The sequence below is a fragment of the Anser anser genome (assembly GCF_964211835.1).
Source record: "Anser anser genome assembly, chromosome: 4".
Lineage (NCBI taxonomy): Eukaryota > Metazoa > Chordata > Aves > Anseriformes > Anatidae > Anser > Anser anser.
The window spans coordinates 15847210-16980140 of record NC_139724.1 but is presented as its reverse complement, the minus strand read 5'-3'; the positions used below and the strand labels follow the sequence as shown (position 1 = coordinate 16980140).

The following is a 1132931-nucleotide window of genomic DNA, read 5'->3' as shown; positions in this document are numbered from 1 at the left end:
AAGCACCGGGCACCAGTAAGTTCAACACATCACTGCCCTGGACACCTCATCGAGCCCCTGTCAAAGTTTTACATCTTATGTTTCTAAGAGGTCTGTTGTGATTTTCTTGCGTGTCCTTTCCCACAGAGATGCCAGGAGTTAGACTGTCTGAGTAGTTCCTGTCCTTTGGCTGCAGAACCCAGTTTGGCAGGAGGCGGGATTGAGTCAATGATGGTGAGAACCAGCCCCCAGTCATTGGCCACCCCGGTGAGAAGTGCAGGAGAATCTAATCCCAGCAGAAGGCTGGTAGGGCTTGCTTAAAGGTGGAGACTGCACTGACGTGGGAAGGTGAAAAAAAACAGGAGAAAGGGAGGAAGTTATTGTTATCTACACCTCTATGAGAAGTGTAGGAGCTGTGACGGATCTTTCAGGCCATTTAGATGAAATAGAGCATCCAACAGAACTGTTGTTTTTGCCAAGCAGCTCTCTACCTTCCTTGTCCTAGAAACAGACAGCTTGTGATCCTTCCCAGAATGGCAGCTTTGAGTGAATGTGAGCTGGGGAGGGAACACAGGTCACCCTGCATAGTCAGAGAGGCCATGCAGGGGGCTCTGTGCTCTACTTTTGAAGACTGTGCATGCTCTGGCTATAGGCGCGGAGGTGTTGGGCAAAACAAATTGCCACGTACTTCCAGGTGTCATGATTGTTCCTGCAAACAGCCTTCAAATGCAATGACTCTTGTAATCCTTTCACAGTATCCCTTGAAGAAAGAAAAAGTCTGTAGAGAAGCTCCCTAAGACGAGTAAAACCAGCATCCCTGATTCCTGACTGCTTCAAGTCATCCTGGCTTCACTCATTTTCAGGGTAACTAGCTTTCAGAACAGTGGAAGAGCCAGTCTTAGGGCGTGTATTCTAGCAGGGATTGCTGCCCTTGCTGTCAGTACAGTAATCTAAAGGCGTGGGTATAAAACTTCAGGTTTCTTCCCTCACAGCAGACAAGTGAAGCTGTGAGTCTTTAAAAGCTGAGGCATGATTTCGTCAAACATGTAGGACAGATGTGAACACTGATGGTGGCTTTTCCTGGGCCCTGCTGAGCCAACGCTTGCAAACAAGCAGTTAGAGTATAAAAGCATGTGAAGCTACCGGTCCAGTAATCAGCTGTCCAGACACTGAGCTGGCCCACTGTAGATCTTAGAGCTACAATTGGTCGTGTCTGTAAGGTCCTGCTGTGTCCGTGCCAGATCAGCCTGCGCCTGGTTTCTGCAGGTTAACACCATGCCTCTCAAACTGCCTTTTTAAAGGAGACTCCATCCCCTGTCTTTGCCAGCCCAGAGCTGTGCTTCATGATTTGTCTCTAGCAGGACAACAGCTCTGCCATGCTCTTCACCTGAGAACATGAGAGAGCAGATGCTGACTTTTCTCGAGTGTTGCAGATCTCTGAATGACCTTTCATTTTGGCCATGTTTTTCAGAAGAAACACTTCATTAATGAGGAAGGAGGGCTTTTTTCCCTTACAAATAATCTAGTGTTCCTTCCCATGATCGATGCTGGTTATGTTGAAAATACCCATTTGGTATATACGATACAGTGCTCAAGAAGCTCCATAAATCATTTGTCCTGCCTCTGCCGTTGCTTTCAAAATCTCACTTTAAATTAAGACTTCATCTCTAGTTAAACATGCTGCAACTGGAGTGCAGGTTTTGCCCTCCATCCTTGCATGGAAACCACTTATTAGCACAGCTGCAAATTTTAAGACCAGATGATTACAAGAATTTCTTTTAATCAATGTTCTGCAAAATACAAGTGGATGTAGGATGGAAGGTTTTGACTGCTTCTTTTTAGCAGAGTGGCCCCGATGCACCCGAAGGAAGGGAATGGGTAAACAACTGAGCGCTTGCTCACTTGAGGGTCACATCTCTAACAAATGATGACGTTAGGAGATTTGCACAACCCTCGGCTGTACAGTTTGTCACGTGCAGCAGCTCAAATGGAGACAGTCAGGGTAAGAATTAATTTGCTGTGTGATTCTGTCCAGTTTCTCCCCCAATATTCTGAGTTGTGTTTTTAAAGAGCAGTTTAACAGATACGAAGAGAGAACATTAAGTTGAAAGAAATAGTTCTATGTTAAAGTTCACAACAGATGCAGTAATATGGACACAACTTGTAATAAATAGCTCCATTCTGGAAAATAGCATTCTTTACTGGCAAACATTTCTGTAAACTTTACTAATACTGATATGCCCTGTTTCTTACATTGTTTAGGCTCTGTGCATGTTTCTTGCAAACAAATTCCTGTATCTCTTCTCCTCTCCCTTCCAAAAGATTAGTCCCCCTCTATGCAGAAAGGCCAGCGTGGGATATAGATACAGGTTAAAAGAGTGAGAATCTATATTCAGAAGCTAAAGGAACTTTTAAAATGCATTTTTCATGAAAATCCCTCTACAAAGAACACATGTCACTGAAAGGCACCAGGGGTTTGCTTGGATGTTTGGCTCGAACATCCTTGATTCCAAGGGCACAGCATTTTACAGGATTAAGCTTCACATTATACAAATTACTCTCAAGACCAATTCACTGCTCCGAGTTGTTTGGTGCCTTCAGGAAGCTATGATCTCATTCAATTGCAGATACCAATCTATTTCCCAGGCAGCACACAACCTTGCAGTCAAGAGCAAAAGGCAGCTTGAACATAGATGTCCCCGAGGAAATCTGCAGAAACCCAATGAAAATACGTGGCAGTATCTCCCCGTGCAGCTGATACTTCATCATCTAATTCACTCCAATGTGCGTGATATTTCTGGGTGCTTTGTAGCTTGCTGGGCTGATGCATCCTGTTGAAATGAGAAGCCCACAACAGCACTTATCCTCCTACTGCTTTGTTGTGAAGGATTTAAAATACAGGGACTTGAGGCAAGTTTCAGGTAAGCGTCAGCCAGCTCCAGTTCGAAGTGCGGTCTTTGTGAAAACAGGTTCGGGGCTACGGGATGAGACTGAGAAGTTCACTTAAAGAGAGAGATGTAATCTGGTTCGTGGTCCTCTTGACCACATGGGTAAAGCAACAGCTCCTTCCCCATGGAAGTGATGGCTTCTTCCTGTTGGCAGAGGATAAAGTTAAAACACTTTTCAAACAGACCAGGATACGCCCGACCTATCACAAAGTCATGGAGTGAACAGCAGTCTCCCCGCCTCCGTTACTGCGTGGACTTCTTCATTCTGCTGTGCAATACGACTCAGAGCCCTGGGAATTCAGGGGACAGATCCACAGGGCTGACCTCTGCCTTCAAAAAGCAATGTCAGTGCTTGGTGCGATAACCCAGTGGTGTGATTCTGGTAGTTCTTGGAAACAGCACTGCTCGTCTCATAGGTGACCACAGCTTCTACAGGGTGCAGTGCTGTCCTGCCTAGGAAGAGCCAGAGCGAGGACTGTGCAGCATGCAGGTAAGCAGGACCGCAAGATCGCTGCACTTGTGCTAGTTCAGGCAGGGGTGCGCACGAGTGGGATCTGAGCTTCTGGCTCTGTTTGTGAGAGGGACAAGGGTGGATCCCGCAGTGAGCACGTGCCATCTGCTTTGGCAAGCCCTTTTCTAACGAGAATTCCCTCAAAGCAGGGTTTCTGCTTCCAATCTTGTTCCCAACCTCAGCAACAGATGCATGGTGGGAACTTGCCTTCTTTCATGGTCCCCCAGTGGATGATAAGCAGAACCCACCAGAGCATTTCATCAGGGTAGATTCACCCTACTCCCACACACATCTGCTGTAGTGCAGTGGAGTCTGTAGGATTCTTTGCAGACTGTGGGTGTGACTCTATCTTTAATATAGACATGCACAGCCAGGCTTTAAATCCTCCAGCTTTGGTACCAGTAGCTGTCTAGCTCCTGCTTTCAACAGGTTCAGCCCGGACTGTGAAATCTGCACAAAAGAAGCAGGTTGAAGCAGTGCAGATAGAGCTCTAGCAAATAAGCATAGATATTTTCCCCATGTCCAATTTAGTTTAGCCATGTATGCATTATGCTAGGCACTTACTGAAAAGAAACACAAATATATGAACCTTTAGGTAAAAAGATTGTCCTGTCCCTGGACAGATCTTACAATAAACGAGTGCAGGATCTGGTTGGTTTTGGACCCTACGCAACTGCAGTCAATGCAAGCGAACACTTGGTGTTACTGTTGCAAGAGTGTACTGGCCTTCTTCCTTCCCTTCCTATATTTGCTACTTTTGCTCAGTACAGCGCTTTGTCTGCTTGGAGATTATAACAATACCTTGTTCTCTTTCTTTCCAGAGCTAGAGACGAGCATATTTTCTGCTTACCTGACCTGTTGGGACTCTACAACAACGGACAAAATCAAAAATTCCTGAGTAAGTATGCTGTCACCTATCACCTTATCAGTATTTCTACTAAATAATATGTAGGAACTTGAGCCCTGTGCAAGGTCTTCTGCCCACTTCAGGAGTAGCAATTCAGGTCTAAGACATTTGAGACGTATTAGGTTGTCTGAGACATCCCTATAGGGCTGGCATACCCTTCTGGAGCATCGCAAAGGATACTCAATGGTAGCAAAAATGGGCCTTCTTACCTACACTATAACAACTAAATCTGTTCCTTCTTATTTTGAAATGCCCTGAGGCAGCTACACAAACAAATAGCTAATGAGTGCCTTGCTAGAATTTCACCTTGTGGTAGTCGACAAGGTCAGCCAGCGTTGAATGTTGTAGCTGGTCCACTCCGAGGAAGCTGTAGGAATCACTAGAGGCGTCAATAAGGAAATGTTTACACCCCTCCACAGACCGATAGGAAAGCACGTAGCCTTTGATTTTCTCGCTGACCCGGACCAGAAAACTCCCCGGCACCATTTTGCTCAGAAGCTCCTCTGCTTTCTGAGAAGTCAGGATACCTGTTGAAAACCAAAATACAGAGCTGAAGAGAAAATAGCATTTGCAGAGGTGGGAATGGAACACTTTTCACAAGAAGTGTTCTTTACCATTCTAAAACTAATTCACAGTGCTTCCATACCTGCATGTTTTCTTGCTCACTAGTCCAAGAGCCATATTGCGATTGCTAGTAGCTGGCCATGGTCTCACGCTAACTGTACTTCATGCTACCTGGCATATTAGGCTTGTTATCAATGGGCTATGAGAATTTGAGATCTGGCCTCTGTTCTGAGACTTTAGCTTAGCCTTTGTTGTAATGCTAGAGGAATTTAAAGGAATTTAAACTATCATACACATGTAAAATTGATAGCTAGGCGCCTTTGAAAAGCTCCTGGGCCCAGCCTCTTGCAGCAGCCATGTTAGCAGTACCAACTTAAAAGTTTGGGTGGGGGCAGAAATGCTCAGAACTCACCATGGAACCACGGGGCTATCGTGTCTGTGGTTTTCTGATAGCCAGCTCGGAGCGGGAATTGCTCCTCTTTGAACCACTTAATGATGCTTTCTTCAGTGGAATTGGAGATTGTCCTCTGGATTCCCTCTTTCCTGTTACAAAAGAAAGCAAATTTGTGCAAGTTCAAACAGCTGTTGAGTCATTGTAAGGAATTACCTTTTGTTCATTGTATTAAGAACAGCCCTAAACAGAAGGCTTACGATAAGGAAGCTGTCAGCATTATTGTATGGTTTTCAGTGGACACCCAGCAAAGAGAATGTACATCTTCTAGGCTTTAGGATGTTCTGCTATATAAGCCTGTTACTGAGTGACTTCACGCATGGCAGGTAAGAGAACTTGACTCTGTCAGAAGAGGGTCTTTTTATCTCCAAAAGCTCCGTATAATCCGGAGGTTGGGCATTCTGGGAGGTGGCTAAGAAGGGCAGAGCCAAGAGCCAGGAACAGAAGGCTGAGGGTTTGAACCTGAGGACACGCTGGTTAGCAGCTCCGGTGGCATTTCCCTCAGCTGGGTGAAAACACACAGTGCAACTTTTACACCATGACATGGACGCTGATCCTCAGCTGCTAAGCCCTCATCTTTGTTTTTAATGGTCCAAACCTGGATTTCTAGTGTTTTCAGTGGAGGTGGGTCCCTTTGCAGTAAGCCACCATCTGTCCTTGTCTGTTACAACATGACAGAAGCAACTCCTGCCAAGGAGCCTTGGGTGAACTGGAGTCACTGAAAATCACTGGAAGACTGAACAGAACTGTATGAGTGTCACAGGAACAAGGCTTCTGTTGTGGGAGCTTATCTAGTGAACAGGAATGTCAATGAGAATCCCAGTCGGACAGTAAACCTCCAGGAGTGAACAAATACGCCTCATCACCGTAATCAACAGCTCTGCCCCAATCCTCACACCCTAGGCTGGAATATTTTATAGCCTGTTTTTCCCAGTGGAGTGTCTCTCCTCCACACAAGGAGGACAGGTAACATTTCTCATCTCAGCCAGCCCTTGCCAGAGCAGAAGCAGCTCATCCCTCAAGACTGCACAGGGATGTTTCTTACCTAACTCCTTTCCCGTTTGCCATCACAGAAGGTAGAAGTTTAGGCTTGGGTGGGAGAGGCGGGTATTGGAGCGGTCGCCGGTCTCCTGCTGTGGCATTCTTGGATATATCTGCCTGCTTCCCTCTGTGGACACCCTGCAGCGAAAGCCTCCTGTAGTCGTCCCTGGCCTGCCGTGCAAGGGAGCGTCTCTTCTCGTCTGCTGCCTTGGCTTTCCGCACTGGAACAAAAAATGAGTCCTACAGGAGTGAACAAGCGGGCAAGTTTTAAGCTTGCTGCCCTTTGGTCATCTCCCTGCTTGCTGAAATTGAGGAATAACTCATTTCAGAGCATTTGGGTTCTCTCTGTGCTCTAGCCCTGGGCACAGACAGTGTTACCGTGGAGGGAGGGGTCTGTGGGACTAAGGTTCTCCCCATCCTGTGTTCTCAAGGAGGCGTTTGAGGTTGACTAAGCTGGAAGTCATTTGTCTTCCACACAAGCTTGTAGTGGCTCAGCTACTCTGGCCACTGTCTGAAAGATGCACTCATTTCTGAGAACAAAAACAACTGCTGAAATGACCCCAAAATCAATCTTCTGAAGGATTTGAAAGTCCTGATGGGCTTTGAGGAGGGAAGGAAGTCTTGCTGAGACTGTTATGGGAAGTAGAGAACTTGGCTGGATATTTTTTTTTCTGAAATACTGCTTTGATTCTCCAGGTTATAAGCATTCAGTAGCACATCCTGGAGTCTGCAGGAGTAACGGGCTCTCCAGTCTGAGATAGGCCAGTTCTTTCCTTGCTTTTGTAATCAACTGCAGATTTATTTTATTAGTAAGAAAAATAAAACCCTTGGTCTGAAGTGAAAACAATTGGTAGTACTGCATTGCCATCTACTGAACAGCAGGGGAGGAACTGAGGAAAAAAACACATCAAGTTCTCCAATATTCCTTCTTCCCAGGAGAGGAAGTGTGAGGGGCAGAATTTGAAGCTGGGTGGAAACAAAGGCAAGCAGAGTGTGAGGGTATTTCTTACATACCAAGCTTGTAACCCTTTGTTTCAGTCTCTGAGGAAGCTGGACAGCAAGACTCCATGAAAAGGAATTGAGTCAAGATGTCTCTCTAACTCAGGCTATTTTTTAAAAATTGCCTTTGAAGTATGCAGCTACTCTGGGAGATCTCTGAAGGAAATGTAGCTATCATAGTGACTAAAGCAGGGAGTTCAGGAAGTACTTGGCAGCAGTGACAGATGTCACTAGAAGTCTCATACTGTTTTCTCATTTTCCTTTCTATTGTTTGGATTTGTTATGTTAGAAGGTACTCTGCTTAGGTGGGATTTTTTTTTTTTGTATGGCAAGAAAGCAGATGGGAGGACTATGCCTTGCAGAAATGGTAAAAAGCGAGGAGATTTGGAGTGGCCCCTTGTTCATGTTTTATGTGGCCTCTTTTTTCATGTTTTATATTATTTCTAAGGTCTTGGATTAGCCCATATCTCCACATTGTGGCTCAGTTGTGCACAAAGGAGTTTTGCTTTGGCCTTATGCTGACCTTCTGCACAGAAATGAATTTTATGGAGCAGCAAAAGCCCTCCTTGCTCCCTTCTGAAGTCCAAAAGGGGCTCCTTTCACTCAGTGAAAGCAGTTTGCCATGAATAAAGTGCTTATGAAATTGCCCTCTTTAGTTTGTCCTCGCCACCCATTATCCAAGTCCACATGAGCAATGGTTACTGCAAAGGTCTACCAAAGGCAATCTCTGGTTTAAAATCAATTATCTTGGCTACACCCACGTGGCTCCTATTTGTTGATTATTTTAATAGGGTTTCTGAGCACTACCACATGCCAGCAGGACCCATTCTGCTTGGCACTGTTAGTGTTCAAAGCTATCAGATTTCAACTAAAAAGAAAATCAGCTTAAAATACAGAGAAGACTGATATGGGGAAATGGTTCCAAATGGTGATTTTTCTGTAGGAAAAATTTTCCATTTCCCTGCCCAGCTCTAGTCTCAGTGCTGTGTGGACTCAGAAAAATTCTGATAATGCAGCAGTGTAGTTTTTGGCAGTACTCTCCAGCCACTGACTGAGAAATACTCAGTTCCAGTTTTGCAGGAGAATGACTGAGATGACCACACAGAGCCCCAAGATTTCTCAAGCCCCGTAGGAAAAGGTCATCCTAAGATCTTACAGGATTCCTGCCATTCAGGCTCATTCTCATCAGATTTCTGCAGCGTACTCTGAGTCTCTGAGCTTGTGTGGCTTTGCGGTATTGCCTTCAGTGGGGCTGTGGTTTCTTCTGAGTTTCTCTTCTGTGCTTCCTTCATCTGTGAAAGACATAGTACGCTTAGTGCTTTGTCCCAGGCTAGTTTTAGCCCTGCTTTTTAGCTAGCCTTGAAATACTGAGTACTGCATTCTTTTTTGTGAATCCGTTATTTCAACAACATGCAGACCATCTTCCTTTACTGCAGGTCACAACAGAGAAAATAGGGGAAAACAGTCTACCAGAAATAATCAGGAACATCGTCCTATGGTATTGCCCAGTCTGCCAGGCTGGCCTCCTTTTTGGCCAGTCCAAATTGTAACACCACACTCAAGGAATATGGCAATGTTGAGTAAAACTGATCCAAGAGGTGGACGTTTGTGGGTCAGGTGAGTCTCTGAGGCTGACTGGGCCTCTAGAATAAAGTCTGGGCCTGCCTCAAGATTGCAACTTACCTGTGGGAAGCCACCCTTCCTCACGTGGCAGTCTGCCAGCATCTGGTGAACATCTCTGGCTTCCCTCTGGGCAGAGGAAAAGAGCAGTGAGAAATGAATGCAGCATCAGGACCTTTACTCTTTTTTTAGAGCATGACCTTGCAAATTTGGAGAATTTGCAGGTGGAGAGTACAGGTGCCACGTAGCAGCGCTGGGCTGCCATAGCCTGGGAAGCTGTGCGTGGGGGAGTGCCACGCGTTGTGCTCTGCAGGCTGCCCTCCTCTCACAGCCCTCCCCAGAGACCCCAACAGGGCAGGCTGGAGCGTTCTGCATTTTTAGAGCTGATGCCAAGGAGAAGCTGCTCACTCCTTCTCACTTTTATGTGATACATGCACAGGAGAAAGAGTCAGGGGTGTCAGGATTGTCCCAGGCCTGCCTGGATTTGCTAAGTGATGATCCAAAGTGGTCCCAGGAAGTGGACAACTTCCTTTCCTTCCCTCCCCAAATCTGCTAGAGCTTTACCTGCCTGTGCTCAGCTGCTGCTATGTGCTGCAAACCGCTGCTTGTCAGACTGACCCAACAAGCTGCGTGTCTCTTCCCTAAAACCAGTCTAGCTACACTAGCAGAGGTTAGTATCCGAGACCTGTCTTTTAAGAAAAAGTTAGCCTTGTCTTTGAGCAAACACCCACCCACCTCCCTGTTTGACTCAGCCTGCCTTCCGCAGCACAATGAGTAACGAGTTACCTGCACTGCACGGCTTACCAAGGACACGCTTTATCTTTTACAATGCTTACTATGAACCCGTGTTTCCAACTTCCCTGTCCTAGGCAGAAAGCTAGGAAGTTCAAATGTGAGTGAAGCAGCTTGTTTTCTTAGATCAAACCCCTGCCCCCTGCGGCAGGCGGAGCACAATGCCCAGTTCCCTCAGGTACAGTTAAGTGGGAACTACATCTCAGGAAAAAAAACAGCACAATGAGCTTTCTCCCCTCCCTCTCTACACCTAGAAAATGCAACACTCTGCAGCCTGTATCCCTCCTACTAGCAAAAACATCAGAAACCTGGGAAAATTACCCATAGCATAATGACAGAAAACAAAAAGTAATATATATATATAAAAAGCCTCAGTTTCTTTTGAAACTTTGAAAGGGTTTTCCATTTTTTGGTGGTGGTGGGATTTTTGGTTGGCTGGGTTTTGTTTTATTTATTTAGATAGCTCTGACTAATAACTTCCTTTAAAAGGGGGAGGAAAAAAAAATCTCCCACATAGTTGCTCAGCTTCAGCAAACAGTGCTGAGAAAAACCCAGTGTGATTCAGAGCCTTTTGATAAAGGAGTCAGCCACTGGATTCCCTTCAGTATTTTGGCAGCAGTGGGAGAGGCACTCTACCAAAATCCAGCTTTCAGTTACCATGCTTTTATACTGAGATATGGCATGGCTGGGTAATAAAAGAATATACAGTCATACAAGTTAGCAGCAAAAGGCTGAGTGAGAACTCACTGAATGAGATTGGACTTTTCCCAGTGAGTCAACAGGACATTTCCGTTCAGCTTTGGCTGCATTGGTAGTTAATTGAATTTGTCCTTTTCTGTTCTCTGCAAATGGCATTTTTTGGTAGCCAATTAAAAAGTAGAAATGTATTTACGACTGGAGAAAAATATTACCTCAGTAAAGGTGTAGTTACTGACACTGCTTACTTGCATTTGGCGTTTTCCTATGCTGTAAAGGTCATAAGGTATTTTACCTGAAAATATACATGTTAGAGGATACTGGTAAAACTGTATACATCTGATCTCTTGTAAAAGTAGATGATTTGTCTGCACACACAAGTTTATAGCCCTCAAATCCTGGGATAGGCTCTCTGGTCTTGCCCAGAAAGCAGTCCAGACTAGCCACAAAGCAGGAGGGAGAGTACTCTGACCCTCATTTTATCCACAAAGAACAGAAGCAAAGGATTTGAGAGTACTTGTCCGGTGCTACAGAGCAGATCTATCCCAGCTGAGAATAGCACTTGGACCTCCCAAGGATGTAACAGCATGGCTTCTTCTAGGAGTACAGTAAAGCCCTTCACAGTCAGCTGGCGTTTCTCTCACTCAAATTTGTATCAATAGCAATCAGGATTTGCTGCACTTCCTAGACCTCAGGCAAATGATGCTGGTTAGTATGGAAAAAAGGGGGAAAGTACCTTTTTGAGCTCCTGGCTTTTCCCCATTGTAGCAGCAGCAGTTTTTCTATCATCTGCTTTCTGTTCCTCCAGAGTGCCTTTATTGTTCCCCTGAACATCTGTCTCACCAAGGACTCCCAGCTGGGGATGCAGAGACGGCATTACAGAACAGTTGGTCTCTCTGAAACGGGAGACAGGTCTTAGGAATCCCAGGGAGTCACTTTCTGCTCTCCAAGCATCCGAGAGGAAGTTACACATGAGCAGAACAGCACTGCAATGGAGCACGTGCATGCAGCTATCTTATCTCCAGATCAGGTAGATGGAATAATTAATTTAATTACTCATTGGGAGCACCTGCTGGTGAATCGGTGCAATCCAAATGCATCACCTGCTGCGGTGACAGAGCTACCATTTCCTCTGAACTGCTGCGGTGACCGCAGCAGGGACATCACGGGAGACTCCGTGAGCTGGGGAGGGCTTTGGGCTGGAGATGGTCTCTGCCAGCGCTGTGCGTACCCGCAGAAAGCCGACCTTCGCCTGAGCCTTTTGCCTGCAGGTAGAGTGTGACAGCCACACCCTGCCCAGCCCCGAGGTGGAAATCAAAGGAAAGAAAAAAGAGGTTTTATAAAGGGCTTGCGCTACTTCCTGGTGGCAATGCTGGACTTGCCCACCCGCTTCCTCGCAAGAAGGAAAATTCACAAAACAGAGGGGAGAGTCCCCAGAGAAGAGTCCAGCCTCCAATTTCTAGGAATGTCTTTTTCTCTGTGTCTGCCCACCAAGTCCTCCAGGTAAAGGGTGCTTACCTCGCTTCCTTGCCTTGCTCGCTTGCTAACTGCTTTGCCCTTTGTGCCTGGATCTCTTCACAGATGGCTGCATACGATTTATCTGAAGGATGCTCGCCCATCACCCAGACCCAGACATCGTTGTCGGCACCCAGCTTCCATTTCACTGACTTCCCGCTGGCTGGAAAAGAAGTAGCTCTTTCGCAAACACTGTTTGCTCAGCACTCTGTGCAGGGCCTGTGTCCCACATGCTGTGTCCCCGGCTGCTGCTGTTGGCAGAGCCTTTCCAAAAGTGGCTGGACATGGGGAAAGCTCGGCTGGGACACAGGACACACCTCCCATTTCATTTCACAATACTGCAGCCAAGTCAGTGAAGGGGACATTTCTGAATCTGGGGACAAGGGATGCCAGTATTTCCTTTCTTTCTCTAATTCCTTGCCACCACCCTCCCCAAGCATCTTGTCCAAGTGAGGGTTAACTATCTGCAAACAGAGCAGGTGGGAGAGCAGTGATACCATGCTAGCAGATAATATGCTGTGTAATCCAGTCAAAAAGACTTCACATCTAAAAGCACAAGGGAAACTCCTGCAGATCTGGTGCCTCAGACAAGGTAAAGGGACTTGCCGAGCTCCCCTATGTTCCTGGCACCCCAGGACAGGCATTTGAGTCGGTGGTTATTTTACAGACGGGTTCAGAGGCCTCCATTCAGTGGCATGCTTGATAAGCTGCATCTCCTGCTGCCGGGAGTAAGGAAGCCACAGCTTCCCAGGAAAGGGAGTTTAGGAACTTGGCAAAGTATCTGGGTGAGGGAGTATTGTATGCCATTGTATGCCAGCCCAAACTCAGCTTGGGAAGTGAGGTTAGTTATAGTTTGGAAATGCAGCTATGATGTGTCCCTGGGAGAAGAAATTGCCCTAGGGACACGCTACCTCCCTTTTCTGGGGAGCCGTTGAGTTAGTCAGGTCTGTGCCAGAGGGGGAAGCAGCTGGCAGGTCGAGACTTACCTTTTCTCGGCAGTGGCTTCTTTTGCTGCTTCTTTTCTTCCTTTTCTGCGTCAGCTTCTCTTTCTTTCCACCGTCTGATCTGCTCCTGCCTCATCTTGAAAAAGAGGATCTGTTTCTGCTCCTCGCTGAGTTCTGCCAGCAGGTCAGGATCGATGTACATGTCCGATAATATCTGTTTCAGCATGGCTGGAGGTTTCAGTTACGTGCGTTTGTGGCGATGATCTCCAGGGATCTGGTCCTCTTCCTGGCTCAAATGTGCCTGCACCGACAAGAAAGACGCCCTCCCCGCCTGAGCCCGGAGCAGGAATGCAGGCGTGCCAGGGTAATTATACTTCTATCTTTTTTTTTTTTTTCAGCTCAGACTTCCTGCACAGACCAAAAAAAGTAAATAAGTAGCTTAAAACCTGCTATTAAAATTCCTTGAAATAGCAGGTGAGCTCAGCTCAGTCGCAGCCCCCGCGCGCTCCACAGGGACAACTGGCCAGAAGAGGGAGAGTTCTGGAGTGGGGAGGTTTTGTTTATATACCTTGATAAACCCAGCTGATAGTATATCAAAACAGAGAGCGCTCTGCCTGTTACAGTCATCAGAGGTGTGGCTTGTCCGTGCCGAGCAAACATTCCTGCTGGGCAGGGAATCAATGAACCCGTGGGCTCCTCCTTTGAAAAGGAAAACTTTGAGATGGGGCGGCTCGATCTTAACAAGTCCGGCCAGCCTCATTTCACCAATGAAAGATTGGGAGGGCTTTAGGCTCTGCTTTTAAGGTAAGGGCGGGAGACGCCCGGTGAGAATTTTGGTGTGCTCCCATCCATCAAAGGCAGCACCGCAGCAAGTCAAGGAGTACAGGTAGCGCGGCTGGTTTCTACAAAGCCAGATCGGCAGCAGCTGACGAGCTGAGGCAGCTCCCGGTCTGACAGTTCTTGCTGAGGTGCCTTTCCCACGTGGCCAGCCTGACACCATGCATCCACTTTTATCTGGATGAAGCGGACAGGGAGAATCAGTGCCCCTCTTCCTGCCCTGGATCACGTCAAAATACTTAACGCCCACACAGCTGTGCTTTGTGCCCATATATTTACACTTAAAGCAAAGTGTTTCTTCTGGAAAAATCAGGAGCGCTCAGCTGGCAGGGGAGCGAGGAAATAGAAATGTGGACTAAAGACCTTGAAACCAGCTCTTTTCCCTATCTTATCTGGATAACCTCATGGATATCAGGAGGTTGGTTGATAACACCTGCGATGACACTTGTACAACCCAGGTGTTGCTGAGGAAGGAGGAAGAGGACAGAGGAAGGCTGACAGCTATAGATGAAGTACGATTCCCGAGCGGGCTGCACGGTGGCTGGCCAGGGGCAGCAAGGGGCTTCTGGGCAAGCTTTTGAGATCTGAAGCCAGCAGGCTACAGAGAAAAGGCCAGTGGGGTTACTCACGTCCTTCTACACAAATCCTGGGAGTCTGAGGAACGAGCACACTAGGGCACAGTGCAGTAGATGGGACGGAGGTGGTTGGTGGGGCACAAACTGACAGAATGACCTGCGCCAGGGTGAAGCAGCAGCAAGTATTAAATCCTGCTGTCAAATCAATAAAGTTTCTTACAGTACAGGGTGTAGATCCCTAGGGACCCAAATCTGGGGTTGAGACAGGAAAAAAAGGTGTTGGAAGCACCTTCAGATTCGAAGCATGACTGCTCAGATTCAGCCCAGAGTCTGCCTTTTTTTTTTTTTTAATTATTTTTATTTTCATTTTGGAAAGGAGTAAAAGAATAGAGAAGGGAGTGTCAGAGAAACATAATACTGAAGCTTTCCAAAGGAACATGAACACGGTGCATTTAATTAGAGGAAATGGGGCAGCAAAACAGCAGCCTTTGTAAAGTCCAACTGGCAGAACAGTATCTGCTGGGTTTGTTCTGCTGCACTGGTGTTCCACCTTCCTCCGTCTCACCCCCAGGCTGGCATCAGGCAGGCTTTTGGGGCAGGTCAGTGGGAGGTGTTCTTATCCAGGTAATGCTTTTTAGTATCCCCCCAATAACAGAATGGTTCCAGATCAGCAGCCAAAGGAAGGAGCTCGGGCTGTCCAAGAGCCACGGAGGACTGCAGCTGCAGAGAATGAGCAGCTTTTTGCGGGGGGAGGTTGGTGGGCAGTCCCCAGTCCCTGGGGAAACCTGAACTGTGTGGTTAGACTGCAAAACTGGGGCACGCTGCTGGGGGATTATTGTTTAAGCTTCATTGCCTCCTGCTCCGAAGCACTGTCTGAAAGAGAAGCTATTTGCAAACAGGTCAGTGTCAGAACAGCACGCTTTGCCAGGATGGGGACCCTTAAGCTTTCAGTTTTGGTTTGTTTGCTTGTTTTTAAAAGACCATTTCAACACAGTGCAAATTGGAGGATGCAAAGTTTATTTTAGTGGGGTTTATTTTAGCGAAATTCATGTCTTCAGAGGGTACTTGATGTTGCTCTGATTTTAGAGAACATGACAAAACTGTTGTTTAAGTCCAAGGTGTTTTTTCTTTGGAGAAACAGCAAGGGTTAAGACCTCTGTGGATCTGAAACAGTAGCTGAAGCAGATGATAGCTTTGAGCATGGTCTGAACTTGAGGGTTGGGCCAACAGAAATTAATCACAAGGTCTAAAATTTAAGAGGCTTTTAATGTAACAGTCTCATTGCATGAAGAGAGGTGAAATCCTTTTATTCCCTTCAGGTGAGAAGGTATCATTTGTGGTTTGTGTGGGCCAAATACTAAGTGGTTTGCTAACCAGAGGGCACTCAATATCTTGCCCCGGGGGGGACCGGGGGAAGGCATCCAGCTGGTCAGGTCTCCCAGCAGCTCTGCCTTCTGGCTCTGGGTCAGCAGAATTACTCTTCCCTGGAAACTCTTCAGTAAAGGCACAGCTCACTAGCCAGCAGGGTGCCTGGAAAAGAGGATGGCCAAAAATTTTCCTGGAAAGGACGTCCTTGCTACAACTGAGACGTGTGCGTCTGTGGCTGGAACTGACTGGACGCGCGGGCCCTGAGCTCGATTCCCCAGCTGGCTGCTGTCCTGCACCCTGCCTCTTCGTACAGCGCTCTGCGTCACCTCTGTGTGGGCCCTTCTCACCACCTGGCTGCACAGGAGCCATCTGACACGGGCCAGTGTGGTTTACGTTGCAGAACTAAAATGTGCAGTGAGCAGAGCTGCAGAGGCTGTGGTGCTGCTTTCCCCTTCCCTCCCAGTACTGCCCCCTGGTGCTGCAGGTGACCTTCCTCACTGGGATGTGCTTCTCTCTTAAGGTTCCTCGCGCTCTGTGTCTAGCCTGCCTCTTTCTGCCCGCCTGGGTTACCTCCCCACTTGGGAGACAGCCCCTCACACATCTGTGACAGTCCAGATACCAGGTTTTACCTGGGACGCTTGCACAGATGGGCGAAGAATTCGGATGTTTGGTGGCGCCCATGTGAAGGTAAGGTACTCTTCCCCTTCTGCTGCCACGAAGTCTGCCTGAAGACAACCTGGAAATTCTCTCCGGTGCATTTAAGCAGCAGCTTGCAACTGTGTCTCACCTTGACTCAGGCTGAACTGCCACTGAAAGTACTGGAAACTTCCGCTGCTTGAGGGAAACATACAACCCTTAAAAGAGCAAGGTCACGCAGCATTTAAGCTGCCTGCTGGAGAGCAGTCTCTTCCGTGCTCCTGTCAATCATCTACCATGAATGGGGGAAATCTAAGTACGTGAACACACGGATCACTCCATGTCACCCCTGGCAGGCTCATGGGACACCCCCTTCTGACATCCTGGTATTCCCTATTCTCACTGCCACAAAGGGAAAAGTTATCCAAGAAAGCAGTAGGCAAACGTACATAGATACACATTTGATATTCTCTATATCAATAAATTAAATAAGGGGGTATAAAATGAGATAGTGAACATATTGAATGGTGGCTGTTGTACTGATTTTCTGAGGCAGCTTCTTCCAGCTGCTGCATGCACCTCTACGGAAAATGTGACAGGAACGTTAAATTAAAAGTGACTCCAAGAGGCTCAAACATTGTGAGGAAAAAAAAAAAAGGCAAGAAAAGCTGTTACTGCTGATTTTTTATCAAGTGCCACTTATACTTCTCTTACCTCTTTCTTCAATCTTCTGCCCCTCCCCACACTCTTTAGGGATAATAAGGAGACGACGGTTTCAAGGATCATAATGTAGTTGAACCTTAACTTTCAATGCAAGACATGACAAGGTCATGTACTCTTCTGAATCACATCAGAAAACAATACTACTTTTCTTGATAAGACAAGTAGTTAAAATGGTTTATCTCTGAAAAGGGCTTGCTGTCTTTGCTTTTTTGTGTTGTTGCCTTAGCTTTCCCAAGAGGTAAATTAGTGTATCTAAGCCCTCACCAAGGATTTGAAGACCTTGAAAAGCTAGATGAAAAGCAGAGAAGAACAGACTATCACTTCCTATCTTTGCTTCATGACGCTGGAGGTCTATTCAGGACACCTTTCATCCAGGCACTGTAAACACACTGCGAGAGCAGTTTTGTGCTGAGGAGCCCATCACGTGCGTGGCTGCAACACAGAGTAAGGAGCGGGGCAAGAGCAATTCAGCAGGGATGAGATCAACGCCCCCCTCTTCCTCATCTCCCCAGCCCTTCTGTAACTGCAGGCCCAACACACAGGCTGACGCTTCCTCTCCTCTTTAAAGCAAGGGCATATTTTGCTCCCTCAGGAATGTTAGAATAGGGAGGGATGTTAGAAACAGGCAGCAATGTTAGAAATAGGAAGGAATGCTCAAATATAATGTTATAGGGCTTGGAAAATGGTCCTCTTCAAAGCCAGTCTAGTCTTTTCCCCAGCTGTCCTGCTGCAGGCATGTCCCACACAAGGGCCTCATCAGCCCAGGAACAGGGGGGCTGTAGGATGCTGTGTCCCCTAGCTTTTCCCTGACACAAGGGTCCCGATCTGTCAGCCCTGGAACGGGGGGGCTGTAGGATGCTGTGGGCTGTGTGTTTTCCTTCCAGCCCCTGTGCTCTGCGTGCAGTGCTGAGGCCCCAGGCAGCACTGCGCTAAGAAAGCAAAAAGGTTTCCTATACGAAAATAATCCCTTGCTCATACTGGACAAGCTGGGGAAGGAAAAAAAAAAAAAAAAAAAACACGTTATCACTTTTGACATCAACCCCACGCAGGGGGGAGCACCATGGCGGTGCCTCCGCCTCCACACGACGCCCACGCGGGGGGGAGGACGGTAACGGGGGGTTGGCCACAAGGGGGTGATGACGGTAACGGGGGGGGCAAAGGGGCAGGAGGACGGTAACGGGGGACGGGACGAGGCGTCGTTCCGGGAGGGGGACAAGGACCGGCGGAGCCCCTCGGCCGTCCCCTCAGAGCCGCGGCGACCGTTGCGGCGAAGGGCGGGAGGGGGCGCCCGCGGCGGCGGCCGTTGCGGCGGGTGGCGGCGGCCGTGGCGCGTTGCGGCAGGTGGCTGCCGTTGCCCCGGTGCCGGTGGGCCTTCGGGGTGCGCCCTCCGGGCAGCGCGAGGGTCCGGGCGAGGAGCCCCAGCTCTTGCCCGGGCTTCCCGGGGGTTGGGAAGGAGGGGGGAGATGGAGAAGTACCAGGTCCTCGGCTTCCTCGGGAAAGGCAGCTACGGGGTGGTGACCAGGTGCCGGAACAAAGAGAGCGGGCAGGTGGTCGCCGTCAAGAAGTTCCTGGAAAGCGAGGATGACACGGTGGTGAGGAAGATCGCCGTGAGGGAAATCAAGCTGCTGAAGGTGAGCGGGGGGAGCCCCGGGGGGCGAAGCTGCATTTTAAAGACCACGCAGGTGTGTTTTGGGTAGCTTTGGGGGCATATTCCTCACTACCGAATTCTGAGACGGGTGTTTAAACGTTGTCCTGAAGGCAAATGTCTCCTTCGTCTCCTTCGAGCTGAGTGTCTGCGATCAGGGCTTCCCTTGTGTTACAGGTGTTAGTGGTCCAGAGCTGATGGATGTGGGTAAGATCTTCCCATAGAGACTAGATGGGGAAAAACTGCCTCTTGAGATTCCCTAATTTAAGGAGTGGTGTTTACCCAGGGAAGCTGGAGGGTGGGTGTAAATTTAAGACACTCTGTCAGTTTTGACAGCTTTTTTAGAAGGGGTACACAGTACCACTGTACATCAGCTTATAAAGCACAAACGACAAAGTGAGGCTCGGTCGGGTCCTGTTTGTGCTCCCACAAGCAGCCAAGCCATGGTGGATTCATTTACCCCTTGAACTTTTCCCTCTGGCTAGCTGCTGTGCTGGGTTTCCCTGGCTAGCCCCGACTCAGTCAGAAGCTTGTTTATGTGCCCAGTATTCAGCAGGTAAAGGTAAAACGAAGTGACCCCAAGGTCTCCATATGCTTTCCTGGGAATAATTGTGTCCTCTCTGCCTTGTGTACCGAAAGACAGTACCTTCCTGATATTGATTTGCTGAAAACAAGGCAAATGTTGAGCTTATAAAATCTGCAGGTAAATGGTGACCTGGATGTGTGACATTGGGCCTGACCAGGCTGGGTGCTAATGTTATCTGATATGGAAATCTGCTCCTAGGAACACGGTGGGGTTTTTATGGCACTTTCCTGGCAGGCTTGAACTGCCTGCAAGAGGCTGGAGGAGGGCAAGCAGCAAACTCCTGAACCTTATCGGTCAACAGTTAGCCCCTAGGCTGAAGCCAGCTGGCATTGTGTCTCTTGCTGCCTGAGTGTGTGATTTGTCTGTTATCGATTGTGGACTCTTTATCCTCACATAAATGCCCATCTGCCTGTTGGCTTCTTATCAGCAGCATTACGTGCTGGCAAGCTCTGTAGTCTCATTGTGTGGATTAGTTCATTAAAGGTTCTCCATGGGCTGTAGATACTCTGGAAGAATACCCAGGAGCTTTAGATAAATAAGGGGGGTTTGTGTGCGTGCTCTTCAGTGTTCCATCATGTGGTCTTCCTGCTCCCTGTTCTGGCTTTGTTCTTTATATGAAAGCTTTTGCAAGTTCCTAAGCTGCTTCACTGCAAGGTTTTTCTGCTGCGGTTCTTCATGAATAGGATGATAAGGATGCAGGTGGGATTCAGTGCCAGGACACACAGTTGTTCTAGTTGTTTTTTTCACCACCTTCAGGCCCTGTATTCTCCACTGTAACCTCTAGCAGCAGTAGCAGCATTTTCCTTCTTCTCTGAGCTCCAGTGAAAGTGTGCGCTGTCCTGCCTTACTCCTCCCAGAGGTGTTAGGTACCTTGGTGATTTCTCAAAGCAGTGTGCACAGAAAAGTGTCTGTCCCTGTGCGAGGGCACACATGGAAGTGTTAAGTGTTAGGACATGGCTGAAGAAATTCTTTTGGTGAAGAAATGAAAGAGTCTGATTACAGTTGGGGTATATCTAGGCTTCTCCTCAGAATGTGGGGTGTGCTGGAGGTGGGGATGTGTGCCAGCCTGCTACCTCTCCACTTGGCTTCCACAGGAGTCTCTTCCCAAGTCCGCCAGACTCCAGTCCCTGTGCTGAGGAGGGGAGAAAGTCATCTCTGCCATTGCTGCAAGAGGTGCAGATGCTTAGAGTTAATAGCAGTGTAGTTGCTGGAGCTTGAGATGCAGCCAGCAGCTCAAAGCATAGTCCCTCAAACGCTTACAGCAAGTCTGCATGAGTCTGGATTGTACCTGGTCTGCTGGCACGCCTCGCTTAGTTACTGAGTCAAAGCACGTACCACCTCCCAGGTGTGTTGGAAATTAACTTGTTTTCCTGGGTAAATGGGAACTTAGCAAGGGGGACTTTTCCATATATAGCTCAGTAAATGGCCTCTCACAGTGAGAATAAATATCAAGAGATTTAATCTTGTAGTTTCTTCACTTGCTCATTCCCTGTGAACCTTTTATTTTATTTATTTATTTTTTCTGTTCTGGAGTTTGGGCAGAAATTTAATCTTTACTGAAAACAACAAAATCTCTTCAGATCCCCTGTGCAGGGAGTAAATTATTGTTGAGAAGAAAGCTTGAGGAAACAGCTGAGAGGATTGAATTGCTGCAGCTTCTTTGAACTTGATTCTGAAACGCAGTATTAAGAATATGACAGCATCTGTAAAAGCAGTTCACCTGCTGATGACCTGTGCAGCAGTCCTCCCTAGCGCAGCACCCCTCTGCGTGGACATGGATGTGACCACAAAGGGCATATAGGAACCGGTCGCTGCTGAGCCCCAGGATGGGAGCTACAGTCTCTCCCTCTTATTGTTAAGTTGCTCCACTGAGCCTACATTTTACTGGTCTTTTAAATCACAAGTGTTTGCCAGATCTTAGCACCTCAGCTGTTATTTGCCCCTGGCAAAGCTGGTAGCGTTTTGCCCTACCTCCAGTCATGTCGATGACACTGTGGAGAAGTGCCCATAGGACAGCACTCGATCTTGCAGCTGCCAGAGTCCGAGTCTTGGTGCTGGAAAAAACTGACCTGGGGATGCCAGCCAGGGAGGGCAGAGCCTGGCTAGATTTGGCTCAGCGGTCAGGACAGTGCTTGTGCAGAGCAGCTCAGCTCCTGCACCCAGAGATCCTCCTGCATCTTCACCCACGCAGACCTGCCCAGGCAGGGATGCTGGGTTGGGAGGTGTCAATACATAACGAGCAAACTCAGGTACTGCGTTCAGATCAAAAAGGTACAAAAACCAGCCCCCCACTCTCGATTTCTAACTGAGCATCATTTTACAAAATCTTCATCTTTCAGACCTCCTGAGAAATCGGTCTGCGGTCCTTTTGCATCTTCCTTGGTCGTGGTCCCTGAGATCTGCAGCTTTTCCCTCTGCATAATAATAAATAAATAAAATACAAAAATCTTCAAATCCTTGGCTTGTCACTTTTCACTCAGAATCCACTAGAGACAGTTTAATCAAAGCTGTTTAATTGTTAACTGGAGTGTTTTAGGTAAGAATGCTGAACTTTATCCATTCAGTGTACTTGTATTCTGCCACCTTGCTTATTGTAAATGTGCTGGCAGTGCCAACAGAAGTGCTTTGGGTATGGTAGGAGCGAAAAAGAAAAGTCTTTGAACGGTCTTATAAGAAAAATTAAGATACAGATATTAAGTAGTTGGTGATGAACTGGCAGCTAGGTAGAACAGAGGTATTGCAACTGGTTTGGGAACTATTTGAAATGGGGATTTAAGAGATTTTTGAAAGGAAGTCCTAGAGAAAGGAATGAAAGAGAAGAAAAGCAAAACTTATTGGAAATACGGGAGAAAAGAGATGAATCTGCTTTGGGTTATTGAGAGAGGCAAAAAGTTTTCTAAAACAAAACATTGACAACTGTCTTCATCAATTCTTTGGGTGCTTTGAATCCCATCTGGAAGGAGTAGCTGGCGTTGAACCTTGTACTTTGCTTTGAGGCAGCTGGCAGGGTAGCGTAGAGTTACTTGGCCACCTTTGTGAGAATGTCTCATAAATAAGTTTGAGTCTTAGACACAGCCCAACGTTACAGCAACAAGCTCTGTTTATTGCTCCTTGAGCTGTTTGCAGCAAAAAGCAATGCTCTTAGCCAGTATTTTATTTATTTCTGGGTTCCAAATACAGGTGTCTGCATATAGGAGGTGGTGGAAGTCCTCCAAGTTACCTTAAAAAGTGGCAAAATAAAGCCTGTCGGCGAGCTGATTTTAAGAACAAACGAATGTGGGTGCTAGGACAGGAAGAGCACTCTAGGGCAATGCATCTGCTGGGCTGTAGTTAAAAGTGTCTGGTCTTAGTTTACTCATTACATGTTTTTATGCTCTCACTAAATATTTCCTGTTTTATAACAGCAACTCAGGCATGAGAATCTCGTGAACCTGCTGGAAGTGTGTAAAAAGAAGAAACGGTGGTATCTGGTATTTGAATTCGTGGATCACACAGTGCTTGATGATCTTGAGGCATTTCCAAATGGACTAGACTACAGCAGGGTTCGGAAATACTTATTTCAGATTTTAAGAGGAGTAGCATTTTGTCACAGCCATAACGTAAGTATGCATGAGAAGTGTGTTCTGCACTTAGCTTCGAATGGAGAGATACAGAGATGTGTATTTGGTACTTATTAAAACTTAGAGAAATCGAGCTTGGGCTGAAAGATGCAAGTTGAGCAGAAGGGCCTGACTGAGTTTCACACTAGCTGTCAGAGCTTGACATCAGCTAATCCAGTAGTCTGTCAGTGACTGACCTGTGAGAGTCCTTCAAAGGAAGGGTCCAGAGGATTCAAATGCTGGTGTCACCTCACTGAAGGCTGACTTTCCTCTGGCAGAGGGATATGGTCTCTCTTTCAGAAGCTTTATTTTTTTTTCTTCAACATTTTTAGGTTTTTCTTTTTGACTGATTTGTAACATAGGTTTGCCAATTTAATCGTGTTCTTGTAACTATGATGTATGTATGTATATATTTCTTCTTATGTTTGGAGAAGCTGTCTCACATGTATTCCTAAAATACTCTTCACGTTCAACTGCAGGGTATGCAATACTTACAACTTTTAAACTTGTGATTTTAAAGTATAATAAAGTGTGACTGTAAAATATCTATGGTAAATACATGCAGAGAGGTGCATAAAATTAACAATTCTGTACAAAACCTGGAGGTTTTGTGTTCACCTGTGCACTTGAGTTGGCGCTTGATAAATAAACTCTGTGCATTTCCCATGCCTGAAGAAATGTAATTTTTTTACCTGGATGTGATAAAGCTACTGTTTCTGGTGGGCCAGTCATTTTAGCATGGGGAAATGATTTGTCTTGACTTGCTTTTCTCTGTGCAGATAATACATCGGGATATTAAGCCGGAGAACATACTAGTCTCCCAGTCGGGAGTTGTAAAACTGTGTGACTTCGGTTTTGCTCGCACATTGGCAGCTTCTGGGGAAGCTTACACGGACTACGTGGCAACCCGATGGTACCGAGCCCCAGAGCTGCTGGTGGGGGATACCAAGTACGGCAGGTAGGAGATGGGCAGGGAGGCCGCAGAAGGGCTGTGGGACTGGGGGGTGCTCTGCTCCGGGGGGAGGCAGAGGACTCTTGCTTGGCAAACAGGTTAAAGGAATGCTGGTTACTTGCTTGTAAATGCTGAAGCTTTTCTCTTTTCTCCTCCTCTCTGGAGCTAACTACTGCCAGTGCTAGGCTTTCCTTGCTCAGGAGGAGAGGAGCAACTGAGCCAGCCACGTTCCTAGTCTGTTGTCTGTAGGAACTTGTTGGTTGCCAGTGCTAGTAGCAGAGGAGGCTGCTTCCCCCCTGCACAGCTGGAGTGCTGGATGGGAGGCAGAGAAGTCCCTCTAGACGATATGAGACAGACATTTCAGGAGGGAGGAGGTGGAAGGAATGAGATTTTTCTTGCCTGGTTCTCCAGTGCTGCAAAAACATGTCAGAAATTAAACTACCTTTCACAGGCCTGTTTGTCCAGCTCTTTATGTCCCTAAAGTTCATTTCTGGTGAGTGCCCTGGCAGAAAGAAAATGGGCTTACCTTTGTGGTCTCCAAAGGGCAAAAATCTTATGTATTACATTGCACTGGAATGTTTAAAGCACTGGGGTTTGGAAATTGATTTCAGATTGGTCAGGCTTCTTCTAGTGTTTGCCTGCTTCAGGAGCTGAATCCTTGGCATTCGTCAGAGCACTTGTAAGCTTGGAAAACAGCCGTCTTGCTGTTTATGGGGCCAAAGCTGCCCTTGGGGCTCCTAACCTGCATAAGACTTGCTGGGTGCTGGCCCAGCTCGGCCTTTAGCTTCGAGAGAGGAATGAAGCCGTGCTGAGCTGGGATGTTTTTCTTCCAGGGCTGTGGATGTGTGGGCTATTGGCTGTCTGGTAACGGAAATGCTCACAGGAGAGCCCCTGTTCCCCGGAGATTCAGACATTGACCAGCTCTACCATATCACCAAGTGCCTGGGTGAGAACAGCCTGTCAGGCTGCTAGTGCCTGCTCACTAACGAAGGGGTTCAATAAGTCTTGATGGGAGAAGAGGGTGTGGGAAGAGACTTTGGTGTGTGCTGAACTGTTTCTGAGAGCATGATTTCATAGCGTCTTTTATGAAGGGGGGCTAGAAGCTTGTGAGTACAGATGGCATCAAGTCATGGTGCATGAGTGGAAAGAGAGTGACCTACATTGTAGCCCTTTCAGTAATGCTGATCCAGTATTTTGGCCTCTTGAACATTCTGTAGGACTGCATTTCTTCCATGTGGTTGCTTTGGTTGTTTGGTTCCAGGTAATTTAATTCTAAGACACCAAGAGTTATTCTATAAAAACCCCCACTTTGCTGGCATGAGGTTGCCTGAAGTGAAGGAGGCTGAATCTCTGGACAGACGATACCCCAAGCTCTCTGCTACAGTGCTGAATTTAGCCAAGGTACGTAACTGACCATTTTGGAAGTTCCTTGGAGAGGTTCTGTCTAGAATTTAATACAAACAGTTCTCTGTTTACTTGTCCCTTGCCTTGGGGAACTGAATGCAGCCTGCAGAAAGGGCTAGCTCTGTTAATCTGGCTTGCTTTCAACTACCCATGCAATGATGAACTGCTTGGGTTGGCAGGTCAGTGAGGACCATAAAGGTGCTTCAGTTGCTGTCCTGCATGATGGGTCAGTCATCCCAGAGCCAAAAGGATCACTGCACACCCTCTGAGGGAGGCTTGTAGCATGCTTTGCACCTCTTCTGTGGATCGTACACAGCTCCTTACATTTTCCTTGCTAGCAGAGCTGTGTGGATACAGCGTTTTCTGGCAACCCTCTCCACAGGCTGGTGGAGGCACTGCAAGCAAATAGGCCTGGGTGGAATGACATCCAAACACGCACCTTGCTTTTGAGCTGTGTGTCTACTGTGTGGGAACTAGGAAGCATACAACTTGTAATTGATCCTGAAGATTTTTTCTTCTTTCACACAATGAACTGGAGCATTGATATGCTGGGTCACTAAAATAACCTAAAAAACTCTTGGTTGTGTTTGAAATGCCTCATGAGCAAAACAGTTTCTAAAGCTTCACCCAAACAAATGTGGTTGAAAACAAGAGAGTTTTACTGGGATCTATTTGTGTGGCAGGTATTACCTGTGCAATCAGTCTTTGTGAACCCTAGTGATTAGAATGGATGTAGCCGGCAAATACTAAACTTTTCTTGGTGGAAAAAGTGTGTATGTCTCTTGGGCCTATCTCAGCATAAGAGACCCCAGAAGTGGGAGCTTCGCAGCTGTTTTTCTTGACTTCATTTGGAAATATTAAAGCTTTTGTTTCATTTCCGAAGTATCTTCCTTCTAATGTTTACGTTGGTTTGACAGAGGTGTTTGCAGATTGACCCAGACAAAAGACCGTCTTGTGCTGAACTCTTGCAGTGCGATTTCTTTAACGAGGATGGATTTGCTGAAAGGTAAACAGTTCATTTCTTGCTCAAAATAGGACAAGATTAAAAGGAAATTAAGCAGTTGTGCTTGAAGATCGCATGCTGATTTTGCGGAGCTGACAGTTGCCCAGTGTTTTGGTTTTGATTGGTTTTAGCCTTCCTGAAAAATGGGAGAAGAGTTGAATGGGAACACAGCGCAGTAGCATGTTTACCACATTACCTTGTCACACTTGTCACAACATTAATTCATCAGTGTGCGCCCAGTGTCACAGCATTTTGCGTAGTGGGTAGTATTGTCTGGCAGTGTATTTAGTGTATTTATAGTATCCGCATCTATACCAGACTGGGATACAACCTCCTTTATTACTGTGATGTGGAAAGTGTGCATGTGTAAGACTTTATTTATTTTAATGGATAAATTGTATTCAGTTGGCTTCTCGTTACTTAAAAAGACAAGGTTTGTTTGATTACTTGGATGGCTATAACAACAGCCTGGGCTGAGCACTAACTAATGATATTTAGATTAACAGAAGCCTTTTCTCTCCCCCTCCCTTCCCCTTTACATGATATGTAATATAGATTTGCTCAGGAGCTTAAATTAAAGATTCAGAAAGATGCCAGAGACCATCAATTACAAAAAAAATCAAAAATCAGCAGAAAGGATAAAGATGATGCTTTAGAAGAAAGAAAGATGCTTGGTGTCCAGGTTAGTCGATCTTTGTTTTCCAAACCTGTATTTTTTTTGTCTTTTAAAATCAGTATATAAGTATGTGCTGCAGTTTAATTGCATAGCAAAAATATAAGCGTAATTTTACATTTCATTAAAAAAAAAAGACTAAATAACCGATGTGCCAGAGAAGCTCACCTCTGTAAGTCACTGTAAGTCTAAACAGTGCTGAAGACTTAGTCGTTCAGTTAAAGACATCACAGCAGTCCTGTGCCCCTGTAGTTCTGATGCTCGGTGCAGTACAGCCTTCAGGCTGTTGCACAGAAATTCTGTGCCTTTGGTGCTGACTGGCTGCTACGAGTTGCTCTGGTGCTTGGCTGGACAGTGTCCAGGTGGCAATTTGGTCAGTCCCTTGTCAGTAAAATGCATCGCGATGCAGTTACTGGCAAATACAGAGCTGAAGGGAGAATCAGTTAGAAAGTGTAAGTCATGTTGGATGAGCAAAACATATTTGTATGCGTCTGTTTACCTGTGTTAAAGTCCCGTCTCCAAAACTGCGTATTTTGCTTTCAATCAGATACAAAGGACTAGAGGCTTCAGAGTGACATTGAGGTGACATTGGGCTTGGTTCTTATTTCTTTGGAAGTGACACATGATACAGCTGTTCTTCCTCCATCACTTCCGATTACATTCCAAGGTGACTTATTTACAGAGGGTGCTGGAACCCTGACAAGTTTCCTCCTTCCAAGTTTAATGGCAAACAGGTTTTCTATCTCACTACTAAAAACAATGCCATCTCCATCAGATCCTTGCAGAGTTGTGCAGGTTTAGGCTTTTGACTTTTTCCTGCATGCGCAGCTCTAAGTTACTTTTTAAACATAACTATAAAAGAAGTACGATGCTTATCTTCCCAAACAGGATTTCAACATTGACCCAAAGAGCAGTGATGCAAAGCTGTTCAAAGTGAAGTGCTCTAAAGCTGATGGAGAGAAAGCAGAGCGATCTTCCAACCACAGCTCCCTGTATGACAGTGCAATCAACCCATTTAAAATAGGCCCTCAAACCAGCCTAAAAGATTCCAGCAGCAGCTTGGACTATGCCAAGAACACAGGCATAGTTATTCCTCCCATCAACCAGAACATTTCTCCCACTATGGCTGGGATGGGGCCTGTGCCTGGAAACCATAACTACAGGTATGGGAGCAGAGCTGGAGAAGCTTGGGTCTATTGACCCTGCTGCTGAGAAGCTGCAGTGTGCTGAGGGAAGTGCAAGGGGATGATGTGGGAGTGCGAGAAGGGGGTTTGGGACAGGATGCAGCTAGGAGCAGCTCTTGGGAGGAGGGTTGTACATGGGTTAGAAAGCCTGGCTTCACCTCGAGCAGCTATGAGGGTCCACGCAGCCAGAGGGTCTCTGTGTTTCTGCATTTGGCAAAGCACTGCTGGACAGCAACAGCTTGCCAGCAGCTGTGATACTGGCCTTTCTCTGAGTCCTTTGGATGAAACGTTTTTGTTAGCTGGGCCCATGGAGAGTGTTATCCCGTCGGGCCTTTTCGCTTACTTTTTAATGTCAGTGGTTCTGGGTGTCTTGCATTTGTTTGTATTTATATTTACCATGTTACCCTGGTTAACACAAAGTTTGGGTCATTTTTCATTACAGAGTTGATGAAAAGAGTAAAAAATACTTGAACCCATTTATAAAGCAAAGGAAGCGTTCTCCAGCAGGCCATTATAGTGTAAGCTTGACATCGGTAAGTTGTGTCTTTCCCCCTTGACTAAGTAAAAAATAAAATTCTGAAGTATGTGCTGTATTGTCTAGAATTCCTTCTGTTGCAGCCTTCACCATAACTCTCAACTAGAAATACGGTGTTCTTCAGCCCTTTTTTCCAACAGTTGTGTCATCCACTATCCTTTGTTAATATTATCTTATCTGAAACACGTTTTATGTTAGAGGACTTTTTTTTTAAAGGAAGGGAGGGAGCAGTCCAACACAGGATACCTGGATTATATACCTGGAGCCGTGGAAGATATCTATGACATCTTTCCTGGACAGAAAGAGTGGACCCTGCGTGCTGCACTGCTGAAGCAGAGCTTAGGATTTTGATTTAACTTTTTCAGGGCTTCGTTTAATCAGGTCACAAATGCATGTGAAGTTGCTAATGAAATCAAGTGATATACAAAGGTCTCCATTGCACTCACTTCCTAGATAATATTTTTCCATATTAGCTGGAATATTTGACTGTTTCCAGAGAACTAATCTGAGCCATTCTCCATTGTATTTTGTCTCTTTGAAAGTGGTCTCATTTAGATGATCAACATTGTTTTTGTTGTTGTTGTTTATTTGTTTGTTCGTTCTGTTGTGGCCATTGTGTTGGTCTTTAATGTGTAAATTACATTTAATCAGAATGAATTCCTTTAAACACAGGGCATACTCTTTTATTTTACTACTGTGCAAGTTCCAACTACAGCAGGATAACGCTGTGTTGATAAATTTTAAGTTTGAAACTTGAAAATAGCTTTGTTTTTTATATTCTGCACAAGCTGGCACTTAGAATTCATTTCAGGTTTCTAATGACAAGAACATCCTTCAGGCAAATAAGAAAAAATGGGAATTCTCCAAGGCAGATGTGCGTTTGCCAGAACTAAATCATCTCCCTGAACTGAGAGGAGTGGAAGGTATGAGCTTTAATGTCCTCTGCATAAAACCTTGATCCTAAATCAGTGGCAGAAGGCAGTCTGCATTACAACAGTCAGCTCTGGCTTCTTTAACACTGTATGCATTGGTTGTATTTTGCAGCATGGCATCCCAGATATCCCAAAAAGGAAAATAAAACAGTTTCAGAGTCACGGGTCCCCTACCTTGCTGCTATTGATCTCCATAACCCAAGTCTGGCCTCACAGCAGGTAAAAAAGGAATAAAATAATTGTTGGTGCTGTGTTTTTCTTTGGTTCAGATTTTCTGAACAGTGTGACCCACAAGGTTTCTGCCTGGCTCTTAACAGAAGCAAAACTTGTCTTGGTTTCTCAAGTGTTTAAGTAGAAACATCGGAGGCCTTGAGCTGGGGGGGAAGGAGAAGGGTCACAGATGAAACATGGGGCTCTGCTTTTCTCTCTGAGGTTAACTAAATACTGTGGTTTTTACTGGCAATGTGAATTGTTGCAATTTCATCTGGCTGGGTCGAGGTGGAAGTAAACCCAATTTTCCAAAATTGAAGGAAAAACAGGAAGAACGTGTTTTGAGCAGAATTGTTCTGACTGTGCTATACATTGAGGGGATGAGTGCAGTAGGGAGGGAGAAAGTGTGGGAGTCAGGCATAGGGAGAGAAAGAAGGGAAGAGAAGGGAAGTATTTGCAACTCTTAGAGGTTACTTCCCCAGTAACGCTGAAATGCTGTGGGAGCTGTGTAATTCCCTAGTCTGCTGCCACTTTGGCAACCTTGCTTCCAGTTGAGGTTTGGCAGACTGTACTGGAGGGAAAAAAGGTGTATTCTTGGCATAATCTTTTGAAGTCTGATTTGATCGAAGAACAGTTGTGTGTTGGCATTGCATATGTACCTAGAAGGTGGTTTCTTGTTGTTCTCCCTATATGATACTACAATTGGAATTTGAAAAATTTCTTTCCCAATTGACAGATGTCAGGGAATTCGATGCCTGATGCATCAGAAGCCGGTTTCCCTAGAGTTGAGCACTAGCATTACAGAGAAGATCACACTTGCCTTTAAAAGGTAGGCTTTAATTTCTACAGGAGAGCCTCCTGGTGTCTTTCAAATGGGTTGTTTCAGAAACAGTTAACTAGCTGGGAGGTGTGATGGGAAAATTATTTTACATTTCACACTCTGGGTGTGAAGACTGCTTACTGAGGACCGCATGCAGCTTTCTTTACAGATACTGAAACGGGCTGGGGCAGGTAAATCATTTTTTGGGCTGAAGTGCAGGGCACGGGTGTTGGAAATTAATTCACTCGTTAATCTGGGAGTTGAAGCTGGTAGAGTAACAAAAAGGGAAATAGCTGCTTAATAATGATGTCATGCAATTTAACTTGATCTAAGTTTATTACTGTAGCTGTTGAGCAGTTCTCAAAGTGGTTTTGTCTGCAAAAAAAAATCAAAGAAAAGGTTGTGGGGTTGGTGTTTTTTGTTTTTGTTTCTGTTCTTTTCTGTTTGTTTGTTTGTTGAGATATTGTTACCTCTTGTTGCTCAGCTTCTTCCAGGGAATCTTGTATATAACAAAGTTTCTCTCATGTCTCTTGAAAGCAAGAACTCCAGCGGTTTGCTGAGGGTTTTTACTCTTGGTGATCTCCCTGAGGCTGGACGGAACAATTGCACCTTGCAAAGGGAGCAGAAGTTGGGGAGGAGAAGGGGGGGGAAGGAGGCAAGGTGCTCTGAAAGGCTCCTCAGAGGCTGTGCTCCAAAATCTTGCTGGCTTCACTGGAACCTTGTGTCCTGCATAGATGGGCTTGTCATGGCAAGACTGTTAATGTGAAGGTGCAATCCGTGCATCATAATTTTATAGTTTGGGCTTTGGTGTTTCCTCTTTGAGGCAGAGGAGCAACTGCTAACTCTGAAATGTGTTTTTAGTCTTGTGCACAAGTACTGCACGTGCTCTTAATCTAGGTGAGCGTATTTGGCACATACATGCATGTGATGTGCTGGCTTAATGCTACTAGGAAGAAAGAAGACGCAATCCTGATAATATAAGTGGGGAAAAAGGAACCTTACTAAAGCTGTTTCATCTGTGAAACACAAAGGTGTAAGTGCACAGCTTTAGGAAGTGCACAGCTTGTAATGAATAAAAGTAAAGGAAGCCTGTCACCAGGGAATACCTCCGTGTTTTTGTTTGCCTGCATCATCCTGCTTTTCTCCTCTTGATGCAGGTGGCTGACACAGTGGGAACAACCCACCCAAGTCTCCAGGTGCTAACACCACGCGGTCTCTGGAGAAGAGAGGAGGACCTCTTACTCTCATGTTAACCACTGGACTGTGGTGGGAAGTGGCTTGGGTCCAGTCCGAGGACAGAGCTCTCGCAGCCATTGCTGCTGGATTTCTTGCATGCGAAACAGCTCTCAAAATGCTGACTTCCTGGCTTAGGGCCAGGTCTTGGCAGGCTGCTCAGAAAGAAATAGTGGTTGTCAGTGTGTGTTGGGCAGAAGCTGCTCTGGAGTATTTCAGAGGAGGCTGGGCTTTCTTTTGTTTTAACTACTGCCCTCACAAGGGGGGGGTTCTTTTTAAATGAGTGGTGACAAAAGCAGATAGCTGCTGAATTTGGTATATTTTGGTGGGCTACCTGCTCTGTATTGGAAAGCACCTTTGCCTTGGCAAAAATATCCACGAAAAAAATGTGCAAGAAATTTAAATGTGTAAATGTTCCTAACTGTTCCTTTGAAACCCTCGCTCTGCTCAGCAGCATGTGTGAACTTGTGTTAGGTTCCTTTTCCCTCCATGCTCTCTTCCCCCAGACTTCTGGGTGTTAAACTGGGCCTGTTGTCTGGCTGCACTGGATGAGCGTGTGTCTCCTGTTAATGGTGAAGGAAGAATATCGGCAAAAAATACTGAACTGCAATGCAGGTGGCATGTGGAAAGGTTTTTGTGAGTGCTCAGCAAGTCACTTAGTCTTTTAGTAAGTCATAGCCCTTTAGGTCCCTTGAGGGAATGGGACTTGGAAGTATAAACCTCAACAGCGGCTTGTGGGGAGAAAAAGAACAGATCGCTTTTATCTTTGGACTGTTATGCGTCCACTTTTGCTTATCTGCTCTCAGCTGGCTTTGGGCAGTTCTTTGGTATCCCTGTGCTGCCCTCAGCCTTGTGTTCTGGCAGCCTGTCACAGCTCGCACCCCTGAGTGGTGTAGTTAACTTTCGAACTTGTTGCCTTTCCACAAAATAGGCTCATTGATGTATCATGGCAGAATACAGTATGAATGCCATCATATTTAGAGCTCTGTTGCTATGCTGTTTTGACAGATACGTTACAATTTTTAAATAAAAGGATATTAAAATTCCAAATTTCTTGGTATGAGTGTGTGACTGCATACGTAAAAGGTGCTCACCTAGTCTTCACCGGATGTAAACTTGGTGTTATATCTGCTCGTTTATATTGGTGGCATTGCCTGTGTTGAAAAACAGGACTTTTGGAGTTTTTATTAACAGCTGTGATCTAGTTTTCTCGCAACCATCTCTATAAGCACAGGTTCCTCATTGCCCTCAGCAGCATCCATCAGACAGGTCCTCTGCAGTTTGCCTTTTACCTCTCTAGCTCGGACTTGAATAGCCCTGCTGGTTGGGGTCCCGTGAGGTCCGTGGGCTGTATGGCCCCGGCACCCCCACCTCATTTTCCCTTCCCTTGCGGAGGAGAGCTGTTCCGGATAGTTCCTCGGTCAGCAGCCTTTCGGGGTGGCGTCAGACGGCCCTGGAAAGAAGGGAAATACAAGACGCCAGCTGGCTTCTGCGAGCTGAAACGCCCCCGGAACGCCTTCCCCGGGCCGAGCCGCCCGCCCAACGCTCCCGGAGGAGGCAGCCGGGCGGCCCGGCCTCCCTCAGCGGAAGGGGCGGCGCGGCGGCGGGGCGTTGTGCCGGGCCGGGCCGGGCCGAGCCGAGCTATGGCGGCGGGCGGGGAGCAGGAGGGCGGCTGCGAGCACTACCGGCGGGGCTGCCTGCTGCGGGTGAGGCGGCGGCGGGGCGGGCGGGGGGCTCGGGGCCGGGCCGGGCGCTGAGCCGAGCCGTGCTCGTTGCAGGCGCCGTGCTGCGGGAAGCTGTACCCCTGCCGCCTGTGCCACGACGGCGCCGAGGAGCACCGGCTCGACCGATTCCGCGTGGCCGAGGTGCAGTGCAGCCGCTGCCGCCTCCTCCAGAAGGTGGGCGCCGGGGCGGGGGGGCGGCAGGGCGCCGACATGGTGGGGGGCGGGGGGCGGCGGCGCCATGTTGGGCCGCGCGCCTCACCCCCGGGTCCCCCCGCGTCGCGTCCCCGGCAGGCCCAGCAGCGCTGCGAGGGCTGCCAGAGCCTCTTCGGCGAGTACTACTGCGGCGTGTGCCACCTCTTCGACCGCGACAAGAAGCAGTACCACTGCGACGAGTGCGGCATCTGCAGGTGCGCGACCCCCGGCCGAGCCGCGCCCCTTGGGGTGGTTGGGGTCGGGGTGGGAGGCGGCTGCTGACCTGGTGCGCGTCTCCTCAGGATTGGCCCGAAGGAGGATTTCTTCCACTGCTCAAAATGCAACTTATGTCTAAGCTTGAGCCTTCGAGGAAAGCACAAGGTAAGAACGCGACGGTTTATTCCTTCCTTTGAAAAACAATGAGATTTTGCTAACAAAAGCTGGCTGCCTTGGCTTGATCCCAGCACACAGGCAGTGGGCTCAAGTCTTTCTCTAAGTGCACCTATCCCAAACAAACCGCTTCTGGGCTGGCTTTGCCCACAGCTGAAGGAAAACAAACATAGGAAACATGCCTTGGTCTCCTTCCACCCTTCTTCTGGAAGTTGCTGCTGATTGCAGACCTTGACGGTGTTTAAATCTGAGCTCCTGTCCCTGCTGCAGCACGGGGAGAGCTAGGCAAGTTTTGGGAGCCACTTCCCTATGTACACTTCCAAGCTGTGTTTTTTTATTATTATTATGCTAAACCACCTGTTAATCTTCAGAACATCAAGCATAAATGAAAACAATGTTTCATACATTCTTTCTTATCTGTCTCTAGGAATTTTGGTGTTTAAAAAAATGTAAATAACCATATAGTAGATTAACCTTTTTCTTTGTCTTTGCAAAGTGCATCGAAAATGTCTCCAGACAGGATTGTCCAATATGTTTGGAGGTGAGCTACTTCTTTTTGACTCTTGCAATTGGATGTATTGTTGGCTGTCCTTGAATTTAATATTTTTTTTTTCTTTTGTCTAATACTTGTCTTGAAACAGGATATTCACACATCCCGTGTTGAAGCTCGTGTTCTGCCATGTGGTCATCTTCTGCACAAGTAAAGCATTGCAAATATTTGAGCACTGGAAATACCTGCTGCCTAGTGTGCACCGCTTATTGCAGCGTGCCCGGAGAAGGGCTATGAAGCTGGTGAAGGACCTGGAGCACAAGTCCTATGAGGAGCAGCTGAGGGAGCTGGGGTTGTTTAGTCTGGAGAAGTGGAGGCTCAGGGGAGACCTTTTTGCTCTCTACAAATGAAAGGAAGTTGTGGGGAGCTGGGGGTCAGCCTTTTATTGTAGATAACTAGTGATAGGACTAGGGAGAGTGGCCTCAAGTTGTGCCAGGGGAGGTTTAGGTTGGAAATGAGGAGACATTTCTTCTCAGAAAGAGCAGTCAGGCATTGGGACGGGTTGCCCAGGGAAGTGGTAGAGTCACCGTCCCTGGGGGTGTTCAAGGAAAGGTTGGACGTGGTGCCTGGGGACATGGTTTAGTGGGTGACAGTGGTGGTAGGGGGGTGGTTGGACCAGATAGTCATGGAGGGCTTTTCCAACCGTAATTATACTATGATTGTGTTCAGCAGCACTAGAGGCCTTGTTGATGTGCATGCTTGGTTTCGAAGGGAGTCATGTGGTAGAGTGGTATTTTATCAGGAAGTACTTTCTTCAGAAAAGATGTCTTCCTTCCACAATCCACTGAATCTTGGTGGTGGTAGAGGATTCATTCTGTTTTTTTTTTTTTTTCTTCTGCTGAGTTTCCTTAGGCACCTCCAAGGCAATGGAATACTTTGTTACACTACAAAGCCTGTCTACTCTATCGGGCTTTTACTGTGTAGTGTTGCGTGGCACTAGGTGTCTTTGGAAGGATGATTACAGCAGGGCCACCTGTTTCCCTTCCATCCTGCTCCCACTGTAACCTTGAGATAGAAGTCACTTTCCCTTCCACATTTTTCTGTGTGCAAAGTTAATGGCCTCCCTGTTTGACAGAGGCCTCTCCAGATTGAATCTTCCCTCAGCTCCCATCTACCTTAAATTTACCTTGTGATATGTCAAAGCCTGTTTTTTTAGCAAAACTGAATGACGCAACCCTTGACATATTTCTGAATCTGTTCGCTCACATTACTTTAGAAGACCTTAGAATGGAGTCACGTGTGCTTTATCTGTACTTGTTTGCCTAAGTACCAAATGGTTTTGTGGGGAAGCTTTCTTTTCACTTGGACTCTAGATGTTTTTTAACTTATGGTCTGGGGATAGCTATGTGCCTTTTCCCTTTGTTCAGTCCAAATGCGTTGGGTTAGTAGCACAGATGTGTTACTGGTCAGTAGCTGCATTCTTCTTACCAAACCTCTCATTCTCTTTTCTTTTCAGAACATGTTACGAGGAGATGTTAAAGGAGTAAGTATTTATAAACCTCTTTTGTCTGTGTATGGTTTAATCCAAGCAGATGTCTTGAAGGGGCCGAGATCATGGTGCCAGCACCCAGTAATTTCAGGGCAGCTCCTGAAGGGAAAGGGGGCTTTTAATTTCCAGCTCTGTTTGCAAGAACTTTCGGTTTGCGGTGTTTCTCTCTGACTTGTATGATGAGAAACTTGACCTTTGTTGTTCCATGGCCCTTCTCCATCAAGAATTAGACTTTTTTCCCTTCTTTGCCAGAGGTTACAGATGTCCTTTGTGCATGCACTCAGCTTTAGATATGAGAAGGTACTGGCGGCAGCTGGATGATGAAGTAGCACAGACTCCTATGCCCACAGAGTATCAGAACATAATGGTGGAGGTAAGAGATCGGTGCATGCCTCTGCTCTTGGCAGATTGCATCTCTCCCGTACTGGCGGTAGAGGGCAGTAGGAACTTGTCCTGGATCAGAAGCCAGCCTGACTCAGGGAATGATAAAGAGCTGTCATGTGTCAGCTTATGGTGTGATCTACTGGATTTATAAACAAAGGCACCCTTCGTGCCACTAGCAAAACAAACAAACAAACCAAAAAAACAACACCCAACAACAAAATAAAAACAGAAGATTCCATAATATCACACAGTGGAGAAATGGCTTGGTCTTTGGAAATATCTTGCTTTCTTCTGTAGCATTAGGTGCTGTTATAGCAAAAAGCAGAAATATTTCATTTTTTCATATTAGAGCTTCATGTTCCATGTTTGTTTTTTTTTTCTGCAAAAATACTCAGCTATCGATTTGTGCAAGGCTGGCAAATATCAACTTCTATTTCCTTTCTGTTACCTCAGAACTGTGAAACTGGGTGCTGCTTGCTAGTAAGACTGAATTAAACCACTCGGATCATTGATGGTCTGTTTGCGTCTGTTCTGGTTTAGGCAGCACATCTTACTGACTCTTTGAGTCAGAGCGTTATGGAAAACCTCTTCACTGCTTGTTTTGAGAAGAGCATTCACTTTGTCTTACATAGCAGACTAGCTGATGTTGGTAGCTGTTGTTAATCTGCTCTCGTTTTGACTTGAGGTTTTCTCTGGTGTTTTGCTACATAAAGAGAAGCTAAGGCATGTCTGTCCCTGTAGCTGCAAACTGAAAAGTTAAATCAGCCCTGTATATTCTTCTGCTGCCTTTAACAAGAAAATATTTTTGGCGTTGTGCCCTGATGGCGAGCCAGTTCTGTAGTTGCTAAAAGCATAGTTGTACTATGTTGTTGAGTGTCCTGTTGATGCTACAGCCTCTCTCTCTCTCCTTCTTTCCTACATACGTAGATCCTTTGTAATGATTGCAATGCCCGCTCTACAGTGCAGTTCCATCTCCTAGGCATGAAGTGTACAAACTGTGAATCGTATAATACTGCCCAAGATGGAAAATCCAAGCAGCCTGCGGAGTAGCAGTGACTAAGATACGTGCTGCATACGGCTGGACATGGAAGACCTTACCGTGGAAGAGGCTATCTATTAAAAAATAATAATAATAAATTTTCAGTAAAAGTTAACTCAGAGTTGTCACACCGACAGTGAAGATTTTGTGCTGGTGCAAAGGAGTTCTGCGAGCAGCGTCCCCCTCCCTAGTACCTGGGGCAGCACGCAGTTGGGAAGCTCCCCATCAGGCGGTGCGATACCAGCAAGGATCAGTCTCTGGAGAGAGTGGTTTACCCTGCCAGGGAGGAGACAGCTCGGCAGCATAACTAGTGAGGTGCAAAATGGGAAACTGCTGTAAGCTGCAGCTGTCAGAGCAGAGCATGTTCTGGGGCAGCCGAAGGTTGTGAGTGTAACGTGGGGTGGAGGTATAGCTGTTCTGGCTGCAGCTGGTGGGGAAAATTGGGAGCTTGAAGAGTGGCCTTTTACATAATGCTGACATCTGCAAAGTTTTGCATGAGAACATTTTGTTCTTTGAAATGACGTGTTTGTTCTAGGGCTTTGGAGCCGTCAGTGCGAGCGGATGGAAGCTTGCAGAAATTGCATCCCTTACTTTGACTTGTCGACGTGCACACATGCACAGTACAAACTTCCATTTTAAAAGCAACGCTGGTCTGTGTGGGTACATGTGATGAATGGCCTAAAAATCACGCAAGGCTGCCCCTCTCCCAAGGGTCCACCCCACCTGGTGTCTCTTCATGCAGATTCCTTTGCCAGCCGCAGTTGCATTCACACAGCTTTTGATCCTCAGTTGTTTTGTTCTCTTACGAAGGGCTTTAGGCAGGCAGGTAGCTTGATGTTTTGCTGGTTAGGTAACATTAAATGGAGCACATACCATTGTCTTGTCAGACTAATATTGGGCTGACTAATCCGTCTGAGCCTGGGGTGTTTGCTAAAGCAACAGCAGTTCAGAGAGGGACTCGAGTAGCACAGGCACCAGGTTTCTGTGATTTATTATTACTATTTTTTTTTATGTGGCATCTTCATTGTGGTCAGAGAAGGTACGACGGAGAAATGCTTTCTTCTGAAAAACAAAACCTCCCCCCCTTCTCTTCTGTGCGATATCCTGCCCAAAGTGTTTTGCGAACTAAGTATCACAGAAAGTTCCTCGTTTCTGAGAATTTCAGAATGTGCAGTGTCCCAGTTGCATGAAATGTCAGGGGAAAGTGACAACAGTTTCTCTTTACGGTACAACTACTCGTCTTTAACTTGCTCTATTGTAAAGCAGCAGACTTGATCTGGCAGTGCCCTTTTATGTCTGAAATATTAGGAATCGGATGATAGCATTTACTGTAGCTTGCTTAAGTATCTCTTTCTGAAGCACTTTTCTCAGTGCCATAAATGTAAAACAATGTCTATTAAAACAAATTATGCCATGTGCTGTGGTCTCCTTTTACATGCGTGCTTTCTAGAAATTCCCAGGTAAACCAAGATCCAGCACCCTTCACCTGAGGGTGGTCGGGCAGTGGAGCAGGGGCCCTTCTGCATCGACAAAGTTTTTCACAGGGAAAAACTGCCTCGCTCTTGCGGGACGGTGTTTGCAGAAAGCAGGCGTGTTTTGTATCTCCGGAGCGGCGCTGCCTGCAGCCTGCCGGGGGAAAATAAGTGAAGTCACCCACCGGCGTCGCGGGAGGCCGCAGCGGGCAGATGTGGAGGGAGCAAGTCACCTCCTGAGTCATGGTGACTCCATCAAAACAAGCAGCAGCTGCTGCCAGGCGAGCAGCAAATTAACTGTGCCCTGCTCGGGAGAGATCCAATTAAAATTGAAACGGGAGCGACTTGTGTCATCTGGCGAGCTGCACCGCCAGTGCAGCGCCTGCTGCAGCCGGGTTTGTTTGGGGCTGAGCCTGGTGCCTTTGCTCTCCTGCCCCAGTCCCGGCCATCCCCTCCCCTGTCCAAGCTCGGGTTCGAGTGATGCTGTTGGACAAAGGCTCCTGTGCAGCAGATGAGGTGCTTCGGGCTGGGGCCGCCTTTCCCAGCGGGCTCGTGGAGAGCCACTGGGAGCCAGGTGGGCTGCAGCAGCTCATCCTGAGCCCATCAACAGCCTCAGGGCCAGCCTGGGCTTTTGTGAAGGAGTCGGTAGTGCTGTAGGTGTTTGCTTGGTTCTCCTCGGTGTGCTGGAGCACCTTGGGGTGCGGGGGGGGGGCTGGAGGGGTGCTTGCAGAGGAAGGGGCTTTTTGGAGGTTGTTCTGGGCAGCAAGGACTGGCTCAGCCCTGGGAGGGCTGCTCTGAGAGCGGGGCTGGCAGCCTGAGCTGGCTTCAGAAGCAAAGGAGCATCTGTCTTAGGGCAGGGGCTGGTTTGGTCCTGAGGCTGTGAGTCCCTGCTGCCTCGGACCCATTGGGTGAGACGTTCCTACAGCGCTGACACCCCTGCTATAACCTCCAGCAGGCAGTAAGGACCGTCCTCTTTCCCAGAGACCATGGTTTTCGTTCCCCTCTGGCTCTGGCACGGTGGCTTCGGCTGCTGCGGAGCAGTGCGGGAAGGGCGAAAAAGTTCAGGGGATGGCTCTTAGATCTCTGCAAGGCGTTTTAGCTTGAGTTACCATTCTGAAAGTGCCCTGCCCTGGCTTGGAAAGGACAGATGAATGAGGTGAATCCGAGGAACGCTGTTTTTCCGTATTATTTCACCGGTTATCGTTTTTCTCCTCCGAAAGGGGAGGGAAAAAATCCCTTGACCACATTTGTGTTTGAGAAACCTACTGATGGCAAATGCTGGGACAGAAACCATTTCCGTCAGGAACCCTGGTAGCACGGGGTGGGATTTGGGTGGCAACTGAACAGAGGAGAGAGCGTGGAGAAGTGCTTGCGTGCTCAGGGGAGGCGTCATAGCCGGAAAAGGAATAAAGAATGAGTTCCTCATGCTAGCCAAAACCCAGTGACTGGAGCGAAGGGATATTTCAATGGGGAGCTACGTGCAGCCCTTGTGGGCTCCAACACCAAGGCAGGCTGCCACAGCAACTTGTCCCATACACGTCTTGAAGGGTTTGTGCTGGTGGGTGGGTGGGTGGGTGGGTGGCGAAAGGAGACCACAAGGGCTGGGCTTGCCCGAACAAACCAGAGGCTGCTGCCTCCACCCGTGTGCCCGCGAGCATGGGGGCAAGGATGCTTCCACCCCGCAGCTGCTGGAGGTGGCTAGAAGCATCAATCCAGCCTTAATTCAAAACAAAGCAACAACAGCAAAGAACAGAAAAAATTAACCCTGCGAGCAACTGCCAGGAAGAAACAGATGCAGCAGCTTCTTCATTAACTCAGTGAAATGTGTATTTAAAGAGCTGCAGCATGCCAGGGCTGCTGCTGGCTGGAGGAGGTGCAGAGGAAAGGGGGCACAAAAGGTGGAGGACTTGGTGGGCTGGGGCCAAAGACTGCACCGCGTGCACCGCTACCGGGGAGCGCCGCGTGGGGGAAACGCGGGCTTGTGGCTTGCAAAGGTCAAGGCTGAATTTCCGTGCGTCTTCCAGCTATCATTTCCATAGCGCTGTGCTCATTACCAGCAAATTGTTTCCTGTTTGTCTCTCTTTTTTTTTTTTTTTCCCCTGCAAAAATTACGAGGTAAATGAGCTGAGTATCATAGCGCGGATGCGAAGCAAGCATCAGGAAGCTCAGTAGCTACATAGCCTTTGACTGTGTTGCTAAATCTAAAACCATGCTGGTCAAGTCCACAACCAGGCAGATTTTATGCTAAATGCTATGCTAATTTTGTCGCAGCTGGAAATATTCCTATTCGGGTTTCAGTCACAAGACTGGGCTGAAAGAAAACCCTTAGTTCAGCTGAGCGCTGGAAGAGCAGCTCCCTCCCCAGCTGTACGTTTGCATGAGGCTGAGAACGAAAATGATACAGGGGGTGGGCTCCAGCCGACTTTGACCTTTTCCTCTCTTGCTCTTGGTATTTGCTGCTGCTCTAGCGAGGGGTTTCTCTCTTTTTTAAGTCGGGCTGAGCTGTAAATATGTTACATTGGCACTGCTTTTTCCAGCAGGCTTCTGCAACGCACCTGCAGCAGCTCAGCGCCAAGGTGGCGGCGGTGAGGTGGAAAGCTGAAAACTGGGGGAAAGCCCATCTTCTCACACGGCTGCTGCCGGATGGGGAGGCCCAGCTAAATCCCCCACCGGAGCTGGCCAGAGCAAGGGGCAGCAGCTGGGAAACCCGATAACAGGAGCTGGACTCCCACATTGTGCATCGAGCTTGGCACGGAGCCCTCGTTCCCTCCTGCAGGGACACGAAATGCACTGCACAGCAGAAAATGAATGGCTTGGAGATGAAGATAAATGCGGTGGATAAAGATGGGCAAGGAGCGCATATGGGAAGGCGGGTGCTGCAGAGAGAGCTGCCCTCTCCCATGGAGGTGCTGGATGCTGCCCTCTTTTGAGGGGCAAGGAGAGCTGAGGCCCTGTGCACACATGGTGGTGCAAAGCCCGATTTGTTCCCACAGCCTTGGGTCCATCCCTTCCTCCCGGGGAAACTGAGGAAAGCAGGGGCAGGGAGGTGGGCAAGGGCTTTGCGTTGAAGTCCCCCCAGCAGCAATGCCCAAACCCGCTGCCCACCACCCGAGCCCAAGTCCCCTCTCTGGTGCACAGCAAAATGAGGAGCGGATGGGATTGTTGCTGCCTGGTGGGAAAAGCTCTGCATTCCAGCAGGCTGTGGATGCAAACAAGGTCAGAGGAGCTATTAATAAAGCCAAGGCTTGCTGAGGAATGCAAAACCCGGGGGGGAGATGATCCACAAGCAGAGGAGCATGGGGCTGTGGGCTTCTCCCGGAGCTGGCTGCTGGCAGCGGCGCTGCCCTGCCTGCACGAAGCCCTCTGCCTTCCTCCCCAGCTGGAATGAACGCAATTAGTGCAGTGCTCCTGGTGTCTTCCTCGGCTGGGCTCTATTTATAACCGAGCCCTAGCAGAGCGTCTATCTGTCCAGCTTGCAGCAGGGCTGGTGCAGGACCTCTGCACCCTCCCCACGCCCTGCCCCGGTGGTGCTGAAAATGGGGTGATTTCCCTGCTTTTTCTCCCTGACCGTCACAGTCCTACTGTGCTGTTCAAGTGAGAGGAAAAAAAAAAAAAAGGCTAAAAATAACAATGCCCAAATATTTCTGTGACATCCAGGAGCACAAGTTGGTTGGGCTGGAGGCCAAGGGTTTTTGTTGGAGGTACTTGTGAGCGGTGAGAGGTGACGGAGAGGGCTTCCCTGGGCTTCCTCTCGCTCGTCAGCACCAGCTTGCTGCCACTGGCCGCGCTCACGTGGGGACAGCTTGAGAAATGAGTGGCATGACCTTTAAAAATGAGTGTCAGCTGGGGATGACAGCAATCCAGTGGCACGTGCCAGACGGGCTATGGGAAAAATTTGGTGAGGCATGGTCCTTGCGTTGTGAATTTTCTAGTGTTTTTTTGGGCGGGAGGGTTAAAGTAACAGATGCTGGAGCTGTAGATCATTTAGCTATGAGTTGTAGAGATCATTTTGATGACTGAACTTGATGGTCTTGACGGTCTTTTCCAACCTAGGTGATTCTATGATTCTACACGTGGCAAAGTCGAGCCCTTCTTCCCAGGGAAGGTGAGGCAGGAGACCTGGAGCAGGACCATGGCCTCGGCAGTGCTGCATCCACGCTGCGCCACCGGCCTGGGGAACGTGCTGTGCTGGGCGCAGCTATGCGAGCTATGTTTTCTAACAAATAAAGTATCCCAGAGATGGGGGAATCTGGCCAAAAAGGGGGAGGGGGGGAGCTTTCGGAACAATCAGGAGGGTATTGCTCTTTTCTGTAAATAAAGCAAGCTTGTGGCATAGATATCCTGCTTTATTTATTTATTTGGGGGAGGGGGGCGAGGGGGAGGCTTTTTAACATGCTTTGATTTTTTTTTTCTTTTTCCCCCTTTGCATTGCCATCGTGCTGTGGGAGGAGGGAGATCCTTGGGGAACGGGGAAGGAGGTGGCAGGACGGGGAGGGGTATGGGGCATCACGGCAGAGGCAGGCGGCGCTGGAGGCTCTGGCCTCTACAGCAGCCCCTTGCAGAGGCTGTTCCCTGTGATACACTCCCATCGTCGAGTGCTTCTGCTGTTTCAGCCTGGGCCCCGGTGGGCGTACAGCAGCCTGGACGTTGCAGGTCACAGTCCCTGCTGCCTCCTCCAGGGAACCTTGCAGGGTTTGGCCATGCGGAGCTGCTCTGGCGAAGCCAGAGGAAATGAAATAACGCGAAAACGGTAATTACCTTTCCTGTACATCATCGCAAAATCGAATCAAAGCGGTCACTGTTGAGTCATTTCTTTTATAGGGCCTTTATAACTGTGTGTAATATATATATATATATGAACATCTGAGTTAATGGGAGTCATTGGCGTGCCCGGTGGAAGCTCTGGGAGAGCTCTGGACTTTACCTATGGACAGATGCAATAACTTGCAGCTACCTTTTCTTTGAAAAGAGGTGAATTTGACATCCTTGCACAGGCTCTTCAAGCTGACTCATGCAGCCCTTGCTTTTGCAAAGGGTGGACAGAACAGGGACACCTCTGCACCAGAAGCCAGCAGGAAGGCTGAAGAACCACCAAAAGCTTTCATCCCAGAGCTGGGGGCAGACCACCACCGTCACCACATCCTCCTCTGATAAGGGAACCCATCAGATGACAAAGCTTACTGTTAGCCCACTGCTTGCACCATCCCTCTGCTTGCTTTCTGGTGGGTGTAGCGGGTTGAGGTTGAGCTAGCTTTCCCTCCAACTGCAGGAAGGCTGCAAAAGGAACACCTGCCCTTCAGGAGGTGGCCACCATCACCGCACTGTGGTCCTGCAGTGCAGGTGGGTCTCCAGACCCATGTCACCCAAGGGTTTTCACTAGCAGCCCTGTTCCAGTTTGCTGCACGTGCTACTGGTTTGGGTTTTTACCGATGCTACTGTTATTATTATTGCAAGGTGGTTTAGAGGCATGCAATATGCCTGGATGTATAGAGCCCAAGCCTGTGGCTAAAAGAAAGAACAATTTTAAGAAAATACAGGGCAGTAGTGATGAATGATATCCAAAGAGCAAGTCAGTGGTCCCTCTGTATCAGGGGTCAGAAATGTTCCATACTCACTATTATGGGAAAAAAAATATAACTTGACTAAATCTTACATTCCTCTCAAGAAAACAGCTGTAACTGCCACCTTATTCTTTAGCTGACCAAGTCCTAGATGTTCCCAGGTCATGCAATTTGGGATGAATGTGACATATTTGCTTATTATTTACTGCTTGGAGTCTTTAGTTGCAACCTGTGCAAAAATCCTCTTTTTTGGAAGCTAGCTATGGGCAATTTGCTTTTTCTGTTCTCTGATTCCCATCTATTCCAGTGGCTGGGAGACAAGTCTCCTGGGGACTGACGGGGCCCATCTGTCAGAGGAAAAGAAGTCCTCTGGCAGATGGACTGAGTCAGGGAAAGGCCAGTAAGGCTGATGTTACAATGGGAGTCTGCTACAGACCACCCAAACTGGGACAAAGAGGTAAACAAAACATCCCACAAGCGACTAGGAGAAGTCTCGCAACCACTAGCCCTTGTTCTCATGGGGGACTTCAACTTCCCGGATGGCTGCTGGAAATACAGCACAGCCTGAGGTACTTAAAGCCTTTTTTCATCAGTCTTTTTTAGTCAGACCAACTGTTCCCAGGGTACCCACCCCCTGAGTCGGAAGATGGTGACAGGGAGCGAGATGAAGCGCTTACAATCCAGTAGGAAACTGCAGGTGATCTTCTACAACATTTGAATGTACACAAGCCTATGGGGCCGGATGGGATTTATCCATGGGTGCTGGTGGAAGTGCTCACCAAGCCACTTTCAATAATTTACCAGCAGTCTGGGCTAACTGGGGAGGTCCCAGCTGACTGGAGGTTGGCAAAAGTGACACCAATCTACAAGAAGGGCAGGAAGGAGGACAGGGGAAACCTGTCAGTCTGACCTTGGTGCTGGGGAAGGTTGTGGAGCACATCATCTTGAGCACCATCACACCACATATATGGGACAGTCGAGTGATACACAGCCAGCATGGGTTTGTGAAGGGCAGGTCCTGCCTGACTAACCTGATCTCCTTCTGTGACAAGACGACCCGCTTAGTTGGTTAGGGAGAGTCTGTGGATGATGCCTACCTACATTTCAGTAAAGCATTTGAGGCCATTCCCCACAGCTTTGTCCTGGAGGAACTGGCTGCTCATGGCCTGGCTCACTGGGTGAAGAACTGGCTGGGTGGCCAGGCCCAAAGGGGCACTGTGAATGGCGTGAGGCCCAGCTGGTGGCCAGTCACCAGTGGTGTCCCCGAGGGCTCAGTACCGGGGCCGCTTTTGGTTAACATCTTATCAGCAACCCAGATGAGAGGATTGAGTTCACCCTCAGTAAAGCTGTGGATAATTGCAAGCTGGGTGGGAGTGCTGATCTTCCTGAGGGCAGGATCCCTCTGCGGAGAGATCTGAACAGACTAGATCGATGGGCCGTGTCTAATCGCACGGCACTCAACAAACGTAAGCACCGGGTCCTGTGCTTGGGTCACACAACCCCAGGCAGCAGTACAGGCTTGGGGAAGTGTGGCTGGAAAGCTGTCCAGCAGAGAAGGACCTGGGGTTGCTGGTCGACAGCCAGCTGAACATGAGCCAGGGTGTGCCCAGGTGGCCAAGAAGGCCAACGGCATCCTGGCTTGTATCAGCAGTAGTGTGGCCAGCAGGACCCGGGAGGTGTTCATCCCTGTGTACTCGGCTATGGTGAGACCCCACCTTGAGTGCTGTGTTCAGCTTTGGGACCCTCACCACAAGGACACCGAGCTGCTCAAATGTGTCCAGAGAAGAGAGGTGGAGCCGGTGCAGGGAGGAGAAAACAAGGCTTGTGAGGAGCAGCTGAGGGAACCTGGGCTGTTTAGTCCAGAGAAGAGGAGGCTGAGGGGACACCTCACCATGCTCCACAACCTGAAAGGAGGCTGCAGGGAGGAGGGTGACAGTGTTTTCTCAGGTGACAACTGGACACAAGGAGATGTCCTTGGCGTCCTCTCCCCTCCCTTCCCCAGCCTCCCCAGGCAGCTTGCTGGGGCCGATTGGGGATGCCGCAGGCTGCCCTCATGCTTTCGGTCATGACCTGAAGCAAAACCATAAAACTTCTGTTCCACAATATCGATGCAGGAAATGTTAACTCGGTGGCTGAGAAAGCTCCATCGAGACATCAGTTTTCATCTCTGCATTGGTTTTTCACATCCTGACATGATGTGAGCAGGTTTTATCACACACTGGCTGCTTTGCAAGCGTCCCCTCATCCTCAGGGCTGCTGGGGAAAAAGAAGGGGACCCTCATATTAAATACTGGGGAGCTTCAGCATCCCAGGAGGTATTTTGGTTTTCCACAGGTGGCCTCAGGTTCTGCCCCATATCACTCAGTATGGGAAAGGAGTGGTCACTCCTGGGGTACGCCTGCTAGGATGTATTTAAGCCCATAAACATAAACCCAGAAGGGAGGATGTCCTGGGACCCACTGACACGTCATCTCTTCTTGGCCAAAAGCAAATATAAGCAAATATATTATATAAGAATAATATAAGGAAATACAAGAAAAGAGACGCCCTATCATAAAACTTGCCCTGTATATGCTGAAAGCTTGTCTTTCCTCAGCTGGATAGGCTTGAAGTTGCTGTTATCAGTGCATTTTTCTCCCATTAACTCATCTGGTTTCTCCTAGAGCTGGCATGCTCCACCAAGGAGCCATGGGATTGTCACGGACCCATTTCCCACCAGCCACACCAATGCTGGAAAAAGCAATATATGAGCAGTGCCCTCCCTGCACAGGTTGTGGTTTTAATTGTCACAATTTCCTCTTCTCCCCTTGGCCATTCCCAGCACCTTGATTGCTTTTCTTGCCTGCTGTCACACCTGCTCCAAATCTGCAGTGCCCTTCAGCGCAGGGCAGAGGAGACCCAGGTGCACACGGTATTTCAGATAAGGGCAAACCTTAGGGCTGTGCAGTGCTTTAGCAGCATTCTTTGCTTTATTCACAGTTTCTACCTGGTTTGAACTAAAAGAGATTAAACAACCACTTGGTACCCGCAGCTCAGCCTTAGTGCCACCAAGCCCAGCAGTGGGATCTCCGCATTGAGGTGAACATCAGCCACCCAGTGACAGTTCCCAAAAAAACGATGAAGTTTTCTCCAGAGGCCCACTGGTTTGGGTGCTGGGGAGACCCTGCTGTGGTGGCAGTGACCGGCCCCTTCCCAAAATAACCCCCTGCTCCAGTGCTCACCCAGCGTCACCCAGATGCTCACGCATCATGGCTAGAGGAGGGCTGGAGCTCCTGGTTTCAGGAGACACATGGGGCTGGCTCCGCCACAGAGCCAGAGCAGAAATGCAGTCCTGCCCATCATAGCTGTCCCCTGAATGGGCAGCTTCAAGGTGCTGATCCCAAAAAAGTGACAAAAAGACCTTGCCAGCACACCTGCTCTGGTAGAAGCATGCATCTGCATTACAGCATGTAAAGATGAGACCAGCCATAAATCACCCCTTTTCTTTTTTTTTCTTTTTTTTCTCTTTTTTTTTTTTTTTTGTCCAAGCAGGTATATGCATAAACTGGGGATTAAAGCAGCTTCAGTGTATTTTAGAGGAGAGGTATTTCAAGGATTAAAAGTAATATTGTGAAGCAAACAGCTATGGGTGCAACAGTGAGTTGCTTCTCATCCCAGAAGTGCAGGTGGGAAGCACACCTTTCCTGGGGGTTCCAACATGGTATTTGGGAAAATAAACATAAAAATTAAAAAGTGGGATTAAAAAGGAAATAAGCTTCTGTGCACACACACACAAAAAGAAAAGGAAAGGAAAAAAAAAACAGAGGCAAAGGAGCAGTTGTAATTTCCTGCGACCCATGGCAAGCTACCACAGGTGAGGGAAGGCAGAGGATTTTGCAGTGGGGCAATGCAGAGAGGTGATTTTGGAGGGAGGGATGCACAAAGCAGTGGGACCCTCTTAGCTTCCCCCATGTTTCTTCCGAGGGCACCACGACGCAGTCTAAGCCTCCCCCCTCGCCTCCCCCAGGGAATTCGGGTTTATTGGGCTAAAAGCAAAGCTGCCAACCCCCCCCAGGACCCACTCCGCTGCTGAAGCTGAGGTGCAGCGGCATCCATTCCATATTATCAGAGAGCTTCCCACGCAAAGGGCCAACACTCAGGTTTATTGTGGGTGCCATGCACCCGCCCTCCGGCCGCCTGTCCTCTGCTGGACCTGCCGTGGTCCTGCTCACGGCGGTTGTGGCTCGGTGCCCAGGCGCCTGCTCTGGCCGCGACCCAGCACGCACGGTAGGGGGGAAGCAGTGGGTGCCGTGTTGCAGAAGCGCTGATAAATAAGGATCTTCTCCTGCTAGGAGTCGTCGTAGAGGGGGTTGTTGTAGTTCCCCCAGGAGCCGTAGTCGTGGTCATCCAGCAGCCGGCCGTAGGAGGAGTGCCTGTGGGGAAGCACGCACCAGGTCAGCCTGCAGAAGGCAAATGCAGCCAGGGATGCCTGCAGAGTAGCGGGCACACCGGCTGCCCTCCAGCACCTTGAAGCCCAAATTTATCCCTCATTCGGGTAGGAAAAATCCCCCATTCTTTGCCACAGCCTGTGCAGGGAGGAGAGTGCTGAGCTTGTGGCGCTTGCAGGATGGGCTTCGAGGAGCTGGCAGGAACACAGATACGGGAGCTGTATTTATAAGACACTGGCTGTTTCGGTGGTTTATTAGCTCTTTTACTGTGGGGTAAAATAAAACAAATGCGCTTGAGCCCTCACAGCTCAGCTTTTGGGGCATTTCAGCTAGGGGCACTTTGCCACCGGCACATCCCACCCCGATCACCTGCCTGTGGAAAGGTGCCTTTTGGTAGGGGCATGATATACAAGGCTGCGCTCGAGGCCTTGCCCCGAGGCATGGCCCTCATTCTTGCCCCTGCTGCGGGCTGCTGGCCTTACCTGATCTTGAGGTACGCCGCTGCCGCGAAGACCAGCACCACCACCACGATGACCACCACCGTTATGGCCACGATGCTCCCTGCGGGCAGCACCAGAGAGAGCAGCACTCAGCCCTCACCCCATCGTCCACAGCAGCTCTGGATGCAACCCCGCCAGCCATCGCCAGCACGGACACCCCCGCGGTGCTTCCCAGAGCCCCTTCTGGAGGCTGCTGGGCCATGCAGCAGCGTCAGGCACCCGTATACTTTTGGGATCTCCCCCTTCCCGTAACACAGTGCAGGTGGATTTGGACTAAAACACAACTGGGTTTCTCTCCAGGGCCCACAGGTCACAAAGCAATCATGGTGGGAGGCTACTGCAGCCAGGTGGTGGGTGGTTTCTCCATGGCTGCCAACAGAGAGGCCCCATTTCTTCCTTGACCAGGAGCTTTAAAACAGGTAGCACCAGCTTCATGGTCGCTCCAGAGGGAACATGTTTCTCCTCTCCCTTACTCCTAGCCCATTGTCAGGAAACTTCTTTCCTCCCCTCTGTGAGCTTTTAAGGACAACCATGAGGCTAAGGATTTTATTCACAACCGAGCACCTAAGTTTGGGTATCTACCACCCCTTCCCTCCACAGGTGGAGCAGATGACATGGGCTCCTCCAAGGAGTACAACAAGAAAACTCGGCCTTGCTCTCAGTGTTGGCAGCTGGGCTCTTGTGTCACTTCTGGGTGGAAAAACAACTAGAAAGGGAAGCCATAAATGACAAGGGCAGGAAAAAAAAAAAAGAGTGGTGTATGTGCCTGCATACGTGCACGGGGAGGGGAGCTGCTCACCTGCACTCAAGGCACGTGGGACCTCTTCCATGGTGACTCCGGTGGCGGGGGTGCTTTTGCCGTCGGCTGTGTCCTCGGTGGGGCTGGCCACAGTCACTGAGGGGGATGTTGGCTCCATGGCCAGGCTTGATGCCACAGCCATCGTCCCTGGGGAAGGGACATCCTTCATCGGCATCGGTGACTGGGTGGTGCTGCTGGGGACGGTTGGTGGGGACAACACCGTCCCAGGGGATGAGTATGGGGTGCTGCTGCGTGGGGAGGAAGAGGAGGGTGCAGGTGTGCCCGTGGGGCTGGGAGTTGTCCCCAAATCCATCGTCCCTCCCTCCACGCTGTCATTATGTGCTGTCCGAGGACCTGGGGTGGTCTCCAAGGCTGGTGGCACCGAGCTGAAGGCTACGGGGGGGTTGTCTGCTGCAGCGACGGTGCTCGTGGGGATGGAAGCAGGGGACAACATGGCCACAGTGCTCCCATTGGGGTCATCCACCTCAGCTGGCCCCGAGGACACCTCATCTCTGGTGGGTCCAGTGGCAGTCGGTGGTGCAGGCTGGTGGGGAGCTGCTGCAGGGACAGCTGTGCCCCCCGAGCCCGGCCCTGCTGCTGTCCCCACCACTTCTGGAGGGGCACTGGCGGGGACAAGGGGTGAAGCTGTGGGGTCATCACCAAGTCCTGGGAGGGAGAAAAATGAGGGTTAGTAAGGGAGACATCCTTGTGGCAGCTGGCATCTTGTGTGCTTGTCACAACTCCCAGGAACCCGAAGCCAGCTGAAATCCCCCTTTCAGAGAAGACAGGGAGGGAAAGGAGGATTTCTTCCTGCTCTCGTTCCTGGGCCATGGGGTAAAGGGTCCCAGCACCCTGGGACTCCCCATCCCATGCATCCCAACCCACCCCCCTGCAGGGCTCAGCACCCCTAGCCCAGACTGGCGGTCCCATCCCCACCGCCCCTCCAGCAGGCACCACGCAGCTGGGGACGATAACACTGGGCAGCTTTCTTCTCTCCCATTTCTTTGTGCATTCATTCATCTCCATTTCTTAGCATGAAGATGAGTCATTCTTTCCCCTGTCCCCACCAGTGACTGCTATTTTTTTCTCCCTCCTGCTCTCTCCAGAGAGAAGCTCAGGCCATCCCCAGCAGCTCCCCGGGCACAGCCAGGCTGTGGAAAGGGCATTCCAACAGCAAGTGACGTCGGGAGGAATTTCTATTTCCATGCACTCACTTATGTACACCCCTGAGCACCTTGTCATGGGGCTATGTGAGAAAGGAGGAAAACGATCTCAAGACAACACTGATTTTCGTTCCTGCCCTGAAAGCCAGCTCCCCCAAAACCCCTTGCTGGTGGCACCCAGGAGGGCTGGCTCCAAATCCCAGTGCTGAAGGGGAAGTGGGAGCACTTGGAGGCATGTTGAGGTTAGAGTAGTTGATTTTCCCTTTATAGCCTTTTTTTTATTTTTTAGTACAGGTACACTGCTATCCCCCATTTGTCCTCCCTTGACCAGGTTCAAGCACTCCCGCAGTCCTCCCAAGACTCTCTTGGCAGGGGGAACATGGAGGAGATCAAAGGCGAGGGAAAGGAGGTGTTCTGGGGTGGCCTTTTCTTTATTTAAAGGGAAGCGGGCACAGGTTCCTGGCAGGTGGCATCCGCAGTCCCCAGCTGCCTTCACGAGGAGCACTGAGCACCTCTCCCAGGCAGGCGGCAGGACTCGGCACCACGAGCTGTGCCACCACCAGGCCTCGCTCCCCCACCAGCAGGCAGCGTTAACTCCAAACACAAAATCACACCAGCAGGCACCTAAACCTCTGCAAAGGGAAGTGCCGAGCTCGCACCCAGCATTTTGGGAGCCCGGGACCTTGAGGTGGCCACGCCGGGGCAGAAAGCAGCTGCCAGGTGGACGTGCTGACGGCCTGCACCACGCGTCCTCCAGCCCTGGGGCTCTCGAGGTCAGGCTTGGCCCTGCACCTCGGTGGCTTTGAAGTAAGGCTGCCCACAGACATCCCGGGGCACGTCAGCCAGGTGTGACTGACCCAGCAGGTTACAGGCTGTCACCGCAGCCTTTAGCAGGAGGTGTTGCTGCTCTACCAGGTGTGGCAGGACCCCAGAGGGCTGCCAGGCCTCTGCGAGACCTCGCTGACCCTCTGAGAAAACTCCCTGGGATCCTGTGCTGCCTGCTTGAAGCCTCACCCAAACCCCAAACTGCAGATGCAGTTGGTCGTGCCGAGTAGTGTTAATAAAGTGGTGTTAGCCCAGCAGCAGTGGTTTACTCCGTGCATTTCAAGAAGGCCGTCCCACGTGAGGTGTCCCACGGAATCACCGGGGTCTGGAGGCGAGCTGATGGGGATCCTGCAGAGCTGGCAGGGCTGCTGGCCAGGATGAGTCAGAAAGTTTCCGATAATATCTACAGGGCTGAAAGGCAGCTGGCCTCACGGGCAGGGCTGGATGCAGTCCTCGGCCGGGCGCCTGTCCCAAGCGGGTCACAAGTCACAGGCATTGCCCAGGAGAGCGCAAGCAGCTGAAAGAAATCACCCTGCTGCCCCAGCCACCGCGCTCGGCCCTGGCCATCCACCTCCTGCCCAGGCAGGGCCGGTCCCAGCCGAGCTCATCTTCCCAGGTGGGTAACGCTGCATCTGGAAACCCTAAATGTCCCAGCCCTGCACCACCATCGCCATGGGACCCCGAGCTCCAGCCTGGCCACTGCCACCTCAGGTCACAACACGTCAGGCTGTCCTCTCCTCCAGCATAGAAAAGGGATCCCACCAGCAACACAGGCTGCTCCTGAGCCTTGGGTCCTGTGGGAACCCTGCAGAGCATCCCTGGCTGAGGGCCCCACATGCCTCCACATCCTGCTCAGGACAGCCTGTACCCACAGGGCTGGGAGGTCACCAGCAAGCCAGGTCCTCTACGAGCACATCTGAAAAGGTGAAGAACTGCTGAGGCAGTGGTTCCCTTGTCCTCCCAGCACCTGGGCTGCGGCTGGGAGCAGTAGCCAGAAGAGTGCACTGGAACAAAAGATAGAAAAACACCAGAAATCTTCCTTTAGGACCACATGACTTCAGGAGCTAGAAGGCAGGCAGGGTTGTCAAAGCAACTGAAGGACATCAGTTATCAAAGGATACCAAGCATACTTCAGCACTGAGGAATGTGCCCATCTGATTCCCTTAGGGCCGTACTGCCCTGCTGGACCCGGCTGGGAGCAGGGCTGGATGCGGAGCTGCCAGGACGAGGCACATCGCCTGGTGCCATCCCTTCTGCCCAGATTACAGCCCCGTGGGGGCTTTGCACGGGTTGAAGATGGAAACAGGAGAGAAAAAGCCAAATCCCTGTAATGCAGATATCCTCCCCTTCAAGAACATCAATCCCAGTCATCTGGGAAACCCCGGGTACACCACCTAGTGCACGGAGCATCTCCCTCTCCTGCGGGCATGCTGTTGTCCTGGTTCCTGCATGTCACATGAAGGTGATGTCTCACTTCCGTGCCCTGCTTTGGAAACACATACCTGACCTGGGCTGGGAGCTTCATTAGCAGCACATTGCTCGGAGCCACTCCAGAAACAAGCGTGGCAAGCTTTTCGGCTGTTACACCGGCTGAGAGGCAGCTCAAAAGACAGGAGCTCCAGCCCAAGAAAAGGAAGCTGGATGTGGCAGCTGTGCCATGGCAAGCAGGTAGTCCTCATTTACATGGAGGATGCAGCAGTGCTCTCACCCTGGGTTAACCCAGACCCACCTGGCAGCGGTCCCCAGCCATCGCGTTTGCTGTGCATCTCCTTCAGGAGACAAGTGAGAGCAGCGTAGGGAATGGTGCACCTTATCCTGGCTATGACACCCTCCACGTTTAACCTAGCCACCCTTTCAGAAGCCAGAAAATGCAGCAGTGAACAATGGCCAGGTCAGCCCAGAGGAGAACCCATGGCTGCTCAGCAAAGCTGGATGCTGCTTCCTACCCCAGCCCAGTAGCTGCCTCTAGAAGAAGCATAGAGGTAAGACCCATTTTTATGTCATGGGTCCGGGTTTGTGGAAGCAAAACCAAAGGGCCGCCTCATCTTCTGCCCGCAGGATCTACCCAGGGTGAACAATTGCAGACAGTGATCCAGCGCCATCCAGCATCCCACACAAAGGGATACAAGTGCAGGACACGTGGCCATAAACAAGTCTACAGGAGCAACCTATACAAAACCCCAAAACAAAACCCTGGAGACAAACGACTTACAGCACGATAGCACAGCCACGTGCCCCAAGCACACAGCTCGGGTGAGAAACGGGCCCCCCAGCCACACTGAAATAAGAGGTTATTTCTCCCTGGTGGGCAGAGAGAGAGTGGGCAGGGGTCCCAGGTGCAGATCCTGGGGATACCTGGGGACTTGCTCTCCTGAGCCCCGTCCCCTTGGGAGAGGCTGCCCCGAGCACCCCTACACCCAGGTGGGTGCTGACTGGGGACATCTCTGTCATTGCTGGGGTTATTTCCCAGCTCAACACAACAGGGCTGCCCTCTAAATCATGGCCACACTTGCCTGCGTGCTGCACAGTGTACAGCAGAGAAGCTCAGGAAAGGTTTTTGTCCCAAGAGACAGAGCAACCCGTGGCCAGCCTGGTGCCCAAGCTGCCCGAGGGGCCTGAGCACAGGGTGAAAGCCTCTGGGGCTGCTGCTGGACCCTGGTCTGCAGGTCCCCATCCCCTCGTGAGTCCCTTTGGGATGGGTGGCATCACCTGGGTGCTGAGGCTCGCCTCATTCGCAGACCTTGCCCTCTGCGTCAGCTGGGCCGGCAAGGCTGCAAGCACTCTAATTTGCCTCCTGAGCAAGAAGTCAGAGGTATGACAAACTTCCTCCTTCCTCTCAAACGCCGTGCAAGGGTTGCTATTATTTCATTACAGGGCCAAGAAAAGCACAGAGTTATTCCTGCCAAGCTGCATCCTCTCTGTCATGAAGCCCTGGAGAATGAACTTGAGGCACATTTAAATAATACATTGTTGCCAGAAGACTTTTTCTTGTAAATACTGCTCCAGTGGAGAAAAATTATAGAAAACACCCAAAAGATCCAGGCCCTTGATGGAAGCATCCCAAAAGCTGCGGGCCAAAATCCTAGGAAATATTCCTGGGTTCTTCCATGGGGGCCCTGCCGGTGCTGCAGAGCTGGGTGCTGGTGGGAATGGTGCCGGAACTATCCTGGGCACTGGGAAAAACAGCTCCCAGTGGGCACGGGAGGGACGCTTGGCTGGTGGGAGATGTCCCAGGAGCAGCCGATGTGCTCTGAGCCCTCTGGTCCCCTCGCAGGTTTCCCTTTGCCGGGGATGCACGGCATGCACGAATGGCTGAGAGTGCTCCCGTGCTTGTTTTTCCTCCCCCCTCACTTTCCAGCAGTAAAAATAAAGTAAAAGCCGGGCAGGCTGAACGTTTCTGAGGCTGAACCCGGGGCGATGTGCCCAAAACCTTGCACAGTGGGGTCCCCTCGTGCAGTGGGTGAATGCCCCCGGCTCCCACCGAGGGGGGCACAGCCTCTTGCTGCTGTGCCTGCCGCGTTTCTCCCTGCGTGGGGCTTGCCCAATGCCCCCCTCCCCCCCCCGGCTGCTTTTGGGCTGCCCCCAAATCCCCCCAGGAGGGGTTGGGGGCACACCTCCGTCCCCGTGCCATGCAAGTGACAGGAGCGGCCAAGCATCTCTGCCCACCCCACTAGTGGCCGCGGACACGCGTGGCTCCAGGCTGGGCGCATCCCCACCCCCCCACCCCCCACCCCATCCCGAGGACCCGCGGGTGGCGGTTTTATTTTTTTTTTGGGGGGGGGCGGGTTATTTCCCACGGGGCCCCTCACCCCTAGCATCCCCCCACCCCCACGGCAGGGGGGTGCCCCCCGCGTGCCCTTCCCACGCGTGTCCCCGGCCGCTCACCTGCCGGGAGGAGAAGGAGGAGGGCGAGGAGGAGGCGGCAGCAGCAGCCCATGGTCCCGGCGGCGCGGGCAGCCGCGGAGGGAGGGAAGGAGGAGGCGGGATGGGGAGGCATCGCCGGCCCCGCTCCCCGCCCCGCTCCCCGCCCGCGGCAGCCCCGGGAGCGCAGCGGCACCTGCTGGCACCGGGACGGGGCCGGGAACCGGGACGGGGCCGGGAACCGGGACGGGGCCAGGAAGCGGCTCCGTAGCCCCCCCCCCCTCCCAGGCGGGCTGCCCGCACGCCCCCCGGCCGGGCGCAGCTCGGGGTGCTCGGAGGCTGGGGACCCCAACTCGGGGAGACCCCCCCGGGATGTCCCTCGGTCCCCTTCCTCCCGCGGAGCCCCTGAACCTGTCGGCCCGGCCACAGCCACCAGGGCACGGCCACCTCTCCCCCGCCACCTCTGCCCGCGCTCCTCGGCGCGGGCGGGCGCCTTGGTGGGCCCGTTTGGTATCCCCCGTGCCCGAGGGGTTCTCTGGTTCTGCTCCCAGCCTCTCGCCTCCTCCTACGCTGTCCTGACGTTTCGGTGCCTGGGAAAGCTTCTCGGCGGAAAGCCCTTCCTCCTGCTGCGGGCAGCGACGCAGATTTTAGCCAGGCAGGTGGCGAGGAAAAGGGGCTGGTTTTCAGACTCGAAGAGGTGAAACCAAAAAAAAATAAAAAAAAGAAAAAGAAGAAGAAGGGAAAGAGGGCAGCAAGGGGGCAAAGGACAAAACAAGAGCGAGTGTGCTGAGCAGGAAGGGCAGCTGGGCTTGGGGAGAGCTGGAGGCAGCGGTGCACAAAAAGGGGACGGGTGAGCAGAGCCGGGAGTCGCCCCAAGAGCGGCGTGGGGTCCGGTCCGACAGCCGGCAGCGGGGCCAGGGACACCGCAAGGGTCACGACGTGGGGCAGACACGGGCTGGCCACGGCTCTCCAGACCTTTTCCCTGGAGGTGGATGGGGTTCTCCTGACGGAGGAGGGGCTGTGAGCTGCCACCGAAGGATCTGGGGCGAGCAGGACGCTGTGTGGGGGGCAGGTGGCGAGCTGCAGCACTGGGGGTGACTTCAGCCTGACACGTCCCCAGCGTGGCCGCGGGACAACCCACGGCCACCAGGGCCCCACGCGTGGGGTTTTGCTCTCCGGGGCTGCTGCAGGAGCTCGCTCAAGCCCCGGCCGGCGGCCAAATGGGGCGGCTGCCAGGGCTTGCATCCACCGCTGCCATCCTGCGGTTTGAGGTCACCGCTCCCTTTCCAGCCCCTCTTTCCTCCGCCCGAGCTCACGCCGCAGGGACAGCGGGCACGGGCCGAGCCCGGGGGGGGCCCACCCTGGGGTGCCACCCCCCCTCCCGGCACCCACCGTCCCCCCGCCGCGACACGGAGCTGCCGGGACCCCCGCGGCGGGGACACTCGGGAGGGTGCGAAGGGTCCCGTCCCCTCCCCGCTTCCCCGCAGCCCCCGATGAGGGGCCGCTGGGGAAACCCTCGCCATTGGGACCCCACCCGTGGGTTTCCACGCCGCGGGGGGGAAGAGGAGGAGAAGGAGGAGGAGGAGGAGGAGGGCAGAGGGAATGGGTGGCGGTGCTGGCAGCGGCCGCCCCCGTCCCGCCCCGTCCCGTCCCGCCCCGCCGCGGCCGCCGGGCACCGGGCACCGGGCAGGAGGAGGCTGCGGCGCCCATGGAAGCGGCGGCGGCCCCGGTGCCGGGCGGCGGCCCCGGTCCCCTGCTGCTCTGCCTGGCCCTCGCCTCCGGTAAGCGGCGGCAGCGGGGCGGCGAGGGGGGGGCCTGCCCCGTTACGGGGCTCGCATGGTCCTGGAGAGGGGTCCCCGCACCCTGAGCCCGCCCGGGGTGCTCCCGTCCCGTCCCGTCCCGTCCCGTCCCGTCCCGTCCCGCCCCGGTGCTCGCCGTGCCCAGCCCGGTGTCCCGCACGCCTGTCCCGATGCCATCTCCGGTCCCATCCCCCGTGCCCCGCGGTGTCCCCATGTCCTGTCCTGGTGGTCCCCGGTTGCGCCCGGCCGTGGGCGAGGGCTGCGCTCGGCTCTGAATCCCTCGGGACTGAGCGGGGCACTTCTGTCACCTGCGCTGGGACCCTGCCCGCGGGTAGCCTTGTTGCCAGTGGACGTGTGGACAGATGTGTGGACAGACGTGTGGACGTGTTGCGCTGTCCCAGGCAGCAGCAGGGATGGAGGATGCAGGCACAGCGAGCACCTCTCCAACAGGTGCACGCGTTGGCGCAGGAACGGGCGTCTTCCCGCTGCGGGGTCTGGCTCTTTGAGCACTAAAAGTGCACAAAATGGGAAGGTCCCACCTCGGAGCGCTCCTTCCCACCTCTGGATGGGAGCAGCCCGGGCTCAGCCCTTTGGTGGGGCTGGTGTCACGCTCTGCCCAACCCGCACCCGCCCGGGGAATGGTGCCCGACCTGTTTTGGGGCTGCGGTGCCCGGCACGGGGCGGATGGAGAGCATCAGATCCAGCGCCGGGAGCCACCGATGGGCAGGCTGAGACCCAGGTTTTGGGGACCCCGCAGTGCCACCAGCACCCGCAGCATCCCCGGTGCCACCACCCCGCTGAGGGGAGGCTGCCGGAGGGAGGCCACAGGGGCCTCGCGGAGGGCGGCTGCGGCAGCTGTTTGCAATAAGGCCAGGGGAACTGCCCTGCTGGGGAGCTTCCCGCGCTGAGCCGCACGCTCGGGGTGAAGTCAGCCCACAGCTGGTGCCGGGGGGCCCGCCCTGGCCTCGTCCCTTCTGCTGGAGGCAGCGCAGGCTGAGCCCCGCTCCCTTGGCGCCCGGTCGCTCGAAGCGTGCTGCTGCGCCAGCGGTGCCTATATATAGCCAGGAGGGACAAGGGTGCTGGAAAAGGCTCCAACACCAGCCAGGGGACACGGGAGGCTGCCCACGCTGCCACCCCGCTCGCTGGTGGCCCTCCCAGGCTTGCCCCTCGTGGGGAGGCTGTGCTGGCCTAGCAGGACGTCGCGCCCACGCCAGCTCTTCCCCACGGGACAGGGACGTGCCCGCTGTGCCGCGCAGCACCGTGCCGTGCCACCCCACGGGAGACACCCGGCCCCGCCGGCAGGACCCGTCCCCAGCTCGGCCCCACGCCGCGGAGCCGTGCTGAGTCAGTGCTGGTATGCCGGCGATCCGGTTACCGCGCCGCTGCCTGCGAACGTCCCAGGGCGCCCCTTTCCTGGCTGGAGCCCGCAAAGTGCCAGACCCAGGGCGCTTGCCTCGGCTGGGCTCCCTGACAGACGTCCCACGTCCTGCTGCGGCAGCAGTGTCACAGCGGGGGCTTGGCATGGTGGCACGCGAAGCCTCCAGGTGCTCGTTTGCAGCACGGCCACCTCCCCGCTCCTGCTGCCAGCATGTTTTTTAGACACCGAGGCTCTTCCAAAGGGGCCGCTTGGCTGCGGCGTCCATCCCTGCCTGGGTCTCCACCGGCTGCCCCTGTGTTCCCCAAGCCCGTGCCAACGGCACGAAGGGGATGGGGTGGTGGCAGGAGGGTGGCTGGTGGCATGTGGTACCACGATGCCACCTGGCCAGGCACCTGCGGACAGGGAGCAGCTTCCCTTCCCTTCCCTTCCCTTCCCTTCCCTTCCCTTCCCTTCCCTTCCCTTCCCTTCCCTTCCCTTCCCTTCCCTTCCCTTCCCTTCCCTTCCCTTCCCTTCCCTTCCCTTCCCTTCCCTTCCCTTCCCTTCCCTTCCCTTCCCTTCCCTTCCCTTCCCTCCCAGGGAAAAGCTGACGACGATGATGCTTTAGAGGGAAGGGGGTCCCCTCCCTGTGCCACTCCCCTGAGCCATGCCTCCTCCTCTCCAGGCCTGGCTCTTTTCAGCTGCGTGGGCGCCGACGCCAACGTGACCGAGGGGCTGCCCTGCGAGGGCTGTGCAGGTAACAGCTGCGCGGCGCGGATGCCAGCGGTGTTTTGTCTGGCGCACCGCTTATCAGCGCCGTGTCCCCGAGCCGGCAGCAGCCAAGGACACGTGCTGGCGGCCTGCCTGGCTCAGGCTTACCACGGTTTGGGGAGCATCTCGGGGCGCTGCCACCCCCGGGGCCACCCTGTGCTCGTTCCCGCAGGTAACGTGACGCAGCTGCGGCGGCGGGGCCACTTCTCCCGGTGCCCCGAGGAGTACCGGCACTACTGCGTCAAGGGCAGGTGCCGCTTCCTCGTGGCCGAGGCAGCGCCGGCTTGCGTGTAAGTCCTGGTGGAGAGGGCCCGGTGGCGCAGGGGGACAATGTGAGGTGGTGTTGGGACTCCTATCCTTGTCCCCTGTGCCGCGGGGCAGGTGCGAACGGGGCTACACGGGGGCGCGGTGCGAGCGGGTGGACATCTTCTACCTGCGGGGCGACCGGGGCCAGATCGTGGTTATCTCCCTCATCGCCGGCATTGTCATCCTCGTCGTCTTCATCGTCTGCACCTGCCTCTGCGCACAGTACGTGGGGACGGGGCGCGGGGATGGGAGGAGCGGGAGTGGTGTTTGAGGGCACTGGGGCATCGCCACGGGGCTGGGAGCCATCCACAGCCCCATCCACAGCTTCCATGGGGTGGGATGAGAGGAGTGGGGAGGGCAACAGTGTGGCAGGCCCCGTGGTGATGCCTCATCCTGATTATTTTTTTAATTATTACCACCCCCCCCCCAAAAAAAAAGCCACTGTCGGAAGCAGCGCAGGAAGAGGAAGGAAGAGGAGATGGAGACGCTGAGCAAGAACCTGCCCTCCAAAAGCGAGGACGTGCTGGAGACAGACGTCGCATGAAGGTGTGGGGGGCTGCGGGGGGTCGATGGGGACCTCCCCACCCCCTTTTTGGGGGGCTCTGACAGCTCCCCTGCTCTCCTCTCCCAGCAGCGGCTGCAGGAACCTGCAGGCGGGTCCCAGCGCCGGCCGGAGGGGCGAGGGGTCGCACTTGTCACGGTGCTAATAAAGGGTGACCGAACGCCTGCGCCTGTCTGCGTGTTGCAAAGGGGACGCGCTCCCTACCAGTGACCCCCACCCCACCCCAGCTACCTGTGACCCTGTTAATTACCAGTGACACCCCTTCTCAACCCCCCCCCCCCCCCCCCCCCCCCGCAACCCCATTTTCTGGGAGTTTCAGCTCAAACTTCTCCTTTTAAGTAAAAAACATGCTCCTGCAGGCACAGGGGCCCTGCACATGCAGCCACTTCAGGGTTTGCACCCCGGCTCCTGCCATCCTCCGAGTCCCATCGCTGGCACCAGCTGGACCCAGGCAGCTCCTGCAGCTTCTTTGCTTATGGTTCCTCACCAGGGATTTGCCAGTGCCAGCGGTGCCACAGGGCTGTGCTTGCTGGCACATGGAAGTGCTCGACCCCGGGGAGGAGCAGGGTCCTGGGGGAGGCTGGTGGGGAGGAGACAAGTGGTGGGTGCCAGGGGCAGCTGCGGGTGGCAGCAGGGCCCTTGGCTTCTGGTGGCTGTGCTGGGTCTGGTCTGGGTGCCACAGTCCCTGTGGGCACCACCTGCCCTGTGCCTCGTGGCTCCACTCGTGGCTGGGGACAGCCCGGCTCTGCACCTTGGGGAGCGCAGCTCCTGCCCCGACACCTCCAGCTCCAGGTAACTGCAGCCCATGGTTGTTGAAACAGCCCAGGCTTTAGGCAAGGTCATAAATCAATTGGTGTTGTAATATGAACATTGAAAGTCACCGTTGTACGCTGTATGGATACTGTCTAACTAGTTTGCAATTACTGATTAGTTAGCCCTGGACTTCTCCAGCTCATTTGCAGCTCCAGCTTGTGGATGTCTCCAGGCCTGGAAGTCTCCTGGACATCTCCAGCTCATTGCACCTCCAGTTCATTTGCACCTCTGGCTCTGTTTTGGCTCCAGCTCATGACAGTGTCCTTGTAAAAACAACCTGGGCTTTAGACAAGGTTGTAAAACAATCACCGACAGAACTTGAATGTTAATATTGAATGTCGTAGTTGTACACTGCATAGACACTAATTAGTTTGTATGTACTGATTAAATGGCCCTGGACATCTCATACCTCAGGGATATCCCCAGCCCTGGATGCCTCCAGAGACACCTCCTGCTCATTGTGGCGTCGACTCATACACACCTCCAGCTCGTGACAGCTCATGCTTGTTGCAACAGTCTGGGGTTTAGACAAGGTTGTACATCAATCACTGTCATAACTTTAATACTGCATGTTGTAGTCGTGCAGTGTGAATTGAAGTATGGAGTAGTCTGTGTTTCTGGATCCCCTGGCCCCTGTGTCTGCGATCCATGGATGCCTCCAGTCCCCAATGTCTCCTGGATGTTTCCAGCTCCCCATGGCTCCAGCTCACTTCTGACCCCAGGTAATTAAGGCTCATGCTTGTTAAGACAGCCTGGACTTTTCACAAGGTTGTAAATCAATTGGTATTGTAATTTGAATATTAATATTGAATGTCACTGTTGTGCATTTTATAGATACTGGCTAATTTAGTTTGTATTTATTGATTAATTAGCCCTGGACATCTCCAGCTTGCCACCTCTCCGGTTCATGCGCAGCTTATGGACATCTCCAGCACTTAAAGCTCTGGGTAATTATGGCTTGTGCCTGTTAAAACAATCTGAGCTTCAGACAAGGTCACCAATCAATCATTGTCATAGCTTGAGTATTATTATTGAATGTCGTAGTTGTTCATTGTAAAACTATTGACTAATTTAGTTTGTATTTATTTATTTATTAGTTCTGGATGTCTCAAACTCATTATAGTACATAATTGTTACTATGATCTGGGCTTTATACAAGGTCATAAATCAATCACTGTCATAATTTGAATATTGCATGCTGCAGTTGCGTGTTTTAATTTATAGACTATTCAGTTTGTATTTCATCATTCCTTAGCCCTGGGCATCTCCATCTCCCCGTCTGCAGCTCACGGCTCCCTCCAGCCCTCGAAGTCTCCCGGATGCCTCCAGCTCCAATTATCCAAATATCGTACAAATATCGCACAATCAAGCCGGTAACCATTCTGCACGCTGTACCAACACTGAATAAAGCTGAGTCTGACAAGTACCGTTTCGTCCACAACGGAGGCTGTCTGCTGCACGCCGGCACCCTGGGCTTCAGACAGCCGCCCCCAGCCCACCCCCTGCCTCCCGGCCCCACACAGCCGGCCTGGCCCCGGGCTTTAGCCCCCGGCCCCCCCCCCCCAGCTCCACCGGCAGCGCCCCGGCACCGGCGGCTCCAACCCCCCTCGGACCGCGACGGAGAAGGGAAGATGGCGGCCGCGGGGCCCCGCCCCGCGCAGGCGCCCAGGGCTGTGTATACGTGTAATGGCGGCGCCGTGCGGGGCCCGTTAGCCGAGGGGGAAGCTGAGCCCTGTGTGCTTGGCGTCGGTGGGCTTCACGGGGCTGTCCCGGTTCCTCTGGTGGCAGCCCTTCACTCTGCCGTGCCACCCGTGCTGCTCAGCCTGGCGTCGTCCGCCAGCTTGCAGAGGGTGTGCTCAGTCCCGCTGCCCGCGGGGTTAATAAAGATAATAAACAGCACTGGTCCCAGGGCAGACCCCGACGGACAGCACTCACCCTTGGTCTCCACCACGACACTGAGCCGTGGACCAAGACTCCTTGGATGCATCCATCCTGCCCATTTCTTGTCCATTTAATAGTCCATCCGTTAAATCTGTCTCTCTCTTAGCAGGGATGTTGGATGGGACCATGCCAAAGACCTCACAGAAGGCCAGGTAGGTGACACCAGTAGCTCTTCCCATGTCCACCAGCACAGTCACTCCGTGGTTGAAGGCTACCAGGTTGGTCAGGCACCAATGTCCGTGCTGAAGTCATGCTGGCTGGCTCAGGGCAGTGGTACAGTCCCCATCTCTGGAGGGATTTAAGAGATGTGGAGATGGGGCTAAGGGAGCTGGCTTAGTGATGGGAATCAGTAGGTCAGACTGGTGGTTGGACTTGATGATTTTGGAGGTCTTCTCCAACCTAGGTGATTCTATGATTCTAATCTCCACTCTGCCCTCCATACATCCTTCCAGGAGGATCTGTTCCATCGTGTCATTGGGCAGAGAGGTGAGGCTGACTGCTCAGTGGTTTCCAGGGTCCTCCTTTTCACACTTTTCAACAACACGTGTGATGTTCCCCTATTATGGGACTTAGGTCCTTCATCATCCCCTGTCTGTGCCCAGTGGACATGGTTCTGGCTCCCTGCCCTTGTCCCCTTGGGCTGGGACAATGCCCCAGAGCCTACTCCTGCCACACGCAGCTCAGCACAGCATGGGATCGTAACTATTAGGCGCAAGGCAGAGGCTTTCCAGCATCACTGCATTTATTTTCCACTTTAAATCATGCCACGCTGATTCTACTGATGCAGGGCTCTCTGAGCACCTGGCTGATATTTAGGCAATTTTTAAGACATGAAAAAAAATTTCCCTACTACCCAGGAAAATTTCTCTGAGAGAAGGAGATGACATTTGCTCATGTGATTGGTTTGCATAGAGGAGGTAGTGCCAAGAGGTGGCAGCTGGCTCCTTTGCCTCAGCTGCCACCAGTCCGTCCCATGTTTCAGCGCATCGTCACCAGCTCCTCTGCTGAAGTAGGGTGAATGGCAACTGTGTTGTCAAAGTCGGCCTTGGTGGCTCCCATTTTGATGGCCACAGCGAAGCCCTGCAGCATTTCATCGCAGCCCAGGCCTTGCATGTGCAGCCCCACCACCTTCCAGGAAGAAGCAAGAGGTCAGGCTCGGGGCAAGGCACACATGCCACCACCACTAGTGGCCCACCATGCGGACAGCCAGTGGTGTTCCCAGCAGTGAGGTCCTCACCAGGGGCCCTCACATCCCCCTGGGCAAGGACACCCCTGTCCCCCTCCACACACCTTCTCCTCCTTGCCGGCACACACCAGCTTCATCACGCACTTCACCTTCCTCTGGGTGACTGCGTGGTACAAGGGGGTGAAGGACGTGGTGTAGATCTTCACATTCTCCTTCCCATGTGCAAAGATGGCTTCATCTGCCAACAAAAGGCACCGTGCATCGGTTTCCCCAGCCTGTTTCTCCACACAAGCACTGGAAGTGACTTAACGCCTGCAGGCCTCCCAGCAGCTCATTCCACCCTTACCTTCGGTGAGGCCCACGGTCCCAATGGGTGGGTGGCTGAAGACGACAGTGGGGATGTTGCTGTAGTCCAGATGGGCATCCCGCTGGCCCCCAAAGAGCCGGATCGCCAGCTTCCTCCCAGCCGCAATGGCCACTGTGGAGACGCACAAGGAGCCTGAGACCCGGACTGGCTGGAGAACAAGGGGATGAGGGGCACCAGCACGCACCTGGGGTGAGGAGGGCTCTGCCGCAGACGTCTCCAACAGCATAGACTCCCTTCCTGGAGGTGTTCTGGAACTTGTCCACCACCACGTGGCCCCGAGCATCCACCTCCACGCCCTGCCAGGGGAACACCATCTGTGTTAGCACTTGGGACCCTGTGGTCCTCACAGTGACCTCAAGGTCTCTGGATGGAGGAACCGAGTCCAGCAGAGATGTGCCACGCTTTTCATGGTTCCACATGGCTCTGAGAAGCTCTGCCCATGCAGCCCAAAGATGGTGATGCCCAAGGGGAAGGACACATGTTCCCGTCTCACCACACGATCCAGGCACAGGTCCTTTGAGTTTGGCTCCCGCCCGACAGCCCACAGAAGGCAGTCCACATCCCGGATCACCTCCATCGTTGGCTTGTGGCCAGGTGCTGAGGACGTCACCGTCACCTCCAGCAAGCCACTGGGGGACTTGGTGACAGCCTGGACCTGTGGGAGCAACCAGAGGCCATGGTGAGAAGGTGCTGGCAGGTTTGGTGTGCAGACACCCTCACTTGGGGTGCTGCCCTGCTGACCCGCATGTCCCCAGCAAGGGCCCATACCCGTGAGTGCTTCCAGACTTCGACCCCGGTGTTCTCCAGCTCCTGAGTGCAGTTTGTGCTGATCAGCGAGTCAAACGTCCTTAGGACCTGGGCAGGGACCACGCACCCTCTGAGATGATGGACTGCATTCTGGGGCACTGCCCGACAGCCCCATCCGCCCACTTCCCCCTTCTGCCTGCACTCTTGCCCCACTCAGCCACAGGTAAGTGATGCTTCCACTTGATAACAAAGCTCTCCTTTGTTTACTGCTCTGTTTTTTTTTAATATAATAATTATCTTTCTTTCTTCAGGCCGTGACTCAACATGGGGCTCGGGGAAGCAGGTGCCCTGGCACGCTCTGCTGCAGAAATTCTCTGCACGCACTGTGGCTGCCGGGACGGGCTCGGCAGCACGCCTCTGCTCTGCCTCCTGCCCAGAGCCTCCCTGCCTGCCCCACCGCAGATCCGCAGCTGCCTGGGATGCAGCGATGACGGGAGGCACTGTGGGGCCAGCCAGCGGCGGTACCTTATCCCGACGGATCAGCAAGGAGGACTTGGATCCCAGCGTGGAAAGGATCCCCGCGATTTCCACCGCGATGTACCCTGCGCCAACGATCACGCTGCGCCTGCAGAGAAGCAACGATGCCATACGTGTGCATTTGGAGCCTGACAAGCATGTGCACCGAAAGCCTGGCAGCTTCTCCTGTGCCCAAGCTAAGGACAGAGGCCCTGAGCAGCTCATTTTGGGTGCCACAGCAGTGGAAGCCTTGCCAAACGGCAGCCTGCGCAACACCTCAGAGCACAGCCAAGAAGCCCTGGGTGACCACCGGCAGGAGCTCTGGAAAAGCCACTGATTAGCGGCTCCACCTCCTCGCTCCATCCCCGGGCAGGCAGGGGGACACCCCACCTTACCTGGGCAGCTCCTCCAGCTCGAAGAACCCATCGCTGGTTATGCCCAGGCTGGCTCCTGCAAAGCAGCGCAGTAGTTTTACCACAGATGGGCTCTCCACAACCCCGCAGCCACATCGCTTGCTTTCGCAGCACCACTCGTGCCGTGCGGGGACTCACCGGGAACCTCGCTGTCCGGGGGGACCGACGGGAACCCGCCCGTCGCGATGAGGATGTGAGGAGCTGTGTACTTTTTACCGTTGACTTCGATGGTGGGCTCCGGATCGGCGGTGAACTTGCCATAGCCGTGGATGATGTCAATGCGAGCCTGCGGGAGGAACAGCAGGGAGCCCAGTTGTTGCATTAGCAGCAGATATATACAGAAGGCACATAGAAGGGACTGCTTCCAGGCCAGCAGGGAATAAGAGTGCCCCCACCTTGTTTAAGTTATTTTCATAGATCTCGTTCAGGCGTCTCACGTAAGCATCACGCTTCTCTTTAATGGTTCTGGAACAAAGTGGAAGTTTATCACGGCTGCCAACTAACAAAGCCACTGAGCTCAGCTGAAATGCTCTATCCCCTCAGTACGTGGCAAACGAGCCACAAAATAAACCAGCCTCGAGTTACGCAGCAGGCAGGCGCCATCCCGCTGACGCTTGTGCTGTTGCCTGCCTTCCCTGCTGAGGCCGGCAGCCCGCTCCCGTCTTCTGGGGAGCCCTTCCCCAAGCTCCAGCCCCTTGTCCCCCTCCATGTAACCGCCGCCATGTGGGTGAAGCCACCACCACCTCACCTCCAGTTAAACCTGACGCCGGACGTCTCAAAGCCATAATCGGGGTGGTCGTGGATGAACTCGGCATGCACGGCGGCGTTCCACATCACCTGCTCGCACAGAGCCACGGCCTGCTCAGCGCCCCTGCGCCTCGGGACGTGCCCGTTGCGCCAGGCAGGCTGGCGAGGTTTCAGGAAAACCACAAACGCCGTGGGGCCCCCGAGGCCTGTCGCAGCAAGCACCCGGCCTCCGCGCGAAGGCGATGAGGCTCCCGCTGCCTCCCGAGCAGCCCTTTGCACGCAAGGTGATAAAGCCTGGCTGCGCTGGCTTTGTGCCACCAGGTTTTTAGCCCAGCTGCACATGTGCTGCGCTTCCTGATGCCTTGCCTCTGCCCAGGTCAGGCCGAAGGACACGGGTCCGGGCGCCCCGGTTGCTCAACACTTTCCAAGCACTGCTTCCTCCCCACACCCTCCTCCCTGCCGGCTGCGTCCCAGCAATTCCTGGCATTTCGCTCAGGAAGAAACCCCAGGCACCGGGGTCTGTGCCCAGACCCACAACAAACCCAGGGCAGGCAACACGTTACAAACAACCACAAAAGCACCCGCTCACCTTTTTTGGCACACATCCAACATTGACCTGCAAGGGAAGAAGAGCGAGTCTCAGTGCAGCACCTAATTTCTGTGAGGTGATGCTCCGGAGAGCATCTGCCCAGGGCCAGCAGCAAACGCAGCACCCCTCCGTGCCCTGCCAGGCAGAGGCAGCGCACTCCTGTCTGCAGCCAAGCGTGGAGCCTTGAGGCCTTGTGGTTTATTCGTAGCCCTTCACTTCCTTGAGGGAGAATACGGAAGGTGCGCGGTGCTCGCCTGTAAGGTAGCGGCTCTGACTGGATCCACCGAGAGCTCGCCGTTTGCTGCCGCTTTCCCACATTTGGGGAGGGGGAAGCGTGAGGCTGGCGTCTCCCCGGCTTGCTCTGACAGCGGCACCTCGTCCTCCTCCCCTCTACGGACACGTCCTCCCCGCCACCCAAGTTAGCCCAGGCGAGGGATGACTCGGGTGGGACAGCTCCCCCCGGCCCCGCGGGGGCCCCCCTGTCCCCGACTCACGCAGGTGCCCCCCAAGCGGTGTGGCTCCACCAGGGCGACGCGGGCACCCAGCTCTGCGGCTCGGCGAGCCCCGGCCAGCCCGCCCGAGCCACCTCCCAGCACCAGCAGCTCGTAGGCGGCCGCCGCCATGGCTCGGCTCAGCACAGCTCAGCACCGCCCCCGGCCCGCCCCCCCGAGCGCAGCACCGCGGATCAGGCTGAGAAGGGCGAGTTCATCACTCGGGTACAGCGAGCGGGTGGCAAAGGGCTTCCGTGACAAGCAACGCGGAGTGGGGGCAGAGAAACGGGAGCGACACAGAACGGGAATCGAGCTAAAAAGGGAACGCTTTATTCCGGGTTATGACAACGTACTCCCAAAAGCAGGAATTGCTTCCTTTCTCCAGTTCGGCCCATCGTCTTTCAATAAAATAAACAGTGGGGGGGCGGGGGGGAGGGGGTAAGAAGTTAGTGTGCATTTCCCTTAAAAATAAACTCCAAAACGCTAATTCATGCCAGTTAAACACTAGAACTAAAAATTTACAAATAAGCGTAAAAGGAGATGGAAGTGTTAGAGTTACCTTTTCTTCTCTGAACAGTCCAGGAAAAAAAAAAGACTACAAATACAGCAGGCAAACTGACTGTTGGACTGATTGGTACAGGATATATAGTGTTGTAAGGAATTCAGTCTCAAGTTGTGCTAAATGCTCTTCATCCTCAGTATGGCACATTTTGGTCCATGATAGGGATTGTAATTGAGACGAACCCTGATTTCGTACAGAAACACGTAAATATTGTTGCTTTTTAAAATGTCGGGTGTATTTCCTTCTACAAAGGTTAGGAGAGGTTTACAGGAAGTAGTCTGGGGTACGACGGGTAACATGAGGCTCTCCACGACGAGGTGCTGGGTCAAACTGAAGGCTGTGGAAAGAAAAAGGGGTCATTTCCCTGCCTCCACACAAGGCAGTTTTCAATACCACAAACACAAGACTCACCCTCCTGCTGCTATCATTTTATTTTCCCAGTGGCTTCTGCGTGAGGTGTCCCAGACCTCCCGCCACCCCAAATCTAAATATGGAGGACATATGAGGTCCTAAAACAAATGACCAGCAGAGGCAAGCTCAGCCACCAGTAGAAATGCTACTCGCAGAGGGAACATCGCCTGGCCGGCAGTGCTTCAGCAGCCCACTGCTGCTTTCACAGGAGGTCAGCCAAATGCAAAATTCAGAATCTCACCAACCTTTACAAAGGTTAGTGCTAACAAAAAAAAAAAAAAAAAGAAGAATGCAAAAGGTCCAAAGTTTCAGAGCCAGGAAAGAGAGAAAAAGAAGCACCTGAGAAAAGCTTTTAAGAACCCAACTTGCTACTTTTTTTTTTTCCCCCCTCAATACCTTCTTGCAGATAGACCATAGCCTGTTAAAACCAGAGTGGTTTAAGCTTGCTTTTCATGAAAGAACCCCCTTGGAAAGGATCAGACTTTCCTCACAGTCCACAATGGTTAGGCAGGAAGAGAGAACAGCTCAAAGCCAGGTTACTCACAAGGAATATTTTAAAGTGTCATCTAGTTCCATGATAGCAGCCTGGTTCCCACAACGGTAACAGTAATTGGGCGCACTGAAAATGGTAACCACATTTCGGTCGTGGCACCAGTTATAACCCTGCCAGAGAAAAAGAGAGGTCTCAGTTAAACCTCGACCCTCAGTCCATCTGAATTTCCTCTTACCACCTGAAACGTTTTGAGGCATTTGTGAAACACTTTCTTCTCTGTATTTTCAACTGACTTGACTTTCATCTTAACATTCCATTTCCAAAAAGCACTCCTCAGCATGAACAAGCTGTGTTTACCTGGATTTAACAGTTTCAGCCATTCACAGAGAGAAGATAGCTGTGTGCCACTTGTGGATTTATTCATTTTGCATGCAAGTTATGGATCATGCAAGAAGGAAAGCTAGAGATTTTAGATAAGCCCTCAGGCTTTGTTCACCACAAACGAGAATTTGCCAGTTCACCTGCGAGGGACACAGCTACCTCCAGGATCTACTTGAACTGGATTTAAAAATAAACCTGCTCCACTGACCCACCTGGCATTTTTCCACCGAGACATACAAGAATAGCCTATCAACAGCCCAAATTAGGGCTTAATCCATGCCGTATCTGAGCGCTGTGTGTTATAGGACAGTGTGTTTAACATACCAGCAGTCTAAGTAGAGCAGTCAGTGTAAGGAGATTATAGCTTCCACAAATGGGGTATGGCGGGGTCTCTTCGGCAATGTGTTCGAAGAAGGGGAGGTAGAACACCCCCCTATTTACACAGCAGGTCAAAGCTCATCAGTTTACACTGCTTGTTGCCTTCACATGATTAAAATCCCTCTTAGGTATTTACCTGCTTAGCCTTCAGATGCCAGCTTATGCAAACCCATCAGCAGATCTCACAACGTAGACAAGAATTTTCATCTACCTTCATTTTTTAGCTTCGTCTACCAGAAAGTGCTTGCCCTACCTCCATGACGAGTTGATGAGCACGGGAAACCAGTGTAAGACCATTGGCATGGTTAAATGTTTCGGAAATGTCTTGCCCAAATGTGTAGCCAGCACCACGTGGAGATATACCCCAGCCACCACGATCATCTGGATCCGACCATAACAGATCACACATTGGACCCTTGAAAAAGATAAGCTTCTTCGTTAGCTTTCCTTTTGCTAGCAAGATGGTTATAAAAAGGCACTTCTAAAACACAGTTAATTTACAGTAAAAAGACTGCCTGCATGTTCTTCTCTGCACAAGCCACACACGTTTATCTGACATACCTCACATCATCACGCTCACTGAATCAAACATCCTCTCACAAGACATGAATATGCACACAGCTGAGAAAGGAGCCCATGCCACCAGAAAACCGTTCCACCTCCTCCTCCATGCACACCATTTACCATCTCAGACCTGCAAAGGCATGGAGAGCAGATCCGATACTTGTTCCTGACTCTCGCGGTGTAATAAAGGCCATGTGAGAAAGTACGCGAGTCCAAGGATGCACAAAGGGTTCATTAGTGCGAGCCAATTTGCAATAGATTAAAGGAATGGAAATGACCCGCATGAGGTTGTGAACTGTTCAAGAGATTGATGGTAAATCTTCAGCAGCCTTTCTGGCAGGGTACTAAGCATTTCATTTCATTTCATCTCCTGAACTGTTGATTGTTGGACTTTACAAATTCAAAAATACCCCGGTATACATCTAACAGGCACAAATGAAGCTCAGTGGCTTTTCTTGCTGAGCTATTTAGAAGCTATGGGGCAGAAAGAACTCTCCAGTCCTTATCCAAGCCCGCTGCTGTCTCCCACCCACTGATCCCAGCTATGTGGCAGAGATCACACATGGAGGTCCTCAGGAAAGTCAGATTTCAGCAAACATATGCAGTGTAAGACTGTGGAAGCCCCGGAGCAAGAAAACAATCATTTTATCTCTCTACAGTCAGAAGCCCCACCAGGCAGCCTCCTAATTCTGGGAGCAATTCAGACAGCTTATTTCAGGTTTTTTGAAGGCTTAGGAAGACCTTGCTGCGTTGTTCTTGCTCCTGTACCCACATCATCTCAGGATGAGCAATTTGTTTTCATCAGAGGGTAAATAAGACTGTTTGCAAGCTCCAACCACCCAAACAAAGCAGAGTTATTTGCAAGCCTAGGAGCTCAGAAGGTGGTTTCTTTGGTCCAGCTGGCACCCCCTGGCTGCTCCACGCAGGACTCCTGTACATCAGCATATCCCACAGGCCCCTTCTGACTTTGTCAGGTCCCCAGAAAAACAGGGTAACAACAAACAAGGTGAAACAACACAGAAAGAGCTGGCTGGGTAGGAGGGGTGGTGACATGACACAGTTTCACATGGTGGCGGTTGGTTCACAAGGAAGTCTGCAATGAGGCTGAAGGCAGCAGGCACTTTCCCCTGCCAATACAACTCTGAGTCAGCACGACAGTTGAGAAAATCTGTGTTTCTGCAAAAAACAGCTGTGAAAACCCCACAGCTCTCCTTTTACAGACTGCTACAATCAAAGCACATTGACTTGGGTGTGTTTTGCCCAAATGAATGTTCATCTGCTCTAGCTCTTATGGAGGCAATAATCCGCTGTGTAACAGTGTCTCACTGTGCAAATGGATTTCCACATGACTACGTATTTGCATTTTCAGCAAACATATCTAAAATCACAATGGATCTCCTTTCCTATTACCTCATGTGGAACTTCCTGCAGGCGGTCCAGAGCCCTGATATGATCCAGTGTATCTATGGATGGAGAGAGGCCACCGTGGAGACAGAATATCTACGGCAGGAAAAAAGGAATAATCCGTTCAATGCATCTGTGCCGTGAAGACTCATCTCAGAAATAGCTGGTTTTAACTTTATCATTCTTTTACAATTACAGTGGCCTCACCCTTGCAGCAGAGAAACCAGATTTAATTCCCACAGATGGAAACAAAACCGAAAGGGTGCACATTGCATACCAATATCAGAGCTGCAAAGATAACATGCCTTCAGTTTCAAGACTAGCTTGACTCATAGCAATACCTCAACTCACACAACACATCACAAGATGAGTCCCAATTGTCAGGGAGTCCTTTCAAATAAACCCTACCTGCATTCCTTCAGCAGCAGGTGCCAAGGCGTTGCTGCTCCATCAACCTCTGTTACTACCCTACCAAATTCTTCCCAAAATCCACAGTAAATACACTGGCTTTAAAGTAATTCTGGACACATACTAAGAGAGCTTGTTTGAGACTGTTCGTGTACGGGTCAGACGACACAGCCTGTGCTGCACTAATGTGAGAAAAATCTCAAATAATTTTCTTCAGACAGGATCTTCTGTGAAGCTGTTTTATTCGCGATTGCAATGGCGGGCGTCCTGTCAATCGGGAGCGCATTTTAGTAAACAAATCATAACCTTTTATTCCCTATTACCCAACGCCTGATCACCTCCCCTGTTTCCTCACTGGCTGAGTACTACAGGTTCACAAGCTACTCGACGCTCCTCTATACCATATATGTACAATTTTTATTTTCTCCTTTAATTTCTCCTTTCTTATGTTTTGAGAACTTGTGATCTTTGTTTTACCGTTCTCACACTGCTCATCCTGTTTTTCTCAAGCTTCTACTTTATTTTGGAACAGTGAGGCCTTCTACTGTCCACTTACCTACTTAGCATTTCTCCTTGTTATGACTACACAACTACCTTGGAATACAGAAAATTAGTTCTTTACTGCAAAAACACAACTTTGTTTCTCATACTAAGAAACAGGCAGTTTTCCTTATTCAAGGCAAAAAAGCTTACCTGGCCATCTACTAGAGCTGTAAGCGGGAGATAATCAAACAGATCTGTGAAATACTTCCAGACATTGGCATTGCCATACTTCCGCAGACATTCATCGTAAAAGCCATACACCTGTGTAATTTGTCTGCTTTCGTGGTTTCCCCTCAGTATTGTAATGCGTTTTGGGTAACGCACCTATCGACAACAACAAAAAATAACACAACCAACTTTTAACGCAGGAATTGGACAATGAGTACAGAAAGAAATACTAAGAAGAGGTTTCAAGCAGCAGGTAAGCGCTGAGCTCTGTTACATAAAGCATGTTGCATTAACACATTCAACTTACATCCGTCGAGCTCAAGCCAACTGCAATGTCAATGAGGGGAGCAATTCTTTCACACCTCCCAAAACCACAAGTTTGTCCAAGGTTATCATAAAAAATGCTATCCAGCCATACCTTTAATGCTACTAATAGAGTCACTGTTTCCACCGAGTAATAGCCTCTGTCCACGTAGTCTCCCATGAACAGGTAATTTGTGTCTGGCGACTTCCCACCGATTCGAAAGAGTTCCATAAGGTCATGGAATTGGCCGTGGACATCCCCACAGACGGTGACCGGGCAACGTACCTCTTGCACATTTGATTCTTTCGTAAGAATTTCTTTAGCCTAGCAAGAAAAAATAAACACAGAGCAAAAACATAGGAAGCTCTTTCACAGGCAGGTGCAGAAGTTATTCCACTGCGTTTGCATGGGAAATTCAATTTCCCTCTGGTGGCTCCCTTCCAGATGACCACCGGAAAAACAGCTTGTTGAATAAGCAAAGACAAAGGGCACGTTACAAATCACTGCGCAAGATGAGTAATTTTGCTCCTTTGAGGCCAGGTCATGTAGATTTTATTGTTTATTGGCACACTGAGGTATAAAGTCAAAGAAATAAATTTTCTTCTTTCTCAGCCTGAAATTAAGGAGTGTGAACTTCAAGACACGTGCTGCATATGACTTCCATCACTGATGGGGTTCATCGACAAATCCTCTCCAATCATTTCTGAAGACTAATTGTCTTCTGAACACAGCAAGACGAAACATTATTCCAGTAACTTCCATCAGCACCACAGGCAGACATCACCCTAAACACAACTTTTTGTTTTTGAAACATACCGGTCCTTTGACAGATTTCTCCATCTACATGTTCAAGAGAGCTCATCTCAAGCACGTGAGCTACGGCAGCACTCGGCACTCTAGTCTGACTGCCAACGTCAAGTGCTACTCAGCCTCACAATGCCTAGAATTTTTTACCTCGAAAACCACAGCTGAATCACTGGCCAGCTCGCGTCCTGTCAGCACGGGTTCGGTGTGAGAGCTGCGTGAAGAGGGGTCAGTCAATAATCTTGCTGTCCGGGCAGAAATACCAGAGGAGACCGTGCAAATCACCACCCAAGCAGCTACTATGATTTTTTGAGCAACTTGATTTGCAAAAGCACACGTAAAGCTAGATGCTATTTCATCCCTGCACTTGTTGTAAAACCATGACCTCCTAGACTTCCTTGAGATGCCAGCTGACTTACAATGATGCACTTACGCTCGGGCTCCCTCCAGCCACCCCTCAGGCTGACTACCACCCCGGCTGCTCAGCTGATCGCTCTCCATCCCACGCAGCCGCCTGGAACCCCATGCGTCGCCACCTTCGCTGGCAGCAAGCTTCAGCAGCTCCTCTGCCAGCACTGACAGCTGCTCCTCACTGCCTTCCTCCTCTGGCATCCCTCACACTTCCCCCCGTTGCCGCACACCCAGAAAGCAAGCGTGCTGTCCCAAGGCCAGGATTTCGCAGAAGCAGGTCTGTGCCATGGAAACAGCACTGCGAGCAGCACGCCTGCTCCCTATCGACAGAGCCAGCCCGTCATGCGAGCAGAGCCAATGCGAAGAACGGCCGCACGTGACAAAGCAGCTCGCCTGGCACACGAGCTGGGCAGTGCTACGGCACCAGGCGAGCTGCGCGGCGAGCACCAGTGCCCCAGCCCTCCGAAAACTCCATCTCCTTTGAGAGGGGCTGACTTCTTCTCGCTGAAGCCATTGAGGGAAGCAAATGTTCCTAAAGTTACCTTCACTACCCTGGCACAGAAGCTCACTGCATAAGTGAGAGGCACTTCTCTAGCTCAGGGGGCTTTCTGCCTGCCAGACTTGCCATCCTCTTCCAAGCACAACAGTTTAAGAAATTTTTCTGACAGCAGGTCACATACAAGTGGAAGAGCAAACTCAGAAGCAATTTAAACCTACGGAGCTACCATCAGCTTCCCCAGTCATAACCAGCTGGCAACAAAAAGACCACAGATGGAGGGAAGGCATCCCTGGATTTAGTCATCTCTTTCCCTGCATCCAGCGGTTACTAGGCTAAATTACATGGCTGTAATTAGCAGATCTGCATTACCTTATTATGGTTATCAAATACACATTTGTTTTGCTGCCTCCAGCTCATCAGCTGATGTAGATCAGAGCTCCAGGCACAAGTGAGGCACAAGGAGCACCCGCAGGCCGGCTCCCTCAGATCTGGACCAGAGGGATGGATGAAGGATGACCGTGCAGAACAGCCACCCGCAGGTGATGATCGGACAATTCCCCCAGTCCCTGCACTTCGGATGATCTAGGTCCCACCTGCCGCTACCAGGAAGGAGCTGATTACTGAGGACATCCCCCACAAGCTCCCCAAGCACGCCCGTCTTCACACTGTTGCTCTTCACGGTCAGTTGCCCAGACTCTTCTAAGCAAAGCGTATATTCAGAAAGAGTAACTAAATCCCAGGCAGCCAAGGGCTCGAGCAGCACCCAGCGTGCCACTTGCACAGAACGTAACCCGAGGGATGTGACCCTGACCCTCACAGGCATCCTACACGCACAGCCAGTGATGTGGAGTTTACCTTGCAGCTCTACAGGGACTGGAAACTGCTTAACGTGTTGCATCTGAGTGCAGCAGCCCTACTGGAATTCTCCCTGTTCACATCTTTAAAAGCACCTTCAATGCCTCTCGAGAGCTTCTACCCTCTGTGAGAGAAGGATACAAAACACAGTCACAAAACATTTGCTCAGCGTGTTCCGACATATGTTGCATGAAGCAAGAGACAGGGTTTCACTGCAAACTGGAGTGAACTTAACCACAAAAGGTGTTAGGTGTTCTCTGCCTTTTCGTATCATGCATGCTGCTCCTTTCCCGGCTGCGTAAGAACAAGCAGACTTACTTGAAGCTTCTGGGAAAGAGATGTGGGTCACAACGCACACTCACCAGTGTCTCAACCACACACGTAGAGGAAAGGCAGCACGCAGGGAGCAAAGAAGAGCTCCTCTTGCACAGTACTGCATCAAACAGGCTCCTGTTAAATGCGTTTTAGGAAGGCGGGCTAGCACAACTCCTGAAATGTGGGTTACTAGGAGCATCTAGAAGTTTCCCTTCGGGGCAGAGGAGGAGCTGTTAGCTGAAGAGCAGCAGCTTCTTAAGCTGCCTACCAGCTGTTACTGGTTAGCCTGTTTTAGCTTACTATGTGGACGTACACACACATGAAAAATAAAGTTTGTCATTTTAACGCTGCAGAGATGGTTCAAATCAGGCTTGGGAGCCGAGCTGACCACATGAGATCGTCCTCACGTGATTGTCTAAGGCAGAACAAGACCTTTAAAATCTTAAGCATCATTAAAAACATCCCAGCAAAGCTGCAATTAATCAGCGCGCTCTGCTCGCACATTTCACTGTGCAGGGCTAAGACTACAGCAAAAAGGCTTAAAGTAATAAGAGCACGTTACAAAGCAAGGAAAGGAAGAAGCTGATGCAAGGAAAGCTGCCCTGCTCGACTGTCCTTTACTTACTTATGATGGCTGTTAAATAACTGTTAAAGTCATATTTTAGCTTCGTTTGTTTTAGACAATGGCGATTAACACATCAACTTCCTAAGCGCGTTCCCTTTGTTTTGAATGAAAAACACCCGCCTGGGTCACAATGAAAAGGAGGAGCTTTTAGCTATTTTTATCAAGTAAGCCTCCATTAAGCACAGTATTTACAACATCCATGCTCAGAATTACTCTGAAGAGTCCATGATTTTTGTTAGCTGTGAGCCTGTCAATCACCTTAGCTCCACTCCTGCCCAGTTTCAGACTCTGCAGACAGGGACGCGAGCCTGCACGCTGTCCCACCCTCAACCTGCACGGAGGGAGCCTGCAGGACGCACGCCCCCATATGTTACTGCATCATCCCCACAGGAGGAAACCGAGCTGTCTCGGGGCTTGAGCACAACCCCTTCATGCGCTGCTCCGAAAGCAGAGACGCTACGCGGGCTCTGAGACTACCATCAGGATCACCAGGAGACTAATCCCTCGGCGAGAGACTTAACGATAAATCCACATCAAGTACTTTGCTGTTCAGATTTGTCTACCAGGCTGTGTAGGCTGACTCCATCGGTGAGGGGATTAATGTCCGACCAGGAGGCAGATTTTCAGCTTCAGGCTTTCCCTAGAGAACAACAGAGACCCCAGGCACCCGATTAGCACGCGAGATCCTTCGAGAGCACAGAGACTCGGCTCCTTCTGGAAGATTCATCGACTGCATCACCATCTCAGTTTGATTTTTAAGAGGCCCTTACTTCAAGAAACAGAGAAACCAGCTATGGAGTTTCACATCGAAAATTCGTCAGCTGTGATCAATCAAACTACTGTGTCAACAGGCACGCTGAGGATGGAAAGTCTCGCAGGATTTGCCCCAGGAACAAGAACCAGTCGGATTCTCCCCAAACGAGAGGGGAGCTGGAGCGGGGGAGCTGCCCTCCAACAGCAAGGCAGCAGAGGACACCCCAAGAGTGACACCAAGCACCAACGGGAGGCACATTCCTGAAGCGATCCGGGCCAGCGTACCCTAGGATGAACTCCATTGCTGGAGAGATGAAATACTGCTGGCCACGACTCAATGCAACACTCAGATGGCTTGAACAGCATCCAGGATGCTACTTGGCTTCATCTCTCGCACTAATTCCACCAATTAGTGCAGAAGAGCCCACGAGCTCATTCTAGCGAGATTATTCTTGGGTGAAATGATCTCGGAGGGCAGAAGCATCACAGATACGTGCCAGTATCAGCAGTACTCCCCGGAGCACCAACTGGCTCCTGCTGCTTGGTTTGAAGAATCAGTGTACAGTCACCATTCAACAACCGGATGAGAAACGCAAGTCTTCATTAGCGATTAGAGTCCTTCTCCTCCCACCCCTTCACAACACAAAGCTCCCAATCTGCTCACTGCAACAAGTCCGCAGCCCCCTCTTAAACATACAAAGACCAAGGATGGAAGAAAAAGGAAGCTAAAGAGATGGTTGTTTGACTGTGTTTAATTTAAGAAACAGCCTTTTACTTGCTTTCCTTTATGCCCCATCTTATTACTTCAATGAAGAACTGTTTTCTTTCACTGTAAGTCAGACGGCTCTCAACTCTTCGCTGACTTGAACCCTAAATCGAAAGAATTTAAAGCTTACCGTGTCCGAACTTGGAAGTGCTTCCTACGGAGCAAATCCACCTCCCTGGCCCTTTAGCCTGGCTCTAGGGGTCCGAAGTGCAGGTTCCAAGGGGCAGCAGTACCCCTGCAAGTTCACAGGCAGCTCAGCAAGTGCTACCCTCCCACCAGGACCCAAGTGCAGAAGCTCAAAGCTAGCAGCACGGATACAAACCTGCCACTGCACCCGATGAAGCATCCAAGACAGAACTCAATAGACTTTTCACTGGCTATTTAATAGGAGCTGAAAAAGGTTTTAACAACCTTCTTCTGCAAAGAGAGTCTACCACGATGAAGCTAAGCAGCGTGAGACGCAAGATATCTGATGCCCATTCTCCTAACATGCTGGAACATTTCTCATGCCTACAAGCTCCAGTAGTGGTAATTGTTTGTCCTTCTATTATCATTTAAATGCCAGAATGATTTTAGTTAGCTTTCACTTTAAAGACCAGCAGAACAGGAAACAAGTGTTTTCATGTTGTCTTCAGATGACGTCTTGATTATCTGCATACGGAATATATGATGGATTAGCTGCCAAAACTATGTCGTAATCAGGCAGGTGAGTTTACAGTGATTTTGCAGGTGCAAATTTCAAGAACTTTCTAATTTTCATACCCTCCATGAGCCTAGCTGTCTCCAATCTTTTCCTCAATTGCTGTCCATTAGGCCAGCAATTAAACCAAGAACAACCCACACAAGTAAGTCTGGGACATTCCCAGCCCCCCCCCCCCCCCTTCACATAAACCTTTCAGTTTTGTTTTTAAATTACCAAAGTCTTTCACAGATTTAAACCCAAGGCAAGAGGTACTATTGTGTTTAACCTCTTCTAAATTAGTCATGTAAAAGGGAGTACTCAGAAACATGAAAGTTGGTAAAGGTTTCCTCGATGATTATCTCAGGGACACCAAATATGCTTTCAGGCAGCGCTGCTTCACACCAACAGCAAGACCACATAACACAGAGCTCCCCTCCCCTACCACCTAAACCATACAACCAGTCCTCAAAAGCCTAAGAATAAGCCAATTAAGACCACCACATTTACTTCACACCCAAGCCATTTTGAACAGCTATCAGCATCCTTCCTGAAAAGCCATGTGCTGTGATAGCTTGCATTTGTATCAAAGGAAACCCACTGTGCCCAAAGGCTCTGGCTCCTACCTGCTATTTGGATGGCTGACACCCCCCTCACCTGCACTCTCAACATGGCACGCCAAGCTCCCTACTTTTTGTGCGACCATTGACATGCAGCCACGGTCTGCTAGCAGTATCCTCCAGCTTTGGAAAATACAGCAGCCACAGCTCCTTAATCAACAAGGGTGCCAGAGAAGGGAAATGTGTTCTTTGTAACAGCATGCGTGTTAGAACAGCAGTTCCGAACCAGCAAAGCTGGGAGCGAGGCACAGAACGCACTAATAAATTCTTTCAGGCTTATTAGCTGGACTTGACACAAGAGACTGCACAGCCACAATGAGCTCTTGCTTGCTCTTCAAGACATCTACTCCTCAAGCGACTGCTGTTGCTTCCTGCTGCAGCACCAGCCCTCCTCACCACAAGTCCCTCAGAGCTGACACAGCTCTGCAAGCAGAGAAAAAGCCTTTAAAGCAAATGGACAGTCCCAGCATGGGTAAAAAAAAACAAAAAAGGGAACAGGATAAAGGAAACAGAGATTGGAAGGCCCAGCTAGGAAGTCAGGACTGCTGGCAAAAGCATTTGCCAGGAAGCCACAGCCTGGAGTCCTAGAGCATCTCCCTGCCTGTGACATCCAAACAGCTCCCACCTTTCCAAAGAGTACCCCTGGCACGTTACGGGGTGGCCGTGTGGACCCTTTCTGCTGTTCAAAGACCTGAGAAAAGGAAATACCTGCGTCTTCTGAAAGCTGGCATCAAGGTGTTCAGTCACTGGCCAAAACGCATTGCCAAGAAGGAGCATCAGAAAAGATGATTTGCTTCTGAGAAAACCGAGCAAGATGCACAAGTAACAGCATGACAACGCCAACCTCGCCATAAGCGACGTGATGCTAAAGGGAACGCTGAGCTAACTGCTCTACCTCCTGTGCCTGACAGCTATTAGCTGGTCTGGGAAAGGAAGCAAAGAGGTTCTCTGGACTGTCTGGTGCGTGGCAGTGGTCTCTGCTGGTTGCTGAGATAGGAAGCAAACAGAAAGGACAATCTTTGCTACCATATTGTGAAGAAGCCTACTTCAATTCTTCAGTCTTGTCACGTTATCTAAGTCCAAAGAAAACCCTAACTTTGTCATAGATTGCAGAGCTGAGGGAGCATTCACACACAAGCATTTAACTTCTGAAGCAAAATCCATCATGACTTGCCTCCTGACAGGCAAAAAAGGCTCTTTAACAGCGTGCACCGAACGCACCCAACCAGCGATCCGCCAAAGGCCTGTCCCAACCAGAACCACGTCCTTCTCCCAGCCGTTCCCTGCTCTTTACCCCTCCAGCAGCGTGCAAGCCCGGTCAGGTCAGCAGCACGACTTCCCCACCACCCCGGCCCTGCTCGGCCCCTCGTCAGGTGCCCGCAGCCCTCCTCCCGGCGTCGGGGGATTCAGGGCCGCCGTCTCAGCGCCCCTCGCTCCCCTTCCCCCCCCCCCACGCCCCCATTTTCGGCCCCTTTGGCCTCAGCTGCTCCCTCCCTCCCGCCCGCCCGCCCCAACCTCCAGCCGCCCCCGCCGCAGCCCTGCCCCGCTCACCTCCTCGCAGAGGCTGCGGACCTGGCTCTCGCTCAGCTGCCGGCACTCGTTGAGCTGCTCGATCCACTGGTCCAGCTCCTTGGTGAACCCCTTCTCCTCCATGGCGGCGGCGCTGCCCGCCGGGGGCCGGGGCCGCGGCCTGCTCGGCTCCCCGTAATGGCGGCCCCCCCGGCGCTGCGCACTTCCGGCCCGCCGCCCCCTAATGGCGCCGCCCCGGCATAGCACCGCCCTGTCATGGTGGCCGCCCCGTCATGGTGGCTGATCGCATGGCGAGAGGCCCCAGCGGGGAGCCCCCGGCCTGTCGCACGCTGGTCCGTGCTCCCCGAAGAACAGCGAGCATCGTCGTGAGGGCTTCGTCCCTATGCCGGGTGCCTGAGGAGCACGGCAGGCGCCGTCACGCTGTCACAAAACCTTGGTGGCATGTGGGGGTGTAATAAAAGCTTTCTGTAATCCTGTCACTGTGCACGCGTTATTAATCTGCCTCACCATGCTCCTCTGAAATGTTGTGGAGTAGCGCATTAAGCCTACCATCTGTAGGCTGGCCCCAGTAAGGATTTAACCACATCATGTATGCTACAGCATCCATATGTTGCATCATACTATACGAGGGCATTTAAAATTAGCATGCATGTGCAATGATGTACCTAAAAGTCTTCTCCCAACATCTGCCTGCAGGCTGGCGCTTTATCCATCTCACAGCCAGCTCTAAATCACTACCAAAGTGTGAATATTTCTATGTACTGCAGCATACCAAAATCCTTCCCGGATCTTCTGTGTCTTTTAGGCACGAGTTTCTGCGTTTTCGTCCTGCCTAACAATGCTGATACATAATTTCCTCCATTCCCACAGGGTAAAACGACCAAGCTTGCTAGACTTCTCTTTCGCTGAGGTGAATTTGGAAATCAAAGGGTTCAAAACATCTTATACCTTTAGTGAACTTTCCAACCTAAAACACATTTAGCAAAGTAAAAGGGAGCAATATATAAAAAATATTATTTTTTTAATTACTCTTAAAGATCCTTTGCCATTTCCGTATCCACAAAAGACACCTTCCGGGAGCTGTTCACATCACCCATTTAGAGCAAAGAGCTTTTAGCTTGGAAAACCCAGCCAAGAGACTGTTTGGGGACTTATTCTCCATCTCGACGGGTTCACTCTGCACAGAAATGGAAATCTCAGTGTGGTATGAAGGTACACACTGACACGCTGGTAGCTGGGTATCCTCTTTGCCCTGAGCCAATGCCAAGAAATGACAAAGAGAAAAACTCTGTAATTTTGTAAGTATTTGAGGCCTAACGTTAAGCTCTGTGCTCTTAATCCTGCAGTTATTTCAAAGCAACCTTACAGAACTCAGGTTCCCTGATTTTCCAATTTTCATACACTTGGGTGTTTTGCTTGGTCATGTCTTTTCAGAAGGTTATTTTTAACAGGATTGCCCGCATCTGTGGCACTGCAGAGAACTTGCCAGTCCTGTGATGAAGTTTCAAACCATCAGCCTGGAAGTGGGCTCCTGGGCTGCTGGACCACGACACTTTCCATCTGAGAGCTACGTAGGGATAGCACGCAGTGCATGCACTCCAGAACAAAAGTGATGCCCATGCTAAAAATGGTGAAAGGGGCTTCTCCAAAATGACAAAAAAAAAAAAAAAAAAAAGCACATTTCAGGTCTCAGGTGACACAGCACTAAAGCAAATGCTGAGTCATTTTTATTTATGTCTCCTTAGTTGGCCAAGTTTTCAAGGTTTCCTCATTTTTTAATAAAAGGAAACAAAATTAGAAGATATAAAGAGTGTGTCAAATAACTCCCTGTGAGAAACAGCAGGTGTTCTGGGGCTTGCAGTATGGTCAGATTACAAATTCACTGGTTGCTACCAAGGTGCGGTACGTAAACTACATCATTATCCTAAGTTTTGGAGTATAAACAACTATTTGTAACTGTTTGCCAGGGATAGAAGATCCCTGTAAATGGAGACATACATTTACATACCCATATGTATTTACACATACTCTTTGGAGATAAGTCTCTATTTACCGATTCATCAACACCAATAAAGTGTTTAATATGAAAAGCCTAAAGCTTGAATAGATACATCCTTCTTGGCTCCCTACAAGGAACCGAGAGGTTTTTCAGGTGTCCATCCCAGATGGCAGGTCCTCTCTCTCACCTCCATGAAGGACCAGCAAAATCCTGCCCCTACAGCTGCTGCATTGAACTGGCTTTGGAGTGCCCGGTCCTGTTGAGCTGCTGGATTCAGGATCATGACTACTTCAATGTAGGTCTCAACAGCTTCAGACTTCAAGGTGACGGCACTGAAACTGCCCTTCCTCACTGCGCCTACCACGTTTTCCTCAGTGATCAAAACAGTGCTGACATCTTCTTTCTGCAAAATCTGGCCTCTTGTGACAGCTCAGAACATCTGCCTCATGCAGCTCACACACCATGTTGTGCAGCGTGTCACTTTTCAGCCCTGTGGCCATGTGTCCCTCACTGAGCTCAGGCAGGGCCTCTTGGCTGGCTCTGCTCCTTCTCAGTGTCTTTTTTTCAAAAACACCCTCTTATCTTTCCACACAAGGCTCTTAGCTGCATCCAAAAACACATGCTCTAGGCCAAAGAATGATGTCCTCATGGCCACGGATGCACAGCTCTTCATGAAGACTACCTTGGCAGAGATGACCTCCATCAGGAACTGCAAGTGCTTCTCTATTTCTGCATGGGCACAAGGATCTGGAGGACTCCTGCTCACGTGCATCACTTCTGAGACATTTCTCTGCAACATTTCCAGCTCCTCGATGAACTGAGCACTTGCCATTGCCAGGAGGAGCTCCAACAGCAACCACATTCCCTTGAAACCTTGGGGAACCCAGCCAATGGTGGGCACGGGCAGCGGGCTGATGCCACCCACGTTTCTGCCCCTGGTGCTTTGCAGAGCACCTTGCCTCACCTTGGCCTTTTTTCTTACATTTTGCTTTCTGAGCAGGAGGGCAGATGGCTTGCACCCTCATTCCTGCTCACCTCCTGGGAGGCTTCTCAAAAGCTCAGGTTTTCTGGGCCAGGGGCTGCCCCCTTCTGCTGTTCCAGAGGCCAGCGTCTGCTTTTCCAGAGGCAGCTTCCTTGGAGCCAGCAGGGCTCTGCTGAGCATTTTTGAGGGACAAGCCAGGTGCTGACCCTACATCCCCTTCAGGACAGGCATGCAGATCAGGTGATGGGGTGAACCCAGACACTTGTGGCCCTTTGCACACAGAAGTGGACAGAGATCCCGTTTTCTCATTTTTTTTGGAGGTACCATGCTTAGCTCAGCCAGGAGCTGCAATTTTGAGGGGACCCCTCCCTTTTCTCTGTTTTGGAGCTCAGTTGCCCACAGTTCCCCCTTGAGTGATGTTTCCTGTCCCCTTCCACTTCCCAGCAGAGCACCCTAGGCTGCCCAAAGCCCCCAGGACCCCCTGTGCTCCCAGTCCCCTGCCCACCTCACCATCTGAGGGTCCCACAGGACCACCTGGGGGCCAACGGGGCTGCTTGCAACATGTGGTGGTTGAAATAGGTGGGCTTCTGGAAGGCCGCCTTCTGGTCTTCACCCTGCCAAGGAGCACCTGCAGAAAGGGGAGGGAAGAAGGGGCAGTGTGAGAAAACCTGGGGGCTGCTCAGCAAGAGCTCAACCTTGTGAGTGGCCATGGGGAATGTGAAAACCAAAGTACAAGGGGGCTATAGTCAGGGTGGCTAGGTGCTGAGCAGAACCCGAGGAGCTTGCTGGGCCCACGCGGTGCCGAGATTTGCTATCGTGGCTTTACAGCGTATGCTAGAGCACCTGCCTGGTTTTTATCGCTTGTGGAAAGCACAATTTTGATTCTTCCTATGATACGCTACCTCTCAGACTTATAAACTAAGATTTAAGCAATCATAATTGATACGTAAATCAGTTTCAGGGCTCTCACCTGGTCCTGGGAAATGACACTGGGGCAGTTTAACTTGGCACCACTCCTGCATGCGCAGTTCACCCCCAGCGTGATGCCCACCTCAAAGTCGAGGACGTTTTCAATCCAGGTGCACCAGCTCCATGCGGAATTGAGGGCAACGTCGATGTGCCAGAAGAGGTACACCCCCGTGAGGGGCTGCCCAGCTCCTCCATGGGGTCCTGCTGGTGCACGTCGCCCCTCAGCACACCCATATTCCCCCCGTACCCTCACGCCATGGCCCCACTGCATCACCCCCACACCCCGTGTTGCTCCAGTAGCCCACTAGCACCCCCAGCACCCTGCTGCAACCCCATGCACCTCTTCTGTGTTGGCTCCACCGAGTCCAGGCGCCCTCATTGCAACAGTGGGAGAGGTGGCAACAGGAGGCTGCCAAAATTCAGCTGAGGAAGCAAATGCACGTTATTTGGGGCAATGTGAGGAAGCTTGGCGCTCCTGTGGACAAAGCAGAGCCCACTTCCCCCCACCTGAGGCAAAAGGGAAGCAAAGGAGCATTTTGAGGTGCAGGATCAGTTCCCACACAAACATTTAAGGAAGAATTAAATACCTGTCAGCATCCTGTCAATGCAGGCACAGCCCATCTGCAGCCCCGCGGGGAGTGGGGTTTTCTGGCCGGCTCCCAAGGGCCTGCAGTGGCTTTGTGGGGGCACCCGGGCACTGGCAGCATCAGAGACCCGGCCCCAGGCTGCTCTGGGGGAGCCTGTGAGAAAGGGGGTGGCCAGAGCCGCTGGGGTCACTGGTGGAGGATGAGAGGCACATGTGCCTGGCCGCACCCTCCACAACACTGGCGTCGTCATTCACAGCTCCATTTTTAAGGGAATATAAGTGACCGATGCAAACGTCCTGTTAATGCCTGGCACTGAAAGACCGAGATGGTGTTGTGTCTGCCTCTCTGAGGAGAAAAGGTTTTGCTACCTCTCCCCTCACTAATGATGTCCACAGCTTTTGGTTGTTATTGCTTTCAGTGAGCTCCTTACAATAGATTGTCTCCTTCTCAAATGCAAAACACTGACATCAGAAATTATTTAACTTCAAGAAATGTGTTAATAATAATTTAATGTCTTAACTGGTAAGTGGACTGAAGCGCAGTAATTCCTCTGTCATGCACTTACCGTATAGAAGGGTCTAATGAGGAAAGACTGGCAAAAGAAGACGTAAAATTGAAAAGCCACAGGGAGATGAATGTGAGATAACCGAGAGAGGAACATTTATATTCTGAGACTTGGCTGAAGTTATTGCCCCTTCCAGGAAGATGCATTTCCCTCTTGCACTCATGGAAAGCACCCAAATGGGAGATGCTGTAAGGGCAGATCTGAGTGACCGGGCCCCGAAACAGCTGCACGGTGAATCAGGCGACAAGATTCAGACCAGACAGTTCAGACTACACAAGTAAGCAAATTTATTTTAAGACAGAACAAATATTGTGGCAAACAACAATATGCAAATTCGGTTGGTAACAGGGGTAAATATCAGACTTTGTTTTCAAATAGATATAAAATATATCCAGATTTTGTTTAGTCCAAAAAGCAGCTCATGTGGGGGGCTTAGGATGGGTCTGTCCACACCATCCGACAGCCCACGGAGCCTCAGGACTGAGGGCGACTCCTCTGCCAGCCGGGCTGTGTGTGCTGGCTCTGCAGAGGAGCTCCAGCTCCCCTTCACTAATTCCCTCCCTTGCTTCTGGCCCCCTACTGGTAAAAAGCCAATTCTTGCCACAAACCCCAGCTCTTGGTGGTGGAAGAGCTCGGGCAGCAGCTGTGGTGCTCACCTACCACCTACCTACAGATGGTGTGGTCCCCAAGGTGTCATTTTTAGGCCTGGACAAGGTCCTGGAGAGCCGGCAGGGAAGCAGCTCGCTGCAGAGGAGTCGCACCAAGTCCTGGCCCTGTGCTCGCCATGGAGAAAAGGGGACGGGATTGCACACCAGAGTATAGGGGTGCCCGCGAGCCAAGGGGGAGAGAGCTGCTTTCTGGAGAAGCCATCCCAAATAAAAGCACACATAGAAAACATTAGATTGTCAATGATGCTTTGAAACAAATTCAAGTTTATCATTTAGTGTGTGTGTGTTCACGTTGTACAAACAGAGGAGAAAGACTGTGAAACTTCAAGCTCTGGACAGCATGTCCTCAGTTAGTGTCCACAGAAGCACCATCAGGTATTGGGAGAGTTTAGCACCACAGAGTTGTAGGACCTAACTGATAACATGCGTCATTGGAAAACCTGGGGACATGGAGATCCGTGGGGGACATGGTACAGTCCATTAGAAACAATACAAGGCAATTTATGCGTCGTCATACAGTACAATACAGCCACTGACCCACCAACCCTTTCAGTACAGTACGGGACATGTAACACTTTGCACCCTGTTAACACTAGGGGACTAGAGGCGCTCACCTTTTCCTTTCCTTCTGGCCAATCCTGGTACCGAAACACGCAGGAAGGTTTAAGAGGTTTGACCCCTTCCTGACACCTGAAGCCCTGACGTGCTTCGCGGGGTCTGCACGTCAGGAGAGACGGGGTCATGAAGGCCCCCAAAGCACTCCTTACCTCTGGCATAGTGAGAACAGGGTCCATTGGAAAAGTGCTAAATTACAGTACATTTGCATTTTTATATGTCAACTATTGAACAGCAAAACAGATCGTTTGAAAACAGAATCAGTATCGTACAGTAAGTTCACACTTAATTCTTCACCGTTTCTACACTTGTAACACATGCATTTTATTTCCATTAGTTTGATGCCAGTAGGACCAACATCCTTCAGAACAATGATCTAACATTAAACAAAACTCCCTAAGAAAAATATTAAGCATCACAGAATTTCCAGAAAAACCTGTTAATCAGCATCACAATGTACTCAGATTTACATTTAGGGTTTCTCATGCCATGACTTTAAAACACCTTTTGGTTCATATCCTGAAAATAAAACAAAATAACCCCCCCCAAACAAAAATAAAAATAAAAATAAAAATAAAACATAAAGAACAGTCGGGGAAAATAAATTCTCTACCTGTATGTATATGCACACACACACACACACATGCACATACCCGTTGAGAGGTGCATGGGTGTGTGCGCATCTGGAGACTGCTTCCTGCAATGCACGGTTTGTTTGATAAACTTGACTCATTTCAAGGTCATTCGCATGGGTCGGGAAACACTTTTGGGAAAGAGCTCTAAACTATGGAAGGAAATTAAAAAGTCTCTGTTGGGGAGAAAGAAAAAGTCAGTAAAGCATCGTCCATGTGCCATTATGATGCACTTCCCTTGAGCTACTTCAAACCCAAACAACTAAAAACCCCTAAAAAGAACTGTCTTCTGCTTAAAAAGTCCTTCCCAAGAACGAGGTGCTGTGCTAGGGTTTACATTCGGGCCTCATGTGTGCTGTGCAGCAGAAAAAAGCTTAGCTTTACCTTCCCGAAGGATGAGGTGCCAACTCGGAGGGGCAAAAAACTACACCTGCAGGAAAAAGAACACAGAGACCTGTTCCATGTCCCCCTTCCTTGCCAGCTTCCTTTCCCAAAAAGGAAGGAGAGCGCTCAGCTCCCCGAGTTTTAAAGCTAGATTTGTGGGGTTCATTTGGCTGGGGGTGGAAAAGGTCTGGAATCTATGTACGCTTCCACTTCAAATCACATGATGGAGAATATAAGAGCATAACGCTTCAGGCTGCTCAGGGCTTGTTGCTTTTTAACCACCTTCAGTTCTGACTGAATACCCAAACCCATAAAGCTCTATCGGAGATGAAAGCTTGGATTGAACCCAGGCAAAGACAGCCACTGTCCTGACCAGAGCTGGTCAGGATAATACTTCATCTGCTGAAACAAGCAAAACCAATATGCCTTTTTTTCTTTTAGTTATTATCCTCTAGAGGTTATTTCCACCATGAGCCGCTTGCTGGCAGTGAAGGAGAAGACCTAACTCACTTCTCTCCATCCAAATCATGCAATTGACTGCTCTGGCAGTGGGGCTTATCCACCCCATATCCACGGGCAGAAAGTCCCATCAGGAAGCACTGCCAAGGAGGGACTTGGACGGACTACCAGCTAGTCATCGGGGATGACTGGGGCTCCAGGGGTGGATACCCTTGTGGGAGGGAACTGCAGCACCCTTGCCAGCACCGTGGTTTATTGGTGGCTGCCGAAAACCCGTGAGGGCTTTCTGAGAAGCAAAATACCATCACTGGGTTGAGAGGGTGTGGTTTGGGATTTCAAGGCCTGAGGATTATCAACCAGGTTGAGATCCTAGTGAATTATGACCATCTTTGCCATTTGGGACAAACTCTACCCCACTGATTTCTTGCTGGAGAGGGAGCTCAGGTCCCACACCAGCCATACCGAAATATTGCAGGAATTTTATGAGGATATGGAAGCATGTCTACATGGCTTCCTACCACGTGACCTGCTAAACTCCTAACAACGCTCTAGAAACCCAACAAAAAGCCCAATGGTTATTATGCTCCATCTTCTAAATCATCTGCAAGTCTTTTACTTAAAAATACCTTCTGTAGTTTCAGCCCACAATCAATCCCAACAGCACTTTCAGTACAGGCACAATGATGGCTTTTATTGCAATGGCTTGAGCGCAGTCGCTATTGATACCCGCACCTAAGGGCGGATTTAACTTCGCTTCCTCACAGACCCAACCTGCTAGTGCAAATCAGGTTCTCATACCAAACCCGAAATTATCTCCCATACACTCCTAACTCCAGTTCTGCTTCACGTCCTGCCGTCCACGCAAATCGAAGTGTAAATTACATCACGTTGCACTATCCCAATCCCTTTTGAGACTTCTCCTATATCTTTGGTGTTTTTAAAAGCCATGCACTTGGTTTTCCGGATGACCTCAAACTTTACAACAACCACGTCTGCCTGGATGTCATTTTAGATGTTTAGATTACATTTAGATGTTTAGATTTAGATGTTCGGTCTATTAGGTACAAAAAGCTTTGACAGTTTCATTTCCCTAACTTATAAAATCGCTAAGAGATATGCAGTGGAAATCAGGCACCAGACAGCGGTCACATACACCTCGAAATTATCTTCTGATGGCCCCTAAGTAATTAACACCGCGCGTGAGAGGCTAAATAGACTGGGGAAAATAAATGTTTCGAAACTCGGTGCTAATAGTACTCACAAAAGTGCAGTGCTCAGTATAGTCAGAAACAAAGTGACTACTAGTACTTAAAGTGCTAGTTTTAAAGTTGGTTTGGTTCGGTGTCCGAAACATGGGTAGCATGTGTGTGTGAAAGCTGGGGATGAAATCAAAACCAGACGGCACTGCGACTGTACATGCCACACCAAAAGTGCTTCAAATCACACCATCTCAGAGATGCATAATGCTACTGGTCAGCTTGTGAACACAGACAGGCAAACGACTGACACCTTTTAGGTTACGATAAAGAACAGCTCCATTAACTCCATCACTACGAACCGATTCAGAAAGCAAATGGCCACAGCTTACAAAAAAATAAAACCAAGAGTCTCTTAGAACATTTACAAGTCTTTGCAACTATGATACTCAAAGTCTAGCAAAAGCAACCCTGGGAAGCCTGCCGAGCGGCTGCAGCAGGCCTCGCCAACGCTATCATGCAGTTTACAGAGGAGTCACGCTGCAGACTGCCTCCTTTTACACGCTATCTTACAGTTAGCCTATTTACGTATTTATCGATGGGTTTGTTTTTGTTTTTTAGCTTTCTGACTGTGCATCAAGCTGTCTTTTTCTCCTAACCACCCTACCAGTGAAAGGACAAGTAGTGCAAGGACAAGACAATGAAAACCGCCTAGTGAACGCCGACGTTCCTAACGTCCTGTCTTCGCTTCTGTGAAGACCCCCCCGAGAAGGACTGTGGACAAGCAGGTATCGCCCTAACACGTCCAGCGCGTCCTACCACAGAGCTGTGAGGATACGAGACACGAGACACGCAAGAAGGAGCCTGGGCAAGCAGGGCTCTTCCTGACAGAGGTTGGGTGCTGCCCTTTCTTCTCTTGAGACACCCAAGACATGCTTCGTGCTGACTGCTGCTGCTTCCCTTCCAGCTGTTGGCTTTTTTGTTCCCTGCAAAGGACAGTGTGGAGCTGAAAGCCCAGACAACCTAGGGCAGACCTACAAGGACCCTCGGTAAACCGAGGGAGGTAAGGGAGGAGGAGTGGGGAGCTGGAGCAGCAGGACCTCGGGAACATAAAGGATCTGCCAGTTTGCAGAAGGATGCTGGAGGAGAAGGGAAGCTGTGGCGGCACCGTGTCTGGCTAGTCGGCTGAACGTCACCGTTGTCTGGCTCATCCTCGGGGTGGATAAGGAAGACTCGCAGGAGGACTCGGGCTAGGAGGGACACCTGGGGGTCTCCAGTCCAACCTCCTGCTCGCAGGACCCGAGCTGCTCACCTCAATATGGAGGAGTAGTCCTGATACACTTAATATCTTTGCAACAGGGAAAAAATCCTTACTCGTATACTGTTAATAAGAAAGTAACAGCCCTGCTCACTGGAGGCAAGCTCCCAGCTCAGCCCACAAGGGCACGAGATCTGCTTTGGTCCCAGTTTGTGCCACGGACTGGAGGCAGCTCCCAGCAAGCTGGGAAATGCTCACGCAGTGCCCTTCCTCCCACTGCCCGCAGAGCTCATCATGCGTGAAACGCGCCAGTTTGGCACAAAGGGAAGTGCCAAAAACGGGGGAGAGCAGACCTTCGGTTCTCAATAGGTTTCAGCAGGCACCCAGAAAGAAGGTCATTCATCAAATATCACAACTGGCTTCCCGGGCTCTGTTTGCATCGCTGGTGGCTCTTGCAAGTGCAGCAGAAAGCTCTTTTTGAAGCAGAAGTATCCACTTTGCAGCCAGAAGCTACTGCCTGTGTTTGGCAGTACTTTCTGTGTTTTGCAAAACACTCCTGGGTTGTGAAAACAGGGGGAAACACAGCTTGCATCCATGGTGAGAAGTTTCAGGTACAGCTGCAAACCTGTGTTACTGTTTTCTGTAGGTAGATGGATAATTTGCTTTCAGTAATGTTGATCTCAATGCTGGGACCAAAACTAAACATCATACGTACTGAAAATTTGCCCGCATGAAAAGTACAGTACTGAAATTGCTCCTTTGCCCCCTGAATTTTTTCTCTCTTCTGACTGTAAGGACTTTTGGCAGATGATGATCACTGGATAATAAATCTAAAGCAAGGAAACTGTGTCAAATTGGAGGGTAGTTTCCCACACTGCTCTCCCAAGGAAGTTTTCATACTGTGTTATATTTTTACTGCCTGGGAGAGAGATCCTTACCTATGACTGTGACTCCCGGCGATTTCACCTCCACCAGGATGGCAGCTGCATCTGATTTTTGACAAGCAAAGCTATTCCATGTTTTCCCCGAGAAAAGCAGCAGGCAGGCTGCCTGCTGCGCCACGCCGGGCCCGGCTCACTGCTAACCTGGCAGAGCAGCACCGCCGTCCTTCTGGGATCTCCGCAAGCAGGCAGGAAAGCAAACAGACTGCCGGGGCTTTCGGCACCGAGCTGGTGTGGCACCGAAATGCCACAGGAGATCATGGCAGCCCACGGCCTTACCTGAGCGCTGCCCAGACCTGGATGTTAAAGGCTTTAGCAGAATCACGCTTTAGCCGGTGCGCTAGATTTTCATGCAAATTTTCTTGGCAACTTTTCCAGCTTCCAAAAACAACTCATTTGAAAGTTTATGAGAGGCAACGTTTTATTTTTGGAGGCAGAGGCTTTCACTGCATCAAAGCCTGCAGATATCCGTATGCCACAATTAAATGCTGATTTTCAGCGGTGAATAAAGTGATTCCCAGACACAGCACACTGCAGAGTAAAATGCGATCCAAGATTGCTCAGTACCACAGGCATAATGCAGATCGAAGACATGGGGCCATTTTTAATTATATGCAAATTATCACAACAAAAAACAGATCCCGCAGCGGAAAACCAATTCCGGGAAGAAATAATCATCCATCTTTTGTAGTCCTAGCGGTGGTGCTCGCGAAGGAGCTTATTTACAAAATGGCAATCTCCATAAAAAGGCTGCGCTATCACCATCCAAAAAAAGACACAGATGCAGATATGTACTACTACAGCTCCGTGGATCCTGTGCCTGGAAAATTCCCGGAGGCTCTGGGATGGTGCCTGAGGAACGAGATGTGCTGAAATGTGCCCACACCAACCTGCATGGAAGTAGCCTGATTCCAGCCCAAACGCTCTCTGCCTCCACACCGGCGCTTGGAAACTAAATGTTACAAGCCTCAGCTACAGGAAGCTGTGTCCAGTTCAACTCGTACCAGCTGTGGGTCTAATGCAACCCACTGTGCCATAAAAGCACTTCCAAACTCGTGCTTTGAAATGCATGCTTTTCAGCAGGAAAATCATATGGCCTTTAAATTCTGCGGAAGTGAAAAAATGCTTTCAGTAAAAGCATCGGTGATGTGTAAAACGAAACGATATTCCCAAACTGCAGCTGGCTTTTACACTTTCTGCTTTTTGCAGAAATTTTACTTAAATGTGGACAAGTAGCATCTTTTTTTTCCCCACATGAAAATATCCGCCATGTGGGATGACAAAAACATGCCCTTTTTTTGTGTACAGTGAAAGAAAAAAAAAACAACGTACGTATGGAGCCACGAACTTCCAGTCGTTCAGAAAGGGGTGAAGAAAACCAAGCAGCAGGCATGCAGAGCAGTGGGAAACAAAGAACCTGTAGCCAAAATTTCATGGTGAGACGATTGCACAGGGACAGGGACAAATTCAGGTCACAGCCAAGAAAGCCAGTCCTCCCCTGGCAGCGGCTGCTCCTCGACCACCAGGATGCTATCCTGACCAAACAGCCAAGGCTGGACGTGCACCCAGGGGAACGATACGTACGGGATGAATTTATTCACGGGGACCTCGTGACCACAGCTGCTGTGGCTGGTACCTGGGTCCAGCACTACGAAACACGTTCCTGAGAAGCTGGGGGCAGCAGGAGACTGCTGGCACGCTGCGCTGGTGTAACCATGTGCCTGCCAGCAGGAACATTGCACCACTGGGACCGCACTATGAAAGCAAAGCATTTTATTACCACTAGTTCAGGTCTGTAATGCACGCTTACAAGTAAGGTAGAGGTTGGATGGAAATTGCTTCGCTTGTTGGGCAGTGCGTAACTGCCAGGGGAAAGAAAGGAGGATAAAGTACAGCTGAAACAGTGTGGGGTTAGTTGGCAGAAAATCCTTTTACTTGAAATTCAACCAGGAACCAATATACGTTTTTTTTTTTTTTTTTTTTTTTTTCTGTACAAAATGCCACAGCACCTCTGACAACAGCTGGTGACCAAGGACTGCATCAAGAGCCAAGGACCCTCAAAACTCAGGTTCTCACCTAGTACCGACATCGCAAGGCTGGCGGGATGCAGGAGAGTGCGAGGAGGTCCGGGGGTCTCTGCAGGTATGGACCGAGCCCCGGGGTAGCCAGGAAGGCAGCTTACAACTCACACCTAACTCCAACGCAGCGTGCCTGCCTGGCTCCGCGGTGCAGCTCTGCAAACGCTCGCCCGGTGTTGATTCAAATGTGTGTTTTGTTTTCCTTAGGTTTCCATGCAATATTTTTGGCATTAAATGTCATCCCGAGATGGTTTCTAAAGAACGTAAGTTTCTTCCAGCAAAAATCACACCTTCAATCTAAGACCAAAAATCTGTTTATCTTTCCTGGATGTCAGAGGTGACAAAAAAGCTATTTTGGACCATCTACTAAAGCATCCTTAATATAGTTTAATGGCACCAGCTTCTTCAGCCCAAATCAGTTTACCTTCCCAGCCAATCTTCTACAAGCAGCTTAAAATTGCATCAAACTCTATCCAGAGGAACGCTTTGTTCTGATCTCTCCTTTCCTGATATTACAACTCTTTTTTCACATTAGTATCTGCATTCATACAAAATTCAAGGGAGAGGGAGAAAACTCCTTCACTGCTAAAAGAGAACTCTAGGATTTGCTAGCACCCAACTACTGATTTTTCTTCTTAAAAAATAAAAATATCAGCTGTTTGGCTAGAAAGCTGGGATACCTTTGGTGGAAGGTCGAAGTACTGGCAAGCACGACAGCAGAACAGGTTCCCGGAAGACTAAAATCCAGGAGAACGCTGGTGCCTAGGCTGAAGCAAGTGAAAAATACCCGTGCTGTAGCCTCCTGCTTGTCCTCTTGTGCACAGCACCTTCAGCCTTGCTATTGTGGAGGGGAAGAGGTTGGCACAGGGGTTGAACAACTGCAGAGAGCAGCCCTGGGGCATATGGCAACAGCTCAAGTGCTGCTGCAGGGTCTCAGCCTGGACAAAGAGCCAAGCTGTCACTGCATCTGCTGTACTCACCTCAATGCCCAAATGCTGCAGTGGCAAACCCGCCTGCAGGTGTTAACCTGGTGTACCTCTCAGGCTCCGAAAGCAAGCGTGGGCATTTTTGCTAACTTTTTCTTCATTTTTCTCTCCATTTTAAGAGGGAAACGAACCACTAGTGAGCAGTTAAAAAAATAAGTCCATTGCGGTAAAAAAATAAAATTCATTAGTCTAAAAAAACCATGACACACAGACAAGTTTGTGCTTTCTGTGTCACAGAAACTTGTGGACGTGGACCGTAATGTAGCAGCACAGAGGAGGATGAACTTCACACTGTCGAGAGCCTGCGAGGGTGAGGAGGGTGAGAGGATGCCCCAGGTCATGGTTTCTCTTCCTCATCCTGCGGCACTGAAGGGCCAGAAGAGCTGTGTCTCACTTACCTCTTACCGATATTTCAAGAGCCTGCTCCTCTAGTTTTTCTGTTCCTCTTTGTGGGACTAACACTTTGGACGTGATGACATCTCCTTTATGGCTTAGCCTGCAAAAACGACTGTTTCTTTACCAGGTTTGGAGTTGCATTCCCTGCAGCACCTTCTCTTTTCTTTTTTTTTTTTTTCTTTTTTTAGTAAGACAGCCAGAAGAAACCTATCGCTTGTTAACTCAAAGGGTCACCCTCCACGGTGCCGAGGGATGCCTGTGCTAGTGTACGCAGAAAATGTTGTTACTGAGCACAGGGGACGCAGGAAGCCCACGCACTGGCTGCATGCTGACACACTCCGATCCCCAGGACAGAAATGTCCGTACGCTCTCCAGAGTGGCTGCCTTCCTGGGGTGCCAGGCAAGAGTAAGAGTCCCACGAGACAAAGAGGGAAGGCTAAAATAGTTGGGCTCCTGTGGTACCCAGAACAGAGCTGTTTTTGTCTTGCCTTTGCAGTTATATCATGATATTCAGTACAGGTGGGAGGTGGTCCCTTGCCTGGCTCAGGTGTCTGCAGCCAGCTGGCAGCGACTGAGGGCCTCCTGGGGCTTTGTGGCCGTTCTTTGCTCACCAGCTTGACACAATCTTGAGTTTCAGGAGCGCTTGCCTCCTGCCTTTTGTCCTGGTCACCAGGAGCAGGGGTGTTGGCAGAGGAGCTCACGAAATGCTGTGGTGAAGGGGCAGTCTCCTGTGAACGTACAGTGCAGCTCCTCCTTTGGCTCATTCTCACCTTTTATGCTCTTGAGCCCAGCCAGAACACCTTCCCCTTGCTGCCATCTTGCCCCAGGTCCCACATGCAGGCTCTGAAGGTCCCTCATCCTGGTGGCTCCCTTCCTTGCCACCCACTGCAGCAGCCAGAGCCAGCGCAGGACTAGGAGAGAGTGGACAGAAGGTTGGCAGATGCTCAGCTCTTATCTCAACGTCTTCACACACGCTTTTCTGTGTGCTCATCCCACCTACCTGAATTTATTAACCCACACCAAACCCTTGGTCTGATTCCCAAGCTGACGTGGAAGTGACTTGCTGTTAGGCACAGAGAAAGAAACAACTCCAATGATTCTGCAACCGATTTGAATGTCCAGGGGAGGACGAAATCCTGGCAACGTTTAGCTCAAAACATGTACTTCCAGACTGCAGCTACCTCTGCGTTCAGGGAAACAAAATTACAGTTACGTATAACAAAGGATCGAGGCACAACATCAAGTTGTGGCAAGAAGCAATAGTTGAAGCTCACAGAAATACTTGTAGTAGACGCAGAAAGGCACGTCCCTGGGGAAGCTGTTATATGCTGACTACAAGCAAGCTTCTGCAGGCTGGAAGTCAGGGGGAAACAGGTAGTCTACAGTGAATGCGTGATCAGATCTGCCATAGGTAACTGCTCCGTGCAACCCTCCTCGAGGTGGGAATGGTCACAGAGGGAATGTGCAAGGGTTGCTGTACGGCTGAGTAGCAATTGCTTTGCTGCAGCATGGCCAAAAAGAAAAGAAAATGTCAGTGTAAAGGTTATGCTCGAAGATGAGAGGAGTGAGGTTTGGTTCACCTTGTCACACGCAGTGCCTGTTCTCAGTGTCCTAAGCAAGGGGCTGAGCCAAAAAGCCATTTTCCTAATTCTGCCAGGTTGGGGGCATTATTAAAACCGCTCAAATTTTTAAAAGGTCCCTTTGGTATTTGGAGGTTAACATAAAAACCTGGCCTATAATCTCTGGGCTGGCAGGAAATGGGACTTCCCCCGGGTGCAGCAGGTCACTGCCACCTGCAGCGAGGGGCACGAAGCGCCCGCGAAGGGCCCAGCAAAAGGCTTTCTCTCGGCAGCCTTTCATGTCTCAGAGAGAAAGCAAAGCGATCACACAACAGGAGACACGCTGTGGCTTTAGAGGACTTGAAAATAAAATCACTTTTGATGATTACGGGGGGAATGGGAGATGGATGTGCTAAATTCATACCAACTGACAACATTCACTTGCCAGAGCGTAGAAAAGAAGCTAAAAACACCTAAGTGGTGCAGCTGAACACAGTTTTAGTGCTAGGCCTTGCGCTTAGCTCTTCCCCTGGCATTTAGCGCTGTAAGTTTGTCCTTTTGGAGCTCACAGGACCACGGCCGTCAGCCCCAAACCCCTGCTGAGGAGTGCTGTGATGTGCAGCCTCCAGCCGCACCGTACACACCCTGTATTTCCCACACACCTGTGTGGGAAGTCTAAGGGATAACCTACAAACGGGGCCACTCAGCACCTCGAGCTCAACCACGCCAGCGTGCTGGGAACTGCAGGGACTGCCGCGTTGGTGCCATCAGCACGGCGACCACAAGCGTTAGGTGACATCCCGAGGCATGCGGTTTGGTGGCAATTATGCGTAGCCATTAACGAATGCTGTTGGCTTTCAAGGCGCTCAGTAGTGGGAATTCACCAAAGACAGGATATTCCTACTCACCTCGAGCACTGTGTGCAGTTCTGGGCACCACAGTACAAAAAGGACGTGAAACTGTTGGAGAGTGTCCAGAGAAGGGCTACGAAGATGGTGAAGGGCCTAGAGGGGAAGACATACGAGGATGCTGAGGTCACTTGGCCTGTTGAGCCTGGAAAGGAGGAGGCTGAGGGGAGACCTCATGGCGGCCTACAGCTTCCTCACGATGGGGAGGGGAGGGGCAGGCGCCGATCTGTTCTCTTTAGTGACCAGTGACAGGACCCGAGGGAATGGTGTCAAGCTGTGACAGGGGAGGTTCAGGCTGGACATCAGGAAGAGGTTCTTCACCGAGAGGGCTGTCGCGCACTGGAACAGGCTCCCCAGGGATGTAGTCACGGCACCAAGCCTGTCGGAGTTCAAGAAGCGTTTGGACTGTGCTCTTAGTCACAGGTCTGAATTTTTGTGTAGACCTGTGTGGTGCAAGAAGTTGGACTTGATGATCCTTGTGGGTCCCTTCCAACTCGGGATATTTTATGATTCTACTACCTGCACTCAGGTAAAATCGTGGCAGAGGACACAGCATGGCTATGTGAGATCTGTCCCTTTAAAAAGCTCCTCAGAGAGCTTTCCGGATGGCTCTACCTGAAAACCCATAAATTCATGAGAACCCAAGCCAAATTGTTGTCTGGACCATGACAGCTCATCCCCGCCACAACCTCTAGCTGGGAAAAACCCTTTGAAAGATGGCAGCAGCGCAATGCTACAGCTTTCAAACTCTTCTGAGTTTATCAGCACCTCACCAAACAGACTGTCCGCAGAGGTAGCTCAGTTCTGCTGCAAATATCTGTTCTGATCAGTGCTACAAAAATCCTGGGAGTGTTCAAAAATCTGGAAGAAAAAAAAGTAACTATCGTGAATGCCCCTCAGCCAGAAATACATCTGTTGACTATGCAGTGAGTTTCATTTAAACCAGAGCAACTGTAAATGCTTGCTTCTGTCTATTTTTACCGCAACAGTCCATAATTTTACTACCAAGAATTTTACACAAGGCTTCTAAATCTATTCCCTATTCCCTCTGGCCCCCAGGCAGCTCTTCTGACTAACAACGCACGGGGCAGGGCCGAACCTTTAGATTTGCCCAAACAAAAAAAGGAAGATAGGAGTGGATGAGGCACTGCCTTTCTGGATCTGAAAGGCTTCTCCGTGCTCCTGCTGTTAAGTGGACAAACTGCATCCCGCAACGATGTGGGAAAGAGATCGCAAATCTTTACAGGAGCAATTCCAGTCTGACTTCACCTGACTGAATGAAACGTGCATTCTTTTCTTGTCCCACCGTAGGAATCAGTGACACAAGGACTGACTGTCAGTTACCTCCATGGCTGGAAGATGGAGCATGGCCCAAGAGATGGGCTAAGAAACCCATGCCCTTCACAGGGGAAAGCTCAGGGACTGGGATTCCCAGCAGCATGTTGCCCTCAGACACCAGGACGTCTTTCCAGACTGGCAGATGCCAGGCCAAGAGGAAGTCTAGGAATTATTTCAAGCCCTCATCACAGATTATTTCCACGTTACGCACTGCAGCACAACATCACAACAACATAACTACATAATTATTGTCTAACAGGGTTTGCTGTCTGCTCTCTTGACTTCTTATATATGCCTCACATATACAACCACGTACATACGATGTACTTACATGACAGTGGCAGGGCTGACTACAGATCACAACAGGCAATTTTAAAAACTTTCCCGCTTGTCACATTCATCAACACAAGCGCGGTACTTGAAAATTCCTTCAAACTTCATGAGATGTGTGGGACAAAATGATGTTGCTACTCCTGGCAGAGATCGAGAAGCCACCAGTAAAGTGGACTAAAGGGCCAGGAGACCAGAGGTGACTGGAAATGTATTTGGTGTGAGTGTAGAATGAAATGTCAAGAAAATGATAGGATGCCACCTGCCCCGCCTGCTAGAGCTGGTTTATGGTATTAAGGTCTTATAAAGGAAGGGCAGCAAAAGTTAGGAGCTACTCCAACTTTATGGGCAAACATACTGGAAACAGACTGTGAAATTTCAGGAAAGAATGAAGCCCGATTACATTTTAGACCACTTTGGAAACTTTCTCAAGGAGCACCAGGAGAAATGACCGTGACAACTTGAGCTGTGTATTCCAAACCCCAGGCTGGGGGCTCTGTGCCCAGCGGCTGGGAAAGGCTATTGCAGCACTAACTGCAACCAGGTTACAGTCCTAATAAATTTACCGGAGCTCTGGCCAGAAAGAGAAGGCTTCTTATGTGAAAACAGCATCATCCTCTTGGAAACTACTCAATGTTCATCTTCAAAGGGTTCCTATTATCATAACAACAGCAGAAAAAGAAAATCGCTATCTTCACTTTCAGTTCCTGCCGAATTCCCTCCCTGCAGTCTCTCATTTGACAGTCAGAGCTGATTCCCCACTGCTGGCCAAGCAGTTGCTTCTCATACTTGGGAGAAGTCCCCCAGAAGAGCCACGGGGCTTCTCTCCTTCAAGTCCCTCACCCACAAAACTGAAAACAAGCCCTGCGAAATGTTCAGCACTACCATCTGGCGTGGGCTGAGGCCACTGCTCAACCTGCCAGCCTCCATCACCCCTCCTCTGCCTGAACCCACGGGCTGCCTCGGGCTTTGCATTTGCACTCGAAGCTCTCGGGAGGTGAGATGACCTTTCTACATCAGACAGTTCCCAAACACAGAGCAACATAGCTAAATCCTCGACATTCCTTGACCTCCCCCAGCATTTAAAGCTGGCTGAATACTGGTGAGGAAAGCTCTCCTCTGGTGCAACGCAAGCCTTCGGTGCCAATGTCAAACTTGGCCACCCGGGAGCCCGAGAGTCCTCTGGCTTGCTCCTGGCTGCGAAGCCAGCAGGGGCTGCTGCTGCTGGTGTGAGACGTGCTTCGGCACGTGCTTTAGGACATCAACGCCAAACAGCATGGATAATTAATTTATGTTAAAAATACCAGGGCTGCATTGGCACATTCAGCCTTTCCCATAGGAAGAGGATGAAAGAAAGAACAACTGCGGTGTGACAGATGTTAGTCATATGCTTAAACGCGCTTCTGGAAGGCGCTCAGATACGTGTGTCAAGTGATTAGAGCAGTGCGAGAGCCTGCACGGAACGGGAGGCACTGCTTTATGGCTATACCTACACCAAACTGTCAGATCACCTTGCAATAAAAATGTTACTAAGGAAAATCCAATTAACTTTCAACACAGATGAAGCTTCTGGGAGTTGGGAGAAAAAATTAAAACCCAGCGCTTTTCAAGCAGTTATCTTGCATCGCCGGATGGGCACTGCTTGAAGCGCAGCTTGGAAAGAGGTGGCGACGCGACCACATTATGACAAGCTCGTCGAAAGGCTTTCTGAGCAGCCCGACACGTAGCCACTGCCCAAGAAATAAGAAGAGCTGCCTAAAACCGGTACGGAGAAAGCAGGAACAGCCCAGGTAGGAGACAGAACTGTCTGAGAGTGAACATCAACATTGAATATCTTGCTAAATTAAAAAAAAAAAAAAAGTATTTCACCCATGGAGTACAAGATATTTCCATTGCCTTCTCAGAGCAGTTGCAGTTGTTTGACACTCCTGACAATGCAAGGTGATTTGCAGCCAGATTTCCAAACACCTTGAAAGGCAAAAACCCCACGGTCACACCTTTTCCATTAGAAATACTGATCTAATGTTGGTTTCTTTTTCAGGTCCCGATGATGATGATGCCCCAAATCTGTTTAAAGCAGAACGAGTTCTTTGTGTGTTGAGTGTTTTACTGCTGAAAGGATCATGGAAAACAGAAACTTGTGTTGTCGGCCAGTTTTGCTTTGAGACCCCAATTTTTATCAAACAAATAGCAGCAATGCTAACATTACAGAAAACCAGAAATCCCATCGATGTAAGGTGAGGAGGGAATGACAGAACACAAGCGCAAACAAAAAATGGCAGGAGAAGCAGAAGGAACACAGATGAATGCCAATTTAAAACAAAATTTTCTTAAAATTGGCAAAATTCAAGTAAATATGTTGGTGACTATTTAAATTATTGCATGATGAAAATAATGTTTTACATTGTTATGCAACAATCCCTGGGAGGTTTGGGACGCAACGCAAAGCCTGTATTTCAAACTAAATTGGCACAGGCAGCCACTAGGTGCATTCTTTATGTTTGTGCCTAAACAGGTATCTTGTTAGTGCTGGAGGAGACTCTTACACCTTGAGTACCACGGTTTATTCAGTATCATTTCTCCCAACAGTTAGACCATGGGCAGCTTCTGAGGCTGATTTGCAGGAACACATTTTTTCCTCTCCCTCGTATACTCCTGGTTAACCCAAGCCTGTGTGTGCCTGCAAAGAAAGCCTACAGACAGGAACATATCTTGAGCTCGTGACCACTGAAGCAATCCAAATATAAATATTGTGAAGATGGGGAGGGTGTCAATGAAAATAACTTTTATATTTAGGAGAAGGCCTGTTGATGGGCTATTTTTTCTATGTCCTATTCAGAAATAAGCAAAGGCATGAATGTTAGCTGGTGTTCTGCCACCCTACCGTGCACAAAAAAAGATTGATATTGCAAGGCTTTGTGGAAAATGTGTACTGTAGTATCTTAACAGTCCGGATTTTCTAGAACTATTAAAGAAGGGCAAGAACTACTGTTTAGACTCTGTATAGCCTACTCAGACTCAGAAAAAGAAGGGAGAAACAAAAGTCAGCAGCTGGGAAAAATCACAGCCTCGAGGAGGAGCAGGTTATGATTTCTACAATTAGCCTGTTTAATTAGTAACACAGTCAATCTGGTGCGATGTATCAGGAGAGGTCCCGACGAGTTCTGCCTACCCTAGGTACTGCTCTCTTCCACATGTGGATGGATGATTTGATGATGGGTAAGAATAATTTAACCTGCAAATGGTGCATCCCTGGGAAGGACCGTGAGCTCTAGGAGGAATGGGATTAGAACTGAAACTGATCTTGACAAGGTCAAGAAATTATCTGAAAAGAAACGAGATGCAACTTGGTCAAGGTAAATGCAAGCTTCTGTGTTACTGCAGAAAAAAGCCTCTGTACAGACGAAGGGTGAGAAACGAGTGCCTTTGTCTTAGCTCTACAAAGAGGACCTGGGAGGATGCAGACTTACAAACAGGGCTCAAGTCAGCAAGTATGTTGTTGAAAAACCCAGCATGCTGGGTGTATAAAATCTTAAATTGTTTGTGCTCCTTCTGCTCAAGGCTGGTAAGATGGCAGCACATGTATTTCTCCTGATTTTGGATTCTCTAATTCCGGGTTCAGGACAGACAGACTGATCAGAAGGAGTTTAGAGAAAGCAGCAAAAACATGATGAGGGCTACAAACTACCCTTGGTGGAAGGCTCTGAATGTGCTTAGAAGAGGATGCAGAAGAGACCGGACACGTCTTTAACTATGTAAAAGAGCTGCAAGCAAGGAAGGGAACGAACTGCTTCCATAACTCTTCTTGAGAACGTGGCTTGTGAGACAAAAAGGGACAGAGGAAGATGGTAGCATGGGAAACACAGGCTGGACAGGAGGAAAAGGATCTAACAGCAAGCAGGATGAACCATGGAAACCATGTCTAGGGAGGATGGTGAATATCCAGCACTGGAGGTTTAAGAGAGCAAATTTTTCCACGTTGTTTAACTTGGAAGAAATACAGGTGTTTTTTGTTGTGTAGACCCTGAAACATACCATCAGAGGTGGCCCCACAACAGCAAAATTAAAGTTTAATGTCAGGTCAATCACTGCCTTTGTACCTTTCTGCAGCCTGAGTGCCAGCCAGGCTGAGAATCAGTGTGAGGAAGGGCTCTGGTTTAGCTAGTCCCACCCTTTGCCCGGGGGACCACCGCTGATGTTCTCTCGAGGTCCCTTATAGCCTTACGTAATGTAAAACTTCCCCTCGTCCCCCTCACCCTTAAACTTCTTCATAATTCTTCCTTCCTGGGAAGATGCTGTGAAGTGGAGTTCTCGTACGACTTGTGAGATGCCATTCAGGACCAAAAAAAACCCAAATCTATTTAACAACCAAGTGTCTTTTGCAAGAAGACAGTATACCAGTGTATACAGCAGAGAAAAAAAAAGTTGGAAAACTGAGCAAAAGTCAGAAAGTGCCAGAATTAAGGATTTTCTGAATAACCTTAATTCTGACCTTCGGACATGTGCATAGAGAGTTTAAATCTGCAATCTCTTACGACTGTCCCTTCTCCTCTAGATTATGGATTTCTTTTTGATTCACTGTTCTGCATGTAACCCAAGCCTTACCTATGTGTACCTTCCAAACACTGCAGACGTATCTACTCAGTGTGTTGCACCCAGAATTTCATCTTACTTTGCTTTTGGAGATCATCACTATTGACCACAAAAACTGCAATGCCAAATGAACTCAACTTTCTCATACCCTGATGAGGTAGGGAGGTATCGTTCACCCCATTTTATCAGTGGGGAACACAGGCACAGGCAGAATAAAGCCAAAGCTACCCAGTCTCACTACTGGGAGGCCCAGCTTGCAATGCTGACAGATTTTGTGGAGTACCTGCAGTTATTGCAGCACTTCACTTGCTCAAAGCACAGCTCTCAACAGCCACTAACACTGCCTGCTCCTGTGGAGCAGACCTCTGAGTACCTACAGCAGTGTCCGGGAACAGAAAGTCTACACCGGTGGCGATCACCTGCAAAGAGCCTTGCTAAAAATGACACAAACCCTTTCGCAAAGATGGCGCAGAACGCGTTTCTGGAAAGCTGCTTTCTCAGCAGGGCCGTCCTTTCTTTCCCTCTAGTTCCCTCCAACCTTCCCTGTACGCGAACGAGCAGCTGCCCTAAAGGCAACACCATGCTCCTTCACACAGCTCCCACTGGCTCCTGCAGCGAGAAAAGCACACGCGATGCTGCGAAAACTGAGATGGCATGAGCAACCTTTGCAGGCAACCAACACCTGTCTGTTCCCCTACGCTTCTGCACGTACTCCTGGCCAAGCCCAGGCCCTCTCCAGCATGGTAAAAATGAAGTTACCTGAGTCTTTGAAAGCAAACTGGAAAAGCAGCAATGTCCTCAGCTGGATCCACTTGGCCCTGATGGGGTCCGTCGGTGAGACTCAGCGCTTCAAGTCCACAGTGCTGCATAGTCTTGGGCTGGCAGGTGACCCAGCAGCAGGCTGTTACCGCCGGACAGACGTGCCCAAAGAGGAGCGAGACAGGGCCAAGGAGACCCAGCCTGGTCCCTGAGAGCAGAGATATGGGCTTGGGCTCCCTGCCTCTCCCCGAGTCGCTGCAGGAACACAGGCACCGGCGCTGGCAGTGCCACCTCTTCCCCTACCGCAGGCAGCACTCGCCGTGCACTGTGACTCCGTGGAGCACGAATCCTGTCCTTGCCTCCCTCCACCCCCTCCTGCCTATTCATTCCTCTACCTTGGTGGGAAGCGCTCGTCTCTGCTCTCACTCCCCCTCTCCTGCTGCTTCTTGCCAACAAAATGTGCTGAGAACAACGACCAGATGGGAATACTTGCAGGAGCCTGAGGTTAACCCGCGCCTTTTATCCCACATCGTCTCTGCTGTTCTGAAATGGAGATTCTATTGCACGCAATTTGTAGTGTAAAGATCTACCGTTAAGAGTATGTTATGCTGATATTGCTTGCGAAATCTATCTCCCTGCTTGTATTGCACATTGAACATATCTGATACGGATAACAGAACAGACGACAGCTAAAATTTTAACGTACCAAAAGTGAAAGACCTATTGGAAACGGGAAAATAATACTATTTTATATATTTATGCATATATATATATATATATCACACTCCTCTCTCCCTTGCCTCTATGTTAAACAGTGTGTCATGTATTTAAACTCACAGATGTTGTATCAGCACTGTGCTCGGTGGGGCTAGGCAGAGAGCCTTAGCTTTCGCTGTCTTCCAGCAGCTGACATGAAGGGTGATCGTTTCCTCAAATTAAATCTGTGCAGGGCAAATTATCAAGATTATAAAACAGCTAGACACAGAGTCCTTCTGCCTGCGGGAGGGACTTGCCCCACAGTGTCTGAGCAACCTATCTAACTAGCACATCTCTGCCCAAGAGCTCGGATGCAGGAGCTGTTGCTCCTTCCTGTTCGATACCAGTGTGTAGCACAGGGCTGAACGCCTAAAAGACAGTGTACGTCTCTGTAAAGAATTTACGGCAGCCACTTTCTAAAGAGCTAGCGATTTCCACGTGCCGGGTGAAGCATTTCAAGGTAGCCTGTCGAGTAGGGAGATGACCACAAAGTCATTAGTGAGAGCTTCGTTGGGGTGGCAGCCAGGCGCCTCGACATGGGGTCAGTACTGCTGGAGACGGTACAAACACAAAACACGCTCAGCACACGCAGAAATACCAGAATGTAACACCAGTGTATGGATTTCTAGAAGTTAAGGGAAAGAAAAGGCCCCCCGAGGCTGTGGGTTTACGTTTTGCAGGGCACCTCGACACGCGGCAGGAACAACCTAATCACATTAATCGCAGAAATGCCAACGCGCCGTCCAAGGCCTGAAACCTCGGCATATGCTTTGACATTTCTAGAAAACCAATTCTTAATCAATGTCTCCTATGACTTTCATTAATGTTATTAAAGAAAGAAAGAAAAAAGACATAAGATTTCTCTGCAGAAGAAGCCAGAGGCCTGGCTTCTCCCGAAGCGCCGGCAAGAAAAGCTACCTGATAATTCCTGCCATTTGTTCCCCTGCCACGTTTCATTAGGGGCACACCGGTGGAAATGCGCCGCTGTGCTCTGCACGCTGCCGCAGCCGAGCTCCAATCGTCGGGAACCCTCCGAGCTCTCCCTACCCACCGATGGCACCCTGGGGAGCTCCCGGTATCTTATTTTAACACAATGCTTTAAAATAGCATTGCCTTTGTGGAGATACAGGTGGGGAACCCAGCACGGGTGTGACCAAATATCAGGAAGAACAACTCCATTACAATGACAACCGGTAGCACCAGGATTATCGTGTAAAAATTGGCGTCAGCTGATTAAAGCTTCTGTGGATTTTGGAGAAACAGAGCAGCAGCAGATGTGGCTTCAGCTTTTTTCCCAAATGCCCGAGCCCAGGAGCACCTCGTACCCTGTCAGGGCTGTTTTCCTGTTATCCTACGGATTTCAGCCGTTTTTAGCCAAGGCCGAATTACCACGAATGCCCACTGCTGTGTGCGCACAGCCCCGGCAGGCTGAGAGATAAGAAGCTACAAGCGTCTCGGGCGTGGAGGGAAGCTGCAAAGCTTCATGAGAACCAGGCCCCGTGTGGGTCTCATGTCGGACTCCCACAAAGGAGAGCAAAGCATGTCGGGTGGGTCTTGCTTCTCCGGCTACTCCCACCTGCTTGGTTTTGCAGCCACGCAATGGAAATTTCATGGCTCCAGATGAAAACGACAGGACAGTGGGGTCAACAAAAGACATTGCTAGTAGTAGCGTGAATAACGTACAGGAGACAAAGCCACTGCTGAATGGAGACGATGCCCTACAGCCCTATCAGCAGAGAAACCATGAGGAAACACCACGTGCACAGGTGACAAGGAGCACAGCTTCAGCCTGGGGACACTTTAGGCCTCCGCCAGTGTCCTTGTCCAAGGGAACACAGCCCGAGGTCCCAGCCCACAGCTAGGAGAGCACACCAGGTCCGCAGTGGTCCGGGTGCTGGATGTACTCACTACCACGTGCATCTGTAGCTCTGCCACTGTGATATTCGCAAGATTTCTGCCGAAAGCATCCATACAGAGGACTAAAAAGCAAGGAGCTTGTGCTATGTTCAGCGTAGCCTTTACTTCCAGTCTTACTTGGGTAAAGTAGGCATCTCAGATACAAGCTTTGTTTAAAAGAAATGGACGGGCAAGAGGGGAAAGGCAGATTTTAGACAACACAACTTGTTAAATAATTAAAAATAAAGGACATTTTAATTTTGGAGGAAATAGCGTAGAAAATTAAATGGAAATTATACTTTTCTTTAAGAATTACTTTATAAATTGTATACATATACCATATGTACAGCAAAAAGTATGAATGCAATGAAACTAAAACCTGCTTATTAATTAATTGTTCACAGGGTGCAAAGTCTGCACAATAAAGATACATGCTAATAACCCCTTTTCTGCTAGAAAAATCACTACACTTGGCTAAAAGGGCTGCAAGTCTAGCCAGCAGCAGGCTTCCTAGCGACTACCAGACACCGTCCCCACGAGTTCAGGTCACGCCACCAGGCCATGGGAGACAAATGGTACCACCATTAGACTATAGCATCAGGAAAAAAACAGATGCCAAAGCCGATTTTGATAATTGCTTGATGTTTTTTGTTTTGTATAAGGGACAGTTTTTGAATACTTCCAACAGCACATTTTATGAACATTATAATAATAATGGTTTGCGGTGGATTTTAAAATGGCACGACGTGGCCCGCAGCGCAGCAGCTGGCTGTTACCTGCAGCTCTTGCTCTGCCTGCACAAGGCCTCGCAGGCAGAGTTTTGCCTCCTTTAGCCTACGTTTCCCCTTGCAGCCTTGCTGGAAACCTAAGAGATGAGATGAGTGCTTAAGAGCAGAAATCTTAAAAGGGCCGAGATAAGCAGCAAAGAGCTCTCAGTGAAATAACGCGTTTATCCAAACCGCTAGTAGGAGACACTGCCTCTTGAGCCCCATCTTTTTAGTCTGTGTACTTCAGATAAATAGATTATTTCGCTACGAGCTATTACAGGCTAGAATATACTCACATAAATATATTAATGCCTACACGTGAATATGAACTTTTATATATTGAATACATATAAGGAACACGACGAAGAGCAGATTGCCGCCACCGCTGCCTCTCTTTGGGTGAAGTTCACGAGAGGTGATGCAGGGAGGCTGGGCCGGCTGCCTGGATTTTTGTCACCTCCTCCGTAGTGCCACACAGGGAACCTGGCCACAGAAAGCCTTCCAACCTCCGGCCAGCACACTCGCCTGCTAGTCCTTCATCGAGAAAGGCCGCGGGCTGAGGCCAGTGCTGCGGGGAAGCCCCCGCAGCCCCTTCCACCAGAAACAAACCCGTGAGGGACAGCATGAGTGTCTGCTCTGATGGAGGGGAAAGCCGAGCACGACAACTCGGCTTTGTAAAACTATCTCCATGAAAAACTCCTTTTTAAGCCTTGGCATCAACGTTCAGGGCTGGGTTCGGAGCCGCCGGGGAGCCACAGCAAGCAGCGGAGCCGCCAACAGCTGAGGATGCTCTGGAGCTCTGCAAACTGCACCTCAACATCCCGCCTCGAAGGGGCCAGGAGGGTCCACACCACCGCGCCTGTCCCTCTTACACGGGAACGGAGCTGGGTCAAGCGAGCACAACAGGTCCGTACTAGACACAGGCATGTGGGATACGACCTCTTCCAGAATTAGACTATGCTGCTGAAGCACCCCTTGCCAGGCCAGTGGCAGAGACGTGCCCCTAGTATTTACACAATATAAAGTGCATTAGGATTTCATTATTGAACTGACAGACTTTCTGCCCAGACCACACAATTTTGAAACAGAGGTGAGGGCTTTCATAGGAAATTCTCTTGTGAGAAAAGAGGTTCAGACTGGTGCTCTTCACCCTGTCCTCCTAGAATTGTTTTTGGCCGTTCTTTCTAGTGCAAATAAGCTTGTGTTTTCTCAAGTTTAAGGGACATGGCAGTTTTAGGGCACAGAGCACGAACACTTCAAATGCATGAGGAATTCAGCATCCCCAGCACTGCAATGGGCCCGTCGGCGCACAAGCAGCCTACATTACTGCTGCTCTCGGAGGTCGAAAGCGCACTGCCAAAAATAATGAGGAACCCGTTTCCAAACCTAACCAGTACAATCTTGCATTGCTACATTTTGAGTTAGTCTGTATTATCCTCCAATGACAATATCTGCAAGCATCAGTGCTACACATTTCCGTGGAAACCCGTCGTTAGTGGTTTACCCATTGGTAGTCGGCTATGAACTTGGAGATCCCGATCCAGTTTCAGATACTAAGGTGCATCCCGCGCGGGGAGTACATGCATTAGTGAATCCCATGGGACCCAGCCCTGCCCCACAGCCAGCAGGCACCGAGTTCCTGGGTGCTATTCACAACACACTAATGCAATCAGAAGGCCAATTAATTAACACAGGAAAAAGACTTTAAAAAAGAATGGTTTAAACGCACGCTGATAACCAGCCTAACTAAGATACAGCCAGCTGCACTTAGTTACCCTTTCGTCAAAGTGCCAAGTGGGCAGCAATAAGGAAAGCCATTTTGCATCTTGCCTTTTTTGTTTGTTTGTTTTAACAGTGAAGAAAATAGGCCTTTTCAATCGCTTCGCCCGTTGTGACTCTTCTCCTCACTAACAGTAAAGGAACAGAAGGAATGCATGACCATCTACAACACACCTAACCGAGGAAGATTCCAACACAGGAGCTTTCACGATGCGTGGAGGCAAACGGGGGCGCGGACTGGAAGATGTCAAGCACGTAGGGGAGGAACGCCACAGGGGCACGGGAAGGCGAGCGTAAAAGGGTTGTACATTCATAGCTCCAGGTGGCTGCAATCTGCGGCAAGTTCCTCCTTACTCCAGGCACTGTGACGAGCAGCAGCAGCCAGAGGTGCTCTCGCATGCGCATCCGTGACTCTTTTGCTAAATTCTGGTTTCACACCAACACTAGGACATGAAGTTATTGTAATGTTTTGTTTTTTAATGGGCCTGTTAAAAACATTGTGAGCAAAACCCTAAAAGCAAAGATGAACCAGCACCCCACATCACCTCCAGCTGGTTCACAGTGGTCCACTAGCAGTTCCAGAGGTGGAATGAGAAAATCCCTTACAGACTTGAAAAAGTACCTGAAAGAGCAATCTGTGCAGAAACGGATGGTCACTGTGACACTAAGCCAAATGTTTGCTTGCTGTAACTGCAATATGTAGTTCACAAACAGGGGGAATCACCTAAAACAGTGAAATTAACTTTCTTACTTCCTGTCACAACTGTAACATTTCCTAAAGGTTCTTTGGTGACTTTGGTGCAAGCTTTTTTTTTTTTTCTTTTTTTTTTTCCTTTTTTTTTTTTAAAGTTAAAACAGATCGACTATCGTTAGTACCCAAACTAAAGTCCAGATTATCCTCTTAGTTCCCACCCCCGCCTCCCCAGCTTTTCTTGCTATGGTTAACGTCGTAACAGGCAATAGCTTTTGGATTTAGCGTGGCCGTGCAGTGTGCAGGTGGGTCCAGACTAAGAGTGAAAACGGTCTGGTTGCAGATAAATACCTTTCTGAACAGATTTAAAAAAAAAAGGAATGGTTGGGTCAGAAAACAGCTGGTCCACATGTACACTAGGCCACTCTGCAAAAAAAAAAAGCAATTCAAACGATTACAAATATCTGACTAGACAGAGCAACGCATTCTTCAAAAAAATCTTAAAGGTGGGCAACGCATTATTTAAAGGACCTGGAGCTCAACCAAATGCCCACTGCCTTCAGGAGGGAAGGAACCGGTCACCCAACAGCTGAAAAAGACCCCAAAGTTACACGCATTTTGAAGAAATGACCAAGAATTTTCAAAGTCTTTCTTCAAGACTGCTAAACCGGTAACTCTACGCACTCTCCCTCCAGGCAGACGAATACTCTTGCACGGACTGCAAGGTTCAGGCTGCAGGGCCACCAGTAGGACTTTGTGCTGCAAGGTGAGCAGCCAGACGCCGAATTGCTCCGTTACGGCCCCAGCTGTGACACGGGGTGGGAAGGGGGTGATGGCAGGGCACGGATATTATCTTACGGTAATAACATCTGCAAAACCGAACTGACAGAAAACCTGACACAGCCTTAACCACGGCTTTGAAAATGCGCTACAGATCAATATGACAGAGATGCATTTTTATAGGAATCAAGCGGTGCACCAAACCCCCCAAAGGCCTTTCTCTCAGCAGGAGGAGAGAAACGCCCAGCTGTTGTCCTCGTGCGTGTAACACTGACCACGTTAATCTCACTTTTGGGAGGGAACCCTGGAACCTCGATCACAGCAGCCATCCAGCCTCAGAAAACCCGCTCCGCAGCCGCCTGCTGGAACCCACAACACCCCGCATACAAAAATAGCTCTTGAAATTTTGAGAAACGCGTTAAAAAAAAAAATCATCAGCCTCGCGTGGGCAGAGCACGTAGATGAAGAGTGGGTTATTACTCATTGCCGTTAATTCGGAAGGCTTAGCACTCGAGCACAGCTTCGCTGTCCTGGGATACTCGGGTCATTCCGCTAGCATAGGACTATGAGGTTATTGACAAATCTTCTGCTCTCCACCAGCACATCATAAAGGTCTGACCGGTTATCGAGATTTCACCCACATCCTTTCAAACTCAGCAACCAGCAGGTTCCAATTTTCAAATGTCTACCTCTCCTCATACATGTATGAGCAATTAATACGGGCTTGGTTTTTGTACGAGGTGCCCTATAGCTAAGTTTCTCAGCCTTTTGACTGAGTACGGACAGAATTCAGTTCCAGAAAACCTGTCATAAGCAGAAACCGATACATTTCAGCATGAGGGTGTTTTTTTTTTTTTGTACCATGCTGAAGTGCAATACAAGCCTTATCTAGACTATTTAAAGGTCAGAATGCTGTTTTTTTTTTGTGCTGATACGCATACTTCCATAGTCTTCCACACTCGAAGAAGCTGACTCATACAGACTCGGGAGGTTGTTACTTTCATGAGAAATACAGAGATGTTTTGGGCGTAATTTAGCACGATAACCAGACTCCCGCAATATTATGTACTGGAGTTAGTACGAGCTACCGGAAAGGACTTTACAAAACAACGGGGCAACTTCAAATGACTACAAATCAGTCCCTCTCACCAATTTCTGCTTTTTGTTTTGTTTATTTTGCCAGACGGCCAGTCCAATGCACTCTATTCGAGACCCTCTTGCTCTTCACCACTGTCCCCTCTGACATCCATCCTTTTTTCTTTATGGTTGTTGTAAATTCTCCTCATCTCCTCTTCATACTTGATAAAATTTTCCCCAAACCTTGTCCATGCTTTGTATGGAACCGTGATGGTGTTACGGTAGGGTGGCCTCACCTCACTTACCTTCAGAAAGATGCCATACCTGTTGGATCCCACATCAAAGTAGAACCGTTTGTTGTCCACCCGGAACGAGGTGCCTTCAGGGAGCTCGGGGGGGTCGTCGCCCCCGCCCCTGCGATCATCGATGTCCCCCTCGCCGTACTCTTCAATCAGCTGGACCAAAGCATCCCTGAACTCAATCATCCCTTGCGCTGGAAGGACAATAGTCTGCTCCTGTCCCAGGCCGTGGCCGAAATAACCGATCATGCCCGGTCCCCTGCTCATGGTTTGCCTAATCCGCAAGAAGCGCCCCCGCTGGTTCTCCTTCAGGTCGAGGTAATACTTCCTGTTGTCCCTCTCTATGTACTCCGTTTTGAGGACGCTGTGAGGGTGCTCTTCAGAGCCCACAGACCCCGGGGGCGAGGGCGGCGGGTGCTGCTGGCGCCGCCTGGAGTGCTGCTCCTTGCCATTGCTATGCTCGTGCCTGTGGCTGCCCTTCAGGCCCAGGTGGGCGTAGTGCTCGATGAAGTCCCCCAGGCAGTCCTTCAGCTCGGCGGCAACCGACAGGGAGAGCGTCAGCTTGCTTTTCCTGATGTTGTCCTGCCTGCCTCGCCCTATCCACACCTCCGCGATCTTCAGGAAGCGGCCTCGGGAGCTCTGCTTCACGTCCAGGTAAAACCGCTTCTTCTGGATGTCCACCCTCTTGGAGGCCAGCTCCTGGATCTCCATGCAGCCCCCCTGCGAGGGGGCCGGGTAATGGTACTGCTGCTGGGACTGGGAATAAACGCTCCTGTGCAAGCCGGAGCCCCCCAGGTTCCTTCCTCCTGCGCCTCCTCCTCCTCTCCCTCTTTCCATCTTTACCAATCAGCTGGAAATAACACACAACAGACACACAGATGACAACAGCAGCACCAGGGGCCTGCTACGCTCCTCGCCGCGGCTCCGCTCGCTGCTGCTCCCCCTACCAAGCCTCCTGCCCGGCACCGCCATCCTGCTCGGCCCCATGCCTGGCGTCCCCCCGGAGCCCCGTCCCCACCACGCTGCGTGTCCCCCCCCAGCGGCACCGAGCGCCCCGGGTCGGCCTCCCAGCACCTCCCGTGACCTCCCCACCTTGGCGCTGACGGGCACCCACGGGGTGCCCCCACCCCGGTGCCCCCTCCATGCCCTGCAGACCTCCCCGTGCCCCCAGCCCACGCGCAGTCTCCCCCCACGGACCCCACGTCCCGCACCCAGCCCGTGCCCTCTGTGGGTGCCCCCGGGGGCCCCCCCAGCACACTGTGAACCCTCTCCCTACCCACCCGTGGGTGCCGCACCTCCTGCCTCCCCAGTGCTCCCCAGCATGGCCCCCCGCCCCCCAGCACCGCATCTCCCCCCCCCCCAGCGCCCCCACCACTGCCTCCCAGCGGAGCCTCTCCTGCCCCCAGTACCACATCTCCCCCCCCAGTAGAGCTTCCCCGGCCCCCCGGCACCACATCTTCCCCCCCAGTGCCCCCAGCAGAGCCTCCCACGACCCCCCAGTGCCCCCCAGCACTGCATTTTCCCCCCCCAGCATCCCCAGTAAAGCTTCCCCTGCCCCCCAGCACCACATTTCCCCCCCTCAGTGCCCACAGGGCTGCCCGCAGTTCTTCCAGTAGAGCCTCTCCTGACCCCCCAGTGCCCCAGAGCACCGCATCTACCCCCAGCGGAGCTTCCCGTGCCCCCCAGCACCACATTTCCCCCCTCCGTGCCCCCAGGGCTGCCCCCGGTACCCCCAGCAGAGCCTCTCCTGACCCCCCAGCACCACGTTTCCCCCCCAGTGCCTCCACTGCTGCCCCCCAGCTCTGCATTTCCCCCCAGCAAAGCCTCTCCTGCCCCCCCCAGTGCCCCCTAGCGCTGCTTTTACCCCACAGTGCTCCCAGCAGAGCCCCCTCCAGGCCCCCAGTTCCCCCCCCGGTACCCCCAATACAGCCCCCCCAGCGCCCCATTTCCCCCCCAATGCCCCCAGTTCGCCCCCCAGCCCCCCCCACGTCTCCCCCCCCACTCACCCCATAGCGCCCATCGCCGCCGCTGCCCTTCAACCGGCGGCCCCGCCGCCCCCCGCCGCGCAGAGCCCGGGGCTGCCGCACCCCCGCCGCCCCGCCCCGCCCCGCCACGGCCCCGCCCGGCGGAGAACGGCGGCGGCGGAGGAGACACAGCGGTGGGCGCCGCCGGCCCGCCCGGCCCCGGGACTACATTACCCACAACGCCCCGCGGCGGCCGCCGCGCCGCGCATGCGCGTCACCTCGGGTAACCTCCGAATGTTCTTGGGGGGGGGACGCGGGGAGGGGGACGCGGAGCGGGGAGCTTCTGTGACGTATGAGGCGCGCGCCGCGGCGTGACGTCAAGTGCGTGAGGCGGCAGTGGTGGGTGGTGGGGCCGGGGGGGGAGGAGCGTAGTCTGCGGGCTGGTTCTCGTCGTGGGGGGTTTTTGGCCTTTTTTGTCCTTTTTTTTTTTTTTAAGTGAAATGCGGGAGAAGTGAGCGCGATGGAGCCGCTGAGCGCCGCCGGGCGGGAGAAGTACCCGCAGTGGATGCGTGCGCCGAGCCAGGCGGGCGGCGCTGAGGTAGGCGGCGCTCGGCGGTGCTGAGCGGGCACCGGGGGTGCTGGGCGAGGCCTCCCTCGGGGTGAGCCTGCCCCGCGGCCCCGGAACTGCGCCGACAGCTGGGAAAGCAACCCGTGGGAGGAAGCAGCAGGCTCCCTTCTGCGGTGTTCCCTCCGTTAGGCCGTAAGAGACAGTTAGCAGCACGGATACCTAAAGAAAAATAGTAAAACTCAGCTTTTTCTGGTTAAACTTCTCCCTCCGTTAACGGGAAGAAGTGTTACCTCGCGTGAGCGTGAAGCCATCGGCGGTATCTCCGTCTGTACGCTCAGGATCTCTCCCTCCCAGGCAGTTTATCGCTTCCCAGCCTGTTTTACAAAGCTCTGTCGCGTAACGGGGCCTCTCAGGGCCAGCACGGCCTCGTTCTCCAGGTGTTGCCGTGTTACCTGCCTTGTCAGCACCGGCATCATTACTTGTATGTTTCTAACCAACCTCAAGGTTATGCAAGCGGGTAAATGTTAACAGATGTCTTACCGCTCCAGTGAGTTTCTTGGGCAGTGACTTTTCATTAACAGGTTTCTGGAAGGGGAAAAAAAGCTTATCTGGAGCCTTCAATGCCACCTTTACCTGTAGACTTAATGTTTTCGTCTGTAAGCCACTGTCCATGAAAGATCCCTCCTTTTAAATACCGCACGTGGTTTTAAATCCGTGGATTTTACTTTGCGCGTGAGGAGCTTCCCAAAGATCCATCAGTGTGAGGTGCACTGAGGTGTGGGACCGAGGCAGTGGGCAGCTGAGCCATGTGGGGTAACCCGCTGCTGCAGCGGCACGCAGCTGCACCGTGCCACAGCTCTCAGCCTGGGCCTTGTTCCTGCGGGCGTCACTGGGCTGCTCTCGGCTTTCCCCAGTTCAGAATTCCTCTGATGCACAGGTTTCTGCTTTAGGCTGACTGTGTGCTGAAATAGAGAAGCTTCCAAGGCATCCTGACCAAATCTGAGTGACTTGGACAAATTGTTGTCAATCGCTTCTTAGACTCTCCTCAAATTTCTGCGGCATGGAAGTGCTGCAGCATTTAAAATAGCATTGAGGGGCTTCTGACACTGTCAAAACCGTATGTTTTCCCTAACCTTGGTATTGAAAGCAGTTGAATCTCTTGGCCTGTGAGAATCCAAAGAAATTAAACTGAGGTGAACATTTAGCCTGCACGCTGTCAGCCTGAGTGCTTGGAGTTTGGCAAAGAGATGGGGGCATGAACCCAAGAACAAAGCAGGGGAACCCACAAAGGAGAGGTATTGCTCTGCTGTTAGCCGAGTGATTTGTGTTTTATGACATCCACTATAATAATAATAAAATAAATACCTAGCCCTGTGTGTGGCGCATGCAAGGCTCTGGTCCTGAGTCCGTTACAGGCTTGCTGGGTTTGGCGTTTGGTGGTGGCGGGGCTGCTGCATCTCTGTGCCAGGGTTACATGTGGCTGGCAACAGAGCCTCTTCCAACTGTTGTTCGGCAGAGGTGCGAGGTGCAGAGGAGCCTCCTGGAGGACGGGCTGCCCTTCCTCGAGTTCTGCGGCTCCATCGTTTACAGCCACGAGGCCAGCGACTGTTCCCTTCTCTCGGAAGATATCAGGTAAGAGCTCTTCCCTGTGTTTCTTTGGAGTGCCCTTTCCTTTCTGGGAAGGCAGCTGCTCTTTTCTGCCTGCTTCTCCTTGCTGGTTGCACGCTTCAGCCTGAAAAAACAACCGGCCTGTTGTACGTGTCCTGCTTATCGGCTGCGAGCACAAAGCTGTAATAAATCAAGTGAATTAAGTTAATTCATAATTGGGAGTGTAGGTTTGGGGAAGGGGGGGAGGTAGTATTTTACGATGCAAATAAATATATTTCCCCCCATTTTTACTTAGCATAGTTCATGTTACTGGGGGGAAGAATTCTGTACAGAACTTTCAGCGTAGCACAAGAAAGAAAGAGCAAGCTTTCAGGGGAATGCAAGCTGTTTTGTCTACTTCTATGTCTGTTTCCCAGGGCTCCCTAAGCTGCCATTTGCATGCAGTAAGATCTGCTAAAAATCTGACTGTTTTGGGGGTATAGCATAGCTTTCTGGAACAGCAGGAATTTCAACTCTTAATATTAAAATGTTTTTTTTTTTGCCTTATGGATGTGAAAGGAAAGATGTGGCTGTGATTCCCTTAGTTGTCCTTATGTGAGATGACTCAAGCCTGATGTTCCAAGTGCTGGTAGAAGAACAGTTAAATGTGAGGAATATTGATATATTTTCAGGCAAACTTTATCATGCGGGGCTGCTGTTGGATTTGATATTGAATGGCCACCGTCATACACTAAAGGAAAGATGGCAAAAATAGCTGTCATACAGCTGTGTGTAACGGAGGAAAAATGTTACTTGTTTCACGTCTCTTCAATGTCAGGTACTGTACTTCCTCTGCTCCTGCCAGGGTATGACCTGTCTTCTGTTTCTTGTGATTTGGTCTGAACTTTAGCCTTGAGCTGCAGCCTATTTCACTCTGATAGTTGGGAAAAAAAATCCATCCGTATTCTTCCCCGTGATGCTTAGGATACAGGTGTTTATTCACTGAGCACTCCCCAGGTATTTAGGGGACCTTAGCCCAAGGTTTGGGTGGTGTTCTAGCACACGGCCCTGTGGCTTCTAAACAGGGCAAGAGAATTTTACCTAAGGATTATTTTTTTGTTCAGGGAAAGAGTTTTAATTCTGTTCTGAAAACTGCTCAGATAATGAGCTTTCTTCTTTTTGGTGCCAAAATAAACACCAAACCTAAATTTAGCTGGCTGTGTCTCATATTGATTTGACTTGAGTAACAAAATCACTCAAAAACGATGGCCATCACGCTTTATTCCTAATTTTGTGCCATTAGTTTTCAGGAAGAATACTGAATACCTGTGTGATGCAGCTGTGTGGAGAGGGGGGACACGTGTTCAACAGCATCTGAATTCATTGTGGATGTGAATAAAAGCTTCCAAATAAGAAAAATAAGAATGGGGGGGAAGGAGGTTGCAATTTTATAACCTTCGGTTTGAATGCTAGATTGAAACTATGCCTGTGAGATGCCTCTGATTTCCCTGGGGTGTGCATGCTGAGGTGTAATAGGGATAATTTAAATGTTGGTGTTCAGTCCTTTGTCATTTATAGCAAATGAGGTGGAAAATTTAATTGCCAGAGGCTATTCAATCCAGGAGGCAGATATTTTCAAGTTCACAAAGGAAGGATTGGAGGAAAGGAAGCCAAGGAAAGAAGAGATGTGAGGAGGAGCTGAAACACTTTCGGTTTTAGGGTGAAGCTGTGTGTTTGCATGTCGATGCCAGACATGGTTGCGTATGTGCTACTGCTAACTACGAGCCTAACAGCAGAAGATGGTGTTTCTGCCTGAATCGTTTTCTAAAGCTTTTGTTTATGCCAAAGGGAGATGCACTTTGAACTGGGTAAGATGTCAGCGCTCTGCCAACAACCACAGCCAATTTTTGCTTATTCTGAATATTTGACTTAAAAAAAAAAAAAAAAAAAAGCCTTGTCCAACTCAACGATTCTGCTGTTTATTACTTCTTTAAAAAAAAAAAACAAAAACTTTTTCCTGCGGGAAAAAGAGAATGAAGAGTTGTTGGGCTGTGTCTAAACACATCCCATAAAGCACAAAGTTTATATATGTATTGATCATGAAGGTTCTTGATAAGTCTCCATTTCTTACCCTTTTTCCTTCCATGGAACGTGTCCTAATTCTCACGTTGTAGCCTCTGGGTAGTCTAGACCTAGACCTCTTTGGTTTATACAGTATTTTTTTCTAGAAATGAGGTGGAAGAAATGGAGCAGAAGTCATCTACTGGGAAGTTCCCACCTTTTCAAGGTTTTCCTTATATTTTTGGGTAGGGGAAATCCCTTGTTCAGTAAGTCAGCTGCATATGTGGTGTGCCTGTGTCCAGCTCAGCTGGATTTATCTCCTCTTCAGAGGAATCTCCCCACATTGTGTTATGTTTGAGGTGAAGTGTTTGTGTCTGTTTGCTCATGTAGCAAACCAGGTAGTAAAGCTGTGTGCCTTACTTGAGCCTGTGAACTTGAAAATACCCTTTTATCTAGCATTGCTGTGCAATCAGCTTGGGCTGAATCAAAATATAATAAGCAAGCATGCACACAGATGCTAAGTAACTTCTTTTACTTACAAGACTGACCTGTCTTGGCTTGGTGAAGGATATGGTTGGTTAATTCTATTTTCCAAGTGCTAGGAAATAAAATCCCGTGGAAAACAGCAAAATAGCACTGCATTTGGTGTGACAAGCATCCAATTCTGAGCATTAAAATATTTTTTTCCTCTGCTAAAGGAGTTGCCTTTTTGTTGTTTGTGGTTTTAGGATCAGTAAGACAAATGGAATAAGGTTGTCTCGTTTTTTTTGACTTAATTTGTTTTCAGATACAGAATGAATTTGCGTAGCAAGTTTTTGAGCTTTTCCGCCAAAAGCACAGGTTTCTGCAGGTGGCCTCTGTACTAGATTTTGTCGTTTCCATTAGACTATCTGGCATCTTTCCGTATCTAGTTTCTCATGTTTGGGCTTAATCTATTTTAGGTTTTCCCAAGGGACTCAAAAGACTGCTCGAAGATGAAACAATTAAAAAGGTTGGCGTAGGAATTGAGGGAGATCAATGGAAGCTGATGAGTGACTTTGAAATCAAGCTGAAGAGCTTTGTGGAGCTGGCTGACGTTGCTAATGAGAAAGTAAAGCTTAAAACCTTTTTGTTGTGGGAGGGAATCTTGTTAATGTGCTGTACAAGAGATTTCCTTGTCTTCACAGGAGTTAACTTCTGATACAAGCCTGTTCTGTAGAATAATGCAGAGAGGTGATGCAGCTTTAAAAAAATAAATAAATAAATCACGTTTCCAGAGAACTCAGTCTGCAGATTTAAGTATTGTATTTCAGTAAGCCAGTATGTTCTTGGTATTTTTCCTCTCTCAGGTCTGTTCACTGTTTGCATTTAAGAGGCACAGCTCTTTAAATCCAGCTGCTGGTGCATTTTTCTTACTTATTAGTGACAGAGATCAGCAGGCTGTGTCAAACTGGGGGTGTGTTGGCGATGGCATACGTGTTCCAGCAGAGGCTGAACCTCTGGAGTACCGCGGAGGTCTGATGCCTGTTCGCAAGGAGGCTTCTGGAAGGAAGCCAGGTCTTCCATGAAGTCCTCCGTCTGGAGGTGGAGCTCCAGAAGTATTTTCCTTTCTGTGCCTCAGAAGCTGGTGCTACCTCAGCTAACCTGGGGGCAGCTTCTGCTGTCTGACAACCCACTGCTCAGAAGCAGTGTTGTGTCTGGCATATCTCACGTTATGCCTTAGCTAGGTGCTGCTTAGGTACCACCTGATGCAGGTAAATCTGCACTCGTGTTGGGGAAGAGGGCGAAAAGTTCATTACCATCCAAATCATCCTGCCACTCTTCTTGCTTTCATAGGCCTCAAAGGTTTTTTTTGTTTCTTTTGTATATACAATGTTTTTCTTCACCTGTAGTCTGCCTCTCCATGACCTTCTATTTGCTTCTGTGCATTTTTTGCATAGTAGGATAACAGCCACAGTCACGGTTTCCTGGTGGAGCATAGATTTATGCCAAGGAATAGTACTTCCACTACCTTTTCTCTGATGCTGTGTATTCAAATCATGGTGGAAGAGAGGGACGTGATGTACCTTCAGCATTCAGGGCAGTGATGCCTTGAGCTTTAGCTCCTTGTGGGCTGGAAGCTATGCAGAGTTAATTGTTTTGCTCAAGCACTAAAAGGAGCTGTTCCTTTCTAGACTTGGAGTTTCCAGAATTCATCCCCACAATTTATTCTCCTCCACCCCCCCCTAGCATCCAGCTCTAGGATATTTTGTTATGAGGATAAGTAATGTGATCTTTGATAGCAGCTTTAAAGTCTTTTGCTGAAGAGAAAACAGTCCAAAAATAAATTTGAAAATGAAGCCTGAGAGAACAAAGAATAGCAGCTTATGTAATGGCACAGTGCAAGGGGGAGAGGAGGGGGAACCTAAAATCAGCACTGGGTAGGCTTTTGGTACCTGGTTGAAGGGGATGAACTGATAATGCCACGCTGCTGCTGGCACTGCTAGGCTCTGCAGGCCGTGTGTTTTGGCAGGGCTCTCAGTTAGCATAGCACAAGGCTGTGCCTGCAAGTCCTGGCTCCTTGGAGTCAGAAGGAAAGCTTCCCAAACTCTCAGAGCCCAGTGAGGCAATGGGATGTAGCAGCTGTGACTGACACCTAACATTATGAAAGCAATTGGAAACAGCAGCGTGGCTGGCTGGTTTCTGGAGCCTTCCGGGAACCGCTTCACAGTGCAGTGAATAATGGGTAGCATGGTATATAACTGCTCTTTGGCTTGCACTTGGTTTCTCAGGCTTGCAAAAGATGACAAAACAGTTACAGGCTGACCTTGATACTCCCATGTTTCCATTAAATACATCCTTGTCGCTATTATTTGCAGTATCAAAATATTGTTGCCAAAATCCTGGAGAAGAGCGGGGCTGACAACTAAGTCTCTGGCTCTTGTTTGCTCAGCCTGGTGACTGTGTTGTACAAGTTTCTCTTTTTTTTCCCGTAACGTGACAACACTGCCTCACAGTGCGTGGACTCACCTGGTCCTAATGTCTTCCCAGCTTGACAATGTAGGGATGTCCTACAACAGTACAGTTTTAGGGAAGGAGGAAAGTAGATGTTTCCGATGACCAAGTTATCTTTTAATATGGTGACAGCAGAATTAGGCCTGAGGAACAATCGCTGCTTTGAGGAAGATAGTTTATTCTACCTAATCCAGATCTCTGCTTCTAATGAAGTATTAAGTACACTTTGCTGTTTCTGCAAATGCATTTTGACAAGTGCAGTTGCTTTCTCCTTTAAACGAGTCTTTTATTTTTTTTCCAGCTGAAGTGTAAGGAAATATGGAGCCTAAATGGTCTGGTAAAACACCTTTTTGGGAAGCAGCTTCTGAAAGATAAGACTGTCCGCTGCAGCAACTGGGAAAAGTTTCCGCTCAATGAGGAGCAGAAATTGTATGCAGCCACAGATGCTTATGTATGTACAAGAAAAGATCTATAAATACCTCTTCTAACATGCTGTTTGTTTTTAGCACCCTTCTGCTACAGAACTTGGTCAGCATTGGAAGACTCCCTGGTCCAATGTGGATATGGGGTGTTTCAAGGTGGAAATACCGCCACGTTGTTTACTCTCCTATTCTTTGCCCGTTTTAAATTGCTTTTTAAACTGCAGTGTTCATCCAGCACTGTCATGCCATCTTCTCTGCTGAAAGTGGTGCTGCTTGTACCTGACTCAGCATCGAGACAGGCTACTGAGATCACTCAAAAAGCATGCTGCATTGGATGTTTCATGTAGAAAATTGAATGTAGACAGAGAAAAGAAACCCAATTCCACAGCATCCTTGAACCTCCTGTGAGGTCTTCACCTCTTACTGTTTTATGATGTTGCAAAATCTGCCTTTTCGTTGAAGCCTGTTGCTGAAGCAGTTCTGGAGGCTCTGCCGTGCTTTCAATATGCCAAGTACTATGGGCATCGAGAAGTATGCCAGAGGAATCTCTATCCGTTTGGACTGACTTCAAGCTGTCACCTCAGGAAAGTAAATTTTGATGGAGCAATCATGTGAATTTTATCTTCATCTGTGTGAAGTCTTTCAGAGTGACTGTCCCATGTGTGGCACAGTTGATATGTAGTTATTAAGCACAATAACTACTTATGGAAGTGAACCGTGGGTAATTTTTCCTGGGTTCCCTGGTCTGCAGGTATTTGCTGTAGCTTGTTAGTGTTTTCAATTGATTTTTTTCTTTTTTGTTGGGAGCTTTCTAGTCATCTTTGCTGAGCTGCTTATTGAGCAAAATCCAGGTTCCTCAGCTCCTGCAAAATACGATACGTGAGATAAAGTTAATAAGCAGCTTTGAAGAAGTATAACCTTCTCCAGTAGCTAATGCAACTTGGTTCTGCTGTATATCAATTATTGTAGCTCTGCAGAAGTCTGTTTTTTCACCATTTTGAAAGGAGAGAGCTTTTCCCTTGGTTGTGCATTCTGACTCAGCCATGTGCAACTGGGTGTTACCTGCTTCCTGGGAGAAGATTGTTCTTTGTGCTGGTGCTTGAACATTGCACTTCATCTCTTCACCCCTTAGGATTTTATTTCTGTGATTAGGTTGGATAGAGGAAGGGAAGCAGGACAGCGTTCACTGTTTTCTGACTTAGAAACATTGTGTATTTTCTAGTTAATTATTAAGTTTTCTAGTTAATTATTAGGCTGTGGAGGGTTTAGCTCCTGTGGAGATGTGGAACTCAAAACAATAAGGAAAGGGGTTCTATTTTTGGTCCTCAGAGCTGCCTGGTGCGGCAGCTGTAACCAGCATTTTCTAGGCAAAGCCTCTTCCTTGCTGTGCTGTCTTCACCTGGCCTGCCTTTTGGAGCATCACGGCGAAACACGAGGGAGTAACTTGTTTCTTTCTCTTTCTTCTTTAAGATGCCTTGATTAACATATGCAGCCTAATTAGCACATTGCTGGCTTTAGGCTGCATTCTCCTGTTAGAACTTCTTACTCACATCAAGGGAAATATAAAGCACGCAGGATCTTAGTAGATTCATAACCATTCTCTTGGAGCATTACATAAAATCTGAATGAGGTGGAGCAGATGGTGAGACTGGGAATGATGTACTTAGAGCTTTCTATCTGCAGCTAACTTTATAGGATAACTACACTGGGACCTAGTCACAAGTGTCCACTCTGATGTAGACCAAAGTCAGGACTCTGCCTTTTGTGAAACATCCTGTAAACTGTAACGTGGTTGTGATTAACAAGGCAGTAAGGCAGACCATTGACTGTTGTATGACATGGCCTGAGAACGCAGAATTTACGATGCTTGCAATGAATTAATGCCATGGCTTGCCAAACTAATTCTTGGCAATTTTGTTTAGATAAAATGTGGTTTAAAACGTGGTTTCTCTGTGGAGTACTAAGTATTAATCTTTTTCCCTTTCCTTTGCAGGCTGGCTTCATCATTTATCAAAAACTGAAAAATATGAATAGCAACGACAGGAAGTTATTTGGGGAAAGAAGAGGTAAATTACATGTTTGAGCATAAAGAATGTATTCAATTTCCCAATGGCTTTTTTTAATAGTATTTTAGTGTCACAATTTTCTGGCTTCTTGGAGGTTAGAGACAGCTTCCAGAGAGTGCAGACTGTAAAGGTTCTTAGGTGACCTGTGTTACCATACTCGTACTATTCCACGCTGACGTGGGAGTGCAGCCTGGGTATGTCATTTGTTTCTGCAGTACGAGGAGATGCTAAGAATTCCTGCTGTCATTCCAGTTTGGTTTTGGAAACACTTCAGTGAGTTACTGTCAATTCTGCTGACCCACGGAGGAAAATCTAATTTAAGAAGAAAAAAGACCACAAAATAAATACATGTTATTAAGTAGCGCTTTTCTTGATGCATATAAATAGGGCCCATTTTTTTTCAGAACAACTCAGCTCTATTTACTTGATCAGAAAAGTGATTCTAAAATCTTGGTTTTCCTTCAGTTATGTGATTCATAAGGAAGACTGAATATTGCATATAGTTTATGGCTTAAAAAAGGAAAAAATTGTTTCCGTATTGTACTGGCTGAGTTCTTGTCTCTCAAAGACAGCAGTACTACCCCTTTTATTATGAGGTGCAATTTTTGGCTTTGGTTTAGTCAGTACGTCGGTGTTAGCAGCTTTAGTGGGACTGATATCTGAAACTTATGGGAGAAACTTTTACATGAGAAAAGGGCCCAGGAGTGACGTTATACTAAACATCTGGATTCTTTTGTTACTGATATGGCTACAGTCCTAAAATGCGCACGACTCGCTCATGCGAAGGAAATAGCTATCTGTTTCACACAGCTGCATTGCTTTTGTGAAAGCAAAAGTGAACAAAAGCCCACAGGTGAACAACAACAACACCAAACAAATTTATTTGTGAGTCTCTGCTGATTTATGTGAGTAATGGTCTCTGACACGATGTGACTCAGCTGCTCCCAGCTGCCTGATATTGAAGGGCTGGTTGGGAGAGAAGGGGAGACTCGTGCACTCTGTGGTGTGAAGAGTAGTGGCCCAGGACTGTAGGGCTGGTACTGTGTTAACGTCTGTGCAAAACAAGTCGAGTTTCTTCATTTGAGAAGCTGTTAAAAGCTAGACTGTTACCTTATGTTAGCAGTCGTGAAGGTTGTTCACGCAGTCCAATCATTAAATTCCTGTCAGTAGGACAGTAGTTTCCAGCTGTGCCAAAGATGCATATTGAATAATTTGAACTCTGTCTTAAAAACACACCTAGTAGCCCTGTGCGTTTCTGTGTACGCTGGCAGTCAGTAAGCAGAGCGTGTCTGTGCATCCAGGGTTTGGCTGGGGATGGAGAGATGAGACTGAAGGTCTTCAACCAACCAACCAAAAAACCACCACAGTGAGTCACCTGCAGATGACGAATGTGGAACGCTGAGTTACAGTTCCTTACAACTCCAAAAGCCAGGAGGTTTCAGGTGAAAGTGCAGTTCAAGCGGGAGGAGTGTATCTCACAGGCATACACCGTGCTGTGTAAGCTGCGAAAGCGAAGGGTACAAGCAGATTCAGGAAGCAACTAGATAGGTCACGGAAGAAAGTTCAGACAGACTGCTTCTTCCCCAGCATACCCTCCGGCTTCCAGAAAGCAGCAGCTGAGTGGGATGGAGCCTGAACGGTGATCGATTTATACCAGTCCTGCTACGTGTCCTCTTCCCATCAGCATGTGTAGCAGGCTGTTGGAAGGGGTGTGCTGCTGAAGGACGTGGAAGCTTTGGCATGCCTCACTATACTACACTTTTAAGCACAGGAGAAGGCTGTCTTATCAGCTTCTGGAAGTACAAACGAGTTTGAGTACCTGTGTGTAGCTGTTAAACCTGAATGACTGTGGAGTAACTGTGGTGGCGCTTCCTGTAGGTAACGTGTCAGATGATGTGAAGGAGCACCTGGCCTCACTAGCTGAAGAGATGGTGTACCTGGCTTCTCGGATCCCTGACTCATCCGGACAACCTGGAAGCTTGCAGAGGTTAGGCTTCTGTCACCCTGACAGGTGTTTTGGTCTTGTATGCTGAGGTTCAGTACAACAAAATTTGTTGGCAGCTGTCGTTGTTACCTTTGCATCCTTTTTCAAGAAAACGCACAGCACAGTTCACTTGGTGGGAACCCTTACCTTTACATATAGATACAGCAGAACACAGATACTCGCTGATGTTTATTGCAATGGATTTGACATTGAACTTTGCTAATATGTTTGTTTTCTTGCTTTTAAATGCACAGCAAGACATTTTTAATAGAAACTACAGAAAAACAGAAACTGACTAATTATAAGTCTGGAGCCTTACTGCATGGCGATACTACAAGCACTGTGTGTAGAGAATCTTGTAGGCTTTCGTCTGTGTAAAGAAATTGAATCTTTCCTCTGAAAGTGGGATACCAGTTGCAGTTGTATGATGAGCTTTTGTAAGCGAAGTTTTGGACATAATTTACCTGGAGAAACAGAATACTTTAGAATCTTCAGTTTTATTTGGTGGCTAGCATGTATTTTACCATTTACCATTATCTTTACCATTTTGGCTTAACTTTCTTATTTTAACTTCCAGGGCTGCGGAAATACTAGCTGACATTTCAGAGAATGTAAAAGCCTTAAGAAGCACTCTGCTTGCTGCTTCATGTTTCCCTTCTGTACTGGAGAGGAGCTGTGGTGAAGCTCCAACAAAACTTGAAGTGGAAGCAACAAGCGTTGGAGCACAAAAAGTTGAAATGCCTGAACTTGCTAAAAAACTTGAAGGTGACATCAACATCTGCTCTGATGCTACGCTAGCTGGCCTCTGGGAGGGAGATGTTGATGAAGGAGAAGCAGAGAGAGGTAATGCTGCTGTGGGAGATGGGGAGGAAGCAGCTGGCTCTAAGGGCAGAGCAGACAGAAATGACTTCATGTCGCTAGACATTACTGAGCAAGAACTTCAGATGTTGGAACATCAGGCTGCAGAAGAATATCTCAACAAAGCCGTGCCTGAGGTAATGAGAGAGGACCTTGTTAATCATGGACACTCACCAGAGGAAATGATCTCACTCTTCCTTTCCCACAAGACTTTTAAAAGTTGTTGCTGAGAGAAGATTAAGGTGGGCTAGTGGAAGGAAAATGTTTGTGGAGGTAGTCAAGCATCGAGCTGCCCTTTAGGCATGCAGTTGGGAGGATTAGCGCTGAATACAGGAACTCTAGATGTTCTGATTAGCTTTCCTCTTGCTGGTGCTAGTAAATTATGATACGAAGTTCCTGCTGCACGGGGACAAGTTCTGCACTCCAACATCCCCACCTTGGTCATAAATAAAAAGCAGATCTTTAAGGGCTCTTTAAATGGCAGTCTTTCTAGTGACTGCTTAATGTGGATCGATGCCTCTTAATCTGATTATAATCTCTTTATGTTCCCAGTGTTTCCCACATCTGGTGATACTTCTGTTGTTTTTATCTCTTACTACAGGGCCTTGTTGTGTTCTAACACTTTTTGCAGACGTGCTTTATATAGACTGGGCTTCAGAGCTAAATATCGAGCTTATTTATTTTGTTAGTAAGAGGTAACAGCATACAGAGGAAGCTTGTAGTGTGTACAGAAGGTTGAGAAGATGTAGGTGAAAATAGCAATAACTTTGCTGATGGGGAAAAAAAAATACATGTGTTTTTTTCTTAGGAGGAATGTGCCACAGATAACAAACATAATATTTCCTGTGTCATTGAAAGCGATGAAGAACTGGAAATGGAGATGCTTAAGGTGAGTGCCTCAGTGTTTTGGGTTTTCCTCTTTCTTTTGTAATGATGATACTGTGTCAGTTCATGGTGGAACATGGCATCATTGAGGCGAGGGAACGAAGCAAATAGATACTGCTCAAAAAATGTGGACAGAAGAATGTGTGGATACCTGAAGAATTCAGTTTACCAGTGTAGGATCTCAGTATCCTATATATCCTGCCACAACTTTGCTGTACCAGCTTCAACTTGACCCAACTGTTTCCCACACCTTTGTAGATCATCATTCATCAGCTGATTTGCTGTCATGCATTCAAACCCTTGTCCAAGAGGCTGAGCTGAGAGAGCAGTTTGTGCTCTACAGATGCTGCTAATCTGGGCAGTAGGTCAAACAGGCTGCTTCATCTCTGTATGCTTTTCCGGCCTCTTAAGTGTTTTATTTGTGTAACATTTTTTTCCTAAGATGATGATTTAGGTATTTTGTCTCTTTCTTTACCTTGTTTCTTGTCCTGAGCCCACAGAGTTCATGTATTTCAAGTGAATTGATGGGTTTCATTAGAGCAGTCACGGGTGTTCATGTACTTACACACATGCGAAATAAAAAGCAAGATTCAAAGATCTGGGGACAAAAATTATGAATTTTCTTGTAGAGAAGGACTGAGTCTTTTAGGGAAGGACTGAGCCTCTTTTACATGGATCTGTGCTGCATGTCTATCTTCTGTGCTGTAATTAGATTACAGTTCATGTACCCCTATGTCGTATTACCTCAGGCATGCATTGTGTCTACCCTTTCGTGTACTGAATTAACTTTTTCTTCTGAATTCTCAGTCTTTAGAAGATGTAGACAGTTCTAAAGGGATTTTGACTGAAAGTGAGTCCAGTAAAGCAAGGAAAACTCCAGATGACACAGAATGGAACATTGCACCAGATGGAGATGGAGATGAAGATGAAGGCATTGAAGAAGAGGAGGAGGAATGTTGGGGTATGTTTTAAATCACAGTGCAGGATTGGGGGGGGGGGGGAAATCACTATAGAGTCAGGTGTGTAAGCACTGATATTTTGTGCTTGATTTCTTGAAACAGAAAGTAAAAGCTGATCTGGATTATTAAAGGAGTACTTAATGATGTTTCAAGATGAAAACTTAAAGGCATCCCTGTCGAAGCATAGATTTCTGCCATGATTGTAGGCTGTCTCTTCATCTCTCTAAACAATTGCCTGACATCCTGTTAGAGGGGATGCGTACCTGCCCAGCAACCAAAAACGAGGTGGAAGCGTAATGCCTTCTACTGCTGAATATTACCCATAAAGTTCGATGGACATTTTGAGCATGTTTCTTCTGAGTTTGCTGTAAGATCAGGTTCCTCCCCATCTGACATCTTCAGACTGTGACTCTGTTAGCAAATTGCAGCATTAGGGGTTAAATAACATGACTTCAGTGAGGTCTTAAAAGGGATGCCAAGTAAAACATCTCTATTACATCTTCTGAACAAGTTCTGAGTAATGTAGCTATGCCTTACAGTGTCTATTGTTTTATTATCTCATTAATAAAGCCATATGCTCTCCTTCATGCAGGGTCTCCAAGCAGTCTGTTTGTTTCTCTTTCAATCCTTAATTTTAGCCCAAAAATATCTTCAAACTTGCTATCTCTTTCTACTGGCATTTTCCAAATCTTAGGCCCTGGGCTCGCTAGCTGTCACTGTCTGTCAAGACAAAGCTTTGTCTCTTTAACAGATGATCACATACAAGTCTTTGTTTCTCTCACTAAAGATCCGTTGCTGCCAGTACCTAGTGAAATCCAGGTCACATGTCTGAAGACTTATTTTGGGCATTCTTCTTTTAAACCGTAAGTATGTTTTCAATTTGCTTTCTTTCCTCTCTTTCAATTCAGAATAGCTTTTATTACTACTTTAAGAACCACTAACAAACTTGGACCTGTGCAAAATTCCTAAGAAAAGCAGCATTTGCCACAGTGAAATACCAAAATAAGCTCATGGAGTGCTAACTGCAGTCCTGTACTTTCACAATAGGGGATGAGTTCCTTGACTATGCTGTTGGCAAACCTCTTGTGATCTAATGTTTTTGTACCAGGTCTAGCTCAGGTATTTCAAAGAACACTGTAAACTTGCACAGATGTTGTTCTCTGTATGATAAACACGCTAAGGAAGTTTATCTTTGGTGCATAGCTCTAGTTAAGGAGGGACGGGCTTCTGGCTGTCTCTGGACTATCTAGTGGAACATAATATTGTTGCAGCGTGTGCTTATTGACTCCAGCATTGCTGTTCTTGTTATGAAGGAGAACGGAATGAAACCCACCTGAATGACTTGCAGTGGAATGCTTTCTGTGCACGGCATAGTCTGAGAGCGATACTCGGGCTTTAAAAGGTGGAAAAAAAATACAACTCAAACTTTTACTCATAGTATTTAGTAAACTCTTCAAAATCATGAAGGAGGGGATTTTTTTTTTTATTTCACTGCGTTTTATGTATACCTGTGAGGCCATAAAAGGATCAAAACTGTTTGGCACCATTGAAGTCCTGTTCAGAATCCTTTTTATCAAAAATGACTAGTTTTCATAGTGTATGTGGATCAGTTACTAGCGTATGGGAGACATAGTTTGTTTTGTAATCTCTGAATTGAAGCACCAAATGCTGATTGCCCAAGTCTTATAAGAGATCCCTATTGTAACACTGGTGGAACCACCTGCGGTAAACACTGGTTGCAGCATGCAAAGAGAAAACTATCAGGCAGCTAAAAGGGTTTCTTCAACACAATTTACATGTAATGTGTGGTGGCAAAAATAAAATACTATTCTTCCATTAATTCAAAGGGTCCAGTGGAAAGTGATCAGTTCTGTTTTGGAAGACAAAAGAGATAATCTTGTTGTAATGGCAACTGGTAAGTTACTTTTACGTCCTAAAAAGCAGTGAGAAATCTTTCTCTTTTAGGGGAGAATAGGACCTTGGAACTTGGGGACTGTCCATGTGGCTCTTAGGAGCAGAATGCGTAGGACTCACCTTTTCTGTGTGAGACTGCAAACCTTGGCCAGCTGTGCTGGCTGCTTGTATTTTTCTAGGTTTTTTCCCCACTGACCTTGAAGTAGGGAGGGATGCTGAATGGATGCCAACAATATATGTCTTGCATCTTTGTTCATCTGCTAATGGGGCAAACATCAGCTTCCTTTTTAGGGCTCAGGAAGGTGTTAGAGTTGTCTTATACTTTCTATGCTGCTATACAATATAGCTATACATTGTTTCACTTCTGCCTGTGTTTTTCTTTTTTCTTCAAGGATATGGGAAAAGTTTGTGCTACCAGTTTCCTCCTGTTTACACTGGATGTACTGGAATAGTCATCTGTCCTCTTATTTCCTTGATGGAAGACCAGGTACTGCAGCTGACGTAAGTAACTCAGTAGTAACAGGCTGCTGCTGTATTTTCTGTGGAAACCAGTGGATTCTGCTCGTGGCATTTCTTAGTGTTTAATGCTGCAGCTTTGTACAGCGAGCTGTTTGTGTGTCAGCTGTGAAACGTACGTTTCTCCAGAAGTGCATGTAAACTAAATTGTTTGATTCAGTGATCTAAAGATCACTGGATTTGGTGACTACAGGAATTGTAGGCTGAATTTGCAAAGGACCTGTGCTGGTGGGTGGTTTCTGAAGGTAGATCCTTCTCAATTATTTCTGGATTCAGAGGTTCTGTTCATGCAGAACAAAATGGATGGAGGAACTTCACATGTTATCTGAGCCCGTGAGAGCTCTGTCAAAATTTCATAGGGCTGCCTTTGGGTCCAGACAGTAAGATCTGAACAATACAGAGCTGGAAGATGAAGGTTGTTCAGATCAAGGTTATAGCACAGATTTCTAAGATGGATGGTGAAATAGGTCTAACACCTGTTGTCTTCGCTTCTAAATCCTGCCGCAGACCTTTTAAGTAGGCGACACTGAGTCACTCTTACATGAGCAGTTATAGGTGTGGTCAAAATCTTTGATTTTAATACCTGCTTTTTGTACTTATTTTCTGTTATAACAGCTATTCACTGTTGATATCTTTAGTTTAGCTACTGCCTGGGAGAGTTTGTTGGAATCACGCTGAGTTATCTAGTTCATTCCTGCCTTGTCACCCTTAGAAAGGGCATGTCTTTTGTGACAGAGGGGATATGAAGATTTTGGAGAAAGGAACATCAATTACGTGTGGTATTTTCTGCTGCAAATTCTGGCTTTGTGCAAATGAATAGCTGGAGAGCCTCAGCTGGCTGTATAGCCAGCTCCTGGACTAAGTATTAATCAGCAGGGTGTCTATATGTATTCAGCCACTTCTTTGGCTTTTGTACTGTTTTCCTCAGTGTAAAGAGTTTATTCACTACCTTCTCAGTAGGTCATTGATTTTTTGAAGGCTGAAGAGACTGAATTTCTGCAGCCTAATGCAATTCAGTGATTTGGCTGTCAGTCTGGGCGCAGTTCTACCGGGGACTGAAGAATGAGTGGGGGTAAAAAAGCTATCAAAACATACTGCTGTATTAAAATGCAGCAAATCACCAAGTTAAGGAGACAGGGGTTGCATTGTCCTGGAAGAGGTCAAATATAAATTAGCTGAGTTGGTAAGCACCATTATTGAATCCACCACTAAAAAGCAGTCACCTGATTGAAAACTAGCAGATGTAGCACCAGTAGCCTAGGAGAGATCATGGGGTGGGGCAAAAAATTGGAAGCTAGTAAGCTTATATCTAAGTGTGGTCAACTGCATAAGGTAATAAGAAAATGTACCTGCTATATTTTGTTCTTTTGGATGCTTTATTAGGAAACTTATGTGAAAGCAAATGTTTTTAATATGATTGCACTAATGAAGTCTGTGTCTAGAGGGGACAACTGGACAGGGAGTGGACAAGGACGTGGGTTGCAGGAATAGTGACTGATCGCTACTGTTTTTTGGAAAGCTTTTCCCATAAAGGGCCTTGGAAGAAAGTAGTCTCTGACCCCACAGCCTGAGCTTCCTTTACCAAGTGCTGGCATAGGCTGAAAACTGAGGTGGAATGTATTCATGAGTAAATCGATACGTGACTGTGCTTTTTTACTGCAGAATGTCAGGGATTCCAGCTTGCTTGCTTGGTTCGGCTCAGTCGAAAAACATCAGAGACGGCATCAAAGCGTAAGTCCTGTTTATGCTGTTTGGGACTGCAGGCCCTAATGCAGCTGTATTTGAGAGAGGTGGATCTGTCATCTTAGAAACTCTTGGTCCTGGCTCAGGCCTTGAACCTGGCAGTCAGCAATAGTGCTTGCGTTCACCCACAATGAGTGTTTGGGAGGCATAGAGCCACCCTCCTGTGCCCTCTGCATGGGGAGGGCAGGTTATTGGTTCAGCTTTGTGCTATGGTTTGTACAGGAATCACAGGTCTTAAACCTGTATTTGTCACAGAGTCAACACAGCAGCCCTTTCCAGTCCTAAAGGCTGGTAAATCTCTCTCCTGGCATACTATTTTCTGCTTTGCTTTCCTACTGATCTGGAATGCTTTACACTATCTTCATTTCCTTCCTTCTGTTGCCCACGCAGAAGTCTGTCTGGGTTCTCATTTACATGTAGACAGTCATGATTTCATCTTGTTTGGTTGGGTTGTCTGGGGGCTCTCCTTCTGTAACAGTGTATTTTCTTGGTGTTGCAGGGGTCAATACAGAGTCATATACATGACACCTGAGTTCTGCTCAGGGAATTTAGAGCTACTTCAGGATCTTGACCAAGCTATTGGTAAGTTGGGGATGAGGTTGAGGATGAGGTGGCAGGCAGCTTCATTTCATGATTAACTTTTTTAATGGTGTGACAACTTTATGCCTGTTCCTCGCCACTAGTCAGCTTGGAGGCTAGTGTATTGGCTGCCAAAAGGCAATGTCAGAAGATCCTTTATAATATCTTAATTTATCAGATTTTCTCAAAATACGGCAATAAATTCTGTTTCGAAACACTATGTTGCATGAAACACTATATTGCATCTTGGTCAGTTTTCTCGAACAGAATGTTGCAGCTCATGCATATCATAACAGCAGGGTAAATCCTAGGTACATAACACAGAAAAAAAAAATCTTTGTTTAAGGAATTGAGTTTGTAGAGCTGCAGACAAGCAATACTGTTTAGGAAGATGGTGAACAATCTGAATGTCTGGAGTCCTGGGAAGCTGTATGCTTGGCCTTTCTGACACCAGGGCACTTTGAACATGTCGATTAGAATGCAGTATCTGGACTCAGGTAAAGGAGTTTTTTGATTTGGAAACGGCAAGGGTATTTTCCAGGCACATCTTTGACACTTCTCATCTTGTATTTTTCTGAACTTATATTTATTTCCTCAATACAGTCCTGAGATTCTCAGGCTTTGTTTTACAATCCAGGAAACTGGTGACATCTGTAAACAGCGTTTTTGACAAGTAGTAAGGCAGTTTGGAAAGGGGAGTAAAAAAGGGCATAACCATCAGTAATAGCTTAAGAATTTACCCCCTTGTAGGAGATGTGTTGGAGACTTGAAGCTTGGATAAGGAAGGAGAAGCGTGTGGGGGGGAATCTGTTAGAGCTGTTTCATCTACTTTGTACAAAAAGCAAGCCTATATAAAAATTGGTTTGGCGAGTCCTTACAGCAGAAGACATCCCAGAAACAAGAATGAAAGCACACCGGTGCTTTTTGAGGAAATTGAACAGAATATGGTGTTAGTATTTTGTAACTTCCCATGTTGGTTTATTTGCCATGTAAGTATTGCGTCCATGCTGTGGTTCTGTCCCCACCAGGTATTGCCCTTATAGCTGTTGACGAAGCTCACTGCATTTCTGAATGGGGCCACGACTTCAGAAATTCCTTCAGAACCTTAGGCTCACTAAAGAAGGCTCTGCCAACGGTAAGGTTTTCAGAGGTGCTTAATTACAACTTAATTTCACACAGTAGCTTGACATTTCATCGCTTGATGTTACTCTTTGGGAGTACTTACCGTGCTGTTTTTGGGAGCTTGTGCAAGTCCTTGCTAGTGAATGAACTTCATTGTGGTTTTGATCTTTTTTCCAAATCTTTAAAGAGAGGATATTCCGAACCTGGACTGCCAAAACTTCTGAAAAATAATTACTTTTGTTGGATCCCTGTGTGCTGAAAGGTGTCGATCCTAAGCTCCTGGTTTACTTGCAAGGTCAAACAGTTATAACTTCCAAATGCATTCCGGAAGCATTTATTGCATAAACTCCAAAACTTAGACCTGAACTTCAGATCCTATTCTTGAAAATTTTCCCTACGTGTTCCCTAACCTTAGCCAACCACATCAGAAAATAGCTGCAGACTCACAAAGATGCAACTAAAGACAGGAATTAAGAAGTCTCTGTACATTAAATGTTCTGTCGATGGTCTACACTGTTAAGGAGGGTAGACAGAGCTCCAGGAGGCTAAATATTAACTGCTTTCCAAATAGCTGAGCTGATCCAATGAACATAATCAGACTAAAGTGCCTGTTTACATGCTAATCAGTTTTGACTTGTGATCTTAAATCATTGAGAGGTATTGGACTTCTGTTGTCTTTTTATTTCAGGTTCCCATTGTTGCTTTAACTGCCACTGCAAGTCCCTCAATTAGAGAAGACATAGTGAATTGCCTGAACCTGAAGAATCCCCTGGTCACATGTACAAGCTTTGACAGACCGAACCTGTACTTAGAAGTTGGACGACAGAGTGGAAATATCCTTAGGGATTTGAAGCAGTTCCTTACTAGGAAAGGAAGGTAAGGATTTAAGCCTGTTTTGTGTTGTTCTGTCAGATATAAATCTATTAAGTACTAAGGTATCAGTAGGGTGTACAAAAAAACTGGTACCAGTCTTCAAATGATCTGGTGAGGAAGTGTCTGGGCTCTCTCCCTAGCTTGTCTGATATCACGCTAGTCATTCATCACGTTCTCCCCCTTGTCCCTCATCTTCCTTCCCTAGTTTAAAAAAGGTTTGAGGCAAAGAATGGTGGTGTCCCACTGTTTGCATGTTGCTGACTGTAGGATTTTTGACTGTAGGATTTTCAAGATCGTTTTATGCTCAGGAGACCTGCCAGCACACTAGCGCAGTTAGAATGAGAGTGGTATATTAGCTGGTGGTTTCCTACCTAAACAACAGTGTCCATAATACGTGAGTTGATAACTAATATAAAATAAGATTTTTGTGGTATTTTTTTCTGAGGAGGCTAATCTAGCAGAAGAAGAATTGCAGTCTTTCTCTGTTAGCAGACCCACCAGTATACCCACAAGAGTGGGTTTCCTGCCACTTCCGTCTCCTTGTCACAAGTTACAATGTCTGATTCTACAACAATATAAATAAATCTCATAGCTCATTTGTATGTTGTTATATAAATGTAGACCCTTTAAGTAGCATCTGTAGAAGTTCGTTTCCCGATGACTTTTGGGAACCTGGAAGGCCTTATGCTGCTACTTCTCCAGCACAGACCAAAATAATCTCTTTTGCAAAAGACACAAGACTTCCAAGTCTGCTTTTCCAAAGGACAGACAACTTGAAGTACTGCGTTTTTGTAAAAGGGGCGAAATGCCTCCTCTTTCTTGCTTTGCAAAGAGCTCATTGGCAAACTCTTCGCGTGCTGTGAAGTCTGGAGATCAGTCTCAAGCACAGAAAGCTGTGTGCAGCCTAGGAGCACAAATATGTTTGATACAATGGCTCTGTGGGAAGATGCTAAGCTGGCTTTAATCTGCGTTACTTCAGTATATAGTGATGACATTTCGTTCTAATTGTGATATTATCTCTGCATAACAACGTATAATCTGATCTGTTTAAATCTTCAGAATGATGAATTGCTGCAGAAAGCTACGTTGCTTTTTCAATTAGAGTGAAGCGGAGTTTTTGCCAAAGGGTCACTTCATCTGTTCTGCATTTTAACATGTTGCTATCACTTTTAGCAGTTCTGAGTATGAGTTTGAAGGCCCTACCATCATCTACTGCCCTTCAAAAAAGGCCACAGAAAAAGTTGTGTCTGAACTGACTAAACTCAATGTGCTTTGTGGTGCGTACCACGCTGGAATGGGAATTCAAAAAAGGAGAGAGACCCACCACCAGTTCATGCGGGATGAAATACAGGTACCTAGGAAACTAAGTTCATGTTTTCTTATTTATAATTGCAGGGTTTCTAGTAGGGGAAAGAATTTGGGAAGATAATTGTGTTTCCAATTTACTTTGTATATTCTCTGTTCTGGACACGAAATTGCTGGCCTGTGCTGATAGCAGTATGGTTCCTGGCTTAGTTTCAAATTCCTCTAGTAAATCTCTTAAAATGCATAGCATGTAAGGAAGCTGGTGGTGACTGGAACAATGTCCTCCAACATCCTGTGAATTGCTTTCTTCTTCCTGTAGCTGAGCAAGGAGAGAGCTATCCTGGGGCTTCTGTTGTTGTTAGGACAGATTTTGTCACTGGTTTGAGGATAACTGCCTGAAAACACTCGGGATTTTGCCATCACATAGCATCACTCATGGCTGTAATCCAGTGTTCATGCTGTGACCCAAATCAGGCTCCTTGTTACCAGCGAGGTAGAAGTCAAATGAGAATTTGAAGCCATTGTATTTTAGGCTGAATTTTGAGTCATGGCAAGAAGTTGTCACTGACAGTGTGAGCACTAATAGCAACCCAAACATATTTTTGATGCTCGTTTCAAAGCATATGCTGCGTGGCTCCTGTTTTGTAGTGTATTGTGGCTACAGTGGCATTCGGAATGGGCATCAATAAAGCAGATATCCGGATGGTTATTCATTACGGTGCCCCTAAGGAAATGGAATCCTATTATCAAGAAATTGGGAGAGCTGGTCGCGATGGGCTTCCTGCTTCTTGTCATGTCTTGTGGGCTCCAGCAGACTTGACTTTTAACAGGTAAGTGACTGAAGACAGCTGCTTTGGCACAGATAGCCGAAAGGTATCCAAAGAAAGGAGCAGGAAAGGTTTAGTTGAAATCATCATGAATTTGTCAGCATAGTTCCGAGTATTTTTCTGCATACACTCAGTACTGGATACTAAGTATGTTATATTTATTCTAGAAGATGTTAACATTACCATACTTGTCTGAGTGTCCTTGTTCCTGTTCTGCTTCCTGAAGATGTGTTGCAAGGCAGACAGTGATGAAACTTGGTCACTTGTTCTGTAAATCATCTGACCTGTTTATAGACCTCTCAGTGCCCTTTAGGAGTTCTGGTGCTGTAGAATTTTTTTCTCCTCTCTTCTGTTTCAGGAAACCCTGATAGTAGAGGTCTCTTCCTGACTTTGTTGATAGCCAGTGTAGGATCGCAGAAATGTCTTAGCTCACTCTTTGGAACTTGTGTGACCAGACTGCCAGTCTGTGAAACCATGTACTTCTCTGCTCTTTCTTTTCCAGGCAGGCAGAAGCTTGCCTCTTTCCACGTTGAGCTGGAAATGGTGTAGCTGCATTAATGTGAAACCCAACGCCTGCAGTACTGGCTTGTTTTCCATGCCTTGTGTGACAGAGAGCATGGTGCAGGTGGTAGCTCAAGTTTGGCTCGTGCAGCAGCTCAGAGCATGGGCAGAGTGAGTTCTCCATACACCTATAAAGTACTCCCATGCTATTTTTTTTCAGTTGGATGCTTCCAGTGACTATTGTAAAGGCTATTACATTAGGCATTAGGTAGATGTGCCCTAGCATACTGCCCCTGAATTTCTTAAAAGGAGGGTGGTTAATATACTAGCATGGCTTGTGATCTGGCAGTAGCATCAATAAGAACTTAACAGACCTTATCTGGAAAACTAGAGGCTGAGTGAAATTGCCCTCTGCCTCTTCTTCCCTGCTGTGTGGCTTTCAACATGGGTTTCTGAAGCTTAGTAGTTTGTGGTGCTAAAAGAAGCTCAGTCTCTCCTTCTGCCTAGTTTAGAATAATTGTCGTATGTAGAAAAGCATGAACGTGGTGTTCTGACTGTGCCCCATGCTGTAAGGATCCAGATTATAGAGAAACAGGCAGGTAGCTCGCGTCTGGCTTCAGGAGGATATTTTCTCCAGCTGTTTCCAGTGAACCTGGCTGAGACAGTCTGTGATACTTCATTGTTGGTATGGCGCAGGGGAGTAGTTGTCAATACCTAAGGTTCTTCACTTTTTATTTTGACTGACAGACATCTTCTAACTGACATACGCAGTGAAAAGTTCCGATTGTACAAACTGAAGATGTTGGAAAAAATGGAGAAGTACCTTACCTCAAATAGCTGCAGGAGGAAGTGAGTACTGTACTTTATTACATGTTTTGTATAACTTCAGTCGTTGTGACTCGGTCACAGGGGTAGACTGTGGCCATGAGGCCTCTTCAGTATCAAGAAATACAGCCTTTGGCGTATTTATACATATGTATCAAGTATTCCTTATTTACTTCTCAAGGAAAAAAAACACTTCCTTTTCTTTAGAGGAATCAGGGCCAAGTAATTGGCTCCCCAGTGAATTAATTAATGATGCTGATTTCAGCTCTGTTTTCTGCGATGAATTTAATGTAAATTCTTGTTCTTTTATTTAATTCCCTACTTTTCCCTTGGATAGAATCATTCTGTCTCATTTTGAAGACAAACAACTCCGAAAGGTCTCCTCTGGCATCATGGGCACAGACGAGTGCTGTGATAACTGCAGGTGCAGGTAAGCGTTCTTCCCTTAAGACTGATACAAGAGGTTACGTTCTCTCAGGCTGATTTACAAGGCAAATTACCTGAAAGAATTGACTTTTTATGCATTTGGTTTTGCAGATGTTCAGCCTGAAGCTTATCTTTGTTTGAACAGCTGTCCCTAACTTGCTACTCAATAATTGAAGAAGCTGTGAGGCAGGTTATAAGCAATAAGTTATGTTGTGGGAAAGCCTGTAAATAAACTGTGGCCACAGTTCCCTAAGTGGTTTAGAGCACCTTTCTCAGACTGTGAAATACACAGTGGTTCATCACTTTGTAAGTCCTGTTGGGTAATTAATCCCAAAAGAAACGCCTTGAAAGTGGCATGTGGTGCCGTGTGTCTAAGGTTAAATGGCCGGAGTGTTAAGGGAGCTGCTCTCCTGTTAACAGTGTGTGCAGACATGTTCTTTCTGGCGCTGGTAATAATCTCAGATGTGCTGAAGGGAAGCCAGGGGGTCAGGGGTCAGTAGTCACACAGAAATGAGCAGAAACACTTTCCTCCAGCTCTGACGTGCGTGCACATACTCACTTTCCCTGAAGCTGTAATAAGTGATCTCTTGTTCTTACTGATAGCATAGCCCTTTATGATCAGAGATGAGATGTTACAGCGTGTTGCACTTGGCAAAAAAAGTTACGAGCTCACTTACACTTCCTATATGTTCTAGGATTAAAGAAGCTTTGTCTCAGCCCTACCAAAACTAACCAAAGCCTCTTGTTTGAGAGGTCATACATACTTCCAGTCCATCTGCGGTTACGGTGTTGTGCCAGTGAAGGGCCACACAGTGAATTTGTTACATAACTGAAATTATTTGGAATATAGAACATTGTCCTTCTTTGTTTTTTTGCAGCGATTTGTGCCAATAATTTTTGGTGCTTTTTTCCAGTCAGTAACACATGTAGTAACAAGCCATAGAAAATAAGAGTTGCTGTCCCTTTCTGTTGTTTTCATTTTGTGTGTGTTTATTGGGGAGAGGAAAAAAAAACACTCTTGGCTATTAGATGCAATTAAACAAAGTCTGATGCCAAAGACAGTCCAAATATTCAGATACTGAATTCAGAAGATTGCTGAGATGACACTGTTCTGTCACAGTAAGTACCGTGAAGAACTGCTTAGTGTTTGGACATGCAGCTGGGTTAACTGTGTGTGATTTTGGTTTTGGCTTGGTCTCACACTTTTGATCTTAGTTCTTTATGCTTAAAGGAATCTTTAGTTGCTCACATAAATGTAAACTGAGGTGTGTATTTTATTTGGTTACCACTAGCTAAACAACCTTTGAAAGAAAGGAGGGAGGACTTGGTTTGTATATGCTCAAGCTTCATTCCCTTGTGCCTTTCAGAGCCTCCTGTCTTGCGACCTCCAGTGACTCAGAAGGAGGCTTACAGGACTTTGGAAAGCAGGCATATCAGCTGCTGTCTGCAGTGTGCGCCCTGGAAGAGAAGTTTGGAACTAGAGTTCCCATTTTGTTTCTACGAGGATCTGTAAGTGATATTAAAAATCATGGTGTGTGCTCTGAGAGCAGAGGGGCCGTTAAGGTGTCCAGACCATTTAATGATACACCAAACATCACATTGATACACATTTATGTGTTTAGTACCTTTTTCTCACAGTAAATAGATAACTCAAGAGAGGTAGGATAAATTTCCTGAAGCTGTTCAGCAACACTTCCCATGCAGCCTTTAAATGCAACAGCAATAAAAGCAGCAAACCTCCTAAGCATGTTGTACTTTCCTCTTGTGCAGCTACAGTGAAGGTACAGCTGCTGTCTCCAAGCTCTTGCTGTCTTGGCTCTTTTTCTAAAAGGTGTAATGTGCAGCCTCGTATGGCCCAAGAGCTTAGCTTAGAAACAGTGTGTTATTTGCACTGGACAGAGCTGTCCTGTATTTTGTGGGTTACTTGGAGTAGGTTATTGACAGTTGGCTATTAACCCAAAGAGTGGTGGGGATTGTGAAGCTCTACCTGTACGGCTTCAGCCCCTATGCTCTTTATGGTGAGTGTAATGTCTTTGCAGAGACGCTTAAGTGGCTTCTCTGTGAAGACTCATCCTTTCTGTTGTCCTGAAAGGAATAACCTCTTCAGAGTTAGACCAAACAGGTCTCTGTTTGGTAATCTGTTGGTTTGTGTTTAAATAAAGCACACGCTGGCTTGTTTTCTGGCTGTGTACTGCTGACTGATTCAGAGCAGTGAGACGGGAAGTAGCGTATTAGAGGAATATGAGTATAAATCATCTATGAATATCTTAACGTGCAATGCTTTTTGAAATACTGGGGAGGAATGCACCAGATATAAAACACAGGCATAAGAACAAAATCACTTCAAATGTTTACAGCCCAGAAAAAAATCACCTGCAGTACCTGATAACACTCAGTGAATGATGTCACACTTTCTTTTTATTAGAAAAACTGCTAATTGTCATAAAAGTGTGGCTAGGATGAAAATACATTGTTACAGATTTTAACAATCCAAGCTACTTGAAATTATTAGACGTTACTGGGAGAATTGACAATCATGCCAAATCGGCACTGCAAATATGGAATAACTTCTTATTGCTTACAAGAATACTCTTTTCTGGGCTAACATATTATTTTCAAAGTGTTTTTCTTTGCTCTATTGCTGCAGTTTGACCTCTAGAACAAATGTATGAAATATTTTCTGAATATCACCGTAAGTTAAACATATCTGTCTGAAGATGATGGTTGTATTATTTTAAGAGGTCACATAGCTTCTGGAGAATTGATGTGTTTTTTTGTTGTGTTTTTTTTAAGTTAGTGGTATCTTTTTCCACCAAATATGTCCAGGTGACCTCCAACAGACTTCAGGTGGACCACAGGGGAGGCCAAGTTTCACTTAATATTTGAAAGCTGAGTCAGACTGAACAAGGTCCTCAGGGAAACCTTGAACTAGAGCTGCATTAATAGAAATATTATACTACCGTTCTAAACCAAGAAGAATGTGATATTTAAAATGTGCATTGTTTATCAGCGACTGGGAATTTATAGTTATGTCAGCAATGATTTTGTTATTAATAGGCTTTGTGACTCATTGCAAGTGGCTTTTAGTAGTAACTCTAACATTTAGTCATTTCTAAGTAGTTAAAATTGCGAGTGTGGCATAGGACTGACTTGTCAGAAGCCAGAACAGTATGACATTTGTCCCAAATATGGACAAAAAGTTTTTTGTTCTGCATCTTATTCCTTTTATAGAAATTTCTATCGTTAACTTGCTCTTAAAGTCAAAACTGTGTTCTGAAAATGTGCAGCCATTGGAGTAATTAATGTAACTGGCATAACTGAAAGGAATATTTCCAGCTTTAACGTAATGCGTGTTAAGAGTTGAATGAGGGCTGTCTAGACACGAGGATGCAGGACTTGGCTTTTTCTGCCTGCTGAGGAGGTGACTCCCTTGAGTTCAGAGTCAGGGCTTAGTGCCCTGGTCCCATGCAGCAGTGAGGTGAGTCCCTCTTCCACGTGGCTCCTGTGCCCTGCTGCCAAAGGGGTGCAACAAGCCCCTCTTCCTGCTGCTCCACTCGCTGCATGTGCTAGACAGGAGCTCCCTGGCTGCCTGAAATTCTCTAGAGTGTTCTTCCCTGCGGTCCCTGGAGACGTTAGGAAGCTCAGCAGGCCTTCCTGTTCTAACCACTGCCTTTCCTGCATCTCGTATTTGTCCTTCTCTGCTCCTCTGCATCAGCCTGTTTTGTTCTCCTTTGTAAAGCAAAATGGGCTCTTGAGGGTAGGAGACCTATGTTTGTATGGCTCCTAACACACAGATGATTCCAGAAAACGTGCCAACAGGCATCTGAAAAGCCTACGTGAATGAGTCCTGTAAATGCAGAAGGCAAGCCTCCACACCTTTGTCCCCTGTTGTCTGAGATTATAATGTAGTCATCTTTCATATCACAATACACTTACTTATAGTATACATTTTAGAATCTTATTTATATTAGAAATAGCATGCTATATTATGTATGCAAATATTCAAGTCTTTGTATACACTAGAGCATATGTTTAGTGTAAATATATTTGTGTAATCCAAAAAATGTAGTTCTGTAGACCATGTAGTCCTCCCTAGGGGAGGAGACTTTCAGCAAAACAGCAAATACAGAGTCTGAAGCATGACCTTCTGTTTCTTATTCTAGCAAAAAAAAAACAAAACAAAAAAACTTCTTTGTCTGAGACTCGTTGACCTACTATCACTTGATCCGCTGTTACTTCCCTCTTTCAGAAATGTTCTCAGCTTTTCAGACTGTCAGTGTTTCCCTTCCTCTGAAAGGGGCTTTAAGCTCTCTGCACTCTGTTTGGGTCTTTTGAGTTCATGGGGTGAGAACCTGTCAAAGAGGACCTCATAGGCTTTTTTGTCCCCCAGTGTGGACCACTAGTAAGAGATGAGGAAATAGGCGACTTTTTCAAAACAAAAAGGTCCTTGAAGTGAAGGCCAAAACATTACAATGGGCAGCTGAAGTAGAGGAGGAGCCATAGAGCAGATATCTGTAGTCAGCTTGTTGCAGACTCTTCACCCTCGTCATGTCCTGGGATTTAAACAGGCTTTTGTTTTTTTTGTTGACCTATTCACTTTTTCTTTAAGTTTTTTAATTAAAAACACAGGTAACTGCTTCTACTCAAACTCAATTCTTAGATATTCGAACATAGTGATGTATTGAATGGATCTGAGATTGCCCTGAACAGGTTAAATACAAACTGCACTAATGTGGTTTTTTTCCTTTGATGCCTTGAGTGGCTGGGTTGTTCCTATAACTTCCTCCATGTGCAGAAATGGAGATATTTTAACAGTATTATAACCTCAATGTAGTTCTGTCTGGGGGCTTGCTTCAAAATGAAGTTACTGGTTGTGATCTTTTTCACAGCACAGAAATGGGTTAGGTTAGCAAAGACGAGAATGCTCTTCAAGCAACATGGACGAGGCAATAGGAGCTGTTGTAAATGTGGTTACTGTGGGGGGTGTTATATAAACTTGAATAAATGTTTTTGGCTTGTGACTTTACAGAAAAGTTCTTCTGTGAAGATATGTTCTTGGAGACACCGTCATATCAGGATATATCTCACTGGGTATGTTGGAAACTTTCTTTCACAAAGGCTGGAGAAGCCTGACCAGTTCTCTCAATTTCAGAATTCCCAGCGTCTGCCAGAGAGGTACCGAAAGCACGCTCTTTATGGTAGTGGGAAGGACTTGACAGAGAGCTGGTGGAAGTCACTCTGCCAACAGTTGATAATGGAAGGGTTCCTCAAAGAAGTCTCTGGGCGTAGCAAGTTTGCGACCACGTGTGGGCTTACCCAGAAGGTACTTCTTGGTGTGAGACTACCTATCGAAGACTTCTGAGTAATCTATAGCTAAGCCATACGTTGTTTTTTTTCTTACAGGGAAGAAATTGGCTTTTGAAAGCTGGATCTACCTCAAATCCAAGTCTTCTGTTACAGTCCAACGAAGACTTAAACCTACAGAGACCTCCTAGAAGGTAATTATAGTATGCATGTCCTCTTGAGCACCTTACATTATTTTAACGTCAGATTGGTGTCTGAAGCCTGCTTCTCGAGGTGGCAGGTTTGACAGGAAATAGCTGCGTTAGACTTTGCAGCCAAACTTTTTCCCTTATGCAGTAACATAATATTTTAAAGTCAGTAGATCAGGTGAAGATAAGAAACATTAAAGGAAAATCTGCCAAGGTTTACCTTCTTTTTAATGCTGATGAGTTATACCATGAGTCTTTAACTAGAGCAGCTAAGAGTTTTTTCTCTGTTTTGCACTTGACCTACATTTTCATAAAAGTTAGCTTTTCTGCTTCACATGCTCAGCCTAGGTACTACATGCCTGTGTTGTTACAAGAATTGCTTCAAAATAAATGTGTAACAGTTTGTCTGACTTTGTGTATTTTCTGAAATTTTAACTTTCAAAAATCTTGGTGAGTATATCTGCAAAAGTGGTGTGTGTTTTTAGTGGTGGTCAGTCGATTTGCCATCGGAATATATGGCTTCATGAAAATGGCACGTGAAGTTTTGCTTGTGATCTTCCACTTCACTGTTTGTGAAGTATAACTCATTTTGTTGGTCTTCTTAAATATGAACTTAGGCCAACTGTCTTTGAAGTGGAAGGTAAAGAACTGAAGGCAGCGGAGGCTTTGCTGTGACAACAAATACTGTTAGAATGAACCTCTTCAGTGTTGGCCTTTGGACATGTCTTCAGATGTCTAGATTGTAATTACCTGATTGATTTATTTTTTAGCGACACATTGTCAGAGTGCCAGTTTTCTTTTACCTTCTCTAATTTTCTATTGTGACTTTTTAGCTAGTCAACAGGTCTTTTAGAAGAATAAAAACACTTGTTTGTTCATAAACAGTAAGAAGTGGCTAAAAGCATATGCTTAGTGCAAACCAGAAAGTTGATACTTGCATGTTTTCTCCAGAAATGGGATTTTTAAAATTGAATCTTTCTATCAAGACAGCATTGTCACAGAACTTTGATTTCTGTCATCGGAAATCCTTGTCTCTTCTGTAAGACAAGATTCTTGTTCCTCATTAAAGCTTTAGTATTTTGCATGGGCTTTGAGGTCCTTGGTGTTTCCCTGGAAATTATGTTTCTAATAACTTTAATAATGATAAGGAAGTGTGATTTGTCAAAAATTTACCTGTACGAAGTTCCATTCAGTTTGCTTGGCAAAATAGTAACTTTTTTCAAATGGCAGCATACAAACAATTCAGTCTGATTTGAGTAAGATAGAATTATTTTTTTTTTATTACAACAGTAGATCTTCACCTGTGGTGTCAATGCAGGGCTCCCCGAGCATAAAAGGAACAAAGCAGTCACCAGTCAAGCAGGTCAGTATGAGTACAACTCCTCTTGTGTTTTTACCCATCCTTGTTCGTATTAAAAACCTTGCAAGTGTGTCATGGCATCACAAATGTACATTTTGCTGCTTACAGCAACTTCATTTGAAATACTGTTAAATTAGCATTTGTTTGTCTTGTTCTTCTGTGTTTTATAGATGTCTTTGTATGAAATGTTTTCATGTGAGAAAACAGCTGGAATGCCTTCAGGAAGGAATACCATGCTTAACAGGTACACTATTCTAGACTAAAACAGAATTACGAAGTTCCGACTACATAATAGAGGTGTTGTTGGTGATACAATCCTTAAAACCAGTGCTCTGCTTTGAAGTGACCGTCAAAATGTTTTGACTGCAAGTAACTAGTATTTAAAAAAAAAAAAAAGACTTTAAAAATGTCATTGTTTCAAAACATTGAGCTACAACATTTAACAAGCTTTGCAGAATTTGACAAGATACGTTAAGTTTAAATACTTCTAGCGTGTCATAGGCAAAGCAAGTTTTATTAACTGTGAAATGTAAACTTTAACTGATTTTACTTCAAATCCAGTAACAAGAAAAATAGGAAAATGTTAATTAAACTGGAGTGATTGCAGCTTTATATTTGATACTTTTACTGTGGCCATTTATTTTTCAGTCAGTATTTTCTATGTGATGGTTGAAACTGTAATTGATTTTAAATTGTGTTTTAGACAAGCAACTGAGAATAATTGTTTTCAGTTAAATGTAATTAAGCTAAAAAAGACAAGCTGTGACTGTATCTTAATACTGGCAGAACGGAACATGTTCCCTGTGTAGTCATTGTAAGTGAGCATATAGGTTTAGGTTTCTGCCCTTTTATTCTCTTCTGAGATCAAGTTGAGGCTTTGTGAGGTTAAAAAATAAAGCAAGCTTTTGCAAAGGGCAGACAAAGTAATTTGTTCTCGAGGATTGTGTAGTGCTTCAGATCACACTGACCTAGCATTTTTGAGCAGTTCCATTCTTTCAGACAAGCGGCCTGATGCTGGCAGAACATGGGAGCACCAGATGTCATTTAAGCTGAGAAACTGCCACTGTAGCCACATGGAGAAAATTTTTTCTAGGGACAGCTACAAACTAAAACAGGTTATTTTGCACTTTGCTTAGCAAAGCAAGGAAAAGACACTCTTGTTCTAGTTTGTCTACTTGCAGATACTGCGCTGCAATGATGGCAGTCTAATTGGAGATTCCCTGAACACATGAGTCTATGATAGCTGTGATGCTGCTCTCCACACAGACATACCTAGTGGTAACAGTAGCTTATTTGGCTTACAGTATGGCAGCTGTGAGCTGTGTGAGCTTTTAAAGTTATTAGCTCTTTCTGGCAAAGATGAATATTACTGGCCATGAGTAGAAATGCAAGGTATTTCGAAGGGATGCTGTCAAAATAATGTCATGAATGGACAAGTGCCTGTAAGAATATGCTTTTGCTAATAATACAGAAATCCAGGTGTGGGTAGGGATATAGGTGGCTTGCTCACTGTTTGAGTTTTGTACAGCAAAAGGTTATTTTTGAGTTATTGGACTAGCTGTGGAGGAATTCTGATAAATCTGGCCTTGGGATATTGCTAATTCTGCCCTAATTAGCTCAAGTCCATAATCAGTGCACCTGCTAGCTTGAGGTGCTGGGCCATGGTCTGACTGTGCTGTCAAAGGGCAGGCAAAAAAAAAAAAATGTCAGGCTGGTGCTCTCTTACAGCCTTGGGCAAAGTTAATGAATAAATTAATAGAATACAAGGGCTGACTTTTTACTTCATTATCTTTCTTTTAGTTTCCCAGAGCACTCGCCTGTGAGATCTCCTTTGAAGTCCCGAGAACCTGTTTCATCTCCGGAAAAAGAACTAGAGGTAAGTCTTTGGAAGAGAGGATATCTGTGAATTGCAATCAGCCTGTAGAGCACAGTCCTGCTGTACTGAAGAAACTGGCTTGGGCAGCTCGTGATATTACAAAGATGTCTTGAAAAGGAGCCCTGAAAGAGAATTTTCAGTATGAAGATTGTTAATGGATTGTAGGCTTTTTGTGTATTAGTGGAAAGATGAGGGAAGCTTTAATTTTACCTCTCATATTTGAACTATTCCTACATGCCTGATCACAAGCTTCTTTCTGGGAATTTGGCTCTCTTCTTCACAGACTGCTCTGTATGGCAAGCTGTTGACTGCTAGACAGAAGGTAGCTAATGAGAAGGCAATTCCTCCAGCTGTCTTGGCAACCAACAAGATCCTGGTGGAGATGGCCCGAATAAGGTAAAGCCAGCATGCATGCCTGTTAGATAAACTCAAAAACCAATTGCAAGCCAAGTCACAATTTCTCTTTCTGCTTTTGGGAGTTTGCCTCATTAGTAAAGGAGCAGCGTTTTTCCTGAGGACTCTGTCGTAATACCCTTGTAAAATGCTTACTGGTGTAAGTTAAATAGCCATTAATGTTAAACTTGTCTCTTCATGCTAGTTCTTATTTTAAAAAAAAAAAAAAAAAGCCGACTTTGCATATGTCTCTGTAACTAAGTCTTCTGTCAGCTTGACAGTCATGGAGGGAAAGGTGCGTGTTGTCTGATTCTTACTTGTCCAACTTCTCTCCAGTGTGTTTTAATCATTCTACTATGTTCATACCTGGTAAGGATTACAAGAGCATTCAGGTCAGGAGCTGTCCCTTACCTTGCACAGGTAGCTCTGTAGCACAAAAGAATAACCAAAATTTTGTGTTGCTCTTGACTACTGAAAGGAAAGGAAAGAAAAACACTTTCTTCATTGTAAGAGAGGGTGTTGTGGTGCAGCTTGGTGTTTAGTGCATCTAAAGAGCCATCCCCAGCTGCTAAACAGCATTAGGTAAACTATGTTTGGAATGCATATGTTCTTCCATACATCTCTAGGCTTATATATTTTTAGGAGGTAAAAGCAAATAAATAACGGATGTAGCTAACATCCTCTGAGGTATTAAGCAGCAAAACTAAAATTTTTGCTATGGTCAAGCTTCAAGATACCAAAGTGCAAACAGTGAACTGAACTAGTTCCAGAGATGATAGTGCAGTAAAAATATTTTCAGGTAGTGATTATTAGATCTGCAGCTCAAGCACATATCATTCAGACACTTGATGTTTCAAAGCATCAACATAGGATGGTTCCATGGCTTTTATTATTCATCCTGAACCAGGCCTACAACTGTTGAGAATGTGAAGAGGATTGAAGGTGTATCTGAAGCAAAATCAACCATGTTGGTCCCTCTCCTGGCTGAAATTAAGGACTTCTGCCAAGCAAATGGTTTGCAGGTATGATTTACTAAAGTGTCTCCTACCATGTAAGAGCACTAAAAGACATAATTTGGTTTGCAGCTCTTGGATTTCTCCTTCAGGGTTTGTCCTTGTCACAGCTTTCCTGTCCAAGCAGGGCAGCCAAACTGTTAGCCTTGCTTACAAATAGGCCTTCTACATCTGAATGTGCTATGTGGTGACAACATGAGGACCTGGATGATAAGTGTTGTCATCTTGAAAGTCCAGGACGTACTTGTAGAGAACACCCACCTAGCAGGGCCGAGTATCCAACCAGTGCCATATTACTGAGAGCTTGCAGCTAGTTTAGTGATTTTTTGGGATGGAGTCCAAGGTTTAGGAAATGTTCCCTCACCAGTTTATTGCTTCAGTGGACTCTGAGGGCAGGACTGAAGTTTGCTTCTGTAAGTTTCTCCTTAGGAGACTGACAGAGATAATAAGTCTTCTGGCTTTCATGAACACTCTGCTCTCTTTTCATAGTTGGTTTTACTTCTGTCTGAGATTTTCTGTAAAGTGGCTCTTCATCACTCTTACCCTTGCAATGGCAAGAGACTCCACTAGGGAGGGGCTGTGGAGCACAGGACTGGAGGAGCTGTGCAGCTGTTTAACTTTGGGGGGTTGAATTCTCCTGTAAATCCACAGGTATGGGGATTTAGATGTCTAGAAAGCAGGTAGAGCAGTAATACTGCTTCTCTGTGATGCTTGAGATAACTCCTTAGTACACTGAACACCAACTCATCTTTTTCCTCAACAGCAAACTATTAGGTATGGGGACTGCAAGCATTTCTGTTTTTCATTAAATCTGTGATAAGCAAAAGTTTAAAATAAATGGAGGAACTTCCCATACAAAACAGCAGACAGAATACCATAGTTTGTTCTGATGGAATAGTTCTACATATATCGTAAGCACTAACTAAGAAGTTTTGTGTTGATCTGGACACTTCTTGGGGCTTTTTTGCAAGTCCCTTGACCAATCCTATGCTTTTTGTTAAGATGGAGTATATGGGTGTCCATCCTGATTCCCTTTCTGCTTTCTTTATGTGGAATGTGGAATTGGGGTCAAAACCAACCTGCTCAGAGATGAGTAACTCTTTCTGTTATTTCCTCAGAATTTCTTCAGGTAATGGCAAGGTGATTCATTGGTTGTTACTGAGATATAATCCTTTTACTCCTCTTTATCTTACTCAGATGGATGCATTCCCTACATCTGGACCTACAGATCAGAAAGAGGCATCTCACCGGAAGCATGCTAGAGCCCTTTCTCCCTCAGAGCATGTCACATATGTCTTGTTCCAAGACAAAAATCTCTCCGTGGTAAGTTTCTCCTTGTGGAGGTCTCTTCCTTTTTGAGAACTAATGGTGGGGATATTTTGTCTAGAGGTAGGGGTTTTGCAAGTGTTTTCTCGTAAATCCTCTGCTAGGTTTTAGTTCCACTTAGTTCTGTATCTTTGCCCTTAATACTGTGAGAAGACAAAAACTTCCTGATCAGGTAGCCTGCTGGAAAAAGGATAGTCACCAGCTTAAAGTGTGCCTAAGGACTAATTAACAAGAAGCAGTTGTATAATTCTTAATGGATAACTTGATGCTCCTTATGATTGTATACATGGTTGTATGCGCAGTGTCTGTATTGTCTGGGGGAGAAATCAGTAGAAGCATGAAACCTATTTCAAGAGAGACAAGTAACCAGTTTCAAAACTCTCCTGAAAAATGCAAGTTTAAGTGGAGTAAACGTGAGATGTTTCTCTTCGATGCAAATCTCTTAAGAGAATTTATTTAACATATTTGAAAAACAAGAGGGAATTTGTTTTGGTGCTGTTAAACATGTTCTGCTCTGATATTGTAAATCATATGGACTACTGGAAGGTCAAGCGCGTCCTAGCTACTGAACAGGAGACATGTGAAGCTTTGTCAGAGTACCACCATCTGCTTAACTATGAGGCAAAAGCCTCCACTTCCTTTGTAGTAGAACTTTCTGGGATTCAGCTGCCAGAGGGTGGAAAGAGGGTGGTAGTAAGTTGTGACACAGAAATGTGAGCTATAGAGCAGGCTGCAGTGAGCCTTCAAGGTAGCCGCACAGCACCCTCGCTGACTAGAGCCTCTCCTCATCTGAAGTACGAGGTAAGACATTGCACTCAACCTAAGAAGTAGCAGCCTTGAGAGAAAAATGCTTTTCACAAGCTGGAAGAGAAATTAGGGAAGCAATAGAAGTGATAAAGTGCTTGTGGGGTGAGGGGTCGTTGCACAGCTATGTGACAGTATCCCCTGTTGCTTTTTGGACATGGGAGCTTGCCAGGCTTTGAGCTTTCAGTTGTATTTCAGAACACGTCTGCCACCTTAATTCCTTCTGCCTTTGTTTCCCTGTTTCCCTAGAGGACTATAAGTGAGACCAGATCTCTTCCTCTTTCTGAGATTGGCACTCACCTGCTCCAGGCGATGAAAGCTGGCTATCCTGTCAACCTGGAGCGAGCAGGTTTGACTCCTGAAGTTAAACAGATCATTTCTGATGTTATCCGTAATCCTCCTATTGACTCAGGTGAGCATTACAGCCCTCATCTGAAGCTTCTCATGGCAGTGGCGTACTAATAATGAAGGGAATGCAAAATATCACAACTCTGGTACTCCTTTAAGTAGCATCTATCACTTTTTTGGAAGACCCATGACAAAGCAGAGCATGGCAATGACAGTTATTTTCCTTCCAAGGTTGTGTTTCAAAATAGGGCAGTCAGGCCTCATTAAATATCAAAATTCTACTACTCCACAGCATAGTGGAAGGATTTGTATTGCTCTGGAAAAGACCCAGGCACCGCTCTTAAATGTGTACTTACTCAAGTGGAAGTCAGGCAAGCTGAAAGAAATCAGCCTGGTGGTGTCTTCCCATGAGCAATGGCATCTGTGAACAATATACTGAATAAGAGCAGTAGAATTTCCTTGGGGAAATGTCTCCAAGGTGATGCTTATTTATGAGGATAAGGCTGAATAGTGCAGGAAATCACAGCGCTGTGAGCTGGTGCTGTTGGCTAGTTCAGAGGCTCAAGACAGCCATGTACTTGTGGCTCTGCTCATGGGGGACTTAAAGTTCAGCCTTGCCCTCAGAGCTTAACTTCTTAAGTTAGCTGAATTTTCTGACTTTATAGCTTCGTGACTCCTGTCCTATTTTGGGTGATCGTATCCTTTCAGCAGCAGTTACAGGCCCAGCCAGACTCTCAGCTTACTTCGTTAAACCTACTGCTCTGCAAGTTGTCCATTCCAGCATAACAGAAGATGGGAGGCTATTCAGCCTGAGTTAAAACAGCCTTCCTCTCGAGAGAAAATGGTTGATAGGAGGTGCAGGTTAGAAGCAGGCTGATTATGACATTTTAGACTAAATTTGAGGGTGGTAAGTTTGTGCAAATGAGTGGGAGATTTATCCCATGATCTCACATTCTGGTTTCTTATGATACAAACCTATGGATTAAGTTTCACTTCTTCTAAGGCTTTCTATGCCTTAATCTGTTTGTGCTTTAATGAGGGAAAACTGATGCTTTACAACATAAAACTATGAGTGAGAGAAAGGACAATTCTTTTTTTTTTAAATAAATAAATTATATTTGTATTTTTTCCAAGACACCACCAAAATTCAAGCAATTAGAACACTTGTTCCTGCAAATATTGAACTGTATCTCATCCAGATGGCTATTGCATTATTGGAGAAAGAGAATGGAAATAAGGCTCAGCGTGGGTCAGCTGTCAAAAGGGTGTTGGTATGGTCGGATGGGCAGCAGGAAAAAAGAGGAGCATACCAAGCAAGCAAGGAAGATGCTTTGTGGAGTGAAAGAAAGGTTAGTAAAAGAAGCTACAAAACCAGGTTTGTTTAAAAAAAAAAAAAAAGTTTTCTTTTTCCTTTGTAGGAGCAGGCCAAAAGCTGTTGTTTGTTGCTGTTTTCAGTAGTGCTTGGCATTTCCATCTTCCCAATACACCTTTTCCTGAGCTCTGGATAAGTCTTGCTACCCTCTAAGACAGGACCAGAAAGTTCCTCCTGCAAAGTGTTGGCCTAGGAAGAGGGCTGTCCCTGTGCATCCCAGCTGTGGTCTGCTCAATGTCACTTCAGCTGATCTCTTCCAGTTGATCTCTTCCTATGTGGAACTCTTAGCTCACATCTGCTGTAGTAGGTACTGGATGTGCAGCCTGGGAAAGATTAGATACCCAGTGGTCCCGCTGCTGTAGACTGTCACAGCTGCAGCTTAATAATGGCGTCAGAATAAGGATGAACCCTTTCTGCTGTTGTTCAGCCCTTCAGAAAGTAGATACGAAAGGTTCCCTGTAGAAACAAAGGATTTCTCAGTAGCTGGGACAGCGGAAGAAAATTAAGTTCATATTTCTGCCTGGTATGAGAGGCTTTGGTAATCTTGACCTTTATAGACAGAGTCTACGTTCTGCTCTCACCTTACTTCTACGCATTGGTACCCGATGACCGATGTGATGTGGGAAAAGTGATCGTTTGTCTAGAAAGCTCAAAGATACCGGGGAGCTGAAAGGAAAAAGCCAGGGCCAACACCTGCCGGAGTTGTTTGACAGCCCTTCATGGGTGCCTCTGTGTAGCTGTGATAACATGAAAAGTGTCGTGCCCTAGGTCTGAGTCTTTGGGGGGAGTTTCCTTTAGGAGAAGGAAATACGGAGCTCTCTACTGCAGTTTGAGGAAGGCTAGACAAGCCTTCCCAGCCCTAGGGTGGCCTCTCAGCTTCCCCACAAGTCTCTGAAAGTCCAGCTCAGCACCTTGTACAAAAGGTTGCCCTCCACCGAGTGGCTCAAGGTGAGAACAGCAGAAATTCCTAACTGTAAATCGTCTTGCTGCCTATACTAGGATTTCATGTCTGTTCCTTACAGGGTTTTGGGATGCCGCCTTCAACTTGGGATCAAATAATTTTTGGAACCTTGCCATTTTGCTGAATTGATTGCTTCTTGCCTCCCTGAGCACTATTTTGTTCCTAAAATATTAGTGTCTGAGCCTTTTTTCCCCTGAAATTCATCTGACAGTCCAGTTTCATCAGCTGTAACTATACTTTTTTTTCTGTTGCTGTTGGAGCTAATAACAGGAATGACATGCTATTAGAGATCAAATTAATATTGTACAAATGAGTAGACTGCAAATCTAAACGCTAATCAAAATAGACTTCATTCCCTTCTCTTACAGAAGATATCCTTGTTCAGACAATATCCTTGTTCCAATAACTCTGTAGCAAACAGCTTTTAAAACTGCTATTAGGTGTTGTTTTTTAACATTACTGCTGTTTTTACAGGGTAATTTGATCAATCCTGTGCTGAAGGAAGGAGCTGAAAAAACAAATCCACAAGTGGTGCCCTCAGCTTCGGTAAATAGATGTCCTTACTATAATAAAGCATGCAATAGATTTGCCGTTAGTGATGCTCTAAGTGAGACTGAGATGTGCACCTGATGCAAAAATCTAAGCTTTAGTTCTTTCAACCAGTGACAAACAGGTATTATATACAAATTGGGAATTAATACCTCTGTGCCTTCCGCCCCATTGTCATCTAACACCTTTACTTGAAAAACATATCTGAAAATACAGTACTTGAAATGGAAGCAAGTATTTCAAGTTCTTGGAGCCACTGGGACAGAGGAAGTATTCTTTTCCACTACAGATGTCCTGGTCAAACCACAACAACAGGGGAAAAAAAAACAAAACTACAACAAAAAAGCAACCACCCAAGTAAAACTTCCAGTTCCTGTAATTGAAATTAGTGCATTTCACTTGTTCAAATTTTATTTTGGTGAAATGGATAAATGGATAAGAAATAGTTAGGGATCTCATTCAACAGAGGTGTTGAACTCCTGTTTATAATTACAGGCTAACTTATTTCCCCCTTTTAAAAAAAAAAAAAAGACCCAGCCTTTCTATTGAATGTAGTTATTGCTTTAATGCATGCATGTAACAGCCTGCTTCATTCCTGTCACATGCAAAGGCGCAGAGCACAGATGACACCCAGCCAGGAGACAGGGGTGCAGTGGGCCACACGAAGCCCATCGCATTAGCCTCCTGGAACCAGCCAGCCCTCAATCCTGAGGAGGAGGAACTGTTTGCTGACTCTCAGCCAAAGGTGAGGCTGCCTGTAGCTTTGTGCCAGGAACAAAGTCCAGATTTGATGATTTTGCTGATTATCTTAAACCAAAATCCTGGCTTCTGTTTGGGTGCTTTTCTGTGCCTAAAACTCTGCAAACCTTTTCTGTTAATATGCTTGATGCGGATGACCCCTGTGTTGCCCTCGATGTGCCTGAATCCGATGTGTCTATGCACTTCTACAGTAGCAGCCTGCTGTAGGAATTTTTTTCCCCTAGAAGATCTTGCCAGCCCTCTAGTGGCAGGTGCTCCCAATACCTCAGGAGGACATCTGGCTCCCTTCCCTCTATTAGGTTGCATGAGATGGGTTTCTGGTCACACTGAGGTTTTCTGTGCTGATGTTCATATGAACAAGCTGTATGAGCATACAGCTGGTGTTTCTCTAAAGGAAGGTCGCATGGCTCTGAGCAGCACCACTTGCTGTACAATTTGCCTCAATTTCTGGTTCGAGGCTGGGAAGTGGATGTGAACACACAACCTGAAGCAGACAAATCCACTGTTCATGGTCTGGTCAGTTTATCTCCATCCATAAACTAAGTTATTAGGTAGTTAAAATTTGTAACAGCACAGCAGCTATCTTATCTGAACCACTAAACATATTAGAACATTATCTTTGTTTCCTGATCATGGCTTCAGAGAGCTTCAAGAACATCAATTCTGAGTAAATTGCCTTTGTTCTCAACCAGGAACGGTGTAATGGTGTGTGTACCCTTCATTCTTCATCTGAGCGTGTGCTGAGAGCCCTGGTGTTGTGCATGCACCTCTTGTTCTAGGCCCTGCAGCAGCCTGTCTTCTGGCTGTAGATCAGTCCTCCTGGTGCATTTCCCAAGGGCAGCTCAGCAGCAGTCTTGAGACGAACATCTCAACAGAGTTTGGTCCTTCCATTATTTAAAAACAGGTGGCTGAATGGTGAGCAGAAACACATTTATCTCTTGGCTGAGAGCTATTACTGGAATTCATGGTTTATGTTGCTGTGGCATCTTTCCCATCACTGCAAGATGCCTGCTGCAGTCACAAAGTGCAGCATGTTCACACTGTCCTCCACCAGTTCTGCGGAGCTGATGACTTTCTTGTGGAGGGAGAGAAGGAACATTGCACGGCTGGTGGCAGGCGCCCACAGTGCCACTGATGGCTTTCAGCCCCTGTTTCTCAAGCAGTCATTAGGAGAGGTAGCTGATACTGCTGATCCATTACCAATTTGGGGTACCCAGGTTTGTCATCTTGGGTGTGTGCTCTTCCACAGAACACCTGCAGTTCCATTTGCCATTTTGACAGATTTTTGTTTAAAGGCAATTCCTGAGGATCAGGATAAAACTTGTAGAGCTGTGCCAGCATGCTTTGGTGCAGGCCCAGTGGTTTTCTTGGGCATGCCTAACGTTTCCCTGGTATCACTTGATTTATGACCAAGTTGATTATACGCTTGAAAAAGGTTCTGAACTTCAGGGATACAGACATAAGCCGTCCTGGGGCAGTGTTAGATGGTTGATTAGCATGGTTTGGCGTGCAGAACTGTAAGTTAGAATGAGATGTAAAAAATAAAAGCTTTTTTTCTATTTTTTAACACCTTTTCCTTCTTGCAGAGTTCACAACCCCCTTGTAAGAGGAAGGTGCCTGCATGGTTTGGAGCCTCAGAAGCCCCTCTTGTGCCTGTGCCCCAGATCAAGAAACCCAAAGCGGACACAAGAAAAGGAATCTTTAACTGAAGATTTATTTTTTGTAAGAAGTATACGTGTACAAATGTTAGGTGTACTATGACAGAAACTACTTTATATGGAGCGATATTTTATATGTAGCACTGATGCCTGATTTTGCTTGATCTATGCTTTTTTTTTTCACTGTGTGAAAGACTTTATTAAAAAAAAAAATCTTATTAAAAATAAAAGTGTGGGATACGTTGGGAGATGTAGTAAAAAAAAAAAAGGGGGGGGTGGAGGGGCCCGTTAATGGCCGCCAGCGCGCGCGCGTCACCCTAGCAACGGGTGGCCGCCCCGCTTCCGGGGCGGGGGCGGCGCGGGGGCCGCCGGGAGGGCGGCAATGCCCAATCGGCGGCGAGCGGCCTGCGCCTCGCGCCGCGGCGGGCGGGTGAGGGAGGGCGGGGGGCGGCGGCGGCGGTTGGGGGGGAGACAAAATGGCGGATACCCGCTGAGGGGGGCGTGAGGGGAGCGGGGGGGGCGTGAAGCTGCGGCATGGGGAGGGCAAACGGGTTCGTTATTAGCTGGCCGTGCCTTAAATACTGGGCCGAGCCTGATGCCTGCGCCCCTTCCTCTTCTCGCTGAGCAGAACTATGGATCCGAGCTTGCTGAGGGAGCGAGAGCTCTTCAAAAAGCGTGCCCTCTCCACGCCGGCGGTAGAGAAGCGCCCAGCGCCATCTTCTGACTCCTCGTCCTCAAAAAAGAAGAAAGCAAAGGTAGAGCAAGGTGGCTCATCGAGCTCGAAGCAGAACGCAGGTCGGTGAGAGTGGCCTGCGCCGTGCTGCTTTTGTGTTTCCTGCCTTTTTACTGGGTGTCTTACCGTGGATCAGCCTATCCGCGAGTTTTGCTTGTGGCTATAATCATTCTTTCTCTTAAATTGTCGCTTTTTACAAAGAAATCCAGTTGCACGATGTGAAAAAAAAAAACTTTGGCTGCTTGGGTCAGGCCTCCTCCTGTCCGTTGCTGTTACTCGGCTGGAGGAATTGCTGCTGCCAAAGCATCGCTTCGTGTCACGCTGGGGTTTGGTTTGTGGATGTCAGTGAATGCCAGGCCCCTAGGTCCTTCTGGTGAGAGAGTGCTGAAAACTGAATTCTGCCAGCCTCAAGTCAGGTAGCTGTGAGATGGATCTTGTAATTTATGCCGTGTCTGGCTGGCATACTGCGGCTAGCAGCCCTTCTCATTTTACTTGGGAACTATTCTCAGCTCACAAACACGGCTGTAGGTATCTGCCTGCCTTAGTCAGGAGTTGCCTCGTTCCCCTGGGGTGGTGGTGCTGACAAAGTGCCTCTTGAAACCAAACGAGTTCATAAAGCAGCACCCAAAGAGTGCGAACAAATGAAAGGCGCAGCAGGGAGAGGGCTTGTGTGTGCACAGCAGCCTGCTCTGTGTTTGCTTTTACTGTGTGAGAAGAGTAATTTGGGGGCCTTGCGAATAGTTCTCTGCAAGCCCTGGCACAGTTCTCTGATGCGCTCTGTTGGGCAAATTGGATGTCGGGAATTACTAAGATACAAAGTAATGCTGTTGTGCAAACCGCTTGCAGACTTGTGTTTTGGGTGCCATGTGTAGCTCACTTCTAAACTCTAAATGAAGCAATACGACTAAAAAGAGCAGTGAAGAATGTCAAGGACGATGGGAGGAGTGGAGCATCTTCTGTCCAAGGGGAAGAATAGCGAGTTTTTCTGACTTCCATTTTCAGAGCCCCTCAGGGCACCAAATAAAGTTATCAGCCAGACGTTTAAAATAAATCAGAGCAGGCCAGGTTTCCACTGTCCCTTTGCCATGCTGTCCTTTCCAAATAAAATCAAATTGTAGGTGGGATATCCTAAAGTGCACATCCAGAGGGAGGGGGGTTTACTGGGAAAGAGCGAGGGGCAGGCAGTCCAAGTGTGACTCTCGTCTGGAGGATTTGAGTAGCTATGTGACCAAGCAGCAGAATAAATAGAGAAAGTGTTGTTTCGTTTCTGCGGTTTTGTGGGGTGGGTATTTCTGCAAGTGCTTTTGCAGTTGTCAGATGATGAGCTTACACAGATAAAAGGTGTGGCTGTGAGGAAATGCACTTTATTTTTATGGTGCTGGCTTCGCTCCAAACAGTATCAGAAAGCTTTCAGGACTTTTCTAACATCTTTATGCACAATGAGTTCGGTCTCCTTTCAGTTTTCCCTGTAGAGTATTTACTAACTGCTGCAGAATCAGCAAGGGTGGAAGTAATGGAGAGTGAGCAAACCAGCTCTCTCCCTTGTATTCGTAGGGGCTGGTGCAGAACAAGTGTGCAGAGTGGCAAACGACAGAATGGGCCAAGCAGCCACAGGCAACACACGCGTTGCCCTGTGATGCTGCAGAGTCAAAGTCCTTTGCCTAAAACCCCATTTTTTTATTTGAATTGCCAGATCGCTAGGTACCTGTTGGGATATGCTCATGGCAGAGGGGGGCCTTGGGGAGGTGGAGTAAAAAGTGATGTTGGAGAATCCCCGAACCCCTGAAGAAGTGAAAACATAGAGGGTCCTTTCCAGTTTTGTTGTGTGGTGACCACAGAGATAATAAATAATGTTCCAGTGATTTTGTGTTAGCATCAATAGTCCCTGGGTGTGCAGAGCCTGCAAGTTCTCCGTCATTCTAGGACTCAGAGAACCTGCCCTTGACTCTTTTTTGGGATGGAGGGGCATTGTGACCATGCTAATCCTTGAGTGACCACATGGGTAAATCTAGCACGTGTCTGCAGATTTGTTGTGAGCTTTCCAGTGAGAATAGTTGTTACCAGAGCTGTCTAAAATTATTATGTGAACGAGTTACTTGACAAATTCAAAGCTGCCTTGTTTATTCAGTTCAGAATAGTAACAGGAAAATAAAGGAAATAGATCACATCTGTTTATTTCTTTTTATTGATCAACACTAAGTCTTTCTCTTGAGACCTTTGTGGCGGTGGTCCTGGCCATCAAGAGCTGAAATCTCCAGGAGCTGTGTCGCAGCCTTGCCTCTCTGGCTTAGTTCACGTGAGGGGAAGAATTCTCCTGAGGCTGTAGGGCTGCGCAAGGGGAGATCCTTGTCTTCTGCTCCTTGTGCAGACACCCAGCTTCCTGTGAAACCACTTAGCTGGAGAGGGTCCCGAGACTTCTCCATGTGTGTGCTTCCCGGGAAGGCACGAGGACACGAAGCCGGTGCAACGCGCTTGTGCTGCTCCTGCATGCTGCCTCCCCGCGTGCAGGGCAGCGGTCAGGGGAGCGCTGCCGGTGGAAAGCAGTCCTGTTGTGTTTGGAGTGGGTGCTTTCAGGGAAGAGGTGCGTTAGTGCAGCGTGTCCCAACGGCTTCCATTGCCTCTCGTGAGCAGGACAGCAGTCTGTCAAATGCACAGCGCCCCAGTCCAGAGGACATCACGAATGGGACCTTCGTCACGTGTCTTGGGGTGACTCCTCGATTGTCTTGTAGCTGGGACGTCAGCTTCTGGTAATTGTGCTTGTAGTTTGATCGTAGCTGAAAGCATTCTTTGCGTACGGGGCTGACACCATTTGGTCTTGGTTAGTGTGCGGGAGATGAATGTTTGCGGTGATAGTGGTGTCGTTTTGTGACTGAAGAAGGGAGATTGCTCTTCCAGATTAATCACTGGAGCTTCCTGGTTACTGGTGGCCTGGGTACTGTCTGACTGCTGCTCGCCAACCAGGAAGAACATGAGTCAAATTAGCAAGTCCTTCAGCGTCCATGTCCACATCTTCTGTTGCTTAGGCATACGAAACCTGAGAGAGGGAGTTTATCAAAAAAAACTTTTATCAGAAAAGTTTATCATTACAGGTACTGGCCATGGCACGGAGGTATTTCTAGCAGGGATAAAACTGCAGGATTGGTGTTGTAGCTTACTTGTTCATTTGGCCGTTAGGTGGGCTTTGTTTCCCTAATGTCAGGAGCATTATTTAGGTTTTATGTAGTTAAATATCTTGTCCCACGCCTACCTTTGGTCTGGTTGGGACATTTCTCACTGGCTTGCTTTTCTCTGCGTGTCCAGCAGTGAGGGACTTACTGGGTTGTACTGAGGGCTATGCATTTGGGCATCATCATTACAGCTGTAATTTGTAAAGGCAAAACTTTCGTCTTTTAAAAGCTATAGATGCCACGCAACACGGAAGGATGATGTGGTGAGCTAGAGGTAAAAGCCGATGGTCCAGGTTTTCTGTGGTCGGTTTGTGAGAAAGAGAGGTGTGAGGGGTCGAACTCTGGGATGCATCCGCAGGCTGCTGAACTTCTCTGAGGGTCTCTTGTGCAAAACAAAGCCACGTCTTGCTGCTCATCCATCCCACCATCTCTAGTGCAGGGATTATCGTGACGTGGCCTCCTCTGTGAAGCATGTGGACACCTGCAAACTGCGTGCTGGCTGGGAGGGAATGTTGTCGTTGGTGAGGGGAGATCTGCAGCCTGTCTGCTTGCGTTGTGGCAAGAACTTGGTCAGCTGCAGTTCAGCTTTGAAAAGTTGAGGTGGGGCTGACACGTCCAGCACGTCTGATTCCCTGTAGTGTCACAGGTGGCATAGAGGCAGCAGCCTTGGGACGGAAAGGTGACCCTGTTTCTTCCAGACCGTGGTCCTAAATTCAGTGTGCTTTTGTGGAAATAATAGGAGTTAAGATAGTGCAGTGTCATGACACCCAGAAGCTGGTAAACAGGTTGAATATGAAGGAAGGGGAGAGCAGTTCTCTGGAACTGGAGAAGGGAGGGAGAAGGGGTCAAATTGTACCACAGGAGGTTAGCAAAGACTATTTTAGGGATAAATTTCATGCTGGCTTGCTTTCCCCCCATCACCCTATTTTCTTAGAGCAAGGAACCTGCAGTAAGAGCTGCCAAAGGCAAGAACTCACACGAGCCCCCCTGTCTCATGGGATCTCCTGCCTTTAAACCCTGACGTTTCCTATCTTTCTTCCCCTCATCCCTTATATGTCTGTCTTGTGCCTGTATGGCTGACCTCAGTGGGAGGCCGGTGCTGTGCCATTGTGCTCTGTATGATCACATTGCTGAGCATTTCTATAAATGATTTTTTCCAGTTAAGCAACACCGTTTTATGCGTGTTAAGCAGCGTTTGTTCGTTCAGGTAGACAAGGATCTACTCTAGTAACTCAATATGAACAACAGAAATGCATTTAAAAACAAAGAATTTTTCTTCCACCATAACATTGCAACAGATCATCCTTTTGCTAAGCACTCAGAAAGCCTTTGCTAATTATTCAAGTTCACATCCAGAGATAAAATGGGAACTGCTGCTATTACATTTAAGTCCAAAAGAAACAAAAAAAACACATGGGACTTGCTCGTTGGTAAGGTACAAGAGGATTTGTTCAAGGTGTTAAACGTTGTTCAAGTGCTGATGATCAGTCCTTCCTACACCACCTCTGTTTCGCTCTTTCTGAAGCTGTTCATCATCGCCCTAACAGGGTTGGGTTCGTTCTCCAAGTCCTTCATAGTTTTGTTTTTCACACAGCAGCAACAGTCTAGCAGTTCGTAGAGGAATGCCAGCACCACCAGAGAGACGACAGTAAAGATGAATATGATCAGAATAACAAAGCAGGCAGTGTTCCAGTTATCGTGAAAGGGGTAAATTTTTTGCACTTGGAAGCCCAGGTACTGGTAAATGGATGTGGTCTCGTTCCAGTGAGTGGCGTTGAGGGTTGCCATTCTCGCAGAGTTGCCTTAACGTATTCCCTGTCACAGATTTGGGGGCTGAAACAGAAAACAAAGCTGTTGAGGGCTCTGTTGATCAAGAATATACTGTGATTTTTATCCCAAACTAGAAGAACTTTGTCTCAGACTGTCTGCTCACACCGCCTACAGTACATGGATTGTTGAATGGGTTTATTTGCTCACAAAAGTATCAGACCAAAATGTAAACTTTGTGACTTGTCTGCAACATTTGGTTCAGTGTGACTGTTCCATACATGCACAAAGTATGTAAGTTATTCTGAACTTAAACAGTTTTGTTTCTTTATTTCAAGTACCTGCAAAGACAAAGAGGTTACAAAGGTAATTTGAAGGTGTACAGTGGTTTCAACAACCGGTCTGCCCTTACTTCTGAAGCTTAGTATTTCTGTGCCGTGAAAGCTTGCTGCTATCTTTTGGCATTCCTGGAAAAACGGGAGATCATTTTGCCATCTCCCATAGCTGAGTGCTTAGGAGAACTTTCTGTATGTTAATATCGTTTGAATTTGTTTGCTTGTTTGGTTGTTTTTTGTTGGCTGGTTGGTTCCCTATTTGGCATAGAGAAAGAAAGCTTTTTAAAGAACGGATATATATAACTATCTTGGAGGATTTTTCCAAAGAATGGGGCTGAGCTTTCCCTTGTCCTTCTAGTTCACAAATACAATCTTGGTTTCTGAAAACTCATTTTGGATTTGCCTGTTAGTACAGACTCATTACCACTGCAAAACCTTTTTGACCTAAGAAGGCCGGACTTCCTGAGGTGTTCATTCCCCAGCTGTTCCTGCACATCTGGAAATCTCAGTCCATTTGTGGCCATTAGGAGAGGCAGAAGGAACACCCAACCCAACCCTTCCTGAGCTCTGCCTTCTTATTTTCATCTGCCGTCTCTGCTTAGCCACCAGGACAGTATCCTGTCTTTTGCCCAATGCCGTGTGCTCGGACCCAGGAGAAGACAATACTGCTTTATGGTGTGGGGGAGAGAAAGTGAGAAGCTGGTTTCGGCAAATACAGCTTTGGCATGAGTGATATTGCTGTCAAGGCACGCAGTTTTAGAAAGGCCATTGCGTGAAAGCGTGAAAGCAAGCTGTGTCTCAGTAATTGGTGTAGTATTTCTAGAACACAAAAAGCAGTTGTGTCTGTCTCTGGATTTCTCTGTGGGTTATGGCAGATGAGGTGTTTGGCAATAAGAGCTTTACAGTTGTGTGTCTCTTTTTTGGTTTCCTTCTTTCTCTGGCTTTGTCTCCCAAAACAGAAGGAACTTACACTACTTCTGGTATATAGTCTATGAAGTAATAAAAAATATATCTGAGGAGCTACAGTAACTCCTGGTTATCTGGCCTAGCATACTGGAGGATACTGTCATGGCCTTTGGGTCCCTCAGGCAATTATTTCTTTCTGGAGTCTTATTTCCATGCCTCAATGAAAGATTTTTGCTTTGAACAGAAAGCAAAAAGTAAAAATGTTTCTATATTTGTTACAAAATAGTCCTGGTTACCCACATGTAGTTTAATTTCATTCAATAATTAAAACTACAGAACCAAGGGGCAACGCCAGTGTTTTGTTCGTTAAGCTGTGCTCACAGATAATGCTTTAATGAACCTTGCATAGCCTAGAAATAATTCTGCAATCAGCCTGTTTAGCAAGTGACAACCAGAAAATGCCTAAATAAACAAGATGCGGCAAAGGAGGAGTGTGATGGGGTCTGCTGAAGCAGGTTGCTTAAAGCAGTTCAATCATCTGTCATTATTTAATAATAAAATAAATGGTGTTAATGAAAACCAGAATGATGCGGCCAAGCCAGCTTGCCATGCACATCTTATTTTAATCATTCAACTGCTATACATTTTGCTCTTCATCCTTCCATCTCTTTATCCTTCCATCTTTACTGGAGTTAATTGAAACGGACCAGCTTTGTTGGTGAGAAGAGGGCCTGGCGTTAGCCTTTGATATTTACTGGAGGAGTTGCAGCAACTTACCCTTTCTTCTGTTAAATTTGTAAATGAATGCACAAATTTGTAAATGAATGCACAAAGTAAGACTAAAATGGATAGGATTAATTAATCTTTATATATATATATATAGATAGATAGATATACACACACGGAAGTTTGTATAGCAAATCCAAGCTAAAAATGTCAGTGAGTTGAGTTGGGTCTGGCTTTGAGAGACAGGTTTGGTTTGGTCACAGTCTAGGCAGGACACTCAGCTGGCTTGTTTCACAGGGGATGGAGCTAAATTCAAGGGAGTTCTTGAAGGGGTGGTCTGAGGAAATGAAAATCAGTGAGAGAGGAGGCTGAATAAAAGGATTTGGAGTCGCTTTTGAGGGATAACTAACACAAGCAAGATTTAAATATATATTTTAAATGGCAAGAGGATATCCTCGGAAGAACATAGGGGATTTTTGTTTTGAACCTTTTGAACAGATCTCTGAGATGGGATTTTGTTGGCATCATTACTGATAAATTCACTCACTCTGTAAACACCAGGTACAACAATTATCTTATTCTATCAATAAGAAATACCGTATTTTCAGCAGTATCAATGGAAATCAAGCTCTGGGACCACCGGAGGGGCTGGGCACGCTTGTGTCGCATAGCGACGACCCGTTCCTAGCCCGGCACGCTGCCCAGCCACCAGCTCTGGAGGTGAGGTGAGAGGAGAGGAGCTGCTCCCGCAGGGCTGGCTGCTGCCACCATTAGGGCTCTGCCTGCGTACCTGGGGAGGCTGAACTGAACTGAACGGCTGAGCCGGTGCTCCCCCAGGGTGGTGGTCAGCTCAGGCTTGGCTGGGGCGAGGCAGGCAAGTAGCAGCTGCTCCTGGCTGTCGTCGCTACTGCACCAGACCAAAGTAGCGCAATTTAAATTCATATTGTAAGCCAGTCTGATCTGCATGCGGTTGGGCTACCCAGAATTGAGTGAGTTAAATGTTTAATGAACTGGGTTCTCTAATATCTATGTGGGGATTTAATTTAAAAGTATCCTCCTTCCCAGGTGCTGCAGGAAAGCAGCTTTATTTGAAATCATATGCATGGAGCAGAGGGAAATGACTGGCAAAAAATCATTTCAATGCAGTACGGAGGAAGTCCTGTTCGAGAAACCACCGAATAGACATCTTGGGGTGATGGCATTTACAAATCAGCTGGATTATAACCTCTTTGTGTTGGATTGATCAGTGCTCCGATCTGTACAATGATGATAATACGCAAAGGGGTTTTCTTCCTACCCTAACAGACCGGTTTCTGGAACACGTTTTTAGCACATCCATGAACACGCATCTGTTTTAGCCGGTGTAATTGATGAGGTTTACAGAATACCCTCCTGGGAGACACATTCTCAAATTTCAGCTTTAACAGTCTATTTTAATTTTTTAAGGAAAATCCTTTCACTGTCATTTCCGCAAAACCATACGGAATCAGTTATAAGGAAGTGAGGCTGCAGAAAACAAGCGGCCTCCCCAGTAAGCATCAAATCCATTTTGTTTACTGAATCTTGGCTCGTTGTGTTAGCTTTTCCGTAAGATGGAGCGGTCATCAATTTTCCATTAGCACACAGATGGTGAAAGTGCCTGCCTGATAGTGCAGGACGAGCTCCTCTGTGTTCAGCAGAATAAAATCCTGCTACATCTAGAGAAAAATCACCCTGATCCTAAGAAGCTTTTTACAGCCTTGCATGTTACAGGCATATTTTCCTGCAGTCATCAAGACAAACCGAAGACAACGTTAGAAAATGATGCACACCTACCTCTTGCCTGAAAGGATGCTGAAAGAGCGCCGTGCCGTTCCCTGTTTTAATGCAGCCTATGGCACAGCTAAGATGGAGCTTCCCTGCGATTGGCCAGCGCATGGTGCTGCTGACAACTTCCTTTGTGCTCATTTGCATCAAGCCCTCAACCCCGGGAGGAAATTATTCACAAACTGGACTTTTGCTGCGTAGATTAGGAAGCTGCCTCTCCCCGACTCGTTATTTTCAGGATGCTTTTGTGCGTGTTGGGCTCGGTAGCTGAGGAGCGCACGGGGGCGCGCTGGTGGCCGTGCCCCGCGCTGCTCTGCACTGGAAGGCAGCCGATCAGACCGTGACGTTGGAAGCGTTAACATCCGCAGGCTCCAGCCTCACAGCCTGCCCAGACTGACTTGTCAGGAGCTGTGGCGTGCCGTAGCCAGGCCGATTAAACAAGATAATCTTCTTGATGCAATTGACAGAACAAATACGTGATAAGTCGCCTTAGCTGTTTGTTCTAGCTCCTGATTTTTACTTCAATTGCTTCAGACTTGCCGTTACACGTTGCAAAATTTCCTTCAGATAAATTTTTAATGTTAAAAGGGGATCCTGTGGGGAAAAATCCCCAAAGGCTAGACTTCTAGGGGGAGCTGGCTTTTGTTCTTCTCACTTAATTTGGTAACCAGAATAAAATGTTCTTATGTAGCTGGAGTTACACTGATTGTCCTGCGTTAATTTTAGAATTGTTACATGGCAGTGTAATGCCTCTAATACAGCATCATGTAATCGCTTGGGAATTAGCAGTTGCCAAGTTTTAGATTTGACAAGCTTTGCTTCAGCATTAGCCTTTTACTACACTAGCACCAGTTTCCATCTGAGTTTTCACCAAAATTACCAGAAGTAGATTTGTTTGAAAGCTGACTACATCCAAAATTCCCACTTCATGTTGCCTTTTATTACCAACTTACAGATCAACTAAGAAGAAGGCCGAGGTGCTGTGGGAGAGACATTGACAAAATTCAGATGAATCATGGTGACTTTGGAAACTTAATTTGCAATTTCCTTGGAACTTAGCAAGGGCATCGACATTTAACCACAGTGAACAGCGTGGCAAAGACTTTGCTTAGCAGCTCTGCCTGGCACCCACTGCAGCCTCTGTCTCGGCTAAGGCACTTCCATTGTTCTTTCTGTCCCTCAACCTATTTTTCACAGAAGTAACAGGAACTCAGTATCTCTGAGATCTCAACTGTCTGGTCAAATTTAATTTAATCAACAATGGATTTTAAAAACTCCTGTGGTGACAAAGAGGGGACTTTCCTTTTTCTGGAATAGTTGAAATTCTGAAAAGCTGTTGCTCTTAAGTTTGAACAACGTTATGCTGGTAATGGACCTGTGGCTTTTGGTAGTGGTTTGTGGATATTCCTATTTAATGTACCATGTTACGCAGTTAATAAAACTCATTAACTCAGCCTTGCAAGAATTTTTGAAACTTTATGCAGTAACAGACCTCATGATACGTTCAGATAGAGCCAGACCTGGCAGCAGAAGGGATGCTTAATTGTTGTTTCAGTGATGCAGCACGCCAAGTGAAGCAATTTGAATTTATGATTTTTTGATAAGATTTCCCCTAGAGCTAGTTTCAAAACAAACAAACTGAAAACCAAGCCCATGACAACAAATACAACCTTACTTTACTTGGGGTGCGCTAACTGAAATAAGTGGTGCTTTCTGCTCCTACTCAGCGTTATGAAGCTATCAGCAGCGATAATCGTGGGGCACAGATGAAGTGTGTTATTTCAGCATGAATTAAGGTAGCATAAATGATTATGGTATGTTAAACCACAGAATTAAACGTGTGCTTTTAGGATATTAACGCTGCCGTTGCTTGCTGTTTTTTTAAAGCTCAAGTCCCAATACCTTCATGTTTATGGAGGTCTGCTCAGAAGTGTTCCACACCCAGCGTGCTTATAACACTGAGCCCTCCAAGGATGACTGTGCCTGGAACACGCGTTTCTGTTCATCACTGTGCTCCTGAGGGGCTGTGGAGCTAGAGTCTATCGAGGTGTTGTTGAAACCATTGTTTATTTGTGGTTTTGTTTTTTTTTTTTTTTCTCCTGTTGTAGATCACAGCAATGGATCATTTAACCTGAAAGCCCTTTCAGGAGGCTCTGGCTACAAGTTTGGAGTCCTTGCTAAGATAGTGAATTACATGAAGGTACAGTGGTTTGATGTAAAAGTATAATGGTTGGAAATGTTTTAGTTACGTATTCTCCTCTGGTAGCTAAACGATGCTGAGTGTTTCAGTCTAAAATTCTTTTACTGAATTTCAAGAAACTAGTTTGTTAAATTTAAAATGCTCTCTGTAAAACAAAGCGTCCAGTACATTGTTTTGTTACTGGAATCCCAATTATTCCAGGTCAACGTAAAACCAGGAGAATGGTTTTTATTTGCATTAGAAATAGGAATTGGAAGATGTTGCCAGCTTGTAGGATTCATGAGCTATTTATCAAAGTAACTTGTAATTTGGTGCTTGACAAATTATTTTGTTCCTGATCTCAGCTGGTACTAACAATTTTTTTGCTCGTTCTCAAAAACCCTACGTTATCCCACTTTTATAGAAGTTGTAAATTATGCTTTTTTATGCTTTTTTAATGCCTTTTTAATGCTTTTTATGCCAATTTTTGTTACTTTACGATAGTTGAATTGCTGAATAAAGAAGTACAAATCACTGATAGAGGCTGTTTACTTTTCCAGACTCGGCACCAGCGTGGTGATACGCATCCATTAACCCTAGAAGAGATTTTGGATGAAACACAGCATTTAGATATTGGACTCAAACAGAAGCAATGGTTAATGAGCGAGGTAAAGAAAAGTTTAGATTTTAATAGAGATCAAAGGATAATGATAAACCTGAACTATACAGATTTATTTAATTACAGACTCTATAAATATAAAAGTTCTTCTTTGAGAAACTGCATTGATTCACGTTTCTGTCTTGTGCCTCCTGCTATTGAAATAACTCTGAAATGAAAGCTCTTCTGACATTTTTAAGGAGCAGTTAGAATTACTGCACAAAGAGTAAGTTTTATGTCCAATGAATTTATTCGTTACTAATTTTGTATACTCAAATTGTTTTTCTCAAGGAATTTCTTCGTAAAAAAATCAAAGCAGAGAGTTCTTCCAGTGTCCAGGATGTTAAATTAACTGAACAAAAGGAGTTTGGCACAAAATTCATAGACTTACAGTTCTTTGTTATTTACTGAAATGAAGAATTCTGATGCGAAATCCATGTTTGGAATTGGGGGGTGATAGATCGCAAAGTTCATTAGTCTCACGCTGTATGCTAGGTGTCCTTCCTACAGAGTTGTTGTAACTTGCCACTATGTCCATCTTCATGCTTAATTGATCTGAATGTCTTAATGGGATTTCAAGACTAATAAACCAACAAAATAACCGTATTTGGTATTTATACTTTATCTGGGTTTGCTCATATCATATTTAAAACCCTTGCAACAAAGTAGTAAAGGCTGTTGATGCATGGGGAAAAAACCTCTGTGTAGTAAAACTAGGCTGGTTTTAACTAATACAGCCTGTAGCATTCCTTTGGTACCAGTGCTAATACTCTGGGGTACAGAAATCTCCAATCCAGCAATGCTGTTACCATGAAAAATTGGCTTCGTTGAAAACTTTGAAGGGTAGCTCCAGGTTGTTTCTGTAATTAATCAGAATATCAAGTCTGAACCAAAGAGCTCTTCCCAGGAAGTTTACATAAAGTTACCACTGAGTTGCTACTGGGTAAGAAAAGGTGAACGAACATCCCGCAGTGCCAAATTTAGTTACCTTTTCTGTTACAGGCGTTTTCTCCCTCCTTTCTTCTTTCTGTGTCTCTTCTCTTTCTCCTTTCAGGGTCAGGCTGGCATCTGCAGAAGAAACTAAGTAGAGTTGCCCTCTGTTACAGGTGAACTTCCATTATGGTACTGGCTGCACAGCAAAACTGATTCGGAGCATATCTTAAATCATTTCAATTGTCCATGAGCTTCTGGTCAGCTTCACTCAAGCTGGCATCATAAGTAAAATCCTGCTGTGCAGGAGGTCTGCTCTTCTCAATTTCTTCTACAGCTGCTGGTGCCAATTGACAGCAGTTGGGGAAGACTGACTCCTGTTTTGTTCATCCCAGGGTAATGCCTTTCACGTTCATAACATGCATATGACCCGATTTTGACATGCTGAGTTGTCTGTTTGCACTCTATATTCAGCCAAAGCACTTTTTTTTTTGCATTCCATCCTTTTTTTATTTTCATTACTTTCTCAAAAAGGAACATGTGCGGCTTTCTGCCATAAGAGGCTTCATGGACCTTCAATCCCAAGGGCATTAAGTGAATGATGCTAAGCCTCCTTTGGTGCTTTGTGCTTCATGTTGCGGTGAATTACACCTAGGCTGGATCTAAGATCCAGGGGTTTAAAATCCGTTTCAAACTCAAACCTCCAAACTGGCAGCTCTAACGTGGCTGATGTGTTTGTAGCTGTTGAAAATCATACTAGAAAAATGTACTAGTGTGCACTCTTTTTCAGGTTTTAAAGTTGATGTTCCTATTACAGGCTCTAGTCAACAATCCGAAAATAGAAGTTGTAGATGGGAAGTATGCTTTCAAACCTAAGTACAACTTGAAAGATAAAAAGGCTCTGCTCAGGCTCCTGGACAAGCATGACCAGCGAGGGCTGGGAGGAATCCTTTTAGAAGATATTGAGGAAGGGCTACCCAATGCACAGAAAGCCATAAAGGTGAGTGAACCTGCTCTAGTTAGGTTCTCAGAGGGGACACGGAGGCTAAGAGAGAATTTTGTCGTGAGTTATTTCTGTTCTTTAGATAACTCAAAACCTATTTCAGAAGGTCGAATAGCTTTTTCTGGACATCATTCTTTACTTTCAGATTTGGCCTGATGTCTCAGCACAGCTGTCAAAGTTCTTTCCCCCAAAAGGCGCTTGATCTCCCATGGTGCAACTGAAAGCATTTAGTGGTGCTTTTATCCCTTGATCTCAGCCCCCTGTATCTCGTCTTTGCTTTATTAGTGCACTTATTGACAATGTCACCTTTGGATGCTTTTTGTTGCAGGTTACTTTGCTGCTTCTCTGGTTGATCTTTTTGTAGCACAAATCTGGGTCTGTTGTTCAAGCTGGAATCCCTGTGCTTGGAAATGAAGTGATTTTGAGTTCTTCTTTTGTGTTTGTTTTCGAGGCTTTAGGGGACCAGATCATCTTTGTTAATCGCCCTGATAAGAAGAAAATTCTTTTCTACAATGACAAGAGTTGTCAGTTTACTGTGGATGAAGGTAGGTGTTTGTTTACATGTTTCCATGATAGTTGATTAGCATTCATCTTAGGCAGCTGTGTGTATGTATAAGCAGTCTTTTAATGTCATAATCAAATCTTAGGTATATCCAGATTCAGTCAGTAGAAGGGTTTATATTAACACAAGGCTAACAAAAGTAATGAGCAAGTGAGTTCAGAGGTAATAGCCTCTGATTTATATTGGATACATGGCAGCAGGAACCCAGCAATTCAAGTGTAAGTATGACAGAAAAGACCAAAAGTCACCTGCCTGTGACTTAAATGGCATCTAACATCTTGCTGCCTAAAGGGCAGCCAAAAAACAAAGGAATTCCTTCTGGGTTTAAGTTTGCTCTTTTTTTCCAGCTTATAAATCTTGTGTCTTTCGTTGGTGAATGCGATGAGGTACCAGGAATGGAACAGAAGGAAAAAGCAGACAGGGAGGGGATATGAGCAGAAGTACTGAGAAGGGGCAGTTGACAACTGGGAGGGCAGTGTAGGTGTGGGGTACTGCTGCTTCCTAGAGCTGGGAGTGGAAATCAATTACGCAAATTGGGATGTGTTGCAATAATGACATTTATGCCAACATCAGATACTTGTAAGTACAGAAGGGAGAAGGCAATCCCTGGTAAAAGACCAGGGATTTTAAATTTTAAACAACTCAAGGACACTGAACACTTACTGTTGTTCACTTGTTCACAAGCCATATAAAGCCATCTTATCGTAGAAGGAAAGAGTTGTAGAAACTTTGGCTGCTCTACTTGCAGGACCATAGGAATGGAACATATAGGAACATACAGGAACAAGATATAAAGCTCTTAGTCTTTGAATAGCTCAGAGAGACCCTCTTTTAACTAGGATTGAGCAACTTATTTGTTACATACCACATTTGTACACTCAGTAATAATAGCTTTCTTCCACAAAGATAATTTAGTAGATGTCACCTACAGCACCTAAAAGTATAAAAATAGTTTCAAAATATTTGAGTCTCTTTTAAACCATAATTTCTGGCATTTCTTCCTAGTGGGAGCCCAAACTATATGTGAAATGCAGAATCGTAAGCCTCAGTCTGCCTTTAGTGGGGAATTTGTAACCTCCCAAATGCCTGCAGTTTTACCATTAACACTGTCATCTTGTTCAGATTGGGTTTCTTCAGTCCAACAGCCCACGGCTTTTAGGGATCCTAGCTTTGCCAAAACCTTTAGAAATCAGCTCTATTGCAGTAGACAAAGCTTTTAAGTTTTTAGCAGCTACTGGTTGTGTTACAGTCACAATTGCTGATCATTTCTTCTTTTGTACCTTTTCCAGATAATTGGCACCCAGCCAGTCTAAAAGGGTTAGCAGAGCAGATCTCTATTCTAGTGCTCTTAGTTTGTAATAACTCCAAGATTAACTGTGAAATTTAATAAAAGAACCCGTTTTATTAAGAAGTAGCAAAGGAAATCTGCCAACTCTGTCAGGGAGCCAGTAAAAATCCAAGGCTGTTCGTATGCAATGTATTATATTTTAGCACGTCCAGCACTGATCCATCAGTGGTTAGGAACAAGTAGTGCAGCCCATTGCTGAGAAAGAGGCGGAAAGGTTAAAAAGTTTTTAAAAAAAAAAAAAAAAAACACAAAAAAAATGAAACTAAATGTTTAAGCTGGCTGGCTCAATCTCCCAGCGAGGAAGGCATTAAAGTCTCTAGTGTCTAATGAAGGGACCACTAGTGTGCAATGTGCTCGTAGTTCAAGGTGGCCTTGCTTTCTTTCATCCGCAGGTGGCAGCATGTTCCCATCTGATCAGAAAGTGATTTTTTTTGTTCTGTTCCTGCTGTTTTCTTGCTTTTCTTGTCACGCGGAAGATAATGCTTTGTTCTGAGAGAGGGGGGGCAGAATCCTTTCTCTTTTGTGAACGTTGTGATCTGCCTGCGTATGCCACAACTCTTGAAACATCCCTGAGAGGGTTCACTTACTTATTGCAGCTGGAATGGGTCCTTTTTTCAACCGTGTTATCCTGTGATGAGGAAAACCCATCCTTCCAGAGCAATTTCGCTCTGAGATTCTCTCCAGGGCACTACAAGCATGTCTGTTAGGGAGTCCGTGGCAGAATTGTCTGCGTACAGGATGAGTTATGACACGTTCCTGCATTAGCAGTGCTATTTCAGCTCATTATCTCCAGCAATGTTAAAACGAGATTTTAGAAGACTGCAATATAAGCCTTGAAGCGTTGTCAAGGCTCTTTGATCTAGCAACTGATGACAGTTCAAAATATGTTTCTAGTTTAATGTTTATCCTTAGAAATAAGGGCTCTGCACTGCTCAGTGCATGATTCTGCTGTGTGGCACACTCCAGTTTTGAACACATGCTGGCTGGGATTACTGTCCTCTAAAAGTTCCTCTCCCCTCGCTGTCTGAGCTCCACCAGCCATCAGCAGAGAAAGAGGAGCTGCTGGGGCAGTTTGGAGGTTGCTGTCTAAAGTAGTGGGAGGAACTGTTTCCTGGCAGTGCCTACCTCTGCCCTGACTGCAGTCGTTTTAATGGCTGGACGAGCTTTTCTTTCTCCCCTTTGGAAAATAAATCCCGGTGTATTTCAGCACTGGTGCAGCACCTATATCGTGATCTCCAGGGTACTGGAGAAGGTATGCGTAGTGAGGAACAGCTTTTGTTCTTCCTTTTCTGTGATTAGCCAAAGAAGGTTCAGATTGCATGTGTTCCTCCATCGTGACTTCCTGACTAATTAATCTTCTGTCAGTAATGTGTAGCTGAACGGGTTTATAAAAGCCAGGCTGGATTTCAGGTGCTTCAGCCAAGTAAAGCACTGCCTTTTTGTGCTGGGGCTAAGCAAGCACTTTGCATGTGAACCAAGCTTTTACCGTGGGGCTGAATACTGAAACGCCAGTCCGATTGCTTCACTACTAGAGATGATGTCTTTCACGTCTGAAGGCAATATAGGAAATACTGTAATGCCTAAAAAGGTGGATACTTAGTAATTACATGTGTTGTTCTTCCTAAGTGCCTTTGAAGAGATTTAAAGAATGGCTAAAGCCTCTTCAATTTAACAGTACAAAAATTGCTGAGGATCAGTGAGGACTTAGGGCTTTGAATTCCAAGACGGTCCAGGGGCACCTTTTCTGTCTGGTACAAATCTAGTACTGTACTCCCTGGGACTGCTGTGGAGCAGGACTCCATCTTCCCTGCTGCTCTTTGTTTCTTCCCTTCTGTCCTCTCCACAGAAATGTTGTTGTCTGTTCTTGTCCTGTGCTCAGGTTTTAGTTCAGCTCAGTGAAGACTTTTAAGCTGTTTCTGATCTCTGACAGATTTTATTACCGGTATGGTACAGAAGTTTATCTCCAGGAGCCATCTCAGCCTTTTTGCGAGAGCAGGTGAAGCAGTCAGAGCTGCAGGATAAACTACACTGAAGTCACTGTGCAGCCACTTACCCATGACACTGTTTCCCATATGTAAGCATTTATAGAAAGAGTGTGTTGGAGCAGAATTGCTCGGGGAATGTTGGTGCAAACTGCTTTCGTATATGAGGCCCCCCATGCAGTAAAGTTGCAGGAACATCCTTACCCCTCAGGTATTTCAGAGAGAGAAGCCATTTGTAAAACCTTTGTTATGCTGCCCTCTGCTTTGCTCTGTGCTTGTTACACTGGTCCAAGCTGTTTGTTTTAAGTCTGTGCGTGCAGACAGCTCGATGCTAGAGATGTTAGCAAGCATCTGAACTGGCCTTTCACTCAGCCTGCTGTGGCACTCCAGGTCTCGGTCCCTCTTCTCCTTACTCGAGAGACCAGGAGTTAGTGACCTGGAGGAGCAAGGGAGCAGCCTGTGAGTTGTGCTAGTTCTGTCTAGCTTCTGAATTGAAATATTTTAGTGGTCAAATTGCAAGATACTGCATACAGGATTTGTTTGTTCAGGGTGCGATGACCACAGCTTGCTGCCTGTGCTGGAAAAGACTGCATTTCCATTAGGACTTAAGAGCACTCTGCAGAAAACACATGTGTCCTTTAGGGATCACAGCACCTGCGTAGCTTTGGTCAGAAACTCTTTGGAAATTTCTCTGTAGGGGATTTTTTCTGGGCTCTGTCTTGTCATAACAGCCCAAGCGGCAGGAGGAATTGTCAGCCTGTCCGAATGCAGCCTGCTGTGGTCAGATGAAGCTTAGGACTTGACTGCTTGACAGCTTTGTCTTTCCATAGCTGTTACAGGCTTGTTCTGGCTCTAGCTGTAAAATAGTTTAGTGGATCCGAGTGAAGAGTCTCCCACTTTCATCATGCTCTGATGGTGTAAAGATCGCCTTGCAGTCGAGAGGACGTGGAGAAGGGAAATCGGATGTGCTCTGGGATTGGAATGGCTGCATGCTGCAGGAGTGCATGCAGCTGATCCTGTTCTCCGTGCCTGGCCGAAGCAGGCCAGCGTGTGGCGAGATTTCTGCTCCAACAGTCCCTCCCTGCTCTCACACCGGTACCAAGCTCTCTGCGCCTTGTCACAGACAAAAGAAAGACATCGTGAAAAATGGATCTGGTGTTTCGAGGTCACCCTTGTGTCACCGTTACGTTGTCTGCTCCTCAGACACATCAGCTGAGCACAGCGGTTCTCTTTCTGTCTTCTCTCCTCCTAGAGCCCGGCCAGCCCCCCACATCCTCCTGCCTGGCCAGCCATAAGCTCGGAGATGTGTTCCAAAGGCGGTGGAGGGCAGTAATCAGGTCGTTGGGTGCCATTTCCTTGTCACTGACCCCTCTCGTGAGCTGTTGATTTTACAAGCTAGGAGCCACAGGAAAGGCCGGGGGGATGGTTTTTCAGATTCTCCTCAAAGAAGTTGGAGAAATCTCATTCTGTCGTGGGTTAAGGGTATGAATGTTCGGCCTGGAGGTGCAGAAATACCACAGCCACAATCGTGGAGCGTTGTTTGTCGAGAGCTATAGTTACTGCCAGCTTTTCCCATAGGTTCTCGCATTTCAGAGAGGATGTCACAATAATTCAGATAGTGTATTCCCAAGGTCTAAACTTTCACTAGCTGATAGGGGCAGAGTCCTTGGAGACTTCTGAATAAATCTGACAGGTAATGTGGAAATGGTTCAGCGCCAGCCAGACAGCTGCTTGCTCTCTTCAGTTCCTGCATTTAGCTTGGTATCTGGTGTTACACCGAATCGTTTTTTTTGATGAGATGATGGGCGTATTTCCTTTTCTCTTCAGATGGCACCCTAAATACAAACTGCTAGTACGCGCAGCCATCTGAACGCTTCTCCACCTTTATCCTGCGCTTTTAGTTCCGAACCAACCCTCTAACACTGAGTGTTGCCAGGGGACAGTTTGTTTGTGATTTCCCACTTTTCCCCCCGCATTAAGGTACTTTAGTGCTGTACATGGAGCTTCTGCATTGAAATTATTTTGCAATTACCAGAGTCAGAGCCATAGCGTTGAAAGCAGCCTGATTTATGAAGGAGTTTTTAAGTGGCGTTGCTGAATACTTTGTAGTGATTCTGGTGGGGCCAATTAGTAAATTAAACTGTCTGTACTTAAAGTCCATTTTAGCTTTGTGGTCTGGGTTCTTGGTGACTGTTCCATTCATATTTCTTGGACAAGTTTAAAAGGCGAATGTGAAGCTGTAGTGATGGTATAACCGCTGCGTTACAAGAAATGCAAAATGCTGGGGTTAGGTATTAACTGTGATCTGCGCTTCTGTGCATTTTGATCCTTGAAGAGCTGGCCATTTATTTTCTAGTGTTTAATTTTTCACTTCTGTTCTCCAGAAGAATGCAGGCTAGTTACCCTTAAGGAGCTATCCTCAGCTTTTTTTTTTTTGCACCAAAGCATATTTGTCCGTGTATCGTGAGCTCTAATAAGACGGATCATTTGTGTTTGTAGCAGAACATCTTAACAAAAAGGCCACTGTCATGTAAAAGCCGTTACCAGTTCTCTCTTCTGCTCCATCTGCTGTACACGTGCCTGTCACATACGTCTTCGAAAACTGCTGTGCATCTCTTTGGGTCTCACAGGACTTGTCTGTGCAGAGCCAAAGGCAGTATAGGGCAGTGCAACCTCAGAGTATCTCTAACTGGGATCTCTTTAATATTCATCTGTTTATGGGCACCCTTCTCACTTAATGCATGAATCGCAGAAACGAAACACGTGGTTTGGAGCACGGTTTCTCGCAAAGTGCGATACAGCATTTGCACAGCCAGCGTGTGATCCCTCTTTCCAACCACCACCACGTCTCAGGGTCCTGCTCTGGCCTGTTTGGGTGCTCAAGACGGAGAGAGGGCACGAACAGAAAGGAAACAGCTTGAAAGAGCTCGTGCTGCTCAGTCCAGAGGACATGCTAGGACCCTTGCTCAAGCTGCTGCTGTTAAGACTTTCATCTGAGCGCACGTCTCTGAGAAATGTCTCTTGTGTGTTCAGCTTTGATCATAACACAACGTTTTCCACCTGCTGCAACAGGATTAGGTGAGAGATGATCTGTGATAGCAGGCACCACAAGATATGCCAAGAGCCTGGAATCACACCTAAAACGGATGAGGAGACAGAATGTCTTGACTACAGCGTCGTCACTCCCTGCATTAAGTTACCTGAAGATTGCTGTCTCAATGGTCCTGTTGTGCTGCATAGCCCGAACGGGAAAGCACTATCTCCATGTAACCAAAAGCGGCGTTTTGACAGGATTCAGCTCTCTTCGAAAGCACTGTGTTACCAAAAATGAATGTTGTTGTTCTCCACTGGCAAAATTCCTTTCTTTTGTTTCCTGGGAAGCTTGAACAGCCCCTTGCTGCTGGTATTGGGAAGGGAAAGAACAAGCTGAGACTAAAAGCATGTGCTTTCCTAGAAAAACAAGACGCGTTAGGAAGGGAATGGGTCCAAGTACAGGAAGGAATTCTGTCGCTTACGCCTTCTTTGCGGTGCTGTTCTGCTGCAGTGTGTCTAGAGCCAGTGTATCTGTGGCAGATCGTCGCTGGAGCGTTTCATTGCCTGCTGCACAGGACAACTTCTTACGCATGCAGAAGTTGTGGTTGTTTTGACAACTGTATACTAAATTTGTCTGGAAATAAAGGGAAAAATTTAGTCTTGTGTTGCTATGTGTGCCTCGTGTTTTATTTATAGTTTGTTAGCCAAACCTGCTGACAGGATATATCTAACTTACTGCCTGGGGAATGAGGGGAGGTAGGATTGTACCAGCCGCTGCCTGGAGAAGGCATTCCAGAGACTCTGTGAAACTTTACATGAGGCAGAGAGTGTTCAGGCAGATGGCAGCTGCTCTAATTAAGACTTACTGTCTCTGTCTTTTTTCCTGCTGCTGTGGTTTTTAAGGTATCTCTCTTCTTTTAACACCAGAGGAATTCTAGTAATTTATTATCTGTACAGCATGGTATGTATTAGATTACAGCGATAAAGGAGCTTAAAACCACTGAAGTAAATGTCTTGAATCTTCAGTAAATTGGACTATGAGATGTCGAGTCTCCCATGACAATGGCAGCAGAAGATGTGTAAATGAAGTTGCCGTTTATGGTTAGTTATTGCCCTTCACCAAGACCGTTTGAACCGAGGCTTATAAAACATGCTGACAGTCTGCACAGCTACAGAGGTGCTGGGCAAAAAGGTAGACGCTGCAGCAAATTACCATTAAAAGCACACACTGCCAATGGGTGCTCTTGATGCCGGCACGCTGGAGTGCAGTTAGCACGGATGAGAATCAGCTCATCTTCTTCCCTTAAGTGTTGGGGGCTTCTCTTTTTGTGCGTGTTGGCTTTTTTTGGAAGCGCATCCGGCGGTTGGAGAGGGTAAAGGCTGTGCTAATTGGGTGCCTGCTGGCAGCGATTGCTGCATCACAGGCTGATATATCAGAGTCCTTCAGCGTTTGAGCTCAAGTGTATTTCTCCCCCTTGGTGCAGGGCTTTGCCCAAGGTTTACTCACTGGGATATGAAATGAGGGTTTGTTTGGTCTTGCAGAATTTCAGAAGCTGTGGAGGAGCATTCCCGTGGATTCTATGGATGAGGAGAAAATCGAAGAGTACCTGAAACGACAGGGTATTTCTTCCATGCAAGAAGCTGGACCAAAGAAAATAGTAAGAGATGCGAATTACAGATTTCTGAGAGATTCCCCCTTCCTGACCCTGCAGTGTTAATTCCAAAACACATTGCTGAGCCTATGCACAGCTGCTTTGTGTAGCTCAGGGAATTGCGACCAGTTTTAAGAAGCCGCAAAACAACAATGCTGTAGCCAGCAGCCAGTGTTTTTATAACTTGTTTCAGCCAGCGTAATCCAAGCAGCATCAAGAAGAGGGCAAATGCCAAAAATCCCTCTGAGCTCCAAAGTGGAAGCTTCTGCTTAAAGCCATACGATGCATTAGGAGCGAAAGAATAGCTACTCTTTGGGGAGAAGATTTTCTCTTTCATTTTCTTTTTCTTTTCTGCTAAATAGCCTTGAAACCCCAATACAAATCCTTTAACCTGCCAACCACCTCACATAACACTGTTCCACAAAATGGGTGCGATATGCCCATGTTTTACTGGGAGGCCAAAATGGCAACAAGGTCTCCAGAGATGCTTTCTTCCTAGCTTCTAACAAGTTTATTTTACTTTTTTTTTTACATTTATTTGTATGTGACACACTGTATTTTTCCTCTTTTGCACTGGGCTTCAAACTGTCCTTTCACAGGAGCCCTTCCACACAGGATTTGTTCTTGGTTTCTGCCGTCACTGCACTAGATGTTTTAATGCCTGCTGTCACGTAGGCATTTCTCGTGGATCCCTTGTACGCTAAATGGGTCTTTGAGCACGTAATTGTGGATATGGGCTATGTACCTCCTTCTGTAGCTGCCTGAGAGTGTTTGGAAATCTCACTTAGAAACAAATGCCAGCTCTCCTACAGCGCATGAGATACTGGGAGGCTCTGCTTTGTACCCTTTGCCAATTCCCTGCCTGGATTTGGACTGATTGCTGTTGTTTCTTCCTGCATAAAAAACCACCTTCCCCTCCTGGCCACCCTTTCTTCATGCACAGCTCTCCTTCGCAGCAAGGCAGAGCCTGTGGACAGCACAGCGGGTCAGGTGTCGCAGCTGGAGGGCAGATCTCTTGACTACTGTTTATTTCTTCTTGCAGGCTCCTATTCAGAGGAGAAAGAAACCCGCTTCTCAGAAGAAACGCCGATTTAAGACTCACAATGACCATTTGGCTGGAGTATTGAAAGATTACTCTGATGTCGTTCCTGGCAAACAGTGACCAGCTGAGTTCTGGAGCAAACAAGCATTTTTATACAGGCTTTTTGCCACTCAGGCTCAGTGTCTGCTCGCAGAAAGACTGACTGTATATAGTAATGTGATGTGTTTCCCCATCCCAGCAACTGCCAAGATGGAACAGGTCAGTTTAAGAGCAAGTACGAACTACTAAATTTAGAGTTTAATTTAATTAGCTAATGGGAAATGTGTCTTTAAGTGAGAGGTTCTCACAAGTTGCCTGTTGGCATGGAGTGATAAATGGTGCTCAGCATGTAATGCAGGAGTTCCTGTTCAGTGCTTAACTCTGTTTTTACATTGCTTAATGGGTATTTACCTGGAATTACTTAAGAGGGGCTTTCTAGTAGAATTGAATACAGTATTTGTTGTACCTATTTCAGGGAAACCTCCTCCTAAAATCACTGCAAGCTAGTTTCTTTTACCGTCAAATACACCCACGGTTTTTATGTTCCTTCCTTGCTGTGGGATTGAGCTTTACTGAACTGATACCTGAGGCTCAGACTCAGGAAAAAACCCTCTCCCGAGCTCCGAGCAGGCTGCAGGGTGGCAACGCAGCGGCTGCTCCGTAATGCTAACCAGAAATTGCTCTCGGCGATTTCTCTTCGCTGTAATGGGTGCACCCGTGTTGCACAGTTCTATACTGCGGACAGGAGGGAAATAAAATGACAGTGTAATACTGAAACTTTTTTTTTTTTTTTTTTAAGTAATAAACTTACAATGCTGGTTTTCAGTGTTGCTTCCTTAAAGAACGAGAGAACTTTCCTCTTTCACTCCAGTTGTGTTTTCCTTTTCAAGGAGGTAAAGGACTCTTTGCTGTGTTTTAATCTTCTCAATGACTTATTGTTCTGGGCTAACACTGTCATCTTTTATCATTCTTGTTTGGGGGAGGGGGAAAACCACCTTAAATGAAAGCTCCCTGTGGCTGCCTGATGTTCGTTGCCATACAGACTGCCTAACGTGGAATGTGGCCAAATTACGTCCTCTTGATAACTTATTTTGATGTACTGAGCCGGAGTCAGTCAATGCTGATATTGTTTGCGCGGCACCGCAGCAGAGGGGCTGTTCCTCGGCCCTTCTGGGGTTAGGATCAAAGATAAACTAGGTGAGCCTGAGAGCCCGCCAGCAGCAGATTGCTGCCGTGCGCACATGAGCTCTTCTCTTGCCCGACCTATCAGGGATTGAAGCAGAGGCCGCCCGATCTGGACACAGGAGCAGGTGAAGAATAAGGCTTTGTTGCCGGAGCACCAAACAAGTGACGTCTGCTTGGGAAAGTGCAGGAGGAGAAATAAACTTCTGTAAGTGTAGCATCGATCCTTCTGTATAATACAGCTGGTTTTAGAGAGGGCTCTTTTGAGAAACAGACAGTGCTTCGAGCATTACACGTGTCAGTCCCGTGTAAAGAGCTGCTGAACACCAGTAGGAGGTTTCTCTTCTATTTTTATGTATATAAATACATACATAAAAGCGTCACGCTGGCTTTGAAACTGTTTTTCTTTCCTGTATCTTCCAGGTCGGCACAAGCGATTCCTCTTGGAGCTTTTTACTTTTCTGTTACAGCTCTGCTATAAAGCACCCGTGGCACACTTGCAAAACTGTTCTCTTCTGTCATTTCACTCAAAGACCGTTCCCTTCCGTCTGCTGCACTTTGAGCAGTCACTTTTCTGGTGGTGGTGCTTAGACAAAAGCAGAGCTCAGAGCTCTGCATCGCCTGTCATACCTTTTGGGGTTTTAATGGGGTACCTTCCCATCATCTCACATACCATGAACCCCTGAAGCTTGCAAGGCAGACTGTAGGGCAGGCTATCTGCTTAGTTTCTCTGCTGAAGCGATTAAGGTAGTAAGGAGACTAAAGAATATGTCTGGCTACTTTCAAAGATGAAAATTACATTAGGTCAAAAAATAAGAGAGCAGCAAAGGAAGATTAACTACCAGCTCTGTGCGCTGTGGTGGTGTTGTCAGGCTCCAGTGTTCAGAGGAACAAAATGGTCCAGCTGACGTCTGGTTGGAAGGACTGGGCTGGAAAGCTTTGTCTTACTGGTGGAAGTCATCTCCACTGCACTAGCAGAGAGGGAAAAACAAAACAGATTTTGTAGCTCATTAGGGTACAGTCACAGAGCTTGAAAGTAGCTGAAGGGGTGCCCACATTGGCCCCTTTGAGGCAACACAGTCGTGAAGAAAACAAGCCCAGAAGATAAGAGTGAGCTCCTCTCTTCTGCGTGGGTTTGAGGAGCCGGGTTTTGTTTCTCTGTCTGCTCCCAGTGGTCCTTATGGTTGTTCTTTTTCTTTTTTTTTTTTTTCCCCAAGACCTCTTGAAAATCAAACAACTTAAAAACATCTCAGATGGTATCAACGGGAGCCTGCTGAAAGCTTTTAGTAGCACTCCAGCCTGCTTCAGTCTCTTCATTGCACAATGTCCAAATTTTTTTTTATTTTGCTGAAGTTTAATGTAAGAGTTCACAGCTGCTAAAACCTTAAACTTCCTTTATCTTCCTCCAGGGTGTTCTCAGCTATCCTGTGCCTGGCGAGATGGTTCTCACGGTGGCCAAAACCATCATGCCCTCAGCTTGCTTGCTTTGGCAAAATCTTTACTCCCTCAGTCTGGCAGCACGAAGGGCTGCTGAGAGGCGTCACGCTCTCTCTCGAAGACCATGGGCCTCTTCCTCTGTTTTTCTTTGCCTTCCCTGGCCGCGTGTGCTGCTGCCCAGCGAGGTGAGGGGACCTGGGCTGCCCTCGGCGGCTGGGAGGGGCTCCGTTACCTCATGCATTGCAGGAAGGCTCCTTGGCAAGTCATTGAGATGAGTTTTTGCACAGTCTCTGCCTGTCCCTGCCGGGTGAGGACTTCCCTCTGCCGCTCTCCTGAGGCTCCTCGGGTGATGTCCAGTGAGAACATCGTTCCCACAGCGCCTGGACTTGGTGTGTCGGTCCTGCCACGCGAGCCTTTCTAACCCTCTGGAGAGACGGAGGCACTGATGAGCAGTTCTGGCACACAGCACCCTTCTTCCTCTTCCTCTGTCCCTCTCAAGGTTCATCTTAAATCCTGCCTAGCTTTAGCCCTAACGTGTGTCCGTGCTGCAGCTGAAGGACTTCTCCACGCAGGGTGCTGGCCGAGCTGCTGCCTAACCTTGTCCGGGTTGGCCAGGCGCAGAGAGGCGTTCAGCCTCCCCTCCGTGATGCTGATGGACATATGGACAGGGCCCCGGGGGAGGGAGAGCTGTCTCTCAGTGACAGGAGCTCTCTGAGGTATGTCGTTGCTGTCTGCCTTGTCCTTTTGCTCGCACCGTGGCATCCTGAGCCTGTGGCTGCGAGGGAGCCGAGGGGAAGGAGGTGTTTCACCCTCTGCGCAGACAGCCGAGAGCAGAAGTGGGTCAGAAGAGGCGTGAGCTGAACCCGTAGGTGCGCACGAGCGAGGCTTCAGGTTAGGTGCTTGCTGGATGCGTGCCTGCTCCTCGTCACCCCCAAAATAAAAGCACTATGGGTGTTTTTTTTTTCAAGTTACAAGGTAGATAGCCCAGGGGTGTCACAGCCCTGAACATGGATGTGTACTGGCTTCTGTCCTAAAAGTTGCTCTAGCTGAGGAGCTGTTCCTCCTCCTCCTCCATCACGGTGATCGTTCTGGAAGGGGCTGGAAAACAGCAGGGCTTTGCATGGTCAAATGAGAAAACTGACATAAGGCGGTTTGTACCAGAACTGATCTATAATTCATCGTGATCATTCAAGGCTTTTAGAGAGTGGGGCAGAGGGAGGCAGGGGAGCCCTGAGGAGCGCTGTAAAGCCTCGGCACGTGGCCGTAGCCAGCGAGCGCTGTCACTTCGATGAGCACGGGCAGGCGGTGCCGGGCCACCGGGGAGAGTCGGGCTCCCGCTACCTGCTGATGAGGGGGGATGGCGAGCTGCAGATGGCTAGAAGCAGCCCCGGCAATGACATCTCATTATTTCCAGCTTTCTTGCTCGCTTTCCGGTCGCTGCTAATGCACCAGGCCCGAATTCCTGCATGCGTTGCTGCCTCAGGGACCCCTGGGGGCTGCTTTGTCTGGGAAAGCGTGCCCGGGGGCTGAGCGCTTACCCTCGACTGGTTTAGGTGGGCAAGGTGAGCGGCTGATAGCTGTCACTGAGCGAGGGGTCAGCCCCAAAACAGCCTTCCTGGCCATGTCCCACCATGAGGGCAGCTTCCACCACGCGTAGCTGCACCTGCTCTTCCCCAGGGCCTCTCCTGGCTTCTCTCTGGCCCCAGCCCTGCCGCTGTGGCGTGCCAGCGTGTGCAGCGGGCCAGCATAAAACAGCCCTGACTGAAAACTGCGGTTGGGACCCACGTGTTGGGCCACGCCAGCCTCCTGGGTTGGCGTTGTGCAGAGCGGGGGAAAAGGCTGGTGAGGGCAGGAGGTTTTTCTTCCATTAAGTTAATTCTTTGACTCTACCTGCATTTCTGGGCTCACGTCCAAGGCCTGAAGTACTTGCGCGATTTCCTCCTGCCTCCATCGGTTACGTTGTCTTCTCTGTTCCCTCCCGAGCTAGTTATTAATTATGGAGACCGCAGAGATGAAGTCCAGGCTCTGCTAATGGTTGACTTACCCATGTTTCAGAGGCAGCATTTCAGGGCTCTGCTAATGGCATCTCTCAGCTTCGCTTTCTACCCTCCACCATCGCCTCGGTTCCTAACCCGTGCCTGGCAGCGAGGCAAACAGAGGCTTTGGGGTGGCACGGCGTGCCCCTGCCTGCATCCCTCCTGGGGGTGAGGCCTCTTTGTGGACGTCTGCCTGGCCAGACCCCGGTGCCGTCTCATCTTTCCTCTCCCAGCCCTGTTTTTTTTCCTTCCCCCCCCTCTCCCAACCAGCGCCGGCCCCGTCTGCCCTTTGCTCCCCATGCCCCTGCTGCTGGGTTGCGTCTCTCCGGTTCGGGATCCTCCTGGCCCCGTCCCCACCTCGGGAAGGAGCCGCTCGCATCCCCCCCGCCCCGGCTCAGCCTTGCCGTAGGGGCTGGGGAGGGGAGGACTTGGGAAAAGCGGAAACAACGAGAGCACCTCTGCTGCTTTTGGTGTTTCCAGCTCTGCCTGTTCGTGCCCCCAGGACTCGCCCTGGCACCAGGTGCCAGCGTTGGCCCGGGGCTCCCCGGCCCTGTTTTGCAACCGTCTGGTGTCAGCCAGCGGCGGGGCCTTCCCGACAGCCACGGGAGAGGAATGTGTCCCCGGCCCGCGTGGGGAAAGGTCAGTGCGGGCAAAGGGGACGCTCGCCGCTCCCGCCCCGCGTTGGTGAGGGTGACGCCGGTCAGCACAGCACCCAACGCGTCTTGGCGTGGAGGAAACAAGCGGGCTGAGAGGTGACGTGCTTCCAGCTTCCTCTCGCAGGGCAGACATCGCCCGGTCCAGCAGGAGGCGAGTGCCGGCGGCGGGTTTTGTCACTTCCTTCGCTGGAGGATGCTCGGTGTTGAACCCACTCCCGAAAGCGTCTGCGTTTCTGGCCAACGCGGTGCCGAGGACGGCGGTGTCAGCCAGTTACCGCGGCGCTGCATAGCGCTCTGGCTGAGCAGTGTGTTCGCGCCGCTCTCGCAGCCTGTCGCTGCCTTCCCCTCCTTCCCGGTCCTGCCAGCAAACCTCCGAAGGCGGCTGGGAAAGAAAGCTGTGACTCGCAGCGGCCGCGGGAGGATTAGCATCTGCCATTAGGGGCTTAACTCCTCCGCTCCGCCCTGCCAGCCGGGCGTTTCGAGTAACACCGTGCCTCTTCCTTCCTTCCACCCCGAGCAGTTTGCAGCGTGTGCTCGTGCCCTTTAACCGTGATTCTCATGCCTGGAGCGGCGTTGTAGGAGTGCGGCCTGCTGGCGGGGGCTCCTCGGGAAGCTGGTCACGTTTATTGGGGCAGGGGCAGAGCAGAGGAAGGAGGAGGAATTTATAGGTTGGGCCAACGGGCTGGTTTTAGAAAACTCCCAGCATGTTAAAAAATAATAATCTGGCCCGTCGTCTCTAGGTTACATTTGCCTCTTCTGTGGCTGAGCTCATGGAAAATCGCAGCTTAGCTTCTGCGCTCGGTGCCAAGACGAGGAGGTTTAAAAACTAACCGATAACATCTTTGTAAACTTGGAGTCATTTCTTAAAGCCTGCTGCTCCTTCCAGCCGGGGGTTTGGAGCTTTCCTAGAGGTCGAAGCGAGCCAGGCGGCCGGCATCTGCCCTGCAGAATCGCTGCGGCCGTCGGGAGCGTCGCTGTAAGCACCCCGAGGACGCCCGCGGGCTGCCGGTGCCTCGTGCCGGCGTCTTGTTGGGGTCCTTGACCCTGTTCCCCGCCAGGTACACAGCACGCCACGCTCTGCGCGTAACTTATAATAATCACTGGCTTTATTTTTTAAAAAATTACAATAGAAAAGTACCTTTAAACATATTTCCAAAAGCGGAGTAGACAACGTTGGAAGCTCCTTTGCTCTCTTCTCCCCAGAACAAAGTACAGGAAACGGTTTGGTACAAGAGTTACCAGTCCCTCGCCCGGGACCGCGGGCACCGTTCCTTGTGGAGCCGCCTGGGTCTCGAGTCCCTGCTGTCAGCCCCAGCGCTCACAGGCAGCCCCAGCAGCACAGTTTCCCATTTCCCCCCCATCTCGCCCCCACCCCGGATGGCTCCAGCAGCCGAATTCCCAGCCGTGGTGTTGCAGCCCACCCACGAAACCAGAGGAAGGAGGACGAGAGGCTGGGAATCCCGCTCGGGGAGCAGGCGGTCGGAGGAGACGGGGTTTGTGCCTCCTTTTGCAAGAAACCGGAATCTGGTGGAGTTCTTGTTTTGTTTTGCTTTGCTCTTTCTTATCCAAATTCCTGCTGGAGCAAGGAGGAGGAGAGACTAGCACGCCAAGCAGTCTCTTTGCTGGCTGGCTCGCCGTCCCGCGCGCTGCCTCCCTTCTTCTCTCTGCTCCTGCACGGACACACGGACGCTGAAGGCCCGGGGCAGCCCGGCGCCGTGGCACAATGGCAGGCACATGCAGTCAGCTGGGGGAACGGAGAGTTTGGTGTCTCATACAGCAGTTTACGTTGTCTGTAACAACTTCAAGCAGCCGTGGCAGGAGGAGGAGGCAAATTCTCACCTTGCTACACGTGTGGGCTCTCTCTGCCCGTCCCTGATGCGAGCATTGTACCGTGCCGGAGCTTTGCACAGCGAGCTAGTAACATAGCCCTCAGGTTAAAAAAAAAAAAAAAAAGCGCCGTAAGGAAGTTCCTGATTGTCCTGCCTGGTGGTGTTTGGTGCAACTGGGAAGAAAACCCTAATACTGTCAGTGCACACGGAGGCCGTGCCGACACAGCCGGAGCACACCGATCCCCGGCGGGCCGTGCCAGGGCAGCACGCGCTCCACCGCCTCGAGCCACGCGCCTCGGCGTCTGCACGGACCACAACGTCACGCCTTCGCCGTGCAGCTGGCGGCGGGGGGGCACACTCCTAAGGACGGCGAGTCGGAAGTCGAGCACAAAAGTCGGAAGTCGAGCACAAAAGACGTGGTCCAACCCAGTGTAAGATTGTCCTGTTCAGAAGGTTTGGTACAAAAATACTTGCGCTCTCGCTTTCCTTTTTTTTTTGTAGTCTGCTTTCCTATGGTTGTTTGAAAATACTTTTCAAACGCTACAGCACTGCCTGTCAAACCATGCTTTCAGAAATAACACACTCCTTCTTACAAATAAACAGTGTAAAAGAGGGAAATATTATTACTAGGTATGCTTTTCGCTTTCTTCTAGGAGAGCAGATGTGTGATAGAGGCTGTGGGAAAGTCTTGGAGGAATCCAAACTTGTGCAAGGATTGTTTTGTTTTTTCTTTTTCTTTTTTCAAGCCTGCAACAACAGAGAGGCAGAGAAGTTACAAAAGCAGCCGGGCTCAGGAGGCGAAGCTGCGAAGAGGCAGCAGCGACTCTCCCCCGGGCCGTGGGTGCTATCTAGGGGGCGCGAGGCGGCTGCTGGGGAGGGCAGAGTTAAGTTGAGTTTTTGCGCTTAGGAGGAATTCAGCCGGTGTTGATCCAAGGCAGGAAGCCGCAATGGCAGCGAGGGGAGATTACGGGGGTGATTTAAAGCCGAGGCATTCCTGGGCTGTCCAAACTCCTACCCCGGATGAAGACGATAAGCGCGGGAAGGGCCCCCCCCCCAAGCTGAGCGCCGTGTCCCTTACCAGCACACTGCGGTTTTGTGGAGAGCGCGCGCCCAGCAGCCGCGGCGGCAGGCTCCGTTCATACCCACAAGACTGACTGTCGGCCGCCATCACACACCTGAGACCTGCGGGAGGGCACGGCGGGGCTCAGCGGTGCCGCGGGGAGGGTTCCCGGGCACGTGCACGTTTGCACACCTTTCCTTTTCGGGCGAGCCGAGTGGATTTGGCTCCCTGGGTCTCGCCGGTGCGGGTTGGGGATGCCCCGAGAGGAGCGAGGTGGCACCGGGGGGCGCGGGGCGGTGGCACTCACATGGCATTCAGCAGAACTGACGGGACTTCCAGCCCTGAGAACCAGCCTCGGAGGGAGGGAGCCAGCGCATCTGCAAGGCACGTGGGGCGAGGGGTGAGTGGGTGGCGTGGCGCCGCGCTCCTGGGAGCGTCCCCGCACCCCCCCCGAGCCCGCGTGGGGAGGAAACACCGCGCCTAACGGGAGCGTGGCCGTGCCCGGGGGGCGGCCGGGAGCAACGCCGCGGCCGCTGGCTCCTCGCGAGGAGCGCAGGTGCTGCCTGTCAGCGCTGCCTTGACAAGGGAAGTATGTAGCTGCAATAATATTTACCGCCGCTCTTCCTCCCGGCAGCTGGCGCTTGGTCCCAGCCGCTCGGAGCCCCCAGCGCTGCTCCCCCGCGCCCTCCCGTGGGGCCCTGCCCGTGCCGAGGAGCTGCGGGGCGGCGGTGGGCGGGTTTGGGGTGCCGCCAGCCGGGCAGCGTGAGCGGTGCCGGGGTCACGCTGCGTTACCTGGGCGTGCAGCGAAGCGGGGTAGGTGAAAGCAGGAGGAGGTAGAGCGGGCGCTAACTCCGCCGGGTACAGGGGGTACGGCCCCCACACTTCAGGGCTACTGGGGTAAAGTGCAGGCACTGTGAGCTCGTCTGCAAGAGAAGAAGAAGGAGAGTTAATCCCTCGTTCTCCCCCAAAAGCAACAGGGAGGCGGGGAGCGGGCGCAAGCGGTGGGGCCGGCGCTGCCCCGAGCCGTCGCGCGCTTACAGGGCTCTCTGGCGATGAACTGAGGTACGGCGTTGGGGAGGGGTGTGCTGGGGTTGGGGGTGCCCACCAGCTTGCTCTTGGCCATCTTGGTGTTGGCCTTGGCGAACTCCAGCCGCAGCGTCTGGGGGATCTCGGGGTCAAATCGGATGCCCTGCGGGAGGGGAGAAGGCAGCAGGGGTCGGCGGGCACCGGGCGAGCGCCGTGGGACCCCAAACCCTAGTAGTGCCGCGTGGGGATGGGTGCCGGTGGCACCGGGACTAACTGCTCACTGCGGGGCCAGGCGTCCCACGCTCCCCCCTCTCCCCCTCGTCCCCACGGAAAGAGCCCTTTGGGGAAAAAAAAAAAAAAAAAAAACCATTCCCAGCATCCCCGCAGGCCGCCGGGGCTGCCGTGACCTCATCCGCTTGGCAGCGAGCGCCGCGCGGCCCCGCGGCTCGCATTCCTGCGGCGTCCTCGGGATCAGCACCATATTAGGCAGTCGGCGTCCCGCTCAGCCACGCTCCGCTCCGGGGGGACCCGCGCGGCCGGCGACGTGCCGCGTCCAGCGCGAGGACGGGGAGCAGCCGGCCTTACCCCGCCGCTCCGCCCCAGTGCCCGGAGCCCCCCAGCCTCACAGACGGCCCCCCGGGACGCGTCCCCCGGCACTCACGTTCAGCGCGTTCTTGGCAGCCTCGGCCTCCGAGCGGCTGTCGAAGCTGACGAACCCCACGGGCTGCGGGGGGGAGAGGAGGCGAGGGGGTGAGGGGTGCCCCAAAGCCCTCCTATTTTTTCACGGGGATCCTCCCCCACCCCACCCCGAGCTGTGGGGGCGCGCTCCGCAGCCTCCTACCTGCTTCGAGGTGAGCTTTATGAGCGAGCCCTCGTAGCCCTGCGAGAGAAGAGAAAAGCGCCCGTCACACCGGCCTCGCACCGGCCTCCCGTGCCCACCGGGCCGCGGCCGCCCCTCGCCGCCCTGTGTCCCGCGGTACCTTGAAGGGCCTGAAGAGCAGGTAGAGCTCCCGGGGCTTGATGTCCAGGGGCAGGCCGCTGACGAAGAGGGTCCTCACCTGCAAGAGCGGAGCCTCAGCCAACCCGGAGGCTGCAGAGGCCGCCTGAGAGGAGACCTCCGGAGGCCTCCAGCCCACGCTGAGCCCCAGGTGACCAGAGCCGTGTTTGCGGGGAAGGGGAAAAATCCTCGCCACAAGGGTCAAAGGCTTTAATCAAGTGTGACGTCCCCTTGTTCCAGGACATGCAGTGAGGGAGGGGTGTCCGTCTGTCCGTCCATCTCCTCCCGGCAGAGCGGTCCTGAGGCCTCGCCTGTATTTTGTGCGTGCGTGAAGTGCACAGCCTCGAGAGAAAGCACTTGCCGCCAATTCGCTGCCTTCCTGAAATCCAAACCCGCCCGAGCCTGACTTTCCGGATAATTTAGCCCCAAGACTGCACAGCAGATAGGAGAGATAAAGGCCCCGGAAAAAAAAAAAAAAAAAACCTCCGAAATTAGGCCTCACAAAGACGCGGCTTCTCCGCGGTAATGACTTGTTTTCTTTGAAAGTTCAAACGCGGGTCGGCCAAGTCTCGAGCCACGGAATTGCAGCGCGGCGCTTGCCGAGGACGGAGAAAAGCACGGATTATGGGGAGGAAAAAAAAATACACCAACGAAAAAAAAAAAACATGCCTTTTCGGCTTTCCAGCCCTGAAAGGAGGGCACGGTCGGAGGCCTGTGGGGGAGGCCAGGCTGGGAGGGAGGACGCGGCGTCCCCAGTGCCGTGGGGCAGAACGAGAGGCTGCGTGGGGAGCTGCTTCCCTGCCCTCACAGGGAGCCGGAGCTGCTCCTGCAGGAGGCTGCTGCAGGGCCTCGGGGCGGAGGCAGCCCGGAGGCCTCGGCCTCCATCCTCCGCTGGTGGCGCTCCCGGGGCCACACGGGTGCCTCGAGAGCAGCCGGGCCAGGAGGTGGCAAAATCCCTTCCCAAGGGGTCCGGGGCGACTCACGCAGGAAACCCATCGGTGGCCACGGGGACTTGGAGTCCCTGTTGAGCCTGTGGGGAGGCTCTTGCAGCCCAAGCACCTCCAGCGCAGGACAGACGAGGCATTTTTGCCCCGATCCCACTGCACCAACATCTTTTCAGCATCTCCATGGTGCAGCGTTTCTGCATCTCCACCAGCTGTAATACGGGTCGGGAACAGCGACGCCGGCACCCCACTGCGCGGGCACGTGGTGGCAGATGTCCCCCACCTCTCCCCACAGGGACAGGGGCTGCGGGACCACCTGAAGCCCCTTCTGCTCCTCCTGCTGCACCCCACGGCCCCTGGACGGACCGGGGCCACCACCATGCTCCTGCTTCGTCCCCTCCGGGCCGTTGGTGTCCCGCAGAAAGTTTTCTCCTGGTCGCTGCTCCTTGCCCTGGGAAGTCATGTCCAACCCCAGCTCCCGCACATCTCTCCCCGCCTCTGCGTCCCACCGTCACCCCCTGCTTCTCCCAACACCCCGGCCAAGCCTTTGAGGGGCACCAGGGGGGACCTGATGGGCACCGCGTGCACGCCTGGGGTGCCTGGGGTGGATTTCGTCAAGCAAGCAGCGACCTGGAGGCGGACGGGCAACGTGCACAGCCAGCGCTCACCTCCCAAAGGACGGCAACAGCGAGAGCAGCACTCGCCATCCTCGTCCGCCCCCGAGGGCACCAGGTGCCCTGCGCGATGTCCGGAGCGGTCACGGTCCCCTGCCCCTGCGCAAACCTCCTCCGGTAAACTTTAACAGGAAGGGGAACGGCGGGGAGAGGCAGGAGGAGCCGGGTGACTCATTCACCAGGCATTTAATCACCTACTTCAACCCCGGCCGCCTCGCAGCCCGGCTCGCTTTAATTTTCTACCAGCGGATTAGCTGCTTGGCTGCCCGCCGCCGCGGGGGGACCTCCGCCACGCCAGACCCTCGCCCGTGGGGCTGACCCACGGCTCGCCCACGTGCCTGGCTGCTGTCCCCACACTGGTTCGGTGCCCCGCGAGTGCCGGCGGTGGGGCAGCGATGGGCGAGGAGTTGGCGCTGGGAAGGGTCCCACCGTGGCCGCCCTCCGTGTCCCCACTTCCCACCCTGGCTGTCCCCAGCCGGGGTCGAGCTGGCGAGGGCCGGGGACGAGGGCCGCGAGCGGGGTGCGCGGAGGCGCCGTGCTACCAAATAAGGCCTCCGTCCGTGCCCGCGCGTGCCGCTCTGCCCCGAGGATGCTCGGGGCACCCCGTGGGGTGCTGCGTCCCAGCACCCCGGTGTCCCGATGTCCAAGCGTCCCAACGTCCCGGTGTCCCAGCATCCCACGTCACCCCTGCTCGTGGCTCGCCGGGCTGTGGGGTGCCCGCGCCCTGACCCGACACCCCGCAGCGGGTGACGGCTGGGATGTGCCGCCCGCTCCTTTTCCTTCTGCCCCCCTCTCCCCGCTCAAGGTCACGGCCCCCACGGGACCCCCCGCGGGACCCCCCCGCGGGACCCCCAGGGGACCCCCAGCGCCCTCCCCTCCCCTCCCAGCCCCCGACCCCACCTTGGGGCGCGGCCCCGGGCTGCCGGCCCCCAGCCCCCCCGGTGCCGCTACCTCCTCCTCGGGCAGGCCGGGCTCGCCGGGGCCGCCCTCCCGCTCGCCGGGGCCGCCGCTCATGGTGCTGCCGCCGCCGCTCCGGCACCCGCCCGCGGCACCTCCGCGCTGCGAGCGGCCGGCGGGCAGCGGGCGGCGGGGAGGGACCGGGGAGGGAGCGGGGTGGGAGGGGACGGGGAGGGAGCGGGGCGGGAGGGGACGGGGAGGGAGCGGGGCGGGAGGACGGGCGGCTGGGGATCGCGCGGAGGGGGTGGGGCACCAGGCTGGGGGAGCGGGGCTGGGGAGGTGGGGTTGGGAATGTGGGATGCGGAGCTGGGGACTTGGGACACAAGGTTGGGGACACGGGGCTGGGGACACGGGGCTGGGGGTGTAGGGCGTGAGTCTGGGGACATGGGTTGTGGGACACGGGGGCGGGGATGTGGTTGGGGATCTCCGGTGTTGGAGACGTAGGACACAGGGCGGAGAAGGTGGGATGAGGGAAGGGTGTCGCAGGGACACACGCGTGGGGATGTGGCACTGCCAGGGCTGCCCACGGCAGGCAGAAGGTGACATCCCCATGGGGACCCACCGCCAGGTTCTGTGGTCACCAGGCCCGGTCCCACCGGCAGCAGGGCCCCACGACGCTGATGGCCCCGTTCCTGTGCCCCCCGCCCTGCCTGCAGCCCCCCCGTTGGGCCCCGCTCACGGCACGGTGAGGCCCGGCCTCCCTCTGCCGGCTGCCTCAGTCCTCACCCAGCTGCGGGGCTCGGTTGTCTTCCTGGCATCTTTGACACAACCCCGCAGGACTTTTATTAGCAGCCCCCCGGCCAGGAAGGATCACAAACCACCCTGCGAGGTGAGCCGGTTCTAGTTTATTCCCCAAACAGCACGTGTGATACTCAAGTTAGCGCGCGGGACAGACAACAGATCCAGAGCGGGGCTGAGATGCTTAGCAGGCTATAAATAAAGGACACAAATAATTGACAAAAAACATTTCTGTTTTCCAGAAGGGAATAAAGGACGCAGAGACCAGCGGCTTCCTGCGGCTGCACAGTGCTCAAAAGGACAGGACGAAATCCCCGGTCAGCGACATACCACGGGAGGCTCTCAGCTCTTGACAGGCGTGGACGCAGTCTTCACGGTCTTCTTCAGATGATGGTAATTGGGCAAGATCTTCATCAGGAAATCCAGCTGCAGCGTTTGGGGCTGGAAAGAAGTGGGCTGCGAATTAAGGCTCAGCCTCGCTGCTGCCACGAGGGGAGCTGCGGGGGACGGGAGGTGGCACTTGGCCTGGCTCCCCACGCGGCACCCACCTGCGGCCGCTCGGTCTGCACGCGGCGAAGGCAGTCGGCCCCGTAGATGACGGTGTTCTCGGGGATCACCTCGTAGGTGTTGACGTTGCAGCAGGCCCCGATGATGCAGCCGCTCGTCAGAATCACGTTCCTGCCGACAAATGCTGCGAGAGAGAGAGAGAGAGAGAGAGAGAGAGAGAGGAGTCTCTGCAAGGGCCGAGCATGGGCAGCCCCACTCGGAGCCGCACAGCACTTCTCAACCCCATGTCTCTGCCCTGCTTCCATCAGCCTTTCTAACTCTGACTTGGGCTTCTGGGCACAGAGTGCAGCTGAGGTGGCTCTGGAGCATGTCCTCAAGCAGCAGCGCCACCGTGCCCACACACAAACCGCCCAGCGCCGCAAGCCAGACCCAGCTCCAGCCCAGGTGGCTTCTGCAGGCGCTCACCAGTGCGAAAATAACTTATGCAATGCAATCAGCTGCAGCTTGGGCACATCTACTGCCAGGTGATTGATCCCCTCCTGCTCCCAGCACCGACAGGAGCAAAAATCTGAGCAGGGCGAGGACGGTGAGCCTAAACTCACCTTGACTGGGGCGAGGACAGTGAGCCTAAACTCACCTTTTGACTCGATGACATTGTTATCTCCCACTTTCATTGCCTGCGAATCTACGGGTTAGCGTTAAAGGAAAATGTAAAACATTTTGCTTTGATTTCACTAGGCAAGCCTCAACACCACTTTCAGAGCACGTCCCTGCCCCTCGCACAGCGCTGGGCTGTTGAACCCTTGGGAGCATGGTGCGTCACAGGCCGCTCTGCTGTGGAGCAAGGATACAGCACCCGACTTCGAAAACGTTGTTGGTGCCGATGACCATGGGCTTGGGCTCCATCTGTTCGGTTTCTGGTGTAATATTTTCTGGGTACCTGCAAGGTAACGTGAACAGATTTTAACTATTAGGCAGCTCAGTTTAGCCAGAGGCTGAAGTCGGGCCTGTGCCACCCAACCCCAGATGGACTGGCGGGGCTCTCAGACACCGTGCTCTTGCCAAGGGCCTCGTGTTCCCACTGGGCTCAGAAGGACCTGGCACCAGGAGGTGACAAACGCCCTCCTCCTCTGGCCCGGTTCTGAAGCTCACAGCAAAGGCCAATGGCATTGGCTCCCCTGGACCAGACCAGGAGCGACCCACGGGGAGCCCCGCGCACGCTGGCCGGCTTGTCACTGACCCATTGATGATGAGCGCCTGCTCCTCTATCAGGTTGCCTTCCCCGATCACAATCGGTCCCGCTTCTGCGATGATCCTGGCCTTGGGGTGGATCACCGTCCTGGGCCCTGCAGGAACCACCCCGTGTCACCGGCGCCCTGCGGCGGGGAGGTGCTGGGGGCTGCCGGCCACGTCCTGTCCTTACCGATGGTGACGTCCCCGCGGATCTCGCTCTCCACGCACACCACGGCCCCCGGCGCGATCTTCACGCTGTGAGGGGGACGTGGGGCTCAGGGGGTGCCTGCGGCACGCGGGGGTGGCACCGTCGGGGACAGTGTGGGGTGGTGGTGGTGAGGGGAGCCCTTGGGGCGCAGGGGGGGGAATGGGGCATGCAGGGGAGACTGTTGGGGGACATGGGGGGGCTGTTGGGGGACATGGGGGGGCTGTTGGGGGACATGGGGAGACCATTGGGAGATGGGGGGACCGCTGGGGGTCATGGGGGAACTGTTGAGGGACATGGGGGAACCATTGGGAGATGGGGGGGTTCAGTGGGACATGGGGGGGCTGTTGGGAGATGGGGGGATCATCAGGAAATGTGGGGGGCCACTGGGGGACATGGGGGGGCCGTTGGGAGTTGGGGGGGGCTTTGGGACGCACGGGGGGGCCATTGGGGGACATGTGGTGATTGTTGGGAGATGGGGTCCGCTGGGGGACATGCGGTGACCGCTGGGAGCCGTGGGGGGGCCGCCGGGACACGCGGGGGCACCGAGGCGCGGGGGTGACGGCTGAGGCGCGCGGGGCGGGGCGGGGCCGTTGGGGCGCGCGGGCTCTCGCCCTGAGGGGAGGCGAGGGGACGCGCGGCGGCCCCGTCCCGTGCCGGGGCAGCCGCCGGCGGGCAGCGGGCGGCCCTCACCTCTTCTGCGCCTTCTCCGCCATGTCGGCACCGCCTGCGCAGGCGCTGGGCTGGGGCCGGGCTGGGGCTGGGGCTGGGGCCGGGGCTGGGCGGGCCCCGCTCGGCTCCTCCCGGCGGCCGGGGGCCGGGGGCCGGGGCCGGGGCCGTGGCGGGCGGCGGCAGGCGGCCCCTGGGGCCGTGCAGCAGGTGAGGGGCTCGCCTCATGGCGCCGGGTGGGGGCCGAGCCCTCACGCGGGGCAAGGTGTGCCTGCCGCCTCCAGCCGGGATGGGAGCCGCGGGGCTGTTACCGGGGGGCGGCCCTGCCCCGCCACGGCCCCTCCTCGAGGGGAAAGGGGAGAAAATGCGATGGGAAGGGCTCGGGGGCTGGGGTGCGGGCAGGGAGATCGCCCAGCAGCTATTGTCACGGACTCAGCACAGAGATTAACGCAATTTATTGCCCGCTAGGAACAAGCCAGGGCAGCACGAAGCAAGGAGAACAAACCCAACCTCCGCACAGAGGCACGCGGGAGCCTCGGCGCCTTCTGTCCGCTCGCGGCCGCCGTCGCCGCCTCGCTGCCGCTTCCGGCCCCAAGCGGTGGCGGCCGCGGGGAGCGGGGGCCCCGGGCTCCTTCGGCCGGGTTTGGGCCCGGGCCCTGGGCTGGGCGATCCCGAGCCTCGGGCACGGAGCCGGAGCCCCGCGTGTGGGGCTGGGACGGGGCCCATTGGGCTGGTCGGGGGCTCGGCAGCGCGGCGCTGGGTGTCTGTGCCAGCCGTTGTCACAGGCCCGCCGGGCTCCTCCGTGCTCCCCAACGCACCGACCCAGCGCCACGACTGGGGGGCTCAGAACGGCCTCTGTGGGCCGGTTTTGGGGCTCAGAGTCAGAGAGCGGGTCACTCGGTTTGGGGTGTGCAGCACGGACCAGTTTCTGTGTGGTTGGGCTCAGGAACGGAGACCGTGTCAGCTGTTTGTGGGGTAAACCTTGCACCCCAGGGGCTGGGGGGGTTGGAGGGGCGGTGGGAGCGGGGTCGGCTGGGTGTCTGGTCGTGGCGGTCCCCGAAGACTGGGACGCCGGCATGCACCAGGCCGAACAAAGTGTTCGAGATCGTCCCTGGGCGAAATGGTGCTTTTCCCCTTCCACTGCTCATTCATTGTACCCAGTGCAGAATGATTACCCCCTTACTTGTGCAATATTTGGACAATTGCGACAGTTCATATTAGTATTCAAATTATGACAGTGATTGATTTATAGCCTTGTCAAAAGAGCACTTTATTTTTTTTATACAAGCACAAGATCTAAAGAGCTTGAGCCAGAAACAAGCTGGAGATAGCCAGGAGACTTGAAGGGCTGGAAAGATCCAGGAGACATCAAGGGTTGGAAACTGGAACAAGCTGGAGACAGTCAGGAGTCATCAAGCTGGAAACTGGAATAAGCTGGAAACATCCAGGAGACAACCAGGGCTGGAGCCATCCATGAACTGTAGACACAAAGAGCTCATTAACGAAAAATTACAAACCAACCAGCCTATACTTTACACCATGCAAACACAACATGTGCAGTGTTAAAGCTGTGACAGCGATTGATTTACGACCTTGTCTAAAGCCCACATTGTAGCAACAAGCACAAGCTGAACACGTCAAGGGCTGGACATGTTCACCAACTATAGCCGTGTCCAGGACTAACAGATCAATACAAACTAGGTTGATCCATGTCTGCACAACGCACAACTGCGCCATTCAATATTAATATTCAAGTTACAAAAGTGATTGATATATGACCTCGTCTAAAGCCCAGATTGGGTTAACAAGCACAAGCTGTGTTTATTTACCTGGAGCAGAAATCCAGCTGGAGCCATCCACAAGGGGGAGACACAGGGAGACACAGATGTCCAGGGATAATTAACCAATAAATACAACGCAAACCAATTAGTCAATACCTAGGCAATGTACCCCCGTGACATTACATTCTCATATTCACATTACTGATTGATTAACAAACTGGCCTAAATCCCAGGCTGTTGTAACAAGCACCAGCTGTAATTACCTGGAGGCATCCAGGAGACTCCTGGGGTTGGAGACGTCCAGGGCTGGAGTTGTCCAGGAACCAGAGGCACAGCGAGCTGCAGCTGCACAGGGTGAGCTGATCGATAAACACAAACTTATTTGTCAGTATCCGTACGGTGCACAACTAAGACATTCAATATTAATACCCGGGTTATGACAGCAATAAATCACAGACATAAATGACAGACATAAATCAGGTCGCACATTAACTGCCACCACCTGAGGCTGCCAGGCAGTGATTGCTGAGCACTCACTGACAGAGCACAGGTGGAACCCACGGGGGTGTCCCCACCCCTCGGAGGGTGTCCAGGTGCTGCCCATTTCTGGCCTGGAACTTTTGTCAAGTTTTGTACTGACTAAGGGAGAACAAGACACAGCCCTCAGTGAAGGATGTGTCCATTCTGCAAACAAGACAAAGGTGGTACAACCTTCAGACTAGTGTTGGGCTGCCTGAAGTGGGGTTAAGTGTAGAAACTCAATGTGGTCGTTCCCCTCTAAGCCTTGGTGAGCAAACAAAGCATCTTTCGTTGCAAGACACGAAGGCGGGAACGAATGAACACCTAAGAGCCGCTCCAGCTGCACTTCCAGCAGCAGCAGTCCTTCGTTGTCTGTGCAGACCTGACAGCCTGACAGCCTGGCTGCTTTTTTCATATGCTCCATTTTGACACATGCTTAGAAGCATCCAGGACTTCCACGCCTCTGAGACAGTCTCCCTGTAGCTGAAATCCCTTTTTCAAGGCTGTCCAGCGTAATGTCACAACAGGGTAATGAAGTAAAAGGCTGAAGGTCTAAAGGCTCTCAGATCAAACTCAGCTGTTCTGAAATAGCCCCACATCTGGCATCCTAAACACGTGTACACGCACTGCTGAGCCTGCCTGAACTTCTGGACTCACTTTTCTACATGTAACACATCCCCCCCTTATAGTTTCCTTGCAAAGTCTCATCCAATAAAAGCTGGAGAGAAAGGGCAGTGAGGCCATACAGAGTTTGAGAGCTGGTCATTACAGGTTTTGAAATGTCACTCACGCAAACCTTTCCACTATGCACTCTTTTCTCACCTGCATGGGTCAGAGTCTGTTTGCTGACACCCACCGAATATCCCCGTGCCACGATGTCTTCCCAAGAGTCTCACTTTGGGACACTTTTGGCTTCTGTTGTTCCCATGGAAAAGACTTCTAACTTCCTACTAAATTTTCCCATCACCAGCTTATACCCAACATGTACTTTTTCAATATTGTCTTGTAGGTAAATAGCTTCACTGTGTTTCCCACTATTTCCTTCTGAGACTGAAGAACACAGAAAACTGGGATTGTGCCTTGGCACGTGCCGTACAGTCTGCACAACAGGGAGCTCTTTGCAGTTTCTCTCCTACAGAGTGTCCTCATTCAGTCCTTCAGCAGTACCTCTGTGAGTTTGTTTGATTTTAAATTCACCTTTCCTGGATGTGTGGGTTTTGAGTAATACACACTATCCCACCTCGAGTCTTTCTAATATCCTAGGGAACTCTCAAAGCCACAACCTCCATCAGAAATACTTCCTGTCGTGCTGGCCTAAGATCCTGCTGAGTTAATAATCACTCCTGCTTTCAGTGGGTTCGTAATCCCTGAGCTTCCTTACTCCCTGACATTTCTTCCTGATGCGCTCCCAGACTAAGCAGTCACAAATCGCTGCTACAACTTAAATCGTGGCCTCACGCTCAGTATGAAGTTGGAAACCATTTTTATGATTTCATCTGCCAGTGACATCCCGTCCTCTCAGCCATCCCTCACACAACACGCACTGATTGCACACGTGCCTGGGACACTGTGCTGGAGGGGACACGCAACCCCCTCTAACGGGTCTGGTGGCAGACAGAAAGCACTCCAGCTGAAGTGTGTGTGCACACACTGATATTGGGGGAAAAAAAAAAAAATAGTCTGAGCTGGATATATTTTGAGGGATGCTTCTATGTCTTCCGGGTGTAACCGTGGTGGAACAGGCTTCTTTTGAAAGAGGTCTTTCAAATTTCAGGGGAATTATTTTCTTCCTCAGGGCAGATGGGACTCCTCAACAGTCACAAACCTCACGATGTATCTATCCTGAGGCATATAATAAAACATAAACGCCTGAGTGTGAGACCGATGCTCCCATCGCCAGGCAAACTTCTTGGAGACCGCCTCACTTCTGCTGCAGCCAACTATGTCGCTGGCTGCAAATCGTGTCAGCCTGGAGCTTGGGGTGGGCCTGGGATCTGGAAAAGCTGAAAAGGGGTCTTCCTTGACCGGCTGTCCCCACTCTTACTGCTTGAAATGGTCCCTTCTCATTTCAATTCCTAGAGGGAATGCAGACAAGTTAGGTGGCGAACATTTGGTCCGTAGTCTGTGCCCAACAATTGCTTTCCTACCGCCAGGAAAGAAAAGAGGCCTGACCTCACCACAGAGATCTTACGGCATGTATCACAAAGACCACCGTGTGCAGGGTGTCAGCAGCACATTTACCACACGCGTTTCTCGCTGCTCGCCCTCACTGTGCCTCGCTGCACAGAGGATGCTTTGACCCACCCTAAACGGGGATGATGTTGCCACCTTATCCTTCGGTCCCAAGCATGCTGCCAGCTCGTGTCACCTGTGCTCTGCCAGGAAGCCACCAGGGAGATGTCAGAGCTGCTGGGTTGTGGCTGCTGATCCAGGCTTCGCCCTGACGGCCTCACCTGGGGCCCCCGCTGCCCACACACCTCCCCATTGGTCCCGGTGCTGTATTTGAGCCCTGGTTGGGGGGTCTGGCTTCTCACTGCGGTAGGGAGTGTGCTGTGGGTGCTCTTCTGCATTGTCAGCAGGGATGTTGTGGTGCTGCTCTTCTTTTCTGCCTTGGTTTGAGCAATGTTGTTGGGCTGACTTGAGTCCTTGCGTGGGTGCTCTGGGGCTACCCCTGGTGGTGGAAGCACTGCTTTTCTTTTGTCTTTAGATCTAACCTTGCTTTATTTTTGTCTTTTCGCAAACCAGTTTTGGTTGGTTCTGTCTGCATTAGCTAAGTTTGTATTAGTATGTCACTGAATACTCATTTCCTTTCTCTCTACTTACTTATCTCTTGGGGGGGTTGATCTAGATGCTGGAGCTCAGCACGTAGAACAGGGGCCTGTGTGGTGCTGTGCTGAGGAGTGCCCAGTGCATTGGGGATGGCTCTGGATTGCTGCTGCCCCCTCAGGTGTGATGGCTGGGGTGGTAGAGTTAGGTCTGGCACCTGGGGAGACAATTGTTAGCCCCAGCTCTGCTAAAGAGCTTTCCAAGGGGAAATGATGCCTAAAAAGAACAGGAGGAGGAGGCTCTGTAAAGAAGCACGTGCCAAGCAGGCACCCCCTCTGCCCCAGGGTAGCGATGGCTGCAGGTGACAGCCCCCTGGCCCCAGGGCTCAGCAGCCTGGCTTTGGGCTGTTCTCTCCAGTCCCTCCTTCTCTCCCTGCCTCCTCCCTGCATCTGCCAGGCACTGCCGGGTCTGTTCCCTCTCTGCTGCGCTGAGGCTGCAGCCGTTCTCCTCGCAGCGCTGCACTGGTGGCTGCTGCGGAGCTTTCCCTGCTGTAAGTGGGGGATCCTGGGTGAGGAGGGCGGGGGGCTGGCTGTGACCCGGGCTGGGCTGTTCCCCCCTGCTCAGCTGGGAGCTGAGGTGGAGCTGCCAGCGCTGTTAGCAACAGGTCTTGTGTGTGTGTGTGCAGAGGAACGCTGATCCTGCTGCCTGAGGTGGGGACAGGGCACGGGCTGCGTGGGGCTGCTGGTGGTGCCTGCCCCAGTTGGTCCCAGGGAGGGCGATGCAGCCATCCTGACCAGTTTGTACTGGTCAGCACTGGGACGCTGGGTTACAGAGCCTGACAGTGGATGTCTGACACCAACAGCTCTGTGGTTCAAAAGGGGGGTGGGGGACGCCCACACCACCCCCAGCAGGGATGGCTGGGCAGGGGGAGCATCTGTGTAGCTGCTGGTAGAGGTGTATGTCTACGTGTGGCAGCCACTTAACCCTTGTGCAGGGGTCTGGGGCTTTATGGAGAAAAGCCTGCTCCCAGTAAGAGCACCCCTGGGGAAGAAGGTCAGCAGCTAGAGCCATTTGTCTCACTGGACCTGTTATTTTCCCTGACTATGTATGACTGTCAGTTTTAAAGGGCTGAAAATATTTCACAGGGTACTTGTCAGTGCTGCTAGCTAACAACTGCTGTGCCGAGTCTAGTCCCTCTCGATGCCAGGAATCAGGGGTACACTTACTTTGCTGCAAACGAAGTTGCTGCATGCCTGCTATAGTATTTTGGAGCAAGTTTTCTGGTTGTTCTACCCACACTAGTCCATGTGGCACTGCTGTTAGTGCTGCCAGTGTAACTGCATTCAGAGTGAACATCAAGTGTGCGCAACAATATGGAAAACCCAATCTTTAGGGGGGGAAAAAAATCATTCTTTAACTCTGTCTTTTTACAGGTACAGTTACTTTACTGTTTGGTAAAGCAGGAGCAGTTGTTATCCTTCAGTTTCAGCTATCACTTCTTGAACAGAATTGTTTTAGGAGGTAGAGAGGACTCTTCCAGTATGGGAACCCCAGGTAATTCTGATGGGGCCCTCAGAGTACAGCTGCAAAATACAATCAACAATTTTAGAGCTTGAAAGGAGAACTCCAATCACCTGCATGATTAACTTGGGTTAGGTGTAAGTGGTGGTTTCCAGTATGGATTTTCACTGAGGTCTGTGATTTGTGGTAACGTTCCAAAACAATACTACACACCGATCAGAGACAAGAGAGCACTAGGAAAGCAGGACACCTTACCTTGCCACTGAAACTGCGGGGTGCATTCATGTCACTGGTGCTGCATGCCATTCTCCTCCAAGGTTGCAGCATAAGCAGCACAGGAAAAGAGGCATGGAGAAGTACGTGGGGAACAGTTTGTTAGGACAGAAAACCAACTCAAAATCCAGGGTTTGAACCCCACAGATTACTGGGGGGGAAGTTAGAGTGTGAGTGCGCAACCGCTCCCAGGACTGGAATGAATCGATGGTGTAAACAAGTCTCGCTTCAGAGACGATGCGCACCACTGAGCCAGCCAGGTGTCCCCGCCAGGGTCTGGTTGGTCTGGGAGAGCTCACACCAAGTTTTTGCAGGGAAGCTTTTGCAGAGAAATTCTTGCAGAGATGCTCCCTTCACGTCGATCGTGTTACTTAGTTGTACCTCTTTGGTGTAGCTAAGTAACCAGGTGCACAGCAGCAGTTCCTGGCTCTGTTCATCATCAGGGCTCCTGCTGAGCTCTTCTGGCACATCTTGGATGTCCACAGAGCTTGGAGGCGCCTGGCCAAGGAGACGGCTGCCTTTGCCAGGTTGTTTGCCTGAAGTCACCTTCACGGCTGCTCCCTGGGCAGGGACATGTGGTGGCCTTGTCACTGGAGCCCGGCGTGTCCCAGCTCTGGGCCACGGCCGCAGGATGGGATGGGGGCACCTGCACGGCTGGGGAGCAGCAGCAGGGCTTGGGGCAGGAAAGGGGCCAAGGACACCCCCAGGTACCGCTCGCAGCCCCACCACCCCCTGGGGAGCTCCCCACCGACCACTCTGCTGCCACGGCCCCGTTGGATGCTGTGGGCAGGGGGCCAGGGTCCTCCCCCGTGTGCTGCAGCGGGGAGAAATGGAGGCTGAAGGCAGGGAGGCGCAGGGAAAGGACACCCCCGTCACGCTCTGATAGGTTCATACTCAAACTTTACTCTGCAGTGCGGTGAGATGTGACAATTAGCGCCCCATGTGACAATTCATGTCCCTGCCACCCCCCACACCCCCCCGCCACGAGCACCACTGCAGCAAAACCCCCACAGGGCTGCAGCCGAGCTGCCAGTGCCTGAGGCTCAGGCAAAATGAAACCCAAAATCCCAAAATACTGAGCACCATGTTTGCAAGTGGGTTTTCTGTCTAGTTTTGCCCCATTTTAAGAAGCAAAGCGAGTCACCCTGCCTCTGCTATTACACAAGGATAAGTTGCTTTTCTTGTTTTTGCCCCGAGGAAGGTGGGAACTGCTCCCACGTGCTGCAGGCACACAATGGGGTGCTCAAGGCTCAGCAACACAGTGCCACAAATGCATCAAGTTTCCCAGTGATAGCTGAAAGCGCCGCCAGGTCCCGCGTGGAACCACGGTCTCTTCCTCGTGAGGGCTGAACGAGGCCCTGCTGCAGATACGGGCCTCCTTCCCTGGGGGACTTCTGCCCCGGCAGCATTTCCCCCTGCTCAGATATCAGCACAAACGAGCTGTGTGCGATGAGGGAGCTCAGTCGCAGGCAGAGGAGGGGGAGCCTGGACTGCTGCTCATCACACAAAGCCAGAGCCACTCCTTTTCTCACGAGAGTATAAAAATATCAGCATAGTTTTACTTACCTTTTGCTTTTCATTTTTGTGTTTTTCTTTTTTACAAGTTATAAAAAGCTTTTAGAAAACAAAAGTATGTGCTCCATTAAACTTCTGTTCCGTCGTGCAAGTTGTTGTGGACTTTGACTTCTAAGTTCACCTGCTTCACCTTCCTACCTTTCAGGCTGGAGACGCCCCCCGTTTCCCTCAATATGTTGATGTTCCTCACGGTGCAGTACTGGCTGTTCACCGCCTTCTCCGTGCCCTTGGGCAGCTCCACCTTGGTGTTCAGGGGATGCTCCTCCAGGGCAGCTCGGGCAGCCTCCCGCTTCCTCTGCAGCTTCCGACACCTCCTGGTGATGAGGCAGACTCCCAGAAGCACCAGCACCAGCAGCATGACGGCAGCGAACGCACTCCCGAGGGATGCGCCCGTCTGCGATAAGGAGGCTGCGACCACGGCCTCCTCCATCTCCAGGATCAGTGACTTCATGTTGGTGCCGTTCTTCACCTGGTCGCCCTCGTTGTCGTAGATCAAGGAGTCGTCCAGCACCAGCCTCCCATCGCCGTCCACCACGTCCCTGCGGCTGCGTTTCACGCGGTGAGCCAGGGAGCGCTGAACGCGAGGCCCTGCGATGCTCTCCGGGCCGATGATGTAGATGACCTGAAGGTACCACTGATGCCCAGCTTCCACCTGTGAGAAAGGGGAGACGCACACAGGAAGCCTTCACTACAGGCTTTAGATGAAGCAATCTTGTTTGGTAAACACAGAACTTGATGCATTTTTTCCCCATTTTTTTGATTCATGCAAATACCAGCAAAAAAGCTCAGTGTGCTTTTATAAGCACCAGCAATGATATTTATCGCCAGGTGAGGCGTTCAGTCTTCTTGCCTGCTTTTGGCAACTACAACAATTAATTCAGGAACATTTCTAACCTGCCTTTTATGAGCTTTTTTCCTGAGTCCTTTGAAAAAAGCCCTAACCACCAGAACAAACTCCTCGTCTCCATTTTCTGTGTGGGAGTTTGCTTCTGAACTGGCTCCACTGTTAACTTATGGTGTGATCCTAGGAATGCCACAAAGTCACTTAAGCCAACAGCGGTCACCAGGTTAAAAAGAGGGCCTCTCTGGGGAGGGACCAAAAAGCCTCAGAATCTAGAATTCTGCTCTCTGTGGAGAGCTTCCTTTGTGTCCCATAGGTTTCTGCCCTGATCAGCCTGGCTCCTCCGAGGCTCGTGCTAGAGCCAGCTTCCGCGCACAGACCGGAACCATGCCAGAGGTCACCTGCCCTTGCGAGTGGGAAGGGGAACTGCAAGCTCTGAGCTCTGCTTATCCCCAGAGCCACAGACAGCACAGCTTATGTGCCTCGCAGCTGGAAGGAACTCTGCTTTCTCACCTCACATTTTGACTGAGGCAAATCAAGGAAAGGCCTATTACAACATGATCTGCAAATGCAGATCACAGCAAGTACGTGAGTCTGCCTCGCTTCAGGGAGACCTTGTTGCGGGTGAGTGTGAGAGGAGAGCCAGTGCACTGTGTTGCAGAAGGCTGCCAGACCCACCCTAGCATGAATTTGGTTCTTCTAGGCAGTGTCAGGCCCTGGGCTTGTAATTCCCAAAGCATTTGGAAAGTCCTGGAGAGAGAAGTTAATTTTGGTGTACCACCACCACTCGGTACATACCTTGTAGAGAGCATCCACCTTCAGAGTAAATCCGTCGACTCCGGGCATGCTGCTCACTGACTGAAACTCGGGCAGCTCAGAAGCGAAGTGCGCGTCAAAAGGCACATCGTGGAAATACTTATCTGTCACTTCGGGCTGGTTTCGGTCCTGGGAATCAGAGCGGGAGCGCGTGCTGTCAGCATCACGCCCTGAACAGACAGCCTTCAAGGGCTGCTTCAGTGGCAGTGTGAAGAAAAGCAATGCTAATTTGCAAATGTTAATTTGAAAACATGCAATTAGAGCTGGATGCAGGCTGGGAGGTAGTCGTAGCTTTATACAGCGAAGGAGAATTTCTGTGTAGCTGGTAAATAGATCCTCCTTTATACGTTGCCAGTCCTGTCAATTCCAAGCCATGGTATAAACAGAGATCACGAGAATTCTTAAAAGCTTGGTACACCCATTTTTTTCTACCTCATTTGTTTTTTCTTTAGACTAAAAAATACTCGGGGATAAAGACTGAGGAGAAATTGGCCTTATCTTTACAGACTGGATATGTCTGCCCAGTGCTACAAAAAAGCCACTGCGTTTCACTTCTCATCCCTTTGTAGTCTGAATTTGTTTGCGCTGGGGGAAAAGCAAACACAAAGCAGAAGCAGAGGAGAGCTCTGCAAGCAAACTGTTTCAGTAAGGACCCCTCTAAGTGCTCCCTGATGTGCAGCCCCTCCCCAAAAGCAGGCATGTCATTTTGCTCACAGGTCCCTTAGGTTAGCAAGAAGCTAAGAGACAAGACTTATCCAGACACAATCGCACGTAACGCTCCACGTTGTGTTTTTTTCCAGGGCAGAAAACTTACCAAGAGGAGAAATCTGTGTTTCAGGTGCTTGTTGGGTTGAATGCAGCCATACTGGGGCCCCTCGTTATAGACAGTTCCCGTTGGGTCAAAGAATGGCACGTAGCCATCCTTGCCCGTGCACAGGTAGACCTTCTCCAGCTGCAGTTTGTAAGCGGCGTTCAGGTTTTGTTCGGGGTTCCAGAGCACGCGGCCATACAGGATTTGCCCTGGGGAGGTTGGGAGAACAAGTCAGGTTAAACTCTCCACGGGACATCAAGAAGGCGGTGACAAGAAGCCCCACGAGAGAAGCGCTGTGACAGCCACAGGCGTCAAGCTGCAGGTGGCTGTGGTTTTGCACATATGCATGTGCAGATGACAGAACACTCTGCCATGAGCACATTCTGGTCCCGGTATCACAGGGCTGTGGATGTGCTCCAAATACCATCTGGTGCTGTAAAAGAGGCAAAGCCAAATCTGAGCTTTACCCTCCTCTACCACAGGAATGGAAGTTCTGAAAACAGGACCATGCCAGGAACAGGAACGAAAAAAATCCTACCCTTTGAAAAAGCCCCTTTGTAATCCATTTCTGCCAGAGACATTTCGGATTTGGTGGGATCCATCAGAAACACCTTCTCATTGTTACAGAGCTGAAACTCCGTGTTTAGGGAGTAGACAACGGGAACTGGGCGGTTTGTCTGCTGGAAGGCAATCGGGATCAAAAATCTGAAATTGGGACGGGAAAGGAAAAAGGTGAGGTTTGGTTTGGACACATCTGAAGTTATGTGCTGGTGACCTGAAGTTACACCTGCTTTACCTTTCTTCCATCCCGCTTTTACTGTTTATAGCCCAGCAGTCCATACGACACTGGTTTTCAACACAAGCTTACATGTTTCCCCTCACCCTGCCCCATTTTCCAGTGCCAGGCCCTGCACAACCAGCTGAAGCCTTCTGAAAACAGGTTTTGGTTTTAATTACATCTAGGACAACCAAAGACTACGCAGGCTTCCACAGCCCCATGGCTGAAAACCGCGGGCTGAGACGTGTGACAGCCCAAAGGGGAGGTTCCTGCCCTCGCCATTCTGCTGTCACAGGCTGCCTGGGACCATGCAAACAGCCCAAACCAGCTGAGACTGGGTCGGGAGGTGGCGATGGTGCCTCCTTACCGCTCGGGAGCATGAGCCGTGCAGGGCAGGGGCTTATCTCCAGGCTCTATCCACGGCTGCGTGGGCTGCACAGTACAGGGGATCAAGAATATTGTGTACTCTCCAGAGTAGTCCTTCCTGAGAACAGAGAGGAGACACTGCGGTCACCAAACCAGGCTCCAAGCCATTCACCCAGCTGATGTGTTTGCCTAACATGCACGGGTTTTGAATTAGGGAAAGCAAGCAGGACAGTGTTCGTGGCAGGACCTAACCCAACCCCAGAAACATTCGTGTACTCCAGCAGGTGCAGGAAGGATGAAATTGACTGACAGTGTTTAATTTGACCCTCTGTGCAAGGAGCACAGAGGAAAGAAGAAACAGTCACAGACAGAAATAATAATAAAAAGGATTATTATTTATTTTTTTTTAAGTGAACCAAATATTTCTAGTTCTGGACATACCTCTCTTCTCCAAGGAGGTTAAGTTGGTTGGCACTAATGGTTAAGTGAGTTGTGAACGTGAAATCCTGCTTTCACTTGCAGACTGCAAGAACCACCTTGAATACGCTGTCACCCCGGTATTTACTTACACATACACACTAGCTAATTCCTAGAAAAATGCCTTTACAAGATGAACTGTTTTTTTCCCCCTACTCACACAACTGACAGAGCAGTGTTTCCAGCAGTGACAGCAGCACGCTGTGTGCTCTAGCTCTGAACCCCTAAATAAAGCTGGCTCCCGGCCACTCCATGCTTGCTGCATCTGTGGCTGCTGAAAGGGCAACAGGGATTGTGCTCTCTGGCCAGGATTTGAAACTGCTCTGCTGCTGCTAATTATGTGCACGCTGATTACTTAGGAAGACTGTTAGGATTTGGGAAGCTGAGCCTGCTGTCCTCACCTGTTATAGGAGCTGGTTGCTCTCCAGAGCTGGTAGGGAGAGTCGAAAGTCTGAGCGCTCCACAGCAGCTGCAGGTCAAATTCGATCCCTCCCAGGTGGTCTGGAGTCACTAAAGATGACTTCACATCGGGCAGGCTGTGGTGCTCCATCACAAAGAGCCCTGTGGCGAGGACAAGGAGGTGACAGCTCAGGCAGAGTACTGGGAGACCCCTGCTGCACACCTCAGCACAGGGGGACTCCAAGTCTCTCTTCAGGAGCGACTTCAGAGCCTGCTCAGAGCACCAGCTGCTGGTGCCTCCCTCCCATCCAGGTGCAGTTTTTAGCTTTCAGTAGTAGCAGACTGGCTAGAGGAAGTATTTCTAGGTCAGGAGGCTACTAAGAGGAACAGCAAACTGGCTCTCGGGCAGAAATATTCCCTTTGAACACGAACGCTGTCCTTGGTCATGGCTTGTTTTCCTGCCTGAGTCTTCAGAACCGATCTGTATTTTCACAGTGCTCTCACCTCTGAACTTGGCCTGGGTCTTGAACTCGATAACCAGCCGTCCGTCCTCACGGATGTAGATCCTGATTATCTGCAGTCGGGCTGAAAGGACGCTGTCCGTCTGAATCCCTGTGTGGTGCAGCAAGAACAGAGTCACTGGAGAAGCCGTGTGGCACAACAAGTCCTCAAGTGGGGTCTGTCAGCCCTAGGTAGCTCCAGAAGCAGCATTTGAGAGAGCTCCAGAAAGGCTCAGTTTGACTGGGAACACCCTGCAGTGTGTCAGTTATGATTTCCTCCATGGTCCACACGTGCTGCGTCAGTCTCACTCAAGCCTTAAGGAAGTAAATACATGAACTTCCCCTTATGTGCCTTGAATGTACCTTGTTTTACACCAGCTATACACCAAGGTGGCTGTTGTGGATGACTGCTTCTGGGTACTCCTGGCCATAGCCCCTGAGCATCCCGGGTCCCTCCTCTGGGATACTTGGCATCACCACCGCCAGGGTGAAACCCAAGGTGCCAACAGGAGCAGCAATACCCCTCAAGGCTGCAGGCACACAAGCTCCGGATATTGTGGGAAAGAAAGATAAACGAGCTGGAAATGGGAGACTCCCAGGTGCAGGATAAACCACACGGACACAGTGATGGCAGGTCTTGGATATCACCACCAGCAGAGGACGGGAACGATTCAGGGCTCGCTGCTGGCAGTGCTGGGGGTTTAACCACAAAGGGGTCACGATAGGAAAATCCCACCTGTGAGAGCCAGGAAGCTGAGGGACCCGACTGCAGTTCCCACAGCCGCTGGAAAGTGTTGGAGAAATCATGCCAAATGTCCCAGAGGGAGCAACCTCGGCCTGGCTGGGGAGACCCCTATGAAGATGTAGCTCTTTTCCTGCAGTGCCTTAGCGACGACGGTTTCCACTAACAGAGAGGCCGGGGGCAATGACAGCTCCCTTGCCAAGCTTTCACAAAAGCAGGCACTCCTGGACTCAGCCTGCATACCCTTTACTTCAGTGAGCACTACCCAAACTCAGGACTGCAGTGGCAGTGCAGAAACTAAGAAAATCGAAAAACAGAACAAAGAAATTCTCCTGTGCCCCTTCCAACGCCTGGGACCTACCTGTCCTCCAGAGAACAGTGTCGTAGAAAAAGGAGAACTCCATCTCTGTGTGATGCTCAAGAGAAGCCCAACCTCTCGGTGCTGTCACGTAAATGTAGGACACGTAGAGAGGGACGTGGACGGTTAAGAAGGACTGAGCAGAGTCCCGTACCTGTCAATAAAACCCAGTAAGTGGTCATGCACTTCGCAAAGGAGAGTCACTGGCCTGGACTCACAGCACCCACTTCATTCGTGTTCTGCTCTGCCAATAGGGAAAGCACGTAGATGCAAGTCATTTTGCCTTCCCCTTGGTGCCTAAACTATTCACTGCAGGAATACAGCATCTGCATCCGCATTGCAGACTGCAGTGTAGTGGGGCGAGACACACATGCATTGAGGAGAGCAGCACGGGTCACTGCACGCTGTTGCACCTCCGAGCATCCTCGGCACCCCTGCATCATATGGGCTCTGTGGCACAGACAGGAGCAGGCTGGGGAATGCTACTCTCCCATATCACACAACAGGAATAGATTTGTAAAAGGTTGTTTAGAAAAATGAGTGATTTTTGTTTGCATTAACTGGATGATAAACATGTAAGTTATGTCCCTGACCAACAGAGAGCAGAATTTTGGAAAGGGCTCAAAGCAGCCCTCTTCCCCCTGGAGTCTAGGAGGTTCTCTGCTCCCACTGTGAACCTGAAGTTCAGTAAGTGGTCGTGGAAACCCTCACCAGGCTTCTCCAGAGAGGCAAGAAAGCTCAAGTTCGAGTCCAGGATCAGGTAAGAGCATATGCATCACTCTAGACCCCATAGTGTGTGGAGTTGAGTACCTGCAATGGACATAAATGAAGATGCCTGCAGTCTTTTGGGGCATCCCAAACTCATTATAATGCAGGAATTTGCAATGAAAACAACTAGCTGATATGCAAAAATGTTAGCACTGGACTGTCATTAACGCACCTGACAAAAGGAGCTGTGGTCACAACTTCACCTCAAAATTTTTCCCATTTAAAAATAAGCGATTCTGCTTGCTCAGAACTGCCCCTAGGAGCACCTGGTACACCACAGCTCTCCAGCTGCGCATACAGCATTTATCTGTGGAGTGCAGCTGCACTCTGCAAGCCTCCGAGACAGCTCAAGAAGAGACATGCCAGAGGGGCTGGTGCCAGTCTCCATATACTAAATTATGCAGCTGCTTGATTCAAAGAGCTTCTCTGGATCTGTGCAAATAACTGGAGCTATAACGGGAAAGTTAGCAAACTACTTCAGACCAGCAGGAATTAAAATAGATTATGTTGGCCATAACATTCTGACTGGGAATTCAGTACAAGAATCTAACGCAGACGAGATGCTCACTTGAGAGAGATGTACACGTATAATCCATCCACGAGAGGGCAGTGAGACACATCTTAGTAGCAAAAGCTACTGTTTTTTACAGGAGAGCGTTTCTGGCTTTTGGTCTGTCAGGTAGTTAATTAAGACATTACCTAAAAACTCCTATGACCTGCCTCCACTGAACCCCATTGAGGAGTACAAACTGATGGGCCTCTGCTCTGCTCTTTGCTCATTCATATTGGCTATGAATACAGTCAAAGTTGTAAAAGAATAGAGCGCAGGTGTGAATGTTCTGTATTTCTAGTATACCCTTATGTTAACAAAAAATATTTTACAGGCACTCTAAGAGAATAAAGCCCACGTCACCCCGACCAAAACAAATTAATTAAGTGCATTTCACAAAGCACTATTCTCCTCTTGCTAAAAGGGGAAAAAATGTGCTTCAGTTGTACAGAGCAGAGCAGCAAAAATACCCAGTAAATGTTCATGAACATACAGTGGAGCTTTGCCTGAGAATGGACAAAGATCTGGACTACATGAAAGAGCTGTGGATATGCCATCTCACCTGGAAGTCCGCTGTTACGGAGCCTCCGCAGACATCAATTAATTCAGTCATGTCGTAATAAGCATCAAAGGTCCAAATGCAGCTCTTCAGGTTGAGGTGCTTGTAGAGCTGGATTGTCTTTGGCTCTCTCACTGTGGGGTCGAACTGGTAAGGGCGGTCATAGCCAGGGCCAAGAACGATGCTGTCATACGTTACTTCGTCCAGGAACCCTGCCTCTGGGATTAAGAGACATCAGGACACTGATCAGTCCAGATTTTGAAGAGTTTGAGGCCATGTACTGAAGTCCCATTTTCACTCTCAGGTCGTGTTGGTGACTTTTAACACACTGGGGACACTTCCTGGGTCCTCTCCGTGACCCCAGCGGTCAAACTGAACACACACAGATCTTCAAGAGTGAAAGCGTTACAGGAATGGGGCAACAATCCTGAAAAGCAAACTTATAAACCTACTAATTAAGGGTTGAAGTTAAACTTCAAGTTTTAATGTAGAAGAGCTTGAGTATGAAATGAAGAGAGTGAAGTACAACCACACCCTGCCCTCCATGGAGCAAGCATGGACCACATTACCCTGACTGTCAGAGACACAAACTGCCTTTTTTTTCTAGCTCTGGCACTTCCTCTAGCAATGAACTTGCTTTCACTGCTTCCCTTTGCCACACTGCAGACCTCAGTGACACAGACACAGTGATGTGCTTCCCATGGATCCCTCTCTATCTGCATGAATATCGCAAGGCAGGTTTGAAAAGCAGAACAGCCCCAGCACGGTGTGAACGTACAACCTCTTCAAACAGCAATGCTATTTAACCCCATTGTAATTTAACCATTCCTACGCACTGCATCTCATCTTCAACAGGGCAACTCTGCTCACTGCTGTTAGTACAGGAAGATTATTTGTTACAGGAAATACTATTTACATAATGTCAGGAGAGCTCAGAGGAAGACAGAGCCTACTCTGCATTTCTTCACTGGTTCCTCCCTCCTCCCTGGTTCAGAAAACAAAAGCTGGCTTTTAAGATTACCAGAGATGCCTTTAAGGTCTCTGATGGTGACCAGGTTCGAGCAGACGTGCTGGTGTCTGTAGATAGACTCGGAGAGCAGGAAGTGCAGATTGTGCAGCGGCAGGGTGGAGATGAGGGGCAGCATACCGTCCTGATGAGGGATCTGCACCGAGATGTGGATCCTGGAACAAACAGCGGATGAGACAGCAGAAGGGACAGCCTGGCAGGCACGGGAGCCTCGTGCACTACCCCACGCCATGCAGCAGCGCAGCACAGACAGGGCAAGCCTGGCACCGGCAATCTCATCCTTAGGTACAGCCAGATTCCCCCATCTACACACCCGCCCCTCACGTTGTCCCACCAACTCCCATTTCCTGAGAGGAAGGGCACCCCTGTGGCAGGGCAGGGTGTGAGGAAGAGAGTGGGAGCGCTTCCCTGAGCACCCTGCGCTGTTCGGGGGGCGCGTGAAGGGATGTGGGGTCTCCTGGCTCCCCTCCTCCAGGTTCACACCTGTTGGGATGCTCCTTGTGTTTGACATCCAAGTACTTCAGAGTGGCAATGAACGACTGCGCCTGGAAACCTCGGGCTGTCCCTGCGACTACGGGAGTGTGGCAAATGGCACTGTCTGTCCCTATAGTGACGACGTTGCTCCTCAGGGGGGTGCCCACATGGCCAGCTTTGTCCACAGCCTTGGCCACACAGCGCACGTGGAAGCGCCGGCTGAAATAAATGCTGTCCAGCACCTGCAGGGAGCAAGGGGAGAAAAATGTGCACGTGGGTCAAACGCACCAGCATTACATCTCAACGTAGCAAAATCACGTTGTCCCGATGTTTTGAGGCAGCACAGAGGCAAGGCAGACACCTGCACGTGCAAAATGGGAACATGTGAGTGCCAGTGTCTGCCTGGCCAGAGGTTGCAGGTGTGACCGTCACCCATGCTGAAAAAGATGCTTCAATCTGTTGGGTGTTTTACAGCTACTTAAGTCTGCCCACTTACTGATGGAAGGGGAAGAGGGAGCCTGAGCTCTTTACGACCTGCCAAGCTCCATCTGTCCCTTGCCACCAGGGATTTACTCAAGTGTCTGAGTGCTCACAGCTGCTTCCCACAGCAACAGAAGTAGTGCTTTCAGCAGGCTCAGTGAAACAGCACTAAGTTTTCTGAAGCCAAAAGAAAATAAATTTCCCCGAAGAGGCCCCCATGTCTCGTGCTAACTCCCAAATCTGAGGAGACTTTAGGTCTTAATCTCTGCGTAACCAAAGTGTGCACCACCCATTAGACATGGCTCAGACTCCTGCATGAATGTGCGTGGTCTAGAAACAGACCTGGATGCCTGAGAAGAGCTGAGACACCACAGCTGGGAGCACCTAGAGGAAAATAGCAATTCTGATTGTGGGGCAGGACGTGAACAGTCCAGGGACAGACAGGTCCCAGGCCACACATGGAGCAAAGCAGCAAAATGACTGTCTGAAGGAACAGTGGCTCCTAAGTTGAGCTCAGCCCTTCCTGCAACCTGAGCAGGATGGAAAGGAAGCAGCCAATGGCACCGCCGAAAGCTGGCACTACAGATCACGGCAGCGTGTTGGGCTCCCCTTCCGGCACAGCCACTTTTTTTCAGTGCCAAATTTCACATATGAGCGATCACACAACGCACAGACCGACAGAGCTGCCCCAAGCCCTCTGCTGACTTGCGCCATGTGCTTCTGCAGCCTTTTCATGCCAATACCTAGCCACGCACCTTATGGTTGACGCTGGTGAACGGCGTGTTGTCGGTGATCGTTTCAAAAGGCGACCTGGCCCCGTTCCCATCCGTGGGGGTTGCTACTTCCCAGCTGAACTGCATCGACGACTGGTTGATCCCAGCCTCGCCGCAGCGCTCCTTCATGACCGCGTACTTGGGGAAGTGAGGGTCACAGGGAGTGACACAGATGAGCGGGTAGCCCGGGGAAGGGGATTTCTTGGCACCATCCTTGGTTGCTTCTTCCACACGATCATAATCAGCCAGGGTGATGACCTGTATAGAGGCAAGACAGCAGCATTCACTCGGGGCTGAGGGGAGGAATAGGAAACACAATCTTTCCCACACACTCTAAGCCTGCCACATGATTGCAGCTCTTAATTTTACTTTAGAAACCCGCTGGAGTTTTAAGTCTGTCCTTGAAGGGTACTAAATCATATCCACTGCAACGGGCAGCTTACCACTGGAGGCGCTGGTAGGATCAGGCTCCCCGATGCCTCTTGATCCAAAATAGTCACTGTTGCAGTGCTGGTGTCTCCGAGAACAGCTTCTACTGGGTCGTCTGGACCCAGCACTAGAGAAAAGGACTCATGCCATTCCCGGTCTTCATTGGACATGATCTCCACCTTAAATATGATGTGGTCCACACCTGTGAGAGGAAATGCAAGAGAAACAGAGAGAACTTGAACTCGATTCATCATTGGAAAATGCTCTGAAGTTCTCATTAAAAAAATGCACAGCTGGTCTACGCCACGACCACTGAAACATTATGATAAAATACTCATTATAAATTTTATTTCCGCTCATTGCTACTAATAATTCAGCCATTTCCACACAGGAGTCTATACATAAAACTCCGACTATGACAACGGATCTGATTGATCAGGTGATAGATTTACTAGCAGATGCTATCTGAGGATTAATAATGCCTGTCTTATATTAGCTGTCTGTAGTAAAAATCTATGATCCAAATTATATCCCACCTCTGCTGCAAGCAACAGTGCTCTCTCTCTCTCTCACCAGCAGGCAGAACTGTTTTGTGACAGCTTCTTGGTCTCAGTAACATGGTCTACGCTCTTACAGGATCCTGAAAGATCTCTGCTGAATCTTTGAGGACCACTTTTCCCTCACCTGCCAAGTACCAGTGCTTCTTCCTCTGTTCTGGGCACCCTTCATCTAGCTGTTCAGCCTCTTTGCATCACAAAATTATAGCTGTAGCAGAGCGTACGGCTACAGCCCAAGGGAAAGTCACACTTCAAAAAATACCACATGGTAAGGCCTCATGTAGTATATTTGAAATACATTAATAAAACAAAACAAAACAAAACAAAACAACAACAAAAACCGAAGGAAATACCACAAACAAAATAACTCTCTCCCCTCCAGGGACCCTTTACCTGGGCTGAATTTGAGCACTCGGCTCTTGGGGTAGTAATCCACTCCGGCCTGAGCTGAGCCGTCCCGGGTGCTACAGCGGACTTTTGAGGTCCTGTTCTGATCCCCTCTGCGGACCACCTTGATATTTAAAACAGCAACGCCCTCTGGGCCAGGCGGCTCCCGCACTTGGTACGCAGCTTCTTCAAACTCAATGGTGGGTGCTAGAGAGACAGTGGTGAAGAAAAAGCCCCAGGTTTGCACACCAGCTGGCTGTTTGCAGATGAATAGCGTTCAGCAAGCGGGGTGAGCCAAGCCCAGCTCCTTTTAGACTGTATTTACATGTCTGCAGAGCAAGGGGCTTGCAAGCAGGGGACAAAAGTGCAGCTGTAAGGGCTGGATGTGAATGGGGCAAGAATCGAACATGTGCCTTGGGCTACGGGGATGGCACACGATTCCCACCCCCCTGCCTTCAGTGCTCTCAGCCTGTGCCACGCAATGGTGCTATGGCCCCATTCCCCGTCACACTCGGGGGACGCTGCATCTCCTTGCTTCCCCGGGAGTCACTCCAGGCTGTGGCACTGCAGAGGGAAGGCAACATCTCCCAGGGGAAGCACAGCAGCTCCCTGTACAACGGCAGGGGAACGGGACAAACGGTGGGTTCAGTTCGGTGTTACTTGATCCCTCCCATAAGACCAACTCACTGCACAAAGCCCCCTCAGCAGTGACCACGCTGGTCCTACACACAGGCCCGTGGTCCTCCAGCACACAGACCGGTACTTCCATGAGAGTGAACCCAGCAAAACAGAGCTGTGACCACGCGACTGAGGGCACGCGTGCACTACACTGAACGGCAAACTCTTGATGAGACCGTGCTGACCACCTTGGAACTGCCTCCTACACTGCAGCTCCTCCACCCTCGTTGAGCTTCCTCGCTTACCATCTTCGTCGTTGGTGACAGTTATGGTTGCCACGTCCATCTTCCCAATCCTAGCTCCACTCCAATGGTTTCCAAGCGGGCTACCAAGGTAGACCTGGAACTGTTCCTCTGGTTCAAAGGCAGAGTCATCACTGATGTAAACACTGCAGTTCTTCACCTAAAGCCAAGCAAACAGGAGAGAACAGCAGACACTGATAAATTCCCTGAAGCCACCGAAAGGCTACCTTGTTTCCTCACTATCTAGGGTTGTTCGTCTGAGTACTGCCTGCCCTGGAAGAAGAGCTCTTCTGTTGTTAAGGCTACTTCTTCAGTGTGGTCAAATCACACGGTTAAACAATGAAAGACAGCAGTGAAGACATCAGCTTCCAGAAGCCCATAGCTCTCCGCTACACCGATCTTGAGTCCTTCTGACACAGAGGATTGGCATTTTACATTTTAACCAGTTTTATCATGAAACAAAGACCTCCTCCACAGTCACGTCCTATTTCCAGGACCAGAAGGATTTGTGACCTTACACATCTACGAACCCATTTCTGACAGCCTCTGTCAGCTCCCTCTGACAATGCAGAGTCAGGCAGGAGATCTGAACCTCTCCCACCAGTACTTTCACTCTCCCTCTAAGGCAGGTTCAGCTCACCTTCTCCCCTTTCAAGAAAGTGATGCGGGACTCCTCTGCATTTCTCCTCTCTGCAAAGTCCTCCATGACCTCTGCGGTCTGGCTCTGGGTGTAGCACCTGACAGAGGACTCATAGCTCAGGTCGCCAGTGCGGAAGATGGGGATGTGCAGAGTACCCTCCTTCTCCTTCACTGTGAACGCATCCTTGGTGAACTGCATGCTTGGCACTGCAGAAGGCAATAAAGGGCGTCAGGCAGCACTGAATTTGCAGAGTGACAAGAGCTGATCAAAGCACATACACCCTTGGGGAACTGCTGCATGGAGCCTGACAGCCAGAGAATGAAATGGCAGTTTACTGTGCCTCAGAAGAGGATTTTGTTTCAAATAAACTAGTGATCGTGACTGCTATCAGCCCTCCAAAGAGCACAGGACTGGCAGACCCTGCAGCGCTTCAGAAGGAAGCTCTCTCTCTTCATCACCTCTTAGTCACCTACTTTCAGTGGCTGCTGAAACTTGTTCCTTCCCTAACATTTTGGTGCTGTTCCAATGTGCTGAAGAACAAGACAGGGCTGGTGGTGCAGGGATGGTGTGTTTGTGGGGCATGTCGAGTAGGGACTGTGTGAGGACTCAACCGAAGTATGGGCTAGGTCTCAAAGCATTATCCTACTGTTTGTGGACAGACATGGAAGAAATTACTAGCTGCGAAGAGGACTACTACAAAGTTAAGATTATACGGTGTGTGCTTTCCTTAAGCAAGCAAACATGAGAGAGGTTAAAACACAACAGAAAGGCAACATGAGGTGAAACATTCTCACATAGTAAGAGGACTTCAGCCCACGAAAATCATGAACAAGGACTGAGCTCTGAGCAGAGGAGGCCAATAATGGCTAGAAGGGAGTGAACACTACAGGAGAGTTCATTCTGCACTTCCAAAGACTCCAGGGTCTTGTGGACTGTGATGCATGGACAGAAACAGGGCAGCCACATGCAATGGGTGAAACACAGGAAAACAGACTAAATCCAGCCTAGGAATAACCTTACCTGGATGAGCCTCCTCCTGTGTGGAGGTGTTAAGGAAGAGACTAGCGCGGACTAGACAGAGCTGCCGTGGATAACTTACCATCTTGGAAGATGTCATTAATGGCTACGATCGCTTGGAAGGGTTTTGTTAGCTCTGCTCCGTGGGGTGAGCTGAGATAAACAACAAATGTCTCCAGCCCTTCTATCACTGGGTACTGAGCATCATCCAGGATTGTCAGAGTGCAGAACTAGAAGGAAAACAGAAGACCGTCTTTTAAAGATGTAAAGCTGTCATCGTTCCTGGCACTCACTTTTGGGTTTCTTATGTAAAGTCATTATGTCAGGTCTTTTCTAAGTTCACTGATCGATGGCAGCAATGTTGTAGGTAAGTCCAGCATATCATTTCACAGAAAAGGCAACGACCTTTATCTCAGGAGAGGTGGCCTGACTGAACCTTCTCTGGCTGGAGCACTGATCTGATGCAAATGTGTGCCTAGCAGATTCATTAACAATTCTCAAGTGGCCCTGAGAGGATTTTCAAAATACTCAAATGGCAAATACGGAGCATGCACGTATACGAGCAAGAAATGTCCTCAGATGGGCAGACTCATCAGGAGGCAAAGTGGGTCCTCACCTCTTCTGTCTTGCCTGGCCTGAATTCTATTTTTCTGGAGCTGGGGATATAATCGATTCCCGGGCTGGCAGACGGAGGGTCTGACGTCCGAGTGGCACACCACACTGAGACGGGGGTTGAGAGATCAGGTCCCTGCCGGAGGACTGGAATTTCAATGTTTCCTGCATCACCAGTTGCACACAAAAGAGAAACAAGATTAGAAAGCAGGCACATATCACAAAACCACTTCTCAACCTTCAGCGTGTGCTTCTCCCTTCATCGCTGCACCTCACTGAGCACAGGCTGTTGAGGAGAACAACCCCCAGCCTCCCCCTCAGGGACAGAGGAAAGATTATAAACTCTCTGCAGATCTCCTGTGTTTCTGCTGCTGTGCCCTAAATCAGCCTTTCTAATACTTCAACCTGTTAAAAGCATGCTTTCACAGCAAGCACCCCATGCGATGCAGAGTAGCCCCGGGGGAGCCCCTGCCACTCTTCACCTGCAGCCTCACTGACAGCAAACGTAGCGTTCCCCAGGAACACCGTAGAGGCATCGTTGGGACCCCCGATGAAGATGCTGGCTGAAGCGCGGCTGCCAATGCGTGCGTTATCCGAAGCATCGGCCAACACGATCTCGAACTCCTCCTCCTCTTCGTATTCACTGTCATCGATCAGTGTGACATCGCACGTCGACACGCTAACGCCCGGTCCAAAAACTATGCGGCTGTCATCCGTCATCCCCCTGGACTTGAAGTCGGAGCTGGATTCCAGCATGTAAGGGCTGCTTCCCTTGGCGGATTTGGGGACGGTGTAGCAGACAGCAGACACAGTGCTGCCCGTATCCCCTAAGATGCAACAGAAAAAAAACCACATGGCTTTATGGAAATACTTTTACTCCATTTGGTGAAGGACATTATACAGCATTCACTTAGACAACACAGCAGCATTCACTAGAGAAGCTGGGGAGAAACCATCCCTACTCCTAAACTTCCACCAAAGTTGGATTTGGTCTTACTTCTAACTTTGCCTATGAAAGAATATATGGCACAGTGATGGGGTCCATACAAAACACAGTATCTAGATCACAGAGAAGCAGGAAATAAATACAGGCTCATGCTGGGAAGAGAAATAGATCCAAAAACATGGAGCTTTGACATGTTTGGTGAATCTTAATGGCAGAGCTGGGGAAGAAAAAAAAATTAAGCCACTTGCCCCATATTGTTTCTTGTCATCTCAATTGTACCATGAAACTACTTTTGAAAAATCAAAGAAGCGTTCCCAAAATCATAAACAAACAACCCCCCAGGGAACACCACTTGTGTTTGTTGTTTTTTTTTTGGGGGGGGTGGGGGGTCGCTGTTTGCTGGCTGACAGGAAACTGTCACTTGCCTGAGCTTGGCAAGGGTATATGCTACTGTTGGCTGCCATCTCTGGGGCTCCTCATCCACCCCCATGGCAGAGCGGGATCGGACTCAACCCACCTTTTCTTTCAACAGGAGCGGAGAGAACACCGGCGCTCTCGCTGACGTGGTACGTCTTCCTGTCGAACTGCAGGGTGGGCTCATCCTCTGCGTCAGTGATGGTGACCGTGGCCCGGGTGACACTCCCCAGCAGCGCGTAGGCTGGCATGCTGAGCTCCACGGTGAAACTCTCTGTTCTCTCAAAGACCTCGTCATCGTTAACGACGATGGTGCAGGCCTTGGTGTCCTCCTGCTCCTCAAACTGCACCTGCAAGGTAGAAAGTGGGCTGCTCTCTCTGGACTGGGGTCTGAAACTTTCTGTCCTACCTGCACTACCCTGGCCTCAGTCACATACCCTGTGCGTAGGCAGCTCCGTACACCGATCTTAACCAAGGACAAATGGCTAGCAGAGGTCAAAGGCAGCAGCGAATGCAGCGTGCAGGCCCCCACCCTTCTGACCTCAGTCATGTTTTAGGCTTTTGCATGATCGTGAGTGACATTCCTATCCAGGCAAGCCTGCGAAGTTTGTAATCTGCCACAACACTGCTGCAAAACATATCTGCCAACATGAAATCCTGATGGAAAAAGGGACCCTCTTCTGAAGGCAAATAAAACACATTTTTTTAGAAAGGAAATAGTCTCCTCTGTGTTTTTGTCAGCTTTACTGGGACTCTAAAATCACAGGCACCATACACTTTACCAGGCAACAGCGTTGCTAGCTTTTGTGCATGAACGCTCTGAACTTTGCTCAAGGTCATAGGATCACAAAACCTACTTAAATTGAAAGAAATATTGCTCAAAGAAGAAGAAATATGCTCAAAGTCATGTCAATACTTCTATCGTATTAGCAACAGTTACAAAAATCAGGGGTTTACACAGTACAAGACAAGGCAGAAAAAGGGTTGATCACCATGGAAAGTGAGCTTCCTGGAAAAGTGTCAAGAGAGCCTTTGGGGAAAAAGATGTCACTATGAATTCCCAGTGCTTTGTTGAGGATGATTAACACAGTCCTTAACTGCACAGAGAAGGAAAGAAGTGGAAGGATGGAGGTAACTTGATCTCATGCACAACACTGAGGAGACAAAAATTCTTCAGGAAATGCTGCTGTCTCTATTCTAAGGACTCTAAAGGAAGAAATGGCCAGGGAGAGGGAAAAATCCTAACAATTATTTGTGCAAATACTGTGCAGTCAAATCTTCAAATAAAGGCAAAATGAGAGTAAGTTACTGCCTAAGAGTACCTTTCCTCTTGTGGACTTAAAAATTCCAACTCAGGTGCTTTTTATTTTAGATGTTACTATGTTTAAATGCAGCCTAGCAATTTAGTTTTCTTGGCTGCATCACTTCTCAGCCTTCTAAGAAGCACAGAGGCCGTTCAATCTGCATCATGCTCTGGCTCTGAGGTGCTGAGCCCTGCCTCTCCACCCTTCTCACCCTCAAGGTGCATCAATCACTCAACACAAGGGAGCTGCCAGGGTAGAAGAACACAACAGCAGTGCCCAGGCATCCCAGGCGAAAATGTAACCTGATTTTCAAGCGCAGCTATGATGCCTAAAAGCATGCTGTTGCTTTCCACCGGCTTCACAGTGCGCCCTGCCTTCCAGCCTTCACTCTCACTCCTGGCTTGATGGCATGTACGGTCAGTCCTTCCCTCTCCCGGTGCCCCCAGCCTACCTGCCCCGCATACTCCACGTAGTCCTGCTCCCCAGGCTGTGAACCGGAGCTGGAGGTGGCCGTTCCCTGCTCCGTGCGGCACAAGACGATGGCGTACTGGTTGAGGTTACCGATCCGCCGCACGGCGACGCTCACAGAGCCTGCACTCTCACTGACGTTGTAGCTGGAAACGCACCAAGCAGAGACAAGTAACTGGCACCACTTAGCCCACAAGCCAAAGGCGCTGGAATCCTACAGGGACCGTGGGGATTAGGACCTTCGGGCTGGGCAGCAAACCCTGTGTGTTTATATGGACACCAATAAACCCATGCTGGCTGCTGCCCCCATGGAAAATCCGAGGAATGCTAATAACCAGGGGCTCAGGCAGACGTCAGTTATTCACAACCCTGCTCCACAGTTTAACCCGGCAGGCAACCCTCCTCACTCACACACACAAGTTCCCGATTCCTGCTGCTGTTGGCTCCCTGGCACAGGCAGAAATCAGCAGTGTGACTGCTGTGTGTGGTGCTAAACTAAGACTTCAGTCCTGATGGGGTGCCACGGAAACACAGGCACAAACGATGGTAATTGCCCCAGAATTTCATTTCTAAGTTGTAGGTCCATCACATATGAGAGAGCTCAGCCTGCCTCACTCCAGACCAGACCCCATCTGTCAGAAGAGTGCTGTAAACCCCACGGCATTTACCTGGTGGAGGTAAAGCTGAGGAGAGACCACTGGATGTGGAAGACATTGCCACTGACCACGTTGGGTTTGCTGTCCTTCACTAGGAACTGAAAGCTGTCCATGGTCTCCTGAACCTTCTCCTCATGCATCACGTACCGAACGAGGCCCTGGTTCACATCCTCTGCCGGGAGGAGACACCCAATGAGCTAATGCAGAACGTCAGCAGTACTTTTACAGACAAGCAGTGCAGACACATACATCTGCACAGCCACAGGGATCAGGACCTCCTCCATGTGCCCTTCACACCGCTGCAGCTTTTCTAACTTCCATGGTCTTACCTGTGGCAGAAGCCAGCCTACAAGCTGAGACAAGTCATTCCCTTGCCTAGTCTTTATCTGTAATGGCTCGTTCAAAAATAAGGTGAATTTAAAGTAGGTTTGATCAAATGCAAGGAAGAGGAATTTGCCTGGCAGCACGTTTCAGCTCTGTTCTATAAGGGGGCACGTCCTAGCAGGGCTCCTTCTCGTTGCTGAGATTCAAATAACTTTGGTCTTTTCCACTTTTTTCTGAGCACATGGGATGCCAGGCTTGGCTGGCAAGGCCTGATGAGAAGGGACAGGCAGAACTGCTGACTGCATTTGTACAGGACCTAACGGTGTGGTGCGAGGCTCTGCACACTGCAGCAGCAGAAATGCTAAAGGCTGTGCTGCCACCTCACTCTCAGCCTGCCTGGGGGAGTCTGGAGGCAGCAGTCAGAAAGAACACAGGGGCGCAGGAAGCAGAGTTACTCCCTCACCTCGTGTTGCTGATAGAGGGCCCCATAGTCCTGGAAGAGTGAAGTTTCTACATGCTGATTACTCTGCGGTACTGGATAAACATCTCCCAGACCTTAGGATTATTAGATCCACATGCAAAATCTGCACTGCTCTATATTGTCCCAAGCCAAATCTCTAGCTCTAACAAGTCTGGAGAAACAGAGCATACAACAGGACACAGGTTGGCATCCAAAAAACCCTACAGGCTTTCTTCAATCGGCAGTAAAGTTCACTTCTTATTTTGGGACATACCTTTGAGATTCCAAAGGAGCAACACTCTCCTGACTTGGCAGTATAAGACTCCCCTGAGGTCAGGGAAGTTCTGGATATGATTTTGCCCCTTGTCTTCGCTCCTCCCACCATTTTTTCTCCCTCACACAGGCTATCTTGACAATCTGAAGCAGCTGAAGGAAAAAAGCAACAACATACAGCTCGTCTTCCATACCCTGAGTAAAGGTGGTCACCGTTGTTCCTGGCTTCAGCTTGTTCTCCACATAACCATTTCTGGGCCCGCTTGTTATCTCATAGATCAGCTGTTTGTCATCTGTGTTGGGATCTGTCGTTAATAATTCCTTCTTAGTGATTAGATTGGTTGCCTGGATTAAAGCCAAACCGACGGAGTTAAACTCTGGAGATCCAGCAGTGCAAGTCTGATTGATTATTCATCCCCAAACCCAACCACTCCTCTGTCACAGTGCTCCACGAGGGAGAAGCTGGGCTGTTGAAGAGCATGTGGCACAGAGTGGCCCTGAACACCCAGAGGCTGTGGAGCCCAAGTTATGCCCCACATCATGTTTGACAGCACAGGAAGGATTTAAATTCTGTCTCAGATATGGTTTAATTAAAAAAAAAAGGGGGGGGGGGCTAAAAGAAAAGCAAATTCAGAGCACACTGCTGAGCCCTACCTAGTTGGGGCTAGAAGATATGACAAACCCTTCAATTTCACCTGGAAACCACTCCGTGAACTGGGCTGATGCTCAGGTGAGCCCTGGCTTTGCCAAATTTTTTTGCAAACAGCCTGAAGTTGAAGGTTGCACTCACAACAGTTCATGCTGCTTTAGTGAGCTTGTACTAATCCTCTTTCAAATGACCTCACACAGATGTGCCTCATTTCCACCACATTTTTGCTTTCTCTCTAAAAAGAAAACATCTTTAAAAGTGGGAGAAACCGAGAGAAAGAATTAAACTGCCTGAGGCTGCAGGAGTGGTTTTTCCAAAGTCAGGAATTTGAGCTGAGGTAGCTACTTCTTAATACAATTTCTTAATACCATGGTTTCCAATCATTTTCTCGGGAAGAACCAAAGTACTTCTTTGCTGTTAATGCTGGGTCCTCAAAAATGAGCATGAGATATCACTCCCTGGGGTTTTGTTTAGACTTCAGCAAAACAAAGGCCTATCATGGCAAGAAATCCCCGTACCATGTTTCTCTGAGAGCCGTACATCTCTCCTGTGGCTGTTGCAGCACATAATCAAGGCTTCTCTGCCATCAACAAAACTGAAAATGCACTGCCTGGGGAAGGAGGGCAAGGGGCAGGACACCTCTGTCCCACGAGGTGGGCAGGAGCTGTACTGAGCTGGACAGCTTGCGCAAGAGCCAAGAAGAGCCAGAATGGCGGTCCTGCTGATGTAAGGGAAAGAAGCAATTTTGTGCCCTGGAGCCACACTGCCTGGATTAGCTGAGCTGCAGTGCAGGCATCCCTACACACCTCTGTCTTTTCCAAGATGCTCCATGAGCACAGAGGGGCACCTGCGGTCTATCACAAAACTAAAAATGCTGAAGGATCACAGTGCTCTCCTGTGAAGCCACTTCTTCTGGAACAGCCTGAGAAACAATCTAATCCAAACCCAGACAACCAGTTACCTTGCCATCCATGTACTCCAGCCACTGCAAACCCAGGTTGGTGACAACCCTGGGTGTCCCGTCATCCACAGGGAGAATGTCCACCTTGAAGCGCTGCGGTGCTGCTGTCACAACCTGAGAAAAGTTCAGAGAGATGGACGTTACTTTGGGAGTCAGAGCCTTGGCCACCATATTATCAGCCTTGCTCCCATCAGATCTGTTAGGATCAAGGTCCTGGGGCAAGTTTGCAGGCATGAAGTTTGCCATTACACCACTGAACAAGCATATGGCATCATGTAGCCAAGAATACTGAGCCCCTATCTTCAGTGGAGCGACAGCAGCCAAGTCTCCCTCCTCTGAGAGGAGGCAGCCTTCAACCACCTAGTTCTGCGGTCTCTCTCGCCTCCCTCTTTGTCCGCTTACCTTCTTCCCTCCATCCTCCACAACGAAGAAGGGATTGGTCCCATCAGACACAGTGAAAGCAAAGCGATCCTTCAGCGAGTTGCTGCCGTCGTGACTGTAGCTGATGCGGTTCTGGTAGACGTCATCCATCGTGAAGGTGGCGGTGGGGTGGTACCGCTGCCCATTGCTGCTGCGCTCGATCAGGCCATGGCGAGGGGGGTGCACGACCGTGAACGTAATTGACTCAGCCTGCACCAAGGAGGCAGGGTGGCACAAACAACTTAAGGACCAGGTCAGGAAGGTCCCTACAGCTTGAGAGCCCTGGGGAAGGACTCTCTGCATCCAGACAGTCTTCCTAGCACAACGTTTCCAATCAGGGGCTGACAGGCAGCACTGCACACTGAATTGATTCACCATCAGCCCTGCCTGTCCTCATCTCTCAAAAAAGCCAGACCCAGAAGGAGTAGGAGGAAATGCCATTTTCATCTGTGCCAAGCATAAACTCAGTATCAAGACCTCAGCTCAGGTCAAATCCACAGTGTTCAGAGGGAAGGTAGGACAGGGCAAAGGTTCGCTCTGATGACAACTTCTAAACATTTTTCATGCAGATTTGCTGTTTATGTGTCTCAGAGACATCCCAGATGAAGTACGTATTTCTCAAGCCTGGGCTTTGCTTTGCTTGAACGTTCGTTCATCTATTTATATACAAGCCAGGCCTCCCACAAGCGGTTTGTTTGAAGTTGTGATCAGACAGGGTATGTGCAGGAGGGGATGACACTCAGTATAATCTCTTTCTTTGAACACAAGCCCGTTTTTCTGATACGCCAGATGTGCAACAGAAAAAGGGAGAGCGGAGGCAAAGGGGAGTCCTGCCTTACCTCTGTGTCAGCATCTGTTGCTTTAAGCTCAAACTCTGTGATGGTTTTTCTCACACCTTCCTGAACTCTCATCCCCAGGCTTTGCACTACAGGTAAGGAGTCATCCACGGGGTTTATGGTGATGTCAAACGTTTGGCTCACCTGGAACAGGAGAAAAAGCCTCTCTCAGTGAATTCAGCCTACCAAAAGCACAACTCCATTGAAATGGTAACACTATAAGGAGACCACAGTGACCCACTAAGCTTAGATCACTTCATTTTGGACTTGTTTGGTGAATCAACAAGAGCTTCTAAGCTCAGATCCTGTAAATACGGCTCTTCTATCCTTCTGCACTAATTTCTTCTTCCTCTTTCTGTCACATTTATGGAAACGCACTTCTTCCTCCACTGCTCGCTCTACTTTGTCATTATCTCTCTATTTGTAGCCATGATTTCTCCCTTTCAGAAGGCAGGAAGGAGACATTTCTCAAGGGTCTAACTGTACTTCTGGGCACTGTATCAGTGCAGTGAATCAAAGCTGATCTCCAGGAGCAATTGGTAAACAGATGGAAAACAGACATTGCAATCTTGGTAAACCAGTCTCATGAGCCTACACCTCAGGTAGCTCCCCCTTCCCTTCACAGGACTCTCCTCTCCCTCTTCCCTGTGGTACATAACATCCCTTGCAGCAGGGGAAGTACAGGGTAACCACCTTCCAAATTACAAGCTGATGTACGGCTTTTCTTCATTCCCTTTGCTACATGTAGCTCTCCCTTGAAAGCACACGAGGAAAACTGATTCCAGCATATCCTATGGAATCAATAGCCTGCTCTGACTAAATGGAAAAAACATGCTGTGACCTACCTCGTTTGTCCCATCAGACACAGAAAAGGTGAAGGCATCTGTATGCTTTTCAACGTCACTTGTGTGGACATACTGGATGCTGCGAGAGGCCAAGTCTGCCTGGCTGAAAGAACTAATTCTTGTCCCTAGAAAAAAAGAACAATAGGGGAAAATGGGCTATAGAAAGAGGAAAAATACAGGGATCTGGACATCTGTAGCCATAAGCACTCAGTCTTGGCTTGTTGCACTTTAATTCAGGCTGTACCATGAATCTCCACTGAGCCACGGACTTAGCTAGCACGGAGCCTCCTACACACTCTGCACAACTGCTAAATGAACGTAGTGGCACCCCTTCTGCAAACTTCTTCACAGGCCTAAAATTATACCATGGCACCTCACACTGCCAGCACACCCCATTTGGGATGGGCTGCTTGGCTCACAGCAAGAGAAAAGCCATTACAAAAATAGTAGATGGTATCTTTTTTTTTTTTTTTTTTTTTTTACTTTTTCACTGCCACGCACGACTGATCTAACCACAGCGTCACTGACCATGGGCAAGATTCCCAACCTCACAGCAGCTTTCTAAAATACCTTCAAACTCTCTGCTCTTTTCCCCTTCTCATACCTCAGCATTTAGAACAGACTAAGCCCAAATTTCAGCACTGATTTATACGAAGATCTTTGCAGGTCCTTACGTGTGACACACAGTGTGGTGTAATTGCCTAATGTAACTAGGAAAATAAAAGTAACATTCACATTTTAAAGAAAATGTACAGCACTGAAGAGGCTTTCAGGGTAGGGCGTAGCTGCATTACCTGAGCGTTCCCTAGGCCTCCAACCTCAGATGCTGTCGCACTGGGGGAACCTGGTGTGCTGGCTCTAAGGAACAGTACGGAGCGTAGAGTGGAGTGGAGACACCACAGCTAGGCTCTGTGATGAGATGGGGACTCGACTGTTCTTGTACACACCGAGACCGATAAGCCGCACGTTTTGCTACCCTGAGCCAACGATCTGTCATGGTTTGACAAATGCTGTACTCTAGTAAACTTTTGCTCATTATAATGCCATTATAAAACCAAAACACACCTCCATCCCAAAAGCTACCCGCCTCCAAGGTGCAACCACCCTTCACTGAGCACGCGCTCTGAATTTCTCGGAGCCTATTCCTTTAAACGGAGACGGGAAAACTTTTCACCAATCAGAACTAAGATATGCTTGACTAGAGTCACTCAAGCTCCACCTAAAAGATAGAAAATAATATAAATTGGCCTAAGAGAGAGGGGAAGATACCGTCGTCGGGGAAGATACCATCATCAGGAAAGACACCATACCTCCTGACTCCTGGCATCAGTCGACGGGCTGAGCCTCTCTTTCCCCCCCCATTGGGACGTCTTTGGGTGAGATTTGAACACTTGGTTACACCGGGTGTCTCCGCGGAAACTTAGAAATCTCTATAGAGTCTTTGTGCCTTTTAACGTGTTAATTTCCAGGCTGTGCACCTGTGTATTTCATTCATGCTAGCTTGCTTTGGCAGACAGTAAATTATCGCTGGCAATCCGAAGAACCTGTGTACCTGTTGCTGTAATAAATTGCACCTAACTGCATTGCTCCGAGCCGTGATAGTTCTCACAGAACGTGACTAGAGTAAGGGCGTGATACGTTGTTGGTGAATCTGTGATCGTGATAGTTCAGTACCCTGAATCCGACCGGACCTGTAACAGCTAATCAGCTACACCCCTTAACCCCTTAACACAGCAAGGCACCCAATAAGCATTTTTAAAAAAGCAGCCAAGCCTTTAACTCTCATTGCTATATTTGTCAAGTTTCACTGTTCTTAACAACAACAAAAACCCTGAAAAAAGGTTTTCAACTAGTTTATCATTTATTAAATGGCTACTGACAACTATTGACCACAACACCAAAGACACTGTACCTGGTATAAATAAATGACCCAAGAATGAATGATTAACCAAGGTTTCCTCTGAACTCATTAGCTTTCAAGTTTTGTGTCCTCTTTTGAGGACTCCTGTCCTCCCTCCTTAGGTTTAGGCTATTTAAATCATGAAAGCAACTATTTCACCATGTGTGACCCTGCATGTTTCTTAGTCCACCACGGACCCCAAAAAGCACAGAAACCAGAACTGTCACATCTTAAGTAACAGAGGAATAAAATCCCTAATCCACCTCTTTCAGATTTCAGAAGTACAAGACACAGTGTTTAGTTTGCAGCTCAAACAAAAACATTGCAAGTTTTTAATTTTCTCACAGCAGGGGGTTTGCTTATTTATAACTTCATTCATTATTCCTGCCCTCTCAACTTGTTTGCCAGAGCACATCTTATGTTGTGAGATGATGAAGCAAACCATAGACTAAAACTTAGCTTTACAGGGACTGACTGCATCCTGAAAACACAGAAGATATTTGCACTTTAATGTCCCATCAAGGGGAAATCTAATTCTAAGAAGACTTGTATCTTAGGTGAGCATAATCTAAATAAGAGGAGCGTATTACATGACAGTATAGATTTAGACCAACTCAGAAGGGAGGAGTACGACACTCATACTGTTAGTGGATAATGGGGCATTCAAGGCAACTCTAAAATTCAGATCACGTTTGCATGGAATTCTTGTTCTGAGTTTCACAGGATTGACCAAAAACCTCCTGAACTGCCAGACTTCATTATCTAGCATATCCATCACACCACCACATATCTTCATTCTGTAATAACTCACTGGTTAGTCTCCTTCCTTTCTGCAAAGCCCAGCTGCGACATGAGGCTGGAATTTATGGATCAAGGGACATAGTGGCCAAGAGGGGGACTAAAAGTAACTGTTTACCAGGGAGGGTGGCTCAAAAGCCCTGCTGGAGCTTTGCTGTTAGGAGCACCCAGCCAAGCAAAATGCCCTCCTGCTAACCTGGGGAGGCCACGTGCTCCAGGTGCCCCAGCTGCGGCTGCTTGGTGAGCTTGTACTGGAGCTGGGCGGGTTCGCTGTCCTGGTCGGTGGCAGAGAGCTGCAGGGTTGTGATCTTCTTCGCTGAGTTCTCATCCAAAACCAGCCCTTTGTTAGCAGTGATGGAAGGGGGGAATCTGTCCTCTGAAAGGGTTAAATGCAAAACAGACTGAGTTAGGAGGTGGTCCCTGTCCTTCCCTTCGTGTTATTCCCACTGGGTATTTGTGCTCAAGCAAAAGACAACAGGCACACAAACGCCCTCCTCTGAAGGGAACCCTCCCAGACTGGGAATTCCAAAATGAGTATGCTGGGTCTTGTGATCAATGGAGGGGGCAAAAATGTCTTAAGACAATCTAGACAGTATGGGGTAATTTTTGTCTTTTTCAGCAAGTTTGTCAGAAGCTAGAGAGCTAATCTTTACATCCTCAAACTCTCCCCATACCCCAAGCTTCAAAGGCCTTTGAATTAACAGAGAATAAATACCGCATCTCAAGAATTACATCTTGACTTGCTGTACATGTAGGATGGAAATCTATGAAGGCCTGAGCTTTGCAGCAATGATAACATAACTTCAGCACTATAATTTACCTAAAATACGAATATAAAAAAACTGGTCCATCAATTTGTTGCCATCTGCATCGATCACATCAAAGGTGAAGGCAAAATTTCCACCAGGGTCTCCCTTCTTGTGACTGTACACCACTTGCCCTGGAGAGGGGGACAGGAGAAAAGAGGTGGTTTATTACAGGCAACTTCATTTAATTCCTAGTTTGGAACCAGGCTGGCACTATAAGTGAAGAGACTTGCAACTCCTGGACTTGGGTTTCATTACTTCTTCCCTTTTATTTTTTCTGTCCTGCTCAGAGAGCCTTTTTAACACTTGCTTAGTGATGTGTTTCTCCTCTATCATAACAACCTTATCTTCTTACTTCTTTCCCTCTCCCTTCCCTGCTTCAAATCATCCTTCCCCTCTCAAAAAGATATGGCCACATTTTACTTGCCATGATTATCTGAAGTCAGGCATTCTCACCTTTATTTATATCAGCCTGGGTGAAACTTCTGACAGGTCCTTTGACAGAGATCTGGACTGGATTATCAATATTAGTCAGCTGCAGACGGCCAACGCTGGGGTCCTTCTTCATGACAAATCTGATCATCGTGTCATCTGGATAAATAGCCGCTGCTTTCAAGTGCTGAGCTGTGAGGTGTGCTGCAGAGCCTGGGCCAGAGAAAGAGAAAGCTAACAAACAGCTTCAGCCAACCCAGCCAAGTGACTTGTCTAGACTGGACTAGATAGCCTATAAATAGTAGGTGAGGTCCTATTTTACAGAACCAAGGAAGCTGTACTTCTAGGGGGGGAAAGGAAAACTCCACCACAAGTAAAACAAGTGGAGGGCTCATCTAGGAGGACGTGGCTTGTCCAGAGCCTCCATCGGGATGCTCAGTGTGGCACAGCAGCATTCAAGGCATCTGCTTTGCTCGTGCCTCCACTGCCTGCACACTAGGCATGCAGGGCTAAAAACTGTGTGGGCATTTTACAGGCATGGAAGAGTCGTTTTCAACCTCGCATACTTCTTCTTAACAGCCCTGCACAGAGCCATTACAGCTTACCTAGAGCTGTCACATTTTCAGAAATGTGAAATAAAGTTGAGTGCAGGGCAAGTTTCTGAAAGGTGAGCAGGCTCAGACAGCAGCTGTCTGTCAGGACTGCGGTTAGGTGCTCTAACACATGTCCCTTCCCAACTAACAGACAGAAAGCCCTGGACTGTACATTTGTTTTGGGGAGGCAGTGCTTAACTACAGCATCCCCTCCTATAATAACATGAAAATATCTCTGCCTGTGATTATTTTTCCCCTGCCCCCTTCCCTTGTAACAGACCATTGATCCTACGAGGAGAAGATCATTTTAAAAAGACCTTCCCAGTCAAATCAGAGGTAAAAGCACACACCTACACCTTGTAATTACACTCAGTGGGAGATGACAAGTGTCTCCCAGGGGGCTGCCTAAACAAGCAATACCATTCTCCCCCCTCCCCATACCAGCAGGGAGCTGCAGGACCCTGTTGACAGCCAGTGTGGGCAGCGGCTGCTTTGGCAGCTCCATGGAGAACTGCAGCCTCCCCGTCTGCGTGTAGAGACCATCCGTGATGGAGAAGCCAAACTCGTCTGTCTGTGCTGCTGCACCGCTCTGAGTATAAACGATCAGCTCATCCAGAATGTCCTGGTAGGTGAAGGACGAGCCCAGAGACAGCACATGTCCATGCTCTGGGGGCTCTGCAGCAGTCTCCCTCCTGCGGAGATGACCTGACAAACGACAGATGCATGAAAATCATGGAAGTGGATGTGGCCTTGCAGGAAGAACTGAGGAAGTTTTCTGCTTGTTGCCAAAACTGCTAAGAATTTGGCTACATACGTGAGATCTGAAAAATGGCACACAGGCCCCACTAGTTTAGGAAACAAGGTAACACAAAAGGGAACTTCCCAAGGAAATGGGTGCAGTCCCCCTTTTCCCTCTCAAATAGGAAAAACCCTCAAAGAACAGGTCTGCCCTGAAGCACAATTGCTGCTCTGAACATGGACTAAACGTGCCTTATACAAACATGCCAGGCTTCTGTCTCACATCAGGGGTATTAGACACACACACAGACGCACAGACAGACGTTCCTGCTCCAACCCCACCTTGTCGGGACTTACCATGTTCAGGACTTTTGGTAACCACGATGACAAGCTCACTGCTCTGGGTGTCCAAGTCCTGCAGGTTGAGGGAGGCGTTGGTAACAACCACACTCGAGCTCTCGTGCACTCTGACAGGCTCCAGCACCATCTTCGGGGGCTCATCGTTCTGCCGCTGCACAGATCCCAAGGGGACACAGTCAGAAAAGGGAAATGGCCAAGGGGAAATGACTGCTGCCTACCTGAATGAAATACAAACTCCCAAATGACAGTACTGCTGCTGGTACCAATGCATGGACTACGTCAGTCTCTCCATATCTCTCCAGCACTGTGGAGGCTTCTAACAGAGAGGAGAAAACTGAGAAATAAGCCCTGGGGAAGAGGCTGCAATGCACAACTACTCTCTGGTGTGACAGGGAAATTATGGGCCTGTACTAGGGGAAGGAAACAGATAGGAGGAAGGAAACTCTCTTTAATCCACTTCCCATGCGTTACAAAGGTGTGAGGAAAGCTCGCAATTCGAGGGAGCTGCACTTTAAGAGCCAAGTGTCTGTGTCAAGAGAGGGTTCTGACGGCCAGAGAGCACAGGCGCACCTGGATGGTGATGTTAATGCTGTGCACTTCAGACTGGCTGAAGCCATCGCTCACGTAGAAGCTGAAAGCATCGCTTGTCGGCTCGATGCTTTCATGGACGCTCTGGAAGTAGTAAATGCTGCTCTCTAGAACGTCTTGAATGGAAAAGGACGCGTCTGTGGTCACAGCACCCTGCGGTCCAAAACTCTCACCTGCACAACAGAATGCCTCTGGTGAAAGAATGTTCAGCTCACTGATAAACTAAAAATAAAAGCAGCAGCATTAAGAGAGGAATGGCACACCGAAGTATGTAGAAGGATGTTCACTCCTATAACATGGTTTTCACTCAACTTATGACCTTTGTAGCAGCAGTAGGTCCATCTGCTGCATTAGAGCAGACATTAGGAAAGCTGCAGTTCTACACACAGTGCCAGCAAGCCCACGTCCCAGAATTGCTTATGACATTCTTCAGTGATGAGAAAATGGCTGGTGTGCCTACTGGCCTCAACACAATCACTACACCAAACTGCACCTTGCAAAACTAAAACTAAAACCCAAGAAAATCACCCAGCTGTGGCCTGTTCGAGGAGAGAGGCTCACCATTACCCAAATGGCACAAACCGGAGTGCACTCCTAGGGCACGATTAGGAGGGGTGATGTGTAATGGTTAGGAGCCCATGCACTCCAGAAGGAAGGCAGTAACAGTTGTAACAAGCTGCCCCACTGGCCAAGCCATGGTGATATTTTACAAAGGGAAGTTTGATTTAACTGAAATTATACATGTCATTGCTGTTAGCACCACTGATAGGATTAAGCAGACAAGCCTCCTGGATGAAAATCTCTGGACAGTCCAGCACAGATCCCATAGTAATACAAAGACAAAATTGAGTGTTACCAGCCATGCTGTGCCACAGCTCTCCCACCCTTAAATCTCACTGTGACATTTAGAGGAATTCAGCGAAGTTTGTTCTGTATAACAAACACAGCCAGAATAAAGGATGATGAAAATATAATGCACAGTCTTGAAAAGGCTCTCAATGCCCCCGTTTACCTGTCTTAGTGTTTTCAATGTAGCCATACATGGGCAGAGTGATAACCGTGACCCTCAGGTCTTCCTTGGCAGCAGTATCATAATCAGCAGCTAAGTGGTGATGAGCCAGCAGCGGGACCCTGCCTCCCTCATCCACCTGGAAAACAAAAAGATACAACAGAACTATAGCCAATGCACACAGCACCACAGGAATCATTACTGAACAAGCCTGCAGCATCACTCCATGGAGGAGGCTTCCCTGGTCCTCACAGTGCTCTCATTTCTCTGAAGTCTTGTCCCATCCTCCCCCAAATCTGTTAAGTATGAAATCTGCTGGGAGGCAAGGTGGGATGCGAAGAACAAAGCCTGCCTGGCCCTAAAGAGGAGCCTGTGAGTGCTTTATCAGGGGAAGAAGAGAACTAGCAGAGTCATGCTGACCTCTTGGAAGGCAAAATCTGCTTTTCTTGTTGAGGGGAACCTTTTGAAGGCAAGGGAGGTTGAATGCAAAGCTGAAAAAGAGGGAAATGACTTCAAAAGGCTTTGATAAGGAGTCTGAAATGTTTTGCATCAGTCCAAAGCACCAGATGCTTTCAGACTCATCTTCTGCTCATCTTTTAAATACAAGCTGGTGAAAGAAGGGGCCAAATATTAAACAGGAGTAAGTCAGACTTGTTCCACTGACATCAGTGGAACACCCTTGGGAGAAGCTAGCTCCTGACTAGAACGGATGTGAGCAGGTGAGGTTCAGGGATGCAGCAGTACTGTCAGTCCCCTCTGGCCTCCAAGTAATTTATTGACTCTTAGCACTCAAAAGACTGTGTATTAACACCATGTTCCTACAGTGATTTGCCTTCAGTCCAGGAGAACTGTTCAATTCCCCCCACAGAAGACATTCCTGTCACTGTTTCCAGTATCCTGGGTGGCCACTTACAGTGATATGGTCAGCAAAGGCAATGAGCGATGGCACCGTCTGGGCAGAGGTGATAGTGATGGTAAACATCTGCCTGTCAAGCCGGTTATTGTCAGCGTCAGAAACAGTGAAGTGGAAAGTGTCCGTAACTGGCTGATTGCTGGTCTCAAATACGGTGGAGTAACTGTAAGTCAAAGCACAATCTGTGTCAGGGAGTCTTGCTGACAGCCAGGTAAAAACGCCAAATCCCTGCCTTTAGAAATGAATTCAAAAAGAAGTGGTATTCCAGTTCCCAACTCCGTTCATTCCCTGAGCACTTTGAAACCACTGTTTTTCATGTTGCCTACCCTAATTATCACCATGACATTGCAGACAAAAAAAATTCCTAATTTGAAGGTACACCAACTACTGGCATTTCGGACATGCATAAATACCTAACTGTGCACTGGAAAAGCTCTCATTTGGAGTCTCACAGGACACAATAGCCAAGAAGAAAAATCTTTGACATATTTTACTAGCATAACATAGCCCTGAGTTCCCTGTGGAAAGCCCACTGAGCTTTTAACTGGCGTGGCTTGAAGGACAATAGCTATTTGATACCTGATCCTCTGGTTGTTGATGTCTTCCATGGTGAAATTATAAACCTTAGAAAGCTCTTCATCATGAGAGCCAGACGCCTGTAAGAGGGTGCCATATGTGGGCAGAGATATTAACTGGATTCTTATCGCTGAGTCAGGAGAATTGCTGTCCTGAAGATGAAGGAAAAATAACAAAACCAACACAGAACAGGATTAGCTTTTGTTTCCCTCCGCTAAAAACAGAAAGAAAATGGTTTTTAGGAAAATATATCAAGCAGTTTCCCAGAGATAAGCCCGGTATTTTTATTTTCAAATTACCCTCCTAGTGGACTGGACCCTTTATGTAATATGTTTTTCCTGACTCCAGAAAAAGTGAGCCAGAATTTATCTGATACGTGGCAGAGGGGGTAACTGTTGCCCATCAATGCTTCAGACAGAGACACAGCTAAATTCAGTTCTTAGTAAAACAAAGGTTAACGTGAAGCGATGCTGCAAAGGCCAATTTCGTATTAAACTAAAAGCTATTCTTGGCTCTTTTTAACTACACAGAGTATAACCATCTTTGTGATCTCATGGCTCAGATGTCATCTTTCTTATCAAAGTTTTTCGTGGTTGCCTGAAAGATAAGACCCAAGGCAGAAATCGTTTTCTCAGTATACAGATCAGGAATGAAATCCTCTTTCTTGTGACTGTTCTCTTCCGCAGATTAAACCTGAACAGCTCCCTTGTCAGCCTTCTGCCTACTAAGGAGAACAGGACAGACCCATGACTTATACCCAGACACATCCTTTGGAAGAAAAGCATTCATTTGCCTTCTTATCCTACCTGACTCCCTGCAGATCCCTAACCATCTCTCTGACAGCCACTACACGAGGTCTCTTCAGCTTCACACGTGCACTGTCATCTCTCCAGCCTCCTCCATAAGGAGAGCACATCTGCATACCCCAAATCCACTGCTGGTGTCTCTGCAGCTGTATCAGCCACAAGCAGAACACCTTTCCCTGAACTGTACCAGCAGGATGACTCTCATACAACACACAAACGCTGACTCAAACTCCAAGCTAACAAGGAGCACAGCATCTTGGGTTGCTCAAAAAAAAAAAAAAAACCAACCCTCAAGCGTGTGCAGAAAAAGAAGCAGGCAATTTCTGAAGGGGGTGAGCGGGCAGAAATTTTCAAGGGATTATCAACTAGCAAATCCATGTGTGTTGTTAGCAAGTCTGTTTGATACAAAAATCTGGGATTAACTCAGTTTTCATGTTAGCATGGCAGTTCACCTCTGTTCCAGTCAAACAGGGATAGCCTTAAAACCCTGATGGAAGAAAGAGTCTATTATCCCCGTTTTGGCAGCCATAGTCAGGAGACAGTCAAAAACTTGAGCTCTTTGCCAAGAATCCACACTAAGGGCAGGGAGGTGTGGGTGGCAAGGGGTCTGTGGGGGGATTAGGAATGGGATGCTGCCAGCATTCACTGGGTTTAGAAATAGATGACAGCTTACAACATAAGCAAGGTGCAATCGAGAGAGAGTCACAGAGCTTTTGCTAGCCACGGTGATTGCCAACAAGCAGCCCGGGGCCAGCTGTGGGCCGTTGTTATCCGGCAGGGACACTTCCACCCGCAGCACGGTGGTCACTGTGGTGACACCATCGGTGACAGAGATTTCCATGCTGTCCTCTGCTGCCGACGAACCATCGTGCACGTACTGCAGAGCATTTCGAGTGACGTCCTCGTAGGTGAAGGTGTCGCCTTCCCAAAAAGAAATGCACGAGTCAGAAAGACCGTTCAGAGCACCAATCCAATTCAAATGGCATAATGCCCCAGTTTTGCAAAAGACTTAATCACATGCTTACCTGGCATTTAATGCCAAACTTACTGAGCCGTGAGTTATGGAGACATTTATTAAGGACTTAGTATGTATGTAGGGCAGAGCAAAAGCTGTAACCTTAACTGTTTTCCAGACACTGTCACTCTTTGGGACTCTTCCAGTGACAGTTCTCTGGAAGTGCACAGATCCTCCTTTCTTCCCAGCTGCTTTGTAAGCTCATGCCTGTCATAACTAGATAAGGCTTCCCTCTCTACATCTCTGTTTGCACTCCTTTCTTAATGACAACATTTGTTCATCTGATCACACACTGGAAAACTGCTGCCACCAAAATCAACAGTAAAACTCCACAGAAGTATTTGACTGCTTGATCAGCACAGCTTTGCCTGGACTTCAGTAGAAAAGTTTACTGAGTACTATTTCAGATATAATTTGGCACCTAAACCAAAACATCCCTTTTGCTTAGCAGCTGGTTACTTTTACCACAACGCAGTAACTGCCCACCAGCCCGCACATACTTGGTACAAGAAATGCACCGACTCAGCCAGGAACTAAACAACAAACAGGAAAACATCCTTCACGCACTCTCTCCCGCAGTCCCACTCTTCCAGGCAAAGAACTGACATATTGAATTCTGTCAGAGGCATCCATCTCCTCCTGCCCAACTAAACCAGCCGCGTGGACAGGCCCATGCTCACCTCCTCCCCTGCACTGAGGAAGATTTCTGCTCAACTCACCTGCTCCCATGTGCTCCTGCACACCTGCGCCCTGCTTGAGCACAATGCCATGATGGGGAGGCTTCACAAGCTCAAAGAAGAGCCCCTCAGGAGCTGTATCTGTGTCGCTCACAGCCAACTGGATCCCTGTGCCAGGGAAAGAGAACACAGGCTTCGGCACCCTCAGATACTGCACTGGGAATATCCCTTAAGTTTGGTGATCAGTTTTTGTGAATGGAGCCAAAAAGCTTTAATTTAATCAGTACCTGGAAAGTCAAGTAATTCTGGAGCATCCGTAGCCCAAGGGCTTGCTGCCTTCATGGAAAAAACTAGTTCCCTGACAATGCTTAGATCTGATTTATCAAAGAACTTACTGCACACCTGAGTCACAGTATTGCCAGCATGACAGCTATACAAACCCTCAGTTTATGAGATGTGCATGTATTCATATAGAAGGGGGCTATCTGTAAAAGTCTCAGAAAACCCCCTGACACCACAAGAAAGTGGCTTATGCCAAACAAATCAGTGCAACAGCACTTAAGAGGGGAAAAGTAAAGAAGCAGTATATCCCTTATCATGCTCTCCAAGACTCAGCCACTGAACGGACACACCACATACCAAGGAGCACTGCCTCATGCTCAGACACTTGTCTGAGGCACCACTGCACAGTTTTCTCAGTGGCTCCTGTTACACCTGCACTAGCACAGCTCCTTGGCTGAATGGACAGAGCTGCATGAGACCAAAACTCTCCCTTGCTCCATCCATGTGGCCTCCTGGAAGTAAATACCGTGCCTCAGGCAGAGCTCTGCCACCTCACCCTTTCCACCCTACTCACCGATGGTGGCCTTGCCCCCCTGGCTGACCTCCAGGAACGGAGCTGTGATCTGGAAGACTGGAGGCTGCTGCTCCGCAGAGACCAAATGAATGACAAACACTATCTCCGGGGTCGTGTGTTCTCCATCAGACACTAGGCACAGACAGAAACCACGCCCGAGTGTAGGGATGTTCTTTCAGGGACTCACATTGGAAATTGACTGTTCTCTACAAATCACCACCCCGCATTACTGACTTTCTTCCCACCCTGTCAATTTACACCTTCATCTATGGACATAAAACATAATGCACACATACCCAGAAGTATGTATTTATCTTTGTCCCTAACTAATCTTAGTATGACAAACATAACTTGAATAAGTCTGTACGTGTGTGCCTATGTACATACTATGTTCCACATATCTATCGGGTGCACTCGTAAGTCAGAACATGCACTTCTCTTTGCTAGTGGATCACTTTGCATACCTGTGCTAAGTAGTACATGGAAAGGGGAATATGTATTAAGTAAGCAAGCAGCTTATTAGTAGCAATTTAATTGTGGAAAAGTTTCCATGGTATATTAAAAAAAAAAAAATCAGAGTAAACCACTGATGCCCTTGTTCACATTGGAGGAAAAGCAGGAATGAATGAGGCTTTTAGGACACATTTGAGGCAACTACTGAAAAAGATTTGTCTACTGAACTGCATCTTGGCTTCTATAAAACACTTTGGGACATAGATGAATGAGTATTCTCCAGGCACATGCACTTCCAGAAATTCCTACGGACTGCCCATAGATGTGCCTACAGAAGAGGAAAGGCCAAGGAGTAACAGGCAACGTGAAGGGCACAAGGAGGAAAACTGCTCTGGAAAGCAGGAAAGAGCCAAAGGTTTGCATACCTGTGAATCGGAAGTTCACTGACTCTGGAAGACCTGACGGGATAAATATAAGCACACAGTAATTATGGCTAGAACATACTGATGTGAATTTAGACAGCTTTTGGAGAAAGCAAGTGCTGTTGTTCAACCAGACATCTTTCCTTACCAAGGAAAGCACTCTTTTCCACTGCCTTCTCTCCAGGTAATGAGAGAACACGTGTTGCCCTCCTTCAGTCTGTGAAAAACCACCTTGGTGCCAGTGGAGGGCATGGTGATGCATCGAATTGCATCACACAATCCTAGGTATCAACTGGTCAAACATGCTTGAGGTTTGTCACATTGTTTGCCCCTCTGTCTCCTGCTCCAGGTTGTTATCCCTCTGATGGCAGAAATCTAATATCCTGGCTAAATTGATTCAGTTCACACTCATCATTTCTTGTCTCAGTCTCAAGGACTAAACACGCACTGCAGCACAGATCTCAAGCACAGGAGGAGCAGTAATTCCTAACCACAAAGCACTGGATAAGCAGTTTGACCAGTGCAGCATCGTGTTAGTGTCAACAGTGCTAAATGCTGTAGTGAACATGGCCATATTCCAATAATTCACTGCATGTTGCTATACTGAACAAGAAGGAAAATCATATTGAGGTCACAAGAATTGGGTGAACTTTTGGAATGTTCCCACAAAGCAGATTCCCATATACTTTATATCGTTCATACCACAAGCCCTAGTGAGTATGGAAATAACCACAAAGTCATTCCAGGACTGGAGGAGGACCAGCAGCCTGACTTGGTGCTGCAAAGAACGTTCAAATCCTTACCTGCAAATGAGAACGCAATGATCTCTCTCAAGTGCGGAGCTGCAGTCGGTGGACGATAAGCAATCTTGCCATGGTTTATATCTGCCTGAGTGAAATACCTGACTGGGGAGAGAGGCCTGTCTCTGTGCTCCACAATACCTAGAGAAACAGAGAGCTCAGTATTAATAGAAGGAATCAATTTTAATTTTAAAACCAGATACCAAAGGACGTGGCTAATTTTTTTCTCCCTGATACTTCTTTTTACATCTTCAGTTGTTGCTGAATGAGTCAGATGGCTGTGACTGCACCAAGTACGGGTTCTACCAATACAGGACATGAGAAATTAAAATAGATTCCTCACTTAGCCATTTCTTCAAATACCTCTCACTAGTGAGTCTAGAAGTAGAAAGCCATGGCGTGCAACATTCAGTATATTCCAGACAATAGTAAGAAAAATGTCTCTGTGCTGCAGCTTACTCCTAAACAAGCTGGAGAAACTGGGTTAAGAAACAAGGTGTTTGAAAGCTAATGAAGGAGGCCAAACAGCTTAGCAGATGCCTCCACAGAATGATACTCTAGGAAAAACAAACAAACAAACAAAAAAAAATTAGATGTGCTGAGAAAGTATAACAATTAATTCAGCAGCAAGCTGCCATGTTCTGAACAGCTACACTTGCCTTGTCCAGGAAGGAGAGGGACAGTCACGTTGAACAGGATTTTTTCACTGGGAATCTCTGGGTCTACGAAGGAGAGGTGATGGGGCTCAATCACTGTCACACGGTCCTCCAGCACCTCGATAAACACATTAGACCAAGAGCATCAATGCCAGAGACATGAGAAGACTCAGCAAGATAAGTCTCGCTGCATCAAGTGAGAATTTGCTTTGCTATACTTCAATGTAAGACAGTCTTTGAATGTAAAGGTGTGGTTCTTAGACCTAAAACTGACAAGGAACAGATGGGCTGAACCTTTAACAAGTTTTCCAAACTCCTGCAGAATAGGAACTAATTGGGATGAGATTACAGAGGACAATAAAGCTTAATAACGAGTAAAATTTGCTTTTAGGAACCATCTAAACTCACTTTCAGCTCATCTATAAGCCAAACTGAATGTGCAATGCAGAACCTGAGTAGAGTACCATCATGCTCAACAGAAGACAACACTATACAGGCTCACCTCTGTTAAGTTCTTTCTGGAGAATTAGAAAGGGTCTATAACCTTTTGAAAAAAAAGGAGACAAACACCTCCTTCTTCCTGTACCTCTAAGCTTACCCTCACACTTTCAGGCTGTCTGGCAAACTGGCAGTGTTATTAGTGCACTCCATACCCCGCAGATGCACAACCTCCACAGTTGAAGGAGTTTCATTATTCTGCCTACAGCAACTAAGAACAGACGAAGAAAAATCTGTTTTAATCAAAAACTCCCTGGCCAAGGATATAACTCATTTCCTAGCTAGTTTTCTGGTATAGTCTGAGGTAGCTGGACTGGATTCGCTTTTTTAAAAAGTCCTGAAAGCGTCTTGGCCTTCTCCACAGGAATACAGAGGAACCAAAGCTTTCCCTTTCTTTTTAAATCTGCCTAAAAATGTCCTGATCCTTCCATTATAAGGTTATCATTAGTCAATGGTGGGCAATTTGTTACAAGAATTACGTTGCTGCATGAACAGACTTAAGTGGACATTGGCAATTTACTTGCATGTATTCACGAACCTTCATCCTGCGGAATTAACAGCTACGAGAAGTCACGGAATTAAACAGTTCAGCTGAGTATGAAAAATATCCTAATCAATAACAAAATACGAGGAGTACAAGCTAAATTAGGGATAAGGGCAATTAATTCATCTGCGTCAGAGCACAAGACGATCAGGTTCAGGAGCAAATGACAGGTTTCCACCCACCACATCAGGCGCAGCCCACTGAATCCTGATGTCTTCATGCCTGTATGGCCACACTGTCAAACCTGCGTCCCATTCTGCTGCTCCTGAGGCCCGGTCTGGACACCAGAGGAAGGTAAGGTTCCCTGGCCACAGCTCAGTGCATCACAATTGGCACCAAACCCCCAGTTCATCTCTCTTCAGTATCATCATGCAAACGCATCAGAAAAGAAACTACGGCCTATGAATGACTGTCGTGAAGCAGCAAATAAAACCACGACAACCCTTCTTAGGTGTGCAAGAGTCACATATCTTACTGGAGTCAAAAGCCACCAAGTGTACTGGTGATACCAGCACCACTATATACAGCCTCTGTACAAAAAAGGCTTAAAATTAATGGTGGTGTCCCTTTCATGCAGCCGCCTTGGGAAGAGAAGGGAGGAGAACTTTTTCATATGCTTACAAAGTTGTCTCCTTCACAAAGCCAATCTCTTTGCATTCAGCAAGTGCAAAAGCTCAGGCTCCTGCCCTCAGTTGTATCAGTATGGGGAAACAGGTAACTTGAAGGCAGGAAAAACAGCACAGGTGTCTGCCCTGATTAACCACCAAAGCCTCACCAAACTTTCTCTGACCTTTCTTGGTAGGACACTCAAAGACAGCGTTTACAGGTGTGGAAAGACTGCACATTTTGTGCTTTCTCTTCAGCTGAGAGGACAGTCTCATTCTGAAGGAGTCTGAAGATGGATGAGCAGAACTCAATCACACTGACGCAAGGAAAAGATTTAACGTTATGGTTGCCTCACAGCTGCCTCCAAGGCCTATTTGTCTCTCCCAGAGGTAGGACCTGCAGGCTGTGAGGCGCCCCTCACTAAAACGTATTTTACGGCGCTATTGAATTTTGTGGTGTCTAATTAGCTATAAAATCCAGCACTACATGGCTTAGTCAGACACCTCTGCCATCAATTTTGTCAATAATGGCAACAACAAAAAGTCAAGAGAAGAAAGATACATTGCTGGCTATTGCTCCAAGTAGCAGCCTGAGCATGTTTTATTACTGCCTGTGAAAGGTCACCACTATTTTAAATCCCGACAAGGCCCTTGTGTCAGGACTTTTCACTAAACTTTCTCACACTGCTTCCTTCAGTCTTTTCTGGCCCCATGCCTGGCAGGCTGTCCTGGCTTTGAGGTCCTTTGCGTCCCCTTAGGAGGCTGCTCCTGGGGACCCGTTGTCCCTGGGACGCCTGCCACATCTGCCCTCCTGCATCTCACAGGCCTCGCAGCGTGCTTTTGTCTGCCAGGGAGCGCCAATGGGCACAGGCTTTCTACTTGACAGTGCTGAGCATACTGCTGGCACCTCGCATGCTCTAAATAAATCAACAGGAATGAGCAGTGCCAAAGATGACTGCACGCTACAGTCAAGCCTGTAGCCCCAGCTCTCTCAGCACGCAGCTCCTGCCTGAAGGGTTGGCCACAGCTCCACACACATTTCCTGCAAGTGCTTCTCTCTGCTTTCTCATCACAGCCTCCTCCGCCTCACTGCCATTGCCTCAGGATGGATTATGATCCTGGGCACCCACAGAGAGCCCCACAGACCACAGCAAGGCTAGGTGGCTGAGGTGATGTCTGAACCAAACTCCTTGCCTCAGATCCTGGCTCTCCGAGCTTCCCGATGACAAAGGTGCAGAGCCCTGTAGTTCTCCTCCAGCCCATGCACTCAGGATCCCTCCATATAGGATCCAAGAGGTGACAGAAGACAGCAGGAGAAAGAATGGGGAAAGCTGGATTTCACCCACATATGATGAGGACGCACGGACAAGGCACACACCAAAATTGGAGGGCTCACAAAACCAACTTTAAACTTTGAGGTCATCTTTTAAATTAACACAATCAGGGATGTAACTATGTTAGAGAGACCACTGTTATCAAAATGGCTGTTCCCAGAATCGATGCTGCAAGAAAAAATAGTTCAGTTTGTAACCTGTGTTCCTGGCGTTACAATGATTGATGAAAACCTTCTGATGTGAGTGGGCTACTGTTCCAATAAATAAAGTTTGCACTGGAATTACTGGCAAGATGTCTCCCTAATCCACAGTTTTTCTCTCTTGCCATTCCTAATGGCTTCTCAGAAATCCGTATTTTGAAATTGCTAGGAATTCCATAAAAAATGTTTAAAGATTTTATCTTTTCCCAATCCCTTCCACTCTGTATATTCAGCACTTCTGAGTTTTTTACCTTTTAATGTTTTTTATTTCTTGGTGTTTGTTTTTTTTTTCAACCACTTTCTCTTCCAGCCTATCTAGCTTTTTTAATTTATTTTTTTTATTATTATTTCTACTCTAGTTATCTATCTGGTGCATACACCCTGTTCCTTGGATTCAATCTTCAAACCAAGCACAATTGCACAGACTACTGCAAGCAGAGAAATCAACATTCGGTGGTTACTCCTCGATGTGAGGCTTTGGTCACTGAGCATTGCAGCAAGGAACACTGAAACCAGCAGTCAGTGATGTTTCACACTTACAGCCATGTGCAAAGAGGAGCCAAGGGAAAGCTGAGGAGCTCTGGGTGTCTGCGGGAGAACAGCAACATTGAAGACATGGCTTTCCAAGCTGGCTTGTGGACTGGCAGAGCTGGACACCTGAGAATAGAAGATCACATGAATAGAAACCTGGCAGAGGACATCACTGCATTTCAAGACCAGTTTCATACTTTTCCTCTTCTCCTAGCCTGTGAAGGCAAAGACACGCACCGTTCCAGCAGACACCAACCCAATGCACACGTGGATGCTAACTGCTGGGCACTGAGGCCTTCAAACAGTAACCAGTTCCTCCATAATTGCCTGTACAGTCCATAAGTGGTTCACTTCTTTATTAACAATATGAAGGATGTCTGTCTGACAGTTCTCTACCCTCATCTATTTGTTCCGACCTCTGCCAGTCGCTGCCTCAGTTTTACTTCAACTGTCTGTATACTTCAGTGGAACTCTTCATCACAAGAACAGAAAAGATTATCTGTTTTTAAACCTTCTTCTCACCCTTAAAATGACAGCCCATTATGCTGATGAGGTGAAAACAACTGGTTTTCTAACAATGGCAGCGACTCCCCATGATCCCAACATCTCCCAAGACAGGATGTGCTTCTGTTTCAGAGAAACCCCATAAAGGTTTCCCATATGGCACTCCAGCAGCAAAACTAAGTCAACTGTATCTAAATTATAGTAGCAAACTCATATTAATGATATATAAAGCAAGTACTATTCCACTGGCAAAAATTCAAAGGACCAAAACCATTCCATAGAGATATGCCTCCAAGTGTTCACAGCAATCCTGGGAGGCAAGCCCCCACAGAAATACAGCCTCCTTCTTCGTCAGACTTGGTTACAGCTTCATCTGTCAGCAGAGATGAAAGTCCACACCTGACTTCAACAGGGAGATCCCTCTGTCAGCCAGAACGGACTTCAGCACACAATTTCAAGAAAATGCATTAAAAACGCTCTGCTGAACAGAATGGAATTATTTTAGCCATTTGCTGGACCGCTTCAGAGTTCCTGTCATCTGAACAGTGATTGTCAAAGTACTGATGGAAAACAACTTGTCAGCTTTTTCTGACGCGCCCCAAGCCACAGTTCAAGGCTCAGACAGATGTGTTATGGTCTCCTGATGTCACCCGGCTAATCACAGCTTCCTTTCTCAGCAGGGCTCTCCGTACAATTATCGCTACCTACTAAAACCAAACATTTAACTCATGCAAAATGCATACTCTATAAGAGGAACATGGCAATTAAGCTAAAGATTAGCTTGTTCAACATCAACACTCACAACTTCCTCATTATCACTTATGTTAATTACTTTAGAAATTACCTTAATTGCCCCTCCGGTGCTACAGTAACAGCTTCTGAGTTTTAAACCAGATGTAGCAAACACTGCATGCAAGTGTTCGTGTTGCCTTAGCATTATGGGATGCTGTTAAACCTTCCACTCAAACAGCAAGGACCTGTCTGAGGGATTTTATGGCCATTAAACCTGTGGGGAGGTGGGATTTATTTTAGTGCTACATCTGCTGGAGAATACTTGTACCTTTTTGTCTGCCTGCAAGAAGAACTACTCTACACCAAAACTTTAATTATTAGCTGAGAGACTGCAGAAATCAACAGGGCTATTTGGTTTTGGAGCTTGCAAAACAAACAACTTAAAAAAAGGCACTTAGAATACTTTCCACTTGGAGTAAATGTTACAGGTTTTAGGAAAGGGAGATGTATTTGCTATGTAGTACCAAGGGGTGAAACCTACTGTCTGAAATGGGACATCAAAACTGCCAGGATATGAGCTGCAGTAACACACACTGCCTTTTCACTCAGGTCTGGATTTGCAGGGATGCCCTAGGAAAGCGTGAGCCAGAGGACTTCAAGGATCTCCTTGCGCAGATTTGCTACCCAGCTGGAGGATCCCTAGGACAGCCATACACATAGCCACCTGGACCCACATCCTGGCTTTTCCCTCGTCTCCTGGGATAAGCCTTATCTCAAAGAAAGCTGGGGGAAAGGGGACAGCAGATGACAAGTTATGGGAGTTATCTTGTTACCTGTTCTGTTACCTCTTCTAATGATTGGCAGGCAAAAAACATTTCCTGTTCCCATTTCTTCCCCAAAAGATGATTCCTCTCACACCAACCCCAAGCACATCAATAGAGCGTCCCCAAGGGTCAATCCTACCCTACAGGCATAGGGCCACTGGAGAAGTGATCAACGTCACAGAAACTATCAGTCTCTGGTTACACTGTCCCTCTGACAGGCTGCTACAAGCCTGCAGGTTTCCTCTCATGGTAATTAGAAGTGCACACCTGCTTGCCCATTCCCTCTGGGGACTCCTGCTCTGAGATCACCTTCCTGCCGACAAAAGCTAGTAGGTGCTAGGATAACAACACTCCTTTTCTACAAAACCCTTTTCTTCCTGAAATAGGACTATTCTATGGGAAGTCAGACCAGCTATTAGTTTAATACGTCAAATGTTAGACGCTATTTGAAAGACAGTTTTCTCCAGATTTGCAATATGGCCTGTGACTTGACATCTGGAAGGTTAACGCCAGCGCATGAGGCTCAACACTGTGGGTAGCTGGCTGGCTCCACTGCTACAGATCAAATGTGGTGATTCACACACAGTGAAAGCTTTCTTGGACACGAATGACAGTCTCCCAGGAATACAAAAAAGGAGTGCATCCACCCTGACAGATCAACACGTGGGCATTCATTTACAGACAAACAACGTGCAACTATATACACATAAGTCTGCGTGTAAATATGTATATATGTTATAATTATATATAACTGGTCTGTGTGTAAATATGTATATATATATATTTACATGCGTCTTTGCGTGTGTGTTTGTTTATACATGTACATGTATATATAAAAACCTTGTGTCAAAAGATAGAGGGAACGATAGACTAAATAATCTCACAGAAAAATGCCTGCAGAACCGCTCTGTGATCTCCTGGGAATATGAAGGGGAGGAGTACCTGGAACTGGAAGGAGTCACTCTCTACTTGGGTTCCAGAGTGCCTGTACCACACAATGCCTTCGTTGATGTCCTGCTGGGTAAAAGAAGTTGTAGGAGAAGCTGCTCTTCCATCAGGCAAAAGCTGCCAGGAGTCTGCTGGGCCATCTGCTGGCATTGGGACCAGAAGCACCACTTCACCTGGGGAAAGCAAGGATGAACAGCCAGGGCACAACTTGTGAGAAAACAAAGAAAAGATATTGCCTTTTCAACAACTAATGAGCATCCAAAGACAAATGTCCACCAACTCTACATCTTTTTCCACCTAGTGAGACAAGCAGATTCAGCAGTAGAGCTCCTATACACCACCAAAGAACCTCGCAACACCCCAGTGACACAGGGAAATTTTATTTCCTGTGTGCCAAGGCAAAGGGCAGATCAAACAGCTTGTACAAGGACACAGAAGAAATACTTGGCCAAGCAAAAAACAGGATCTTGACTTCAAACGCCCAAAATGTATTTCTGCCCACTGACCAGCACACTGAAATTGTGCTGAAACCTTGAAATTTGCCCGTCTGATAAACTGAGCAGAAAAGCAGGCACAAAGGACGTGCCTCACTTTCTGCAGCTCCTGTGAAAGGACAAGAGAGAAGTGAGACACAATCAGGCTTAAAAGCACTGCAGCAGACTATCCATCTTCCCCTCAAGGATACAACTTAACTATCAGAATACAGCACACTAATTTTTCAAGGTCAGCTATTTTCTAGCTCTTCTGGGCACTTATTACACCAAGAAGTATCCTCAACCGATTTCTCTGAACAGAAATCTTTAATTGAAGAAGAGCTCTTGAACAGACAGAGTAAAAAATCCTCTGTATCATAGGTTGTACAGAAAGTCTGTATGCCCTGGCTCGTAGCTCCTACTCCAAAGGGTATATAGCTTCTGTATCTGTAACATTCAGCTTATTTCTGGTTTTTGTACTGAGAAACAGGCTCTCAGCTGGACTGAAACGTCACTGGCTCCACTGCAGATGTGAGAGAGAAGAGCAGGATGGGAGCACGTCCCACTGTTTTTCAGCTTTCCTCATGTATGCCTGCAAGGTCTGAATTTAGATGTCACTAGTGATATTCAACAGACTTTGTTCTAAAACCATTATTTCGACACGATTAATCAAAGAGCCACGCGCTACCCACCAAGAGAAGGGTATCAAAACCTTGGTTATCGGTTTCCCTGAGACACACAAAATGTGAACATTCTTCCATCCACATACACAAAGGAAATAAAAACCTGACAAAGAACTATATTATCAAAATAAATGGCATATATTTTTTTACTATTTTACAATGTAATTTAATTGCTTGGGAGTTAACACAATCTGTGAAAAAAGTTATGTTTCCCCAGTCTTTCCTACTCTTGGCTATATATAATTTAGCTGCTCTCCACGTAACTCGTTAGTTGTATATTGTGCTTTTTTTACCCATCTTTGAACGTACCCCTCATGGCTACCAATTCAGAAGCCATATTTATTATAACTCACTCCAGCTCTCCCTACAGCATTAATCATTCTGTTATGCAAAATATCCATCAGAAGCTCTCGCAGTTCATTTCCCCAAACCACCCTCCAACAGTGTAGTAAAAAGATAATTCAAACTGAAATATCACATTTCCGTTTTATAACCCAACTCTCTGTTAATATTCCCTTATCAGTGAAATCCACTGCCCTAATTACATTCCCAGTCTGATGCTTTTGCTCACGGGAGTTTCCCACCTGAATCTTTTGTGTGATTTATAAAGATGCTGATCACATACCCAAAGGAGTTAGGACCTGCAAGTTGTTTGCCCCTCCCAAAGGAAGAGAAGACACAACGAGAACATACAGCAGCTTTAAGCAAGATGCACGCCTGCATGTCTTATAAATTAGCATTTCACTCACTCAGGAAGAACAACTCTGTGATGTTTACCTAGTTACATAGTCTGTGATCATCATTTCATTTCAAATTTATTTTAAACAGAAAAGCACCCGCTGATATGTTACACACATGAACGTACAGCTTGTGTACACTCAGGCAGTTTCTTGAAATCCACTGAGACAGCTGCATTCCCAGGGCTGCCTAGAGACTTCAGGTACTGAGATCTCTTTCTTTTAGAAGTGAGTGGACAAATACCATTTTTCACTGGCTTTAGAAATTTCATCCTCTACGAATGTATGCCACACGGAGCAGCTTAGGGTATTACAATGCCTACCCATAGAAATAAGTAGTTTTCAAGTCACAGAGCTATGCTGAGGCATCCTGCGGGCTGGGAGAAGAGCCAGGGAGGACACCGGTTCTATTTCTATGGACAAAATGATGTTCAGCATAAAGAGATCCTTAGAAAGATCAACTGTGCTCTGGCAACCAACTGAACAGTAACAAATCAACCCCTGCAGATGGAGGAGGTCTGGAGAGGGATCTTCCTTCCCTAATCACATCCCTTCTGTTGGGTTTCTGGGTCTTGAAATAAAGGGCAGGAAGCATTCTTTGTACATGCACTTGTGCTACAGAAATGTGGGAGCTAATTCCGAAGTGGTTTTATTTCCTACCTAAAAGCGCGTGATGCATTTCCTACAGGTATGAATACCTTTTCCATTAGTCAAATACTAAGATCAGCAGATAGGTCCTCCTTAATTAAGGACCCATTTTCAACATTTCTCTGTCTTATTTTTTTCCTCCCTTTCTGTGAAATAGCATTTTAGATAAAACTTTGAAGATCGTTGATTCCTACTGCATATTCCTCACTCGAAGCTACAAACCCATTTGTGTTATTGCAATTAATTACAGCAGAGATAATTATGGTGATACAAATACAGGGTTATAAATTTTGGTTAGGGTTAGGCAGCAGGAGACAAACTCCTCAGGGAAAAAATCTAGTTTTCATGTAAATGCTTATTAAAAATGAGAAGATAGCTCTCCATCTGCAGAAAATGAAAGAGGGAATACAAATTAATTACTTCTCTACTAAATTGCAAAAATAACATAATCTATGTCTCTGTCAGGTACCAGCAGCTGTTATGGAAACCAGTCTATCCTTACAGCAGAAGGCAAAACCACAGCACTTACGTTGCTGAAGTGACCCTTTCATTTTATCTGGCCCAGCAAATTAAAATTAACTGTACCATTTCATTGAAGTACAACATATGCTACTTATAGACATGGTCCTAATGAAGAAAATGGGGATGCTGATGGTGAAAATAGCATTTTTCTTGTCTGTTCTTATTTCCTTTTCCTCCATGTATGACATCTTCTCTTTTCTATCCAGCTTCTCTGCATTTCTATCTGTCACAAATCCCAGCACCTTCCACACTCCTCGGCCTGGGTCTGGAGGATGTTCTGAAACCTGCAGTCCTTCCTACGCAAGGGGTCACTTGAAAAGCCATTGCTCTGAGAGGTGAGATCAGAGCCTCTCAAAAGGAATTTGGAAACAAGAATTATAAACAGATGCAAATGTCACCAATTTCTGTTTGAGTCAACAATCTCTTCCATTAGTAGAAATTAAATGTCATGGAGTTTAGGGAGTTCTCCAGTTCTTCAAGGTAAACTTTTGCTCAGCAGTTTCTAGAGGCAGATATTGCTCCATGCTGCTCTGAAACCAGACATTAATTACGGGCTATTATCTTTTGGCAGTGAGTGAGATTCTGCTCTCACAAAGCTGTAAATCTACCAGGATTTCACTACCCTTAGAGAAAAACAGTGGCAGAAGTTCAGGTTACTAGGCAGAACAACAGTGCTTCATTACTTTGCACGCCCATCTGAACTAGAAAAAGATGAGGTTAGTGGCACTTCTTCAGTATAGTATTACAAAGAAATTATTCCCTCAAATGCTAGTTCTTGTGGGCAAAATACCATAGAAGAATCAGCCCAGGAAAGTCTAAGAACATACTTTTCCCTTGAAGCAACCAGAACCCTGCACATTTATTTAGTGGTTGAAGACTTTGAGACGTGCAGGGTGAAAAGCAAGACCCTATAGCTGGTTTTTGATAATAAAACTCCAAACAAATTTACCGTGTCTTGGCTGGTCCTTGATGATGTTGAAAGTTATCTCGGAGTCACGGGCACCGGGTACCTCAGCATGCAGAATCGTCTTGGAGATCTGCAGCATGCCTCCCTGGGGCACCCAGACCAGGGAATTTGTCACCAGCCGAGGGCTTCTGTCACTCTGTATGTGAGGGGGACAACAAGAAGAGGCTTTCCTGAACATCAGCAATGCCAGTGCAAACAGATTTTCAAGTGAAAAGGATGACACCGAGTATGTTGTAGTTTCCTAGACATTCAACCCTGGTCGTCTTCTTCAAGAAAAGGACATGCATCTTTCACCTGTAGCCCTCGGACACAATTCTCCCCCTGCAGAACCGACCTGGCCCTACAGTGTTTCTAATTGCTTGCCTCCAACTCTAAACCTTCCTGATGTCAGTCTCCCTCCATAATTTTGTCTTTCACCACCATCCTCACTTTCTCTCCACTTGACTTTTGACATGTCTCGACAGAATTTATCTCCTTGGCACAGTGGAAAATTCACTGCCATCGCCACTGGAAAAAAATGTATCCAGTCAACAACAGCTTTTGGATCCACCTTTGCTGTTACCTCTCCTCATTTTATTTCTAAAAATACACACCTGTCAAGGGTGCTTAGAGAACCACGGCTTCTTATCCGTTCAAAAGAATCTCTTGGTGGCACCTCCAGTATCTTTACTTACACCCTTAACTGTTACTAACTCTCCACGAGCAAACCCAGCTTTAAAACCAACCTCATGCTTTTCTAACAGAAGGTGGGGAAAAATTCTTTCAGTCAGCTTAAGAGTATTCATTCAAGCTTTTTGAAATCTGGATGTCGTGACTGGATGCAGTAATAGTTTCACTGCTGACATATACTTCAGTAACACTGCTCTGGCTTTCAAGGACTGTATTAGCCCTTACTGGCTCTACATTACTTCATTAGCTCATGCTTTGTTAGACAGGCCACCAAAATCCCTGTGACCTCTTCACTGTCACAACTCTTTCTTATAAGCCCACTTGCTGTAAATGTGATTTCTGTTCTTGATTTCTGAGGATTCATCTTGAAACTGGCTGTGCTGAATTGCATCATCAGTCAAAATGACAGCTCCATGTAAGCAATCATCTTCCTCCTCATTACTATTCCACATAATAATGGCTGACCCCAAGAACTGATAAAAAGCCTTTTTATTATTCTCTTCCAAATAAGCAATGGAGACACCAGAGAGGGCTAAAAGGATGCTTTAAAAAGAGAACCACATTACAGGGTCATTACCCATCTCCATTTTGACATCTGTCTGCTGAGCATTTTTCACCCATTTAATTTGTATTTATTTTGAGGAGCTAATTTTTAAATTCCACATGATCTGGGACCAACAGTTTCCCAGCATGATGGCTGCTTTATTTTTACATAAAGAAGTACGCCAGGCCCAGTGCCAGCCTAGAGAACCCTGCCAATATGTATGATAACTTTCCTCTGACCTTATTGATGTGACCACATCGTGACTCATACAGGCCTAGCAAAGCCTAACTCTGGAAACGGAAACAAACAACAAACAAGGCCAGAAAGGTCCCTGGATTTATTGTGTGAGGAGAGAAAAATGAAACTGGCCACACTTCAAAGCACGACATGCGAAATACACTCTTTGAAAATAAAATATTTTAAAGTAAATGCTAATTCAATATGAGGTGACACTTTTGCTATAAACTTGGAACCCTTCAGCTTTTGGGGAACTAAATGATTGAGTGCTTCTTCACTGGCCACATTAAACCAGTCAGGCATTTTGTAATACCTTTTCCAGCTGGCTTTGATGCTGTGATCTGCTGATTAATAGAAAGACAGTCGTGAGACAGCTCTTTTTGCTTGGTAAGCTTTAAAAAAACATATCCAGTGACAAACTACTGCCTGACCACAGTGCTCACCTCACTCTGTGTTCAGCAAAACAGCTGAAATCACATTAGATTTTTTTTTTTGCTGGTGCCTGTGTGGCAAAGTTTTATGAAGTGAACAGAGGCAGCACTTGCAACAAGACCTAACACACATGCCTGGAACAAGCATCTCCTGTCCTTTTCCTGCACCCAGAAAGGAAAGGCTTCCATATCCCACCAGCACCGGGCAGATGACATGAGCATTGGTCTGACCTCGTCTGACTTACAGGACACAGCCTGCGGTCGCGTAGTGTGGGGAACGGGCTCACTGTTCCCCACTGGAGCACCACTGGTGGTGCTCTGCCAGACATGGAGCACCAGCAGGTCTCAAATTAACTTCACAGAAGCTGTAACTGCTAAAGAACATCAACAGAAATACACAGCAGTGCAAATCATTATTAAGAGCTCTCAAAATTGAGGCCAGCTGTTCAGCCTGCAGTAGATGAAATGAAGTGTTGGGATAGGGGCAAATAAGGAAAAGCAGGCTGTTAGTAACCAAAGGGACTGAAAAAAGGACCTTGCAGCAAACAAGGCACACCCGTTGTGAAGAAACAAAAGCCTCCAATTCATAATACTTTGAAGGTTATGTTGTCCTTTTATGTTTTCACATTTTCATCGCAGTGCTTCTGTGGATTAATGTCTGAAAATTATACTGTCTGAGCCGATTGAATGGGAATCCTAGAAATGTCCTTTCACACCAGGACTTAACACATAAAACCATCCAGCAATATATTCTAATAAGCTCCATGTACTTAGATAAGCAGCATGGCTTAAAAACCACCCCTCAAACTCCCCACCCCTCCAGACAGGGCCCTACCAGGCTCTTCAGCAATCTTTGGGTATAAACCAAGGAAAGAGAGAAGTGTCTCTGCATGCCCGTCCTGACAGCACCTCAGCAAAAAACCCTGCATCCATTGCAGCTCCCAAGGCTACTCGACAAAGACAATAATTAGGATGAGGCAGGCACTGGGTGTCTGCCAGCTCTCCCCTCCTACTAAAAGCTGCTCCACTCTCACCTCTGTCACCACCTTCATTCTTCTCCGCAGCCAAGTGCTGCACGGAGACTTGGAAAGATAATGAGAGACAAGGGAGCACAAAATCGGCTAATGAAAGAAACTGTAACTCAGCGATTCACCCTCACTGGCATTTACAACAAGGACCTGCTTAATCAATAGCAAAACAAAAACAAAAACCAAAAAAAAAAGTTACAAAGAACAGAGTGGTATCCAAGCATTTCACAGTCCTCCTGATCTTCTGTGGGCTCTTCAGGGCCACGTAAGGGTAAAGAAAACACAGGCAGGGCTGCTCTTATGCTGTGAGTCTAGTAAGTCAGCACCAGCCTTGTAAGCAACCTTTTCTGATTTCCAGACTGATGTGTGAGTCGTGTCACTAATTACCATTAATTACTGCTTCAGACTTAGAAGCACCCGCAGGGTCCAAATGGGTTTGGTTCCTCCTTGTGCTAACCGCACACAGACACATGTAGTGCTTGTAAACCTTCCTTGAAATTTGCATGCCCAAGGTGCTACGAGAGACATCTAGTACAGCAGAGAGGAGGACAAAAGAAGGCTAACATCATCTCTTAGCTCCCTTTTATGGAGTGCAAGCACAGAAAGATTGTGCAATTCTCAGATCCATACATAAAAAGACTGCAAACAGTGGACTTTTTTTTATTACTTTTTCACATTAACTAAGGGATAAGGAAGTTCTCAGCTTTTTTTTTTTTTTTAACAGCACCACAATACCAGAACTGAAATGCTTGCAAGCACTTCAACTTTATTTTTAAAAGCCTTCACCACACAAACGGTATACATTTCATGCTTTGGCTGAGGTTAATTTCAAAACCAAACAGATTAAAGCATGACTGTTTCTAATTTTACTGCCATAATCCCTGTAAAATTTAATACCCAGTGCCACTTCATGTCCAAACATGGAAGAGACAAACAGCTGTTTTTTAATTATGAACTGCAATACAAGTAAGAAACAAAAATTAAAATACTTATGAATGTTTTCTGAATTTAGGTATCTATGTCCTGTCATTACAGAAGGATCAGGTGAAAGATTTCAATGGAGAGAACAGCAGAGATCCTGACACCACCACCACAGTACCAAAGACACACCCTATTAGCAAAGTCATTGAATTCACTCGTGTTTGTCACTCCCACCACGCTCCCATCAGCCCAGTGAGTGATTTCACTATCTCACCAGCCCTCTCTCCTGCCATCCACTCTAATTTATTGCCCTCACCAGGGCAAAACTCTCACCTGCGACTCCAGACCTATTTACTTTCTCCTGTCTCTGAGCACAGCCTGATGGTAATGCAGGATTAGTGACACCTCGGGGGACACAGTACTACTTCTTATTTGCCTGTGAGATTTTATGTCATGGCACATACCTTGGGAGCAATCTTAATGAGGAACAGGATGTTCTGGAAGTGGTACCCATCATTCACTTGGAAAAGAACTGCATCATCTTGGCTGTCAGAGCCATCGTGAGCATAGCGGAGCATTCCACCAGCAAGGTCATCAAGGTGAAATATGTGGATTGCAGAATCTGACTTCCCAGAAGGTTTGATCAGCTGCCCGTGACGTGGAGGCTCTAAAACCATCAGCACGACATCCTGAGGATTGTCACCATCTCTCACACCAAGCAACAGGTCTGTTATGGTTCCAATCTCCCCTCTGCGGACAAGGAGAGCCTCATTTCTCAGCACGTATGGGGTCTGAAACATAAAAGAAGCTCTTAGCTGTTTGCTTCATCTTAGTGACTTGAAGGAAAGGAAAAAAAGGAAAGGAAAAAAATGCAGGGTTAAGGAAATTAGCTTGCTTCACCTCTGGAAGCCTCCAGTATCTAAGCAGCAGAGGATCTCTCTCCACACTTTCCCCCCAGTGGGAAGATATAATAATATCTAGCAATTTAGACTGATTTAATTACATTAAAATAGGATTCTCATGCCACAGCAAGCTTTGCAAGGAAAAATACTTGGGACATTTATATAGAAAGCAATTTAGTTATCACCCAGAGTCTGTACTCCCTTGCTGCCTGCACAGATAAGAGACAAGGGACACAGCTTTGCTTTACTACTATCCACAGAAATTCAAATGGAAACACAGACCCCAACTATTTTGGAAGGGCTACACTTTATATGTACGTCAGCAGGCCCAACTGGAACACAAACACCTCAGATACTGAAGATTTACGTATGTGAATAAGAAGTTCAGGGTTGGAATGGAGATGTACCACATTTTCCCTGTGTATAACCTACAGCTTTGACAACTTCGATGTCTTTCAGAGCGCTAATGCTTGAAAATAAGACCCTCCACAATCTGTGTGCCCAGGTTAGCTGTTTAAAATGAGTAGCAGAGAGGGAAAAAAGAAAGAAAGAAGAATACCAACAGTGAGCCAAACTGACAGGCAGAGGCTTGAATTAACACTTCTAAGTAGAAATACATCCAGCAGCTAACACTTAAGGATGTGCTTTTGCTTGTCTTGGACTGACTAAGTCCATCTCAAAGACAGCAAATCTGGGTGTCATCAGCATCATTACTTATCTTTGAAGACTACACACAGCCTTATTCCTGCTAGAAAGGAGACCAGCTAGAGTTCACATTCCTGCTGATTCAAATTAGTTCCCTAGTTCTTCGCCATCAAGAAAGTTCAAATTTGCAGTCTCTACTGATCACAATAAACAACATTTGCCATCAGTAATACCCTGCCTCAGGATGTGGGTGATCCTGCAGAGACAAAGTCAAAGCCCAGGCAATGCTCATCAGAGAGCTAACTGCTGCCATCTCACCTGAATACAACTTATCAGGGTTATTAACGATTGACAGGCAAAATTCCCATTATTAAACTTCACTTATGCATTCTGGGGCAGTGACTGCAGCTCTTATTTAGCTGGATTTCCTACTGAGGCAAACAAGAGATTAGATTGAAAAAAGATTTCAGCGCCAGCCAGAATCAATATACATGCAACAGGATCAAAATCCGTAGTTTTTCTTACACTAAAAGTCAAACTAGAACATTTCAGAAGTTATGGAATGACTCATATGGAATGTGACGACTAAAAGCAATAAAATGCAATTTTTTTTATATAGATAAATTCCTAACCATGAAGCTACCTTACAGGAAACAACTCAAGACATTATGTATTGAAACCTGGCCCCCCCCTATAGCAAATGAGCCCACGGGGAACTTCTGGCTACCGTGACTAGCGGCCAGCAAGGAGCTAGGCTGGGCAGCTCCAGCACATCCACAGCCCCCACAGCCACGTCAGAGGAACACCCACAGCTTGAGTGGGAATCAAAGGCTACCAGAGGGGTGGGATGGGCACAGGTAGCTATGCTGGCCTTGAACAACTCCTTTCTGCAATGCTGTGCCCTCTCCCTCAATGTGCATCTTGCACACCTCTACATGCCCTGCCTTTTAGAGGGCCTACCTTTAGAAAACGAGTCATGCATGTACTGCCTGTTTAGCACCTCTTGGGTGATGCCCCTCCACAATATCATGCTACAGATTTTAAATAGCAGTAACGAGAGACCTAGACACTTGACAGTACCATCAGCTTGAGTAGAAATGGAGAGTAGTTTAAGAGACGCACTGTAAAAAGCTTATGCTCATTTAATTCCCAGCTGCCGTAGAACAGAGCTTTTAAGTAAATGCTCTTGACTGTCAAGACATCCCTACCATAGGGATCAATCATCATTCAATTGCCCTGCAGTAAGAGACTGAACTAGACCTTCCGCTGATCCAAAGAATAATTTAAACAGTAGGGACTCCTCAGCCCTCCCTGATAATTGCTCTGTGATTGCTCTGCTGCAATTTCCTGCACAAACAAAACTAGATAGGCCAGCTTCTTCGATCACTTACCCCAAAGTCCACTTCTTGTGTATGACTCTGTCTGCCTCTCAGCTGAGGGTTGTGTTTAATCTGCCTGACCTGAACACCAGCTTAAGTCCTGCCTAGCTGCTTCGTTATCACTGCAAGAAGCTAAGGCTCCAAATGGTACAAAAATTGAGGCTGTTTCCAAGCTTTGTTACATTACCTGTGTTGAAAATGCTTGAATGTTGACCACCAAGGGATGGGAGAAGAACTGTTGATTGCTGACCTTCAAGGAAAATTGTCCTTTCCTAAACAAGTCCCCAGAAAGCCAAAATACAGGATAATATAAATGAAGTGATCTTGCAAGCCTCAATAATGGTATAAATATTACATATTAAGTAAAAATGATTAACCTAGCAACAGATACTTTAGCTCAAGTTTTTGCAATTATGTTTTTATAGGACTTTTGCTGAAGAGTCACAATAGTCACAGCATGTAATAAATACCTTTAACTATGTAATAATATCCCCTCATTTCCCATTAACTAATGTTACCCACGTAGGATGGTGCTTCCAAGATTAAGTACTGATTCTAAATGTCAGCTATTCTCTGCTGAAGAAAAATGTCACTTATCTGGCTTTGAGACAGAAGTTCCCACTCTTCAGCATTTTTGCTTCCTATTTACTCTTCAATAGTGCAACCCCACAGCCTTGTACATCAAGTAGCTACATTTCTCATGACAAGAACTTGATGTTTCATCGTGACTACCAGGCAGAAAAACAAACCGTGATGCAGAAACTCATGCTGCTGCCTTAAAGCTGGTGAATATGAGCTAACCCTCGGCATCGGAAGGACACCCCAAGAATCTTATCATAAACAGTGGATCAAAGAACACCCTGATATATACAGGCAGAAATTTCAAGCAACTCCACTGGTATCAGTCTGGGCCAAGGCTTTATGGTGATGTAAATCAAGTGTGAAATTTGGCAGGATGACTGGCTCATTGCCTGGCAGCAGGAGAAATCTGCCTCCTTGCAACATGCTTGCACTGTGAGCATTGCCAGATGCTAATCACTGCTAATTGTCCCCGAACACTAACAGGGCTCATGTTGCAAGCAAAGTTTTAATGGATGAATGCAGTATATGCTGCAGAGCATGGTCAGTGGTGACATCATTTGAGCATCTTCCTGACAGAAATTGTTGTAAGAGCCAGCATAGTACATCGGTTTTAAATACACGTCAGAATATGCTAAAAATCAGACAAGACTCCTGCACCCCCAGAGCTCAGGAGGTTTGGCAGACGGATCACAGTGATCTCTTATACCATGAACAAAAGTTTTGCACCACCATTTACAGTATGGCACAATATCTCCAAAACACAATGATAATTTGTTTAGTAGCAGTGAGAATCGTGCTTCACTGTAAGAATGTTTCCAAGGGACAAAAGAATACCTGTTCTCAAGATATGTACATTTTCTTCAGGCAAGAGCTAAGAAAAAAGTATCAATGCAGTCACCTGGATTTCTCTTTGCTGTGCACAAAGCGGACTCTATTCTCCTTTACATCCTTGAAGCTGAAGTGGTCGCCTTTGCTCAGCTGCACTTCTTTCCCATTCACCACCATCACTAGCCTGCCGTTGGAGGGAGTGCTGTCGATATGGAACAAGAGCTCTCCTGCATCACCATCCAGATCATGCACGCCCAGTAAGGAGAGGTCTAGGGGTTTTACCCTGCCAATCCCTACTGTGAAGGTACTGTTCACATGAAAGCTTGAGGGATGCTTGCTGGCTAAAAAAACAACAAAAACAAACATGAAAAAACCTCACTTAGAAAACCATGTACATTCACATTTTATGAAAGAACATGTTGGAGAAAAACTAGCTGCCAACTTTCAACAGCCAACACAAAACTGCACAAAACTGAGTTCCAAACTTGCCACTGAATGAACACTACTTCTGGCCTTAAAATCTGCTGGAAGCCTGCCAGCTTAGTTGCTTTCTCAGGAGAGACACTCACCTTCACACTCTCTGGTCCACTTGTTGCCAAAGAATCCCTGACCACAGGCAGGAACGCAAATCTTGTTCTTCAGAAAGGTGGTGCTGTCACAGAGGTGGCACAGGCCATCACTTTCACAGTCCAAGCAACCAGGAGGACAAGCTGCATTGGAGGGAAAGCACAACTCCATTGAGCCACTGCAAAAACAAAGCAGCTACTGGTGTGCAGGGGTGTCCCTCAGGTCAGGATGGAAACACCAATGCTATTACCGTCTTACCGAATTGACAAAATCAAAGAGAGAAGGCAAACAGTTCAGATAAAATAGCTGTTAATAAATTCCTTTCTAATTTGACCAGTGTTTTTCATACAGAGAACCTGACACAATCTTCCAAGTGGAAGAAACATGCTTTTAAGTAACTGTTGTACCTCTTTGAAAAAAACACTTTCAAATACAAATTAAAGTCCTACACAGTTTTTTAACCCACAAATACAACTGAAACATTTCTAACAATGTGTTTTTAATACTGATTTTTTATGTACAGTGTGGTTACATTGAATCTCATTCCTCCTGAATTAGACGTGTAAATGCAGATGGAGCCTGTTATTTAATTCTCAAGTTGAGTGCACTACCTCAACAGTGAGTTTAACACGTCATCAAAGTGCCTTGCAGAGAAATATCAGTGTACAGAACACAGACTGCAACCCTGATCCCTCTCCACCACATCATGCTCACTTTGCTTACCTGTGCATTTTCGCTGTGCCTGGTCTGCATAGTATCCCTTCTCACAGCTGTGAACACACTGAGCATCCAAGAGGAAAAACGGGGCTTCACAAAGACTGCACTCGTTTGGTTGGCGACACTGAAGGCAGTGTTGATCACACCCTAAAAATCACACGTAAAGAGTTCAGCTCAACACCACTTCCTACGGCTTCCTGCACGGTGCTGTAACACCCCAAGAACCCCAAGCTCTTTTGTGTGTGTGCGTGCTGGAGGGCAGCGAGACCTGCCGCTGTAGCGTGTTTTCTGAACGCAAGATGTGCACAAACTGGAGACAGGCAGAGAATCACTGGTAGAAGTGATTAGAGGTAACACACAAGAAGAACTCACTCTGACATTCGTCTGATTCCTTGTAGAAAGCTGCAGGGCACTGTTCCACACAAGCTCCTTTGTGAAGAACGTAGCCCTCCATACACTGCAGGCAGTCGGTCCTCCGGGGGCCCTTACAAGCATTGCAGCTCCAGTCACACTCTGGAAGAAAAAAAGTCCAGGTAGGGCAGCCCTCTCCAGGGTGAACAGCTCACCCTGCACAAGAGCTTAGCACAGTGGGATCTGTGAGCTGTGGGAATGTAAGTCCTAGGAGCAGAGAGCAAAGTAAAAGCTGTTAGAGAGATACTTTAAAAAAACAACAACAACAAAAAAAACATGATTAGTACTGAGTGTCTTACTACAACACAAGATGTGTATTTTTTTTCCCTTCTTGGACCTGACATGTCCTAACTATGTCACATTTGAGCAGGCTTAGCCTCTTGCTCAGCATTCAGACCTGCTAACACTGGCACGGTTTTCTTGCCCATGAAGGATAAAGTCCAACATTATCCTTTAAGTATCCGTGCTCCTCCTCTGCCAACAAGTTTGTTGCTCATAATTATCCACCCTGCTTCATCAGTCTCATCCTTTCAAACGACTCTGACCAAAGGAAAATTAAATTGTTGTCCCTCACAGTCCAAATGCCCGACTGGAAAGCAGAACCACACCAGATCCAGCTGGGATTAGATCTGTCCTCAGATGCCCTTGCACTATCTCCCTTTGGTCTTAAGCAGAGTCCCAGCCATGCAACTGTGCTAAAGGACTGCTTGGGTTGCCAACACTGCTGTTTGTGCCCCAGTGGCACTCAGAGGGCTTGTACCAGTAATTAATGACAGACACATCTAGCCGACGAGACAGACAGACAGACAGGAAGAAGAGATGGGAACAAAGACTCACCAAGGTGAGCCAATGCAGCATGCCCAAGGCAAAGCCAGCACAAGCTTCCTGCCTCATTCCAACCCGCTCAACACTAGGCAATGTCACCCCTCTGAAGAACTGCAGTGCTAAAGGGAGTGGCGCCACTTAGTTAGGGCGCATTCAGGTATTGACAGAGCCAGATGGAAATGAACACTGAGCTGCCATTTGTGTTATATCTGCATGCGGTGGTGGTGGCACGCAATAAAGCCACGTTATCCTCACTTATTCCCATTATGGAACACTCTCCTTGGAAGTTTTGGAGCTCTGTCACGCTATGTGTCTTTTAAATCACTTGAAATTCTTGTTTCTGCAGTCAGCCAGTGATGCAGTATTTAATAAGACAGAGAGAAGCAGGTAAGTACACAAGGCCCTCTAAAAAAGATTTAGAGCGGCAAGCTCACTCGTTATTCAGCTGACCCATGACTAAATGAATTCCAGGACCTGACCTTTGAGAAGTTTGCTGGCTCACTTACTAAATCGTTTACAAGAGAAGGATTTGCAATAATCTTGTTTTTCACTGAAAGGCTGAAGTATGTGACAGATGACTGCTGAAAAAGAGGAAAACTGGAAAAACCTCACAAGTGCTCTGTCACTGAGCAACTCCCCCCATACACCAATTTTAAAGCAGACTACTTGTACAGACCGTGCTGTAATGTAATGGATTATTGGTCAAGTTACTTGTGATTTTTTTTTCTTTAAGCCAGCAATGTGTTTTTCACCTCTGCAAGTCTTGGTGGAAAAATCCAGATAATACTGCTGAGCACAGCTCTCATACTGGCATTCTCCAAATAACAGGACCTTAGCTGGATCTCTGCAAGACGTACAGCCTGCAGCTGACTCACAGTTCAGGCACTGGCTATTGCAAGCTGTGGAAAGACAAAGACAAAGAAAATAACTGTAATTACTGATGCACCAGCCAACTGTGCAAGTAAAAATGATATTATCATGTAGCCTCTCTACTCAAGGTCCTCTTTGAGAGACACCTGTGGAGACTGAAAAACCTGGAGTTTTTTCTTATGTTCCTTCCCACAGCCTTCAAAATGTAAAAAGCCCCCTCCTATTTGAAAAAGACTGGTATGTCCCCTCACAGAACCTCACACTGTTTCTTTCTCTCCTCTGGGAAGATCAGGGTAAAATGATGCCCTTGAATTCAAATCCCCAAATAAGAGCTTTCCCTGTCTCTGTTTTACTTAGTCTCTTTCAGTAACCTTGTGTTTCACATAATTTCAGACTTACCTCATAAATGTGCAAATTTAGGGACCATAATAGGCTCCTAGAATTAGTAAACCAGGGTGGGACCAAAGACCTATGTAATTTCACTTACTGCTTCCTACTATTTATTTAAACAGTTTAAAATTTGGGAGCTCTAGGGTGCAAATGAAGACAACAGGAAAAAATAATTCAGGGATTTACTGAATCTAGCATCAAAGGCCAGAGGTTCAGAGTACTTTAGCTCACCTCTTTGATGTCCAGGGTCTAAACTTCTCAGGAGGTTGTACTAACAGCCAAGTGCACTCAACGCTGATATCACAGCTTCTAGCTAATTTACAGCAGAAGGTTTAACAGCAATGGACTCATAAAGACTGAAAAATATTTCCTACCCCTGGGCCTATACACTGAAAGCCCTCTTGGATTCTGGTAAGACCAAACTTTGCAAAAATAAGATGCAGAAAACTCATGGAGTTTCACATGCCTGCTTTATACAAACAACCGTAACTCCCTCTTAGCAAGTACAACGACAGCTTATGCAAAAGGCACTATTAGATTCCCAACCAGCTACCCACGAGTGTCCCTAAACACATATGGAGTCAGGATCTTTGCCAAAGCTCAATTCTGCACTTAAGATAAATCTGAAAAAAGCTCTGAAAACACAGCCCCAAGTATCTGAACTAAAGAAAAAAGCTTAGGTGATTGTTTCTTAATGGCAAGAAGAAAAAAAACCTCTCCTAGGATTTAGTGCAATTACAGTTCAGGTGCCAAATACCAACATGCTACTTGTGAAAATCCATTTTCATTTGCTTTTCAATCAAGGTGGATTTTTGCAGCCACAAAAATTCAAGATACAGAAGCAAATGTGAAAATACCCATATTGCTCTCATTGAAATGAGATCCAACGTCCTTCAAAATAATTGCTTGTTCTATCTCATCTCAAAAATGTCACAAAAGGTCTCTATTTTGTCAAGGTGCAAATGAATTTCCAACAAAATGTTTATCTAAAGAATCTAGTAACTATTTTCAGGTGCTCTGGTGCCAGTGCCATTTCACCTAATTTACGAACAATATGTGGAATAATCATTATTTGTGAAGTGCTAAGAAAAGCCAACTATTAAAAGTACAGCAAAACATTCCACATGAGGTCAAAATCTATTAAAAATCAGGCTTTCCAAGGAAGCATGCCTTGTAAGCAAAAGTATATTTGAATGCAATTCTGCCTGTTGGTTGTATCAGCATTACTTTGTATCTGCATTTCTAAACCCATGAAGAACTTGTTAAGCTCTGCACTGTTCTTCGGACAGTATGTCGCTGGGCTTAAGAGCATGTCAGAGAGCACATGCATGCATTCAGCATTTCTCTGAACTTCATTCCAAACCTGAGTTCCTCAGAACTGCAATGTGACTAAAATAAACTTTGAAGAGAGACCAATTTTTCCCTGCCTAACTGCCAACCTCTGATTAAACAATTTTCTTCACCTCTAAGTGTTAGTTTTCCAGCAGCCTGGGATAGTTGGTGTCTACATGGCTTATCAGCAGCACTGCACTTGAAAAGGCACAAGTGACACTTGGAATGAAAAAAATCCAGTGCACCAACACACTTTGCCTTGAGTTTCCCGCCACAGGGATTACTTACACTTCTTAAAAAGCCATTTGTAAGTGAAGAGATTAGAAATGTCTCATTGTAGCTGACTTTGCTTGCAAAAATCTATTTGCATTTGAGCTACTGAACCAAATTCAGGAAAGGCGCAGGCCTCAGGAACATTCCACTTCTACCAAGATGTCCAAAGTGAGGGGACGCCAGCAGTAGGTAAGTTTTCATTAGGAAAGGACATTCCTCTTTTCATTCCTTTCCTTTTTAAAAAAAATCTTATGATTACTGAATAGCCTTTTTTCTGTCAACTGAAGAATGGTACAAACTCTTCCAGCTATTTCTTTGAACTTATGCAAGGCGTCTCTATTTCCGCTGATAAGATGGAAATCATAGATTCAGGAGGAGCAGATATTTCAATAAAAGGCAGGTAAAACTGACAACCTTATCAGCTTCCTCCTACATGGCCTCATCAGTAAAGAAATTGGGTCTAGATAGGATGATACTGATACCTACACTCATTGCAGTGCAACAGAGTTCTTCTATCATAAATCAGGATATTTTAAATCAAGGTAATAGAGGACTTAACAAATCTGAGTGTTCGGGTTCAGAGCAACCAAACCACTTAAGCACTCACTCATTTTTTGGTTTGTGTATTATAGTGGGTCAATTGAAGTGGGGGTTTTAAACTATTTTTTGTTATGTCTGTGGGCCATGTAATTTGGCATTTTGGAACATCAAGCCCAATAGTTATGTGAGGAATAACTCAACTGACGTCAAGGCCAGAGTAAGCACAGAATAATAAGAAGAGAGAGAGGCCCTGAGAGATTCACAAGGGACAGCATGAGTAGAATAGAATATTACTGGACTTAACATCAGATCAGTTGCATCAGATCATCAGGAGATACAAACGTCACAGCTCAACTAAGTCAGCTGGGTATTGCCTACAAAGCTGTACCTTGTTTCTACTAAGGCTTCACATGTGGGGAAATGGGGCATAAATGCTAAGGCTGTAACACAGCTCCCAAGGCAGGTACTGGCAGATAGTGCAGTGAGGAGGGGGTTGCCTTAGTAAGAATTGATTAGAACTGTTCTAACCTTGCCAAGTTTTCACAAAGCCCATAATCCACCAGCATGCCTGGCCACTTCTCTGTGTACCACCTAGAAAGCTTACCAAGGAAGCCTACATGAGCTCTCCTGGAGCTTTTTACTGTGGGACCCAAAAGCCTCCTGTCTTTGAAGTCAATAACAAAACTGCAACTGATGTTCAAATTTAAACCATGCTGTAGGCTCAGCTTCTAAGGCAGCAAATCACTTTTGTCAACGCACATCTCATTTTTAGGCACTTGAAATCTCTCTTTTCCTGGCAATAGGAACAGTAACCGAAGGAGCAAGAAAAGACATGTCAGTGAACACACTGTGGAAAGGAGAGAGGGCTTGGAGAGAAGCACTCACGTTTGCAGGTGTGGCTCTCATCCCTGTAGTATCCTGGGGAACAGGCAGGAACACACATGTTGGTGTGGGACAGAACCAGGCTGGCGTTGCAGGAAGAGCAGGAAAAAGGGCCCCCGCCCCTGCAGGTTTTACACGAGGGGTGACACCCTGCAGGGACAGCAAGAGCAAACATTTCTGTTCAATTAAAGGTAGATCTTTGAGCAAGTTTCAAAACACTGAGGGCCAAATGTTCCTTCTGAGGCCTAAGCCCCTGCTGGTGCTCAGTGCTCAGGAGCAGAACCACAAACATCCTAGCTTGTGAAAGATGGCTTAAATGGTTTTATTTTTGTTCTTAGCCATACACACTAGCTTTCTCCTCTCCTCTCAGTTCTTTCTCGTTTTACCCATTCCTCTTTTTTTCAGTCTTCCCTTCCCTTTAAGAACAACCCCACAATATCTGGCTAAGACGTGCCTATCAGAGAACAGCAGAAACAGGGCAAGCACGTGTCAGTACACCCTGCTCATACTTTTTCTCAACTATTTTCAGGTCAGACCCTCCTGAGCCTAATGTATTTTGTCTGTTTAGAATCCTCCCCCAGAAACCAAAAGTACTTTTCCGACAGCTCCCTGAAGATTTATATCCATCCTTCAGCAGGAGTTGCACAGCCACTACCAATTCCAAGCAGCGACACCGACAGAGCGAGATGATCAGCTTCTCATCCCTTCTTCTCCCACTTCTGCTTCTTAGTCTGACTGACGAGATTTAAAATACCATAGTGCAGGAAGCCAATGGATCGCACCAGTTTCTCAAAAGGGTTACACATGCACAAAATTGTTAGTCTGTTTCACTTCTTGATAGACCTTTACCTAAAGATTGATGCCATCATTACAACTATCAGGAAAAATTAATCACGAGTGAGAGCTGGCAAAGAAATCAGATTCACACCATAATGGAGATCTTAAATGCTAGCATGAACTGTAATATGAGCTTCGACACAGTTAGAATAATGCAAAACTGTTTTAAAATAAAAACCTTTATACGAAAGGGAAGAAATGTTACCCCTGGGCGTAAATTTCCCGGAAGGCAAAATATCTCTCTCAGGGGTTTTTTCCCCATTAAATGACACTGAGTATATTTCATAAGAATCTGAAACTTCATTTGTCAAAAACCAAATAAATAAACACACAGCTCCCAGTGCGCTTGAAAGGAGCATCAAAACATTAATCATCAATAGTTAGACCGGATTAGGAAATGCCAATTCCTGCAAGGGGAATAAGCTTGGCATCTACATCTTAATTCTAATGTGCAGAATTTCTTATTTGATTTTCTTCTCTTAAAATAAACTGCAATACTCTTCGCTCAGCGTGTGATGCTTTAACATGTCTCTGTTGGCCACGTAACAAGAAAAGCAGCCTAATTCCTTCTAAGAGTCCAAGAAATGTAAAGCAGCTCAAAGCTTGAAACACGAGAGCACAAACAACAACAAAATCTGGAGAAGATGGAGGGATAAGGTGAAGGCACAGGAAGCTGGAGAGCAAAATGTGCTATCAGTGCAGCTTCACCCACGCAGCTGAGATCTACCGCGCATCTACCATGCCATGCTATGAGGCTGAATGGGACTGGCTTTCTGTGTCAGAGGCTGCTAGGAATGTCCGCCTTTCAACCATAACTGGAATAAGACAAAACTGAATGTCTATCAGTGTGGAAGGGGACAAACTCCATTTCAAGTTGCAGACTTCCTGACAAGTTCCTACCAGCAGGAGTTCTATTTTTTTTGGCGTGGTCCTTTGCAGCACACATCCACAAAGTATTTTCAAGTGTCAGTATCCCTTAACAATGCTGGTACCAAGCAAACTGGAGACTTGGTGACAGGCACATGAAAAGTCTCTGAAGTTACCCCTGATTATGGTTAAGTAGCCCGTCTCTTCACAGAAGCTGCCCCAGGGGAGCAACCCAGGAACGACCTAGTGTACTGTCACCCTGTTTCTGTGCCACTGCCTTTGAGAGGTGGAATTTCCTGGAGAGGAAAACTCACCTTCAACTTCTCCTCGCAAACACACTGCTGCCTGGTACTCATTACGCTTATTAACTGTATAACAGTGGGCTAGGTCCCACTAGCCTCAGTGTGTGCTCAGGACAGCAGAGCACTGCCTGCCTCAGGTAACTCAGCCTGAAAACTTGAAGGTAACCCCCAGCTCCACGTGTGGTGTCCTGCCTACTGGCTGGACCAAGCTCCCCTACTGAAGAGGAGGCATCTCATGGTACATCTCGCGAGGATCCCTGCCACCTCACTGCTACTTGAGGTGTCTGGAGGGACTACTCACTTTTGCAGGCACCACTCTCCGCGTAGTATCCCCCCGGGCAGTCAGGAAGGCAGTGGTCCCGCAGGAGCAAGTGACGGGCGTTCTGGCACTTCACACAGATGCTGCCGGTGTCCCACAGGTTGGCCACGCAGTGACGGCACAAAGGATGGCAGTCTGAAGGAAGCAGGGAATAACGGAGACCGTCAGTACAGCTGGACAAAGCAGAGCTGCCACGGGGAAACACTGATGGGAAGGAAGATATTGGGGCCTTCATTTTCAGAGACCCTTACTGTTATCTGGTGCACAAGGGCAGGGCTCAGATGCTAAACACTGCACTCCCAGATATTTGCAAGAGGGGTGAGCAGAAATTACCACATTCAAGGAGCTCTCCTCTCCTCTCCTCCTGCCCTCATCCCCACCTTGTGCTCTTCCCGAGCACCACAACGTTTCCGCTTTTCCCCAGCAAACACATTCTCTGCATCTCTCCTGTCCCACCCAAGTACCCTCCACCCCATCTGTCCTTAGGTGAGCTTGAGAAAGCTTTGTACAAAGCCAGATTAAAGCCCTTTGCTTCTCCCAAAACTTTCTCTGATTTTAGGTGCTCCTACTGACAGATTTGTCTTCAACCAACTCCCCCTGCTCCCACCCTCCAAGAAGGAAAAGCACAACCTGCACAGCTGCATGGCCTTCTCCCACAGTTCATCCCGTTCAGACTTTCCCACACAAATGAGACAATTTCTCCCACACCCGGAGGAGACCACGGCAGACCTCAAAGCCAAGCCAAGAGCAGCATTTAGCAGCATGAGAACGCCTCAAAACCTTTCCCTTTTCTTCTTTTTCCCTCAGCAGCGCACAAACCTATGTCTCCTGACCTCTGCCTGAACTTGGGCGCTTCAAAAGGTTTTACAACAGGCCTTCTGTGTGCACAATGGGGCAGTGTAAGGTAACCTGGAAGCCAAATTAATCCTCATCATGGTAATTCAGAAAATTATAAAGGAAATGACAATTGTCTTGAAAGAAATGTAATAATGAGGCTTGAGTCGAGTACCTGGCCTCTTGTCAGCTCTCTGCTGAAGGTTCAGCTTTCTGCCTTTTGTCTCCCGCGACAGCACCACTAGATCGTCAGGCAATCTAATTTTACAAGCTGAAGACAGGCTCACATGGGAGTCTTGGAGATTGCTGCATCCATCCCTGCAACTGTGTAATTGCAACTGGAACCTAAACCTAGCCCAATTTCTTCCCATACGTTACACACACATGACTCTCACCGAGCACTGGTGGGAAAGCAGCGGTGCAGCACGGAACTGAATGCAATCCTGACTGCAGGCAGGATTCAAGACCCTTAAAGCAGCTGCCTCTTTCCTCCTGACCTTGCACAGGGTGTATAGCCCCTCTGTTCTCTGCCCCGCGCTCCCAATTTTGCAGATGGGAAGGGAGAGCCAGAGGGGAGGTCAAGGTGGCTGAGAAGAAAGAGTATGCTTAAGATAGTGATCCTTTAAGCTCTCAATCCACCCCAGTCAGGGCAGTGGTAAGAATCACACCCCTCTAGCTTAATCTCTTGCTGGAACCACTGCTCTCTGTTAGAGAGAGCTCTGGCTCCCAGTTTGGCTGGATGAAATACATAACTAAACTCTGCAGCAGTTTTTCAGTGATCGAGAACAAAAGAGACACCCAGGTACAGTCAAACAGGTTCCAGACACAGGGAATAAAAATGAGACAGGAAAATCTTAGGGCGCCCAAAGAACCTGCATCTACTGTAAATAACTAGACTCTCCCAAACTTACACTTACAAAGCTATGTGTCTACAAAACTAGGTGCTGCTGAAGCACAGTTTTCTCTTTATGGCCCTTGTTTGCTCCTGCATGTTGAAAGAGATCTTTTTCTCAGCTACTGTTTTATGAGAAACCATCCTCATTACTCTCCTGTTCCTCTGCAGAGCTGGAGATGAAAGAGCACAAAACACCTAACAAAAGAACACTGCCAACAAAAAAAACATGACGCTCGTGGTGAATCTGAGGGACGCTGGAGAACTAGTGACAGAGTAAAGGAAGGAGTGAAGTACTTTGCTTTGGAAAAGGTTATTTAAATTTTTCACAGCGGGCTCCCTTAGAAATGAAGATGAAAAGAAGCAGAGTATTTTCTTTATGCTTCTCAATAACACCTCACGAGACCGTACGTGTTTCCTGCTTCTGCCTTCTCCTTGCCCATCCTCAGTCCCGCGCAGTTAAAGGCAGGTTGTCTGCGTGCTTTGGGCTTCCAGAGGCTTCGCATGCCGTGGTGGTTGCACGTCAGTGAGGGGCGGTTACTCAATTCCATCAGACTTCTTCCAGTACCCAAACTGCATTCTTCAGGGCAGCGTTATCATCCTGCTCATAGTTCCAGTGCCTCCCTGCTCACCTTTCTGAGATTACTGACCTGTCTCCCACTCTCCAAACACAGCTTTTTCCTGCAACCCCTTCAGCTGGGTCTAATACCTCCTTGTCAGTTCAACCCCCTATGCAAAAAACTTCAGCTATCAGTGATCTTCCTATAAAGCAACTTTCAGTGTGAAGTATAATACAGTTACTTACACAGGTTTCGATTTCCAGAGATGCTCTATTTCCACATCCTCTTTAGCTTTCTCTCAGCATGCAAACAAACCAAACAAACTAAACACTGTGCTCCTCCTAGATGGGAAAGTATCTGTTATGTACTGTTCCCTTGCCTGTAAACACACAGCCAAAGCATCCGGGGAGAAAAAAAATGACCTCTGAAATGTTTCTGAACGCTCATAAAGGAAAGCAGAGACATTTCTACCTCTCAGTTCCCTAATTTGCTAAGCAATCAACCACTTGTATTGTCTAAATATGCCTCCCCTCTTAAGGGCTCTTCAGAAAAAGAAAAAAAAATTCCCTGATGCAAGTTTAGTATTATACTCTAAGGTAAGGTATAAGGTTTACAACGGAGCACTGCCTTAAACCAGTACCTCAAACACCAGGTCATTTACAGGACGGTCAGCATGCAAACGTTCTCTGGCACCTTAGAGTAAGTCCAGAAAGAAAATCAGTATGGTTGACCCAGGACACTCAGCAGTGACCAGGGGATTGGTTTGGTTTTTGGAAGGGTTTGCCTCTCCCATAAAAGACCTGAAGAGGGCTTTGTCACAGGGTGGTGGGAACTCCTTGCAACAAGCAAGAACTCCTGAAGTGCCACCATGTCTGCAGGGAGCAGCCTGCATCTTCTGAAAGAGGTGGGAGCTGCTTTAGGCAGCAACACGTGGGGAAATCCAACTGAAAGGTGCCTGGCACACATAGACCCAGACCCAAGCAGGGAAACGATCTTCCATTTACCTCAACTGCCAGCTCAGCTGCAAATTTCTACAGGAGGTTGCATGCCAGCGATTAAATGGAGCTAAGCTACTGATTTCCCTCTTGCTTTGCTCAGAGAACCTGCAGCTCTTTGTGATGACATCAATGTCTCTCTCAGTGTACAGCTCATTAATTTTACAAGTAGCTGAGAGTATTTCTTGTTGTCAGGGTGTCCTTTCTGGAATTCTATGAGCAAGGCAGAAAGGCTTGTTATAGGCAACCCCCTGAGCGAGCTCTTTGGCTGATCTTTGTACATTTTCACAACTGTGCCCAGCCTAAGAAAGTAAGGGCCTGAGGAGCTGATCAAAGGAATCGGGAGCTGCATGGCAAGGAAGATGCATTCAGAAGTTAATCCAGGAGCTTGGAGGATACTGTATCAGTGGGTGTTTTGACTTGCATTTCGCACCAGCTGCCCTCTGCACTAACTCCTGCAGAGAGCCCTTTCATCTGGTTCCATGTTAGCTGAGCAGGAGTCTGACAGCTCGCAGCCCTGGCTGTGAGCTCCTCGCTTTGGCCACGGCATGGTCCATCTGCCTTCTTCTAATTGCCCTTGCACCGAGTCACGAAAAGATCGATGAGGAAGCCTGAAGACTGATGAGGAAGCCCCAAGACAGGCACATGACTTATTCAAATCGGAAAAGTAACTGCAGGGTTTTGTGAGCGGGCCAACAGTTTTAGCAATGGTGTTATTTTTTAGATTGGTGACTGCAACAATCCCAGAAGCTAAATTTGTGTTGGATAAGCAGCTGAGAGAGGGAGAGAAATCAAAGAGCGTGTTCAAAGCAGGAAAACACAAAACACAAAAGCCTTGAGACTCAGTAGGGGAGCGCAAAAGACACAAACATATTTCTATACAACCACTTCAGCTATGAAATAAAATTTATGAATTGAGCATTCTTAAAGAAAATTAACACAAATTCAGTGTGCTCCAAGCAGAGCTTGGAAACTCACTGATCCTTTGAAACTTGAGGCCATTTTGTCTTTCCTCTGCTTACATTTGAAATGTTTATTTGGTAAACTGCTGAAAACAAGGTTCTTCTCCTATTAACGAGGCAAATATTCCAGTCCTCGCTTAGGTAACACGTACAATAATGACATTAATTCACAGCCAATGGTTTCAAGTGACAGTTTTCTTCGTCCTCTATGAATAAAGATTTTCCCCTGCACATCCATAAAGTATGACAAGTGGCTGTAATGCACAGCAGTCCCTGTACGTCGTACCACAGGTTCTGCCTGGAGGGTCAGGAATTAGAAAAAAATGGGAAGATAATAGTAAAAAAAAATACTGCTTTGGGAAGCAAAGAGAATAGCTTTGTTAGAGTCTGATGCAAATTATATATTATGCAAGTGTCATGGGTTTTAATGTTTTCTTTTATGGGACAGCTGCTCTTTAGCTGGTAATTAATAACTTGCAAGGGCAAATTTAGCATTTCATTCAGTGCTGAATGAGGAGAACAAGTGAAATTTAACAACCTGGATGTGGAGCTCTTTATTTGTAGCAGAACTGGCAACAAATATCCTTTGCTTAAACATCAGACATGAATTTGGCACAAAGAGCAACATACCTAGGACTGCAGATCCAAGACCAAAGCACAACTTTATTATTTTTTTTAAGGCAACAAATAACTATGCTCCTCTACAAGCATTTTTAAAACTTCAGTTAGATAAAGAAGCATCACTGCATCTACCTGCAAGACCGCACGGACATGAAGGGTCCACATGCTCCAAAGACCAAGTAACACTATGCAGTGGCCTCTTCAAGGCAGGAGTGACATGGGAGAGTCGCAGAGCAAGACTAAAATCAGAGCTGGGAGGAAGAATGATACCTCCTTACACTCTTACCATGTTGTACCTGCAAAGCCTTCAATCCTGTTTTAGGGGCACAGATCCAACCACTGCTGACACTCCATGATGCCAGGCACTATGAACCAAGTCTTGAAAACATATTCCTCCTTTGAGAAGACAGCTCTCGAAACAGTGGACCACGTTCAGGGCCTACAGAGCTCCAAAGCAAAGCTTGCTAGTTTGTAGGGAACACATGAATCACCAACTGCAATTGCTCTGGAGCCCAGGAAGCCAAGTGAGGTTCTTTGCAGATGATTCATCACTGTCAGCGTAATGAGTCTGGAGGTCAAACTATGCCCTGCGCATTGCCTGAGCGACCCCACTGTTTCCAATTTCTTCTCCTCATTATTGCCAGGCACCGTGATGTCTACCTAATCGTCTGGGAGCATGCTTATTGCTCCATGACACCAAACTTTCAGGAAACAGTTGTCTAAAAGGGATAATTAAAGCACACAGCATGCATCAAGCAGCAGAAACCCTCCTCAGAAAGAATCCTGGTGTATGATAAATGGTACTATTTTTTCAAATGAAACTGACATCTGGAAGATTACATTTCCAGTGGCTTTTTTCACAGGAAGTATAATGCAAATTAATGGGAAAACAAGGTGGAATATACACGATGCATACAGCTATGATGTTACATGACATCAATGAGTATCGTTACAGTCCCTGAGATTTTACAGGGCAGAAACAGCTTTTTATACTGAAATGCTGAATTATTTCAATACTGTAACTACTTGACTGTCTGAAACACCTCGACTCCCCAACCTAACTTCCTATATACCTAGAAGCATTTAGGATCTTTTCCTACTCCTCAGATACCTTGTTTCACCCTGCAGACTAAACAGTAACTTGTTTACAAGGAAGGTGAAGAAACGGTTCATAAAAGTAATCTGCTGAGAGGAAAGAAACAAGTCTTTCATTAAAAACAAAACAAAAACCAAACACATATATTGTAAGCAAAAAGAAGTCCCTGTGAAAGGGAGCCATCTAGATTAAATTGAGAATGATAGCCTCTCAGTGGATGTATTCATTACATTTATTGCATTTTTCCCTTTTCTTAGGATTCTTTATATCCTATGGAACCGTTCAACCTAGCTTAAGCCCCACATACCGTACCGTTTTTTGATAATCAAAAAAAAAAAAGGGTTGATAAAGTTTAGAAATTGTTGGAGCTCTTCCCAGGATATGTTTATACATGTCTGCGTGATGGATTAAAAATGATTTTTCTTTTTAAACAGGTAAATGCAATCAGTGGCTTCTGATGATAGGCTTAAGTGCAGGCACTTGAGCACCCAAGTATAACCCCTGTGTATAAATCCTAATATCTCTCAGAAATGCACACAGCAATCCTAGCTGTGCCAATTTTAATTTAGGGCCCCATAAATTGCTTCTCTGAATGACAAATGTTTCCTTATCTCACTTTGCTGAAGCTCTTTGCAGGACCAGAGCAGCTTTCCTGGCTGATCTCAAGTGATCTCAAGTCTTAGCACCAAACCAAGCAGCAACAAGCTTGGCCAAAGTGTGCCTTATCTCCCCCTCCCTTCTACCAACCTTACACAATTTGCAATTAACTTCACGCAGCTCTGTGGAAGGCATGTAGTGCAGGAGTGGCCAGTGGCTTTCCTATATCCTGTGTACACTAGAGAGTTCCCTAATGATATTTTCATCCGTCTGATGTTCTATCCATAACAGGCATTTTGATTTCTTCCTGGTGCGTGCTCAAGTAGCCGGTTAATGCTGCAGAAAGATCATCACCCTGTACGACCCCTTTCTGCCATTGCCTCTTACTTACCCACACAATATCCCACCATGTTGAGATACTGCTCTTCCTTGCAGCTAGTCCTGCACCTTCCACCAGCCAGAGCTGCATGGGGATGGCAGGTTAAGCACTCCGACTCAGAAGGGCCGCGGCATGTCTTGCATGATGGGTGACAGGCTGGATAAGAAAATCAACACTCGTTATGCTCTCGGTGCACTCCATCTTACACTCTTCCCTCCCCTGAAAAACAGCCCCTATAATCATCATTTACTCCTACAAAACGTGGGCATAAATTGATGCTAATAGCACCAGTAACTGGTGAGTTGTGGTTTGGAAGGCTCTTCCATCCTCACTTTGAATAAACAAGATGAAAAAAACAGTTGAAGATTAAAACAGCTGCATTTGTTCTCTGCATTCATCAAGGTAGAGATCTACACAAAATATAAACAGATTGAACCTTTTATTCCTCCCTCCAGCATATGCATGCGCATATAAGAAAGAGAGGGGGATTGTATAAAATTACAGTGGCATGAGTTTGATATTCATGAGTGAGGAATCAAGGAAATTATTTCTGCACAAACACCTCCCAAACTGAAACGAATAAAACCCGGATGCTGTGCCAGCGCATTAGCTATTCTGTCTCCCAAAAGCTCAACAAAAGGGTTGCAGAAGAAGCGATTAAGATTGCTCAAAACAATTTCACTCAGGCTGCTTTTGTTTCCTTCTACCTTTACAGCCAGATGCCATATTTCCATGATTTCCAGGCTAGAACTGAGGGAGACAGAAATACTACAGCTAATGATCTGTAAAAACCTCTTAAAAACTACTTTAAAAACTCTTCCATGAATAAAACCACACAACTTCAAAGTCTCCCACCTCAGGACTCCCCCAGGCAACATACAATTGCTCGCTCCCCACGTGGAAGCTGGGCTTTTCACAGCTGCCACAGCATAAGGCTCTAGTGTTTAAGATCCAATGCATCAAGTCCCACTTCCTTCCCAGCTTCTCAGAAATCATGCCCGTGAAATCAGTGTTCAAAAGGAAGAATCAATTTTCTAGACGCACCTCTATTAACTGAGCTTCGCCGTTCAAAAACTGCAGGAGATCTAAGCTGGCAGCATACAGAAAGATGCCACTTCCCTGACACTGAAATTCTGTTTTGTAAGACATTTACATAAGCCTGGGATATGGAACTGAGTAATGCAGCATTCAGCAGTTACCTCGGCTCTAAGGTGGCAGAGCACAACCTCAAAATTGATGAATCTTTACAATAACCTGCCAACTAAAAGTGTTTATAGAGTTGTTCCTTAGACGAATAAATTGCATAAACAGAGTGACAGACTGGGGAAGGGGTTCCTCTCTCTAAACCTGAGCCCTCGCAGGGAAGTGACTAATATAAATTCAGCAAATTTATCCTACTGCCAGAACAGATGCAGGGATGCCTGTCCCAATGAATCTATTATAAAACAACAGACACCTTTCAGATGACCTTGAAGGGACTAACCAGATTTCAAATGCCAGCATTTCCTCACCTATTGTACTTAGCCATTAATAATGAAAGACACACCCCAAAGGCTGTAATTTTCTGCAAGTGGCATACAGGAGTTAATTGATACAGTCACTTGGAAGGTCAGTAGTCACAGTCATCCGCTTAGATGGGATCAGACAACGTGACCAAGAAAGCCACTTGCTGACCAGTGGGCAAAGCTGAGACACAAACAATGCTGTCCCCTCTACCAGTGAGGCATTTCCTGTATCTGTGGAATTCCTTCTTTCAAAACCCAGCCCTATAGCCAGCAGTGGATTAAAAATAAAGCTAAAGCAAATTCAATATGCTTATCTAGTCTAACAAAAGCAGACCATGTTTCAGTGCTGTCCAATAAGACCTCTTCTGCTACAGTGCGCTGGCTAAGAACATCATCCAAGCCTAGTGAAATGAAAAGCAAAATATTTTCAGGGAAGCTGTCCAGGGAAGCAAAACTGATTATAATTTACGATTCAATGTGCATGCCTCTCTCCCATTAGGAGGAGATTCCATTTTCTGAAATTGGACTATACTATTCTCCCCTGAAAATACTTAAATAGCCTCATATAAATCTGACAGCATCTCTAATTACATTGAGAAATGCTTTAGAAAACTTGCATGCAATGAAATTCAACAGTATAAGCTGCAGGTGCCTGCACTGTGCACTCACGGGAGCAGTGATCTTCGTGGCTGAACAGCCCCTCTGGGCACTCAGAGAGGCACCTGCCTTCCAGCAGGACGTGGGAAGAAAGGCACGACGTACAGTCCTGGGAAGTGTTCCCCATGCAGCCTGCACAGGAGGAGTGGCACTCTGCAGGGAAGGGAAAAACAAGAAGATAGAGAGAATGAAATTGGTTTCTAGCTTATCTGTGTTGTTACCGTCCTAGAGCATAGCTAGATTGCTTTGTCCCCCAAGACAACAGGAAGGCATTTCATTTACAGAATTGTTTGCTTGTGAAAGGTAGAAAGGGCAGGCGTGCAAAAAGGCAGCACAGCGCACTTCTTGAAGATAAGGGGCAACCACAGATAGCTGCATATTGAATGTCATTGCACCCATGCACTTCATTTCTGAAATGGCAAGCCAAGATGCATGACAAAGTATAATACCCTTCTCCTCTGTAAGAGCCCTGAGTCTTGCAGACTTACAGAGTCTGAAATCATCCTTTGCTATCACCCTACAGTTATCCTAGGAAGGATTTTCTATCCAACACCAGTGCACGGTTTTCATCAGCTATTCTGGAGCAGTGAGAGCACGCGTACAGAGCTGGGCTGGCCACCGGACTTTATAGCTAGTGAAGTGCACACTCATTAAAAGGACAATTCAGCAAGAATAGAGAGTGCAGTTAAAATGTCAGACCTCTTCACCTTGGTCTTTACTGGTACTGCTTCTAAAACAAGCCAGCTTAAACTAAATAATCTGATCAAATAAATATACAAACTGATTATTTAAAAACCAACATTAGTCTTTATAGGAACAGTGACTTGAGGCCACAGATTCCACTGTGTTAGTCCCTGTTAAAATACACAGAGAGACTTCCTGCCCTCTAGGGAGACAAGACAGACACAGGGCTGGAGAGAAGAAATGAAATAGAATGATTTATGCAAGTACACTTAGCTGTCTGACTGTCAGAGAGCCAGAGAGAGAAATCAGGGATCCTCATCACAGATGTAATGTCTCCAGGACTATCTCCGGCTCAGCTGACTCAAATCAAATCAGAGAGAAATCCCTTACAGTTTCATCAGGGAGATCTCACAGCATTCAAAATCCGGGGACAGGAATATTTCTGTGCATTGATGAGAAATTCAGAACTACAGAGGTAAAACTTTCAAAATCAGCATTTTAACCTACATATGAATGTGTTTTTTCCGCACAGACAATGCAGGCATGCTCCATATCTTTTGGGGGGTTACATTCTCAGAAAGGTGTATCTATAAATTTTACATCAATATTTTAGACGTGTAGCTCAAAATCTCGAATCGTGAACATTCACACTCTTCTGCAATAAATCAAAGGACTGTTCTAATGCCACTACTAAAACTGCAGCATTACTAAAGCAGGGCCGTGCCGGCATTCTTGCCCAGTGACATAACTTAGCACTGTCACCGAACTTTGCTCAGGCCTGTTTGTGCAGGTCTGCTCACCCACTTCAGGCAACAGTATACAGATTTCTTCATTCGGTTTCTATCCCATAACCTGGACTCAGCCAAGAAAAGCCATTCCCTGCCAAGGGACAGACACTGCTTGGATTGGAGGCTCTGCACTAATGCCTTCAGGAGCCAGCCCAAAGCACCAGGCCCTTTACAGCCTGTATATGTCACTGCTAAAGACAGAACCATTCTGTAAAAAAAAAGACTTCTTCCTTTTTAAAGAGACCCTAAGGCAAAAAATGAGCCCACGGTCTCCTGTCAAGTTGCCGTGAAGAAGCACAAGCAACATAAATTTATTTTAAATTACGTCCACTTCCAGAAAATATTTTGACCAGGAAGAAACAGCCATCACTAGCGCTGTTGCTGCTGCTGGTTTTATTACTTTTACTTTACTCGAGTGCTGTAGAGGCACTGGCTCTGTGACTGTTCTTTCCACACAGGGAAAACATTTCCCCCTATGAAAGTATTGCTCCTTAGGTTTAGCGTGGTCTGTGCTGCCACGAGACGTTCCGACTCATTCAGCCTGTATTTCTATGCATTGTTTTCAAGACACTGCAAGATGTTTGTTATACAGACATCCAGACTGGCTGCCACATGCTCTGTACAACCCAACTGACTGACCTGCTGATCCACCCAGAAACCATTCTTAGCTGAAGTCCACAACAGCATTGTGTCAGAGCAGTGGGAAACCATATAAATCCCCCATGTACACTATCTTAGCCTCTCTTCCAAACCTTCATGGGAATGCTTCCTACTTGGTATTTCAGGAGCAGCGATAGCACTCGGGCTGCAGGGCATGTATCAGAAGAGCTTCCTCAAAAGAAAAGCCTGCTGTGGGATGTCTTGACCTGCTCCAGAGGCTAAATAAAGAAAAAGCTCAGTCTTTTCTGAAAATGATTTAAGGATTGATCCTGCTTCAAAATAAGTCAGTGCTAAAAACTGTATACTCAACTTCAGTGAAAAGAAAGCTAAGTTAAGATGGCCAGACTTGAACCCAGTCACTTAAAAAAAAAAAAAGTAACTAAGGCCTTTACTTACAAATTGTATATAGAGCATATTTTCTTCCAGAAGCATTACAGAGGAGCTCAAAGCATGTTACAAGCAAACACAGTACAAAGTCTGTACAAACACATCAAATCCAGTGCAGCCCTGTGCCTCAAACAACTGCTCCCCTTCTCTACTCACGTTTGCAGACTCCTGTGACATCCCGGTAGAACCGGGCTTGGCAGTGAGAGAGGCAAAGTCCATGCACGGCTCCTTCTGCAGGCTGGTGAGGCTGCAGCACCTCCTCTGGCGCCCAGCACCGCAGGCACTGCGAGGGCGCCAGGCCCAGGCAGGTGCGGCAGGACGGGTGGCAACCTGTGAGCAGGTGAGGAGAGCAGTCAGAGCCGCAGCCTGAGGACAGCTGTCTCACAGGGACAGGCAAGGCCCGATAACCACGCAAACGTGGGCATCTCGTGAACATGAAAGGGGAGAAAACACTGGTTTGAGCCTTCCTGTTCACCCCTCTTTGCGGTTTTGTATTGCTGTAGACGGTTTGAAACTCCAAGAGCAGACACCTTGCAGCAACTCGTGTGCTAAGGAATCTATTCCATGACGGGATGGAGTGCTGTATTTTCTATGATGGAACAGCCATTTTGGAAAAAAGTATTTTTCACTCCCCAAAATAACAGCTCTTTTCTCAAATAAAGTTGATAAAGTTGGAAGAAAACCGTGATACCGTGCTACAGGCAGTCAAATTTCATTTAATTTCTGGAACTGCAGAGATGACCATAACCTCACTAGGACAGACAGCAAGAAATGGCAATCTGGAGGGCTTGTAGGAAGCTTAAATTCATCTCCTGAGTTTTCAGGTTTTCCATCGTTGCAAAACTGACCATAAGTCTTTGCAAGTATACTAGGCGTGTGTACAATTCCATCCAGCTCTTAACCTGTCTCAAGAAAAATTTGGAAGTGCTAGCGATGGACATTTATTTCAATAGCACGGAGAAAATAAAAGTTCCCAATATCAGTAAATCCTGAGGGTGTGAAACCACAAAGTACTTGAGAAAATTTGATTTTTCTCAAAACGGGAAGCAATCAGTAAGCAAAAGTGGGAATTATTCATTCCTTGAATGGTTTCGCATAGAATAAAGATCAGTGTCGTAACTGGGTGCACTCTGAGCGCCTTCCAACAAAAGCCAACATAGATACAGTGACTTACAGCAGCTGAGGAACTTAAACAAAGTACATTGCTTACCCCTGCAAACGTCGTGATCCTGATAAAAACCCTCCCCACAGCCTCGCAGGCACTGGCCCTGGCGCAGTGCCAGAGGAAGGGAACAGGAGGTACAGTGCGTGGCCAGAGGTCCCTCACAGGTGGAGCACGAATCGTGACAAGCTGATAAAGAAAGAGAGCACACCGAACTGAAAAATCCTCATTTTCCTCCTTGCAAATTGTGTTGCTGACTACAGTATCCTCCAGGCAACAATGAAAACTCCCAGCTGGCACGATATTCAGCTATGTGAACTAATGAGAGCAGAAGTGCACAAGCATTAATAACCAGGAACACAATAATAATAACTCCCACTCACGCAGTGTTTCGAACACGTATCTCAGTATGTCTTAATATGCTTCACAAAGCAAAAAGGTTATTTCAAATAATCCATCAAAACTGAACCAAAGAAAATGAAAAAATCAAATTCCCTATCCCCACTCTCAATTCTGCGCTCTTAAAATTCCTTCCCCAAAGGTAAACATTTGAGGAAAAGAAGACAACATGTGGACGGTGCCTGGAAAGACTTAAGAAGGTCCATGCATATACGTCTCTTACCTCTGCATCTTCCATGGCTGCCTGGGAAATACCCATCTGGGCACTCTGAAATGCATTTCCCATTGTGTAACAGCTTATCTGAAGCACAGGTTAAACACTCGGGTTGGTCTGAATAGCATGTTTCACAGGCCTGGTCGCAAACTGCCAGAGAAGGATAGCTTGTTAATGAAACTCACTCAATAAGCAGATAAAATAAAGGAAAACAAACCATGCCTTGTCCTTTCTTTGTCAGAAAGGCATCTTTTAAACGTTCCTCTCCAGCACAAGCAACCTTTCACACTTCCCTGGAATAAGTAGTGACATTCACAGGGGTAGACGTGTGAGTGCAGACACGTACTCACTGACCCGTATCATGTCCAGGACTCCTAAGTACAAATAGCAGGAACAGGCCTACAGCCACGCTACCTCCTCACATTCGCAGCCCCCACGGGGCAAGGAAGACTCTTACAAATCCCACTGGTCTTCTGTTCTCCATAAGCAGCCATTTGGAGTGAAAGGTTTGCATCTCTATGCCTGACCCAACTGTTACCGCTGCTGGTGCTTTCTGGTGCTAATGCTCCAGCGAGGTGAAGTGGGGTGGAGGATCTCCCTGCTGCTTTCCAGCTTCTGTTTCCCTGCCTGCAGCAGGGTTGCCTCCCATTTGGTCAGCACACACCTCAGGTCTGAAAGGATTTTCTTCCCGGCAGCAACATTACCAACTTAAGTGGCTGAGCTAAAATTACATTAATGCTCTGAAACTCAGTGTAAAGGACTCTGCCTGCCTGCAACTTTGGTCTGCTGCCATACTGAGTGATACCTTAAGCTGAGAGTGGACATCAACTTTGCACATTGCATGCAGACCAGACACTCTTCCATCTATTTTTTTGTTTCCTAATGAAAAGCTCAAACACCTATCCAGTGAATCCAGAGACAGGTGTACATGTCCCAGGACATACAGAAAAAAACCTTCCAGCTAATGTTTTTTGTTTGTTTGTTTGGTTGGTTGGTTTTTTCCTGTTCAACAATGGTCTCACAAATAATCCATCTTATAAATCTACATAGCTTTGTACAACAAACATCAGTTCTCAGACTGTGCAGGAAGTAAAAGCTGGGAGAAAAGTTGAGCAGAAAAAATTATTATTTCTCCCCCCTCTTTCCCTTTTCTTCAAATTAAAGTTGTAAGTGTGAAAGTACATCTAAAGTCAAGCATGATAACGTTTCTAATCAATTCCTGTGGTCTGTATTCTCCCGGGCAATCAGTTCTGAAGTTAACTGACCTGTTGTTTAGGAGAAGTGGTATGAAACTCTGCCTTCCCTAAGTCAGCAGAACTGCTGCTGTGTATTCAGAGGGGCCAAGCATTTTACTTAACCAGTTTTAGTTTCTTTTCACCAGTCAGACAGCCTCTCTTAGAACAGCTTACAGGTCTCCAGCTGGGTATCAAAATCAATGCTTTTGGTGGAAGATGAAAGGCCTGAATCCTGGCGGGTGTGGAGAACAGCTATGCAGTTTTGAGAAATCACTGGCAATAAAATCACGAATATGGCCAAGCTGCACCGGAGTAAAATTTCACTTTAGGCTTACTTGATTTCTAGCTAGATGTAAGATTTCAATTCTGCACATTGCAAAACACAGGTGTGTCAAATTTACTGGTATAGACATCAACCAAACTGAAGGGGAACCTGGTCAAAATGTGACTCATCCAGAAGTGGTGAAAATAGCAACAATTTTGTCAACATGCTCCAGGTTTTAGGCTTTCTAGCTAGCTGTGTCTCAGACAGGGCTATATAAACACAACCAACCCCTGCATCAACACTACCGGCTATGCTGGAGAGTCCTTCAAAGCAGCTGGAGGTGGCTGCCACCAGAAACACAAGAAGGGCCTGAACGGTTGCAGGACATTTTAAAACCTTTGATTTTTTCCCCTTCACGATCTGTTTGACTTGGGTCTTTAATTCCCTCCAGCCTTCTCTTCCCCTTCTTCTGAGAAAACCTTTCCAGCTCTCAAGCCTCATCTGTTGTGCAGGTATTAGTTACTGTGATGCTGAATTATAATCAAATTTATAGAAACCTGCTGGCAAGGGCCATTTTTCTTTCCGCAGACAAATGGATTTGTCAAGCCCCCAGAAACAACTCAGTCAGGCTTTCAAGCTGTTCAATGAAGGAAAAAAAAAACTTAAACCTTTCAGCATCTGATTATATTAAATGAATTAATAATCTTACAAACAAACATCAGCTTTCCTCATCCGATATTTATGCACGAGGTGCATCTGGCTTCTTAGATGTGAATAAAATCACAGCTGCTGCATGGCTAAACGAAATATTGATTTCTGTTTTGCAGAGCATTTCTCAAGCTTCTTGCAATTAGAGGAAGAAAACAGGCATTTACCACTACAGATTCCATCCTTCAGATAAAATCCCTGTCCACAGCTGGCCACGCAGAGCCCTGCTTTTAGCACGTGTGACATGTCTTTGCAGGACAAACAATTGTTGTCAGCAGGTCCCCAGCACGAGGAACAGGACTCATGACAAGCTGCAAGAAAGAAAGGTGAAAGATTAATGAACGATCGACTTCCAATCATCGTTTTAAAATGAAGAATTTGCAGCAATTCATTTATTTGCAGTTTTGTACCTTAAATTCAGAGGCACTCACTACTTCAGAAAAGGAAAAGAAGACAAAGGATAACTGCTTTTGCTATGTTAGTATTTTCATCCAAGTCGACTCATCTCAGGGGTACGATTTACACCTTTGCTTTGTACACGCAGTGTGACATGTAACATACATCGCCGTTGTCTCTGGAGCTGTAGTCAGATTAGGAGAATGTTGGTAACCCTGCCAAGTCCTGCTCATCACGGTGCTGGGTGCTGCATGAGCCCAAACGGAAGGGAAGTGGGAAGAGTCCCTGTCACACACTATGAAAAAACATTCCTGCAATCAAATCCTTGCAGCAACTACTGACAGTAAGCCAACTTCATGAGCAAACACAGAATCAGACGGCAGGGCTGCAGTGAAGATCCCGCAAAATTAGAAACAAGATGGCCTACATCTAGAAACAACTCTTTCTGCCCTGCCAGGACTCTGCACCCGTGCAGGAATAACTCAGTTCTGCCTGTTGGCTGACCCTTGTTGGGCAGGGCAGAAATTCTTGCGTGATCAGACTCAGTAATTCCTGGGGACATGGGGGCAGTGGGTCCCTGGTCCAGGACAGCGTGCACTGCCTGTCTTTTCTCTGACACCATATACCTGAAGTACAGCACATGCCGGCAGTATAGGCAGTAAAAATGCCCTTTCAGGAACCTGGGCACAGGAACACGTAGGCAGAACAGTCATCCTCAACCCATGATGATGTCTTACAATTCAGCTAATAGCTGTAGGGAGATCAATTCTGCCTCCCAAAGCAGCTGTTGAATGAGCTTTATTGAAATTTTTATTTGAATGAGTTTTATTTAAAACTGTCCAAATTCAGCTGTGAGGAAAATGCAGCCCACTGTGCTCACCATTTATGGGATCCGTGCAGAAGACGCACATTAAATCCTGTCCTACCAATGCTTGCACTAACTGTAAAAATTACAGTTCCTTTAACCATTACATTTTTTTCTCGATTACGCCCAAATATGTACTAAAGATGTTCTTCGATTCAGTCTTTCACAATGAGGCAGGTACATGCTTGTACTCCCAGACCACAGAAGGTGGGATAAAACAGCACCTTATGACACTTGCCCCATATCCACGAACATGCCTGAAGTTGTAGCCACTCAAGAAAAACTCAGCTCTGAGTTAAGTGTAAGGCAGGGACCAGCAGATGCAGCAGCAGCTGGTCAGCAATAAATCTGGCACTCTCTGGGAAGCTTAATCCACACAACTAAGAGCATGCCTATGTACGGAACAGTGACAAAAGCAAACACCTTCCTGCCAAAATAAACCCCTAAATGAGAGGCAATTCTTCCTGTCCCCAGGAACAGGTGAGAGTGAAGTGTTTCCAATCCAGGACGACATCTAATATTTCAGGGCAAGTGCAGAACGGAGAAGGAATGACTATGCAGCAGAGCACGTAGCTGTAAATAAGTTTACAGCAAACAAGCAATCACCAACACTCCCCTCTCACTCCTGTTTTGCATGGTTTTTATGCTTCTTCTGTCTGCTTCAGGCCACAATTGCTCTTGTGGTTTGTTAATTAACGAGACAGAGCACCTATGTTTGTGCTTATATATGAGTCACACTGCGCAGAAGACAAACATCCCATCTGAGTGGATCTCATCCCTCCCCAAGGCAGGGAAGCATTATCCTCTCCATCTCATAGGCAGGCAACTGGAACACAGAGAGGTGTGATGTGACATGCGTGGGGTTAGAAAAGGGAGAACTTATGGGGCCAAGACACAGGACATTTGAGTACACGCCCAGCACTTGGTCCTTTGACCTTCTTGATTTTCTTTCTCCCTAATTCCACCTTTATTTATTTTACCTCTTCTGATCTTCCTCTTCTATTGCCTTGCAACTGGCTGTTCACTTTTCTCTCCTGCATTATTCCTCATGTCTCCAGAAAGCTGTGACTATTCTATCTCCTGAATACTTCCATGTGAGGAGTCCCTCACAAGGATGCTGATCATCCTGCACCCGAAAGGCTCTCCACCACTCACTCCTACGGCAAGGTAAACCAGCACATATGTCACAACTGTCACGTGCATCTAATCGTGGCTGAATCACAACACGATGAATACTGGGCATCCCATCTCAAGGTGAAGATTGTGCACACTTTTCTGCTCCAGTTGATAATTTCCCTTGCTGATAGAAAGCTGCATCTCATTCCAGCTTGGATGATTCTCAGGGCACGTCTACACTTGCAAGTTAACTGCAGAGTATGAGTTCATGCTGTAAATTCCTAAGGACTGAAATGTCCTCACTTCACCTTCCAGCCACAACTGTTTTGCTCCTCTCTGAGCTCTCTCTAACTTTCAACATCTTTTGGAAAGGTTGGACAGCAGGACTCGAGCTCCTAATAATACATTTCCCACTGCACAACTTGACCTCCTCACTGTTGACCTGCCTAAATACTTTGACACATCCGAAGTTACCCAGTTATTTCCAAAAATTCTCAAGTCCTCTCTGGAGATACTGTTCCTTTCCAGGAAAGGCTTCTCCCTCATGGTTGCCTGGCCTCCAGACTCCGTTCAAAAGCAGACAGCCTTGCATACAGCTGTATTCAAAATGCCCTTTCGATGAAAGCCAGGTCAGCTGGGCAACTGTGCTTGGGCTCTAAGCCTCTCCCTCCCACCAGGCACCGTTCGCTGCCTGCAGCAGACCAAATGTTCCTGAGTACCTCCTCACCTCAGCCTTGTTCTCTCATACAGCTGCCTTAAGCTGTCCCTCTGTGTAGGGCAAAAGAAAGACTTGGCCTCCTTCCACTAGTAGCCGTTTTGCTGGGTCTAAGCCATATAAGCAATACCCATGTTGGAAAGGTCCTCGCCGTGGCTGGACCAGGCTCCTCTCTGGAGACTCTGCCCAGCAGTACTGCCTCTCTGCCCCCGTCTGCATGCAGCCATTCTTCAGGGCTGTCCTCACCCACGCCTGATCGTGGTTCCAACAACCCTCTCTCCCAGCTCACCTTCACTTCTGGCTCTGGCCCTCTTAAGCCTTTTTGGCAGGGTATCACAGCAGCTTTCAAGTGAGGCAGCTATTGTGTTTAAATTGCAGGTCTTCCCAGGTGGGGGGATGACTTCTGTGGTACCTCAGCTACGGTGAGAGAAAGGAACTACGACCTGCCAGAGGTTGTCAGACCCTCGGAGAAGGTGCAGTGAATTTGGCAAAAAGATAAGAAACAGATCCTCTGCATCCAGACTACTTGACAGAGTATATCTCTCTGACATACATCTTCTTTCAGCCAGAAAGGAAGGGGATTTAAGCAGTGGATTTGGAAGAAGGGAGGAAAAGGAAAGGATGCAACCTGATTCTTAGCAAGACAGGCCCATTTAGCATTTGGAAGGAGAGCAAACGACTCAAAGTACAAGATCAGTGACAATCTCCGCAAGGTGGGACAACAGACAAGTCTTTGGAGCAAGAGACCAAGCTCTGACACAGTGCCCCAGTTACCAGCTCTGCTTTGCAAACTCTCCCTGAGTACAAAGCCCACAGACTCCTCCGACACACCCTGCCTGCAGAAGCTTTGGCTCTTTTTAGCACTGGATCACTTCCAGACTCAACAGCTGCTCCTTGCCCCAACAGCCAGTCACCAACTTCACTGAAAAAGCAGGGGAAAAATGGAAGCATTCAATGAGCCACTGTCAGCTAAGGCATCTTTGCCTGCAGCAAGCGGCTGTGTGAAAACATGTCAACAGAAGTGATGGCATTGCCAGGAAACTGTTTTCACCCTTCCTTGCTGTTTTCAGATCAGATTTGGTAGGAGCCACTTTGTGTTCCCTGTTCCCTTCAGCGTGGATACTGGACACACTTGCAAGATCTTGCACCTTAACCAGACACTGCTGCTGAAGGCAAGACATTCATAAGAATGTATTTGACCTTTCTCTTGCAACAGGATGCACAATTCTCTGCCTTAGCTGATGCAATGGCATTCATGAAGCTTCAGTTAGGTATCTTCGCAGAAAATCAACACTAACCAGACAAAACTTCAGAGGTCTTGCCTCTCGGTGAGAGCAAGAGCACTCCAGTGGCTCCTGAGCCAACGGGTCTCTTTCTGTGCTGTTCCTCAGGAGTCATGCAGAGATGACATGGGCCCAGGGCTTTTTAAAGATGAGAGATCCAGAGTAGTGATGTTTCTGTTCTTTTGTGATTGACCAGAAATCCAACAGTCAATTAAAGATCCACTTCTCAAACTGTCTCTCATCCATGTGTAATATTTCCTGGCTTAAAAACAGCGGGAGGGCTAGTGCAAAGGGCACCCCAGCAAGAACACAACGCAAAATTATTGCCTGGCTTTGGGAAAGCACAGAAGGGTCCAGGCTCTGTGCTGCGTGCTACCAATAAGCACCTCTAACCTGCCATCCTTACTGTGGGCTTGGCAAGGTCAGCTTAGACCCATTCAGTCATTTCCTCTCCAGGTGAGCCTCTGCAGGCAGGAAGCAGCAGAGAAAAACAACAGGTTGTGAACAAAAATCCGAGCGCTTTGCTGCAGAGCTAGCTGGGTCTGTTAGTGTCAAGTTACACGTTTCAACATCGGCGCTTTGGGAGATCAAAGCAGGAACACTTGCATTCTGCCTTGGCTTTTGAATAATCTTGAAAACATAAATAATTAAGTTAGAAAAATGCAATGAGAGCACTGAGCACTGCAAGTCCTTTGAGCCCTTCTGTTCTACCAGGCAGACATCTTTTCTTTTTGCTTCACTTTGCTTTGCCTTTGGTGGGGGGGTTCTTAACTGTTTCCACGGCCTGTTTCTGACAGGGAAGACTGCTTCTACTGCTCCGCCACAAGCCCAATTCAAAGCGACCCATGACCTTTAAATACACCACTGCATATCTGAATCTATCACTTCTTATTCTCAACTTTACTTTCTCTTACTGGTTTTAATACTTTAGAGAAGCAGGTGTAGGGAGGGAGGCAGGAAACAAGCCTGCCGTAAGACTAAAACTGGGAAGAGATCAAACAACTGCACTGCAAAATTTCAAATGGATTCAGTTAAACCAGATGTGATAAAACGTGAACAAAAGGAAAGACTAATTCCTTGTCTTTTGTTGCAACTCTGACAACAGTGTCTCAGCAGCAGGACGGAGTAAGAAACCTGTTTTTACAGGTGTTTTTCATCTCCAGAGTGAATTCCTCAAGAGAGAGTTTACTGGAACCATAACCATTAACAGAGCCCCGTTCATCCTTTTTACGCTTTTGGAACGTGCTTATCGCAGATGTTAGAACGATTACGAGAAAATTATTCCTCAACAGCCTAAGGCCTGTCTGGACAATCAGATTACAGATTTATAAAAATGAAGAGGTTACAAAGAAAGAGTGAATGGAAACAAGTTAGGGACCGTATCTGCAATTTAAGACTTTCTCCACTGGTTTTACTTTATGCAGAAAATGCAGCCAGGCAGAACTAAAGCAAATTGGTTTAATTCCTCTGAGGAAACAGGAACAAATTTTCCCAGCAACTTTCAGCTACAAGCATGCGTGACTGCAAATTTGGATGGAATGTACAATCAGTAATCTACAAACCAGTAATAAAATGAAACATTAGCCTTTCCCTACTGCTCCAGCAGTACATGGGCACTGCCAATTAAAACACTGGGAGCAGGTGGAAAGGAAATGGTAAAATAAAACCAAATGAAGTAGAAGATTATTTGGTACTTAAGACTGTAAATTCTTTTGGACTGGGTCTCTCTTTTCTATTTATACATGCACAATGGGGCCCTAGTCTTCCAGTCTCTGCTGAAAGACACAGGTTTCTCAAATTTTCAGAACCTGAAACAAATAATCAGCTCTTCAAGGCAAACCACTTTAGAAAAGGAAGTTGAACTTGGAATCAAAAGTGCTTTCCCTTGAAACCTGCCCTGAGTTCTAAGCCTGTATTTAATTTTATGCAGTTGGGCCAGTCCCAAAGAAATTAAAATGATGGCTCAAGAAGTTAAGCATGTGCTTCACACCTCTGCTGAATTAGAGCTGTAGAAATTAGAAGCTTTCTAAAAAGGCCAACACCAAGAGGAGAAAAGCGTTAACTTTAGAGAAAACAATTAAACTGTCACAATGAAAAAGCAACTGCTTTACAGTTTGGGAAAAAATACAAATATTTCAAAGGAGTGTAGGAAGCTCATAAAAACACTATCATGGTTCCATCAAAGAGAAAACTGTAACATGCCAATCTTAATCTCAGTCTTTCTAATAATTAAGATGTAGGATTTAGACACATCTCAGTGTCTTACGGAATTAATAATTTACTCTGTAAATATTCTTCCCGAGAACAGTTAGCCCAAGAAACTTTCAGGAAGAGAGAGCACCATATGAAAGGAATAATGGTAACACAGGATAAAACTTTTCCAAGAAGTGTTTTCTGTGCTTTTTTCTGGGTCCTATCGATCCCCCATTCCTCCAAATAATTTTCCACCTCAGAGTACTGCCTCCTGAGAGGTCTGCAATTAGCAGCTGCAGCTTAGTTCACACTGAACTCAAGAGAAAACCCTTACGGCGACCAGATTGTCAGGCACGGTTCAGGGTGTTATATCCTCTGTAAAATTAATGCATACACCCTGCTCTGAACCCTCGACACCACCAATAACATTTCCAAAAGAGAATTCTGAACTGGAAGAGGACAGAGCTGAAAATCAGAAACTGACCTGTACAAAAGCACAGAGTTTTAGACCAACCAAACCCATCAGCTGAGGAATTTTAATGAGTAAACCAACCAGTAATCAGTTTTACACTGTATGACTTTGGTTCCTGTGTTCACTCCCTGCTTAACTCTAGGGTGAATATTAACACCTATGTCAACAGCATGTCCCTCAACAGAGAGTCTATCTATCTGATAGTTTGGGTACAGCTTTTGTCTGCCATTTTGCTATCACAAAGCATTGCAGTCTTTTTAGCTTTGGGTTACCTGCACACAGAAACTGATCCTGGAAGTACCCCTTCCCACATGAGGTCACACACTGCCCATTCTTCATTAGCAGGGATGTCTGGCACGAGGAGCACTCAAATCCGTTGGTGCAGGCTGAGCATGTTTCATTGCAGGCTTCCAAGAGAAAGCAAAGGAAAAGAAAGATGTATTAATTCTAAACGTCTTGATGCAGCAAGACACCCCTGCTCTGATTAAGAGACGATTTTGTCTCACGTTTGCAAAAGAATTTGAGAACTCACATTTTTCAGGGGCTTCCACCTGAAACCTTTGAAAGCCTTAAGCTCATGGCTACTGTTCAGGATGTGCCTGACTGCTTTTCCAAGCACAGCCAGACAATCTGTTTATAGTAAGCCTGGGGGATCCTGCAGACAAAAGCACAGCAAGCCCCAGGAGAGTCATCTGACAGGGCATATAACTCTTGCAGAGGTTACCTAAGCAAGTGCCCCCATCCTGGTAGAAGCCCGGTGCACAGGTCTCCACACAGCGCCCATTCTGCAGCTGCTTCCTTGCATCACGGCAGGCGTTGCAGTGATCAAAGGAGTGAGAGCAGGTCAAACAGTCTGGGTGGCACTCAGCTAGCACAAAGAAAAGACGCAAAGGCAAAAACCAAGAGGAGTGTTTTCAGCCAGGAAGACATAAAGCAATGCATATTCCAAAATCCAAGTAAAATTCTTTATTAGTTTCTGTTGCTGGTTCAAGGTGCATTAGTTTTGGAGTGGCTTTCTTCCAAAATGGCATGCAAGGGGCTAAACACGATATTTATTTATTTATTCTGATATGTGGGAGGGTATTGTTGAGACTCTGGTTTCCTGACTTTTTTATTGATAAAAGCAATGTTCGTTGTCCACACTGTTGCTCAACAGTAAAAATCCTAGGTCATCAGGAATTAATGGCTCAAAACAACCTAAATTTGAATTTTCTTCAGCTAAACCCTGCAATAAGTCAAGACTGTGCCCACACCTGGTCAAAGTACAGGTGGCAGACCACATCCCCTCCAGTCAAAAGCTTTGTGTCCCAGCGCTGTAGCAAACACTGTTTGACCACAGGTTATTTTCTCAAAGGGCATGGCTGATCTCCCTGCAGAAGCCAGGAGGAGGACTATTTTTTTCTTTACTACTGAGCTTATTTTGCTCATTGGAAGAAAAGCTGCTCCTTTTTGCTGACGAGTCAGCGAAAACGGACTCAATGCTGAAAACTCTCCTTCATTTACACTAAATAAACTGCAAGTTTCCAGGCAGTTGTACCTAAGGAAAGAATCGGGACTCAGGAGCTACAGAAGGCAGACAGTTGTAAGGTGATGAGGAATCCAAAGTGGAAAAGCAGGAGAAATGAATAGGAAGTTCTGTCTCTATTTCTTACCAGTAACTTCCTGAAGGTACATGCTGCCCGATCCTTACAGGCTGACAATGAACTGACTTGCTCGGAGAGCCACAGAACAGGCAATTTTTCTCTAAGTACAAAAAAAATCCCTCTGCTCCAACACAAATGTTCTCAGTAAGCTGGCATATTTGCTGTTTTTCACCAAAATATCATTGTGCTTAGGGCTAGATGCTCTACAGTGGCTGAGAACAAATGGCTTCTGTCTGCCTGCTTCCCCCAGCACATCTGTGAGAAGCAGCCATGAATTTTTAGTGGCTTTAAAGATGCAGATGTGTTAGGAGCTGGTGCTCCTGGCTCACAGGTTGAACTGCTGCAGGCTGCGTTTTGCATTTGTTTCTCATCCACTCTGATGCAAAAACAGAAAAAAAAAAAAAAAAAAAAAGGAGAAAACTGTAGGCTTTGGTAAGGGAAATTTCCATTTGCCTATCAGGACACAAAAATGCAGGTTTGGCTCTGTTCGTCCACTGCCATGACTTCAAAGGATGCCTTTGGCAGAGCACTACCACTGCAGAAGCTGAAAGAAGAGGCCTGATTTTCAAGGGTAACCAGCACACAGTGGTACCCCTTGATAAGAAGAAGAACAGATGGGTGCTGAGAGCACTTTAGAATCTGTCCTCTCCTTAGGAGTCTATGCAGGCACTGTTCCCTTTTGAAAATCCAGGACAATTGTATCTGAACTGCCCAAAACCCATTTTCCTCACTTTTCAATTTGTAGTGCTTTGCATTTTTATTAGCATGCAGTAAATAATAAGCTTTAAAACATTAATATGGCAAATGTGCCAAGCCACTCCTGGAAATGACAGCATAATTAAACTGTGAAGCTATTTTCTTTTTACTCAGATAAACCATTAACTGGAGCACTCTGATAAAACCAAAGTTAGATGAATACAACAGGAACAGCTACCAATATGAAAAATTAGCAAACCACAGATAAAGCCTACCAACTAGGAAATGTAAAGCATACTAACTGTGAAGTGGAAATGAAGGAGAATGAAAACGTCCTGGAGAAAAATGAATTTATATGCAAAATTAACACATAGCTAAGGCTATTTTGATTTTTCCAAACAATTATTAACTGGCAGCCATCCAGCACCAGGTGAGCTTGTGGCTTGACAGTGCAGGCAGGTTCCTTCTCCTTCCCGCTCCTGAGAAATACTCACGAGCCCATAAACTCCAAAACACTTGTTAGGAGTTGCAAAGGTACAGACCTCTGCCTTATAAAACTTGCTGTCTTGAATATAAAGGAATAGACAAAACATTTTCAAAACACCATCCCATCTTTTGCCAGTGGAAAGCCATGATTTAAGGGAAGGGAAGTCAGCAGGATTGTCTTCCATCCTTTGGATAGAGCCCTAAGCCTCTCCAGAAACCTTAATTATGGAATCATAGAATGGCTGGGGTTGGAAGGGACCTTAAAGATCACCTAGTTCCAACCCCCCTGCCATGGGGAGGGATGCCACCCACTAGATCAGGTTGGTCATCCAGCCTGGCCTTGAACACCGCCAGGGATGGGGCACCCACAACTTCTCTGGGCAACCTGCTCCAGTGCCTCACCACCTTTACAGTGAAGAAATTTCTCCTAATGTCTAATCTAAATCTCTTCTCTTTCAGTTTAAGACCATTCCCTCTTGTCCTATCATTATTTACCCGAGTAGAGTCCTTCTCCATCCTTTTTATAAGAACCCTCTAAGTATTGGAAAGCCTCAATGAGGTCTCCCTGGAGCCTTCTCTTCTGCAAGCTGAACATCCCCAGCTCTCTCAGCCTTTCTTCCTAGGAGAGGTGCTCCAGCCCCCTGATCACCTTTTCGGCCCTCCTCTGGCCTCGCTCTAACAGGTCCAGAAACATGTGGAAAACGGTCAATTTACAACTGCAAACTGAAGACAAGTTAAAATTCACGAGCGGCGGTGAGAGCCGCCTGGCGCTGGGTCGGTACCTGGCTGGCAGCGCGGGCAGCAGTCGCCCTCCAGCCCAGCAGGCAGGCTGCCCGGCGGGCAGGGTGGGCAGGAGCGCTGCAAGCAGATCACCTCGGTGTCCCGGCACTCGCACTCGCTGCACGGCCCTTCCTTCCATTTCTCTCCGCTCTGCAAAAGGTGACACCAAACGGGCAGCATTAGCACCCCGCACCACGGGCACAGCTGCCGAGCTCTGCAGCCCGGCCAGGCTTGGATCGTGCTTCAGCAGTGACAGCCGGCCTGCCGCCCGGCGGGGATTCCCTGCTGCTTGTTGCCTCCACAGCAACAGGGAGCCTTTGAACAAATGAGGTGTTTTCCTCATGCATGGAAATCCCCAGATATATTTCCAGGCTACATCAGTGCTAGCAGTGAATTAAACATCTTGGGGGCTGCTTCAGGTGATGTGGGACCGTGCACCTCTGTAATGTTCGCCCTCCAGATCAAGGCAATCTGCAAAGTGCTCACGAATCCCTAATTGCACTTCCTCTCAGCACTCCCTCCCCAAACCGGGGTGTTTTTCAGTTAGCAGTCTTCTCTGCTTCTACACCTATCTTCAACTGCTCTAACTGAAGGCATTTTCTTGTGTTCCCACATCTTGCTGCCTCACTTGTCCCCTTCTTTTTCACAGTCCAGTAACAAGTCTTTGAATCTGCCCTTTCTCTGAACAGATACCTGTAGTCTGTTCTGGGTGTGAATCTATTCATTTGCATAATGACCTTTTCACCACAAGGTAAATTTCTAACCTCAGCAGCATTTGACTTCCTCTCCTCCTCTCTTCTGTTGCCTTGTTCTCCTTTGCCCGCCTGACGCTGCCTACTTTTACAAGTCAACGGAGGGGAGAGATCTCACACCCTCTGCGATCCCTGGGTCTGCTCAGAAGGTCACTGAAGCTGCCCTCGATGGCTGAGGCTCTGCTGGTACCAGGTGAGGAAGTCAAGAGGCAGAAAAGTGTCAGCAAGCCTTTTGCCCGTGAAGCTTTTGTGCCAGTTCCTCTCTTGAAAGGGATAAAGCACAAATTGGAATAAACCTGATATCTGAATATGCTTTACCTCACTTCGGTCAGAGAGAGAGATGTGAGGAAGGAAAGGGATGTGTTAACATTAAAAAAAACGAAAGAGCAGCATTAAACTTCTTATTTCTCACATCTGTTGGCAAACAGCAGCCGTTAGCTGCGGCCCTTATCTGCCAGAGCAATGAAAAGTCCATTACTGGTAAATTTCAACAAAGATACTTAACCTGCTCCTTCTATTCAACTCCAGAAAAAACATTCCTTGAAAATATTCATAAAACAATGGACTCTTGTTACAGAGAAAATCACAATTGATGGAATAGGCAGAATGCTATACGTTGCCTCTGCTATGCAGCCTCTTCTGTGTCGGATGAAAGTCAGTCATCTTTAACTCCACGAGATGTACAGGAAAGCAATGAGTATGTGTATTAAATATTAACGGAAAACGATTGATTATACCGCACAGAGGAAAGCAAGGCAAACTTAAACTCTGCAGCAGACGCACACATTATAAACAAGTGTTCTGTAAATTATAAAAGCAATCTGCAGATAACATTAATGGATTATTTTTCTGCTATACTTGCAAATAATATCCTTCTTGGAACTGGAGAGGGAGAGTCGGTTCTCCAAACCTCTAAAGCAGAATTCTCTATTATGTGCTCCAAAGTACCAGGATACTTACAGCTTTTCTATGTTCTTTGTAAACACAATAACTATTACTCGAAATACATTCAGGACAGCACTTCCCATCTAAGTGAATTAATTCTTCACCCTGTGAAGAGAAAGGTTGCAGCAATTCAAACAAAATCAGCAATACCAAAAATACTGTGGAATGCAGAGGCAGAACAGCTCTTGCCCTGGAATGCAATCTTCAGTATCTAATTTCACGTTATCTTCTCTCTATCCTACTTCATCTCTGTAGGTACAGTCTGAAAAATGTGCTTAATGAATATTGCAGTCACACAAGAAACCTCAGAGAAGGCCAGGGAACTCAGTGAAAAGGGTATTGCTTCATCCCTAAATCCTGCAAAGAACCCCCAGTAGAATCCACTGCAAATACAGAGAACAGGAATGCCATTAGTCACTGTCCATCTCCAGCATTTTACTGGACCACTGTCAAGATTCAAATGCACAGAAGCTTACCTTCATTTTCAATGTTTTTTTTTTTTCCCCAAGAGAATTTCAAAGCACATGCTCTATTTATCCCAGATGGAAAAAGCCTGTTCTTTGTTACAAATGTATAACTCCACAGGATTCACTTAAACAGCTCTGGTTTGAAGGTAAGAATTTAGCAGCAGGAGAAAGGAATGACGTGCCCTGATTGGTCACAAGCCCTCGTGGAAGCTGAATATTTAGGAAAGAGGGAGACTTCATCTTAAAGAACCAGGATACAGATCAAAAGAAACAGCTTCAATTTCCTCTTCAAGGACCACACACAGCCTGAATCTCCCCTGGTTCTATACATTTTTGCTGCTTAAATCATTATTTCAAATTGCTGTTGGCGATGGTTGGCTCTCATGTCACTGTTATGTGTTGTAAACTCTCCCACCCCCAGCCCTACCCACATCCCCACCCACACGCAAACACAAACTACAGGAAAACCAACAACAACCAGGCATGGAACATGGCTCCCCTACACCTCCAAAAATGCAACCACACTGCTCTGCCAGAAAAGGGAGAGGCTACGGAGATTTCTAGGCCACGTGTGGCTTTGCTGAAGAGAGATCACTCCGAATATTTCGGGTTGGGAATGTTGAAAGGCCGTGTTGGGCTGGGAGGCAAGGAAGGAAACCTCTACCTCTACCTTCTACCTCTGTTTCTTCTAAATACCAGAATGCTGCTGGCAGCTTGCTGGCTGGGTTAGGCACGCAGCACCCTGCGAGCTCTGCCTTCCTGATCCTGTAGTTCTGGGGCTGCTAGGGCCGTTGGAAGTAATACTGAAGGTGGGCAACCCAGGCACCATCACCGGCCCATTCAGGTGGGCTGCAGCATCCCCTCCGAGCACCTCAGGCACGTACCTGAACCTCGTCACCAAGTGTGCTTACTTAGCAGGGCGCTGGGACGTGCTTCAGCAGGATTTTGTGATGCTGACAGCCTGACTAGCTTTGGTTGAGCGCATCCACTTCAAGATCCAAAGCTATCCCAGCCTGCCACATAACTTGCACCCACAGCTCGTCAGTAACCTGCTGAAAACGGCTTTTTGAAGATTAGGTCAGAACCACCGCAGACATTTTCATTCGGCAGTTCTGCACAGGTTTATTTGAAAGGGTTTAAAAGCTAAGCCTCCACCCTACCTTCACATAATGCTGCTATACTGTGTTGAGCTGTCTAGGATTTGCAGTTCATATCTGTGGCCTCATTATGTTTTAAACAGGACGATGTGACCAGAAAATTAATAGTGCCTTAATGAAGAGATGAATCCAAATGCTCCTAGCTTCACATCAGCTCTGATTTACTGATGCAGGTGCCTAAAATCCAAACCTGCATCTCAAAAAAAAAAAAAAAGGAAAAAGGAAAGGAAAAAGAAAATATTTTATGTGCTTTTTGAGATAATATTTTATTGCAGTTAACTAATGGGCACCTTGCACTACTGAGATAAACTATGACCACACATAACTTGGGGAAGCCAGTTTGTCTTGAGGGAAGCTACGTTGGATAATAAATCCTTGGGCAAATATCTTTTATCAAATGGGAACACAACTCTTGTCTACAACAAAGGACATTGCCTTCCTCCTTGCCACTGTCCTCCTCACAATCACGCTTCATTCAATTCGAAAATGCAGCAGTTCATACTCTGATAAATTATATCATTTTTACTTGTGCCAGCTTTGAGCTCGGTGGTTACCTTTGAGAGCCTCCGTTTGAAAAAGAGCTGCATGAATGATAATGCTGCACACTTTTGAACCCTCCCTTTTGAACCTCATGTGTTAACATCTCCAGCTATCGTCCTGTAAAAGAGCCCTGGCTTTTCTGAATAATGGATTCTTTGTCAGAATCCAAGATATGAGAATGAATATTAAATCATTTTCCCTATTGAGCCATGACAGCATGCCATCATCATTAGTGTAAATGATCCAATTTACAGCCATAAGCATGCAGGAAGCTGACTGAAACAGATGCAAGTGCTCAAGATTTTATGACAATCACAGCTTTCCATCCAGAAAAATCTCTCCATGCAGTTTGAGGTCAGATGATAATCATCAGCACTGCACCAGCAACAAGAGTTTGGGTCCCACACTCAGTGCAATTTTGCTATTTAAAGGGCCCAATCTCAGATGAATACTTTTATTCCTAGATGCATTCTCTCTGTATGATGCATCGTTTGGGACCCTGTGTGTGGATTCTAACTTTTTTTTGAGCACACATTAAAATGATCTAATCTGGTGAACCCATTGTGTGCACTGTGTGGATTTTGGCTGGACTTCAGGCACAACACAAGGGTGCTACTAGTCAAAATTTATCATGCATGCGGAATCGTCAGAAAAGCTTTGCCACTGAAAAGAGACATCTCAGAAGGCCACAGTTCCTTTCCTTCTCTTCCCTGACTCTGTGGAGTAGTTGGTATGATCAGGTATTAACCCACCGATAAAAACAGATGCAGTGAGAACAAACACTGAAGTCTTACCGTAGTGCACGAAGGCAATCCAAAAGGTGTGTGCACGCGTGTGTTTAAAAGACATTCAACCCTATCTAATGCATTTTCCACATCCACTATAGAGCAACTATAACATAACCTGTCAAGTTATTTAGAGTAAACAGCATTTGGAATAAAACACCTTATCAGCTTCACTTCCATGCCCATAATGGCATGGAAAAAATGGAGAAAAGCAGAACACAGTCTCCCATGTCCAACCACCTTACCGAAATCCACAGTTGCATACCGAATGAAGACAAAAGGAACACTTCTTCAGCCGTTAACTATCTCTGACCTGTACATCTCTCCCCACATTCAGCTCCTGGTAAAGCAAGTTTTTTCTGAAACCAGATGTCTCTGACCCTCCATTAGCAGGCAGGCAGCAGTGGTGGAGAAAATCCAAGTTAAATGAGCCACTGACTCAGACTAGCTACCTTCACAGTGCAAGCCCCTCTGAGCAGTCAACCTTGCATGGAAAATCCTAGGTTTTTACTCGCCTTTTCTGTGAAGCGCTTTCAAGGTAATTGCACCAAACGAGCCCAAAAGAAGGGCAGCTTCTTTGTCTCAAAATGGCAGTTGAGAAAAAAGGAAGAAAAAAGGGGGCAAAAAAATTCACAGGACTTGATGGATACCTTTTGAAAGAAGAAAACCTCTCTTACCTTGGCACACTCCACTTTAGCGCACTCTGCTTCATGACAAGTGACTTGACCTTCATCACACAGGCAGAAGTCACAGCGAGTAATATTCCACATCTCCCTGTGGTACCTGATTGTGCCGTCATACAAACAGTTTCCCTTGGAAGACACACACTCCTCACAGCACTTTCCAGAACGCTGCACTTTGTTCTCCCCCTACAAAACATCAACAACCATTAAGCAGGACTTTCTGAACCCTTTCACGTGGGCAAAGTGACATCTGAAGCCTGGGCATCAGAGCTGAAGGATTTTCAACTACCTTCTGACACGTAATAGAGTCACAGGTCTCTCTCAGACATCTGACTTCTCCTCTGTGACAAGCACATGCAGTGCAGGCGTTTTTTTTCCACTGTTCACCATGCTGTTTGAAAAGAACACAAGAGATGTATACAGTTGTTAAAACACCATAAATAACTAAATTCTTTCCATAAATCTGTGTTGCCTATTAAATATGATGGCTCCTTCTGCATATCTGTATCCAATACCAATTTTTTTCTTAAGAGATGCTTATTTCCACACAATCAACAAACAGGAAGAAGAGGTATGAGGCTTAAATGATGCTGGTGTGCATTTCTTCTTAATTGCAAGCCAGTGACACTGGGAGGCCTTCACTATCATTATCAGCAAAAAAGTATTGTTAAAAGAAAACCCCACATATGTACATTCATTAAACAGTGCATTGAATTAATTCCAGATGACACAGTGAAAGCTATGAATACTTTTGACCTTCACCGGTGCTTTTTGCTTTCCTCCTTCAAAAAAGCTTTAAAAGAAAGTAACTAACCTGCTTCACCCTGCAAACTTTCTTCCTGCTTGCCAGCAAATTCTTATCTAGTCCTAATTTCTTTCAACTCTTCTGGCTTTCCAGGAAGAGAAAAAGCAACGGTTGTACTAAGCTATTAGTGCTGGCAGAAAGTCAGACGTGAGGGAGAAGGGAAAGAGGTATGTGCCAGAACTTGTGAACAGCTGGCTTTTGGTGTGGCTCATCAGAGCTTACCTGGTACACTCTTCCTGACACCGAGCAGGGCTTTGGAACACATTCTGGGCAACATTTTCCAGGAGACATAACCATAGCTTCATCCTAAATAGAAAGCAGGTGAGACAAGGAAAATAAGCGCATGAATAGTTAACATGCAACTTCGCATCACTGCCTGGAATTCCTGGTGTTTACTATCTGTGTGATAAACCACAGTCACTCAAGGCTTGGTTTTGGCTCTAAAATCTGGGGCCCATCTTTGCACTAGGAGATCAATGTAGAAGGCTAGAAATAAAAATATTTCCCCCTTCCCATTTTCTGGCTCTTCTTTGGATGGCAATCAAAACCCAGATATGTAGACAGGTATATAGGTACAGATAAAGACACACACGCAGTAGAAAAAAGTACTGACACATGCTCAGGTATACAGATAGACAGAGAAAAAAATGTGTATATAAAGCCGTATAGAGAAGCACACTGAAGTATGAGATGGAGGGATTTTTTTCTGGCACCGCTGTATTATTAGGCTCTGAGTGGGTGATTTACACTCACCATCTCAGGAGTGCTGTACAGAGGCATTTGCTATGCTTTAGTTAAATCCATGCAGCCCAACTGACTATGCAGGTATAAAATTATGCTTAAAACTTTGACTATTCCAATTTAAGCTTTGTCATGACTGATTTAAATCATGTTTGGATAAGGTGGCACTTCACTTCAATATAACTGTTCCTTCAGGCCTCCCATTCCACCTGTTCAAAACGTGAAATCCCCCAGCTACAACACCATGTACATGCAATGATTGGGAATGGGCACAGTACTGTTCACCAACACCTCCCTCCAGCCACATCAGGATGACTGCAGGACTGACTTGTGGACTGAAAGTAGTGCAGAAATGCTCAAGCATTATCATGTCATCTCCTTTGTAAATCAAATCACTAGGCCTTAAAGAAAAAGTGGATGACTTTGTATAAAACTTAGCAACCACAGGTTTGCCAGCAGAGTTAAAAGAACTCATTCACCGTGGGTTTTGTTGGGATAGCATAACGAAGACCTTCTGTTTGGTTCTTCTGGTGGCTTACTGGCCAGAGATAACTAGTGGCAAAGCTCCCTGCAGACAAGTACGCGCAGTGAGCTCAATCTGCCAGACATTCATTCTGCACTGGAAGCAAGAAGCGAGCTGGGTTGCACGTTCAGGGAGAACACATGCCCAGAAAGCATGTTCTTCACTCCTGACTTTTTTCATGTTGTCTTAACATTGAGCTAAAAAGTTAGGGCTTGCCCTGCCCCACAGATCCTCTTCTCCTATGGTGGGACATACTCAGGTGTCCTGCTGCATGCAGCAAGCATTTTTGAAGTTGCTCTCACTCAGCACTAAGGCACAACTTCTATCCGAACGATGGAAAATGAGTTTAATAATGGTGTCACCCTGTGGGGTGAAGTTATTTATTCACTTTTGACAAGGAGTTGAGAAGGAAGAAAGGGAGAGGGATAGAAGACACATGCAAGAAAATGTTAGGTGCGATCAAGACCAGAACAGAATCCCCACACATCCTGTCAACGCTCCTTCCACTAGGCATGTTTCCTTGGCTGGAAACAACTGGAGCCCCATCAGAATTGGCTTTCTGCTACATTAACTTGTGTGCTTTCAGCTGATTATTCTCAGATACATCACGGCAACAACACAGTAATTTCTGTTTCCACTAATTAAATCCTAATGATTAGCTGATTAAACATTAGTGCAATCAGTCAATCAGTCAGCAGGCAACATCAGTCCATTTGGGGTGGGAAAGGGAGGAATGTAAAGCAGGCATAAATCTGTTTTAATGCACAGTACTTAGTCAACTAATAGTAATTGAATATCTCCAGACAAAGCAAAACAATTAGCATGCAGAGAAACAGGTGGGTTTTCCTTCTATCAAAAAAAAAAAGCATTAACTGCACAAGCATCTGGTCCAGTAATAGTAATCTGGGTAAGCATCAATAGGAAAAAAGGTTTATGACTACTGCTTTTTTTTTTTTTCCTTGGTGTTACAAGGAAGTGCACTCAGCTGAAGCACACATTTTAAGGGAGCTTAACTTCTGGATTCAGCATTTGAGCGTGACAATAGATAAAAACATTCATGGGAAATGGCAGCCCCTATAAAACAAAGTGAAGGTCAGAAGGAGGGACTCCCAGGGAGCCAGCTCCTGCATTTCCAAGAGGTCCTTAGCATGGCATACTGTTGTAAGGGAGCACACTGAGATGCCCAGAAAACCTGCTACAATGGGCTCAATGAAAAGAAACCAAAGAGCGTAACACGCCCTCAAGCACTTCCACTACGTAATATAATAAACAGAATTTAGAAAAAATCAAATCAGTTTTATAGAGCGTATTGTGCATACTTTGCTGTCTTTACTGACCAGTGTGTTGGCACTGTATATAATCCTGTGGTGTTTTGGTTGGTTTTATCACTGCCTAAGTGCTAAGAACTCATCGTTTGTCCACAGCAAAGACCTCAGAGACAGAAATGTCCCAATTCTCTCATTTGATCTAAAACAGAGAGTCACTATTTGAGCTTGGGTAAGTCATCTTACCGTTTTTTTATTTTTTTTAAACACAAGCAGATGTAAGGAATAGTGCTCTGAGACTTCTGTTTTGGCTGAAATTGTCTTATTTCTAAGGGGAATTTTACCAGCATTTGACTGGTGAAATTTGACTGACTTTTTCAACGGTATTTCTACAGTTCTTGTAAAAAAAAAAAAAAGTCCAAAGCTGCAAGCCAAATACTAAAGTTTATGAAGATAAACTCCCGTTAAAATCTTGTGCTTTCGTTCCTTCCCCCAGAGAAATAAAAACATTTTCTGATCCTTCCTACATCATTTTTTTAATTATAAAACCAAAACCGCAGTTTCTTTAGAGAGTATTTGTGCTCATTCAGCCAGCAAATGCATGATAAGAGTAAATTGGTGGGGAAGGAACGTAGAGGGGAGGAGATGGACAGCACATTTATACCGACAGACTTATCCATCACTCCACACATCAAAACTCCCTTTTTCAAATCTCCCACTTGTCACGCAGAAGATGTGCCTGCTAACTTGTACATCAGTGTGAGAAATGGATCTTGCCAAGGGAAAGAAGGCAGTCAGGAGCAGCGTCCCTGGAAGGCTGACGAGTCCTGACCTGGTTGCACAGCACAGGCTGGCAGGAAGCTGTGAAGCACTGAGTCGCGCCATCCCTGCAGACACATTTGGAGCACTGACCGAGGCGCCAGTCCTCACCATCCCGGAACAAGCGGCCATCAAAGTAGCAGGGCTCTAAGAGATAATAAAACATCGGGTCATTTTCTTTTTCAGTGTCCCTTAATCCCTTTTCCATCACCCACAGTTAAAACACAGACTTTATGCATCTCAGAATTCAAAATTCTGTTCTGTCAAAGCAGAAAATAAGGGTAACAATTTCAACAGTTTCCAAGGGTTTTAGACTTGAGAATTAAGAGCTCTGGATGCACTTCGGCCACTAGATTTTAGCAAGAAGAGGTATCCAATACCTCAGACAGTTCTGGAACTTGCAGTCCAAGTCTGTAAGTGCCTAAAGTATCCTCCCTACATAGGAAATATCTGCATTCTTCTCCCTCAAATTGCAATAGCCATAATAAAGAGCTATTAGGCACATCTGCTCACTGCTGAAATCTTATCATTTGCTACTGGCCTGGGGATGAAGCTGTTAAAAATGTAAACACGGTAGAAGAACAGAAAGAGAATTGAGCGAAACACTTGACCCCGGTGTCTTCCCAACAGAACAGAATGCAAAAGGAAAAGCTCTCCGAATTTGCCAGCCAGGGAGATCACTGCAGCCAGAGAGTGTCCTGTTCAGATGCGATACTCACCGCCAAGGCCCACACAGGTGGGACAGCAGGCTCCCTGAGCAGTGTACTGCAGCTCCCCTCTTCCACAAGCCAGGGCTGGGCAGCCCGTGTGGGTGCAGTTCACCTTCCCGTGGGCACAGGAGCACAGGACACATCCAGAGCTGGCCCACTGTGTGCCGTGCTGCAGCGCAGAACACAACCAAAGGCAGAGAAAATACATCCATGAATCCAGCTGCCAACGAGACCTGTGAATACATCTCCTTTTTGAGCCTCCCCATAATAGTATTTAGCTTCACTCTTCTGCCAGCCCAATCAAGCTTTGTACATCGTAACCCTTACTTCTGGCAGCACTACTGGGGCAAAAAATAGGTTAAAATTGGTGACGTAGCAGCCCTGCAGACCAGCCGAATCCCCCCAAGCGCAGAAGCATCCAGCAATAACCCCCTGCCTGTACCTCCTCTCCACTACAGCTTCTACAGGGTGGACGTTCTCTTTAGGGAAACATTCAAGAGGTGCCCCAACACACACATGACAACACTGAACACCCCCTGCCCCATATACTTCAGCTCTTCACTACGAGTAAAATCTCATTAGCTTTGCTTATTCATTAATGCAGCAACAAATATCTCTGCCCTGAGGCAGGGTGAGGAAAAATTGGCCCTAAGAAGAAAGATGTCAGTGTATTGTAATGCTCTCCAACAGAGAACGTTAATTTTTACAAAACACACAGTATTAAATTAGGCAGGGAGAAAAAAAGCTCTTGTTAGATAAAGGATACAGCTTTCCTTCGATGCAGCTGCCATCAGGGCCAGTGCTGCTAGCTAGACACTTGCAGGATGAAGTCATAAAGCACTACGCTGGCCTAATGACAAAAGAGAAAACTTCTTCCTTCAGGCAATCTGTGCCAACCACCAGAACGAGACTTTGTACTGCCAAAAAACTTTGTTTGATGTTGCCCTCACACAGGAATTTGGGTGTGACATGTGGCACATATACAAATACGCTGGCTGTGGTCCCCACGGGCATGCCTACTTGTTCTCCTGACCTGAGTCCCAAAGGACAGACTTAAAAAGAGCCGAATGGCAAAAGCCATAGCTAGAGTACAACAGAACAAAATGCAGCAATAGCAACAAGAAATACAATGTAATATAACACACTATCACCCAAATCAGGGGTACAAAGAAATACGAGAAAAGGATGGATGAGCTAAGTATTCCAGTCTTTGACTGGATTGCAACAGGTTCGTGCTGGTTGTGCCAGATGCTGAAATACTATTACAACTTCCATCTGAAACACAGACTGTAAGGTCCAGATATTCAAATATATCTGGGCATTTCAGCATATTTCTTAAGATTTGGACCTGAACTGCCTCTCATCAAACAAAAAGGTCTGTAAGAGACCACACATAGGACTCAGGTTCACTGTTAAGCCATTTTTTCCCGTATGCCTATTGTTCAGCATGATTCATTAACTACTACCCACGAATCTTTATTTTTTTTCCTATCTATAGACACTTACTCTTATTGGTTTGGCCTTCCAGATCCCCTAGGTGAAACCACATGCTGAAAGCTGCTTCTTGAATAATTTGGGATTATGAAATACATAAACCCAATTTGCATGACAACAATCAATCTCTACCAGCATACATGGCTGCTGATAGAAAAGCCTTCTTTCAGGCTAGCTAATACACCAAGTTCAACGTGTTTTGCTTCTCCTAACGTTACTAATTTGTCTCAACAATCCACAGAAACAGCAAATGGGACATTTTCTCCTGTTAAGCCAAGCAGGACACAATATTGCTCAAAGACACATCCCCTTATTGCAAACCCTGCAGACCAAACTCCTGTTTTATTATCTGATAGTAACAGAATACAGCCCAATAACCCATCCTTCATGTCGGCTAAGCATCCTTCACTGACATGAAACAGTCCGAGAGCTGGAAACTGGAAAGGATTGTCCCTGCCGAGGAACGTGACAGAGCACTCACGCTGTGGATCTGTCCTTCATGCTGGCAAAATCCTTCAGCTCTTGAGGCACAATCAGGGCAGCACTTGTTGGGGGCTATTTGAAGCACTTCTCCCTGAAAAGACACAAGAATCCAATAAGCCATGCATGTAAAACAGAGAGTTTCAGATGAAGTGAAAGATATGGGGCCTGGCTGGACCCAATGCTCTCAGTTTAAAGAGAAAATACATTATTACAGAAGACCCCTTGCTGAGAGCCATCACATCATTTTGCTGTATTTGACATTCTGCCTTTAAAGCAACAGGAGCAGAACTTACACTCCTAACAGCGCAATCGGAAAATCCCCAGCAGGACTAGTTTTCAGATCAGAACAAAGAATAATAACTGGAAAGCACTTATCCAAGACAACAAATGAGATTATTCACCGACTGTTCTCTGAGGAACGTGGTATAACCATAATTTTTTCAATAGACAAAAGTTTTCTACATGTACAGGATGGATCTCAGTCTAACATTTTGCATCCTGTTCAGCTGCAGGGAAAGAGATGATGCTGATGGAAGCAACTCATTGAACAAAGGGAACAACACATCAGTGAAGGCATCAGCCAGCATGGGGAAAGATCTTGGCCTCCTGTCTTTGAAACGTTTCCACAAACTCTCCAAAGCAACGCTTTCATGTTCCTCCCAGCTGCATGTTAAACCTTACTGCGCAAGGGTGTCTGTCACTGATGGCAGCAGCATCTGAGGGCCCTGACACGGCCTTAGAGGTACCACAGATCACAGCATTTTTCTCCCACAGCTAATAAAAAAAAATCAAAGCACCAGACAATTCTACTGATGTGAGCACAGCAGCTGGAGAGGAAGAAAGCAGAAACAGAAACTAGAGAAGGTTCAGAAAGAGAACTGCAGAAATTTTTTTTACCAACAAGACTACCTTCTTCAAAATATTGCAAAAGTGTTTCCCAGGAGACAATCTCCATCCTTTCTTTCCCCAAGGTTAAGGCCAACCTTCAAGGGATTGTTCGTGCTCAGGAGGGATTCATTATCTGTTTTGTTTTAACAAAAAACGAAGGCTGTGCAATGCCGCAAATTGTCTTACTTGTTACCTCCTTAGTTGTTTAATAAACATGAGCAGAATGATTTGAAATGTCACAAGGTTTCACTGTTTTCTAAAAGAAACACTTGGATTTTTCAAACTGAAAAAAAAGTTTTTTTACTTCAAGATTTCCTTCAATGTCAGATTTTTAGGAGGTGGAACACAAAATTAAATATTTAATTTATCTTAAACCATTAAATTGTATTCAGCTGTGATCCTGGTGAAGGGAAACTGTTGTGGGTTGTTGGGGTGGTTTTTGGTTCACACAACGGAAACAGTTTTTGCTGCTTTTAGTCTGTTTGGAACATTCATTCTTTCAGCCTGCCCATGTGCAAAGAAGGTCTGTACACCCAGCAGAAGGCTGTACATACATGTGCAGAATTCCACTTGGGTGTGCTTTTTGTAGACTTCCTTTTTTTTCTTTTTTTTTTTTATGCCTCGTTGCAATATTAGCATAAATCTCATAATAAGCAGATAAGAAATAAACCATGGAGAGGGATGGCAATTTCTGACCTTGTTGATCAGCGGCCAGAATTTTCAAGGATGATCAAGATTTCTGAGGGTTGATCCAATTCTTCTCCCCATTTAAGTGGCCACACCTTTACATAAGACTTAAAATTCTTCGTCTTTAAGATTACCGATATTGAGGAGTCTCAGAGATTCATATCACACTGTAAATCTATTTTCCATTATCAGCATTACAGTTCCTACCTTTTCATTCATCTGTGTTGTTTTTTTTTTTTAAATGAACATCATCCTCTCTAGCCCACTCATTATTAGGTGCACCATGACAGCTTTCTTCTTTTTATTTCTCTCTTCTTTAGCAGAAAAATTCTTAAAATCTCAGTCTTGTCTTAATCAACCCACAGTGATAATGATGGGGGAAAACAGTAAGGATGAAAATTATTTCCCCGTTAATGCTGTCATACTGAAAAACATTTCAACTAGGTTCGTAAAGCAATATAATTATTATATTGGCAGTGCCTCTTTAAAACACTAATTTTTATTGTCATTCATGCGTACTACCCCAGTCACCCAGATGCTAACGCAACGCCAATTCCATGGCCAATTAGCTACAACCATTAATGAAGGCTCAGACAGAGGAAGATAAACAGGAGACAATGAAAGCTCAACAACCATCACAGGGCACAAGAAGAGGGAAGACAATCTCAGCTCTGTTGTTGCTCGTCAGAGCAGAAAGCGTCCGTCTGCCTGGGTGACAGCGACCCAGCTCGGCGTTCAAATGAAGGGTGAGTGGAAGCTGGGCTCCTGCCGGGAGGTCCGAGCCCACTTCAGGGGCTCCCTGCAGGGACCAGACAGCCCCTGGAGCACGGGCAGCCCGCACGGCGCTCCACCAGCAAGCCTCTGGCTGGAGCGTGGTGATGCAAACAAAAGCTTCTCACGCTGGGATATGCCTTTCATCGGGCTGTCCTTGAGGAGGAGCGAACGTGCACAAAGACTGTGCCTGACCCTGGGCAGTCACACACACCCTGGGAGGGAAAGCGTGATTTCACTGCTCCCTCTTGCTTCCCCTAAACCCTGCTGGGAATCAGACCCCCACGTTCAAAGGGAGCTGCATGGAGGCCGCTGAGCACACAAGCCTGATGCAGAAGTCCAATTGCCCCCGCCATACCTTTATGTGTAACACCCCGTGTGCATGCCCATGTGAACGTTTTAACATACAACTATTCCAGGAGCTGAAAGCAGAAGGCTGGGAGCTACAGGATGACCTGACATTGCTCCTACCAGCCAGAAGAGATCAGCTGGCGGCGGGATGGCTGCAGCCCCTTACCTTCTGGAAGTCACACTGGGGGTGTCTGCAGACTATAGGCTCACAGGTGATGACATTGCTACGGCAGCGGCACTCTTGGCATGAATCTGGCTTCCAAATTGTGTTATTCTGCAAACAAACATGACGTTTTAAGTTAGACCCACGCTGCAGAAGGTGTGCGTTACTTTAGGTGACCGTACATGGCTCACATAGCTCAAAACAGACAGGCTGGCAGAGTTAAGTCTCCCTCCCATACGCTTATCAATCACAACTTTGGTACCACAAATCCAAACGCACAGCTGAAAGACACGGGCACGCGTGGCAAATAACCAGCTCCAAAGGCAAGATAGCTGAGAGGACGTAATCTCTATACTCTCTTGTGAAACTTCTCTACCCACAGTTTGTGCAAGGGCACCTGAGCCACCTTTGAGGCTACCCCAGCCCTGGGCAGACATCTGTGGCAGCACACACCCCAGCATGTGCTGCTGGGGGGCAATGCACAGGAAAATACGGACAGCCTCGACTCCAAGGGAACTCCTGCTGAATGCAACATTCAACATTTTGAGCCTGCAAGGAAAGCAAAAGTTCAGGAGTCAAAACCATCTCCCGTTCGGTTCTTCAGTCAAAACCAAAACCGAGCTTCTTGCGTTGGGCTGTAAGATGGGAGGAAAGGCCTGAGGAGCGTTATTAATGCCTGGGCAGGCAGAGGAGGCTCCGCCTGGTCGCACCTGTTCCATGCCGACATGGAGGAGCCCTGACCACGCAGGTGGTCCGGCACGCTTAGAACCAGCGGTCACCGCCGCTCGGTCAGGGTGCCCGACCAGAAGGCCCGCAGCTAATTTGCAGAGGTTTTCGCCACCGCTGCCTGACCCCTCTCCGTTCCCCCCGCACCGAGGTCACGATCCCATGCCGCCGCCAGGCTGTCATAAGCCATCTCAGGCCCTCGCCCAGCTGCTTGGGCGCTTGCCAGACTTCCCCTCCCCTCCCGTCAGTTTCTCCAAGGTCTGAGCAGCCTCTCGGGACTCGTTACTTCTGGCGAGACGCGCGGAAAACAAAGCTCGCCTTCCCTGTTCCCCTGAACGCTGACTTCCAGCTCTCCTGACACCGCACCGCAACACCAGCACCCCAGAGAAGCAGCCAGGTCTGCCTGCTCCTGCTTTCCTAGGAAAATGAGCCTGATGAAGAAGAAAATCTGCCTCAAGAGCCAGAGAAGCTTCTAGCACGCCCCGCACCAGCTTTGGCAGAGAAAGGGGCTGCGGCTGGATTTGTGACACAGGGAAAACAGCAGCACGTCCTGGCACTGGGTCAGGGGGAGCAGGCTCCCTGCTGGCACGCGGGGCTCTCTGCTAGAGGAGGTGGCAGCTCCTGAGGCAGAAGGCTGGCACCCCGGGCATCCCCAGAGCTGGGTGCAGATAAGCAGAGCAGAATGAAGTGCAGACAGGGGCTCTGGTGGGCCTCCTCCCTCGCAGGCAGCATACGAGCAGTGGGTATCCCAGGGGAGGCACGCAGCTGGGTCGGATTTGTCTGGCAAGGTTCAGCCCAGCAGAACAGCGAAGGTTAGTCAGCGAGCACAACGAGAGCATCCCCCCGCGAGGAGTGCTGTGCCTTGCTACGGACAGCCAGCTGTTGGTGTTCCTGTCACTCGAAGGCTTTCTCAAAAGGTAATGCAAATGGAAAAGAGTCCCTCGATCTTGCAGTGAGAAGAAGGAGAGAAGTGAGGGAAGGAGCCTCTCTTCCACTTACCATCAGTAAGCCTTGAAGTTCCACGGCTAAATTTGCCTGTTCTTACTTACAGAGTCTCGGTGCCTCCGTAAGACATCTCACAAAAGCAAGGGTTTGCTGCTGGGATGCTTACTGGGTAACCCACAGGGTGAGCGCTTTGCTGCCTTGGTTTCAGGAAGCTCTCCTCTTGCCTGCGCTCAGCTCCTCTGCAGTCGCCAGCTCTCCCGTGCCAAACACCCTCTCTCCAGCAGTTTAAAAAAGCAGCTGGTAGCTACACGCAGAGGTATTACCAGTGATACAATTGCTCTATCCATATTTTATTATCTGCTTTATTATTGCTTTATTATTGCCTCCCTTGGGAAACAGAGCTCTTTATCCAAACAAAATTGCTTAATCTGTGACACTGAATCAACAGCGCAACAGCGCAGACCTGCAAGCGGGAGGATAACCAGAAATCCTAATGCCTCCTCACTGCTCTTCGTCGATATCAAACAATGCTCTTCACTCGTAGCAAAGCTCACAAAGGAACAAACGCTCGGGCAGGATCAGGAATTTCGGGAGATGCTCTGCTGAGGACGGTGGCAGCGCTCACCCCAAGCACAGCAAGGATGGCAGCAAGCCCCTCGGGGCAGGCTATCCACAGGCAGAGAGGAGGTCGGTTCTGCTCGGGTGATACAGCTGGGTCTCTCCTCTCCTACACGCAGCTGTGGCTGCAGGGCAGAAATCTAGAAAGCATCTCTGCCAGCAGACTTACTGCACAGCTACAGAATAAATTCAGGTTAAGTTATGTACATGCAAAGCTTGAGCTAGCACACGTGCTGTGGTTAACTCTTCCAGCTCTCTTTAGCAAACCCGTACCACACTCAGATCCCCTTTAACACCACGATCATACCCACGACTCCTAACATCTTCCCACTGGCAAAAAGCAGCGTTTAATCATCAAACCCGTGTGACAGACCTATTGATTTATTCGTGCTCGTTTGTTTCCAGCTGGAGGGGGAACCCGAGAACGGTGGGTGCCGAGGGAGAACATCTGTGCACAGACGATGCCAGCGTTGAGAAGCAGCAGTCCGCTTTTCAAAACCGGCAGCTCGCTGCAGGGTGAGGCTGCTGGCACACCACGGGGCTGCTGCTGGCCACGGGGAGAGGAAAGGGAGAGAGCAGGCGGAGCACCTCGTCACTTGGGGGTGCACATACCGCCGCTCACAAGGGGCAGCTGGGGCTCTAAGCCTTCACCCTGTAGCCTCTCGATTTTAATTTAAAAAAATAAGCGGTATTTCTACGGAGGAATGGTGGCCAAAGGACTCATACGGCAAGCGATCAGTGCTGAGCCAGCCTTACACACATTTGGAGATGCAAATGCTCAAGTTTCTGCTAAAAACAACTTCCTCCCCTGACTTCTCCCTCCCTCATTTTCTATTGTTTCTGTATTGCAATATATTTCCATATTTCTATATCTCTATTTCTACCCAGCAGAGTGGGTCTCCCTGGGGGCTCAAATCAGCTTTTTTCCAAATCCTCCAAAGGCGAGAACCTGAACTGGACCCCGGGGTACCCAGTACACGCCTGCAGCCACCCGCAGGTGTCAATGACTTTCATTTGCTGGTGGCAGACCAACACCTGCACATCACCGCAGGGTTTCAGGAATTCGGAGAACTACTGCCTGATTTTTCAGATGTGAGAGCTTTCCAAGCAGCTCACAGATCTCACCATTCAATGTTCAGCTCCGGACTGCTGGCTGTGGAGCACCAGACCTGAAATCAAATTTAAAAATCTGACTTCTGGCGACAATCAATTTTACTGACCTCTCTACGGGAAGGCAGGGGTTTTATCTGCTGTAATGCTACCAAATGTCTGAACGTTACAGCCACGGCAAATTGAGCAAAACGCCACGTCCCAGCTATGAGCCATGTGAGGTGCAAGCCATTTCATCCTTTGGGATGGTTCAGAAGAGCAGGACGCCTCCTCCGTACGCTTGGTGGAAATACAGAGAGGAACTGAGAGGTTACTGCAAAGGTTACTTTCGGGTGGTGTGGCTGGGTACTGACTATTTTAGGACCACGTTTAAAACTAATTTTAACGCGCTCCCTGCACACACACAAGTGTGTTGCTAACAGCTGCTAATGCAGAAAAGCACAACACGATTTATCAGTGCCTACGCGGCGCCTATCAGTGCCTCCTAACCTGGAAATGCAGACTGTAATCTTTCACTGCCAGTATTTTCATTATTCTTTATTTTTTCCCATTTCAAACATGCCTCGATGGTTAAGACAACCAAAGAGGGGCCAGCACCTTGTGTACGTTCTCCCCACTTTTGCCCCCAGCTAACCACGAGCACTCGGTGAGCCCAAGCCCCTGGATAACGTGCTCAAAGGCACACACAAAGAAACTGGAAAGTTCCTAGATATTACCACTTACAACAGACAGCAAAACTTTACTCTGCAGACACTTAAAGAAGAGCTGTAAATCCACGTTACATCTTTTCTAAGGCACTGAGCCTCGGTGGATAAGCAATGTGCTACAATTTAAGCACCACATTCCTATCCTGTTAGGAGTGTACTTTTATCAGCGACAATTTAAGGGGCTTTTTCCTTACAAGTGCTAATATAATTAACAGTATAAATAATGAAATACTGTGCACAGAACACTTTGAAGATAGAAAGCGTTCCTTAAGCACCGAGCAGTGCCATTAGGATTAATTAATTCTCTGGCTTTCCCTACATCAAAAGAAGAAGGGATCCCGACTCAGCCCAACTTTCAATGCTGAGCCACAAGGAGAGCGACGTGCGCTACCTGTGCGCTGCGCACAACAGGGACCACAGTGCAAGGTGTGCTCCCAAGCCTCCAGAGCTGCAGGCACCCGGACACAACACAAAACAAGCCCCAAGGCACTGGAGCACAGCACGAGCACTCGGTGGCTTCAGAGAATACTGATGAGGAGAAAAAGGTTGGAGAGAAAGCCTAATAGCTGCACTCGGAGGGAAGACTGAGAAGAGAGGGTGTGTGCTGTTATCACCGAAAACAGCCCGTGCTTTATTCTGGTGCAGTGGCTGGAAATGGGGAGAGTGCAACAGCGGGTTTGTGTCCCCCCCTCCCATCGCTTAGGGCTTTGTGAAAACGCTCAGGCAGTCCATAAAATGCCACTGGATGCTGCGTTTCCCCCGCAGCACAGCAGGCTCACAGACCTGGTCATCTGGCTGGGACACTGCTGCCATGAGTAAGCAGGGCAAAACCAGCAGTCTGCAGCTGAAGCCTGAATTTTAGCCAAGAACCAAGCTTGGAATTTCTACCACCACGCTGCAAACGGCATGGCTGGCATTGCTTACCGGGCGCCCTCCTAATTCCCTTTCCTGCTGGTAGGAGAAACCATCAAACTGGATGCAGAGAGGCCCGGGAGCGGCAGGTATCGGGTGTCTAGGAGGAGGAATCCTAGGCTGCTTTGTTGAAACCGCGGGCAGAGCCCGGAGCAATTACACTTTTGGTAACAATTACCAGCATCAGCCACCAGCTGCCAAGTGAGGAGACTTGGCAGCTCGATAGTACTGCTTTCATTTCTCATTTCCACTCCAATTAGCTGACAATACCGGGCAATTGGCAGAAGAAACCCAGACGTAAGGGAAGCTGAGAGCGCGCTCCGTGGGCTGCGGGGTGGATCCGTGAACGGAGCGATGAGGAGATGAAAGTAGCTCAGACACATAAAGGATTCCTGGTGCCCGGCGAGGCTTAGACTTTGTGTTTTATCCTGCGTAACAGGCAGCAGTTGCCAAAGCCGAGTGTGTTTGCAAATCTGGTGCGTTATCACGTATAACACCCCCTGACAATGGCCTTGCAGTGGGCTTATTACAGCATGCTCCTAGGGAGAAGGACGCGGACATGGCTCGGTCTCTGAAACCAAAAGGCAATTTGGCTGATCTCACTGGAAGATCTCACTGCGTCCCTAGGAGAGAACAGAGCAGTGAAGGCAGAGCCCACAGCTGGATTATCAACACGTCAGCAGGAGCACATTGCTTCAGGAACTGGCACCTCTTTTTCCCCTTCTTCCACCCAGGGAGTTAAAAAGCCATGCATTAAAGCAAGGCACTGTTTCCAAATACGGTCCATCAGTCTGATGCTTTTCTAGGTCTTGTGGTTGAGGGTTATGTCTTTTACCAGATGCACTGGCCTTTTAAAGATCAAGGGTCTACAAATACCACTTTCCAACAATCCTAAGTAGCTTCAGAGACAGGAGGAAGATGAAGCAGGTATTCTTCTATCACCCAGGTGCTGCTGCAAGCTTCATCCTCCCTTTCATACCGACACAAACCCCATCACTTAGCTCTCAAACCAACTGAATTCCCTGTGACCAAACAGCGTACATGAATTAAAACAAATTTTGGAAGTCGTCGGCTCTAATCATGATTTAAATCTTTGTTTAGACCAACAAGTCAATTGTTTTTCTGCAGCAATTTCTGCAAAGGTTAATACATTCTGATTGCTAACCATTAAAGTATATTCATCTGCAGTCAAATACATCCTTTATAATAAATACTGTGTATTTTTTCTCCTGGCTGGAAGAAACACTACCACCTTATTAATAATCCCTTACGTGACTGTAGTTTACCCCACTTTTATTCTGATTCTTACACATTCTTTCCCTGTTGCAATCAATTCATGGCCATACTTCTAAAATGACAAGTTAACAGCAATGCTATTTCTAAAACACTCTCTATGAGTTCAATGATTTCCTCTGCGTTGAGTACGTAAGAAAAATAATTTTAGGAGAACTTTTTGCTTTTAAAAGCATTTAATTAAAAGTAACAGATGCATCCCACTGAGTTTTTAAGAACTGGTGGATCTCGGCCCAGATTTTAATGCTGAAAGGTATTTTTCCCCTGTGCCTTTTAACAGCCCCAATCAGACAGGTGAGAACACAAAGACAGACACTTGTGTTTCTTCCAAAAACGCCCTCCATGCAGTTCACAGTTCAGAGACTTCCTAAGCCAGAAGTCGTGCTGCTGCATTTAATCACGCTTACGGCTTTCTCCCCTGTGCATTTGTCCACTCTCCCCTTGAATCCAGGTAAACTTTAAGCATCGACATTTCACAGCAAGGTTTTAGCGCTTAACCACACAGGGAGCGAAAACAGCATCTCCCTGGTGGAGAAGCACAGCCTGCACCGTGCTGTTGTGAAGCAGGGGCAAAAACGGGGGTCAGGCAAATAAATGGCAGGATAATGCACCGGATCCTTGCAGAGGGCGGACATTTTCCCAGGACGGCAGCTGAGAATAGCTATGGGCAGGCAGGGAGCAACAGAGGGAATAAAGAGGAAAGCCTGGAAGACTCACACTCCACTCCTACTTCTGCAGGCGACTCCTGAGCTCTCAGGCAAGATCTTTCTCTCCTCTGTGCTTGCACCACCCTTCCCATCCTGTGCCTATGCCTTATTTCCAGGCACTTAGAGCAGTCTTTCTTATTCCTTCTCCAGCATTTGGCACTGCGTGCCCTGATCTCAAGGCCTGAAAAGGAGCCGGTGCCAGGGTGTCTGAACCAAGCCAGCACAGAAATGGCAGTGCTGCCGATCCTTGCCTGCCCCCACGCATGCCATGGGGCCGTGAACAAAACCCTTGCACACACGCCTTCACCGCAGCGAGCTCGGAAAGGGCCCGTGGAGAGATGACCATTAAACAAGAAAGGAAAGAAATTTACTTTCCTCTTCTGCAAACTTTTTCCACGCCCAGTTGTGCGTTAGGTTTGATGAAGCACACGCCCCAGCAATTCTCCCCAGCATACAGAAAAACATTTGGGGTTCTCCTGTTCTGGTTCCTCCTCGTCCTCTACTTCACGTTTCTTAGCCTGCCACCTGACAAATTGCAGACATCCTCCCACAAATGACTTCTGAATGGATACCAAACCCAGAATATTTGATTGGGAAAAAAAGAGGTAAAGGACTGATTGAACCTAAGCTTGATCAGAGCTTTAATTATAGCATTTATTCGGGTATGATGGCTACCTCCGGAGCAGCAAAAGTCACATTCTCTGGCGTGTGATAGCCTGCGTGCACAGCACAGGTGCACCTAAAGGCAAAGTGCAGCTTTACCTGTCCATGAGCACCGAGGAGGTTTTATTCTACCCTCTAAAAACGATGCTGCTTGTTTGAGAGCTGAACACTGAAGGCCACAGAACCGCAGGCAACCGCGGTCAGCTACTGCGCACAGAACCGCAGCTCAAACAGAAAGGAAAAAAATCACACGTTTGAAAACAGCCATTAAACCTCCTTAATCCCGTGCATATATTACAAGAGATTCCCTGCAGAGCACAGCCTTACTATACTCTAGGAAACACTGCTGGCCTTTTGAGCACTTTTTGAAAAATGTTTTCAAAGGGAGGACTCTGTAGACCCAGCAAAGCTATGTCAAATGACGAAGTAATATTGCCGGCAGGATGCATAATTTCACATTCATCCTGTCGTGCTGCTGAAACGCAGGTAACGCTGGACCAAATGCTTCAGTGTTAGCTGTACCTAGGCACGGCAGAATGAACGAGATAGACAGATAAAAGACTAAGCCTTTTATCCCATTTCTGACAAAAAAACATCAGGGTATAAAAATCATTGCAGCTCAGCCAGCTGATTCAGTGGAGGAAGAAAATATCCTTCAGTAAAAGTCATCTGCAATCGGCCCTCGAAGTACCGTACTGGGTGAAACGTAGCTCTATTTCTACTTCTTGAAGGCAACAGTACACCCTAGGGCAATTCTGCAAGACACTTTAGCAAATACCTGCACATCTCCAAGTCCAAGCTGGATATTTAGGAAGTATCCTTTGAAAGTGCAAAGCAAGGCATAATGCCCTTCGGATCCTCCTGGTGTTACTGCGGATCCAAGCGCAGTAATCCCTCACGCAGCTCCCAGAAAATACAACCCTTCATGTCCTTATCTTTAATCTGTGATCCTCATGCAGATTAATAAACTGGTTCTCTCTTTCCTTCAAAGGGGGCAGGGGACGCCTGCAACAGTCCTACAGCGTCATGCATCTGTGAACAAAGGTTTTGTTACTGAACAAAAGTGATTGGGAAAGGCCTGTAGGAAAAAGAGATTTCTTAGGCAGCCTTCATGTCCTCTAGGATTGTTTCAAGAGCCCCTGGTTCACTGGGAGCTGTCAAGATTTAACAAGGTGGTAATTTTATGACTAAAGAAATTGAAAATAATGGCAGCAAAAGTTATGTAGCAGCGTAGTGCTTTACTCGAATACCTAGGCTCCATGGTGCCTACTGTTACAAATGTTTAAACTAACTGACTTTGGCATGCAGAAGCTATAGGCTCAAAAACAAAATGAGGCTTAAAATACCCTAAAAAAGGCAAAGATGATATAAGTATTTGTCTGCTTCTTATAATAAGGAAAGGGGTCTCTGTGATAAGAGACGCTGGTTTTGAAATGCTTCACACCACCCATCCTTTGCCTCATTTCCTCTCTGTTTATACCAAGCTTTCTACAGAGCAGTGTTTGGTGTTCCTCCACACCACTGCCCCATGTCTTCAACAGATCCCACAGGGAGGTTTTTCTTCCTGCCCCACAAGAGAGGGACCAACCCGAGGACCTCACCTGGGGGTAACCAAAAGACCGGGACAGGATTCACAAAGACAACGGAGAGTATGTGAGGAACAGACAAAGCAATCTGTTAAATACGGCTGCCCAGAGTCAAACCTCGGCTCCAAAAGGCCCTGAACTGCTAATTAACAGGAACAGGGAGAAGCATCACACTTACACTGTCCCCATTTTTTACCCCTTTCTCCTACAGACCTGGCACCAGGCCCCGGGGTGGGAAAAGCCCAGGTCTGTTGCCAGCTGTCTGGCAGGTCCAAGCAATGCACCAAAAGCAGTTGTGCGATGAGCTGCCCCCTGGCTCCCTCACACAGATATGTCCTGCACGAAAACCAGAACCAAAACTGACCGACTGGCACCTGCCTAAAGCTGAGTCTGAGGTGAAGGAAGGGCCTGAGATTTCTGGAAGGAAGTACCGGGGTGGATGTGGGTACTACCTTACTGTACGTTGCTATCAGCACTCTCCACACACACCTGAGAACCAGCAACTCCTCCAGCAGTACATTTTTTCCTTATTACTGTTTGATTTAGGGATTTTATCTGTCCAGTCTCTATCTGCATTATCAGCACATTCAACCGCCTGGAGAGCGTGCAGAAAAACATAACACACAACCACCTTTCACCTTGAGATATGCCAGAACTGGCTTTCTTCCCTGGCCGACTTATAAAAATACAAATCAGGTAGTGATGAATATATATATACATTAAAAATAAATAGAAAAAATTAAAAAGCCAACTCCCATTGTAATTTGACATTTTAACTCCCAGCACGATTATCACTGGAAAGGAAGGGAAGACACAAAGATTTTTCTGTGCTCGTCCTTCTGTCTCTGTACTACAAAAGCACACATACCACCTAAAGGAAAAATCACGTGCGCTTATAACTGCAGCTCAAACTATTACAAAGACACTCCTTTGGCACCAGGGTGGTGAATGGTTGCCAGGACAGATGAAGAGTGACAGGTCCTCTTACAGCACAGGAGGAAGGAAGGAAGAAGCTGTTGAGTTAAGCAACGTGGCCCCTACTGTTCACCGGGTCACACGTGCTTGAGAATCATAATTCCTTGCAGTGACAGCCCAGTGCACCCCACGTGAAACAAGCTGAGGAGAATTACAGTCAATTATCTCTGGTTCTACAAGAAGAAATTCCATGGGTATAAGGTTACCCTGTCGTTTGGTTGTCTTCATTTCTTCCACACACCCCTCTGCTAATAGGAGGTTTTCCTACCGAACCGTAAAGACACGCAACCAGGCCCTGCTTGGGGAATTAACAAGTTTTATTTCTCCACAGACTCTTTCCCTCTTTTTCACAAATTACTCACTTTTTATGAACTTTTCTTTCTCTATTGCACCATTAAACAACAGGAGCACAGCCTTGCACTCATGGCTAGTTGGAGGTAGAGAGAAAGGTGACCTCCGTGTGGCAAACTGCCGTCAGCAGTGGCAGCCTGAAAACGAACAAGATGCCACTTACCCTCCGGGACACCGCTGCCAAGCACAAAATCTTTCATTCAAGCTAATATTAACCAAAAGTGAAACAGCTGGTTTTCAAGGAGGGCACGTTCAGCAGCAGAGAAGACAACAGCTTCGCTACAGCCGTCACGGTACACGACAGGGTCAGAAGTCAGCAAGAAGCAGCTGAAGATGGGAGATGGTAAAGGCAAAATAAAAGAGGGGTGGGGAATGACAAAGATATCCTTAAAGAACTAAGAAACTGAATCGATACTACTGGTAATTTGTACATGGCTTTAAATCTATTGAGAAGAAAAGATTTGGCCTGAAATGGCCAAAAAGTCTAGCCGACCTCCAAGCTTTAGTGCTACCATTTCCAATCGTCTACCTCCACGGGCAATTGCTCCCCTGAGCATCACCGATACTTACAGGTATTCTTAAAAATAAAACATGCAAACTGTGTTGTGATGCAGGGAAACACGCCCACTTCCCTGCAGTTTCACCCTGAAATGATGATTTCCCCAGAGGGCAACAATCACCTGTGGACACCTCCGCTGAGCACTCAGCATTGCTGTACTCCAGTCCGCCAGGCTACTGACGGCGAGCCGAGTGTTGTTCTTTATTACGGTTATGAACCCACCCACTTCTGAAACCAAGTATCATTTTTTGGGGAACAAACCCACAAGTTTTACAATGCCAAAACTGCCATCGATCAGGATTTTCTCTAAAATACATAAAGGGAGCTTGACTCGTGATACCAAAAGCACTGACAAGACCCTGCCAGGTCTATGCCCTGAGCTTCGTGCTGGCTCAAGGTACTTGGCACCAGAAGAAGCAGTGAGGGTTCAAGAGGAGGAGCACAGGCAAAAAGTTGTTCAGGGTGCCTGCAAGGGATCAGTTTTGGCAGCAGAGAGAAGAAATAATGACAGAGAGATCAGTCAGCTGAATCACGAGCCACTGCTTTTCGGGGAGGCAGAGACAAGAAACAGTCCTGTAAGGCACTGAAACTCTGGCTCACGAGTCAGCTAAGGCAGAAGCAAAAATCAGGGCACAGTTGGTCTTTGCAGGAGAAGCATCGTTGTGGCAATAAGCATGATGGGCTATTAGCCAGAAATAAATTGCATTATGCATTGGTAAGTGGCAGCATTCAGCGAGAAGTAAATTGCAGATGTCTTTGGGCTCGTGCTGGAACGGTCATTTTGCTTTTGTTATTCAGAAGCACTGCACGAAGGGTCATGGCAAAAAAAATATTTCTTTAAAGTTAAAGCCCTATAATCCTACCTAAAGTACATTTATTTTTTCAATGCATAAGAATGCGTAATGCCATGATTCTGTGAATTGCTCTTCCAATAATGCCAGACATGTCAGGAGTTGCTGTGAAAATAAACAGTCTGTACTGTGCACGTCTCCCCAGTTTGCTCACTTTACTACAGGTTTTCTGCTACTGAGAAGCCAATTTTACAAAACTCGACTGTCCAGAATCGAAGCAAGCTAAGGGACAGAGATTACCATAACCTCTAAGGCTCATGCACATGAATTTTTCTCTCTTGCTCTCTTCTCAGTACTTAAGATCTTGCTCAGAATAAATCTGCAGTAAAAGCCGAGGAACAATTTATAGGGTGACCGGAGCAGTCAGGGTAAGAAAGAGCACAGGCATAAGCACTTATTTAGTCTCCTGAAAACAGATCAGGTGGTCCTTAAATCTCTTTGATGTTCACAGTTTTAAGAAGGGACGGTTTTAGATCGAATCATTTCATTCCTTCAGTGTAGTGCTGTCTTAATCTACAGGAGCTGCTCTGCGGAGTATTTAGCAGAGGCAAAACCTTTGCATCCCTCAAGTTCAGGTTGCAGAAAATGCATCTCCCCTCCATCCTCAGGCATGCAACACTGGGCTGAATATTGAAATATTGAAAATTTGGTTTCGTTAAACTTCTAGAACCATTTTAATTCTGTTTCTTTAATAAGCTTCAATGAATGCTCACTAATGTGCTTTTTCAAAGCGCATCTCTTGGGTACAGGAAGCCCCAGGCTTCAATGTCCACACGCATTCGGAGACGAGAGACTAAGAGAGAGCTTTCATCACATCGCTCTCAGCACTGCCGTGGATATTCGCCAGCCTGAAGACGGCTCACTGACATGGTGTGAGCTAATTCTTGTCGTGCTACTTCACGCTTGCCTAGGAGTAATTGCTGCCTCATTACAAATTTAATAATGACACTGTGATATGGGATCACTCTGCAATTTCCTTCTCTTCCATTTTTTCTTCTTTCTTCTTCTTCAACACCAACTGCTACAGATTCCAGCAATTTTAATTAATTTTTCTTTCCTTAAAAAAAAATAAATAAATCCCATTTGTCAAGGTTTTGCTCAGGTAGCGCTTACAGAGCTTTGGAAACATCTCCAAAGTGCTTTTAACTCCTGGTTCCTGCAAGACCCTGAAAAGTTTTCTAGTTTTCCTTCATCTGCATCTGCTCTGAGAAAGCGCGATGTCTGCCTACGCCCTTAAAGATGCACCGCTTCCCAGAAGAACAAAGAGATTTAGGAAAAGGTGCAAAAGAAAACCTCTTTAAGGCCCTTTCCACCCTATGGGTTAGGAACAACAAGCGCAGCATTTCCCATTTTGCTCTCACCTTCCCCACTGTCAGGAGAGCTGGATCTTAAATCTACCTCGTACCTCCACCCCAGCCCACCCCAGGCTGTAAAAGAGTCTCAAAGCAGAACAGCGATCACACTCACCCTCTTCTCGCTGCCAAAAATGACAGTCTGCTGAGCACAGGCTATGGGAGGGGGATGCTTCACTGCCGTCTTTTCCAAGCACATGCATGTGTAACACCATTTCAAGAGTCACAAGAAAAACTAAGCTTATTCCCAGTGCCCCAGCATTGCGTTCACCTTGCCATTACTCAGAATAAAAACTCTGGAAGCATCACCCCAACATGCATCAAAAAAAACTATCTGCATTTACTTTGTCTCTCTTTCCATCTTCCACCCAGCAGTGAGTGATACCCGGCGGGTGGATGTGGCATTGTTCCTTTGTAATCTGAGGGGACAATTATTTTCTGGAAGCTCTTAAATACTCTATGAACACAGTGCACCATGAAGACCACTCTGGGTTCAAGTGTTGCTCTAAACCAGTCTGAACTACAGTGAGAGGTTCCTCAGACACACAGCGATGTCTGAAGAGATTATTTCACACCCTCACCTCCCCGCCTTCCTCTCACCTGTTTTGCACTGTGCCATAAATGCAGCTGATGTAATCAGCAGCCTGGAGACTCCCCAGAGCTACGGGAATCCCACAAAAGGTATGAACGCGGCCCATCTGATTGCATGGGTGAAAGTGTAAGGAAGACCTCCAAAGAAAAAGGAGGTTAATCCTTTGCTGCACAAGACCTGATTCTGAGAACGCTGCAGCGAACACGAAGGAGCAGTCCTGGAGCTACAAGACCTGAGAAGCACTTTCAGCAGCTTGTTCCAGTGCAACCACCTCTCCCTGTGACCTCGGTGATGGCAGTTCCCACTGCTAAGGCCTTGGTGCTTCTCATGATTTCAAGTGTCTGTCCACACCTTACTTACCGTGATTTTCAAACAAGTAACACATAAATAAAAGCACAACCTGACAATAAAAAGATAGCAGTTTTACAAGAACATCTTTTATGCTTTTCCATCCTCTTCTTTTGCCTTTTTTTCCTCCCAGTAGAGAAATAACGCCAAACTGGGAGATGCAAGACTATTGAACCCACTGTCTTTTTTGTAGGCTATTTCCCCATGGCCACCAGATAATCTGGAAGGGGAGAAAAAGCCCTGCCACACCAGTAAGTGCTGATTTGAACTTGAAGACCCAAGCCTGCTGGACTGAACAGTGTCAAAACAAAAACTTATTCCAGGTTTCACTAAGGTGCACTGTAAAGACAAAATAACAAAACAGAGGCGAGAATGCACAGAATCCTAAAAGGAAAGAAACATATAATCAACGATCTCTACTATCACGAGACACCTGGAAGCACATGCTGAGGACTGTAATTAAGACAGGCGAAGTGCTGCAGAGACGGCGCAGGGCACGTGCAGATGCAGCGCTGCTCAAGTCCCTGGTACTGTGAACGGAATAGCTGATACGACTCCGGGGAGGAAGCCACACGATATTTATGATGATAGGGTTAGCTCAAGGGAAATAACTCTGTTTTACTGCAAATATCAGAGACAACGAAGAAGACAAACTATCCTCTCCAGCACTGCTCTTTCGCTCCTCTGCGCTGCAAGACTTTCAAGGAGGTCTGTGCAGAAGAGCACGATGGGTTTTCCAACCAGCTGCAAACACCGGCAGGCACCAGCTACCTTTTACAGGTATATGGACATGAGCTGTCCCTATGAACGGTCTCCTTTCTGAGTAGGACTCTTGGGGTTGCCATTTTTTGCCCAAGTCCAAGGATCTTTGCTTCTCCTGAGCTGCCCAGAGTAATTGGAGAGACTGTGGAAAGTGTATCCCAAGTCACAGCTTGTGCCTGATGTTTCCTCACTGGCATCACGAGAAAGGTTGTCTAAGGCTTTGGAGAGAAACTGCCGTAACACAGGCATGGCCAGACAGCCTGTTCTTCACTGGGCTGGGGTCATTAAGCATTTCAGTGCTCTGTTCTATGCTGCAGTAAATATTGTGCTTTAATCCACCTGATAGGTGTTTAAGTCCTGTTGTTAATCTTACTTTCAGGTTCTGGGACCCAAAATACAGGTTTATGGGTTTATTCCACAAGCTGAGAAAGCCTGAAAGAAGCTACCATAGCTGTAACCCTCACCAATTACTGAGCAGTGGCCTAAACAAGAACATTTCTGTGTAGGGCACCTATATGCAGTGTCCTTGCCATCATTTCCTTGCCAGAGTCCAAGCAAGCCGGAAAGCTGGAAAAAAACACAACTCCCCACGTCATACCCTAGAGTTGGATTTGTGTTCAGTTTCTGGGGCTGCATACAACCCAAGTCTGGAACCAGCTGGGAGCGCATAGCACGGTTTGGCATGAATGCTACGTGCACATCTGGCAGCGTGGACTCACCACCTTCACGTTAGGAGCGTCTCCTATCTGCAGGAATGCATGATTCTCCCTGCACAAGCTCTGAAGTATTGACCAGAGGTAGAGCAGTGAGACATGAGTGGAGAGCGGCTGCATTATCACCTTTCAGGACAAATGTGTTAAAATAGCAGCTACAGCAAGTGGGAATTGCACCTGTGAAGCCTGAAGGGAGCCATCTAGCATCTTCCCCCTGAAAAAACGCACCAGGCAGCTTCAAATTGGGAAAAGCTCCTCAAAATACAAAGGGTTACCAAAAGCAAACCTGCCCACTAAAAATTCTTCAGCTTCCCCTCACCTTCAAAGGGACATCAGTCTTTTTGAAGCCTGCAAAGCGCAGCGTGTGGCTGAGGGAGGACGTCTGCGTGCAACACCACTTCTTTCAGTCGATGAAAGATGCCTGATGAGGGCCTCGAGAAAGCCGGGGCTCTCCCTTCAAAAGCAGACTGCACAGGGGAAAAGCCAAGTGCTCCACGCTCCTCTTCCCATCCCTTGCCAACCCCCATCAGGCTGAGATAGTGAGGCAGCCAAGCCACCCTGTGCTTGAAAATGGAGATAAAAACCTGCTCCTTATCCCATTATTACTCTGAAGAGCTTTCCCATCCCCTCAAGACAAACAAAGAATATAGAATTTCAGAGTCTAGCTCAGTCTTGGCTCGAAAGCAAGCCAATACAAAGATTTTGTACAACTCTTACCTGAATGATTAATCTCATTAGCACTCCCATGTCTGCAGACATAGTGTACACCAAGAGCCAAGTGCCCACGAACTACGTGCACAAGTCAAATCGCATCCTCCCCCAAATCCCTTCCCACCCCCCAGGTTTGCACTGTGGTACGAGAGTTTTATAAAACAGAGGGGCTCCTCTCTGTGAAGAGGAGTAGCAGCTCCAGTATAACTTCCACAGCAGCCAGCAATATGTTATTACGGTTGTGTTCACACGCTGTATCTCCAAAATGAAAAATATGCCACCCAGGACGCCAGGAAAGTTTGGATTTTTGCTCTCATTGCCATGCTGAAGTGGGCACATCCAGATCCAAGAACATCTCCCCAGCCGAAGGGCAGAAGGATGGGGCAGAAGGAGAGCAGCCAGGCCCCCAGGCTCCCTGCTGGGCTGAAGAAAAGGGACTGCCACTTCTGATAATATCCTCCAGCTGCTTCACCTGCTAGGAATCATCAGCACATGGTCCCCACCACACGCTACGGCATAAGAAAGGTCACGGAGACTGTACAAAACTGAGAGCCTGCCAGCAAGCCCTGCTGTGCACACTCAGGGAAGCAAACCGTAATTCAGATGCCTGACGAGGTGCTGCTTTGGAAAAAGGGATAATGTCAAAAATTATTGCAAACGCTTTGAGTCAGAAGCAAGATTAAGCGCTTTCCACCGTTTCCTATAATGCATCTTTTGCATCATTTCTCCTTTCTTCTCTCTGCTACTTTTTTGTTTCTTCTTGTCATGAAGCATTCATTTCTCACTACTCACACCATTTTACTTCACCTGCTGTTTCCCACTTGCCCCTGCACCTGCTTTGTTTTGTTGGTCAGCTCTGCTCCTTTCTGGTCGCTTTTCAAAACTTCACTGGCTGTGGAAAGTTACAACGTGACATGAGAAAAATACAGATCTTGCCATCCATCCTGGTGCAATCTCGTTATCCAAATGTCTTGAAAATTTTCAGAGATGTCAGACGAAGTCTCTGAATCTCCTAATTTTTATGTTTTTAAACTTTCCCAGAACATAAGATCACTCTAAAAGAAGAAGACACTTCAGTGGTGATATGAAATACTTCTGAGGACAAGGACAGTGAAGTATTCCACCAAAACATCTAGTTTCTTGAAAGCGTTTGTTCCCAAAATCTAGTTGCTCAAAGGAAAATTATTTTGGATACTGCCACCACACGACCTAACACTACTGGCAGCCGGTGACACTTAAAGGACCCAAATGTAAGGCAGATCCAAGGCTGGCAGCTTTGCTGACCCTAAATCCAAGGACTGCAAGCAGTCATCTCTCTCAAGGAAGAGTCAGCAACCAGTGTAACACTAGAGGAAAAATTAAAGCTCAACTACTTAGGGCAAAAAAATATTACCTTTTCTCTCCAAAATGTCTCCCCTGGATGTTGAGCCCTAATTTTCAGCTGGACACGTGTCCCATCCCAAGAGCTGAGATTTTGATTTGAGCAATGCCAACGTAATGTAAAACAACTTCAATATTTCAGGTGGTTGGGTCTGGCAAGTCTTTCTCGATGTCATTTAAATCTTATCGAGAGGCATATGAAAGGGGATTTATGCCAGATGGAAGCCCTAGGAGTGGCCCATCACACACAATTCTCATACTATGTCCATTGTTCCAGCGTCACTGCAAATTGCACGAATTCAAAGGAAGGAGAGAGCAGGGAACCATCCTCTCAGGAGAGCAGGGAACCATCCTCGTAGGAGACTGGCAGAAAAGCAGAGCTTTCCACTTTGTGTCAGCAAGCTGTTAATGAATGACAGTCATTCCTCTTTGGTGGCCTTCATAAAATGAGCCAGCAGTGTCTGTTTTACTCCTGCGTGGTCACATGCCAAATCACACCTGGAAATAAGTGTCCCCTTACATGACAGTTTCAGCAAAATAGACAAAATCAGATAAAATCTTAGAACACGAACTGATCTTGGATCCCCACAAAGCACTTCCCTCAGAACTAAGCTATCCAAGGGTGTTTTGGCTGCCATGTGCCCCTTGAGAGCACCTTTCTAAAGCCCAAAATACTAGGCATCCATGACTTACTAGCATCCTGTTACACATCTTGCTTGCTCTCTCCAGAATCTCCAAACTCTGTCTCCAGGATCCAGGTATCTTTGCTGGCAGCTGAAGGGGAACACTGCCTGGTGAGCACACTGAAGCACAAACGGCGCTGCTCTGAAACACAACAGCACTAATACAGAGGAGGTGACAGTGAGCAAAGCCACCTTCCTCACAAGGGGATCTCCATTACCACACTCCAGAAAAAACAACCTTTCAGCAAGACTGTAAAGAGGAATAAGATAAAGTGCTCCACAAAAAATTCTTTAAAAGGGCCCAGGTAATGGCAGACAGCTGCCTTTTTGGAGACCATTTGTGCGTCTCTCTATGAGCAATCCAGAAATAAAGCCATCATTCCTCATTTTTTAAATAATGGAGTCCAACAAAGCCAGCAGAAAGGCATCCTTTTCTCCACTGGTTGATTTTTTCCTTCTCCCAGCCAAACAATTATTTCATGTTGGTGTTCATTCAGGCAAGCTCTCCACCCTCAACTTCCAGCTAATGAATCAAAAACAAAAGCTGCACTTAACCAAACCCACGTTTGACCCTGCATCAAAGCTGTACCTTGACCTGCTTTGATTCTCCCACAGATAAACAAAATTAAACAAGTCCCTGGCCTACAATTAGCTCATTTCATCCTATCCTCCAGGCAAACTGAACTTCAGTCCTGCTAAGGATGGGGGCACCAGAAATACCCTTGTGCAAACACTTGGCTTGTCTTAATTACTTGATCTTTGTGCATTCAGCATTCTGCAGACACATCAGCAAGTATAGCCTTCCCATCCTTTTTTTTTTTTTTCCTCCACTCTTTCTCTCTTTGTATCTTGTTAAATTCAGGAAAACTAATCCTTCAATTAGAAGCTAAGTTAAAGCACAATTGCAGGAAAAATGTGCAAAGTGTCTGCTTAGGTCTCCAGCAAATGAGGGAACCGTTATCATCCATCCAGTTGTCACCAGGATTTGTATCATATGGTTAGGCCGATTTAATTCTTTTATATGGTATCTCAAAGTCATTTACTTGCAAGAGCTTGCAATTAACTGGACCACATCAGCCACGGTTGCACAACATGCAACACCCTTTATCACAGTCACTCATCAGTACTGAAACAGGCACCCTTCATCATATTTGAGGAAGTGCTCAGCAGCTTAAGCTGGAGAAAGGCACAGATCAATTTGACCTGAAGTTGGTCAAACATCCAGCAGGCAGCTGTGATCAGTAAGACTCTTTGCAACACCATCTCCTGCTGATAGAAGACTACTGAATATTTACACCCAAATTCTCCCCAGAAGAGCTTCCTATGCTAACTGCAAAGTCCAGTTATATAATATAACCAGGCTCTCCTTCTCCTGACAAATCCCGTGGTTATGGGTGAGGAGCTATCTCATGTGAGACTGCAGTGGAGGGGCTTGCTCTGCAGCCACCACTTTATTTCAAGTGGAATGGCAATTCCCAGGACTCTGGGGCTGCTTTCCTCTCCGTTCATGTGCAGCAGATATGGCTTGTGACCTCCCACCGAGAGGAGCTGTAAAAAAGTAAGACACAGCCAACAACAATTTCGCTGTTGCCCAAAGCAGCAAAATGTGTTCCAGTGGCTAACCACATCCATCAACCCCTTCCAGTTATTCAGCCCTGTAGAGCATGCATGTAACAACCTCCACAAAAGTGCTAGTGTCAACACTGCATCACAAAAAAAAACTTTAACTGCTTCCATTTTTTTAAAACATTCCCCTAATTAGAGACATTTTGAAGCTTCCCATAAACAAAGCCTTGTAAGAGAAATGCAAATAAAGACAAGGTTTACCCAGAAGACCAGAAAACCTTGACTACTTTAGTCTTCTTAAAGCAAGAAAAAAGAACCTCCACAGTACCAAACCATCCTTTTAAGGCTTTTTAGAAACCCTCCTGAAGAATGCCATGTTTTACAGTTCTGTGGGGGCAGTGAGGCAGGGAGTATTTTGTCCAGTCCAGGATCTCATTTTCATGCAGGATTCTCCCCAGCACCTTCCCCACCACCAGCATGTAAAACTCTGCAAGTCGCCGTCTCCCCTCCTCTGTCTGTGAAACGACAATCAACATTTACCGCTGTCCTCTCGCCTTCCAAACTTCAGCAGGATTTCTCAGATCAAAACGAAGACAAATACTGGTGCTCGTGCTCAACACCACGTGTTCCCTGTATATTCTCTGCAGTCAAAATATAAGGCAAGACCTTAAGAGTAACAGCAGGCTTCCCTCTGGCGAGGAGTCATAAGATGTTTTTCATTGACAGAACCACTGAACATAGCTGACGTCAGAGGTAGGATCTTTACAGACCTGTTTCTGGTAGGATTATAGATTTGAAGGTTCTTTGGCACTCATCCATTCGAAAAGCATCGTGCAATAGCATTACCTGGTTCATCTAGGAGACCTCAGTACTATGCAGCACCTGCCTGTGCATGGTACCAACAGCTACTCTGTAGAAGGATCTGTCCCTAAAAAAGAGAATAGCTGGAGAAAAATACAAAGTGGAAACACGAGCTGCAGGTGCAGAGACATCCAAGTCACAGCTGTCACTGTCACTAAGTGTAACCTCTTCTACCATCTACTTCTTGCTACAGAATCATGCAAATTCCTTTTCCACACAAAGAGGAGTCAAAAATGAGGAAGGGGGCATCTCTTCTGCTGAAATCCACCCCCACACATTCCAGCTCCCATCTCACTTGCAATAGCTTTGTCTCATCTTGTACTGTCACTTCAGGAGGACGGCTTCCAAAATGGAAGCTGATTTGGGTATTTGGGTTTGGAGCCTGCATACGAGGAGACTCTCACTTCTCCACTGAGAATCCCTAGAAACTCCAGGGAGAAAAAAACAGTTCCCAGCAGCACACCACAACACAACTGGATGCAGCTCTACAAAGACTCAAGAAATGAAAAACAAAATAAGCTATTTAACAGACACTTCAGGAAGAAAGAAATTTAAAAATATAGATATTCTAACGTAAAAAGCGCCTCACAAGAAGCACGTATAAGGTCTGCTAACAAAACAACAAGCCAGGAAACAAAGACTAACGACAAGAAAAGCGGAGTTTATTATTACCAACTAAGATGATCTTTCAGTGATGGCTTTGCCAAAGAAAAAGGTCCACAGCAGCACCAACATACACAAAAAGGATGCCCAGTGAGCAGAATGAATCCAAGTCTCCTGGAGCTAATGCAGGTTACTCCTACAGATGGTGGCCATGAAATATAGAGGCTTTCTGAAAAAGCCTCGGAACAGATATATAGACGTAGATCGATAGACAGATATCAATATATCTGTATCTGAGATGCTCTCCTGCTTTCTGCCCAGTCAAAACTGCAAAGGAGGCAAAGGAACCTGAAAACAAACCTGACAAACACAAATTTTGGTGAGTCTGATCTGTTCTTCAGTCACACAAAATAAATGTTTCCTTGATGATAAGGAGAACTTTAGATATTGCGCTTCACAATCAGGAACACTCATTTTTTCAGCTAGGTTTCCTTTTAGTGCTCAGAGGGTTAGCTTTTGCAGGGAAATGCGTTAAGTCATGACTGAAAAAATAAGGCAAGCTATCCTAGATGCCTCAGTGAAAGCAGCTGTGCATGGCAGTCTGCCCTTTTTGGTACGTTTGCCCGGATGAGAGAGCTTTACCTGTGGTCCCATTCACATTCTTAATAAGAGCACGCTGCAGTCTTGACCCACAGCACATTTATGTCTCAGCTTGCCATTGAAGAGATGCCAATACTTGAAAGCTGACCCTGCACCCTTCATTTCATTCTGTCATCTGTTAATTGCACCAGACATTTTACATGTAAAGTACCTCCACAAAGAGCCATCAACGCGCTGAATTTATCAGACACAATGGCTCTGCACAAAGAGGAGTCTCCAAAAACATTCCTTGCTGTTCCTTTACCTAATCAAAGAACCAGATCTCCACACACAACAAACGGGCTGCTCATATCTCACAAGACGCAGCTATTTCCCACTTGGAGGAAAAAGGCCACATAGAGCAATTGGCAAAAAACTAAGCGAGGTCTCTGCAAGAATCTTCTTTTATCCCAAATTCTCCTGAGATGAAGCACTTGATATGAGAACAAAAAGTTCTGCATTTCTTGTGAATAATTAACTTCAGTACAAGAAAATGCTCTTCTTGGAAGACAGCTTTCCCGAGCAAGCACAATTCACAGCGATGGAGATGAAGTAACAGAAAGGAGAAGGTGTTAAACAGATGATGATAAACCAAAGATTTCTCCAGGAACATTCCTCTTCAGAGCATCTGCAAAAAAGTAAGTACTAGGACCTCGCACACAAAACAAATACCTTGGCAAATGGGAAGACACCAGCGCTACTGCAGGAGGCACCAGCTCTGAGACGTGCAGCCCGAGGCAGACCAGCCCTGGTCAGAACAAGCCCTTGATCTTGCAGCCTTACATGTGCCTTAACTTAATGAATGGGGCACAGCAATAGGAATAGCGAAACTAGCTTGATCTTTGCAGGATTTAGCACGAGTTAATGTAATGTAGTTCTGCAAAAGCATGCGGTAGGCATAATTATGCCTTTGCATACCATTAAAAAACTAGTTAATATAAAAATCTGCTTTTGGCCCATGTTCAAGATTCCTAATAGTATGTGTAACACTGCTCGGTTTTAGTTGATAATTGAGAGGAGCCTTACAAACACAGAAAAAAGGCTAAATGCAGAGTCACTTGCTGGCCCAGGTAGGAAACAAGGTGCTGCGAAGTCTTGAATATCAGGTAAGCCTGACACAGTTCAGCTCTCCCGATTTCAGTTTGACAGATGTGAAACAGGTTTGTGAATCCCCTCTGAGGACCTTGAGGTATTTAAAGAAATCTAACCAATATTTTTGCTCTGAAAATATTTTTACAACTCAAGGGACAGCTGGATTGACAAGCTTGTATTCTCTTCCATAGGCATGATGCAGAAGAAACACAGAAATTATGGCAGGTCTTGTACATGAGGACTAATTCTGAGCTAGAGCTGCTGCTGAAAACCCATGGCTCGCTTTTGCAATGGAGCATGGGGGGGGAGGCAAGGGAAGCAGTCTGTGGAAAACGTGACACCTTGGTCACACATTCAGGATTATTCCTCTCAAAGGAGTTTGGGCTTTTTGACCAGCTGTGGAATTTCACTCTTATTCCCCGGGTGCCATGTATTTTTGGCCGGTCCTTACAGTTGGCACACTCAAGCGTTTCCAGGCACCAAAGCGAATGGCTGTTTTCTCCAGCAGCCACAGACACCGACACAAGTTCCACAAATCCCACAATAAATCACGCCACAGGGCTGAGATACAGGCACACGTTCAGAAAACTGCCATAAAATGCACTTAGCTGACAGCAGGCGGGATGCAAGGAGAACATCTCCAGGCGGGCTGAACAACCACGGGCAGGGCTGGCACTCCTGGTGACGGTGTTTCTGAAGTCACAGCACCCCACGTACCCGTGTCACCACTCCCTGAAGCGAACTGACTCGGACAGCAAAAGGTCCACCCGACGGGGGCTGTCCGGCCACGCAGCAGGCCAGGTAAGGAGCGGGGTTACAAGCCAGGTCCCCGTGGCCCAGCCACTCACCTTTGCCAAGCAGATTCCAGTACTCACCACACGTTCCCACAAGACGTCGAATGTCTCAACCAGCTTCCAATTCTTCCCTATTTCCCCCTAATCCTTATGGGCTCTTTCTCTTTTTAAGTATAAAACACACAGCAAAGAAACGCAAAGGCAAAATGTGTGCCCACGCTGCCCTGTCGGTCTTTCGGTTCCACCCTCTTCGCCTTCTGAACTGTCAGAATGGTGTCCTTATTTCCTTCATCACTGCACCTTTTATAAGTTCAGTTTTCTATATCTGTTTCCTAAAGCTCCTAAGACAGAACCTGAAATTGCATGTAACTGGAAATCTGGAAAGCAATTTATTTGCCCACACGCATGTAAAATGCTATGCTTTTTCCCCACAATGGCTTTAAACATCTTTTAATTGCCTTCAGCTTTGCAATTCCATCTCTGGGATCTGCTGCAGGAAAGAGCACCAGAGAACAGCTGTGTTTCAAAATCTCCAAACTCGTAAATAACGTGTGCCTCCCCCTGTGGGAAGTCAAGCTTCTTTATCGTTCTCCTACCAACTCACGCCCATAGCTTGACCAAGAACATCTCCCTGTTCAGGAACTGTTCTGCATTTTCCAGACCTACCCTGCCTGCTTACATCAAGATGCAGCATGGACTGCAGACTGGAACAGAAAAGAATTAGCAAGGCCATTTTTAAATGGCAACAAAACAAAGCCCTGTTTGGGGACACTTCTTTCCTGGGCAATCATGTTTCATGCTACTCCAATACAAAGGGTGATTTATTTGCTGAGACTTCATCAAACACCACCACCGTCCCTGTAGGGAACAGAAAGACGTGTTCCTTTGAAAAAAAAAAAGAAATGGAATAAAGACCTTTCCATCACTGCAGCCTCTGCAGAAACAGTTCAGAATTTGAAGGCAGCACATTCAGAAAGCACAGCCAGAGTTTAAAAGTATTACTGTATTTACTGGAGCAGGAGTCTTGCTGTGAAAACATGCATCTTCCTGCAATTTGTGGTTTTAGGACCATTTAAAATTATTTTCCTCACATAAAACAGCTTCTGCCCTCGATGCTTATTGAAGTCAAGTGCTAGCTGGTGTTTATACGGAAGAGAAAATATTTCAAGGCACTATTATCTCCTGCACTTGCAAATGAGGATTTTATTGTTTCTTAACCTCAGAAATGTACCATTTTATTTCAGCTTCAGAAGTAGTAATGATTACAAAGGGACAATCTCCGCCAGGCAAGAGCCTTGTTTAAGAGCAATCTGTCCTCCAGTTGCGCCTGGAGACCGCACGCTAACACTGCAGAACGCCCCAGTGCCATGTGCCTTAAAAACAAACAGAAGGTTTTGTAACCCCACAGAACAGTGCACGAGACAGGAGGAAGGTAAAATCCCTCATCCCTTTGGGAAAAGAGCCCCCAGACTTTATCATTTCACGCGTGCATGCACAGAAATGACACAGCCATAAAAAGTCAGAGAGGAAAAGGCGAAGGAGATGTGTGTGAGGGCTGCAGAACAGAGCAGACGTTAGAGGAGACAGGTTTGCAGCTCTGTCCCAGACTACAGCGTGGCCTTGGGCAAACTGCTTAGCAGCTCAGCATGGCTAAAACAGGGTGAATGCCACCTTTGTGCCGTGGCGGCAAATTGAACGCAGACCACAGGGGTACCTGATTTTATAGGAAGGGCAAACACACCGTAACTTCCCATCTGCAAAAATGCTCTGCCTGTCCGCAACGGGAAATTCCTACCGTAACTTTGAACACACACCTGTCCCGGAGCAGGCTCTGCAGGCAGTGTGTCACAGCAGCGGCCACGGGATAAAAAAAGCTAAAATCCTGGAAAAAAAACAAACACCTTCACTTTGGCTAAAGCTCAAGACCAAAGTTGTTTGCAATTCGGCTGGGTTTGGACTTGCATTACTTTATTTTTTTTGGTACTCGACATGATTGGCAGCTTGCCTGCCTCACAGCCATGTCTCTGGCTGCCGAAAACCAGGCCAACAGAGATGCCATTGATACGCCACTCATCAGCTTTGTAGAACCATAGAGTTTAATCACACGCAGGGAACAAAATACACACGGGCTGCCTGGGCTGTACCTGAGCAGAAGAGAACAAGGGAGGGAAGGAACAGGTACCGTGCAGTTGCTCCAACACCCAGGACGCTGTACAAGCACAGTGCTGTTTCCTACTGAAAGGGTCAAGCGTAACGGAGCATTTTTAGCGCATGAGAGAGGATTTCCCCTCAGTGGAATAGTTTCCAGAGGAAAAAGGAATTTTGCAGCATTTAACAACAGATTATTAAAATGCCAACACTTCCCCTTAAAACATGTGCTTGAACTGCTGAGCACAGACACCATACCAGGCTCTCTGATGGGGCCCAAAGGCCAAAATCTCTCTTCAGCTGCATCTAACCCGTGGGGAACCAGAACTGATTCCCATCAGCACTTACACAGGCCAGTGCAGGGGCAGCCTTCTAGTCCTGGCTACATTAAAGGAAACTTTACTGTCAAAATTGCGTTAAAAAAAAAAAAACGGACTTAACACCAATATGAAGGAATTGCATTGCCTCAAATTTACCTTTATTAAATGGTGCATCCTTTTTACTTGCTTTGAAAGAAACATTATGTGAAAGCAGATTCTCTTTCAAGCCCTCCCAAATTACTGTTATGGTTTTAAAAGTCAATGTTTTCCAAAACAGGTGTTTAAAGCCTACATTCGTGCAGCAAAGTACTCAGTGTTATTCTCCAAAAATATTGTATTCAATTGGGCCTCCAGAAGCCAAGGGGAGCCAACACACAGTTAAAAAAGCAGCGAAAAGAATCAATACACAATCAGGGTCCCTAAATCTACAGCCTGACTTCAGCCTCCTGATTTTGAAAGAGCTACACAAGTCATGATTTAAAGGGATGTCCACAGGCAAGGATTTGGGAGAGGAGGGAGAGAAGGCAGGGCAATTTGTGGGGAACTTTTGGGGAAAAAAATACCCCCTTTGGGTATTAGATATACTACAGCTCCTTTAAGGACAAGCCATTATCAGCGCGTAATTCTTCAGAACAGGCGAAGGGGCACAGCTATGAGCATACATACACTCAGGAAAGTCCAATACAGTGTCACCTTCTGAATTCAAAATAGGCAAAACACACCGAGACATAGCAGACTACAAGGAGAAGAAGCACTCTGAAATAGAAGCTTGGCTTTTCCTCCACGGTTAATCCTCCCTGCCTGGGAAGTGAAAGCCCAGTTAATTTAATCGGCCTTTTAATCGGTTCCTTAACACTGCAATAGGCAGGTTTGCTCGGGGTGAGCTCAGGAGTTACAGATGAACTAACCCAACAGGGGCCTCCATCGGGAACTCTCTCCTTGACCCACTCTCCTTCGTGACCTGCTTCCCAGCGCTGGCACCCCTGTGACCCTCTGCTGAGCAGATTCAACTTGCTAAATCAGCAGAGAATTAATCACTTCTCCCTCATTCAGGAAATCCCCCTGAGGGAGTCAGGGGAAAACCTCCCTTTTTGCAACAGCACACTGTAGCCTACAATTTGGCACAACTTTAAATGACACCCTCACATTTCCAGCGACAGCTGGCATGTGCTGAACTTGAATTTGCTGGGCTTCTCTTTAAACTAGAAAATAACACTTAGCATATTGATGTACAGCAATGCTTAACTCGTACAGTAAAACATTAACTTGCAGCCAAAGTTACACTCCAAGCCTCCCAAAACCCCTGCATTGTAATCAAACAGCAGCCAAGTGAAGTTGGCCTCCTGTGCTTTTTCCTCTCAGACTCCAGCCAGCAAGAAAGAATTGACCAAATACATTTGGTTGCGGAATATAGGAAGGATTTAGCACATCAGATAACACAGGACTTGCTGACTAAGAGGAACTCAACAGACACTAGCAAAGTTTTTTTAACTCAGGCTATCAAGGCTTCCCCACGTAAGAAGTTTAAAAGCTTGTGGTTTGAAATTCCACCGCTGAAGGGTAAGAGGTAGAAGAAATTGCGTCAGTGGATTTAGACACTGGAGAGATTTTTAAACTTCCCACGGAGTATTTTTGTTTTCTTCCCTCATCGTCCTATCCCATTTCTCAGAGATTATAGCACCGCTACCGAGTTTGCTTAATGAGGTTTACACAACATTATAGGTACTTGATTTAGCTGTCACGACTACCATCTGTAATTAATCCTCCCAGGAGCTAGAACGCTGCACAGCTTGTTCCTGCAAGCTGCATTTCTGATGCAGTGCAAGCTTATAACCTCCATAACTCTGCTCTCGCACCAGTTTTCTGCCATCGTAACTTCTCTGCATTCATTTGGCCACTCGCACCAGCCAGCGGAGAGCGTGACCCCCAGGAACAGGCTGTAAAGGAGACGGATGTTAACAGTAACGGGACTAGGAGGGAGCCCTTTCCCTTTTTCCTTTCCCTTCCCTTTTCACAGAGCAAGAAATAAAGGAGCACACAAGTGATTTGACCATCCAACGCTTGGAGGCTATTTCTGTACATTTTGCACACAGCTTCTTCAGCAAGTGTGATCAAGACAGATCCTTTAAAGCAGAAACAGGTGCAGTTTTTACCTTGTACTAACTTATGCACAAGAATTACCATAGTAAAAAGGCAAAGAGGTTATGGCACTTCAGCCTCCCCCTCACTGCTACGTGAAAAAGCAGGTGAGACGAATACTACACCTTCTCCATGACGCCATCTATGCTCCCGTACTTCCACAGACCTGATACCAAGATGGAGCTTGCCTTGTTTTTAAAGCAAGGAGCCCTGTGCTCGTTGACTTCACAGAATAAATGAATTCCTGATTCTGGTCCAAAAGCTGCAATTTAAGCATAGCATATCTTTAAGGGAAAAAAGCCAACTATGATTTAAAGATTTCTAGCGATACAGAGTAATTCATAGCACACCTCAGGGAACTGTTCCAATCATTCCCTCCCTTCACAGTTAAAAGTCTACTTAATTTCTAAACCGAATTTACCTAGCTTTCAGCGTCTGGCTCCTCCAGTTCCTTATGGGCAGAAGAGTTTTATTTCTTAGAATTTCTGTTCCCTCTGTAGTCTTTTCCACCCAGTGCCCAAATTACTGCTCAGCCTCCCCTTTGAGAAAGCACACCTCTTTGTTTGAGTATAGTAATCCTGCCGTGCCTCCCCAAATCCCCATCAGGCAGACGTCGTCCAAGCTACCAGCAAAACATTCGCCTTAAATAAGAAAGCATGCAAAACCTGGAATTCTCCTATCTAATTTCTCCTATATCTTATGGCCAAATTTATCGAGGCCATGTTCACAGATACTTTTCAGTAGCAGCACACTTTAACTCTGTAAACAAGACCTGTAAATGAACACATCCCTGAAGTGTGTTATCTTCTCTCACTGGGGAAGAAATAAAGGAAAAAAGCTGGAGGAGTTTGTTCTTTGAGAAAAGTGAAGACTAACCAGATAGGAAACAGGCCAAACCCCGAATGCCTGAAGACCCCCTCAAGGTTTGTCCTCTCTATCCAAATTTATCTCTGCCTGAAGCCAATTCTTCGGCAACGGAAACAAAAACGTGCAACTGGTCCTGGCTGCTGGTGCCAGATAAGAAGAAATGAATACTTCTGTGGTAGATTCTGCAGATAACCTGCTATATGTGCCCGAAGGAGCCATGTGCAAACGCATCAATAAACACATGAGAAGTTACTGCTTTCCAAGGCAAACCCCGCTTTGCACTTCCAGTTTGCAAACTTGGTTGAGACAGACAGTGAGGAGCAACCCTTACGCTTTTAAAACTCTCCGTTGCTCGTTCGCTTTAATGAATTAGATTTCCTCTGCCTGGGGCTATCAAATGATCCCATCCTGGACATGTGCTTGTTGTGAATGGCACGCGAAGGCTCAGAGGCAAGCTGCTTTCAGTTACGTGGTCATTTCCAAACTGATAAGCAGGTCTCTACAGCCACCTCAAAGCGGCAGCTACTGCCCTCTGGAACCACTACAGGATGCCAAAGCAGCAACAAGCATGTGGATAAGGGGCTTTGCCAGATCACACGGGGACAGGTGCATAAAAAAGCTTAAAAGGGGAAAAAAAAACCACATTTCCCAGTCTGAAGGAACTAAGAAACGTCTACAAAGACTTCAGTTCTGATAAAACTATCAATGTGAGAAGGACAAAGATAAGCACCTCTGCTCACAACGAGGCCCTCAGCAACTTCCACGAATAATTCTTACGTGTTACAAACCAAGTTTGGGGGCCCAAACTGGCTCGGGGTTTCCAGCCTACGTGACCTGCACCAGCAGCAAGTGGCAGTTCACATTATCACTGCAGAAATAATCTAATGCTGAGAGAAAGAAAGCCAGTCCAGCTGGGAGAGGGGCAGGAACTTTTCCTGAGTTACTGGGGGGGGGTCATTGACAGAGCCACAGTGCTGGCAGAAGCAGTTGCTTCTCTCCACAGCACCTTCATGCACAGCCCCAGTAAAGGCTGGTGATGTATTTACCAGAGCTGGTCAAAATACTGAATCAAAAGCTTTCAAATTAAAACCATTCTGAAAACAAACAAAAAATCTTTACGCACAGCCTCTTTCGCTAAAAAAAAAATCCCACAGAATTTTTTAAATGTTATTCGATGGAACTACTCGAAGACTGCACTTAGCAACAAGCACATCTCAGACTTTGTATGCACAAACTAAGCTCAGCAAAACCTCCGGTCGACAACAAATCTCTAGTTAACCCAAAGGCACAGAAATCCAATCACCCACCTTTTTGATCAGCTTCCAAGATGCGTTTTTAAAGGGTACACACACCCCTCTCAGAAACCTGGCACAGGACGCACATACCTGCTTTTAACACATCAAAGGGTCGGGGTACTTGCCCCGACACAAGCCAGCTGCTCTGGATATCCCTGAGCGCTGGCTTTTGTCCACAGCAGAGCCGACCCACCAACGTGGGAGCACGGAGGACAAGAAACCTTTCAGCCCCTTGGTTATCGGCAGAATGGGACTGGGGACCCGAGTGACAGGCACACCTTCGGCACAGAGGGCAGCTGCATCAGCGAGGCGCAGCAGAACAGCTTTACCGCCAAAATACTCCCCAGAAGCACAAAATAAGAGCTGGATTAAAAATTAAGCAACAACAAAAAGAGCACGCAGCAAAATTTGGCTTGGGGCTGCAGTGAAGATCGAGAAGCGAAGCCAGAGGAGAGCAACCCACCCTTTGCTCCTCCGCAATACGGACGGGACGGACAGCGGGATGGCAGCACCATCCGGTAGCACCAGAGCTCTGCATATTCTTATAAAGTATTAGCTAATTTCCCCCCCTAAATACCATCTCCAACACAACAAGCAATTTACAAGGACACAGAAACAACCTGCCATTAGCTGCCACCAGCAGTGAAACTAAGCGTCCTCGCTGACTGTACAAAACGGGGTGCAGAGCCCAGCTGGGTGACAGCATCTGGATCAACGCAGAAAGCTACACGGGGGGACACCGTAAGCAATTCTCCCCCTTTTTCTGTCTCCCCACTAAAGGTTTCAACCTATCTTTATGAAAATATGCTCTGAATTGAGTGGAATCTAGCATGTAAATTACTTCAACTAATAGCCTTGGTTCGAAACAGCAAATTAGGTAAATGCTTAAAAGAAATCCCTGTCAGGAAAGACATCAAGTATTTGCTTAATTTAAAAAACAGGTGGACAAAAACCTGTTCTTGCAATCTCTGAACTTCCTAACAGTACCAAAACCACAGCAGAGCTTTCAGAAACTTTTCAAAAAACAATTAGCTCTGGGCCCACAAATCACTCAGCACCATGCGGCACACCATAAACCCTCGCTGGCTGTCCCCTGCTCGACAGCTCATCTCTGTCAGCACTTTTCCCTGCGAATTACTTCCTTTCACCCCTCTTCCTGACCCAAAATAAACCTAAACATCATAAACTTGAACATGGTGAAGTCCCTCAACCAATTTTTTTTTTTTTTTTTTTTTTTTTTTTTTAAGTTATCTGTCTTTCTGCCTACACACCAAAATCTCCCCCAGCAGCACATCCCACGAGGGAACTTGTGCTTTATCCTCCTGGTCCACTTTCACACGTTCGCACAATTCACACCCATGGCTTAAAAATATCGCTGCATTCTCTGCCGAACGAACCTCTGGGACATTTTTCTCAGAGTTTTCCCTGAGCTGGAAGGTCACAAGCAAGCAATTCGGTCATCCAAGTACTCGCCGCCCTGGCTGTTCGTTTCCATCCTACCTGCAGAAACAGAGCCAGGACTCTGCAGAGGAACTCCTCCCACCGCAGGTACCCTTCCTAGAGGAATTCAGAGCAAACACTGCTACAGTGCTCTCTTGTTGGCCCAGCTTCTCTCAAACTCTGGCCTCCACTGTCTAAGGTCCGCAGCTAACGGTGGAGAGGCTTTTTGCTTCCCTAAATCTGATAAAATTGGAAACAGGCTCCTGTAAGTGCAGTTATTTAAATGTATTGTGCAAAAACATAATGACGTCCACGGGAACTTTTATCTATTCATGTACACACTCATATTAAGAGTCTGGTGAGAAAAAGAGAGGGAAATGAAAAGGGTCCCAGGAACCTCCCTATAAACAAAACCTTGCCTGTGATCAATTTTTACGCTCTCCTGCGTGCTAAAGATAGCAAGAGATTCCAGCACAACAGTTGTGCTGCACTGCTTTCATTTCAAGGTCAGAATATGGACAATGTAGGCAATAAACTAGCAATTGGAACACAAGGAGGCCAAAAGCTGGTCAGAAAATCCTCTGGAAGTCTGCATAAAAGCACGATCAAAAGAAAGGGGTGGGGAGAGGGAAATGCAGTTTTCTTTGGATTCCTAAAGCAGCATCTCCCAATTCCTTCAGACACAAGGGGGTTGTCACCTTCCTAGTGACCAAGCTGCCTGTGCCAAGGAAAGAAACACACGGCAGAAGACCTCATTTGCCTTCTCAGCAGTCACAGAAGCTGCCTTGCCAGGAAACGGAGACAAGAACACAAAGCAGAGCCAGGAGCTGTTCCCACAGAAGCCGGAGGCAAAGCACGGATGGATTTCCAACACTCAAAGTGCCTGGAAAGGCAAAGATAATCATGTTTGATTAGAGTGGAACCTACTGCAGAAACGTGCACGGAGCACAGCAAATTCCCAGCCACAAGAACCCCAGCAGGACACGGACTGGTGAGTGCACCGGGGTATGTGAAGGGAGAGCTTCAAGAACCACCCAGCCGTGCTCCAAGGGCTCCCCTACTCCAGCGCTGAGCCGCCTCAGCAAGGATGTCTGGACGGCAGAGCACGCTGTGCAGCACACGCCGCCAGCTCCAGCGCTGATGCCGAGCACGGAGTAACTCGGATCTCAATGTGCACCAGTAACTCACAGAGCACACTACAAAAGGCAGTGGGGTAACACCCACAAGCACCTCTTGGGGGGTCCAGCCCTCAGCTCTTCATCCACACACAACCTCCAGCACCCCTTGTCTAATGCCAGTGTCTGTGTTGCTCCACCTGGCTTAACCTCGAGCTTTCAGACACCCTGAGTACCAAGGAATGCCCACAAAAGGATACGAGCTCTATGCTCTGCCCAGCAGTCTGTTAACACCCACGTAACAACCGCTTTTGTGGTCAGGAGGTGACAAAATGAAGGATTACCCCTAAAGAGGGTCTTTCCATGACACACAGAAGAAACACAGCGCTGAGTGGTTGAACAAAATAACGAGTCGTCCCACACCTACCAGCTAAGCTTCAGAGCTGGTACCTTCATATGCCCAGAGACAGCAAACAGCACCGAGAGGGAAGGGACAAGTCACTGAGTAACTTCTCTCCTCCCTCCCACCAGGGCAGATCTAAAAGACGGATGGATCTGGTAGCCTCTAAGATTGTTACTGTTATCTTGCAGGCACATCTGCAGTTGACCACTTACTCATATCCAGTGCTAAATCATTTCTTTGTCTGAAGGTGTGTGCGCTTGGCTCAAAGCAAGGAGCCAAAACCTCACGAATGGGGCCAAGATGAGGAAAGAACATGGGACAGAGAAGCCCAAATCTCTTACAAGTAAAGTTAAAAGGCAACCCCGTGCTTACTAAACACGAACTGATAAACTGGTTCCCATTTTGCAGCCTTATTTCAAGTGCTAAATAAGCTCAGTGGCTCGAAGGCTGACTGCCAGCGTTAGGGTCAAATGCTCAGCTGGTGAAATGCCCGGCCCCACGGACATCAAAGCAGCTGAAGCCATTTACAGTAGCAGAGGACCCAGGCCTGTAAAGCAGAACAGTATGGGAATTTGGGCTCCCCAAAATAGAAATACTGATCAGGTTTCCATAAGGCAACTCTGGCCACACCTCTGGATTCTCTGCAACACTGCAAAGTGTCAAGTCTACAGTCACCACCTCCATCACACTGGCACCGCTTTCCAGGGAGTGAAAGATTAAGAAAGAGATCAGCTCTCCATACCAGCCGGGCAGATACTTCTTGGCTTTCCGACCAGCGATCCTCACACAACCCCCCGCTCTATCTCGCCACTCAGACATTGCTGTCAACACGGTTGCAGAGAGCTCAGAGAGCTTTCCAAACATGAATGCCAACAAATCACAGCTGTGTCACTTCCACATCACTTTGCAGTCAAGGGTCAGGGTAAGCCCCTAACAAAAACAGCCCAATTTCACAGTGGAAGAGTGAGGATCAGAAAGCATCCCCTGCACACAATACTACAACGCCCTGAAGAGGAAAAAGGAGCCATGGCCCACAAAACTGAAGGGGAAAACCAAGCAAACAAACACCCAGCCGTGCTGAACTCAGCCCACTTGTGGATTTACTTGCACAGAACGCCCCAAAAAGTAGACAACTGCAAACAGAAAGAAAAAACCGTCTTCAGCAAAATCAAAGCTGCCAGATACACCCTCCTCTGCGGTACGGGAAAACAAGAGGTTATAAGCAGAGCTGCCTGGAACTACGTGTAAGCTGAAACGTGGCTCTGTTTTTACAGCTCTCATAGCTGACTGATGCTGTCTTCATCACAGAAAAGCACAGCGGTGACACTTATGGCACTCTAATTATATTAAATATCTAAAGCCTTTAAAATATTGGTGTATCATCTAAAGGGGGAAAGGCTCAATTACCAAGAGTATTTTTTCTATTTCATCTAACAGAGAATAACTGTTAAGAGGTTGTTGTACAAGATGTGATGGATTTAGCCAGATGCTCTCATCATTTTTACTGCAGTGCTTGAAAAAAACAGCTTCTATAAATACACTAAAAAGCCAATGAATTACAGAAGCATGAAATGACTTCAGTGAGGTTAAAAAATTGTTGGCATCATACAGAAAGCACTGAAAATATTATGTTTAGAGACCTCAGCGTAGCTCTTAGAGACAGCACTGCTGATTTTAACAAGGAGGTTACTTATCGAAGCTGCAATATGAGCAACGCTCATCTCCTCAGCGTGAACGTGGGGATTTCTCAGCTAGTTCTAGAGGCTAAAGAAGGCATCTGGGTAAACGGGTTGCTGAGTGAAGGAAATGACCTCGAAGATCAGATCAGCCCCTTGCTGGTACCTGCAGAACAAAATGCATATTCACACACAAGACTAAAAGGAGGGAAATGATCAGATATTAACAAATTGCTGTGGGCCACTGTGCTAGACTTTCTTATAAGCAAAGGCTCTAGCAATCCACACCTCACGTATCACAGTGTTACGGTTCTAAGACGAAACACCTTGTAGCAGGGAGGCTGAGTCCAGTTTCCAAATCACAGCTGCCTGCATCCTGCATATCCATAACAGAGCCACAAGCTCAAAAGCACCAACTGTTACCTGCAGATACCCAAGCAGTGGAAGTCCAGCAAAAATATTCTGTGTGGAAGGCACCATTCCTAGTTTGTTTCTGATGCAAACGCTTCCTATTTTTATCAGGGAAATCAACGTCAAAATAATAATTAAACAAAAAAAAAGGCTGAGGAGAAGGCTCCACACTACAAATCAATAAATAATGCTTCTGACAGCCCAGCCCCAGGAACGTTCACCACAACACATCGAGCACCCACAGCCACCTATTACTAAACAGAAATGCCATGCCAAGGGGGTAACTGGACAAGCCAGAGGATGCTAATCCCAGCAGAAAAAGCAGTTTAACTGCACAGCCCCCTCCTAGGATGCCAAATATCGCGGATAATACCTTTTCCTAGGGATTTCAAGAGGCTTGTCTCTGATCTCTGATATTTCCTGCCTGAAGCAAGGAGAAGTGATACTCTTAGATCTTGTCAGCTTAGATCTTGGCCTCAAAAAGAAAAGTATCTATGGTAAGTCCAGCACACTGCTCTCCAACGCCTGAGATCCTGAGGTCTCATGATTCTTCTACAGCCAGCAAATCCTTCTGAAACTCACAGGAAAGGATCCCACGGCCTTGTGGAGTCAGGCTGCTGCTGTAATGACAGAGCAGACTGGACAGCACAAATAGAAACCCTATGCTGCAATACCAAAGGACAGACACAGGGCTGTCAAGCTGTCTGTTAAGCCACGTCTTCAGAAAGAAAAGGTAGATCAGTGCTGTGTTAAGTCGTATCTGATAAATCAAAATATTAACGGACCGGACAGACAGGAAAAAAGGACCATTACAGAGGTAAATGCTGTTAAACTCAGTTCTACTTCTACCATGCCAATGTGTCGCAGCTATCTTGGGCCACCATGGGTACACCCTTAGTCTACCTGGTCAGTCACACATCATGCGCACGGGATCACTTACTGGATTACAGTCAAACATTGGAAAACCTGCTAGGAAGTAAAATTACGCTTTTTTTTTTTTAATATAGTAAAACAATACGTTGTAGTCATGCCCAAACCTCTGCAGTTGCAAGATCTACTACTGCCAGATAATGGGGCTGATAGCTGCATTCATTGTGGCTACAACCATGGGGTCTTCACAGGAAACCTCCATCCACGTCGCGTTACATATCGTGCTGCCACCTTCAACTTGCCCAGTGTAAGCAGGAGCACGATGAGAGCATTCTGCTTAGCCAGATAAGGTACAGACCGGCGCCAGGACACAGCATTCAAGTATGGAACATGCCTTTGATGAAACACTGCACTAACAGAGAAGAGACAAAGGTCTGCAGCTCTCCAGGACCACCCTTGCCTTTTCCCTCTCACAGGAAACGAGAATTGCCTTCCTATTTAAAATCCTGCTGAGCCAAAGCCCAGCTCCTTTTGCTAGAGCACTCTTTAACCATGCCATTTTGCTTCCAGAACACCTTACCTACTACTCCTTTTGACGCTCTGCCTGCAGTTTCCTAGCAGAAAAGCCAAGACGTCCCTGATAATGTTTACATTCTCAGAAGTCTGCAATGTAAGATTCCCCACTACTTCAGCCTGACAGCACCGAGTTTCCCCGATGCAAACACAGTCCACTTGTGATGACAGACAAGTCACCTGCACTAAAGACACGTGCAAAGTGCTCGTGGGCAGAGGGAGCACATCCCGAGCCTGAAGGTTTTAAGTCCCTCTTGCTCTGTAACACTGCATTTCAGTATTTCTCTGGACTGTAAGCAAGCTTTGCTGGTAATAAGCACATAAAGAAATTTCACTTCATCTACCTAGGCAATGTAAACTTAAAGTCTGGGACAAATTCTGCTCAATTTGTATTTGATTGTAAATCAGTTAGCTCCGTATTATCTCATAGGATGTCTCCAGATGTCTCTGAAAGTAACGTATTCGTCTTTGTTTTGTCCTAAGGATTTCATTACATTTTAAACAGATTTTCATTAGCTTTCTTGTTTCATTCTAGGGAATCTATGTAGTAAATAAACTATGGAAAAGAGACTTAAGAATTACTCCTTGGTCACTCAATGGAAGCACATAATTCACTTTTGTTTCAGAAAGTTTCCCACAGGAGGAGACTGGGGCACTGTCAGCTTCACTGAGGAGCTCAGGTAGAAAGGAGTGGGCACAGTTTTCAAGTGCATCTCAGTTAAGGTCCAACCCAGGTTTTCAAAATGGAACATTTCTCAAATTCTGGTTCTTTACATCACATTAAAACACCTGTGGAATAAAAATGTAGCAAGTGATGTTTATTCTGTAATATCGAGAATTTAACTGTAAATTAACTCCTTAAATGCTAAAGAAAATAAGGTCTTTACATATATAGAAGAGTCTATAAAACTGCTAGCAATGCGGAAAAGAAACTGCTAACAAGTTTGCTCATGTTTTCACCTGAAGCCGCTCTACCAGACTCAGTGCATGCCAGGATTTACTGCACCCACCAGCTCAGAACCGGCCATTAGTGTGTCAATGGTGACAGCTCTGTCTAAATCAGGGCAGGTATGAAGTTCCTAACGAAACAACTGACCCTGTACTTCCTCTGATATCCATGAACCACAAAAGACACAACCTACACCGTATCAGGTAAGTTGTAACTTTGGTCTGGTGCTGGCTAAGCACCCAAAAACAACCATTCCAACATGACTGTGACCACATCCATTAATGCAGAACAGCAGCTGAGTTCTCAGAAAACAAAAAGGTTTTATTTTTCAGGGACACCACATTCCCATTAGAAATCGTAAGATTTCAAGTTTGATAACTAAGATAAATGGGTATGCATATAGCTGCAAGGTCCAAAAATCCCTATCTTTGTCATCTCGCTACAATACCTTAACTTCAGCTCCCACTGATGTCACTGGAAATTTATGTTCAATATGAACTTATACGGATGAAACAAATTACAATTTTCTAATGTTGAGCTTGCACGTAGTTTAATATTCACCTCCGTAAAACACACACAAAGCACTTTATGAAACTTGGTTTCTCTTGAGCAAGGAAACATCTGGTTCAAAATTCTACAAATTAATACAGGAAGAAATAGGTCGTGTTTGTGATTTCTCATCTGGGAGAGGAGGGGGGGCTTTTTTTTTTTTCTTACAGATCCTCAGAAACAGTTAAGGATCTCTGAAAATGCCGAGGACTCTCCTTTAGGCACAGCATTCCAGCTGGTAATACCAAGATACTTCTGAGGCCAAGCTCACAGGGTGAGAGGATTAATTACCAAATGATTCTGAAGTAGCTATAATGATTACGGAATAGGGTAAGCACTGAGTATTTTATTCTAATGGGCCTCCCTAATCTATGGTTCAACAATAAATCACATCATTAGGAAAACTACAGTGGTCTTCCAATGGAAGTCGGCTGCATATATTTGCACGAAAAGCTATTTAATATGCATGGTAGAAATACAGACATCTCAGCACCATAAACTTCAGTGCATCATAGCATCACATGGCTCTCTAAAGGTATTTTCAAGGTGACAGATCTGAGATGTGGTATAAAAGCAATGCCCCCACCTCGAAGAGTTCTCCATCTAGTATATGGCCTCCTGAAAGCACCAAGGAGTATCTTAGACTCCTTGTGAAACTCATCAGTTACAACAGCAACAGCTGGAGCACAACTGAAACGTCTCAGAGAATGTTTTATCCTGGACAGCTTGGAATCGATTTATTTAATAAGCCTGCGTAACAACTATAATGACAAAGGGATCTCATACTGGCATTTCAGATGGAGACACGAGTTATTCACGGGAAAAAAGAGGAAGAGGAAATGGAGAAAACCAACGTGGAAGATAAAAAATTCAACATGGGACCACTGTCCAGACACAGCAGTCCTATTCTGCTTTATGACTGATTAAAACACTAACAATTTATTTCCAACCACGGAGCAGACTTCACCAGTTCCTCGGAATTTCTTTGCCAAAGATGTTTTGAGTTTGAAGAACAAGGTCTCGAACCCAGCCTCAGCTGGCAAATGTGCAAGCACAGCCTGGCACCGGCACAGTGCAAAGCTGCCTGTCACAGGAGCAATTTGACATGCAGCATGTAGGAGCAGACAGAACTCCCACAAATTGCCCTATCAGCAGCCTTCCTCCACAGCTGTTTCTCTCAGCTGTCTCCCCGAAAGGAGTAAGATATAGGATAAACATCTCTAGGCTCTGCCAGGTCAAGTAGCTCTGCTCTGGCCCCCAAACTACAGAGAGCCAAGTCCTATTTTTCAATACTGAACACAGATTTTTGCTACCTACATGACTCGAGCTACCCAGATGCAAACCTTGGCCTTAACTGATTTGCGCAGCATTTTGGGAGTCAGTCAAAAAGATCACATCCCAACTACCGTTTATGTATTTGCTGTTACTTGGTGATATACAGACACATCTAAACCGGGCTGTTCCATTTGTCTGACTTGCTCTTGTGCCAGCTGATAGATATCCTACTGCACAGACACAGAGAGCTGTTTATACAGGAGAAATTCACTCTATACTAACAGTTTCTTTTTCATTTATAAACAACACAGTTCGTTTTGAGTTTATTTTTCTGTATGTAAGGAGAAAATTTCTTGCTGATACATATTAGTGACTGCAACATTTTTAAATTCTAAAACTAAAACCAGGATTTTCCTATACCCTTGCAGGAGAAAGGTGCTCAACATCCGCTCACCTTTCATCAGTTGTCTCACAGATTTCATCCAGAAGTTCTTTGGGGGTCATCAAAAACATACAGCGCATTTCTATTAGTTGGTGGCACTCGTATCAAGTGCCAATTATTTTTCAAATTCCTAAAAAAAGATCCTAGCCCAAAAGACCTTGGTATGACGTTCAATGTCATTCAAAAGAAAACTTTGGCGGTTGAGATATAAACCTCTGATAACTAGTATTAAATAGAAATTAAAAGCACTACTGAATCCACGGCTTCTGGGGAAGAAGCACTCAGAACTTTGAAAAATTGTGTTGGTGTTTCCAGCACTTTTTCCAGATTCTGGATCTGACAAGTCCCTCCAGCAGAAAACCAACATTACAAGGAAACAGCCCAAGTTCCCAGATCATGACAGCCTTCAACGAGATTTGCCCGCATATATGGATACAGATATTTCTCTCCAATACAGGACCTTTGTGTTCCTAACACAAACTCATCCGATTTTTTTGCCCCAGCCTCACGCCTTCATTTGTTCTCTCCTAAAGCTGCTGATACACGCACACACTCATAGTGTCAACTCCGCCTCCATAAAATCTTCCCTGGGAATAATCAAAACTATATTGACTTTCTTGTTAAGTTCAAAGACCTTAACAAGTCATCTGATGAACATTAGCGTTACGTCCCAGGAGCACGATTACAGACTTACTAGTCCATAAAACCGACAAGACGACTGCCTCCAGCACTGCGCCCTGCTGGGCTGCTTTCTGCAGCTCAGTCACTGCGCCAAAGAGAGGGGAAATCAGTTTTTCAGTGAGTTGTCCTTTACCATTCAGGAGAGAAAGATGAATATCAAGTGCTCATTGTCTAAAGTCACATTGTGGCACACTTGCCCTCCAAATGATACAATGAGATCCCTTCTGGAGAAGCTGCAATGCCCGACCTGAGCATCTTCTGTCGTCTTCTGCCTGTGCCACACGGACCTGTCACGGCAGGGCACACCTACGCCTGCCCCTGCTAACCCAACCGAGCAGTACCGCCCTGCTCCCACACCTCAGCCACACGGAACACCAATGCCTTCATGTTTGCAAAGGCACTGCCACAGCGGAATAAGTGTACAGGTTTAATGACCACCGCTTGCCATTTCCATTTTTATCATACAGCCCTCTGCAAAACCAGCTTTTTTTCCCCTCCCAACATTTTCACCAGCTGTGGGACGCCGCTTCCAACCCCAAAGCTGGCACTTGCAGCCCAAAAGTTTTCAGCAGAGGGCCCAAGTTTGGCACACACCCCAACATGACAGGGTCCTCAGCCCCTCAGTTACACGCTGCCTTTGAGACAGGTCCCGAAGTGAAGCAAGCTGTCGCCTTTCTGTAGCTACACTGCTTTGCACTGCCCAGAGGCTTCCCCTTTTAATGCATTATAGCCTTGTTCCACCGGCAGAAACTGATCTCTACCATTTCTTTTACCAGTTAACTGGACATCACAACCCCCATCCTCTAAAGAAAAAAAGCACAGGAACCCTGATTGAGGTTTTGACAGGGTTGAGGAGAGGGAAGGAATGAGGAAATACAACCTGAATTAGTGACCTAGCAAAAAAAAAAAAAAAAAAACAGAAATTTTCATGCGGGGAACTTAGGAAGAAAAAGTAAATGACAAATCACAAGGAATTACGTCCTAACCAAGGCTCTTGCAGTGCATACAGAGAGCTGGAAGACGCAATGTTTTGTAAAATGTATAAATGCTGGGTAATTGTTGAATTGTTGTACTAGTGAATGAATCCACGAGCAACCCTGCCAAGGCTTCGGCCTATAGCTCCTGTAACTGTGACATTAAATGTTAATCATCTACTTAAGGCAGTGTTTGGGGACGAACAGCCGCCATGCAGGAAGGGCACTGAAGCGGAAAATATGGAAGAGGGCAGCTCTTGTAAGGACCCACTCTCCAAACCCAGCTGGTCTGAGATCTCCTCCCACGACGCAGCGCAGGGAGAGGAGCCCGGGTGGAGATGACAACAAGCAGCAGACCCTCAGAGCTTCAAGGAAAGAAAAACTACAAGCTGCAGAGAGTCACCAAGCCCTGGGTCCCCCCCTTCAGCTCTTCCTGCACCCAGTACAGGACAACATCCAGGCAGCTGTTAACAAGGCTCACAGCCTCCAGGTTGCCCTTTATTCGCGTTGTGAAAGGACCTTCAGGTGCAAGTGGGGGTAGTTGCTGGTTTCTCTGATGTTAGAAACCCAACGCCCAGCACCTCCCCACCACAGGGGTTTTTAATTGAAGGGATAACAGTGGGAGGGGGTTAAGGCTCCACCTGATTTCTTCACAGAGATAAAAAAAGAAAAAGCAACTGGAAAAGGAAGTGATGGGCCAGCTATGCTGCTTGTCTTTATGCATGATGTACAACCCAATATATTGCAAGACAAAAGTGAAGTACACCCATGCTGAGGCTTATACTATGTGGTGCTTAGTATTCAGAACGAGTTTAGTTTCAAGTGCCTACAAAAAAAAACACAAAACATGATAATGCTGGAAGATAGCAGGGCTCAGCTATGCTGCTCGTGTTCTTTCCTTGTAAAATTGGTGTTTGCATTCTTAGTCCCCAAAAAATGACTTTTACATGCCTTCTGAATGAGAACCACTACAATATAAAAGAGTTATTACATAATACTAAGATGTGAGCCTTGATCCACCAAGTAATAACTCTTTACTGATTAAAAGACAAGATTTCACTACATCCTCAGGAGAATAATCATCTTTCATAAAAGCTTCTTTTACCTCGTGCCGTAAAAAAGGAGCCTGCCCCCATCCCCCTGCCTTATGCTATTATTTTAAGGAACACAGAGAACACAGCCAGCATCTGTTTTATTCAAAAACAAATTTCATGCAAATATTTGCCTTTTATTTTTGATCTTCAGTTGATCTCAGCTTTCTGGAAGTCATTTCCTATGTGCAAAGTGTCTCATCAATAAGCCTTAACGACATACAAGTCATGTAAATCAAGAGGCTTATTTGCTATCACCTTGCACGCCCATTTACAGGCATACAATGGGAGAACAAATTGGATATTAAGCACTACACATAGGACATTGTGTTATGTATTTGCACTAAGATGTGAGGCTGCACAATGGCACTGCAGGATCAGGCCCCTGCTACACCAAATTCACCCCCGAATTCCCCTGGCCTTTCCTTTGTTACCTGGGAGAGTCGCAGTATCTCACTGTACCTGTTCAATAAATAAAATTCCTCCATATATAGGATATCAGTCAGCTCTCATAGCTACGTTTCCACCCTGCAATAGCAGGAAAAAGCTAGCTCAGTCTTGCAAGCCTCCAACACATAGCTCATTACCTCCTGAATACCTTCGTTCTCCTTTGCAGAAGAGCAAACCGAGCGCAGGCTGCTCAAAGAGGAACCCCCAGCAAAGCGGGCAGTAGCGTGTTCTGGGCAGCAGTTGCGGGAACATTACACAGAAGGGAGATTCACGCTGCGGTAAACTAGAGTTTATAGACACAAAATGTTATATGCGCATTATAAATAGGAGTTTATAGTTTGCTCCCTGGAGGAGCTGAGGATGTAAACCCCAGGCTAAGTGGTAGCAATTAAATCACATTATTTATAAAAGACATCTTCACTATCTTGAAAGTAAGCAAAACCTTCAACTGAAATCACTGATTCTGATCCCATTTTTTTTCAGTATTTTTTTTTAAGAAGGATAACAAGAGGTTGCTACTTCTTTACCTCGCTGTTACCCTACTGTGTTATGTTCCCTATCCAGAAGTGCTCTGCACCTGCCAAGAATTAATTTTAATAGTCACTTAATTCATTTAAAATAGAAGCTATCCAGAGTGGGAACATTTACTTCAAGTTTGAAGAAACATCACTTTTTATATTTTCCCATTCATTTTTGACTCAAAGCACAGATGGAAACAGAATTAAATTTAAAATGCATACAAAGAGGCTTTCTTTAGAGTTGAAACAATAGAGTTGAAACAATATACTCGTATAACCTTGAGATTTCTAAGTCTGTAATTTTTTTTTAAATGATAAAAGAATACTGTTTATTAAGAAAGGTGTTACATGCAATCACTCATGCCAAATTTCTTCAAATTGTTTTATTGCCACAAACTTCCAGACTTTTCACATTAACATCTTCATGAGCATTCCTTTCTTCAGCCACTAGCAGGTAAGAAAACACCCAGCAACAAGCCCCTTCCCTCCTCAGAACTTGAAAGTAGCACTTTGTTTCTCTACTCTGACTACCCTAGCCACTGAAATGAATTAAATAACTCAAACGTAATCCAGTTTCAAAAAAAAAAAAAACACCACACTGGAGCTGAGCAAGAAGTGACCTCTTACACAACACATCTCCATGCCTCCACTTTTGTTTTTGTTTTTGTTTTTTGGGTTTTTTTTTTGATTCCCTCAACTTTTGCTAGCGACCTTGCCTGTTGGTCCAGCTCCTTGCAAGTGTTTCCAGAAAGTTACAACTAAAGCATACACTGAGCTGATGGTCAGATTTGAAATGCAGCTGATGGAAGTCGGTATTTATACAACAGATGTTTGCCAACCTGTGATTTTTTTGTGACCTCTCCCATGACTGATTGCAGAGCAGAATTAGAGAGACGAAAAGCTGAATGATCAGAAGAGCTACGACATGGGTTTTTCCCTTTTCCAGAAAGGCGTGTTGTTCTTCTGACTGACTGCTAAACCTAGGTCTCTTCTCTCCAAACATTCAAGTCAATTAAGCCCTTGAATTACCTTGATTCCTTTTTCAGACAGTTCCAAAAGGAAAAAGGGAAGATAAATTTTTGGTAGAAGCACAAGTACAGTACGTGTGGGGGTAAGGTTAGGGCTTTGTATTCCATCTAGTTTTCATCCAAACTCCAAGATTAAAAACACATTCTATTTCAAGAAAAGTTGCTTAGCTTCATTGCTGCTTTGTAATGTTAGAAAACCATTGTATGCGTCTCCAGAAATTTCCAAATGAGTTTGTCACTCCCCAAATTCATTCCTGCATCCGTTACCACAAGTGTTGGAGCGGACCACACCTGTGTTTTAACACAACCAAAAGAAAGTTTAGTGGAGATCGCTCAGCTGGACTTGTCCTTCCCTATTGCAAAGTCTACGAGACAGAAAGTGTCATTTATCAAACCACACTTTCCATTTAATCCAACTCCCACCTTAATTCACAGCCCCATTCTTCTCTCATCCTCCCAGGGCTGAGAACTACTCTTGGTACAAGCCAGCTGGAAGAAAGATGCAAACACAGACTTTAACAATACCTTCCCCAAACATTTACCTTCACTGCGGCATGAAAGTCTCCTCAGCCCACCTACACTACCCTCCAGCGAAGAAAAGCAAGGAACGTGCATTTTCTTCTTTGCTAAATAAAAGCAGCAGCAGCGCCAGCTGTGTGGACCTGAAAACTCCTTCAAAGGTGAAGGAAGAGGGAATAACACAAGCCCCCTCAGCACAGCTGGAAACGAAACAGAGATGTTTTTCCTCAGAGGAAATGCACGAACAGAAGCTGACCCTTGATATACAGCCAGCTAAGTCAGCCAAGCAAGATGCAGAACGCTCTCCTCAGTGTTAACGATTCACGCAGCTCTGCAGCACTTCCATTCACTGTTCTTGAGTGTCTGATTTATGCCCAGAGGATTTTTCAAGTGACTTAAGAGTTCAGGTTTGCAGCAGAAGCAAGGCAGCCAAGTACCATAAAGCAAGACTTGCAGCAACTAGCGTTCCTACAATACCCTAGGAACAGCTCACATACAACTACTTGCACCCAACACACCAAGAAAAGCCCTAAATAACATGAGGCTGAAAGGAAAAACAGTGTTTCTAACCATAATTTTGGATGTAAGAAAATTTCTACAGACATATTTGCAGGGAGGGGGATGAACTGCTCTTTTAGAGCCATGGACACATTGCAAAGCTGCCACTGCAGGCGACAGCCACCAGGAGAGGTTGCAGAGTTTGGCCCGATGCCTTCTCGTCATTCAGAAAAGCTGTCTTCCCTGGAAGTAAATGGTTTGTAAGCAAAGGCACCCAGAAGGCACATTCTTCCTCTGCAACAGATTCTGTCGAGATAAGATCCCTCCTCTGCAGGTTTGCCCTGCCACTGGGATTTCTCCACTGAACATGTTTTTATATGCAGCTCCCCACAGTCGCACACAAACGCTAAAACCACAAAGTTATCCCCCAGCCTGCTCCTCTGCTCCCCTCGGGGCACGCAGCAGCATCACCAGCGAGGAACCCCACTGCCAAATTCTGCTGTCAGCCCCACCTGTGCTCTCACAAGTCGGCCCCCACTCGTGTAAGACTTGCTTTAACCCTGCTGCGGACAACAGCGGAGATGGCCAGCATGGGGAGCTCAAGCCAGCTCCAACGCCGCTGCCTACAGCAGTGCTGAGCGCAGCTCAGCTCCCCTCCAGCCGGGACGTGGCCTGCCCTTGCTTTCCTCTGGCTTTCCAGAGCACAGGCGAAGGCACAGGGAGCTCCTCGGGTACAGACAAAGTCACTCGGGTCTACTCCTGTCACCCACATGCAGCTTGGCCACATGAGGCAAATCCCTCGCATGCTGCTCTGGCAGTGCTGCTCCTTCTAGAGGATAGGAGCTTGTTCGAAGAATGATAAGCTTAAGTCATTCCAGTTTTACTCGATTATAAATGTCAGAGCAAAAATACTAATGCAGGTGCTGAGCTAAGTTTTACTGCAGAGCAATTCTCTTGTGCAGCTAATGAAAACTAGTACGATTACAGAAATGGTTTCCAAATAAAAAAAATACAAACTTATTAAACACAGATAAAGATGGAGTCAAGGATATGGGGAGCAAGTTCTTTAAATGGGGACATCTAATGTGAAATATCCCCACATGCAAAATTTGTATCACGATATCGCCAAGACCTGCACTAGCATTTCAGACACAGCTGCAGGGGAAGTGGAGAAACAACAGCAAGAAAACACAGAATGCAAAAAAAAAAATTGCAACTGACATCAGTGCGAAGTGGTAACAGATTAAAACCCCTCATTTACCAACCTTTCAGCTCACTGAGCTGCAATGCTCAGAAGAGCGCGATCTGCCATACAACTCACTAAAGTTGGAGCCTAGACAAACTTCCCAATTGCTTCTAACACACTGAAGCTCCACAGTGCATTATTGAGAGAAGCAAACCCGATTAGCCTGACACAGCTTCTCCCCAAGCCACCCACTGAAAACATTCAGATCCAGCAATTTGCACTACATTTCCCTCTCGGGGCAAAAAAAAAAAACTTCCAAGAGCGAGGGTCCAGGTCAGAAGGCCAAAAGCTACACACAGGGGCCATGCTTCTCTGACACGCCACATGTTTGGCTAACTTGCTGGAAGAGAAATGAACACCCAGGTTTTCCCTGGCTGCTGCATGTTGCTTGCCAGACCACAGCAACAGATCCCTGAGCAAGTTGGCTGTGGGGTCGGAGGCAGGTACAGGAGCACTCCAGGAAAGCAAGCTGCTCGGCCTTTCCCTCTCAGCCCAAAGCACCTAAGCAATGCTACCAAGTGTTACTGAACAAAGCAGTTTGTACAAGAATCACAGATTTTGACTATTCATGAAGTTATTTGTAGAATACGTACACGTAAAGAGGAAGACACTAAAACAAAATACTTGAAATCAAGAAAGAAGCATCAAGGTACCCAGTACTTACCATAATCAATTGAGAAAAAGTGTTAAATTGCTGCCACTAATAGCTTATATATTTAGGGGGAAAAAAAAAAAACACAGAACATACCTAGCATCACTGAGACATTTTACAAAAGATTATTTTGTCCTGTCCAGGACCACACACTTATGATTTCTATCTTCCAAGCTGTAAAATCGCACACATCCTTCACATGCTGGACAAATAAGGAGCCCCAGTTAGAAGCAGGCAGAGCTGTACTGACATGGAGAATGGTTGGGTTCACAAAGGCCCAGGGAGAATTGCTGACCTCCCTGAGGGCGATATTTATTTTGCTGTTGTTTTCCTGCAGGCTGAAGGCTGCTCTGCGACCTGCTGCAAGATCAGCCATCCCCAGCAGAGGTGACAAAATCAGCAGTCAGAGTAAAGTTCAACAGCACCTCCTCAAATATTTTCCCCGACATAATACACTGAAGCTTACCTACCTCAAAAACCAAGCCTTGGTAGACACAGGCACCTGTGGGACGACAACAACAACAAAAAAAAAGATGGATTAGAAGAAAAAAAATTACAATCACCAGTCACCTGCCTTATTTTGATCAGGCCAACCCATTCCCACAAGCACCATATACCCCCTCAGATGGGTGACAGATTCCTGTGTTTGGTGCTTCTCATGCAAGGGGTACATCTTCTCTCCCTCTGCTGCCACAGCTGCCTCCTCCAAGGAAAAAGGCCTCACAATATACACATAAGATGAAGCTTACAACTCTATTTCTACTTTGATTCATGGCCTGAGCTCTCGCTGAAATACAGGCAAGCCACTGCTATTCAATGGCAAAATACAACCCTTAAAAATGCAAGGTTACACAGCACTTAAATTGCATGCTAAAGAACAGGCTCTTCTCTGTGCTCCTATAAATCCTTTTACCATCTACAGGAGAAACAAATAAGCACGTGAGTATACACATAAAAACGCGATCACTGTGAGAAGAGCAGCCATGAATTCCTGCCCCTAACTCACTCCATGGGCAACACGTCGCATCTCCCCTGCTGACAGGCTCACGGGACTCCCGCCCTTCAGGCTTCCCACCTGATGCTACTGGGAAAGCTTCTCCAAGCAAGTGACAGAGAGATGCGTGCCCATTCGAGCACACTTTATATATTCTGCTTCAATAAGCCAAATAAGAGGTTAGAAAATAAAGCCATGAATGAGCTCAGTGACACTTCTTCCATTGATTTTCTGGGAAACAGCCCTTCTCAAACAACAGCACGTATCTGTCTACTGTGACAAGAATGTGAAATCAAAAGCAACCCAAGAAACCCAAAGATTAAAAGCAAAGAACAGGAGAAAAGCTGCCTCAAGGGACCACCCAGAGAACTACGAATTTCCTTGTCAAAGAGTGTTTTTTCCCATAAAAAGCAGATTAGACAAATTTGTACAGAAAACCTTGGAGCCGCACTGCTTGAGATTGAGAGCTCCTCCTTCGAGCTGGTCCTCAGCTCAGCTACAAGAGGCTGCAGAGGCACCATCAGGAATTATTTTCCCTTGCCAAAAAGATGAGCCCTAAGAGCCCAGTTGTGTTTCTTTCAAACTCTGCAGGTACCTTTCTACTCATACTGGCACTAGGAAGATCACACATGCAGACTGAGCACGGGAGAGGATGACATGCTGAAACGCCGGGTTTCAATCTCACATCCACTCTGCATTTTCATGGTGGTGCCAAGGTACTCGAGTGCCACTAAGACCCAGTCTCTCAGCAATTACCTGTTCATTAATTTACTTGACTTCCATAGCAACCCAGGTTAAGGGAAAAAAAAAGACATTACCGTATCTAGACTTCATGATACTGCATTTATTTTCATCAAATACCAGTTATTCTCCTGCCCCTCACATCCCTTTTCTCCCCCCCATACTCTTCTTTTGAGAGGAGAGAATAATTTCAAGGTTCATCATCCTCCTGCACCTCAAAATTCAGTGCAAAACACTACAAGGTCACATATGGTTGGAAGGCACATGAAAAAATAATACTTAACACCAATTATTTAAAGCTGATACAGCTTGACCATTTTAATCCTGAAAAGGGCTCACTGCCCTTCCTTCTTTACTTAATGACTATCGTTCCTTAAAAGTACGGAAAAACTGACTTAACATCATAAAAAATGAATTATTATGTCATAGCCTTCACTAAAGACTTGAAGCTCTTAAGAAAGGCGTGTGAGGGGGACACAAAAAAAAAATCACTACCATTTCCTATCTCTGCTTCAAAAGGCTGTAATTACATCTGGGGCCCTTTGCGCCAGGCACTGTAAATACCTCGCGAGAGAGCGGTCATGTGCCAAGGAACTCATCGCCAGGCAGGCATCAGCAGGGATGAGAGAGGCCTTCGAGTCTCTCTCTCTCGGCACTACAGCCTACTCCCTCCGCTGCACCCTCTGCACACAGGCTCACCCCATGTGCAGCTACAAAGCAAACAGAGCTTTGCAGCACCCTGGCTTTCCACACAGCTCCAGGTCACCGGAGTGACAGAGGACTGTTTGCAAAGCTCACCTGAAAGGGTTCCCTCAAAAGAGCATGGTGCCTTCCATACACTGAGCGAGCTATGGAAGAACCCCCCTGACTTTTTGTCTGGTTACTTGTGCTGGGCATACCAGATACAGGTGGTTGATAGGGTGGTTTTCTGATTTTTTTTTTCTTTTTGAAATGAATCTCTCTGCTCACCAAGTTAATACCCCACATTCACATCTGCCAGTTCCCCCATTCACACACAGACATGGCTACTCACTCCTGCTGTTCGTTAAGACAACTAAAGCAAACATGACACATTACACTGGGAGCTGTATGTGGGGAGTCTGTCACTTCGGGAACCAACAGCCCACAGCCACATGGTCAAAAAGAAAGCCAGAAAACAACCTAAGAGCACAAGTGCAGCCCTGGTACATTGCCAAAATCAAGCTATCGATGACCTTAACCCCTGCACTGACAGCTGTAGTAAGATTAAAAAAACCTTCACACTTTTATAAGTCTCTCCAGAACACTTTTTTTTTTTTTAATTCAAGTGACAGAAGCAGTCAGCGGTCAATGCCTTAGCTGCACTCAGAGCAACATCCACGCAACGTTAAGTTTACCTCAGAAATCTCTTAAATCAGCGCAAGGTGATGCTGCTGCCTCCTGTGCACTCCCCAAAGCCCCTATTATCACTGCCCTAGCACAGCGCAAGCAGATACCCTATGGGCAATGATCTCTACCCTCCCCACTGCCACCAACAGCGGTGACAAGCGGGATGGGACAGGGGCACGAGGGCTCTGCTCAGTCCCTTTCGCACCCAGCCACTGGAAACCCATCGTTTCTTAAAATAAAAAGGACCCTTAAAATAAAAAGGACCCTGGCTTTGGAACCCCCCAGCCTCTTAGTGGATTCTCAGCTGTCCCAAGCCCCCTCCTCACCCTCCATCACCTCAGGTGCCAAGCCTGAGGTGAAACCCACAACCAAGCCCCACGGTGCGCACCCACCGCCCCTCAGCCGCCTGCGGTCCCCCCCCGCGACCATTTTGGGAGCGGGCACAGCCGGCCCGAGCCGGGGGGCAGCCAAAATGGCGGGGGGCGGGAGACGGACCCCCGGCCGGGGAGGGAGGGAGGAAAGGCGCCCAAAACCCACGGGGCCCGCCTAGGGGGGGCTTCTCCTCAGGGCACCGACCCTCCTCCCCTCAGGGCACCTCCCGGAACGGGACTCACCTGAGGCGGCAGCAGCCAGCGCCGCGCTGAGGAGGCAGAGCGGCGCCCAGGCGCCCATGGCCCCGCCGCGGGCGGAGAGGAGCCCCCGGCAGGTGCCGGGGCAGCTCCTCGGCCCCCGGCCGACCGCCAAACTTTCCCCGCAGACAAAGCGGCCCCGCTCCGCGCCGCCAAAAATGCGCCGCAAGCCGCCCTGCCTCCGCCCGGCCCGGCCCCCGGCCGCGCCTCGCTACCCCCGCCCCCGGCAGCCGCGGCTGAGGAGGCTGGGGCTGCGCCTCTCCTCCTCCTCCTCCTCCTCCTCCTCCTCCTCCTCCTCTTCTTCCTCCCTGCCGGCAGCTGACCGAGGCAGGGGGAGCTTGGGGGGCTGCTTGGGCAGCGAGGGGCTGGCGCTCAGAAGTCGACCCCAGGAGCGGGAGGTTTCTCCTTCATTTTGTTCGCGGCTCGCTTTTGCAGGGTAAAAGTCGAAGGGGCACGGTGTTTGCTGGAAGGGACCGAGCCCTGACAGAGGTGCACGCTCAAACCATCTTCCCACCACCGAGTCCAGAGCTCAATACACTTTGCTCCTCACCCATTATATAATTTCCTCTAAAAAGGAAGAATTAACATTAGTGATTACAAACCAAGCACTCAGAACTTCACAGAACCTACCAAGTGCACCATACACCTGAAGTTCAGCTCTTCCCCGTAGAAGATTTTCTTCTTTTAGGCACTTTCCAACCTCCTGACCACTCATTACGAACTTACTACTTCACACCTCCAGTGCCAAACGCGATAGAAGAGACCGGTGCTAATTTCTCCACATGCTTTTGCAATATGAATCGCTTTCTGCAGTAAGTCATGGGATAAAACCTTGTGGCTGGTTTTCTTTAAACCATGGCCATTCAATAACTCTAAGCAAAAACCTAAAATAGGGATGAAATAGAAAATTGATCCTAGTTTTGTTAGGGTATGAATGTAGTCCTCTTCAGTTCGTGTCAACGGACGCGCTTCATGGCTGTATCCTAATCAGCAGGTAGCAGATCCGTCATTTGTACAATGCTGCACTGACGAAGTCTTTTCCTCTTGCTTGCTTTAAACAAAGCTTGTTTGATTAAATGCAAGTACGCCAGCAAATTTAATAGCAATTCCTCATAGTAATTCAATCTGTTCAATTTTGATCACTTTCTAATGAACACTAGTCTCTTGAACTCAGAGTTGGAGGTCATTTTTTTTCAGGACTGGATGCCATTAATTTCTGTAACAACTCTAGCAAGAAATGGGAGAAATAAGATGTACAGCATGGCACCGATCCAAGTTTCAAACTGTAATTTGCATGATGAGTTTGTCACTGCTTTACCAAGTTATTACTCATTAGCTATTAGCAGGAGCTATTTTTTTTTTTTTTTTTTTTTTTACAAAAACAGGAGCAGAGAGACTTCATAACCACTGGTACACACACAAAAACACTAATCAAATATTTCATGTTAATTTAGAATAGTGTACAAATTATTAAGGGAATAAACACATACGCCTTAATTCCCTCTTAGTTACTCAAATGAAAAATCAGGACAGCTCGACTGAACTCAAAGGAACACTAGCTAAGCAAAGCAGGTGGAAATAGTAAGAAGAGCCAGGCATTCAGCGTTCATTAACTTTATAGATGTGCAAAGCCCTAGAGATGCCTGCCATGTAGAGGCACTTTTATACCAGGTGCACGTTCAACAAAACGAACGAGTGGAACACTTCTGGTTGTCCTCGTTTTCTGTTAACCAGTGATATAAACTAGGCAACCAAAGACAACGCTGCCAATGTTTGCTCTCCCTATAACCATCTTCCCAAAATGCACAGCCTGTTTCAAATTACTGCTGCAGAGAAGTCTAGCTGTTAACTTTGGATCATCCAAAGCCATGCAGAAACACAGCCTCTGCCATACAAGCATTTCAGTCAGTGCAGGAGAAAAGCCCCAAGATGCAGTAGAATCTAGTAATAAGTTATTTTTGACTGGCACCACTCCACCTACCAGTTGAAAACAACACTTTATCACCTGCTCATGCCCTTGATGAGATTTTAATTCATACCAATCCATTAACGTGAGCAAAATGGGTCTGTCCTTACTACATAATATAGAAAGAAATTGACAGAAAATAAGTGATTACTGAGGAATGGCAAAAGTATTTGGGAGATCAGTCTTGCTAGTCTTTTGCTTTCACAACTATTTTTTCACTGCTGTGCTCAACTGCATACAAGACTTCTGTTCTGCTGTGTCCAGGGGGAGGATGGAGGGTATGCATACAGACGGAACAGAGAACAAGTTACTTACCTGCAGATTCTTCAATTATTTCATGTTGCTGTCTGTCTTTCCTCAATCATCCTGTCTTTTTACAGTTTGTTGCCCTTTTTCAGCTGCAGCCTCCCCTTCTCTACTTCTCCTACCTTCCTTTCTGCTGTTCTCAGTTTGATTTTCTTTCCCTCTTGCTTTTCTCCCCATCTCCAGTGCTGACCTGCTCATTGTTCCCATGCCACTATCTTGCTTTTGTCATTTCTCCAGCTTCCTTCCAACAGATCCTACAGGACAGCTCACAGTTGCTGACATCTGTGAAGTGACAAGTTTTTGCTCCTTTGGTAAAAAGGCTGTGGCTGTTCTCCATGCCCAAACTGTCACAGAAAAGAAATCAGGTTTAGGAAGGTCAGATCTGCCGTGCTTCCTTGCACTCCCTGTGTTAGTCATATCTGCCCATTCAGCAGGGTCTCTCTGCTATCAGTGTCATCCCCTCTCTAATACTCTCTATTCCAGCTCTAACATATTCCCACAATCTCCAGCCCTGCTGCTGTGAAGCATTTCGCTCCCTGCTACATCCTGGGTCCTACTACTATGCTATAAGCCTAAATCCTTTAAAAAAAATTAAGCAGGAAATTCAGAATTCAAAGTCAACCAAGGCAGCTCTTTAAGGTGTGTGAGACCAGTCAGCAGGCAAGAGAAGCCAAAGATGCAAGCTGAGCAACAGAAGAAACGTGGCCCTTCGGGGAGTCCATTTCTACACAACACTACGTCACGCCCTCCTACAAGCTCTGGTACAACACAGAGGAACAGCAAAGACTTAAGTCAATTCCTTCTCATCTCACAAATGTATTCAGAGTGAAGGAATACACTTTTCCGGCCAGTATCCATACCTTTTCAGTCACACCAGATCCAAATAAGTGGATTTTCTACCACATTATTTCCCAATTCAGCCGTCAAGGCAGATAAGAGTTACAAGTTTTAACTCACTCTCAAGATTACCATGAAAGTAACTTACTTTAATATTAACACCATTCCAAAGAAGCTGTTAAAGTCAGTCATAGAACTCAAGATGCATAATTGACATGATTTCAAAAATTTAACCATTCCAGAGGAGAATATTCTTCATTAATATCCTGGAAAAGACAACATATTTAAAAGAAAACATACCAAATTTTGCACCAAGGCCTCAAACTGAAAGTTTTGTAAAGCCTTGTCCTTGACATCTTGTTTTTCAAGCCATAATTCAATATAAAACCAGCATTTTTGAGTCTGTTTATGAGTTAACAGCAAACTAAATTACAGAATGAACTTCGGACTATCTAGAGAAATATGAGATTGCACTAAGACTGGAAGTATGCATCTTGCAAAGCAATAACTCAACTGTCAACCGCAGCCACATCTCAGAAATGGCAGGACAGAAAGTCACTGAGGTTGAAGGATTTTTTTTTTTTAAAGCATACTTTATCAAATCTCTAGGCTGAGGTCAATTCCCTGTGCATTTGTGTTTAGGCACTGTTTCTCAATTTGGCATGCAAGTCACTGGCTCAAGTAATTCGGATCAGCCATAACTTATGTCCATGGAAAGCTGGGCATGCACTGGCACATACACACAGAATAGCTTAAGAAACACGTTTCTGAAAAGGACCCATCTCAATCCAGCTCTGTTGGCTGAGGTCTCTTCTCAGGGTTTTTTAAATTGCTTGGAATTTAGCCCACATTGTCCAGACTAAGAAATCTATGGGTTAGGCCTTCCAAAGTTTGTGACCTCCATCTAGGAGCTCGTTAAATTTAAGCAGACTCAGGTGCAGTCTGAATCAAGTCTTCTAACAAGCCAGGTGCTTTCTGGAACAACTCAAGTAGACAATCATGAAGTGGATTTTTTTGTGAATTCCCCAACAACAGAAACCCTGGCACCAGTTCTTACAGTTAAAACTTCTCCCAAATGTTACCTGATATAACTATGCATTCCTTCCTGTAAGGGTGCTAAATCTTACTGTCTCAGTAACTGTCTCAGTCTCATAAAAAGTTCTACAGAAATAAACATGTTATACAAAAATATATGTATATTAATTACATTTAATCACATTGAATTTGTAACTTCCAGTCAAACTAGTCACTGCTCTTGTGTGGAAAAAAGTGAAGAGGCCAAAATCTACCCTTTGCACACCTCTTCCTTTCTCCTACTGCTAAGACTTCCAGCAGTAGACTTCCAGAGGGCAGCTCTGAGCAGAGTTTTGCCATACTTGATTTTATTTTATTTATTTTTTTGGCATCTTGGTCTATTTCTGCTCTGTCTTCTCTGAAGATAAGTTGACCTGATGAAGTCAGAGACTAGTGTAATGAATTGACCTTCTTCAATGAAGAACAGTCTCACTACTGTGCTTGCACAGATCAGAGCTTTTTAACATCTCCAGAAAAAAAGCAGCTGGCTTTCTCTATAGAGAAAATTGAGGAGAAAGGAACCAATAGCTACAGGTACGAACAATCCACAAACAAATTATCCCTGTACCTCCTTCCCTTCCCTGGAGTGAAAAAGTGCACATCAGATGCAACTCTCCTAACAAATATTAAATAGCAGACAATTCAGCTCTGATAACAGTGCTTTGCTGAATTCCAGGCAAACCCTGTCAAAATTGAATGAACATCTCAAAAAGTAGATATTTTTCTTGGCACAGAACAATAATGTGCCAGAGGCTGCAACTGTGCCCTAAGTAATTCACAGTTCTCATATGAAAAATAAACAAAAGTGCAATTATGTGGCATAAGCTTTTTGGGAGAGGACTTAAACTCATTCCCTAACATGTCAAGACACTGTCATTGACTAGAAGCTTTGCCCGACTTTAATGTGTTCAGGGTTGTTTACTGATGGTACTTTTTTACCCAGAAGGATGAAGGATTTACTACTTTAATTAAAAAAAAAAAAAATCTAACCTAAGCTTGAGATAAAGCACTGAAAGGGTTTTATCTGACCAAAGAGAAAACAACTTCCTTTCGTAATATTCTGATGCTGTGATAAAGCTAAGAGATGGAGCTTGCTCCCATGCAGCATGAAGCCTGATACACCCTAGCCACCTTTGACTCCTCTGTCTTGCATTTCAGTCACTCTCTTCTCAAAGGTCAGTAAAATTGTCTTGTTGTCATTTTGCTTTTAATAAATACATAGAGAGGACAGATGTAATTTTAACATGATGCCTTTAAGTCTGTAGCTCACTACACTAGGATACAATGCCTATCCTTGGTTTTAGTTCTAAGATTACCAACTTTTTTCTAGGTAGCACCTTTTCCTTTCAAAGACCTTTGGGAAATGATACCTTGAAGGCCACTGTGACATGCTTTAAGAAGAATCCGCGATCCTGACAGCTATATGTTTAGTGCACATTTCACCTCTTCACAGAATATGCGAGACCACAAATCATTACTGAAATAAAGAAAAATCCAATCTTTTCCCACTGTCTCTACATGGACAAGGAGTAAGAGACTACCTCTGTGCACTATGCATAACATAAAAGGTTTTGTTAATGAATATTTTAAAAATACACTGAGATTAGGTTATTAAAAGATAAAGTATGCATCTCAAACCGCTATTGATGCTGGATTCTTGAAGGGATTTAAAAATATATTTTTAAAATACGCCTTTAAATAATGACGAACTTGGGCTTTCATCGCCTCCTCATCTACACACAGCCCTGTTAGTGAAAGCAGAAAAAAACGTTTCCCAAACTGAGCGCCCAGCAGTTTCCTCCCTTCTCAGGGAGGAAGTTTCCTCCCTTCTCTTTATAGGGTGACTGCATTTCAGTTTTGGATAGCCAATGCAAACGTGCACATATACTGGCTACAAAAAGCATGTGCGCACCCGGTCTTTAGTTTTGGGGAAACATATGATTGACCATGCTCACGCAGTACAGCTTTCTAGCAGAACTGCAGTCAGTCCAGCAGCACCCAGATGACAAAGTACAGAAGTCACCAGGCAGCACCCTGGAAATCAATCCAGCATGCTCTTTCCACAAACCTCAGCATTAAACATTTTTCTACTGCCTAGCACATCTGCATGCGTACTGCCAACCAGGACTCTGTTTTTATCTCACTGTTCCAGTCCCCCAAATCCACTCCCATCCCCAACAAACCCTGAAAGATGGGAACAAGTATGCTTGGGAAAGCCCTGTGAAAGGAAATTTATTTGCAATTGTTCAGATCCCCTGAAATATTTTTCTTTTCTTCCCCACAGGGCACCTCTGGTGTAAAGTCACTACCCACCCTGTTAGCATGCCATCTTTTCTTAAGGCTTTGAGTAGTAGTTAGCCTGTATACAGGTCATTTACAATTTTGTTTTGTCATAACCAGATTTCACTAATGCTGGGAAATGAGGCTTAACTGCCTTCCTACAAGGAGCGTCTTAAAGAAAAAACACTGAAGTGCCATTTGCCTTGCTGCTCTCATTTCCACTCCAGTCAGTTTCCTCCTAATGACCAACTCAGAGGCCTTGCAGCTAGCACTGTAATCACAGGACTCCTCCTGCTGGACAGATGACGCTTTCAGGAGAGAAGAAAGCATTTGTTAATCACTATCCTTTTTTTTTTTTTTTTAGTAAAAAAAGTAAAATTAGGCTTCAGTGGGGTTTTGTTTGTTTCCAACTAAGTTTTCTTTAAGATGAGGGAAAAGTCACCCAAATGTTTCTCCACTTCAACAAAACCCACAAAGACCACTACAACTCCAGCTGCAAAGAAATACCATCAGCACGGGTTTGTGATATAAAGATATAAAGATAACCTAGCACAACATATTGGGCCCTGAAGAGTCCTGCTGCCCCACTGAGGATCACACCGAGCAGTTTCCCACGGTCACAGCCCTAACGTATACCTGTCTAGCTCCACCACTGACCAAAACAATACAGCATCATGAGGTTACCAAGGGCAGTAACTGCTTCCTCACTCGGCATTTCCAACTTCCTAGCAATTTTGGACGAACAACTTTCCCCCTTTCTTTCCCCAAATACTCTTGGAGCTAGAAAACTGTCTCACATTTAACTTAATGGAACTTTATGGTAGCAAATTCCGCTCTGTTTTGACTATTTTTACATTTTTCATAGGCTGTTTTAGCAGAAAGCCTCATCTTTGTTCTCAAAAGCCTCTCAAATGAGTGCCTGCCTTCACAAGGTGACGGAACGTTACCCACCACAAGTACAGGTAACCCTAAAAATAAGCATCTTATGTTGAAGGCCACTGATGAAAAACAGTACTAAGCCTTAGATGTCAACCCAAGTCCACTTTCTCACAAAGCCTCTTCCTCATAGCAGGGTGCCATATTGTATTTTTAGTCAGTCATGACAGCTTCATTTCCCCCTCTCCTAATTAAGTCAATGGAAGTTGACTATGGGCAGAACTAAGCTTAGCATTAGCTTCACCCAAAATTGGGAGACCACAATCCAGACTGACAATGCCAACGGTACTGCAGAACATGAACGTAGCCATGCTAGCCAGATTTCCGTTCCACTACTCCTTCCCTTCTTGCTTTTAAAGGTGTTTTTCTCACCTTTGTGCACGAAGGAGGAACTTCTGGAACAGAAAGTGCTTGGAACACCACTTTTACTGCCCCACACTGTCCCCTTTTGCACAGTAGTTAGGGATTTTGTTAATGACATTTCCTTCACCTTCTCATTTCCATGCATTGTATGTTACAGACAAAACCTGTCTCTGCATCTAGAATGACCTTATTCATTGTAGGCACCATGGGATGTTTAAACAAGACTTCATCAGTGACATCACCCAGACAAGCACCGTGCTGAGCCCAGATTTTCCAAGCAGTTTTGTTTGCTCCAAACGAAGCGCTCAGCCTGACACCTTAGGCCAGCCTAACTTTCAGAGCAGGGGCAGCACGCAGCAGGACTTGGCAGCTCTGGAAAAATTAACGAGGGAGCCCGGACCTGACAAGTTAAATCAGGATGTGTACAAGGCTGATGTTACTTGACATTTTGGAGGCAGTGCTCCGTTACAGTACGGCAAAATGGCAACTGTGGGACTAGTGCTAATCCCAACAGTGAGCAACCTGGGAAATCCCCAGCCAGTCCTTTCGTGCATCAGTTTTGAACGCTGCATTTGCAACATCCCTATCCTGCTCTAGCTTTACCTCTGTGCCATAGTTTACAGCAAAAGCTCTGTGAACTCAGTTTGACCTACCCAGATTGAAGTTTTTTGGAGTGCAACTAATTTCCATACAAGTCCAGGTTTAGGCTGACAGCCTAAACCCTTCATTTCCCACAACTGCACACATGCTTCCATTGTAATTTCTTCCTTGTTTGGGCACATTTTTCTCTAAGTATCAACTGGGAATTTAAGTTCATTGCCTGCTTCCCCTTAGTTATACAGCAGTTTCATATGGGATAATTTTAAAAGCAATCATACATCATCTGCATTACAAAGTACACTGCAGCACTCCCTCCTTTTCACAAGGAGACAGACCTGGGTTAATGGAGTTTTGCTTTTGATGGAAGATCTCTGCTCTATTTACCTACCAAAGGAGTATTAAGCATTCATTAACAGAAACGCTGGCAAAGGGCTGCCTCTTATCATACGTGACTTACAAGAACTTAATGTTCAGGACAGATAACCAATTTATATACTGCCATAACTAAATCAGAAACCACCAAAGCATTACAAAACCACACTTGGCAAATAGTACAGTAGTATTCATAGCTAGATGCAAGCGACACCATCTTAGTTATGCTTACATGACAATTAAACAGGTTTCCAAGGCACACTGGCACAAAAACCACACGTACAACAGTTCCTACTCTGCTTGTTTTGGGACTAAGCTTATTACAGGGGATCAATCACAGGTTGTCTTCCTCCTTTTCATCTCTCCTCTATCTCCATCAAACATTTCAGGATAAAATCATAATATAAACAACGTTTTGTATAATGCCTTTCGGTATTATGAAGGCCAGGAGCATTATTACTACATCAATTAGTAACATGGCGTACTCAAAACTGCAAGATTTTCAGCTGCATTTGTTCAGGTACAGTTTGCTGAGTTCATTAGCTATTTTTTTCCTCACCTGACCTCTAGAGATTCAGATTTACAGTATTGCCACAGCGTTCAAATTTTCAAAGTATGCATTTCTGAAGGAATATACAGTACTCCACATTTTTATTCTCTGAAAATACATTCGGCAGTCAGCCTGAGATACGTTCACCTGTGTATTTATGCTTAAGCATTGCTAAATAAAACAGAACACCCATCTTCTAAACAACAGGCCTGCAACAACGGATAGTAAAATCTGAAATAAGTCAAGAAAACTACATGAGACCAAGAAACCTAGGCAAATGATATCATAAGCCTAACTTGTCTATATCAGCAGGTATCTTACCTTCATCATGTTCCACTGCAGTCACAAACAGCACATAACATTACAATATCTCATAGCATTACTCGTATATACAATTTGTTAGTGCTAAAGATGCTGTTTGCTTACATGCACACATAAAACTTTCTCTGCAGAGTGGAACCCTGTAAAAAAATCCTACTTTTTGCTAAAAGTGTTAATCAATTGCTCGTGAACTATTTGAGTTGCGCAGAAGCTTAAGAGACATCCTCAAGCCAAGGCACACCTCCCATGGCTTGATCTTCCCTGTTCAGACCTGTGTACAAACTCCAAGTTAAAAAAAAAAAAGCTTACCGTATAAGTGATGTACCTTTAGAGGAAGCTGTACTTGAGCTAATGAAGCTAGACATCGTACAGGCAAGGAACTTGTAGAAAAAATTGATCATGTTCATTAGAAAAAGTCATCTCAGAAAAGACTGTCAAAAGCAATCAAGCCTTTTGTTGCAGAGTAAGTTGCTCCTCTGCTCTACGCTGGCATAAACTAGACTTGCTTGCACACAGCCAGCAATCAGCACAGCCAGCTATTTAAGACACAGGGTGTCTTAAATACATTTTAAAATTAAACCTAAACTTCAATGCTAATGCTTTGGAATCTAATGCTTCAGAAAAAAACATTTCTCTTTATTATATATCTTTCTATGTCTTCTGAAAGTTGCCAATTCTGTCTCAACTAATCATGGATACACACGTTTTTATAGGGAAACACCTCCCCTTGCAATACCTCTTTTCTTGATCTAGCTAGAATTGGACCAAATTTGATGTTTAGGTCAGTTAACTTCACTGAATATATTTGACACAGTATTTCTGCCAGTCGCACCAACTCACTTCCACAAACATCGGTTGATATTTCTTCTTTCCACAAGGCATGAGCACAGCCCATAGCCAAGGTTGTTTATACAGCTATTCAGAAGTACTGACATTGCCTTTTTGCAAATACTACATAGAAAGTCTACTGAAGTTAGCGCGAAGCCTTCCTTTACCCTTAAAACAATTTTCTGATGAAATAGCATAAAGCACTCCACATACTTAAAGAAACAGCAGTGTGGCCTAGCAGCAAGCTGTCAGGCACCCTGACTGACCACAGCCAAATGCTTCAGATAGAGGCGCAAGGATTTCTAAGCATATATGGGTAACCTCCTCAAAAACAAATCAACAACTCACGTCCAATAAAAGGAATGATTTAAAGCCCCAAACACAAGCTACCTCTCCAGATTTGGATAACCTCATCCCCTTTTATATGGCCTATCCTTTCTGGAATCATCTTAATTCTTTGGATTCCTTTCTACTAGCATATGTCTAGCAATGAAACACAAAAATATCAGCAAGAAACTTCCCCTAACAACCCTACATACGGGGAACAAGAATGCCACCTGCTGGAAACAACGTGCAGAAAGCTGAGAAAAATTCTGCAGCAAGGTGGAAAAACACCTGTTTTTTAACCAGCCAGTTAAAAGACGCATGGATATTTTTTCTGGTCTCCAGTTAATAATTAAGAACTATGCTGGAAAAAAAAAAAATACAAATAGGCAAACAGGTCACAGCAATTGCCACACAAACTGAATTAAATTGAGCAGAATGACAGGATCACACTACAAGCACACTCATTACTACCTGTTGCAAAAAAAGGGTTGGTGTTTTGTTTTTAATTGGTTTGACCCACACCAACTAGCCCTCAAGAACAAAAAGCTAACTGTGCAAAAAGTTGAAACATTGCCAAGTTGAGCCTTCTGGTGTAAGAGCTCAAACCCCAACAAGAGTTTAATTCATTTGTCAAACTGTGCTATTCCTAAAAGAGATCTCCATTCCAACTAAGAAGCCTTTACCTTCAAGATTTTCCACCAAAGCTAAGTGGTATTCATAGTTACCATGAGTCAAAGGAACAAGCTAAGCTAATACATAACCAAAAGGGACCCAACAGCCTTTTTTTTTTTCTCCCTGTACACTGGCAGAGGAGTTGGGGAGCCTCCACCCAATGAGCAAATCGGGATTTTCTAAGCCAAGTCTAGTGGTCCGTGCACTCTCAAGATAACTAACCCAGCACAGGACCACGGCCCTACATATCCTAGCTACTCACTGTTGCTCTTATGTACGTGCTCTTCATTCCCAGCTGGTAACACATGAAATACTCCTAAGGCATCAGTCAGCATTTTGAGGCAAAGTCTCAACACAAAGCATACCGCAGGAGCCTTCTTAGGATCCTTAGGCTTCTTCACCAGTATGGAACCAAGACCTCCTGCTTGTTGTGAAGCTGCCTCTTGCGCCCCTTCAAAACATATCCGCTTATCCCTTGTGGTTATTTGGAAGCCCATCAAAAGGAACCTCTTTGGCCGACCAGAAAGGGATACTTAAATTTTGTAGCTTCACTCAGGTCTCATCTCAAAATAGTTTAAGATCAACTCTTTCCAGGGTAGTACAAACAAGCCACTAATTGGGTTCGCTGAGGGGCATAATATCAATTATGCATTGATGAAGTGTTGTTAGAAAAAGAGGGTGCACAATCACTCCTCTCGAAGAAGATAATCCGTTTTTTTCTGTAGAAAAAAAATCAACTATTAAAGTTTGTCACAAAGACAATCCCACATTCAGAAGTAATTTCAGAGTGCCAAGTAGAACAGAAACCCATACATCACACCTCTATGTATGTAGATTAAATGAAAACAAAGTGGGATACCATAAGCATCATGCAAACGTGGCTCCCACCAACTCAAAAGCAAAACCACCTCTGATTTTGCAGAAAACAGGATGGTAAATTAAAATCTAGCTTTTCTCTTGGCAAGTTATACAGCAGCTTTCCAGAAGTAACTGCATTAGCTTCTCTGTGTGAGGTTGGGTCTAACAGACAAAAACACTGAACAATTTTGCAATTTCAACAGAGTAGAAAACCCAGCATTATGGATATAACATGTGCTGGCCTTTCAGCTGCAGCTGTGGAAATTGGATAGCAGTACCTCGAGCTTACAGCACTACATTTATTAGACTAAGAACTATTATGTGCAAAGAAAAAAAAAAAAAAAACACAAATTAGGGAACTGTCAGCTACCAAAAAGAAGAAACTTAGTGTCTTCAGTTTTGACAACATACTCCCGTTTGTGACATAGTTACTTGTTACACAGACTTTAAAAATGAAACTTGTGTATTTATTTTTCCTTTTCACAGAATATGATTTGAAATCCACCATTTGCTTTCCAAGCCTGATCATCAGATCTACAAGGAAAGGCATCAGGTACTAACAGATTCTTGAACAGGTTTTTCTTCATCATCTCCTTCCATTGTTTCTTCTTCTTCTTTTTCTTCTACTTTCTCTACCTCAGGAAGAAGTCCATCAAGGTTCAATAGCAAGCCTTCACTGGTTGAAGATCTAATAACCAACTTCTGCACAAAGGGACCTACAAAACAAAGGACGCCACCAATTTAGTTACTCCAACACTTTTTGTGTCTCCAGGCTGAGTTACCTTAGTACTAATCTAGATCATGTCAGGTGTATGACAGTCACAGAACGGTATGAGTAGACAAATCATTTCAGTACAGACAGTTTAACATGCACCCTGCCAGATAGGGCTCAAAATGCACTTCACACTCTGGTGCTACAAAAAGGTAGTAACACAATGGCTACCTTACTCCTTCAGTACCTCACCAGCAGTTGACATAATTGATATTCCTGGGCCTTGGAACATACAAATCAAGCTACACACACATACACAGTCTCCTCTAAAGTATAGAAAAAAATCAAGTCAATTTGGAATCTAGTCTGACTGGCAAATTACAGCTGGGAAGTTCCTGACAACCTAACAGCTTTTCTTCCAGCAGTCAAATACACCAGCCTAGGATCCAGTTTTCTGAAGAGTGCCTTGGGAAGCGCTTGACATATAAGCATAAGTGAAAAGCCTACTTTTTAAAGGCAGCAGGCATGCCATTCCACGAACAAAACCCTACATTTTTATCTACCACAACATGTAGCACCCATAGCTTCTGCATGGGTTAAGAATGGTGCTCTGCTATCCTGTGCTCTCCAAGAAATTATTTGGGTATTACAAAGCAGTGGAAATAATACCGAGCTCAAGGCAGAAAGTCCAACACATGCTTCCTCCCTATTCCTCCTCCAGAGCAGCAGAGGGAGCAATGCAGGAAAGTTCTGTGAAGTGCAGTCTGATTATCTGTCAATCACATCTGCATTTTGGATTGAAGCTGCACAGGAGGCAAAGGTAAGGACAACAGCATGCATTTGAGGAAGGGGCTGCTGAGGTAGGCAGCGGTTTTCAAGTTCCCTTTGGATTTGGAAAGGAACTGAATAAAACCCAGACTGTGGAGGAAAAGGCTAAGATGTTGTGGTTATTTGTAACACACACATATCCGATCAAGATGATTAGGAAGCAGTAGAGATGATACATGTCTGATAGCTAAAATAGAGCCCCTAGTACAAAGAAAAAAAAAAAGCAAACCAATCCCATAGAGCAGGAAGAATACATTTCAAGGTGAGAAACCTAACAAGTCAAAAGACTGAAATAAATGATGATAGATATATTAACACAACACACTCTTCCCACATACAGCAAACAACATTCTCTCAGGTCAACTCCAATCATCCTTTCATCTTCATGATGTCAATGCTATCCCTACATAGCTTGGCTTCTGAGTGTTCACAATTCCTTATATACAATAATTAAGCCCTCTTTCTAACATTTTAATCCTAGTAAAGATGACCACATGGGCACTGAGTTCATTTCCAACCCTCCCACTCCACCCCTCACTGAGTGGTCAGGTCAGAACAACCATGTCAAAAAAAAAAAAAAGCTGCTGTAGGCTCCAAAACACATTACAATTGGCTTTCCCCTATTTGCCACTTCACAAAAATTAACTAGCCACCTGTTGATCGCACAAATATTCAGGCGTGCGTGATAGAGAGCACCAAAATAGCCCAAACAATCCTATTTCAGGATCCTACCAACAAATGCTGAAGGAGTCTTTTGACAAGAGGCACTACAGAAATAACCCAATTTCTTTGTGGAGGATTAATTAGAACTACATTATACTCTGAGAACATATGGCTGGTGGTATTTTTAGCCTTGCATTAGATCAAGTGACTTGCAGAGGGATGCCTTTTTAGTGGTAACTGCATAGTTGCACGAAGACACACTACTACATATGGAAAATCTAAAACGAACAGAAATCTGTAAACGAAGCGACTGACAATTAGCAAGCCTACCTAGATTCCCTTCCTGTAAAGATATGTTGAGGACCACGCTTGCTTCCTACAAATGGCAAATATTTTTGACCAAGCAAGTAAGAACAAGACAAAAGAAACACACCACAGTCATCAAGCTTGATACCAGCAAACAAACAGAAACGTTATCAAGTCCAGAACGGCTTACCCTTACTTAACCAAGTTGGTGTAGTTGATATATGAATCTCATCAATAAAAAAAAAATCATGACTTTCTGCTTTTATTTAGTTTTATTTCTAGTCAACTAACCCCTTATACTTTTATTTGGGATTAAATGCTTCCAAAGGCTTGTTTAGTTTGCTTTTCACGGTCCATTCTGTTTGTACAGTCAGAGCATCAGTGGAAGAGACAAAATTTGACTCTTTTTTGCAGACATTAAACCAATATTAATATAAAAATTGGTTGGTTAGATTACAGAAGGCTATTCTTCCCTAGAATTATGTTTTTAAATCACTGTTTCCACTCCAGTAATGCAATTGACATCTGTTTTACATTTACTTCAATATGAAAAAGAACAGCTAGTATATTAGTTGGTCAAATTCTTTACAAAAGAACAGTGAGCAGAACCCACAGGAACAGCATGCCGAATTCATGCTTTTACTCCTTTGTAACATGATCATTCAGTTAGAGAAGGAAAAGAAAAGATTAACAGCTTTGCACCAGGAACAGCAGAAATTTAAAAAACATCTTGGCGACAGAAAAAAATGGTTGTATATATTCAAACGGGTAGTTAGCATCAGACTAGACGTTAGCTGAAGCACTGGCATTGTCTTAAGCAACTGCAGGTGGATTCTGGGTTCGGATTCTTTGTATTCAGCTTCAAGTGGTGTAAACCAATCCACCCATACCCTGAAGACCCCCATGTCTCACAAGGATTCCAATGTATTGTTATAATCCATTTAAGCATCAACCTGCCAACTCAGTTTTGTACATCATCTCACTTCTTTCCTCACACAGACACTTCTGCAGTGCAATGAGAGTTCACGTCAATAAGAGCAGACACTATTCATGTCCTTATGTGCTGTCAAGCTGTCAAGTGTTAATTCACTGAGTAGCCTAACAGCTCCCTCCTCCCGTCCCAAGTAGACAAAGCAATGAGGTCATTTAATGACACCCTGGTTAATAATCATTTCTTTATTTTGTTTCTAGAGCTTCAACTAATAGACTGGAAGAACAGCTACTTACCAGAACTTGATGGCTTGAATTTGCAGATATCCTCTAAAATTGTTTTTAGATTGGCAACTATCTGCTCAGTAGGCATATCCAGCTGAAAAAGAATAATGCAGAATTAGCCATGGTGATACTTAAACCCTTAGATTAATAAATCAGTATGTGCTGGGTATGAACATATTTCATTTGGATACATCTTGTTTCTCTGTATCCCTGTTAAAAGAGTTACAAATCCCATTAATGGCCTTATCAAAATGACTCTGAGAAGTATACAAGGCTGTATTTTTATCGTTATTTTCCTTCTCTCTACTCATGACATTCAATTATTCCATTCCCATGACTCTGTATACAACATGTAGCCTTAAAGATGTTTTTAAAAACAACCCACATAAAAGTGCTTTTGTGAAATAGTACTGAAATTAAGTATTAAATATGGGCCCCCAGCATAAGAAGGATGCAGGGATCTGTTAGAACAGGTCCACAGGAAGGCCACGAAGTTGATCAGAGGGCTGGAGCACCTCTCCTACGAAGAAAGACTGAGAGATCTGGGGATGTTCAGCCTGAAGAAGAGAAGGCTCTGGGGTGACCTCATTGCAGCTTTCCAATACTTAAAGGGGGCTTAAAAAAAGAGATGGAGAAGGACTTTTTGCTCAGGCAGATAATAACAGGACAAGGGGGAACGGTTTTAAATTGAATGAGGGAGATTTAGATTAGATGTTAGGAGGAAATTCTTCACTCAGAGGGTGGTGAGGCGCTGAACAGGTTGCCCAGAGAAGCTGTGGATGCCCCATCCCTGGAGGTTCAAGGCCAGGTTGGATGGGACATCCACCGTAGACTGGTGGCTCCTGGTTCTGCCCGACGTGCTCACGTAACGAAGTACTTACACACTACTTCAGGCACATAAGCAGTCCTCACTGAACAGATCACAAATACTTGGGAGTAAACCAACACCGCTGCTAAAAAATTAGTATCTCCATCTTCCCTCATCTATTAATCACCTTAAACCACAACTGCTATTCATCTCACCTGGAGTCTCTTCAACAATGAGCAACTCACGAGGAAGAGACGCACAAACCTGAACACCCTCGGGTCAAACCCAGGGCTGACTTCTCTCAGCTCCTGGAGAGCTTAACGCACGTTTCTCAGAGTTAATGTTCTGCTAGCGTTAACGCCCTGCTATGCCTTATTTAATCTCCCTGGTCTCACCCGTATCACCCAGACATCTTTATGAAGTCTTTTTCTAGAAGTTTCAGAAGTGGAATTAAGAAAAATGAGCTTGCCTTTTTTTTTTTTTTTAAACAGAATTAGCTTTGTTTCAGTGGAGTGTACAGACATCACTCGGTCCCGCCTTCTCCACTCCCTCTCAATGTAGCACAAGCAGGTTTTAACAATTCACTTGTCCATAAAGGCATGCATTACAATAGAAATCTTGTTATACTTCCCTAGTCTCCTCCCAGATTTGGTCCATTAATTTCTTTTCATGCTCCTCTGGCAGACTTTTGATCCAAATGCCATTCTTCTGTTACACAGGCCAGTAACCATTCATCTTTATTACTGTTAGGCTGACTGTGAAGTGCTTAATCTTTCATAAATTAACAGCTGTAAAAATTTGTTTGCTAATGCTGAGCATTTCACTTCACTGACAGACTCACCATGCTGTACAGAATTCAAAATAAAGGAACACTTGCAACAATTTCAACAATTATAGTAACTAATTAGAAGCTATATATAAAGGCTTGAACTGTGTTTGCTTCCTAATCTTGCACTAGGTTCAAGTCTCAAGCAAACCTCCAATTGTGCAACTTGAGTGAGCTACTTAATATTCATTATCTGTCACCAAGCCTGCAAGAACACAAAATATACAGAACTAGCAAGCTGCTCTAAACAGTAAGTTACAATTTCTTCTAAGAACTATAACACATTATGAGAGAAGACAAACATGTCAAAATATGAAGACATTAGTTAATATCCCCTGTTTGATACTACAGGAAAATAGGGCAAAGTGAGTTACATTCCATCATGCAACATGACACATCCCAAGAGATCGTGTACCGCAATTTTCTTGAGATGCAGATGGCTCCATAATGAAGACAGGTAATGCCCAAAGGGTTTTAAGTATTTCAAAATAGCTTCTACATCACCAAAGTATCCCACAGTAACTCTTGGTGTGCGCACAGTCACTGTGTATCAGCACTTAGATATTTAGGTTAATTCTAGCCTTCCCCAAACTGACAGAAGCACCCTGGACCAGATCTCCAAAGCTGCACGAGCTGCTCTGCTCAGATCGATTCCGGTGGGACCTCAACATCCAAGTCCTGAGCCACCCTGACAAATAACAATGCCTCCAGAGGGAACAACTATGAATTTATTTCTAGTCCACTTTGTATAAATACAACCTAACCACAATGGAGCTTGAAAAGATGGCAGTATGTGCTAAAACCAGAGCGCAGAACTGAAGCGTTACCTAACTATAGTTTAGGTCGCTTCTCTCTAGAGCAGCACAAGGTGCTGTAAGGAGGTACAGAGAAGTTATTTGTTCTTTCTGGGGGGAAGAAACAAGTTTCTTTAACAGGACCTCTCACTACCTCTGCTGCCTAGGCAGAAGTTACCTACGAATATCCAGCACTGTACAAGTTTAACCAAAAGAGATGATGTTTAAAGCTCCATTCACAAAGTCCCAAAGCTTCTAATCTACTAGAGGATCTTTAGAAGGCTGCAACTGAACACACAGAAGACCCACTCAGCCATTTGGTGGATACATCTGCAAATGAAGAACTAGAAGATGCCCCGCTATCAAAACACTAGCTTTAAGTGTTAAACTGCGCTTAGGGAATTGTATCAAGAGATCAGTCGTGGCACTACACCTGCTCTACTGATTTGACTACAAGGGCTGTATGTAGGGAATGCAGCCATGGCAGGGCAGAAAAACCTGACAATATAAAAAAAGTTATCAATACCAACAACTCAGAACACTGTGGTAAACAGGATTATCACCAGCTAGTTAACTAAACGCTCTGGGAATCTGGGGACCGGAGAATCAAGTCAAGCTAGCTACAGAAGTCATTTAGACACAGCAAAGGTGCTTTGCATGGCAGAATCTGTACAGAGAATGTGCACAGCATGGGAGGAAGTGGGATATGCCCAAAAAGGAACATGACGTTTGAGACATTCGAGCTCAAGAGCTGTAGGAACCTCCCTCCAAAAACAGTGAGACAGCCAAGTCTTCCAGATGCTAACCTTAAAGGCTGAAAGTAACTGTTGCCTTATACACCCCAGCTGACAAAAAACCCTTCCCACTCCTTGGTGCAGGGAAGAGGTGTGATTTGAGAGGTTCATGATCATGCTGTAAGATACTTAACGGTCTGGGAACCATCATGTGGAAAGACTTATTTGGTAAATATGAAATAAAGAAGCAGCATGTATGATTTATGCATCCAAAAGGCTATACATACACATAGGTTTGCTGTTGTTGTTGTTTTTAATTGAGCAACAAAAAATAAAGGTAATGCTAAAAGGCTTCCTGATGGGAATTTCTATCAATTTCTTCAGGTTGCGACTTGTTTTACAATGGTTTCACTGCCTGGGCTAAAAAGCAAAGCAGAACACCACCTACCTAACCACAAAGCTGACAGCTCTGAAGTTTAAGTCATGCACTAACATATGTACAAACCTACACATCCACTGCAATCTGCAACCAACTTACACAAATCCAGAAAATGGCTAGCCCTGCACATTAAACAAAACAAGAAGCATGCCAAGGCAAACCAAGGAAGAATGGCACATCTGTTTGCCATTACCTTCTCTGAACATCTCTGGTGCACCAAGATAAAAAAGCCCTAGTCCAGGCATACTGCTGTTGCATGTCAGAAAATGGACGTGCCATCTTTCCCAAAGTTAGACAAGGTCTAACAGTGTACAGCATTGTACAAAGTCTAGTTTTGGTTCATCTATAAAAGATAATGGTTTGAAACTCCATGATCCTTTCAGTTAAGTGACAAAGTCCAGTAGCCCTTCCTTTTATTTAGAAATAACCCTCTTCACATATTTTTGTTATTGAATGGAACTGTACTTGACCATCTCAGCTACTAACATTTTAGTCCCTCATATTTTAAACACTATTGAATCAATTAGAATAACTTCTAAACATAAATGAAAATACTAGCAGGTACGGCACCCCTGCATCAAAAGGAAAACCCCGTAGCTGACATGCTGAAGCTGCCTCATTTCCCTCATAAGCAAGGGTTATGTACAAGAAACGTGGTTAGGTATTAACTTCCAAGTGTACCAATCCAACTGTCCTCATTCCTGTGTCCAGTAAGAGTCCTGTAATACTACCTGCATTGCCATGTTTGTTTTGTTCTACTCATTTCTGCCCCAAGGAGGACAAAGAGAGCCTTTTTCCTCCTCTTTTGCATGCCATTCTAACAGAACAGTCACTTTCAGTTCAGAACAGAGTCATTTCACACCACATTCAAGAAATTTAAAGGAGCTATAAAGCTTGTGCCTTGATCTCAACGTTCACACATCCTCTTCTTCAGGCAACCAGGATGAAGGATAATGTAAGCTCTAACATATAGTCCTAAAATAATGCCCTCCAGAGAGCCTCATAGAGTGGGGCAGATCAGTCTGCCCTCTACTTCCAGCCACTTTACCTCCATGGTGGCATGGCCAGAACACCCATGTATCAGCACGGATCCACCTACGCATTTCCAGCTCGGTCTCCAGCTGAGGGTCTTCCCACCTGCAGTCATGAGGACTGGGGCTCCCACAGTGAAGGCTGCAATCAGCCAGAAATTAAGAGTTTTGGCACCTTCACTCAGAACTCAGGTTCCAGCTTTTCTGAAGACTTACAGGGCAATGCAGCCACTAAAAACTGGCCGTTTCAAAAGGGAACTGGAATTTTTATGGCTTTATCTCACGGCATGTCAGAGACCTGGGCTGCCTAGCAGCCATTCAGCCAGAAAGCTAAATCAGTTCTCAAGGCACTTAAACTGGGCTTACAGTTGTGGCATCTGACATGGGGGAAATCTACTCCAAGTCCCATACTACAGCTCTCATAAGACAATCTAACAAGAACAGAAAACCCACAGATCCCCAGCATTTCACGGTTTAGCTCCATCAACTCCAAAATCTAGAGTTCCAACTACCAACAATACTTTATTTTTTTTTTCAGTCAAATGTGAAACAAGTTCATGAAGAGAGACATGAGTTCACAGCTCTGTTTTCTGAGCAAGTACATTTTGTCTCCTGGTGCTACTAAGAGATGAACAGAGCCCTGTTTTACCTGTTAGCAATGGTGAGACATTTCTGGAGCACAGTAAGCCGCCAAACAATTAACAACGGTACTGTAACCAGCATCCCGTAACAATATGTAACCTCTGTATGTCTCTGCATTATTCAAGTAAAACCAGATTTCCTCTTAATTTCAAGAGAAGCACTTGACTCGGCTGAACTCCAAGAACTTGTCCTCAGATGTCTCTATATAAAATGTTAACTAAATCTCTTCAGAGCAGGTTTAGAGCAACTCCTAACAAATTTTACTTTGCACTGCACCAGCATAATAAAACGACTCCATTTTGCCATAATTCAGGGAAGTCAAATGCCTCTCATGACAGCGAAGGCGGGAACTGGAACATCTCTGCTTTCAGGAACAAAAAAAAAGCCCCCAAACCAAGAGCTAAGTGCTGACAAACGTGGCAGATGAACATTTCCACAGAATTGGAGAAAACATTTAGTGGACAGACAGTATCAGTTAAAGAGCACTGACCCATTTTGTGTTGCCTTGCTTTCACTGGCTTCAGCTCAGTTATGAACCTTCCCAAGAAGGTCAGAAGGGAAAGGAAAAAAAGCATTTCTCTGTAAGAGCCTGGTGACCCTGCAGATATCCTTTTCTCATCCTGGCACTCAAGCTGGTTGCGCTTCTGAGATACTAGCAATGTATAGGAAAGAAAAATGCAGGCACAGAATACCCCTTACTGAGGCTGTGCCCTTGGTCCTCGCTGTTGTAAAGTGCTGTTTCCTGTTCTATAGTTTACTTCGCTATGTTTTTCGCCATCCTCAGTCCTTGTTTTGTTCCAAATTCAAGCCTTTTGCCATATAGGATTACTAGGAAGACATTACTTTGGTATAGCACATACCATCAAGAGCTCCACAAGACCTTCAGCTCTCGCTGAGGTATGTATTGTAAGGCTCAATGTCCCTCACAGCCTGCAAGGACACTGACACTTCTGGCCTTCCCGACGCTGACAGACGAGGGAGGTAGGTGCTACTGCCAGTGCGAATTGCCATTTCCAGCCTCAACTCATGATTTCCACTCACCAAGTTTGAGAGGCCTCTGGTTCAGTACACCTCTCTCCACACTCCTAACCCTGTAAAGGAAATGGTGCTCCTGTGCACGTCCCTCCCCAAAATGTATATCCTTCCAAACAAACTTTTAAGTCTCACCTCAAAATAACCTTCCTGCATTTCACAAGAGAACTGCTTCCCAGGCAGCTCCCTGCACAGACACAGAAACAAACCAAAAACTCCTTCCTGGTGTCACCTTTACATTTTCTAAAGACAACACCTCCAACTTTGGAGAAAGAATACTTCATAGCAGTCAACAGCAGCCTATCCCAATTCAAAAGCTGTGTCAAAACCCTCAACAAAAATGACTTCAAGCTGCCCTCTTCAGATAGCATGATTCTGAAGGAGACATCCCAAGTGTCTCAGTTGTCTCTCTTCTGCTCTAAGCTCTGTGTCTTAAAAGAAGATTTTACATTCTTGGTTTCACAACTTCACATCTACTAATTAGACTTAACTACTGCCAACTCCCGGGCTTTTCAAAGACATCTCAATTACTCACTACATAAGAAAACACCACTGAGGCTGCTGACTTATGTGGGAGGGCGGCATTACTTCAAGCTATGGGCCATAACTGAACTAACAGGCAACATAAGACAGCAAGCAGCACTAAAGGGAAAAGCTCTCTTTGAGAAACACCAGCTTGGCAGAGTCCCAGAAACATCTATGCCACTGCTTGGAACACAGCAATAGATCTTTACACTTCTGTGTAATTCACAAATGATTATTTTCTCACTGACAAGGTTTAAATTTAAAGAGCTCTTGATTTAGTGGTGAGCAGACATGCATAACCACTCAAGGCTTCCACCACCTCCCAGAGCCTTGCCTGTGCCAGCTTTCCTCCCAGCGGCGCTGCACAAACAGCAGCACAACTAGGTCAGGCACAGGAGAGCAGCTACAGAGGGTGGAGACATTTTACACGAGCCGTAACCACAGTCATCCTCTGGCGTCCAACTCCCTGAACACGTCACTTCCACTGCGGTGGAGTCACCTCTGCCACGGAGCTGATGTTACCTTACCACAGCTCAACTGCACACAAGTAAACCCCCAGCACGCTATTTCCGATCCAAGATTAAGAGCTCATTCACAAGAACCTGCTATTTACTAATTATAATTTAAAAAATGACATCTCTGGCTGCACCGTAGCTTCAGAAGTGCTTACAGAAATGCAGGGCCTGGGCCGCCCAAAGAACCTAAGGTGCCCTGTAACGCCAGCAGCTCATGGCAGTAACAGGACGTGGTTTAAGTCTCAGAAACTCTAACCACAGCAGTAAGAAGCTATACCAAGTACAACCAACTGCAATTGCACGGAATGCTGTCAAGCTATCCGAGTTTTGATTGTTGTTATTAAAAAAAAATTATTAAAAAAAAAATGTTGTTGTTGTTTTTTTTAGATTAAGTGTGAAAAAAACTTTCAAAGATATTTAATTTGCAAGTATTTTAAAGGCTGATCAAGAGGATTACAATTAAAGTAGTCCAAAGCAAAAAATTAAAGATATAGAATACAGGCAAAATACTTGAAAAGTATTTTCTTTTTTTTTCTTTTTCCATTTTATCTATGGATTTGAAGTGTTTTATGTAGTCACATCAGACTTATAGACAACTAAAGATACCTCCTGCCTGTATGAGAATCTAATACATAACACATTTTGGGAGAATAGTCCTGAAAACCGCAGTTTTGAGGTATTGTACAGAAGAACAAGCCCTTTAAATTCATATGCACAACTCACAGGAGCTAGCCAAAATCAACAAACTTGCTTATCTAATATCACCAGCCAGAACTGCAGAGAACACAAGTCTTGTGAACTTCCTTTCTGTACCAGTATCAGTTAAAGTTACAAACGGGTAGGATTACAAATAGACAAAATAGAATGGAAGTAAAACAATTTGGAACAGGAAAAAAAATACGGAAAAAAGCTTAAGAGCCTATAACAAGAGAAAAGACACCCTTCAATAACCCGGTTTCTTATGACGGTAGTCAAAGCGCAGATTAATTTTACATTTCAGGTATGGTGCAAACAGTTGGTTTGTTTCCTCCCCTGAACCAGGACTAAAAGTTCTTAAAATTAAACCATGACTAAAAATTTCCTAAATTAAACCAGCCTTTAATTATTAGGTTCAAGTGAATACAGTTTGATCCAGAGATCCCACTCTTGGCATCCTTAACTTCTCAGCATTAGATATGTCTTGCTTCCAGTGGAACCAGCTTCCATCACCATACTTCAGTGACATACAAGGCTCACATCAGCTGAACACGTTGCACAAGAAACAGTAAAGTTCTTTTTAGTCAGTGAAATAACACTTAAAATCTTGAGAATGCACAGGTCAAAAACTTTTCTTCCCTGCTTTAATACTAACTTCAACTCTGCTCAGCAGAGAACACTTAAGAACTCTCCATACTTACTCTTGCTATTCTCGTCTTGATCACACGCTCGTCTTCCACCGTGTACTCTAGACCTTCTCTAAAGAGTTGTAGCATTTTGGGGATATCGTGGCCCAGAGAATCTAATTAAAGACACAAAATCTGGTTAATGTTTATGAGTAGGGCATAACATACTGCTAGAAAAGGGAGAACTCAATGTTTCAGCTAAAGCAGTTAAACTCCAAAGAAAAATGTAGTTTCATGAAGCACCCTCACACATCTTCTATGAAAATCTCTCTCCATATTCATTCCTTCCTCATCAATCAGCAGACATTAATAGATGATATAGTAAAAAAAAAAAAAAAAGTTAAGTAAGATTTCACTTCCAATAAAGAACCTGTGAAGAGCGTACATAAGCAGTCATTATTACCTAATTCCTAATATAATTAGTTTGGAAGATCAGAACCTACTGAGTTAAATTTAGAATAAGCCCCAAGCGTCTACCTTGAAAACAAACACTCCACAACTGTGCAATAGCAAGATTACACACTACGTGAAACATCCTGGCCCAGTCCAGCCATTGAACAAGTCAAGACAGCTGTTTTGTTATCTCAGCTGCAGCTCATCTGACAGATTTACAGCACCACTCGGTTGCTTCAACTACAAGTATTATTTCTCCCACATGCCTTTGAGTGTCTCCAAGAGAAAGCAGCCACCAATAACCTACAAACCAAGCAAATTTGTAATGGCGTAACATAACTTTTGTTTGTCCCCAGAACATCTGGAGTATTCTGTTGCAATGCTTTGGGCAGGTTCGTATGTTTGCCTCAAACATTTAGGAGGCTAAAAACACTGCCTGCAGCCTGTAAAAACATTGTTAGGGCAGCAGGGGAAAGGAATTTGGTTCAAGATTTAGCGTTTCATGCAACTGACACTGCTCACGTGAATAACTTTTTTCCTGTGTTTGAAAGACCCCCGAAGTACAGCAAAAATAAATCAAGTCAGCAAGGGAGACAAAATATTCAGAGACATTTGATGCTGTGAGAACCTGATCTGAATAGGAAGTTTCTTGAGCATAATGAAAAGGGAGCAACCACACAGAAAAGTTAACAGGTTATACTAACAAGAAGCATAAATACTGTTATTAAGAAGCACAGACAAGTACATAGAGCAGTCATGTAGCTGGGATCCAAACAACTGTACAACAGTCAGACAGCGCAACTATCTCAGTGAACATCTTTTTTTCCCCAAAGTTGTTTCTATTTTCCTACGTAACTTCACTCCATAAAGTTTGCAGTACTATTACAGTTGATCAGATATTAACTCACACGCACAACTAGTTGACAAAACTTACCTTGACCGTAATCCCAACGTTTTTGTTGCAGGGGAAAGGCACAGTACTAGGTTCCTAAAACAACTTTCACATATGACAAAAGGAGTGGCTCAGTCATATGCAGTCAAATACTCAGTGTAATTATATGTCCTCATGAAAAAAAAAAAATCACCTCAAGAGTTAATCTTGTCCCAGCACTTAGATTTATTAAAAAAATAAAAATGCTTCTTACTTCTTTTTGTGCTGGGGTATTTTCGTCTTAGCTTGCCTCTTAATGGTATTAGTTTAGGCATTATTGCAGGAACAGCTACATAGGAGTCCACTTGGATTTCATCTTCCAAAATCTGCAATAAAACAAGGTAAAATATATTTAGGAACACAATAAATTAACGAAGTACACAACTTCTATGCACAAAAATGTCAGAGCACAGAAACCAGTATCTTACTCTTTATATTGGCTGCTAACCTCAAGCTAGAGCTTGCTGGACATTAAGTTCTTTGCCCCCTCCCCGCTTGGTCACTGTTAAAAGCTACAATGTTTAATTTAGATAATTCTTAAAAAAAAAATAAATACCCATTTGATTAATTCAACTCCTCCTACAACAGCAGCTCCATTCTCTCGAGCTATTTCAGCTTCTTGCTCATTCTGTTGAGAGAAAAAGAATTTATTAGCATCTGTACTACCAATTAGTCTATATCAACAGCATTGGATAGGTTCTTTACCTTGACAACGGGATGTAAGAACGGACTATATACTAGTTAAGAAGGGAAGAAGAGTTTAAGACAAACCAGAGATGAAAAAAATATATCTAACACTGGCGATTTAGTATTGGAGCAGCAACCCCAGTTCACTTCCAGTCCTAATAGAAAGCAGTATTCAAGCTTTCAGTTTCTTTCTGGATAAAAAAAAAAAAAAATCATCCCTTTGGGGAACAGCTCTGTCCCATGCCCTTTCTCTCTGATCGTCATCCTCTGGAAGCTTCAACCAATCATCCACTAGGTGGAGTCAACATGTGCCATTAATCAAAGCTAAAAGAAAAGCATGAAGCAGGCTTCTTAAAACCACCATAAAATACGGCTATTTACTTCTGAAAGTGCTATTAAACTATTGCTTCAAATAGCATTTAGAAGTCAACTTTGGTTTTCCTGTTTTCAAAGAACCATCAACTAAATCCAGGGCACTTCTCTAGAATTATTTCATACAGGTTATTTTGTTAGAAAGATTAACAGGCGAAGAACAACAGCAAAGAGACTGAACTAGCCTCACACAGATGCTACAAAGGCTCTCCACACCATTTCACATCACTGATCTCCTAGCACGGCAGATGAAAGGTTTGGGGGTGAGGCGGGGCAGGGTATTATTTAGATTGGTTGTCTATATTTTTTATTTGAGAAGTTACTGAACACCACCGCCACTCAATGGCGAGCCGTTACAGCATAAGCCACTGCGAGTAACTTCTAATTTGCACTGCCTACTAAGGCTTCAGACAGCAAGGTTAGACATGACTGCTAAACCAAACTGTCCACCTTTATTACAGGATAATCAAAGTTTTTACTCTGCAAACAGACTTCAATAATTTCTCTCCCTCAGTCACACCTACGCAGATGTTCACTCCCTGAGTGTATTGCTAGAATAAATTACGCATACGTAGATATATCAAGATGAAGGAAATTCAAGGTGGTTGTTAACACATTAAGGCGCTGCTGAAGATGAATCCTCAACAGGCTTGAGAATCCTGCAAAGCATTTAGAAAGCCTTCCCAACACAAGGTACAGCGCATACAACACGACTAGATCCCATGCAAGAGCATGCTAGGTTCATAGCACATATAACTAAGTAACTCGTGCTTACCCACCTCTGTGAAAACCAGGACCTTATTCACTTCGTCTGTAAAGCGATATGGAAGAAGAACGGTGCTTGCAAACGGATCTACTTTTTTCTAAAAATAAAGGAAAATATTGAAACAAAAAAGAAATCATGACTTCAGAGCAAGTCATACTAAATAATTTTGCACCCACACAAATGCACAGATGCAAGCATCTTTGACTAAAACATTTTTAACCACAATATGCTTGCACGTAATAATCATAATAAACCAGCACAATGCACAGATTCTGACTGCCTTTGTAGGTCTGGTTTGGAGTAGCAGAATCTAGACTTCACCAACATAAAAATACATGATTTATGTATGCTGATGCTTGCCCAAGAGAAAGGGGCTGGGGTCAGTGACTCCTGCACGTGGAACTGCTGCCACGCTCAGGTGCCGACAGTAACACACAGGGGGGTTCTGCAGTCACAGCTCATTTACATTAAGTTTCTGAGTAGGTAATGGCCAATGCAAAGCATCAGCAAGAAACGTGTCTCTCACCAAGGCTTAAGAATGCCTCACTGCTACTGGAAGCAGAAACAAGAGGTCTGTGAAAGCATAAACTTATCTAGCTCTAAGTGACGCTGGTATACCAAAGGGATATTTAGTTACACGCACAAAGAAAGAAACTTTAAAGAGACCAAACTGTTTTCTAGCTCTGAGGGAAGGAGAAAGTTTCAGGGAAAATCTAAACTGGGCTAGGTGCCTTTGAACTGACAAAAGGGAAGAATTGCAATAAAAGCTAAAATACTCCACCAAGACAACACTCAGACCAGACTCCTAACAACCTCCTCTGAAGCTGAGAGCGCAAGAAATGTCACCTAGCAAAAATTTGTCCACACTTTTTCCTCATTTCTTAACCAGCGTCCTCTGAAGACTTGCAAGGACACCATTCACTTTTAGTGTCATGAAAAGTGCTCACATTGACATTTCCACTTAACATGAACATGTCATTAATCCAAGCCAGAAAAAACAAATAGCTGCAAGAAACTCCTCCAGAAATGATGGTCTTAGCAGCTTAACAGGAATCCTGGCTCTCTTGCACTTCACCAAGGTAACAGAGCAAGTCCCTCTGCTCTGGATTCAAGTACCAACTGTGGTCAAGGGAAGTGAAACTATCTCCCAGTAATTGCTGAAGATACCGGCAGCTCTCTGGCATGCAGCAATGTAAATAGGGGTCTTGCATGAACCCCAAAGATCCCAGGGAAATAAATGATGAAATAAGGTTCTTCAAAACAACAACAACAACAAAAAAGGCTTCCCTTTCACTGCCTCTTGGTATGGAAGAAGAGCTGTGTATGCGTAAGTGCCTTCACTCCAACAGTACCCACAAAAAACATCATAAGCAAACAATACCCTACTTTCAAGGCGCACGACTGAAAAACAAAAATAAAAATATGGCAGGGGACAGAGATGGCAAGAAGCTAATCTACACTTCTCCCTGTAACAAAGAATCCAGAACAAAATATAAGCATGATTTTGGTAACACACCTTCAATTGGAAAGCCCAAACAAATGTGAACTTCAGTTTGATCTGTTCTGCCTGGACCTGATTTTCAGTCACATAATAGCCCATCTTTGAAATTCTTGAAGGTGCTTACCTTGACCCCAAGAATTTGAGCCGTATTTAATAAGCATACACACAATAAAGGCATAAAGCCACCTGCAAAAGCAGACTGTACTCTGACAGCCAAACAGAGCAGTTGGAAGAAGCAGCTGAGAAGGCCAACAGAAACATCTACTCTACATTTAAAACTCAGCCTTCCCATGTTACAAAAAAAATCAGAACACCTCCTTATCCTCTTTGAACTTACCTTCTTCTGCAGTGCCGTATCTAGAAACACATTAATATACACATACTGTTTTGGGTATGTGAAGTCTAGTTCCTGAAATTTCTTTAGCATACCGACAGCCTCTTCTACATTATAGGATGGCCGCTTGTAAACCCATGTCAAGTACACATCATCCACTGGCTTGCTCATCAGAGGCCGCCTGATAATTCCTTTTTTCTTTTTTGTTTCTTCCTGCTTGGCCTTTTGTGAACCTCTTTTTGCATTTCTGAGACAAAAAGAAAACAAACACCATTGTTAGATCATCAGCAGAAGAGTTTGGCACTTGCTCCAAGAAAAAGAAGTAAACACTGTCATAGGTCAGTTAATTAATGAGTAGTTACCAAGGTAGGCTCTACACATAAGAGCAAGTAACATCCTTAAATTCACTCCAATCACTCGTCTCATATGGCCAAGACAAATCAAGCTTCCAGTGGAGTTAACAAACACAAGCTCCAGTCTTTAACTCCGCTATTTTGAAAGGCTCTCAAAATGAGGGGGAAAAATAGAGATAGAAAAGGATGCTCCATTCCTCTATTAAAATGAAGGTTAAAATTGAAAAAGTTAACTATATTCCAACGCTCTTGGTGTACAGCATGCTCCGCTGTTCCGCGCACAGAACGCATTTTTCTTCTCCCACTTATGCAGCAGTATCAGACTTTAAGAAACATCAAAGCAATCTAGGTGTCTAGCTGAGGTCACTTGGTTTGTTCAGCTTGGGTTCCACACGAGGGTCAGGCGCTGAGCTCTGCTCTCTGGGGAGAGCGACAGGACCCAAGGGAACGGCACGGAGCTGGGACAGGGGAGGGTCAGGCTGGGTGTTAGGGAAAGGTTCTGCACCCAGAGGGTGGTCGGGCACTGGGACAGGCTCCCCAAGGCGGTGCTCACAGCACTGAGCCTGCTGGAAATCGAGAAGTGTTTGGACAACGCTCTCAGACATCTGGTCTGATTTTTGGGTGGTCCTCTGTGGAGCCAGGATTTGGGCTCTATGATCACTCTGGATCCCTGCCAGCTCACGATATTCTGTGCTGTGATTTTATGATAACGTGAGGCAAGAAGAGGAACGGTCTGAAACCAGTTCCATAAGCTCAGCAGCTTCCAAGCTGACACGATTCCTTCAGCTGTAACCCAGCCATCCTTTTCAAAACCACATAACAAAACCCATCGCGTTTCCCGCCCCCCCCCCCAAAAGCCGTTGCACTCCTTACTTGAACCACTACCAAAAACCCTCCCTGCGGGCCCAGCCTTGATCTCCCCTCTCCACACTGCTTCCCTGGGACCCCACTGCCTGCGGGAAGCCCCCCGAGAGCAGCTCGGAGTGAGGGCAACACCTCACACACCACCACCACGGCCCCCTCAGGGGCAGCGGGACCCTCCTGGACTCAAAGCCCAGCCGAGGGGCAGAACTACGCACTCACTTGGCGGCCGCAGCGTAGCAGCAGACGGGCTGCGGGGGGCGAGGCGAGGCGGCGGCGAGCGGCTGGCGGAGCCCGGCCAAAGCCCATCGGCAGTGCGGGGCCAGAACTGCGGGAAAAAAATAAACGCAAACGGCGCCTTAGCCAGCCGCCCGGCCGCCTCCTCGGGCTCCCTTCACCCCCGGGCGGGTGAGGGCGAGGAGACAAGCGGCCGGCTGGACGCAGACGAGGCCCCGGGAGCCGCTCCCCCCCCCCCCCCCTTCACCTCTCCACACGCAGCGGCCGCTGCCGGCCGCCATCTTGCGCGCCCGCCGCGCCGCCCCGCCGAGCCTGCGGCGGCGCCACCGCCCCGCCGTCCCCCCGAGCGCCGCTGCCGGCGCCCAACGTTCCCCCCGCTCCAAGGTCCCCCCCACCCCCTTCGCTCTCTGCTTAAAGGCCGGGGAAAACGGCGCCGTCCCGGCATGGTCCGAAGGCCAAGCACCAAAAAAACGCCCCTCGGGGCTTTCAGGGGGCCGGGTGGCGTGATGTGTGTGAAGGGAGGGTTTGGGCGGACAGTATTAAGGGGATCGTGAGGCACCGTGCGCCCGCCGCCGTGCCCAGATCCCGACAGGCCCCGCATCGCTTTGCCATGGCCCTGAGCCGGTGGCTGCCAGGGGAAAGGGTTTAAACCATCACGGTTTAAGCTGACAGCAGCCAGAAACCTGAAATGTGCAGTACAGATCTTACCCATAAACATGCTAAAATAGAAACAAGGCAGAACGAGTCGCAGGAGAAATGCACCGCGTGAGTCACTGCCAGCCTGCTGCGGCTACTCCCCGATTTCCTCCTGCTTCCCTAGCCACAGTGCTCACAACCAGGGACATTTCCGTGTGGAATAAACTCCCCTGTGAGTTAACATCAGCTGCTCTGCTCCAAAATGATATGCTGAGAGTCCCTAACAAAACTCTGCCTGCCCCAGACTTCGGCTGCCAAGTCAGGGACTGATGTCCTCCAAAGCTGCGCGGTTTGTGTAGCCAGGGTGTCAGGCCCTGGTTTAAACCTGCTGCATCCTGCAGCCGCTCCCAAGTCTTACTGTGCTCATCTGGAGACACTCGATGCTTCTGGCTGGGAAATTCAGCCCTGCCAGAAACCCCAGTTCCAGGGTATGTGGTTTTAAAAGCCACGTTTGTGCTATTAATAACGGAAACAGTTGTCAATTAATTCCCAGTTGTTCCAAATAACTCAAGAAAGCTATTTTCTGGCCAAAGTCACCCTTGCCCCATTTCAAATGTGTTTGGAAAAGATCTATCTGGTCTACAAAACTACCTGTGGAGCACGTAAGGACTGTTTATGTGGATGCTGAGCTGCTCCAATATACACCATGCGCTATATTCCAGTCTCTTGCTCACTAAAGGGGGACCACTTATTTCACACTGACGTGCTTTTGGCTACAAACATGCTGACTTCTGCAGTTTCATTCCCTCCCTGATGAACCTGGGACCAAGAATATTCTCCACATTCTTTTTTTCTTAGAACTCCGAAGAGAGGTTTATCTATCTCTTCTATTGGTTTGCTCTGAAGTGTTTGTGAAACATCTGACTCACATTGACACTGTATGTTTCTCTTCTGAACAGTGTATTTTCCAGTAGCACAAGACGAGTCCGATTTTTCCCTGTAAGCTTCTTACTGACTTTAATAGACTCTGATGGGGGCCTAACCCAGTCTGCCGTATTCTCTTGCTGTTTCAGTGCCTTTGTGCTCTCCTACTTCTGAGTAAGAGGCTGCCACACTTGCTGGAAGTCTGACCTGGAAGGGGTCTCAGCCCAGATCACCGTGCCCCTTTGGTGAAGAAAGAAATGCAGCTTTTGTCTCTACAGGGACCACGGGTAATGGGTAATGACCCTGCTGAAGGCCTGGCAGTTGTTTTGCAGGCAGCTGTTTGATGTTTACATCTCCTCGTGCATTCCCAAATACGGCAGGGAGCCCCTCGAACTAGAATTGTTATTTTTAAATCAGAGTAGCTGATGTTATGTGCACATGCAAAACATGGCATAACAAACCCGATACAGGTTTCTCCAATGTAACTGTTCACTCTGTATCCCAGGAAAGGATCCAGGAAGATGGGAAGGTACAAGGATGACAGGAGGAAGAAAACCTCCTCAGTTAAAAAGTCTTAATGACAAGTGAAAAAGCACAAAATCCAAGCATGGAGGCAGATCAGGTTTGGGCAATGGGGTTTCTTTTTGGATGGGCAATAGGCACCTACGTATCCTATAGCAGTGGCAAACGTAATACAAGACTTACCATGCGGGTCTGCTTAATATGCACCTGTGATCGGGTATCAACCCGCATCCTTCACCCTGTTCCTCCATGACTTCTGAATCCCCTCATGAGCTTCCCATTTGTTCAACAAAAGGTCACTGCTGCAGATTGTGGGTTTTGGCTCTGTGGGGAAACACAGGCTCACGGTTAACTTGCTAATGATTCTTCCGTATCACCTGTACAGATACTCTGAATACCTCTTGTGCACAGCACGGTGAGGAACACAGACATAACAAATTTATTCTGCAAAGGAAGCAGGGCCTTGGGGAGGCTGCAGTTTGCTGTACAAGTGGTGGGGGAGCCCCCAGGAGATGCTGATCCTGCCAGCGGTGACCCCGGGCAGGCCACTCGCAGAACCTGGTTTCTCAGTTACGCTCCCTTTTCAGAAGGGAGGGAAACAATACCTGAAGTGAGGGTGGCGAGGCCCTGGCCTGTAATGGGAGCTGGGAAACCTACAGAATGATTAACCCAGGCAGGGGAAAAAGGGAGGGCACAGTCCTCCTTCACTGGTCCGTTTGTATTTTTCAGGGGAGAGGAGTAATGAGTGAAACAGTTAAAGGCACCAATATCAAAGAAGTCAGTACCAAAGCCTTTAAAAGGCTGTACATGATCTTTCTCCTAAGAAAGGCAGGCCACTAAACTTCTATTTGAAGAGTCTTTTTCTTTCTCCCTCCTTTCTCTCTGCCCTGCTCTGTATGTCCGTGCTTGCTCCTGATTACTCATTTCCTCCATTTGCTAACAGAACCCCTTGAAAAATCGTGGAGGCTCCTTCCACGCTTCTTGTTCTCTGAGCATAAACGAGTCCAGCATGAGTCTAGACAGCTGCAGAAGAACTGAGTTTCAGTAAGAACTGCTTGTCCTACCCTACACCTCCCCAGCTGCTTGCTACAAGGTACCTCACAGGTACTTCCCGGCACCTCTATGCTGCTTTTGTTGCCAGTTTTCCCTCCTGTGCTATCCCACAGAATGAGCGCACGAAGACCTACACTCCTCTCCACCCCTGGTTTCTTCTTTTTCATTTTTTCTGTTTTGAATCCATGCTCTGTCCTCATGCAACACCCCTATTTTTTCTCTTTGAACTTGGGAGCAGCCCTGAGAAGAAGGCAACCTCCAACTTTGGTGTGCCCAGCTGGAGAAAATGGGCTCTAACACTGGCACGCCGTTTACCTGCGTTCCCGTGCTTCGTCCGCCCTCAGACACGGGCCTGTACAGCCACAGCGTGGGCGCCCAAAAGGTTTTGCAGCAGACAGACGCTTCCTTTGGAGAAACAGAGGTGACGAATGTGAGCTAAGACACCACCTACACCCTCAACACTCGGCTTTTGCCTCACGCTCGGCGAGGGGCCCGCTCACCCCGACATCTGCCTCACTTCCTCAGCTCGGCAGGCCTTTGTGGGGTGCCCTCTTCACGCAGGCTCTGGAAAAGGCTCCTCACTGCAATTAACGGCAACAATTAGCTGCGGAGGGCTGCTTACCCTCACTGCACTGGGGGGGCACGGGGTGGCCCCGCTGGGGTCGTGGCACCATTTTGGGCTGGGGCACCGCTTCGGGGTCCCGTCACTATTTGAAGGTCCCGTCACCATTTCGGGATCCCGTCACTATTTGAGGGTCCCTTCACCATTTCGGGGTCCCGTCACTATTGGAGGGTCCCGTCACCATTTCGGGGTCCCGTCCCCACTCGGGGCTCCGAGCACCCCCTCCCGTCCCCAGCACCGCCCGCCCCGCTCCCTCCTCCTCCTCCCCCCGTCCCCACCTCCCTCTCCCCCGCCCTCCGCGCCGCCCGAGCCCCGGCCCGCTCCTCCCCGCCGCCGCCACCGCCGCCACCGTCTCCCCGTCCCCGTCCCCGTCCCCGTCCCCGGCGGGCCGCCGCCTGCATGTCGTTGCTGCCCGCCGCCCCGCCGCCGCCGCCGCCCCGCCGCCAGCCGCGCCGGATGCAGGTGAGCGCCGCCGGGGCCTGCCCGGGGAGCGGGGCCGCCATGTCGGGGCCTGCGCCGCCCCGCCGGCCGCGGGGAAAGGGGAGCCCGGCCCCGGGAAGGGGAGCCCGGGGTTGGGGGGGGGGGGAGCAGGCGAAGCCGGTTCCCCCTCCCCGTGCCCCACGGGCGTGGGGCGGGCTGCCCGCTGCGGGGGGCTCGGGGGGTTCGGCTGCCCGGCCCCGCGCCCTGGCGGAGTTTGCGGGGACAGGGAGCGGGGGCTCGCTGTGGAAACTTGCTGGGGAACGCGGCGGGGAACGTGGCCTTCCGAGAGCCCCCCCCAGCCGCCCGCCGTGGGATCTTGGAGCAGGCCAAGCGATCGCTTTGGGGAGCTGTGACTTGTCGCCGGGCGGCCTGGGGTAATGGGGTGCTGTCAGCGTCGCTGTCACCCCCACGCCACGCTGTGCCGCTTGGACAGGCGCGGGGACGTGTCCCCGCCACCTGCAGCCAACCTGAAGGGGAAAACACCTCGCCTCGAGGCTGCTTCTCGCCTGTGTGGACATGGCCGATAACGAAAGTGACGATAACGCAGCTATTTTTAGCCCCCGCCGTTCCTCCGAGATGTTTGTGCCCCGGTGCACGTTTTTTAACAAAAAAAAAAAACACAAAGTGTGTTCCTTCTCATAACGCCTTCTCTGCGACAAAACCCCAGGAATTCCTAAAAGCTGCATCCGAATTTGGAGGGCCAGAAGGCTTTGACAGAGGAGGAGCGTGGCCTTTACAAACACAGCACAGCCGGTGACTTTATTTCTGTGTTCTCCCCATAAATACACCGAGTTACGGTGAAATTCGTACGGACGAGCACCAAAACACAGCCCGCACGAGGTGCAGCCATGCGCTAGCAGTGCCTCATGGAAGGTGGAGGCTGGCTGTACGTGCGAGGCTCGCTTCGTGCCAGCACGGCAGCTTGACCTGGCTTCGTCTCCACTCCCACCCTGCTGCATCTCGGGCCGGCTTCTTGTTATTGAAGCAGGTTTGCAGCGACCTGCGGGACTGCAGACGCTCACCTGGAGCTCACTGTGCTCCCTCGGAGGGTAGCAAGGAGTTATTTACGACTTTATCCCGTAATGTTGCTCCAGAGTAGATCAGCGGTGCATGCTTGTGACATCTCGCTGCTCCATGCCCTGGGATAACTATGTGCATCACCATATGCATGACCCGCAGTGTCGTGTTGATTCATCCGAACAGAACTTATGTTCGAGCATCCGCTGGGGCATGAAATCTCCTTGCCCGCTGTCTTCAGAGATGATTACAGATGATAAAAGGCCTGTTGCAGTTTGCCTGTTCGGTTTAACTGAACAGTGGGAATTTTGCCGTGCTTTGCTGCCTGCCTCTCTCTGTCTGCTAAACGCATCCCATCAAACACTTTCGTTTTTGTTCTCTTCTTGCTGTTAAAAGCAAGAACTTTTTAGCACCATGAGTGCTAAGGTACAGCAGAACTTAATTTATTTGCTTTTGCCTTTTCTTCCTGCAGGGGCTCTTGCTTTCTAATTTAGTTTGTGAATGTAAAGTACGATGTAAGTGGATGATAGGTATTGCCGCATTCCTGGGCTAAGTTTAGGTTTCTTCTCCCCTCGGAAGCCAAGATGCTAACATGCCCACGACACAGGAGCAAGAATGCCGATCGTCAGACTGTTTGTTGGAAAAAGTTCTTTTGGCAGCGGCCTGAAAAACGCGAAACTTTGCAGATTCACTTTGATCGCTGTTGAGCTTCACACCAGGTCTATACGGCAAACTTCTGCTGGCACAGCTCTGTCTGCGAGCGTGGTGACGAAGTGTGACCCGTGACTGACATAGCTGTGCCAGCAGAAGCCCCAGCTGTAGATGCAGTTATCTGCACAAGTGGACTTTTACTGATAGAGCTTGTTTTCGTTTTTAAGGGTGTTTTTTTCCCTATGCTGGTAGCAGTGGCGTTGTCAGGAAAGCACAACTCTTGCAGGGCAGGAGGGGATCTGGTGTAATCAGCCGTTCGGCTGCCTGACTCGGAAGGCACGAGCGGTCAGTCTGTGTTTCGTGTGCGTGGCTCTCCTCTCCCCGCCCGTCGTCGCTAGGGGCTCGGTAACTTCTGCAGTAGGAACTCTCCGCAAGTAAGTGGTGTTATGACTGCTACTTGTTTTCTTGCCTTGCGAGGGTATTTATAAAACTTCGTTTCATGTGATAAGCTGGGATTTTTTTATCATTCAGACTCTGGTTGTTTTTCATTACCGGTCTTATTTTTATAAAAAGCAAGGCAGGCTTTTCTCTGAGTTCGCCAAGCACAGCAATATTTAGCTCTCACACCAGTCTGACCAGAAGTAAGCCAGAACGTGACCCCAAGGTGTGTGTGGACTCTGGAAGTGAAGTGAAGGAATCAGTGGAGAAAAAATAATTAATTTGCACACCCGGGTGAGTCTTTACTTAATTTAAATCTAAAACATCGCAAAGAAAAACTCACATTTAGGTAGCTCACAGCAGCTGCTGTCTTTTTTGTTCAGAGTCAATGTGCACAAACGGGGAGGTGTCTCTCTTTTCTTCCTTCTGCAAACATTCCGTTTTAAGTGGTAACATGCATAATTCTAGAGCAAATTTCCTTTAACCACACAAAACCACTGCTTAGATCAGCCTCAGTCTGCTGGAGGCTTTCAGGTCACATAAGTTTAAGAGGGGGGCTAAATGCAAATAAACGGTTTGCTTTTTATTTACCAGAAAGAGATTTCTGAGTTGCAGACGGGTGTGTGGGGCACTGGGTGTAATCTGATTTGCAGAGCGCTGAGAAAGCCAACGTCATGGTGGAGATCAGTTGTTTGGGAGCCTCAGATGGCGCTTCAGAAAACTTTAAAAAACGAGTTAAAATATGTTTTACTCATACCTCCTGGATCTAATTCAGGAGGATTTGCTGTGGATTTTCTACATAAAGCGTTAAATGCTAAGCTTCTGCTAATATATATATTTTTTAATTCAGTGCTTAATTTTGATAATGGCCTGTGACAAAGCTTGCATGCTAGTTACTTGCCTCCCTCCATCTAACAGAGCCTTTCTTCTGCCTCAAGCAGATGTGTTAGAGCTGTTGAAACATCGACAGCCCTTAAGCAGACACTCTCCTCTGCACTTGTCCGTGTGCGCTGTGTCCCACCGGTGGCTCAAGCTAGCAAGCTCCCCGTGCTGCTGCTTGCCCAACCCTTGCCCTGCTCGTTTGCATTGTCATCGGGTCTTCCGTCACCCTAGCCAGCTGTGTAGAAATTGCGAGCGGATCCAAGAGCTGCGCCTTCTCCCCCATTTACCGGGTTGTAAATTTGCGTGTCAAAACGTGCGGCAGGCTCCGTGGAGTTGTCACCGTCCCAGCGGAGCGCGCTGCGCTTTGCTGGAGCCAGAAGGGGAAGCCCTGCTCTCCTCCCAGCCCTGCCTGCCCCGGCTCTGGCACGTGTTGGGTCCTGTGCTGAACCGGTTTCGCTCCCTCACCTGGCGGTAAATAAACAAAGCAGGAGACAGAGGCTGCGGGGCGCTCGTGTTTTTGAGAAGCGGTGGTGGTTGGATCACCAGAAGGCACCGTGTAACTTCATCTTCTGAGCAGTCCTGTGGCTTTTAGCGATTCGTCTTCACGGCTCCTGCCTCTCATCTGTAATGGTAAAAGCAGAGAGGGTTTTAGGACGTTTCTTCATGGCTATCTTTATCTGATGACAGCATTTCTGAATCTTAAAAGGCTCACACTTCCCAGCTCTGTGTCAGTAAACTTCACACATGTACTTCCAGCCACAAGACACCCCTCCAAAAAATGAACGGACAGCTCAGAGGGGACAAAGCGAACTCTCAAGGAACCTGCAGGAGATGGCAAAAGGACTCTATGCAGAGGATTTACTGGGTCCCTTTGTGACTCTTTCAGGAGTAGACCTCAGAGAGCGAGGTGCAGAAGGGACTGTAGGCTTTTAGCAGAACACGCTGCCTCGTTTTGCTGTAAGCTTGATACACTCACAAAAGGGCAAAGTTACAGCTACCTGTGCTGGCATGGTACTGGACGTGACTCGGTTCCCATTATTTAGGAGAGGACTTATCTCGCTGGTCAGTGCTGAAAACCAAAAAACCTGACCTGGAATTGTTCTGAAGGAAAAAAGAAGTGCATTGGAGGAAGATCTCACCAGAAAAGTTGCTCCGGAGTCCTGTTCAGCAGAATAACTTTTGCAGCCACTTGCACGTCTCCGTACAGAGGATCAAGAAGTGATTTAACAGTGATTTAACAGTGTTCAGACACTACCAGAAAGCTTTCCCTCTAGGGCTGAAAAGGCAGTCATTTAAAATACGATTAAAGCTAGGCAGATATACCTTATGTGATGTTCTACAAGAAACAATTTTTACACCTTTCGAGGGAAGACATTAAATCAGCATTGAAAAAAATTCCACAAGATTAAGAAAAAGCAGCTGCAGACAATTTTAGACACTACTCGTGCAGGCAGCGAACACGGAGATTTTGGAGTGACACAAAGCCGGCACCCAGGGCTGGGGAGCAGAACCCCATTTAGCTGCTGCATGTCGGCAAACGACTGGTTTAACTAAAGCTTGCAACCTGCGTGTGTACACAAGGAGCAGATAAGGCTGTGTGTTCTCCCTTACTTTGGCATTTCCTGATGTAAATGATTAATGGCGTTTTATGGTTGCACGGCATTGTAGCTGGTTATGCTTAGCGTTTCGCTGAAGGGTTTTATTGTCTTTCTGCCTGCCGGTAAGGGGGCATTATACGTGATATTTGCCCCGAGAAAGGTGTATAAAATAGGATTAAAAGGGCTGTAGGACTGTCTGCAGATTTCCTAGGATGTGTAGATGTGTATTTCAAATAAAGTTAACACTGTGTGTGTTCTCTGCAGGCAGGTTTCACAGATCTACAGCACTTGTACGCAGTCATGTTAACAAAGGTGTTCAGACAGTCACACACCTGGAGAGAAATGAAATACTTTTCCCTTTTTTGTCAAAGTTAACATGTTGGGGAATGCGAAATGCTGCCACTTTGAGCACAACGCTGTGAGTAGGGCCAGGGGAGAGAGGAAGAGGAGGGCTTTTTTGCTCATCACCTTGCTGCTGAAAGCAAGGCAAGGCTTGCTTATGACATTGGTAGTTAAAGACGGCGGGGTCAAAACTGGTTACTTGAGGATCAAAGCAGCAGCAGGCTGGCTCCCATTCCAGTAGGTCCATGGGAGCTCTTGTACAGCTTTACTTTGTCCACCAGATTATCTGTCTTGCCTACAACCATCAGCAGTGCTTATTCCAGAGAGAAAAGTTGCTGGAGGTGGCGGGACTGATATGGGAATAAAGGTGCCAGCCCTCTGGAGGAGACATACGCTTTCTGAATCCACATGGTGATGGAACTTCAGATGGGACTTAATTTTTTTCTTTTTTTTAACCCGTTTGCAGCTTGAGGGTTGGTAAATCTTTGCTGGTGTACAGACCTGAACTGACCGATCCTTCATAGCACCCTGCAGCCATCCATCCCTGCTGATGAGTAGGGTCTCTGGGGGCCCGTGTGGGCAATGGGAACACAACCAAAAGCTCCTGCCTTTGCGTCCTTCGTCCTCAGCACCAGCTCTTCCACAGACACTACTGCAGGTTGGCACCTCTCCGGTCCCTTCTTGCAGCCAGCTGAAACTCAAAACCAATGTGAATATTTTAAACGCTTTTTAAAGGCAAAAGAATATTCACAGGTTGAGGCAGCTCTGCAGGTAGTGGAATAGAGATGAACGATTAGTACACTGCTGCTGCAGAGTGAGTTTTGTTGTGAGCTTTTGGGGGAGGCAGGGAGGGAAACGGTCTCCTCAGGAAGCAAGGAGAAAAGGGAATCGCCTTCTTTCAGCAATAAACCAGCTCGTTTACTTTTTTTTTTGTGGCAGGAGAACTGTGAAAGAGGGAAAGCAGAGAAGCTGCTCTGGGTGCTTGGCTCAGTATTGTGGTCCTGTCTTCTGTGAACAACGGGGTGGAGAGCTCTCGCAGGTTTTTAAGCTTTCAGTTATGTGGCCTGCAGCTGTTCCAGCTTCTGGTGCTCAGCACTAAGGTTTCACAGCCTAGAGAGGTGTTAGAGAGTTTCCGATGGAAAGGCCCCGTTCAAATGCCGCGGAAACATTTGTCTCTTCCACGGAAGCTGGGGAGTTTGCTCCTGGGAGATGGAGGTGAATGGCCACCCGAGACTTGCCTACCCCACGCACCTTGACTTACACTTGCATGAAGTAATTAAGCTTTCTGGTGGCTCTGGGGTGAGGGGGTCTTCCCAAACAAACGCCTTTGTTCTTCTGTAGTGCCCTCGACACATGGGGTATTTCCTTTGCCTTTCTCCTCGCTTTGGGCATAGAGAGCAGGAGCAGAGTTACAACGCTTGGGGAAAGAATAATGTTATCACCCGGCCATCTGCGGGCAGAACCACGGATAGGAACTGCTGCCAGCGCTGTGAGACTGCGAGCGTTGCCTGGTTTTTCGGAGAGGGCTTGCTCACTAGCTTCTTGTCGGAGCACGTATTGGTATGCACCGCTCAGCTTGTACACAAACGACACAGGCTGCTGCTAAACAGAGCTTCCTGCTGATAAAGAGAAATGTGAAACTTAAAACTGATTTTCACGGGACACAAAGGCAGAATATTTGTCCAAAAAGTTCTCTCCGGGCAAGGGAAAACACTCTCTTTGGCGTTTTCTTAGAGGAGAGGAACTGACCAGCCCAGAGCGGGAAAAGGCCAGCTGGGGCAGTGGTGGACGTAATTCCAGAGAACTGGGGACTTCTCTTTTACTCTATTCCTTAAAACTCAATATGTATTTACCCTGGTAGATGAATTTACAACTGGCCTTGGAAATGGGAGAGAGCTACCACAGGATGAATTATCCACCCAGCAGAAATTTCCACTTGTGAACGCCTTTCCTCTAATCCCTTTTTGTTGTGGAAAGTTAAGAAAGCAAAAGGAAAACAGGGCTAGGCAACTTCTCACATGACAGAATATAGTCTTAAGTGCCAGGAAGAGCTGGGTTCAGATCATCAGGTTGCCCTTAGCTTGCATTTTTTCCTCCAGACACATTAGGTCTTACCATTGGGAGCAGTTAAATCTTCAGTTTTGTTTTGTTTTTTTTTGCTTGTGCAATGACCCTCATCCTTCTCCCTCTTAGTCTGGAGGGGAAGATTGGGAAGGAGGGAAGCTTGTCAGATAAATGAGGAATATTTTGAGTGGATGAGAGAAGCATATATATCAAGTATTTGAGACCTGCTAACATATGGGCCTTAGGATATCCATTTCATTCTTTGATGCATTTTTTGATGTACGGTTTGACTTGAAGACAGTAAACAGTCCTGTGATGACTGCGAGATGTTTTTCTGCCTGTTGCAGTAACCCCAAAGTGCTGCTGAACTGAGCTCCCCTTGCATTTGAAGGTGCTGCTGTTCAGGTTTAAATTGATGCCATTCCTCTCGTGGTAGATGCAGGTACGGCCAAAGTAACCCTGGATGTGTATGCAGGGAGATGAGTACAACTTTACAGTATTTTCTACTTACAAAATTCGGTGTTCTAAAATGTAGACAGTGCTACAGTATTCCTAAATCCATACCTGTCTCCTCTGTGTACCCACTGTGTCTGTGCTCTTGCTTTAGATGCTGTCTCTGCGAAGCAGTGGCGTGTGTGCAGCCCGGAGGTGAGTGCCGCTTGGTAGGACCGCTGTCTGAGATTGGGCTCTTCTGTCGCTTCTTTCAGAGACCATCTTCTTCTTTGCAGGCTTACGTAGCACTTGGATGCCCCCACATCTCAGGGCATTGCCACCCTTGAAAGGCAGTGCGTGCTGCAGCTCTTCCAGCAGCAGCCGATGGCTTGCCTAGCTCCGAATCTGCAGCGAAGGACTGCAACCAAAACTCGGCGTGGTGGGGAGGGAAGGGGACTGCGGGGAGGCCTTTCCGAAAACAAACGTTAGGGAACTCTTTAATCATCTTGTGTGCCAGCCTGTGTGCTAACCGAGAACAGAAAACTGATCTGTTTGTGGAACGTCAGCAAAAATTGCCAAGGGTATTCCCTGGTGAGGTAATGAGCACGCATTAGATGAAATCCCTTCCAGTGGCGAGTGGGGGAACCACCCAAGTCTAACTTACCTTTTGGCAGAGGAACGAGCCGAGTTGGGTAGCTCCTGGCCGTGCCCCTTGCTAGCTAGCATACACGGCAGGGTTCCTTCACGTTTCACTCTAATAGACTAAGAGTGAGCATTAATCTTTGTTCAGGGCAGCAGAATTAGCCTTACACGAATTGAGATTTAGAGACGGGCATACCTCAGTGCTGGGCAGCACCTTCACCCACCGGGGGTCACAGCTCGTGTGCCTCGTCGTTGCGGGCAGGTTTTATGGGTGCTTGGAGCAAGTTAACCTTCAGATGTTCGGGGCTGGTTCTTCTGTTAGATAAGAATTCCTTGGTCCCCACGGAGACGGTCTTGGGCTGTTATTAGCGTAATTTCTCACTTGCCATCATTCTGGAATGCATCTAGAAGTACATGTTAATTGTTAACATTGATTTTAAAACTAAACCTAGCATTTAGAGCTTAGGTTTGGTATAAGTGCACACGGGAGGAGTTGGATTATCGAATACAGGAGAAGCTGAACTAATTTTTGATACCTAATAGCTTTTTTTCTGGCAATCAGGCAAATTTTCTTACTTCTTTGAGTAAAAAAGTAAAGTACATTTAAATATACCCTACCAAGAAAGGGATTTATGCCTAGAAAGTACTTCATTTTTTAAATAATCCCTTTTATTTCTCCTCCACTTTTGGGCACACAGGCCTAGTGCAGCATCCCACGGCCTGGTTAAACTGGACTCTAATATGAAAGGGCTAGTTTTTTGTGCCAGTGATTGCAAAACACTTTCCACTATTGGTGTGCTTTTTCTTTGACTTTTTTTTTTATTTTATTTTGACTAGTCCAAATCTCCCCATAGCTGAACAGGGCAGGCTTTGTAACTTTAAAGCTGTTTGAAGCAAGTTTTGTGGTGGCACACTTCCACGTTGTTAATTATTGCTGCAAAGACCAGATTGTGAGAGATAAGCTGGCTGTTATCTCCCTGTCACGGAGGGAGAGTAGCTGAAGTGCTGCTGGGCTCTGCTTATGTTGTTAGAGCGCTGGCAGCCTACCACGGAAAGGTTAAGATAGCATTGTAGCCACGGAAATAATCGCATTCGTTCTTTTCTCCGAACACAAACTTGCTTCGGATGATGAAAGATTTTTGATGATTGGCATTGTGTTTTAAAGAAAGGAAGCAGCATTTATTGAGCAGGCCCCTTCAGAGCTGCTGCAGTGGAGTGTGCAAATTAATAATTCTGGTGTGGTTCTGCTCAAAAGACGGATCGATAGCCAGCTTCTCTCCAGTTATTGAACACAAGGAGCTGAATGAGCCAAGGTGTTGGCTCAGGGCAACCTGAACAGGCTCTTTGTTTCTGAGCGAGTGGCTGAATGAAGTGAGGTGTAGGATTAGGTTTGTCAATACAACAGTCCCTTCCCTAGAGGCTGCGAGCGATGCTAGTAAGCTCCAACACTTTGAACCTACTCAGTTCTCAGCGTTGGAAGTTTTCCATCTCCTTGGTCCTATCAATGTCAGGCAGGTAGCAAGAAAACCTGCTCTCAGCTGCAGCCACACACCACTGTTTTTCTTCTGTGCTCACAGCCCAGGACAGTGTTTTGTCTCAATGTTTGCTATGGATCAGGCAGCCGCAGTGGCTGCTTCCTTCCCCAGACCCCCAGTGACTTTAGTTCTTAATCCTTTAAGCCACGCTGCCCCATCTCATTAACAGACCAGCGCTCTCCGGGGGCTGGGGAGGCACTGCAAGTGGGTCACTTCTTTGAACTGGTGTGGGACACTCATGTAAATAAACACGCTGCTTAAACCATCCCTCTGGGGGCTCCTGGTGAGATTTATTTACAGGCTGGCTGTTGAAACTGTCTTCTCTCCTTGTCCCATAACTGAGCCTGGTATGCATGTCTGGTAAATGGAGCTTTGCTGTTGAGCAGGTACCTACCACATATTTGCATGTAAACTAGTCCCTAAGAACCCTCCTTACGGTTACAGGTATAAAACACCTGCAAACAAAGGCAGGCATTACTTACTGGGACTGGATGCAGATGTTCAGGAGAGGTCATGTACACAACGAGAGGTAACAGACCGTTTCAAATAGAGCAGAAGCTGCTCTAAGTAAAACTGAAATGTTAACTCAATACAGAAATTCAAGTAACTACTTAATGCTGCATAGTATTTCCATGCAGTAAAAGGTTCAGCTGTTCTTGTAAACGGGGCTGTGACATAAAGGAAAAGGAAGGGCGGAAACCTGGATTTTCTTGCATTACCTGCAATTTAAGGAAAGCCTCACTACTTCATTTAAAGGAGATGAGGAAACGGGGGGAAATAACTCATGGGTGTATGTCAGTAGGGCAATTAGCATTTCAGTCAAGTGCCAGTTGGCTCTGAAATTAACAGAATACAGCTAGTTCCCTCCCTTCCCACTCCTCCCTTTGGCTTTTGCTCCTTTTTCTTTTTTTTTTTTGTGACTTTTCTGTGCTTCTCTTGGCTTTTATGATCGTCGCTGAAGTGATAATGTGAAGCCCTCTGGGACCCCGTCACCACTGAAGTTGCTATCAGCTGCTGCATCCTGGCTACCTCTTGAATTGCATGATTCCCCCTGCAAATGAATTTCACTGTGCTCAGGCTTGTACTCCGTGTCAAGGCAAGCGACGCCACAGATGAGCAGGAGGTGGGAAGCCTCGCAGGATGTGGTTGCTGAACGTCGCTGCACCCAGCTGAACATCTTGTTTTGCTTGCCTTGCAGGGGCTTGACAGCACGTGGGTGAGCAGAGACAGCGCTCTAATCAGCGTGCCAGGCACAGGCAATTTTGTACTGAAAACGAAGCAAGTTAGGGTGACAGTGAACGTGTCCTCAGTCCCTGAGCACAGTCACTTCACAGGGATTTGCCAGACACTGGTACAAACTGCTGCACCTCTTGCATGACGGGGAGCTCACTGATGAACAAAGAGAGGATTGCCTGTTAAACTGAGCATATGAAACTTAAATAGCCTCCTCTTGCTGAGCCTAATCTAAGTACTGCGTGGAAAAAAACTAGGGCAAGATTTGGACAAGTTCCATGTATTGTCGCTGTGCTTGTTGTTGACATGGCCTTGTCACCATGCTTCTGGGCTCACTAGCTGGAGCGGGTGGGTGCAAGGCCAAAATCCTGCAGTCAGTCTCTCACAGAGTTGCCACCAGTGATAAAGACTACAGCACTCCCTAAATCGTCAGCCCAAGACAACAGTTGCTCCATGAAGACTCCTTCTGCCCGTGTGAGCTTCTTTGAAGCCTGGTGGTTGTCTGAGTCTCTGCTGATGACCAAAGAGGTAACGCTGCCAGGCAGCACTGTAGTGAGAATCTGCTCCCTTCTGCTTTTCAGGGAAGAGATGCCTCTTGACTGATTACAGCTGGGAATAACAGCTTCTCATTCTCTTAGCGTTAGTATAGAGATCCCATGACTTAAGTCTTCGTAGTCTTCTACTTATTTTGCTTCCCTGACCCACCCCCCATTACGTGGGTGGGAGAAGATTGCATCAATTGTGATATAAAGCTACACTCTGGGCCTTGAAGGAGCTCTGCCAGATGAGGCTTTGATAGTTGCAAGTAAGGCCAAAGCAAGCTGCTTCTGAAGCTTTTGTTGAAATATTTCCTACATCTAATATTTACCTTGATGATGGAGCAGAGCAGGGTTTTAATGAAGCATTCAGCTTGCAATGTGTGTAGACTCTAAGAGCTTCAAGTTAAGGAAGTGAAATCCTGGAGCTAGACCTAACAAAATTATCTTAATTCTCAGTAAAGCACATTTGTTTTCAGATGCGTGACTGATGTGGTTCAAAACAACCTCCATATTACCTTGCTGTATTTTTAAATATGTTAGGAGTCGAGAAGAATACAAGCGGATGTAATTTGCTAACAGCATTCCACAAGCAAGGTCCTGTCTTTTCCACTTGGAGCACAGATTATGTTTTAAAAAAAGCAAACAGTGCTGAGGCTCTGTCTACAGGTTACAGTAGAGGCAAAGTTTCTGTTGCTACAGACTTGAAAGAAGTTAGAAGTAAATGATCTTAAATGCTGCAAATTTCCATAGTTCCCCTGGCTATGTGGTTTGGGGCTCTTTCTGAGAAAGAAAAGATTGCTAATGAGTGGAGATCACTCCTACAACAGTCCTACTGAGTTCATGTAGAGAAACCCTCTGTATTGCAGAGTCAGTGTGCCATCTCACGAGGAACAGTTTTCTTGAATGGATGATAGGAAAAGAAATACATCTTTTTATAGGTTTATAAAACAAAGGACTTTTTCAGTTGCATTTGTGGACTGCGTAGTTTGTTGCTAGCTCCATGGTACTAAGCTCAAAATTGTAGCTGTTATTTCTAAGACTTAACATTAACTTCAAATTTGGTCTTTTGCCTTGTGGTATTTTCCTCGTTATTTTCCTCTTTGTTATTTTTTATGCTGTTGGTAGGACACTTACTTGTGTTCAAGTAGCCTCTATTTATTTATTTTGTCTGTACTTTCAAATCTTGTTTGAAACCTCAGTTTTGGGAAATGACCATAACAGAAAGCCTATTTTCTCTTACTCATTAAAAAAAAAAAAAACTATGAAGAGGTATTTTAATTCATTTCACTGATAACCTCTATTTGCAATCACATTGCTTGGAATAGGAAATTGAAGAGAGACAGTACCTTTGTTGACAGACCCCCAGCGTTCACTGAGCTCCTGGTAGATGCAATGGCTAGAGAGGCGGTTGAACACGTTCCTGTAGGAATGCACGAGGAAAAAATTCAGATCCAAGCAAAGACTATCACAGTTCTCCATACATATTTTCTTGCTAGTATATACACTAGCTACTGTATATACACTAACGTACCCTAAGCTAATATATCTGTACATATATTATCAGTTATGTTTTAAACCCCCCATAACGTACCATTGAACAATCACATTGGTTTTTTTTGTTTGTTTTTTGTTTTAACTCTTCAGCTCAAAGTACTCCAAAAGCCAGTTTTTGTATTTGTGGGCATCGGCTGTACTTTCTCTTCTCCTTGGGGAGCCTGAGATGAGACTTGTCTGAAACTTGTATGAAAATGGAGCGTGCTTATTACAGAGCAGTAGTCTTCCTCTCCACCCTTTGCAACCATTTAGCCTTGTTTACGAGATACATAGATTAAAAATGGTTCTGTTTTCCAGCTTGGAGTCCAACTTTCCAATGTTAAATAACACATGCCTCTGTGTATATGTATGCATATATAATACATATATAAACAAACACATGCACATGCTCTGGCCTTGTCAGCCAGCAAGATTTTTAAACCCTGGTGAGGGATTACTGCATGGAAGTGGATGGACAGTAAGCTGTTACTGTGCAGAGGAAGGAGGAATGATTCAGGCCTGTCTGCTGGATAGTTTTCAAAATGCTTTGGCAGTTTGACTCATGTATACACAGAGGCTGAAATATCACAAAGAATGTCACTCTGCTGGAGGCCAGGATTTTGAGTTGTACCAACACATCCACAAATATAGGGCAGAAAGGAGATGAAGCTGTAGCTCTCTTCGATTTTTTCTCAATTTCTGCCCTCATTACAAATAGACAACTTATTTACGCATTGAGTTCTGAAAGAACTTGCACGGAACAACATTAGAGTAGCTGTTGTTTAAGAAATGCATCTTTTAAGCTCCCCAGGGAAGGGACTGGTCATTATTTTGGAACAGCACATAGCTCTAAGGGACTTTGACCTATCTGGCTTCAAAGTCCTCCTGCAACATAGATGCCAAATAATCAGGACAGCTTTGAGCAGTGTTTTTCTTTCCATGGAACATACATTAATCCTTTGGCTATATACGGTGTATTTGCCTTCAGAGTAAGAGACCCGACTATTAGAAATGGTAGAGCAGCTCATCTCTCATAGCAACCCCCAGGTACTTAATTTGGCTTGTCTTGATGTGCTGTGTAATGGAAGAGATTTTCCATATCCTCAACTGCCATTGATTTCCCCCTACCCATACAAACCACCCCCACAGCATAGTTTGGGAGATTTTTTGTCCCTAGCACAGTGTCCTCATTTCTCCTCTTGAGTTGATATGATTTGTAGGGCCGCCTTCAGCTTCTCACTGAGAGGAGTCATGGTTTATAATTCACACTGCTAACTATATCCTGCTTATCTCATGCTCTCCACACCTACACAGCTTGAGAAGATCTCAGATAGTTAGATACTGAAGAGCATTGCTCTTTTCTGTTGTTACCTGTTTGGGTTTCTTTGAAACTCCAAGCATGCAGAAGCTCCTGTTGTTCATTACCCAAAACATCTCTTCAGAGTAAGAGCCTGATAGCTTGATACTTCTTTCCTCAATAGACCACACTCTTCACATCTTCAGTGCTATTACATTATGCCTTTTTTTGTTCTAGTTGATAGTCAATAAGCCCTATAGAGAAGAAATAATAATAAAAAAATCCTACAATAGCATTTAAAAGCAACAAGAGAGAAGAAAAAAATGAGAAAACCCACACCAAAGGCAGCACTAAGAGGGATACAGACCTGCTGCTTATACACTCCAAAATCAAGCACCCTCCTTTTAGCCCCTTTTATAAACATTTGAGCTAGAGTTGCTCAAGTTCACCTGGGACCACACTTGGTTTCAGCTGGGTAACATTGCTCTGCCAGTCAGCTTCTGGCCTCTGAGGGCAGACTCAGAGGAAGGGTTAGCACATAAGCATGAAACTGTTCTTAGGAACCCACAGATTTCAAAGTTTGTTTGGAGCTTAAATATCATTTTTGTAATGCACTCATGTTCTCAGATGCAGATTTTCTTTGCTTTATACAATATCAGGGTCATACTGTTGAAGTTTACATATTTAGGTTTTTAGTGGAGAGCAAGTTTTAATAGCTTCATAAATTTCTCAAGGGAACTCTTTGGAAGAAAAGACGTCGGGAATTTTCTTTTTTGTCCCACTTCAAAAGAAAAGAATCAGCGCACACATTCTGCTCATGTCACACCACATTAGCTGAGCTTTAGCAGAGGCCCCACAAAACTCGCAAGGTGCGATCCCTGCCAGCTGAAGCTGCCCCAAACCTGTGCTGCTTCGGTCCCCGTGCCCCTGGCTGCTTTGCTCCTTGTGACGCCACTACTGCTCGAACAATTCGGGGGTTAACGGATTCAAGGGACTTGGTGTAGCTCCCTGAAGACTGAGCAAAAATAGGTTGGGATTTTTTGATATTGGCTTAGCGCCAGGACAAGCAGAGGGGGAGAGGGAACCGTAGGAGCTGGGAACTCAGTCAGAATTCGGTTTTGCTTCAAAAAAACACACGCAGTGGCTTTTGAGTCTTGCTTAACGTTGCTGTTATGCCGAAGAAACAAGTATATTTGATTTGGGTTTGTTTTCCCTTTTTCTGTAACTGTGGAAATCACACTGATCTTTGACTCACAACTATTTCAAAATAATCCTACAGTGACTAACATCTGAAAAATGTGTGTGTCGTTCGACTCGCCGTTCGGGGCTCGTTTCGTTGGAGGGCCCCTGATTGCCGCAAATTGCTTTAAATTGGCAGAGCCCTTCTCATAACAGGCGATATTTCAACATAAGTTAATTGGGTTCCCTCCCAAAGAGGAAACAGCCATCCTGAAGCTTTTTGAAGGTGTCACCCGGTCGGTGGTCACCCTGGGCCGGCGGGCAGGTATGGATGAGCGCGGGGTGACTCAGGCTCCAGCCACCTCGGCACGAAGGCCGTCATCACCGGGCCGTGGGATGTTTTTCTGACTTCTGCCGGGCGGAGAGGAGCAAGGCTGCGGGGATCTGGCGGCGTGAGCCCTGCTCTGGTTCACAGCAGGAGGAGGCCTGTGCCGCTCACAGGCCTTGACTCGCCGTGCATGTGACAGCAAGGACCCCTGGCTGGACCAGGCCTGCCTGAGCTGTTAGCCATCTGCGCCTGGCTTGCGATGAAACAGCAAGCAGGAATACAAATGATTTCCCACTTGCCTTTTTTAACTGGAAGTGCGCCTCGAGAACTCGTAGGAAGCGGCCACGGCCAAGCCTTTCGCCAGCAGTACGCAGCAGGAGGTGTGTGTGTGTGTGTTCAGTGTGCAGAAACTGACATTTAAGTCTGTCTGGGTCTGATATTACTGTAACGTTATGCTGACAAAAACTTCAGAAAAGCCATGTGAGCGTAGCCTGTCTCACCAAGAACTGACCCGAGTGCTAACACTGGCTATTGGGAAGCAAAGTTTGCGCTGCTGCAGCTGTCCTAGGCACAGATGTGGTGGAAGTACAGATTGGTTTCAGATATGACAGATTAAAAAGCAAAATTAAGACCCGTCCTGGTTTGGTTAAAATGCTTGATGATTAAGACTTAAAGATCCAAAAAGCTCTCTCCTACCATAAGCCCTTAATCCTTTGTGGGCATTCTGCTTGATTTTTAACACATAGCCTTTCAGTTCCCCCCATATAATCAGCATTATGCCTTACGGAGGAAATAAACACTGCCAGGTAATGAAACCTCATCTTCTATTAAGGGATCATTGCAGGCAATCCCATGGCAGTGATGCGACGGTGACATGACAGCTCTACTTGCTAGAAAGCTGGCTGCTTTTTGGCACGGACAAGCACTAGGACCTGATTTGGGTGCATCTCGTGTCAGGTTTGTACCGAGCAGTACCGAGATAGCACAGGCAGCGCTGCACAAGGCGGTTAGGCTGGGACAGGAGGTAGGGTGGCAGTGAGATGTGCATCCTCGCAGGTATTGGGACTGGAGCCGTGCCCGCCAGGCTGCCAGGGCCTGCAGCTGTTCACAGCCCAGCTCTGGTCGGCTCCAGGGGTCTACCAAAATCCAGGAAGAGCCGTGTCAAGACATGCTGGAATGTGGATTAGCTTTATACACGTCTAAGGGCAAGGATGCCCAGGAGGAGATGCGAAATAGGGCCGCTCTGGCTCTCTGCAGGGGCTGTGAGGGTCTCTTCATGAGGCCAGGGGCTGCTGCTCCCTGCCTCTGCACATGCACACGTTTAACAGTGAGAATAAGTGCAGCAAAACACCAGATCTGGAGACTTAGCAGCTCTGAAATGTATCCTGTACCTGGAGCTGTGTCGGGCAGTACCGTTCCTGGTGTTGGGACCTAAGCTTTTCGGGTCTAATCCCGTGTCTTTAACTAATCTGTCTCATTCATCTCCCAGAACTGGATCTGTGCGGCTGAGCAGCGTGAGCGCAGAATCCTCTTAGGCCGTAGCTTTCATTGCCGTATGACTTCACCTGCAAATAGCAGGGCGCTATAATTAGCACCACGGCTTGCCTCTGCCCCGTGCTTGAAGCAGGCGGTCGTAATTCAGCGTGAATGGGATTCCCGTGTGTGCTCATCGAGGGGTGAAGACGCAGACCAGTAACCGAGACCGATCACAAAGGACAGCCCTGGTACCTCATCTCGCTGCAAAGTGCCAGCAATCCCTACCGGCTGGAAAACCTGCAGCACTTTAAACAGGGCTCACAACGGGGACGCGTGAGCTTTGCGCAGCTGGGCTGGCTGAAAAAAGCTGAACGAGTTTCCTCAAATTCTTCATAGGTTTCTGTCTTGTCAGTTGAGCAAATGGCACCAATTAGAGTTATTTTAAGAGCTTCCCAGCTATTGGAGCCCATTGGAAAAGAGACATATGTATGAGGGAAAAAAATGCATCCTGGAGACCAGCTGCTGTGGATTTGTGTAAAATCAAGGTCTGTGTATTTTGTGTGTCTGGGGATGAAGAACAGGGCAGGGTTGACAGGACCAGTGACCAGAAAATTCAGCTGATCTTGTGTTCTTAAATCAAACAACTCCTCTCCCCCCAGGTGCTTCTTAGCCCAATGGCCTGGCAAGGAATGGAAGGAAACCTCCCTCCACATCGTCTGCAAAGCGCATGGTTTTTGAGTGGGATGCCCGAGCTCTCTTCTGACAAGAATCTGGAAAATGAGATCATTTGCATTTGTGTGAAGCCCCATGTGTGTTCGAACCGCAAAAGTGAATTTTACCTGAACTTCCTTTGTGGCTCCTGGGCCATTAGGAGTCAATATGTCTTGGCTGATACTGGGCTCGAAAAACCACAAAGCACAAAAGCTAGACTGCTAATGGAAAAAAAATGAGCCAATTCCCCTTTAAATTGCAATTTCCAGTTTTGTATAAGTGGAGTGCAAAAGGGGGACTTCGCCTGTTGAAAATAATTGCTGTAAAAACAAAGGGAAGAGTCTTCCCTTCAGTTGTTGTTTCCTGTGAAAACTACGGGAGGGAGCAATCCGCATGCTTTTTCTCAGTGAATGGGCGAAACGCTGTTGTCCTGTCTACTTGCACAGCAAGTAACCTGGTGGTGATGGATGTTATGCCTCGGTCTGGGCTATAAACGAGGAAATACAGAAATTCTGCATTGGAACGGTACAAGGGAACATTGTAGAAGACTGCAGAAAACCAAACTCTAGAGGGAAAAATGCCTTTACAAGGGAACATTGTAGAAGACTGCAGAAAACCAAACTCTAGAGGGAAAAATGCCTTTTTCTGTTACGGGCCTGTATTCTGCAAAGGTCTGAGCACCTGCTTAGCTCCATGGGCTGTGAGCAGCCGGGCTGATGTCAGCGTAATATTTCTTGTCCATAAACTCCAGGGTGTGTGGTTCTGCAGGCTGTCACTGGGGATGTGATCTCCCGGCGGGGTGGAAATGAAGAAATGTTGTTAAGCGGCAGACGGTAATGGCTGTGATGTTCTTTCAGACTAAGAGGGATGCCAAAGGAAAAATATGATCCTCCCGATCCTCGCAGGATTTACACCATCATGTCAGCAGAAGAGGTAGCCAATGGGAAGAAGTCTCACTGGGCCGAATTAGAGATCTCGGGTGAGTCGATTTGCCTTTGAATTTTGGTTCGGCAGAGTTGTCGGTGCCCCGGAATTGCACCGGCCGCTTTCAGGGAGGGGATCCTGCAGTGAAAACAGTTTTTGTGCGGTGGGGGGGAGCATTAATTAACTTACCAGATTGCTTTCCAGCTTTGCTGACTCACTTGCAGCCCCGTTGATGTAAAACACCGACTGAGAATGGACGTGAGTTGTTGGATAGTGCTTCTCCTTCCCTAGAACCATACCTCTGTCTCTGTCCTCTTAACTGGGAGGGTTAGGTAACTGTTCAAGAGATGCTCCTGGAAAAGATAACACACAATTATCTTCTGCAGGCCTCACTGGGGCTGGGTTTTCACCCTGGGACCCCCGCCCAGCTCTCCCAGGGGGTGTTCTGATGTTCCCCATGGTTTGTATCTAATGGTTTGAGAGTGTAAAGCTGGCTGAAGATGTGGTTTGTCACTATTCTTTTTTAGGTAGAGTGCGGAGCTTAAGTACGTCGCTTTGGTCGCTGACGCACTTGACTGCTCTACACCTCAATGACAACAATCTGACTCGCATTCCACCTGATATTGCCAAGCTTCATAATCTGGTTTACCTGGATCTGTCATCCAACAAACTCAGAAGTTTACCAGCAGAACTAGGAAACATGGTATCTCTCAGGTGAGAGGAAGTACGCTGGTTACATTTTCAGGAAAAGTCTATATTCTGGGATTGGAATTGAGTTTGTTTGTTTTTTTTTTTTAATTTCGATTCACTCTTCTTTGACTTAAAACCATTCTTAGATTTAAGGTAGTTCTGAAAAATTCAAGATTGATATAAAGGTTCAGTTCTAGCAATTACTTTTGGTTATATTATTTTTTTTTTTTTCTAATCTCTACAGATACATGTCCATAAGCTGTGTAGTCTTCTGCTTTAAAACATTCTCACTTTGAGACTGTGTGATTGCCTGCTGTTTATATTTCCCTGATATGATTTTGTTGGATGTTTTGTTGTTGTTGCTTTGGCTTTAGTTTGTTTTGGTTTGTTTTTTCCTAATGAGAATATTTCAGTTGTGCTTTGAAATGGGAAGATTGGCATATCTTTCCATAATACAAAAAATTCAGCGTGAAAAGTGCCATCTTTGAAGATGAGCAGCACAGAGAGCTTTAAGAGCTTTCTTCTGAAGTGATAACTCATCAAAAGTGTTTTTGCATTTGCTGCAGGGAATTGCTTTTAAATAACAATCTGTTACGGGTTTTGCCTTATGAACTTGGACGGCTCTTCCAGCTACAAACCCTAGGTTTGAAAGGTGAGTGAGTTCTTTACGGTTAAGTATTCCGCGGAGTACTCTTGGATTAACGAGGAAGTTGGGCTCAAAAGCTTTGTGTGTTACCTCTACGTTTTCTTACAGTTACAGATATTGAGGTTAGAGCACCAATGACTAGCTAGTTTGGAAAACAGTGCTTATTTTTAATGCTATTAAGCTTCATTATGAACCTATTTCAAATCTATAAATAGGTAAATAAACCCCGTAATTTACTCTATTTATTGATTGAGGTGAGCTGAAGGAACACAGTCTGCATGTGCTAGCTGTTTCTAAAGCATCTGTTACTGTGGTGTTCTAGAGTTACAAGTTAAGCAATCTAAATACCTTCTGGGTCAATTTGTCTGTTCTCATTATGGGAGATTTTCTTTTATTGGAAAGCCTCAGGAAAGTCAGGCAGCTAATCACCAGGTTGTTTTCTGTTGTTGGCAGGCAATCCTTTATCACAAGATATTCTCAGCCTCTACCAAGATCCAGACGGAACTCGAAAGCTACTGAACTACATGCTTGACAATCTAGCAGGTGACAGACCTACAAACCTTGATTGACAGAAGTGGTTTAAAAGCATGCATAGCTGACAGTATTTGCCACTAAAACAAGAAAGTGAACCACTGAGGGGGAACATTTTTCTAACTGCTTTTATGTTTCTGCCAAGTGGTTCCACTCATAGACACACTTGCACTCAGGGAAGGAAGTTAACATATTTCATCTAAGCTTTGCCCGTGTTACCCAGACGGTATCCCAAAATAACCCTTTAGTTTCCAACAAAGCCTAAAGCCTTCCTCGATAAAGCCATTTTGATACTTTCCAATAGAAATTATAATCCAAATGCAAGCAGGATGTCAGATTTAGATCTAGAAATACCACTGTGATTAATAATATCTAGGACCTGCCTCATGGTTCTGTAACTGAGCTTTCTGTTTTGCCATAGAAACTGTGGTAAAACAAAACAAACCTCCGCCTCTGCGCTAAATTTCCACAGATGGTCTCAGGGTCAGCTCGCAGCTGAACTTGACTGTGTTGTAAAGTGGCCAGGGTTTGACACGGCCCTTCTCTTGTGCCACCTCACAGCAATCCCTAGCTGCGTAAGTGGAGAGCACGCGTTGCAGGACTGACGGATGTGGGGCGAGGATAGGATGTCTGAACCACTGTCTCAACCGTTCTTCCTCAGCAATTTATTCAAGGTGCAGGACTCTTTCAGTGGTTCTAGATTTGCAAGAAAGAGACAAAAATAGTGAATCTTACAACTGACAGGCTTGTTCTTAACTGTAATTAACTGCTTCTGGCATGTAAATGCTTTTTGTGCATCCTTGTCTCCCGTGGAGCTTAAAAAGGCTTGGGGAGTTGGGGTTGCAAATACAGTATGGAACATTATTGTTCAGTCATCAGTTTGATTTAGAAACTGTAACTTACAATGATAAACCCCAAATTAATCACTGTTGTGTGTTTTTTTTTTCTTTTTTAGTTCATCCAGAGCAGCTGCCTCCAAGGCCATGGATTACTTTAAAAGAACGAGACCAAATTCTGCCCTCAGGTAAAACTGTGGTTCTTTTCCCTGCGATCAAACAATGATGTGCTGAAGGACTGTTTTTGGGCTTTATTTACAGAGAATTCTTCTGGCTTACATGGCTCAGATTGAAAACAGCAATTTGTGTTCATTTGTATTAAATAATTAGCACATGGTTGTGCCGTAAATACAATTTTTGTAACTCAGATGGAATGCTGGTCATTTCTTCTCTCTGTTAGACTTTTTCATAACTGTTCCAGCTACTGATGCCAAAGGAGAAGAGCTCCTTTTTTAAAGCCTTTTCACAGAAATAATAAGAACTGAAATAACTGCATACAATTCCGTATCGATACATAAACTGACTAGAGTGAGACTTCGCGAAGTTCTATCTGCAAGAGAACACACTGGTACTGAGTGGTACTGAAGTTAGTTTAATGCCCTCTATTGTTGATTTTGGTGAAGTGCAAGAGGCAGCATTTCTTCAGTATACAAATCCAGTGCCTCTTCTTCCCCTGCACATCCTCAATATAGCCCTCAAAAAAACACCCAAGAGCTTTTGTAAAGAACAAAAATGCTAATATTTTTATTGCAGAAGATCAGATTAGTAATCATCAAGGGCAATGTGGCAGTCCTCTACACTTTTGTTTTTAGAAGCTCGAAGATGGCAGGTCTTCAAAACTTAGCTGAATATTGTGTTAGGCAAGGTAGCATTGCAGTTAAGATCATCTGTCCTTTTATAATATTAAAGAACAACAAGTCCGAAAGAAAAAAAATAACAGTAGGAAAGGGGAAAATGCAAAAAGTCCTGTAAGCCACCACCACATTAGGTTCTGCATTTCTATTTTAATATCCTTTACAAATCAGTATCTCATTGCAGTTCTACAGAGTTTGGTTTTATTTTTTAATCCATCATCTTTAGCAGAAACAGAATTTAGAATTCATTAAATAGCATTGCATTAAGCAAATGAGCTGTGGGATATTTCGTGATAAAAACTGCAATAAGCCAATTGATTGTTATTATCAAATTGAAAGAACCAAACAGCAATCTTCTTTGACTGCAAGTAGGAAACATACAGCAGTAACCTCATACATTACATAACATACAGGTAACCTCACAGTAAAACCTCACTTCGTTCTCTGCAAATATGAGTAGTCTTTTCCAAGTGGCATGATGCTAGGGTGTTATATTTACTTATATTTTTTTGGGTGTAAAATTGAAGAGTTGAGAATTTTTTTATGTGAAAGCATGATTCAGTTTGAATAATCTCATGAGCTGCATGCTGACTTCTCTCTCTCTTTTTTTTTTTTTTAAACGTCACCAAATAATATATATATGCTTGCCAATTGGTGATTTCATTTTTCATTCTCTTCCCTGACCTCACCTGGGGCTCTCTCTTCCCCTTGTACTCAATATACTTTAACCAGACGTAAGAGGAACAGCATTCTTTTCTAGGCCACTAGAAATGTTGTACGGGTGCTATGAAAATTGTACAAATGTTTTGGAATCGAACTGCCTAAAATGATGCCTTCTAAAGCAGCGTTTCTTTCTGATGCTGTGGTATCATGACGTGGCGACAGCTTCTTTAGTAGATTGGTTTTGATATTGCTGTTGACCTGCACAGGTCATTTATGCCTGAAGTCGCTGTATCAAGGCACCTAATGCACTAATGACTGGGTTTTGACTCTATCACTGAAATGCGTGCTCCTCTCCTTCTGACTCCAGTTGCAGAGAGAGACACTGTTCCGAATTGTTGCCCACCAGTAGAGTTGTCCCATCCCCCATGCAAATCAAATTTAACTGCCAAATGGGATTGCATTGCTTTCTTACACATATGCCTTCTCATTTTGATAGTAAAGCTGATTTTTTTCAGGAAGAGGTTAGCCTTACATCGTAACTGCTGCCTCATGAGGGCCTTTTTACTCCCGTTCATGAAACTCTCAGTGGATTATCCCACTGACTTGTGTTCAGTAGGCCCTTCAGAACAGACCCTGTAAGAGCCGGTATTTTGACTTGAACACCTTCATCATTTGCTATCTTCAGAGCTTGGTAACATTTTTCTGTCTTTGTTTCCTTCTAGCTTCATTCACAGTTATGTGCTACAATGTGTTGTGTGATAAATACGCCACTCGGCAGCTCTATGGCTACTGCCCGTCTTGGGCGCTGAACTGGGAGTATAGAAAAAAGGGAATCATGGAAGAAATCGTCAACTGTGATGCAGATATCATTAGTCTTCAGGTAACTGGAACATTATTTTTCATCAGAAGCAGAAAATACTAACTTCCACCTTTAGAATGAAATGCTCCCTTGAAAACATCAAATTCTCCAGCTCACTAACAAATTCCAGGGCCTACCAATACAAGCTGTGCACACAGCTCCTTGTTCACATATTGTCTTGTGATTTATGAAACAAGATAAAGTGAGTGAGATAAACTTAGCAAAATTAGTATGTAATGTGCACTGCAAGATACAGGGTTTGCCTCTCAGCTACATGTCCTAAATACTCTCCCTCTGGGTGTATGAGATTTCCTACAAAAGGGGAGACTGCAGAATGCTATATCCCCAAATGCCACTGTTCCTGCGTGGTAAAGAAATTAAAGTCTCAAAAATAATCTCACTGGAAAACGAGGGCATTGACCCATCAAAGTTAAATATTGATTGTCATTGGTACACGTATACTGTTGTGCTATTAGAAATCTATCGCCAATGTTTAGAACAGCTGAGCACTTCTGCCTTTAGACTGGTATTCTGTTTTCTAAGCAAGCTCTGGTAAGTAAATATTCCACACAAGAAGAGAATAGCTGTCTTGGTCTGAAACCTCAAGAGAATCCGCCCAGAGATCAGATGCTATTACAAAGAAAATGGATTGTTAGACTACAGTGAGAGACCCTTCTGTGTCAGAGTTCTCGAGGTTAAATATTAACTGGCACTGGATATCTATCGACCTCTAACAAGTTTTAACCTAGGACAGTATCTGCATTCATATGTCAAAAGCAGCAGGTGTAATCTCTTGCTATTCAAAATCCACCCATCACTTTCCCTTTTGAGGGGATTCCAGGTTATCCAGGAATGCAAATCTGTTTCCATCAGGCCATTAATCTAGGAAGTGAGATGATTTGTGCAAACAGAAGCTTTTGACTTCGGTAAGAGCTTCTGATTGCAAGCCAAGACAAGCACTAGCTGTCACATAGGAAGGGTTTACTCGACTTTGTTAGCCTAAAGTATTTGTGTTCAATTCCAGGAAGTGGAAACAGAGCAATACTTCACCCTTTTTCTGCCAGCATTGAAAGAACGAGGATATGATGGATTCTTTTCTCCAAAGTCACGTGCCAAAATCATGTCTGAGCAGGAGAAAAAGCATGTGGATGGCTGTGCAATATTCTTCAAAACTGAGAAGTAAGGAGCAGAAGCAGCTTTTCGTACATACATCTTAAAAAGTTTGATTTAGATCTGAAAGTCTCCCTCTCTCAGGGTGCACAGTAACCAAACTACTGTGTTATAACACAAAAAAGTAAAGCTCACTACAAAGAATGATCCTCCCTCCCCTTGCTGCCCTGATTATTTGCAACAGAGTCTTTCCCTTTCTTTCAGACTAACGATATCTCTTAAGAATGTATCTTGAAGATATCTTAAGAAACATAAAAGTTGGAGGAGGGCTAGTATGAGTAAAAACACACATGCTTCACGTGTGCGTTTTTTGGCTGATCTAATAAATAGCTCACTTTCTTTACAAACCTTTGCCTTGCTTGACAAGTTTCACCCCCCTAAGATTAATCTTTAAAGGTCTTCAATCTTTAAAGCTGTGCTGGCTTAATCTTCAGGTATTAAAGGGTGTATTGCTGCCACAGGATCACAGAACACTCTTGGCTTTAATGTGGGTGTATTATTGAATATCTTTTCCAAAACGTTCTGCCACACTAAAAGCATCAAACCACTGGGAAGGCAGGAGAAGCTCTGGCATTCACGCTTCTCATTTGTGTGAACTGCTCAGGGGGCTGCACCCATGTTGTACCACACTGAGTATCCCTCTGAATATTCCCATAGAACAGTTTTCAGTAAAAACTCTACCTGCTTGCTAATAATAATCATACTTTTTATTGTTATTATTTTCTGAGAGGACAAAAACAAAAAATCACTTTCAAGAGGCAGCTTTCGGTTTGTCCTGAAGCGAGGCGTTTTGGGGCATCCTATGGCTGTAAAGGAAGGAAAAAACAATGTCACAAAGCTAATGGTGGTAGCTAGAGGTTAGAAGGAAGCTGTTTTTAATAATGCATTTGCCCAAAGTAAAAGACAAGCCTTTAATCACTATCTCATCCTGATTTTTTTGCCTAGAACAGTTGTGGGGAGGTGTAGTAACCTCTCAGCATTGCTCTGAGTAGTCCTTTCAGAGTGCTCTGCTGAAGCACATAAACGCTTCCTAAACCCCAGAGATCTCCTATTCCAGGACAGTCTCTGTCTTGTCAAGCAGAGACCTCTGCCCTGACTGGAAGACTGCTTCTTAGAACTGTTTTTGCTTTATGAAATGAGAGGCCAAAAGAAACGTGCCTCACCCTGTCCTTCAGACTCTGTCCCTGGATGTTGCAGACTGGAGGTCAGAGAGGAACCACGCCTTTCACGCAGCTGTATGTCACCCGTGTTCATGTGCGATTCTGCTTGTTTCACCAGGTTTACGCTGGTGCAGAAGCACACCGTGGAGTTCAACCAGGTGGCAATGGCCAACTCAGAAGGTTCAGAAGCGATGTTAAACAGAGTGATGACGAAGGACAACATCGGAGTTGCTGTGGTGTTAGAGGTGCACAAGGAATTATTTGGAGCAAGTGAGTATGACCGTGGCTATCTCACGGACTGACTGCTCAGTTCCCCTTGAAGGCACGACATTCCTTTGGCAATACATCTCCACGTGATATCACTGCCATTGGCGGTGGTAACCGAGTACTTGCAAATAAGCAAGCACTGCTCACTTTGCTAATTTGAGAAATGGAAGCCCATCGGTGGCTGAGGCAGGACACAGGTGACATGATTTCCAGTTCTGACTGCACTTTCATCCAGATGCCCAGCATTCAGCTTTCTCCTGTGAGGCTTTTGTCCTTGTTTAGTTAGACTGCTAAATTTTACTTGATGAATTAAGCTTTTCCAAGGTCACCGTGTCTGCATGCATATGCTCTTACCGGTAGTTGTTGGTAATATTCAACTTCTATTTTCAAGTCTCTTTTTTTTTCCCTTGATTGAATCCTTCTGTCCTCCCCCAGTGATTACATGACACTGCTGATGTATTGATGTGGAAGAATGAGATTATCAGGTGTCTTTTGATGCCACTTGATAGACTGACGCTCACTCTTTCATTATGTTTGATCAGACGCAGTAGACAATTTAAAGATACTTAAAATTGCCACCCTGCTCTGTCTGTGTGTCTGGATTTTTGATCACTGCTTTCTAATGTGTATTCTTCAAAGGAGCAGGGTGTCCAGATCGCAGGACAGGGAGAAATTGTGTGTAACTTCATGCCCCACCATTCAGAGTACTGCTTCTCAGGTATATAGTAAAAGCAGCTGTAGTGTTTTCCAGCAACTAGGTTCATACTGCATTTATTTAAGCAGATGCCTTCTTTTCCCAAGGGAGTAATTAATAAGCTAAGCTAATCTATTAATAATAATCTTAGCTGTGGCAACTAAGAGTCAAGAAATTCGCTTGTGCTTTAACCATTGAAGATTGGTGCATAGTTTATAAGTCAAGTGATGGCCACCTTCACCTTTAAGTTCATTATGTCCTTTAGTGACTGGGCATTGGAGAAGATTCTTGAGAAAATCTGTCCTTGAGATGTGGAAAGGAAGAGAAAGGGAGAGCATTCAGAAGATGTTAAGAAAAGCAGTTGACCAGTAGAGAAGGAATGCAACTGTAATTGTATCAGCTTATGCTGATTATTTCTTCCCTGTATTGGTGAGATTTAGTGAAGTGGTATTACGTACAAGCTGCTGATTTTGAAAGGAGACGTGGGTTAAGTAGTGCCTTTTTCTCAGCAATGAAAGGACATCTGTTTTCTGGTGTGCATCCCTTCAAGTCCTTAGTAGCTAGACCCTGATCATAATGAGGGATAAATCTGCTGTGTTCACACAATCAGCCTTTTCACTGAAAAAAAATGTATTTATCTATCTAGGTATAAAATCTCTTCATGTGGACAAACAGCTGCTTATTGTGGCCAATGCCCACATGCACTGGGACCCTGAATACTCGGATGTGAAACTCATTCAGACTATGATGTTTGTCTCAGAACTGAAAAATATCCTTGAGAAAGCCTCAAGCAGGCCTGGTAGCCCAACAGCAGATCCTAATTCTATCCCACTGGTGCTGTGTGCAGATCTTAACTCATTGCCTGATTCAGGTAAGACTGGTTGTGTCTTAATTTTTAACGTACCTTTTTAGAGTCCTTTTTTCCTCTGTGGGTGATTAAGTAGCTTGTACTTCCCTGGGTAGCTGTTGTGGAAAGATTTTTTAGAAGCAGCAGTCCTCTAAAATTTGAATGAAGAAAATGCAAGTCCTCCAGCTGAGCAGATTGCTTTTTATGATCAATCGTGCTCTCTAGAAAAGTTGGTCATGCCTCAAAAGATACATAGACAAGGACAAATAGATCTTAAATAAATGGTTAAAGAAATACCTGGATGGGAGGTTCATGACATAACATGAAAACTTCCTAAGGAGATGCACTTGCTTTAGTAATTGTGATTTTTGATACTGTTATATCAGGCACATGTAAAAAAGCTGCCTCTCTAGCACCCCTTGTGTCACATATATATAGCAGTATACACACTGTGGTTTTACTGTAATCCTCAAGAAATTGTGCCGGAACTGCTGGAGAGCTCCTGTTCCTTGGCTGCCTCTCAGAAAGGGGCAAACGTATCAGGAATGGACACGCTGGCTGTGCAGATTTCTGCTCTTTTTTTCCTGATTCCGTGGGGTCTCTTATCAATGGTCTGGTTTTTAACTCCGAGGGCAAAATTCCTCGGATCTTGTATTTTAAAGCAACTGCCTGAACCCTTTCCTTTGCAAACAGGTGTGGTGGAATACTTAAGCAATGGCATAGTAGCTGACAACCACAAGGACTTCAAGGAGTTGCGTTACAACGAGTGTCTCATGAACTTCAGCGGCAATGGGAAAAACGGGGCTTCTGAAGGAAGAATTACACATGGCTTCCAACTCAAGAGCGCCTATGAAAACAACTTGATGCCTTACACCAATTACACTTTTGATTTCAAAGTAAGCAGCGATTTTTCTGAAATGGCAGACATTGACCTGGTCTCCCCAGGATGCTGTCTTAACTTTCTGACCGTTTCTCTCTGTTCCTGTAAGTGCTTCTTCACTGGCTCCTACACTTGCTGGACGCTTTCCTACCACACAAAAGTCCTTGATTTGTTGGCGTTTTTAAGCTTCTGACCTGGCTCTGGCCAGTGACTTAACGAAAACGGATGCAGTGCTTTGAACGCGAAGTGGCGTGCGCATTGATTTCCCTAATTCCAGGGCCGTGTGTCTTCCCGTGACTCGCAGCGAGCAGCCAGTCGAGTTGAGGTTGCCAGAACCGAGGTCTGTTCTCACTGTCATGTTTCTCTTTCTCCCTAGGGTGTGATTGACTACATTTTCTATTCCAACACTCACATGAACGTGCTTGGTGTCCTGGGGCCTTTGGACCCTCAGTGGCTGGTTGAGAACAACATCACTGGGTGTCCACACCCTCACATCCCTTCAGACCACTTCTCACTGTTAACACAACTCGAACTCCATCCTCCGCTCCTGCCTCTTGTCAACGGTGTGCACTTGCCGAACAGGAGGTAGTGGAGCCCTGCCCCTTTGAGGGCAAGGACCTGTTGTTATGGACCTGTACAGTTGTAAATCAAAGTATATAGGAGTGAAGTATGGCCAACCTTAAGCTGCTTCTTCAAGCTCCTTTCCTTATGTGTTTGATATGAGATTTTGCACATTTTGGTGCATATTGGTATCATTTGGCACTAGGGCTGGAACCAAAGTATTATTCCCTTTCCAGGTTTTTAATTTAATTCTGTTTTTTAAACTGGCAAGCTTTTTCTTTTCAGTAGGAAGCTGCACTTATAAATGGACAAATGAGATTAAAAACTTGCATATTAACATATTTAAACATAAAGCTTTTTTTTCCAGAACGGGGCAAAACGCGCCAACCTTTTAGGAGAAAGAAAAACAAAAATAGAAGTGACTGGTTTGTAGGAAGAATATTAGAAAATCTGTTTGTTTGAACCCAAAATGGAGACTGAGCTCCGCATCCAAAATAAAATTTGCACATTAGCAAAGCACTTAATACCCGACTCTAAGTTATTAGCAGTGTGGCCCTGCCCATTATTTAACTAACAGTAGAAAACCAAAGATGGCTTAATACCCATGATAAAACTTGAGGTCTAAATTCTCGTGACATAAATTCGCTTACCACAAAAATTCCAATGAACATACATCTCACAAGGATTGAGTTTGAGCATTTGATGCCATGGTAGATCGCTTGCTTGGCAGACGTAATGGTAGCTTTTGTTTTTTTGGAGCTCTGAAGAACGTGGTCCGTTCTGGGCAAGATATTCAGGAATCCAAACGGCCTCTGTGAGACAGAGCTGCCTCTCTGCTTTGGCAGGCCAGGACGACCCGCTGCTCAGCGGCATGGCTTGGGAGCAGGGTTTTGGGGGTGGGAAAGAATTGCACTTAAAGCAAGCAGTTACAAGCAGCTGAGAACAAAGAAGTTCCAATTCCCTTCTAGGTTCCCTTTGCTGAAGTTCAGTTGCAAAGATGAGGAACTTTGGATGAGCTGGTTGAGCTTAGGGTACAGGAAAAAGCCACTGGAAATGATCTTAATTCTGTCTCCAAAGCGCATGTGAGGTAGCTGTGTGGATGCTTTTGTCACTGGGGGAGAGAGCAGTAGCCATAATCATTCCTTGGATTATTTTTCCTGACCCTAGTTGCCAAATAGCCATCATATGTTTTTAATAATCTTTATTTTCTGTTGTCGGTCAGGGTTGAATTCAAAAGCTGCTGGTTCATTCCCAACTGTTAATGCTCTTTAGATGTGTTGGAAATCCTTTTTTCTTTTTTTTCTTTTTTATGCTCTAGGTGGCCAGTTCAAAACCTTGTGCCTCGAGAGGCGTTAAACCTAATGCAATTTTCTGCAAGAATTGGTTGGCTGCTTAATGTTAAAAAAAAATGGCACAGTAATAGGAAAAGGTTGTGTCTGTGTTTTTAAGTTTTTCTTTATTCTGCTTTTTTGCTGCTATAAGATTTTCTTGAACTTATATTTTAAACTTTTCATGCACTTTACTGTTTCTAGTCTCAAAATGTGATATTTTTAATAAATGAAAAAATTTTCAATTACGTGAATGAAATTTTTAAACAGATTGATAGCCTATATTTATGTCTCATTCGTATACTTAAAGAAGTCAAATTTAAATTGTTAAATCAGTTTTAAATGCTAAGGAGCCATCTTCTGTCTTGCAAAACTGATAAGTCAGGCTGTTCCTCTACTCTTTAAATATGCATTTCCTTTGTCGTTTTATACATAGGAAATTATCCATAGGAAAAAACAATTGGACCTAGAGTAGAAAATATTCCCTGACTTTTGCTGGTGGGCCGGGGAGGGGATGGTGTGGGACAAATGCAAAAATCAGTTCAACGAAATGACAACTCCCTCTTAAAAAAAAAAAAAGTGCCTAAAAATGGAGGCGTCATCTATTGCCTAACATAAATTGGAAGCTATCATAGCTGGGTGAAATTAATGTACATAAATTGCTTTGTGCAGCACCAAAAAAAGCCCTTTTGAAAGACGGATTTTCCTCTAGGTGCAGGTATCTCTTTTTTAATATACCTCAGCGTTCGACACCTAGCCATGCAGATAAATCGAGAACATGACTGAGAGTATAGTACTGGAAAGTAGAATAGCATGAAAAACTTAATTTTGTGGACATTACCTTTCTGTAATCAGCTACTGTATCTTTTTTGGACGGGGGTTCTCTGCTCTGGAGGTATGCACTAACAAACCATTCTCCTCCTTTCGTACACGCATGTTAACGAGCAACGTGAGCAATATTTCCTACCATACTTCACTCCCAATATTTTTTGAGATGTTTGTATAAAATGGAATTTAAAGTTCACCTATGATTGTATATGAACTGCAGAGGAGCCCGTTTATTAATAAAAATAAAAACCAACAACAATCTTTTGTAATATCAGGGTGGGAGAGGGTGGGGATGAAAACACCAACAACCGGTAAGCATTGTAAACTGCGCAGGTACTGCTTTCCTTTGGTTTATAACTGACTGAAGTGTTCTGTTGCAGGAAGGTGTTTAATTGGATTTTCTCTGCTTCAAAATGCACCTCACAAAGCCCATTATGCTGTGCAATTTTTAAAAAGTTCTTTTCCCAGACATTGCACAAAACCTCTGGATTTAAAAAAAAAATCTGTTTAAAGCTCTGTTCATGTTTCACTTGTTGCACGTAACTGGGGGCATGTTTGCTTGCCATTCACACGTCTGGCTCCCTCCCTGTTTTCCTCCTGGTTTTTCCCCTTCCCTGCAGAAGGAGCAGTAAGGGGGTCGTGCTTTTTCCTCTAGCCGAGCAGATTTTCTGCTCCCAGACGAGAGGGAATGTGGAGCCCTCGGCACGCCTCGTGTTGGGATGTGAGCTGTTCCAGAAACACATCTCCCACGTGGCGATGCTCCTTTTCTTTTGACCCAGAAGGATGCTGACAGCATCCTGCAGGGTATTTTCTAAGGGAGAGGGAGGGAAGTAATACACGAACCCAAATATCACCAACTATAAACAGTTTTTCTTCGTGGCTGCCCCTGGTTTCTCTTCCTCGAACAGATTGCATTGCCCTCACAACCAAAAGCTTGGAAAAAAAAGCTTGAAGCCTTTTACTGCTCCTTGCTGTCTTGGTTTGGTTCCAAAAATACTGTGCCTGGTGTCAACTTCTAAGCAACAGCACTGCCTAAAGCAAGCAGAGAAAAAAAAATCCAACACCGTTCTACAGGCAACTTTTTAAAATTCAATATGGTAAATCTGTTAGCTATGGGGTTTTGTGTGTATATATATATATATATATATATAAAAAGAGAATTTTGTACAATGTAGCTGAATATTTTTGTTTCCTTATTTTGATGTAAGGAGTATGAACATTTGCGTACCACTCGCTGAAGTCAGGTATGGCACAATGGGTTCTGAGACCAGCTTTTCTTCCCATTTGCCTCGTTAAAAGCTTTTTTCCGTCATTTTCTGGCATTCATCGAGAAAATATGTCATTTTGTCAGCAAGCTGTCTCTGTGTGTCCGAAGCCACTCCTGTTTAGTCTGCAGAAGCCTTCGGAAAAGTTCTTGTTAGGCTCAGCTCCTCGCTATTCTCTGTTTTATAGACTATAAAGCCAAAATCTTTGAATCCCAACCTTTTCAGAAGCTCTTACCACTGACCTAACATAGCATCCAAAACCGTGCTGTGGTCTTCAGAGGTCAGGCACCGCTGCAGGCCACCGCAGGTCTCCCACCTTGCCAGCTTTGCTGCTGGGACTCCTAAATCCGTGCTTATGTGCTTGAACTCGAGGCCAGGCTTACAAAGGTGCTGAGCAGCTGCAGCTCCCAAACCCTGAGTGTCGGGCCAGGTTTCTCCCGGTGCATCAGCATGGCTTTAGGAGGCCGGCCAGGTTGGGAAAACACCATAAAGGTTCCCAGCTGGAGGGCAGTAGTGATGCCTTCCTAGTAGTGAGCAGCAGCCAGAGCGGGCTGACAGCCCTTAGCGTTGAAGACGAGATTTAATCCCAGCAACGCAGGAGTAGCTTTCATTTTTTACAAGGCGTTTTTAAGCTTCTAGCATCCAAACCTTCCTTTGGCGTGAAGCTTGGCATAGCGGGGTTGATGGAAAGGTTTTTTTTCATCCTATCCAAGCCAAATCAATAGCCTGCACTAGAAATAGCACAACAGTGCAATACCCACTTCTGTCTTGGTTTAAAAGGGAGTCCAACCTCAGACAGCAGTTGTCATCCCCCAAGTCCTCAGCTTTGTACGTAATTGTGATTTGTCTGTTCTCAGCTACCACACATTTCTTAATAGACTTTTTTTTTGGTAATAACGATTTAATGTCCAATGTAAACATAAGGATTGATGCTCTCCCTGCTGGGAGAGCCAAGGACTGAGCCAAGCACGACCTCATCTGGCACTCCCCCCAGCTTCCTGAGACGATACCAAGGTGTTAGAGTGAGAAATGCCATCCCTCCCTCGTCATTTTACACCAGTTTATTACACTTTTGCAATGGATCTGTGTTGTTTTTTCTTTTCCCCTAATAACTAAAGAGTCCCTTTCCTCACTGCCAGTGAAGCAGGTGGTGTAGCCCGTAGGTGGATTTGAGGGATTCCTGAGGCTGTGCAAACTCCGGAGCCTGCCGTGTGCCCTGGCATGCCCACCAGCAGGAGGTCACTCCACTGAAGCCAGGCTGTTGGAAGAGCAGTGGGTCGCTCTCCTACACAGCCTAGCAGACTCACAGTAAGGTCAAAAACAATTTATAGACGAGATGATAAAGCTGCAGACACAGCTGTGAGTGACGCGGGACCTTCTCCTGTGACCACTCTGTGCTGGTGCTGACCACGGGTTTGCTTTTCTTCTGGGAAATGAGTGCAGGGACTCTCAAACAGCGGGGCTGATGAGGTAGGCACGGGTACTGCACAAACAGCAAAGGGACAAAACCAACAGCCTCAAAGAGCTGTCAGCAGGAGAGAAGTCGTTTGACTCCCCAGTGGGTGTTCGGAGGTGGCAGTTCGCTGCTTCGGCTGTGTGTGAGGACAAAGGACTCCAGGAGCAGTTCCTGGGAGCACAGCTGAAAGTAACCAGGAAGGTGGAGAAATAAATGCTCGTGCGCTTTGGTGCGGGGTTTTTAACACAGCACTGATGGCAACGCACGCCAAGTGGTGTGGCTCTTTCTTTCTGCCCTCTCCTGCAATAGCACGATGTATTTAGCGCGCACAAGCTCTCACCGTTTAGCGGCGAGGTTCGGAGTGATTCTGGTCCATGGTCTCATCCTCTTTGTTCAACAGTTCCTAAAATTTAGGCATTTTTCCAAGTTTGCATTTGTCTGTATTTGTCTTTGTTCCAAAGCAAGAATTAAAAAAAAAAAAAAAAAAAAAAAAAAAAAAACATGGTGGCTGTCTTTACAAGTGACGTTACATGGCTTTGTTTCTAGTTTTTAATTACTGCATCATGTGTTTTCCTTCTGAGCAATTAAAGTGTTTGTGCGCACCGCGTGAGCTACATCTGCCCTCAGCCCCTAACCTCAGGGGCCTGAGCTGCCCCCCCGCCCCACCTGCAGCTCTTGGTTCGGGAGGGTGGTTTTGTTCAGCCTCCTTTCTTTCTTTCTTTCTCTTTTTTTTTTTTTTCCTTTTTTCTGTGACACAACATCCTCTCCCCCCGAACGTGGAACTGCCCGCAGATGGAGAACCAGGAAGCGGCAGTGCCACTCTCGGGCACGCTGAAGTTTTAAGGGGCTTTACGGGGCGTTTCGTGGAAATGGCAGCCCAGCCTGAAATTGGGAGCACGCCGGAGAGGGTTTCTCCCTCTCCCTCCCTCCCTCCCTCCCAGTAATTTGTGTTTTCCATCCTTGCGCGCTCTGTAAAGGGAAAGCCAGCTCCACTTGTACAAAAAGATCCTGTTTTGCACTCTGAAAAAACACATTCTGCACAACATGCTATGCCCCCCCGAACCCTGTACCCCCACTTCTCAAGGAGGAGCTCCCAGAGCAGGCAAAGAGACGAACGTCCCACGAGCTGGGGGGACAGCAGGGACACGGGCAGCGGCGGGGCCAGGGCTGAGCCTCTGAGGGACTCACTCTGCGCAGGGACCAGCCAGAGAAAAAGGAGGACACCTGAGCCAAGCAGTCCTGCATGCTTTAACCTTACAACAGCCTGGAGAAGGGAAATGCTCAAAACCCCAAACTGTCACTTTTTTTCTCCACCCCTCCTGTTTTATTTTTACCATTGGAAATTGGGTACTGCTCACACGCGATGCATAGGGCTAAATATCTGCTTGTTTCCTAGCACCTGTGTACTTTTGTTTCCTTCTGCAGGCAATAAATGGCCGTTTTGCGACCCCTCTGGTCTCCTGCTGTGGTTCCTGGGAAGCACGGGGTGGGAGGGAACCCGTCGGGACCGGCAGCGGGCTTTGCATCTCGGCCACCGCCCTGGGGTGCACTTGATGGCAATTGTGATTTTCGTGCAAACCCTCATGGAAAAAGCTGCCACAACGAGGGAGAGCACGTTCATGTTTTTATTGGGCGGCACCCAGGGCAGGCTGGCACCACGCACGGGAGCAGCAGGGTCACTGGAACAAGGGGCAGCAGTGGGAACCACCAGGAAAGCCTTTTTGGGGGAGGACGAGGGGACGGAGGAAGGCTCCTGCCCTCTGCCAAAACCGCGGGGCCAGGAGCGGAGCAAGCGCCTGTGCCGTGCTGCGACACCAGGCAGGTCTGAGCGTGGGGTGGTCACACCACTGCTGTCCCTGTGGGCGGATAAATAACCGCGTCTGGTTATTGCTCATCGTAGCTGGACAGGGGCAGAGGTGGGGGATGCTGGGGGGGGGGGGCACGGGCCCTGTCAGGGGGCCAGCGGCCGCCTCTCCGCATCCCTCCGCGACCGCGCCGCCGCCTCTTTCCTGGTGCCATTCCTCTGCGTCAGCTTGTGGATGAGCAGCTGGATCCAGGGCGCCTCGGGGGCCACGCACACCTTCCTGCTCCTCGTCAGGGAGAGGCTGCAAGGCGACCAGACCCGCTCAGTCCCCCGCGAGGAGCCTCTTTCCCCAGAGATTTCCCAACCGCGCTGCCATCTGCAGGGAAAACCCCTCCTGCACCCCCCCCTCCCCCCCCAGGCATGGTCACAGGGCAGCTGGGACGGAGTTTGTCCCGAGCACAGCCCTTGTACCGAGAGGGGCAGCTTTGGTGGGCTCTGACCCCAGCTCTGGGAGCCGTGCCGGAGGTAACCCCAGTTAAAACAGGCGGCAGCATCCCCTGCAAGAGGCTGGGCCTTGCGAGAGGCACCGCGGGGTTTTGGGGCTTTGGAGAGGGTGCAAGCACCCGGGTGTTTTCGCACCGATCGGGCCCTGGGCTCTGCACTTACATGATCTCCTTCCTCCTGCAGTGAATGCCTGGCGGCATAACGTCAATGGCGAGGATCAGCCCCAAGCTGATGACCTGGGCGGTCGATTTGACGCACTTGCACCTCTTGTTGGTCATCAGGCTCTCCAGCGACAGACCTGCGCCGCAGCAGCCCACGTCCCAGGCTCAGTCCCCAGCCGGTGGGGGACAAACGGGGTCACCCCCCACTGCTGTCCCCAGTCCCCGTCCCGACCCCCCTGTGGTGCCATTTAGTGGGGCTCGCAGCAGACAAGGGCAAAAGCAGCTGGCGTTGGAAGGCGCAAGGCTGAAGCAAGGCTCATCCCTCCCCAAAGAGCTTCAAATCTCTCTTCCCGTGCATATCGCAGGGTTTAGCTTCGGGGTTTTGAAAACTCAGCTGATGTTTCCAGAACCAAGACTGTTCCCTGCCCACCCGCCAAGCGCTCAGGCCTACAGGGCCTTGAAGAGAAGCAGCTTAACCCCACCGTGCGAATCCCACCCCACGCATCCCCCCTCGGCTCAGCCGGCGGGTTGAAAAGATGAAATATTGAGTTCAACGATTGCCGAAAGGTGAAGGAGAAATCTGAAAGCTTGGAGAAGCCCCACGCATCCAACAGCACTGCCCGAGCCCCAAAATCGCTCACCGTCCCCTGGCGCCAGGCTGCTCAGGAGCAGGGCCAGGGCCAGCGCCGCCGGCAGCAGCCGCATCCTCGCCGCCCGCCCCGAGCCACGGGCAGGACGCTTTATAGCCAGCCCCGGCGGGGATTTTGCGGGTAGGGAAACGCAGGGGGAAAAGGATCTGCCCCGCGCCCCCGGCTTCGACTTCCCTGCTGTCGCTTCCCCCTTTCGCACGTGGCCCAAAGCGCCTCCCGCCCTGCATCACCACCGAAAAATGCAGAAACCAGCACGGCCATGGCCCAAACCCGGGTTCACCTGCTAGCACGAAAACTGAGTGAAGCTGCCCCCTGCCCTGAGCCCCACGGCGCACTGCAGGGACACCAGGGACGGTAATTGAGGGTGGCCACCTTTATTCGATGCTTGTGCCCGAAGGGGACATTTCGCTTCTTGCTGGGGCCAAGGGGCTGCGGGGGGAACGTCACTGTGGGGTGGGGGCAAGGGAAGCGTGCACAGGCATTTGCAGGGGTTTAGGTGTATAAAATGGGGGAAAACTCAGGGGGGAAATGGCCGCGGGGCATCACACAGCAGCACGCTCCCCTCCAGGCTGGGGGCGAAGCGACGGCGGGGAGGGGGCTGCCCAGCTTTGGGCACGGCCCATCTGTGTGTCCCGGTGGCGGCAGCTTCCTCAGGGAGGAGCAGCTTTCTTCCTCCTGCCGACAGCAGAAGGGGAAAATGTGTGAAGAGCGGGTCCTGGGAGGGATCCCAGGCCTCCCAGGGACCCCCTTCAGTGCCGGGGCTGCTTACAGCTTCGGGAGGTCCTGCAGGAGTTTCTTCACCCAGAGGGCGTTGGGATCCACGCAGACCCTCTCAAGGGATTTTAGTTTAATCCTAGAAAACACACGGGGTTTCGGCACCACCACGTCCAGCCCCTCCAGGGGGAGGCTCAGGGAACCGAGCCCCCTCCTGGCCCCCACCCAGTGCTTCCTATAGTGAGGGGAGGTGTAGGAGTGCAGGATCTGACAGAGGGGAGAGGGGAGCAGTATCTCCACCCCCAGGAGCCACTTACACCACCTCGAGGCGCCGGCAGCTGCTCCCCACCGGCCGGACCTCGACGCTCCCGTACTTGGACGGGTGGATGAAGGTGGCCGTGGTCTTGGCGCAGCGGCAGCTCAGGTTGCCGTTGGCTTCCAGGAGGGCTGGAGGGGCACACAGCTCACACACCGCCCCAAAACCCACCCCCGACCGCTTCCCCCGTCCCGTCCCCCTGCAAAACCCTTTCTGGAAAACGCGTCTCCCCCCCTGCCCCAATCCTCCCAGGGCCGGCACCTCTTTGCCAAAGAGCCTCAGAAACATTTCAGCCCCCGGGAGAGCAGCACGATGCCACTCCAAAAACCTCCCCCCTCCTCCCGGCAGCCCCGCAGATGGAAGGGGGGCACGGGGAGCCCCCCCGGCCTCACCTGCGCCCCCGGGGCGGTGGGTCGCCAGCAGCACCCCCAGCAGCAGGGCCGCCCACCATGCCATGCCGGCCCCATCCCCGGCCCCGTCGGCATCCCCCTATTTGAGCCGGAAAATAGGAGAAGTGCGGCGGCGCAGGCGGGAGGCCCCGGGGTCCGGTGGTTTTCGCCCGCCGCCCTTCCCTGCTGACAGTGCTCACCGAGGTCGCAGCGCTGCTGATAAAGAGCGGGTTGGGGCTGTGTCGGGGTGCGGGCTTCCCGAAACTGGCGCTGTTTTCCCTTTCCTGAGAAGCTGGATCTTGTAAAAACATTCTTCGTTTCCCCCATCGCTTGTTCTTAGTTCACACAGCCACACAAAGCTGGGGTGTTTTAACCTTCTGCAGGGCCAGCCATTCCTTGTTTCTGCACGGTCACTGTTTGTGTGTCAGCTGTAACAGCCTGGCACACTTAAAAAATATTCCCCACTTACTTTGGGACATTCAGAATCGGCAGGAGGTGAGCTAACGAAGCACCTCAGAACATCAGCAGGTCCATGACATCCGTGCCCCACAAGCTGATTTCCCCCCCACCAGGCACATCCTGGCCTGAGCTTTGGGGATACTCGCTTTGGCTCTTTCCCCCCTGACCCTCCCTGGGGCCTCAGGGCTGGGACACCCATCCCAGCTAATGCTGCCGCCTTGCACAAACCTCTGTCTCCGTCCTAATGCCAAAGGGGTTTTCATCCCCTGATCTGTCATGAAAGTGCTCCATCTGATGTGCATTCAAAGCGCACCACAATGCCTGCGGCACGCCAGCCAAGGATCAGTCAGAGAGCACCCCAGGTGCAGAACAAAAGCAAGCTCAGGTCTAAGTTACGACAGCTGGGGTTTACCAAAGCCCCACAGAGCATCTTCAAAACTAGGCTCAAGGCAAGACCCAGGGAAAACACAACAGAAGAAAAACCCAGATTTTATTTGACTCGAGCTCTCAGGACACCGGGCACTGCGCCGTGTAAGGAGAGACAAGATGCACGCTCTGTTGGTGAGTGCTCTCAAAGTTACTCCGAGAGAGGTGGGAATAGCCCCTGAAAAACACAGACTTCAAAGTGCATGGGCAGGGGAACAAACAAAGGGTTCACTCTCAACACTCACACGTCTGTGAGTACAGGGAGCAGCTCAGCTGCCACAGGGCCAGACACGGGGCTCTGGCTTTCGGGAAAGGGGGAAGCAGGGGCAGAGCGAGGAGCTGCCAGGTTTCCACGCCTGTGCATCATCTGGCAGTCTGCCTCGGGGCTCTGAGCATCAACTTCCTCAGCAGGAAACTTATTTTTTCTTCCTGCAAAAAGCAGAAGGAGGAGAAACGTGTGAACGCAGAAGAAAACGGGTCCTAGGGGAGGAAGCTCCTGCCCGAGCTGGAGGAGGTCACCACCATTTCCCCTGGGGCTGGTGTCACCGGCAGGGACAGACGCCTCCTGCCACCCCTCCGCTCTGCCAGGGACCTGGCAACACTGCAGGAGGAAATTTTCCCAGCCTAGCACTGAAGCACCATTGCACTCTCATGACAGCTCCTGCCACAATTTTTTTCCCCAAAAAACCATTCTTTTCCCCCCCCGAGATGTTTTCAGAGGTGCGGCACCGCACACAAACCGAGACAAGCACAGCCTAGGGGTGGCGGTGTTGGTGCACAACCAAGCGCTACGAGGCTCACCCTGCTGGGTGACCCCATGGGACGGGGTCCCTCAGCCCCACAGAAAGCCCCAGCAGCCCCCCAGGAGCCCTTGTTCCTGGAAGCTCTTCCCAGGACTGCAGGCACGAGCCAAAGGGGCTTCAGCAAAGTAACTTACGTGGTCGCAATACGCTTCAGTAGTTTCTTTACCCAAGGGGCCTCGGGGTTCACGCACACTTTTGCCGAAGTTCTTAATTTAATTCTGAAACACAATGTTTATGAGCATTATACTCCCTCCAGAGGCAGGGATTTGAACAGCCGGAGCTGATCTGCAAGAAACAGCTTTCATTCACAGCGCTCGCCACGCGTGGGACCTGCAGAAAGCTGCGTGCAATAGAGGAAAGCCGAAGAGAAGAGGGAAAAGCGGGATGCAATGCGTTCCTGTGCTGAGCAGAGACCGCACCTGAAGCCCAGGGGCCACCACACGAAGGTGGTTTCTCTGCAGATGTACACAAGTGAAACCATTCGCATTTTGGAGCAAAGGCAATCTATCAGCCACTATTCAATCAATTAATATGTGCCAGAAGGCATAAATGTATCAGTGCTGAGCAGCTGAAGAAATCCTACGCTTGCACTTAACACCCTGCCTCACAGGACAGAGGCAAGAAGATAAGGGTTTGAGCTGAGATCTGCTTGCTCTCAGAAGTGTTGTAGGTCAGTGGAGGAAAAACCTGGTTGTGGCTCATCCTACAAACTACAAGCACACCCCACCCGTATGCTCGCCACTCAGCACCAGTGCTAGGAAATCACGCTTTCCCCTGCTTGGAAAGGCTCGTTTAAAACTTCAGCGCCTCATTTCTGGGAGGTAATTCTGCAGAAGCCGAAGCAGTGGGAAGATGAGCAGTGTTCCCTGCAGCTGCACAAGGGAGCACGGCTGCATGGGTCCCGGGGACCTCTGGCACACTGGCTCCGATACATTTCCTTCGCCAGAGGTGACCTGAAGTTTTCCAGCCCTGAAGCATGAGTGCTGCTGAGATTTTTGAAAGGATTTAGCTTTCAGAAAGGAAGCTGAGCAGCACAGTGGTTGCAGAAGACGACGCTCAGTGCTGGCCCTGCATCTCTGCGGGAGCAGAGGAGAAAGCAGCTTTCTGCCCCTACGGCTACGGCAAGCAGCTCGCGGCACTTACATGATCTCTGTACGTCTGCAGGTGCTTCCCACGGGTCTTATTTCAATGCTTTCGTATCTCTTTGGGCTGATGTAGTCTGAAGTTGTCTTTACACACCTACAGCTCAGGTTTCCGTTCACTTCCAGGATGGCTGAGAAAGAGAGAAGGGAGCAGCTTACAGAGACAAAGCGTTATTGAGAGATGCTGTAACTCTGGAGCTCCCAGAGAGCCAAAGCTGCCCCTGGCCATACTTCTACTGACAGTGCTTTGGGGACCAGTATAAGAAACAGCTATCTGTGCCTGTACTTCTGTTCCCTACAGCTCCTGCCAGCTGAACCAGCAAAGAGGAAGGCAGAACTCCTTCCTTGGCTACAGGAGAAGCCCTCGGTGAGGCACCCAGGGTAGTCCCTGGCTCCTCGGGTCTCCTGTGGTGCAGGATGAGGGTTTGACACCTTCCCCTGCTGAGGCAGCGGGGACCGAGGCTGGCTGACCGCTCCCAGCCGCGGGTATCTGCGAGGACGCCAGAAGCTCACCTGCATGGGCCGAGCGGGACATCATCATCATCAGCAGCAGCAGCAGCCCCAGGAGCATGGTGGCTCCCGTTCCCCCCCGGGCCAACGGGTGCATCGTGGCAGTGTAAGGAGCCGGCGGAACAAACTCCTCTATTTATCCGCGGGGGCCACGCTCCGATACGCAGCGGCCGGAGTCAGACCTGTCACACACGGCAGGCAGACCGTGAAGGAGAGATGAGATCATTTCTCGGAGGCTCACCGCAGGCAGGCCAGGAGCCAAATTTGCAATGTTATTGATAAAAGCCGGCTTTGGGGATGGAACGCGCGCTTGGTTTCCCCAAGTAATCTCCACCTCCCCACCCCGACCCTTTCACATTAGCTGGGTCTGTACAAACGACATCAGCGTTCGTTCCCTTTAGTATTTACTCAACCACAACAGGAGCCCAAAATAAAGTCAGAGCCCAAGCCCCATGTAAGCAGGATTTTTTGTTTTGTTTTGAGGCAGCCAGATATTTACATATTTCTTTCTGAGGGCCATAATCCCCCACGCTATTTTTTGCACACTCTTACATCAGCAAAAAAAAGCTCAGCGCCGTACAGTGGAAAAAGAACAAAGAACTTGGCAGCATGTTTCCACCCAGCCCCTTCAAATCTAGCACTTTGCTGTACTAGCAAAAGCACCCAGGAAATGCAAGAGATGACTGGCACAGCGGCACCAGCAGAAGGGAAACTATTCCTACACCTCTGCATGCTTCGATTAATGCTGAGGTGAGCATTTATCAGCGGCTTTTCTCATACCAGTGGCCCGGGAGCAAAGCACAAGAGGGTGTCAGGCAACAGCAGCAGGAACAGCAGTGGGGCACTTGAAACAGGGTTCCCTCAGAACCGAAGGGACAAAGCACCGCGTGTTGGCATGCGGGGGGTTGGTCCCATAAAGCCAGCATTGTTGGCACTGACACGGGATGTGCAAGGCCCGTTTTCAGCCCCTGTGGCCCCAAAAGCCATCTTCATGGCAGAACCAGAGCCGTGGGGCTGCGGTGGGACGGGGGCTGCCCTCAGGGCAAAGTCACCAGCCGGGAAGGAAAAGGGGAAGGGGACACACAGCCACGAGAGAGAAGTGAGGAGGAAGGAAGAGGGCAGCAGAAAGATGATGTGGTTGGGTGATAATGCTGTAATTTGGAGCTTTCAAATCACGTCTGTGTTTTATATAGTAATATGACAGTAAACTAAAAAAAAAAAAAAAAACCAAGCCACCTGAGTCTTCTACTTAGAGCATAAGCCACTCTTCTTTCTCTTAGAGGCTTGTTTTTCCCTGAGACAGGTGCAAAAATCTTGCAAAGATCTTGTTCAAAAGACCAAAGCCAAAAATGAGGAGTTGAACTCAGAGCCTAGGGACAATTTCCAGGATCTGTTCACAAAGTCCTGCAGAGGGAACGACATCACCCTGCTGCAATGCCAGTGGAAAAGGAGATGGCTTTAAAACTGTTTTTTATTCAATATTTCCAAAGCTTTCAAGTTCCTATGACAGCTTCAAGGCATTTTGCTGGATCGTGGCAGGAACCTCTTGAAAGAGAAGTCCACAAAATGGTGGGGAAGGCATCAAGTTAGCTGGGGGAGAATCATCCACCTACGCCAAGTACTACGGAGACTCCAAAGCTTCAAAACCTTTCTGAAGTTTATGACTTTGACACGGTCCTGCTGGGGAAGACTGAGAGAAGTGAAGGCAACCTTCCCTGAAGCAGCACGGCAGAGAGGAGGGGGAAAAATGAGGAGCTGGGACAAAACAAGGAGCTCACCCCCAGGCTGCGGGGAAGCCGCAGTTGTAGCCTTGTCCCTTGGCTGGGCAGTGCTGGCCAAGGGCATCCCTGGCCCTGCTCCTGGAAACTTTACTATGGGGAGAAAAACAGCCAGAGCCTGCATGGCACAACCTGTCCAGAATGGTTCAGTAGCAGGCAAAGGTGCACTGGGCATCCAGCTAGCACGGTGGACACACCATTTATTATGGTTTTCTCTCCGTGTCGTTGGCGCACCTTTTCCTGTAACAGCCTTCCCTGTTTTTCAGAAACTTCTCCCGGGGTGTCTTTTCCAGTTACAGGACCTGCAGACAAGACAGATTAACTGCTCGGCGTGCGATCACTTGTGCCAAGTAGCATCAAGGGCATCTCCTCTGCAGAGGCAGACTCAAGCGCCAGCTTGACCCTGCGTGCCAAAACCAAGCCCCACGGTGATTTCAGGCCCTGGAGTCGTGTGGCAGTCACTGCCCGTGTGGCTGTGAAGATAAACCGAGCACAGCCAGCACCTCCTGCTCAGACACGTCCTCTTGATTCATACCTAGATGCGGATTTTCATAGCAAAGCCCAGCTCTTGCTCAGTCGCCGCTGGGTTTCCCCCAGCAGGCCGGGCAGTTTGGTGAATCCCCGCACACATTTGCCTAGCTGCCGGTCCCCAAGCTGCTGGAAGTTTCTGCTTTGGGTAGGAAAAGTGAAATAGATGTGGACGTGGCAAGAAAGGAGAACTTGACAGAGATACTGTAATCCCAGGGTGTTTAAACTGCCTTGGTAGCAGTCATGGTGGTTTTAATGCGTGACTAACATGTACATTGACAAACATTGTGGAAGAAAAGCTTGCAGTCACTGCTGATCGCTAATATTTGTGCATGCTGAGTGGTAATTCTGAAAAGGCAGAAGGAGGGTGAGGATCTAGCCCACGACTGTACTTAAACCAACCACATCCCGGCTGCCAGTAATTCAGAAAAGCGGCCCTGGCACCTCAGGCAGCGCGTTTATCTGAGCCATCACCAACTGAAACACGTCAGAAATATCCTAGCAGCTTCTGCATTTTCTGCAGCAGCTGCACCTTTGACTCAAATCAAAGCCTCGCCTGCATTTTTGGGTTTTGTTATTACTTTTTTTTTTTTTTTTTTTAATCCACTGGATCCTCCAGAAATCCTTCCTATGGCACCTACACAGACGTGGTGCAAACACCTCGCTAAGGACATGAGTGTGGCAGAAGAGCAGCGCTCTGCTCGGTGGCTTTGCTGTGCTTCTGCAGCCATCAAACAGCTTAACACACACAATTTAGTGACAGAGACAGAGAAGGCCTCAGGCTGGTTCTCCAGGGTCAAAGATTTCCTTGAAGGCACTGAAAAATAGATGGTGTGAAATGAGAGGGGAGGCAGGTGAGGCATTTATGGCAAGGAGAAGAAAGCTCTCTTTTTGGCAGAGGGAGGCTGGAGACTTTACATGCTGTAAAAGACGAGGGAGGAGAACCTGTCGCAGCACTTCCACACGCATGAGCCAGGGGCAGAGCAAGGATTTGGTCTGTAGTAACGGGGTAACTTTGGAGATGACGAGAAAGCGACCTGAACTAAGAAAACCAGGAGGAAAAAAAAAAATTGCCATGTGCAACAGAAACCCAACCCTGATGTAAATGAAGTGGGGACACCGGCCACCCTGCCCCTCGGAGAGGATCCGTGCACTGCACTAGAGAGCAGGTAAGGGTCCCTAAGAGGCTGTGTTGAAGACGTCTGCGGTGAGCGAAGCAATGCCAGAGCTGGAGCCTCTCGGCCGCACTGAAACCCGCTGCACTCATGGGGAGTGAAAGTGCACTTCCAGCACACCCCTTCCATCCCAGCACCCCTCGCGTGAGACAGCAAAACTATTTCAAAGGAGAAAAAAAAAGTACCCCTGAGAAAACCCCAATGGCAGCGAATTGCCACCGCTGCGGTTTGTGGTCCGTCACCTGCTTCAGAGATAGATGTGAAAGATACGTGAGGGAGAGTCGCACAGGCACCTGTTTCGGTGCCACTCGTGCCTTTCAATTCCCATTTATCGTGTTTAGAAAACTCATGGGCATTTCCACCCTAACTGGGAGCAAAGCCTAAAGCAGAAAAATCAGGAGCTCAAACCTACCCAAAATAACACTGACCAAGCGGCACAGCCCAGGGGAAGGGAACAACTGACCTCCTCCAAAGAACTGGGTGAATCTGACCCTCTGCAAGCCGGCCCCAAAGGCTGGCAGAGCTTTATTTATACTCAGATGCAAAACAGTCGGCGCTTACCGAGGCAAGCTCCAGGTACAGAAATTAAATTTCAACATGAGAGCACCAGAATTAGAGAAATTCTAACAAAATCAGCCCAAAGCTAGGTCATTCAACCACATACCAAGCTGACGTTTGCTGTCCTAGAATGAAGGTACATGGATGTGCTCATGATGTGCCGTGGGAACAAGATCTCGTTTTCTCCTCTGATCTCCTGAAAGCCAGAGGTGTAATCACACCTGCCAGCAGGTGAAAAACATATTTAAAACTACAGGTATCTTTCAAAGTAGGGCTTAACTATTTGGTTTGCTTGAAGACTAAAGGAAAGGGGCGCAGAGAGAAGAGGGAGGTTTAAAAGGGAAAAGAGAAGGAGGAAAGTTCAGAACGAGAACAAAAACTCAACTGGGATGAGAGAAATTGAGGAAAACCTTTAAGGAATTGGGCACTCAGGGCAGACAAACACCATGAGTCACCTTCCAGCCTTTCTCCTTTATAATCAGAGTTGTGAGGCCCTCCTGCTCAGGAGAGCCAGCCACGGTGCCGACATTTGTGCATCCCACATCAGTCCCTGGCCAGAGGAGCAGTGTGGAGCAGTGACCTTGCTTTTTGGTCCTTTTTGCCGAAGGGAAAGCACAGGACGCGTTCAGCAGCGCACCAGAGCACGCCACCCAGCCAGAGTACAGGGGCAGTCTCTCTGGGACTGTCCGTCCACCCCGGGGATGCAAATAGCACCGGGCAAGTGCAGGAGAAAACCCCCAGACTGCGTGCTAATTTACACTTGTAGCCAGAAAAGGATGCAGGAGAAATACCCAGCACTCCCGCGCTTCAGTGCCCAAAGCCCTGTGCCGGTCTGTTTCAAACATGAATTAACCTGAAATTAACTCAACGTTGAGCAGAGGAGAAGTGCCATTCCCCAAAGGCACCCTGGGAAAGCACGGCAGGCGGCGTTGCACGAAGTGGGAGCAGACCCCGAGGGCTCTACCAGCGAGCCCCGGTGGCTGCAGCCATGCTGAGGGGCTGAGCACCCTCTGTGCGCATTTGCATGCAGCGGGCGCAGAGGAACCGGTCTAGACGCCGCAGGTGCAGGGCGCACCGTTAGTGGTTTGCACGGGGGCGCCGGGCTGACCCCGACACCGGAGCGAGTCAATGATGAGTTGAAACGAAGTCAGAGCGCGACAGGGAGGGAGCCAATGAAGCGCCAGCCCGTGCGTTATAAGCGAGGCTTGCCTGTTGGCACGCTGCTTGTGTCACGGAGCTGGTAGCTTCCCTGGAAGGGAAAAAGGTGCTGAAGGTGGGTGAGGATGGTCCAACACCTGAGGAGGCTGACACGGTGCACCAGGGAAGCAGCTGAAAACTCAGAGCGGCAGGGTTACGTTGCTCGCTTGTCCTGTTTCAGGGGGACCTGGGGGGACTGCTGAGTTGTGGAGGGAGAAAAGGAAGCCTGACAAATGCTGTGAAGGCCACAAATACAACAAAGTTGGTGGCATGCAGAGCCCTGAAGGACTGAGGACTCCGTACCTGAGCGAGCAGCCTCCTGAAGGCACATTTTAATTGTCCAAGGTGCATTGCACCTCATTTCTGTAACTTATTTAGGCAAGTGGTAAAAGTTTTACCACCATCCTCCCAAGGAAGGCTGCAGCACGGTCTCCTCCCCTCCTTCCTACAGCCTGACGTCTTGATTAACGCAGCTAGAGGCTGGCAGGTTTGGGTCAAGGGATTCCCCCCCAAATATTCATGGTTTCCATTTTAGTCGAGTCAGTAGTTAAGCCATCTCCATATCATTTGGCTTGCAGAATAACTCATGACTTATTTCTCGAATAGCTGACACATTTTCTAGTGGTTAGCTCCAAGACGTACGGAGGAGCACTAAGAGGCACCTCTCACAAAGAGGGGCACCACTTGCTTCCTAGCCTGATAAAAGCCTCTTCGGCGACAACAAAAGGCTTGCCCCCGGCATCTAGTGGCACATCTCCGCTTCACATTTATGTCTGTGACTCATTTCCCTACAAATGTCAGCCGTTTCTTTCCAGACTATCCGGGGCTGATTGCCACAGCACATATGACATTTGTTTCTTCTGTTTTCCACCTGTTCAAATCAGCATTTACACATCTTGTGCTTGCAGTAGCTTGACATTTCCAGTCTGACCAAGCAACGTTGCATTTATCCATCCTGCCTGTAAAGTTCACAAAGCACACAGCTGGTTTAGCCCACACCTCACATCAGGGCTCACCCGATGAGTTCCAGTCTGATCGAGTTACCCGAAGGTGACAAAAACTAACTGAAAGCTTTGCCAGTCACTTTTGCCCCAGGAACCACTTCTCCAAGAGGGATTTGCTTTGACAGCCCAGGATGAAAAACCTAAAGGACGGGAAACCAGCAAGTCGGGACAAAGGACAAAAGGACATGAGGGGCTGTGAGGGGTGGGAGGCTACCCAGTTTTGGGAAGGAGGAGGAAATGCTGTAGAGGTGGGGTTGTGCACGGCGAGCAGGGACAGCTCAGTTGCATCCAGGCACAGGGACAACCAAGTGCCCGCCCTGTCCTGGCAGCAGCATCCACCCTCCCCTCCTGGGGGCCAGGCAGGCTTCCCACATTGCACCATACCCAGCTACCCAGAGGGGATGTTTTTGACTGGGGTCTCATCCCCAGGGGAACTCAAACACACCTGAGCGTGCCACATTTCATACCGGGACCAGAAACAAATTGAACCACCAGGCTCGAGATTACACCCAGAGCCATTATTTTCACTAAGGTCCACTTAGTGTCTCAGGACCTTTCCTTACCTTCTCTTTGCCAAGTGTCTCCCTACCTCTTCTCTCAGGGAAGATCTTTCCCCACCTTCCACCTGCAAACCCCCATTGAAGTACTTTAAAAAAAACTAGCCAGCAAGAGCCACTGTTCTCTGGCAGCGAGTACAAATGGCAAGGAGGGGAAATCCAAGTCTCCACAGAGAAGGAACCACACTGCTGCTATACAAATGTCTTTTGGGGGGGACAAGCAGCCCCCCCAGCCCTGGAAAGCCCCTTCTCAACACTTTCTCGCTGGACCCAGCACCCCTGAATCAGCACTTCAGGCACCGTGAGCCGACACGGCCACCTCGAGCTGCTCTCAGCAGAGAAGGAGAAATTTGAGGCCAACTTCTGCAAGGGACTTAAAGCCTCTCCAGCTGAGAGAAACGATACCGAAAGGGTCATCTCAGAGCTAAAATAACCCAACGTCGCTTCGGGTTGGTGGGGTGAAGGCTGCCCGAGGTCCCAAGCAGTGCCTCCTGAGGCAGGAAGGTCAACGAGTCGTCGCCTGCTGCCCAGCTGGCTGCAGGGCAGGAATGGGGAGGCAGATGAGAGGGCAGCGCTCATGCAGAGAGGAAAGGCTTAGGGAGATACTGGAAAGTGAAAACAAGAAGCATGAAACCATGAAATCGGCTTTGATCTTTCCTCAGCTTTTATCTCAGTCGTTGCGTGCTAAACACACCCTGAAAACTGATGCGGCCTGAAAAGTCTCATCTGTGGCAGGGCACGGCCTTGGGCTGGATCCAGGACATCCCTGAAGCTATCTGCACGTCTCCTCTTCCTCTCATATCCCACCTGCTTGTGGCTCGGGTGGCTGCCTGTCACGGGCAAGGCACAGAGCATCTCCTGGCTCGAGGTTTTGCTGCACCAGAAAGGTTTTCCAGCCTAAGTCCACAGCTGTCTGGCGCCGTTAGCCAAGCAAGTGGAAAACAGATGAAAAGCAGTTTTTATCCAACCAGACTGCTTTTTTCATGCATGTGTAGCAAGGAGGCAAGCTCCCTGCTTGATCTCAGCCTTCAGAAGAGAGGGATTTCAGTTTTTCTCTTGCTATTTTTGGACACGCAAACTTAAATCACAGCCACAGTGAACTCCTTACTTTGTCTCCAGCATCACCCAAAAAGTCCAGCTCTGACAAGTGCTAAATTTAATGCTGCCAGGTTCTTGGCATAGCTTTTTATTCCTGACTTAGTCTGGTCTGGTCCTATGGACTGACCTGGCCCAGACTTGGTGAGCTTCATGGTTTATTTTCACTGGAAGGCAACTGAGTTCATGCTCTTGAGGGAAGCAGGAATGCTGAGGATATTTGGTCCAAAAAAACACATTTGGTGATCCAAACTGAAACACTAGTGTCCCTGGGGTGTGGTAGAAGGCACTGGGGTCATTACTAAGCTAAGCAATAGCTGTACTCATTGGTGTACCTATGCTATGCTGTTTGCCACCGGCTTGCCGTAGCACTCAGCTATCTCTCTGTACAAGTGCCACATTAATCCCACATTTGCATGCGGATGTATTTTTAGAACAGGAAGGAAGGTACGTTGCTATTAGAGAGCACAAGAAGCCCACAAAAGACAGGATTAGCTTCCCAGGAGAGGCACAAGGACCTATTGTGAAATGCCTGGTAGCAAAACCAAGCCCACTCTGGCTACTTGGAGGAAAATTACCCGGCCTGTGCTAAGGGACCCACACCACCAGCTGTGTCAGTGCAGATAGGCAGCTGCATGGGCTGCTTGAAGAGGAGCAGTACACGAGGCATGCTCTGGGCTTTTTGAGGTTCATTCCCACCTTTGAAACATTTGCAAGTAAAAAGGAACCCAGTATCTTGTCATGTGGTTTTGCCTTGAACCTCTGCAAGACATAATCCATGGTAGAAATGTTTGAGTCAGTACAGGCACCTGTGTGATAGATACTGTGCCTTGCTCAGTGCTGGGCAGCCTTAGGCCATGAAAGGCCAGGGACACTGGTAATGAGTGCTGTTATATCACAGAGTCACACATAAACGCAGATGGTATTCCAAAACCAAGATGCTGATGGAGCTGGTACAAAGTGAAAAGCTTATCTGGAGGCTGAGCAATAGAAAGGAGAAAGAAGTGCAGTGTCTGCTGAGTACTGGAGACGAGACTTGGAGTTCTTTACACCATTATAGACCTGCTGCCTGCTTGAAGATTTAACAGGGCACTGAGATGTGTTGTGTTCCTCCAACCTGATAAACTTAACCCTACAAAATGGTCACCAAAGGCGCGCTCATAAAGGTCTGGAGCCAAAGGCAAGTGCTGAAAGCGAAGTCATTTGGAAACTCTTCTGCCTACAGTGGTACTTGCCCGGGTGATTTCCCAGGGCCCCAAAGGGAGAAAGACATCTCCAAATACCTTCATTAAAGGTGTGACCCTGCTTAGTCACTTGAACCAATCCTTTTTTTGTCCAAAGCAAAAAAAGTCAAGCACTTCAGAGGCTGAGCTGGGTGCAGGGAGGGATCAGAGATGCGAGTAGGAAGCGAGCGTGCACACCCTGACACCTCCTGGTGCCTTCAGGCATAACGAGATACTCAGCGTGAGCATTGTAGAGAGCTTCCCAACTGGGAAATATCCTTTCTTGAAGCAGAAATACTAAATAACTATAATTACCATGATAAAATATTAATAACTAAACATTAAAACTCACTTGTTTCCTAATTGAGGCAACATCGGTGTTTCTGACAGTCTGACATAACTGATATCTGAGGGAAACTTACTTTCATCTGTCTCAATAAATATTTTGTCACCTTCTCCTGTTAAACACAATCTACAGGACATCCACAAGATAAACTCCTTCCCTTGCCTGCACCTGGATTTGTCAGAAAACAGCCTTTTCTTTCCTTTTATGTGCTAAAGAAAGATGGAGATGCACACATGGCTTGGAAGAAAAATAGAAACAATATCCTACAGAAAACCTGGATTCTTTGACAATTCAACTATTTTGATGTAGACCCTAAAAAAAAAAGTTATTTTCCTTGTTCAAACAACAATATAAAAAGAAAACTTCCGAGGGTCTGTAACATCTGTGTTTCAAATGAAGTAAGTTTCACAGATGGGGGGTACCGTGGCGTGACCCAAGCTGAGCTGAAAGAACAAATCTTTCTGATTATTTCTCTAACACAAGAGGACACAAGTCTGAAAACCTGCATATATTAAGGTATCACAGAGCATAGAAAATATGTGAAAATATCTACCAGCATTTGGCACAATGCAAATATTCTACCCCAAGAGAGAGAAACAGTGTAAACTTTTGAGCTACACAGATTGTTATTCACGCAAATTGTGATGTTACAACAGCAACTCTTGTTTTAGTTGGAAAAACCCAAAGGTGGTGAGCAGGGGACACGGTGGCTTGTGAGAAAGCATGTTTAGGTACTTAGCCATCTAATTTAGCTGGATAAGGAAAAATGTAATGTTTTCCTGTTGTTAAACATTGCCACCCGTATCGCTGGCACACAAACTATTCGTACTGGAGCAAACAATTTTTGAATAGCATATGCCAACACAAATGTGCCTGTACCAGCAGCCCTGTTAGATTGCAGCGATGATTCACTGACACCAAGTTTGAAGAGAACTGCAGTCATATCCACACCACTTGACACAGCCAGGTAGAAGACTCCTAGAGACACCAATGAAATTCCAACGTGGAATGAAACCCCTACAGCACCACATTCTTTGAAAACTTTTTTCAGCTGCGCGGCTCTGCCCGGCCTCGCAGGGCGGACAGAGCGGGGGCCCGCAGGGCGGTGGGCCTGGGCGCAGCAGCAGGCAGAACACGGCAGCACCCAGTGCGCGTGGGTGGGCACTCAAAACGGAGAAATGCAGCAGCTGGCAGCGGGGCGGGCAGGTACCCGGAGCTGATGGTGGGGTGGGCGGCGGCGCTGGGGGCAATCGTACGGCACCAACAATTGACCAGTCATAACATTTTCTAACAGTGACTGAGTAAATGGTGCGTGTAACCCATATGTAGTCAGTCTTTCTTAATTCTTTAATTAGGTCCCAGTGGAAGGCATTATATTTATTTGGACCGTTGGGTCGCACCTGCACCGCTAAAGCCATTCCTACTGGGTCCCCGTCCTTTAGCGCTTCCCGGCGCACCAGCTCCCATTGTTCCCGTGGGTCGAAAGCTTGGGCCCCCAGGGAAGCATTATCGGGGATAGGCAAGGCGGGAGCCGAGGGGGTCAGCGGGCAGGGGCTCTGCGACGGCGGTCTGCGGCCCTCTTCCTTGTTGTCCCTCAGGTCTATCAAATTACACTGCTCTGGTGACCTTGCAGGCTCTGATCTTGGTTTGGCTGCTGTTATTGCCTGGCCAGCGGCGTTCTGTACTTCCTTTTCTACCTGCCACGATCTTAAAGTCTCAGTCACCAGCTGCCACGTAGTCATCACCTCAGCAGCATTAGTATCCCCACTGGACGCTGCTTCCCATATTTTTTCCCCCACTTAATCCCAAGTTTTTACATCAAATACTGCGGAAGCCATTGAGGGAACCCTTGTTTTCACAAAAATTTCAATAATAGCTTTATCTTAAATGGATCATTTTTTACTCCCCTGTCTATTAGGAGTTGCGTTAGTAGTTTCACTATAGCCTCTTCCTCTGCCGAAAGGCTAGCTCCCATGATCACTGCTCAGCTGCTTACCTGTCCTTCAGGTGATGTCCTGGGGTTGAAGCTGCAGTCCAGCTGCGAGCTTGATTCATTTGGCTGGGTTCCCTTCGGACACTCGTGCAGCGCTGCTCCTCCCTGATCACGTCGGGGTCACCATTTGAAGGAATGCACCACACGGACTCCTGATGGCTCTTGAACAGGAGAACATTTATTGCCCTTTTTCACTACTACACATACTTTCCCCGTAGCCCCACGCGCTGGCCACGCGCCCAAATCTGTCTCACAATTGGTTAGAGACGCTCAGACACGCACCTTGAGCCAGCCAGCAACTGGCCACTGCCCAAAGCTCATCTTTAACAGTGTAGCCAATTTACTTTATCTCGACCTTGCTCAAGTTTTTGGTTCTACAGCTGTTTTCCTCATTATCTCTAACTCAGGGAAGTGTGAAACAGCACAAAGCTCCCTGCGAATTCCTTTCCCACAACAGAATCCATCATAGAATATATCATAGAACCACAGGGCCTAACACAGGGCCTAACACAGGGCCTAACACAGGGCCTAACACAGGGCCTAACACAGGGCCTAACACAGGGCCTAACACAGGGCCTAACACAGGGCCTAACACAGGGCCTAACACAGGGCCTAACACAGGGCCTAACACAGGGCCTAACACAGGGCCTAACACAGGGCCTAACACAGGGCCTAACACAGGGCCTAACACAGGGCCTAACACAGGGCCTAACACAGGGCCTAACACAGGGCCTAACACAGGGCCTAACACAGGGCCTAACACAGAACAATAGTATCTGTCATAGTATCTATCATAGAATCATAATATTTATCATAGAACCACAGAATTTATAATACATCACAGAATCATAGATGTATTCTATATGTTTTTGGTCTATATGTTAGGTCGCCACAGACCCCGCCACAGACCCTGCCACAGACCCCGCCACAGACCCATAGATACATCAGAGAATCCATCATAGGATCTATCACACAACCATAGAACTTATCACAGAATCTATCATAGAATCTATCAGAGATCCTATGATTCTATGATAGATTTCATGATAGATTCTGTGATTCTATGATAGAGTCTGACAGATTCTATGATAGAATCTATCATAGAATCATAGGATCTATACTAGAATGACAAAATCTATCATAGTATCTATCATAAAATCATATTATTTATCATAGAATCATAGAACTTATCATAATATCCATCACAGAATCATAGAATCCATCACAGAATCATAGAATCTGTCATAGAATCTATTATAGAATGATAGTATCTGTCAGAGAATCTATCATAGAATCATATTATTTATCACAGAATCATAGAATTTATAATAGAATCTATCACAGAATCCATCATAGAATCTCAGAGATTCTATCATAAAATCTAACATAGAATGTATCATAGAATCTATCGTTGAATCCATCATAAATCTATCATCACAGAATCCATCATAGAATCTATCATAGAACCAAAGAACATATCATAGAATCTATCATAGATTCTATCATAGAATGATAGTATCTGTCAGAGAATCTATCATAGAATCATAGTATTTAACATAGAATCATAGAATTTACAATAGAATCTATCACAGAATTCATCACAGAATAATAGAACCTATCATAGAATCTACCACAGAATCATAGAACACATCAGAGAATCTACCATAGAATCTACCATAGACTCATAGAATACATCAGAGAATCCATCACAGAATCTATCATAGAACCATAGAACTTATCATAGAATCTATCAGAGGTTCTATCAGAGATCCTATGATTCTATGATAGATTCTATTATATATTCTAGCATAGAATCTGTAATGGAATCTATCATAGAATCATAGAATCTAGCATAGAATCTATAATAGAATGATAGAATCTATCGTAGTACCTATCATAGAATCATATTATTTATCATAGAATTTATCATAGAATCTAACATAGAATCCATCACAGAATTTATCACAGAATCCATCACAGAATCAGAATCTATCATAGAATACGTCATAGAATGAATCATACAATCAATCTATCATTTAATCACAGAATCTATCATCGTATCTATCATAGAATCTATCACAGAATCTGCCAAAGAACCTATCACAGAATCATATTCCATCATAGAATCCATCATAGAATCTGTCATAAAATCTAACATAGAATCTATCGTAGAACCTATCACAGAATCCATCATAGAATCTATCATAGAATCATAGAATTTATAATAGATTCTATGATTCTATGACATTCTATCAGAGAATCTATCACAGAATCTATCATAGAACATATCATAGATCTTTCATACAATCCATCTTAGAATCTATCTGAGAAACTATGATTCTATGATAGATTCTACCACATATTCTATCATAGAATCTGTCATAGACTCTATCATAGAATCACAGAATCTATCACGGAATCTATCATCCAATCAAAGAATCTATAATAGAATGATAGAATCTATCATAGTATCTATCACAGAATCATATTATTTATGATAGAATCATAGAACTTATCACAGAATCATAGAATTTATCATATAATCTATCATAAAATCTAACATAGAATGTGTCGTAGAATCTGTCACAGAATCATAGAATTTATCATATAATCTATCATAAAATCTAACATAGAATGTGTCGTAGAATCTGTCACAGAGTCGTAGAATCTGTCACAGAGTCGTAGAATCTGTCACAGAGTCGTAGAATCTGTCACAGAGTCGTAGAATCTGTCACAGAATCGTAGAATCTGTCACAGAATCGTAGAATCTGTCACAGAATCGTAGAATCTGTCACAGAATCGTAGAATCTGTCACAGAATCGTAGAATCTGTCACAGAATCGTAGAATCTGTCACAGAATCGTAGAATCTGTCACAGAATCTATCACAGAATCATAGAATCTATCATAAAATCTAACAGAATGTATCATAGAATCTATTATAGAATTATATCTTATATAGAATCTATTATAGAATCGTATTATTGATCATAAAATCATAGTTTATAACAGTATCTATCAAAGAATCACAGAATCTCTCACAGAATCATAGAATCTATCATAGAACCATAGAACATATAACAGAACATATCAGAGATTCCATCAGAGATTCCATCATAGATCCTACCATAGAATGATAGTATCTGTCATAGAATCTATCATAGAATAATATTATTTAACATAGAATCATAGAATTTGTAATAGAATCTATCATAGAATCAAAGAATCCATCACAGACTAATAGAATCTATAACAGAATATATCATGGAATCATAGAATACATCAGAGAATCCATCATAGAATCTATCATAGAGCCATAGAACCTATCACAGAACCTATCATAGAATGATAGTATCTGTCATAGAATCATATTATTTAACATAGAATCACAGAATTTATAACAGAATCTATCACAGAATCATAGAATCCATCATAGAATAATGGAATCTATCATAGAATCTACCATAGATTCATAGAACACATCAAAGAATCCATCACAGAATCTATCATAGAACCTATCATACATTCTATTATAGAATGATAGTATCTGTCATAGAATCTATCATAGAATCATATTACTTAACGTATCATCATAGAATTTATAATAGAATCTCATAGAATCCATCACAGAATAATAGAATCTATCATAGAATCTACCATAGAATCATAGAACACATCAGAGAATCCATCATAGAATCTATCACAGAATCTACCATAGAATCCATCAGAGAATTCATCACAGAATCCATCACAGAATCATAGAATCTATCACAGAATACATCATAGAATGAATCATACAATCAATCTATCATTTAATCACAGAATCTATCATCGTATCTATCATAGAATCTATCACAGAATCTGCCAAAGAACCTATCATAGAATCATAGTCCATCATAGAATCCATCATAGAATCTAACATAGAATCTAACATAGAATCTATCATAGAATGATAGAATCTGTCATAGAAGCTATCATAGAATCAAAGTATTTATCATAGTATGATAGAATTTATAACAGACTCTATCATAGGATCTATCATAGAATCCATCATAGAATCATAGAATATATCATAGAGTCTATCGTAGAATCCATCATAGAATCCATCACAGAATCTGTCATAAAATCTAACATAGAATCTATCATAGAGTCTATCATATAATCTATTATAGAATGATATCTGTCATAGAACCTATCATAGAATCGTATTATTTATCATAGAATCATAGAATTTATCATAGAACCTAGCATAGAATCATAGAATTTAGCATAGAATAAACCATAGAATGAATCATACAACCAAAGAATCTATCATAGAATCAATGAATCTATCATAGTATCTATCATAGAAATTATCACAGAATCTGTCAAAGACTCTGTCAAAGAATCTATCATAGAATGATAATATCTGTCATAGAATCTATCATAGAATCATATTATTTAACATAGAACCATAGAATTTGTAATAGAATCTATCATAGAATCAATCACAGAATAATAGAATCTATAACAGAATATATCATGGAATCATAGAACACATCAGAGAATCCATCATAGAACCTATCATACATTCTATTATAGAATGATAGTATCTGTCATAGAATCTATCATAGAATCATATTATTTAACATATCATCGCAGATAGATAGAATCCATCGCAGATAGATAGAATCCATCATACAATCAGAATCTATCATAGAATATATTATAGAATGATAGTATCTGTCATAGAATCTATCACAGAATCATAATACTCGCCACAGACCCCGCCACAGACCCTGCCACAGACCCCGCCACAGACCCATAGAATCTATTATAGAATGATAGTATCTGTCATAGAATCTATCATGGAATCATAATACTTATCATAGAATCATAGAATTTATAATAGAATCTATCATAGAATCACAGGATCCATCACAGAATCATAGAATCCACCAGAGACCCCACCAGAGACCCCACCAGAGACCCCACCAGAGACCCCACCAGAGACCCCACCAGAGACCGAGAGTATCTGTCACAGAATCTATCATAGAATCATATTATTTAACATAGAATGATAGAATTTATAATAGAATCTATCATAGAATTGTAGAATCCATCATAGAATCTGCCATGGATTCATAGAACACATCAGAGAATCCATCATAGAATCTATCATAGAACCATAGAACATATCAGAGAACATATCAGAGAATGATAGTATCTGTCATAGAATCAAATTATTTAACCTAGAATCATAGAATTTGTAATAGAATCTATCATATAATCATAGATTCATCATAGAATCATAGAATCTATCATAGAATGATAATATCTTATGTAGAATCTATTATAGAATCATATCGTAGAGTTTATAACAATCTGTCACAGAATCATAGAACACATCATAGAACACAATCTATTACAGAATGACAGTATCTGTCATAGAATCTATCACAGAGTCATAATACTTAATCATAGAATCATAGAATTTGTAATAGAATCTATCACAGAATCATAGAATCCATCATAGAATAGTAGAATCTATAACAGAATATATCATAGAACCAGAGAACCTCCCAGAGAACCTCCCAGAGAACCTCCCAGAGAACCTCCCAGAGAACCTCCCAGAGAACCTCCCAGAGAACCTCCCAGAGAACCTCCCAGAGAACCTCCCAGAGAACCTCCCAGAGAACCTCCCAGAGAACCTCCCAGAGAACCTCCCAGAGAACCTCCCAGAGAACCTCCCAGAGAACCTCCCAGAGAACCTCAGTATCTGTCATAGAATCTATCACAGAATCATATTAACATAGCATCATAGAATTTATAATAGAATCTATCATAGAACCATAGAATCCGTCATAGAATCTACCCTAGAATCATAGAACACAGAGAATCCGTCACAGAATCTACCCTAGAACCATAGATCCTATCAGAGATCCTATGATTCTATGATAGATTCTACCATATATTCTAACACAGAACCCACCACACAGAACCCACCACACAGAACCCACCACACAGAACCCACCACACAGAACCCACCACACAGAACCCACCACACAGAACCCACCACACAGAACCCACCACACAGAACCCACCACACAGAACCCACCACACAGAACCCACCACACAGAACCCACCACACAGAACCCACCACACAGAACCCACCACACAGAACCCACCACACAGAACCCACCACACAGAACCCACCACACAGAACCCACCACACAGAACCCACCACACAGAACCCACCACACAGAACCCACCACACAGAACCCACCACACAGAACCCACCACACAGAACCCACCACACAGAACCCACCACACAGAACCCACCACACAGAACCCACCACACAGAACCCACCACACAGAACCCACCACACAGAACCCACCACACAGAACCCACCACACAGAACCCACCACACAGAACCCACCACACAGAACCCACCACACAGAACCCACCACACAGAACCCACCACACAGAACCCACCACACAGAACCCACCACACAGAACCCACCACACAGAACCCACCACACAGAACCCACCACACAGAACCCACCACACAGAACCCACCACACAGAACCCACCACACAGAACCCACCACACAGAACCCACCACACAGAACCCACCACACAGAACCCACCACACAGAACCCACCACACAGAACCCACCACACAGAACCCACCACACAGAACCCACCACACAGAACCCACCACACAGAACCCACCACACAGAACCCACCACACAGAACCCACCACACAGAACCCACCACACAGAACCCACCACACAGAACCCACCACACAGAACCCACCACACAGAACCCACCACACAGAACCCACCACACAGAACCCACCACACAGAACCCACCACACAGAACCCACCACACAGAACCCACCACACAGAACCCACCACACAGAACCCACCACACAGAACCCACCACACAGAACCCACCACACAGAACCCACCACACAGAACCCTCTTATGAATATATCATAGAATCTATCATCAAAGAATCCATCATAGAATCTATCATATAACCATAGAACATATCATAGAATCTATCACGGAATCTATCATAGATTCTATAGTAGAAATTATGATTCTATGATAGATTCTATCATATATTCTATCATAGAAACTGTCATAGACTCTATCATAGAATTGCAGAATCTAACATGGAATCTATCATAGAATCGTAGAATGTATCATAGGATCTATAACAGAATGATAGAATCTATCATAGTATCTATCATAAAATCATATTATTTAACATAGAATCATAGAACTTATCATAGTATCTATCATAGAATCATAGAATTTATCATATTATCTATCATAAAATGCATCATAGAATCATAGAATCCATCACAGAATCCATCATAGAATCATAGAATTTATCACAGAATACATCATAGAATGAATCATAGAATCTATCATGAAATCATAGAACCTGTCACAGAATCTATTATAGAATGATAGAATCTGTCATAGAAGCTATCACAGAATCATAGTATTTATCATAGTATCATAAAATCTATCACAGAATCTATCATTCTATCTATGGTTCTATCATATATTAGAAACTATGGTTCTATTATATATTCTATCATAGAATCTGTCATGGACTCTATCATAGAATTACAGAATCTACCATGGAATCTACCATGGAATCTATCATAGAATCTATCATAGAAAGATAGAATCTATCAGTATCTATCATAAAATCATATTATTTATCACAGAATCATAGAAGTTATCATAGAATCTATCAAAGAATCATAGAATATGTCATAGAATCTATCATAAAATACATCATAGAATCATAAAATCCAAGATAGAATCTATCATAGAATCTGTCACAGAATATCATACAATCATATTATATATCATAGACTCATAGAATTTATAATAGAATCTATCCTAGAATCGTAGAATCCATCATAGAACCCATCATAGAACCCATCATAGAATCATAGCATCTATCACAGAACCTATTATAGAATGATAGTATCTGTCATAGAATCTATTATAAAATCATATTATTTATCATAGAATCATACAATTTATAATAGAATCTATCAAAGAATCACAGAATCTGTCAAAGAATCTATCATAAAACCTAACATAGTATGTATCATAGAATCTATGATAGATTTTATTATTTTATGATAGATTCTGTTACAGAATCATAGTATCTGTCATAGAATCTGTCATAGAATCATATCACAGAATCTATCATAGCATCATAAAATCCATCATAGAATCATAGCTTCTATCCTAGAAGCTATCATAGAATCCATCATAGAACCATAGAATCTATCACAGAATCTATGACAGAATCTTTCACAGAATGATAGAATATATAATAGATTCTTTAATAGAATTATAGGATATACCATAGTATCTATGATAGAATCCTATTATTTATGATTGTATCACAGAATCCATCACAGAAAGATAAAACCTATCATAGCTTCTATCATAGAATCGTAGAACCTACCATATAACCTACCGTAGAATCATAGAATCCGTCTCAGAATCTGTCATAGAAACCATCATAGAATCACGGACTCCGTCAATCATAGAATCACGGACTCCGTCAATCATAGAATCACGGACTCCGTCAATCATAGAATCACGGACTCCGTCAATCATAGAATCACGGACTCCGTCAATCATAGAATCACAGAACCTATCAGAATCTATCATGGAATCACGGAATCTATCATAGGATCTCTCATAGGATCTGTCATGGAATCATAGAATCTGTCATAGGATCTCTCATAGGATCATAGGATCTGTCAAATGATCTCTCATAGGAACATAGGATCTGTCAAATGATCTCTCATAGGAACATAGGATCTGTCATAGATTCTTTCATAGAATCTCTCACAGAATCATAGAATCTCTCACAGAATCTACCATAGAATCGCAAATTCTATCAAAATCCATCAGAGGACCCATCACAGAATCATAGAACTTATCATACAATCTATGATAGAATTACAGAACCTAGCACAGAATCAGAACCCAGCACAGAACCCAGCACAGAATCATAGAATCCATCATAGAGTCCATCTCAGAATCTATCCTAGAATCATAAAATCTATCACAGAATCCATCGTAGAATCCATCAGAGAATCATAGAATCTATCATAGAACCATGGAATCCCTCATAAAATCCGTCATAGAATCACAGAATCCATCATAGAATCTATCATAGAATCACAGAACGCATCACAGAATGATAAAATCTATCATAGTATCTATCATAGAACCTACCATAGAACCTACTGTAGAACCACAGAATCTATTGTTAAAATGTAGAATCCATCATAGAATCATAGAATCCGTCATACAATCCATCACAGAATCCTAGAATCTATCAGAGAATTATAGAGTCTATCATAGAGTCTCTCATGGAATCTATCACGGAATCACAGAATCTATCATGGAATCCATCACCTAATCAGAATCTATCATAGTATCTATCATAGAATCATAGAATCTATCAAAGAATCTGTCACAGAATCATAGAATCTATCAAAGAATCATAGACTCTATCATCGAATCTATCACAGATTCATATTATCTATCACAGAATTTATCACAGAACCTATCATAGAATCTATCATAGGATCTCTCATAGGATCTGTCATGGAATCATAGGATCTGCCATAGGATCTCTCATAGGATCATAGGATCTGTCAAATGATCTACCATAGAATCTATCATAGAATCCTAGAATCTATCATAGATTCTATGATTCTATGATAAACACTATGATGATTCTAGGATTCTATGATAAACACTATCATAGAATCTATCATGGAATCACGGAATCTGTCATAGGATGTGTCATGGAATCTGTCATAGAACCATAGAATCTGTCATAGATTCTATGACAAATTCTATGATTCTATCATAGAATCATACAATCATAGAATCTATCACAGAATCTACCATAGAATCATGGAATCTATCAGGGAGTCTTATAATCTGTCACAGAATCATGGACTCTATCCCAGCATCATGGAATCTATCCCGGGATCTGTCAGGGATATCCCAGGATCTATCCCAGCATCATGGAATCTATCCCAGGATCCATCCCGGCATCTATCAGGGATATCTTGGCATACATCCCAGAATCTAGAGGATCAAAGAGGATCTGCTCTCTGATCTTGCCCAGTACAGAGATGAGACTGACTGACCTGTGGTTCTAGCTTTTTTTCCTTTTTTGAAAGGTGGGGTTATATTTCCCTGTTCCCAGTCACTGGGAACTTCACTGGAGCTCAGCATCTTCTCAGATACGATACATAGTGGCTTAACAGTTTTATCTGCCAGTTCCCTCAGTACTTTCAGATACATTTCATCAGGTCCCATGGACTTGTCCACCTTTAGGTTCCTTAGATGGTCTCACACCTGATCCTCTCCTACACTTGGCAGTTCTTAATTCTCCCAATCCCCCTTTGCCTTTGTGACTTGGTCAGTGAATCTTCTCTCACTTTTCCTTGTTCATCCTGAGTGATTTTCAATGTCTTTCTTCCCATGCTATGAAAGCCCATTGAGGGCCTACAGTGAAGAGCCAGACAGACATTTAGGGCCTCTTATCCATTATTTTGAAACAGAGAGACCAGAAATATTTCCTAAGATGGGCACGTTGACAGGAAGAGGAAACTGATTCAAGTTTTTTTTTAAACGACTTATTGTAGATCTTTCTGATCGCAATGATAGATACATCCAGAGATCAAGTTTCACCCAGAAGACTGCAAACAGCAGCAAGCACAGATCCAGCAAAACCCAGTACACTTGGTGCATGACCATCCCTAACTTTACCACTAGTGGGAGCTCTCCTTTGCCAGATGTGCAAACACCATCAGCAAAACTCATACCAGCACGCAGCAGAGCGCAGCTGCACCTGAGTGATAAGCCTCTCACCAGCTTCCAAAACCAAGAGCAGCAAAGCTGAGAAGAGATTCACATCCAGCACCAAGCCACGCACAAAAGGCTTTCTTTGCCAGCAGCTTACCAAAACTTCCAGAGGACCGAGGAAGCAGCTGGGATACCACACAAGCTAGATAACAGAAGAAGAAAGCAAGCCAAATGCTTCAAGTACAACCAACCGTGACTCACACCAGTTAGCAAATACAGCAATTGGTTTATTTTTGTTCTCAACTGAAACAGGATGCAGTAGGTTCATTACTTGCAACCAAGGTACTCTATTTCCAAAGTGAGCTTCCAGGTGCTGACTCGCAGTAAGAAGTCTTCTGGTGTACAGGGTTCGTATCATACAGAGTACACAATAAATTAATATCTACATGCAACATACCTACAAAAGTTACAAGGTAAAAAAATACAGTATTTTCTGTTCATTTTTTTGTTTTAAATTTTTTTCTGTACATTTTTAATTTACATTTTTATTTACATTTTTTGTAAACTTTTTGTATTTTTATAAAACTGCAATCATGTAACAGTTACGAACTTACAGCACTGCTCATATTCTAAAACAACTCTTCCACCTACAAAATGGCCTCTAGCTTCTTTGCTCCTTCATTTCTACTTTGGCACCACCACGCTTTACACCGTTATTCTGAGTTAATTCCGCTTGCTACCCGCCATAGTCTCAGTACAGAGGAGTGCAAGCATACTTCAGTTCATGTGCTTCGTTACAAAGTTCAGGAAAAACCATTACATTAACTACTTCATCAACATCACATTTACCTGATATTACTGCATAATATCGTTTCCTGCACTAACTGCTTTACATAAGCATGCAAACAAGTCTGATTATGACTCAATCAATAACATGAATATACTGAAATCAACTACAAGGGTTAAATATTCAAAGGAATGTAGACTTCAAGATTTACCATGTCAATAAGCCTAGGCTAACAATATGGACTTAACATGTTAACACTAAGATTTTAAACACACTGAAGCATACATCGTGAGTTTCAGTGTAAGTTCATCTGTATTAAAGAAAAATATGAAAGTAAGCCCTGTCACACTTTATGCTACCACTTTTAGTAAAAGCTCTTATTGACTAGAAATCTCTTACCATGCATACTCCTAATTTGAAACAGGGATTCCTCAAGTGTATGAAAAACTAAGCTTCAAATAAAAACTGCTTGAAAAAACTGCTGAAAAGGAGCCCAGCACATGAAGTGTTAAAGCAGTTACAGTATTAAGAAGGCCCATTTGACAGTAAGTCATCACTTCAGCATGGTACTGTGCACATCATGCCACTTAACCCACTCAGCCAATTTGATCTCATCACAAAACGCTGCAGAGCAGAGGGGCTCTCACAGGAGGACTCTGTGCCAAGCCCCTGCCCAGAGCAGCACCAACACTGAGTTCAGAGAAGCTGCTCAGGGTTTTGTCACACTGAAGCCTGAGAACCTCTTAGGACAAAGATCGTGCAGCCCCTCTTAGTCCATTCCCATGCTCGACTGTCCCCCATGGAGCCCAAGTCTTCCATTACTTTAACTGAAAAACCTCCTATTTCAACTTGTGACATAGCTCTTTCTTACTCCATGAATTTCAGTCAAGGCCATGAAATAATCATCTCAGCAACCTTCTCTCACATACTGAAAGGCTGCTGTTCGACCCTACTCCCCCTCAAAGCCCTCTGTGCCAAGGTGAGTAACCCCATTTCCCCCAGCCTTTCCTCACAGGCCCCGTACCCCAGACCCCCTGACCATCTTGGCAGCTACGTGTCAGACTTGAACAAGCTGGCCCAAAACTGCACACTGCTCCAGGCAAGAACAAATGTCAAGGGAAGAAAAACAAACCTATTTCCCTCAACCCTGAGCCTGTTCAGGCAGCCCAGTATGCTGTCAGCCTGCCGTGCTGCCAGGGAACACCGCTGCTTACGTTTAGCTGCTAAGCATCGGGGCCACCAGGCACAGGACTGCATTTATCCGCATCGACATCAAAACTATACATCAACTTTTGGCTGAACTGGGACCTGAATGGGAGCTGGTTTTTTCCCTTAAAAGTTAGAAAAGCAAAAACAAGGCAGGCATTCAAAGCATTGTTGTACCACAGCAACTCTTGCCTTAACACAGACGGTTTACAGAATACCACCTCCTCTTATTATTGCCGAGACTGTGGTGCATTAAAAAATCTTAACCTACTACAATCAAGACTTAATGCGAAGACTGAGAGTTAAGAGTTTGCCATTTTGTTTTAGTTTTGAGTTCAAAGAAGAAGGTGCCTTCCAGATCACTGGGAGGAGAACTGCTAAGGCTTTCTTCTCCGCTGCTCATATCTTCACAGGAGTCTTCACTGGAAGGAAGAGTAGGAAAGATTTTAAACATAGCACAACCCTGTGGAAGAGGTAAAGTATTCCTCAATCCTGTGTTTTCATGCAAACTGCTCTGCTCCTAGCTAACATTTCAGAACTGAACACTCCTCATCACTAGGGCTTAAGTCATAACAAGGTACGGCTTCCTTTTTCCTAATGCCAAAAAAATCCTACCAATCAAGACACCAGTGCTCCACATTTCTAGTGTAAACGATTTTTTAAGACTTTGTAAGCCTCCTTTACCATCTACAAAGAACACATCCCACCCCCCAAAGCACGCCTTGTGCTTCTTGAACATCGCAATGACGGTTCCACAGTTTTTCTTCTGCTAAGATGTATTTTTAAGTCCACTAATCTTTTCAAAGGTAACATTTTCTCAAAGGTTACTGAATAAGCCTCATTATTCGGTGTTACCATTAATATTTCCAGAAAATGAGGACCTCCCCCAAGGTAGCTGCCATTTTTACCAACCTTTCACTTTCATTGAAACAGCCACCCTCTGGTATTGTTGGCAACTCAGGAACACTGTAGTAACTGTTCTGTAGATTCTGAGCTGTCCGTCTTGAAACAATCCAAACTAGCTTTTTATGATCAGGCTTGCAACATTCAGGGGAAGAATAATCTGCCAGGCATTTCGAGACCAGTTCCCTCCAGTAAAGGAGGTCACTATCGCTTATCTGGAAAGTGAAAAAACAACTTTATTATATTAGCAGACAGAAAAGATAACTCCTCCCTCCATTTTACCTTAAAGGAAGTGACTTAATGAAACAGTCAAGAGAAATGATATTCCTAACTGTCACACCTTTGTCAAAGTTCTGCTGCTTTTGAAGGTGAACACCTATACACCCCCTAGAAACACCTGTCTGAGTTTGAGGAACAGCTGCCTGTCAGTGGCTGTTAACATTTTCATTGTTTCCACAGGAAAAATGAGAGAGCATTTTTGAGAGCTTTACTTGTGTGAACACAGCACAACAAGACTAACAGAAGACAGTGTACGAGGGTCCTACTTGGAGACGTCCTGCTGCCCTTGTGATAACACCATCTTTTAAAGGTAATGTCATACTTTAAGAACTACTTCCACTCCTCAAGAAACTGGATTAGTTCAGGTTGACTACAACAGTGATAAGTCTGTTTTAGACTATCGCTTGCTACAACACGCAGCTAGAAGCTATAAATTTTATGAGAGCTATTTAGACAAAAAGAATAACTTGCCCTGCAGACAGTTTAGTCATACTAGCAGACAGTAGAAGTCTCTAAAACATGCAGCTAGAACTGTAGAAGTTACATCAGCTGCTTGTTAAAACATGTATCTTGTAGGTATTAGATCAGCAATTCTTCTCATTTTATACATTTAACCCACTTTTTAAGCTATAATCCTTTTGTATGTCGGGTAGGTGCCAAGATGTGCCACTGAGGAGAGACTACTCAACCTCACTCTGTACTAAGGAGTGGTTATTTGCATTTGGCATTCTATCAATGGAGCAGCATAAGAATTTCAGACATGCTTAAAGGCCTGTTTCATGGCTTGTCTCAGCTGATGCCAAGCACTACCTGTGCAGACTGCCTGCTGACAGCAGGTGTCCCTTACATGTAACGCTGCACATCATTAGCTGCACCAGCCCCAGCAACTGCAAAAATAACCTACCAAAAATACTTACCTTTGAATGCTTTTGAACACGCAGAAGTATCTCAAACAGCTCAACAGATTTCAAAGTCTGAACTTCAAGAGTGAGAAGGCACAAGGCCAAGACAGATGGCTAGAAGGACAAAAAACACTGCTCAGCATACATGAATCAAAGCCTACTCAGAAGTCAGCGAAAAGCTACTTCGACTTACTTTTGCTTTAGAGAAGACTAGACGACAGTTGCAAGCTTTTAGTTGTGCTTCCAATTTGTCGAGATTCAATACTTCTTTCCTGTAAGACACCCAAGAGAAACAGCATTCATGTCAACAAGCATTGACATGTCAGGAAGTAAGACAAAAGGAGCAGCCTCCTCTCTAGCCAACCCCATAATCATTTTAAGGTGCAGCTGAAGAAAAAAGAGGCCTATGCAGACAGCATCAACATGCAACTCACCTTTCTGAGGTATGACAGAGTACAATAGTATGGTACAAGTGCAAGAAAGTTAAGGCAGTAGTAGCTTTAAATTCAAAGTGCAACTTTTCTGAAATTATCTTTTCCATCCGTTTCAGGTCGGACACAGTGCATTTACATTGGCTGATCCGGATAATCTCATGAGCAGATGGAATATTGCATTCTTCTTCAACTACTCGGGCAGCCAGTTGGAAACAACAAACTCCAATGCAGGATAAATGCTTGGGTTTCACCTAAAAGAGGAAACGCAATGAACACTTCCCGCCTGTACATGTGGTGCTTACCAAACAGGGAAAAACAGCTCACCCAGCCTGAGTGACCAGTTTTGAAATATTTACAGTTCAACAGAAAGACTGAACTTATCTCAATTAGACCTGACATCAGTCCACTCATACACCTGACATCAGTCCACTCATACACCTGATGCAATCATGACTAGTTTCATCACTTCAGTTTCACCAAAACGCAGAGCCAATACGGCAGTATCAACCTGTCACTGCCAAGTTGAAGGACACCGAAGTTCAACAGCCGAGCACCCTCTATTGAAGCTGTTCCACACCACTACGCTATGAAAACATGACAAAGCAAGAGCTGCACTACCTCCCTTCTCCAAGTGGCAGTGCTCACTTACTCTTTTAAAGCCCAACCAAATCCGGCCCGAGCTTGTTCTAGGCAGTCCTACCCCTCAACAAGTTGTCCCTATCTCTGCTGTTCTCTGCCATATACCAGAGAAAATGTTTTGTGCAACCCTGAGTCAGGCCGGAGAACTGATCCAACTCTAGACATTAATATTTCTGCCAGCTTGACAATGTGGAACTGATTTAGGTTGCAACTGTCTGCCACAAAGCAGCACAAACACAACACACCCAGAAAACGATCTTTTGGCATTAGTTCCAGCTCAAAACTAAGCTTCTACCACAGTACTTGTATTTAAGTACTGCCACAGTACCTAGAAGTAGTTTTCAAACTTCTTTTTTATTTAGTTCTTTATTAAATTATACTTGGTCTTTTGCATCTGCCTGGTAAAGGCTACAGACTTATCGTAAATAAAATAAACCATGCTGCTACTTGCCTTTAAAGGTAAGAAGAGGCCATAAAGTAGTAAATGTATCACCACAATATAAGCTAATGTTTCATGCAAGAACTGTACTCTACTTCCAAGCTTGCCTATGAGCACTTTAGCAACATCACTAACCTAAGAACAATAAATAGCCCATTATCTCCCAGATCAAAATCTTCCCCCCCCCCCCCCCCATTTGTCTGGAAAGAAAGTTCACAGGAAACCTGTATATTCCCAGCTGACACTACAGCAGGTCCCCTTTCCCCCCAAATATACCTTCATAAGAGCCAGGAATCTGTCCAAAATGTTAACAGCCAAAACAAACGTTTCAGTTGAAAAACCAAAAAAGTTGGTCAGACTCCAGAGATCTTCCACCTTGGCATTCCTTTGTCTCGGGCACAGAGTATTTTCATTCTGTCGCAAGAAAAGCAGAGTCAAAATTGATTAACAGTGGACTGTCAATACTCCCAAAGCAATCTTACTTAGACTAAAGGGAAACAATTCTTTGTTTTCCTCTCCTTAAATGCTTCCTATTGCTGTCTTTTAACCTAGGAAGTTTTCAGTCACATACTTGAGACTCAAAAGACACTCACCAGTGCAATATCCAAATTTTTAAGTGCACACTTACCATACGACAATTCTCACCAAGCGTACACACACAGACACTCCTAACCTTAGGGAAACAGGTGACCAAACCCAGCTTATCATCTGTTCTGCCTGACTGCAAATAACTACACAAGTACAAGTGCTGCTTTCAGAACAAGTGGACCAATTTCACAGAGATTATTCCCATCAAATACTAAGGCAACAACAACAAAACTCACAAGAATCTAACACAACATAAGCTTTCCACGAACTCTGTAAGAAACTCGGGTCATTAACATGGCAGTTTTTATGCTCAGTTTTTTTTTTTTTCTGATAAATACTCCGTGTCTTGTAGTTCATTTTTCCTAGGCTTCGCTAACGAGAAAGTACCCGCTAGCCCTTTGTTAAGTTGCCTACTTACATCCCAGCCTTCCCGAGGTGGGAAGGAGAGCCGGAGGCTCTCTAGGCGCTGCATGACCCAAGGTGCGAGCAGTAACTATCACACCCCCAGACACCGCGTTCGCCCTGCACGTCTCCCTTTGACAGCACAACGCCTTCAAACAGCAGCAGCTTGAGGACGGCGTCAGAACAAAAGCCCGGAGCCCCTCGGGGAGAAAAGACTCAACTCTCCCCAGCCGAATCCTCCCAGCTCCGAGGTTTCCCCCTGCCCTGCGGGGACAGCCTCCCTTGCCCCCCGGACGCCTCCCCCCGAGCCTCTCCTCACCTCGGCCGCGCTCTCGATGAGGCTGAGCCCCTTCTCGCGGGGCTGGAAGCGCCCCTCCTGCTCCAGCTGCAGGTTCAGCTGCTTGAACAGCCGCAGCGCCTCGCTGCTCATCTTCGCTCCCCCACCCCCGGAGCCGGGGGGCGCCTCAGGGAGGGAAGGAGGCAGGGGAGGAGCCGGCCGCTGCCAGCTCTCACCTCAGGCGCTGCCGAGGGGGCGCCGGGCCCGCCCCCCCCCGCTCGCTTCCCCCGGCGGCGGGCAGCCCGGTTCCCCTCAGCGCTCGGACGCGGGGCGCCTCCCCCCCGGGCCCCGCATCCAGGCAGGGCCGCCCGAGCCCCGCAGCGAGTCACTGCGATGCCCGCGGCACCGCCGCCATCCCGAACCGCCCCCCACGGGCTCCGCCGCCGCCCCACAGTAAAATGGAGGCGGTGCGGCCCCGCCCCCCCCCCGGTTTTGTTCCGAACGCGGAGTGATTCCTGCTAGGTCCGGCCGGCGGGCGTAAAGTAGTCCGCGCCCAGCCGCGCACCCTAGCGGAGCGCTGAAAGGCGTCGGCGCTCAGGACCCACCGCAGCCATCGGGATAAGCACCCGCCTAGCGGGCAGCGGGACAGAACCGCGCTCCTTCTAACGAGCGCTAAGCTCCGGCGGAGGGACACACTGAAGTCTCATCACTCCTTTAAAGGGCCCCGGGACCTTTGTGGCCCCTCGCTCGTTTCAAAAAGTCCGCCCAAAGCCTTCCGCGTCCTGATTGGCCCGCGCTTCCCGGCCGCTGATTGGCCGGCAGCTTTGCTCCCCCCTCCCCTCGCCCCGCCCCGCTCGTTGTGTTGTTTACCGGCCGCGATTGGCCGCCGGGCAAGGGCGGGTCTCTGCCGATTGGCCGGACGAGTTCTGCCTCTGCCCCGCCCTCACCCGCGGGCCTTAGCAACGGCCACAAGGGGGAGGGTGCGCGCGCGGGCGGCGGGGGCGCGCGGCGGCGGCCGCCAACGGACGTTCGCAGTCGGCGGCCCCACAGCGCACGCCGAGCCGCCGTAAATCCTGTACTCCGGTGCCATAAAGCATAGGGCTCGAGTACCTCAGCTCCCCCAAGACCCGCGTCCCCCTCACGCTGTGTCTCACAGGTTCCGGGCCCCTGTCAGGCTTCAAAACGCCCCTGCGGTGCTTTGTGTCAAGGGCCGGGTCTATTTACCAGGTTTATTTATCGTTGTGTGGCTCAGATTTAAGATGCACGCTTCCAAGCCTCTCATAATCGTGGTGCATTTACGTTTAGGGAGAGGACAGCCAATGCATCAACGGCTGGCAATGGCTGATGGCTACCTATCTACCCGCCAGTCACAGGGTGCATCAAAGGACATCCCTGCAGCTTACCAGGGTCGTAACAACAAAATAAAACAGGATTTCACAAAATAAATCATTGCCTGGGGGATTTGTGGAACAGTTTCAGCGCATTCCATGCTCTGACAGCCTATTTCTCTGTGGACAAACGCACAGGAACAAATGTCGTCGGACAAAACCAATGAAACCACGATGACTCGCGATGTGTACACACTGGAGACAGAAATCTGTGGTGGCAACTTGAGCAGATTAGCATTCAGTTTGATCCAGGGAGGCTCCACAGCTTCAACAAACAGAAAATGTTTATTAAATGTCGCTGTCTGGAAAAATAAGCCGCCTTCTCTACAAAACAGTCAGCAATGTTGCTATGCCAATCTCTATTTCTAGGCACAGTTACTGTCTGCTATGCCAGTGATGACGGCCAACAATTTCTTCAAGTATATTTTGATGATGAGCACTATTGGACTCCCACAAACATGCACAATGTCTCCTTGAGATATTCCTGATGGGACGGCGCTCCTGTGGTACCATTGAGAGAGGGAGTTAGGAGAATCTTATCAAGCAGAGATAGAGCGCTGACAGCATTAAACTAGGATGCTACTTAGTGTCTTTGCTAACTGTTGTGCATTGTGCAAATTAACTAAAGCAAGAAGCCTTGGGCCCCTTACCAAGGTCAGTCTCTTAATATGAGTGTGAGCCTATCTTAAGAAACTGGCAGAAACTGGTCCTGCGGATGGACAAGAGCCGAGGAGCAACTGAGTCTGTGCAAAGACAAGAGGTCAACTAGCGTTGACGAGGAAGAGTCATCAACCTTCATCCCCACGACCCCCGACGACCACCACCAGGAGACACTGTGCAAGCACAGATTGGAGGAGCTTATGGAAATGACTTCTTGAACTAATTTTAATGTGAAGCGGGGATAGGTCATGCATATGTATAGGCGCATTGTGAAACTTCATGCATGTGTAACTCTTTGCTGCATATAACCAAGGCAAGTTGCTGCATCAGGTGCGCACGACTTTGGTGGCACTACCCTCTGTGCTGCCCAGCGCTGAATAATCATACCTACTTTACAATCTTACTGATTGTGGAGTCTGTTTTCCGCAAGTCACCATCATACATCTCTGAGCAGCCCGAGATATAGCACCCCTCCGAGGGTGCTGTAGAATAAATTGGCACGGCAGCTGACAACTTCTGGCTGAAGCCAAGGGATAATAGTAGTTTTAGGATCTGCAATAGCTGCAGTTCTGCTCCCATTTGAACAACAATGCTTACTGTTAGCGGAGCTGGCTTCAAACTGCCTGCTTGCAGCGATGCCATGTATGTGGTGTGTGCAGGCTGAGGCTCTGAGCTGCAGCCTGACACCAAATCCCCTTGGCAGTTGTCTCTTCTTTCCCCCACATTCTGCAGTGTGTCTTGCCCCCACTGAGAAGCAGCATGGATGTTCTCTGTCTGACTGCTGAACTACACCGCACAGCAGAACATATGTTCCAGTTTACCTAAATGCCAAAAAAGGTTCGTTTGCTAAACACATGGCATGACAACTAAAAATACTAATTTGGCCATCTACTTGCATTCTCTTTACTAATTTAAACTTAACAGAGCACTCTGCAAAATGATCATTCGTATCTCCTGTAATTGGAGGGGGGGAAATCTGTTATATGCTCAACTGTGCTTTTGTGCAGCTTGGCATCAGATGGGTGCATTTTCTGTGCTAGGAGATGAGGATACCTGCACCTCTTTCCTTCTCCAAAATTAACTGAGCTGTTGCAAAGAACTAAGCTGGCCTGAAAAACAACAACAACAACAACAACAACAACAAAACACAAAGAAAACAGAAGGATCCTTAGTTTAAGCAATGTACTCATCAGCATCTTATTTGGGATTATTAATAGGGAAACTCAGTCTGCTCCCTGTGCTGTCTGGACCTGGCACTACAGTCAAGTGTTGCAGGCAAAGGAGGAGTCACGGTAAGGTCTAGAAATATAATCTGTATTTTTTTTTCCTGTGCAAGGAACAGCTAATTTTCTTTCAATGCGCCATTTAATTGTGATTAAGGGAAGGGGGGGCGGGTAGATAAATGTTTCCAGTATCATGAGAAAACACAATTTATCTATTCTGTGACATGCTGTGCTTTACAGAATAGCAGTTCCTTCCTGACATTCTTTGGGAACCTAAAGATACAGTAAATGAAAAGTTTCAAACTCCTCAGCTACAGATGCTATAGCACTCATTAGGTAGAAACGGTGATGCTAGCCTTGGATGGAGGACTCTTGATTTAGGCTGCACTGGAAGGCTGGTGTGAAATCAACAGAAGAAGGAATTAAACCTGGAGTAAAAACCATCTGAAATCTTTAGGGATCCTAATAAAAGTGAGGATTTATACCAAAGCCTTAACTTAAAAGCTTTGCATTCCGTAAGACAAATTTTAAACTGAACAAGGAAATATTTATTGTTTGTTTGTTGTGATGTGAGACTTTTCAATGCCATCAAATGGCATTAGTAATACCTTACAAAGGTAATATTTTATCTAGTCTTGCTAAACCATCTTCCAGTACAGCTTGGCAAAATGTGCCCTGGCAGGTCTGCACAGCAATTCATAGAATAGTTATGGATGGCTAACAGCTGTGTGAGGACTAGCAGATGATATCAGAGATGTTAATTGGGCCTTGTGGCATGAGCACTTCCAAACTGAAATAGGATTACAAACCTTCATGATTAAGGGACACGCGGTAATTAACACTCCAGACACATGGACTCACAGCTCAGCAATTGGTCACCCAGGTAAGAACAATAAGGGTCACTTGGAACAATAGTTTTATTTGAACCACTTAAACAAAGAGCTTCACATGCTTTACAGCCACTAATTAATCTAACTGCCCTATTGCAATCCCATTATACTGGTATGGAGGTTAGTGGCAACAGGAAAGCAGCAGAAGTGCTAAAAACTGGGAGGCAGAAGGCACTGGAGTCACGACTACTTCTCTCTCTAAGACCAAACTGCTGCTATATGATCATTAGGGACTTAGCCTAATTCAAGGGGAAAAAAACATGTGTCCGCTTTGGCCAACACCCATTTTTTCTGCAATGATGCAGGAGACAACAGCTCATGCTGAACTAGCATTTTATTCAAGGATGATTCAAGCTCTTTTAAGAATATGGGTAAAGTATCAAACATCAGGAGAGCCTGCATCAAATGAGATTAGCCCTAGAATCTTTCCCCCCCTTTAGAGGCATCATATATATATATATAAAAAAAAACAAACTCCATTTTAATTACATGGGGTGATTTGACATTTGTGTGACTTGTTTAACTGAGGGGAGGAAAAGCAGGTGGTGCTTTAAGCAAATAAAATACCCTCAGTGTGTACACTTTTATACATAAAGGCTTTGTGTGTGTGCGTGTGCCCAAAATATTTTTCCGACTCTTGTTTGTAGAAACACTGGGACCAGTCCCTGGTGATAAAAGCTTTCAAAACTGAACCCTTTTCATAGGCTTCTCCTCACTAGGCCCGTTGTAAAGGAACAAGTCTGGGAGATAAAATGATGCATAAGTCTCCTGGAATTTAAAATTTGCCCACCCGACAGCCCCTACAGGAGAGTGCCACTCGATCCTCTAGTAGCCATAGGAGTCAATGTCCCCACCGGTACAGCTCCTGCCTTCAGTACAGAGGTGTGTAATTTCACACATGTCACCTTGCGCTAATGGAAGTCGGTCAGGTTCAGAATTCACAAATAAATGAATTTATTCGGATTTATTATGTGCTTCCTAAATGAAGGAAGGGGAGCGAGGCTTGCCGACCGAGGATGAATGCAAATATGAGGTTGGTGCTGAGGAAAAGGTTCTCTGGCAACATGAACTCATCTGGAGACGAGCAATGACAGTGCATGTATGCCCGAGTGACCCCACCCTGAGTTCAAAATAGCTGTTGAAATTAGGAAGGGAGGGTGCAGAAAAAAGAAACCCAGCTTGTTTGCTCGCAAGAAGGGAGCTATACTTAGCAGAAAATATTTTGAGCAGACTAGAACCAAACACAAACCAATGGAGACATAATCAATTTAGGACAGACTGTTAAGTTTTTAGAGATTGGGATTTTGTTTTACTGCTACAACATATGGCAGGACAGTGCAGAAATAACATCTAACAGTATTAATGGCTGGATGAGAAGAATTTCCACAAGAGGAGGAAGCTTACCACCAAGGGAAACGCAAGTTAGTCTACACAAGAACATTTATAATAGCACAGCTATGTTGTTTAGGTGCAATCGCTTTGTTTTGCAAAGGTCAGGTTTACCTATTTTTTTGATGTGTGTCCTGAAACGCTTTTCCTGCACATCCGGAGAGTAAACCTGGAGGCGCCGCTTGTTTGTTTGGACCTTTCCTAAGCTGCAAGGCCTGCCACGCGTGGCTGACTGCAGGGCACCTTCAGCAAAGCAGCTTGCATTTCTGGGACAGGCCAAAGGCAAAGAACCCTGGTTGTACGCAGGGCTGGTTGTATGTACCCTAGGACTCCAACTTTCTGTATGTAGACAGAAAGCATTTATCATTTGTTTATATATTACAGACATTCACGCACACATAAAGTTATGGATGCATTTAAGCTGGTATACAGCTGCCATGTGCTGATACTGCATACTTTGTTTTCTGAAAAAAAGCTACTGTACTTACACTGTATATAAGTACTCCTATACCAGCACAGCTGCACTGAAGTTCTGGGACAAGAGGAAGTGCTCCACTGTAACTTAAATCACAAAACCTCCCAATACAAACAATGCCTGAGTAATATGCAGTGCTACAGCTCACAACCAAGGCACTACAGCTCACAAGCAAGGCGGCGGTGGCAGACCTTTAGAGATAATGAAATGTTAATGTGAAACACTGAAGATGACTACTTTGGACCTCCATTTTCACTCCATTTTTTCCCTGACTTCCAAGACAAGGTTACTGAAAGAGAGAGATTGAAAAGCCCATGAGAAAACAGGTCTTTGCTAGAAAATGTTTGTATTCCCTGTATGGTAGCTGGCATAACCCTTGCAAAACACAGCGAAAATCTGAATTGCTTGTAACTGGTGCCTAGTGCTAAAATCTTGATTCGTGAAGAAAACCCAAGCCCTCATTGATGACTTTCATTGATGCAAAAGGATTTTGTTTCAGCAACAACATCACGGATAGATAGGCCCTTAGGTATTCTTTCACGGCTCTGAGCATGGCAGTGTGTGGTATGCTGGTAACCACAGAAATCTATCATCCCTAATGCTGACAGAGCGCTAGGAAATGGCTGGAGAGACAGCGAAGCTAGTCATCGAGCCTGATTCTCTCTGCCTGTGCTTTCGTGAAGACATCTCTCTATGCAGGGTTGAAAAGCTCTATACTGGTGTTAAGGAGCTAACTGCCAACCTCACAAGCACAGTGTCCAACGCAACCTACTTCTGCAATGTTATCAAAACTCATTTCCTGGGCCTCGAAAACAGCTCTGACACAAGAAGAGGAAGGTGGAACTGCACCCACACACAAGTGCAAACCCTCACGTAAAGGTGCAAAGAGGAAGGCACTCGTCGATGACTTCACCCACTGTCACGAAGGCAGTATTTGCAGTTTTGCTGCTCCCAGGTTGTTGTTGCCCCACCTTGTTCAAATTCCACTCTCTGTGCAGCAACAGAAAGGAAGGAACCAGGAGAGACTCCAAAACTGTGACTTATTTCATTGCTTACCCAGTTAGTAAAATTATTATTCATGATTCCTGTGCTGGGGGGGGGTTAGGCGAGCTTTTCATTAGGCCCCTTGCAATTCCTTTGTGAGTCGGCTCAGTCTCACTGATTTCCATTACTGCCATTGTCAGAAATCTATATTGCATCTACAGGTCTATTAAAATATTGCTTCCTGTCTTTTTTAGATAATAATATCAAAAGCATACATCAATTTCCTGCAGGAAAACATTGCAGGGAGCATTTGTAACGGCAACTGAAGATGCAGACCTGAATCTGATCCCACTGACATTGCTGTGCAGCGAGGGTAATCTTTTAGGAGCAAACAATTACACCAAATGCCTGAGCAACGTGCTTCAGTGCTTTTATGGCAATAATTTGCCTTCAGTGCAAGTTAAATTGGCTGAAAGGAAGCTGTATGTTTCAATAACCTTGTGCTTGTCTAAGCATGACCAGGTAACTAGCAGTTTGCTTAAAGGTCTCTTTTAATAACGATTTGTAACTGGAAGGTGCGTTTCCTTCACTGTATATTTTTGTCACTTATTTCAAGTGGGTTCTTTTATTTAATCGGCAAGATAATTCTAGGCAATGTTGTACTTACGGCTTTTTAAAGTTTTTTGTTTTTTTTTAGAAAGGTAATTGTGCATAATTTCAGAAGGCATTTTCAAAATCACATGGATTCCGCTTAAAAGGAATTTAAATGATTCATTAAAAGTTAAGCCAAGAAAAAAAAAAAGAGCAGTCACCTTGCCGGCTGTACAACTGGGCAGCTGTTGAGTAAAATGACTTGCTAGGAGGCATTCAGTTTGAGGACTAGGAACGGATATTTTAAATTTATTTACAGATTTAGCATGGTGCAAATCCATTTTTTATAATTTGGATTAAAGATGAGATGAAAGACCCCTTGCACAAAGTGTCCACAAAGCACTAGGAAGATATTTCCATCTTGATTTCTATTTTTTAATGATGCAATGCAGGTATCATGAGAGAAAATAGGTAAAACAGCGAAGTGTACAGGTTCTGTAACATGGAGCTCACACAAGGCTACTGGGAGATGACACGGTGAGTCACGTATTGCAACTGACACCTCATCGTCTCTTTGCAGGAGCCCTGGCTCAGTAACAGTGACAAATTTCTGGCTACTGGATATCTCGTCTGGTTTCTCATCGTCCCACACTCTGCTGTGTTTCTGAAGGCATTCCCCATTTCTCACACACTTGCTTTTCAAAGATCATCCGGTCTGAGTTCTTGAATACAATAGGCCATTAGAATTCACTTAAGCACATCTTCTAATGACCCAGGCTTAATTTGAAGGCCTAAAGAGATGAAAAAATCCCTTAATTAACTAATGTGCTCTAAACAAAATACTTCTCATAGTCCTTCCAGAGGGTTTCTTAAATATACCTTATTGTATGTCTTTGGCTAGAACTGAGTTCTTCGGGGCGATGTCTTTTATGCTTTGCATAGGGACAAGCATTAACCGTAAACAACACATCATGTCAACCTGGATATTCTCCCCTTTATCAGACTATGCAAACACAGACTGTCAGAGATTATCAAAGTCAGAAGCTTTTTTCAAGGCTAAGCGTAAAAAATGTCACGCCTCAAGGCTAGTGGATTGGTTATTCTTACTCAGATAACTAGCACTTGGAGTTCTGGAGGTGTCACAGAGTCTGCTGATCTTGCTCTTTACTGCCTGTGCCAGCAATGAAACACTGGATTTTTTTGCCCCTCTGTTTCCAAACCACTACTGCCTTTATTCATTTCATGTTCATTGGTGCAGAATGTCCTTTTTGTATCTCCAAACAATAATTTATACTTTGTTCCACAAGATCAATTGCTCTGTGCCAGTGTGAACAGAGATGTACAAATGCACAGTACCACAGATGTTTTCCAAGTAACAGCTGCAGGAACATTTCCAGCATAGCTCCATCTTAAGCTACTATATCCAGGCACATTTCACTAACATACTCTTGATACTTGCCAGAAGAAATAAGTCAGATGTACAGTCAGGACATAACTCAGAAATACAGTCAGAAATAATTCAGAATGCACTTTCTCAGACGTACAGTCAGTAGGTAGCTTTGCCGGCCTGGAAATATCTGGGTTTAGCTCAAGAGTTCAAACTGCATAAGCTTGTATTTAGGATCACATACCACATGGTTCCCTAAATACCTACAGGGTGTGCAGAAAATCCTCCAACACCTTGCCTAATCTGTGTCTGCACTCCTGCTGTCACTGCCGTCTGTGGCAAAGCTCCCATCTCCTTCAATGGAAGCAAAGACAGGGCCCAGCAGCAAGGATTCGGGAGCTAGGACAGGAAATGCAGACTGCTGTTTCTAGCAGAGTCGCCAGGTGATTATGTCACTGTTGTAAAATCTGTAAAACCTTCTATCCAAACAAGCATCAGTGAATATACATGATCCTGACCCAATCAGAGGAGCGCAAGTCACCGTGTTACTGGGGAGCAAATTGTCCATTTAAAAAAGTATGTATGCAAGTGTCACAGAAATACTAAAGATCCTGCAGGATGGTTGACAATATAAACTCCTGCAACGCTGACGTGAACTCTCCAGGACATAAAATATCCAATTATAGATGATGTCTAAAGTGAAGTAAAACCCAGCCAGGGTAAATAACATGAACAGAGTTTAGGTAGTCACACGGAAAAGGAAGGAAAATTGTATGTTCTGGAAGGGAAAATGTAAGAAAACCTGTATTACATGAGCCAGAGAGAATGATTTGTTAAGGTGTTGTTACGTTTTCTCCATTTCCAAAGACCATGATGAAGTTGCTTTAACCAACGGTTTGTTTGGAATGAGTATGCTCAAGTGTACACAGCTGTTGTCGCAGCATCTGGAAGATTTAACAACGTCCTGAGACACGTAATGTTCTCTGCTTTATAAGAAAGTTTTGGTTTTCTTTGCCTTTGCATGAACCTGAGAATTTCTTTGAATGCAGCAGGGAGACAGCCCAAGACTTACAAGACACATGAAACCAGGTCCAGTTATGGAAAAATTAATAGATTCAGCTGTTGCTCTTAGGAATCTGTCAACTTTTAAAGTCAAAATCCTTTCTCCCTTTCTTTCTCCTTCTCTATTTTTAGGCAGTGTAGTATGAAAGCAGCATGCTTTCCTTATTGTGTGAAGTCCTAGGAGTCACAAATCAATGTTTAAAGATGGCTTAGTGAGGTTTTTTTTATAGGAATCAGGAAAATGGGGGGTAAAAAAAAAAATTAAGGAGAACCACAATGGTAAAGGTTTCTGCCACAGTCATCTTTCAGAATGAAAAATATCAGGGAAATATGACAGGACTGCTTTTTATGAGAGGATATTAGAAAACCGTTCTGTCTTCATTAATGGCAGTTATGTTATGAACTTCAGCAGCCATATTATGTATGAGAAAGCATTTTAGCCATTTTCAACTTCAGTCCAGCCTGACTCCAACAGTAGCTGGAGACTGAGTGCTTCTCTAACAGGTATGCTGTCAAATTTAAATTATGGCTAAGATTGCCCAGTGATGAGTTGATTTACACTGAGGTCTGTTCCCATGCATTTAAACATTATCTGCATTACACACAATTTGGAAAACTATTCAACCTGATTTAACTTTGAAATTAGTCCTGCTCTGAGCAGGAGTTTGGCCTAGAAAACCTCCAGAGATCCCTCCCACCCTCAGCTATTCTTTGATTTTATGACTATTTATTGCAGTTAACACCTTTGTGTTTATAATGCCCCTTTACTTATTGATCTTTGACTGTGAAAGTAGATTTTTTTCTGCTTCTCCTGTATTGCCTCCAGCACTGTTACAAAAGGCTGTAAGATGTTATACTGTAGTTTAGAAAGGAATTCAAGAAAATACATCTCTTCAAATCAAATGATGTAAGAATTAATCTTAACATCAGATGACATTTATTTGAAATGGCTTTTTCCAAAATTGGGCAATGTTTTATCAAGTAGAAGCGTAGGTCAAAAAGGTTTGGATGCAGACAGTTAAGCTGAGAATCGCTTTTTTCCATACAGTAATTTGGATTCAGGCATGTTGATCATATACACAAAACAAAATTAAGCAGAAATGTACATAAAATATTACTATCAGCTGGCTGTTCCACTACACCATTCATGCTACCAATACTAAAAGAGTAAAATTGGAAGTACTGTAAAGAACGACACATTCCTGTCTGCCATTGGCATTCTCACATGTTGCAACAAGCATTTCTGACTAGTCATCTATTTTCTAGGAAGAATGATTGATTTACAGGTGCAGTCCCTAGGGTGACAGACACAGTCTGAAGGCTGTACAATTGCAGACTGAGGTAAATGGAATAGTTGAGAACATTTTCCAAATAGCAAAACAAACAGCAGAAAATAATCTGTTCTGAGTGAGAAAATTGCCTAATATGGGGCTGTTTATTTAGTAAAACTAGCTCTGGTAAGAAGGTTAATTTAGTTCTTGCATTGCTCCCCTCGAAGTACATCACTGAATGAAAGACATACTTAATTTGCTAAACGTAAGCACTTATTTCACTGATCTGAATGAAAGCAGAAGTGTCCTTTGGTGTTCCAGAAGTTCTGTGGTGGAAACAGATAGCAAGAGACCCAATCCTTTTCAGCTCAAATTACAGGGTTTGTTTTTGTAGTAAAAAATGTATATTCCTGCTGTTAGGAAGAAGTTATGTGAGACTGCAGGAAAACAGTGTGGTAACAGCTATGCAGTCCTGAGAGGCCAAAGAGATGTTACACTTCAGTCATCACTCCTGTGATTCAGCTTATAATGATTTCTACTGTCAACAGACTTTTAAGCAAGCGAGCCTCGGTCCTCCAGACTTGCAATCAAAACCAAGTGGCTACATACCTGAGAGTCTGCCTCTCCCTGCATGATAAGGGTGATAGCTTCTGATAAGGGAAAGCACTAAAACTGACAATTGGTCTAAAAGAGGCAAAACAGATTGCACAATTGCAGTTTGTTGACTGCATGTGCTACACATAGCCATGGCTCTTCTTTCTGGAGTCTTTATTAAAAATGTCTTAGGTACCTGAGACACTTACTGCACAAGACATTTTTTCTTAAACTTTTTTTTTTTTTTCCTAAAGCTGAAAAGGCTTTGAACAAAACTCGTGGTGCTTTTTTTCTCGTCTCTTTTAGAAAAAGTAAGCAGACTGCATTAGAAAGGGGGCTTGCTTGCTGCTAGTGTCTCTTAGTGGCCAGATGCTTCTCCCTGTTCCATGCCAGGTCAACAATTTAGCTTCAGTTTCGTGTGTGGAACAGCTTAATTCTTCTTTTAAAACTGGAGCCAGGGTTTGTCCAGCTGCAGTGGAAATCTACATTTTAAGCTGAAAGAAATGGATGAGCCCACATCTAATTTCTTTTTTCCCTTGCCACATATTTCAGGAATATAACATTTTAATTTTTTTTTTCAAAGGGTAATTCATTATTGCCTGTAAGAACAAGCATAGCTGGGGTAGTAATAAGACAGAACATAAGAATTGTGCATGCCGCATATTAGAATTTGTATGTACTGACTTCCATCATACTTACTTGGAAAATTAGCATTCCATTGATTGACTTAATGCAGAGAAAGGATCACATTTACAAAAATAACTTTTGTTTTTTGGATAGTTCAGTTTTCACAGAGGTCAAAATCAGTTCAGTCAGTGTTTGAACCCATTTTATTCCTCTTTGAGAACTCCTATGTGCTCATTATTTTTGTTTGATGACCACTTACTCCCAGGGAGCTGGGCAAAGTCTATCAGCTAATTTCACCATAAATCTTTTTTTAGGTTTCCCCTCATTTCCTTGTATTGCTTTTCCCAATGTTCCACAATATGTTTTGAAAACTGGGCCTCCAGACAAAGAAAACAGTGTAACTGTCTTTGCAGCTTTTGAAAATCGCTTCCTGGGAGAATGTTCCGTTCCAGGCATTGAAAAGAGGAGTTTCCCCCAAGAAGAGAAGTCTTTCCGAGCCCCAAGTAAGCCTCGATGTGATATTTCTACAGCGCTATCAGCATACGTATCTCCTGATTGCTTTGATGAGCACTCAAATGCCTCTGCATGGGTTTCCTCCACCAAACAGCCCAAGCTCAGCCTGCCTGCTCCAGGCTCTTCCTCTTTCGTGAGGAACGTGACGTTAGACGACAGCTCTACCGCTCACCAAATTTTATGGCTGAGATCGGTTTGGAAAAGAACGATACGACTTTGTGCATTTTTTTTCAAGCGTCTGTGGGCTTTGTTCTTCAAAACAACATCAATACTGCCTTCTCTATGCTGATCAAAACTTTTCTTTTTCAAAGACCTCAGGTTTGTGATAAATACAGAAAAGCTGTAGTTATTTAACAGCTGGAGTAAAAGCACAAACAGAGGAATTACGAGACTCATTATGCCACGTTACACTGAGCTCATCCAGTTAAATCAAAAGAGTAATTATTGTTAAAAGTTTGCATTTCTCTAGCCCCTCGGGATATTCAAATGCTTCACAAATACTTTAATTTTGCCTTACAACCAACCCAGCATGAAGGTAAATTTTCTGAAATTGTTGTCTGCAAACATATTTGAGCTCATCAAACTTGCTTGCCCATGTTGGACTTTGTGTGCACATAGGTTGGGTGGATATGAAAATTAGTATTAACCTTTGCATCTGTAGATTTAACTGACTGGTCAAAAGTCATGCAGTAAATAGCACTTGGGTCTCCAAAGCAGTGCGCAGAGCCAAACCACAAGACCATCTGTTTTGCCTTCTGAGGGGTGTTTATAGAGCGCAGATAGAAGTGTCTGCTGCAAAGATGTATGGCCTTCCCCTTTCCACACAGTGGGATTTGCCTGTGAATCTAGCAGTGCCCTGCTCTTCCTCTCCATTCAGTGGTGGAAAAACAGGTATTTTGTACGCAAACAGGTGCTACAGGAGATGCCTTACGCGTGTGATATTCTTGTTCCGCTAGCGTGGATCTCCCACTGGTCTCGTATTTACTGGTTTGTCACCTCCCTAGAGTCCAGTCTGTGCTCCAGCAGCAGCCACCTGCGCAACAATTTATGCATGCGGCCACGCTGCCTCGGCGCCAGGCTGTGATCCAGAGTGCTGTGAGCCCCCTGCATACCCAGACAGCGAGTCCACGGTACATGCTGCCGGTGCCAATGCCGTAGTCCCGTCAATCTCCTTAAAACAGACACATCTCGTCTCCCCCAGAGGGATAAAAATGCCTTCTCCCCACCACCAAACTGCACTCCTTTGGCTGACATGGCGTTTGGGGTCTTTATGCTGTTCCAAGGCAATCAGATTTCTGCACTACGCATCAAGTCCCCGCATGCTGAACACCTGCTTGTAATGGCCTTCTTCCAGGTGTGCCTCGTTGCATTCACCAGGTTACTTTTTTTCTAAGCTTAATATTGCTTCTTTTACTTTCTTTCTGGGCCACAGGCCCAAACACATAAAGTTCTTGCTGGTCGTCTCCGTCTCTTTCTTGGCGCTCTCTCTCTAAATCCCTCGGCCTTGGCAGCCACTTTCTCATGGCAGCCTGCCCACCCTAGCCCTCAGCTGCTCTGGGCACATGCTGTGTCTTTCTTTTCGGAGGGCGTGCAGCAGTGCTGCTACTTTGACCCCGGGGTGGCTGTGTCCTGGCTTCGGGCACCTCGTAGAAAAGCTGAAAATGTTTTTGGGAGCCCTCGCCTGTGACTGGCCACCCCGCTAGGACAACCTGCTCTGAGGCCCGTCCAGTGCCAGGTGGCTCACTGCTCAGGCTCCGGGGTTTCCTCCACAAGCAGTCCCGATCTGGTAGCTGGCTGCTTTACTGCACTGCTTCCAGCTCGGCTGGGCGCTGCTTCAGCAGGCCCTTCCTACTGCGACTGAGGACAAAGGACTGTAATCACACGTATCCAGCTGAGGGCATATCCAGCGCGAGAGGAATAAAAGGCGCTCTGTTGCGCTATGCGAGCATGAGAGGTTTCTGCCAAAACATCGATCCCACAGTCTGCTGGGCTGGGGATGTGCCGCACCGCCTCGGGCTCTCTGTGCTGGCATGCGAAACGTTCTGGAAGGGGCCCTGGAAGAAGTCCCCTGAGCAAATATTCACAATGCGCACAAATTGCTGGAGCTGTGGGAGGGGAACAATCTTGGGACAGTGCCGGGCAGACCTCCGGCGAGAATCTCCCAGCTGGGAGCATCAGCTCAGCTATCTTCCCTCGGTCACGGCCAGAAGCTGCCCGCAGACCGGGAGATTTTGGAAAGCCCTAGCAGCTTTACAGGTTCCTGAAGTGCAGTCAGCGAGGCCCTGAAGAATCAGAGGAAAACTGGGACACAGCTAGGTAAAATTCCAGTGGCTCTTGCCATTTCTGCGCTTTCTTATCCCATTACAAAGAGGAAAAGGCAGAACAACGGAGGGGAGCAGCGCGCAGCAGGCTTGGATTCGGCAAGCGAACTGCCTTATGCAAAGGCAGGAAAATAGCTTTCATCAGTTACCAGGCTTAAAAAAAGCCTGACACACATTTTTACCAAACCGATTCAAGATTAAGTTGTCAGGAAATAAATAGGAAAGATGCTCAGTGGTCTCCCTCCACATGATTTATGTCACTATCTGCGGAGGAAAGCCTTTGTGTGCCATCTGACCGGCTCCTAGCTGCAGGCACTGGAGGAGCGTACAGAAAATGAGTTGCCTTTGCTCCAACTTCTCGCTGTTCTCTCTCAGTCTCAACCTCTAGCGGCACGGCCGGGTTTTACCGCTCACCTTCACACCGCCAGGGTTTTGTGCCAGGTACTTGCCGCGGCCACCGCTCCTCACGCCCCCCGGGGAGCGTTTTACCGGCGGCGGGACTCGAACCCGCGGCTCCCGACGCCGCCTCCAGTCAGCGCAGCGGCCCCGCCCGGGGGGCGGGCAGAGCCTGGGGGGAGCCGCCGCGCCGCCCCTTCCCCTGCTCCCCGCCTGGCTGCGGGCTGCCTCTCGCTCCCCTTCCCCTCCTTCCCTTCCCCCCCCCGTTTTATTTTATTTTATTTTTATTTTATTTTTTTTTTCGACCCCCGCGCGGCGGCGGCGGCGGCCCGCCTCTCCCTTCGCAGCCCGTCGCCGCCGCCCCGCCATGGCGACATGAACCCGCCGGCCGCCGCCGCCGCCTCCCTCCTCTTCCTCCCGGCCCCGGCCATGGGGCCCGCCCGGAGCTGAAGAAGCCGCGGAGGAGCCCCCGGCGCCGCCGCCGCCCCGCCATGGGCTGCTGATGGCCGGGCCCCGCCGGGCACCCCGCCGCCGCGCAGGGGAGGTGAGGCCGGGCGGGAGCGGGGGGCGGGGGGCGGGGGCTCCCCTCGCGTCCCCCTCAGGCCCCAGGGGTGCCCCTGAGGCAGCGCCCCCCGGCCCCAGCCTTTGTGCGAGTCGCGCCGGGCTGCGCCGGCCCGCTGCCGCCCCTGGGGGCAGGCGGGAGGCTCCATCTGAACGCGCAGCGCCGTGTTTACACGGGGCCGGGCGGCCGGAGCGGCGCGGGACTCGCTGCCAGCCCCCACCGCCTCGCAGGGGGCGGGAGGCCGTGCCCACCTCTCCCCCCGCACACGGGCTCTGCCGGCTGGGCAGCGGTTCGGCTCCAGCAGCGAGCCGCTCCGTCTCCTCCTCTCTTGGGCTCGCTGTCAGAGCCCTGCAGATGACCCAGGTTTGCTCTGACAGGAGCTTGGCCGCCTTGCGGGGCTGGGGGTGGCTCGCCCCCATCCCCAGGGCGTGGGGCTGCACGGCCCCTGGTGCGGGATGTGGGAAGCCGATCTTCTGGCCTCGCCCCAGCAGGAGCTGAACTTCCACATCTATCTATACTTCAGCTTACCCTGCATCCCTACTCAGAGCTTGCGTATAGTTTGGTATTCGGCAGAACCCATCTCAGACGCTCCTTTCACCACGGCCCTCCTGCCTTCTTCCTGCTCTGTATGTTCTGGTGCATTTAAAGTTTCTCCAAGGTGGCTTCTGTCCCAGCGTTGTTGCACTACTGACAGATGTTGCTCTGTCTTTGCACAAAAGGTGCTGTTGTGAGGATGCCTGCTGGGGCCGGGCTTTCCCGCTGTCCCACGGGGCTGCAGCCAGCCCCCTTGGATGCTCCGGAAGCTCTGCATTAGGGAAGCAGCTGTAGCTCACCCGTCCCTAATCCTGCAGCCCAGAGGCCGTGGCACGGCTTTGTATGAGGAAACAGGCAAGCCAGGGGTTGGGACCTAGGTTTTTTGGGGCAGTGTGGCACCCACAGCTATGTGGCTGCCATCTTACATTAACACTGCGGTGCAGTCAACGTTTTCCTTCCGAAATGTGTCATCTCCCTGCTCTCAGATTATTTATCACAACAATTCAGACAGACCTACTGGTTTAAATACACATTAGTCCAAATGTGAGGCCACTTGATGTCTTTGCATATCATTGCCCTGGGATAAACTTTTCAAGTCCATAGCTGGACCCAGGCATTTGCAGCTTGTAGCATCACCCCTGTAATTTCAGTCTCTCATGTTTTCCCCTCTCACCTGCTCCCCAGCTTACCTTGCACAGGCAAAGGAGCGAGAACACGCGCAGCATTGCTGTGGTGCTTCTTTCAGCACACGTCCCCCCCAGGGGCCACACAGAGGGTGCTTTCCTTTGCACATCCACAGCAGCACCCTGCTAAAAAGCAGCAGCTAAACATGACCTCACGCTGAACTGGATTTTCAGGAGCACCTGTATTTGCAGGTTTAATCTTCGTGTTTTTCATGTGGTGCTTTTTAGGAAGTGAGATTTGGTGCAGCTGTCACACAGGTATAAATTATATCTTTAACCTGGGTGACCGAGGAGGCGCACAGCCTGCCGTTTGTTTCGCACTGCTCTGTAGCCTTCTGGAGAGGAGTTCAGTACAGGCTGAGCAGGACTAGTGGCTTCACCAAAACTAGTCACAGCGTTCTCACTGCCGAATGACCACCCTTAGGACTTGGTTGCTTGAGCAAGGAGCAAGTTCTGGTTAGAAATCGTGCGTCTCCAGACGGAGTGAAACCCAACCATGGGACCCAAAGGTCCTCTTGTGACCAGGGACAAACTGCAGCACTCCCCTGAGCTCCCAGGGCTTCCGGTGGGGCCGAGGATGCCACACACCCAGCTGCTGTCACCTGCTCCTACAAAGCAGCAGGAAACACATCAAGGAGGTGGATTTCAAGGGGGTTCTGGTTCACTGACAATAGAGAATAGTTTCTTTCAGCATTCAGGACAATAATAGCTATTTTCAAAGGCCAAAAAAGCAAGATGAAGTCACTCAGATGTAAGGAAAATATCGGGTGTCTCCCTTTTGAGTACAAGGCAGATGCAGTCTCAAATTTTCCCTTCCCGTGTGTTTGCTAACTGCGAACATTACCAACACCGTTTTGGTAGCCATAAAGGGGATTTGCACTCGGTATGCAATAAGCTCCCCTACAAGCTCCCTGACGAATAACATGTTACTGCAGATACTCTGTTTTGCTCAGCAGCCCAGACATCAAACGCGCTCTGTGCCGGGATGATGGGAGGTGCCGCACGACCCGTTTGCCAGAGGCTGTGCCTTTTGGTGCCGTACACAGATCCTGGCCGTTTGCAGGGGTAGCTCTTGGCTTCACTGGTCTCTTGGCTTGATCCCCCAGATCTTCAACACTTACCTTCCCACTGTAATTTTGACTGTAAACCTTGGGGTTTAACTGCTCATGACGGCTGCCAAGCAGCTGAAAAGCCGGCTTCCTTTAAGGACACAACTGCCGTAACAGCATTGCCATCAAGCGCAGCGCAGCCTCCCTTCAGGGAAGAGCCACAAACGTGCCTGTACGTGTGATAGCAGCGAAGGGGGACTCTGCACAACGTGCTCTGCAGGGGCTGGACATGCTGTTTTCTTCATCAATACCCAGGGTTTCTTCTCTGAGCTTGTTTTGGGCTGAGGATTCTTGGTTTTAGGTCCAGAATCAGGGATACTGAGGCTATTAAATTCATGCTGGTTGGGCGGGAGAGATGAGCCTGTGCCATCCTATTTTGTGGACAACTGGAATTAGGTCCTTTTCTATATTGTCTCAACAAGAAGCTAATTAGACAGCAAGCTTATGCTCCTGGAGGATAATTAAGCTTTATAACTGTGGGTTCTCTTTGGTTAATGAGAAAGAGGAGACAGTACCCTCAGAGCTCAAGAATGCTGCTCCGCAGCTACTGTGCTGTACCTCATAATTGATCTATTGTTTCTACAGCAGATAATTTCTCATTTCCTCATAATTACCTCTTTTTAGTGCCTCGCACTGTATCCTGGTATTAGCTGTAATCACTGATAATTTACCCTGAAGCCAATCAGAGTCTGCAGAGCAAAATATTGGCCTTGGTGAGCACTTATGCTTTCAGATAACATTTTCTTTTGTTGTTGTCGAGGGGAATCGAGCCATTGTAGTTGCATGTTTTTTTGGATGTGGGTGTTGAACTGGGTAAGAACTTGTTTGGTTTTGTTGCTGTTCATTTGTGTTAATGACTGCTTCCAAAAGACAAAGCGCTATCACCGAGTCCTGTTCCAGCGTTTTTGCCCACGGAGGCATTGTATTTATTTGGTTTCGGGGGATTTTATTGTGCAAAAGGTGGTGCGTGATGCCTTGCATCCTGAAAGCCTGTCGGCCCTTGTCTGCAGAGAGTTAGCTTGTATAAGCAGGAAAGCCTCTGGCCCTGTTTTCTGAAGTTGCCGCTCGCTCTTAGACTTTGTGAGCTTGATTTTCCTCAGAGTGACTTCCTCCAGCTCCCTGTGATTTAGAAGAGGTTACACTGGCAGTGGGAGAAGCGGATCGTGCTCTGCATGTGTTGCCTTTCCTTTGAGGAGGCTAGCAGGGAGACATTACATAATGCCAGGTTTGGTTTGCCTTGCCCCCCCCCCCCCCCCCCCCCCCCCCCCTTTTTTAAAAGCTTCCTGCTCTGCTTTCAGCATTTGCAGAGGCTGTGTGTGCCTGCAGAACTGATGAGCCACTCCGGGCACACAGCTGCATCCTCACCACTGCTGAGCCTGAAGCCTACAAAACCCAGGCTGGCTGGGGTGGGCAGGGATCTCTGGAGGCCCAGCTCCCCCTTTTCTGAGAGGAAGGATGCTCCAGTCCCTTCATCACGGTGGTGGCCCTTGGCTGGAGACCCCCCCCAGTAGCTCTGGCCATGGGGGTCCCAAATCTGGGGCCTCACCTGGGGTACACCACTCATTACCACAGTGCCACAGATCACCTGCTGGGCCCAGCTGGTGGCTGGTTTTTAGGCCACCTCACTGCTCTTCCAGCTGCTCCCTCCAGGGTCTTATCCCTTGGGACTCCGCGGAGCAGATCTTTGAGAGGCCAAAGTCTGCTCTCCTGAAATCCCAGGTTGTGAGCTTGCTTCTTCCCCTTCTCCCTGCCCTTAGGATCCTGAGCTCCACCATCTCACGGTCACTGCAGCCAAGGCTGCCTGGGAACTTCATGTCCCCCGTGAGCCCCTCCTTGCTGGGGGACACGAGGTCCAGCAGAGCTCCTCTCCTTGCTGCTTCTCCTGTCACTTGGCCAGGAGGTTGTCAGTGCACTCCAGCAACCTCCTGGATTGCTTATTCCCTGCTGTGTCACCTCCCCAGCAGATGTTGGGGTGGTTGAAGTCCCCTCACCTTCCCATCCTGGCCTTCCTAAAGGAACCTGGGTCACTCCGCTGCAGCACTCCAGCCACCCCCACAGGATCACAGCCCCGCAGCAGGGCCCGCATCTCCAGCTCCTCACCTTTATCTCCCTTGCTCCATGCGTGGAGTACAGGCACCTCCAGGAGGCACCACAGCTTGTTGGTTTCCCAGAAAGGGTTTGGGGCATTTCTCCATAAGGGTACCTTGTAGGAACCTCCTCATTCACGTGCTAGTGCTGGAGGTGACTCCACTTCAGGCCCATTTTATTGAAATGCCATCAGAAAGTCACCCATTACGGTCACTCACCTTTTTTCCTGGTGGTCTTGTACAGCCCAGATCCTGCGCTTGACGGCACACCTGGTTCCCCCACAACCCTGAGGGTGGTGAGCCTGTTTTGTACTTGGGAACCCTTAGGTGGCTGCCAGCAGGAAATCCTGCATCTCCCTTCTGTCCGTGTGCCTGTCCCAAGCTCGGGCTGCTTCGGAGCCTTGGTCCTCACAGGGGCTGCTGCTCCCACACCTGCCAGGGAAGGGCCATACCTGAGCCCCTCCAGTGGTGCAGGGCTAGCAGCCCCCTTCTCCACACTCACCCTACAAAGCGGCTGTGCTCTACAAGCCGCCCTCTTATATAGGCTTCTCCCAAGCACTGGCTAAGGGGTGCTTGACCCTCCCTAATCAGGGGCAGCTCGTTACGCTCGTTAGAGCTTCCTCTGACCCGCAGCCTTGTGGCTTCTCTCACCTCCTTCCCCAGCAGCAGCAGCCACCTCTGCCTTTCTTACGGGGTCCCTGGGCATTCCCCGATGAGCGGGGGCCTTGTCCCCGCGAGGCCCCACAGTCGGGTGTCACTCGGTGTAGTCACGTCCCTGGCCTGGCAGCGCGTCTCTCCGAGGATGGAGATCTGCGTGCCAGGCAATAGCGGGGCCGATCCCTACCAAAACGTTCGCCTGAGCCCTGCGGCTGACTTTAATAAGCACTGTGAGGAGTTTATGTCTTCAAGAGGCATCTTGCATGCCTATCAGCGGCCAGATGATGAGCCCGCAGTGCTAAAGGAGTATAAAATGTAAGCATTTCTTTTGCAGGCATTCATAAAATGGCATAGAGGGGGTTTGGTTCGCTAGGGTTTTGTTTTTGCTTAATTTAATCCATGCAGGCAAAGAGCCTCCATCAGTTAATAACTTCTCCTTTGATTTTTAGGTTCAAATAAACCAAAATCTCAAAGCAGAACTCATTAAAGTATATTGAGTTTCATCTCCTCTTTGCATCAAACACATACGTTATGCAGCTGGAGCCTCTCTCCTAGGGCTGGATCCTGCATTCACCTTTCATCCGCAGTTGGCTTGGGATGTTGCCACGCGGTGCCTCAGAAGGGGACGGAGCTTGATTGAAGCAGCCTGTTTGCATCACCCGGCGCGCTGTGGCACAGCACAGTTTAAGCCATCGGCTACCAAAGGCCTTTCTGGGCACGTGCTGCTCGGACTCTTGGCCGAGACAAAACGGAGCTGCAAACCTCGTCCTGCGTTTTCAGCAGGCGTCATTGGAGAAGGGGTAGGGCAGGAGGGATCTGGAAGCATGCCTGCCTCCCAGGGGAAAGAATGGGGACATTGTCTGCGAGTTCAGGCAGGGGTTCATCTCCTGCCTTGCTTTTCAGAAGTCCCTACCATGGGAAATGTCATTTCAGCGTCCCTTAAATAGGGAAACGCTTGTATCAATCTCGAATCCTCGAGATGTTTGGAGAAGTTCTTAAATTTGGAAAGCCAGCACTAAAATGAGGTCACATTTGTTTACACTCCATGGAAAAATCTGGTTGGAGGAAAAGAAGTGGCGAGTGTGTGATGTACATGAGCTTGCCTGAAAGATGCTGCCAAAATATCTTACAGACTTCCCTTTGTAGCAGGTTGTGGGAGTTAGCTCTGGGTGAGTCATGCAGACAAATGGCAAGGGCCCTCTTCATTTCTAGCCCGAATAAAATCGCCTCTTTCAGAATTTAGGTCTGTTGGCTGCTTACACACAAGCCGACATGCCGCTTGGTAAAGGTGCGCTATCGTATACCTGTGGGATGCCTGCGTTTGAGATCCCTACATTTCTCTGGGGGAAATTAATTTTAATTTTAATTCATTCCATGGAGGTCAGCTCATCACTGCCTATCCACTTGCTTATTGAGATGGTGAAATTTGAAACTGCATCCCCAAACATTTTTCCCCCGGTCACTTAACTTGGAAACGCTCACATATATTGTCTCACATCTCCGTCCAGCTATTTCCACTAACCAGGCTACAGCACGCCTTACTTTCCACAAGTCAAACAGCCGAGTGTTGCTCTTAACCCCTGCCTGTCCTCCGCAGCTATCCCTTGTTGTGCTTTGGCAAGTTGAAAGGACAGAAAGCTGGGCATTGATTTCCAGCAGTGAGGCATTCACAGGAGCGTTGTCCTCTTAGGGTTGTCATCCATGATGAAAAAGATGTAAAGACTGTAAACGACGTGTATGCCTGCTGATTTTTCCCTCTCAGACCTAGGCATCGCTGTAGATATCTCCTCCTGGCTGGAGCAAATTGTGAGGAAGGAGTTAAGCCGAGAGAAAGCCCCAGATGCTAAAATTAACATCCATCCCACCCCCCGCCCACAGCTTTGAAATTTCTAATCACAACTCGCAGGGAGATGGTTCCTTCTAGCAGTGCACACTACGTTTCGATCGCTGGGAATCACAGATGGCCGGCTGGAGCTCGGAGGGGCTCAGTCTCCTTCCTCTCCTCCTTCTGCTTCGCCGTCCTCCCCCACCCCGAAAAGTCTTGTTTTCGGGTCATCTGTAAGATCGTGTTATTGCTCGCTGCAGCCGAAGCAGATTTGGCTGCTGGCTGCTGAAAATACTGACGAGGTCTGCAGAAATGCCCGTGGTGGTTGAGCTCTGTTGGAATAACCCCTCCTGCCCACAATGCCCACCTGGCTTTATATGCAAAATAAAGGCAATAGCTCTTAGGCTGTCTCACATCCTAAAATCTTGTCCTTTATTATTATTCTTTGTTTCTGAAATGATCTATGACAAAAAAACCACTGCAAAACAAAAGAGGTTTTCATAATTGCCCTGAACGATTTTGGTGATCCCATTCACAGTGCATGGCTGTTACATTGGCACAGCAGAGCTGCGGCGAGGCAGGGACGATGAGGAGCCGAACGCCGAGCTTGCTCTGCCAGGATAATTCAGGGTAATTCGTTCCTCCGCTGCACCTTTTGTCTGCAAGAGCCGCCTTCTGCTGGCAGTGCAAGCGATCACAAAGCCTGCAGATCAGCTGCGTTGCCTCCTGCACGAGCACCCCCCCACCCCGCCCCAGCCCAAAAAGCGGCTGGGTGGCTGGCTGCCCCAGTTCCAGCGAACACCAAACTGCTTCCGAAAACCGCAGCCTGCAGCGCTCGGCAGCGTGCAGCTCGGGGAGGCTGAAAGCACTCTTCAAGGAACGTCAGCTGGGAGCTTGGATCGAGCAGGGACATCTTCGCAAGATGGGTTACGTTCTATGGCCCCGGTCGGCGTGTGTTTAATGGACAAGCTGTTGACTTTGATGCCTCTCACAGTGAAAACCTCCTGCCAGAGATTTGACTCTCGAATTTCAGAGCAAGATGCAGCCTGCAGCATGCGGCTTTGCTCACAGGAGACATCAAACCGAAGCCGATGCATTCACTTGGCTCCCTTCCCTCTTCCTAACTTTCCAACTGTTCTTTAAGACATGTGAGTGGAGCCACTTGACCTTCCACTAAAGATTAAGAAACTGAGAGCTCTTTGAACAGTGGCTTCAAAACTCCCAAAGTGACCACAGAAACAAAACCACCCCGGAGCCTGAGTTTTATTTTAAATCAGGTAAACGGAGGCAGAAAGTGGGGGCGAGTTAGTCTGTGGCGGCCTCATCTGACTGTCACAGCTTCTCCTTCTCCTGCAGCTGTGGGGCTCTGGAGCAGGTAGTTGCAGAACTGCATACACGTAGGGCATGCTGTAATTTTTTTTTATTTTAATGGTGTGCATTTATCTGATTAAGAGCTATGTAAATTTAGATGCAAACAAGCTTCAGCCCTCGGGGTGCTTGGCGACTTGCCTGGTGTGCTCTCGGTGCTGGAAAAGTCTGCACACCACTCTTGCTCCAAGGAAAACTTTCAAGCGCGTCACTCTTCTTCTTTTTTTCCTTATAAAGGTTATTGTGCCTCAGCCCTCGCTGGTTTACCTCCCTGCTGCAGAAAGGAAAGGTTATTTTCTCCTCTTTTCCCATTGCCATCACTGCTTGTGACGCTGACCGGCCACTGCAGCCCAGGGAGAGCCTTGGGAGGGATCGGGGTAGCAAAGGACGTTTTCTGGAAAGGTCTCTGGAGCCAGCCCCATGGCCCAAACTGGGAAAAAAAACAGGAGCAAGACCAGGATGGGCCCAGAGGACTGGGAAACCCATTTCTGTTGTAATTACGGTGGGACCAACCGTCTGTCACAGCAGAAGAAAGCACCTGAGGACGCTGGCTTTGGCCTGCAATTTTTCTTGCGAACCTTGAGGAGGGGTTACTTAGTCCGCAGGGATAATTAACTCGCCATTTTGGGGCCGGTGGGGGCGGTTTTGAGACACTGCAGAGCATTTCCAACTGGTCAGGAGTCCTGATCCAAGGCGTTCCCTCCAGCCAAAAATTCGTGTATGGCCCCATTCACCTCGGGCCCTTACACTGAGGGGCTAGAAAGCTTCTCAGGGCTGGGCCGAGCTAGTGCTGCCTCGCCCATCCTCAAGGAGAAGCATTTTTTTTGTAAAAGCCAAGTAAAGAGGGGTTTCTGTTCAGGACCAAAGGCCTCAAAGTTTATTTTGCCACTTAAAATCTACATGGCTGTGAGTGGGACTCGAGTGCTGCTCTGCGCCTCGTGCAGGTTCCGTGTGAATGTTGACTTCACCTTTGTGAAGTGACAGAAGTGGTAGCTCTGCACGTCCCTTAAACCTGCAGTGACACCGGACCTTCTTTTGTTCAGAGCTGTTGTTGTCATCTACAGCAAGTCAAGTCTCTTTGTTTTCACGGCGAACTTTGCTTATTTTCTCTTTTTCAGCACATTGCCTTATTTCCTGTAAATGCGGCGTAAGCTGTTGCATTAGCAGGCTGCTCTTTATGAAATACCCTGGTTAGGATTTGGCCAATATTCACCTGTTTCAGATTTCATAAGAGCTCACAAAAGGAATTGAAAGTTTAAGTAACTTTCCCATGGATTTACCCTTCAGGGCAGAATTGTTTTGCCTAAGTGATTTAATACCGTCAAGAAATGTGCAGACAGAGTAATGGCAGGAAATATTAGCACAACTTGAATAACCTTTTCAATCGGATCATCTTCTCTCTCTTTAAAAGTACAAGGTGGAATCTTAGAAAAAAACTTCTCTGTGTTTTGTTTTTAATTTCCAAGTTAGAGGTTCGTGGTGCATTGTTAATGCTCAGGCAGGCTGATGGGGGGCCAGGAGAGCCCCTTTAGGGGCTCTTCTGTGAGAAACTACAAACCGTACTGCAGAGAGGGAAAACATTGCTCTTTTGGTTGCGCTTCGGCTCGTAAATCATTCAAATTCCCAAACAAACGTCGCTCTGTTTTGCACAGGACTTGCCATGGCTGAGGAAAGTAACGAGACTCCGGGGCCAGGATGTCGGACAAACGTGTGAACGTCAGTCACAGCTTCCTGGGCCAACTGGTTTTAACTTAAGGGGGCTGGGGCCAGGGCAGCCAACTCTCTGACATCCCCTTTGGGTTTCCTTGGGAGGGTTTGCCAAGTGCTGGGCTGGTCGCTGTCTGCGTTACAGACGAGCCTCTTCCAGTCCCTGCAGCTTCAGTCACCTTTGTGCTTTCTTTTGCTCTTTTTACCAGGTGGGCACGGCTCCGCATCTCACCAGGCTGTCTTTGGTTTTGCAGGTAGCTGTATCCAGCTGGGTGGCAGGTGGATCCAAGGGTTACCATGAAGTTTTCAGGACCCCTGGAGAGCCAGAGGTTGTCTCTCCTTCTGGAGACGGCAATCTCTAGGGAAGCTCAAATGTGGAAAGCACATGTGCCGAAAATTCAGCCCAATCAGGTAACGTCTCTTCTTCACACCCTTCATCTCGGTAAAGGCATGAATGAGCGTGTCCTCCGGTGTATTTTTGGGGAGCAACTCGGGCTGTTGCATGGGGGGTCACCTTCTGCCTGAGACTGGGAAATTCGCCTCTGAAACGAGCGGGTGCTTTTCCCTGTGAGGGACAGACCCGCAGTCGGGGTGCAGGACACGCGGCCTGTGAAAGCACGTACGTGTACTGGTGTAATTAAACTCATTTCACAAAGTGCCTGGATTAATTAACACACATTTCTAGTGGGCACCAGCTCTGCAACGGTTCTGAGAAGCGGCTTCATTCTCTTGGACTGAGTTCACTACTAACAGTGCTGAAGTGCTGGTCGCTTTCCACATGAAGCGACGTCTTGTCCCACGAACCATTGCTGCTTGCCTAGCTCGGGCATCCTCCTGCAGCAGCACATCCATGGGGAAGGCCTGGCTTTGCCACCTTGTCTTTCTCTGCTGCGAGTCAACCTAGGCGTGCGGGGCAGGCTGTAGCTGTACCGACTCGGGCCGGATGAGGGTCTGACTCGGCACGGCACTGCCTACTTCAGGAAGAGCCCTGGTCTGTGGTTCAACCTCCTGCCCAAATTTTGGGACAAGGCCAGCTAAGAGGTTGGGCCAGCATGCCCACTGCTTTATCCAGCCTGAATTGCGTTTGCGCTCCTTGCAGAGCCGGCATCTGTCTGGTGCGTGCACTCAAAAACGCCTGTGAGCTCCATGAGGTTTGTTTAAAACAGAGTGTGAAATGAGAGGACAGTTGATGAGAAATGAGAGTTAACCTCAGTGTTTCTGCAGCACTACTGCTGGTGTGGACAGAAATAACCCCGCTGATCCAGGGTTGCTCATATTGATTCGCACGAAATGTTCGCACGATCAAGTATGTCAGCCAGCGCTTGTCAAAGCTAATCAGTGCCGCGGTTGGTTTTCCTGCCTGGCAAACAAGACACTGCTGCAGTTCTCTAGGAACAAATACGTTTTTAAAGGCTCAGCGTTAGTTTTGTTAGTCCACGGTTAGGTTTCCAAACACGTGACCTGGTTGTCAGGGGTGTTGAGGACACTATTTGCGGCTGTCTTCAGGCCCCATACGATGTAGGACCCTGGTTTATGGTGAACCAGCGACTATCACGGAAGGAGATAAGATTATAGTACAACGAGACAGCTAGGGACGCACAGAGCGTAACCGAAGCAGATTCTTGGGCAAAGATCTCACAGGGACGAAACCATCCTGCCCTGGTAACGTTGGTGCTGGTGGCCCAGAAGGCACGGCCGGCATCAGGCAGCCATCGCGGGGCCATACTATCACCCCGAGATGAGGGCCCGGCCCACGGCATACTGAGGCCTTTGTGTCCCTGCAGCTGAGTTTCCCCTTGTGCAATTTCACACAATTCCCACCTCCAAAACTGTTGTCGTTGCACTGCCTACATGTCAGTTCAGGTGTCGAGGTAACAGCTAGAATGCCCCAGTATTAAGCGTCTTCTGGCAGTAAATCATTAAATTGCAATGAAATTTCTGGGTGCACGTGTATAAAATACACGGAGGTCAGCTTTAAGGGAGAACATAAACACAGCCGTCAGCTCTGGGGAAATCCTGGCTTGCTACGCCAGTCGTTGAGAACCCTGCCTCTGTAGTCACGTAAAATGCTTCTTTCTGTTCCTCCAGTTCCTGACACCCGGCTTTCCAAATTGTCACGTGTTCCTTCCCTGGTACAGTACACATTTTGGCAACGCTGCAATCACTGACGCTCAGTGTGAATTACCTGTTTTCTGTAGTAGCTGGAAGAAGGTCACAGTCCCTAACATCTATTTCTCTTCTGAGGACTTCTGCAGTAGCCTAAACCCTCACTTGTATGAAGCTGCTGTTTATCTCCCATGACAGTCAGGAGATCCGCGTCCCTGCGTGTATCAGATCTGGCAGCCTGAAGCATGTGTAACTTTCCATTCCTTGCTGCAAAGGTAGACTGACTACGGGCTGAGTTTTAACAGAGTCATCTGGTTTGCAAATGAGAAAACGTGAGTGCCTGTGCAAGTAAACCAGAGATCAGATTGGAGGTACGCCACAAGTAATTTTTCAGGAGGAAGCTTTCTGTTTTGACTCTTTGGGAGACATTTTTTGTTTCTAGTGTTTAAAAACAAAAATTTGGTTTCTAAATATGTGCTAGAGTTGAGATCTTTGAAAGGAAGAAAGAAACCCTTGGGTACAGGAACAGGAAGACACTTTACACTTTTAGTACAGGATGCAGAATCCGTTGCGGACTTCTGTCTTGATAGTGCACATGATTTCTTGTGTTTAGTTTTCAGTTTTTGTCTGAAAACTCCCATTCCCTAATGGTATGTGTATTTCTTTTAGCTTTCCTCTTTTAGATGTACACTGCTGGCTCCAACTATTTGCAGTATATCAAAGCCAGATGTCACAGGGGCTTTTCAGCCTCAAAAAGCAGGTGGGCTGAGTTTGGAACCCTCCCAGTGCTTCTCAATCTATTTGGTTGGTTTTTTTTTTTTTTTTCTTTTTCTTTTGGGTTATACAATATGCAGATGACATTCAGAAGTTTTCACGTGATTAAAGCTTGGGAAATCAAGCAGTAAAGACTGGTCAAAGGTTGATTTCTGCATGTTACCAAGTAACTTTGCAGCAGAGAGGTGTGTAAGCCAAGATCTTTATTTTTATTTAGAAGTACACTTTTATCGTTTCTCCTTTGCTGTTTGTTCCGTTTCTTTCTGTCCTTTTGTTTGTCCCCTGTACACCCTGAGGAACCAGGAGACCTCAGTTTACTCAGTTTTTCCACCGCCTCACCACGTGCCCTTGGGTAGGTCTTTTAACCTTCTTTCTGGTGCCCGTTTGTCCCGCGGGTGAATCGCAGACTGACTGACCCACCAGTCTGGGGAAACAAGGTGAGCTGACCGCGGTGAGCTCTCCTGGTGCCGCTGACCGCGGTCAGCTCTCCTGGTGCGCTGCGCAGTAACCGCTCCGCCCGGAGTTTGTGCGTTAGCGTGCAGATGAGGGAGGCTGCGCTGCCTGAGCTCCTTGCTGCCCCACTGGGCCTTACGCACACCCTGCAGGTCACCACTTCTGAAACTGGTCAGGAGGAGAGCACCTCGAATTCCCAGCTGGTACGAGCGGGAAGCAACCCAGTGGGCGTGGCTGGGGGTCACTGGTGTCAAACGGGCACTCCCGAGAGCCAAATAGGCACTGATTTGGCTGTGATGTTTGCTGCTGCCCTTTTCTGAAGCCTCCCAGTCCTGATAAAGGTCACCTACTTGCTCCCAGATGGGCCTGCAGCAGGAACAGGCAGAAACAAGTAGGGGAAAGAGCAAAACGTCTCTGTCTGGGACAGCAGACAGAAAAGAAAAAAAAATTATCAGGTAAGGTGTTTTTCTTAGATTAAGCAGCAATAAAATTGAGTCATGTTTGAGTTCAGAGAGAGTATTTTTTTTAGACTGCATTTTCCAGAAGTCCTGAAGTGTTCTTACAGCCGATTTGTGCTGTGCAAGCACCGTGGAGCCCGAGTCATGACCTCTGGCCCTCCTGTCTCGTACTGCAAGCGTGCAGCAGGCCCTGCCACAAGGAGGTTGGGGTGTCGGTCAGTGGGGAGCAGATCAGCTCTGGGTGCTTCTCGCCATCGCCAAGGCCTCACCAACATCTGATGGTCCTGTTGGGGTCCTCAGCTTTCACGTTTTGATGTGGTGCAGGCAGGGCTCGGTGCATGCAGCAGCCCATCCCTTGCTCCAGCCGATCTCCCGGGGGCCGGAGGTGTTTGCAGGTGGAGGAGCAGAAGGAGCTGCGGAAACCTCGTCATTATTTTATGGCGGTGCCAAGCCGGGGGAAGCTGGATGGAGCCAGAGGAAGGGAGCACAGTTAAAGAGCAGAGCTGAATCCTGCTGCAGGAGCATTCAGCCTGCCACGTTATACAGCACCGTCGGTCCCCAGCACAGGGCAGGTGAAGAGAGAGCCGTGAGCAAACGGCTGTAATCATGTGGGGCAGTTTGAAAGCATTATTTTAAGGCAATGCAGCAGCAACACTGTGCCTCTTCACTCTCAGCACAACCCCGTCGGGCACTTGGCACAAAAGAGTCCTGCCTGTGCGCCACAGGGTTGTCCCTGCAGAGCAAACCGGCGCTGAAATCCCCTGTGTGCCGTGCAGCTGCCTGCTGGCTTCCTGCTGGGGGCGAGCCAAGCGGCGCCTCTGCAAATAGCTGCACAGATATTTGGCCAGAGGAGAGCTCTTGGGCACCTGCATGGGCTTGGGCTGCTCTGGGAGAGGGGCTTGTCCTGAGGCCTGGGCCCCCGCCGTTTAATTTTCCCTAATTAAAACTTCTGCATTAGGTCGTCGTGCTCTTCCACCCTGGAGATATGATCTACAACACAGACTTGTGGTGGCCAGACAAAGAGATGACCAGAGGCAGAGAGTGGCAGAAGATGTCTGTCGGAAAGCACCTCAAAACAAAGAGGAACTTTTGCTTTCCAGCCCAGAGGGACTTTTTTTTACTTTCAACCACAGCCCTGTCTCATTTTTGCTTCTAATTTTGTATAACTCAAGGAACAGTGACCTCAGAGCTTAATTAATTTTACAGTGCTGTATTTCTTACTCGTGATGCTAGGATGACAGACGTACACCTTTGGGTTAATGACTGATCCATCTGTCTAGGAAACTCAGTGGGAACAGTTCTCATTCCCTTGCCTGTCTCTTAAATCAGGCCGTAATGAACCGGGGAATGGTGCTGATGGGAGGAGGCTGGGCTTCACCACAGCTTTCTGCGGGAAGGAATTCCACCCCCTCGCCTTTAGCACGTAGATACTGGAGCAGAGCAGGGTCCCGCTGGCTGGGCGTCACAGCACAACAGAGCTCAGGGCTCACCTCTTTTCCTTTGCTCCCCCTGACAGCTTTTAAGAAGCCATATTTGGCTTTGAAGCCTTCCCTCTGTCGCGTGCTCCTGGATGGGTTCACCCTGCAGTTGTTCCGTTCAAGGACCGTGGTGCTCCGAGTGGGGCTGTTTGCTGTTTGGTTGAACTTCGTGTCTTGCTTAGAGACGCTCTGTTATTCAGTGGTTTAGGCTAAACACCTTTTTTTTTTCCACAAGGAAAGGACAGCTGCTACCAGGGGCTGGGTGTACATTGCTGTTCTTTCTGTTGTGGCCTCACCACTTAAAGCTAACACCCGAGTCCAAAATTTTGCCTTTTGGCCTCTCAGTGCCCACGAAGAGCGAGGCGACAGAAGGATGGCTCCTGGGAGGACTGAAGACTGGGCAGCAGCACAGCAAGATGATCTGAGGCCTCCTGCCCCGCTTCACAGATGCTGTTTTTAGGAGAAGGCACAACCTTTCGCCTTGGCAGGCAGAAGGAAGGCAGGGCTGAGCCAGGACATACACGGGCTGGAGCTGCTGAAGCCGATGCCTGGTTCTGCCAGCGGGGAGGGGAAGTGGATGGACCCCCCCCCCCCAGGGTGCTAGGGAAAGGGGCACGGCTCTGCCGCCCCAGCCAGGAGCAGAAGAGATGCCATTTTCACCCCTGCTGCAGCAGATTCATAGCAAGAGGGGAGTAAGTTGTATAGTGTGTATGTAGTGCATAGGTGTGTATATATATAGTGTATAGTATAGGATATAGTTGTCTAGCAAGTAGGGGAGACAGGCCGGCGTCCTGTTGCTGCAGCAGTGGCGGTGCACCGCTCCCCTCGCTGACAAAGGGCCCAAGCCCGCCCTTGCTTCACCAGTGAAGCTGGTGGGCCAGGGCTGTGATTTAGGAGTCACAGGGAGGTTTTTAAATCATGTTTATTTTGTTCGATGGGATGGTTTCGGTTTGGCTTGTCACCGATAGACACACAGAGCTTACCTCCTGGATTCACCCAGCCACTGCATTTCCAAAATAATCCTTTAAGCTGCTAGAAACCTTTGAAGTCTGCAATACTGTCCAAACCTGGCTGGGGCTGTAAGCCCTATTGTATGGCTTTGTCGCCTTCCTTTTAAAAATAGGTGCAATGAATAGAGTGGTGGGGAAGTTTCTCATAGCCACCACTCCTCGCTTTCCTAACAGTGTCTCAGGTTCACCTGTACAGGCCTCGCTTTGTTACGTGCTAACTGTGTGCTACACGGCCAGCCAGTGTTTCACACACCGGTGTGCCTGTTTTCTCCCCAGAGACATTCTAGGTCCCAATCCCACTGCCCAAAAGATGTTATTAGCAGAGCATTTAATAAACTCCTTACTGCTGTGCAGCGCATTCATTATAGCCCCAGTGAGCTTCCAGCTAGCATTTCTGGACCGAGCACAAGGCCGCAGGAGTTCTGCCCCTGGCAGGGCTCGGATTCTGCCCGTGAGCTGCACTCACGCTTTTAGACTCGTTATTGCTTGGAGTCGAGGACGCCATTCTTCTCCCCTGACAAGTGCCGGGTGCTTTTTTAAAAAAGCCGCAGCAAGCCAGGTGGGTCCAGAGGTCCCAGCTGAGACCAGGGGGGCGTTTGGAGCTGGGCACAGTCCTGCTGACGCCGTCGCACAGTCGGGGCTTCGGAAGAGAAAACAAGGCAGGGCTTTGTTCTCCTCGGGAGCACCTGAGGGAGCACGGAAGGCGCGCTGTGCAGGCAGAGGTAGTATCTCTGAGTATGACCAGCCAGTACAGCTGGAAGAAACGGCTTTTGATTACACAACCCTGTGTCTTTAGCCCAGATCACTGCCACAGTAGCAGTGTTACCACTTCAGTTTTTCCAAGGGAACTGTTGTGACCGCCTGTTGGTGGGACCTGTGCCTGTGCCCAGCAGTAATGCGGCCAGAGCCCGGAATTCAGCTCCAGGGCTTGAGCCCGGCTGCCCTCACCCCTTCTGTCCCACGTGGTGGTGGAGGGGAGCTCGGCACCGGTGGGAAATAAAGCACAGCGTGAGGATGGCGTGCTGCAAGCAGTAAGGTGTTAGCAAGGTGTGAAGCTGGCGTCCTTTTGGAGCTCCAGCTCTGCCTCCAGCGCTCTGCTTTCACAGTTCTCTGGGCTCCGAGGGAGTAGCTTCGGCAGAGCTGTGCGAGGCATATGGTAGGGAGCTTGGTGATGGACGGGGCCTGAAGTACTTCCTCTGCGTCAGTGCTGGGTGTTTCAGCTTCTAAAACTGTGCTGCTTTCCAACCCCCCTGCTATTGCTGGGCGGACAGCGACAGCCTGGCCCAACAGCGATTTCTGTTTGCGCAAGCCCTTCACTTTCTTTTCCACAGTAACCTGGCAGCCAGCGTTTCACTCAGCTCCGTTCTTTTAAGCCATCTCGGCAGCAGCCAAACCGCTGCAGAGAGCATAAGGACCCTGTCGTAGCACTGGAAATTGGTTTGGCTTCGCTTCTTGCTTCTGGACACATCCTGGCTAATCACCCCCAATAATCCCAGCTGCAGCAAGACCAGGCGTGCGCTCGGCTGAACTGAAAGGCTCTGCAGAAGCTGTAGATATTTCAGAGCACAAGCTGGAGAGGTCTGATGTCAGTGACTAGTCTGTCTGTGGCTGGAATTCAGCTGTTGTCCAAAAAGATCAGTGATGGTGACTTAGGCCAAAAAGGAAAAAAAACACAAACCCAACCGTTTTTAGTTGGAATTGTACCTGCTTTGCCCCAGCCCTCAGTTACCTGGACTGCTAAAGGTCTTTTGTGAACTCTGTTTAGAATTTTCTATTTTTAACAGTTTCTGAGCTAAAAATATCCCCACGATATGAAGGAAAACAAACATTTCCTCTCGAAAACACCAACTCATTTCCCTCCCATCTTCTGTCTGTCAGGAGCTGGGCACCTGCCTGGCTGCCCTGGCATGTCTGCTTTTTTTTTTGAGCTGGGCTTTTCTGTGTATCTGAGTGGTTCTAAGGAGGTTTAAAAAAAGAAATGTCCTAGAGCTGAGCTGCACAATACCCTCAGTACTTGAGAACCTACAAGATGCCCTTCCTCTTTTCCCCAGAGTAACATTTCTGAGCTATGGCTGAGGTTGCTGTGAGAAAAGTTGTCAGGGCAGATTTCTCGGGGTGGGGGTAACAGTGAGAACAACGCAGCAATTCAGGCTGCTTCAGGGCACCACCTTTCCAAAAGGCACTTTTGTTTCTGTGCTGAATAATGCCTGCAGAAGTACAGTGTTTGGTCTTCTCTGCCTCGCTCAGCCTGTGTTTAAGAATAGTTTGTTTTTTTTCTCCAACAGGATGTAGCCATTTCTCCAAAGCAGAGGGATGAGGTCATTCAGTGGCTGGCCAAGCTCAAATACCAGTTCCACCTTTATCCAGAAACGCTCGCCCTGGCCATCAGCCTTTTGGACAGGTTTTTAGCTGTGGTAAAGGTAAATATTTGCAGAGACATAAACTGAAATAGATTCCTAATACCCACTCAGCTATTTCTGTGTGCAGTCCCAGTGGCATGGCTGTGTGGAAATGCTCGCTTCCCCGCTCTGCTCTCACAACCTTTTTTTCTCACACACGTACAGGATGCTGCCTGCACTACTCCGGGCACCAAATTTTGGGTTATGAAACTGACAGCACACACTGCCACACGGCACTTCTGGAGGCTGATTGACAAGCACACGCAGTTCTTGGGGAACTGACCCAGTGCTTTTACCTGCCAAGGCCCTCTTCCCTTTCTCCTCTGTTCTGCCCATTTCCTTCATGTAACGCACCTGATCATTTAAGCATATCTTAACCTAAGAGAAAAGACACGCCCTTCAACTACATGCTCACTTCTAACCTGGTTTGAAGGTTGAATTTGCCATCCCACAGTACCCATCTCCTAAATTACAGCTAGCGATGGCTTATTCAGAAAGTCTGAACAGATGTTATGCCTTAAACGACAAGAGAAGAGTCTCTGCCTTACACTAAACTGACTCATGCAGCTAAAGGAAATGCCCGTGAGGCCGCAGTCAGAAACGTAGGCCCAGTGCCCTCTCCTACAGATAAGTCAGGGAAAGTCCCTGCTCCCATCTCTCAGTTTCTCTGGCGTTTAAACTGTATTTAGTCTCATGTGGATCACCTCAACCTGCTGCGAGCACTGGCTAGCAGTGAACTAGCTGGAGGGCACGTAGAAATGAGGACAGGTTTGGGCCTGGCAAGCGTGCTAGTGCAGGAAACTGAAGAGGTGGGGGAAGATGCAGCCAGAGCTGAGTGCCTTTTGGGAGAGCTGATGTTCGACACTGAGGTGCTCTACAGCCAGCCTGACAGACTGAGAACTGAAGCTCACGCGGGCAGAGGTGAAGGAGACGGGGAGGAAACAAGCGTGGGTGCCAGCCGTGAGAGTGAGGCTGTCCGACCGCTGTACTGAGCAGAGAATGGGCATGGCTGCTTGGTTTAAGATTGGGATGTCACAGAAACTGTTAAAAAAAGGTTAAAAATTAGCATTTGGGATACCTGCAACTGGGGTCTGTTGCTCTTCTGCCTGCCAGCCAGTCATGCTCTAAGCCTGCCATGGTGACAAATAGGAATTGCTGAGCTTGGGGGTGTGTTTTGCACCCATGCAAACGACTGAACAAACTATGGGCCAACCCAAAACCCCTGGCCTTGAGCTGTGAAGTCAGGCTTTGGGTAGCCTTATCTCTTCCCATATTTGCTCAGTTACAGCCTGCGCTTGCAAATCTGCAGCCTCATCTGCACGTGTCTAATCTCATTACTAACACTACCAGGTAGGTAATGCAGCTTAGGAAATCTAAGCTGAAAAACACATTTGCAGCCTGTGTACTTAATTTCAACGTGACTTGTTTCAGTATAACGCAAATGACATCATCCCTTAACCTACTCTTTAACCTACTCTTTAAATACTATTAAATATTGATAATGTTTAAGTTACAAGTCATAGAAGTATTTATTTTCAAGATCTTAAATTGGCTGATGTACTGAAATACTGAGGTGGGAAAAAGATACTTTAAATCCCCCAACAGTTAATGCCCGTGAGTACAGTTTTTCTTTCAGTTATTTGCAGCAGCCAAAGAGTGTACAAAGAGTATGAGCAAATGAGTAAGAGTTCACTGCATGCTTCAGGCAGTGAGCAGGAATGTGGAAAGGTGTTCTGTCAGGGTTTTTTCAGCTAGTTCTGTGTTCCTTCTGGGTGAGCATTATTCAAACAGCTCAGGGCTTTACACTCCCTGCCCCTGTTTTCTTCTCCCATAAAGTCGTCATTCCACTGATGTAGCTCAACTCTTTTTTTCCTTTTTCTTTCTTTTTTTTTTTTTTAAATCCAGGCACTACCATGCAGGATTTTATTATTAAGACAACTTGTCCCTTCCCTTCACTGTGAACATGCTTTGAAATTGCTCAGGCTGGCTGCCCCATGGCTCTTACCATCCCGCTCTGGGGGCCCAGCGGCATTCACTGTAGATGACTGCACAGCACCAGTTAACCCTCAGCTGGCGGCGGTTGCAGCTGTGCGCAGCAGCACTCGCCCCTTGTTGAGGAGCAAAGGAGGCAGACAGAGGCTCCTGTAGGAGACCAGGATGGGAGACAGGAGCTTAATGTGCTTTGGGAAAAGACACGGTTATTCTAGAAGGGGCACACTTGGGAAAAAGAGGGTCCGTATTTACTGTTAATGGGAAGAATAAACTTGCCTGATGGTAGGAACCTGCTCTAGACATCTGCTTCTTTTTCCCCTGAACACTGACCTGGAGCCCTTTATTGCTGTAGATTTTTTATGCTCACTTGGTAATTTCCTTCTAACCTGTCTGCGTAGTGAGGAACAAGTTTCAGTCTTGCCCTGAGGGAATTTATTCTCTTTGCTTTCAGTGATTCCTGAACATACATGCAGACACGTGCACATGCACCACCCCCCAAAAGTGGATTCCCTGCAAATATTTAAGTTCAAGTTCAAATGGTGGTAGGAAGCCACAGCTCCAGGCACAGCAAGGTCCCTTTAAGTAGCTGTGGCTAAATATTATTAAACATCTTTAATTTGGAAACAAGCCTGTGTCTTTCCCTTGTGGCTTCCTTGAAACAACCTTCTGGATTTCATGACAGTGATGTGCAGGATCTCCTAAACTACCACGTATCTTTGTTCTGTCTACTACAATGTACCCAGCAAGAACTAATCGTGGCAACAGTTTCGGTTACATTTTTACATTCAGTGCAGGATTTTCACTTACCTTTGCTTTTGGAATCCCATAAGGTATACAGCAGAAGACCAGATGCCAGCAGGCTGTAGGAGGTGGGGGCATGGCTCTGCAGCTGTCTGCCCGCTCAGCTGTAACAGGGTGTAGAAGCAGCGCCTCTCCTTTCCTAGCCCCCAGCCACTAAGAACAGGGGTATTCTTATACTGATGTTGGAAGTGGAGCCCTTTGTCAGAGGAGCCCACGGACAGATTGCTGCTGAGCAAAACCTCCAGCGGTTACGCTGTATTCTGAGCACTTACTTACTCTGGTCCATCACAGGGACTACACAAATACCTACAAGCCCATGCACGCTGCTGGTTTTCTTTTTATTCTCCTACATCAAGGCCCATACTTTTTTTTTTTTTTTAATAAATGCATATTAAAAATCACTTTTTCCCCTTAAAATCCAGCTTACCTTGCCTAATGCAACTCACTGTAAAAGGGACCAGCTCTCCCTTAATAATTCCTGGGTCATGGTTTTGAGAACTGCAGTAAGAAATAGCATTAGTGGTATTTTATTTTTTTAAATGGGTGCTTTAACTTCTATAGACAAAGACAGCATTTTAAAATTCTTTTAATTTTTTTTTGTTTTGTGTCTGACCCCCAGCAGCACTAAATGCTCTGCTGATAGGTGGGATGGCCATGGTTTTATGCCAGATGATAATCTGGCCCTTCTGCTTTTCTCCTTCCCGTTTCTACTCCAACGCCTAAAAATGAGCTCTTTCCACTCCACTGCAGCACCTCAGTGGGTGCCAGTTCTGATCACGGGGCTGGCAGATCTCTGTCCTGCCTGACGTCATGGAGCGTGGCTGTGTGCTCGGCACGGCTTGCCACCGCCGTGGTGCAGCTGGAGGTCAGCCTGCTGATCTAAAACACGGTGCACAGGCAGCTGGGACCCTGCTTCTCAGGATGTCCATGCAGATAGGGCGTGCATCATTTCTGTGCCACACTCACAGGGTGACTTCTCTGCTCTTCTGTGTTGTAGGCCCGTCCAAAGTACTTGAACTGTATTGCAATCAGCTGCTTCTTCCTTGCTGCAAAGACCATTGAGGAAGATGAGGTAACTTTTTTTGGGTTGTTCTCAGTACCTTAACATTGTCTGAATATACGCTGTTCGAGTCCTGTCTTTGCTTGCGTGTGGCAGCTGACGCTTGCCAGGGCAGGAATGAAGCGTTTTCTGTGATTTTTATAATAATAATGGGTTCTCTCTTTTCTTCTTTGTGTTGGCTTTTGCAGAGGATTCCAGTACTGAAGGTGTTGGCTCGGGATAGCTTCTGTGGTTGTTCTCCAGCTGAAATTCGCAGAATGGAGAAGATTATCCTGGATAAACTGAACTGGGATCTTCACATGGCAACGCCACTGGATTTCCTTCACATTGTAAATAAGGGGCTATTTGCACTCTCTCTGGTGGCTGTGGGTGTAAATATTGTATCAAGAGTGTATAAATTGTATCAAGAACGTATAAAAAACCTTACCTGTAGGGTAGTGAGGACCTCAGGATGTGGTTGCAATTCCTCCATATAAGTAGTTTCTGAAGTAAAAATAAAAGCCTTGCCAGAAAATTCCAGAGGAGACTTGTGCCACTTCAGGGGCAGTTTTTGAAATGCAGGCCTGCCATCCAGAAATCTGGCCCTGCCTTGAGGCACGTCAAGCCGCACACTATGACTCACTGCTCCTGAAAACCTTGCCCCTAAATCTTTACTGACAGTGGTTTTGCTCAAAGCTAAGTGCCAGGTGGCAGGGAGAGAGAAAGGAACCAAGGAGAACGCACAGCTGCTGGGCAGTGGGTGTGCTCGGTGCTTGCTGCAGAGAGACATGGCCAGAGAATGAAATTCTTGGATGAAAGATAAAAGGAAGGAAAGTGTCCTGAGGTTCTCTGTTGATTTTCATCCTCTTGGCTTTCTTGAGGAGGATTTTTGTCTGGGACAGCTGAGCTGCCAAACCTGTGTTGTCGAGAAGGGTGGAGGGGGATGGCCTTTTGCAGAGACCCCAAACAGACGATGTGCAGGATGGCAGGCCCCGCCAGAAAGGCTACGCCAAGCTGTTGGTGGGTTCAGCACCTTGCTGCTTTTTCCATGATCTGGAAATTGCCTCGAGCGTTAATCTGCAGGATCCCCACGCATCAGAGATGCGTCAGTTGCCATTCTGGAGGTCTGACCTGACCTCGCGTGGGGGGCTGCCTGTCGGTGACCCCACTGGCCTCACGTGTTTGTTTTCCCTCTCAGTTCCATGCAGTTGCAGTGTCCAGCAGGCCTCAGCTTCTGACCATCCTCCGCAAGCTGAGCCCCTCTCAGCACGTGGCGGTGCTCACCAAGCAGCTGCTGCACTGCATGGCCTGCTACCAGCTGCTGCAGTTCAAGGGCTCCATGCTGGCGCTGGCCATTGTCAGCCTGGAGCTGGAGAAGCTGCTCCCTGACTGGCTGGCTCTCATCATCGAGCTGCTCCAGAAGGCACAGGTGAGGGGTGCTGGCACCCAGCGTCACAGCAGGGAGGGACTGGGTGCCCCAGAGGCTGCATCTCGCTCAGTGCTCCAGGGACACGGCCAGCCGGGGCTGGGATCCGTAGCTGCTGATCCCAGCCTGCAATAACGCGCCTGTGAGGACGGTTGTGCTCCTGGATGGGGGGGGGGGCTGGTGCTGGGGTTGTTCCGCAAAAAGTTTGTCTCGACTGTGGCCAGCAGGTGACAAAGGCAGGAGCCGCGTGTCCTAATGCACGTGGTCTCTCCCTGCACCGGGGAGAAAACATCCTGGGGAGAAAGTCCTAGGTCCTGACGCACCGCTGGTCCTCTCCACGGCAGCGGTCCTGCAATGCCAACGTTTTTGCTTGTCTCGTTCCAGATGGATAGCTCACAGCTGATCCACTGCCGGGAGCTCGTGGCACATCACCTTTCCACTCTGCAGTCTTCTCTGCTGCCCAATTCTGTATATGTCTACAGTCCCCTCCAGCACACCCTGGTGACCTGTAACAGAGGAGTGTTCAAATGCCAGCCCTCCTCTGTCCCAGGGCCAGGTTTCTCCAAGGACAACGGCAGGCCAGAAGTGCCAGTCACAGCTACAGCCGCGCTCTACCAGCGTCTGCCAGCTCCCAGCAGTTGCAAACAAGCCTCTGCCAAGCGCAAAGTGGAAGAGATGGAAGTGGACGACTTCTACGACGGTATCAAGCGTCTCTACAACGAAGACACTGCTCCAGAGGTAGTGGCTCTTGAAAACATGGGCTCTGTTTGTAGCGCTGATGTCTCGAGGCAGGAGGGCAACGTTTCCCCTTGTCCACCTTTACAGCCAGTGTCTGTTATGTAGCTGTGAGCGCACACCACCTGCTGCGCCATAGCTACTACTCTAGAAACCATGCAGAACCTGGCATAGTGTTCTCAGAGGGGGGAGAAGGGGCCATACCTTGTCAGGCTGAACTGAAGGGAGCCAAAAAACAGAAAAAATATCCCAACCCCTTTTTTGAATTTTTTTTCTTGTGCGGCTAATTATAGTTCCACTATTTAAGCACTTAAAAACACAAAAAAGTATAAAAAATTAAAAAAGACCCAAAAACTGAACAAAAAAAGTAGCAAAAAATTGTTTCCTCCTAGTGTTGTCAGCTCCACTGTTTTTCTGCTCCTGTGTATTGTAACCCATTCTCCATGTCCAAGAGCTCACATGAGTTGTGCAGAGTTGTCCCAGGTTTCCCAGCCAATTAACACCTCTCTGATCTGATTTCCATCCGCTCCTTGCTCTTCTTTCTGCTTGCTTCTCTTTTAATTCTTTGCAAGTCTCGTGCATGATGTTCTGTACTATCATGACAGGTTTCTTTTTTTCTTTCTAAAGAAAAAGGCCTTTTTTGTTTTGTTAGCACTTTGGTGTTTAAATGTGATAATATTTAAAAACTGGATTTGAATGAAAGGTTAGGAAAAACACAAAAACAATGCTTGCAAACTGTTCCACACTTAATAACCACAGGAGAGTGAACGTACTCTAGAAGAACACTAGGGCAGCCAGCCACCGAGCTCTGTACCTTGCAGTTAAGCAGTAACTGTTTCCAAACACAGAAAGCAGTTAACAGATTTTGTATCACTTCAACAGAAACGGTATTTTTTCTTGTTTGCACCAGGAAATGTTGCACTCAGTGTGGATATTCACCAACACTTGACTCTCTAAATCAAGTGTAAACCTTAAATTCTGCCGAAAAAATTCTGTTTGTTTTCCCATGTGTTTATAAGCTTAGCATGTGCCCAGCACTGTGTGGTGAAGTGCTGGGGCAACCTGAGGTTTGAAAGGTGTGTAATTATCAGTCACAAAAAAAAAAAAAAAAAAAAGAACAAAAAAAAAAAAACCAAGAGACCCTAACCCTGAGTTTTGTGTTCATGTAACTTCTAACCAAGAGTAAAACCTTTAAAAGCTTCTCTCTTTTACATGTTACACCTCTGTTTCTCAGAATGACCTATCCCAATTGTAAGCTCTCTCCACAGCCCTGAGGAAGGTATCGTATTGGAGCCATTGTACTGATGAAAGCCTTCTGGTAGCAATAAAGAAAGTTGTCCTGGATTCCGAGCCTCGTTTCATGCTTTCTACCCGGGTCCAGGATCAGTTTTACCTGGAGGCTGCAGGGGAGCAGCTCCGTGCCAGAGCCATCCTCTCTGTTGTGCTTGGGTCCGCTGCGAGAAGCATGCCTCGGGTTTCAGCTCTCCTCCTGGCCACGTTCTGGAAACCGCCTCCCGAGTCTGCGTTTCTGAACAGGGTGTGTGTCCCTGTTCTCCCTTCCAGGCCCTCCTATCATGCCCGTGGTGGTCTGGTCACTGACCTTTTCTCCTCCTCACAAGTTTTCTCCAGCTAGGCTGCTGGGCAGCCTGTGGGCGCCATCTGCACACCCCTAGCGAAATCCCCCACCGCTGCAGGATTTCAGCGATAACCGGGACTCGTTATGTCAAACTCACTTCAATGCACATCTTTTTCCTGTTAAATTACCCAGCCTAACAGCTCTAAATAAAACCAGCCCCAATTTCCAGCAGTAGGTAGAACATCAGCACAGGACAGATAGAGCAGGCAATTTACACGCTGTTTGACAGCCAAGCCCAGCACCTGCAGTTTCCACGCAGAAGGGTGTCCGCGTGCTGGTGCTTGCTGCCCGTGAGCAGCAGTTGTGATCCAGCGCATCCCGAAGGAGCAGTTGCTCGGAGCTCTGGGGTCTGCGTGGTACAAAACTGTGGAGAGTTTTGTAGGACTGCTGCTTGTTTTAGCTGGCTTCCAGCTGTACCACACATATCGGGGGGAAGAAGAGACGGGGACAGCACTGCCGCAGCATTGTCATCCAGCAATATGCCTCAGCTTACGTTGCCTTCCCCCTCTGCAGACACTCCTCCCCAAGAGCTCTTATGCTCCTGGCTCAGAAACACAGCACTCTCCCAACCCCAGTGTCTTAACAGACTGCAGAGGAGGACACCTTTTCTGTATTGGCACCATGCATGAATTCACGCTGTCTTCTGCTCGGAGCCATGCAACTCCACTAATACAGCACAAGGTCAGGGAGAGGAAACCTGCCCCGGTCGGGGAGACCTACCTGCACAGGGTCCTGCTGGCAGGAGCGTCCTGTCGCCTTTTGCTCTTCCAGATGCAAAAGAATCAAAGCAGCCTCTGCAACTGCACCCCTCAAACTCTTCTCTTCTTGGTACACACTGGTGTTCAACACACTTCAAACCAACAGCAGAGTGCAGACACTCAGGAAGTCAGTTGTGCCAGGGGTACCTCGACACATCCAGCTTTCTGACCGCACCATCAGGATGTACACCAGCGCAGCCACACCGAGGATTAACTTCCAAAACCACACATGATCCCTGTGCAGGTGCCTGGCTCCGCTGTGAGTGACAGCCACGCTTCAGGCACCAGCCTACCTCACGCCCGGGGAGTCGTGCTCTGGGGACTGGCCAGCCTGGCTTCCCTGCGGTGTTCAGCTTTGCAGGGCTCCTGCTGCTGCTCAGCCTCCCTCTGTGCCACAGCCACAGTGCTGCAGGCAGGCTGGGGCTGGTGAGGAGCCCGGGGCATGCAGGCCTGCACTGCTGGCTGCACTGGTGCAGAGATGCATGGCATTTTGTGGCTAAAAAGGTGATGCTCAATGACACAAGCTTGCTTTGAAAACGGGGCAAGTCCCAGCAAGATCAGCTTCTGCAAGCAGCAAGATCCAGCTGATCTGGAAATAACCTGGACTGCCAGACAAAGCCACTTCCCACATTTCCTCCCCACCAAAACCCCCAGGAGATGAAGTTCGATGTGGCCCGTGCCTGTGCCATCGTCTCGCTCCCACAGCAGCGGGCTGGCAGGCGTGCTGGCCCCACTGCCAGAGCACAGGACTGTCCTGGAGCCCTGCCCGGGCTCCCTGCTACCCACAGGAGAAAGCCACCTGATGCTGGTGAGTCCTGGTGTGGTTGCCTCGCAAGCTTCAGGCACCCCAGTCCATCACGCCGTGGATGCTGCCGAGGATGCCGAGCACAGTCTGCCTGCTCTGGCAGGGGCCTGCAGGAGCCCAGCAGAGTACGTGGCTCAGGTGAACAGGCAGCAGGAAGGGAAAGAGCAGTTTCAAACCACTGCCTGATCTCCCTCAAAACCCCTGGGATAAAGCCATTGCTCTCCCAAAACCGCACGTCAGCACCCAGCACAGTGCCCCCAGATCCCAGGTAGCGGCCCTGAGCACACAGCAGCCACATATCCATCCCCCTGTCCCAGCAGAGCTCTGCCACTTGTTTCTAATGCCACCTGTACAATAATCCCAGCTCGCCCTTACATGCTGTGCAACACCTCATCCCTCCTCTATGCCCAAGAGGTGCTTGCCTGGGAGACGTGCTAACAATAACCTCCTGGTAGTTTCCTCCACTATCTCAGTGCTGCCTTAGAGAAGCACTGATCCACCTCCTCCACCCTGCGCAGCCTGGGACCATTCATGAAGTGTTTTTGTCTCTTAAGTGAGACCTGCAGGTACCAAACATGGGGGAAATCCTCATTGCTCAGGTAGCTGGTGGGCTGACAACCCAGACCCCTCCTGCAGGCACGCCGTGACCCAGCCCATGGCAGCACGACACCACAAAACCCCCCTCTGTGCCATGAAGCATGTCTAACCTGGAAGCTGTTCACAGCTCTGGGTTTGGGGAGTTCCTTAAAACCCATTTTTATTCTCCAGCAGCGACAGAAGGGTTAAGCTCATAAGCATGATTTTAAAGTTGGGCACCCGCTTGCTCCTGTGGGTGAAGAGCTTTCCAGCTCTGTTGGGGACGTTTTGTGACACTGAGTGACAAATAACAGCTCTGGGCTGTCCAACAACACATTCCACACTGCCATCCCCTCCCCATGCTGACACCTCCTCCCCTAACAGCTGGGCATGCGGGAGGAAGCGAGCCAAGCAGCACGTTGTCACCCCCCCAGTGTCACCCCCCCAGCTCTGCTCCAGTCCCTCGTCCACACGCGTCTCAGTGCAAACTCTGCCTGCAGTGCCCCTGAACGTCTTCTGCTGTTCGCTCCCCTCCTTCTGCCCCAGTATCCACCACAACCAGACTGGGGATGTCAGAAATTTCATCCTGCTTCATTCCCCTAAAATTCCTTATAGAACTGTTCCTTATGCATTCACCTATTTATTTATTTATTTATTGTCTAAACTCCTGTTGATGCTATCTGCCTCCTTCACCCAAGGCAACAAATTCTGGAAATCTCCCTGCTCTGCAAGAAAATTACTCAATGTTTTGAGCAGATTCCCTCCTCCTTGACCGAGCATCCCCCCGGTTCTAGTCCCGCTGGTTTGGTTACCAGCAGGTAGGAACCGCTGCCAGCACAATCGTGTGGACTTCGTAATGCAAACTCGGAAAAATTTAGGCTGGAAGGGACCTCTAGAGGACATCTGCTGCAACCTCCAGCTCACAGCGGGGCCAATCCTCTCTCATCTCAGCTTTACCCTCTCCAAACTGAGGCCTCCTAGCCTTTGTGGTCTCACCTGGCCGGCTGCTGCTCCATCCCATTTATCATTACAGTGCCCTTCTCTACCTCCACTATGTCCTTCTGGAGACACGAAGGCCAGAGCTGCATGCAGGACTCAAGGCACCAGCACAGCAAGGCTCTAGGAGCTGTAAAATAAAGGCAGTTCATATAAGTGATAGTAATTTGCTTTGTGCCTGTTTCTCTAATCATATAAAGCTTTTGCATATTTTTATCTGGAGTTTAGAAGTCAACAAACAAAAGGGTTTTGTCCCTCTTCAAACCTTCCTGATGCTGCAGCACTAACCAGTGGGTCACTTTGCCCTGAGCAAGGACCTTCCTCCGGTCACACGCAGGCTTTCAGAAGGTCACAGGGCACAGATACATGGGTTAGCAACAGTGGATATCCTCTCCTTTGAGCAAAAAAACCAAAACCCGCCACCTTGTTTTTTCTTTTTACTCATTTGCAGTAAATGATGCCCAGCCACTCATGACCGAGCCCAGGTCCCAAGCTGCCGTCATCTGCACAACGCGGGTGAGCAGACACAGGGCAGGGCGCAAAAAACAGCTCCGTGCCCTGCTAAGAGCATGAGCTACATAGTAAGTGACTGACTACATTTCAGGAGAAAGGCTGTAACACAGCATTGTGGTTTCACGGGCTAGACTCCTACCACAAGATAAACCCAGACCACAAATCTTAAGTAAGAAAAAAGTCCAGGGACTGACAGAAAATTAAGGAGGGAATTCCTTCCTCGAAGCAGGGACACTGAGGAGGGCATCCCTTCAGATTAGGCAGCAGTCTACAATTCCATTTGTAGAACAAGTAAATTGTTACAGCATACACGCCAGGCCAATGTTTAATAATCTTTCCCATTGTATCTATAAAGTCACCTGATCGCAGATGTTTCCAGGACAAACAGTTTTTCTATCACATTAGAAAAATTGCCACCCACGTGGAGGGAGCCTCAGGAGATCTAACCCTTACCACTGAGCAGCGCTGAAAAACATTGTGCTTCTGGACAAAAAGTAGCTGAGTTCGGTGAACACCCCTGGCACCTTGCGCTTCACGCACAAACTGGAAGAGGCAAAACTTAGACAATTTAATAGTACGTTTTCCTTGGCAGGTTAAAGGAGGTTAACTCTTTGATTAAGGTTTGCAGATGAGGAAAATAAATCACCAGTATTTGGTCAGAAGAAAAGCGCACAACCCCATGTGAAGAACATCCAAAGGGGCAAGCTACCTCCTTCCGTCCATCTCCGACCAGCTAGAGCTCACCACACACCAAGCTTGTAAAGCTTTGCTTTTACATTTGAACAATGCTTTGGCACTCTTCAAGCCTTTTGAGTGCATTCACTTCCAAAGTAAACGAGTACCCCACATTCAGGGTAGGAAAAAAAAATAATCACTAATTAGACTTCGTAAAAATGTAAAGAAGTCAATCTAAGCACAAGTCAGTGCAGCTCAACTGCACAAGAAAAGTCACCTACTCTGCTCATACAGAGGCAGATCAACTAGAAAATAACAAAGCCTTGACCGTCCAGAACAGGTCCTTCAGTGCAGCAGGATGCAACAGCAGCCATCTCCGCTTCACGCAGCTTCATGCTAAAAACAAGCAGTCACCCAGGTCTAAGGACGCATTTTCATCACATGTCAGAGCAGCACGGGACGTACTTGTGATGAAGTTGTGGCGTCCAAAGCAGCCAGACTCAAGCTTCAGAGGCAGAAATGAAGCCCTCTGGCTATGCACACTCACCATCATCCAGTCTGTCAGTCTCTTCGTCATCAGTAGCATGTGCACGTTATGGCAAAAGGGAAGAAAACAGGGAAGGGAAAAAATCCCAGAGCAGTATCTCATGTTACAGCCAAGCTCCCTCCTCCAGCCGTTACCTCTGTCATTTTTGGTAGCCTCAATTCTGCTGGCAATGCGCCGGGAGCAGACCGAGCCCGCACAGAGACACACAGCAAAGCGCACCCTCAGACGCACAGGTGGAAAACAAAAAGGGAAGGAGAGGAGGGCGGACGTGATGGAAGAATGAGATGGCTCTCCTCCCGGCGGGGGCCCACGTAGCCACAGGCTCTTCCAGTGCCCTACTGTCCGCTGGGAGAGAGGGTGTGGGGGCTTTGGCAAGATGACGGTTACATAAAGAAGAAGCTACAGGAAGAGAAAAAAAAGAAAAGAAAAGAAACAGAGGTTCAGAATTGAACTGAAAAACAGAAAGTGAGAGACAGAGAGGAAAAAAAAAAGGAGGAACAACATTTTAGAGCAAGTAAGCCATGAATGAAAAGAGTGCACTGGGGATGTGTCGTACAAACCAGCTACACGGGAGCAGCAGGGGCCCACACCTCTTCAAGGCACCGCACCTGATTCAGGGAACACGCGAAGGCTCATGACAGCCACACAAAGCGACTGACAAAAAACACCAGCACAAGTCTACAGAGACAGCCTGATGGCACAAAACAATCTGTTGGGGAACCTCAAATTTCCTCATCCCTCCCATCACACTTAGGAAACGGCAGCAGCAAACCAAAGTCACAAAGGCAACTCAAAGACCAAAGCATTTGGGTAAAAAATATATTTCCTCTCCCCACTTCAAGTGTTGGCACTATTTGTGTACGTAGCCTAAAGAATATACAAGAAATAACTGAGCTTATGCTATGAGGTTATTATTCATTTTGTAATTCAAAAAAAAAAAAGAAATACTTTAACATCAAATAAAGTGACAATATCTAACAGATGCATACATATAATTTGCATTAACACTGTATGTAGGTTACACAATTATTTAGTTACAAACATGGGTTATTTTCAAATAGCAAGGTAATAAAGTTCTACATCTATAGTTTAAGGCAATCAGGATATTAAAAATGTATACAAATACAATATTTCTACCGCTGTTCACAGCTTTATTTTCTGTTAATTAAAAAACCCTTCATATTTGTATAGTCCCATGCTGATACACGCTGATGAGAGTGTCATGGATATCGTGTACTGCAAATGCAACCAGGGTCCTTGGAGAAGAGACAGAAACACACGCTTCTAACACCTTAGAAGGGCAAATGGTAACTGGAGTCAAATGGACACATCTGATATGATCACACACAAAAAGACATTTCCATTCTCACTCGGATGTTTTAGGAGAAGCAGAATTAGAACTACCTGGAGAAACACTGGTCATGTTAAATAAGGGCATGCTTAAAGAGACACAGAGATGTAAATCTCCTTGGCACGACTTCGAGCTGCCAGAAGCACATACAGCGAGGGTGCAACACGCATTGCAGGTTTCGAGCTGCAGAGGAGCTGGGGGCAGGCGCCATTTGCTGCTTTCCCCACTCCTCAGCGGCACCACAGGCTGCAGTGCAGCAAGGAGATGCAGTCAGTGACCCTGAGCTTGAAGGGCGCCTTCCTGCCTTCCCAGAGAGCTACTGGGTGATGTCCACCTTCTCAGTGGACTGCCAGACACGTGCACGCCCACCTCTACAGAGCAGTCGTGGCCCCTCTCAACAACCTGGATTTTGTTTCTTTTTCTCTTCTGGGGTTCGTCCCATGCCTAGGGAACATCATCGTCCCAGAAACACACATGCCTGTGTGCTTTCCTGCTGGTTTGTGTTACTCTCAGGTTTGAAATCCACCTTATTAGGGACATGCAGCATCATCAGCTAGTTATCATCGTTGTCTAATGGCACATCAAAGCTTGCAATGCTTCATGAGCAATGCAACCATGCAGCCGTCTAGCCCCAGTTTCACCAGCCGATTTGCAAGATTGAGGCATGCAGGGAAGCTATGCAGGGTAACTTTAGACATTCAACAGCAGATGGATATCATGTTCCTATGGCTTTTTTTTTTTCCAAAATCTCAGCAAAAGCAGGTTATTACAGGAAGTTTTAAAATAGTTTTAACAATGCCACTTGTACGTAAGTGGACTTAAAAGAAGTCCTCAGCAAAACACACCTGGTTTACTCACGTTAGTAGTGAGCAGAAAGGGTGAGTCTCTTACTACTGTACTTACGTGCAAAGGTGAAAGCACATCCAAATAGATTTGAGAGTATCATTTACTCCATGCAGAACCAGGGACTACTGTGAAAAAAGGCATAAGTAAAGGAAAGAAGTGCAGCAATAACCAGCTAAACATGGCCCGGGGTTTTGAGGAGAAAAAAGTCATTATTAACTCCTCCTTTGGAGAAGAAAACAAAACAATACCTTTCACTTTTGCAAGTTTATGGTTATTCCCAGTTTCTCCAAAACAGCTTGCTTTTTGCTGGAGGAAGAAACCCAATCAAAAATACATTAATGCACTTGGCCATGGCTTTCTGTCAGAAAAGAAAAATGGCTAGACTCAGCTGATCTCCCCTGCCAAACATCCCTTGGAAAGGCTGTTAAATGAAGCAGGACAAATACACGTTAAAATTAAGTTTTTACTTGGCACAGAATGCTGGTAATTAAAAAGAGGACATGCACAGACACAGCTGAAGCAAAACATATTGCCACAAGCATTCAGGCTTGAGACAGGAGCATATGATGGGATCGTAAAAAATCCATGCCAGCAAACAGATTTCTTCCTTGATAACTCAAGGTTTTAAAGTTAGGTTTGACAGAAGCCACGAGAACCAGTTTTATTTTGCTAAACGACCTTCTAGAAAACCTACTTAACCTGACGGAAGCACATCGTGGTTGATAAGACCAGGAGGTATGATTGGAAGAAAAAAAAAAAAAGACAACTACTTTATTTCCAGCTTGCTCATCTCTGATTTTTGCCATCTATCCAAGACACTGTATTTAGATATCCTCTTCCCAAAGCCATGTTTACGCAGTGAGGGTTAAAAAGCAGAAAGACCCAAAAGCCAACCCCAAATGCATTTCCCCACCCAAAACTCCAGAAAAGTGATAATTCTGACTTTTTTTTTTTTTTAAAGAACATTCAGAGAGGCAAGAAATTTCATCCCAGAAACAAGCAAAGAACTGCAGTGTGAGACTTAAGTGGAGAGAGCTATTTTTAGGAGTGCTTTAAAGAAAGAAACAGGAGACTACCTAGCTAGGAGCAGTGGAAATGCTGGCAGTACATCAGCAGAAGAGAAAGAAATCCAGCAGTCATAGGGTAAGCATGGCTCGCCACTTCTTGGGTAGGAAGGGAAAGACTCTGTCCGAAAAGCAATGGCATAGAAAATAAAACATTAAACAGACCGATTTCCACACCGTGCTGGCCAAAGAGCGAAGCCTGGCTTACGTTAGATATCTCATTTGCACTTTTCAAGGGATATGTGAAAGGGACACTGTCCCCACGGCAGGAAGGGTGCACAAGGAGTGTGTCCGGGCACCCTCTCTCCCTCCTTGGCTGCTTTGTCCACCCCTGTGAGAAGCCCAAGTCACTTTTAGGTTTAACAAACCTCTGGCCTCTCCTCAACATGAATCCGTGTCTGGAAAAAGCACTTCTCCCAGATTTTAACCTGTTGTGCAAAGCTCCCTGGGGTTCGAGGTGTTATCTTTCTGATGCTTTTCAGGCAATGGGGAAGTCATCCTAGGCATGCAGCACATTTTCTGCCCTGGTTGCTCCAGGGATGGAGATCCTAATTTGAAACTTTCATGTTAACCAGCGTTTGGCCAATAAAATGGGATTACCTTGACTTGAAAACCTGGATGTTGTAAATATGCAGGTCTGTATTTACATGTGTGCAGGAATGCTCCTGAAGGCAGCAAGAGGATGTTGAATAGTACACGCCTTCCTCTGCCTGGGCATTTGATTCCCTAAGCACTGCTAAGTCTTGCCAAGATCATGCACACTGGAAACTTGGCACTATTTTAAGTGAGGTTTCAGAGGTTATGGTCAGGGAAGTAATGCATGGAAAGCAGGAATGAGAAATGGTCCCTGTTCCAGGCACCTGCAGCGCTGTTCGGTTCCCACCGCAGCACTCAGCAAGCAGACACTACACTGACCTGGAAGGGTGGCCGTAAAAATATGCCAGGACGTGACAACAAACCCAGGCCAACAAATGTTATCTGGTCAGACAACAAAAACAGTAGCTAATAAAAAAAATAAATCATGCAAATGTAATGGCATGCAAGGTCAGTTAAACTTTTGTTATCTACACACACATACCCCCCTCCCTCCCCAACAGCGGGACAAGTTTTGCTCTAACACACTTGCTCCTGAAGGGATATGGGTCAGACTAAACTTCAGGGTTTAGCCACAGCAGGAACCCAGCTGTAACCCTCAGACAGCAATAAATCCCTGAGGCTGGTTTCTGTGGACCAGGGACCCCTTCAGCACAGGGCTACGGCAGCCGGCCCTCCGAGAGCTGGGTAGGCACAACGACACTCACCCGGAGCTGCTGACCTCCAGCCCTGACTCTCAGTTCAGATCTGGTGCCAAAAAAGATTTATCGCTGCTGGTTTTGCCCAGGAAAATACATGGTATCATTTTGCTTCCACCCCCACCCGCCTGGAATTTCCAGAGGCACACAGTCCTATACCCAACCTTTCTTCCTTCTTGTTCCCACTATGTTATTAGATGAGTTAATAGTTATTCATGTTAAAAAACAAAAACAAAAACAAAAAACAGATGGCAGAGACACATTACTGCAAAAGCAGGTGAATGCAGGAACATCCTTGGCTTGACAGGCTTTATGTGAAGCTTGCACTGCAAGTTAAAAAAAAAAAAAGAGGACAAAAAAAAAGTTAGCAATAATAGAACCCAAAATGGAAAAAAAAAAAGAATTAAGGAAAGCTGGGAGAGCCAACACCAGCAACCTGCTACGGTGGGTGGGCATGCAGATGAATTACAGAACTAAAAAGAAATTGAACCTCCCGACTAAGCTCTACTCTAGCCTATGTGACAAGCAAAAGCTCAAAAAAAATCTAAGGGGGAAGAAGTATGGAACAACCAACCATGCAAGCATGCAGTTGGAGCCTTAATGCTTTGTTTTTTTTCAGAAGTAGTATTGCAGGGGGACATGACTGCAGATGTCCAGTTCTCATCACGTGAACATGGTCTCTGTTGCAGAAAGCTGTGCCTGAACTTTTCTGAAATGCAGATAGCTCAAAGCTGAGCACCATGAGGTCTCCCTGCACTTCAGCAAACATGGGTTTTCAAGCCCAAGTCAGATCCTTCAGACATCATGAAAACCTTCTTTTAACAGGGTGTTGGGCCAGGCCCTGACATACATGTTACAGCTGTGTGATAGATCAGGGATCGCTCTGGGACTAAGCATGGCCCATGACAGCCAACATTGGACTGGAAATTATTATATTCAAATGAAGCCAGAAAATGGTTTTTCCATCTGGTTTCCAGAAGAAAGAAACAGAGCCCAAACAGATGGTCCTGGCTCCTAGGCGGGCCGAGGATGAGCGAGTAACCCAACGACACATGTTGAGGCATGCACGTGGTGATCTACCAAACAACAGGCAAGAAGCCATTTGCTGCTCCTATTTTCAGAAGGTTTTTTTGCCAGGAACCAACTCCAGATTGTTCGGGTTTGAAGCATGGTCCCATCCCGAAATCATGGCAGCATGCTCAGAGTTAGGAGAGGACTTGTGTACATGTCTGTACTACGGTCATGTGAGGGTCTGAGGTACACAGACGTGCTGCCCTGAAAACAGCACACTTCTCTGTCATCAGGCAATATCGCCAACAATTTAAGATGAAAAAAGCATAAAAGTACAGGAATCTGAGAAATGGAGTAGAAAAAAATAAGGTAGAAGACAGCTTGTTCCTGCAGAGATAGCCTGGAAGTCAACAGGGCCAAGTTCTCCCTCATGGGATCGGGCCAGCAGCAGATTTGGCCCTGAGCCTTCTCTCCAGCTTGTACAGCACGGTGGAAAGTCTCTGTTGTCCAAGCTGGAGAAATCAGATCCCACCTTGGGAAAGAAGCGTTCCCATGAAATACTTCCTAAGGGAGGTGACAAGCACTGTGCATTGCAAGGATTTCCCGCGGCAACTGCCCGAGCACCACCACAGTGCATGTCAGCACTAAGAAAGGCTGAAAGCCTTGCCTACCCAAACCCCAGCTCGGCACTGGAGCACAAGGAGAAATTTAAAGCTGTGGGGAGGAACGGGCTAAAAGCAGAAGATTGGCAAGGAGTCTGGGTTGAGGTTGGAAGATTGGCAAGGAAGTCCCTGAAAGACTTTAGGGAATTTTTAGAGATCTATCAGCAAAAGAGTGGCGGAAGGCATGCTGGCATGGGTTTTGTGAGCTTGGGATAGCAGTGCTGCATCTATCCTCTTATTTATGGGTGAAAAAGATCTGTTAAGCCCTATAGCCAGTGACGATCAGATACAATAAGGATATGGTCACTTACAAAATGCCAGGGATCCTGATGGGCAGGATATTACTGCACCTACATTCAGTGGTCATGTGCAGCAGTTTTAATACCATAAGCAGAACCTGCCAAATTCCTATCAGCCCTCAGAAATTGGTGTACAATGGTATTAGTTTAGTGCAGCAGATATGGATGGCTCGTGTGGCAATTATGGGATCCAACCCAGGCAGGGCAGCAGTAACAAAAAGTACCAAAAGGCAGCTTTTGAGAGGGGCAGGGGTGCCTGCTTCACTGAAACCTTAGAAACCTTACTGCTGGTATAATGTAGGCACCCTAGCAATTTCCTTGAGGGAAACTGGGGCTGTAACTTCAGGACCATCGGTGCAGGTGGTGAATAAAGGAAAGGAGGCAAAACTGAAAGGAGTTGCATCACAGGTGATGAGGAAACAAACGTGGGATGATCTTGTGCAAGCTGGTGTCCCACCATCAGAAATAATAAATAGGATCACAACATCAGAAATGCTTCACTGATGGCAAAAGTTAGTGGAAAAAAAAAAAAAGCCTCCCCTGCACTCTGGACTCCTCTGCCACCTCAGAGCAAAGCACTACCTGTCAAATGCCAAAATAGCAGAAATGAAGGTTTGGCAGGTCCCCCAGAACTGCTGCCATGGCAGCCTCTTGTGGTGAAGGGGACTGGCGTCCCTATGTTCCTTTAACTACAAAGTGTGGGTCTGGAGGGGTTTTACATGTGGTAGCTCTGGGGAATACTGGAGCTGTGAATTCACTTACTGTGAATAAGTTCCTGTATTACACAGTAATACTAACAATAAAGAAGCCACACCACAGATCTGCATACTGGGGTGAAATCCCATCCCGTCCCTCTGACCTACTGCTAATTTAACAACTGGATAATACCCATTGCAACAAGGCTGTCAATTGCCCCAGTTAAAGAATGTATTTTGGGTATTGATGGGGAGGGTGGGAGAGGGAACTACTCAAACCATTCAGGGGCACTTCAACAAGTGGAAATCATTAAAGAAACCATGCCTGATATTAATATTCCTACATGGCCTGTTTGAAAAATCAGATGGCACTTGGGGAGTGCCTGTAGGTTATAGACAACTGAATAAAGCCACCCCTCTACTTGCAGTTACAAATCCAGATGCGGTTACTATCATAGAAAAAAATAGCAAAAATTCACAACCCTGCAAGGTGGTGATCGATTCTGCTAATGCTTTCTTTTCAATAGCCATTGCTTCAAACAGCCAAGACCAGTTCGCCTTTATCTGGCAACAAAACCAATATACTTTCTAAATACTGCCTCGGGGATATAAACACAGACCCGCCATTTGCCACTAAAGGACAGTAGCTGATGTAGCACTATGGTTGGTACCAACACTGTTTACCATTATATTAATGATCTATTGATTGTGGCAGTCACAACGAGAAGTCAAAACAGCTGCTGAATCCCTGAAAGAGCACTTACAGGACCAAGGCTGTGCAATGAATCCAAAGAGAATAGAGGACCCTAAAACTACGGTGCAATTTTGGGGAACAGTTTGGCATGGACAGATTAGAGAACTACCAAACAAGGTACAGCAAACAGTTCGGCAATTTCCTGTACCAACCACAGTAAAACAACTGCAGACTTCTCTGGGACTTTTACGGCATCAGAGAATTTTTATTCTATGTCTTGCAGTATCAATGCGCCCTCTGCAGCAATTGACTAGGAAGAGAGTTGTTTGTCCTATGATCCTATTACAACACCTCAAGTACGAATTGTTTACACTGAAAGATTGTCCAAATCTTGTGTCCAAAGAAGGGCAACAAAGCTGGCAAAGGGTCTAGAGAACAAGTCTTATGAGGAGTGGCCAGGGGAGCTGGGACTGTTTAGCTTGGAGAAAAGGCAGCTCAGGGGAGACCTCACTGTTTTGTACAATTACCTTAAAGGAGGTTGTAACATGGTGGGGATTTGTCTCTTCTCCCAAGTGCCAAGTGATAAGGCAAGGGGAAATGGCCTCAAGTTGCACCAGGAGAGGTTTAGGTTGGATATTAGGAGAAATTTCTTTACTGAAAGGGTTGTGCGGCATTGGAACAGGCTGCACAGGGAAGTGGTTGAGTCACCATCCCTGGAGGTCTTCAAGAAATGTGTAGATGTGGTGTTTGGTAGCATGGTTTAGTGGTGGTCTTTAATACTAGATTAAATATTGAACTAGATGATCTTAGAGGTCTTTTTCAAGCTGAATGACTCTATGATTGTTCAGCAGGACTGCAACCTGTTAGTCTACACGTAAAGACTCATATAATAAACCCTGAGAATGCAGTACGGTTCAGTACTCCAACTTCTCCCCTTTTTCTACACCCTCTGTTTACATCAGATTCTTGAGTTCTTATATTTCAGGTACCTATGACAAATACCTGTGCCTTATCTAGGGTAGACAGCAATGAAACAATGTCACTGGTGTTGCAAAAAAAACATTGAACTGAAGTTCAATCTGAAAAAGTACAAGCCATAGCTCTTCAATCTGTGTGGGCGGTTACATCATCTAAAGCCACCAAGGCTAGAAGAATATTGGCTGAAGAATCTGGAGTAACTGTAAATGCATTACTGGAAGGAGATGACACCCCTGTTTTCCTTTCTTATCATGGTTTGGCTCAAGATGCTTTATCGACTTGTACTACAAGCACCTACCCTGGATATATTTCCCCAAGATCAATAGGTAAATATTTGGGTTTGGTTGGCCTTTACTGTAACCAATTCCTCATTGTTATTCTTACCAAGTAGAGAATATAGAGTGCCTGGCATCTGCCCCCACACAAGGTTTAAAATGGACAAGTCAATTGCCTTAAAATTGGAAGTACCTGCTGTATGCCAAGGAACCTCACAGCATCGATTGGTGATGTACTAGCTCCTTCTTCAACATCATTACAGCTGTCACAAGGCTGAAGGCATGTGCTGCTTCAACATAGCCAGCTAGTGTGCAGGATGACATTCAACAGCTCCAGCACTTAATGCACCCAGAGAAACCATCTATTGGCGATGCCTGGCTAGCTGAGTGGTTTAAGTCTCTGACAGGATGTGTGGTGCATCTCATTGAGAACGTTATATGTTTATATGTTAATTCATTTTCCTTTATGTTATTACATGCCTCTGTATGTTACCCTGCCCCACGCTGCCAGCCCCTTCTTGAGCAAAGGGGGTGGAATGCAGTAGGAAAAGCGTTAAAAGCAGAAGATTGTCAAGAAGGATTGTAAATAGATTCAAGTGACCTTGCAGCTGGGAGTACGTACAGCCTGGAGAGCAGTAGCATAGGAATACACCTATCACAACTGTTGCTGTTTATCCTCTACGTGTTTGACAAGTAGCACATGTGTGCGTAGCTAACATAGGTGTTTGGTAGACTTGGAGGTGCCCTACGGGACACCCTTGAGCTCCCTGCACTGGTATGGAGAAGATCAAAGCACACTGAAGATGACAGCAGAGTGGCAAACCCACACCTGTGTGGCCTCTCGATAAGCAGGTGTAAACAGCAGGTCAGCAGTCCTCTAGCATGGACCGAGCTCATCAGCGCCTGCATCCCCACCTGCGTGCCCCTGCCCGGCTGTTGCTCTGGGGATCCCCTGTCTGGCCAGGTAAAGAAAATAAATGCACTCCGAGCTTCTGCCCTGGGCCTGCAGTTGTTCCTGCTGCCTGAGCTGACGCGCACAAAAGCCTTAGAAAAACCAGGATGTGCTACAAGGCAGAAACATCAGCATTTCCCTTTAAAGCTTCCGTTAGTAATTCAGACACTACAGAACCATTGAAGCAGTTGCTGCACCTGGTGTGGAGCGACACTGAAAGGGCACACTGCTTACAGACGTGCATGTTCCTCATGACTGGACTTCCGTAAATGCATCAGCAAAGCAGAAACTGCGTTGTTTGTCACAGCTGCTAGAAACGTCAATGAATCACACCCACAACATTGTGCTTGTACCAACCAACTTCACAGAAGCAAACAGTAGCTAACCCTGGCTACAAGAAGTTACAAAACTTCCCCAACCATTTCATACTACTCTGGTATCTCAGAGGTGGAAATAATTGATTGCAGAGTTCTTAAAAGATATTTAACTACCGACTCTGTTTGAGATAAGAAAATGGGTCTTGAAATTTTTCTATTGTGTTTAGAAAATGGGCCATCACGTCTGAATTCTCAGGTGAGAGAAGACGGCGTTTCAACCTATCCGATTCACAGGCACCGTCGCAGAATGGTGTGTCAGCATGCTGGGACAACAGCTGCCAGACACTTATTTCCACAGTTTGGCATACCACTGGTCGGTCTGTAATGATTTTGTTAACCGAGCAGAGCATGCAGCACACAATCACTCTACATATCTCAGTGGGTGCCAAAGGCCAAGTTCTCAGTTCGCATAGAGCAGCACGGCTCCATAGGAGCTACTTCAATTTACATCAGCTGAGGAACTAGCCCCAGGCCCACCCCTCCCTCCGCAGAGGAAGGCAGGGGCAGAAGCAATGAATGATGGCCACCGACCCAGTAGTAGAGACAGGGGATGTACAGTAAGCATCTGCATAACTTCCCCAACTATAAAAATATATTGGTTTATATGCAATGCAGCAGAGCCTCACAGGCCCACCCCGGCCTGGCTGAAGTCCTCAGGTTAGCAAGGGAGACAGAAGTGTCTCTATCACATTCCTGCCAGCGTTTTGGTTCTTTCAATGGTTACAGCTTAGTGTTACTCGAGAAGGTTACTCTGCCAGAGTTGACTTAAACACACTTGGTATTGGCTCTTAAGAGAAGCGTGGAACTGTCATTTTTGTGTGTGGATTGAAGAAAGAAGCATTTCCCAATGAGACTGGCTGTATTAGCATCTTTACAGCTTTCCTGATTGCAGTTATCAACTAGCGCTGTTATCACAAATAACCCAGAAAAGACTTGCACAAGTATCCCCTTATTGGGTATGGAAAAAGTGGATGGAATTTACAACAGGAGGCTTCAAAACAGCCTCTGTACAGTAACCTGTTTTGCTTCGCTGTACAAACAAGCTGTGCAGTCTACTTCACCTCTGCAATGTTTATCTGGCTTCACTATACATACCACATCCAAGTAGATGTTGTATTCTGCTTTTTAAAGGATGGTGAAGTAGCCAGTATCATGTAATAAATATGAGACTTTTGCACTAATAAGCAAACTAAACATAACCATCTCCAAGTACAGGCTGCAAGAAAGAGATTACACCAATTTGGATCAATCGAGAGGTTTTCAGCAAAGCTCTGCGGGGACTTAACTCTGAGCCCAAATCAATGGCAATGTTCCTCCAGTTTCAACGGAAGCAGAGTTAGGTCCACGCTGAGCACATCTGAAAATCCTGCCTCCCAATGCTGACCACGGGAGGGACTGTCCACAGATAAGCTTGGTTTCTACTGAAGTTGCAGAAATCTCAAATAGTGGAGGGTAGAGGATTATACTCCTAGTATACAAATATAAAATAGTAGAAAACAGTGCTATTGTCTTTACTAAAAGGTATTGGGGGTTTCTTAGCTTATAACGTCAACTCGATACAAGTACAAATGCCATTTACCTGCAATTACGGTACCATAGTAGTTGCTTGTTTTTTTAAAAAACAAAGAAAACTTCTCATCTTTAAAGCAAGCTTCCAAGTATTCACTTTTGGCACTAAGATTTCCACGTTAAAATAACATGGCGGTTTTGGTTTCTGATCTACTTCTACTTACAACTATAACCTTACAGAATGGGAACTGGGGACTACTGTTGGGTGAGAGGAGGAATGGGTTAAGACCCCTTTTCAATTTTGGCTCAGGCAGATAAATCTGCATTCAGAACAACCCAGAGCTATTCCAGAAGATGCTGGACAGATCACGGGTCAAACCTCCACCATCTGATTGCTCTCCCATACCAGTCAGACTTCAGTCAGACTTCGACAAAATTTGAAGGTACTCTTCTGGAAAAAAATTAAGATCATGTCCCTGGCCCACCCTTTAGAAAAAAATATTTTATTTGATCAGGCTGATAAAAGCCCAGTTTCCAGTCTGGTAATGGGGAAAAGCAAATACAGACATGCAGCAAGAAAGAAAAAACAACCCCCCAAACTGTAATAAGCCCTACAAAGGATGTGGGTGACATCCGCTTACTTTTTCTTGTCCTTGTCTTTCTTGGTTTGTTGAGAACCTGCCTGCTGAGCCTGTGACTGTAATAGCTGAGCTGCTGCCTTCTTCTTCTGGAAGTTATTCAGCTCTTCCTCAAGCTCCTTCTTTTTGTCTTCCACCTTTTTCTTCTCTTCTTGGTGAGTCCTCTTTAGATGGTCAAACTTTTCATGGAGCTGGCAGGGCAGAGAAAATAAGAATTAGAGGGGAAGGGAAGAACATTTTACCCCAATAACAGGAAACAATGCCTGAAGTGGTCCCACTAGCACTGGGGCCTCACTGAGTTGATAAGTCACTGACCTGTCCCCCAAGAAAAATCTGCCCTCGTGAAAAAATGCAATGGACACACACACACAGTAAGGATTTAAGTTGCCATAGGAATACAACATCTCTCTCTCTGTGTCCAAGCCCCATGTTCCATCCCTCATTGCCTTGTTCCTAGTGGACTCTCTCATGCTCATACAATGCAAAAAAAACCACAGCCAGTCAAGCTGATGCTCTTTACTGGGGCACTTCTCTGTCCCTCCATGAGGCCCGAGAAACAGCTGCCTCCCCCGGCAAGATGTCTGTGTTTTCCCTGGCCCACAGCATCAGCTCATACACACTGAGCAAATCACAGCAGAGCAGCTCTCAGAGAGCTCTGTCACATCCCTCCAGGACTGTGCTGAGCTGGACTTACTGCCCTCTGGGGAGTCTTCACCTACGTGCTGAAAGTCTCTAGACAGGAGTGACTGCTAGTGGGCAGCACTGGTTGCAGCACAACTGGAGATCTGCAAATCAATGTTACTTCAAGAAGCAAACATTCTCTCCTGTGTGTGGGAATGAAGAGATGAGGGAGCAGTGAGAACTATGACGCAGCAAGACTGGCATTTCTGTGGAAGCACACAGCCACAGCAGTTGTTTCTATCACTGCAGCACCTCCCACAGACTTCAAGGTATATATCCTCCTTCAGATCTCAAAACCAGGGAACACTGCTGCCCCATTTTATGGGCACAGTGCTTGTGTGATGAGGTCACACCACAAGCCCATGGCAGGACTGGGAACCAAGTCCATATCTGCTCCCTCAAACTGTTTATGCCTGGCAAGCCCTTTTTCATTCAGGCTTGATGTTGGAATCTAGGTGCCCGCATCCTCAGGGCTCTCTTGGAAAAATCCCAGCTCAAACTCTCATACGCAACCCTCTGAGCTATGATATACTCACATCTTTCTCAGCTTCTTTCAATTCTGCTTCCTTTTCTTTCACTCTCATGACAAACATCTGCCTCATTTCATCCTCCTTCTTCTGGAGTTCACCCAGGAACTCGTTCCTCTTTGCTTCGTAAGTCTCTTGGAGACTGTCAAAACACAGAAAAAAAACAAAGAGTCAGAGCTATGTTTCAAGCAGAGTCATGAGTTTCCAGCCTTTGGTGATCTTACCGCATCGTCCTTTCACAAAACGTCACCAGAGGTCCCTGACTTGCAAGAAAGGCATGAACCCCTCCACAGAAACCTGTCCTATCTTGTTAGATGGCAGCAACAGGGGTGTCAGCGGGGGTACAAACCAGCAAGCAAAAATGAGCACACCGTTAAGGATCCTGTAAATCACTCAGCAGGCAGGATGCCTGTCCTCCAAAATATACAGCCACTGCATAAGCAACCCCTAATGCTAGCACAGCTTGTTACCTGCTTGATTCACACCTTCTTGCTTCTCACGCTGTTTGTCCTGAATCTCTTCATTTGAAGTGCAAGGCTTGTTGAGCAGAGACAGGCATATCAGAGAGCAAAATCTGGTTGTATGTAGTTCATTAAGCATGATGTTGACACAAAGCAAAATTAACTTTCACATTCACTGCTAATGGATTCAGACCAGGAGCTTTATTAAGATAAAGCCACCTTGGGAGACCTCTCCTTTCTCCTTTAGCTCTCAAGGGAGACAGTCTTTGCAAATGACTGGCAGCATTCCTGCTCCAAATAACCACACCACTGGATTCTTTCATTCCTTTATTCCCCCCTCTACTTCTTCACATTCCTTTATTTCCCCAGCACTGAGATATCACAGCAAATATTTGGGACACAAACACGTTGTCCATGCACCTCTGAGATTTTCAGGGCCTCGTAGGAACTCTGGATGCCAAATTCCTTTTTGTTTTATTCCTTACATGGATTTGGGTATTTCAGCCTTTACGATAGTGTGGGAATGATAACTACTTCCCCAAGAAGCTTTTCTGAAACTACATTTTTTAAATGAAAACTCCACTGCTATCAGAGAGATGCGCTGCACGCATGCACCTAAGGAACGCGTTAACCACTGGGCCAGTGGGACATTTTAATCCCATTAAAACCAAGGGTTTGTCTTTCCTAGTCTGTGGCTATATTTTTTTTCTTTGAACTGGGGAACAAAACTGGACACACAGACTCAAGTCTTGGGCTAACACTGCTAATTCATGGGCACTTGGATTTCCTCTTAAGATACTCCACCAAGGAGCCGCCTGAGCTGCTCTTACATTACACAGCACCCGTCAGTGTGAAGTAACTCCATGATTCCAGCTGACCACAGCAGCTTCCTAAACAACAAACCAAAAAGACTCACTGTACAAATCGCAGAAATCTTTTCATGTGAGAACAGAGCGAGAGGCATCTTTGCATTCTCAAATCAATTAAGAACCACTCCAGTCACAGCGGATAGAGATTGGGCCACTCGAATCAAAGCCTCCCTAAAATTCAGTCTTGGACTTAATCCTCTGACTGCGGACATTAAAACCCCCATTTATAAACCCTTCTGAAGGGACTGGCTGGAGCCTAGGAAAACTCTCAGTGCAGATTAGTCTTTGCTGCTCAGTGCCCAGAAATGCAATCTGCAGTTATTGACATCCTGTCCTAGGGAGCAGCAGAGCCTTGCGGACTGAAAGGGAAAGCTCCGCACGCTGTGAGTTGTATCCTGCACTGCAAACCTTTCCTTGCAAAGCTCACTTCCAACACTGCAATGCCAGGCAAGCAGAAAAAGGCTTGCAGGAGCCAGGGCAGAGGCTTGCTGTTAAATTTTCCCAGGTTCAATGCTAATCCCAGCTTCAATCAAACATTTGCCAGAACCCAAAGCCAGAAAGCCTAAATCTCTACCGAAGTGACTCTGACTTCCAGAGAAGCTAAGTTCACAGAGAAACTGGCCCGGCAACTCCAGGCTGCATATGAAAAAACACTTCCAGCCCCAGGGAATAACAGTCCAAACCAATTGGGATCCCTACAGCTTCTCACAGACACAGATGACAAGGGAATTTGCTTTTTAAGTACACAAACATATGAACCTGGGTTACAAGAGCATCTGCATTCCCCAACACACATAACCTCACACACACTGAAGGATGTTCTTCTAAATAATTGTCTTTAAAAAAATATTTTGAGAAAATTAACCAGAACAGAGAAACCAGCCCACAAGGGACGCGGGTCAGCAGAGGGGGCTCTGTACAGTGGAGGACCTCATTTCACACAGCAAAAACCTACGGTTCTGCTCCCCAGGGCTCCCTCTTCCCCTCCTGCAGCCAGGACAAGCTGTGCGGGGTCTCTGCCAGCAAGGTCGGTCTCGCTACCACCACCAGCTTCCTTTCTGCACACCTCATGCAAATGCCCACACAGCACCAACATTTGCTGGGGTCTTTTGCCCAGCTCGCCCCGAGATTTATGAAGGGCTCCCTGGTGCAAACTGGCTGAAGAGCAGTGGTCTCCCAGTACCAGCAGGAAAAGCATGGCTTTGGTTGCTGGTCTCAAGAAGAACAGAGAGAACCAAACCTCCTGTTCCCCTCATTTCAGACATACGTCGGCCTCAGTCAAACAGCTTGGGTTCATGGGTTCTGTTTGTTTACGGGAGAGAGGGAGGGAGGAGGCAGCCAGAGCGAACTGTTCTGAACTAGCACGTACCAGATGGAGAAATTCTGTACATTTTCATTTCCTTTCTACTTATAGCTTGGTCAAAAGAGGCCTCGTGCACAGGAAGCAATGGAAATTCCTCAGATTCCTGGAAGGGAAGGGCTGAGCCCATCTTAAGCCATTGCTCTCCAGAAAGGAAATCCAATAAAGCTTCACACTTGGGCTCAGTAACAGAACTCAGCACAGTTTCTCCACTGCAAAAGAAATGCAGCTGCATAGCCTCAGCAAGTCACAAATCAAATCCTGAACTGAAGCAAACTCTGTGTTGTGGCACAGGCCTCGCTCTGCTCTCTGTGGACTGCTGTTTTCCAGAAACAGGAGCACGAGGCCCCCTGCTCAGCCTTCTGCTCTGGAGCCCACCTGGTTTTTCCCCATTGAATATCCAAGATGAATCGCATCTGTGGTGATCTGCACAAGCCAGCTCCATGTCTACCATCTCAAGATTGGCACGTCAATTCCTGACATGCACGTGTGCTACAGAGATATACCACTGTCAATGCAAAGATACTTGAGTAATCCTGACTCCTTTCCCCTGGGGCAGAGAGGAGCGTGGGATGCTGCTAAGGCAGGGGGGGCAATTACTGGAGAAAAGGTGGGGAGGAACAGGAAACGGAGGAAGAAAACAAACATTCACTCCCAGATTCCCACACAGCTGATGTTCCTGGCTAATGACTTGGGCTTTGGACCAATAAAGCTGTCAGAGGCGGCATAAACTTTGTAGTTAGCAGTAAGCCAAACCTCAAGCATCAGACCATAGCACTGTCTTCACACGGCACCTTGCACCAGCTGTGGAAAACCCTAGGAGAGTCAACAAGAACATTTATCTCAGGATCTCCCCTTGGTGACCAACCCCCACCCATGAATCGGCTTCATCTCAGCACTGACACAGCTGCACTGGATGCACTTTTTAAAAACCCAGCTGTTGTACCTGGCAGAGTGAGCTGGCAGCAAAACAGCTGAGTCTACATTGGAGGAAAGGGGGCACTAACACATCACCTTATGATTGCAAAACCTGCCTCATTCCAGGGGCAGAAAGCATCAGAAGTTCCTGGGGAATTTGCTTTCCAAAAATCTGCTTTCCAGCTCCAACATGAGCTTTATTCCTGATGACTTGGCATTTTTAAGCTGGAGTGTTAACTGATGTTAACTGTTCCCCATCAGGCATGCCTACAAGACCTGATTGCAGACCAACACACCAGCTCTTACCATGTTTTACAAAAACATGCCCCCTTCCATGATGCTGAGAAAACAAAGAAACCTGGAGACAGTAGCAATCCTCCTGGCAGGCTCTGCATCACAGCAGCCTCTCTGCCCAGTGGAGCAGTGGACAGTAAATTCAGTTTGCAAAGACCAGTGAGAAACTGCTTTCCACTGAAGGACTGTTTAGAAATCACTCCTTTGGACACCTTTTAGTATCAGCTGATGGAGAACAGGTAGGAGATAGACTGACAGGCCTTGCAAGAGACAGCCAGCAGCTTACATTTGATGTGACTGAGTACTGGGAGCTCAAAGGGTGCAAAGAAAATTGATAAATATTAAGTAACAGGATGCAGGAAGGTCAGTGGACATGTATTTCTTCCTAAATTCCCAGGTTACAGGTTTTTCTGAAATGGGGCATATCCTGCTCTCAAAAAACATTGCCTTCAAGCACCCTGGTGATATCTTCCAGGCTTTAGAAAGCATGTATAGCCCTCCTACATGGTTGCAGACATTTTCAAAGCATTAAGGCAAGAATTGGCTTTGTCAACCAGCCAAACTTCTCCTGTGTTTTCCCTGTACAAAGCGTAAGTCCTGGGGGCAGGATTGCATTGCACAAAGTCTTACTCCCCAGCCACACTTCAGATCTCGGCTGCTTTAAGTGACCATGGCTATTCCCTCCATGGTCCATGCAAATGCTGGCATCCTGAAGACCTCACAGCTCTCTGGCTGTTCAAGGCCTAAGTTATCTTTTCCTACCTGAAAGGCTTGCTGTCTGGATCCGTGTCCTTGAATCCCATTTCTTCTAGCTTGCAGCGCCTGTACAGCTCGTAGTGTCGGGTGTGTGTCTGCTCTCTCAAGTCCTCCATATTCACTCGGATCAGCATTTCCCGCAGCTTCACAAAGTCACAGTGATTTTCATTTTCGACTGCAAACAAGACAAACCATCCACAAAGAGCACGAAGAAGGGTCCCCCATTTCCCTGGACCCAGGCCCCAATTTAGCAAGCCTGAGAGGTTTTCAAGCTCGCAAGTACAGCTCCAAGACAAGCTGCACCAAAACATCTTGCTGAACTGGGGGTGAAAGCACCCCATGCCAAACACAGGCATCAGTTCAAAGCCTTTCAGTGGAGTTGCACAATTCTCGTGCTTCCCATCTGTCACAGAGCTGCTGCCTCTGTACAGCCCTGCACCAGCAAGGTGATGACGACCCATTTGGACACGGGATTGCAATTCCCACTCCAATCCATTCTAAACGTAAGCCACCAACAGAGGTCCAGGCAGGCAGCAGAAACTCTGCTTGTGGCCATGGTGAAAACAAAGGATATGAGAAGACCCTGGCAGAGATGCTGTAATCATGCTTTCATAACCATTTCTATGCAGAACACAGCTCGGTGTGCCCTGGTCAGCTCCTGGGAGACCAAGCTGTTCAGCCTACAGGAGTCTGTGGCCAGAAGGCTGCACACAGTTTGGGTATGCTTAAAAATAAGGGGTGGAAATTCTCTTTTTAAGATACAACCGCAAGCAGCAGGCAGCTCTGCTGCTAGCAGATAGTTCTGCAGCACGCCCCTGGGGACCCAGCAGAGCACTCCAGCTGCTCCCCCTCAGATCAGAGCAGCTGTCTCAGAGGAAAGAGACAATTCAGGGCCAGATCTTCAAAGTCCCTCTAGTACCCAACTAAATCTCTTACACTATCTGGTCTTAGTTCCTGGGAACAGCAAGAACCCAGCAGGATACATGTCAAGTACAAGACTTAGCAAACATATTAACTTCTTTCCTAACTGCCAGTTATCCCGAGTATTACCCCATGGCGTACACAGCTAAAGACAGAAAGTCTGAAGCTGCTTCAGGGTCAGATTGTATTACTGAGATAAACTGGGTGAGTTTTGCAGAATTGTCCTGTGGACGCTCCCCTGCAGCTTGCTGGGATGTTCTCCAGTTGAATAGTGCAGCTGAAACCACAAACAGACCACCACGGTCTCAAAGTTTGGTTGGGAAGGCGAGGACCAGCCTGTTCTTTGGGAGCTTTGGTACAGCCTGGGCTGCAAACATAGCCCAAGCCAAACTTTGCTCTCCAAAGGTGCTTTTGGTTGACTTTATGAGGGGATTGCATACTCAAGCCATAGGTCCACGTTTTAGGACGCCAGGAAAAGACACACCAAGCAGTCAGTGTTGAATTAGTTCTGCTCCCGCTTCAAGCTGGCAGGGCAGAGCACCTGCTCCCCTCCCCGGAAAAGTCCCCCAGCTACATGTTTGTATGCTGGCTTGTGTGTCAAGTCCAAACCACTTGGCTGCCCCAGCCTTCCCCATTGTTCACACTTTACTGCTGGCAGAAAAGCACATGGAACAGAGAAAGGTTATTATTTTTTAATTAGAGATTCAACAGCTCCTAGTGAGGTTACCCTGGTCTTTCCCAAAGCAAGTGGCCACGCTGAACCCCACCCACCCCCTCCAAAACTAGCGTTAGGTTGCAAAGCCCTGTTTTCACAGAGAAGACAGAGTGGCAATCTTGCTTTCTCAAGACAGATTTTGATAAGGGGCGTTCAGAGATCACTGCACCTTTCATTAGAAAGAGAGAAGATGTCAAGGACTCATTCGTGATTTCAGTAACATACCCTGCACAACGCCCCAGGGGTACTGCCTGGCTTTGGCCATCTTATTGCCAATCTTCACTTCTTCAGTGCTGCCAACTACAGCGAATGGAAGGTGGACCTACAGAGGAAAGGGACAATGAGGTTAGGGATTTCCTTTCTTGCCTTGCCAGGGACTGTTTCTGAAGAGAGCTGTTTATGTGGCAGCTGTGCTGGGTTTAAGTTGCTTAAGTGCCTTTCCAATTCAGCTGGTGTTTTAGAAAGACCAGCAGGACAGCTTGGATTAAAAACCTTCGCAAAGACCAAAATTCTGCAGTCCTAAAAATAAAAGAGATGCACACATTTTACATGTAACTACAATGCACGACTATGTTCAGCACAGAAAAAGGCTTACAAACTTGAACTCCGAGGAAAAATAACTGTCAAACAGTAAAAAAAAGAAAATAAAATACATGCTCCCAAGCAAGGTAGGCTAAAAAATCAGGGAGTTTCTGCTGCTAGAAATAACTGCTAATGTTTCCTCTTAAAAAGGGCAAAACTGTGTGCAAGGGGAAGAGCCGAGTCAACCCAGCCCAGGGCAGACGTGTCTGAGTCACCGAGCTCTGCTATGTCCCGGTCTCCCCGTGGGTGTGGCAGCAACAGTTTGGGATCTGCTCCCAGAACCGCGGCTGCTGCCAGGAGGGAGCTCGCCTCTCCCGCCAGCTCACCTCCCCTGGGCTGTCCCCTGCTCAAACGGCACCCGAAAAGGCTGAGCTCAAGCTCTGGGAGCGCACGCCTTGGCCACCAGGTCGTGGTCGCAGGCTGGGCAGGAGGGAAGAAGCCAAGCTGCAGAGAGGACGTGATTAAAACTGGCAAAGTTCCCCAGCAGCCAGGCTGCACCAGAGGAGGGCAAGGCATGCACCGCACATGCAATGCCCTGGCAGGAACACATCCCTTCCCTGTGCCAGCTTCTCCCTGCTGAGAGCACAACACAGACAGAGAAAAGCAGGAGGCGATACAGAGGTTTGGAGAGGGTCTGATATCCAGCTGGGTATGAAAGTTTCCTGTCTACAAGCAGCTGTGCAGGGAAACTCCCACAAACCTTCAAGTTGCAAGGAAATGGGTTGCAATGCCTCTGCTCCCTGTAAAATGCAGATAACTCAATCTTCTGCTCATTTTACATGAACTTTCTTTGGGACCAGCACATCCTCTTGGGCTACATGACCCACTAAAGCCACCCAAGGGCCCTGAGGGCACCGCAGTGATGCGGGTCACTGCCAGAAACTGTGGGCTCACGCTCTTCCCCTTGCACTGCAAGTCAGGCCCATGGTGAATTGTTGTTACCCAGGGTAAACTCTTGCTCTACCACAGCCTTATTTGCCCCTCAATTCCTGTAGCTATTGCTGGAGGAAGGGGAAGGAGGTGAAAGCCAGAGCCCATGCTGCTGATGGCCGCTGGCCCTCCTGAGAGCTGGAACGCACCGACAGCACCCCTGCTCTCGCCGAAAAGCAAAACAAAGACAAAAGTGATTCACCCCCATGAAGCAACAAGTGGTCGTTTGGGACAGGAAACCCAAACCCCAGCCCCCTGCCTGACCTGCCTCCCGTCCTCTTCCTTTCCTGAGATGGGAATACTGCAAGAGGGGAAGGATATGAAAAATGCCCAGAGGAGAATTGTTTGTCAGACAATGAAGTGTATCAGGCCAGGCAGCCCACGTCTTACAGGTATCTCCAGCTCCAAAAGCCTTCTGGCCAGCCTGATCTCAGTGCTCAGACTGGAGTTTTAAAGCCAAGGGAAACATGGCACAATGTGCCCTGCCCTCAGGGAAAGGCCCACAGAAACCAAGGCAAACAAAACTCAAAGGAAAACATACGCTCATTGTGGCATTTATCTCGGCCACTGTCTCTTCATCCGTCGGGAACTGGTAGATCTGGACGCCGTTGCTGACCAGCTCGCTCATGATTTTACTCTTGAACTTGTGCAACTCGTTTTTTGCGATGGTGTCTGCCTTGGCAATGATGGGGATGATGTTCACCTGCAAGACAAGGACAGCACCCTGTGTATAGGGCCATGTTGTGTCACTGGGACAGCACATGGCACGTCCAAAAGCACCGCCAGCCACCACCCAGCCAGCGGAAGGCCTTCCCTGCGGCTGCTTGCTGGCAGCACCCCTGTCACAGCCAGGATATTCAGGCAGCAGCAATGATGGCCTTAAAAAGAAGTCGAATGCAATTTGGCACCACGCTATTTCCTGTCGTATTCCCCTCCTTGTCCAAATCGGCTGGACAGGAAATGCTGTCACAGACCATTACAAGCTGTTCCAAAAAAAGGAAACTACTATCTAGGCATTGCTCTGAGCTGCAGCGGGCTGGAGGGCTGCAGGCAACACGCTCAGACAATAGCCTCCTGCGGGCGTTTGCTCGGGTGCTGTTATCAGGGACATCCAGGTTTGTCCTGACACGGCTCGTAGATGACCAAAGAGAACAGTGTGATGTGGTTAACATAAAAATTAAAGATGGGTTTCTGGTACTCTTCTGTACACACACAGTTTGCAGTGCTGGTAGCAGGATGGCAAACAGCGGCAGCATCTAGAAGCCGGAGCGATATAGCATGGTACTCTCGGTGTAGCTGAACGGATCCATGCTCAGCGAATACCTGCTTTGCTGGGAGAAGGCGAGGACGTGTTAGGAGGAGGAAACCTTTCCTTTCTTTCTCACTCCAGACAGACAATTTCTTCCTTTTATCTTGCAGGATTTACTTTACCCTCACTCTCCTCCCTTGCAATGGTGGGCAATACTGCTAGTGTGGAAGACGTTAATATTGACCTATACGAAGGGATTTTATCTACAGTACTTGAAAATCCCCTTACACTACATCACTTAATTCTGTTTGGAGGATGTCCTGGAGTTATTAAATCCCCTTTTGCCAAAAGACAGAAGACAAATGCCAATTAGCTCATTTTGGGTTAATCTCCATAACCCTGTTTTAAGTTGACTAGAGCAGGGATCCTTCTCCATCACTGCATAAAGCCCAATCGATAGGCTGCTCTAGGAAGTACAGAACCATTGTCATTTATCTTCTGCATAATCAGGATCCAGTGAGCCACAGGTGCAAAGTGGACAGACTTAAATTGCTCAGTCATGGTGCAAAGAAGCACAGGCACCTCATTTGAAATACTTGTTCATTTTACATTTGTACATCGGTTATTTTTCCTGGAAGAAGAGAGGTCAAAACTTCTTAGGTTATCTAGTAAGATATCAGGCTTTAAACCGCAAGTTTGGTTCCTGGTTTTGCTAACAAGGAACAGGAGGGTAACACATTTATTCAGATCCTTGTCGTTTATCAGATCATGGTTACAGCAACACTACAAATGCCTAGAAGATCAAATCACTGTTTGTGTCTAGAGCATGCAGACACAGCATTCTGATCTGTTTTTCATTGATTGGTAATGTGTCCTTAAGTGCTTTAGATGTACTTCTCCCCATCTCACACACACTTATACAAGGTTTTGTACTGAAACCTAATTAATCATTGGACAAAGTGAAATAGAGATGGCAACCATATTTTATAAGTGCTAAACTAGCAGAGTTCAACTTAAACCTCTCATTTTTATTTACGGATTGAAAGAGGAAAACATCCTTTTTTTTCCTTCCAGCAGCCAACTGGTCTTTCAGTTGTGAACAAATTTGCCACTTGTGAACTTGGCCGAGTTAAACCACAGCAAAGCAGCAAGAACAGTGGGCTCCTACAGCATCTTAGCACATAGTTTCATGCTCTCAGACTTAGTTTTACAGTATAGCTGTGGAGCAAAGCAGCCCAGTTTCCTAACTTTTTTAACTTTTTAACATCTCCATTTCCCAGAGATGGGACTGGAAGAGGGTAAGAGCCCACACTCTTATTAAGTCTCTGCAATGTATGAACCAGTGAATTATGAGCTATCCCAGCAGCCAGCCCAAGGTAATAAAATTTTCACACCACATCTCTGCAATCCCCACTGCTAAAAACAGCTGGTGTTTCTCTGTGCAGGTTTAGCCAGGTCTGTGGCAAGGTCATAAACCCATAAAAACCAGCAGTGCCAAGCAACGGTCATAACAAGGGCAGCAAGTACCTTACTGTCAAGCTTCTTCATGGTGACCAAGTCCAGAGACTTCAGCGAGTGTCCAGTTGGTGCAATGAAATACAGGCAGGCGTGAATTCTGGTGTCGTGGTAATTGAACAGGGATCGCTTGATCTTCAGCTCTTCTTGCAAGTAGGCTTCAAACTGTGCATCGATGTATTCTACTATGGGCTTGTAGCTGATGAGAGAGAAGACACAGCACTGAGCAAACCAGGGCGTTCACTGCTGGGACCACACAGGTCACAGACCAGGAAGCTTCACAGGTGCTCTGCACGTTAAGGGGACAAGTGTTGCTCACAGGACCCTCCCTGCCCAAGTTACAGTCCCTTCTGACCAGGTTTGTGTTTCTGCTTGAGGCACAGAGAGGTTATTATGGATTTATTAGCAAGGAAGAGTGGCAGAAACCCTGGAATTTAGGTGCATGGAAACCACACAAGGCTGCTATCCAGAAGAGAAATGTATTATGCAGTCTCTCCCATTAAAGCCTGAACGGCTGCTCTGCCAATGTCATTGAGAATCATCAGAAACAAGAAAATTTAACTATGAAGTCAACACCTACCCTAGCTTGTCCGAAAGCTTATTTGTGATCTAAAAAGAGGAAACGGAGATTTGTATAAGGGAAAAAAGGGAACTTTTCAGGAATTGAAACTCGTGAGCAATGCTCAAGAATCACTGCATGTTTAAGACTGTTTGGGCAGGATCATCTTGATGGAGAAAATTCGGTCATAATTTAACATGCCCTGATTTAATTTATTGTCCTGCTGGAAAGGAAACTTTTCCATTTGCCCCTTCATACACCTCAGGACCTCCAACACATGGAAGCCCTCTAAGGAGGGCACTGAGACCAGGACAATATTCCCACTGCCTCAAGTACTGGACTCACAGCAGTGTTCATGCTTGCTGAAAAACAGCTGTGAGGAAGAAAGAGGCAACCAGGTGTTTTCAGGTTCTCCAGAAACAACTTTCTGACAGGCAGCCAACAAGGTTTTGGTCCCTTTGCTCCAGATGCCAGTGCAGCTGTTTGAGCAGTTGCTGAAAAGCCTGGATAAGGTAAAAGACCCTTGCTCAATTAACCAAGCAAGAGCTATGGCAGAAGACAGCCAGTACTGCACAATGACCACTGACACCAGAGACCCACGAGACACTGCTGAGCACTGTTTGTTAATTTGCGGGCACAGAATGTTCACAAAATCTCACTAGGCAGGTTTGCAACTTCACCTTACATGGGGCAGATCACATTGAGAAAGACCTGTAGCAAAACAGAGGGGAAAAGGACGGGTAGGACTTGAGCCAGGAGCACAGAGAAACCCCAACTGCTGTGGTGTTGTGTAGGGACACAGCAAAACGAAAGCTGTCCCTAAAAGCTGCCCTGCTGCCCTGTAACTACCCCTCTCCCCAGTGGCCTGAGAGGGAAGCTGTAGGGGCTTCACTACCAATACTGCTGGCTCCTGTCTGCCGAATGAAGCAAATGCAAAGTGACCCGGCAGTAACAAACTGCAGAGCATCCCCGCTCTGAGCACCTGCTCCTCTTCTGAGAAGCTTTTGTTCTCGCCTGAGAGCATATGGCAGTGTCAGATGCGCAGAGCTTCCTCCAGCACACACGCCTGTCTCTCTGCACTGGCTGGGAGCAGGAGCAGCAAAACAGAGGCAACGGTTGCACTTTATTGTCAGGTCAGGAACAGAGGAAGCATTCCAGAAACAAAGCATTGTAAAAATAATAGTAATTTCTAAAAACTGAAGAAGTTTTCATTGTGGAATGGGAAACAGTACTTGTTCCATCAAATACCTGTTCAATTCCTGTTCTGCTAACAGGAGTCTTGGTGGAGGCTTCCATTTTAAGCTTGCATTGCCAAAGAACTGATGTCACCTACCTACCAAGCACCCTAGCAGCTTTTGCTCAGTGCACATGGTGACGGACAGCATGCCCTCAATTTGTTAGGTGCAGGGAAGAGGGCTGTAAACAACTCTCCAGAGGGAGCTGGGATTACTGTAGTGAGGGAGTATATGGCTCTAAGATGTAGGAAATGCATTAATTAGCTTATTAGCCATGATCACAGAACGACTGGTTTTCACACAACAGAAAAGCCCATATGGATGCACACAAGGGACTGTGTAGGCTGCCCAGAATACAGGCTGTCCAGAGTATTTACTTCATGCGCACACCATGAAAATCAGCACCTAGGCACAAGGTTAAAGTAAAACCCACCCAGACTTTGAGCACTGTGGGATGGTGCGAGCAGGAGCTACGATCTGAGTCCCAGCCCCCTAAGAAACAGCAATGCAATTGCAATTTGAGCACACATTTTCAAATATTTATATGTTTCAATTCAAGCAGATACTTAAACTAAGCTGCACAGAGACAAGGAGAGCAGAAATGCAGTATCAGTTTTGGAGCCTACTAGGTGATTCGTTTGTTCTTCACTTCACTTTCTTGCCACTCCTACCTGTCTTGCAGGGCCAGCAATGCAGGATCAGGAAACATCCCCAGAACAGCAGGGGACCTACCCTGGTCCCCACAGAGGATCAAGCCCTTCTGACCTCAGAGCACCTCAGCACAAGGATACAAGAAATAAATTTACCTGTCATCTTTGTTAATTTGATCACCAAATCCAACCGTGTCAACAATAGTCAGCTTCAGACGGACATTACTCTCCTGGAGCTCATAACTCCTGGCTTTTAATCTCACGCCAGGCTCGTTGTGTGTCGCAGGCTCACTTTCAAACTTCGTGTTGAACAGAGTGTCCATCAACGTTGACTTGCCGATGCCAGTTTCACCTGGGCACACAAAGGCAGGGTCAGTACAATGCCACCCCTTGTCCCCAGCTCAGTCTCAGGCACATTCACCAGGTTAAGGAATTATTCCGCTTTGGTAGCGGTGGAATTAGGCTACACACACACAGTTAAGCAAAGTAATCCCTGCAGGAACACATCTTTTGAGAAGGTCCCCAATTTTAGCAATCCCCCAGGACCGAACCAGGGACTTGGCAGACATCAGGAGGTGACAGTAGCTCTGGCTTCTGCTGGGCTCTCACCCATTTCCTGTGCAGGTCACACACGTACCCTGCAGACATCCCCAGTCAAAGCACCACACACCGGGGCTGTGAATCCGGAATGAACCCCTGCCAGGCAAAAACTGCTGCTCCGACAGATAGAGAGATAAACCAAATGCCTTCAGAGCTAAAAGCCGTCACCTGCAGGTGAAGAGCCTGGCTGCTGTGCTGGGAACAGCAAGGGAATTAAATAAAAAGACTTAACAGTTTTAAGAACAGTTACTCAGACATTTACTGAGTGAGGCCCCCTGTGTGGAGAAGGGAAGGGACCCCGTCGGCGGTGCACCAGCAAGTGCCTGCTGCTGCCAGAAGCTGGTTACTCGACTTGCTACGCTGGCAGTGCAGGAAAGACAAACGATCATGCCTTTCCCAGGGAGCTATTTGCTTCCAGCAGTGTTCAGCTGTTACCCGTGGTTTTTACGTTGGTATGACCTAACCGGTGCTGCAGGCTCCTTCCTGCTTGGTGGCATGAAGAACCCCAACCCCCCCCGGCTTGCAAGGGACATCTGTATCGAGGACAGCATGAAGCACTTCTACTCAAGAAATACTTTATTCTATTTTAGCAGTGTTGGCCAAGTCCTAGCTCTGACACAACTTTCTTTACAGAATCAAACTGTAAATTCTCTTAACCCTAAGTTTGATTCCCAAGGGGAGATCTGGCTCTCCACGCTTTTACGTTTCTGTTGTTTTTTTTTTTTTTTAATCCCAAACTCAATTTTTCTTTTTTCAAGGGAATTACAGAAAAGCCCATAGGGAAACTCAGGCAATGAAAGCTTGAGACAAGTACATAAGAAGTCAAAAAAAAAAAAAAAGAAATAGCACACCACATAAATACAACTTTTTAAACTATAACAGGTCAGCTAATCCCCTGATGCAATTAGTAACACTGATGAAAGCATTAGCCTAAATCCCATTTTGAAGTCAGAAGTGTCTGCTGAGCATTACCCTCTCCAGCTGCTGTGAGCAGGAGGGGGCTGAGGGGACATCCTGAGGTCGCTCCAGCCCGAGAGAGGCCAGGATTTGGGACAGGGCTCTGCACTGCAGCACGCAGCTCTGGCATTTGCAGGTCAGGCTTGCGAGGGGATCCTACCCCAGCCTCTCTAGTGAGTTATGCTGCCATTCATCACCTCTGACACATGATGACTAGCCAAGATTTCAGAAGAATTTCCTCTCTGCATATTATTTCATGGCAGAAATGTCAAGCTGCATCTCTTCTGGTGAACTGCAAACCACATTCGCTGTGGCACTACAGTTAGCATTGAGGCAAACCACTCGCTTGTGAACAGGACCTCCCCTCCAGAAAATCTTAAATTCAACTGATTGATTAACCAGTGCAAAAACTAAGGTGGGAGAAGGGACCCTGCACCTGGGATGGTCTCCAAGCAGCTCTCTGGGTTGTATGCAGCTTTCCTAGGATGAAAATCTCTCTCTCAAAATGTGCAACCCCCCCAACTTAGAAGACCTCAGCAGTATTTGCATCCACAGAAATGAACTCTGCTATTCAGCAACTTTGCAATACTCGACAGTTCACTTTGCTGGCTTTGACTTTGACCACTTCTGTGCTAGGCTCAGGAAGGTAAGGGATTCTTTACAGACCAATAAAACAAAATCAGCTGCACACATGCCTGTCACAGCTTTCCTGACCTGGGAAGCCACAGGATATAAAGCAAACTTCAAAAGAACAAACAAATGAAAGAAGAGAGGGGGAAGACAGCACCTATGTGCAAGATGTTAGCTCCAAATCCAGGCCCACATAAAACGCAAGCCACTTGAAAAGATCAGCCCTAAGCTGATGGCACAGGCTGTTAAACTCGGCAGCCACAGATTTCAGTGAGCTCCTGATGCAAATGCAACACTGCTGCATGCTGTGCCAGATGGACTTCGCAGCATTTCAGCCATTCACCCTACAATTAAAAGCTTCGCATTACCATGGCAAAGTTAATTGTGTCCTTTCTCAAAACACAATTTCTAAAGTTTCTTTTTTAAGGGGGAGGTTTCTCCTCTTTGGAGAACTGCAGCAATTTGTATGAAAACTTAATTTGGGGCTAAAAATGGTTGATCAGCACATTTTATAAGAGAAAGGAGTCGGAGCAAATTGCTGTGTTAATGGAGACATATCAAGTCACACTAAGAGAGGAATATTTACTGCCAGAGAAAAAGGCAATTAATTTATGCCATTTTGATCAAAGGGCTGCCTGCTAATCGGGATGTTCCCTGCTGAATTTTAAATGGTTTCATGCTGCTAGAAGCATCACGTGGTGGCTGATAGCCTGAGCGTGCACAAGCATACTACTCTCTTATCTCGTTCTTCAACATGCAAGGCTACAGAGAAGAGTCAAGTTTGTTCACCAGATTTTTTCAGATGGCTTATCCAGCACTGCAGACAAAGTCTCAGCTTGCCACAGAAAAATCAGAGGGCTGGATTTTTTTCCTAGCTAATTAACGTAACTTGTTAGAGGGGACAATATTGCCTTCTTAAGGGCTTAAGTGAACAATGCACGAACAGATGTTGTTTGTGGACTGCTCTGTCAGATTAGTAGTAAAAGCCAGCTTTTTTGTCTATTTCGTCTCATCACAGGGGACACCTTGAAGGTGTCCACCACCAGGTCAATGCTGTTTTGGCACACAGCTCCCTAGGGCTGAGCGATGGACTTCTATCTGCACAGAGTGCAGTGACAGCCAGTACCTTTCTATATCCACAAGAATCAGGTACCTTCCCGTATTTCACCTCTGAAAAACTGAGGTAAAATACGACAATAGCTCAGGCTATAAAACCAACTTGTAGCACCCCGATTAAATGCAGCAGAGAACAGGTGACAGGCTTTGTTCTCAAGTACATCATTTGGAGACTAAAAATGGCATCGTTTCCAACTGGAAAAACTAAGACTATAACAAGACAGGCAGACAAAGCCTGGAAGGGAAGGAATGCAATTTATTGAGAAACAGCCTCTGCACCTAACCCCAGGAGAGACAGATTTAAGTTAACATTCTTTTAAAAATTCATTTAGTTCCCAGATCAACTTATTTTCCTTATGGCAGCCTTTGGGAAAAGCAAGATTGCAGAATCATCAAAAGGGCAGATTAATACCTAGAAACTCCGATATTTTAAGCCAAGGGACAGGAGGGGGAAAGGGAAAGAAGAGTAGATTTTACCCTGGAGTAGCTCTGCAAAGGAACAGTAACTTTCAGGCTGCTATGGTCACAAATTGCTGAGGTCTTACCCCTTGGACAAGGGAGAAGGGGCTAGTTTAGGGACGTGTGTGCACCCCGTGGTGTGAGACGGCTGCCCAGCAGTGCAGGACGACTTACCCACGCAGAGGATGTTGAAGCAGAAGCCCTGTGACGTTGACTTGTTGACCAGCTGATCAGGGAGGCTGTCGAAGCCCACATGGCCGGAGAGGGACAGGTTCCTAAGGTCATCGCTCTGTAAAGCCAAGAAGAAAGGCAAGTAATGGGGACCCTGAGCAGCACATTGCACCCAACACTTGTCAGGGTGACACAGGAGTTCGTCAACACACGTGTGCTGCAACGCTTCAGTATGGCCACAGCGGGACATAGCTGACACTGCAACAACACCTCTGAGGCCAGCTACATCTCTTCCCAGCTTTCACAGGCCTTGGCCAGACGGGGAAAAAAGCACACACGATGCTCTGCGGATGCCTCGGTTTACAAATAGCCTCGTCTGACACGAGGTGGGAAAGCAGGGCACCGTTCCCAGCGCTTCCCACGCAATTTATGAAGCCGTGCCGCTGCTCAGCGCCTCCAGCAGCACGACACCAGGCCAGGCACCCCAGGAACCCCAGCTGCAAGGTGCCCCCAGGACCCATGGGGACCTGACTGCTCATGCCAAAGAGACAGGGCTCTTTCATGGGCGGTAAGGTGGTGGCAGAGGAGGGAGATGTGGAGCGGCTCCAAGATTATATTTAGGACTTCTCCACAACAGTTGTACAGTAATTCACAGACGGGCTTGGAAAAAGCAGCCAGCTGGGTTATCTCTTTCCCCAGCAAATCGCAGTTATGCCAACATCCTCAGCACAAACCGACTCGGCAGCCCTGGAGCAGCTCTGGTGTTATTTCAGACCATCTTTCTCCACACGTTTGTCCCTAACTTAAGGCCTTAACTTAACTCCCTAACTTAAGACCTTTCTCCACTCCCAAACACTTCCAGCAGTCACTCCACCTAAGCTCTACTGCTCAGCTAAATTCCAGCCTCAGCCTGGCTTAAAGGCACTGGCAGCACCAGCTCCTTTTCCCCCAAATCAGCGTGCTTTAGAGCAGACAAAGACACCCTCTGGTTGCTAAAATAAGAATCAAAAGCAGAGGATGACTTGCCGCTTTCTGCATGATGGCTGAGCGTCCCCGCTTCCCTCCTCAAAACACGCAGACCGGCCACTGGCTGCAGTTACAACAGGGCTGGGTGCTGCTGAAAATAACACTCAGACTAAAAAAAGAGAAATTCTTTAAGAAAGACAATGCACAGAACAAAAAAAATCTTAGGTCTGTGCTGTTGCCATATTGAAGATGGATGGAGCAGGGGCACAGGGCTCCTGTTTGCCATGCGCCTGCACTGGACGCCTGAGCCCTCCCTTCTTGGGCACCTGGACCAGGCTCGTCTGAAGGTTTATGGCCAATGTCCTGAGTGTTCACCTCCATCCTTCCCTGCACTGGAGGCTATTCAGCAGCATGGAACCGCAGGAGCTTAAAACGATTAAGAGATGCCACCCCCTTGCTATGGCTGGAAAAAAACAGCACAAAACCACCCTCACCTCATTTACCCACAACAGTGATCTTCTGGGAAAAGCCCCAGACAATGAAAGGACACCCAGGGATTTAGCACGCTGTGAATGGGTTAAATTGAATATTTGTAACATGAGTATTTTTAAAACACCAGTGGGCTTGGGTTTATGGTTAAGTGAAGGGAGTCAGAGCAGATCCCAGAAAGCAATAGGTGCCCATGACTCACACGCTTCACAGAAAGCCGTGGGTGTTAAACACCCCTCAGCGCGGCACCAGTATCTCCTTCCCCGCTATATTTTGGGAAAGCAAATACTGAAGTACTGCCTCATCATCAGTTACTCAGCAGGAACAGGAGTTAGACTCATCTCCTGCATCTGTGTCAGTTATTTTTTGCTCCATGTTTTTATTATCGTTTGTTCCCCATCCCCCTTTCTTTTTCTGCAAGTGGCAAACATCAACAGTGGGAAAACCAAAAGCCAGTATCTGCACACTTTTCAAGGCCAGGTATTTTTCCCAAGCCGCGCCAGGTAACGCGAGGCAGAGGTGTAGTCTGATATCTACCTGGAACAGCAAAACCCCAGGAAAAGCTCAGGAGCCCAAGGCATGGGCAGAGATGAAACGCAAGCCCACATCACCATCTCCCCGCAGCGGTCTCCAGTCTGCAGCACATCTCACTCAGTAGCGAGGATATAGAAAATACCTCAATTTCTGCAGGAGCGTTGCAGATCTGCATTTTGAACAAGGCAGGAGGACCACAAGGCGCTGGCGTTTATAAATATCCTGCTCCAAACACAAACAGAAGCACGGCAGCCAGCTCCAGCACACGCACTTCCAGCACTTTCGGGGGAAGGCTGAGCAAAAGCCTGCCCCTTTCTTGCCGCCCTCCCCGCAGCAGGGCTTTGCCAGCAGGCTGGAAGCTGCAGGACAACCCCGTGGGGCTCCGGCAAAATCACAGCGGTCGAGTTCTGTCTTTCACCTTGACGCCACGATTAGCAGAGGGGGACCCGGAAACTTCCTTCGCAATGAACAGCGTGGAGCTGCCCGCGTGGCCAAAACCGCTCTGCAGCCACCGTTTTTCCCTTCGCCACTACCAGTGAGCCTGGAGGCACTGCGCTGTGCTAACGAAGCTGAACCGCCCGGCAGGCCCCAGCCCTGCAGCTGCCTGGGGCAGCTGGAAGTGAAAGCAGTGAAAGCCAGGGCGGCACACGAGCCCAGGCTGTAGCACCACGGAAAGGAAGCTGCTGGAGAGCCAGTGTGACTGCTCGGCGTATAGTTAGCCGGATGGGAGAGTGATTCACGCGGTCAGTCTGGCAAGGCAGAAGTGTTTTAAAACACCAGAGACAGTAAGTCAGATGCTCACGCTGCTCTGGCTGCGAGCTGCTGCAACAGGCTGCCAAGAGGAGGGTCGGCAGGCTGGGTTTTGGCCCCAAGCGAGGCATCCCGATGCGAACGGGGTGCCTCTCGTTGATGGGCAGTCCGAGGTCGCCCAAGGCAAAGGATCTTTCAGGATCTTTTCCCCACAGATGGGCCCAGAGCCCCCACGTGCACCCAGCAAGCCCAGGCACAGTGCTCAAAGCCCCAAGTTACTCCTCCTGCCGCAGGAAGGCGGCAGTGGCATCTCCCCAGGGGGAAGGCATGCCAGCACCCTGCCCGCCCACCTCTTCCCAAGGGACTTCCTCACTTCCCTTCAGAGATACGTGATCAGCATGCCTTTGAGTTCAGCCCAACACCTCTCTTTCCTCCACGCTGCACCTAAACACACTTGTGGGTTAAACCAACTCATCAGCTGCCCCTCTGCCAGTAACACTGCCCTAGGAGATGCCTCACAAACACCCAGACACGTTGCTGAATCCAGAAGCACTGGCCTCTCGCAAGCACACCAAGAGGATAGCTTCGATGGCTGGGCACCTCCCCCTGCTTGCAGCTTCAAGAGCCGTGGAGGAGATCAGCCTGGGGAAAACGGCAGCTCTCCAGGCCTCCGCAGAGGGCAGCCAGTCTGCACTAGAGACACTGCTGAGCTCAGGTATCTGGCTATTCTCAGAGGGTGGATATTCTCGGATGTCACAGACTTTAAGGCTTTCCAAGAGCAGGCTTTATTTTTAAACTCTTTCTTAGGAGATGGTCATGCCTCTTCTACTGAAGAGGTAAATATATATAGGGCAAACCTTCCCTCCTTCATGCACCATCGACAGGACCAGCAAGCAACTTTAAACCTCTGGAAGCAATTTTAAACCTGCAGAAGCCATCAAGTTATGTGAATAGACAAAGGCTGGTTTAGTGGGAAAGACGCGGAGCACTCAGCCCTGCACCTAACAAGCAGCACACCTAGCAGTTGGCGTTTCTTGGAGCAGCAATGGTCTTTAAGATGTTACAAAGAGACCAATTGTCAGGACCCCATCTCCCAACACTCTTAAAGGAAAAATAAGAGTTCCTTGCAAAAAGACATGAAAGAGTTTACAGTCTCAGAGCCCCGCTAGCTGTACTTCAGATCTGGTTTTCTTCACACGTGGCTGCTGGCGGTAACGTTTTTATAGGTCAGGCAGCACTATAAGGGATGCTCTACGGCAACCAGGGGGCCTGCCTGGATGTAATTCAGAGAAGCTTTATAAAACAATTTGGCTGACGAGGCACGTGCAAGGAGAGAATCAGCTCATTCCTTCTAAGCCACGGTGGCTTGGCAGAGCTAGCAGGAATAAAGGGAAACAAACTTATTTTTCCCCTCACTGGAGACAGCAGCAGCAGCACGTCTGTGTGAGGAGGGGAGGTGGGTACAGGGGTGGGCTGCACGGTTAGCGGTGTGCCACTTATGCAGACGCGGTACAAAGCGAAACCATGCCCTCATATTTCAGAAGGTGTCCAGTAAGCGATCTGAGAATCACCAAAACCCCTTCCCTTGTGTAGGAAGGAGCATCTCCCAAAGGCCGGCAGAGCAAGGGGCCAGGAAGATCGCTGCATTTATTGCCCCGCTCTCCTCACCCAGCAGCTGTCCCCTCACAGCCCAAGCAGCCTCCTGCCTGAGCCCCTTCTGCTTCAAGGCCGCCGGCAAAATGCTCCCCTTCAGCCCCTCCTGTCCCACCGCTCCTGGCAGCTGGGGGTCACTTTCACACGGCCTCTGAAGAGTTAAAGAAAACAAAAACGAGCCTCAAATTCAAGAGGGGAAAAATGCTGGTATGCAAAATATTGAGCTAGACCACAAATATGAAGCAAGTGTTTAGTTATTTGAGACCACACGACTTCGGGGGAACCTTTAAGAAATTCTGAAAGCTTTTATTGTTGTCAGCAGCTCAGGCCAGCTACATTTTTGCCTGATTACTAGGCGCACGTTCCCGTGTTTCTCAACTAGTCTCAGATGCTGCATCCAAAGCCAGGGACCTCAGAGATACTTTAATCTGCTCAGACAACAGGGTGGCTCAGGAGACGGCAGTGAGCACGGAAGCAAAGAGCAGTCAGGACGAGACAGATCTATCGTTCCCTCGCCCCGCGTTAACGTTGAGCGCCAGCGGGGCACTAGGTATTCCCAGTGATGGTTGAACCTCTAATTCTTGGGCGAGGGAACTCAAGTATAATAAAACAGGGGAAAACAAAAGGAAAGAACCACCCCCTCCCTGCCACAGCTAGTGCATCCGTGCCCCGAGCAAACAGCCCGTAGCAATCACTCAGTTAATCAGGAGAGGAAGGACTTGTGTTGTTTCAGGCTAGGATAACCATCAGTGTCACCAGCAGAGGAGGGGGAGTTCCTGTCTCCGTGCTTTGGCTGCTGGCTGGCTGCAGACTCGGGCAGACACATCTGCAAGCTACTGAAGCCTGGGAGGTCTTTTTTTTTTTTTTTGCACGCGGGAACGCAGACCCTTCGGAAGACAGAGCCTTGTTCTGCAGATTACTAGGTCGAGTAAGCCATGCAGATCCATGGGAGAGGTATGCAGGCTGGGCGGCTAACACCTCCCACCATCCTGCCGGGTGACTCACCGCTGCAGCTCCCTGCTGACTGCCCCGAGGGCCAGACCTCAGAAAAACCATCCTCTTCTTCCTAGATAAGAGCTGGCACAGGCTGTAGCTGCTTAGCAGCTTCTTAACACAGCGTGCTTAAGTCCCCTGCCCCAGCCCTCCAGCAATGTCCAAAATTACAGCAAGGATCCAGGTCTTCCGACTGCCAGTAAGAAGAAATACTGTCAACAAAATGTTGTGCCGCAGTTGGCTCCCTCTCTTGGTACCCATGGGGGTCACAGGGAACGCAGAAAGGCTCTCCCCGTGGGGGCTGGTTTTCCTTTTAGTCTTGGAGAATCAGGACAAGAGGTCACCCTGGGAGGGGGGAGGAAGGCAGGAAGCAGCACCCCGAGCAGGGCAGGGGAGGTGTGGGTCTCATGCTGACCCCTCACATGAGATTGCTGCCCATGGGACAAAGCTAGGGGCTCCTCAGAGGAGATGCCCTCAGGCTGGCTGATGCTGGACAAGCCTGCGTTAGCAGAGGCAAGAACTAGGGAGGGAAATGAAGCCCCCTCTCGCCAAGGCTGGCTTAAAATCCCCTTCTCAAGGAGACCCCAGTTTCCTTCTTAGCCCAAACTCCCTAAATACTCCCTGGCAAACTCCCTTGCTGCTGGAAGGAAATCCACATGGGCAAACCACCTGCTCCCAGCATGGACACAGCTCCCTGAGGCCCAGCACCAAACAACCCAGGGGCTGGGGCCTCGCAGCCCCCGCCACGCGGCAGGGAACTGCATCCCGTGGCCAGTGGCGCTGCCGCCGCTCCCGCGCCTCCAAGCGCGCCGGCGGGGAGCTGCTTACATTGGCAGGCTGCAGCAGCGCAGCAGGAGGATGGAGAAAAAGGATACAGCCGCATTCTTCTGGGAAGAGGGAAGTCAGCAAAATCTGACAATTCCGAAGTGGCTGCAGAGAGTGGGAACGAACATTTATCTTCCAGGCAAAACGCTTGGCTAAAGGTCAGCGCAAGCTCGCAGCAGTAACGGCTGCACTTCTGCCAAGAACTGACATAAAAGACATTTTCCTCCATAGGTTTCCAAAAGCCACGAACCTTTCTATTTGGAGTAAAAGTGACTAATGCCTCTAACGGCCCCTGATGTCACAAATTGCTAACCAGGAAAAAAAAGCTGGACTTTGGGGATGATAAGGACCATATGTGCATTCCAGCAAGACTTGTAAACTCACTGAGGGGAGAAAAAAGGGCTGAGGAAGGAAGGGAAGGAGGAAGGGAGGGGAAAGAAAGACAATGTGACAAACAAGAATGAAGACCATCCAAAGGCAGAGCCCAACGAGAACCAGATGCTCCTTGCTCCTCTGGCCAATCTCTCCCAACTGCAGGACAGCACACAACCGCCTTTTTGATCACTTACATGAAGTAAAATGCCAGCTGTTACCAGCACCAGGCTCTCCAGGCTGAAATGCCCCACGATTTATTGCAGTTTCCCTGCCTTTTGTCTTCCAAGATGCTGCGCGGAGAAAGGCGAGTAAACCCCTTTTGGCATCCCCTGCCACCCTCCCAGTGCCAGGCACAGATGAAGTCGCAGCATCCTTCTCAGCAGCTCCCAGCAAAGCGTTTCTGAGGGGGGCTGCAGCCCGACAGCCCACCAGCTGCTACGAGGTGTGTGAGCAGCACTAGGCTGCTCCATACTGGCACCAGAAAAGGCTGAGCTTTTGTTAGACCTGAGAACATTTAGGCTCAGGAATTAAAACCGACTTGGAGCAGCAGGGCAGAAGCTAAGCGCAGATGGCAAGAAGGCATGGCACTACATGGACATCAGAGGCTTTGTTTTTTTTAGTTCTTTTCACACCCCCTGGCTACAGAATCCTGCAGCATCACAGATGTAGCTCTGCAAGACAGCAGAGAGGGAAAAAAAAAACCCAGCCATTTCCTTCTGTGTTCCACTGTCACGCACTTAAAATAGCCCTGAAACAGCTGCTGTTAAATAAGTGGATTTAGACTTGACTAAAAGCCTTTAGCTGGAGGCACCACGCACTATGGGACTCAACACAGGAAAGCCTGATGCGTGAACCCAGCGAGACTTGCGCTAACGCGGGGCCTGCTCGCAGGGAGCTCTCTGGGACACTGACCTTGGGCACGGCAGGGCAGAGCTAACAAACCTGGGAGCACAGCACCCGATCCCATCGCCAGGTTTTCCTCAAGCCTTCCTGAGGCTTCCACCAGCTCCAGCCCAGCTCGTGGCGGGAACACAACCAGGGCGAAATACAGAGCTTTTTAGAAAGGGGAGCAGGCCGCAGGGCTTTCTTACAGAGCTGTAACAAGGCAGCACTGTTCCTATACCTGAATCAAATTAAGGTCCGCTCCAAACACAAAAAGCAGCAGTTCTCCTCACGAGGTGGTGCAGGCACAGGCGAGCGGGGCTGCTTTAGCCATTCCTTAACCTCATGTTTTCTTTCCTGAAAAAAACGCAGCCACACATCAAGGGCACATTTTGTCAGCTCCCATTCAGCATGCTCCAGAACTGAAAGGTGCCCCATACCGTGCTCGGGATAATTAATTAGCTCTGGGACCTATTAGCAGGATCGGCATTAATACCATGCCCTGCTGGCTCGCTTGGAGGTGGGGGGGGCATCACAGCACAGCGCTGCCCTGCAGACACCAAAAAGTTGTGCTACAGGTCTCTGCATAGACCCGATTTCCAAGTGAGCCCTGCAGAGCTGGGTATATAAAGGCGTACAGCTTCAGAATATTTATTTACTAGTGGTCTTGAGCCTAGGCTACAGAGTTCTAACTCAGCACTCTAATTCTCCTCAAGTGAGAGGAGAACAATATGACATACATACGTGCTGCATGCTTTGTTCATCGCGCAGGTACCACAGTGGTGAGCACCGATGGTCTTGGCTTCAAAGAAATAATTATTCAGCTGCATGAATTCACACAAGTGCGCTGACAACTTGTCTTGGGCTTGGACGTAAATGAAGCAGGCAAATGAACTCTTTACAAAATCCCTACCAGGACTTCTAGGGTCAGGGCAAATGCTAGATAGAGGTTGGGATTCCTCGGTGAAACTTCACTGGCCCAATGCTACCAAAATCCAGCATTGTCTGGATTGAAAGAGAAGAAATTAAACACTTCAGTTGTAGACAAGGCCAGCTTTTGACACTCACAGGTGATGGGTGTACTTGTACGTGGTTCTAACCAAGGAATGAAGATGACAATAACAAAGCAGCAAAACCAGATTTGAACCTGTTCATTCAAATCTACAGGAGGGTGATTTTGGGGTGTGAAGCCACAGCCCTTGCACCTGCTTTAGAAGAGGAAAACAAGAATGTGTAGCCCCTTAGGGCAAATCAAGCTATTTTAGGGCACTACTCAAGTCTTTCGCCATTAATAACAGGTTAGCAATCAAGGAATATGGGAGGCTACAAATGTTCACCTCAGCATGCACTTTTCTTTTTTCACCAGAAGCAAGAGTGAAATTAAGTTGAACCAAATCTGCGTGCAGAGAAAAAGGTCAAGGCTTACTGAATTATTTAGCTGACAGTCTTGAAACATTAGTCTTCAAGCTCTCAGCTGACTCAACAGCAATGTTCCCCACTTGCCTTCAGTGGGTCTTTGCTTTCCTGTCTTTAGCAGGGAAAGCCTACACAAAGCTTTTTATAAATAGGCCATAGCTTCAAGGAGCAGTTCCCCATTTTGGCTGAAGTACTTCCTTCCCTCCACTTCATTAACTCTGAATTTTTGTGGTTGCCTTGAAAGACTGTATTTTGTCTTTCCAAAAGCATTAATTGCACAGAGTTCTTCCCCAGGAAAAGCAGATCCCATCCAGGCCTGCAGCACAGCCATAACACTGGTATCGTTCGGAGGAGATAAGACGCGAGGACACATCACAGGCTCCTTATCCCCCTGGTGTCTGGCTGCGCTGACAGACTGCTGCAGAGACCTCACATTTCTGGGCTCGATGGGAAGCACAAGACAAAACATTTTTCTCGCATGCGGACTGCAGACAGGAATGTTCCCACAGCCGTCTCCACATTCATCACTCGCTAAGGGGCAGGATCACAAAGGCGCTGGATGACCACTGCAATCCTGGTGATACTCCAAGTCGTAAAGAATCCCCAGACAGGACACCGGCAGTTGCCCAACACACACTTGAACTGTTTGAGCCCCATAAATGCATTGTAAGAGAGAAGGCTAAACAAACATTCACAGCACCAGAAGAAAGGATTAACTCACTAGTCACAAGGAATCCAAACACGAGCTTTACAGCCCCAGTTTTGGGGCTGTGGCTGAGAAGGTTTTTGTTCCAGAGATCGACACCAACTCCCATCCACGTGGAGAGCCCTGCTCTGCCCCACCTCTATTTTCTGCAATGCATTTTACGCTGAACTCCCCTGCCAGATCCCAATAAATGGGGAAAAAAAAAATCTCTTTGCATTCTAGCTGATCACAGATGCTGAACACAGTGTGAAAGATGCTACAGAACTGCAAGTCCCCACCACAGCACAGGCCACCAAAGCCTCTTACCCAGCACAGCCAAACTCTCAAACGAAGCTGAATGTTTCTGCCCTCTGTAACGCATCCTCAGCCTTCACTGCAAACAGATCAGCAATGAAAGCTGGCTCCTGTGACAAAGTATGGCCCACACGCTTCTTTTTTGCCTGGGCCAGAGAAGCCAGCTACAAAACCACGGAGATGCTCCAGCAAATGAATGCCTCCAAGAGAGAAGAGACTTGAAATCACATCTCCCACGGGAACCCCTGCTAGCACTGAAACAGAGAAACATCACGTTTCTCTCCATCCCTCCCCAACCCTCGCATCAGCTCCCCAGGACTGCAGACAGCAAAACCTGGGCACCATCGATTTCATCCGCAAATTAGCTCAGGAGGAGCCCGTGTCAGCAAGCCTGTGAAGACAGCCCAAATTAAAGCAGCTACCTACCATCTGGAACAAGTCAGCCGCAATGAGGCTGTGCAGATGCTGCAGCCGAGGCAGAGAAATGTCGTGCTGCCACTGCACAGGAATTCGAGGGGATCCCCACAGTGCCACAGACCCACGTCAGTGAGAGGCTCCTGCAGCCCCGGCCAGTCCCACATTGCGGGTCGCAGGCTGCTGGTTGTCCACAGACAGGGGTAAAAAGGAGCAGGTTGCTGGCGAGGCTGATCCCCTCTACAGGAGCTAGAGAAGCAGAGGCTTGTTTTGTGTCCCCCCCCATAGAAACCTCTCACCCCTTTCACAGAATACTGACAGCAACCTCCTCCCTCCTCTACGCCCTCCGAGTGCCCTCACCTCACCTCCAAAGGAGGCTCAGGCAGATGCCATCATCCCAAAGGGAGACTGGGGTTTTCCCCACGGGAGACGAGCCTGGGAACGCAGCCCAGCAAGGAGGGATCCTCCCCCAGTTACAGCAACGTTAGGCTCGTCAGACAAGTTTCTTCTGCAGGGACCTATTTTCCAAACACCTCTACTACTGCCACTGGAATTCCTGGGGAATAAAATAAATAGTGTCAGCAGTGCAGGTGGGAATACATTGTAAAGGCAATGAGGCCACACCACAGCTCCCGAGCCGTTCGAGCACAGTTTCATCCCCAGCACTGGATGCAGGGGGTTTGTGGCACATTCCTGGCACAGCTCTGGTCCCTCACCTCCAGGACCCCTGGACACCCCCTTCACAAGGGCACGCAGCATTTGCACAGCTCCGACCTGTATGTGAGCTTGCCGTGCCAGCTGTCCCACCAGGCCAAGCTCGGGGTACATCAGCAGCTTCAGTTTCTGTAGCCACCTCACCTGTCTTTGCTCTTTTAAACAACCTGTGATGATTTCCTTAAATATTTAATAACTTAATGCAGCTTACTTAGCAGCAAGGTGCTCCTTAGCAGGAAAAGCCATGTTTTAGAGCAGCCGCAGAACTTCTGAAAGCTACAATTGCATAACCTCGAGTAAAAGCAACAACCTCGCCTTTTAAGACACGTCTAGGAGGTAAAAGCTGCAAAGGAGAAAGGACCTGGGAAAGCAGATAAGTCCAAGGTGCTCAGGATAAACACCCGCACAATTTGCCTTCATTTTCCTGTGCCTTTACCAGCAGTCAGACAGGAACAGCTATTGAGGCAACCAAAACAACGAAGCCTACCTGAGTTGGGAGGAAATTCAGGCCTTACCTTGTCAGCAAAATGCATGAGCACAGACAAACCTGTCATTTTAAACTGCTGTGGCCATGCACCCACCTGGCTTGAGTGCTAAAAACAGGCCTGGCAATAGTTATGAGATGGCTTGGTACCATGAACTGGTACCTTGGAACAAGTACCCTGGTTTGGTACCATGAACTGATAGCTATGTGACTTGTGGCCTTTGAGCTAAAACTCGTATAACTTTTATCCTTCTCCTTGCATCTACACCCTTTCCCCCTTCCTTGCCAGAGCCCAAAACTTGCTACCAGGCTTCCCCTCAAGACACTACATTTGTAAGCACAGGCTCAGAACAGAGCTCACCGCATATTCCCGCAGTCTCCAAGCAAGCACACACACGGCCTTGGACATCTGAAAACTGTCAGCAAGCTCCTGCTTAAAAAAAATCCATGTAACAGCACACCTCAGAAGCACAGATGAATGGCGTTCTGCAGTGGTGGTGCCAAACTACCAAACCATTACTCTCTTCCACAGTTGTGCTCACTCCCTCACCCACCAGCCGTTCAGTATTTGGAGAGAAGATGATCGGTCTCTGTGGGAGCAACAACTCGAAGCCTGTGCATAGAGGCGTATGCACCCATCCGGGCTCTCAAGCACTGGCTAGAGCAAGCAGTCCTGTAGCCTTGCACAGTTCAGGGGCAGCGCTGAGAATGGCATTTCCCTAGTCCCCTTGGAAGTGGAGAGAAAGCGACACTGCCTTTGCTGTGGGATTGTGCTCAAAACAAATAACAGTCTGTACAAAAACGCAAGCAAACAGCCTAAGTTTTCCACAGAAACCCGTGCAGGATCTCCAGCTACCACCCATTTTACACCACACACTGTACTGCAGAGATCCCTAAGGCCTGTAATGAAGGCAGATGTCAGCTAACATAAAAGGCCATCACGGATGATAATTCACTAAGAAAGAACAGCAGCACGCGAGCGTGCAGCACGAGCTTCGCAATCTGTCGTGTGGCCCAGGCACCCAGACTGGAGGAAGCCTTCGCTTGGCAATACAGCGCTGGCAAATATCAATTCCCCATTATCTAGAATTTCAAGCAGATTTATTAGTTTAATCTTAATAACACAAATAAAGCCACATGCAGAACTGGCAGAAGTCGCTACACGTGAAAAATCTGCCCGTGCCCCCCTGCTGGATGTCTCTCAAAGCACAAGCCTGCAGTCACCCTTTTCCTCCTTCCCCATCATCTCGCAATTGAGCACGCCCAGGCTGGGCATGCAAGGGGAACAAGGCTGGCAGAGGTGCCATTTCAGACACTGGTTTCTCTCCTTGAAAGGAGAGAACTTGCTCACAAAGCGGATGAAAGGACAACAACTAGTGTCAGCTAAAGGATTCGGGAGGGGGGTTGGCATATGAAAGGAGAGAGCTCGCACAAATCTCAAGCTCAGCAGCGCTGCTGAACATCTACAGCAAGTTTTTCAGAAGCGCATCTGGATTTCAGGGGCAGGAAGCTCATTCTTTCAGAGATGAGACTGATCCCACGTTGAACTTCCCACCAACGCCAGCCATGCTGCGGCAGTCCTTGAAAGGGAAAAAGCCACATGGAATTCCTGGGGGAGGGAAGGGGAAAGTCTCTTCAAGACTGTCCAATGTGAAATGAAAAATAAATAAGTAAAACCTCAAGGTCCCACACTTCCCCTCATGCAAGTTGTTTCAGATGCTACCAGCCCCTGAATCTTCAGCCAACTGTATGTTTTCTTAAGCTCATTTTTTTTCTTTTCCTCTTTTAGGCCAACAATTTTAATTTTTGCTGTAGAAAAAGCCACATATATCCCAAGACACCAAATCAGCACCCCAGAACAGGAGAGCCCAGTGGGAACAGCATATAAAGTACAAGGAAATAAGTGAGAGAACAGTATTTCTTTTAACTGTTAAGTTTTGTGAACACTAGGTATTATTTTGAGCTACCTGTAAAAAAAAAAAAGAAAAAGAAAAAGCTCCTAAACAAAAATATTAACAGTATTTCTATAAATAAACCCCCATTAGTGGCTAGATTGCAGACACTAATTAAATGTCCTGTAACCATTAAATCCTATTCTCATTTATAAACAATTCTGAGACCTTGATCTAACGCTAACTAGCAACTTGAAAGGGCCTGATGCTCCAACAGCAATGTTTATTACATCAGGAAAAAAGAACAAGAGGCAATCCCTTAAACCACAGAAAACATATTGGACGCTAAGCTGAAGGGGGGAAAAAAAAAGGAAAGGAAAACAAAAACCAACACAAAGGTCTTCCAGGACTAAGAGCCCACGGTCAGCGTGTCTGCTCTCAGAAGACAGCCGCAGCCTTCAAGTGCAGGAAAGGAAAAGGCAGTGTCTTGGGGACTTGCTCTCGAGTTCCCCCTCACCTTGGGGCAGGGAATCAGCCCCAGCACCCATCCAACATCACCCATGGAGCAAGGTGAGAGAAGACACCACAGTCACCTAACGGCACAGAAGGGCAAGCTGATTTATAAACCTCGGGGGGAGAACGGCAGCCCTGTGTCACCACCTCCATACAGACAAATTAATTCATGTGACAAATGAATTACCCCTCTGGTGCCTGTACCTAACTCGGCAACAGGATCATTATTATGGCCTATAACCCAATGGACTAGGTCAGAGATTTGGAGCCACTTTCCAGGTGCTAAGAGGAAGGGGTGGCGATAGCCTTGGGCAGCGTAAATCAGCAGGCACAGCTCTCGTTGGGCAGCTCTCCACACTCTGGAAGTCCGCTGGAAGTCCCCTTGAAGTCACTTACGTAATGCTGCATACAGTTCTAAGCCTTTGATCAAATTACGGGGACTTCCGTCTCTAAAGAAGAGGAAATGTACTTTCCAACTCATTGGATATTTTCCCATACCTCTTGCCATCAGTCAGGTGGGCTTTTTCCCCCTCCCACACAACAGCTCCAGAAAGAGCCTTGCTACAGGGATCTTTTCTAAAGCTCTGTCCCAGCATGTTCCCTAGCAGAGCTGTTCTCACAGCCTTGCTGATCAAGCGAGATCACAAATCAAAGCCCCAGAGCATCTGAGCATTACGGGCATTGCATCCTGCCCCCTAGGAAGCACCGACGCTCGCAGCAGGAGAGGCAGCGAGCAGCCACACACAGGAGCGACGCTCGGCCTGGAAGCCAGCAGGGGAGGAAGCTCCCGTGCCAGGTGGAGGCATAAGCTCCAGCGAGCACTCCAAGGCTGCTGAAAGCACCAGCCAGCCAGCTCTGTGCAGCCCCTGGGAGGAGCAGTGCTCTCCGTTGAGCATGCCAGCTACGGACCCGGCTTATTTTGCCAAAACTCTGGGGGTAGCTACAAAGACAGCTCTGCTCCGCACCCCCCAACCTCTGCTGGCCATTGGCACTTCATCGTGCTTCCCAGCAACACAGCTCTGCTGGGAAAAGGACCCCAGCAAACCTGTTTTGCCTATCAGTGCTGTTCAGAAGGACAAGATGACCCCGTGCATTAGGACCAACGCTTACTTAAAAGATGACTTTTTTGGGAACGCGGGGTCTTTAACCAGAGGACAGTGCCCTTGCACTGAGGCTGGTCACTGACCCTTGTGTGAGCACACAGACGTCCCCGCTGCTCCTGCAGCCAGCTCACGGCACTGCAGAGCTCCCGCAGCCCCCAGGGTTGGGCAGGGGCTGGCCTGGGCTGGGCATTTCCTCCAGGTGACAGCTCCAGACCGAGCTGCAGAACTGCTGAGTGCCCGCCCCCAGGGAATCTCCCAGAGGAGTTTCTGCTTGGTAGGTTCCCACAGCCAAGTGCTCCAACACCCAAGGACAAGACTGACACGGAGGAGTTTCACCCTCCCACTCGGAGGCCGCCACCCCTCCATCCAGCAGCTCTGGCAGCGCACCACAGAGCAGTCCCATGATCTGCCACCACAGAAAACGCCCCTGCAGGAGGCAGCCACTCCAGCTGCTTGGGTGCCTGTTGCGGGGCCGTGTCTGGATCAGGCAACACAGACTGCAGCAAGTCGCCTTGTAGCCTTCGCTAATTATTGCCTACGAGACGACGATTTTCAGAGCTGCACAAAAGCTGCGCAAAGAACCAGAGTGTCCAGCAAAGGGGCTCCTATCATCTCTGCTGCTCCCTGGGAGCGAGGATGCGCTTTGTTATTAAAAGCGATATGAGGGGAAACCACCAGACTTCAATGGTGCGTTCAGCCCTGCCACGGAGCAAACAACCCACAATTAGTGGGAGGCAGGTGCTGACCCTGCCCTACGCCTTGCCCAAGGCTTCCCAGCCACATACCAGGGCTCCCGAAGGCCTTTGTGAGCTGGACCTTTGGCCACCTGGCTCCGGCTCTGCCTGTGGTGTCGCGACAGTTTAATTAAAAGCAGGAGGCTCGAGACCTGGAAACACGCAGGCGAGCACTGCTGATTCACATCTGGCTCTCGAGCACGGTGCTGAGGCAAGGCTTCGGTTCCTTCAGCCGCAGGAAAGGCGCCCAGCACCTCGCTCCGAGCCAGAGAGCAGCTCTGAGGTGGTACCAGGACACCCCGGAGCTGTGCTGTGAAGGAACCTGGCACTCGCTCAGACAGCCTGAGTACTTGAAGTGAAGGGATTGCCTTCCCAAGCGGCAGAGGGATTGCAAGGGCTGCTTGGGAAAAGCCTGTAGCTCAAGATCTCTCCCTGTGCTGCTTCCCACATCTTGTTTGATGCATGAGGAACACTTCCAGTTAGTACGCTCCTGCTTACTGCTCTCCTGGCTGAGCACCCAGCCTACAGCCCAGCACTGCTGCACAGAAGGGACAGTCTTTAGGAGCTGAGTGCAATGCTTCCACGCGTTACCCCAAGCTAATCCAATGCTATTTCTCCTGCAGCACTCTCACTGCTCACACGACCACTGGCAGAGTGTTTCGAGGCCCTGGCATTCACCCATGTGCTCGCTGGAATCGTATTCTCCCAAATTCATAAATTATTCCACGCACAGGCTGCTGCAACTTCCATTAGCTGTCAGTGGAGCCTTGCTAAAAGGTTAAACTAGAGCCTGCGCCCACCTCTGCAGATGAATTAACATTGGCCACCGTGTTCTCCTTTGACTGTCCACCCCAGTCATATTGTGCTTCAAAAGAAGGCAGAAGTGGTCAGATCCACACTTGTAATCTCTGCCCTCCTGTCAGGACTTGTGCAGTAACAACCAAGGCCTGCTTGTAACAGACCAGTGTTAGAATGTGTACTTATAATGCTTTTTCCTTGATACACCCCGAAAGAGAAGAAGTTGTGTCCAGCTGCTCACTCTTTCCTCAGACAGTCAAGCTAAACACATACCTGCCAGAATTCAAAGTCTCACAACCTTACAGAAACAGGCAATACATATTCCACTGCGCATTCCAAATGCGTTGCTCAAGGACAGCTTTTCAAGGGAAGAACAGGATATTTTGTAAGGCTGTTGCTCAGAATGACAGTAATAATAAGCAAGAGGATTTGCCATTACCATGCATCTCCTGCAGTTACTTTATGCTGTAGCCTTGTATTCCCACATAACTCAAATATATCTCAAGACTTTATTTTCCTCTCGAAGGTGTGTGTGTGGGGGGGGGGGGAGCACAGGTCCCATGCAGGTCACAGGCTGCCCACTCTAGATCCCAATTTTCAGGATGGATCTCCATTCCCTTTTCTTCCCCTAAATGACGGGGACACACAGCAGGGCACGTCAGGTATCCCTGTTTGGCTGCGAACTGCTCAGCTCGGCCAGCTAACCCTGCCAGCACATACCATGTAACAGCTGAGCGCGAGCCGCGAGGAGCAGCGACAGACGAGCCGGGGTGCTGCAGAGCGAGCAGCCTCCACCACCCTGGGCTTCGTCTCGCTGCAGCAGCCAGGATTTAGAGAGCTGACAGAGCAGGTAAATCCAGTCACAACTCCACAGAGCCGAAGCTCAGGATTTGGGAAGACAAACATACCCAAAGGCAAATTGAGCCTACTCCCAGCAAGCGTTTCCTGCGGAAGACTCGGCAGGAGCAGTTCACACAAAGGAGCTCCCTGCTCTGACACGCTCGACAACTCCAAGTGCCCGAGAGCTGCCTGTCCCAAAACGGGGGCACAATTCCCATGTGCAGCCATGCCAAGCTTTGCATGGGTTGGTTGCTTATGCCCCAGCCCAGAGCAGCTGGGGTCTGACAAGTAAATAATAGCCCTGGGGGTTTGGCAGGACTTCAGAGAGGCAGACTAACACCCAGCTCTTTCTCCTGTCATCTCAGGACTGTCCAGGAGAAAGAGCTGGGTTTGTACTTGTAGCTCCTGGGCTCCCACCCTGTTTGGGCATGCCATGCATGCCTGACCCTGTGGCAGGCCCCAGGAGAGGCAGCGCAGGCAGAAGAGCACCCTTCCATGGGTGGGCATGCGATGCTCATGCCTCCTTGGGCCGCCCAGAGGTGCAAAATGGAGCAGAAGCCTTGAGAGCAGGCTTCCAGTCGTCCTACTCACACAAAAGCCAGAAGGACAGCAGCCATCCTCCCTCCTACCTGCCCAGCACCGCTGAACCCAGGACTCTGGGCTGCGGCCCTCCTGTACAATGCACAGAAACAAAAACACACCAGGTCCCCTGCCTTGATTCAGCGGCCATCTACTTTCAGCACCTAAGAAAAACATCATTTACCACAGGTAGCTTGGGATGGGACAGCACCTGCACTCTTCTCTGGGACTTGTTACCATGTATTTTACACAGGGACCAGCCACCTACTTCACTCCACAAACACCGGCCGTTTTTTAGCCAGCACGGACTTGGTGCTTCCCTTCATCGCACGTAAGCTGTACGACAGCTAGCATGCCTGGATTCATACTCCCAGCTTTCTGGCTTGTTTCACTGGAAGAAGTCATCAGGTTGCTTGGTTAGGCTATAAAAAAATACTGCTTTCCGTAGGTCACATCAAAACCAAGTAAGCACATCCCATGGAAAAACTGCTCTTCTGAGCTCCATTCCTGGCAAGGCCAAGACCCGGGGGGAAGTGTGGCTGCGTTAAATAACAGACAGTAGTCACGCACCAGGCTACAGTTTCAAATAATGTTTTTGTTCAAGCAACAAAACCAAAACACCTCCAGCTTTGATGCTTAAATGGTTCTAGCCTGCAACACAGAAACTCACCATGTCTTAGGAATGCTCTATGTGAAAACTGCCCTCTGCTGCATTTACATAAACTCATAAAAACAAGGTCAGTGGAGTTACTCATATTGCTCACTTCTAATCCCCTCTTCCTTATTGAAATTAGTTGTTAAATCTCCCCGAAAACATAACTTGCATATTACCTCATTTGAATAGTTGTTTTCTTGAAAGCGTTTTTAATTAAAAGCATTTAGTCTGGTAATGCCTCTGTGCCACAAGATCTCACTAGATTTGGTGCTAGGTTTATGAAGCAGCTGTGCTATTAATCCATTCATTATAGCTATGCACCTTAAAAAAAACAAGGAAGGGAATTATCATCTGCCTTACACATGGAGAAAACAAGGGCACAGCAAATTGAAGTCCTTTGCCCAAGACCGCCCAGCAAATCAGGGGCCAAAGCACTTGCAGCATGCCAGCCACACAAGCCCTAATCCCCAGTGCCTCTTGTAATTAAGGATCTAATGATGAATAGCTGCATAACTCCAAATGCAGAACAGCAAGGGTGATTTCCAGCAGGATGAATATTCAACTACCTGGAAACACAAAACCCAAGGCCCCCTTACACTACTACTTTCTGGCCATTACATATCAGAACCCAAGCTAAGTTATTCCTTCTTTGTCCCAGCAACCATCAGCCGGGCATCCCAGAAGGCAGCACACTTCAACAAGTTTGGTTTCAACTTCCAGTCCTGCTTCTTTGCGATTCAGAGCATCGGGAAGGGTTTACAGCTGCCCTGCTGAAGAGCTGAGACTTACAGGCAGGTTTTCCCCAAGTGTAATGCAGCTCCCAGATCCAGCACCAGTTGCCACCTCCACTGGACACCAGGGACTTGTGCTGCAGTCGCCAAACCTCCCTGTGCCACAAAACCGAGCCAGCCCTCAACATTTATACAAGAAAAACAGCAGCATTCAGCAAGAGCTCATGCAAAGCCGCAAAGGAGAGCTGCATCCAGACCTTGACTTGGGATTCATTTTGTTACTTCTGAAACGGGTCCAGCCCACTGGATACACATCTTCCATCTGCAGGAGCAGTACCCTGACCCTTCTCGTGCCTGGTCTCATCGGGGACCCCTTGCACAGAAGCATTGACACCCACCAGGGGAGCACCTTCTGAAAAGCAGGCTGACAACTCTGAAGTCCTGATGACTAACCAACCTCTGAGGGCAGATTTGAGGGGGCAGCAGGAGAAAGAACCACAAATTAGGTCAAATGCTCCTGGAAAATGCCAATTACTTTATATATAGCAGATTGCACTCGCATGTCATTTAATCTCAGCTTGCTGTTGTCAGATATTAGCTGAAATTCTGTGTTTTGCTTCAGCTGCCATATTAGAGCGCCACGTATTCAATATTAATGAGAGAGATGAAATAGAATGAGACTAGGTTGGCATTTTCCAAGATAAAAGAGACTTTGTGACAGGAAAGCATTCCTTTAAAAGCAATCAGGATTTTTCTTGGCTTGGATACTGCATAAAATATACAGGAAGTAAAAAACCATTTTCAAAAGCAATTAAAAATCTTAATCTCTGATTCTATAAACTAACACAAGAGTATTCATTGACTCATTGTTTCTTACGTTAAAAATAAGAAAATCAGCAAGTAGACTTACTTTGCCACAGCCAGGGATAAGTTTGCCACTTTAGAGATAAGTTGCTGACAGGGGATTTGAGAAGTGACTTGGTTTTTAAGAGTCTACATCCTTGTGCTTGCACAAAGGAAAAAATAAAAAAAGTTCAGAGCTCAAATCTCTGAGACCAACCAGGAAAGAAGAGACACGGTGAGACCTACCACTGCTTAACCTGGATGTGAAATAATTTTGAGGGAGAAGAAGGAAGAAACAAATGAATGTGGTGGGTAGGAGGTGTGATTTACTACCAGAACAAGCCACCAGAGGATCTGGCAAAATCCCTGCTCCTCTTGGGGGCTTGACACAGATTTGAAGACGGTGCACGCTCAGTCCCAGACAGCTGTGTTAAGCCTTGATCACTGCTGTTTTTTACAGCTAGCAACATACCTGCTCACAGCATGGCAACCTCATCTTTTAGCCATAGAGGCTGCAATAAACGAGAATTGTTTCCAGTGACTTAATTCAGCAATTTCTGAAAAAAAAAATCAGTCTTGACAACATCTCAAGTTATGAGCAAAACAAAACCAGAAGAGACCATTGAAATCTCATCAGTCATGCTGTTTCTAAGTACACTCATTGCACAGACATACGAGAGATTTACTTCTACTGATTAACACGAGACAACGATGAACAGAGAAACCTTCAGTCAAATGTAGAAGTACGAAAAGGATGAGTAGCTACATTGATACACAACCTCCTGATTTGTAATTCTGTATATTTGCTACACAGCTCGGGAGGATCCGGGGTGATGCACATCATTAAGGACACGTGCCAAGAACCAGCGTCAATGATAACCAGACACCTTCACCTTTCCAGGCTGCAGATTCCTTATTTCCAAGCCAGGCCGTTGCCTGCTGGATTTTGTCCTGGAAAAATCAAGCCAGGACTGTCACCCTGGCATTCTCCACTCATCTGAAAGCTGCCAGAAGCTCCCGGGCTGACTCAGATTGGAGGAGATGGGTTTTCACAGGGGTTAAAGGAGATGATTTGCATGCCTTGAAACGCAAAGATTTGGCTGCGGCTACAGACGGGACCCTCTAGCTGAAAGCACAGAAGCAGGCTTGCAGTTTGACCTCTGGGGCAGCCTGGGCTCTTGCACTTCACTAGAAATCACTTGCTGTGCTTCCTCGTGGGAGAGGGAAGTGCAGCTTGCACCGTCACTGGGCAAGCCAAGCGAGCCCTCCACCAAACCCAGCCCTCTCCCACCACCTCAATCTGCGCTTACAGACAGAAACAGAGGCTGGCACCAACTTCATTCAAGCCATGCTAACGTGCTCAGGTAAAGCATTTGGCACACCTGTTGCGGTTAACACACGGCTGGCAAACAGATTCTGTTGAGTCCCTTGCGTACAAAGGGCGACCCGATCAGTGCTGCACCCCGTTCACCCCGGCACAGCGCCCACAGACTGCAGGACGCCACCAGATCTGAGACAGCCCCAAACAGGCAAGTTCTGCAACTCATTTACAAAGATACCCCTCAGGATTACAAGCACAGTTTCTCCCCTTCCACTGCCATCACGCCAGAGAGGTTACTACAGTTTCTCGATGAAATCGATGAGATGCCTGCAGATCTCCAGAAACAATTCTCTTTACAGCTACCGCTGTTCATAGCTATCAGTCTGCAGGAGCCGCTGGCAAAACCAAAACCTTCCTAAAATGAGCCTTTTTCGGTTAGCTTGTGCCAAGTATTCATGACTAGATCTGCTAAGAAATAGCCTGCAATTAGGGCATTTCAATAAGCCATACCCCATTTGAAAATAAAACTCAAATGCAGAAAAAGTAGCAGAAGATTCACTTCTAAAATAAAAAGATCTAAAGCAGCTATAAGATAACATTAAAGTACAAAAAAAACAAACAGGTGACAGCTTCTGTTACGTGGGGCAATACTAAGGAGAACAAAAAGCCTAAGCCTGCGAGAAAAGATTCCCTCCTCCAGATTTTTAGCAACTTCAGAAGCACTCAGTGCAAGACCAGGTCCTAAGGCTATCTATCCAGCCACTTTTCAAGAGATGAGAACAGCGCTTTGTTCCATCAGTCCTGCGCTATCTCTGGGGCTCCTTATCAACTGCAGGACTCAAAAATAATTGTGCTACTCCGGAAGCGGCAGTGATAGCCTTTGGACTATGGGGTTCATGCCAGCAGTGAGTATAACTTCTTTCAGAGAAGCAGGTAGTGCAGACACAGGGAGGAGCTTGCAGAAGGGCTGGGCGCTGCTGATAGGAAACCACAGGGAGCTTCTCCTCGCCGTGGCTCTTCCTCCACTCACACGAGGCCAAGTGGGCCTTGCCTGCTCTTGTGCCAAGTCACACCAGCCTGACCTGTGGATGCAGATGGCAACTCCTGGCCCATCCACCTCTGCACCAGGCCCCAGAGCGCAGATGAAGGTGCCCAGACATAACCGAGCAGCCAAGGGACAGCCTCTCCTATGGCTTCCTGCGGAGCGCAACACATAGCAGTGCTCAAACCAGCACTTACTGGGAAAAAGGAGGAACATTTGGAGCAATAGTTGGTTACTGCTGTTCTTCACTAAGACAGCAAGACCCCAGCTTCATTTTCTTTTTTTTGCCTCTGATCTGGAGCACTCTCCAGCAGTATTAACGCTGACTGCTAACGGCACCGTGGCATTTGTCTGAACCATTATCACGCATCACTTATTACAGCAGGCTGGAGAGCTGCTCACAGAGCTGGAAATGAAGGGAGCTGGATAGTGTACCTAAAAAAAGCTCGAGGAACTGCTGCGTTTTTGGTTTGTTTGTTTTTAAATCACCTGGTTGGGCCAACCGTTCTGAGCTCAAACGCCTTCACTGCCTTTTCCTACAAGAGCTGCTGCAGCTTACAGGGCCTGAAGCCTAGAGCCAACAGCGAGGTCAGACAAGGCAGAAGCACTCACAAAGCCAGCAGAAGACCCCCTTGTCCTTTGCATCTCTCCTACAAGGCAAGCCACAAGCTGCTTAATCATTGTTTCAGCGCCTTACTCAAGCACTAAAATTGATTCCCTGTGATCCCATCTACCCAAGACAAGGATTTTCTGAGGATCTCCATCAGGCCCTGCCTCCAGGTCAGCTCAAGTCATGCTGGAAGAGCTGGAGGCCCCGAGCTCATGGTGGGCTGGACACAGCCTGCCCAAAATCTGAGGCTGTGTTAAAAACAAGGCAAGGAGGAGCCAGGTTCCCACCATTGTTAACATCAAGAGGAGCGACGCGAATTGTCTGAAAGCATTTCCTACTGCAGACAAGGCACTGAAGTGAATAAAGGAAACGAAGGGTTCACAAACTAAAATATCACCACGTGTGTGCCACACAGCCCTGCTTCCCTGGCACAGGCAACTGAGCCAGGCCAACCCCCAAAAAGCCATGCTTCACAGCGGGCAAGGAAGCCTTCTGTGCTTGTTAGCACAGAAACACCCTCAGAGACATATCCCCTTTCGAAGGGCTCATCTCAGCATCAAAAACAAGCGGTCCTGGTGGCTCTGCTCCACCCACCAACACACGCAGAAGTGGCTCTCCGAAGGTGCTGCCCCCAGCTCTTGCTGATTTCAGCGGGTGCTGCTAGATCCGTTGTTCAGAGGAAGCCAAAAAAACGCCGATTCCTCAGCTCCGCTAGCCCTGCTCTACCTTCTTTCTGCTCTTCCACTCCCTCCCCTCCATGGAAACTGGCAGTCTCTCGTTATGAAGTATTTTTAAAACGGATTGAAGAATACACTATGCTGGTCTTGTCTCTCAGATAACGTATTTCGAGGCCCCCATGTAAGAGTCAGCATTCCAGCTTCATTTTCCATCAATTTCTGTTTGACTGGCTGGGGGAGGAGGCACAGTATTTGTGTGTGTATGCTAGTGTTGCCTTTAACTAGGCCAAGCTGTGATCCTGTAGCCATTTAGGATAAACAAATAAAGAGAAGGGTAGGGAAGCCAGAGCCCCCTTCCACGCTCTGACCTCCTGAGGCACCGTCCAGCACCAGTCAAGATGCTGGGGATTAGCCCAGCGGGAGGTGGGATCCCCATCCAGGGCACTGCAAGCTTCCAGGCTGCAAGTGGCTTATCTCAGAGCGAGCGCAGATACCATCCGCACGCTTCCACCTAGACGCATGTTTAAGCATATGCATGGCTTTCATCAGCTGAGAGGTCCCATGGCAGCTCCCAGCACCAGTGCTGCAAAAGCTTTGCTTATGCATGCCTTTGCATTTACATGCTGAGATCAGCCTCCATTAAGTCAAATGAAATTACAGGCAGTGCATTACACATGTGCCTTCACATCTGTGGGATCGGGGCCTTAAAATGAAAGCCACCCATCCTACCAAAACACGCCCTGCTCAGCTACAATTAAACACAGACACTTCAGAGCAGCTTGCTGAAGTTCGTTTTTTTATGCATGCTTTTACAATTAGCATAATGTTGTATCCTGCCAGGACGTAAAAGGTTGTGACTCAGGAATGTTATCTTGGTTTTTAGAAATCAAACTCACTCATTTCTAGTTTCATTCCTTCCCTTAATTCTACCCCCCTCGCTCCTTCCAATGACACACACCACTCAGCACCCTTACAAAATCTGGTGATTAGGCTGAGAGAAGCACTCACCACTTCTGCCTCGCTCTCCCATGTAGTTAACTGTTTCTTCAGGTTCCCTGCCACCTCCCCAGCTCCGCAGCAGCAGCAAAGAGGCAGGGGAGAGGATGAGATAAGGTAAAGGAGATGATATGCTCAGCACCTACCGGATGCCAGCCCACTGTCCTTTACTTTGCCATCATCCCAGGGTAAAACAACTCTTTGAGAAGTACCCATCCGGTGCCTGGTCTGCCCACCGGCTGCTCACGAGGAAGCCGAGTCCCCTCGCCCTTCCCTCTCCCACACACATGCTTCCCACCCCAAGGGATGCTTTATTCCGCAGCCGGCCCCACCGGGCTGGACTCAACAGCACATGGTCTGCATTTAGCTGAACCACTACACAAGTCTCTGCAGATGCTGCTCTGGGATTGCGAGGGGACTGCCATTCACCAAAACCAGGAGAGGCTCAGTTTAACGTAACGAAGGAAGAAAAGCAGCGCACAGCGCACGCACGAAAAAACAGCAACCACATCTTGCAATAAACCACTCCCAAGCCCATTCACACGCTGAGGTCGCTACTCCACACAAAGCAAAACGGCTCCGCTTCACAGTACCCTTCAGCCTGCCCTGAACACCAGCCGAAGCAGTGATTTCAAGGCATCTTTTTCCACCGAAACAGAAACTGCAGCTTCCAAGCGCATTTTAGACCTCACAATCAAGCAATCATTTCAGAAGCAGCTTTATAAACAGCCGGGATAATTTATAGGTATTCTGCTCACAAACATCAGCTCTCGTTTTGCTTCGCAGCCTAACTTCCCCACCTACAGCCTCACCATTACCACCACCTTCACACATTCCCGTGCCGCATCAGAGGAGCCATACAGCCCGGCAGCACATCGTAAACCCTACGAGAAACCGTCTCGTCCCGGTCCCACCTTGAAGGCAGGCCATTTGCTCGCTGCCAGAAGGAGCCACATTCAAGTCCCCGGCTGGCGGGCAGCGTCTGCTTTGCTCCCAAGCACCGCAAAAGTTACAGGCAGGTCGGTCAAGTCTGTCTCCCTCCCCCGGCCGCCGGGGCACAGGAGCGCGCTCGCCCCGGAGCTCCATCCACGTTTCTGCACGCCCGCTTCAGGACACAGACTTTCCCCCACCCGCACCAGCATCTGTCGGTTTCTGCGTGTGTATGGGGGGGGGGTCTTCTATTTTTTTCCCCCTCTCTACACGGGGGAAACCCTTTGTCCCTCTCGGCAGAGACGTAAAATAGCGAGCCTCCCCTCCCCTCCCGGCCGCGCCGGAGGACGCGAGCCACGCGTGTCCCCGCAGGCTCCCACGCCGGGGGGGCGCCCCGAGCCCCCTCTCCCCCTTCCCGGGGAGCCCCCGAGCGCAGCCCCGGCGGGAGCAGCCCGGGACCCGCCGGGGAGGAGCCGCGGCCCCGAAAAGTTCCGCGCCGAGCGCGGGGCAGGGGCGCTAGCGGGGAGGGGGGACCCCGCGGCGAGCCCGCCCGGCCCCCGCCCGCCCCGCGACCCCATCCCGCACCCACCGCCGGTCTGCCCACGGCCACGGCCATCGCTGCGCTCCCCGGCCCTCCTCCCGGCTGCCTGCTAGGGCTGCAACATGGCCACCCGGCGGGCAGGGCCCATGCGCAATGCGAAGGGGCCGGGCGGCGAGGCGGGCCCCCCCCGGCCCTCCCCCGGGGCCGCCCCGGCCGGCCGCGGCCCCCGGCCGGGCGCTGCCACCCCCCCGAGGGGCTGCTGCCACCCCCGGGTGGGGGACCCCGGCCCCTTCGCCACGTTCCCCCCCCCCCAAGCGCGGCGGGGAGGTGCTGGAGGCAGAGCTCCCCCTGCTCCGGGGACCCCTGCGAGGAGGTGGCCGAGCCTGGGAGCGGCCAGGTCCCCCCGGTGCCCTTTGGGGCTAGAGGACGGGGACGTTTCTGGAGGTGAGGCTGTTTGCTAGCAGGAGCCCCCAACACCGTAAAGACCTCCGGAGGGTGAAGCCAGGCACCCCACGCCTCTTGTTTCTCCTTGATCTCACCACAGCACACCTCTACTGGGTTTTTCAACACCAGTAACGAGCTCTTGTTCTGCAGGAAGGGATTTCTGAGCACGAAGCGAAGCGCAGCCATCCCTCTGCTGCTCCTGTGGGCACAGCACGTAGTATCCTCAGCCCACGCCGCTGCATGGTGCCCTCCTGCCTGCACAAGCAGGGCTGAACGCAACACCTATGTCCGTAAGTCTTACACCAAACCAGCAGCAAACTGCGGGCCCTGGGTCAGGTCCTAGGGTGTTTTGCAAAGGCATAAAACCCCGAAAGGCAGAGGCCTGATTCTCTGCACGCGTAAAGGGCGTTACAGCTCTACCCGCTTAAGGGAGCATCCGAAGAGCAGAGGCAAAAAGACAAAAGGGTAAAAGCTAAAAGCAGCTCCTGCAAGTAAATCAGCAGTCAGTAAACAGGCCTTAATGGCATGCTTGGTATTCAAACACCCTCTAACCTAAAGGTTTTACCTTGTAACTCCAAAAGTCATCCTTGGACTGCTACAAAGAAGCACAAGGCTGTTTGCAGAGGCTATGAAGCCCAAGAGTTTCCATTCCTCAGCTCTTCTGACCATGTTTTGAAGTATGTGGGGAAGTGATTGTCCCCCTGTACTCGGCTTGGTGAGGCCGCACCTCGAGTACTGTGTTCAGTTTTGGGCCCCTCGCTACAAGAAGGACATGGAGGTGCTCGAGCGAGTCCAGAGAAGGGCGACATACTGGTGAGGGGTCTGAAGAACAAGGCTTACGAGGGGCGGCTGACGGGGCTGGGATTGTTCAGCCTGGAGAAGAGGAGGCTCAGGGGCGACCTCATCGCTCTCTACAGGTACCTTAAAGGAGGCTGTAGCGAGGTGGGGGTTGGTCTGTTCTCCCACGTGCCTGGTGACAGGACGAGGGGGAATGGGCTAAGGTTGTGCCAGGGGAGGTTTAGGTTGGATGTTAGGAAGTACTTCTTTACTGAAAAAGTTGTTAGGCATTGGAATGGGCTGCCCAGGGAGGTGGTTGAGTCACCATCCCTGGAGGTCTTTAAGAGATGTTTAGATGTAGAGCTTAGTGATATGGTTTAGTGGAGGACTGGTTAGTGTTAGAGGTTGGACTGGGTGATCTCGGAGGTCTCTTCCAACCTAGATGATTCTGTGGTACTTGAGCATGGCCCTGCTGCCTCAAACTGCCCAGCAAAGGAAGGGGATGCAGCACCACCACTCAGCTCCTCTCCCTCCCTCCTTCCCAGCAGGGGTTTGAGGATCTGCACCTGGGCACAGGTGTGCAGCCTTCGTTAGCAAACCAGCTGCACAAAAAGCTAGTGGGCTTTCTCCCAGTAACATGGGTTTGGGGAGCACAGCTGAACAACATTTACACAGCTCATATCCTAAGGAGGCTGCTCTGTTCATCTCATCGTCTCGCTCTTGTAGCAAGTTCCTCCTCCTGCATGCAAGGCTCCAGGAGAGGTGCTGAGCACACCTGTGCTGGGACCAGTGCAGCCTCTAGTGGAAACCTGGTGGTGATTTCCAAAGAGCTGCCCTTGTTGCACCTGTGAGTGAGGCGGACAGCTTCCCCTCCTGTGAGTCAGCGGCTTGCACGACACTCCTCCATCAGCACAACGCAACTAATGCAAAGATCTCCGCGTGTGCAGAACCCCGACGTGACTCACCACCGAGGCCAGGAGAGCTGTGGCCGTTTTCTCCCTGACACCCGTGTGTACAGACCTTCCTGAGCATGGCTGTTCCTGATGAAGGAGTAGGAACTAAACCCCATCAAGTCAAGGAAACGTGCTGCAATCTCTCTAGATCTCAGCTAGCGTAGTTCCTCACATTCCTAGTGTTCAGTGGGAAGAAGCAGACCCCTCGCTCCTACAAGTTTCATGGCTGCTGCTGACAAACGCGTCCCTGTGCAAAGGGAAACGCCAGCCTTTCATTCTAGAGACCCTGTGGGAACTGACTGAATTTTTCCAAAGCTCTTTTGCATCATTTTGCTGCAGCAGCATGTCATTGCTTTACCGACCTTTTATGTCAGCTGCGGGGCAATTTGTCAGATTACAGGGGATGAGAAAATACACAAGCAGACGCGGAACTCAGGTTAACTTTCCTCCTGTTTAAAATCAACCGCAGGTACATAGCTCCCTAACACCATCTTGTACAGCAGCAGGAGGCTACAAGACGGAGTGGTGAGCTTATAATTTTGAAATACTGCTTGAGCCTGCTCCCACTTTGTGATTAGCACTACTCGTAACTTACTCAAATGTCACCTGAAGAGACCTGTTGTGTCCAGAGCCCCCAAAGATGGCAAGAATGGGGTAAATTCAGTCTTTCTGAAGACTCTCACCCACAACCAAAAGTGACCAATTTACAGACAGCATAAACTGTCACAGGATAAGGGAGACAACAGTCTCTTTAAACCTCTCAGTGTGCAGCAGACAAAGAAGAGACTGCAGGTAGCAGAGCAGCACATCTTCTTGCCGGCATGCAGCATTACACCCCCTTAATCCCCAAATGGGATTTGCAGCCGAGGCTGTAAGGGGAGAGACCTGCACCAGCCTCTGAATCAACACAAGCTACTCATTCAACACTTTTTTGCGGGTGCCTCCCAAGGGTATCCAAGCTACCCAGGAAGCGCGGCGCTCCCAGCCAGTAGGACTGTCAGGCGAGATGCGTTAGCGTAACCCACGTCACTCAAACAAGCTCAGCGAGGTTTTTCCATCCATACAGCATTCAGCGTCAGCCTCAGTCCCGCAGATACTCCAGCAGTCGCTTTGTGCTGCCTGAGCGTGTTCCTCTGCCTTCAAGAACACAGCTTGCAGGGCGAGAGCTGGCGTTTCTCAGGAGAAAAGCCTTCCAGTTCACAGCCAGTGCCGGGCTTATGGTAAGTGAGGTAATACTTCCCAGTGGTGCTTAAGTGGAAATGCAATATCAGGGAAAGCTGTAAAATGCCTCCTGCTTACATCTGAGTTCATTAAACCCAAACAACATTTTCATAGTAATGCTGTCATTTGCCACTGTTATTTACTTGGATTTTTTATCTTCACAATCTCTCCTCCTCTCTTGTTTGTGATCACAATTATATCATTATGCTCCGCGCACCGCATCTCAACCACTTCTGCTGAGGGTGTGCTGCCATCAAACACAGAGTTGTGAATGCAATTTAGAGCTCAGGAGGAGGAGAAAGGTGTTTATGCCTTCAAAAGCTGTACCAAAGGCATGTGCAGGATGTTAAAATATTAACTTTTCAGATATCACACCCCCCTTCTCCCAGCACCTGCGCCCTCCTCAGATGAACGCTTCCGATAGGATGTAACCGCACTCTCCTGCTCCGCACCACAGTAAAAACCCCAATCAAGATGTGGTGTAGCACAAAAGTGCAGTTCCTCTTGCTGCTGCCACCTAAGCAACCCACAGCTTGGCACGCTGCAAAACTCTCCTGATACACTGCCGAAACTGTAACTTCTGCCCCAGAAACTTAGAAGTTTCTTTTGGGGCTGCCCCCACTATTCCAGAGGTTACATTTTAGCAGTCCTGCAGCTCCACAGTGCAATTTATCATGCAAACCAGCATGGTAATGTACTGTGGCAGAAACGAATCGTCCAGAATCAGCAATTCAGAAGCGCAGACCTGTGCAGCTTACTTTCTGGAGAGCAAAACCACCACACACATCCGCTCTCGCAACCTCAACTGTTATCCTAAGGTTTCGCGTTACCAAAGCACAACTTGCAAGCCCACGCACAACATCTACTGCAATCTCTGCCTCGGGTTTGCGAAGGTTGTGTGCGCGCTTCTGGGTTTGCAGTGGCTGTCCAGAGGACAGCCAGCTAAAAATATTTCTGGTCACCTGAGAGCCTGCCATAGAGATGACTTCTGGAGTGTGACTGAGGGCCTGATCCAGACTTCTTCAAAGCCAGAGAGTCTGTACGGAGCTCAGTCCCTCTGTGCCTCTACTCCCTGACTGCAAGACACAAAATAAATAAATAAATAAATAGATAGATAAAACAGAAAAAAAACTCTCTCACACACTTTCCTCCCAAACTCCTTGGGACAGGGCTGTCACTTGCCTGGTGCGTACGGGGCACGTTGCCCACCGGGCCACTGACCTTATCCGTGCTTCTCAGCTGTGATGTACACACGAGCGGTAATAGTATTAGAGACACATAACCAAAATCAGATCCCCAGGCTCTAGTGAAGCCCTGTCTGACCTCCCTCAGCCCCACAGTGAACACGGAGATGATATGAGACGAAACCTGACTCGAGGCACTCGTGGGGCTTGTGTGCAGCTGTCATATGGGGGCACAATGCCCGGCAGGTGTGACAACGGCCACCCTGACCATCGCTGCATCCCGTTCGTCCCCGTTCATTGCCAGCTCTCACGAGCCACAGAGTCCCCCAACAGATACAAGGTCCTCTGGCGGTGGCTGGGCCCAGCCCTGCTCAGGGGGGCTCACAGGGAGCTCTGAGGACAGCAGAGGATGGAGACCACCACCAGCTCACCATCGAGACGGATTTCCCCGTGCCTCGGTGGCACTGACAGCTCAGTGTCCAGCTAAAACGACCCGTCTCCCCGGCGCACGCCAGCAAATCGGGGTGGCGTGTCCTCGGCGCACCGCCGAGCCTGCTCCTGCCCCTCGCCTCCTCTTCCTCGCCACCCCGGGCGAGGGCGAGCGGGGGCGGAGAGGCACGGCGGGGCGGGAGGCGGGTTCCCCGGCCGGCCGCGGCTGCGGCTGCGGCAGCGCCCCGCCGTGCAGCGCCGAGCCCCGGGAGCTCGGAGGATGGCTCGGGAGCTGAGCCAGGAGGCCGTGCTGGACTTCTTGTGGGGGGCCGGCGGCCGAGCCCCCAACGCGGCGCTGCTCCGCCACTTCCAGGCTTTCCTCCGCGACCCGGCGCTGACGGACGAGCAGCGGGGGGAGCGCCGGGAGCGCTTCAAGCGCCTCGTCAACTCCGTGGCCACCGTGCACGCCGCCGCCCCCGGCGCCTCCAAGGACATCGTCCTCCGCCGCAGGTACCGCGACCTCCTCGACGAGGAGCTGCCGCCGCCGCAGGAGCACCGGCCGGAGGAAGAGGAGCAGGAGGAGAAGGAGGAGGACGAGGAGAAGCAACCCCCGCCGCCCCCATGCGAGCCCGGCCCGTCGGGGAAGGCGGTGGAGAAGGGGCTGCGGGACGGGGGGCAGCGCCCCCCTGCAGCCGTGGTGGGGGGCTGCGCCTCCCGGGGCCGCGGGGGGCTGTGCTGCGAGTGCCGCCGGGCGCTCCGCGATGCCGCCGCCCGGCCGCCCCCCTACCGGAGCCGGCCGCTGGCTTTGGGGCCGGGGGCGCCGCTCTTCGTGTCCCCGCCGCCCTACCGGCCCCCGCAGCCGGCCCCCGCAGCCGGCCCGGCCCGCTCCCCGGCCCTTCCCGGGGGGCTGCCGCCCTCTGGGGCAGCCCCCGCGGGGTCCCTGCCACCACCGGACCTCAGGGGGCCGCTCCCAGCTCGGTCCCAGCCACTGCCCCCGGGCCCCAGGCTGTCCCCATCCCAGTCCCCACCGCTGCCCGCCGCCCGCCTGCCCCTACCCAAGGCCCTGCCACCCTCAGCAGGCTCAGGGGTACAACCCCCCACCATGCCGTCCCAGCCCCTGCCGCTGCCCCCGGGCCCCAGGCTGCCCCCGTCCCAGTCCCCACCGCTGCCCACTGCCTGCCTGCCCCCTCCCAAGGCCCCGCCACCCTCAGCAGGCTCAGGGGTACAACCCCCCGCCGGGCCATCCCCGTCCCTGCTGCTCTCACCGAGACCCAGGATGCCACCCCCCGGCAGGCCACCCCAACCCTGGACCCCGCAGCCACCCCGCCGGGAGCCACCCCTGTCACAGGCCCCGCTGTGTCGGTCAGCTCCGGGGACGCTGTCCCTGTCCCAGTCCCAGTCCCTGCAGACACTCACTGCTGAGCGCTCCCCATCCCAGACCCCACTGCCTTCATCGTGCCCGGATGCGTTACCCTCCACCCGGCTGCCCCCGTCCCAGTCCAGGTCCCTGCAGCACCTCCCCACCAGCCCGTCCCCATCCCCACCGCGGCCAGAGGGGCCCAAGGCGCTGGCCCCCGATGGACCAGCACGGTCCCGAGCCCCGCTGCTGCACACCCCCGGACTGCCCTCACCCCTCACCCCGCCACCACCAGCCAGCCCCACGGTGCTGCCCCCCTGCTCCCAATCCCCCCCACTGACCCCCATGGGGCCACCTCCACCCCCGTCCCTGCAGCCACCCCCGTCCCAGGCCCTGCTGCCAGCCCCAGGACCACAAGCCCCGGAGAGCAGCCCCGCAGCCCCGCTGCCTGTCTTCAGGAGCATCAGGTGCCAGCTTGCATTGCTGGAGGTGCAGGGCGTCCCCGCGTCGCTGCTGGACGACAGAGGGGGGCTGCCCCGCACCCTGCCCTCCAAGAGCTCCCCCGTGCATGCCCCAAACCGGGGGCTGGCGGTGCCACTGGGGCGGCGGGAGCACGCCTGGCTCGTGGCGGTGTCGGCGGGGCGCTGGGCCCAGGTGCGGGGGCTTTTCCTGGAGGAGCCGGAGCTGGCCCTGCAGCGGGACTTCATGTCGGGCTTCACGGTGCTGCACTGGCTGGCCAAGCACGGTGACGGGCCGGGCCTGCAGGAGCTGGCAGAAGCGGCGCGCCGGGCCGGGCTGTCCCTGGACGTGGACGTGCGGTCGGGCTGTGGGTACACTCCGCTGCACCTGGCCGCCATACACGGCCACCAGCTCGTCATCAAGGTGCTGGTGCTGCAGCTGGGGTGCCAGGTGCAGGTGAGGGACGGCAGCGGGCGCCGGCCCTGGGAGTACCTGGGCAGCAACACCTCCGGCGAGATCTGGCAGCTCCTGCAGGCGCCCCGGGGCACGATTATGTTCCCCACGCAGCCCCTGGCCCGCAGCGTGTCCTCCGTCAGCAAGGCCTCGCTGCCCGCTGGCAGGGCGACGCTGACCGCCTGCCTCAAGCCGCAGCGCAGCCGCGGGGCAGCGTCCCACCGAACGGGCAGCGAGAGTGACTGAGAAACAGCCCCCCAGCACCCCTGCCACTGGAGACGCACCGAGGGGAAGCCAGGCGGGCACAAAGAGCTGCGAAGCAGGCTGGATCTCTTGAAGAATGTACTCTTAAATTATTGCAATGAAACGTTATCTGAGTCTCTCTGCTCTCCCTCCAATTTCTTGCTTTTCTACGAGTGAGAGGATGTGACTCCTCGCCTGAAAACACGTCTGAACCTGGGGAGGCAATCTACGGGGCAGGCACCAACTGCTGGGTCCACCAACAACTGCCAGCTTTTGTGGGACTGTGGGTTTGGGGTCTCAAGCTCCGCTGTGATGCTCACAGCCTCCCAACCAGGTCAGAGTGTTCCAGGGACAGCTCGCTGTTAGTCCTGGGGCTTGCAAAACGCTTGCTTACACCACCGAAATTCTGGGGAGTAGCTCTGGCTCCCTTTCTAATCCCGGCAGATTAAGGATGAGCCCCACCATTAAAAATGCGGTTGGTCTAGGTCCGGCCTTCCAGCAAGAGCCCTCGGAGAGCGACTGTGGCAGAGGGCGGCAGCCAGAGAGCCACGAGGGGAGGAGGGTGTTAACACACCCGCCCCGTTCCTCAGCCCTTCTCGCCCACCAGTCCCCGCAGAAAGGAATGCAGGGCAGCACCGCGGCCCCACTCCTCCCCACAACTGCCCCGGGCTGCCCGGCAGCGCCGATACTGCCCCTTCTTTCTGTGTGCTGTTCCTCACCCCGCAGGACAGGGAAGTGGCACCCATGTTGTGGCTCCAGAGGCCCATTCCCACACCTCAGGGACACAGGGAATCACCGCAGGGATCCGGGTTGGACGGACAAGGAGCTGTGCCTTGGCGCGGGCCCCAGGCTCGTGGGGGGAAGGCAGCGTTGCAGTCAGAGCTGTGTTTCCCCAGACACCCCAGTCCTAAATTGCCTCAGAGGTGTTTCGGGGATGAATGGGGGTCCAGGTGCAAGGAAATGACATCCAGCATGGTCATTCTTGAGGGCTTTCAAACCACAAATGGGCTTTAGGAATCCCACTGGATTAAGAGTATTACCTGCGGGAGGTGGGACTGCTGATGTATTTGAGGTTTGTGCCTAAATGTCTGCAGTTTCAGGGAGGAACAGGACCCAGGGCGGCAGAACCTGACCATTGCATAACATGCGTGCCGGGGAATGCCTCGAGTCCGCGTTCGAGCCATAATTGAGGTCTCCACTCTGCTTGGGGTTTATTTGAGGGAGGAACTCTTTCCTTGCAGAAGGGAAGTTCATCTGTCTGTCTCTGTGGCCACAAAAGGTAGTGGCCTTTTTCCAGCCCAGTTTTCTCCTTTTTGCAAGGGAAAGAGCGAACTCAGCAAACCAAGGCAGCATCCTGTGAACAATTACTCCTTGCTCTGAGAAGAGTTCAATGCTAACTTGAACTCGTAAGAAATTCAGCTCTGACATGACCGCTGAGCCATTGGCACGGGCACCCGGAGGGCTCCCCAGGACTCCAGCTGCAGCAGGAGTCCTCGGTGTCTCCCTTCCTCTTACTTCCAGCTGGGGGCTGGAGCCTGGATTAACGCAAATGTGCAAAGCAGCTGTTGCTTGTCAAAGTCTGTTCCACCACATTCAGAGCTGTTGCCACAATTCACATCACACACCAGGCTCCCTTTGGAAAGTGCTCTCTAAAGGCTTCCGTGAGCCTCAGCTATAAGCCCTAAAAAGCAACCTGCTGATGGGGGGATACCAGGAATGCCACCAGAGGCTTGGCATACAGAGAGCTTCAGGGAAGAAATACAAAAAGAAAGACATTTGTGAAGAGACTAGAACTAGCTGAGGGGACAGGACACACACATTGTGCAATCAGAAACAAGGCTCCTTCCCTGGAGTGGCCATTACCCCTCCTCTGTCTGGTGGAGAGCATCCTTCTGCTCACAGACACCCAAAGCTTCTGAAGCAGATGGTTTTGCCCCCTAATATCTCTGGCATTACTAAGGCAAAGACTGAGAAGGACAATGTTACCTTGGGATTCTCCTTTTACAGTCCTTCCATGACCTTTCTCCATGACGCAAATCTAAGTAACACTTTTTTTTTTTTTTCCTGCACGCTGTTGCAGACCTTGTCTGTCATCCTTTTAAGAGCAACTTTATCTCCCTAGCAGTATTTCAGTTCAGCAGCCCAACAAAAACCTGGGAAGGCATTTTGCAAACACTGTTCACTCACCTGTGGGGATGACACAGACAAGCTGCATTCCCCAGTTTTTACATTATAAGGCAACCCACAGGAAGCCTGGAACTGCAGAAACCTTTCCCGGTGCACATTCACTCTTTTTCATCCTAGAGTTACTAAGTTCTTAGACCGCTGACACTGGTAATATTGCACACTACACGGTTTTGTAAAGCAGTCAGTCGCTGCTTGTGGGAATTACCATTTGTTCACCCCTCAGAAAGCCTCACCCTCCAGGTTTGCTTTCACAGAAAGGGTGAAATTGATCTCCAGCCCGTTACGGTCAGCAGGCAGCATGATGCAGGCATCCTAGGCTCAGTCCCCCAGGAATAACCCACTCATGGACACACACACGTGCAGCCTGAGCATCTCTGCTTCAGAGTGCCCCTGACCTCCTTGCTACTTACTCGTCAGCCTGCCTGGCCCCTTCCACTTGTGTGCACGCGGCTGTTTCCTCATTACAGGTGGACGTGGCTCCTCTGCTCACGCCCAATCCAGGCATCTGATTTTGCACCACCCTGAAACACAGGACGGCGCGGATTAATGCGCAGCAGGACTCTGCCCTCTCCTCACATCCCTTTTGAAAACACACCTCCCACTTTACAGCCGATGATGATAAAGTCCACCCCGCTGCTCTCCAGTGCTTATCTCTACCCATCTGCTTTGAACTCTGAGAGCCTTGTCCTTTATGGGAAGGGGGGGGACATTCACTCAGTAGCCTTTGCCCACCCCATACCTGTAAAACTCTGGGTCTTACCAAGTTAGCATGAAGGTAACCCTGAAAGTGCAATACCCCCTCTTCTCGTCACCTCCCTGCTGCGGGGCTGCGTGCTGCCATACTCACTCCCGGGATTGCTAAAAGCAAACAGCACAGCAGAGCCGGACATTCACCTGATTCATGGAGCTTCTGGTAAGGTCCCAATTACGTTTCCAGATTGTGACTCTGATTAGACTCATGCTGCAGCCTTTACTAACACAAGTTGCACAGGTGAGCTGGCAGTCCGATGCGACTGCTCAGCTATCAAGCCTTTGTTAGTCACAAACTGTCCTTTGCTCACAGGGTCTTCATCATTTTAGCTTGGTGGAATGACTTCTCAAGCCCCAAGAGTGTGCAAGGCTAGCATTTAAACCAGTAATCATTTATGCTGAGTGGGGTAAACCTCAAGTTGAGTCACATTTTATGGCAGAGCCATTCCTTGAAGATATGAAGCTCCTCCCAGCCAGCAAATGAAAGCTCTCCAGCTCTGAGGGAGCTTCCCATCTACAAACACACCAAACGTATGCGAAGCTTTCCAATCAAAGAGCAGCAGGCTGGTAACAAGCTACCATGCTTCAGGGTGGTTGATTTTTTGCTTTTAAACAAGCCTCTGGACAAGGGCTGAATACAAGAGCAGCTGTCGTACCTCAGCTCATGCACCCCAGAAGACTTTTATGCAATTAAAAGGCATTCTTTGGCAAAGCAGATAAGCAGCACAGCAGAATGCCGGTAACATAAGCTAATGGCAGGACACGCTTTGTACCACAGCACCTTTCTGAAGCAGCGAGGAAGGGAATTTGCAGTCAAAAATGCACGCATCCAGGAATCCATCACACAAGATCTACTTTGTTCTACTGTGACAAACGCCAATGGGTTTAAATTATTTATATACAACTCCAGAGTGAGACGAACGTCTTGCAGATTTTAAACAAATAATGAAACAAGCCCGATTGCTATTAAATCTTGTTAAAGTTAGCATTTCTGATGACAACATGTCCTGCAAGTAGAACCAGGTGGCGGGTTAGCAGGGTGGGCTTTGCAAGAAGGAAAAACCAATTAACTGTGGAATTTTCTGCAGTAAATATCCCCATTAAAATCAGAGTTGTTAGCCCTTCAGAGGAAACGATATTGTCTCTGGAAGCTAAGTTGCATTGCAAAGCACTGGAAGTTGAATTCTCAGTTTAGCCAAAACAGTACCCTTTATCCCCAACGTAAGCTATATAAGCAGACAAGTAGATTTGTTTTACAGTCAGCAGGGAAATACTTAGAGATATCAGCTTAAACTGATTTAGCAGAAACATTTAATGATGCTATGTTCAGGAAAACTATCCAAAGAACTTATTTGAACTAAAAAATAAAAATAATTTAAAAAAACATTAGCTCAAAATAAACATCTTTAACAATAAAAAAAATACAGTAAACAACAACATTCCCACCTCAAAAATGTCTAAGACTATCTAAAGATATTCTTCCCTGATCTGCATGTCCCAAGTCACATGTATAAGCCCCAAACCTGAACAAAATAATAGTACCTATCCCCTTGTATAGCCTCAGTGGTGGGTATAGTCTGCTTAAAAGGAGGCTGGGGAAGGCTTCATTCCTACCCTTTGCAGGGTTTGCTTCCTGAGGTCTTGTAGTTTGCCTAGAGAGCAGCAGCAGGAAGGGGAATTAGCAAGAAAGAAAAAAAAAACAATTTCATTGGCATCGTTTTGCAGTTAGGGAAACATGGTTGTGTCTTAGTTATGCAGATTTTAAAATAAAAGGGACTTTATCTTTTTGTAGGGAGAGTATAAAATGGATATGGGGGAGAGGTAGGAAACCGTTGGAACAGAGCATGTTATTCCTGACTATAAGAAAAGGGTTGTAAAAAGGAGAGTATCTTAATCCTTAGAGGGAGGGAAAAGGAAAAGAAAACACAGGAAAAAGATACAAAAAAAGCAAGCTGTTTTAAGAGGTGTTGGATAGGAAAAATAATGCACTTCCTTGCATAACTGAAGTGCTAGTGTTAGCCAGATCTGGTAGAGAGGTCAGAGCCTTAGGTAGCTGAGTGTCTGGGTGCACCGGGTGCTACCAGGTGCTGAGGCACCAGTTACCTGCCTCACCCACCGCAGCAAGTGCCAGGGCAACAGCCTGCCTGCCTCTAAAGATGGAATATCTTGTGAAGGCTTCACTCCCTTCACCAGAGCAGGCAGCCTGACCTGGTGGGGCAAACCTGGTTCTGGAGAGCTTAAATAATTCAAAGGGCAGGGTACTTAAAAATATGTATTGGAGCTATGCAAAGCTAGGGTACCCGTGTTCCTAATGTGTGCCAGGGCTCAGGACTGTGCTCCTGTACAGCCTGCTCATAAAGAGCGAGCAAAGCAAGAAAAGCTGTGTTTATTTCTGTCATATATCTTTATTGGGCTTGTTAGCGTCTCTTCAGCCCTGATGGCATTGAAGGGGAACACAAAACAACACGTACCATACTGTTCTGATACAGACTCCCCGTGCTCTTGCCTTTGCGTGGTGGGGTTTGCTAGGCAGGTGCCCTGTGTTGGTTCACATGGGTGTAAGCTGGCTACTTAAAACCAAGGCTTTCTTAGTGTCACGGTTGCTGCTGTGGAGGAAACAACCATCAAACCCATCACAAGTTCCTCCACACAAACACGTCAGTCTGCGGTGGCTGGTCCTTAGTTCGTGTCTGTAATGCTGCTGTGGGAAGCAGTGACCAAGGCTGCTCAAGGTGTGGCACCACAGCTGCCGCTTGCTGCTGGGCCTCTGTCAAGTTGGTTATGGGTTTAAATCTTTTCTTTCAATTCTCCTGAGGCACAGCTATGGCCACGAGGAATAAACCCATGGATGTGATAACAGCAAAGGTGTTTTGTTGTACCTGAGGTAGCCCGGAGTATTTTATTAGAAGTGGGAGCCAGGAGAATTTGCAGCAGTGCCCCATGCCTGGGTTCCTGTAACTCAGCGGGTGACAAATAGCTTTGCACAGCCAAGCACGGGGTGGATGTTATCACAGGTTGTCCAAAGTCCACGTGGCAGTTGCATGCCAACGGGTAAACAGAAAGCACTGCTTAGGGGAAAGGGGAAGGTCTTGAGGCTTGCTTACTGCAAGCACAGAAAACACTTACTGGGGAGCGTGGTGTTGTCACAGGGACGCAGAGCTGGGCTCCCTCCACCAACAAGCACTTCGCCCTCCTTATCTCCCCTGTTTCTCACTGCGCTGGGACAGTATCTGCAGTGCGAGGATTTGGGCTATTCATTCATCAGAGGTAGATGTGTGCGTGGGGCTGCAGCCACTGTCTGGGGGGCCGACAGCACCCTTGCTGTTCTGGCATCCTGTCCTTGCCCGCCAGCAGCCAGCACGGGTCCTTCAGTTTGAGTCTTTTGCTGGCCCTCGAACAAAACAGGGAGCTGATAAGGATGAGGGCAGGGCTTGTCCTCGGAGCCAGGTGGGGCAGGGGAGGGGAGTGGGGCCTTCAGAGCACAACATGCCTCAGTGAACCCAAGGATGAGGGCTGCTGCTCCCCCCGAAGGGCTTTAGCAGGGGCTGTGCAGAGCTCGGGGGCAGCAGTGTTGCCCCCAATGTACTCCACCACTGGCTTCCCTCTTGTAGCTTTGGCCTCCATGAGGCTTTTCTCCAGGGGAAGCCTGTGTGTCACTGTGCGTTGCTCCATATCCCTGGCTATGCCAGTGCCTCCGGTTCAGCCCACACATGCATCTGTGTACGCAGGCTGGGCAACCAGGGTGGGACCCTGCGCTGTGGCCTCGACCTCGCCCTGAGCCCGCACTGTGCCCTGAGTGAGGCGCTGTCCCTTCCCCAGGGGCTGTGCTCCTGCCAACGGGCACCAAGTCACCCCCACGAACTCCCCATGGCACCTGCTGAATACTGTCGGAGAGAGTGAAATGCTAACCTCCCGCACTAGAAGGGGATAAATTCCCTTATAAGAAACGTGTATAAAAGAGTTCAACTGCATTAGAAATTAGTCTTGCTCTTCCCCTACCTGGATAGTCTCTTACCTTAAAATACTTCAGCTGGGTTTCAGCTCTGTGCATGAGTCGCAAAATTAGTGACAGTAAAGGTGAAGCTTAAATCTTGATTTAACTTTTTTTTTGCTGGAGGTTCATACGGCACAAGCATGTTATCTTGTATTTGCTCTCCCCATCTCAGTTCTGCTCACTGCAGTACAAAGGCAAAGACAAGACCTGTGCCAGGCAGGAGACACCAGTTTGCAGCAAGCACAAGAAGCTGACAAAACTCTCTGAGATCCCTATGTATAAAGCCTCTTCCAGGAAGGGGCGACTGAGCAAATTTGTTTCATAACACATAGTGTGTATATGTTAAAACACATCTGTTTCCAGAAAAAGACGAGCAACTGCATGGCACTGTACAAAGTTATATATCTCCATGAGTAGATGTGGCTTAAATGATTTAAAAAAAAAAAAAAAAGGCAGTGAAATGCTCTTCCCAAGGCAGGGCAGCTCCTAGGCAAGTGGCTTTAATAAAGACCGTCCAGAGGAGGTCAGCAAGCCTGGCAGCACTGCCTCCAGGTAGAGACACGGATGGGCACAGACAAGGGAACGTACCCATTTTGCTTTGCATAAACCACGGAGCTGGTTTAGTCATCAGCTGAATGGCATGCTGGAGGAAAACCTTCATCTTTCGGTTCAGGCGTTCATTGCATTGCATTTGGATTTTTTCTTTTGCTTTACAAACACCGGGTAGGTGAGCGAAGCAAACAGTTTGCAGGTTTTCGTTGGTTTCTCATGGCTTCTTCACGCCAAGCCCACTCTTCCTGACAGCGCTCACCTACTGATTTCAGGTTGGATGGCTTTGTAGCTGCTGGGGGCCCTTCCTGGCACGGGGGTGACAAAACACCCCCGCACACAGATGCAGCACCTAGACGAGTCCCCTTCCTCCTGCTGGTGGCCGAGGGGAAGGGTGGATGTCACGGTGCTTGCCCTGGATTCTGCTATCGCTAGGATTTTTACAGGTGTGATGCTTGTTTATCCTTGGGCTGACGCTTCTGGAGCTGCTGCGGGATTATGTGCTGGCAAACCTGTCAGAGAGCTGGCTGCTCCTCCAGTGGGGAGCACAGGGTGCTGCCAGCTCCCACATACCAGCGAGGGCAGAGTCTCAGAGCGTGCCTTGGTGGAGTCTGCCACCTCTTGCTGACTAATGTGGTGGCGGCTGCATTAAGTTGTTCTGCTCTCACACTCGGGGCCATGGTGCAACCTGTGCCATGAGTCACAGCTGAGGCTCTCGCACAACTCGCCCTCTCCCAATTTCCTATTTCCTGTTGGTGTGAGAAATCCTGTCTGCCCTCCTTTTTCCTTGCATCCTACAGAGCTCAGGGCTCTCCACTGCTTCATCTCATCACGCCGTGGCCAGTTTCTTTAGGGACCCACCCAAGAGCTCCAAGCAAGAGCACAGCAGCCTTCAAGGGATTTAGGAGCAGGGTTTCTGATCTGCTCACAATGCTCAGTAATGACATTCTTGCTACCAAACAGAGTTTGTTGAACCACCACTTGCAAGTACATTTCTCAAGGTCTTTTTGTGCATGTGTATTTCTAACTGCCTTTCTTCTTCAGCTGTCACCCGAGAAATGGCCTGTCATCAATAACGGAAGACAACCAAAGTGATCTGCCTGCCTTTGATACCGATTTACAGCCTGAGCCTTTCCATAAAAAAGGTCCAGCAGCTACCTGGGCGGCTGGCAGCTGTGGAATGGCTGAAGACGTGCGCTGCATGTTAGATTACCCAGCCTGGCATTCTCTAACCCTAACCCTAACACCATCCCCAGCCCAGCCCAGTGTCCCTTAAGCCTGTGCTGCTGCAGCCATCCAGCTCTGTGTTGGTGGTTCTGCCTCTCGCCAGGGTCCAAGCCTAGCTTTGCAATGAGATTCCTGGGCTCGGGCACCAAAGCAATAGCCCAAAGTATCTGCAAGCTCTGGTGCTCGTGTTCACTGCAAGGAATATCAGTAGCCCTTGCGCTTAGTCCTGTGCAGAGGAGGTTGATGTGCTGTCTTAATGTTTCTCTGTTCCTCTTCCCACACGATCCCTGGCACCCACTGCAACTCATCAAGTGCTGATGCGCTGGTGCTCGCTCTGCTGGGAGAAGCTGCCCGGAGAACAGCAACCCACAGACACCAGTGAGGGGGTGGCAGCCACCACAGACCTCGTACCCGCACGGCAGCTGAAACAGCCAGTCTTCCTGCTCTCGCTGCTGGGGAGATGCTTGCTGGCCACGAAGCACCCTGGCATGGACGCTTCATGTTTTGAGGGCACTTCCCAGGCATTTTATGTGGGTGTTACTGTGGGTGTCACTGCCCTTGGTCTTGTCTTCTGCCTACTGTCGCAGCACTGCTGCCTCTAGCCTCATACAAATGCCTGGAGCAGCCACCAGCTGAGGAAAGCTGTGAGGGGATGTTGGCCGAGGTGCCTGGGTGACGTGTGTCACTGCCAGACAGCCGTACGGGAGTCACTCTGGTATAGGTCCGCGGGGGTTGCTCTTCCATGAAGAAGTCTCCATGCTTCTGCCTTGGTGGTTTTAATCACTGCTTTCAGATGACCTCCAAATGAAACTTCTGGTCAGCTTTTTTTATGACCTTCTCAGTGTCATGGCTTCTTGCCAGAACCCCCAGATCATTCCTGTTTAAACATCTTGTTTCTTGGGGCAGTGCCCTGCGTGACAGCCACCCCCAGCAGCTCTCTGTTCTCAGGGAGCTGCAACGTGGCTGCGGAGGGTCCATGCTCCTATACTGTAAGGCATTATGTTGCAAAATATTGACAGTATTTTATAATGTCAATAGGAGGCTTTTATAGCTCTTCTTAGAATGCTTCCCTGCATTAATTTGATTTAGCAATCAGCTGATGAAACCATTGTACTAAAGGGATCCAATAATGTTGGTCTTATACCTGAGTATATCTTTGGTTGTTGCACTTCAATAAACAGAGAAGATCGAAGCTTGTTTTTGAAGCAAGGGAGCCCTCGTGACACAAGATTTATTTCAGGTAAACTCTAAATCTGCTTGGAAAACATGTAGCGATGGAGAAGAGGGCAGGAAAGGAAGAAGCTTCACCCCAGGGAGGATCATTTTGAAGGCATTTTAGTATCTTGGGGATAATGGAGAGGGCTAGTGTTTATTCAAAGTTTGTTGCTACATTTTGTAATCAGCTTGCTCTTTCCAAGGCATTTTTCAAATACTGATTGACATATTTTTTTCTGCCTAAAACTTGAATTTGAAAAATTTGAGCCAGCTTTAATACAATCCTTTCTCACTGTGTGGGTGGCTCAGAGGAGACCAGTTCTGGCACACAAATGCCTTTGTGGGGAAAGAACTCCAGATGGTTTCAGTTTCTAAACCATCCTGGCATGTTGTACGTGCTATGTGACAGGCTAGAGAGCTCTGCTTAAGATTCGAGTCCAGCTTAAGATTGCTGAGAAGCTTTAGTGGACAGAAGACCAATGCAGAAGATTAGGTCCCGCTCTATCCCAAGTCAGTGTGAGGTATTTTTATCCTCTGATTTGAGCAAAGTTCCAAACAAAACCATTTTAGGGTCCTTCAGTACTAGGGAGACCTCTGCCTTGCAGGTTTTGCGTAGATGGACACAAAGAAAACCAAGCTTTAGAAAACAGTAGAAAGGAGAAATAAAAGCACCAACAGACATCACTTTTCTCAGCTGCTGAGAGAAAGCAAAGACATAGTCTGTACTGCATGAATCTGATGTATGGGGAAGGTGGGGAGGTTGACTTTGCTACTGCTTTTTTACCAGCAATCCATGTTACACTTGCCCAGGTTCCCCTGCACCTCTCCAGACTACCTGAGGACAAGCAGGCCTGGCAGTGTCTGTACCACGGACCTGTCATCTGCCACATGAGGTGACACAGATAGTCCTTCAACTCTTAGCTGGTACAGATCCAGTCCTTTGCCCTGGAATCAAGCAGATCTACAATTAGCCTTAAGAAAAGCAGCCCAGGTTTATTGCTAAAGCCCGGGAACTTCAGCTTTATGGATGGCACTGGGCGGTGGATGTTCACTTGTGAATGGGGCTAGCCCCCAACCTGTGTGCAGCCACCAGATGAAAGCTGCCCAGAAGGCATGCTCCAGCGGTGATCCCTCTCCACCAAGACACCCTTCTTTCAGCTTTCACTGGGACGGGTTTTGTTGCTTGTAATCTTCCTCCACTCCTACAGGGTCCAGCCCCAGCTAACAAGCTGTGCTGCCCGAGTACCTCAGGGAGGGGAACGCAGGTGCACTCCTTCCAGCTGTCCTCACATCTCGCGTGTTTGTAAACAAGTTCAAGGCCTGTACACATTTCATTCAGCTGGCTAGGGATAGGGGAGGTGTAATGGCCTGTCTCCTCTCACCAAGCCACCTTGCAGGTGATCGTGAGTTACAAATTAAACCCATCTTGTCTGGAGCTAGACCACAGGAACATATCGTGCCTGGAAAGTGCTGCTGAGGTATCCCAGGGAAAAGTGTTTCAGGGTGCGCTCCCTGTTGCAGAAGCTTGCAATGTGATCGTAGCTGTCATAAATGTAAAGTTAATATTGTAAATAAATACCAGAAATTGCCAGAGTTGTCAGACCTCTAGAAAATACACAGTTGGAGAGGGGCTGGCAGGTCTGTCCCAGGTGGTGTGCACCTTAGACACTAATGTAGTAAGAAAGGGGGAGGAGGGGTGGTCTAACCGTGCTGCTTTCATAAGTAAGTTGAGAGTAGCGGGCACCTCAAACAGGCAAACGTAAACAGCTCCTTAGAGATGCAGAAATAGACTCTGAGGAGGTGTTTGCCACCTGCACATTTATGAAGTATGGGGATATGCAAAAGTGAGAGAAACTCAAAATAACGAAGCCCCAGTTCTCCTAGGAAGCTAGCAACTTGCTCCCATTGAACCTGCTCCCCTGAGGGAAGAAACACGGGTATTGTCGGCTTGGGTCAGTGTTAATGAGGGATATAAAAATGATGAGGCTTACTTTAAATCCCACTGAAGGGATCAGCAAACTGCTTTCATTGCTCAGTGAGATGGTGCAAGAAGTTCCTTATAATTGACTTTCTAATTAACTTAGAATAGAGGTGCTTCCTTTTTAATAGAGGGGAAGCTGAAATCAGGAAATGCTCTGGGATAAAAATGTAGTGGCATGTGGCCATGCAACCCCAGCTAGCATCCCGAGTGGCCTGGGCCTTCAGACCCTCTTCCTGGCACAAATCCCCCTCTGAAATGGTGCCTGGGGAGGCTCGGTACCCACAGGAGCTGGGAGGGTCTCCCAGCCTCCTGCCAGACTGGGCTGTGGCTCCCAAGTCATGCCTGGTCTTCTCCAGAGCAGCCTCAAGGATTTTCCTTGTGGGGTGTGGGGAGGGCTCCATTTCCTTTCTGGTCTCCAGGCCAGCCCCGAAGCTTTCCCTGTGGATAGCACAGAGCTGGGGACACCATGGTGGTTCCAGGGTTGTAGCCAGCCGTGTAAGGGGTCTTTGGTGCAAAGGGTCCAGAGAAACTGCATTAAAACTCTTCGGGGTTTAGGAGTACTTAACAGGCAAAAAGGTACAAACTTCTGAGAGGAGATCCAAACTAACTTGCCAAAGGAAAAACAGGAAGAATCAGACCAACAGCAGTAGCAGAGGATTAAGTGGAAGTGCCAAATAGCCTTAAATAGGTAACAGCCTTGTAGAAACATTTTCCATTCTAGCAAAATTATTTAGGTTGCAAGAGAAACCAGGGGTTGTTGCTGAGGCCAGGATCCCATCCAGACACTGACACAGATCTTCGCTAAGGAAAGCACAAGAGGAAGGAGCTGTCTGTACTCAGTGAACTGGGCCACGGAGCAACATAGGCTTTGGCTCACTAGAAAAGCGAGGAGTGCTTCTTGTTTCTCCGGTCTAATCCTTGCCCTAGTGAAAACGTACTGGGGAGGTTTCTTGTCCTTCCCTGGCCAGCAGAAGTGACCCTAGTGTGAGTGTTTCTGCTGCTCGGAGCAGCTTTCCCTGTGTTGGCTCTGCAGGCCCTGCCGGCGAGCAGAACTGCTCCTCCTGGTACATACTGAGCCCTGGGAAAAGTGGGGGTCCCTTCCCTGCTCTGGGCCAGGCACCCCTCTACGTGCTGCCTGGGCCATGAGGCAGCAGGTTCTGAATGACGAGAATGGCCACGGCATCCGTAAGAGAGCCAGCAGCAGAGGTGTGTGCTCAGCCCTCCCCAGATCAGAGCTCTCCTGTAGCATGTCATTTCTAGTGACAGGAGTCATTACCAGAGATAAGGCTTGCCAAGGGCTAGGGTGTACCTTCTCCTGCAGAAGATTAAAAAGAGCAATAATCAGCACATTACATCTGCTTGGCATTTATATTTTTAAAAGCAAATCTGCGGCATTTCTGGGGACTGTTAGGAGAAAATCAGACTGGCTGATTGCCTTCCTCCAGTCTGCGCAAATTGAGAGAAAAGCTATGGGTTTGGGCTGGGGACCTGGTGCTGGGCAGGGCCTCCTGCCCTCAAGAGTGAGCCCTCAGAGCCAGGTGCTGCGAGGGCACCCTTAACTAACCCCTGGGGAAAATTCCCCTTGGCATCACCCTCAGGAAGAGCAAGATAAGACTCTCCCTGCCTCTGCCAGAGCTGCCTGGCAGGTGCACCACCTCCTGGAAAGCACGCCAGGCTGCAGGCCCTGAGAGTTACTGCTTGTGCTGGGAGCCAGACAGAAGGAGCACCGGCCCTCCTCCGCACCCCCGCTCCTGTCCTTCATGGGATGAGGCTGGGCAGCGTGGCCTTGCTTTGTAGCCTCTCCCCCTCTACAAACTCCCTGGAAGGGAAGGAGACACACTGGGGAAGTTTCTCCCACTTTTTCCTGCTGGAGGCTGCAAAAGGGAAGACGTCCCTTCTTTTGCCTCCCCACTGTTGCCTTTTTGCTTGGAATAAAGGAGGGCGGTTTGGCATCTTGGCACTGCTGTCTGAGACTAAACACTGCTGATTTTACGGGACCTAAGACCAGGAACGCTGTAAATCAGGGGCAAGACCAGAGGGTTTGCTGCTAATGCAGCCTGGCTGCCAGTGCGGAGCACTCAAGGAAAACAAACAGTGTGGTCTCCTGTGTGTTACTAGACAGATAGCTCCCTGTCTGAACGAAAGGGTGGGAGGAGGAGATATCAGGCGAAAAAAGCAGCTCACGAGAAATGTGCATTGTGGAAGGGGAGTTGGGGTGCACAACACTATGGCACTGTGTGCCCCCAGCACTACAACCCAACTTGACAGCAGATCTGCCTCCAGAAAAAACACTGCAGCACTGAAAGGAGGAGAAATCTCCAGGGGTTTTGCAGAGCTGAATGGAAAACAAACACAAAAACCCAACCGACCAAACAGAATTTGCTCAACCCTTCACACGTGGCAGCAAACAGGGGAACAACTGCAACTAAAGCCTCCAACACGTGATCCCCATTAACATCGTGCCAGAGACTGGGGCAAACTTAAGGTGGAATTTCTTGGGGTTTCTCCACGCTGCCCATGCTGGGGGCTGCTCCTGGTGGCATTCACTATGGGCACAGGGTCTGCTCCTGCAGCTGACTCCTGGCTTCAGCGTGGCCCTCGTGTACACGTGTTATGGCCAGGGAGTGAGCTGGAGGCCAGAGGACGTGTGGGATTTTCCCACCAGTACTTTTAGTCAGCATTTTGCCTTCTTTCATATACCCCAGTCACAGGGCTCCAATTCAGACCTGTGACTTTCTAGTTCAAATGCAGCTCAGCTTTGATTCGCCCGGAAGCATATGGGATGCAGAAATGCCTCGGGAATGTTCAGAAACGGGTGTTGGGGGGAGCTGGGGTGAAGGATGGTGTCAGGAGTCAGGATGCTGTTCGTGTAACAGCGAGCACGGTCTGCTGAAGTGTCAGCAGCCTCCTGCATGGCAGCATGTCTCCTTCTGCTACCTAGCCATAAATTCCTGCACTCGGTGTCATAAACTGCCCCACACAGCCCACCCTAATGTTATCTGCAGATTTGTATCTCACAGGCCAGTCAAGGCTTAACCAACAAGTAACGCGCTGCATTTACACAGCAGCTCTGACCCAAGTTGTACAAGTGGAGCTGTGAAGCTGCAAGTCATTAGTGTCCCTTCATGCACGAGGGAAACTGAGGCACGGAGGCCTGAGGACCCTGCTAAGGCTAATCCAAAGCTACACGCGGCACCCAGCTGACCTGGCCACGCAGACACACATAGCACCACCGCTGCTCCCACCTTCCCCTCCCTGCTCTGCAAAGCCCCTCGGGGCAGGGACAGTGTGCTTGTAAGGGATGCAGCAAAGGTGAACAGCAGGAGTTAGGGACCAGCTGGGAAAACAGCCTCCTTCCTCGCTGCTTGCAGTCAACCCTGCCCAACTTCTCTGTCCGCCAAAAAAGCATTTCTCTTTTCCCTTTGGAGTCTGAGACTGGAATCAATCCAGCGAGATCACGCTACTTTTTAAAAGCTGCAGCCTGAATTCTCACATCTAGTAGTGCCTCACACCAACAGCCTTAACTTTCAGGCACTTTTTAAGCGCTGGCACTGAACTCCACAAACTATTGGGTTTTATTGTACTGTAAGCAGTAATGTTTCATACCCTGGGGCTCCCGATAGCCCAGTCTCCTTGCAAGGACGAGGCCAGGCTGAGAGGGTGAGCACACACATATTCTGAGAGGCAGTCGCTTTGCAGCAGTAACATGAGGACTCCAACCCTGATTTTAGGCAGGGATCACTTAACAAAAAGCAGCCACCTCGCTGCAGGCACAGAGCCACACTCGGGCTGTGAGCCAACATACACTGCATAGCAGCTAGAAGAGCTTACAGAAAGGATTTCTAGGATCACGCAGAAGCAAACAATCGCTAGCTTTAAAAAAATCACACACATCCTGCCCACAAAGAACAATATCAATAGAGATCTCCCGCTGCCCACTTTAAATGGCTGGGAAAGCTCCAGCTCCCAAACAGCTGCAACTGATCCCCTTCTTCGCCCCCCCTCCATCATGTGATGGTCCTGCCCGAGTGATTTAAGCTGCTGGAGCCGAGTGCTGAGTCACGCTGGGCTGTGGAGCAGGGGCTCGGGGGCGTCCTGCCTGGTGGGGCTGGGATCTGCAGCATGGAGCAAGTGAGTGCCCTCTTCAAGCCGGACTGGTGTGCCAAGCAGGACTAGGGTTTGCCTGCCTGCCTGCGGGTTTTGGGCTTGGTGCCAAAGGTAGGAGAGGAAAAGGATTAGCTGAGAGGAAATGCTCAACTGATATGTGGCTGTGGGAGGAACAGTTAGGGTTGACCAGACGTTTTTCTTTTCCCCCCCTCTTCTCTAGCATGTTATCTAAGTGGGAAAGCTGTTTTAATGCATGTTTGTATCTTTGAGTGCTCTAAAGTTTTGTGACCAGTTTGAATGCCCTTTTTCCCTTAAGCTCCTTATTTTCCTTCTGGAAAAACGCATTTTGGATACAGGATGGGGCTAACAGTATAGCAGCAGCAGCGGAAAGCAGGATGGCAGTGTGTGCTGACTGTGCCCTGAGCTCCCTTTTCCTCCAAAGGTCTGTCCCCTGCTCCACAGGGAGGCTGTGTGCCTGTAGGGCTCTAGAAGCAGAGCCAGAAGGCAGTGTTAGTGCCCCAGCAATAAGCAGCTTAGCGGCTGCAGGGATCTGACCTCAGCAGGGACTAAGCAGGGAGCAGACATGAGGCTGAGCACCGCTTGGGCTGGGTGGCCATCTGAGGGGGCTCTGGGTGCTGGAGCAGTAGCCCTAGTGGGCAATGGGACCAGCCTGAAGTTAGTCTCCCTGCTTTATCTGCCACGTGGCTAAGTGCAGCTCAGCATTACTGCACCTGGGCCTGGAAGCACAGGCACCAAAGCATGGCTTGAGTTATGCCTAACCTCACCAAACAGCTCCTTCCCCTTTGCTGAGGGAGGCTGGGGGATGTTAAGCCCTCCTTGGGAGGTGTGAGGCTTGGGGACTGAATAATCTGGCTCTGAGGATAGGAACAAGCCCTTGTCTGCCCCATGAGAGCTTCCCTGGGGCTGTTCTGCTTTAGTGGGCTGCAGCCAGAAGTGGCTCCACTGCCCCCTCTCTTTCTGCATGCAGCTCTAAGACAAGTGCGCAACTTTTTTTTTTGGTAGCCCCTGTAGGCTGGAGACATGCCTAGGGAGGGGGAAGGATGTAATGTTATAAAAGCTGCGTAACTGCCATTAAACCTGTGCTAGTGCCTGCTGCTGACTTGAAGGCGCAAGCTTGCTTGTGAGGATGTCTTTTGTAGCAGTTGATAAAACAGCTGCTAAATCACCCCCCTGACCTTGCTGCAGTGGGGTGAGCACCTCACTGTCAGCTTGTGGTGCTCAGAGGGGTGGTGGACGCGCCAGGTGGCTGTGAGCCTGGATTCCCTGGTGAAGGTGGCTGGGCTGACTCAATCCCTGCCCTAGCACTAAACTGCAAATGCCCTTGGGTCTGCCAGACCTGGTTTGTGCCTTGGCCCAGGCAGCGCTGGAAGGCTTGCTTTATGACAGACTAACTCCTGTGGTTTGGCCCCACAGGGACTGGTTGTTACTCAGCTGGATGTCGAGCCTGGAGAGTGCATCAAGGTCAAAGGGAAGATCCTGTCTGATGCCAAAGGGTGAGTGAGGAGACAGCAGATGGCTTGATGTGGCACTGCAGGGGGGTTGCAGTCCAGGAGACTCCTACCCTTGCCAGGGGGTAATGGAGCTCCTGCTGGGTTCAGCTTGCTGGCGCAGGGTGGCTGGAGCATCCCCTTGGCACTGCCTCTGTCTCCCCAGGTTTGCTGTGAACGTGGGGAAGGACAGCGGCACCCTCATGCTGCACTTCAACCCTCGCTTCGACTGCCACGGGGACGTCAACACTGTTGTGTGCAACTCGAAGGAGGATGGCACGTGGGGTGAGGAGGACAGGAAGGCTGACTTCCCCTTCCAGCATGGTGACAAGGTTGAGGTGAGACCCCAGGGGGTGTGGAAGGCCCTGGCACAGGGCACTGATGGGCTCAGGGCTCTTAATGCTGCCAGGTTCCCCCAGTGGTGGAGAAGGGGCAGGAGTCGAAAGGGAATTAGGCAGCAGGGGAAGAGTCTTGCTGCTGAAGCTGACCAACTGGACCTGCCCTAAGTCAATGCCCAACAGCTTGGCTATGTGAAGTGCCCCACTCTGGCCCTGTTTGCAAGGTGCATGAGCAAGGGTGATTAAAACACTGACCTGTGGTTCAGACTGGGCCTATCTTATTCCTTTGCAGAAGCTTAGAACTGACCTCAGGCAGAGCAAACCACCTTCTTCTCCACAGCCCTGCTGGGCAGGGAGGGGGCTGAGCTGGTGGGCATGGCCTTGACCGCCAGTGACCACCTCAACTGTCCTGCACCCAGCCTGGAAGGAGTGGGGAGCCTGGCTTGTGACCAGTGATGCATTAGCCTTCCTTTTTGTGGTTCTCTACAGATCTGTATCTCCTTCGATACAACAGAGGTAAAGGTGAAGCTGCCTGAAGTGGAGTTCGAGTTTCCCAATCGGCTGGGCATGGAGAAAATTCAATACCTGGCTGTGGAGGGTGACTTTAAAGTCAAAGCCATTAAGTTTAGCTAACTGCTATAGCTTGTCTTGTTTTTTTTCCCCCTGCATAGTGAAATAAACCCAAACTTGACATGGCTGCTTTCTCTGCTGTTTCCTGCTCTAATTTGCTTGCTCCTGTGTGTGCTACAGGGGTGGACGGAGGGAAAGGTTATGTATCCACTTACGTGCTTATTTACAGTGCCTTGCAGCTGGTACAGGGCTGGACCACATGGCTGGCAAAGCATGACCTACTGTGACTCAAGCTACCTTAGCAGTAGATGTTCCCTTAACCCTGTTTGCTGCAGTAAGTGGTCTCTGTTTGGTTCCCAAACTCTGGGGCTAGTCCCAGCCAGGCTGCTGTGACAGGGAAGCTCAAACAAGTATCAGGCATGTCTTGTGCCACCTCTGCCCCATCCTCCTCCCCAGGGACAGGGCAGTGGAGGGGGGTATGGGGCATGGCTTGTGCTCTTACAGAAAGCTTGGCTCTCCACAAGCATGCTCAGTGGCTGGGCATGTTGCAGGCTGGCACCGGTGTACCTGAGCAGCAGAGAAGAGCAGGCAAGTCAGGCTAAATACACATGGGGAAAAGACACAGAGTGAAAGGTGAGACCTGACAGAAAGCTTAGGAGCAGGTCTTGGGAGAGCATCCAGGCTACTTGTGCTGCTTCACAAACTGCAGCCTCTATGCTGTAGGAGACCAGCTCCATGTTACCCCATGAGGCTGTGGGCTCAGCCATGTGACAGGGATGGGTAACAAGGCACGTACCAACTAGAGCTGTTGGATCCCGAGTGCACCAAATACAAGTAGTTGCAGTTAGGCACCTAAAAATAAGCTTAGCGAATTGTCTCTTCTGCTTAAAACTTCTTTGCCCTGCTCATGCAATGCCTTGGAGTGTCTGCTACACCCATTCCCGAGCTGCCTGCTAGCCATGCCAAAACAGGGACTGAGTTGGGACTGCTGCAGCGTTTGAGGACCTGATGAAAGGTAATGGAGCCCTGCCTGCTGAGTGGAGTGGGAGCCTGGGCAGGCTGCTTGTCTGTGGGGCCAGCCCTGTGGCTGTCACAGCTGTGACAGTCCTGACCTCAACTGTGCTGGTGCAAGGTGCTACCTTAGCCAAATGCTGCTGAAGTGGAATTTGACTCCTGTTGGCTAATCTCTGACAGCAGGGCTGCCATGGACCAGGGCTGTAGTTGCTTTGAACAGCTGAGCAGCCAGGCCAGCTGCTGGGGTAGGGGAGTAATCCTCTGTGGAGTATTTCAGACATTTGAATACTTCTTATGGGGAGGCTGACAGGCTGCAGTCCTGCTGCCCTTGTGCCAGCACATGTGCTGTGTGGCAGTAACACTGTCCTGACCTGTACTGCAGCAGCTGCTGTAGAGTTGAGGAATCTGTGAGGTGACTTGATCTGGGGGCAGCTTACGGACACCCTTTTCTCTCTGCTGTTCGGCAGCCCTGCTATGGAGGCCTTCTTGGAGCTCTGCCAGAAGGGCATGGGTTACAGCTGTGTCTTGCCACTCACCTTGTGGGCACAAATACGGAGATGGGGCTATGTTGGTTTCAGCATCCTGGCCTGCATAAGAAGCAGTGTGGCCAGCAGGTCTAGGGAAGTGATTGTGCCCCTGTACTCGGCTCTGGTGAGGCCGCACCTCGAGTACTGTGTTCAGTTTTGGGCCCCTCGCTACAGGAAGGACATGGAGGTGCTCGAGCGAGTCCAGAGAAGGGCGACCAAGCTGGTGAGGGGTCTGGAGAACAAGTCTTACAAGGAGCGGCTGAGGGAGCTGGGCTTGTTCAGCCTGGAGAAGAGGAGGCTCAGGGGCAACCTTATCACTCTCTATAGGTACCTTAAAGGAGGCTGTAAAGAGGTGGGGGTTGGTCTGTTCTCCTACGTGCCTGGTGACAGGACGAGGGGGAATGGGCGAAAGTTGCGACAGGGGAGTTTTAGGTTGGATGTTAGGAAGTACTTCTTTACCGAAAGGGTTATTAAGCATTGGAATAGGCTGCCCAGGGAGGTGGTGGAGTCACCATCCCTGGAGGTCTTTAAAAGACGTTTAGATGTAGAGCTTAGCGATATGGTTTAGTGGAGTACTTAGTGTTAGGTCGGAGGTTGGACTCGATGATCTTGAGGTCTCTTCCAACCTAGAAATCTGTGATACTGTGATACCTCCAGAGCTGATGCAGCTAATGATGGTGATGGACTTGTGGAGTGCAAATGAACTGGAGGCTTTCTGGGTGCTTGTCTCTCCAGGGGGGTACGTGGGTATGGGGAATGCCAGAGGGCTCAGAGGCTCAGCAAAATTTTCCACTGTGCATGTGCTGGGAAGGGGTTGCTGTAACCCATCTCCTGTGTGGGGGAAAAAGGTGGGGATGGCATGTGCATCCCTGCATTGCAGGAGCCTGGCTATGCTGCAGGACTACCTCATCTGAACTGGACATAGGCACAGATAATGGTGCTTGTAACTCCTGTCCTGTGTATACTGCATTACGTAGAATCACAGAAAGGCTCATGCTTTGCCTTGTCAAGTAAGTCTTGAGGGCTTTTTTTTGAAGGCTATTGAAACTTTGTGGTAGGAGGGGAGAAGATGGCTTTTGGCTTGTTCCCCTCTCTCCCTGTTTTAATGTCTGAAGGTACACTAAATTATAAGGCGTTCTAGTTACTAGAAAGGAGTAGAAAGCCCTTATGTTGCAGAGGAATGTGGAGCTTGCTTCAGGTGCCTGTGCCACCTATGTGGATTAGATGAAGTATGTGTCTGTCAGCACTGACGGGAGAAAAGTTGATCTCATTTTTGCATGCTAAGCTGGTAGTCCTGACTCCTAGGTAGGCTAGTCACACGTGGTCCTGACCACTATGCTCAGAGCACAAACAGTGCCTTCATGGTGACTGCCCCCCACCCCCCCTTGTACTTTCCACAACAGTTAATTAGGCTTATCCTGCTTCCTAACACTGGCAGCTACCACTAAGGAGACCTCAAAATGGGAGAAAGGGGAGGAAGGAAGCATGCCTTTGCCAGCACTTCCTGCCTCTTGAGTCTTGTTCTCCCATGTCCCAGACTTATGAATACTCCTGTTTCTGTAAGTGACACTGTTAAACAGGCAGAGTAAACGTGAAATGCTCTAGCTGGCTCCTGGAGTGATGATAAGACTTCTCTGTTAGACAGATCAGGAAAGCAAGAATGCTAATGCCCTGCTGCAGGCAGAGGGTCACAGAAAATGTAAAAGCAGAGCTTGTTCCCTGCCAAGTATGTCCTCCTTGAAACGCATGGTGACCTTTGCTTTTCAGTATCCTTGGGAGGAACCTGAGCTCTGCTTGCTGTGGGTGGACCACAAAAGCAGACAGCACGGCCTAAAGGTATGGGTTTTCTCTTTCTATTTAAATCCTGTCACATCTGTAGAGAGTCTTTCAGTCCAGTAACACTTCCCAGAAAGAATCAAGATCCTACAGGTTGCCCGATCACTGAGACCAGGAGAGGGAGGAAAACAGCACTGATCCCTGTTAACAGGGGGTTGTGTGTACTGAATCCTCTAAGTTTGCTACACCCAAGTCAGCCTTGATTCTTGGTTATTCACCAGGAACCAAAGCTGCAGCACTTTCTTGCCTTACAGCATCATGGGGAGGCATAAGGGGACCTTGAAGACCCTGGAAAGCAGCTGTAAGGCTACAATATGACCACAAACTGTGTTGTATATTATCAACTCACAGTTAGGAAAAGGAGAATAAATGCACAACTGCAGAAGAGGTTAGTAGGGACAAAGTAAAGGTGACAGAGGAATTAAAATCTTATGCAGGACCTGAAAGAGTAGTAATAGGCCAGACAGACCAGCAGCTTTGTCTTCTCAAAAATAACTTCTCCTTGAGCAGTTCACATTAACTTCACTTGACAGAAATAGGCCATCTGAGTGACTGTAGCTACACAAGTATGCATATACCACTCTACAACACAGCCTCAAAAGACAGTTGCAGGACACTGCACCCAGAAACAGGGAATAGTGTAAGTATGAGCAGTGTCTGAAGGAGAAAGCTGTGGAAGCCAATGGGCAATCAAAGTTATGGTGGGGAAGGGGGAGACAGTTGGGTCACCTCCCTCTTAAATCACATATTCACAGGCAAAAAAGATGCAAGAGTATTTCTTTCAAACAACATACTTATAAGAAGGGAATTAGCATGTGTTGTACAAAAGGGTGACCTCCGGTCAGCTTTTTCCAAGAGCACTGGGCGTGCTGACAGCCATGTTCTTTCTTTGTCTGCTCACCTTCTGCTCCCTTGATCTTGGTCTCACTCTTTACAAAGCAATGGGCAATTCTGTCACCCACTCACTTTCCAGAATCTGTCCTCAAACTGTAAGCTGCATTACCTGATAACTGCCCCTACTTTCTGGGACTGTGCACTGGAAACTTCTACTACACACCTCCCCTTGTAGCACAATGGTAGCCTAAGCACAAAGCTGGCTGCAGCTGTGGGACACTAGGCCCTCAGGGTCAGGTGGGTACAGACCATGGGAAGCTGCCTGGTGAAAGGAGCTAAGGGATAAGACAAACATCCGGCTACCACCACTGTGCCTGCACACCATGCTGAGAAAAACCCCAGACAAGCACCATCATGTCTCCCCACTCTGCATCCCTCCCTCTGAGGAAACCCTCATGGAAACCTAACCCCCAGCACACTCGCAGTGGGTGCAAGCAGAGAAATCCAGGCTGCAAAGCCTTCCTATGTAGAGAAAAAATGTATAAAAAATTATATATACTCACCCTTCTTCAGGAGGCTCCCAGCAGCATGCTGTATGTGGGCTCCTGACTGACCATCCTGAGCCTAGCTGTCCCTCGCTGGCCCTGATTACTCACAGGTTCTAATGGTTAAAACACAGTTGGGGGGGGGGGCAAGCCCTGCTAACATTTTTTGGAGATTTTGGTGCTGGGGGGTGGGCACATGGTTGTCTGTGGCATTGCCCTGCTGTGCGCTACTCCCTCCAGTGAGGCAGTGGCAGATGTGAGGCAGCTGGGGAGGCCCTGCCCAGCCCCATCGTGAGGTAAAATGGCGCCCACCTGGCCCCCCTGAGGTAAAATGGCGCCTGCCCACCACCTCCTCTGGCTCAGTGCCTCACCGTACAAAACTGGCTTGCACGACAAACTGATATTTGCAGAAAAGCCATTTTCTCTTTTGAAATCTTCCACGATGGCTTTTCTTTCTCAAATCCTATGCTTTTTAAATTTTTTAAATCGTGGTCTTATTTTAGCTCAACCAAATAGCTACGCTGTGGTGACTTATTAGAAATCTTGGGCAACCCTGACAGAAATACACAGTCTCAAGTTGTGAATCACAAAGGAAGAAAAAAGCTGTCTGGCTCACATTTACCAACTTTTCATTATGGGGTACAGGAAACACATCCTTATTCCTAACCCCCAGAAAAACAGAGAAGATGTGCTGACAGCAGTCAGCCATTCTCCACAAATGGCTCCAGCTCCCAACCCTACAAGGGGACAAGAAAAAGTGGATTTTTTGTTACGATTTTAGTGCTAATAGACAATGTGTTTTATGAAAGCTGGACCTGCAGCTGAGGAGGCTGTGCTACTGTATGCACATAAGCTGTATGCATGTAAGCATCTGGCAAAAGCCCCAGGCTACTTGTTTTTGCCACCCTGAATCCAGACTATTTCTATAATTTGTATTGCAGAGTGACAGTGGGGTTTGGCCAAATGGGGCGGAAAGGACCAACTCCTAGTCAAAGACCACTCTGGACACATACACATCTTCAGTCACCTAACACAAACAATGTTCAGTAACTTATTGCCAGAAAAGCCCTGTAATTTACAACAAACATACAACACTGAATTTATGTGCCTTGTGGGCTGCAGGGACAAGTGAAAGTCCTGTAGGAACACAGCCTAACCATAAAGCCATGCCACGGTCAACAAAAATCCCCTCTAGAGGGGACATAAAGGAAAAAACAACTCTTAGGTGAATCAAGCCCAGCCAAACCTGGGGAGCAGGTCCCTAGATATGCCCCTAGTCTGCTCACACCGATTTGAAGCATTGGCTCCCTGATGAAAAGCTGTTTCCCGTTTTGCAAACAATGAGTCACTGCCCGTGTTAATATTCAGGATTTGTGTGGAGTGTCTCTGAAATGCCATCCAGGTTTATTTGCATGCTCCTCTTCTTGACCAGTCTAAATGTGTGTGCCAGAAGCTGATGGATGGATCAGTCCTGATGCATGGACTGTTTCGGTGCTCTGCCTTTGATGGATTTTGTAGGTAACCTTCACAAAAGATCTTGTGTATGAACTTACAACTTAACAGTCGCTAGTGTCTAAGCACCGCTTGCTAGATTTAGTCTTGAGGAAAGCATCTGACATGAATTCTTTGTGACCATCAATGGCCCAAGGGCTCAGTTAAAAAAAAAAAAAAAAAGGGCAAATTGAAAATTCGGATGACTAGATTTTCACAGCGCGTTACATCATGTGGAACAGCACAGCCAAGCAGACTGCAGGGGTAGCATGTTGCTGAAAGCATGTGAGGACATACTGAAAGGTAGGCTAAAGAGACTTGCTTCAATGTCCTGCACTGCACAGACAGCATTGCAATGTGAGTGTATGCCTCCATCTTTTTCCTTTTCCCTGTGCTGGGTCTGGGTGCAATGACAGCAATGCAGTTTGATTGCTTTCAAAGGCCAGGAAAATTGCTGTGGGCCAACATTGACTTATACCTGCTTTTTTTTTTTTTTTCCTGACAGGTCCCTCAGAAATTGGCTGGAAATTGAAGGTAACAATTTAAGGAATGCTGACTCAGGAAAAATGTTGCCCCCCTCTCTTTTCTGTGACTTTTCTGATTGTCCTCAAAGGCAAAGCCAGTTACTGCTGGGTAAACTGGAAGTTTCCCCTGCAACTGAGATGTTTACTGAGAGTGAGAATGTAGTGAAGGCAGATCGCACAGTAACATCCCTTTTATACAACTAGCTTTTACCTTGAACTGACCATCTATATCAAAAGAGCTACTGCTTTGTCCTTACTAGGATTTGCCTCAAGCTAGAGAAGCAAGACTGCACGCTTCACTCCATGCCAGGCACCAATTGCAGCCAGTTGAACAGCCCAGGTAGCTGTTGCAGGATCCTTTGACTGTCGATAGTCTGAAGAGAAAGAAAGAGACTTCTACAGAGACCAATTTGGAGAAGGCACCTGACCCAGGTATTCTGAACTGAATTTGGGAAGAATCTCTTCCACCTTCATCTGCAGAGGCTGGCAAACTCACGCAGCAGCACCACCGTCCCCACAGCAGGGTAGAAGGTGGAGTATTCCATTTCAGTACCCCAAATTGATGTTTCATTTATAAAAATAGTGCTCCTTTTTAACTAAAATGCCCACCTGCTGAGAACCACTGTCTGTTGCAAGATGTGTTTTGAATAATTTGCTTTGAACATGCTATAATGCTCAGCCTGTGCTGCAGCTGAAAGGGGAAATACCCCAGATCTGAGATAAGTGAGACACTGCATTTCAGGGAAGGGCTAGCAATGAAAATCACACTCTGTATCTAGCTTGCAGGTTTTTGTCACTGCAGCCACATAGTTACGGGTTCAGATGTGGAAATCTCACATAGCTAGACCCTAAATTCAGATTTGTTTCAGTAAGCATATAAGGACTAGACGATAACTGTAAAGTTCTACCCATGGTATTCCTGTCCCATGAAATTATGCCATCATTCTGTGAAATGAGTTTCCATTATGCTCCAGTTTTAAGAACACAAGAGAAAAACAAAGTAGGATAAGGAGCAATGAATAGGTCTCCCTTTTTTGCTAAAGGCACTGAGAAATAAATCTACTAGGAAATAAATCTACTGGCTTGTCCAATGATTGGTTACCTTCAAATACATGTCAAGATGTGCTTCTGCCAAACTCAGCAAATCCTGCAGTTTGAGGAGCATTTTTTGAAAAAAGTTGTGCAAAGGCTGTTTCCCTAATGATAAAGAAATATAGGCTTTAATTCATTTTTCACCTGAAGATCTCAGCTATTATAAAAACATAAATTACTATCACTTGCCTCATTAACTCATGCTTGTGTGTACAGTGGGAGCACACATTGGACTTTCTTAGCAGGAATCCCCAAACTTGGCGGACTGCAGAGCCATGCCAAACATCTGAATTTCTTGCAAACCACCATGAACCCTTAACCTCAAAATTTTTAGCTGGAAACCCTACAAAAGAAACAGTTTTACACACTACTTAGTAAAGCCTTATATACCACCACCGCAAGGCTGGCCGACTGCCCACCACTTGGAAACACTTGACTTGCAGCGTAATGCCAGCACACTGAGTGAAAATTGGTGTCGCTGCCTGCAGTACACGTGGGCGAGGGTGGCTGGACTTTGCAGCCCACGCAGCCCAGCGTGCTGCCTCTGAAATGGGTGCTGGTTTCTGCTGCACACAGGCAGACCCTGCTTAGCTGGGAGGCTCTTCCTAGCCTGAGGGTAGACTGCAGGGCTTTCTTTCTCAGGAAACAGTAAGTGGAAAAGGCAATGTTGGCCAGTTCCAAATGATTCACAAAAGCCTGCCAATCTGCCAAGTTTTTTTGATTGGTTTCGGTATGTGTAAGATGAAAAGGTGGCTTAAAAAAATCTAAATGAGCACAACTTCCAAATAACTAAAAGAACTGTGAAAGGTTTTTCTTTGTTTGTTTGTTTGTTTTTAGAATAAATTAAATGTTTTGATTGGCTGGAAACAGCTCCCCCTAGGTTTCCTGAAAACATCCTAAACAAAGAATTATTCTTGAGTTACCTCCAAAATACTTTTTCTTCCAATTTTTTGATCCAGCTATTAAGGCATAAAAATGAGTTCTCCTGCTTAGGGTTCTCATGAAATGCTGTATAAACCTGAACAGCATTTCAAGCTCAATAGTAGTGAATAAAATGTTTGCTGTCACGTCATTTGCTGCTTCAAAAAGCATTAAAACATCAAGTAGGTTTTATTTTGGGTATTGGAGAATTGATGCTTGATATGACAAAAGGGCGCTGGTATTTTTTTTCAGCCTGCCAAGCTGCCTGTGGAAGAGCTACGTTAGCTATTCAAAAAAACAAGTGGGGATTTAAAACTAGCACTGAAAGCAATAACTGTTGTAATATTCAGTCATGTGCAGGGCATGAAATTCAAAATGAATGATCTTAAAAACCACATGACTAAAATCTCTGCTCTGGTCCTGGTGGCAAGATAGTATGTAATGAACAATGCAACCCCCTGGAGAAAGGTTGAAACTTGAATTGTTTCCACAGCTGGAAATCTCTGCAAGGTTAGAAGAGAGATGACCCAAGTCTGGCTCATCAATTGCAATGGTGATCTGTTCAGGCAGCTCCTAGCCATTTCGTTTAAATGGCAATGCAGCTCAGTAGAGAGGACAGCAATGTCCCAGATAGAAAAAGGGAGTTTGCCCCAATCTGCTTTGCTGTGTGCAAACTGGCAACAATCATCTAGCACTTGGTAAATTGATACAGCAAAGTTCAGTTGGGCACATTTAGTTATTCCAGGTTGGACTGACTAGGAAATATAGTCCTTATGATAGGATTTCAAGTTAATGCCTCTTCTGGCTTGTAAATCAATTTCTGATGAAGTAGGTTCAGTATCTCAAATGAGATACTACTCTATGAAAAAAGTCCTACTGCACATCATCCCTTCACAAAAACAGGCCTATAAATAATGTCATTAGAGATCCCTTTCTCATCTCACAGAAATGCAAACAGGCTGCAACAGTAACACAGATCATGAGTTTGATTATTTAAAACAAAGACAGACTCCTCCCAAACCTCCACAGTGAGTAAAGAGCAAGATTCATTACTTCATGCTAACCTGGACTCCTGTGATGCAAGTTTTCTTAAAAGCATGTTTAAACTCTAGAATCATTGGATCAAAAGATCCTGAAGAGGAAAGATTGTATTTTCCTGGTCAAAATGTCTTTCATAAGGACACTTACTGGTATATTCAGCATGTGTTAAAACAGGTTGAAGCTTCTTCTTGTAGCCCTTTATTATATTAAAAAACAACAACAACAAAACCACGAAGAGATGTTCCAGGCTAATGCATGACTATCTTTGGGGTTCCCTCTTTTTGTTAATGTTTTCACAAAATACAAAATTAAATGTCTTTTCTACATACAGAACAAAGTAGAATCAAGTAACTGATTAGAGTATGTACAAAAACTTACACGTTGTCTTGTTCTTTAAAAAATATAAATATCATTAATGTTCAGTAGAATGGGCTGGTTTTATTTTTAAGGCTTCATTCTTTTAGATCCTTCATTATTTAATGAGGTGCCAGGTAGGCAGGAAAGGGAGGAAAGAAAGCAGGTGATGTTTTTTATTAAAGGTAACATGTTTATTTCTCATGAGAATTCCTCTTCTCTGGCAGGAGGAGATATAGTTTAGGAGGAGATACAGTTTAGTTCCCTCCAGACTGATTTAAGTTTCCAGGAAGCAGTGGTGGAAGGAAAGGAAAATAAAACCTTTATTATTGCTATTTTTTCCTTCATTGAAATCCTGTTTTAAACCTGTCTCTGTTCATTGTCACTGTAGAGAACCATCTCCAAAGTACTTGGATTAAATAGACTCAAGCAGAAAGACTTTGCCCAGGACCACATGGGAAAGGTTAGAGTGAGGATGAGACCACTGGAAGCGTTTTACCACCGACCCCGGTGGAGGTAGCAAGTGCTGCAGCTAGGGCAGCTGCTGCTGTTGCATCCCTGGGTGTGAAGTCTGTGGGGAGGCTTTCCATCAGGCACTTGAGCTGTTCCTGACCCAGTTTGATTTTATCGTCTAGCTCTCGCTGCTCTATGAGGAGTGCGGACTTCATCTTTACAAAGTGCTGGTAGTCCTGGAGCTGCTCCTCAGAGAGGTAGTTGCCCAGGATCTCCAAGACCACCCGTTCTCGACGGTCAAGGTTTTCCTTCAGTTCCCGGGCGTCTTCGTGCTGGCCAGCCAGCAGTTTCCTCTTCTCGTTCAGAGAACTCTGCACATACCAGAGAGAGCGCTTCAGTATCAGCAGCACCAAACTCATTTATCTCCCCTCTCCTTCCCCCCAGTACTGTGTTTGCCCCCTTTAGGGGAGGAACGACGGCTGCTAAGCTCCGGGACACAGAGTCAGGAGCCTCTGGAAGGAGGATGGATGAATGGGAATCCCGCTGAACAGGACTGCAACTGCTCTAGTCAGCGTGGGGCAGAAAGGACCCCAAGAACGTCAATAAAACTCGCTCAAAAGCAGCAACTACCAGGAAAACCTGGCTTCGTCTTTTACAGCCACCCAAAGAATGTTAAAATGTGGCTGCAACTGAGGTAAAAGGCAGTGGGTTGTTCCACAACACAAACCACTACACAGTCCCTCCTCCACACAGACATGCTGTGCCAAACACAGCCACTGTTTCGAGGTAAAAGCCATAGGATCTGACATACTTGTACAAACTGGGATCAAGATTCCTGGGGACAGAACCGTGTTTGCTACTGCTTACACAAAATCAGTGAGGCACCTGCCTCCCTGTGAGCCTTTGGAGGTCCTAGCTTATACAAGCAGGTTCTTGTGACTGAGAAAGACCAAGACGCTGCAGTTGTGCAGATACGTACCCGCTCTTCACTGTTGGCATTTTCCCCTAAGCTACTCAGAACATTCTCAACCCGGGCCAGGCGTCCTGAGAGGGAGAGCAGGAGGTTCACCACCTTATCTAAATCGCCAATGAACATCTTGTATTTGTCAAACTCGTTTGGTTTGCATAGCTCGCTGATCAACAGCTCCACCTCCTCTCCAAGAGCATTATTCATCTTAATGTCTGCAAGCAGGCCTTCCTTGGCTTCCTTCAGGATTTCCAGTTTGTGGGTCAAGCTCCCGATGAGCTCAGCCTGTCAGAAGGGAAACACATTGCCACATCAGTTATTATCATGATCACACTGCTCATACGGATGACGACAACAAGAGGATATGGCTACAGTCCCTGAGGAGCAGGGTCAAGTCAGCAACGACTGACAAAGGAAACATAAAGAAGACAATAAGCAGGGAACAGAGAAAACTCTGAAATTCCACATTTAGCTGATAATCTGAATCTGATAACCTGATCAGATTACACGAAGATATATTTGTTCCATCATCAATGAACATCTTCAAAAAGAACATCCAATTTGGTTTGCCATATTCTGAGACCCAGATGCATATATCTGAAAGAGGATAACCGTATGCACCTTCCTTCAAAAGGTTCTGTTAAGAGAAGAGTTACAACCATATCTCCTGCATCTTCCCAGCTCTCCGCCCCAGCCTGTGATTCCTTGTTGTGATGTTACATTTTGCATGACCCAGAACTGTATCTAACAACTGGCAGAAAAATTATTTTAAGCCATATTTTAGTGACATGACAGCAGACTGAGCTGGCACTTGGTAGTTACAAAGCTCAGCAGGAAAGAAGGAATTGCCATGTATTTCCCCCTCTTATGGCACCCTGAAAGTACTGACTGCTCCTTACTATGCTGCCTCAGTGTTGAGGTGTAAGCCTCAAGTTCAGCTGTGGCCGATGAGATATCACCAATACTTCCTGGCTGTGCAGACGCTGCCTCATGTGGAGATGCACCAGGCAAGCATTTATACCAAAGATGCTCTAATTTTCTTAGTGACTGATCAAAGACATGGAGACCACACACTCATTGTGCGACAATGCTGGCAACTGTTTCGCTGACAAAGGAGGCCCCCAGGGTTCAGTTACTCCAGAACCACCACTGCTGCACATGTGCTGGAGATCCTAATTTCTGTTAGGATTTAGGGGAAAGACATATACATGCAAAAGCAAAAGTCAGTGGCCTGGGGTTTGCAATTTTTGCTTCCATTCTGTCAGAAGTGAGAGCATAGAGAGTAGAAATAGCTCTTGATACAAGGGTTGGGCTATGTTCAGTCTCTTTTATGTACTCTTCTATGTTCAGTCTCAGTTTATGCACTGATGAGGCACCATTACATGTATGTTAATCTACTCTGCATACCGATGCTGCAGGATTAAATGTAAGTAAATCACAAGCTTGCCTGAAAATATTCTCTCAAAGTTTACTAGCGCAGTCTTCTTTCCATCAAAACTGATGATAATTTCAAGTGGGATTAAAACTGTACTTCAGAGGAAAGAGGATCTTTAAATGCAGGTCAGGCTGGGGGCTGCTCTTGCAGCCAACAAATGAAGAGCACTGTTGAGGCTGACACCACTAGATGGTACACTCTGTGCATGCTCTGGAGCTCATGGTCTTCTGGCTGCACTAGTCCACTGGCAGCTTCCACATATATGCAAAAGCTTAATAAAATATGAGAAATATTTTCTTAAAACAAATGTCGGCTACCAGGTTTAAGCTGGAATGACTGGTAACTCGTGCCATTTCTTAGTAGAGTAGTCGAGGGGGAGAGGAGAGAAAAGGTGATCTTTTACTACATCCCACCTGGTAGGATAAGGGACAGCCAAAACTCCTTTACTTGGATTCTCCCCTCAGTATGACAGGTAGTATCCAGGGACAATAACCAACACTTGTCCTTTCCTTTGCCTGTGATGCTAATGCCACTTCCAAAAGAAAGATCCGAGGTCCTTACCAATTAATTACCAGACCAACTCCTGTGGAGAAGGGATCCAATCTCAACAACTATGATGGCAGGGGAGAAAACCCTATTGCATGGCTCTGTGGGCTGGACACGAAGTCTGGCATTGACCTCTGCAGGTTTTCAGGAGGCCTGAGCTGCTCAGAGGTGGCAGTCACTCCACCTGCTCTGGAAGATCTGCACAAGGTGCAGGCCTGCTCTACGGGACTGCCAGGGGCAAAGTACCTTTGTTCTTGGAGGCCTGGGAGCTGGACAGGAACTGCTTTGTTAATTAATCAGTGACTCTCCTATGATCCCAAACCAACATAACTCTTTTGGACATTTACAATGGAAATGAGCATAGTTTACCCAAATGACCTCTCAGAGTAGCTGCCTTCTCAGATAATGCCTATGCAAATGTTGTTTCACACAGACCATGAACAAACATGCCAGGCAGATCACGCTGTCTGGGCCTAATCACTCTCATCGATTTCTGTTTTTCCATGCCAACGTAACCTTTGAGGCCTGGGACATGTCCTCCAGTGGCAGGCACACATTTACTTGCAAGCCTGTCAGATGCTTGCAGCATGCCCGCTGACTCCTTGGAGCATCCTCCGCCTCGTATTTCATCAGCAGGCAGTCGATTTCAAAGTGAACGGCACCCCAAGAATCAATCAAGTACTGGAGGCATGGTGGGCTGTGATTACCTCCGAAGCTGCACGCTCTACAACCAGCGGCTTGGGCCAGATAAATCAAGCAGCATATGACACACATTATCTGTACATGTGCAGGACCACAGATATTTGTATCGGTGGCAGGCACTGAGTGTCTTTAGACCACTCCAGAGGCAAGGTGTAACAGCTCCTAAAGACCTGACAAGGGCCTACCTGCATCTCAGATGCTCAGAGTTAATCTACTCACTCACTGCTGATAATTTGTGTTATGGAGCACTTCCATGGAGATCTCATTGTTTCTGTCACTGTATTAATGCCTAGTAGGGAGCATACTTTGTTTAGCACGTGAAAGCTGAGAACAGAAATGGTAAGGCAACGTCAAGAAAAGAGGTAAGCTCTCCAAGTCAGAGCTGCAGGACAAACTGCACATTCCCAAACACCACCCAGGCTCCTATCTTCTGCTTTTTTACCCTTGGCATGGGAGTGAGGATCCAGAGAGAAAATGTCGAGCTGTGCTAGAGACACATGAATTCCCTGCACTTTGACAAAAATCCAGTGCAGATTTCAGTGCAGGAGGAATTAAGGACTGTATTTACAGTATATGGGACTTGCACAAGTATTTTTATCCTTCAGTATGTTTAAACTCTGCTGACAAACAGCATGAAACATGGACTATGTTACTCTGTCCATGTCAATGTAGGACTTTTTAGATTTACAGGCAGACATAACTGCTTTTGACGTGAAGGTGATAGGTGTATAAAGAGGCACAGACACGCAAGTAACCTGTCTGAGACTTCTTGAGATTTGTGAGCTTCCCAACTTATCTTTAATTAGCAGGTAACCAATGTGAGACAACGACAGGATCAAATTAGAAGGCCCTGCAAATGCCCTGGAAGACAGAGCATCCAAGCCTACAGCAAGAATTGCGGGGCCATTCCTCAAATATCGCCTCAATACAAGAGGAAAAGGTTTCCTCCTCCCCTGCCCTGCTCTCCCCCTCCCCACCCAAGTCATTGCATCGAGGCTGTGCTGACTGAACTGCTGAGGAGCACAGTTTTCAGTGCATCAGTGAAAACAGTAAGGTGTGAGAAAAAGGAGTAACCAACATTCCTCTGGAGGTGGTGCGTGCAGGCAGCAGGTAAAATGGGTAAATTGGTTTTGGTCAGGAGGAAAATCATAAGGTGAAACCTCACGCACCGAGACAGTGCAGTCACCAGCTGGACTCTGTTCCTGTTTCTAAGCCGAGCTTGCTCAAGTGACTCCACCTCTCCCTTTTACTTCCTTGCTATGGGACAGGGACTGTCTCTTACAAGCTGTACGCTCACCATTTGGCACAATACAGGCCAGCCTCAGGGTTGTGCGAGATTTGTACTCAAATGTGCAGTCAGATTAACCCTCTTCACTCAATTTGAGTCACCCCAATGAAGCTTCACAAGCAGCCTAAATGCAGCCAGCCCTCACGCAACTGAGGGCTGTATCAGCCAAACGCTGACATCAAATAGAAATGCACTTTACTTCAGGGTTTATTATTATTTCAGGAATGTAAACAGCAAGTGATGGTGTGTACTTTGAATTTACCTTCTTCTCATTGATGTCCAGCAGCTCCTCTTCCTCCCCTGCTTCATCTGGCAAGTCTTTGATTTTATTCAGCAGTTCTGCTTTGGGTGCTGAAACATTGTAATAAGCAGGGCAGGTGACCAGGGTTACAGGAGCTTCCTTTTCTTCTCTCCTACACCACAGTGAAGAGAAAGGAGGAGGTCAGTCTGGTCAGTCTGAGCCTGGCTTTTCCCATGCCTAGATCCATGGTGTTCCAGCACTCCCTCTTTGGTACCTTCTCAGTGCTGTTAACCACGAAGGAAATGGCTGATTCTCACCATCAGAGGGTGCACGTCAGCCGCTTTCATCTCCCTCCCTGTGCAGAACAGCACAGCCGCTCTGTTTAAGTGTTGACGGGTTAACTGCTCTGACCAGGAACAGATCCTTGCTAGAGAAAAATCAGCACAGTGCAGCTGGTGATGGCTAAACTGATCATTTTATTTGGCATCATCATGCATTACCACTTATTGCTGTGTGGTTCTCCAGCTATCCTTTGGAAGTCTCTACCTTAGAACAGCTACACTGCAGGACTTGGGCTGATCTTTTTGTCTGTCTGTAATAAGAAGGCATCCCCACCCCTCCTTTCGAAACTGGGCCTCTCATTAGCTTTCTGCCCACCACTGGTTTGGTCCTTATTTTACTGTTGTACCTGTGTTCTTTGGACTGAATTGCTTCCAATTACAAAAATTAAGAGAGCAAAATCAAACAACACCTCCAGAGATGGTTCATTTCCTGTCCGGTCACCAAGCTCGGCATCGTTTTCTACATGGTCCAGAGAGGTGAGCTCAAAGGCCATGCACAGTCAAGCTCACGAGAAAGGGCATTCAGAAGCTCCCTGCCAGTCCTCATGCATGGGACCTGAGAAACTCACTCTGCCAGTGAGGAAAAATTTGGCACAGTCTTGTCCTTAAAAGCAAGCAAGCAGTGAGTTCTGCTGTGACATTAACCCACAAGCCAAACAAAGAGTGCTTACGTGTTATCTTCTGCTGCTGTCCTGCTAGATTTCTTCTGTGTCATCTTCCTTTTCATGTTGTTCTCCTTCAGCAAGCTGGTTCCACTAGGGAAAAGCCCTTCCATTAAGTCCATGGTTGTCTTCATTTTGGAGTCTGGATCCAGGATATCAGCCAGAGACTTGTCTTTATGGATGATCTCTTTCGCTAGAGCCTCTGACTTAAGATCCTCTGGGCTCTTTTTCTTTGTCTTCACCGGAGGAACTGTGCTGAGTGTCCCGGAGTCTGGGCTGCCCTTTTCTGACTCTCCGGTGTTAACTGCTGGCTCTCTGTGGTTGCTATCAGGTTGAGTTGTGGGCTGTCTATCAGAGCTTTGAGGCCCTTCAGAAGAAGCAGGTAACTGGTGCTGCTTATCCACAGCAGGTGGAGAACTAGTCCTCTTTGACGCAGGCGATGAGAAGGACCAATTCTTTTCACTGATATTCGTGCCCAACCCTGTTATCTCCCTCTTGGCCAGGGCTTTGGGAAAGCTTCTGAAGCTGCTATGGACAGAAAAGTTCTGTGAGATGAAGGTAAACTTACCACACAGGATTTCTGTGAACAGATGATGAAGGCCTAAGACAAATACGTTTTCTTTCTCTCTCACTCATTTCTGTCTTTGCATTTCAACACAGAAAAGCCCACACTATGAAGCTACGGGTGCGAGATGCACTTCATTCCCTTACCTGGATGCTGCTGTTTGTCATACCATCACAGAACCAGTGAGTGACAAGTCAGTTTGTTTTCTGCTCATGGGATGGGGACATTGAATCTCAGCACCTTTGAATGACAGCCTGAGCAGCCCACACTTGATTTGTCCTTTTTATGTTGGAAAAGCCCTGGCCAGATTCTTCTCTGATGGAAGGATCCCTCCTCCTTCCTTGGGAGCAAGGGAAGCTGTGCTGATTTAAACCAGCTGGGCACCCAGCCCAAAATCCTATCCTTCAGGAAAAATTCACTATACAGAGTTACTGTGACATATTTGTGTTGTCACTTCTTGGCACATGTTCCTTGTTTCATAACAGGATTGTTTCATGCCAGGTCTAAAATGTACTCTGGGAAGTCTAACAGTTTGGAAAAAGACAAATTTTCATAGTTCTCTCTCAAAACACAATAACTGGATGGAGTAAGCAGCCATTTTAACTCTTCATGCTGGACTGAGTGAGAAGCAACCCCACTGAAACCCACTAAGGAAGTGCAGGGAGAATGAGACCAGGATATTTCCTCACTCATCACCCTCTTTGCTTTGCCCGCTAAGCACCTGTCAATGCATCTGCTGATGGACCACAAAACTTTTTGTCTTCTTGCTTTCTGCCCTGGTCCGGCCACAACATTTAACAATGCTCTTGGCAGCCAGCAGTGCCTAGAGGCAGCGAGTCTGTCTGTCTGTCCCCCTCCCCTTGTAATGCGTGTAATCCTCCGCAAGCTTCCCGCTCAGCTAGCAGCTGCGGGTGGGTTGTGGTGGCACGCGGAGCTGTGGAGGTCAGTCACATTTGGCTGGAGCCCTGCATATCTTACTGTATATGGCCCTGCAACGCCCGAGACGCGGTGTGACAGCTCTCCCTTACCTCACTTTGTCCTCCTCTGGGAGCCTGGTGGATTTGTCTCCAGCTGCCCCATACCCGTCAAGTGCCGCCGGTGGGGGAGGAGGTGGGAATTCCTCTGTGCCGCTCACAGAAGTGCAAGACCTCAGCTCAGGAGGAAGAAGGGGTGGCGGTGGGGGTGAGAAGGGTGGAGGGATGACCCCGGGCTGGGAAGACATGACAAACACCTCGTCGTCTTCATCGTCCTGCAGCAATGGCGGGGGCGTGAGCTGCAGGCACGACTCCGAGATCCGGAGGTGGGTTGTCCCCTGGGGAGAAGGAGTCTCTGGGTCAGAAGAAGTGCTGCTCTGTGTTGGAAGGGACTGCCACCTCTGGAAGACCTTTGGCCCAGCTGCTGGAGGGGACACCATAGCAGGTGGTGAGCTGTTGTCTTTGACTGAATGAGCCCACATCACCTTGGCTGGGAGGGATCTGTGCAGCAGCCCTGCTTTCCTTCTCCACATGATTTCTTCCGCAGGAGACTCAGGGGATCTATCCTGAACAGCATCCAGAGACTGTGCCTGTGTAGTACCACTGCTCTCAGGGGGAAGAGCATCTCGTTTGGCATGGTGCTGTCTCTGAGCCTGGCCATCATCTGCAGTCAGAAAGTCTGAGGGAGTCTGTGTGGGTGTAGTAGGTGAGGACCGCCCGGATGCATATGGATTAAGAGGAAGGAACATGGGTTTAAAGCCTTGCTTTTGCTCTAGATAGTGACTCCTTGCCTCTGTTGGAGATGGGACAAATGCAGAAGTCCTGATATCTTGCCTGGAAGATTCTGAGGTCTTATGGCTCTCGGTCACTGTGGAGGACCTGGTGGCAACCTCGCTACCATGGAGTGGATGGGGATAATAACTTGGAAATGCCGTTTTTTCAGAGTGGCTTCTTTCTTTCTTGCTGAAAGACCTACAGAAAACAAGAGATAAACCACTTTAAGATTAACAATTAATCAATGAGCAGGAAAAGCTATTGTGCATCTCAAAAACCAAGTTAGATGACCGTTTGAGGCCTGTGTCAGTGCCTGCTGATCTAGGTGAGGTGCAGTTGTGATACTGAAGGGAGGGGTAAATGTAGTCTACTAATTCCAGAATTCTAGGGACACGGACCCAGATCCATTCCTACCCACCATCTCACATCACTTTGAGTGTGTGCTATGTCACAGACATGTGCACACACACACACTGAACATCACAGCAATAACTCAGCAGAAAAATATCTTAGGAAAACCTGAGTACCTGGCTTCCCTTCCAGCCATACTTTGAATTCTGTTTATTACAGATGGGGTTGGTACTGACCACAGTTAGGAAGTCTACTTGACATTATCTACCACCAGAGTCTATTCTCAATTGCTGATAACTTTCACAATTTAAGTTTTATGGGCCAAACATTTGCCATTGCATTATCTGTTCCTTTTGGGAAGGTGCAATTGTAACGATTCAACTGTCTTCAAGAACGAAGTGAAGCAAAAAATGCAGTATTTTGACTGTGGAGAAAAAAGAAAAAAAAAAAGCTCATACAACCTTGGGATCCCATTAGGAAAAAGAGCTCCATTTATATATGCAGGTGTTACAAAAAAAAACAAAGCCAAGATACTTCAGCCACAACAGGACGTTACGACTGCAAAGTCAGCAGATTAAATTATTCTTTCCATGTCTTGTAAAGTGTTCTCATGTGAGTCTGAGAAATAGTGTCTGGCCTTTGAACAGAGGATCCTGGTCAGAATATGTTGCCAAACCTACTTGCTCGTATGGCTATTTAGCTGGAAAACAAAGTGAGCTGTAATAATAGCGCTAGCAGATGCGAAAGAAGATGGCCTAAAAACATGAGGCCATACCATAAAACAATAAAATACAATAAAGCTGAATTGCCAATACATTTTCTGTTCTCAAGATGCATTGTTCGAACAATCTAATGCTGCCAGCCCATGATGTTTGAGACTTGGGACCCAAATTTGCTCTCAGGCGTGCTGGTACAAATTAAGAACAACCTTGTCAAACACATGGGTCGTTCTGGCTTTATTCTGGTGTAACTGAGAATAGAATTTGGCAGCCTTTGTCTGGGGGTGGGGAAACTTCCCAGACAGACTGATCTTGGTATTGTCTGTGGTTCCTGGACAGTAGCAATGTGTATTCTTTTCAGATGCTCAGTGTTTGTCAGAAATACCAGATGGTAATTCTCTAATTTAAAGCTCTCTCCTACCGTGGAGGCAACTGTGGGTTCTAAACTGGCAGAAAAACAACCATTCCCAACAGGGCTTATGAGCCAGCTATTGTACGACACCTGTGGAGCAGTGTAAGAGCACAGCACGTGTGGCAAGACCAGATGACTGCTGACCAGGGCTTGTGTAACTTGACCATTTGATGGTTTTCCTTCCTCGATCAAGAGAGGCAGTAGAGATGGTCCCATCTCCTCCCCAGCACATTAAACAGCTGTGTCCCAAGGGAACACAGAAGTGTAATTCCTACTGCTTGATACTGCCTCCCTTGAAGGGCCCAGGCATGCAGCATGCTGCAGGCAGAGATAGGATGATAACAGTTATATGTGAGAAGACCGGCTAGAAAATAGCTACTGGGGGCTGACAATCACAGGACAAAGATTTGCATCTCCTGAGAGATGGATTAAAGATGCTGCAATAATCCCACAGCCCAGATGGTGACATACGCACTCACACTGGAGTGGGAGAAGATTCAACGTCACCCAATAGCAGAAATCCTTCTGTGAATCATTGGCACATAGTTAAGGTCCTGGTCTACCCGTCCCTTTCAGTCTGCGGAGGATTCAGATCTTGTTCCCACTCAGAGTTAAATGCAAAACTGCCTATGGCTTCAGGAACGCACAAGCAGAGCCCACTCACTTCCTAAACTCATGCCCACTCTCATTTAGTTCACTCCAAGTACAGCAACACAAAAAACCACTTCATCTAACAGCCAAGGCTCATGGGGAGTGCTCTGCAGCCTTTGTGCTGGGAACCTATGTCCTGAGAGTCAATGGCTTTTTCCTGTCTTCTCCCATCCTTTTTTTCCATCTTTTGGGAAATCCAAATGTGATCAAGAAAGGAAAGCAACGTCACACCTCCCAGGAGAAAAATGCTTGCAGAGCATGCATGATGCACAGCAGAAACATCATAAAACTGTTAGATTAATACCAATAATCTTTCTCCAATGAAGCATGAAAATGAGAAACCTGTATTTCATGCCACAGTAAACTTTTTTCAGTTTGGGTGTTCCATCCCATTACTTGGAAAATAGGTTGGGTTAAAAGAAATAAATAAAGTAGAAAATAGTTATTGAGAATGATGAAATGCAAGCTCTAGAACAAATGGGAAGGCAGGATGAACTAAAAGCTGTGCGGTTCTTTCAGGAAGAAAAGGAGAAAGTTGGTCCAAATTTAAGAGAAAGAAGGTGTTTTAAATAATCATAAAAGGGCGTGCCTGAAGGCAAAACGAGTCCCTCTAAAACAACATCTATGTCTTCTTAGGGGCAAAAATTAATAGCCAGTAAGATCCAGCTAGACTAGGAGCCTTCCTCTACTTCCAGCTGTCACTCCCTGACCCAGAGCAGCACAGTGAAACCTTTGGAGACAGCAGTGTTAAATTCCAGTGTGACAACAGAGTGGGACAACATTTACTGAAAGTTTGTAAGAGCTCCTCTGTGAACAATTCTTTTAGTCCCTCTTGGTGGTTTTTACTGTCATATGACTTAGCTGTTCAGGCACTCGGAGCTTAGGGCAAACATCTATTTATTATTTAAAAGTAAATACAGCAAGATCAACTTCAGTCCGAGTGAACTTCAAAACAATCTACTGCTAAGTGGATAGTTACCTAAGTCCTAATATTATGAGTTTTATGATTACACTTTTCTATTTTTAAAAACATTTCTCTCTCCTGTTGCTGAGCAAATGTCCTGCCTGTGCAAAATAAAGCAGCCTAAATACAAAGCTCCCATATAAATGAGATCTCTCCATTTTAGTCCATGCAGATGTTCACTTGCTTTTGCGAGGCAGCACCCTGGACTGGAGAAAGCCAGACAGAGTGGGATGTCACGGTATTTTTTCCTTTAGTATCCTTCAGTTAGGATAACGTCTGGAGGTGAGTTCTAACAGCAGATCAAACACGTTTTGGAAGGTACGTAACTTGCTGCTGCAGAAACATGCTCCAAAATGGCATGATTGCAGAGGAGGAATTTACAGTGAGTTAATGTCTCTAGCGGCCAGAAAAAGCTCACAGCAACTTACTCCTTCTAACTTTGCTGGGCGCAGCACACCCAGAACTGTGTCCACGCAGACATTTGCTCTAGTTTGTCCCTACCCACCTGTTTACGCAGACAACACATCGCAACTGCTGCTGGCAGCAGGGTGACAAGAGCTGGCCCTGCAGCGACCAAGGGGACATTAACGTATACCTACCTGGTTCCTGCGCTGATCACGTAGAAAGGATCTCTCACCATGGCGCCAAATTCACTGCTTTCCCTTCTCAGCAGGTCCTGGAGTGCAAAGGTGGTATTAGCAGCAAGCAGGAAACAAAAGGAAGTAACAAAACACTGGTGCTTCCTCGTAAGAAACCACTGCATGTGCCATATAGCGCTGGGTGGAAAACTGTGAACTGATGGACAGACTTATCCAGATGAACATTTTCTGAAAACCTCTCGGCTACTCCTCGCCTCTTCTAAGAGAACTTGCCCAAAGGTATCAGTGGGACCTGTGTGCTCACTGCTGGTTTGTATGCAAGCAAGAAGCTGAGACATCATTAAAGCAGCCTGAAACAGGGAAATTGAACAGTGAACGAACTGTGTCCAGTGCAAAATCAGGACCAAAATGCTGCAGAGAGATGCTGAATGCCACACAGGCTGGAAACTCCAGACACAAGCAGAGGTGCTGAGAAACACCACAAAGGCTGGCACTTGGTTCTTTTAAAAACTGAAGTGCAGGACCTACCTCCTCTTTAGGCATTTATCTCATCTAAAACCAGAAAAATTTTGGATTTGAAATAGCTTTATAAATCGGATTCTCTCTGCCCTAGAGCTCCCGCCATAAGACACCAGACTATTACGAGACATGAAAGCAAATGCTGTGCCTGCTTTTGAAGATGTTGGTATTTTTTCCCGCATGACCTTTTCAGCACAGAGCATTTCAGTGTTTGTTCCCCACACCCTTAGCTGTTTGCTTCTTTGGACAGTGCTGCTGCAGGGCAAGGGTAAGAGCAGATCTTGATTTAGGAGGCCAGGAGCTGGGAGATATGCAGGCTGAGACAGACTAAAAAAGCAGAAGTGAAGGAAGGCTGAGAATCTGCTCTGAAGACTGAGAGCTAATAATTCCACACGGCTATCAATTTCCTTATATCTTTAAACAAATTCCTGCAGTGACATTGCAATGTGATTTATATGCAGCCTGAAAGGAACATTATACACTGTACACAAGGCCCTGAAAAATATACAGTGAGGCAGACAAGTCTGCTGCTAAACTGGAAATAAACATTTCCCACCAAAAAAGAAATCACAAAAGGTCTCCAAAAAATCACCCTGTTGCTTTAGCTTTGTCCCTGACTTTTGTAATTGTTGTTTTGCATTGGAGACAGTTCAGAAACAAACTGAGTGAAGAGAGCACTCAAATATACTTCCTTTACAAACAGACACATATTTTGGTGTATATGTTCGAAGTCAAACGTGCCTTCCTGAATTAGGATTTCAGAACATGATTTTCCTCACTCAGGAAGTGGATACAGACAAATCACTCTGGAAAACTGCAGCAAGGGCTCTACCCTCTTTCTGGACTTGAACTAAGACCCTGTGAGCGGGTCTGCACCGCTGTTTATCATCTTCCTTGAGTCAGCTTCCAACAGGCAGAAACTCTGGTTTGTCTGCTGAATGTATTCAAGATTAAAAATGAGCTGACAGGGGGAACATAAAGATCTCAAGAACCTCCCTGTCTGTTCCCTGCCTGAGACAGCAGGCTGGGGAGACATGAACTAGGGCTGCTTGTTGTCCAACCTGGCATTGAGAAGTACATTGTAGTGGTTTTCCTCTAATTAGATGTTGTTGTTGTTGTTGCTGCTGCTCTGACTGTTGCAGTAGGCAGAGGAGGAGTTGCAGTGTGGCTTTCACCCTAACTCTTTATTGAGGACTGTCCTCTTGCTGAACACAAGGCTTCAGGACTGGCAAGTGCTGCAAAGTTGCCCATAGGAGCCTGTTGCCTGGTCTGGAAAAACACTGGTGATGGGATGTGACAGCAGTGGCTTTGGGAATCCATTCTGGTCGCTTGATAGTCACAAGCTGCTTTTTCATTCTCTTTATTTAAAAATGTAGCAGGGGTTCTGAGGTCTGTCGAGAGAGGACATTTAGAAGGAAGCACTTAATGGGTCTGGGAGGACAGCTCCTTCCCCTGCACCCTGGTCTGGGCTGTGTCCGAGAGCACAGCAGAGCGCTCTCGCTGTAGCCCCCTTTGCATTACTTGACTGCGTGCCGCTTCACTGCACCTCGACAACTTGTTCTGGGCCAGCAACAAGTGTAGGAATAGCAGGAGGTGTCCTGGCTCTCAGCTGTCCCTTAACTATGCGAGACTGTCCAAACACTTGGACTATTTGCAGCGAGAAGCCTGCCCACGCATTTTAGTTGTTTCCTCCCCCTCCCTGTGATGGAGCCCGGCATGGAAACGGGGATGGGGCAGCAGACCCACCACTGCTGCAAATCTCCACAGCTCGCCAGTTGCAAGGACCTAAATAGGTCTGAATAGATTTCAGCCAGCCGAAGAGCTGGCCTGGACAGTTGTTCTTTAAGAAGTCAGCCTGTTTCTACTATTTACTGTCAGCAGAGTCAGTCAAATTCCCCGTTCGTGACATCAGAGCGATGTTCCCAACCACCAAGCAGGGGACATGGAGAGAGCGGCCAGGGTCTGCACGGGGTTTTCTCTGCACTGCTTCCCTCCAGGGCCAGAGGCAAAACATAATGGTTACTTGGCAGTGTCTCTGCCCAGCATTTCCCAGCACTGTCGGCCACAGTGGGAGCTGGGGCAATCTCAAGCAGCCTTTAAGGTTCTCTGCTTTGCACTAGGGAGGTGAGCTAAGAAGAGTGACAGCACCAGCGTGTGACCACCTTCATGGCACACCCCACCAGAAACATCCCAGCGCCTCTCCAGTGGTGCTGGCAGGTAAACTAGGACACCTCAGATGGGTTGTTAGGGCAGGAAGGCCACAAGCACGTTATCATCAGCACATGCTCTGAAATCCCAGCAGCTCTGAAATCCCTGAAGCAGCCCCAGCAGCAGGAAAGCAGAACAGAAGCAGTACCCCCACTGGCAAGCACTTAAACCAGCATCCCAGTAATGTAAATGGAATAAACAGTCTGTACTTCAACAAGCATTTAACCTCTCTGCAACCAAAGGAGTAACTGCCGTGACAGAACAGCAGTCTGTTCCCTGACATCTCCCCTCTTTCCCTGGTTTGGAGAGCCCTGCTTTCCTGAACATAATCCCATTTCCACCTACCTGGTGTTTCTTATCCGCTGTGGGAGATGATCTGGAACGCGTGTGCACGGGGACACACACCTTCCTCTGCTGATTGTCGTACCTGTCGAGCAAATCTTCCACAGACACTGATTTCCCAGATTTCCTGGTGGAGGGTGTTTTGAAGCCCTGCTCCTGCTTCCCAAAGCAAGGCTGGCCCTGCAGGCCCAGAGGGTCTGTCTGCGTACCTTTGGTGAGCTCCGTTTTGGCCCTGTAATCCCAGCACCTGTCTGTTTTGGGTCGGCTCGTGAGCAAGCCTTCCCGGTGCCCTTTCTTCTGCTCATCTCCGCTCACATCAAAGCAGCCCATGAGCCCGGGAGGAAGGGTAGAAGACATCCGCCCCGTCCTGCCTATCCGCTCTACCGACTCTCTGCGGCGATAGAGGTTCTGGTCCTGGAGGGAATTCATGCTGGAGGCAGAAGAAAGGCTCTGGCTGTCCGGGCCACCTGCCTGCAGGTAGGAGCTGTGGGAGCGCTCCCTGAGCAGCCCAACGTCCTGCGAGGACGGCCGCTTCCCTGTTTTGCGCTCGATGTAGTCAGCGAGGGCGTTCTGCTGGAGCTGCTTGAGCTCCGGCTTAGAGAGGCTGGCCGTGGAAGAAGCTTTGCCCTCCCTTTCAAAGATCTTACGCCTGTCAGCCACTGTGTTCTCTGGGAAGACAAAATGGAGGCTTTTCTTCTGGAAGGAGAAAGGCGATGGTTCCCCATCGGAGATGCCCACCTCGTTCATCTTGTCTGGCTCCGAGTAAGACCGCTTCTTCTGCTCCGCAGTCAGCCGCTTTCGGCCCCCGATGCGCAAGACGTGCTGCGTCTTGGTGTAGTCCAGGGCAGAGAGGCTGCCTTCCGTCGGCGTCACGCTGTGCCTCTCCTTCGGGGTGTGGGGAGACGCTGCTGTGCTCCTCATGCCCACGTGGGCCGAGGCAGGCCGCTGGGTTGTCCTCTTGGGTGTGCTCCCAAAGGGGGGGCTGATGCGGCGGAAGGAGGTGGCCCTCAGCACCCGGGTCTGAGCGTCTTTAATGCTGTTCCTGTAGGCCCTGTTGAACGGTGTGTCCAGCTGCGACCCGTGGGCATCCTGGAGGTTATCCTTCCAGAGGACTTCCTTCTCAGGCTCCCCTCCCAGCTGGAACGTACTTTTGCTCCGCGGCAGCTGAGCTGCCCTCGTTTGCAACTCATTTTCAGGAGATGGGCTGTAGTATTCGCTGGACCTCGTCTGCTTCGCCGAAGCTGCCATCTGCAGCTCCACGGAGTGCCAGTGAGCCTCGTCCGAATTCCCATTCCTGACAGAGGGGCTGGAGACCCTGCCCAGCTCCCCGAGCAGCTGGACGGGCTCGCGGGAGCTGAGCTTGCTGCGTGTGTCCTCCAGGCTGTTCAGAGAGCACTTTGTGCCGGAGGGCTGGCTCGCCCTGCTGGGCCCGTAGTGCTGGCCGAAGCTGGGAATGCCGGCACTGTGGGGCCGGTGAGTGCTTTGCTCTCGCTGCTCAAACTTGCTGACCTTCTCCAGTACAGAGCAGCGGGACTTGATGGGGTCTGGTTTTCCGTAGGGAGCGCTCTGGCTGCTAGAACTGAGCCGGCTCCTCCCAAAATCAGAGGTTTTCTGGTGCTGTGGCGAAGAGGGCTCTTCATATTTTGGCTCAGCAGCATGGAACGGGGCCACGCTCGTGCCCTCTTCCTCCTGCCTCGCAAAGGCCTGCGGGTCTGCGTCACTCCACTGTTTGGGCCCCTGTCCCCTCTGATCCTTCTCCTCTTTGCTGCCGCTGTTCAAGAAGGACAGCTTGGTGTTGGAATAACCCTCACCCGGCTGTGTCTCCTTTACCTCAGAGCTGCTTTGCCTCCTGGCGCTCTCTGCGATGTTCTGCAAGGAGGAGAAGCCGTACTGCTTGGCCTTGCTGTGACCCCACTGGTGGTGAGCGGCAGCGTCTCTCTCGTTTATCTGCGTGTTGCCATTTTTGTCCTCCTGGGATTCAGCCACCCAGTCCTCTCTGGGCTGGTAAGGGCTTCTTCTCTCACCAGCATCCCTCGGCTGGGGCTGCGGGGCTTGCAAACTGTGTTTGGAGGCCTGGGCAGTACTTGTGGTGTCTCGGCTGCTGTGTGCCACCTTGTAAGGTGGAAACAACTCTTCCTTCCTCGATGTGCTCAGGTAGACTTCTGGGCCTGCTGTGTTAGGAGGTTTTTGCTGGGCAAGCTTAGCTGTGGCATCGTGCTTTCTCTCAGCGGCCAGGGGCTGGTAGAAGACGGTCGATCTGTTTGCAGTGCTTTGGTTTCCATTCTCATCAAAGCCCAGCGTGCTGCTGGCTGCACCTTTGTCGTATGAGACGGGAAGAGACGGAGAGTAACCACTTTCTTTGGCCAGAGCTGGATAAACCGTCCCGTTATTGCTTGCGGAAGGCTGAGGCACCTGGGCGTAGTGCGGCTCTGGGGAAGGCACCGGGTAGACCCCTGTAGGCAGCAGGGGCTGCCCGGGCTGGGAATAGCTCTGCTTGGGCTTCACTGTGGGGCTGCTTTCCGGGCTCTTCTCCACCACCGTGTGCAAGTGCCCTTCTCCGAAGTGGCTCTTGAGCAGCGGCCCCTGGGAGAGGGTGCTGACAAGCGGAGGCCAGGCCCCTTTTGGCTGGGTTCGGCTGGATTTGTTCAGATCAAGGCCGGAGCATGAGCTGGGCCTCTCGTGATGCCTGATGGCTGCGTAGCTGTCGCTGCGAGCGGGAGGCAAGGGAGGTCCCTTGGGGGGCTGGCTCTCACTGTCCGAGGAGCCCTGGGCTGGCTGCGCCCAGGAGGGAGCCACATTGTTCCGGCTGAAGCCGTGGAGCCTGCTGTGGCCGCGACCGTCCAGCGAGGCCCGGGCCTCGCAGCTGGGAAGCAAGGCAGAGGACTTCACCTCGTACTCCTCGGAGATCCCTCGCTGGGCGTCGTAGACTGTCTTGACGTACCTGATGTCAGCCTGCCTCATCCCCTCCTGCAGGCCGCCGCGGGAGTGCATGCTGTCTGTGGAGCAGGAGTGCTCCTTGCTGAACGGCGGAGCGGGGTACTCAGGGATGCTGGAGTTGGTGGAGAAGGAGCTGTAGGCTGAGTCTCTCTTGCTGTGGAGGTGGGAGAGCTGGTCGATGCTGTTGGTGGATTTGGCTGGGGACAGGTGACAAGGGTGGTAGCCAGGGGAGGAGTGCTCCAGGCTTTCCATGCTGCCCCGGGAACTGTATTGGTCAGGACTTCTCCTCAGATAGCCATGCTCGTAACCAGAGAGATCGCTGGTCGAGGAGCTGGGGAAGAGTGAGAGAAGAGTGAAATCCCACTGTTAGCAGAGGAGAGGCACAACAACTTATAAGTGAGCTCAGAAGCAAGATGTTTAGCTTTGAGAAGTGCAGATGAAAACCCATATTTGGGCCTTGCTCCATCCCCTGTTTGCAGTCATCCCAGTTCACAAAGAGGAACTGCTTGACATTGCAACACATGGCTCTTATTTACCACAGAGGGGTGGGAGGAGGGAAGCACAGACAGAAAGACAGTGCAACTCTGGAGACAGGGAGGATCAAACCCACCCATCAAACCTATCCAAAGCACTTGGAAAGCTGAATGAGTGCCGATGCCACCGAGGAGGAGGAGAGGAGTTCGAGAGGCGTTCTGGGGGGAATCTAGTCTCTTCCTTTTTTCCCCATTTCATTCCTTTTTATGGAGATGAAGGCTATGCCCTGGCAGGCTTCCTGGAAATTCAGCTGTCCCAAGGATAGTTTGTTTGCTGCAAAAAGAGTAAGCTGACGAGACAGAGAAGAGATGCATGTGTTGGTGCGTGGAGGCAAGTGGGGGGTGCAACAATATTAATAGTTTGAGAACAGCCCCCTCACCATGTAGCTCCGCAGGTACAGGTGCACCTTGGCACCTGCTCCAAGAAACATACGTGTTGACAGAGGATTTGTGGCCTCCAGAGGAGTGTTCAAAAAGAAGGATATTCAGAGATCTTTCTATCAGCTGGAAGGGAGCTCCTTGTGCTGGATGCAGTTCTTGTATACCTCACATGGGGACGTCACAAATTTCTGTGGAGTTTCCCCCTGGCTAATCTCTCCTCCCAGACTCCAGCAAATGCAGGGAGGATTGTGGAGTGTAGCCTGATGATTTCACTTTCCTTCCCGCTGTTCCCAGCTCCCCTCCTTTGCATATGGCTTTGTCTGGTTCCCTGTGCAGCTACAAGTGCCATCCTGGCAGAGCCATAGGAAAGCACCAGGAAAGGAAAGGCTGCTGTCCCACGCAGGGCCCCGAGCTGCAAGCAGGAACGGAGCCTGGGGCTGCCAGGGTGCAAGCTGCAGCCTCGGCTGGCAGAGGGAAGGCAAGCTCCATTTCTACGTGCTTCACCATTTCTATGTGCTGCACCCTGCTGGGATAACAAAACCAAACCTGCTTCATGCAGCAGGGGAGCTGGGGATGCACAGCAGCCCTGGGAATTAAGGTGCCTTTTCTGGGAGGCAGCAGGTACGTTTGTAACAGCCCCTTTGCTAACTAACAAGTGTCTGCTGAAGAGCCTGAAGCCTGCTCCAGATCATATCCCAACCACAGTCCCTTCCATGCTGCTGGATTAAGACCCACAAGCCCCAAGGACAGGTAGGGGCAGAAGGCTGCTAAGGACGAGGAAAGGCAGAAGGAAGTCTGCCTGCAAGGGGAAGAAGCAGCAGCTCTGCAGAGATGCAGAGGAGCACAGAGACAGAAATGGATCTGGCAAAACTTAGGATAAAGCTGGTTTACTCATCTGAATGCACCACTAGATGTTTAACAAAATATTTTAAAAATCTCCCTGGCAATGCCCAGTGCAGCTGTGGCCAGCTGGCCACTAGGTGTTCCCCGTGCTCCTCTTCAGGCTCCCAGGAGACACAGCCAGGAGCTGTGGCGGGGAAGCAAAGCCCCTTGGTGGGAAATGAATACGCTACAGGATGATCTGTGCTGAAGGCCAGTCAGGAACATACATTTTTTTTGTAACCACCCGCTCACTTTTTTTAATGCCACGTTTTCTCTTTTCTCCCCTCTGCCGAAGCTGTTTTGCCTGTAGAAGAAATGAGGTTTAAATCCCCGTGGCTGTAAGGAGAATTTCCTCCTCCCCAAACCCTTTCTGCCTTTCCAAGGAAAATGCTCCAAGGGCAGAATTTAAACTTGTCCTCTGCCCCCCCCCCCCAAGCTGGCCCAGGGCTCACCACCAAGTACCTCAGAGGGGCCAAGGGGTTTGTCTGCCCTGGGTGCTCTTCTTCCTGTACTGAGCACTCCTTGCATGAGGACCACATCGCTGCTTCCAGTCTCCCTCTAACACAGTCCAAAGCCAAAACCAGAGGGACCTCACCCAACCTTCGTTTAACAGCACTGAGGTTACTCGTTTAGACTTTTGGGGGCTGACAAACCACCGCACTGACTTCCTAGTCATGATAAAACTGACTCCTGCAGAAAGAGATTGCCAAAAGCAGGAAATCCCTTGCTGAACTTCTCACCCTGGGAGTACTGACAGTGATGCAATGCTGCTGGAGAGAGGCTCGGCGATGCTGATGGGTGCAGCAGCCCTGCTGCCAAACCCTTATCTTCCTTCATAGGTTCGGTTTCATTTTGGATTTCTTTTCCTCTGCTGGGGAAACAACTTTGCTGTGTTTCTGCACAGGGACAGTTTTCAGGACGCAGAGCAGGACTCCGACTCCAGTATCAGTACCCAGAGACAGCCGCCTCAGTGTGCTGGCATCCCATCTTGGCAGGAAGGGGAATTTTTAAAGCAATTGCGTAGGTGTTAACCACCTCACAGAGCACTTAATTGAGGAATACATGTCCACTTTATCTGGGTAACCAAAGAGGAAGAGAAGCCCTCCTACCTCTAAACCTAACCCTGGCTGTCTGTAAACCCACCAGCTGTATGGAGGCAGATGGTAACATTTTGCCATCAAATCTTTTGTCCCCTTCCTTCACTCCTGAGCCCGAGATGTAGACTGCAATCTTGCAATCCAAGACAGATCCGTGGGCATGAGGCAGAGCCTCCCCGAAGGCAGTGTGACACTGGAAATGAAGACATAGGATTTGTGTGATGGTTTAGAAGCATGCTAGCTTGGGAGCCTGATTCTACACCCATGTAAGGTATATAAAAAGAGGAAAAATAAGAAATTAAAAGAGCTGGTGGCTCTACGCCTCTGGCTACGTGCAGCACAGGACCACAGCTGTGTATTGCTTACCTGGAGTGGTAGGACTGATGCCAAGGGATGCCAAGCGTGCCCTGAGATATTTGCATCATGCTGGGATCGGGTTGGTTCTCTGCAAGTTTGGTTGAATGCCAGGAGTGAGGTCGGCCTGGAGTTTCACTCCGCCTAGGTAAAAGCAGAAGGATTTTGCATGTAAACAACAGGCCAGCTCCTTCAAGGAAGAGGAATGTGAAGAAACACCGAGAGGCATTTAAAATTGCTAACGCTCATTTCTGTTTCACTGCTACAGTTTTTCTTTTCCGAGCTAATCATGAGCCATTCCCAGCATTCACACAACACGTACCCCCTCATGTTTGCAAACCAAAGAGCATGGGCAGACAAGCATCCCCACGGACCAGTTTAGTCTGGGCTGCATGTGGGACTCTCACACCATGCACCGAGCAGGCTGGCAGCGTGGGATTCCTACGGATTCAGAAGGAGCACTTTTCTCAAAAGGTTCCCTTCATTTTAAAGTGACTGCTGGTGAAGTCATTGAAAGGATCACATGCCACGAGGGGGTGGAAGCCCGGACAATGTTGTTTTGATCTCTCCTGGGTGCTTATAAAAATGCAGGAAGAGATGTGACAGCCAGGTGCCAGCAATGCGTACCCTTCGCAGCCCCCAGGGCCGTGCAGCCAGGCAGCTGTCCTGCTGCTGCGTGTGAGCACGGCACAGCCAGCCGGGGGTTCTTCCAGTCACCAACACTAAGAAGGCTTCCAGCAGCTCTCAGGAGAAAAAAAACACAACCAACAACCTTATTTCAAGTACATAACGGTGCAGTGGAAAGTCGAAGCAGGGGTTTAGCAATCAAGTACCCTGAATATGCCGTGCAGACTCTCCTCTGTCCCAGCCTTTGTGCTTGGCTTTAATCCTCCCTCTGCTTTCCATGGTGATCGCTCCCCTGCTCTAGCATGCATCCCTGCAGTTTCCAACTCTTCCTGCAAGAACGAGGAGCAGTACTGGACCTGTGTACTGCCGAAATCCCAAATGTGACAGCCTGCAGGTCAACCTCGCCTACTCTTATAAAACATGAAGCCAAGAGGAGGAGCTGACACATCTTCAAAGTCCTTGTCTCACCGAAATTTTCATGGTGCAGCATGTCATGAATAATGTAAACAGATTAAAATGCCCTCTGCAGATATAAAACATATGCCAAAAGAGGACTCTTCTAGCACTGCCTGAGATTGTGAAAAGAAAGGGTACGGGAAAATGTCCAAGGCAAAAACTGCTTGTTAGGGTCAGACTGCGTACCGGCACAAACTAACATTTGCAGTGACTGATGTTCTGCTCCATAGAACTGCGTTGGCAGACACTAAGAAGCAGAACCACTTCACCAGGAGGTTTTCCATGCAGATTTCAGACGGGTAAATCATTCCCTCACCATCAGATAGAAGAACAAAAAAGGGACACCTTTTTCCTTTCAACATTTGTTGTGACAGATTGTGTTAAGGAGAGCTGAAGTGGAGGTTTATAGGGGGTGAGCTGAACCAAGCACCCTTTTACCATTTCCTGTGTAGGTGAGTTTCAAACAGAGCTCTCTTGTTACGCTCCTTGCCCAAAGAAACAAGGAAACTTGTTGGCAGGATGGAAAGCTGACAAAACAGTTTATTACAAAAACCCCATGCTTTTGCCTTCTCCGTTGCAGAGATTTAAAGACTCTCTTTGTACTTGGAAGGAGTATGAGCCCCCACCATTAATCTTTTACTTGTGAAAGCACAAGGGATGATCACAAGCAAAGCACATTAGCCCTTGATTTGATCAGTAAAAACTTCAAGAAGTAGCAGAGCCAATCCTCTAAGCCACAGATATTTTAAACCCTTTTGGCCAGTATCCTTGTAACAATACAACACATGGAGAGCGAAGCTGTGAATTGAAGTCAGAAGACATGCCGTACCAGCTCAGTGCAGGATAACCTTGCATTGTTTCCACACCTACCTGATCCTGGAAACGTGGACTAAGGGTAACCGAATCTTAGCCCAGCTTAAGCCAAGAGAGGAAGCGCTGCAGTACACATGATCTCCGGCTCATGTTGCAGACTCACGCAGGTGATCTCTGAGGAGGAGGCAGGATGGAGGTACGGGGTGCTTGCGTGCACATGCGTGCACTGAATGGCAGAGACCGAGGGCTTGATCCAGTCCCCGCTGAATCAGTCGAGAGACTGTCCCTGACACGGAGCTTAGAGGACTGGAGAACAGCACAGCCTTGTCTGTGTGGGTGTCTGGGGAATGCCAGAAGTTCCTACCTTCAGCCTCCTGTAACACCTGAAAATAGCACCTTGCTTCACTCTACTTCCTTAAGCTTAGTTTATAATTATTGTTATTATTGCCCAATAAGGGAAAAGGACTAGAACTGGAGCATAATACAGCAGTGAGCAACGCAGTGTCTACAGAACAGCTATCTCCCATTAGAGATCTGGGGGGAGCTGAACGTGGTTCGTCTGCCAAGCTTGCAACAGCTTCTGGTTACACTGGTGCTACTGCAGAGCACAACTGTCAGGAAACAATTAAAAGCAGCGCACAATTAAACTCTTCTCGGCAAGTGGGGCAGAACTGCTCTTGTAAAACCCACAGTGTCAGATCCTGATTCATCCCAGACAAACTGGCTGAGTGATAAAACTTGCAAATGCAGCAGTTAATTCCTGACTTGAGTGAAGACATAAATAATTAGACCTTTAATTGGTACAAATTTGGTATAGCTCAGTTGCCTTCAACAAAACCAGGAGCAAGAGCTGACACTGTTGTAAGATACGTAAGATTTCAAAATGCAGAACTTTATTAATAATAATAAACCACCTCATCCCCTTATCCTTTATACCTGTTCCTCAAGGGCTACACCTGTACTATACTTGCAAAAGAGTTTGGACAATCATATTACTAAAAAATTCACTTCAAACGATGCGGGAAGTGATCCCTCAGTTGTAAACGCCCAGGCTGGAAAAGAGACCCCTGGTTCCTCATGGACACCTCCAGTGATCAGATAAGTTGGGCATTCAGGTCAGGCTGGCATCCCGACAGACGCCTCGGAGCGAAGATACTCGGGGCAGTCAGTGGACCTGATGCAACACTGGCAGCTAACAGTTCCCGTGGCAGCTTTAACACTGATGACATACCAGCTACTGCCAAATTCACACCATAAACTGGAAAAATTAAGAGAAAAAGAAAGCCTTTAATCTTGTCCAGCTGGTGTTATCTGGGTGCTCCTTCTTCCTATCCTTGTCACGGCATTTTCAGACAGAAATGTGACCGGCACATTAGCAGTCTCCTCGAACACGGTCTGGCAAAGGCTTGATGCAGTCTGGGCTGTGAGGACTGTACTGACATTTCTGAGGTCCTTAGCACTAATAGCTCTGTAGCTCTCTTTTATTACGAAGAACTGAGTGTGTTCTCCTCTGTAATCTCTGTAGAAGATTCTTTTTATGCTTTGTATGCAAAACAGTTATGGAAGTGCACACTTTATAAAGATAGCTTGGCACCAACTGCAAATGAATCAGCACCTAAAGAACAGCCATCAGAAGCTTTCTTCACAGCGTAACAAAAAGGTTGGGTTATGTTTTTCCCATGCTTACAAACTAAAACCATACAAAACAACACATTCAGTCTAATTTCTGTTCTTTATGTGCTGTTCCTTACCAGTGCCACAGCACATGCACAACCTGAGTGCTTTGGTTCAGCCATCCTCCAGCTGTGTCCTCTGAGAGCTTCTACTTCTGTGCATGAAGGCCCACCTTAACTAAAGGAGGCAATTCAGCTTCTTCAAACTGCCATTTTCTTTTTGTCTTGCCTAGAAAAACTTCCATTTTCCTAAACCTCCAAATAGAGCAGCTTTGAGGGAAAAAAAAAAAAGGACAAAAAGATGTTCAAACAACCCCTACAGACTCTAGATTTCTCACAGCAGCCTTCAGGTTGCCAGCAGCCTGCTGCACACTTTGCCCGAGGCTGAGGAGCAGTGCAGCAATACCAACCACTGCTGCCCCGAGAGCAAGAAGTGCAGGTGGATGACTACTATTACGCCCAGTTCACGGGGACCAGTTTTTATGGTGGGATGAGAAGCAGGAAGGAAGCAGCTTCCTCCTCTGCCTCACACAGACTGACTTAATTTTCTCCTTGCAGACAATAATGGGATGTAATTCAGCCTTTTAGAAAACTAATGACTGATAGCCAGTGAGGGGACGTTGCTGCTGACTGAGTAGCAGCTCTGAGTTCTCCATGCCCCAGTAAACCCACCTATTTTTCCTGCAACTCATCCACAGTGCTTGCAGGAAGTTAAGTTTTCAGCAGTCTCATGCCTGGCAAACACATCATCCAAGATGTGTTTGTGAACGAGTCGTCTTCTTTCTACCACTGACCTTGTGTGCATTTTGTCCCTGTCCCAGCAAGCTTCAAAGTCCTCCTCAGCAGAGAAATGGGCAATGCTGAAGAGAAAGGCATCAAAACTGGTCAAGAAAAGTAGCTTTCCTGGAGGAGCAAAATCAATCTGTGGATGCAGGCAGGGGCAGTGGTCAGTGGAAACCCATTCCCCATGATCAGACAGATGGGAAGAAACAAAGAGATCTAATACCAGCAGGATTGCTCTGTGCCATCGCAGCCACTGCGAGCCCTGTGTATGTGTTTTCCCCCAGCAGCTGTGTGACCCAGGTGGCTGTGTGGGAGGTTGCTGGAGCTGGGATAACCATGGCCTGGCACGTTCAGCCAGGTGGGAAGGACTGGGGAACCCAGCAGCAAACCTTCCTCCTGCGGAAGAGACAAAAGATTTGGACACAAGTTCAGAGCTTGTGCCTATCAGATCCAGTCCTGGGCACAGAGTCACAAGAGAGACAGACAGAAAGTCAGGTGCCCATCTTTACCATATCATCCTTGCAGAGGTTAAGATTTCAAGCTAGGGATTTCAAGCTAGGGATCTTTATAAGCTGACAAAAAGTATGTGTCAGAGGTAGCATGTTCTGAGCCGTACCCCACTGCACGGTACTTCCTGTGTGGTGAGACCCTGATCACAGCAATTTCTGTGTAATCTCGCAGGGCAACTGCGTATCTGCATAAAAGACAAAGTACAAACAAGGGTCTGATTTCTCACTGCTGCAGAAATGTCTCCAAGATGGTCGTATCCAGAAGGAGTGCTAGCATAACAAGGATACCTTCTACAGGCAACCTAATGCGTTGCTGCAGTCCCTATGTCCAGCTACTAAGCTGAAAAACTAAAGCACTCAGAAGCCTATTAGGATTTCGACAGAGCGAGGCCACAATCTACTCAAAGCAACGTCGCTCTTAATTAAGGTTCAGTCATGGTTCTAAAAATAAGCATAACAGACGAGGCCAATTAGAAAGAAGTCGGACCATAATGGCATCAGCTTGGTGTGTCTTTCACTGAATCTGTCTTTTTAGGCTCACGGAGCCCTTCTGGTAAATTCAACGGCAGAAGAGATCTGGAGTGCGCTCTGTTCCTTCACAATTTTCACTAAACTCATTAGAAAGACATGAAGTATATGAAATGGTATTTCAAGTCATAAATCTCAGGCAACAGTATATCCTCACTTATAAAGGAAAGGGAGAGTTGCATCCCCCACACATCTTTATGCTCAGATTAAAACTTTCCCTAAGTAAAATAATAATTAAAAAAAGCATTGAAAAAAACCATCAGGACATTTAGGTCAAACATGTGGACACAAACTTCTTTTCTGCAGTATGTTCCTCTCTGCCCCTTCCAGAGGACATGTCCCCAAATAAGGAATCCCCCCAGAGCATATCACAGCTTTTAGCAGTTCCGGTCTTTAACTCACACACAAAAAAGAGAAAACAACTTGAGTAACATATCCCAGCTGAGTTCAGCACCCTACCCCAGATCAGTCTGCTCTCATTCCCCTCTCAGACACCTTTCCCAGTGATGTTGTCTCTGCTTGTTGCTTCCAGCCCACATCAGATGATATTTGTTTTTTTCCCTCTGATGAGCGTCACTTGGGATGTCTGGATTGCATCAGACCAGGCCTTGAGCACCATGTCCAAACTGGCAGACAGGCACTGCGGTTCCTGAAGTCTCTCAGGGGCAAGGAAGCAGAGAACCAGAGGCTAATCCTCACATTTCCTACCATTACCATCACCAACTCTTCGGGAAAAGCTCCTTTCCAGACCACCATGAGGAAAAGCCCTGGGTGAAAGGAGAGATGACAACCACATACACGGATGTATGGATGGATTCCTTCTACCATTCTTCTCAGTTCCACATGCAGGAAGCAGCCTGCCTGCCTTCCTCTTCTGCTAGCACCAAAAGCAGAAAAAAAAAAGAGGACAGATTATTTGGTGGAAGGGAACAACCAAGGGTACAGCAACGTCTGTCATGCTGACCCTGGTGAAGGACGAGGTGTGGATGGCTCTGGATACATGACAGCATCAAGTGCTGCAGCAGAGTTTGCAGGAGACAGAAAATAGCTTTTCTTGAAAGAAATGCTCTCCCCTGGGCTGTGGAAAAAAGGCCTGAGATCACTCAGAGGTGATGGCAGCTGCGAGCAACAGTCGCTCCTTGGGTGAACTCATGAACAGTCAAACATTGTAATTAATGATTATTGGTCTTGTACATCACACCTCTGTGTTATCACATTTCTCTGGTAACCCCTAGGCTGTCTTATCCAAGGAAGGGGCATTTATCCCACTTTCCAGAAAAGGAAACAAAGGCCTTAAGAGGTGAAGTGACTTACAGAGAATCACCCAACAGGCCTACCGCAGAGCGCCGCGCCAGGATCTGGGCCATGCGCTGCTGCTTCTTTTTGCCTTTGCCCGAGCATCCATCTGACAAGCAATATTTAGACTGAGGGCTTTGCCCTGCACAACGAAAGGGTCCCACTGACATTCCCTGACACTAACCAGACAGCAGGCTTGAATAGGAACAGCGGGGCTTTGGTTATTAGTGTGAGAGGTGATGTATACAACCTTCATTCTTGTTGATTACTGGGTTCAAGGACTCTGTCCTACTGGGATCTTCTGACAGCTTTCTTTTTTTAAAGAAAGCATTACCAAGCAACATGGTAAGTATGACTTAAACTGCAGAATAAAGAGCATTTCAGATCTCTATCTTGAGAAAATACTTGCCGCCAGGATAGTCTGTCTGTGCTGCTCACACAGGGCTGTGGTTTAGAGGTGGGGGAGCTGCTGCAGTCTCCTGCTCGGTGCTTAGAGCACACAGAGGCTGGAATGAGGAGCTGGTGAGCACTGGCTTAAAGACCCTCTGCAATTTCACTCATCTTGCCCCAGTTTTACTGTTTCCTTCACTAGAAAAAGATGAAGTAAGGACAGACATGGAAAAGAGACAGCTGGCCAACTGACAGAGTCTTTGTTTCAGCTTTCATCTCTGAGAAGGCCCCTGCTATGTGTTCTCCAGGCGTTCCCATCAACTCCCAGAGCATGGGTAGAAAAAATCAGCTGCCAGACCCTAACATGGTTTAACCTGCCTGTGTCTTTGCAGAAGCCACAGTGCTGTGCTGATTTATCGTCGTTGATGAATTGGCCCAATGGGCTTAATTCAAATAATTTTTTCTCATTCTTCTCCAGTCAGTAAATTAGTTAAAAAGACAGAAAAACTAGCATAGTTTAGATTCTTTTGCCCTCTGATATCAAACACACAGCAACTTGCAACACGAGAGACTTAGAAACAATGGAAGGAATGTGTTTTCCCAGTCTCCTTCAGCTCTTAGGAGGAACTCGGGGGCTGGCAGCAGAAATGCTGCCCAGTGAGCCTGATTATCCAAATGTAACGCGGACAATGGGTCGCGGCAGGTAACCAAGGGGATTCTCAGGGCGAGCGTCGCAGATGGTAGCTGGGTTCTGCTCTCAGTTAGAGGGCTACAAATCACAGGCAGCCCTAATACACTCCGCACCAAAATCCTGATGGGGAAATGATCAGCGGGAGAGAAGAAGGTCAAGATGCTCCATTGTGACACCTGAGAGACCGGTCCTGATCTCTGGCTTCCCCCTCTGACTAAGGACGTTCGTTCATCACCCTGAACTTCAGAAACTGCCGACAGCCTTCGTCGCCTTGGGCGTGTTTGCAGAAAGTAAACAAGCAGGAGGACTGCACCCAGTGGTACAGCCGAAGCAGAGGCCGCCGGGGCTGAAATGCCCTCCCACACTCAAATTCTTATACATTAAAGCAACTTCCTGTTTGCAACCAAAGCTTCAACACGAGTTAAGCCACTGAGATAGGCAGACACAGCCTCCGACGCTGCCAGAAAAGGGAAGGAAAACATTGGCACCGCATCCAAAGACAAGCTAATCCAAGTGAAATGCTAAACTCTGGAGCTTCTACAGATATCTGCTAATAGATCGACAGGCCAGCAGGATTTACAGCAGGCATATCCTGAATAACTCACTGCTATAGAAAGGTGGTGGATGCGTGGCAAGCTTCTTTCCCAAATTTGCTGTGGGTCATGTACCTCAGGAAATGCAGAGTCCCACACCCCAGTCACAAATAAATCTGCCCCTGATTAAACTAGCTCGAGGAGAGATTTCAGCCTCTAAAATCTGCTCCATCCAGAGGAGATGCACAGGGTCAGGGTCTGTAAACGACAGCAGTGGCTAAAAGCTGGAGCAACTCCACTAAGGCCAGCGAGTTTGCTCCAGATGTGCATCTTTGCTTATAAGATCGGAATGTGACTTGACATGCATCCCATCCCCTCCTCAGCTGCTCGTTTGGACTTCAAGTAGGTCACGGTCTGGCCCGAATTCAATGCTGCCAATAAAAGTCACTGCTTCATGGTGCGAATCTCAGAAGACTGAGACACAAACATCTATGAGGTCATCCAGATTACCACCTGACTGATACAAAAGGCTCTTTTGATGCAACTAAAAGCTTTGCCTGGGCAAACCCTGTAGGATTTGGCCCTACACTGCACACACAAAGGAAGGAAATCAGGCTCCACCACAACACTTTTTGATGCAGAGCAATTCAGGAAGCAGACTTCTGAAGACATTTACTCATTCAGATAGGCACTCAGCAGGCTTGTCATGAACACCAAACTCCCCTAACACTCACAGACTTGGAAGAAGCAAGGTGGTTTTGGAAAGCCAGGCACCTAAAGCTGGGAAGCCACTGCAGGCTTACATCAGTGCTGTGGAGATGTTTTGGTCCCCCACCTCCTATGGGAGACAAAACTGACTAAGCTTTTGAAAAGGAGGGACACCTCTTCCAGCACCCCTTCCCAGCAAGTCGCCCTCTGCTAAAACAATAACATTTTTATACCCAGCCCTACATAAATGTTACTGACATTGAGCAAAGTTGATCCTTGACTCGAGGCCCAAAATGTCAGTTCCTTTCATTTCCCTGGTACTGTCTTAAGGGCAAGAAAACCACAGGGAAAGGTGGATGTGAGGTTAAGAAACTGTCCTGTACCTCTTCCACCACCTGATGCCATAGGTGCTGGCGATTCACACTGCTCCAGCCCAGCACTGCTGCTGCCCTCGCTCCCACAAAAGGGAAGTGGAGTTTGCCAGCCACTCTCTGAGAACAGCAGCCACCAAACACACGCAGCAGACAGGGACGTGGATGCACATGCTCTCACCTGGTCTTCAGCCGCAACTTAACTCCCCCTGACCACGTGGTTTTGCTGGGCTGAAAGTCAGTGCTCACGCGGTCTGGCCTGAGTGGGCTGGGAGACAGGTTGGTGCATCCCTTTGCTGCATGCGTGTCCCTGTCAAAAGAAACCAAAGCCAGGTAAGCATCAGCACACAAAAATCTCCATCTTTGTACCCTACATTAAAAAGTGTTTTAAGAAAGAAGACGATAATACACACGCAGAAGGGGTGAGGCAGGGGCATCAGGCTGGATTTTAAAAAGTGCAAAGTAAATGTCACAGAAAGCCACTTGTAGCCTTTTTCTTCTCTCTGTCACTGCTCAGGCAAGCTGTAAGAGCCAGGCTTTGCTCTCCTTTCTACCTAGGCAGCGCTCAGCCCCTGCGAGTGCCCCTCACAAAGCATTCTGGAGGAGCTGCACAATACTCAGCACGCAGGAGGGAACTCAGCTGCAGCATCCATGGCACAAAACTCATTACCCTGCATCTGCGTTCTGGGATTCAAAATCCCTGTGCGTGGAGTTCAGGGGCTCCACGGCTGCATGTGCCCTACCCGCACGTAACCACCTTACAAACGCTCTGAACACACAAGAGAAAAGCTGAGAGAAAGGTCCGCACAGTGACAGCAAGAAAGAAAAGTCTATCCCCACCTCTACGGGTATTTCCACCAATTTAGCAAACAAATATTTACCCCGCTTTACCACGTGCGTGCAGAAGTCACACAGACACCGTGCGCTTCGGCTCCTTTCTTCCCGCAGGCACGCTGCTCCCACTTGCTCCCATTTTTAGCACCGAGACGTGGGCCAGCCTTGCGATTTCTGCCAGCTCGAGGAACCCCCACGCCAAATAAAAGCGCGGCTGAAAGGGCCCCCTCCGTGCCTCCCTCGGCCTGCAGCGGCCGAGTTGCGCCGTAATTTGCCTCTTGTTGTGCGCTTAGCGGGCTGCAGGCTGAGCGCACATGCCGGCATCTGGGGCTTTGGATAGCTGAGATGGCTTGGATGCCATTCCGGTGAGAGGCCGGCCGTCTTTGTGTCCGGCTCGGTCCTCCCCCACGCTCCCTCCCCAAGCCCCACGTGCCAGGCAGGAATGTTAAGCCGCGTGCTGCGGATGAGACAGAGCCGGGGAGCGCGCAGCGGCACTTTCACCTAGATTAGGGAAAGCGACTGGTCCACAACGGCCTTTTTTGCTTACCCTGCTTCTCTTCATCCAAATTTTACCCCAAATCCTGCCTTAGCTGCCTTTCTTCTCCATGTGCCAAATCCCATTCTGCTTTGTCCTCTGCCACCTGTTCTGCTCTCTGCACAAACCTTGCTGGGTGCGACGTAGATCTGGCTTCAACGTGTTTAATAAAATGAACGCAACAGGTCAGGGACACAGAGAGCAAGGCAGCACTCACTCACTACCTGTGTGTTCCAAAAAACCACATCGAGCCTCTCATCAGACCGTAAAGATGCCCCTTCCTGCTGCAGCACTGGCTGTGGGGCACAGCAGGGGCACAAGCTCCCTTACCGCTCCCCGGGACGTGCTGGGACCACGAACTGCTCCGCTTCTCTTTGCCTACAAAGTTCACTGTAAGAAATCCCCCAAATTTTTAGAGAAGATTTAACTGCAAGACAAAGGACAGGAGAGCTGCTACTGATAAAAGGAGGATCTAAAAGACTCTACACACACAGTTTATGTATACCAATAGGTGTACAGTTTTGCAGGTGAAACCTATTTACTGCTGTAGGGTTCAGAGGACAAAGCCCCGTTTCAGGCTTTGTATGGAACCACACCAGAGATGGTCCCAGCCACAAAGAACAGCACTTGTGCCCCTACAACACCGCTCACAAGAGATTTCCGTGGCAAGGTGCCCCAGGAAGCCCCTGGGAGCGTTTCAGCACAGCTCGGATCCGTGGCGAGGCTGCTGCTCATCGCCCTGACACCTGATGGGGTGTCTCAGTGACAGCATCGTGGTGGGATCCCCCAGAGGGGACAGGACCTCAGCAGAGGCACTTGTCTTGACCGCAGGGTAAATCCTGGCCTCCCTGCTCAGTTCCCAGGCAGGGAACTACCACTCCTTACCCCTCTCTGGTTTACCAACAGGGTCACTAAGGGAAGGTGCAGGTTACTGGAAGACTCTGCACAGACAGGACCGTGCTGGGGTAACACTGCAGGGAGATGAGTCCCCTGGTCACAACCATGCTGCCTCTTTGATTTGGAGTAACCCTTGCATGAGAAGAGCTGGGGGATCAGTACCAGGGCAGTCTCACTTGCAGAGGGGCTGATGGCTGTGGCTCCTGCTGGTCTGGAGTGCCAATGTGGGTGCTCTTTGGGAAAAGGCACCTGGATGTCCCCCGGTGTTGCCAACTCACCAGGACACAGAAACACCTACAAAGTTGAGGGGATTTCCCTGCGTGCTGTTTCAACCTGTTTAAAGGCAGATACTGACACAGTAGAAGAGGATTTTTGCCATGTTCAAAGGGGGTGGCTTGGGATCAGCAATGAACTTTCCTAACACCTCCGGCAGTGCTAAGTCTTCACCTCTCTGCTCTGCTTTGGCACAGTGGACTTTGGCTCTCCCAGGCTACACGATAGCTGTGCTCCTGCACTAAGTGAAGCTGCTCCTGCCTTCTCTCCAGCCAGCTATCACAGAAGTAGCCAGGAACAACATTTAGGCATTTAGGACTGGGGAATTGCCCCTGTGCCTAATGCAAAAAAAAAAAAAAAAAAATCAGTAGCTGGAGAAACCGATACAGAGAAGTAAGCGCACACAGCCTCCCCATCCCCACAGCCTAGTGATCTTTCCGCACTCAAGGCTTTTTTTTTTTTATAGCTTTAGAAACACATGAAGAAAGCAAGAGACAACACAGACTCCGTAAGCTCCACTGCAAGCAGAGCTGTCCCAAAGTGCCACCTCCAAGCACTCCCATAGGGATCCAGGTAGACTCAGACCTCACAACCGGCGGCTCCGAGCAGCAGGAGGGTAAGCAGCCTGGGTGTTCCCCCTCACACAGGGAGAAAACCCAGCTTGCCAGCATGCATAACTTCAGGGTTTATTTCAGAGACAAAGAAACGTTAATTAGTGCCTGCATGGGCTCCAGGGTTGTTGTTTGGGAGTAAGAAGGAAATGCAATGGAGTTTCTTCCTGGGCCTCTTAAAAAACCGTAATTACTGAGCTCTGTGTGGAACGATGGGCTCGCTAAGACATTGAAAACTAATCAGGCAGTCTATAAATAACACCATTAATCAAGCCCGGTGGGGAACACAAGCAGTGAGGATCCCTCTGCTAGGGAAGCACATGCAGTGCCAGGTGCTTTGCCACAGAGGATGCAGTGGTGCCTCCAGCAAGAGCCTGGCTGCTGAACAAGGGGCAGGGAAAACACCCGAGGCCAGCGTCAGGACTGCAGCCGCCGAGGGGCAGAGCTCCCCAGAACAGGACCCACAAACCCAGCACCTTTCCTCCACTCACCACTTTCTGCCCCACATTCAACCAAGCGACGCAGCTCTTCAACCCAGATTTCCTAAGATTTCCTAAGGTATTCCCAAATCATTTTCTAAGGCAGCTCAGCCCTGCCATCAGGAGCACACTCATCTCTAGAAAGAGACTGCTTCAGCGGTGACACGAGAGCAGCCACCTCGCTGCAAAGACATCCAGAGCCTACCTTGTGTCTTGACTGTTGCTACTCACCCCTTTTCCTTCGAGCATCCCTTCTCCAAAAGCCTGCGCTGGCAGCAGGACGGCGTGGAGTGCCCCTTCCCTGCAAGGGTGCCCAGCCCACTGGGATTGTCCTTAAGGCTGCATTTTATTTCGGGATGTTGCAAAGCGCCTCACAACTGCATAGCTAAAAAGTCTCCCGGCAAGGAGTGGCCCGCAGTTGTTCTTTGTGTTATCGTGTTGTTTCTAAAGCTCGCAAGCAGGAGACAGGAAAGCTAGCAGTCTATTTAAGTCTCCTTTACCTCCCACCTGAGGCTGGCAGCTGCCTCTGAAATCTTTCCTTTTCTAAAAAATTCTTGTTTAATTACGAATTGTTATTTATACTCACTGCTTCAATAGTGCCCATGGTATTTAATACCACGCATGTTAATGACTGGCTGTACAGAGGCACTCTGCTCAGCTTTTCCCTCATCTAAAAATATGGCCGGGTAGGTTTTTTTTTCCTATGTTCGACCAACAGCAGATGAATTCACTGCTACAGACTTCAGCCTTTTTTTAAGAAATGCCTACAGTCAGCTGCAGTCCAATGTTACAGGCCACAGGTTTCGTTGTGTCAGGGCGCAGCCACCGCTGTGCTAGCCCGGAGCTGCAGCCAGCAGGAGAAGCAGGCAGTGCCACGCCAGCCAGGCAGCATCTCCCCTGCCCTTCCTGAACTAAGTATCTGCAAAACGTTTCCCTATTTTTCAGCACCTTTTCAAAGCCCTACAAGAAAGTAGAGGTAGCCTTATTTCACGTGGCTCGTTCATTGACTCCCTACAAGACTGGTTTGGCTCTTTCTGCCATCTGACATCTCATGCCCTTCCCAAGCTGTCATGACCCTGTAGAACTTATTCTATATTTTAGGGAGCTGCTCTGCTTTTGACCATAACCAACTGTGACCTCCTCTGGCCGCCCTATCTGCCTCCTGCACTGACCTCCCATTACCTGCATACCTCAAATATTTCCTACCATCTATCTTAACCTTTCAGGCTCTTGGCTTTTCTCTCTCACCTTTCTCAATTTTCCTTATCATTTCCTAAACCAATGCCCCATCGATAAGTGCGGGTGTGTGCCTCTGCCCAGCAGAGCCCCCAGCAACAGTTGTCTGGACCTGCGGACCAATTTCAGCCGGGCTTTGCAGAGATAATAGTCTCAGAGATTTAAGCTCCAGGTATCATAAAATAGTTGGTTGAGTAACGGGAGTGGCATAAATCATTGCTCTCACCAATGAAACGCTGCAGTGTAAGCTCAGCTCTCTGGCTACAACTCCTGAAGGGGAGAGATTTGACACAGGGAAGGCACACAAAACCAAGCTTCTGAAGCCTTCCTGCTGATAGCTTGCTTTCCAGCACATTAGCCTTACGTTTCTTCTGTCAGCACTAGCATCCTGTACACTGCTTTTCTGCTTAGCTGTCTGTGATTCCAGGTATGGGTCTAGGACAGGGCTGAGATCATCCATAAACAGCACCTGGAACTATATTTAAAACTTATTTATGTGTTTTCTTTTTAAAACTCTTCATAATATCTATTTTTCTAATGGTTCAACCTCTTGGAGTCATGGTGACTTATATTTTCAACTAATGCCAAATTTCCTGCCGTGGCAATAAAAGACCTAAGCCCTACAGGTTCCAATCCACAAACGATAGGTTTAGTCTTTTTTAATGTCTCCTTATTTCTAAGCCAAGTGTTATTCCTAGAAGAGAGGACGGAGCTCAAATTCTGGTTTTTGTTTTTGTTTTTTAATCATTTGGGATCAACAGGAGAGTTTATAACCTGTATCTGAATTAAAAGCTTTCCTAGAAATCTAATTCACCTGCTGATGCTCCTGAAATCGAGATTAAAGCAAGGAACTCCTCTTCCAGGTTCTACAGTAATTGTTAGGCGTTACCTAATACTTTTTCCCTTTGTCTACAAGGAGAACATACAAGGCAACCCTCCTCCACTACAGAAGCAGCCGACAGCACAGCACAAACACAGAAACAAGGAGAAGCAGCAACAATGCAGGACTCGGCTCCGACAGCCCTGCGAGGAGGGAGGTGAAGGGGTTAAGACCACGGTTTTATCCCGATAGCGTTACATTATGTCACAGGGCGTCCTGAGGTCCCCAGCTCAGCCAAGTGAGGTAAGGACAGTTCGGCAGCTTCACCTCTAGCTATCCTCATCCTGCAGGCTGCGGGCGAGCTCTCGGCAGCTGAGGAGCTGGAATCACGTCTCCTTGCAAACGAAAACACCGCCTCCACGGCAGTTCCCCATCTCTTGGCAAACAGAAAGCCCTTCTGCCTTCTCCACGCTGTTAAAGAGCGGGTTCCCCCGGGTAGTGCTGCAGGATGGGAGGGAGACTGCGCTCATTGCGGGCTCCAACCTTTCTCTCTCCGGTGGGCACGCTGTTTTGCGGATCCTCCTGCTCAGCCTGAAGCGAGAAGACCGGATTGCTTACGTATTTCTTATTTTGTTACCTCCTGTGGCTGGTCCAGAAATAGCCCGTAATCCACATATCCGTCACGCTTACAGAATCTCCTTTAGCTGAAGTGGAAGCGTCCCTGTGTGGCAGAGCACAAAGGCCCAGGTCCTCCCCTGGACAGGGCACGCGTGGCTCTTAGCTGCAGGGAGCTGCAGCATCTGCACAGGTTTGTGAGCCTGCACTCAGGGGACCTGGGAGACAGACAAAGCCATCGCCAGCTGGAAATGCGTGGACAAAACATTTTTTTCCATCAAAAAAAATCTTGCCTGTGGAAGTGAATTTTTTCCTCGAAGAGCAGGCAGTTTGGGCTGAAGCTTTTACTGGGAAAAGTCCTTCAGGCCCTGGGTGAGCTTTCTAACCTGCAAGTCAGAGCACTCACCTGAGATGGAGGACCTGGAGACCCAGCTTCATATCCAGAGTCTAACAAGGTAGAGAAGGAATTGAAGGCTGTTTCACGGGCACCTCAAAATGCACCAGGCTCTGCCTGGGGAAACCCTTGGAAGGACTCAGTTGCATCTTAACACAGAGCAAGGCAGGTCTGAAATCGCAGGACTGCTTACTGAGCATGTAAATCTTGGGACCAAATGATATATTTGTCCCAGAGAGTTCTGCAGCAGTATCTACGTCCCAAGCAGAAACAGTAATGTCCACCCCTTGGATTTCGATGGGTCTGTAAAGCTCACAGAAAAAAATACACGACCCAAAACCACAGAGTTGCTGGCTGCTGCTTCTGAGATACAAATTAATACAAATATTTTTTCTATGCATCGCAGGGACATCCGTGCTGATTATCTGTTAAGATGGGATTAGTAGAGCTGATCCTCATGCCGTAAGCCAATCACCAAAAGGAAAAAGAAGGAATTTTCCAGGAACAGTGGAGAGCAGAGGCGGCTTGTGCTTCTCTAGATGCACGACCACTACTCAAGACAAGCTAAAGGGCTAAGAAATCACTGAGCTGTCATGGGGTGGGAAATTTTACATGAATACATTTCATATTTGAGCACTCACCATTTTCAATCTAATAGCTCCTATGCAATAATTCTGAGTACACAGTGTGTCAGGCCAAGGGCTGAGAACTCACTCGGAATGAAATCAGACTTAGAGCTTTCCTTCCAGGAGGGCTCATCACTTAACTGCAACTTAACCAACTTCCAATTAAAGGCAGAGAATGAGCACTGACCTCCAGGTCCAGAGTGGAAAAATCTGGAGAACAGAGACTGGATTTTGTCTGTATAATACCATCTATTTCTACTTATCCAATGCTTTTCTGGCTTTCCCTTTTCTCTGAGATTGGATGGGTTTTATTTGACCTGACCTCAATCCCACAATCTGGCCATGCTGTGTTTGCACAGACCCACACAAACACACACAAATAAACTGCTTCTGCACTGTACCTGTTTGCAAGCAGAGATCTGAAAGGAGTATTCACATTCATTCGGGTTCCTCACTTAATTTGGTATTGGCCAAGGCACCTTTGAGAAAACGAACTCCCTCTTTGTCTGTGAGAGAGCCCTAATCCTCGTTTTGCCCTGGAGGATTACTGCGTACTTAGAAAGGCACTCACATGCACATTTTTGGTCTGTGCCAGCTGCATTTGGGTCCACAATATGCAGCATTCACTTTGGTCTTTAGGTTTGATAATAGGCATTCCTTGCACCCAGACCCCAGCGATTGCCACCCTTTTAAAGACACCCTAAATCGAGGCTTTCTGAAATGTGGGCCTTCCCCTGCTTCGCATGAGTAGCTCTCCCTCAGACAGCATGTGTGAACTGAGTGTGCAGGCAGGCAGCTGGGCACGCCGCCCTGAAGCCCGGAGTCTTTTCTTGTGCTGCTGAGCTGGTGGCCGGAGCGCATGGTTCCCTGCGTGGCCCTGCCAAAAAGACCTGAGCCCTAGCTGGAAGGAAAAACCTGAAGGGCTGGAAAGAAAAGAAAAAAAAAAAGAGTTTTTATCCCTAGTTATTTCCTGGCTTTTTGTAATAGAAGTTCGTGGTTATACTGAGGTATAGCTTGCTGTTTGTGTTGTGGTACCACCCAGAAAGCCAGTCCAGGCACTGGAGCCCCCCACGCCTCGGTGTACACATGCATATATAATAAAAGGCAACTCCTTCTTACCCAAGAGCTTGCAGTTAAAATAACCCAAACATTCTGGTGATCAGATGCACATTTCCAGGTTCTGGTTTCCACGCACTTTAATTCCAACATCTCTCACTCTCCATCGGAACCAAACTAATGCCAGGAGAGCATCATGGTGCTCTAGGGCAAACTGGGGCACAAGACCATGTCCATACAACTGACGTCTGGCACAGCAGTGGCAGGCCCGGCACCGGTACGTGCCCAGTGCTGCAGCACATTTACATCCTGCTGGTGTTGCCGCACGGACAAAGTGCTCTCTGTGCAGCTTTGACCCAAATCTTTCCAGGATTGTGGCTTAATTCTGTAAAGTAGCATTTCAGGATGTAGTTCAATGGAAGTATAGGACTCTGGTCTTCTCTGGTGTAAGCGAGTGCTGACTTGAGCAGCACTCTGCCAGCTCAGGGGAGACCTCCCCTTCTCAGGAAGTGAGAAATGAGAGCTTACAACTGCCTCGGTCTGCCAAATAGCATCACAATGGCATCCACAAAAAGCGGACAGCAATCTGCTCTGCACCCCAGCTCTCCCCACAAGTGAAATGCTTTCCTGCACCTTGCACTCACCAAGTTTTAACCACCTTAGAAAACAGGCCTACCCACTTACTCTGTCAAAACAGAAGCAAAATTACAGAGAAATGACATTTTCATTCAATTCTACCCCTGGGACTCTCACAAGCATCCACAGCCTTGCTCTTGACCATTATGAACCGCTCACGAGATTTTTGGAGACAGCAAGCCACACTGGCCTCTGGACAAGGTGTGGGATTTGCCTGGGGAAGCAGAGCTTCAACCCTCTTCACAAGGACCAGGATTCATTTAGGAAAAACCTTTTGGACCTGGCCATAACAGATTGGGATCAGCTCTCTCCAGGTGCAGCAGCACTCAGACCTGTTAGTCAGAGGTACCTCAAGTGAGAACGATGTACTGCAGAACGCAGGGAGAAGGTCAGGGACACATCTGTCTGTTTTAGGACCATGACCACTGCACACAGGTAAAACAATGAAGTTATCTGCGCGTGACCTGGGATATTCTGATGCTGAATCATGTTGATCAGAAGTCGTTTAATATAAATTAAAACTTTTAACTGTTCTTACACAATACAAAGCAAAGTACAAGCTAGTTGTAAAGGACAAGTGTAAATGAAAAAAAAAAAGTTGCAGTTCCTACAAAGAAAGGTAGCTATGAGAGGGAAGCGAGAGCCGTACTCATATACTGTAAGAACCTGTTTCCATTTTAGGGTTATAAAATTCAACCCATTCCACGGGAAAAGACAAGCCTCCAAGCTGAAGAAGTGAGGTTCACAGCGAGAGATTCACTACCCAGAAAAAGCTTTTCCAGAATTACTTTTTTACGCTCACCCTTCAGAACAGTGATATTTGCCGGATACAGAAGGGCTGTCCTTGGGAGGGGTGGGCATGTCAGGCAGGATGTGTCCCACCTGGGATCCAGCTGTGGGATAGACCTGAGACCTGAAAGGCAGGACCAGCTCCCACTGGGAACCGTTTCCACCAGCATAGGAGCTGGGGCCAGACTCGATCTGCTGGTGCAGTGGTTTGCGTGAGTGTTTCCTAATACGTCGAAGGCAAAACAAACTAGGTCAGTTCAGACCAGCAATTTAAATGGTTTTAAGCTAAAGATTAAGGGAGTGCTTACACGAAGTGTTCCAATGGCAGATGGATGAAATCTCTGGCACTGATGAGCAAGCAACGGCATTAATCTCTTCCGCCAGCACAGCTGGATCTCTCTTCCTGGCCCGAATACACACGCACTCCAAGGAACCTGTCTTTTTACCCTGGCAGCTGTCCTTTGAAAATATGGGCATTACTGAAATGCTAGAATGGTAGCTGAGGTGCTTTTTGAAAAACTGGTCTCAGTGGTTGGTACCAAGCAAGGCGACAATCTGGGCATCTGTTCAGAGGGACAAAAGAAAGCCTCATATTCACGCTTGTCATAGGCACGGTGGATGTTCAGCATCAAGAACCAACTCAAGTCTACAGCTGAGTTTTCTCTCTGCCCTCTAACCTGTCTGCTTTGCAGTGTTTTCTGGTGTGCCAGACTTTAATTGCAGTAACTGGAGGGGTGGAGTGAGTTTTAAAGAGCTAAATCACCTTCATGGGTGTAGCAATGTTTAATCCCCATAATAGGAACTACTTCTTATTGAACTACTTCTCCATCCCACTCACACAACTCTTCTTAGACAAATTACTGAATCCCTTACTCAACACAGTGTGCATTTACTTCCTCAGGATTTCAGCAGGAGATTTGCCTGAGTGAGAAATGAGCAGAGATTGAGTGAGGAGATAAGGATTTGGCCAGCTGCTTTACGAAACACAGAACCTCTGCATTACCTGGAGCATGACTCCGCACAGAATTCAGAGACCTGCAGTTCTCAGGGACTGAAGCACAGAAAAGCAAAGAGAAAAATCCTCATATTACAGAATCCAGCTGTGCTGGTTACTTGTCCATCCATCCCCGAGACAAGAAATGTTGTTGGTTCACTGTACCTGCTCTGTACCAAGGTAACTGGGCAGGTTCAGTGAAAAACTGGCCCAGGGAGGGCACAAAAATAGCCTGGCAACAGCAGGAAGGACTTGAGGTTTTCAGATACATACAGAGTCCAAAGAATAACCACCGAATATACAAGAGCCTGTTGAAGGCAGCTGAGTTGCAATCTGGCTGATCATCTCCTTGCATTTTTCTTTTTAAAGAATACACACTCAAATCATTTTTAGCATCTGCCCGTCCTGCAGGGATGTGAGCTATGTGACAACAGTCTGGATCAGGATGAGGACTGCAGCCAGAGGGGAGGAACCCTTCATCTCCCTCGCCCGGCGTATGCCCCAGTGCATCCCTACTGTGCTCACACGAACCACCTCGAAGGAGGAACCGGCTTTCCCTCCCCAGCAGTGACGGAGGCCCCCTGCACCTGCAGCTCCTAAAACAAAGGCAAAGGCTTTTAACGGGACTTTCATAACAAGCCACTTAAGATGCATTTTAAAAAATCCACCTGAAACCACTGCATGTGAAACAGCACAGAATGCTTTTCCTTAAAGTGGCTCCAAATGCATTAAAAAGCCATGGCAGAGGATGGCCACCCTTTGCAATGCCAACTGGCAGACTGATTTGAGCTCCTCAGGCTACAGACCGTGATCTGATGCACCCCTCCAGAGCTAAATAGAAAAAGGCCATTTACATGCCCCAGTTAACAAAAAATCTATCAAAATTATTATTTGCCAGTGTAAACATCAGCACCATCTCAAAGGAAGTCACATCTTTGCTAGGGACATGCACTGATCCGTAGTCTCAGTCTGGAAATCTTTGTTCTTCATGTCAATACGAAAAAGGGGAGCAACGTATAACCCTAATCACAGCCTCTCCTCATGCAGAGGACATGCTGTGATCATCCTCATTAAAAAAAAAAAAAAATCCCTCCAAAATTAAGTCTGGGTGGAGCCAGTCCCAAACACAGAGCGGCTTTTGAGTGAGAAGTGGCAAACTCTTTCACAGGTCGAACAGCAAAAACAAATCCTCTTAAGCAGCCATCAGTGTCAATATTTATTCCTCACAAGTCAGGGACAAGTAGCCTAATAAATGGTGTCAGACAGAGCTTGGTGAGATGGAAGAGGAAGGGGACAGGCTTGGGGAAAGGGCATGACACATTAATCAGCATCACCCCTGCAAAACCCTTGACAGAAACAAGGTAGTAAACTCATTAGCCACTTAGAAACTAAGCTCCTTTTGTACTTCATAGAGTGATAGCTGCCAGGTTCCAGCCTGACAGTTTGCCATCCTCCACAACAAAGCTACCGGGCCCCATAAAATGTTTACTTTTCAATCTACCTCTCAACACACACCTCTCTGGTCTGGAGACACTTTGCTGGCTTTTCTGCTCCCTTTCCTGATGCACGGCAGCATTGTACTGAGGTCTGGACTCCAATGCATTAAGCGCTCAAACCAGCATGGAGTAAGGGAGCTCCCGGGCCAAAGCCATCTGCACGGGAAGACAGACAAATAAAACTATGATTTCAAAAGGCAAAATCCTTAGCCACGAGAGCCACTTCAAATATTGCAGCTTCTCCTTCTCCCTGTGGATCATTCCTGCCCCTGGGTGGTGGTATACACCATCCTGTCGGGCGTGTTAGCAGCACCACGTGTGCAGCCACAAACCAGAGTAGGGAACCAGCCCGTCTTAACTTCACCCAGGTGACTCCGGGTGATGCCTGAAGATGTCTGTATCAGAGCCCAGAAAAGGACCCAGCTTTCATCCGCATTGTCCTCACAAGAAGGAGTTCATGTTGGGTGAAAACACAATGCCGATGCCAGGCATTTTGACTGATGTAGCTCAGTGAAGCTGTGTGTATTTATGCTTGCCCCTCACTTGAGAAACGTAAGCCACAGGCAAGATTTTGGTTTTGTTAGCATGATATTGCTTAGGTCTTCTTTTAGCAATGTATTTTCTTGTTTCTTGTTAATGCTTGCTACCATGCTCTTCATTCTCTGTGTTTGGGACCTAATAATCTGCTCGAAACAGCCAGGACCAGCACACACCCTTAACACACACTTTGGAGTACAAAGTGTTGGGAAATCCACTTATGACCAGCTTGTGAGCTGTGTAACTACATGGTTCCTTCCTCCCTGCCCAGCTGGGATAAAGCTATGAAGACAAATGGTTTGATCTTTCCATCGGGGCTGTAGCATAGTTTTTAGAGTGATGCCTTACAGCACAGATTAGATCCCATCTATCCAGGGAAATGTAAACTTTCTCAGCACGACTGGGATGTAGCCATGTTGCACCGGGGGCCCTGTACCCATTATAACTGTGCTGTGCACGGGCCATCAGTTATCATCACGTACTTTACTTAAATTAGCCTGAAATGGAGTCTGTCTCCAGCCTGGAGCCTGTTTGTAACTGCAAAGGAATCTGCGCCCTCCATAGCACACGAGACAGGATCAGGTCACTGCTGGAGAGCACTTGGCCGGCTATTTTTGTTGTCTGGCTGAATACTTTTCTTTGACGCCCGCTTCAAGTTGCTGAAAGAACAGTATAGATGCGTGTTTCTTTTTTTTTTAAAGGGATACACCGATAATCCATAGGAACTGTGTCCTTTTAACTTCAGGACATTTCTCAAATCTTTGCCCTTGTTGCCAGGATGCTGAAGGCATTTTGAAGTCACAACATGATGAAATCTAATCAGGGTGAAGTGGGCTGGTTTCATTTGCATCAGATTCCTCTTTCAAAGGCATAAATTTGCCCTTCTGATCCTCCTCCCTACCACTAGAACAGAGCTAATGCAGCAGCTACTGCTACATCAGAAAAACCCACACCCCTCTTCCCATCAAGAACAACTGATGATTGAAATTCTTCATGTTTCTTTAAACCCAAAGGAGAGCACTGCTAATTCAAGCACTGGTGCAACGAGAACATAAAGGATTGGAGAAGTGGCTCTCATCTGAATACAGGCAAGCATGCATCACATCATGGTTAGCCAAGCTTTTCACTCAAACTCGGTAACAATCCTTCTAAATCATGGCTTTCAGACACAATGTCTTATGTGTCCCTCCTTTCCGCTTGGGTATCACACAGCTTTAGATATTTCTGTTCTCTTGCCACTTTGGGCTCTTTGGACAGAATCGTCTTTTCAACACAGCACTTGCCAAGAGAAAGGAAATGCTTGCAAAGATGTGCATGCAAATTGATCGTACACAACCTTCTCAGCACGGACAACCCCAGGGAACATCCCTGTTGCATCCACGAGACGGGTGGCAGTGGTGACAGGGGAAGGGGCGCACTGGTGGTGACTGCCACTGTCAGAACGAGGGATGCCGCCAGCCTGGAGGCTGACAAACAGGGTGGCTGGGACAGCAGGGGTCTGTGAAATCCTGCTTTTGGAGGGGAGTCGGGTCTTGCCTAAGACTGGTAAAAGCATCAGGGAAACGCTGTCATTGTCCTTCCCCTGGATTACAGGAGTTCAGCCGAGCTCCAGGTAATTGTTCATTCACTTTAACCCCACTGTGCAGCTTGCTCGCACGCCTGGTGGTATAAAGGTAGTCTTTGTGTGGGGAGACTCAAGACTCCCAACTGCACTCTTAGAGCAATCCAGAGCACAAATAGGCTTTCACTTGGGGATGTTCATGAATACGCATTTGTAACGGGCAATTAGTACTTCATTTCAAATGTCTGACCTGTCACGGATTTGGGGCTAGGTCTGCAGCCAGCAGAACAGGCCTTAGTCCATTGCCATGTCACTAACAGGTTTCCTTCCTAGTGTCCTGAGCACCTGATACGCTGGTATTGCATTACCCAGGCTAGAAACTCTGGTGGGAATTGGGCATGGGTAGGGAACAGTGGCATTATATAGAACACACCCTTTGATTCATATCCTGCTTTTTTATTTATTTACGCTGCCACTGAGGTGGGGAAGCCCAGGAATTGACCTGGCCCCACCGTGCCAGGTGCTCTGCAAACACCAAGATGAAGAATGATTGCTCACCCAGAGGATTTACCATTAGAGTCCTCCCTAACTAAACAAACGAGGGAAGGATCTTTTCCGGTCACTGCTGCTCACTCAGCACTCTTCTCAGATCCCTCTGCTCTCTGCCACTGACCGCATCCTACAGCAGGGAGCGCGGTTTTTCTCCCGGTGCTGCCAAGAGCTCAGGCTCTACGCAGCGGGAGAAGGGCTCTGCACCACAGTGCTTTTCTCCTCACCACAAACACAGCATTCGTTCGTTTGCAGTCTGCTGAACACGGGGACATCTGAGACGTTTTGGCTGCAGTGGCATCACAACCTGCCTGTCTCCCAGTGGCAGGACTCCCACCTGCTGCAGCCCTCTCTGCAGGGCTGTGCCAAGGAGGCTGGAGCCGACTGCTGCGTGCTCAGTCGTTAGCTTTTTAGCCATGTCTTGTACCTAAACTGATCTCTGGAAGAAAAACCCCCGTGATTATTAAATGACAGCTTGAACTTTCCCATAAAAAATACAGTAATCTGTATTTCAATCAAACTGAACTTCTCTCTTCCATGTTAAGCACACAGCACCACTCATTACGAACCAAGCAGCTCTCGACCCCCTGAATTCCCACATCATGGATCTGCAGGAGCATCCCCCTCTCTCCCTTGTGCACACTGGCCTGAGCCTCACCTCTCTCAGGAGGGAGGCTTAGGAGGCCATGATTTTTCCTTGTTGTTGTTCCTGCTGGAATCATCACAAGCCTTCAAGACCTAGCAGGACTTGAGTCAGGTCTCTGCTGCTGAGAAAAGAGAGCGGCTGCTGCGACTCACCCACCACTTGCTGGGCAAAGGAGAGGCAAAACACGGCTGAGGTTTGGAGCAAAAATCCACGTGCTTGAACAGGTGCTGCTGGTGTGACTGCATGGGCAGGGAGTGCTGAACGGACAGGAAACAGAAGGCTGGGTGTAGGCAGGAGAACATGCAGAGAGCGCTCTCAAAAAGGAATTATCGCAGAGAATGGGAAAAAGGGACGTTTTGATCTTCTGGGCAGGAGAAGCAGAGGAGAAAATTGCAGTGAAGATAAATGGATGGATGAGGTCTACGGGTCACATTCCTTCCAAATGCACAAGGAAAGACGTCGTCTGGTAATGTTACACTTGAATGTAATTCTGTTCTTAGCTGCTTTAAAGGGTCTGTGGGCCACTCCAAGCAGGTGATAACATTTCTCAGGCTACGTCCCTGGATCTCATTGCAAGGCACCTGCCAGCCACGCTAGCTCCCAGAACATTACACTGCCCACTGAAACATGCAGCCGCCACGCGGAGCGTGCACACAAGAAACCTGCTGCTGCTGCTAGGATGCCTGGCGACTACCTCCAGGGAAAGTGCTGCAACAGGACCCTTCAAACACCACAGCCCTCACCTGTTTGCTCTCTGGATGGATGAGACAGTTCAGTGCCGTGGTCCTAGAAGCGTGCGTGCAGCCGTAGCAAAAAGGTGGCTTTTCAATTACATCTGGAGAATCCTTCTGGGGAGGGAGCATTCACATGCAGAGAGCGAAGCGCAGCAAGGCAGGGTCCACTCCTACACCCCTTCCCTCCCTCTCCGGTGCCTCACAGAGGCCCCAGAAACACCAAACATGAAGCTCGCCCATCAAACAGCCAGGGAGGCTCTGCAAAACTCCTCCACTGCCGGCCAAGCCCCAGGGCTGCCCTTTGCTCGCCTGCCCCAGCCCTACCCCAGCTCCCATCGCAGCCCAGCTCGGCACCCTGGGAGCCCCTGCACTCACCCTGCCCTGGGCCACCAGCTCCTGGTGGCACTGCGCTGCCAGCCCCGGGGACGGCCAGCATGGGCAGCCCGCTAGCTCTTCTTGCCGCGGGTACTCAGCCAGTGAGCCGCGCTCAAAGCGCTTACAAGCTGCGCCAAGCTGACCCAGAGAGACACATTCTTTTCGACCCCAAGCAGGTGACTTATTTTCATCACAATGTATCTGGCCTGTAACTGATCTTTTAGCCAGGAATATCCAAGAGTCCTCCACAAGTATGCCTGTCTGACAGAGGCAGAAATTCTTGTTTTACAGAGGGAGGAGATGTGCCTGTAATTTGAGGCTGTAAGAGCAGCGAGAGGATCCCACTCCCCAGTACGCTCTTCATAAGACAGAGGCTCTGGCTTCACCTCACCTTCCGTTAAGTAATCATAAACGGCTGCACGGATAACTTTATTTCAGTTCATAAGTAACTTATTTTGTCTTAGCTTAAAATGGTTCCTGCCGGCCTTACTTGAACAAATATATTCTACTCTCAAGATAAAATAAAAGTGACGTAATGGCCTTTTGCACCGGTGCATCTGTATCAGGAGACACAGTGTTCTGCCAGTGCTACTTCTCATGCTGACATCTCTTCCTCTATCTGCTAACTCATAATGTAACACAATGCTTAATGTTTAACGAGACGCATAAATCAAAGAGCCTGTGACAAATACACTGGGAGATGTGGAAGAGCAATGGCAGGTGATGTTTTAAAGGACGTAAAATGTTAGCTGTGAGTCTTATTTATGAAACCCACCATCTGACACGGTACCTCTCACAGCAGAGTACCATGTCCTGTGTTTTTTCCACTTTTGCTTCCTAGAGAAAAAATATTTTTTTCTATAAAACCTGGCATGCTATCACATGCCTCAGAAAATGATTTGGAACATGCCACGCAGTTCACACGGCCGTCAACGCCAGGTTTCCAGCCAGGGTCATCAACGTACTCCTCCCATGCACATCTTAGAGGGTGCACCATCTAAACAGGTTAAACACTTAACAGCCCTAAATTGCTGTCTTGGACATGAAAGGTAAGGTTTGGGGTTTTGGGGCCACAGGATTAAACAGCCTGATAAGAATAGTGAGGACAGGTTACTGTGACACCTGCCCTTCAGTTTGCTTTGCAGGCAAGGGTCCCTTTCCGACCTGAACCAAAGACACCCGTTGCCCAGCTAAAAAGCTGATCACGTTATCAGGCATGATTATCTGCTGCCTGCAGAGCTCTTGCTTGGAAATATCATTTTGCTATCACATCTCCTGCGCAGGATTTCACTCTCTAGCTGGAAGGCTATGTGGCACACAGGTTTTCCATATCAGTCTATGTCACCCGCTCAGGATCACTCACTTCATTAGGCGCCAAATGGGCTCACAATCATTTCCTTCATAAAATGATTCCAAATGGTTTTATTGAGATTTGAAAGAGTTTAAGTGTACTTTGCATCTTGGCCAGCAACTCTGAGAGATACCATGCGGTAAACAGTTTCCAAGAAGTTACCAGGCAATGAAACAAAGTCCTTTTTGGGGATGTAACCATAAAAGCTCATGATCATTTGTCCTTCTGTGATAAAAACAACAACAAATTACCACCCGTAACATAAACCCGAGGCTTCCCATAACCTGAGAATATGTATTTAGGCATTATGTACTTATGATAGCACAGGTACTCACCCTGAGGCAGATGACAGGCAGCCAGTCCAAGTGGAAATTAACCATGTGTGATCATAGGAAGCACACAGAGCTGACAAAAGGAAACCTTCAACCAACTTCCAGCCCTATCACCCTGGAGCGATGACCACAGCTTCCCTTCCAGACAAAACAGGCGTAGGTCGGGCCAACATCCACACTGGGGAGTGGCGGTGCTGCGGGGAGCTCTGGGTGATGGACAGCCACATGGAGGAGGTGCTCACTGTCCAGAGCTCACCTTTGGCCTCTCCTGCACCAGTGACACTTCTTCCACTTTGTGTTAGGTGGCAGGATCTTCCCAAAATGCACAGACATTGCCTTGCAGAATACAGCCAACCTGTACACAACCTGTATCATCACTGGCCCTGCAGAGTGGTGGTGGTGGTGTCTCAGCTAAGATGCCTCACTGACCTTACCGGGAAAAAAAACATTGTGCTCACATCTAAAGCCATGTTGACATCTTGCTGGGTGATACTTGCTCCTCCTGCCAAGTGTCAGCTTTTAAAACCTCACTTTTGCCTTTGTGCGATTCTCTCCTGCTGCTGCTTCAACAGAAAAGCGAATTTTCACCGTTTGTTTGGAGCAGCCCTGGGGGGTCACGCTGTCCTGTACGTGCTTAAGCTTTGCATCGCAGAGCGGTCTGCCCGTAGTCAGAACACCAACTGTCCTGCATGCTGAGCAGGGCCACATCTCTGACACCGCTTGGCTCAAACTGAGCCACCTCCATGCCTTCATCCCGCAGGGACTAGGCTGGATGCGAGCGCTTATTCTGAAAAGAAAAGTCCTCCCATACAAATCAGTGAAACACTAGGGTATATATAGCAAAGTGTGATTTCCCCATCAGGTGGCTCTGGTGCTGCTAGTATCAAATGATATATTCTGCAAAGAGAAAGGCTTAGCAGGAGGGCTCCAAGGGTTGTTCCTAACATTTTTTGCAGGGTTTTGGTTTCTTGCTTGGTGTTTTCTTTTGATGGCAGTGAAATCCTATTTAAACACAAGAGTAGAGGTCATGCAACAAGAAACCTCAACAAACTGCAATCATTGGTATAGTGGATTTTCCTCAGTCCTGTTCACGTTTGCACTACCTCTGAAAATGTACGTCCTTTGACTCAAAAGAAAAATGGAAGAAACTAGAGCTGGCCTCTCCAGTGCCCCGATGGCTTTCCCATGTGCTTCTCCCAACTGCTGCAAGTTGAATTAGAAGCTGACTGAAATACAGCAGAGATGGATGAGACTAACAGTGCTCAATGAGTGCAAGGAAGATCTTGCCCATCGCACTGCCCCTTCTCATCCGGCAATAACGGCAGTCAGACTGAAAGCTGGCAAACAATTTGCTTTTAGCTCCCAGGTCACAGGGAACATCAGCCCTGAAGCTCTGCATGCCATCAGTTTGCTCACTGCCAGTGGCCACTCTGAAATAAAATGTAGCGTTTTGGTCACCGGACCACACAACATTAGCTGTGCACCTTGTCAGTGCAGACTAGGGGATTTTCTGAGGGTTGTGGAGGCTTTCAAGCTATTAGCTGCTTCAGTTCATGTCACTGATGGACTTGGTAATGGAGATGGAGGAATAAACACAGCATGCTTCTTCGAGCTGAGGCCAGTGCCTATTAGCAGGATCAATGCATGTACGTGCTAAGTGGGTACAATTGCCCTAGACCTGCAGAGCACTCAAGCACATTTTTCAATTTAATGTCATGAATAACTCCAAATATCTCCCTTCCCCATATATTTCACCGTGAATGACAGGAATAACTGTGTTGTGGGGAGACAAAGGACTCAGACGTTTGTCTGGGAGTTTTTTCTCTCTTGCATTTTTCTGGTCGCCACAAAGAAACCTCCAAACCCCCACATCAACAGCAAAAAAACAAAGGGAAATAAATATTAAAAGACTTGTCAGAGGTTCAAAAGCAAATTAAAGAAAAATATAGGCTATCCGGTGGAATGAGAAAGCCCAGGTGTTGCAGAGAATGTGAATACTGAGTGCATTTTTAGGACGCTGCATTCACCCCGATGCTCCTGGACCTTGCCCCTCAGCGACATTCAGCAGCGCTGGAGGCAGCAGGATCCAGGGCTGCTGTTCTCCAGGTCCCTGGCCACAGGCTGCCTGGCGCCTGGCTGCCAGGTACTGCCATGCTCAACAAGCAGCACGCTCCCAGGGAGCTGGATAGCTGAGAAAACTTCCTTCTTCCTCTTTGAATAAAGCGCTGCGTGCCCGCGTGCCCCGGCGATGACACTGGGAGAGCAGCTTGGTCCTGCTGCGGCACAGAGCGCTGGCGCACCGTGCTGCCCCTCACCTGCACTCCCCCTCCTCCCGTCCTCTGCTTTCTGGCAAGCTGCTGGACGCAGAGCTGGGCTACAGCTGCTTCACAGAGATGGAAAAAAAGGTCGTGTTTGGAGGATGAAAGGACAATGCCAACTGCCCCTAAAGGAAACTGTCTTGTGCTCGTAATTTATGTCACCGGTTATGTCACTTTCTGGTCAATGCAGATGCCAGGCCACAGTAAATTTGGGCCAGTTTGTGCATTTGCTTGGGTAGCTGGTGTGAAATGCGAGCCCTGTGTCACGTTTGCTGGTGGAGGAAGGGGAGGCGTGGGACGGATGGAGGAAATTAGTTTTTGAAATAAGACATGGGCTGCATTTAAGAAGGATGATTTCCTTTGAGGAGTTGTTTGCAGTGCTGACCTATCCACAGACCATGAAGAGCAGGAGCCAGGAAGGGCTGGAGCCAGGACTATCAATCAGAGGAGAGCAAAACTCCAGGGGAGTTTCAGGTTTTGCAAAACTCGCTCAGTTGCCTTTGGACTCTGCAAAGCTGAACCAAAAGCTGGTTGGTGCCAGGACCATTTGAAGCCAAGCCCATAAAAGCCTGGGGAAATTTAGAGAAACTTCCCATCTTGGCTCATCTCCAATTCAAATTAACTCCTGCAAGATGAGGAGGTGTTCAGATAAATCTCAGAAACTGCTCTCTAATGGGTCAAGGCAATTTTCTCCAGCGTACAAAAGCGATTTTTCTTGGCTCTGTCTTTGCACTGCATATCTCAGAGTGTACTTAAGATATCTGTGAAAGAAATAAAGAAGTGAGGAAGTCTAAAGCCTGTAGCAATCAACAAAATCCATTACTGAATTTTCTCACAGACACCACTCCCAAATAACACCAGTGAAAAATTGGTTCAAATTTGCAATAAATCTGACTGCCAAGTGCTTTGTAAGGAAGTTCACTGTTATCTGACGGGGAATTTGGGAAGAAATCATATTTTCACGTGTGCTGGCTCAGGCAAGATAATTCTTAATGTTTTTAACCAATTATCCTGTCCTCAAGCATTGAAGCTTTCTAGATTACATCCCCACCCTTTTCCCAGGATCCTGGTACAGAGGTGACTCTGAGCACCACTCTGTGGGAGTGCAGATACTGCTAAGATATAAGATACTGCTGATATATATATAAACGAATATAAACGATGATAATTACGATAGCATAAAAAGGAAATGGAGGAAGGCTTCTTAAACATATCAAGGAGAGGAATGGAGGAAAAATAGATGTGTAGCTCTATTTTTCTCTAGCTTCCCGGAGAGGAAGGCAGCCAGGATGGCCGTTTTCTCTTGCTGTGAAAAAGCTCTTCTCTTCTGCTTAGCTACTGACAAGAAGATTTAGGGAAAAAGAGGAAAAAAGGACATTTGTACACCAAAGAAACAAATGGAGGTGGCTTTTGAAGACCTAATTAACAGACTCTGTCCCAAGTCATTTCAGTTCAGCTGCAACACAAAAGTCTGACAGAGATCCATGGGACCGCAACAACCTGCCTAAGAGAGTAAGACCGCTGTAAACAAAACCAGTCCCTCCAAAAACCCACCCCCCTCCAAATTCATGGGGCTGGGAAGGGGAGGATGCTGCAGCTGAAGGCCTGTTTTCCTGCTCACTAATAAATTTAGTTTACAGAACCCTTTGTGGGTCCCTTTTAAGGTTGTTTGTTGATTAAAGCGGCAAACAACAAACTTAGCCTTAATTTATGCTTCTTTTAACATTTCAAGCTTGGGGAGGATGCTTTTTATAGGAGTTAATGAGGCAGAATAGGTTCTTTATGGGGAAGATATTTTCTCACCAAATTAAAACCTGTATTGAAAATAAAATAATGAGATGAAGGTGGCTTTTCTTTCAGAAGTAAATAAATCTCAGACTAGGAAACTTCTCACGCACTTGGAACTGTCCTTATCGGAGAGATCTGAGAACAGCAGGTTCATAAGATGTTCTCTCTCTCTTTTAATTTTGCCTTCCTCCTTTCACCAAGACAGTAATAATGCATTGTTTGCTGAAAACGAGCGAGCAGCTCTGCTGTGTGAAGGCCCAGAAGCACTGGGACCTCAGCAAAGGAGAAAATGTCCATCTCCTCCCCTTTGCTACAGTGAAAGCCCATGGCACCGAATCATCCGGGCACCCTGGGTACCCGTGGGGGTACACAGGCAGGGCAGAGAAATGGGCCACCCCGTGCCACATTATACACCTGTGCGGGTCATAAAGTATCTCCTGACAGAACCCCACGCAGGAGATCATTTTCCACATTAAAACCTCCCTGCTGCCCCAAATCTGCTGCGTTTTGCCAGTTCGGTGGAGTGGCGAAGCAAAACAAGGTACCTGAGAGTGCAGTACTGGAAGCTCCTGTATGACAGGAGTAGTCGGCACAGGATGCTATTAATTAGGGACAAACAGAACAACGTCCCTATGTGACAGGAGAGCACTAACCCTGGTTCCTCTTAGCACTGGGAAAGAAAGCCTTCCTTTCATCCCAGGCCACGAGCACACTTGAAGTGATAACCCTGCTTGTCTTCACCGGAAAGGCTGCAAAAATGCGGGTCTCGTAGGTGTAAGATCAGGCTGGGGCACTCTTTGCTGTGCATGGTGCCATACACGCAACTGCACTTTTGAGCTATCCTGTTTTCCGATGAAATGTCAATACTCTCTATAGGAAAAAAATAAAAAAACAAAACCACCTTTTGGCTTGTTTGTTACCAAAAGGCATTTCAAATGTTTTTCTTCCTAAATCATCCCGAGTTTACAGGTGAGAATGGGGCTAAGCCTGCTCTGGAGCATGACGACAGTATTTTCTTGTCCATCTTTTGACATCTGCAGATGAGACACGCGTTTCCCTGGGACTGCAGGAGCTTTGCAGCAGCAGTAGGAATCCTGCCCCTGCCCTCCCGCTGCTGGCAGGCCGACGCAGCACAGATAAGGCCGGTGCACCTGCGGCCTGAGGAAAGCTGTGGAAGTGCCGGTTGCCTTATGCAATCAAGCAACAACCCACCTCAAATTTCAAAGCAGTTGCAGCCATCCAGCCCCGTCACAGAAGGGTATGAATGGGGCTGTTTTCATATCTCTTATGCAAATGTCTGGTAGGACAACAATGTTATCCATTGTTAGCCACAAACAGCAGGATTTTATCTGGCGCTGGGTCCTGGTTCCTGACCACAGAAAATGTATACAATATATAGTTAAAGAAACTTGAGCCAATAGACGGCCACTCCCCGTGAAACCACATGCTGTAGGAATGAGAAAAAGAACTCAAGAGGCAAAAAGAAGTCAAAACCTGGGGAAATTCCAGCATTTGGTAATGGCTGGGGAAGATCAGCTCCTGCAAACCCCAATGCTGTATGCAGCTCGCCTGCAGAGCAAGGGTGTGAGAGAGACAAATCAGCCACAGAATGGGTAAGAGCTGAAAAAAGAAATTATATGCTTTCCTTCCAGCCCAGGAAAATGTAACAATAGTGCACATCTACAGACATCTGTCCACTGAGAGGCAGGAAAGCAAGGAGAGCAGAGAAGTCCTCAAAGTCAGGCAGGGAGAAGGCAGGATATCAAAAGGGTAGAGGCTGTCTGGAGTGAGCTGTGTAAGGTGACAGTATCTCAAATATCCAGCAGAAAGATTTGCAAGCTGTGTGACTACGGAATTGGCAATGTGAGAGACATGCTGGTGAAGAAAAGACTCTGATGTCACATAAGGTGGATGAACACATTTCCAGCAGGTTGCAGTTTAGAGGGTCAGGAAGCTAAGCATCTTCATTAGATTCCCTCCTGCTTGCCATCCGTGCACCCACAAAGTGCAGCCTGAAGTCCTTCAGTACACTGAGCATCACTTAAATATGTTTCCAAGGCTGTCCTGCTGGAAATAATAATCTAAATGAAGAGAAGATCCTTCATCTCAGGTGCTGTGGACACAATGACTGACACAAAGCTGCTGAAATGAAGGGAAGACCTTATGTTCAGTACCTACAGCTACCCTCAGTTATGACTGCTCTGAAGAAGGACCACAGCACTTACCATTTCCTTTCTAATTAAGAGGTATGAACTAGACTCCAAGTCAGACTGCACGAACCAGCGTATCTCCATTTTTCTTCTATCTCTGGTGATGCTGGAAGGGAAAAACCCTGTGCTGACCTTGCCGGCTAAAGTTCCAGTTGCCCCAGTCACGAGGGAGAGGCTGCACCTTGTTGCAGATACAAACTGCAACAACCACACCGTGCTGTGGGGCAATGACAATGGGCTCACAGACTTACTTGTAGGTTCAGTCCTGCTTCTCAGATGGACTCCCTTGCAGACACGGGTTGTTTCATCTTGGAATGGGATTGAAACGACAGCTGGTCAAAAACGTACAACAGACGCCGGGTCTGTTCAATGAAAGGCCTGCAGGAAATGTCTACTGGTTTACTTATACAGTTCAAAATAAATTAAACTCTTCGGGGTTTTTTTGAATGAAATCAGAATCCTCCAGATTCATCCTCCAGATGAGTATTTTTTGTGCATGTCACTGAATCCTCTAATTATTTCATACTTTGAATCATTTGCTCACTTCTTTTAAAGAACCCTCCTGCTGTCAGTTCCTCTCCTGCATGTCCTAGTCCCTTCCAATTCTCTCTGAAGTGGTGCTTCCAAACTCTCTTGTCTTCAAGAAAGGATGCAGCAGTTAAAATCAAGCAGATTGTAATTTTTGGAATTGGTGATACTAAACTACATCTTAAAAAGCATGTTTTCACCCTAACAGGGATGAAGAGTCACTATCTGAAACGAGAACGCAAACAGGTTGCTACAGAAGGAGCGGGGAAAGCAAGCAGCTGGTATTTACATGAGAAACCGTGGTGCTGGAGGCCTCCAGCACAGCCCTCCACCTTGAGTAAATACGTGGTGGTGTTTGTACAGCACTTCTGATCAGCTTAATAGGCCAATGGATGTCACTGTTGCTCTACATAAACCAAAATGGGAAAGCAAAAAAAAGATAATTAAAACAAAATAAGCTTACAAGAGAGGGTTCCCAAGGGCTTCCATTTAGTACCCTCTAACCTGGTGTGCTGGTTAGGCTGGACAGCTTCATCAGGGGCTTCATAAGGACACATGTAATGTATCGTATTGTTAACTGCAGAGATAAGGTCATGCTAACAGCTACGTGTAAAAAAGGAAGGCTATTGCCAAGGCTAACAGAGATGCAGAATGGAAATCAGAGACATATGTGTACAGACAAGTAGGGCTTGCAGAGCAGGCAGGATACCAGTTTCCAGAAGTGAGAGGAAACATTGAGAAATTGCCCCAAAGGCTGAAAATTGGGCTAGTTTTTGTTTGTCCCTCTGCATCTGAAAAACCTACAATACATACTCATACATTTGGGATCTGAAAACGGGGAGTTGGTCATTCGAATCTGAAGCAGCCGTTCAGATACTTTGAAAATCTGCACTCACAACTGAACGATTCTTGTCTTCGAGGCTTAAATAAAGCCAGATTTTCCCAAGCAGTTATCAGCATCACGGTTCCTCCCCTTTCACCAGTTCATTTGAGACTTCTCTGAAAACTCAGCATCAAGAAGCATTTGTAGATAAGTTTACTAAGGAAGATTCGGGCTCGTGCAGCATGACGCTCACTGCTAGGAGAAATTAGGTCACTGAGAGGCTACTGCAGTGACTGCCAGAGATGCAGCTGCCGTATTTCTAGGTCAGTGGTCACTTCCACGTTAACGGCTTTATGAAGGTTTAACCAACAAATTCAGTTTTTGCTTGCATGTCCATGTGCAAGTCAGTAGCCTAACATAATAAGAGGCAGCTTTCAGCTGTTTCTCGCTGTTTAAATGTGGGGTACTTTACACTGAATTACTCAAAAAGCTCGGGGAAACCAGTGAAGAGGGGCAAACCCACCAGAGCACAGAACAAAAGAAAGTATGCCCCATCTTTACGCATTTGCTGTTCTAACACCTCCAGGGAAAGGTACAGGTCCACAAACAGCCCCATAAATGCAGTACCTGGTCTCCAACTGTTTTAAATTTCAGCTGCTTTTTTGGGGTAGCTGCAGAGCGAGCCAGCCATAGGGAAAGCTGCTTCTTACAACCTGTTGGTGAGTCCATGGCTTCTGTCCTGTGGCCAAACCTTCTGAAATGTTAACCTATCCAATAAAGCTGTGAGTGCATTCCCCACAGCTCAGGTTCTTTCAGGATGCACTTCTAAATTGCATTATAACCTCTTTGGGCTCAGTCTCGTATTTATTATACGTACCGTGTCATGCCTACGAGCTCATGTTCCAGGTTTAACGTGCTGTCTTGGTTTGTTCTGCTTCAGAGTTGTTCTACTTTGTGTGTTTTTGCTGCTGTTCTCTCTCCCACCCTCTCCATCAAACACACTAAAAGGCATTTAGCTTAAGACCAAGTGAGGAGCACTCTCGTAATCTGCAGCTAAGTACTGCTTGCACAACTCTGACGTAAACTCACGATGATGAGCGCCCCACCGCTTCTGTAGCTTTTGGCAGGATCCCAGTTCCCAGTACCCTGACCACCAGACATACAGTCACCATGAAGTCACCCAAAAATGGAGACACAAGTTTTGAACGGTGCCTGAGAAAACAAAGAAAAAGGCATCGAAATATAGCATGAGCGTGAAGCTTCAGATCCAGATCTAACTCTGCCAGAAGGTGGGAGCCGTGATCTCAGTTCCTGCTGTGTACACGGACCCTACCTCTGTGACAGGGGCTCAGGCCTACTGCAATTTGTTCCCTGAAAGGAAGAACACTATTTAAACAACAGGGAAAGGCAAGTGCCTGAGACTTGCCTAAATTTAACAGGTCTGGGAGCCAAAATGTACTTGCTATCCCTCAAAATCTTCTAGAGAGACTGTGTGATATGAAGGACAATCCATGTTCTCTCACACACAGTTTCACAAACAACTACAGTGCAAATCAACAAAACAGAAAAGGGAACCTCAACTACACTAATTCAGCAATGGGAACATAGTGCAGCTACTAACCACGGAAGTGAAAATCTCTAAGCTAGCAAAGGTAGATTCAGATCAGCATATTATCATCACCAGGTCTGCAGGCCAAGTATGTTCTTAAAATAAATCTGATGTGCCACCGACCAGCTGTGCAGAACCATGGAATCGCATTACCCTGGTCTGCTCTCCAGCAATGAACCCGGTCTGAGACATTTTCAGGATGCTCATGAAATTATTTTTTTCGTTATCCTATGAGATCCCTTAGGAAAGTCTTCTTGCTCTCTCTTAGAATAGGCCGAGCTCTTTGAACTCTCTCCCGTGAATAGGAATCCTGTGGGTTGCCTGTTTGTAATGAACAGGAACAAGCCTTTGGGAATGTCCGTGTCATGCACTGCTGCTAGTTACTGTTTATACACACTCGGAGGACACAGAGTATTCCACAGAATGATGACTCTGTCTTCTCCGCCCTGTTATTAGTCCTCTATGAGACATCTCACCAATCACTTCCTAAGATGAGAAGTACACTTATCATAAATGTAAAGGCACACTTAAATTAACCTCTATTTTTTTAACTTTCAAAACCTCCAGACCTAAATTTTAAGTCTCTACATTCCCTTATACAATCGAATAAAGTTTTGCTTCTCCTGTAAGAACCATGTCAATATCTGCAAGTTAACAGGTCTCAAAAGCCTTCCCCTGGCGCTTATGAACGCAGTGCCATGTAAAATCTCCCTGTGGTTTACACAACTGAACATCATGGATTTCACTGTTGCTGAAATTATGGAGAGAACCACTGGTTCAGCTACGTCTCCAGACTCTACTCCTGCAACATGTATTATAAGGGCTTGTTCTTGCTCCTAGTTAGGTCAACATTACTTTGCCTGGTTTGGATGCTTTCTTCCCACCAGTGCTGTCCCAGGTGGTGCAACAAAGTCTGGCTGCAGACAATTTCCTTCTCTTCTTCCTAGGCATCCTTTGTAAGAGCTGGCCCCAAGCTCTGAGCACTGTGCAGGTGTGCAGCCTTACGTGGTTTCCATTGGGTAACTATCCTTCCTGGGCTGTTTGGTCTGCAGGTGCTACTGGGAGCCGTGAGCTCAAAATCACCAAAGAAAAACAAAGACATGGCTAACACCCTGTAAAAAAAGGCCAAGGCTCAGTTCAGTGGAAGGCAACAGTTTCCTTTAGCATCAATCTCTCAGGAGCATTGACAGATCTTGCCACTTCGTGCTGACTGATTTGCTCAGCCATTTTGCAGCGACACATTTCGAACCTGCCCTGCCATTTCCCATGGCTGTTATTCAGCCCCGTGGTCTGACAGCTCTGACAGAGGCAAAGCCCTCTGCTATGGTTGCCCCAGGAGCAGCTCAGCATCACAGCACTGATGCTGCGATGCCATGATGTCAGGTGCGCAGCGCTGTCATGCAATTAAACTCTTGTTAGTTTCCATCGTTAACAGAAATTGTGGTTTGTTTGCATTGCAACGGGCCAGGCACAGGAACTCACACTTAACACATAAGGTAAATAACAAAAATGAAACACTCGAATCTCTAAGTGGTGGAGAATGACTCAATCTAGAGTCAAGTAGAACACCAAAAATCTTAGACATCTAAATGAAAATGCCTGGTTTTATGTATGTCTACGCTGCAATTCGTGATGATTTCCTTGGGATTGTCATAAATATTATGTACATCTGAGAGCATAGCCAGTTGTATGTCAATTCCCAAATACTTGGACCCCAAGAAAAGTAGCGTACTTAACCAATTATCTAAAATGCTCTATGTCTTCAGGAATCACACAGCAATTCAAAACTATGTGGCAATACAGCACTGAAAGAGTGACCACGTAATGGCTGCTCCCCAGCCACTGAAAACAGACCCATGCCCTCAATGCACTCTCAAGAAGGAAAGCGTCCACCCTACAAAATACCACAGAGCAATTTGCACTAAGGCATGGGCAAGCAGACTGCCCTGGCAGAAAGGAAGGTGCCCTGTCATTTTGTAAGGTCAAGACTGAATTATAAGCTATGGCATTGCTATAATGCAAGGCTGCTCCACGCCTGGCATCATTGGGTCCTAACTGCTGCTGGGTGGAAACATGTAGCACCACCATGGTCATTTCTGCATCTATGGGAAAGACAAGCAGATCATTTTCTAGAAGAAAGACCGCAAAGAAGACCCAGCTGTGCTCCCTGCTGCTTCTCATGCCTCAACAAGCTACTGAGCCACATGCCCCCTGAACAAACACACCAACAGCAAGGGAGCAAATACTGCGCACTTCAGATGACTGCTGGTCAAACACTCAAAACAAGTGAACACAGGACTTGTCTGAGTGATACCGTGCCCACCTGCTGTTCTCATCACTGTCTCACCATCCGTGACAAGGTATTTGACAACAGAAACACACCACCACAATATGGAGACTACAAAGTCTTTGCAGGACTGTGCATAAGATAAATGAAGAAAGCAAACTGGCACATTGGCAGGACCATTCACATGTTGCTGCTAGTGGACTGGAGTAGGCTGGAACAGCTTCACAGAAAAATGCCATTTCTTATGCACCGCTGGCTGCCTCAGCCCAACAGATTTAAACCTGTGCTCACCTATACAGCTTCATGCTTAAAAGAAGAAGAAAATAACACAAACCTGGATGAGAGGCGACTGCAAAATTCAACGTCCCAGCTCACCACATCTCTGAGTGCCCAGTCCCTCACAAAACAAGACAGAGAGACAGAAGTAGCAGCAGAGAAATACCCGCAACGGGTACCAAAGGGAGCAATAGATGAGGAAGCCATAGCACAAGGCCTGCCAGGGAGCGCTCTGCAAAAGAACTGGTGTGCTCATGTGGGGCGCAAAACTCCAAATAAGATGTAAAAATCACCAAAAAACAAGCTCACTACACCCGTGGAGCTGGGGTACGCACCGTCGCGACGCAGTCCAGAAGGCCAGGATCTTCTTAAGTGCGTGCAGATTTGACTGCATCGTGAGGCTGCTGTCAGCGAGGAGGGTGAACGAAGTACCTTCACCATCAGCGCTGCAGGTTGTGACGGGGAAGGTGAGGCTGCGCATGAGAAGGCAGGCCAGGGGCAGGAAGGAGAAGGAGCCAGCCTTGCTCACCCTTTTAACAGGCAGTCGCTAATGACAGAGCTCCAGTGGCTAGGAGTCAGACAGCCATAGCTTGTATGCTCACACTGCACTAATTGCCATTGCTGCAGGCACTGAGCTGGTGAGATGAGAGTAAAAGAGAGCAAGGTGACTAAAACAGGGAAGGAAAAGCAGGAGGCATGTAAGAATGAGCAGTTCACTTGTTTGTTCCCCCTTACAAATGCACTGCCACCCGTTATGAAGCTAACGGTAGGCCCCCGTGTTTTAGGGATCCTGAGCTGGCAGGTGCTCCAGCAGATCAGTGCAGCCTCGCAGACTTGCACAGAAGAATGAAGATTTGTTCCAGCCCCGTACTGACAATTTCTTCAAGGCCTGAAATGTTCTAATTAATACCTAATTTTAAAAGCTGCTATTTCAGTTTCACGGCAGAGTCGCGGCTCCTCAGGAAATTATAATAAAAACAAATGGGGCAAGACAGCAGTTCTCACACCTTTTCTGGTTTTGATCAGCCAACCTGTGTGATCTCTTGATACTCACAAAGAGAGATTGGAAACAGATTTTACTGCCAGTTTCACAACCACACCTACAGGTGCTCCCAACCCAGCCCTTACGTTGGGAACTATAGGCTGGAGTTGGGTAAGAGCCTGGTCGTTCCTGGCTCCGATACTGCCTTCTCTGATATTGCCTTTTTCCTCTAGCAATGACAACCAGTCCTGGGAAAGCCCTTTCCCTCCCTGCACAGAGCGATAGTGCAGTGCTGACGACTGCGGAAAAGCTGTTGTAACTCTGGTCCCCGTTCTCCTTTTCTGATGCTGCTTCTCACCTACACCAGAGGGGAAGAGAAAGAGATGGAAAAGGCAAGGACCAGTATGTGAAAACTCATTAGGGAAAACTACCCCCCCCCCCCCCCCAAAAAAAAAAGAGAATCCACAAAGAAGAAATCCAGAGAAAGGAGGACTAGGGAATCCTTATGAGAAAAGGTCACCTTACTGAATCACATATGATAACCTTTCTGTGCATATTTTGTACATCCTATCAAATTAAATCATTAATTTTCTCACCAGGGAAACCATAAAGTGTTTATGAAAATGATTTCATTCCTTATTCAATTCTGAAGGTCACTGGCTCAGTTAGGGCCATCATGTACCCATCCACATTTAATCAAATGAGATTTTCCTGTAAGATGGGCGTTTTCCCCACTCCCCCGTTCCATAATCTGAAGCAAGCACAAATTATTGGACATACAGGTCTTATAGACAGGCAAGTAGAAGCACTGCAAAATGTATAAAGATCTTCGGAAGGCAGGTGCCTAAATTCACGACCTGAGTTTCAAATTGTAAAGCGGTCTGCAGAACCCACTAACTTCAAGGAGCCCTGTTAAGGCTTTCAGGAATTTTGGAAAAGGAAAACAGATAAGGATCCCTTTTTTTACTGAAAGCTTGGCCTGTAGGGCTGGGCTGGGCTGGGCTGAGCTGGGCAATAGGGCTGAGCAAAATGAAAGTGCAAGCACATTGCAGGCTCGGCGCCAGAGCTTGCTGTAATCCGCCAGTTTAAAGTAATCCGCTGTGCTTGCTCGGGGGACCTTGCTCTGGGACAAGCGTGCTATTTTCCCCAAGTAAGCTCTGCCCTGCCCTCTCGCTGTCCTGCTACACCGTGTATTTGCTAATTCATGGTTATTTTCCCCTCCCCATGCAAGGGCACTGTATCTGCTCACTACTTGAGTAACAGGAGATAGGTCCACTCTGAGCCTAATTAATGATGTGCTGAAATCCAAAATGCTTTCTTTAAAGAGCATACAAGCAGCAGGGCAGTGCGCTCCTTTGATCTCCAACCTGCTCACACAGCTTCCTGCTCTCCTCCTTCCCTGATCACTGCTGATAGTAACCTCCTTTGGACATCACAAAGAACAGGCCATCATAAAACAGGAGGACCAGAAGCAAGGAAGGTACCAATAACCAAGGTACCAATAATCCCACCCCAGAAACAATATATCTGCTCAACACCCCTAATTACAGCCAGCCAGGACACATTCAGAAGCCTGGTGCTGGAGACAGGAATGTTTTTAATTACATTGATCCCTTGCCTGCCAGGTAGCCAGTTGCTCTGTCAAGTTACCCAGGTATGGTCCCTCGTCTTCATCGTATACATCTCTGAAGTTGCTAATGCCGAAAGCATCTGGATTAAAGATCACTGGGGACGCTAACCATGGCCTTGCTAATAGTGCCCAACAAGACGGTTCGCTGGACGGGAAGGGGAACGAAATGTGCTCTGGTTCTTGGTTCCATGGTTGGAATTTGCCAGCTCCCATAAAACATGGGAGAAGAAGCAGGATCTGCCTCTGCCACGGGTTCAGTTCAGGTAAGCAGTGATGCCAGTACTGGGCATTTCCAAGCACATGCTGTTCTTCAAAGCTAACCAAGCCATCATTTCTATTATAGCAGAGAAATCCTAAGAAGCAGTTGCAAAGGTAACCGTGATGTTGAAAATAAAGTGTGGGTCTCGACACACACAATGTGACTAGTTACATTGTGTAACTCCAAGGAATTAAAGAAAGCCAGCTAACAATGAATGAAGCAGAAGCACTCCAGCAGCTGGGAAGGCAGCACAATATTTTAAGGCAACGTAAACTTCATTTCACTGCAACATAAAAGTTGTGCTTGGCTTCTTAACCTGAATTATTCTGCGTACTGAAAACATGAGCAAGCTCTGATTCAAACACTTTTCATGGTAAGAAAGAGTCCATGATCTACCACACATGCCGTGACATCTCTTTTTTAAGAGTGCATCCTACTCAGTGAGCACCTCGACCAGTATTTTTCACCCAGCTGAGACTTTTTTATTGTTTTATGGATAAAGCATGGATTATTATAAATACTGACAGTGTTCAAGTTATGTGAGCAAGCAGAAGACACAAGTTGTATGGAAACTGTGGCCAGCTGTGAAATGAAGCTGCATTAATTAAAACACTATCAGCCACCCCCTTACTTTTAATCCTAAAGCAAAAGCATTCTCTATACAGACTGAGAGCCACCTGGGATAAACACATCTTGGGTTACCAGTGCCTTCCAGCGGGGCCCAAGTCCCCTGGAAATGCCTTTCATCTTGATCACCAGCCTTTCACATCCACGGGACGCACTGCAGAAACAGCTCATCTCGGAGGATTTCACCAAAGATACTGACTTAGTGGCTTGATAACCAGAGAACTTAAAGGGAAACTCAAATTATGCAACCTGTCATAGTTGACAATCTCCATATTTCTAAAGAAAGCAGCATTTCTTGACTTTTTGATATGATGACCTACTTCCAACACAACTTTTCACTCAGTTATCCTACAGGCAAAGTAGTTCACTCTCGTGCCAGCACTTAGGATCCTTGTGCAGGTCAGACCCGTTCCTACCTTTGATGCAGAACAGGAGCATGATCTTTCTCGCCAACCTTCTCCTACACCCTATCAGCCTGAAAATGGAAAGAGCTATCAGCTTCTACTGCTGAATCCTAATTCAAGAGGGTGCTTGAAGCCGGTACTGGCTGTTAAGCACGTGTCTGTGTTCTGTATGTGTGCTTCATTTGCAGCACAGTCTGAAGTCCACAATAACAAGACACACACACAGGCTCAGAGTGACAGAGAGGCTTACGTGCTTTCCTGAACGCAGGAGGCTGAGGTGCCTGTCTGATGAGAGGCTGAACAAGACTGTGACTCTACTGTCTTGTACACAAATCTGCTCAGCAAATTGGGTTCGGCAGCCTCACAAACCATAACCAGACGGAAAAACATATTTTTCCTTCCAACAGATAATCAGATGCTTGCTGAGGGCACTGAAGTTCCCATCAAACAGCTTATTTTCTTCCTTCTGTGTCACTGCAAAACCCTGATTCTGTGGAGGCAAAATGGTTTGTGAGAGGAGGGCATCTCAGGGGCAAGCATCTTGTTACGTCCGAAGATCAAAAACAGAGTTTTCTTTGGTCATTAGACCCCACATAAATCTTTCTCCTATAGAAGTGTCTACCTGGGTGATGCATTTTGTTTAAAGCAGTGGTAGTGACAGATCTCCACAAGCTCCTTCTCCTCTTGGAGAGGTTTAGCAATAAAATGTGAAGCCTCACAATATCACATCAAAGAAATTCCCAACAAGTTCATAGGGTAGCACAGCATGCGACTGCTGCTAAGCTTTCTTTAGCGGCTTTCTTCAGCCTGCTTACTGTCATTGTGACAACGTTTACACCTGGTAAGTTTCTGAGTTACCTGTCACAGACATTTTTCCTTATTTTTAAAGCTAGTTTGGGGGAAAACGAAGGCAACATGGCATTCATTGCTTCCAAGACAACTCAAGAAGGCACTTGTCCTCATGCTAATTCTGAACTGCATGCCCAAAAGCTTCGCTCAAAGCGAGACTGTGATTCCTTCTGCAAGTATTCATACATAACTGATGCTGCATTAAAACCCCGACTGTTAATTTGGCGTAATGTTAGCTATGAGCCTTCCTGTTTCCTGATGGCAGAGATGAAAGGCAAAGTCAATGTGTACGATAGGAGCCTGGCTGCTAAACGATCCTGGTCCAAAGTTTTCATGTGTTTCTATGAGGAAATGAAGTTTCCATCTCAAAAGAAACGTTTTGTTTGAGCAGATAATGATTACTGTTTTCATGAAGACAGCCAGCACCGCCCTATCACTACACTGAGGCTGGGAAATGACCCCACGCGGTCCAGTAAGGATCGCTATTCACTTGTTGGCAATATTCAGGGGCCTGGAAGACCTGGAAGTTTGCCCAGACAACACCTCTGATGATGTCCTACTTCTTCTCTCAGGCAGGTAAACTGTGGTGAATGTGTGATATATCTATCCTGAAATCCACCCTTCAAAAGGTAGTAGGACAGCAAGTTACTAAGATTGGAAATATTTTGGCTTTTAGTCTTCAAAACTCCTCATTTTTTTTCTTTTCTTTCCTTCCAAAAGGGTCGAGGGAACAGTTTTCACTAGGTCTGTCACAGAGATCCACATGTGCTTTCTTGTTTTGCTGGTTGAGTCCTGGGCTGCCAGGAAGACCCAGCAACGTAACCACTGATGCACTCTCAGTTATAGGAATACAATGTTTTCAAGAGTACAGATGTGTGAAAATGTAAGTTCCCAGAGCCTCACTGAGGAAAACAGCCCATCTCCAAGTCTGAGGATTTTCAGAACCAGGGTTTTGGTTCCATTCCAGTATTTTCTGTAAGCCATTAAAGAAATGTGCCATGTTTGGAATAGTTTTGAAAAGGACCCGTGACAAAATATTTCTGAAGTTCAGAACTGAGGCCACTGTCTGAAGCTTTTTCATTTCTTCTGGAAGTGATGCTGGTCTTGGGAGCTGGGGTTGGGAGCACAAATGTTGCGTGTCCTCACTGAAGCCAGCGGATTGATGCTAGGAGATCTTTCTGCACAAGAGGTGCAACAAAAACTATAAAAATTGACAGGAGAGTATTTGGACTGGCCTGGATCTCCAAAGTCCAGATCAAGACCTTTTCAGAGGTCAGACATTCAAGGTCTTATTATTCCCTAGTGTATACTGAATTAGGGGAAATACACATGCTGTGCATACAGTTATTTCCCATTTACTCCAGAATAAATGAGAACAGAATCAGACTCCAAAGTAATTGCTTGAGAACTGTTAGTAAACACTCTCTGTAAGGCTCTGTAAAGCCCTGAGCCACCCATCGTGCATGTGGTATTTATTTTAAGGGGATAAATAATGCTAGGCAGAAGAAAAAAATCCCACGCAGTCAATTCACAGCATTCCAGAGTTATTTACCAGTGGCTTTTTTGTTTCTGTTGCCTTTTTTTTTTTTTTTGTTTTAAATACTGTCCTGCTTGATTCATTAGTTTGGTCTCCAGTGAATAACTGGAGGTTTTTACAAGTGTAGCAAACACCCCAGTATTTTATCATTCTATCCCGAGATGTAATTGTAGGGATTTATGTCACTTTGATAGCTGCTGTATGTATAGAGCTGGGACTTGGATTTTTTCCCTTTTTTTTTCATTTTTTTTCCCTGTTGGTGAGAACCGAGGGAAAGCAGCGACAACCAATCTCCTCACATGCTCATTTGTTCTGCTGGTGTCTCTCACCCTCCAATGAGTCAGATGTATTTTTCAGCACATGCTAAAAAACTCATCAGACCAATCCTGCGGCGCGCAAGGTGCAGGCAGCGACTTTCCGACACTTTTCAGGAATTGCCATCGCAGGGAATTCTCATGCCCCACCACCCACCCTGAGTAACCTTCATAACAAAACAGGGCTGAATGCCTTCAGAAACGATTCAGGTCAGAGCAAATGTTGCACATGTTTTATCACCCGGGAAACTCAGAAACTTTCCAAGAATGAAGTTACGGGAGCCCAGCAAGCCAAGGAGCTGCAATGCACTGTCTCTCGCAGACAACAAGGCCTCAGTGTCAAAGCAACAAGACCAAGGGCAGAGAGAGAGGAGAAGAAAGACGCCCTGAGAACCTGCAGGACACTGGTTACAAACAGGTGGCTGAATACTAAAGAAGGAGACACAGAGAGAACAAGCAGCAAGACACAGGCATGAATGGAATATATCTTACAGGCTGGTATGAGGAATTTAAGGAATTAAGAAGGTTCTTTCTTGTTTCCCAGCCTAGAAGAAATGTTCAGTCTTTAATTATCGCTCATCTCGTTGATGGAACATAAATCCTCAAGAATTCCCTTCTGGGGGACTCTGCAGTCTTTGACTTACCTGACACTTAGAAAGAATTTGATTTTGTGCCTGATGCTGCTGTCAGCAAATAAGAGAAACTGCTGTTAGAGGTTTTAGCCTCCTTTGTTAATCTCAGTTTGAACAGTTTGAGGACTTCAGGCGGATTGGCATTAAACAAAAAGGTCCAGTGTGCTTTTGCCCTAAATTCCAGGGTGCTACGCTATGACAGGAGTGCTGGCTGTCACCTCTCTCTCCCCCTTCCTCCAGGACGTGGCCTCTCTAGCCAAGGGCTTGATCCTGCAGGGCTGTGTGTCCTGTCCCCCCTTGGGTAATCCAGATCACTTCGGTGGATCTACTCACATTCTCAAAGCTGATCATGATCTTAAAAGCGTGGCTGGATCAAACCAGAATGTTTGGCGGCGCACAGGACTGAGCCACTGGGGAACCAGTGATTTCAGTAAGCCTTCCAATTGGGTCTGCTGCTCACCTTCATGGCAGCACTGCAAGCAAACGGCACATCTGAAGCGATCTGCCTGCACTTTGCACTGCATTATAAACTCCTGATTGCAGGCAACGTGCCCTTTTACTTGGGCAGCCCAACAGAAATCCCCAGTAAGCAACAAAGGTGGTGAAACTATGAGTGGAGCAATTTCCAGACTCTGGGACAGGTCAGAGCCAGACTGAAGTATAAATCATGCATTTCTGGCTTACCTTTAACTATGCCAGTGCTAGTGAATAAGGAAACCCTCATGACCTCCACACTTGGAGCAGCTCACGCTGAACTTACGGGGACTTGCCACAGAAGGAATTTTGTAGGTCTGAGCTCAAAGTGAGCACTAACATCTTCAAGACTCTTTAGCCTGGGTTTCAAGAAAAATCTCCTTCTAATTCACCCTCGTTTCTGTTAGAGAAACCCAAATGGGTTTAAAGACAATGTCAGGTGGAAGATCTGTGGGGAGTTAAAGTCCCTATTGTTTGTCTGCCTGCCTTTTATCTCCAGCAGTGCAGAATGTGTTTTGGTTTCTGCTCTGGACCTCTAGCTATTCTAACAAAATGCATGGGCTGGATTCTGCCCCATTTGCTCTGCCTGTTTCCTGCACCAGGGCCACAGGAATGTGACTGAGAATAAATCTATCAGCTGGAGAGAAGCCCTCTCTTTACATCTCTAAGGCCTAATGCAGTTTATGCACAGGATTTAAAGCAACTCATCCTGTTGTTCCTGTGCCCTCCGGCAATCCACATTCAATGCAGGAGCCAAGTTTTATAGCATAAACAAAGCAGGTTGCTAAATAATTGACCTGACAAACTGGTTGGAACGGTTGTGCTTCCAATATGGCAAAGAGGCAAGCTGGTCCCTTGACCTCAGGAACATATCCTGGCCCTGGTTTCAGGGAACAGACATCACCTAAGGCTCTGGTCCTACCAACATGCCAGGTGATAAAGGTAGGTGGTCAATACGTATGGCTCTTAGAGATAGGCCCTGGGACATCAGGAACCCTGCTTGGCTTAGCCTTAAAACACATAGGCTAGCAGTCAAGTAATTGTTTCTTCTTCTTTTTTTTTTCTTTTTTGAGGCATGGGCATGAGATGTGGTAGCAATTCCCACGGATCTTCTTTCCAGCCTCTACCCCATTCCCCTCCATTTCTCCAGAACAGGAACTAACAGGATGCTGGGTATCTGCCTAAAGGAGACGGGGAGTCACTAGAGCCAGCACCACAGCTGCACGTCATAGTGAAATCTTCCCAAAGGTAACCAGTGAACACATTTCCCAGAATAATCACGTAAACTTTACCTAGTCCTGCCTTACAGAAACACAAAGTGATGTACCACCTCCTTCCAGCACGAGTTACATTTGCTTTGGTCAGCCAGCAAGCAACCACAACAGCTATTATACCGCACTCTTCATCTCCCTGAGGGGAAGCCAGAGTGGCAGTGCACTGAAAAACAAAAGTCTGTTCATCAAGCAGTTTTTTTTCCTTGGTGAATCTGTCTTTGAACACTAGCCCCTGAGAGAGAATGTGTGTAAGGAACCTGAAATGTGACAGCATGAACTCAGGGCTCACAGAAGGTTTACAGTGGAGCTGTTTTCATTAAAAAGATAAGATCCTTCAGAATTCCTAGGCAGCTTATGGTAACGATGAACCCTTATTCATTCTTAAAAAAAGCAGTTTGTTACAAAATCTCATAAGCACACACACACAAGGGCAAGTTAGATGAAAGATGTCTGCCTGTTAAGTTCCATGACAGAAGATATTTTAATGACTCTGAAATTAAAGTGAGATCCTCTTACATACACTTTAATGATGAAAAAATAATGCTTTGCTCTTGCACTAGTCTTTTCTTTAGGAAAAGGCAAAGCACACAGCCAGTGCCATCCAGGAGATGCATGGCAGAGCTGAGAATAGAATGGGATCTCACGTCTGATCCTAAGGAAATGGCACATAACCAGTGTATAGCAGAGGGAAGCTGCAAGGATCAGTTATGCCACCTCTGGCCATTGCAGAACCGTAGCTACTGGTGTTTGTCACATAACAACACTTATCACAAAATTTCCATTTTCAGAAGTGTTATTAATAATAGCTAGAGCTAGCTTATGTCCTGCTGATGAAAAAACAATCTCGAAAGAAATTACTTTTTTCTCAAAAGCAAATGCTTTCTTCATACCACCAACCTGTTGATGCAGATGGGATTAAGAGAAAGCAGCTCAGTGCATAGAAACACAAGAAAGCACATGACTTTCTGCTGAGTGTTGCTTTGAGATCTAACCTCACATCCCCGATAGGCACAAGTGATATCGTGCCTTCAAAAAGAGCTGCATTCCTCCTTAGTGAGATTATGGAAGTGGCATCTCTTTATTTATTTGTGAATTCTTTGTAAATCTTCGGAAATGACATGAAAAGTGTGATTGTCATAAAAACATGAACATCTCATTTGCTTCTTGTCACAGCAGAGAAACAGGAAGAATCTCACAGAGGATGGAAAACATTTGGTACAGCCCTTCTATTGCACAAGACAAATCTCTTCAACAGTTCATGACTGCAATGGCCTCTTTCAGAGCAGCTCATGGGTCAGTACTGCTGCTCTGCCACACAGCGCTTCTCAAATCCAAACACAAATACTCCACACTAAATGTCACTACTAAAATGAATGTATTTGGGCCAAGTAACTGCGCACTCTAACTTCATGGGCAAGACACTTGTAGAGCAAATAAACATGACCTACTCAATCAGCCCTGAAGGCTGCAGGGCCACAAGGATGGCCGTAATGCCCTTTGGGCTGATGAGGACTGCCTGATACCACGGGGCATACCTGGAGACTTCTGCTGCCTCAAGGCCTGACTCTGCCTTTTGCTCTGCTTTTATGGCAGTAAGCACCCTTGGTTCCTAACGCACAGCAGGGCTCATTGGAAGTACAATAATGTAGGTAACAACTAGCAATAATTACAAGCCGGTGTCACGATTCCAAGGCCAGTGCAGTACCCAGCACTTTACTGCCTCCAGCTCACACAAAGGGGATTGCTTGTTTATTTTTTAAAAAGTGTTGTCTTAGTTCCCTCATTTGAGCTACCTGTTTTCAACAAAGCATTGCAGGACTAGAACTGATCAAGCGTCCACTGGATAGGGATCATGTTATGAAGATGACCACGAGACTTTTGGAAAAAAAAAGATATAGGACACTGCAAAGGAGCTGATCCAACCTACTATCTGCTAAAGCAGAAATTCAGGATCAGTCATTAATGCCAAATAAAGCTGACATTGCAGGGCCTTTCTCCATTATTTGAACAGCAAGTTAGCTCCTCAAAATGTCCGTTTGTCAGAGGCTCAGACAAAACTGGGACAAGGAACAAAGCACCTTTCACCCCAGAGCATGTTGTGGGTCAGAAGGTCGGAAAACAGCTCACATTAACCTTGTGACTGCTGCTAAAAAGCTCAGGGCCCTGAAAAATACTCCTCTGCCCATCTCCCAGGCTGGGAGATGGCTGTGTCAAGGCTGGGAAGAACAAACCTGAATATGGGCAGCACTGAGCAGTTTAGGCCTGCAAGCTTTACTCACATGGGTAATCCTTATTGTCTGATTAGTCCCACTGCAGTCATGAGGGGAAGGGGTGCCCATGTAAACCTGCAGAAGGAGGAGAAGAGGCCTTAGCAATGGAAAATGTGCTGAGACATACGCGGCGGTTCTTCCATTGTGCCTATTCTGCTTTCCCCGGTCTATCCCTTTGTTTTTCCCCTCGTGTCCTTGTCAGTGAGGCAAAAGCCCTTGGAAAGAATTGCCGGTGGCTTCCTGGTGGCCCACATGCATCGCAGGCTGGATGTGCTGTGTGCAATATGTGCACACAAGGGATGTAAAGAAACAGAAACACCATTTGGAGAGGCTGGGAGGAACACATTACAGGAAAACCTGTCTTCATGAGATGTCCCAGCTTGGTGTTACAGATCCATCAGCCACTCAGGCTGTTCAGCACTCTCAGGGTCGGTCCAGCAATTAATGTTGTCTCCCTAAACAACACGTGTAGAAGAGGCTCTTAATTCCCTACTTTCATCGAAGTCTTACCTGCAGCCTGCTTTAAGTGACCAGCTGCACTTCTGCATGTAAAGCATGCAGCATACAAAAAGTATTAAAGTTTTGGACATCGTTGCAGAGCAAACCCAAACTCCCTCTTGTTCCTCAGAGTTTCTTTCCCTTTTCTTGTCTCCTTAAAGAAGCGCACAAAACAACCAGGGCTTTCTTTTGGCTTACTCTGAAGCAATGCATGCGCGCACGCCCACACACACCCATTCCCATACCATGAGCTGTAAAATGGCTTCTGGCCCTGTGCCTTATGATTTATCTTCAACTTCAAACAAACAGAGATATATACAGAGGATGATACAAGGCTGTGGTTCCCTGGGATCTCCTCCATGGCAGAAATGCTTCGTGGTTGAGCAGCAGGCCAACCCTGTAGTGTATTCCTCACTTCTCATGAACCCCACAAGAGCTGAAGCACTGCAGAATCCTCATGGAAAGAAAATCACAGACTCATAGAATGGCTCGGGCTGGAAGGGACCTTAAACATCACCTAGGTCTGACCCCCAGGACTAATAGGAAATAAGTGTAATAGTGATTTTCAAGAGACCCTGACTTGAGGAGCAGGATGTTCAGTAGATGACATGACCTACTGCGGTGGCAGGGAGCAGACCATGGCTGGTGTCAGCTTCACTTGTGAAATCCTCTTTCTTATGCTTATGGAGAGCTACAGGTGCGAGTGCACTCTGGTATGCATACTTTCAGAGGCTCTGGAAGTACAAGCCCAGTTTATAGCGCTCACGGCGCTACCCTTCGCAAAGACGGAACGACAAGTTAGCCAGTCAGGAAGAGGGGAGGCAGAAAGGTGAAGACCATACACCAGCCCTGTGTGATCACGGCCCCCCTTTCCCACACCCTGAAATGACACACAGCTACCTGCCTGGCACTGCAGTGACAGCATCCTGCCAGCTACACGGAGTTTGAACGCTGCATCTCACCACCGACAGCAATGTCCTGCTATACAAGGCACCCTCCCTTATAACCGGTGTCCTGCTCCTTGGCGTGCAGGACTGAACAGAGCTGGGGGCTTCCACAGCCTGGATGGGTAGGAGAAGAATGGAGCATTTGATCCTGTTTTTAGCCTCAAAGTACTCATTCCTGGGTGACCGAGGCTGAGGAAGGCAGTATTTTTCTCTTGCCAAGGAGCATTTCTTCTCACCACCTACTTAGCAGGAAAATCTTCTGGGTTGGGGTTACAACAACCAGGTCAAAGTACAAAGACATTCCTCTGAAAATTAGAGACAAAGACTTCATTTTTTCCTTTTAATTGACATTTCATACCTTCAGCAGTGCAGTGTATTTTGCAAAGTGCTTTGCACATGGTAATTAAGCCTCATAACATCCCTCACCTGTAGGAAGGCCTGCCACATACACTGCACAGATGGAGAAATGCAAATACACAAAAGTAAACATCTTGCCTCTCATCTCACACTGGTTACGTGGCACAGCCAGAAAGGAAACCCAGGCCCCTAACACTTGAGCTGATCTCCCCCTAACAACTGTGAAAAAAGGAGAAAACTCATTTCTGCTCAGTGGTGACAATCTGGTTCCTACCCTGCTGCTCTCTTACCAGCCAGCCCTGCAAGCACAGAGGCAGAGAGCAGAGGGCACAGAAACCACTGTCCCTTCAGCTCTGCAGGTCTATATTAGATTGATAAGAGAAAGAGGCTGTCAGTTTGCAGGCTGGCCAGCCTGCTGGGTAAGATGCAGGTTCCTCTGCAACTCTAGGGCCCACTTACCATCACAAGCTTGTTTATGTACTAAGCAAGTGCTTTTCTGAGCAGTGGATTCCTTTTTAGTCATGGCACTTGACTGCGAGCAATGGGAACTTCTACAGGTCTTCCTTTTTTGTGAGGAGCCACCATTTATCTTTCTCCTTCAGTAGTTTCACATAGCCTCACACAGACCAAACGGGCTCATGCTTTCTCTGAGCGCTAAGCTCTTACATTATTTCGATGAAAAATGCAGTACAGAAGGGAGAATGCTGACTTGTATTTTCCTCCAGGTTAAATGGACATCACTTCACCGAAGTCACAACATTTCCATCCCTTTTTCTGTAAGAGGACCGGCCCAGTGGCGTATCTTTGCATTGCTAAGCTGCACTCACTCGATCTTTGCTTCTAGCCAATGCCTACACAAAGCAAAACACCAAGTTGCACAAAGTTGCCCCAAGAGAAAGCAGCTACCCATCATTATAGCAATCCAACAAGAGTCTGAAATGGCACACCTAGTAATCAGACTTTATACACCGCAACTACAGGCTTTTATTTTAATGCTTTATATTGGGGAAGGACATACTGCTGACTTTTTAAAAGTAGATAAAGTAGGTTAATTATTCTTTCCTTAAGCTTCCAAGGTGATTAGAGCTGGGTAAACAGTGAAAAATAATACTAGCTGTCTTAGTCCTAGATTGAAATGATGTTAAGTGCTGATGGCTCATGTTTTTCTTTGCCCCTGAACAGTCACACAAAGGCTAGCTTTCTCTTTGCAAAGCACCGAATACAAGATTGGGGGTGGGGGGAGACATTCCCTGATGTCTTCGTATGCACCTTGCTAGCAATCCAGGAAGCAAAATGGGACAAAGTCCCAGTCCCCATGCCTCTCCAAGTCTGCTAACCCAGAAGCAACAGTGCCCAGAGATCTAAGAGACCGTGCCCCAGCTCACAACCTGAAAACAGTCATGGTCTGAAAAAGGTTAGTCCAGAATATCTGTTAGGATCTCTTAAAAAAATAGATCATTTTATGAAATATCAGCATCTGCTTCCATGTTGTTGAAGGGACGAGACGAAAGGCAACAATCACTGAACGCATTTGGTTGTTCTGAAATTGCTTATTCAGCTCTAAGAGGTTTAATTCCTTCAACACATGTTCTTAAACCAGTTCAGCGAATTCCGCCTCTTCTACGCAGACATGACCATCTTTCCTTCCTGATAAATTGATATCTCACGTCAGTTTGTATTTATGGTCAATAAATATCCAGAGCTGAAGTTGCTGGTATTTGTTTCTAGAGAGCGAGGACCCTTGCTGCCTCAACTCCAGACCTACAGCAATATCACTTGCTCTTGTATTTAACAATATCAAGAAGCTTGTGCCCGTAAAACATTTATCTGCAGAAAAAAAGAAGGAAAAAAAAAAAAAACTAGGAGGTTCCAAAACAGTGTGTCTGAAGGCTTAACGGGTTGATTTATGAGTCTGGGTCCCTCCCACTGTGGCTCAAAGTAAATGTTCAGTTATGATTTTGTCAAGGGCTGGCTGATCATTTCCTACTTTTGTCAGCTTTCCAAAAAGGAGCAGCCGCTGTTCCTCTTCCAGAAGCACAACCTCTCTGATAAGAATAACTTGAAAAAACAAGATGAGTTCAAACTCCACTTGCACTAATTCATCATTAGGCCCAAACTCCTTTTTGTTAGATCATGTAAAAAGGCAAGGGCAACAGAGCTAAACAGCATGGAATAAAAATGTTTGGAATTGAATATGAGAAGTGCTGTGTTTGCATTCGATCTGCAAAAAGCTCGACTCTGACCTGACACTAGCAGCCAATCTGGCAGTCTTCAGTAAGGTCGTGGCATGGGGACTTCTCAGGTATGCTAGGAGCTGAGGAGAAACATCAGGCACCTTGGAGGTTTTAGCATGTGAAAGCAGCAAAATGCCTTTGCTCTCTCTATAAGTTTCTTGGCGATGGTAAGAGAGCAGCTCTAGTTCCAGAGTGTGGGAGACCATAACCTGTGAATAAAATTTTTCCTACTCTCAGTTGGACATAAGGGAGGCATATCCTGGGATGGGACAGTCGTAAAAAGCCAAAGGACAACTGGTTGCAAGCTCTAAATGGTTAAAGGAAGGAATGAGAAATGTTATAATGGCTGAGCCAAGATGCATTTGTGCAAGACCTTCCAGCACGAAAGCTGCTTTTAGATGTGCTAGGGAACCTCGAACGTCCACAAATTTACCAGCATCGTCCAAGAGGCACTTAGATGTGTAAATAAAGTAACTGCACTTAGCCCTGGGTCCCAGCATGTAAGCCCTGCACAGGAACAAACTTTGTCAGCTCTGATAAGGACATAGGCTGGTTACACAAAGGCAAGTGTTTTGTGGCCCCACAGATGGCACGTTACGAACAGCAACAAAAATCTGTATGTGGTTTAAGGGCACTAACCTGGTGTGGTAGATAGCAGGTCTGAGGTGGGTAATCTGACCCTAAGGCAATCCTAATCTACCATCACCTAAATTTGGTTTGGATATGCTGGATGTGCACATGAGTATTTGGGGGGAACCTACTGTTGACTTTTAAGAATTCCTGCTAGTTAGTACAGAAACATCCTTGGAAATTGTTATGTGTAGTGTTCCTCAACAAAAGATGACAAAACCAACGTATAGCCTCTAAAAACAGAAGAGAAATTAAGCCAGTACTCATTTATGAGTCACGGAAAATACTGCATATGACAAACAATATAAGAACAAAAATCACAGCTGAAGCGACACCAATAGAGCATAAGGAATACAAAAAGATGAATAAATTAGGACAAATGACCTGAGACATAAGAGATGTTGCAGAAGTGTGAGAAATGGTACAGACCAAGCTGGTATAGCTATTGCTAACCTTTCCAAAGAGAAATCACTATAAGTAAAATTTGAAAGAAAAAAAAACCTCTTTTTTTCTATGATCCCCAAGTATCCAAACAAACAGAACTTGCCACTGCGCGACAATATTGGGAAAAAAATCCTAAAAAAATAATGCAAGACTGAAATAAGACTCAAAGAACTAGTCTTCAGGGCACACTGTTTGCCAGGTACATTACCGAACAGAGCCAGTGCTGTGTACTCTGCAGCTCATTTTGTTAAGTGACACCAGAGACAAAATACTAGATTAAAAGGAACGCTGACTTTTTCAGAAAGGGTCATTCATATGTTGCTAAAATACTATCAACCTTCAAAATGGTTTGTGCTTTAGATGCTCTCTGTTATGCAAATTCAGTGAAGACATTTTTCAGAAGCCAGGCCCAGCCTGAGGTTGTTTCAGATTAATCAGCTGCTATGTTGGGAAGAAACAAAGGCTGTAAGGGAATTGGGAGAGGAGGTACTAAGTGTTATCTCAAGGTGTCCCATGATAACATCCAAGGTATCACAAAACCTGCTGTTCATCATCTGGCTTGATGTGATGGTGTAAACCATATCCCTGGGCTCTCCTACGGAGATAGGAGCTCGGTGCAAATGGAGAGCATGCTGTAGGGTGCCACTGCCCGCGGTGACCACACCGAGGGGACGCCTGTCACAAGGGCTCTGGAGAGCTGGGGTCACACACTGCATGGCTTCAGTGGCAAAACTTATGTTGTTCCAGCTGGTTGATGTTATTAAGGTGAGAAATGTCTACTCAATGTCATCGCATCCCCACTGCTGCAGTATCTGACACGGACAGCACAAGGAGCAAGGACACGTCCATTCAGTTCCCTTCCAGACAAGAAGAGACAGTACCTAGGCTGACAACAATTTATATTTTTGTTAAATAACATGCCACGAACTATGTAATTCCCTGCATCTAGGCTCACCTCTTTAATGAAGTAATTCACACACAAGTCTGTCCCCAGGTGAGAAATGGGACCATTTACTCTTAGCCTACATGAAGCTCAAATGATACCTTGAATTTATAACAGTCGCTTCCTCTGCTAATGTCTTCCTCAACGCATTGGAAAGATGAGGTCTCCAGAGCAGCAGTCTATGTGAGCTACCTTATGGCTTGCCCTCTCTTTCAGGCTTGCTCTTGCTCATTTATTTGCATGTATGCACCGTGTTTTTTCCTCTCTGGCCCAAATACACCTCCTTTGCAGGAGACACACCTGCTAGTGTAGATCTTGCTGTGTTCTTTACCAGACCAAGTTCAACTGACCCTGATGGAAAAAATCATATGGAGTGTAACCACACTTAGAAGGAAGCTTAAAACACACTACTGGGCAATCCTCACGTCTCTGAAATTTGAACAAACGTTTCTGCCAGCAGGTTTTGCTGACCAAAACTTCTCACTCAGACTACAGAAAACTGCAGAGTCATATGATCAAAGGGTCCTTGCTCCCCAGAAGAATTTGGACTGCCAGAGCTGTCCTATTAAGGAAATGCCATAAAAAGCAGAAAGCTGGGTGTGTCTGGGCAGCTATCTGCCTCTTTTCATGCTATCATGCCTGCATGTAAGCGGGAGACAAAGGGGAAATCTGCAAGTCCACAATGCAAGGATTAGACTCTTTCTTTGCTAAGTCCAGGGCTGTTTTTCTCTGGAAACAGAAAGAACAGGTGGAGAGACCGACTGCCGCTGAGTGCTCAGAGCTGTACTATGCCTCTGGGGTGAAATGGCAGCCCTGAACAGAAAGGGCAGGCAGGGAGGGAAGGAAAACCTGTCACTTGTTCGCCTACGAGTTGGCCCTCTTCTTAATGACAACTATAAGTAAAATATACCTCCAAAATAGGCTAAGAATGAGATTTTTGCTGAAGCATCCACATTTTTTTCATATGACAACAGCTGTTTTTATGGCACATTTTCTCTGAATGTTTCCTGCTCCTGTGGCACGTGGGTACCTCCAAGTTTGACATTGTTTGTAACACTAACATGCCTTTGGACAATGGGATTTATTTACCAGCGTGCTGTCTGATCCTGCCTCGGAGATGCCCAGGCAGGCAGATAAAGACAAAGCAGACTGCTCCATGCCACAAAGCTTATGGCATGTGTGGAGAAAGCTAGCTGTGCTAGCACTAGGCTTTTTTGGGAAGGCTCAAGAGGAGTCCAGGCTAACACATCACCGTGATGGCTGTAAGCCCACAGCAACTTCACCATGATGTTTTCTATGCTCTCAAGGGACAGCTGGGCCAGAGGATAAGATAGATAGTGAGGCAGAGTGAGCTAATAGGTTTGGAGAGCACAGTTCACTCAGGGTTCATAGCTGCTCTCTAATATTTTTAGTGTCCCCAACCCCCCTGAATCTCAAAGCATCCATCATGCTTTGAAAAACCCAAGTTCTCACTTGGCCTGTGCTGGCTGCAACTCAAAGGACCATGTCACATTGCTCTCCCCAAGGTGCTCCAGGGGAACTGGAAAAGCAGCGAAGAAATGGCAACATGAAATCAAAAGATGAGAATTATTCACACTGCTTCGTCTCCCTTCACTTGTCACCCCCAACCTCCTGCTCCAGCAAAGCAGAGTCAAAAACTGCACTGGACACAAAGCCTTCCCTTTGTTCTCTAAAGACTAGAAGTCTTTTTATATTTAAATGAAAATCTGTCAAACTAATTAAGTGAAGATGTAATGGTCTCATTTTGTACTCATTAGAGAACATCGTAATGGCCATAAATTCCTCTGACGGAGCATGTATGTGTGAACATGAATGTCTGGTAATGTCTCATAAACTTCAGGCTGGACTACATCTTTTGTCTTTACATTAGAACTTCTAAGACAAACAAAAGCCCCAGTATTGCTTAAATTAGATGCAAAGTGCTATGTTACAGCAATATTATAAGCATGCTTCTTGTGCACACAAACAAACCAGGGGACTCAAGTGATGGTTCCCACCGTGACTGCAATGTGGCCCTTGTGTAGGTCTGTAATGTGATGCATTGTTCTAGACAGTGTACGATTTTCTGCTTAGAGATCTATGGGCAATACAGCTGTTGCTGTGGGTTGCTCTGAATATACTGCCAGTGTATCCTCAATAGGATGAGACATTCTTGGCATTTCTTTGCTTTTTGATACCCACAGACAAAAGAAAGAAAAAGAAAGAAATATGGATAACTAGCACACTGAAACAAATATGTATATACTATATTATTATTGTATTATATGTATATATTGTATTATTGTATTATTTGTATTATTGTATTATTGTAACGTGTATATATTGTATTACATACATATATTATGCATATTCTTATCTCATGTATAACATCTCACACTCTTTTTTGCTCCTTTGTTTTCAGCAAAGAAACTTTCCTTGTGCACTAAGGATGGATAACTTTTGAAACAGAACTGTGTTGGAATTAAAACAGATTCCAGTCTGAATTAAACAAATGCAGGGAAATAAATCAGCATCAAAGACCGTCTATTGCTGCATGTTGGAGCTGAGGCAAAAAATATTCAGGAGCAATATGGGTTTAATGGTGGATTTGGCAGTTAGAGGTCTTCTCCAGCCAAAATGACTCTATGATTCTGGAGACCTGCTGTGGTGCAGGAACAGCAACAGCAGCTGAATTTCACGTAGAGAAATGGACGCCGGGACAACATGAGACAGAGGGCACAGAGAGCTTGTTTTCTCACCAGGCACACTGGCTGCATTTAAATACAGATGGTGGATAAACTCTTGGATGGGACCAGGTTGCTAGAGGAAGACTAACACAGACCTGGCGATCGTTAATGTCCCCAGCATCTCCAGCTTCACCGGCTAGGAAAGACTGGACCAGCAGTTCTCCTGTCCTGGGGCCAGCCACCACGTGGAGTCACGATGACATTTGCTGTCACAAGGGTTTTGTCCGAGCAGGTGCAGCAAGAGGCTGTTTGCTGAACTGCCTGCACTGGCCACGGGATGAAGCAAGATCTGAAATCAGGGGAATTGCTGAGATAGTCCAGAACTACACGATGTCTTGTGATGCTAGGAATGGGAAAGCATTTCTGGGGCTCAAGAAAGAGGCAGCTTCTGTTTGAACCTATCAGTAGCTGTTCCCCCAACAAAGCAGACTAGAGGCTTCAATTTTCTTGTGATTTAACAACTTCTGTGGCCAGCTCCTTGTTGTGTGAACAAAGGCAGACTGACCGTGAGGGAGAACTCCCCCTTCAGCAGGGGGCTTCATTAGACAGTTATTCTTCTGCTGCCGTTTCTCTTCTCTACTCCTGAAACTTTGATGCTTTTCAGAATGGAAGAGTGTAATGAAATGATGCCACAGGAAACGATTCATTTCCCATCCTCCCCCACCCCCAGAGAAGTTATTATAATGCAATGATAAATGTTGCCGTACTATTGCAAAAAGACAGATTTCTGCCGAAGTACTCTCATGCAAAGCTGTGAGATGAATGGATTTCATCTTTATGCCATGGGCTGGATTTTCAGGAGTAACAGGGTGCCAGGAAAAGCCATGGGAGAGAGCGATCTTTACAGGGAAGAGAAATCTGAGTATCATAAAAACACTCTGCCTCCTGCATTATGCTGAGGCATTATGCTCTGTATAAAAGCATGAGCAGGCCTCCAAAACCATGTGTAGAATGAAAGTAATCTACTTCTCACAATTAGTATATGCAGAATTTTGACTTATCTTCTAAGTTTTGGATCATGAGATCAAGAAAGCTGAAAAGCAAATAGCTTCACAGATCTCCTGAGTCAGAAGGCGGTCCTTTAAAGCATTTATTGTACATCACATGAACTGGCGATAGCACTCTGTCTCGGTAAAGAACCAAGGCAGCGTTCCTGGTTTCATCTTAAAACGTTCCTCAAAATGGAGCAAAGTACAAAACACTGTAATAAATGCTGAAGAGAGTAAATGAGTTTGAACCTTAATAGAGCCTCGAACTCTCCTTTACTGATCCCACTGCCAAAAAACAAAGCACTCCAACTCCTCTTCTGTACTTACTGTGGGAGTGTCTGTGCATGGCAGAATGATTTTATTTTATATTTACCATAGCCTTCAAGTAAATAACACAGCAAACCAAATAAATAAAGGGAATACCTTGATGCTAAAGTACAGTTAAGATCGGTTGTTCTAAATTGTTTTAAATTTGACCAGATTTGGTGTCTACTCAGTGCAGCTCATAACATCCATCAAGGCTTGCTCTTGTTCTTCACTATTTCCAGCAAGACCAGAAATGCTAACAGCCTGTGCTTGTAGTTCAAGCTTGCAACTATCAGACCACAGTCCCCATCTGCTGAAAAAAAGTTTCTGGGGAAGAAGAAGAGATGAAGGGAGCACTGCAGAACCTATAAAAATATCCATATGAGCTCAGTGAAGAGAGAAGAATGACTAGGGACACAAAGTGCTTGATTTTATGTGTTGTTTTCTATGCCTTACTCCCCTAGTTCTTCTACAGGTCACTTACTGGAAAGGCAAGGCTGTAAGAGCACGGTTACGACCCAGTAAGCTGCTGATTAAAGCTAAAGCCTAAATCTCTTGTTGCAGAAGCACTGCCATTTTCCCTGAAAGAGATCAAAAAGTAAAAGAAAAAACATATGAGGAGGTGAAAGGCTAATGGCTCCTGAAGATAGTTCTGTGTTGATAGGGCTGGGATCGTTTCTTCGAACAACGTTTCTCTCATTAAAAGCAGGTAGGTATCAGATTTTAATGACTTGTTTTTTCCCATCTCAGTAGGTCCAGAAAGACTTTACTTCCCTGTTCTCCGCAGCCGTCTTGCAGAAGAAATGCTTTACCTGCCTTCTTATCACAGTTAAATGATACCTGCACTTGAAAGCAGGATTTTTACCCTTCTCTACAACCTTAGGCAAATATACCCAGTTCTCAGAGAGCTGACAGGAAGGCAAATCACCTACTGCAAACTGACAGCTGTCAAGTGATAATAAATACCTGTAACAGGGAGTATTTCATCCCCCTCCATGCAGCTATCAGCTTTCACTGAAATTATACTCGCCTCCCTGTGATCAAGCCACTATAGCTGTGTGCCCAGCTTCAAACACAGCCTTGGGCTCTGGGAAGAAGGGGGGGCTACTGTTTTTCCTTCCCTCATTTCTAGCATGACAGATCTTCCCGAATGGCATGAAATGTCTGTGAGGTTTCTTTCAGTCTGCAAGTTCCCTGACCACCCCCATCTTGTCTAGGGGGGTTTCTCTGCAAGTTTCTGTATTTATTGCAAGAAATATAGAAGCAGGAACCAGTAAAGAAATCGATATGCTGTTTGGAAAAGTTCAATAGCCCTCACTTCTTAATGCCTCACCTCAAACCTTTTGAAACCCTGAAGTAAAATTACAGCATAGGATTCCTTGTCTTAAAGGAATCAGAACACTTGGTTGAAAACAATCCACTTTGCTGAGTCACGGTAAGCAGTTGAGCAATTTGCAGGAACGGGGCCACAGTCACTTGCCAGCAGGAAAAAATGTTAAGGTGTGGGGAGAAAAGAAGTCTGCATTTCAGAAGTGAACTTCCAGGGAAAAGGAAGGAGTAAAACCATTTGCTTGGACACACACAGCTGATTCCTATCCCCGCTGCTTGAATAAAGGCTCGGTCAGCATTAACCCTTCCCGGTGGCATGGTATCAGAAAGCTGTTGTCATTAGGAGATGTGGTTCTTACGTGGCAAAATCTTTCCTGGTATAAAAATCTGCATCTCTCAGACAGACTGGTGATGCTGAGCTATCTATAGCCTCCAAGAATCCGACCCCATCACTTGACTTTGTAGCAAAGCCCTTTAAGAAGAACATAACTGCTGTGGGGCCTCAGGAAAATTACACATACAACAAATCAGTAAGCTGGGGTAATTTGTGCCAGTTGTAACCTTGGAATGTGTAATAATAAGGCAAAAGAGGTCTGTGTTTTACCAAGATGGACAAACGAGTGGCTATACATCTACTGAAAATACCTCATGGCAAATACGGACCTGCTACTGATTTGAACAAAATGAGATTTTGGCAATTACCAACAAATTACACACATCGGCTCATGTTCCTAGAACGTCACGGCTCAGAAAAGCAAAACGCCTCCCCACACCAACCACAAGCCGAGCTCTGTAAGACCCTTTTCTCCTCTAGTACGCATCACTCCGCAGCAGGAATCCCAGCCCCGCTCCCACTTATTCATGAGGATGCGTATGCAGGAGTGGGGAAGGGGGCAACGAAGAATTTCTTTATGAAAAAAAACAAGAAAAAAAAAAAAGCAGCCCCATTCCTGAGACGCCGTTGCTATGGGCCTGCGGGGTTCACAACAGATGGCAGCGAGAGCCATCCCGCGCCTGGCTCTGAAGCTGTCCACTCAAGCATACCATTCGCATTCCCCACATACCTCCGGCCCCGCCGCTCAGCGCAGGGCAGCCCGTCCCCAAGACGCAGGGCTGGGATGCGAGCAGAGGGATGACATTCAGGCCTTCCACCTCCTCTGCCTTTCGCCTTCCCTCACGGGCTCTGCGTTTTCCCACAGTTGGGTTGCGATATCTGATTTCAACGCTTAGCTTTTCAGGGTTTCAATCACCGGGAGAAAGTGATTTGTTAATTGGAGTCTCTGTCCTGGAGGCCGCTGATTCCCGCATCCTTACGCTGGTCTGGGTCAGGGTGAGAGGCAAATGAGCCCCTGAGGGCCTGATCCAGAGCAGGGCTGTGCACCTTCCTGCTCCCCTGGGTGGAGCAGGCAGCACCCCTCAGGACCCCTGCCTGAGGTGAGGAAGACTGGAGCGAGGCAGAGATCCTCTTTGCTACAGAGGACACGATCACATCCAAATCACTTTAGGGGAACACAGTTCAGAGCCAAGGTCACTGCCATAAGTTCTGCTGCCTAATGGATGTTATTAACAGCTAAAAAGTGTAGCAAAATGAGGGAAAATGATGTAAAGAAGTAAAAGAAGTACCAGGTGGGGAAAAACGTGATTTACACAGCCTAAATGCCCAGGCGTACAGAAGAGAGACACCAGAAGCAGCAGCAATGAACTCCAGGCACAGAATTCTCCCCTGCTGCTCCATCTAGTCTTGCATGGGGCAAGATTATCAGCCAGAGCACCCGAAACATGCAGGGACCAGTTGAGAAACCCGCTGCCATCCCTGATGCTGGGGAGTCTGTGGTCTCAGCCTCGCTCTCGGCACCCTGCAAAACCTTGCCAAGGAACCAAAGCGTGGCTCCGGCTGCACAGCAAAATCTTCCCAGGTCCCAGGGCACAACCAGGCTAACGAAAAGTCAACCCGCCATCGCTCCCCAACACGTTTGACACTTAATCGTACCGTTCTGGTCTCCTAAACCCAAACAACAGCCGTGTTGGCTCTGCAGCAAGGAATTTGAATGCGGTTTGCCTGTCACTTGCTGATCACACAGAAGAGGGCTCTTTGGAGCTTATTTGCATTTGGCTGCTGGAGTCACTTTTTTCTTTTTTTTTCTTTTTTTTTTTTTTCCCGGGGTTAGGATGAGGATGGAGACAAAGCGGCAGATGCTGGAGGCTGACCACGAAGCGCGGTGCCAGCCGTGTGCAGCTGGCCATGGGCATTGTGCGGAGCGGCAGGGCTGCTCCGAGGCAGCCTGGGAAACGTGCTCGCTGCTCATCGGTGGGTTCAGCCCAAACCCTTCACCCCTCTCCTTTATGGCAGGGACTCCTGAAGGCTGTCGTTGCAAAGCACCGGGGGATAAAGTTGTTTTCTGCTTCCTTTTTTCCTGATGCAGACAAGGAGCAAGTGTTAAGTTTGAGAAAAGAGCATGACTTTTGCTAAAAGTCAGTTTGTGAGGCTGCATGTGCAGGCTTTTCTGTGCAGGCATGCAGGAAATTTTCCCTCCCTCTCTCACACACAATGGTTTAGATTTGGTATTTATGAGCTTAAGTTAGAAATAAAGGAGGAATGAAGTTTCCAGGTGGCTCTTTCTTTCTTTAATCTTTCCTACATTTCTCCCTCTCTTTTCTATCAGTCTTTAATCAAATTCCTGCTGTTACTTTTATTGAACAAAGGAGATGCTGGCACAGCCCTTAAGTGCCTATGCACATGGGTTGCCCTCTAACAGCCAAGTTGCTACGATTTCTTGTTAAATGGTCCCTGCAGGCTCTAATTTCTAAAAAGCAGAAAGAAATGTCCAGGCTTTGGCAACTGAAGCAAATGTTAATATCTGGTGTTTCTTCAGCCACTTGGGTTTCTGTGAGGCACTGCCTTTAACCCTTTGAAGGCTTTGGAAAGGCTTGTCTTTAAGAGACCATAAAACAGACCATCTAGAGCGCTAACATCACCCCTAGGTGATTTTTATTCCATATCACTTAAAGGAAGTGACGACCAAATCTCTGTAATTCAGGCCACTAAGGCATCTCTTCAGATCTCAGAAGCACATTCACCTTCCTTCACGTTATATGGTACAGAGCATCGAATCACACTGCTCAAATCATTCCCAGGACAGAGAAGAAATATGCATCTGGCTCATCTACAACCCAATACGAAGAACACGGGAGATGTCAAATCACTCAAGCGGGCAGTGGATTAGGGCCCAAACTAATCCGTTGCCTGTACAAGACTGTCCACACTAATTTGTAGCTGAACTCTTGGCTTGCGATACGGTCTGCATGCAGCTCCCCTCAGGAGAGAGTCACAGCACGTGGGCGACGCAAGCAGGGAAGAGCTGGTGCCCTCCTTTGCAGAGCCCCCGGCAGCCTTGCGGTGCATGGGTCCTCCAGAGGAGGGCAGGAGGTTCCCCATGTCACTGCAGCCTGGGAACATGCCCCTCTGTGCGGGCAGCAGGCTGTACCGCAGGGTGATGGGATCTGTGCTTCAGAACAGCCTCTTCCCACATGCTGTGGGTCTCTGCCAGCCTTGAGTATCTCTGCAGCTATTCGTGCAGAGCAGGTTTGCCCTTAAGAGCGTGTACTTAAGCAAATGTGTGCTCCTGAGAGCAGGCAGATGCACGCAGGTGGGAGCATACCTGTGCTCACCACGCACACGTCTTCCTCAGGCTGGGCAGTCGGCTTGCGAGAGGGCAGTGGGTGCTGAGGACGGACAGCACGTGGTCAGTCCTTCCCCAGCCACACGTTTCTTTGAATTTGGTTTTAAAGAGCTGGCTCATAAGCAAGGCAAAAGGAGGGAATTTGGGGCAATCCAGAGTGATTGGGAATTTGCCACTGCAAGCAGTTCTAGTTTTACTGACAAAATCTCATTGCTCTTTAAATACTGGAATAATGAATGCATATTTGGCAAGGCAGCGTGCTGTACTCACAAGATGCTGCTGCTTCTGTGACTTGAGAACACACTGTTTCAAGTTGCTTTTCTTAAGCAGATAACCTACAGCACAAAAACACCCCTCTTCACATAGACAGGGACCCAGACCCCACTATTCCACTAGAACCACTTCGATTGCACTGCCAACCTTCACTACATGGGCTGGATCACCAAACTGTGAAAAAATAAGGCACAGCGATTTCAGCAGCTAAAGATTTGGTCCATATTCACCCACAAAAAAACACAGACAAAGGAAACCTAAACTTTAACTTTAAAGATACCTTAGTAGCAATGAAAGAGGTAATTAGTTTAAAGATTAGTTAATGAGTTTACTAAAGGAGTTAATGTCTCAGGAGATAATCAAAATCAAAGTTCAATGAACTTAGTGTTATGATTCACATCCAACCTAACAGGGCGTATAGCTGTGTATAATACAGTACAGATCTTGAACAAACGTAAATTAGTGCAGGCCTATACAGGAGCTATACTCATTCCCATCTCATCAGCCTCTTCCACATTCTCTTTCTGCTACCTGCAATGTGACTGTATGGATCAAACATCAATATATCCCACCCTGTCTGGCTAGGCTGCCTATATCAAACATTGTCGCAAAGTACCAGTCTGGTTTGACACCCACTTTAAACAACTTAACTGATAAAAGGTGAAGGCCAAAAAGAGCACCACTCACTTGAGCAGAGACCCTTCTGGTCTGTAAAACTGGAAAATGTGCCTGACACATCACAGCGTGTATGTGAGTCTGATCCTCCGCTCATGAGACTCAGTGTCTTAAAAGCAGGGTATTATTTTTACCCACTGACACCAGGGGAGGTAATGGCCTTAAACATCCCCTACAACTCTGGAGGCTCTCACACGTTCACCTCCCCTGCCAGCTTCGGGCACTTTTCTAGCAACAGATCCACTTACACCACTGCACGCCGTAGCCAGTGACAGCACCTGAGCAGCGGCACAGCACTGGCTCCCCATCTGCTCGCTGTGAGCTTGCTCGCTCACCACAGCAGCTGAATCACCCCCACAGCACCGCCTGGCCACTCGTCTGCCCTGAAGGTTGCGATGCTCGTGATGCTTAGCACCAACAGGATCCTTAAGGCTCCAGTCCTCCCTCTCCCAAAGCCCTGCCGTGAGGTCTGGCTGCCTCCGCAGGCACAAAGCCGAGCCCGGCTTGCTCTGCTGTCGCCGGCGAGAGGCTGCTTACCTTGCGGGACAGCCGACCGGGGCTCAGGTATTCCCATCCCGGCGGTGGAGGCAGCCTGCCATTTGGTGAGCGCAGCCCTAGGAGGAGGGAATGGCACTGCCGCCTCGGGAAGCGGAGCAACGAGAGCACGGCGAGTAAGATAACAGGGCGCGGGTACAGGTGCTGTGCACAGAGGCACCTCGGGACTAATCCCGCACTAAAAAGCAGGAGGTTTGCTCAGCAGAGGCAGCTCAGATTACTGCCCTCCTACCAAGCAGTCGTCAGCAGGCCTGACAGACAGGAGCAGAGAGCGTGAGGAAAGGGGAAATTTGCTGAGTGAAAGTGCCGGGCAGCTCTGTCCTGACTGCCGCAGATCCGTGGCTGGCCCCCTCTTATAATTAACACTGGGCATTTTGGGGGGAGAAGGGAGAAAAGAAACTACATTTACTAACTGTTTTCGGCCACCCAAAAATTATTTAGTGTTTCTTTTGAAACTCACCACCCTAATTTCGTTTGAAGAAAGCGTGAGTGAGGGTTGGGGATAAAATCCTGTAGTGGAGGAGAGGGGTAGCAGGGCCACCAGGCTCTGTTTCTCACTGCTCCACACGGCAGGGCAGAGTAATTCAGCTGCAGGTTCAGGGTTGAAAACGATGCCCACAACGGTTCCCTTCTGCCAGCTGGCAGCTCTGTGGGTCCCCCTGCACGTAGCTCTCTGTATGATGCCCACGGATGTCCAGCAGAAAACCTGCCACGCTGGACATATCTTGAATATGAGGACATCGGCCTGACACTGCCAGGCTGCAGGAGGCTCGGCTACCCTCTACCTGGCCAGGCTGGCTGAACATCCAGGAGAACGCTGAAAACAGACATTAAATAGATGTTACATAGTGCGCTCAGTTTGGGGCCCCTTACTACAAGAAGGATACTGAGTTGTTCGAGCACGTCCAGCGAAGAGCAGTGGATCTGGTGAAGGGAGGAGAAAACAAGGCTTAGGAGTGACTGAGGGAATTGGGGCTGTTTAGTCCTGAGGAGGCTGAGGGCAGACCTCATTGTGCTCCACAGCCTGAAAGGAGGCTGCAATGAGGAGGGTGCCGGTCTCTTTTCTCAGGTGACAAGCGATAGGACCTGAGGAAACTGTCTCAAGTTGCACCAGGGAGGTTTAGATTGGACATTAGAAAGAATTTCTTCATGGGGAGGGTGGTCAAGCATTGGACCGGGCTGCCCAGGAAAGTGATGGAGTCCCCATCCCTGGAGGTGTTCAAGAAATGTATGGATGTGGCACTAAGGGACATGGTTTAGTGATGGGACTCAGTAGGTTGGACTTGATGATCCGGAAGGTCTTTTCCAACCCAGGCAATTCTATGATTCTATAGATTAAATTAACCTGTTTTTCCTAAAGGGACAAAATGTTTTATTCCAGGCCAAACAGAACACACTGTTTCACTTCCACTTCACTCTAAATATTTTTTCCAGTTCAGCTGTTAGATCAAAACATATATTATTCATCATCTTGCCCATAATTTTTGCCATTTTTTCTCTGCTGCAATCCCTCTTCCATGCAGTTAAGTTCCTGACACCCTACAGGGAAGGAGAGCTGTATCTCCCGTTTATAAAGGAGATGAGTGAGGAGTAATGCCACATAAAAATATCTATCGGAAAGAGGAACTGAACCCAATTCCCCAGGGAAAACATCAGCATACTGGCAGAATTTCCCATCCCGCCAAGACAGAGAGAGGATGGCTCTTGCTGCTTCCATTCTCCTCTTGCAACTCCACCTCAAAACAGCAGTAATCTTAAAAGGCCTGGTAAACAGCAGACTCAGAAGTAACCCTGAGAAGAGTTAACTGGCTCTTTTCAGCCCGGAAAGATGTATTTTTTTAACCAATATTTCTGATTTTAATTAGCTTAGGCATTGTTTAATAGAAAACAAATGTTATGGCGTATTTATGCAGCTATAACCTCCCCGAGAATGCTTTACATACATGTTCTGAAGGCTGATGCCATCTCGCCTCTAATGCCGAAGTCAAAGCAAGCAGAAAGCTGAAGAAAGGGGTTTTGAAAGAAATTGTTCTATATTCACTGATGCAGCCAATGTTTGGGCCAGGCGCATACATGTGACTACTCTTTGTCCAACTGCATTTGTGCAAGGGAGAGAGGCTGCCTTTCGCTACGAACAGGAAGACCTGTGCATATAAAAGACCAAACGATACTGCCCGTGCAGTTTCTCTTCTTCATTATTCTTTTGACTGAGATACTCCATTCATCCAGCCACAAGGGAGAAACAATACCATAGGATTCGGATGACCCATACAAGCCCATTCATTAAAACACGTGAAGTAGTTACAGCGACCACTTCACCCCAACGTCTGTTTTACAGCAGTAAATCCAGGCAAACTCCACTTGTAACAGGAGGATTACGTTAGCTTTCATTAGCCTTTCCTGACCCTATCTCTCTTCCAAAGGAAACCTTGGATCAAGCAGTAAAAGCATGGACAAGTTTTTGAGAAATTGTTTTATATTCCAGGGTAATTATCTCAGCTGAGCAAAGTAAATATTTAACCCAGCTAAGGATATGTATACATCAACGCATATCCATGTCACGCAACTTACAAATCCCTTACAAACCAACCATATTTATAGTCAGCTCTTGAAATCAAAGCCAAGCAACTGGAGCTTCTCAAAATAAAGATGACAAAACGTGTTTATTCTCACTGCTCCCCCAGCAGCTGCGCTGTGAAGCTGTCATCCTACAGTCCCGTGCACCTGGACGGATAACCAAAACCTTGTGCAAGTCCAGGTGTTTGCCCCATCGACTAAAGGTCAGCCTAGACACAGTCCCAGGTACAGAAGAGAGGCGCAGATCAGTCAGAGAACACATGCTTGCTTGTTTGCATTTCCATACTATCGTGATCTGATCCAGCTCCAACTTAATCCTCAGGAAATTCCAAAAGAAGGGGACTCACACCCTAAAATGCACTTCGTCCAGCACTGGCAGAGATTTCCCAGCTTTTCCAGTGTCACTTTCTGACAAATCAAACCCCAGCCTGATTACTGCCTGAAGAAGGCAAAGTAATCCAAATGCACTTGGTGAAAGAGGCAGCTAATGCAGAGTGGCAGTGGCTAGAAATTGTTGTGTTTCTAAAACAGGCTCAGGCGAGGGGTCAGCCTTTAATGTCATATACAGGCTAACACGTTATGGTGGCCGGCATCTTTTTTTTTCAAGGCATTTTCCCACTGTCCCCATCAGAAGCCTAGATCTTTTTTTCAAAAATCGTATCTAGATCTTCTCCACATTTACCATGTTTCACTGTGGGAAATTTCCTAAAAGCCTGGCAGCCCTAAGCTGTAGCTAATTAAATCCTAGACAGTAAGCCCGTTGCCAGTGATTTCAAAATTACATTCTGTGCATCTCTTAGCTGTCTGCCCTGTGTTTCATATTGACCTTTCCTAATGATATAGGGACTGCAAACATTTTGATGAATGAAGATAAAACTCCTCTAATGAAAACAGTGATGCTTGACATAGTTAAAAACTTGACAGTTTGACCCAACACACGGACAAATTTTAAAGCCTTTACTTAGCTGGGAACTTGCTGTGCAGATCTCAGAAATGCTGTATAAATGACACATCAGGGCTTTGGCTGATGGCACCCATGTGCATCACCTGAGGACCTGTCTCATCACGTAAGACTCCACTGAAGGCTCATTTTTATGTGTGTTTAAAAGATGAACTGTAAAAGAGCCCCTGCCCAAAGACTTTATGCAACAGAGCCTCGGCAACACCTGGCAAACAGGAAACGGGACCAGGGGCAGAGTGGAAAGCTGTGGAGGAGTTCACAACTGAACATACAACAGCGCGAGTCACAAGACCACCCTGCCAGCCCTTTACCAGTGCTAATGCCAGCTTTGGCCTCCCCAGCTGTCAGTCTTACAACTTCCATGTGCACCAAACCTCCCTTTCTCCTGTTCCCCAGTCATCATCGCTGAGCAAAAACTAACCCCAGCGCAGAGCAGCTCTTTGGAAACATGCTCCTACATTGCTGAAGAGCGGGGAGGGAGCCAATGCCTGTTCTAACTAAATTTCATTCACAAAACTTGGATTATTTGATGCAATTTTTTGGCGCGCTGTCAAATACGACACAAAATTACATTAGTGTCATAAGAGGAAAGGATTAGTCCAAAGAGTTCTTTGAAGAACTGTGTTGGCACTTGGCATTTTGTAAAAATGCCAGCAGCTTCCCCTCTCTCTAGGAACAGCCCATTTTCTCCTGGTCAATGAGGGAAATCACTGCTCAGTGAGGGTCTGAGCCAAAGCCTTTTTGAGTCTGTGGGAATCTTTCCACCAATTTCCACAGGCTCCAACCGGCCCTGAGCCTCAGATGTCAGTCGTACTGACATCTTCCTCCCACACTTCGATACTTCCCTATGGTCATTTATCAGGTAGAGTGAAAGAGTGAAAGTCTGTTTTGTTTTGTTTTTTGTTTGTTTGTTTTTACATTTTTTAAAGAAAGTCTTAGTTATAGCAATTGGCTGCTGAAAGAAAAATCACTTTATAGCTATGGCATGGGTATAAGTGTTAGAAGATGGCTGAGTTTAATTCCTAATCTTGCCACAGAGGTCTTAAAATGAGTTAACTGGGACCAGATTTGTCTGAGAACACATCACTGGCCATGCCATGGTAGAACAGAGGCCCACATATCCCAGCATCTTCTCCCTGACAGTGCCCAAAAGCAGACACATCATGAAGAGAGAGGAGCAGAACAAATATAAAAGTGTGCTCGATGTCCTGCCAGCCCCGGGAGGCAGCCCCTGCCATGGGACTGGTGTTTGCAGGGGGTGTATTCCTGGTGAATACACCTCGTGGGTGAGCTCTGCACCCGCTCAGTGCCTGAATTAGCCAGCTTCCTCTGACGCCCTGGTCTCAGTGCCATGCTGTGTTTCTCCTCCCAGCATCTCTCCCACAGCTCATTGTTCAGACAAGGGGGCACGGGAACAGGGTTGTGCCAAGAGAATAAGCTGAAAAACCCAAGTCCTGGGGGGGATCTGCAGAGAAGTCTGAAAACGAACACACAGATTACAGTTATAGCCATGGATAAGCTTAATCCTTTCTTTTTGTACAGTTTTTAGCACAAAAGGAAAACGAGGATAGTGTTTTCTGTCACTACTCCTCCTTTACACGACTTGCATATTTAGCCTGAAGGCACTGTGAGATGGGAACAGATTGCAGGCACTGTTTGGGGCAGACCCAAACTACCACAGTTACTGAAAGCAGAACATAACTGTCTTGAATACTGATCTTTGCTATGTCTTTATCTCTGTGTTTAGTGTTTACTTACACCTCACTATAAAACTGCCCCAGAAAGTGAGAAATGCAGACAAATGTCTTCCGCTCTACATAGAACATGCAATGAGAAGTGGGTAGGCATGCACCTGTGGTACAGCTGGAATCACGAGCAGCAGGTACTTTATTTGCCAAATCTGTCTCAGCAGTGACGGCCAGCACCGAGCCCCCAGCACCAGCTCCCCACTCAAGTTATCACTGATTCACGTGAGCAGAGGATTCACTCATGGGTTGCTGCCAAGGACAAGGCTGATGGAGGGCTCCTACCTCAGCAGTCTCGGAGGTGCTATGCCTGTGTGCCATCAGGTCCCACGCTGAGCCTCAGGAGCACAAGATTTTATGGCAACTACATGCTTCAGAAACTGAATGTGCTTCATCTTTGATACAATACTATATATGCTACCTACATAATACTTGAACAGACTTCCTACAGTAGCTTGTATCTGTGTGATAGGACATTTGCTAAAAACACGTTTCACATCTTGGAGGTGTGCAGCACGTTTTGCTGAAGACCATGGATATTTGAGATTTTTGCTTCATGCAGTCTCACTAGCTCTGCAGATGCAAGTATCATCATCGGAGCCCCTCACATCCCAGGTCAGTCAGAGCCTACCAACACCTGAGGAGAGCTCTACAGGACTTGAGCATGTCAGCGTGTACTGAGTACGGGCCTACAACACAATTTCTGCAGAGAAATTTTTCCACTAACAAATTTTAATAGAGCTTTGCATTCATTAACCAAGACCAATGCTAGATCCACAAGTTTAGAGAATCACAGGGCCAAATACTGACCTGAGGTAACTCATCTGAACGCCACTCAAGCCAACGGTTTACGCCCACTGAGAGCGCAGACCAAACTGCCCGTGGCAAGCTGACTTCACGACACACTGATGTCTCAACAAGAACAACTTCACGTTTTCACCTCTGCCCTCCCTGCACCAGGCAATAGCGAACACCACAGCAACTCAAAGGAATGGCTTGTAGGAGGCCCTAGTTCAAACAGCACTTGTGCTCGAAAGGGTGTTAGAAAGGAGAGCTGTTGTCCCTGTGGCTGCTGTTGCCTTCAGCATGATATTCACGGAGCAGCTACATTTGCCATCATGCCTCACTGATCTAATTGCTGCTGTTATGAACACGTTGAATGTAAAACTATGTAAACAGTGTGACGCTCTGACAGCCATTCTTGCTTACTGACCTGTGGAAAAGTCTATTTTTGGCAGCTGCTGTAGGCCACTGTGGTCATTGTAAAGCAGACAAGGCAGTGCACGCATTTTGAGCCTTACCTTCAGCCAACATAAGTGTGCACGGCAGAGTTAGATTGAACTGAAACAGCTGAAAAGGTCTGGGACTTTTTAAATTGCACCCAACTTGCTTAGGTACTCAAGTTGGAGAGGAAGCGACAGAAGAAACCAAACTGGAAAAAAAAAACAAACACCTTCCACAATTAAACTGAGCATTATTTCTATGGCTTGTAGCTTTAGTTTTCAAACCCTCAGTCTCCTCCGGCTGGTTAAAGATCAACTGAGTATCAAAAACTATCTAAGGCGGTTTGCTGAGGACAGTACGCAAGATTCCTCCTATGAAATGAAACAAACTGGTCTCTTCAGTTCCTCATAGTGATTCACACTGACTGTTGCCAATCTGGCAAGCCATGAGCAAAAAGATCTCCCCAGCATCAACCTGTGGATTCCTCAGGCTCGATGGAGCTGGTTCTGCTCACACCTGCAGTCAGAGGCATTTGTCACCAGCAGTGATATAAATATACTGAAGACTATCATGGGAAATACTTGTGGAGAGCTTAGCTTCTTGGCTCACTCCTGTAGTCTGTCAGCAGTGGAGGGACAGTTCCTTCTTCCCTGTAGCACGCTGCTATCTTGTCTCTTTGCCCAGTGATAATTTTTAAGGCTGTTCCCCTCACTCATTGTTTATCCATGGCAGTTTGATCTGGCTAGCAGGACTGAGTGCTCAAAACAGCAATATTCTTTTTGTCTGATTGCTTGGGTCTGAAACGTATCAGAAGGAAATGGATGTGTTTTGCTTGAGCCAGCAGGCAGAAATGTCCTGAAAAGCCCTCGTATTAAGAAGTGGGGAAGGGGAAGGAGAAGCAGGTGATTTTGCTGTGCAGTTCTAAACATCTTAAGAATCACACCTCAGAAAAAGGACTAGAATAGACCACCAAGCTGAATCCACCTTGCCAGCAGCAAGCACACAAATTACTTATTATAGCAGCAGGGTATGTGAGGCAGGAAACTGTAACTCGGTGTAGCAGGGAGTGGAAAGTGCACCTAAGGCGCACTCACTAAGGCTCTGTAACTCTCTGACATGCAAAGCACTTCACTCTGGCTTATTCAGGCTTCAGCACAATAAACGTGAAGCATCAGCAAGTTTCTCCAGGGCACAGCAGTTGCAGACCTGAGGTCTACAGGAATACACAAATACATACTTATCTGAGTCTGCTGTCCTGAACGAATGGGCAAAACAAGTACAGGGAAGAAGCAAGAAATGGGCATAAAGAAACAAATGGGCTTCGGGAATAGCCTCTTAGATGAGTTAAGATACAAGCAGCCCTGTTAGAGAAGCAAGGGAAAGCTGAACATGCTCACAAACTGCCATCGAGGGCTCCTGAGCTGACAATGATACACAGAAAATGCAACTAGAGAGCATCCTTAAAAAAACATTCACCAGACATCTCCCAAATAAGGATCATCTCACGGATTAAGCACAGTATTTACTTAACACTATGGTTCAATTTCTGCTTCTGTGGAGATCTTCTGTGTCATATCAAGCAAATCATTCAATCATTCTCTGCCTCAGCTTCTCATCTGCAAATGGACCGATTATACTTTATCTGGCTGCTAAAGGTTGTTAACGGTCCAGAAGAGGAATTGCCATTTAGTAGGAGTTTGCCAAGAGGCAGCACAAAAGGCTCCTTTCCAGCTCCACGGAAGAGATGTAGCAAAGCTGAAATGCAGTTATTCTGACCGCTAAGTCTAAGTCTCCTGCAGTATGTGGCAGCTCTCACACACGCCAATGCAAACCCACCCAGTCTGTTGATCTTTACATTGCAACATCATATGCTAACAACTTGAAGATATTTACAAAAGGATGTCTTGGGTGGCCTAATCAACGTGGCTTTGCCACATCCCTGTCCCGTGACTGCAACGTAACTGCTTTTGGTACCATCTGCACAGGAAAGAAATTCAACTGGCAGTTAAGAGTATAGGTTTACTTACTTTCTATAGTGGTGAAGGGTAGATTTTAGTAACCCTTTTCACTGCCATTTTTTCAGTCACATATTGATACATTTACACTACTCCCTTCAGTGCTGATCAATTTACTTTTGGTTCGGAAAGAATCAGCTCACCGCATCTTTCAACAGCTTGGGATCACTGTGGTCTTGTCTGCTCTGGGTTTCCAGGCACTTACTCTGATCTCACTGACACAGATGTTACAGAGGCAAACACTGTGTTTAACGACAGTTTACTTCTCTGCAAGACTGTAAAACATCTTTCTCTGACAATTCGTCTCTTGTGCTGGGGAAGCACGGGGTGGCACTAACGTCTGGAAAAGGCTGTAATTTTTATGTTGAAGCAATGGACTAGATACCTCTCTTTCAAAACCAGATCTAGAGCCTATGAAGTGTTTGTAATGGGTAAGGTGCTTCTTCTTCTGAATTATTCTTCACAGATTTGAATTAAAAAGATGTTAGCAAAGCCAAACTTTCCTAAGTTGTCATGGTTCCAAGTCTACATTAAGCTTATAAGCAAGGAAGTAGAAAGCTCATAAATTCACAACTTCATGTGTGTCTCCTTCTGCAAGTTCCTCCCCAGCATCAGCAGGATGTTTGCACAGAAGTGAAAGGCAGACTAAGGCCCTCATGCCCTAGCTACTCTGGTACTGCTCATTTGTTCATAACCATTCATTTACATTAAGTATCGCTGTGAGCTAAGTCATTTTTCTCATTTCCATTTATTCTCCTCTTTCATCTCAGACTGAATTTTCTCTGGTTTTCTCTTCACATTCCCATCGTTGCAAATGTTACCACTCTTTTCTTTCACTAAAGTGACCAATAACAAAACGGTGACTACAGATGCTGATGGGTAAGTACCAAGCTTTGCAGATGACATTCCAAGGAAAATAACAGGTTATTGCATCAAACTGTCGGCAGACGCAGCAAGGTTTTGTAACATTAATTTTTGTTTAATAACATGTAAAGGTGCACACTACTGCAATAGGCACTAAAAGCTTACCTTCGTCCTAGAATAAAAACTGAGATTAAACAGCAATCTGCGTATGCTATGCAGGCTACACAAATATATGGAGTGGTTCAAATGTACTCTGTATGCCCTTGATGTTCTTCCTACAAAACATCTGAATAAAAAATCCAAGCTTTCTGTCTGTTGTGATGTCTCATGTCTTCATCACACTGCTACAGACTGCTCCTGAGGTTTTTAATATGAGAAACAAAAAATCAAACCTTCAAAAACATGCTGACCTTGAATATGCTTTGGAGAGAACCAAAAAGACAGACAACAAGCAGACTTTGCTATTGTTTGTGTATGACTTTCAAGGGGTAAAGTCCATGTCAGTATGCGTTTGTGTCACTCCCTAAGCAAGAGTACTCATGAATACTGAAATCACATACTAAAAATTCACGTCACAGATGACCGTTCAGAGAGTGTTAGGACTGCTGGTATTTGCAGTAAGCAAACCTAACCCACTTGAGTTAAATTGTCACGAGCAACTTACAAAAAACAGTATCTTATGCACTCCAAACATAATTTATTTTCAGACAATGTAGTACTGCAAAACATTTTCTTTTTGCCCACATAACAAAAAACAATCCCAGATGAGGTTGTTGAAGCACATTAGTGCTTCCTTTACCAGTCCTAATGGCTAAACACATTAGGTCTGGTGTAAAGATAACCTGCACATATTTGGTGCTGGAGCTTTATCTCAAGTCTGGCTTGCAAACCTTTGTTTGTTCGCATTTTATCACATAGATAGCAGCCTGCCCAGCAGCATCCCCCTACGTGAGATGAAGGCATCATGTGGCTGATACTCTGTAATGATTTGCTTTCCTTAATTTCTTTTGCATCTAGCTACATTTCATTTAATATTGTTGGAAGCTTTTATTAAATGTAGAAGCTCACTTTCCTCTCGCTGCTTTCCTATTTCCCACCATTCTCCTCTGGGATCTTTCTTTTATCCCTTCTCTTGCACTGGAGACAAAATCTTTGTCTTTTACCTTGTCAACAGCTGGCCAAAGAGCAGACACCTGCCACCTTTGGGGACTGGGAGAATTCTGACAACTTCTAACTGACTACCCACAAAGCAGTCAGACCTCACATTTTTTTCTTTTGCTACTTTCTCAGCCCATGCCAGCACTGCAGGGGCAGCTGGGACTGTGTTGAATCACCTGAACTGAAGGATGGGCTCTTAGCTCTTAATTGTAATTTTTCAGTTTTAAGTTTATGGATTTACTGAGCTTTAAATGTGCATGAAGCGTTTGAAGAACCTTGGCAAGAGGATATTATGTGAATGTAATAACTCTAAAAGTAAGCGTGATATAGTATTCCAAAAAAGGAAAACATCAAATACCCCTGCAAATTCCTTTTAAAAGGAGAAGAAAAGCTGAAAAGGCCTTAGGAACTTAAAAATTATGGAGAGAGAAACCATTAAGCTACACTGTGAAGTATAATTTTGAAATATATAAAACACTGGTGGCTGATTCTTAATCTTTTCTGAGGTCAATCACTTCCTCCTTCAATAATTGATCACCTTCGATAAGAGTAATGTGACCAATGTCCATTAGGATTGCCTACATGAACTAGGTGTCTCGTGATTCCTACTGCATGTGAAAAAACAGTCATGGAAGTGAAGAAGTGGCTCATTTTCTCTTTTAGCTTGAGAGACCTCTAAACTTTGTAAGAAATGTCTTCCACTGATTCAGGCATTTCCCAAGGAAATATTAGGAACAGTTGAATTTTGGCCTCGCTATGACACTGCTGACCTTGAGTACGTCACTTCTGCTGTTAAACACATACATATGCATACATAGATATCAATGTTTTTATGTACATGTACATGTGTGCATACGTATATGTGTGTGCATACATATCCAGAGTATTTATCACTCCTGCTCTCCTGACAGAGTATTTATCACTCCCCGGGACTCCAAGGTCTGCAAACTTGATTTTTCTTGTCTCCTTTTCTCATTACTTTTATTTTTTTCCTCTTAAGTAGACAGTATAAATCCAAGAAAAAAAAATCACTTTAGACCAAACAGAACCAGTAACTTCACTATTTCACATTAGCAAAACTAAATTGAGATGTGACAGAAGGGTTCTCTATTCAGTTTTACGAAGTTAGCTTGAAGTGAACATTTTGTTCAGTCAGTACTGATTACAATTTACATGGGTCTTAAGCAAAAGCCATTTGTTTTTGGAAAACACTCAAGTTGCAATCAACTGCATTTGCAAATATCCTCCCAGTGGATACAAACGATCTACCAATTCGGTATTTGAAGATCCAGATTTTGTCATAAGGCCATTGTCAGTACCTGAAGACACTTCATGTAAACAACACAATACAGCCAGCAGAGCATGAAATATACTCCAGAAAACAGAAGGGTGTCTGAGCCCTTCATGCCTGCCCTATTCAGACATTACCCCTCGGATGTTAGCCAGTTGTTCCAACTTAGTGACTCATGCTGACACCTTTTGTTTGGCTAATGACAGCTCCTCAGCTATGCTGATCTTGACCCAGATTCCTCTCTGGCTGAGCATGGAAATTCAGGACAGAGCACTCCATAAAGTGATACCAGCTATCACCTAACTGGCACAGAAAAAAACTGTTCGGACATGCCAGCACTGGAAAACATACAGGATGCATCTCTATTAAGGTCTTAAGTAAGACCAAAATTTTAGATCCAAATGTCTGTGATTCAAAGTGGGCATAAAGTTCTGTGGCTTGACCCTAACACAAACATTTATTCTTCATGCCTCCAAAGGGTATTGGCAGATTTTGTGTTGCTGAGTTAAGCTCAGCACACCACCAGACCCAGCATGCAGGCAATGCTACTCATTACCATTTTACAAGGCCTTTGACAGCCAGGGAAATGGACGTGTGAGGAGAGATCACTCATTCAGTGATAACACAGAGGTTGCTGCTAAAAAGATGCAGGTGAGGTGGCTGCTCTTCCCCCTAGATCACACCCTGAGTGCAATACTGATCAGGCTGCTCTCTGTCAGCATGGGGACTCTATCACTTACCTGAAGAACATTAAACAGCTCCAAATCCTGCTGAGGCCAGTGGAAATCTTTGTGCTGTCACAGCGACAGTGATAAAACAGAGCAAATGAGGCAGGAGCTATATACAGAATTGCCACCCTTTCAAAGGGAGCCCCAGGCACTTTAAAGGATGAAGGGGGACTGCCTGTAAATCTGAACAGGATTCCTGGATTGCCATGTGGCAGGATAGCAGTGGAAGACATCTGGATAAGTAGTTCACATACTTGGATGCAACAGTGACAAAGGAGTCATAGAAATGTTTGCAGAAAGGAACAAACGTTCGCCCTCGGGCTCATGCCTGTGTGCTTAAAACAAGGCTACTGCCAAGATCAGGCCATAGGCATTCAGCTGGAGATGTGAGGGGGGGTGGTTGTGGTACCCCACAGGGCAGGAGGAAGGGAGTGTTGTGTCTTGCCTACCTGCGGACGACTAGCTTCAGTTTCTTGTAGGACCCTTTCACCAGGGAGATGGCCTCTCTTCTGGAGCTGCTCAGTTCCACCTCATTGATGTTCACCACCTCGTCACCAGCCTGCAGCTTGGAAGGCAGGGAGTCTGCTTTACCTCCCTCTTCGATCTGCACAGGAAAGAGAGAAAGCGATGGTGAGGCATGCCTGCCAGTTTGGCTGTCACATGCAGAGCTCAGCGTGCACTTCTGTCCAAGAGGCAAGGTCTACCAGCCCCAAACTCAGCTCTCAGACTAAGAAACGTTGCCTCCCTTTGCCAGCCAGCTTTCTCAAAGGACAATGCTTGCCTCCCCTGTATTGTGTGTATGGAAGATGGGGATCAGCAGCCAAACAAATTTTGCCAAGAAACATTGTTTTGAATAAGCCAGAAAATTTTTTGGTATTTGGAAGCAGTAATTGCCAGCAAAACGGTTATGGAACATCTCCTGATAAGAGCACCCCGGCACGAGCCCAAGGGCCAAGCCTGGATTAGAAGACTTTTGATGTGATTTTCAGGTTCAGGCTCCTCTGCATGATCTAACTGCCTGGTTAACAACAGCTTGCTGCTTACAGGCCAGCAACAGAGCAGATGCACACAGGTGTATGCAGTTAGTAACATGCAGCAGCTCTGCAGGGTTTTTCAGCTAGGGATTTCAAAGAACAGTATAAAAGGAAGTAGAAAATTATTTTAATTTTATGAGAAGGTAAGTAGCTTGCCCAAGGCTATGCAGTGGCAAATCCAGAAGGAGAATCCTAGGGCACTTTCCTCTCGGTTTTGTATAGTCCACTGCGTACATTGTGTAGTCTTCAATGCCCATTGATTCTCCATCAGTGTGCCAGCAGCAATGCACCAAGTCTGCACAGAAGTGAGAGACAGAGCAGAGGAGAAGGAAACAGGGCCCAGAATCTCGGACTCACGGCCTTGTGCAAAGCGAGAGGTGCATACCAGCATAGCGATACTGAATATTAGCAGAGGGCAAGGTTACATACGTATTAACACACTGAATCCTGAGCTTCTGGAGAATGAAATGCAACCAAAATAGCTTTTATTGCAAAACTTGACACCACAGAATCTGATATTCAAAGCACCCGGCAGTCTACGTTCAACAGAAGCTGTAACTGGTGTTAGCAATTGTCCCGTGGCCCACAATTAATTACAACATCTTATGGCACCCTGGAAGTATAACCTCTTTTGTCAGTCCTTCACCTTCCCAGACATCACACCAAAACAAAAACTGGATTCAGACTCCGATCTAGTGAGCAGAACTAGTATTTGCAGGGGTGCCACTTTCTGAGAAGTGAAACTGCACACACACTTCTACAAGTTACTTTTACTTCAAGCCATGTCGAGTAAGGTGTAATTGAGCCACAACTCAAACATGAAACTCAGCACATGCAGACACATTACCCAGACTTCTTACTAGTACATTAGTTTCAGTGTAAATGGTGATTTCTCACAGGCAAAGCCAGTCTGTTCTTCTGAACAACAGTACTCCAGCTCGTGTATTTTGTAACACTTAAAATCTGATTTCCACAAACATTAGCTAATCAGTTCTCCTACCTCCCTACACAGGTAGGTAAAAATCATTGGTATTCATCCTACCAGGAAGTCCTTCCACTGATGAATGATTTTTTTCTTTTCTTTGTGAGAATGGATAAAACCACAGGAATGAGACTTCATATAAAGAGTCTTGTATCACAATTACCAGGAAGGGCGAGAGATGAAACATTAGACCTTGCTGCCAGCATAAATAAATAACAAACTAAAAAATGCAGTGCAGTATTGCTCCAGTTTGTTACTGCTGTAAAGAAACACAGGTGGGTAGCATTTAAACTAAGTATAACAGACTGGGACAATACAGGTTAGATTAACCTGCAATACAGGAAACAGAAAGGAGTTAGTTTTTTGTCCTTTTTTTTTGTTATGTTAGATCACATACAATAGAAAAAAGGCGTTCTTGGACCAGTACAAATTTGTACTTGTACCTTGTAACAAATATCATCTACTTCAAAGGCTGAGACACTCATCAGAAGCATTTGTATTAACTTCTGCCTTGAGGAACTTTGGCCTTAAAAAAACGCCAGTCCAAAAATCATGATCTGTGCTTTATTCTCTACCAAGTCCCAATTTTATTTTTTTATTCTAGTTTTTGAACTCCACAGGATCACTGTTTCAGGGTTCTCTTTGGAACCATGGGGGCTAGATTTTTGTTTTCCTCTCTTTTTATAGTGAAAATGGGTATTTGGATTCTTCCATAATTACCATTATAAATAACCTGAAATCAAAGGCCTTAATGAAACACTAAAATCCACAATACTCCTGGTAAGGTTGCTAACATTATGAACAGCTCTAAAATAAATCTGTCTTTGATAACTGACGTGTTCCAGCTTATGCTTATGCCAGGGGCTCTTAAACTGCAGTTTGCAAGGCCATGTAGCCAGCCACAGCAGTATATTAAAGAATGTCTTCAAGGAGAGTTTGCTAGCCTGAGTACAGTCATCTGCAAGTAATGCTGAGGTTCAGAATGATCTGCTTTCCTCCTGTATAACTATCTACAAACAAGACCTAAAACACGACACACTTTTTGTGACTAGACGCTTTTGATGGTAGCATCAAAACTAAATTACCTGTGTACCTAGACAGAATATAAGTGGAGATATGGATTGATTTTTTCATTTGATTGCATAGCTATCTCATCTCTTAATAATGTTAGCCTCCTCTCTTGCTTAGGCACAGTTGTCTCATTTAATCAGCTGGGATTCCCTGGATGCAAGTTCCCTAGAGGTCCTGGAGGAAAATACTCACAACAGCCCTGTGACCTGGCAATACCACTCAGAGAGTCAAAAGGGTCAAAAAGACTCCAGGGTTTCCAGCAGAAGTCCAGAAACAAGACACTGTCTCCCAAAGCAAAGTTCAGATGCTCCATGTTCTAACCTGGTCACTTCCTCTCTCTCTGAATGCCTCTGAAAATATTTGTGTATAAGGAGTGGTAATAATTCAAGGAAAGAACTGAATAACTCAAACAAAACACGCTGCACTATAAACACAAAGCTCTGTCTCTAGTCAGTGTAACAATTATCAACAAAAGCAAACAAACCTCAATGCACATGTAACCTATTTAAACGATCACCTGCTTCACTGGCCAAGTCAAGGATGGGACCCTGCGGGTCTGTGATGCACTGAGCAGCTGAGGACCACATGACAGAGTATGCTTGCTAAGCTTTGTGTGCCAAACCAGACAGATAAATCTGCAGGCAGGCCACTTGTGCGTGTGGCTACCCTCTCTGAACAACGTCTTGTTCTGTGGACCAGGTCCCAAGTGAGAGGAAAAGAGAAGTCTTCAGCTGTCCCCTAAACCTCAAGTGGCTCTAAGTGCCGTCAGTCAGCAATGGCAGAGCTAGCAGCACACTCTATTGTTTTCAGTGTGTAAGTTGCATTGGAGTAGTTTGAACAGCCACAGTATTGTCAAAATCACCCTCAGTCAAAAATCACCCTTGTGCCAAAAATGTGATCCCTGTGAGCTACATGATCTAGCGTAAGGGGTCAACCAATAGGCAGTAAGACCTCTTATGGCTTATTTAAGCAGAAAGAAACAAGGTGATTTGGAGCCAGCAAACTTACTTGGGCATAGGATCATCACTAAAACTATCAGGAACAGGAGGAGCCAGCAGGAGCCAGCTGGGGATGATGATTTTTGGCTGGAATGAGACAACCACTCTGCCAAGCCAAGTTATGAGAGAAGACCGACAAGCAGAGGGGGAAGGAATACCTAAGACACAGGTGGGCTGGATTTCATGCCTGGTTTCACTGTGTATGTTGTGAGTAGAGCCAGATGCCCAGGTATGGCCACGTGGGGAGTAGAAACCCTCTCTTTGAAGTCAGTAAGAGCATCTGTACAGCGAAACATTCATCAATAGCAGAAAGACTCATGGTTTCTGTGCCTCAGTTTCCCAACTGTGAAATGGACACAACTGTTCCTACCTTTATCTGTCCCCTCTGTTCAACATGTGATCTCTCTGTGGGCGGCGATGATCCAAATCTTGGCTCTCATTCCAGGGGCTGCCTCTGAATCTCCAGCTCACAAGCCCTAACCTGGGGAAGAGTCTTTGCCTCCTGAACCATGCAACAGAAAACTATCCCCTTCCAGAGGGTGCTCCAGCAACCATCTCTGACAGTTCCTATTTCCTGTGAAACCCCATCCAAGTCCTCCATAAAGGCTGTGATTTCAGCCATCTCCTCCACACCTCACTCTTTCTTCTGCTTTCCACAAACATATCTAGCCAGTGCTTTCAGGTTCTTTCAGGAGGAGAAAACAAGATCTTCCCTGCCAAGCTGGCCTCCCCACCCGCTTCAAAAAGTCTCAATAATCTTCTCAGGCTGACACAAACCCAAGCCCGTTCAGTTGTCTTTACTGCAGTAAAGCCTACCATGCCCGCTGCCCTTTCCTGAAAATCCCAAAGGCCACCCCTGGTTCCGGCTTTGCATTAACACTCCAGTCCATTTTCTTCTACTAGAGGAGGCTTCTTGTCACTCAATAGATCGTAGAGCAGACTTTGAACTCATCTGTTCTCCCTTTTTTTGGCTTACTGTAAAAGCAAGATGTTGCTTAAGCAGATCACCAAGGATACATAAGACTTATTACTACTGTCTTTTGTTTGGTTCACTATGGTTACTGTACGTTCAGAGAATGCTGTCTAACTGAGATCCTTTCTTGATTATTTTAAAGAGGTTTTCTTTATTTATTCCTCTTTTCTCTTCCCTTGCTTTGAGGAGCTTTTGTAACAACAAATTCTGTGTAGCTTTTAAGATGGATCATTCCATCTTTGTGTCTTTTGTATGAAGAACGGTGCATGTGACTCCTAAACTGTAAACTTACTGGCCGAAGTTTCTTCATAAAAAAGAAGCAAATATGTACACACACACACTGTATGCAGTTACACAAGCAAAGCTGTGCCACGCAGCAGGTTAGTACAACTGCTGAGTGACACTGGGAGATGCTCTGGAAAAAAACAGTAAGTCAGCTTAGCCGGGTGTTGACAGAAGCAGCCGCAATCGCAGTGACAAACTACTGCCCTTTTTGTGTCACACACAATAACGATTGGAAGGGAAGCATCACAAATGAACTGCTGGAGATGGCTGTCCAGAATTCCTGAGCTGCAGAAAGAAGTCTTATAGGAACCGATGGGGTGGGAGAGGAAGAAATTTCGCTCCCTGGAGGAGCTGAGAGAGGAAGCTTTCTCCGCTGCAAGGTGTCCATGACTCACCCAGGAGCAGCATTACAGAAAAATGTTCTCTGCTTCAGAGCCCTTGAAAATCCTCCTTCTTGGCCCCATTACTGACCCATTTTCATCTCCACATCTCCACTGCTAAAGTATTTGTAATGGTCTAAAATCTTTTACCAGAATTGTTTTTATTCCTTCCAGTGGGATGATGCATCCCAGTGCATCTGGGACTCACCTCTGCCTTGTCCCTCACTAGGCTATCAGCACTGGTACACCAAATTTGGCTTGCTCAGTAAACTTGTTGAGTAGTTGATTAATACCGGTTTTATGCTGGAGATGAGTTTTTTAAGCCCCCATGGAGTTCAGACAGGGTTCTCAAACCTAAAAGTAGGGTTGCAGAGCTACTGAAAGACTCCAGAGAATACGCTGCTCCCATCACTCAGACTTAATGCCGTGTCACAGTTTGGGGGCAGTGCGTGTTTCCCATGCAGCAGAGAGAAATTCTTCCCCATTGTCCCCAGCCTCTGTGTCAGCGTGACAAAGCAGTTAATACGATTCAATCAAAAAACAGTTAAGCCAAAGGTCTCCCCCTGGAGCCGTATCTCTGCTGGGTTTCCCCATCCCTGATGCAGACATGCATCGAGAGAGAATTTAGCTACTGATGTTTACTTGAAACCAAAGAAAGTGTTTCCAAATTAGTTATTGTTTTATCCTTCAGGGAAGAAAGGAAGAGGTTCTTTTCTCACAGTGCTCTGGATTGTTCTGCAGTAACATTACTGCTCCCAAGTAAAAGGTTTAGTGGTGGAGAGACTCATTTATTCCAGATAGCTGTACAAGGTTCACGCAGAATGAATTCATCTCGAGAGCCTGAATTTTACTCAGTGGAAGAACAAGTTAAACTACATGGTTCTGAAGGGTTAACGGTGCTAAGAAATCTTTCTGGCACTTCCCAAGAAAATCTGTTATTTAACACAAGCAAAACAACGTATTTTCTCCCACACTCAGTCTGAACCACGTTAATGAATACATTTACTTGGCTTGGAGCAAGACGCCTAGCAAGGAGAACTCCAGCCCTTGCCATTCACAACTCCAACACTTCTGGGATCCTCAGGCTTATTTTCCAGATACTACATCAGAGAGGCACCACGGTAAACCCAGAGGGACCTCTGCTCACTGTGTTGGCAGTGGCAGACACCAGCTCTGATTTTAGCACTGCAGCCACCATCAGAGCAGTATTTGACACCATAAAGAGAAGAGTCACGAGCTCAGGACTGCACCTGACCGTCACAGCTGGTGGCTTCTTTGCAGTGTGTGTTTGTGTGGGAAGGGACAGACAGCCCCATTTTTCCCTGTCTGTCAGGACTGAAGACAGTTTGCCTGCCCCTCCACTGAATTCATCTGCTCACTAAGGACATATATAATATTCTGCTTTGATTCTCAGGAGTGGCAAAATCAAGCGTCAAGGTTGTGGCAGAGAGCTTTGCCCGGTGCTGTGCTCTTCCCGGGTAGTTCAGGAGACCAACACAGCAGGAACTTGGTGTTCCTTCTCAGCTCTTTCACCAGCACTGGCTGACCAAGTGGTGCAGCCAACCCAGAGGAAAGCAGGGTCCCAGGGAGCACAGTCCCTCGCCTCTCCCCTTCCCACTGTGGGTGCACTTCTGCTGCCAAAGCTGCTTTCCCACTGCTGGGTGGCCAAAGGTAGGCACTGCTCAGAGAGCAAGGCCACCCGTCCCTCAGTGGGACAGAGGAGCTTCCCTCAAGACAATGTCACTGGAGAAATTGCTCCTCGTCCCTGTGGCTTTACTCCTCTCGTAGTCCCGTGCTCTGCTGCCTGAGGCAATCCTTATTTTGTCCATGTCTAAGGCTAGCCCTAGGAACGCTGAAAAGAACAGCAACCACACATCCTTTTTTCAGAAGAGGGATTTCAGGCAAGCAGGTTGTATTTACCAAAACTGAAATCTGTCCAGGATGCTGAGTGAAAATGTTATTATGTATTAGAGCCTCTAGTACAAAGGGGACCAGGACCTCACTTTTTATGGATATTCCCCAAAGCCAAAATGAAGCAGCAGTGTTGCTGCTTCCCCTCCAAGTGCTACAGATCCAGGCGGAAACCTGCTACGCCTTGCTGACTGAGCACCACGCCTCCTCTACAGCCCCATCTGCACGCGGCAGGAAGCATCACTGCCCCTGTGCCACCTGGCTGTCCCCAAACCTGGCCCAGGAGTAAGGCAGTATCTGGGCTGCCTTCCCCTTGTCCTTGAACCTGGATGGTCTGGAGACAGGACTGCAGGCGAAATGCTGGGATGCTCCTGCTCCAGCGCAGACAGGCGCTCCCTGAAGGACCAAGACCTTTCCCAGTATAATTACGGAGCGAAAATTGGCTGTGGGGACCAAAGCAGTGACCCAGCTGCGGAAATGCCATGGTGCTCCAAGCAGGCTGGATGCAAGTTACTGACAAGTGGCCAGGATTCAAGGTCATTCCTCTGACTACCCTGCAGGCTCCAACATTTCCACACCTTCCCATTTCCTGTGTGATTGTTTCCTGTCCTGGAAGCAAGGTTAATCTCAGCAGTCAGCCCCTCAGCAAAAAGTGGCAAGAAGTGAATGGAAAACAGATTGCTGGCTTCAGCTGCAAGAGATAAGAAGACATGCGTGGATGAGTCTGTGTCTGCCTCCTCTCAGTGACTCTAAATTCCTAAGCCAGCAGAGGAAAGAAAGCTTAGCTCTTAGATAATTTTGTACCTTCTTAAGCATAGAGCAGCAAAAATCAAGTTTTCTTTCAGCTGGTGCACAAAGACAGACGGAACTCCAATACAGCTTTGACTTCAGACCTTTAAGAAGCCTCCAGGATCCTTTTTTTTTTTTTTTTTGTAATGGGAGGCAAAACTAACAATAAATCTTCTCCACACCCATCCATATATACAAGACAAGGAACTAATCTGTGTTTGCTCTATGGTAACACGCACAGCCCTGTCAGGTCCCTCTGCTAGAGGCATGGTGCAAACACATTAGCATGGACAGTTCCTGCCCCAAGCCTTACAGTGCGAATGGACAGGTTAGACAAAGAGAGGGACAGGAAACAGAGATGCGGAAAAGCTGTGTCAACAGCAAAGCCCACTCACAGCTACAGGGAGACATCTGCAACACATGGACTTAGCCTAGAGGTGAGGAAAAGCAAGGGCACCTGCAGAAGAGGGGAAAAATCAGCTCATTTTCAGCCAGCATAAAGCCAGCTGCAACATGCCTATGAAATGACATTCTGACATGCTTCGCTTTGGCAGCAAACAGCCCATCTCCTGCTAACCCAGAGAGACAGGAAAAAGGAGGCCAGAGGACAGGAGATGGCTCCTCTCCTGGCTCTCCCGCCACTTGGCTGCTCTGTGTCAGAGTGTTCAGAGAGCTCTCAGTGCTTCTTCAGACCTCTTCAGTGCTTCTTCCTACCTTTCTCTCCTCTTGCTCAAAGAATGCAACAACCGGGCAAGGCACGGAAACAAAGCACTGATGTGTGTCTCAGTAACAGCCACCACAGCAAGGCACACCTGTGCAGGTGCAGAGAACCGCTCGCTCCATTCCAGTGTTAAAACCTGAGGGATTGCTTTCTCCTGCTCCTTCTCTGCTTCCTGCGTGAGGCCAGCTTTTATCCCAGGAGGGTGTTGCCTGCAGAACACACCCTGCCCGTGCACATGGCAAGCAGAGAGAGCCTTACTTCTTTGTTCGCTGTTTGGTTTTTGCAAACAATCCATTCCACGCATTCCACAGAGGGTATATTACAAATACTGGGGCCTGGCGCACGCTAACTTGATCCTGTTTGGTCTGCAGCAATTATCAGGGCGATATCAGCTCAAGGGGCTATGAGAACTCCTTCCCTGTTAACTCTCTTGCAGCTGACACAGTTTTCCCCTCTCCAGTGACTGCACGTTATCTGGGAGTTAATGTTTGCTCCACCATGTGAGAGGTAAAAATAGCCGTCTGTCAAAGAGTCTGTTGGAAAGGTCTTCTCCTTTGCTCCTAAACACACCCAAGGTTTCCACAGTCAGGAGTCCTTTCCTCATCCTGCTTTGCCATCCTGTCCCCAGTTTCACAGCCATTTCTCACACGTCCCACCACCTAGCAAGGTTTCAATGATCAACCCCCCAGCTCCCATGGTATTTTGATAGTGACTGTAGGTGGCGGTGCCATCAAACACAGGCCCACCCAACACAGGAGCTCATTTTTGGCTGTTTGCAGTTTCTTTGGCTTTGCATACTCTCTTCTCACAGCATCACCTTACGTACCCTCCCTCCTCCTGTTCTTGCCATCTAGGAAAACCAACCAGTTGAAGATGTGTCTGCAAAATTATTTTTGCTACTTACTCTATTCCAAGGACATTTTGAGCTCCAACCCTGGCATCACGGGAACTGCCATGGCAGGAAATTGAGTTATTTCTTTAATCTCCCACCTGTGTGTTCTAAATACAAGGAGCAAATGACAACATTTGGAACTTGCCTTTGAGTTCTTGTTACGTATCACTGCCTCGTGTGCTTTTTAGAAGATGCTTTACACATCTTGCCAGGATTTTGTATTCTTTGGCTTGTGTCTTTCTGGGGTAACTAGGTAACACTTCCATGTGAAAAAGGATGGCTAGGATGTATGCACGAGTGATCAGTTCAGAGAAGTCACCAACAGCAGGCTCTAGAAGTACAGTTGATGATACATATATATTTTTTTTCACTCCATGATTAGACAGGGAATTTCCTGCCTTGATATTTCGCTGGTGTGAATTCAAAGCAGAAACTCTAAGAAGATCTGCCCTGTAATTGGGTAATTCTAGAAATCATGTAAACCTGAAATTACATGACTTTCTGGCTACTGGAACATGTAGTATTAGTCTCTCCTGGGGACAGGTTGTTGGACCCAGCATGGCCAATTATTGCTTTTGACACTTCCCACTTCTCTTCCCCTTATTTCCATTCCCTAATATTTAACGCTTTCATTACACCTGTTACTATAAATAGCAGTAATAATAGTAATGACAACAGAAATAATGAGAACCTTCCTTCCATTAGTTCATTTGACCTTCCGACAGCATGGAAAGACAGCACAAAGTATTGCTTCTAAATTAGGGAGAAATAAAAACAGAAGCAATGTTTGCGTAACTTTTTCAGGGTCACAGAAAGAATCACACATTAGTGCTGGAGCTGCAGTCTGTGCTGACTGCCAGGTCACGCCATACAGAGGCCAAATGAGACTCTCCCCCTTAATATTTATACCATGTCCCCAGCATTAAGCTGCTTTCCCTCACGGCAATTTTCCCTTCCTACAATCAAGAGGAACTGCTTTTGGACATCCTGTCTCCTGTACCTCTGGCTCCTCTCATCTCTTTTGTCTTCATTCTTCTCTATTTGCTGTGGCTGTCCCCTCTCCCATTGTGCTACCATTTTCCTTTCTTTTGCCCTATATTCCCTTACCATGCTCCTCCTTTCTCCCCAAGCCTATCAAATGCAAACTAATACCCACTAAATTATCTGTATGCAAGAGAAAAAAAAGATGCAGCACAGCCTGATGAACTGACTGGAGTTCTAGCAACACATTCAATAGCTGCCTAAGGAATTTAGGTATTCATTTCTCACTCATTTCAGCAAGAATCAAACAAAAATTTTCAGAAACACTTTGAAGATCGAAGCTGGGAGCAGACAGCAGCAATTAAAACACAGCTCGACACTGAGAGCCGTGTCCTTTAGGGCAAGAGAGCAGCACTGGCATCCCTAGGTAATGAGAAGGAAATGCTAACGCGCTCTCCCTAAGTATCTGGGCAAGTTCATCCCAGCTTGCTGCTTTTTGACTCGATGCCAGGTCACACACACTCCACAATAACACAGCAAGAACTCCCCTCGGACCAGATAATGGCAACAGCGCACGGCTCAGAGTGACGGTGCCGGTACAAAAGAGGAATTTTACGGTCCAAGCCATTGTCATCACATCACACTTGGCAAACCCTTTCTTTATTCCCCCAGCCTCCTATAATTATTAAAAAGTCTTCTCAAGTGAATTTAGTGCCCATGAGAGATGCCAGGCTCATAGCCCTGGAGATTCTTTTTCTTTGCCTACAGATCAGCTTCTCACCCTTCCTCCCTGATGCCTTCTCTCCTCTGCATCTCCAGCGTGTTTTAGTGCTTCCTGGAAGGAAAAGCCTCCTGGAAGCAAAAGGAAGACTACGTTTCTGAGACCCTAAGCACTGCTGCTGAGATGGCCAGCCCCAGAAATCCAAGTGCAGCAGCTATTTTTTAAAAATGGGCATTCATGAGGCAGAATGGATTGCTTCTGGTCCCCCATGCACTGAAGCACAGGAGCATGTCAGACACAGGCACGGCTATCTGTGGGATCGGTGCCCATGTCAGGGGGGTCTAAGCAGGCAGCACCTGGTGGCACCATCAACCAGAGTCCCCTCACACCACATCGACCCATGAAAAGAAATCCCTGGCAGCATTTTCCATGACACTATCATAACTCCAAATAGTAAAGAATTGCCATAACATACTTGGAAACAACTGACAGCAAAGGAGGGAGGAGAGTGATGAGTTCTTCATGCTGGAACAACAAATACCTTGAATTTCAAACTGAGCACATACTTCTGACAGCCAACCCCGTTCTGCCAGGACAGGCAGGCTGAGTGTTTGAGAACTTCTCCCTATGAACTCATGTGAAAGTGTGCAGTCTTAGCTGTGCATGTCTTCCTAACACGGTCCTAATGAGCTGTCCAAATGGAAAAGAGCACAAGAAACTCAGAACTGAAAAGCCTCTCGTTGCTTAGGTCTTGTGGGTGTCTTGCAGGTTGTTTTTTTTTGTTTGTTTTGTTTCTTCTCTTTTTTTTCTGTATGTTCTTACCGGGAGCACCAGGGAGACAGAGGAATAAACTGAAGGGGAGATGCACAGCTTCGGTTGGTTTGTTCACATCGCTCCCCCTGCAGCCACTATCCTTGTCCCCTGCTGCCACCCCGCGGCAGTTCAAAATTCAAAGGACAATTGCTTTTCTCCGTGCTATCTCGTTTGCAGCTGGTGGGACTCAAACTGTGAGGGATGCTTTGCTAATGATGGGCTAAAGCAGCAGCTCACATAGTGTTAGTGAGAAGAGGAATGAAACGCTGTCAGGTCAAATCCAAGCCTAAGTCTGAATTTCACCCTCCAGACCTGTGGGTAGTTCTGTTTTCAGTAACATGAGTTATGCACTAGCTGAAAGCTCATCTGAAAGGTCAATTACTGCTGTTGTCGTGGAAATAGAGCAGTCGCTGCACTTAAGCCGGGCTGAGTATCTCAAAGATTTCAAAGGCAGGTGCATAAATGAAGTTTATGGTGTGAAAAAGTAAGAAAAAAAAATGTTCAACAGTGGCATTTGGGGTTACTTCTTAATTTAGACCTTGAAGAAGCAGACTCACCAGTGAATGTTGCAGTCTTCTGTTAAGTTACAAAAGGAGACAGAAGGGTACTGACCACCTCAGCCTGTCTGCCTGATACCTCCTTATCCTACCCACTCCTTCAGCCATGACCTCCGCAGTCTCTCTGCTCTGCAGCTCTCTACCATTTTTGCTGATAGGAAATGGTTGAGAGCATGTTCCCTGTCAATGTGTCCTCAGAACACCTCAGGCTGCCCAATTTTGCATAACAGTCAAGTTAATAAGCACTGAAATCATTTTGTTTGGGCTCCGTGTCAATTCTTCAACCAGCGGCCAAGAGGCCAAAGGCACCACCAAATCCCCTGCCCACGTGTCAGCCTAAATGTCTTCAACCTGCACATGCAGGGTCTCTTGCCAGCTCAAGAAAAATTTAGAGCAATTTTGAAAACAAGATGATAAGAGCAGGCTTAGCTGGTGATTACCAAGGCCACATTTAAACACAGCAATGTGGGAACCTTCTTGCTAATTTTATACTGCAGAAGTGGACCTTAATGATCCAAAAGCTCCTGGGGTATGCAAGGAATACCTTTTTTTAGGAGAGGTGATTTATGGCTGAGTTTTGGAGCTTACCTATTTATCAAGCCAAACACTTTTTGGTAAAACTATTTTTAGTTGCAGTAGACACATAAATGAATTTAGGTGGAGTTCAGGTTGAGGCAGGTCTAAGTTTCCAGCGCTAAGTTTCTAAGTTTCCAGATGCTGTCAGGTGGCATGGAGATGGACGAGGTAAACATACCTGTATAAACACCAGGGACATTGCCCACTGTCTTCTTCCTGCATGCTGGAGAGCTCTCACTTTTATGTTTCTCTTCTGAAACTTTTCTGTGAGACAAACCTCAACACACGCTCCAAATGGCTGCTAACTTTGCAGAAGCTTATATTTGCACTTTGCCCTGCACCTCAAAACGCAAAGGTTAGACCCAGCAGTTTGACACGTAAATGCCTTTCCAGAGCAAGGGTTTCAAATCCTTGTTCTGCCACGTGTGCCACTGAAAAGTCCACTGCAACTGTTTCAGAAACACAAACTGAAAATGTGCATCCTCTTCCTGTCTTTTCCGCCGCTTGGTATGATTTCCTGGTTTCTCACAGTCCTCTCAATTTTTTTTGCTGCTTTTCTGTTTCCAAAAATGTCCTTGAAAATAAACTGACAGGACAAACAAGTACAAGATTCCCATTAACAAGGGCAATGTGGAATGACCTGTTTAGACATCAGCAGTGGAAGATGCTTGATCCCAGGAAAGAATTGGATTACAAGGGCATGTCCTCCATGAGTACTTTTAGGCTTACTCAAGTTTTACACCTAAATTAGAACAGTACGCAAAAAGTGACTTAGCTCCTGCACCGCGAGAATGCCACTTTGACTTGCTGGCCTCTTTTCACATGTACGTCCCGAAGGTATCAGCACTAAAGACATGAGGTGACTCTGAATGCAGATGAGCTTAGCTAGTCTGGGCACAGGGAACACTTTATCTCAGTATTGCACAACCTTTTCCATTTCAGTCTTAAGCACTGAAGAACCGTATTTCTGCTTCATGCACAATGGGAACAGCACCCCAACGCTACCTGAACGGAGCACAGGGGCTCGCTGCCTGTGTAGTTTATGCAGTACACTGGAAACTTTACTCTTGCATTTTGGGGACGGGAAAGAGAACAAAGGGTGAGGAGAGCAGAAGTAACTAGAATGGAAAGGAACGTGCCTGCTAAATCCAGTCGTTACACATTGGCTAAATCGCCTTTCTTTGACTGCCATAGCTCCAGGGGCTAAGGCAGCAGGCACATGTTTTTATAAGCTGAATCATACATTAATGAAAATCCCAGGACATTCCTACAAGAGCAGAGGCATTAGTGGTAGCTGGGATGCTGGCCAAATTCCAGTGAAGGTAACTACATTCTGTTTCCCTCTGGTCTCCCTGCCGTTTCAATGAATGTGGTCAATTGTTTCAGCTCCAAGTCACTCCGCAGCGTCCCCGAGATCAGCTGCCATACCCACAGCATCCTGTACAGCTCTCTGGGATATCATTCTCACTTAAGCAATCTTTGAGGAGCTTAAAAATAGATCCTGTGAATGATGAAAACATCCCTTCTGAGAAACAAGCCTGCAACAACAGCTGAGTCAAGTGAGCTGCAGAAAAAGTTAAGATTGCGTAAAAGTTCTAAGAGGACAAAACAAAAAGTACACTTGAAACCTCAAGGCAGAAACACTGTGGCAGGCACTCTTTGGGCTGTTTGAAATTAGGTTGACTAACACCCTTATGGGGACTTGACCAAGCATTGCAGAACTCAGTATACGCCTTTTCCATTTGATGGCATTCAGATGAAGCCTATACTGAAGTATTTTTCAGAGAACAGCTCCTGCTACTGTAAGAAAGCAATATCCATGCAGCACCGCCCTGAAAGGCCTTGGAATAGGTATTTCACTGTGCTATGACTAAAGAAGGCCAGTACCAGCCCCTTCACAAGGCTTCCAGATTCAATGCAAGCCCATTTTTTTGAGCCCTCAAACTTGCAGCCCCCTCTCTGCAGCAGCTTGATCCGCTGCCTGTGGTAGACCTGGCTTAATCCAAGAAGCAGTGAGTGATGATTCATGAGACAAACTGCACTGTCATCAATTGTGCCGCTGACCCTAACATTACAGACCTCTAGAATCTAAACAGGGGCCTAAATTTTGGGCAGGATTTTTCCCAGCTTTCTTCACGCCAAGCACCACTACAGCCCTTCAGCAGTTCATCCACCAGCACTACGTGGACAGCAAGGGACTGCACAGAATGACAGCAGCAAGGCCCACGACGTGGCTCCGGACCCACATCCACCAGGCTGACATTTTAAGGATATTCCTTCTTGTAGAGGGAGTGTCCTTAACCTAGTAAGTTAAAAACAGGTCATGTCTAGACTGCATTGAATATGTGAAAAGCTTGGGTGAGCTTAAAGAATTCAGATCACATTCAAAGGGCCTGGCAGGAGAAGAGTAAAACCAGAGGGAAATGAGACGACAAACTTTAGGGCTGCAAGTCTGACTTTGCAGCTGTCCCAGCAGAAACTTTTGTGAACACTCATATTGAACTGCTGCTGTTTTCTTTCACACTTGCCAGCATAGTAATTAAAAATGTACAAAGCTCGCCCTTTGAAGAGCTGCACAGAGCAACAGTTGCAGCAGAAGTCCCAGCATCTGTTCCTCAAGTGGAATTATAACTGGAGCCAGATTACCCTCTTTTTGTTGAATCTCTCTTTTGCTGGTTGGACAGCCCTCCAGATCTGAACAGAGGCTTAGCAGCTTGATTCTGTCCTGCGTTATTGCCCTTACTGGATTTTCCCTCTAATGTATGAAAACAGTGCAGTGGTGGTGGCCTCTTGACCATTTTTGTTGGCACAGAAGTGCACTCTGGTGATCCCTCCCGAAAGTGCAGCTGCAATGCTATGTTTGTGTTCAAGTGCCTTCCTCCTCTAAAGAAGCCACACAAAAAGATGAAGTGCTACGCTTTCCATTTCACAGGTGAAAGCATGGGCAGATTGAGGGATTTGCTAACTGCATAAAACAGCTTGCACCTGACCCCAAAATCAAACCAAGGCATCCCTCTGTGCCAGCCTGTTTAACTTCCCGGCTGTCCTTCTGCACATATTTGCCTTAAAAACACACACACAAAGCCCAGTCATGGTAACTCAGAAGCTAGATTTAATAAAGCTGCCTTCCTCTCTTCCTTACTAGCATTCCTCCTCAAATCAAAGAGACAAAGAAATGCAGTTTAATAGGCCCTGTTGCACCCACCACAGTGAGCCAGGCTCATTTACCTAGCAGCTGTGGGGACAAGGAGTTAAGTTTCTTACAAGTGATTGTGCTTTCCACTGCCATGAGCTCACGATGGCTGTAAAGAGACAGGTGGTGCAGCGATGTTTACCTGAATGCCAAACAGAGGCACGAGATGATGTGTGCTACAGTGCTCAGCTCTGCACTGTTCATTGGGGTGACATCCTTGCCATTTGTACTGTCACCGCTTGTCATGAGAACTGCCTTCACTTTGGAAGAAGGCAGTAGATATCCATCTACCAGGCAGATGGCTTCAACTCCTGGTAAAAATGATGCACATAGACACTACAGTGAAGACGTGGCTTTCAGAAGAGCCCTGGTGATTCTGGCCAGTGTTTCAACTCAGCCCATCTATCAGAGGAAGAGGCGTCTGTCACTCAGCCATCTGCCTGAAATGCGAATCATCACTCAGTGTCCTGATTGATTAACTAAGTGGGGGCAGAAAGAACAGCATGCAATACTTAGCTAATTACACTGGCCGAGATCTTTTGTTCTGCTACCTCAATTGGATCGCCTCAATTGATTCTTTCAGTCCCTAAACAGCTTTGCGGGCTGTATGCCTGGGCAGAATAGGGTCTTTTGTCATACTTTAATGAACAAAAATGTTTTAAATCCGCTGCTCCTCCCTCCACTCCAAGTAGCAGCAAAGGTAACCTTGGTACAACTTCTTCTAGAAGCAAGATAGCCTCTAGCAGCTAAAATTGCTTTAAATCTCAAGGCCAGGCCGGATGGGTCTTTGAGCAACCTGGTCTAATGGGAGGTGTCTCTGCCCATGGCAAGGGGTTGGAACTGGACGGTCTTTAAGGTCTTTTCCAAGCATTCTATGATTAAAAGCAATTATAGCAATTTCTATTGGCCCTCAAACAAATAAAAAATTCTTTGGTATCTGCAGAGTATTGTACAGTCCAGCTGTAAAACCTTTGGCAACTTCCTCTAGCCCAGACCCCTGAATCTGAATGCTGGTATGTGTAACACCATTTGTAACTGGATCATCTAGAGGCTATGACTTTGGAATCAGTATCAAATGGGCTCTGTTACAAACCAGAGCTTTCTGGTTACTTCCTGTGCTTTTCTCCTCCATCCCTTTGGTTAAGGGATATATTCTCTGTGACCAGGACTGTTTCTTGCTGTGTGTATAGCTCATGCCCAGAGCAAGATGCTCCTGAGAGCAAGTTATGCTCCCTTCTGCTCTCCTGAGAGAAAATGTTCTCTTAGCACTAACACATTCAGAGCATTCAATACAACCACCCTGACAATGCACTACTAGTTTTATCAATTAAATGTGAATGTGCAAATTTTTTTTAAATGTCTGATTTTACTTGTCAAACAGATTAACACCTTGATTCCTGATTTTACCTTCTCGTCTGCAAGATACTGGGAGCAGGCATTAGCAATCCCAGGATAGCTGGAGGGATGCTAGGAAGCCAAAATCTGTTTCAGTTTCTATGAACCCATACTTTATAACAGGTTTTGTCAGAAAAAGGAAAACCATATCTTGCAGTGCTAAGCACAGAATCCTGTTGCTGAATTCTCAGAAGGGCTCATCACCTTCCTGCCCAGAAGGCCTAGTGACGTGGGTGCTGAGCAACTCTTAGAAAATCTTGTGAGCATGCAAATCACTTGCAAGTACAAATCACTTGAAAATTTGTCTGCTGAAAGCTTTTGAAATGTTGGTTTTGCTACGATTTTAAGAACTGTGACCATGAGAAAGTAGTTGTAGGCCCACATATACTTCGTGAGCTTGTACCAACTTCTGGTAGGATATAAATGATTCCTGTAACTTTCCTGCAGTTTATGAGGTAAGTTTGTAAACCCCATACACATTCTGAGATAAATTTCTAGTGTATGCTGCCACAAAAAGTGGTTGCAACCAATCAGCATATTAACACAGGTTAATGATTAATTCCCACATAAATTGATACGAAATACATATTTTTTTAAAAAAATGCCATCTTCAGTTTAAAGTTTCCAAGGATAAAGAAACTACTGTAGTAGCCTCTTGGTAAATTGTTTCACTGATAAAGGTCCCTTTCACAACTAAAAAGCTCCCATTTGTTCCTAATCTCATCTTTTAGCTTCAGCATTAAGCCACTGGTTATTTTTTGTAGGTAAACTGAAAGCACTTGCTATGCAATTTAAAACACAAAGTACCAGGATTGGCCATGATCCACTGAAGTTCTCCACGGAATGTCGCCTACTCAGCTAATCTAATAAACTTCCGCATAGAATGAACATTTTCTCAGCATTGTCCAGAGCCATTAAACCTGGCAAAGCTTCCTGAAGTACAGGTAGTAAAATGCAGATGTCGGGACCAAGCTATGAGCTGACTGTGTTCTGCTCCACGAGTCTGTTCTCCAGAGCTGGTTGCTTTTCAGCTGGCTGAGTTTCAGATGTGAACTAAAGTGATTAATAACTGAAAAGGCTCTTATCATCCATTCATGTACTCACACTCCCTAAACGATTTTGTCCTGTTACTTGCCAATGAAGTTGTAATAGCTCATAATGCATGCTTCAGCACTTACTGAGCTCCCTGATCAAAACTCATAATTTCAGTAGTAAGGGCAAGACCCATTTCTTTTCCAAAATAAATGGACTTGGGGAAGGAAACAACACTTTGGGCCTAACAATCAGTTATTAACCTATAGTGATCAGAAAATAAAGGCATATTGCAGTTTGGTAGCTGCTATTTACACTCCATTCTGTTAGAGTAAGCTGGTCTGAGTGCCAGCCTGGCGTGTCTGAAAAGCTAATTGTCTTATTTCCATTTCACATATCATCACCACAATAACATTTCTGGAACTGGAAGACAAATGCCAGTTTGAGTGATAAGGTACACTGAAATACAGCCGGATCACCTTCAGGTTCACTCCAACTTCACGAGAGATTATTACTCTGTGGCAAGGAGATTACTACTCTGTGGCAAAATTGTAAACCTACTGCTTCGCTTTAAAATTTATTGTTTAAAACCATGGCTTCTGCCCCAATACAGTAAGTTTAGATGTTTTCCTCCTTTTGGGATACTCTAGCATCTCATATTCTCATAAATGCTTCTGTCATTCAGGAATTACAAAGAAACCAATGCACCAAAGTATAAAGGCCCAGCTCTCCAAATGCATGCAGGTGAAACCGGTCTAGCATTAGGTACCAAAACACTAAACGTGTATGTAAAATCCTTACGGATTTTAAGGTACTTCCAGAACAGAACACATTTCTAAATTAAAAACTTGACTATCTGATTTACAAGAAAGAAATAAATGCATCCAGATCACTCAGTATGATAGGAAAGTGCAATAAATGCAGTTAACGCAACATTTTACTTACCAATACAAAGATATCGACCATATTTTAAAATCTAGTGGTTCTTAGCTTGTCTAGCTTCATTACCCTCAGACGAAGGTTTAGAAGTTGGCCACAGTATTCACTGAATTCACCTGGATCAGACAACTGAAACCACGTAGCATAGTCAAGCTCCCCACGTCAAGTAAACTGGACTTTGAAGTCACTGGAGTTACTCTGACTCCCTCAGGCTGGAAATGTATCTCTACATGACCACACAGCTCCTTTTGTTGTTTTATTTCAATGTCACATATAAAAACAATCACAACTACTTTCAGCACAACAGATTTTTGCCAAAGACTATGGCAAAAGAGCAAACATCACAGGAGCTTTTTATGTCCTTGATAGCTTGCAACCAGCAAAGAAATCCAACAGCAGCCAAATTGGTGTGAAAAAGAACCTAAACAGAGCTTGCCAGCTCCAGTGGTCTTGGTTACCCAGCAAACTATCTCCTTCTCTTGTCAGAAAGCATGAGCTCATGCTGGCTTCATTCTCCCACTGTTATTCTCTGAGATCATGACTTAGAAGTATCTTTTGTGGAGCTCATACTCTGCTTCTCCCAGATGATATTTACTTAGTTGCTCTCACAAATGCTCAAGGACAAAGAGGAGGTGCTAAGGAACATCCCACGACTGCCATTTCACCCCCATACTCACTCATTCCTGACTATGTGCTTTCTGCACGTCTCTCCACCAGCTGCCCTTCCAGCATTTAAAGGCTTCAGGAGAAGGTGACGCATTTGGCAATTCCATCTTTTTGTCCAAAGTGGCAGGCTAAGACATATGGTAGCTACGATAAATGGTAACACCTACGTGACACTGCATGTTCATCTTCTCTCATGGAAGAGAAAAAATCATAGAGGAATACTGTCTGCTAATAAAGCAGGCCATGGGCAATTACTACAATGCGGGTTCAAATATTCAGTTAAGTATCCTACAAAATTGCATATACACAAACAGTGAATGGCCTTAACACAGAAGCATACACAAATGTGAGATTTACGTGGCCAAACTGTCCTTTGTTATGAAAAAAATCAGATGCAAGCAGAAGTGAGAGACTGAGAGTCCCTACAAATTATCTTAGGCATTCAGAATCAATACAGCAGGAAAGAGGACAGAGTTGAAATATGTAACCTATTGTTTTCTTCCTTCAACTTTACGAATAAAGAGTGCATGAAACAGCAAAAGACAAAAAGCACAAGAATCAACTTCAATTATCATGTCTTGTTATGCATACCAGAATCTCAGCTCACTCCATAGCACTGAATCTTACAAAATACTCTTGTCTTACAGCAGCTTTGTGTACTGTATAGACATCCCAGCCATAATAGTCTTTACATTTTCAGTTTGGGAATCGCTTTTCCAACCATGCAAATAACCACACTGTTGCTTAATCAACTCCTTTTGTGATCCCCTCCAATCTCACAAGCAAACATGGAAGTGGTTGCTCTCTAAGCAAATGTCAGCCAACAGATATTTCTCCTCTCTCACTCGGGATGATGGTGAGAAGTGCTCCGTGCCAAACTAGCCTTTCTGAAGGAAAGACTCCTCTTAGAACAAAATCTGCATGGCTCTTTCTTTGGGCAGCAAAAGAACTCGCTCAGCTGAATGACCTGATGCATTTATTAGTTTCTCTGCAGTCATTTTCCTACTGACTCTTCCTCTCTGAAAGGTCAGTTCAGAGGCTGAGTGCACTGCTGAGGCAGTACATGAAATACTGCTACAAGATGGCGTCACTCCTAATCTTGTTTTCCTTCTGCTGAATTTACGTCCACACAAGCAAGCTTTCTGAGAACAAATACAACGGGCCATCCCACTCTACTCTCGCTGGCAGCATCCCTCAGCAAGCAGGGCAAGGCAGTAAACTCCCGCTGCAATCAGGCAAGTAAAGTTTCCAAAGGACCTGGTTCAAAAAGACAGCTAGATTATTTTTTTCCCGTATTTCGCTGAACATTATTCCTGAGCTTTAGATCTAACACTGCCTACCCGAATTTCTGAGCCTTTCCTTTTTCAGACAGCAATATGCCTACAATAATTAGTTTTGTACCTTAGGGACACATTACTCACTCCAAAGAAATAAAGGATGAAAGAAAAACACAGGCCTATTTCTCAGGGGAGAGCCTCGTGTCATTCCACTAGCATCAATGTGTTGATTTACATCAGCTAAAGCTCTGCCCTCTGGAAATCATTCCTACCTGGATTATATTTGATGAATTTGATTAATCAGGAAGGTTTCATGGGAGCGATGAAGGAGGCAAAAATGACCCAGGTTCTAAGAAAAGGTCACATGATTATTCAGCATCAGATGTGCTTCTCTTCTGTACTCACAGGAAAAGACTCTCATTTTTTATTTCTGTGAGCAGAAATGAATTCCACTTTATCAATACCTTCCCACCCCCCCCAGACAGCATGATCCAGTGAGCCTCTCACTGCCTGTGAACCAGCCCAGCCTAGCTGACAGTGGCAGTCTGTCAGCTTCCCTGTTTCCAACCCAAACCACTTTGCTCCAGTTCCCACCTACCCATTCAGGGCTCTGTCTTCATCTGGGGAAAGAACAGTCTCAGCGTGCTGAAATAAGCTCAAACCATCTCCTCCTAACCCAAGAAGGAGCAGGGTCATTCAGATCCAACCCCATAGAGAGACAGACCTTTTCCCAAGGTCTGGCCTCTGTGTTCTATGAAAAATCCCCTCTTTGTAGCTCAGCCACAGCTCTCATTTCTCTTTCCCCCATCAGCAGCTAATTCAAAGTACAGCTGTGGCCTGGAAAAGACAGGGGAGGCAGAAGTGAAGGTGTGTCAGGCGGGGAAGAGGTCATTCTCCTGCTGCTGGGAGAGAAGCAGCTCAGATGAAAAAATGCCGTCTTTTGCTGCCATAGCACAGATTTGGGATGTTGGCCAAATCCCAAGGGCTGTCCTCAGATGACTTTGCCATCTCCAGGCAGATAACAATACTCATCCATCACAGACAGCTAGAACCAAATTCCGCTTCAGTTACGTCAGTGCGCCGCAGAAGAAACGCGACTGACATTTCACTGACTCTTTCCAGGTTTACCACAGGACAGTTTCAAGAGATTTCCATCACCCTGAGGGCTCTTCATGCCCCTCACAGATGCACTGAGCAGCCCTACCTCTAAAGCCCCTGTTGTGCAAGGAGGAGCAATAAATAGTAAATGCCTTAAAAGATCAAAACAAGAACTCAGGGCAGAGGACAGCAGGTTTAGGTTATCTTCAGCAAAACCCAGCATCCTGTATGCAATGAAGGTGACCAGGTTAGACTAAAGACTTCAAACAAAGACAGATTTAGGTAAATACTTGCCTCAGGCAGAGAATAAAAGCTGCCTCTTTAGAGCAGTGCAAAGATTTAGTCTGTGGGAGTGCAAAGAGCCCCCTCCCCCAGGCCCTGCCAGCGAGCTGGAGGAAGCTGTGCAGGGGAAGGAGGCAGCCTCACAGCCAGTGCTGCCGCCAGGGGGAAGGAAGGGCTACTGCTACACTTGACTCACTCTCCGTTAAAATATTGTCACTGTTCTCCACTTTTGTTTGGACCACGACCCTGGTAGGTCTGGGGAACTCAACCATGCTCACAAGAAACACTTCAAAAAGTCCTGTGTTCATTTCAGTCTCAGGGCCCACCACCTACAACCATCACCTTATCACCTCCTGCCCCTGGAAGTGTCTGCAGTTGTCATGCACCTCCCACGTGTCAGCAGACCCTGGTGGTGTAACGCTGGGGGCTCAGCAGTGTTTCGCACGAGAATGATGCTATATAAACAGAAGGTTATTGCAAGACCTGACCCTATAATTTACACACCTTACATAGCCAATGTTAAAGACAGAAAGGTTGTCGTGGCAAACCTTCACATTTTCTTTGATCCTTTACAGCTTGCTGGAGTCTCTTCCAGCCCCAAAAGAGAAGTAAGACAGAAGATGGTGTGAGAGGGGACAAGAGGTGGATCCAGATTTGGGTAACAGGCTCCACGGGGCACATTCCCTTGAACCCATTCTGCTCAGGAATTAAACTGCACAAAACCACAGTGGGGAAAGGATCAGGCCTACAACCTGGTTTCACTTTTATTATTTGTTCCTTGTGTCCCTTCAGTTCCCACACAGTTTTGAAGTATCAATCACCTTGCAGGAAAAGCTTAAAATGAACAATGGTTCCATGGTTAATGAGTTTCAGCAACTCCGTCCATCTCACTTGAGCCCTTGGGGTGAGAAAGTTAAGTGCTACTGTAGAAGCTCAAGTGACTTCTCACAACTTCCTTAATATTTCATCTCTTTGTATTTTGTGGTTTGCCTTCTTCTGAGCTGATGTTTGTTTTTCCAAGAGCGGTTATTGTAGTAAACTGATATCAGACCAGAAGTATGGGAAATGAGATTTCAGTACGTTCATCTCCTGTACTTAATACTTCATTCAGGAAGGTAAGGTGGACAGAAAAGAGTCGATCTAAGTGCTTTTTCCTCCCAAAGAAGGACGACACCTTGTTCCTAGTGCAATGACGACCTCCCCCAAATCAGGGGGCTACTTAACCCCAGCAGCATTTCTGACTAAACTAAGGAACGAGCATCACTCAGCTGCAACATGAGCTGGAGGATGGTGTTAATCGTAAGAAAAAGGTGACCCAGCAACATGCATGAGGGTTAGCCTCCTGATGTCAGTGAAACCATGCTGATTTACACCAGCTCAGGCCTGAAACAGCCTGTTCATCCCACCTGAGCGGGGAATTCTTCTGCCTTTGGTATGTGAATTTTAGCCAAAGTAAATAGAAAGCGACCCAATGAAAAGGAAGTCTGCGCAGTTTGGGTTCAAGTTTTCTTTTCTCCTTTTTTAGCATTATCCTGATCCCAAAACTCTTTTCATTCCTAGGTGCCACTTCTTTCCATTTTCCCTCCTTGATGCCATTGAGCCTCTCTCAACAATGATCTTCTGTGGAAGGAATGATTTTGCTTCCAGCAGTTTTCTTCAGTTGAGAAGAAGCCACGTTTTTTCTGTCACTTCAGTGTGAGCACCCCATGGGTACATCAGTATCTTCTGGTGTTGTTCGGTGTACCTGGACACCAAGACATCTATGAACATGATTCTCTTCTCTTTGCTCACCCCATCCCTGCCCTTAAACATACTATACTTACCCACATGAGTAATACTTTAGAGAAGATAATGGGATTTTTGAGCTGAGAACAGACTAGGTCCCATTTGTGCGTTTGTTGAAATCTACCATCCAAAACTGTGGAAGAAAAATCTGTTTTTGCTTTTGCAGTGGTAGAGAGCAGATGGTTCTTTATGGTTAATGTAACTCTCTAAGAACGTTTTCTAATCTTGCTGACTAATCTTTCTTCTTCTAAAGTTTTAATCTTGCTTTAGGAATAAATGTGTGATATTGTGTTAGAAAAGCCAATCAACTGCTCAGGCTCTAGCTGGGAAGCAACATGAGTTCCCCTTTGTACAAGTTCTTCTCGCATGTGATTGTTTCCCCAGTGTCAAATTCCACAGATTTTAGCAGCTGAAGGGGTACAAAATTTGACATGGTCAGAAACGTGTGCTTCTAAAAACTTATTATCGTTGAATAGCTGGTGCATTCTTGGTGCACTCATGTGCAAACCGCACTTTGAGAGAGCTGGCTGGCATCACCTCTGGGCCTCATTAGCACACACACGCACAGCTCCCTGAGAGGTCTGGCTTGCAGTCCCATCCTCCTCTCAAACATCCCTCTGACTGTTCCCATGTTTCCCGGGGAGGAGACGCACGAGGCCACAGTGGAGCAGACCAACGTCCTGTATGCAGCAGCTGTCCTCAGTTAACCTTAGAGCTGGCCGAGTCTGTTAAACGCGATGAGCCCTCAGCCATGTTGAGCCCTGCGGAGGTACGCAGCCCTTGCGGGCGATAACTCACCTGCCTGGAATTAATTACAGCCATCTCAACATTTAGCTGAGAAGGTTCAGCAGAAACACCAAGTCTCACCACCTTCTGGCTGACACTGCTGCGCGCTGCTGGAGGGACTTGTGGAGTGCCAGCACCCAGGTAGCTCCTACTTCCAAAGCAGGCTCTGCCAGGGTGACAGAAACCAGCAGCACCCAGCTGCTGAGCACAAAGTGCACAGTGCAGCCACACACAGAGCTATGTGGCTGCGGAGCAGGTCACACAAAACTGACCAAAGAATGGCAAAACACGTGGCAAGAGCCAGCATGGGTCCTCAGCTCTCTCGTCTTCTACCTCAGCCAGGGGAGAGACGAGGGATGCCTGCACCACTCTCACACACATACAGCACCAGTGCAGGTGGAGTGCACGTGCGTGAACCTAGTGCAAAGGCAAAAGCTTATACTGGCACAGAAGTACTAGGTAGTTATAAATACGCCAGCTTTAAGAAAAGCTGCTTCACTCCCACAAGCTGCTCTGACAAGGCCTAACGCTACCAAAACCTCTTTCCCTGGATTAGTGCTACCCCTAGATTTAGAGAGAAGTCTTAGCAGTTACTTGGGATAATATTTGGAATAGCTGAAATAGCAAGGTTGAAATAACATGACAAAACAGCTCCCCCCAAACACTATCAAGTTCATTATTTTTAAAACATTTCAGTTTTTCAGCTTAAATTCAATTTTTATTATTTGCTTTGATTTACTAGCTCAAGTTATTTTTGTGAATCATCACAGCTAAGGGGATGTTATTGAAACAAAGCATCTGGATCAACTGCGAGTATTTCTTTAACATCCAGTGACCTGAAAATCCATTTTTCACTTAGCTCCAGTTACCAATAGAAATAAGGAAAGAGAAATACCTTCTTCCTCTATCTTTCTTCCCTGTAGATTTTTGGCAGTTCAATACATGGGTACAATATTATTGGCAATGCAACACAGAGATAGAATAGGCATCTTAACTGGTCAGTGTTTTATGGATGGCCAAGGAGAGCCTCAGATGACTATGCTACAGAAAATATTTCATGGATTTGTCTCAGACAACGGCTGCTAAAAATTGTTTTGCACAGTTGCTTTGCAGTGTTGTGTTTGCATGATCATTCCCAAGCATGCCTTGACAATGCCGCACTGTTTACAGCCAAATGATTTAGATAGGTACGTATAAGACAGTGTACGTTTATCTTCCTTAATCTGGTTATGGAAAGAAAGGGGTAGCAGGACACACAGATCTTTGTTGCAGTGTGTGCCCCAAAGATGCACTCTGGGGAGTCAGAAATGTAGAAAGCAACCCCCTTTAGGTATGATAATACAAAGCTATGAAGACTGTAGGTCTTTGCCAATATTTAATTCCCTATGTGGCAACAGAATCTCCATTGACTTCAAATAAATGATGGAACATGTAAGAATTACTTTCATAAGTAATCTTCCTCTTTCCATACCTGTGGTTCATCTAAGACTTCACACAATAGGTACTATGCTGTTAAGAAGTATGAGAAATCCCAGAGGAAGCTGACTAGATTCCCCAGTTTGGATCACAGAAAGGACTTGTACAATTACAGCAAGTCTATTCGACTTGCTAAGCAGCCAAACATGCCCAACACACGAGGACAGAAAGCACATCAATCCTCTATTTAGATGGCAATGCTTTTTTGGGTTGTGCAACAGATCGTTTTGTACATCCCACTATCACAATCCTCTCCATCAGAGACTGCCACAGTCTCCAAAAACTCACTGAGTATTTACTCGCTTGTCCCAACACCCACTGTTATTTTCAGAGATGTCTTCCAGGGTACACATGAAGGGAAAATTGCAAGCCACTGGTGCTCAGTAAAAGAAAAATAATTATCTCCTGCACTAGAGTTGATACTCTAAACAGGGGTTTGGTGCATAGATCTCTGCCAGCAGGTACTCAATTGCAAACAAGTCTAAAGATTAGAGAAGGTGACACTGACTGTTTTGACACTGAACAAGTCATTTCCAGTCCTCGGCTTGCAAGGTGTACATCAAGCAGAGAGAATAATGCCTACCAGTGTAGAATGTTTTTCTACACAGCACACAGCGTACACATCCAAAATGTAAATCAGTCAATATTTATCCTGTGAATATTATCTATCAGTACCGGCTGTTCATGAGGCCCCCACTCACATGGAGATCCCTGTTCTTTCAAGTAACATGCCACTTGGAAGAGCCCAAACTGCCTTTTTTTTTAGTATCACTGGTAATTGAAAAATATTAAAAGTCAGTTTCTCCTTAATATGAGCGGTGCCTCACAAATAAAGCTACACAACTGCAAAAATATCAAAGGATTCATTCACCTGTATCCCTGACCTGTTGACTAATCCCTGTTTGATTCATATTACTTCACAGACTACAGTGGATAAAGGGGCCCATAAAACATTTTTTGTTATCCATTGTAAAAGTGTGTCAGTAGCCAAGGATGAAATGAATCAGTATTTCTTGCAAGCAGAAATATGACGCTCTCAGGGGAAAAAAAAAAAGGAAAAAAAAAAAAAAGCTCTTTGTATGAAACCAGGAAACAATAACCTGCAATCCTGAATGACTTTGTGTTTTCAGATTCTTCTGCTGACACCTCTCACACTGGAATAACGCTAACAATGCTGCATAACGAAACCAAGTCTACATTTGTCAGCCAGTGTTGATTTTCCTGACTGCCATTATCCCTCCTATTATTAATTTAATATAGCCGTTGGCCACAGGCCACATGTCACTGGCCAATATCTGAGTGCTCCTCATGGCCTCACAGCAATGCTGTGCTTGGAGGAGATACAGCGAGCTGCAGGGGGAGCAGAACCCAGGCAGGATGTGCTGTGCCAGTTCTTGAGGCGTTTGTGAACATGTTTGAGAACTACCGATCTGAGACACACTTCCTCAAGGTCATAGCCCAGAAACTACTGTTGTCAGCTCCATCTATACATAGGGCGATTCCCAGCCATCATTATTGCTCCTATACACAACACAATTGTTGTTGTTGTTGCTTTTTGTTTTGTTTTTTAAAAAAAGAGTAACCACATAAACCAGTGGATGTCATTACATGCCCAGATAAAAGATGTGTTTTGAAGCATCACAACTGCATCAGAAATATAAAATGCACTGGAATAATATCCAGGGATATTACCACATCCACTCCTTCCTGACAATTCTACCTCATTACCTACATTTTCCTAGGAGCATAATATATCCCTTGCACGTCTAAGCAGGTTTTGAAAGAGGATCCTGGCAAGTTTCAGCTCTTTTTCACTAGAAGACAAAATATCAAAATAAGCCACAAAGATAGCAAGGAATGTCATTCACAGGTTCTATGAAGTCTAAATTCATCCATGTTCAAGCCGTGCTTTACTTTGAAAGTCATTTTGACAAGAGCAGGGCATCACTACTTAGCAAGTAACAACAGTGCTGAGTCTGAGCGGCAAGAACAAGGCTGCTTCCACAAGCAGGCTAAATGCAGTCCATGGTGTTGATCCCTGCAAGGCAGGGATGACAGGTTATTTTGAAAGGGTTGAAACATTTAACGTGGACATTTTTATAGCAGCTTATTTCAGTTTTGTTTTCAGTTGTTGTTTTCATCTCAAATTCACCTGTCATTTGTTTTAAAGGGTCAGGCAAAGCTTTACAGTTCAACACCAACATCCAAGATTTTTCTTTTCTTTTTGTCTTGCCATAGATTTTGTTCAGGGTATATAAGAATTAGCCTCTTTATATGGGCCACGAAATCAAAAAGATTTCATAGTTCTATGTTCTTTAAGCTTTATGCATATCAGAGATTATTTTTCACCCCATGGTTAACATGCTGTGACTAAATAAAAACTATAAAACTGAGTAAACAACCAAACTCATAACACCACCTTCTCCAAATACGTGTCTCCCCATACGCTCTCCCTCACCCAAGCAACACACATGTACACAGATAAACAAAATGATAAAGGAATTTTGAAATCTTCAGGCCAAAAGAATTCCTCCTCTGGTCTCTTCCTGATCAGGCCCTTTGGGTTTTCAGCATTTTTCTTCTTGGCTTCTTGTTTTGGCAAGAGCAGTAATGCCACTAAGAATTTACAGACCCTCTGTTCTACTCCAAAACCAAAATAGCTAACTTGAACCAGGAGAAAAAAAAGCAAATAAACCCACAAAAAATCTAGCTCTTTGTCAGCTGGAATTTCCACTAGTGCCTGAGGGACAGGGGAAACCAGAGAGCACACTACAAGCCAGCAGGAAATATTTCTGACCATGATTAATGCTTCCTTTAACAGTGCAACAGAATCTTTCCAGATTTTTGTGGATCTTTGGAAAAGTTCCACCACTACTCTCCAGGCCATATTTTGCTGTGAAAACCTTATTACATAACAGAAGCATTAATTAATTCAGAGCAAAATAAGAAAAGATGTATTATCCTAAAGATTTGGTGAACAGGGGGGGAGGAAGTTAAGAAAGGCACATGCCTTTCCTTTCATTTCATGTGATTATGTTGTGATAATGCCCTCTACAGACCTGTCCATCACTTGTGGGCTCAGGTCAGAGAAGCTCTCTGACCCGACCAGCTGGGTGACACAGGGCAAACAATGATGAATTCAGCCTCAGTTGATCTTGCCAGAAGGATCTCAGACTTGCCTGTTGAGCAGCTATGAGACAACCACATTTTCCTTTTGTCCATCTTCTTCTTTTTGTTTTGGATGGGGAGTCTGTGGGAATATGCAGAGTTTGGAAAGGCGCCATCTCTCATGTGCGTACAGGTGTCTTTCTACCCCTGGGCCTCCTTACCTAGCTCCCAGATTACCAACTTTTAGAAAGTGTATTCGTTCACACCTTGAACTGCTCGAACACCCCCTCTGGCACAATAAACTTGCTTTGCAAATTTCTAGGTACTGCTACAGAAGACGGCCAATGATACCCCACAGATGTAGGGAGCTGTACAACACTGGCACTTGGATTCAATTCCATTCACCATTTTCAAATTATGCTAAAGAAAGCAGACAGACTCACTGTTGTATTGAGCTTGGCCTACAACAGGTTGCAAAAAAGCACAAGGGCAGGCTGCAGCTTCCTGTGAATTACAAAGAAGGTTTAAAATTGAGATGACCGATGCTTGGGGCAGCCCTCCTAACTAAGCTCCAACTGTATGCTGTCACTATCCAAATGTTGTGAGCACACTAAACCAGCATGAAATCTTTTCTTTAGCCCTTTCCCCCTAACTCTCACATTTCTATTTTGTGTGCTAGCAGCTAGCTTGCTCTATCGCTATTAAGCACTGATTTAAGTGAAGAGCATGCAATTGTTCTGTGGAGACCCCTCTAAATCCAGTTAAGTATTACCTTTCAATTCTATATTCCAAAGTTTATTCTGACTGAACTCTGAAATTTTTGTTTGTTGGTTTGTTTATTGCATCCTGGCACTTCATGGGATTACAAACTATAAGCACACTCAGCAGATAGACCCCTCCATATATATATATATAAATATACCAATTGCACCACAAGCACTGCCATCTGCAACCAAAATATCTCACAACAGCCAACTGCCATCACCCTTACCTGCTCTAGATGAAGGAAAAATAAGAAGATGGCGCTGCAGTTGGTATACAATTTATCCCAACAACACTTTGGCTCGTGGGATCACACCTTTGTTCTACTAAAATATGCCACTGACTGACCTTCTATTATATCTCATCTCCAAAAGCCTGAACGTCTCACAGAGCACGACTATCACACCCTCTCCACCTCAAAGTCTGACGGGTCAGTGGCTCAGCAGTGACTCAGAGGGCACAGGCTATGCACTGAACCACTCTGTGTCATTTCCCATTGCTTTCAAAGTCTCCCGTCCAAGGACTGACACAGTCCAGCCTGTTAAGTTAATGCGAGCTGACAAGATCACAGCTCAAGAACAATAAAATATATAGAACAATAGATGCTTACCCTGGTTCTCTTCAGCTCCAACCAGCAGAGGAACCTTTTGTTTAAGCAGCTGATGAGATACACAAGAAGTCACAGAGATGCAGAGTCACTCAAGTGCACTTTTGTTTCTGCTTCTCCTCCTAACTCTCCCAGTTCTATTGATGTGCCAGTGGCTCACTCTCTATCAATCCCCATTAAACACTGATATAAGCCACAAAAAGATTTTGTCATTGGTGGACAGGGAAACTTCCAAACACAGTTCATTATTAATGTCTGATAACTGATTAAATAACAGCCAGCCTTCAGGAAAACACACATTAAGGTTCTCCCTAATCATTTTTCTGTATGCTGCCAGTCTTCCCTTTTTAAAAAACCATTATATGTACAAGTTTCTCAACTCGTACAGAGTACAGTCTCCATCCAGTCTTGCTGCCTTTCAACACCAGCCACCAGGACCTAGAGAAAGAAGCACTTCCAGGTCTTTTGTTCACAGCGTGCAACCCCAGGGGACTAGACTGCATCTTACCCTTAGTCTTTATGTGGGTCACGAGAGGAAGTCAGACTGCAGCTGACTCCCTAGCCTTAGTGAAAACTCTGTACAACAACAAAGCTATGACGTGCATGGGAAGAACAATTTTTAGATCTACTCCTTGCTAATAGATGGGGACATAGGTGCTGCCTGCTAGAGTAAATTAGAGACAGACTTGTGAAGAAGTGCAAGGACTCCTTTTCCCAAAGTAGAAAAAAGTGTCAGTAAATCACAAATATGAAGTTTTCTGGCAAGCAGCCTTGGGGAGGTGTACTACTCTTTGCATCCCCTGCAGAACAGCACAGAAGGGTGCCTGGGTCCCTTGGCCAAACCCAATTGCCACTGACTACGGCTGGAGCAAGAAGAGGACCTTGGTTTGGGAAAAGCGGCTGCTTTGCACTGTGGGGCAGGGATAGGCGGGGATACCCCGCTGTGCCTGTGGCTGACAAAGAGGTTAAGTTGCTGCTCATGAAGCTGTGAGGGCAACTTAATCCTCTACAACAACAGCCTGGTGCTAAGAAGCATCCACAGGCCTGGGGATAAGAGAAAGTGAAAGCCCCTTCCAAGGGCATTCATTTCTACACCAGTCTTGTGTTTTTCCCCCTCACCCACCTCCTTCCCAGCCTAGTCACTCCAGCATTAGTTTGCATGGGCTGTCTGCAGAGACATAACAACAAGAGGTGTACTTGGAAAGCCTGCAGAAACTTCTTAGCTTGAAATCAGAACTGTGCTGAATCCCAGAAGAACAAAAAATGTTTGAACTTGCCTCCCCAAAAGTGTTGTATTCATTGACTTGCAAGCATGGGGGAACAGTGGTAGTAATTTAACCTAGGGAAGAGTGCCAACAACTTATTTAATTGCAGAGTTTGTGCCAACACCACCACAATACAACTATTAATACAAGTCTGCAGTACAAGACTAATTCTACTAACCTTTTGCTGTTGCCTTATAGTCAGGTCAGTGGCTGCATCCCTTCTGTGCTGACGCTATTCAGCAAACACTGGCAACTGATTTCAGGCAAACATGAAATGAAGCAGGGCAGGAGGGAGGAGGGGGCATCATTGATAAAATGAAGATCCCCCCCAAGACCCCACCCTTCTCTGTCCAAATGTTTCTCATTTCTTTCTCTGTTTCAAGTCTCTCTCTTGAAACTAGAAACGTGTTCTGCCATGTATTTGCTCCTGGAAAACAGCCAGATCTTTGGTCTGAATTCCATCAGCTCATTTCCCAGTTTCTATGAGACTGCATTTGAGTAATGTGGCTCTCTCTCAGTCCACTGGCAAGTTAGGTCATTGATCAATACATAAAAATCTGAGCTCTGACATTAGGGAGAAATCCACTTTTCTGAACAAAGCATTCATTTAAATAATGCATATTTTAACAGAAGAAAAAAATAGTAATAACAGATCCAGCACTACCACAAGTTTCCAGGAATACAGTTATTCTGACAATTACGTGCCACTGCAAACATCTCTAAGTCCAACGTTACATAACAAAATTCCAAGCAACAATTATTGAGGCAGTAAAGTCACTGATGCATTTGCAGATCCACTCACCCTTGCTTCACCCTTCACCCATTACTGTATTTATTTTTCTCATATTTGCGTCTTGTGACTGTATTATAACTATACATTTGGAATCCCCTGAGTTAATTTTTATTGCACTTATAAATAGCACAAAGGGGTCCTAGTTGTCAACTGTGGCTTGCTGGCACTGGTAGAAAAAAATAAATATTGATTACAAGCTGAACAGAACACAAAGAAAAATACTTCTGTATGACTATGTTAACACCTCATCAGAAATCAGTAGTTCTCAGTAGGTGTTAGGAATTATTTTGCAACATGCAGTGGACTGCATGCTCTTTCAATTCTTCTGAAATAAACATGCCACAACACGTCATCTTCACGGATCCTGGAGGCCCTTCTTGCCTCTTTCTGCTCCATGAAACTGTTTCCGCTTTGCACACTGAAATCGATCTGTTTGCCATTTCTTCAGCAGGTATTTCCATAATACTCTTATCTCTGTTTCATGTGATTTGACATTTTGCATTTATCTATGCTTCTAAAAGCAAAAAGTCATGAAAACCCTTCTAAGTAATTGCAAATGTGAAGATTTGGCATATTTTCTATGATTTTCAGGAAGTAGACTTCACTGGAAAGGCAAAAAAAACCTATAACAGTGCTAACAAGAGCTGACCCCACGGATAATAAAAACCAATTGCCTGAAGACTTCAGCATCATAAGTCATAATGACAAGTTCAGAAAATGATGCAGTGCTGCTAATAACTATTGAAAAACAGCATCTCTTCTATCCCTATTGCCTGGTACTTGAAACATTTTAACTGTGAAGACGGACAGGACAAAACTGCTTAGGGCAGCACTGCAGAATGTGTGACTGAAACCCTGTAGATCATGGAACTATGACATTTGTCAGCCAAACCCGTCATTCGCCGGCACGTCGGAAAATCCCCATTCTTGAGTGAGAATAGGGAATGGCTTTCAGGCCGGCAGATTATCTGGAGGGGTCTGTGGGAACTGCAGAACACTGCACCTGCCTGAAAAATGGCACCAACTCAGCACAAGATGTTTCCAGAGGGGAAAGTTAATATATGGGAGGAATGCACATAAATCCTGTTATTTCTTAATGGGATTTGGGAGCTTATTTCTCACCCTGTGCTTTGAAATGTATCCCACAGCCTATTCTATTAATGAATTTAAGCACAGTGATTTTCTTATCAGCAGGAATCATTCTTCACTGAGGTTTGAATTATTTTTTTCAGCGGGATTTTTTAATGCAAGTGTGAAAAATTAGTATTATGCTTGAATACCAGTTACGATGTTAACAAGCTGTGTCCTGGATAAGCTGGTCTTGTCTGTTCCTGTTGTCCTTTTCCTAATTTCAATTGACCGAGAAACCTGGAATCATTTATTTATTTATTTTAAGCTCATGGCAAAGTAACAAGACTTGTGGAAACAGAGTTAGGCAGTGCGTGGCTGAAAACGGGAAGACCAGAAATCTCTTCCCAGCTCAGCCACATGAACGAATCTCCACTACACAACATACACTCCACTACATACTCTTCTCTTACATAAAACAAACTTAATTAAGAAGGTGTTTTTTCACTAGGAGTGCAAAATATGATACACAGATATAGACTATATTTTCACAGGGGGAAGATGCTTCCCAGCATTTAACAACTTCTGAACTGTCTCTTTAAAGAGCTGGGGTTCTGGCAAGTCCATCTGAAGTCATGCAGCCCGTACCTCCTTCAAAAACAAGGACCTGGTAAGTGAGCCAAATCTGAGGGTTTTAAGTGGACATATGGAGACAGGAAGCCTTTGGGTGAGACACAAACACAGGCATGACAGCCTATGTGAGACGAGATTATAAGGAAAAAGAAAAACATATTTGGTGCATTTAAAGTGTACACTTCCTAAATTCTGTTCATCTGGCACACAGACACAAGCATCCTGCTCCAACAATGCAAAATTTTCAGGGAAGCTCCAACTATCTAGCAACACGTAGCTCCGTCACTAGTGTGTGGTAGTCTGGGCCACGCAAGGCTCCAATTTCCTCATCTCACACGGACTAAGCAGGCTTTGTCCTCTTCAGTCCCCACACTGGCAGGCATTCACAGTGCAGAGCACACTGTTGACTTCATAGAAGAAATCCATGATGTGAGGTTGATAGGGCTGGGTGCTGGGCAGCTGGAGGATGACAGGATCTTCCTACAGACAAGCTAGTCCTGATGCTGAATTGTGTTTTTGTATTATTAACTGGATATTCCTTGTTCCACACATAAAGGCAAGTAGGTTCAGGTCAAAAAGGAAAGCCTCCCCTAAGCAGGACCAGAAATGTAGCCTGCAGCCTCCAGATTGATGGCAGAACGCCCACCAGTTCCTCTTGTTTGTGCTCAGATCCAAAGCCTACTGACTCAACTCTCAAGTGAGAAAGAGAGATTTGCCTCCTGGGTTGACAGACACCAACACATTTTAGGATTATCTGACACAGGTCTTGGCTGTTCTTTGCTGCCATCAGATGGTGATCTCCTCAAGGCTTTGGCTAGACACAAGTAAGTGGCAAAGATTTTGTGGTTCAGCAGTGTATTTCCAAAGGACTCTGTACATTTTTTCTTTGATTTCCAATGTTTGTTGGCAAGCCGATTACAGTTCAACTTATTGTCACGTTCAATGATCCCACCCCCCCCCAAGTTTGAGCACTTTCTACAAAACAGATCCATGCTGGATTCATGCTTCACAGTTTGGAGATTTATCAAAAGATCCTGAAAGGAAGTACTGATGAAATTTGAGATTAGCTCAGCTCCAGCCATGTCATTGATGATGGATTTTCCTTCTATGCCTTGAGCTCCCAAAAAACGTGGGAAAGGTTGAGTTTAGTGAAGCCTTTCACAAGCAACCATCTATTCTGCCCAAACACCGCTTTAAAGAGTGCATTCTCTGGTTCTCATTCTAGGATCAGTGTAAACTTTAACTCTGATTATACCTGCTACAGCTAAGCGAACAAGGATATATGGCATTTTTCTGACTAATCTCTTTCAGGTAAGCTAAAGCCAGGGCAGGACTGATGAAGGCTCTATTTACTGACCCGAAGGATTACATGTTGTGTTTAATTACACGTGATTCCTCTCTGTCCAGGAACCTGAGAAGAAAATATATTGTCTCTCACACTTTGTTATGACTTTGAAGGATGTTACACTACACAGTCTTCCGCAACTCACAAAGTTGCGATACAGTAGTGCAAACTTGGTCTTTTTGAGGAGGGATTTCTGTGGGCTTGGGCTGAAACTATGCAGAATGGGTTCATCTCTGGTAAGGAGGTAACCTAAAGCAAGACTGGCCAAGTGGAAACAGACACCTGTCAGTCTGTCTCTACTCTGCATGCAAGTGTGACATTTCCAAGGGTAATTTTATTCTGCATGCATGTTCATGAAAGTCACATGGCTGAGTTGCCTGTGAACCTCAGAACTCATCTATGCTGATCTTTGTTAATCAGGACAGCCAAGGTAGTCCCAGCAGATGGGGTCACCGTGATGAATCACAGACCAACTGGCCCCATCAGACAGCAGATCTGCAGTCTGAAAAGCTCCTACTGCCTTGGCTGGGGCAGCACCAGTGCCTAGCAAGCCACTGCTCCCATCAGTCAGTCGGTTTGTCTGCAATTGCTAATTCAGTGCTGTGGCATTGAACAGAAGTCTTTTTGTGCTAGGGAACGATTGGCAGCCTAATGGAGGGGGCTAACAATAGAAGCCTTTTCATCGAGCAATTCCCTAGCTTTAAGAAAAGGTAGATGATCCTGTCCCCAGTGCTGGCATCAGCAGTCTTTGGTGAGGCCCTAATCTGAGCCCTGAGAAACAGGGAAGAGTAGTGAGGAATTGCCTTCTGCTTTCTGGAACAATTACAGCATCAGTCCCCTTCTTCTCTGAAAGCAAACACCCACCCATCCACATTTCCCTGTCGTCCGGGATCAGGCACCTGTCTTGTCTATTACCAGCCTGGCAGAAGGATTATTTTGCACAACAAGCTCACCAGCAGACCATCACACCTTTCTCCAATGCAAAATGTAAAGGATATGCCGGGTGTACAGGGAGAAGGAAATTGGGAAGCAGTCAATTCTGTTGTCCAAGCTGATTTGGTCCTTAATGTTTTTACTACAATCCAGAGAGGACGCCAGGCAGAGCTGCTTTCTGCTCACAGGACACCCTCCTGCCTGCCTCTGGACTAAGACCAAGCACAAGCAATCACATTACGGTTTAGTCCTAGGCAAACCACTGCCCACTGACTGCTTTCCCCCTTGAAAACAAGAACTGAAGGAATAACATGCCAGCTCTCCATGCCCTGTCAACTGATGTAGTTAAGAACCACCTGAGTGCTGGTCTCTTGCTTTTTACATACCATTCTTGTTCTGTCCTTACGCATGAAGAACACATTTATAAGGACTTGCCATATTATACACAGCATCCTTATCTACAGTCCTAAACGCTCTGCAAGAAGGCATGAGTGCAACAAGCTGCTTATGGCTTTGAAATGGATCTGTTCATCAACCCACTTGTAGCACATTGGAAGATAAATAATGAAAAGGAGCATTTTTAAATATTAACAACACAGAGGCCCTAATCTATTCTAGGGCAGTAATGAGAAAAATAAAGTCTTATGTCTAGCCCAAAGAGAATAAACACGGAAAGTTTCAAACAAACAAATCAAAAAATGGCCTTTTGGGTTTTGTTTTGTCAAGACTGCTGGAATGATTCTCGTTGTGTGTCACTAAATGCTCTATGAGCTCACTCAGGTGAGGTGAGCAAGGCATCACCAACAAAAATATTATAGGAGCAGCACAGGCATGGGGGCCTTGTGGAGGACAGTCTGATCCAGCTGCTGTATGCACTGATTGCTAGAGGGCTATTCATTTCCCCAGAAGCTGGATCGGGCTCTTAACAAGGTCTAAACACCTTACAAGAATTCAGGACTATTTCCCAGGCTCTGTCCCAAGCTATTCCTATTATTATTAAACTTTTTTTGCTTCCTACATCCCTGCTGAGAGGTAAACCTCAGAGTTTGTGTCATGCTTCTGGCATGAGGTCCCTGTAAATGACCTATCCTTTTGAGTTCAGGGAACCGATGAACTGCAGCACAGCATGTGAAAAGTGTTCCCACATAGCTGCTATCCGAGAAAGGAGGCTTTAGATGCCTTAATTCTTAGGCAAGAGAAACAACTCTTTTGTTAATATCATCAACATGGAGCTCAAAATAAAAGCACATTTCAGAGGCCTGTAACAACCAAAGCTATTCCAAAGGTTTGTGTGTAGCAATGAGAAAGTGACCACTGAAATAGATCGCCTGGCCCCAGAACAGTTGATACTGAATAATGTTTATTACCTTGAAAATTCTCACAGCAAACCAAGAGGGAACGAACACTTCTGTTCCCAGATTGCCTTTGCTGCCTAAAACAGTTGGCACTTTCATTTTAGTAATATTGCTCTTACTGCAAAAGATGAACCAAAACAGTAATATGCACGTTTTCATCTGTGCGTGCTTATGGTTTTGAGACCAAAGGAAATCAGGTTCCAATTCAGCATTCGGTATCAACAGCAATCACTTGTGCATTTCTCATGATATTCCTGGTTCCAGGTTAAGACACCATTTATTTAACAAGATTTCCACTGTGAGCAAATCTCCTCAAATCGGAGCCAAAATTACATGGTTCTAAACTACAAAACTGGCACAATCAAAAAAGAAAAGAAAAAGGAAGATGAGCAATATGAACCATGATCTGAAAACAGAGAAGTGGAGCTCATTACTAGGGATTTCATTTCTACTGTTTCTGAAGTATTAGTGACGTTTTTATATAATCTCATGTTACCTTTTAAACACTAAAGTATAGAAGAAGAAAACTGTGATTTTACATAAAGGAAAGTAATAAAAACCTGACAATCTTCTTGCCAAAGTAATATTTGATAACCACAAGTAGCAAATTTTCTTGAGATTTAGGCTAGATTCTTTGAGGTCTACAAATTTGCAGAGTTCACTCAGCTGGGAAAAATTTAACATAACATGCTCATTCTGGAGTCTCTTTCCTCCTCCCACCAAAGCCTTTTTCCTCTTCACCTCAGGAGGACATTTATTTCTTTCAAAACATGGGGAGAAACTGTGAACAGTTCTAAGTAAAGAATTTGATTGACAGCTATTCTCTAAGCTCATATAAATGAGAAATTCTTCCCTAGGAGGAATGTAAGACCATAGTTCCCTTTCAAATTCTCACCTACACAATTCCCTGATAATGTGTTTAATTCCACAGAATCAATACAAGAGGCAAATCACATTTTGTTAATTTTCATCCTCTGCTCCATCTTTTTGGATGCTGTCCCACTGCTAACCATTAACATTCTCGTGCTGATTTACGTACTGATTTTTGGACATGCACTTGGGAAAAAGAATATCCAGCTGACATTTTTTGCTCATTCTTCTAACTTTTCCTGGCACAAAATAAAATGTTGGGGAAATTCCACAAAGCTTGTTTCTGAGGATCCCTCACAACCTTGTGCTTAGGTGGCACATCAGGAATACCACGCACAATCCTAAAGCACTGCGGCCCGATCAGCAGCTCCAGAAAACAAAGCGAACTTCCTTAGGCTCCCAAGACGGCAAAGTGCTGTTCTAGGCCAGTCAACACCATGAATCTCCATCTCGCTGACAGCGTTAGCATTTCCAAATTTCTTTTTATTGAAAATGAGCATGTTCTTTTAAATGCCCTACACAGCCAGAATCATAAAGTACTATGATTCTGCAGCCTTTGCGTGAAGAGTTGTTTATAGTCAGCCAAGAAACAAGACAGGAAAACAGAAGGACTGTCAAAGCACCTTCCTACATGGAGAGGGGAAAATGCAGGTCAGTTGTAATAAGTTTATTTATGGTCTGTCCTCTACCTCCGGCAAAACACATTCAGAAAAGGCCTGTGCTGAGGACTTTGAAGTAACCATCATGAGACTTACAGGCTTGTCTTTCCACAGGGAAAAAAGAAGAGCGTTAGCTTATACAGGTCATCTGTTTTAACTACCTAAATTCATGATAGCTGCACAACCAACATTTCTGACAAGTTGATTAAGTCTTGGTTCCATGATGTGCTGAGCATCACGGCTGATTCAGCAAAGCATTTACTAGCGTGTTTAACTCTATGTGTGCTTGTCTGTGCACTCAACCACATACACAACGAGCAGTCGAGCTGCCTTGTTGCACAGGAGCACTGCAACACATCTATATAGCAAGGTGACTTTTGCTGAGAGGCTGTAGGTAATTTGCTCTTACTTGAAAGAGCTGCCAGAAGTATAGTAAGCAGACTAAAACTGTTGTTTTAAGTCACGTTGCAAGCTTTCAAAGGTACCAACTTTAATATTTACTTTAATCTAAATTTTTATTAACACTAAGGTCATTTAACACCACTTTGTCAATGCAAATAGATCCTTAAGCAGATGTAAATATTATTTATTCGCCAGAACAGAAAAGAAACCTGAAGCGAATAAAATTCCTACCTTAATTCTGAATAATCAGAAATGAAAATCTGACATCCACCTTTTTTATATTTATAGGTAACATTATTTAGAATTGTTGTTGGATCACTCCTAGAGCTGTACCTGCATACGTACTGCTAGTACTCTTGCGTAAGTACAAGAGGATCTGACCTGTAGTATGGTTCAATTTTTTGTTTCCCGCAGTTCCTCATTACTTCCCAGAAGAATACTGAATTAGCTTAATTACTGATATGCGATTTGATTCTTCCTGAAGAGTGCATAGTGAATTCACACACAAGAATTCAAACACAAGAAGAAATGAGTTTTCCAGCTGAAACTGGAAACCAAAAAGCAGCTACAGGTGCTGTGCATATTCTAGAGTGCACAGCTTCTACTCACAAGCTTTTCTTCAGCTGTCACCAATGCATGAGCAAAGCAACATAATGTCAACATTGACAGCACAAACCTAGAATCAGCTACAAGTTTTAAAAAAATACACATTTTTGCAGTGCTTTTCACAGAAGGCAGGCACAAGTCAGAGAGCTCCCAGTGGCGCCACGCACACTCCAGGCATGTTTGACATTAAGGGGCCTCGTTGTTGTGGAAACCAAATCCCATAGATTAATTAATGTTCAGCAGCCAGAGCCATCTCTCTTCCTCTCTCCTCCCTGCCCCCAATTAAAAAAAGGGAGGGTGGCACTTTTTACACTGCAAAAGAATGTCAAAGTCAAAAGAAACTCTCAGTTTCCTCACAAATGTAGAATGCTACCAAAAAGAATGAAAAATCTGACAGAAGTATTAGTCCCTCATGTTTACAAAATGAAAAATATAAGACCATTTCAGAGAGGCTAGTTTTGCTTCCTGTGGCTATGCCAATCTCCAATGAAGTCCTGCAAGAAAGACAAATATGTGAAATTTCTAAAATTCCTTTATGATGAAAGAACTTTCATTGGAAGTCCTTTTTTTCTTTCAACATGCAGATGGCACAAACTACAAGTAATTTATTTCAGGTGAACTATTCAAGTGACTGACAATTTACATGCGAGTGTGTTTGCACAGTCAGTTGCAGGATTTGAATAAAATTGAGTATCAGCATTTTCTTCCAGTTGACATCAGTTCTGATCCTTTGAATTCCCCACGTGTCCCAGTTTACATGAGGGAATGAGATCAGATGAGAGTGCATATGCACCTAGCAGCTCACCACATAAATGTGTACTATAAACAAGAAGAATGCACCAGACAGATAACATAAAAGCGAAACGTAACAGCCACTAGAGGTTAAATTTCAGTATTACCAAAATCCTATTTTCAAAACAGTTTTAGGGCCATAGGTAAAACCTATTTCAGTATTCATAGATTCAATTTCATGCTTTTGAAAACCCATTGTCTTAAAGATATGCATCTTCAGGTACCTGATTACTTTTTAAAGCTCAGTTCTGACGAGAATGAGGAACTTTCTCTCATTTGTTTCTCAAAATATCCTTGTCAGCTAGAACACAAATCTTGAAGGCGTACCACTCTTATAAGATAGTAAGTAGAAAGTACATAGCATAAGTAAACTGCTAACATAACGTATATGCATACCAGATAGGAATAAGTATTCATTATTATTCTTCTGTTTCTCCACACAAAGTTCTTATTAGCTGACATCACATCATGTGATGAGAAGCGTTTATTTTCTTTTCTATTCAGAAGAGGCTGTTATGGATTACCAAGTGTGCTCAGATATGCTATGATTTCATGACATGAGATGACTGCATCACCTCATGAAAAAGAAATCCCCTTCTCCCATTCATAAAGAGAGTGTAGTGAAATAAATAGAGCCAATTTCTAAAAGCAAAAATATTTCCTGTGGGACAAAATCTGTACTTTGATAGTTAAACAATGCTGAGAGCTCTCACGTGCTGCTCAAATAGGTAGCTCCTGATACTGACTTCACTAGGTGCTCGAGATATTTGAAAACCAAGCCAAACACCGTGCCAAACCATTTCAGGGCTATTTTACAACTCTTGCTCTTTAAATCAGGCACAGCTCCTAACTTGTTAGCATTTTATTTAAAATAAAAAATATATATGTACCTTTGAGATGATTAATGGCTCCCCATGCTCCAGTCCGCCTTTCAGTGTGAATCCCCATGGAGCGCCTCCCTGAAGCAGTGCCTCCAGGTAGATGTATCTTCCTTTACGGGCAATGCCGGACTCTGAAGATGATATGCCAGTGTTAATGTTGTCTAACATCCTCATCTGTCCTATCACATACTCAGTCAAATACAAAACCCACTCGGGCAATCACAGATTAATGAAGTTGCAAACTAAACTCCTCAGAAGCCCACCACAAGTCATCCCTAAACATGCGAAACAAGAAGCGGCTGAGATGGATAGTTTTTCTTCAGAGCTGGAGTCCAAGGTGATGGGCTAGAGACGTTTCCCACCAACATTCCAGCATGCTGCTTCTCCTTCAGAACCACAACTTTTTACTTCTGTTTCAGCACTGTGCTTTTCCCATTCCCAAGTATTCCGGGCATGATAGCTTCGTTAAGATTTATCTTCCTGTCCTCAGTATATCAAACTTAAGTTTTTTAATACATGGGCAAAATTAGAAAAAAAAATGGTTAGACATTTAAAAGCCATTGGCCAGCAAATTGCCAAAATCCAAACGAATGCTTCATTTGTGATTGATTATCAGTCTTTTCTTCCTTTCTGTGTGCAATTTACCATTACAATGGCCTTTTTGCCTCAGCCCACTGCACTAAAAGAATGGAAGCGTCTTCTCCCTCTCACGCTCTCAGTTACTCTGTCCGCTTACTTCACAATTTACTGACTTGTCATAAAAAAGGCTGGGGGAGGAGAAGAGAAAAAGTCCATCCCGAAAACTATTTAGAGGGGTTTCAAATGTGAAATAACCCCACATTTATTGGATTGAAAAATGCAAAAAGTCTATCAGCAAAACTGGAGAAGCAGGTGAAATTAATCCTTTGGGGAAAATGTTAAGAGGATAGCTGAGCTCTTTTCATTTTCTGTGCTCTCTCCGATGATCTGCCAGAGCTGCAGCAGCTACTGCTGCTATGAGAGAGGGTGAGGAAGTGTGTGTGTGTGTGTGTGTGAGAGCGAGAGAGAGAGAGAGAGAGAAGGCAATGGATTAAGGCAAGAAAAGCAGCGCTGCCCAATTGTGCACATCAAGCATGCAACTATAAAATGCAGTGTGCAAAGGCTGGGGCTCACTCTTTTATCATGCCTCCGGAAACCACCATCTTTCCATTGTACTTATCAAGGAATTGCAACAATGCAAACTGCCAGTTGCTGAAAATACAGTGGACCTGTTCCAAATCAACACAGTGGAGCAGTGCAAATAATTTTATTCTCATCAAGTGCTTTTCTTCCACGTGGTACCCACCAACTTCAATGGACTTATTTGCTTTCCTCCAAACACTATGTTGACCGTGTTTTCCCAATATGTGGAATAAGAACCAGTGGCAAGAAGTTAGGATATTGTTATGAATGGCGGCAGTAACCATTACGTAGAATTTACGACTGTGGATGTGTCTATCAATGTGCACGTAGGCTCAGGCATTTGTCTCATCGCTTCAGCAGGTGTTGACTTCACTCCTAAAACACATCACTAGAGGTGTTCACAAAAACTTCCACTTTGTATCCGCACTTGAACAGGCTGATGGAGAGGGCAGCCCACAGCCCACTCCCTTTCCTGCCTCTGTAACTGAGTAAACAAATACAGGCAGTGCCTCAAAGGTGCCCACACTTTTGTTCTCGCAGCCCCTGGGATGTGCTCGAGGTTTGAAAGCAGTGAAGATCTTGTGTTAACAAACCCATAATGAATGCTACTGTGTTCAGACTCTGGCCATGGGGAAAGAGCTTTGCAGCTTTAAATCTAAAACCAAAACTCTCCACATTAGTTCACACCCTTCATACTGCCCTATTCCAAACCCCTTTAGGATGCAAGAGTTTCCCCACAGCCTTTTATTTGTCCCTTGTGTCCCAGCTCTCATTCCCAATCGCCAAGAGGAAGAACACAGAAAAGAGGCCCCCTCCCTTATTTTTCATGGTAGATGATCCTCAATCTTTGCTTATATTGAGCTCAGTTGTTCCCTCTGCTTCCCTCCCGGGTGCTGATTTTTCATTAGCTTCACATCATGGTCAGTCTCACAGATTGCTTTTATCCAGAATTCACCCTTTAGCCTGCCTCAAATCAGATTTCTGTAGTTTCAAACACTCCTAATGTTTCAATGTAAAAACCTTCATTTCAAGTCTCTACAATGAGCAATTCATTTCTGTCCCTCCACAGGCCCTGCAGAGACAGGCTAAGGCTCCAAAAACTGCCTCTTGAGGCCATACATCCTCCTATCCGTAACCATCAAGACTATTTAAGACTGTGTGAGAACATGTCAGTCTATTAACAGGCTAAGGTAGTCTGGGTTGTATCCATTTCCAATAAAAGATATTGTCAGTACGCATAATGTTTGCAGACGCCAGGATTCCAACAGGAGCTGTAGTATGGTGCTGACAGTGGTTGGTGTGTTACCATCATCTTTTCTGAGTTACCATCATATTCTGCTCAAGTACTGCAATTCATTTTGGGTGCTGAATACGACAACCAAAATACAACATTTTTGTCAATAGCACCATGAAATTTCCACTTACCATAATAAATCAAATTGCTGCTGTATTACTAGAACCGTGTGTTTACTGTCTCCTGAGGCACCCCTACTGCTTCCACATTTGCTAGTCCCTTCAGTCCTACATAATGCTATTTCAGTTCTAAAAAGGTTAACACACATTTGCTTACATAGATCAGGAACTCATGAGCAGCTAAAAAAAAGGTTTGATCAACAACCCAAAAAGGGCTGCCAGACACTGGTCTGCTTTCTCAGCAGTCTCTCATTCACAAAGGAGTTAAAAATTGTCAAGTGCTCGTAGAAACCAATTCCCATCTATGACATCCATACATTTCTTACTGAGAAAATTACCTGGGCTGTTTTCACAATGCTTACCTCGCTGGGAACACCCAAAGAAATCAAGAAGAACAAGGGATTTTTGGAATGCTAGAGACTGTGGCAATTCCACCCCCACGCTCCAATTTAACTTTTTGCCAGACTCAGTACACAGAGCAGTTCTGTGCATGAACCTAGAGCTAATTCTTCTGAGAAAAAGATTTCAGTGTTGAGCATAATTAAAGCAATATTCAATATTCACCTGCATATAATCATTTCAAAGTCTTAAATACAAACCTTTTTTCCCCCCATCTTGCCTTTGGCAAGAACCTCACATTGCCCAAGTATTAAGGAATTCTTCTCTGAGAAGTCTCTCTCAGAACACTGTTGTCACAGTGCAATATACAGACTTGGATTCAGGAAGTGCTGCCCACACAAAATAAAATGCGAATTAAAATTCTGAAGGTTTTCGATGTAAGAGAAAATAAATTTGGTATAGAGTCATGTCAGAACCCTTTTGCTTAACTGTCAAGTATTACTCTGGTAAAGCAGGAGAAATTGCCATTGATTTCACTTCTCACAGTTCAAGATCACACCCTATAGTTACCATCAATAAAGGTATTGCCTCTTTACTGATGGCTGCCCTCACTTTTCCTAAATTTCTCCTAATATTGCAAGTTTCTTTTGCAAATGAAAAAGTTCATTGGAGCAACACTGCCCCCATCCGCTGGCCCCTAGCTAACACACTGGTTTTTAGTTGAGTTATGAGAGTTTAAATTGTCTTTATCGATTTACATGCAGACATTTCACAAATTAGTTAGCAAGCATTTACTTTTCGGAAAGGAAGCAAAATTCCTACAAAGTATTCAGGGAAGGGCTATTAATCCTACCTGGGTCCATCAGCTGGCGTGTCATCAGCTTAAGCATAAACCTAGAAATAAAAAAAAAAAAAAAAAGTAAATTTAGCTCCCAGTCTTTGTACATATGTTACTTTTTGGCTGCAGAATTAAACAGTATGCTTTCTTCAAATCTACTTTCTGTTTAATTTAGAGGAAGGGTGAAGGTAACTCAAGACTCACCTCTCAAGACTTGTTTCATAAAATAAAGCAGCCATCGTCCATAATGAAGGGACTTCTGAAGAGAATTAACATGCCAAACCGGCTTTGAGTTGGACATCTGAAGAGCAGAAGTGTAACTGATTACACAACAAGATGTATTTGGCAGAAAATCATCAATACAAGCAGGTCGACAAGTTCGGAATGAGCTGCATCTTTCTCCTCGTGTTCATGTTTTACTCCAGTGTAATTCCACTGGCCACACAGAAGTGAGCCTGTAAAGGATAAAGGGCCCACAGCGTTTTACCAAGCACAAACCAATTTTGATTATTTCTTTACTTTTTATTTCTAGCCCTTTTATGCAAAGAAGTGAACAAATATCTAGGTACACAACCACATGTCAGTGGAAACAGGATTTCTGTGAAAGTTCTGTGAAGGCAAAGGCGGGGGCTTGCCTTCCCAGTGGCCTTTCTTAGAACCTCTTCTAGATATGGGAGCTGGTGCACCCACATTCTGCCAGGCCAGCACGAGTCCCTAGGGTTAGAGTAGTCTTTTGTATCTCTAGCTGTATACAAACTGCTTCTGAGCAAGTAAAAGCCTTGCAACAGCCCCTTTTGACATAATTTGTAATTTAAATTGGCAAGGCAGACAAAAGGGGGTAGAAATGTGGATCTTCTTACCTTTCACAGATGCAAACAGAGGGTGACTTGCTGATGGTCACACATGAAGTATGAAAAGGCTGAAAACTGAAAGCAAGCCTTCTTTTTCCTAGCTCACTGCTTTTTACCACAGTATAGCTTTTCTTTTACTTCCAGATAGGGCTCTGTATAAACTGAAGAGCTTCAGGAATTTTAAATGATAATAGATTGCCTTCAAGCACCAGTGGCCATCCCGGCCTCTTCTTTATCCTGAGTCTTGAAGATGCGGAGGACCTAAATCTGCAGGACTGAACAAAACAAATGTTAAAAGACACAACTCTCCTGAATCAACCCAGGATCTCTTAAGAAGCAAGTCATGTCTTCCTGGAGTAATGGTTCTCTTGAAGGTTAGGTAAATTAATAAATTAGAAACATCTTACTAGAAAATACTGCTTTTCTACACTTACCTTCCATCAACCTGAGCCGATCCCATAGCACATCCATCCACTCAACTCCGTAAAATATTTGTTTGGCATCTGAAAGGAGAAATGATGGGATGGACCATAAGTTAAGCCTCTGTACGGCCAAAAAAGGGGGATTACAATCAACTACAAATGTCAAAAGCTTGTTTCTGGAGAGACATTCCTGGAGCTAAATGGAGAAGCTCTGCTCACACTGCAGGCTGGATTTGAGTCCAGCTCCCTCCCAAGCTACAGAATAAGCCTGTTTTTCTGGGCAGGCCTAACATAGAATATAAAAATCAGAGAGTGAAAGGAAAGAACAAGGTTGAGAAACAGAAGGAAGCTGCAGAGTACGTCAATCCACATAGATCTTATGTTGGAAAAGATACCTGCCTTTGAAGACTGGAAAAAAACAAAAAAAAAAAAAGAAAGAAAAAAAAAGATTTTTCTTTGATGAACAAAAAAAGTCTTTCCAGATAACACTGTCTCTGGCACAAAACAGTTTGAGGTCCCTCTGTTACTCAAAGAAAACTGAAAAGCAAGTATAAGGAATGAAGAATAATTCTGCTCCTCCAAGGGGAGCACAACTGCCATCACAAGTGAAGAAGATGAACTCAGGGTATCTAAATTCAAAACCGCTGATTTTTCTCTCTGCATCTGAATTTTCACCTATCTGATGTAATGGCTTTATCAATGACCTTGATGAAATAACTGCTTGAATCAGGAACCAATAATCAATAAAAAAGGCTAATCACAATATAGCACCAAAAATTTGCAACATGTAAGTTGTTGTTATGTATGGCATTATAACTGTAACACCCCTGAGGACATTTCAGCAGTAGCAAGCCCTGAATTTCTATATAGTACCATAAGGTTTTCCAGAAAAACAGGCTCAGTTTGCACTCTGAATGCAATAATTTATCAGGATGCACAGAAGTAGGCACATCATAGATGTCTTCATTCTAACACTAAATTACAATCAGATTACATGAATATACGGAATTATCCAGTATTATTAGCAATGGCTAAAGGGGTTTCCCTTGTTGTGGCTCAGTTACAGACTTTCCAAATAAAAAGAAGGAAGCATAAAAGGCTTGGGGAAACCATCACCTCATTTAACTGAGCAATTGTGTGGTGTTTATCTGTATTGTGGCAGACTGCAGGCACAATCAGACAATTTCAACACATGCCCACCTTCTGGGATAAGAGATCTTTGTGCCAAACTATTTCTTGCAACTACTTCTTGCAAAATGGATTACAGCTGAAGTCGCCCAAGGCATCAGAGCACATCACAGCAAGCTGTGGTAACGTGGTCCTCTACCTGAGCTCATCATGTGAAGTGCTGGCAAAATTCTGCAGATATTTACATTTGATATATGGGATATGAAAAAACACAGCAGGTAGGTATTCTTTTTCTAGCTATTTTTTTCTCCTCAAAAATAATTTTATTATTTAACAAATAATCCCTTGAACCCCATCTGAAATGGCTGGTGGGTATAGCCCAGGTATTTTAGGGTAAAAGCCTCAGCTAGCATAAATTACTCAACTACTTTCCTCTGAAGCTTTATACCTCAGTCACAGTTCCTAGTGCCTTCGGGGGGGGGAATTATTTTAAACACCAGAATTATATATTTACAGCTTACTAACAAACCTGTGATTATTCTTAATTTTCTTTTTTTTTTTAAAAAAAAAAAGGAAAAAAAAAAGGGAGAAGTATTTCAGGAATTGTAACCTAACAAGGTTACCTACTCCCTATGCGTAAGCAGTGTTTCAGGGGTGGTAGGGGGAAGCGGCAGGACCACAAGGCTGGGGTGCTCAGGACCTCATTTTGCACAAAATGACTAAGGGGAAGAAGGAAAAAAAAAAAAAAAAAGGCACCTGCACTCAGGAGAGGTGCTGCTCCACAGAAAGCCAAAGCCTTATTGGGGAAAAGCTATCAAGTTCCCCACCGAAGCTGGGAACGTTTTGAAGGATACTTTGTGGAGAACCTAAAGGCTGGATGGGGCATTTATTGGCTGCCCTTCCTGCACAAGACCGCCTCCAGAGGAGGAGTTTGTGCCCTAGGCTACAGACTCGGGCCAAGGGGTTGGGGTAAGGGGCAGGTGGCTTCCGAAGCTCTTGCTGACTTGTGGAAAACGGACTCCACAATCAGTAAGATTGTAAAGTAGGTATGTTTCCTCAGCACTGGGTAGCATGAGGGTTAGTCCCACCAAAGTCGTGCGTGCCTGACGCAGCAACTTTCCTTGGTTATATGCAGCAAAGAGTTACATATGCTTGAAGTTTCACAATATGCCTATACATATTCATAACCTGCCCCTGCTTCATATTAAAATTAGTTTGAAGGAGTCATTTCCATAAGCTCCTCCCATCTGCGCTTGCACAGTGTCTCCTGGTGGTGGTCGTCGGGGGTCATGGGGATGAAGGTTGCTGACTCTTCTTCATCAACGCTAGTTGACCTCTTGTCTTTGCGCAGACTCAGTTGCTCCTTGGCTCTTGTCCATCCGCAGGACCAGTTTCTGACAGTTTCTTAAGATAGGCTCACACTCTTATTAAGAGACTGACCTTGGTAAGGGGCCCAAGGCTTCTTGCTTTAGTTAATTTGCACAATGCACCGTAGTTAGCAAAGACACTAAGTAGCATCCTAGTTTAATGCTGTCAGCACTCTATCTCTGCTTGATAAGATTCTCCTAACTCCCTCACTCACTGCAAGCATGGGAGGGGCTCAGGAACCGGACCCAGACCCAGGCAAAACAGTCGTCGTGAGTTCAGGGTCCCCCTCCTTTGCCAGCCCCCCAGCAGGGAGCAAAACTTCAGCACACTGACCCTGGAGGAGCAGCCCTCAGCAGGAGGTGTCATACGGAGCAGTATGACCTTAGCAAGCTGGACGAAGAGTTGGCAAAACACAAGAGAAACAAACCTCACCAATGTCTGTTAGAGGTAGGTGCAGCATCCTTTGCCTTTCAGTCTCAGGCTCTTCGCATTGATTGAACAGCTTTCTTCTCTCTTAAATTAAAATGGGATTATTTCCCTTTGAGAAATGGTTATGTGTTTTTCTTCATAGTCAGGTATTTAAATACAGGAATATAAATAAGCTTATACCCAGAGTTTTCTCTGACACCGGTACTCTGGTGTTTCTTCTGGACCCGGTTCACATGTGGGTTTCTCGAGAGGTGTAACATGAGGACTCTGTTGTAAACTGTTGTCTGTTACTTTGAGTAACTTGGTAAGAGTTATATGGTCTGTTGAAATCTGTATGTGCGCTCCAAAAACTGAGATCCAAAATAGGACAATTGGCGACCTGATTTCCCTTACTGATCATGTGGTGGCTGTGCACCCGTTCTCCCAGCAAGAATGGAAAATACCAGTCAGGCCATTACCTTCAGGAACTGAAAACCATTTTATCTCTGAAAAGTCTGGTGCATAAGTCAGAAGATTTTGATTTTACTCCTGACCTAGCTTTTTGGTGGGATGCTTTTGGCTCTCCGAGCTTTTCTCTGGCGGGAAGAAGGTTCCTCACGGACTTCTCCCTTCAAGGTCATAGCCAGCCCCCACACCGCGATGTCCCAGGCCCCCCCCGCCCCTTCGATTGAGAGGATTTTTACCTTCAGCCTCGAGCATGGGGCCATTAAACCTTCCTTCACCATCCAGTGGCCATGAAGGCGGCTTGGCTGCTCCGGTGCCCCCACAGCAGGAGAGAACCCGCCGCCTGGGGCCAGGGGGCTGCTGCACACGAGCAGCCATTTTGTGGTGGCTGGACGAGGCGCTGGCCTGGAGATCTCCTCATGGTGGCCAGATGTTGCAGCCCCTCTGTCACTGAGGTGAGGTGGGTGTAGTGCAATTGCTCAAAGGGCAGACTCCTTCCTGGGGAGGAGGCAGAAGAAGGGGCAAGCTGACTGTCTTCACTGTGAGGATGTGGTCTTTCTGAAAGGACGTAGCCAGCACCTGCACTGATGAGGTTGAGGAAGAAAAAGAAAAAAAAAAAAAAAACCTTGGAGGGGGTGTGTGCACAGATAGGAAGGGCTGGAGGGTTACAAGAGTGGCCGGATAGCTCTGGGTCTCCCTCATTGCTCGGCAGGGAAGGGGCAGGTGGTAGCCTGGGGCGGCCATTTTGTGTGTGCTCGCCCCCCTCCCCGCCAAAATGGCACCACCCGTAGCTCCTCCTGGCTTCCGTCCTCACCACACAGAAAACACGGGGAGCTGTGACGGGTCTCTCTGGTTTAGGAGAAACTGACCTGGCAGGAGCTGTTAATCACAATCCCAAAACTCTAGATACACAAATTGAGACTGTGTGCTTCGGTCTTCCACCAGACCTCAGTTTTTATTCTGGACATACCTGCAAAGCAGTTACGTGAGGAAAAAGATTGTCTTGAGGCAAGCAGGTTGGGATAAATTACATTTGGAGATGAGATGAGGGCAGATATTTATAGAAATGTGGTCTTCGCTTTTTCTTGCAGAAAAAGTACCTGGAAATCTTATAAGAAGGTGACAGTATATATGATTTACCACTTAATTGTTGAAAAACTTAACAGAAGATGATACCAAGTATTTATAAAACTGTGCATCTGTGCATTCATCCAGACAAAACAAAGCCTAAGACTTTATGAAGGAGAGGAATTATCTACCTCAATATCCTTGAATTTCTCCTAGTTAAAAGTAGAGGAAAGATTTCATTTTTATGATAGAAGGTTGGTTCTTAACGTACTAGGAATTAATATATTGATAAATATATTAGAAAATAAGGAGAATTATTTTTTCTTCACGGGTGCTGTTAATATGAGTGAGAATATCCAAGAATTAAGGTAGCATACTTTTTTTTTTCTTTTAATTAGAGAAATCCTGTATCTGATATCCATCATTATGGTCAACACCATCCTTAAATAAAATGGAAACAAACAGATGCTGAAGCTGTAGTCCTTAATACTAATGTGACAGGAAAGGTGTGAACACAAAATTTAAGGATATGGGTACCCAAGGCAATCTACTGTGAGGGGTGAATTGCACTGATGATTGTAGTTTGTGTACTTTGTTTCTGTCCACAGTGGAAGGAACATATGTCATATGTCATTCCATATGTCAGCAGGATTTCTGCAAAAATATCAGGATACAGTAAGGCCTAATGATAATGAATTTGCAGGAGCCCAGAATTATGTTTACTGTTAGATTCAGAGTCATTCAGCAATGGAAAAGTGATATTTGTGATATTCAGTGATTTTACTGTTTTGGGGTGGGTTGAAGATGGTGATTAGATTTAGTGATTTTTATATACACATTTGCGTACCTACTATTGGAAATTTTTTATCAAAGAGGGATCGTTAATGAGTTTCAGAGTTAATGGTCAACTGAGAAGGATAAGGATGATATTTTTCTTTTCTAAAGCCTTGATTTACTGATTCACTCCGATGGATCAAATCAAAGTGTCATCTATCCAATGAGTTGATTCCAGAAGCATCTAGTGGCAGATACACATTAAAATGGTCAGGAAAAAGTGATACGTTCCTTGGTATGCGTCTGTATCTTAGTGTTCAAGGACTTAAAATGTAAAGACTTTCTGAGTCTGGATGTCTGTCCCAACAGTCAAGTTCATTAGCCCAGAGTTTTTTTCTTTTAACCTGCTTATGCTTTTAGGTTAAACTCCAAAATAACTGAGCAGTGTTGATAGAATATCCACCCCTCCTAGAATATAGATAGAATATCCACCCCTCCCTGAAGCTGGTGCACCTTCTTCCTGCTTTAAAGTTAAGAGCCTCCTCAGGGTGCATTTCCCCATGCTTTGCAGCTCTGTTTCCATGTAATCTTTCTCTCTAGTAGTGTTATGGAATGAAAACCGAGATTTCTCAGGATGTGTTGGTACAGACACAGAGAAGCAGCATAACAAGTGAAGTGCACAGACACAGGGACTTGTTGCGTTGTGGGGGGTTAGGAAAAGCTCTATGTGGACAGAAATCAACCATGCATGTTGTAATTGGGTCGTTTGTGAATGTCACAGTCCTGCTATGCAATCACAGACCCCTCACCAGCTTTGTTGCCTTTCTGTGGACTCGCTCGAGCACCTCGATATCCATTACATAGCCAATGAGACTACAGCACCTTGGTTTAGAAAACAGCTTATGATCTAGTTGTGAAAAACAGTAGTTAATCAATAAAAGCATTATCCTTTTTTGTCAGGATGAAAGTTGACATTGTGAATCCTGTCTTCTAAATTGTTTCTTTGATTTCTACATTCAGACAGAGGAAGTCCCAGAGCCAAGAGAGTGTAAAAATACAGCTGAAAACTACTACTGAAGAAATGGAAGCTGCTAACCACCTGCAGGAGGAGATACTGAGGGAGGCTAACAGCCAAAATGAGCATCGGAAAAAGATGGTCCACAGTCATGAGGAAGTAATTCTAGAACTAAGTGGTATCCTAATGTATTCCGAAGACAGTACAGGCAAGAAACTCTACGAGCATGGGAATATTACCAGCTTGCACATCCACAAAGTAAGCACAGCATTTCTTGACATCCTGCAGGATTTAGACTCAGAGTTGTCATATCTCAAAGAAAAGGTGGTTCTGGTATGTGGAAAAAGTGCTGTGTTTCCTTCCAGTACTCATTCTACGTTTTTGTTTTTTAAACTGGCCTAAGCAAATGGTTCATAGCTGTCCAGAAATGGGAGTTAGCTCTAGCTTCTTCAGTCTTAAGTAGGGCTATCATGCAGCTGATGCAAGTGGCACGTCCTGGATAAGCTAGAATCTGTACCAGGCAGAGAGAGGCATGAAAGCCATTTTGTAGTTAAGATAACAGGTGCAGGTGTGCCATGTTGCACTAGCACATTCATACCTGTCTCCAACCTGAGAGGGGTATTTTGCTAGAATTTAACCTCTGCTTTGTAGTTTTTTACGGTTCAAGTTGGACGCGGAAAGAAAGGAATTACACTTTGAAAACTACTATTTAGTCTGTGCTTTCTTTAGAGGTTAGCATTGTCATCTTTTAAAATAGGTGGAAGAAGAACTGGAGTCATTGAAAAAAGATTCAAAGACCCAAAAAGAACTTCTGCTTCAGCAACATCAATCCAGATATCTGTTTTTCAATTACTTATTCATAAAGCTATTTAAGTAGGCAGTTTTTCACATGTACCACACATCATTTTATTCTGATGATCTAAATATCCCAGCTATATACCTGAGTTATACAGTAGCATGTTCAAAATAAATGGGTGAATAACTTAATGCAATGTATTTCATTTACAATAAAACATCAAAACAATTAGATTTCTGACTACTGAACAATATGATTACCTGTTCAGTGGAGAGGTTATTTTTTGCCAAGACTAAAATTTTAACCAGTATTTTCTTTTTAAAACAGGATTGAGGAAGTAATAAATGAACATGAACAGGAGGTGGCAGCACTAACTGCTAAAGCTAAGAGTGCACGCAGCTATGCAAATAGTATCCAAAGCCAGATGGAGAACGTTCAGTATGTTTGTTTGATTATAGTACAGAAAATATTAAGAAAAACCTTAATTTGAGAGAGCTTATTCTTAGAGTGTACCAGCTTATGCTGCTGGTATACTCTATGCCCTACTCTTCTTTTTTTTTTTTTTTTCAATGTCTGAAACTTAGGCAGTCCTTGCATAAACTGTAGAATGAAGAGAAAAAAGAAAAATGAAGAAATAGGGAATCACGCTATATAGAGGCAAAAAGTAATGCATTAGGCAAACTTTAAGAATTGGCACACTCAGGGACTGGTTCGGTCGCTGTGGTTCTGAAGCAGCACCAGCAAAGTGGGTGGAAGTTCAAATTGTGGCTCTAGCTGTCAGCTCTGTTTTTGCCACCAGCTTTTTGAATGATGTATCTCCAGTATCGGAGTTGTGAACAGTTTTTGCAGAGTACCTGGCTACAGTTAAGAGCTGTGGTTGTGTGCAGTTTTAGGTGTCTGTATTGCACCACGGGCTTTGTCTTCTATACATTCAGTGGATTCAGATACAAAATTAATTGCCAGTAACATTATCTGTTGAGTCACAGACAAGACTGAGTAAACAGTTGGGCTGTTTGCATAAAGGTACAAATAAATAGTAATGAGGGGTAATTTTAAATGTTTTTCATTTGGGGGGAGAAAAAGATATGTTGGTACTGTTGACTTTGGCAATAATTGAATGAGAAGAAAATGACACTGATTCTCACCAGCTACTTGGTGACTTAGAAAACAGTGTTCAACAATTAAAAATCGAGGACATGCCATGCAGTGCTGCAAACTTAAGATGAGACTTAAACATCAGTATATATATTATGACTGACCTGCGTAGTTGAAAGGGAATAGCTGATAGCAAAATGCCCCTGAGTTCAGCTTATGGAATAGTTGGGGTGCATTTGAAAGCAGACGTAGCTTTTTTACAATTTGGTTGAGGATAAAAGAGTCATCATCAGCAATAAAAATCATTAAGACTTGAGTCTCTATGATTTCGTGTGAGAACTCTCAGACAGCAAATCTGGACAATAAGACAGTATATTTTAAATGTGGAATGATAATCGACTGTGAATGATAATCGTACTTTAAAGTAGTAAGTTTTAGTGTTCTTACTGATTACAGCAAAAACAACCACAAATGTTTCATGCTTTCATGAACCTAATTTCTCCATTTGAAACATTTCTTAGAGAGCAAACAAGAAAGCAAAATTCAGTGTGTGCGCATCAAGTCAGTCACCTGGGATCTATAGTTTCTCAGCTGTGTTCTGAATTACAAGAATCTAGGAGGTTGTATGAAGACAAGGTGTGTATAGATTCATGTGTTACAAGTAGTACCAGGTAAACTGGATATTTGGATGTGTAAAGTTTTTTGGACAGATCGGGAAAATCTTTTGGTAAGGGTTTGCTTCAGAAGAACTGAGTGGATAAGATAAATGATATTATCTCCAGCACTATTTGTATTATTTTTAGGAACAAGTTATATTTCTCTAACAAAAACAGTTTTGCAGAATGCATTGAGAGCATACCAAAAATGATGCCTACTGGAAATATGTAAAGTAATTTTGTGCTACAATCATCACTTGTATGTGCAGGACAAGAACATTCTTCCACTGTACCACTAGAGAATATATCAACAAGAAAGAAAGTGGGCAGTAAAAATAGTTACTTATTTGAGTTGTACTGCCCAGAAAAGTTCTCTGGCAATTTTTTTCTTGGGAAGTGCAAGAACAAGAGAGCATGGGGATTAGGGCAGCTCTTGAGAAGCATTCAGCTGTCCAGAAGTGCCCCAGTGTAAGTTAAGAATCCTAAAATTCATTGCAAAGCTTCATATCAACAGAACATAATGCAGGCAAAAAAAAGACAGCCAGCCAGCCCCTCTGTCTTCAAGCCAATTTTTAGATCCCATTATAAAACAATTTTGACAAGTTACTTGCCTCCACAAAGAAGTGCAATTAGATCATTTTTTTCCAGATTGTTCCACAGAGAATTACTGCGTACTGATGGAGAGAACTTCGTACAGTCCTACCACAGAATCTCTGCCATTTCACAAACCACAGCATTTTACGTGCCCTTTCCAGATTATGTCCATTGCTTCATTCATTTACTTTGCTGCTTTGGATTCTAGTTTTATAAACCATCAGAATACCTTTAAATTCATAGTTATTTTTGGTAAAATGTAATTCATGTTTTCCATAGAAAATGACCTGAAAACAGTTGCTCTCCACTTCTTTAAAAATTAGTAGAGCTGACCCATGCAGAAATGCTTGCTGGATCCAAATCCAGCTTAGATTACAAGTCATGAAGATTCAGGTATCCTTCTACATGCTACTGGAAAGGGAAAGTACAGGTCACAGGAATGCTATGAAATTTGGCACAGTTGATATTCTCTGATCCAAAAACAGTCTGAGGATGGAATGACAGGGATGTGTCACGTCAAGCCTGTGGAGCCATGACAGATGTGCAGAGCAGGAATGACATTGTGTTTTACCATTTCTGTAGATTTTCACTTTTATCAGTTCCATTTGATTCACATGTATCAAAACTCACGCTAGGCAATTCCGAAAGTGACTGTTTACAGCATCACAAGTGAACTATGGTGAACTGTAAATTAGTCTCAGTTACTATCTTTCATGCTCAAGGAAGAGTACAATTTACAGTGTGCTTTTCGGGTAGGTCTGTGTACCTACATTTTGTTTGTTGTATTTTTGTTTTGTTTTGTTTTTACCTAAATCATGCAGTGTACATCATAAGATCATATCCAGTAAAAAACTCTAACTGTAGTGTGTATTCCTTAAAATATATTCTCTTTCAGAATATCTATCTTATATATAACATGTAAAATTGGAAATACTGCATCAATTTCAGGCTATTTTTTGCAGTCTACAGATGGCATAAAATGTTGATTTCATTTACCTATAAAACAATAGACTACTGGTCCATGAATAAAAACCGCTTTTCAATAGGAAGTGCAATATTATTAAGTATTATTAGGTAGACTTCAGTGAAAGACAAGTTGATCATTTGATCTCAGGCTGTTATGTGGAGTTATGTCCAGGAAGGAGTGGGGCAGAATCTAAATAAAGCTTTTACAACTGTCTATCTGTTTTAGAACAAGCATTTCTCCACAGCTTCTCTCATAGGAAAACGCCTTCGCAAGTAAAGTTTTCGAGGTAGTAGGTGCAAGCCAGTGTAAGTTGTTGATATCAGATACTTTTCAGCAGTCAGGAAATTTGGTGGTTAGGTTTTGGATATAAATGTAAATATGTAAGTGTTCTGTTTGGATAAGCCTATGTTAATATCTTTCCCTTTATTAAAAAGGGCTGTAGACTGGCCTGCCATCTCATACCCTGCCAAAAGTTGCATCCTTCCACAGGAACTGTGTGACTGTCGTTTGGAGCAATATATGTTTGCCTGTAGATTTCTTGATGTATTTGTAGTGAGGGAATTATGCCTCACTGTCTCAGTTGCATAAAACCTGCCCTTGGGCCTAAGCGCTTCTGAAAAACTTCGCTGTACCTTTAAACACAAGGTGAACACATCTGGATAGCCTTGGAACCAAATTCTGCCTTAATTAGGAGGGCCCTGTCCGAGGAGGACTTTTTCTGTCACTGCCTGTGGGAGCCCTCTTGATAATGCCATACGCAGTCCTTGAGCTCTGTAGAGGACATGCTTCAGGCTTAGGTTTTCTGGGGAAATGCAAAGTAGTTGTGTAGGGAGGGTTCAAGGGAGAAATATCTAGGGCTTACTGTAATTTCTTCTCCTGATGGAGGATTCCAGAGGATCAGAGAAGCCCTTTTCTCAAAAAGGATTTCAGGCAAGTAGGGGAAGAAAAGTCCCTGATGCTCTCTGCTGCTGCTTAGAATTTGTAGCTCCAGGAAGTCGAAGATTACTCGTTTTATAGGTAATGAATTTTTGGAGAGTTGCAGATCAGGGTGGAATCCAATTAATTCTCAGGAACCTGAGCGAACTCTACGAGGTAATTGAGCTTAGTTATTAGGGAAAAAAAATGCTATTGTGAATACACCTAGGGAAAACTCTGTTCCGTCAAAAGATGACATTTAGACTTGTTTAGAGTAGAAGCTAGAAGAAAACTGAAAGAAAGCCAGTATGCTTCTTAAAGTAGACTATATTAAGATAATTCTTCATGAATTTGCTTTTCATTTAGGTGGAGGATCTAGAGAAGCAGTTGCACCTAGCTCATTCTGAGGTAGCAAAAGTTCAGAATGAACGGGATCGATACAACCAAGAATGTGGAAATCTGAATGACCAGATTCATCAATTGTTGGTGCAAGAAGTGATAGTGTTGAAAAAAAAACCTTGCTTTCTAAAAGTGTCACATTACTGCAGGTTTTCTCATTTGCACATTGTTTGTTTCCAAAGTGTGACAGCCCCTTTATATATATAGTTAATTTTGAGGATTATTTTTTATTAGAAATTTGGATTGACTGTTATGACTATTTCCCAAAGGCCTTTGACATTCAGAATTAAGGTTAACTTTGTCACAATTTCAAAATGCTTGAAAGTGTGGAACCTCACACTTCGGATCGCTGTGTTAAGGAACTTTAGTCCCTTTAACACATATTTTGTAAGACATGCCCAGGATTTTTGTAACAGCGCTAAATGTTCCTTTTTGATCTACTGAGAATATTCACAAAATGAAACGCAGTTAAAAATTTTGCCACAAAGCATTGGTTTCATAAAAACTGGCTTCATGCTCTGTAATTACCCTTTTTTTTAAATATAAGATTACTCTTTAAAAACTGAATTTTGGGAGGTGAATTTACATGGTTTCATTAGTTTTATTTGCCTAATTGGTGTTACAGTCCTTCTGAAGGAGATGTTGAAATTATTTCATTCAGTATGGTGTTCTCCTATTCAAGAATATGTTAAGTAAATCTTTTCCTGCAGTTTGCTGGAGGAGAAGACTGGAGCCAGCATAATGATTGCATAGTTGAATGTTAAGATACTTTTCTAATCCTTTTTTTTCCTTTTGTTTTTAGTTTGTATTTCCATTCTGCCATTCTCCGAGCTTGCTGCTTTGTTCTCTACTTCAGCTTTAACAATATACACGTAGTCCTAGCTTCCGAAATAATAGCAAAAGTCCTTGCTAATAGAAATGTATATTGATAATTCAGTTTGGCTACATTTTTAATTCATATTTTTGACATTTGTAGCTAAGAAATGTGGATGTCAGTATTTTTAATATTATTTACATTTTACATTTATAATTTTAGGTATGTACTATTAGTATTATGTTTGAGGGAGAAAAAAGTTAAGCTCTGGAGAATATGTAATAAATTACTGCAGGAAATGAAACAAGCAATGAACAGTTCTCATTAGTGGTAAGGATGGATATTTATCACAGAAGCCTTCCTTGGTACGTAGCGTAGTGCTTTATTGTTTTTCATTTGAAGTTGGCACAATATAATCTCTTTTCACTTTGCTGCTTATATTGATTTTAGGATAGACATAAATGGTATCAAAGACTTCAGTGTTGAGATTGTACATAATTGAAAATAATTACAGAAGCAGTATGTAAAGTTGAAAGTTATTGTTTTGTTGGGAGAAAACACGTAGGAGGTGCCAGACTAGTTTAGCCAATATTCCTGTCCTCTGTTAGGTGTAAATCCATGTCGTAGTTGCCATTCAGATATGTAACCATGTAATTGGAAGTTGCTAATGGTAAGAAAATAACAAAAAATCCAAAACATGATTCAAGGTGGGAAATGAATAATTTCTTGTAGACTGAACTTCATGGAAAAGAGGTAGAACTAAGTCTAGAAAAGGAGCAGAACAAGAGATTTTGGGATCGGAACACTGACAACAGCATGACCGTTGATAATCTAAGGACAGAACTAGATGAGAAAAACATGGAGTTGCAGCTCATTAAAAACATGGTGAAGGAAATGAGGATTGAACGTCAGGGACAAATGGAGCGACAGGTGGGTGAGCCACAGCACCGCGATAGCATTCAGGATGGAAAGTGCACTGACTGCAGACTGCACCAAAATTTTCCTTCTAAAGTTGCAGGTACAACATAGAACCTGCAACTTTCTCTGTTACTCTGTCCAGTCCAGCCTTCATTTCTCTTTCTTAATGGGATACTGGAAGCATTAATTTTACATTTGATTTTTGGCAGTGACATAAGCCTTAGGAAAAAAATGAATGTTCTGTCGATAGTGTGGTTTTGATTGTAAACTACCAGAGTAACATTTTGCAAATGTTCAAAAATATGGTGCTGGAAGAAGAAACAAACTGTTGAAGGCTGTATTTTTGGTAGTAAGCTCTGTTGTAAGAATAATTAGTAAATTAAAGGCCTTCATAATGCCTTACTTTATATAGTTCTTAATGAAAGCATAATGACATTCTGTGCTCTTGACTCAAAATCTAAGCTGAATGCATTGCAGTGTTAGGCAGAACTACTACTGGTAAAGTAGACTCTTAGACATTGAGCTAAGACTCAACACATTGAGCTTCAAGACATCAGCCTGTCAAAAATGAGCTGTAATTAATTAACCCGCTGCCCACTGGCAGCTCAGCTGGTTATTTTACATTATGAGTAAAGATGAAGTAGAGTTGGTTCCCTTATGTGCTTTTTTTTTTTTTTAACCAAACCATAGGCTTGTGCTACCTCACATATCTTTCTACATTTTCCCAGTCCGTTTCTTCTCCTTAACATCGTCCTACCAGGAGGTTCATTCTTTCCTTCTGTTTCTATTCTGTACTGCTGGCAATTCCTGAGTCACAGTACTTAATGCTATATCTGGTGAAAGTCTTGTGAACATTGCTTCCTGCAGGAATAAAATCAGCAATATTTTTTTCATGTGTATTTTTTTTTTCAATTTACAGTGCAATTGGTCAATTTTTAACACTTACGTTTTTTTAGCCCCAGCTACTCTAAATTTTAAAGTAACGTTTTTTTCTTTTTTTTTAATCACAGAAAATTAAACATACTAGACTGATGCAAAACAAAACAACAAAAAAAACAACAGTATTCCAATTAGTACTTTATCAAATGGGGAATTAGTAATGAAAACCAAAAAAACTCATATAGTCATTGTAGATCTGACCACACTGATGTAATTTTCCTCTGAAACTCACAGATGTTTAAGATGTACTGTAGAAAACCAGAAAGTGACATGAAGTTGTGAAGGTAGAAATAAACATTTCTCTTGGTCACTCCTTTTATTGCTATTGTTCAGAGGGCTGCAGTTAAGGAAAAAATTGAAACTATTGTAAGAATCTCCTCCTTGACTTTCCAACTGGAGTCAACCAAGGAAAGACTCGGTAAAGTTAAAGAAGATCTTAGAGCCAAACAGATGGATTTGGTGACTGCTGAGAGAACAGTGTCAAATTTTACAGCATGTCTGAAGGAGAAGGAAACAGCCCTCGAGGATTACCAATAAGGAAATCAAGAAGCTGCATTCACATGTTGGCAGTAAGATGCAGGAGCTTGAGCATCTAAAGAACAAAGAGGGCCATTTACACGATGTGCAGTCAGAGGGTGAAACACTGAAGCTGCAGGTGGTAGAGAAGGAAAGGATTATTGAGATCTGGCAAAAGCAAATTGATATCATGATCCAGGTTGTAGACCAGCAGTATCAAACTGCTGGAGTGATGGAAGTCAAGAAGTCACAGCTTTTAAAAGAAATTGGTGACTGGAAACTTCAAGTGCAAGAACATAAGGTCTGTAAATGATGGTGTATTTATGCCTGTAAGACAGTTAATATTTTCTTCTTGTAAATCTGCACCTTAATATTCCAACACTGTCTGGTTTTAAAGTGAATATGAGACTGCCCTTCGAATCCTAACAACACTGGAAGAGTTGGTGAATAGAGAAGAATAATATGAGCACATTCCCACCAAAAATGAGTATTTCATTGGTGCAAAAGCAGTCTCCAAAAGGCTTGTCACAGCTGGAATGTAACATGGTGTTCTCAGTGATAGAATCGTCCACATGAGTAGCAGAACAAGAAATACAGTGTTACTGAGAAATAGCAGACAGTGAGCACTCAGAGTTCCAAGCCGGGAACACTGTGTATAACTGGCAATTTCTCAGACAAAAAATATGCGATATGGTAGTCTTACTCAGGTTGGCAGCTTCTGAAAAATGTGCTGCAGATAGGGAATTTCATGCACTTCTATGAGAGGACAGTTGAGTATTAAAGAATATGGAGGTAGCGGTGTAAAAGGATGGAAATAATTTTGATATCGTACACCTGGTCAGGTTAAACATGCTGAAAAGCCATCAGATCAGACTCTGTAGTACCCTTTTGGCGTGGATTAGTCATTTTCACATAACTGCTTTTCTACTCCATTTTTCTTTCATGCTCCAAATTGTTATCTGACAAATGAGAATTAAGGTAATGATGATGTTTTCATATTTTTGTGGTTAATTTATATATACATATATATATATATTACACAATGAGTAGATTGCAAAGGAGGAGGAAGAAGTGAGAATACACAAGTTGGAGGCCATGCTGAGCAAGCTGGAATTGGAAAAGGTTAAGCTTGTAAACACATGCACTGAGAGACTCCGTGCAATTAATGATATGAAACTGGAAAAAGACGAACTAATGAGCAAACTGAAAGCCATTCGGATTGAGCTAGCTGGCCTTGCAGGTAGGGAGCTTCAGATTAGCTCAGCTCAGATAGCTGCTAAATTGGGCTAATGTTAAAAATAGAAGGGCAGCTTGCTTCATGGATCCAAATATGGCCGCTGGCACAGCTTAAAGTTCCCTGCCAGCATGGGATGGTCACGTTGCTCAGGGAGTAATGGTTTGGGTTTCTGGTGCAGAATGATGGACATACAATCTTCATGGCAGTCTCTTGCTACCCTGAGCAAAAAAACTTCCTGACTCTAGAGACCAAAGAAGCAGATCTAGTTAAACATAGTGCAGGAATGTGACCGCTTTTCCCCATGTGTTAATTAAGGGGTCTAATGGATCCTAGTAGCCATCTATGGTCAAGTTACAGTAGAACTTATTTCTGTTTTGTTTTGGATGCAATGTTATTTAAAAGCTTATGTCCTGACTCCAAGCACTGTCTTCACAGCAAAAGTATGGGGAAGCAGATCAAGATAATAAAAACTGAAAAACTAAAAAAAATGAGGTGCTGGACCCAAGCAAGCCACTAAAACTCAGGGAGCTCCTCTGTTAAATCTGCATTGCAGCCTGGTAGGTGTTCACATGCTTTGCTCTCTGCACAACCCTGTACTCTCATAGAATACCCGCTGGTAAAATCTTTTTCTTCACAACCCTGCTCAGTACTCAGCCATACTTCTAAACTCATTAATTTTTGTAAGAACTAAACAGATACTTCAATCTTACATTGGGGAGTAACCAAAGAACACTTTGGTTTTTGGTGGTGGTGAAACAAGCTTTTACTAACATAGAGGACGATAAACAACTACTTCTTCCTTTGTAAACAGTGGATGTTCTTTTGCTTTATGTCTTAGCATCTGAATATCTAATATTCCTCTACGTAATATGAATGTATTCCTCTATGTAATATGAATATCTAATATTCCTCTGTGTAATATCTAATATTCCTCTAAAGGGAGTAGGTGACAGATTGGTAATGTTTGTCTAGAAGAATGATGATTTTTTGTCAGTATAATTTTAATCTTTACTTTAATGCTCTAGAGGGATTTGAAGATTTGAAGAGGGATTGCCAGGATAAAGTCAAGGAAATGGAAAATAATGCAAACAGACTGAAAATGCAGTTGAGATCTTCTCAAGCCCAACTGGAACAAACCAGGAAAGCTCTAAAGACTGTAGAGGGATCTGATGGCCATGGTAATTATGGAATGAACATCCCCAAAATCCCACACATTTGTTTTCTAGCAGGAAGGTTTTTGTAATTATTGATCCTTCAATAGATGTTGTTAATATTATTCCAGATATTTTGTGAAATAAATAAATAACATTGCAGATGAAGACACTTTAATTTTACTGGTTACTTTATATTGTAAAACTGGAGTTGAGTTTCCTCGGCTGATCTTTATGGAGATTTCCAGGGAATACTCTCTTCTTGTCCTGTGCATATAATGGGTCTGGTACCACCACTACCTTTGACAAAACTCCCACTAATCCTAGTGGGTGATTTGCACACGTACATGATTGTAGGATGCCAGTTGAACTTAACTGTTCTAGCATATTGCTGGTAACTGACTTACAGAATCTTTTATCAGAACTCAGAATGCGTAATTGATGTTGTTCATTGAGAACTAACACTTGGGAACCTTGTTCTTTACAGCTATGAAGGTTGCAGTGGGAATGCAAAGGGAGATCACGGCCAAGAGAGGACAGATAGATGCATTGCAGAGCAAGATTAAGTTATTGGAAGAAGCAATGGCAAATGCAGCTAAGGTCATTAGTGCGCCACGTAAAAGTTATTAACTATGTTTACAGAAGTTTTTCTTTGGAGAAGTACATGGCCAAAATCACAACAGACCCAAGAAGGACCAACGAGAATTTTACCTGATGTAACGGGCACCTTCCATAGCCTTCTGCTAGCATATGACATATCAGGGAATATCTCTACCACAAACATCAGCCTTTTGTATAGAGCCAGGTTTTCATTATCTTTGTTTTCAGGGAAGAAAAAAAAAAACACAAAAAAAACAGTATAGGTGTCACTGAGTATCAAGCTCTCAGATATCAATTCTTTTTCAAACTTTGCACTAATGTACTCCATATCCTTCTGCATTTGCCCTACAGTGCTTCCCTTTTCGTCTTCTGAAGCAGTTCTTTGCAGTTGTGTTTGTAAACTCTGTACCTTAATATCTGTCTAGCATATTGAGGTCTTTCTGACATATTACGTGACAAAGAAATCATGTAGTTATCAATAGCTGAAGTTCATGAATGACCATATATGTCTGTTCACTACGATCCGTCCTCCCTGTTTACTGGCTTTGGCTTCTGTGACTTGAATGTTGCTGGCCAGGTGTGGCAGTGGCACCTTGAGGTGTACAATGGACCACATCGTGTCATTGTAATACTTAGACTGTGATAGATTCCTTGCAGCCTCAAGTTGGAAGAGGTCATAAAAGCATAAAGCGGAACATCAATCTGCTCATGGATAAAACTCTGGATTCTGAAGCTTAAAATTCCAGTTTCAAAATAGATCTGAAGTTTAAGGATTCAATTTATAAGGGTTCCTCAGAACCAGTAAATTCTACTTTTCTTTTTAAGTCCTCATCTTGTTGAAAGACCTTGTCTTTCTGCGAGATGTAATAGCTAAACTTCTGAAAGGGTTAATGCAGATCCTTCAAAGAGCAAAAAATGTGCAGAAAAATAAGTATGTATAATGTTGGTTGTTATAAATTCTTGAATTGTACTTAGTTGTCCTCCTCTCCTTTAATTCAGGAAACGCATTACCTCAGAGAAGAGAACAGTAAACTAAGTCAGGAACTGAGCTGTATCGCAACAGAAAATAACAAGATTGCTGGGCAACTAGAGATCCTGAGATCACAAGAGAAATGTCTCAAAGAAAAACTATCTAAGATGGAGACAGCCCGTGATAAGGTAGCTTAATACAGCTTTCCAGTTCAGTGAGACTGCTGAGTGCTGTCTGGTACAGTCGTGTGGGAGGAGAAGGTGTCTGACCTTTTGCCTAGGTTGCGTTTATTTTGTCCTATTTGCCTGTCCTCTAAGGTATTTACCTGAAGAAATAATTGTAGTTAAGACTGTCTTTTGTTTTGTTTTGCTTTTCTCTTAAAAGTCTTCTGTTTTCCTAAAAGGCAAATAATAACTGCAGGGAATTTAAATCAGATTGACCTTCCAGGCAGTAGCACCGTCTCTTGCATGGCTCCTTTCCTTGACTGTCCTGTAAGAGAGGCCTGTTGATTCGTGCCAGGGCTCCACTGGAACCAAGCATGGGCACACACTGACTCAACATAGTTGGCTGGGTTCATTATTTTCTGGGGCCTGAGTAAGCCAGCTGTGTGTCCCTCAGGTGAGGGGACTTTTTAAAAATAGGTTGTTACATTTGCCTTTTTTATTTGGGCATTCTGATGCTGACCTATCTGCCTCTTAAGGCTATGTTCTACCTTTTGGTCTGGCTAACATGTAAGTCCGAGGTGCCTTACAGGTGAGCTGCTGCTCCTCCAGAAGGAAGAGTAATTTTCAGCTGCTCAGAGTTCTGGCTCTTTAGGATGCAAATTTCCACGTAAGGTGTTTTTTTCAAACGGGAGAAAAAAGCATACAGGATATGTGGGATAGTTTAGTATTGTGGTAGCCCTGAGATGTCCTCCACTTGAGAGAATCCTGAGCATATGTTAAAATTCTGAAAGCAATGAAGTGATCACTGTTGTATCCAGTTATAATAAATACTAGAAAGCGTTTTGAGAATTGAGTGCTGCATATTGTGAAAGCTGTGACTAAAAGTGATCTGCTGTTGCTTAGGGCTTGCTGTCTGGTACCTGCTTCTTGTGCTTGGCACATGATTAATGTTCTTCCGTAGGAGCTGCAGGGCCCAGGGTACTCATCAGCTTCTGCTTCAGGCAAGCCACGGCACGTGGTGCCTCTTCCCTGCCTGTACTCTGCTGCTATGCCACTTTCCCTGAACTTGGCCAGCTGTACCCCTCACATGAGTACCTGATTCATAGAGTGGAAGTGTACTGACACAAGGATGTTCCAAAGATTAAAAATAACATGGAGATTCTGAACGGGAAAGCATCCACTAGAAACATCCAAGAGCAGATTCTTAGCACCAAAGACAAAACCATCGTTTATAGCTTCTCATTCATTGTGGAGTCTCAGATTTTGTTTATTTCTGCTTGTGAAATACATGAAAAAAACAACCAGACAATAAAAAAAAACCACAACTATAGATTGTAATAGCAGTTTATTTTACTTGCATCACCAATAACTTCATTTTTTACTTTTTTGTTTGATGGTACTTGTTGTCAACCACATATATTTGGTAGTGAAAATAGACTTGTACATAGTTCCTGATACATTTTACCATCTGATTGACCTTCTAAAAGTTACTGCTTGTCATACTTAAATCTTTCTCCAAGCTGGCTTTCACTGATTTTTGACCAAATTTATCGTAGTAGATAAAACACCGCCCTTACTTCCTTTTGGGTTTGTACATTTACATTAGATTTAAATCGGATTATAGTGCTATTTTGATTTTTCATTATAGAAAACATCAACTCAAATCGATTTTGAGGAAAAAAAATCTTTTGCTATTTTTTGTATAGATTTTGTATAATTGTCCAAAATGGACCTGATGTTTTTCAATAAAAATGCGTCAGCAAAAAGTGCCAGTTCCATGCACAGACAAAGGTTAAGTTGGTGGGAGCAATGCTTTGAGTATGTAATGTGCTGAGTACTTTGGAAAATCCAGTTCCTCATAGGAAGGAATGGTTTCATTTGAATGATGTTGCACTTCATCTCGGAGTAGGGCTGTGACAGTCAAGTAGTTCATAATTGCAGACAACTCAGCTGTTAGAGAAACAAGTGCCTAGAAAGCACCCTGAGATACTAGTATTACTACCTTCCAAGCTGTTTGCTCTCTGTACTGTAAGACCTGGAATCACAGGTTAAAAAGGTAACAGGGTTGTCTTGAAAAAGCTTGTGGTTGTGTGGGAAAAAATACTCTTATAATTAAAAGCTTATTTTTTGTTTTTGACCTTGGGACAATAATAGTAACCTTTTTACAATGTTTATTTAAAACATAGTTATGTCAGCTATGTTCTCCTTTAATTTTATTTTATTTCTTTACATATTTTGGTCAGTTAACTTTCCAGGGTGTAGTCACATTTAGAAAGTGTTTTGACGGTTTTCAGGTTATCATGATCTAGCCTCCACCACTTTTTAATTAGAACTACCAAAACCCACTTTTTTTCTAACTGGTACGACAAGAAAAGAGGTGGAAAAACATGTCACTTTGGATGAGTTTTGAAAAGTTGTGTGTCTTTATTAAAATACATGTAACAGAATGATTTTATTTCAGATGCTTTCCAAGCTAAGCATTTTGAAGGAGGAACCACTGCAGGACTTAAAGAGGACTCCTCAAAAATTAACAAGCTCAGATGATAACATCTCCTCTGTAGATCTTGGCAAGAATGACAGCGATGGTGGGAAAACATCACCTTTAGCAACCATAAGGAACACTGTGTAAGAGCAGTAAACTGTTATTTCTGTCATGTGTGGTATACCTCTGTTGTCTTCTAAAACTAGAATTTGGACATTCATGTATTTTGGGAGCAGTATAGGATATCTTTGTGCAAGAAAGGTAGTCTTAGGAATAAAGGTGAGATGGCCAAAAGCTTCCACGGCTTCTGTTGTATGCCTGGTTCCTCAGATACATCACATGGCAGGGAAATAGGAAGTGACTACACCATTTACCTTTATTGCTTTATTTTGGGCATATGTGTTTTTATTTTCACGTAGAATTCCTTCTTTCTCTTCTTTCTTGGTTTTAAACAAGTGAGAATGACTACTAAAAGGCATTCAGCACTTCACCCTTTTTTGTAAAGAAAAAGGTGACGATATCCCCCATAGAACAAATTTCCTTTTAAATAAATATTTTGTTAATTAAATAGTGGACTTCCACCAAAAGAAACACAAATGTTAAGTGGAAAGCTGGAACAAGATGCCTCAAGGTAGCTTTGGCAGAGGAGAGATGTTATTGATTATCTCGTATGAAAATTGAGATGAAGCTTGATTTTTGTTTTTATTTCTATTTTTACTTTCATTCTCAGTGCCTTAGTTAAGAGTTGTGCTGTATCCAAAGTTACCATATCAGAAAAAGATGTCAAACAGCAAGTATTTAGGGACAAGAAAAACTTTTTTTTTTTGTCTATTCACAACTTGAGGTTGTTGCAAAAAACCTGACAGGGGAAGAAGGTTTTACGTGATAAAGATAGCACTTTGTATGCTTGAAGCAGGCTTAGCAGGGTGTATTTGGCATAGATACAGGTACAACAGCAGAGCTGCTGGAGGAAAGGGAGCATTTCTACAAAAGGTCAACACTAAGTTCAGCAGGATTTTACTTCTTTGGAACAATTCTAAGTGTCTCTCAATGCCAGTACTTAAAGTCAGTCTGTCTGTTGCTTGGATGTAAATAAGTGATCTGTTTCGTTCTCTCATCAAATATCGCTGTACTCTAAGAATGTACTGTGCCTGAGAAAATGCATAGGACAAAACTGGAAAAGGCATGAATATATGATGGTACTTATCTGATGTTGTTAGGTGAAATATGGGCTAGAAAGCACATTCCTAATAAGTGGAAGCTGGTTTGAAGAAGCTAGATCGAAGCTCTGTCATGTGGGTAACAAGAAAGAAGATAACAGTGGCAGTAGTTGTCAAAATTAGAAGTTTGTTATATTTTTTTCCATTTCCATGACTACACGTTATTTGTACAAACTGTAGTCCTTTATTTCGCAAAGATAGCCCTTAGTTCAGTGATCTAAATTCACTACCACTCTAATAGACTTTCAGTGAACGTGTGTAACAATTTTACTATTATTTTTCTTCACCCTTAGGATATAGCTGTGTGCAATTTTACTCTGCTTAAAAAAACAGCTCATCTTCTAATAAAGTAAAATGTAGCAAACCTAATAGCAAGGCTTTTGCTGTGACATTGACAGCCCTATGTCTTTTCCATGCGGGGAGGCTCCAACTATAGATTCTGCCACTGAAAGCAGCATGGAACAGGATTCTTTCGTCCGGTGAGAAGTGATCTCACTTAGCTGAGCTACCTGCTTCTCAAAGTACTCATTCAAAATTCATTTTCTAAGGCTTTTTTAAAACTGCATTAGTTGTGAGTGTGTTTCTTTTGTTTTATTCATAATGCTAAAAGCTTCCTGGGAACTACAAAACAAAGCTGTGATGTTTCTTTCATCCCTCTAAGAGCTCTGGAACTTAATTGCATTGTTTGCCTTTAATATACATGTAGAAGAGGTGGGGATTACATATGAGAACTTTATGTTCTCACTGTGGAGGCTAGCTAGCATTACCAAAACTTAGCACAATATTTACAGAATATTGCAAGTTTTTGGCATCATCTTGCTTGCAGGGATCCTTTATGCTTACGAACTGCAGCCCTTCAATCCCAAGGCACGACCCAGCCCTTCACATCCCCTGGTAAGTTTTCAATGGCTGCATTTGAGGATGAGTGCTCCATGTGGATGTGGAACTGGAACGTTACTGAGTATTATTCAGAAAAACAAACACACACACCTTGCTGCAAAATCCGTGTTTTGTTGCAAACAAGCTCCATGGAGGCTGATACCAGAACACTTAAAATGGGTTTCTTCTGTGACAGTTATTCATGAATAGCAATAGCCTTGTGTAATTAGTACGGATAATACTTTCAAATTTTGGTGCCTAAGTTTAGGCCTTTAAAAGCCTGTATTCTGTATTCAAGTATCTAAATACTGATATGCTTTTGAGAGGGATCAAGTCATTGAGGATTCCCCTGATTTTATTGAAAGTGCTGCATGGTCAGTACCTTTTAAAATGCAGTGACATTAATTTAGTAACCTAAATAGGAATATTAAGGGTATGGCTTTGAGCATCGAGGTTGGAAGATAGTAGGCTTAGCCACCTTCTCTTTTACTGCGCATAGATTTTACGTTCTGTGAATTTTCTGTGAAAATTGCCTACAGATGCTGAAAATTTGTTATCTCTTAGTATTTAGGTCAATGCTGTTTGTTTTTTTCAGAGACAGCTTAGATCTCCTCTGTCTGTCCTGAGGAGTAACTGCTATGAATCTTCTTTTTACACTTCTAAATAGTATAGAAAGTAGATACTGTCAGCATTCTATTAAACCATCTACAACATCCAGGGATTTCCCTAGCTTCCAAAATACCTACAGGTATCACTTTTTACATAGAAGACTCTCTAGTCTTCTGCAGAGTAGTTGAAGGAGGGGATTTTGTGAGAAAACCCCAGAATTCTTTTCAAGATGTCCCAGGAGGAGAGTTAGGAGTAAGGAAGCAGACTATGGGAAGAAACAGAGAAGATTTGTAGCAAGTCTTCCCCTCATTAGTTGCATGTGACCTTTATTTACACATACTCAGTGTATCATACACATGACATTACCTTGCTTAATCTGCTGATTGCATGTTTCTGTGTATAGCTCGCCTCTTTCCTTATGACTCTCTTTCTGCCAGGAATTTGAAGCATATCGATCATTTCATGCAAAGGAGGGAAATGGCAGACCGGTGTATGCAACATTATCTTTTCTGTTTGTTTATATCTAAGTGATGTTAGCAGTAACATGTGAAGGAAACCAGGTAGCTGGCACCTGTGATATTGCCATTAGGCTTTGCTGAAGTGAACCTTAAGTGAGTAGCCAGCAGAGAAAAGCAGGCACTACTTTCTCTGAGCAAGGTTTCCTGGCCATTTTGCAGGACGATCGATTTAACAGTAGCAAGCATGTTTTTGCAACAGGGCTATAGTCTCCTGCTAGCTTGCCTACTGATGGAAGGGATCACAGCATGCATAAAGGGAACCCATGCCTTTAATTGTTACAGAGACAGCGTAAACACTGGGAACAGGGTTGGTGTTTAGGTGTGTTCTTACTGCTCTTTGCTTGGCCGTCTCCTAGAAGGTGCATCCATCTTCTCAGCAGCTCCACGTTACACATCCAGACCTAAGAAGGTCTGTCCAGCCAAGAGGTGCAGAGAAAGGTCTCTGGTACACTTGCTGTTAACTGCTCCACCAGACAACCTTGCAGCTGGGCCCAGCACCTCACCAGAGCACAGACCTTCTGTGAGGAAGAGTGATTCTCCAGACGTTGCAGCCACAGTCCCCTGGATAAGTAAGTCCAGTCCCATTTACTGATCCAAAGATCTTGGCTGGGTCTCTTCCCAGCCAGTACAGTAAGTGAGTTACAAACAGCAGGTTAAATTCTGCTCCTATTGTTCTGTAAAAACCTGTGGAATCCCACCATCGTTCACTGATCCAGTCTTTGGCGATTTATGATTGTGGTACCTTTACTTAATACTGCATTTGATTTTTTAATATATGTTTGTAATGCATAGCTAACAGAACCCAGTCACATTGCCAAACATACACACCACTGTTTCTGAAGTGTACAGGGCTGATACAGGATTGATCTTGATCTTGATCTGTTGTTCCAGAAAGTATAACTACAGCCTGCAAATTTATTGAAAGATAACTTATCAGTGGTTCATTTTAAAACACAGGAGTTCTGGCCCGCTTACCTGAAACTGCTTTGTTTTTGCTTGCATCAGACTGCCTTTGATACAAGGTAGAGGCGTCTATCTCGTGAAAGCTAAGCCCTGTCACAGATGTGTTTAAGTAGAGGTGTTTTTTCTGCGATGAATGAATTGTGAGTAAAATATAGCAGCTAGTCAATGTGCTATACAAAGGGAAGAGAACATACATGCCACATGCCACTAAATTTAAGAACTGGTGAATTTCTTTATTCAGGTAAATATGTAGCATGTAGGGTTGCTTAATATTTGCAATAACAGGCAACAAAGTTGTCTAATACTCATATTTTTCATAGTTGATACTGTCTCTGTAACACATCTAAAAATGTTCTGGGGTTTACTGAAAATACTGATGTAAGACTGTGTCTTTGTAGCCTTTAAGTGGCAGAAAAATAAGTGTTCCAGAACCACAAGATGTGTGAGGATGATGAGCATTCCAGGTAGTCTATTAATTAATTACTGATGAGCCAGGCTGTCGGGTCTGCTTTATTACTTCACTTTGCAGAAAGACCCCAATGTGAGTAGGTACAAAAGGAAAAGCAGGTAAGCTACTGACTTTTCACATGATACTTAATTACCAAATAACATTTTTTAAAAATTTTTCTCTTCCTCTTTCTTAAAATCTGAAAATAACCACTTCTCTTAGCAGGCAAATAAGCACTGCAGGTAGCAGTGTAATAGAAATGTAGCCCACCTAGATCTAAGCTAGTTGTAGTACAGGCAGAAATCTAACCAAAAGAGACTAATTTGTCTTGCTTCTCATCTGGAAATTGTTTTTTCTGTATTTTCAGCGTAACTGTAGCATGTTTATATTGCACTGCTATCACATAAATGCAAGCTTCTCGGTTACTTCATTTTTCAGTACTTTAAAAACATCAGGATCCTCTCTCTGTCTGTAGAAAGGTGTCTAAAAGAGCTGGGCTGAGCAATCAGCCTGACTGGAACATGAACAGTATTGCTCATTGACCTTTGCTTTGCTGGCTGGCTGTGCAAAGACGAAGTGTGTATTTGTTAGCTCACCTGTATTTTCAGTGCATATCCAACAACTGAGAAATGCCTGTTCATAAGCAGAGTGCAAAGGTGTGCGGCATTTCCCAGTCTACGTGCTGCACTGGCCAAATGGGTACCTGCAAATTTCTGTACCTGTAGAGCAGCACAACCTTCCTCTTTAGTGTGTCTCAGCTCTGGATTTCACTTGTTTTAGGGAACGTAAGCATAATGCCAGGCTTTGTGGTATGGTTATCTTCACAACTATAAATGGAATTAAACTCCTGATTGTTTCTATGTAGACCATGGGAGATCTAGCAAGTCGAAGTCATAGCTATGACTTTCTGTCAGTTGCCAATCAATGCTCAGTTTATTCCTTGTTTCAGTAAGTTGCATCTTTCTGTACCTTAGTTTTCCCATTGGTAAAATGAAAATGACACTACTACTTTCCTTTGTGCAATCACTGTAAATTTACTGGCAAAGTGTTATTTATAAGTTGTGGGCATAAATATTACTTAAGTAACATAAATCACTTTTTTCCCATTCCCAAGCACGTTTATAGGCAATCTAGAAATTCAGTTGCATTCTCCCCTGAAAATAAATGTGATAAAATACAAAATTCTTTTAATAACCTTGTCTTCTCACTCATTTTCTTTGCTACTGGAAATTTTGTTTGACGTTTTCTAGGAACTTTACTTTAGATGGAATGATTAAATAATTTATCTTATGATGACTTTTTTGTCATAACATGCTGACAAGTAATTTTTTCAATAGCTTCTCAGTCTGTGGAAACTAGTGAGAACACATCTAAGAAGCTACAGAACAAGATGGAAAGCCTGCAAAACCAGGTGGAAACGTTACAGAGAAAAAGCCAAGGTGCCAGTATTTACCAAATATATTCCTATTTAATTTAAAATACACTCCCCAGAAACTGTGTTACCTGCCAAAGCACTACCTGTGTTTCTGTGTTTTACATGATGTCAGTTTATTTGTTCCTGTTTTACCAGTACCTACTTCTACTTTATCCTGCTCCTCGGAGAGTAATTAGATTAACTACACAATGCGTTGTTTCTCAGCCCCTTAACTCTTAAGAAGCTTCTAGATCCTTAACATTTCAAACATGGCAGCTGGTCAGGGGTGCCTTCATGTGCTATCATGTCAAATTAAATTTTTAAAGAGCTGATGACTCTTATAGAAACTGGATGATACTGTGACGGCAATTGACTCCAAAAACAGAGCTTCCCAGCAGTGGTCTTACAAGCATATCCTTTCCTCCTCAACACTTTCTTTTTTTTTTTTTAATCTGAGATGACCACAGTCGTAGACAACCTTTTTGAACTGTTCTTGCTCCCTTTGAAGTCACTGATAAGACTACCATGAACCCTGCCTGTGATGGCAGAATGCTAGATGAGATGGAATATCTTTTCTCTGCACTTTTTCTGAATTCACATTCCAATAACTCCACCTTTTCTCTTTTAAGTCTCCTTACATGGCTATGGGAAACAATTATTTCCCTACATCATACAGTTCACACATCAAGGACATTCAAGTAACCTGATTTGCTTAAAAAATGATCATATATAGAGTATAAGGTAATTGTTCTCATTTTTATTCTTGGCCATTGCTAACATCTTCAGGTAGTCTGTTTTCTGTATGCTACATAAAAATCTATATACAAATCTGTAATGTGTCAACTGTAAGTATATCAAAGAGATTATTTTGAAAAAAAAGTCTTTTATATGCACAATAAGTAAACTGGTTGTCATGAGCACTGGGCTGAACATTAATTTAATGTTGCCCTGTAAGAGAGATTCTAAAATCAGTAGCATTTTTCCACTACTCTACCATTTGGCACTTAGACACCAGAAAGCAGATTACATGTTGTCTGTTCACAACTAGGTCCATCTTTACTGCATCTGAAGAAGTGCAAATCAAAGTTGTACTTAGAAGGGCGTGATAAATGTAGAGTGTAACATGTGGGAGGATATTACAAAGCTTGAGGAGTCTGCACCTGAGGTGTCAATCATTTTCACATAAGCTGGTGTTCAGATAATCTGTTCCTTTTGCTACTTTCAGCTATGTCATCAATGATCAGAACTCAGGAAATGAAGACAGAGAAAGCAAAGGAAAAGGAGAAGAAGCTGTCAAAGTGAAGACTTGTGTGCATTAGTGATTACTTTCATGTATGTATGTTGTGTTTAAAATAAACTGTGATAATAAGGGTTCTCATAGTTTTGCAATTCTTGCCTTGAGCCAGGACATTCTTTACAGGTTTTTACTTTTAAATGAATGGGAAGTACAGAGGAGTAAATACATCCTAATAATATCTAAATACAGACTTTCACTGGCACACATTGTCAGTAGCTATGTGCTGTGGGTGACACTGGCCACAGGGCATTGCTGATTGCTTCAAGTTCCAGTAAGAGCTTTCTTCCATGTGTTCTGGATCTTGCACATGATTTCGGGTCCTTTTTTTAGAAATTTAGTTTTGAAGTGTTGTGTATTCCACATTCTAAAAGAAATCCTTTTCCCCCCATGCTTTGTGTTACTAGTTCAGTAAGTTCCAATTCATGTGGATGTCCCAGAGCTACCGAGTATTTCCAGTTGAAGCAGGAAACCTGGATGTGGCTCCTGTTAACACTGAGATATCAAAATGTTTTGAACCACATGCCTACAACTGCAAGACTGAACAGATTTCATCCTATACCATAATTCCTTCAAGCAAAATGGACTCGTCAAATGGTATTTTTGGTGTAATTTTCATTACATGTTATCATCCTTGGTTTGATTTGTAGTACAGATGGAGTCCACAATCTGCCCTGGGCTTAAGTTTGTAAGCATAGCACTCATATTTTGACTCAGAGCCATGTATGTGTATGTTCCTGGCTTGTTTGGGACTTTTTATCCTTCCTCCGTCCATGTCCCTCTTATAAAAACTGAAATAGGTGAAGTTTAGGTGGGAAAAAATGCATTTTGAAACTACACTGACTTTTTTTTTAATAGTCTAGTATAACTTAGTTTGCTAGAGTTTGCTAAAATAGCTGGGGATATTACTTGCTCTCCAAAATATTCTGCAGTTGAGTCACCAAAACACACATCCTTCCTTTAGTATGTGTCTACGAATGGTGTTTTTGAAGGCCATTCCTAGTATAAGATTTAGTAATAAACAGGAAGGAATATTTAGCACATCTGGCATACGTGAATTTATTTTAAAACTTTCTATGAAGTGGCATTTAAGGACTGTGCAGCAGTGGGCAAATGACTTATTACACTTAATTAACAGAATGGGTGACACTAAAAATAGTTTGAAAGTAGTAAGATTATTAAAATATCAGATTTATTCTTCAAAGTTTTGTTAGTATTTGACAATAACTCAGGAAACAAGATAGCTCTATAAAAGGTGAGCAAGAACTTTGTACTCATCCTAAATTGAGTACTTTTCCAGAATTTGCCATTGTTTTTTTGTTGGCAGACTGCTCATGAATAGCAGATTAATAGTGCTTCCCTTTCAGAGTTGAGCAAGGCTGTCTGAGAAGTCAGTTGTGGAAGCCGCTGGCTTGTTATCAGGGGAGTTCTTGCTATGAATGCTCTAGACAGTACTAACAAAACACGTGGCAGGATGTCCCTTGAAATAAATTGGTGCCGAAACACAGAAGAGGGGGCTGAGCAGCTGTACCTGGGTCAGCAGGAGGTGGCAGTGAGGCAGGTTCTCTAGCCTTAGCATTTTTCCTCGCCTGATTTTTCTAAAGTTGTGATTGCCTTAGATTTATGGCAATGTGGAATTCCGTGCTTGAATTTGAGGGACTTACAGTAAGTACGGTGATTTTGTCCAAATCATGACTAGTATCTGTGGCTCTGCAAAAGCTGTTCATTAGCACACACCCATCCAGATACAAGCTTAGTTTTGTTGGCTTTAAAGCCATGGAACTATATCCAGAGGAGATCAAACCTCTGAGTTTTAGTTTGAGGCATTATTGTGTGGGGAAAGAGATTAGTGAGTTGTTCTGAAGTTTTCTTCAGTCACTGTCAACTGTATTTTTATTTAATTCAAGTAATTTTCTGGATTTCTCAATCACTTTTTTCCATTTATTTACTTTTTTTTTTGCAACAGTGTTGCAAGCTTTAGTCAGAATGTTAATAAAGGCACCTCCCTTTTCCTGTAAATGGGTTGTATTGAAAGGATCACTTGTTTCAGATGGCTTGTGCATTACAGTTTGCCTATATTTGACAGCTCCACCACAGATTTACTAAGAAAAAGGTAAGGTGTAGAAAATAAGAGCATGTATTCACCCCGTAGTCTGGCAGCTTGTAAAAGGTCACCGAAAAGCGCATTCTCAGTTGCGTTCAAGGAGCTAAGCTAAAAGGAATTTCAAAAGACTGCAGACCTGGGAGAATGGAAGGGAGCAGGTGGAGAGGTACAAATAGCCAGAGAGAAGAGAGATCTATCAAGCAAAAAGGCAGCTCAACATCCTCATGCTGAAATCCAGCAGTTAGGAACAGGTCTGAGCTTCCAGCAGAAGGGAAAGATTGTCCTGGGGGAGGTAAAGGGCTGTATATGTAAGCCCAAGTCCAGCTATGCACACCCTGGACTTTGCAGCATGAATAGCGCTGTGTTATTCCATGTTGTACAGGTGGATAACAGGAGGACTGTTAGGCAAATGTTGACCACAGCAGGACACCACAGACGGCAACCAACACCCTACAGATAAAACCTTACACCAGTCTAATACATTTGAATGGATCGTGTGGAGAGACTCCCAACAGTAAGTTTAACTCCCAGAGAAAATGTGGGTCAGCTATGGTTTTTGCAAAGGCAACTGCAAAATAAATAGGAAGCAGACAAGATGCAATGCAAGTTTCTGTATGTGACTTAAAACTAGTTCATGTCCAACAGGAGCCCAGTCCCCATTCCAAGCCTCAGGCTGTCTGCTCAGCTTACCATCCAGGCACACCAGTAAGCACCAAACTACTTCACAAATGAGACTAGATGGTATTTCACCTAAAAGTAGTGAAATTGTCTAATAGTTTGTTGTGAACAGTCTGAGCTGGTCAGCTTAAACTGTAGGTCTTTGGCTGCACTTTCTTTGCCAAGCTGCGAGCAAGGCATTTTATTATTTGCTTTTAGAAATCCTGAGCTGTTGGCTGCTAGATCCATGTAGAAATGTCAACAAGAACTTGTTTCTCACACATAGGTTCACTAGTCTCACAGTCAAGACAGTCTATTAGACAGGTATTGGGCCAGTCTAGCATAACCATTTTTATGTAGCGAGACAACTTTTTTCAAATCTACCTTTTGGTTTAACCCAGCAGGCAGCTGAACACCATACAGCCCCCAGGAAGGGGAAGAAAATTGAAACATGCAAGAAGTAGTGGTTTGAGATGAGGACAGTTTAATAAGAAAGAAAAGAAGGAAGGAAAAGAAAAAAATAGCAAAAAGAATAACCAAAGGAAGTGATGCACAAGGCAATTGCTCACCACCAGCTGACCGATGCCCAGCCAGTCCCTGAGCAATGGCAGCTCCCCTGGATAAGCCCCCAGTTTTATTTTTCAGCATGACACCCAGCGTTAATGGAATATCCCTTTGGCCAGTTTGGATCAGCTGTCCTGGTTGTGTCCCCTCCCAACTTCTTGTGCACTGCCAGCCTCCTCAGTGGCAGGGCAGTATGAGAAGCTGAAAGTCCTTGGCTTAGTTAGTGTAAGCACTGCTCTGCAACAACTAAAACATCAGCGTGCTATCAACGTTATTGTTCTCCTGAATCCAAAACACAGCACCATACCAGCTACTAGGAAAAAAACAAAGTCTGATCATTGAGCAAGATGATGAAATCATGAGGACTGCATGTGCAGTCTGTAGGATCAAAGTGCAGGGTGTTTAATCAAAAAAAAAAAAATGTCCTCAATTTGAGAGACTTCTTAGAGTTAGCCTGTTTGAAACATGTTCATTATTGCATTAGGGAATCTATTCTAGTGTGGGTTAAGTGGCTTTCTAGTGAATACTTTAATCTAATACCACAGCTAATCGTCTCAGATAAGCCTGCAACGTGTGTATAAATACACTCAAATGGCAGTGGTTATTAAAAAAGTGCTTAAAGTTGACAGTACCTCACTATTTGAAGCACTGTCAGCAGTGGGAGAAAGAATTTTAGACCTTTTGAAATAACATGTTTTGCTTGGGTATCCATGATTCCTGAAGATCAGCTTCTATTTCAGCTACATACCTGTGTGTATTGGGTATATTGTTCTCTTTAATTTATTAGGGAAGTGCAAAAAAATACAAAGAGCTTACCAGCTTTCTGTTGACACAAAGAAAGCAGTCATAATTAAATGGGAGAAGTATTTATTACAGCAAAGCAGTAGCTCCTTAGATGAAAGGAGCCTGATGTTAGTATTAATTTTTCAGCCCAGGTAAGTCCTAATCCCTTTGAACTTGGGTAGTAAGTAATTAAGTCCCATATTAGTATTCTGTTGAGAGAGGTCAGGACTAGCGTGTGCACATGCACACTCCTAAAAGACCACTGAAATAGCAGCAACCACCTACTGAATTGTCAGCTCCTTCCTCTCCCTTTTGCATCCAGTTGCCCAAAGTGATCCCACATACCTTGCAGACCTGCAGCAATTCCAAACAGAAATAAAGGTGCTTTTCATCCTAGACAAGCAGTAAACAGAAAGCTTGCAGTCAGTCTTGAATTTTAACTCCCGCCCCCATTTCTTACCTTGTTCTTTCTGATGTATGAAAGCTCCCCTGAGTAAGGAAATCAAGCTTTCTCACCTGAATCTTTAAGTTGCTTGAGACAAACAGCAAGCAAAGCTAACATTATCTGCAAAATTAACTGACCCACAGAGCAAGTTGTGCTGTCATGTGACAATTGGGAGGGGGTTGTTTTCCCTGAGAACACAAACTAGCACTCAAAACTAGTCTAGTTCATGTACTGAGACTGCTCCACCATGTGAAGCAGAAAAAATAAGCAGAGAAAATTAGCTTTGCAACGTGCATGTTTCCCAAGCTGAAATGTTGATGTCTACGCTTCCAGATCTCACACAAAAGTACGCTCTGCAGAGCAAATTTGTTCTAGTGACACGAGATTTGCAAATAGGTTCCTTGCTATAGGAAGAAGAGCTTGCTGGAAGTGGCATATCATGTATTTGGAACCAAAAATATGAGAGGCAGACAAATAGAACAGCTCTCTGCTTCTGTTTCATAAAAATAACAACTGATTGATGCTGGAAGCATTGTGTATGATCTGGCTTACTTGGAAGGCTTCAAGTTAGCAAGAACAAATTCACATGGAAGAGACTGGTCTTGAAACAAGCTCAAGATAAGTACTTTGTAACAGTACTGTAGTGTTTTCACAGGCAGAATATGCCACATATTTCAGGGAGAATCCTGTCCTCTGACTATCAAAGCAGCCTAGTTTTGGTGGTGGTGGTTTTTTGTTTGTTTGTTTGAAAAAAAAAAAAAGAAAAGCCGGCTCCCTCCCTGAAAAGTAATTTATTAAGCCCGTACAGTTGTTTCTGACCTTTGCTCTCCTTTCAGGGGAATGATTTGACTAAAAAAGGATGCATCTGCCAAGCCTTTGCTTGAGCTGAGGTCCTTCCTAGAGAGCAGTGAGCAGAAAAATGAAGTACTTAGCAGTTAGACCTTTGTTATTCTAAAGAGTGCCTGTTACTTTTCAGGAATCCTTTAGCACTAAGATTTCTGGTCAAGAAACCCAACTCTATCCACGTTAATTAAGAGACAGTTCACAGGTTATGTTATAAAGGACTGTCAGTCTGAAAGTGTTTATTGCTTACTTATTACATAAGTTAAAACACTTAAGTTCCTATTGCAGTGTAGGTAACCACACTTCCTAGAATGCTTTTAAAGCCCTAAGCCGTCAGCACAAAGATACATCCCACAGCCCCACTCACAGCAGCACAAACTCAAGTCCAGGGTCCAGATTTATCCAGACAGGCAGCTGCTCGGAATGCTGCTCACGCCTTCAGATCCTACCTTGCACATCTTCAGACCGTGAGGTTGATTTTTCAGGATGCCAGATGATCTCCTAAAGGGGAGGACTGAGACCTGCTGCTCATACAGTTTAACCAGGTTTGATATGGGACTTACAGAACTGTGCAGCTGAGAAGGTCTCCTACTGAAGAGAGAGAAATTACAGGGGCTCTGTGCTTAATCTAAGCAGGTTTGCCATTAGATAAGCAGCTTCCAAAATCCAGTCAGTGGTGTCCCCACCACTGGTGAGCGATTCGATCTTCGTGTTCGGTCACTAGGGTCCTGTTACCGCATTCTTCCCAACGTGTGACCTTCCCATTCTCAACCAAGATAAATTTCCACTCTACTTTGGTGTCTACTGGCAAGCTAACAGATTCAGACCAGAAGCCATCCTTGTCGTACTTGAGGGGAACGTAGCTGTGCCACTGGCCAAGACACTCGTGGTCACCGGTAACACCGATCAGTTGAGCGTCAGAGTGCGTGATGTAGTGCACGCGGAAAGTCACGTGGATATTCTGAAACATCGGGGGCACTGCTGCAACTCGCTTTGCTTTCAGGTCCCCATCGGGGCAGTCTCCTTGTTCCCATTCCTTGCTGTCCGAGTCTTCCACGCTGCCATTCTTGCCGGCCTCCCCCCAGTCCAGGTGCTCAGACACCACTTCCCACTCTTCCTGGTCCAGGTCCTGAACCTGGGCTGGCTCACCCAGCTGCTCCTCGCTTCCGTCCTTACAAACACCGCCAGAGCTCCTCATGCACCATCCATCACCGCTCACCTGTCCCACCTGGGGTTTCGGTTGCCCGGCCTGGCCATCGCACACATCAGCTGGATGCTCCCCGGCATGGGGCTCGGAGGCAGCGGCACACGGCTTTGGCAGCAGCTGCTCCCTCTCCGGAGCTCCGCGGGCCGCTCTGCTGCTCTCAGCGTGGTTATGCTGCGGTGCATCCTCCCCTGCTTCCCGAGGGCTCGACAGAGCAGCAGCCTTGGCCTGCTGCAGCACTTGCTCGCCGCTCGCCAGAAGATCCTCTAAGCACAAAAATCAAAAAAGAATAGTTAAGGTCAGCAGCAAGCCCAAACGCCCGCAGGTGGGGCAGGGCAAATCCCCCCCCCCCCCAACCACCAGCAGCAGCAGCCCCCCGCTCGCTACCTGTGCCCTCCGCTTCGCCCCTCGCCCGCGGGGCCTCCCCGGCCGCCTCCCCGCCGCTCTCCTCGCCTCGCCCGTCGCCGCTGCCGTACCAGAGCCAGGCGACGAGGGCGGCCAGCAGCCCCACCACCAGCGCCGGCCACAGCCCCGCTCCCAGCCAGCCCCAGCCGCGGCTCTCGGCGGGCAGAGCGGCGGGCGGGCGCGGGGGGCCGGGCGGCTGCCGCAGCACCGGGGGGCCGCGGTCGCGGGCCATGGCCGGGCGCTGGCACCGGCGCTGGCACCGGGGGCTGGCACCGGGGGCTACCCCCGGCCCGCCCCCGCCGCCCCGCTTTAAGCCGGGTGCCGGAGCCAGCCCCGGGAGGGAGCCGCCCCCGGGGCGGGCCGCAGCTCCCCTGGGTGTGCTGGCAGGCGGAGGAGGCAGGCAGCGAGACTCAGAATGAGCTGGGTGAGGAAAAAGTTGCGAGGCTTGCTGCCTCTCCCCTCCCTTTTCTGTCATCTCCCCCTTTTTTCTGCTTCTCCGCGTGCAAATCTGCACGAGGTAGCCGTGCTGCAAGTGTTTTGTGTCACAGGTAACTGAAGGAGTGAGCAGAGCTCACACGCAAAAGTTGGGGAGTGAATGCTTGGTTTGCTTTCCTCTTTTTAAATAAAAAGCGTTCATGGTCAATGAACTTGTACCTGTAGTAACCACAGAAGTTTGCGCAGTTTAATTTGAGCAGTGCAGGTGGTGAAAAAAAGCCATGCTTTCTCTGCTGTCCCTGAGAACTGAGTTAAATTTACTCCTAAGTTTGTAACGCCCGCATCATACTCTAATGCTTACAATTGGATTTCTTAGCACCGTCCTGCTCTTCCATCTTCTGCATTGTTAAGCTCAGGAAGCTTTTTTGGACTACCAGGACTTCAGATTCCATTAGCGCAGAGGACGTTTAACAGTTGTTTTAATTTAACTTCATGTTACTACCCAGTTCTGTTCCTCTTGAAGTGAGGATGTCAAATTTTGATTCAAAATGTAAGGGCTATATAGATAAACCTTACACTAGGTAATCAGAAATTTGCATAAATGCGATTTATGGCTTGCACTGTGTTTCAAATCAGTAATCCTGGAGTGACAAGCTGTGAAAATGTTTGTCAGTCCAGCAAGGGTCAGGCTACTAACACTAAAGTTTAACACCAGAGGAAGAATTACAGGAGGCAGTTCCAGTCCTTTTTACCACTGTTTTTTTAATATCCTTTATCTAAGCAAAGGCGTTGGTTTCTAAATCCCACTGATGAGCTTTTATCATCTATCTCATTAGAAAAAAGAATGGCTAAGTGGATGTCCAAATAAGTCTATTTCCAGAGTGTGAACTTCCTAATCTTTCGGTGTCACTAGGAGCAGTGCTACGTTAACTTAACAGGACAGTAAATGTCATCCAAATTTATGGAAGCACAAGTGTGCAGCCTTCAGAGTGAAGTTCCCTGGCTCATGTGGTATACGGTGGCCTATGTGAATACACAGAATTCATCATCTAAATATTTCTCCTTTTGTTGCTTACCACAGTAAGCCTTCTCTGGAGCCCTACTCCAACAAAGTATGGAGCTTGTGCGTGGGTATAAATATCCACTTTGATGTGTGGGATGGGTTCAGACATGTTAAACATGCACTGCTCAGATCTCCTGTCCAATAATACAGTGAAAGAAAAGAGCTGAGAAGCTCGGACCTGCCTGGGCACTTCCTCAGTGAATCTGGTTTTGGGTGCACTCTCTTTTACCACTGTTGATGCTTCAAGGGGAGATAGGTACCTTCAGTTTAGCCTTGTAAACAGCTGTAACAATAATAAATATATACAACAATATAATATATATAATATATATATAATAATATAAATATATATATATATAATAATATAAATAATAATATATACAACAATAATAAAACAGCTGTTTAGCCTGTAAAACAGCTGGTTGCCTGTAATAAGTTAACTATTGAGACTTCTTGCATAACAGATTATATTTTGGTAGCTTACTTAAATCCCTTTTCCTAGCCTTCATTGCAGAGACATTCCCATGTATTTATACACCACGTCGCCCAGCTGGGATTCTCAGGGCACAACAAGCTACCGACTGTCAGGCAGTGTGTACTGCAGTTTAAAATTCCTGATCATCTTACTGAAGCAGAGCAGACCGAAATCAATAATTGACCTGTCTTTACAATAGAAGAGCATCCTTCTGCCAGCCCTCAGCAAAGCCAAAGAGGTGGTTTGGAGCTGCTAACCATTTCCTTTCTTAGCTGGTCAAGTGGCTTAGAAAGGAAGAGGCACCAAACTAGCACAGCTAAGAAGTGACTGCTGCAGAAATCCTTAAGGAACAGTGTATTTTGAAGACACAGAAGTGGAAGTGATGAAAGGCAAAGGGACAACCTAAAAGCAGGGTGCTTCTTTAATAAGGGCATAGTTTTCCTCTGGTTCTACTCATCTTCCATGCTCATACAAGTCTCCTCTGTTGCTCAGTCTCCTTTTCACCCAGTGTCTGAAGAAGAAACTAAAACAGAGCACACAGAGTGCTTTGAGTGCTCAGGGAGTAATTGTTGCTTAATGTAATTCATTTGAATGGCTAGGAAGAGTCACAAAGGACCAAGGTGCCACCAGAGACAAGCTTCCTCTTCTCCCAGGCAGGGAAGGACAGTTCTGTAACCCAGTTTCCTGAGGAAGACCTGTGTAGTCCCCAGAAGACAGCAGCTATTTTTGCTCAGTTGCTTCCAGGTGCCATGAGCATCCACTGATATAAATCCACTTTGAGTACTGTTGTCTCCTAGACCTGGGCCTTCCCTATAATCTGCCGTGGAACGACCACTTCTGATGAACTGCCACAGTTCAGAGGTGAGGGAGGTCTTGGTGAGCAAGAGGTTCAGTAGAAAACACAGTTTTAACCATGATTACTTGCTTGTGGTGGCTGCAGTGGGTGGCAGGACTGGAAAGGGCTTCATAATTTGCAAACCACCCGGTAGGATTACACGTGAGCCCAGCCTAAATCAACGCTGTTGCAGAAAGGAATTGTCTGGCCTTTCAGCTCCTCTGTCCTCACCGCCTGTTTTGTGCAGGCCTTTGCTTTCATGTGGCCATTAAAATGGGTCAGATTAAGTAACTGATTCAGCTGAAAATTAACTCAGAAATTTAAAAAAAAATAATAAAAAATAAATCCTTTTCATCCATACAAGTGCATGTGCCAACAGAGGGAAGAAAACAAGAATGGGTGGCTAAAGGAAAGGTGCCCTTTCTTCTGAGGCTGTGTGGATTTATGCTGGATATAACTATAGTTCTAGGTGGTTCAGTCACGGTTGTAACAAAGGTCCAGGTGGCAGAGAATTTGTGCTTTGGAAATGCTCTTAGGCTGTCTATAATTTATGTCATAACATAAAAAAAAAAAAAAAGGTTGTCTGCAAATGCAAAGGCTGAAATTCCTGAGCCCCTGATGACTTACAGAGAGTTACAAGCAGAAATGCTTGACAGGAGAGAAGTGAGAGAAGGGTCATGGCCCAAGAGCTCCCACGATGCTGAGGGATGAGGTTCCTGCTGTGAAGCAAAGGTACAGATCGTTGCAGTCAGTAACTTGCCCCTGGTTTGGTAGTCTTACCTCTATAGGAATTCCTGAAATTTGGGATGTGGGGACATCTGCCTCCTGGGAGAATTTCCAAAGCAGATTAACAGATGTGCTCCATAATGCATCTTGCATTTTTTAAAGCTTTCATTGAACCAAACAAAGCAACAGTACAGTAAATGGGCAAGGAGGCAGTCTCTCAAGTTCTCAGGGACACTATCAGTTCTGTTTCTAATTTAGGTTGTTCATGGGATTGTTTCTGATGCGGCGTTAATTTGGAACTGTGTGGTCTGTGAACACCAAGGCTTTGTTGCATCGTTGTTCACTCAGTCGATGCGGTAGCAGTTGCTGAAACATATTTTGAAAAGCTACACGTGACTTTGCAGAATTACCAGCCAGCTGAATGGGGTAAGATCAGGAGCCTCAAACTTGCCACCTCTTCACATCTGAGAACCACAGCAGCAGGGTGGATATTTAGTGTTACAATTCTATAACCAGCCATACAGCCATAGCTGTTAGGAAGCCCTAGCTCACGTGCAGTCGCTCAGATGAACTTTCTGAATTTTATACTGCAAGCTGTGCCATCTAGTGTGGTGACAAGGAATCTCAGCTGGAGCTTCAGAGCATGTGAGAAGTGCCCTGCTGAAATCAGAGCAGTGGTGCATCTATCAGGCTGCTCTGGCGCCGACAGGGGCAGTAGGATGCTATTTAGGGAGCACTCAGGAGCCTGGCTGTGTTCCACTGTTATACTCCTGGTATAGAGTTGCTGTTTTGAGGACGTCGGAGAGTACTGCTCTCAAATCACCGCTGTGTGTGTACAAAGCTTCTTCCAATTTTGTAATAGAACAAAATAGAAACATGAACAAGTAGAGGAGAAATAAAAAATATGGAGCCCTGTTTCGTCCTTTAGCTGTACTTCTGGGGCATCGAGAAGTTCCACAGACATCTTGAGAATGAGAGTTTGGCCCAGGAAGCTTTATGGAGGTTTGCAGGGACCTCTTCCTGAGCACAACAGGAGCATGCCTAAAAACCCAGTGGCAGTTTTGTGAAGCTCAGTTGAGCTGGAAAAGGAGAACGGGTCGTAGGTGAGGTTGGTGCCAGGTAGCAGACTGCCTAAAATGAATGAGGGCTGTCGGTGTTTGCACACTGCCGGACCTTACGCTGTGGCTTCTTGGTGTCACAGAATGAAAACCAAGCAATCTTTGTCAGGTGAATAGTAAGAGACATCCTTCTACTATCGCTGCACTGCAAAAGGAACAACATCATCTTGTAGATACCTTAATAAGAGCTCACAAAGCTTAGTCTAAAGTATCTTTCACCAGAAACCAAGTTAAAATCTCAGGAGTCATGGTGCCTTTCTGCTGCCATGGGGGTTTTCTTGGAAGTTGTTTGAATCTTTTTGCATTGGGTCCCCACCCAACCAAGTAGAAAAATGGGAAGGGTAAAGTATTAATTTACCTTTGACATGCTCCACAGTCCTGGAAGAAGCTGTAACCCTGACTGTCTTTCTGTACCACCCCTTCCCCAAATTAATTGCGAGTGTCTTGGCTATGAGCACCTGACCCTCTTCTCTGTGCAGTATTTGGCAGTAGCCAGCAGGTGGCACGTGAGGAGAAAGCCTGGCTGTGAAAGCTCTCCCAGTGCACAGGTGGTTTCTCAAAACTCCTGCTAGCTTTGGAAGAGCAAGGTTTTACGTATCTTCTGTCAAAGAAGGCATTTTCTGCAAGAACACACTGAAAATTCGAATATTTGCAGTTCTAATTGTAAAACTGAGGTTTTCTAAGACAGTAAAGCTTAGCTGTATGCTAAGGACTTTGTTCTTCATACCCACCAAAAGAGTTGTAAAATACAAGAGGGACTGTGAATTCTCTTCCAAAAACTTTTGATCTTAACAGTCAAGCAGCACTGGTCTGTTTTACCTTTCTGCCTTAAGACAGCATTAACCTGCTGATGATTAGGTAACCTGATACTGAAAGACAGAGAAACCAGAGCCTTCAGGACAATGTATTTCATTATTTAACTTTCCCTTCTATTAAAAAATTGTTGCTAGTTTTTAATGTGCTCTCCCTCAGCTCACTTCCCCTGTCCCCAAAAAATGTGGGGTGGAAAGTATTTCCAGTTGGTTTGTATCACCCTTCTGCTTTATTGGAACTTCTTAGGCGTGTCCTCAATTATTGCTTATCTGTACTCCGTAACTCAGTTTGCTCCAAAAACCTGGAGTGACAAAACCTGGACACTGATGTCATCCCCTGAGGTGGTCTTACCCAGGCTGAGAAGAGCAAAGGATTATTTCACATTCATCTTTGTTCTCACGATAGGGTGCTTCCCTTTTTCTGCATGACTTGGGTTTTGCTGACGTTTACAGTCTTCTGAAATCCCTATATCCTTCTCTGCTGAACTTCAGCCTAGCCAGTTGTTCCTCATTCAGTATTGGCACAGCTGAGAAGTTCCGATTGGGGGAAGTAATTTGGCCCTGGTTTTGTAGTCTCTTTTTTTTTTCCAGGTGTTGTATGACATGCTGGGATCATTGTAAATCCATTTGAAGCCCTTCATCATCATTGTTGTGTTTTCTAGCTGGGTGTCATTGGCAAATTGGATAGGTTCTTTGGAAATGCACTCTTTTTCCATGGATTTTCAAGGAAACAGCTAGTGACTGTGTTTGTTCTACCATTTTTTCCATAGCACAACACATTTCATCTTTGCATAGCTGACTTAAACAATTAACAGGTTTAATTACTATGCAAACCGTTCTATCCCTGTTGCATCCTGATATCTTCATCCTTTCTCACTACTGGTAATAGTCTTAGCTGTTTGACTGTAGTTGAGCTTTCTGGTAGCAGGAGGCAGAGAAAGTGTTGAAGTTTTGTCGATTTAAGCATCATTTGTTGTTAGCTTTGTTCTCCACTGAAAAAAATACCTCCCTTGGTGTTTTGCTCATTAGAAATGTACATAAGGAATGACTCCTTATCTAATGTCACTTGCTAGTTGCATCTCACTCAGTGTTACTTTTCTTAGTTTTCCCTAGGTACTTATGCTGCTCTTTCCTAATTTTCCTTAGTGGTCTGTCTTGGAATTCCTTCTTGGGTTTGAGGGAGAGCAGTGGCTTATCAGGCCAGTCTCTTACTGCATATCCTGTGCTTCCTCTAAATATGTGTACAATGCCAGTAATATCAAGGAATACCAGCTTTCCCTAAATCACTTTTCCTTTCCTTTTTGTTTCCCATGAGCCATTTTAGCCAGTTTTCTCTGTTTGTTAGTCACCCACTTTGAAAGTCATGCTTTCTGTTCTGTTGTTCTCTGTTCTCCTTTTTCCCTAGCTGGTACAATATCATTTCATAAGCCACTTCATAGTTGGTCCCTGATGCTTTTTACCTCCCCCTAAATTAGAATCAAATCCCACCTAAGGATTTGAAAGAGGAGGGAGGAAACATGAGGCACTCTAAAACAGAGAAGACACAGTGAAAATCTCCTCTTGGAGCCCAGTAAAAGGGGATCAAAGTTGAAGACATATAAATTTTGCTCAATTTAGTCTTTTCCTGTGCACAATATTTTAATCTCTGCACTCTTTAGAGACATAATGAGAAATGCTAACAAAATGACTTTGTTCTTCAGTGGAAGTTCTACGTGCAGCAGAATGGCAGGGTCATTTTACAGTACAGGAATAAAATGGAACAATAATAAGACATCATTCGGTTCTGGTTTTTTGTTTGTTTGTTTGTTTGTTTGTTTGTTTTTAGAGGGATGGGCAGCAGCTAAGCCCCCAAAGTATATAATATAGTATAATTTATTTGGCTAAATTCTGTGAAATGTTTAGCGTGTCAAGCTCACTCCAAGGTTCACTGAAGCTGCGGTACTCAGTAGATTCAATCATATAGATTGAATCATAATTAAAATGTTCCAGCAAATTCATGCTGATAGACCCTCATGGTCATCTAAAGTCCTGTAGACATTATGCTTCGACTTCCATGTGGATTCTTTACACTGTCAGGCCCACAGAAAATTGCAGCATAAAAGACAGCCAAATATTTATTTTCAAACAACTTTTAACACAGAAATTTATCAAAGTCCAAAGTCTGAAGAGCGCTGAGAAAATAAACACAGGCTTGAGTTTTGTGAAAAAAAAACAACATGTGCATCTGTATTTGTAGCTGACAGTATAATCTGGCAGTAAAAACTGGCAGAAAAAGTTGATTCTGAGAAAATATCAGAAGTGCTTTTTTTAGATGCTGAGAAAAAACAGTTCCTAGGAGGACTCTCAATAGGATGCTGGTATAGGGTGTGGTATCATTTTATGGTTTTTCTTACAGCGTGCTACCTGTGTTGGCAAGCTTTACAGGCAAATGTCTTGTTTCCTCTGCAGCATCCCATGTGTATTCTCTTAGCCTAGCTGTGATGTTATTTACTGCGAAGTGAAGCTGTGTATCATAATTGAAGGAGGCTTTAGAGCATGCCACTGGTGTCTTCACCTGGCTGATGGAAATACATTCTTTACACCGTCTTAAGAATTCCCTTGGATTTTTCAGGTGCCCGGCCTAATTTAATCTGCCTTTCTCAGGAAGGACTTTGCTAAGCTTTGTCTGAAGTTGGTCTAAATGAAGTATCATGTGAGCCAAGGACATGCAGAGGAGAGGACCAAAATAAGTTACAGAGGGCCATAAGTAAGCTTGCTTTCTTTTGACAAGCACTCTTCCCACCCCTAGACTGCCTATATATTCTTTTAAACTTTTTCATACATCACTGACTGCAAGTATTTCATTTGCAGGAGGTTAAGTTACTTTTAATCTTCAGGAGCTAACTTATGCTAAACCTTTATAAAATTTCTGAATATGATTGCTCATGCCCCCTTCGAGAAGATAATGCTTGCCTGAAAGCTGTAAGCCATTAGATCATTTTATAAATCATGTGTCTGAATTCTAAACAAAGCTCCCATCTCCCTGGCTCTGCCTTTTTTCTGTGTACCTTTTTTCTGCTCACCTTACAAGGACTTTTGACAGCTCTCTTAGGGAAAGGATTCTCCCAAAGACTCTGTAAGCTCTGGAGGTGAAGTGTTTATCTCCACCACCCGAACAGACTTGATCTGGTAGCACGCAGTTGCCTTGGGGTTATCTTCATTGCTGTTATTTATTTCTCTTCCCTGAAATAAGCAGCCAGGGATATAAATAAGGCAGCAGTAGGAATCTTTACCATGCCTTGAAATACAGTTTTGCTGACATCAAATCTGCATGCCCTAATCTGAAATTGTTCCTGCAAGTTCCTCTTTCCTGAGTGTAATGATTGCAGGAGGATGTCTCTGGTCACTTACTCATGCGCTGCTTTGCTCTGACGGCAGGAGAAAGCATAATGTCCTTTCCCACCCAGTCACATTAGAGGAAAAGGCGAGATGTGACCCCGTAATTTTTGCTTAACAAGCCAGCACGTGATGCAGTGACTCTGTCCTAAGACCCACGTCACATGGCTGGAATCGAGGGTGTGATTTTTTGCCTCACCCAATATTCCGTGCTTTACGCTTCCTGTGGTGTCAGGGCATACAGCTAACCTATACAAGCTATCGCAGCCTGCACTGAAGTTCTAGCTTAACGGTTCCCATCCTATGGCCCAGCAGTGCTTGTGGCCACGAGATAGTAGGTACTCAATATTGAGGCACAACAAAGTGCAGCATTGCTCTGGGGCTGACAGGGAGCTAGGTTCTGAAGATGCATGGGCCTAGGAGCAGCAAGAACGCCGTGGTGCTTGCCTTCCTGAACTGCTGCAGGTAGACAGGCGGTCCAGTAGGTTCTCAGGCATCCTCCTCACCCCCTTTTTTTTTTTTTCTCAGTGGCACTTTTGTGTTGAAAAGCCGCCGCAAATAATTGAACCCAGCAGCGCCATGAACAGCTGTGACCAGTTGTACTGCGGGAGGCAAGCTGGAGACCTGCCCGCCCGAACAGCTGATGAACTTTGTTTATTGTACCACAATAAAATCCCGCTAAGTGTGGGTGCTCATCACATCCCAGTGCCAAAGCTCACAGCAGGAGGACAGAGGGGAGGTGAATCTGAGTCACTGACCTTCTGCAGCAAGTCTCCGCGCCTCCTCTTCTCCAGCACAGATCACTTAAGACCTCTGTCATCTGGCACGTTTCCAGGGAAGCAAGTGCTTCTCATGCCTTTTGCTGGTGTTGCCCTGCCCCGAGGCAGGAGCTGGAGGGCTGTGACATGCAGAACCTCACTGTATAAGCTGGTAGACACAAGCTATTTGTTTCAAGGCTGGCAGACAAAACATTTGTTTACTAATGGCTGCCACAGACTAGCCAGGAATCTGAGGGGCTAGCAAGGGGCTAAGAATGAGTAATTCTGGCCTTATTTCTTGGCCTGTTGAGGTGTATCAGGCACTGGGAGTCAGGAGGAGACCGCTGATGAGAACCATTTCGGTCTCTTTCCTCCTGTGTAAGGTCTGTGCGCTTAAGGGCTGAGACTGCAGAATTCGTATTTACTGGGATTCCAGAGAGCTCAGCTGTGCTGCTCTCACTGGTACTGCCTGCTTAAAGGTACTACTTACCTATCAGAATTTTAACAGTTGATTGCCTGAGTGAATAATAACATAACTCAGGCTAGCAAAATAATCTAACTGCAGCCTCTAGTTACCTACGTGTGTTTGAGGAACAAGGGAAGAGATCAGCTTTTGACATAGACAGACTCAAAGCAGACACTGATTGCAGGTCTGCAGTTTCACACAAAAACACAGGCCAAGTAAACTGCAGTTAGCAGAGATTGTAAAAGTTCTTTGCTTGCTGTGCAAGACATCTATTTTCACCCAATAAGATAGTAGGTAGAGATGGAAGACATCTAGCTTGTGATGCAGCAGCATACGTTTTCAGCTCCAGAACTGATCTGTGAATTCTTTTCAAGTCAGTAAGAAGTTGAGCAGAGGCTAACCAAATTAAAAACAAATAAACAGACAAAAACAGGATTCCTAGAGCATTGCAGTACATTATAACATAAGACAGCACATTTCAAATTTGCTTCCCCAGAGTCTGTCCTATCATACTCCAGGGGAGCATCCTTAACCTTCGAAAGGTTGAAGTGGCATTCATGTGGAATGGGACTCACAGGTCAGGAAAACGTGTGTCACTGGCTTGCTAATTTTAAGCATGCCCTTTGTAGGTACAGTTCACTTAGAATGGGGCACGGACTGCTTGAACTGTAGTCAGTCAGGTTGAATCCAAAATGGGGCAAATACACACAACAAGCCTCTCTCTCTGTCCCCTCTCTTCATGCCAGCGAATGCTGAAGTAAACAGAGGCACTTGGCAGCATTACAGAATAAACTGACTTGTGATTTGCTCTGCACTTTGGCACTGTCTATGTACAAAGAGACTGAAATCAAAGGGCTTGTGTCAGGGGCCAGGGTTTGCATCCACTCCTGTGGGATTCGGGCCCTGAATTCCCACTGACTCTAACGCTAACATTTTAGGTGGCGTATGTTTCATAATACAGGAAAAAGTATGTGATCACCAATTATTCCGTTTGAATGAGAGATTCTTTATTATTCATGGCATGTCCAGGGTTATCCAAAGATGTTTCCAAGGCTGGAGGGCAAAGCGTCTTCTCTCCAGTGTCTTATATTGATGGGAAAGTGTGAGCCTGGTTCAGTAACTGACCTGGGTGACTTATATCACCATGTCAGCAAGGTGTCTCAGAGATCTGCCAGCTCCTTATATATATCTCTCTCTATGGTAAGAACAGAGATACATTGTAATGTGGAGATGTGGACTTTGTTGGCTTCCTGTTTGTAATTAATAATGAGGGGGAGGGGGCTTATAAAGCAAGAGGGAACACAATCCTGAACTGTTTTTGCATTTCAAGTACTGCACAGGTGTTTACTTCAAGGAAGAACAGCAGCAACTATGTTGTCTTTACTTCTGGAAGGGTGCCATCTTTCAAATGAGAGTGAAATAACTGAGGGTCGTGGCTTGGGTGACGGTCGGTCTCCTTTGTGAACTTCTTCCCAGCTTCCAGCTCTGACCTGAGCTTGCACTTGGGTTTAGCTGGTGTCTTCTGTGCCTTTTGTTGAGCCAGGTGGGATCGGCTCTGCAGCAGGACGGGAGAAAGCCCCTTTGTGCCCTGGATGATGATGTTATCACATGGAGGAGGGAAGCCACTTCTGAAATCATCCAGACCACTTTTTAAGAACCTCCAGCGCTGGCTGTTAAGCGAGTCGGAGAACCTCTGCTTGGTGTGCGTGGGCAAGAACCTTGACGACAGCTTTTCTTTGTACCTGAAATCAAAGACCTCCAGTTACTGCAGGAAATATTGACTGTATAAGGAGGTGTAAGCAGGCAAAGAGGGCTAACCACATCTGGCCTGTACTGTGACACTTCAGCTCCACTGAACATGGCAGTGGAGTTCAGTGGCTGGCGCCCAAGCTGAATAACAAACATGCAGGGACATTCAGGCTCCGAGGGCTCAGGGTGTGAGAGAGGAGCAGTGCTAGATGCCGACATTCAGAAGCCAAAGTACTAGGTTACAAGCTGGAGGCTGAGGAAAGTGAGTTGCTTACATTCCCTATTTTCCCACAGACCTGTTTCCCAGGGAAAAACTCTTGTTCAAACCCCACAGACTCTGATGGGCACAGGTCTACTTCAGCTGGAGCTTCTGGAGGCAGGAGTGAACAGGCCAGAAAGAGATGAAAGCTAATGAAGGACCGCAGGGTCCTCACCAGACCTCGCTGGCTGCCTTGATCCCACTCACCATGGGGCTGCACTCATCCCAGCAGCTCCACACCGCGAGGCCCTGGCTGCCCGGCACGGAAGGTCAGAGCACGGGAGCTCCGGGTCACTAGGAGACTGCGTCCAGCGGCGCCTGCAGGGCAGGGAGAGGCTCTCGGTCATGTAACTCCTCCCCAGGCTCTTTCTGGCTTCTCTGCCCTGTCTTTGGGACACGTGTCTCACACACTCCTCTTCCCCGTTCCCATGTTTGCCAGGTCTGCCAGGAGCCCTGCCAGGTGACACAGTGCCTTCCCAGCTGTTGCAGATCAGAAAGCTGAGCTCTGAATTGTGGCTGGCTTCTTTCTGCGTGGGCACAGCAGGTTCTCTTTGCTCTACGACTGTGAACAGCACGGGCACGTCTCATCTGAGCTCTTGGTTTCTCCCTGGGTGCTGCTGCACTTGTGCCTGTCACTTGGCGTGCAGAAGGTCCTCCTGGCAGCTCCAGGCTGTTTGCAGTGCTCAGCAGTAACAGAACAAGCAAACCTTGTTGGTCCTGCCGCTGCTTCAGGACTGACAGAATATCTGTGGTCTTGAAGGAGATCTGTCAGCCTCCATGGGCTCTAATCTACAGAGCTACAGTGACTCTTCCCATGACCTGAGGTGTCCTTGGGGAAGAAAGCGGGTGGAGAGTAGGGCTTACTGCCTAAGAGTGTGAGATCAAGCACTTGGGAAGCTTTGATGATAGTGTTCTTGACTGTTGCAACCTGCATTGGAGGAACATGCAGTCTAACAGCTATAACTTGATTTAAGGCAGTGAAGCTCTGGCAGTAGATTTACAGATTACATTGGCCTGACACTGAAAGCCGGGTCCTCAGCAAACTTGTTAGTTCATTTAGGTTGCCCCAACAGTGCCAAAAAACAGGGTCTCCCATACTCCCAGTGCATCTCCCCAAGCTCCTTCTCCTTCCTTTCCTAGCAAGATCTGTTTCACAGCTTCATGCCAGGTCACAGCCCGGCACGAGCAGCACAGGCTACGCATCCAGTAGCAGCATTCTCCCACCCCACAACGTATTTCCCCCTAGCATGGCCATGGTCAGCTTGAGAGTGCCCTAGTTCAGCAGCGAGGCCTCTAGCATTGCTGTGGCAGCAGCTAAAAGCGGATGTGTAACTGAGAGAAGAGGACAGAGCATGGGCAGGTGGTCCACGTGGTAGGGAGAAGAGGATGGGGGCTGATTAATTGTGGTCTAGAAGGGAGTGGAGCTGAGTGGGGAGAGAAATCTGTGTGAAGAGGAAAAGGTGGCCTGAGGCAATGCTCCGTCCTCCTCCGCAGGTGGCCCAGCTTGTCATCTCTGAGTCATGTGGACTTCTATGCAGAAGCGTTTAAGTTATATGCAGAAGCAGCTGATGAGTCAGGGAAGCAGCAAACCAGAGGAGAAGTAGCTGATGGGTGTGAGTAGTTGTACTTGCTAATTTTGGTAAAACTCAAATCATGAGGAATATGGCCATGTGCGTGTATTTTAAAAGGTACTACATGATCTGTATCCCAATTATCAGGTGCCTGTAGAGGGATGTGTTTGTAAGTCTGGCTTACAGTTCATGAGGTCTGTGCTTATTTGGCTGAAGAGCGTCAAATACATGAGAGTCAGGAAGGACCAAACTTCAGAACGAAGGATGTTTCTGCTGCTGCTCTCATAACAGTAAGTATTAATTTCCTCAGAAGAAACGTGCTGTAGCTAAATCTCTTGTCTCTTAAAAAGTCCTAGTCCCATATCTGGAAGTCAGTGCCTGGTCTGTCTGGTGCATTCGCTTCTTGTGCATCCATGTGCAGCTAAACCAGGAGCAAAGTTACTGCCCACAGAAAGCAGCTCTGCTCACAGACCTTTCCAAGGTCTCTGCTGAACCTAATAATTGCAGGGTGGTTCTGCCCTATAGTGAACTGCCTTCCTGCCAGCAGTTTGTTGTGCGTGGGAGTAATGAGGTAAAGCTTGAGTACAGGGAAATGTGATCGCTACCAACTTAGAAGCCTTTCAGAAATTTCTCAACTCTCAGCTGAAAACAGTATCTTATAATTACATTATTATTTTACTAATTATGCATACAGTGCCAGACACATACATAATATGTGTAAATTCATTGATGACAAGCACGTAGATTAGCTGGGCTTGAAAGGCAGATGAGCTGTCTCTGAAAGCATTTTCCTTGTATAATCCTGATCCACTTGGGTGTTTCCCAAGAGCTGCTCCTCTAAGACTGGGAGTGTACTGCATGTAAACCTTCTGCTATTCTTCTTGGCCCACGCTGGGAAACATCCAACCAGCAGGGGCTCTTTGTGGTGAGCTGTCAGGAAAATTGAAATGTTAAGGACCTGCAAGTTACCTGTAATATGATTTATGGTCTGCTGGCGAGCTGGGCTGAGTTAAATGGCAGCGAGTGGTTAAACTCCTGGCAGTATGCAAAAGAGGGGGATGTTCCACCATCATAAAAACATCGTTCTTGATAACTAGATCTCAGTCCCTACAATCTTTACCCCTGATCTTCTTCTATTGAACATCCCAAAGGAAAATAAAGGTAGGATTCAGTAACACAGTGGTGGAGGTAAAAGTAAATGGAGCACCACAGATACACAGATGAAAGCAGGCTGTAAACATCACCCAGCAGGAGGAGACGGGTGGAAAAGCATACAGAAGTTTTAGATTGGACAGAAACGAGTAGAGTATTTGTTGAGTTAAACACTTTTCTAGTTACAATTACATTCTCACTGTTGAGATGAAAAAACTCTTGGTTCTGGAAAGGCTGTTTTAAGTCTCTGCCTTCAGGTCACAGCTCCTAAAGGAAGAAAAGCAAGCTTTGGATCCAGTTAGACTTGGTGTGAACAGGTCTGTCAGCAGTGGCAGATGATTACAGCACCCAATTCTGAAATTAGGACAAGCATGATTCCTATCTTGGGTGGAAAAGACCAGAGATCCATGAAGTGACATGAATGCAAATGAAGAGGAAACCAAAAGTACCCTACCCCTCCTATCCACTGCCTCCACCCCTCCATTGTGGCTAACATAAAACGTTCATTAAAGAATTATCTAGTAGTTATTAAATAACAGGAATTGGAGTAAGGATTTCTGGGATCTATCCTGATTTGGCTGACACCATACTATACGATTCCCTACTTTCTTCTTTGACATGCTCTTTCCTTCCTTATATAGACCCCAAGGAGCTGGTGTTACACAGAGCTGAAGAAGACACTTGACTATCTAAGTAAGTAGTGACTTTTATTTCTGAAAGATTCTCCCAGTGCATGGGACGGGAATATTCCATCCATGATTTAGTTTTAAAACAAGGTTTCTCATATCATTTTTCCACATGGAAATCTTGCCCTTTTCATCATGAGACACTGCAAAATTTAGGGGAGCCTGGCAGTATATGTGGATGATGGCAGTGGAAGAAGAGACACTGACTTTTTGTGGCACGCTGTGATAAAAATTGAAAGGAGTGGGGAGACAGAGGAATAATGGAAGGGGCTAAGAAAGAAAAAAGAATGATGACATGAAGACTTTCCTATAAGCATGTTTAAACATTTTTCTGAATATGGGCCTTATCTGCCTTTTCCCTTTGCAATATCATTGGGATTTTGGAAAGGGAAGATATGCCTCTGCTTGTTTCAGGGGTTTGTAATTATGACACAGTGTTGTGCCTGGAGCCAGCAGTGCACCCACTGCATTCCCATGCTGCACTTCAGAGGCGGAGTCACTGTTCACGGGGCTATTTTAAATAAAACTGCTAGTACGCAGTTTCTTGACTTCCGGAGGTAAAATAGTTTGTCAAAAATAATAATAATAATAATAATCCACACTGGGAATCAAGAAAATCTGTATGGAGAAACAGCATAGTTTTGTGCATCACATGGGTAGATTTTTACAAACAAATAAAATCCAAACACTGAATTAAGCAAAAACAAAATTCTGCAGGAATCATTGCTTGATCTTAATGCATTTGTGCCCTTGCAATGGCAAAGCAAATTTACATTTTTAAAAAAACGTTTGCATAAACCAGCATCCTCCTTAACATTATTAATAGAAATGCCTCATGGCTGTGATACATAGTTATGAAAAAAATGGCCTTGCATAAGTAGAAAAGTGTTTTCTCCTCTGTATTTATCTTGTTTTTCTTGTCTCTCTCTCTGATTTGGAGACAGTGGGCCTGATGACATACTTCTGAGTGCACGCATCAAGACATCCTCAATAGAAAATACAAGTCACAGAGCAGCTGAAATACTTTAGGTGAGAAAAGAACGAGGTCTCCACTCCACTGCTTCAGTAGCCACAGAGAATATTTAATGTTCTATGGGAAGAGACACCTGCTTATAAAAGTCATCATTACATCATACATCCCACCAAGGACGATGTGGCATAAGGGATGGTTTATGGTTTCAGAAGGGGAATTCCCATTGAAGATTATGCCAGGGGGACAATTCTATTGGTGTAGTTAAATTAACCTTCAAAAAGGGATTCTTTTATTTACTTTGTTGCTTGCTTTTTGGGGAGATGGTGAAGAAACTGAGTGAAAATCACCACTTGGGAGTGGGAATCTAAATAAACACTTGCTGGAAGAACAATCCTTCTTCTACCATGTGGGGGGAACCACAGTCATTCTCGTTTCCCAAACAGTTGTGAAAGGTGACCTCATAAACTTTCATAAGCAAATAAACGACACAGTAACATAACAGTGTCCCCAGCAACTAAAATGATAGGAAATAATGTTTATAAAGGACAATTCAGTCGATTTTAACAGGAAATCCATCTGATGGTCTACTTGCTTGCTTCTAGGGAAGGCATAACTTGAACCGGGCTGATGATGGCAAGCTGCTAGCCTCACGATTTGGCAGTGCGGGAGGAGAGGGAACTGGCTCATGGCTTCAGAAATGAAAGCGCTGGTAGCAGCAGGACTGTGGCTATGGGCCAGGAGTCCTGTATCGCTGGGGCTTTCCTTCCTTGTGTGAAATACAAAGGCTGTGACGGAGGGCAAATAGCAAAGAGGTGCTGGGAAAGCCGCTGCTGTGGGTATTTTTCCCTCCCGCTAGCAGTACTCCAGGAAGCAGTTACGGGTGGGAAGCTGGAGCAGCAGTGCCCACTGTCTTTTAAAGGAGAAAGGGATCCATCAATTTATTTCTTATGATAGGCTTAACTGATCTGTATTGAATTAGGGTAGAAGCTGATCCCTATGAAGCCTAATTCACTCTCGAGGCAGTTTCTGTTCCCTACAAGTTTTCCCCTAACCATCTTCCTGAAGGGCAGCTGTTTTTCTGCTCGATTTCCAGAAAACCTTTGAAGCACTCCTGCTGCATCCAGAGACGCCCACTGGCAGGTCCATCCCGAGCAGGCAGGAGGAATTCCTGCCAGCAGGAACGAACAAATGCCTTTTGGGACACACTTCCCCCTTTCCTGACCAGCAGAGCGTGGTGCAGCGACCGAGGAGGTCCCCGCACCACAAAGCCTCCCGCGGGCAGGGGCACGGCCGCTCCCCTCGCTCCCAGCCCACCGCCGAGGCCCTCCCGGCCTTGAGGAGCCGAAGCACGGATCGGGAGGGCCCGGGGAAGGCCCGGGGAGGCCCGGGGGCTCCTCCCGGCCCGTCGGCAGGCGTGGCGAGGCAGCCGCCCGCCCCTTGCGCCCGGCCCGGGGCCTGGCGGCGGCTGTGGCAGCGGCGGCGGCAGCGGCGGCGGCGGCTGTGTCCCTGTTCGTCGGGCGGCGGCCATGAAGTCGCTGTGCCTCGTCACGGCGGGGGTCCTGGCCCTGACGCTGCTCATCGCCAGCATCTCCTTGCTGGTGGCGCACGTCTTCCAGTCCGTGGTGGACCTGCAGGTGAAGCAGGTGAGAGCACGGCCCGATCGCCGCCCCCCCCCCCCCGTCCCTCCTGACGGGTTTATTCCCTCCGCAGATTAACCCCGGGAGGAGAAGGAGGGAGGGAAGGGGCTGGTGGGTGGCGCTGCCAGGCTCCCTCCTCGCCCCAGCCGCGCTCGGTGAGGGCCGGAGCATCCCCGGGGAGCGAAGCTCCCGGCCCCGCACCGCCTGGCCAGGTGGGGGCTCGGGCTGGGCTGGGCAAAAATCCAGTAAATATGAGTAAAAATCAGTTCTCTCGAGGCAGCTTTGCTGGTTGTGAGGCAGCTGCTGTAATGAGGGGCCTGCTCCAGAGCAGCAACACGTAGGGAGAGCAGGGAACACCTAAAGCACCCCTCCTGCCTCCTGTTCTGCCATGTCTGTCATAAATTTCTTGCAGCTTTCAGAGAGTGGCTTGTTCTGCTGCTCCGTTTATTGCTGCCTGTACGGCGCCAGGTGTGCTCTGGGCTGAAACGCGCGGTAGTTCCCCAGGCTGGGTGGTGACAGCGGGGCATTTCACCCTGCTGCTCAAAGCTGCTTGCAGCAAACTTTGGGAGCACCCATCCTGGTGTTGTTACGACTGCAGAGCCCTCATTGTTCACGGTCTGCCTTAGCTGTTGTTCCTCTCTCATGCTGGCCCTTTGGGTTTATATGGTGGTCCACTGAAAAGGGTCAATTGCAATGGTGTTAGAAACTCCCCTACTTGAAGCACTTTTCATTAGCTATTCCCTTTAAAATGTCTGTGAAGCATGTAAATTATTACTAATCTGCCTAGTCTGAGGAATATTGTCTCTTATTCAGACAGGGAAACCAAGAGTGTTAACAAATGATGTGATGTAACCACTGCTATTGTCTAACTGGTGACAGAAGTCTGCTCATCCCCTGTAATGTCCTAACTGATGCACTGTGCTTTTCCTCAAGGTATTGACAGCAAGCATTTCCTAACAGAGAAGCTGTGTTGTGTTATCTTACACCAATTTGGCTTAACGAGGGCATTTTTAGGTTGACAGTCAGTTTAAAACAAGTTGCACTTTGAAATGTATCCCTAAGGTTTAGGGGATAGACAAAACCAGGCCTCCCTAGGTGTCATGCAGCCTGCCAGGGTGTCAGCTGCTCTTCGGGAACTACTCGTGCAGCTGCTCCTGCAGTGTTTGTCCCCAGGTAAGTGCTTCTGCCCTGCTGGAGCACAGCATGGGGAATGGGTGGTTTATCCTGAAGTCATCCGACTGTCAGCTCATGCCTTCTCCAGGCAGTCTGAAAGGCAGATGTGAACTGATGTGAACGTCTGTGTGTGCAAAGCTGTGTGCAAAGCAAGCCAAACAGTGCAGCTTTGCGTAGACATCTACAGTTCCATCTCCTATATTGCAGGAAAGGAGTCTGTCAGCCTCTGTATCACAGCAGAAGTTAGGGCTTCAAGTCTATTTCATGCTCTTACCACAGGAGCAGTGGGGTAAAAAGAAATAGTTTGGCAGCAGCGTAGGACTGTCAGGAATTAGGTGTGATCCTCCTTACGCGTATTATCTCTTAGCTACACAACTCCTTACCCTTAACAGTTGATTATGTAAGAGTAACTTCGTAGTTACTCTGCAGAGCTTTCAGTAATGCAGGATGCAGTTCCTAGAGCTCAGTCTTTTCCTGCTTAGTGTTTTTCAGCTCGCGCTAGCATGCATCTCCGTTGCACAGGATCAAGCATCTTGCTCCCCGTGCTTCCCAGTGACACCCTCCTGAACAGCTCTCAGCCCCAAAGCAGTGTGCTCCCTCCCAGCCACTCTGCTGATTCTGCTGCTTTCCACGTGCTTTATCCCACATGAGCTTCTTCTCATTTGTGTGTGGCCTAGGAAGTTGCTGTCTCTTGTGTAACCATGTGTGCAGCTTAGAAAATCTTGTGCAAATAGACAAATCTCAGTTTTGCCTTTGCAGTGTGGCAAGACTAGAGCTTTCTGAGCTCTCTGATTGCTCTGAAGTACAAGGCGGTGGACAAGAAATGTCATCTGTGCTCATGAGTTTCATGCTGGCCCCTCTTAGCCTCCACACCCTCTCTGCAGAAAGAGGTTGTCCTTTACATGGGGTAGTTCATGCTCCTTTGAAGGCTTTCCAGCAGTGCTGACTGACAGTAAAGTAAATTTAAATAAATGACTGCATTATGGACCAGCTGAAGCACCTGTGTGTCCAAACCCAGCACCTACGCAGCCTTGAGGATGCGTCGACTTGACCCAGGGGATTTGTGTGATGCATCCTTTCCAGGCAAAGCAAAGTCTGTTCGGGAAGACAGCAGGTGTATCAGGAGGCTGGGGAATCCAGCAGGGCGTCAACTTTGCACCCCCTGGAAAGTCAGTAGGCAGATGTGTGGTGACAAGGACAGTGGGAGCACCCTTTCCAGAAAGGATTCAAATCTTGCCGATTTATTCTCTGTCTTACGTGTCAGCCTTACTGGCTTTTTGTGAACTCGAGCACCACTGGTCCATCTTGTCCAGTATCTGTTAGTTACCAGAGGTAGCAGCTGAAATTCCAGCAAATAATGGGAAAAAAACCTGGAATGAACAAGAGTAAAATTGCTGCCCACAGGTGAAAAGCCTTCCTAGCTGCAAGCAGTGTTTGCTTTATGCTCTATATTTGTTATATGGTTATGGATTTTACTGCCATAAGCATGCAGTGTATGACTATAACAACCCTTGAGCTATGCACCTAATGCGAAACTTGGGCAATCAGCCCTTGTGCCTTTACCTCAAGTGTTCTGTTTATGCCACATGCCTCACACTGATAAATTTAGAAAATGGTTAGTCTTCTAACCCCTTGAAATTTCAATGGGCTTTTGTTGCCAGCTGTCCACAGCTGGATTGTCAGGAGTATTTGGGGCCCAAAAGGTCAGGGAAGATATTTTATCCCTTGATTTATTTTATGTATTGATCATTTTTAGGTTTTGTTTAATGTGAAATACTAGACTGTGGAGGCTTAGAAAAATGACGAGTTGAGATGCTTCTTTTGAACAGACAGTTCCCAAAGTGCAGGGTCAGAAAAGTCTGCTGTTGTTGGTCTGAAGGTTTACCCTACTGCTCCTTTTAAGAAGCTGCAATTTATTTCTGTCACAGATGGATGTATAAAACTATGTCCTAGAACCAGATCATTTTGCAGTTCCAGGAAAAAAAAAAAGTATATGTATATATTTAATTTTCTGTACAAGTTCCAAAAAAGTTCAGCATCATTTTCCACTCCAGTGAACACCACCAACTGCAATTACATTTGGGAGCATAAACTGCCTTTTTTATTCCTCTTTGTAAAGACATGGAATCACCAGAGAATGCGACTGGTGCAAATTCAGGCCTGGCATGATAAATAAGTCAGCAGGACAGATGTTTTCGTACACTTGAGATGAATGTGGACTCCACTTGGAAACGACAGCCTCTGCTGTGCTGCTGAGTGAGGACACAGCATGATGTTATCTACTGGTTTTGGGTGGTGATCTTGCAGTTGGTGCACCTTTGCATCTCCGTGAGACAGGATCTCTGAGTCTGAGGCCTCTCTGGGCTACTGCCTGCAGGACTAGTGTCTGACTTGGGGTTTCTGAATACTCTGTGTGTCTTGTTCCTGCATGTAAATGTCTCAAGAGAAAAGGCCTTGTTCAGTACAGCAACAATAACTGCAGTGGGGCTGTATCTTTTACATATTTCAGATTAAGCAGCAGTCCTATGATCTAGTATTTTGAAGCCTTCCTAACCTACCAGTGACCACAGCCTCTGACAAAAAAATGATCGGTAACATCAGATCCTACTCTTCTGTGAATCAGTCAGCAGAGCTAAACAGAATGCCATCAGCTGAGGGACATGGACATATGTTTTGTTTAAAAAAAACATGCTCATATTTTTCTTTTAGGCCCAGGCTGTTTAATATCATGTGGCAGACCCAAATACTCCTGATACCATTTGGTGAAAAATTGAAGAAAAGAGCTTGCCATATTTTATTATTTGAGAATTTCATGGCAGTGTATCTGAGTCCTGCTCAGAAGTTTGTGAATCTGGGTTTACAACTGGTGTTGTCACTGTACAGAGCTAAAAATACACTGTCATTGCTGTGGGAGATCCAAACAGTGTTACGCAGATCCAGCAAATAAATCACCAGATGACTTGGTTTCACTACCCTTTTGCTCTGTAGCCATCTCCCAGGGGATCACTTAAGATTTCAAAATCTCAGGGACCTGCATTTATTTATTTATTCCAGAGGAAAACTCCTTCATTCCCTTCCTGTTAATGCTCTTTGCATGTAGTCTGGTGCATGTGTATATGTATATAGCACGAGAGAAACTGATGTTACGTTTAGCAATTCATCATCAAGGTGGGAAGCTTCTTGTTTTCGGTCTAGCTTAGGAGAGTGGCATGGGGCAGTGACCTCCCTGCACCTGGTAAATGTCATCCCTCTCATAAAGGATAGACTGGAGCCTAAAACTGGAATTAATATGCCTGGGGCGCGCTTGTATTTTTTAAATGTTGACAATTTAGAGGGAGTAATAATCTTTCACTTTAATTGCCTCATATGAGAGCAATTTGAGCAGCAAACAGGTGCCCTGAATACGCTTACTAGTTGTTGGGGAATAGTACAAATTCCTAGATGGGGAGAGTTAAGGTCAAGACAGGCAAGAGTTAGTCTTTTTATCAGTGTCAAGCTTATGCTCAAATGTATTTCATGCACATGAGAAATGTGAGCTGTACACAACTTATGAAAGGAGCAGACATCAGACCTCTGAAACCCCTGACTTTGTACTGTGGTTATTTGTGTATGGAGAAAAGCTATCTCAGTTATCTCTAGGTATCTTAAATACATTGCTGTGTCACTCCCAGCCCTTTCTGGTAGTGTCATGGAAACAGTATGCCTGATTTAGTGAGATTTTCTGTTCCTGATCCTACAAACCAGCTTCATGCAGGCTCTGTCTGAATACAAACGTGAGCCTCCTTGGCATAAGATTGCAAGAAAACAGGGTCAAAAGCATTGATTTGTGTAGGAAATGGTGTATACGAGATGCTGATAGTTCCAAAGAAATGCGCGAAGCACCTGAAACATGCCTAACATTATTTTTGGTGGTGTTCACAGAATACAGGGTTTGCAATTCTCAGAGGAAAGCAGTCTGCAACTGCAGAGTACTACCAGCTGGGTTGGCTTTCACTGCCATTCAGGAATACTGCTGCCATTCCAAGCTCCTGCCAATACGTTTTTCTTTTAAAAGGTCTTCTCTTTATCTAATCATTCAAAATTAAAATCTGCATGCAGAGAAAACAGCTCCTTCAGTGGGAAGGCCAAGGATGAATCCTGAGGCTGTAGCTGATAATCCTGTGGCTGATAAAGTTAAGACCCCATAAACAGTAACCAAGACATGGCAGCTGGCCAGTTTGCCCTGCCTTTGATTTTGTACTTACAATATTTGACTTGTTTTCTCAGAAGAATAAAAAGAGCAAGTGTTGACGAGACCCATTTAATTGCAAATTATCCCCCCCTCCCTTCTTCCGCCTACTAGTGTTATGATTTTCGAAGATACAGTTTTGTTTGTACTTATTCCTGAAAATTCCACTCTGCAAGCCATTTTTTTTCTTAACTCTAACACTGGCAGTAACAGTGTTAAAAACGTGAAAAGCTTTGATTTTGGTGGCGGTGGTGACGCTTCTATACTTGCAGTAAATTTTATATAAAATTAAATGATAATAAAATAAGGAATTGAGATTTGTGTTAAGTATTCCTAATAGAGCCACATGCAGGTACATTTGTGACTTTCCTTATAACATGGGGTGGGTAAAGGAATTATTGAATCGTTATTTAAGTGCTTCTGTAATAAAATAATGATTTGCAGCTCCTGTTTTGTAGGCCCACGTTGTGTTGAATACAAAGAATCTCTGCCCTATTCAGAGACCTCAGAAAAGCGTGAATCCCAGTCTGCCTAAATGAAAGAAATTTCTATCACTTACAGGTTTTCCTCCCAGGCCACTGAGAAATGAAGTCCAATTGCTTTGGAGACAATCTTACAGCTGTACTGGAATGTGACATTCTTAGGCAAAGAAATCATAAACACAATGAATCTAAGCTTCTTTTCTGACCTTGTTCCTCCTAAGATGTCTCTTAGGACTTCTTGGCCTCACGTTGTTGATTTCCACTTCTTCTATCTGTAATGTGGGTATGTTTTGTGGTGTTTCACACCAGGTTAGGTTTTTGCTCATATAGAAAGTGCAAGAGGATCATTGTATAACAGTTGATAAGTCTTCATTCTGAAAAATGTCAGGCAGAAGTGTTTGTAGGAAGAAGCAGAAAAACAATCCCAACAGAAGTATGCCCCTAGGCTGCAAGCATCGTAGCATATGCCTGATTTTGTTGGTATTTAGTGAGGTGCTTCAAAGTAAAGCACGAAGTATTTGTAGAGTTGGGGTCTCCAATCGTGTTGCTTGCCCTTGTTCTGAGGACAGAGAATTCCTCTCTTTCCTGTAAATATTATCCAGCGTCTATCACTAACAGCTGATTTGTCTTTCTCATGTTTCAGGGAACAGTATTAAAAAATGGCACAGAAACCTTTGAAGCCTGGGAAGATCCTCCTCCACCAGTCTACATGCAGTTCTACTTTTTTAATGTGACAAATCCGTTAGAAGTGCTTCAAGGAGCTACTCCTCTTGTAGAGGAAAAAGGGCCTTATACCTACCGGTAGGACCATTTCACTGTGTTCACATTTCACTGAACCTGTTGTGTGTAAGGAGGCAAAGAAGTGAGATCCAGAATGTTTGGGATCCCATTCTAGGAGAAAACCTAGCTGCTAATGTGTGCTTGAAAATTTATTCTACTGAGAATGGTCATATACCACCTGCACAGTGCAACTAGGCTGATACATCAACAGCCTGCAAGCAGTTTCAGATTCAGCCAGGGTCTTCTGTTAGATTTAGTGCAAGATTTTGCTCGTGTGCTGCTGCTCCTCAGGTGCTGAACACAGAGGAAGTTCTCTGCATCGTGGCCTGCTGTCTTGTGAGGGAAAAGGCAGTGACTGGTTGAGATGTAAGCAGAGAGGAGTGTTGCATAAAAATGTGATTCACTCAGAAACTAGTTCCTAGTTGAAATTGCACAACTCATATCATTAAAAATGTGGACAGAAAACTAGTTACAGAGTGGAACTAAAGGGAACTCCCCTAACCAGCCCTCACTATGAAACCTACTTAGATTCAGAAATACCTACTGTTCTTACAGATGGCAGGACTCAGTAAGGCCACGTGCAGTGTTGGAGCTTATCTAGCCTCCATGACTCTCCTTCTGCACGGTATGGCTCCACACTGAGCAGTCTGAGTCTGCTGCATGTGGAGAGGTTTCAGTCCCCTTACAAACAAGTTTTCCTTTGGAGCTTCATTCTGCTCCACTGCATGCAGCAGTGTAAAACCAGGAGCAGTCCTGTGGCAGGAGGTGGTACAGTCTTTGAACTCATGGAGGTAGGGGAACCATGGCAAAAACGTTGATTTCTTATTGGCAGTCTCACTGGTCAGACATTCATTCAGACCAGTTTCAGTGCCAGAAGGAGTTGTCTCTACCTAAGCTGCAGAATGATCAGGATCTGGTTGTCAGTATTTTTAAAAATATTGTAGAGTAAAAGAGAGAGCCTTTCGGGCTGCCTCAGTCTCTGCAGTATGTCTTCCCGCTCTGTTGCTCTCCTCCTACAGCTCAGTTTTGTTTCACCCTCTGCCCTCAATCTTTTCCCATCTCTGTTTTTCATTACTGTGTCTGTTTAGCTTTGGCAAACTACATGTGCTACTCTGGCAAAATACCTTTTATTAGATAAACTCGTAGAGGTGGGGAAAAGATAGAGAAGCTTTCAAGTTCCCAAGCTTTCCTTCAGGTCTTTGTAGTATAATGCTGATAATTAGTCAGCAGGAGGATAAACAGGGCTGCTTCTAGATGTAAAAGACCTACACGAAACCTCATAGGCCCTTGCTTTTCTGCACTCCCATTCTCTAGCTCCTTTTTTCCCCTTTCCTCAGCATCTTCCAGGCGTCACACACAGCCTGCTTTGTGAAGCTGCACCTTACCCATGGAGGAGTTCCGTGGGATGGACGGGGCTGCCTGGCTTGGTCCGTGCCCGACGGGAGGCCCAGCCTGAGCTGCTGTTTTGTGGCTCGCTGCGAGCCTTCCCCTGCAGCACACGCCACAGGCTGGCTGCATGTGATCGGGCTGGGGCGGGCGACGCAGGCGCTCCCCGACTTGTTTATTGCTGAAGGAGGCAGGCTGCTCCTTCCAGCGCTGCGTGGTTCTGTTGCTCCTGCCTCGCTTGGTTTGCCCGCTTCTGACGTGTCCGAACAGGATTCGACTGTGCTGCGCTCTGCCTGGCAGAAGAAATAGCAAAGTTAAAAAGCTGGAGTGCTCTTTCCCAGCAGATTCTTTAATCCTTGCTTAGCTGCTGCTGCTGCTGTATCAGGCTGTCGGCGGTGGGTGGGGAAAGAGAGGAGGCGCATGGGAGCAGAGGGAGAAGGGAGGGATGTTGCGAACATACTGCATGCTAGAGCCACAGAATGAATACCAGATTAGTATGTAGCACAACATCCAAAATGCTCTAAAATGAAGTGCATGGCTCAGTGTTTTATAAAATGGGCTACTGGGGAGAAAGGCTGGAAGGGAACCATCCCTGACAGGCAGGGAAAAAAGTCTAGGAGTGGCAGAGAGGAGGTGGGACAGCTAAATACAGTCTCATCCTGCATGGTTAAGCTTCAAACAGTTCATAGGTTTGACCCATATAAATTGCAAACCCAGTTAGTGCAGACATAGTTTCTGTACCTAAAATGCAGTAGTGCTTGTCTTTTTAAATCCTGGAAGTTATATTTGCAATGTATAAAATAATTCATTCTGAAGTGCACACTGCTTGCCTGCCAAGCCCCAAAGAACACTTGAATATTATCCGGTCTTGGACACATTAACAGTTTTTTATCTTTAATGTCTCAGATCCTCCTCCTTGTGTCCCTAATCGGGGAGTATTATTTTCCTCTGCAGACTTTTTAGAGTTGGAGAGGCTTCTCAGGCTAACTCTGGCCTATTTTAGGTAAGGCACTTCACAACTGTCCATTCCCATCCCCTCTGTTCAAGCCCTAGGCTATCGAGTAGATCGATGTGAAAGAGACTCTTTCCAAATCAAGCTGAAAGTGTAGCCTGACCAAAAAGTTCCTAGGAGGTAGGGATGCTAAGAGCAGTAGATACACTATAGTTTCTGTAGGGGAGGTGGGCAATGGTTGATTTCTAAGAAGAATAATTTCATGGGCCTTCCCAGTTTGCTTTAAGTTAGAAAGACTGAACCAGAGTGATACAGCCTGTCATGAAGCTGCATTAATTAGATCTAGTGCAGCCAGGATAGCATCTAGGATCTGAAATGAGCAAAGAACATCACAGCACAGGCTCTTGCAGAATAATTCACCTTTGCATCTTGGGATTTAAAATTTACTCCGGAGGCAAAGCAATGTAGAAGTCAACAAACTCTTGATTGAATGTGGACTGATGAAATATGGTCTATTTCACCTCCCTCCTATGCTGAAAGGATCACACCATGAGAAGACGACCTGCCACTGCTGTTTTCTGGATTGCTGAAGATTGATATGCGTCTCATTGCGAACCTAAGCCTGCCAGTTCTGCAGAATTGTGGTTCTTGTTTGGAAAATGGTCCTGGCCATGCACTGAATTATGGTTATGACATGTGCTTCAGGGTGATTAAGATCTGACTCCCTTACTAGGCCAGCAGGTAGCATTTGATGTTTCTTGCCAATTCGACTTGTTTGTCAGCAATCCTGAGCTTTTTGTTGCTCGTTTGTAGCTCGTCTGTTTTGTTGCTTAGACAGTACCAGCAGTTCAGGGCAAAAAAAAAATCAGTTGAATTTCTGCTGCATCCAGGATTGCTACCTCACAATTAAAGGAGAAGAGCTAAAACGAGGCTTGTTCTGTTGTTGTGTCACACATAAGCCCAGAAGCCCTATTGCAAAGTACGTGGACACCAGCAGAAAGATTCTGGTAGGTTCTTAGGTCAGGTTAATGAGACTTAGGTGAAGCCTACATCTTATTTTGCCTGGGAGCAAATTTTGCCTGCAGCAAAGAGGCAAAAGTCTTATATATAGTGTCTCTAAATCCTTCTGTACTGTCTGAAATTGTTCTCTTTCCTTGGAGGTATTTCAAGACAAGGTAAAAATATGAAGTGCAATTAGGGCGTGGGGTGGCATTTTTGGAAGTACCCTGTGAGGTCTAATTCAGCTCACGTAGACACAAAGGGGAGTTGTGTTGCTGACAGCAGCAGCAGCAAAAACGGACCAACTGCCAGCAATCTGAAAATCCTACCCTTCGTGTGCTTAGAGCAGTAGAATGGCCACAAGTTGCAATTAATGTCATTTGTACATGTTTAACTTGCTTACAGAGCAAACTTTCTTGTTTCTCAGAGAATACAGGCCAAGAGTGCGTGTTCAGTTTTTGGACAATGGCACCAAAGTATCTGCTCTGAATCCAAAGACATACGTATTTGAGCCTCAGAAGTCAGTTGGAGACCCTGAAGTGGATCTCATCAGAACAATTAATGTTCCTGCAGTGGTGAGTTTTCCTCCGTTTCTGCTTGGAAATCATCCTAACTCACTTTACACCTACAGCTTGTCACTCCGTACTGTCTCTCCCTTTGTGGTAGATAAAGGTGATTGAAGAACTAGAGAGGTAGCTTATGTCTGAGGCAGATACTGCATTCAGTTTTGGTGTGGAATGTTGTGGGATTTTTTTTTATTATGTTCTTCCTTCCCCATAGACCTCTGAGTGTTAGTACCACATTCCTGCGCTGAGAGCTGACACACTTAAGAGATGAGCTTAAGATGAGCTTAAGATCAGGCTTGTTGGGTTTTCGTGACCAAGTGAAATTAGGGAGTTAGTGATCTCAAATACGTGGGAGGAACTCAGACATTTGAAAGAGAAGGCTTGGAATATTTGTTTGGTTGGGGTTATTTTAGTCAAAATGGCAGAAATTGCCTCCAGCCCTGCATCACAAACTGAAGGAAAAAAAAAAAAAGGTAGTAGAAGGGTTTCAGATAACAAAGAATGAAAAGGTGCTGCGAGAATAAAGTTACAATTAAGACAGGCACCCCTGATCTGTATTAGGTGAGACAACCTTGCAAAGGCAGTCTCATTCTGGTGATGAGAGGCAGACCATTATTTTTGGTCTCGCACAGGGGTAGCATGAGAACAGGCAGGTACAAAGCTGTCATACCTTGCAAAGAAAATGAGACAGTACCAAAATACTTGCTGGTTGTGTAACTAAGCCTTTACTCCCCATACTAGTTTAATTGACTTCAATTACAGGGTGCATTCAATTTTGCCTGGCATTTCTAACAATGTCTGTCTGATTTTATGAATGAATACATAAATTCTCTCTATATGGCATTAGATAGAACGCAGTTTACTACGAGTTGCAAACAATACAGTCACTGTATTTACAGTTCCTCCCAGGCATTTGAGTGGTAGCAAGTATTATCTCTCGTTCAGATTTTTGACTGTGATGTACTGTAACAGGCTGTACTAGAAGAACTACAGCTTGGCTCACCCAAGGAATATTTTTTTTTCTTTTGTTTTTGCCTTTTTTTTAAATACATGTTGTAAAATTACTACGAAGGGAATAAATTCTGGTATTGTTTGCATTTTAGAGAAATGCCCATCTTTACAGGCTTTGCTTTTCAAAATGTAAACAATAATTTCCTAAGGCTGAAATTCAAAGCGCATCTCCAGCTGTAATACACCTGTGAAATTCAAGCTGCTTAGAAAGCAGTTTTGCACGTTTCACTTTAAATGCATTCTTAAGCCTACAGAATTCAGTCGCACAGAACCAAACTGATTGTGTGCCCATGCTTAGCTGAACAGGAGTCTGCAGGAGCACATCCCTGGAGGAGAATAGCTGAAGAACCTGTTAGCCAGCACATTACTAGCCGCAAGTGGAAATAGTGAAACTGAAAATACAATTCAAATGTGTGCAATGCTGAAATGTGTGTGTCTGTGTTTGTATGCAGCTGTAATTATTTATTCTACATGAAATCTGACCATTTTTCCCTGATTCTAATCCCCTGACAGACTGCAATGGAGTGGACCAGGGCAACCTCTCTTCAGTTTGCCACAGAGGTGCTGTTGCTCCTATACCAAGAATCCCTGTTTACAGTTCGCACAGTGCATGAATTACTGTGGGGCTACAAGGACAGGCTGCTGTCAACCATTCATCTTCTGCATCCCGAGATCGATCCAGTGTTTGGTTTCTTTAATAAGGTAACTGGCGTAAGAGACTTTCGGATGCTTTAAATTAGGGGTGATGTCATTCCTACAGAGTTGGGACTGTCATCACCCGCCAGTGGAGAAGGTTGCTCCCAGGCTGAGGCCAGGAGGCAGGCTGCAGAGCAAAAGGATGTTCCCTGTTCAATTTGGCTGTGCTTACGCACTGGCCTGTGGCACAGCTGCGAGTGTTTTTATCTCACTTCCCTTTGTCAAATACGCATAAGCTTTCCAAGAGTGGATGTAAACAATTCCACTGCTGATTGTGCTCGCTTTGAATAACATGGCCTTTTTGGCACCACTTGTGCAAACTATCAGAAAATTTCCTGACCAATTTCCTTCGCAGTAATTAATTGAGATCACATTAGTTCTGTGCTGTAGCCATTCCTGGCTTCCACAGTGTCTCTGTAAGTCACCTTGGACCGGGAGGACTCCTTGTTTCTCAAAAATATCTACAGCACACATCTTCTGTGGGTTTATTTTGTTAAAGACTGCTTTTTCAGTGGCAAATTTCAAAGGGTTAAAAAGGCTAACCTAATGTTGCATTCCCTTCACTTGGGAGGGGTGGGAATTTAGCACAGTCATGTCCACCTCACTTATATTCAAGGTGAAGTTTAATGATTTGCACTTACCTCAGGGGAGTCCATCACTCCTGTGGTGGATTTGTAGTGATGGCAGCTCAGTCTCCTGTCACCCTGTTGTTACCAGTCAGGTGTTAAAGAACAAGTGGAGTGATTAAAAACTTACGTATCTGTTTGCAGATGAATGGAACTGATGATGGAGAATATGTTTTCCTAAGCGGGGAAAGGAACTACCTTAACTTCTCAAGGATTGTGGAATGGAAAGGAAAAGAGTAAGTTTTTCACTGTGGTTAGGCCTCTGTCAAAATCTGCCACTTTTCACATTTTTGTTGAACAAGAATGTTCACCTTTACATTCTTTACAAAAAAAAAAAATCAATTTATTTTGTGGTTGTTGGTAGTTCTTAGCAGCTCTTAGCTCAGACCAGGCCTCCAGTATTTTGGTATGGGTCATATAATTATGAAAAGAAGACAGCCCCTGTCCCTAGAGAACAAACTGCTGTGAGCACTCACCTCTGAACCCCTGACTGCACAGGTTACCCTCCCTGACACCCCTCCCTGGATTCTTACTTGCCTGGTGCCAGTTTAAAGAGAAGACAAATGCAATTTAAACCCATTTTAATGCCCCTTGTTGTTAGCAGAGCTGAGGCAATAGGACTTAGCACTGTACAGATCTGATTCTTGTTTGCCCAGACCGTAAGCTGGCCTGACCACTGCTCAGAGGTCTTTTAACCCTTATTCTCTTTGCTTCGTTTTCTTCAGGTCATTGAATTGGTGGACAACAAAGTCATGTAACATGATCAACGGAACAGATGGGACATCCTTTCACCCACTGATTAGCAAAGATGAGAACATTTATATCTTCTCCTCTGATTTCTGCAGGTAAGAAAAGGAAAACGTCATCACTCAGACTTTACAGCAGAGCATTTATGTCCATTGATGTTGAGGTTTTATGTTAGGCTAATATTTTTCCTTCCATCGTTTTATTTAGCAGGGTTAGCATTCAGTATTCATTTGTGCTATGAAGGATGAGAGAGATAAACCAAAAAATAAAATAAATAAAGTAATAATAATAATAAAATCTGTATCAAATTAAGGATGTGTTATTTGTAAAGAAGGATAGAGTGAAAATTTGAAAGATGACTGGAAAGACAGGCTGGACTGTCTGGCAAGGCTTGTAATGAGGGGAAGAGGATTTCTATGAACCTTGCCTGAAATTTATTTGTCTCCAAAATCTTCTCTTGTTCTGCTTTTTAGAGAACCCAGATTGCCTTCTTCAGAGATGTGTGACTTGAAGCAGTGCTATTTAAAATGCAACAATATTCAGAAAAAAAGCATGGTGTTTCCTTCTTTATCTTCCTCCTGCTGGTCTCCTCCCTTCCAAGTTTCCCTGTCTGTGGAGAATGAGAATGATCTGAAATTCTCTATTTAAGTCAATACGGATGTGTGTTATGCTAAATTCAGGACTCGCCAAATTTGTGCCTCCCCTCTGTTCTGTCTTGCCCAACCGTGTGCCTTGCCTTGTCCCTCCCAGTGGCACACACCAGCACTGCCTCACACAACGCATAATAGGAACACGGGGACATGGCCGAAGCCCCAAAATGCTAAAGTCAGGTGTCAGTATCCCTGGAGCAGCACAGTTAGCACAGGATCGTCCATTTCTTGCAGCAGCAGAATGATGAGGTGTGTATGTGATGATCAAAAGCCTGTTAAATTTAACAGAAGATCATTGGAATGGGCTTCGGCCAAGGCCACAGCTTACTGTAAACTGAAGTAGATAAGTAGGCATCAACAAAGAGACATCTGCAGCAGATATTAGCATATTCTCAAGACTAACAAATCTGAGTCTGGCTTCTCTTTCTTGCAGATCTTTTTACCTGGTGTATGACAGCTCAGGAAGCGTTGCAGGCATCCCAACCTACCGCTTTGTGCCCTCTCCTATGGTGTTTGCCAACACCACCATTAACCCAGACAATGCTGGATTCTGTGTGCCTCCAGGAAACTGCCCTGGCACTGGGGTCCTCAACGTCAGCATCTGCAAGCAAGGTATGTTACCAGGTGGTGGAAGCAGACTGGGAGGACATCAGCAGCAACATATTTCTCCTTTCTGACTGAAATAAATGAGGACAGTTTGGTGAGGCCTGTAGGGATGTGACTGTACTCAGTGGAACTGGTCACCAGCAAGTGGTTGGTTAGTGTTAAACTGCAGTAATGAAGAAATGTATCTGAGGGGAGATGTTCTTGTGAGATGTCATCAGCTCCAGCAATGATATAAATCAAAGAAATCAGAAGGAAGTACCAGGATCCATACTGAACAAGTATGGGCATTTGTAGTCTGCTCTTATCCAGGTAGCTGTCACATCTGCATAGTTGGATGACCAGTGAAAAGACCAGCATGCAAGCCATGAAGCCGTGCTGATGCTGCACAAGGGAACATCTGGGTTCTTCTAAGGACTGGGCATCAGTGTTAATTTTGCAGCCCCAGAATGGACTTGCCTTTACTGTGTAAATAGCACAGTGCAAAGAGTTTTGAGGTCCTCAAAGACTTTCTCAAATCCTGTTCTTTTCTTAAATGGTGATTTTCTATGTTTTCATATTCCAGGTGCTCCCATATTTCTATCAGCTCCACATTTTTACCAGGCAGAGCAAAAGTTTATAGAGGACATAGAGGGCATGCACCCGACCAAAGAATATCATGAGACATTTGTGGACATCAATCCTGTAAGTACAGCCTTTTTTAAAGGGTCTTTTTTAAAATGCAGTCAAATCCAAGCTCATAGGTATAGGTCACCTTCTTGGATGATGTGTATCAATGTAGCCTCATTGACTTCAGCAAAGCTGTGTTATTTTATGTGGAACTATTCAAATGTGCGTGTATGGAGCAAATTTTTCTGGATAACGGGAATTAAAATGCTCTTCCTGTCATGCCTGCGCAATTAGAGATGCCAACAGGCTGGTATTGATGAAATGAAGAGGCTAAAATATTTCTGAGAAGCAGATGAGGCTACTTTTCCAGCTCACCCTGCCATCCCAGCCACTGGGGTATTGTCCTGACTGTATTTTCCCCAAGCTGAAGAAGCTGGGTATGTGGACTAAGAGAGCAGATCAATACTCAGTGGATGCTGGACTCAATTTTGATAGCATGGAGCCATGGAAGGAGAGATGCAGAAGCATGGTGATTATGTCTTTCATGGAAGTTTGTGGGGTTTTTGGTAATCTCACTGTGAGATGTCAGAAATAAAGGAGCTTGCAGCTGATGGTCTGTGGTTTTACACTGTACTCTAGATCCACACATCTGAAGGTAGGTCAAGGGACAGAGCAAGATCATTACCTCCCCAGTTTACAGAAAGAGAGGAGTCTGACTCATCAAGCTGCTATGGAGGAAATTGCATAGTTTCTCTCAACATCTAGTGCAGATGCTGCTTGACATCTGATTTGGTGCCAAGCTCTTTCTGTTATGCAGCTCTTTTGAAGTATTAGTGTAAAATGAGCTCTGCGACTCCTCGCTTCCATCCACCCCCACAGACTAAATTTGGCTTCTTGAGCAAGGAACATTATTTCTGTGCACCCATTTGCAACCTTTACTATAGCAGTGGCAATACTGTGAGAAGTGTTTCGTTCTCATCACCTTTGTGACCGTATGCTCCCATTCATTGTGGCCGGTATCTCTCAGTCACCCTTCAAACAGAAAGGTTTCTTTTGTGTGAGATTGCAGGGTCTTCGCACAGTATTCAGAGACCAGAACAAGCAGCAGTAGGTGATAGCCTTTTTCAAAACTACAGCTAGATCTGAAAGAAGGGGGATCACTCTGTAGCTTAAGTGTGGGTTACCCTGTTTCTGTTGTAGCCTCTTCACATCTACTTAATTCAGAGGCAGACTGAAATCTGGGCATATGAGATACAAGAGTATCTTGCAAGATTACCTTCCCTTGGTGAAGGGAAATAAATAATAACCCTAAGTGGGTCTTATATTGCCTTGTCAAGTCCACACCAGTGTAACTGTTACATTGTATTCTCCTAATGCCTATTATTTCATGCTTACTCTTTAAAAATAATAACATTAATAATAATTCACTGCTTTCTTCTATTCCCCAGCTGACAGGGCTTGTCCTTCGAGCAGCCAAGCGGATGCAGATCAATGTTCATGTCAGAAAACTACCTGAATTTTTGTAAGTGCTGCAGGGTGGATATCTCAGACCTGATTTAATATTCAAAGTGAAGTTGTCTGCAGTGTTCAGATGGAATATTGGTTGGAGAGAGAAAGTGAGAGAGAGAAATCTAGTCAAATCTTAATTGCAAATGGCAGTACGCTCTTCAGTCACAGACCAAGTGGCTATTGCAGTTCCTTCTGCAGAGTAAAGAGAGTATTCAAGAAAAGAAGTTGCTGGAGACAAGTTACACATGATGCTTGTGGTGGCATCAGTCATATTACACTGATGCAACTCCAAGAGAGGGTCTGCCACAAGGGAGTGGGGCTAGAGCTCGGAGAGCTGCTGCTCACTGCAGCGAGGACATGCCATCCTATTCTTCACAGCTTTTAGAAAAAAATACTGCAGATGCCATCACTTCTCAGCAGTATCCACGTGAAAACCAAATGAAAAGGAATAACCCCTTCAAAGTAGAAGATCAAGTGGTGTGTCTCAAAACAGCCAGCAAGTCCTACCCAAAACTCAGGAGGGAGGGCTTAGGTCAGGCAGAGAGAAAGACCTTGCCTTGGTGACTGCGTTGGTATGATAACAAGAAACCTTTGTCCTGAGACTCAGGCAGTCCATACAGCAATCCTTGCTACTCAGCTTATTGGCACAGCTTTGCCACATATTATAACTAAAAAAGAAGTGTTTTAATTACCCCAATCCCTATGGGATGGTCAGTGTTTCTTCACCTTGTTTTCTAGTGGCCAGGAGCTGTTGCATTAAAACAACTTAGGAGCAAGCTGTTATTTCATGTGTGCCAAACTATTTTTATTTTTTTTACTGTTCTGTGCATGTTGTGTGGACAATAGTTTCTGTGTTTTACAAGTATGAGTAACCTTCAACATCGGCTTAGCTTAGCATTCCTTTTGACTGGCACAAATCTGTCATTCAGTAAGTTATTAATGAGCCTCTTATGGATCCCTTTTTTTTTTTCTTTCGCCACCAAATCCCAAAACAGAAATTATTTAGCATTTTGAAGATTGAGATTGTTCTGCTCGAGTGGGGAGGTGAAAATCAAGTCCAGAGTTTCTCTGAGGACAGTTTCCTTGTTCATTGTTCTATTATAATCTGTCTTCAGAACCCTCAAGTTGAAAAGTGGGAAAAACATAATATCTTGTTGTTGTTTTTTTACACAGTGAAACAGGCAACATCCGAACACTAATCTTCCCAGTGATGTATCTAAATGAGGTAAATATGTTATTTCTTTGCAGCATTGTGGCATGTTTATTCTTGCTAAAATACCGTCTTTGAGCTAGCCAGGAAAGAAATGCATGTTTTCCTGTTGCTTTGTATAGTGATAGGTAGGAAGCTGTTGTTGTTTCTTACTAATACCCTCTTACTGTTTGTTGACCGTTGCATTAAGTTTAGTTCTGGAAAACACTGTCAGATAGGCTTTGTAATTGCAGAGTACTTGCCACGAGGAAGAGGCAGAAGGCTTGCAGGATCACATCTTTTTGTGTGGAGACTTCTATGAATGCAGTAGTAGCACAGTCTGTGCTGTAGTTGGATCACTGCCTTCACTGGATTCAGGAAACACTAGCTTTGATGATTCATGCCATTACTCCAGGTCTATATTATTGCTTTCCTAAACTGAGCATTCAAAGTCACTACTTCCTTTAGAAATGCAGAGCAGATTATCCCTCCGGCCACAGAAGGAGAGCTAAGGATTCTTAGAGGGAAGGTATATCAAGAAGCAATGAAGCAGAGGTGGAGAACTGTGGAACTGTTGTTACCCTACACCTCACAAAAGTAAAATGGCCTAATATAAAGACGAACAGAAATCAGTCTTTCTTCTTTCTTCGTCTTTCTCTGCTCCAGAGTGTTCTGATTGATGAAGCATCTGCCAGCAAACTCAAGCACGTCTTGCTGGAAGCTAGTGTTGTAACTGGAATCCCCTTTGTAATCATGGCTATCGGAATTGTTTTTGGGATTGTTTTTACTGTGCTCGTGTGCAGGTCCAGGGGAATAAGTGAAGAGGTAAGTAGCATATGAATTCAACTTTGCTTACTGTGTGTTAGTCTGTGTTTGATTTTCTTTTGGTTGATTTTATTTCTTCAGTATCTTTTTGTACACAAACATTTTTATGTGTTGTTTTTGTTTAAAATGACCTTTCTAGGGAGGGGAAGTTTTAATAGACTCAGAATAAATGCATGAAAACAAAGGAATGCAGCTAATATACGAAACGTGGTAAGGCAGGTCCTATCTTCTGTGCCTAACTCCCTTGCTGATAGTAGTAAAAAAATAAAAAATCAGCCTGTCTAGAGGACCCCGAAGGGTAAGATGTAAAAAGTTCACCGTATTTGCTGGGCATTAAATCACAGGCAATTGGACAGTGTTCTCAATAGAAACAATTGCCTTAACGCCGGTTGATTATTTTTCTGAATCGCTATGCAAATTCATGACCAAAGAACAGATGACTTTTACAGACAACAGCACGCAGATAGTTTTATCCAGACAATGCTAGTTTGTACATCTATTTATGAAAAGTTCTGTCATAAAATGACATGCTGGCATTAAGGCTGTTAGTTAGCAATGCTGAAAACTCAAACTTCACCCTGACAGTTAAGGCAGTAGGGTTCAGATGAGACAAACTGGGTACTCTAGTTGGCTGTTTTCTCCCTGTAGCTGCTGTCGTCTTAGTGTGGTCTTGCTTGTATGATGTTGGCTAAGTACCTTCTTAAAACCACTTGAGAAAGCACCATTATGCCTACTTCCAGAGCTCCCAGCTGCGCTGTGTCTGTGCTTCATCTTAGTCCGTGGGACCCAGTGCTGGTTAGGGGTGTGATGGTGGTGGCAGCAGTAGCGGAGAGTCCTCAGCCTTCCTTCCTCGAGCTTTGAAGAACTGATCTCTGTCTCGCTTGCTTCACTCTTGCAGTTCTCTCTGGGCACCCAGGAAGCATTTCATGAGCAGGGGTTCTCAGGACCATACTTCAGGTTCCTTTACAGCAGATCCTCGTCCTTTTTCCTTGTTCCTTTCTTCCTTTTTCTTTTGCCCATATTTCTGGCAGGCTCAACTAGAAAATCAAAACTGTCCCATTGCCTGAGGCCCCTGTCCCAGCCATTCCTTCCCCTCCCTATGTGCTGGCTTCATACCAGCCCTCTTGCATGTTCCTGGATGCTACACAGTGATTAAAATGACCAAGTGACACCTCAATTTCATGATTTCTCTGTTACTTTTGTTGCTTTTCCTGCAGACGTAAGAGTAACTCAGCCAGTTACAGGTCTGTTTGCGATGCGCCTCCCACCAGGGTGGTTATGGTCTTTCATCATCTGGAATGTGCTACGGGGAACCGAGCAATCAGGCCTTTTCTTTGCCTGTGAATGAGCACATCTGCCATGCTGAGTCCTTGCTGAAATCCCTCTGGCTGGGGGATGTCCCTGACAGTTCAGTGAGACAGTGCCCAGAACTGAGCACACCACACCTCCAGATACACAGATTCCCTCCTCCCTTTCATCGCTTTCCCAACTTGCTCCACAGCCCTGCAAAGATGCGGCCTGAGCCTTCCCATTTATTTTGCATCCTTAATATCCTACTAATCAACGACTTTCCCCATCACTGCCTCATATCTCCCAGCTTCCAGGAGGACTGCTTTCTCTGCAGGATGTGTCTCGCTGTATTTCTTGCCCATTACCCACTGTTCACACCGTGAATCCTGCAGTGTGAGCCTTCTCTGGCCCAACTGGCATGCAAAGCATGATCTTGGTAGGCCTAATCCCTGCTTCACCTCACTCACTGTCCTTAGAGAAGGCAGCATCCTGCCCTCCAGTGGGAGCAAGGAGAACATTCTGGCCCTTCCACTCGCCCCAATCCTCTCCATCCCCTGGAGTAAGCAAATCTGGGACAGCTCTTTGTACCCCAGTGCCAGCCCCTGCCAAAGCTGCCGTCCACCCTCCAGCACCTCCCCAGCACAGCGGTGGTTCTCCTCCATGAAACTGCACGTAGAAGTAGGAGACGAGCTTTTTCCTTTCCTGCCTGGAGTTTCAGAAATCCAGCTTCCCCACCGTGGAAGCTCTGTGATATGCCACATTTAACTTTCCTGTGTTAAAATTTCTTTCTTGCAGAGTACTGAAGAAGAAAGGTCCCCACTCATCAGGACATAGTAGTAGATTTTCTTTAACATGTGAGCTTGGAGAATAAATTATTAGAGCTGACCTAATAGCAACTACCACTACCCACCGTTGTCCACCGTGGAGAAACAATCGTGTCAAGTGTAAGTTTTTGTGGTATAGAGATGGAAGAGAATCTGGACTGTCATCAAGGAAGGAGACTTTTCTTACCAGCTAAGTTACAACTTTAAAACTACATTTTAAAACTGCTCAAGATCCTGCTTTTTCAGCTCTGCACTCTCTTGTCCCTGCACTGACACCCATAGACGATCATAACCACTATATCAGTGAAAAGAAAAAAGGCCTGATTCATCACAGAAATGACAGGGGTAAATTTTGCAAATGGCCTTAGGAGCGTGGGCTGCAAAGTACCCTTGTAAAGACACCCGTATCACCCAGGAAGACCTGTCATTTTTCCTGTAGGCCTAGTATTGTTTTTTCTGTAAAGTATTGCGCGCTGCTTACTACCAGTATGCACTGACTGTTTACTATTAATGTCATTGGTCTTTCCACAGAACTGATTTGTACGACTAATCCAAAATATCGCGTGAAACGTTTTAAGTATCTGTAGTTATTGGGGAGAAGGAATCCAGTGACTGGAAATGCTTTTACGTACAGACCTCGTAACTGTTCTAACTCTGCACACAATCCTATTGCATGTTAGTGTTACATTTATCCTTAAGATTTGGATTTTTTTCCCTTCAACTTGAAAAAAACGAAGAAAACAAAACAAAACACAACATTTGTCATGACGGTGGAAGGCACAAAAACGGTGTTCTTTTTTCTCTGGTGTTTGTGTCACGGTTCTCAGCTGTGTGGTTTAATATGAATGCAGATTTGGCGGTTACGTTTATTGTTCAGGATAAAAGCACACCTCCGTATTAAGGTATGTGTAGGGCCTTGAAAAGCTGTAACAGTTTTTTACTTGCCAAGTGGAAACTTGTTTTCAGAAATTACAAAAGTATTTTTCCCGTGGCGAAAGGGATATTCTAATTGGGAAGTATTTCCATTGGATCTAGATAGCAAAACATATTTTAAAATGTATTATTTTCTTCTAAATAGAGGTATTGTTTTTTCCATTGTTTTGGTTTGTTGCTTTTTTGCCTAGCTGGTGCTTTGTTCAACAATTTTGTTCATCTGCAGCTGGTTCCAACCAGGACGTTTGAAGGTAATTGCAATTACTTATTATCTGTATTAGCTAGAAGCACTCACTGCAGCCCATGGTGCTCACAGCACTGCGGTTGCAGCTTTGCCTGCTCCACTGAGGCAGACTTTGCCTCAGCAGAAGGCCTGAGTTTAACAAATCAGTATCCTAAGCCTTGGCCAAGGAACGGGACGTCGCTAGGACATTTACCTGCCTGTTGCCTCGTGGACTGCAAGCACGCACCAGGGAAGGAGGGACTCATTGCCACTTTCTGGAGACGGTCATTTCTGGAGCAATTTCACATCGCGAGCAGAAACTGTCCCCTCTTCTCTGCGCCCCTGCCTCAAATGTTGTTATTTGGGTGGCCAGCCTGGAAAGAAGCACTCAGTGAAAACACTTTGGGAACTTTCTTTGCTCTGTTTTCACTCAGAAGTTGCTCTTGCCACACACAGGACGCCAGCCATGTTGCTGGAGTTAGTCACCTCCACGTTTTTGTGGTATTCCCCTCCTTCCCTGGCCAGTGGCTGGAAAGAGCATACTATTTAGGGAAAGTCCGGAGGATTTTAGCTCCCTGCAGGGAAACCCCGACCCCTACGAGATTTCCTTCGGCCTCAGATAAGAGTTTCTCCCCCACCCCGCCCTTTCCCCCCGCCCCCCACAGTGGTACAGCCCGAGCGCGGGCAGAGCGGGCGGGGCTCCGCCGGGCGCTACCACCCGGAAAGCCTGCCGGGGGGGGTGGAGGTGCCGGAAGCACCGCCTGTTCTCCCCGGCAGGACCCACACGCCTCTTCCCCTCATGGCTTTCAACTTCGGGGCGGCGGCGGGCACGGGGGCCGCCAACCCCACGGGTGAGTGAGGGAAGGCGTCCGTCCGGCCGCTCCTTTCCTATCTCCCTTCTCCCTTCCCGGCCCCCGCTAACCTACCCCCCGACACGCGCAGCCCGCCAACGGCCGCCAACGATCGCGCCCCTCCGTGAGGCGGCCGCTGAGGGGCCGCCGGGAGCCGCCCTCGGAGCGGCCCCGGGTTAAAAATCGTGAGGGGAGAAAAATTATCCACGGCCTCCCCGCCTCGCTGCCGGCCTCTGGGGGAATGAAACGTGCTTAGCGGGTCCTGTTCCTGCAGGCTGGCAGGGTCTGGGCTTCTTCCCGGCGGTCAGCACAGGTTTGGACGCCCGCCGGGCTGCAGGAACGGACCTCGTGTTTCGTAAGAACATCTTAACGGGAAAAATCGCCTCGTGCTGTTTCATAAGCACACCTTGAGGTTTTATCCTGAGGGGAAAAATCGCCTTACGCTGCTTGGGCTCAGGCCTGGCATGCCCCCCGAGCACTGCTAGCTGGGGATCCCAGCTCCTAGGTGATCAGAGCCGCCCTACCATCCTCTTTTTCCTAGCACTAAAAACCTTCATCAGGAAAGACACCAGCGAGCGTAGAGCATATTTGCAAATACAAAGTGAAAAAACCCGCAGTACTTACTGTTGGGCTTGCTACTGCAGTGGAGAGGTCAGTAGCAGCGCGTGGTGCTCCTCAGACACGCTTGCACAGATGCAGCTCTATTTAGCAGTCTTGGGTAAAATTGCTCGTAATGGGAATCTCAAATTGCTTGGTTATTTTCGCATACAGATCTTCAATAAGTTGGGAAAAGTGTGAGGTGCTTGCTGTGCAGAATAGCCAAAAAGTAATCCCATTGCAGTATTGATAGAGTGAGTTAAACAGAATGCTTTCAACTGTTCTGCTTGTGTTCGGTAAACAATGCTTAATGCCAGTTAATATCTTCCTCTTGTTCTAACTGTGCCTGTCTTGTCTCTGGGGATGGAAAAATATTTCAGCTTTTACTTCCTGAACCTACCTTTTACTTAGAACTAATGCTACCTTGCTCTTTTTCTGCTTCACGCTTGCCAGGATTTGGTGGGCTTGAAACTACAAACTCCACTGCCAGTGGGTTTAATTTTGGGGGTTTCGGATTAACTGCTAATCCTGCAGTGAATTTTAATATTGGGAATTTCGGTGTTTCCACTACCTCAACTCCACCATTCAATTTTGGTAACAGTCTGGCAAGTGCAGGTAGATAATGCATAAATACTTGTTTTGTAATCAATGTTAATAGCAGGGGTCCAAGAATTACATTCCTGAGAATCCGTATTTAGTACTAATCTTACTTCATATCCAGTGAAGACTGGAGATAAAAGCTCTGAAGGTGGTACAGGTTGGAGAGCCATAGACTTGTAGGGGTTTTTATTGCCTGTTAAATTATTCAAAAATAGCTGTTGAGGAAAAATAACCATGTATGAAATGCTCAGTCTCTGGACCACCAGATCGTGGTACCCTGCCAGTCTTACCCAGTCTAAAATCGAGCCTCAATTACCTAGCAGAACAGAAATGTTAATTCTCCTTTTAACCCAGGCAACCACGAGCAATCGCAGAGTTGGTCCTAACACCAAGTTTCCTGACATGAGATTCTTGGACTACTGCAGTCATGTTTTTCATCCTCCTTGTTTCATTGGCCTTCCGTTGGTTATCATGAATGCACTGCACCTCAGTAGTTTCTGTGGAGAAACACATTTTATACGATCAGCACAAAAAGACGAACAGCCCTCGCTGTTACCTCTTTTTCCAAAATGCCGTTTTGTACCTTGACATGGCATGCACCCCAGGCTGTCCTCAAACAATTCTCTGCGAGGGTCCTGGCATGATGTGTGCGCTGGGTGCTGGTTAAGAACACCCTTCCTGGCCCCATGTAGATCCATCAATTCTGAGTGATCAGATGATAAATTTCAAGGTAATCTCCATTTCATTAAAAAAAAAAGTGTGCTACATGGATACCTCATGCTTTTTCTCATAGAATTAGCACATGGGGTCTCATTGCCGCTGCTCGTATAGGAATTACGTTCATTCCACAGCATCATTGCTCCCTGTGTTAGAGTAATCTTACCGGTTTTGTGCGCTCAAGGGATCTTTTATTTTATTTTATTTTTTGGATGAATGCTATTGGACTGTATTTCTGTAGCTGAATTTGAACTCTAATACGTAATTTGTTTAGTATTTTGCACTTTCAGATCTCTTTTTTTAAGAAAAGATGTTAAATTGCTGTAAATACCAATCTACCTAAAAACTGTGCCATCTGATGGTACTCCTGCTAGGGTTGCTCACTCGCTGCTAGGACTGAAACTTGAATGTTACTGGGAACATCTCTACATCCAGTTGCATTAAGATGTTTGCTGAACGAAAATAAAATGTGGTTGCATGACAGCTTTCGTTTAAGCTTTTTATTTCATATGTATACAAGACAGTAAGTGCAGTAGGTTTACAGAGACAATTTGTGGGTGTTTTTTTTTTCTGGTGGTAACATGGATGAGCAGTGGCAGCATCTTTTTGACGCATCCTATATCCTAGGCTTTCTTTCTTCATTTGAACACACAAAAGCTGCCCCAGACACAGAGATTTGGTATTCTAGGGCTAGTCAGATCAGATGTCCACAGGCTGCACCTTGAATCAGATGGTGCGTTAGGATCCAAAAGAGATGGTGCAGTGGCTTCTGGCACACCTCTGCCATGAGGACAAATGGGAAGGTATCTGGAGGGAGCTTTATCTGGCATGGTGGAGCTCAGGCTCTCACTTGGATTTCCTTCTGCTAGCCAGCACCTGGTTTTCCTGAAAATCTGTGTGAGGCGGATGGCTTTTGCATCTGTTTTCCTCTGGATAATGGTTGAACCTCAAAAAGAAGTTGGATGGAGAGGCTGTCAAATTGGGAAACTAGCCTTGGGGAAAAGGCCGTGTAGAAAGAAAGAGTTGCTGTGACAGTACTCACGTGTAGGCATAGCATTTGTGCCCCCTAGCCTCAGACTTAAGTTGATTCATTTCTGGTTTTGCTTTTAAGACTTTAGAAATGTCGACCAAGCTCATAAAACATCACATCACTTTTTAAACATGTAGCAACAACATTTATTCTTAGGAATACTTCCAGTCAGTGTAAGAAATACTGCTGCAAGTTGTGTCCGTCACCAAGGAAAGCACGTCCTGGTGAAGGAACAGAGCATTTGTTACCTGTTGCTTTTTTATTTGCGTTCCTGGCGCACCATAAATGTATTGGCTTTCTGGTTCATGTTTTCTCCCCCATTTCCTTGGACAATGAACTCGGTACCCATGGTCAGTGTCAACCACGTGCTTGTAACATAATACATGCATCTGTCAACATCTCATAACACCCCTTGAAGCGTGCTGTTCATTGTCACATTATGCACAGCTGCCTCTCGCAACATGCAGCCTGCCTTATTTGCAAACTTCGTTTGTTAGGTGCGTTTGGAGGATTCGGGACAACCACCACCACTGCGGCACCAGCGTTCAGTTTTTCTGCTCCCACCAATACAGGCACGGGCGGTAAGAGAGCACAAATCTCAAAGCATTTACTTTAGAATGAAGCATACCGTCAGCCCTTCACAATGTTTTGCAGTTCACAGGTACTTTTCTCCTATTACTCTCAATAATTCTGTGCTTGTTTTCCCAGGACTCTTTGGTGCTACCCAGAACAAAGGCTTTGGATTTGGTACTAGTTTTGGCACGGGAACCGGAACTGGCTTGGGTACTGGGTTGGGAACTGGGTTAGGCTTTGGAGGCTTCGGTACCCAGCAGCAACAGACGAGTAAGTATGGCTTTCTCTCAGCTTATGCTTCGGCTGCTGAGGACAGGGTAAGACTGACAGTGGTGCTTGAGTGATGGGACTGAAGTACATCACAGAAGGAGCCTGTTACAGTCTTTGGCTGGATGGAGACGTGTCAGAAATTTGGTTTTTGGAACGCCTACGTTTGCAGCCCTTGCCTTTTTCTTAAATAAGAGCTCAAGCAAGTTTCTGAACTTTACCCTTGAGTTTCCAGTGATGGTATTTGCCACTTTGGTTTAGCAGTTACAGAATTGATGTTGGCAGCCATAGCCTTGTTAGAAATGGGAGGGAAACAGCGTTCGATTTAGTTTAACCGTAAGTTGGATCATGAACAACTGCAGGCTCCGAGTCCACTTAATTTATAATAACCAAGATTGACATGAGGATATTGAGGTACCAGATCATGTCGTGAGTGAATATAGATGTCTCTTTTAAGAAAAAAAGAGTAATTCTTTTCTTTCAACTCAGCCTTCACGGACTTCTTTTGCTGATAAAGATTGGATGTAAAGAGGCACTTTTTGAAAAAGTGTTACCTGACATTTATTTATTCTTTGCATTTATTTTGCTTCTGAAATGAGTAAAGAAGAGATACTAATGATACGCAGATGGTATGCGTTAGCAAGCAAGTCTGTTTGTTGGTAAAGGAGTTAAATTTGTTTTACTTCATCTGATAATAGCACTAGGAAGCGGCTTGTTCAGCCAGCCTACTCAGACACCTGCCCAATCGAACCAGCTCATCAATACAGCCAGTGCCCTCTCGGCGCCGACGCTCTTAGGAGATGAGAGAGATGCCATTTTGGCAAAATGGAACCAGCTGCAGGCCTTCTGGGGAACAGGCAAAGGGTACTTCAACAATAACATTGCTCCGGTGGAGTTCACCCAGGAAAACCCATTTTGCAGATTTAAGGTATGAGTTCGTTACCTGCACACACACACACAGTTCTGAGGCAGCTACTCTCCTTGCTGGTTGTGTGTCTTAAATGTCCCGTGAATGTTAAATTACTCTTAATAGTAACAAAATCAAATCTGAAACTTTTTTTTTCCAGGTAATGTAAACAATTCTGATAAATATTAATAAAAGGTTTGAAGATGTATAGATACTAGAAATCTGTGTGTTGCTGAGGTACTAGTTAATAGGTGCATTTATGTGGATCATGAAACATTTTGTGGTCGTGCAATTTGCTTCTTCTTTGAGAGCATTGAGATCAGTGTACAGAAACTATTTGAAATAATCCTTCACACCTGAGAGAAGCTTTCAGTATGTGGAATAGGAACTTCACAGTCTTTTTTCATTGTTTCACATACTTTAGAAAAACTCTTTATGAAGCTGGCCATCTGAAATATATTGACTTTCAAAGGTTTCTTCTGCCTTTATCCTTGCAAGTGCTAAAGCTGGCTCCATTCTCTGTATGGCATTGTCAGCAGTACCAGCTCTTGCTTACCATGTTAACAAAGAACACATACGTCTTCATCCTCTGCAAATCTCACACCTGCTGACTTTCTTGCTGAGCTTTAGACTTGTGGATTCAGGTCAGGCAGGGCATGGTGGTACCTCCCTACTTTTCCTTTCATGTGGGCAAGATGAGGTGAAAACTGCTCATTCTGCTTTTGCTTATAATGAGTAATCAGCTTAAATCTTTCATACAAGATGTGGAGTTAATTTTGGAGCCAACAGAGGTTTGGTGGTTGTTTTGTTTGTTGTTTGTTTGTTTTGTTTTTTTCAATACAGAAAATACACTGCTTAGCACAGGTAGCAGAAAGTGTTCCTAGACTGGATTATGATGCAGCTTTATCACAGCAAGGATAAAGACAACATTAAGTTTCATAAGCAATTGTATAAACATCACACTTACTGTGAGGAAGATTTGGCTGTCCCAAATTGTGTGAACCTTACTTGATACATGTCTTAGCTAGTAAAAATATTTCATGTCTGTGTTTTGTCTTGTACTGTCAGGCAAACTGCCTAGATATACAGGATTAGAAATACGAAGAAATCCAGAAAGATTTGTGGCTGGCGTATCTTTCAATTAGGTTATGTCAGTAACTGTCTTTTATTGAGATACTTGGAAATTTAATATTGTAAACCCTTCTGTAAGTCTCTAGCAATCTTTCTGTATTGGATTCTGGTTTCACGGTTCCTTTTGCAACTTAAAAAAAGTTTTAAGTTTGTAAAATATTTTGATTGATAGCAGCTCTGAAATACCGCAAATATTCGGCAAAGTTGCCATCTGCTCATCCATGGTTCTGATTGTTTGAAGATGGGGTGTGGACTTTTAAGAACTTTTATTGTGAAAATTCTGAATGGTTTCAAAAGCTACTCTACTGGTGGCCCTGTGAGTGTAGTTTTTAAAGTGAGATTGATTTTATATTTCTGCATCTCTAAGTTTGTTGTGAGATATTTTGAACCAGCTGCTCAAAAGTTGAGGGGTTTATCTCGGTTTAGTCCCCCCCCTTCATGCCACATAGATAAACTTTTTGCTGAGTAACGTATCCCTTTTTTTTGTTTGTTCTTCTGCAGGCTGTGGGTTACAGTTTAATGCCCAACAACAAAGACGAAGATGGCCTTGTTGTCTTGGTCTTTAATAGAAAAGAAATAGATATTCGAAGCCAGCAGCAGCAGCTCGTAGAATCACTGCACAAAATTCTGGGAGGAAACCAGACCCTCACTGTCAACATAGAAGGTGTTAAAACGATGCCAGATGACCAGTATGTGAACTTGACACAATTTTGCTTTTTTCTTCAGGATTGCATGTTATAAAAAGGGTTGGCACCTGGTCTGCTCACTAAATGGTGGTGGATGCATCTTCCACTCGACTTGATTGTAGATCTGTTCATCCTGAGTTGAATGTCTTTAGTTTCTTCTTGCTTTTCCTTAAGGCATTAAGACCAGTATCTTTCCTGTATGTGTTATTGTTTTTGCTGGAGTGCACAGCTGAAGACCTCAGCTCAGTTTGGGAAACAGGCTTCTCCAGACCCTGCTTAGCAGCAAAAATTGGAGATGACACTGACATTTCTACTTGTTACTTTACTGCAGTTTATTAATTTTTTTAAAGGACCAAAGCTTTTAGGTTATTCCTAATGCAGTACTAGTATCAGTACCTAGTATGGCTGTTAAAATCAGGGGGAACTGTGCTTTTGTAGGCTATTTACAGTGTTTCTCTTTGTGCTGTGTTAAACCCTAGATTTAGATTTACTGGTACCTTATATCTCAACTAAAGTAAGTTAAGTCAGCTGGGAGAAGCTGTAACTTCGATTTAGATTTGTTCTTCATTGTGTTAGTCTCTGCACGCTGCTGCCTTGTCTCACAGTACGTGTTTGTCTTGCTCAGGACAGAAGTGATCATTTACGTTGTTGAGCGTTCACCCAACGGCACCTCGAGGAGAGTTCCAGCAACGACCCTGTATGCCCACTTTGAACAAGCCAACATAAAATCGTCCCTGCAGCAGCTGGGAGTCAGTCTCTCCATGGCCAGAACGGAGCTTTCCCCGGCCCAAGTCAAACAGCTCCTTCAGAATCCTCCTGCTGGTACGTGGTCTGGGGCTGTGCAGAGGCATGACTGGGGCTCTGCTGGGTGGTTTTTAGGTTCTCTAGGAAAAACGCAGGTGTTGGTCCACTGGGAAAAAAAAACATTTAAAAATGCAGGTGGTTCCAAGGCATTCTGATGTGACGACGTGTTTTTAATTAGAGCCAGTTTGCCCACTGAAGCACAACATAATCTATTAAGATAGTTGTGCAAAAACTTTTTTTATCAGTATCAGTAATTTATTCACAGCAGTGGACTGTGTGATTTGGCCATCATCAATCACTTTGATTTGTCTGATGGAGGAAAAAAAAGCTACATATCAGAATAATCACGTCCTTTATCTGCTTCCTAGTTTTCTGGGGGGAGGATCTGTTAGCCTGTATCCATACATTACGTGGCCACAGGTAGCAAGCAAACAGCTTTGTTCGAGTTTGCTGTTCATGCCGTGTTTGCTGTCTGTGCCAGACATGTCTGTCTCCAGTCAGAAAGACCTCCTTATATGTATTGCTTTTTTTTTTTCCCCAGCATGTGCATTTTTCCTAGATGTGCGTTTTATACACTGATGTGATTTGCAGTGAGGTTTGGAGAATGTAATAATCGTGATGTTGAATTACTAGTACAATTATATTGCTTTTAGTGTGTTTACATGATGAAGCGGTTCATGGCAAAATACACAACTGCTCTGTAAACAGATGAAATCCTCAGATGTGTTTTGCTAGGAGCCATGATAATTCCTACTGGGATCACCTTGGCAACTGGTTGGGTCCTTAGATCGCTTAATTACTGATTTTATTTTATTTGTTGCATACAATAAGCAACTTGAAGGGGAACGATGGCCAAACTGTGGCATACAGTGGAAGCAAAAAGGAATTTTTCTTCTTTAAGCATGGATTGTCTGATTTGATAATCTGTTGGTTGTTCCTTCCCTGCCATTTCAAACCAATACAAGTTACGACTGCCTTCGGGACTGGGCTTTCTGTCACAGCCTAGGACTGAGATTTTAAGAACTACCCTTATTTAATTAACCTTATATTTATACAACAGTCATTAAGCATAGTTCTTGTGGTTTGTTTATTTCCTGGTGTTTTTCCTGCTGCAGCTGCAAGATGTATTATCTATTCAGATTTGTCCATGCATTTTTTTTTTCTTTTTAAGGTGTTGATCCTATTATATGGGAACAAGCCAAAGTTGATAATCCAGATCCTGATAAGTAAGTGTAATAGTTTGTCCTACTATTACAAAAACACTTGGAAGGGGGGGAAAAAAGCAGAATATTGAGTAGTAACCTTCAGGTAATGGGTAAGAAACTGAGTAGAGAATAACTTTGTCCAGTGCTGATATAATATAAAGCAATAAGGCTAACTAGACATACCTCCCTAATCCCTTTACCCATTTAGGTGCTTAAGAGAAGTCAGGATGAAGAGCCTAACTTGTGTTACTTGGAATTGCAGTGGTCTCTATTTTATGGCCTAGCTATTGTGACTTTTTTGACTTTTTTTTTTGCAATCATTATGTGTTGGGTTTTTTTCCTCTTTATCCCTGAAGCTGAAATTATATTCTTGTACCTTCCAGTGGTTACAGACAGCTTAGGCTGATTTCCTTCTGAAAAAGGAAAAGGTTATTAGGAATAGAGAGGATTCTAGAACTTACCAAAACATATCTTAATTTATCAAAAGCCAAGATCACTTATATCACCATTAGATTATATTTGTAATTATTAATCAATACTACATGTCTCATACAAAAAAAACATTTCGTAAGAAATATTTCTATTCTTGTAGGCTTATTCCTGTACCAATGGTGGGTTTCAAAGAACTGTTGAGAAGATTGAAGGTCCAAGATCAGATGACCAAACAGCATCAAACTCGATTAGATGTAAGGTTTCTCATCTTTATTGTGACTGCCTGCTGCTGATGAAGGAGGTGCTATTAAATGAGCCTCTCTTCTGTGTGCTGAAAACTGGTGGTGGAGCCATGTGCATGGGGCTGTGACTTTTTTTTTTCTTCTCATTCCTTAATATATTAATTAATATCTTTTGGCCCAAAATCTGACTAGTGTGTTTTTTGTTTTTGTTTTTTTTTTAGGCTCAAGTTTAGTATGTTGTTATAGGCTAAATCAAACAGCTGTATTAAGTTGCATTGACATGGACTCTAATTTGGGCACACATTATGCCTTCTGGAAGTCCCACTTGCATATAAAAATAAACAGCGACCAAAATTGTAAAGGTCCAGCAAAAAGCTTTTTGAAAGCATCTTTTGCGAGGACCTTAGGTTGCTGGACTGAGTACTCCTTTGAAACTCGTGGTTTCAAATGAGGACAAATGTGCTTTGTTATCAGATACTTTTATGACTTCCAACTTATTCATGTCATCTGCAGATAATATCAGAAGATATCAGTGAGCTACAGAAAAACCAGACAACCACTATGGCAAAAATTGCACAGTACAAAAGGAAACTGATGGCGCTTTCTCACAGAACGTTACAGGTAACACGGATATGCAAAGTAACTCATTCTGATGCACAGGCTGGTGCCAGAAAGCAAGTTGAAAGGGGATGGGATCCCCAGTATAACCTCTGCAGTTGTGTGCACGGCCAGTGTTGAAAATGAAATTCTGACTTCATCTAAAGGTATTCATTGAATTAACATGCAGGGCTGTCAGGGAAAGCTTCAAACACGTGTGTCTGCTTTGGAGACTTTCTCACTTACCCAGAAGCTGTGGGACTGCCCTGGAGACTCAGAGCAGCAGAGTGAATGACAGAACAAATCTTATGAAAGAGTTGCCAGAGGAAAGGCAAAAAAAGATGTGACGGGGCTGGTGGAGAAAGAGAGGAGCGAAGTCTTCTCTAATGAACCTCAAAGGCTTCTTTTGCAGGTGTTAATAAAGCAGGAGATCCAAAGGAAAAGTGGTTATGCCATTCAAGCAGATGAAGAGCAGCTTCGTGTACAATTAGATACTATTCAGTGTGAACTTAATGCACCTACACAGTTCAAGGTGAGTCGTTAATAGAACTTGGCCCAGAACTTTAACAACCCATTTTTTCTCCACACAAAACAATGTAAATTTTCCAAAGCATGCGCATGTGTTTCTTGTGGAAGGCTTTCAGAAGAGAAGTCCAGCAGTGTTACTAGGTTGCAGCATCATGTTTTCTGCTGCATGTCTGATAGGTCTAAGTATTTTTGAGTTAAAAGTATCAATGTTGCTTGCTCCTTGTGTGCCTTCCACAAGAAAAAAAAAGTGAGCCAAAACTAGCATAATCAGTAATGCTTCCTGCCTTGGTGATTCGGAGTGATGTGTGCTGGAGCTCCAACAGATGTAAATGAGTTGTTTAATTTAAGCCTCTCTCTTCTCTCTCTTCCCAGGGCAGACTGAATGAGCTTATGTCCCAAATCAGGATGCAAAACCACTTTGGAGCAGTGAGGGCTGAAGAGCGCTATTACATAGATGCAGACCTCTTAAGGGAAATCAAGCAAGTAAGTACTACCCAGTAGACTGCTGGGATACTCACAACTTGGTCATTTAAGCCTGCTGGGCACTAATCTGGGAGATATATTGAATATTTTATATGGCTTTTGTTTGAGGATAGTCCTTTTTAGAGTTCTCAGTGACGGTGCCTCAAGTTTGTATACAGTTATGCTATGCAATTAAGGTATTAGTGCAGAAAATGATACTTTCCTTCTTACAAAGAAATTATGCTGGACTTTTCAGTTTGCCAAGGCCACCAGCCATGTGACTGCTTTGAGAAATGTTACTTAAAATCTATGCAGTTAAAGTACACTCATGTTGTTTTTTGTAAATACCTGCAGCATCTGAAGCAGCAGCAGGAAGGCCTTAGTCACTTAATTAGCATTATAAAGGATGACTTGGAGGACATCAAACTAATAGAACATGGGCTGAACGAGAGCATTCCCATCAGAGGAGGAGTCTTCAGTTGACGGGTCGCTTGCTGCTGGGCTCGCACAGAACATATTATTCAAGTTCATGGTTCACCTTCCAAGGCTAAAACTGGTGAGGTAAAATGAAATGTGTATCTTCTAGGAGTAATGGTATGTTGTCTGTTATCTTTAGAATTAGCAAAGCCTCTTCTAAGCTTTTGAACTTGACCTTTGGAAGGTTTATATTTTATAAAGCTGTATATGCTTTAATAAAAGAAGGAAAACTGAATCTGTTCAGATACTGGTTTACTATAAAACTATATGTACTATTGTACATTTTTCCTTTTTTTTTTTTTTTTTACAATATTGTTGTCTTAGAAAATACAGTGGTGAGGGCATTGTTCTACTTGTGACTTGGTTTGTGGAAAGCTTAGCCTGCTTCCATGGTTTTGTCAAAACAAGTAACAGCATTATGTAAAGAGCTAATCTAAATCATTACAGAATTACAGATATGTATGTTGCTGTAACTATGTTGGTCTTCACAATACTGGTAGTTTTCTGGGGGCAATCTGCAGGAATTTGACTTTTCCAGTGTCTGTCTTTCCTTTGGACTGTTTACATATGTGAATTCTAAGAAGCTTTTCTGTCCCTCAACTAACAACAAGATGGGTAGATGATGTCTTCCTTTTTTTTTTTTTTAATTTCTGGAGAGTAATAAATTCAGTCTGACTTTATAATAACTTGTGCATGGTGTTGGCTCCTTTTCAGCTCTGTCAGTAAAGCCGCGAAGCTGTCAACAAGTCCAGGTTAATGCACTTCACCTTCCTCTAGGCGCTGAATGTAACAAGCTACCCAGCCAGATGCCACAGAGCTCCTGAGTAGCCTCGGTCCCCAAACTAAAACACAGTGTCACATCCCTTAGATCTTACAGCTGCGTGCACTGGAGAAACAGCTAGAATGACGATGCTGTAGGTATGAGAGAGAGGCTGCTTTTTTCTTTGCAAACACTTTATTTAAAAATTCCCCCATGCTTTTTATGCTGCAGTTGTATCGTGCTTTGAATGTAAACTAATCTCGAGCCTGCAACAGAATCGCTGCAGCTGGGAGCTACGTCGTCCATTCCTATGACCCTTGACAAAAACTATAGCTTCTGCAGATTTCTTAAGACCCCCCCCATGTGAGAGACTCTTTTGCATGCTTGAGATAGTTTATTTTTCAAAATGTTGCTCAACTGAACATATGTAGTAGCTGCAAACTTACTGAAGCAAAGGAACAACAGGGGAGAGAGGTATCATCACAGAAATAGCAGTGGTGCTAGCACAGCTGAGAAGGCCCAGAACCAGCCAACTGAGAAGAAATGTTTCATAAAAGGAAGACTGCAGTAGCAGTTGCTATTTGGTTAAAACACTGCCCCCAAGAAATACCTTTAATTCCATTTTACTAAACTGGAATAGATCTTTAAGATTTCATCACGTGCATTGACGAGAAATTAAATTGTAGCTCCCTTGGAGCACGGACTTCTACTTAGAACAGAGCTCTTCTTTAAATGTGGTCATAACTGAAGTGCAGCTTATCTATTGTACTGTTACCTTCCCAAAACAGAGCACAGCTGTTGGCTGGGGTGGTCCCTGTTTTCAGCTTTTGTAGTAGTGCTACAGGTCCCTGCTTTCCCTTTCCCTGTTTTGCAGCTGCAAGCGTGCTCTGCAGTTAGGTAGGAAGGAGTCCTGGCTTTGCAGACAAGGCATTGGACGTGGCAATCCCCTCCGAGTTCTCACTACTGTGTCTGTTTGACAAGGCGGAAGGCTTCGAGGAACTCATTGAAGTCGATGTTTCCATCTTTATTGAAGTCAATGCTGCGAACTAAGTCGTTGATGCCGTCGTCTGTGAGTTCAATGTTCATGTGGGAGCTGAACAGTTTCCAGGTTTGGTGGAATTCCTCAAATGAGATGAGACCTGCGGGGCAGAAAGGCACAGCCACCTTAGCACCAAGCTGCCAGCTCCTGCTCTGTGTGCAGGGACATACCCCTGCTCAGATTCACTACCTGCTTACCCTAAAGGAAGGAAATGACTTTCACATGCTGCAACTAAACTTTCTAGGGAGAACAGCGGATAAAATACAACTTAGAAGCAGCAAAGAGACATAATATAATTTGCAAGAACCAAAAAAACAGTGCAGCAAGGAAGGTAATGCGTGCCCTAAACCATTAAATAAAATGCTTTTGAAGATAATAAAGACCAAAAGTAAAATGGAATACAACACAGTGACCGACACCCCCTGCACCCCTCCTTACCTGAATGATCTCTGTCAATGATCCTGAATATGGTCTCCAAGTTGGATCTGTTCCGATAAATGACTTCCAACAAGCTCGACTGGATGTGCTGAAAGACAACGTGGACACTCCTTCTACCCATTCCAACAGCTCTGTTTTCTCCGAGCAGTTACTGCAGACCTTCCCATACATAAAAATATGTGCTGTGTTCAAGAGTTAGCCAGCAGTGCACTTGGCATTATGTGTGCCTCCTGAAATGGGTTTGTGGTGGCTGGACCGACTGTGCAACTCTGCGTTACAGGAACCATCCACTCCTAGCCTTTCCTGCCTGTCCCACACTGAGATCTTGTGAACTGCTCTGCAGCACACTTTGGCAGACGTGAGTCCTTACCTCTTGGCTCCGCTGCTCCATGGCTAAATCATCGAGCCAGGACTTGTACTCCAGCATGCCATCCGCCGTGGTGCGCACCAGCTGTGGTCTCAGCATTCGCCACGGCAGTCCCAGGTGCAAGACTGACTCCACAGCCGTTGCCCAGTTGCTCAGCGTGATCCTTCCTGCAAGGAGAAGAGAAAGCCATGGAGACCTCTGAGAGGCTGGTGGCTGAAAGCACGTAAAGATGGCTGGTGCGTTGCTTGTTTCACCTGCTCCACCCCTGTCACCTCTAGCTGCTGCACAGGGCCACCTCCAGAAGATCCATTACACCAAGCCGCAGTGCAGCTGGCTCTCAAAGTAAAAATCCTAGGCTACTGTGCTGCTGACAGCAGCGGCTCCATTTCTCCATGGTACACTTGAGCACTTGGGTACAGGTAAAAACCCTACATGGCCATACAGACATCAGCCTGCAAAAGCTGCTGCAGGGCACAAGCACGTGCTGCCCCCTCCAGCCTCAGCCAGCTTTTGACCACCATAACAAATCAGGACTGTGGCACTGCAAACCTCTGAACACTGTGAAGACTGACTTTGGATATTCCTTCATAAATTTGTGGCTGACAGCCAAGTGTGCCCTGCAGGTTGTGAGCTGTGCAACTGCACTAGTTGTTCCTCGGTGGCCCAGGAATGTAGCAAAGCCCCAAGTTTAACAGCTGCTCTAACAGCTAAACTGGACTTTGTTGAATGATTTTGCTGCTAGGGAAGGTATACGCACAACGAAGTTGTTCTGCTGACTGCCCTGTCCCTGTTTCCCCCCTAAGCACATGCAGAGAGATCTCTTCAGCACCATGACTCAGTTGCCGTACCAGCAGAGCTCTCCTAGCTGGCACAAAAGCAGCCTGAGAATTATGACATGCACCCAACTTAGCCTCTTCAACCCTGTCCCACCAGGAGATTAATTTAGCAGCTCGTGGCTCAAATTTACCTGTATTGTCCTTATCGTATGCCTTGAATGCGCTGATGAGAGCGGAGGTGTGAGCAAACAGCTTCTCCCGCAAGGCTCGAAAGGCTGACTCCTCTACTCTGCTGATTCTGAAGGATGCAGAAAAGAGAGAAGTATGTTCCCAGTCCTCTGCATTGTCCGTGGATTGCCCAGACCCTCGCACAACTGTCCTGCACGTGTCTGGAGCAGTATTTCCCCCAGCTGATCCAGTGAATCCCTGCCATAGCACAGAAACTGTTGCCCTTCCTCTACAAGCTGTCAGCAGTCAGCTCAAGTTCAGGGAAAAACAATCCATCCCAGCCAACTTCTGCAGTTTGTGTTTACCCATTTTTGTTTCAATGGTTCTACCATGCCAGTCACAGGGGTTTTTAACAGCTGTGCAATTTGTGAAGTAACAAAGGGTCACAAATTGAAACGTGGCATTGGAAAGAGAAGCTGGAAAATCAGCAGCCAGTAATGAAAAGCCCCCTTCTGATCTTGTAACGCTTCCTCCTTGTCCCCCTGAACCTCCCTCAGTAATTTCTGCACAAAGCTTGAATCCTCCTTTAGGGCTATTTATTTGGTAAATCAAGCTGTGAAAGTTCAGCTCTGCGGCCAAACTTTCTCAAAGCTCCCAAAGTTTTCCCTTTGGGAATTTTGACTTGGTAAATACTCAGCAACAAAAGCCTTGCCTTTGGGTCATGGTGAGAGTGTGGGCTGTCTTGTTGGCTTGGTACTGAACAAAATGGGGGACCAGGTCCGGCCCCAGCTTCACGTAGGCTCCCCTGTTGCTGCCAATCTCATAGTAGTTTGAGGCTGAAAATATGGTCAGTACCTAATCCCAAAAAGAGAGGCATTTACAGTCAGTACATGCATCCTCCATTATACGTATATATATGCATCAGTAAAAACTCCCATCCCATCTGGAGTCAACAGATGGTGAAAGTAAAATGTTTTACATGGAAAAGGAAAAGTGAGGTGAGAGTTCCTCGAGGGTGGCACTGGCCTTGTGTGGTTCTGGCCATGTGCTGGACTTCTGTGATTTCTCTGCACTCTCCTGACAAATTTCCACTCTCCATTGCAGTGAGCAGAGTCCAGGTGCCTCAGTTGAGGTCACTGAAGTCACCCTGAGTCTTCTGAGAGCCAAACTTTGCTGCATCAGCTTATTTAATGCTCTTTTTGTATTTCATCTTCAGAAACAGCTGCTTAAAGCAGGGGCAATAGCACAAATGGGTTCAGATCTTTTCTCAGCTACAATGCACAGGAATATGTTTTGCCTGCATAACAGCCCCCCTGACTTCAGACTGCCCTGACCTCACATCTCAGCTGAGAGCACATTTCAGTAAGTCCTGATATGGCCTCTCAAGGATTTTGTATGTATTTAACAAAACCCTACTGGAAGAAATGAAGAGCTGAGGTGAAACACCTCAGAAACCCTGCCCTGGCAGGATGGAAACCCAAGCATCCTTCACAGCATGCCCCTCACCAACCTTGCGGTTGTGACAGAACTCATAGCCCTCTTGCTTGCACTCATGGGAGCGGATGAGGAACTGCAAGTTGTACTTCTCAAGGATCTTCCCTGTCACGTCAGGCCCAAAGTAGCAGCCACCACCTCGCACCGTATTTTCTCTGCAGCCCTCCTGAGGCATGGGGTCACTCCAGAGAATGTCCAAAATCTGAAAGGATTGGAAAAGTTCACTGAATAATGTGTATTTGGCAACCACTGCCCATCAACTAAGCAAGTACAGCACCATCTCTGCATGCCTGGACTTCTGCTGTTAGCATAGCGCAGAGACGTTTCCTGAATCCCCGCTGAACCTCCTTATTGCTTTGCAGGACTCTCACAGACCTGAGCCACCACAGAGGTGACAACACTGTTGGCCTGGAACTACAGCCACTCTCAAAAGTGCCTGGGGGAGAGAGTTGTTCACAAATCAGGCCTGAAACAAGCTTTCCCTTTGACCCCGGTAGATTTCAAAAAGCCTTTCCTGTCTTCCTCGAGTCCAAAACATGTCCCAGGGCAAGAACGCCTGGCAGATCCTGGGGCCACGAGTGGACTTAGTGTTAGACTCCTTTGCTTCCCGGTCAGGATGTTCAGCAGCCTCCACTAATGTAAGTGCTGACTCAGTAACCCACTACAAGGATTAAAGTCTAATCTCTTTAACCCTGACCTCAATATACAGCTTTACGCTGATAAGGTGTGTGATGCCAGGATGCCATAGGCAGTGTGTGGTAAGGAATGATGGTTTCACAGCACACAGGCACACAAAGAGACTGATCCAACAGAAAGAGGAAATCGAGTTTCCAGGCTCCGATTCACCTAGTGGTCTCACTGTACAGCCTGGATAAAACCAGAAGCCCATTAGTACTCCTAGTGCTCCTAGCATCCAAGACCATGACTCCCTCATAGGCAAAAGACACACTCATTCATTAGCTGCAGAGCTGACCTCAGATACCCCACGCACACAGCAAGGGATATAACCACTGGGCTCTACAGTCAGTCGTCTGTTATTTCTCTCCCTTGCAGTGAATCAAAAAAAACCTGTCACCCCACTGCGCTTGAGCAGCAGTTTGATTTATCCAACAGATGAATGCTGTGCTGGTGGCAAACGCTGGAACAAAGCCTCGAGTGCAGAAAGCCAAAAGCCCAGTGAAGAGACTGACTTGCAAGGCTAAGAGAAAGGCACCAACAGAACACAGCTAGCACCAGTCCTCCTCTGGCACCTCTGCACTGACTTTCTCCTTAACTCCAGTTTACAGAGCAGCAAAAATATCTTTGCAGAGAGGTCTGGGCACTGACTCACACATTTTATAGCAAGATTCCTCATTAGAACAGAGAACAAAGCTGTGGGAGGCACCCACCAAAGCTGGGGCCCCTTTTACACCACTCACCTGCTTCCACTCTTCCTGGCGAGTCCAGCACGGCCCGTCCAAATCCGCTAAGGAGACCATGCTGGAGTAGGTGAGCTCCTCGTCCTCCGACTCACTGATGTCCACCAGCCGGCGGCACCACTCGATTTGCTCCTGCACCGTCTGCCGGACCCACCTGGAGAACTCCAGCCTGTTGGCCATGCTGGGAGCCTGCGCTGGTCGGGGCTGCGAGGGTAAACTGGGCGTTGCTTCGTTCCCTGTAGGGTCAGCCTCTGCGTTGCTCTCCCCGTTTACCTCCTGTATTTCCACGTTCCTGTTTGACTCCTTCCTTTTCTTCCCTCTCAAGACAGAAATAAACTGAAAGAGGTAGGAGAGGAAACAGAGATGGTCAAACCACTTGGAAAGCTGGATCTCTAGCTCTAACATCTTCCACTGGCAGTCTGTCAAGTGACACGGGCCTCTGAAACTCAATTGCCTTTGCTGCCATCAAATGGTGTTTAATTGTAGGAGGTTACTAGTGCCACCCTCTCAGGTGTACCATTCTTGGTTTACACCTGGGGCCACACATCCATCCTGACTACGGATCCATCTCTTCTTCATTGACTTTGTACTGCTCAGACATTCATGGAAGACAGATTACATGGATTTAATCTGCAATGGGAACTAGGCAGCAGAATGAGGGAAAGACTAATTGCTAAAGCAGGTGCTTGTCATTAGATTTGGTGAAGGGAAGTAGTATTTGTCAACTAAAAAGAGAGGCAGACACAAGCTAATGACTTGTCACAATCCCTCTAGAAATCTAGCAGGGAAATAAAAAGTTAAGCTAAAGAACTATGGGACAAAATCCTGTCATTGCTATGTGTTTACTGTCAGCACCAGCACATGTTTACCCAATGCCATTGTCCACCACTTACGTGGCTATAACCAATCCTCTCAAGTTCCAGAAATTGACAACTCTTTTTCCCTTCACACCTCCTGCGCACACCCTATTAAACCAAAGCAGTGCACCCCGAGCCTGTACCTGAACACACTTTTTGGCTAGGAAGACCATCCTTTACATTTGTCAACAGCCAAGCTGACACAGAGGAATAAGCTCTCCAACCACAAATCAGCAACACCGTTGTCTCTAGGAAATAAAACCTACTTTGTTCCTTTGAATTTTCTCCAGCATGTCCAGATCAGTGGTATCAGAGACGCCTCCATGTATAATGAGGACTTTCTGATCAATGAGGGTGGCCAGGGGTAGCCAGCAGAAGACATTCTGAATCATCTTCAAGATTTTCTTCCCATGCACCTAGGAGGACAGGGCAGAAAGGAAAAGATGAAGCATCGAACCTTCAAAGCCTGTGTCTCATGTGCTGAAGCAGACACAAACATAGGCCTACCTTGTATTTCTGCATTACTTCCTTGGCGAAACCATACCTGTAGGAACAGAAGAAAGGAAGTTCAGTGAGATTTTGCAGCGACACCATTGACATTGTGATCAGCCCCACACAGAACCCATACCGTAAGTTGACCATGTGATCTTCATGGTTCCCACGGTTGAGATGAACCTCTTTTGGATAGATCAAGAGGAAGGTAAAGAGGATGATAAGGATCTCGAGGGACTGTTTGCCTCTGTCTACAAAGTCCCCATTGAACACGTAGGACTTGGAAGGGGAAGGAAGGCCATTCTGCAAAAAACAAGGGACAGGCAGATGTTACTAGAGAGGCCTCCCCATGACACACAAGTACACCCCCCCACTAGCTGCACACTCACTCTTACCCCAAGTTACCTTCTACAATAGATCCTAACTCTTATTTTTATCCTGTAGGCTCCCAGTAGTAAATGCACTGAACAGTGAAAACGGAGTCGGGAGGTGGAGCCATTGGTGTCAGGACTTACAAAAATATCCATTAGCACTTGCCAAATGTACATGTGTACCATAACAGTTCTCACAGATTTAAAAGTCAGCAAGAGAATAAGCTTTTGCTTTGTGAAGCCATTTAAAACTGATCAAAATAGCTGGACAATTACATCTCAAGGGCCCAGTTTTGCAAATGCTTCTCAGCATGACCCGTGTGATACCTCTTACAATGCCTGGGCAGTCTCACCAAGTATGGAGCCTACCTTATAGAATATGAGGAACAAGTCATCCAGCTGGCCATGCAAATCTCCTAACAGGCACAAAAAGACAAGTCACAGTATGCTTACTTTTAACTTAAAAAGACACCAATAAATAACTTTCTATAAAGTATCTCTATAAATTTATGACCACTGAAATACTTAAGGAAGTTCAAGGTCCAGAGTAAAGTAATACATTCCTGACGCTGAGGCAGCATGCCCAGAGCAAAAGGACATGATATAAAGGCTTGAGCTGAAGTCTGAGTGAGAACAAACTGCTTCAGAAGCTTTGTTCATCTCTCTTATGATGACACAGGATGGCACAAGAAATTGTTTGACTTTGATCATTACACAGGAGAAAGGTTTGCATACAAAATAAACTAAAATTTCATTTAACGTGTTATTGACTGCACACAAAATTCTGTGCATAATACATGGTTTTCAGAAATATCTCAAAGTTTTAACATTAGAGTAGGAAAATAATGGTGAAAAGTTTTGTCTCTTTCAAATGTATCTGATACAACTCAAAGACTTGTGAGTATCCTGGATCTGAACGCACACACTGCCAATTATGAAGACTCAACCAAAACAGCTCCAGGACTTGGTTGCTTAAATAATTCCAGGGCACAGAGCAGGACAAAAAATGAGCCTTGAGGCCAGTCCTTGACTGGGTGCAGTTTCTGTGCTTTAGAACAGGGATCCCAAGTTCTGGGTTACAGAACAAAGACAAAATTGAATCCAGTTGAAAAAAAATCTCAATTTATGTGGTAATGAATAACAATTCTAACAGCCACGGGCCATCATTAGCACCCTTCATTTTATGCTAAGACAAATGTATATCCTTATCCTTTCCTTTCATACCTCCTCCTCTCTTTGCATTTTTAGAATTGCCATGACAACACTGCTGCTACAGCAGGCTATGGCAAGCTAAACGCTGCCATCAAGGGGCAGTTATCAAACCATCCTATTCCAGACCAAGCAGAAATGAGGCCACAATGGAGAATTGCTCCCTCCAATGTTCAGGCCAGTCTCGACAGCAGCTCAAATACAGCACCATAAGGTATTTTACCAGATATTTTAAAGGCAGCATCAGCTGACTCTCAACACACATTTTACATACAGACTGCATTTCTATTCCACATTTGAACAGTACCAATTTATATCTTTTACATCCCTTCCACCTAAGCACTCTCCCTCCAGAGACTCCAAAGACCCTCCAAAGGGTGCAGTGCCCTCCCACCCAGACGTACCGCACACGGTGACCTCCTCGCTATAGCAGGTGGAGACATGACTGATGTTTGGCAACTGCTTGAGGTGCTTCCTGGTCTCATGCAGAAGGTTTAAGACATAGCGAGCGTGGAGCTGCTACTAGGAGAAAGCGAAGGAATTAAAGCTCTGAGCAGCAACACAGCTGCCTGCAATGGCCCCAAGGACCCATCACAACAGTCGGAGCTGACCTACAAGCTTGCAAAAAAGACAGCACAAATACCAGGCAAAGGCAGAATGGAAGAGACTTGTCCAAAGCAGCACTGCCTTGGCATCAGCACAGCTGGCAGCAAAATCCAAAAGACCTGTGGTCAAAGCTATATCCACTATGCAACTCCATCCCCTAGAGCAGAAGCTCCAGCCTGGCATCACAGGTAAGAAGCTGCTATCTTCTACATCTTTCTTTGCATTCTCCACATAAGGCCAGATTCTGAGCTGCCATGTGACCTGCATAAATATGTTCCCTTGAAGCCAGTGAGGGAGAATTTAACGTTAGTCAGGGCTCTAGAGGCTTTGCTTTACAAGTCTGGATTTGTTTGGGGAAGGGAGGTTTTGACCTGTTTTGACCTATTTTGCTGTTCAGCACCTCATCTGAGGGATGGAAGCAGAACAATTGTACAAGGACTCCTCTTGTTAGGTTTGCTGAATTGGTAATGGACTTCCTAATCAAAAAAAAAAAAGAACCCCCACAATTCTATCTTAAAATATATTTTTTCCTCATGAATCGGATATGCACAGCACAAAACATAATTTTGATCACTTCTTTCCTCCTGGGCCATCCTATACATTCCTACCAATAGAGGCATTGCAACAAAAAATGACAAAAGAATGTTTCAACATGGACTGTTCTGTGTTTTTTTTTCCCTTTTGAAATGAAATTAAGGTTAACACTGGCACATTAACTACAAAAATTTTGTGGTTTTGTTAGAACTGTGTTTTCTGAAAAGAAGAAAGTTTGCCCTGGGAAATACCTACCAGATCATTTCTACCCTCTTTGCTTAACAGCCTGCCAGCTGCTCATATTCAAATCAGTTTAGTTGCTAGGAAGTTTAAAAACAAATCATCTGTCCCACACCTCTACATGCAGAAGGGGAAAGCGTGGTTCCTTTTGGGATCCTTACTTGTTTCTGTTTGAAAGCTTCCAGCAAGGCAGTCGCATGGTCAGGAAGGAGGGGGAAAGAGAGATGGGGTCCAGTGTAGGAGTCTGGCACCTCCATGGATTCGTAGTCACAGTACTTTTCCAGCTCTGCCTCTTTGAAGCTTTCCCCACTTATGAACATGCGACTGATAAAATCCCCTGGATGACAGATTGGTTGGTTGGATTGTTTATTTAAAAAGAGAAAGAGACAAAAAGTTAATACACCATTCTTGTTTTTTTGCTAAGGAAAAGCTGTTTCTTTAGGCAAGAGCAAAAAGCATGCAAAATTATAATGAGGAGCTGTCTCCTATGTTACCCTGTTTTTTTCTAAGCCTGCACCCACATTCTCAGTGTTGTGCTTTTTTTTTTTAATTGCTGTAACATCTTATAACCAGATTTCGGACCTAAATTCATTAGCAAGTTCCCAGCACTAAGAAATAATACATAGTGCTCTCTGCAGGTTCAGAAAGATACCCTATTGGTTCCCACCGCATTTCTTTCCCCCCACCATTATAGGTGAGAGACTAAATAATGTAGATAATCTGAAGCATCTCTGGTTCCCTAGAGATGGATCCTCTGTAGCTTTGGAAATGGACTCTGGAGCGCTGGTTACCAGGGATGACAGCAAAAAGGGTAGATCTCTAATAGTGCTCTTAGAAAACATGCTGAGGTTTTTATTCCCCCTTCTAGCTCCTAAGGAGTAGGAATTACCCCACATTCCTTGCACAGCTCTGACAGTCTCCTTGTAATTCAGTCCCTATTCAGATTTGTAGGGAGTCTACAAAAGACACAAACAAGCTTACTCTCTTTACTGCTGCTTGGCGTGAAGTGGTCCATGAGGTAGCTGAAGAAGTTGTGAAGCTGCAAGAAGAGACAAAGCCCATCATCATTCACCCTGGAACATCCCCAATGCCCACTTGAAATTCTGTAGAGTGGGAAGCTGACAAGATCTTCTTTTTATAAGTATTACCTACCCATGCCCTTCTCATGTTTTCTGGCATGTACAACAAATCACACTGTACTTATTTGGTTTGATATTTCTTGTAATGAAGTAAAAGTAGTAGCTTTCCCTTCAGCCATACAAACAGAACACCCATAAACCCTCTCCCTGCTCAACAACAAGGCAACCACATAAGAGAACATCAAGCAAAGTTCAAACAAAACTAGGATTGCCTCTTGAGTTCAGACTCAGGAAAGGGCTGATGATGTTAAATGCTCCTTATAACTTTATTTCAAGATTTATTTCTTGGCATTTCATCACACACACAAGCATGCAGGAAATCGATAGGCAGAAAAGAAGCAGGAAACCCAGTCTTTGGTCCACCGAAGCACTTGCAGGCTTACTAGCCAGTAGACAGAAACAAATGCATCTGTGGCAGAGAAAGCATCCTCCTATTTGAGAATTCACAGAAGGGGCCCTGCCTCCCAGAATGGCAAATAATGGCAGGCCACAATGTTCTCCAAGAGGGAAGAGGGACTAGGCTCTAAAGGAGACAAGAGTTCATTAAATCAAAACCAAAACCCAAACAAATAAAACCCCACACTCACAAATAACAACCCTCTCTAAATTTAACACAAAGTTGTGAAGTTCCTGACACATGGAGGCACAAGGTTACGCAGCTTCCCCAATAAACGATGCTCTTTCCTCCCCAGGCTACTCTACTACTGCCACTTTTACAGCAGCAGTCCTTGCAAACCCTCAGGCAGAGGCTTATTTCTCTCCCTCCATAAATTAGGGTCCTAAAAATCATGATACATCTTACACACCCACATAGGAAGAAGCTGCCTGCTTCTGCCCTAAAAATAGTTTACCGTTAGCTAGCTTCAGCACAGAGAGGCTGCGTTCAGACAGAAAGCTAGGAAGTAAGCTTCAGCCAGTACCGAAATCACCAAACGAGGATCTCTCTTCCCACTTACTCTTTTCCTTAGCACCTTACCTTGATCTGATCCTGCTCACAGGCATACTCAATGGATTGAAAGATTCTCCAAGTGCAACGTCGGCGCATTTCCAGCCGAGCAACATAGCGCCGATACCACCTTTGGATCAAAACAGCTGCCTTGAAAGCTAGGGGACAAAAACAGAACCAGCCTGGTGAGCTGCAGTGGCCACACCAGCTGAGACACCCCGCTTCTTCTCCTTTCCTGACCCTGAAAACTCAAGAGGGACCTTTCTCTTCCAAGAGCAAGTTTTCAAACAATGTGTTCTGATGCCTAAATATTAGGAATAACAGAACACCCACTTCTTTCACCCTGTTGCAAGAGGTGACCTGACTCTGCTCTGAAGAGTTTCTAACCATCACTGCCATCTCTTCAGCACCTGTGTTAACAACTTGTTGTGGCCTAAAGGTCCAAACAGATTCTTCAGTGTTAATGCACAATTACATCCCTTTCCATCCGCCGTCATCATTTTCATGTCCCCCTTACAGTCTAGGTACTGGGGCTTCAGGGAACCAGACATTTGACTGAGGCCACACAAGATGTTACAAGGAAAAACAAGACACTGAGGTCTACAGAACCTCAAAAACACAGGTTTTATCTCCCTTCCTTTATGCCAAATAAATGCCTCAGCTTCTGTAGTTCTGGGCAAACCTCAGGTGTGATTTGTTCTAGTGTAAATGTTAAGGTGTTGTTACCTTGGACTAAAATAACACACGCAGTGAAAAGAGGGAAACAGCCCTTCATCCACTTAATGATGCAGAAGGAGTGAAATGCCAGGAATTCATAGGTCTCTCTGGTCATGGGTCAATCTACAGCCAGCACTGGCACCAGGCTCTTCCCTCCAAATGATGGCCATATGGCCTGGTGTTCAAAACATAGTAATTCCTCCATATTTCCCCAGTTCCAGTGATTTAAGATAAAGCAGTGTACTGCAAATATAGCAAAGTGGTACCGTTTTCCATTTACTTTTTCAAATTCTGCAGCAGAACTTTATGTACCTCTGGAAACTCGTACATCCTCCTTAGCTGGTCTTGACCCCATTTGGACTGCCTGGTTACTGTACATCACCTAGCCAACCAGCTTTGCTACTTGGTCTCTCCCTTTTTATTAGGCTCAGTGCTCTTTCTTTTGCTCTTAGAGCCCTGTGTTTAAAACATTTTCTAAAAGCACTTCTCTGTGTCAGCTTCAGCTGGGAGAGGGACAACTGCTCTATCTAGAGGCTGGCCCCAAATTCAAATGAAGATGAGGGAGTTAGCCCTGCTGCAGAAGCTTGTGTTCCCTTGGCATAATGGTTTGTGAGAGAGCGCTGCTGTGTTCACCAGAGCAGGCAGAGCAATTAATTGGGTGTGTGGAATGAAAAAGCTTGATTAAAAAAAAAAACCCCCCACCCCTACCCCAAAGGCTGCTAAGTGCTGGCAAGAGACAAAGAGATCATATTAATTCAATTAGCTTGTATTAATTATGTAAAAACCCGACGTACTTCAGCAGGAACCACTACTTGACCTTTACCTAAAGAAGATATCCCGATGGCTTATGTATTGAAAATAATAATCCTTCTAATCTATTTTACTGTAAAACCACCAGGAGGTGCAGAGCATGGAAGAGCTATTGCTGTTGAGCAGACGGGGAACTGAGTCACAGTGAAGTCATGGGCAAGAAGGTAAGATTGGTTACCCTTAATTTGAGAATAACTTACGTTAGACTTTGCCTGGGCCTTATATCTTGCTGAGAAAATGCTTTCTGATCTGCTGGGCCATGAGAAAGTTTTAAAAAGCTGACTTTGTTTTCTGCCGTTTGTGCTCCTCATGCTACTTCTTCAAGCCTCTTTTCTGTCTTTCACACTAGCTGCCTTACTCCCTGTACAGCAATTTGGCTGGCATGTAGCCAGAATCAGTCCCAATCACTCTAAAATAAATAACTTCTGAACGTGTTGCATTCCTCTAACAGCAGATATAACGTCCAATTACTGCAACAGGAGCCAGATATACTTCAAGTGAATCCCGAGAAGAAATTTATAGCTATGACTGCACATATACCAATGAAAACCGGATCCTTTTACAGATTAAAAAATAAAATCAATGGAAGATTGGTCACCAAGCCCACACTGAGCACATATACCACCATCCACAGCATTTTAAGCTCCAGATGGGCAAGGCATCATTTTTTTTTAATACTACTTTTACATAGACTGACTCTGCAACTGAAAAATCCAGGTATTCTAATTTACCAGCTTACCTGGGTGAGTTGCATCTGGCAGTGTTTGTACTAGTTTAGAAAAAAATAATAAAAAAGAAAGAAAAAGAGATTTATCCACATTTTATGAGGATCCAAGAAGTAAACTGAATCATACATCAACACATAAGCTACTGCATGCGTGCCGAAGTGGCAGCACCCAAACTCAGCTACGCCTTTTCATGCTAGCTGTATAGTTCACAAATCAGCTGTGAACAAATATTGCCTTTATACTCTGCAACCATTTATAACCAAACCAATTGCCTGAAAGTGAGTGTCCCACAAGTATCCTTTCAGGTCTCTTGCAAGACAAGTGCCAGCAGAGTACGATTTCCTGAGAAGGCACTGCAGAAATACAAGTAGATAGTTACAAGCTGATTTTAACAACAGCTCCAGCAAAAAAAGGAGACCCTGTTCTAAGAAATGGAAAGCCTATTATAAGAAATTATTTTTTATCTACATTTTAACTTCTAATTAATGAGAATTCAAGCCAGAAAACATTCTTTTTAACCTGACAGATACTTATACAGCCCAAGTTCTCCCCATCATACAGGTTTATTTAATGAAAATTAAATTAAGTTGCGCATCTATGCAGGGAAATGGCAACATTTACACCATGGGTATGTTCTACCATGTCTCCACAACCTACGCAAGAGAGCCAGAGGCCTCACAGAAGACAGAGGCAGCTGATGCCCTGTCAGCACAGCCCTGCTCTGTGCCAGCTGGTACCAGCTCAAGGTTTGGCCTGCTCCCTCATCACAACTTGTGCAGAGCTCCAGCCTCAACTGGCAGGGCAGAGCCCAGTGGTTACATTGGAAACTCCTGAGCAGGTAGCTCCACTTCAGCAGATCACCAAATCTGAAGGATTTTTAAAATGAGAGGCAAGAAATTGACAAAGATTTTACTGCCATTGGAAATTGTTGATGAGGTATCAGATTTAATGGAGGGTTTCAAATCAGTAACTAGTTTTATGTTATGCTTTCTATGTTACGAACAAGCCACTGTCATAAAATCACCCTGAACTGCCTGAGAAACTCCTTAGTTCTCTGAGGCTACTGGCAGTAGACAACTCTAACTTAAGGAAAAGGTGGAGATTTTTAATAAACAAAAATTACAGACAAATAATGCTGAGTCACAGCAGTACCTCCACTCTCCTAATTTCTAAAATTAATCACTGGTTTTGCTTTCAAAACGTTTGCAAATAGTTTGTACCATACTGCTGTTCTGCTACTGCCAATGACTGAATGAACCAATAAAATTAGTCTTTTTCTTTTTTTCTTCACGCTTTGGCTTTTAGCTTTTCTTAACCACAGCATCTTGCCTTCTTTAGAACCACGTTTATTTTGGCTTTGCTATTGTTTCTGCTTTATCAGTCTTACATCCCTAGCACAGTCTTTGAAGAGGAAGCCCACCAGAAGTGGCAGGGTGTTTTCATCTTTCACCCTGTCAGCACGAGGTTCCAACACATACAAATTAGGCAGAAATTGATTAATTAATCTGACGTTAGTTCCAACAAAACTGCTTTTTGCTGCTTCACTTCTGGTCAGGTTTTGATTGATTTTAATCTAATCCTGGGTCTAGATAGCTGTTACTTTCTAAGTCTAGTGTTGGTATTCTGCATGACATCTGAAATTCCTCATCATAGGACATGACTGAAAGATATAACCTCACGTCAGTACTATCAAGAAAAAGGAGTAACGTGGAAAAGAAGCCCATCCACCACAACCTTCCAACAGCATGTGCAGGAGCAGACAGGAAAAGATTACATTTCAGAGAATCACTCACCATTTTCAGACTTCTGCAGAGAGTACTTGTAGTTGGCATTTACAGAACTACCAGATCCCATGTTTTCCAACCAGTACTAGAATGCTGCTGACTGGCCCAGTATCATCAAAACCATGCGAGAGATGCAGGAAAGCATTCGATCAGAATCAAAACTGCTGCAACATGCCCCACAGTGCTGAGTCTATAATTAAATACATTAACACTTGTTAAGATCAACAAGCAGATGTCCTGTCTTGTGCCCAAGTACATCTTCTACTACCACGTTCCTCAAGCTACTTTGTTGTCTTCTAGACAATCTGAGATGAGGATTTCTGTCTTGCTGTTTGAAATTTCAACTCAGCTGTATGAACAGGAATAATTCCAGCACCTTTGCCAATTGGATAAAAATATCAGGCATTACATATCTAGGTACTGTAATTGTACAGTAGATGTATAAACCAGGCATTCATGTACTCACACAATATTTCACATACCTAATTTCAGGCTCCTATACTTTTAATAATAGGGCTCTTTGATGTGAACCTTCATTTCAAATGGTACAATAAAATATGCTTGATTGCCACTAAGAGCAGACCACATCTCCAAGTCCTCATGCTACCACCCCCATTACTCACGCACAGCTGAAGCACCCAGATGAAGTAAAAGGTGCTAAAATACTACATGACTGCATATTTGAGGCATTTGCCATACAGAAAAAAATCAAGATTTTTTATACTGATCTGGAAGCATTAAAGTAATTAATTTGATTCAGTAACAGTATATGCAAATATATTTATGCATATACCATCTCTGAAGGATAACTCTCATTACAAGGGACGAACATACATATGGTATTTAAATCTATTTGCAGTTCCACAGCTAGAGGGGAGATAAGTCTAAAATAACAATTAGCTATCATAAGAAAATAATCAGCTTTGTGAAATAAATACTGCTTTTCTTCACCTCATGGATCTGCTTGAGTGCGGGGGCATATTATGCCATCAATTTCTCAGATCCTGGGCAGCATAAAAGGACAGGACAGCCAGACTTTTGTTCACCTCACTGCTGCAGAATGCTCTGCTCAGAGCAAAAGGATCCTGTTTCAAGAATAAGGCAAATTCTGAAACTTCTCACTTTGAGGACAATCAGAATGCCTTTTGTGGTCAGACACACTTCCTCTTGGGGAAATAAAAAAATGTTGGAAAAATAAAACTCCATGTACGACTGCCACAGTAGTCTCAGGCTGCATCACATAAGATTTATAAAGATTTTTATTCTGCCCCATAATTGGAGAGAGGGAGAAAGCTGAGAAAGGTAAGGAAGGAAAAAAACACCTTTAACAATATTAGGTCTGGTGCTAGCACAACATTTAAAAGCTTTTGAAGGGTCAGGACAGCAGAGGCACTTCTTTTCAGCAGGGGAGGGAAAACCCCTTCCCTTCTCCTTCTCTCACTTCCTGCAGCCCTTTTGCCTACAGACCTGCAGAAAGGCTAATGGAAGGAACGTGTCCAGTGTTGTATAAGGTACATGTGCACAGCGCTTGCTCAGGGGGATGATCCATGCTAAACAAAATGTCAGCGCAGGAAGTTTTTACATAAAAGAAATGCTGAAATTCTCTGTCTTGCCCAGAATGCTGAAATGCACAAAGGCATCTTCACATTAATCGGATGATGCAACAGGAATATAATTTACAATATTCTTAACAAAATACCAGTCACTCTAGTTTTAATCTAACAACATTATTGCATATCAGTGTCAAAAATGGCCTGAAATCACCGCAAATTATGCCCAAATACACCTGGTGCTTTATGGTCTTTTTTTCATAATGCAGGAACTCAAATGGACAATTGCACAGAAAAAAAAAATCAGAATCTCTAGCATTTAAGGCTCTTACTTGTCACCTCCTGTACAGGGCAAATCCTATTGCAGGAAAAACAGATTTTCAAGTTCAGAAACTCTGTGTGTAGACAGATAATTTCCATATGGATTTTCACATAAAAATGTCTTTTCAAAGAGAAATACCTGAAGATTTCAACAAATATTAGCTACCCAGAGAAGCAATGATACGAATGATTCGTTCTGTATCAGCAGCTTGCTTTAGAAACAAACATCCCCAATCACCTCCACTTAGTGCGTTCTGGTATACCTGGCAGAGCAGTCCGAAACAGCATGACACGGGTTCCTTTCAGATGAAAGACACCAGAGGACACACTCCGGCTACTAAATAGGAGCTCAGTCCACAGGAGCAGGTTCAAGCCAGGCCCAAGAAAAAACCCTGAAACATGGCTAGTGTGGACAGCTGTTCCTCCATAGTGGAGGTCAACACAGACTGCGTGCCTAGCTTCAAAACCTGATACTACCAGCCTCAAAGGAAGCCGGATGCTTCAACTTTTCAGAAGAGGTGAGCACCTTTAAAGATACCTTTAAAAATGGCTGCCTGAGAAAAAATCCTTTTTCAGGAACTAGAACACTGCCAGATGAGTTTTAAAAACCAAAGAACATATTTTAAACATGTGCTCAGGTACAGAGATAGGTACCTTGCTTGCCCACAGTGTGTTCAGGGGTACTACCTACATGTTTTGATAAAACACGATCTTGGATTTGAGATCACTTTTGGAGAAACAAAATAAAACTTTTCCCCTGGGGAAAAAAAAAGGCAAAAAATAACACCACCACCACCACCACAAGCATTTGTTGTTTGGACAGCCCTACTTTAAATATGAATTTTGGCCATCTGTACAGAGGTGTAGTCTGTGTTAGCGTACCCTAGGAGCACCTGCAGAGAGCAAGCACAGGCACTAGCACTTACCTACATCTCTTATCTGGTTAACAGGTCTCTCCCAAGCAATCCCTGCAGCTGCAAACTTTTTGACTTTGTTACCCACAGATTCTTCTGAGGGTCACAGCCAGAGTAAAGTCGTGCAAAGCAATAAACCAGAGAATCCAAAGGAATGAAACCTGCTTCAAGGGTGGGATGAGTGAAGAAGAAATGGAGCTAACCCAACTGCTCAGCACCTCTGATCCTTCCTCATCCACCCCACAGTGAAATACAACCCTCCCATACCTAAAACCCTGTTTGCAAGGAAAAGTTGCAGTCTAGGAGTCCATAAGGATGCAGCCTGAATGACATGACGAAGTTCAGTGGTGGCATCACCTCAAACACAGGCTGTATTAAACAACTAGCTGAGATAAAACAGTGCATTTGTGGAACAACTGTCTGCCTACTCCTTTCTCACCCAAAACACCACTGAACAAGGCATAGACTTGAGAGCTGTGCATAGATATAGGCAACTAACAGATCGGTAAAGCTCAGTGCCTCAGCAGAAGACCACAAACATGTATTGATGCATATTCCCTGTTCACCAGTTAGCGCTGAAAGGCAGAAGAAACTTCTACAGCCATACTCCACATACACCTCCCCAGACATGGGATAACATACTTCCTTTTGCAACACAGGCTGCTGATCTGTTTAATACTACCCCATGATAAAATAACACATAAAACCCAGTAAAGGAAAACTTGCATAAATCCCTCTGCGTCAACAAGAAGGAAGGAAAGAAGGAAGGAAAGAAGGAAGGAAAGAAGGAAGGAAAGAAGGAAGGAAAGAAGGAAGGAAAGAAGGAAGGAAAGAAGGAAGGAAAGAGAAAAATAAAAGAAAGAAATGAAAGAGAGAGAGAGAGAGAGAGAGAGAGAGAGAAAGGAAACGCTCCAAAACAGCACAAACAAAAGCCTAGGTTTTTCCAGGTTTTTCCTAGTTTTTTTCTAGTTTTTTTCCAGGCTTACTGCAAGTATTAACTCTTAAAAAATGAAAACAGTGACATCATTTTGAATCAAATTCTACACACACTGTCACATCACTGAGCTCATCCAGATTACAGATCTGTGCAGAATTTGGGGCTCCACCTACTTGAATCAAAGGCCTGAAAGGAGCAACAAACTACTCCGCCATGCAAAGTTAACTCTAAAACAATGCATTTCCTAAGAAAGACGACACATTCACATGTCATATGCACAACAGAATCCCCACTAGCTTGTAAGTTTTACAGACGTTTGGATGACCAAGGGAAGAGATGAACAGAATCTAAAAGGCATCAAGAGGATAAAACACACTTACTGAATGTTTACTAGGAAGAAAACAGTGAAAGAGAGATGCAAAATTGAAACAAATTTTAAGTTCTGCTAGTAGAAAAACAGCAACAGGTCATTTAAGAGCCATCAATGAATTAAAACAAATAAGAAAATAATTTTGACAAGAATAAAAATGCTCGTTAGCACCAGGGAAAGTGATGATCCTTCCTTTCCCTCCTAGAGTAAATACCCCTGTTCCACGTGTACAACAGACTAAGCTTTGCTCATAGCTGGAAACAAGACAGTGAAACTTGGTTAATTTTACACATGCACTGAACTCTGCACCTGCACAGTTACTGCAGTACCAAAAAGGAGAATTTCAGAAAAAGTGATATATAGAAAGGACATTTCACCTCAAACTATGGGTACCGAGTAACTACTGAAGACAAAACAGTTGCAGAGAAAAGAAAAATAAAACTTACCTTGCCACCAATCTCTAGCTTAAGGACTTATTAAAATAAACACAAAAGAAGCTCTCCACTTCTTAAATATTTGTTTGTTTGCTTGTACAACCAGCATTCAGTACCCAAAGTGATCAATAATCTCTGAAGTGATTTACTTGATTACAGATTAGAAACTCCTCCTGAGATCTAAATGATCAAGTAGGCTGTTCCCTTGGGCATGCAGCAGAAATTGCCATTGCTTTCAGCACCTGCAGTACACAACATACGCGCTGCTCTGCAACAAGCACAGACCCTTCGATTTACTTACTGCACCGTTCTGAGCAGCCTTAAGAATCCTCTCCCATGTGATGCTTAAGAAAGGTTACAGGTCTGAAATGGATTAGGATTACTGAAGAGGATTAGGAATGAGAAAGATGGTACATTGGCTCCTCTCATCTTAAAAGGACCAGTTTGTAAACAGTTTCAAGTTGCCTTTTGTTAAATGCAAATTTCTCAAAGAAAAAAGAAATAAACATTTCACCCGCTCCCTATAGTGGACTGAAAAATCTTTTGGGCTTTATAGCTAGGGAGTCTGGACTGCAGAAACAAAACAATGGACAAAGCAAGGCTAACGTAACTTAGTTCTAGTTAATTACTTATCAATTCTAAGTCATGAAGCTGACTGGGCTTGAGAAAGCAGAAAAGCTGTTTTATTTCCCAGTCTCTAAAATGTGAACACACAAAGCAGATGAAACGTCAAACAGAAGGATGACCAGTGAGCAATTCCAGTAACTATGAATGATCCTTCTTTTTTTAAAGAACAAACAAACCAGATGCCACACACACACACAAAAAACTCTCAAAACAACCAGTGCTACATTTATTGTTTCCTTATATATCCAGCATTGTTTTATTTAAACTGTTTAAAAACCTCTCTGCGTTTATATCAGATTTCAATTCTTAGACAAAAGAAACTCAACACGTTCCACAGATTAAATCATCTAGTTTGTAATATGTCATTTAACACTTTGTTTGTATTTTTAACATGTAATTAAACTAAGACCAAAAAGTTATACATATCCTTCTGCTTAGCAAAATACATATGCCTATATCTTTATAGGCATAAAGGCTTCATTTTATTGGCAGAGTGTCTGAATGTTTGTTTATAAACTGATAAAACACAAGGCTTTCAGAAAATATTTTAAAGGAGCAAAAGGAAAAAAAAACAGATTACTTCAAATCTAGCTTCCCATTTAAAATTCAAATTTTTTTTTTCACTAATGTGTTCTGTGGCTGAGCCTTACCGATTTCTGATCAGCTGATGAGACAATACAGGAGTGGACAACTGTTTGCTGAATATTCATGGATACCAAATATTTACACACTCCAGATCTGTTTGTACACTTGGAAGCAAACATATTTGATTCATTTTATAAAGGACTGAGAATCTGGGCACACCGCTGGCAGAAGATAATCAGCCTAACACTGCTGAGGTCAAGAAGACTATGCAAAATTATTCCTGTGAGGATTGTTTTGCCTTTACTTGTGGGTGGCAGTTACATAAGGAAAACCTGGTGGAATGAGGAGTCAGTGTCTGCTCTGTGGATTAAAGCAACGTCATCCTGGTATCTCAAAGATATTGTACCTTCCATTATTCACATCCTCTTCCAGAAAACCTCTATTTTTCAGCTTTATCAGTTCTGGTATATGACTACTAACATCATTGTACAAACTGGGTCAAGGCAAAGCTGGCAGCGCATTTATCCAGGCAGAAGTAGAGGATGCAGGTAAGTAGGTTAGCCAGACTCAGCGCAAGGAGATAAAGGGACCACATCTCCAGAAGGCTCACTCGGGAACAGTTTGCATAACTGGCGCACCAACACTGCGGATGGCATTGCACGTATCTGGAAATGGCTCTCTCACCTAGCGCTATGATCATACCTTCTTCTCCTAGGTAAAATTTTTACAGGCACTCACCTGAATTTTGTCTGGTAAAGAACCAGACCTCTAAGCTTAATGTGAAGGTATCCATTGCTCGACTCCTTAAATCCTGTATTTCTGGGGTGCTTGCAAGAAGTGCCTGAATTCACAGTATGCGGTCATGACACAACTAGACAAAACAAAACAAAAAACACCTCTGCACTAGAAAAGTGAGTTGTAAAGTTTCTATTGAAGACAGCTTTCAAATATTAAAAAGGAAAACAATCCATTTTCTAATCTCACAACTATTCCACCACAAACTTCTATCATCTATTGTGGAGAATAAGTCTGTATCATCATATCTCCTTAAATAACTCTTGATTTCTGATGAGTAGACATATTTCCTCACCTTACGCTAAATAGACAGTCCTTAGACAGAATGAAAATCTCCATTTATGGTCCACTACTTTATCTACTGCTGTAAGTCAAGTGCTTTCCATATCACCTGGGAACCATCTTAAGACTATATACCTCTCAGTCATCTTTCATAAGCCTAATAAAAACAGCTGAAGAACCTGTGCACTGGAGAACCATAGCTGAAGAAGAAAGATACAGCCTGCAGTGGTATTCACACAGTGTAGTCACATTCCTGATGCAGTAATTTTTGTCTTGAGGAAGGTCTACAGAGCGCCTCAGGACTGGATGGCCACAGTGATGCAGCTGAACGAAGGCTGAGACAGTCTCAGGACCTGTGGCAACCCTGTTCTCTAACTCTGCCAGCTTCCCCAGCACTCAGACCAGTTCTTGCTGGGCACTTGGCCCTGCTGGGCTCACACTCACAGGCCCCATACAAGTCAGAAACAGATGATGACAGTGGTAGTATCACCACAGGTCTTCATAAATCAAGCAATCAGCTGCATATTTTTATTTAATTATGTTCAGACCTACATCCCACACAAAATATATTTAGTTTTTATTTACTAGTAAGTACATGAGTACAATCAAATTGCACAACTCTTTCCAAAAACGATAAAAACAATTTTTAGTCATCAACATCTGCTAGAACATGAATTTAATTAAAATAAAATCAATCTTCCTTTACAGTTCATTAACAGTATCATCTGCAACACTTCAAAGAACTAACAAGTCATTATTTCCTGAATGGTTTGCACAATTAGTAAGCCAAAATAACTGTTCTGCTTTTGAGTATGATTTTAAAAGCTTATGCCAGTCTTGGAAAGCTTCAGCTTTTCGCCGATTTGGTCTGCTGAAATAAACAGATACACAAGTAAATAAGAGAGTATAGGTTTGTATGAAGTTAAAAAAGAAACAAATACTTTAGAATCTCTAAAAGAAAGTCCTGCTAAAATCTAATGTCCGATATTAACTGCTACGAATATAATACTAATAATGGTTTAAAAAACTATTCAAACTGAAATGCAATTTCTTATGGTCCTGCCAAGCCCCCACACACAACCAGAGTTTCTTGGAATAGAAATATCTATAACTTAATATTTTCCTTTGAACACAGTAAAGCCACCACCTGCAGCTCTGTGGGAGTTCAATCACTTTGACTTTTTCTGCAAGACCACTGGACAAAACCTTCTGAGGATGCTAATGTTCAGCTGGTTGTGAAGGGCTGTTACAAGCCAAGCTTGATCTTTCTTTGTGCCAAGTGCACCGACTTCACCTGCTAGGGTTCACCACTGGCAGGGCTTCCTGTCAAAGTCAGCCACTGGAAGGCATGTGAAATATATCACAGTAGTGGAAATGGTAAAAATAATAGGTAAAACGTTCATATAGCCAACAACTACCCGTAGCTCACCACACCCACCCTTTCCGATAAAGTACTTTTCCTCAAATAATCTCCAAGGGTTTTGCAAAGAAAGTCAATACTTAACTCTTATCTCTGAATCAACTAAGGGAAGGTATTTACCCAAGGTCAATAAGCAAACCAAGGGAATCAGGAATTCAGACTAGGTCGCTTGAGTGCCATTGCAGTGCTTTGCCCCTCAATGACCCTTCAGTTGAAATTTTATTTAAGTACAAGTAGCTAGGAGTACCAGCACGTTACTTACACCTCTTCACTTCATAGTTCTGATCCGTGTCTGGTACTTCTCTGGAAATGCAGCGCTCATTACTGTCGTATACACTGTGTTACTGGTAGGGAAAGAAGAAAACAGTGAGTGAAAAATCATTCCAAAGATGAGAAGAATAATTTATAAAACTAGCAAAGCAGCAGGACAAATTTTAGTGGAAACAAACATTCTGCTTAGGTACAGAAGTGTTAGGAAGAGAGCGAAAGAGACTGATAAAAATGATGGCTGCTGGCACAAGTTTTCAAATTTTTCTTTCCATTTAATACAGCAAAGAAACAGTATTTCTACATTGGTTTGGATCACTGTAATAAAAAAACAGCATTGCTAATCTTAACAGTCACACAAATATAATCTTCTCCTTTCCAAATTTCCTCACGTTTATAAGAAAGAGGAGAGGAAGTCCTCATACTGACTTTGAAGAAGCCATTGCCAAGCTGTAATGTGAGTGACTGATCTAGAGAAGGTACTGAGTTCCATGTAAAAGTAAAGCAAAACAGGATAACCTGCAAAGGTGCAACCTGTGGAACTATGCAGAACCATAATGTTATATTGAAATTAGTCTGTTTTAAAAAGCCAGTAAATGGTACCTAAAAGCTATGTCCCCATTTACGACTTCTTTATTTTTCACACATCAAGCAGAGCGAAATCAGAAGCACCAGAGTCTAGTGTTAACACAAATCCAGCCTTTCCAAAAGTCAAAGGTACAAATGAGTTGGCAAAAAGAACTGTAGAAAGTACTGCTGTTCGTGTAAGCAGTTACTTGTTTCACTACTACAAAGGAGCTTCCCTTTACCAGACTAAGCCTAACAAAGCACAGTTCCATGGCTATAGAGACAGACAGAGTTCTGTGAAAGTCTTCAGCACCATGTGCACAAGCAGAAATCTATGCTGGGAAACAACAAGATACTCAAACAGATGTACAGGAAATTCCTGAGGAAATTTGTGATGGCCTTTTAAGTGGCCCAAGGCATGGTAGGAGGCACTGATTGACATCTCTGAATCTAATACTTACTCATTTAAGACTGGCTTCACTGACAACACCTGTACAGAAAGTTTGAAAAGGTGTCATTTTGGTGAAAAGGGAATTAAAACGCTATTTAGAAACAGCAGTAGGATGAAGTTATAAACATAAATAATACAGAATCAAGAATTACTCTTGCTGTGTTTTATTTTTAAGTATTGGACCATTTAACAAAAAAATTAAATAAAAATTCTGAAATATACAAAATTGAAGTTCTCAAAACTAAGTGGTAAATATCACTCTTGTCTAACACTTTAGCTGCCTGCTGTAGTATTTCTCACTGCGCTTGAACGAGGGAACTGCACGGAGATGGTGGTGATGGGATTCATCGCTTACCCTTTCAACTTGGATCGGCAGACTATTATGAAATGACTACACAGGGAGTTCAGAACCATTTTAATGCACAAACTTGTCAGCCTTAAACTCTCCAGAGGTGGCTGCATGGCACATCCTTTTCACCATGCCTTCCTTGCATAGCTTTAAAATCACTGACAACCACATAACCACTTCTGCTTTGAAAGAGTTTCAAGTGAAAGTCTACGTGCCACAATACAGAATTTAAAAGAAATACCTGAAAGAGCGTATCAAAATTGATATTCTGCTGTCCAGTAGCATTGAGAGCTTTCATGGCTGGAGTTCTGTGGGAGAACAATGCAATATCATTAAACACAGTTTATTGTTCCAAAGGCTACAAACCACCACTGTGAAGAATTTCCTCAGTGAATGCCTTTAATTTTAAAATGCCTGTTTTGGTCTAAAATTATCCACAATTCTGTGTGACTTAATCTAGACTCACACTGCTGAAGTTACTGAGTTACTACACTGTGAATTCAGAACAACAGGGAATCTGCCAGCAGCTTTTTGCAGACCACACATCCTAAAGATTGCGTGACGTCTGCAAGTCTCTCAATAGTGCCATCAAATACAGGATTTAGATTCACAGTGAAAATGTAATTTTTACTAAACTTTATACGGAAATTTTTGATACGCAATATATCCTTGCTACTTCTCACCTTGCATGCCATTCAATGCCATACAGACTTACTTTCCTCTGGCACATGTCATTGTCACTCCTTAGCTTATCTGTTCCCATTTGAGTGGCATTCCAGAAACTGAACAAACTGCCTGCCCAGCAAGCTAACACCTACTCACAGAAGAAAACACCCAAGTCTCTAAGCTTTTTAAAAATGGAAGCGATATCTCACTACAGAGGTCTAAACTAAATTTACCTTCGGTCATCAAAAGGAGGAGGGGTAGTCCAATGGTCATAATTCGTCTCTACACGAAACCACCTGTCATGTAACACACAAGAAAGCAAACAAAAGATGCATCAGTAGGTAATTAACAAAAACCAAGAATCAGTATTTCTGTTCTGCCCAAAGGAAAAAAAGTTCCCTCAAAAACCTCTTCCCTGTGTCTCTTGCAAATCCAAGGGATCCTATACATATAGCAGCCTTTACCATAAGCTACTGAACACAAATGAAAAAGGAGTGACCTCTTGAACTGCTAATGGCAAAACTACTACTGATTAGGGAAAAAGTAAGATTAGACCTTTAAAGAGATAATTAGAGAAAGGATTATGGGTACACACTGTAGCCTGCAGCATTCCACTTGGAGTACACAGAGCCAACAGGCCATCTGGCTGTTGCCAAGCCAGCACTTACTGACTGACAGCAATCATTCAGTTCCATTTTGTCACTGCAGGGCAACTATTAAGGATCTCCTTCATTTATCAAGTAGCTGATTTCACAAAAATCATAGAGACAATTATGTTTGAGCCTTCAACCCTTCTACCATGCTGTGCGAAAACTAACTTGGGAGCACTGAATTTAATCATGCAATACTTGGCAGACAACCAGGATGTGCCCTCAAATCTTGTCTCCTTTGAAATCTATCTAAAAAATGAATACATACAGATGCTTTTTTGATGCTCTGGACTGCCCCAATCTGACAAGGTGGTGTGATGCCTTCCCAGGAAGGAACTGGTGTTCTTTTCTGAGGCTCCAAGCTTTCCCTTCTCAACACTGGTAAGAGATGGGCCTGGATCTCTGAAGAAAGCTGTCCCACTATCCTTGCCTATCACTTAAGATGGAGCATGAAAAAACAAAACATTTTGTGTACTTACGCTCCACTTAAAGGATCAAGAGGCCAGAGGTCAGCTGGCCCTCTTCTATTCCTCGTTATGACCATGCCTTCTTTGGGTGATACACCTCCTACAATATAGTAAACTTCAGCAATGATGGGAATGTCAGCTAGTCTGAGAACAGCTGACTGAAAGTCCTCTGCTCTGCTCAGGGTCTAGTGCAAAAAGGAGAGCACAATGAAAAAAAATTCACAAAGCACAGTCAAGCACAAAGTAAGCACTGGGACACCTGAAAAAGCACAACAGTCGCAGCTTTATTGCAAACTGCAATCAACTATAAGGTGCTATTTGAAAATACTTCTTGGAAAGCACTTCTGTGATTTCAGCTTGTGATTTTAGCACAAGAACATAAAATGAGTGACTAGCAACAGACCTCATTAATCCCAGCTTTGCAAATACTCAAAGTAAATATACATACATGTATATACACGTGTACACATACGTACACACACAGATGTATATGGTGAAAAAAGATGAAAAATCTGCCATTAAAGAGATAAAGGCATGTCCACACTCTGCCAGTTCAATCCTCAAAGTCTTTCAGCTTGCAAAACGAGACAGAAATGGGATGAGAAGGAGAAAAAAAAACACTCTGCATCCTTGCCTTGCCTTTAGTTTAAGAGGATTTTGGTAACAATGGAGAAGCACTGGCATTGCTCACAGCAAGCCTTCCTTTTCTTGCCATAACCACATGACTAACTTAGTATGAACTGGTAACTCCACCACAGCCAGTGAAGCTACTGTTTACAGGCATAGGGCCACCATCTACCGAAGTACTTCTTTAAAAATAAGTGCTATGCAGGAACTAAAGACAAATATGGAGAACAAACATAAAACAAAATTGCTCTCAGTTGTTTTAAACAATTAATTATTTCTGACAGCAACACTGCAGCTAGTAGTAGGCAAGTCACAGCCTCAGCTCACACCTCAAATTCAAAAAATGTCAACAATGAGGTCTCCAGTAAACATTCCAGTTCTTCAGGGAGGTTTTTAATTACAAAAGATACAATTCATGTTTGCTATAATTCATAAATTGGAGAAGCAGCAAACCTATTTTATCTTAGCAGTTATACTAACACAACACTATTCATAAAAAGTGCTATACAAAACACCAGTCTAACTCCTGCCACTCACCAGTAAGCTCTCTGTCTTTAATATGGGAACATATCAAATGTAATAAAACAACTATGGGTTCATATGTTTACTATCTGATAGTACAGCTGCTCAATTTGCTAAATTACTATATCCCTCACAGCTAGCTGAGATCCTCCCTTCGAAGGAAGTCTTTGCACAGATACTCATAGATTTTTGGCAGTGATCAGAGATTGTCCCCCTGAAGGGCTGGAATTGCCTTTATCAAACACGTTGCTGATGATTTGGGGATAATACCTATCTGCCCTTATAAAATATAATCTTAACAATTTATTGAATTTTCTGTGAAAAAAGTCAAATTTACTAGGAGTCTGTAAATTGAAATGACATCACTGAAATCTGAGAATATAACGTAGTGCACTTACATCTCGGACAAGCCAGCTGACAGGGTAATTTCGATTCAGAAAAGCAGCTATTGCATTTTCCCACCAGCTACCACCCGCTGGAAAAAAAAATACAAAAAAAACCTATTGCACATACATGTTACTTACACTCTGTAAAATCTATCCTCCTTGTCTTCCTTTCTTCTCCAGGTCCCATCTCTAGCTCTACAATCTTACCCTCTACTAGATTAAAAAGTCTTAATCTGTAGATTAAAAGATTTACAGCAACAGAATTCTCAACCAGTCTGAAAGGTTTCAGTCAGGAAACATGCTCAGAAGTTAAAGATCTCTGTTTCAGTGCCACTGTCAGTACTTTAGGACTCCCTTTCTTTCAGCCTATAGTGATTCCAGCAACAGCTTCAACAATTTCACTTCCAAGAATCCAACAAAGAGCTACAGAGAGATCACGCTGCTGAGAAGGGCCACAGTAAACAGAACATCTGTTTACTGTGCTCTTTGCTTAACTTAGAACAGAAGTTCTCAGGCAAATCACTGTAGGAACCATAATGTGAATGAGAGGTGAATGTGAATGTGAACCATAATGAGAAGCAGAGGATCTAATATCAGCATTAACAAAAGTGAAAAAGGTATTTAGCTCTTTAGAGAAAATATGCAGTACCTCTCAGAACTTGCAAGTGCTAGCAATTTAAATCAAAAACTCAGTATTGATAATTTACTAGCTTCTCGATTTTTCATCATTTTTTATTCATAGCTGAATGCTGAGCACAGAAGAGTCAAAGGTTACCCTAACAGGAAGAAGCACTTTGCAACACACATTGCCAAAAAGACTGCAGGTCTATTGATATGATTTGTTAGTCTACATCTGTCAGCTCATATATTAGCATAAATCATCTCATTGTTCATCTTACTGAACTCTTACAACAAGAAGAATTACACTGAAATCTTAAAGTAGCTAAAAAAGGAAAAAAAAAAAAAAGAGGTAGTAATAGTGATTGTGTGTTTCTGGGGAAAATTAGGAGAACCAAGAAAAACAGAAGGACAACTTTATACTTATTTTTATGCCCAAACGAGAAAAAGGCAACAGAAATAATGTCTGTTATTTGAGAGACCTTCACCCTAATTTAAAGTCATCTCCCTTTCCAGCCAGAGTGCACAAGTTTATTTCCCCAAATTTTATTTCAGTTGTATGGTGACAGATAAGACAAGCAAGCAGTCAGTAACAACTGATTTACAGGAGTGCAGCATGTGTTGAGTGAATTACTATTGTTTATAGTAAAAAAGCAACTGAAACAAAGGCATGCAGGTGGATGACAGCACATCAGCTCCTAACGGACAAGAGGGGCCCATCTCACACAAACGTTTGCAGCACTTGATTCCAGTATCAAAATCAGGAAAAAATAACGGGCTTGTGCGTGGACTAACCCATCTCACCGTGGTCTCAGATGATCTTTGCACGCTGCTGAGATACATTAGAGAGAACAGAACAGCACTGGTTTTGTCCCCAGGTTATGCCCATTCAGACTTTGGTCTTCAAGACTTTCTAAATCAAGCCTTTTGCAAAGATTCAATACATTTAAGACTCTATGTCCTAGTTGATTTTAGTACAAATTAAGAGCATTTTGCACCTCTCAGTATTGGCCCAAGATGATCCAGTTTTGAAAGGATTAAATAATTACACTAGCATCAGAAGCAGGCTTTTAAAAAATATGAATATCAACTATAGAAAGAATCTAGAGAATCTTAATATTGCAAGAAAGCAATATTAACAAAGGAAGCAGGAGTCAAAAGGCACATGTGCTCCACACCAGAGTCCCTAATTACGGAGATAATGAATATGTATATAATTCTCTCAGTCTTACTCTTCTCTTCTGATCCTTTCATCCAAGCTGTCTTATGGGGACAGAGAAAAACGGGATATAGGGAAAGGAAGAGAGAACTAGGAAAGTGACAGTTTATTTGCTATACAAAGCTCCCTTTTTGTCTCAGCATCAACTCTGTCATCTCTCATTGTGTCTCTCAGACAGATCACAAGATTTTTCTCTTACTGCCTCCTCCTCCTCCGTCTCCTCTGACACTTTTCAAGATCAGATGACACTGCTGATAAACAAATGCCTCTCCCCTCAGTAGCAGCCAAAAACTGGCAGCATGTGTGCTTTCATCTCCCGAGGGCCAGAGAAGTCATTCAGTTTCATCTCCTTTCTGGCAGACCTAACAGTATTTTTCCCTCTTGGAGAATGTGACAGAAGAGCTGGAAGAGGCAACAATCAACTGAAATAGTATACATGATGTCAAGTGTGGAAGACTGATTTTTTTTACCTCGTTCATCACCAGAGACTGTGAACTTGTGTGGACTTTGTCCAGTCCATAAGCCTACGTAACCAAGAAATGTGGTTCCTTGATATGCTATCTGAAACCAGGAAACATACAGTATTTTAGCATTCTGGAACTAAGCACTTTTTGAAATATAAGCAACATTCCAAAACGGCATCCTGTACTTTTTCCTGTGACTTTCATATATTGTTTTGGAAATCCCTTTAAAACCCTTTGCCTTAAATTATAGTAAACCTTGCAAAGTAAATGATAAAAAGACTCTGGGGACCACAATACACTGTATTTCATTTGTTAATGATCACCAACTGCTACAAAAATTTTGCTCAAGTTAGCAAGGGACCAAGTAAGAAACAAAGAATTCTGTATTTGCAAAAAGGACAAATGAATATTAAGAAAATGAAACTAACGAGGACTGCACTAGCAACTAGTTCATTTTAGACAATATTCAGCTAAAACATAAACATTGGTCAATAAAATTAACAAGACCTTAGAAAGGGCCAAAAAATTGGTCCCTGCCAAAACTGATCTCTTTTCTACATTCTGTAGTATTTCCTTTTTTTTTATGCCTTGGCATTTTCTTCTTTTACCATCTCCTTCCAAATAATGATCTTGACACACTAGATTACACTGTTTTATTTGTTCCAGTTTTTCACCACTAACTGCATGTCCAGAAAACAAAAAAAAATAGCACTCATCCAACATTCCTAGAAAGAGGGACTGTGGTGCTCTGATAATTCAGTAAACCTGGGTTGGGAACCATATTCCCAGATTAAATGCTGCTGCCTGTGCAGCTGTACAACCACACACCATTGCTTCACAGAATACCACCCAGCCACACCAACCGCAGTTCATACCTGTCCGCTTTTTATAAACTGCACATCAATTGTAATTTTACTTAATATATCTACAAAGTCATAGTCCAGGTTCCGACCGTGGTAAATGTTTCCTTTTTCATCCTGAGCAACAATACTAGTACAGAACCTTAAAAAAAAAAAAAAGGATAAAATTATTTTTGAAATATAAGACAACATTATGACAACACTTTCAACATTACAGTCTAGTTGAACTAGCACAGCACTTCGGGAGTAACTGAGTTTATTTTCTTCTAAGTACTTTACACATGAAAGCATACAAATAAGAGCTCACATTACATCATTAACACTTGCAATTCACAACCTGAAAGAATAGTCTCACCTTATACTTTTTCATATAATTTCACACAGCCTTTACTTTCAATTTAAAGGAAAAAGAAAAGTACGAGAAAGTTTGACAGTGTCCTGTACAAGTCATGCACAATATCCACAAGGTAAAGACTTTCCAGAGAGCCTGGCATACAAAACTGTACAATATTTAACTTACGACATCCCACCTGACTTAGAAAGTCAAAATCCCTGCTACTGTCTGTACCAGGTCAGATATAACAGACCAAGCAGGAATCATGATTTCCACTTAGGAAAAATTTCATTATTTCAAAACTTACTTTTTCTAAATCAAGTTGAAAAGCCAACATCAAAAAATGTCCACAAAGTATCAGTTTGAAACTTTTTTGATTTCCTTTTTTTAAATTATAGATTGTTTCATTTCTATCTGGACCCTGATTATATTTTGATTACAGTTAGCTTAAATGTTCAAACAAAATTTTTTCAGTTTGGAAACTGACTACTTTCAAAGCGTTGACCATTTCAACAGCAGTCTAACTTCTCTGGGACAGGAAGTGTGCTGAAACTCATTTTTCAGTAATAGTTTCACTTTCATGGAAACAATTTTTAGTAAGTATGTTGTTCAAGAAGTATGCTGTTGCACAATGATCTTAAGATATATGTTTTATCACTTAGGTTGCCCTGTGTGGAATCGAGAGTCGGATTCAATGACCCACGTGGATCCCTTCCAACTCAGGATACTCCATAATTCTGTAATTGAATTAGCAGGTAATTCACAACTTATTTTCTCTGGAGTTGTAAGTTTGTCATCCCAGTGATGCACAGCACTGTCTGTTAAAATTGTAAAGGTAAAGAAAAGTTGCAGACCGGTAGTTTGCTCCTGGTTGCTGTTCATTCTGGAGCATTGTTAGAGTCGAGAAACTTAAAATTTCATAGGTCTTATGGGGGCTCAGGATGATGAGCATGCTCTGTGAAATATGAAGAACTAGCATTTAAAAGACTATCTTATTGGGTATGCTGCTCTGTACCTCATTCAAATAAGCATGCAAACTGCCTCCCAGCTGAACATCAGAAATGGTATCAGATCGAACAGCGTGATTTATCTGCCATATCTTTATCTGCCTTGTCAGATACTACGCTAAAATGAATCTGTGTCCACGTCCGTCAGATTTCCATTACTCTCAGTCACTTACGCAGTGGATTCATAGGCGAAGTTAAGCAGAACTCCGTCGCCCAAACTGATTCCCAGGGCTTTGCACAGCCCCAGGATTTCCCCTGCGAAGGGCTGTGGCATGAAGGACTCCAGCTCTGCTGCAATTGGCTCAATAACTTCGTGGACCCATTTTGGTACAGTTTCACTGCAAAACACGCTCAAGGCATTAGCTACCTATTAGCTGAGAAAGAGACAAAGAGGCTTGCAACTTATGCTCCACTGAGTGCCTGTCCCAAACCGGGACCAGCCGTGCCGGTTGACACCGACCACTTAGCACCCTCGCCCCGCATCCCAGCCCTCGCTACACCTCATCACCTTTCTACGCATCCCTCGAGCACCCTGCACGACCCAGCCATAAGCCACAGCCCAGGCGACCTGGGGACAATTCAGAGCCCTTCAGCCCCTGCACAGCTGTCCCCGCCACCCCACCCCGTCCCAAGGAGGGTCCCCCCGCCGCCCCACACTCACTCGATGACCCGGGCGACGGCGGCGCGCAGGAAGGCGGGCTCGAAGTGCCGCAGCACCGGCAGCCACCGCTCCCCGGCGGGGCTGTCCAGGCTTACGTTGCACAGCAGCGGGGCCGCCCCGGGGCCGGCTGCCGCCGCCGTCCCGCACAGCACCACCACCACCACCAGCCCCCACAGCCGGGAGCCCCACGCCGCTGCCTGCCCCATGCTGCTGGAAGTGGCCGCTGCGGCCCCAGCCGTGCCCGCAGCCCCACGCCCCCGAGGGGCGGCTCAGGGGGAAGGGCCACGATATGGCGGCGGCGCCGCGGGCCCCAACGGGAGCCTCGCCTCAGGGAGAAGGCGGACGGTTACGGCCTCGCCTCTCCCGCCCCGAGCTTCCCCACTGGCAGCAAACGGGTAAAGGAGAGGTTAGTGCCTGTGTTTCGTTTCCCCTAGCGCTGGTTGATAAATACCTGAGAGAAAGAGGGTCTACGCCCTCGGTTTTAAAAGGAGGGTAGAGGGGAAACTCGAGAAAGGGAGCACAGCTTGTGAAATTGGCTCTTGGGCACGTTGTGAAACTGGGCACAGCTCCTCCTGCCACACATATACCCGGGAAACTGCGCACAGCTGTTCAGCGAAGAGAGAATAGTGCAAGGGGGTTTCCTACAAATGTATATGGCATTCCTACTGTTCTCCCCTACCTGTGGCCTCCAGACCCTGCCAAGTCCTCCGCCGGCACCCAGTTACTTGCCCCATTCCCTAGAGAAGAGGAGTTATCCCCATCTTTCCCTTAGGAGAAGCCTTAATTTTCATTTACAGCTTCCAATAGAAAGTTGACTTTCATTCTGTACAAGCTCCCTCTCCCTCAAGCTTGTGTTTTTTTCTTTAGGATACAGGATGTGACCAAGAAAACCCAGCCACAAGCAAGACAAATGGTAATTAAAAGTGATACAATTGTGTATTCAATGTAAATATACCTATGTTGAGTGAATGCTGGTACAGGATATAAACATTAAGCTGGTTTCTTGAAAATTGAAAACAAGAAAAAACACCCCACCATTTGTTCTATTACACTGTGCATATGTCACCTGTTTCTCCTCCCCAAGGAAATGAAACAGAACTTGACAAAGGGTAGTATAAGTAAGCTATCAGGGAAACAGGTGACTAGGTAAGGGGCAGAAAGGCCATTAGCAATCCCAGGTGAGGTAAAGGCTGAAACAGGAGTTGAACCTTTACTTTAAGGTAAAGAATGCATAGACTAATGTTTTTCTCACACATTCTCACAAAAAATCAAACACAAGCAAGTATTACCAAACAACGCATGGATATGGGAGAACAAGACTGCGTATTTCTCCTGCATGTGACATTACCCTTCTATTTAAATGGGAATATGTATTAATTTTATTTTTGTTACCTTCATAGACTAAGCTGTTCTTTCCCTCCGTGTGGCTTTATTAGTAGGAAACATCCTAAAAACAACCACTTACTAAGTCTGTGAAATCACAGCGGTAAGACAGGTATAAAGTGTATACGTTATGTTTAAGGGTTAAGCTGGAATATTCATTTTCCTTCCAGTTATCTATTCATTAATTGAATCAAGTCAAATAGTTTTTACAGTGAGGTTGTATGTTTTAATTAATACTTACACATACAAAAACAGCTGTAAATAAATTATATTCAATAAAAGACAACTGCCTTATTTCCTAGAATGCTTTAAAAACCAAAAGCCTGCAAGGATTAAGGCCTCTTTGGTCTGTCCTATAGATGCAATATCCAACTTCGCAGCAGCCTTCAATTTATAATTCTGAACAGAGTAGAGATGAATCCATAAGGCAATTCAGTACTTTTTTCTTCCCTTCTTTAAGAGAGTGGAAGATAAGCATTTCTAGGTTTCCTGTTTCTTCAAGGATGATTAACTATTCTTCTCCTTTACCATTTTATTTCAGCAGCCGTTTTCTCTGTCTCAGAAGTGCATCTCTAAGAGCCAGCTGGAATATGAAACAAGAGGGATATTCAGGTATTTCAAACTCTTAGCTATAACTATTACGGAAACAGTATCACATTGACAATCCTCTTCAATATGCCCATCGTACACATCCCATTGGTATTGTAGGAACCAGACATTTGCAGATAAGATCACCAAATTAAGAGAATGCTACAGCTAACAGCTTCCATCATCTATGCTGAGATAGACATTTATAGAGGCTTTTATGTATTACAGATAAGTAAGACTGCAAGATGTGAAATTAACCTGAATTGTCTTTAAACCAGTTGACTCAGGTGCTAGTAACACTAACTACACCAGCATTGAGTAGGCAGATCACAGACAAAGGAGCTAGCCACACAGCTCCTTCCTACTGCCGTTTTATGACTACCTATACTCAAGTTCAAAAGCCACTCAAACCTGGCTGTGAATATAGACAACCTGAATCTGACGCAAGAAGCTGGAAGGTAGTAAAATATCAGAATGCAATTGAGAAATTGTTTATAGATTTCTACAGAAAACAGGAGTACAGCATTACCTTCAGCTGTAAAATTAAGAACTTTTGGTAGCACTTATGCAGACAGATCTAATTGATGGTAAGTCTCGTTAAGCTATTTTCATTAAGTAAGCATAATACTAAGGAAGACTCCTAAAATTTATTCAATCTCAGAGAAATACTAATAATTGATCAGCTAAAACTGGGAGCAGTAACTGGCAAGTGCTAACACATTGGCAGAAATGCTGTGGTTGCTTAGTTAAACAGTATAGTTAAGGAAAGAGTAGGGCTTCAAAAAATAAAACATTCATCAATGCATCAGATCATCATTTAAGATCCTACATAGTTAGGAAAAGGATTGAGTAACAAGTTGTTCTTCTACAGACTTGTTTGGCAAGAAGAGATGAGAAAAAAAACTTCAGTCCAACTGAGAGCTAAGTAGGATTAACAGGAATTTTTTGAGATTATTACAAAGCTGCTTTTCAAGGGTAGGAAGGAGATGCTGCAATTTTTAATGAGTGCCATACACAGTCTCTTTAAAGTGATATATTATACACGTTTTTGTTGGTAAAGGGATTTAGATCTTGACTATAGACAACATTCCATTTTATTCTACCACTGAGGAGGGCAGCAGAAGGAATTATCTTAAAAACTACAGTACTCCAACCCAATTTTATTTTTACAGTACTTCCCAATCACCGTCAACAGGACTGATGCTGTGGTCTAACTTTAATTAGAAGAAAGTAGAAGGGTACTTTCATTTCACTGTTTAGCTGTTACACTGGAACTCAAAACATTAAATCAGGAGTAAGGACTGAAAACATTCAAGATGACTTTATAAAAACAGGGAACCAAGTTTAAGAGTCAGTATAATCTCAGAAAAAAAAAAAGATTAAAGGCACTACACTACAATGGAGATGTTTTTGAGCACATGGACACCTGCTTTTTACATATATTTTTTAAAAGAACAAACTGCTAAGAATCCTATCTCAGCAGCTAATCCAAAACTCTGGGGCTAAAATTACACCCAACTTCTCAAGAGAAGGACAGAGAATTAACAGTAGTTTCCTAAAAGCACATGGACTGTTGATTTGCTACATTTTCTGTGTTTTAAGTACTGGGCTAAGGTGTCAGCCTTATACAAGGCAAAACAGAATGATAAAAACCAAAAAACTATACAGGATATTAGTCCAAGTCTTCTTCTTGAAGAAGACTTGTTGAGTCTATAAACTTTTTCAGTATTGTTGCTGTTAAGACAACAAATGTCCAACAAATACACATCAACTTATTATGATCCTGGAAACAGCGCACAAGGACAGAGGAGGGTTTGTGAAAGCAGCACCTGAACATGCCCTACCACAAGACAACACTTAAGTAAACACAAATCAGTAACACAAAAAAAGAAGCCTGCACACTTGGATTCTTATAGAAGTTTTTCCTCAGAACACCTTCAAAGTAGTTCAGTTTTGTAACACCCTGTAACACTCCTGACTGGCCACCTGCCAGGTTAGATAAAGGGATTTTAAGGCCGATTTTTGTTGTTAACACAGATCTACCCTGCCAAGGTGAAACACAGTAGGGCAAAACAATATGCCTGTATTAATACCAGCAACAGCTGCCACAGTTTAGGCATTAACCCCAGCTGTGAAGCATCACAGAAGTGAGGGGGCTCTGTCCACACTCCATGTCTGCCACTTCATCTAACCCCAGCTGTGTGGGGAAGCTACATGGGCTCCCTGGCCAGTGCCCTCAGGGACAAAGTTATCAACCTTAAGTTTCTGCCTCACCTTTTAGTTATCCCTTCAGCTACCCTGGCACAGCTGCCTGTGGGAACACACGGTAACTGGACTACCAAACAGATGCATTTTTAACTTACATGTGATTTTGGGAAGACTGTTTTGAATCCTGCATCAGCCCCATAGCTAAGCTCGTAACTGAGGAAGCAGTAGAAGGCATGGGCATCGCCACTGAGAACAGAGTATTGCCAAACTATGGCAGCAGGCTAAACCAAGGAAGTGACTTATTTTTCTGATTAGCTTTAAAAAGTTCTAAAGAGCAACTGCATCTGAGCCTTAAGTGCATTTGTATCAAGCTATCAGATGACCTCAAGCCAGGACAGCTGAGTCCATAATATGACAGTAATAGGAGAAAGGTCAAAGACAGACTATGGGGAGTAAAGAAACACACACTAGAAGCTTGTCCTGAAGACCAACTCCACTGTATCGTGGGAAAGATTTCTTCTATCACAATATTAGTTTGAACATGATCTGTTATTGCTTAAATGGAAAAAAGAAATCAAACCACATTTTAATCATCTTGCTAGCCTACCCATGATTTTGCAACAGTGCATGGTTCTTTGTGCATAGTCACGAGCAGATTCTGACAAAGCATTCTCCTCCACCCCCCCAGTCTCTGATATACTTCCTCTGGGTAGGTTTCATGGGAAGCAACCTAGCTCACAACTTCTTCCAGTGATTAATCCATCAAATTAAACACCAAAATCTTAGGGTGTAGGATAGACAGCACTTCACCAACATTACAAGTTTATTACTCAGACTGCCCCACCTAATTTCAACATTAAACGTTACCTGTTTTTCCCTGAAAGAACGCTTATTTTTGGTCCGGACATTATGGCTGTATCTCATCATCATAAAGTTCTTCTGCTTTTTCTTCTCTTTATTGGTAGAGCTGGCAAATGGGTTAATTCTTGTTTTCTTTTTCACAAATTCTTTTCTATCCGTTTTTCCAGCCTAGAATAGACAACACACCATAATAAGAGAAGGCCATTTGTCCTTCCCTACAGTAAACGTCAGCTGCTAGGGTGACAGGTTCTAGAGCAGCAAGCATACATCCAGATTCAGCATGACTTCCTGTGTGTATTAACTGCATTCCTCCATGCTGGCTGTATTAAGTGTCAGTGAAAATGGGGGTGTCTGTATTTTCATCTTCACCTGCGACCAGCAAGAGGTTGCTTATCAGTTATAGCCACGATGCAACAGTAAAAAATAACTTAATCAAAACACAGATGGCAGCTGGGCATCTGTCTTATAGATTCAACACCACCTCCTTACTCCACAGGAGACAAGAACACAAACCCCACAAATGTCTAAAAAGAGGATATGAAACAGCCCAGTTCCTCACCATTGCAGTTGCCAATCTTGTCTCCTTATCTGACTTCGGCTTCTTATGTAGATGTTCGATATCTCTGAGTGAAAGCAACTCGCCCCTACGCACACAGAAATCCAACAGAAGGCTGTCAAACACAAAACATCATCTGGCCAGAACACCAAAATGTCCTCCTGACCTTTTGTCTCTCACCCATCTCTTAGGCCATTGTTCCCCTATACACATTCACACAGGCACTTTTTGTTCTTCCTCTCAGGCTAATCCTCATGCTTGGGACAACCCATACAAAATTCTCTCATGACTGTTTTTTGAGTCCAGCTTGAACCACAACATTTAAGAAACTCTGGAGATACAGACTTGCAAGTACTGCTAAAAAAATAACACAATTTAAAAAATAAAATTCCTCTGAACAAACAAACTAGTCCCAGTTTCCACTGGCCCCCCCTTGCTTTTTTCTCCCAGGTATAAATAAATCCCCCAGGCCAGGATCCATTCTAGGCCATGTGGCTGTTTGCCACCTGCCACCATGGGATAACAGCCAAAAGCAGAGCTCTGTACCCTACGGCAATTAAAAATTTTATCACCAAACTGTGGGGAAAAAAATGCACTTGACAATATTTCACATCCTACCTGCTCTCCTCTTCATCATCTATTTCAATATTTTTCCTCTTTGCAGCTTTGCCTGGTGCAGAATTAAGCTCTTTGGAGAGCTGAGCAAGACGTATTTTGTGGAAGTCTTCTTGAGTTAGCAGCCTGCTTGTACTGACTGCTGCAGCTTTAGCTTTCCGTTCCTCTATAGGCATGCTTTTCATCTTCTCTGCCTTCGAAACAAGTACAAAAGAACAATCATCCAGAGCTCTGCAAACCATTTGTTCTACAATCCATGACACTCTTGCCTCCCAAATATCCACACAGGGGGAACAACGCTGGGAAACGCTATAAACAGTTATTAGGATTCTTAAGAGTCATATCTAACATGTGGTATTAAAAAAAAAAAAAAGAGTACTTTATTTCCTCTGAAATACTAAGGAGTTGAAAGTTACCATTGCTTTGAAGGAGCTTAGCACTGGAAGAGAATTCCCCAACTCTCCCCCCTCACCCTGACAGCAAACATATTTCAGCACAGGTGCAAAAACATACTTCAATTCACTGATTTTGGTCAAGTTACCATGCAGGTAAGGTAGTTATGAGCAGCCATGAGAAGGTAGAACATGAGAATGTGGACTGCTATTAACAAGTCCCTTTTCTATTTGGGGGTAGAACACGCTTGGAACTCACCACTTCTTGCTGCTCCTCATCTGAAGAGTGGTGGACGTCAATCCACTCTCCATCTTCATCATCTTCCCCCTCACTCATACTAGCACTTTCCCATCCATCTGCTCAAGGGAACAAATGCACAGAGCTGCTAGTACAGAGCTGGTTGAACTTTTTGCATTTCAAATAATTTCAGAGCAGATCCTAAGCTCTCACTGCCTTTTACTACCTAACTACATTTGTGCCCAGGGACACACTCAAAACTGTAGGATCTCAGCATCCCAGCCTCAGAACTACATAGACGTTCATAAGACTTAAGATACTTCACACATTTGATCATTAGTTGGGAGTAATATTTCTAGACATCCACGGTTGAACAAACCAATAGCTCTCATGCTGTCCCACTGGCAAGTTCAGCTACCAAATTCTACCTGGCCTGCAAAGTCAAAGCATCACACGGGTATAACTCTGAAAGCAACTGATTCAGAGCTGTACAAAGACATCTCAGCCTTCATTTCTTAGCGCACCTACATCGTGTGCACGTACAGCTATGGACACCAATTTTTAGTGATAACCACATACGGCAGCGTAAGATATTTGAACACACACAACAGGCTTGTTAAAACCTGTTCTATCTTGTCATTACTGTGAGCTGCAGTCTCTTTAAAACATTTTTGTTATGAACTTAAATAAACCTGCAACAATGGTGAACAAAGCCTTTACAGGAAATGCATTTACATACATTTCTTTCATTCTAAAGAATGCCAACCATAGAGGATAGCTAATCAGTTTGCAGCAAGTCACTGTTGCAGCAAATTGTACCAAAACCCTATGCTTTGTAAAGCGTAACTCTCAAGTTATGTTCAAGGCCCTCAAAACAAGCAGCTGCATTTAGGAGAATCTCTGAAGAAACACTAGTTTACAAATGCTAATCCTTACCACACTGCGTTCAGCAACATTTCCGGCCCCCTCCACTTTATATAACCCAAGGAAGGAAGCAATGCAATTTAAAGCAAAGTTGCTCTCTATGACCTATTTTGCTTCTCTCTGCTGTTCAAAATCCCTCTTTCCTCTCTCTCCTCTCTTTCATCTCTTTATTATATGAAGCAATGCAGTGACTATCAGATCTCTCAGGATAAATTGCACTTAACTCGAGGACAGTATCCATGCTTCTTAATGGATAAATATGGACACATACAAACCATGCAGCATGTGACAGCAGCAAATGAAATGCATGAACGCCAAGTCCAAATAAAATCTTAGCAGCAATGATGCACAACATGGAAGTAATAAAGAAAAAAGGCCAACCTTCCCCTTGGTTTTCTCCTTTTTCCTCTTCATTCACAACCTCCAGTACTTCTGCTCCTGGAATATAGTCTTTGGCATCCAGTTCTCCATATTCATGAATCCTGGCTTCCACCGAGGCTTCAGTAGGTTTACCCTGTAAGTAAATAAAACACATATTAAGCAGGCTGCCATCTTAACTCACACAAGCCTATAAAAATAGGGGGTGGAGTTGTAGGAAATTCCGCCTGATGAAACATGAAAAGATCTTGAATTACTATAGAGAAGTTGAACAAACTGCAGGAAGACAGGCTTCTGCAGCATGAAGCTTCTGTCAATAAGTTTGATGAGTCTGAACTAAAGAAGCCTTGAAACAAGAGAAAGCCATGTCAAAATGCAGCAAGGGAAAAGGCCTGGAGAGAAAAAAAATGTGTGATTCCATCACATTCTCAAGAGGCTCTGAGAGTAGTTATTATTTTTGAGCACATAAGCTTACATTTATAGTGAACGCAATGCAGAGGAAACACTTACTCTGTATTTCTTCTGTAGCATCTCTGGGTTCAGCGAACGGAAGAGGTGTATCAGAGTTCTTGCAGACATCGTCACATCTAGCCAGAAAAATAGAGTCAGGACTAAGTATAGTAGAGCAGAATCCTGAGCAAACCAAAGTGTACTGAGGTAAACAGTATTACAGCCTATTCATGTATTTTCTGAAATACTAGCTCCCACTGATTTCTCCAATGCAGGATCCAGCTCTCAGGGCCAAATCTTTGTTAACAAGCAGCTGCCCTTCTCCAGTTCTGCCAGCTGTTTCCCTTGCCATAACTACCCATGACTGTTTGACTAAGTATATGCATAGAAATGCAACAGACATTAAAAATGGTATCTCTCAGCCCACCAGAAAATGCAGTACTATTATGAAGGCTATAACAGAGGACCAGATGACAAGAAAAATGGAAGAAAGATCTAAGAGTCATATCCATATAACATACTCACTTTTATTTTTATGAGTCTTGTAGTGAGCAAGGTCATGGAGCAGATCTTCAGTCATGGCTAGTGGACATCTCGCTGTGATTTCTTTTATTGCATTGATTCTAAAAATTCAAAGTGAAATATTTTCCTGAATAACATGGTTGGGAGAGACACTCACTGGCCCAGTAATAGACTGAATTATCTCAAACTTGATGAATCTTCTGAAGCGTTAGGTGTAACAGAGGGGAACATAACAGGATGCTCTCTGCCATAGTTCTCCAAAACTTCTCCAAAAACTTCCAAAACTTCCATCTTTGGTCCATACTCTACACTCTCCACCTACTATTTTGTAGGATTTTGGACCTCAGGATTCTGCAACTAAAAGCTAGGTCCAACCATACATATTTGCAAAAAGCTGTCAAACAATCACCAGGCCTAGGCAAGGCCAAAATCAAGAAATAATTCTCCTGTCAAGCATGGGCAGACAAACAACACTATAAAGGAAACCTGTGTGCTTACACCAAGTTTCTTTTTATCATCTTCATGCACACACAGAGTACACTAAACTTGTTGCTGGACTATAACCATGTTAAGAGGAAAAAAGTAGTTCATGAAAATATTCAAAACATAGCTGCCCACAGTAGCTTCCCCTGCCAACTACTTCATCTTCTTCAGGCACAGCTCAGCTCTCTCCTACATTTACTGGTCATATTCTACTCTGCCTACACCAGACCTATTACAAAAGCATACTTCCTTCAACAGAGATAGCAAGCAATTTATAGTTTCACTAACAGCAACACTTGAATTTGTTGTCAGTAAGAAAATTTAATCTACTAGACAGTAAAAGTCTAGAATTACGATGCTGTCTACTCACTGTGTGTATACAAATGAAAGTTATTTTGATTCAAACACAAGAGGGTGTACCCTCAAACTAGAAATAACGTAGTACTTGGGAAGGAAGAAAAACACAAGACCAAACAAGAAATCAAAAAAGGCCATCACAAAATCCAAAAGAGTTAAGTCACAGCACTGGCTAAATACAGAAACCCATTGCACTGAGGAATTTACAACACTGACAAGAAAATTAAGGAAAGTTTATGCTTACTGTCTTGTTTTTATTCAAGCTGGTTCTTAAAAGCAAAGATGAATGACAGGAATAGGCTGAAGGTCATTTCAAAAAATGGAAAATATTTTTCCACATTCAGAGTTTTACGGTTGTAATAAAATTCTGTACTCACCCTACAGTCATGACTTCCCCAGAATTCTTGTCAGTGACAAAGTTGTTGGCGATGGTCATCAACACTGACTGGATAATCTGAAAATATGGAAGAAAGGGTAAATATACTTACTATTTAATATAATTGTGAGGTGATTACATCTTATTAACAGAGCTCTTTTCACAGAAAGGCAGAGTTTGTGACTTAACACTATAGCCTGCAAATAACTTCTAGACAAATTCTGCAGAAATTGAAGACCTTGAGCATTGGGGCTGTATCCCTTTACAAAAAACAACAACCTGTAACTTGCAGAAGTTGTCAAAGAGCAAAAATTCCCACGTGGTTTTCAAGAAAAACGGTCTGACCGGATTCCTTGTCCCCCATCCCCAGTGAATGCACTTAACACTTCCAGCTTGCACACTGTCCATTTTAACATCACCAAAAGTTTATGGAATACTGACCTCGGGTGGTACTAGCTGATGCGAAGCTTGCGCCGCAAACAGAAGAATCTTTGTCACTTCTGGAAGTAAAAATAAAAAGGAAGGGGGAGAAGATGTCCAAGTACATCAGTGCAACTTATTTTGGCCATTACCCACATCCACCAATACAGCTAACTCAATGAGATCCTAAGCTTCTAAGCATCAAAGCCATTTGAGGCTGAAGTTATTTGAGACATCTTGTACTTCTCTCTCACAAAGCATTAGGAACACATCTGGATCTCTACCCCAGCAGCAGTGCAGACCCTTAATAGCCAGCTACACCAAAATACATGTTTCCATTCTAGAGTGAAACAGAAGGAAAAAAGCAACAAAAGGCAGTCACAGCTTTGCTCAACAAGTCAGGTTCTGCAAGGAACTAGGAACTCACTTGATCCCATTGCTGAAGTTTCTCAAACACTTAAGAGCATCAAGTGGACACAGCTTCCACGGAAGTCCAGTTTTGGACAACTGGAGCCTTTTGCCTCCTTCATCCACAATCCCTGGACTATTCTTGCTTCCAACTTTGCTACTGCTACCTGCTCACAGCACCACTTAGGAAGTGACTGTACATGTGAAATGACAGACCAACACTGTTATCAACTAGTAGCTGCTTACCTCTCTGATGGGGCTGTAGAAATCTCTGAATGAAGGGGTAGAAATTAAAAAGAAAAAGCTGCAGGGAAGATAAAAGTTGTAACAGGTTAGTCGCTTCTCTTTTGAGACCACTTTTATAACCTGACATGCTGTAAACAATCAACAAACCTACACAGCCTGCTCTGAAAATGCCTCAGATTTTATTGTGTAACACATTTCACCTGTCTTGAACTTGAAATACATAGAGGTGAGGAAGGGACTTTTTCCAACGAAATTAAGATTCAATGCCAAAATCTGAAATCCACAGTGGTTCTTGTTTGACTGCACAGAAATCCAGTAGGGTGGTCTGCTGCACAATGATGTGCCACTTCTTCCCATAGCTTCAGGAACATAGTCCTCTCAAAACAGAGACTGTCCCTAAATTCATGCTCATTTAGCATCTGAGTCCCTTCACTAACTTCTCCAGCAAGCCTAAATGAATATTTGATGCTGAAGCAGCCTAACACCTGGACACACACCTCCCAAGTGACAAGTACTTCATATTCCTCCTGGACTTACACATGGTAAGTTCTACTTAAGCTTTATGCAATGAGGAAATAGCGTGGGCTCAGGTTTGACACCACTGCAACACTGGGGTCTCCGTGATGTGCGAGACCTGACAATTCAGATGCCCTGGTCACTGGGAGGAATGCTTTGGGCAGAGACCAAAGCACAAAGTAGCAGCTCTATGTGCCTAGGTGTGAACCCAGTAGTGTCAAAAAAAACAACTGGACTTTCTTATGCTCCCTATATTCAAGAGTGCTCATACAGCCACAGTGAGCATTTCCACCTTTTTGTTAGCCTTGAGGATACCCACAAGGACTAGTATTTCCCTCGCCCCACAGAGCCCGCCCCCAAGAGGAACAGATTCTTAAGGAAGTCTGATCACACTTTGGTTATACCTCAGAGTGCTGTTCTTAAGCTATTGTTAGACTCAATTAAAAAACTACACTGAAGACACAAGTTTTTAAATAGGCATTTTCCCCTCTAGTCACGACATCCCAGCTATTACACACCACCAGCCTTCTCAAGCTGAATTCACTTAGTACCATACAAGCCTACATCACTGTGCCATACCATAAAGCCCACTGGCAACTCCATGGGTATACTCAGCTTCATTTTTCAACATACAGGAAAATTAACTCACTTTCCAGAGGCACAAGGCCAGAGCACACCACCACCCAACTGTCAGGTCATTACAGAATTATTATGTACCTCATGGATTCCAACTAGCCTAGATATTAGGTCCATGAGCATCATCTTCACTTCAAATCGTTCCTTACAGTTCTCCAGCTGCTTCAGCAGTTTCTCTGCAAAGTCTAGAAGAAGCAATAATAGGTTTGTGGTAGTCTCAAAAGGCACTGTGCCAAACTCAGCTGAGACTGGGTTAAAAAAAGATAGTCAAGTTCTGTTGTTGTTTAGTTTTTCTTTAAAGCTCCATTGTCCTTGCACAGAAGAAACTTAAGGTGCTCAAAGCACTGCTCCCAGTTCTTTATTTTTCCTCTCACATGCCTAGAAAATCTAAAGCTGTGCATAGGTCCAAAAGAAAGGACACAAAGCAGAAGCTCTGCAACATCATAAATACAGGGTCGGTATTTAAAGCTAGTTTGTTTGTTTGTTTTAAAAAGATGCATTTCAACCCATCTGAAAAACAAAATCCCCAGAGTTTCACTACATGAGACTGTGAATGAGTCAAGTGGTATTAGACAAATGGCAGACTGATAATAGGAATACAATTCTACAAAGGCATAAGCTAAAAAAGCTGCAGAAGATGAGCTACTTCCCCTTCGCACAAACTATGGCCTTCACACATACAAGATATAAGCTGAAAGACACATCCTGATTTGTAGCAACCCAAAGCAGATGGTGCAGTATAGCTCCTTCCTTGTCTGGCCACCTACACGTGTTCCACTATGACAAGTGCAACAAGATTGGTCTCACATTTTAAGTGTTTTAAGTGTAAAAAAGCATCCTATTATCACATTTGTGTCTACTTTCATTCTCCTTGCAGAGTTTTGTCTAAATTTTAGTATCTGGGAAAAACAGTTTGAAAAACAGAATACGATGCATGCTTACCCTGGGGATCATGAATCAAGTGAATAGCAGAGAAGTTGAACAACTCTGGCTTGCTCTTCTTTTTGTGTTTCTGCATGGCAAAAAAAAGTAAAGGAGACATTTTTCTTTCTATGAAATAGCTGCAGGTGCTTCAGTTTCAGGCTGCCATTGGAAGCTGCTATTCCTCATTATTCTCTTCAAAAAGAGGTGCTTTGGTTTTTAGCAAGTAAACTACCATTCTTTTCAATTGCATTAGCTTTTCAACCACCTGACCTAACAGGCAACAGGAACCACATCAAAAAGTTGCTTCTCAAGACACAGTATGCTCTAAGTAACGGACCACAAAAAGGGCACCCAAGAGCAGAACCAGTCCACAACTCAGACAAGTGTGTTTCAGAAAACTGCCCGACCAGTGGATGCTAGTATGCTCTAGAAGCCTCACCTAAATTAGATGACAAAAGATAACTATGACGACTGTGGAAACAAAAAGATTTCTGCATGTGAAGGATTAAGTTAAAACGCCAGCAAGTCAAAACACTGTTCTCCTCACCCTAAGAACCTTCATCGCTTTTTCCAGTTTCTTCTTGCGCTTGGTCGTTTTCTTGTTTGTTGCATACCGCACCATCAGATCTCTGGCAGTGGGGCCATCGTCCTTCAGAAGGAACACAACGAAAACAAGACTCAGGTGAAATCAGGCTTCAAACGGGAAGCAGAAATACAAAAAGTATCAACGTGCTACATTTGAAAACGGTCTCTTCCCACCTAAGTTTCATCATACAGAGATAGTAGCCTTTAAAATCACAATTCCATAAAACCATTTATATCAGAGAGATAGCTGTAATCTTTACAGCTGGGTAATCACAGGGTACTAGACAGTCACACACAATAATGGCCGTGTATTAGGAGGTTCTAAACTATAATTGTGGCAGGTCGTCAGCCTTCTCAGGGTAACTGGATTATTTCATTTGTACATAAATGGGAAATGCAGTTTGAGAGGCAGAACTGAAGGGATATCTAAAAAATTAAACCTGCCTCTTAAAAATCAAGTTAAAATCTCTTCCCACAACTCTAAAGTTACATATCTACGAATTCATTAGCTTAAAAAAAAAAAAAAAAGGGGATTGGCCAGCCCTCACTTATCTCTTACAAGTGAAGAACTTCCTTCACAATGAGTATAGGAAAGCAAGGGAGCCCTTAGGCTGTAGACAGATAGTAAAGGTAACCTGCTATCAACTGGGACCAGGTGGCAAAAAATTAAACATTTTTGTGAGGTGGATCAACAACTGGAGGAAACAAAACAGAAAATTCTGTAGCACAACAGTAGATGCATTGGTGTGGTCAAAAGTCTGCAGGATAACAGAACTTTGTGAAGATTTAATCACAACACTCACCTCAGATTCTGAGTCACTCTCTTGATTCTCACTTTCATCCTTCCCAAGGAAGAACTTCAAACCAGCAACTAATACCTGAGAAATTAAGTGAAATGTAGGACATGACAAACAGACAAGAGTATTTACAACAGCCAAGCATCCTGATCTTAAGTTATGCTAAAACATTTCCAATTATTGGTAGAAAAGAATAGATAAAGAAAGCAAACAATCAGACTGAAAGCATTCTGAACAAAGTCAATTTTTGCTGCTAACCCTCATCAGCCAGAGGCACATAAAGGATCAAAAAACAGCTGGGCTTCTCAGTGACAGGAGCAAATCCAGAGACTGAAATCTTCCTAGCTTTCTGCAAAGCAATGTAATTGCTCCATGCGAATATTATTGATAACTCCTGCACAGCCGATACCTGATCAGCTGTGCTAAGCACTCCAAGCTTTCATTAGTTTATATGGGTTTGTTGGTTGTTGGGTTTTGATTGTTTGTTTTGGTTTTTAATCAACTGGAACAGCTTTTGGACTTTCACTGTGAAAGAACGTATCTCAAACCATAACATGCATTTTTAGAGCATCTAGCATTGGAAAACCTACAAAGATGACAGGCAGCCTCAGATCCACTCAAATCCCAGGCAAGATATCAGCTCTCTCCACATTTAAAAAGTAAATGCCTTAATGATGCTGATTATAAGGTGGCAATATCCTGACAGTTTCTTCTGAGTAGCAAGGGAAAGTACATCCACCCTCCCCACTCCAGCCTGCACTTGCAACAAGACAAGCATCCCATTCTGCTGCTCTGCACCTAAGCACCAAATGTGTCCTACTCCCAGAACACAAGTGGCATTTTGAAATTAAACAACAAAAGACTAATAATCAGTGAAGCTTGTTAGCAGTTTGGGTACTGAAATAAGAAACTGCATCCCCAGGATAACGGTAGCTTAGATTAAATCCAGTTTCATCAAATGACTTCTGTCCTCACCTTTGTCACTCTGGAAAAGCAAGCAGTTGTGATGACATTGACCGTTTTGGCATCATTCCTGGAATAAAACAAAACATTGCCTTTTACTTCAAGTTTTACAATCCCAAGTTATTCTCAGAAAATTAAGTTGCATGAACTAGGACTCCTAAAAATATTTTGAGTTTATATCAAGTCTTAGGTACTTAAAAGTCTACTCATTAAAACTGCAAGAAGTCTTATCTTTTCAGGAACACTAATATTTTTTTCAGCTATCCTAATTTTCCCTTTGTTATAGTAATTCTCAACCTACCACTACACCAACAAAAATCTTAACAAAGCTGCTGTGACCTTCTGCATACCATGGAATAGACTGTTTCCCTGAACACTACATATCAAAACTCCTCATGACAAATACCACCTGGCACCGCATCCTGCCTGCCAGCTGAGGCTTCTCCTAATGCCAAGGTAAAGCAGTGTTGCCATTCACCTCCCCGCATGCTGGAAACTGCTGGGAATAAGCAATACAAGAACTGCACTGTTAAGGCTCTGTCACTAACTTATCTCAGAAATACATAAAAAGCAGCAGATACATTGCACACCAGCAGCATTCCTTGTTGTATTCACACATCTCCGCAGTTTATCTCTGTACGAGAACTGGGAAGAACAACGGAATTAGAAACTGAAAGGCTTAAAAAAAACACTTTGTTTTTACAGTCAAAAAGTTGAGCGAAAAAACTACCATCTTCTCATTCAATTTTCCACTGGGTAACATCTGCTCTGGCATTTTAGAACACCAGAGGAAGATTGAGCAACATATTAGACATCAACTAGCACTAAGACAGCAACTGAACACTCAGTGCACTTTTTCTGCTTTCAGTATTTCTCTAAGCAATAATTTTTCAAGCTGTTGTCTGCTAAAAATAAAAGCTATATTACAGCTTCACCTAAAAACAACAAAAAGCCCTCAAAGCACTTATTAGATCAGTCATCTAGAATTACCCTAGTGACTTTACGGAATAAGAAGAAACAAAATTCATTTTTTCACCGTACATCACAGACTGTATGGCAATACCAACAGCTGTATATGCAAACGTTCAAACAAGTGAGCTGCACAAGGCTTGTTTCAACTGCAATACACACAACTTGTGTATTTTCAACTAAAATGTGAAAGATTCAACTTAAGTTAACTCTGAGACTTTAAGGAGGACAGCATTTCTTCCCAACTAGACCATGCTCCATAAAATCCAGCCAACTGGAACACAAAGAAGATAAATATACTGAAAGTCAGAGGCCCTCCACATCACATTTTGCACAACATGCCACAAGTGATGTCAAGATGGCTGCCCTACATTAAATAGGGAAGAAGCATGGGCCTGCCAAACCTACCAAATATTCCTTCTGTAAAGTTCAATCATCACATCCAGAGAGATCTTGGCAGCAGTGGGATTGCTGTCCCTCAGCATGCTGTACATGAAGTTCTGTAGTGTCTAAGAAAAAAGTTGGGAAACATTTGTTACCAATCTTCAATAAACACAGTAGTAAAACAAAGTGCACCTGAAAACTAGAATACTTACTGTGTTTATTTTATTGTTTTTGTGCTTAGCATTTACATTCTTGATGTCTGTCACAATGTGAGTATACAGAGTCTGTACGAGAAAGAAAAAGTAACATTTGCAAGTCACACAGGGAACACTGCACATGCACCGTAATTTCCCCAAAGCCTCCAAGTACCAAAACGAGAGGCCTGATCCCTTTTAATTTGTAGTTAGAAAAACAACACGTTACCTTGTAAATCCTCATATATGCTTGATTTTCATGGATTTGAAAAAAACGTACTTAATTTACAGCACAGTGAGGAAGGAAAACAAAGAGCATGAAGCTTAACTCAAAAAATCCCACTACTGTTTCATATGTACATTCTGAGAGCAAGTTTAGTAATCCTGGTCACAGAAAGCAACTATCTCACGCTTATTGCAGAAAACACGAAATAAAGCTTTTACTAGCAACTTTTTTTTTTAAACTTAAAAATTTTCACATAGAATTCAGTAATTCCTGCTCTGACATCAACGTGCTTATGGTTTTTATGTGCAGACACATTCAAGCTGCTCAACTGCAAATGCAGGACAGGCTTACAAGCTGTTGCATGTAAAAGTGTTTACAGCGGCATGCTTCATTACTAAGAAGATATACAAATCGAGTCTTGCCTTTGGCACTTTCAGTTTCTGAAGGAGCAGACCCATGTCCCACTTATTTCACAAACATGAACAGTGGAACTGTCTACTATTTCTTCTGTTAGGCGGGTCAAAACCCACTGGAAGTCAAGCCCAGCTTTTGTAATCACAGCTTACTTTTCGTAGAAGTTTATCGTGACATCGCAGCAGCTGAAAGAAGAGCTCCAGCAAACTTGTTGGATTTATCAGATTCCTGTTTCTTAACAACATCAAAGCCTTACAGAAGGTCTGTATGGGAGAAGCACAGATCAGAATCACAATTTCACAGCACCCCCCAGTTTCCATCTTTATTAAAAGATGCAAAAGCAAACTTGAAGCGCTGAATTCCCACAGGTATACTTGAACCAGAGGCCGTGGTCTGCCCCAAACACGTTTTGGTGGCAGCCTTACCATTCGAAGGTCTGCGTCCAGCACTGTATGGTGGTACGAGAGCATCTCTTTGAGCTGCTGCGGGAAGTTGGCCATTTGGTCTGGGTAGCAGTGGGCAACCTGGGCAAAGACAGGCTGGAGTGAGCTCGCTACTAAAAACCTTGAGTTAGCAGTCAACTGCAGGAATGTGAGATGTTACAATCAACTAATAAAATTATTCATACAATAGCAGTTTATCTACACCAAAAGAAAAGTTATCAGTGAAACACTGATGTGAAACACGTGGTGCAGTTACAAGATCCTTTTTAAAACTGAACCAAAGCCTCAAAAGAAAAACTTGCCTCCCTGAGAAATGGCTAGTAACACGGAAATTTTGGTAAACACAGCTTTACAGCAGCTCGGGGAGGGCTCTGACAACAAGATGACACGAAATACAACCTCTCACAACCCCAGCAGTCGGGGGGAGGCCGCCGTGCCCGGCGAGGGGCTCGAGCCCAGCTCTGACGTTTTCCTCCGGGACAAGAGCAGCTCACCTGCGCCAGGAACATGACCAGCTCCGCCAGCTCCTTGCTGGGCTTGTCGGGCTGGAAGGTGAAGATCTCCACATGGGACTGGTAGTGGTGGTACTGCTGCAGGAACTGCAAGCACAGGAAGCGTTACTGAGGCACAAGGAACCGCGGCAGCCCCTGTTACCGTCTCCCTCGAATTATTAACCCTTTTTTCCCCCCTTTTCTCCCCCCATGCGCTACGGGGGCTTCGGAGGCGCCTCACCTCCTCGGTGTAGGAGGTCGGGTCGCGCTTGATGAGGTTCTGCAGCTGGGGCAGGTTGCTGGGCAGCTTGTTGCCCTGCCGGCCCGACATGGCGGCGCCCACGTGACTGCCGCCGGGGCGCCGCCATCTTAGAGTCCCCGCCCCGCCACGGCAGCCGCCCAGGGACAAAGCTGGGCGCTTTGACAAAGCTCACCGCTTTTCCCGGCTCACTGGGGGTTAGGCACCAGGGCTTTTGCCCACCGCTGTCTCATTTGGGTGGTTTAGCCTACCAAACGTTCACAACATTAAAGCTTTCTCACTGTACAAATGACTTTCTTCACCCGTAGTATCAACATACTACTCCAGCCTGGTTAGTAAGATCCATATACTTGATCAAAGCATGATAGCACATAACATTTTGTCATGTGGAAGAGAAAAAGCTGTTGTATTCATCCAGTCTCATCTGCTAAAAGGGCTAAAATGACAGGAATGAAAACAGCCCCACTGCATACATATATGTTCAATAACACTGTTGTAGTTTAGCTGTTGTTAATCTTACTCATGACTCTTTCATGTTATAAAGGCATTCATTGCCTCTAAGTTCCCTTATAGACTTTTTGGACAGTGTCCTCTTATTCAAGGATTACTAGCACATGCAATTTATGCACCAGAATGAAGTGACTTAGGCATTCCCTATGTCACTTTAGTGAAACACCTGACAATCAAAAAACATTTACAATATAGATATTAAACATTATACATCTATACAATATAAATAAGTACAATTTAGGCTTTGTTAGTAGTACAAACAGTAAATTCCCTTTCCTTACCTAGGATTTCAATTAAAATGACAAGCATGGAACAGAACAAATATTTATTCATGATGTTCAAAATGGAAGTTTTTCCTGTAATATTCTTGAATAATACCTCCTGGAGTCTGGAAAAAAAAAATCACTAGGGAAATATTTCCCAACATATAGTTATACTCAAGGCTTTTTCCTTTTTCCCCACCCCACACTTATTGGTCTGTAGTAACATCCTATTGTCTAAAGAGTAGGGACTTAACAGTCTGAAGGGAAAACCTAGTAGGCAGCTGACCTCATGGATTCCCTTTTCAAAGGAGCTGCTCAACTGTCATAAGAAAACGGGCTAAAACATTAGTTCAGTAGTTCCAGGGGAAAGGTTTGGCAGAAGCATGCAGATGAGATTGTTTCCCCCCATGCAGCCTGCTCCCTGCCCTCTGGAAAATGGTGGAAGGATTTGGGCAAGGAGGGGGGGCTAACTCTAACAGACCATATTTGAGTCAAGTCGGTCTCAGTTTAAGTAGAGCAAGAATAATTATTCTTCTGTATCAGTAGCACTCAGTTAAGACGCGAGGGCTCAGAACAGCTGATGACAGCTACAAACCCCAATTAATTTAACCAAACTAGGAGCAATAGGACATAGCTAAAAATCATGCGTGATCAAGTGCTGCTTATTCCCCACAGATCTTGCCTTTTCTTCTTCATCTGCCTGACTGGTCATACATGGACAATTATAGGCAGCTACCTAATCAGAGTGGAGTGAGTACTTGCTTACATTTCCTCCCTTTGCAGTAGCTGTTGGATTCAGGACTGCAGCCTGTAGGTGTGAGTCATTGCCCTTATGTTGTAGGGTAAGAGAGGACTCCTTAGGAGTGATACTGTCCCCTCCTGCACTAAGGAAGATTTTCTGCCATACAGCCACAATGTGTGCACAGAAGTGGTCAGCACTAAGTTGAGGCTTCACCCGAGGAAATGCATCATTTCAGTTCACCTTTTAAACAGTATAATAGGAACCTTAAGTTGTATTGCTATTTTTTCTTTCTATAACTATTTACACTGTAGTGCATTTATACTTACTTTACATAGTATCATTCACTTCCAAATTATGAAAGCATTTGTTTATGAAAGAACTGGTATCCAATAATTACTCTCATTATATACAAATAGATGTAAATTAATGACATGCATTTAGGGCTTAAACATGCCATTGTTAGGGCATCCAAAAGTATTGTTTCTTCTCCTTCAGAGTAACCCAAGGCTTTCTCAGTAAAAGGCTTTTAAGCATAGTGGTACCAATACAGCAGCCAGCTGTAGCCACTTAAGCATAGACTTACTAGTTAACAGAAGCCACTGCTTAAGGTTACACCTGTCTTCCCTGAAACCTTTAGAACAAGGGGATTTCAGTAGGAAGGACATCCATGCACAATGCCTGTTGGGACATGCAAGATGTAGCAGGCATCCCCAAGAGCCCAAATACTGAAAGTAAGGTAAAGTCCCAGCATTTGGTCAGAGAACCGTACAGAGCTGATGGGGAATTACATCCTAACTTCCTCTTGGCACAAGCACTAGACCTCCATAATGGTGGTCTAACAGGCCTCTTCTAGTTACTCATAGGAAGTCCCTCCACAAAGATAGCAAAGCATACACACCAGAAATAGAGTCCTTTTTTCCAATTAGGATTTACAGGACAATTTGTGTATCTCCTTCACTTACAACAAGTACAGATACTTGCTAGAGTATAGTCCGAGCCTGAAAGACTGGATGTTACCACCAGATACAGGGTAGTAGAGGTTAACTATCAAGTTTTTTTTGTTGCTCTAGCATGCTGACTAGAGCATAAGCAATGTGTTCTTCTTTTATGACAGCTGTCAAGAAATTTGTCTGCATCCAGGAGCTCTGAGTGAGCGTAGAAATAAGAATATAATCCACATGTGATCTGTTATCAGCTTTTGGAATAAACCAAGCTGCTTGTTATTCAGAAGTTACTAAATGCAATAATATTTCAAAAATGAAACTTATCTTTATTTTACTATTTTGTAATTAGCTTGATTATACCTTGATATGTTTAGTTTTCAGGTTCAGGCATCTTTGTGAGTTAAGATAGTGTTGTACTGAAATGGATGTGCTAGAGATGATTTTATCCTGCACCTTTGCTTACATGTTTTAGTCTCAATACTTTTAATCCATAGCTCATTAAGGATACAGAGTCCTCAAAAACAAAGTGAAGTTACATAGCTGTTCTAGAGGCTAGTAACTAGAAAGTCAGGAAGATTTAGTCTAATGTGGTCAGGGACAAGAGACATAGTTGAGTAAAACATAGCACCTTCTGCAAGTGTTAAGAACAACCCAATCAAGACAGTGCTTTATTTATACTCTCAGCATTCACAGAACAAGCTCTGAAAAACCACTTTTCTTTTTTCAGTATTTTTCAAAAAATAGTGTTATATCAAGAAGAAAGATATAATCTCTATAAAGAGCTCAAAATGCTGAAAAGCAACACAAGTTATTAGTTTAAGAACAGTATATTCACCTAACAAATACAGTAATGCATTTAAGAAATTGTTCTTTATAGATGAAGTGATTTTTATGCAAGAAAAATCTTGTTTCTTACATTTACTGTGTACTATTGTAAAGACAAAGAACTAATGCATAATTGCAACATCTTTAACAAAGCAACAGCCTGTTGATATTTTTTCTTAGAATTTTAACATTATGTTCATAGAGAACTTTATTATTATGCTCAGGATTTTCATAATAATAAAGTGAAAATTATTCTAGATATTTGACTTATATAGCAATTAAAAATAGAAATATTAAAAAATGCAAATTTTAAATGAAAAATAAAAGACCATTCCTTACTACTACTCCAAAATAACAACAACCACACACAGACAGACAGACAGACACACACAAAGACCACAGTGAGAGTATTTATAATCCAAGCCCTTTCCCTCTTGCATGCTGATTGGTCTAATTTTCATCACCTAATCAAGGCAGGAATTATTAAATTCACATGCGAAAACCCTCATCAGTTTGGCTAGTTTTTTTTTCTAGGAGAAAAAAAGTTTTTTTGTTTGAGGAAAGAAACAACAGTTTTATTTTCAGTATCTTTCAGGAGGTGGTTAGGGAGGTTATTATATGTATAATGTAAAGTAGGTTTACTTTAGTTAATTGTTACTTAGAAAATTCTGCTACATAAACTATTTGCTATTGTTAGAGGGAGAACTATTCACGTTATCTTTGTTCTGTGTTATACTTTCTAAACTGTGTACTTCTAAGCTCTATAGTTTTTTCATTTGAGCACTATGAGCTAAAATCTTTATTGCTATCTATTTTCTACAAGGTGGAGACTTTTTCTGTTTTTGAAAATACATTTTTTCATTTCTATGCAGAGCACGTGTGGATGAGTAGCTTTTAGCTCTGTTTTGCCCAGACCTAGATTTTTCTATTTTAGTGGGTTATTTAGGTCAGTACTCAACTATGTAAGAAATGCTTGTTTTCAATGCTGTATAAAAAACATTTCTGTACTGGGCTGCAACAACTGGCAAAGTAGAAAAACATTGCTGTCCTTGCTGTAGTCAGTCTACAAATTTTCATATCCCATAGGATTTGTAGGGTTTAAGTAGTGTTCGTTGAAAATCTGGGAGGTTTCACTTAAACAAAATACTATAGTACTTTTGCTATTATATTTCATATTATATTTCAATGACATTTAAATTTATGGTGTTCAGTTCTTGCAGGGACCTTGTCTTCCTGGTCTTGGGTTTGTCTTTTTGTTTTAATTGAGAACAGCAGCCACAAATGAGTTTGTACTAATCACAGTTCATTGTCTTGAAACTGCAGTTGGTCAGGCTGTGCTTCCCAGGGACTCTGCTTCTCAGCTGTACCATATGCTTCTGAAAAAGTTTCTACTCTTCACCTGATGGATGGACAGGAGAGAAGCAAAGTCCTTGTAAGATGACAGGAGTAACATAAAAATTATATTGGACCTTTTAATAGAGGGAGAGTTAATTTAGGAATTCTGTCTTGCAGTACCTGCACTTTGGTCATCTGTGATTACAATACACCTGTTAAAATAAACTAGTGAACTTAGAGCATCAGGCTATAGATAAAGCCTTCAAAAGCCATACTAGTGGTACCTGTATCTATAAAGGAGAGATGTATGTTGCATGCATAGGTAGGTACATCAGACGTTTGCCAGACAAAATGTGCCAGGTGTTTTCTTCAGTGGGGTTCAGTCACTTTGGGATACACATTCAGCTAGTATTAGCCCATTATTATAATAGACCATTGGTGCAGAGTGAAAAGGAGGCTTAGTAACATTAAGTACAGACAAAGAAATAGGATTTGTTGTTGAAGGGAAACTGTACCAACACGGTAGCTAAAATCAAACTTTAACAAATACGTTGAAAGTGATCTATAGCATAGCAGGACAAGCTACTGTTTGTATTCAAACCAAAATGATAGTCTGGCCTTAATATTGAGTGAGCGCTCCAGAAACAGAGGTCTGCTTGAGAAAACATTTCTTAGTCCATTAACTAATATTATGTTACTGTTTTACTGTCTCCTCATACAGCATCTGTCTACATTTTAAAAGATATCCTAGCAGTATCTTAAAGACATGGATCCAGCACAAATTTTTTTCCTGTTATTGTCTCAAACTAGAAAATGAAGAAAGATGTAAATGCATTGTTCCAGTAGCAAGAGCCAAAACCCCTCACACAATATTTGCAAAGGCAGCTACATCTGTTGCATGCTTCCCTGACAGGAGCTTCCAAGTTCTTCCTGCCCCAATACTGCCCCTTCACTGCTGCTGGGTGGGAGAATAATCCAGCTAAATACCACTTGGCCAGGAGCTAAGTATGGCTGTGAGAGAGATGGCAGTGTTGTGGAATGGGGCTTTGTCATGATTTGGGTGCACAGCTGGGAGGATGTTTTCACTTGGCTTCTGATTTTTTTTGTAGATTAAAGGGACACTGGCTGAAAGTGAGTACAACCTCGAGAGCAGCAGCAGGAGCACCTGCTCACTGTGCAGTTGGACTTTGATTTTTACTGGCCCTGTCTCTGTACTTATCCAAACTTACAGGCAAAGGTGAGTCTGAAGGCTGAGCTATGTTTAATGACATTGGCCAGGCTTGATTCTGTACATGTCTTGAAAGTGTCTCTAGATATCAGCAGAATTCTCTGGGAAACGTGTATTTTACAAGATGTATAATCTGTGTCTTTACTCAAAAGCACAAGAAGTTAAGTGACACACTTGGCCCACGTTTGCTTCTTATGTTTTTCTTGAACAAAGTTAATGAACACTTAAGTAAAGGCACACTGAACAGTGTATTGTATCATGTTTCATCAGCAGTAAAGATTTTTGACTGTTCCATTCCTGAATAAGTACTGGTGTTAAAAAGATCAAGATATATGTTGTGACAAAACACAATTTTGCTTTAATTCAAGTTTTTCCTCTAAAGTCCCTAGTAGCTCTGTATATCTCTCTGTGAAAAAAATCTTTGTTGTAGGCAGACAGTCGTGGATCTGGTTTCCGCAACAACCATCTTGAAACATGCCTAGGGTATTACGCCAGCAGGGGCTTGAAACTAGTGCCTCATCTGATGTAATACTACAGAAGTCTTAACTTTTGCATGTTTTCATGTAGGTTTTTAAGATTTTCTGGAGATTTCCTTGCAGAGTGATGTTGAATTAGCCTACTTTACACCTTGTATTGCAGAGGAAGATGCCATTTTTGCCTAGGGTATCTTCACAGTCAGAGCTGTAAAATATCAGGTATGTGCTTTTCTCTTTACAGTTCTTGTAATACTTAATGGTACTTTCTTAGAACACGTTTTGTACAGGGTTACTCAGGGGTTTCTTTGTCTAGAGGCATTTGCTATCACAAGTGAATAGCACTGATTATCTCTGAAGCAAACTTTTTATGGCGTTCTGTACTGTTATGCCTTAGCAAGCAAGGACAGTATTGCTAAGGCACTGAAAGTAGCCATTTAAATAGTTTGTCATTTGCTACTGACACAATCATTGAAGCAAGCCAATACAGGTAAGCATGAAACTAACCACATGAGTACAATGAGCAGTTTGACCTGGTAGCACCATGTACGGTTTAAAACGTGAAATCTAGGTGAAAAAAAGATTTCTGTAGACATGAAAGCAAGACAAGAGTGAATTACAGCCCATCAAAACATGGGCAGGCTGGGCTGAAGGAATAGATTATTTTGTCTTAGAAATCCAGTGTGGTCTCCATGTCTCAACTCTACAGCTGCTGGAAGAAAGTGAAGTAGGAGTGCAATGACCTTCTTTGGTCTGACTGCTCCTGTGGAGGTAGCTGGGGTGGCATTTTCTCTGGCAGCATTTGGAGGCTCTGTTTAGCACTTTGACCTGGAGCAACTGTGAAAACTGCTCATCTGTGCAGTACAGCTGAAAATGTTTGGATCTGGCTTTGTATCACTAGAAACATCCAAACTAGCTCATGCATGGCTTTGTGGTGGCACTTGAATATTTGCTGTAAATAGACATCCTTCCCAGCTGCTGAATGATTTGGCAGAGGAAAAAAAATGCCCTGCTAGCATCCAGAGAGTAAGTAAAACCAAGAGCAAAGCATAATGAGGATGTATTTTGTGTGACATAGTGAAACTGAAGTAGCATCAACACCTGTACCAATACCTGGTACGTGCAGAATGCTGGAGGTTTAGTGATGCTTATCTTGTTTTATTCCATTTGCTTTGGAGCAGTCTTTACCATAGTGCAGACAATGTTTTTCTTGTGAAGACAGACGGTAAAGACTATGTCACTACTTTATTGTGCTCAATTTAATCCCTGATTAAAAAGGATTAAAATGTTTCATAATGCTGAATCACCTTGTTACTGTGCTTGTAAAGTTCAAAAAGTATTTGAAGAAGTGAACTGCTGCTACCTGGCAGCTAATGCAGCTTCTGACCCTTGTAGCAAACAGTCAGGGACTCCCAATCCAGTTTGCTTGTTCAGTGCTGGCATGATTCCCCTCCTGCAACAACCCAAACCTCCTCGGAAACTGCAGGTTGGGCAATTGAAAATGTGGATTGGTTTAGCCACCAACTTCTACCTCTCTGAAACTGCCAAAACTATTTTGCTCAAAATATTCATTTAGTAGGCCACCAATGAGAGATTTCATGTGGAATGGATGAAAGTTGGAAAAGTTAGTGATCTGAAATGAGGCAGAATAAGGGCATTCTCTACTGGACGTTTGGCTACAAATGCTTGATGGAAGGATCTGCTGTCAGAAAATGCTGTCCTGGATCATGTCTTAATCATGACAGTTTTATCAAAACCTTATTTTGGCTATGATTCTGACTACATACACGGTATAACACAATTTACAGTGTAATGGTGGGAACAGTCAAAACTAAGCTTTAAAATATTTTCATGTTGATGGTGTTGAAGTAAGCTCTATAACATCATGACTTTTTTTATTTAAAAATAAATTTCTGAAATGCCAGAAATTTCTGTGAGTGGGCAACTCTGTTGTTTGACAGTTGTTCAGTTATACAGAATAAGTCAGTGTTTTATAAGCTTTTTTCCAAAGCTGAATAGTAACAAAAAGATGGCTAGTATGGGTAAGCATGCTTGGAGCAGAATATCCCTTTTTACTTTCAGTGTACTCCTGTCTTTTTCATTAGAACCCAGCCTCTGAAAGCTGGATTCTTTGTAAGCAAATGCAATTTGCTTACAGAAAGGAGAAATGTCTTACAACAACTTCCGAGAAAGCAAACTGTGGCTCTCAGACTCCCTTAATGGCCAGCGCTGGATATTCCTGAGAAAAGGCCTAGATGACTTCCGAGATGGCTTTCCCCCTTCATCTGATAACATGATTGTGTATGGTAAAAAGCGTCCTGTCTCAATTATCGTGAAAAACAGCACAGGGAACTCTTCATACACAGCTCCAGGGAAGAAAAGCAAGAAGTGCACCAAAACACAGATTTATCTTTCCAAGCTCAGCCCTCTGCAGCAAGCCAGGAGGGATTACGTTGCACAGATAGAGCACTGCCTGAAACGGCATCCCACAGTGCTCTGCCCACATTTGGAAAAAAGTAGTTCCCCAAAGGTAATGATTTTTGTAACCGTGGTTATACAGATTCTTCAGAAAATTGAAATGGGAAAATAATCTAACTGATGACTATTTTCAATTAACAACAACAAAAATAAATCCACCACCTCTTTCTTTCCATAGTAAAAACAAAGCAAGTGATATCAAAGGTAGCTTAGATTTAGACAGTAGGTCCAGATTGTCAGCAAGTAATTCGCAGAACACTGTTATAAACAGGCTGAGAAATTGAGTGCCTGCCTTCACAGATTACAGAACATCTTATCTGTTAGGCTATCACCAGGCACTGACGCAAATGGATGCTATGGGGCAGGAAGCAAGTCTAATCAAAATTGAAAAGTTATCTGTGCTCAAGATAGTTGGGTATAATCTCATTACTTTTATTTTTCAGCCTGTTTACAGAAGCTTATCTCTTTTCCCAGCCCCTGGTTCTTCAAATTTCTCTCCTTCATGCAAGCAAAAGGCAGCAGATAGTTCTCTTGTCTGTCTCGGAGTTTTCAGAACTTGGTTATTTGGATATTGCAAACAGAGGACTGTGACCAAACACAGTGGGAGAATTGGGCTTTTCACTTCTAGTACTTCACAAAAGGAACAGGGGAGAGCTGGGAGACTGTGTTGGAAAGGGCAGACTTCATACTACAGTATAAGGGGACACTGGGTATCGAGCACCTTTGTCTGTATTGCTGTTTAGGCTGTTCCAGGGGTTTATACTAACCTAAGCTTGGATGCGGTACGATGCTGAAGGATGGATTCATTGAGAGAAACCTTAGAGTTTACAAAAGGGAATTGGGTCTCTGTTCTGTAAGATTATGCAACAGCAGAGCTCTCCCTGATCCCTGGCTGCTATTACCAGGGGAATGGAACATGAAACACGGGGTTGTCCTGAAGGGAAGAAACTTAAAATCAGCTGAAATAAAATCTTATATGTAGTACAGCAGATTGCCATAGGAGATGGCCGAGACCAGAAATTCAGCATGATTCAGAGGTTTGGCAAGCAGCCTGAGTTGCAATTAATACTTTAGAGATTTTGAAAAAAAAAAAAAAAGAAAAAAAAGGTCTCTTAACTTGAAGCTTCCGCACTATGAACAGCCTTAACTGCTAGAAAGCTTCCAGAGACTTGTATGTTGCACAGTCCTTCACACAGCCCCCAAGAGCAATTCATCCAATGAGGTTTATTTGAACAGATACTCTCCCTTTGCTTGGCTTGCAGCTCTTCAAAGAGGTTGCTGGTGTCCTAGGTCCTGAAATCCTTTTTAAGAGTAAGGCTGGATACAATGACTATCAATGGGAGACCCGAACTCAGGAGGTGCAGCATCATATGGAGGACAAGCAAATGAAAGTAACGGGTTGCAAGAAGCTAGTACAGTGAGTATAGGACAAGATGAAAAGAGCAATACAAATGGCTCTGGATATTCCATATCTGAAATCAGATGTGTGGAAAGAGGAAACTCAGGTGCCTATGAACAGGCTCGTTTACAATTTGAACCAGACAAAGACAAACTCACTATAGCAAGCCTTCTCAGCTAGTGCTGATGAACTTAACATACAATAATTTGCTCGCTGTTTCTGTCTTAGATTCAGTGTTCCTATGAGCATTTTCTGAAAATTTTCCTCTTCACCCAGCCCTTTTGCCCAAAATCTGTCATGGGGGTGGTTTCCATCAAGATAGGTTCCTTTGTCTTCCTCAGTGATAGTAATGATAAATTGATATCTCACAACCTGTTCAGAGACTGGTCAGGATTAGTTCTGGGTGTTAAACTGTAAGGAGTCAGCCTCACTGCTGGTTAATTTTTACAGTCTGAGTCAGCTGAGAAAAAATATAATCAGTCTCATTTTATGCTTCCCCAGGCCCTTTTAGTGATGACATAAAGGCATGTGATGGGCACCATATAGAGCTGTACGCTTCCATTTTTAAGAGTTTTCTATTTTGAAAATGGCAAATTATTTCCCAAGTCTTGCTTCCAAACCTTGACTGTCTTGCTAGACATATCAGGTGTGGCCAAACTGATCTTTACAACTAGTTCAAGTTGCTCAGACTATTCCTGGCCAAAATCATGTCATGTCTGGTGGTAAACTGCACCGTTTGTGATTCAAAGGCATATGCCTGTTGTCTACAGCTATTGCTGCAGCTAATCAAAGGATGTTTCACATGTTATTGCTTTAGTACTGCAGCAGCAAGGAGTCTCTGGGCAAAAAAGCACGTACCTCGCTTTCTAAGAAGAAGGTAACAGAAGGAGGAAAAGTCACACAGAGTCACTTAGCTCCATTTGATGAACACACAAAGCGAGTAACCAAGCATTTTTGTGACTGGCTTATGTCTTTGGTAAGTAAAAAGAAACTGCCACCATCTGTTCTCTTTCATACTAAAAACCTAATTACTGTGTTCAGGGCAAATGTCTTTAGATTTGAAAAGTAAAAATATGACTCAGGGTATGTGCATACAGGAGCCAAAGTCAGAAACAAGAAATCTTGTTTCTGACTCCCAGCTCTGTTGTGTCATGCCTACCAGGGCTCAGTCCTTTGAAATTTAAAGCAAAGAATGAGTATCTTCATACAAAAATACTGTTAAGTTAAGCTTGCTTCAGAAAGATTTTCCAGGGGATCCATCTCTGTTCAAGCTACTATTTAACTGTCTCACCTGGGAGAAGTCCCTATATATCTGAAATGGATACAGTAATTCATGTCTTTGCTCCTAACTGACTTTGTGCTTGCATCGTCACAGTGATGCAAATAGCAAGTGTATGTGTAGATAAGCTGAAACTAACCCTGGTTTTAATTGTACTTATAGATAGGAATGGTGGCAGGAAGGAAATACATGGAAGAAAAAAATATTTCCCCCCTGCCACTCTGAGATTGTTTTGATTTCGTTGTGCCAGGGAGGTGGGAACTGCGGTATTGATGAAGATGCACTTAAGAGTTTGCTCCACCCCAGCAGTGAAAGTAAGGAGGCCAGCCTCCTTACACCTTTCTGTGCAGCGAAACTCAATGATGGGCAAGCAGACCAGTCGGGAAAACAGGAGATTTCACCTCTCAAGTTTGCTGTCAGGAGTTCTCATCATCTAGGTTGCCTGCCCTGCCAAGTTAAGGTAAAAGAGCCCACATTTACATTTGATAGAATCATAATCATAGAATGGTTTGGGTTGGAAGGGACATTAAAGATCATCCAGTTGCAACCCCCTGCCACGGGCAGGGATGCTACCTGCTAAATCAGGTTGTTCAGGGTCTCATCCAACCTAGTCTTGAACCTCTCCAAGGGTGGGGCATCCACAGCTTCTCTGGGCAACCTGTTCCAGTGCCTCACCACCCTCAGAGTAAAGAATTTCCTCCTAACATCAAATCTAGTTTAAAGTTTAGTTTAAAACCATTCCCCCTCGTTATTTCACTGAGCCAAAAGTCTTTGCAAAAGTCTGTTTGGGATGGCTTGTGGTGGAGACTGCTGGAGTTGAGGATGGAGTTTTGTTTTCACAAGTACTGATAATTCTCTATACGCTTATCTCAAGAACTCAGAGTGTAGTTAAAAATGAGCTCTTTAATAGCAGTTACTTTTTGCAAGCAGCAGGGAAGTAAAATAGGAGAATGAGAACTAAGAGTACTATTTAAGGCCTGACCTTTTTGCTGGTCAAACTGTAGAGAATTCTCAGCAGTTTTGCTTGTACCCAAAGTCAGTGAAATCAATGGAAGAACACAGCTTGGATCAAGTTAAGCAGGCCATGCCTGATACACCTCAGAAGCAGTTTGTTAGGTGTTAGTTACACTTGGAACCCCTAATCTTTTCATGGTGGAGGTGTAAACAATTGGAGGAAACTAGCTAAGTACAATGATCTTCCAGTCCCTACCTTTCCTGTTACCTGCTTTTCTTGCTGTACTTTCTTTTAATCATTATTAACAGACAAGGGCTATATGCAGCTGAGGTAAAAACTTGAGGAGGATCTAAGGGAAAGCCTCTGCTGGGGGATTTTAGGTAAGTGGTTGAAATTGGACCAATTTTGTCTTAAACTGAAAGCTTGCCATTTCTCTAACCTTATAGTTAGTTTGGTCACTGTGTTCAGAAATTCTGTTTTGAAATAGAAAAAGAATTTATCATACTCTGACTCCCAAAGTCTAAACCTCACAGACCTCCTTCCCAAGTTTTCCACAAAACAAATCAGTTAAATAAACAAGTAGTGGCCAGGTGACTTGAGGCTAGTGATTCCCAGTAGCAGCTTGTAATACTGTTTACCTTTGTGGGGAAAAAGAAAAAAAAAATGCTAGTCAGGTTTTGTCATCAGCCATCAAAATTTGTATTACAGAGTTTAGGGTATGGGATTATCCCTGGTAGACTCTTCAGAGATGGTATGCAGGTTCTGGGACAGTGATAGTGTCTTTACTTCCTGTGGCTTAAGGGAAAAATGTCAATGTGATGAAACAAAACTGCATTAGTATTTTTGCAGATCCCTTACCAACCGAAAAGGGAGAAGATCAGATACGGAGCGTGGTATCTTGACCCCAAAACATGGAGAAAAGAGATAGTGAATAAACCATTAGAAGCTCCAGAGGAAGCAATAAATAACCTCAGGAATGCAAAGCATCATTTGAGTAAAAAGGTACCATGAATGTAAAACTGATGGCTTTCTTTTGTGACATTGCTACAAGAGAGCTTATGTTATGATGGGAACATCTCTGAATAATGTGGAACAAATGTGGAACAGACCATATTATCCAAGCAGAGATAACTGTGGTTCAAACAGGCTCATTGATGTGAATGATTAGGCTGTAACTTTATGGCACCTACATGTGAGCAATAGCTCTAGAAGGTGAATGAGCACAGATCAGGATTTTGTTGAAAGATTTTCTTTTTAGGTCTAGTTCCTTCAATACAGTTGATGCACATGCATACATTTTGGCCACATATGGCAGAAGACAATGAATTGGCATTCTAGAGCAATGGAGGGTGTTTTTATCTTTGTTTTGTAATAGCGAAATACCTGCCTTTACAAAGGAGCTGGATTCAGCTGTGGTAGTTTGCCTACCCAAAATATTTTATGGAGGGATGGGACATAAAGGTTACTAGCATTCTGCTTTGGGATTTTCAGGTTATAGGAGGAGTAGGAAGAGCAGGTAGGCTTTTTTTTTTTTTCCCCAATTGCTACGTTTATCTAGATGTAGGTTTAGTTTCCTCTGTTTAAAAAAAAAAAGTCTATTCCATCTCCATTCTTGCTGCATGCACAAAGGGAAGACATTGTTCATGCTCTAGAGGGCACTCCTTCCAAAGGTAAAGCTGAGTTGTACATGACTAACACCATGCCCTGTGCAAGGGGCTGGTGAGCTGGATGACAAGTGCCACTACTGTTGTCTTATGAAGAAATGCTGTCTGTAAGACAAAGGAGAGTTTTCGCAGAAAGGATGCCTGGGAACAGCTGAGTCAAAAGAACACCAAGACAAAGGTCATGGTTTTGTTAATACTGTCTAAAATTAAAGGTCAACTTTATGGTTGGATGGGTGACCACCTCATTTTGTCCAGGTACTCCTGGGAATGTATCAACGACCACTGAAGGTAGGTGTATTTATTGCATTATAGAGTAACTCTTGCTACCTTCATTAGCAAAAGTGCTGAGGGGAAATGGCTTTATGTAGCATGGGACATCTGATTTACAGGATCACAGGTTATAACTTACTAAAAACCACTTCAAATTCATGAAGCAACCTCATTTCTTTCAAAAGAACAAAGATATAGCTCTTGGTAGATAAAATATTTATTGGTTAGATTAGCTATAACAGCTGGAGGGATGCACACTGTAGTTTATTTAGAATAGTGGAACCTAGACTTAAAAATGAATTTTGAATGTTTTTTAATCTACTTTGGAAATTAATTTAGGAGATGGAAGTTGCACAGCTCCACAGCACACAGGCCTTTAAGGAGTTCCTGGAGAGAAAGGGCTACCAAAAGCCTCAGGTGAGTCATGAGAATCTGTTAATGTCTGTGCCTCCATTTTATTGTGCTTGTGGTTATTGCTGTGTCATCCCAAGGTCCTGGCTGTAAAACTACCTAGATCAGGGCCTCGTGGTTCCCCTCTCTCCTGTGTGCTGGAGCTTTTGGAGGGGAGGGACTCACAGACAGCAGAATGCAGCCAGGGGCTCAGTTCAGCAGGGGAACTTTAAAGTGATGCTGGGATCCCCCCGTTTAGGCTTAGCCTGAAGGACCCTGTAGCAGGACTCAGTGCTATGTCAGCAGCAAGTGAACAGTTATTTTGATGTACAATTGTAACTCACGTAGCTTTTCAGCTTAATGTGGCTGAGGCACTTTCAAAGGTGCCATCAGCAGCATGTGCAGAAGCCAATGATTTGTGTTAAGTGTGGGAATGAAAAAGGCTTTTAATTCTCAGAAGGCCCATTAAGGGATTTCACAGCATTTGGTTTAATACTGTAAGCAACAGCTGCAGCTATGAGCAATGTGTTCACTGGCTTTTTGACTCTTTCCCTTTACATGTTTTTACCTTTTTTTTCAGTTTCTCTCCAGTAAGTGTTGCTTCAGTCTGTTAATCATGCATACATGCTTAATCTTTTGTTTCAGTTCCTTCTGAAAATGCTGGCTGGGGGAAATGATAGTGGAGCTCAGGAGAAGACATCCAAATCTTCCAAGAAATGGTGTCCAGAGAGAAACGACAAAATCAGAGAAAGTTCTTCCACTACTGTTAATACAGATTTCTAAATTCTCTTAAAATGAACAAGCTAGTAGCTGAGCTGTTCCTAAAAATGCTCTTATATTAGAGTAAACTTAAAGATAGCTTTGAGTTTCTTCTGAAGTGGCCAGATTGAAGATCTTATTTGTACTACCGAATTGTAAGCATAAACTACATAGCGAGCTTGGTAGTGCTTCAGCCTGCCTAAAAGGCACTCGAGATGTCTTGTGTGCTTTAACATACTGGCTTTATTAAAGATCCTGGGCTACAATCGAATTTTTGGTTTTTAATTATCCACATTGTGCCTACTGCTTTACAGAATATAAGTAAATAATTTCTGTGAAATCTTTAAATTATATCTGGCAGCAATCTTTTTAACCACTGAAAAAAAACACAAGCCTTCCATCTGAGAGAACGGTACTGCTTTGTACACTGCAGAATGATTCCTGCATGGACGAACCTTGCACTAACAAAAGCAGTGTTAATATAGGAAGGCTGCTAAAAATCATAGCCTGTCATCTGTTTGTATACCACAAATACCTAATAAAGACAACTCAAACCCATTCTTGCATAGAACCATTAATTCCTGGTTCATCCTGTATACCCTAGGGGAGGAGAGAAAACACTTCTTTCAGCAGGGATGACCAGACCTCACTTTTATTTTACTGTCCTCATCTTTCAGGTAAGAATATAGAGCCTGACTGTTTATTGCTTTGAGCTATCACTTAAAATTTGTCTAACACAATTGAGTAACAAAGGGTGAGCAAGGCTGTCAGTTTTGGACTCTCCCTCTCAGAAAATATATGGAGAATTAATCCTGCTTTATTAGAAAGCTCAGTAGCATGTGGACTCTGCTGCCTTTTTTCTTATTTCCCACTGACTGCTCTGAGATCATCAAAGCAAGTATTTGTTCACAGCTGCTTAGACCATGTTCTGTGCTTTGATTTCCTTTTCCTTGAATGCCTTTTGTGAGTCTCTTCTGCTGCCATTGTTGGACTCCCAAGATGTGCTGCAGCGTGATTTCCAGTGGTCCATCCTGTTGTAAGTAAATATCTATCTCCTACAGCCTCTACAAGGTCAGCACCGGGCTGTTTGCTAGTGAGCAGGAGTTCCAGGTGCATGGGTTTGAAGGACCAGTGGCTAATACCCATTGACTAATATGCGAGGTATTCGAGGGAGGTTAACTAGTTACCTCAAATACTTCTGTCCATTAGGTATTTGTAGGATACTACATGCTGGAGGATTTTTCGACATGTTTGATGTAGTTGTGTCCTGGTGTGACAAGACCTGCTTCTGTGTTGACAAAGTGCTTCACCAGCTCTGGGCCACGTAGATCTAAAGTCTGTTAACACAAGCCAACTTCTGAATATATCTGCTATGGTTCTGTGTCCATGTGTTACACATAATTTTCCTTAGAGGCAAATGTTATGTGTGTTCATTTTCTTCATGGCAGTCTTTTGGACTTTGTTACAACAGTATTTGAGCATTTTGATGCCTTAAATCTATTTACCAGCAGCCCTATGAGAATGAATTGTATGTTCAGCTCTGTTTTAGCGAAGAAAAGCTAGTCCTACAAAGGAGATGACGTTGGTGCCTGTTCATTGTGCTAGGGAACTCCATGTCTAAAGGATCTTGCAACACTAGATGTACAGGCTGAGTCACTTGCTGGGTGGGTACCTGTGAGAGGGGTTTTATACCACAGGCTTTCCATTGCATACGTGGCAGTTTCACAATTCAGCTGAGGCTTCGGGGCTCAGAGCACTAGAAACTGAGGCTTCAGCTGGTGTCTGCTAATCTGCCAACTACAGTAAAAGCTAGATAGGAGGCCCACTTCACTCACCCAGGTGTGACTCCTGCTGTATCTGAGCCCAAGGTGTACACCACACAGCCACTTGAAGGCAGCTTGCAGCAAGGCCAAGAGCTGAACTTGGTCTCCCAAACTCTGGACTGTTACCTGCTCTAGCAGCCTTCTTCCCCTGCTCAGGCTGAACTTGTCCCACAACCCAAACCTGAATGATTTCCAAGTCATTTACCTACACCTTACTCAGAATTAGAAATTTCACTTTTAGGCAGATAACTCCTGTGGCAGAGCCCCAAGGGCTGTCAAGAGTACCCCAAAAGGTGCATTTTTCAGTAGTGTGGTAAAATTCCTATCTGCAGTTTAAAATGTTGAGAGGGATTTAGGTGTTAATTGGATTTTTTTAATTCCAATCCTGTGCAGAATCACAGCACCTTCAAAGAGCTCAATTATGCAGAACTGATGGTAAAATAAATCAATTCAGCCTCTGTCTATCATAGGTTCCACAAGTGCATCGTAATGTTTATATCTCAGTATTTCAGGAGGGTTCTCCTGTAAGTAAAACAGTTGCTTAGTGAGAGCTTCCTGTGAAGTAGGCAAGAACATCATTATGGACTTGGCTTCTTATGAACACCACTGGAACATAACAGTGCTGCAGAAAAAATTTATTTAATGCCTCATTGATAAAACAAACTATGGTAATAAGGATTTTGCTGTTTTTTCATTATTGCAATAATGTGTGACGCCAGATGTGACCTTTTCAGAACAGCCTAAGCCTTTACAATCAACTTCTGACAACACTGAGAAACATACCAGCCATCCCAAATGCAATGCTAGACACCTTATGCACTTGCGTACATGATGTGTATATGGAAAACACCAGGTGTAATACATTTAAATGTAATGTACAGTACAGAATCAACTTTAATTGGGGAAAGTTTCTTGTATGAACAGAAAGAAGACTTGTGAAAAAGGGAATTAATCCCTAACTACGACCCTGCCCTTGCAATGGTGGCAGCTTCGTAGGATTTTTTGCAGCTCTAAATGCAAAATCAGGAACAAGAAATTCAAGCCAACTTGATTTTTTTTTTTTTTTATCCTCGATTGAACTGGGAATGCATCATTATCAGTTAGTAAATGTGGAAAGTGAAGTACCTAACATGTCCTAAAGAAGTTTACTACTGCAAGAAGAGCTGAGGTCCTGTTGGCTTTGCACAGCATTTCAGGGTGGCAACATTTTCACTATATCTATGTGAAAACAGGAAGCTTATCATTACCAAAGCACTAAAAGGATCCTAAATGCCTAATTACAAAAAAAAAGTTGAAATGTGAATTCAGTCTCACCTGATTTTTTCTCAAATGTGATTGTACAATAGACTTCTAATAATGGCAAAAATTATGCTAATATAATCAAAGGGTATTGTGGAATGTTTATGAAGAGGTTTGTTTTAGATTGCTCAGGAAACAATCAGGAAACATGGACATTGCTGCTGATGTCCATGATAGCCTTGCTGAGATAGACTGATGGAAGATGGTCAGGAAAGATTCTCTACTGTTGTAAACTAATGTAGTTCCTTTGGTTTCTAAGGGAATTACTGATTTACAGCTGTCTGAGGATCTGGTCTAGCTGGTGATAGTGTCTAAGACATATAATGGTGTCGCAGATACGTGCCAGGGATAAGAGAACAGAATCTGACAACCAGCGAGTATTCAAGGGGGTGGTATTCTTGATATGAAGCACAAGAAGTAAGCTTGCATTATTCTGGGAGCTGATTCTTTGGACACTGTTGTCCAGGTACTATGGTGCTATACATGTATGGGTGATAGGAAAAGAGAAAGCAACAAGGTGTTAGGATAGCAGTGGGTTGAGCTAATCAGCATAGCAGGATGCTGGTGTCAGAGCTGCTTGAATGTGTTTGGTCTCCCCGTGGTAGATGAATGGGAAGGTTGTGGTGTAGCACTTTTCCCTGTTGTAGGTGTAGCAGGTTTCTGGCTCGTTGCAGGAGGTGCTCTGCTGGGCCTCGTATATCTCACCACCCAGCTCAACTTCTACAGGATCACATTTTTTGCAGCTGGAAGAGATGAGGAACAGAAAAAGTATTCAGAGCTGTGATTAAAACATCCCTGACAAAACTCTACTCTTTCTCACTGATCTGGCAGCAGTGGCGACTTGGGTTCTGTGGCTTTTCCAGGCCATGTATTTTGCACAGGCACTCCCAGACAGATGCTCTCATTTTTTTCAAACTGCTATTCACATGACTGGCCCCCTAAAAGGGAGGCTTGATATTTCAGACATTCAAGATCAACAGGGGTCAGCATGAAACCATACCTGCAAATGTGAGGCCTTTTTATCCAACTTAATCATGGAGATAATTTATTGGTTTGCAACAGAATAGAAAAAACAGGCTGAAAAAGAACAACTTCACTCTGTGATGTTGCCTCATTTTATCTACTATCCTTCAAGATGTTTGCGAACCATTGGGGGCAGTGCTGCAGGGTAGGGTGTTAGGAAATTAATTTAGTGAAGAAAAATACTTACAGTTCGGCCATGCGGTAGACAAAAGTGGTTCTGAGCGGGGATGTCGGGTCAGAGATGTTCTGTCGGCTCCTGAGTGGGACACTGGAAAGGAAGGGAGAGAATTCCTCTTGTGAAAACTGCTTGTTAAACAGGGGACTACTCTGCTGTAATGAATTCCCAACTCTGATCTTGTTCTTTGTTCAGGTTATTTCCTTTCTGACCCTTCTCCAAGAACAGCAAGTCTTAGCCTTTCTGTGCCCCTGAAGGCAATGAGATATTTTTTGCCTGGTTTCTAGGCATCTCTAGAAAGACTGTAAAATTCACCCCAAGAATAATGTAGCAACTTCTGAAAGTGCTGTCTTTCACTAATGATATTTTCAAGCTATCAGTTCTGATATTCCTTTTTTCTTTAAATAAATAAATAAATAAATCTGAGCTGGCAGAGGCCTGTGAGACTTGCAAGACTGACAGAGGTATTTAATGATTATTTCTTCTGTTGTGAGCTTTGCCAGAACTCCTGCAGGTCTGAGCCTGTGTTGTCCAGGAGAGATACACGTGCACTTCTCTGTCAGGTTTATGCGAATAAAGAGGACAAAGTCCTGAACTGAAATCTGCCTCATAGGATCAACCTTTTCTGATAGTTTTGGCATTAACTAGTTTTCCCAGCCTATAAAATCGCAGGCTTGTTACAAAGATCAAATCTGGATATTAGGGTTCAGTGTCACCAACCCAGTTTTGTTTCAGACGAGATGAACTGTAAGAAATGTTATGCTCTACTTCCACGGTCTATTTTGTGAAGCTGCTACTAGACCTCTTAAAACATTGCAATGCTTCTTGTACCTGAAGGGACAAACACCGCACAGCTGCATGTGAGCTAGGAAAACATCATTAGGCTCTGGATGGAAGCAAAAGGAGTTAGTCCAGGATAGCACAGAAAGTGGTCCATCGGAAAAACAGGTCTAAATTCTCAACAGCAGGACGTATGAAAAAATGCAAGCAAAAAGGAAAAGGGGAACCCCTGCAACACAGTTTCCTGCTCACCATCTCCATGTAAGACTTGTCTGCCACTTACGTGATGCGTATGTTTCTTTCCAGGATTTCTTCATTAGGATTTTCTTTGGAGGGGACGAACTTTGAGGTCACTGTTGTGCATTTACACTTGTTGTTCACCAGCACGCGCTCCTCACCATAATACTCCTGTAGAGTACCTGCAAACACAGGATATGCCATCTCAGGGTTAGAAAATAAAAACCTTGTGACATGCTCTGTCAGAAAGCGAAGAAATGAGAATCTTAGCGATGCCCCATTGTGGCATCTATATTGATTGAAGTTGAGGTCACAACAAGTAGAAATGAGATGACTGACAAAGATTAGTTCAGTGCTCTTGCCTGCTCAGCCTACAGTCCATTTCTATATGTGGAGGAGATGCAAGTGGCAGGGAGAAAATGATGAACCTGAGCATTGTGTTGCTGATAAATGAGGCAAAACAAGTAGGGATCTCTCATGAAACGCAAGCCTCCGGCTATACCTGGCAGCTAAAGTGCTGTTTTTACACTTGCCTCTGCTAGGAGGTTACCTGATTGCTGTATCATGCACAAGGACTGGCCTAGCAGTCCAAACCCTAGTTGAGATCTGGGCTTTCTAAACATGTGTGACCATGCCAACACGGCAGATGTGTCAGCTTTCTGTCAGTGTTATTTTTCCTTCCAGGTCCTTGAGGGAATCAACGCCAAAAAGCACTAGAGGATGAAGCAGGAAGGCAGCCTGATGAACTGGTATTGGAAGGCAAGTGGCCCTTACAATCCCATGGTTTGCACAGAAAACTCCAGTCCTGAATTTCTGATCTTCTGTTCCTAATGAAACTGAGTTTGGCAGCTGTGGAGCTGAGTCAAATAGAGAAGAGCCAGCTTTGGGTATGTTTGTATCCTGCACTTCTAGTATATTATTCAATATGAAACTCAGTCAAAACAACTGGGTAAAACTTCCCATCTGTCACCCAGAGGCTTTTTGAATGTTCCTGTTGGCATGCAATGCCTGCTTCCTCTCTGAACATGCAAATGGATTTGAAATAATTTGTTCTCTCCTAGCTGTCTTTCCCTAGCAGCCTCTGGTCTCCTCACCTATAACAAGTTGGCTTTGCTTTTACATGCACATAGTCACACCCTTCTTAAATGGTCATTTTCACATTCCTTTATCTCCTAATGCTGCTATATAATCACAGCCGTCACTTTGCTACATCACTCTTCCAACAGTACCTTCAGCCTGCATAGAAGTATGAGAAAACTCTGAGAGTTTGTAAGATAGGAATAGTTTATATTGGGCTCAGACAGACCTCAGTTCTGAGGACTTGCTTACTTCTAACCCATTAGTTTAACCACAGGGGGAAAGAAATAGTCTAAAAATGTGTTCGTCATGTCAGTGGGGGATTTGAGAGTCACTTAAAAGCTTTGGTCCTAATAGGTGGATTCTTCTGGGTCACCGAAGAATGGCTCACTAAGGAAGTAGCTGCCCCGGCTGCATAAGCTCACGGCTGCTTTTTCATTTTCATGTCCAATGCTGCTGGCTTGTATGAACAGCAGATCCTGTTGCTACAGGGTGAAATGGATAGCGCTCAAAGCCTGTGGGAGCACTAGGAAAGCTGGGATCCAGGAGAAGCACGTGGAGTTACACCGTGAGGTTTCTAATTGTTAGATGCTATTAGCGGCAGCTTAAGTGTCAGGTAAAGCTGTCTGCAAGACTGAATGGGAACAAGTCCTCTGCAGTGCTGATCAGGAGACCTTACTTTATGTCCCAAGAGTATGTAGTCCATACAATGCCATGTAAATAGCACTCTAGGTTTTCTATGTAACGTTTCTTGGAGCTTCACTCCTGTCCCTACAATATGCTGGTCCCATCTGCTTGCATTGCACTGGGTTATTTACTAAGATCCTTAGAGGCCTCATATTGATGAAAAAGGCACTAAAACATTTTGAAATCATGCCTCAGAGTGATCTTAAAATTCAGTGACTGGTAGGAATGCTGCTTCTGTGACAACTGGCAGCAAAATACCTTCTAAAGAAGGTTCAGTGGGGCTGTTCTCAGTTGGGAAAGAAGCTTCTGCAGTCCCTCGCTTTGTCCAATAGAGCAAACCACTACAGGCATGGGGGAGATGCTGCCTTTGCTGCTGCTCTCGGGGATATCTTTGTCCCTCTAGAGCATGTGCTGCTTTAGCCCTTTTACACCATTGGCTGGCATTTAGCATTTGTCTGTATTGCACCTAGCACAACTAGCCGTCTATACAAATGCAGAATGCAAGTCCGGTTTCACATCTGATTGTGCTGTACCAAGGCAGAAATCCAAAACGTGACACAGATAAATATTCACAATTTAGTGGTACTTATCTGTCATTGCACACCTTCTTCCATTCTCTATTGCTTTGTATGTTTCCTTGCTGCCAGCTCATCATATAACACGAACACTGCCCTCTGAAGCAGAAGCTAACTAGTGAAGTCTCTTTAGTCTCTGCCTCTTTGAGTCTTGGTCTTTTTTCTTATAGAAAAACTCTGTGAAGAACAAGAAGCTAGAGATCTTCCTCTGTTGTCTGTCACTGTATTTTCTATGCAATGTTGTGTGTGATTCTTCTAAGACATTTATCAAAACCCAACATTTAAGTTGTCCCCAAACCTTTGGGAGCGGACTTTAATTTATCTTAATCATAAAATGCTATTAACAATTTTTTTTAATAAATATGTGGGGATTTTTAGATTGTACTCTAAAACCACTGTCCTGAATTTAATTCCTTGTGTAATACTACTGGCGTCAGTAACCATAAAAGTTACAGGTGCTCCATATTTTTAAAGTAAAATTACAAAGCTGCAAATAAGACTTTTTTTTTTTTAGATTTATCAGCAATGATTCCATGAATTGACCTGTAAAGTTCCTTTAAAGAGAAGGTAGTTAAATGCAAAAGTTCTTAATGCTGTTCTAAATGTTTGCAGGGTTGGATCTTCTGGTGCATAACTTACTGCAATGTGGTGTTCCTTCCCTGATGAGTACTCATGCAGAGATTTTGATAACATTTCTCATATTTGAAAATGTCCTGTAATATGATATATGGAGACAAAGCTCAACAAAATCCCGCTGCTGCACATTGAAGAAGCAAAGTAATTCCAAAAATACCTGTTCAAACTCTGCTGCATGTGAAGGTGGCTACTTCATTAAAGGAAGAAAAGGCTCAGTTAGGCCAGAAAGATATTTTGATGAAAGTAGTACAGATGTCACTCCTGTAGCTGTACACAACTAAATTTTGACTTCCCTGCAGTTATAACACACTTGACAGAAAGCAGGGCTTTTCATGGACCTGACTGGCTCTGCAGTGAGATGCCACTTTCCAAAAGCTGGAGGAAATGCATGGATGCTGTTATCCATGCTGCTAGGGTAGTTCTTCTTAAGCATGGGTTTAGTCCTGTGGACCGGATTCGCTGTGTGAATGAGGATGACTTTAAACTGTTCTATAGAGATCTGGCAGTAGGATAGTCAGAATCCATTACCTGTGAACCACACTGAATAATGTGCTGGGATGAGAGTCTGATCTCAGTACCGATTGTAAAAGTCAAGAGTCCTTCCACAAAATGCAGTGGAGTTAAATAACAGTTTAATCAGAAATGGCCACAGCCATGTGACAGGATCAGCAACAGGACTTTAGAAGCCTCAAAACCTAGCAGCTAAGTCTTTCAAGCTTCCTAGGGCTGCATAAAAACAGGCTGCATTTTTGTGGTTTGTTGCTTCAGAAACATGATTAAGAATGGCTAATTATAAAAGCTTGAATTTGCTGCCATTCATCACTCTTTTAGGCTTTATTAAAATAAAAAAATAAAATATATTAAAATAAACGGGAATTAAAAACACACTGCTCTGTGTGGTGCAGGAAGACACCGAGGTGTCCAAGCACCACCAAAGCAAGACTTCTTCAGCAGGCATCAAGGTTTGATTTACACTGTTAAAATTATTAACAGACACCTACACAGCACACATCCCTCATAAAGCAAATTTTTCCATGGTTTTCATTTCTCACCTACCTGCCACAAGGACGAACTCCAAGGAGACGGCGAAGGCCACCCACGGCAACAAAGAGCTCTTCATCTTGCCTTCACTTCTTTTGAAGAATGTGAGTGGAGAGCGTGTGTCTGCCTATAAGGGTGTGTGCAAATGATACAGCTATTTGTTTCCTAAAATAAACAGCCCAGCCGGCTACCACTGACACTGTGAAAGATGTGGCTTGGAGACTGAAACCAGGCATGTTCAATGTGCAGAGACTTCTGCCTTTCAAAGGTGATTGGGGGCAGGGGGTTGCACTATTACTGTGCACTTTTATTCTGTTATCACCAACATGCAACAAAGTTGCTGGGTACAAGGGAGTGAAAAAAAGCCCTGAGCTTGAGGGACTAATTTATCAGTAGGGTCACTGGCACTCTCCCACTTCAAGCTCAGGAGTGTAATGTAAGAAAGTGTCCAGGTAGCCAAGAGGTCACAGTTCTTACTCTCGAGTTTTGAGAAATCAGATCTTTGTGGGGATAGTTTGACCCATACTATAAGAACATGCTAGGCTTCAGAATGAGAATCCTTTTTGCACCAGATGCTATGCAACATATATTAAGGACTTGACCGGCCCCCAAGGAGTTTTCAGTCAAAGCAGACAAAAGGAGAGGTGGGAGGGGTAAAAGAGGTAAAGCAACAGTATGGCAGTGGCAAAGCTGAGCTCTTCCTCCAGTGCTCTGCCTGTGGCATCAAGGAGTTTCTTTCCCTATGAATAGAGAAGGGACTCCATGGGATGCGTGATATATGAAAGGCTCCGTGTAAGGTCCAAGGCAACCATTCCCCAGTGAATGCAGACATTTTAATTTCTTTGAGGTATTTGTCACACAGACTTTCCTTAATATGCTTGGTTCACTCTGGAAGAAAAAGAGTAGTGGAGATGATTTATTTATTTTTTTTAATTGTCCCAGGGTTTGTGTTCACCTGTGTAACTCTGGGAAGAAATAATAATAACAATAATAATAATAATAATAATAATAATAATACCACATTGCAATATAGCTTGCAATGACTGGGGTTTTCTTTGGAGTGTATGCCTATATATTGCACAGGAAAGGCCACTTTGTAAGGGATGTTGAATCTCTAATAACACCTTTTACCAGGTGCTATTAGAGACACCTACGATGGAATAAAATCTTGTAATTTTATTTAAGGCAGATGGGAGGCAGAGCAAGGTATGATGCTAGCAGGCCCGTTGCAGTATTAGTGTTTCCTGAATTTCTGCCAGCTGCAAGGATAGTTTATTCTTGATTAACAATAGCAGCACACAGCAAATCTCCCTGTGCTGCTCCAGCTGCTTCTTACGCAGCAGGGCAGCAGCCCCATGATGCTATACAAGCTTTTCACACTGCACGTGCCACCCTTGGCTCCCCGGGGCTGGTCATTCTTGCCAGGTTCTCAAGAGGCTGATGTTATTAGTAACGTTGCCAACATCCCAGACCCTGAAATAGCAGCCTGTCGCCTTACAGGTTGTTTTCCCTTTCTTTGGACCTTGCTAGCTGGGTTCCTAAAGGTTGAGCTGTTTGAAGACCCTGGCATTTGTGTCCTGAACTTTCTCCTGCCAGCACAAGCATCTCATCAGGCAGTCGCATGATGCAAAAAGCTTTTGTGTTGCATCAGCAGCACTGAGACGAGGGGCTTTCCCCAGGGAGGTAGCAGGTGACGATGGGTGCAAGCCCAGCTCCAAGCAGGGCATCAGGCTATTCCATGACTCTTTGGTACAAACCCTGATCTCTCAGCAAGGCTGCAGCCTTATGACAGCAAAATTTGCTTTTCTTTCATCTCCCTCCTCCCCAGAAAGTATTGCCAACAGAGTTTAACGTGGAGCTTCCTTCTGAAGCAGGAAGGTGCCCATCTAGTGCATAAGGTTAAAAATAAACCTGGCTAACCGTGGTGGGGATGAAGGGGGGAAGGAATATCTACCTAAAGCACTATTTGTTTCAGTCACCTTTTGTAGTCACTTTTTGTAATCAAAGAAGAGATTTTTTAAAAATAAGAAGGATGAATGAATGCAGCAAAACAGAGCACATTCTGCATATCTACATTGATAAAAATACAAAACCAATAAAATCCAAGCAAAGGCATCTATGAATTTTTAAAAAGAAAATGAGTGGAGAGACTGTGCAGAATGATACTCTGTGTGATTCTGTTGATTTCGGTGGATTCCCTGACTGCTGGTGCTCAGCATAGCTGAATTTCAGTTGCTAAATCTGTGTGTCTGCATGTGCAGTCCCTTGGTCATTACGTGGTGGCGTGAGAGCCATTTTTAGTCACCCTCAGCCACCTGCATCTCTCTGAGGCTTTCTGTCTAGATTTCAAACTCTTTAGAGTAGAGTTTGTTTTGCGGGCTGTTACTTTTAAGGACTATCCCCTTTTTACTGTGTGACACGTTAGATAACCATAAAATTATCTGGGCGAGCAGGCATTAAAAAAATGGAGGCAGTTTGTCAAGGGGCTGGCAAACCATCATCTCAGGCTTGAATTCTGGGCTGAGTGGGGAGCTACCCAAGGCAGAGACTACTGGAAGAATAACTGAGAATTTGAAAAGAAGTATGAACCAGCCTTGTGGTCTCAGCCTCGCTGTGCCTCCAGTTAGCCGGGACACATGAATTAGGCTTTTCCAGATTAGAAACCAGGCAGATGCCTGGATGAGGTGAGGCAAAATAGTTGGGTCATTGTGTGCCCTTGCTATGCTGGAGAGAAGGCTATCCATACCATTGCGCAGGGTATCTCCAAATTACATTCTATCCACTCACAGTCTGTCCCACAGCTTTCTTTTCTCCTTGCTTCTCACTCAGAAGCGGAGAAAATGGTGGATTAAAAACAGACCTGCAGCAGTCACCAGTTGCCATCTGAGGAGCAGTGATTGCCTACATCAAAGCAGTGTGCTTCAGCTTGGCAGGTCCTGAAAACTGGGTAAACTAACTTAAACTGGAGGTTGGCTCCAGTTTCACTTGAAGTTTTCAGCAAATCCTGAAGGAGATGAAATGTTTCTAAGTAACACTTCTTTTCTGCTCATAAAAAAAAAATAATAACCTTACATTGAGAGATAAGGTAGCATTAAATCAATGAGAATCTAAGTGGAAGTTGGTCTGCTGTTACAGCCCTGAATTTTGGAAGGGCAGACTTTTAAGAAACTGAGGGCATTACATTGCTAGGGCGGTTGAATGGAAATATTCAGGGTCTGGGACATGAGGAAGGCCTGGATTTCCATAAGACACACTTGCAAAAGTAATCTAGAATTTTAACCATGTGGCTGCAGACTGCTCTGGATGGGCTTCACAAAAAATGGTAAGATTAAGCAGGCAGATTACAAAGTCTGATCAGCAAAGACGGTTGTATTTTAGTGGCCAATAGTACAAAGTAAGAATTTCTACCAATGTGTGAGTAACAAGCTATGCGAATATTATGTCTCACTTATCAAAACCAAGTCATTTTTATTGCTGTCTCTGACACAGGCCTGTATCCAGAGGAGGTGATATCTGAAAATTGGCACTGATGGATTTGGATAAGGTGTCTTTGTCTGAGGCGAAACATATCTTCTGTGTGCGAGCAAGGATGGAAAATTTTGACCCAGAGGTGACTAGGTGGAAAAGCTGAGCATGTCAGGACAAAGGCTCATAACTGAGCTTGGTCTGCCATCAAATCTGTCAGAATCCAAGTGAAGCACCAAAAAGTGAGTGAAGTTGCACCCCATCCTCTTGTTTTAGTTAACGTCAATATTTGCCCAGTGTGACTTTTTCCACAGGAAGTTGGACATGACTATTTATAAATAAAACTGCACCTGTTTTGTGGCTAGAAAAAAGCACCTGCGCTGCTTCTGCACAGAACTTCTCTTCCTGGGATTGTGTGGCTGCCAAATTTATCAGACTCGGGGCGGGGGGGGTGTCAGATCATACTGAACTCTTTACCGCAAACTCTTTACTTACTCCCTCTACTCTTGTGACGTGGCTGTCCGCATTACTTCCAAACAGACCGCTTCCATGTGGCTTGGTATTAATTCGATTTTCCCAGTGGAAAGCTGGGGGAGGCCGGGCCAGGCCCTCCATGCCTGATGCCAGAAACAAACAGGCAGCCATCCAGGACGTGAATGTAAGTTTGAAGGAGTATAGACAACCTGAAAAACCCTCCTGATGAGGGCTTCCCTGCTGCTGAAAATCCACACTGCTCCTTTACTGATGCCCCCCTTGGATTCGCTGGCATATGAAGGGTGATCCAAGGAGCATGGGTGCTGCTCGAACAGCCCCAGCAATGCTTACTACCAGGAGATGCCCAAATTCTGGCAGAGAAGCAATTTAGTGAGGGTGAAGAGCTGGAGAGATAATACACATAGCTCAGGGGAGGTTTTCAAGCACTTCTCCCTGAAACTTTGGCCTGGCTGTGGGGAAGTAACGAGAAATTTCCGTTAATAAGCGCGCAGATGGCACAATAAGCTCACATCTGGCACCATTTCGCGTACCCATCAGCTAAGCTAAAAAAAAAACCAAACACTTTTGGACGGCCAGCTGCGTTCAAACCCACGCGAGCGTGCACAGGCCGAGGGGGAACCACCGCGCCGGGGGCCGAGGAGCGGAGGGGAACGGGAGCGGCAGCGGAGCGGAAGGGGCGGTGGAGGCCGGGCCTGAGCCGGCAGCGGCGGCGCCATGAGGACGCGGCGCGGCACCGTCCTGCGGCCCCCGCCGCAACCCGCCGGCCGCGATGGAGGCGAGGAGGAGGAGGACGAGGAGGAGGAGGTGGTGGTGCCCCGCGGGGACGTAGGGCCCGAGGGGCTGGGGGACGAGGTGGAGGATTTCCACGAGGCGCAGTTCCAGGCGGTGATGGCGGCCTTGGAGAGCGGGGAGGAGGCCGGGGAGAGCGAGGAGGAGGAGGAGGAGGAGGTGCTGGGGCTGCAGCTGCCGGAGGAGGACGAGGAGGAGGAGGAGGAGGAGAAGGAGGTGCTGGGGCTGCAGCTGCCGGAGGAGGACGAGGAGGAGGAGGAGGAGGAAGAGGAGGAAGAAGTGCTGGGGCTGCAGCTGGAGGAGGAGGAGGAGGAGGGTGACGGTGGTGAGGAAGAGAAGGAGGGAGCTGAGTTCTATGTGGATCGCAGCGCAGAGGAGGATGAGGAGGATGAAGATGAGGACCTGTCCATGGAAAGCGACTTGGAAGAGCGCAGCAAGGACACCAAGCTCCCCCACGAGCTGTCCTGGGGCCACCGCAAGCAGCTCTACTACGACACGGACTATGGGAGCGACGGCCAGGCCAAGGGCAAGCGTAGCCAGCAAGAGGTCGATGCTGAGGAGGAGGAAGAGGAGCAGGAGGCTCAAGTCATCCAGAGGCGGTTGGTGCAGGACCTGGGGGAGGATGATTATGGGCTGGATGTGATCCAGGGCTACATGACGGGGCAGCAGAAGACCCACGACAGCAAGGGGCAGAAGATTGCCAAGGATTTGCAGGCCCTTTCCAAGAAGGAGCAGCTGAAGCTACTGAAGCAGGAGTCCCCTGAGCTCCTGCATCTGATTGAGGACTTTGAAGTCAAGCTGATGGAGCTCAAAGATGAGCTGCAGCCACTGCTGGAAATGGTCAGAAGCGGCGTTATCCCTCAGGGGAAGGGCAGCCGCTATCTGCAGATGAAGTATCGGATCTACCTGAATTACTGCGTCAATATCAGTTTCTATTTGGTTTTAAAGTCAAAGAGAATGCCAGCTCACAGTCACCCCGTCATTGAGCGGTTGGTCGCTTACAGAAATATCATCAATGACCTGGCTGTGATAGACCAGAGGTTATCCTCGCAGGTTCGCCTGCTCCTGAGGAACTATTATGATAAGAAGGAAGAAAAACTGCGAGAGCAGAAGAAGTTTCCGGCGCTTCTATATCTGGCTGCCAGGAAAAACAAACCAAAACGTGCTTCTGCACTTGCTAACGGCCGTCTTGCTGCTGAGGAACAGGCAGACAAGTCTGACCTGGATGAAGAGGCTGCCCTGAAATACTATAAGCTGATGGAGGATAAGCTGAAACTCAAGAGGAAGAGAACGGAAGACCAGGACATGCTCGAAGAAGAACCGTTGGAGGATGAGGATCCAAATAAAAAGAGAGGCGTGACCTATCAGATGATCAAGAACAAAGGCCTCACCCCCAGGAGGAAGAAGATTGATCGCAACCCCAGGGTCAAGCACCGGGAGAAGTTTCGGCGGGCCAAGATTCGCCGGAAGGGCCAGGTCCGTGAAGTTCGGACAGAGATGCACCGATACGGCGGGGAGCTGTCCGGCATTCGTGCTGGGGTTAAGAAAAGCAGAAAGCTTCAGTGAAATTTATTTTTCTCTGTTTCAGAGAGCTGCAAGTAACAGTTTTGAATGCAATAAAATTTTTGTTAAAGAATGTGTGGTTTTCATCTTTAAGTGGGATTTTTTTCTTTGATTTTTTTTTTGTTTGCTTGTTTTTCTGTGCTGTAAATACCGGCTTTGAGAGGCTACAAGGGGTGTGTCAGGTGAGGGGAAGGGAATGGGCCAGGTGGGATGAGAGCAGAGGGGGAAGGAAGGGGGCATCCTGCCGAGGGTGGGGTGAGAATGGGATTTGTGCAGCTGTCACCACTACCTCCTCCTTATGGCCTTGTCCTCTTACATTCTTTTTACTGTGTAGGGTTACAGACACATGGTTGTGGTATTTCCTCTAGTTCGTGCTCTGATTAACTCATCCTTGTGTTCATACGTGTAAGAATCAACTGTTCTTACCCTCCTAAATCATTTTAATTTAGTAGCGAAGCAGGAAGCTGTTAGCTAAATCCCAGATGGCTGAGATGCTATTTCACCTGCTCCTGAATTCAGTGAGAGGCAAAGCAAGGACACTTCTGGATTGCATAGTTACTTACCTATGATGAATACATTAACTTCATCTATGATAAATTTCCTAATTGTTACACAGTTGTATGTTTAACATGGCATTGCTGCAGGACAAGTTGGTAAGACATAACGTAGCCTGCACTTTGAAGGTAAATTTTCAACGTGTTTTGATTACTTCCCTCTGGTGGGAAAACACATCTAACCTGGCACTGAAATAAATTCTTGCTGGGAACTGATGGGGGCACTTTCAGTTCACATGAAGGAGGAGTGACTGATTTCTTGCTCGTGAAGCTTACAAGTGTCACACTGTCTTGAGGTAAGACGTGCATATGTGGCTGCGATCTGCTTCAGTGAGCCCGCATCTTATTTGGGTACCAGTACCACCTGAGAGGCACTCTTGTCTGTTTGCCACGTGAACTCCCTTAAGGGGGACAGTTGTCTAGTTAGTAACAACCATTTCCTGTTATGGAAGCACCAGTGTAGCTAGTGTTTATTGCGATAGTCTCAGGGAAGCCAAAATATGAATGTGTAGTGGTGAACCTGCAACAGGCTAGGCACTTTACTTAAAACATGCAGACACTGCTTGTTTTCTGCACATGAAAAGTGCTTCCATAGCGTTTGTTGCAAACCTTTCTATCCTAAGCCTTTTCCTGCCAGGAACATTCTTGATTGCTGACTGGAGACAGTTTTGTTAACTTTTAAAGCTGATTCTTAAAGGGAGAGGTGAAAAAAGAACAAACATAGGCTGGACAGATGGGAATTGAAGTAGGGAGGCTTTTTGTAGCCTTTGTATGTCCCAATTTCGGAAAGAACTCAGTTCAGCATAAGAATGCACCCGGCTAAATGTTGAAATGACAAGTTCTGCTGACTTTAATGGTCCTGTACTCGTTTGCCCCCTGCTGTTCGTAGGCCAAACAGCAGTTAAACACTGCTTTAAAAAAATACGGAAAGCAATAAACCCCTGCTCCATAGAAACCAGCTCACTGTGAATTGATCCCCTCCATGCAATTGACCGGGAGGTCTTTGCCTGCCTGCAGAGCCAAGGCATTTTGCACGGCAAGGGGTAGTAGAAACTACTGTAAGCGCCTGAGGAGTGCTGATGGCAGCAGAGAAGAAGAATTTGGTGTTTCTGGTCAGTGCTGGTCTTGTCTGTGCTGGTAGGAGGTCTCTACATGGGGAGAGGAAAGGGTGGAGGTGATTGCAAGGGTCAGGATTCATTTCTCACATCCCAAAGTCCCAGCATCGACTGCTAGAAGGTGAAAATTGTTGTCTGAGGCCCTGCGGCTGGCTTCTCTGGGGAAGCTGGGTCTAAGAGGCACATGTCAAACCCTTGTTCTGCAAGAGCATCACACAGGCAAATGCATGGCTTGCTTGAAGAGGTCACTGAAAATGCCTTTTCATTTGAGCGATGCCCTGTCTGACCAGATGGCCTCAGGCGAGAAGTATAACCTGTTGGCCTTGGGGATGAAGACATTCTTCCCGGGTGCTTGCTCTCTCGTACTGTGAGCTGCAATCAACAGCATTCGCTGCTTGCTGCTCCCAGAGAAAAATGCATGGCTATGAGTGGGTAGTCATGTGAAACATAACAAGTCTGCTCCAAAATGAGAAACTAGCCTAAGCCTTACCAAGGAGGGAACTGGTGCTTTTCCCAAAACGAAACCATTTCTATTAATTCTGCATTGGGATCATGATGGAGGCCACTAGTGATGATGCTGAGCTACGCTTTTGGCCAGTGAAAGCTTATGTGCTGGGGAAAAAGCAGCTCAGGTGGTTTTTCAAGAGAGGAGCGGTGTTTCCTGGCAGGCATCACACGGGATGTGAAAAACATCCCGCAGAGATGCTAACTGATCTCATTACTACAGCATCTGCTCGTGCACGTTTCGCACTTTGTGCAAAAATGAGGGGCTGACGCGCTTCCGCAGACAGGCAGGCAAGCTGCAAGTATCCGAGGTGGTTTTGTGTTCCCTCGAAAAGCTTTAGGCAGCTGGCAAGCAAAATTCTGGCAGCTTCCATCTGAGCAATAAATAAGGGATATATGTTATGGTGCAATTACAGGCTCGCTTTCCAGAAACGTCGAGATTAAAGCTAAAGGCAAGGGCAAGTGCGGCGTGTCAGCGTGCCCACCGCAGGCAGCCAGCAGATGGCCCAGCTCATCTCCCAGGTCTGCGGCACCAACTCGTTTTAATGAAGATTAAACATGGCATTTTGTTCAGTTGGTTGGTTCAGAAACTGGACGAAGCCATAAATAGTTCTTTCCAGTATGGTTTTATGTATGAGTAATCATGGGAAGGCTGTGATTATAAATGCCATGGGAGGGGGAACACCGTAGCATTGCTCTAAGAAACGTTTAGTAGATGTTTAGTGCTGAAAGGAAATCCCTGATGGTAAATAGATTTTGAAGACCCCTGTTAAAACAGATGCATGTGAAAGATGGGGAGGTATCACGGATCATGGTTAGGAAAATAAGTGGAGCAAGTTCATGGCTAACACTGTTTTGTGTTTTGTTTTTCCTTCTTCCAGTAGTTGCATCCAGAGTAAGCCTGGCTTGCCTTTGGAAGCTGGAACTGAAAAAATCCAAGGGCAGAGAGTTGGACAGTGCTTTCTGTGTCACAATGTAAAATTTCTGTTTGTGCAGGGTAAGGAAAATGTATTCAATAACTCAGAAGGAAGTACATTTGCTACTGCTTTAATTTTGTCAAGGCTTTCATAGTTGTCTCCCATTGTTTGCTATCAGCAACAGTTTGGACATGATTTTGCTCTCGCTAGCACTGGCAAATACAAATCTCAAAACCAAACGTTTGGATTTCTGAAAGGGATTAAAGCATCTGTTAAATTAGCTGCAACATATTGCATGACTTGGGGCAGCGCTACAGAAAAGTCTCCAGCAATCAGTTGCCTTTTCAGCTTCGGTTTTGCAACTGTTATGTGAGATTAAAAAAAAAAAAAAAAAAAAAAAGCAGCCTGTTTCAGTCTGACCTAAGTATACTGAATAAACAGGATATTCTTTAAAAACTGGCAGATTGGCATTCTCCCTCTGCTGACAACACTGTGGTCCGCATTTAAAGCCCTGCCTGAATGAAAATTCTTTATTGCTGCCTTTCTAAAGGCTGTCTTTGAGGTGAGATTCCTATGGGGTACCACCAATGTGTTTGTTTTAATGGTAAAGACTGTATTTGGAGTTTGTGTTGTCACCTCTTGTCAAAGGATCTGAAAATGCTGTTGTCAGTGAGATCTTGCACTCCGGAAAGCGAGGGGGAGGCAAGAGGTAGGGGAATGGCTTGACTTTACAGATAAGTTAACACATGTGGGTACCTGACTTCCTGGAGATTGTTTCCCCAGATTAAAATGTGCATTTCCACAGATTAAAATCCACGTTTCCCCATGAAGCTCGTAGCCCAGTGAACTGCAGCAGCTGAGGCAGCCCTGCACCTCCGCAGGCTGCTTTCTCCATTCTTTGCCGCTCACTTGCCAGCTACATGGGGAATGCAGGTGGAAGGGGCAGTGGCTCGTTTTGAACCACAGCTGTCCCTAGCAGGGCAGCGGTGTTTTATCTGGGAGGCTGGGGCTGCCTGCTTCGTGCCATAGCCACAGCCTGGCTTCTGTGACCGCCTCCTGTGGTGGGGACGTGGGGATTTAGAATCACGGAGTCATTAACATTGGAAAAGCCCTCCAAGATCTTCTGGTCCAACAGTCCCCTCACTACCACTGTCACCCACTAAACCATGTCCCCAAGCACCACGTCCAACCTTTCCTTAAACACCCGTAAGGACAGTGACTCCACCACCCCCCTGGGCAACCCGTCCCAGTGCCTGACTGCTCTTTGTGAGAGGAAATGTCTCCTCATTTCCACCCTGAACCTCCCCTGGCGCAACTTGAGGCCGTTCCCCCTACTCCTAGGCCATTCCCCCTACCCCTACTCGAGGGGAAAGGGGGCGGCACAGCAGCCGGGCTCGCCGCCACCACCCGCCGGGCCCGGTCGTGGGCGGAGGCCGGAGGCCGGCACAGGCCCAGCTTCCCCACCGGGGCGGAGCCGCGGCCCGGGGCGGCGATGGCGGAGGCGGAGCGGGCGCCGCTTGTGGCCGAAAGTTGCCGGGACGGGGGCGGCGGGGAGCTGCCCCCCGCCATGGAGCAGCGGGACGAGCCCGGCCCGGCGGCGGCAGAAGAGGATGAGGCGCCCCCAGCCTCGCCGCCCCCAGCCTCGCCGCCTTTCTTCCTCCTCTACCCCGGCCATGGAGGCGCCGCCGCGCCGCCCAGCGTGTGGAGACCCCCGGCGCCCCGCGGCGGGGCCGCCCTGCCCGTGCTGCTGCTGAGCTACCCGGGGCCGGAGGGAGCCGCCGGCGCCCGTGAGTAGCCTCGGGGCCGGGAGCCTCCCTTTTGCCCTCCTCCCTCCCGAGCCGGCGTGGATCGGGGTGCTGGGGGTGTAGGGAGCGGGGGGTCCCCCCCTGAGCGCCCCCTGAGCTGGCGGGGTTGCGGGGAGTGGGGTTGGGGAGGTGCCGTCGTGGCATCGCCGCTCCCCAGGCAGCACACGTGTGTGCCTCCGGTTAGGGGAGGTGTGCTGCACCCCAAACGCAGCCAGAGCACTGCTCTGGAGACACGTTCGTGGGGTCTTCTCTCCTTTCGGGACCGTTCCTCTGAGAGCTGTGCAGCCGTGGGGAGCCTCTTCTCACAGGTAACCAGCGACAGGGCTAAAGGGAATGGCCTCAAGTTGCGCCAGGGGAGGTTCAGTATGGAAATGAGGAGACATTTCTTCTCAGAAAGAGCAGTCAGGCATTGGGACGGGTTGCCCAGGGAGGTGGTGGAGTCACCGTCCCTGGGGGGGTTCAAGGAAAGGTTGGACGTGGTGCTTAGGGACATGGTTTAGTGGGTGACATTGGTGGTAGGGGGGTGGTTGGACCAGATGATCTTGGAGGTCTTTTCCAATGTTAATAGTTCTTTGAAGCCTAACAGCTCAGCCCTGCCTCACAATGTGGTTAGGAGATGGAAAACACCCACTGGGGCTTCCTCCTTGTGCTGGGGCAGAGGGTATTTGTTCTGGGTGCCAGGCGAGGCCAAAGTGTTTTGCTACGTGTGCTCTCTCCTGTGGGGTGTGCTGGGTGGGAAGCTGTTTTCAGCTTCACCGTGATCTTTATGATGTTCTTGCAGTGCATTTGGATAAACTGAAATAGTGCGAAATGGGTGTGTTTTAGAAACAAAAACTATGCATAGGGGTGCGTATAGCAGAGATTTTCCCTTATCCATCCATCTTGAAAATTGCCTGTAGCTTTGTCATCTTCTGGGCTTGTGCCTGGGCATGGGTGACAGCTTTTTACCTTTGTTTTATTTCCTTCTGGCTGCATCTCAGGTGTGTATTCACTCACACAATAGCTGATGATTTGGGGGAAGGTATCTTCGTTGGGTTTTACTCCTTCTGAAGGTAATGTACATTATTTAAACTATTAGTCAGCAAAGCTATAACCAGTGAGATAAATTAATTTCTGTAATGTAAAGAGCAGGTGAAGTGACCCACCTTTGTTCTTAGTTATATGAAGGGCTCTCTCTGGTCGCAGATCTCTTTCTGCGGACTAAGTATCCCTCCCTCCTGACTCGTCATTTTCAACTGTTAACTTCCTCTCAAAACCAAGATATTTTTAAAAAGTGTCTACTAATCAGGAAATCTTCACACTCTGTAGCTGTGTGATGTGCGTGCAAGGGAGTGAGCTATTCGTGACAGAGAAAAGAATTCTCTGAAGGGTTTAAAAATATTTATTTAGTCTTTGCTATCGTGCTTGTACTGTTCAAACTGCTTAATTGTTCTAGTACCTTTCTAGGAGGGGTTCTGCGTAGATGTGGTGAGGCTGAGGCACGTTTGTTCAAGATCACAAGGAGTTAGTGTACACACTCATCAGCTGAGCAATGCTTTATCCCTTGTGTTGGTGTTACTCTGCAGCGGATATTCATATAGACTATGTGGAAAAAAGCATTGTAAAATATATCTGGAGTCTCCCTTGCTCATTCTTATCTCAGAGGTAATATCTGCCTGTGCAATATCGTGTCGAAGCCTGCTCAGCGACTGACACAGCTGGGTATGAAGGGAACAGGAATCATAAGCCATTTGCACAGTGTCATGGACTCTGATCTGTTTCTCCTGGGGGGTGTCCTGTCTGCAAATCAACTTTTTCATCATGCCTGTTGTTCTGTGGGTGGTTTTTTTTTTTTTTTTTTTTGGTTCTCATGTCTCTGAAACAGCAGCTCTCATTTGCTCATCGCTGAGCAGCAGGAGCAATGGATCCTGCTGCAGAGTTTCGCTTGTTTGCTTGCTGCTTCGGGACTGATGTTAAAGCAGTGGGTAGAGCTCAGCTCTGCAACAGAAAGCATTTTGTGTGTTTGAGTGCTGAACTGAGTCTCAGCTACCTGTAGAGTACCTGGCCTTGCAGGTGTCATCGCTTGCTGCATCTGCTCTAGATGGCTGTTACTCTGCAGCCTTGAGGTGTGGTGTCATTAGTGATGGCCGGGCTATCAAGATTGTCCTGCTTGTGTTACTGGGGAAACCCGTTGGCCTGTTTCACGGGCTCTTCTCAAACGTTGTGAGTTCATGTTGCAATAGCATGTGACTGCTTAGCATCGACTATTTTTGGTCTGCTTTTCTTTGCTCTGCAATAGTACCTGAAGTGATTGTTCATGTCTGCTTCCCTTGATTCTTCAGTGCTTTAGTTATTTTTGGAGTTGAGATAAACCGGGGAGTGTGAAGAAATTTTTTTTTGCATGATGTGCCTGTGTTAAGAAAACGTGATGTACTCTGTGAATGCTTAATCCCTCCCTACATAGCTGTAAAGTGAAAGGAGAGTTTTAAGTGAAAGACGGTTCCTGCCAGATCATGAGTTCCTTCCTTCAGTGCCCTGAAGCCTGTCATTTCCACAAATAGTAATGAAAGTAATTACTCTTTATTGACATTAGCCTCTTACAGTGAAGGCAGTGATCAACTCCCTGAAAAGTCAGTAGTGCAGGATGTTTTGGAGGTTTATTTGAGGTAGTCTTTTTATTTCCTGTCATGACGCAGTCATGTAACTGTTCTCTTGAGAGAGGTATCTCTGCAGGGTAGAAGGGGCCTGTAGAGCTGTTTAATTTCATATTTGAAAATTTTAGAAGAGCATATTTGCTATTGGTGAAGTAGCTGCAGCCTTTGTAGCTCCGTTAGGGTTCTCGTGGGGAGCGGTGGCCTCACGGGATTCTGTGTACGACTGTTGCTTCCATGGGTAGAAACCAACTAAAGCATTATTCGTGCCCAGGCAGCAGCATCACCCTCGTGCTACCAGGGCGGTGGAGCAAGCTGTGTGGTGCCGGTGATGTGAAGCCCAGCAACTAACATTTGTGGTGACAAAGAATGAACTTGTAAGAGTAGTTATCACTCTTACTGTTATAACTATTATTTTCTGTATCAACTTTGTCTCGTGCTTTCTTTTTTTTCCTGTTTTTCCAGGACTGATTTTTCTCCTTCTTATCCAAGTTTTATTTACAAGGTGAGAGGGGTGAGATGATGGCAAATGTCAGGTCAAGATGAGAGCTGCTAAGGGAAGGAGACTGCAAAAGCTTTTAATGCCAGCAGCACCTGCTTTTTTTGATACAGATGGTTCCAGACAGAGAACAAGAGGGAGACTTACTTAAACATGCTGAGCTGTAGTGAATCCTCGGAAGACTTAAATGCTATAAAAGCAACTTGATCGTGCTGTCTTTGAGGAGGGAAAAAAACAACAAAGTTCCTTGCTCCCACTCAAAGCCCGACAGATACAATACTTCAAGTAGACTTTTCTTTCCTGTTACTTAATTGTACCCTCAGCTATGTCAAGTATTTAAATCCTTAAATATCTCTACTTCCCAGTAGGTAGAAAACAAAGTTTATCGCGTGTTCAGGGAGCTGAGAAATTCTGTTGCTGGTTTCCAGCTCATTACATTGTCTTTTGCCTGTTTGTGTTTTTTTGGCATGCAGCGTTCAAAGTGCCACAGTTAGGTGAGGTATGCGTGTGTGTCTGTGCTGGCAGAAGTGTCAGAAACAGCCTGAAAGAGAGGTGGCACGAGAGGAGGAGTCATGTTCATAGGTCTGCCAGGAAGAGGTTTCTGTGTATCAGGAAAGAGCATGGGCAGAAAATAGGAAGACCAGATTTTTTTCACTTAGAAGTGTGGGAGCTGCCTTGCTGGACCAGACTGACAGGCTGTCTGATGTGTGCAGCAGCCACAAAGAGGTTACAGGCTTTTGGAGAAACTTGCACGAACTTGCTCATGATTCACGCTCATCTTACACTGTGATACAAAAGCTTGTGTTTCATCATAATTTGTATCCTTTTTGCGTGAAGTTACCTCTGATATGGTACTCTTTTTCGAGATGCTCTGAGCAGCTATTTTAGAGCTCAGTGGTGCATCTGAGCTGTTACCAACAGTTTCCTTCAGAAGTGGTTCCCATTTGCATAGTACTATTGGCTTTTTTATGGTTCTGTGGTCTCCTGCAATCTTAAATAACTAGAAATAGTGCAGTCATCTGAAGCAGTAATCTCATTGCCAACTTTGCCTCTTTGTTGTATGGCTGCTGTGCAATCTCTACGCAGCAATCAGGGAAAGGTTTCTCGTAAGGATGCTAAGTCAGCTTGGTTGCAGGCTGGATTTCCTGGCATTGGCAGTAAAACTCCACCCAAAGGTGCCCCCTGGAGTCCAAAAGGTGCTTTGGGGATTTGTTTGTTTTTTATTGCTTAGATCATTTTCATTTCAAAAGCTGAATAAATTAGGAATATTTTCTAGTACAACTGAGATATGAAATGCTTCTGGCTGGTGGAATCGTTTGCTTTCAGATGGTTAAGTCCTAAAACACAAACGTTTTTGTAAACTGCTGCATTTTGTCACCTGTCCAAGCCTCTATTCTGCTTTGCCATCACGTAGTTAATATTAGAATTTTGTAAGACCAGTCAAAGCCGCCTGACTTGTCTGAGATTCAGAAAGTGGTTGTGTGTTACTAACCTCCTCTTCATTTATACTTACCCTTGGTCCTCTTCTGTCTTTTGACCACTCTTTGAACCTTCCTGAAGCTTGAGCGCTCAGCATGGAGTTGCAGGGGATTTTTATCAAATGCTTTATGAAGCCTACAAATATTTGACACTGTTGCTTTATAAGATTCTTTGTTGATTTGTAGCTTTGAAGCACAGGATGGGGTGGGGGTGTAGGTTTAGTATCCTGATTTCCAGGTGGGGTAAAAGGCTGTCAGGTCAGTAAATCACGGGATAGTTCATGTGAGATTTTTGCTTGTTGCTGTTAGTGGTGGGGTGGGGGACATTGTTTGCTTGTTTCATGAGTATATCCTTCATTTTCCAACAGTGCTGTAACTGACATATAGACTTTTTTTTTTTTAAAAGCATTCTTGATACTTGTTTTAGCCTACCCTGAAAGTGGTGTTTGAAAGCGAAGTTCTCTGTTTTCATTCTGTGGGTGTGAATTCAGTCGTGCTAAAACTAGGAGATTGCTATCTTCTCAGGGCAGGTGAGGAGTTCTTAGCTATTCAAATACCCATATCAGAACTCCGTAAGGAAAAAAAAAATCAACTTGAAAAAGAAATTCTGTACTTGTCTTTAAAAAAAAAAAAAAAATCAGTTTTTAGGTATCTGCATAGATGATAATGATTTTGTGCCTTAAGGAGTAGAAGTTTTATATAGGTGAAGTAGCTCTGTTTCTTTTAAGCTGGCAGTTGTTCAAAATCTGCTAGGTGGTATGCTCTGTCCAAAGCTCTGCTTTATGTAAGAGATACTAATACACTGAAAATTTTCAGAGCTGGGCAATACTTGGAATTACTTCCGTTTTCTTTAATAAAATATCCCTATGCAGTCTCTACAGCAGGAACATTGATTGCATAAGGGAGCCTGAAAATGCAACTGAGCTGAAAGGGACAGACTGGCTTCTTTTATTTCTTCGTGCTAAGAAGCAGCAAATGGCATGAAAGAAAACAAATAGAGCAGTTGGTTAATTTTTAAACAAACTTCAACTGTGGTCCCACTATATGGGTCACTTGTCAATGCTGAATCAGTGGAAGACCTTTGTTGTGAAATGGGAGCTGCAGGGTTACACCTGATGTTGTTTGTGTTGTTTTTTTTTTTCCCAAAGGAAAATAGTTAGACTGTCAGTTAGATATGTCAGATAATAGCTTATGGAATAGCTTATGGTATTTGGTTGATTTTCAAGGGTTTAATTTATTTGCTGTTTGTTCAGGTCCTTTCAAAAGGTAGCAAGAGTGAAGTGAACAGCTGTTCTCCTGTACCTGTTTGCATATGGCAACTTTCACTGGTTTTAAAAGTATTAAAATGTGACTGCTGAAACCAGAGATTGTTGTTGAAAGGATTTATAAATACAATCCGAGTTAAAATGCTGTCAGCGTGGATTATAAAACCCATTCTTTCCTAGGGAGAAGGAACAATAGGGACTGTTGTCATTTGTGAAATAATTCTCCTTTGCATCGCTGTAATAACATGCTGCATGGCTCTTTGTTCTAGTCTAATGGGGAGAAAGAGTTGCTGAGTCAAAATGCTCTGCACCAAGCAGGAAGTTTTCACGGAAAGCAACTGCTTCCTCTTGACTGTTAGAAATAGCAACCACGATTCCTGTTTTTTGCCAGTTTTATGAGTTTTTGGCAGAATAGGTGCTTTTTTTCAAAAGTCTGTGTGTGTTGGCATTCTGAATTCTGCATCAGGCGATCAATTATTGTGATCAATTATTGTATTTCATATTGCTAAGAAATAGACACGCATCCTTTTGAGCGTTTCTTAAGGAAAAACCATACGGCCAATAACTAAGTTCTCCTGAGTTAATCGTTCACGTGTTTCTATCAATTTGTTTTTTTGGTGAACAGTCAGCTTTCACCAGATTTGTGTGGTGGGGGAGAACGAGGCATCCATTTCAGATGCTACCCAGCTGCTCTCCACAATATCCTCGAGCCACACGGGAATAAGATAAAGTAATTTATTACTGCCTCATATCGCAGTTCAAGTGGGTGACGGTGCTGTGTCAGGAGCCCTGGTTAATCAGTGACCTTAGGAATAAGAAGGGTGCCTGCTGACTCGGGGCCAGCGCAGCTCCTTGTGCCCTAGAGGTGGGGCTGGGGGCACTGAGGGGACTGGGCCGGCAGGACGACGCAGTGCTCTCACCTGGTTCGTGAGAAACTGGAAGCCCCTTCCTCTACCTGCTGAGAGGTAATGCCTCTTCGCGGGCCTCACCTGAGCAAGATACCCATTTTCAGATGAGGTTTTTAAGTGTAAGATTGAGTCGAGTGCCTCTCTTTGTGCTGTTCTTCCTCATTGTTCTTCCATGTGCATGTGCCCTTCTAGAAGAGCTTAATCCTACAGCGCTGGAATGCTTAGCTCTGGGTCTTTTTTTTCCCCCCATTGTTTCCCTGAGATGACAAATCCATCCTAAAAATACTTTTATATGTCAGGAATCTTAGTTCCCTTTGAGAATGTTGCGTGACCAAAAATTAAAATGAAGCTGCGACTTGCGCGCCTCCTGTGAAAACAAAGGTGCTTATTTTTCATTCACCCGGTGCCATCGGGGCGCGTGAAAGGAATACAAACGCCTCTTTGTGTGCCTCGCGCCGCGGGTCTGCGCCTCTCCGTAGCGTGTGGCGTGTCGCGCTGGCTCCCGGATGGACTGGCAGAGCCCGGCGAGGAGGTGCTGCGGATGATGAGCGCCTAATTGCCGTCCCTGCATCAGCAGCCTCTACGAAGCATCCTGGGAATTGCTCGCCCTGCGCTCGGAGCAGCTGATCACATGAGCCTGAATTTTCAGTTCAGTTCATTAGTCAGCCATTTTGGTCAACACCCTGCTTACTGCGCACAACCAATCCTATCAGCACTCGCTGCCCTGGCTTATCTGGGAAGAAAGGAACCTGCAGCTTGATTTCAGCAAACCTGGATATCCTCCTCTCTGTCCTTCCTTTGTTTTTGTTTGGGTGGTCATCAGAGGAAGCCCTTCTTTTTCTTCCTCCTGCTTATTTTCTTCTGTTTATAATTTTTTTCATGTTTGATGCGGAAGTCAGGTTTTCTGTGGCTGCTTAGGATCAATAGCCTTCAGCATATCTGAAGACAACGACAGTGGTGGAAAGGAGGGAGGAAGAGTCGAGCGTGAAGGAGCAGCGTTTTTACCTTGCTTTATATATGAAAAGGCCAAAGCAGTCTGTGCGATCCTGAGCATATCTGTCCTATACTAGCAAGGTATTTCTCCTTTTCTTCTTCAGAAAGCTTTTCTTTTTATTTTTTTTTCCCCCCTGTTGTTGTTGTACCAGCTGAGTCATCATGTCTGCTCTGACGCCTCAAAGCGACATGCCAACCCCCACCACAGACAAGATCACTCAGGCTGCCATGGAGACCATCTATCTTTGCAAATTCCGAGTGTCGATGGATGGAGAATGGCTCTGCTTGCGCGAGCTGGACGACATCTCACTGACACCCGACCCAGAGCCTACCCACGAAGGTACGGTCCGGTTCCCTGCCTCGGGATCCCCGCAGCCGCTGCATTGTTACGGCCGCTGCACAGGTTGGGAGGGGGTGTCTCTGGGATGAGATGCTCTTGGCCTGCCTGGAGAACCTGGACACCATCTAACATATCAAAAAGCCGACTCGGTGCTTCAGATTGCTGTTGGAATTTGGTGTGTCCTTTGTAATCCACCCTTTAACAGAGACAGACTTGTGTGGTTTTTCTTTAAGGTGTATCAGGAAAGATCAGGTTTGTGTCTCAGGAAGGAACATACCATGTCGTATATTCAATAACATCTGTAATCACAACTTTAATCTTATAGCTGTATTTGTCAAATGTCAGCTTCTACAGCTGGAGCACACTGTCAAAATACTGCCTTCTGTCTGTACATGGCCGGTGGGTAGTTTTTGGAAAGCCCCAAGTGATTACGCAGCTATGCTGATTGTCAAGTGATAACACCATCACAAGTCTTGCAGCTCACTTCTGCTGGCCGTGCTGTTGTTTGTTATGGCTTAGAAGCCTGAAATGTGCAGGTGTAACACATCTTGCTTTTTGTTGGAAAAGGATTTGTGATCTGGGTTGATGGTGAAAGCAGTTTAATACCAGGTCAGGTGAAACAAGGACTGAAAGCTTTGTGAAAACTGAGGGGAGGAAAAAAAAACACACCAAGAGGACAGCGACGCATTGCCCTATCAGTAAAGAAGCGGGGAAGGAGGAGATGCAAAATTCCTGCAGAAATTCACTGTAAGGTAGCTAGTGCTTCCATGGTCACTTAGCACCAATACTGCTGGGTTCAGAGTGCCCCTTGCCAGATGCTGAGCATCTTTCGGTCATACAGCGAGGGAACTCCATCTTTCATCCCTTTTCCAGCAACTAGTGAAGTGTGTAGTCCCACCAAGTAGTCCTGCTTGACATATTTGATGCTGGCTTAGCAACTCAGTAATATCTTACTGTATCGCTGTCTTGCTGGATGAGGCAGCTTAAATTGTGGGGAGGACTCGAGCTTTAAACTTAATTCTGTGGTAGCAGCCCTCTGGTTCGTATTTGCTTGCCAAATATGTGGTAGTGGAGAGAGATTTAAACAGCAGAGACTGACGTTCCCTTTGAAGCACATCCCAGCCTTTCAGAGAGCTGCTGTAGGCTCAGGAAAATGGAGCCAGAGCAGTCAGTACAGGGTGAGCCAAGGGTGCAGTAATTCAGCTGACTTCCCATTTCTATGGTCTTGTGTGTGGCATAGACGTAGTCTTGTGTGGCTTTGGACTTCTGATTTTTGGGTTGTTTTAGCAGCATCATCTTGTGTTGGTGGATTGATTGTTACTCTTTGTCCTTCTCCCTCCCTCTCTGATAAACAGTAACTGCCCTTTTGGTTTGTCACACTGTGATTAGTAAATAATCAAAGCAGTCTAGGGCTCTTGGTATAGCCTAGAAAATCTTTCTGTAGCACTGTGAGTTCGTTATTTAGGTCCTTGTTCTTGTATGCATCTTTTCTTTCTTCGTCTTCTCGCTCTGGCCAAACTCGGGGGGAAGGTAGGCTTAGATGAATCCAATTCCTGTAATAAAGCTTCTCTGCATTACCTTTCTCAAATATGTTGAAAGCATGTCCCTGTAGACTACAGATCGCACTCTTGCATGTTTCTGTAAACAAGGCAAAGGCTAGAATAACCCTTCCCCAAACTACAAAAATAATTGCTTTTTAAACTGTAATTATAATCACTCTCTTGCAGGTACCAGAGAGAGTTGAAAAATAGCATTTGCTCATTTCACTGCAACATTATTTCATTTGCATGTCAAAAATTAGTAAAAAGAGTGCTCTGTCATAATGACCTTGATGCAGCTATTTATACATTCATAACTTAAAGTTGCTTGTTGGGAGGGAGAGACTTTTTTTTTTTTTCGATCCAAGTTATGTTTTTAGTAGAGATAAGCTCAGGGAGAAGTGTTCATAATAAGAAAGCTGACACAGCTTGATCCCTTGTGTTGAAACTGCAGTTACTGCATCAGCACTGCTTTGGTGTCCTCGGTGCGTGCCAGGGTTGAGGGGACGGGATGACGGGGCTTGCAAACACCAAGTGCTTGTCTGAGAGGAAAAGCAGCGGAGTTGGGGCTGGCTTGTTCTGAAATAGCTCTATAACACTGATGCAGAAATGTAGGGACTGTGAAGAAAAAAAAGCCCTAGGGTTCTGCCAAAGGCATAACAAGAAGTTGCATTTTTTTCCTACGAAGCAAGACGTGTAAAATAACAAATAAAAAGAATATATTGCAGTTGCACATCCAACATCCTGCTTGAAAGAAGGATTTGAAGCCCCAGGTTACTGTCCTTCAGTTCATGCTGCTCCCAGAGAGGTTTTGCCTCCAGCCTCTCTCTGCTCTGCGACCTGCTGTGCCCCCTTCCCCTGCCCACAAGCAGCCATCCCGCCATCCTCCTCCTCCTCCTCCCGCATCGTTGTGCTGGGGATGAGCAGAAGCCGTGCTCCTGGCCTTGCATCACAGCCGTCTGCACCCAGAACTGCCCGCCCGTCACGTCACAGCGAGAGGAGGACCTGGGAATGAGGGAGACGGCAGCTCTGGGCAGTGGAAAAGTAAGGAGACAAGACAGAGGGTCACGAACAGAACAGCAGAGAGGATGGGGAAGGCTGAAAATGTGATGGGAAAATAAGAGTTGAGTCTCACGAATTTGGACTCGTCGGGGCTGCTCTCATGAGGTGCCCTGTGATGACTCAGTGAATTCCATGGGAGACCGGGGGGTCTCCCGTTGCACCTTCTGGGTTCCCTTATTTTGTTTTTAAACCAATAACTCTTACAGACCTTACACCTTCAAGCTTTGCTCCCAATTTTTGGCTATGGTGTGAGATTCAATTTCTGTATTTTTAAAGATTTTGTCATTGTTGTGGTTATACCAAAGGCAGGGCTAAACAAGTAAAGTAACAGAAAACTGGATTGCTGCTAAACAAGTAGCTGCAGGTTTTTTTTTTTTCCTCTCCCATGAAAGGAGACTTGTTAGCTGTTACTTTTATTACTGCTTTTTTATTGATGCTTTAGAGCAGATGACTTAGGAAATAGGGTTTAAATGTACAAGAGGAAGCTAAAGGAAGTGATTCTTGTTCACTCTGGTTTGATATCCCTCATCAAACCCCTGCGTTTCGATTTCAGTAAGAGAGAGACATCGGAAGACAAGTTTAAATAGTGCCAGATTGTGGAAATATGATGTTAGGGGGAGCTAGAGGCAGGTTGCTGTGCTTCCTGATCTTGCTTTGAAAGTTCCCTAAGCAGAGAGGCAGCTGGTGCTTATTTTTGAGGCCAAACCTGCTGCCAGCCCTTTCCTCAGGAATCTGTTGGCCTTAGCCCTCGCTGGAGTAATCCAACTTGAGGCCAGTTTTCTGCTTGGAGTTGGAGGGGCAGGGAGGGAGCTAGTAATTTCAGGACCTAGTGGTAAACACAGTTGTATTCACTGATGTTAGAAAACAGTAGGCATCTTCCTGTAGTGATGTTGATTTCCAGTAAAACCAAGCCCAGTTGTGCTGGGAGATGGGTTCTGGTCTGAGAAGAAAATCTGGGGCTGTTTCATTTCTTGCCATAGAGTTGGAGTTTGATAGCATAACGCAGAGCAAAACTGAGTTGTTCCTCAAGTTGGGTAGCAGTAATGTAGATTCATCAGTACAGTTAGGGAGTTTCTTGCAACTGTATGTGTTCAAGATACCATGTAATAGGAATGCTGCAGTTTAACAATGAAAGCATTTCCTTTTCTTTTGAAACAGTTCTTTGGACGTGAAATAAGCTTGTTTTGCTATAAAGTATAAGTCTGCTTGGCCTAGAAATACCCATATTTTTAAACAATGGGTCTTAAGTAGGAAGTCAAAACTTTTGTTCTATACCAAAGTGATGAGGTGTGGCACTGGTGGCTATTAGACTCTTGTTTGTTTGCAATATATATAACAGTTTAGGCATCCTTAGGGACCGAGGTGTGGAAAAACATCTTATATTTTCTGTTGCTCATTCAAGCATGCATGCAGAGATAAGAGTCAACACAGATCTGAACTTTTGGGCCAACGTAGTAAGTGCAAAATGGTCTTGTATTGTTTTACAGCATGGCAAATTTCTGCTTTGAATAATCATTCTTTACGAGGAGCTTCACGTTAGAGCAATGGAAATTTTAATCCTCATGAGAGCAGCTTGTAATTGAGAGCAGAAGGAATACATGTGATAGCTGTATGATCTGAATTGATGTGCAGCTATTACAGTATCACTTTTAAAAAAAATCCTATTGTATTTGCTCTAAAATGGGGAATTAGAGCAGTATGTTCATAACATGCAAAGATTAAATCATTTTTTCCATAGTATATTTTTTGCTAGCTAAAATTGGCTTTTTCTTTACTTTTTTTCACCACTTGTTTAAAAGTCTTACTTTCAGCTGCATGTTTGTGTGAGATGCCATGAGCAGAAGTTGAGGATTTGCTGTTACTGACAAGTTGTACTTCTATGTGCTCAAATACCTCTTGCCTATTAATCTGTTATTCTGCTTATTAGGTTGTCCTTTAGATTCTACCTCTTTTCTCTGTTTTCTCTTTAACTATTTTCCCATCTTTCTTGCACAAGCAGCATGACCTTATGTTTTTGTTTTGCAAATAAGCAGATTCTCAGCACGGAAGTTTGCGTGCTGGGGGCTGTGAGAATCGCCTCATTTTCGGTGGGGGAGCTACAAAGCCATTTGGTTTTGTCCAAATCGTGTGCCGTAAGGGGCTTGTGCCAGACTGGGCCGTGTGAGTGGGGAGGCTGGGGGCCTGGTGGAAATCATTGGTTTGCAGAGGACAAAAGGCACCTAGGAAGAAACCCTGTGGACTCTTAGTTGGTTTTAGGTTTTCTGTGGTGTGGAATAGGAAGAGCAAACTGTTGAGAGAGGTGGAATTGCCCCACGAATTGTGCCTTTCAGACTCCAAACCAAATCTGGCGTAAGCATCCTACTGAGAGTAGCAGCGACCTTTCACTCACTGGCAGAAACCGCGTGAGATTTATTCTTTTGTCATAAAAGTACTCTCCTAATCTGTGAATGGTGGCAGTAAACCTCTAAACAGGGCAGAAGTTTGAAGGAGCTTAAAAAAGCATGTGGCTTGCCAGATTGGCAGTTGTGGTACTCTTAGGTCATGCGCCCTCCTGACAGGCGTGAGCTGGAGACTGGATTTAATAGAACAAATGCGAAGTCGATTATGTGTGAGATACATGAATTAGTCTGTTAGTAATCCTAGGTCTTTGGAATAGCAGTTAGGTCATGTAATCCAGACAGCACATACTGAAAAGCAACGTGATAAAGATTGTCATCCTCCTGGAGAGGAGGAAGGAGATGCCCTGCTTACTGTATTTGCACTGAATCCCATCACAAGCCGGCAAGAGAGCTGTGAAGAAAGAGAAATGACCGACAGAAGATTTGACCCTGAACCAGTGGGGAAGGAAGATGAAGCTTTAAAAAGCTCCTCGGGACGATTGGTATTGTTCAGCAGCCCTCAAGTTAATTGGAAAAGAGAATGTCCTGTTAGGTGAGGATGAGATGGATGTCACAACAGCACTTCTCTAGTTTGGGTTTGTTTTAAAGGTTAAACTTCTATAAATATTTTCAACATTGTAATTAAGAAATTGCAATCAAGAGTTGTTTGCTCTCCTAAGCTTGCTCACTCTAAATGAAGACAGACGAGCCTGGGAAATGTGGAGAAGGTTTACTTCCCTCAGAAATAATGATTCAGAAGTTGCAGAGAAACCCCTTAGGTGTTAACCAAGATGGGAAGTGAAAGACGGAGGAAAAGAAGTAGGGTGGTTTTTCTCTTGTTTGTGTGTGTGAACTGTCAAGTGCCAAAATAAAATCAAAAGTTTCCCATAGTAGTTATTCATGGCCTTAACAATGGCCTTTAAAAGAACCTCATAAGTGTAAATTTTTTCACTAAAAACACGTAATTGTTACAATTGGTGGAAGCACAAACTGTTGGTGCTGCAACATGAGGTAAAGAAAGAAATTCTGGACAGCTGGATGCCAGGTAAGGTTGCACTGGCTGAGGGGACGAGGATAGGAGGTGCAGCGTAGCAGCGCAGGGATTGGGGCAACGTGTGATGTGCGGTCAGAGGAAATAGGTAAAATTAACTGTTATCTGCAGAGAGCAGGCTGCGCCAGCATCAGTTGCGTCAGCAAAGTACAGCTCTGGGCAGTGAGGGGAAGCAGCGGTACCCATGCGCTCGGTGTTCTCCCTGCTGTGCTCGCTGGAAGGATAGCCGGCACTTGCAAGCGGGCATGTGCTGGTGCAGCAGGACGGGATGATGTGTGTGTTAAGTGTTTTTAGTATCTGTTTTTTTTTTTTTAACTTTCCCCTTCTGGGAATAGCTTGCCCAGGCAGAAATTGCGGGCTGAAGTGAATGGACTTTTTTTCTGCTGTACGTAAGGCACTCGTTCTCTCTCCCCTCATTTTTATGTAGAGAGTTTAATTTTTTTTTTCTCTTTAAACCACTTGCTAAGTTTTTAATAAATAGTTGCTGTCATTGGGGTCTGCAGACTGTCTGGTCGCTTCTTGAATTCTGTGGATTTCTTTCAATATGATGCTTAATCTCTTTTTGGCTCTTCCCTTTTCTTCGTTGACTCTGTGAGCCACCTGATTTGCAAAGCTCATATGAAGAAGTTATTTATTACATACCTACACACATACCTTTCTTGACCAGCTTATTTTTTCCTTCTTAAACATATTATCATACCTAAGGCATTAAATATGGGATAATGCAATTTAAGTAAACATAAGAACATGACTAAAGGTTTCCTTTTAATGGTAAAAGTATTAGTTGCCCATACAATGAAGGACAATGTTAGCCTTAAAGAAAAGAAAGACTCAAGTGCGATTTGTCGTGCATATGCAGTACTTCTGAGAAAACTCTTCCAACTTCCCCTTATGGGATGCTTTGGCCCAGAAAAGACGAGCAAGTGGTTAGAGCAGCAGACTAAAAACTAATTATAGGACTATTTGTCTGATTTTAGCCTTCTAATGAGCGCATGTGTCATCATTTCTTCCATTAGCAGCCCTCTGTAGGACGTGGCTAGTACTTCTCTTCAGGGCACAATGAGACATGACTGACAGTGAAAATATCTGTAACTTACGGTTATATTTATGGTTGCTGTAGAATTTCACTTGCTCTTTGAAGTACCTTTAAGTGAATCTGAGAAGTGCTGTAGTTAGGCTCACGCCTGTTAATAAGGCGTGGAGGAGTGGTCTTTTCTTTCCTTTCTGGAGGAAAAAGAAAGATCTTAGCTTTGAATATAGGGTCTTAGATGAAAGGTAGATGTCTGTATTTAGAGGAAGAAGGGGAGTCAGGAGAGAGCTACCCTTGTTGCTTGGCGTTTTTGTTTGCAGTTTAGTTAGGTTCAGTTCATTTCATCATTGTCCTGATTCCTGCCTATGTTGTTTGGTCATAACCAACTAGTCAGCACTTCTGTAGGTCTTACTTTAAATACGTTGGCTGTCCTTGCTTCTCTCCTTAGAACTGTTGTCAGTCACAGCAAATCACCAGCAGGAGCAGAGGGGATTCGAGACAGAAGTGCATCGAGACCGCCTGAGTGCAATCTGGTTGTCTCTCTGGTCTTGGCCCTTAGCTGCTGGTGTGTGTAGTATATGTCACAAGCCCTGTTGTGGGTGAATTAAAAAAAAACTTTTTTCGTTGGTGAGCAGAACACGAGGGCCATGGGCTAGCTGTATTTCTGTTTGTTTGTAAATCTTCAGCTGAGTTAATGTTTTATGTAAGTGCCTGTGCAAAAACCAGCAGATCCGGGTCAGGTCTTTTCATAGCCAAAGAGGTATGATTCACATTTCACTGTTGCTGAGTACTTTCTGGACCAGCCTCTGTTTTCACTTCCCAAAATTGATGCTGGTTTTTTTTTTTTTTTTGGCTAATAACTGACTTCTCAGCTTCTCCTTATGCAGTTTTAAGGACTTCTGTGCTTACAAAAAAAAAAAAATCCTGACCTATTTAGTCTGCATTTGAAGGAACTTGATTTTCATATTATGCTTGGAAGCTGTTTTTTAAAAAAAGCGTGGATTCACTGCTTTGTTCTGTGCATCTTTCTTTACACAGGAAAAAATGCTGTAGCTATATATAAAGTTCTGGTTTCTCCATCCTGCTAGTTGTACTCGCAAGGTGTTTACTAATAAAAGTACAGAGGACATGGGCAGAAAACAGATGGGTGGGATGGACTGGGAAACCGTGTGGTGGGGAACTTGCAGTTCCACTTCTAGGCTCACGGTGAATTGTGGGAGTCTGCTTGTAGGTGGTATCCCAGCATAGTCTGAGACGCTGTTGGAGCTGGTAACACGCATTTCACACTTTCTTAATGAACGCATTCTGTAAAAACAGTTTGAAGGAAATAGGTAAGTTTTTGTGCAGTGCAGGTCTTTGGGAACTTGCTCAGCATTTATTAAAGGCCACATGTTCAGCACTTGTTTAGGTTTGTTTAAAATACCCCACAGATGCTTCTACGTATTTGGGAACTCTAGCTGTTTCCTTCTTGTGTGCCACCTGTTCAAAAACCCTGTAAATTGAATCTGGTGCTTTTTTTTATCCCTGACCTGCCCACGATGTAAGAAGCCACAATTTGACTTCCCCTTCATGTAGTCAGCTTCAGCATGTAGCGTGTTTTCTTGGCTTTGTGTAGTAGTGTGGCAAATCGCTGCTGAGCAGTGTTGCCTTTGGACTTCAACTTTTTCATGAAATTAATTTTATACTGGTACATTCTTCCAGGGCTTAATTATAAAAACTTTTGTTTTCTGGGGAAGCATATCTGCTGGCAATATCTGTTATTCCTGCATGACTTGTTACAAGTTTCAATGCAGCTGTTAGGTATTGCATGTGTCTTTAAGAAATACTAAAACAAACATTGAGATGTGAACAAATTCAGGAAGATAAGGTTAGGAGGGGAAGATTTTTTTGTTGTTACTGTTTTCATACTGTACGCATCATTCATTAATTGACACCTTCTTAAACATCATTGTTAGGAGAATTACAGATTTACAGATTTTTCTAGGTTGGAAGAGACCTCAAGATCATCGAGTCCAACCTCCGACCTAACACTAAGTACTCCACTAAACCATATCCCCAAGCTCTACATCTAAACGTCTTTTAAAGACCTCCAGGGATGGTGACTCCACCACCTCCCTGGGCAGCCCGTTCCAATGCTTAATAACCCTTTCGGTAAAGAAGTACTTCCTAACATCCAACCTAAAACTCCCCTGTCGCAACTTTAGCCCATTCCCCCTCGTCCTGTCACCAGGCACGTGGGAGAATAGACCAACCCCCACCTCTCTACAGCCTCCTTTCAGGTAACTGTAGAGAGCGATGAGGTCGCCCCTGAGCCTCCTCTTCTCCAGGCTGAACAAGCCCAGCTCCCTCAGCCGCTCCTCGTAAGACTTGTTCTCCAGACCCCTCACCAGCTTGGTCGCCCTTCTCTGGACTCGCTCGAGCACGTCCATGTCCTTCCTGTAGCGAGGGGCCCAAAACTGAACACAGTATTCGAGGTGCGGCCTCACCAGAGCCGAGTACAGGGGCACAATCACTTCCCTCGACCTGCTGGCCACACTGCTTCTTATACAGGCCAGGATGCCGTTGGCCTTCTTGGCCACCTGGGCACACTGCTGGCTCATATTCAGCCGACTATCCACCAATACTCCCAGGTCCTTCTCGGCCAGGCAGCTTTCCAGCCACTCATCTCCCAGCCTGTAGCTCTGCTTGGGGTTGTTGCAGCCCAGGTGCAGGACCCGGCACTTGGCCTTGTTGAACTTCATGCAGTTGACCTCAGCCCATCGCTCCAGCCTATGCAGATCCTCCTGCAGAGCCTTCCTGCCCTCGAGCAGATCGACACACGCACTTAGCTTGGTGTCATCTGCAAACTTACTGAGGGTGCACTGGACGCCCTCATCCAGATCATCAATAAAGATATTAAAGAGGACCGGCCCCAGTACCGAGCCCTGGGGGACTCCACTAGTGACCGGCCTCCAGCCAGATTTGACTCCATTCACCACAACTCTCTGGGCCCGGCCATCCAGCCAGTTTCTAACCCAGCGAAGCGTACGCCAGTCCAAGCCCCGAGCAGCCAGTTTCTTGAGGAGAATGTTGTGGGGAACGGTGTCAAAAGCCTTACTGAGGTCAAGGTAGACCACGTCCACAGCCTTTCCCTCATCCACCAAGCGCGTCACTTGGTCATAGAAGGAGATCAGGTTCGTCAAGCAGGACCTGCCTTTCATAAACCCATGCTGACTGGGCCTGATCGCCTGCTTGCCCTGCAAGTGCCGCGTGATGACCCTCAAGATAATCTGCTCCATGAGCTTCCCCGGCACTGAGGTCAAACTGACAGGCCTATAGTTCCCCGGGTCTGCCCTGCGGCCCTTCTTATAGATAGGCGTCACATTGGCTAGCCGCCAGTCAACCGGGACCTCCCCCGATAGCCAGGACTGCCGATAAATGATGGAAAGCGGCTCGGCCAGCTCCTCCGCCAGTTCTCTCAGTACCCTCGGGTGGATCCCATCCGGCCCCATCGACTTGCGCACATCCAAGCTCCGTAGCAGGTCGCCAACCATTTCCTCATGGATAGCGAAGGCCACATCCAGCTCCCCATCCCCTTCCACCAGCTCAGGGCACTGGGTGTCCGGAGAACAACCGGTATTGCCGCTAAAGACTGAGGCAAAGGCGGCATTAAGCACCTCAGCCTTTTCCTCATCCTTAGTAACTAGGTTTCCCCTCGCATCCAGTAAAGGATGGAGATTCTCCCTAGTCCTCCGTTTCGCGTTGATGTATTTGTAAAAGGATTTTTTGTTGTCTTTAACGGCAGTAGCCAGGTTGAGCTCCAGATGAGCTTTGGCCTTTCTAATTTTCTCCCTGCACAGCCTCGCTACATCCTTGTAGTCCTCCTCAGTGGCCCGCCCTTTTTTCCAAAGATTATAAACCCTCTTTTTTCTGCTAAGCTCCAGCCGCAACTCTCTGTTGAGCCAGGCCGGTCTTCTTCCACGCCGGCTCATCTTTGGGCACGTGGGGACGGACCGCTCCTGTGCCATCACGATTTCCTTCTTGAGGAGCGCCCAGCCTTCCTGGACTCCTCTGCCCTTCAGAACCGCCTCCCAAGGGACTCGGCCAACCAGCGTCCTGAGCAGCTCAAAGTCAGCCCTCCGGAAGTCCAAGACAGCAGTTTTACTGGTCCCCTTCCTGGCCTCGCCAAGAATAGAGAACTCTACCATTTCGTGGTCACTCTGCCCCAGACAGCTTCCGACCACCACATCTCCCACCAGTCCTTCTCTGTTTGTGAAGAGAAGGTCTAGCGGGGCACCACCCCTGGTAGGTTCACTGACCAGCTGCGTCAGGAAGCTATCTCCCACGCTCTCCAGAAACCTCCTAGACTGCTTTCTCTGTGCCGTGTTGTGTTTCCAGGATATGTCCGGGAAGTTGAAGTCCCCCACGAGGACAAGCGCCGACGATTTTGCAACTTCTGTCAGTTGCCTATAAAACTCCTCATCCGTCTCCTCATCCTGGTTCGGCGGTCTATAACAGACCCCCACCAGGATGCTAGCCTTGCCGGCCTTCCCGCGGATCCTAACCCACAGGGATTCAACCTTATCATTCCCAGCCTGGAGTTCTACAACATCGAAAGATTCTCTAATGTAGAGAGCCACGCCACCTCCCCTTCTGTGCTGCCTGTCCCTCCTGAAGAGCCGATAGCCAGGCATTGCAGCACTCCAGTCGTGGGAGCGGTCCCACCACGTCTCCGTGATGGCAACCAAGTCGTAGCCTGCCTGCTGCACAATGGCTTCCAGCTCCTCCTGTTTGTTACCCATGCTGCGTGCATTAGTGTAGATGCACTTCAGCTGGGCCATCGCCTTCTTCCCCGGCCTAGCCATTGTTTCCCCCGGCACAGCTCCAACAAGCCTTGTTTGAGCCCCGTCCCCCTTCTTACCTAGTTTAAAGCTCTCTCTATGAGCCCCGCCAGCTCCTGGCCTAGGATCCGTTTTCCCCTTGGAGATAGAGACCCATCTGGGGCCATCAGGCCGGGTGCCGAGTAAAGCTCCCCATGGTGAAAAAACCCAAAATTTCTATGCTGGCACCAGCCTCTGAGCCACCTATTAACCACATGAGCTTTCCATGTCCTCTCCGTGCCTCTCCCTTCCCCCGTAGGGATGGACGAGAACACCACCTGCACTCCCGCTCCCTCCACCAATCGTCCCAGCCCCCTATAGTCCTGTTTGATGGCCCTGAGGCTTCTCTTTTCAACATCATCGCTGCCAGCCTGGACTATCAAAAGCGGGTAATAGTCAGAGGGGCGAACCAGGTTTGGAAGCTTCCTGGTAACGTCTCTGACCCTGGCCCCAGGGAGGCAGCAGACTTCCCTATGTGTGGGGTCAGGCCGACAAATAGGGCCCTCCGTTCCCCTGAGGAGGGAGTCGCCCACAACAATCACCCTTCTTTCTTTCTTGGTGGAGGCAGTCCTGAGGCGTGGAGTCAACTTCCTCACCTCAGGCATCCTCCCGGGTAGGCTTCCTACCTCATCCTCACCCACCGGTCTCTCCAGCTCCAGGGCCTCAAACCTATTGTTCAAGGGCACCTGGGAAGGCGGCGCCGGAAGGGGAGGGCATCTCCTGCGAGGTCGAGCAGGGACCTGCCTCCATTCCTCCTCAACTCGCAGGTCCCCTCCCTCTGCCCGATGGCGACAGGGCAGGGGGTCCACCCCCCTTTGGGGCGTCTCACCCTGGTCCCTCTCCCTCCGGTCCTGCAGGGAGTCGCTCCACCAGTCTATCTCCCGCTCGCACTCCCTGATGTCCCTCAGCCTCTGCACCTCCTCCTTGAGCTCTGCCACCATGCGGACCAGGTCGTCCACCTGCTCGCACCTCACGCAAGCAGTCTCTCTGCCCCCCGCCGATGGCAGCAAGAGGCTCAGACACTCCCCGCATCCGGAGACCTGAACTGCCGCATGTTTGGACGGGCAGTCGGTCTGGGTGTGCACTGACTTCCTAGAGAAAGCACCGTGCCTGGTGGAGACCATCGCAGCCCAGCTGACGGGAGAGTGTCGTTAGAGGAGTTGTCCCTATGGGCGGGTGTGAGCGCTCCGCCCATAGAAGCGAAGTGGTAGCAGCTGCTTCTTCCTGTACATTAGTTTCCCTGCTCATTGAGATCTGCTTGTATTACTATTATTTTTACATTGCTAGCAAAGGATAAAAATGTCCTGAAAAACCTCATTTGACGTGGGATTTGGTAGGCTTTGTGACTGGTTCTAAAAGCGTGGCTAAACTCGTGCTGCTCCGCTGCTGCTGGAGCAATCTTACTGGGGCTGCGAGGGCTTTCTCACCCCCCTGTGAAGATGGGTCCATCCCAGTGGATGGATCAGCCCAAAGTGGATCTCCTCCTGCTGCTTGATCCAGACTGTCTCTCGTATTCAAACCAGTTAAGATAACTGCTGATGTGTCGGCCAAGCAGAGAAGAAAATAACTTTACAAAGGAATCAAAGCACTCTTATGATTAACATATTAATCATAAGAAACCCATCCATTATTTTAACAATAAAGTTTTGTAAAGAGCAGGGCTGTGTATTTATTCCAGCGTAATACTCTATTCCATAATGCTAATCTTCCTGAGAGTCTGGCTGGAATGAGGCAGCTCTTCTACGGAGACATAGTCTTGGTCAGCCTGTTTTCTAAATGTGGTCTATGTCAGTTATAACTGATACGTTATTGCTATCAGTTTTGCAGAAAAATCAAAGATATTGAATTTATCTTGGATTTACTGTGAGGAGGACCGTGGAAACTATCTATTTGCAGTTCTTTGTTACTATTTTTTGTCTTAAGAAGAATTTTTTCCTCAGTCTTGTTAGGGGAAAATTCCAAACAAGTAGAGAAAGCTGTGCAGTGTAAAAGAGGAGATGAAATGTATGCAAACCCTCTGCTAGATGCACAAGGAAATGAACAGAAAATATGAAAGGAGGTGCTAATTAAATGTGTTCCTTTTCCTCTAAATCTGTACAGGTCCCATAGTCCCTCAGTGCCAATGTAAATTCATGCAATTCTCAGGAGCATTTCTCATTAGAAAGAGGCTGAGATTATTGTCTGCAGGGATATAATCGGAAAAAATATTTGAGACTGCACTGGACACTTGTTTGCAAGCTTTACGTGGACTACTTGGTAAGGGTTTAAATTAAAAACAAAACAAACAAACAAAAAACCACCCTTCGTCTTTTAATGCGATTTAGGTGGCAATGGTCCAGATGTAGCCAGCTCAGCTGGAAGGTTTCTTGCACCTTTCTGTGAAACACTGAGCCCCAATGTGATGGTGGAGGGGGATTGGACTGCTTGGAATTTGCTGACCGGACATAGTTCAGTTATTTCCCACGTTGGTTAAGAATAATTCCAAGTGATGAGAGTTCAAAACCTGTGTTTTCAGTGTGCAAGCCTCAGTGCCCTTTGCTAACAGCTGTCTTAGTAAGATGGAGGACCAGGGTGGTGTCTGGATACGGAGCTGAGCAAAGACAGGCTTAGAGGAGTAGAGATGTTAAATATTTGGCTTATGCGTGGCCCATGCAGTGCATGTATGTATGTATAGATGGATTTTTATTTTTTATTTTTTGATTATGAGATTTTCTTCACCGTTTACACTTTAGATAAAGAAAAAAGCCCTCAATATTTGGTGAGAGACCATTCACTGGGGATGTTTGTCCTTGATCTCAGTGTGCAGGTAGGGATTATGGGATGGTTAGAATCTGGTTCTGATCTTTGTGCGTGGTGGAAAATGCTATTAAATTAATGGTTGGATGAGCAGCTAGATTTTGGCCTCATTTAATTTTAGAAATACCTAGAAATACAGGTAGAAAATACTAGTTGTATTAACCTGTTTGTGTAGATGTGTTATGAAAAACATTTTCCCCGATACTGAATACTTGAAGCACACTATCTGCATTATATGTACTAAAAAAAGGGGGGGGGGGGCATGGCACTCCAAGGAGTGAGCGCAGTGGAGTCCAGAAAAGCGCAAGAGAAATGTCCGTCCACTGCTGCACTAAGCTACGGAAAGTTTACTTTAACTTTGAACTCCGGGAAGCCTTTGGGACTACGTTAACACCTGTAATAAACGACCAAAAGCCATGCGTGGAGCGGAAGCAGGTGCGGGGAGGGGGGGGGGACACCATGGGTGCCTTGCTGCTGCAATTGCAGGGAATTTCTCAAGCGAAACTCCCAGCCGCACCTGGGGAGCGGAGGTAGGTAGGTCTGATTTGGTTGCTCTCATCCTCCCTCTCTGCTCACCCATAAGTAGGATGGGAGAAAATCCCCGCCGAATCCAAAGCGGTTGGTCAGTTCGGTGTGGGGATATGGGTAAGACACAGTGAGTGGTGGTGTTCTGCCGTTGTCGTTGTTGCAGTAATGCTCAGCCATAGGGGAGGAAGTGAATTTATGCTTTATGGAGAAAACTGATTTCTAAAAACCATCTGCTGGAATAAAACAGTTTGTAAGGATACGGTGACTGTTGCTATTGCAGCCCAAGAAGCTTTTGGGGATCAGCTGAATTACTGGTCATAGTGGTATTTATATTTTTTTTTTTCTCCAAATGCAGCCAGCATGAATGTGCCGTTTGTTAGCCAGCGCTGGGTCCCAGGGCAGGAGGAGGCTGGCGGTAACTTTTCTGTGGGAGGGAGGAGGTCCTAGCAGTATGTGAACTTTGCTCAGGACTCTGGCACGGCTGGCGTGTGAAGGGGAATAGAGCCTGCCCTGTGCTTCAGCGGGCTGCAAATCAGTGCTGGGGAGAGCGGGCATGTAAGTAGGGAGCTGAAAATCACACGGGGCGCAGACCGTCCGGGGCTTCATCAGGCTTTGTTTTGTGGGTTCAAACCCAGGGAATTAGTGGGTGTGCTGAAACGAGTTTTCCCTGTCCTGCCTGCTCCTCTGCCAGGATATACCTACCTCCTCCCTGTGCCTGCCAGCCCTCTGCAGGCTCCCAGCGAGGAGAAGAATGTTTTCTGGTTGAGGTCTTAGTGAATCAACATCAGAATGACGACATGAAACCTGTGACCCGAGTCCAGGCGAAGCTGGATCACTTCTACACTGTTTTTCTTTTGAATTGATGGTTGTAACAGAGTTAGACCTTCGTTGAAGCCTGTTCAAAAAGTCCTCAGTATGTAATTTGCCTGAAATGTGCAAAGCTTGTCATGCTTGATTTTCATGTATAGTTGCATTTCCCTGTTATTTTGGGGGTTCTTTTGGGGGCTGGGTAGGAGGGAATTGAAACAAATGCTGACGTTGCGTAAACACCAAACGTTTAGTGCTTTGGCCTTACAAACAAAATAACGTATTTCTTGCTTTTCTTTTTAGGATGTGCTTTACTAAAATATTGATTGTCTTAATGCAAAAAAAGCAACAGAGTTTCTCAAGCTTTATTAAAGCTTGCCTTAATTCGCCTCTCAAGGAGGAAAAAATAAGCTTTGCTGTATTGCTTTGTGCAGACTAACAAACCCTTTCGACTTGCAAATTCCTTGCCAATATGAATTGAGTCTTGTATTATGCGAATCTCCCTTTCAGTTATCCTTCCCTCGTACCTTGATTTTGAATCTTTCCTTTAGATCTTGGCTTGCATGACATTTTCTTTCTTTTCCTTTCTTTTTGCTGTTTGCAAAGACTCTTGGGAGGATTTGACAGATGTGGTGGAGCAATTGCGTGATGATACTGAAGGTGCGTGCCACACCAACATCTTTCAGCTATTATTTCCACTAATGATTGGCTTTTGACTTATGATTTAGAGCCTGAGTGCAAAATGCAGTTCTCCTTTCCAGTGCTAATAGCTTTGGCTTTCTGAACATGCTTGTCTGGTTGCGCCAGGTTCACAGCCAGAACGTGCTGTACTTGTTGCACTGTGGATGGATGTTTGGTTTCTGCTGTTAGCGTGTTAAAGACAATGCCTTTGATCACTCTCATTTATGTATTACTCCTTCAATTGTATTAATTTGCCTTTAAAATGGGTATTGTGAAGGCTTTTCTGCTAAATTTTACCAATGCCTTCATGGGCTCTGCGTGATCAATTTTGGTTTCTAAATTCTAACTGATCTCTTTTAGAAAATATGGGGATACTCTATCAATGTTTCCTTTTTTTTTTTTAAAAAAAAAAAAGGGAAGAAAAAAACCTGCTACTAATTTTGAGCCTTGCAGTGAAAGTAGAAAAAGTGAACAAAGAGGGGCTAGTTTTCTTACATTAAATAGATTCTGGGATGATTGTTTTCCTGAGCCTGATATAAACACAACTTAAAAGATCCAGCAATATTTAGAAGCTAAATTTTAAATAAGGTTTCAGAAATAACCCCAAAGTTTCACTTTTTCTGAGGTACTTATTTCTATTTATCAAGTCAAGACTTGGCAAAAAAGGCTCTAAAACTTGTTTTGCAAATTTTGATTAAAACTTGTACTAAATGAGAGTTTTTAGTATTGCACCGCTTGATTCTTAAAGCGGGGCAGGCGTGAAATACGTGAATCCCAGTTCAGCATGCACTGAAGTAAATTTGTAGCCTGGCTAAAAACAGCTGCGTGTGGCTGGGATGGAAGTGTTTGCAGCACAGAAGGTGGACGTGCCTTCTAGAGACAAGAGCATTTTCCCCTTGAGGCTGAGAAGTTTGCGTTCATCCTTTACAAGAATATAAAATACAATGTAAAAGTATGATTAGGGGCATACATATTTGAAAGGCCAAATTCTTTGAAAGTGGTGATCTCAAATTGGAAGCCAACACTAGGGCTGTTGAAATGTAGAAGTCTTGAGAGCACAAGTCCTGTTATTCCTGTACTGATAACCATGAAGGAATAAAACCAGCAGATGTGTTTTGGCTCCTTTTGCCAATTTGTGAGTTGAGCCAACACAGTGGCTTTTTTTTCTTACCAGTGCTTTGTTCAGTTTTGGTCTCATTCCCACTGGAAGAATCTTAATCAGAAACTTCATTTGTTGCTTTATAGTACAGATAAGCAATTTAAACCTAAACTCGGCAAAGCAAAATGGTAAAATTAAGCAAAGTGTGATTATATGATAGACTCAGGGTTCTAAACAGAAGGTCAAGTCTGAGCGACAGCATGAAGGGTACATCTGTCTTAAAATATGTAGTAAATATTACCAGAGTAATATCTGATAAATATGGAGGCAAAACAATGCAGCAGGTATGAGACTTGCTAGAAAAAAAAACCTTCCCATGCAAGGAATTTGAAGCATATTTCTGGCTGAAGAAAAAAGCAAAAGCAACCATGACATAGCAAAAATACATTTTTATTTATGTTTGGAAGTTGAAATGGTACAAATCTTTCTAAAGAGGGTGTGTTGTGCGCGAGAAATTGGTCTGATGTATTAACTACATGGAGGGCTTGCTGGTCAGCTTCTGTGGGTGCTGCTTTCCCTAACTGTTGTGCTTGGGCTTCTGCCTGGTGGACACAGCCAGCTTTCCTCAGCCCGGGGAGATGTGCTCTCTCCCGACACAGCAGCTAATTCTGCCCCAGCAGCACCAGCCGAGAGATTTCCGAGGTAGTCTTTAAGGAAGAAAAGGGGTTGATTCTTTTCTTCTGTAAAACATTGTCCAGATTTTTTTGCACTTATTTTTGTGGGATGGTGATGAAATGTATTTCAAAGATAGATTTGAAATGTCTGACCTGTCTGTTTTCCCTTGCATCTGTTTCCCCGTGCCTACCACCCTATTCTGTTTTTGCTGAAACTCTTGTATGCTTGCTTGTTGGGAACTTGTCCTCTCTACTAATAGAGTGTAATAGAGTGTGCCTTCCCCCTCGAGGCGAAGATGAAGAGCGTAATAGCAAGAACAAATGAGGCAACCATTGAAACTCTATAAAAATGCTGCTTCTCTCAGGAAATGAGATGCATGTTTGTAATGTGGTGTTGGTACATCTCCTTTCCAGTTTATCCACAGTCCCTTAGAGTAGGGAGGCTGAGTTTGGAATACAGAAGCAAAAAACTAGAGTAAAACATTCTTCTGTAGAAACAGACATGCCTCTACTTTTCATTTGTGAGCGTTCATTCATTTTTATTTTAATTGCTGCTTACCTCTGAGGGAGCGAGTTGGCGATAAGCAAAAGGTGTGTATCACCTTCTTGGCTGTGGTAGGCAGGGAAGTGTGCTGCTAGAAGGCAGATGAGGACTTTGGATATAAGGGAGTGTCAGGAAAGCTCCAGCTGAGATAGAAGCTTAAAAGATACACACGGATGTTCAACTCCTGTTTGCTTTTGCAGCATTGAAGTAGCCTGAGCTTGCTTGAACTTATTTGTCCATCGGGACTGAAGGACTCTGGATCAGATGCCAAAAGCAAACAGCTCAGGTTGCAGGTACTCCCCTGGCTCCCAGCTCACTGTGCGAGCCATTCAGCTGGAAACAGCTGCCACTAAAGCTGGGGTGGCAAAGAGGAGATGACCACGGCGTGGTTACCTTGACCATAAGTCAGTCTGTTAGCACAGGCCCCTGCTGTCAGCCTGAATTCGGGTGCCAGGCCCTGCCCTGGGGCAGCTGGCTTGTAGGTAGGTGCCTGTACCCTCTGCGGCTTTGACCACAAGGATGGCAATTTCTGATGTCCTCAGGCTCGTGGCAAGGGAGGTTATTTGACTCCCTGTCAGTAATATGCAGAGAGACAGCTTCAGCTTTCTGAGAGGAGTGTTCTCACCTTCCGCATCATGTAGTGTGGCAGAACAGAGGCAGGGAAAAAGTCATTTCAAGCCCTTAATTTATCTAGGGATTTGCTTCAAATTTATTTCATTTGCATTTATTTCAAATTATACATGTGTTTTTGATTTCAGAGCCTGAACAGCTAGAACTAATGTCTTTCCTAATGTGAATTTGCTTAACTGAAACTCAGTGCTGACTGGTTTCCTGTGAAAGCCAGTGCTTCATCATTGCCATGTATCTCAGTTAATCTGAGTGCAGCATGAGCTGATCACAAGTTGTTATTCCTCTGCTGTGCACAGCAGTAGCCTTTATAATTTCAGATTGCTGGAAATTTGCATTCTTGACTTTTAAAATGGGTTCAGTATGTGGACAACCTTGCTAATCAATAGGCACTACTTTGAGCAGACATGTTCACACTTAGAGTATTTCATGAGTCCCTGCGTTTGATCAAAGTTCTGGCTTTATTTTCTTCTTAAATCTGTTATAGGAATTTAGTATGAGGAGTGATAAAATTTGTTGTCGCTAGGAGGGAAGTCCCTAGAAGCACAGTCATGGCTTAATCTTTTGAGATCCAATATTGTGTTGACTTTTCCCTTGACTTTTTATGTTCCTAGTTGTATATTTTACCTTCTAAAAAATGATGGGGTTCCTGAGGTTCTTGGATGCTTTTGAAAGTTTCTTTTTTTTTTCCTGGAAACTTCTCAGGAATGCTTTGCTTTTCATGCAGTTTGCATGTGAATGATTATGGCAGAGTTACACATCTTCAAAAACCTGAGAGTATAGTGTTTTAGGGAAACAGTAGGATGAGCAGATTATTTAATACCTGCCATTTTAATGGGATGCAAGCCCGGTGCAATCATGACCACTGCATGGTCGCGGCTAGGTCTGTTCTGCAGAAGCTACAATTTTTAAATAGCAAAATTGTCTGGAGAATTTCAGATTACTTGAATTGAAATCCAGACCACATTGAAAGGCCAAGCGTAAGGACCAAGGCTTTACTCTTAAAGTTCACAATGTGACATTTATGGTCAACGCAGGTTGAGCTTTCTGCAGTTAATGGCAGAGAGAGAAAGTCGGAGAAGGTATTGGCATGAAGTGAGAATCTCAGCTTGATGTCAGGTTCAGGTTGTCAGAGCAGAAAATGGCTGGGTTGACTTGAAGCTGCCTGGACAGTCTTAGTGTATGAAAGTCGTTTTTACTTGCTTGCTCTGCACTTTTAGACTCAAATTCAATGTTGTGTATGTTGCAACATTACAAACAAGGGTATACATTATTTAGGATTTTATTTTTGGAATAAGTCTTGGGGATTTTATGCACTTTTATACCATGTGACAGTTGATTTATTTACAGGATGAACATCTTGGATAAGATGCATACACAGAGCACCATCATTCACAACAGACTAATGAAGAAGCTGCCTTTAATTAGTCAATGTGATTAAAACATTTTTCAGTGATGTGGTATTATAGTTCTTCAGAGCATGACTGTGTTTTAGTCTTAAATATGTAGCCCAGCTTTCCCTTTTTTTTTTAACTAAGTGCTTTCATCAGCTCGCATCTTCATTAGCTCTTATCCTTTAAAGGTGTTGAAAGAACGTAGTTACCTTGAACGTGCTTCATACACATATCCATATCCATTTTTTTCTTTTTTAATTAGTGTCGCATTGATGCCAGTTGATACACGGCAGACCTCTGACTCATGGAAAACCAGGCATCTTGCCTCAGAAAAACATAGCATACCCTTGACCTTAGCGTAGGTCTGCATGAGGCAGCAACTCTTGATACTGGAAGAAATGTATATGGTTTCCTGTGAGTGCACAGTGGAATAGCACCTGAATTCTGAACAGTGTAGCTGGAATCGATCCTAATTCAAATAAGCTGATAGCCATAGCCTAAGTAACGTTTTCTGTGTAGGTATCTTGTAAGGTTTCTTTAATTTTGCATTAGCCATTGATTTGCCACTTGAGCAGAATCACTTTGGATGCCTGCCCCGCTACTGATGCGATCGAAGAGTCGCTCCCGCAGCTCGGTAATGCAGCAGGGCTCCGTTACTTACAGGTACGCCTTGGCCAGTGGGGGAAAAATGTTGGTAGGAAAGGATAGAAGCTCTCTCCATCTTCCTGTATCTCGCTGTTTCCCCGATAGGAAAGAAGAACTAGAAGCTGTGGTTATTGACAAGATTTAAGTCTAGTCTGCTGTAGATGGAGTAAAACTATACCAGAAGTACTGCGGGAGGGAGCTGGCTGTTTCTTTGTAGATGAGGTGGTTCTGAATGGGCTTTGAACCATGGAGCCAAAGCAAAACGTAATTTTGTGCCTACAGCCCGCTGTGGTAGAAGCAAACGCTGCAGTGACAGTCGTGTGCTCTTAGAAGGCAACTGTGATGGCTATAGTCAGAGGTGGCATTCGTTAGCATCATCCAGAAGTGCACAGAAGGGAATACTCAGGAGTGCTGAATGTATTTTTAACTGCACGTACAAAAATTATGTTTTTGCAATCAATTTGGTGTTATATTACATCTGATTTTTTAGTTTTCCTGGGCCTGCATTTCTAGTAATGGTGACTGTTCTCTTAGCTACATAGAAAATCATAAAATGGATTGCAAATCATAAAACAGGTATTCTGCTCAATTTAAGTGCCAAATCTATCAGTTTAAAATAATAGTAGTTCTGCAAAAGCAATAGAATTCACTCACTAAATTACATCTTTCTACAGTCCAATGCTCCTGCAAGAGTTCTGTTGCTAAATGAATAGTTTAAGTTACCTAAACGGTGAAAATAAATTGCAAATGCCTTGTCCCAGACTTCTTATAAGCTGGGAGCCAAGACAATCAGTGCTTTAAGAGTGTAGAGTTAAAACATAACTCGCCAGGAGTCTTGATCGCTCTGTCCCTCAGCAGTAGAAGACTGGGTGGAGACACAGGAACAGCTGAACTTGTCTGGTGCTTCTCTGAAAAAGAAGACACTCCTTCTGTGGCAGCAGATGTGGCCTGGAGTGAAATTAGACGCGTGGCTGTCAATCAATGGCGATTTCAGTTGGCATTGCTTAGCACTGGCTCCATGCTCTCCTTCTCTGTTGGATGGCTTCACTGCTTGAGCTGCTCTGTGCAGGACCTGCCAGGATGGTTCCAGTGAAATTTAGAGAAGACAGCTTCGGGTACTGCTTGATCCTGGAGAAGAAAAGGGAGAAGAGAGAGGCCTTGTCCTGACACACTTGAAGAGACGAAACAAAAGCAGTTGCGGTACCACGTTTGAGTGGTGGCAGCTGCCCTGATGGGTCCCTCCCCCTGGACTGTGGATTTTTTCACACCCCTTAACAGTAACGGGGGCTATTCAACTGTTGCTAGCTCAGTTGCCACAGAGCTAGGTCTGAGTATTTCTTGGGCCATCAGCATCCCTGATAAAAGCAGCCCATCCGCTAGCAGACAGGCCATGCAAAACGAAGCAGCAATACCCAGACATTACCACGTGGAGTGCCAGCTAGCTTTGGAGCCGTGGGAACCTGAATATGGAATGCTTCAGAGGCAGATTCGGCTTGTTCCCAGGTTTTGCTGGCTCCTAGGTTTCACAAATAGTCTCTTTTGATCCCCTTGTATAACTTCTCTGGTTCTTTGATTGGGGATGGTTGTCTGCGCTTGAGTAGTTGCTTTTCCTCTCCTAGCCCCGAGGTGCCTTTCACTGCCTCCTTCGTCTGGCATAGGAAGTCTCAATCACACAGTAGCAGCTGCTGCTCTTGTTGCTTATTTTGTATTCAGTCATAGGGCACTAAAATTAAATATTGCTCATATCAGCTAAGGGCAGTTGGGCCTACAGTGCTTTTCAACCCGCATGATGTGGCCAAAATTGAAAGCGGGATCAATGTGATTTCTAATTTCTAATAGTTCTGTGAAGTTTTGCTCCTTGCTTTGTTTCTGGATGGTGGGTACTAACAAGATGCCTCGTCGCAGTGGTAGGATGTTTGAGATGACAAGGAGGCTGTAGTCACCCACACATGAGCAACTGGGCTCATCAGTATCGGCGCCGTGATGAAGCAGGATGATGCCTTTCATCAGCAGAACAGGTGCTACAGGAGGCGGCAGTAGTCTGAGAAAAACATACCCCTTTGGGCTAGGTTGTTACATCTTAGATTATGAGAAATCGTCCCTCACATTGCTATGGACAGGAGGATATGGGAGCTGTTACAAACCCAGACAGCTCAAGTCTACGTGTCTGGCAGAGGTTTGCTGTCTAGTCAGTGGCAAACGTGCTGAAGACAAACCCAGGCTTCTGCAAGAGTTTACCTGGGGAGTAGATCCATTGAGGATGGGGGTTGCATCTCTTCCTCAGCAATGACAGATGTTTCAAGGCGAGAGAGACATGGGAACCTGTCTAAGCTGTCTGAGTGTTAAGGAGAGGTAATCTCTGAGCAGCCAAAAAGAGCTTGAGGAACCCCCCCAGTGGCAGTGAGAGTCACTTTGTGGGTGTAAGTGGTAGTGCTGGGTGGTAGCAGCAACAGCCATGTCAATTCTTCCACTGCTTAGGTTTATAGTTAGCTTCATGGCTTCTTCCATCAAACTTACCCATGCTTTCCTCTGCATTCTCTGCAACAGAAATACAGTTCTTCTTGAAATCCTTCAAGGATTTCAGTCTCGGGTATTTACTTGTTTTAATTGCTTGCTGAGCACAAGCATGTTTTGTTAGTACAGTGGATGACACATCTAAGCACTGGGTACGCATCCAGTCTTAGATGCTCTGTGGTCACCTTTTTTCTGCTAAGTGTAATAAACGCACTGGTGGAGGTGGTAAATCAGTGTTCAAAGGTCTGCGGCTGTCTACAGCACCATAGAATAAATGGGCCTTACACGGATGGAGCTGCTGCTTGTGCTGAGGAACCTGAGCTCAAAAATTGGGTATGAGATTGCAGGTGGAGCAGAGGCAAACAGAAGACTTGCAGCTGATGCAACTCTGTATTTTAACAGCAAGGATTTGTCTCTGTTACTGTGTGTCTCCAGGCCTAAAGCTTGAGCAAGCTGTATTGTGGACGTATGACAATTTCACTCTAGTTACAGGACAGTAATGCTGTGAAAAAAACTGTTTCTCGAGGTGTTGGGAAGTAAGGTGTTTGGGAAAAGAGGCATTTTGTGTTGGCATTGGCATGTTGTGCTGTGTCAGAGACAGGTCGGGGGGCAGGAGGCCTGTAGGCAAGGTGAATTAGCTCTTGTTACACCCAAATTAAAAAAAAAAAAAAAGTCACGAAAGATGCAAAACTTGATAGAGAGGAACACTGATGGATTAAGTGTGTGAGGATTCATGGTTGGCTGTAGGTTGAAGAAAAAATCACCACTGCAGAGTTCTTACTGGATTGTAGATGATGGATATAGCTGGGGATTTGAGCTAGAGCAAGTGACGGCCATAACATTCAGTAACACCTTGTCAAGATGGAAAGCACAATGTTATCATCTGCCTTCAAATTGTGATTTCTTGAAAAATTAAGGATTTTGTAGTGAAAGTATTGAGGAAACCCTTAATATATCACCTACTCCCACGTCAGTATGGCTTTCATCATAAAGTGCTAGATAATTTTGATTTTTCTCAAGAAAAGACCTGCAGAGAGCACCTCTCATCAAACTGTTACTGCCATTAAAAATATCTTCAAGATGGGGGACAAAAAGAGGGAGATGGGATATCTTATTGTACTGAAAATAACTTCTGTTACTCAACAGTATTTTTCTTCTATTTTCTGTAGATCCTAATTATCTCATGGCTAATGAACGCATGAACCTGATGAACATGGCAAAACTGAGTATCAAGGGGTTGATCGAATCTGCACTTAATCTGGGCAGGACGCTGGACTCTGACTATGCACCTCTTCAGCAGTTCTTCGTTGTGATGGAACATTGCCTTAAACATGGCTTGAAAGGTAACCTTCCTTGAGAGGAGTCCTCCCGGGCTGTTGGTCATAGCATAGGAGCGAGAGAGAGCAATCTCGTTTTAGGGTCTGGTTTGGTATTCAACAGCAGGCTAAGGAGAGCAGGATGTCTGTTATGATCACAGGTGACTTGACAGAAAGAAGAAAATGTCTGCTGAAGATGTAATACCGCAGGTGAAAAGTTCAGTTGTTGATGTTGCTTGTCACTTGTTATAACAGCATTGCAGATGTGACTCAAATATGAGTAAGTCATCAGGAATAAAATTGTCTCCTCAGCAAGATCATGACTCCGCTTTCTTTTTTTTGCATGTCTTCACGGTTCAGAGGGGCAATGGTCCTCTTGCTGGAAGTGGGGATGTAGTGCTGAGATTTGTTTCTCAGTTCTCTCAAAATTGAGGATTTGGGCTGTGTGCAGCTACTGTCGTGTAAGCTGCTTTTTAAAATGGCAGGCAGAGCATATGTTTATATTTACAATATGGAGTCACAACTTAAACTGCCCGGTATCATGCTACTTCTCTTGATTTGCTGCCCTTGCTTGATAGTAGCTTGGGATGAAAAGCAGGGGATATTAAACTCCCTCTCAGCACCTGTACATACATCCTGCAGTGCTGCTTTAGTGGTTGAGTTCGGCATTACGCACTGATAAAGCGATTCCTGTGCTGGGTAAGGTAACATTGTGCAAGGGAGAAGTGTTCATACTCCTCAGTTTTGTTTATCTGTTTGCTGGTGTCCCTACTGCAGGTTTTAAGTTAACTGAGTTCTCAGTTTCCTTACAGCTGCTGCAAAGTAGCAGTAAAACTACGGAAGAAGCAAATTAATTTCCAGTGTTAAAATGTAGGGGTTATTAGAAACCTTTCCTGAAGGAGGAAAGGATGTACAGAGAAGCCCCTGGAAGCTGTGGCAAAAGAGTGGATTCAAAGTGATGCAATTCTCTTCCGTGTAATGTGATGGACAGTGAGGGAAAATTACTGTGCGTGCAACATGTAACTTGGACAGTGAGAGCAGCCTTTGCCACTAGCACTGAATCTCAGTTGGTGGTTATCACTGGATGTTGTTTTGCAGTATCTGGGATGTATAAAATTATTTCTGGCATCCATCTCAAGCTCCTGTTGCTTTATTTGAATGATGCCAGTAATCGCCACACTTGTTCATAAAAAGTAATCTATTGTACTTGCCCAGTAGAATCTCTTTGTCAACTGTTCATTTGCTTCTGACCTTGTTTGAGAATGCAGATAGTCAACAGAGGCTTAATGGACTAATTTTATACCTTTTCCTTTTCTAGCCAAAAAGACTTTTCTTGGGCAAAATAAGTCATTTTGGGGACCTCTAGAACTAGTAGAAAAACTTGTTCCTGAAGCTGCAGAGATTACAGCAAGTGTTAAGGATCTCCCAGGTCTGAAGTAAGTATAGTCTTTTACTGCACAAATATGTTTTTTTTTTTAATTGTAAGAAAGATCCTGAAGAAGAGAAGGGTGGACAAACATAATCAGGAATCTGTCTGCCATGTTCTGTTGATACAAATGGTTCTTCAGTCTTTTTTTTCCTTAAGAAACTACAGAAGGAGAGGAAAGGATATGTTATTTCTTATATTAAGCTCAAGGGATCTTATAGACAATAGTACATTGCTTGTCACTCATTCATGGTTAGCAATGTGTGCTTGGAATGTGTCAGTCTTTACTGACTCCCTGACTGTAGAGGAAGGGAATTGGAAGGAAAGTGATAGAGGTCATTTTCCTTTTTAAATAAATTCAGATGAACTTGTAAAGTTTGTGTAAAAGGGAGGCTCACGGAGGTGGAGAAGATGCTAGTGTATGCTGAAGAAACCACTTTGAGGATATATTGCTCTTAAAAATTGCATAGTCATTTCAGATATCACATTCAGGTTTGCTTATTCCATTGCTAAAAAAAATTGTTAGTGTGAAGGCTTTCAGTCTAGAAAATAGCTAAAAGGTTTGAGGAAACTTTTGTATGAGCGTCATGGCTAAGAATCAGATCTTCATTGCTCAAAGAAAGGGTGAATAGATTCAATAACAGCTTCTCTTGGGTTAGTAACTAGCGAAGTATATATGGACAGGTGCTTGTACTGGAGGACTGTGCAGGATTCTGCCTGGAACAGCTTACAAGATCAGCATGGAGCACTAGGAGTGTCATGCCAGAGCTCCTGTCACCTTTTCCTGTTGTAACAGAAAACTGCAACATGACGTAAAATAAAGGACAGACAGATTTGGAAGAGGTCTCTAAAACACAGTCCTATATACATACTAACCCTTGGGTTATGAAGCGTCATGCATTAGTGAGGTCAAGACCACAACAGGCAATAAAGAAGATGATTTCCATGGGCAATTGCTACTTATACTGGTTAAGATTGGAAAATAAAGCGCCCCACATGCTGCTTTCTATAAGACAGCTGACTGCTGGAGACTGAAAAGAAATTTCCTTCTAATCAGGGTACTGCTCAACACGGGGGGATTTAACACCTTCCTTTAGAGCATCTGATACTGGCTCCTGGCCAATATGCCGGGGTAGAGGAGCCAGAGCTGTGATGCAGCATATCAGTACTCATATTTTTAAAGCTGTGTGCTTCAGATTGTCAGGAGAAAGGGGGGGGAAGGGCTGTGACTATACACTATTGCATCCTGTGAGTGCGTTCATGAGCAAAATACTTGAAGAGAACAGTGGTGAATTTGTGATCTTGTTGTCTTTGTGGATTCTGAGCAGGCTTAACACCTACCTGAAGAAGTGATGCTTGGGCATCACTGTTGAGCTGAATATATACGTGTTCTTCTGATTTGCTGTATACAAAACTGTATATGAACTAGAGTTCATCTGCTTCAGTAAATCACCTATGTAGTACCATGCAGCATCAGTGAAGTCAGGAAAATACTGTTAATATAGTAACAAATACAGAATTAGGAGAGAAGCAGTGATAATTATTTAGATAATTGTTTACATAATTACTTGCACTATGTGATCTCTATAAAGGCCCCTTCCAACCCAAACCATTCTATGATTATATGATAAACTTGTCTGTAACAATTCATGCTTAAATACCTTGTATATCCCTCTTGTCATCAATGGCAGCTGTAACTTCAAGGTGCAGAAACTTCAGACACAATGGGATTATTAAAGCTGTCTGTGAATGTGTATTGCAGTTTGTGTGTAACTGTTTTGTTTCTTGCCTTTGTAGGACACCTGTGGGTAGAGGAAGAGCTTGGCTTCGCCTGGCTCTAATGCAGAAGAAGCTTTCAGAATACATGAAAGCCTTGATTAACAGAAAGGATCTTCTCAGGTGAGTGGTGAACTCTCTCTCAGATTAGATAAGGTTCCCTTCTGCCCTATTGTAAGGTGTTTTTTTTTAAGATCTTTTACACCCAAAAGGTAAGGGTGTGTGTACTCTTCCTGATGTGATGGTACTGTTTGTGAAATGTAGAGCTTCCTTTGAAGGAATAAAAATGCTTAATATTCTTTCTTTAGTCAGGAGCTGCCATTTTGCCACCCTTATTGTCTCAAGTGCCTGTCTGTTAGAATAAACAAAAATTTTGTTTCCAAAGAGGTGACTTGGGTGAAATATTTGTATAGGTGGGATGCAGCATTCTCGTTTGTGAGATCTTGGCCCTGGACTTGTTTCTGACCTTGTCACTTCATCAGCATCTGACTCAGAACAAGTCATTTCGCTTCTCTCTGTCTACTTCCCCATTCATAAAACAGCAGTTAGTTTTTAGGCTAATTGCAAGTCCACAGATTTGAACTGCTATGATTACGTTAAGTAGTAGGATTTAATAAATATGTTAATGTTTCTTTACTTAAGCAAGTAGGGTTTTTTTGTTGTTGTCGTCTGTCCATGCAAATCCATAGCTGACTTGGGGCTGGAAAGGAGAACTTCCTATTGTCCACTGGAAAGTGTGGTGGTGTCTTATGTTAGAGAAGTATTTAATGGAGCAGTAAAAGTATGCTATTTGTAAAACTCTAATATTAAGCCTCAGTCTTGAATCTTCACTGTGCTCTGATATTGCTCAACTTTCATGCTTACTTTGAATCACCTTCTAACAGCTGAGAGCCCAGATCTCCTACTTACTGGGTCTTTGCCTCACCCCAAGATGTACTGTGCTGGCAGATATTTGGTCAGAGCATCAGTTTATTAATAGGACTACACTTCTGTGTAGTTTATGTTATTGCCTGTTTTTTATTAAGCCTGAGCTTGTGTTTTATTATTGTGTGAAATACCAGAAAAGCCATTCTAGTTGACCTTGTTCTGGTCGAATTTTAAAAGATGCAACACTTGTTTTCTCCTGTTGTCCATCCTGCAGTGAATTTTACGAGCCTAATGCACTAATGATGGAAGAAGAAGGTGCGATCATTGCTGGCCTGCTAGTAGGTTTGAATGTCATTGATGCAAATTTCTGCATGAAAGGAGAAGACCTGGATTCACAGGTACTGGGTGTTCCATTAATATTTTTTCTGCTCATTTAAATTGGACCAATTTTCTGTTGTAGAGGACTTTGTTTATCTGAGATTCAAATCTTTTTCTATGAGTAATTTAAGACTCATACAAGCTTGCTACCGTTACAGTGTTCATCGGTTAACTGGCAGCACTGAGATCAGAGATTCAAGATTTTGGTTTTCTCTTTGTTATGCTTTCATGCGGTCTGCATTTGGATTGCTGTGGTGTGAAATGTAGAAGAAGATAAAGGAGAATGCTGGGATGGACTTTCCCAAAAAGGGGGGGAGAAGTGAACTGATCTTGTAATTCACTCATGCCATATGACTAGATCAATGTAGCCATTAAACAAAAGAGAAAAGGCCCACGAGCACTTACGTTACAGCTTGCATAAGTAATGTATGTATAGTTCTAGTGATGATAATGTTTGTCCTTATCTGCTAAGACTTGCTTGCTAACTTGCTGTTTCTGCTAGCATATTCTTGCTTGAACGAGGACATGTTTTCCTTCATTTTGGCTAGATTACTGGTATAACGAATCTGTTATAATACAACATGTGCTGATGTTCCAACTGAACCACCCTGAACTTCCATAGCTATGAACAGTGTTTCTTAAGAGAAGCATTTAATGTAAAATGCAATTTTTTTCCCTAGGTTGGAGTTATTGATTTCTCAATGTATTTGAAAGATGGGAACAGCACAAAAGGCAGTGAAGGGTAAGCGCACGCATGAGAGTCCTGCTTGTCATCTCCTGATAACTTTTCGAGTTTTCAGGATAAATTGTCGAGTTATCCCTTGATGACTTTTCAAGTATTTCAAGTTGCCCTGCAAGCTGTTAATTTTTTCACTAAAACATTTCTTAGAGTGAATTGCTCTTCTGTGAAAAAACAATGTATAAATAAGACACTGGAAGTATTGGGAGGTGGCAGGGGAAGGGAAGGTGTCCCAGGAATTCTGTGTGTTCTTTATTAACTGGCAATTTAAGATGATGAAAATACCTTAAAAGTGACCCTTTGCCGAGTTAGGTCTGCCATTCTTGAAAACCTTTTCGGTAAGCAGCTTAGTAGCCTTTACCAGTCGTGCAGCTAGCAGGATAGCAGTTGATTTTTGGCACCATACCATTCCTAAATAAATTCTCCACTTGGAACTGATCATAAGTGTAATAGTTCTGAATACCTGTGCCAGTGTACACAAATGTAGCTATGCAACTTTCAGAGCAAGATCTTGAAAAGTAGTGTGGGCACACTGACACACAGATCCAGTCTTGTGGTTTTCTGAGACTTTTGAGACTCTTTCTTCATATTTAAGAGGTTCTGCCATTTTGAATTCAAGTACGTGTTTAATTATTGTACCTCAGGGTCCGGTGTTTTGATTGCCTTTATTTTATCTGTAGTTTCATTTCTAGATCTCTCCTTTAGTTAGGATTTCCTGCTGGAAATGCATGCAAAAAGCACATTTGTTGATGGTTTTCCTTGAATGAATTTTGGTGAGATAACTCTTGTCCAATATACAAGTAGCGCAAAGTCGTTTTTTAATTCAAAATTTTATACTCACTAAAACGTTTTCTGCCTTAATCCTTCCGTTTCTTGTGTCACAAAATGCCTGAATGTTGTCCAGTTGAACATAACAGTTGGCCGCATTTCATCTTAGACCTTTAATGGTGTCTCTTAGGTCTATTAATACAAATATTGAGGTTTAGGATCAAAGAGAAACTGTGCTATTTCCTCTTCAGCTTGTCTTTCTGTTCTGACTTGGAATTGGCTCCTCTCTGTCTCGTCATCTTTTGGCTTGGCGGAGAAGGCCTTCTGGTCTGCTTGGGGCCTCCACAAACATGCCACACAGTCATTGGCTTTAGATATGAAAGGACTATGCTCTGGCTGAGCTGAATGATTTTTTTTTTCCAGAGATGGTCAAATAACTGCTATTTTGGACCAGAAGAACTATGTAGAAGAACTCAACAGACACTTAAGGTAATACATGATGTATTTATTCTTTATTATATGGCACAATAGAAATGAGACTACTAAAAAAGAAGGAATTAATGTAGGCTTTTTTCTTTTCACCAGTGCTACAGTGAACAACCTACAGGCAAAAGTGGATGCTTTAGAAAAATCCAACACTAAACTGACAGAGGAGGTAAGTGTAATAGGGAAGCATCTGATGCTTTGGCCTTATGGAATTAAGCGTAGAAACGGTTAGGAAGGATTTATTTTCAGAGTTGTGGTGTAAGTGATGATGTCGGTTTAATAATGGAACTGGAATAACTGAGCTGCCAAGGAATTACACTGACTGTTGCTGCTAACTAAATATGATGTACAAAACAGCTAAATCTTTGTTAAAAATCCAAACCTAATTGAATCCGCTTTTTCCTTCTGAAGTCTTATGAATACTTTCTGATTTTTGCCAAGTGTCTTAGAGTAAATTGTACAATGGATATGGTTTCAAATACCATACAGCTGACATGTCTTGAGACATCAAGATGGTATGAAAAACTTTATAAACTTCTGTTTATTTTTGACAGATGCAGAAGTTTACTACTATGTTAAGATACTATTTGAAATATAGCAATAACTTTTCCTCTAGCCTGTCATGATTTGTAAGAAGTCAAGTCCTTCTGGATAAAACGTTGTTCAGTCTGAGCATGGAAGGTGGTTGGCACACGAGTTGTAGGTGTAATCTGTGTCTTGAAATTGGTTTTGCAGTTTATTAATAATGGAATATATGTAATAAAATCGTCATAGGTCAATTCCCCTGACAAACGGGTGAAAGTAATTCTCATCTTAAAGGTTTTACAGTGTCTCTGTCAGCATGTCACTTAGCTCAGCGGAATGACTTTGGTTAGGACATCCCAGTGCCCTGGCAGTACAAATATGAAATAGAAATTCTTTCTTGCTTGTTCATCCTCATCAGAGGTCTGTGTGTCTGATTCTTGAACACCTTCTCTAATGGATGATGCCAAATGATGAGAAGCTTTAGTAGTGGAAGTTAGTGTATCCAGTCTCAGTTAGAGTTAGAATTAACTTTCACAGTTAAAAATGACTAACTTTTAATCCTCTTTAATTTTGAAAAGGTGTTCTACAGTAGGCTTCAGTTCTTAGTGCTAATATAATATATGGCTTTTGATTTATTACCTGCAGTGTATGAATGCTGTGTCCATTAAGCATGGTACCCATGAAATTAATTACAATAATGACTCAAGTATATGTTGAGTTTTAGTACCTTGCTTGTCTCTTAGTGAAGTCTCTCTTGGAATGTAACTGATCTTTTCTTGCGCGCAAGACTTACAGAAGTTACAATTTACCAAGCCAGAAGGAGTTTTCTGAAGTTGTTTTGGACTTTGACCACACACTCAGAGTAGTCTGTTAGTCTGCAGGGATGTTTTTATGGGGAATTATTCTGAGGCAATGTCTCGTCTTGTAAGGGTGGTGTGTGCTGCTGACCCTCAGTTTCCAGTTAAGTCTTCCTCCTGTAATGAGGAGCACTTTTAGTAGCACTTCTCCTGCCCAAATGCTTAAATGCTCAGAGCATCTGAAGTGCATGTTTAAATCTTGCACTTCAGATGCTCTGAGTAGCAATGTATCCAAACTAGCAAAGCTATAGCAAATCCACACAAGTACTACTTCTCTGGTTGTTTATTTCCATTGCTAAAGTTCTGGTTTTTTTAAAGCTATTTTTTTATGTTCACTTTTTTATTTTTTTGTTAATGCCTGTCAAAGGAAGAGGAATAGAGTGAGGATTTACATTGAATTGTGCTAACCATGGGTTATGTAGAGTCTAGCAGGTAGTAACCCTTAGAACTGAATAACTTTACTGAAAGACATGAACAGAAATGGTTTGGAAAGTCTGTTTTAGTTACCAGTGTGACAGACTTCCACTGTTAGCTAACCGATACTCTTTCAGATGGTCTGTCTTCATGACAGGGGTTAAACTGTCTTTTGTCACGTCAACTATTTGTTTTTCTCACTTGGAATATGAACAAATTAATACAGGAAATCTATCTAGAGGGGAAAAAAACCTGCCAAGTGTGTGTTTGATATATTTACTGTTGTTCTGTTTTGTTCACAGCTTGCTGTTGCAAACAACAGGATTATTACACTGCAGGAAGAGATGGAGCGGGTTAAAGAAGAAAGTTCTTACATCTTGGAGTCCAATCGTAAGGTTGGTGTGTGTAGATGATTCTGGAACCCTTTGGGCAGTTCCAGCCCAAATTTGATGCAGAGTAGGTGTTTTGAAGAGACTTAATTTCCTTATGTATCTCACAGAAATCTGTAATAAGTAAAGGTAACTCCAGGTGGGCCTTCTGCAGAGGGTAACAGATGGACCCTGGCCACAGTAAATCCTGCCTGGCAGTAGCTGATGAAACAGTGAGCATGTGCAGAGCTGAAAGCTAACACAGCATGCTCGTGGCTTGATGGGTGGAGGTGTCAGAAGGGACAGGAAGAAGGATGATTTAATTAAGGGGTGGCAAAAAAAATTTGAAAGTAGGAGTTCTGCTTTTTTGGCCTGAAACGCTACCCTTTTCAGAAATAAAGGGGCAGGAAAGGATGTTGAAATACTCTATCATCTTTTCTTTGATTTGTTTAAAGTACTCGTAACTCTGACAGAATCTGTTAGGGGTTTTAAACCCCATCAGATATTTGTCTGAGACTTTGTAACCATACATAGTAGATTGTCTAAGATCTGAAAATAGTGTCCATTTTATTCATATTCATTGAATTGCACTGAGCAACTTGGGGAAATGGGGAAATAGTCGCTTCACGTAAGCTGCATGCTGCATTAACTGAGTAGAGCTGCTGAGTTTTGATACTTGCAGAATTTGTTTTCAAAGTGGGAAAAGCAAATGATCACCAAATGTGAGGATTACTGGTGTATATAATGACAAGTTAATTGGGTTTCTTCCTTAGGTCACTAAAGACAGAACTGCAGATGGACATGCACTGACTGAGGCACGAAAACAGTTAAAGGAAGAGACTCAGCTGCGGCTGGTAAGGACAGCGTGAGGTTGAAGCTCACTACAAATGGCTTTTTCACATAATTACTCCATACTAGATGATCACTTTTCAACATGTTTGGTCAGGGGCTTACTGTCATTTCTGCCTGCCTACCTCACCCTGATCTGAGACAGTCTTGTCAGAATTAATGTTAATTTTGTGACTATATATCAGTTCAAGGTCTCTTTCTTAAAATGAGCAGTGCAGTTGCTTTTCTAGGTCTAACACATCCCCATTGCAGGTAAGGGTATTGCCACTATCTGAACTGTTACTCAGTACCTTGTGTTCAGCTGGTGCAAAATAAAATGCCCGAGCAGAACCTTTTAAGGAAATTGTCTGCCAGCTTTTTCACTAGTCCCCTCCATCAGAAGGATGGACTCAGGTAGTGCTTTCTGACTCTTTGCTAGTAATGCTGGTTACGTTGCTTTAATATTGGATTGAAATAGCATATTTGTTGTCCTTAATTGTTTTTGATGTGTCAGATCTGTAACTGTGATGCTGTGGCAATGCAGCACACTTCGGAGTTGTGACTCCATTGCCAAGACCACCAGTGAAGGGTGGTTACTTCATTGATGGTGAAGAAAGCTGGCGAGTAGTGCTGACTGAGCTGTGTATTTCAGGATGTGGAAAAGGAGCTGGAGGTCCAGATTGGGATGAGACAGGAAATGGAGTTAGCCATGAAGATGCTGGAGAAAGATGTCTGCGAGAAGCAAGATGCTCTGGTGGCACTCAGACAGCAACTGGATGATCTCAGGGCCCTAAAGCATGAACTATCTTTCAAGCTGCAGGTAGGAAAATAATTAAATCAAATGTAATGAATTCCAGGTAAAAGTTTTTTTAGGGCCTTTGTTTCCACACCCCACCTTGTTTTAAAAGTACTGGGTGTGGAAGGGTGACAGGCAGTATACCATACTTCTGTCTTGCTTCCGTTTAAACCTTCTCCCTACCTGTATATTGTTTTTCTACATTTGTTTCTGTTTGCTGCTTTCATTAGGGCTGGCATTCTTCAGGTTAAAGTTGATTTGTGCAAAAAACTTCAAGGAAAATATTTCTATAATGACGTATGCACTGATAGTCTTTTTGCCTTTTTTAAATTTATAAACCAAGTGAAGATTGAAAAAATAAAAAATGTCTTAAGTGAAAGGAACATTTCCCTGTGTAGGTTACCTTCACAAGTGTCTGGTAGAGTACTTTATCTGTGGTTGGTAAGGATGGGATTTTCCCCAGCGTAGCAAAGTGCACACACTGTAGTTATGATTTGGGGGAGGGTATCTTAGTAGTGGGCCACTCTTCAGTTGAGCATGTTTTTCAGGTGTTTGCATGGTTGATCTATGTTCAGTAGTTCCGTGCTGGTTTCTTTCCTTGCAGGGTAGAAAACAGATTTTTAGCTTTACCAGTTCTCTGGGATGATCTCCCTTTATGCCTTGTTTTACTTTTTTGTCAGTGCAGATACTCACTTCTAGAGCCCACAGGCTTTTTTTCTCCAGGGTCAAGCCAAGAATTTAAACAGCAGGAATCATGAGGTTTGGTTCAGACTGCTTTCCAGCCTGTGGATGTGCTCTGTAATCCCAGTGATGTTTATTCAGTTTAGTAAAGAGGATGTGAGCTGCTGAGGGGCAAGACAGAAAGCTGTAGTGTTTTAAGCGATTGACCATGTTGGGAATTAAAGGAAAATGCTGTTTGTTGTGAAGATAGACTGGCAGTGATTTGGAAATGTGTGTGTTTCAGTGGGGAAAGCATCTTCTGGCTTTTGTGCTGTAAAAACTAAACCATGACAGCTTCTGTTCCAATACGATCTCATATTTGAAAGTATATGGTATCTTTACATACATTACTGCATAATGGCAAAGAGCAGCACATAATGCTCAGAAGTAAACAATAAAATAAATTTTAGAATAGCAAAGTGTTGCTTTTGTGCTCCTTGAGCCAATCATTCCGTGCACAGCAGTTGAGTGATCTTAGCAGCTGCTGCATCACTACATATACTACATATTATACAGACAGCAGAACTGATTATGGTATTGCCTTTCTGTGGGGTCCCCAGATATAGCCTGCACCTGTATGGCAAGGTGCTTGGCCTTACGATATTGACCTGGCATTTGCTTTTTGAGCACCTTCTGTCTGTTTGGGTTCTGCCTCTTTCACTTCAGTTGTCACATGATATGTCCTGGCTTATTTTGGTTTTACCCATACTTACAGAAAGCATGTTGCTATTTTTTCCAGAGTTCAGATATGGGAGTGAAACAGAAGAGTGAATTAAACAGCCGTTTGGAAGAAAAAACAAATCAGATGGCTGCTACCATTAAACAGCTTGAACAAAGGTAAAAAATGAAACTTTTACAATTATTATAATTGTATTCATTATAGTGACAGTGTCAAACTGAAATGAATGAAGTAGGTGAGTCCAAATGCAGTGCTTAGTCACCTCTAAATAGCTCTACATGAAGCGAGTAGGATTCAGTCTCAGTGATAATTTTGAGATACTGTTAGGAGAAGTGTTTTGCATATTTTTTAGGAGGGCTTCCATTAAAAAATATACTGCTAGAACAGTAATAAACATAGCAGCTTTGTTTATCTATGTCAGCTGCATATTTGTATGTTACGCAGTCAGTTACCATCTCTGATAGCACTGATACATCTGATAGCACAGTCGCGCAGTTAAAGAAGTGCTTGACTTTTGGTAACTATTGCCATGGGAGCAGGGAGAACAAACATACAACAGAGACCAGTTTTACAGATGCTTGGTTATTCCAGATCTCTCTGGTACTGTTTTGAAGAAAAAAAAAACAAAACACACCACCAAATTTGAACCATTCTCCTTATGAACTGACAAATGCTCTGATTCTTATACTTTCTGAGAAAAAAAAGCTTGAAAAAAATCTCACGTGAAAGTACATCAAGGAAGATGATAGGGCAGCCTGATCATCACTAAAGGTTGATAGAGAGAGCCTGTAGGAATGACATCCATCTAGTCTAGGACAAGCTCCAACCTCATGGCTGTGTTGCTTCCATGTTATTAAACCTCATGTAATTAAGAGGGCCTCTTAATTACCCAGTGAAGCTGGGTTGATATGGCAAGGAGCAGTGCTCCTTTTCCCCTTTTTTCTTGTTTGGCCAAAGGTTCAGAAGTTCGATCTCTGTGAATTGATTTGACTGCTAGCTCTGAGCAAAACCGGGGGAAACCGTAGGTCATGGCAAGATGTATTGTATGAGACTTATTTAATAAATAGTTCATTGCACTAAATTAATGTTCTTATTTTTTGGGTTTATGACTCTTAATGACATAGGTCAGTTTGCTTGTAGAAAAATTGTATTTTAAAATGTATTATATCTTCTCAGCTAATTGACTTGCTCTTTTTCTCTTGCTGTTCTTATTTTTTTCCATTTCCTCCTCATCCTCATTCTGACTTACTTATACAGTGAAAAGGATTTGGTGAAACAGGCAAAAACCTTAAATAGTGCAGCAAACAAACTGATCCAGAAGCATCATTAAACGTTTTTATGTCTGGTCACCTCACAGCTCTGACATCAGAACTCATTTATGAGGGAAGAACTTGAGAATTGCTAAAAATCAACTGTTAAATTGTTAATTGTCATCTGAAGTTGATTTGGAATTTGCTGAGTTTTTAAAATCAGTGAGTTTTTCTTCAGAGATTTAGTCGGATATAAAAATCCCCAACTTTGCCATTTAAACTGTGTTAAAAGTACCAATGAGTTGGCCAATAAACACACCAGAAAAGCGTAAGGAATGTGGCTCTGTACATCCCGGTGATGCATGCCGTATACAGCAGCACAAGTCTTCAACATGTATGGATACTAGGCGTGTTGGCCAAGCCAATATTGCATTGGCCAGCTCTGGAAAGTCGACTAGTTTTCTGTGTTTCCCTTTTTGTGAAGTAGAGGAGAAAATGCATCCCTGGAAGTTGTTGAAAGTAGTTGTGTGCGTACCCCAAGCCGTTTACCCATTCATTTCTGTTCCGTGGGTTCAGCCCCAAGTCAAGGACAGATGGGCGCGACTCGATAGCTCATCGCGGCGAAGACCAGCCCTCTTGTAACCAAGACTGCTTGCAACGATTTTGCCTTAGTGACTTGGTGGGAGGGTAGGGACTTATCCTTATTCCTTTAAACTTCATGTGTCCAGAATTAGTAGCTAGGTGTCTTAGAGTAACATGATAGAGTGGTAAGTTCAGTGAAAACCTCCTTATCTCTGCATTGCCTTCTACCTCTGCCATGAATCCCTCTAGACATACCTTGCTGTTCTTCCTGACTGAAGGAACCTGAGGAGAGGTGTTTTTTGATAGGTCTCTCCTCTCCCTAGAAAGGGAAGTTACATGTTTTACAAAAAAAAAAATAAAAATAAATCTGATCTTTATACTCTAGTGTTTGAAACAAACAAAATAAAAAGAAAAACATGCAGTGGTGGGGAGTGGAAATGGTAATTTGATACTTGACCACTCCTTGTCTGAGTAGTTAGTGGTTTAAAAGGAAGAGTTGCCTTTTACTGTTACACTTCTTTCATTTGCTTCTAAGTTTCTGTTGCTCAATACAAACATGGAATTTGCTAGTGAAAGAACAGCTAAAGCTTGGAAACATCTCCGGATAGGAAAAATAATTGTCATTGTAACATCCTAGTGCAAAACTGTAAGCAACTGTACCTTGGACTATTATAAATTAATATCCTCTTCCCCGTGGCCAAAGAAGTTCAATATGCTGGCCCTTTACAGCCTTTACCTTATAAGTGCTCCTAGAGATGTTTTTCTCTCAAGAAAATGATATTTGAGAGGTTTGAGTCAAATAAGGCTTTTTTTGCTCTGGTGAGATGGTTGTAAAAATTCTTTGGTGCCAGTTCCCCCTTTGTGCTGTTGGATAGCGCTCCGTGGGGCAGCAGGAGGCAGATGTGACTGAAACACAACTGGGAAAAAATACCTATTGACTCTCGCTAGGTACATTTAAAAATCCGTGAGGCTCAGCCTAGTCCTCCTATGCACAAGCGTGTACCACTGCTTAGCTTGTTCAATGGACTCCTGCACACAAGCAGACGTGGAGACCAGGTCTCAATCTTTAAGCGATGTCCAAGTCTCATGCTTGAAAGTATAAACTTAACCTTCAGTAATCTTTTACTAGAAATACATTTTAACTACCTGTGGGGGGGGGGGCAAAAAAAATGGTGAAAGCTTTCATCAAGGTGTATCCGAGTAGCGAGTTAGAACTATTAACGCCCCTGCCTCTCCTCAAATTTCTTCTGTAGGAATAGGGGATTGGGCTGGTTTTGTTTGCTGTCACAACAATGTTAAAATCAGACAGTTACGCATCTGGCAATTTCTGATGTCAGGCCCAAAGCAGAGATGCTTTGGTGTGCTAATGCCTGGGTACTTGAGTCAGTGTGACAGTCTGTGGAAGAAACCAGGAAAATGCACTAATTCTAAATATAGTAGCTAACCTATGTTGCAAGTTCCAGTTACGTGCATAAAGCTGAGATGTAACATACATTAAAATCAAATTTGACTTAAAATTCTGTGTACTTGAGGTTTGCTTTGAATCTGGATAAAAGTGATGTTTTATGTTTTTCATCTAATGGCTGTAAACTGTAGTAATAGAATAAAAAAAATTGAAAATCAGCGCTTCTGCCTGGTTCACCTACATTTTGCTTTTCTTTAAAACATTTCCCTCCTTCCCATTGCTTTTACCATCCCTTTTTTTGGCTTTACCTTTTCACTGGGTTTTTTTAATTTGTTGTTTAAACTTGGTCTTCCTCCCCACCATGGCTTTTGTTTTTTATCACAAGTTCATGTGGCTCAAATCCAGATTGCGACAGGCAGAGAAGGACCGTCAGTTGGCCCAGCAGGACAACCGTCTCTTCAAGCAGGAGTTTGGGGACAAAATCAACAGCCTCCAGCTAGAAGTGGAAGAGCTCTCCAGGCAGCGGTGAAGAGATCCTTTTCTAATTTATTTTCTGGGTTGTTCTTACTGTGTCTAGACAAAAGCAGGAAGGGCAGTTCTAAAAGGAGGAAGGGGCTGCAGGCGGAGGGACGAGGTGTTTTTGATTCTAGGTGATATTAACAGTGGGGAAGTGAAATGCTTTGTGAGACAGCAAGGCTTTTAACATGGGTATCTTTAAAGTGTCGAAAATGTGATTGGAAGGAAATGCAAAAAAAACTGAGGGGTCAGCAGAACTCACAAGCAAAAGTACAAATCTTTGTGGTGATGAAATATCAGAAACAGGCTGCAGAACATCTCTTGGGTGGAAATGAACTGTCAGGATATTCTTTTTGAATACAGAAATTTCCATGGATGCTTTCTGCACTTTGGGCATCTGCCCAGAACCACCTCTTTTGGGAACTGGCAGTGCTAGTGAGGGTAGGAGGATGGAGATCACTGCAAAGTACAAAACGTGTTTGGGAAGCTTGGTTGATCCTTGATGTGCACCAAGATCCTGTTGCAGGTTAGCCTGCTCTAGGGAGCTCGAGTTAGTTGGTTGTATGCTTCAACGTGCAGTCAGGCCTCTGACAGCCACACAGACCTCTCCAAAATCTAGCATTACACTAGACTTCTCACTTGTAGCAGCATAACCTGGAACCTAAAGGGAACCTGAAGCAAACAAGAAAAGCAAACAATTTGCTGCTCATAGTCAGAGATGTAGCTCAAAGATGCCTTTGCCTAGAGCTATCATGGAAGCGTTAAGGAGCAAGGGAGGGAGCAAGGGAAGCGATCTTGACGGTCAGTCTGACAAAGTGCTATGATTTTTCTAGTTGAAACCCTGCCATCACATATATTTTTATATATATATATATATTCATATAAAGCGACTATCACCATATTGATAAACATTCTTTGGAACCACTATGGCAGGGGTCTCAGTTTTGCTGGGTGACAACTAAAAAGCTGGAAGCCAAATACAGAAAACTTAACAAGAGCTGTCAGCTTTCCCCCCCTGCAGTGTCATCAGTTTACCAACAAGAGGGAAACAGGGAAATCCTCTTATCTTAAAATAGCAGAGCATCTTTCTATCTGCAGCCATGACGCTTCCTCTCTTCTGCAGCAAGGTCACTGGAGTGAATGGTGTGGAAGCACCGCTGGGTGCATTTTTTCGTCCCTAATCATGGCATGGCTTCTTTTGTTTCCTGTTTTAAAAAGTTACCGAGGCTGCCCACAAAGCCAGCAAATGGCTTTTATCAGAAACTTGTGCTAGTCCCAGGTGTGCGTGGGTGAGTTCAGTGATATTATTAGGTATATGCAGGGAATATATCTTCGCACATGCAATTCACACTAAGTCAGTTTAACTGAATTAGTGTAGCATCTGGGGAGGATGTTTTCAAACTGGTATATTTTGGCATCAGTCCACCCCTTTCTGAATATGGTATTGCTCATGCTAAATCGAGGTGGCAGTATGAAAATGATTGTGCCTCCTTTACCAGGAGGCTGTACTGATAGATTTAAGTGAGGGTGGCAGGTAGTCTTGCTTGAATTGTGTCCTTTTGAGAGGAAATGCGGAATTTTTTGTTAATCAAATTGTAAGCAAGATTTCCCCTGGGTGGTTTGTTTTTGAATGTCCACGTGGATAAGGATTCGTTTCTGGATCTAAGCTTCCATCAGCTTTACTCATTTCAGTTAGGCTTTGTAATTAATGAGGACACAGTCAAATAAGTTACTTAAAAGAAGCTGTTTGAGCATTGAGACTGGTGAGGTTAATAACGGACATATTTTTTCTTAACAGAAATGAGGATTATGAGTGTTTTGTAGTACAAATCCTGCCAATGTGTTTACCAGCATGTACGTTATTCAATTTCTGGCCTTTGCTTTTGGAGCAGGAGTTGTTCTTCACTGTAGCTACCGTATTACTGTCCAAATAACTTGTAAAGATTTCAGAAAATGGGATTTCTGGTGCTTCAGTCCCCAGTTCTGTGCGCTCCAACAGCTTTGTTGCTGCTGTGTGCTGGCAGGCCGCGGTTGTGGAGCTTTCCGGTGCCCCAGAGTAAAGGGTGTGTGACCCACGGCTGGATTTGGAGTTGTGCTTTTCTTCAGGCTGTGTTGGGGACCTCAGATGTGCTTGCTCATCTGTCCTTGACCCGCTGATCAGCTGTCATCCCGAATACAAATGTGCTGCACTCAGCCTCGCCTTTGTTCCCTCCGGCTCGATGTACTGCAGCATGCCCCGCATGAGGTGACACAAAAGCCTCGTCGGGGTTGCAGTGCAGAGCAGCGGCCTGGCTGCTTAGCAGTCTCGAAGGAGCGTGCGTCACCCCGTGGTTACCGATAAGGCTAGGCCAGTGAGGTAACTGCAGGCTCTAAAACAGCACACACGGCCTGCTTTCAGCCCAGGGGCTCGTTTCTTCTGTTCAAGTCTACACAAGGGCTTGAAGGATTGCCACAGCTCAGAGGGAGGAGGAGTCTATCCGTCATGTCCGGATGGCTTTGAGAAGTGGTTGAGGATATTGCCTTGGGTTTCACAGCCTGTCATGTAGCAGGTCATCTGCTGAAGAATGTCTTGAACAGGGCACTGATTAACAGTGCTAGAGTGAATGAATAGATTGGTATTTTTTAAGGACTTGCAGACATAGTCAACAGGCTTATTTCCGGCAAATTTGTGCTAGAATTACATGAAGAACATTTAGATTCTCCATCCTGGCCTTTTGTGGCTTCACACATATGAAACAGCCTTTTACTGAGAGGCAGTTTTTAGCTCTGGAATTGAGCTTCAATTGCTTTAGGATAAAGAGAGTTAATTAGTTTTTATAATGTAATGGCTCTTGATGTTGAGTGTTATAAAACCATAGCCTTTATTCATAATTCCACCTTGATATTACAGGAGCCACCTTGAACTGGAACTGAAGCGGGAAAGAGACAGATGGTCACAGAATCACCAAAGCAGCCAAGGAAACAAAAAAGTCCCAAAGAATTGGTTAAAACCGGTAGGTAACATGACTTATTTTTTCCTCTTGGCTTAAATTTGAAATAAGGTTTCGTTATGCTCATTCTCTTTTCTGAAGCTTTATTAGGCAATAAATAAGTACTGTTAATGCGTCACAACAAGATAAGCTTTGGAACACTTCTTGCATGTGGTAAATAGGCATTTTATTTGGTTGAGACTCAAAAGAAAGATTTTACACGTTACATTGAATTGCAGAACACAGAATTGCTCTTCCAGGCTGGGTACCTGACAAAATCTTGAGAGTGATTATGATTTCCTTCAGTAGTTTATGAAAACCAAATGTAATACAGCAGGAGAGATGCTGTATGCATTACATGTAGTGAAAAGCAAGCTTGCTCACTCTACTTTTTTGCATCATAATAAGGGAAATTCTCCTGAAAAACAGTACAACTTGGAAAACAAAATTATCTTTTAAGGGAATCACAAATCACTTTCAGTGTTCTTTCAGTGCTGTGCATTAGTGAATTCAGTGTTTTTTAAAGTAAAATGCAATGTTAATCTCCAGAGTAAAACTGATAGTCCCCGAGTGAAACTCCCTTTTTAGAAGTAATTTGCCTTTGAAAGTGAAAATCTGCTCTACAGGTTTTTCTATAAAACAAAACAGGCTCTCTTGCTGGAAATTGGCAGTTGTTTTGGAGAGCAAAACTCATAAATATGAGAACTGTGAAAAAAGAGGTGGTTTCTGAAATTCATATGTGGGTTGCTGCACTTGAGAGTTGCCTTCACTGGGCTCCCCTGGGTTGCTTTAAGCTTCCTCTTTTTCTCCCTGATATTACAGACAATTCCTGCGAAGTTACTTATGCATCACGATTCATTTATCAAAATGTCATGTTGCTCTAGTGGAACAGCTATAATTCAACAGAAAGAATTGAGATCTAACTGCAGTGCTGTTGGCCAGTAAAAACAAACCAAAATGGGACAGTCTAACCTCCTAAGCAGAAGCTGGCTAGCTATCTGGAAGGCAGAATTGTTGCTTTTCTTTACTGCTTGTGTGCCAGCTTGTCACTGGGTGTGAGAACGGGTGGTGGCCTGTGGTTAGCCTCCTTTACTCAGCAAGCCTCAGTAGGGTGCTCCTGCTAAGAGCAAATGGGCCAATTTGGAGGGGGGGGGGAAAGACGAACATGTTTCAGAGTGGACTTCTTTTGCCACAAAACTTGTAGGTGGTTCCCGGTCTAATGGAAGTTTGCATTTTCAGGAATTTAAGGGCTGCACTGCAATCATGGCTGCAATTTGAGAGCCATGCATGCATGCTATATAGTGAGCTGGCGAATTCTGACAGTCACGTTTCAAAGAGTTGTTCCGTACATATATGGCTCAGGCTATGACCCAGTTATCAGACAGGGAGTAGGAGGGGATCTTTCTTTACTGGTTGAGAAGATTTGTCACCCTGATCAGTTCTCAAAAAGCCTGTAGAGCCTATTTACCTTTTCAACCTCTGCTGTACAGAAAAATTAAAAAAAAATAAAGTGGCCAAAGTTTCTTGTCCTCTAGTAAAAGGATACCATTGGACATCTTTAAGAGTCCAGCTCTAAAATGTGAAATCAACTGTGTTCATAGCAAAAGAAAAGCATGCAGAGCTGCTCTTAGGGTGGACTGGTGATTGTATGTTTTCGAGCGTCCAAACACACCTCCATGTCAAGAGTGGGTCAGTGAGATCAGTGTTCCCTAAATATCAGTGTAAAGTCTCCTTTTGCAGTGTGGCAGAGGTGAAGTGGGAGCTGTTAACATGATTTGACTGACGGATAAATGTTTCCTTTTGGCAGGATGGGAAGCTCAAAATCCAGGAAGAAAATGCGAAACTGAAACAGCCTCTGAGAGAGGAAAACAGTGTCCTGACATACAAGTATGGAAGAAATCTCATTTTTGCCTTCTCTTTTTCTAATTCCTGTCAAAGGGAAGAAGCAGGTTCTACTGCTTGCCATCAAGGTTTCTGGATGCGAAAAGCACTCTCTCTCTCTCTCTCTCTCTCTCTCCTATTTACCTTTGAACTTGTTTCTATATAAATCTAGTGTTTCCTAATTTTTCATATTTAATGAAGCCTCATAAACCAAATCCGGCACAGAGCTGGACTTTTGATGCTAGCGTCCAAAGAAGGTATCTTTTGTTGGTGGGGGACAGGAGAAGGGTTGGTGAACCTGTGACACCTGCAGTTAATAAATAGTGGCTTCTGGATGAAAATAGAAGCTGTTTGAGAAGAACTTAAAATAGTGATTCAAGAATGTGGCCATATTTAAAGAAAAAAAAAAGTACTTCAGGTAGCATGTTTCTAAACAGAATATTAATGAGGATTGTTGTCACGGGGTTTGTTTAGCCTTTGAAAGTTAAGCTTAAGATTTAGGTTTAAATGTAAGTTTTAAAAACTGATAGGGAAGGGCTCTGTAATGAGGATGTTGCTCAGAGATGGTAACAGCCTTTTCTCTGAATAACTCTCTGAAATAACTCTCTGAAAGTGAGTGGAAATACACAGTGCTCTGACACGGTGCGCTGAATGCTAATATAAAGGTGATTGGAAAAGTATCGTCTTAAAAATAGCACAAGCTCTACTCAAATCTTCTTTACTAGATATTAAAACCTTCCAAGCCTCTGATGCTTTTTGCCCGTTTCACCTTGAGCACATTAGCAATATTAGCATCGGTCTGCCAATTTGTCTGGAAGGCTTTTTAATATAATGTTATCATTGCCTGTTCACAGATCTGTGGGATCAATCATTTTGCAATAATAAGTTTAATGTTAATTTTGAACTATGTGTATATTGTCTAAACTGTTCTTCCATGTTTGGGCTCCCTTTTTTCTGCTTTTCAGGAGTCATTTTGTAAGTTTTTCCATTTAGCCAGGAGTGTGCTGCATGTCTAACGTTTATTCTACAACACCAGTGACGTGCTGCCTCTTTGCTTCTCTGTTTGATGAAGTTTATGAATGCCTCAGCTCTCGTGTGAGCAGACTTGGCAGTGTGGTTTAGAAGAAACAAAACCAGAAATCACTGTGGGTGGGATGTTAATAACAGGATGGAGGAATCCTCTGATTGTCCAGATGTTAGTCACTGCACCAAGCCTGTCTGAATTTAAGAAGCGTTTGGACTGTGCTCTTAGTCACATGGTCTAAAATTTTGGGTAGACCTGTGTGGTGCCAGGAGTTGGACTCGATGATCCTTGTGGGTCCCTTCCAACTCGGGATATTCTGTGATTCTGATTCTGTGTTTTTCTCAACAGTAGCAGCGACTGAAGTGCCGGCTCAAAGTGATGATGTTTTTCTCTTGTAGGTTGCAGAGTGACACACAGGAAGAGCAGGTTGGTGATTCCTTTTCTAGCACTGAAATACTGAACAGCAAGCGTGCTGAGGGAGCTCCTGGGTTACTGCAGTATTTTCCTTGGCCCAAATACCCTGGAGTTTGTGCTTTGGGTTTTTTGCCTTTATGAGGATTTATGTTTGTAGAGCGTGCAGCAACAATCTGGTTCCCTAGTGGAAAAGTGCTGCTTATCTCAGTAGGAAGGCTTTTAGTTGTCGGTGCTACATTTACGTGGGTTCATTTTGCCTTCTCAGCAAAACTATATTAACCTCTTTTATGGTTCCTTTCCTAGGTCGGTGTCTTTAAAAAGAACAATGAAAGAATAATTTAATATTTGTGAAAATGGCAGTCCTTGGTCTGGGTTAGGGTTTTGCCAGTTCCTGTGTAGGCTAGAGGGAACGGTTATTTGTTTCTGTTTGGTTGGTTGCTTCTGTGCATGTCAAATTGACCAGAGCCTGTTCTTTCTCCTGAGTGCCCGGCAAAGCACAGCTAGAGCCGTGGTGTAGCCAGGGCAACTGTCCTGCAGATAAATGCACATAGGTCCAGCACGGCTGCCTGGTGGGTTGTGAATTGAGAGGGGCTAAAAAGACAACAGTGTGAAATCTTCATCCCGGTTTTAAAATAAGGATCAACGCAGGGGTCTACTATAGGACCCAAGTAAAGCAAAATGTCTTGGGTTTCATCACGGGTTTAGGAACAGCCATCAGGACCTGGAAATGCCCAGATCTGCCAGCTCTGCCAGGAAGAAAGCAGCCGAAACAAGAAAAAGGTAACTGAGGGCTGGTATTGTCACCTTGGCCATGTGGTGAATGTGCATTTCCTCCGATTTCTCTCTTCAAGTAGCGCAGATTTCCTACTAGTGACCTGGGACAAAGAAATTAACCTTTTTCTGATTGTGTATTTGACCCATAAGATGTAGTTGTTAGACAGTGGCCACTTGAGGGTTCCCAGCTTGCGCTCCATGGTTTGCTTTTCCTTCTCCTTTGCAGCACATTTCCTTTCTAACTAGATGATTTTCTCTGGGATCAATCAGAAGTGAGAAGAGGGTGTTAATGCTTGTTACTTCTCCACTTCAGCCACTATACCTTTTTCTCTTGCCTTTTTTTCCACAAACATCACTTTTTTATCCTTCTTTGTGGCCAGCAGTCAAGGCACCGATACCAACTGCTGTCAGTGCAGCAGCCACCCTGGCCGTACTGCTGCACGTACTTTAGTGGCAAGCTAGGTGTCGTTTTGCTGTTTTCCCCTATTTTTCCTAACAAGACCCCCACCAGAAAGCTCTGGTGGGGATCTGGGGACAGACCAGAGCAGGAAGGAGTCTTTAGCTCCCGGCACAAGGCTCTGACCTCCACCCCAGGTTGAAGATGAACCAGTACCATGGTTCCAAATATTTCCTTGGAAATTTTTTTGGGGGAGGCTAGTGAGCACAGTGAGGTTACCTGACCAGGGAGCTTTCAAGTAAGACTTGTCATTCCTGTATGTTTGTCTGACTATAAAATAATAATGTCCATCTCATGACAAAATGCTCTAGCTGTAAGTTGAGACTGAACTGAGTCAAAACTTAAATGGTTTGTTACCGATTACTCGTACCACTTCACTACAAGTCCTCACCTGCTCTTCTCTGATGTTATAAGCACAAGAAAAACTTCTGGTCTTCAGAGGGGGCAAGAGTGCAATTCTGAGCATCTTTCTCTAGTCCAGTAGAGGATTTGATTTGACTGAAGGTTAATGAGAAAAAACTCAAGTGTCTTTAGCATCCCTTAATTTTTCTCTTCTCTTCCTGTTTCAGAATATCTGCAAGAACTGTGGCGGTATCTTCTGCGAAGCCTGTTCAGCAAATGAGCTGCCCCTCCCGTCCAGTATTAACCCGGAGTCCGTCTGCAATCCCTGTCACAAGCAACTCATCCAGCAGTATTCAACCAGTCCCTTGTAGGAGCCGGGCTGCAGAGAGTGGTGACCGTAAAAATTGTTGTAGCTAATCAATGTCTCTGGGGTTGTTCAAGAGGAATTTGAAGAGAAGATGCTTGCCTGTGTTCTTGGGAAGTCAGAGGGGGAAGCAGCTTTGATGGTATTTAGTCTCTTGCGACTAAAACGAAGTCTGAGCCTTCCCTGTAGAAAAATCTGCCAGTTCTCAGACCTGAGCTTGTGCCAGGGAGAACTGCTTGGGGAATTTCACATCGAGTAGCCACAAGGTGTGACCGAGCAGCCTCAGGACGCTGTGAGAACAGAGCCCCCACCCCCAAAAAGAGCCTTGTGTCTGTGTGTACAGGTCAGGAATGTTGTCATCCCCAAGCGTGTCATGTGAGGGCATGCTGCTGCTAAGCAATGGCTCACTGAAAGCAAAACAGGAGCATTTTTTAATCCTCATGTCTGGCTGCACTTGAAATACCATTTCCCCTTTCCTTGCTGCCTTTGACAATCTGGCTCAACCGTGCTACTTCAGTGCCAGGTGAAAGAGACCAGGTAACACGCCAAAAAAAAAGTTTTCTGGCTTAGTTTCTTCAGTCCTCTGGCCGTGGGCTTGCTATGCAAATCAGTATCAAACAGCTGTGAAATTATCCTTTTTTAGGGACTTTGGAGGGGGGGCTAAGGTTGTTTTTTTTTTTTTTAAGGCGTGTGTGATGTGAGAGCTCACCTGCACTGATCTAGCAGGGAAGTGCTTTAAGGCATCTCTGACCTTCCTACCAGAGACCCTCACTGTGACTTCACGGCCACAAAATGGTGGTCAGTCCTAAAGGCTGCAACTCTGCTTCCTATCTTGATACAGCATCTGGGGGAATTTGAGTCACAAATATTTAAATACAAAATACTGTTACACAGAGGTTTTAGGGCCATGTCTGTGCACCTCTCTTCTCTCCATTGTGCATGTGAAAGAGTGGTTGTAATACAGCTCATATTTCACTGGTTTTGCTTCAGATCAAAATGAAGGTGATATGAAGTCAAAGTACTTTGCACCTATAAGAAATCCTGATCCAAACCCAGTTTAGAGTTTTTGTGATTCATGCTACATCTATCTTTGTTGCTGTTAAAAGGAATTGCATGTTATCAAAAAGCAGTGGTGGCTTCCTCATAAAGCACGCAGTATGTCATAGTTTATTTGGTCTATTCTGTACTGGGAGACTTCAGACTTTAGGGCCACAGTATGTTTTGTAATCTGGAGAAAACTGATGTATTTATATGTGACAAATGTATTTGGTTTTGTAGAAATTTTATTGGGGGTAGTGGTTTAACGCCCCAGAGAGAATTTTCCATTCACTAGACTGGCTGGAACTGCACTAAAAAGCACGTCAAGAGTTGAGGTTCTTTATGTGCTTGGTGCTAGAGTTTGTACCAAAAACTTCCCCTTTCCTACTTCGCCGTAGGCCTCAGTGTGTTCAGCCACCCAAGTTCTCCAACTCCTCTTAGTGCCCTTCATAGAGCACTAAACAGAGGGGAGCAACTTCCAACTTTCCCTTTATCTGCTCTTTAGTCCCCCTGTGGTAGTTACCACATGCATTTCCTTGCTGCTATCCCTTGAAGTAGGTAAAAAAAATTGTAAATAGCGTTGAAATTGGAAAAGCCTAGAATTTAAGTGTGAGCAAACACTGCTTTGAAGGGGTGAGACACCATAGATAATGCACGAGATACTGAATTTATTGTTAGTAGCTTTGTGTACACGTTGTACACACTTGGGATAGCAAATTCCTGCACCCAACCCACAGTGACTCATCCCCCAGGAGAAAGTCTGACCCATGCAACTTCAGTGCTGGAGAATTAAACTGGAAACCAGGCACTCACTGTGAAGTGTCTTTATTGCTGGGGCGTCCGAGCAATTTTGCAGCTCTGGAATCACAGCTTATCTGTGACCTGTACGTAGCTTTCTGCTGCTTCACCAGGAGTGGCTGCCGCTCCGCTTGCTTGTAGTGAATGTTGTGATCATCTTCGTGTAAAAAGCAGGACAGTTCTTGAGCAGGTCCTTTATCGTTACACGAGATCTCTATGAACAAGCAGCCCTTTACGGAGGCAGCTGAAAACCCTTCAAAATACGGCTCCGGCTGCTGTAACAGAAACTGGCGTTCAGAAAGACCAGAGCACGACCAAGTTGGCTGTCAGTCACGTCAACAGTCGCTGCCTCCCTGGTTTATCTTGGTGAAAGGCTCTGCTTTTAAGTACTGGATGTTACACCTGGTGATGCTGCAAATGTTAAAGGCATGTTTGCTCAGGTAATGCTGGATTTTTGGGTTCATACCTGGACATTTGGATGGGGCGGAGCAGAAGGCTGTTTTTCTGTTGTTAATTTTGTTCCACATGCAACAATAAAAACTTTCTCCTCTGTATCCTGCGTCCTGAATGGGCTTTCCCTTCTGCTTTGGCTGTGGGTATGAAAGCATTTCAAAACCAGTAACAGATGCCAACGCAGAAACGAGAGAAGCATGGCAGGAGGGACAAGGTATTAGCTATACTACACAGCACACCTGCTGCATTCTGTGTACTGGGATCTTCAATCGCTTGGGTGGTGTTAATGGCCCACACTGGTGTTTTATTAATGCTTTGTACACCAGTACACAGCTGGAGACCAGAACCGCTCCATCCTGCAGCACTTGCTGTTCCTCCAGTACAGCTTTTTCTACTTTGGGGACAGACAACCTTCCTACAGTATGTCAACACGGTTTATTACATGCTTTTTACATAAATCCAAACTAAATTTTATAGTTTGTCCTTGTAATTGAGCGGTGACACTCGTACTCAATCTTTATGCTTGTACCCAAGGAATGTGTTCTCTCGGGCCTAAAAAGAAAGGGGTGGGGGAGAGAAATAAAAACCATCACTACCTCATTGCAGCTTACTAGTGTCCCCCTTTTTTTTTTTTTAAATGTACCACTGCATCTTATTCTTAATTATGGTCACCAATAATGGAACTGTAGAATTCAGCAGTGGTGAAGTATGTCAGCAAAAAGGTAAGATGAGACAGCCAGCCTCCAAGAGGTGAGTAACTTTCACGTGGTGCTCAAGCTGATCTTACACAGGGGGAGCTGATTCTGCTGGGACCAAGTCCCAGCACAAAAGCCAGGAACGGTTCTGGGCGTTCCTGCGCCAATGGGACACTGCGACTGTAAAAAATACTTAGCCACTCCTTGGTGTCTGTGCCAGGGAATATGGCCCCATCAGAACCTTGAACAGATGAAAAGTAGGACAGCTTCAAGGGGAGGAGGAAAAAGGCAGGGGAAGAAGCACTGTTGCACATTCCAGCAGGCCTCAGCTACAACATGGCACGTTTCTGTGTGGTGCTGCAGTGCCAGGATAGTGCAGCAACCGCTGGCTGCGACCTCAGACAAGGGCTGCTGCCCCTCTGCCACAAGAATTTATCCCTGGGGATTCTGGCTTCACGGGCCAGCGTGTGAGGCATGAAGCCTGCCCTCAGATTAGCTGTGATGATCGGCCTCAGCCACTTGCTCTCAATTTTAGCCTGGAAGCCATGTGAAACGCAAAATATCAAGCATGCTAGCAGTAGAACAGGAGCAACAGAATAGAAGGATGTGCTCACCGAAGCTGTGATCTTGCCCCTGTCACTAGCAGTCCTGTTTTGCCTTTGGATGTTCATTCAGGAATAATTCAATGGTACCGCACTCTAGGGAACAATATGAGAGGTAATTTGTGTTCAGTGACTTGTAGCTGCTGCATTTTTTTCTCTCCCAGAAAGCTAATTTAACATTTTAGGGTAATTTGGAATTCTAGTTCCAAGACAATCCTGTTGCACAGGATGCTACAAGTAGTTATACAAGAAGTAGTGCTTGAGGAGGGGGGAGTCTCAGCATTGTAGGTTCCCCCTTCCTCTTTACTCACGCAGCTGTGTCCCCTCCTTTGCCATTGCAGTGACTGCATCATCGTGGCTCTCAAAATGCACATCTGCTTCTCCTGTGACATCTCCATGGGAGTTGTATTCCACCATGATCCTTGTGGGCTTCAGTGGAGCAAAAAACTGGAAGGGGGGGGAAGGAAAGCATTACCAGAAAAAACTCTTACCAGAAACCATCGTGTTTTTACTCACAAAGCTTGTCCAACCCTAGGGACTGAGCGCTTGAGCAGCTCAAGTCCCCTCCCAGCTGGGTGAGGCTGATGCGCACACACCTGCCCCATGGTGTGCAGCCTCCTGCCCTCTGCACCTGCCTGGCAGGGTAACTCCTGACAGAAAAAAATAGCCTCACACAGCACCCTTCTGTACAATGACCAAAGGCATCAAATGCGGGTGCAGTTGCTCTGTGACCATACACTATTAAAATGAAATATATTTGATATTAAAAGGACAGGGAAATTTATTTCTGTACAGTCAGTTATGCAGAAATTCAGCTAAGGGTACAAAAGGACGCTCAATTCACACTGGTGACCATTCAGCACAGCCCTGCAAGCTGTCACCTTCCCCAGGTACCACCGCTGCACCCGTGAGGCCAGGGCACATGGGGGAGCCCGCAACCCTTCTACTGTCCCTCAGCAATGCAATGTTGGTTCAAGTTTCCCAACGCTCAGTGCCACGCAGCACTGAGGGCTGACGTAGAGAAAGCAAAAATTTTCAGTCATTTCAGCCGGACAGATTGAGCAGCTTTACATCAGTAGTTACAACTGAACTCGATGCGTACTTTTACTGCTACTCACGTTTATTATGTCTTGGGCTCTAGTTTGGGTAGGGAAACCCCTCATGTGGACAACGTGTGATGATGATGAGGTGCTCCCAGGTTCTGAACAGTGCCCGGAGCTTTCTGTTTCTTCGTTACCTAGTTCTGTTGGATCAAGGGAAAACATCATTAACACTTGCAATTACCACCTTCCTCATCTGAAAGCTGTAGACACACAGGGCTGTGCCCACAGCAGCAATGAGGGTAAAAACAAAGGGGCCTCAAAGAACACATGCCACAAGGTGCGACTCACGGTTCTGTCTCTTGGCATCGGAGCTTCCACTGTCACTCAACCTCCTTCCTTCAGAAATCAATTCAAGCTCCCTTCTCAGTCTGGGGACGGTCGCTATCTGCTTGTGATAAGGCACATGCCTTTGCATTTGCTGCTTTCTACTTATGTATACTTCTATATATCTAAAATTACAAGGAAAAGATTACATGGCACTTCTTGGCCCACCACAAAGACAACAAGGATTTCAGAAAGTACCATTAATTCCGGATGTTTTCCCAGCTCAGCTGTGCTCACAAACTAAGTACGAGAGCCATGGTACATAGTCTGGCTTAGCTGGCAAGCAAAGGTGTTGAAGAATTCATTTAAATTGTACAGTTATGTCTATGAAAGCCCTTTTCAACGCACAATGAGAGTCACCATCCTGTCTAAACCCACATAGTGTGAGCCAGTTTGTTCTAGACAAGGTCTTTAGTTTATGGCCTTACCCAAAATTCTTATAGCAGTACTAGGTTTACAAGCCAAAGCTATGTTTTGCTGCAGAAATACAGCGTTACTCAAAAACCACGATCTCTTTCCTGCAGTAGCATGCGTCCTTTTGAGGCTGTTTTCCCCAATACACCTCTGCAAACTGCTTTATCTCAAACCCTCCAAATCCCCAATTTAAAAAAAAATAATTCAACCCCAAAGCAGATAAAAGCATTAACAAGGTAGTATCTTGCATCTCTAGCCACCCACCCCAGAACCCCTTGTTCAGACTCTCCTATGAGGACCTTTTAGAGCCGGCAGCAGCACCCAGCTGGGCCTCAAGCAGGTTTAACTACCAGCGCCCAAGCAGGTGGCTTCCAGAGCACCGAAGAAACAATGCGATGGAGAAGAGAACGTGCACATCCAAGTGAGGCGGCCTTCCTCCCTGCCTACGGAGAGCAGCCTCAGGAAGAGAAGTCACCCCACGTACAGCCAGACAGAGCTTACAGCTCAGCACCCGCTTGCCCAGGCTCAGCACAGTGTCTGTTTCTGGACAAAACTGATGACCCAGGAAGAACGAGAGCAAACTGGCAGCAGGTTTGGAAACTACTCAGTTCCTTGGCTGGTCATGCAGAAAGAAAGGTTAAAAAAAAAAAACTAATGGCAGACTGGGAATTAATTAATCCCTCCTGGAGGGTAGGGAATTGTGTCAAGCTGCGACACCTATTGAATTATTGAGCACACCTGCAGAGCAGCTGTTTTCTTTTAATATGGGTGGGGGGACAAACACAAGGAAATAGTCTTGAAACAGGAAGTAAAGAAATAGAAGGGAAGTAAGCCCTTTGTAGGGTTTGCGAGAAGAAAAGGTTGGGAGAGGTTTCTTGTAATCTGGCAGTCAGAAAAGTAAATCAGTGAGTTATCAGAGAGCACTCTAAAAGCCAACCAGGGTAAAACCAAGTGGTTTTTTTTGATTGTACTTTGGGATGGTGGGGAAAAAAAGCTGCAAATACTTCTGCTTAAGGCAAGGGAAGTTCTCAGGTGGGAAGTACATAGTGTGGGGCCTCGGCATGTTGGAGAATGGCCCTTAAATGCAATGTGCTGAGGAAGGAGGACAGCCCAGGCAGATGCTGTCACCAAGGAGGCTGGTACCTGACCGCAGTCAGCCGAGGCAATGGATTCGAGCCAGAGGTGCGGTGAGTCGAGCTCTGTACGACATGCTATCCACGGGGAAACACTGACTGTACTTAGCGCTGGGAACTAGAAGGGAAGGGCTGCCTGTATTGTGGGCCCCATCACAGAAGCCTGGGCAACAGCAAGCCTTGCAGGAGGTGCAGGATCCCTGTGCGCTTGTGACTGGGCAGGCGGGATCTACCCCTGTGTAACTCTTCCCCACCCTGAATGCTGTCACCCAATTTGGGCCAGGGTGAGACTGGCTTCAGGAGAACTTCAAAAGAACACTCTTTGACAGAGCCCCAAATTTGCTTAAGCTGTAAGCGGTGAAGGGGCTTCTGCAACGCACAAAGCTTTCTGTTTTCATCCCCATCTTTGTCAAGGCTCCTCAGAAAACCTCACCAGAGGAGGTAACACTTAGGAAACACAGAGTTCTTCAGAAGACGGTATTAAAAAAGGATACGTTCCAAGTCATAAAGCAACAGTATGACACACTCTGAGAGATTTTACTGTGATTCCTTCTGGAATTTGATACTAAAAACTGGGTTCTACGCATGCTTCAATAAAACTATGCGCATGATACCTTAAGCTAAGAGGCAAGCTGTAAGTCACACCGCGTGGTTCATGTCAAGTTGTCCTACTCTGTTAACTCCAGCAGAGCACCTACCTACTCCCCATGTATTCCTTATGCTTTAAGAGGGCTTTAGCTGCCATTTCAGGAGCTGCAAACTGCACATAAGCTTCTCCTGATTTTCTTTCTCCACGGTAAACAAAAGCTACGTCAGTTATCCTCAAACCTAAAGGAGGAAAAAAAGTATTTACAATGTTAGGAACTTGTGCTCAAACTTGTGCCCTTTCACTTCTGTTTTTTGACAAATTAATCCAGTAGCCCCTAGTCCTGCAACAACTGGTCATGTTGGCCTAAGTATACCTGTATTTTTCTCCTGTTTTTTTAAAACTCTGGTTTATAGGACTTGTGCTAGTTTTCACAGAAGCCTTAATTGCTAATAACAAACCCACTTCAGGCTTCAAGTAACTACAAAAACAACAAATGAATGGAAGTTCTACACAAAAGGAGGTCCAGAGCACAAATGCTCTTCAAATGTTCTCTTATTCGGGTTGTGTTTCCTTTCTCTTTAAAATCCAGATGAAATCTAGCTTACTTAACTTTTTTTTTTAAATGTGTAATATCTTTCTGGGGAGCCTGTAAACCATTAAGTTGTTGTATCTGACACAATACAGACCAAGAGCTGCAAGTTCTATCTTAATCAGTGATTATACCAGTGCATACTGGGCTGGGCTCCTACACTTGTGAACTTTTGAAAGCACACATTTGTGATTGTGGTTGGTTTTGTAATCTTTTATTGTTTTTTTTCTGACCTTCTGGAATGGTCTCACCAGCTCCCAAAGAAACAGCAACTTCAAAATGCTTTCCTAGGTACCTCATTGTGATAGCTCTGCACTAGATTGATTTTAAACATTATTTAACTGCTGGCAATCAGTTCAAAAATCTACTATCAGCAGCCTTTGCTTTTGGCATCGTTGACTATCATGAGCCTTAATGCTGGAGAACTGTATGCATGCCTACCTGGAGTGGCAGAAACATGAGGAACAAGTGTTTTTGGTTTACTCTACAGTCTAATCTTTTGTCTAAAAAAGGTAAACTCTACAAACACCAGGAAGGCTTCTTTCCTAGTAAGTGTACGTAGCAGCCACCTGGCCTGCTCCAGCCCTGAGGGCAGGGGGAAACATACTGTCCGGTAGCTGATTGGCTGAGAAATTGTGCAGTAACTATTCACAACCACGAATAAGCCATTATTTAAAACAAACAAAAAAAAATTAGCTGAGTTCTAAACATTGGCATACGTGATCTATTACTATTATACTGTTGAAAGGCTCCATGCTGCACTCACTTGTGCTTTATCTGTAATACAGGCATACTTTTTCCTCTATGGCAAATTATGAGCTGGTAGCAGTCCAGGAGAAGTAAATTGAACCTAGATTACTCCCTTCACTTATTTTTCCCCTAAAATGAGTGCTGCAAGTACCAAAACTAGGTTAGACCTGCAGAAAGTCAAAGGTAGCTGATAATCTTGAAGGTTGTTCAATAAAGCTTTAGTTGCCTTCTAACTGCAGGGGGATAGCAACCTGTTACACTGCTACGGTGTTCATGGCTGCACGTGCTCTTGTAGCTCTCCTTTAGAGGAATGACTGGCTGACCAAGCATGAACTTGGAGCACAGAACACCTTATAAACAAGAGTAAAAACTATTTTGAGTTACCTGAGAAAAAATCTGCAATGTCATCCTCAGTGGAGCTGAACGGGAGGCCTCTGAGTAGTACGACTCCATCACTGATGGCTTGCGACTCATTCTGCAGACTCTGCAGTAAGCCCTCTACATCTCTATCATGTACTTCAAAAACTGCAAGGAATATAGGCACAAAACACGTTTTCCTTCATGGTACACAGAAGGTAGCACTTTGCAGGCACCTTCTTCTAAGGCACCATTTCCCTCCATGCATGCACCTTCATTCCCGTTCTCCCCATGCAATCAAGGGTCCCCCCAGTGCTGCCCCTCATGCCACAAGGTGCTTTGCTTTTTCTGCCTGGCCCAAGCAGCTTTGACTCCATGATGCTTTGTTCGCTAGTTTTGTCCCTGACTGTCCCCCTGGCACAAGTACGTTCTGGTATTCATGCAGCTCTTATTCAGTCCACCGTCTTTCCTTCAAGTCAGTCAACCTCTGTTTCAAACTCACCTTTCACGTAGCGTGGGCCCATGTATCTCAGGTTTTTTTCCAAGGCTTTCTGGACATCTGCTTTTGACTCCAGCTCAATCAATGCATCTCCCCTGCGTCTCCCATCCCTGTTTAAGAGGAAGTGTATGCCGTTCTCACCATTCCGAATTCTACAGCCTAGAAATCAGGGAACACGTGATACAGAAACATACGCAACTGTATCAAACATGGGGGGTCTTTTGATTCCAGACTAAAACAGCAAATTCTGCATGGAGCCATTCACCTGTCTTGAAGCACAGGTTAAGAAACTCACACTTCTACCACTCTCTTTAATATGCAATGCTTCTCACTGAGAAGAAAGTGATCTGGCATCCCATAGCATCCACAGCTGTATAACTGGGTAATAAATATCCTCATATTGCTGGTAAACTTTGTTTTTGAGGTACTTGAAATCTTGAACAAATGCTATAGCGCCTTTCAATCATTTATGCTCTGCCTGTTCTACGTTCCTTTCTCTAGGAGTTCAAAGAGACTGAATTTAGTTCATCAGGTTATTAACCATTTAAAAACTTGATCACCTAACTTACACTGAAGGGATGCATCTTAATATTACAGTATGGGGGCATCAGCTCTACAAAGCTGAGCAAAAGCCTATTGATCAGCATTGGCAAGCAACTCTGAAGTTTCACCCAGTAAGCATCACTTTTTGATTAAAAAGAGAGGAGGGGGGAGGAAAGCCAACCACAATGGTATTCCAGTCAAGCGTTTAGATGTGGATCAGTGTAACTTTATTACTGAAACACTGACCAAGAAGGGGAAGATGTGCTCAATTAAACGTAAAACACTTTGCTGGAAGATGACTAGAAACTTGACCGTAGCCTGGAAGCTGATTATTGGCTTTATATGTGTGAACTGCTGTGATGGAACTGAAAACCCATCTTGCTTTGAGTAGTGGTCTGTATGTTTTTTGTTTTCCTTCTTCACTAATTATCAGGTATTAGTTTCAATAACACCACACTGAACCATCACTCAGGTAAATGATCTTCCTTACCATCAAAAAAGGTAAGCACATCTTCCTCGGAGCACGAGAAGGGGAATCCCTGCGCCCTGATGAGGAAGACGGCGTCTTCATTTTCTCCCTTGGTTAGCTCCGCGTCCTGCTCCGAGAGCTGACCCTCCTGGGACGGCGAGCCTACAACCTGACCCCAAAAACACCTTTTAAAAAAAAAATATCTAAGAAGGAGAGAGGCGAGCGCCTGTCACCCGCGGTACCCTTGGCAGCCCGGGCGGTTGGCGCCCCTTCCCCCCCCCACGCTTCACCCATGGCCGCCGCCATTTTAGGCCCGCTCCCGCCCGCCCCTACCTGGCTGCAGCGGCGGGCGGCGGCGCGGAGCGGCCGGAGGGAGGCGGCGGCGGCGCTGAGGAGGAGGCGGCGGGCGGGCAGCGGGGACGGGCAGGGCAGGAGGCGGCGGCGGCCCAGCAGCAGCACCGCGGCCAGGCCGCGGCGAGCGACGGCGGTGGCGGCCATGGGCAGGCGGGGCGAGGGCCGGGGGGCTCCGCCTTCCCTTCCCAGGAGGCGCCGGCGGCGGGGGGCGGGGGGCGGGAGCCGGGCCGCGCTCGGCGGGAGAGGGGAGAGGGGTCACCGTCAGTGTGGTGGTGTCAATAGCAAACGCACGGCAGGAAGGGAAAACCAAAAAAAAAAAAAAAAGATGGGTACATGCGCTCGTTGTCTCTTCTTGAGCGCAGTGGTTGGACCAGGTGACCTCCACAGGTCCCTTCCAACCTTAACCATTTTGTGGAAGAGAGCGGGAACGTAAAAGATTAGCCAAGGGAACATATTAGCCAAGGGAAGGAAAAATAGGTGTGGAGACCGAGGTCCGGGGGACCTGAGGGATCTGAGCAGTATGTCGGGAAGACAACGTGCCAAACCTTCCTGTCGTGTGGTCAGGAAGGCAGCGATGGATGGCCGTGACAGGGAAGATGGTCCTGTGCTGTCCTGCATCCTCTACTTCCAGTCTTGGCATCCTCAAGTGTTGTGTTATCAAGCTGTCACGAGCTATCAATCCAAGTGTCTCAGGATTTCAACAGAAGTCTTTCACCTTGTAGTACTGCCAACCCATTAATATCTCAGAAGCCTTGAACATTTCTTATCAGTGTTTTGAAATTGTAAACAACCTATCCTAAGTCATCTCATTGTTGACAGCTGCTGCTTTTATAAACTATTTCATGCAGTAAACTCTTTTAGAGACTCTTATAGATTATTAAACAATATTAAAATATTAAAAGAATTAAAACATGATCTCTTGGCAATAGCATTCAATTTTTTACTCTTAATTTTCAAGGTGAATCATATACTTATTTTCCAAGTAATGTCTATTCCTTTAGTGGTACTGAAGTGTTTCACCTTCAAGATTTTTCATATTCTAAATGTCAGGCTTCTCTTTAAAACCTTCTTTAAATGAGAAAACTTTACTGGTGCAAAAATTAATTACTGTAATTCCTCTCAAACACTTCTTTTTCTAGGCTAGCTGTCATGCTGTAAATTGTCACTGAATAAGCAGATTAGTGAGTCATACACGTCAAGTGAATGCTATGTGCATTCCTCGTTCATGCAGATTAATTGTTCTTGAAGGTTTGTGATCCAGACAAGGTGTAAGGCTGATTCTCCTCAACGGAGATACGAGTCTTCTACTCACTTTACCTCCAAAGCACCTGCCTCCCAAGTTCAGTGAAACATAGCCCACTGCTGAGTGTCCCGTAGCTTGTCAGTGTGTGCAAGTTACCTTTAGAGGGCACCATTTTGTTGGGCATCTGTCGACAGCGAAGTTTTCCAGGAATGGCCGAGCTTCAGCAAGCCTGAGGGAGCAAAACCCCTGCACTTCTGATAACAGGAACTGGAGGAAAAAAAAAAAAAAAGAAAATCATCCTACGACGATAGAACTTGCATTTATTCACTCTTCGGTAGTGATGTTGAGTGAATCTTACTTACCAGAGGAAATCAGTTACACTAAGTAAAAATAAAGAGGCTAAGAAGATTCCCCTTCCATGCTGCTTGTTGACCAAGCAGCCTTTTCCAGCCTTGTAAGATACTATTTTTCTTAATACCCACCATTAAAAAGATTATTGTTAAAAATAACTTATACTAGCTATTCTTTTGTTTGGTCAGCTCATACTAAAATATTTAGTGTTGGGATGCATTATTTATCAATGCAATCTGTCATCAAGTAAAATTGACTTTATATTCTGTTGGAGTGTATTCTGAAATTGTTATTTTAAGTTATTCAAGCAGTGGGCCTTCCCTCGCTTTCTATGAAAGATGGGCCCGTTACAGAGTTGTACAAGTACAATCCTCTCAGCGTTCAGCAGGAGATAACGAGCTTAGCCTGAGTGAGGCCGCTGACTGGAAAAGAGGAAGAGCGTATTTTGCATGGAGAAGTTAAAGTACTGTGAACCTTCTGCAGATGGTGTCCATGCTCTATATGCTGTTGAAATTTCTAGAGAAGGTTCTCCACAAATCATTGATTTCTGAGACAACTGTGTACAAATGTTGCATCAGGAATTGTATACATGTGAGTACTGTAACAGTGTGGAATGCCACGGAGTGCTGTATTTATTTCTCTTTCTGCAGTCCAGCAGTAACAAAGCTGATGGGATATACTATTGCAGCTTCAGGATTATGGCAGCTCCAGGATTATGGCAACTCTCAGGACTGCTGTGTAATACGACATAGTTCCTGCAATTTTTTCATGTGTTGTGGTTTTTGTAGAGTTACAAGTACATATCACAGGTTCAATCTGATATTTATACTTAAATGCTTCACTACATTTCTGTAGTTGGTCCTCTAGGTATTGCTTGTACACAAATTAAATCCCTTACTTTAATGCACAGGCAAGTATCTGATTTGAAAAACTGTCCGATGCTAGACAAGTTTAATCTAGAATATGGATAGAATGCTTACGGAGTTCAGTATGTGGACACTTTTTTACATTTCAAAATAAAATTGTTTCCCTTTTTGTAGTCCATATACAGTAAGGATTCAGCTCTTAATTTTAGAACTTTTTTTTCACCCTGAATGTTCTGTGTTTACTGAGCTGTGTTATAATCTTTGCTACAAACTTCAGTTCAGGACCAAAGCCCTTTTTCAGCTTGAGGGCCTTTTCAGAGTAATTCTTTAAGCTCTACATTATAATGGATAAACCAAAATGACAGACGTCAGGGCTTGGGTACATTCACTGTGTCTTGAATCACTGAGCAGTTTGATCCTTACGTAAGACTGCAGCATGCTGCCAGTCCCTTGTATCGGCAGCGTCTGAAGTGAGCACTTCACGTGGCCCTTAGCCATCGTGAGCAGACCAATACTAATTTGAGACATCAACTGTACAAGTTATGTAACCATTTCTTCTTTCAGCCACACGGGCAAAGTGTTTCCTACTGACTGTGGCAGTAACAGACATTTAATTTTAACTTGCCGCTAAAATAAAATGTTCTGTGGGTAGAAGGAAGCGTATGGGTGGATAAAGAGAATGCAGGTTATTCGTGTCCCAACGTGAATGTGTCAGAAAGGTCAGCACTGTGTTTTTGAGTTGGATTTACGTGGACAACTTAGTCTGACAAAGTCTGCTAAAAAGTGCCCCAAGCCCCATTTCATGCCTGCTTTTACTAATGTGGCCAAAAGGAAAATTGCAAACATTGGGAACTGGTTTTTAATTAAGCCTCTGCTGCTGCCCAGTAAAACACTTGGTTTTAAAAGAGTCCTAAAACACTAGTGTAATTTTCATTCACTTAGAAATACACTGACCTGGCATTTTGGACCTGGTCAGGAGGATGGAGCCAGGATGTGGAAAATGCAGTTTCAGCTTTTAAAAGCACAAGAGAATATGACAACTCTCAATGTTACCACGTAAGGCATTCTACCTGAGAGAAACCCATGATGTGCCAACAGAAACTTAACGCTGTGTGGGATTATAGTATGTTTGGATGTACTGAATTTACCCCGTAATGAATCCAAAAGCAGATTTTCCTCTGGCCTACCTGCAGCCGTAGTCTTTGTGGGGTAGCCTGCAGCCACACAATCCTCTTGGGGCAGGAGGGAACCTCACAGACAGCCAGGCCGTCTGTCTTGTCACCTCTCCAAAATCCATCTGGCTTCTTACTGACCTATAAAGAAGCAGGTTTTCATGTGAAACAACCTCCTGGGATTGTCATTTCTTCTGTCAAGAGGTGCCACTTGGATGTGGCCAAGTCTGTAGTGGGATGTGTGGCCCTTGTTGGGTTTGAATATAAGGTTTTACTTTAAAGCATTCTGGATGCTGCTCTGTTTCCTCTGGAGCTTATAAAGCAGCTGAGACAAGCCCAAGACCAAAGAGCATCATTCCTGGTTTGGGAGTGGGAGCGCAGTCCCAGACCCCAAAAACACAGCCTGCAGCTGTCATCTGGTGTCAAATGAACAGTGGGCTGTCTTTTGCAATGCGCTGTGCTCCCTTGGTTTGCATTTGGTGGAACAATGCCAGTGAAGATGCAGTTGCATTTATTCTGAAAGCGTCTCATACTGGAATAATACTGTGACCGTGCTGTAGGTAAAATATCTGCGTATGGGAGGATGTGTGGGTTTTAACCCACACCTGCGCAGGGTGAGGCAGGTCAGGGCAGAGACTGGGTGAAGGCGGTGTTGATGACCTGCCAAGAGTTTGAAGGCAGGACTGGATTTTTTTTATTTTTTTTTACTTCGGGAGTTTGCAGCTGCCCATATCTTCAGTTTTGAGGTGTGTCATTCCTTAGCTGATTGCTGGCCCCAGCCAGCTTAGTTAAAGATTGTTTGAAAATCAAACACTGATACTTCTGAAATATTGGAAGCCATTTTGGTACATTTGTTTAGTCACAGCTGTTAGTGAAGAGGGCAGAGATGCAGAAGTTTACGATCTCCCTGTTCCTTTTATGACCTTGGTGATTACTTGTGGGTTTAGGTAGCTGCACCCTTTTGTGGCAAGGTGAGGATAATGAGGATAATGTCATTTACTGACCTTTTAGGGCAATCTGGATAAGTAATTCTGTTGTAATGTGACACGACATGCTAACGTAAAGCATACTACTTTGTTCCTGCATCCCATAGGCTCGCTCCACAGGATGTTGGGGAAACAATTTGGAGTAGAAAAGGGGTACGGGCAGGCCATAGCGCTTCAGCAGTTTTCACAGTTCTTCCACAGCACTTGGTAAGTAACTGTGGGGCTCTTATATGCTGCCCAGAGGCTACTACCACAAGCATATCTCCACAAAAAACAGGGGGCTGCCCTGCTGAGGGTTCACTGTCAGAAATGTCAACATTTCCACCGCGTACAGGTGTGACAGGCCACACAAATTTGTCAGGGAATGCTCGATTTCTGACACAGGACAGGGTACATGAGGCAGGGGACAGAGCAGAAAGGATTTCACTTGCCAAGGCTGTCACAACATTTATGCTCTGCCCGTGCCCTGAAGTATTGCCCGGTGCCATCTAGGTCCCCCGGGGCTGCGGGGGGACAGAGCCTGGCGGGGTCCGTTTTGTGTGAGGGGAGAGGTGTGAGGGGCACTGGAGACGGGGTCGTTCGGCGGCGGGGGGGGTCACACGAACAACCGAAAGGGGACAGCAGCGACGGCCCGGGCTGTGAGGGGAGGCGGTGTCGCCGTGTCCCCGCCCCGCGGCGCTCTCCCCGCAGCCGCCCGCCCTGCGCCGCCGCCGCCGCTGCCATTGGGAGCCGCGCCGAGCCCAGCCCAGCCCAGCCGCCGGTCCCGCTCCGCCGCCATCGCCATGAGCTTCTTGTTGTGAGTAACCGCGGCCGGGGGGGGCGAGGGGCGGCTGCCCCCGGCCCCTCTCCGCGCCTTCCTTCGTCCCCTCCCGCTTCCCCAGCCCCTGCCGCCCGCTGCCTTTGTGCCCCCCTAACGGCGGCCGCGGGCCCCTCCCGGCCGGGCGGCCCCGAGGCAGCGGCAGGAAGGCGAGGGCAGCCTTCGTGGGGAAAACACCCATCTTCCGGAGCCTGTTCGGTCTTTAATTTTAACCTTTACGTCGTTATTTGTACTCAGAAGAGCGGTTCAAAGTTAATTCCGGGCTCAGGCTGCCCGGCGAAGGACCGCTGGCAGGGTGGATGGCGCTAATGGGGAGGCGATCGTTTGCTGCGGCCTTAAAAAGCTCCCCGAGGAACGAGGGGCAATTGAGGTGCGTGCAGAACCTGGCATTTTGCAATTTCGCTTCGTAGACAACAACTGAATGAACTTCGGTCCCTCCCCTTGGGGACAAAGACGAGGTACTTCTGACAATTAACATAAGCCGGTTCAGTGACCTATTAATTAAGGAGAAGATGCGCTCTAGGGAAAGCAGGGAAACGAAAGCGGCTGAAAAGGGATCCCTCGCGGAGCGAAGCTCGCCCAAGGCCCTTGCCCCACCGAGCGCGCGGCCAGAGTTACGTGCGAGCAGCGAGTGGGACTGCTGTCATAATCTCTGACAGTTGTTAAAGGCTTATATTGATAACCACCAGATGTACGTGCAGCCTGCTTCCCGAGGAGACACTTCATCAGGGGAATGGGAGGGTTTTAGCGAGTGGGGTTTGTGTGGAGACGGGTAACACCGACGCTAGCTAACGTCCTCCGAACCTCCGCGTTGCCTTTCTCTTTTAACCCTGCTGTACCACAGCAGCTTGCCTGTAATTGCACTCGTGCTGCCTTGCCCCAAGAGGGATTTGAAAGACACCTATCAGCTGCAGGGTCGGGGCTGCGAGTCAGAGGTGGGCACAAATGACTGTCCGCAGATTCAGGAGCGCTGCTCCTAATGAGAAGCCCAGCTGTCCCCCTCCTTCATAATTCTCAGCTGCTGCAATGGAGAAGGGGGACAGGGTTTCTCGTACGACGGTGTCCTGGGAGTCTGGTTTGCAAATTAGACAGCCTCACGCTCCGTGGCATTTGGCTAACTGGTAACGGAAAAGCATGAAACCCTCCACCCTCTGTCACAGGCAATAATGAGATTTTTGTTTCTTTTTCCAGACCCTTCTGAAACCTAGGAAAGTGAACCTTCCCCCCGTTCCCCCCACCTCCATTGTTTCCAGTAGTCCTGCTGGTTGAAAAATAGAAATGGAAACTGAAGTTGTTGCATGGCAAAGCTAGAAATGCTGGCAAAGCTGTCACAGCTGTTGTTGGCAGAGCGTGGTCAGTGACACCTCATTTGCTCATCTGCAGTTTAGAAATGGATTTTTAAAAAACAATTTCCTGAGATGCCCAGTAGGCCTTGGGGAGACCAGGAAAGCTGTGTGTTACTTGCTAGTACTGATTTTTTTTTTTTTTGGTATCCAGGAAATCAGCATCACCTTTTTTCCAACTTCATGTTTTCTTGATAGAGCTATTCAGTCATAGCAGTTGGACATCTTTACACTTTTACTGATGTAGTAGTTCAAACTTTTGTGTTGCAAAACCCTCACATTTTCATAGTACTTCTAAAACAGATTTTCAGAGCATTTTTTCTCCCCCTTTTTCACCACAAGTTTCCTTGGTACGGAGGTAACAAAGTTGTATTTTGTCTGTGTGGTCCCGTTCTCTTTTTGTGAACAGGCTCGCAATTTTGAACGCGCAGTAGAAGTGCAGCAGCTCAGGGTTGTCAGTGTTTAGAAACACTTTATCTGAATTACGATGAACCTGTCACGCAGGTTTATCATCAGCAACTTGGCTGCAGTTTGTCAGTTTGACACTCAAGTACGGTATCAAAAGCCACGTTCTGCTTGCAGACTTTGTTTGCTGTCAAATAGCAGGGTGATTGTGCTTGGATAACACAGGGTGCTTGGGGCCCCCCTCGCAAGCCCGTTGCATGGTCCTTGTCCACTGACGAATCCGTTGCTATTCTTCTCTGTTGCTAGGGCCAGTGACATACAAAGCTACATGGGGAGAAAAATCAAGGGAAACCATTGTCTTCTCTCACTATGGATAACATTATAAAAAGAGTGTCTTTTGAGACGAGTCACTGAATTAATACAACTTGGTTTTGACAGCAATTGTTATTCTCAGCTTCACCATCTCCTCTTTCTGATCAGTTTCTTCCTTTCTGAAAACGCTTCTTACAGACTTCTGCAATGGTTAATAGGTCATCCCATTAAAAAATAAATAATTAAAAAAAGGGAATTGAACTAGAAAATATCTTTAGTTCCAAAAAAATTCAACTTGACAAGTTCTCTCTAAAAGAAATTACAGCTTAGTTGCAGGTACTGTAGCTTACATCTCCACAAAAAAAAATTAAAGATAGTTCTGGTAGGCGTGCCATATGGTAACACGCTTGTGTTATCCTACGCTGGCAAAACTTATGTAAAAAAAGCAGCTAGATAAAAGTAATTTATTTTTAAAAGGAAAGTGTTTTTATTATTGATATTATGAAACCGTATTTTTTATTGATTTTTTTATATAAAAGCTGTCTGCATAGTCTGTAAATCCCTCTCAGAAAATTCCAATGTATGGTGTTCCAGGAGTTTCTTAATACTGGATTTGTATAAGCAGTCATAAGTGGTGAGACTTTGGCAGACCAAGAGCTGATGGAAACGCCACGTAATGGTGGGGATGAGTAGCCGTTGTTTGAGGGGGGAATTGGTTTATGAATCAAAATGAAGTTAACTTGTAAACCAAAGAGGGGAAAGATGTACTCTTCGCTACCTAACACGGTATGGTAGAGCCTCTAGCAGTTTGTTCTGTGTGGGGGTTGTTGTGGTGCTTTTTTTTTTTTTGAAGTCAGAGTTTCTGTGTGTATGAATATGTGGGGAAGGTGCAGTGGGACATTCCTCTTTCCCTTACATTTCTTGTGGAGCAGCATCAAAATCAGAGCTGGTGGTTTTGTTTCTGGATTTAAGAGCGTTATGGCCCTTCCGATTTCCCTGCCTGCTCCTGCTCTTGAACATCATGGCTATTTCCTTCTCCTTTAGTTTTCCTGGATGCTCAGTTGCTGCTACTTAACCTGTTGGAAAAGCTGTTTAAAGTGGGCAGAGTTTCTCAGCTTACTCTAGTCCAACAGAGCAGCTGAGTGCTTCGTGAGTGCTCCTTCTGTAATTAAAAGCTGGAGAAGTGGTGTTTCTCTCCTCTTTAGCAAGGACTCCCACAGCAGACTGTTAGGCACTTCTGAACTGGAATCTCAGTCGTTGAAAATCAATGTGTAGGCATTCACAAACTGTTAGAAATGGCACATGTGCTTGTACAACGTTAGATAATTTTGTTCTCTTTATTTTAAAATACAGGTTTTACAGGAGAGAGTATGACCCATTCTTTGCTTTGACTAATGTGATACTGCTGTGCCGGCTGGGTTCCTAGAGAAGAGATCAGGGTAAAGGCTTTGGACACATGAATATGTTGCCTTACCACAAAATCGATGCATTCAGTTCCTTTATTTTTTTTTTTTGAAGAGTACTGGGAATGAAAGGTTTGAGTTTGCCTATAAGTAAATCAGAGAGGGGATTGCAAAACTTATTGCCAAGTTTTTAAAGATTTGTTTTCGTTAAGTCTTAATAACTGTAATTTTGAGTTTTGAGGAACCCGGAAGGATTCTTTAGAGGTAGAGTTCATATGGATTCAGCTGTGACCCTGAACTACACAGGAAGTAGTTTTTCTACTTTTTTTTTTCCTCTTTTTTTAGCTGCTTATAGTTTTCATTGAATGGTTGGCTGTTGAAGTATACACTCTCATCTGAAGTTGGTGTGTCATGTTGTTCAAGTACATAGTTCCAATTGCAGTGTTAACTCTGTGTTTAATTCCTGTTCTGAAAGGCTTGCTGTCAAGAGATTTGCCCCTTGGCTGGCAGCTCGTCGCTTTTAAGGAAGGGAGAACCAAAGAACAGCAAGCTTCCAGAAACCATGGTGATGAATAAGGCATTACAACTCATACAGAAGTGTCCGTGTTCCCCTTGCACTACCTGTAGTATAAGTCATTTTCCAACTCTCAGACCATTGAAAAACACTACTTAAAGTGCGCTTCCCTCCTCACTTGTCTTTGCTGAAGAACCTAAACCAGTTTATTAGGGTGCAGTGTGCTGATGCACTTGTCATCCTTCTTACGAGCTGGTTGAGGAAGCTAAACAGCAGAAAACTATGAATTCCTTTTTGGCAGCATTAGTTTTTTGCTAATTTAGCTACTTGGGGTCATGGTGTAGTGAGACTGAGGGATGGTGCTAGAGTAACGGAAGCAGCAGGAGTGTGTGAACATGGCAAAAGCCAGGGAGGAGGATTCTTTCTTTTCTGTGCAAACTGGCAATTGAATTAGCTTGGGTGTATGATCAGGCCTGTCCTCAGACTTCATCCGGCTCTGTGTGCATTGCTGCCTTCTGAGACAGTCGAGTCCTTGCCGTTCCCTTGTCACTGATTTTGTTCTTTCTTGATGAGTTTGGTGAAATGTCTGCTTGTCACGGTAAGCTAATGTATGCTTTTTGAAAGCGGCTGACCAAATTTGCATACCATGAAACGCAAATAAATTGGAGCCAGCAGTGCTCGAGTGCTGCTGCCTTATCGTTAAGGGCGGCGGTAGAGGACTGCAGAGCTCAGTTTACGCAGGCGCTGGCTTCGTTTCGGAAAGAATGAGTCTGCCTCTGAGTAACAGAGCTGGGCAGACCCCACTCAGCCTGCAAGGTGTCGGAGCTTTGAATTGGGCTTGAAAAGAAGTCTTGCCACTAATAGGCTGTTTTGGGGCACATCTCGTTGGTGAAATGAAGGATTGACACTTGCAGATGTTCTCGGATGCTTCTCTCTCCACGTGGAAGCATCAGTTTAAAGTGAAGAAACAAACACGCCAAAGGTGGCATTGTTCAGTGTGAAAGTTGTGTATACTGCATGGCAGTGGATGTCCGGTCTTAATTGCTTCCTAATTGTTTGTTTTTATGCCACAAGTGTTTTCCCTTGCTTGTTCTTCTCTCTTTGTGTTTGCAATGTAAGTGGAGCTATGCAATTAGCTGTTTACATTTGTCAGATGAGAACGGTGATGGAACAAGGATCGCTTTTAGGGGAGGATTTGTGCAGGTGTGATGTAGCTTGGCTTTTAATCCGGAAGAGGTGTCTAATGCAGTGGATAATTTTCTGTCAAGTCTTTGAATTTAGGATCTCTTTGTGTCAACAGGGAACGGTGGTAAGGATAGCCCGGGGGTCCCACTTATAACTTAGGCTGTAGGTGTCCTGCAAGATACGTCCTTTTTGATTGAAAAAGGATGAAATAATAGAAACGTCTGGTTTAAGAGTCACAAGTATGATAATATCATGCCCAAGGCTGGCAGAGCGAAGCTGCTTGTTTGTCTTAGAGAAGTAAATTGCTGCATTTAATTATGCCACCTTAAGTCTTATGTAGTAAGCAGTAACAGAGCTTCTGCTGCCAAAGCTATCAATAAGCCTTCGACCCACAAATCAACTTAAACCACGGAATATGCTTTGAACGGCTTTTAGCATTTGTAAACTAAGCCATTTCCTATTAAAATCGAGGCACAGTGAACTTACTGTTTGTTTTTTGTCTTTTTTTCAAATGTGCAGAGAGGGAGGTTGTGGGTTGTCTGTACTGAAATGCTGTAGAATCTGGTTTTGGCTATAGCCAAATATAACTTAATTGCTTTTCACAGATTTTTTTTATTCCTCTAGTCTTTAAATGTAATGAGGTGGGACTATAAGTGTCCAGTGCTTTGTCATATCTGTGCATGTTGCTTTTTTAACCGTGGCATTTCCTTCCCTTTCACTTCCATAGCACTTCTGTGGCACTAGTGTAGTGCTGGCTGTCATTCTTGTAACTTCACCGGCTGCACAGCGTGCCAGAGTCACTGAAGAGAAGTTGCAGAGGACGTATTGGCAGCCGTGTGAAGTGCTGTGCTTTAGGAAGGGTGACACAGGTGAATGATGATGAAAGTGGGAGGAAAAACTGGAAAAGTCCTTTTTGAAAGTGTCTCTGTGGGACAACTATGGACAAGAAAATTACTGTTCTTGGAGTGTGCAGGGGGATCTCTTACAGAGGAAGACCTCTCTTCCGGAGGAAGAGATCTGTTCTGTTTTCATCTTCTGGGATGAAACACACCGAATGTTAAAATTGAGCAGGGTGCTACAGAATTCCCTACAGAGCTGTCGTGTATTCTGACTAGGTTATCTGAATCCGTGTGTGCGCAGCTTTGCTGGATCAGTTTGAAGCAGGTCCTAAAGAAATAACCACAAAGTTACACAGCTTTGTGCACTGTAGCAAAATGGTTTGTGCATCTCAGAAGTGTTCTTTTATATTCAGGTCTTGGCTTCTCATTTCCAATAAATAGCCTGAGTCAGCAGACACCAAATTCATGCGTACGAGATGGTAATTTTGTGTTAATAAATAGGCAGTCCCCCACAGTGAATTCACGAAGGTAAAAGCAGTTTATCCTCGCAAATGCATTTTTGAAACATTGAAAAGCAGTGAATTGCTGATGACTTGGAAGTTAATTCCTTCACTCTTCACTGGACTTTTTTTTCAGTTTTTCTTCGGATAAGGTGCACCTTCTTGGTCCTCTTAGGCCCTTCAAATCACTGACTTCTGTTGCACTGCTGTAACTTGTGGATTTAAGTGGACTTTCTCCCTCCCTCCTCCAGCTCACAGCTGTTCCTCGGCAGGAATCCATTCCTTTTGTTATTCTTACATACCTCCTGTGATCCTTGCCATATTTCAGTTTAGTTTTATTTGAAGCTTGCTCCCTTCCCAACTTCTTGTTCTGCTTGCCTATCATTGCATATTATCTTTTCATTTGGTAGCTTACCTACAGAGTTAGTTACTTGTGTCCTAGGAATATGAGCACTGCTGACATACAAAATCTTTCTCCCTTCTTCAGTGAAGAACGTGTTGCAGACTAGAACTGCGAACACCTGAATTTGTTGTCCGCATCACAAGTCGAATTCCTTTCTTTATGGCAGAGAGAATAAATGATTTTAATTAAGCTTTGGTAAATTCCTCTTTTGCAAAAAAGTGAGACATCTGACTTCTGATAGAAAAACAGTTTGAATCCAGATAATGACTAGGCGGCCTTCCCTTTTTGACCTCAATCAAGTAACCCATTAGTTGGTAGCTGATATTTTTATTGCATTTTTGCCAACTCCAGTGGTACAGTCCTGGTTTCACTTGAATGCAGCAATTGTTTTAGGGACTTGCTGAGTGCTCTAGATCCAGGGATCCAAATGGCATTACAGTGTCTTTTACTCGTCATACAACAGAACTTTTTTTTCCTAATGCTGAAGTGTAATGTAAAATCTAACTTTCACCAAAAAAAAAATCTTGAAGTTATTTTTATATAAAAGTTGGTTTCTTTCTCTCTCTTTTTTTTTTTTTCCTTTAAATTCAAGTGCTGTTACTAATTGTTGTGGTTGACAGCTCTTAAAATTTCTTGTTGCAGTGTGAGTGGACAAGAGGAAACTGTATACAAGTTCATGGGAGAACAGTTAAACTGACTGTGGACTCAATTGTCAGATGCACAAGCTGAACTAATGCCAAGAGACGTGTTCTGTGGAGGTAGGAGCAATTGTTCCACCTCAGATGTTGTGGACAGGTGGATATTCTTGTTATGGTACTTCGCAAGGTACAGGCAGCTTTTACTGAAGGTACACACACCACATACAAGATTGTATTAAATACGGGGGATGTGTAAGAAATACTTGGTGATGAGATAATGCAGTGTATTTTTGGAAAGCTGTTAGATTATTCATTACTGCCTCCTGTCCGTTTCTTCCTGTTGTTCTCTGTTATTTCTTGTCTCTCTTGTTCTGGTACTTCCTGAATCCAGACCCCATTTTACCAATTAATCAAGGTGGAAGTGTAACCTTAAGTATATGCTCTGAGGTTTCTGCTAGGAAATTGACAGCTATTTTTTATTCACCGTAGTTGTATCGTCAGCCTGTTCAGCTTGAGGGTTAAAATAAAATACAGCCTTTTAAGAAGTGCTGAAGTGATTTCTCTTCCATTAAAATTCAGTTAAGTTTCTCCTTTTTTCTTGCTGCCTTTTTCCTAAACGCATTACCAGATTATTCTTTTTACTGAGTTTAAAAGGACTGAAGACTTTCCTTTTAAACTAAACAGTTGTTAGTCATTTTTTTTCTTGGATGCCCTGCTGTGCTTTCGTAGGTTGTATGACTAGATTTGCTTTAGTCATTCATAAAGCATTGGTTTGCAAAAGCACTGATCAGCGTTTTGGGAAACCATCCATGTTCTGAGGCATGCTCTTCAAGAACTATATTTGGTGTATAAGTCAGGATCTAATTTGATATTAGAGCCAACTTTTATTACTGTAATTCATCATCCTCAACAGCGTGTAGATTGCGTTCTGAAAAGCTGTGCTTGCTACCTTCTTAAATGTATTTAAAGGGTGTGACTGTTGGCAGCAGATGTGGTTTAGGATGGGATGCAGAGGGCATTGGTAACGTAAAGACATACAGAGAATTGAGCTGAATATAAGGAAATCTCTGTAACAGAATAGCTTGCCGTGCAAAGTAGCTTATTCCTTTGGTAAGGGGCACTTTTGTCTTTGTTCTATGAAATTGAAAGAGTGCTACAGTAAAGAAATCACAGATGGGCAAGTGCTGTTAATCACAAGCTTTATTAATTGCCTTCTCAACCTCCTTTCCTTGTCTCCTGCTCCACAATCAGGATGCTGCTGTTGGGCAGTGAGGCTGCCTGAAGCAAGCTGGAGCTCTCCAGACCACTTCATGATGTTTTCGGTTACTTGTTGAAAGATCTTGAACTCCTTCACACCTACTTAAATGGTTTAGTAAACCGTCTTTCTTTGTTAGCGTTCCAGTAGCTTTTCCTTAAACACAATCAGTTGAGTTACAAAACGAAATAACTTACTCACAGATTTTTAATTCTTTAGGAATTTCCTCAGTTGTGTCTTCTGTAACGGTACCTTCTAGTTTACATTTCTGATCATTTGTGGTGCTCACATTCTGTGGTTGATTTGTTTCTCTCTCCTGTTGGTATTCACTTTGACTGCCAGGCAAGGACTTCAGCATTGCTCTGCTTCCCTCAAAAAAAGTTGTTCTGTTCCCTTTTGCTCCGCATGACGTTCAAGTTCCTCATTCTGCTTTTTATGTTTCCATGTGTCTGCGTAACATGGGCAGTATCGTTCTCACTCCCACATCTGTTACCAAGCATCTTCCCTCTGTCTAATTGATTTTCTTTGGAGCATAACATTTTCTTGGGAACAGCTGAGTGACGGGTTCTAAGAGTTTCTCTAAAACCAGAAAATGTTCTGCCTGCATTTGCTCTCTGGTCTTTGTCTTCATCATGCACAATGTACAGAGAGAAGTGCTCTGAGATGGTTCAGGTGGCAGACTTCTCCGGGTGGAGTCCTCCTGCAGGTGTCATTGCTCTGGAGCAGGGCGGCGTTACCATTTGTTAACACGATGTATTATAATCTGTATAATCTGTCGCAGGCACCTGGCTCTTGATTCCGAATTTGCTTGCCACTGGGCAGGACTGCACCCTCTGTGGCTTTAGTTCTCATGCAGCAGTCCTTGCTGCAGGGTATGTATGTACAGCACCCTTTTAGGAGCCTTTCAGCCTCTTGCAGTAATCTGCCATTTACAGCTTTATTGAGTCCTCTTTCTTCAAAGGAAAATGCGCCCCATACATTCATGTACAGTAGAAATAAGTGTTCGGATGGCTTTTTAGTGCTGAGTTTTATGTATGGAAAAGGGTTGGTTTTACAAAAGAAGCGTAGTTCTTCTGTCTGCTGAATGATTTATTAGGCACGTTCATTCAGTAAGCTGAGGTTTGAACCTTCGTGGAAACTGAACTTTGAAGCATAACTGGGCGAAGTTGTGACTTTTGTTTGAATTCATGCTGTGCCCTCCCTTTTAAGTGAGCTAATGCTAATTGACAGAAATAAGGATTTCCTGGGAAAAGAGGGGAACATTAGTAGGAGAAAAAAAGCGCTATTTAGTTTGCAGAGAACTTAATTAGTGACTGAAATGATAAAGATACTGAACTCCTGCTCAGTGGTCCTTGGGGGAAAAAAAATAAGTAGTTGGGGAGGAGGGAATACTTTATGTTTGCCTCTTTCAAAGTTGCTTGTTCTTTTAAAGAAGGAGTACGTGAATATTAGGATATTAGAATATGTAGAAATAAATCTGGTTTTGGTTTTGCCCTACAATTCCAAGATATGTTGTGCCTGTGTGTGTACGTACACTGTAAATGCCCATATTCAACTATTAAAGGAAACTGGATCTGATTGAAAGAACCCAACAAAACAGCCCGCTCTTCAGCCTTCTTTGAAAGCCAACTTTGGTCTGCCCTACAACAAACTCTGTGAGTGACGACAGCGTTGTGTTTGCGTCGAGGCAGGCAGTAGATGCCGGGAATGTGCAGCAAAACATTCTGGATAATCTCGATTCCTTCTTGCAGCAGGTTTTCAAATGTATGACAGAGGAGAATGTGTGGAGATCCTTGGGTCTCTTGCTGCTCCTGTAGAAATCTTTGCTTGTAGCACTGGTTAAAGGTTTTGGGTGTTTTGCATGATGTGCTTTTCCTCTCTCCTTTAAACCAAAGAACACGGTACTGTTGTTCTGTCTAGCCATAAAGAAAATTTCAGTGATGATAATAGCTCCTGGTAGATTTCTAATCATAAAATATATGGGATTTCTTTTTATTACAGTGATCTTAAAATTACCAATGTTACCTTGGCTTTGAGGGGAGAAAAATGAGGGCAGAAGACTCTTGGGAGGCTGCAATTTTTATACCATGTGCATATTTCAATTGCTATGCTGTCTTCATGTCAGCGTGCCTGTCCCCGCAAGTCAAAAGGACACACGTGGCTGAATGTGTACTGCTTTTTTCCCCCCAAGTTTCTCTCCAGTGGATTCTCTTTCATTCTTCTTCTTGCCTCTGTGCCCTGTCCCTCTCCTTGCTTTATCCAGCACTGCTGTCGGTCCTGCAGAGGACAAGGCTTTCGAAGCTGAGTCACTTCCGCAACTGTTGGCTGCTCTGGGAATTAGTTTGTGTTTTTGAGTGCGCACACAGAGCTCCAGTAGTATCCAGTGAACGCAACTCTGGCTTGCTTTGTTTATTTTGAGGGTTTTCCAGGAGATGAAAGTGTATTAGATGACCGTGCTGTAAGTCAGACAAGGGAATTTATTTCGTGTGCAAGCATAGCAAACAGATGATGACTTCTGGTTACGGGATGGTGTTCTGGATGCTTGCCTCTTTCTTGTGTTAGGAATTGTGCTTACTTCGGAGAAAGGCTGCATCCCACTGGGTAAAGAGCCGGAACACCAGTGCCACCTACCCGGGTGGGGTTGCAGAAGACTTCAGCGTTGTAGCACAACGCCTCCCCTTCGCTCATCCTGGGAACCAGAGGCGGAGAGACGCAGAGGGGTGTAGATGCCTGCCTCTCTCAGGAAACTGTCCACGGCCACTGAACACCTCGGGGGATTTGGCACCAAGTGTGCTGCTGCAGGGCACGCAAGTGTCTTGAGGGCAGAACGAAATGCCAGCCCCGCGGGGCCAGTCCCCTTCCCCCAGTTCTCCCGCTGAGCCTCTGCCTCCCCGAGGGCTGGGCTGCCTAGGAATAATGGCAAGAGCTTGTTTTCAGCTCTGTTCTGCTGCAACAGCATCCAACTTAGGCTAGGCGAACCCTGAATTTGCTTGATTTCACTGCCTAAAATGTGTATGCATAGAAAGGGAAAAAAAAAGTAGTTTAAAAATGTGGAAGTGTACATGTTATGACAGCTTGCAACACTGGGTGTTGATGGTTGGGACAAGCAAAAGCAAAAACATTCCTTAAGGCTACCCTAAGTAACTTTTTCCTTACTGGATGTGAATCATCTGATTAACTTCTTTTAACATGTAGAGTCTTGCATATTGTGTTTTTTAAGAACCCCTGATAAGATTATGACATTTTAATCTGCCTCTTCTCATACCATCCTGTGTGAAACACTAATCTACGAAGACGGTTAATTTTCCAAGAAGGGGAAGCCAGATTTTTGTTCTCAATCTCTATCCATTAACAGGATAAAGAGAGATTTAAAATCTCCTTAAAATACCTATTTCACAGTCAGAAAGCAGTATTTTCTCCTTTGGTAGAAGGAGGCACTATTTCAAATCAGTTTTAAAAACCAGTGGTCATTATAGCCCTTCGAGAATTTATTCAGGTTGAAAAGCATGCGGGAAGCTTAACTTACTCCATGTTGTAGCAAAGATAAAAGGTAGGATGGGGAAGGACAGATACTAGTACTTCACTGAAGAAATGGGGTGTGGGATTTTCTCTGGCTTTACCCCTTTTCTAGACATCTGAAGAAGCATTTCTTTTAGGAATAACCCGTGTTATTTTGCAAGCGTTGCCAATTCCATGTGCTGGAAAATCAGGTTTTAAATCCCCTAGGTCTGTGCTGGATTATTTTTAGATGAGGAAACTTTTAGATGCATGTTTGCTGGTGGCTTTTTTTTAAGCATGGCTTTCAGCGCTTAAAGAAATGGTGTTTGAAATTAAACTTCTTCCTTCCTTTTTCTTCCAGAAGGCCCCTTGCCTTTGTGTTTTGTAACTGTTAACCTTGGCTTGGTTTTTTTTTTTTTTTTTTTTTTGGATCTCCTTGCCTGCATGTCACCAGGAGGTGGGAACACAGCCCCACACCTGCAGGGTGAAGCCTCTGGAAGGAAAGCTGCGTTTAGGAAGCAGTCCTGTTCCGGAGCGAGCAGGAGCACCTCGGGGAACGTGGCAGGGGAGGTTTTGCACGGAAAAGCTGTGAGCCCAGCTGGTGCCTTGGCAGAGTCCGGTACTTATTCCTGAAGGTGCTCCACGGAGCTTTTCTACGTACAGTTTCCTACAGTAGAGTGTATAAGTAATAAACACCACGTATCTTGTACTTGGAGGAACGACCCTCTGTCTGTGGAATTATTAACTGATTCTTCTTTTAAAACAAAGAAACAGAACCAGCAACAAAACCCTGGTCTTGGAATTACTTTCTAACCCCTGCCTTGCATTTTGGGAGAGCAGGTGTGTTGTGCAAGGAGTTGGCAGCTCTTAACTCTTGCCCAGACAGACTGCTTCGATTTCCTTAGTGATCTTGGTGGAGTTTGTGTTTCCATACGAGGGAAGAGAATTATGCTATTTACAGCTTAATGTTTAGGAAAGTTATTTTTGTTAGGCGGCAGCGCTCTCTAGAAGTGTGTTGCTTTTCTTAGTGTTCAGAATAATACAGCGATGGTGGCTGAAGAATTTACACAAAGGGACATTTTTCTGGGTGAGAGCTATCAGCTTGTGCACTGCCAGTCTCTGCTGGCTTTTAACTCTTCCGCTGCATTGAATGACCTTCAAATACGGATTAATGTTGAGTTGTAACTCAGTATTGCACTGTCTTAGAGCAATTCCAGCACCACGTCTCATTTCAAGCCATTAGCTTGCTCTGCTCAAGGGGTCTCGTGGTCATCTTCATGGAACGTAGTCGGGTGGGAGAACAGCATTTCCAAACCTGCCTGTAGCTCTTGCAGAGCTGGCCTCTGAAGTTTCTCATCCTACCCCAGAGCCCAACAGGAATGCTCTTAGCACACGCAGCATCTGACCACGGGGCTGAAGCTCCTCGCTGTCTTTCTCAGTCATAGGCTGGTGGTTGTTTTATCTGTCTTTAGACCTGCTGCATGCTGGAACATCAAACGAGTGTAAGGTTGTGAAATACTTGCTTCCTGAATTCTGATGGTGGATTTGATACCTCCAAACAGGTGAACGATGAGACGGGCTTATTTTAATGAGTGGAATCAGACTGGAAAATAATTGACTTTTTGGTATTATAAGAGCTGAAGAAAGTAATGCCTGGCTCGCACACCTTCTGTCTTCAGAACAGAAATGTTGTGACTACTCAGTTTTATAAATAGAAATGCTCAAGTTACATCTTGTCAGTGCAGATTTCGAGCATGTATGATTTAATTTACCTGCTCTGCTTCTGCTGCTGCGATTGTCACAGAGAATAAGCTTTTACATGCTGAAACTATTGATTTGCTTTCCAAAAAGTAGCTTAAGCTTTTATTTTAATTTCTATGTTGACATCTTGGCTATTGGAAACTAACACGCTCCTACTCTGATGTGTCTGTTCTTAGCAGCACGTTACAATTTGAAGCCCATTGTTATTGTTTGAAGGCCTGAAATGCTTGCTTTTCTGGAATTTAGCTCTCTCTTTCCAGTGTCTCTGTGTCTTGGAGTTGAAAAAGAGGCGTGGCGGGAGAAAGGAGACAAGGAGGCACAGCAGGAAAACGTGGGGACTTCTCTGATAAATTCACTCCTTGGCCTGCGGCAGTGAGTCTCTGCCTCAGTTTCCCTATGTCTAACAAGACGCTAATGATGCCTACTTCAAAGATACTTTGTGAGGATTAATTAATGCCTGCAAAGGCCTTTGAAGATGAAGAAGCAGGATTTGAAATATGGAAAGTTTTCATGCCCCAGGTAAATGTTCTGTGTGCTGACTTGAGTTCAGCTTTTTCCAAATCTCTCGAGCTCCTCCAAATATTTTGAGGGGCTTACTTCAGCTGGGCCCTGGTGGTGGATGCTTTTGGGAGGCATCGAGTCTTGTAGCTATACATGTAAAATTTAGTTGCTTGGAGGTTCCGTGAGGAAAGAAAGATGATATCCCTTGGCCTCAGCAATATGTACAGGCCAGAAGAATACAGGCGGCGGGTTTATCCTGAAAAAGGTGCAGCATTTTCTAATTATTTTTCCCCAGGGCAAGCTTCTGCCCTTTCCAATGTTTGATAAAACAGTCCGCTGATGAGCCCCGTGTGAAATGATTTAAGGTAATTGCAGCACTGTGTTCTTGAGCCGACAGGTAGCCTGAAACAGATGGGAGGAGCAATGCTGTCTTTACTTTCCATGGAAGTTGAATACTTGTGGTATTTTAAAAATAAGATGTTAATTACTTGAAAAACGTGTCAGTTCTGTATGCTATGTGTGATCAGGTGTGCGAGGGGGGGAAAAAAGAGTTTTCGGATTGTTCTGTGTCTTCTCCAGGGTGGTGTTTCCTCTTCTCCTTCTTCCATTTTGCCAGTGACGTAGTGATTGCATGTTTTGTAAGCACTGGGCTAGCTTAAGATGCTTTAATGAAGTGTCAGTGAATTAGGGGATAACGCCGTCTGGACTTTTTCACCCGAGAGGAATTTGGAGAAGATGTTGGAGCACTGTCAGTATTTCAGAGCTTCAGGATGTGGTACTGCAGCAAAACAGATATGTTGGCAGCCTGGATAGAGGCAGGATTTGGGCCTCCATCCGCATCCACAGGACTTGCGGCAGGGCTTTTGCTTGTCAGTTTGAACCGTCTTGGACACAACAGTAGGTAAGAATTTGACATTAATGGTAAGAACAAACTGTGAAGCCTTAAGTTTTCTGCATAAGGATGCTAACTTTTCTGTTTTAATTCAGGTTTCCATGGAGATGCAGCAGACCTTGTAGAAATAGGTAAAAAGCTCTAGCGAAAGACTCGAGTGCACAAATCCCTTGGGTATGAGGAGGTGTAAGCCAGGTCAGCCAGAGTGCTTCCAGCAGGACCGTGAAGGTTTAAGTGGCTCCTTTCCCCCAGTTAAAAAGAAATGAACCAGGAGGTTAGGCTGGTTTTTTAACTGCTTGGATTATAAAAGATTTGCCAATGCTGCATTTGAGGCTGGAGTGGGCTGTGAGGCAGGGTGCGAAGTGTGGTGCAAGTAGGATGCCTGAGAATTTTCTTTTCTTCTGGAAGCATCATCCTGCAAACCTACGACAGACCAGGCAGCAGGATCCGCCTGATTAAAAACCCTCCCTGTCAGCAGATGGCTAGATAAAATTACAGCTTTGGAGGAAATGTATTCTTGCTCGTAAGCACGTTGTGACGTCTTTGTGAGGCCAAGCAGCGTGTGGGCTTCTGACAGTGGGAAGCGCTCCTTGCAGCTCAGAGGTGCGGCTTCCTCGGCAGGCTTCGAGACTCGTCCTGGCACAGTGAGTCAATGGCTTTGAACACGTTTCCTCATTTAGTGCTAGGTTGAGCTGCATCTGGCACTGCTGTAGCTGCACTTACCTATAAAAATAGAAGGGCATAATTTGCTCGAAATGTTGGACGTGGGAGTAAAGGCAGCAAAACGTCCTCGGATTTGGAAGAAATTCTTGAGAAGTCAGCTCTTTCAGGAAGACTAGAAATTGGTGGTGACAAATACTGGGTCTGATGCAACATTTCCCCATTTTGTGACCTTTTTATACACAAGGATCCTCAGTGGGGTATTTCTGAGACTTTTCTGTTCCCTTTCACGACTTCATTCATGCAATGTACGTTTTTGAAACTGAAGGAGAGTTCAGAAAGTCTAAACAGGGAAAGGTGGCTGCAACCTGCCAGCTCGGGATGTTTTTAAGTTCTCAGGAGAACAGGTTCACAGATGCAGCTGATTCTATTATGACAAACACGTCATACTTGACCAAGCCTTGTATTACTGCTTGTATTATTGGTCACCAGACGGAACTTTCAGAAGTTAACTTTTCTAGTTTATGCCCAAGAACGTGGGGAAATAGATGTGGAACAGGAGGACTTTATAAATCTGCCATAGGTAAGGGATTAACGTAACAGGAAGAATGAAAAGATACTTTTTTTTTTTTTTAAGGCATTTACATCTCAGTGTTGGAAATCATAATGCAGGAAGAAGATGCTGCCATGTGCTGGATTTGGGGAATAAGCAGGATTACTCAATAAGGGAGCCTTTTGAAGGGGTATTCAACTGATGGTGCTAAGACATAAATAAATGAGGATGGTTTTGATTAAAGAACAGGAGAGCTACCGAACTAGTAAGCTGAAACCGTGTTTGCAGCACCATTTACAACTAGACTGCCCATGAGCAAACTTGTCTGTGAGCGGTTTGGCTGAGGAAAGCTGTGCTGGGCTGTTGTGTCCCTGAACTCTGTAATAAGGAGCGTGTGACTGCGTGTGCAGATAACTGGCTTCGCATATGGCCAACTGCACAAGTGCATGGAATTCTGATAATGTATTGCCAAAATTGCAGATATTTCCATAGCATGGGATCGCTAGCAGCCTGCATTTATCCTAATTACTTTTCCTTTGGGATGCCTGCCTGCCTTTCGCATAAGACAATTTCCTGCTGTCTTAGGTTGGCTGTGCTGAATTAGAAAAGCAGGGGTCCGAAAGGTAAAGGAGCCAAAGGTAGATACACGAATACGAGGTGGCTTATCTGGGGGAGTTGACGAGATCAAGCATTGTGTATCCTCTCAGAAATTTTGCCAGCTTGTGGAAAGAAAACCCCTGGATATGGGAAGGGGATAGCAGAGATGAAGCAATACCTGTTTCCGACTTGTGTTTTTTCTGCTGCCTTGACCATAGAAGATCTCTGCTGACTGTTCACCTGACCGGCGATGACTTGGTTTGTTATCTCGCAAGCTCATGGTCTGGGGTGTGAATTCTTACCCAGAGTTTGCTCAAAATAGACTGGGCTATTTAGGGAGTTCCCTCACCATGCTTTCCCTTGTGCTTGGTTCTCAAACCTTCACTCCTTCTGCTGGCTTAACATCTGATAACATCCAAACAAACAGTTTCTTGGTTGAGTTACGAAGTAACTTTCTTATAGCTACTGCTTTGTATTTTCCCCTACTGTCTCCTCCCCAAACAAAGGTTTTCAGCTGAAGCTGGAAGTGGGGTACTGCTCTTGATAATCTGAATCCCTCCGGTAAGTGCTCCCTCTGTCTGGATGGAGCTTTCCTCACCACACTCGGGGAGCTCCATGCACCCAGTAGTAGTCTCTGTGATGAGGCTGTGGATCTTGCCTCGGGCAATGACACCAGACCAGTTACAGCGGTTAAGTTCTTCAGTCTTCATCTCTTTATAAAATGACAGCGTTGTGGAAGAGAAGCTGATGTATGTTAGGTTTTGAAACAGGGAGAGGGAAGGAGGGCTTAAGTTTTAAGAATTAGGGAATCTGTGTACATCGAGGGGGAAGGGAATTTCTTATTTTCCTTTCTGTTTTATGATGATTGACGAATGGATGACCTGAGCTTTGGAGCGGTGGTAAGTCTTTGGGAACCTTTGGTTTGAATTTCTTGCAAGTATCAGGACTTGGATTCCCTCGTTGTCATATTACGATGCAGAAAGCAAAATCTTCTGAGCAGGTCAGGAAGTGCCGTGCTTGTCTTCATCTTGTGCTGCTTTTTCTTCTGCTTACACTGACACACGTGGGAAGATAACAATACCAGTCGCTCTCGGTCTTCAGTTGCTGTGGGTATTGCTTTGTGCCAGCCCTGTTCTGCAGACATACACCAAGGCAATTGCCAGATGTTCCAAGTTGTATTTTTATTCCCTTGTTGGCATTGTGGCTGTGTGTTCCCGAGGAGGAAAACCCTGCATCTCTAAACAGTCAGTTAAAAGTGTTCTCTATTTTTTTTCATGTATATATTTTTTATTTCAACAGGTGCTCTTTCTTCTGAGTGAGTTTGAGCGTGGCCTGGCAACAAATGCAGGTGGCTGGGGTGGGGTGGGAGGGGAAGGGAGCTCCCTAAGCCGCAGTAGCTTCTCACTCCCACTGGGAGGCAATTATTTTATTTAAGATTTGAATCTGGTATCCTTGCTTAGGGTGTAATGCAAATGACTGGGTGCACGTTAGAAGTGTCGTGTAGCAGAAGAGATGGGAGCTATACGCATCCTCTTCCTAATTCTGGATCTTAGCTGCTTTTTGCAGCTGACTGCATTAGGTACTCCTTGGTATTACTCTAACATGTGTATGAATGGGCATGGCCTGTTCAGCTCTACCATCCCACGGTCCCCTTTAGTCCAGCAAAGAGCTTCTTTATGAGGCTTAGGAAGCAGGATGACCCTGAGAGCCTGTGGGATGGGGGCGGATGCTGCTGCTGCATTGTGCCAAGGGAGAGTAATACCCAGGGATGTTCCTGCAAAGATGATGTTACTTGCCTAAAAGAAATGGAAAACTCATATATCTCCAGTTTCTGCATGTTTTCTTCTCCCCCTACTCTTGTTTTAAGTTTAGATTTAACCAAACTGTGGAGATTTTTGTCGTACGTTTGGTGTATGATGTATTCTCGATCACCTGTCGTCTTTTGGAAAGAAAAAATGTTGTTGCCTTCTTTGGTGTGCATTGCATCTCTGCCAGAGCCGTTGGCGTGTAGGATTGTAGAAACAAATGATCTCCTTTGTTAGTTTTCTGTTCATGGCTGTAGTGTGGTGTGGTGGGGAAACTGAAATGCCAGAAACAAGTTTGTTGCAGTGCTTCTGTGTAACAAGGTGGCTAGGGTAGAATTGCCTCAAAGGTGAGCTACAACCCCTGCACGTTCAGACGTGTGGTGAGCCTGAGAGCATCCTTACCCTTCACCAACAAAAATTTCTGTTCTGTCCTATGGAGAGCTGGGGAAAAAACGGCAGACTTGGTTAAAGAAATGAGAACTGGTCAGTGCTTGTAATGAAAATTCAGCTGCCTGGATTTCACCTCTTTGCACTTCCTTTCGTTGGAATCAAGAGATCAATTTTCTTTTTCCAACCCTTTTTTTCCTCAGCCCATACACTGAAACATTCACAAGTGTTGGCTCATTTGACACTTCTTCAAATATTTACTTTTGCACGTCATGTTTCTGACTTGCTAGGGGCTTACCTGCTATCCAGGCTCACTACCATCATTTGAAATGTAGGTATCTAAACTTTTTTCTTGAGTCAGTCCATGTTTTTTAAACAAAATTATAGGCAGGAAAATGATCTATATGAAAGTTGTAAAAGTTGCCATCTGTATTTCTTGACAGACTAAAAGGTCTGTGTGCTGTGAAACAAGGGAAAAATGATGTAGAAAGCTTGTGGAAAATGTGGAATTATACCAGAATTCAGCTAAAGCAGTTGCATATTTTTGGGCAACAGTGTCTTGAAAAGTTTCTAAACAATACCAGATGCTTGGAAAGTGTATTTTATGTTGGCATTTTAAGCCCCTAACCCCCTTTAGATGTGGATGTTTTGATCTAATACACTGCTGGTGAATTGAGGTAGCAAAGATACTATTCTGAATCAGCTGGGCCTGCAGAAAATATGCTTTTGTAAATAACAGCAGCTTAATTCCTAGTAACTACTTAACACACCATACGTGATTTGAAAAGATGAGGGTCTGAACAGGCTCCTGAAGGTGGATGTTGGATTTGTCTGTTATTTGTTATCTTTTTTTACCATGAGAAGATTCATGACTGTTTAGAATAAAGAAGATTTCTGTTTGGCTGGGCTGCTATCCTTTACGTGTGGCTGTACAACTTCTGGGGAAGGAAATAGTTCTGGTCACGTCTTGCCTAGGATCCTACTTGCTGAGGGGATGAAGGGAGGCTGAGCATTCCGAAATGTCCAGCTGGCTTAGTGGTAAGGTGAACAGATGAGAAGGCAGGGTAGCAGAGAAGAATATATTTTATTTTAAAAGCCAAAGCACCTGTTACTTTTGTATCCCAGTTTTTGTTAAATATCCTTTTGGACATGAAAATAGGGGAGTGGAAGAAGTGTTTTTGATGCTAATCCTGTGCTTGCGCGCGACTTCTTGCCTCCTCCCTTTCTGTAAGTTCTCTAAACGTTTCCTCTCCCTTTCACAGCGGCAGTCGCTCTTCCAAAACCTTCAAACCAAAGAAGAATATTCCAGAGGGTTCTCACCAGTACGAGCTGCTCAAACATGCCGAGGCCACGCTTGGAAGTGGTAACCTCCGGATGGCTGTTATGCTTCCAGAGGGTGAAGACTTGAATGAATGGGTTGCAGTTAACAGTAAGTCAGCTAACAGTTTTTTTGTGAGGGGGTGTTAAATGTGGGCTGGCACTTGTGGGAAAACAGCTGTGTGCTCCTTTCTAGTGGGGTGGGCTCCTTTGTCGTACATGCACCACTCTGCGCTGTGCTGAAGTGGGGAGAGGTGAATGTCATATCATTTAGTGCTGGTGTATGCAGAATGGCTCACTGAGACAAAACTCCTTAAGCTCCCCGTGCCAAAAATATGTTCCTGTTAACAAAATAATTCTTATTCTGAGTGGTTAAAATCTGAGCGCTTGATCGCAAACAAGTGCTGAGGTAGAAATGCCGCTGCTGTTTTTAGAAAAGAGCCCGTCAGTGCCATCTTAATATGTTTAAGCTAGCTCTTTTGCAGCTAGGGTGGTTACTCACCAGTATAGGCAAGCCTCTGCATGCGAAGCGTAGTACCTTAATTTAGGTAAGTGTGAGGACCAGGTCTAAAGGATATTAAGATGTGAGTCACGTGTCGCTTGTCTTTCCTTTTGCCCATTACAAACCCAGAGATAATCTTTGCAATGTTCCTAAAGTTAGTCCTTTCCTTTTGTTTTTACCAAGTAGTGAGCCCTTGCTCTGGTAAGTCTCTGATTTTGTTTGTTTAACTTCTCTAAAGCTGTTTTTCCTAGCTCTCTTTTTTTATGCTAGACTAGGCCAAACAACGATGCCCAAATTCTGATTGCTTGACCATATTTCTTTCTCCCTCTCCTTGCAGCATGATTTGCTGCCTTCCTTCTACCCTTAGAGAATGGATTAACCCAAACTCTATCATGCTCTATAGCCGTGCAGGATTTTGGCTGCCACAAACTCTGTGCCTTGTCTCGGTATTTCCTTGTCTTTTGTGTCTTTGACTTGGCCTGCAAGTAGAGTACTGATTGTGCACTGCAGAGCAGTATAGATTACGCTTAGGATAAATGTCTTCTAATTGCTTATTTTCAGTACTTCGATTTCTTTTTGCTCTTTGACATATTTGGGATGTGAACTGTCATACTGACACCATTCTTTATACAAGTTTGTTCATGCTGCATTGCAAAACTGTCTAGAAAAAGAGCCAGCCCGTTCTTACGAGTAAGCATTACTAACAGTGCTTGATATATTGCTTGCATCCTTCCCTTTTGGTGGTTCCCCCACTCCATGTCTCCTCTTTTTTTCAGCTCCCAAATGATATAACCACTAAATTAGCTGGCTGGCAAAACACAGTGAAACGTTTGACAAGACTGGCTCGTGGTAACAGCTGCATTTTGTAACGAAATGGTCTTTTTTCATGCCTCCTTGCAGCAAAGTGAGGTTTTAGTGGTTTTTTTTTGTTGTTGTTTGTTTTTTAAAAGTGAGAAGCTCATTAGATGCTCCCTTGATTTACAACATCTGTCTACCACACCTCGTACCAGTTAATGGTAGCTGTGAGCCTCTTCTATTGATCAAAAAACTTAACAAGTAAATGATGTAAATGACTTAATGTCATTGGTTTTGCCCTTCATAACAGTAAGAGCAGAGGAAGAATGTGCTCTGCTCTGCCAGTTCTTGCTTGACTCTTAGCCTTGCTGGTGTCTTATGGTAATGAGTTGACTTGTAAATTGACATGTAAATTTTTGAAGTATATTTTCAAAATAAAAAATGAAAAGGTGAGAAGTGTGTGATGAGTTTATTTTCAGTTTTATGTACAGTTTTTGATGAGTTCACAAGTCCAATTCATCCTTATCTTTGTAGTAATAAAAACTTACACCAGACAATGTGTGCTTCCAGTAGAAAAGCATGCGCGAAAAGTAACCTAAACCCTTAAAACTTAACCATGAGTAAAAAGAGGAAATGAAAATGTGCAAAGGCACTGTATTGCTTTATAGATGTTGGAAAGGAGGATCTTGCATTTTTCTTGTTTGTCAGGCACTGCTGGCTGTGGTGGCTGGGTGGTGTGTCTCATGGCCTTCTGAGACTTGCAAGTGTGGGATTCACAATAATCAGTCATCTTGTCGAAGTCTGTGTGGGTTTTTTGAACATGCTTGCCTCGAAGCAAACACTGGGCTGTGGTTTCTACTGGGAGCAGGGAATGGAAACTTAATTAGCTCTTCTTGTGTACACTTATGAAACAAGGGCTGCATATACCCACTTCTTGCTGCCTTTGCAGTGTTAAATGCCTCCCCCCTGCCCACCGAAACAAGCTTTGCAGCCCTTCTTGTCCTCTCTAACTTTATCAACCCTTCCCAAAGTTGTCTTGCCATTTTCTGCTGGTGCTTTGTAAGGGAGAAAAACGTTTTTTGTTGCTGGAGATGAACTGCGCTAGGTGCATGCCATACCAGTTTTTATCTGCTTCCCTTTTTAGATACCTGGGAAGTTGTGTGACACAGCTGTAGCTTGGATCTTGCATCTGCTGAGCAGTAGCTGTAATTTGCTGCCAGGATGTGCATGTAATCTTTGTTTATACTCCTGAATATTCAGTGAGGATAGTTACAGTATTTAACCCTCCTATTCCCGTAGCCATCAGTTACTTTAATAGTATACTATATTTCCTATTGCTTACATTGAGGATGTCAACCTCCATTGCATTACAGTGTAATTGTAATTCTCTCTAGACTTAAGCAAAGAGCACCAATTTGGTCTGGCTACAAAGTAATGCACTGACTTTTCTTTGGCATAGCAGCAGGCTGAGAGGAGCGTGTTGTTGTTGGTCATTCCACAGGGTCCTGCAGATTGGTTGTATGAGTGTTCACTGTTGGAACTGATGACTCTAAAAAGGTCAATTTTGAAGCGAAGACACACACATTTGTTTAACTACTGCAGAGGCCGGTTTCAGAAAAACAATCCCATTTGTTCAGAATGAAGAGCTTTGTCACCTCAGCACTAAATTGGATAGCGCATGTCTATTTAATGATATAAGGGGTTTTAGCTGAGTATTCCTGAAATCCGTCTCAATAAAGGAACGGTCTGTCACTGATGCCTTGAGTTGTGGGTATCACGCAGGTAACACTTAAATAAAGTAAGTCTTATGTGGTGCTGATCTCAGACAGACTACGTACTGGTTTCTCGTGAGGACTAGCCTCGCATGATGACGAAATTTGAGCTGTAAAAGCTCCTTTTGTCAGAGATGGGAGGCCTGATGCTCCTAGCAGGAGAAATGGTAGAGTGTGGACTGGGCACTGGGACATTAAGTCTATTTTTACTTTGTATATGGCTGAATTGCTGAATTTCATGCACGCATATGATGAAAACATGGGATAGATGAGTAAGGACACCAAAGCTACTCCCACAAGTCTTAAGTTCTTGTATGCTTGTATTGCTCGGGTTCATCCAGAAGCACAAGTTACAGTAGTTGTTGCTGGATAAGGAAGGTAGGAGTATTGAGTAAAATGTTACACTGGAACCATGTTATGCTCTTAGTGGTAAGAATTTAACCCTGCCTAATTGAAATTTTGCTTCCTGCTGCTTAATATAAGTCCCCTTTCAATTGTAACCCATGTTATCCATTGTCTGAAAGTTACTTTGAAAAGATAAACTTACATATTGATACCTTGGGAATGTGCTGCGCTCCCCAGTAGGTGCAAGGGGGACTAGGCATTGAAAGTGGATTTTATAAATTGATCACAGTGACCATGGTTGCTAAAAACTGAACCTGCTCTTAGGTTATTGAAGAAGAGCCTTGCTTTCAAAGAGTTCTAAGTGCTTGAGCATCCATTTAAAGTAGTTAGGGCAATGGGAATAGCTAGATATGTTAACTTTGGGTCTTTTATTTATTTCAGTGATTCAGCAGTAAACTGTTTAAAAAAAATGTCTAAGAATCCCAAACTTGCAACCAAACTTAAGGAATAACTCCCCAAAAGAAATATCCAAGGATAGTTTGTAAAAGAGGAAACATATTGGACAAAATATTAACTGGTGGTGATTAATTAATAATCAAAGGAACAGAAGTCACTTGACTGTATGCCTTGTCTAACTCCCACCTCCCTTCCCATTTATTGTTTGAACACAGCATAAATATTCTTTGGAAAGATAGTCTTTTGGATGCAAAGCTTGGGGGACCTCAGCTAATATCTAACAGTTCTCTCTGCTTTGAAAGTTTACACTGGAATTATTTTTTTTTTTTACAGCCTTGCCAGTAGAATTTGGGGTTCTAATGAAATGCACCAAACATTTAGAAAAATAAATAACAGCTTTCTTTTACCTTTTTTTTTTTTTTTCAAATTAAAGTTTTGCTACAGTGAATGGTTATGTAGTTCTTGCTAGAGGGCAGTCTAGAAAGTTGTTGGTTGCATTCTGCATCTTCTTTATAACATATCTTAAAAAGCAATAACAATGAGGTTTTATCATGAAAAATATTCCAGGTCCCTCACTAGCAGCGTGCATTTTAGTTTAGACTGTAGGAAGCTTGTGTTGCAGTTAAACTGCAGAGTGATAATGGATGGTTTAAATGCTTTACAGCCGTCGACTTCTTCAACCAGATCAATATGCTTTATGGAACCATCACGGACTTCTGCACAGAGGAGAGTTGCCCGGTGATGTCTGCTGGCCCAAAGTAAGATTATTTTTACTCATTGCTGCGTGTGTACATAAATTTTTGAGATGCTTTTGCGTTTGAAAGAGACTAACTCACCTGAGTGCCAAAGAAAAGATAACCTCTGTGGGTGGAAGGGGTGTCTTCTTTTGTTACCTGTGGGGGAAAAAGCCATGGCCCTTTGTAAGGGAGTGGGGAATGGAAAGGTACTCTCTATTTTTTTATTTTTATTTAGTCTGGGAGGTAGCCTGACTATCAAAACTGTTTTCTCTTTTTTTGTTCTGAAATGTTAATGAGGACTTTTAAAATGAAGACTGGAAGCTTTTATCTGTCAGCATTCGATTAAGATTTAGCAAAATCTTTCTTTTAGGTGTTTGACTAGGTACTGCAGAAAGAAACTTGGCTGTAGGTTTGAGTACTCTGAGTTAGAATCCCCTACGCTGTCACTCAGTTAAGTTTCACTTCCTTGATTGTTGCTTACGCTTTTGTACGGCTACCCAATGTGATGTTTGTGCTTGCTCTCTCTCCGTCTGCTTCATGTCCTCCAAAAAGGAAAATAACTGCATTTCTGAGCAAGTGGAGAGGGAAGGCACTGCTTCCTTTTTACCTTAAAATCTTAAATAAACAGCAAAGGAAACCGATCCTCTCTTCTACTTTTTCCTCCTCTCTAATGACATTTGTTGTTAATGTCTGAAGCCAGTAACTGCCAGCCAGTGAGGTGGGGAGCCTAGGTCGAGCAAAGTGGTGCTGCTGGGAGGGAGAGCTGGTGAGGCGGGAGGGTACGAGCTCTGCAAGGCGAAAGCAGCCAGACTGACTGAGAAGAAGGTTGGTGCTACGTTGTTAAACTAACAATGGATGCTGCTGAATGCCAAAACCAGCGTGGGCAGGCAGACCTGCTGCTGCAAAGCGGGGAAGGGGGGTGAAAATACAAAAGAAATAAAGTTTACTATTATACAAAAGATCTTTGGAATAGGCTTGTGCAATAACATAGCCCATTGTCTGCTTTGTGCTTTGGCATGCAGAACAGGCCCTTGGTTATTAAATAAGAGCATGAAAATATTTGTTTGCTTTGTTTGTCTGAATGACAAGCGGTTACTTGGGGACGGAGGTTAATTATTAAAGGCTTAGCTTTCTGGTTGCCAGTCTAAACAATTTATTTCTTTCCAAAGACACTGATAACCATTGACGGAAATTGATGTAGTACTCAAGCAGTTATGAAGCAGGGTAGGAGAGAGTCGCTAGAGGCCAAGAAAAGCATTCTGCCAACTTTTTAATTAGGTGACCTTGTCCCTAGGATTTGCACAGCATTCCCCGAACTCTGCAGGCCCCACCTGTGCTCAGGGATGGGGTTTGTGAAAGAGGGTCAGAAATGTGCCTGTGTCTGAGGGGCCAGGGCCAGGCAGGCACAGGAACAGGTGATTTGTTTGGCTGGCGGTGACTGGCAGCAGAGCATGTATTGTGGTTCTGGTTTGAGTGAGCGTGGCCTTTCTTTAAGTTAAAGGTGACCTGCAAAATATTTTTAGGGAAGTACTGGTAGAAAACCTATTAGAGCAACAGCTCTGATATTTACAGTTGTTGTTTTTTCTTATCTCTGTTTCCTGTTATCTTCTGGCTCAAGCTGTACTAGTTGAGGAGGCATTGAGTCTTATGAGCTCTTTCGTGCTTCTAGGGTGAAGGTTGCTGTCTGCTTACATGCATGGCTGAGCCGCCACCGTTACTGCATACTCCTCTCTTTCAGATAAAAGAGTGTGAGTTAGCTGAAACAATTTGTATAAGGTCATTTGAAACAGGTTAGGCAGCAGTAGCATGAGTAGCTGGGGAGAACTAAAACCAGCAAGCACGCTGTGGCTTTACAGTCTGATTTCCTTTTATTTATTAATTTTCTGTGCAAGTTAAGTCATGTAAGTTACTTGCAAGCTAGTATAATTACATCCACACTTGGGGTTTTCTCTTTATTTTAATAACTCAGAGTTTGGAGTGCCTTGGTATTGTACAGACACAGGGCTACATGTTCCCAGTGGAAAAACATTTATGGCCCCTGTATTAAAAAAGGGTTGTAAGCTGCTGGTGCATACATAGGTAGCTGTTTGGAACTCATAGTGGCTCAGTCACAATTTTTGTAACACAACTGACAAGTCCGAAGCAGACGATGGAAAAACAGACAGCTCACCTGGGTTTGTGTGTGGGCTTTGTATATTTATTTTTGATGTTGGGGTGGTTTCCTCCTCTCAAGGGCTACCTTCAGTGATAAGCAAATGCCTGGGGCTGGGTAGGTACCGACTGGGTCGTCTGGTTTTTCTTGGTAGTGATCTTGACCAGGAAGCCTTGGCTGAGGCAAGTCAATTTTTGGGACCCACCAAAGCTTCCTGGTCTGAATGGGTGGGAGTTGGGGAGCTGAACGCTGCTTTTAGGTTAGGAATGATAAAATCCAACTGAAATCCAGTTTGGCCATTCTGTTAACATGAGGCATGTATGCTGTGAGATCACTTACATTTATTTTGGACTTGTCTTTCCTGGAAGGATTGCTGAATTAGTCTAACAGGGCATTAGTACCTTGAGTTAGTTAAGGATTGGCATAAACATCAAGAACAGATCTCTTTCCTGCTGCACAGCTCATTGTCTAATAATCTGAGAAAATTATCCGATTTCTTCCAAAATATATGCTTTCTCATAGTAATATTCCATTCTTTTCATGTCTGCAAAGACAAGCCATTTTTTACCCAAACAAACCCTAGCTGATTTTCACTTCCTTACTGTTCATGTATCAGTTTAGTCATCGTCAATGCAACAGGCATGATAACACATTAAGAACCTGCGTAAAAGTAATATGTTTATTGACCAGTATGGGATGAGGGGAGTTTTCTTTATTTTCCTCTGTGGTTTTACAACCATGCCTTAAATAAGAACACAAAGGAAGGACGTGTCTGCTGCATTTTTCAAAAATGGATGTCTGAACTGAGGTTCTCAAATCCATATTTAGGCATTTGAGTGAGTGAACTAAGCTCACTGTTAGTGGTGGTGAGACCCTTTTGATTTTCATGAGGCTTCAGGTCCACAGTGCTTCTAAGTTTAGATGTCAAATATGAGTAGCGTGACACTTGGAAGTGGACAGCCTCCCATAAATCCCACACTGGTGTAATACACTGTAGCTGAATGTTCATGTGCTATCTTCCATCCAGTGTGTCCATAGCAGTAAATAAAGAAATAACCAGTTAATTACGTCCTTGAAATACCCTGCATCTCTCAGCAATGTCTGTCCTTTTGCCTTGTTTTGGCACTCCACTTTGCACCTGTATTCCTTGATGACTGAGACACAAAACAGAATATGGCACTTTCCAGCTCTCTGATTTAATAGAATTTTACTGAGATTTAGAAACGATAGGTCCAAATATATGTCCCAGAGTCTTTTAAAAGACGTTACTGAACCACGGTATCTTATTGCTCTTGGAAAAGGTAACAACTTTAATTTTACTTTAAACCTTTTTTTCTCCAAGCCAAGTACTTTTAATTGGCTGATAGAGAAGCTGGTTCTATAAATGTTTATAGTTAGACATGGTTTCTAGTGTGAGAAGCACAATTGGGTTATCTATTTATAGATGGCAAATAACTTGCATTTATTAGTATTAGAAAAATTTCTCACAGTCATTAGGGTTTCCTAGGTTTTCCCCTGCACTTGCTAATGTGAACTCTGTATTTCTTGCTCTTTCATACGTTGTTGTCCATAAAACCTATACTGTATTGTAAAAAATTCTTTAAATTTATTTCCCCTACAGGAGCCCCTTATCACAATAAAATCATCTTGTATCTATCATCAGAGCTGTAGGTGTTTGCTCAAAAACTTGAGTTAGGGAGTTAATGTGTCTTTTTTTTTTTTACCTCTCGTATCCTGTAGCTGTTGAAATAATTCCATAATGTGTGGATTTTTTTTTGGTTGATTTTGGTTTTATGTTTAAGAATTCTTTTTTTTTTCCTCTTTTGCTAAAATTCTTAATTTTTTGGGGTTTTTTTTGGTGATGTTTTTAAGGTTGTCAGAAGAATTCATTTTCCCCTCCCTTGCTGACCCCAAGCCCTTTGACAGTGTAGGGACAACCATGAACATTACATACCGACTGTGTGGAGCCTGGGGAGTTTGACTTCATTTTTGTCAAGGCACATCTTTTATGTTTCTTAAGAGCTGTGTTATTTAAAGGTAATTCTACGGCGCTCCTTTCTCTAAAAAATGCAGAACTAATGCATAGTCTTGGGAGGAGGAGCTGTCTTGGGGATATATGCTATTTGGATGAGATTTAGCATGTAATTTAGATTTTTTCTTCTTATTCTATTTGCCTCTAGATTGAATCTGGCACCTTAGCTAAGAGCTGGCATTTGTCCTATGTTAATACCACTTAAATCTCAGTGTTTGGGTAATACTGGGTGGTGAGGAATACCGATTTTGTTCATGCTAGAAATACTGTGGTCTATTCACTGCATATGGAATTTCCTTGTGTATTTTGAGAGATGATTTCAAAATGCTTTCAGACCTTCTAATTTCTTACCATTCTAAAAATAGTGTCCTTTTATAGCATTGTTAGCTGCACACTCGGAATCACTCATAAAATTTGTTTGTTGTGAAAATGTTCCTCCGGTTACTGTTCTGACAAAAGTAAACATGTTAAACAGAATTTGAAGCCAAATGGATCAGATACGGTTAAGCCTTGTGTGAAATGATGTGTATGATCTTTAAAATAGAAAACTTTCCCAAATGTCCTCACAATATTAATTGCAGATAGCAAGAGAAAGTTCAGATGGTGCTGTTTGCAGCCCAAACAGTGTGGTATGCTACCGCTGTACTGAAAACCTAACAGCTGAGCATGTTTTCCTCCATGAAAAGAAGAAACATTAGCTGTTAATAACATCTCTTCAAATTCTTCTCAAGAGAACTGGGATAGAACTTGTAGATGTGGTGGGTATGTTTCCTGTAAAAGCACGAGTGAGCTGACAGTACTACCCTTGTGGTTGTTTTTTAATAAGAGGAGTGGTTGGTGCAGCTAGTCTGAGCCATTATTCATTCATTTCTTTGGGAGGATTTCAGAGCTGCAGAGCTCAGCAGTTGTCTTCATTTCTGGCTGGGCAGCAGGCTTGCCCCGCAGATAGCCACTCTGCAGCAATGCTCTTTGGCCGCTTGGCTGAGCAAGGCTGGACGATCTAAAACAGACGTGGGGAATTATGCTGCTTTTAGATCTAAGAGATGGCTACGCGTGGCTGTGCTGATGAGGGGAAAAGAAAAAACAAAAACAAAAAAAACCTGCTCAGATGTTAACAGATTGGCAGGGAATACTGAGGTATATGCATTTGTACTCAGCAAGAAACAGAAAGGAACACTGTGGTTCACTTGAAAGCTGGTATTGTCAGACTCCCAGTGTTAAACACAGGTTGTTTTTGTGTTGTCATCTTTTTTTTTCTTTCTCTCTCTCTTTCTTTTTTCCAGCTATATGTTCCCATGGTAAGCTGTTTTCTCTTCTGTCTGGGCTTGTGTGCAATGTGCACCCCAAGCCAGCCAAAAAAATCTGTTCTAATTTCATGAGGACTTATCTCTGGTTGTGCATGCAAATGGATGCTGTTTAATACAGCTTTCCATGGTTTTATAATTGCTCAGGTTAAAGTGGCAACTGTGAAATGAATGAAGCTGCAATCTACTCCTTATGTGCCATGTAAAAGATGTCAATGCCATTAGCCCTATGAATAGAAAAGGATGAAAAGAGTGCATGTTTTATTGCTCTATAGTGACATCAGGGCTTTGTTGAAGGTGTGATGTCACCTTATTTACAGATAGAAAAACTAAGGTAAAAGACTGCAGCTATCCAGTGAGTCAGTGGTAGAGCTGGAAACTGAGACTTTGTGCATCTTGGGCTAGTTCTGGGTGCTGCATGGTAATACTAGACCATCCGATACGAACATAAAGATGACTATTTAATCTAGAAGCTTTCTTCTAACTGTTGGATGAAATGCACTTTGTACCAGCTTCTGTTTTTTTAGTAGTATTCCTTGGCATTAACTTACCTCTGAATCTTTTCCATGCCTTTAATCCAATCATAATTTGGGATCTCTGGCAAGAACCAATGTAGTTCGGTCTTCAGTTCTGCAAAACCTTTAAGTCTGTTTTCAGGTGGAAAGAAATTCAAAAAATATTTGGGGTGGCTTTGGTAGCTAATATAGCTGTTGAGCAGTGTCACTTGCTTTGCGGCTCTCTGCAGGCAGAGGTGAAGAACCAACAGCTACCAGGGCCGACTGCATGAAGCACCCTTTGAAATCAGTTGGCTGCGCTCACTTTTTTGAGCCCTGAAGCTTAGCTTTTTCTCGGGAGAATATAATGTAAATTTTTGATGTTTCATATCAACAGCTCGTAATTTATTTTGTTTACTATGGGGAGGCTCGGTACCGAGCAGTTGCAGATGATGTTGGGAGCATTTGGACCCTTGTTTCAAGGAAGGGCTGTGGGAGGGTGTGGGAGTACGGGGAGTGGTGCAGGAAGAGCCACCTTCTAGGCCTTGTTATGAATGATTCACTTGTGTTAAGAAATGTCTTGCTGTCATCCCACCCCAGATACGAGTACCACTGGGCAGATGGGACAAACATAAAGAAGCCAATCAAGTGCTCCGCACCAAAGTACATAGATTACCTGATGACTTGGGTCCAGGATCAGCTGGATGATGAAACACTATTTCCGTCTAAAATAGGTAATGTAAATAAAGTAAAATTGAACAATGTGTTTGGATTACAGTTGTACAGGAATATTCAAGTCTTGTAGCATTGTAAGGTCTCCTAAATGACTATCCTGGAGTAGGGCAACTCTAAAAGGTAACATTATATATAGAAAGACACTTGGATCTGTTAAGATAAACTTCATGTGGTAGTACATGAGCTCTGATCCATGTGTTAATATTTTTAGTAAATATCTAACAATTATGAATGCAGGAAGCTTTGTTTCTACTTAACTGTCTTTTTTGATCAAATCTGATTTTTTTTTTTGTTTTTAGTTTTGAAAGGTGGGTTGTTTCCTTAAAAATATGTAGGAGGTTCTCTAAATCTTATAACCAATAAATTGGAGCAAACTAGCACGTTTTTGATAAAGGAAAGACACTAGGTCCTCATCAGGAACTTCTAGACCTTACTTCCAAGGAAGCTGAACTGCATCTTTCATCCTAAATGCATGATTTTTTTTCTTTTCAAATGAAGATGGAAGACATATTTTTAAGAGGGTTTCTTGCAGAAATGGAGGAGGAAAATAACGAACAACCACTGTTCCTGAAATGAAAAGGAGAAGAAAATCCTGCTGGAGGCACGGAGGACAATTTGTTCTAAAGCTCCAAACTGGCAGTTTTCCAATACACTACCACTCATAGGGCTATGAACCATTGTAGAAAAAGGAAGGGAGATCTCTTAATTGCTTGTATTTTGTCCGTAGCTTCTGAGGCATTTGACACATTTTCAATAAGCTTATTCAGAGTTACAGGGCCACCTGTCAGAATCAAGTGGCACTTGTTTTTACTTATGTTAAGCAGATATGCAAAGAAGATTGGTTAGTTTGAGAAGAGTGACAAAAATCTAAATCTTCCCTGCTTGGTAGATGTGAACATAGTATCTTCACATACTGTGACACTTGTTTTAGTGTTTCAGGGTAGAGTTCAGAGCTGGGGTAGAAGTCTTGTTACTAAAAGGAGTGATATTAAATACTTACAGCTTATATTAAAGCGGTGCTTAAAAGACTACGTCAGAAATGGATCTTTTTTTCACTTCAGCATATACTTTTTAAGATTGTAAGTATGAATGAAAATAAGTGAAGATTTATTTTTTAATAGGATATATTTTTGAAATGCAGTGATGCCAAAAGGGACTTAAAGCCAAAGTGGATAAGCAATTAAATATGAACTTTGCATGTGATGCAGTAGCCGATGAAGGAAATGTGATGTATATATAAGCAGGACAAGCTGAAGTGAAGTGTGGAAATTTTATTTCTAGAATTTTAAAGCGTTATTAAAATCATGATTGGCCACCAGCATCCAGCTTTGGCCACTGGCCGCCTGACAGGACTTCACAAGCTGGAAGGACTGCAAAAGAACTAAGGTGTCTGGGAAATCTGTTATGTGATGAGAAGCTAGACAAGTTTCATCTACTTAGATGGTCAATAATTGTGCGTTGTTTTTTTTTTAAACTTGTGTTGGCTAAATAGATTATTGCTCCCAGTGGCTGGTTGCAATTTCCTAACCAATATTAATAGAACTTGTACACTGACAGAGATTGGCTGTTGAAACTGATTTTACATGTCCTGCGTCATTTTCACTGCAAAGAGTGAAAGGAGCATGTGTCAGTTCCTCAGCAGGCAGGTAAGAAAGCAGTAGCCCCAGGCAAAGGGATGATGATGAGCTAGATGGAAACGGAATCTCTTCACAGAGCACGAGACAGCTGGGAGAGAGCATCTTTTCTTACTTCACTGTAGCCAAACGAACAGTAAAATGTGATTGATATTGAAGAGGATTTCAGCTACCAACACAAATGTATCTGGTGTGTTCAGCATAGAAATGTAGTTGAATTTGTCTTGGGGTGAATTTGTAAGCCACTGAACTACTGGAGGGAGAGAAACCTCCCCTGCGGTCTTCTAATGAGCTTGTCCTTGTGCGTTGGTCTAAGTGCATTGTGTGATTTACAGACAGAATTGCTGAGTGAAATGAATCACAGAATCACAGAATCGTCTAGGTTGGAAGAGACCTCCAAGATCACCCAGTCCAATCTCTTACCTAATACTAACAAGTCCTCCACTAAACCATATCACTAAGCTCCACATCTAAACGTCTCTTAAAGACCTCCAGGGATGGTGACTCAACCACTTCCCTGGGCAGCCCATTCCAGTGCCTAACAACCCTTTCAGTAAAGAAGTTCTTCCTAATATCCAACCTAAACCTCCCCTGGCACAACTTTAGCCCATTCCCCCTCATCCTGTCACCAGGCACGTGGGAGAATAGACCAACCCGCACCTCGCTACAGCCTCCTTTAAGGTACCTGTAGAGAGCCATAAGGTCTCCCCTGAGCCTCCTCTTCTCCAGGCTGAAATGAAGCAGCCCTTCTTGTGAAGGAAGCAGTTGGGTGCAAGAGATAAGGTTGGGTTATTGTGGGTTTTAACATAAATGAGCATGGCATGGGTGTTTAAAAATAAGCCATCCATTTTCTTATTTGTAGGTGTACCGTTCCCAAAGAATTTCATGTCAGTGGCAAAGACGATTTTAAAGCGTCTCTTCAGAGTTTACGCTCACATTTATCACCAGCACTTTGATCCAGTTATCCAGCTACAGGAAGAGGCACATCTTAACACTTCTTTCAAGCACTTTATATTTTTTGTTCAGGTAAGTGTGGCAGGAACGTTACAGTTATGATTATTATCTTGAAAAGTACTGTATCAAAGCAACACCCATTCAGTTTCATAACAGCGGGTATGTTTGTGGATGAGTCAACACTTCCAAGGCTCTAAGAGTATCTCTCATGGTATTTGTATGTATATTTACTGCTAGAAGTATTCAAGGAATTGAAACATTTTCAGTGAGGTATTCATTTGCTACCAAATTGAATAGAAAGAACTGTTTCCTAGCAAAAAAAAATTAAATAGAATAGTAACTTCTTACGAAAGAAAGAGGAAGGACAGTCTCTGAAACTATTGATTAAAGATTACAAAGAGAGTGTTTGCTACAAGACTACATTTTTCTCCCTTCCCAGCCCAACAAAGGGCATCTTCTTGGCATGTTTCCTCCCCTTAAATGGGGAAAAAATCTTTAGGCTGTTAACTTTACTATTTAGGTAATGGCAGACAGGCAGAAAACAATGTAGTGGCTACGCCTGGACTGGAAGAGCCTACTACCAAATGACTTCTATCGGAATAAGACTTCTTACTTGAGCTGCACAGATATAACACTGTTTGTCTTTCTCCTCATCCCTGTTACAGGAATTCAACCTTATTGATAGAAGAGAGCTTGCACCACTTCAAGAACTGATTGAAAAACTCACCTCTAAGGACAGATAAAAGGAAGAGAATTTTTTCGAAGTCACTTGTTTCTTTAAGCGAGCGTGTGGTATATGTTTTTTGTTCATTTGTTTTTTAAAAACAAAACCCTGTGCTGTTATTCCTGACAGCCAAGTTCTACTCTCTGTGCTTTTATTAGGGGAAATCTTTTGTCTGTTAGTGACATGCAGTAAATAGCCTTTTTTTTTTTTTGATAGTTGTTATTCATTGTGGAATTTTAGCAGGTGCTGACTGTTTGTAAAGGAAACATGCTTGGTTGGGGGATTGACTCTGCTGGTGGATGGGTTCTTTATTGTGTCAATGGTAGCCCATTCTCATGAAGTCCCTTAAAGACTTCCTTACATTCTCTAAGTGCCTTGGCAAACTCGCTTCTGAGGTGCAAAGCACATACAATACTGAACATTGCTGGAAACAGAAAATACGAACTAACACCCAAGACACTTACTGATACTTGTTTTAGAAAAAAAAAATATATATACTTACACTAAAAAAGCCATAACTTACTTAAATCGATGATCTCCAGCTTTTAATACGAATATTTGTCTTATTTTTTTAGAGATTAATATAGGATTTTTCAAAAGTAGCTATTTCTTATAATGAGAAGTGATATGAACCTCTAGTCGCCAAATCAAAATGATGAAGGAGGTGTCAAAATTACAGAGAACTTGTGGTTAGCAAATACTTACACGTCTGTTGCACTGTTTTTTGCTTTTTGTGGTTACTTTTTTGTAACAGGTGAGTACAATACCAAGTTGGATAGGGCACTTCTGTTAAGTTTCCTAGCATTTGCCAAGTGAACCGTCAGTTTGCAGAAATACAGTTAGGGAAGATAGTCAATAGCAAAACTACACTGGAGTAATACTAAGAAAATCCTACCTTTAAAAATAACTAATGAGATGGTGTTTGTAAGTTAGGAATAAAAAGCCCAGCTCCATGGAGGAGTTCTGATGGCCAGTGTTTTCTGTAATAGGGAACATAGCTTGAAGGGAAGATAATTTTGTGAACCGTTTAGGATTTACATTAGCACAACAGTGTTCTCCCCCATTTAAAATTGCTGCCCATCTCCAAAGAACTACAGAAGTTGGGAAAAGTAATGGGAACATACTGGTGATTTTTAGTGGTTTGTAATTTGGTAAGTGCATCTGTTGTTTCTGAGAAAACCTAACTGAAATGTGTCCTTCCCCCACCTGTGTTAGTATCTCTGCCTCTCTAGCTTTCTCTTGACTCAAACCAGACATGAGAATCACCTGTGACAAGTTAACTTCTGGGGCTGTTGCAGACAATGGCTTGGAAATCTCTGATGCAACTTTATCAGTTGGGTTTCCCATTGCAGAAGCCCATATGACTCTCTTCTCTGGTTCATTTATGGGTCATGTCAATGCTGCTGCATTTGGGCTTCAAATAAATATGCATTAGGGTCTGCAATGTGCTATCCCATGATATCACTAGTTGCCAGATCTAATACAATAGGTGGTTAAGGTTGGCAGACTTTGCTAGGTTGTGACTTTCCTAAAACACCATTTTTAGATCTGAGTAATGTGTATGTATCAACTGACCCACGTATACTACATTGACTCTCAAACCTCAGAAATTTACAGGTAAAGTCATGACAGAAAAGTTGAGCTTTTGTTTTGGGCACCTCTGCTTGACTGAAAGCGTTCAGTAAAGGAGAAAATGCTGTGCAGCAGCCTGCAAAATATCTAAGTGGCCATTAGTATAGACAGCTAAGAAGTATTTAAGCACAATAACAAATATATGTTCATTTTGGAGACAAGAATCATTGATTTTGAGTTAAAATACTGTACTTCAAAATCATCAGAAACTTATTTTAAGAGCAATGTTGTTCCTCAATGGAGTTAAATTACCTAGTCATCATGAAAAGCAGTTTAAACTTTTGTTACTTCTGTCTCTTTTTTTCTTACCAGACTGGAGAACAGTTGAGAAGACCTAGTACTGAACAAGAAAAATGGCCTTGTGTGCTTTTTTTCACAGCTTTTCATTTAGAAATGGAAACTGTTCTTCTTCTTGTAGAGTAGTAAAGAGTAGTCATGCAGTAGTGTTCATAGTGAATTTAGGTTTGGTTACGGTAAAGTTAGATACAGAGACTGCTTGCAAAACACCTGGAGTTTAGCATAGGTAATTCAGACAGCCTTGGCTTCAGTAGAAGCTTTGCTAAAGTTCAAAAAAACATAGAATACATTTTGTCTCCTTTGCAGGTCAAGGTCAATGTCCAGTAGAAGCTGCTTATAAGTTAAGGACAAGGGAAAATTTCAGTTACTCTGTTTCAGCTTGTGTCTACACAGAATGAAGACATTTTCCTAATATGTAACTATCAAGGGAAAGGGCTTCTTTACTGTGATTTTTGTTAACTTGAGAATTGGGAATTTTGTTAACTTGAGAATTGAGAATTAACTTGAGATTGATCCCAGTCCACGCTGGAAAGATGAAGTAGGTCAAGCTGATGATGCAAAGAGAGCTTTCCCTCAAATGTTTTGACAGACTCCTAGCTTAAAAACGATAGACTAGGGTCATACCATTTTGCAGCCAGTCACAATATTGACTCTCCCCTGTGTGTACGTGCACATGGGAGGAAAAGAGGAGAGGTACCCTGTTTGTTCTCTCTTCAGTGAGTTGGAGGTCAGAAAAAAATGTGCAAGGTAAAAGAAAACTGAAGGCAAGAGTACATAAGAGACACAAGCACAATTTCCTTCCCTTTGTCAAGACACCTATGACTGCAGTATTCACCCCAATGCTTTTGTCAGTCTTCCTGTTCAGAAGACATACATGGTCTGACAGGCATCCCCATGAAATTTTGTTGGCCCGTGGAAGAGTCAGTCAGTGGTGTAACATCTAAATCCTGCTGTCAGGGGTCGAGTAATGTGCTAGTAAGAAAGGAGCTCCCATAGGCAGAACATCCCATGTGTTGGATTGGGCAAGTACCATCCTTTTTAATAGTTGCAAAAACAGTTCTCCTCCCATGCACTACCTTTTATTATTTTATTTTATTTTATTTTATTTTATTTTATTTTATTTTATTTTATTTTATTTTTTGTGCTGTATGGTACATTCAGCAAGGTACCTGGGAATCAGTCCTTGTAGGGACTGTGCATGATTCATGATGTCTTTGCAGCTGCAGAATTGTTTTGAACTGAGTAGCATGCCTGACATCTGATCTGGATGTGACTCTGAGCCTAGTTAGGCTGCTGCTAGCTCTGGGTGGAGGTTTGGAGGGCTCTTTTAGTTCAGGACTAAACAATGCAGAAGACTAGCATCTTTGCAGAGCTATGGGGGTGGAGAGCACCCACGTGACTATGCAAAAGCAGCTTAGCTCCTGAATTCGAAGTGCAGTATTTTAAATGGACTTCAGTCATGCAGGAAGCTCAATTTAGAACAGGATCTTGCACACACAGCCTTCTATGCATACTTCTATCCAATAAGTGTTTAATGACTGAAACTTCTAAGCTTGAGGGAGATAGGCGTTCAGCTACAGAGGCGTGAAGAGTGTTGTGGATGCAGTTTAAAATTAAAAATCCTATAAACTTGCCAATGAAAACTGCTTTACTGAGTTGAGTCACTACAGCTCAATAGGCTGCACGTATATATTCACCGTGCTGATAAAGCTTACTGGAGCCTTTCAACCAGTGCTAGAGTTTGTGTTATCACATTGCAACAAGACGTGACAGTGGCACAAGTCTGCACCAAGGGGAGATACCCTCTATTAGATTTAAAGGTTTTTTGTTGGTTTGGTGGCATATACAAGAAAGAAGTTAAAGAGAAGAATACTTAGAAGTGAGGATTTGCTGTGACTGGTAACCATTGCAGTTGCTCTCCTCATTTTTCGCAAACTTGCACTCTGAAATTTTTTTTTTCCTTTTTTTTGAACACCCAGTTCTAGAAATTCAGAGGCATTCACTGCAGTTCAGCAAATCAGAATTTGAATGTATTACTTAAAATATTATTCTTATGGAGATAGTGTATTTTTTTGCATTTAGGATCTGGCAGTAGAAAACACTTCTACAGAATAGTTTCTAGGCATGTAATAAAAGCTTGGAGATCTTGATTTGCCTGACAACTGTATGAACACATTGTTTAATTATACAACACTTGAAAATAACATTAAAGATAAGCATGCAGTGTTTGGGATTCAATATCCCTATGCTGTTTATATTTGCAGCTTTTAATTATTTTTTCCTTTTTTGCTTCAAAAAGATGTGGGACCAGAAATTCATGTGTGTTTACACTTGTGAAGTAAGGGCACATCAAAATGCTACACAAAAGTTGTCATGTTTTACAAGCCGAATCTGGGTAGAGTGAATATGTTTATAAAATAGTGCATTGGTTGGGGGGTGGCAACCCCCTAAATAAAACCCAGAGAAATGAACCCTGAACAAATGTGCTGCTTTAGGCCTGTGTTACAAACAGTCTCTGTTACGTGTCATGAGATCTTTGAAACAAAACCTTTCTGCTTTGTGGCTATTGGGAGCAGAAGGTGCCGATGGGGCTAAATCAGGCTGGGTGCCGCCAGTGGTTGCTGAGGCCTTCCAGTCTACTGATGTCCTTAAATTCTGCTGTTTGGGGTGTTCTTCAGCTACCAGCATATTTGAACATGTCAGTGATGTGGGTGGTAACTTCAGGAGGTCATCTACCTCAAGCCGGGATGGGACAAACTGTTAGTTAAGCACGTTTGGCCACCTTTGCCAGTGTTGACACTGTTGAGATAGTGTTGGGTATGTTATGCTTGCAGTCTTTCAAATTCAAGTCAGGGATACAAGTTAATTGTGCAAATAGAAAAGAAAAATGCCACATTCTGCTGTTGCAGGTAGCTGAATGGTAGGTGAGGGGAGAAAACAGGTTTCAAGGGGCTGACGGCCCGTCTGCAAGCATCAAGTTTCTTTTACTGCTTACTATGCAATGTAGAGCTTTGAACTTTAGCTTTTACTTCAAGCTGCAGAGGAGCACTGTCCTTCTTCAGTATTTAGGAACTGAACACTCTCCCAGTCTCCCTGACACTCACTTAACAGGTAAAGGATACCTATTTGCTGCTATGGACTTTACGTACCTTTCAGATTGTTCCTTTCTGCTTCTTGTCCCGCTTTCTCTTGAACCACAAGACACGGTTTTATTATAAACATATCCTTTTTGGGTAGTTTTCCTTTTTCTTACCAGCCTTTCCCCCCTTCCTACCTGCCAGAGTGCTATATTACTGTATATAAAACACCCCCTTTTAGTTGGACTATTTAAAGAGGTGCAGCATGAATACAGATTCCTTGCTTTTCTTTCACTAAAAGATTCACCGTTACTCTGAATCTTATTTCCTTCACTGCTAGTTTCAGTTGGTTTTTCCCAAACTGCACTAAAACCACTAGTAGTTTTACGAATGTCTGTTGTCTTTTCCTGGATATCTTATCTTATAAGATGAGGCTAACATCGGTCATTTTAAGTGTTAAACCTTTCTACTTTCATGCTTTTCTTACAATTTCCTTTTACCAGGTTAAGATTGCAGTCTAGGTAAATACCAGATTACGTTTTTGTTTTAGGAACAAATTCCCTGAATTGTTCATAGAATATTGTATTTTTAGGGGAAATTAATTTTTATAGCCACTAAACTATACTCATTATTTTTGTACGTTTGCAACTTCTGACATTTTTCAGAGATGTCGCAGAGGGAACTCTTATTTACATTGCTGTTTTATTACTTCCGTGTGCTGTAGTCGTGTTGCTTCATACCACAGAAGCACATACCTTGCTGGGCAATGGGAGAAAAGAATGCAGTAGGAGTGAACGAGGTTTCAATATAAGGTCATTTCTGAAGGCAAAATATATATATATATTACAGAAGCAACACTAACCTTTCCTCCTCTTAAAATCTTAATAACATATGGGAGAAAATATGGTGTAAAATGCAAGACGAGAACCCTTACTGTAAGCTAACTGTGCCAATATTGCTTCAGTTTGTAGTCACCGATTGTTCCTTAGTTTTAAATGACAGCTTTTGATTTACAAAAAGAAAAAAAAAAGTTGAATGTCTGAAAATTTGCAACATGTTTATTTGAGAGTTGTAAATAATGTATACAGATCGTTGTCTGTGATGGGACAAAATATTTAAATTCTAGGTTTTTTTTTTTTTTTCCAACAAGGAGCTGAAGGCTGTTTATAAGAGGAAAATAAATAGCTTATGTTTGACCACGGTTGTCTTATTTATTTTGCCCGTCCCCCCTCCGCTTCCCCTTCCCGTCCCCTCAGGGCGCCGCCGCCCCTGAGGCGGGGGCCGGCGCGCGCCAAATTCGAAAGGCGGGCGCGAGCGCGGCGGCGGAAGGGGCGACGGTTATTTCCGTTGCGGCCGTTGGCGGCTCGCGCGGTTGCTGTGCGCGCGCGGCTCCCTCACACTGCGCCCCCCCCCACCCCCCTCGGTGCCGTCCCCTCATGGCGACTCCCCCCAAGCGCGGGCGGCTGGAGGGCAGGGTGAAGAAGATCGCCGTGGAGGGCAATATCGGTGAGTCGGGGGGCTGAGGGGGGCGCCCCGCCGCCGCCGCCGCCGCGGTTGGTGCCTGAGGACGGCTTTTCCCTCCGGTTCCGTCCCCAGAACCGGAGTCGCAGCGCGATAGCGAGCCGGGGGATAACGTGAGGAGAACGTCGGTGCTGGGAAAGCTGCGGGGGTTTTGAGGGAGAAAGAAAGCTTCCCGGGATGGTTTTTAATTTGTTCGCCTTTCTAAGGATTTATTTTTAAAGCACTATTATCTCCTGCCTTTCCTATAAAGATTTATTCTTTCCTGACTGCAGCATAAGACACCTGTGTAAATGCAGGCTGTCAGGTTAAACTTGTAGTATTCAATACCTCCCTCAGCAAACAAGAGAAACCCGTTTAACTGTTGTGAAGAGCAGGAAGTTCATTCATAATAAGATGCTCTTTTTTTTCCAAGAGGCTGAGCTCAAAATTGAGGGTAGGAGTTGTAAGGAGTAGGTACCAGTTTGCTAACTGGTGCCTACTCCTGCACTTGAGAACCAACTGCTTGGCATCTCTCAGGTCTAAGTACCCCTTTTAAAATCTAAGCGTATTTTTCAATTGGTGATGGACTTGCATGCTGTATCTTTGAGAAAACATCCCTTCTGCTCTACATTTCTTCTTTGCTATTCCTTTTTTTTTTTTTTGCCTAAAATATAAACTGCAGCAACTTTGAGCCCAAGAGTGGACCGCCAAGCAAATGTAACTTTCCAGATAATTGACAGGCTTGCTGTCATTAATGCTTTGATATGAGTGTTGTAAGGTTTTTAAAAACACAAAAAATGGTGTTTCAGTTCCTTGATAATTTGTGGTGCGCTACGGTCTCTGAAACATACCTGCATGAAGTCAAAAGGGTGGGGGACACTCGTTTATGATACTTGAAAATAGTTGTTCCTTTGTTAAAGAATGATAGCATTCTTGACTACTATTCTTCCTCAATGCTTTTCTACAGCTGCAGGGAAATCAACGTTTGTGAATATCCTCAAACAAGCTGATGAAGAATGGGAAGTTGTTCATGAGCCTGTAGCTAGGTGGTGCAATGTTCAGCAAAATTCGGAAGATGATTGTGAGGTATGTTAAACTAAGATGAAACTTTATTTTTCTCAAAACCAGTTCAGTGCTCTTCTAATATGAGAGGTAGTGGTCTTCTGAAAAAAACAGGTATGTTTAGAAAATACATGTGATATCTTTTTCACTGACATCATAGAACAGTTTGGGTTGGAAGGGATCTTAAAAGCCATCCAGTTCTGTTAGAATCCCTGCCATGGGCAGGGACACCTCCCACCTTACCAAGTTGCCCAAAGCCCCATCCAGCCTGGCCTTGGGCAATTCCAGGGATGGAGCATCCACAGCTTCTCTGGGCAGCCTGTGCAGTGCCTCACCACCCTCAGAGTAGAGTACAGATTTTTTTCCTAATGTCTGATCTAAACCTACCATCTTTTAGTTTAAAGCCTTTCCAAAGCAAGAAAACTCCTGAGTCAAGATGAAGACTTTTTATTGAGGAAAAAAAAAAAAAAGGAAGAGGGGGAAGATAACAAGTAATGGGAAGGCAATCACTGACTTCCTCCTAGAAGCAGACCGATGCCCTGGCAGCCTCTGAGCACCACTACCCTGCAAATCAAACCCCTCCCCTCCTCCTCCTCCAGCTACCTGAGCTAATTGCTGAGCGTGATGTCCTTATGGCATGGAATATCACTTTGGCCTGTCTGAGTCACCTGTCCCAGCTGCGTCCATCCCAACTTCTTGTGCACCCCCAGCCTGCTTGTTGCGGTCAGAGTGGGAAATTGAGAAAGCCTTTATGTTGTGCAAGCGCTGTTCAGTAATAGCCAGAACGTTAGTCTGGGATTAACTGTTCTAGCCTCAAAAACATAATGCATCACACTATGGGCTCTTCTGTAACAACTCCATCGCGGCTGGGTCCAGCATACTTGCACGAAATTTCAAATCCGTCATAATAACCCCTTGAGGCTAGCCTTAAAAATGGCACTTTTCTGCAGTTGCTTTGTCTGGTTTGAAGAAACATGATGTTATATATAACTCCTAGAATTAGTCAGGAAACACTTAAAAAAAATATATATATATATATATATAAAGACAAGACTACTGTGTGTTAAGCTGTTTGTTCCAGTTTTGTTCTAGAATTTGAGTTGAGCTCAAACACTAAGTCCAAATACTGAGATATTTTCAAACATCTAGAGGTAATGTGGCAAAAAGATTCAGACAGAAGCAATCATATTTGATAGATTATGCTTTCTAGTAAAGCTGAGGCACGCAGCTTTCAGTTTTGGTGGCTTTAGTGGCTGCCTCAAGGTGTTTGAGCAACGTTCTGTGGGCTGAGGGATATTTTTGGCCTGGAGCCTGTTCTGAACCTCTCAGGTATGATGAGAACATCTTAAGGTGCTGTATCAGTAGCTGTTGTAATCATAGTGTAATTACTGAACTGGAATGCACGGAAAAACAAAAGTAGCTCAACTTCATAATTAAACATAGGCTTGTCAGAGTGAAAGGAGCATGGATTTTTTCACAATGTTGTTGACTTCTTGTACTGATAGAATGTTGTTCTTTCATTAAAGTTTGTAAATACTGATCAAAGTGGTTTTTTTTTTTTTGTACTTGAGCATTTTGACACTGTAGAGTATTCAGCGCTAGGGGAAGTAATGTTACTGCTATTTATGCTTTGTGTACAAATAGGGCTGAGAGGTAAATGATGCAATTACAAACCTGAAAGAAAAGCTGGATGGAGTTGTAGTTCAATGTAGTAGAGCAATTCTGTTTTAGCTTAATACTCTACCTTCCCAACTTTTAAAGGGTCGCCTTATCTATTTAAAAACAGGAGCTGACTACATCACAGAAGAGCGGTGGAAATGTGCTTCGGATGATGTATGATAAACCAGAGAGGTGGTCTTTCACTTTCCAGACGTACGCCTGCCTCAGCAGGATTCGGGCTCAGATCAAATCCCTTGAAGGCAAACTCAGAGAGGCAGAGAATCCTGTGGTCTTCTTCGAACGATCTGTCTACAGCGACAGGTATGTTGGATGTGAAGTCCTTCGAGTGAAGAGCAAAATCCTCCTAAATACAGCCCAGAAACAAATAACAGGTGGAGCAGGCCTGAGCTTTGTCACTTCCTTCATCTTAACTTTGATGCAGGTGAATCACAAGGATAGCAATAAGAGGCTTGTTAGCATTCTCTCATTGGTGTCGACAGTGAAATAATTTTACTGAGTTGAGGGTTTATACTTTTGTTGAATAACTTTGAAATCATAGAATTGAATCATTTAGATGGGAAAAGACCATTAAGATCATTAAGTCCAGTCATTAGCCTTGCACTGCCAAGTGGTAGCGCTACAACTAGACCCTGTCCCTAAGCACCATACCTACACGTTTCTTGAAGACCTACAGGGATGGTGACTCAACCACTTCCCTGGGCAGCCTGTTCCAATGCCTCACAACCCTTTCAGTGAAGGCATTTTTCCTAATACCCAACAGAAACCTTCCCTGGTGCAACTTGAGGACATTTCTTCCTGTCCTTTCACTTCTTGCTTGGGAGAAGAGACCGACCCCCACCTCACTACAGTCTCCTTTGAGGTACTAGTGGTAGTTGTAGAGAATTATAAGGTTGCCCCCAAGCCTTGATAAACTATTTGTAGTTTCTTACTCTTTCTGGGTACCTTTTTATGGTTTGTGCATACATATTTCCTTTTAAACAAAAGGGGAGTAGGCAAAAAGAAGAACAAATAGCAGTTTCTTTGTTGCTTGCTCTTGTTTTCTTTTATGCTTCATGAAAGAGGTCTAACTGTTCTATATTGCTGTACCTATCCGTGTGTAGTTGCAGAAGGTTAGGTTTGATCACTGAATTCCATCACAGAATCCTTAATCCTGGTTTACTGTGTTCTAATAGATTGTAAACAAATTGCCACAGTGTTTCAGTGGCTTGTAAATTACTCCTGAACAGATACCTGAGCTGCAATTTTTACTGTTCCTTGTGGATGCTCCTATTGGCAACTGCAATAGACAGAGGTACAGAATGAGGAAACCAGCTGTTTATTTCCTGGCCAAATATTCATGAAAGTTACACAGTTACTATGTTGCTTCTTTTCCTAGTTGCTGCCCAGTAGTTCAGGCAAAGAACTTGATAACCGTATACAAGCTTAGTTTTGTTTACAGAACTATTTTGTTTTCACAGATACATCTTTGCAGCTAATTTATATGAGTCTGATTGCATGAATGAAACAGAATGGACTATTTACCAAGACTGGCATGACTGGATGAATAAGCAGTTCGGTCAAAGCCTAGCGCTGGATGGGATCATTTATCTCAGAGCTACTCCTGAGGTAAGGAGTAAAAAATTATGACAACAGAGAAAATTAGTACCTGTTCCATGCCTTGCTGTTAAAATGTGGTCTTTGTGTGTACTCCCACGGTATCTTTTTCTGCTAAAAATGCAGGTTTCAACTACGATTCTAGGACTTTATGATTGAAGAATAATGTAAGCAACTCTACTAAGGTCACAGTTCTGTGTCGTTACATCTCACCATTTCTTTGTTTTACGGGTGGTTTTGAATGTCTAAGACAAGGAAACAGTTGAAAAACTTGCCTTGAAATGTAATCTCTTCAAAATATTGAGCTATCCTTAACCTTCACCATAAGAATCCTGATGATTAGAGTTCAGTTTAGATTGTAGTATTCCCCCAGAGACTATAATACTTGAGTTATTACTAATACTGTCTGGAAGTACTTAACACAAGAATGTTCTTTCAAATGTAGCCTGCGTATTTGTAAATAAAATGTGAAGATAATGGTTTTCTAATCATAAAAGCCGGTTGTTTATGTGACAAGCAAACCAGAAAATACCATTGGTAATAAAATAAGTGAAAAGTGCAATATTAGCTATAGGATCTTTGCTGTGACAGAATAATTTATAGTTAACGCCTCAGAGGATATGGGGTGTGTGTTTGTGAAGCCCTTTCACCTGGAGCAATGGAGCTAAGCCAGAAGAATGCATTTGGTTGATGCAGTGCTTCAGCACAATGCTTTGATGGCTGGGTGTCCAATGTATTTTAAAAGAAGGTAACAACATAAATACCACTCTTGAGTATGAAAGTTGCACAAGAGGATAAAAAATAAGAAGAGTTTTAAAAGGCTCCGATTTTAGTAACTAACTGACTTGTAGGTCACTTCCATACTTCTCTACTTTGACCTTTTGTTTTTGTGCTTAACAACTCAGTAATGTAACATGCTAGATAGAGTTTCTGTGAGGGCTTTTTTCCTAGGCTTACTGTCAAGGGATTTTTTTCCTCCTTTAGTTTGAGAATGTACACTTACAAAACTAAGCAGTTTTAAAGAGTTTTGATCATCTTATACTGGAGGTTTTGGATGTGTTTAGGACTGAAATGAAGTATGGCATTCAAAAACAGAGCTCTTTAGACCCAGAAATACATAAGGAGATTTTGAAATGCCAGTCTGTAATGTTGTAAGGGTGTTTCTATTCTCTTTCCATTCAATACACCGGTCCCCTTGTTCTTTTAATAAAAAAGCTTATATGAGACATTCCTTGTAGTGGAGAAACAATGCAATGAATTTCCTTGAGTCCTTCTTTGATTTTGAAGATAGTCAGTAGGCTCCATCAGCTGGAAATGGAGCAATGTTTCTATGTTCCTAAGATAGGAAGCAAGTTGAACATTCATTTTTGACATATTTAGCACAGTAGAAAGGGTTGTCAGGGAAAAAAACAAACAAACAAAAAAAACAACACAAAACTCAGCAAACTAGACTTCCTCTGTATGTCTGCCAAAAAAACGATCTTTTCTCTTTTCAATTTTGCATTTAGAAATGCTTAAATAGGATTTACTTGCGTGGACGAGATGAAGAACAAGAAATTCCCATTGAATATCTGGAGAAGCTTCACTACAAACATGAAAGCTGGCTTCAGCATAGGACACTGCGGTAAGATCTGTTTAACAATTACTTTAGGGTGGATAAATGCTCTAAGGACGTTCTATAACGCTTTTTCTACCAGTGAAACTTCAGCTTTTCCTTTGATATATCAAGTCAAACCCCAGGAATCTATCTATATATACATCCTTAGTGGTATTGACTTTATGATGTGTTAGTTATTGCTAGGACATGCAATGTGCTTTCAGTTCTTTTCACATAGAGCTCTGAAGAGCAGATGGTTCAGCTGAACTCATTCTAATATATGGCTGAATTGATCGTTGGGTGCTGGGGGAGCAGTGTGTTCAAGGATCAATAATGTATCGTGGGAGCTACACTGTCAATGTAAGCTTTTTTGTTTATATTCAGAATTCATGGCTGTGATTTAAATGTGCAGCTCTTTTCATGGGTTTCTTAATAACAAAAACCAATGGATACATGCTTTTTTTTTTTTTCAGCTACTAATATTTTATTTGTTTCTATTCCAATACAGAACGGATTTTGAATATCTACAGGAAATACCTATCTTAACATTAGATGTTAATGAGGACTTCAAAGGCAAAAAGGACAGATATGATCACATGACTGAAAAGGTAAAAAAAATCTTGTGAACAGAACAAACTGATTATTTAGATTAATTGACAACCTGTCAAAATGATTTCAGGATGATACTTGCATCAAAAAGTGCTGTTCTTCGAAGTCAGACTGATCTTCAAAATTGTGTCTCTTGATGTAACTTCTGACCTAAGTTTTTGATTTAAAAATAAATAAAAAAGGAAATATTCCAGGCTTATTTGAGAAAACTTTGACAATTAGTTTTTTTTGCAAATATAATGCCGACTTTAAACCCTCAAATGTTTAAAGGAACTGTTATTTGCTATGTCATGCTTATAACATCATGCAGCTGTCCTAAGAAATGTGATGGAAATGGGAGAGGATGAGAAAGGCTAGCTGATGAGAGGAAGAGAGAGAGAGGCTACACAGGTCAGGTGTTTGGGTTAAGGTCTTCCCTGTAATATGTGTGAAGAAGTCTAACCTAGAGTGCTAGTCAGTGGAGGAATTTGGTTCCAGGTGCTGTGAAAACAGAGTACAAAACCATTTAAACAGACAACGGAAGGATGAGTTTACTGAACCTGCAGCTGAGTTTTGATGCAAAGCAGTGAGTCAATGGAAAAATGTTTTAGGTTTTGTAGATTTTTCTAACTAAATGGAAGAGAGTAAGGCTATCCTTCTGTCTTCTGGTAAGTCTGCTACAATAAGGGACTCTATACCAAAGTTAATGAAAAGAGATTCTCTAAAAATAATATATTTACTTATTTAATCATCCAAAAATATTTAAAGCATGGAGTTACGTTCAGATACTGAACAGCCTTATAGCTTGCTGCAATACCGCTTAGTTGGGATCACGTTTGCTAAATTGGCAGTATCACTAAAGCTTTTCCTTTCAGTTGTATTTGATAGTGTTATTCAAAATCCTTCTCAAAAGCAGTGATCTTAACACTCAGGGAGTACTCTTTGAATATGGCTTATTTTATTTGAGAAGTAATGCAGGATCTGAATCAGAATTACTCTTTTATTTGAAGGCATGGAAAAAAATATTGGTATGAAAGGAATTCAAGCTGAGATTTTTGTTTGCATTGAGAAAATCTAAATCTTAGCACCAACTGGTATAACGCACACACAAATTTTAATAACTCAAGTGTCTGGTAGTTGAATCATGATGGGATTCAGCTGAGGACAACCCGATGTGTTTGAGCAGTTGCAATGAGTTCCAGGCCTTAGCGATGTTAAGTGTGTGCTTTTCCTTCCTTTGGCAATTGCTTATTTACCCTCAAGGAAAGCGGCTCTGTACTTTGGAATCAGTTTAGCCACTGAGAAGTGGAACTGTTCAACTGATTAAAACCAGCATTCATCATATTTGCTCCTTTAAAGCTTGTCAGTTGATGGAAAGACTGATCATCCTGGCTGAGAGCTGATTTTCTTTCTGCCTGCACAGAGAGTGAAGACCAGGCTCAGGCAGCTAAGTAGGGATTTCAGTGGAGTTTTCTCCTGTGTTGCTGTGACGCTACCTGCGAACAACCTAAGCCCTGTGTTGGCCTTATTTTTTGGTGTATATATTTATATATACATATACATATATATATATATATATCCCAGGTGGTGATACTGCTATGCTCTTCTTGAGGCTGGGTGCTTTTGCCTTTAATATGTGCTTATGGCTGATGTCGATCCAAAACCCACGTTTCCTGCTCGCCTCTGTTGCAATGTTCGCTTTCAAAGATCAGTCCTGAAACTAGTGCCTAAATCATTTTTATAAATTTCCTCATGCAGCATTATTTTTGCTACATTCTAAAATGGAGGATGGCTGTCTTATGAGTGCCATTACTCTGACTAGAAGACTCAGTTCCCTTCACTACATGAAAGGATTTGACCTCTTTATTTCTGCTTCCTTGAGCCCTGAAATAGCAAAGGAATGGTCACGATTTGAGAAAGTGATCCAAGATCTGTTTCCATTTCACATCAGGAATTTAGACAAAACATTTACAGATGTGTCCCATGTATGAGAGCTTCTGCCAGTGGAATAACGCCGTGTTCTCTAGTGAATTGTGCATGCTTTTCTATGCAGTAGTCTCGCTTGAGTGGAAGGAGAGGAAAACTCTCCTAGTTCTGATTGTATCACAGTGTAGTTGCTAGGATTATCTGGAATCCTTTGAAAAAGAGGAGTTTTGTCCCTAGACACTGGATTCCTTGGGTCCTGTAGTGATAAGGTTTTAAATATTTTAAAGAAGGGTGCCTGGGCCTCACTGCCACCTCTTGCTACCTCTGTGCTTTAAAGGAATTTCCTCTTGGGGAGAGGGAGTGGCAGGGGCACAACAAAAAGGCTGCGTACCTGTGATAAGAGCATTCTCAATACATTGTCTTCCTGCAGCCTTTGGTAGTGACCTGAATTGAGGATGTTGTCTAAAGGGATTGCACCTTAAAGCATGGTGCTACTCTACTGCTTGGCACACTGTCTCTTTTGGAGTCATTTCTCGTGCAATTGTAAGGATTATTTGAAGTGCTGTACTGGGTCTTGGTGCTCTAAGTAGAACATGTAGACCTCTGGGTTCTAGGTACCGTTCTGTGGGCCAGAACTTCAGTATTAATTTTTAGGTAACATTTGATCCATTCTTCAACCACAGGACGTGGAGTTTAACAGTACCTGGAATATTTATGACATTGTCCTACATTATCAGATCTCTTTGAAGGACTGTGGTTTTGCTAGGTGTTGTTTTATTACTTATTTGCCAACCTCAAATTATGAGGAACCCATTAAATGGATTAAAAGAGCATTGGGCTCTTCGTTAACATAAAATATGAGCAGTGTTGTGGTAGTGGGTGTGGCCTGATGTTTTCCAAATGACAGATTTTTTTGAGGTGGTCATTATCTTCCTTGTGGTTATGTTAGACCTGCTTTTAAAGGAATTCATTTGTGATGTAGGGTTGTAGTTTAGGAGCGTGGGAGGAACAAGCGTCATTCCAAGGTGTTGCTCTTCGCACCTGCTAAATTACAGGCACTGTGGCTGGAATAAAGGTCTCAGTGGACAAGAAATGGCATGGACAATCCTAAGTTTATTTTTCCCGGTTCCTGCGTCCTGTAGTACGGCATAAAGCAATGGAGAGGTAAATGTAGTTGCTGTGTATTTGTGTTGATAAATTCTTTTTTGGTTGACAGTATGTGTTTCTTTTTGCAGGTGAAGGAATTTTTGAGCACATTATAATCCTCTTTGAAGCACAGACGGAGCCAAACTGTTCCAAACATCTGTGTGATCAAAGTCTGAAGTACATTTTCTGCTTTTATAGAAGGCCTCTGGAGAGGCAGGACTCAACCCTGTTGATTTAATTGTGAGGAACAAACAAACTCTGTGAATAGAGAAATTATTAAATAAATCGCTAGGTCTGAGGATTATACAAAGTAATACGGACAAATTCTGAAGATACTAGAATCCTGCGAGTTCCTGAATATTCTGCCTGTTTCTGATCAGATAAATAACTTCTTCTGGAGTATTTTATAGCATTTCTTAATTTATTTTATGACCAATAGCTATTTAATTTTCAAGGAAGTAGTGGGTTTTTTTTAGCTCTCATGAAGTTTTCTAGTGGAGTTGACTTGTTACTGGTGTCTTACCGTTCTGAGGAAGAAAACATAAACGCTTATGCTGGTGAGGAAATTTTAATATATCCAGGAGTTTTATATTTACAAGATATACAAAAAGTCATCTGATAATTTTGACAGGTGAAGTTGTTTTCAGAATACACTGAATTGAAACAAATCGAGATGTTACAAACTCTGGAGATAGTATCTTAGTTTTTAACCTGTTTTTATTGTGCACTGCAAGATAGAACATTAAGAGGCTTTCATTTCTCTAGCATGTATTGTGTTGTTTTGTTTGTTTGTTTTTTACCCTGAACTCTCCGTAATACAGAGCTGGTTTTGGCTGTTATTAAGTCCTTTTTTTCCTGTAGAGAAGCGTGTTTGTTTGATAGGTACTGTAAAGGGAAGAAGAAAATCTTGCGAATCATGTTCCGCTCTAAATTACATGTTTCTAAACGTTTACTTAGCTATGTTTTGGATGTCAGAGGCAGCTTCCTGCTTTTGTTAGAGCTTCTTCATTTTTTAACTGAGCCTTCTGGGTGTTCATGTGTAATACTGCAATATTTGGAGTAGGCTGTCCTTAACCATCATCTTGTAGTAAGAAGGGGAAAACTCTGTGGAGTAGCTGCTGTTTCAGTGCATTTTGTTCCATTATCGGAGCCACTTTTGTTTCAGGTGCAGAAAATATAAACTCTACAGGGTGCATGTCTTTACATACTGTTTTATGTGCTGTTTTGTTCAGCTTTAAGCACTTCTGAATGATTGCACAGTTGGCTTTTGAATGCAAAAATTTCATTGTAAAGTATTTTATTGTCTACTATGGTGCCTGTGTAACTTGCTAATTTGAGATGAAATTTCCTCATTTGTTATTGGAATTGTGCTGGTGTTCTCTAGCATTGACTGAAAAATAAAAATGGTTGGAAAGACTTCTTTGATGCTTAGTATTGTTAGCTCGCTTATCTTGTAAGACAAATAATGTAGATCGTTGGTTTGTAATATTGGTACAACGGATGAATTCAAGATGATGTATCCTTGGAGTGTTTGGAGTGTGTGTTAACTAATATTTCTGATGCACTGAGATGTGTCAGATGTCACTAGCTTCAGTTTTTTTCATATATGGGTATTGCCTTTATGGGATAGAGACAAAGGATTATATAAAATATATCTGTAACTTCCTGATCAGTAGGAGTGTTTTGTGTAATACTTGTGTTACAGTGGAATATAGCAGTATTATGGTAGAACTAATTGTTTTGGACTTCCAGATTGCCTGGTAAAAGGCAAGATTAAGATTTTAGCTCCAGAAATGGAGTGAGGTGGATGAAGGTTCAGTTCAGATTTACTTGAAACAAAGCAGAACCTTTCAAGCATTCTTGGCAACAGTCAGAACAGTAACAACTTATTTTGACTGACTGTGCAATTATTCCTACTGTTTCAGCTGTCAAAATCAAGGATTTAATTACAGGAATTGGAATGACAGTGCTCATTTCAAGCAGTAAACAAGTCTGTGTTCTTATAAAGACTTCTTTTCAAACCCATCACAGAACACACACACATTCTGTGGCAGATTATCTCCATCCTGTTCCAGAAAGCTTTACATAATCTCTGCCAAGTTTGGGTTTGAGAAAGCAAAGTCCTGACCAATTACTAGAATGTTTTTAATTGCTGTAAACAACAACAAAAAACACAACCACAACAAAACAAGGAAATTTTTCAGGGCTTTGACACTAGCTGTGTTGAAGTGCAAGAAGCTTTTTGTATGTAGGACAGATGCAGGATGAACAGAAGTGGCAATGTCCTTATGCTTTTCTGTCTCCGCTTAAACCTCACAGCTCTACCTGTATCTCAGGCTTTCAAATTTATCCATATTCTTTTCTTTCTTTAAATCTACTACCAGCCTACCACACACAACAGGATTTTTGTTTTTTTTGTTTTTTTTTTTTGTCTGTTAGAGATATGGAGGGTTTCTGAACTGATACTTACGTTTGGTGATGTTTTTTCAGTCTGAGCACTGCGTCCTTTCTTTTCCCTTGGGTAAGAGACACCTTGATAGAACTGGCTAGAAACGCTTGCTTCTTTTAACCAAGTGTCATCGTAATTGGGGAAAAAAAATTGGTATGCAGGTTCTCTTATGTTTTGTCTGGTTAGAATACAGATTAAAATATTGATTGGTAGCATTATAATTGCTGTGTAAGTACACATATGAGTAATGGACATAGTATTGCCTCATTTTATTTTTGGTCCTTGTAATTGTTTTTTGTGTAGTGGATTTGAACTTGAAATGAACACTGCTTAGAACAGCAATCAGTTTTATAGGTAGAACTTTATTTTTTTATATTTACATGCCAGTTAACTGTTTCTACTGTTTTTCATTATTTATGCAGATGTCATCATAATGGGATTGTATATAAAATGTGGTTAGTATAGAGATGATTACATTTTTCTTCCAGCAATTAAAGACACCAGAAATCTACTTGTGAACTAGAAATATCACAGGAGAACTTTCCTGTAAGCTAATAAGCAAAGAAGAATGTAGTAACGAGTAAGTCATACCTTAGTAGGGAAAAGTCTTACAAGTCTTACGAGGAGCGGCTGAGGGAGCTGGGCTTGTTCAGCCTGGAGAAGAGGAGGCTCAGGGGCGACCTCATCGCTCTCTACAGTTACCTTAAAGGAGGCTGTAAAGAGGTGGGGGTTGGTCTGTTCTCCTACGTGCCTGGTGACAGGACGAGGGGGAATGGGCGAAAGTTGCGACAGGGGAGTTTTAGGTTGGATGTTAGGAAGTACTTCTTTACCGAAAGGGTTATTAAGCATTGGAACGGGCTGCCCAGGGAGGTGGTGGAGTCACCATCCCTGGAGGTCTTTAAAAGACGTTTAGATGTAGAGCTTAGCGATATGGTTTAGTGGAGTACTTAGTGTTAGGTCGGAGGTTGGACTCGATGATCTTGAGGTCTCTTCCAACCTAGAAATCTGTGATACTGTGAAAAGTGCATTTGCTATTTCCAGGTTGTTTCAGCAAGCCTAGGCATAGAAACTCCAAGGCTGCTTTTAGACTCACTGCATGATCTAGAGAAAATCACTCTACCTCATTTTTTTCATCTTTAAAATATTGGTATCTCCCTATCTCTTCAGAAGACTGGATTAGTTAATATTGATGTGCTGCTTTGTAGGTCTAAAGTGCTCTATTAAATAATTAAGAAAGAAGGTGGACCTAGTTTTAGAATTTTTCAGTGGGATGTTTTGCGTTCGTAAAAGGGGCCAGTAGAAATTATTTATTTGTTTTGAATCATATTAAAAGCCATTAGTGCAATGTCACTTGTGTTGAAATTGGTTCACTAAAAATATACTGGCACCCTTTGCAAGGAAAAGAAGCTGTTACTACAAATATAATCTTGAAATAAAAACAGCTGGCAAAATCTGTGCTGTAGTCCGTGTAGCTAGTGGTAGTGATGAAGCCATTGTGCAGTTATGTGCAGAATTTGCCACATGAGGTCATTGTATCCTCAGTTCTCCTGCTGAGCTGGCTGCAAGTAGAGCATTAGCGTTTTAACTTTGAATGGCTCTGGAAAAGTTCAAGAAGGAAGAGACTGCTTCCTGGCATTGCCAGAGCAAAAACATTAAACTGATGAATAAATACTCTACTGAATGAGATAAATCCTGATCTCTGGAAGGAGGGGAATAAAGCAAGCCTCTGATGGATTAAGTAAAGGACTAAAAGGCTGAGCTGACGGGCAGGGTTTTAACACCAGAAGGTCTTCCGTGCAGCCACCAGCTGTTTCTGCTCTGTGAGTGAACATTAGCACACGGATAACACTAATCCTGGTGTGCCTGAGCAATAACAATCTTTTAGACCCGAACCATCAGGCCCAAACACAGGCAGTGAGCAATACTAACGTTGGCAGCGTGCTGGGGAAAATAAAGCAATTGAGAATTGTACTGAAGCCGTGCTTAGTACTTAATGTATCAAATATAAGCCTGAAATGAGAATGGCTCTGAAATTGTGGCTGAAAGCAAGTAGTGACAAGGAGTGTAGATTCTGGACATAAGTGGTCAAGTGATTTATTTTACCTTAGGTCAGAATTCAGTGGGGGCATGCAGTGAATATAATGCACAGAGGCTAAAACCTAGACTGTTGTGTGTAGGTGACTTGTTCTTAGGTCAAGGTTTCAAGCCATGGCTATAAGCAATATGACAGTATAAATAAGAATTTAGTGCATGCTAAAATAATACATAGGATAGTGCTTATTTACTGGATTTCTGTGGATTGCTTTTCTCAGTGTCCTACACAGGGTGTACATTAGATCTATGTATCTGCAGAATGTTGAGTTAGTCCAGCTCTTACCACGTATGTTTGCTGGCTAATAATACCGACAGGCTTTGGAAAAGGAGGTGGCTGCTGCAGTTTGTTCAGAACACGTTGCTTTGCTTTGTCCACATTTTTCCTTTCTGCACTTCATGCTTCTCTCTCCAATTTCCTTCCAAGTTGTTGTGACTTGTCTTCTAATAAATACCAAAGACATTATCTTGCACAAGCTTTAACAGACTCGTTAAAGCCAAAATTTCAGTAGCATGCAGGCTACTTGTAGATGTGGGTTCTGCTGCTTTTCTAGTTTTCTGTCTTAGGAATCCTAGTTGTTTTCTCTGAGCAATTCTCTTGTTAGTCTGGTTGATTGCTGGGGCTCTTAGTACTTCTTTGTGGCTTCAGCCCTGTCCATAGATGTGTACTGACAGTGTGCTCTTTTTTAACCATAATTATCTTCAGATTTGCCTCCACTAGTTTCTTAAAATTGCCCTCTGATAAGTTTCCACTGCACCTTTGGCGTTGTCCTGTCCATGGAGCTAGCTCATGGCCTTTACCCTGACCCTCTTGGCTGTGTACAGCAGCCTCAGGTCGTTGACTGCGTTGTTGCAGCAGGCTGCTGGTCGGGGTTGGCTGCCTGTGTCCTGTCTGTGCTGTGCCTTGGAAGACCTGTGGTAACAGAGAGCAGGACTTTACTTTTTGGTATCTGTTCCAGATCTGCTCCAGTGCTTGCTTCATGAGGGCTTATTGCAGTGGTCCAGCGTAGTCAGGTAGGTATTTCAGGTGTGTTTTTCCTTGTCAACGGTTCTTCCTGTCTCTGTCTTATCGTCTAGGGAGAAGATAAGTCCACCGACTTCCAGCTTGTTTCAAGTGGGGTTTCTATTGCGGTGTGCTGTTGCTGTGGCCTGATGATAGCATTTTAGGATGCCGTAGTTTTGTGGTCTGCCTTGGCTGCAGCTCTTGCTGCAGCATGCTTTAAATACTTTGTATTTTGAAAGGAAGGCTAGCTATCTGTTTTGACGAAGAAATATAGCTCTGTTCTGTGCAATTAAGCAATTTTATGTATTGGAGAGTTAACTGAGATTCCTTAAGTTAGGGAATTTTCCTTTTCTTGAACAGTCTGTTTTCAGTGTGCCTCATGCTATTGTGCATACACTTACAATTGGCTTTTCATAGCTAATGAGTGCCCCTACTATGCTTACACACTCAGGTGTGAAGTACATATTGATCTCCAAGTTTCGCTTCTTACCTGCTGTGATGTACTCTCTGTCCTCTTTGGACTTAATCACAGCTTATGCACAAGACTTGCTTTTTCCCCAGAGAGGACAGCATGATCCTTGTGGTCTAGAGGACGATTGTTTTGCTTGTGGCATTCCATCCTCTACAGCATTTTACTGTGGGACAGGAGTGACCATTGATGCTGTGAAGATGCTATTGCATGGTGCACTCTAAAATTTATTTCTAAATGCATCTGCGAAGTCTTATGGGTGTATCACTCATTTAGACTTGTATGATAGTGCTAGAATCTTGATGGTATTTGTAGCTATTTAGCTTATTTCAGTAATGGCTTCTCGTGTTATCTTTTGATGACACAATTAGTCTTTGCATCCAGTGAGGCAGACAGAATTGGTCCATGCCAGAGATGAATCACTCAATCTTTGCCTGAAAGTTTCCTTTTCTTCCAGGGTTGTTCACCCATGATAGACTCTAAGTGATAATGCATCTTAGTTTTATGTTTTATTGACGGCCTGCACTTGCCCATTGCTCTCAGATGAGGACATCTCCAGCATCTGGTTGCACTTTTGTCTTTAAATGCTGCTTTACCATTGCTTCTGGGATTGCCTTTACAATCCAACTGGAATCATGTTGGCAGTAGGTCAGAAAGCGTTGCTGAAAATGTAGCAATTCTCTGTCAGCTTTCTGGGAGCGTGGACTGAAGGTCTCCATATCTGCTGCAGACCCTCTGCAGACCCTTTCTTTTTGTTGCTTTTTTTTTTTGTCAGGAGTGTTCTCTCTCTGCCTTTGAGTTTTTTGTTGTTGTTGTTTGCTTGTTTTTCTGTGGACTGAGTCCTTTGCATCCCACATACCTACAGCAGCATATACACTGGATGCGATACTGTGCTTCTCTGTCCCTTTACCTCATGAACTCCTGCAGTGAGAGCCTGTGTACCCAGGGTGAACTACTGACCGTCACCATATTGATCCTTGTCTTGGATATCTGTAGCTGCTGTAGATCTTGGAAGTTATTTCTGTAGGGGATTAGACCTTTTCCTACATTTCTTGCAGGTTGGCATAGTACGTCCATTGAATGAGCTTGTCTTTCTTTTGGAAATACTTAAGGTCTTGAAATTGCATTTAGGCACCTGAATTCTCAGTCTCTTAATGTAAGTACTGATTTCCACTTGTGCTTCTTCATGTCAGGGTGCTGTGTGTTTTTTGGGAGGTGGGGTATGTGTGTTTTCCTAAAAGTCTTTACAGTCTGTTTTTAAGGGGAGTATGGTGTTCATCAAAAAGCCAAGACAAGTAATTTGAGTATATCATGTGTTACTCTATGCAAAAGCATCATTTTTTTTTACCCCCTTTTATTTGTGATAGAAGGCTTTATTTCTTCAATTCGATCTCCTGTGCCTCACCTGGTGTACAGATATCTAGATAAGAAAGGCTGGCATGTAATGTTCCAAGCAGGGCTTTTTCCTCGTGTCCCACCTTTCTGATGCATTTCCAGATCTGAATCCCATGAATGCAGTGAGCTGCTGGTATATCTCCTATATCGTACACTCAATAATGTGAAAGAACGCTGTATAAAATGCAGTCGGCTTTCCTGTTTTTTTTTTTTTAAAGGGGACTGTGTGCTGTCTATAGAGTTCACTTTAATCTGAAATAACAAAAAATGTTAGTATTCAAAAATCCTTGCTTCTTGTAGTGGCTCTGTTGCTGACGTTATGTGGTCTTGGCTAGGTCGCTTTTCTGAAAACGAGTCATTAGTAGCACCAGTACTGCTGATAGCCTTAAGTTTTATTTATTTTTGACCTTTAATTGTGATATGAATGGTCGGAGAAGAAGGAAGGAGTTGGAGGGAAGTTCTTAGTTGATCTTTAAAGCAGAGAGAGAATTGAGACAGATGTTAAGAGAAAGAAATCTTGTTATGAGTCTTGACATAACGAATGTGTAGCTATGCCTGAAATGAAGAGTAAGACATAAACAGATAGTAGAATGTAGCTTTTTAGCTGAGTAGGATATGATGTTAGCAGGAGCAGGGATGTTTTCTCTGAAAACAATGCCTGATGCTGCAAAACGTACACATCTGGGAAACGCGAAAGGTAGAAATAACTTGAATATTTGCACATGAGTTGTCAAAGGATATGGGAAAAGTTATACCGATAAAGTTTCTGCAAACTTTTGTCTGTATCGATGGAGGCAGTAGAGAAATTTAAGAACCCTGAGAGATAAGAAACTGCCTCAAAAAGCAATGTAGTTGGTCAGCCCTGGTAGCTCAGGTAACAACAACCAGGTGCTCTGCATCTGTACTCAAGAGAAGTGGTGACCAGGAGATGTTTACTGCTGATGTGTGGTTGATAATCTCTGCCCCCTCACAAAGAAAGGTGAGGATGAAGAGTGTATGAATGGACAAATAACTTCTGGGTTAAGGGTTTTGGTGTAGCATAAACAAGGCGGGTAATATAAAGGCTGGTAACCATTTAACAGGACAAATGGGGTGAGAGAGTGGTGGGTGTAAGGACAAGGCAAACAAAGCCTTTAATCTGCTGTACTGGATGTTGCTAAAGATAAATCAGAAAATGAGTCTGGTTCAGGCTGAAGTTAAATATGTTAGCAAAGAAACACGCTGGATTTACAGCTTTTTGTGATGAGTCCAATTTTGTCCTAACTTGTTTTAAGTCCGGACTATTTCCGTGGAGTTCAGTAAATCATAGAATCATGTACTACCCATGTACTCTCTAGGTACAGCTCTGATTGTTAGGCAAGGTATTTTATGTATAGATTCCTGTTTAAAAATCTGTAGGCCTTGAGAGATGAGTGGTTTGCTAATATCATAGACAAATTATTGCAAAAGGACAGTCTTGCTAAAAGTGCTCGTGTTTGATCTCACAGGCTGGAGAGGCAGACACGTGTTGGAAAGGGAGAGCTGATTCCCTTCTTATTGACGTGCTTTTCACAGTTTCGCTCATTTGGCAGTATATGATGGAAGTAAGAACAAGATGCCCCAGACTAAATCTTTGGCTTATGCTCATCCTCATTTTAAAAGAGCTTTGCCAAAATCAAATCAAGAAACAGACACAGAGGTGGAAAGGCTTTCTGTCCTTACAGGAAATAACTGCTGTAATCCAGGGTTGAGAAAAATTGAGATATTTGTAGGCTAGCTTTGAAGTAGAGTATTGCTAAATGGAAGCCATTAAGATCTCTGTAGCATGCAAAATGCATCTGGCTTCTTAGGAAATAATTCTCACGTGACTTCTGCACACTAGCTGGGGCTAGTGGGGCTGTGCTGTCAGTAGTAAAACAAGCATAGTTTCCGCTTTAGCTGTAGTCTGTGTGCCATGCACAATCTTTTTGTTGAACAGGGTTTCATCAAATTGCTTCTGTTTTGCACGGGTGGTATGAGAGGAGAATTGCATCCCCAGGATCATGTTTTCTTCTCATTCAGTGACCAAAATGAGGGCTCTAATTTTTTGAAGCCCATGACATTGGGCAGATGTGACGTTTGTGGACTAGCAGTTCTTAGCAGTGGCTTACACTGTGTAAAACGTAGCTAGATGTTATTATATATTACGCTTTTATGAAACAAATGTAAGCATCCTTACAGAAGGCTTGTTTTCTCTGTAACCTTTTACCAAGTCCTTTAGAAAGAGGAGTAGCCTTAGTCTCAGGAGGCTGCAGCCTACAGACAGGAGTTACCACTGTAGACAATTATGACTAGTTTCTCTTTTTTGGGGGGAGGAGGGGAACTAAGCAGGAAGTAATGGAATTACTAGTAATTTTTATTGTGCATGTGTAATATTTTATGACCCTTAAACAGGATATGCAGCAAGTGAAGAGTTTAGGAACTTCTTATTTCAATGCCCCAAAGGGGTTCTAGGCAGCAATGGTGCAGCTCAAGTAAGCCAAGTGTAGCATCTATATGTAACCCATATATATTACCAGTGAAACCTGCAGTATACTAACTTAAAGATTTGCAGTACTTGTAAAGGGAGCACAACAGCTCATTACAGTAACAAAGAGCTTGAAAATGGTTTTGAAAACCTATAAAGGGTTTTTTTGAAACTTATATCAAGGCATTAACTAAGACTGTCACCTGCTATCATGGCTGGGCACGACAAATAGCAGTGTTACCCCTCTTCTTAGAGAGGACTAAATAGAGGCAGTGTAGAGTGGATTTTTCATTTCCTGTGTGACCTCGGATATCAGAGAACGGAACAAAACCTGTTTTGGACTTGGCTATTGCTTTGGACTATACTGTGTCCCTCACTGAAGCCACAGAGCAAGGGGTGGGAATGGGCAATGACCTGAATAAAGCAGAAAGTGCCAAGTAACATGCAGAGTGAATGAATCCAGCATAGTCTAGCCCAAGTCGGTGAGTAGATGTTAGAAGGAAATTGATTTATGGAATTTTACTGCCGGGTTTGGAACTGGAATGCTGAAAGGTCTGTTCAGTTGTGATTTCTTCTTGTTCTTGCTAAAGAAGAGAAGGATAAAATGGACCTTCTTTTCTGCAGAAGACAGGTGTTCAAAGAAGCGGAAAGTGCCCCTCTAAAGGCATGTTTGCAGAGCTATTGCAATATTTCAAGTGTGCATCCTGTACCTCGTAGAAGGAAATGGGAACAGGTGGCTAATTACGGTACTCCCACTCATGTAATGTACAGCTAGTGTTCTGTGCCATTAACCTGTATTACCTTGAGTATTGCCAAAGCTTTAGCTTTCAGAGAGCAGGTGAGTGCTGAGTTCCTGCCTTGCCAGTGATAGAGCAAAAACTCTTGTTCTGGATCCTGTGTGCTAGGCAATTGAGGGAGCTAGAACAGGAGGCAGAAGATTAAAGGGACTGTAAACCCTTGAGAAGCTTCCATGTCCTTGCTTCTCTCTCTCCTCAGAATTCTGTGTCCTGGGCCACCTATAAAGGCAAGTGTGCTGTGTTTAGCTCCTTGTAGGTGATGGTTGATGGAGCTAAGGAGACTTGCTGCAAGCCTACTGGGGCCAGAAAGTCAGTCACGCTCTGCTACATCAGTTCCATTTCTAGACACTGGATGTAAGAGGACAATGCTGCCACAAGAGGGAAGAGGGAGTTTTAAAGGGGTGAGAAGCTCCAGTAGTGGGAGTAGAGTCACCCATGATATAGATAGTGATTGAGAGCTGCTTTGAAGGGGTTTTACTGGTGCTTTTGTTCTGCCACATCAGCATAGGTTAAAGAATGAAGAAGGCCTTTACAAATCTGTCATTATGTCTTCTGCTGGCACAGTAGCTTTGGTCAAAAAGTTATTACTGTCAGTGCAGGTTTTGCCTGGGGAGACTGGAGGAAGTTTTAGCAAAAATGCTCTTTTGCTAGAGAAGGCCCTAGTTGTCTCATAAGCCCTTTGCTGGTGTACAGCAAGATATAGCTGTACTGACAGTTAGCTCACAGCATAGCTTTGGCCTCAGTGTAAAGGTCTGGGCAAAGCTCTTTATTTGAACTAGGACTTAGTTAAAGAACATGTTGTAAGAGAATGAGAATTTCCCACCCCCCTGGCTCTGGCATGTAACAAGGGCTACATTTATTTTTTTTAAATAGCATCTCCAAATTAGAAGAATGTGCTCAGAAAGGATTGAGAAAAGTCATTTTCAATCCCAAAGTTCACAGTGGTTTTGAGACTCTTATCTCAGTTTCATTTTTCTTTTTGGGGGCGAGGGGGAAAGCAATGTCCAATCCAGCTAGGCACACCTGACTCCAAACTTGGGTTTGTTTGCTTGAGATTCAGATATGCAGACAAGCTCTCTGTAAATATTTAATGAAAGTGGTTACAGTGGTGTTTTGCTCTGACACTTGTACAATTTGAAGTGCTTGTACTTTGCATGTGAGTTTGCTTTTTTCCTTTTCTTGGTATTTTAATTCTGCTGAGTTTGAAAATAAGTGTGTTCAGTTTAAAAGTCATTGATGGGAGTTGGAGGAACGAGGTACTAATGCACAGTGTGGCGTTCAGAAGAGAGCACGTGTCTGAGCTCCTGTTTTGTGAGAAGGTTAATTTTTCCAAAGCAGCCTCTGCTTCAGCAGAAGTGACATCACAAGGGGCAAATCTAGGCTGACTCTTACTGGAAAATTTTACTTTAGGAATATAAAAACAGCATTTTGGAGATACTAAGATGAAAAATATACTGCAAATATAAGTAACATGGAGACCGCCTTTGTTTCTGAAATGTGCATTGCTATAATACTCAGATATGTCTCATTCTAGAGCTGAGTTTGCTATTAATCTGTATGCAATTGGTTATGGTGAAATGTTACTGAAAAAGGAAAAGGGTGTTATGACTTCCCTGTAATTAATGGCTTTGTTTATAATTCACATAGAGTGGGAAATTCCTTTAGAAGCTAATGAAAATCTACACCCCCCCCGTCATTTCTGATTTCCTCTTTCTTTAACTACTGTTACAAATTTCTTACCACACCAGTATGCTCATTGCCCCTGGCATAACATTGCACAACCCTCATTTCCAGTGATTTGCAGCAAATATACTAATTAAATTGTTTATTGGTGCTCATCAATTTGTTTGTTTAAAGCTGAGTGCTGTATGAGTTAGATAAATGTCTTTCAAGTGGCTGAATGAAGTTCAGAGGCCGTAGATGGTCATTAAGAGGCTTTAAGACCTTAAAAATAGCTTTGCTGAACTGTGAATTTTTATTTTTGTAGAAGAGGCTCCATTGAAGTAGTCACTAATAGTATTTTGGCCTAGTAAGGATTGGCTTAGGTGAGCTAGTTTCTTACATGCTTGTAGCACCGAATTTCCCATTTGCACATAGTTGCGTTTGCTAGGAAGCTCAAATGTCCCCTTTCTTTTTCATTACAAAGGCAGCCTCCAGCCTTTGCAGCCTTCTGAACCCTTCAGCATTTTCTTGGTTTTCCTTGACTTTGCTTCTTTGCTCAACATCTTCATGGAATTTGACCTTCTGGAATTGAAGTGGTTTTGTCTAAATATTTGATGGTTTCAAGTGGGGATTCTGCTGAGAACCTTTCTGAGCCCTTCCTTGCAAAAGATTTTTCTTCCTTTTACCTGCCACAGCTGAAATGGTGTAATCAATGACTCAGGTAACTCTGAAGAACTCTACTAGATGACTGGGTACCAATTAGGGGCGTAGTGAAAACAGCTTCCTTCTTTTCATCAAGTTTTCCATCTCACTTAAGGTTTGTTGGGGAGCTCATGTTTTCATATGCCTTATTGTTGTTTTTCCATAATGATTTGGGAATGTTGATTATTTTGTCCTCCCAGTCCAGGAAAAATTGCTCATCTTTTCCCATCACTACAGCAGCTGGTTGGAAACAGGCAGATTTCACAACTCTTAGAAGGCAACTGTATTCTTTCCCCTCTGGGAGCCCTCTAGCACTCCCCTTATCAGTCTCAAGAGAGAGATGCAGCCTGTGTTAACATGTTTCGTTTCATTTCAGTCTGACTCCACCTAACCTAGCACAGTCCAGGATCTTCCTTTATTCCTTCCCAAGGAGGATGTGATTGGGCTTAATCCTGTGTCACTTCATCATTGAGGAATGTCACCTGACTCAGCACCTCTCTACATAAGCTGTCAGGCTGTTTTCTCAGTGATGCTTAAATCAAAGGAGCATAGCTTCTGTGGGAGCACATCAGGTGAAGTTGCCTGGGCTTTCAGAAATGCTTCCTGCCCAGCAGGGCCGGTTAAGCCCCTTACAGATGACACATTCTGCAGGGGCTTTGTAAGTTGCTGCTAGGTACTGAAGCATTTTTTAAAAACCTGTGCCTGCAGCCTCTAGCCAGTTTGTACTCATTCATTGACTCCAAATGTGGATTATTGCTCTGTAACCACACAACATAGTTTCTACTCAATAATCCTAGCAGCTAATTATGGTTTCAGTTTATCCTGTCTCATGGTTGCCTTTCCTGTAATCTCTTACTACATGGGGTTTGGTTTTTGGTTTTCTTATGTAGGAAGATTCTCTGAACATTTACTTCATAAAAGTCTGGCCTATTTGTATCCGTCCAAGATCACTGAGAACCCGTGGGTGTCATTGTACCTGCCTGCTCTCTGCGTTGCGCCTCTCCTGCTGGGCTATGAAGCAGCCCTGAATTTTCTACAAGGCCACCAACATCTGCGCACCAGGGTACCCCAAGATAAGCAGAAGTATGGCTATATACCCAGGCCTATGGGTCATTTCAGCAGGAGATGACATAAGTAATTCCAGGGTGATTCAGAGATTTGGAGTTTACCAAACTGAGTTTGAGGTATGCAAAAGTGAAAAGGAGAAATGGAGAACAAGCTGAGCTGTTTATCCCAGGCCCCCTGAGTTGAAAGCCTCAAGAGTGCTCAGCATTATTACGTGATTGTTCACTGTGCTGACTGTGGAGGGTGAGAGCACTGCCCTGGGCCCTTTGCAACTACCTGGCCCTGCTGCGTGGGCTATGAATTTCTCCATTCACTTGCCATGTGAATAGATGGGCAAGCTTTGGAGCTGAGCTGCTCAAAGCTAAGGAGGCTGGATCTGCGTGTTCCTGTAAACCAGAGCCAGACCTAACTTAAGATATCAATCTTCTGGGTGTGTTTTTTCTTTTTATTTTTATTGTTGGAGTGTTTGCTGTTTGTCTCTATAGTAGTAATGCCATACACTTTCCATTTGACATCTGTGCTGAGCTACAATGGCATGCGGCACTTTTTTTGGTTCAGAAAGGACACTGGAATAATGGCTATATGCTCACATCCCCTTTTTACCCTCTATGTATGCTGTAAAGCTTCAGGCATTGAACAAAAAAAAAACACAACAAAACAAGGAAGGATGCAAGGTAGCTGGAGCTTACCAGGCAGCCTTCACCGGATGTTGCAGGCAGGAGTAGAGAATTTCAGCTTTGGAAGAGGGAGTTTGACTAAGGCAGTGAGATGTGGAAGCCCAGCACTAACTCTGAGCCAGTAGATCACTCCTGGTTTTGGCTGGTGTTTGCTCCTTAAGCAAACATCTGACATACCCAGCAAAATGAGCCCTACAGAAAAATCCTGTTTGTATGAAGAAGCTACTAGAGATGGGTGATGGGATGGATGCTCTTGCTCCCTGTGGTCTTGGAGAGATGAACTGTGTGTGGAAGGTCTGTCAGTGCACTTGAGGTGGAAGGAGACTAACTACTGAAAATCATTCCCATACTGATCCTTCTGATGATTGTCCTTGCTCCCAGATTACCTACCTCTGGCTGCAGGTTACAGTTTCCTAGTGTGTATATAGTGTTTTTTTTCCTATTTCTTTCTTTCATTTTTTTTCCTCCTCTCTACTAATTGGCTACTGGGCCCTAGGTCTTGTGTGCTAATGTTTATTTTTCCCCTTTTCCAGTGAGTGTGCCTTAGGAACAGACTGGTTAATCTGATGCATTAATGACTGCCACAATAGCCCCAGTTACTTGGGAAGTGATAGCAGCACAAATCACCCGATTTCATCTATTTCTTTGAGATTCCCTTGCTTCTTTCCTACTTTTGAAGAAAGAGGAGACGTTTGCTGTATAGGCAAGGAAAGGTAGGAGAAACCCAGTGCTTGTGATACAGTAACAGTCTGACTGCCTTCATTAAGTCCCACAGTGGCTTGCCTTGGCCACAGAGAGAAAAAAGCTGCTTGTTGCTCCGTGTTAAGCTGGTCTGGTGTCCTGGTGGGAATTCACCTTCAGCAGAGCCCCAGGGCCTGCACAGCTAATTGAGAAGAGTTTTAAGCTGAAGCCTGGATCAGCCGGGCTGCTGACTGTTTCACCTGGCAACGGACAGTCCTGTTTTGCTGCAGTTTGGCCCTGGGCCCTTTCAGAGGCCTCTGAGCACAAGATAAATAATCTCTTTTATTTGTCCTAGGCACCTGTACAGCTCCTGGTATGGCTGGCCATGTCTGAGACTCTTGCAGTCCTCCGGTGTATGCTGCTGTAAAGCTGCAAGGTGACTTATTCCAGTTGTACAAGGAAAGATCAGAAATGCATCAAAGGTAAAGGAAGTCCACAGCCATGGTTGTGGTCATCGGTTTCTGACCAATCTGTAACCATTGTATGCTTCAGCTGTACACATGACTTAATTTTTTGGCTGGGCACATCCATCTTTTAGTTATGTGACGGGAAGAGAGGAAAAACAGACTGGTTCTCTAGTGTTAAGGTAAACAGACATCCTCCGGTATGTTTGGGGCAGTGCCTGTGGGCTGAGCAAGTATGCCCTGGGTTGCAGCCTGGTGGGGAAAAAGTCCTGAGGGCAGAATCTCTGTAGCCCTGTGACTCTGAAAGAAAGTAGGGTTAGAATTTCGGGTTGTGCCGTGCCTGAGTAATGTCACAGAAGGAACTCAGGTCCCTTCAGGGTTTAAAACATGGTCTTAACAATGGGACACTGTGTCCGTGCTACTGTTACAAAAGGTTTAAGTTCAAAGACCTGTCAGCATTTAATTACAGTTGACTTTCAGAATAGTCTTTTGTAGGTAAAAGAGCATTTTATTACTAAATCTGAACTTACCTTCACAGACTCAGGAATTCTGGGTTTTTAAATTGACTGCAGAGTCAATTAAGCACCTAAATCCCTTTTGAGATGAGATCATGCCAGTTCTTTTCATAACAAGAGTGTACAGTGTTTATTCCTCCTTTTCACAGAACTGCCATTTATGGTATTTTTTCTCTCCTCTACTCTCTCTTCTCTCATAGAATCATAGAATATTCTGAGTTGGAAGGGACCCATAAGGATCATCAAGTCCAACTCCTGGCACTGCACAGGTTTACCCAAAATTTTAGACCATGTGACTAAGTGCACAGTCCAAATGCTTCTTAAATTCAGACAGGCTCGGTGCAGTGACTACTTCACTGGGGAGCCTGTTCCAGTGCGTGACCACCCTCTTGGTGAAGAACCTCCTCCTGATGTCCAGCCTAAATCTCCCCTGCCTCAGCTTGACACTCTTTTTTCACCCCTCCCTTTTTTCACCTCCCCCTTCCCCTCCCCCCCCCCTTTTTTAGCCCCCCCTTTTTTCGCCCCCCCCTTCTTTTCTCATTGTCCTTTGGCTCAGATAACTAAAGGTAATGTCTCTTGTTTTATTATGTTCACTGAGGAACCATTCCGTTCTTAGATATAAGGGCTTTTCCCTAGAATGACTGTATTAAATAATGTTTTGAATGTGTAAACCACAGGAAAATATACAAGGGATATCTCTGGCAAGCAAACCCGATGCTGTCTGAAAACAAGGGACTCACAAGATTTCAGAAATGGCCACTGTTTGTGGTTATCTGTCCTGTAAGGGATCTGTCCTGTTAGGGGTTGCTCCTTTTAGAATCAAGTTCCACTTTGTCTGAGAAGTCACCTGCGCGATTGAAACAGAGGGAGTTCATGTAACTTTTTATTTCTGAAAAATCTTTAACCTCATACTCCATAGTTCTTCCAAACGCTGTCTGAAGAAAGGGCCACTGGGTGGTGCTGTTGTCTTGTGGTTGGCCAGCATAAAAACCGTGGTACTTCAGAGAAATGACCTAAAACGTTAAGGTATTCCACTAGAAAACCTGTCTTGTTATAAGGTGATGATCTGGGATTCAACACTGACAAGCATGGTAATGATGACAGCATTTTACAAGCAATTAATGTCACCTGAACAAGAAGGGAAGGTTAAAGTTGCCTGGTTAGTCAGGAGCATCTGAGAAGTCAGATTCATAAAACTATGGAAGGATTGGCAAACAAAGAAGCAACACCACCAGTTTGGATGAAAACCCCAAGCCTCTAAGGCAGTAGGTAAGTAAGGATTTAGTCTAAACAGATGCTTTTGAGTTGTATGTATTTTTTTTGAGTAAGTTGCTCACCTGAAAATCAAAAGGCCAATGAGGAGTTAAAAAGGAAGAAGTCAGAAGTTGTTTTGGGAAGGCCATTTATCCCAGGCCATTCATTTTTGTTCTAAAAATGTTTGGTGGTATTGAATATCACTGCTTTCAGGTGCACAACCTGAGATTTTATTTTTTTGTCCCCTTTCTAGCAGTGAAGAAGGGGAAGACAGTTGTTGGAAATCTTCCACTGTTTTAAAAAAAAAAAAGCAGGGCAGCCAATCAAGTGTGTCACTGGACTTTACCACAGGACTTTCTAGAGCTCAGTCATGCCACTTAATGTTTTAGCATCTGTCTTTTACCATCTGCTTAAAATGGAGCTATTGATAGTTATCTGTCTCGTTAGGAGGTTAGAAGAAGTAATGTTTATGGCATACTGTTTAAGGCATGGAATTCCTTCAGAGGAAGAGATTGGAACTGGACTGCTTCCAAACTGCAATTTTAATGAACTATGTGACACTTCAGAAAAGGAATAGTTTCTTCATTTTTAATAGCTGTTGTAATTTAAAAAAAAAAAGTGTGTGTGTATATATATATATATGCATACATACAGACACGAACGTTTTGTCACTGCTTTCCGCAAAGTTTTAGGATACGGAACTCTGTGACCTCTGGGTTGTAAAAATCAAGCAGCAGAATGAATTGTTTTAAGGGCTGGCTTGCCACCTGTTCTTTTGAATTTTCTTTTATTTATTTATATATTTTTTAAAATCCACCATTTTGGGCCAACTATTTGCAAATGACCTGAATCCAAAGAGTGAAAGTGTGAAAGCTGAGAATACAGAGGGTTAAGTGTTTACTTCATGAATTCAGGGCTAGCTCATTGCCTGAGATAGTGTTTCAAATGCAGTCATGCTTCCAGTGCTTTGTTTTCTCAGCAAAAGCTATGGAGGATGTCATTTGTGGCTGTTTCCCCCCCTGGCATTCAGGGAAGGGCTAACTCTGCCTCTTCAGCTCACAGCCATGACATTTCTAATGAAAATTTCTTAACTCTGATTACTCAAAGCTTTCCCTGTTTTGTGTCTGTGCAAAGGTTTAAGAAAGTTTTTAGGTGCTAGTGGTAGTCAGAGGGCTGAGAATGTAGCTGAAACTAAATGCTTAGATGGTGTGAGGTGTTACTCTCCTTGTGCTTGTCACAGTGTGCTGCCAGCTACTTTGTCTGCTTGGTGTTGTTTGGACCGAACATGGCTTTACTCCTCTTTGAGAGGAATGCTTGTTGGCACAAGCAGCAACTAGTTTTGATTTCTCAAATGAGAAACTACAGCTACTGCTTTCTTTTCACTAAGTCTTCTGTGACCTTGTAGGTGAAGTCAGCGTTTAAATATGAGAGAATGCCTTAAAGTTGCTGTAGGAGCAAGTTTGATGTATATGGTGTGTTCAGAGTGGCAGTTGATGATAGAGATTGCGCTCAGTGAGGCAGAAATGCTGACTTCACATCAGGGTGGGCTTGAATATTAGCGGTGAGCTCACTGTAGCATCTATTGACCAAATTGCAAGTTGTCTCACATTTAGTTAATTTTGAACTTGGTGCGTGGAAGATAACCCTAAGAAAATAAACCTGCTTTGCTTGCCCCACTCCTTTTCCCTTCTCAGCCAGAGTGCATCATGATTCACTGGTGACTGGGTACACATTTCTATCCCGCTGTCCCAGCAGCGGGGAGCATCTGTGCCGCACCATATGGTTCCCAAAGCCACTTGGGTTGCTGTGTGGGTGAGGCGCTGCTGGTGAAGGAAGGAATTGAAAGAGGATGTGGGTCACTTTTTAATTTTTTTTTTTTTAATTCTTGATCACATATGGGTTATGGCACAATGCCAGTTAAAAAGTAGACAGCATTTCAAGTTGAGTCATGCCCTGTGCTTATTATAGTTCGGTTGTGGGATTCCAACAGCTTGCCAAACACGGGTGCCTGTCATTAGACAGTCATCCCAGCAGCAAAGCAATCTGCCTTGTGGGTGGGAAGAGCCCCTGACAGCTGGCTTGGGAAGAGCTGATGCCCAGACAAATGGCATGCTGATCCTGAGTAGGAAAGGGCTGAGATGCCAGCCACACAGGACAGGAATTGTCACCAGGCAGGTGTCCCCAGACCCAGTGTCTACCCAGAACAGGCATTTCTCTGCTTTGGCAAGTGCTGGCTATCCCAAGACAGTAAACGCCTGGGCAAAACATCAATAGAACTGATGTAGGTAGGAATGTAACTCTGTTAAGCCTGGGTGCCTATGAGCATAGCTGGGGAGGTTAATGAAGGCGTCTCTGCAATGTAAGCTGCATACAGGAAAATTCTGCCACCCAAAGTTGCTGCTTGCTTGCTGAGCTTTGACCGCAAGAATAGCTAATAACTGAGAGAGAGAGTTAGAGAGCTCTCCAGGAAATGAGCAGTAGGATGGAAGCACTGTGCTGGAGGTTGCATTTCAGCAGTTGGTATTTTCTAATCTGAGGTTACAGCGCAACATTTAAACAAATAATAAAAAAATACAGTTGCAAAAATGATTTGGAATGCTGAAGGCTAGTTTTGCTTTCTGGTTTTCATTTAGCTCAGAACTGACTTTGAACGTACTTATGTGATGAAGACATCATAGCTGCACAGTTGTCCAGAATGAGGCGTGCATTTTAACACAAGCCTAAGCTGATGTAAACATCACACAGAGTGTTCTCAGCACACTGTTAGAACTTTCTGGTAATTGCATTGGTTAATTTATGGCCAACTGCATTGAAGAATGACCTCTTTCTGAAGTGGTATTTAGTGAGTTTCTTTACTATGGTTTTAGCAAATAATCTCCCAGACTTGGCAGTATGAAAAGTGGTCTCATTGCACAATAATCTAAAATCTCATTAAAACCAAAAGAAGCCTATAAGTTAATGCAATAACTTTGATTTATTAACTTGGGGTAGTTATAAACTTTTTCCGTCTGGATCTTGACAATGTTTGTCATTAAATGGAGATGCCTGTCGGTACACATTTACAGGAGGCCTGGGATCTGTAATAAATATTGTAGGCTTCTTTCAGCCAAGTCAACCTCTGATGCATCCTTTAGTACCGTTAAGCTGAAACTAACTGAAAACCCATCTAGGTAAATGGCTGAAAACAACTCAGATATGCTGTTACAGAAATAGACAGGAGGCTCTGAGGTGTTGCTAACTCTCTCGGTGTTGGAGGCCTGGCTTACCAGCAGACGCTTCCAACTGGGTTGCGTCGAAGGGCCGCGTGGAAGGACCTGGCCTCTGCCCGCTTTCGCCCCTGGGTGCCGGGCTCCAGCGCTGGCCGTGGTGCTGAAGGGCAGAGGCGCCTGGGGCAGCTGCCCAGGCCCTGTGGGCAACCTGCTCCTGCTGGGGGCAGCCGGGAGGCCAGACGGCTGCCTGGTGGTGGGTGTGTGGGGCACAGCTGTCTCTCCCTCCCTCTGACGTGTTTGGAAGTTCTGGAGCTGTGTTGGGAATGCCCTTGCCTTCTTTCTTCATTCTGCAAGAGTGGCAGATCGTCCTGGAGGGATTTCAAATGGAGTGTGGTTTACCAAAAAGTGCAGCGTTCCTGCTGGGTCTTATTTAAACCAGCTGAAGGTTTGGAATGCAGTTGGTGTTTATTCTCAAAATGTAGAAAAATGGGTATCTGAAAGACCTTGTGAGCAGATGTGCAATTGCTTGCTTGCCTGGAAATTGTGTCTCTTCTAAGAGTTGCTTTGGGACTTCAGAGTGAAGTCTTTTAATGGGAGGGATGATGCAACCCACATAGCCTTAGCCCCAGAACTGCATTTCTGTGCTAGAAATTTTTACCTGTATAGAGTGGAGAAGAAAATTCATCTTGTTTCCTTATGCTTATTTGTTTGAATGACTGAATGTGTTCAGGATAGCTATTACATTATGTGGCAAGAAGGATCACTGACACATCCAAAGCAAGTTTTTCCAAGGCTTAGGCTTCTGCCACTGTAGACTGTGGGGGTGCAGGCTTAGCTAGTAGTACTAACAGCAGTGTTTTCAGATGGTTCATCTTTGGTCTTCTTCCAGCCTTCATTTCTGTGTAAAAAGTTGTCATACAAAACACCTTGCAAGGGCTGATCCCTACAACAATAAGCAATTAAAAGGAAGAGCTGGATCCTCATTTTGGTAGAAAAGTGAAGCCAGAGGCTGAGCTTCCAAGGAACTGTGTTTCTTTGATGCCCTTGATAAGAGTAATAACAGTAAAGGTCATGATGGCTCTGCCATCCTGAGTCGTGCTGTTGTTTGCTTAGAACAGTGAACCCTGCTGAGACTCAGATCAGGTACATCTGATAAGGGTGGCAGAACCAATGTGTTTATTTCCAGAATGTGTCAGAGAACCTGTTTCTGGTCCTTGCTCTTTTATAAAAGGCAGGTATTTGTTTACATGGTCTGAGACTCAAAGGCTTCTTCCGTAAAAGGGAGTTAATACATTAGAGCAGTTATTACTTTTCCTTCCTCTGCTGCGTGTTGATGGCATGAGATTTTAGTAAGAAGAAGGGGAATTGGATGTTGGGAAGTTCCTGATCTAAGATTCTACTGTTACCAAGAAAAGCAGTTTCACCCTGACCCTATTTGCACGTTCCTGTCCCTTTCCCCACTGTGCTGGGGGAGCAGGGTAAGTTGGGATTAAGCCCCAGAGTTCTAGTTACTTTCCTTCTTGCTCTCAGCATAGTTTAGAGAGGTTATTTTTTCCATGGTAGGTGACTGAATCTGAGGTCCAGTACATCTATGGATATATTGCTTTAGACAGCAGTTGGTTACCTCTCAAGCAATGAAATTGGAAATTCTCGTGTTTTAAAGTATTATTTTGCACTGATATTGTGTATTATAAAGTATTATGCAATGGGCACAGAAATATAACAAATTATTTGTAAACAGTCAACAGTGTGTTTTTGCTTTGCGTGCTAATCAACCCTGAGGAAAACAAAAGAAATCAAGCATTTCATTGATAGTCTTACACTGAAGAGAGAGCAAGTTGAAAAACTTTAAATGAATTAAACATGGATCTGTGCCTGGGTATTTCATATGTCTAGGATATTTATATATTAAAAATATCTGCAGCAGCTTTGAAAATGCATTGAGAACACTACATTTCCATTCAAAATATAGATAATATGGATTAGAAATCTTTGAGCTGTTCAAGCAAGTAAAAACTAAACAGCAGGAAATCTGGATGCGCTAACACAGGCTGTTGTTGCAAAACCATTACTTCTCCAGTTGGAAATAAGAAAGCACTAATAATGTGTAAACTGGGAAAGGTCTTTATTTTAGAAATCTGATTTCAGATTCTGTTGGTGGTGGTTGTTTTGTCTTATTTGTTTTTAATGGAAATGTCTGTACAGCCATAAATTTGTTATACAGATTTTTGTTACTTCTGTCCTCAGTGGGTTCAAACAAGGTGGGACACAACTTACAAGTGCAATAAAACTCTTTTGTGCTAATGAAGATAGTCTTTCCTTAGCAGAAGGATAGCTGAACATAACCTGAGGTTACTGATAGACACTTGTCTGTTGTTATCGCCAGGACTATGTGACTGTGACACATTTTTGGTCATTGCAATTACACCCTCTGCAGTACCATGCTGTAAAGCAAGGTGATAAATGCTGGAGGCTGGTGACTGGTACTCTGTACAGTGTCCATATGGGGTACCCTGTATGAGTTGGGCACTGCTCTGTAACTGAGGCGAGTCCTTTCTGTGCTGCTGCTGTTTCCACTGTCTCTTTTTATAGAAGGTCCACAGCATAATTACTGTCTTGCAGCTGGTAACAGAGGGAGGTAACATAACTGTGGATGCAGGCAAATGTGTCCTCTTAAGATATTTAGTGTGTTACCTATTCAATTCCATATGGCTGAGGAAAGCCGTATGGACTTCTTTAAGAGACACAACAGGAATGAATGAGCAACTTGTATTTTTCTTCTTCTGTTTCCTATACTGCAGATAAATCATATTTATGTTACTGATAGGATGCTGAAAGAGGAAAAAGTAGGCCAACTTTTTCATGTCCCAGGTTGTGTGAGATTTCAATCTGATTTCAGACCCTGCAAGCAGTACTTAAAGTCGGTGTGCACAACGATGGTAGAAGCTTTAAAGAACACACAGGTAAAAGAAGTTAGTCTGTTAGGACTGAAAACTGTTTTCCTCTTGCTGTCTCCTCCATTAAGTCACCATTCATTTATTAACTAGGAGAGGAAAGGGGGTAGATCTGGTGTTCATGGAAAAGATGCTGCACCAGATGCTGCATATCACTGCTTGTTCATTGTAAAGTTTCCTTGTCTGGCGCTGCATGTGTGATAACTGTTAGGTTGTGATGAGTGATTGAATAAGGATGACGAATGACCAAGAGTGAGAGGAAGTGTATTCTTAGGAGTTCAATATCAGAAGAGCCGGACAGGTGAGCAGAGCAGAGCACTGTGGAAAACAAGATATGGTGGATGAGAATGTGTTTCTGTAGTACTGGAGTTTAATGATCTCACCAGACGAAGGCAGATAGGGAAAGGTTAAAGCCTGAATAGAATAGTCAGCTTTTCCTGCCAGACCACACTTGTCCAGGGTAGGCAGAGAAGTGAGTAAGAAGAGGCAGATGTAAGTGGGCCCTTCCAAAAAAGGGAGAACATGGTATTATGAAGCCAACCCTTGAAATCTGTCCTAGAGCCTGCAGGAGAGATCCTGGGACTATTTCTGTAAGCAGAGACTCTCGCAAGGATCATGGAGAATGTGTTTCAATTGCCAAGTGAGCAGGAATATGCTACTTAGTAGATGAGGGATTTTACCAACAAAGGTTAGAAAACTGTGCAAGATCTGGATACTTTTGTAGTTTTAGGCACTTCTCTATACAGATCCAAGACAGGCTGTTTAAAGACTTCCAGGAATGCTTGGTCACAAAATAAATGTGGATGCTAAACATTTCTTAAATATTATATTTTCCTGGCTGCTTTGGTAAGAAATGCCTGAATTGTTCTGCTTGCCACTAGAATGCAGACTATTCTGGGAGACAGGCTAAAGCTCAGTCAGCAGCTATGAAAAGTACAGTAGCTTGGGACTTAAGTGGAGGAATTTGTATAGCTGCAGTGCAGTCCTCTATATAAGATTGTCACTCCAGTATTACACCATTGTACATAGGAAAAGATGTGTTATGTCCACAGGAGCTGTGTCGAGTGCTATTTTCTGACACAGCACCTTCAGCAGCAAAAGAAAAGACCGTGTTTGGTTGGTGATCAAAGCTACCTTTGGGGAAATTTAGCTACCCGAGGAGTTTAACAAGACTCACATAAACTCTATGGCATTGTCTGATGACACCAGGAATATTTGAAGTGACTCAACAGAACACAGGGCTGTTGCACTATAAAAGTTGCTTTCTCTTTTTGCTTGATATTTTGAGAACTCCTTCCTTGCACTCGACTGAAACTTACTTCTCTTGTAAGTTGACTGATAGTTAGCACAAGGTTGGAAATGGATATGCAGGATGATGATGGGGATGAGAAAACTCTTCCAAAGAGATGCCCAGAATTGTTTTCCATTTCAATAGTCTGATTAGGTTCAGGTGACTTTATTAAGCATATGGGAGAAGATATCTATAACTCTTGAACCTGTAAGGTTAGTAACCTCTGAAAAGTATGGGATCATCGTTGGGATCTCAAAGGACAATTTTAGTCCTCCTGTTGTAGAACAGCGCGGCATCACCAAGTGACTAAGAAGCGAGAATCAACCCGCCCTGCTCCAGCAATATTAAGTTCCCTTTGGTTTTATTTATATGTTAAACTGCCACTTTTCACGCTTATACAGTTCTGTTAGCATTTCAGGTTAGTTGTGCTGTATTCATAACAGCAATTTTTATAAGGTTTTAAGAGGTCTTGATACTTGTATTATCCTTACACCTGTGGCAAGGATGCTGCAACGCAGAAGGTAGCTTGTCTTATAAATACCAATCTTTGTGAGAGGGCTGCATATAAGTGGTGGTGTCGTTTTTATCAAAATAATTAGGGACAGGAAAGAATGGTTATGTTTTCCTGTAGTACTCTGGGGATCTTTGTTGGAACACATTTTTCCTAAAGGTTATGTAGACTCAGAGAAACTCTTCTGAATCCATATCTGAAGGTTTTTGAACTTTCTTTTCTAAATGTGTTTAGACAAACGAATAGGTTAAGCACATTGAGATTTTATTGTGTGTGGTTGTCATGTAGGTTTTTGTTCTGACTGTTCAGATTTGCAAGCAGTATTGTGTGAATGTCATAGATGAAATGCTGTGGGCTGCAATGGTGGTAACACATTCTTGCTGCTTCCTGGTACTCAATAAAACCGGTGGACTTAAAATAAATCATGTTCAACTGCTTTAATTTTAGTGTAAAATTAAGATAACTTGTTGACTTAGCTTTATTGTTCCAAAGAATACAGCATTACCCAAGAAACCAGCAGGACGCATAGATGTGTTCTGCTGGAGAGGGTTCACACAGTATTCACCATAAATTGTTGTCTGTTGCTATGATACAATCAGAAAAGATCAAATGGTACATAAACATTGCGCAAGTCATCAAAGAGATCAAGTAATGTATATAGATAAGGGATGGAAGTAATTGTGGCATTGGTAGAGACGAGGGGAGAGAGGCTCTTGACTTGAAGAACAGTATCAAAATGCCATGTGCTAGAGAGCAAAACAGAGGTAGATTAAGAACCTTGATGATAGAGGAAAAAGAGAGGATGCCACGTAGGCAGGAAGGAATAGGCATCCTGGTTAAAATGCTAGCAAAAATTCTTGTAGGAATCTCTACCCACAGTGCTTTTTTTGGCCTGCAGTATCTTAGAAGGATTCCTCTTTCTTCCCATACAGGGTAGTCTAGACAGCTTCCTAAGGACACCTTCCTACAAAAATATTTATGGCAGATGTTTAAAAAATTCAGAATAAAATAAGAAAAAAAAAATCAATTTTGTTGATTAGTTAGATGGTTCTTCATCTTAATAAGATGACCACTGTCTTTGCGATGACTGCTTTTACTAATGTGATTTTTTTCATTGTGACAGAGCAGCTAGGTAACAACAGAGTTGTCTTCCCAGATCACCCCAGATTCCTGCTAGCTGTTTCTTTCTTTCATGTATTTATGCAGATTTATTATGTCCATTCTTGTCTTCCCTTAGCACAAGAGATGAAACAGAAGATAAACCACTCATGCCTGCAGCAGCACTCCCTAGTTGCCTAACTGCCTATTCTTCTAGACGCACCTTACTCCATCCCACACTGGGGAAAGTGCTTTGGTGAATAGCCTGGCTTTGTACTGTGTTCTCAGGGTCAACGAATGGAGAGTCTGGCAGGTTGGCAGAAGAGGGAGGATTTTCTAGGCAGCCATTAAATCACCGCTGAAAATGCCTTGCCACTCAAACTCAAATAAGAGGGAGTACTCTAAACTCTTCGGTTGACTAGCTGAAAATAACAAAACAAAAAAAACAGATACTGCAGGGTCCATTTTAGAGCTCTTGTTTTTGGTGAGCTTTTAACAATGCACAGCAGGACTGGAGTTAGCAGTGATCAAGTTCTCTGGCTTTAGAAAAATGAAACCTATTTTCAGAAGCTGGACTACTTTGTCCAGTGATATCTGTGGCATGTGACATTTTACAGCATTCCAGTGACAACAAATGTGTCAACTAGGTGTCAGCATGGAGAGGAAGAAGCTTTTCTTACATCTTTGCATCACATAAATTCCCTCATGTTTTGAGTTGTGGTGTCTTTGTTGATTAGTCATGCACAAGTGTGAGAAGAAATACTACAGAGCTAATTATAATCACTTTTAGATCTTGCAGCAACTCCAACAATGATTTTAAGGATATGAAAAAATATAACAGCAAGGATAGAGTGAAACTTTGTATATCTGGTTGGAAGGGAAGAGAAAAATGAAGATGGAAAAAAATAATACTTGGATGTAGAGCACCACAAGAATCGTATCTGAACGGTATGCCCAGAAGACAGGGGTCTGGCTACTAGTTAACAACCAAGGAGGTACCCAGGTTCCTGTCCAGCTTTTCCTCCAAAATCACATATGTGCCCTGCTTAATAATGAGGAGCACATCAATTCAAGAGAGATTCCCTGTCTGACCAGCTTGAAAGTTTCCATCCATTCCCTGGAGATGAGGACTGAATAGGCAGAATCACTGACATGGGAAAAAGCAGGGAGGGGCCTGCAGCTTTCATAGTTGAATTCTTTTACACTGGCTTGAAAAGGAAGGTCATTCCTTGCAGGTTATTTTCATGGCTGTGTTCTTCTCCCCCTTGCCCCTCCATCTCCAATTCTAAGGCCCACTTAACAAATGCTTTTTACCAGATAGACCTGGTAGTCTAGTAGGCTTTTTCTGCTCCTGCCTTTGCAATAAGGCTGTCAAAATTAGAAAGAAGGAATTTCTTGCAGGGAGAAGAAACAGGATTTAGGCTTCCTTTTTATCCCACTTCTATGCCAGCAACTGGGAGATGAGAACAGAAAGTTATTCAAGTGGTGATCAAGTCCTTTAGTGGTGGAAGGCAGATGGGAGAGGGTAGATGACACTATTGGGAAGGTACTACTAGCTTAGTAAAGCAAATCTTGATTTATTTATTTTTTTTCATATTGGAGAGCAAAGGTTTACTGAACCAGGGAGAGAGATTGATAGGGATTGATTGCTGTTTAAACAGCATTTGGGTGTGTTGAGAATTTTTCAGGATTTGGAAATTTAATTTGAATATTTTCTCTATGGAGCAATATATGATGCACACATTTTTGGAGTTTGGTGCTGTTTTGGAACTGAAATGCAAAATGCCGCAGGTCTCTGTGGTAGTGAGCTTGTAGATGCAGCACTCAAGCCATAATGCCCTCCTGCAAAGCTATGTGCAAAGAAGTGTTGGAATAGAAAGGCCTGTAAATATTCTGCTGATATTTGGGAACTTGGAAAAGTAGCTAACACAGGATGAATTTCTGATGAAATTTCTGGTTGCGCAGGAGTGTGAACTATTTCTAACTACCTTGCTATGTCCTGAATGTGAAATAGGCCTTAGAAAACTGTTACATAAAAAGGTCTCACAGAATTATCTGCTTAAACCATGTGCTCTTATACCCCACCTGTAGTATTAGCAACAGGAATTGTTGTGTTATCCTGTGAAAGGCAGGTCTTGTACGTTACGTATTGCAATATGGGTAGCTGTAAGTCTCCTGTGTCTCTTCTATCTGTGATTCTCATCAAAAATACAAGTGCATAAAAATTCTTCCCCTAAGTGCATGATTTATCACTGTTGTTGGATAAACCACGTTGTAGTTCGGTTTGCCATGTGTCAAAAGAGTGAACAGCAAAAGATAAATAGAAATCCCAGGAGAGTAATAGAAATTTGTAAGAGCTCTCAAGAGGCAAAAGAATTGGATACTCTGTGGTCTGATGGACAGTGTGCTGACTGAAGAACAATTAGGGGCTCTGATCTTTTTGGAACAGTCAAGCTCCTACACATGAAAAAGGACATGTTGCTTTATTCCTCCTTGTCTTTGTTTGCTTTCCTGTCACTTCCCTGTTGAGACCTAATTTGTCTATAAGCTCCTCAAGCCAGGGATTCTTCCACCAAAGGCACAACAGGACTGCGAGTTCTACTCGGGCTGTCCTATAATAGTCCAACAAATGATGATAAAACACTTGTTGCCTCCCTGGCAGCCAGAGCCTTGTGTCTGCACAGCCGATTTCTTTGAACCGGTGCCTTCCTCCTCCTCTTGAGAAAGCAAGCTCAAAGGTTTTCAAAACCTGAGTTTTGCTATTTTTAACTTGATGCATTAGGTGTGTCAAGTTGTGTCTATCTGCTGTGCACTGTAGCTTATTTAAAATCTGTAGAGACAATAATATGCTGACAAACATTATGCTTTTTGCTTCTGACTTAAAAAAACAAATACAAACTTAAGTTTTTAATTTTGTTTACTACTCAGTGCCTCAGACTATTCAAGTATTTTAAAAAACAAAGCAAGGAGAGGAAAAAATGTTAACAGGAAAAGTCCTTAAGGAGTTCCTTAGGAAATCCTTGAACTTGTAAATTGGTGTATAACTTCAAACATTCCAGAAAAATAAACCTGTACTTTTAAGGAGGATATGCCCTACTTTTCTTCCAGGATGGCTGAAATGCATGGCTGAGAATACTCTCCCTTCACTTCAGGGCCTTTGCTCTTTTGTGTTCCTTAATTCTCAGACTCTTCAGAGAAGGCAGTTATCCTTGGTGTTTGTGCAATGGGAGTTAAGGCATAGAGAAGTTAAAGAAACTTTGCCAGCGTTTCTGGGCAAGTCAGCAGTTTTTTCTGAAATTCATGTCAGGGCCTCTGACTGAAAACCTGGTCCCAGTAGCAAAATAACTGAGAGGGGCAAGTTTCTGCACTTCTTTTCTGCTAATAATGCACATAAATGAATTTCTACTGATGTTCTCAAAGTGCGTTATAGGAGTCAAGGATCTTTATTCCGATTGTAAGGACAGGGAAAGTCAGACCATGTGCAACAGCACAGCATTGCTCATGCTGTTTCAGCAGGGCAGTGGCATCCTCAGGAATAAAATCTACGTTCTCTGTGTTCCAGGTGAGTGCCCCAGCCACTAGGTGCCTCTGCCATCCCCTGCTACACAACGCTTGTGCAAGCAGCTTGTCATCTCTAGGCAGGATCTGAGAGGAATAAATGGCAGCACTGGTAGCATGCTAGCCAGGCAGAGTCATTTTCCTCAGTGCACTGCCTGCACGTAACCTGAGATGGTGGAAGCAATGCGTGCAATGTTATACAAGAACCAGTGCGGTGAGGACAACGCATTTCTATAAATACAAGCTGCTAGAGCAATCTAGATGGTGTAATTCCTCTCACAGATACAGGATTTCGTTGTTTCTGAAGGGCAGGGACAACTACCCTCCTTAGGCAAGCAGAAGCTATGGCTTAGAGCATAGATCATAGAATCATAGAATATCCTGAGTTGGAAGGGACCCTTAAGGATCATCAAGTCCAACTCTTGATACCGCACAGGTCTACCCAAAAGTTCAGACCATGTGACTAAGTGCACAGTCCAATCTCTTCTTAAATTCAGACAGGCTCGGTGCAGTGACCACTTCCCTGGGGAGCCTGTTCCAGTGTGCAACCACCCTCTCTGTGAAGAAACCCCTCCTGATGTCAAGCCTAAATTTCCCCTGCCTCAGCTTAACCCCGTTCCCGCGGGTCCTGTCACTGGTGTTAATGGAGAAAAGGTCTCCTGCCTCTCGACACCCCCTTACGAGGAAGTTGTAGACTGTGATGAGGTCTCCCCTCAGCCTCCTCTTCTCCAGGCTGAACAGGCCCAGTGACCTCAGCCGTTCCTCGTACGTCTTCCCCTCCAGGCCTTTCACCATCTTCGTAGCCCTCCTCTGTACACTCTCCAACAGTTTCATGTCCTTTTTATACTGTGGTGCCCAGAACTGCACACAGTACTCGAGGTGAGGCCGCACCAGCGCAGAGTAGAGCGGGACAATCACCTCCCTTGACCTACTAGCGATGCTGTGCTTGATGCACCCCAGGACACGGTTGGCCCTCCTGGCCGCCAGGGCACACTGCTGGCTCATATTCAACTTGCTGTCTACCACGACCCCCAGATCCCTCTCTTCTAGGCTGCTCTCCAGCGTCTCATCGCCCAGTCTGTACGTGCAGCCAGGGTTTCCCCATCCCAGGTGCAGGACCCGGCACTTGCTCTTATTGAACTTCATGTGGTTGGTGATCGCCCAGCTCTCCAACCTATCCAGATCCCTCTGCAAGGCCTTTCCACCCTCATTCGAGTCCACAACTCCTCCAAGTTTGGTGTCATCAGCAAACTTGCTCAAAATACCTTCTATTCCTACATCCAGATCGTTTATAAAAATATTGAAAAGTACCGGCCCTAAAATGGAGCCTTGAGGGACCCCACTGGTGACCGCCCGCCAGCCTGACGCAGCCCCATTTACCATAACCCTTTGGGCCCTGCCCGTTAGCCAATTGCTCACCCATCGTATGATGTTTTTATTTAGCTGTATGGTGGACATTTTGTCCAGTAGGATCCTATGGGAAACCATGTCAAAAGCCTTGCTGAAGTCCAAAAAAATCACATCAGCTGGTTTCCCTTGGTCCATCATACGGGTGATCTTATCATAAAAGGAAATCAGGTTAGTTAGGCAGGACCTACCCTTCACAAACCCATGCTGGCTGGGACCAATGACTGCTTTGTCCCCCAGGTGCGCCTCAATAAGTTCGAGAACCATCTTCTCCATGATTTTACCAGGCACTGACGTGAGACTGACAAGGCCTGTAATTGCTAGGGTCTTCTTTCTGACCCTTCTTGTAAATCGGCACATTTGCCAGCTTCCAGTCTACCGGGACCTCTCCAAATTCCCAGGATCGTTGAAAAATAATTGAGAGAGGTTCCGCGATGACGTCCGCCAGCTCTTTCAGCACCCGGGGATGAATCCCATCCGGACCCATGGACTTGTAGGGATCCAGGTGGAGTAGCAAATCCCGCACACGTTCAGGGTCGATTGGGAGTTTGTCATCCCCACCCTCCCGGTCCTCCAGCTCAGGGCACCCTGGGTCCCGAAGCCCATCATCGGCATTGAAGACAGAGGCAAAGAAGGCGTTAAGCGTCTCTGCTTTGCCTATGTCATCCTCTGTGAGGAGACCTTCCCTATCAAGGAGCGGCCCTATGTATTCTTTAGTTCTCCTTTTTCCATTCACATATCTGAAAAAGCCCTTTTTATTTTCTCTCACAGACACAGCCAGCTTCAACTCTAGGTGTGCTTTGGCCACACGAATTTTCTCCCTACAAACACGAACAGCATCCCTGTATTCTTTCCATGACACCTGGCCCTCCTTCCAGTAGCGAAACACTCTCTGTTTCCGCCTAATCTCCATTAGAATGTTCCTGGTCAGCCACGCCGGCCTCCTGCCCCGCCTGCCTGACTTGCGATATTTAGGAATTGCCTGATCTTGTGCTTCTAGGAGGCATCGCTTAAAGAATGACCAGCACTGGTGGACATCGAGGCCTTCAAGAGCAGTTTCCCAGGGGACCTTGCTGACTAGTTCCCTGAGCAGCCTGAAGTCCGCTTTCCCCATATCTAGGGATGAGGTTTTGGTGGCACTTTTCCTTCTGTCACCGTAAATTTTGAACTCAACCACTTCATGGTCGCTATGACCAAGGCGGCCACCAATCACCACATCTCCCACCAGACCCTGTCTGTTTTCTAGCAACAGGTCTAGGAGGGCACCTTTCCTAGTTGGCTCCGTTAGCACCTGCACCAAGAAGTTATCATCTAGGTGCTTCATGAACCTCCTGGACTTGCTCGTGTCAGCCGTGTGGCACTCCCAGTTAACGTCTGGCAAGTTGAAGTCCCCCATAAGGACAAGGGGAGTTAATCTCGAGGCCTCTCTTAGTTCTGTAAAGAATAATTTATCGGCGCTATCGTCCTGGCCAGGCGGTCTGTAATAGACTCCCACAACGACATCCCCTTTATTCGTTCGTCCCTTGATCCTTACCCAGAGGCTCTCAACTTTGCCATCGCCGACCTGAAGTTCCACACAGTCCAGCCCCTGCTTCACATACATCGCCACCCCACCACCTCGCCTACCCTGCCTGTCCCTCCTGAAGAGCCTGTAACCATCTATCGCAACACCCCAGTCACAGGACTCATCCCACGAGGTTTCGCTTATGCCGATGATGTTGTAGTTGCGGGACTGGGCCAGGACTTCTAGCTCATCCATTTTATTCCTCATACTGCGTGCGTTCGTGTAGAAGCACTTCAGGTGCGTCTCCTTACACTCAGCACCTTGTGGATCTGCCCGAAGGACCTCACTGGCACACAGCCCCTCTGATTCTAGCGTACCTTCCCTTAGGTCTTCACCGGCGTGCCTGGTTTTAGCCCCTTCCCCCTTCGACTCTAGTTTAAAGCCCTATCTATCAGCCCTGCTAACTCCTGACCAAAGATCCTTACCCCTCTCCGAGAGAGGCACATCCCATCCGGTGCCATAGATGAACATAGATGTTCCTCTTCTGTTTCTTTGAATGCTATTTTTCCCTTCCTTCCATCAGTAGTCTTAATTTTGGGCCATTTACATCCCTGCTTTCTCTCCTCCCTATTGTTTCCTTTCTGTTTTCTCCACTGCTGTGGTGGGACTGTGGGGGGCCTCTGAGTAATCTCTGCAGGTCTAACTCTGCACTTCAGGGTCGCTTTAAGTCAACTGTGTTTGATTGAGCAAGAATGGTGACAGGCCCTCACTAGGGCTCTTGACAATCCTTCCCCTAATACTAACTAAAAATCAGAGGAATACAACATGTTGAGAAAGCACGTGGTACAAGTCTTCGTTCCTGACAGGGTATATGTAAACTAGTAATAATATAACATACAGATGTAATGAGACTTTTTAAAGAGATCCACGCTGGTACCTCGACAACAGATAAAACAGGTTCATCAACTTTTATTATTAATGTTTTAAACACCTTAGAATAAATGTGTTTGGGACTGAATTTGTAAGTTTTCCAAGAGAACGTGTTGCTTTTAGTAGGGATTTAGAGGGCAGTACTGATACACACATGCACAAAAGCTAGTAGAATGGGATGGAGCTGGCCTGAGCAGTGATCTGACTCCAGTCTGGCATCCCTGTGAGGTTACAAGCCCTCAGTTGGGTGCCCAGAGGTTTGGCAAGAAGAATTGGTGCAAGCAGCTTCCTTCTCTCTAGCCAAAGGGCCTTGCAGGAAGGAGCACAGAGCTGGGCACGGAGCTCGGATAGAGGCTAGCACTGCTTGGTACCTAGGGGCTGGGCAGGCTTCTCAGTTCTCTGGCTTCTCAGCCGGGTGGGAGTGTTGGACCTCTGATGTCGAAAGGAGCAGAAAAAAGTGACTTGCAAAGAGAGGTAGCCAAGAGAGAGGCTGAGGACAGCTTTTTTCTGGCATCTGCTATGGCTGAACACAGGTGGCTGAGCTGGGAGAGAGCTTACGTGTGTGTCTCAGAAAAGGAATGCCTGGTACCTCTTCTCTTCTTGTCACTTGCAGGTAAAGAGAAACTGATACCAATGTCTTGAATTTACATAAGGGAGAGCAGGTGAGCTGCTATGCAAGGAGCTCTACCTCAGCTTTCAAACACATCTTTTCAGGATCAACTCCCTGCATTGAGTGCATTCCTACCTCAGCTTTACACCAATTTCCTGGCACCTGGTGTATTCCTCACCTCAGCAGCTGCAGGTTTTGTATGTCCTGTGCTGCAAAGCAGGCTCTCAAGAGAAGGAATTGGCTTTCACGTAACCTTTGCATATTGTTCTGTGATTTATTTTTAAAGATGCTTCCCAAGTGCTCAGTGCCACAATACGCTGTGGTATGCCCTATTACTTGTCTGAAAATTGTTCTAGCTGTAGCAGCCAGAAACGTACATTTTAATACTCAGTTAAAAATAGCTTTGTTTGTTTTAAAGCACCCTCCCCTACTTGGTATTAATTTCCATGGAGTTGAAGAATTAGAAATTCTCTTGGTTTCTGTGATGGCTGCAGACTGAATTTGGAATAGCACCTCTTCCAAGCCAAGTTTTAATGACATCAACAGTAAGTTTCTTCCAATATACCAAAATCCTTACCATGATATGCCTTAAAGGAGACATAACTAATAAATACTCTTCAGTATTCTTCTATGTTTTCTCACTCTTCTTTTCTGTCCTTTCTTTTACGTTTGGGTTGAATGCAATTCAATTCTTTATTAGGTGTTCTTGGACTGGTAGCAGTACTGCTTTGGCTTTCTTCCTAAGCAAAAGTTAATGTAAGGGTGCCATTCCAGCTTCGCAAAGGAAGAGGAGAAAAACACACACACACACATAAAAAAAAAAAAAAAGAAAACCCTAACCAAAAACGGTATAACCTGACAGGCTAGTTACCAGACTGTGGTTACATATTGAGGTGTATCAGACTTGTATGTTATCAGATAGTTTGGCAGTATCAGCTTCTTTTGAACCAGGCATGACAACACAGTCATGTTTCTATTTCGTAAACCAGAATACATAAGAGCACATGGTAGCTGAGCTGGCTGCGAGAGAAAAGATGATAATCTAGTCAGTCTTGAACATTGTTGCATAAAACATGCATTGGTATGGTGAGGTTGTGCAGCCTGGTGCTTTCTTTTTTGCCATGTGGCCATGGAGTTCTTGTTCTGCTGCAATGCCCCCCAGAATCAGGCTTGCTGTTTTCTGGCACTACAACTTGTATTCCTTATTTGTGTTGCTAAGTTTGGTGAGTTACTTGGAGAGCTTTGAGTGGGAAGATGTAGTGACAGGGTTGGGAGAAATCTTGTTGAAGGACCTGCATGTTAAGAGCTACATTAGAGCTGAGATAAGTGGAAGGTCCCTGGTAAACTTTGTTACTTTAGTGGGCATCAGAAATGCTTTTGAGATGCTGCAGCTGTATATCCAGGTTTGAAAGGGAGCTGGAATACTCAGAGAGCATACGTCGTGAGCAGCTTAAGAAATTGCTGAAATGAGGCAATAGGAGGGTTGGAACTGCCTGTGAACAGGAGAGGAAAAATACTAGTGTAACAAAGGGAGAAAGCAGTTGGAAGGCGATGTGCTTGGAGATGGGTCAGGTGGTCATGTGAGGTAGAGAAGGAAGGCTTCTCTGCATCAGGTACTCTCTGAAAGACACCGGAGGCCGCAAGCCCAGAACCTATTGAGTTTTATTTGATTCCACCACTGCTTAAGGGAGCAATACCTTGGGTAGCTTTGTAAAGAAAAGGCCTTGTATCACAGTGTTCAAACCTGCTGAATTTTTCTTTTCCTGTAGAAACTCTCAATTAGTTAATTTTCAGAGTCAAAAAACAGATGATGCTTTTTGCATTACATTGCTATCTTGCTGGTCTGAATGTTCTTTCTGTTCCATATTACCATTCTTTAAATCACAGATCTTTGGTTTTAAAACTTAAAACCCAAAACTTCCCCAAAACTTCTAGAAAAATGTTAGCAAGAAAAAGTAAACGTTATGAAGAGTTAATTATAGAAGGAAAATCTCCTCTGAGCCTTAACTGGGGGCTAATAATGAGTTTCCATTGCCTAGAAGCATGTTCCCATATCATAGAGAAGAAACTGGGTGAGGCGCTGGAGTGGGGCTGAAGTTGGTTTTGTTCCATCCATGCTGCAGATGAATAAATCAGTTCTTTGTACCTCCATCTGTAAATGACAGATGATAGCACCTCCTTAGCATGCCTGGTCAACTTAGATACTAAACATTTTGGAGCAGAGGCTGTCTGTGAGTCTTTGTACAGCACAGCAGGGTCTCAGTCAGAGCAGGGTGCTGGCAAGGTCCATGCAATAACATCCAAATGTTATAGTCAATGCTGATGTTTCCACAGCTACACATGCCACAGCAACTTTTTTTTTTAAAAAAAAAAAAGTACTTGAGCCATACATGATCTGAGCTGATTCATGTTGGAAATGAGACTATTTTCAGAAGACTTACGGTGTCCAAGATGGAGGGGAGATAGGAATTCCTTGGAAAGAGCTTTCAAGTTTTGTGTTTTATCTTGTATGCAAATGTGCTCTGTTTGCTCGTCTGCCCAGAGAAATCACTGTGAAGTTAGGTACAGCTTACTTCTGGCTACCATACCCCACCACGGAGAGAGGTGGGTGGGATGGCTAAAACCGATGGCCAGAATGGCCTCCAAGCCACTTCTTCCTCCCTCAGGGTCAGGGCTAGCAAGCTCAGCTCTCTGCCTCTCTATCCCAGTTCTGTCGCTTGCCCTTTTTTCCATTTTGTTGGCTAGGTGTGATCTGGCTGTCTTCTGCAGCTTAGATGCAGCTCTCCTTTCTCCGCATGCAAAATTTATTATTGTTTATGCTTCTTGGCAGCCTGAAGCTAACGGTGATCATGTCTGCGTCCGTATATATGTGGGCATGCAGCAGTAAGGTGATGGGGTCCCAAGAAAGGAATAGGGGATTAGAAGTTTAGCTGGTTTGTGGAGGGAATGCATTTCCAGGAGCAATACATGAGGGAAGGGATTAAATGAAGTGAGTGGGGTGGAAGGTCAGGTGGTTGGAGAAGGCCTCCTGGGGGCAGGGGAGAAGGCCAGTCCAGCTCCCATCAGCCCCAAGAAGTTTGGACCCCAGACAGATAGCTGACACGTATTAGTTTCAATGTCACTAGGTGAAGGGCTCAGCTTACACGTAAGGGATACGCAAGGCAAATTGTAGTAGTGGGATATTCCTGTTTGTTCTGGACCCCATGTCCTGTTTCCTGGCAGTAGAAAGTTTAGGTTTTTCTCAATGTTGCCCCTACTACATGTGCTCACCCCCGTGCTGGCTGGCGTTGCTGCTCCTGACTGGCCTTCAGTGGCTTTAACAGAGACACTCCCACAGTTGATTGGTCAAATGCAGCAAAATGTCACAGGGGGAGACTATTTTGATCCCTTTCACTGGGGGGGCAGCGGGGAGGGAAGCAGGGGGCCAGAATAAATGTCATAACAGACCTGAAGTTTAAAAAGTGTTCCTCTGCACGTGGACAATGCTTGCTGGGCTCTGACTCCCTGTGAGCTGGAGCGAATGTGGAAGGTGACCACCAGTGAACGACCGTTTCTCCTCCTGCTAAGGGAACCCAATGGAACAGCTGGATGTGTGGGTGGACTGGAGGTAGGTCTGGGCAGCCTTGTTTGGGACTGCATGCTGAGAGGCAGGATCCCTCGGGAGGGATGCACCAACTTCCAGTCAGAACTCCCGATGCTTCCTTTTCTTTCTGTGGCAGACTTTATATTTCATGGAGTCTCCCTTGCTGATACAGGATGCAAGCAGTACAAGATTTTCTCAGGAGCAAGCTCTTTTGCACCAGGTTCTGTTGTTTTAATTCAGGAGAGCTTTCTAGACAGTCTTAGGAGCTAGAGAATCCTCTGAAAGCAAGCTCTGGAGTTTCCTCAAGTAGCTGCTAAACCTTGTGCCTTGTAATACACTTGAAAGAGTACAAACATCCAGTGGAAACCTGTCCATTTTGTCTTGTGTTACTGCTTGCTTAGGAGATGCTATGTTGATGATTACAGAGTGATTTCATGAAAATTCATTTTTATCCCATGTATGATCTGTCTAGCCCGTGCTAGCATATTACAGTTACTTCTTGGATAACATCAGTGTTTGTGGTTTGTTGTCAGTGGCAAATGCTCTCGGTGAGCCAACTTTTTGATCTGTTTAAATCATTAGGATGAGTAGCATAACATCTCCCTGGAACCCTGTGATAGCAAGATAAAGTGTGTTCAGTGTTAGGAAAAGAAGGGTTGTATGTCTGTCTATACCTCTCAGAAACTGTTGAATGTTTTTAGCCTTAATCTGCAGCCTTAACTACCCAACTCTACCCTGCAATTATTAATTGGGAGCAGAGCCAGCAAACACTGCAGCACTGGAATTGATATTCTGAGAAGTGTGGAAAACAAAGCTGGGGAGCAGAGCAGCAAAGGCAATTGGTTTGTGTTATCTGCATATACAGGAGACGTATAATGGGCTCTGTTTCTCGTAGAGACCTAGTCAGAAAGATGTGGAATAAATATATCTTTGAGTCATTCTCCTTTCCATATTTGAAAGGCTCCTAAACATGTCGTCACAAACCATCTGCATGCTGAAGATGTGCAATTTGATAAGGTATGATAGATTGTGTTATAAGTGTGACAATAAGGGCATGTCTAAACACACAGCAAATATTTTCCTTCTCTGGAAAATGTTTACACATGAAAGCAGAGTTTAGGTTTTGTCAGCCAAAGGAGGAGATGATGACACCAACAGCAGATGCCTCTAGTAAAGCTGATTTGTTTCAATAACTAAGTGTATAGCTGATTTGTGCAAACTTCAGGGTGAGGGGAAGAATGCTGGGAGTCCATTTATATTTCTGCAAAAAGAATGTAATATGCTAGTACAAGAAGGTGAATGACTTTCCGAAGTGCCAAGCGGCAAGGAACGAAGTCACATAGGAAAGAGTCAATGGTTAGTTCTTGACGTGAGAAGGCCCTTTTTTCTCTTTGGGACCAGCCTATGTTCCTCAGTGAGTTCCTAACCTGAGTTAGTGTGATGTGTTGCTCCTGCCACAGGAAAGGAAAGGATGGGGATGGCAAGCTGGGGGAGAGATCTGGAGAGGAAACCTAGCTCCTCCTCTGCGGGAACTGCTGCCCCACTCTCTGGGTCTTCCCGTGCTGCTCCCCCCCCCCCCCGCCAGCTGCATGTTGTGCCCACTGCCATTCTCCAGCACAGATGTGAGGGCATGGGTGGCTGGGATCTGGCCAGAAAACACTGCGTTAGGACAAAACATTCTCTTTCATGATGTCTGTGCTGTGAAACAACTTGTGGGAGTGCTCAGGGCTGCTTTAGGCTGCAGCACAGGTGAGAATGCAAGGAGCATAAAGCTGGCTTACAGCCAATGGTATTTCTTCTTACCATTCTTCCTCCTTCTATTTTCTTTCTCCACCCCGAAGCATGGGAATGTAGTAATTGAATTTTGACCCAGTTTCCAGATTCACTGTAGCATAGCCATTGCAGGGAGAAAAAAAAAAAAGACTTAAGAATGAGAAACAGCCATTAACCAGTACCAGTGGGGCAGGAATATCAGCACGCTGTTGGAAGTATGCTCTAACAGGCTTGTAGAACAACTGTTATCCTGCATGTTTTTGTTGAAGAAAAAAACGTATTTGCATTTACATTTTTTGATATTTGATCACTGATACACAAACCTTATGAGACTGATTTCAGGTTGACTTCAGATGAAGCACTCTAAGCATAGGTGCTTGTGTAAAGTGCCTGGATTTTCAAAACTTGGCCGGAGATTTCATGGCAGCCTTTCTTGTGGTTATTTCTGGCACCTCTGGCTGCCAGTTGGAACGCAGGGCCGTAGATATGTGTGGAAGTGGAAAGGCATGGGTGTGAGCCCTTGTGTGGAGTAGAAGCCTTTTAATAGAAGCAGGCTTGATTTAAGATGGGTATTTTTAAATGAGCAAAGATTTGGGGAGCAGATGCAAGTATGAAATCCAAACCAATTTCCTCATTCCGGCTATTAATACAAGAGGGGAAAAAGGTCCTTTGAAGTGATTTCAAACGGCAATTAATATCCCTTGGAATCTCCCCATCAACTCTGTAAGAAGGCTTGATAGGAGGAGGAAGCCAGAGCTTAACCTCGTGAACTAAGGCAGGAAAGAAGAAAGAAACAGTCAGAAGACTGTCTCGAGTGCTGGGAATACCATTTCCCTTGACTTGTGCTACATCTGTGTCCTCGCTGCCTCTGATGCTGTCCTGAATCAGTCGGCTGCCTGGCCCAAGTAACAATGCCTATTCCTTTTGGGGCAGGGAACTGTAAAATCCTCACCGAGGGATGGCAGGAGGCAGCTGAGCGCTGATAGGAGAGGTTAATCATGAATTCCTGATGGTGCTTATTTGGGACCTGCTTTCTGCAAGCTCTGATCCCCCGCCTTCCTTGTTGAACCCTGTGATGGGCTCACAACCTGGTATCATCTCGGCTCTCCCTGCTCCCTATGTGCTTTACCCTGGCTTTGGCTGGGGTGGCCTGTCCTGTTCATTGGATCGTGTCAGGGAGGGCATCACAGAAACGGGTGCTGCAGGTGGAGAATTTGTTTCCGTGCCTTGAACTGCAGCAGGACGTTCACCCTTCTAGGAAATTGCCATAAAATGCATTAAATGTTAATACATTTCGGGGGGAAAAAAGGTTGAGCTAATGCTGATTCTAGTGCTTAGGTGGCATCTGGAATAGTTGCCAAACAGGTGTAGGGATACCACTGGTGCTTGAACGTATTATGCTGTCTGCTGCAGGGGAGAAACAGAGGGTGTTAGTGCCCTGGGCCGCATTTTCCCACCAAAAGGAAGAGCGAAAGTGAAGAAAAGATTGTGCCCTGGAAGGCAACTCTTTGTTGCTCCACTGCAACCAAGATCTTCGTAAGAAAACGGTCCAGTCTCAGAGGACTGAGGAGGTGCCTTGAAGATGCCCTCTCCTGTGGTGGGGAAGGATGGGAGCTGTGAGATGGGACCGAGATGGTGGGAGGGGAAACACAGGTGAAAAGTTCATGGCTCTGAAAGATGGAGATAGTCCTCTTCTGTTTATACTAATAAAATGAAGTGTGAGATACTCCAAAGGAAATATTTTATTCGGGTGTTTTGTAAGCATAAAATGAAAGCTTGCCCTTTGACAGCACTACTATTTTCTTAAAATGCTCCACCAGAACATGCTGTCCCTTCATATCTGTCAATACTCTGTCATGCCCCGAGTCCCATAAAGCACACAGAACAGAATGTTGACACAAGACAGTCATCTCCCGTTGCTACATAAATGTTGAGGCGAAGCCCAAGTTTATTAGTTTTTAAGGCAGAAGATATTGTTTCTGCATATTTTTACTTCATACAGTGCCTTAATTTCCGTTAGTCTTAGGCTGATATGCCTTGAATGTATTTTGCTTAGCAGAAGGTAGTAGATGTTGAGGCCAACTGCGTGCTTCATCCCTAATTTGTATTAGGCAGCTTGGCCATGTAGGCAGTTCTTGCAGATGGGTGGTTTCTGAGGTACTTCTCAACAACACGCTGCTGTTACGTGCAGGGCACCAGGCAGTCCTTGCCCTTCCCTTCCACTCAGAGAATTGCCTCCTTCCCCTGGAGAGAGGTGGGTTTCGCTCTCGTGTGGTTTCCTCGCTGCAGCCTTCTTCGGGGACTGCTGCTGCAGGTATAAGCAAGGGGTATTTAAAGAGGTGTATTCAGCAGCAGGTCGTGTGCGTGGATTTGTCCCCATTGCAGTGTCTCTGAACTCTCACTGGTTTTGCCTTTTGTCAAGCACACAGCTCTGCCATCATTCCTCTTGGGCCTCGACTTGGGAACAAGTCGGAAGAAAAGGCAGGTTCAACAAGGGAGGCTTCTATATCTAAAGGTGTCTAGCTGTGGGACTCAGGTCTTTGAGTGGAGTGTGCTGCCGTTAGGGGATTTCAGCTCAAGTTGCTTCTTTGTGTTGGGTCCCTAGGGTTTGGAGCTACGTGCTCCTGAGTCCCATCTGCACAAGCTTGCAGAAGCGGCTGTGGCAGAAGGCTGTGGGGCCAGGACAAATGTTGAAGGAGCAGCCAACTCACTGCGGTACCTCTTCCCTTGAAGTCTCGAGGCTTTTGAGCAGTCACCCTGCAGGCAGCATTGCAGCATCTCCCTTTCCTCATCTTTGCATTTCTTAGTGCATTTTGATATGAGAAGGGCTCCAACAGCTGTGCTGCTCCCTCAGGAAATATTGTGATGAGAGGGGGACAGCTGTTGGTAGTGTTTCTGCCAGGATTTTTCCATTGCAAAGATAGTTGCTTAGCACCTGCAACTTGCATGAACGCTGCCTGCAACAAAGCAGTAGCAAAGGTGTCTCCGTGGCTGCTGGGGTGCTGCATTTGCTTACAGGAGAGGGAGAGAGCAAACCCTTTGTTAATAACACGATCGCTTCTCTTGAGATTGCATGTAATTCCTGAGCGAATAAGAGCAAAAGCTCTTTCTGCTGGGTTTGATTTTTGCCTTGCTTTGGCTTGAAGAACACAAATTTATACAGTTCTGCTTTTACTCTGCATTTTTTTCATAGGACACTTTTTCAAGCTCTCTTGAAGCAGCAAAAACCTTTGGGAGTTGCATGGGCTGCTGAAAAATTGTTGTTTGCTTTAAAATATTCAGTTTCTATTGGAATTACCAAGCAAAACATTTCAAAATCATTATGTCCTTAAAGTTTTATTTATATAACATACATTTCTGGCTAGATTTGACCTGAAAATGTTTGCTTTAAGTGTTTTATTTAGCATATGTTTACTTAAGAAAGTAAAGAAGGAGCAAGAGATGTGAAAATCCAAAATAGTGAATGATAATGCTGTTATTTAATTCTTTGGAAAGCAAAGCCAACTTTTACGATGACCCAGATTAGACAACGGGGTCACACACTGAAGCCCTTCCCAAAAGAAAAAAAGCAACCACCTTTGGTATGTAGCATTATAAATTGTCTGGCATAAAAATGACTTGGAGTTCAAAAATGAAATGACAGAACGGAAACTGTGAGTGAGTTACTGTATTAACTTTATTGTACCACTTGCTCCAACGTAGCCTTCTTTTTGGTATCAGAAGAGGGCACCCGAGGGAAAAAGAGGCAATACTTTAAGAGCTAAGCAATGGAAACCCTGTTGTTCACTGGGAATCACAAGTGTGCCTTATTATATTAGGAGAAATGTTAAAAAGCTGAACTGAGAAGGTGATGAGGTAATGTTTAGATGAATGTCTGTTGTTTAAAGCAGCTAAGTAAGGAAAAATGGTGTTCTAAGAACATTAACCTAAACAGTTCTGGAAATCAAATAATAGTTAATTGTCTGGAGGTAGGTAATACTGAGAAGGATACTCAGGTGTATGTATATGGCTGTGGAGAAGTGGAGAATCTCAGAATTTAACAGTACGGTACCTGTGGAAGTGATGCTGCGTTAGAACAAGAGGAAGCCACCAATGCCCTGACTCTGGTTGTGGAGATAAGCGTTTCTATCCAAGGCATTTCCTATAAATATTCAGTCTGTGGCTTATTCCACCAAACAATTGTTGTTCTGTTTCATAAGATTCACCCATATACAAAGTCTTCCAGTTCTGGCAGCGTAGCTCTGGGTGGGTTTGCCTTGTGAGGACGGAGCATTCCCCAGGAAGTGGGATTTCACAAGGAAGTTGCATTTTCCTGTGGCACACTGCATTTCACATTTCTTCCTGCTGCCATTTGGCATCTCCAAACCTCGGGGGGTGGTGGGGGTGGCTGCAGAATATTGTGTCTTGATGGAGGCTCAGATATAGGGCACATTTTGGAGAAGACCGTAATAGCTGGAAGTTAGCAGCTGGAAAGCTGTTAGGTTTGAATCCCTTAGCTGAGCCTAGAGCTACCCTGTGTGTGTCTTGTCAGTAACTGCATCAGAAGGAAAGTTTTGTTTCAGAGGCAGCTTACCATGTCCCACCTTTCAGGCCTTGGCACCGTTATGTATCCAGCTGGGATTTTTTTCCTGTCCGGAAAAAGATGTGGTCTTGGATTAGAAGGATAGCAGTGAGCTGGCATTCCAGTTACTCTTTCCTACAGGATACTCTGTGCTCAAGACCAGATGCTATCAGTGTAGGAGAAGCAAGGGTTTGGTCTGAGAGGAGCAGGCAGAGTTTGTTTTACTGATATCCGCTGGTCCCTAACACTGCCTGTCGCCATCTGCTTGCTGGAGGGGATCTTCAGCCAGGGGACAAGGAAGCTGGTTAAGGGGGCTGCTGTTTTTTGGCAGCTTTGTGCTAGGTATGGTGGGCTTGGCCTGACACAGAGTGGGTAGAATGTCTCCATATTCTTCCAGTCAATGCTAAAATATGAGAAGTTTTCCTAAGCAGGTGCACAGTGAGAAGGATTTTGCTCAAGTTTGTGGTTAACACTTTGTAAGGAGTTGGTGCTCAGAGGGATTGGTCTGGACCACAGTGCAGGTGCTGTACAAGCGGATGGAGGACATGCTGGTCCCCGCGTCGCAGCTTTTGTGCTTTTGGCCCAGGATGCCATGAGCTGAGGAATGAGGAAGAGAAAAACTCATCAAAGTGACAGCTAAAGAATAAATCCTCCTGACATAAATACTGTTGCTCTCATCAGCCCTTTTCCATCGCACAGCACCGTTTCCAGTTCTGTTCCCTATATCCGTGCAGGTCCAGTTTGCCTTGTGCTCAGGGGGGCTGGCTCTACCCTCATGCTTCTCACATTTCAGGATGGGGAGAAAAACCTGTGTCCCTCCTGAGCTGCTGGCTGCACGTCCTGGTTCCACAGCAGAGGAGAGACGACGTGTCAAAGCACTTCACTCGGCTGGGCTGCCCTATTCCTTTTTAGCCCCTCTCCTGTTTCCCTCATTCTAGAGGGGGAGAGGATGTGTTGTTTCACTATCCCAACACTTGTAGGTGGTGGAAGCGTGTGTTTCAGCATCCTATGCCCTAGTGGTTTCTGTGGGTGTAGAAACAACTGCACTTTTACTGTAACAAAGCCCTGCGTTTTTGGCTCTCTGACCAAAAGCTGCCTTGGCTTCGCGCCCTCCAGCAGCGAGCACCAGAGAGCGGCCAGGGCGCTTGGGGAAACCCACAGAAAGCTGCTCTCGCTCGCAGGGAAAGGCAAAAACGGCACGGAAAGACGGGGGCCGGGGCTGGGGTTTCGTCCCGGGGGCAGCTTTCCAGCAGAGGGCCCCAGCGCAGCGCCGCCGGGCCGGCAGCCTCGCAGCCCCTTGGCGTGGGGAGCCTCTCCAAAGGTGTGGCATCATGTACGGCTATCGTAGCGGCAGGATCGCTCACATCTCTCAAGCAGACACGATGTATTATTAATTATAATCGCATCAAGTACCCGTAGCAAAACTGTAAGTCTTTGGCTTTCAATTCTGTTTCGCTTCAGCTGGATGTTTTCCATCACCTCTTGCTTCTGCCTCCTTCGAAAGATGAAAGTGTGACCCTGTGCAGGGGAAGTCAGCAGGAATGTGACAATTTGCTGCTTTGGCCCTGTCTGCGGTTGCACGGTGCGTGGGCAGAAGCTCAGTCAGGATGCTGAATTAGGACTAATGGACATGGAAAAGTCAACTCCGCATTGAACGGTGTTTTCATGGCTAACTGAGGCAGGACTATCAGAAAATGCAAAACCTGCTAATCAGGTTTCAAAAGCCAACAGGTTTACTTGCATTATACCTTTACCAACCAGTTATCAGCAATCCTTGCTGAGATGTGACCTATCTAGAGTTCCTGGGAAGTGGCTTGGTGACTTAACACCAAACTTGAAGCCACTTTGGTGACTTGAAGTGGGGAATACAAATATTGGAGCTACAGAATTGTTTTTCATGCTCGCCCTTAGAAATTGACGTTATTGGACTAATTCAGCTCTAATACTGAGCTCATTGTGTAATGGAGGAACTCATTCTGCAGAGTTCAACAGCTAGAGCAAGCTGCATACCTGTGTCTTTTTTTAAAAAACAAAACAAAAAAAAACCCAACCCCAACATCCTTAGGAGCAGCCATGACCACGAGCTGAGTCCTGACGACACGCCTGACTGCTATTGCTCATATAAAGAGGATTGCCTGCACGCACAAGTGTTTTCAGGGTTCAGCCTGCTTTTGTCAATGATGACTTAGCAATGACCATTTGTCAACAAAGTAAAGACACAAAAAGCCTCATAGGCAAGTGTAGCTGTAGTGTCTCTGCACCTAGTTCTTTCTATTGAAATGGTTTTATCCTGTGAAACTCCTTGATTTGCTCAGAATTACTCCTGACTTAATCCAGTGCAAATATTTTTTCACGCAGTAGTCTCCACAAAACCCTGGAAATACAGGAGCTGCCAGTTTCCATCTAGTTCAGCATTGTCTGACATGCTGTGGTCAGCACGAGCGGCTTCCTAGAAATCTACCAGAAATTCTGCAAGATATATTTATGGAATAACCTGCTCACTGGCAAAGGTTTTTGTTCTTTCCAATTGCGCTGAGCACGTGCGTTTATGTACTTTCTGCTTTTTACTATTGCAACTTTGGCCATTCTCATTATACATACAAATATCAAATATATACATAAAAATGTCAAATGCTGTCATTGATGTGCATTTTTCTAACATTCTCAGAAAAATTGTGTGCTGGACAAGAAGGCAGAGGCATAACTTGTGTATATCAGTGGGCATTTAGCTGAATGTGGCAGCCTGTCCTGTGCAGTTGTTTATGCAGGCTGTATCACCTTTGTCGTGACTTGGAGGCTTGGTTTAGTGATGGCTAGGCATCAGAAGGCCATTGGGCACACCTTGGCTTTGCTACGTCTTTGTGTGCAGGGCTTAAGCCAGTGGACTGAGAAGGTGTGTTTAAACAGCCAGCTGGAGACTTCACAGATCCAACTGCTTCTTCAGTGCCTGTTCTGTGAATGGGAAGTTGGCAGGCTTTAATCCGGAGCGACGAGCACATCTGAGTTTATTAAATCAAACAAACAAAAAACCACACTGGAAACAACTGGATGATTTGTTAAGAGGGAATATGTGGGCCAGAGTGTCAAGTCCTGTCAAAATCTGCATGCACACTGTCATACGAGCCGGGTGCAGCTAGTGGCTTTTGAGTTTGCCCATTGCACTGGTGGCTGGGACTATTAGGTCATTTTACTTGGGCGTTTCTGTGTATGTAGAGTGCGCTCATTTTCAAACTTGGCTGAGATAGCTGTCTTGGCTCTTGATGTAAGGACTCCTGGAAATGGTTTTGGTAGGGTTTTAGATCATTATGTGTAGTGATGGTGTATTTAAAAGACCGGCTGAAAATCATGCATCGTAGCACCAAAACACTTTTTTTTAGCCAGAAAAATAAATGCGTAGGTTTAAAATGACAGTATTTGAAGGTATAACGAATCATGAGGAAATGTAATTGCAACAGGAGTTATTGAGATTTGTTACTGAAATAGTGAGCTGAGAGCCAGCTGCCCAAGGCAAGCACCAAGAGGGGCTTTACCGAGGGAGCTCAACGCTGTGTATGGGGGAAGAATTTGCTAAGTAGAAAGAAACAACACCGATCTTCTGCAGTAGCTAACATCTTTTCTTTGGGACCTTTCCCTTTCATTTGTAGGTATAAGTGAAGTTGTAAGTGTGCAAACTGATGAGAATATCACTAAAAGTTAAACCAGGGAGAGAGTAAACCTTGGCGCTGAGCTGCTGGCACGGGGCAGGATGTATTGTGGTGTGGGTTGGAGCTTGGCTCTGGAAAGCTTCTCAATGCAGTTAGTGCCTTTCTTTTGTTAACACAGGGCTGTCACTGGCTGGAATGAAACATCGCTCAGAAAGACTTGGATGTCACAGACAGCTGAAAGCCTTTGCTATGCTGTCAGCGACCTACTGGAAACCCACTGCTGGCTTAGAAACAGCTACTTAAAGGCCATGAGTTCTTAAAGTGGAGTTGTGCTCTCCACACCTCCAGGAGTCCCCTTTTCTGGCCGTGTCCCTTGATGTTCTGCCGCGAGCCTCGGCGCTTGGAACTATCTCAGGGCTCTCTCACCTTCACCTGCCCTCGAAGCTTTGGGGTACAGCGATGAGCGCAGTCTTGCTGCAAGCTGCTCTTGCTCGCAAACCGCTAACTGCGCCGCGCCCGGCTGCGAGGGGCCGCGGGCAGCCCCCGGCACCTGCCCGGGGCCGGGAACGGGAACCGGGGCTGGGGCTGGGGGCCGGCCGAGCCTTCCCCGGCCGGGCAGCAGGCGGGGAAGGCTCGGCCGGCCCCCGGCCCCATCCCCGGCCCCGCAGACTCCTCCTCCGGGCTCCCCGCCCCGGGGCCCCGTGACGCCGCGCCGCTGCCCGAGCGGCCGGGGAGGGAGCGGGGGCTGGGATGGGACGGGATGGGAGCGGGCGAGGGGACGGCCGAGCCCGCGGGCGCCTTTAAAAGCGGCTCTGGCCGGCCACCGCCACCACAGCCGCTTCTGCCGGCGGCGGCTCCGTTCCCCCTGCCCTCCCGCTAGCAGCCCCCGGCCCGGCCGCTGCGCGGCAGGCGGCTGTGCGCGCCCCCGGGCGCACGGGTGCGGGTGGCCATGCCCCGCAGCGCCTGCTGAAGCCTCCCCGCCGTCGCTTTCTGCTCGCAGCTTGCCTCTCTCCGCTCCGCCGCCGCCCTGCGGCCCCCGCCCGCCGCCAAGCTGGAGGAACGCCGCAAGCCCGAGCCCCGCAGGTGAGGCCCCAGCATCCGCTCTCCTGCCCCCAGCCGGGCTGGGCTCGCACCCACCCGCAGCCCCCCGGCGCTCGGAGCGACGCAGAGGAGCGATCCCCCCTCGCCCTGCTTCCTACAGGTCCCTAACACACCCAGCTCGCCGCGCCGGTGGGTTAGACACAGCGCTTTTTTTCTGCTTTCAATTTATCTGCACTTTAAGAAGTTGTCAGCAGCGCCCGCTCCGAGGAAATGGTGTTTCCTCGCAAGTTTTCAGTGCCCCAGCTGGAGGCTGGCCGTACGGCGGTATTTTCCCTGCCCTAAACCGGCAGAGGAGAGCTCCTCGCTTCTTGTCTTCCCTTTTGTGAGCTTCCTGCCGCGAGCACCACTCGAGGTGCTCCGCTTGAGAGCAAACATGGAAATGGGAATTTAATCATTCTTTCGCTCACACATACTTTTGTCGGGTTTTTACGCCAACGTTAATTATTAATGCCTTTCCCCTCTGGTAGGAGCGCATCCTTTGAGTACTTGCTTCCAAAAGAAGCTGGCATACTTACACCGGCTTCCTGGGGTGCCCAGTTCTGGGGGACAGAAGAGGTGGCCGGGGTCCTGCAGGTGCTTTTGGGCCCCCAAAGTCTTCGAGCTCAGGGAGCCCCAGGCACGAGTTGCCGTGCAGCCATCCGTACGTGCAGGAGGGGCTCCATTTATTCCTTCCGCAGAAGTGCTCCTGGAAGGAAAGTTAGGTGCATGGAGTTAACGAGGCTGGGCCCTAAAGGCAAACAATAACAGCTCCCTCGGAAAACTCTTCCACTAGTGGAGATAGTTACACTCTTTTGTTTCACAGAGACACAGTTTACTTTGCATCTAAAATGGCATTGTGCTTGTAGGCTGCTAGCTGCTTGGTGGCTTTGCTGTTCTGGATATTCCTGAAATGTACAAATTTACTATTAAAAAAAAAAAAGGCTAGCTGCATTTAACAAAATGCAAGAATTGCATATTGTGTGCAGGAATAGAATTTGCCACTTGCTAATTGCTGATGTGATAGTCTGCAGGAATATGCCTGGTTCTTACTTTGGCTGGTGTTCAAAAGGAAATTATTTGTGCATTAAGAGCGAGGTACAGACACCTCCCCCCTCCAGCAACAACAAGAAACCCTGAAGGCTCCCAAACCCCAGCAACTATTTCATGGTAGAATTAGTTTTGTCGTAATAATTTCCAGTCATATGCTGAATGTTTAAATGGGGTTGTTTGCATCGCCGTGTGCGCTTGTCTGCGTGCTTGCTTGCGTGAACTAACCAATTTGTATTGGTCTCTGTTCATCCTTCTCTCGCCCGTGATCCAGTGCTGGAGCAAGTGCCGAAACAGTTTTCCTAGTGACTTCTATCATGCCAGAAGATCGTAGGGTCTAGTTTTTGCAAGGCTTTATTTCAGCTACTGACTTCAGTTCTCAGTAAACGAAACAGGATGACACTTTGCCTGCCTGTGAGCCTCAGTATCATCTGAGGGGTGAATGTTAGTGCAATCTGCCATGATGCTTTTTATGTGCTCCCCCCGTTCAGGTGCAAATGAGAAGTAAAATTACTCTTACGTTTCTAAAGAAATATGATGGGAGGCATTTGCTTGTTAAATTTTCTTCACTCCTGGAAGATGGGAATTTCACATTTGTAAAAGCAGTGCCTGGACTTCAGGGAGGAGACTACGCTAAGCTGCATTTCCAAGCTTTCTATGAGCTGACAACTGTAGAGGAATTACTGATTGCTTAGAAGGAGTTGACAGCTTTGTGCCTTGCTGTCGTCCAGAGGTGAAAGTGGGGTGAGAAGGAAATTTGGCTTTTTTTTTTCTTTTTCTTTTTTTTTTATTTTTTTCAGTGGGAGGAGAGGAAGGATGAACTTTTCATTTGTGTGCACAGGGCATTCCTAGCAAGTTAACACCTTGTGCACATATCCATTCAGCTCCTAGCAAGGTCCAGCAGTGTTTCCTGCAGCTGATAACCATGAAGACTTTTTCCTTTAACCTTCCATGTTATGGTTTTAAATCTTGAGATGGGTGTGCAGTCAGAAAAATCCCTCATATACTTGTGTTGCATTGTGATATTTTGTTCATAGGAGGGTTTTAAAAGGAATTCAGAAAGGGAACTTTCAATGTGCTTTTGCAATCCTACTGTCTGAGTAGGGCAAATGCTTCAGTTACTGATGTATTATGCTGATAAGAAAAGGTCGAATTTGTACACAAAGTGCACTTCAAAGGACATCATCCCTGTGAGAAGGGAAAATCTGTAACTCCTGTTCTCTGATCTACCTACTTATCAGAGAGGGCGCCTTACTCACGTACAGACGTGTTCTTTCAGCAGTGGTGGAGAAGCAGTTTTGTGTTTCCGTCTGAAGGATTTTTAACTATACTGCCACCTTGAAGACCTGCAATAAATAACAAGCTGGAAGGTGCTTTGGGCAGGGTTGTGAATGAAAATTACCATCTGTGAGCATCGAGAGGAAAACCTACGTTTCTTTTTCTGCCAATAAGTTTGCTAGCCTGTATTTTCAGGTAGCACTTGTTAGAGTCAGAGATTTTGTCCTGCAAAAGACAGGCAATTGTGAAAGCGAGATATTTCCTTGATAGAGGAAGGATTTCCTGGGTGAAAGCAAGGTGGTTCTGTGACAATGCTTATTTGTGTGGGTACAGGAAGTGATGCTCCTCCTGCGTGCTTATGTGCCAGTCTGGTGGAGTGGATTTTGTAGTCTTTTGCCTGTTATTACACTGTTATATGGAGCATGCGTCCCTGTCAAGAAAGCAATTAAAATTCTGGTTAGTGCCTGAGTTCCTTCTTACAGGTTGGGAACACCAGAGGACTTCAGACTGGGTTTAGAGATGCCTTGCTGAAAACAATATTTGCAGCGTTCTAACTCTGGTGCTGTGGCATTGGGCCATAACTTCTGTCGCACTGGTAAAAATGACTTCGTTGCCTCAGCGAGATAGCATCCATGTCTCTCTTCAGCAACCTGCTTTACATGTATTTTCTTTGTGCGTTAGGTTTAGAATTTGGAGCCTTGCTTTGAGGGAATTAAAAGAGTTCTTATAACTGCTATCAGGTTTTCTCGTTCCAAGTCAATTAGCTGCTTCCAGCTTCAAATCCATTTAGAAGGCTCCAAAGGAGTGCTCTTTGAAAATCCAGTAATAGCAGTTTCCAGTTAATATTGATAAAGGAGTGTGTCTCTGTGGGTAGCCTGATGTCATTGTGCTAGTCTGGTGAAAAGGAAAGCTTTTCTTTTGCGCTGCTTGTAAACAACTCGAATGGGAAGGTAGAGGTATTTCTCTTTAAGTATCTTTAACTGTATGGCTTGAAATGAAAATACAGCAATAATATTATTATCAGGGTTCTGGCGAAGTCCTGCTACCATTCAAAGCAGTGCTTCCGCCCTGCCCTTGAACTTTGAGTTGCTGCAGCATCTCATTTCTACTGACTTTGCTCAGGGTTATATGTTGTTTGTGGCAGGAATGCTTTTTATTGCTGTTGGACAGCATTGAAGACGGTTATGGCACCCAGTTACATGATAAAACCGCGTATGGCCAAAGTTAAAAACCAGGGAATGTAAAGATACCTAGTTGAATCTGTTCCCCAGCCTCTCTTGGTTAGAGCTGTGCCATTGTCTCCCTAGACCTTCACGACTCGATATTGAATAGCAGCTTCGAGCAGTGGCCACAGTCTTTCAGGTCAGAGCTTGCATGGAAATGGAGCTCAAAGATGATATAACGTGGAATTAACCGTTAATGTTAGCCTTGGAAATCATAAGGCATGCCTTATGATGAGTATACTTCCTGTGAAATAAAGTGCTCGGTACAGTGTCTAGTACCTGTTTACCTGGATATTCCGTTGCTTGGAAGTGCTCTTGCCTTCTGGGTCTGGGAGAAGCCCATCTAAATGCAGCCTGTGTATTGCATCGGGCGTTTCTTAACTCTGATGCCCTGCCGAACCAGGAAAAGCACATGATATCATCCGTCTTCTTGGTTTTCGTTAAGAGAAAAGAAAAGATAGAAATGTCTTTCAATTTACTCTCCTGCAATTACTAGTTTTTCACATAACTTTTGAAGTTGCCGCAGGAACTACCAGTGGAGGGAATGGCCATTTGTGTGGGTTTTATGGGACTAGCAGAAACCTGAGAAATACAGCTCTCAGTTTTGTTTGGATTGGTACTGCAGATTTCTGTCCAAATTTATAGCTGTGTAAGTAAATGGAGAGTAAGGCTCGTAGCAGATGATGGTCCATCTGTGAACCACACTGCTGTGTGAGTATGACTGATCCTCCTGGGGTCATCGAAGGTGAGTACCAACAACCCTATTTTCAACAGCATTTCTCACCAGAAGCGTCAGAAGAGGCAATCTGACTTCACCAATACCAGAATCCTTTTCATTTGGGGCTCAAATGAACTTTCAATATCAGAATTGCAGAAGTGTGGGCTGTTAGCAGAGCTAATCCTGCTTGAGAAATAAGAGGAAGACGGAAGGGGGAAATGTGTGTGTGTGTGTGTGTGTGTGTATATATATATATATAAGTATGAGAGAGGACCAGTTAAGGTTGTTGGTGGTAGTGTCTTCCAAGCCACAGCATTTCAACTCCTAGTTGTATTATACAACTGCACTTACAGGGAGACAGGTTCGTACATCTATTTTGCTACTATATAATATATGCTGGCTAAATACTATGTATTTAACACAATTTGAAGTAAGTTTTAGTTGTCCTTAAATAAGCCCTGATCCGTATGTCTCTCACCTTGAAGTGAGTCTTGAACGTTTGAACTCGATGATGGGAACTGTTCAAATGACTTTTTTCAGAGTGAGGTTTACTAAAACAGCTTTATTCCCCCATTAAACATAGGTTTAAAAAAATGCTTCATTTAATTCTAATGTTACCATGATAACTGAAAATACTTAAAGATATTCTGAAATTTAAAATGCTGTCTTAATGCTTTATACAGCATTTGTCTCCTAGTAAACAAATCCATACCTGCAAGGTACAGTCCACAGTGAATATTTCCTCTGGGTTTCAGAGGAGAAAGAGATGATCCATCCAGAAACTATGAAACAAATAGCATTTATTTATAAATCAGAGCAGGTTTGTCTGTGCTGCTGCTTTTTAGGCTTATTCAAGGACTGCTTTTTCAGCTTCTCAGTTACTATTTTCACTTCCATTAGCTACAGATTTCTTTGCCTTAGGATTTCTGGGGGTGGTTTTGAACTTTATTTTTTGATCAGTTTGAGTGTTCATACTGCTAAGCTGGGAACTTGGATGTTTTCATGATCTGCCTAGCTATGGACACAAATAACTGGGTGGCAAACTGTGCTCTGAATTATGAGGGCCACGGTGGGAATAACTCTTTCTGACCTGTGAAAGGTGACAGCTGCTCATCTGCCGAATTAATGAAACAGGCTGAAATTTTGTGTGGTTGTTCTCCAGCAGAGATGTAATTTTGTGTTATTTTTCAAAGCATCACAAAGAGCTGGTGTGACGCCAAAAATCCTAGTGGGTTTGCATGTGCAACAACTTTTTAAAATATATATATTAATTCACTTCAAGTTGACTCCTCTGGTTTATCTTATCTTTTTCTGCTATGATTTTCTGAACAAAACATGCAAATCTTTTTAAATTGAAGTCTATGTCTAAGTACAAGTTTAGTCAAAGAAGAGGAACGGAGTCTTGCATGTCAGATAATGACCTTTATTAAAATATTCATGTTTTGTCCATTTTGTATAGTAGGTGCAGAAACAGAACTTGCCTGTCATCGTACGTGGTGTGTGCAACTTTGAGATTAGAATACTTCCGCCTTAAGTTTCTTTATGCTTTTACTTTATTTTAATCACCTCTTGAAGTTTACTGATCTCAGTCTCTAGTCTCACCTCTTAACCTTGAACAAAAGGTTGCAGTTAACTGCTTTTATTGTACCTGTGACTATATAACGCTTCAGACACATCATCAACCTTTATCCGTAAGCATGGAGATTTTTCATCAAGGTTGCTAAATATAATAAGACTTTGTGTTTAGATTTGAAGTTGGGAAATAGTTACTCAATAGCTCAAGGAAAAGTAGCGTTTGAGCATATTAAACCTGCTTCATTGCACTAGAATTGAATGCAAGTATATGGGAGCTGTACATGTAAATCTTACTTAGGTCTCATAGTTGGCAAATTTTGTGCTAATGAAGTGAATTTTACCCAAATTGTTGTGAAATTTCAATAGTCTGATATCATTTCCACGTCTGACAGTTCCTGCTTTCAGTAGACAAACAGAACAGCTAAAGAACAGTAGCACTGTTAAATAGCCCAGCTTGTGTGTCTTGCAAGGCAGAAACAATAATAGCAATGAAGAAATAGATGGGTGCTTTGTTCTCTTCTGTCCCCAATGAAGCTTCGTTCCAAAGCCTTAATGGCACAACAATACAGCGTGTAGTGCCCTGTGAGTAGTTTCACATAAATCGTTTATCATCTCATGATCTATTAGGCCTGGGTTGTGAATAATAACTGAGTTTGAGAAGCAGTGTCCTGGGTGAAGGGTCAATGTGGTGGGCTGTGGAAGTGGTGCCGGATGCCCTTGTAATGCTGCTAATACACGTGCTTAAAACAGCGCTGAGCTGGATGGAGCTGTGGTCAACGTCTGTATCGGTGCACAGAGAAGGTTTGGAAATCCAGAGCCTCAGAACAATGGCTCTGATTTTCATACCTTCCTTATGGTTCATGGTATGGATCATGGGATGTTGATTTCCGTGGGGCTGTTCCCTTAATCCCACTAAGCACTTCGCCACAGGTGACTTCTGCCCTTGGAGCAATTGAACTGATGGAACTTCAAGGCCAGCCTAAGTGCTTTGCTGGACTGAGGTCTGTGTAAACAGCTCCAGTGCTATGAGCGAGAGAAACGTGTAGTAAGATAGTGCAGTGAGTGAAGAGAACTGGCAGAACTGGGCCTGAAGGGTGAATGCCAACCTTCCCTTTATTCGGTATATGGACAAAGTCTGGATGCAACCATAAATTGCTTTTGAGGTAAGGTTGGAAATTGGTTGAAGATCTGTGCAAAGTATTCAGTGCATCCTTGACTGGGACTTTAACGGTGGTGGTAGAGTTTCTGTTTCAAGTTACAGAGTTCACCTGTAGTACTGTCAGATAGTATCACTAATTTTGCTGAGAAAACATCTTGAATAGACAGATGGTGTTAGCAGAGTATTAGGCTTAAATGGTTTCTGTTCCAGAGTGAGTTTATGTCTCCAGTGTGTTATTGACACATACGTCACCAAATGTGCTCAGAAGAAAAGATCATTCTTCCTAAAGAGCAAGTACATCTTCTGAAGGAATATGATAGATGCAAAGTTTTTCCTGTTGCTGTGTAAATGCTTCTTACTCAGGTGAAAATAGTATTGGCCTTTTTATGAACAGTATGTGATAGGTTTACTTATTGGATGGCTACCGTTGGGGTTTTAGAAGGAAAGGCAGCGTAGCTCCCACAACCTCTGCCTTCCCTGGCATAAAAGCTTTGAGGGTGCTTTCTGTGGCCTATTTTACACCCAACTGTGCCTAGAGAAGTGGATTTTGACATTGTGATAGGATGAATCTGAGTCCTGAATATGGTGTCATGTCAGACAAAAGAGGGTTTGGGTTAATGTAGTAGAGGAAAAGGTGAGCATGTGACTTTTCTGTGTTTTGAAATTGGAAAACACTTCCTTCGATTAACATCTTAATCTGCCTGACACTTTACTCTGTTGAACTTCCATAGCTTGTGTAACTGTAGAAGGACTTAAAGTTTTAACATTTAAATGGAAAATAGATCCATTCAGAAAGAGAGTGCTTTTAAAAATCGTGTTACATGGGTGAAGGAAGCGTCTGAAGTAAATTTAGCTAAGCCTTGAATGCAGAATGAAGGAAGGCTGAGTACTCAAGGAGATTCAGTAGGTTACTTGTGTCCCTCGGATACTTGACTGAAAATGCGGAGGTCCCCTCTTGTTCCTGTTGCGGTGAGAATGACTGTCCCAGAGGGCTGCAGGAGAAAGGACCAACCTGTGGTGCACCGAATTCTGTCTCTGGCAGTGTCACTCTTTTGCTTGGAGCTTGAGTCTACGAGTAGGTGTAAGCATGTGAAGGCCAACGGCGCAGCTTCCCTTGCTCAAAGCCTTGCTTTGCAGGTGGAGCATCCACGCACCGTGCCTACGCAGAGGCTGGCTCGCGGCGCCTGCTGCTGTGCCACAGTGTACTGGCTTGTACGTGTGTGTGGCCTTGCTGGTGGCATGAAGGAAAAGTTGGGTCTGCTGGGCTTTGTGGTAGGCCTCAAATTTTCCTTTGGAGAAGTGCTTGGAAGCTAAGACTGAGCGCCTGCTCGCGTGGAAGGAATGTCAGCAAGCCTGGGCTTGAGTGCAGGCTTGGGCCCGTGCTTCGCTGACAATGTAGGCAAGCCCAGGCACCCTTCCTTCACTTCTGTGGGCACTGAACTGCAACTGTGATGCTCTGGCTGCTCAGTTCCATGGGTTATCCCTGTTGGCAGTATAAATTAAAGGAGTGGGCATGTAACCATTTCATGTTATTACAGTGTAAATGTTTCACAGAAGCAATGAAATTGTTGCAAAAGAGAAACCTTCTTATTTTTAAAGTTTGATTTGGATCACCCATCTCTTCTCTTTGCCAAAAATGCACTGTATATTTTTTGTTGAAAGGGAATACGCCGCAAAACAACTCTGTGAAAATCCCAGCTGTGTCTTACAGTGTCAGAATTCTCTCTGGACAATGAGTAAAGGGAGATCATGTCTCCAGCTTTTACAATAATTACTCAAACGAAAGATCAAACTAGAGGAGCCCAGAGCCTGTGCAATTCGTTGAAGGTTAGGTACAGAACTTAATTTATAAAAAAGCACTGCAAAACCCTCTTATGGTCATCATGCTGAAAATCTGCTGGCAAGTAACGTGAAGGTCCTTTGAGCCTTCAGTGCAGAGAAAAGCAGGAGTGCATAAAGGCTTTGGTGAACTCTGCAAACTTCTGTAATTACTTTTCAACAAATAAAGCCATCTTTTTTAAACCTCTTTCTGCCTTTTTAATTTCAAATTATGAGTAAGACACCTTTGCATTAAGTATTCCTGGTATGGTGATGCCTTGGCTTGCAAACAACCTAGTATTTTTCTGGGGAGGCTTGCTTCGTAACTCGGGAAGGGTACCTAATCTTTTCCAGGAGGAGTTCAGTACTGTCCTGGATTTGACCTGTAATTTGAAATTCTCAGAATTGCGTATGTAGTCGTGAACTGTGGTATCAACCGAATTTCTCTGGCTTTGTTCCTCGACCAGTCATTCCACTCAGCAGGGCAATAAAAAATGCAAGATAATGGTGTAGATAACTGGGACTTAATATTATCATGGACTATTTTCCTTTTACCTTTAAACAGTCATATTGCAATTAGGTGCTGGGCATAAAGCAGTTCTTTGTTAACAGATGTCTCCATGAAATTTGTGACTACGTCAAGTTTTACAGGCCTGGTTCAGCAGTAGGTGGGTCTGCTCTGCATTTAAGAAAGTATTAGCAGCTGGTGGTTAAGGTGTGTGTGATTTGGCCAGAGTCACCAAGAAGTATCTTTTATCTCTTTTGCTTATTGAGGACCTTATCTCTGGAAGGACAAAAGGCAGCTTCGCATCCAAACTCTGTTGAAAATTATCTGGAGTTAGGAACAGCTGCACCCTCTTTTGATGTGAGGATTTCTAGTTAAAGATGACCAGTGAGGTTTGCAGGTGTATGAGACTTGTGCAAGTATAGTACGCAGGACTGCAGGTAGAATGTTTTAGGCCTGTCTGGGAAGTTTGTGCATAGGGACTAAGAATCCTGTTATGTTACTGGAGTCAGAAAGAGTATCAGCCACTGATATGTAGAGAGAGGAGCTCACTCTAGTGACAGACCTGCTTGAGAGGCTGTGAAAGTGCTACAAGAGCCTGTGTAATGTGGATAGCCTTCCTTTGGCCCAGAAAGATGCAAATGGTCTTAACTTTTATTGCTCTCTTCACAGGAAAAAAAATATTTTTTTCAAAGGCCATTCCTAGAGTGGATGAAGATGTATGAAAGAAATAGCTGTGGTAGAGTCACATTTTCTCTGCTCTTCCAGAAGTCCCCTTGCCCTTCTTAGACAAGCCTGTTAGGCACTGCACTAGTTTCTGGGTTACTGTGGAGGACCCGGGACCTCCTGCAACAGTGCTGCTTGTCAGCATCACTGCTGCTACCGGTTTCTTTCCACAAGTGGCTCTTCATGGCAATGATCACTAGAATGGAGTTCATAAGAAGTAGCCATGAATGCTTTCTGGCAAGGAACTAGTTTTCAGCTCTGGGTTATTGTTTCATTCTCTGTCTTGTTTTAAGCTGACATGAGTAAGTCTATTTTGGGCTGCCCTTAAATGGATGTCATCTAGAGGACAGTCTTGTTAAAACTTGGATGTTGCCTGCTCAGCAGTTCAGTTATGTGCTCTTGGCTGTGGTTGGAGGATAGAGTAAATCCAGCTTTAGGGCACTTAGAACCAAATGAAGAATATTACTCTCCCATGAAGCAAAACGTCAATCCAGCAGCAAACTCATTTTGCTGGTAAAGTGAGTTTACCATTTTAAATGGGTTGACTTTATGCAGGATCATGTGTTGTCTGCCTATACCACTCTACTTTTATGCTGTGTCATGTTCCTCCTGTTCTGGTGGCAAAAAAAATCCCCTATCGCTTTGTTTGCTGACTAATACAGCAGAAATGCAGTCATGTGCCCCTGCGTGGTCGGGGCAAACTCACTTCTGGCTGATTGATAGTCTGCAGGTCCAAGATTAAAGATTATGGGCTTGGTATGTTCTTAACCAGCACCACACTTGAAAGTCAAGGTAGCAGGTCACTATGGCGTATCACTCTTCATCACTCTATCAACTAAGCACGCAGGAGGGCAAGGAGCGTTGTGTTAACGTCAGTGGCTTGCTCACTCTTGTCCCCTGCTGGGAATTTGGTTGAGAAGCGTACAAAATCTCTGCTTGCTTTCTTTGCAGGAGCAGTCAAGGGAGTGAATGTGTGGATGAGCTCTTCTGTGAGTCTAGTAGTCATGGCAGTGAGGTTCCTCCAGACTGTGTTTTATCCTAACTGTTGGTGCTCCGTGACAGATATTTTTTATAATCACACTGGAAAAACCATGCATATACATGCCCCTCTGATATCACCATATAAAATGTTGAGCAACAGAAAGGTTTCCCTGCCTGTGGGTGCAAGTCTGGTTAGCGATAGCTGGGGATCAACCATACTTGATTCTGTCTGATCCTAACTCCTAGAAACACACTGGAACAGTCACAACTCTGCTGTGGTGATGCAGAATGGATTGTCACTTGCAGTCACATTTCCCATGAATGATTCTTGTGGGTGTCGTTCATAAAGGACGTGCATCCTTTGGGTGCTGGGGCTTATGCTGGCATAATCAGTATTTTGTTAAATAATTGGCACAGTTAAGAGACAGAATGGCTCCTCGGGTTCATGATGCTGTGGGCTGTGATTTGTTTTTTTTTTTTCTGTTGTTCTGACAGGAGCTTAAATTGGTGGAAGTGAGGAAATTCTTCTTTATTTCAGTTGCTTCCCAAACAGCTCTGAAATGACTTGCTTTTGCTTTGCTCTCCTCTCTGGCAATGTTTCTTCAGCAAATTTGTACAGTGTCTTGTTTTATTTTACTATTCTCTTGCAGGTGGTGGAGGCAAAAAAGGGCATTTAGCTTGAAATTTGGCTGTTTGCATTTCTAGCTATTAGGTCTGCATCAATTTTGATTGACTGTTATTAAATTAGCATCTTTATGCATGCACTGGGAATGATGCAAGTGTCCTTCTTCAGAAGAGATTTAATCTCCCTTGGGGAGCAGTCTCTATAAAATGTGGACAAGTAGTTGTCGCCAGGTGAAGGTGAGGTTGGCTTTTAGTACTTTGGTCACTGAACCCCCTGGTTTTCGTTGCTCGTCTAATACTTTTGGAGAAGTTTTCTTTCCTCTGTCTGGGTTGTGCACACACTGATACTCAGATCTGGTGACTCTGCCTTGTCTGTCTTATTCTTACATCTGTGTGCTCTGATCACAATCTTTTTGATGCGATCTCAAATGTTATCACATCCTGCAGTGTTGAGTAACTGTTGTCTAATTTGTAGAAATGACTTATTCTTCCAGAGACTTGCATCTAGTCACCAGTTCCAGGTTGCAGAGGTCCGTTTCCCCCCATCGTTGCAGGAGGATTTCAGTGATGAGCAGTTCAAGAAGTTCCTGCCCATGGCATATGGTTCTGTGCTGCTCAGTTGTGCCACATGGCGTGCGTGTAAGGTTGACTATTGAAGCAGATTACTGAAATCATTCCTGTTAAAAATATCCTTTATGCTGGATTATATTTTTGAGACCAGCATATCATGAAACCTCCTATTGCTTCGGCGTGCCGAGTATTGGATCAGAGATGCTGCAGCTGCACTATGTGAAGTGCTGAATGCGCATTAGCTCCCTTGGCTGCTTTGGATGTGTCCAAAACATTTAATACAACCAGGCTTTCTGCCTGGTAGCGGCTGCCTCTGCCAGAGCAGTTTTGTGCTGGATCAGGTATTATCTGTCCTCCTCGTAGCAGAAAGCTGGTTTGTCTCAGACCTAGTATTAGTGTTGGGGCCCAAAGTTTTGTGATGCTTTTCTGCACCTCAGAGATGCTTGGGGAGGCGATGGGGAGGAAAGCGTGCAGCTCTAGGAGCTGTGCATTTGCGACTGTGAAACTTGAAGGAAAGGAAAAGCTCCAACCTGTAATTGCAGAAGTGAAATTAAGATATAAGCTGGTTTCATGCATTTAGTGGGGTTCTTGCTATGGAGAGAAGACTTTCCTCCCAAATAGTCACATGGGAGGACCAGCGCAGGAGCTGCTTGCTGGGAAGCCGCGACTGAAAGCACTTGATTGTTTTCCCTGGAGAAAACCAGATCTGGGTTAATGGTGTCACTTGGTGTGCTGCTCCACCCCACATTGTACACACTGCCTGTTCTTTCGCTGAATGGGAAATGGACGTAAACCGAGGAACTCCCATTCCAGATAATGTTTTTCTTTCAAAAGGCAGTCTGGCAAGACCGAGAGACCTACTTTAATATCCCTGTCTATGGGTAGAAAACCCTGTATTAGATCCATGCTGTCCATACATTGATTTTGACACTCTGTGTAGGTATATTCAGCAGATGCTGGAAAGATTTCCCACAGTTGCTGTTTCCTTGTCTAGGTTTATATATCCATGTCTATTTATATATAGGTGTATACAGGTGCCCTGTTTTATTTGCGCTTTTAAAGTCTGCACTCAGTTTAAACTTCTTTGCTGAGCTGATGTAAAGTACATGCTTACGATGTTGCAGGCAGTTCTTAGTCCACCATACCTAGTCTTATGACATGATATACTTCTTTAAAAGAGCTCTTACATGAGGCTTGTACAAAGAGCAGCTACTCTATAAAACAGGGTTGGTTTTCAATAGATCCTGATTTGGTTGAAGAGCACATGAAAATGCTCTCATAAATCAGCCCACTGGAGCACTTTCGTGTAAGGGTTACTGAACCTCAAGTCATGTACTATGTTATGAACTTGTTGTACACACTGCCTAATCTTCTTTAAGTGGAGCAAACAAAAAATATGGGCATCCAATTAGGCATGCAAAACATAGTCAAATAAGAAGTTGCCTATAAGGCAAAAAACGGTAAGAAATCTATTGCAGGACATGGCATTGTCACAGTAATAAGTGGCAGAAAAAAACCAATCAGATCCTGCAGGCTGTCTTGAAGTAATTTTTATGTGAAATCTGCTGCAGCTTGTGGCTTTAAAAACTGACACCATTCTGTCTCCAGAGAAAACTTTTTTGTTTTATATTTCATGCTTCACAGAAAGTTAAGCAACAAAAGTGCCTGGTTTACATTAGCTTCACGCAGATACATTCATAATATTTGTAGTCAGAAATCACTGCTTCCTGTTGAAAGGGACATCCCATAAAACTCCTATGTAAGCACAGTCTTGAATTCCTCTCACAGTGTTTCATTACCCTCTCCTGGCTCCGGCTACGTTCAGTATAGCAGGTGTACGTGGAAGACAACAGGAACCAGCACCTCAGCTCCAAGAGGTTGCCCTGGTCAGCCGAAGGGAGTGCTTTACCTGAGGTGCTACCAGTTAAAAGGTATGGTTGGATGAAATATGGGCTTCTTGCTGGCTTCGTTTCAAGTTACCAATCCACGAGTCTCTTTAAGAGA

At 45.7% G+C, this 1132931-nt stretch overlaps 42 protein-coding genes and 5 long non-coding RNA genes across 134 annotated transcripts in view; 24 read left to right on the top strand and 23 right to left on the bottom strand.

Moving 5' to 3' along the window:
* The window catches only part of CSGALNACT1 (chondroitin sulfate N-acetylgalactosaminyltransferase 1), a gene marked incomplete at its 3' end in the record, with an annotated part of 54017 nt that extends 49681 nt beyond the window's left edge, over nucleotides 1–4336 (top strand). For both annotated transcript variants that reach the window (XM_083833141.1, XM_083833139.1), the window contains one exon: nucleotides 4260–4336. In XM_083833141.1, the coding sequence (XP_083689267.1) occupies nucleotides 4260–4336 (77 nt within the window). The remainder of the gene's footprint in view (nucleotides 1–4259) is intronic.
* SH2D4A (SH2 domain containing 4A) lies at nucleotides 2084–13197 on the bottom strand. Of its 2 annotated transcripts, none has more exons than XM_083833154.1 (9): nucleotides 13010–13197; nucleotides 12027–12186; nucleotides 11245–11404; nucleotides 9084–9149; nucleotides 8557–8692; nucleotides 6406–6622; nucleotides 5322–5452; nucleotides 4652–4872; nucleotides 2084–3071 (listed from the first exon to the last, which is right to left on the bottom strand). In XM_083833154.1, exons 1-9 carry the CDS (start codon nucleotides 13191–13193, stop codon nucleotides 2979–2981), a joined length of 1368 nt encoding a protein of 455 aa, XP_083689280.1. In that variant the 5' UTR covers nucleotides 13194–13197; the 3' UTR covers nucleotides 2084–2978. The 2 variants fall into 2 exon arrangements, with proteins under 2 accessions (XP_083689280.1, XP_083689279.1); XM_083833153.1 differs by lacking the exon at nucleotides 2084–3071 and adding an exon at nucleotides 3628–3888.
* Nucleotides 11403–32932, top strand: CDKL2 (cyclin dependent kinase like 2). 4 transcript variants are annotated; one of them, XM_083833128.1, is made up of 14 exons: nucleotides 11403–11538; nucleotides 13191–13331; nucleotides 22742–22936; nucleotides 23716–23894; nucleotides 24722–24834; nucleotides 25150–25289; nucleotides 26210–26298; nucleotides 26851–26977; nucleotides 27857–28131; nucleotides 28595–28685; nucleotides 29499–29610; nucleotides 29732–29838; nucleotides 30566–30658; nucleotides 31807–32932. In XM_083833128.1, the coding sequence occupies exons 1-13, from the start codon at nucleotides 11500–11502 to the stop codon at nucleotides 30623–30625; spliced, it is 1668 nt and encodes a 555-aa protein (XP_083689254.1). In that variant the 5' UTR covers nucleotides 11403–11499; the 3' UTR covers nucleotides 30626–30658; nucleotides 31807–32932. The 4 variants fall into 4 exon arrangements, with proteins under 4 accessions (XP_083689254.1, XP_083689253.1, XP_083689251.1 ...); XM_083833127.1 differs by lacking the exons at nucleotides 11403–11538; nucleotides 13191–13331 and adding an exon at nucleotides 18269–18737 and having other exon boundaries at nucleotides 29526–29610; XM_083833125.1 differs by lacking the exons at nucleotides 11403–11538; nucleotides 13191–13331 and adding an exon at nucleotides 18270–18737.
* A 287-nt stretch (nucleotides 32933–33219) lies between these two features.
* RCHY1 (ring finger and CHY zinc finger domain containing 1) lies at nucleotides 33220–39063 on the top strand. Its single transcript, XM_083833167.1, has 9 exons — nucleotides 33220–33588; nucleotides 33661–33780; nucleotides 33898–34013; nucleotides 34101–34179; nucleotides 34685–34729; nucleotides 34830–34888; nucleotides 36195–36221; nucleotides 36480–36600; nucleotides 37539–39063. Exons 1-9 carry the CDS (start codon nucleotides 33235–33237, stop codon nucleotides 37659–37661), a joined length of 1044 nt encoding a protein of 347 aa, XP_083689293.1. The 5' UTR covers nucleotides 33220–33234; the 3' UTR covers nucleotides 37662–39063.
* A 9420-nt stretch (nucleotides 39064–48483) lies between these two features.
* PARM1 (prostate androgen-regulated mucin-like protein 1) lies at nucleotides 48484–56440 on the bottom strand. The gene is made up of 4 exons (XM_083833169.1): nucleotides 56283–56440; nucleotides 50410–51075; nucleotides 49593–49671; nucleotides 48484–49095 (listed from the first exon to the last, which is right to left on the bottom strand). Exons 1-4 carry the CDS (start codon nucleotides 56392–56394, stop codon nucleotides 49011–49013), a joined length of 942 nt encoding a protein of 313 aa, XP_083689295.1. The 5' UTR covers nucleotides 56395–56440; the 3' UTR covers nucleotides 48484–49010.
* Nucleotides 56441–57881: 1441 nt separating this feature from the next.
* Nucleotides 57882–61208, top strand: BTC (betacellulin). 2 transcript variants are annotated; one of them, XM_083833181.1, is made up of 6 exons: nucleotides 57882–58039; nucleotides 60097–60168; nucleotides 60355–60472; nucleotides 60564–60710; nucleotides 60927–61034; nucleotides 61123–61208. In XM_083833181.1, the coding sequence occupies exons 1-5, from the start codon at nucleotides 57967–57969 to the stop codon at nucleotides 61030–61032; spliced, it is 516 nt and encodes a 171-aa protein (XP_083689307.1). In that variant the 5' UTR covers nucleotides 57882–57966; the 3' UTR covers nucleotides 61033–61034; nucleotides 61123–61208. The 2 variants fall into 2 exon arrangements, with proteins under 2 accessions (XP_083689307.1, XP_083689308.1); XM_083833182.1 differs by having other exon boundaries at nucleotides 61120–61208.
* Nucleotides 61209–61327: 119 nt separating this feature from the next.
* Nucleotides 61328–63287, top strand: LOC310898339. Its single transcript, XR_014583205.1, has 2 exons — nucleotides 61328–62585; nucleotides 62736–63287. It is a non-coding gene; the product is annotated as an uncharacterized lncRNA (long non-coding RNA).
* Nucleotides 63288–64528: 1241 nt separating this feature from the next.
* Nucleotides 64529–69030, bottom strand: GSR (glutathione-disulfide reductase). Of its 3 annotated transcripts, XM_083833151.1 has the most exons (13): nucleotides 68864–69029; nucleotides 68370–68396; nucleotides 67782–67870; nucleotides 67429–67498; nucleotides 67172–67319; nucleotides 67016–67070; nucleotides 66630–66729; nucleotides 66126–66212; nucleotides 65851–66012; nucleotides 65542–65653; nucleotides 65337–65468; nucleotides 65095–65228; nucleotides 64529–64932 (listed from the first exon to the last, which is right to left on the bottom strand). In XM_083833151.1, exons 1-13 carry the CDS (start codon nucleotides 68990–68992, stop codon nucleotides 64783–64785), a joined length of 1395 nt encoding a protein of 464 aa, XP_083689277.1. In that variant the 5' UTR covers nucleotides 68993–69029; the 3' UTR covers nucleotides 64529–64782. The 3 variants fall into 3 exon arrangements, with proteins under 3 accessions (XP_083689277.1, XP_083689278.1, XP_083689276.1); XM_083833152.1 differs by lacking the exon at nucleotides 68370–68396 and having other exon boundaries at nucleotides 67782–67891; nucleotides 68864–69030; XM_083833150.1 differs by lacking the exons at nucleotides 68370–68396; nucleotides 68864–69029 and having other exon boundaries at nucleotides 67782–68314.
* Nucleotides 69031–69168: 138 nt separating this feature from the next.
* Nucleotides 69169–82554, bottom strand: PPP2CB (protein phosphatase 2 catalytic subunit beta). 2 transcript variants are annotated; one of them, XM_083833170.1, is made up of 7 exons: nucleotides 82355–82554; nucleotides 74591–74800; nucleotides 74155–74328; nucleotides 73060–73149; nucleotides 71339–71500; nucleotides 70378–70496; nucleotides 69169–69759 (listed from the first exon to the last, which is right to left on the bottom strand). In XM_083833170.1, the coding sequence occupies exons 1-7, from the start codon at nucleotides 82454–82456 to the stop codon at nucleotides 69687–69689; spliced, it is 930 nt and encodes a 309-aa protein (XP_083689296.1). In that variant the 5' UTR covers nucleotides 82457–82554; the 3' UTR covers nucleotides 69169–69686. The 2 variants fall into 2 exon arrangements, with proteins under 2 accessions (XP_083689296.1, XP_083689297.1); XM_083833171.1 differs by lacking the exon at nucleotides 82355–82554 and adding an exon at nucleotides 77046–77067.
* A 5144-nt stretch (nucleotides 82555–87698) lies between these two features.
* Nucleotides 87699–116760, bottom strand: PURG (purine rich element binding protein G). 4 transcript variants are annotated; one of them, XM_083833165.1, is made up of 5 exons: nucleotides 116587–116760; nucleotides 114606–115430; nucleotides 100289–100376; nucleotides 99516–99611; nucleotides 97817–98231 (listed from the first exon to the last, which is right to left on the bottom strand). In XM_083833165.1, the coding sequence occupies exons 2-5, from the start codon at nucleotides 115415–115417 to the stop codon at nucleotides 98226–98228; spliced, it is 1002 nt and encodes a 333-aa protein (XP_083689291.1). In that variant the 5' UTR covers nucleotides 115418–115430; nucleotides 116587–116760; the 3' UTR covers nucleotides 97817–98225. The 4 variants fall into 4 exon arrangements, 3 of the variants coding, with proteins under 3 accessions (XP_083689290.1, XP_083689291.1, XP_083689292.1); XR_014583198.1 differs by having other exon boundaries at nucleotides 97847–97959; nucleotides 98049–99611; XM_083833166.1 differs by lacking the exon at nucleotides 100289–100376 and having other exon boundaries at nucleotides 116587–116758.
* A 176-nt stretch (nucleotides 116761–116936) lies between these two features.
* WRN (WRN RecQ like helicase) lies at nucleotides 116937–159679 on the top strand. Of its 11 annotated transcripts, none has more exons than XM_083833107.1 (36): nucleotides 116937–117142; nucleotides 118629–118744; nucleotides 119392–119537; nucleotides 121702–121850; nucleotides 124035–124184; nucleotides 124618–124743; nucleotides 126149–126221; nucleotides 128100–128208; nucleotides 128783–129200; nucleotides 129872–129952; nucleotides 130756–130909; nucleotides 131695–131770; nucleotides 132755–132822; nucleotides 133214–133322; nucleotides 135000–135068; nucleotides 135580–135662; nucleotides 136688–136794; nucleotides 137470–137657; nucleotides 138831–139005; nucleotides 139608–139789; nucleotides 141035–141136; nucleotides 141450–141542; nucleotides 142906–143047; nucleotides 146691–146861; nucleotides 146942–147036; nucleotides 148321–148393; nucleotides 148561–148634; nucleotides 150191–150266; nucleotides 150550–150662; nucleotides 151567–151681; nucleotides 152870–152995; nucleotides 154052–154214; nucleotides 155285–155499; nucleotides 156958–157029; nucleotides 157643–157777; nucleotides 159378–159679. In XM_083833107.1, the coding sequence occupies exons 1-36, from the start codon at nucleotides 117065–117067 to the stop codon at nucleotides 159498–159500; spliced, it is 4545 nt and encodes a 1514-aa protein (XP_083689233.1). In that variant the 5' UTR covers nucleotides 116937–117064; the 3' UTR covers nucleotides 159501–159679. The 11 variants fall into 11 exon arrangements, with proteins under 11 accessions (XP_083689233.1, XP_083689234.1, XP_083689230.1 ...); XM_083833108.1 differs by having other exon boundaries at nucleotides 138828–139005; nucleotides 148324–148393; XM_083833104.1 differs by having other exon boundaries at nucleotides 138828–139005.
* Nucleotides 159379–184158, top strand: GTF2E2 (general transcription factor IIE subunit 2). 6 transcript variants are annotated; one of them, XM_083833175.1, is made up of 8 exons: nucleotides 159788–159879; nucleotides 160078–160244; nucleotides 170998–171089; nucleotides 171629–171736; nucleotides 173474–173656; nucleotides 174111–174204; nucleotides 182127–182242; nucleotides 183279–184158. In XM_083833175.1, the coding sequence occupies exons 2-8, from the start codon at nucleotides 160082–160084 to the stop codon at nucleotides 183396–183398; spliced, it is 876 nt and encodes a 291-aa protein (XP_083689301.1). In that variant the 5' UTR covers nucleotides 159788–159879; nucleotides 160078–160081; the 3' UTR covers nucleotides 183399–184158. The 6 variants fall into 6 exon arrangements, with proteins under 6 accessions (XP_083689300.1, XP_083689301.1, XP_083689299.1 ...); XM_083833174.1 differs by lacking the exons at nucleotides 159788–159879; nucleotides 182127–182242; nucleotides 183279–184158 and adding exons at nucleotides 159379–159513; nucleotides 180051–180614 and having other exon boundaries at nucleotides 174118–174204; XM_083833173.1 differs by lacking the exons at nucleotides 182127–182242; nucleotides 183279–184158 and adding an exon at nucleotides 180051–180614 and having other exon boundaries at nucleotides 174118–174204.
* On the bottom strand, nucleotides 162345–170991 carry SMIM18 (small integral membrane protein 18). Its single transcript, XM_083833189.1, has 2 exons — nucleotides 168899–170991; nucleotides 162345–165182 (listed from the first exon to the last, which is right to left on the bottom strand). Exon 2 carries the CDS (start codon nucleotides 165135–165137, stop codon nucleotides 164844–164846), a length of 294 nt encoding a protein of 97 aa, XP_083689315.1. The 5' UTR covers nucleotides 165138–165182; nucleotides 168899–170991; the 3' UTR covers nucleotides 162345–164843.
* Nucleotides 184159–189712: 5554 nt separating the features above from the next.
* On the bottom strand, nucleotides 189713–196886 carry RBPMS (RNA binding protein, mRNA processing factor). 8 transcript variants are annotated; one of them, XR_014583193.1, is made up of 9 exons: nucleotides 196059–196812; nucleotides 193524–193601; nucleotides 193385–193423; nucleotides 193205–193267; nucleotides 192556–192706; nucleotides 192310–192440; nucleotides 191825–191894; nucleotides 191536–191639; nucleotides 189713–191204 (listed from the first exon to the last, which is right to left on the bottom strand). XR_014583193.1 is itself a non-coding variant. In XM_083833156.1 (8 exons), exons 1-7 carry the CDS (start codon nucleotides 196665–196667, stop codon nucleotides 191832–191834), a joined length of 1134 nt encoding a protein of 377 aa, XP_083689282.1. In that variant the 5' UTR covers nucleotides 196668–196812; the 3' UTR covers nucleotides 189713–191204; nucleotides 191825–191831. The 8 variants fall into 8 exon arrangements, 4 of the variants coding, with proteins under 4 accessions (XP_083689282.1, XP_083689283.1, XP_083689281.1 ...); XR_014583195.1 differs by having other exon boundaries at nucleotides 196110–196812; XR_014583196.1 differs by lacking the exon at nucleotides 196059–196812 and adding an exon at nucleotides 195153–195278.
* Nucleotides 196887–196940: 54 nt separating this feature from the next.
* DCTN6 (dynactin subunit 6) lies at nucleotides 196941–199581 on the bottom strand. 2 transcript variants are annotated; one of them, XM_083833180.1, is made up of 8 exons: nucleotides 199492–199581; nucleotides 198784–198848; nucleotides 198601–198706; nucleotides 198212–198300; nucleotides 197998–198045; nucleotides 197402–197544; nucleotides 197184–197294; nucleotides 196941–197045 (listed from the first exon to the last, which is right to left on the bottom strand). In XM_083833180.1, the coding sequence occupies exons 1-7, from the start codon at nucleotides 199512–199514 to the stop codon at nucleotides 197196–197198; spliced, it is 573 nt and encodes a 190-aa protein (XP_083689306.1). In that variant the 5' UTR covers nucleotides 199515–199581; the 3' UTR covers nucleotides 196941–197045; nucleotides 197184–197195. The 2 variants fall into 2 exon arrangements, with proteins under 2 accessions (XP_083689306.1, XP_083689305.1); XM_083833179.1 differs by having other exon boundaries at nucleotides 196941–197294.
* Nucleotides 199531–209980, top strand: LOC310898338. Of its 3 annotated transcripts, XR_014583203.1 has the most exons (4): nucleotides 199596–199677; nucleotides 199936–200442; nucleotides 200756–202938; nucleotides 208048–209980. It is a non-coding gene; the product is annotated as an uncharacterized lncRNA (long non-coding RNA). The 3 variants fall into 3 exon arrangements; XR_014583202.1 differs by lacking the exon at nucleotides 199936–200442 and having other exon boundaries at nucleotides 199531–199677; XR_014583204.1 differs by lacking the exon at nucleotides 199596–199677 and having other exon boundaries at nucleotides 199684–200442.
* On the bottom strand, nucleotides 206106–367625 carry FRAS1 (Fraser extracellular matrix complex subunit 1). Its single transcript, XM_083833103.1, has 73 exons — nucleotides 367405–367625; nucleotides 364158–364189; nucleotides 315463–315570; nucleotides 312598–312690; nucleotides 310632–310791; nucleotides 309926–310059; nucleotides 306787–306870; nucleotides 306049–306150; nucleotides 305754–305945; nucleotides 302143–302232; nucleotides 300433–300580; nucleotides 297550–297693; nucleotides 297098–297232; nucleotides 289953–290096; nucleotides 287587–287727; nucleotides 287013–287153; nucleotides 285959–286132; nucleotides 283296–283436; nucleotides 281134–281277; nucleotides 274168–274320; nucleotides 271864–272010; nucleotides 268326–268472; nucleotides 266710–266850; nucleotides 266344–266484; nucleotides 265623–265763; nucleotides 265124–265394; nucleotides 263831–263915; nucleotides 261182–261508; nucleotides 256870–257023; nucleotides 252852–253030; nucleotides 249859–249975; nucleotides 246141–246255; nucleotides 245485–245622; nucleotides 244685–244717; nucleotides 243807–243938; nucleotides 242993–243118; nucleotides 241932–242179; nucleotides 240456–240604; nucleotides 239877–240039; nucleotides 238967–239102; nucleotides 237937–238127; nucleotides 237364–237517; nucleotides 236710–236973; nucleotides 235700–235888; nucleotides 235258–235377; nucleotides 234634–234813; nucleotides 231740–231864; nucleotides 230898–231038; nucleotides 230041–230268; nucleotides 229639–229752; nucleotides 228223–228373; nucleotides 226984–227143; nucleotides 226299–226461; nucleotides 224647–224893; nucleotides 223666–224010; nucleotides 223188–223348; nucleotides 222654–222801; nucleotides 221555–221760; nucleotides 220918–221074; nucleotides 220001–220201; nucleotides 219065–219252; nucleotides 218604–218879; nucleotides 217378–217610; nucleotides 216889–217049; nucleotides 215871–216085; nucleotides 213994–214144; nucleotides 212895–213002; nucleotides 212393–212552; nucleotides 211516–211632; nucleotides 210909–211075; nucleotides 210374–210579; nucleotides 209542–209688; nucleotides 206106–208554 (listed from the first exon to the last, which is right to left on the bottom strand). Exons 1-73 carry the CDS (start codon nucleotides 367460–367462, stop codon nucleotides 207970–207972), a joined length of 11967 nt encoding a protein of 3988 aa, XP_083689229.1. The 5' UTR covers nucleotides 367463–367625; the 3' UTR covers nucleotides 206106–207969.
* Nucleotides 231874–254145, top strand: LOC310898340. The gene is made up of 3 exons (XR_014583206.1): nucleotides 231874–233115; nucleotides 247982–248174; nucleotides 249678–254145. It is a non-coding gene; the product is annotated as an uncharacterized lncRNA (long non-coding RNA).
* Nucleotides 367626–380154: 12529 nt separating the features above from the next.
* On the bottom strand, nucleotides 380155–398991 carry MRPL1 (mitochondrial ribosomal protein L1). The gene is made up of 9 exons (XM_083833168.1): nucleotides 398844–398991; nucleotides 398582–398687; nucleotides 397149–397392; nucleotides 395324–395407; nucleotides 394042–394113; nucleotides 393700–393811; nucleotides 392177–392277; nucleotides 383446–383527; nucleotides 380155–380425 (listed from the first exon to the last, which is right to left on the bottom strand). The coding sequence occupies exons 1-9, from the start codon at nucleotides 398875–398877 to the stop codon at nucleotides 380259–380261; spliced, it is 1002 nt and encodes a 333-aa protein (XP_083689294.1). The 5' UTR covers nucleotides 398878–398991; the 3' UTR covers nucleotides 380155–380258.
* Nucleotides 398992–402637: 3646 nt separating this feature from the next.
* CNOT6L (CCR4-NOT transcription complex subunit 6 like) lies at nucleotides 402638–435642 on the top strand. 3 transcript variants are annotated; one of them, XM_083833135.1, is made up of 13 exons: nucleotides 402641–402815; nucleotides 410433–410473; nucleotides 421588–421709; nucleotides 422182–422368; nucleotides 422911–422996; nucleotides 423444–423533; nucleotides 424477–424545; nucleotides 426597–426754; nucleotides 427758–427912; nucleotides 429182–429333; nucleotides 430671–430895; nucleotides 431565–431767; nucleotides 432128–435642. In XM_083833135.1, the coding sequence occupies exons 1-13, from the start codon at nucleotides 402753–402755 to the stop codon at nucleotides 432338–432340; spliced, it is 1764 nt and encodes a 587-aa protein (XP_083689261.1). In that variant the 5' UTR covers nucleotides 402641–402752; the 3' UTR covers nucleotides 432341–435642. The 3 variants fall into 3 exon arrangements, with proteins under 3 accessions (XP_083689263.1, XP_083689261.1, XP_083689262.1); XM_083833137.1 differs by lacking the exon at nucleotides 410433–410473 and having other exon boundaries at nucleotides 402638–402815; XM_083833136.1 differs by lacking the exons at nucleotides 402641–402815; nucleotides 410433–410473 and adding an exon at nucleotides 402901–404935.
* LOC310898337 lies at nucleotides 404942–418538 on the bottom strand. 3 transcript variants are annotated; one of them, XR_014583199.1, is made up of 4 exons: nucleotides 417111–418538; nucleotides 410390–415626; nucleotides 406287–410284; nucleotides 404942–405660 (listed from the first exon to the last, which is right to left on the bottom strand). It is a non-coding gene; the product is annotated as an uncharacterized lncRNA (long non-coding RNA). The 3 variants fall into 3 exon arrangements; XR_014583200.1 differs by having other exon boundaries at nucleotides 404942–406443; nucleotides 406961–410284; XR_014583201.1 differs by having other exon boundaries at nucleotides 404942–407097; nucleotides 411096–415626.
* Nucleotides 435643–438800: 3158 nt separating the features above from the next.
* Nucleotides 438801–440543, bottom strand: LOC310898332 (C-X-C motif chemokine 2-like). Its single transcript, XM_083833185.1, has 3 exons — nucleotides 440300–440543; nucleotides 439660–439795; nucleotides 438801–439294 (listed from the first exon to the last, which is right to left on the bottom strand). Exons 1-3 carry the CDS (start codon nucleotides 440361–440363, stop codon nucleotides 439141–439143), a joined length of 354 nt encoding a protein of 117 aa, XP_083689311.1. The 5' UTR covers nucleotides 440364–440543; the 3' UTR covers nucleotides 438801–439140.
* Nucleotides 440544–440666: 123 nt separating this feature from the next.
* LOC310898335 (alveolar macrophage chemotactic factor-like) lies at nucleotides 440667–442474 on the bottom strand. The gene is made up of 4 exons (XM_083833188.1): nucleotides 441731–442474; nucleotides 441340–441469; nucleotides 441078–441161; nucleotides 440667–440983 (listed from the first exon to the last, which is right to left on the bottom strand). Exons 1-4 carry the CDS (start codon nucleotides 441792–441794, stop codon nucleotides 440959–440961), a joined length of 303 nt encoding a protein of 100 aa, XP_083689314.1. The 5' UTR covers nucleotides 441795–442474; the 3' UTR covers nucleotides 440667–440958.
* Nucleotides 442475–442675: 201 nt separating this feature from the next.
* Nucleotides 442676–456673, bottom strand: LOC310898334 (growth-regulated alpha protein-like). The gene is made up of 5 exons (XM_083833187.1): nucleotides 456525–456673; nucleotides 445071–445249; nucleotides 444559–444688; nucleotides 443550–443633; nucleotides 442676–443041 (listed from the first exon to the last, which is right to left on the bottom strand). The coding sequence occupies exons 2-5, from the start codon at nucleotides 445162–445164 to the stop codon at nucleotides 443029–443031; spliced, it is 321 nt and encodes a 106-aa protein (XP_083689313.1). The 5' UTR covers nucleotides 445165–445249; nucleotides 456525–456673; the 3' UTR covers nucleotides 442676–443028.
* A 10970-nt stretch (nucleotides 456674–467643) lies between these two features.
* CCNG2 (cyclin G2) lies at nucleotides 467644–474702 on the bottom strand. The gene is made up of 7 exons (XM_083835340.1): nucleotides 474276–474702; nucleotides 473243–473380; nucleotides 471889–472139; nucleotides 471648–471726; nucleotides 471470–471568; nucleotides 470283–470488; nucleotides 467644–469792 (listed from the first exon to the last, which is right to left on the bottom strand). Exons 1-7 carry the CDS (start codon nucleotides 474384–474386, stop codon nucleotides 469654–469656), a joined length of 1023 nt encoding a protein of 340 aa, XP_083691466.1. The 5' UTR covers nucleotides 474387–474702; the 3' UTR covers nucleotides 467644–469653.
* A 15459-nt stretch (nucleotides 474703–490161) lies between these two features.
* Nucleotides 490162–516551, top strand: CCNI (cyclin I). Of its 2 annotated transcripts, XM_083835287.1 has the most exons (7): nucleotides 490162–490548; nucleotides 500791–500947; nucleotides 509101–509235; nucleotides 513005–513079; nucleotides 513256–513396; nucleotides 514245–514475; nucleotides 514857–516551. In XM_083835287.1, the coding sequence occupies exons 2-7, from the start codon at nucleotides 500834–500836 to the stop codon at nucleotides 515313–515315; spliced, it is 1155 nt and encodes a 384-aa protein (XP_083691413.1). In that variant the 5' UTR covers nucleotides 490162–490548; nucleotides 500791–500833; the 3' UTR covers nucleotides 515316–516551. The 2 variants fall into 2 exon arrangements, with proteins under 2 accessions (XP_083691413.1, XP_083691414.1); XM_083835288.1 differs by lacking the exon at nucleotides 509101–509235.
* SEPTIN11 (septin 11) lies at nucleotides 512579–579007 on the bottom strand. Of its 2 annotated transcripts, none has more exons than XM_083835272.1 (10): nucleotides 578860–579007; nucleotides 552515–552629; nucleotides 548735–548930; nucleotides 546147–546333; nucleotides 543912–544073; nucleotides 542084–542180; nucleotides 540229–540397; nucleotides 535574–535706; nucleotides 534360–534547; nucleotides 512579–522112 (listed from the first exon to the last, which is right to left on the bottom strand). In XM_083835272.1, exons 1-10 carry the CDS (start codon nucleotides 578884–578886, stop codon nucleotides 522097–522099), a joined length of 1290 nt encoding a protein of 429 aa, XP_083691398.1. In that variant the 5' UTR covers nucleotides 578887–579007; the 3' UTR covers nucleotides 512579–522096. The 2 variants fall into 2 exon arrangements, with proteins under 2 accessions (XP_083691398.1, XP_083691397.1); XM_083835271.1 differs by lacking the exon at nucleotides 512579–522112 and adding an exon at nucleotides 522519–526592.
* A 143-nt stretch (nucleotides 579008–579150) lies between these two features.
* Nucleotides 579151–586468, top strand: SOWAHB (sosondowah ankyrin repeat domain family member B). The gene has a single exon (XM_083835260.1). It carries the CDS (start codon nucleotides 584100–584102, stop codon nucleotides 586332–586334), a length of 2235 nt encoding a protein of 744 aa, XP_083691386.1. The 5' UTR covers nucleotides 579151–584099; the 3' UTR covers nucleotides 586335–586468.
* A 15752-nt stretch (nucleotides 586469–602220) lies between these two features.
* Nucleotides 602221–604884, top strand: LOC310899191 (16 kDa beta-galactoside-binding lectin). Its single transcript, XM_083835339.1, has 4 exons — nucleotides 602221–602365; nucleotides 603776–603855; nucleotides 604016–604187; nucleotides 604677–604884. Exons 1-4 carry the CDS (start codon nucleotides 602357–602359, stop codon nucleotides 604818–604820), a joined length of 405 nt encoding a protein of 134 aa, XP_083691465.1. The 5' UTR covers nucleotides 602221–602356; the 3' UTR covers nucleotides 604821–604884.
* A 146-nt stretch (nucleotides 604885–605030) lies between these two features.
* LOC310899189 (uncharacterized protein) lies at nucleotides 605031–615710 on the top strand. Of its 3 annotated transcripts, none has more exons than XM_083835335.1 (5): nucleotides 605031–606650; nucleotides 608066–608134; nucleotides 611510–611538; nucleotides 611789–611960; nucleotides 615572–615710. In XM_083835335.1, the coding sequence occupies exons 1-3, from the start codon at nucleotides 606246–606248 to the stop codon at nucleotides 611534–611536; spliced, it is 501 nt and encodes a 166-aa protein (XP_083691461.1). In that variant the 5' UTR covers nucleotides 605031–606245; the 3' UTR covers nucleotides 611537–611538; nucleotides 611789–611960; nucleotides 615572–615710. The 3 variants fall into 3 exon arrangements, with proteins under 3 accessions (XP_083691461.1, XP_083691463.1, XP_083691462.1); XM_083835337.1 differs by having other exon boundaries at nucleotides 611789–612059; XM_083835336.1 differs by lacking the exon at nucleotides 615572–615710 and adding an exon at nucleotides 615328–615456 and having other exon boundaries at nucleotides 611789–612059.
* On the bottom strand, nucleotides 614768–765645 carry SHROOM3 (shroom family member 3). 12 transcript variants are annotated; one of them, XM_083835248.1, is made up of 15 exons: nucleotides 765577–765645; nucleotides 765152–765417; nucleotides 764496–764746; nucleotides 764307–764347; nucleotides 760550–760671; nucleotides 717298–717452; nucleotides 646393–646521; nucleotides 636846–636977; nucleotides 630653–633917; nucleotides 627581–627657; nucleotides 623165–624082; nucleotides 621581–622099; nucleotides 620590–620740; nucleotides 616369–616641; nucleotides 614768–615760 (listed from the first exon to the last, which is right to left on the bottom strand). In XM_083835248.1, exons 3-15 carry the CDS (start codon nucleotides 764528–764530, stop codon nucleotides 615401–615403), a joined length of 6177 nt encoding a protein of 2058 aa, XP_083691374.1. In that variant the 5' UTR covers nucleotides 764531–764746; nucleotides 765152–765417; nucleotides 765577–765645; the 3' UTR covers nucleotides 614768–615400. The 12 variants fall into 12 exon arrangements, with proteins under 12 accessions (XP_083691374.1, XP_083691375.1, XP_083691376.1 ...); XM_083835249.1 differs by lacking the exons at nucleotides 764307–764347; nucleotides 764496–764746; nucleotides 765152–765417; nucleotides 765577–765645 and having other exon boundaries at nucleotides 621581–622096; nucleotides 760550–761721; XM_083835250.1 differs by lacking the exons at nucleotides 760550–760671; nucleotides 764307–764347; nucleotides 764496–764746; nucleotides 765152–765417; nucleotides 765577–765645 and adding an exon at nucleotides 733093–733348.
* Nucleotides 765646–766610: 965 nt separating this feature from the next.
* On the top strand, nucleotides 766611–818812 carry CCDC158 (coiled-coil domain containing 158). Its single transcript, XM_083835798.1, is given in 21 exon segments — nucleotides 766611–766970; nucleotides 771796–772189; nucleotides 772548–772663; nucleotides 772914–773043; nucleotides 777180–777401; nucleotides 778759–778956; nucleotides 780217–780408; nucleotides 780410–780709; nucleotides 781450–781639; nucleotides 782662–782814; nucleotides 783275–783387; nucleotides 784387–784545; nucleotides 786983–787146; nucleotides 789050–789291; nucleotides 790240–790271; nucleotides 790549–790798; nucleotides 792978–793079; nucleotides 794280–796966; nucleotides 815143–815285; nucleotides 816789–816840; nucleotides 817778–818812. Coding segments are annotated over 18 exon segments (3051 nt in total). The 5' UTR covers nucleotides 766611–766953; the 3' UTR covers nucleotides 794357–796966; nucleotides 815143–815285; nucleotides 816789–816840; nucleotides 817778–818812.
* STBD1 (starch binding domain 1) lies at nucleotides 799951–801673 on the bottom strand. The gene is made up of 2 exons (XM_083835280.1): nucleotides 801336–801673; nucleotides 799951–801214 (listed from the first exon to the last, which is right to left on the bottom strand). Exons 1-2 carry the CDS (start codon nucleotides 801583–801585, stop codon nucleotides 800415–800417), a joined length of 1050 nt encoding a protein of 349 aa, XP_083691406.1. The 5' UTR covers nucleotides 801586–801673; the 3' UTR covers nucleotides 799951–800414.
* Nucleotides 818813–819182: 370 nt separating the features above from the next.
* On the top strand, nucleotides 819183–841687 carry SCARB2 (scavenger receptor class B member 2). Its single transcript, XM_083835279.1, has 12 exons — nucleotides 819183–819449; nucleotides 825970–826127; nucleotides 829871–830018; nucleotides 831534–831722; nucleotides 832487–832578; nucleotides 833068–833187; nucleotides 834173–834351; nucleotides 834908–835026; nucleotides 836400–836473; nucleotides 837634–837685; nucleotides 838316–838474; nucleotides 840560–841687. The coding sequence occupies exons 1-12, from the start codon at nucleotides 819333–819335 to the stop codon at nucleotides 840596–840598; spliced, it is 1446 nt and encodes a 481-aa protein (XP_083691405.1). The 5' UTR covers nucleotides 819183–819332; the 3' UTR covers nucleotides 840599–841687.
* A 707-nt stretch (nucleotides 841688–842394) lies between these two features.
* NUP54 (nucleoporin 54) lies at nucleotides 842395–854536 on the top strand. Of its 3 annotated transcripts, XM_083835277.1 has the most exons (13): nucleotides 842395–842595; nucleotides 843646–843807; nucleotides 846037–846120; nucleotides 846248–846382; nucleotides 847078–847307; nucleotides 848919–849106; nucleotides 849729–849925; nucleotides 851079–851133; nucleotides 851705–851798; nucleotides 852300–852407; nucleotides 852796–852915; nucleotides 853284–853394; nucleotides 853728–854536. In XM_083835277.1, exons 1-13 carry the CDS (start codon nucleotides 842544–842546, stop codon nucleotides 853854–853856), a joined length of 1665 nt encoding a protein of 554 aa, XP_083691403.1. In that variant the 5' UTR covers nucleotides 842395–842543; the 3' UTR covers nucleotides 853857–854536. The 3 variants fall into 3 exon arrangements, with proteins under 3 accessions (XP_083691403.1, XP_083691402.1, XP_083691401.1); XM_083835276.1 differs by lacking the exon at nucleotides 843646–843807 and having other exon boundaries at nucleotides 846248–846286; XM_083835275.1 differs by lacking the exon at nucleotides 843646–843807.
* Nucleotides 854133–877915, bottom strand: PPEF2 (protein phosphatase with EF-hand domain 2). Of its 2 annotated transcripts, none has more exons than XM_083835262.1 (16): nucleotides 870753–877915; nucleotides 866735–866862; nucleotides 865601–865658; nucleotides 864781–864956; nucleotides 863644–863758; nucleotides 862400–862446; nucleotides 861796–861962; nucleotides 861675–861711; nucleotides 861434–861583; nucleotides 860311–860646; nucleotides 858909–859094; nucleotides 858111–858253; nucleotides 857422–857528; nucleotides 856458–856621; nucleotides 856088–856175; nucleotides 854133–855749 (listed from the first exon to the last, which is right to left on the bottom strand). In XM_083835262.1, the coding sequence occupies exons 1-16, from the start codon at nucleotides 870811–870813 to the stop codon at nucleotides 855571–855573; spliced, it is 2142 nt and encodes a 713-aa protein (XP_083691388.1). In that variant the 5' UTR covers nucleotides 870814–877915; the 3' UTR covers nucleotides 854133–855570. The 2 variants fall into 2 exon arrangements, with proteins under 2 accessions (XP_083691388.1, XP_083691387.1); XM_083835261.1 differs by having other exon boundaries at nucleotides 861675–861962; nucleotides 870753–870933; nucleotides 873541–877915.
* Nucleotides 863630–890282, top strand: LOC310899193. The gene is made up of 4 exons (XR_014584059.1): nucleotides 863630–864033; nucleotides 868320–868395; nucleotides 888088–888180; nucleotides 889961–890282. It is a non-coding gene; the product is annotated as an uncharacterized lncRNA (long non-coding RNA).
* On the bottom strand, nucleotides 878114–889488 carry NAAA (N-acylethanolamine acid amidase). Of its 3 annotated transcripts, none has more exons than XM_083835328.1 (11): nucleotides 889094–889488; nucleotides 888606–888770; nucleotides 887107–887233; nucleotides 886238–886328; nucleotides 883943–884019; nucleotides 882408–882580; nucleotides 881512–881574; nucleotides 880854–880920; nucleotides 880274–880302; nucleotides 879241–879322; nucleotides 878114–878429 (listed from the first exon to the last, which is right to left on the bottom strand). In XM_083835328.1, the coding sequence occupies exons 1-10, from the start codon at nucleotides 889297–889299 to the stop codon at nucleotides 879247–879249; spliced, it is 1074 nt and encodes a 357-aa protein (XP_083691454.1). In that variant the 5' UTR covers nucleotides 889300–889488; the 3' UTR covers nucleotides 878114–878429; nucleotides 879241–879246. The 3 variants fall into 3 exon arrangements, with proteins under 3 accessions (XP_083691454.1, XP_083691455.1, XP_083691456.1); XM_083835329.1 differs by having other exon boundaries at nucleotides 878114–878426; XM_083835330.1 differs by lacking the exon at nucleotides 888606–888770.
* A 397-nt stretch (nucleotides 890283–890679) lies between the features above and the next one.
* Nucleotides 890680–908438, bottom strand: SDAD1 (SDA1 domain containing 1). Its single transcript, XM_083835274.1, has 22 exons — nucleotides 908282–908438; nucleotides 908044–908148; nucleotides 907532–907630; nucleotides 907259–907369; nucleotides 906485–906556; nucleotides 906297–906397; nucleotides 904932–904989; nucleotides 903963–904037; nucleotides 903122–903223; nucleotides 902593–902662; nucleotides 901732–901835; nucleotides 900499–900556; nucleotides 899866–899924; nucleotides 899426–899502; nucleotides 898212–898309; nucleotides 897747–897823; nucleotides 897240–897372; nucleotides 895956–896053; nucleotides 895308–895498; nucleotides 894693–894777; nucleotides 894140–894301; nucleotides 890680–891059 (listed from the first exon to the last, which is right to left on the bottom strand). The coding sequence occupies exons 1-22, from the start codon at nucleotides 908369–908371 to the stop codon at nucleotides 891009–891011; spliced, it is 2076 nt and encodes a 691-aa protein (XP_083691400.1). The 5' UTR covers nucleotides 908372–908438; the 3' UTR covers nucleotides 890680–891008.
* A 3629-nt stretch (nucleotides 908439–912067) lies between these two features.
* Nucleotides 912068–924084, top strand: LOC310899184 (protein FAM47E-like). Of its 11 annotated transcripts, XM_083835294.1 has the most exons (13): nucleotides 912090–912215; nucleotides 912456–912529; nucleotides 912907–913015; nucleotides 913096–913240; nucleotides 914028–914155; nucleotides 914714–914841; nucleotides 916778–917149; nucleotides 919314–919472; nucleotides 920026–920235; nucleotides 921580–921732; nucleotides 922650–922682; nucleotides 923004–923081; nucleotides 923700–924084. In XM_083835294.1, exons 7-13 carry the CDS (start codon nucleotides 916787–916789, stop codon nucleotides 923835–923837), a joined length of 1134 nt encoding a protein of 377 aa, XP_083691420.1. In that variant the 5' UTR covers nucleotides 912090–912215; nucleotides 912456–912529; nucleotides 912907–913015; nucleotides 913096–913240; nucleotides 914028–914155; nucleotides 914714–914841; nucleotides 916778–916786; the 3' UTR covers nucleotides 923838–924084. The 11 variants fall into 11 exon arrangements, with proteins under 11 accessions (XP_083691418.1, XP_083691421.1, XP_083691415.1 ...); XM_083835292.1 differs by lacking the exon at nucleotides 912456–912529 and having other exon boundaries at nucleotides 912068–912215; nucleotides 914786–914841; XM_083835295.1 differs by lacking the exon at nucleotides 912456–912529 and having other exon boundaries at nucleotides 912068–912215; nucleotides 914786–914841; nucleotides 916725–917149.
* Nucleotides 924085–926256: 2172 nt separating this feature from the next.
* Nucleotides 926257–933356, bottom strand: JCHAIN (joining chain of multimeric IgA and IgM). The gene is made up of 4 exons (XM_083835338.1): nucleotides 933182–933356; nucleotides 929197–929332; nucleotides 928146–928226; nucleotides 926257–927678 (listed from the first exon to the last, which is right to left on the bottom strand). The coding sequence occupies exons 1-4, from the start codon at nucleotides 933243–933245 to the stop codon at nucleotides 927477–927479; spliced, it is 483 nt and encodes a 160-aa protein (XP_083691464.1). The 5' UTR covers nucleotides 933246–933356; the 3' UTR covers nucleotides 926257–927476.
* Nucleotides 933357–937788: 4432 nt separating this feature from the next.
* On the top strand, nucleotides 937789–939553 carry UTP3 (UTP3 small subunit processome component). The gene has a single exon (XM_083835273.1). It carries the CDS (start codon nucleotides 937841–937843, stop codon nucleotides 939479–939481), a length of 1641 nt encoding a protein of 546 aa, XP_083691399.1. The 5' UTR covers nucleotides 937789–937840; the 3' UTR covers nucleotides 939482–939553.
* Nucleotides 939554–943951: 4398 nt separating this feature from the next.
* On the top strand, nucleotides 943952–1004024 carry RUFY3 (RUN and FYVE domain containing 3). Of its 8 annotated transcripts, XM_083835264.1 has the most exons (19): nucleotides 951548–952486; nucleotides 969142–969195; nucleotides 977883–978056; nucleotides 979348–979465; nucleotides 981253–981354; nucleotides 982373–982496; nucleotides 983157–983218; nucleotides 984407–984472; nucleotides 984569–984638; nucleotides 986568–986660; nucleotides 987407–987487; nucleotides 988114–988281; nucleotides 989717–989814; nucleotides 993299–993418; nucleotides 996300–996402; nucleotides 998186–998265; nucleotides 999682–999709; nucleotides 1000403–1000477; nucleotides 1001498–1004024. In XM_083835264.1, exons 1-19 carry the CDS (start codon nucleotides 952309–952311, stop codon nucleotides 1001639–1001641), a joined length of 1938 nt encoding a protein of 645 aa, XP_083691390.1. In that variant the 5' UTR covers nucleotides 951548–952308; the 3' UTR covers nucleotides 1001642–1004024. The 8 variants fall into 8 exon arrangements, with proteins under 8 accessions (XP_083691392.1, XP_083691393.1, XP_083691389.1 ...); XM_083835263.1 differs by lacking the exons at nucleotides 951548–952486; nucleotides 969142–969195 and adding an exon at nucleotides 943958–944355; XM_083835268.1 differs by lacking the exons at nucleotides 951548–952486; nucleotides 969142–969195 and adding an exon at nucleotides 944478–944681.
* GRSF1 (G-rich RNA sequence binding factor 1) lies at nucleotides 1003482–1012525 on the bottom strand. Of its 5 annotated transcripts, none has more exons than XM_083835281.1 (10): nucleotides 1012324–1012525; nucleotides 1012012–1012159; nucleotides 1010982–1011137; nucleotides 1010507–1010647; nucleotides 1008893–1009022; nucleotides 1006612–1006772; nucleotides 1006339–1006463; nucleotides 1005532–1005667; nucleotides 1005233–1005316; nucleotides 1003482–1004475 (listed from the first exon to the last, which is right to left on the bottom strand). In XM_083835281.1, exons 1-9 carry the CDS (start codon nucleotides 1012486–1012488, stop codon nucleotides 1005258–1005260), a joined length of 1221 nt encoding a protein of 406 aa, XP_083691407.1. In that variant the 5' UTR covers nucleotides 1012489–1012525; the 3' UTR covers nucleotides 1003482–1004475; nucleotides 1005233–1005257. The 5 variants fall into 5 exon arrangements, with proteins under 5 accessions (XP_083691407.1, XP_083691408.1, XP_083691409.1 ...); XM_083835282.1 differs by having other exon boundaries at nucleotides 1003482–1004060; XM_083835283.1 differs by having other exon boundaries at nucleotides 1003482–1003881.
* On the top strand, nucleotides 1007361–1059383 carry MOB1B (MOB kinase activator 1B). 3 transcript variants are annotated; one of them, XM_083835331.1, is made up of 7 exons: nucleotides 1007361–1008243; nucleotides 1017070–1017169; nucleotides 1038493–1038659; nucleotides 1043082–1043175; nucleotides 1049737–1049870; nucleotides 1052368–1052531; nucleotides 1053125–1059383. In XM_083835331.1, exons 1-7 carry the CDS (start codon nucleotides 1008144–1008146, stop codon nucleotides 1053200–1053202), a joined length of 837 nt encoding a protein of 278 aa, XP_083691457.1. In that variant the 5' UTR covers nucleotides 1007361–1008143; the 3' UTR covers nucleotides 1053203–1059383. The 3 variants fall into 3 exon arrangements, with proteins under 3 accessions (XP_083691457.1, XP_083691458.1, XP_083691459.1); XM_083835332.1 differs by lacking the exon at nucleotides 1017070–1017169; XM_083835333.1 differs by lacking the exons at nucleotides 1007361–1008243; nucleotides 1017070–1017169 and adding an exon at nucleotides 1017618–1017758.
* Nucleotides 1059384–1059450: 67 nt separating this feature from the next.
* DCK (deoxycytidine kinase) lies at nucleotides 1059451–1070698 on the top strand. The gene is made up of 7 exons (XM_083835334.1): nucleotides 1059451–1059695; nucleotides 1060657–1060775; nucleotides 1062538–1062731; nucleotides 1063889–1064036; nucleotides 1065533–1065648; nucleotides 1066130–1066229; nucleotides 1069371–1070698. Exons 1-7 carry the CDS (start codon nucleotides 1059626–1059628, stop codon nucleotides 1069395–1069397), a joined length of 774 nt encoding a protein of 257 aa, XP_083691460.1. The 5' UTR covers nucleotides 1059451–1059625; the 3' UTR covers nucleotides 1069398–1070698.
* A 14468-nt stretch (nucleotides 1070699–1085166) lies between these two features.
* SLC4A4 (solute carrier family 4 member 4) overlaps nucleotides 1085167–1132931 on the top strand; it is a 229489-nt gene continuing 181724 nt past the window's right edge. For 2 of the 4 annotated variants that reach the window (XM_083835258.1, XM_083835255.1), the window contains exon 1: nucleotides 1085167–1085239. In XM_083835258.1, coding sequence (XP_083691384.1) covers nucleotides 1085229–1085239 — 11 coding nt within the window. In that variant the 5' untranslated portion in view covers nucleotides 1085167–1085228. Of the gene's footprint in view, nucleotides 1085240–1118330; nucleotides 1118707–1118834; nucleotides 1118854–1132931 lie in introns of those variants that run through there. The other 2 variants (XM_083835256.1, XM_083835257.1) reach the window with 2 other exon arrangements.

Excerpts from the sequence above, each read along its gene's own strand:
- DCTN6 (XM_083833179.1), bottom strand. The coding sequence starts at position 199,514 with ATGGCGGAGAAGGCGCAGAAGAG. Across the intron at positions 198,849-199,491 it reads GCGGAGAAGGCGCAGAAGAG|CGTGAAGATCGCGCCGGGGG; the intron begins GTGAGGGCCGCC and ends TCCCCCTCACAG. Across the intron at positions 198,301-198,600 it reads CAGGCGCTCATCATCAATGG|GTACCCAGAAAATATTACAC; the intron begins GTCAGTGACAAG and ends GTTACCTTGCAG.
- SOWAHB (XM_083835260.1), top strand. The coding sequence starts at position 584,100 with ATGGCTCGGGAGCTGAGCCAGGAGGCCGTGCTGGACTTCTTGTGGGGG.
- PURG (XM_083833164.1), bottom strand. The coding sequence starts at position 115,417 with ATGGAAAGAGGGAGAGGAGGAGGAGGCGCAGGAGGAAGGAACCTGGGG.
- STBD1 (XM_083835280.1), bottom strand. The coding sequence starts at position 801,585 with ATGGCCCGCGACCGCGGCCCCCCGGTGCTGCGGCAGCCGCCCGGCCCC. Across the intron at positions 801,215-801,335 it reads GGGCGAAGCGGAGGGCACAG|AGGATCTTCTGGCGAGCGGC; the intron begins GTAGCGAGCGGG and ends TTTTGTGCTTAG.
- CDKL2 (XM_083833128.1), top strand. The coding sequence starts at position 11,500 with ATGGAGCACGTGCATGCAGCTATCTTATCTCCAGATCAG. Across the intron at positions 22,937-23,715 it reads CATTTTGTCACAGCCATAAC|ATAATACATCGGGATATTAA; the intron begins GTAAGTATGCAT and ends TTCTCTGTGCAG. Across the intron at positions 28,132-28,594 it reads CCTGGAAACCATAACTACAG|AGTTGATGAAAAGAGTAAAA; the intron begins GTATGGGAGCAG and ends TTTTCATTACAG.
- LOC310899189 (XM_083835335.1), top strand. The coding sequence starts at position 606,246 with ATGGAGGCCTTCTTGGAGCTCTGCCAGAAGGGCATGGGTTACAGCTGT. Across the intron at positions 606,651-608,065 it reads TTAAAGGAGGCTGTAAAGAG|TATCCTTGGGAGGAACCTGA; the intron begins GTGGGGGTTGGT and ends TTTGCTTTTCAG. Across the intron at positions 608,135-611,509 it reads GCAGACAGCACGGCCTAAAG|GTCCCTCAGAAATTGGCTGG; the intron begins GTATGGGTTTTC and ends TTTTCCTGACAG.
- CNOT6L (XM_083833135.1), top strand. The coding sequence starts at position 402,753 with ATGTCGTTGCTGCCCGCCGCCCCGCCGCCGCCGCCGCCCCGCCGCCAG. Across the intron at positions 410,474-421,587 it reads GGCGTGTGTGCAGCCCGGAG|ACTAAGAGGGATGCCAAAGG; the intron begins GTGAGTGCCGCT and ends ATGTTCTTTCAG. Across the intron at positions 431,768-432,127 it reads ATTACACTTTTGATTTCAAA|GGTGTGATTGACTACATTTT; the intron begins GTAAGCAGCGAT and ends CTTTCTCCCTAG.
- LOC310898334 (XM_083833187.1), bottom strand. The coding sequence starts at position 445,164 with ATGCACCCGTTGGCCCGGGGGGGAACGGGAGCCACCATGCTCCTGGGG. Across the intron at positions 444,689-445,070 it reads GTCCCGCTCGGCCCATGCAG|CCATCCTGGAAGTGAACGGA; the intron begins GTGAGCTTCTGG and ends TCTCTTTCTCAG. Across the intron at positions 443,634-444,558 it reads TGCAGACGTACAGAGATCAT|AATTAAATTAAGAACTTCGG; the intron begins GTAAGTGCCGCG and ends ATTGTGTTTCAG.
- PPEF2 (XM_083835261.1), bottom strand. The coding sequence starts at position 870,813 with ATGGGATCTGGTAGTTCTGTAAATGCCAACTACAAGTACTCTCTGCAG. Across the intron at positions 862,447-863,643 it reads CGAGGAGGTCACCGTGTGCG|GAGATTTGCATGGCCAGCTG; the intron begins GTACGTCTGGGT and ends TGTGCCTGTTAG. Across the intron at positions 858,254-858,908 it reads AGTTCTGTCACAACCGCAAG|GTACTGACCATATTTTCAGC; the intron begins GTTGGTGAGGGG and ends TTTTGGGATTAG.
- LOC310898332 (XM_083833185.1), bottom strand. The coding sequence starts at position 440,363 with ATGCGGCTGCTGCCGGCGGCGCTGGCCCTGGCCCTGCTCCTGAGCAGC. Across the intron at positions 439,796-440,299 it reads CAGCCTGGCGCCAGGGGACG|GTCTGTCGCTGGAGAGCCTG; the intron begins GTGAGCGATTTT and ends GCTGCGGCGCAG. Across the intron at positions 439,295-439,659 it reads TGCAGGAGGAAGGAGATCAT|CCTCTCCCTGACGAGGAGCA; the intron begins GTAAGTGCAGAG and ends GTCGCCTTGCAG.
- JCHAIN (XM_083835338.1), bottom strand. The coding sequence starts at position 933,245 with ATGAAGAGCTCTTTGTTGCCGTGGGTGGCCTTCGCCGTCTCCTTGGAG. Across the intron at positions 928,227-929,196 it reads GAAAGAAACATACGCATCAC|TGTCCCACTCAGGAGCCGAC; the intron begins GTAAGTGGCAGA and ends CTTCCTTTCCAG. Across the intron at positions 927,679-928,145 it reads GTCTACCGCATGGCCGAACT|CTGCAAAAAATGTGATCCTG; the intron begins GTAAGTATTTTT and ends CATCTCTTCCAG.
- RCHY1 (XM_083833167.1), top strand. The coding sequence starts at position 33,235 with ATGGCCCCGGCACCCCCACCTCATTTTCCCTTCCCTTGCGGAGGAGAG. Across the intron at positions 33,781-33,897 it reads GCTGCCGCCTCCTCCAGAAG|GCCCAGCAGCGCTGCGAGGG; the intron begins GTGGGCGCCGGG and ends CGTCCCCGGCAG. Across the intron at positions 36,222-36,479 it reads TACGAGGAGATGTTAAAGGA|AGGTTACAGATGTCCTTTGT; the intron begins GTAAGTATTTAT and ends CTTCTTTGCCAG.
- PPP2CB (XM_083833170.1), bottom strand. The coding sequence starts at position 82,456 with ATGGAGGAGAAGGGGTTCACCAAGGAGCTGGACCAGTGGATCGAGCAG. Across the intron at positions 71,501-73,059 it reads TGCAGGAAGTTCCACATGAG|GGTCCAATGTGTGATCTGTT; the intron begins GTAATAGGAAAG and ends ATCTTTTTCAAG. Across the intron at positions 70,497-71,338 it reads CTCATCAACTCGTCATGGAG|GGTTATAACTGGTGCCACGA; the intron begins GTAGGGCAAGCA and ends TTTCTCTGGCAG.
- MOB1B (XM_083835331.1), top strand. The coding sequence starts at position 1,008,144 with ATGCAATGTGCTGAGGAAGGAGGACAGCCCAGGCAGATGCTGTCACCA. Across the intron at positions 1,043,176-1,049,736 it reads GTGATGTCTGCTGGCCCAAA|ATACGAGTACCACTGGGCAG; the intron begins GTAAGATTATTT and ends ATCCCACCCCAG. Across the intron at positions 1,052,532-1,053,124 it reads ACTTTATATTTTTTGTTCAG|GAATTCAACCTTATTGATAG; the intron begins GTAAGTGTGGCA and ends TCCCTGTTACAG.
- PARM1 (XM_083833169.1), bottom strand. The coding sequence starts at position 56,394 with ATGCCTCCCCATCCCGCCTCCTCCTTCCCTCCCTCCGCGGCTGCCCGC. Across the intron at positions 51,076-56,282 it reads CCTCCTTCTCCTCCCGGCAG|GACTTGGTGATGACCCCACA; the intron begins GTGAGCGGCCGG and ends TCTCCCTCCCAG. Across the intron at positions 49,096-49,592 it reads GCGGCGTACCTCAAGATCAG|GCACTCCTCCTACGGCCGGC; the intron begins GTAAGGCCAGCA and ends GCTTCCCCACAG.
- LOC310899184 (XM_083835292.1), top strand. The coding sequence starts at position 916,787 with ATGTCTTACAACAACTTCCGAGAAAGCAAACTGTGGCTCTCAGACTCC. Across the intron at positions 919,473-920,025 it reads GTGACTGGCTTATGTCTTTG|GGAGGTGGGAACTGCGGTAT; the intron begins GTAAGTAAAAAG and ends TCGTTGTGCCAG. Across the intron at positions 920,236-921,579 it reads GCCTGCCCTGCCAAGTTAAG|ATCCCTTACCAACCGAAAAG; the intron begins GTAAAAGAGCCC and ends GTATTTTTGCAG.
- DCK (XM_083835334.1), top strand. The coding sequence starts at position 1,059,626 with ATGGCGACTCCCCCCAAGCGCGGGCGGCTGGAGGGCAGGGTGAAGAAG. Across the intron at positions 1,064,037-1,065,532 it reads ATCTCAGAGCTACTCCTGAG|AAATGCTTAAATAGGATTTA; the intron begins GTAAGGAGTAAA and ends TTTTGCATTTAG. Across the intron at positions 1,065,649-1,066,129 it reads CTTCAGCATAGGACACTGCG|AACGGATTTTGAATATCTAC; the intron begins GTAAGATCTGTT and ends ATTCCAATACAG.
- GTF2E2 (XM_083833174.1), top strand. The coding sequence starts at position 160,082 with ATGGATCCGAGCTTGCTGAGGGAGCGAGAGCTCTTCAAAAAGCGTGCC. Across the intron at positions 160,245-170,997 it reads GAGCTCGAAGCAGAACGCAG|ATCACAGCAATGGATCATTT; the intron begins GTCGGTGAGAGT and ends CTCCTGTTGTAG. Across the intron at positions 173,657-174,117 it reads ATGCACAGAAAGCCATAAAG|GGGACCAGATCATCTTTGTT; the intron begins GTGAGTGAACCT and ends TCGAGGCTTTAG.
- SEPTIN11 (XM_083835272.1), bottom strand. The coding sequence starts at position 578,886 with ATGGCCGTGGCCGTGGGCAGACCGGCG. Across the intron at positions 546,334-548,734 it reads CAAATTAACAAAGATGACAG|CTACAAGCCCATAGTAGAAT; the intron begins GTAAATTTATTT and ends CTCTCTCATCAG. Across the intron at positions 540,398-542,083 it reads CCCCTGGGGCGTTGTGCAGG|TCGAAAATGAAAATCACTGT; the intron begins GTATGTTACTGA and ends TCTTGTTTGCAG.
- SHROOM3 (XM_083835243.1), bottom strand. The coding sequence starts at position 726,296 with ATGCGTGGAATGGATTGTTTGCAAAAACCAAACAGCGAACAAAGAAGT. Across the intron at positions 717,453-726,083 it reads GGTTCTCTGCACCTGCACAG|ATCGAAGAGGGAGGTAAAGC; the intron begins GTGTGCCTTGCT and ends TTTCCTGTGCAG. Across the intron at positions 633,918-636,845 it reads CATCAGTCCTACCACTCCAG|CTCCTCGACCAGCGATCTCT; the intron begins GTAAGCAATACA and ends ACTCTTCCCCAG.
- GRSF1 (XM_083835281.1), bottom strand. The coding sequence starts at position 1,012,488 with ATGGCCGCCACCGCCGTCGCTCGCCGCGGCCTGGCCGCGGTGCTGCTG. Across the intron at positions 1,012,160-1,012,323 it reads CCGCCCGCCGCTGCAGCCAG|GTTGTAGGCTCGCCGTCCCA; the intron begins GTAGGGGCGGGC and ends TTTTGGGGTCAG. Across the intron at positions 1,011,138-1,012,011 it reads TGTGCTTACCTTTTTTGATG|GCTGTAGAATTCGGAATGGT; the intron begins GTAAGGAAGATC and ends CCTGATTTCTAG.
- UTP3 (XM_083835273.1), top strand. The coding sequence starts at position 937,841 with ATGAGGACGCGGCGCGGCACCGTCCTGCGGCCCCCGCCGCAACCCGCC.
- CCNI (XM_083835287.1), top strand. The coding sequence starts at position 500,834 with ATGAAGTTTTCAGGACCCCTGGAGAGCCAGAGGTTGTCTCTCCTTCTG. Across the intron at positions 509,236-513,004 it reads GGTTTTTAGCTGTGGTAAAG|GCCCGTCCAAAGTACTTGAA; the intron begins GTAAATATTTGC and ends TCTGTGTTGTAG. Across the intron at positions 514,476-514,856 it reads AGCTGCTCCAGAAGGCACAG|ATGGATAGCTCACAGCTGAT; the intron begins GTGAGGGGTGCT and ends GTCTCGTTCCAG.
- LOC310898335 (XM_083833188.1), bottom strand. The coding sequence starts at position 441,794 with ATGGCATGGTGGGCGGCCCTGCTGCTGGGGGTGCTGCTGGCGACCCAC. Across the intron at positions 441,470-441,730 it reads CCACCGCCCCGGGGGCGCAG|CCCTCCTGGAAGCCAACGGC; the intron begins GTGAGGCCGGGG and ends GTGCCCCTCCAG. Across the intron at positions 440,984-441,077 it reads CTGCAGGACCTCCCGAAGCT|GAGGAAGAAAGCTGCTCCTC; the intron begins GTAAGCAGCCCC and ends TGCTGTCGGCAG.
- SCARB2 (XM_083835279.1), top strand. The coding sequence starts at position 819,333 with ATGAAGTCGCTGTGCCTCGTCACGGCGGGGGTCCTGGCCCTGACGCTG. Across the intron at positions 833,188-834,172 it reads TTCTCCTCTGATTTCTGCAG|ATCTTTTTACCTGGTGTATG; the intron begins GTAAGAAAAGGA and ends TCTTTCTTGCAG. Across the intron at positions 836,474-837,633 it reads AGAAAACTACCTGAATTTTT|TGAAACAGGCAACATCCGAA; the intron begins GTAAGTGCTGCA and ends TTTTTTACACAG.
- WRN (XM_083833104.1), top strand. The coding sequence starts at position 117,065 with ATGGAGCCGCTGAGCGCCGCCGGGCGGGAGAAGTACCCGCAGTGGATG. Across the intron at positions 129,953-130,755 it reads TGGAAATGGAGATGCTTAAG|TCTTTAGAAGATGTAGACAG; the intron begins GTGAGTGCCTCA and ends CTGAATTCTCAG. Across the intron at positions 141,543-142,905 it reads TGTGATAACTGCAGGTGCAG|AGCCTCCTGTCTTGCGACCT; the intron begins GTAAGCGTTCTT and ends TGTGCCTTTCAG.
- NAAA (XM_083835328.1), bottom strand. The coding sequence starts at position 889,299 with ATGGGGCAGGCAGCGGCGTGGGGCTCCCGGCTGTGGGGGCTGGTGGTG. Across the intron at positions 881,575-882,407 it reads CTTGATCCTTTAAGTGGAGC|GTGGTTTCGTGTAGAGACGA; the intron begins GTAAGTACACAA and ends GTTACATGACAG. Across the intron at positions 879,323-880,273 it reads GTGAAGCCAGTCTTAAATGA|TAACACAGTGTATACGACAG; the intron begins GTAAGTATTAGA and ends TTTCCCTACCAG.
- SDAD1 (XM_083835274.1), bottom strand. The coding sequence starts at position 908,371 with ATGTCGGGCCGGCAGGGCAACAAGCTGCCCAGCAACCTGCCCCAGCTG. Across the intron at positions 903,224-903,962 it reads AGAGTGACTCAGAATCTGAG|GACGATGGCCCCACTGCCAG; the intron begins GTGAGTGTTGTG and ends TTCCTTCTGAAG. Across the intron at positions 895,499-895,955 it reads ATGAGGAGCAGCAAGAAGTG|GCAGAGAAGATGAAAAGCAT; the intron begins GTGAGTTCCAAG and ends CTTGTTTCGAAG.
- RUFY3 (XM_083835263.1), top strand. The coding sequence starts at position 944,061 with ATGGCGGAGGCGGAGCGGGCGCCGCTTGTGGCCGAAAGTTGCCGGGAC. Across the intron at positions 944,356-977,882 it reads GGAGGGAGCCGCCGGCGCCC|ATCCTAATTATCTCATGGCT; the intron begins GTGAGTAGCCTC and ends TATTTTCTGTAG. Across the intron at positions 989,815-993,298 it reads ATTAAACAGCTTGAACAAAG|ATTGCGACAGGCAGAGAAGG; the intron begins GTAAAAAATGAA and ends GCTCAAATCCAG.
- FRAS1 (XM_083833103.1), bottom strand. The coding sequence starts at position 367,462 with ATGGGCGCCTGGGCGCCGCTCTGCCTCCTCAGCGCGGCGCTGGCTGCT. Across the intron at positions 272,011-274,167 it reads GGAGAGTGGTGCCTGCAAAA|GGTGTCACCCCTCGTGTAAA; the intron begins GTGAGTAGTCCC and ends CTGTCCCTGCAG. Across the intron at positions 224,894-226,298 it reads ACGTGGAGTATGCGGGGCAG|GTGCAGTTTGAGGAGCAGGA; the intron begins GTAGGCTGGGGG and ends TCTACCTTGCAG.
- GSR (XM_083833150.1), bottom strand. The coding sequence starts at position 68,122 with ATGTGCAGCTGGGCTAAAAACCTGGTGGCACAAAGCCAGCGCAGCCAG. Across the intron at positions 67,071-67,171 it reads CCCGGACAGCGAGGTTCCCG|GAGCCAGCCTGGGCATAACC; the intron begins GTGAGTCCCCGC and ends GCTGCTTTGCAG. Across the intron at positions 66,013-66,125 it reads AAGTCTGGAAGCACTCACGG|GTCCAGGCTGTCACCAAGTC; the intron begins GTATGGGCCCTT and ends TTGCTCCCACAG.
- MRPL1 (XM_083833168.1), bottom strand. The coding sequence starts at position 398,877 with ATGGCGGCCGGCAGCGGCCGCTGCGTGTGGAGAG. Across the intron at positions 397,393-398,581 it reads TGCTACGCTGCGGCCGCCAA|AAATGCAAAAAGAGGTTCAC; the intron begins GTGAGTGCGTAG and ends TTTTTGTCTCAG. Across the intron at positions 392,278-393,699 it reads ATACCCCAGCACAAAAAGAA|ATTCTCTGGGCCACGATATC; the intron begins GTAAGAAGCATT and ends GTCTTTAATTAG.
- SH2D4A (XM_083833153.1), bottom strand. The coding sequence starts at position 13,193 with ATGCTGAAACAGATATTATCGGACATGTACATCGATCCTGACCTGCTG. Across the intron at positions 12,187-13,009 it reads GAAGCCACTGCCGAGAAAAG|CCAGCGGGAAGTCAGTGAAA; the intron begins GTAAGTCTCGAC and ends CTTCTTTTCCAG. Across the intron at positions 11,405-12,026 it reads GAGCAAGGCAAGGAAGCGAG|AGAGACCAACTGTTCTGTAA; the intron begins GTAAGCACCCTT and ends CTCCCGTTTCAG.
- NUP54 (XM_083835277.1), top strand. The coding sequence starts at position 842,544 with ATGGCTTTCAACTTCGGGGCGGCGGCGGGCACGGGGGCCGCCAACCCC. Across the intron at positions 849,107-849,728 it reads AAAACGATGCCAGATGACCA|GACAGAAGTGATCATTTACG; the intron begins GTATGTGAACTT and ends TGTCTTGCTCAG. Across the intron at positions 852,916-853,283 it reads ATGCACCTACACAGTTCAAG|GGCAGACTGAATGAGCTTAT; the intron begins GTGAGTCGTTAA and ends CTCTCTTCCCAG.
- SMIM18 (XM_083833189.1), bottom strand. The coding sequence starts at position 165,137 with ATGGCAACCCTCAACGCCACTCACTGGAACGAGACCACATCCATTTAC.
- RBPMS (XM_083833156.1), bottom strand. The coding sequence starts at position 196,667 with ATGGGGATGTCACCTTCTGCCTGCCGTGGGCAGCCCTGGCAGTGCCAC. Across the intron at positions 193,424-193,523 it reads TGCTCTTCAGGCCCTTCAAG|GGCTACGAGGGCTCGCTCAT; the intron begins GTACCGCGGGAC and ends CTTCTCTCGCAG. Across the intron at positions 192,441-192,555 it reads GTTCATCGCCAGAGAGCCCT|ACGAGCTCACAGTGCCTGCA; the intron begins GTAAGCGCGCGA and ends CTTCTCTTGCAG.
- CCNG2 (XM_083835340.1), bottom strand. The coding sequence starts at position 474,386 with ATGAGCAGCGAGGCGCTGCGGCTGTTCAAGCAGCTGAACCTGCAGCTG. Across the intron at positions 471,569-471,647 it reads TAGTCTTCTCTAAAGCAAAA|CCATCTGTCTTGGCCTTGTG; the intron begins GTAAGTCGAAGT and ends TTGTCCTTCTAG. Across the intron at positions 470,489-471,469 it reads GTGTTCAAAAGCATTCAAAG|ATAAGCGATAGTGACCTCCT; the intron begins GTAAGTATTTTT and ends TTCACTTTCCAG.
- BTC (XM_083833181.1), top strand. The coding sequence starts at position 57,967 with ATGGAAGCGGCGGCGGCCCCGGTGCCGGGCGGCGGCCCCGGTCCCCTG. Across the intron at positions 60,169-60,354 it reads GCCCTGCGAGGGCTGTGCAG|GTAACGTGACGCAGCTGCGG; the intron begins GTAACAGCTGCG and ends TCGTTCCCGCAG. Across the intron at positions 60,473-60,563 it reads GAGGCAGCGCCGGCTTGCGT|GTGCGAACGGGGCTACACGG; the intron begins GTAAGTCCTGGT and ends GCCGCGGGGCAG.
- LOC310899191 (XM_083835339.1), top strand. Across the intron at positions 603,856-604,015 it reads ATCCTGTCTGATGCCAAAGG|GTTTGCTGTGAACGTGGGGA; the intron begins GTGAGTGAGGAG and ends CTGTCTCCCCAG. Across the intron at positions 604,188-604,676 it reads AGCATGGTGACAAGGTTGAG|ATCTGTATCTCCTTCGATAC; the intron begins GTGAGACCCCAG and ends GGTTCTCTACAG.